The sequence below is a fragment of the Motacilla alba genome, chromosome 3, assembly GCF_015832195.1.
Source record: "Motacilla alba alba isolate MOTALB_02 chromosome 3, Motacilla_alba_V1.0_pri, whole genome shotgun sequence".
Classification (NCBI taxonomy): Eukaryota; Metazoa; Chordata; class Aves; order Passeriformes; family Motacillidae; genus Motacilla; species Motacilla alba.
The window spans coordinates 53,259,417-54,412,849 of record NC_052018.1 but is presented as its reverse complement, the minus strand read 5'-3'; the positions used below and the strand labels follow the sequence as shown (position 1 = coordinate 54,412,849).

The 1,153,433-nt window shown below is 38.0% G+C and overlaps 9 protein-coding genes across 39 annotated transcripts; 7 read left to right on the top strand and 2 right to left on the bottom strand.

The window, feature by feature from the left end:
• The first annotated feature begins 3,620 nt into the window (after positions 1-3,620).
• On the top strand, positions 3,621-10,378 carry TMEM244 (transmembrane protein 244). The gene is made up of 6 exons (XM_038133943.1): positions 3,621-3,778; positions 5,887-5,972; positions 6,514-6,587; positions 7,637-7,762; positions 9,226-9,270; positions 10,202-10,378. Exons 1-6 carry the CDS (start codon positions 3,746-3,748, stop codon positions 10,294-10,296), a joined length of 459 nt encoding a protein of 152 aa, XP_037989871.1. The 5' UTR covers positions 3,621-3,745; the 3' UTR covers positions 10,297-10,378.
• An 8,916-nt stretch (positions 10,379-19,294) lies between these two features.
• ARHGAP18 (Rho GTPase activating protein 18) lies at positions 19,295-112,947 on the top strand. Of its 4 annotated transcripts, none has more exons than XM_038131489.1 (15): positions 19,295-19,550; positions 73,909-74,108; positions 76,356-76,591; positions 79,216-79,288; positions 85,198-85,367; positions 87,622-87,787; positions 90,508-90,599; positions 92,890-92,967; positions 95,712-95,871; positions 98,593-98,675; positions 99,947-100,153; positions 100,958-101,104; positions 106,541-106,665; positions 107,882-107,943; positions 110,567-112,947. In XM_038131489.1, exons 1-15 carry the CDS (start codon positions 19,507-19,509, stop codon positions 110,656-110,658), a joined length of 1,935 nt encoding a protein of 644 aa, XP_037987417.1. In that variant the 5' UTR covers positions 19,295-19,506; the 3' UTR covers positions 110,659-112,947. The 4 variants fall into 4 exon arrangements, with proteins under 4 accessions (XP_037987417.1, XP_037987416.1, XP_037987418.1 ...); XM_038131488.1 differs by lacking the exon at positions 19,295-19,550 and adding an exon at positions 44,271-44,793; XM_038131490.1 differs by lacking the exon at positions 19,295-19,550 and adding an exon at positions 44,271-44,803.
• Positions 112,948-141,656: 28,709 nt separating this feature from the next.
• On the bottom strand, positions 141,657-477,143 carry LAMA2 (laminin subunit alpha 2). Of its 6 annotated transcripts, none has more exons than XM_038132678.1 (66): positions 476,690-477,143; positions 395,912-396,082; positions 391,705-391,817; positions 378,334-378,576; positions 356,532-356,711; positions 353,959-354,048; positions 351,691-351,808; positions 349,825-350,003; positions 348,078-348,177; positions 339,193-339,353; positions 335,610-335,750; positions 334,098-334,271; positions 297,277-297,384; positions 296,452-296,663; positions 290,326-290,437; positions 286,711-286,824; positions 278,641-278,768; positions 273,794-273,880; positions 267,496-267,707; positions 262,935-263,041; positions 261,709-261,972; positions 258,115-258,295; positions 254,605-254,741; positions 251,964-252,197; positions 248,206-248,349; positions 245,681-245,860; positions 244,789-244,977; positions 244,456-244,694; positions 239,990-240,107; positions 236,720-236,854; positions 235,937-236,061; positions 232,156-232,242; positions 231,141-231,334; positions 222,600-222,742; positions 222,097-222,195; positions 217,293-217,404; positions 213,814-213,976; positions 209,205-209,415; positions 207,646-207,762; positions 206,361-206,524; positions 202,794-202,932; positions 197,115-197,217; positions 190,969-191,085; positions 188,097-188,279; positions 186,403-186,408; positions 185,208-185,362; positions 183,379-183,522; positions 182,351-182,484; positions 177,441-177,600; positions 174,831-174,955; positions 174,074-174,236; positions 171,983-172,127; positions 170,104-170,242; positions 168,390-168,401; positions 165,774-165,894; positions 163,319-163,537; positions 161,807-161,955; positions 158,816-158,992; positions 157,792-158,005; positions 153,161-153,273; positions 151,518-151,707; positions 149,136-149,291; positions 145,559-145,712; positions 145,083-145,213; positions 144,278-144,500; positions 141,657-141,917 (listed from the first exon to the last, which is right to left on the bottom strand). In XM_038132678.1, exons 1-66 carry the CDS (start codon positions 477,042-477,044, stop codon positions 141,760-141,762), a joined length of 10,071 nt encoding a protein of 3,356 aa, XP_037988606.1. In that variant the 5' UTR covers positions 477,045-477,143; the 3' UTR covers positions 141,657-141,759. The 6 variants fall into 6 exon arrangements, with proteins under 6 accessions (XP_037988606.1, XP_037988609.1, XP_037988608.1 ...); XM_038132681.1 differs by having other exon boundaries at positions 231,279-231,334; XM_038132680.1 differs by lacking the exon at positions 168,390-168,401.
• Positions 477,144-506,197: 29,054 nt separating this feature from the next.
• Positions 506,198-530,661, top strand: LOC119699109 (vesicular inhibitory amino acid transporter-like). Its single transcript, XM_038132156.1, has 2 exons — positions 506,198-506,392; positions 529,510-530,661. Exons 1-2 carry the CDS (start codon positions 506,198-506,200, stop codon positions 530,659-530,661), a joined length of 1,347 nt encoding a protein of 448 aa, XP_037988084.1.
• Positions 530,662-579,236: 48,575 nt separating this feature from the next.
• Positions 579,237-961,565, top strand: PTPRK (protein tyrosine phosphatase receptor type K). Of its 15 annotated transcripts, none has more exons than XM_038130591.1 (35): positions 579,237-579,578; positions 662,813-662,935; positions 709,156-709,427; positions 753,482-753,563; positions 755,378-755,493; positions 769,423-769,597; positions 800,033-800,326; positions 869,041-869,343; positions 878,845-878,954; positions 880,145-880,346; positions 883,203-883,308; positions 890,088-890,361; positions 893,210-893,246; positions 924,539-924,674; positions 925,777-925,818; positions 927,951-927,980; positions 931,567-931,727; positions 933,838-933,873; positions 936,729-936,740; positions 937,886-938,070; positions 939,815-939,902; positions 940,716-940,792; positions 940,985-941,002; positions 943,390-943,426; positions 945,235-945,332; positions 946,028-946,144; positions 946,885-947,039; positions 948,146-948,281; positions 950,110-950,259; positions 950,830-951,003; positions 953,622-953,753; positions 953,985-954,110; positions 956,078-956,241; positions 957,483-957,618; positions 959,969-961,565. In XM_038130591.1, exons 1-35 carry the CDS (start codon positions 579,467-579,469, stop codon positions 960,020-960,022), a joined length of 4,470 nt encoding a protein of 1,489 aa, XP_037986519.1. In that variant the 5' UTR covers positions 579,237-579,466; the 3' UTR covers positions 960,023-961,565. The 15 variants fall into 15 exon arrangements, with proteins under 15 accessions (XP_037986519.1, XP_037986518.1, XP_037986522.1 ...); XM_038130590.1 differs by having other exon boundaries at positions 924,536-924,674; XM_038130594.1 differs by lacking the exon at positions 925,777-925,818 and having other exon boundaries at positions 924,536-924,674.
• Positions 961,566-979,517: 17,952 nt separating this feature from the next.
• On the top strand, positions 979,518-1,062,717 carry THEMIS (thymocyte selection associated). 5 transcript variants are annotated; one of them, XR_005256363.1, is made up of 8 exons: positions 979,518-979,705; positions 993,465-993,623; positions 1,001,426-1,001,884; positions 1,004,571-1,005,613; positions 1,040,712-1,040,862; positions 1,050,714-1,050,864; positions 1,055,146-1,056,979; positions 1,057,337-1,062,717. XR_005256363.1 is itself a non-coding variant. In XM_038132316.1 (7 exons), the coding sequence occupies exons 1-7, from the start codon at positions 979,615-979,617 to the stop codon at positions 1,055,153-1,055,155; spliced, it is 2,064 nt and encodes a 687-aa protein (XP_037988244.1). In that variant the 5' UTR covers positions 979,518-979,614; the 3' UTR covers positions 1,055,156-1,062,717. The 5 variants fall into 5 exon arrangements, 3 of the variants coding, with proteins under 3 accessions (XP_037988244.1, XP_037988246.1, XP_037988245.1); XR_005256364.1 differs by having other exon boundaries at positions 1,055,146-1,057,545; positions 1,061,918-1,062,717; XM_038132316.1 differs by having other exon boundaries at positions 1,055,146-1,062,717.
• A 134-nt stretch (positions 1,062,718-1,062,851) lies between these two features.
• C3H6orf58 (chromosome 3 C6orf58 homolog) lies at positions 1,062,852-1,076,017 on the bottom strand. The gene is made up of 6 exons (XM_038132319.1): positions 1,075,658-1,076,017; positions 1,071,508-1,071,594; positions 1,067,892-1,068,076; positions 1,066,686-1,066,819; positions 1,065,518-1,065,756; positions 1,062,852-1,063,243 (listed from the first exon to the last, which is right to left on the bottom strand). Exons 1-6 carry the CDS (start codon positions 1,075,977-1,075,979, stop codon positions 1,063,116-1,063,118), a joined length of 1,095 nt encoding a protein of 364 aa, XP_037988247.1. The 5' UTR covers positions 1,075,980-1,076,017; the 3' UTR covers positions 1,062,852-1,063,115.
• An 18,448-nt stretch (positions 1,076,018-1,094,465) lies between these two features.
• Positions 1,094,466-1,132,484, top strand: SOGA3 (SOGA family member 3). Of its 5 annotated transcripts, none has more exons than XM_038132057.1 (8): positions 1,094,466-1,094,594; positions 1,096,769-1,097,709; positions 1,098,029-1,098,253; positions 1,101,616-1,101,774; positions 1,122,219-1,122,290; positions 1,122,892-1,124,058; positions 1,125,384-1,125,720; positions 1,132,457-1,132,484. In XM_038132057.1, the coding sequence occupies exons 2-7, from the start codon at positions 1,096,843-1,096,845 to the stop codon at positions 1,125,492-1,125,494; spliced, it is 2,601 nt and encodes an 866-aa protein (XP_037987985.1). In that variant the 5' UTR covers positions 1,094,466-1,094,594; positions 1,096,769-1,096,842; the 3' UTR covers positions 1,125,495-1,125,720; positions 1,132,457-1,132,484. The 5 variants fall into 5 exon arrangements, with proteins under 5 accessions (XP_037987985.1, XP_037987987.1, XP_037987986.1 ...); XM_038132055.1 differs by lacking the exon at positions 1,094,466-1,094,594 and adding an exon at positions 1,095,962-1,096,626 and having other exon boundaries at positions 1,122,892-1,124,067; XM_038132059.1 differs by lacking the exons at positions 1,125,384-1,125,720; positions 1,132,457-1,132,484 and adding an exon at positions 1,124,990-1,125,377 and having other exon boundaries at positions 1,122,892-1,124,067.
• A 3,995-nt stretch (positions 1,132,485-1,136,479) lies between these two features.
• KIAA0408 (KIAA0408 ortholog) lies at positions 1,136,480-1,152,970 on the top strand. Its single transcript, XM_038132060.1, has 5 exons — positions 1,136,480-1,136,649; positions 1,139,365-1,139,694; positions 1,140,034-1,140,113; positions 1,141,319-1,142,684; positions 1,144,489-1,152,970. The coding sequence occupies exons 1-5, from the start codon at positions 1,136,515-1,136,517 to the stop codon at positions 1,144,657-1,144,659; spliced, it is 2,082 nt and encodes a 693-aa protein (XP_037987988.1). The 5' UTR covers positions 1,136,480-1,136,514; the 3' UTR covers positions 1,144,660-1,152,970.
• Positions 1,152,971-1,153,433: the final 463 nt, after the last annotated feature.

The window sequence follows — 1,153,433 nt, the reverse complement described above, 5'->3', positions numbered from 1 at the left end:
GAGTGAAAAGTTTGCATTGCTGCAATTGTGTTATAGCTTCTCTCTGGATAAACAGAAGACTTCATTTTCAGTTCTATCAATCCCACACCATTCACAAACAATAAAATTAATTTCCAGTTTGAATAAATAAAGCCTATTAAATTGGTTTCTTTGCCAATACTTTTAGGCTTTATATTGAACTTGTTCATGAAGCCAACAGTGTCAGTTAGCAAAACAAAAGATGTTTACTATTTTTTGCTATTAATTAAGTCAACTCCTTAGATACAAGTAGCTCATTGGGGTTAATTATTTCTAAAAAGAATCCAATTCATTTTCAGTTTGCTAGTCAGAAGGAATTATACCAGTTTTTGAGTTTAATTCCTTTGGTGCTATGAACATTTTAGAAATTTGTAAGCTTTAACACAGAAATTCAAGGAGACAACTTTTCAGAAGCTGAAAATTCCTAAAATTCACCTCTTATTTAATAATTTATATTGTAAATTCTTTTAGATAATATTAACAAGAATAGGGGCAATGTTAAAAGCAATTCAACAAAAATTGAAAGTAAAAATAGAACATACAAAGAACATTCCTGCTTCCACCTAATTCTCAGATGTCTTAGGCCTGACAATGGATCCATCTGCAACAGAGGTTGAAGAAGGAAAGAAGCTAATTGCTTCAATCCTCATGGTGGTAGAGTCTAGACCTCACATGAGTCTGTCTCCTCCCATATGGGAGTCAAGCTGTCATACTGAGGCTGTACAAGGCATATGTGACCAGTGCCAAATGGTAGGGGCTGTCCGTCACAGGACACAGCTAAGCTGTATTTAGCCATGACATGTTCCAAGTGAAGAAATCTTAGTTCCCTTCCCTGCATTGACAGATTCTGCCAGTCACTTCCAGACACAAAAATAGTGGCCACCATTTGTTTTTCCAAGCTCTTCTATCCTCACACGCAATGTAAGTGTAGTTCTTCCCTATCAGCAGATGGAGACAGAGTACACATGTTTTGATGCCATCCTCCAATAAACTAAAAATTTCTTACCACCACACAATCCAGTCTGCATCCATTTGGTTGAGCTCTCTATTTTTTTAAAGATTTCAGGATAATAAATCTAAACTAAACTAATCTAAAACTAGGCATTTATTAATTTCTCTGATTTTAAAATTTTTTTCAAGTTTTGGAATTACCTAATATATGTGATTCCTGGTCTAGCATTACTTTTTAAGGCCCAGAGCTATAGTGCACACAATCATCTTAATGGTAGCACAAATTACCTGTTCTTTTCCATGAGATGTTCTTGTAATATTGCTGCATGATACACTTCTTCAAATTGTTGCTAATTTTTTGTTTTGCAATACTCTTTGACAGCATCACAAATTGTGAGTGTAAATGGTAACATTCTTTAAAAAGCCAAAACCCAGAAAAAACAACCCTAAATAATAAGCTTAGGCAGCAAACTTAGCTGTAAGCTTTACAAAATTTTCCTCATGGTTCATTATGACATTTGACTTTTTGTTTTGGTACAGGTAGCAGATAGGAACTAGGTACTGCCTTGGTACTATTAGGTGCCATTATCATATTCTTAAGAAGAATTACTGCCCTAAAGAAGTATCCTTAATTTTACTTTCAGAAGGTGTTATCTATTTTCTGCTGTTACGGTTTTTTGGATGTATCTTGGATTTTGTCCATTACATATCATTCCAAAGAGAGTATATGTGTAGAACCAATGTCAAAAAATATTTTTTTACTAACTATTGTAAAGCATGTGAGGGTCAGATATTGATATCCTAACTAAGGAACTGTTTCCTGTAGGTTTCCACAAAGCAAACTAGCACAAACTCCAGGGGCTCAAAAGTAATGGAGTACTATTTTTCCTCACAGTCCTAATAAAATTCTATAGTGTAATGACTAAAAAAAAAAAGTATGTGTTTAAAAGTAGGGCTTGTTGAAACCAGATTAGACAATTTATTTTAACTTCCATTAAAACTTCTCTTTTGTCTCTCTCTGCTGAATAGGAGTTGCCATTTTTCCCTGCAGCTGATCCAGTGAATTCTAAGAAAATAAAAAATACAAAAAGTCATTATTCCATTATCTCAACATGTAGCTAACAGCATCATCTTTATAAAGTTAACATTCACTATTCAGTGACTTAGTCAGTGTTTTGGGTCACAAACACTTTCTGCCACTTCCAAGTTTGATTTACTCCTGTTCCCTGGGCTACCACAATTTAAGTGTTTACGATTTTGAAGTAAAGGTGTGACAGAAATGTCATCTGTTCTCTCATAGTATTTAAAGTTTTCAACTTGCAATAGGAATGGGAAGAACCTCTTAGTCTGCCCAACAAATCCATGCTTGCAGCTTCAATTACATTTCAGTCAAACTTGTTGATTTTGTTTCTATCATCAATCTTTGGTTAAATCTATTCTTTGTGAAGAAGTCAGTGAACGTAAACTGTTGTTATGATTAACAGTTATCTGAGATTAATGCAATCCACTACTTTTTCAATTATCTTGCTAACTATAGCTGCTGAAAAAGTTTCTGCAGATTAATTTTAGGTCATGGCTGTTTTCAGCTGATTCTTGGGGTAGATAGTGTGCTTGTTGAATGAATCATTTTGTTCCTTTCCAAACATTTTTTAATTATTAAAGCAAATATTTCTTCATTTATTTGCTATCTCTGACTATTGCAACTGTTCAAGCAACTTAGTTTAGGGTTTTTTATTTTGTTTCAGTATGTTCCTTTGTCATCACTTCAGCCCCCAAAATAGGACTTTAGTGATGTACAGATTTTCATGCTAGCATTTTTTTTGCACAGGAAGGAATTTCACACAATACTACCAGTAATTTCCCTGGCAGTATTCACAATCTGGAGCTATCAAATCTATGAGTGAAAGCTCTTGTTTGCAAAGTGCAGACTGCATTTTAGAGCAGATAACATTTATTTTGTATGACTAAAAAGGCATAAAAAACCCTAATGAAATTTGCACATATTATGTTAGTGTCAGCAGAAAAAGAAGAAGTTCATTCTTGGTTTAGTTTCAGAAGCATCTTCTTTTTCCAAATAATACAGCATGCTGAATCATAATGTGCCTGTAAAAAGTCAAATTTGAATCCATTAAGGAGTTGCTCACTAGAAACTGGATGTGCTCTAAAGCACACTAAATTTCATTCTACTGAAGGAACAAAATACAGTTCAGGAAAAAAAAGAGTCATAACACAAGTCTGGAATTTCTTAACTTAATTATACCTAATTTAATACGAATTATACTTGATGTAAGAAAGTGATAGTCAGGAAAAAAATGTTAGCAAAGAACACTGTGAATAATGTACCACTCCACATCTATAGTCAATAGAATTAATGCTAGAAAATGTAAAAGACAATTAAAAGTAGGAAGTTATAATAACCCCAAGGAACTGTGATCACATGAATGCTGAAAAAAAGCAATTAAAAAGTAGAAAAGAATAATAATATTCTGTCTAAATAGCCAAGTTATGTTTTAGATATGCTTTGGCTGACTGTAGCTCCAAAAGTACGAACATTGCATGAGCAAGCAGGATTTTCTCTTTGCTCTTTAGCAGCTTACATTTAGCTCACAGATGTCTTCTGTCTCAATTCAGTTTAATCCAATCAACTCACCTCACCCCACCCTGTCCTGTACTTACCCGTTAGAATGTTTTTTGGGGTGAAAACCAGCTGCTTCTTCCTGCTAAAGTTGGCATATGGAATATAGCAAGAGCAGTTCCTTTCACTCATCATGTGTCCATGGCTCTCAAGGTCAAAACTGCTGAAACCAAGGTAAAGGGAATTGAGTTTATTTAGTGCTGTATATGTCACCAGATAGTATTAGAGAATTAGACAACTGCTGCGGGGCTGGAATGAGCTGTTGCTTTCATTATAACAGACTGTTCTTCAATGTTCTCTTCCTAAAAAAAACCCCAAAATTAAAAAGTTACTTTATTCTATAGTGCTGGCAGCAAGTACTGCAAAATGCATCTTATAAAAAGGATTTCAAAACATGTGATGTTGTTCCACTTATGAGATAAAATTCTTGGAAGTGTCATAAAATTTTACATTTGATGTCACCAGCGATTTCCTAAGATTCTTCTTTTAAGTTGTTTTAACATATAATGAATAATCCTGTAGATTTTAACTTGTGAGTTTTTTACTTTGAAATATCAGAAGATCTAGAAAGGGAAAAATAGATTGAAAATAAGAAATATTCTCAGATTTAAAAAAATTATATGTTTAAATTTCTGTGGCAAGGACAAATAAAAAAATAGGTAGAATGTGATAAAACTGGAAAATCTTCAATTTTTTTTTCATGTTGTGTGCATTTCCTTGGCTTACTCAAGTGAGCAAACCATACTATAGCTAATGCCTCACTACATCCCTAAGACAGGGACTAGAACTATTCTGGGTACAAAGAGAAAAATACCGTGCCTTTGAGGCCAAAAAAAGTTGGTTGCTGACTTCAAGGCTGGGAATTCACCTACTGTAATTACAGGTCAATAGGTCATCGTCTCACAGCCCTCCTTCAGCTCTGGGATTCTCCCTTCACTCCTCTCTCCCCACTTTTACTACTGTACCAATCTCCATCTAGGGCAGATAAGGCTTCACAGAGGCCATTGCAAGAGGAGGGGCAATGGATAAAGGAGAATCACAGGGAAAGTGCAGCTGCCCAGAGCAATGAAACAAAAAAGATTACCAGCAGAAGTGTGCCAGACATTAAACTTCCAATGCTTGAAGTTATGTTCAGGGGAGTAGGAGGCAGCATGGCTGCCAAACTTACATGTGACATTGTAGTTGATTACCATTACCACAGTGATGGTGTGCGCTGTGGAAAGGAAGGAATCAAATGGGTTATTTGGCCAATTTTCATTTAGAATAAGAATACAAATGGTGCAAAGGAGCTATATTTAGCCCACAAACCAATGTGGCTGAAGAGATTAATAGTTCTCCGTTTTTGCTTGGCTTTGTAGGGAAAAAAAAATTAAGACAGTCCTGGACATTTTGTTATTGACAAATAGCAGTCTCTACAGGCGTGGTGGGTTTGTCTCCTGTTGCATTGGAAACTAAAGCTCTTTGGTCTCTCTTCTTGTGGGAGATAGATGCAGTATTCAATATTGAACACTTTACAACATTTAGCAATATAAAAATAGGTGGTTTGATATATTCACAGTGTTCCCACTTCTGTCAATGTTGGATGCTTCTGTAAATACATTACCTACCACACAACCACTCAAAAAACTAAGGCCAGAAATGAATGTTAGAGTTGAAGTTTCATCCTCAGAAGCATCTACTACTGCTCAGTAAGATCTTTTCTTTCCAGAGGGAGTTTGTTCCCTTTACAAGTCAAGATGTCCTTCCTGCATCTTTCAAATTTGTCTAGCTACAACTTGTAGCTGTTTACTTCTTGTGTCTTTTCTGATAAAGACCCCTTAAGTACCTGGTATTTCCTCTGATGGTACTTATCCATCATAATCAAATCATCCCTTGGAGCTAAACAGATTGACCTCTTTAGGGCTGTAGCCCTAGTGAAGAAAAACCCCAAACATTTCTAGCTACAGCTCCCTTTTGAGTCTCTTCTCTGTACCTTCTTGATTTCTTAATAACCATCAAGAAATGCCCTTCTCCTTTTAGGAATGCTTGTAAATTGTTCATATAGTAGGTACACAACAATATATGATAGAAAAAAAGCCATACATTATAGCCACACATTAGGAGATGAAATGTACCAAAGAGCTTTTAGCACATTTATGTAATCAGCAACAGCAAAAATTCTGCCTAAATATTTTATTTTACAATTTTTTTCACATTATGTTTGATAGAAATCTAGAATTATTTTCTGAGAATGCCTGATGTTAACAAGGCTTTAGGTTTTACTGTTTTATGCCCTTTTGCAGGTTGTTCTGGTGAACCTGTTGATATGCATAATAGTTTTCTACACTGTGTACTATGTGGTCCTCTCTGTGTGCTTTGCAGTATTCAGGTAAGATTTCCCTGTCTTTAGTCTGATATGCTGACATACTGGAACTCACGGGTGGAGATATGCTTATTTAAAGGAAGCATCCAGATTGGAGGCATCCTGGCCTGGTTATTCTGTGAACATAATTTTTCAAATTCAGTTAAATTGTTGTACCTGAAACTTCTTTCAAATTGGCAAGTGGAGACTCAAAACTAATATAAAATGTTGGTTCTAATATTTGTCCTTGCAGTTACACCATGTAAATTAATGAACGTAAGAGAAAAGACTATGTGAAAAAAAAAAAAATAAAGATTTTTATAGTCAATGATAGAGACAAATTATATCCCCCCAGGAAGTTATTGATTATCATGCGTAGCACCAAACATCTGAAATAGAAGTGAGCAAGGACAAAACCAAAACTAAGAATGGGACTTAGAGAGCTTGCAAAAACCCAGAGTATTCCATTTATTCTATTTAAAAACACTGGTGCTATGTCATGTAATATAAACTCTAAATACTAAATACTAAAACTCCCTGTTTAAATTTATTCATTTTGTTTCCACAGGATTAAAATGTTGGATGGTTTGGCACCTTTTGATTTTAAAACAAATCCTTCATGGATTAACCCATATTATTTAGGTAACTGAAGTTTCTTTATCTTTTTTTTTCCCCTCACTCAAGAAATTATATTGTATATGGATGTAAACTTGTCTTCCAATGGATAGTATTTTAAAGCTGTTTTAGTAATGATTTCTGTATTTTAACTACACTGCAATTAAATGTTTATGCATCTTGCCAGTGCTTCTCATTTCTGTACTACTACTATTTAAAATTCAAGTGATTTTTAGGCTTTTTGTTGAGTTCTTCTTCTGATCTTGCATCATCAGAAGAAAATGTCCTGCTTTGCCAGGATGCTTCATTTTCATTGCAGAACAATTACCTATTCTCCATCAAGATCCTTCACAAAGTTGTTTAATTTAATTTTCTTACTGCAGCAAATTTTTTATGAATCACTGGATTCAGATCAGAGAAATGGGTCACATTAAACTAATGGCAATTTTGCTTTGGTAATGCTTGAATACAGTGGGCATTAAAATATCAGAATTTGATTGTAGCTCAATCCCTAAAAGTACCTAATACAAATTTCTGCAGTTTTTTCGAAGCTCTCAAAATATATTCTTTTTCCTAAACAGCAATTCCTAAAAAATTACATGCATACATAAAATTTTACCAGATTTGTAATCTATTTTACATAGGCAAACCTCATAATCTGTCAGTAAAATACATAAAGCTCAAAAGTAAATTGCTTTGAAGCTTGAAAGAGTAATAAAAATGCATGAATGTTTGTACAGTGTTAATTTCAGATGAAGAAAGAACATTTATGTTATGCCAGTGGAAAAAAAAAATTAAGCATATTCCATTAGAATTACTTTTCAGGGCCAAATGTAATTACTGTATCCCAACACAATTTTTTCCCCCCCAAATTTTATCTGTTTGATGCAACATGTTTATATGTGAAAGACAGCAGCTATTTCATACCACCAATTAGTATTGCATCCTCCTTTCTGTCCATCCATGAAAATACATCACTATCTCAGGTATTTTATCTTCTTATCACTATTGTTTGGAATATGAGAAGTCGTCTTTCAAAACCATGTTTGGTGAAAATATCCTATTTTCCTTTACAGTTCTTGTGATATCCTTGGAAATAACTTTCTTCCTTTGTGGTCTGCTGTTTGCTCTGGTTGTGGAAGAATGGGTTTGGGACTATGCTGTAACAGTTACTATTATTCATATCATCATAACTTCAGTTGGTAAGGAGGTTTACTGCTAAATATTTGTGTAGTATCACAAGTGGAAGGACAAATGCACTGGGATTCATCCAATGTGTTACTGGACTAACTTAATTTTCCCTAAAGCTAAATACATATGTATCTCTATTTTCCATCCATTTGACTCATGCCTCTATTTAAATTCTCCCATTTTAAACCTAATTCTGGATCTGTTGCAGAATTTTAAACCATTATATTCTTATGAAAAAATCAGAGGTTCGGTTCATATTCTACCAATTAATATCAAACAGATCCTGGCTAGATACAATTTCTGCATCTGGAAGTTGTGTTTTTTTTTCAAAACAAGACATTTTTAGTTGTTCATGTCTGGATATTTTAAGAACTACTCATTAACACTTTAGCTCAACTTCAGAGTAAAAACAGAGTATTTCTTCAGCAAAGTCAGTGCAAAGGTTTTAAGTCAGATCATTTGAACTAAATCGCAATGAGGAAAATGCCTTTCCCCTACGAAACTCTACCCCTTAAAGGAAAGAAAAAGCAAAGAATTAGCTGCTGTAAATGAGACCCATCATCTCTTTTTGCCAACACCTAGTAATCTACTTCCTTTTCTCTTGCTGTTTAGCAGAATGCTTCTGTGGCTAATTAGCAAATATATTTTAACTCCATCCTTGCCAGACCCTATGTAGGGTCAGACAAGATTCTTTTATCTTAAAACAATGAGGTTAATATGTTTATTCTAGAATGCAGAAAAAGGAACATTTTTTTGACAAATTAGGACGCCCTCCCTACTATATAGAGATCAATCTTCCATTTTCTATTGCTTTGCCCATTTGTCCTTTAGCACTTTATACAGGTGGGAGATTCCCCAGTTCTCTAGCAAATTAAACCAGAGACCAACAGAGACTTTATCTTAAAAAATTAAAAATAATTTCTCATCTACTAAATTTGGTTTTCTGGAATTTAAACTACTGGTATTCCTCATTAATAATTTTTGTATTTAAATCAAGGAATTTACAAAAGCTACCAAACCCCCTTGTTTGTACATAATTTTTACCAGGAATTAGCTTCTGTCATTATATCGGAGGATGCGTCTTGATGTCCCAACAGCCCCAGATTTATCATTGCTTTCTTCACATGGCCAACCAAACGTCTGCTGGCTGACCCTGAGCTGTCAGCATATGCAGTGACATATGCTGACATATGCTTCCCAGCCCCCTTTAATACCCCTGTCAGCTTTCTTTGGGGGAGGCAATATGGGGTCAGAGAATGGCCCTGCAGTTATCCCACAGAGGGGATGTGCATCAGCTTGGGTGTGGGCAGGGCAGGTGCTGGTCAGGACCTAAAGCCTTTGTCATTTCAATATGTGTAAAAAATATAATCTATGAAACATAACTAAGCAGACCTTTGATACCATAGTGCACTGCTTACTTGTTCCCATTCTTACTGTTTTAACATTTACATTTCTACTTTTCTTCTTTTTGCAGTTATGTCTGAATTTCCCCTGATGTTACACTGGTGGCTGGCATTAGGTATAATTTCATTCTTTAAAGTTTGTGTTGCTAAAATCTGTGAAGAAAATTAGTGTTTATAATATGAATTATTGCCTCACGAATTTCAGATTTGTCAACATTTAAAGAAGAAGTACAGGCATTTTGTTAATAATTCTTTTAATGACACAGCTAAATAATGCTGTACTAGGATTTGCCTTACCTTAGAAAAATCCTCTCTTTTAAGGCCAGAACATGCTCATCATACACTAGTCTTGCAAAAAAACAGCAGACACATGACTTGAAATAAGTCATGATTAAGTCTAATCTTAATTAGTCAGGACTTAATCGTGACTTATTTAATCTGTAATAAGTTGAAATGTATCTCAGCTCAGATGTCAAAAGACAGTTGTCCAAAGTTGTAGCCTTTCTTGATACCCTTTTAAATCAATTAAGAAAGCCAAGTACCTTCAGAGGAAAGATTTATAAACATTATGTACAAGTACTTATGAAAGATGAGATGAATTTCAGTCATCACATTTCCTCAAAGTGAATGGCAAAACTACATTTCTGAATGTTTAATTTTCTGTAAAATTAGAAGCATAGATTTTTGCATGAAAAGTAGATTATCTTTAAAAACAGTAGTTAAGGGAAAAGGACTGGCTTCTGTTCCTCCTTCTTATATTATGGATAACGAGGATCAACCTCTGCAATAAATTCCTAAGTGATGGGGAGAGATAAATAAATTCCCTGTCCTGCAACAGATTTTGCATTAGCAGTCGTGGAGGCTGATATCTTTGTAAGTAGCTAAAGCCTTGAGTAAAATGTTGAAGTAGGAGGGCTGGTTTTGGTTTTTTGGGTTTTCGTTTGGTTGGTTTTTTTAAGATAAAATGAGTATCAGTTCAAAGTTTTATCATGAAGTTGGTATTCCACTATAAAAATTAATACAAAACAACCATATCTTTTCTTTCAGGATCTGGAGTAATTTCAATGATTTGCGGAGGACAGATTTTGGCATATTGCTTGTTCAAAGACAACTTCATTTACCCAATTCTAGATGACTTTTGAAAAGGAGTATTAGAACTTGCTTTTATATCTATGTGAATTCTATTGTTTCATTAATCAATGTAATTAAAATGAAGTCAGCAACTGTCTAGTTGTAAGGTTAATATTTAGCTTACCAGACCTCTTGTATCTTATAGTTTTTGGCAATTTCATCACTTTCAACTTCGTATGTACATTTTTCATTAATCAAGTAATTAGATACACTGTCTCTTTTTTAAAAACCAAGAAGCCATAAGGAGGATTAGAGCAATGGTGCAATATTCTTGCAAAATCCTACAAGTAGAAGGACAACATTTATTTGAATGTAATGCTTTCAGGGTGCCTGTTATCTGCTGTATTTTGTGAAATGCTGACTCTAACTTAGGCTGCTGTCTGACCTCTCACAAGCACTTAAAAACTTTAAAGTCGCCCTATCTGGCATGAATCAGTGCAGATTTAAAGCAGTCTTTACTGATAAACTCCTGGCAAAGAAGAGTGGTTGGACAGCACATATCTCTGCACCTCATTCCATCTTAAAGGTCTCATTTAGAAGCTGCCCAAGTCAATCGAGCCAGAGGTACTATCCCTAATGCTGGGTTCACTCTTTTTGCTTCCAGGGGTGCTACGGGCAAATGTTTTTTAAAAAACCTTTTTTTCTAAAAAAGCTTCAGGCTATTCTCACTTCCACTAGTGACCCATTTACGGTCTGGCTGTGCTGAAAAGCAAATGCTACTGACACACTTTTCTACATATCCTTCTTTCTCTCCCAGCTACCGGTGGCCAAAGCAGGAGTTTATGGGCAGTGGTAATTAAAAACAGCAAACAAACTGTAGTAGTGGCTTCAATTTACTCTTTATGTCTTTAATCATAATGAAGTTGTAACAGAAAAATTGTGAGAAGGCAAGCTAGTTTTAAATATGAAATCCAGTGATTGGATTTCAACTTGTTCAGAAGAGGAAGACTAAATTGCTCTTTGCACAGGAGTGCTAAATGTTGCATTTGTCTTAATCTCACTCAACAGATAATGCCTCTGAAGAATCAGGCTCCTGTTGATCTAATCAAATATCTTAAATTTATTGCAAGTTTTGACATTTTCAATTAAGTTTCAGTACTGAAAATACATGTACAGTGGGAAGCACCATTCAGAAGACTCCCAAAAGAAGGAGTTTGTTTCTCATGAATGATACATATGTAAGTCATTTTAGAGAGAAACCCAATATGTAAATCCATAGCACTGAACAGATGTAGACTTTAGAAGTTTCCCTGCATGATAGGCTGCATACTGAAGTCAGAAGGGATAATTTTGGAGAGTGAATAAACGGACTAGCAAATCTTAAGAAACATGACTGTGCAGATAACTGATCCTATAGTTTGGAAAATGTTTGGGCACTTCTAGGTTTGTTTAATTTCAGAATTACAGAAATGGATGGGATGGACGTAAGGTTTACCATAAATTTGTACCCCTGTTGTTTTCCTCACAGAGCTTGTGTGTGTAGGTAGTGTGCCATGTGGCAGAACATGAGTGGATTAGATATAAAGTTAATCCACGGGTGGAACATGTTTCTGTTTTTAACCTGACAGGATTTTCCTCTATGTGTGTCAGCCCAGCTGTAGCTTTTAGTTGCTCTGCTGCCCAGTCTTAACATTTTTGACTTTTATTTTCTATTTAAAATTTTAAATCACCAGCAAGAAATACCTTCTGACTAATATGAAGAGTGCTTTAGTCCCAGTATTTCTTCAAAACACATACAACTAAGCCAGTGTTAGAAAATCAATCACAGCAGGACCTCTGTCAAGGATTAAAAGCATTAGACCAGCTACTAAAGGGTCATTAGGTTTTTGCATTACTTTCAGATATGGAATTGTGAGACAATTACAACATTATTTCTTTCATCTTTTCCATCACTTCTATGTTGTGTCCAATGATAAATATTATACCTAATGTGAAAGTGTAGGCAAATTTCATATTGTGCAAATAAATATTAACAAAGGAGCAACATGGGCTGTGTGGCCATTAGCTGGTTAGAAGCCTTCAGATATAATATCTACTACTGAGTGATTCCTAACTGAGGTACCAAAAGAGCACTTTTGAATATGACAAACCTGCCTGCTTCCGGAACAAAAATAAAGTGTCCCACTTGAGCAATTTGCATGTGACAGATTGATAACTGTCAAGACAGTCAAGGTGGCAAAGAAGAGCTGCTGGAAGAGACAAAGGGCACTGTATATACTTCCTGGCAGACCTGCTGAAGACAGCAAGAAAAGAGCTGCAGAAAGCAGAAGGAAAACAGAGAAAACAACAACAGGGGCATGTGTTTGGAAAAAAGGCAGGTGAAAGCAAGAAATGAGAAGACAGAAACAGACAAGATCAGTGAAAGAAGAACAAAATCTGCAGACTGAACTTTTAGCACTGGAGTCTCATGACATGAGACTCGTATGCCACTTCTAAGCAGCAGTCTGTTTCTCTGAAATGATTCTAGAACAGGTGGTCTCCACATCCATAGTTACAAGCATAATCTGTGATGTTATGCTTCTGGTTCCTGCCCCAGATTTTCAGAATTCTTTGCTGCCTGACTCAGCCAGTTACAGGAATATTGTCTAATGTAGTTGTTGTAGGTTTAGTATTATCTAACCCCTTGTGACACAAGTCTAGCAGTCACAAGTTTGCACATACCCAGGTATCAGTGGGGGTGTAATCAATCTAGAAAACATTACAAGCAGAAGAGGACTTCATCCACTTCCAGGCAGAGTCTGCAGGGAAGAAGATTAGAAGTTGCTAACAGAAATCAGTGGAACAGTACACAAATAGCATACCTTAATAATACCATATTTAGAGTCATTTAAAGATTTCTTTTCAGAGGCAAGAAACTTCTTTTCATCATGTCCAACCACCTACTGAGACAGTATATAGTTCTTCTTGGTTCAGCCCTCTCTCTAAAGGGCCCTGCAATCATCGCTTGCTCCAAATGGTGAAGTATCTTTCTTGTAACAAAGAATGTGAGTGAAGTGTGGGGGGAGGTGGGGGGTAGTTGAGACTCTAAACATGAATCCTTAGGCTAATGCCCAGGAAAGTGGCTAATGCCAAAAAACCCCCACAAACCGTGCTCTAGGACCAACAAACTAACTCAATCACATAAAAACCAAAGAAATATCAAAGTACAGAGAGAGACCCGACATACAGGAAACATTATGATTTCTTGGTTGGCATTTTTGCAAAAATGTAGGTTAAATACTTATAATTTCCTAGTGTAGTAATGAGTTGGTTATTATAAACTAAGCCTGTCATTTTTCCAGCTCTGTAAATTGCTCGATCAACATTTCCATCTCTTTTGTATGCAAACTTTAAAAAGTGAGAAAACAAAACCTTACACTGCTCATTATTTCTGTATTCCTAAAAATACCAACAGCTGGGGCACCAATAAATACAAGACAACACAGTATGAATAATACTGGATTACCAGCAATGTAGACGAGTCACCTGCAGTTTCCTGTATTAGATACACATGCAGGATTCCTGTGGCCCACAGTCTTTTGACCACGTGAGCTTTGTTAAACTGAGAAAAGATGTGAAAGCCTTACACATTCTTTATTTCATCATCTGATAAGTATGCTGACACACCATAAAGTTAGATCCTTGTTAATCTCCACAGGTATTTAAAGATTTATTTAAATATTTTTTTTACTTTCCCAAGGTGATGTACTTGGAATATTTATTTCTTGGCTTAAGATCCTGTGTAATCATTCATCTGCTCAGTAATGTCTAATACTCTAATCTCTCCTTTTTTTCTGAGCTAATCATGGCCCCAGACAGCATGCACTCTCTCATTAGATGTCAGAGAGGATAAAGGTCTTAGGAATGGTTATAAAATTTGATGGTGTAATTAATACCTTTATTATTGGCTTAAAAATTTTTAGTGTAAAGTTAAGTCCCAACCTCTCCTCTGCTCAAGGAGATCGATATGGTTGCCTTTATAGCTGCTCTGCAGTTGCACCAGGATAATTATGCCTATTTTGTAGGGCAAGCTTGCTCTATGATAGGTCCTACTCCATCCATCCACCAATTCAGGGGACAAAAGGAATATCTTGCAGTCTTCTCCCAGTTCATACACTCAGGTTTCCTCTGCCAACAAGGGTGAAAGAAAGGAAAGATATGTGCCTAGGTGCTCTCCTGACACATAGCATGGCATGGGCTTTGACTGGGGATTTGGGAAGTGACAGTATGACACCAAATTCCACAATGAAAACCTGAGGAAAGGCCTTGGCCCCAATCTTTTCAGGTGGCCAACCCCTAGAAAACACTTGCATTCAGATGGAAGGATGAATGGTTGAAACTGGAGCCTGTAAGGAAGATGCAAATTATGTTATATCCTTGCTGTCACTGTCCTAAAATCAAGTTAGTTGCACCCATTTTTGTTCCTTACATTCCAGTAAAAATAAATCCTAGTAGGAGATTATTTGCTGTGCATTTGCAAAAAGATCTGTAAACAAAGGGCTGACTCTTGCTTCCAAAGCAAAGATCTCTATTGGAACAGTACTTTATAAAAGGACCACAGTATCCAGATGCTCTCTCAGAGTGATCTCGTCACCAGATTTTCAACACCCAAAGAAGAAGTGTTTAAAAAACCCTGTGGGTTATGGCAAATACATTAAAAATTACCAATGTCCTAGCAGTCTTCAGAAACTTCTCAATACAAATTACATCTAGATCAATAGCTTTTGAAATATACTGAAAAAAGTGCTTTGATACACTTTGTAAACCTTGATGGGGTTCCACACAAAGAAGTACCATTAAAATTGACAGAAAATATCAATGTGTTTGATATCCCACATGGTATGAACTGAAAAAATTTGTAGATACTAGCAAAATCACACAGGTAAATTCAACAGCAAATTATATTGACATTAATTCAAATTTAGCATTTAAAAATAATCTGAATTATAAGGGACTGTTTTAACACAATTTCTCTGTAAAATTAAAGCAAATCCTACAAAAGTCAGAGTACACTCCCAGGAGAGAGAAAGGCAGGCAGTGAGTGGCAAAGGCAGAGGGAAGAAGGTGTTTCAAGAATGTAGCAGCTTCAGTACTGAGGAAGAATGAAAGAGAACTTAAAGGCAATGAGCCAAGTTACCTACCTCAGAGCAATTTTCCATTCTACTGGGAGATGTGCTGGTAGCTAGTCCTGGCAAAACTTTCCAGTAAATCAATGATGCACAAAAATTCATTTCAAGACACCCAAAACCATCAGTGAACACAGTTGGTTGAGTTTTGCTTGAAAAAGAAAAAAGGGAAGAGAGACAATGTCAGTTCATTTCAGTCCCATTAGGTCTCAGTTGTTCAGGGCAGACCCACAAGGGTACAAGCAATGACAGTGGAGACATTCAGATCTAAAGCAGTGAACTCCCTAGATCCCCCGAATTCATCAGTCAATTATTTGGTATGCTATGCTTTACAGCAGTTTTTTAAGCATTCAACCCTTGCTTTAGGAATAAATTTTATTTCCTGAACATTTGCCATTGAAACATTTATAGAAAAATGAAAATTGTAATTGAAAAGCAACTACAGTTTTTCCATTGTCAGGAAATGAAACAACATCAGGTCTTCAAGTTTTGAGCAAATAAAGTCAGTTTTGAATAAAAATAAAGTTCTGTTGAACTGAAATTTTCTCACAAAAATCTGTTTAGACCAGAAGGCAATTTTATTGAAAAAAACCATTTTTCCCCCAAATGATAATGTTTCAGACCTTATTTGTTGTATGTATTTTTAGAATGTGTTATGTATCACTAGATAACATTTGCAGACTGTTCCAGTTGCCGAGGTAACTATGTTATTTTAATGATCAGCAGAGAGGATCATTATGTAAAACATTATGTTAATTTCAAACACAGAAAATTGATGTCTTGCTGTTACCTTGAAGCTGCACCTTTTTTTTTTTTCCCTCAAAGTGCATTTTTCCATGAAAATTAATGGTATAGCTAAGTGCTTGAGTATCCTTTTCAGAGTGATTCAGGATGGCTTTGAAGGAAAATAAGGCGAAAAATTACACCTCACAACCAACTAATGGCAGATGAAGAAATTCAAACCATGTATTCTTTTACAGGAAGAGTATAGGAAATTTTTTTTCCATATATTCTTAATAAACATGGACAGTGTGCAGGAATTTTAGGAAAGCACAGCTATAATTTCATTTTTAACTTTGAAATATATTATTGTTTAGTTAAGGAAAGCAAATTATAAAGCATATTTGAGTTCTGTTTGTAATAAAGTGTATTGTCCATGATACAGACCCTCTGTTGAAGACATTAAAAACATGGCATTAAATTTTTGCTGCTTTTATTAGATTATGTATCTATAAGATTACTAGATTATACCAACAGTACAAATGCCATGCATTTAAGATTCTACTGCAATCACAAATGCTCTTTCTGAGCCTGCAGAGAGAACCTTGCTGGTGTTTGCAGTTCATGGTGCATGTCTGTTCTCAACCTTCCTTTCTCCATTAAAAAATCCAAAATTATCCAAACTATGTCTCACATAAATTCTAGGGTTCATAATGACAATTGCTGCTGTAGTACACCAGCCTTACGGCAGCAAATTGTCTCAGGCTACCAAATAAAACTCAATTTTGTCACCAGAATCTTCTTTTGCCTCTTCTCTGAAGTTCTGCCTGCAGATTGTGTTAAATTATGAACGCTTCATTCTCCAGGTGGAACTGGATGCTTTTATGTATCAGAATATGATATGCTCAAGACATCTGAGAGCTCCTATATTCTCCTGACACTTCATCATAATCACCAGATCCATTTTAGAGTCAGTGAACTCTTCTGACAATACTCAAAGTGCATTTTGATGGCGTCTATATTTATACGGGCTATACCTCTTCATTCCATGGAGCTTACTCGAATCCTTTCCCAGGGATTTCCTCTGCAGGCAAAGCTCTGACTTCAAAAGGTGGTAGCTCTTTTTCAGATTCTTTATCCATAATTACACCTAATACACCGCTCCTCTGTTTCAACCTCACTACACCGACATGCTCATCTGACACACTGAGGTTTGCCAATTTGTACACATCCCAACGAGGATTGCAAGTAGTAAATGTAAGAATGGGAATGAAAACCTCAAGAATTTTATTAAATCAGATAGATACTGTAAAAAGAACATATGATGATCAGCTGGGAATAAGCCATCTATTAGCTAATAGGATTAGGAATTTCTTTCCTCCTTCCAACAGCTTATGTCTCACTTGTCCACTATGGGTGACCAAATACTTTATTCTGAAAAGCTTTCTTTTCATCCTTAGTGTGGTGAAAATAGTGGGCTAAATTTTTAGTCCTTTGAATTATTAAAAATTTTCTGATGTATAGCTTTCTGCTAGAAAATGCTGATGACTCAAAATCTAGAAGTTATTTTTGTAGAAATCTTCTGACAGAATATAAACAAAATACGTTACCCTCTTGACTACTGAAATACACCTGAACATGATGCAAAAAAAAAAATTAAGTCAAAAAATGGTAGACTTTTCTCACAAATCTGATACTGTCAAGAATGCATAGACAGAATGGATTAGATACAACAGGAAACCACAAACAGCATTAAAATTCTGACTCTCTGTGGGGATTTCCAAGCAGTTCTTTCTAGAAAAATGGAAATAAAATTAACTGTAGCCAGCTTACTTTTATTTATATATACATATATATATATACACACACACACACACACACACACATATATATATATATAAATAGTGATACATGTCTATACATGCATATGCATACATATATGAATCAATAATATCTTACAGGTACAAACTTCTAATTTATAGCAAACATTTAAACTGTATCTTTGTGGCACTAAGCTTACTTCAAAGCTGTCCACAGACCCCATCTATTTTCTGGTGGCTGGAAACATTTCATGTACTGTGGCTTATCTTTGTTTTTAAGTTTCAGTACTTTGAATGTTATTTAGACAGTGAAATCCTTCATTAGAGTAAGTAATTCAATCAAGCATTTTGAGTCAGAAAATATGAAATACAGTTTCGTATGCAAGCTTTCTTCATAGAAGGTAATGTGTGCATTATTAATGCCTTTGAATTACACTTAACACATACAACTTTCTTCAAGAGTCTTGTCCTGTTCAGTGCCCACAGCGGATGCACAAAAAGGGGAGAATAAGGCTGAAGGGATACTCTTAATTTGGAGTGCACCAGAAACTGAGTAATTAATATTCATATATTTGAAAATGTGGATCTACTGTTCTAATCACTTGTTCTGTGATCATTTAGGTTGATTTTCACAGCAATAAAGATCCCAGAATTTTCTCCAAAACCCAAATCAAACAGATGTAGAAATTACTTATATGTGGTTTATATGAGGAAGTCATCCACTGTAGAGATGAAATTTCATGAGATCCAAGATCCAGTCACGCTTTATACAGGTAATATCAGCTTTTCAGTACCCTTACGGTAACACTAATGATGCTTTATTGCTTCCAGCCTTAATTTGGCTTCCTTCTGCTCCAGTCCTTTAGGTTCGTACTGATAAAGAATTATTACAAATCCTCCTAAGTAAACGCTAACACACCATAATCAATCCAACTCTCCTTCCCCGTCCTCTGCTGAGCTGAACGGAGCGCAGACATCGGTTTCGCACGGCGAGGCAGGTTGTCCAGGCCAACAATCACCTCCCTTGCCCCTCGTTTAACTCTTCCCCACTGAGCAGCGTTGGACAGAGGCACCGTGCGGGTCTCAGCCGTGCCTCACGCTGGGACGGGACCGGCTGCCCCCTCCCGCGGGGCACCCACGCCGCACCTCCCCGCCCGTGCTCCCGCACGCTCCCCTTCCATCCGCCCCCGGTCACAGTGAGCTGAGCGGAGCGGGGGGCAGCGGCCGGGGCCGCCCCGACGCCGGGGCCCGCCCGCGCTCCGCCGGCCAAGACGCGCCGGCGTCGCGGCCCAGCCGCCCCTCAGCGCCCGGCCGGCCGGCGAGGGGCCGAGGTGGGCAGTGCCGCGGGGGGGCCCGGCCCCGCCTCTCCGGGCGGGGCGGCGGTGGCCGGGCGTCCGCAGCGGCGGCGGCGCGGGCAGGGCACGGCCGAGGGGCCGAGGCGCTGCCGCCCGAGGGGCCGAGAGCGGGGAAGCAGCAGCGAGGAGCCGCTGACGGAGGAGTCCCCGGGTAGCGGCTCCCTTCTCATCGCGTGTCCCTCCCGGCCCCGAGGCCGCGGCGGGGAAGGTGACCCGGGAAGATGGTGACCGTGGTGACGAAGCTGGTGCACTACCTGCACCTGAGGTAAGGGCGGGCGGGCGCGGCCGCCGCGCTGCTCCTCCCGCCGGGCGCGACACCCGGAGGAAACCGAGCGGCAGTGGCGGGGCTGTCACCGCGGCCGGGAGCGGGTCCTGCCCCGCCGGGCGCTCCCCGCCGCTCTCCGCTCCTGCTCCGCTCCGTGTCCCGCTCTTCCCAGCCGCTCCCGCAGCGCGTCTTGCGGCATCGCGGGACAGCAAGGCGCTTTTGCGGAAAACGCCCGTTATCGGTCTAAAGTCTGGAAAGTCGGTGTCCCTACCCCTTGCGTAGTGTAGTTATACTAGCATGGATTAGACAAATTGCGCATTTAGTATTTTGTTTTTTTTTTTTTTAATACGACTTCTGTCAGGGTGCATTATTAAGCCTAGTATCATCTATTTCCCTAGTATTATCTATTCTAATTTAGCCGGCAAATACAAATATTTTTGTACTGAGTGGAGGGAAAGCAAAAAAGTGTGTACTCCAGTTGATGTTCCACTTTTGTTTTGTTGAATCACTGTTTCTCCCCTGTGTATGAACACTCGATGTACATCAAAAGAGTTGATTGAAAACTTAAGTAATATGTATCAAGAATAGCAAACAGAAATTTAATTTCTGAACGTAATGATATTTCGGCAAAGCATTTTCACATAAGGCTGTTCTGAGAGTTGATTTCATTACCTAATTTTTTTAAAGTTAGCCATAGGAATGAGTGGAAAAAAGGGCAATCAATTGTACTGTTACTTTTTATTGGTTTGATTTAAGACTTGCTTCCTAGAATACCTGCAGTCTGTAGATACATTTTAAACAATTATTGAAATAACAATACTTTAACATGAATTGCATTACAGAAGTATGTAATAGCATCAGTTTCACCTGTTTTGGTTTTTTTTCCACTGATTTAACTGCTACTTGTTAAACTTATTCCGTAAGTGTGACCAAAATCACAGCTCTAATTTTATAAATTTTTGTGGTTTTATGCTGTGTTACTTTGCTGGGCAAATAGAGAAGGAAGTTTAGAAGGAAAACCCCCTGCCAATTCCTTACTCCTGCCTTTCTTCTGTTGTTCTCCTCTAATAGTGGTTATTTGTTTAAAGGAATATTCGTGCTGATTGTGAACCAGAGCTTCATGACTCTATTTGCTTTATAAACATCAGACTGAAAAAAATCTCAGTCTCAAAGACTTTATAATATAAAGGGAATTAGGAAACAGCAATTAGTGCAGACTGAATGAATGCAGCAAAGCAAAAAAGTTATGTTCTTTATCCAGTGGCAGGCTGATCACTGTCAAGTATTTTGTAGATACCATGAGAAAAGATGCAAAAAGGCTGACAAGTTCAATGAACATTAAGGATGCTTTTCTCACACTGGATGAGCATCGAGGCATTGAGAAGTAATGAAAAGCACATCTGAAAGTTTAATAAATGCCTGGTCAGTGCCCTGGCTGAAGACAGAATTTGAGTAGTTTAGTACTGGGTGAAAGAAGTCAATAAAGTAAGGGAAGATGTTAAGAAGTCAATCAATTTGCTTTTATATGAGAAGTAGAACTGTTGGAGATAGGGCTGAAAAGGGATGCAGTAAATGCAACATTTGAAAGACTGAAGGGTGTTAGTCCTAAATGAACATGAGTAAGGATAAATTTCCATTTGTCAGTGCTAAACAAGAGGATAGATACTTCACTAAGTATTGCTGGAGTGGTAAATAGTGGCAGCATCTGTCAGGATATAAAAAAAGTGTTCCCTAAAACCAGTACCCATTAGCAGGACAGGGAAGATTTGCATATTTGGTCATCTTTAGTGAGTCTGTAGGCTTAAAGTGTGGATTGATGTTAGCAAGATCACATAATACTTTTTTTCCCATTCATGTCACAAAATCATGACAGATAAGGGATGGATGTTTTAGTCAATATCAGTCAGATATAAACAGCTATTATTATTAGGTATTACCAGGTACTTACTATTTGCTTCCTTTAGGAAGTGCCCAGCAATATAAAAATGAATCCAGAAAACAGTAATGTAGAAATGAGTGCGTACATATGAAATTGTCTGACATATTCTTGAAATATTATGATTTCTGGGTAAGTAATTCTAGTAGGCTTGTGGATAGCCACGCCATAATATTTATGTTACTACTTATGAGAATTGAAGTAGCTGAAAACCAATTAACAGCAAGGAACCCAAAAAAATTCGCTGTCAGACTGAGTTAAGAATAGTTAGGTAGCTGGCGTGATGGGAAAAAATGCTTCTCATCAGCATTATGATTTTTTCTCACCCTAGGCAGAACTGCTAAAGGTAAGTTGTAACTCCTGTATTCTGTGTGAATTCTTAAACATTGAGTCCTAGTCCATCAATTTAGTTTTAAGATTCTGCCACAGTTAACTGAATAAATACTATGCTAATATGTATTAATAAAAATATATTTAAATATTAAAAATTGTACTTCATAAATTTCAGAATAGAGTTTATGACAAGATTAGACTATGATAGCAAAATAGTATGCTGGGCAGCCCAACAATTAATATAACCAGATCCTTAGAGAATAGTAACTATGTCCTTAATTCAGGTTTTACTGAGAAGTACAGAATTAATTCAAATCACTTTAGGACTTGCACAGTTAGCAGAAGTGTGGACAACACGGGAACCTGTCTTTGAATTTGACACCTTGCAGAACTCAGGGTCCTGATGCTAAAGGAGTAATATTAAAACCTTGGGCACTATACAACTGCTGCAAAAAGTCCCCTTTCTGAAAATCAGAAATAAAAACACTGAAATGCAATGCTCATGATGGTAGAAGAAATCATGTAGCAGTACTTGGTCTTTTATACTTACCTCAGCTAATTAACCCTCATGGTTCTGTACCACGTAAACCCCATTCTGTTGAGTCATAAACTTCTGATTAGTTTCAGTCAGACAAAAAGCAGGCTCACTGAATGGGAATGGATCAACCAAGAAACTAATGGTAAAAATACTAAATTAGGTTCTCAGCGAGGCAATATGCTTTCATATAAATATACTTAATGTAATTAGCTCTGTATAAGTAAAGATTGTGCACCACGTGAGAGCAAAGCAGTGCACAAAAAAAAAAAAAAAAGAAATGAGCAGTGATTCTTGAGAACAACAAACAAAGGAGATGGCAGCAGATAGAGCAGTTTGCAATGACAACACCAGGCAACACAAGCAAGCTGAAGACAAAGATGTAGACTTATGAATGTAAGACATTCATGAGGAGAGTGAACATTCGATGCTACCAAGGAGATTTCTACAGTAAATTCTATTGCAGAAATTCAAACTGAAGCATGGCTGCTGTAGTTCATTTTAGGAAGTGCAAATTCTTAAGCTGCACATGTGGAAAAGCACTGTCCCAGGCTTGAAATGCTATTTTGGAAGGTCAGGGTTTTTTTGTAAATGAATTATTAGTTTTCACAACTTGTCTCTGAGAGTGATCACAGGAAATACAACAAGATTTTTAACTGAAGCAGCATCTAATAATACTATTTTGGAGCTGTCATGAGATCCCTGCTTTTTATATATGAAATTTTTAAATCTTTAAAAAGTTGTCAGCAAATAAAAATCTTCTGCTGACATTGTCAGTTACATCTTACTTCATCCCTCTGATTCCAACACCTTTATACTCATCAAAAGATCTCACTTAGGTTATGCAGCTTTGAAATGTGCATGAATCTGCTTCTTAAAAATGCGTGGTTTGGGGCTGCGTGGTTTGAGATGTGGCTGATGAACTGAACCCTGCCTGAGCAATGCTCCTAAGTGACCTGGCACATTTTTCTTAGTGGAGGCTTTGGTGCAAGAAGTTTGGACAAGACACTGTACTGATGCCACTCCAACATCTCAGCATGTGGTGGTGCATGGTTATCTTGAGGAAGGAGCATCTTCCCTTGTCCTCTCTCCTGAGAGGATGAAGAAGCAGAGGAAGGAGCATAGCTACCTCGTGCTTAGAGGTCCAGCAGAGGTTGAAGCTGCTGTTACAACAAAAACACACAGTCTGGACCTCATGGTTCAGCATTGCTGGCTACCATACTAGGTCAAAGGGTTTCCCTGTGAAATTTTTAAAGAAGTTTCAAGCTCAGAATAACAGGTGTAAAATTGCCAGTTTTTCAGTTTTTCTCTTTCTGAATTATATTTGTTATGTTATATTGACATTTCCTGGTAATATGGCATCACTTGAGCTGATAGATTATTGTAATCACTTACTATTGAGTTGGGAAGTTTTGGGATGGCCATGCCAACATTATCTTTGATCTCAACTTCATTCTTACTGTGCAGCAACTTCATTGCCATTTAATTTCTCTTTTTATCTGTACTGTCAAAGAATACTACACATAATTAAATTTATATTGTTAGGTGTCAAGATCTGTCAGCTGTCATAAGCCTGCTTGACTTTTGGCAATTTTTATTTTATTCCAACATTTTTGACTTTTAAGACCGTGCTTTCTTGTCATCCCCTGCTGCTCCTCCTTCCCCCCTACTCTCTTGTAGACTTTTTGCTCATACCTTATGCAGTGTTTAGATAAATCCATTTATTTTCTCAACTGAAGATGCTGCGCACTTGTCAGTGATCTTTATGGAGCTCCCAGCCCTTTTCCTTCAGAAGATACTGAACATCTGAGAAACCTGTGGTGAGGCTGTGGAACAGAGAACTCAAGGTCTTTAAGCTTGGGAATCATCTGTGTGTAAGCCTGAACTCTTATTTTTATTTAAAACTGACAAAGGACAGAGCATGCACTCGGCAAAATGCTGTTAGTAACTACATGCTGTTCAAAGTTGTCAATTCAGCTCATTTTGACTAAAAAGGATTACTGAATGATTGTATTTCTAGCTCTGCAAAGAAGTCACCCTCTTCCATCAGCACTTTTGGCTCAAGAAAAGGATATTTATTCATCTCTGCTTTGAAACAGCTTAAACCACGTTCTGACCAATCTATGATAACTGACAAAAGAATTCTCTGAGAGAATGAAGAGTTTCAACCTAGCAGTTTTCCCTCAATTGAACTTAATTAGATCTTTGATTAAAGGCCATCACTGATGTTTTGTTATCATTTAATTTCTCACCATTCTGCTCCATGGGATACCTCCTGGAAACCATACAAAGGCAGGAGCATTATCAGAGCCCAAGGAACATGCCCTGGGACACTCACCATTTCAGCTGCTCACTGATGAGAAAGCTTGCCAGATGCAATGGGAAGGGAGACACTTGTACTGTTTGGAGGTGGAAGGGGACCTTTGCCACCAACGGGAAGGATGGTTGGCAGATATTTTCCAGACAGCATCTCCTCTCTCTGATACTGCCTGGCAAACCAGGCGTGGCCTTGGCTGGGTAGCCCACATGGTGACTTTTCCAGCACTGTAAAGGAGATGGCTGCAGTAACTGTGAGCTTGTTTTCCTCATTCTCTTAGGGAGTACAACAGTATATGTGGCATACACATAGATCTTCATTCCCTCACTATTCCTGCTCAGATGCTTATTCCTTCAATCCTTCCTCACGTATCATCTCAGCAAAACTGACTGCAGTAAGAATTGAAAAGCCTAATAATACCTTTTTCTTCCCCCTGCAATATTGATCAATAGAATAAATGGATACTTGATTTCTATCATGTAATAAGTATAAGTTTTTATCAGCCTCATTCCTCCATAGTACTGTCAAAACTTTCTTCATAATCTCTGGATTAAAAAAAAGCAGCCACTGTGGCCATCAGAGTCCATCAGCTTGGAGGGAAGGGTTGCATCACTTCAATAATTTTTTTTCTGTACCATAAAGATCAAAATGAGAAACAGTGCTGTATGAAATAAGATTTGAGATGTCAGAGATTTAAAACAGGAGCAGTGAAAATTAATAGAAATTCAACTCAAGAAAATAATATAGACAAGCACATTTTACTTACTAGAAGCCAGCAACCCAGAAAGAGCTCTTAGGCACTGTGTCCCACTGAGCTGCAGAAATTTGAATAGTTACCTGATGGAGGAATTAGAAATCCAGACATTTTATGGACTTGCTGATACATGAGTCAAGCAATGTCATGGCAAGAACTTGGTCACTTTGAGAAAAACAATATATAGTTGCATTTGTAAAAAATATTCTTCCTAGGGAGCATAGTAACAAACAGTGACAGCAAAGTAGTCCATGGCAATGCCATTAAAAATGTCCACCTAGATTGAAAATCAGAATACAAGAAAAACCAAAGAAAGGGTCAAGAATGCCATTTGGAGGCAAACTCAACTCAAAAATGTCCAATAGAAAGGAAGTAGTCATAGGTATTCAATAAATTTAATGTTTTTAAGAACAGAAATTATAATGCTTCATGTCTGCTGAAAAATAAGCCTAAGGTCAAGACAAATATCATATATGGAGCTAAAAATTCTGTTTATTTCTTCCTTGCATCAAGTCTGGACAAAGATATTTTTTCTTATTGTATTTGATTCTGCTCTCAAAATTCAAATGTCTGTAGGCAGTGAAGTGGTCAATCTCCTCACACTCATGGCAAAGGCATTCATTGACATCGTGGGCTTTATCATAATTTCTGAGACAAAATCAAATGGCCTAGGGATTTACACAAAGTAATGAGAGCCAGACCTACACTCCTTGTTTACAGGTATCTTTACCTTCTTTTCCTTTCTCTAGAATTGACATTTCCTCTGGCAAAAATGAGAGAATCCCTGCCCCTCTCTACAGGTGCAAGCCAACCCCTGTAGTCCAATCTATAATGACATCCAATTTTTAAAGTTTTCTCCAAACCCCAGGTTTGGGGACACTACAGCAAAAGGTGGGTGCAAGAGGAGAACTGATCTATCATGTATGTTTCCTGTAGGAAATTTTCGTTCTGTGAAAAGAATTTTAGTCCTCTCCAACAGAGAAACATATGGCCCTGCATTTGGTGGGTAGCACTAGCAACAGATTAACATCTCCCATAAATGCTACATTTTGCTACTACGACAGTAAATGCTATTAGACCTGGGCATAATGAGACAAGAGATTTCATAGCCACAGAAAAATACATATTCTCTACAAATTAGGGACATGATATTGATTTTTAATTACATATATAAGATAGAATGGTTTATATCTTCAATAATCTTTAAAGGCTGCCATCTGCCTCTAGACAAACTTAAGAAGGAAACCTAATTTGGATAAAAACCTGCTTGGATAGTTAATTCAGTTAAGGGATCAATTTCTAATAAAATTGAAGGATTGGATTGTGTGATAATCCTTTGAACTACCTGCAGCAGCAAATTTGTCCTTAGCTTTTCTTTCCCACAGTGCCACACTGGCTCTCAGCTTTCTGGTAAGTGAGGTAAAGGTGATTTACTCAGTAAGGTATATAAAAACTGACTGAAACAAAATTGAAAGAATTTTAAAATTACTGCTGTTGTAATATTAATAAGAAGAGTAAAACTCATCAAAATATACATGATAATAATAAAAGAACATTAAAATATGTAGTAGTGATATGAGGTAAGAAGATGATTTTAAGATTTATTTAAAAGTAAGAATTATAAATGCATGCTCATGTACATGTACTCACTGGAAATGGGATCAACAAAGGCCTTCAATGTTCTGGGACAGACAGACATGAAATGAGGACAGAACAGAGGTCTTTAAGTAAATATCACTTTGAAATGTCTTAGTCTTTCAGAACTGTGTTTCTGTTCCTAAGCAGAAGCAGCTTCCATGCAATGAACTCCCTGGTATTTGCTGACTCCCCCTGCACTCTGTGCCCTTAGCAATTTCCCTTGAACTCTTTTACATGGCAGAGTATAAGGTCCAGATCAATTTGATAAATAGGAAATCATAATGAGCTGTTTATAATAGATTTAAGTGCAGTAAAGGATGTTATGTTTTGTTTCAGGGTGTTTTTAGAGCTAACATAGAGACACCCTTTTAATCTTCTGGGCTTCATGGTGTTGTCAATTTAATGGTTTACATCAGATTTGTAAATTCTTCATGACATTTTTATTAAAGGAAATATTACTTCATCTACGATGCTGCTAACACAGCAGCATTTAGTTTCCCTAGGTAAGTGAGAAGTTCAGACCAGTGTCAGAGCTTAGCTATATTAGCCATTTGTGGTGAAAGAAAAGCCTCTATTAATGGTTATGCAGTAGAATTAAGATGACTTGAATGCTGTAATCCTTCCTGTTCAGCTATTGGCATCATACTGCCATCTGACAACAGCTGTTTCCTTCTTAATCTGATGGAAAAAAATGGTGGTGGATAGTTACTTGCACCATTACAAGCTCAATCGTTCCATTTTATGTTTCAGTAAATATGAACAGTGTTTCATAATAAAACCCTGTTTAACCCTCTTTAATGTGTCCATATGTTACATATAGTGTAGTCTTGTTTATTTTTGTCCTCTGCTTTAGTAAGTACCCAAAGAGCTGACAAGACATTGTTCTGCACCAGCATTTTACTTTTAGTTCTGTAGTTAGGAACAGCAGGATCCAAAACTTGTCATGAGGAAAAAACCCAGGCATTTGGGGCACATAAGAAAAATGAGTAAGCATTGGATGTCATGACACTTTGTAATTACCACTCTTGGCAGAAGGCCAAGCATGGAGTTCATAGAGGCTTTTGAAGCTACTGGAGCTGGAGTGTCCTGCCTTGGAGCTGGATATCAGGCTGACATCCCTGCATTTCCTTACAGCTGCTACTTTCAACACACAAAAATACATTTGCCTCACCTATTCCCTGAGCTTCAAATTATGGGGGTACTTAGATGTATCGTGGAATTCCAAAACTCATCTGTGAGAATCAAGTTTCAACACTTCAGGATCACAGTCCCATTATAGGTGCTGGTGTGACTGACAGCTACTGGTATGCCCTTCATACCAGTATTGGAGATAAAACCTTGCTAAATGACAAAGAATTGCTTGAAAGCTGAAGACTGAGAATTTGTAATTTTTTTAACACAAAAATCTCCTTTTGAGCTGGTGATACACAGAATAGTGACCACTGTTGGTTGTGAAGCTGGAGAATTTAATCGAAGATCCTGTCCTTTATGTGTGTTTTCTGAGTTTAGCTTGGGAACACAATGGAATTCAGACATGGATAAAGGGGAGAAAAAAAAGGGTCACACTAAAAATCAGACAAAATTAGGCAAGTAATTCTTTACCTTTCAGAATTATGAATTCTATTTTAATTTGATGTGAAATTCCTTGAATAGAAAACACAGATGTCAATATTTACAAGAACAATGGAAGCTACGGAAGGCAGCTGGTTTGCACCCACCATTACCCAGCACTGTGTGTATGTGTGCTGTAAATCACCCCAAGGGTACAAATCTCTCTGATACATAGGAAAGAGGGAAAGGATTATGTGAATGTCAAATTAGGAACTATTTTTCTCTGATCCAGAAAATTATTGTGAACAGTTCTAATTATTGGTGGCAGAACTATTCAGAGTCATCCCAGAACTTCCATCAGCAGAAATCCCAGCTTCTGGGGAAAATGGACTTATGTCCAAAGTCTCCTAAAATACACCTTCTCTAGCCCAGTAGATGTTGAGAGAGGTGAAGCAAAGCTACTTCTATTTTGCAAAACACAAAATAGGGTGACCAGCAAGATAGAAAGGAAAAACGGTCCTGCTCTTCTGTCTACTCTTCCTATCAGATATGCACTCTGAGAAACAAAGTTCCTTAATGTCTGCGGTCAATTGTTCCTCAGGCTGGAACACCCACCCCATGAACTGGCTGCACAGAGACTGAGCTTCTCACTCATTTCTCTGGAATTGGTGCAACTATTAATTTGTAATTCAGAGGGTCTTTGAACCTACTCTTGTATTAGCTAAGAGCCATGCTGAGATTGCTAACTTAGCAAATCACTTGATTCTGCAGTTCTCCTTTGTGTTAGCTGCTTCCAGTAATGAGACTTCGCATGCAAATACAAATAGTTGGAGCAAAATGACAAACTCTAGGCCCTAATAAGGGATAAAGTTAAATATTGCAAGTATTTTCATGACACTGCAGAATGTATGAATAATGATCAAGTGTTTAGGAATGAAATGGAAGGAAACAAAATATGGAACTCTTCGCTAATATTAAAGATCTGCTATGTAAACTGTATTTAATACCATCTTCAGAGAGATGAGTTCTTGGGAGTATTCTCAAGGGGATTTGTTTTATTTGCTCCATCTACCTTGGTTTAATCTGAAGTAAATAAAGTTTGTTTAAAATACGTTCTTAGGTTTCTGTCCTACTGACTCAAACATAACACCAAAACCAAACAATCAGCAGGACAATCTTTGGGCATCAGTATGAGCTGGATTATGAGCTCTAGAGATGCCTGCAAATGTAATTTTTCGAAGGACATGGATCTGATTATATATACTGACATTTTACAGTGAGAACAAATTTTTTTAAGGAAGTGTTCTAATCCAGAGGCGTTCTAAATATTTTTACTTTTTGCCATGGCAAAATGCATGTGACAGTTTTTATTCATTAACTTAAAATATCAGTTAGAAATTCAGAGTGATGCAAATGTCTTTCTCTTTGTCCACTGACATTTTTTGATATTTACATTTCCAATCAGGGCATAAACACAACAGTTTCGCTGACTAAAGTGCACTGTTAAAATTCAAATGCATGTTTATTTTGTGAATACATAATTCACTGAATTAAGATAACACTGAACATCCACTATGAGCAGGGAACATGGCTTGCAATTTAGAAAGGGGCCTGTGTTCTGCAGATAAGTACACTGTCAGTGTTAGTCTGTGTTTAAAATGTTTCAGCTACAGGGGTTAGAGTTGAAGAATTGCTTCACTTCTGCAAAGCTGGAGCAGGCCAACCTGTACATCACAAGATCCACAATTGGGAATGAGTTCCTGAGAATTGCTTGTGACAACTGCATGTTAAATGCGATCCAGATTTCCTTGAAAGGTGATGGTTTTAAACCCAGGAAGTTGTATCCTCAGAAAGTTCAACAAATTCAATCATAAATTAAATAGGATGTGTTACTTTAAAAAAAAATAAATAATGCAGTATAATAAAGATATTTTTTCTAGTGTCCTGAATAATAATTTCTATTTTTTGTCATTCACATGCATTTACATTACTTTCATTGTTGCAAGGAACAAGAATTATTTTAAATTATGGCCTATTTGAACATAAAAGTAGCTCTGCTGGTTTGGGCAGAAAGTCCATCTCCCTGGTATCCTATTTGTTTAAAAAACACCCATAAAAGAGTTTTAAGGAAAGGACAATATTCCCAATGCCTTCACCAGCTTGCAGCCATATGCTGCCAGGTAATTCTTGAGCCACATGTGTGTTGAGCAGTAGTCCATGGATAAATTTTCCACAAACATGTCCGGTCTTGCCGAGAACTTGTGTAAGCTTTCAGCTTCACCGGCATCCTGCGGCCAGCAATACCACTGTGTAATGACACATTATGTGGAATGCCACCTCCTCCAGTTTATTTTGAATCAGTTTCTTCATTGTAATTACTGTCAATTCCCCTTAGTGCCGCTGCTGGAAGAGACAGTGAACAATCCATTGATACAACTTTTTTTTCTCCCTTGAGGTTTGTGTCTCAGTAATTTAGTTCCCTGTCTTTACCTGTAGACCACCTTCTCTGCTCTCTGTAAGTGTTTGGTGGCTTTTAAAAATTGATCCTGTAATTACAGTAGCCTGCAGTGATTTGACTGACAGGATTGCTTGTATGAGCCAGGTATATTCAACTAAGTCCTGAATTAGAAATGGTATTTAATATAGTTTAAATCTGAATATTGTTTAAACACAAAAACGGCTTCCATTATATTGTGTTTGGATGTTTGGGAAAATCAGCCTCTTAACAGAAAACCTGATCTGACTGTACAATTTAGGCCAGACACATAAAATACTTTTTTTATTATTAATGCACATTGTTTGCTTCTGTAAGAATATGTTATGCCAAAAGAGTTTGCCATGTACTTTTATGACTTAAAAGTCTTTCTGACATACACCAAGCATAGTATAGTAAATGCTACTGGGAGATTTGTAAATATATTCCCAGTATTCTTCTGTACTTTGCAATATGTCTATAATTTAAAAATGGTACTTAATCATCTATCCCAACACTTCTGCACTTTCAGACCCTAAATGTGAATAATACAAAATCCAGTACATGTAGTGGGTCCTTGCAAAGCAACTGTGATGGAGCTTTATTTTAAAATTTTGTTCATGCTTTTCATTAAAGTACTTATCTGCAGTCAAGAGAATAGGAAATTAGGTTGACTAAAATAGCTACAATAGTCTGAACTGAATAGTTAAAAGTAGGGAATTCTACTGATTAAAACAGGGTACTTGAAACATGGCAACATCCTAAAGTTATAACTATTTCACAGCTTGTTGGCAGCCAAAAAATTATGTACCTGCTTCAGGGGGAAAAAACAACATTCTAGTTTTGCCCATGTGAATAGTGTATTAGGCAGCACTAAAGACATTTTAAACTAGTATGATTATATATTGTAATATATATTTCTTCATAATGTTGCAGCAGCACACATTATACATTGGGCTGATTTCTTGTAAAAATATCTTTCTGTGATTACTGTAATGAAATGCACTTTGGATAGGTAATAACCTGATGCTTCCACAAATAGATAACTCTGAAACTGGGGCTAGGAAAAAACAAAATATTCAGTTTGAAAACTGCTCCTATGAGCATCTGCTCTTAGAGTAGCAATAATCTTTTATAGCAGTTTTGTCTTAATTTTTAGTGATGATCCAAAGCAACTAGAGGAAAAAAAAAAAAACAGGCTAAAGAAAAAAAAAAAAAAAGAATTATTTTGTTGGGCATGCAGCTTTTTTCCCCTTAACTGTTCATTCATCGCCAGGACCCCAAAACCATCAGAGGGGTGTGGTGTTTGTGCTGTTGCTTTGATAAAACTAAAACTAAGATATCTAAAGATTTTTTTTTCTAATTTTTGGAAGTCCTTTTTGGGCTTTTGTGCTCTTGAACACCAGCCTATTCTGGTGAGAAATGTGGATTTTTAGAAATAATAGTTATACTAGGAAAAGCCCTACTGCAGTTGCAATAGAAAAGCACTTTACACCACTACAGCCACCTAAATACCTGAACAGATATTAAATGTTACAAGTAATCTTATATTGGTAAAATTTATCAAATTTATCTACACTAGTATATTTTCTGTGTACCCATTCTGCAAGAGTCTAGCTGGCAAAATAAAAGTGTAGAAGGCTGTAGTGAGAAAGTTTTCATTCTAAAATTCTCCTAATTCCTTTGGGATGTGCTCAGAACTTGGGTGCTATTGACAAGTGCCCAGACTGAACTTAAATATCTCTCTGAACATAAAAGGGAGAGGGAGCTGACACCTGGTAATCCCATCATTTTGGTGGGAGCTGTGCAGGGAATAATTGTACATGAATTCTTGTGGAATTTCACACTGCTGTTTCATTCTCCTGTCCGTTCTGGGTTTTTTTACCCAAAAGAAAGAGTGCTTTAATTTTTTGCCATAGTGCTATTTCCTAAAAGACCTCTCTGGTACTAAGAATGATGTTGAAATAAATCAGAAAGTGATCTAAGCAAAAAATGCAAAAAGAAAGCAGAATGAGGGAATAGGAATAGGTTATCCTATAATTATCACCCAATGAAAAAAAAACAAAAAACAACAAGCAAACAAACCACAAGGAGAAAGCAATTTAAATTCTTAAATTTGAGAATCTTTTATGAATCCAAAACCCAGACAGCAAACATTCACTCATGGATCTATTTATTTGTTCCTCAGAAGAGAATTTATGAGCCCAAAGCCAGGCTGGTGGATCAGCCAGTTCCAGCAGCACTGGACCAGGGGACTGAAGTCTTGGTAGGAGCTACCCTGGTGTTCATCTCTCCTGCATCACCTCAGAGATGAGTGTGAAGAAGCCCAAGTGTTGCAGCAGGTACTGAGCTCACAGGACAGGAACTAGGGGCTCAAATATTAGTCCAGGAAAATCAGAAGAGGCTTAGTCCCTGACTTTGGTGGGGGCATCATTCTGCTTCATGTGCTCTGGCAGCAGAGAAACTTCAGTCCTCTACTGGCCTGTCATTTATAATCTAATTTCCCAAGTGTTTTTCAGCCTTTGAAGAAGTAAGGCTACCTTCTTCACAAACACTGATGATCTCAGCTGTGGAATGATAACTTCCTGTTCTACAATGTAGGCATATACCTTACAATTCATCAATTTGCCTTTTGTCTATTCATCAATCCTTATCATCCATTGTCTTAAGAAGAGAACCTCAACCAATCTATGGTAATCTTATTAGACAATTAGAAAATTTGCAGTGCTGATCATTATATATCTGCATATATGGGCAATGAGGGAGAAAAAAAACCATATTTGTATTATAGTTGAAGTATTCTTGTTTGTGGCCTGGTTTTGCCATGCTTCTGCTTTGTCCTTCACCTTGCAGCTTGAGAAAAGCAAAACACAAGCAACAGGATTTTCATATGAGTGCTACTTGATTGCTCCTAACCAGCTAAGCTAACAGAAATGTGTTTTTATTATATTTATCAATAACACTTATAATTCTGAGAAAATTGTAAAGACTTCTGGAGTGGAGGTACTTACGTATAGCGGTAGCTTTTGTACATCAGCCAGCAGGTGATGAAAAATCCTACAGATGATTATCTTCTCGTACTTCTGTAAGATGTTCCAAAACATAGGTAAAACAATTAGGTTCTAAATCCCCTCAAGAATAGAAGAAACTCATGCTATTAGAGGTATCTTCTTTGTAATATTTTCTACCAAATTTCATTGTTATTCACACTTATATACAAGGTGAGTCCTCTTCTCAATGGGAATTTGAAGTACTCAAATTACTGAAAGTGCTCCCTTCTTGTATTTCAGTTTTAAAGATGGTAGAAAATGTGCTTGGAAAAAGTGGTTAAACCAGAAGTTTATGCAGCTGATTTACTACACTGTGATTGTTAAACTGCATAATTACTGATAAAGAAATGTTAGTCTGGCTGGAAATTATGTGGCCCTTTCAAAATGTTACTTTTCATTAACACAAAATGCAATCCTCATCTCTTTGCTTCTGCCTGTCTCTCATTCGCAGTATATAAAGTAGCACAGCACTGTCTTTAATGGTCAAGAAAGAATAGAAAAGAGATGCTGATGATTCTTTGATATTTTAAATAATTTGTCCCATGATAAGAGATAGGTGGAGTCATCTAAATTCTGAGAATATTTCAGGAAATATTACTGACCAGATTATAGTGCCTTCTGCCAATTTGCTTTTATATTTAGTAAAAAATACTCTGCTCAAAGGAGGTGATTGTCCCCCTCTGCTCTGCACTGGTGAGGCCTCACCTTGAACACTGTGTAGTTTTGGGCATCACAATATAAAAAAGATATTAAGCTATTAGAGAACATCCAAAGGAGAGCCATAAAGATGGTGAGGGGTCCTGTGGGAAAGCTGTAAGAGGAAGGCTGAGGTCACTTGGTCTGTTCAGCCTGGAGAAGAGGAGACTGAGGGAAGATCTCATTGTTGTCTGCAACATCTTCATGAGGGGAAGAGGAGAGACAGGCACTGTGGTGGTCAGTGACAGGATGTGAGGGAATGGCCTGAAGCTGAATCAGGAGAGGTTTAGGTTAGATATCAGGAAAGGTTTTTCACCCAGAGGGTGTTTGAGCACTAAACAGGCTCCCCAGGGAAGGGGAAGATAGTGTATAAGGGACAGTGTTCCCTGATTCTGGGAACTGCTTTCTGTCCCTGAGAGAAATGCATCCTTCCACTGATGCAAGTTAGTAGCACTTGCACTACCTCCCGTTGATTTTTTAAGTACCAAGATGAAATCAAGGGCAGCCAAGAGCTGCAGATGGTCTTTCTCATCAAAAACCAAACACCAATGCAGCTGTATGTTGTTACTGCTCACTCTGACCCCACTTCCCTATGGCAGCCATATGGCTTGGAACAATTCCCTGGGTACTCTTCCCTCTTGCAGGATACACGTGTGCATCCTACTCTGCAAACCAGCCCCACTTCCCTGGACAGTTTTGTGTCATTCACTACTATTCTGCTTGTGACTGTATTAATTTCTCCCATTAATTATCTCCCAGTAATTATCTTTGTTAGATTAAAATTTCAGGAGACTTGGTCATAGATGTCCCCATAATATTTATGTTTAAATATATATAAATTTGCATTACTTTCCACATATGCATCTTCATTGAAAAATTACTTCATCTTCCCTCTTTTTTTTCTTTCCTGGACATATGGTGAACAGTATTGTACATAGCATGAGTTATTAAACAGTAAGATAGTACAGTAAATCAAAGTAAATCGAATCACTATAACATAAATACAGTTTTTTAGGGGTGAATATCTTCCAAGTTAACTGTAAATGTTATGTTTTTCCTGCAGAAACTACTCTGTAATATCTTGATGTAGGCAAATGTTCAAGTTTAGCCTTCTGTAATTCCAGCAATTGCTTCCAAAATACACAGCAGAGGAGTCTATTCTTACCTTGTAATTCTGCAGCTCTGTCTGAACCTTGCTCTACAAACCTATCACAATTTCTTTGCAATCAAAGATGAGCAAATTAGTGCAAATTTATTAAATCTAGTTCCTTGTGACTGTAACAAATGTACCCTTAGAGGACTGAACCCCTGAAGGCTACAGATTTGACACTTCGTTTAAAATTATTTGAGACTTGCATGTGTGGCTATGCATCAGTCTAGAGATACTCATGAACTTTATAGTTATTACTTGGTACATGGTACTATAGAATAGCTCTAATAGTGCTGTGAGTTTTTATTGGTGTATGACTGGTAATTTTTCAGCTTTCTAACTGGCTTTCAGCCAAAAAAGAAATAGAACCTCAAATATTAATTTATTGTACAAATTTTTGTGCAGGTATTCATGCTAATTTTCCTTGTAGTTGTTATTCATCAGAGTTACTTTTGAATACCTATGAAGAGTAAATAAAAAGCATCAGAAGTACTATCATAAAGATCCTGTTTTTTCTTGCAGCTTATATTTGTAAATTTTTTGGTTCAAAATTTGTCCAATCCTTGTTACAATAATGTTTCCAATTCCAAATACCATATACTTACATTCACTTTTAAAAAAATTGTAAGTGCCAAATGTCATTGTCAGATCTATTTTACACAAAAGATGTCAAAAAATTGTTCGTATGAAATGCATGAAAGCTCATGAAATAGACAAGACAAGCAAGAATGTGGGAACTTCCATTCCTTCTGTCTGATTTGTGTATGATATTTGCAGACATGGTTTTAAAAGATATTGTCTCATTAAGATGGTTTATCTTAAACTGTAGTCAGGACCTCACACGTGGTTAAAGTATGGCGGCCTTCTTTTGGATTTAATATTTCTGGAAAATGCTGTTCTGAGTTGATATGAACCATTTTTAAAATCCATATTAAATTCAGAAGATTGTTTCCATTCAAAATAGCAAAAATAAGACTGGCATCTTGAAATATTCTGTATTAAGAATGACTGAATTTGATTGCAGTGTAAAATGTGAAAGAAACACTTTTCTAATATTTGTTTGGGATGAAAGAAGATGATGCAAAACGAATATTTTTGTCAGCAAGAAAGAACTAAGAATATTTTGCATTGTGTTAACTTGAAGTTTTACTGGGTATTCTTCAACCCTTAAAGACAAGTGGTTTTCTTTCTCACAGCCCATGACTCATGCAATTGTTCCTTTCTTTGTTCTGAAGCATTTCTCCTCGGCGCATAATGACATTTCTGGATAGCTCTGGCTTGCTCAGCTTAGGATTGTGTCACAATTTTCATGAGCTTTTCTGACTGACTAAACTCTCCTCCTTTGTGGCTGCTCTGTATTATTTCACCAGATGTTTTTGTGCTACAACTTCAGCTGTGATCAAATCTGCAGGCAACAGCAAAATTAGAAGGGTAAGGAAGAGAAGAGCTCCCAGTCAATGTGCTGACTGACTTAGTTAACACGTGTGGGAGAGAGCATGGTTTCAACTTCCTATCCACATTCAGACTGAAAAAAACTATCCCAAACCCTACTGAAGCCTGATCTAAGATGGGGGGTGGGGATGGTGACACAGAACCTGAACCCAAGCGATGGATACAGCCTGTCTGTGAAGTAACAAATCATATATTTATTTCCAAGTATGTTCTCTGCATTTGCTAGCAACCCCCCATCTTTCTTGATGAAACTGTAGCTGATGAGTTCATAAATTGTTACATCCCAACTACTGGATAGAGGTGTCTGTTTCCTGACCTAAAGAAGAAGAGAGGGAGTTGTTAGCTACCAGAGTCTTCTTCACTCCTGCCTCATCAGTGGGTTTGGTGTCGGATGCAATGTCCAAGACAAGAGAAAAACCCAGGATTTCTGGCCTTCATGACAGCAGCCTCTCAACAACAGAGTAAATGGCCCCTTGCATTCAGAAGCATAGCACATATGCCTGAGGAGACCTTTCAGAAGGAGCTTCCTTTGTGTGCTTTGAAGTGCAAGCCAGTCAGCAGGTCTGCTCCAAGTGTATCAGACAATGCATGATGTTCAGATCAGTCTCACCAATGTCAGAAGCAGCCATGAGAAAAGCTGATGTTTTCCATAATACTGTGCCTGTGATATAGTCAAGAAAGTATCTGTGATGTACAAGGTCCCAGTTGCTCTACAGAGTTCAGGGTCCTCATGCTCAAGAAAGATCAGTTCAAATTGAAACAGAGGCAGAAAGAGTCCACAAGGAGTCAGGAAGATGGAAGATCTCCCTCTGTAAGAAAACCAAAAGTGCGTTTAACCTAGAAAAAAAAAATCTATTTTAAATTTATTTTACAGCTGCCTTGTATAAATGTAAAACATGATTGAACAGAAAAATGAGATACCATTCTCAAAACTTTTTTTTAACCTATCTTTATTTCATTTTCGTATGCTAGTAGAGTGTATCTACCTCTGCAGTGAATCCATTCAGTGTGCACCACATATAGGTAATACTTTGGGAGAATTAGGAAGGGGCAAGGTGATTATAAACACCTTGTGAAAATACAACCACCTTTTCATAATTAGTGGCATATGTGAAGTCATGATTTATAAAATCAAAGTTTATCAGAAGTAGTTCAAGACAAAGGGGTCATTTAGAGTTGGCAATGAAAATCCCTTAGTCTCCAACACTCATGGCTGACTTCCCCTTTCCCAAAGAGACATGAAACATCAGTTGTGGTATTCAGTTTTCCCTGAAAGTCCTATGCCTCATGTGGAGATGCTATAAAGTGCACTAGATTTATCATCTTTATTCTGTGGATGCAGAAATCCATGCCATTTTTTCCCTATTAAATCATGCACCAAATGAAAGTAAATCTAATGACATAACGGGAAATAATTTTCTGCATTTTTTGGTACCTTTCAATGTAATTGAACATATGGTCAATACTCCTCATAAATAGCTAGATATTATTAGCCCTCTTATATGGATTCCCTGTTACAGGGAAAGGGAAGCAAGAATTTATATGAGGGCTTGTGCAAGGTCACACTCCAAATAGATGTGGATAAATTACTTCTACAGAAACAGATATACCTCTCTGGGTAAAATTCAGCAGCTGTCTGACCATGAGTAAAAACATAAGGCAGATGAGAACCTCAGCCGCTCAATCCCTGCGCTGTGATTTACATAAGGTAAGCAGATGGGCAGCAATGGGCAAGATCTGAATTTCTCCAGAGAAAGCATTCAAGAAAAACCAAACAGGATAGAATAAAACAAATTCACGTGCTCATTAGTCTTCATATGGATAATCTCAAAAGCAGAACTGGTAGTTACTGTTTCACCTTTGGCGAAGTCATGGAATTAAAAATTACCGAGGCAGCCACCAGAGTGCACCAGATACATTTTAGAGCAACTCGCAAGAAAAGTGAACAACCTAAGAACTGTTACTCCCTTTTCTTGCGGTCTTCTTTTGTTTTTGTTATGGGAAACGAATCATCAGCTCTTTGAATGTGTGTGCAGAGGGCAGTGAGGAAAAAGGTGAAGACTCAGAAAGCTAGGAAAGTGTCACTGCTTTCTGAGTACGCGTGTGACTTCATCCCCACCTTTGCCATTTGGGGATGTGTAAGATGATATGAAACACCTCCTACACATCAGAACTGTACGTTTTTGAACTACTGACTACTCCATGCTGTGTATGCCATATGGTGCACATTGTAACTGAATGTTGCATCTTCCATATTTTGAAGGGCAACATAAAAGCATTAAAGGTGACGTTTACCAGACAGATGTGCACATCTGCATGTGACCTATTCATGTAATCAGCCCTTTTAATCAGTAGAAATAAATGGACAATTCTGGCTCAGGATTTGTCTTTATGTGCTAAAGTGGAGGTCAACATAGGACAGAGGATTTTACCCTCTAAAAGATCATTTCTTTAACGGATTTCTAATGGAATGTAAAATCAGTTGCATAGCTCTAGGCATCCAGAGTTAAGCACCTGTAATCTACATTTTTGTATTATTCCTAGCATTGATTATTAACAGCTGCAGAACACTCTTCACACATGTTGTTCTTTAGGTAGTGGGGCACAGCAGTACATGAAATGCAGAATAATAAGGGTTAGATTTCATCTTACAGTACACAAGCAACGTTCCATTTAATGTATTTTCTGGCTTCTGGCTGGAACCCTTGAAATACAATGGAAGTGCTGCAATTTCATTTCAATGTGAATTAGGTGAGTGAGCTGGCGAGACATTTTCTGCTCAGTTTAAAACCCATCTGAGCAAATGCTGGAATAGATAATAGAAGGGAAAAGTTGAAACTCCCCTGCATTAAAAATATGCCTTAAAATCCAGTTGTACTTTTACTTTAGCAGTGCAGTAGTTGTCAAAATGCTCTTGGACAGGGGGATTTCTAGACCTCAGCAGGAACAAATCCATCTACCGCCATTGAAGTCAGCCTGTGAATGTAAATTTGTCAGCTGACCTGTTACTGTTTCCTCTAGCCAATTCTTCTCAGTGGGTTGCATTTTTATCTGCTGATAATTAATATATCATTAGGAACTGGAATGTGAAAAGTCACTCAACACATATTTTAAAAGAATAATCATATATTGATACAAAATCTGAAAAACAGTGTGATTTATTTTTTTATTAGGGAAAATTTTGAAAATTAAAATAAATAGCTTTGCAGTGAAGAGCCAAAAGCACATGTTGATCACATGCTTATTCAAACTCTGTAAAGCAGTGATGAAGCATGGCACTGCTGAGAAGTTCTCTTTTTAGCAGTTGTTTGGTAAAGAGGGCACTAAGCATGAGAACCCTGCAAGGTCTGCTTGGGTTTGGTGACTGAGTAATTTGAGTGTAAAGGCAGTGCATGACATCTTAATCTAAATATTTAAACTCCTTCAAAGAGTCTTGGATTCTGTAGCAAGATAGACTGATTTGTAATCTCCTTTCTCAATGATATCCTCCTTTTAGCACATAAACCTATAAGCCTCAAATGGTGCATTCTTACCTAAGTTGATTATAGAGTTATAGAACAGTTTGAGTTGGAAGTGACCTTAAAGATTATACAATTCCAAACCTCCTGCCACCAACAGGATGCCACTCACTAGATCAAGTCCCTCAGGGCCCCATCCAATCTAGCCTTGAACACTTCCAGAGATGGGCCATCTACAAGCTCTCAGGGCAACCTGTTCACCACCCTGAGTAATGATTTTCTTCTCAACATCTAATCTAAACCTGCCTGCTTTCCCTCATTGTCCCTTGTCCTGTCTCTGCCTGCCTATATGAAAATTCCCTCTCCTTGTTTTTAAAAAGCCCCTTTAAGGTACTGGAAGGCCTCAATGAGGTCTCCCCAAAGCTTTCTCTTCTCTATGAACAACCTCACTTTCCAAATAAGTATGCCTGGACCTTATTAAGAACAAAAATATTAACTGCAAACTCAGGAATTAATGACTATTTAGTCAGAGTTAGGCAGAAGATATACCAGTGAGAGAGAGTAGTGATATTTCTGCCAATTTACAGCAATAATACATTTGTAGGTCAAAATTATCTCTCTGTGTCTAGTGTAAACTGGGAATCATTTAATCAAAGAAAACCTTACTGGTGTTATGCTGTCATAACAGGACTGGGTTTGATCCTATCAAGTAGAGGAAAAAGTGTGCCTACAGTTAGCTCCTAAATTCATTTCTATGTTTGAAGTGCATCATAATAAAGACAGATGTAAGAAGGGGATCAATATCTCTTGTGGTTTTATCACTAATTTAATCCCTAGTCTCATTTTTTAATAGGACTTTTTTTTTTCTAACTCCTTTTCTCACTTTCCTTGTTACATGCTTATAAAAGCTTCCTTAAGCTTTCTTACTTCTTAGTCTCCAGTTCACTGGTACATATTCATTCTGGGTTTTGCCTCTCTTAATCTCCCCCCCCCCACCCCAAACAAGGCAGGTTCTTCCCCTTCTCCATTTGCAGCAGTATTGTCTTTCGAGCAGCCCCTTGTGACACCACATTGACTACATCTTGTTTCTGCACTCCTCTTTTTTACAGCGAGGCTGCAGCATTGTTGTGGTGTGTCTTCATAATGATGTGTTTTAAGATGCTTATCAAAGGAAAAGCAGTTTACATTTTTGTTCTTATAGCACCTAATAGATATATATATATAGTTTGAGCAAAGGGCTTTGGAAAGCATTTATTAGACATGGAATTCTCTAAATCTTTTATTTCTGTTTTATTTTAGTTATATTTTAAAGGAAGTTTTATAACTAAGGGGGGTATTTGGCATACAACCAGTTAGCTGAAGCTTTAGACAAGGCCAGGTCCTAAGGACCCTGGTATTTATGTTTAGTTTTTCTGGTTTAGTTTAAAAGAAAAAAAAAATGGGTCCTTCAGAAAATAATTTTGCATTCTGCCTATGCTGTTTAACAATTAACCACATGTGCATTTAAAGAAAGAGACAAATGCACCAGCAGATAGGAGTGCTAACATACGTTAATAGGATGTTTTCTCACCTCACATTTCCAACGTGAGCTGTGAAAGCAGAAGTCTTGTTTCCATGCTTGTGTGAGAAGTTAGGCTAATTTTTGCCTTTGGTACACAGCATGAGATGTAGAGAGACTGCAATACCTTTGCAGTGGGACTACAGCGAAATCTTTCCACAGTCCTAAGTTTTGCAGTGGTTTCATGTCCTTGTTTGTGGGAGTGTGTAGGTGCATGCAGACAATTTGTCTCAGTGCTTTTGGTGCATCCTGTGAGTTAAACTGTTGTAACTATCATACTAAACTACTGCTGAAGCTGCACTGAAGCTGTGCCTTCTTTTTTACCCATTCCCTTTGCAGAAGGAGAACATCTGTGGAGGTGAGGCTGCCTCTTTCCTATGCATTGTAAATATTAAAAAATTACAGAATCACACAGTTAAAAATTGACCTGTTCCTTTTCTAATTTATATGCATAGTGTATTTGTTGGTACTAATGTATTTTTAATAAATTTGGTTTTCTAAATTTAATGTGAAAATTTTGTTTAAAAAATAACAATACAAAAGATGTTTTAACCAAAACATCTTGGCTAGCTGCCTACAGATAAAACATCCAAGAAACCACGTAAGAGGCAGGCTTTATCAAAACCCACCCCCTTTCAATAGTTTATATGATTTTAAAACTAAGGCAGCACGTGACCCTCAGGTATATGTGTGTGAGAAATGAAAAGGGAACTCTGCAATGGTTGGCCTATTTAATGACATCTAAGTTTTCCCGTGCTTGTAATGTTGGGACTTTTCTCAAAATTTAACGGTGACTTTACCCTTTTTAAAGAAATAGGGACTTCCTCTTTGGCACTCTGTAGAAGTCCATCATCAATGGCAAAATTCTGTTTCTCTGACTAGGATCCCTCCAAAGTCACCAGCTGTAAGTATCAAGGACTCTAGAGGACGAACTGATCTTGCTCAAACATGACCAGAAGTTCTGCCTGTTTGCCTCTCTGCTGGGACCAACCTCATTGTGGCTGTAGGACAAGATTTCTGTGCTGCTCCTGCATGGCAGCTCTGCACTGCAGAACAGCTGCACAGAAAACTGCGTGGTCCATCCACAACCTTGCATGCAGTGTTCCAACTTAGGTACAAGTTTAAATGAGGGAAGGTTCAGAACTCGATACCCACGCACTTCAGAATACCTCACAGAACCCAGCACCAAGCTTTGCAGATTTTAACTGCAAGCAAAGCAGTTGCATGATTTGTTTGTTTTAAAAAGGAAAAAAGTAAATACAATGCAAATTGCACTCATCTCAACTGAAGTTGATCATTCACTTATAGAACAAACTGATAATAATTCAGACAAATCATATGCATATGTGAACGAGGGCACAAATTACAAACATAAATAGCGTCTGTGCATTTACATGTTGCCATGGAAAAAAACAAAACAGGTTTGGGTGCTGCGTTACAGGTCTTGCCTACCAATTCCAAACTAATACCAAGGCAGTGAGTCCCATCTCATCAGAGCCTGTGCCGAGGCACAGAGGAGGATTTGCCCACCAAAAAGGTCGACCCAATGCTGGGCTCCTCTGCCTGTCACTGGTTGGTAGAGTGTGAGCATGGAGCTACTGGCATCTTGTGTAAGGCCCAGCAGCTCTGAGGTAACTCAGTCAGCAGTGTCCTTGCTTGACATTATCCCTGGTTGTGATTTTTGTTAGGAGAGTTTGTCATTAAAAAAAAAAAAAAACAAAAACCACTTTTTTTTTTTTTTTGGTATGTGCATGAAAAGTTAAAGCAATCACCGAATACTCTTGCGATTCAGTGAAATAGATAATGTACAAAGCAAACGCTGAACACATTCTTTATTTTTTCTTATTGCCGTGCCGCACACGGCAGCCTCGGGGCGCGGCAGTTCGCCCGTGGCAGCTGACCCGGGGCCGAAAGGCCAGCAACACTTCTTTAATTGACGGATGCCTCAGCGACACCTTCACACAAACTCCAGCCTGCCCGGAGGACGCTGGTTTCCCGCACCCCGCGGCGTGAGGAAGCGCACAGAGCTGTAAAGCGGGCGCGGCACTACCACGGCGCCCGGCGGCCGCTCGCTCCCGCCGCTCTGGCCCGCGGGGCTCCCGGGCCGGGAGGAGGCGCACGGTCCCGCCGGGCCGCAGGAAGCGCTGCCGTCACCCGGCCCTGCCCCGCTGCGCCGCCGGCAGGAGGTTGGGCCGCGCCGGGCCATAGCCGGCCGCCCCGCTCCGCCTCGGTGTGTCCAGAAGGGATGCGGCGGCGAGCGCCATGAGCTGGCGGTCCGGCTCCCGCGGCGTGGTTCTCACCGCCTACCACCCCAGCGGCGGGGCCGGCGACGCCCCCGGCGGGTGAGTGGAGGTGCGGGCGGGCAGCGGGGAGGGAAGGAGGGCGCTGCCCGCGGCAGGTGCGCTCGCCGGGGGCGGCTCCGGTTGCCGCGCCGCGGAGGAGGAGCGCAGCCGGCTCAGCGCGAACCTGTTGCGCGGGAGAAGGTCTTTTCTCCGGCCCCGGGGCTAAAGGGTTTGCCCGTTTTTGCGCTGTGTTCCTCAGCTCCCAAACGGTTTTTCCTTTGTTGGTTAGTTGGTTTGGATTTTTTCTCACCCCTTTCTGTAATACGTTCCGCGCGTCGAGGAAACCCCGGGAGTTCTGCTGGTCTGCCGAGAGCCGAGTGCAAACAGCAGCCGCCGGCTGTTGTTAAGGCGGTTGTGTCCAAGAAAATCCCGTGGCCGCCCGGGTGCGTTGACGGTGTTAAGCCCGAGCTGTTCTGGCCGGTGCGGTTTTAGGCTCAGAGAGGGAGGGTTTGTGGCTCGCAGCGGTGAGTGCTGTCCCGTGGCCTCGGGGGCGCTGGACGTCAGTGTTTCTGGGATCAGGGTGTGGGTGAGATGCTGTGCGTAGATTTTCCTATAATCTCCTTGTGGTTTAGTACTTTGTATCTTTGTAACTTGCTTTTTTTTTTTTTTTTTTTTTTTTAATGTGATAAACGGGACGAAGGTGTAGGTAATAATGAGACAAACTTTTTAAAGCATTTGTCATTGAAACTGATAATGGGCAAGAAGCTGGTTTTCACATACACGAGGGCTGAGGACCTACTAGTGCCTCATAGCACGTTTGATATAGGCAGAAGTCACTGCTGGCTTTTCCATAGCAATGACCAGAGGGACTGCTGTGTAAAGGACTGACTTTTGTCTTTATGGCCCATTCAGTCTTGCCCCTTTCTTGCTGCAATTGTCAACAAAGGTCCCATTGATAAAGATGGGGCTTTTAATAATGCTGAGAAGCCAGCTGAAACTGGGAAGGTATTGAAAATGGCATACTGTTTCCATGTGTACATAGGAAGAGTTTGTGTCATCAAAGAGATTATAGTCTGATTAAAAGAAGATAGCAGGCAGTACAGTGGGTCACCCTGGAGAAAAGATAACATGCACTGTGACCTGTCGCACCAAGAGTCCACAACAGAAGCAAGGACTGAACTGAGAAATACCTCCTACCCCATGTTAGAACCACAAAGTTCTCTTTTGGGTGAGGTACTTCCTTCTCCATGACTAATGTTATTTATCAGCCTCACTTGAAGTCCTGATGTCGTCTTAGCTACACCTATAAGGGCCCTGAAGACCTGGCCATTTCCAATGGAATACAGAATATGTATATTTTTTCAACAAGTCACAGAATCCAAAAACTCCTCTGTTATTGTTTGGGGTGTTATGAGAAGCTATGCTTCTCATAGCTCCTGTCAAACTCCCCATGGACATGGAGAGATAAGTTAAAAAATGCTTTCCCTGCTCCTTGAGGTTACTTCTGAGTAAAGATCTGTGTATCTGTTAGAATTGGTTCCCCTTTTTTTACATGTAGCTGTCTGGACACATGGCTCTAAGCAGCAGTTTCTTCATCCCTAGAGGCTTGAGATTCATGAGCACAGTCCCTCTCTATGTCTTAAGAAACTTGTCTCGTGTGCTAATGCCACACCATTAGGAGCAGCAATCTCATAAGATTGCAGCTCCTCTGCAGCTGCTTCTGCAGACAGCCTCCCGGGTGAGCTGGGACATTGCCAAGCGAGTAATAGCAATCCTTTACAAATTCTTCTGGTTTGGGATTAAGAGAAGGGGAAATCAATGGGAAAAGTGGTCTCATTTCCGTAATTATAGCAAACAAATGTGCATGTTTCAGCTGTGCAGAGCAGAGGATTCCCATAGTTAGTTTGCCTGAGTTCCACCGCAGCAGTAGTACAGCTTTCCAGGCCATGCGCATTTGCCATTTAGCGCATTAAACTAAAATCCTGAATAGCTCTCTGCCTTTCTGCTGTGCCACTCTAAATTTGAACCTTAGGTCTGTTTCTCCTGTTTTTATCAACCAGGAGCTCAACTCCATGGTCCTGGTTGACCCACTCCCTCCTGCTATGCATCCCCATTGTCTTCCCACTTCTGAAGTGGGAGAGGTTGGGAGTATTTTCATGGGAACAGAGAGGGAGGGGAGGGGCCACTTTTGGTTCTCTTTGGTCTTTTTAGAAACAAACAAACAAAACTTTCCTGAAATGTTATAACGTTTCTGTGGGATTTCTCTCCCATCCGCTCTCCCCAGTTATTCTAACTACATTCCCTCTTTGTCAACATTCCCAAGATGTGCAGAGCTGTGTGATACTAATAACGCCCAAACCCATATAATTCTGAAATATTTAATGGAAATAAGTTCTTCCATTAGGCTTTTCATAGTGTGCAAGTGGACCAGTTCTGCAGTCCAGATTTTGTATTTTGCTGCTGATACGAAATTGAGCTTATTTTGCCTTTAAAAAAAAAAACCAAAATTAGAACAACTTTCAATATCTAGATTAGCATCTCACTACGAATTTGAAAACTCTAAATTTTAACAGGGATCAGAATATTAGGAAGCCAGTGTAACACGGTACCAGCTGTAATGAAGCAGCCCTTTTGGAAAGATTAATAGAGAAACTATGTTGAATTATTTTTTTCATAGGCATTTAAAACAGTGCATGTTAGAAATTGCTTTATCTTTGGAGGGAAGCGTGACACTGGTACCTCCTGGAAAAAGCAATATGTTGGCTGTGCTCCAAACAAAGTGACATCATAGGAAAGAAAGAGCTATTCTTCCTACCCAATTTTTTTTCCTTCAGGCATATGAGAACTCTTGCTTCATAAGACTTAAAATTTTACTGATCTAATAGGTTGTTGAGCTACTTGTCTATTCTGGGGCTTTTTTGGCCCTTTAAAGCCACAATGAGTCTGTGAAATAATTTTTGTAAAGGCCTACCTTACCATTGGTTCAGTAGGCTAAAATCTAGAACAGTCTCAGTATGGTTACTTCCAAGTTTGTCAATCTAGGAATATTGTCTTAACAGTAGTGATGCATAAAATAGCATCAGAGCTGTGGTGTTTGCCATAGAGAAGTTTATTTTGCTGTAACAGTTTTTTTGCTGTAGCAGTTAAAGGATATTCTTTATATGGTGTAGATATTGGTTGTGGGTGATTTCTGCGGTCTGCCTAAATATTTATTAGTTTAAAAACTTTCTTGGAGAAAACAAAAGGCAGGATACACAGTATTCAATTTTAATAACAGCTCTCTTTTCCAAAAGTATTACCTTAATTCACTTACTTTTAAATTTTAACCTGTTAGATTCAGTAATGCCCTATTGGCTGTCATGCTGCTTGCATTTTGGTGTCATCTCCTTTTCTTCATGATTATCCATGCACAAAATTTTAAATAATTTCTGTATTTCTGTGGAACCACTTGTTACTATATGGACTGGGGAAACCAAGAGTGAATCAGATAGGTTTCGGTCCAAAACTGTTTCAGTGACTGACTGTATGTCACCCTTGTACATGAAAAAGCCAAACCTGTAAGCATAGGTTTCCAGTGCCATTTAGGTGCCTCGGGAATTTTACCCCATCTGCTTTGGCAGAAAGCACCACAGGTCCTGTGTCATATCTGCCAGACACATGTAGGTGTTTTAGATAACATTCTCTTCATGTGGCTGTGTGGGCTTACCCTCAGGAATCAAATACCATCCAGAGTCTTCCACAGGACTATTTCTGTCCTGCAGAGTGAGTGGATGTGTGTATGAATGCAAACATATGTATGTAAAAATGTTTTTTGAATGTGATTATAAGGCTGAGACCAAGCCTGAAGTATTCAGTGCATGAGGAATAGATTTATAAAAATGAATGCATGCAGTGTGCATGCAGAAGTAACTGAACTGCACCAACACACCAGTGCATGAGGCAAATAAACTTCTGCTGCATGGCATTTTCAAGAGCTGAGCCTAAATTGCAAACCAAGTAATCAATAAATTATTCTGAAGGTGTTGGCCACTGGAGGTAGAGTTGCTTTCCTCTCCATACCTCTCTCCTGTTTGGGATGCTGCTGTTCCGTGTTGTCTCCTGTGCTATACCAGCTTGTCATGTGACAGCCTCCCTGTATCTGTTTCCAGTGAGTCACCCTGCTTGCTCACCAGCATGTGCACTTTTGCTGCCGCTTCAGTGCACTGCATTAACTGACACGGGAAGACCAGTTTCAGTCTGGAAGCTTTGCAAGCCAGTGCCTGTCTAACTTTGTATATTTCCAAAGAGCTTGTAAATCTTTGTATTGCTGATAATATAAGAAAGACTCCAGTGTTTCACAGAGCCTAGGACATGGCTGCTCCTCTTCAGAAGCTCTGCAGTTCTATGCCCTTTCCCTTCTTTGCCTTTTTTAAATCTTGCATTTGGTTTGCTGATACTCACTTGCAAAATGAGAACAATGAGTTGAGTTTCCCTGAGATAGAACTAAACCCCGGACCAGTTCCAGAAAAGAGTGTTGTAAGAGCGAGGATTGCCGCCACTTCAGGCCTCCTCTTTCGAGTGGCACCTGCTATTCAGGGCCTGCAGCCCTTGAGCTTCACCATCCTGCTTTTTGTTACTGAATCCACCTCATTCTGGGAGATATCAGCTGCAGCTTGGGTCTGCGTGGCAGTGAAGCCAGGCAGGCTCAGGTGGGTTTTGTTGTAGAGAAGTGCCCCTTTTTGTGGTTAGTGTCTGCATAAACAAAAGTATTTTATATCTTTGTAAGTATGGCTTTTCCAGACTTAGGAGTGGCAGCATGCTTTGGGGACAAGCAAGGGACATAAAATATTTCTATATTTTTCTACAGACAGCTGGGTGTTTTCTACAGACGGCTGTGGTCTAAATCACTCACTTGGTGTTTGATCTCTTAGTAAGAAACTCAAATTACAGATGTCCTTTGAGCATGGAAAAATAACAGACTTCTGCTGTGAATTGCCCACAAGATATGCTTTTTTCGAACATTGACCATAATAGACATTACAGATCCACCATGCAAGTGGAGTTTATTCTTTCCTTACTGGAATAATCTGCCTGATTCTTTGTTCAAATGTTTGCTCAGTTTAATCTGAAGTCTTAATCATTGGTATCTTAAGCCAAGAAGAAATCTAGTAGTAAGCACAGAATCATGCCTTTTCCCAAGGTCATTTTCCATCTCCTTTATTTCATAGAAAAGTTTTCATTCCTTTCCCCTTCTTTTCCTACCAGTGACTCACTCTTGGAATTGAAAACCAGTGAAATCCAGTATAAAGGAGTAAAATACTGTGAGGGATACATAGCATGCTCAGTGTACAAGCAGCAAACTCACAAGCTGATTACTCACAACCGCCTTAAGTTGGTGGAGCATTTTGCAATTTGATTTGCAATCTGCTTGTACAGAAGGGATTCCAGGTCTCTGCCCCTGTCATCACAGCAACTGTTGTTCCTAACCCCTGTACCCTTTTGTGATGCTGGTATATGGATGGCCCCGCACAGTACCTTCCATGTGTTGTTTTGCTTCTATAGAAGCAGAAAGAACTATCTGCAGAGCAAAGATCTGTCCCACTACAGCTGACTTTACTAAACCATCACAGTCTTTTTATCTGCTACAGGTTTTGCATGAGCACTGTCTTTGTCTGAATGCATTAGAAAAATCTTTCCTGCCTTGGGTTTGCCTGCTAATTTGAACAAAGTTCGTTGTCCAGTGCTTACCAACATCTTCAGGTAGAGCTGACAGGCAGCAAGGCACAAAGTTGCTTTATTTAGAATTGCTTTTGTACTTCATGCATGTGTAAGTATGGACTATATGGCAGACCCTTAATGTGTTGCTTGGTTACTGATGTATTAATCCCAGTAATTTGATCTACTGACCGCAAGATGTGGTATCCCAACATTTCCTGCTTCCTTGATTCTGGATTCCTGCTTCATGGTGTTCTCCATCTTCCGGTTTGCAGCTTATTTCTCCTTTGAATTCATCTTGCTCCTGCATTTGGTTCTTGCTATGTCTTGCCAACCCATTAAAAAGCCCTCCTATACCTATGGTCAGCTTTCCACTCAATTTTGTCTTGGTGGGTGGAGCAAATGATTCTCTTTGAGCCTTTGTTTCTTCAGTCTGAAAATCTTTTTTGTGATCCTTTTCTTCATCATTTTAGCACCCATCTATACATTTGCCCTCCTACTTTGCTTTTCCTTCACCCCCCAGCATGAATTACATGCAGTACTTCAGTGTCAGTCTCATGAGTGTCACCAATACAGGTAAAATCACTTCCTTGCAGCAGATTACCACTTTAGCCAATTGTGTATACTGCAGTCGTGTCATCTTGTTTTTGTAAGAATCTCGGTGAATTCAATTTGGATGTAATTTTTGGATGTAATCCTAGCTCTGCTGAAGCTCTTTCAGTGCAGTCCTCATTGTGTAGACATGGTCACTGTTTCTTGCACTTAGACACCCATTCAGCAGCTGTCAGGATGATAAAACGTTATTTCAACAAGCCCAGTTCCATAGGTGACTTAGATTATTTTATGTTGTGGGTGTGGATTTGATTTAATGTCCTTCACTATCAGGGCAAACAATCTATTGAGTTCTATCTTGTGTCAGACAGACCCTTAAATACATACACACAAGAGTAACTCTGCTCAATCAATAGAATGACATACCATAAAAGAGGGAAATCAGGGCCTGTATACAAGCTTTCTTTTTTATTTTAACAGCATATGGAGTATGAGATGTCATGGTTTTCTAACTGTTAGGAATAGGAAACATAAAGGCCTTTTGTATGTTTTAATTATGTGCTTTCTCTTTTTTTGCTTGAGTGTGTGCAAATCTGGATGATACTGAGCATAATGCGATATATTACTAGATGTGCTGTTGTAAACATGTAGACTTTATGCAAAACCGGAATGGAACTGGTCAGCAAAGTGCCAGAGGAGCTGTGTAAATCTGAACTCCAGCGTTCTAAGTGTGGCATAGTGGAATAGTTAATTGTTCTCAAAGTTCTTTCTCTTTGATGAGCAGAATTGTTAAATTTGTTTTTGGGTAAGACTAATGGCATTTTGAGTCTGCTGATATTGGCCCTAGGAAAAAAATTATAAACTATTATTATTGCCAATATTTTACTCTTGTTTTGTAACTGGCACTAGTGAAGCAGGAGCTGAAAGCTGTAAGGCTTTAAAAGGTTACTCCTACATGTTTGGGTAACATTTGCAGTGCCAGCACCCTTCTCTATTGTGGGTGCTTTTTTTCATTGGAATTACTAAAAGTGTGCCTTATTTTTTTTTTGTCTCTGAAATGCTACAGCTGAAGGGAGGCTGTAATTACAGTAAGTGATACAGCGAGGTCCCCGCTGTGAGTGGTGTTGCAGATTTGGCTATGCATGACTCACTGACTGTCATTCCAGACTCCTCAGTAAATCTGCTTTGCCAGGGGAAGAAAAATACCCTGCTCATAAGCTTTGAGTACTTGCAATGTGCCAACAGGCTGTTTTGTGAAGGCTGCTGGTTTCGCAATGAGCCCGCCTCAGCCTTATAGTTGTGGTTTCAAAGTAATGATGTTCAGGCACGGAATTTAAATACTTAGAGCCAAATAAATAGGAAAAAAAAAAAGAGGGGGGTGTTGTTTTTTAGTATTTGGATGTGTAAGAAATAGAGAGTCTTGATTAATTCCTTAAGTACAATTTTAGCTGTCATTTTTCATGAGCAGAGTATGGGATAGGCACTTCTGTACTCCCAAAAAAGTTGAAGCTAAGAACTTATTCTTTGGTTATTGTTTTGGGCTAGCTGTCTTGTATTACAGCAGAATAAAAGCATGCACAGATACACTTATGTACCTGGTCATATTTTCATGTGAGGGTAAGCTGCTCAATATTCTCTCTTGTTCTGTGACTGTTCCCTACCCTCCCTGATACGGCATCACAATCCTGTTAGACTAGAAATGATTTCTTGATAATTTCAGATGTTTTATCTGTCACCTTTCTACAACAGCCTTCTTTCCTAGGGAAACTTCTTAGGCCAAAAGATGACAATAAAAAAGTGTTAAAATGTTTCCTCTATAGGGCCCCCAGTATGCTTGGGGGAACTTAAAAGCACTTGGGGTGAAGTATTTGCAGTGAAGTATTTGAGGAGGAGCAAATCTGGATGTTCTTAGTGTACTTAGAATAGTGGTTGAAAGTACAGCATACACGAGAAGGCAACAAAGTAAGAATAACATTGTCTTCAATAAATAAATAAATAAATACATTGTCATGCATACTCACTGTCCAACTGCAGCAGAACAGTTAGCACTTTTGCTTGATTTAGCATCAGTACAAATTTTCATTTATCACTCCTGCAACTCCTTTTTCTGCCAGTCCAGCAGTCCCTAAACCACCCCAACAAGTTTTACTCTGGCTTAGGGAAGTCAAATATTTTGAATTCATATCCCTAATTGAAAAAAAGAAAAATAATTAAGATGAAGTGTGAGAATTGCTTGATCAATGTTTAGCAATATGTTTTTAGTAAGGTACATTGCTCAATTTTTAGTGTTTTTAATCAGTTGATGGTTTTTAGCAGATTTTTATGTTGTTGTTTTGTTAGAACAATGTTGGGACTCAAGGGTACTGGTGAAGTATCATCTCTGTCAGTAATTCTTTGCCTTTAATATGATACATCTGCAAGGTCCAGGAGTATACTGTATCCAGAGATAACAGGGAGCTTTGCTCTGGATTAAGAAAGGGCAAGGTTAAATTTTGAGCTGCACAAATTAAGCAAAAAGTTCTTGTAGGCTTGAGGTAGCCCAAGAATTCATGTAGTAATTGTGGTTGTAGCTGTAGAGTCTGTGATTCCAGATTCAAAGCAAGAGGCTTGAAACAAGAAGCTTTGGCTACTGAACAGAGAGGAAGCTCTGTCACTGCTGTCACACACACACAGCTATGTCTCAGTGGCCAGTCACACCAGGACACCAGAGCTATGGTTACCACAGGCCTGTGGAAGATGCTTTCTGTCTCAGCAGTTGCTAAGAGGATGAGAGGTCCTACAGATCCATAGTGTAGCTTCTGAAGCCTCTCAGCCTGCTTGTCCTTGCCCAGATAAGGGAATTCCCAGGTAAGGGAATACTGATAATGGTGTTATCATTGTGGGAGTGGTTACCAGCATCATTCTAACTCCATCCAGTTTTATATGGTTTTAATTTCCTGCTAAACTCATTTGGGTGGCTTGCCTGTGTTATCGTCTCCTGAGAAGCCTGCATTTCAGGTAGACTTGAGGAATGTCTTCATGTTCTGTTGAAAAGAGATAATATTAATGAAACTTTTTTTTTTCCTCTCAGAGTGTTTCCTAAGGCTTGTTCTGAACCAGCAGAAGTTTTGATATGCACTGATGGTGGGTGCAGGTCATGGCTGAGATAGTGCAGTAGGCTGAGATAAATGGGTTCTGAAAAGTGTGGGGAGCACCACTGAGAGTAGAGTTTCTTTCCATCTCTCACTTACACCTTCCTAATATTCTTATTACCCTGACTGGCATTTCTGAATTGACTGAAGTAGGTTGAGCTGCATTAACAAAAAATTCAACTGAAAGCAATATTTTTTGCAAGTGTTGTTTTTGGGCAGATTAGTTCCTTAATCTAACTCAGCAAGTTACTGCATCAGTGATGGTGTTGGCACAAGGGGAGTGAAAGAAACTCTCAGGAACGGAGGGTTTGACAGAATCCTCTGGCAGTAGCCTACATCTGTGCCAGCTTAATGTGCTCACTGTGGTGCTGTGATTTGACAAGTTACCTCATTTTTATGAGTCCTAGTAGTGGCTGTGGCCTCATCCTGTGAGAGGGTCATCTGAAATAATTTAGCTCCATTGGTTCAGTTTTGTTGAAAAGATACTTGATGGCTTAACTTTGTACTGGCAGGTTTTTAATCAGTTCAGGTACAACTTGTCCTTTACCAACCACTCTAAAGCTGGTGTAGGCTTCATCTCCAGCTCATTTAGTCCTGACTCATGCTGTTCAGTGATTCAGTCATGTGCATGGCCTTTGCCTGCAAAAGGCAGGCTCTGATGTGAGAACAGATCCTTGGAATACAGGTGTGTTGCACTGGAGGGAGCACCTGCACTCTTCCTGCAGAGCTGCTGATAACCTGCCTTTCCCTCGTGGTCTGCACGTGTCACGTGCAGCCTGCCTCACCAAAAGAAACCAAAGCCCAGCTTGGATTCGCACAGACTCTAATGAGGTAAATAAAAATGCAGTTTCTAAATTATGGTTGGTCATCCACTGATAAGCTCTTAAAAGCTTGTTGATCTGTGCTTTGTTTAAACACACCTTTCTTTGCTCTGAACTTTGCACTGGAGAGATTGCTTTGGTTTCTTAGTGCCCAAGGTAGTGCATGAAAACATTATTGGGAATGTCTTATTCCCGGTATAATCAGAATAGCTTGCATGATTAACTATAGGAAACACAACCTAACTTTAAACTTCAGTCATATTTGCTGGTTTAAGAGTAAAAAAAACTAAGATATTAAATATCCAGGATATTTTACAAATATAAAGAATTCATAATATTATGTACTAATGAAAATGTCCAAGCATCTGTCCAGTGCCTGTCTTCCATTTTCTGAAAAGGGTATTTACACTGATGCTTGTTTTTCTTTGAGGTGAAAGCTAAGGGACTGTATTTGTTTGAAATCCTTACTGTGGATGGTACATACAAGAACAAACTAACACAGAATATTTTTTTTCTCCTACTAAGTAGGAGCTGCTTATGAAAATCTATGGGAAGCGATGAGCTTCATGCTGTGAAAGCTGGTATTTGGCTCTTTTGACTTGAAATTAGAAAACAGCTTATGAAGATGTATGGTATTAAAATTCATGTGATTTGTCACAGTGTTTAGATTTTTTTGGTCTTGCTTGAGTTTCTGAAGAGATAATTTCAGAAAGGTTTGTCATCCTGTATTAGGGAATATAAGGAAAACATTAACTTACATATTTTTGCTCATGTCTCTTTGCAGAACTATTTGATATAGATCTCAGTAAACACAGACCGCAGTATAGCTTGTTAAAATTTCTCTTTATTTCAAATATATGTGTAAACTTAATCTCTGGCATTCAGATCAGGCATAAATTGAGCTTTGGTTGTATGGTATTGCAGAAGTTGCTTACTGAGATCAAGTTAGTTAGCAGGTGAAAGTTAGCTAGGGTGAAAAAATGCATCTGGAGCCACGCTGTTGGTCAGCATGGGGCTGTGCCAGCAAGAAGTGGGGCATGGGACAGGATGGAACAAGATGAAGTGGGGTGACAAAGCACCCAGCATAAGCAACCTTAAATGACAGTTTTTTCAAACCTTTCAAACAGAGTACTGTAATCTCAGCTTGTGTGTAAAAGTTTGTGGGAGCCAGATTCTTGGCTGTCTTTTAGCAACAGGAGTTGAATGAATGCTGGGTTTCCTCCTGGAAAACAGATTACTAGGCTGTGCTGGGTGATGGCACATCTCCACTGCACTGTGCTCAGACTGTAGCCCAGCACCAGCATCACCCCATCAGACGGCTATGTAGCTGTATTCCTATGAATTTGAGCCTAGGCTGAGAAACCTTCCCTTCATCCTACCTTGGTCTTTAGCTTTCTGATTTAATTTTTACCCCCTTTGTGTGGCAGGGTGTGGATACAGGTGCACAGCCTCTGATTCTGGACAAAGTTGGTTGGTACCTTTTTTATCATGCTCTATTATGTTAGTCTCCTGAGGTTTTTTGAGCCCCTATTTCTTTCTCACCCTTCAGGTTGTCACATAAATATGAAAATGTAAAAAGTATAAAAATATAAAAAGTGTAAAAATGTAATTCAATTTTGTTCCAAAGGAGCTTCAATAGTTAAGAAATATTTCTTCAGGTAGATTATCTTGCACAAATCACTAGGAAGAGATACTGTTCTTATTAATAGAAGAATCAAGGTTACATCTGCTGTCCTGGTTTCAGCTGGGAGAGTTGATTTTTCCTCTTAGTGGCTGACACAGTGCTGTGTTTTAGAATCAGTACAAGAATAATGTCAATAACACACTGATATTTTAGTTGTTGCTCAGTAGTACTTACTGTAAGTCAAGGGCTTTTCAGTTTCCTGTGCTCTGCCAGCGAGCAGGTGCATAAGAAGCTGGGAGGGAGTGCAGCCAGGACAGCTGACCTGAACTGGCCAAAGGGATATTCCATAGCGCAGAGTGTCATGTTCAGTACATAAACTGGGAGTAATTGGCCAGGAGGGGCTGATCACTGCTGGTCATTGGTCAGTGGGTGATGATCAACTGTATTGTGCATCACTTGTGTTTTCCATTGTGTTTTTACTCCATTATACCACCCCACTGTTGACATGAGAAAGTATTCTCTGTTTCTATTTCAGTTCACATTACCTTACTTTTGAAGGACTCTGGAATTGCTAAACATGTTTTGTACTTATCCTTCCTTTTTTTTTTTTTTATGTATTACTTATTTTTTAATTGAAAGATACATTTATGCCAGTATAGTCTTTGCATCCTTATGGAAGGATTTTCTGTCTGGTGTTAAGAACTTTTAGTCACTTGCTTGTAGTTTAAGTTATAGCAAGACTTCTCTGGAGACTGATGAAATTGATCTGAGGCAAAATATTAGTATGAAGTTAGATTTTTTTTATTTAAGGTAGAAAATTGAAACTTTTTGGGTAAACATCCTAAAAGCATAAGATACTTTTGCAAGTAGAATGAATACTTTTCACAGTAGCTAGTAAGGGAATTGTAGTATTTTAAAGCTTTGAGTTTTATTGTTAACTATTACTTTGGTTGTGTGCCTTGTTGTTAGCTGGCCAGAGATGAACCTTTGTCCCATTTCAAGCTGCTGCTCTCACAAGAAACCATTGCTAGTACTTTAAACAAGGAAACAACTTAAAATAAGTCCCAACATTCCTTGTCATCTTCAAGAAAAAGACTTTAATTTAGTGATATGTGAGCTGCCCTATAGCTGACCTCACTAGCTCTGGAGGTGTAGAGCATGAGTTTCCCAGGTCTTTTTCCTGATCCCTTAGTAGGATGTATCCATCACTGATAGCAGTCTGCCTGGGTCAAACAATTACTTGGCAGTTTTACCTCAGGAAATCCACTATCACCAAAAGCTTTTCAAGCTTTGTGAGTCTGTGTGTCATCCAGTTTGCTTCCAGCTGGCTGCCATCAGAGAAGAATGTGAGAGTGGGACTACAGTGAGTTGTCATGGCATGTTCAGCTGTTCCAGGCTGCTAACAGGAGATTCATATCTATTTAGTTTCTTAAGGAGGAAGCTTGTCACCCTAAGAGCAGAAGAGGATATTGCTTTGTGATTTTCCATTACAGAAGATCCCTCATGCCACAGGTTTTGCTTTCTCAGAACATCTGCTTTGCATGTTTGTCACCAACGCACTGCTGCTGTGCAGGTGGGAGTTTGCCTGCTTATCTGCCTGAGTGGGCTCGTCATAACTCTGAGGAAATTGTTAAAGTTAAGGAGATATGAGGACCACGTCTTGCATGTTCCTTCAGCCAGGTACATGAGGGTCTGCTGGCCTCTGATTTTCTGGCTTGATAGTTTGGAAGAAGGGCAGGGTGCCTGGCATATCTAGTTATGGCAGACTAGTGGACAGATGTGACCCTGTATACTGTGGTTCCCTTAAAGGATGCCTTGCAGTAGGATGCATTAGGATACTAATTACCTCTGGGATTAAATGGGATCAAGGAAAAGCTAATTACAAGATCCATCCTAAATCCTTTATACAGTTCTGGGAACTCAAGTCTTCTACTGTGTCAAGATCATAGAGCAGTATTTTCTGGGAAGTAACTTAACTACTCAAAAGATGACTGTGTTACTTTGGATGTCTGCTGGGGGAAGAAAACCTAGCTGTTGGCTGGAGGCGCAGTTCTGAGGTGATGCTGATGCTGCTCCCATGAATGTCGACCCCATCACTATCTCTGAATAAAGAATTGTTCTCTGCTGTGGCCTCAGAGAATTAACTTTTGCACTGGGCTGGTGGCATGATTCAGTTGCACGTTTAGTTGGCTCTGCTCAGTGTCACCACGTGATCCTCTGTGAGTCCTGGTAGCAATTTCCCATTTAATCTCCTAGTAAAGAGACACCTTTGCCCTTCCCCTGGATTGGACTGGATGTACAACAGGCTGACTGCCTTACTGTTTGTGCTGACTTGGTGGATGGAGCCTGCCAGTAAGGATGGGGAGATCCCAGGGCCTGGCATATGGTTGGTCGGGGCGTGGATTTAGGCTGCTCAGAGAAGTGTTGGCCTTGTGTAGGGTGAGGTGGCTTGGATTTGGGGCACTCTGAGGTTGCACAGGAGTGAAGCTTGTGTGACAAAGGAGGAACTGGAGCCAAAGCACTGCTTTGGCACTCTTGATGAAGAGGCAGCTTCATTATGTCATTGTTTAAAACAGTAATGTACATACTGGTAGTAAAGGTCATGTTTATTCTGAGAGGGCATTGTACAAATAATTCTGATTTACTTCCCAGTGAGGCGCCATGAGACAACAAAAAAAAGAAAATTTAGTCAGTTGCCTAGAGGGCACAGTCAATGAAAATATCCTGAAATTCTTCACTGGACCTTCCTGACCTTCAAAGATGAAGGAGATTAGAGCACGTCTGGTGCAAACACTCAACAAGGGTGGCAGAAACTGTAAAGCACACACACAAGTTTTGCATTTAGGGAACTGAGAATTGAGAAAATAGTATAATTTAGGTATATGGGCATTTGTCCTTCTTTGAAAGTCTCCTTTTCATCTTTATGTTAAAATGTGTTGTAAATTTCCTGTTACAGAGTTTCTACATCAATTGCTATTGCTCTGTTGACTTTCATTGTAGATTTTAGACCATTTTCATGCTTACAAGTGTGTAATTCCATTTCTGTGTCAGTCTGTCAGCACTTCTATAGTTCTTTACAAATGACTTTGTCCAGGTGCTTTATTTTGGCAAAGGAATTATTCTTTATCCTCTGAGATAGAATTGGCTACTTATATGATCAAGTATTTCTTGTATCCACATAAAATTTTAAGACTTGCAAGTGTGCATTTTCAGTGCAGACGGTATTAAAAAGGAGTTTACTTTAATACCTCTGGTAGGAAGGGACTTAACTGTGTCACCCTGCCTGAGCTCAGAGGATGTATTTGTCACTCAGCTCTGGCCCAGGGATGTTCAGTCCCCTCATCACCTCTCTTTGCTGTTGCTGTGTACAGGTTCCCTATTTTTTAGGGTGTATGGGCGCTCACTTCGGTGCTGGAAAGACAGCAGGATGCTGCCCAGGGCTGAGGACAGGACAGAGTGGTCAGGCAGTGCAGCTGGGAAGCAGGGCGTGAAGGATTCATGGGCTACCCTGCAGCTTCTGCTCTGGCTTGCCTCACACCTGGTTCCCTTTGCTGCCTGGAAATGTCTCTGCTGTGTGCACCAATGTCAGGCCCATTCAGGGTGCCTTCCCTTCCTCCACCCACCCACTGCCTGCCCTTTCCCCCAAATTGCAGGCTTAGGTCACTGTCATAATATGCTACTTTCAGTTTAATTGAAATGGAGTTTTCATATATGACTTAATATTGCAGGCAGCAAATGTTTTTTATTTCCCTGTGTACGTATTATATTGTATAAGAACATATGGTACTCATTTGTAGATGTGTCTCATAATGGGAAGTACAGCTGTCTAGCATGAGGAGCTCGGTCCTGTAACTAATCATGGATAGCAATACTCATGAGTGCTTTAACATTGCCCTTGTTTTTCCGTACACAGTGGCAAAAGAAAATATGAATTCATATTTATAGAAGCATCTGCATATGGATTGTGCCTTACTTCAGGTTTAATGTGCTGTATGTGAAGTATTGTATTTCATTTTCCTTGATTATTACTGGGGTCTGTAATTGTAGCTACTTAGTATTACAAATGGGTGCTATTTTTTCCCTGTTTATGCAAAGGAATATGTCTGAAGTTAAAGGTGGGGATAGAACCTCTAGATTCATGGGGAAAGTTAAAAGTACAATGTCATTCTTACTTGCATTTTTTGCTAGCAGTTAGCCCTCACTGAAGTATTTTGTTTGGGAATGCAGAGTAAGTGTTATGGCTAATACTAGTGATGCAATGATGTTGAAAAGCCAGATTTATGGTGTTTCACACGATGGATCAATTTCTTTCAAAATAGACTGATTTTTTTTTAGAACAATCATCATGGAAAATGTTATCGGCTGAAAAACCACGTAGGGCACTGCGTGCTAACTTAGAAACCAATATCTTTCATGTTTTTAAGATGTTGATAAATAAGGGAATGTTGGTTAGGGAGGAAAACAAAGAATTTTCCTAAATAATTTGTATTAAGAGGCATCAACTAGATAATTTGCAAATCTAAAAACAGACTTTTTTATTTTTATTTTACTACCTGTGTTTAATATAGAAATACCAGAATTCTTGCAGACTCCATCAGCATACTCTTTGATGAGTGTAATTTAGAGTAAAGTTGGCAAGAGCTCTTTTGGTTTTCTTTTTCTTTTTTTTGTCATTTTGCTAGCAGCACTTTTTCTTTTCAGCTGCAGAGCAAGTAGTGACTGTCATAGTTCTCTTTCTGACCAGACTTGTACAATCCCTCTTGCTGCCTTTAAATATGACAGCAGTCTCTCCTGATAGTATTAAGTTTTCATGCCCTCTCTACCTAGGTACCCACCTGGAATGGAGACTGCTTACCCCCAAAAAAATCACATTTAAGAGTAAATAACAAAAAAATGGAATGCTGGTAGCGGAAATGAGAAACAAGGACTACATGTGGGAAACTGTGATCAAATAATAACAAAATACATGTGAGATGGATTTTTTAGGTTTTGTTTTTCATTTGGAATGGTTGTTTCTGTTAAATGATCAATATTTCATTTCCATGTTTTGGAGTTCTTTTTTCCTTATTTTCCAGTGTTTGTTTTGTGTCTGTTTTCCCTCTGTTGTTTGGTTTCTATTATGTTCTCTTTTGCCCCCCCACCCCTCACCTGGAACAAAACAAAAGCTCTTTCAAATCCTTTTCATGGAAGTTTTGGTTTTGTGTTCAAGCCCTGGAGCTCATAGCTTGTGGACAGGTGAACCCTGTGGTAGGTTGCCTTCCCCATTTGCACACGAACACATCTGTATATCCAGACTGGTAGCTCTACATCTGTAATTGTAATTTGTAGGTGAAGAGATATACCTATGCATACAAGTACCAGCAAAGCTTTGCAGTGGCCTGAAAAAAAAAAGACACATTTTTATGTCTTTTCCACTGATGTTCAGAAAACAGATGTAGCAACAGAGGGTGAGAGAGAAAAAGAAAATCTGTGATCCTGAGCTGCTTCCTGCTTGCCTGGTTGCCTACTGACATATAAGAACTACCCAAGAAAAATGAGGAGAGAAGGAGTATATTAATGTAATTTTGTTTTGTTTAGTGAGTTCCTTGCTTGGTCGTAGGACGAGAAGCCTTTGGAAGTGCTCGTTAGCGTAGGTAACAGAGTACAGGTTGGCATGGGTCTGCAGTACTCTTCTGCAGACAGTTCAGCTGTTGCAACCCTGGAACAGGTACTTCCCAGGAATATTTGCTTAGAAGAAGGAATTTGATAGGGAAGGACACATTGTAGACTCACAGCTTTAGTTGTTGCCCTGGAAGATAAAAAGTTAGGATTGCCACTGGGTGCACTTTTTAGCCTCTCTTCTTTTGCTGAGGTGGGAATGGGCTTCTCTGCGGCCCTCTTTGCGCAGTTGGTCTGTGGGGAGGGGGTGTGGAGGAAACAGCTGGATCAGGGCACATCTGCACATCCCTTTGCTCCTGCTGTGGCACACCCTGCCTGCCTCCTAAAAGGAATTTCTCAGAGCAGGTTTGCCTCATGTGCAGAGGCATGTGCAGTACTGTGTTTTAGCTCCTTTGGCCGTAAGTGAAATCCCAGCCACCACTTTTGAAGCCGTTTGCAAATGCCACTTTCCGTATGCTGAGCCTGAGCTAAACCCAGATGGTCCATTCCTCGCAGCATCCTTGAGGCCTCCCTCTCTCCTATCTTCTTGCCATTAAGCATCTCTCTGATGTTTTGTTTCTGAACAGACCTGTATTCCTCAGAATCCTTGAATGCTGGCCCACTTTGCTTATGCTGCTCTCCTCAGCCCTTCCTGCTTCCTCCTCTCTCTCTCCCCCAGCTTCTCTTGAGACCAGTTTTATCTGCTTTGTCTTCCTGGGTCTTTGTTGGTGGTTTGTTTAGACAATGAAAGAGGTTTCCTTACAAAACATCTTTAGATTCCTGCATGAATTTCCTTGTTTAGGAATGCTCATAAAAATTCATTTACAATTTATTCTGAATGTAAGGATTATATTGTAATAAATTGCCTGTGAATGCGTGCCAATTCCCTTCAAGCATAAACAAAATTACTGAGTTGTGCTGTAAGCCTTATATTGGCAAGTAACAGGGATATAGGCCTAACTAAGAGGTCCTTTAAAATGGTAAGAGCTTATGATTTTAGAGAACTAATTGCTTTTAAGGGCACAAAAGTAACTCCAGTATAATTTCATGGCTATAACTGTACTTTACTAAATGATCCTCGTATTTTCCAGGATATCTTAAATTGGGCTTTGTTGCCATGCTTATTTTTTCCGATGTGAAAAGAAAAATAAATTATTTAAATCTTTCCTGTCTGCCTCTCAATAATGGAATTACAAATACTGTATCTGTTTCACTTCCTGGTTTATTCTCTTTGATATTTGTGGAGCCTGAAGTGGTCTCACACAGGCTTTATTCTCTTCTTTGGGGTAAGATTAGTTCTAGTGGTTCTCTTGAAAGATTACAGAAAAAAGTATAGTTTTAAAATGTGTATTATATGCTTGAGTATTTTCCCAATAAGCAGCATGAAGGTAGTTACAGGAAACATATTTTGCCCACATTTTTGTAATTGATATGAACTGTAGAGAATGAAAAGAATCAAAATTACAAACAAAAACACCTGTGCCCATATGAAGCCAGGTGATATAAAAGGCATTTGGAAGGAAAGAGAAAGGTAGGTCAGTTGACCATGGGACAGAGCCAAAAATGTGACAAAGGAGATTGATATGAGGCCCTTCTTTTTCTTATTTTCCTAGCTGTAGGCAATTTTTCTTTTTTTTTTTTTAACTATAGGTTTAAACACAGGGTTGAATATAAGGGAAATATACAGAGTGTTTGTTGAGTTTGGAAATTGACTTCTGTTTTCATTCATTGGGAGTTGGTACAGGATGAGCTGTCCCAGCTTTTCCATAGGTGTGCATGACTTGCAAACTAGCTCCTAATATGGTGCCACTTTTGTGATTTTACTTATACAGGTCACCCACATTCCATTGTCCCCTTGTTTTTCCTTCTGGATTTTGCTCTCCTGGGAATAGCTGATTTTCTGAAATGTGTGATTTGGAACAGAAATGGATGAGTATGTGCAAAAAATAGGAATGTGAATCCTAAGCCTATAAGAATTTTCATTCAAATGACAAATAAGAGGGTCAGAATGTCAGGACCTGAGACAATGCAGTTGACTTAATTTTGTCAGTACAGAAGTAAAACCAAAACCAATTTCTCCTCATACTTCTCAGTTTAGCTAGATTGTGATAATTTCATTGCAGGTGTGATTATACATTATGTCGTAATGTTTTGGGGTTTTAAATAATCTCCAAAACTGAGGTCTTGATCACCTTTTTCTAAAAGAAACAAGCAGGCTTCTGCATATTATTGTTGTAGAATAAAGATAAAAGCATGCATTGAGTTAAACAGCTTGAATGCTGGAATGTACCCCCAAAACCAAGGAAACACTGCTGATACAGTCATTTTGTGGGGAGAGGCTTTATGGCTGTACTTGTCAGTCCTGAATTCTTTCTCATTTTGTGTAGAGTGGAACAAGGTCATGTTTTTCCTGAAACAACCTGAGATGGCTTAGCAAATAACTGCTTTGGCGACTGTCCAAATGTGTGGATGTTATAGTTCTAGCACCTTTTTCATTCACATCATACATGGGGTGCCAGTGATCTGTAACAGAACCACAAAATCACAGGATATGCTGAGTTGGAAGGATCCCTCAAGGATCATTGAGTGCAACTCCTGGCCCTGCACAGAACATTCCCAAGAGTCACACCATGTGCCTGAGAGCATTGTCCAAATGCTTCTTGAACTCTTGTCAGGCTGGTGCTGTGACCTCTTCCCTAGTGAGCCTGTTCCAGTGCCCAGCCACCATCACCACCCTGGGTGAAAACCTTTTCCTGATACCCAGCCTAAATCCCCCCTGACACAATTTCAGGCCATTTCCTCAGGACCTGTCACTGGTCATCCCAAAAAAGAGATCAGTGTCTGCTCTTTCTCTTCCCCTCACAAGGAAGTTCTAGCTCCAATGAGATCTCCCATCAGTCTCCTCCAGGATGAACAGACCAAGTGACCTCAGCTGCTCCTCATACGGCTTCCCCTAAACTCCCTTCACCATCTTTGTTGCCCTCCTTTGGATGCTCTCTAATAGTTTAATATCATTTTTATGTTCTGACTGTGAATATATTATGATTGTGACTGACACTGCACAAAATATTCCAGGTGAGTCTAGAATATGTAAATTTATTAGTTTACCATAATTATAATTTATGTCATCAGAAGTGGAAAACAGAGTCCAATGTAGGAACATGAAGTCCTGTCAAAGGAAATGTCATGAAATATTTTAATCTTCTTAGAGGTACTGCATATAGTTCAGGCAGATTAAGTTTTGGCATCGTATCTGGAATCTGCCATTTCTGGTGCAGTGGATTAGAATGTTGAGTGTAATAGCCTGTGCCATTGCCACAGTTTCTTTCCTGTTTTCTTCAGCAACAGGCTGGGGTTGGGAAAGTAGTAAGGATATATTTTTTATGAAGGTAAAAAATAATCTTATATAAATAGTAATGAGGATGTAGCTGGAAGCAATATGGTGTATATATGTATATATATAACTTTTTAAACTTAGAGTCTGGCAACCCTAACTTTGGCCTGTTGCGTATTTATTATTCATGGAGGGGTATAAAATGCCAGTTGGTGGGGTTTTCTGGATTCTTGGTTTAGTTTGGTTTTGGTTTTCTTTGTTGTTTTTGTTTTTTGTTGTTGTTGTTAATCTCCAGAGCAGTTTTGAGCAGGTATTAACAGCAGCTGATGGTATTACAAACAATCCTGAGAGACCTGATTCTCTTTGCTCAGCCTGTTTTATGTTAATTTAGAAACTGAGTACTGTTTTATACCTTCTCTGCAATCACTTTGTACTCTTTGGAAAAACAGAGCTTTGCCTCAGTTCCTACTTCTCTGGCTTTTCTTTGGAGCTTAAGGGGGATTTTGGGGAAGTTTGATTGCATTTGACATTCAAAATCTTCCATAAGGTTACAGAGTAGCCAAAATGAAATTATTTAATATGGGAGGGAAGGAATGCAAAGTGTCACTTCATGAAAAATACTGTTAAATTATGTTGCTTCCTTACTGTTATTTTACCATGTTCTGTATGAGTCTCTTGAAAAGACTGAATTGCAGGAGAGTTTGCAGTCAGTCATGGAAAGAGCGTATGTCACAAAAGGTAGAAAAGACAGGATGCAGCTGTTCAATATGTGACAAGATTTGGGAGGTAGAATGAAAAGCAGCCATACAAGCCCAGACTGAGGTTTCTCTAATGCCTTGTGAAATCTAGGAAGCACTTTAAGGGTGGTAATAAGTATTTTTGCATTGCTCTGGACACCAAATGTCCAGACTTGGTCTTGCTCAAGGTTTAGTTGTTATTTATGAAAGGTTGTGATACCGGCTTTAGTTTGAAATGGGAGGTTTTAGCTTTCAATTAAATAAAAAACTCCTCTTTTAATATGTTAATTCTTGTGAAAAGATGACATTTTCATTTTCAAAACCCAATTTATTTTAATTTAGGTAGTGTCACTACTCTGTGGCTTTATGTAAAATTCAGTTATTTTAGGACAACCTGCTTTGATAGCCACATCAATTCCAATTTGATTTTTTTTTAAAACAGAAGAAGACTTTGAAAAATGCTTAAACCTCCACTGCAAAATGGTGGATAGTGTGTGAAGGGGTGGCGTGTCAAAAGTGTCTCGAACATTGGGTTGAAACCACTAGGATAAGTGATTTGGTAACAAAAAACTCTGCAGCTTTTCCTAGATATCATGAAAAACCAGGATGCCCTTCTGGTAGGCACCATGGCTGTAGGAAAGTCTGGAAGTTGCTTCCCAGGTCAGTGATCCAGCCAACAATGGGGGAACTGCAGCCACGCCACTGCCGTAGCCATTGGATTTCAGCTTTCTTGATTAATTCAGTTAAGAAGTTTTTGCATCCTGTGGTGCTGCTTGGCATCTTGAAAGGAGGGGAGGAATGGGGAGAGCTTTGAGTTTAGGAGCTTGACTTATTCCCACACTTCTTATAGCTCAGTATTCTCAATGAGAAGTGGGACAGGAGATCACACTGTTTTCCTCTCCTTGTCTGCTTAGTTTAGATTAGACAGGACTTAAGAAGTCCTGTATGTTTAAAGGCACAGTCTCTCATGGATGTGATGGCTCAGTAAAAAATTTTCAGAATGAACCAGCACTAGTACTCAAAGGCATTTTTTTGGTTGTTTAAATTTAGCTAGCCTTTGTACTAACTAAACTTAAAATTACTTACACAGATTACTGTACTTTGTAACTCTTATGTCAACAAGATAATTGTTCTTTGAGAGTGCTGTTTTATTTATAGCCACAGTGCTGGAGTCAGTCACAAACCCACAAAAGCAAAGCTTCCTTTTATCTGTATTGCAGTATGCCATGGGGTCAGATCTCAATCTTTAACACTCAGTGGTCCAGTGGTGAACGGCTCCAGAGAACTGAGAATTATTCTTGTTTCTGTCACTGATTTACACCGCAAGTTCGAGCAGCAGGCTTCACCTCTCTGAGCCAAGTACCCACCCCTTTTTTCTCCCCCTCTCTTTGTGTCTTGTTTATGAGGTTAACAGATCTAAGCGTGTGTTGGTGTGATGTCCAGAATCAGTGAGCCTCACTACCAGCTCGATGTATGGCTACTAAATAGCTTTTATGATTCTCTTTGCATGGACATTTCAGAAGTTGCTGCAGTAATGTAGCTGTAGTCAGATATGTTTTTATTGTTTTGTGTAACTCTTAAGTGCTAGTTTATTGCAGTGCCAGAAAATGTGTGTGAAGGGCAGCAGTGCTCAAGACATTGCCTGTACAAGAATTCCAACAGCAGTGTTTAATGGCTAGGATTTAAAGATACTTTTAAGGCCAAACATTGTATTTTCAGTGTACTGTTCAAGGATATGTAATAGTTCAGTTTGACAAATAATTATATCACTTGATGTTGTGGTTTAAGCCCAGCCAGCAATCAAGCACCACTAAGTCACTCCCTTGCCAACAGGGCTGGGTAGAGAATTGGAAGCATAAAAGCTAGAAAACTCATGGGTTTGAGATAGACACAGTTTAATGGGGAAAGCAAAAACCATGCACACAAGCAAAGCAAAACAAGGCATTAATTCCCTGCTTCCCATGGGCAGGCAGGTGTTCAGCCATCTCCAGGAGAGCAGGGCCCCATCACCTGCAATGGTTACTTGGGAAAACAAACTCCAAACTCTCTTGAAAGGTTATATTCAGATCCAAAATTAGTGGTTAGCACTACAAAAATGACAATGATTATATTTTTTCTCATCACTCACTGTTTCACAACACAACATAGTCCTTAGTTCTTAAGTGAGAAAAATGGGATTAAGGACAAAATTAGCTTTCTGCAAAGTGAATTTAGCTGAAATGCTGGTGTAAGTGCACCTTACAAACTGATTCATCTCTAGCTGTTGTAGTTTACACATGACAAATGTCAATTATGAACTGCTAAAAAGGCAGTGCAACAGACGAGGAATACAGTTTTCACAGGGAAGAAGATAAGGAATAAAGACAGATGCTCTGTTATAAAATGATTCTTGAGAAAATCAAAATCATGGTGACAGAACTGGAAAAAAAAGCACAGTTTTATTATGGCATAAATCAATGATTAACGTAAAGAGTCATTTTCTTAAAGGCTGAGAAAGGACAAAGTTGGTCACAAAAGGAAAAGCTGTGAAGAAAACATTTTGATGCCTGAAAGATAGGCTGGAAATAAATCCCCATAGACCAATGTCTACAGAGCAGGTATTTGTTTATTGCAGTGCTGGTGGTGAGGGGGATGTCTCCTCTTAACTCACCCACCCTTGTTAAGTGCTGTGGTGTATTTATACAGTAAGTATTACTTAGTATCACTGTGTCACTGCAGCATCATCACCTATGTGTCAGAAGTAATTTACATAGTATGATCTCATGGTTATTAGATTGTTCTTTTGCACTGTGCTTGCATCTCCCTAATTCGGGGTCCTCAGGGGTCTTTGAAGGCTTCCAAGGTCTTATCTACATCTGACCTTTTCAGCTTTGTCTTTGGAGCATGCCCAGTTATGGTGTTCCTTGGTCTGTCTAGTCTTTACCGGCCGAAATTCTTTGGTTTGTGGCTAATTGGCTTTGCACTTGCCAATTTATCGTTAGTTCTATACTTACCTGTTTCTAATGCTATCCATCTGGTGAGTTTTTTCTTCTTTTTTGTCTATTCAGCATTAAGAAACTAGTTAACCATATACTAGCCATTACATTGTATAAAAAGTTATTTATATCAGGTTATATAGATATCAGGTTATGTAGATCTATAAAAAGTCATGATTTAGGTTATATTGATATCAGGTTATATAGATGTATTAGGTTATACTGATATCTTATAACTCAAGCTATATAAGCACCTTGTAACTTTGATCTAAGTTACATAGGCATCAATTTGCACACAGTACTTCTTCTTTAAGTACTTGCCACAACATGAAGCACATCAGTACTTAGTAAAGTAACCTAAATCTGTTTTTTCCCTTGTAAATGTAATGAATGGTGTTCATTACAAAAATTGTTTTTAATGGCTTCCTTCTGGAAAACTGGAGTGCTTCGTCTCGCATCCTTGATGTTGCCAATAAAAAAAAAGTGTCTCTGGTGGGTGGGACAAGAATATTAAATCTGGTAAAACACTGCAATAACTATATTGAAGAATGAGTTTTATGCCTGGGAGCTCTGTTTTGTACTGAAATAAACAGGCAAAAAAATCTCATCAGCTGCAAAGGTCAATGTCTGAGTATCAGAGGTCAGAACTGACTGTGCCATCTGGAAATAAGAGTATTGCACTGCTCCCTGTAAAGCTATTTGAAGAGTAAACTATTTTACAAGTAAGTGGAAATAGATGTTTATAAGATTTTAATGGAGTTCGAGTGTGTTGTTAGTTACGACCTTAATAAAAATATGAGTTTTCTGGGGGTGATGAAACTGCTGGTGAGTAAGCTTGCTATTCAGTAATCTGAAATGCTTGAAAATTGCTTCAAGGGACTGTGTGTGTTAGCAGTACCTTACATTTTCGAGGGGGGAAAAAGAGATATCCTTTAAGATCCTTGTGAAAAGCAGCTGCTTTTTTCAAATTTTAAATACATAAACTGGATACCTGAAAACAACAATGTACTGGAGAAGTAACCTATTTTCTGCAACTGCAGTAATAGCTTTTTTTTTTCCATGAGCCATATTTATTTCCTACTGATAGTTTTTTGGAAATCAGTTTTCTACAAAATTTCAAAGTTTGTAACATGGGGCATTTGAAATACTTCTAAAATAATTTTTAATGAGCCTATAAGTGTGGCATTAATTACGTTTAAAAAGGTCTCTCAGATTCCTTATATTATTACTAAGACTGATTACTTTTCCCCTTCTCTCTGTTCTTCTTGGCCTTAACGTTTCCACCTCTGCATTGCTGTTGTGCAGTATACAACAAATGCTTATTGAGGATAAGTTTGGAGAAGGATTGGATTTTGTACAAAGTCACATCAGGAAACCCATATTCTTGCTCTTGTCTACAGATATCTAAAAATAAAAATAAAAATATTAATTGGCAGCCTATTTTCCCATATGCTGTGAAATCTCAAAATTATTTTTCTCTTCTCATCTACACCAAGGTAGATGAGGAATGAAGACAGTCCTCCTTATCTTCAAAAGGTTCTGTTTGTGCCTTTTTGTACCCAGGAGGAGGTTCATAGGAGAGACAGAGATGAAGATGCCTGGAGCTATTGCTGTGCCGATTGTGCACCAAATACTGCTTCACCAATATCTTTCTCTGGTGCAGTATGCAAGGCAAGAAACCTTGAACCAAGTGAAGTGAAAAAAGGCTCTGATCCAGCTCTGTCAGCTGGAGCTTTAGCAGTTGTTCACTCTGAACCAGAGCCTCTCTCTGTCCTAGCCCACAGAAATGTGATTGTGGCTATGAACAAATGCAGATGGCTTTGGAAAGGTTTGCAGTCTGAACAGATACTGGGGATAGGGAGTTGGTTGAGTCGGATGAGGGAAGACAAGGAGTCAGTGAGTGGAGTGGGAGTGGTGTGGCACTTGCCTCATGAGGAACTCAGGTGTTGCTGGAGCTGGGGTTGAGGCTGGCAGCTGAGAATGGGCCTAGAGCAACACAGATATTGAAGGAGAGATTCCAAGTTCACAGCAGAGTGGTGAGGTTTTTGTATGAATATTTTTCATCAGGATCCCCTGGTCATTGATGTTGAACTGTCTCAGAGGGCTTTCAAAAGAAGGCATGGCAGTACTGCCTGCTCAAAATTAGGAGTTGCTGTATTGGTTTGTTGATGAGGGGTGGAAAGGACAGGCCAGGAGGAGCCTTGCAAGAAAAGCTGCTTACATTTGGTGGAGCAGAGCAGCCCTGTGACCAGAGCCTGAAGGGCAGGATGCTGTTTCTGAGAGTTAATGGAGTGTTTGTGATGTACAGCAAATGTTCATAGGACCCTGAAAATGGCCTTGAGTGCTCGGTGCTGAGTGTCAGCTCTGCATTTCAGGACACAGGCTTCTCTTCTTTGAGACAGAACTTAGTCTGGAGAAAGTGACAGGCCTGGCTTTTATAGAAGGATTGGAGTAGCTCTGCCCTGTCAGTGTGGCACAGAGCCACAGCATGTTGGAGTCTATCCCACCTCGTCCTGACAGAGCTCCTCAAAGTGCATGCTTGTAATGTATTAGTCTGTTAGTTTTAATTTCTCATGGTGTGTGGTGGTGGTTAAATTTCAGCTGAGGTGGATCAGTGAGAGCAGGTTGTTCCAAAGGTAAAAGGCCACCCAAGAGCTGCTGAGCAGCTCCATAGGGTTAAACTGAGTGACAATAAGCTGAAATTTGACCTCCTTCAGGCAGCAGTTCGAGTGTCCAGAGTGTATTTTTGAGAGAGACCCAGTCTGCTCTGAGCACCTCCAGCTGAAGGAGAAGGGAAGGCTGGTCAAGGACTGGGACATCTGTCCTGCTCTGACCACACTCAGCACCCCAGCTGCCTGCTGGGGACACTTCTGTGACTCCATGAACATCTTTCTGCAATGATGAGGTTGAGTTCAAAAGCAGCACAGGTCACACACGGGACGCACCTGTCAGGAGAAGTTTAAGAACTGAGGTAGCTACATGGAGAAGTTGTATTTATTGGGTAATGTGCACTACGAGCAGGATGGTGTTATTGCCATTGATGCAAATGCTGAACAGTCCTTAATGTTTTTGTTTTTTTTTTCCCTGACCTTTCAAGTAAGGGCGGGTTAAGCAGTGGTGTTGAGGTGCACATTAGCGTGGTGATTAATTGTCATTTATTAACTTGCACTTGGATCAGAGATACAGGGTGTGTAGAAACTCAGAGTCCTTCCATAAGGCTCTTTACTTTTAAAGGCAAAGTCCATATGGTTAGTATTTCTTATCAGAGAATCAAGCATGTCTGGTGTGAAAGGATTTGTGGCTTGGACACACAAGGAGCTTATCTTCAGAGAGAAAGGCATGGCTGTTTTACCTAGGGGCAGCTGACAAGCGTCAGTTGTCCTGAGATAAAATATAAGGACAAGAGACTTTCATTTTAATACTATATAAACTTGCCAAGTCAGCTAGATAGGAAGGTAGGATTTAATTTACTGTGTTTACATATTGATAAATCCACAACGCTTGCATTTTTTATCTAGGAATGAGTGGTATTTATTACTTAACCCCAAACTGTGTCTTCTTTTTTAGAATGTGGAGACAAATTCAGACATATAAGACTCTGAAGCTCTCCCTGAAATACAAAGAAATTGCTATTTTTTAATACAAGGAAGAATTTTGATACACTGTTACAGCAGTAGTTTAGAAAAAGATTACTGAAAATCATCAATGTCCAGTCTTACCTCTACAGAAAGTAGGGATAACTCTGAAGTTAAATCAGATACTATTCATGTTGTCAACTGTTAATCTGAATCAGCTTGTGGCTTTTGATTTGGTATATTTAACTGTAAGGGTGACCTGTAACTTCAATGACATAATTGCAACCTGTGTCCTTTTTAAACTGAATTCTTTACTAGGTCAGTGGTCGTTTTTGCCTGTGTCTAAATGAGGTCAAAATGGCACCTAGAGGTTTCAGCTTGTTGGTTTCTTTTTTGTAGCTGCAGCTATACTTAAGATGAAAGATCCTTTTGGAAGCCTTTGCATTATACGTTTGGCAGGGTGAACCAAAAACTACTAACATCAAACTATAAAAATGGTGAGCTTTCAGTCAAAGAGGGGGCAAGATAAAAACAAATAGTTTCTATAGTCTTTATTAAACATTTGGACTCGCCAGTTTACTTCACAAACTATAACTGCAGTAATTCTACATTGTCCTTTCCGAGCTGTAATTAAGGTCATAGATACCAGAGTAAATATTAATAAAAATAAAAGCCGAAGAGCAAAGGGAGACAGTAATTGTACTGTTAAGGTGTGAGAATTTACTCAGGCAGAAACACACTTTTGAAAAATTCTTTAAGTGGTGATTCTGGGAAGACATGTACCATGAATTTTGTGGACCTGACTGTTGAGAGTTGAATTGAAGGTATATGTAATGAGGATTACTAGAACTTGGATTCATTTTTTCCTTTTTAAGACAGACTCCCGTACTCTTCCAGATTGAGAGATCCATAGAGCAGAAATATTAAATTGAAAATATATTCCAGATACTAAAAGTAATTTTTAACATCTTGGTTTGCTTGTTGACAGTGGTTTGCTTTAATACTTTGACACAATTCATGGTGCTTTCACACATATTAATACATCCGTTATCTTAAGATGTTAACCAAAAATTTCTTTTTGATTTACGCTTATAGCCGTCGGTCTGGACAGTATACAATGAACCATGACCATTCCAAGAAGATCCCCGATGGAGCATCGTTTGACCGCTCAGGATCCCAGGACTCCCTGGATGAACTGTCTATGGATGACTACTGGAAAGAACTTGAAAACATCCATGAAACCAGAGGAAATAACCACGAGGAACGAGTAGCACTTGTAGTGAAAGAGCCAGATGGTAATGAAATCTGTTCTGTCAGTGTTCATCAGTTTGCTGATTTAGGGATTTTTCTTCAAGTCTTATTTCAAGAGATGGCACCTACCTAATGCAGATCAAAAGAGGAGCTCACTTTCCTGAACATCTGCTTTGAAAATTCTGTTGCCTCTGATGCATATCACCAGAAACAGGCAGTACCCTGAAAGACAGTTTTATCAGAGACAACTAAAAGGCTGATTTTTCTTTGAATGGTACTTGCAGAATATCAGAAAGGTGCCTGTGCTTGCAAATCACAAGGACTGAACTATTTGCAGTTTACTGTTGAACTAACTTACCCTTTCACTCTTTGTGTATGTTGTTCGTTACTGTAGCTATTGTGGATAGAAACTTCACGCTTTAGAAGACAAGCCAATGATTAACCGATTTAAGTTTAGTGAGTAACTTTCTATGCTTGTAACTATTGTGATTGTTCAGTTTGTTATTTGTGTTTCTCAGAAGCATGAATTATGGGCCACTCCTTGGGGCATGGTCTTAGAGGCTGGGCAATTTTTTTTCTTCTTTTTTTTTTTGTGTCCTCACTGATAAAAGAGGAGTAATGTCCTTAATTTCAGTTTTCTCTCAAAAATTATTTTTTAACAATGCAGTAGCTGCCTCTCTCTCATTCTTATGAGACCCACAGTCTCAGTAAATCAAAATGGTGAATTTTGCATTTTGGTATGGCCTCCACGTGAGTGAGAAGAGTGTGCTCCATGAACTTCCAAAGGGGTTTGCACTTCTGCCTCCCTCAGCACTTTGAAAAGTCACTGCGCTGAAGAGCATAACAACGTGGCCCCTGGAGAAAGCAGCAAGGCTCCCAACCCTTGTGATTTGGGACCTGTGGGGTTTTTTTATGGAGCCATGGGGCTTTGTCCAGAGCAGCAGAGTCCATTGTTCTGCAGTATATGAACCTCTTCTCTTACTGCAGCTCACTGGTGTGGCTGTGCCTTTAGGCTCTGCACCCCCAGCCCCACCACTTCCACTGGTTTGATATGTAGCGTTCTTCCCCCTGGTTACTGCAGGTGACTCTGGTGTGAAGCCCGAGAGATCAGCACAGCTGAGTTAGCAGCTGGAGCATGTGTTGCTGTGCCTCACACCTTGCCTCATGTGCAGCTCCTCTCTTGGGCACGAGTACTGCTGAGCGTGTGGGATGCTGCAGCTGGCTGATGGACCTGCCTGAAAGTGGCCAGGCAAAGGCAAGACAGGGGAGAGAGGTTGCTCACAGCTGCTCTGGAGCATGGGTGTAGCCATTCTTTCCAGCCCTGATAACAAAACCTGAGAGTTTCGTCAGAGGCTCAGGATGTGGCTACACAGCCATAGCAAAATTCATATTAAGTTTTGGTGTCTGTTTTCTGGATGCTGTTAATATTAAGGTGCCCACTTGAACGTGCTCTGGGCACAGTGGTAAAATGCAATCAATAGTGAAGTTGGCATGCCAGATTAGGAGTATTTTTAGATATCTGATAAATGGAAATATTGCTTGAACATTTGAGAGAATTGTTGGCATTCAGCACAACCTCAACTGCTACAGATGGAACTTAGTGTTTTATGGAAAATATCACTAGGGTGATACAGATTTCAGAAGCAGAAATTTTGCCATTGGTGACAATATTTAATAACTTCTTTCATGTGCAATAATCTGTCAATAAAGGATACCTTTGCTCTAAGACTAAAGCAAAAATTGTTCTGCGGGCTGTCAGCAGGCTGGAGACCATGTCATAAGAACTGATGAAAAAATAGCATAAGGACTCGTGTAGGCTGGTTTGTCCTTCATTAAATTGAGCTAGTGGAAGGCTGTAGGATTAATGTATCAAGGAAAGTGGGCAGAACCATGTCAGTAAGAGAGCTAAAAAGATTGAGTATCGAACTAAAAATCAGTGGAGCAGCAATGATCTGGCTTTCAGGCTTCCCCATACACATTTTTATTTAGGTACATTTATAAAATGGTATGTGATTTTAATGGAAGAGCTGTAGATTATTATAAAGATTGCTACATAGCAATCTGTATTGGATTAACTACTTTAAAAGCTTTGATATCATATATTAAGCCTTTTGAGGCTCTTAGAAACAATAGCTTTTTTCCGAGTCATGACAGTGTAAGTAATTCTTAATTGTGTATCCCCTTGGTACTTTTCTGTGAATTATAGTGACTGTGTCATGTCATTAAAATCCAATGTGTTTGGCAGTAATAAAAAGCCAATGTTTAAGCCTTTTTCTCTTCAAATTGCTCAGAGGGAGAACTGGAAGAAGAATGGCTGAAGGAGGCAGGTTTGTCGAATCTGTTTGGAGAGAGCTCTGGTGACTCCCTGGAAAGCATGGTGTTTTTATCCACGCTGACCCGAACCCAGAAAGCTGCAGTGGAAAAGCGAGTAGAGACCGTCACACAAACCATGAGGAAAAGAAACAAACAGCACCAGATTCCTGATGTCAGAGATATCTTCAGGCTACAGAATGACTCAAAGGGAAAAGTGAGTTCCAGTCAGTTGTTTTGTTTGATTCTGACAGAGAGCAGAGAGGGACACATACGGATGAGGGGAGAGTAGAGTAGCACACGAAAGGGATATTTCCAGAAGATTTCTAAGGGAATTTTTCACTAAATTTTCAGGAATTGTGTTTGTCCAGATTCGACATTGCATTAAGCAATTTTAGTATTTATGAAGAAGTGTGTAATTTGCCTCATCTTAAAGGTGATGAATAAAAGAACCATTCATTTTAATTGGAATTATTTTTCATAGGGATGCAAAACTCATCATAACAATCACCCAAAGAGCTACCACAAGCCTACTTTTACTTTTGAGTGGTTACCTCTTACTTACTTGTGCTTTTGTTTGTTTATAAAAAAGGGGGGAAAATGGGGCATTAGCCTAACCTCCTTGGTTTTGGCTAGGTCTTTATGCCTATCAGCTGGGGGTGTAAACCCCATACTAACTCCCAGGGCCTATATGTATGTTAAAATGTGTATGGGAAGTTACTCTGACAGGCCCCGAAGGGTCCCAGTTTCCCATCATGGGACATTGAAGAGAATTCCTTTCCCATATACAGGAAAAGGGAAGGAGGGAAATGGAGACTATGATTAGAATTCCTTTTCAATGTAGAGGGGTTGTGTCCTCTCTGCTTCCTATGAGCACTGAGATCTTCAGCCATAAGAATGAAGCCTTATGGCATGACTGGGTTACCTGACCTCAGCTCTGTCCCTTGTTCTCACTGCTGACACTGCCTTTGAGTGCAGTGGTTGTGGTGATGGAAAGCATGGGGAATTTTGAGGGAATTTGATTTCCTCCTTCCCTCAACAGCTTCCTCTCCTTCAGCAACTCCTTCTAAACTCAGTTGAAATGTAGTGGGGGAAGTGGTGTGTTCTGGAGGCACAACTTCCCTTTCACTGTTCTGCTTTGTCTGTGGTTGCAAAAGAGATATTAACTCCATAAAAGCTCTCTGGGATCTGGTTTGTAACTGACTCTACCTAAAAATTACAAGATCTAATAGCTGAGCAATTTAGGTAAAATATCATGTAGCTTAAAGCAGTATAATTTCTCTTTTTTTTTCTTTTATTTCAGTAAAGCACAAGAAATATTCATGTCCCTGTATGTAAGCTACATACTGTAATGTTTGAAAATCCTATGTCACAGTGTTCAATAGATTTTTCTTCTCTTAAACTGCATGTTTTGATTTTGAAGACACCACTGAGAGGACAAATTATTTTAGGCATTTAAGATGTACGGTTGTTTATTAAATATAGAAATACTGGGGGGGGGGGGGGGGTTGGAAATCCTTCTAAACTTGTCTCCTTGACAGAAACAAGATAATTGTTCAGAAATTATTGCTTGTGGTTATTCACCAAATCTGTCCCCGAAAGGCTGTGGGAAGTAGCTTCCATTACCTCCCTAGATAACTTTGTCACTGCTTTGTTACTCACCCATCATTAGAAAGCTTTTTATATAACAAAAGAGGACTGAAGCCACCTGCAGCTGTATGAAGTCATTCCAGTTTAATAATAGCCTCTGAAAATCCTGTAGCCTCCCTTCATCTGGAGGAAAGCAGGAGGAAAGGTAAAACAATGGTGTTGATGTTTTGCATCAACACAACAATTGCGTTAATGTTTCTCCTGAATTTCCTGCGGTGTTCCCAAAGAGAAGCTAGACTTTTGGTACCTTGACAGCTTCCCATTCTGCATCTGCTGCTTTGTGAAACAGAGATATTTTTTTGGGCAATCATGCTAATTTGTTCTTCCTCTCAAGATACCTGATTAAAAAAAAATAAAATTAGAGAAGTGAAAATACAGATTGTGCCAGTAGGATAAGTCTTTAAAACTTGCATTTGTCTTCTCAGTAAGTATGGAGTTATAAATTGCCTGAGTGAAATACAGTGTTAAACATTAATTGTTAATTTGACTTACCAAAAAGTAAAAATGGTATGTGGGTAAAAATGTATATATATGATTCTATGTATACCCATATATATGGGCATAGATTTTCTACATGTTCTGAAATATTTTGTCTGTAGTTGGTGTCATCCAGTTCACAAAATGTCACATCTTGAGACTGGGTAGGGCAGCATTACAGAAAGGAGAGGACGGTTCAAATCCCTTCCCGTTCTTCATCTCTTCAAAGTGTCCTGGTTTTGTTGCTGGAAATCTAAGCTGTAAGCACAGATAATGTCAGGCTGCCCTGCAAAAGGGATGGGATTGCTCTCTAGGGGAGGCAACCATGCAAGCTTTTTCAAGAGAAAGGAATTTGGTCTGAGTCAGTCAAAACATCTCCTCCAGATTCCCTTTCCATATCCTTTCTATTGCAAACTACAGCTTCAGGTCAGACTGCATTTTCTTATTCTCTGCCACTCTGGAAAATAAAGTCATTCACCCATGCAGCCTTCTAGGAAGAAGAGAAATTGATTTAATTACTACTTTTTTTTAATTACCTAGCTTTCAGATCCCCTCAGACTTTGGCAAGGGGTTTTCTGTTGAAGCACAGAGATGTGCTTTTGCACACCCCTGAATTGCAGGAGTGTGTGTTTTAATGCTGCTCAGAGTCAAAGGAGTTTCTACAACCATGCACTAGGTTTTTATAGGCATTCATATTTATTGTTCCTTTCTTAGGTCTGTGATGGAAGTGAACCTTCAACTGTGAGAACAAGTGAAAACAAAAACGAAACACATGATGGAACAAAAGGTAATGTCAAATTACTCTCTTCTTTATTTTATTTGTTTTTCTTTTGGTTTGTAGGTGTTCAACTACACAAGATAGTACATGGGTCCATATTATGAGTAATTTTTCAGCAAAATAAAATTAAATTATAATGACAAACCTGCTCTGGACTGAATTGTTGATGTGTAAAATTTTAAGTGTGCTTGTAGATCGTGTCCTTTGAGCCACCTGAGAAACCCAGTTTATTATCAACTTATAACCAAGCTGTCTGGGAGAAGTCTTCTCTCGTAGCTTATGCTTAGGTTGTTTCCTATCCTTAATTGATTGCCTCTGGTCTGTCTCTGCTGTACAGTACAGGAAATGAAGGTCTATGCATAAACTCATCAGTGCATACAAAAGAATAAAACCAAATGGACTATAAGCAAAAAAAAAAAGAGAACTGGCTGGACTCAAGCATCAAAAAAAACCTGTGAGAACCAGCTATATACCTGTAGCTCAAATTAAAGGAAAAACAGGGATTAAAGAAGAGAGGCTGTTTACCTTTTCAAGGAATATGGAAGTGAAATAGTGTTTTGTGTGCTTAGGTTGTGTTCAGTGGAGTGTGCTCACAAATGAGAGGTGCAGTACCCATGGAAGACCCTTTCCTCTATCACAATACTACTACCATCGGGACAGTGCATCACAGAAGTCCTTAGCTGACTCCATAGTTTGTGTTTTGAGAGTATGATTTCTGATAAAAGATGTTGACAGAGCTTTCTGCTGTTCTTCAGGTCCAATAGTAAAAGGATGGCTGTCCTGCATCATGTTGGGTTTCTTCAAAGTAAGGGTTGCACTGTGTCTGTTATACCACCCTACACACCCCTGTAGAGATCAGGTTATTTAAGTTTTAAGTTGGCAGCTATTTAAGTTTTAAGATGCTGCACTGTTATTCTGCTTTGTTTATATATTGGGGTTTTTGCTTCTTCTGGAGGCTATGATAGCACATAGATGTTACACTGAACCCCATACCCTCATTAAGCAGGCAGATCAAGTTACCTATTTCAAGTTATTTAGCTGTAATTAAGCCACCAAATAAATTCTGCTTCAGTTCTAGAATACCAACCAGTAGTATTTTGGAAAAAATTGTTACTTTAGAATTAGACTTGGAAGACAGCAATGGACAATACAGAATGTGCATGGCAGTTGAATTAGGAGACATGAATATAAACCAGCCCTGAATAACACTGAATCTGTGTGTTTCCAGAAGTGTGTATTACCCTCCTGCCCTCTCAGCAAACCTCACTCCAATAAGAACAGTAAAAAAATTGGGAGGACTGCCAGACTGCTGGTTCAGCACAAGGGAAGGAAGAGTTGCCTGGTGCTTGTGTCAATAAACTTCACTGTAGGATTCAGAGCTGGAAAATTACCAAGCAATTATTACAGAGTTTTTATCACATCTGGTTCTTTCTTTCCCTGTGGCCCTGATGAACCCTTCAGAAATGGGAAGTTCTGAAAAGCAAGTCCCATATGCTAGCTCTCCTCAGCACAGATTGTGATGTGGATGGCAAATGCAGCCTGCTTATATCCTGATACACTCCTGCTCTAGTCAACGTGCTAGAGTGCGCTCTGCTCCCAAGACTGGACAGGAAGGAAAACTCAGTTCAGTCTGCAGTCAAACCATGCAAGTTTGATGGTGTTAAAAGCATGCATCTGGTTCAATGCTGTGCTATGATCTTTCCTCCAGAATAAGCACATTAGTGTTATACAAACAGTGAATGAATTTAAGGCAAAAAGTAAACATGCCTGATATTTCAGAGGTACTAAATATTTATGAAATCCAAATCCAAGGGCATAATTTTAAAATGGAAACCCTCTTTGACACAGAAGTAGTCCCAGTTTCACCTGAAAAAATATGAACATCATCTCAGACATTAAAGTCAAAAAGCCTAAATTGAGGCATTTTAAAATTGTTATGGTAAAAAACTCTTTTTGGCCATACTCCAAAGGTGGTAACTGTTCCTAATTGGATATTTGAATGCTGCATTCCCAAGTGCTTCTGCCAGGCTGAAATTGTTAATGGTTTGCCTTTAGAGCATGTCTGGGCTATGTGAATCTGTTCTGGTTTCTCCTTTCTTCTCCTTTCTTCTTTCTGTGTCCAACACACCTTGTTTCTTGACTAAATAATATATGCAAACTCACAGAATAATAAGTGCCTTTTGTTTTGTGTAGGTATGGAGTGTGTCTACAGGAAACAAAAAGAAAATTCAGAATAATGTATTAAGCTCTCAAAAGGCATTATCATTTTAACAATCCATGACACTCACTAAAGGCCTGCAAAGCTAGGAATATGTTCAATAGATAAAAAATAAAAGAAGTAATTTTCTTTGGAATCCTGTGAAAATGAGTAAATAACTGTGTTGGTTACGACCTCTCAAGAAATAAAAAGGAAATAATAAAACATATAAAATGCTAAGTACTTATTAGCTGAAATAGAGGAGTAGCAAAAATCAGTTTACTATGACTGCAGTTGTTTATCTGGACTTAGGATTTGCTACAGGGGAAGAATAATAGATAAAACCTCTGTATGAGGGCAGCTTCGAGGCATAACAATCTAGAGAATGGATGAACAAATCGTGTGTACCGTGTGTAATATGAGGGTAAAGAGCAATAATGTTTGCTTCTTGATAGGGAAAAAAATCTGTAATCTGGTGTTTTTTAATTAAAGAGTTTGGTTTTGCTTTTTGTTTTACATGATAAATGAGGATTCTATAGCCAAAGTAATGCTGTCAGTGAAATGATTACAAGGTTTTTTATTTTCAATTTATAGCCATCTATGAACTAGCATTTTAGAGAAATGCTTCGTCAGTCAAAGAAAAAATCATTCTACCTTTGCAGTCGTAAATTTAGATCTGTCAGTTTAGCTCCGTTGGTGTATATTCAAGATTCCCATGCAAAACTGGGATATAGCACAGTTGATACTTGCAATGTTCCCTTGTTTTATTCCTGAAGAATTCCCATCATTTGATGTAATCTTTAAATAGCTCTGTGTACTAAGGAAAGGGTACAGAACTCATGTAAAATATGGTTTCCACATCCTCATAGACAATATTTGCATTTTTCTGTATCACAGTTGCATTTCTCTCATTAAATATAGCATGTGGTTGGCAGGTTGGCAGAACACCAAGGCTGCTTCCTCTTACAGCTGCTGCCTAGTTCAGGAACGTACAACAATGGGAGCAAGGCTATACAACCAAGAAAAGACTCCCCGCAACAGCAGCACTTCCAGATCTTTAAAATGTGCAGAGCATTACTGAGACATCTGCTTTACATGACACCTTGGTATGACCAGAGGACTGAAATAGGAGCTACTGCTTTTTGTTTGTTAACATCAGATCCCTCCTAGGCTGGTAGGAAGTATGTAGGTCAGGTATAGGCCACATTAGCATGACACAAGTTTTGGGGGGACAGGAAACTCTTTTCATTCGGTATGGATGCATTGAACAGTTTACATTATATTTATGGATATACGCGCAGGGATGCCAAGGAGCAGAGTCAGGGATGAATTTGACCTTGGATATGTTTGCTTACTGAGGACTCAGATATCCCTTTACCAAAAGGAGCAGCTCTAGTTTCAAGATCAGCTTAATCTTTGGCGTATGCCCGAGGTATTTTGGGGTCTGTGGAAAGTGAGCAGAAGCCACTCTGGAAAAAACAAGTGATGAGTAACACACACAGCTGGTAGAATAGGAAAATGTTCTGTTCTACTTCTCACAACATTGCTTGGTTGTAAGTAAAGTCGAAGTAATAACTCAAATCCACCTTCTCTCCCTGAAACTGTCTTAGCTTAGGTAAGTACTTTGACATGGGAGTGGTTGTCTAAAGCACTTTGCCTTACCAGAACTATGGTAGCTTCAGCCATTTGCCTGTCAGGTCCCCTGAGTCTGGCCCTGGCTGACTGAGGTTATTTTCAGGACTTGATCTAAATAATGTCAGAGAATAGTTTTGTGTTTTTAAATAAGATGCAGATATAATTTAGAAAAATTGGCGAGTTGCTGTAAATTTTTTAAAACTTCCTGCTTCATATATTGTTTGGATTGTGTACTTGCAGCTCAGTTCTTTTACAGACCATCAGTGTAGATCAGCACTTACCTGACTGCTCTTAATCAGCCTCTCTGCAGGCTTTCCCCTGCTTCAGAATCAGCTTTTGCTGTACCTGTAACTGGCTTAGGGTAGTTACTCTAGGCCATATAAAATTTCCCACAGCAGTGTGAAAAAATTAGATTATGTTGCACAACATTCTTACACCAAAATATATGCATTGCTTGTGGTTCTCCTTCACAACTCATGCCCATTTCCATCCACTTTTCCTACACTTGTGGTATATTAGCTTTGAACAGTCTGCAGTCTCGTGTGAGTAGGAGGCAGTGGCAGAATCATGGTCCCAGGACTAGGGAAGTGATTCTTCCTCTATACTCAGCACTGGAGAGGCTACACCTCAAGTTCTGTGTCCAGTTCTGAACCCCTAATTCAGAAAGAACATTGTGGGGCTGGAGCATGGCCAGAGGAGGGTAACAGAGCTGGTGAAGGGTCTGGAGTACAAGTCCTATGAGGAAAGGCTGAGGGAGCTGGGGGTGTTTAGCCTGGAGAAAAGGAGGCTCAGGGGAATCTTACCTCTCTATAATTTCCTGACAGGAGGCTGTAGCCAGGTGGAGGTTGGTCTTTTCTCCCAGGCAGCAACAGGACAAGAGGACACAGCCTCAATCTGTGCCAGGAGAAGTTTAGATTGGACATTAGGGAGAAGTTCTTCACAAAAGGTTGATTAGATATTGGAGTGCACTGCCCAGGGAGGTTGTGGAGTCACTGGAGGTGTTTAAGGAAAGACTGGACATGCCACTTAGTGCCACAATACAGTTGACATGGGGCTGTTTGGTCATAGGTTGGACTCCATGATCTCAAAGGTCTATTTAAACGTTATTTATTCTGTGACTTTACTCTTCTGTAGTACCTGGAAACCTTCTGTGATTCTGTAATGTCTTGCAGAAGGAACCTACTCCTTGATGTATTGTTTTGGATAGATATCATGAGAAGGATGGTGGAGAGACTAAAAGCTTTCTTAGACTTCTATGCTTTGTATTAAATACTGTTTTTTACTGTATAATTTTCTTCTTGCTTCTTTCACAATATATTTTAACTTCAGACCAAAAGCAGTGGTTGATTTACTGTGAAATTGGGCAGCTTCTTCTTCTAAAAGCAGAATGGCCTCTCCCTTTTCTGATTCTTTATTCCTTTAACTGAAAATGTTCTAAATTTGTCTCGTGTTTGATTCCTTTAAGGAACAAAGAAAGAGAAGTAAGGCCATTATTGTGTACTTAGTCCTTCCCTGTATCACAGAAACATGTCCAAACTGTTTTGAGGAATCTAGACTCTTCATACTGAGATGGGAACAGGAGTAATGAAACAAAGATATGATCTGTGTACTCCCTGTTATTCCCAGATGTTAATGTTTTGAGTCATGCAGGACAAATTCTCTATTGCTTTTGAAATTTTAACAGCAGAAAAATTTGCTGATTTTTTTGCAGGATGTTACAGTCTTTGAGATTAGAAAGTGTTTGATGGCAAGAAACTTCTGATGCCAAAGCTTTTTGGTTTTGCAAGATTGTGGGAGTCTGCTGTTTGAGTTGTATTGCTCTGTATTTTCATAATAGATAAATAGGAGAGAAAACCCCATGCCTTGGCAAAAGTATTGAAGAAAACCTACGCAAGTTGAACCCTTGTTAATAGCTAAATTTTTAACTGACATAAAAAATACAGGAACAATGACTTTGCAATCAGAATGTCCATTGCTCGCACAGCATTAGTTTCTACTTGGTTTAAAACTTACTCTTATACACTGAGTGGTGCTCAAGTGTGCTGCTGTTGATTTTTAGCTTTTTTTTTTTTAATGGTGTTTTCAGGTCCAAAGTTCAGTCTTGGAACAGATGAGCAGAAGAGCCTGCTTGAAGACATGCCATCTTCAGACACTGACATCAATTTGGAGATATCATTTGCAGAACAGGCAGCTAATCTCAAAGACAGCTCAGTAGGCAAAATGTACAAAGGTGGAGGGGGTGACACTCTTCTCCCGGTAGGTTTTCTTATTTATTCCTCTTTATTTTTAGCTAGAGGTACTGTATAGGTGATATTTATATCACCTATATATTATTATATTATATCACCTATATATATTACTCTGAGACTGAGTCAATTAGATTTAGAGGAACGTTGTCAGATGTAGCTTTGTAGAAATAGAGGTTCTTAAGGTAACTAATTTTTGGGAATAGTATGCTCAATAACATGAAAATAACTACATTTATGCCTCTTTATGTAGTTGTGTGTCTGGGAAAATGCACTCTATATATAAGCAAGAATGAACTTCTGATATTAAGCTGGAATGGTGGCTTAGTGGTGGTTGTACCACTCTATCTTTGCTTCATTTGTTTACACCCTCTTTTTCTGTTATCTGAGGTGAGATGCTTTACCTCTAATGAAAAGCTCTGCTGTAATATGAAAAGGGTTTGGTAGATGCCTGTAGAAACCTCATGCAGTTGTCTGATGCGGGTAGGTGAGGGATGAGAATGAAGAACAGAATTGTCTATAGAAGTTAGAGAAATCTAATGGCAGGAAATAAAAGATTAATTTGAACTCAGTTTTTCTTTCCAACTCATAATAAAAAAAGCCTCTTTTGGAATGAATCCATATAAAATCAAAAGAAAATCCTCCAAGGGATTGTGTTGTCGATCCTCAGAAATCTCTTTTAGGGTCTCTCTCTACCTACCAGTTCATGAACATGTAACATGTACATATAACCTGTAAACTAATGACTGGTGTGAAAACTGTCTTGTTGGTTTTTTTAGTTTTTTCCCTAACACTGTATGCAAACATGTCTGAGTAAATACAATTTCTGAAATAATGTTTCCCAGTTCTTTAAACACTTAATTTAGATAAGGACTTGTGCAGTTCTTCAAGTAGTAATTACCCCATGTATCCTAGTTTAAACATTATAAACCAGACATTAATGGATATTTAGAAATAGATTCTAAAGTGTTTGAGTCATGTTTCTCTAATGCAGCCTATAACAAGGAGATAAAAGCTATGCCCTCACTTCTGTATATATGCATAACACATACATTAGCTCTGCTTCTGGCCAGGCTTGTGAAGGATTGCTCAAAGACATGGTTATGGGATTTCTTCTTCAGTTACAAAAACAGCTGCAAAATGATAGGAAAAGGAAGAGAGTTACCTATTTAAATTTGCAATATTTTGGTTGCACCTTCATCATCAGCAGCTATTTTTAAGCAGACATGTTTGTGCAAGTCAGTGAAAGCTCAATGTGGGGAACTGGCTACTCATCTACCTTTTGTAAATTATGTTTATGTTTTGGTATGTGCCCTTGTAGTCATGTACCATAACCAGGAATTCAGCTCTGCTATTGCTGGGGTTGCATAGGGTAACAAAATAATTCATGAGTATAATATGTCTTTCCAAGTGGAAGAAAGTCTTGTCAAGCTTCCTGCTCTGAGTCATGCATACTTAAAAGCCTGCTGGTGAGAGGTGGAGTTAGAAAGTTCAATGAGTTGGGAAGTCCCTCACCCTTTCAACTGAATTCCTTATATTGCTCTCTGACTGCGGCCTCTGAGTATCTAATGCAGTAGAAAGGAGCCATGATTAAGTATCTCCCTTCTCTAAGAAGGTAACTCCTTTATTATTATTTATATGGCAGCCAGATATTTTATTTTGTGTGCACAAATGCAGAACAATTTCTGTCCTATTGCATAGGATTTCTCTGCAATTTTATGTGCATAGGATTGTTCATGGACAGCCATTTCCACCATTGTAAACTGGAAAAAGATGCAGAAGGTGGAGGGAGAATAGTGGTTGCAAGCAGGACAAATGACAAATCCAGACTGTTCTTGGAGGTGCCAAGTAAAAGGACAGCAGTTAATGGGCACAAGTGACTAATGGTGACTTTTTTTTTTTTTGCATAGTAAAGAAAGTCCCCATGGGAGCATTCCACACTGAAACAGGTTCCCACAGGGGTTATTGGGAATTTTCAAAATTCATTTGAACAACAACAACAAGCAATCCAATCAGACTTTGAATTTAACCTTGCTTTGAGCAGCAATTGAATTAGATGACCTCCAGAAGTCAGTGGGAACCTAAATCTTTCTATCATTTTAAGATCATCTGCTTTTTAACCTATTTGTGGGATTCTCCTTTGATTTAGTCAATAACAGCAGGCTTCATGATGAAAGGTTGTACCCTGAAGGAAGCACAGCCTTTGAGCTAAGTAATTTGTCATGACTTGGATTATTTACCCTGCTGCAATTCTCTACTTTTAGAATTTCAGACTGCCGAAGGACAAAACAGGTACGACAAAGATTGGTGACCTAGCCCCTCAGGACATGAAGAAAGTCTATTCTTTAGCACTGATTGAATTAACTGCTCTCTATGATATACTCGGGACAGAATTCAAGCAGCAAAAAGCTGTAAAAATCAAAACCAAAGGTAAGTTGGTGTTTTGTATTCTGAACCAATTGCATCCGTTTATTCCAATGAAACAAATGTACCAGTTTCTTTATGATCTTCCAGCAGAAAATATATACATAATATATAAGCAGTAGCATAGGCCCAGTAGCATAAAATGAGCAACATTTGATTTTGCACTTTACCTCAAGGCAAGCTTTAAACAAGTTCACTGACATAATGTCTCCAGCTGTTTGTCTAAAATTAAAACTCAAGACAGTCACTGACAGTTCATCTAAGGAGTGAAGGGTAACTATCTTAGTAGTATGCCATGGAGCAAGAATTGCTTCAGAAGTTTGTATGTGCTGATTTGTTCCCAAAGAGCATGAGCATGTGGTCTTTGTGGGTATTCTTTTCCTGATTTCCTGAAGGTAGGTACTGGTCTACTTTCAGAATTGGACTTAATGATCTCAAGGGTCTTTTTCAGCCTTTGCAGTTCTGTCATTCAGGTGAGTCTACCTGACTTCTATGCTTTTGTTGCCATAGGTGGGAGGTGCTGGGAGCCTTTGTCGCCTGTTTCCTATTCTGTCTGGCACAAATGTTCCTGTGTGCTTTAGGCCTTGCCCATCCAGTATTTACTTTGGCTATAATTCAGTTGTTATGATGAATGGCACCATATAAAGTGGAGGATCTAAACTGTTGCAGAGGAGGCAGAGACAGCTGCACCATGTCACTTTCCTCTGCAAGCCATGAGAGCAAATGTGTAATTACAGTGCTTTCCTTGGGAGCATAGAAAGCATAGAAACCAATTTATTGATGCTAGAGGTTTTCAGTGCTTTGTTTGGTTTTTGTATTTTTGACTTCTGCTAAGTGCTTTACAAGAGCTTGAGATGTGTTACCAGTTAATCACAAGCCTGCTTTGGCCAAAACTCTGTTGTCAAGGTTCAGTGAATGTGACAGTGCAATGGCTCACTTTAAATAATTGAAAGCAACAGAGAGCATAGAGAGATACACAGCAAGGTACAATGTATTCTTCAGAACATGTACTTCACTTTACAATAGTTGTAGACAGCTTTTTTAATGCAAAAGGCATACACAGAAACATCAACAAGACCTTGATCGCTTGAATGCATTTTCTTCTTGCAGAAGTACTTGTGCTGTCACTAATAAACAGAGACAAAGCACTTTCTTCTCTTGTATTTTGGGTCTTATTTATAACTGCTTCTTCTTACAAAATTAATTGTTAATTGAATTTCACTCTCAGCATTATTAACTGAATGGCAGGCATTCATAAAATGTTGAATTGATTAAAAACTTCTTTAAAAGGTAAAAAAGATAGGCTAGACTCATGTCACATGGCAATGTATAGGAAATGGACAATGACATCAGCTTTTCTGCCAAGCTAATGTGTTTTTGCAATGTACTGCCTTCAGTGCCTTTTTGCTCTGTCTGACCCTTACCTCTTCACCCCTTAAGTGTTTGGCCAATTGATTCATACAGTGGTGGGTCTGTTCATTTTCTCCTTTGTGCTTAAGTATGTAAAGATGATGCAAACATCATTCTTCTGGGGAATGCTATGCTGTGCCCAGCACTACATTTTTATTGACCTCCTGGAGTTTGTGTTTTCAACTACATTTCAATGGAAACTTTTATTATTGACAAGAACTTCAAGATAATAAAGCTATGGGGTATGGATATTGCCTGTATGTATGTGTCTCTTGTATTTTATAGGTAGACTTTTTATGCTGACAGAGATACAAGAGCTTCTGGTTTGGCACTGAAATTGATCTTTCTTTGATGTATATCATGTTTTCTCAAGGGCTGACAGTTTTTTTAGTAATTGCATCTGTTCTGTGTTCAATATTGGCATGGCATCATACCAAGCAGCAGATTTTGACTACTTGTATTATTATATGCTGCTCCAGAAAACTTGCACATACAGCAATTATCAGTATTTCTGACAGAGAAGTTCTGTCTCAGCAGTTTTGGGTTAGCCATTTTTAGCATAGCTCTCTTTAAATGGTTGTTCACTTCTATTCAACTGGGCCACATGTAAGTCCCATTTACATGAAGACTAAGGTTAGTTTGTCATCAGGGCTAAATTAACTGTGACTGAATTCCTTAAAAAAAAAATTAAATCCTTTGGCCCTATTGTGAAAGTTATTTTTTAACCAAGAATTAACTGTACTTTTGCTGTTTTTAAAAATGAACCTTTAGTGAGTTGGTTGTCTTTCTGTTCTGCTGCTGCTGTATAATTCAAAAGTACAGGAGTTGAAAAGCTGTTATTTCCAAACCCTCGTAGAGAGAAGTGTTCAGAGCAACTCTGGGGGTTAATCGTATTTGTCTCATTTTAGTGACCAAGTTCTGGATATTTTACTCATGGCATTTCCATCTCAACTATAATGACTTGCATTGAGAGGTGAAGATCTGCATTGCAGGGTCATTATCACTTTCATTCTGCAAACCAGAACTATGCAGATGGTTCATTTATGCAGTTTGCTTTACTGTGCTCCAGAATATGTGGATGGCAATTTGAAGTCAAAACAGAAGACTCCTGAGGAAGAGATGATGAATCCTTTTAGCCAGAATGTTTTGTGTAATAACTTTATGGGCAAAGACATTAAAACACTTTAAACAAAAGGTCAATAGCTCTGAATGCATTGAATAGACTTCGTGCTTCAGAAATGTGGGTTTATGCCAGTATCACATATACTGGAAAAAGATATGGATAAAATCTCAGGTTTTTTTGCTTTATTCTTCAGACTCTGGCTTGTTTGGTGTCCCACTGTCACTTTTACTGGAACAGGATCAGAAGAAAGTCCCAGGAACCAAGATCCCACTGATTTTTCAGAAGGTAAATAGGCATGAAGAAGTTAAATTTTTAAATTTTTACATACGTGCAAAATGACAAAAGCATAACATTTTGTCCTGGATTTATTTGCTTCCTGTAGCAGTTTTCAGTATAATACTCTAATCCATCCAAGTTATTGTAACTTCTAATTGTAACTTTACTTACTAATTCAGTAAATGTGATATTTTGCATTCTATCAGACCTATTTTGAATTCAAGAAATAAACTCACTAGGCAGGTGCTTTTCCAGAAGACTTGTTGCTTTAGTACAAAGGGGTATGCCTTTGCCCATATCATGTCACGGTAATGGGGCAGATGATTGGAAAGGAGATGGAGACCCTTGATTTGCTGCCCATGCATAGCACATCTCATTTCATGAGAAGAAAATAAACCACTGTGTGTGGACCTGTCCTAACACTGACAGAAACTCAGTGCTCTATCATCAGCATTTCAGTCTGTTTGTAGAGGCGCTTGTCACTTTTTGAGAAACAGAAATATCAAAGTAGTTTTGCATCACGGTCTGAAAACTACCACTGTGTCATTCATGCCAGAAATTGCTTTCTCAGAATCATAAAAACACATTTCTGGAAAAGATGATATCTATGAACTGAGAAATCAAATTGCAAATAGTGATTGATCACTCTGCTATCCTAGCAACATCGAAAATTCGACATAAACATTAGTATCTTATAGATGTGATTTGTTTTGCAAGGTGCAGACATCATTTGGAATACAGTTTTACTTCAAATGAGAATATGAAAACAGTTTCCCATTTCTTCTGCTTGTTCTCAGCAGCATGTGCTTTCCTAGAACTGGGGATTTATATGAAGTATACGAGAGCAATTTTGTTCATTCTTCTAAATGTATCTTGTTTATCACTGAAATGAAACAAAGCAAGCTAACAGGAAGGCTGCTTTATTAAAAATAAAAATACACCTACTTTTTATTTCACTGAGGAATTTAAATTAAAAGTAAAGACATAATTTTGTCAGGGATTTTGCAACTGGAGAATCTCACAGTAATAGCAATTTACATGTTGTCATCAGAAGTTTCTGCTGAAAGTAAGTCCAGTCTGTGGCCTGCTAATAAAGCCATGCAAGGCAGCCCTGATAGAGATGAACAGGGGATTTCCCACAGGCAGGAAGTTGGTGGTGGCCAGCGGCCACCTCTTGCTGTGTGCCAGGGGGAGTGAGTGTTCGTGAGGGAGCTGTGGCCACCAGACCTTGACTTCCCCAGAAGTGGTGCTGATGGCAGGTCACACACTGCCCACAGTGTCTTTGTGCCCAGCAGATGTGAGTGGCAGGCACTGATGTGGTGTAAACCAGGTACAGGGTGAGCTGGATGGGGCCAGTTAGCACTTTAAAAAAAAAAAAACAAAACATGGAAAATGCACTAGAGTGACACTTCTAGTGCTGTTTTCTAACTTTGTAGGGTTTTCTGTCCAATCTTTTTTATGGCATTTATCTGTTACATAAATGCAGCGGTAGGTAAACTCCCTTTTATTTCTGTAACTGGAAAAAACTCTGTTGCATACTTTTTCTTACTCAAGCACTGGTGCAGGAAGGCATGTAACAAAGGCACTGCCCTAGTTAAACATCGTGGGAACTATTTGTGCTAAAATTATGTCATCAGCTTTTGACGCTTACAGATTTGTTTTAAATTCTCTTAATTCCATCCTTCAGTGACTATTTCTAGGCATATTATTTAGAAAAAAATTATTATATGGTTTTTAAGTACTTTTATGGAATTTCTGCAAATTTATCCATGTGAAGGGTTGCAGACTTTTGAGTCTGTTAGGAGAATGTCAGAATTTGCAAATCAGAGGCTTCTTTAAAGCCTAGAAGTTCTAAATTCTCCTCTTGTAAAGTCCTAGAGTATTAATGAGAATGTTACCTTAATTATTTTGATTTATTTTGATTTGGAGACATTTTAACAAGGATAGTAATTGGGATATAATTTTGAAGCCACAGTAATTTTTGAAAATAATTCTTCAGTCTTCAGAGGAGGCTTGAAGGAGGTAAACAACATACAGGTTTCTTTTTTAATAAAATAAACAAACTCCTCTTTAATAGGACTCATAAAAAAGGGTAAGAACAACATTGAGTTTTCTTCTACAAGAACTGTAATCTATTTGCAAACTGTGTTTGAACCTCTGCTTGTTACAAATCTGTGTGCACAAATGCATGTGCACAGAGAGAGAGACAGAAGCGTAAAGGCTTCAATATATCAGAACTATCTGCCAGTAATTTTTAGTTGGCATCTTTGCTCATGCCAGTTTGGTTTGTGTTTGACAGCTGATTGCCCAGATAGAAGAGACAACTCTGGAAACAGAGGGACTTCTTAGAATACCAGGAGTTGCAACAAGAGTAAAGGTAAAACATTGCACAGGTTATTAATATACCCCAAAATGTATGTGTGGTTGCTGAATTTATTTTGTCATACAAATTATATTTTAGCATCCCATTGTTGTCAAAATCTTCAAAAATTGAAAGCATAATCTCTTTACAAAGAAAACTGAATGATATTAGCCAGAGAAATGATGCTTTCACTCAGTGTAGTTTTGGGGAAAGACTGGAGTTGAAGTTTGAAGGAGAGTCAAAGCTCCTTTTCAAATTCAGTTGTGCCAAAATCTCATTAATTCTTGGCATGAGCTTTCCAGCCTTTTGCTTTTTCCCTGAACCAGTTTAATCATCTGAACGGTTCATACACCGTCTTTCTACCCCAGGAGGAAGCTTTTCCCTGGCATTGTGAGCCTTTTTTAATAGCTGGACTTAACCTGTGTTACAGGGCAAGGCAGGCAGTGTGCACTGAAGAACATCTCACATTTATTTTTATGAACAGCAGTATAAGTGCTCGGCTTGCCGAGCGCAATCTTGTTAGGGACGTCTGTGCACGGCGACACTTCGCAGGGCGAGTGCCAGTTACATGCAGGCTCTTCCCCAGTGTTTGCCTTAGTGCAGGGAGCTAAATACACAGTGTGATTCATGCCAAGGCTCAATGTGTTAAAAAGACGGTCTGAACTGGCCTTAAATTCTAAACAGAAAGGACCATTTAAGTGGATTCAGCTGTCCAAAGATGTCTGTCAGCCTCTGTTGTGTAGAACTTGGTCCAGCTGCTGGTTCATTAGAAACAACTAAAAGAAGGGATTATTGTGGAAATTGGTTTTGTTTATTTACTGGTAACTAAGATACGAATTTTTTTTTTTCAATTTTCCTCCATTCTTTATTTTCCACTTAACATTGGTTCTGCTAAGTGGAGTGATTTCTTAGTGATTTTGTTTATTTGTTTGCTCTTTGATTTTATTAGCTTAATACAATTTCCCAAACAGTGGATCATTCACTATTCAGCTTTCATTTATTTTTAACCTCTCTATTTGCATTAACTACTTCTTTAAATTAAGCAATAGTTTTGTTAGCAAATATTTTAAGTTCTTTTACTTATTCTATTTGAAAACTTTTTAAAAAGCAAGGAATTTATCATACTAAAGGACTGAAGTTTTTCCCTTAATTTTCTTAAACAGAAAAAAAAAGTGTTTTCCTCATTATATAGTTATATAGAAAGACACAGAAAAATACTTTGCTATCATATTCTGTAGATTTTAGGGTTATTTTTAGAGTGCATTGGATAGACCCCATAGTCAAATACATTTACTTTAAAATGTAGGCATTGGAGCACTAGGACACATAGTTGAAATTTCTGCCTTTGTCTCTCATATAAAATGATTGTATCTCTAATATTGCATTTACTGCAGTGATTTGGTCTGAATGTGGATGGAGAAAGTGATGAGTCTCTGAGGGAGAATTTTCATCTCTGTTTCTAAAGCTTGCTCCTTTTGATGCTCAGGAAATCATACCCACTTGACTTTAGACATCTGAATTATAACTGTTGCACATTTGAACCTCCAATACAGTCAGTGGAGACAGAAGATCTCTCTGGAGGACAGTTGAGAATATCCAACTTTTATACCAAACTAAGTGTCCACATTTTCTTTGTAAATAGATCCATTTTCCATTTGGACAAAGTTAAATTTATTGAGAAGGGTATCTTAAAAATGTATCTAATATCCTCTGTTCAATGTGCCCTTCTTGTCCAGATAAATAATTATGGCCATACTTTTCCACAGCACATTTTTTACAAAACAAGCCCGTGTCTCTATCCTCCTTTTCTGTCCAGAATAACTGAGCTAGAAGAAAGGAGGGACCTGTGAGAGGTGCCTCAGGGCCTCTGGCCCTGAACTGAGGTTACTTTTCACTCTGCCTGACTGGAAAATAGATGAAGTGGGTGTGAGATCAAGCCTGATACTTAGCAATAGACTAAGGACTTGGTCTTTACTGTGTGTTCCCATTTGTGCATCTGTGAAAGGCTAATAGCACTGCCATGGCAGCAGGGCAGGGATATGGTAATGTCTGCTGCCAACAGTATCCCATCCTTTCCCAGCCAGAGTTATGACTGAGACTTTCAGAGCTCTTCACTGCGTAACCTCATGATTTGCAGGACAGGCCGCTTCCACACAGGGCATGTTTGACACTGCGTGCTAGGCAAAACTGTATGTGCCCAGCAACATGGCATTCCCTGTAGATGGCAAGACATTCAGCTATTCAGTTATACAAGTCATTCCCTGTGTTTTAAAAAGAGAACCAGCCTCACCTTAGTGTATATTTTGATAAGAAGCTGTGTGTCAACACTCATAATTGCCTTATTTGTTTATGAAAATGGCCATGTATGCACTATAGCAACACCCTTGGGTAGCAGTTTCAGAACTGCTCTGTATATCAGACAGTCTTAATATTTGGGTGGAGGGGAGGCCATGACCCTTATGTGCTTGAGTATGATATCTGTTTCTTATTGTATATTTATTCCATATGGCCCTGGCTCAGGCCCATGGGATTTTTTCCCATATGATTTGACTGCTGCCTATTAATGTGTGTTTGCTTGCAATACTTCTGATCCCACATTTATCTGTTTTGTAGCAAAAGACCAGCAGCAACTAGAGTTAAGTGATATTTCAGATGTCCTTCCCCCCCTTTTCAAAGTGTGGAAAGTATTGCTGTGTATATAACGCGTGACTTGCAGCAGCCAAATATTACTGCTGCCCTCTGTATCCATTGCATTTCAGGGCCTTTGCCAAGAACTGGAAGCAAAATTTTATGAAGGGACTTTCAACTGGGAAAATGTGAAGCAACATGATGCAGCAAGTCTTTTAAAACTCTTCATCCGTGAACTGCCTCAGCCACTCCTCACTGTAGAATATCTCAAAGCTTTCCAAGATGTGCAGAGTGAGTAGTGTCCTTTCTGTCTCTGCTGAAAGAATTGATACCCATGCAGAGACGTGTCTCTTTGCTGAGAAACAAATTGAATAACAACAATATGAGTTCTCCTGAGAAAAGATGGGCATAATTTTGCTACTATGCAAATAACATCTTTCACGTAACAGCTATTTTAATAGCTTACACATACTATGAAAGCACATTTTCACTTTCTAATGTTTCTGATAGTAGTTAAGGGGTATACAAGGGCTGCACAGAAAATGTGTATGACAGTATCAGTTTATAAATAGTGTTTGCTTCGAGAGAAAACCACAACAAAGATAAGCAGTTCTTCAGGAAATACAACAAATGATAATTTATACTGGTTAGGGTATTTTATCCATTTATAAGAGGAGAAGTTAGAACAGAGTAGTCAGAACTGCTGATAGTCTGTGGTCCCTTGAGATCAGCAAGTTCTTGGGAAAATGTCTTCTTTGCCAGTTGGTTACAATACAGAAAGCATACTGGCTGTAACTGGAAGAGAGTGGGTTGGTGATAATAAATCCAGAGTGAGAATCCACGTACATTAACTCCCCAGTCAACAAGGGAAAGCAAGTTCTATTTCTCTTGCCTGCAGGCAGAGCAATGGCTCATTTTTAAGAGGGGCTTTCATAGAATCATAGAATATTTTGGGTTGGAAGGAATCCACAAAGATTATCAAGTCCAGCTTTTTGAATGGTCCATATGGACATCAAACCATCAACCTTGGCATTATTAGCACCATGCTCCAACCAACTGAGCTAAACTCAGCATCAGAAAATTCACATGAATAGGCAAACTGACAAGTATTCTTAAAAATTCTTGACTTCCATGTCAAGTCTCCCAGGTCTGAGCTGCCTTTCAATGCTGTCAGGTTGGTTGGAGTAGGGGGTTGGTGCTTTGGCCTGCTACACAGTGTTGTTGATTTTGCAGTACTGAGTGTCAAGTTAAAACTGGCCAGAACACTTTCAGATTGTGCTGGCAGCAAAGAGCTCCACAAGGTTGTTTCACTTACTGGTAGTGATTGGAGCCAGAGGGTTTCTGCTTGTGCTCCTGAGCTGTCTGAAGGCTTATGTGGTTTTACTTACCCAGAAGTACTCAGGTGCCAGGATCCAAACCACTTTCTATATTGAACCAAAGGATTTGCTTCAAAACAGACACAGCACTTCCCATTGTTTAAATAGTTTTTCTTGTTGCATGCAATAAGATTAGGTGATAGAGAAAAAGGACCATCTTTGTGACAGTAGTCAGTGTTTTTCATGATAGTGTGACTAAGTAGTGTGGTTAGAATTAAATATTTAAAGAAGAATTTGAACAATTTAATTTGCTAATTTTAGTAATGTAAGCAACTAAAATTCAATTGTTACTTGGGTGAGAAGACAGAAACTCTTAAGTAATGAATTTTAATTGTTTTGCAATTGTATTTTTTCTTACTTTCCTAGGAAAAGATTGATTCTTGTTGCTTTTTGAACATTGTGACATATGGTGTTTTGAAACTAAATTTAAGCCTCACTTTTAATGTGTGTCTTTCTAAAGCAGGTAGATAAAATTGCTCTCACTACTTGATGTTTTAAATGATTATACAATTTGCCACTCATTTATTCAGAGCCTTAATTTTTGGTATGGTAAAAGGTAGTCAGCAAGGGGTTTTGTTGGTTTTTTTTTATTTCATCAATGAACTTTTATTTTTGTTTGGTGGTGTCTCCTGAGTTGATTTGGATTAAATGTATTTGAAATTGCAATTCAGTTGGAATCCCAGCAGGATGCATGAGAACAGCCCTGTTGAATTTTGAAATCATGTGATAAAACTATGTTGTGCAGGTACCCCCTTCTTCACTTGTTTTATGTACGGCCTGATTCATTCGCAATCTCCTGAGAAGACTTGCCAGAGCATGTCCTCTAAAGCATGACAGGAGGGAGTTTATCACAAGTGACAAATGTGGGGCTTTCTGCACTGCCAGAACGTAGGAGCTCTTCCAGGAGATGTAGAAGTGTAGGGATGCATTCATTTTGCAGCTTGGGTGAACGATGCATTCACTGTGCAGCTTGGGTGAATGATGCACCACTGAGCAATTGGTAAAAGACAGAAGCAACATGGTTTTTCTTTAATTGCCTCATTTGGTACAGCACTCTCTGCTATAGATACGTGTTAAGCTTCTCTGCTCTTGGTTTGCCATTGCAGCTGCTGTTGGTTATGTCACTGGAGACCTACCTTACTCAGTTACAGTGTGGTGTTCATTCTGTGGGAGTGACTTGGGACATCATGTGACTGTGAAGGCAGCCAGAGAAACTGTGAAAGCAGTGTTGGATATACCCTTGGTGTGTTGGGGCACAGGCTCAGAAAGGGTAGAACCATTAGCTGTCCCTTTTTGTGGCAGTGTTGGATATACCCTTTGGTGTGTTGGGGCCCAGGCTCAGAAAGGAAAGAACTATTAGCTATCCCTTCTTGTAGCATTGCAAAATAAAGAAGGAATCACAAGACATCTAGAAAACAGTGCCAAAAGACTGCTGAGTCACACCAACTGAATCCTAAAAGAACATTTGGAAATGAGTATCAGAAAACCAGGATCTGCCAGTCCTTTGTCATACTATGATAATTAGCCATGTGTATGCATTCAGCATTTTGCAAGAAGTTTCAGCTTAGAACTCATACTTTTTGAAGAGTACAAATAACAATTTCAAAATACTGAGGTCTGTGTGCTTTATTGGCAGATCTCCCAACGAGGAAACAGCAACTGCAAGCTTTGAATCTTTTGGTTATCCTTCTACCTGAAGCAAACAGAGACACCCTGAAGGTTAGAATTGTTAATATTATTTTCCTGCATAAATGTTTTGTCTATTTCTGTGAATCCACTGTTGTAATGAATGCCATTGTCTTTTGAACATTCTTTTTTTTTTTTCCAATTCAAAGTTAATGCTGAAATTACTGACTCTTTTTATTCCCCCCTATTTCACATAACTTTGGGAGAAAAAAAACCAAAAAAACATCTTAGGGCCCTAACTCCTCCCAAATGACTTTAAAGAATGTGACTTGACATTTTTCCAGGATTTCGATAGTAATCTCCCTGTGAGCAACCTTTTCTCTTAAAAGTTTTGCTCCCTTTTTTTTTCCTCAGTCATTATTTTCAGTGCAAAAAATAAAGTGTTAGAATACAATGAATGTGAGTTTCCTTTTATAAACTGGGTTTAGCTCTTCATTTTTATTCCTCACTTTTCTCTGTGCTGTTTTTTCTACTCTCAATAAACTGTAAGTTTACACTTCCTGTTGCTATTTGGAGCATGTTACATGGATTCTTCCAATTTGTGCTTGTCCTTTTGTAGCAAAGCTATTAATGTTTTTTTTTCAGAATATGCTTACTGTTAAAGCTGTTACAATCAAGAATGAATGCAGGATTTGTGTAGGATGCAGAACATCATCTATTACAGGCAAAAAATCCTACTCAGTCTTATTGTTCAAACAAGACTTTCTTTTTGAGTTTGTTTATTGTGTGGAGGCAGTCAAGAAGGCTCCTGAGTTGCGCTACAAATATCTGGAACTAAATTAATTGAAAATTGCCAGTTTCTAACTGGCTACCTGTCATTCACAATGCAATGCTTTACTCGTGAATTTCTTACCTTACAGAATTAGCCACTCCATGTTTCCATAACCATGACAGCTGGCACTATTGTGTTCACTTTCAGTTTGACAAATGCCAACAGTAATGTCTTCACAAGCATCTGTGGGATGCTGCTTATACACCCACAAAGGTGTATAACAAAGATTTTGAAACAAATCTTACTGTGCAGGGCCTGAAAGTGACATGAATGCTTTTGAAAATGTTAGCCACAAAAACAACAAGAATGTTTTACTTCATTACTTGAAGGAAACAAACCTTGCATTATTGTTCTGTGAACAATATATGCACACTTCTATTATTGATTGCTTTTAATGTGGTTTTATTAGGAATTAAGAGCTTTTCCCAAAAAATATGCAACATCATGTTTCACTCATATGTTCATTTTGAACTGTGCACATGCTTCACTTTTCACATGCAGAGTTGAGCTGAAAGTTCTGCTCTTATTTCAGGTACTGCTTGAATTCCTCCAACGGGTAATTGATCACCGAGACAAAAATAAGATGACGTTGAAGAATGTTGCAATGGTGATGGCCCCAAACCTTTTCACGTTTCATGGGTTTGGCTCAAAGACTATTGAACAAAGCGAGTTTGTTATGGCAGCTGGGACAGCAAATGTCATGCGCTTTATGATTCAGTACCAAAAACTTCTCTGGACAGTAAGTGTGTTTTTAAGGGGGGTAAGATGATAAGTTCCACAACAGGGTATCTGAATAGAGAAGTCATGTGAAGTTACATCTGTGATTTAGAAAAGGATCAGACTGATCCAGCTAGGTTCTTGGTCATAGGTAACTCTTAGGGGAGCAAAGCAAAAATATTACATCTAATGTTAAGCTCTGGTGGTCAGAGTTTTAATATTGTATGTTCTACAGGTGAACTCAAAAATAAGTCCTTAGGGAATATGTATATTTGGTCTATCAATATATATTGCTATGGGTAATTCTTTTTGGCTTAGAGATATTAGCAGGAAACACAGTGTTTGAACTTATTGCCCTTTTGAGCCAAACTTAATATCATATAAACCACGTTTTGATTAAGCATGAAGTTGTGTCATGGTCTTAAGCAAAGCTCTAGGTTAGACAAACTGAACAAGTTGGAGGTGTGTTGTCCATTAGCAGCTTGGAATAATTTTGACCTTTGCTTCATGTGAAGAAAAGTGATTAGCACCATTTTACATACTAAGTGTCAGGTGAATGTTTTTGGCTGACAAAAGTAAAAATGCTGTATGATTCCACATCGCTTCCCCTGAGAAGTTACTGAATGGAGTATTTTATCACAAATGGAGTTATTTTAAAACTGTTTCACAATTTTATATTATTTGAATCCACATTTTTTTATAGTTATATTATAATCAATACTGGAAAAGAACACTGGTTTAGAGTTCTACCTGATAATCTGGACACTTACAAAATTTTGGTAAAGAAAACTATGTAGTTATTCATGCTTACTCTTTGTTTATCTAGATTCCAAAGTTTATTGTTAACCAAGTGAGAAAACAAAACACTGAAAGCCAGAAGAAGGATAAAAAGGACAAAGCTATGAAGAAACTTTTGAAAAAGATGGCCTATGACCGGGAAAAGCATGAGAAACAGGAGAAGACTCCTAATGATGTAAGGAGACATACATCTGAAATGCTTTATTAAAAAGATCATAATTTTTATTGAAAAGGTGGATAGAGCAGAGGGGATATATACATTTTTTAATTGAGAATTTCAATAAATAGCAAGTCAGTGTAGATTTTACAGTTTGTGGGTTACTGGCATGACACGTTTAGAGGATTGTACTGGTTTTTTGTTTGTTTTCACAAATTTTTCAGTGTATTTCTGTTCTGAAAAATGATAACCACTGAACTCTTTGTCCCAGTCTTTAGCTAGAACATGCGCAACCTACCCAACCCAAGAAATCTCAAAAGGATGAAACAAACATGAAAAACTGATGAACTGCTTCTTATGCAGCTATTGTCCAAGTGGCTACTGCCAGCCTACCCCAGTATATATAACACACAGTTCAGTATCTCTCCTTTAGGTAATTGGTTTCTGCCATACCCATCAGTGATGTCGAGGCATAAGTTTCAGCATAACATTCTTCACACATTCTTTAAAATACAAAAATCCTGTGGCAATTGTAGTGTTAATTTTTCCTGTAGTTCAGAAAGGTTTTAGTTGAGCTATTCCCACTGACATCAAAACTTTAAAAATACATCTCGTGCATGTTGAAATTGTTGATAATTTTTATAATTACAATTTTTTGAAACTTTTTTGCCTATACAATATACTTCCTTAATTACAAAGCATTGGAAGTACATTACTCCAAAGTTAGTTTAAATACATGAACAGATAATACCAAATAAGTGTATTCTGATACCATAATGAAAACATATCAGATATGGGTGGTGTGAGAATCTCTCATTTGGGTGGTATGAAAGTACCCCCTTGTGGGTTGAAGTCACAGTGAAGATTCTGGTGAGGTAGAGTCATCTTGTGGTCGCTGGTAGAAATGCAGTCTGCTCTGAGCAGTCTGGTTTCCTTACCAAGTGTGTGTATGTCAGACTGTTACTAAAAAAAGGGTTGTCACATTCTTATAAAGGCATTTTTAAGCTGTTAAGCTGAAGCAGATAGAATGTGGCAAATAAATATGCTATATATCCAGAATCAGCTGGAGACTGATATTTCAGTGTTCCTACCTCATTTTTATGCAGTATTTGACTCATACCTTAATTTCCAAAATTAATTAATTCCCCTGGCATCCCTTTGCCTTACTTCTGTATCTGTCTATTTGCAAGAATCTTTACACAGAATGACTTATATATGATTTTAAAATAAAGCTAATTAAACACTGGAATTTTTTTTTCTTAGTCTAATAAGAAAAGAATTCTTGGAATTGAATTCACTTGAGTTGATGTGATTCACTTAATGCTGCCATCCTGTGTTCAACACCGAAATGACAGCAAATACCCTGAAAAAAGTAAATGGTGTTTCAAGTTCTGATATTAGAATGTTTTTTATATAATTCGTTGCAAAGATATGTCTTTTTAATCCACTGGGGAGTTAAGGCTGAAGTCTTTCAGAGTAAATTATGCCTTTCTAATCCACTGGGGATATAGAACTGAAGCCTCGTGTAATATTCTTATTCAAATGTAAATGTAAAGTTACTATTCAATGATTTTCTTTAAGCCCGAGAATTCTGTGGAGATTTTTGTCAAAATTAAATGGTACATTTTTTTACAAATCCTTCATGCTTATTGCAAGCATTCAGTAATTTTGGGTGCTTGAGAACATATTAGTCTTCAAATCATATTCACAAATTGATAAGGTTTCATTGTGAATGACAACTTATGGCATTTTTCAAGTGAAAAAAGTCTCATTTTTTCAGGAAAAATTATTGGTTTGGGTTTTCCTTCTCCCTAGTTTTCAATTCATACTGCTTTAGTTTACAAATGAGGTAAATTTCCAGTGCAGTTCTTGAACTATATTTAACTATCAGGTGGCAAGTGAGGCACCCAGACATGTGGTGAATTTGCCACTCCAGTGAAACCTGTTGGAAACTTTCACAGAATTCACAGAATCACTGGGTTGGAAGACACCTTAAAGATAATTGAGCCTAACCTGTGCCCGAACACCTCAACTAAACCATGGCACCGAGTGCCACATCCAGTCTTTTTTTAAACACAATACCTAATTACCTTGTGTGCTGCTGAATAAAAGCTGAGGAAAAATTTCTGTTTTCTAACACTTGCTGTGGCACCCTACATGATTAAACATAGATGGACAGAACCTGAGTCACCTCCATATTCTCTAGAAATAACTCAGTATCTGCATTCTTATTAGCAGCTCATTTGGATAAAATTTCATCTTAACTCTGATGAGGCCTCTCTATCAATCACATTTCCTCTTTTGAGACAGAGGTTAAAAAGCATTTATGGCAAACTAAAAGTGAGGTATCTGTACAGTGTTGAGAGTGCTTAATATTAGAGGGCTTGTGAGGGTTAATTGCTTTTTGGGATACCTATGCATACCTATGGCCCCAGGTCACTGTTGGAGATTAAGTGTTTGTGTTGATGTTGGGCTGAATAATGCTCTAGACAGACAAAGAAAGATGCCCTCAGGCCTGGAAATTTACCTACTGCCTTTAGCCACATTTCTACCATCTGTCATTGTATTCCTCTGTATGGTGCAGTTGTTCCAAGAAAGGGAGCTGTTATCATGTGAGCAGCACATGGCAATGCTCTGGGCTGAGCTAGTGCAGGTTATTTCTATAAATTGTATCCCACGGCCCTTCTGTTTGCATGATCTGTTTGAATTTACACAGAGTAACCTTTCTGACTTCTGCTGAATATGTCAATCATTGCAGTGCCAGATTATTTACTAAAAAAAATTGCTACCTGCTAAATAAATTCTCTGTGTATGGCTTTCTAGTTTTTTGTCCCAAACTAGGTGCAATATTTTGCAGCCCAAAGAGAACAACTGCTTTGCATTTCTTTCAGCCTTTGCCTTCCATGTAGCAAGATCCTTTTGAAAATCAGTTTTGTTCTTCATAATGTTCATGCCCCATACCTGCCTGGTATACTTTGCACCTTGAATAAGTAGGCATAATATTCCTTCATTAGTGAAAATATTGCATAGTCACATTTCTCTCTGCATCTAGAGTGAAAAATATTTAAGTGAGTCAGGAAAAATGAATCAGAAGAAACTGGAAGAGACCCACCCCAGATCCTATAGTCAGGCAGCTGCTCTTCTCTGTGTTATATAGATTCTAAGCCCCTCTGGAAAGGAAGGGTTTGAAGAAGATTAGTACCTCACAAGTGACTGCTCCGCCTGCTGCAGACTAAATGTTGTAGGCCAATGTATTTTCAATCAAGTAAGGATGTGCTGTCTTCAGTTTTTTTAATAATGCAAGTACCTAATTCAGCCAGGGGTTGTAGTGTTTTAAATCTGACCTGAGAGGACCTGTGAGGCAGGGGAGGAAACTTGTAAACTGAGTAGCTTTGGTGACCCACTCTTCAGTGTGTTGCCAGTCCTCTCATAGGTTCATAGCTTAATATGTTGTGATATGGAGCCGGCCCCTCACTTGGGAATTTTGGACTGTGCTGTCCAGTGAATATCTCCTGTCATTCAGTTCTTAGAGGTTTTAGGCTCCATTTTCTTTCACACCAACATGCACAGTGTATGGGCTAGGGGATGCTCAGGTTCTGTTCTCTCTATAGTTTGGCAGCATGAACATATTGTGCAGCTGAGCATGATTTCTCCTGGAAATGCAGGTGAGGAAATTGGCAAAATGCATTAATTAGCTGAGCTAATAATGATTCTTTGTGAATAAACAAAGTAATTATTCTGTTTGATCTGTGACCATAATGTTAGAGCTCTGTGGACATTTCTTGTTCTTTTTCTCATATACTCAAATTAGACTGCTTTTTAAATAATTCATCATGTGCCTGCTGTGTAGCAAAACAAAAAAAGAAAAAGTTATCCAGCTGAAAGTTGGAAAAATGATCAAGAACTGTATACAAAAATGAAAGCTTGTTTAAATTTACCAATTTGAATTTGATGGAAGACCAGATAGGGACATCTATAAACAATCATTTCATCATTAAAAATGTAATTTTTTTTTTTTGTCAGGATCCCAAAAGTTTGGAAAGAGGCAAAAAAAAATTAGCAGGATTTACTACCTAGCAGATGTCTATAGACACTGTTTCTATAGGTGGAGGCCCTAAAGAACAGATGTGACAAATTCGGAGTTAATCTAAGGGAAATCTCATAGAGATCTCTCTTGCATCTTATCAGTCTTTGATTCCACAATTACTACATAGCAAATTCTCAATATGGTAATTCTTACTGCTTTAGACAGAAGTAGTTATTATGTCTAGTATTTTTAAATCGATAAATAATAAGACTGGACACAAAAGGATTGTTTGGTTAAAATTGCTTAGCATAACTCATCATTTGTATAGTAATGCGCCTTCAGCTTTGTCAGGAAGCTGTTCTTCCGATTCTGCTCATGTTTGTACTTGTCCTGTACTCATTTAACTCTGATAGTTTCAGAGAAGCTGTTCTAGATTCACAGGTGCCCACATTTATTCATTGATTATGGAAGAAAAAATGTTCAGCCTTGCAATTGGGTAAATGGAGGGGTGTGGGGTGGGAAAGGAGACAGTGAACTGTCGTAATTAACCTGAGTACAGAGACTCCTAGTTTATTTTCCTATCAAAATGAGTAGTTTGGGTAAATGATAATGAAACAGGAATAGGAATATTTCCAAGAACAGAAATTAGGACCTTATTCACAAATAAATTATGTCTTTTGTAACTTCAAATGTCATGTACCTGCAAGTGGAGCAGAAAAGCTGTCCTTTGTCCTCCTTCTCTGTAGCTAATATGAATAATATTCATCATCAAGGACTTGTGGGTTGAAATAAATACAAATCCATTATATAGCCAGACTATTATATAGGGAAGGTTGCCTAGCTGAACATATTCTGGACAATAAGAAATAGGGAGAAAAACCTGCAGTAGTGTATATCTGTTTTTAAAAAATGAAATTTACAAAAAGGAAAGAAAAATCCTTTAAAGTAGACTGATCCATGAGTACTTTGTGTTTTCTTTTATTTTTGGGTTTTTTTGGGCAGGAGGTTCAGATTAAATGGAACTGGACAGGTTTCTTCCAGAAGTTTTGGCAGAGGGTTGGTGTGGGGGCACTGCCTGGTTTTCATGCCTGCAGCAAGAATTTTCCACATCAGTGTCACATGCTTCTTATCATACCAAAGCGTGTTCTTAATATAGCATAAATGTTATTGTTATTCTTAGCATCTTTGAAAAATAATTAAACACTACTGTTCCTTTGTTCTGAAGTTCTCCCTGTTGTTAAAAAGAGCTTTGAAAGTCGGATGTAATTTACTGAACTGCGGCGTAGTTATTGTATGTTTGTAGAGAAGTGTAGTAGATAGTGAAGTGCAGAGCACTGTTCTTACTTACTTATTCCATACTGTATTTTGAGAAGCTCATCAAAGCCAGCTGCTAGCAGCTTTGTTCCACCACTCTTATTGCTTTGCAGACTGATGTTCCTCAGGGAGTGATACGGGTGCAAGCGCCTCATCTTTCCAAAGTTTCCATGGCAATACAGCTGACAGAAGAACTGAAAGCTGGAGATATAGTAGCCAGGTTTCTCAGCCAGAAAAGGTATAAACACCTCTTTGTTTTGTTATCATGTCGGGAGAAGTGTCTCTTCATTTACTATATTAAGAAAAAAAGTTTTAAAATACTCAAAGGCCGGGTCAGTTCATGAACGGTTTGGCTGAATTTAGCCATCAAAATACAAGCTTGAGGAATTAATGCTTTTAAATGTTATTAAAGCTCAGGAAGCTTTTAGGAATACATGAGTACTGTTAGTAAAAAATTAATTGCTATTTAATCTGATGGGTCAGGAATAGTTTTGTAATTTTGTGGGGACAAGTCAGAAGGGAACTCCAAGAAAACAGAGCAATGAGGAAAGAAGAAAGATTTTTTTTTTTTTAAATAATGCATTTATTATGTAAATATATAATGCATTTATATATGTAAATCTATTTAAAATACAAGCATCATAAAGTCACCCCAGGACATGCATTTCTATATAACAGCATAGGTACTGGAGTATAATGATGTGAAAATGTTATGCACATTAAATGATTTCAAACAAAAGCTACATTTTAGTCATTCAAATCCATTTAGAAAGGAAGAAATTGTAATCAATCTTTTGAAAAAAAAAAAATTAATGCATGTGTTCATCATATCTAGCTATTCATCTAAAGCAATAATATGGTACACTAGTTGAGATTAAGTAGCTGCTTTTTCCCAAATGCTGTTTTTAGAGTTATACACCATTGTCAGAAATTTATTTTCTGGCTGGGCTTTAGCATATATTACTAAAATTAAGCAGTGAGAATAATAAAATCCCTTTGTAATACTGGGACTTTATTTTTCCACTGTGTGTTTCTTACTTCTTTTAGTTGCAGTACAATTAAATCCAGTAAGAATGTGGTTTTTCCCACCCAACTGTAAGGCTTTTTCTGAAATATGGCATATTTGACGGAAATACTTATTTTTGCAGCAGCAGTAAAAGAAAAATCAGAGGGTAAATATCAAGCTACATGCTAAGAACAATGAAATTCTTTCCTAAAACCTGCAGCTTTTTCATATTTATCTTATTTTACCTTCTCCAGTGTATTGCTCACTTGCAGGGATGTTCATTTTCACGAGCATGTAAGGGTATTCTTGTTCACTGATTGTGTCAGTAAGGATTTGTGATGGGTGCAGTGCTGATTTTAATTAGCATAACTTCTCCCAGACATGTCTAGGTGGCTGATCTACAAGCACTTTCATAATATCATCATTCATTGTGTTCTGTTCCCCACAGTGGAAATGTCCAAACCCTCAAGAAAGAAGAGGTCTTTCTTTATGAAATAGGAGGAAATATTGGTAAGAATGGCTTCTGAAAAACTTCTTTTGCTAGAATAGGATTCCTTGGCACATTGTCCATGGGATTCACTGTGGTTGCATTTTTATTCATGCCCCTTGTTCTTCCTGACACTAAGGCAGACAGTTAACCTTGTGGAGAAGACAGCAGAGATGTTGGTGTGATCATTATATTAGTAGTATCTTACTATCTGTCTCTGAGGAGGTTGGCAGCTGTAACAGATGTTCCTGATATGTATGTACAGTGAATAAGCATGGAAAGGTTGGATACAAAGGTGCTTGAAGTTCATCTTATTCATCTCTTTGTATTGAGGCATAATGAGTGAACTTACATTCCTTCATGTTCTGCATTTGAGTGTCACTTTGGGGAGAGTGTTCTTTTCAGGGGAAGAAAATGCTCAGCCAGAAAAATGACCAGGTGATAAAATTTTCCAACAGTTAGTCTTTCCTGCTCTGCTTATTCCAGATCCTTTTGATTAAAGTAAATAGCAGATAAGCAAAGTTAATGCCAAGTATAATTCTGAGCACAGTTCTAAAGTTTTCTTCCAAATATGCAAGAGTATTTTTGCATTAGAAATCAGTTTCTTATCAGAGTATTTTTCATATGTTCAGGAAAACAGAAGGAGAACTAGAAAGCAGTAGTAGATTGGACTTACATTTACTTTTTTCCTTAACTGTGACCTGTTAAACTTATTTGGCACTATAAAATTACATGCAGTACTTCTTTCCTTTGCAAGTTTCAATTCTATATGTAAATTGCTACTTCTAGAATTTTTGTTTTATTCTAATTGCTATTATAAATGAATTTTTTTTGCATGTTTGTCTAAACCAAAAGACTTAATTAAAAATAGCACTTACCTATGTTTCCTGCAACAGATGTGTTTTAGTGTTTTTACTAAGTCTGGTGAATAAGTTACCAAGATAGTTGGGTGCCAGATGAATGTATTATGTGTTCTCTTGCAAATCCAGTGTCTATATACATCTCCTATCCTTTAACTATAAAGTTAAAACAGGTTCCCATCCCAGATGTAAGACTTTTTTAAAGGAGAATGAACAAATATCTTGTTCATTCTACAGAGATGTAATCATTGCAGGAAAAAAGATTTTGTGACAGAATTCCAGTGAAACTGGAACAACTTACTGTTACTTTAAACATGTGACAGAAATTGTATTTCTCTTAGAGAAAGTGCAGATTTGTTTTGTTTTGTTGTGACATAGGTTAGAAAGCTTAGATTTTTTTCTCTGTCTGAATGGTTCATTTCCAGAGGATTTCAACTTTAATCAGTCCTTATTAGTCCTTATTAATACTTTCAGTTCAAGTAAGAGAATCTCCCTGCCTTTAACCTGCCATACAGGTTTAAGTAAAACCACTGTCCTGACCTTTGCCATCTGCCTCTCTTCCCAATGTACCTGACTCGTGTAGAGGGAGCCCAGAACAAGACTTGAGGGGATCATGACACACTCATGTCCTTACACTTATGCTCATAATTGTAACAAGCACAATGCTGTGATCTTGTCCTCTAGCAGATGCAGCTGCTGAAGTCTGCAGACATTTCTTTAGTAGTCAGTACACTGCAGGACTTCAGGGCACTGAATGGGACTTCTGCCACTGATTTGTGCCCAGGACTGGCTGGACAGGGACATGGCAAAGTGCTGTCCCCATGCTCTCATTGCCTGATCATGCTGCACTGTGCAGAGGAGAACACCTAGTTTAGCCATGGGCAGTACTGGTCACAGAGGTTCCGATTAAAATCCTAGAGAGAGCAGATGGATACTGTGCCTAGTTGAGCAGGCAGTCTTGCCTTCTTGCCTGCTCTGTGCAGGGAGTCCAAAGAGCTGGCAGACAAGCTCAGCTGCACCATTCCACCTGTATTTGCCTCCTGTCTCAGGAGTGCAAGTACTGGAAATGTCTGTCTGGCACGTGCCATCCACCCCAGCCAATTCCATAGCAGAGTAGAAGAGGAGCTGTGATATAGAGCTGCAAATGCATGAGATAATGCTTTGCCTGTGGGGAAATGGGAAGAATGTGCAGATCTTGATGGATCAGCATATGTTATTTTCATCATTGCTACTAGACATAAATTAATTGCCTGTAGTGCACCAAGAACTTTCCCCTCCTAGTTGAAATGGTACAGCAACTATTACAAGTGCTATGCAGAACAGCTGACTTAAGAGAAGGAGGATAGGGAGTAACACCTTCTTAGCAAGGAAAAACCTTGCACAAACTTAGCATTAAAAAAGGGAAAATAACCTGAAATTTTAATGGGCTTCTATGCAAATGTAAATGTAGTTTTTGGATATTATCATGAGAGGATCAGGACATTACTCCATTTTTACTTGCAGAGGGGAGTTCCCATCTGCATGGTCTATGTGAGGAAACTGACCTAGAATGTGTCACAGAGGTAGAACAGCCCCTTCTCTCTTTCCTTCTACCTCTTGTCCCCTTTCTTGTCAAGGCAGACAGGAAGGGCAGGAGCACCTCCAGCTTTTATGTCCATTGTGCTTTGTTAAACACCACAGAGAGACTTTGAAAATGTACATGGAATAAAACAGTAACAGGAACTTTGGAAGTTGCTTCATTTCTCTTTTTGATACCGGTGTAACCATGTGTCTTTATTGTTTCTAGGAGAACGCTGCCTTGATGATGATACCTACATGAAGGACCTATACCAGCTCAACCCAAATGCTGAGTGGGTTATAAAACCTAAGCAGAGCTAAGATCACAACTAATGGCAAAACCTCCAACCTGTGGACTTACGTTGTACGGCTGAATGTTTCAAAGACATAGTGTGTCCTTTCAACATTCAACCATTATGTATATTAATAGAACTTTATCCAGTTAAAAAAAAAAAAAAAAAAGAAAAGGCAATGGTGACCCAACAGTTATAACGAGTAAACTTTCAGTTTTACTTGCAGCAAAATTTTGGAGATAGCACAGTTTTCCCACTCATGTTTGAAATGAGCATAAGTACCTTATATATTTTGTATATAAGTACCTTAAATATTTTAATGGCACTAAGCTACCTCCCATCTGGTAGGTCTTGTTTAAGAAGAATTTATTTTTCAAGCAGGTGTTTAAACTCTTTGTATTAGAGACCTACAAACTGTTTGTGTAGCATTTTGTGTTCATATAGGTCTTTTCAATGCTAGTACAAGAGAGAACCAACTCCTCATCAGCACTTCTGAATGGTACAGTATTAAAAATACCTGACCAAGTCGTATGAATTTCCCAAATAAGTGTGAATTTCACCAGAAAAAACTGCAATGCAATGTATTTTGTCTTTGGAAGTCCTAATTTAAAGTTTGATGAAAACTATTTAAAAACAACTGTGAAGATGCTTTCTATGCAGCTTTTTTGCTAGATCATTTATGTAATTTTATTTTTACTCCAGTTGATTGTGCTCTTGAGATTATTACAAAAAAAAAGGAAGAAAAAAAGCAAAGAAAGGATCACGTGACAAGGTGGGTCTGTTTAAAGCTCACTACTCTTGGCATTGTCCTTTCTGGCATATTGTCATGCACTAGAAAAACCTTTTAGGTATTTCAGCAGTGATTGCAGCCATGTTACATACACCGATTTCAGGTTGTTTGGACATCTGATAGGTTGAATTTTGTGAACTGCCAAAACTTTTCAGTTACTAGCATAATAAAAACTTTCAGGAAAACTAAAATAACTGTGGAAGGAAACTGTAGTCTCAATTTCATAGGTAGCAAACCACTAAACCTTTCACTCAAAACCAGTGTAAGGGTCTACTGTGGGTATTACCTACCATTGGCTATATATCTGGTTTATCCTGGATGAGGTTAGAAATCAAGTTCTGATTTCCCTGATGCTGATAGGTGCTGTCTAAACCACTTCAAAAATTAGCGCTCCAACAGAGAACTATTGCAAATCCATCCCTTTTCAGGAAAGGACTGAAAGCTCCCCATGGAATTCACTGATAATGAATTATAGACTGAGGAGGCTTGTTGCAACAAAAAGAGCTGTGGCCTGGAGCTCCAGAGCCCCATTTCCAGAGCGACACTTTGGGCTCCCTAGCTTGTGTCCCGCTTCACAATTTATTTGTAAACTAGCTCAGCTGTGCTCAAGTGCTTACACCTTCGTGCTGACTACCTGAAGTAACTACTGTGAAATTGTATCCTTGGAATAAAATACTTTCTTTCAGTGCACACAGAGATTTATATTGACCTCACAGGGAGTATTCTACTTGCAATCAAGGACTGAATTACATTTTTTTAGGTGATCAAAGCTGATTAAAGGAATAAAGGACCTTTCTGCTGAGCTTTGGATGTGGCCCCTGTGTCGACAGAGTAACCACTGGAACTCTCCCTTTTCTGTACAAGTGAAATAGAACTCTGAAAGGTCATAGAAAAATTAGACGTCTGCTGATTAGTTATCCACAGCATATGAACAATTTTGGGACCATGTATATTTATTGTTTCTTAAAGTCAAAGTCTTTCTTCATATGAAGAGGAAACACTGCATTGGTGGGTTCTGAAAAGCGGGATAAGTAAAGAGGAAATTGTTCTAATGTGACTGTACTGCCCTCAATGCTCCATCTAGCTGGGTATTCCCACGTGGTATTGCACTGTGCCACTATGGGCAAATCCTCTAAGACAAATTACTTTTGTCTGTAGAACAAACTCCCTATTCTTCAAATGGAAGGAATAAAGTAGCAAAGCAGTACAGTGCTTAGGCAAACATTTATGAACCTAGTGTAATAAATATAAAGGGGTTTTTTTGACATGTAATACAAAAGTGATGTGTGTTTTCATAATACATTGTAGTTCTGTAAAAGATTACTTGTTACTAGAACTCTAGGTGTTATTTTAATCAGGAGCAAAGTACAGATGATAGGAACAGCTGTTCCTAAGAGTTTCAGTATAAAATTGCAACCAACCTGTGGTTATGATCTCTTAAATAACTTTGGTTTTGGTTTAGTGCCATTGTTTTGGTTTTTTAATTTAAAAAAGTTTTTTTGTAATTAAATGTTGGTTTTTTTCTGACGTTTTCTGACTTTCTCATTCAAATTCCTTTATTTGTGCATAAAACATATCTAAATGACACTAAGCAATAATTATTTTGTTATTTCACACTTTACATCTTTGTAGAGGGCTAGTAGTATTTTGTATGACAAGAGACATTGATAAGTTAAAGTCCTGTGAAACGAACACCTGCTGGAAAAAGAAATAACAGGCTAGAAGTTTAAAGTTTGCTACAATTGCAATGCACCTTTGCTAAATCTGTAATATAGCAATTACTGGGTACAGTAATTGCTGTACCCAGTTATTAAGAGTTAAGAATTATGAAGAATTAAGAGCCAGTATTTTCAATGAGCGCTGAGAAGTTTCCTGTTCCTGCAAAGGAACAGGAGACTTCTCAGCGCTCATTGAAAATACTGTCTCTTAATTCTTCATAATTAAGTAATTAAATTAGGGCACAAGTGAGAAGTCCAAAATGCATTCAGGTAAGCTGATAAGAATCTTTTATAATTAAAAAGACAGTGCTGCATTAGTTGCTTACTTGGGATGATTTGGTAGGCCGCCATTGTTTGGCTGATGACTTGGGAAACACGTTTGCAGGAGTTTTTTCACCTATTGACAGATTATTGCTGTGTGCAGCCCTGTACAGGCAGAGCAGCCAGGACTGGGGAGAGGAAGGAGTGGGGAAGCAGGTGATGCTCCCTCTTACCACTGCCTGGATGTTGTGGAGTATTGTGCTAAAACCCCTCTGGTGAAGGAAGGGGGAGGAGGGGAGATGTCCCCAATTCTTGTATGAGGTGTAGACACCTTTCTCACACTGCCTGTTCTTCAAAGACTGAAGAGTTTGCACTCAGTTTCCATAGTCTTGTGTTCTTCCCCAGCTTTTGCGAAGCACACGCACCATCCCTGGATAGCTGTGGGTGCCAGGAGGAAAGGTGTCATCCCAACCAACTGCCCCGTGTGAGCAGCAGTGAGACAAGTTTATCTCACATTGCAATTCAACAAGCAGCATCTCTGAGCATTCCACTGAGGTTTAAAGAGGACAGTAGGGAGCAGGAAGATGAATGGATCTGGATGTCTTGGAAATATTGTCTGAATTTCTGTCCATGGCATGACTGAGATGAATTCAAGGATAAGGAGATGCACTTTTTGGCAGTGAGCCCCAACAAAGAAGGAAATGTTAGAGAAAGGCCTGCTTGAAACTTTTCCCAGCCCATTATTTCTTTGTCAGACATTCTTAAAAGCAATGTAACTCTCCAATAAAACACACTATTTTCCTAAGTATTGAGTTAAATTGCAGCAGCAAGCTAACTTGATGAAAAATTGCTAAAGAAATTGTTTCCTTGGTATCACATTTAAATGCATCTTAGGATTAGTTCTCTGCTGTGCTTCTATCTTTAAAAGGCTGCAGCCATTCAAAAAGTAGAAAATGTGTATGTGCTAATCTTACAGCAGTATTTATAATATTTTTTATGTAGAACAATGCTTTAAAAATATTTGTACCACTGTTTGTGTACCACTGTGGTCTGTTGCGCACAGACCACATCTGAAGTAGGTAAGTACCTATTATCCCCATTTAACAGATAGGAAAAGTGTTCATAAATGGCTGGCTTCTGGCTAGGAGGGGAGAAATTAATCTGATTTGTAGAAACCAAATAATGATCCCCCAACACTTGCCTTAAAAATCTGCTTTATTGCCAGTAACAGTGGTATAGCAATCACAAGTATGGCTTCAGGGAATTCTTTTAATAAATAGAATGCTGTAATTTTGAGCCTGGGTTCCAAAGGAAATTTATCTGGGGTAATCTTGCTACCTTGTGTGTGTCTTCCCCTAATTACTTTTCAGTCTGTTGGCAGACTTTAGTAATTTTTGGCAAATGCAGTGGGAGGGAAGGCGTGTGTCAAGAAAATAATTAAGCTTCTACGAGCTTCATAAAACTAGGTAGTAGGAATCCTTTGTTCAGTGGGGAGATGACAGCATAAGCTCCAGTTTTATTTAGGCACCAGAACAGAAGTGTGAGAGAAATCACACACATGCTCCAGCCATGGAGGAAGGCTGTGCTTGGAGCTCTCAGCCAGCCATCAGGATTTGGCATCAGGCCTTTGGAGGCCTGAGAAAGCACTTGCTTGTTGCCGCCTGCTTTCTGAATCTTCTTTGTTGTTGTGGTTTGGGTGATTCTTGCTGAAGCTGCAGTTGTTCTGGGCTGGCTTTTGGCATGCAGCCTCTCTGCAGCTCCTGGTTAGTACAACTCATACCCTCCCTGTGGACTGAGCACCTTTCCAGCCTGAGCTGTACCCACTGCTGAAGGTGTTGATGCAGGTGAGGAGGTGGGTAGAAATACTTCTCTCTCTGCTTGTAGGGCTGTTGGGAATTACCTTCACTCTGGGGAATAATCGGATCTAAAACTGGGCAGTATCAAAGGAAAGCCTTCACTTGCGGGTTTTAAACCGTCATGGGAATACAACTTGCCATTCATGTATCATAGGAAGTGGTGGTGGTGGTTCAAAAGATACCATTACTCCTTGGTAGTCCATTCTAGGATGACTGAAAGGATCCTTCCTTCCCGCTGTGGCACTGTAAAACCAGTAACTAATGCTCATTTGCATTGAGAGCCACAGTTGCTGTATTTCACCTATGGAATGAGCTTTGCCCTCTGTGTTACCATTGTGCCTCTGTAATGCGGTTACTCTAGAGAACAAATTGTCTTGGTTCCCGGGAGCAGTCTGCTCGCATGCTGTGTCGCTAGACCAGGTCCTGCAGGGCAGCCCGTTCTGTGCTTCTTTCCCATGGGATTCCCTGTGCCTTCCGAGCGGTGACACCGCCACCTGGTTATCCACTGGCGGGGACGTGCCTTGGCCGTCCGCTGTCACTCGCCTGCCGGGGACAAGCGGAGGGTCATTCCTACGGCACTCGTTTCTCTATTCCGTGCGCGGGGACCGCCGTCGGGGACAGAAATCCCGGGAAGCCGCCGCGGGCGGCCGTAGCTGGGTGTCCCGGCCCCGCGGCGCTTTGTCGGTGTTTTCACGGCCGGGCGGGGCGGCGGCAGGTGGCGGTGCGGGGCCGCGCTGCGCTCCGAGGTGACAGCGGAAGCGCCGCTTCCCTTTAGGCTCTAGAGCAGAAACCGGAGAGACCCCGTACCCGTGCTCTGGCCGGCCGGGGGGATTTTGGTGTCAGGGCGTTTGGAAATTCCGTTTGGAGAAGTGGTCGCCTTGTGTGCCTGTCTGCTTTCATACCATCCATCCTGGCAGCCGTATCATGTCGTGTATTTAGTTTAATGCATTTTTCTCATGTCTGGTGGCTGATGATGCAGTGAATAAGTCAGGTATCTGAGATGGTGCATCAGGCAGGGACAGCTTCGATGTCAGTTCTCTGGGTGCAGTGAAAATGAGAGTAGACAAAGCTTTGCACAGTAGAAAATCACAGGCTTGATTTTTTGATCTATGCTTTATGGGATATCAAGATTATCAAGATGATTATGGTGATTATCAAAATGCAGATGTACAACACACTCTGAATTATACAGAATAAATGCAGGAACACATAATTTCTTGGAAACATCTGAGATGCCAAACCCTGAGCTGTATTGGATTAGCAATTGGAAACTGGTTTTTTGCTTATTCACTTTTCTCCCTAGTCTCAAAAGAATATTTTTGTTAAAATCTTGCCACCTTCTGATTTTTGGCTTAGTTAAACTTTATATGGTGTATTACCTGATTTAGTTGTCTTGATTATATGCTAATATGTTCTCACATTTTGCTCTGTTCATTTTAAAGCAAATGAGATTCTGGGCCCTTGTTCCGGATGCTCCTCCTCAGCTACAGTCTGCCAAAAGCTGTCTTTATTCATAACTCTCCTTCAGCCTGCACAAAGAGAGTTTCTTCCATCAGGAACCTGAGTAGGTGAAGTAGTGCTGAGGCTGTCATGGGGTTTTGCATGGCTGTGAAAGAGCAGAGAGGTGTCCATTGTAGTATTCCTGCTTGCTGTGCATCAGCCTCATTCAGTGCAGCTTTTTGCTTCCATGACAGCAAAATCTTACAATGCAGCCAGGTGATATCCATTTGGATTACCATTGATCTTGAAACAAGCAGCATTTCTTGTGTTTTGATAAGGCTGAAACCATATTGTACAACCTTGGAGTACTGGCAAAAATGTCTGCTGGTGCTTTTAATGTGCCATTGTGAACCGAAAAAAAAATATTTTTCTTCTCATGGTGTTTAGCAATGGAAGAACAGACAATCTGACATAGTTAGGAGTTCAGTTATGTTCTTGAAAAAAAGTAGCTCAGAAAACACATTATGCAGTTACCTTTTAAGTGGTTCAATTTTTTCCACCGAGATGATGTGTTCTCATTTTTTATAGATCTTTGCTGAGAGGTTATCCTGATTTTCCTTACATTTTTGCCTTGGCTAGGTGGTAGAAGGAAATGTGAGAGAATCACTCTGTTGATATTTAGGGTTTTTACTTAATGAAAGTCTTACTCTTAAAGTATTGTTAAGATAATGATAGGGCAGTATGTGAACATGAAATGGAATCCTTCAGAAGAGGATTTTATTTCATTCAGGTTTGCTACAAGTTGAGAAAATGTGGCAGTCTGTAGACCAAATATGTCTGTCATTCCATGCAGGCAAATGTGTCTGTCATTCCATTCCACTCCTGTTTCACCACAGGTCTTCTAGGAGGAATCAGAAGAAAATACCCACATTCCCCACCCTGGAGTGAGGAGATGATCTGTAGGTGGTGTTAGCAGCACTTAAAGGCAGGGAGAACAGAATGAGGCTGAGCAGGTTTTTTTCTCTTTCCTTTTTTTTCTTTTTAAATTGGCTAATTTTTTTTTTTCTCTGAATGCTGCTGTTGTTGGGATTAATGAAAATTATTGTGAAAGCTCAGCATAAATAGGTTTTTTTTCTGTACAACTACAATGTGGGTGTTCGGGGTTTATGAATAGAATACACAGGATTGCAATACTCTGCTCTGATTTTTTTCCAAAGAATTTCTAAGTTGCTTATAACAAATCCTCTTGGATCATTATAAAGAGGAATGTAGCAAGTACAGAAATACTTGCTCAACCAGTGATAAGCCATTGGTAATGCTAGGAACAAACCTTTTTTTTCTGCCAATGCACCTGTTGCTGTGGCGCAGTAAATTCTAAAAACACTTGGTTCTAGGAAGAAATAATTAGTGCATAAACTGTACTACTAAACTGCATAATTAGATATGCTGATGATGACTGGGATCCCAGGTCCATCTATTAGGCACTGTCTTACAAATCTGTGTACTGGTGAGGTGTCCTTAAGCTTACAAAATAACTTCCTGAAGGTTCCTTGCAGAGTGTGAGCAATCCTGTTTAGAGTAGCTATTCCTAACTCATCTATACTCTTACTTTTAGGTGATTTTAGCTCTCCTACTCTTTCATAAATCCCTTTAGCATTATTTGAGCAGTCAGTAAAAAAAGTCCACCCTTATGGTGTTTCCATCTCTGCCAGTGTCCTTCACCTACATTATGAGCAGAGGAAAAGGCCAGAAATGCTATTCATCCATGTAACCCCAGAAGGCATAGCTGTTCCAAATAAGTATGCTTTAAGAGGACGTGATGTTCTCAAGGGATGCTCCAAAAGGCATTTCTGAGCACAGGAAGTCTCAATCTGTGCGTAGGAGTGTTTGCTGCTGGAAGTGTGTCTGTACGCTGTGTTGAAGGATGACCTATTGCTTCTCCAGCATTGTTGAGTGTGAAGTGACTGCCTGTTTCTGGAGAGAAATTACCTCATCCATGCCATTATCAGAATTGGCAGAGTGATCAGTGCTGGCTGCTTCAGCATGATGTCATTGGACTTGGAAAGCTTTGCTGAAGTTTCAGTTTGTGCATAGGCATGCGCTTTGACTTGCCGTCTCACCCTCTCATCTCTGAATCAAAGTTGGAGTTTTTCAGCAAAACGTGTGGGCTGTGAGAGAGACTGCCTTTGGCCAGTGTGAAGGTCTGATTAATTTTATTACCTGCATCTCTATGATGGTAGTCAACAGCCAGTTTGAGGAAGGACTGAAGCATAGAAGAAGAACCTGATCATTATTCCACAGTACGTTTTCTCAGTTAGCCGGTTGCTTCCGTCTGTTCCATAGCCACCACAGAATCACAGAAAATCCTGACAGGGAAGGGATCCTGACAGGGAAGGATCATCAAAGTCCGACTCCTGGTACTGCACAGGACAGCCCCAGGAATCACACCATGTGACTGAGATTTACTGAGGTAGTGAAGTTTAATGAGATTTACTTCCACTAATTTTCTTAATTGCTTTTGGATCCCTATAAATTCATGGCATTCACTACATCCTATGGGAGTAGGTTTCACAGAGTAACTGAATTGTCCCTTTGGCAGGGATTTCTTTGCTTAAGGAACAACTCTACATGTTTACCTTTTCCATGATACTTATGGTTTCACAGATCTTCTTGATTGTCCTTGCCTCTAGTCAAAGAGTAACACTGTGTTTGAGAGCCATTGCTGAACTTAGGTCATTTTGTTGCCCTTCTTAAACCTTTTCTTACTCTGTTCTATCTTCTCAGGTAAGAGGAAATCAGAAACATAGCTTGCATTCACATCTTACCAGGAGGTGGGACAGTAATTTTTTTTTCTCTGTACCTTGATGACTTCTGATACTTGTTTGGTTTTGGAGATTTTTTTCTGGTGGTTTTTTGTGTTTGTTTGTTTGAGGTTTTTTGTTTTGGTTTGTTTGGTTGGTTTTGGTTTTATTCAGTTTTAATCACTGAGTCAACATTTTCATAGTTATTAATGCAGTGCTCTTTCATGTCCAGTGGTAGTTCAGATTCAGTGACTGTGAATGCAGTACGAGAATTTTTCTCATTTTCTCGGTTGCTGTGTACTTAACACTGAATTTGATCTGCCGTTTTTCCACCAGTCATGAGGTCACCAGTATCATGAGGTCTCTCTGAAGCTCTCTGCAGTTTGTTTCTTTAAAGCCTTCAATAATTCAGTGTCAGTAACCTACCTTATCAGTTCTTTGAGATCACTTGAGATCAGGTGTATGTTGAACAGCATGGGCTCAAAGTGCTTCACTGGGGACCTGCCTGCAATACGACTGCATTCTTTCTTTTTCTTTCTTGTCTTTTAAATTTGTTTATCCATATGAACACCTTTTTTTAGTCTTTTTTTCTCTCTCTCACAGCAAGTTAATTAAGAAATTTGTTGATTATTTTTATTGTTTGTCTCTTCCTTATGCACATGCTTATAAAATTCCTCAGAAACTCTCCAATAGGTTCATGAGTCATGGCTTTATGAAAGAATTGTGTTATCTTCTGTTACTACACTTAACATTTCAGCTGCGTCATACTTGAGCTCTGTTTAATTTGTGGGTAAAGACCATCTGGTGCTGGTAATCAGCCAGTGTTATTTTCCTAAATTTGTGTTACAATGTTTTACTGAAATTCAGTGTGAGATAACTCCTCTAGAGTCACTCCTGTAAATCCTAAAGAGGTAATATATAATCATGGAATGGCTTGGGTCAGAAGGGACCTGAAAGATCATCTAGTTTCAACCCTCCTGTCAAGGGCAGGGATGTCACTCACTAGACCAGGTTGCTCTGGGCCCCATCCAACTTGATCATGAACATTTTCAGGGATGGAGCATCTCTAACTTCTCTGGTCAATATGTTCCAATGTCTAACCACCCTCACAGTAAAGAATTTGTTCCTAACATCCAATCTAAACCTGCCCTCTTTCCATTTAAAGCCATTAGCCTTTGACCTATCACTATCTATGCATATAAAAAGTTCCCCTACCTCCTTTTTGCAAGCCCTCTTAGGTATTGGAAGGTCTCAGTAAGGAGAACCAGAGCCCCCTCTTCTTCAAGCAGAACAGCCCCAGCTCTCTCAGCCTGTCTTCATCAGAGAGGTGCCCCAGCCCTCTGATCATTTGTGTCCCTCCTCTGGACTCACTCCAACAGGTCCATGTCCTTCTGCTGAGGACCCCAGAGCTGGATGCAGGGTTCCAGGTGGGGTCTCACCAGAGCAGAGCAGAGGGGCAGAATCCTCTCCCTGGCCCTGCTGCCCACGCTGCTTTGGATGCAGCCCAGGACACAATTGGCTTTCTGGGCTGCAAATGCACACTGTTGATGATGATGATGCAACAGTGTGAAAGATAGATGCAGAAAATTAATTTCATTTTTCTGTTGTGGTATCTTCTTCAGCCACTCCATTTACATGTTAATTATTGATCCTGTGAATTTGGCAGACCCCCTACTACTGAGAAAAGAGTAACTTAGTTTTATGCCTGTTTAACAAGTTGTTCTTCAAAAGCCTTTCCTGACCTGCTGTGTGCTCACTGTAATCTTACATCAAACATGACTTGGTGGGCTTGGTTTGATTCTTTTTTTTAATGTATTTCCTAGATAGACATGTCTTTAAATTGTTAAGGAATTCTTTCTTTTGTTAGAATGATTGAATAACAAAAGAGTTCAATATATTAATTAATTTAGCATTTATTAGTGTTTTTGCCTCTTGCAAACACTTTAACTGTTGACTTATATCTTTGAAGTTTATTTTTTTTCAATAGCTGGTTTTCTTTCCCTTTACATTTAGTCTCGCTTAAAGGAAATGCAGTTGTATGGTATGTGGGAAGGTACTGTTGCTGCTCCTGCAGTTTGATGTATCTGGGGAATAGTAGAATGATCTCTGCAGCATTTGGAACCAGATTCTGCACATTCCTCAGAACCAAGTCAGCTTTGCCTCCTGTGCATTTTCTGAGTAATTGCTCTGCAAGGCAATAATTTCATGTGTAGCTTCACATCTTACACAATGCATAAGCTTAGGAATAGTTGGCACCCTGATTGTTCAGCTTGCAGCCTCTGACCTCCAAGCCTTTCAGGACATGCCTCTTGCTCTTCTGCTCATGGCTGGTCCGATGCACCACAATCTACTTCTTTCTCTGCTTAGAACTTAAGTCCAATGAAATCTGTGGATTTTATATGGAATCTGTTGCTTCTTAGTGCATGCTTGTCTCACTCCCTTGTGCATACAATTTTTATCCATTACTGTTCTGCAGCCTATTGGTTCCTACTTCCAGGGGTTTAATATACCTGTCATAGTAATATCCTTCTTCAAATCTGTGTGTGCATGTGTGTACATATTAAGACTTCTAGTCATCTTTGTAGAGGTCATGTCTATCCTGTGTTCCTCTCAGCCTGGTCAGAGATTGTCTTTTTTGTCTCTGTGCATGTCTCACTTGGCCACAGGGCAAAAATTATATGAGTAACAGTCATGCAGATGTCTGCATGGGAAACCTTTTACCTCTGGATCGACTTCCATTTTCATTTTGTTTTGTGTGATATCCAGCAGATGTATTCAGTTTCTTCCTCTCTTTCACTGTATTGTGGCTGTGGCTTATTCATGATGGGAGGGGGCTGCAATCACGGTGACTTCATGTATTGCTTTTAGCATCCAGCTGAAGAGCTCTCTGAGCACATCAAGTGGATTCTCAGTTTCTAGCACATGGATAAAGCTGCTGTGACACACAGGCTGCTGCTGCTTATCTAAATTTTTTTGGTCTTGGGCAAGTTGAGCCAGGGAAGTCTCTGGTGCTAATATTGTCGGATTGCCCTGGAACGAAGCTTCATGCCTAGCCCAGCCTCAGCAGAGTCCTGGTGCCCTTGAGGAATCACTGTTACTTCAGGCCTCTGAGCTGTGCCTCAGCTGCTTTTCTCTCCTTTTGCAGTATTTGTGTCGAGGCTGATGCCACGATTGGCATTTTGGATATTGTTTGTAGGATGAGCAGACTTGGCTTTTTCCTTTAAACATATTATGGCACATAGCACACAGTGAAAGGAGTTAAAGAATGTCCGGATCCCTGTCGAGTTTGCCTTTGAATGCAAATGCCTCTACTGTGTTTGCCTCTACTGCCTCTACTAAATATATATATATATATATATATAAATATAAAAAATATATATTCACACGCACACACACACACACACACACACACACACACACACATATATATATATATATATATATATATATATATATGTAAATTTTGCTTCAGCAGTATCAGTGCAGCTTTTAAGACCCTTCTAGTCTCTTCTGATACCTTCCCTATACTGTGCTACTCAAAGGACCAGATTGCCACATGTGGGCATCTCTGCTTTTCTTTGACTTTTAACTATTTTGCTTTTAAATTTTCTGCCAGTCTCTGTTGGGCTCCTTGATGGAGTAGCTCCCACTTCACAAAAGCACATCAATTCTCTCTTGGAATTCAGGTAAAGAGAAAGTGTCTGGGGCTCTGACACCGTTGCAACCTGACAGTTTAATGTCATGGTGTGCTTTGGTAAACCAAGGCAGGAGCATCTGTGCTCACTAGATAGCATTTTATAACCATTTATCATGGTTAGCAAAGTACATTTTTTTGGCTTTATTTCCCTTCCCCCAGTGGTGCAGTTACAGTGACTCTGGAAATGGAGGATTTTCTGGCTTAAAGGCTGTACTGGAAGAGCCAGTGTGAGTTTTGAAGCACTGACTCCTCTCACTCCAGTTCACATTCAGGGCCGCAGGTCACATTTGAAACTGCAGAAAACCTTCCCACCATCCCTTCCCCCACCAAGAGCTTGCCCCAAGGGCTCTTGCATAAGATCCAAATGTGCATGAGTGAAGCAAATGCCTGTTTTCTGACCGATTTTGGAGAAGAGCAAGTGTCTCTGGTCAGTGGTCCCAGGAGGGTCAGTACTGTCTCCCTCCAGGGTGTGTGTTTTGATGGGGTACCTCAGTGCAGCATTGGAGAAGCTGAGTCTCATTGGACTGTTGGCTTTCTTGTCAAGGTTTTGCACTGACACTGGTCCTCTGCTTCTTCACAATTTAATTATGAATTACTACGTAAAAAACCCCTGTCTAGGTGGAATGCAGCACTCTCTTGAACTGTTTGAAACCTCACGTAGTATTTCTTTCCCTCCCATTTAGAAAGAGTGCATTTTCTGCTTTCTTTCTTATCTTTCCACCCCTTTTGTTGTGTTCCAGTCCATCATGCTATTTCAGCATCCCAGTGACCCTGAAGGCAGCCAGAGGATGTGAAAGGAGGAAGGGCAGCTGATGTAATTCCTCAGTTAAGCTGCTACAGACATTCAGTGTACTCAGAGACTGCAAACCATCAGCAGTCCTTTGCCTTTAAGCTTTGTCTCTTCATTCTCCTAAATGATCATCCAAAGAGCGGCTTAGAAATGTTAAACAACTGCTGTAATTACCCAGTCTTTCTTAAATCCTTTTTCCTCTTCCCAACTTCCCGCAGATGCCATTCATTTCTGAAACAGCATAGGCACAAATGATCTGTCCTTGAACTATTAATTTATTTCTCCTCTGACCTTCTGTACCACTTTTAAGTATGTACGGTGTCAGGAATGCCTTGGCTCACTGGTTTCAGTGTGGCTTTTATCTGCTTTTGCCTTCACTTAGTTTGATAGGTCCCTTATCAATGCACCTTCTGTCTACCCTCTGGCAAGGGCGTGTGAGAACAAGGAAAAAGTAGTTTTTAAGTGCTGGATACAGATACTAATCTCAGAAGTTATGGTAATGGCCAGGTCTTCAATACAGAGCCCTAGTTTTACCCATTGGTTTAGTGCAGAAATCTGATTTAACTGGGAGATGTGCAGCAATTCCAGAAGACTGAGGGCAATTTCATACAAAGTTCGAAGAGAACTAATAAATCTATTTTAAATACTCTTTCTAAAGTCGAGACTTCAGTGAATTTGCCCTAATAGAGCAAATCCTTGGGTCTCTTATCCCAGGAATAGATTGTTCATACTTCCCTTCAGAATGTCCTCAGAGTGTAGCTAGCTGTCTGTGAAAAAAAAACAAACCAAAAAAAAAAAAAAAAAACAACAAAACAAACCAACAATCCCCAAAGCAAAACCAAAACTAAAAAATAATAGCCAGAAAAGGTTGACTAATCTTAAATCAGAAGAACAGAAAACGTGAAGTAAGCAGAATTATTCAATCTAGCTGTCTCTGGGACTTCACTGAAGTTTATGAAGGAAGAGAAGGGCCAGTTCTAACTTTTATGGGTCTGATTTTCTAAAAAATTTAGTATATTACTAGCTGTCTTCTTAATACTGGATGTGTCACATTGGAAACTTGGTTCTGACCGTGTGGTTTATCCCTGTTTTCCCTAAAACTGTGATACTACACAGTCATTACAGTGACGTCTAAACAGTAAGAGACTGGTTGGCAACCAGTCAATCAATTATTCTTTGTAGCCATTAACATATAGTTAATAGCACCTTTCTTTTTCCCTCCTTGTATTTAGCAAATCATTTGGCATAGTTTTCTATAGTGTTTTATTGGAAAAAGTTCAAACTTTTTATTAATTTGGTTTCATGGTTTTCATGTGGAAAATACTTCCTTTTTGTATTGTATTGGAGTATCTTTGGGAGCTGGAGGCAACTGATTGGTCAAGCAATTTCTAAACATAGACACTTGAGCACATTTTTAAATAGGTTACTTTTTCAAAATTTCTGTGCCCTTGTTTGGACTTCACATTCCAGCAGAATCTATTTAAAGCAAATCAAAACAAAACCACCCACCTGTACTGAACAAATATCAACTCTGCAGTCCCAAAATGTGCACTTTGAGTAGCATGCATGGCAGAGTGATCTTCTCATTTTCTTTCCTCAGCATTGTAGAAAATGAGATTGTCTCAGTTTTCTAAATCCAAAAAAGGTTTAAACAAAGATTTATGCTGTGAAATGTAATCCACAATGAAGTAATCCCATTCCTTGTTTTATTACATGAGCAGAAGGAAACGTTCAGTGAAACTGAACACTGTGAAATCAGTATCAATCAAAATGAGAATCTGAATGTTTCTAGAAATAACAAGGCTCTTATGATGTAGCAAAGGAAGGAAAATTTGAACTTGCTTATTACATGCTTCGGGCTGAATGTTGGTTTGTTCAGCTGGAAGTGACAGCAGGCTGACATTGGACCTTGTTTGCTTTGAGGTGAACAAGATCAGCTTCTCTTCATGTCTCTGAAGAGGTGTGGGTTTGGGGTAGTTTGTTCTGTTCAGATGGGGCTCTCCTTGCTCTCTCTGGGCCCTACAGACATATAAGGAGCACCAGGCTGCCAGAAACAACTAAGAAGGAAATAGTTTTGGACAAAAGCTTTGGGCAAAAGGAAAACAGCTGGGAAAGGTGCTTATAGGTTTTCCTCTGTTTTTATAAACTCTCTCATGTTATGTGTGTGTCCCAATGGGAAGAATCTTTTCCCTGGAAGACAGAGATTTTTTTTTACACAATTTCCATACCTTAGGAAAAAGTGTGAGCAAGGACAGTCTGTGAGAAATTCTGCTATGTTGAAAGTGTGTAGTATTGAAGCTTCAGAAGAGAGCTCCTTCTCCTTGCTCAATTGACATGGGCCATTCTGCAGTTGCCACAGGCAGGAATGAGTCGGGTCATCCATGGGGGACCCACGAGTTCTTGTCAGCTTTGTGCAGTGTCCTTAAACCTAACATGGATATGTCAGTGGCTGCCTTCTACATCTGCCTGTAGATGAAGCCTGACTGAAAGTGACAATTCCTGTGTCCTAATGAGCTGCTGATGCCTCACAGGCCAAGGAGCTCATAGAATTATAAACTGTATTTTCAGTGGTGACAGGAGAAGGATTTGACTTTCTGGAGCAACATGACCTAGGTAGAGCCTTTGTGGGGCTCTTGAGTTGTTGGTCTTGGAGGAGTTGCAGAGGGCTGGTGGAGGCATGACTGCCAAAGTCTCACAGTTATGGTAGAGATGGAGTCAGCATCTGCTACTCAGCACATTGCAGGACTTGCAGTTTAGGGGGAAACATTCTGCTCCCCATCTCCTGCTCTGCCAATGGTGGAGCAGTGCCATTTATCCAAATATCTCAGAAGGGAAAGTCATTCAAGCCCTCCAATAATAAAAGTATCTTGTAACAACATAATCAGTCACTTCTTACTTCTGCAGACTCTAGCAGCAATATGCATGAAAGAAGGGAGATTTATGAAATACACACTGTATAGAACTATGTTCAATATTAGTAACACCTCCAGATCTTCTTCATTAGGCTGGATCAAGCAGCAGTAATATAGATGATGCCATCAATAATGTCCTTTCTACCAGTGACACATGGTCTTCCTGCAAGTGTAGGTTAGGGTGGGTTGAATTACAGATTTCTCATCATGAAAGGGTTGACATGGAGATTGAGACTCAAAATCTCTTTCTGCAAAGATTCAGAGACATCAGCTTGCTTGAAAATGAATACAAAAGAGTTAGAGAGTTACATTTATTCAGGCTTTTAACATTTTTCTCATGAATAGAATATTTGCCAATGTCTGCCAACTCTGTACCTTTCATGGCCCTTTCAGATCCTTAGGAAAAAAAGGTTTTCTTAGGAAAGTAAGAAAAAAAATTCTGTTCAAGTATTTGGAACTCATTCACACAAGGGTTTGCCATTGCTTTAAAGAGATGAAAGCTGTGCTAGCCTTTAATTCTGCATCTGAGATGCCCTGCCTTTCAGCAGGGAATAGAGACTGTATAGATCCATTTTTTTTGTTAATATGGAGATTCTCACCTGATACCACTGAACACCAGACTGAAAATCAACCATGGAACATCTTAAAGAAGGAGTGTCAGTAAAAGGTGTTTCTGATATGATATTAAGGGGAATTACTTAAATTTAAAAGTATACTGTAAGTCAAAGATGTTGAGGAGGCTCTACAGCATTCAAATTGTTTTCCATTTCTTCTTGATGTAGTCAATACTATCCTGTCAGTCTCTATGGGTGTGGATCAGTAGAGATCTTTGTCATAATTCTTACTTCCAGCTGACAATCTGGTATGTTTATGGTACAACACTGAAGACAGACAGATAATCCTATTTGGTTCTCTATATGTTAATTCTATTTTAGCAATGAAATATGCAGTGAACAAGTATAAAAAGATTTCTAGTGGCATCTGGCAGTTTCCAAAAATTGGGTAGGGAGACAGTTGGAAAAGAGTATAATCAAAATGTTTGTACATCTGGAGCATTTAATCTTTTTTTACTCCACAAAAGTGTTCCTGTCCTTCTTATCCTGTCACACAGTTATTTCTGTAGTTAGAAATATAAAGTATGCTGAAGGGAGTTGTTTTTTTTTTTTTTTTTTCAGTAGGTCTGACCACTCTGATTTTTCATATTTGCCATGCAGCTCTTTCCACAGTATCTTTATGTGCTTTCATGGTAAAATGGCAAGAAGATTTTGTCTTCTTTCCACCATTCAAATGAGGTTCGCAATGTATTAAAAAAAAATGTTCACTTGCTCATAGTCACATCTAGACAAAAAGTATTAGAATATATGAAAGAAACATTGAGAAGATACTGCTTGCTAGTTTGTTTTCTGCTAGTGAAAGAGATGGTTCTTACTTGGTTTTTTAAAATGCATTTATATTGCTTTTAGCAGCAGCAGCAGCAGTAAAAAAAGCCACTACTCATTACTACCTTGTCAAACAGAACAACCTTCTTTCTAGTTAGAAAATAATTTAATTCTCTTTTACCTAAAATAACGGTGTGTGAGGACTAATGAATTGTTCCAAACTTTCACTCATGCACATTTGTAATCCAGAAAATAGTTTCTTATTTTTCACTATTATTTTCTTGTTTCTAAGTACCCCTTCCTCTGGGCTTGTGAGTCTGTTTGCAGAAATAGTGGAGAAATATAGCTAATATAATGATATTAATGCAAACTGACATGCACAGAAATTTATGTCAGAAAACTGAAGCAGGGGACCTTGCTGTATGATTATATGGCAAGCAAATCCATCTTTCAAACTATGACTGAATTTGCAAAGTGTGAGTGGCAATTAAAGTTGGCTGACTTGGTCCCCAGAGCAGGGCACCTCGGAAGGACATGGGTTTTCAGCAGAGCAGGGCTCAAGTGAGTGTGTTTTTTCACTGTTTTTTAATTGACACCTCTTGCTGTGTCCCAAGCTGAGGATCTAGAGGCAGTCACAGTCATTAGATGTTTACGAAAAGCCTTACGCAATCTTGGATCCATGAATGAAACTGCTGTAGATGTGCTGAACTGTGTTTCTTTGGTGATGAGTAGGTGGAAACAGAAATGTCAATAATTTTGATGCTGAAAGACAAATCTTCTCCATAATATGCTGGAATAAAGAAGTTTAATATATACCAAGAACACTGAACCATTCCCATATTCCCATTTTATCTCCTCCTTCCTCTAACCAACCAGGCTAGATTTCCAGGTGATCAGCCCAGGGTTTGGGAAAGGACAGAAGTGTGCCAGTTGTGGCACCAGTAAAGGCTCTCTGGGGAAAAAGTCAATAGAAGGACCTATTCCCCTTCTTCCCCTCACACTGGTACCACTCAGTTACAAATTAGAAGAAAAAGCCTGGCCCTGAGCATCTGTGGGATGGAGGAAATAAAGTTTCAGTTCCATCTTGTTTGTTGTGGCTTCAGCTTTGTTGCAGTGCACTTGGAGAAGTGTCAGCATTTCGCCTGCCCCCTTTGCCTACCCTTGCTCCAAGCCTGAGCAAGTTCAGACAGGCAGGTAGACAAGGCTTGCATTCTGCGTATCATACACAAGAAAAATTACCTTCTCCTTCTGAAGGGGCTAAACTGTGTTTGATTTTTTATTAATAACTAAGAAGGAGAGATTGATCTAGCAATCTCCCTTGGCAGGGGAGGGAGAAACCAGACTGTGCTTCTTTGCAGGTGGGTAAGACCCAAGCTGTGCGGTGCCTGGCAGCACAGTTCCATCCAGCCTCTGATGCTTCCAGAGAAAGAAGCACTGTGACAAACTTAACGTGTGCTGTACGTACAGTAATTGTGCTTCAGTCAGCTGGCATTACTTTAAACAAACTCTTAGAGCAAAAAAGGAGGATTGAATAGAGTGCCTGATAGTGCACTGCAAGAGGACAATTTAGAAAGGCAGTAATACAATGGTTGCTACTGACTGGAGTCTTGCTCACAGTGAATTAATTCTAATGTATTTGCCTCTTTATTTGATTCCACAGTGTTTCTTCTAATTGCATCTTTGCCTTGGAGGGACAGTAGTTCTTCATCAGCTCCTTCAAATTGGGTCTGGAGACAATGTGAAAAAATGCTGTCTCCTTTACAGTGAAAGAAGCCAACTAGAAAAAAACACCAGTCCCTTAATGCCGTTGCTCATTAGCCGTGAAGAGAATGATTGTAGCTGTATTGCCACAATGGCTGACTCCTCCATGCCCTTGCCTCTCCAGTCACACTAAATGGAATTCAAGGCAAGGGAGTGAATGATGAATATTTATTCTGTTTATTACTTTGAAACAGCACTCACCATAAGCAGATCAGCAAGAGACAGACTGACAGTGTGTGTATGTGTAACTGGTGTGAAAAATGAAGAACATGCACCATGGCTAAATAAGTTTGTTCTTGTTTGTTGCTGTAGACACGGATGTCTGATTTTGAGGGAAGTCACATGGGGAAAGAGGAGAGGGGCTGAATTGGATTTAATTAATTTTGTTTTTTAAGCTGATATCACTATGTACTGTACAAGTATAAGAGGGTTTGCAGGGTATGCAGGCCTCCTCTAGAGTCACAGCTCTCTTCCCACAACTGGAGAGGGGAACATGAGGTTACATTTAATTTTGTGTCATATGAGGTTACATTTTTATGTGATATCTGTGTGCTTGAAGAGCCTGTGCAGCTGATGACAGCATGGTAATTGTGGTGTTGGCAGCAGTCCAGAAGGAAGAAACAGTATACACACACACACACATACCCCCCTCACTCACTTTCCCCCTCACTCCCACACACACCCTCCCTAATTTCAACCTCCTGAAATCTGCAGCTATATCATCTCTTTGATGAGATGGTGATTTTTGAAGACGTGCTCGAGTGTCTTGTCTGATAGATGCATCACAGCTACAGAATATGCTCCTTTAGCAATTCCCAGCCTCATAATGTAGTCATAGATCACACAGCACTTTAGCCTCTAATAGGGAAGGTAAAGCTGGTGGCATACACTCCTGAGGAGAAAAGGAAGTGATTAGAACACTACAGCTCATTTTTGTTTTCTGGATCTGTAGAACCCTTTGTGCTTCAGGTGAACTGGTTTTGGACAGGGGACTTCTGAGAGTGGGAACTGGTTTTCCATAAAGGATGGAACAACAGCTGATGGATTTTGATAAACCTCTACCTGCACTGGAATTAAGGCAGTAACACTGCTCTGGCTTTTTTTATGGCTTCGCTGGTTCTTTACATCAGCTATTTCCTTAGGATACAGCAACTCAATGCATGAAATTCCCCTAATGCCCAAGCTGTCCTAATTGCAAATGGCATATATCCAGAATATAAAGTCTTTGAGATGTGGTCCATGAAAGATGTGATTAATCCTGGATCTATTCCAGTGGATATATTCTGATGTACTATTTACTGGACTATGATTTCCCTATAAAAACAATGAAAAATAAGAGGAAAGCTCAGTATAGAAAAGTAGTACAATTTTCTAAGAAATCTTAAGTGACTAAAGATACCAGGACCTAGACCCAGAAATTTCTATTCACATTATTTAGAAATCCTGTCCTCCCTCACTTACTAGGAAGAATCTTGCTGAGTAGCCTCATTGGGATTTGTGTGACTTTTTTACGCAGGGCAGACATAGCAGTTATTAACTGCAAACTTAATAAACAAAATAAACGAGGAGATATGCTCAAACTCCCTAATTTTAATGTTCAGATACCTACAATTTCAGTCCAGCAGACAGAATTCCCTCAGTGGCTGCTGTTTGAAGAGATACTTTCATGAAGCTTTCTCTGCTGTCACTCAAAGTTGTGTTAGCTCCTGCTCCCTCACCCACCTGCCTTTGCCATGTCCCTTTCCTCCCCTTTTTATTCTCAGTTGTTGGGCAAGGACCTGTCATACAAAAGATCGGCCACATACACAAATCTTTATAAGAAATTTTGCCTTTTGGCAATTTTTTTCTACTACCAAGGAAGGATGTGCATTAATCCTTAACAGAAATACTTTAAAAAGTAGTAGTAGTTATAAAGCACTGGTAATTCCCAGAGCCTTCATGATCTTGTCAGCTGCACTAGGGAGAGTGGAGAACCCAAGCAGTACTGAATAATTTCTGTTACTTTATTGTTGCTCTTTATTATTGCTGTCCAGGTCCAATGTGTATGCAGCTGCACCAGAGCTACTCAGGCATGTTTGAGGAAAATCTGTCCTTGGTAGATCTGTACATAATTCTTTGACATGTTATATTGGAAACCACAAAAGAGTCTTGCTTTTTGCATTTTTGATGGAAATTAGCAGACAGGGAAAGGCAGAAGTTCCAAAGGACAAAGAAATAAAATGGAATGGTGTTGTTATTGCATTGGGTGATTTAATTTCCTGGTTTTATGGGTTTGCCATAGGTATGGTCTATGTAGTAAGTCCAAATTATGACATGTGGTTATTAATAGAAAAACAGATGAGATAATATTCCTAAAGCATCTTAAAGACAAGTACTTAATAAATACTGTGATTTGTTACTATTTTGTGTTAACAACTTAGTTTTTAAAGTTGTTACCAAAGTTAGTTTGCATGCTTAAGACTTTCAGTTGTGGTTGTATATTTATTTTGCACATATCAGTCACCAAAGTTTCAATGTCTTACTAATTTCGGTTGGACATTTTTCTTCATGAAAACTAGATACACAATGTTTGAATTGTAGCTCAGAATGAACTTCGATGTTTAACTTCCCTTGTATCATAGCTTGAAGGTGTAATCATGGCAATAACTTCTGATGAGAATACTCAGTCTAGCTAGTACTGCCCGGCAGTAATAATTCTCCATATCAGAACAGCCATTGGTATGTGAGGTGTACTATCTGCCACTCAGATCTCATTCCCAATACTCACAAAACTTTAAATACTTTTAATCCAACAGAGATTTTCTCAAGATGATGTAAAGTACTAGATGCTGGCTTCCATTATGTTTACCACCTTTATATTTAAATTGCAAAGCCACTGAATAAATTTAAAATAGTGAAGTACTGGAGGTAGGCTCTGTTGCAGTAGATGAGAGCCTCCAATCCCTTTTGGGTGGGTCCTGGTTTGGGCACCCTTCATAAAGAGGCTGAATGCCCTCCTGCGTGATGCCAGGTGTTAATTTTTCGAATTTTGCAATTGCAAATCAATATTCTTTTTTAGGTACTAAGTCAGGGGCAGGTCAGTTTGACTCAATTGTGTTTGCACTGCTGTATAAAACGTGTGGTGACACAATGATTTTATGACCTTTTCAGCAGATGGATCCCATGTGCTAGGTGGTTGAGATCTTTGTGGTTGAGACTTTTGAAGCTGAGATTTTGGCCTAGCTAACATATGCATTAACAGGGATATTCAAATGTATCTTTCTTCACTGATGCCTTTTCATTACCCTGGAAAATGAGCTTTAGTTGCTTTGGTTGCAGTGTTTGATAAAGCTATGAATGCCTCTTGCCCTTCCATTTAGAGGGAAAAAAACATTAGAGCCCTCAGACTGGCTAATGAAATAGAGGGAGAAACATGGTCATTAGCTGAAGTGGTGGTTGGCTCCTGAGCCAACTCTTCCACTGTAAGGAAGCATTTGATGCTCTTAGGAGACTTGCTTATTTCAGTGGATAATGGTTCTGCTTATTGAGTTTGCGCAAATGCATTTGATTTAGTCAATTTAGGCTCTGCATTTAAGCAAATTACAACTTAGGACTCGATCAGCAAGAGGTAAATTAGTTTGAACGCATATAAAAGGATCTTGCTGAGGGTAAATTTACAGTCAAACCATTACATGGAAATCAAAATGTGCAGTACATGTCAGGTTTGATAAATGAAACAGGACTGTAAAATTGCCCTTATCTTGAAGTGCGCTTGCATTTAGCCAGCTACAGAGTTCAAGTGCTTGTTATGTCTGCTGTCTTGAACTGGCTCAGGAGAGAGAAATCTCTCAAAAGTTGGAATTACAAAATTAAAAAAAGACAAGAAGAATCCTTGTGTACCCATCTCTTCTTTCTCTGTTCCTTGGTCTCCTGCTCACTGGAACACTTGCCAAGTACAGGCACGGGTGCTGATGCCTGTTAGGGACAGACATTATCACAGGAGAAACTTTGTGCACAAATAAAAATGGGGAATTACTGCCTAGGCCATTGCTCTGCAAATATGAGAAAGTGAACTTGGCACCCTCTTCAAGCTCTTTCTACTGTGAGGTGGAGAATTTTGATGGTTTGGGGTTTTCTTTGACGTGAGATTGTTTACCCTAGAACTAGGGCCATCCACACATCTTCCAAGAGTATCACCCATGGTACAAGAAAAAAATTATTTTGCTTCCTCAATTGCCTCAAATCGGCCCCATAATAAATGGTAGAAAAATCAGGTAGACAAACCGTTTAACTGTATATCTGTAAAGAAAGAAATCTGTCAATATTCTTAAGGTCACTGATTATCTGACAATCAGTGCAAAATACTACCAGACAAAACTTAAATTTTATATACCAAAAAGCAGAACATTACAAAGAGAAATGGTTTATTAAAAATGCCATGGAAAAGAGAAAGCACAACTTAACAATAAAATTTTTCTAGTTTCATAAACAGGGAACAGAAGACCATCCATGAACTAGGCAGCTAAATGGTAAACTTAATTCTCCATCTGTTCTAGTACTTTTAACTGTTTCTAAGCAGCAGCCACAGCCAATGTCTTTTATGGAATCACATTTTAAAGACTTCACCACCCAACATGCCACTGCCAGCTGGTGTTTGAAAGCACACTCCTGCTGCAGTTCAGTTTTTAAAACTGCTTGGAGGCTTAAAATAACAGATACCTTACGGACAATGCGTACAATGGTGTGCTTGTGCACTGTGGCCAGGCTTGCCTTGGTCTTGCACTGAATGTATTGGCTCCTCACAAACTTGGCCTTAGAGCTACGGTATGGATGAACATCGAGGTTACAGTATCACTTTGAACCTTACTTGTCAGGTTTAATCTAGGTATGTGGGATTTTCGTCAGTGATGACTGCTTAATCCTTCTTTAACTAAACTAGAAAGCATCACTGCTGTCTTTGCTAGGTATTTTCAAGTGCAATAGGGGTTTTTTCCCTCTCTGTTTTCTCTTTGTAAGATGGCCAATAAGCAACTCAAGAGCATAGGAAGCCACCTTGAATTTTCTGGCCCGCAGTAATTTAGAAATACTCTTGAAAACCTACCTAGACCCATAACCATTAACTCCTTGTTGAATACTTGTAATCTTCAGGAGAGTAATCTGTCAAAAGTACACAGACACAATGAGTAGAACTTTTTTGGGTTTTTTAATATTCTTTCATTTACATGACAAAAGCAAGAGGAAAACCATAGTGAGCTATTTTGTATCTGGCCCTGGTGCAGATTTGCAGATGAATTACTCCTATCTGTAGCAATCTTTTTCTCTGCCTTGCTGTAGTGACATTCCTGACCTGCTTATTTCACTGCTGTCCCTTTGGCTGCATGAATACTACTCTTGTAGGGAGATGTGATTTCAGTGTTTTACACGTTGTAACCTTTTCCTTCAATGTGCACCAGCTGCATGCATGTAGCATTGGGTGAAAGCTGGGTTTTATAATTTAGGGCAACCCACTGTTGCAAGTAGATTTTGTCTGGGGATTTCACTCTTCTGCCCAGCTGTCCATGGCCTGGAGGAGATACAGTAGAGTATTAACAATACCCTGGCCCTTTGACCTTGTGACTTTGCACAAGGCAGTGGTTTTTTGAGAGCAATCAAGAAGTTATTAGATTTTCCTACTTGCCTCAGTGTCAGTGAATTCTCAACCAATCTAATCAGTTATTCAAGCCAAATTCACCTCCTTTGTTAAACTTCTATTGCTTTTTGGGGAGATTTGTTCAGATTGTCAAAATTGACTGAATAGTAGCAATAATGCAGCCATTAACAGAAAGAAATGGGCTTAAGGGAATGCGCATGCAGGGTTTATTTTTCACTTTCTAAATGCTGCAACTCTGTGAGAAAGATGTAAGAGGTTGTACTTGCAGCTTGGGTTTAGTGAGTCCAAGTATTGGGGTTTTTTTTCTCTTTTTTTTTTTTTTTTTTTTTTTTTTTTTTGGTTTGGTTTTTTGTTTGTTTTGTTTTGTTTTTTGAAAAGGAAAGTAGCTAGTAATGTTGATATTACCTATATCTGGAAGTTTTTCCCTAAGCTGGGGTTCTGCTGTATTCAATCAAGAGTAACCCTAATGCTGGGTGCTGTAGAGGATTGCAGCAGAGCAACTAAACCTAATTAGGAAGAAAGGTTTCAGCACTGACATTAAGTGAAACAAAACAGCCAGGGTGGCAGCAGGCCTGTCTGCAGCTTCTGCAGGGAGCAAAGTTTGCTGCTTATTTGTAGCTGCTGCCCATGCTGCCCTGCTGCTCAGTTGATGGATCAGGCTTATAATTTGGATTTTGGGGCAGTCTGGGCCAGAAGGAGGTGGCATTTGCAGACACAATGAAGGACAGCCTGTACCTTCCTCTGGTCATTTGAAGTAGAAACTCTAGTCTGATGGGTGTCTCAGTAACAGTTTGACACAACATCATTTGTTTCTAAGCAGCAAAAATTTTTTACAGCTGAAGGTTTACTCCCCTCTCAACATAATTGTCCACAACGCAAAGAACAAGCCAAGAAAAAAATATAAGAGGAGCAATGACTTTCCCTTAAACAAATGTAGCATAAACCCAGAATCTTTAAATGAGGAATAAAATAGAGCTGTTGCTTGAACAGGTGCTAAATAAGAAATACTAGAATAACTTGTAATATTTGCATATTTCCTGGATCTTCAAGTGGTCTGAACTGATGCAAACTGCAGAGGTATCATTCTCTGCTGTCTTAGGCCAGTCTATGCCTCCAGACACTTCAGTGCTTAAGATGACTCTAACTTCATATAATTCAAAGTTGTGGAGAAAAAGGCTCTGGTTTTTTCTACCTAACCCTCTGCCTCTAGGGTCATAGGAGTCCACATCTCCCTAAGTGCTTCATTCCCTCAGTTCAGAGAGATGGGCAGTTTTTAATCTCCCAGAGAGCCATTCTGTTGACATGGAACTCAGTGAAAAAGTGAGGCCTTTGGCTGTTTAAATCAAATTCACGTTGTATTGCAGTACAGAATCATAATGAAGAAAACCACAGGAAATGTAGCTACTCTAGGGCCTCAACTGCCAGTCATCCTTCCTTGCTCATGCCAACTAGAAGAACCAAAGTTGTCAAAATAAATTATGTTTGAAAGGGTAGATGTCACAGCAGATTATTCAGCCTTGCAGAATTTTTTGTAATACTGTATATCATAAAAAATAGTCTTTGAAATTCTAGACACCTACTTTCATTATTATCCTCATTACAGAGTGATAGATAAATGCTGGGCAGGCAGGAAGCATCAATTTAATTTTGTATTTAAATGTACTTTAAAAAAAAGATGGGGTAAAAGGAGGGGACTCTAGCATTAGGAGAGTTTTGTGCAGTTCTCTTCAGAATAAGTGAAGAGTCAAGTCCATAGTCAAGTGAAAACTGGGAGATTAGATTTGGGCTAAAGAATAATGTTGGTCCTGTGGGAGCATTAAACATGTATGAGAGCACTGACTGCTGGAGATTTTTTCCTAGGGTTTTATTTCTTTGCTTAAATTAGATATTTTAGTTTCTGAAGTACTGTCATTTTCTGCTATGTTGCTCACTAAATTTGAACAGGAAAGGATTTTTTTTTGAGTCAAAACAGATGGATCATATTTGCAATTATCTGGGACTTTCGGAAGAAATTATTTGTACTCTTGAGTAAGAAGACTAACACCACAGAAATATATAACCTGAATAATTTGGGGTTTTGTTTCAATTTCATGACATGACACATTAACAGTGCATGTAAGAAATTATTTTCAAGAAAGGTCTATATGGTTTTGTGTCCAGGCATAAAGCATGAAATGGTCAAAGTGGTAAACCCTTTCTACATATTTGCAGCAGAACTTCAGCCCATGTGTATGCTCTCAGACTTGATGGATGACTGAAGAACTGGCAGACTTTTGTCATGGAAATGCAGATGATAAAAAGAAAAAAAAAAGGTTAGATCCCTCGAGGATATTTTCAGAAGACTTTTATTTGCTTTCATAAAATCTTAGCTGAAAACTGCAAGGTCTTCTTAAAAGTTTAAAAACTAGTGTGTATGTGGGGATTGGGAACTTTTGGTGGTCCTTCAATAAATGTGTTCTTATGAAAGGTATGGAGTACCCTGTGGTCAGAAACAAGTGAGTGAAAATTTTTACTTGCACATACTGAGAAACCCTTCAATAGGTATGTCAGAAGACCAGAAGCTGAACAAGGGAAGGCCTAGAACAGACATTCCTGGTGGTTCCTGTGATAAAAGAGAGATGACAGAAATAGTTTGGGTTTTTAGCATTTAAAGTTTTTCTTGTGCATTCTAAAGAAAAATACCAAGCCAGAAACATGTCCTCTTTACAAGCTTCTATAAAGAGCTGAAAGTGTGATTTAATAGAATGAAAAAAGGAAATTATTCTTTGCAGAGTTTGAGAACTGCTTGCATTTGAAATTGAAAACACAACCTTTTTGAACATAGCAGTTGGCCCAAATGATGAGGGATTTGTCTCATTCAGAGTAACTGTCTATCATAAATGTCTGAAAGTGACAACACTCAACAAGATCAATTTTACAACAACTTAAAAACACCTGGATGTGAGTTTTTTGTTTTGAAATTTAGCAGCAGAGTATTTAAAGTGTGAGGGGAGGGGGAAATGTCAGTAAAAACATCTGTATGCAAAATATCCACCAAAATAAGATTTAAATACTTGTGGCTTGTAAATATGCATTAAAAGTTTGCAGCTTTGAATTGGAGAGGTATTGCATTGTTCCCAGCACAGTCAGCAGTGGCATAATCTCCAGCAGCTGCATATGGCTCTGAAGCTCACAACCTGCTGGTTTCAAGCAATTTTAGTCTTTATCTGGAATCTGACAATCAATTAATCTCTTGTATGGCAAAAGGGAGTAACAGAGAGCTGGGATCATTCCCAGATGCTCTGCTGAATCTTCAAAGGCAGAAACTTTACTGACAGTACTGGGTGCATCCACTCAGTGATCTATGAAAACAAATTAGTCAGGTTTTTCTGTTTCCTTTTAGCTTATATGCTGAAGTAGCTGTTGTTTCAGCCTACTGAGTGTATTTCCTTTAGCAGAGGACAGCAGATGGTTGATTTTTTTCCACTTGAAAGTTCAAGAAATGTAATAGCGTGCATTGTTTCATTGTTTTTGCTGTGTCCCACACATTCCTGGAAGGTCATGCAAGAGAGAAACAATTCAACAGAGCTAAGAACATAAAGGCCTCTCTTTTTCTTTTTTCCCATTCCACTTCTTTTATATAGAAACTCCAGTAATTGTTTTGAAGGCAAAGACATATTTATGTGAAAGACCATTGCTGATGCAGCACTGAGCAGGGCAGTGGCAATTTCCTGCCTCTGAGGCTGGGCATGGTTTAACTCAAGGAGCTCTCAGTTTAGTTGTTCAAACTTCCCTTGTGTCTTCAAGTCTGCTCTCAAAAAAACCCCAAAACCAACTCCAAAACCTTTGCAAGCATGTTTGGGTTAAAAAAGAATTGAACATGTTGAATTGACTCTAGAGGCTAGGAAATGTGCCTGGGTAGTGTAGTGGGCCAACAATCGGCTGTTGTGTGTTGTGAGACATTCATAATAACAACATTGTCTTGGGGCTTCCTTTGTTTATATTTTTTAAGACTTTTGGAAATACTAAACTGTATTTGAAGTATTATGGCCTGCTTTTCTTGAGCTGCTCAAACTACCCTGAAATATTATTGGCATGAGAATAGGTAAATACATGAGGCATAAAGAATAACACAGAAACACATGAATATTTTACAATGTGCTTGTTAACAGCACAACCATGTAGAAGTTGAAGACAGTACATGTCCAATAATTAGGCTTTTTCAGAGACAAATGCATGCTTTACTAATTCTTAGCACTTTGAACACTGAGCAGCCATTAATTGTTCCTTAACATTAAAGGACAATTGCAACTAAAACTAGAATACTTGCTGAAGGCAATTACTTCAAGACTTCACAGGACTTAGATATTTTTTTTCTTCAGGTGTATCTGATTGATGTAGACTCCCCATTAGAGTGCCAGTATAAATATTTATTACCATCCCTTTAATGCATTTTCCCGGTGTAAAGTTGTTTTTTTTTTTCTCCCATGGAAATTTAAAGAAACATTGTATGCCAAAAAGGCATTTTGAAAAGTACAAAGCACTCCTGCAGGAGTGCTCGCTGGCAAGCACAAATTTTGCAGCTAGCCTACGTACAAATTTTGCAGCTGCCTTTCTTTTAGGAATGTCAGAATTTCTGAAAATGTGTATTCAAGGCTCTTTGTGGGCAGAACAAAATAATTTTAAAAACCTTTTTCATTTAATTGCATGGTTGTGCTACCTTACTGCCAGGGGTTTTTATGTTGTTCTTTTTTCTTTTGCATAGGTAGGTCTTTTACGTTCCTACAGCAGCTGTTCTGAAGGTCCAGTCACAACCTTTGCAAAACTACAGTTTAACAACTTGAAACAATCCACAGAAAACATAACCCACACTTCAGTGAAGATTTCACAGCCCTATAAACATACAAAGCATGAGGAAAATCACTAGGATTTGGCATTTTAGTGAGAATCTAGGAAACAACTTTCCTCTCTCCATCTACATAGCATTATAAATTTTATTTAAGGAAGATTTGAGGTGGCTTCTGCATTCAGTATTCCTTACAAACTGACAACATCTGGCAGAAGCAGCAGAGTTGAACTTTGGAAGCTGCTTTTACAGTAAGAATTTCATTAATAGATAACAGCAGAGATCAGTAGTAGGTGTTGCACTAATAATCTCTGGAATGTTCTTGCTTCACCTCTATTCTGCTCCAAGTGTCAAGATTTCATCTTCCTTTAGAAAACTGGTTTGAGATTTTTTGCTATGTGTAACTTCAGTATCCTGTGGGAGAGATGTCAAACTTTATTTAAGGATCATTTAAAACTGTATTTCATGGTAAGTAATAGAACCCAGTTCTACTCTCTTGATTAGAGACTCGATGTCCCAACACCGAACAATGTAACCTCTGTTAAAATTCAATGCTGTTCAAGTGATAGAGCAGGGATTTTAGGTACAACATATTTTCATTGATAATCCCAAATAAATTAAATACCAACATTTTCCTTCCTGCAATTGGTTCCACAGGTATAGCATGACAGCAGCCATGTAGATCACATTTGATTTCTCAGTGAAACTTCATGGGAAATATAACGATCAGAAAGGATTTTGTAAGAGCTCTTGGGTGTGACCAAAGCATAATTTTTTGAAGCAAGTTAATGTGCTAATGAAGGATAAGGTTGTGCATGCCCACAAGTGCATTGTATTTAGACTTGTAAAGGAATACAAATTTAGAGATCTACCTTACCAAAAGCATTTAGTGAGCATTTCAGAGAATTGGACTTGATGATCCTTATGCTTCCCTTCCAACTTGAGATATTTTGTGATCCTGTGTTCCACAGAAAAGGAAAAACCTGCATAATATATGGTCTCACTCATCACAAGAAAGATGAAACATTTCCATTTTAAGCTATAAGGAAAGAGATAAAAATTACTGTGTTACTCTCTTAATGAAGAGGATGGGGGAAAGGGATTAGTTCATGCATTCCTGGGAGATATTGAAAGAGCCATTGGAGTATACCACAAACACTACTCAAATACTTGCACAAAGACATTTTATTATTAATGCAATGAAGATACAGATTTATTTTTTTTAATCTGAGGTGCTTATATAAACAGACCCATACTGGCTGAGTGACCATCAGTCTGCAGGGCATGACAGTGGCTGGACACCCTTCAGCTCCAAAGCCTTGCTAAAGTTAATCTCTTGAGGTTTTGCAGTACCCTTGGTAAGCTTCAGAAATCGAATACATCCTTTAAAACGGATATTAGTAGTCAGCCCAAACTGGGTCACACCATCTGAAGGAAGGAAAAAAATTAGAAAGGAATTATGTTAGTTTGAGTTGATATTTAATTTTGTTCTTTTGCATGAGAAGAGATGCCCCCTTGAAATATATGAATGCTTTATTTCCTGTATATATTCATCATTAAAAAATTACAAACATTATGAGCAAATGTGATGAATGCTTATGTTAGAAGACAATCCAGACTTCTTTTCTTTTTTCATCCTACTATGAAAGCGGCAGAATGCGAACACATATAAACTGCTATTGTAACCCATGTATGCAGCTTGCTACCTACAAGTGGTGTACAATACACTGCAGATATTCAACTTCTCAAGCTGTTTATCCGCAGAATAATAGAGGGGAAAAAATATGCCAAAATGGATGCAATTCTCAGTCCTAACATCACAAAGAAGCCAGCTCCTCAGGATGGATTTCAGATGTCATTTACAGACTGGTTTTGATAGTTTTCAAGTATTCTTTTTTTCCCTTGCTGATAGTAAAAACAGGAGTTGGAGTGTATCTTTTCCACTAATGAAGGAGGGGATGGATGTGAGGGCAGTTTGATTGGAAGCTGGAAATATTTCTCTCAACTGCTTGAAATTCATGGCTCCACTTGTTTCTCAGTGTTCTTTCAAGTGAGTTGCAGAAGTAACTTTACACTTGTAAAAACTGTCTGACCACAGCATTATTCTGTTTCACAAAGGATAAGATAGCTGAATCCATCTGTCTCTCCTTGCATGGGGAAGAGTGATACCAGCAGATGAATGCTAGCTTTTATGGGTACCCAGGAATCTCTATTCTTGTACACACTATGGTGGTGAAAATTTTCACTCTACAGAAAATTCTCCATCAGATAATTCTAGCAGATTTACAACTGTTTTGCTCTATTCATGCAGCCTCAAGGGGACTGGAAAACACAAATACTAATTTTATGAAATCCCATGGTACTGTGCTTCAAATTTGTGATGCGACTGTCTAGGTATTGGGAATGTTAAAACAAATGCTGGATGAGCTAGACTAGGCAGCAAAAGAAAAGTGAAGTGTTTACACATGCAGTAGGTTTATTAAATAATTTCATAACTTGCCATGTGGCTGAACTCATGAATATCCCTTCAACATGAGGTAAGTGTACGTTTGTTTTGTACAGATAGCAGTGTTAATGTGATTTGTGTCTCTCCTCCTGACATGCAGTCCAGAGTGAGACAGTAACTCCATCTGCAGTGTTTCTTCAGTGCTGGCTCCTATGCTAGAATCTTGTTTTGTTATAAAAAGGCTGCCACAAAGCTGTTTTCCTTCGGGCATAACATTGTTGGTCTTTATTGATAGTCATTGTGACTAAAGTTCAACTCTCATATGTCAGTACCAAGGACAATTTTTTGAATATTCCAAAGCTTGAGAGAGAAGGCTTTTTAGGTGCACTGTATCACACATTAGAATGGGTAAAAAAACAACTTCCACAAAATAATTTAAGAATTAACTACCTCAGAGGTGTCTTGCCATCGACCTCAGTATGCACTAGAGCAGACACATACTGCATACTTTGCTTTTTTGTTTTGGTTTTCAAGCTAGAGGGAGTATTTATTACAAATGCAACAAAATTGGTACTTTGCAAACATATTAACTGTAATTTCAGAGAGTAAACTCTTGTTAGAAAATTTATCGACTGTCTATGAAGAGATGAATACTAGCATTCATTATCAGCTTAGCAGAAGATGAAGCCAGCTACAGACCTCAGCCCAATTCTCGATACTGTTCAATTACCTCTGCATAAAACAAGTTCTCTTGAGGGCTTCCAGAATACTGATTACAAATGTAGATTATGGTTTTTTTTTCCTTTAAAACCCAGCAGACCACAAGCAAAGGCATTAATAAGAAAGAGATGGTCTTCTTACCTCTCTGTGCATGCTGTTTTTCTTATTCCTCAGTACCTCAGGTCTTACAGGCTGATTTACACATACACTGCCCTGCCTCCTCAAGGGCATAGATGTACATTCTTTGGTTAAAATTTGCTGTTTCTAAGTTAAATTTAAATATGCCAAATGCTGTTACTACTGCAACATAACTGTTATGCTATTGCTAAACAGAAAGTTTTAAGATGGAAGCTGTGTGTGTGTGAGCAGCAGAAGGCAGAAAATCTGCCAGATCCCCTGTGACAGTGCCTACATTTGAAATGGGGCAGGGGTATCTGCGAGAGTCTCTTGTTGTAGAACTTCTTGTTCTGAAATGCAGCTGAATGCAGAAATGAGCATCCATGCCAACTGATACAAACTCAACCTGTCTTATCAATCATCTAGTCCTACTTACATTTAAGCCATTACCAAGGTAGCATTACTGGAGCCAAAGTAAAGCACAGTTTGTGTGTTGCATGCTCACCAGGATAGCCTCCGACAAAGAGAGGGTCGTTTGTGTCTGCTGAGGTCGAGGCCCTGTTTGGGCTGTCCGTCTCCACCTGTCTGCCATCCACAGTCAGCTCCAAGCGGTGTTTGATCTTGTTTGCAAGAACCTTGTGCCACTGCCCATCACACAAACTGCCTGGTGCATCAGGCTCATAGACAGCAGAGAATCGGCCTGCACCATTGTCAACGTGAAACATCACCTGAAAAGCACGGTATGGGCATCAGCAAGTTTTCAAAACCGTTCAGCTGTTTTTGTTAGTTTGTTTGGCTTTTTTGAAGTCAACATGGTTTGACTGTACACACCAAAGACTATTGCTGTCCCTCTGGGATCTGGGTTCTATCCCAGAAAGTGGAAATATGCAAAATTGCTGTCTAAGTTGTCATTTCCCCATTTTTTTTTGGTCTTACTTTTAGGGTGTTTTACACCCTTCTAAAATCTTTATAGTGCCAGAATAATGACTGGTTTTCCAGACTGTGAATCAAAAGATATCCAAGAGAAACCAGTATTGTTAATGACAAAGCCTTTCCTCAAAACTTCTTATGTAGTCACTAATTTAAGACCTGACTGTAGTTTTAGGAGACTCAAGCATTACAGAATCTTTTAAACTATTTTTCAAAAGTGTAAAACCCTCTAGATGTATGGAAAGGTGCAAATGTGGCTCTCCTTCAAGAGCCCTGTTATTGTTTGAGACATCTTGAGATTGGGATAGTGACCTTGCATTTAAACTACCAATGGTATCTAAAGCCAGCTTATGAAGAAACAAAGTGGCTTTGCTACTCACTTTTCCACCAACTAATTCAATGCCAAGCCCATCCATTTTCTGGCTGCTGACTCCTAGGAGAACACCGTTCATTCGTGTTGTACGGAATTCAAATTCCACGAGCAGATCTGTTCCCACTCTGTATGCACCAACTTGGAGAGAAAAGGGGAAGCACAATAAAAGGAATATAAGCATCTAATACATTATTCCTAATAATCATCACACAAATTGTGCTGAGTGTAAGGCAAAAAAACTAGTATTGTTAATGCACTCCATTTAATGTGAAACCCTGTAAATAACTTTTATGGCAATTGTGCTTAGTGCAAGACCTTGCTAGGAAGTCACATTATTTCTCCTCAGGCAGGATAACTAAAAATGATCAGCAAGAGTTTCAAGTATCAGTCTTACTTTGCCTCCAGCCAACATGAGTTTGATAACACTGGGAGTTTTTAAAAGCAGAATCTCCTCTTTCTCTGTTCTTCGACTATCACCATTACCTGTTTTGGCAAAGCCTGTTCCATCGAAGTACGTTCCCTTCTGTGCAGTGACAAAGCATTTTCCAACATTGAAGATGGAAGTTGGATTATTCAGGTCAACAGGTGATTCTGTCATTTTAAAATTCCTGATGCAGCCATCAATGCTATGGAGGACCTGCAGCCAATATTTCAAACAAAATGTAAAACTATGAGAAGCCAGCCTAAAGCATGCAATCAAAGAGTGCATTTTCTCTGCTTCTCTGCTGGATTTATGGAGCTGAATAAAACTTGAATTTTACACGGCTAATCCTTAATATCTGATTGTAATTGGAATCTATTCCTAATCATACTGAAGATGAATTACATTACTTTTCAGGGATGTGATGTGAGTCACATCTATTTGGCTTACTGGAAAAGACATAAAATAATACACCACATAATGAAACATAGCAAATTACATCAGCAATGCAGGAATTTAATGGCCTCTACTTTGCCTTTTTAATTGACTAGGTTATGGGGTTTGCAAGTAGATGAAGATAGTGGCTACAGTTCTCTGGGCTGCTGGTAATTTTACTAGGTGGGGTTTCATTTTTCCCTTCCTTTAATCACTTTACTGTGGGCCTAATGTTGCGTGGTAAGACAACGTAATGCAGGTAACATCACAACTGAAATGAACAAAGCTGCTGTGTGAAGGTTGTTGACTGCACATAGTCTGATGACTGCAGTGATGAGGGCCACTCAGCTGGCCGGAGAGGGAGGTGGAGGCAGGGAATGTGCTCATGTCCATGGAGGCTCCTGTGCAGGGTAGCAAACTGCAGCTCCAGTTTGGCTCCTGGGCTGGGCAGACTGTGACCCCCAGCTGGGGGTCTGGGCACACTTCGAACAGTGGTTTGATTGCCCATGAATCTGCCTGGGGCAGGGGTTTTTCTGGGTGTGAGCAGGGCATCCCAGTGGGACCTCTGAAAGCCATTGGCATCTCCTCCAGAACTCGCCCTCCCTACTTCTCTCCAAGGTCAACATAAGCTGCATTTTGGTTCTCAGATTCAGAGGCTTTGATCTTTGACTTAAAGAGTAAGGAAAATCTATCCTTGATACCATGAGACAGAGGAAAATGATACATCATGCACTTGGAGGAAGAAAAAGAAGATATATTCATAAGCAGTGTAGTAGAAAGGAAGAAAATAAATATCAGCGTATAAAATTCAGCCCAGAAATACATACAAATACAAAAAGGACAAAGGCACACCTGCAGAGAGAAGTCTTGACTCTTCCCACTACCCCCTCTAACAATGTTCTGACCAATAATTGGAAAGAATTCCTAAGAATTTATTTTCTTGTAAATCAAAGCTGTATGTGCTATGAAATTATATAGCTTATTACAGCTAAATACACCTGTACAATATTTTCATGAGAACTTAGCAACACCAGTGAATAAATTCAGTTCTGAGCTGAACAATGCTTTCTGTCAGATTTTTCATAAATAGTCCTTTTTGTAATTTCTAAGTAAGTCATCTCCAGATTAACAAATCTTGTTATCAAAAAAGAGAAATGCCAGAAAACAAAACAAACCTTCACCGCAAGAATAAATCACAGAAATGCAAGATTTGTAGATGATTTGATAACATTCTCTAACTTTACAATTTTCTCTTCCCTATGGAAAAGCAAATCTGGTTATACTTTAGCATGGGAACAGTAATAGGACCTCTTTTGCTGAAAGCAGATTTTTGAGTGCTCAAAATGTGACATCTGCTGAAGCTCAACAGGTGGATATTAGTTTTCTACACTGAAAAGGAAGCCAACCCACCATGGTTACATAATAGACTACTGTCTAAAAGGACTAATGTGTGTACAGAAGAAAGCCCTGACTAAGCTAACACATCCTTTCAACTTGGTTTGCTTCAGAGCCTCTGCATGAATCTACAACCCACCAGCCTTATACACTGCAGTGTATTTTACTGAGCATGACTGGAAGGCAAGCATCGGTTTTTGCATGACGTTTGAAGTCACAGCTTCATTTAAATCCCAAAGCACATAAGACTGTCAGGACCTAACATGACTGTTTTTGTCAGACTGAGCCATTTATCTGCATGGGTTCCCTCCATTACCTCTAGCAAATAGCAATAGGTAAGGACACAGTGTGATTCTTCTCCTTAGATCAGTATGTGTAAATTGCAGACATATTTCAAAGAGCATAAATTGATAGTACTAGGAATTATATGTTGTGGGTAAAGAATTGCTTCTGGTTTTCAGTGCCTCAGATGCGGTTTGGTAAATCCTAATGATTTAGATTTGCCTCAGTTTGGGCTTTCTGCACAATCAATTATTTACTAAAAAAACATGATATCACAGGTCAGTTTTCTTTATGGAATACAACTCTCAGATGTAGAGTGGTTACTCATCCCCTTCATTCCCTATGCATGAGTTAATATATGGACTTAAGAAGGATCTAGGAATCCTTTTTCTGTATTTATTTTGTCCACTGAAAGAAGGGAACTCTTGCCTGTCCATAATGCTATTGGACATTGGAAAATGGTATTTTCCATTCCCTAAACATCTTGGTATAATGGTATTTACTCATGTGCAGCTTTTTTGGGAGTCTGTTTTGTTTCCTTACCAGATTAGTGCTTTGCCTGCTCTTCATGGATTCTCTGTACCTACCCAGGATGAACCCAGACATAGCTCCTACTGACATTCCATTTTTTGTGTGTCTGAATTGTGCAGTGCTAGATGCTGAATTTGCTGTTTGCAATAATTAAATTTATTCAGGTTCTGGCTTGTGCTTTGAAAAAGCCATCTTCACAGAGAGGAAAAGAAAGCATGGAAGAGGTTTTTCTCCCATTCTGATACTGGTGCATCTTGGCAGGTCGGAAGGGCATCAGTGAGATCACTGGCATGGAGTCACGCAGCCAGATGCAGTAAATGGTCTGGGTGACAGAATAATACAGTGTTCCTAGTTAACTCTAAAAAATTTAGGATGAAATTATGTTTATTTCTCTGGGCTCTCTGTCATCTTCCATGTTAGCATGGAAGCTGGGTATTTGAACCAAAACAGTGATAAATTTATATATGCACATTTAATTTGGAAATAGAAAGAGGACAACAGAATTTGCATGGCCTTCCTTCAAAACACAGTCTCTCCTCTTTTAGTAATAGCAACACAAAACTGATTATTAGAGTAAGCAGAAGTATACTGGGTACTTTGTCCTGGGTAATTTTGGCTTCTGCTGCTCCTTGTAGGAGATCCTTTCACTGTTTTAGCATTTGCTGCTAGATTAATTACAGCCAAGAGAATGGGCAAGTGGTACTCAGGAACCTATACTCTAACTGTGCAGTGATCCAAGTGGATACAAGTGTATGGAACTTTCTGCTTTTCCAAAACAGTAAATAACTCTGCTATTTCAAATATTTTTTTTCATTAGTTGGATTCTGAGTCAGATCATTCCACTGACAGAATGTTGTCCACCTTCACTGAGGTGCATTTCATCCATATCCTTGAGCAGTCTGAGGGAAAAGCAAGCCAGAACAAAACTGGGAAGACATTTGCACCAATCAGGACATATTTAAAGCATGTGAGATAACTTAAAACAAATCTGCTTACCGGACCAATTCTCCTAGTTGTGTAGTTAATGGGCAATCCTCCCACATACAGCATTCCTACAACATCCAGTATATCAGCCTTCTTGGGGCTCACAGTCCCGTTAGAAACACCATCTACTATGAGGTTTCCTTCTTGCTTCACTCGACTTACTTTTATCTAGAAAGACACAAAAATACAATACAATTACAGATCCTTTTCTGACCACCAAGTACTTTCAGATTGTAACGAGTGTTACAGTCCAAAATATATAACAATACACAAGAAAGCAGTAGGAGTGGTTACAGAAGTACCACAGCAGCAGCTATGGATAATATTTATGGAACAAAGCTCCTGAGCAAGGTTTTGTGCCAACATCTGACTGTTTTACGTGCATCTGGGTCAGGAGGCATCATGAAAATTATTTACTAGAATTACTGAAAAGACTTGAGATGCCTTTAAAATGCTTCATTGTTATGTTATAATAGGCACGTCCACAGTATTATTTTTCCTGGAATCAGACAGCAATTTAAAGCACTGAGAATAGATAAGTACTTCAGAATAAATGCTGAATGTTGTGGCATCGGTTGCAAATCTTTATAGTAGCACATGTTTGCAGAAAATATTGAGTTTATGATTCCGCTAGCTTGGACATTCCTCACATCATAGTTCACGCTAGAGCTCATGGTAAATAGCAATAGCTCATGGTTAATGCAATACCAACTATTCTCTTCAGACAAATGGACGGTGAATTGCATGGAGGGAGTGCAGTTACTGAAGAGCTGAGAAAATTCTAGGCCAATGTCTTTCTAGAAGTTTATATTGAAATCTCTACAACTCAGTATAATAATGGTTCTGCATAAAAATGAATACATGCAAAATGCATCATGAAGGTGAGGGCCCGAACGTGGTGTTTACAGGCAACTGTAAATTTGAGATGGATAACTACACCTTGCGCAGAAGGAAGATTAGGTAGGTGAGACAGGAACTGGGAACAGACATTCTTACAGAGGACCTAAACAGAGAGCAGGACAGCAGCAGCACCAAGTGGCTTCTGTAGGACTGATGGAAATGTTTTTAACCTAAATTATTCCAAACGGAGAAAAGGTGGTCACTAAAGGATTATTTTAAGGAGAAGCCCCTGTTTCATCAGAAATAAAGACTGTGGCTTTTTCCTAAAAGTGTTGCCTTCCCTCCTTCTCAAATTTTTTTTTTCTTTTTTTTTTTTTTTTTTTTTTCTTCTTGGGAACTGTGACTTTGTCTCCATTCTCTGCTACAGAAACAGGATCTACAAAAAGGAGCCCTCTCTTGTGGAGTGTCAAGCTGTATGCCCAAAGAGCACAATCTTCCATTAAGGAATATGTGCTCCACTTAGTTCTCTTAGAATAAAGAGAAAAGGGCTAAAGAAGCAAAAGCATCTCTTCTGTATCCACAAAAGGAGTGGCAGAATGGGGCCTTGGTCTGCTGCCAGTGCTTCCAGGCATTATATGAAAGAGATGAATGATTACTACAACTCCATTTTTTCCCTTTATGAAATACCTTGGTTTACAGGAGTTGCTATCATCAAAAAGTTCATGACTAAAAACCTCATGAAAATAAAATTTCTGGAGAACAGAGGGGAAATGAGACAATTAAAGTGTGAGAGAAAGTGCAATTAGATTTTTTTTTTCTCATTTGGGTATGAAATGTGGATGCTGAATTTCTAAATATCTGTACAAAATTCAATGTAACTTACAGCACACAAATTCAACCCACAGTTACATGCATACTTTGCTTCTCTGTCTTGGATGGTGCCTTCCAGCATGTCACCTAATGAATATACTGTGTGTCTGTTGTCCTTGGCCCAGTAAATAGTAAATTTAATAGTGGTGATATCATTCCTTCTCTTAGCATCCAAGTGCCACAGGCATTGCATACAATGCTCCCTCATAAAGTCACAGAAGGTGCTGCCAAATAAATCCATGAATATCATATTTATTCCCTACTGAATTAATAATCCAGGGAAGGTTTACTTACATGTTACTCCTTTTTTTTCCTTTGTTCTCAGCAAACTGCCTTAACAATGACATTGTTAATGTAGAAACAACTGGTTTTAATGATGTATTCCATCATCATGAACTGATACTCACATGAGCCCTATTAAGCAAGAAGGAACATTTTCTGTAGTTCCTTACTATACATGGCACATATTTTAAATATGTTCAGAAATATGTGTTTCCTGAAGGATAAATTTCTGTGCACCAGTGCATCTGACAAATTTTTTTGCTAGATTATTTTCTTTTTTCCCCAGAAAATACTACTTGTAAAGTCTGGCTTGTGTGGACTATATTTTGCAAATATCTCAAGGCAAAACAAAGCTCACTCTTACCATTACAAAGAATAATTTAGAATTAGATACTATTATACCTGGTGCCACTGGCCATCATTTATTTTGTTGGAAATCATTGTGCTGGTGTTTCCACTCCCCAGATCATAACTGAAGTAAGGCAGACCGTTCTTTATCTGAACTGTAGCAAAATCAGCGTGGTTGATGCGGGCCATATAAAACAGCAAGCCAGAATCAGCTGTTGTTCGGACTTCAAATTCAATTGTAAGCCTAGAAATCAAACAAACAGGAAACAGTAAAAAAGGAAAAGATATTTGGAGTCAGCCACTAGGCAAATTCATCTGCTTTACCTTGTGTTTTTTTATCTTTTTAATTTATTCTGCTAGTGGCCAATTTTACTTGTCCATTACAATTGAAGAAAAATTATCAGGTTATATGCAAATTACATTTCACATCTATCTGATCCCTGACATGTGAGCATTCATTAGTTCCTTTGCTATGGAGATACAAAACTACAATCTTGGCATAGAATTTCAAGATGCAATTCTCAGCTGCAGCTGTAGCAGCTAGAAAATCCCAGCACTTGTAAAATTCCAGCAGCGTTATCCATCATCCACACACATAATGTTCACAAAGAGGAAAGAGCTGTAGTGACAGCTGGCAAATGCTGAGTTTCTAATGAGTTGGATTGCCTGAAGACAGGTTGCAAAACTTTTAAAGATGCAGACAGAAGAGTTTACAATGAGGATATAAAACACTTGTTCTGATCTCTTCCAAGAGAAAATGAGGCTGTGTCTGAGCAAACCTAATGACCCCTTGGACAGAATGGTAATGTTGAGAACCTCCTCTATAGCAAAGAACCTGTGAAGAAATTATTTAGATTTTCTAATGCTGAAGTTGCACTGGCAACACATCACTAACTTTGCTCAAGCTGAGCTGCTAAGTCAGTACCTGAAAGCAGCTGATAATATAAATGAAAAATCATTGCATGAAAATGATCAGTCCAGGATCATTCCTACTTTTCTAAAATTAGCTTATGTTGTACAACATCTTTATAGGGATAAATAAGTGTGGGGCTAATGGATTTGAAAACTATAAGCAGCAAAATTGCTTAGTGATGTGTCACAGCACATTTGTTAATGACCATGTACCTGCAGAACAAAAAAAAACTGAACAAAGTGTCTCTTCACAAATCCATTGAAAAAAGTTGCATTTTTATAAACAGTTCATGGAATTCCTTTGCATGTCAACAGTTATATGTATATAGTGTTATACTTTGGGATAGCAATATCATTTTTTCTTTTTACTGTGCAAGATTGATCTTAACTACTGGAGCAAAGGGAAAAACATTCCTTATTAAAAGAAATTATGAAGTTACTGAACAAAAAAACTTTCCTCTGCAAAAGCCATCTCTGAAGTCAGTTGCACAACCTGATTCCATTACTCTGGTTTTTAGGAAATCAGTCTGGGATCTGTGTGTGCCCAAACCTTTACAAACAAAGAGGTAAATTGTTTCCGTGAGAGCTACTTAGGTGGGCGTTTCATTGCCTAGATTTTATGCTTTAATGCTTTTATAGGTTTGGCTAATGAAATTAAGTAGTCATGGCATGTGATCTTTTCAGATTATGTCCATAGTTTTGGGAGATACACTTGAGAGAATTAGGAGGGGCATTTTATTTTGGCACAATTCCATCAAAACTCATTGCTGACACAAACAACGTACCTGTTTTTCACTTTGGTGTCATCAAATGCAACTGCGATGTGGCTGTTCCTTGAAAGACCAAACTGCTTGCCACCTTCTAAAATGGCTGGTTCTGTGTCAGCAGCACAGGAATCCTGCAAAATATACAGCAGTCATGCAAACTTCATGTTTTGTATCTGTCTCAGTTGTGCATATGCTGGGAGTCTCCCAACTGCTCAGGACTGAGACTATTGTACCTAGTCTAGAGACTGGCCCTGCAATTTTCCAGTGGGCTGGAAAAGCTATAAACCAGCTAAAGTTATAAACCAGTCTGACAGGAACTTGGTGTAAACGCAGAGCTCATTAAGATAGCTGTAAAAGCAAATAAAAGTAATATATGAACATTGCTGCTTTCATGCTTTCACCAGTGGACATTTACAAGAGTCTTAAGTGATTTCCAGGCAGTTCAGTGTACTCTTAGCTCACATAACTGAGTTTTACACAGTAGGATACCCTCTTACAGAAATGAAACAAGATTTAAGTTTTAAAGGGATGCTTTGTTGTCAACTTGAAATCCAGTCACCTTAAAAATAATGAGTAAAAAGTAGTTTCAGATCCTGCAGCTGTCAATGAGTCCATGTTACTTCTTTATATTGTTTTACAACTGTATTCTTTGCTTATTGTGCTGTTGTTTTCCCTGGTGCTGTTGGAAGGCCCCCACAAGCAATCAGGGAATCCGAAAAACTGATGGATTGATGTAACAGCTGTTGAAATCCCCCAGCTGTCTAATGTAGAGACATTAGCCAGGTTGTAGAGAAACAAACCCCTCCCTGTAGTTCCACTTCTATTGATCTTGAAGTGGTGCAACAATGCAAGGTAAAATATCTTCTGCCCACTATAATTTTCTCATTTTAATTTCACCAGGTCTTTTAATCTCTGGTCCTAAAGCTCTTGTATAGGGGTGCCTGGGGCAATGTGAGACCATGGTAATTAGCTTCTACTCATGTCTGGCTTTTGCCTCCCACTGAGGGTATTGTGAGGAAGCTACTCAAAGGATCTAACTCAACAAAATATCGGACAATACTGCTGGGAAAGAAAGAAACAAACTTTGATAGCTGCAAGCTCTGTTTTTAAACAATGTGGCTGCTATCATTTTGGATTGGTGACAGTCTCTTATTTGAGTCCTGACTCAGCAGGGGCCTGCAAAGCACAAGGTGCAGGGGCTTGCTGACAGAGTTCTTTCTCTGAAATATTTTGAAAATGTCATGAGTGACTTAAGCCCTGAGATTTCAACTGCAAAGAGGAAATTTATTTCCCTCTCTCACTCAGTTTTTCAGTAATATTTTTTGCTTTCACACATCACAAAGATCTTCACAAGAGTATAGAACACCTCTAAAATATAGTTTTGCATAATAAATGCTCTGGTTTGAATATGGCAAAGTAGAACACCATGCATTATGACAAGAACAATTGATACATCAATATGCAATGGAAGGAAAAAACAGGGAAAATTCACCAGGACCAAGCAGGTTTATGGATGTATTAATACCAGTCTTCCAGGGATCATCAAAAAGAAAAAAACAAATCACATTCCCATAATGCAGGAAAAAATTTTGAATGATTTTAAGATTTACAGGCTTAACAACTAAGGTAATGACAATACCATGCATACAATACCTTCAATTACATTTGGGCTTGCTAAAATTTAAAGATAGGGAATAATAACTGGTACTGGAAAGAATTGGAAAATACATACACACACACCTTTCTCTGGTACACTTTTACATTTTACATGGTAAAAGGATATATTCTGAGAGTAAATTTAATCCTAGGCTGGTATATGTTAGTAAAGGGTCTGACCCTGACACATGCTGCTCCCCAGTACCAGTAAACACTGCAGTTTTTCTTCATTCCAGCAGGGTGACTGTAAGAATGGGCAAGGAGTGTGGGAATGTGTCCAACACACCATGGTGGTTGGAATCATAGCATATACAGTGATTGTTTACTAATAATTACTTCTAATGGTAAGCATTCATTATGAAAAGTCAGCAAAAGAAAAAACAAAACCAGTAGGGCATGTTTAAAAAACATCCATATTTTATTCACAAGCCCATGTCTGCTTTTGTTTTATCTATGGACAGCCAGCTTTACAGCTTTCACCAGACTAAGCATGGGTCACCAGTCTGTATTAAAATATCTCAGCATTGCTTTTTGAGTAATGGCCTTAATGTGTCCTGGCTGCATAATAATCTCCCACATTACATGAGAGATTGAACTCTTCAGCTGCACTTAAGTCTTGTAAGATGTCAAGGACTTGACTGGTAGGTCAAGAAGCTCAGTGTGTATGGCAGTGGAAAGGAAGAGCAGAAAAGGCCACTGGTGGTATGTCACACATTCTCCATATTCTCAATTGATGTATTAGTAATTACAAAGAAAGCAATTAGTAGAAAAAGCACTGAAGCCGTCCCCACAGTTCACTGGATGCTGTTAATAACACACAGCAGAAATGCATGGATCAAAAGCGGGCGGTACCGTCACGGAGTCAAAGGCAGAGGAAAGGCTGGCGCTCTTCATTTCAGTGGCAAGCGAGCCCTGAGGAGCAGGGAACAACGTGAGGCAGAAGCAGCAGTCACCCAGTGTTGAGGAACACTCTGGCATTCACAGCAAGCAGCAGCAGACTGGTGGCTGGTGTATTTCCCAACTGTCCTACTCATGGATCTTGTCTTGTGTTTAGCAGAGGGTAGGTTTTTCTCCTCATTTGGGATTCAACTGCCCTCCCCTTTTACATGCAGATGGATGCATGTAGATAAAAAAGGTCCTAAAAGTACTCAAATAGAGCATATAAGTTATTTAAGCCTCCTCTGTGAAAATACTTTTTTCTGCTGTACATTTTCCATATACAGTCCTTCTACACTGAGAGTCTGTGTAATTTACTGTCCTGTGAGTACCACCTCATATGAGTGTTATCTCATTACCAGACTGTAGTTACTTTTTTGCAACAGTCCCCTTAAAAATACTTTGAAGAACTCACTAATATGAATGTAACAGTTAGCCAAAAGCTTGCCTTATCTAAAATAGTTTCAAGTCTTTAGCATACTAAAACAGTTTCATTATTTCCAAGACAGAAAGGGAATAATGGTGTTTTATTTAGAATTTAGAATTCTGGTTTTAAATTATCACTGCTCTAGTTATATGATATATAAAACTCACCTAGTTGGAATGGGACTAGTTTCTGATATTAATGAGTAGATCTATTCCTCTCAATTTTGCTATTTTAAAAGTTAGTGTTTATAGTCTTAGGAAGTGTGCACTTGCTCTTTCATGCTCTTCTGTGGTTTGTTTCCTTATTTGTTTTAAGGTTTGATCAACAGATACTACAACTGCATTCCTTCACAACAGTGAGCATTAAACTGGATAATCCTTTTTACCTTGTTGTCTGGTTCCTTATCTTTCTATAGTAGCTTTACTCTAGCTAAAATTTGCTTTGAACTCCAAACAGAAAAGCTGCGTGGGAGCCCTGGTGCTACAACTACTCCACCTTGTGGGAACGAGTCACGACCACCGCCCGAGAGCATTGAGAGGCCGGTGTCTGTAACTGTGGGGCTTGGGGCACGGTAATAACTGAGATGGAGCTTGCCTGCCTTGAACCCAAGGCTCTCATTTCTATGCATGTGATGTGGAGATTTCAGCAATAGCTGGAAAGTCTTTCTAGATAAAGCTGTGCCACGTATACTGGCCAACAAAGGTGGTTATGTACCTCAAATAGAATTTAGGTTCTTCTCGAAACCATCTTATTACTATTGAAGTGTAAATGCCAATAATGCAAATAGGTTTCTAAGTGGGGAATGTGCAGTCTTTTCACACCATTTTGAAACCTCACTCATACTAAACTATATATAGCCTGCATAAACCTGTTGGTTGTATTCAGGTCTAACAAAATACAAATAATTTTCCCATCAAAAATATCTTCTGGGGAATGTATTATTCATTTTAATATTCAGATATGTAAACATATGTTTGTGAACAGTAAAATGTTGCATCAGCTTATAAAACTACTACACTTGTGAGAGAAGGAGTCTCTTCCTTAAATTTCATTGTATAAGACTTCTTGCCACTATCTCACTGTTTATTTCGGGTAAAAACAGTTGAGCTCAATTTAGCAGTGACTGGGGTTTCATTTTGTAATTCTCCTGACTGAAGTTATAAAATAGCAGTGGAGGAATTGTCATATCAAATAGGCCTCCTGGTTTATCTTTTCCTTCATCGTGTCACTGACATGACTGCTATCATGTGCATCAGAGACTAGCACAAGAAATATCATAATGAAATGGATTTCCCATGGGAAAATTTCCCTTCCAACCCAAAGCAAATATTGCTTGGCTTACACCCTGAAGTGTAAGGGTTTACGGCTAAGTATTCACGCCAAAGATATTTCTAAAGCTATATCGTTCTTTAAAATACTGTTGTGATAATCCAAGCAAATGATATCAAACAGTTTTCCATTATCCACAGGTTTTACTGACCTGCAACACTGTGTTCCATTTACAGTATCATGCTGAATTGTCACTATTTTTGTGGCAAAGTGCTTCATTATTCTTGATGAGTAGCTTTTCAATTTTGCCTGGGGAAAAAAACTTTTCAAACTCTATCTGATTGAAGTGATTGAAACTTACGAGTGCTGACGATAAAGATGGTGTTGGAGGAGGAGAAGCAGGAGGGACTCTTGGCCCTTCTTTCTCCCCATTAGTGTCTGCTTCAGGCTGGACCAGAACTGTTGCATGAGTTGGTTTATCTTCATCCTCAGTTGGCCTAACTTCTGGTTCTAGTGTGGGACATCGGCCAATGTCTGCATTTTCAAAGGACACGGGCTGAGCAAAGTCCATGGGGCTGAGAACACACAAGAAGAGCGATGTCTGTTATTAGTTTTTCGACCTTTTTAGCCCCCATTTATAAAAAACAACTATATGCTGCAGTGTAATTTCACTTCACAGGACACAAAAGCCATGACTCATCCTGCCCTGTACAGGTAGGTACAGGTACAGAAGCAAGACACTTAAACTAGAGGTGATAGTGACCACTGGCTTTTCTTCCTACAGTCAGTGCAGAGAGACAGGCATCCTCTTTGGCAAACCTTACAGGCCTACGTAGTTTCAATGGTATTACAGAGAAGTCATTTACTCTGATGTGGAGTGGTAAAATCCTAATTTAGGAATGTCAGATATGTGAAAGAAAGATTTAGATGGAAACTTTCTATAGAGGTTTTATTTTATTCACCATTGCCTTTCCTTTTACTCATATGTTCTTTCCAGATTACTGCACTTTCCACAAAGTAAATTGATTCCCATGGTGGTTCTCAGAATTTTGACTTCTCTTGGAATCACCCTTACCTAAAATAAAGTGTTATAGTACACCATAAATACCTATCGCTGACATACATCTTACTGAAGCGTTACTGCTGAATTTCTCTGATCTCATGGATAAACAGACAGTGTTGGCTTGTCTGTAAAACAGCTCATTAATTGCATAGCCTGTGGAGTATATCCTGTAGACAAAAAAAACCAAAAGCAGTGGCATATAAAGAAAACAAATAATATTCTAGGATTTGCTGCTAGTATGATTAGTTGCAACAATAAACTTTCCGAGGCAGTTCAACCAGATCTCATTAACCAGACATTTTTTGCCATCATTGAGACTTACGTGGCATTAATGACAAGATTCCATATACAGCCCTCAAATGGTGGTATGTTTCTGAGAGGTGCAGTCTGAAACTGAGAAGATGTACCCCCCACGAAGAGCTTCTTAACAGGGATGGGCTGGTCTGATGGGAACCTCTGAGTCTGGACTTTGTCTTCATCGACTTGAACACTGAACATCCTGTGGAAAAGATTTGAAAGCAAAGAAATATATATTTTACACTGGTTATTGCTTGTATTGAAATCACCCCCTTGCAAGCCTCGTTTACTCCTACACTAGCTATAACAATGAGCAATTCAAATTATGTAACTGGCAGCTCACATTAAATGCATATTAACCACTAGAAGGATTTTCAGCTGCTGCTGTGCTTCCTTGGTAGTTATTTGACAATGCCTGGCAAAACTGTGCTGTGTAGGGGTGATAATGTCAGACTGTGGCTGCATAAGAAGAAGTGGTTTGTGGTGTGGCAATACAGACACAGTAAGGGCTGAGCTGGCTGTACTGTGATGGTAGATATAATCATCTAGAGCTCAGCAGGATGGGAACAGCACGGGGTCACATTTTGTTTGGACTCCCTATTTCCTTATTATCTTCTTGCTGGGACACAACCAGACTGCTCTGACTGCAGGATCAATGGCAGACATACAGTACACTTTTTAAAGATCTCATAGCTTCATCTGGGGGAGGTGGCAGGGGAGGAAAACTGCTGATTGTTCACAATGTACCAATACAGGTGCTATAATTCATTCCAATGGGTATTTCACATGGCACAAGCAAAAGACAAAGCAGTCCCATGGTTACTGTTAAGGCTGAAGAGAGGAGCCTCTGCAGTACCACTGGCTGACTAATCAGTCTCTGGCAAATAAATACCCTTTTTTCAACCGCAAAATTACATTGAACTCTGATATTCTTTCTTAACTATAATTACAAATGCAAGCAACTGAATATTGAAAATGCTTATGGAAAAAAGACCTGTTTTCAAATACAAAATGCTTGGCTTTGTTATTTACACACATCCTAGACAGAAATGGACAGTGACTTAAGCACCTGAATTACATAAGTGCTTTACTATGTGTAAATTGTCCAGTTTCCTCATAGTTTTGGATGAATTAATTTGGTTTGGAAAGCTGCAGAGTAAGAAATGTGATTAATTTTTCAAAGGGTTAGAGAAAGCAGTTACTAAAAGACTTATCTTTCAGGACAATCCCTATGATATCTCCCAGTCCCTTCAGCAGTGGAAACAGAAGGAGAGAGATTTCTCTGGAGGCAGTTCAGAGAAATAGACTAATTTAGGTTCCACGAAGTGTCCCAGAGAGGATATTTCCCTTCTCTGCCTTCTGAGGAAGTGTAGGGAAGTCATATTGTCAAGACTCAAGTTATCCTTTTTGCTGCTGCATTTTAGCCATGGCTAATCATCGTAAACATTCTGGGTCCAAGCTGACTGGACCCAAAATCAGTCTGCAATGATGTACATTAGTCTCCAACAATATAATTTTTCATAATTATATGGACAATTATATCTCTGCAGAGTTTTCACAGGGTGTTCCTCACATTTAAAAAATAAAGCTTGTGATCATGATGAGCAGTGGAAGGGTTAATCTTAATTTATGTCTTTTCATATCCATTCCAGCCTACAAAAACTTCAGAGTTCAGGCATTTGTTTTGTAACAAAGCTACTTTGAAAACACAGAGGTCTCATCTGAACAAGCACCATCACTGGATGGCATTGTACGGCAATTTTGCCGTGATGTACTCTCACATGTACCCTCATAAGGTCAAGCTAACTGTACTTGCTACATCACTGCATAAAAGAATTTACTTTGTTGTTTAGAGCTTTTTATTATCATCTGCATATTTGTGTTCTGCCACAAAACCACAATTCTGCCACAATTTGTGTTTTGTGACACAAAATGTATCACAAAATACAGTTATCCATTTCATAAAAAACTTTTTTTCCCAAAGCATTTATGGTTTGACTTTGACCTAGTCATCGAAGTAGAGGAGTCTTATTGACTGGAGGCATTATTTGTGAGAGGTTTTTCAGCAATACAATAGAAATTCAGTCAGAAAATTATACAGAAAGGAAAGTAAATTACAGAGTGGACAGAAGGGCACCTGGGGACTAGACAGGAATGGCTGGTCACGAAGGCTGCATTGTTGTGGGGGTAAGAGGGTGAAGTGGATAAGTGCCTTTTGCAATATGCTGGATGTCACATCTTCTTTCTGATTTCTTTTAACAACACAGAACATTGTGCATAGTTCACGAATCCAATGCACACATTTGTATGTTCAAATGTCCATAATAAACCCTGCTTGGAACAAGGGCTATTCCAGGCCATAAATATTATTGTCTTCATGAGTCCTACACACTACAGTAGTGCTGTTTCTAGTCACTTTCTGAATGGTGAAGTATAATAAGAAAGTTTTAAAATGTCTGAAAAAGGGCAAAGGAATTAAAGAGAAATTCAGTGTAAAACACTGAGAAGGTTTGAGAAGGTCGGTAATGGCTTTTCCAATCAGAAAAGAGGGACTGTGTTTTCACTGTTTTGCCATATTTAGCTGGGCATCACTGTGTCCAGCACATGGCATCTCAAAAAGGCTAAAGTCTGCTGCGCTGTTGCAGTTTGAACTCTTTGAAAATGGTATTTTTCTATATGTCCTGAAAAGGAGATTTATTGCACCATGGCAGAATTTCTCACCCACAGATTCTTTTATAAAATATATTTGCAAAGAATCAGAAGATTAAAGATGCCATTTCAGGAAAACACAAGGCTGGAGAAACAGGCTGGTAGCCTACAAAAGCATGTAAACCCAGCTCTTCAGAACAATAATCTGTCAAACTTCTTTCTAAGAATATCTGGATAATGATGGAATGAAACAAGTTATTTTTTGTCTCAGAAGAAGCATTTACACGGATTGCCAAAGCCATTAACGCATTGGCTTCGTTGAATTAGCTGTGCTGTGTGGCCCGTAGCACTTGTGGGTATTTGTTACCCTCTAGCTCGCTCTATCCGGATGGAATGTGCTCTGCCATCGTGAAACTCGCCAGCCTCCGGCCTGATGGTGACTCTGTGCGGATCCCGGATCCCAGTGGAGACGTGCACTTCCAGCCGACCTCGGTTCAGGAACACGGCATAGTAGGCCTGCAAGGTGCATTTTGGAGTGAAAAGATAAGTTACATTTGGAAAGAAATTATTTCACTTAGTTTTACATTAATATGTATGTTTTATTGTCTTACACTGGCTGTTAATGTGCTCACCATAGACAAGACACTGCTGTTTCAGTTCTGCTGCTGCTGCTATGCTCAGACTCCAGCATTTTTATAATGAGGAAGGGGTAAAATGAGGTCATGCTGGAAAATGTCAACAGAAGATTTAACTCTTTATCTATTTACAGGGAAGAACGGAGACTTCTAACATACCATTCTTCTCATTTATGTTGTTACATGACCTGCTCTTAAACTCATCATCTTAAACTCATCTAAACCCTGAAGTGCATTGATCTCAGCTTGAGTTCTGTGTTTGGAGGACTGGCAAATCATGCCAGTAATTACTCTAGCACCAGTATCATATTGTGGCAGATTTCAGGATCTAAACTCCAGTTAGTATAGCAATAAGAGGTCATGTTCACCTCTGCTACCTGAAGACCTGGGGAATGATGAAGGAGCCCCTAACCTGAAGATAATGTCATCCAGGTGAGCCATTACAATGTGCTGTCCCTGGATTGTGTTACTCTAGGTCACCAAGAGCTCTCTTCCAAAATAGCCAGAAAGGAGAATAATGAAATACCACTTCCCAGAAGTCCTGAACAAAAAATGCATCAACACAATCTGTTCATTGCTGTTGCAATGTGCCTGTCTGTCAGGATTTTAATCAAGATTTAATCAAGACTCAAATGATTTCTAACAATTTCTAGTAATCACACTTTTACCAGTCACTCAGACACTGTGGACTAATACAGCAAGTTTGTATTTTATGAGAGAGAAGGAGAGGCCAGAGCACTCAAGTCTTAAATTTCAGATCAGTGATGCCAAACATGGGGCTTATCTTTGCTGTGTCCACCACCTTTTTTTTTCTTTTGGTCTCAGGGAAATTAGAATGATACTCATTTATGTCTCTATGAACAGGATTGAGAGAGTTTCCAGGTAATAATAGTGAATTAGTAGTCCTCAAAATGAGTGAAGAACAGTATTTTCTAATATTTGGGTTTGGTTAAAAAAACCCAGCATGGTGAATAATAGAAAACCAAATCTGCTGCTTAGCAACAAGCAATGGATACATGACTGTAAATCTGTAAGAGAAACAATTTCATCAAGACAAAAAAAAACCCCAATTCTGAGCTTCTATTAAATTCTTCATCAATGAAGGATGACACTGTAGAAATAATTTATTCCAAATACCTGAATTTTAACTTAAGCATCAACATCTGGCAGTGTCTTGAAACAAACTCTGGCAGTTCAGTAGAATTGTGGGAGGTTTTTTTAATCTTTTGCCGGGTTCCTCTTACCTGTCCTGTCTGCCTGCGCTTTCTCTTCAGAGGAGCAGCTTTCCTTGCAGAGTGCCTGCGCTTTCTCCTGGGGGGGACAATTGTGCCACTTGTGCCAAACAAGATGATCCCGGACTCATTCCTGGTGCTGAAGGAGAGATTGATTTCTGTGCCCACGTCAAAGGAGACTGGCTGCAGTTCCACAAAACCTGGCTTGGAGAAGCTGACTGTGTGAATGTTCTGCAGGAAGGAGAGCACAGGAAAGTGCATTAGTAGAATTAAAAGCAACATTATGAATGCACAGGAAGATTTCTAAACTAAAATAAACAACTATGTAAATATAACTAGTGTGAAAAGATGGAAAGTAATAACAAACACTTAGCAATTTACTCCTCAAAGTGTTCTGCAAATACTTTTAGTTTATCTGTTTACATCTGGCATCATTATGGTATTTGTGGAATCCTGCCTTACAGGAAGGCAAAGTTCCAGTTTTATGTCGATATATCCTCTTGGATTAAAAATAACTGCTCAAGGTTGTTTTTATTTTATATATGTGTTTTCCATTGAGTTAATACAGCTGGAGTGTGCTTTTAAATTTATCCAATAGGTCATAAAACCCAATATGAATGTAAACTATTATTTGTCAGATGTGCTGAGAGAATACTTTTCATTAATCTCCATTACTTCACAAAGCACCCCTGCTTTCTTGGTTACTCAGAGTCATAAAAGAAGCTTGTTGCACACGGCCCAACTCTTCAGACATTAGTAGCCATTACCGCAACCTAAAGAGCAGAATATGTCATCAGATAATAAGTCAGTGCATACTCCCAAAGATTTTCTGCCATCACTGCCAACTCATGTATTCTTCCAGCTGTGGAAGACCAATCTATAGAAGCAGTGAGTGACTTTTTCTAAAGTAGTTTGCCATTTTTGCAGTACAGCAAAACTGTTTCCAGGTCTAGAAACAAAAAATTATGCCAAATAAAATCATTGCTGGTGGTGCCAACCTTTCTCTCAAATCTGAGGACATTTTAATGATTGAATACATATCCAGTCTTTATCCCTTACTTTTGCTTCACTCCTTTTTAATCTTCCTATGTCTTGTTTATAAAATTAGAATACTTTATTTATTTCCCCAAGAAAAGGGTTAATCCACTTAGATTTCATAGATTTCATACTCTAAAACCTTGAGTGGTTCATGAAATAATGTGAAAGGCAAAGTACTTCCTAAGATTCATAGCAACAAAAGAAAATGAACACAACTATCCTTCTTTTCTGTTTCAGAAAGAATATACTAAAAATCAAACCAAATATGTACCTCTCTATCTAATTTTTTGAAGCCAAATCTGTAAGATTTAAAAGCATTTTAACAATCTGCTTGTTTACAATTTAGCTTTACCACAAACTTGAAAATATGGGTCTCATAACTAATCTAGTCTAAAAGCCCATCTGAGGATGGGATGCTAGTGCACTGTTGTGTACTTTTTGCTCTGATGAAGGCCAAAAGTACAATGGATAAACACAGCAAAATAGGGCTCTCGTCTTTATTTTGGCCCAGCCAAGTTCCAGTTGCTGTTCAAAGTAAAGTTTCGTTGTTTTGTAGAAAAAAAATTTGGACACCATCCAATCAACAACAACTCATTTGGATTTACTGCAATGGCATCTGATATGGAATATCAGATATATGGTATATATGGTATCTGATGGCTATCTTCCATCTGCTTGCAAAAGTATCCTATACAGTAGAGATTTCCAGGGAAGAAATACAAACTACTTATTGGGACACAAATGTCAGTGGAAGTATTTTTTTTTTTGTATAAAAAAGACTTTTCTGTGGAAAATTACTAAATTCTCTCCCAAATTTCAGATGAGATTCCTTGAATTCTATATGCACTGAAAGGCTGTTAATTACAAGCAGCAACAACTGAAAACAGATGCATTTAAAGCTAAAATAGCAACACCAATTTTGCACATTCCTAGTGATCAGTAAGAAATGTGCCTTCCAGCTCATGACAGCAAGTATTCATACCTGAGGTTTTATGTCGTGAATGACTTTATAATAAAAATTTAAAAAATTTAAATTCTTGTATTTTAATAAGATTTTAATCAGATTTTTTTTTTTTTAGTTTTGCAGTGTTGCCAATGCCTATCTTCATTAATGTCAAAAATTACCATTTTAGTCAGCTGAAACAAAGCTAAACCACTGCTAAGCAGTTCAGAAAATCCTACCCTTTAGGGATAGGGATATCACAAGTGGCCAGGGATACTCTCCAAGAAGTCAGGATCTGAAAAACTGGTCTACTTGCTGGTCAGACTTACTCATTTTTCTTTCTCTTTAATGTAACCGTTTGGATTTTAAGGTTAGATTCCCATCCCAAGGAATATACCACATACAATTAATCTACTATGCCATAAAATCAGAAACCAGAAAACATTTATAAACATTAAGGCCAAAATACATGGAAATCAGACTAACCTCTAGTGTGCATCCTTTGGTTAGACCAACAAAGTCAGGACTGCTCAATATGTTATAGGGTGTTCTTGAAATTTCAATGTCTTTGAGGCAACCTGTATATTTCTCTAAGTTGACTTCAGGCCTAAAAAACATTTAGAAGTACAATGTATTTTCAAAAATAGAGTTTAGGGAGAACAGTCAGCCAGACACACATATGTACACTTTCAGTTGCACAGATGCTTGATTTTTATTTTTATTTTAACTACAGACATACACTTCAATACATGTTGCCTTCTACAATCTATCAGCACACATTGCACTCTGCCTTGCATCACTCAAAGTTGTAACAAGAGGTTCATCTCATCTCCAACTGACAACAGTTCCCTTCTCAATTATTTCTTTCCTTTTTTAAGGGTTTTTGGTTGGTGGTGTTGTTTTCTGTGTTTTTCCTTTGATAAAGGAGAATTATCACCTTTGGTGTTAAAACGCAATGACTACGAAATAAGGAAGTTGCTGTTCCTTAGGCAAAGCAGAAAGATGCAAGCTAGGAAATCATAACAGTAAGGAGAGACTTTAACTGGAAGACATTTTTCATTCCTCTTTTTGCATGCTAGATCCAAGGAAAGAAGAGCTTTGGCAGTGTACAAATATTTGAATAAAGTTTTTGCCCACAAGCTTCAGAAATGCAATCAGGTGGACTGACATTTATATTTCCAGTATCTTTCCTATGAAAACTGCTGCATATTTTCTTAAGACACAGCAATACCTCTGACTTTTTTAGGCAGTTAAACAAAACAAAGCACTTGGGTTTGTTACAGAACGTAACTATCCATCCAAAACAGGAAAATATTGTAATGGAATTCCAGTTCCATGTTTGACTCATCAGCTGGCTGATGAGAGGAAATAAGAAACCCTTTGAAAGTAGCACCAAAATTATCATGTTTGATTGCAAAAGTACGATTTACCAGGCCTGGGTACACCAGAGTGAGACCATAAATGCTGGTAACATCTGAACCAGGCTCACCAGAAGAAAAGCCTTATAAAGTCACTTCAGAAAAAAAGGTGCCATTGAGACCATGGAGAGTAAATCCAAAAAGAAAAAAAACCGCACTATTTAATTCACTAAAAAGTATTACCCATGAGTGTTTACTAGAGTATCTGAATAGTATGAACAGCTGGAAGAGAGAAAAATTAGTTTGGGAAACAAATAAGGACTGAAAACTGGGGTGGGGTGGGGAAGGGGGGAAGCAACAACCACTTCAGTTCCCTGGAAGGAAAGAAAACATTTTAAAGAATATTAATTACAAAATAAAACCAATTTGCACAGATACTAATCAGCTGCACAATTTGGCACTGAAAGCCATTCTTTGCATTATAGCCAACTGAGCAAGCATGATGTATTCTCTGGCAAATTAGTACTCTCCGCATAAGTTAAAGCAAGCATCTGGTTTACTTAAATGATCCATATGCTGCTTTATTTACTGTCAAGTAGCTATGTTCACCTTTCATTTTTCTTTTTTTCGCCCTAGCTCTTCTCCTGTTCCTTTAGGGATTTATCTCGCAGCGGAAGAACAGTTTTGCTGTTCTCATTGTCACTGGTGCCCACAGTCTTTGCCATCCAGAAACCATTCTTGATACTACCTTTCCTGCCTTGTCCAGTGACAGACTGTCCACATCCTGTCCTGTTACAAACAGCTGCTGTTATAATTCCCAACCCGTATCCCAGAATCACAGAATGGGTAAGGTTGGAAGCGAGCACTGTGGGTTGTCTGGCTCAACCACTTTGCAAACACTGAACACTTGCTTGTTGTTTTCTTAAGACTTCTTTTTTCCTTTCTTCGCTTCCAAAATAAGGTCCAAGTTCACTAAGAACTTGCATAATTCTGTGTTTGTTTTTTTGGGTTTTTTTGTTAGTTCTCTTTTGCCAAAATAGGCCAGTTTTGAGGGAAAAACCCCAGCAATTTCTGGAGCTTGAGAGGAAATAATATTTCTAAAGTTCAGGGCAGGAGTGTGGGGATGAAGTTGTATTTTTCCAATTCAAGCCAGGAATTAGGCTGCAAAACACAGCAAAGATCTCTTCATATCTGAGCATACCACAGCAAAAGCAACGGATACAAATAGCTGCAAACTGAAAATGCAGTCAGAAACAGGTGACCTCCCCTCTCCCCCCACCATACTCCTGTTCTGAATGTGAGAAGTGGTGAATTTCACAAAAAAACCCTCCCCCTCGCTCTCATGCTCTCGTCAGTAACTACTTCACTGCCTCGGAGCAGTCCCACGTCCCGCGGGAGCCCAGCGCTCCGGCGGCCGGCGGTGGGAGCCGGGTCAGCAGCGCAGCCGCAGCTCCGCTTCCCGGCGCCGCAGCGCCGCGAGCAGCGCACGGCTGAAGGCAGCGGCCGCCGGTGGAAGAGAAAAGTTGCTCGTGGAGGTGTGTGCACAGCGTGGAACGTGACGGTGGTGAGCACTCGGGAGCAGCTTCGCTGGCTGCGGCAGGAGCAGCTGGCCGAGCGAAGAGCCTTAGCGCAGCAGCTGCTCTGAACGCTGCCCAAGCTGCTGCTGCTGCGGTGCCACCCGTGCTTTCAAGCTGCACTTCAACTAGACACATGCAAGTCATGCAAATAATCTGATTGTTTTTACCTTGCCTTCATACTGGGGCGAGAAAGAAAGACAAAAAAAAAAAAAAAAAGAAAAAGAAAACAACAACATGGCATTAATTGTAGCAAGTGGTACTTCTTGTTTCGTTCTTCTGTGATACTTAGTAGCAAGGTTCAGCCGTTTCACATTGAAGGAGGTGTACACCATTTACAAATAGTATAATAAAAGGTGAGATTCTAGGTACACTACCAGGCTATAACAATCAACAGGTTTACTCTGCAAACAGCTGCCTTAAAACATAACACATCAGAGGGTTTTTGTAACTTGATACTATATTTGGTCATGAGCAAAAGCAAACCATGCAAAAGAACTTGGCAGAACTGACACGGCCTGATAATTACAAAGTCATGGATACCTCAGTGTCTATTGTTCGCAGTAGCTCAGCTTTGCCCTAATCCCCCTTTCACTACTTTTGATTCTAATTTACCATAGCGTTAATCTTGCCTCAGGCACTGACAAATCATAGCTGTAGGCAGAACGGTTACCACAGGTCAAAGTATCTGTGGTACACTGATTTTCTGGGCAGCCACAAAGGAAGTGGAAGATAATTGCTCTAGACTTTTTGTTATGCACTGGTGTGATTTCACAATTACATAATACAGTGTTTTATTTCATGAGTAAAATAGATCTTAGATCTTTTTATTGCTGGGTGATTTGACATCAGAGGTCAATGATTATCCTAATAAATTAACAAATATGTCCATTCTTTTAGTGGCAGACGAGTCTGTGGATTAAACACAACAGTTCCTTGTGCACAAGACCACTTCAAGGCTCTCATTATTCCATTTAGTTAAAGCTGACATAGATTAATGGGCCTGTTCCTGTGCTGCTCATCTGTTCACTGTCGCACAGAATTCTCTTGTTCTTGTCATTGCAAAACTGCTGAATATTCATTTAAACTTTAAATAAGTTTTTTGGTCTATTTAAAGCCATGAAAGGAAGTCACTAAATTCAAGTATGTGTTATCCCATTTATTTAGTTTATTTATGTTGAAGTTAACATTTGTGAATATTACTGTGCAATACTTAAATAATAATTATTGGGAATTTTATTTGTGTAGGAAATTCAGGATCAGACTTCTGAAGGGAAAAGATTTCATTCTGCTTAAATTAAATATACAAAGAGTACCATATCATATTCTTTAAGTCTTGAGCACAGGAGGAATTTTATCTAAGGAGACCAGAAACTAAAATCTACAAATAATTTAAATAATATCTAAGCAAAATATTTTAATACATATTTAAAGTATACTGACACTAATTGTGAAAAAACATGGATACCCATCAAGCAGTAATCTCATGTGGAGTAGTCTGCAGGTAATTTTTTTTTACTCATGCACAAAGTAAACATTTGTCCTTAATTTTGTAAAGGTATTGAGCCAGTTCTCTGAATCTGCAGCCACAAATTCTGTGCAGCAAATAAATACTTAAAGAAACAGCTACATCATGGTTCTTGCACAGAATCAGAAAGATGCACTGCACTGCAAGTGTAATTTCCATTGTATGTGTGTAAGGTGAGCTGTGTGAAATACAAAACATATGCAAATAAAGCACTATTCTGCTGTGGCAGTACAGGGTACATTGGGAATTCACCATTCACTTAGTGCAAATGAACTCGAGAAGCAAATGCAGAGAATAAATACATTGTATTTACATTCCCTTACCAAGACTAAAGAAGTTGGTTTGAGCCACGTTACCTTAGATTTCTCAGGGTTGGCAATCCCCCAAAATATATTTTCTCGTGCCCTTTTAAGTTGAGTCCAAAGTGGCTGCCTGTAGAAGTTGTCGCTATGGTCTCTTCTTCATTAGTATCTATGTCTACAATTGATATGTTGGCTAAAAGACATTTGAGATTAGTTACAAAATATCCATCATGAACAATGATGTTTTAATGTTAGAAACCAACAGAAAAACATTTGGAGGGTTAGCAGGTGAGGGAAGAGGCAAGGAGGGCTGTATTTTGCAATTAGGATACTGGATTTCCACATTATCAATTATGGGCAGGGAAAGAAAGCTGCACTTTTCTGTTTCCATAACAACCTGAAAAGCTATAGCAATTCTGTACACTTTATTTTTATATATTCTCTAAACCTGTTTCAATTTGGTGCCTTCTTTGTGCCACTGTAGTTTGGAGCTAAAACTTCAGGACATAGTCATGACAAGAGATCATTTTACATTTAATTTGTGATCTCAATCCAAAGATTGCCTCTTGAACAGGATTTTTAGTGTAAAAGTGTTTTAAGCAGTGTCATTATGTGCCTCAGAGATTGGTGATCAGTCACTCTAAACCACTTACAAACCCAAAGCACTGAGTTGCTGTCATGTCCAATCTCAGTCTGCAGTCAGTGATGTGCTACATACAACCATCCTTTTTAGGTGTCCGTTCCATGTATATTTTTAATGTATGGATTAATACATATAAATATAAACACATATAAATACATATACATATAAATACATTATAAAGTTCAATAAAACAATTTTCCTTTCATTTCTATACCTGTACCTTTTTTATAAACCCATGATGTTTGAATGCTATTGATAAATTACAATTAAATGACATTGTATTTTATATTAATACTTCCTGGGTTAAGTATGAACTATGATAACTGGCTAGCAATAAGACATTCCTCCTCTAAAGGTGCAGCAAATCTGCAGGTGAGATCACTAAATTACTTGGGTCACTGTCCCAACTTCCAAGTCTACTTTGGCCAAATGACAAGGAAGAGGGACTGTGTGTGAGGTGTGAAGGGCAGGTAGAGAGCTGGCACTGCAGGGGGCAGAGGCAGACGAATGTGATTAGGGGCTTGTGGTGACCCTGAAGATTCAGACTGCAGTAAAAGTTCAAACTGCAAAAGCACAGAGTATGTCACAGTAGCCACAAGTAGAACAAATTTGGCTCAGATAAGATTCTACCAGCCCAAAAACTAGACTACAAAACCAAAAAAAGGGTTTTGCCAGCATGATAACCAGTAGTCTTTGTGATCTTATCAAATTCCACTACTTCACATTTTGTGCCAGTAACATGTTGAAGAATTAGTAGAACTACTGGAGATGTTCCCAGCTGTTTCCATGCAGATTCAGTTCATGACACAATGCACATCATTAGGAAAGATAAATTAGTGGTGTTTGTCTAGTTAGATATGATCAATACTAAAGGCACTGCTTTTTTTAAGCACTTTGGTATATGCTAAGCATGTGAGGACTGCACAGGATAAAAGCTATTGCTGTCCTAACAAAAATCACATGAGTGTTTCATAATTTGGAACATGAACCTGATGAAAATGACTTCTTTTTGATGAGAAAAAGTCTTTTTTGAAAGTGATGAAAATACTTCTTTTTTCCCCAGTCAGAAGAATTTTAGAATGCAACTTATGACTGTATAAAATAATCATGCCTGAAAAGTAGGCTACCTTCATAAAGCTCTATCTGACAGTGCAATCACTCACATGCAACTCAACACACCTATAACCTAAACAAAAGAAGTAGCTAAATCACCAGAACTTGTAATTCCCACAGCACCATCCCTGCACAGATAACTGGAAAAATCATGCTGCTGACACCACAGGAACTTACCTTGCTTTTGAATTCTTGACAGGGTGAAAGATTTCCACTTGCCATCATTATGATTTTGGTTGCTGATAACCGAAGCTGTACCTGAACCCAGGTCGTAGCTGACCTTGATACGCCCACCACTGAGTTCTACACTCATGAAATCCTTCTGTTAATGAAAAGGGTTAGATGCACCATTATGACTTTTGACCATTTTGGTAAGAGGCGTGAGACATTAAATAAACACTTTTTAATCCTGGGTGACTACAGACAACATTTTTTAAGCTTTAAAAAATGCCACAACATATGCATTTACTCTCACGTACAAAAGTCTGAGGCCAAGCTCTTTTTTGCCCTTACATTCTCTCTTGGATTGCTAATTTAGTTGGAATTTTGCTGGCATCTTAGTTGCCATTTTGACAGGATAGCTGCACTTTTATTTTAGATTGAAGGTAAAAATGGACATTATAATTACCTGAAACTAATACTCAGCTTTGAGTGTATGTTTGTACTATAATTAGTGTATTTATTGCATACCTCAGCTAGACTTAAACTTGCAAGGTAGAAAACAAAAATAGTGAAGATGGTAAACTGGTCATGTTTTACCAGATTTCCAGAGAGTAATCTATGGAAGCAACAGAGCAACAGAGAGATGGAGACAAAGAGAGCTATGAACACTCTTGTTTTCATCAACCACTGACACCAGTATCCAAGCAGCAACTGGAGAAGGCTGACTGAAGCAATGATATATGCTGCACTATCTCCAGAAAAAGAGCTGGCAGGATACAAAGAGCAAAACAAATACCCAGAGACCTAGACAGCATGAAAGCCAATAGGTAAGTAATGGTGGAACTATGATGCAGGATGCAAATGTACCAGAGAAATTTTTATTATCATTTTGCTCATGGCCAGTTCCACCTCTTCTCAGAGTAAAACTGAACAAACTCGATATTCTAGATGCTTAGGCATGTCTATCCATGCATCATTAGAAAGAACATCTTCCAAATTTTTATATGGTGGGACAGTATCACAAGAAAAAAAATATACCAGGGACCAGTTGCTTGTGTTTTTGAGATTTCAATTAAATATTTTTTTCATAGAAAAATAAATAAGTGACAAATAATGATATAAAATAATCTAAAATAATGACTTTAATTATGATTTCAATATTCAATAATAAAAGTTCATTAGAAAAGCTACATAAATATTTCATTATCATAATAAAATTCTAGCTTTTGCTATAGTCAGTCAGGAGGAGCACCCTCCTCCTTGATAATTCTAGCTATTTTGATAATCATTTCCAAAATACAGGAATCTGAAATAAGACTGACTTACACAACACAGTTTTTGTAAAGTAGCAAGTGCTCAGTAATTCTTCAAGACATCAGTGGAAACTACTGTACATAATTTCTGGCCTATATGAAAAGTATAAGGCAAAGACCCTGTTCCCTGTCAGTCATGCAAATCAATCTGGATCAGAGATGCCAAAGATGAGTTATTCAGATCTGGACAGGTGACTTTATAAATAATTTCTCCCTGTTTTCCACACACATTTGATACTGTGTGTCAATAAAAACCTTAAACAACTTTAAAACTAATGTTTCTATTCTCTGTTTTAACTGTAAGAGTCATCATTTGTAGATATCAGAAAAACATTATTGTATCTTATTCGTTGCACCACTCCCCCTTTAAATCCACTCAATAAAACATAAACATTTTCTTTATATGAGTAGGATTTCTATATAAGACTTGTCTCTTCCCATATTCCCCCTGCCATCACACAATGATATCTTAAACTATGAACAGACAAAACCAACTGAAAATGTTCACACACATAAACATTTGGGATAAAGGAAAATTAATTAATAAATTCAGAAAACCTGGAATTCTCCCCAGACTAACATAGTGATCCCCATTCAGTAAACATTAGGTAGTCAACCTGCACACTATAACCCTGTCTCCAGTTGGCCAGTAGTGAAGTGTCATACCAGGCAACATCATACCAGGATAGTGGCGCCTTAAATTACTAATTGCTTTCATGAGCCGATGAATTCAGTGGCTGCAAAGATGGTGTGAAACCTGCAAGGAGCGTAGAGGTTAGCTAGCTGTTCTTACCAAGTCATCAGTAGCAAGATACATCAGCAGTGCATTTGATGAGAAGGTCCTGAACTTGAACATGACTGTGGAAATATTGGGGTTCCAGCGGATCGGGCGGCTCACCATGGCATAGCTGTCACCATCAAACTGCACCGTTCCTTCACTGTCTGCCACCTGTGGGCTGAAAAGAACAATTCCAACCATTTTCTTTCGCCATGTGAAGTTAAAATAAAAAGTGCAGGGATAGGGAAATGCGGGCACATCTCCTGGGAGTCTTCCTGAACTTGGTTTGATGTCTTATCAAATCTCCCACTGATGGGGACAGGATTTCCCATTCTATTTTGAGAATGCAAATGCCTTTCTTTTGTGGGGTCTCTGCTCACTACCCTGGTGGCTGTGAGAGCCACCTTGAGGCCCTGGACTCTGCTCCATGCCAGGTAGGAGTGCAGGCACCCTCATTACAGCTGTCCATGAGCCAGACTCAGTTCACTGTGGTTCTCATGCTCTCTCACGCTTTGACTGCTCCTGGTTACTGGCTGTCAGGAGCCCTTCTATCACAGCCCTGTCACACCAGCACAGTTCTGGTAACTCAGTGACCACACTTACAACCCAGACTGGCTGATTCCCCTCTCAGAGAAATTGCAATCTAATTCCAGTTGCATGCACATTGGAATTTGATGGCTGCTGTGGAATTCCTGCTACTTACCACCAAATGTAACATCACTTCAGGCAGGTTCCCTAAGGAAGCACAAGAAACAGTGGGTGCTTTACCTACCTGACAGCACATCCTTTGCAGTCACCTTCGATATCCCTGAAATTCCAGAGTCCTATGGGTTTGCTGTCTAGAAAGGTTTCCCCCATGCAGCCAGTGAAGGTTGTGACTCTTACAGCATCTGACTTCTGCAACAGGGAACACAAACCTCCTTAGAAATGAATTTGAAGTGATCTACTGCATCTGAAAACATAACTGGTACAAAAATTGTAAAAGTAAATACCATATAAAATTCCATATAAAATCATAAAAAAACCCCATAAGAGGTTTTGTAATATTTTAAATATCAAGAGAATTATTTAATCTGAGAAGTCCTCCTACAGAACAACTGATCAGTGAAAATGTGAACTGAACTTTGTATCAGTCTGAATGGGAAAGACTTTTTAGATTTGAGACTCTTGGGAAGGCCTAAGGAGAACAAGTCCTGAAGAACAAGGAGCTGCTTTGGCTTCCATCATAAGTTTTCCTGGCTGTTCAGAGAGCTTGCTGCTCTCACCTGTTCAAGGGCTAGCTGGGTTTTCATTTCAGACTTTCAAGAAAGGACTGTGAGCAATCTTGCCCACAATACAATAAAGTATTTCTCTTGTAATGCTTGAAATCCTGGAAACTGAGCAGATTGTCCAAGCTAAAAGACAGACTGAGAACTCAACTGTTACCACTGTAACAGTTCATGCTGAATTTTGGATGCAGAAAAATGTGCAAAGGGCAAAGCAATTAAAACACATGTCCCATCAGAGCTCATTAACCTAGGGTTATGCACATAGAGTAATGCTCATTAGAACATAACATGGTACCATGATGAAGGTAGTAATAGTTGACAGTACATAGAGTACTCCACTAAAAATTATGCTTCTAAAAATACCCTGATTCATTTAAATTTTAGTTCATCAATATGAGCTGATTAAAAATCTATACACTTAGCTATCTGAGATAGACAAGCACCTGCTGTTTTTACAGCAATTACAAATATTAAGATCTTGCAAGAGAATATGGAGAAGTGCAATTTGAAAATACTCAAGGAAAAGTATGACTCAAAAGACTTAATGTGCTACTGATATTTCCCAGGGTAATTGGATAGGTTTTAATTAGCAACAAGTATGAACTTAATGTCACTTCTAAGAAATTCATGACATCTAAGTATCATAGTCTTCTACAAGTCAGATGAAAGATGTTTTTAAAAACTGAAAATGAACTTTCTTTTTGAATACTCTGCAGAAATGCATGCAAAAACAGGATGTGGACAAAACTGTAGAACAAATCTAAAGCATTCCAAACCCCAATAATATGAAAAAGTAGATTTCTGAGTCAGTGGCCTAAGATACACCAGTAAACTTGATTAAATGTCCAAAGAGCTGCACAGTTTTAGAAAAGTCTTGGTTAAGGTCTTCATTTTGTGAGCCGTACAACTGTGCCACATGATGACAGAAATTCCCAAAAAAACCTGAAGTTATATTTTAATTCAGAGATGGTACTTGAACAAAACAAATCTGACAGTGTTTAAAACTCTACATTGCAAATATACCAGCCATATCAAACTTAAAATAGACAGCCTTCCTACTGCTGCCCTTGTCTTTATTTACCTGGAGAGAAAAAAAAAAAAGAACTCAGGAAGATTTTCCTGACTAAAATGAAAATATAGAGAGTTCTTCAGAAAATATTTGGACAATATTTTTTCAACCTTACTAAGGTTGAAAACAGCTGTTCTGACATGGAGTTTTGCACTTCAATTTTTCTGCACACCATGTTATTTTAACACTTGAGGACATATACAACCTTGAGAGTAAAAAAAGATCAGTGAGTTCACTATTTGGGAAAGTCTAAATTTGAGCTTCTTTTCATGCTAAAATATTGATCAGGAGCAGAATAGTTGATTGAAATTGTTTTGTAAATAATGCCATTAGAAAATAACTGCTAATTAGATTTTATTGGAGAATAATTTTTTTCAAAGATTTCTGTCTATTCTATTTGGCATACATCTTTTATTCATCCCATGAAGTTCAGCAAGGTAGAAGATGTCACCAAAAAAAATGAACAGACAAAAAAAAGAGAAAATAGATCGGGGTACGATATAGATTTCTGTAGGGGAACAGGGAGGGAAACTGGAACAAAAATAAAGAAAATAAAGCAGAAACACCAAAAGCAAACTGCAAAGGAGGAGGTGATACTATGGATATAGGAGAAAGATAAAATCCCAAAAGCAGGGGAAAGTATACTCTTACATGCATTGTTAGGAGACCAGCAATGTCTGGACAATTGTACGGAAACAGAAATGAGTTCCTGTCACTCAGGAACCAAAAGCCTGTTAGGGCAGCAGTGTGTCCAAGGTAAAGCATCCATCTATCCAGCAGGAATCGGTTGTTTGGGCTAAATGTGGCATCAATACAGCCAGATACAGGGCTTCTGATCAGAAGGTTACATCGGGCGCAGTGAAATCTCATACCTGTGCACCCTGGTCTAGGCAAATCCCTATTACCTTTGAAAAGTGCAAGTGCAATTAAAGTATCTACTACAATGATACCAGCATATTAAAATTTACTATTTCTATTTTAAGCAATAACATAATTTGTCCACACAAACGGCCAGCTAACACAGTAACACCAAAAAAGGCATTACCTTAATTTTTTCTGTTAAACCACCAACAAACAGCACAGCGTTAACATCCACGTCCAGAATGGTATAGCCAGGTGGGGATACTGCACTGAATGTGGCTGGCACAATGCTGGCTTTAGGACCATCCAGAGCTCGCACCGATATTGTGCCATTTTTCCCAGTCCTAGTGATTTAAAAAAAAATAATTTAAGCATACAAAGTCAGTAGTTACACCAAACATAGGAAAACTCATTTTTAAATGGTGCCTTTTAGTAGAAGCACACATGACTGACCTGATTATGCCTCATTTTGATACAAATGAACAGACACTTCTTATGCCTGCATAAGCTAAAGACATCATCACAGAACCAGAGCATTTCCTTACCTGAATGTCCTTTTTGAACAAAAGTCACTACACACATGATGTGGACCTCGCATTGACAAAACAAAGAATGTTTATTAGATTATATTTGAACTGAAATGAAGTGATAAAGCACTTCAGTTTCCTTCACTGTGAGAAACAGAATCTGCATTTCTTGCAGTGGAGTCGTCAGGCTGCTTTTCAAACAGGTACAAATCCCATTAGCTTCAAGAATTTCACTTCATTTTTCTTTATGAATCACATCAAATATTGATGGCAACACAACAGCAATGGACTTCGCCATTGGACTTTGCCAGCAATGGACTTTATTAACAGTTTCTGCATCAGTTTGTTTTCTATTCCTTTGATGTAGTAACTGGCACAGAAGGAGTTTGCTGACATATTTTTACAACAGAAGGAACACTGTGGAGAGACATTGTTCCTGAATCCTCCTTCTGAAACTTCTTATAGATGGGTCTCGCATTTGCCACTTTGCAGTCAGCTGGGATGTCCCCAGCTGAAGAGGACTGCTGGAATATGATTGAAAGTGGCTCCCTCAGTAGTCTTGGGTGGATTCTACCTCCACGGACTTGTGTGGGTATAAGGTGCAACTGGTTTATAGCAGAAGGTTTACTGATGGGAAGCCCTTTAAGGGATAAAAGTAATAATTCTTGAAAAACCAACAGTCACTGAGAAGACTGACACTTTTTAGGATGTCTAATAATTCACAAATAGTATGGATGTCTTTCATCTTCAAACAGACTGAAATGTTCACAATGGAGTCTCTTCTATAAATAATTCTCTCTTATTTAGGGAGGACAATGGAGCTTGAAAAAAGATCTTGGCTAACTTGACAGCAAAAAGACATTGCTACCCTGTGCATGACAAGTTATCAGGTTATGAGATATTGTTCTAGTGATAGTCAGTTCTGTAAAACTGGAGGATTACAGAGGATGCATCAGCACTATGTGGCTGATATGCAGAATGACACTGAAAGGACATTAAATTGGGAGAAGCTGGCAACTTCCTTGAGGGCAAACAGGCCCTCGACAAAAAGACCTTGACAAACTAGAGAGATGGGCAATCACTAACCATATAAAATTTAACAAGGGCAAGTGCCATATTCTGCACCTGGGATGAGGTTGTGCGCACAGACTGGGGAATGAGAGGCTGGAGAGCAGCCCCATGAAAAGCGACTTGGGGGACTTGGCCAATGGCAAGTTGAACATGAGTCCTGGCAGCCAGGAGGGCCACCCATGTCCTAGGGGGCATCAGGCACAGCATCAGCAGCTGGGCAAGGGAGGGGATTGTAACGCTCTGCTCTGCACTGGGGCAACCTCACCTCGAGTGCTGGGGGCAGTTTTGGGTGCTCCAATATAAAAAAAAGACATTAAACTATTAGAAAAAGTCCAAAGCAGGGCCACGTTCAAAGCAAGAACAGTGAAGAGTCTGAAGGGGAATCTGGAGGGGGAGCCAATTCTGAGTAGTGGCTGAGGTCACTTGGTCTGTTCAGCCTGGAGGAGACTGAGGGGACACCTCATTGCAGACTTCAACATCCTCACAAGGGGAAATGGAGGGGCAGTCCATTTAGTCCTGTGATGAGTGATAAGACTTGAGAGAACAGCATGAAGCTGAGTTGGGGGAGGTTTAGGTTGGATATCAGAAAAAAGTTTTCCATCCTGAGGGTGGCTGAGTCCTGAAATAGGCTCCCCGTGGAAGAGGTCACAACACCAAGACTGCTTGAATTCAAGAAGTGTTTGGACAACGCTGTCAGGTACATGGTGTGCCTCTTGCGGGAGTCCTGGAGTAGGCCAGGAGTTAGGCTTCATGATCCTGATCGGTGCTTCCAACTCAGCATACTCTATATTCTACAAAAAACTGTCAAAAGACACGCAGTGTTTGCTCCTAAAGAGAGGCATGATATAAATGAGATGACTTTAGCAAGTCATCAGCATTAAATTATAAACTACCACATAGTAAACTTTGCTCCTTGACCCCTAGAAAGCACAGAAAACCTTCACTGAAAAGCAGGGCTTATATTGGCTACAGTACTTTAAGACTCAATTCTTGCTGAACTAAATGGGATGTGTCTATAGTGAACTTGTGATTCAGGCATCCTTTGTCCTCAAAAGAAGGGCACTGCTTAAACTCTGTCACTAACAATCAAAACAATGGTAACACTTGAATCACAGTTGATTAAAATCACAACTAATCAGGTGCTGCTCCTAATTGAGGCCTACTGAAGTCAAGTAACACTGATCTACTGAGTCTCAAAAATATTCTCTCATCCATCTGACCGTCTCACAAAATTGACATTATTTGCATGTTGTAAATCTGCTTTAAATCATTTTGTCACATACTGTTATGCCAGATTTTCCTTTGTTAATTGATACTTGGATTGATTGCATCTTGATGCCAATCAGATTTGATTCTGTAAGCAGGTAAGTAACTTGTGAGTGACATTTGTTAAACTTCTGTACCATCAAAGTACAGGGAATTCCTTTAGAAAGTCCTATAGGAATAAATAAATTTTACTTCAATTCCATTAAAAAAAATTCAAGGGGTTTCCATTATAACATCTGAACATACAATAAAATGCAAAGGATCAGTATGCTTTAAATAAAAAAGCTGATGAAAGTTAAAAGTGTCCCTGGAAAACTGATGCAGTAATTATCAATTTAGTCTAACTAACTGGAAATTTTGGTGCATGCATAAACTGACCATCTCTGATCATTACTCAACAGTCAGAATTTTCATATTAAGATTTTATTTAGAGTGCTAAGTGAACTTGAGAATTTTCAAACCTCTGTGCCACATCTTTTCTTTCTAAGGCCCTTTGGAATTCTTAAGAATGGCTATCAACCTATGGTGGGTTTAACACCACCATATCATTATTATTGTCAATTCTTGTCGTCACTGAAAACAATGGCAAAATTCAGTAAGGCCAGAATTTCATCTTATGTCCTCATGATGAGCAGATGCCCTGCTCCAGCTGCTCAGGCCATTCTATCAGGCTGAAAAAATCTGTGGCTGAACTGAGCAGAAATTTGGAGAAAATGTGTGAGGGAATAAAATGAGTATAATTCTCCAACAGGTTAGGAAGGGAGTTAGAGTAGAGCCATCAAATGGACTAAAATGTTCAGAGTTGAAGATTCTTCCATAGGGTATGTGATTTGTGAAGTCTGCCTTAAGAATGCAAAATCAGTCCCAAGCTCTTCATCTTAATCCCACAAATCCGCCTAATGCCTCTGTAATGTAATTCTCCTAAACACTGCTCTGTACTTCTGATTTGTGCAGCTGTAATCATTCTAAATTGCTGATCCAGCACTCTGTTCGAAACTAATGGCATGCACATCCTATATATCCAGAACAACCAGCTAATAGGTAATGGGCTTTTGTAGGATGTGTGATTTTTATACCATTCTGGCTACATATTCTGCTGAAGCAGCTTTCTTGTAAATGAAAGCCTGGCATTACTGTGTCATGAAGCTGCTTTGGTATGCATAATGTGAACTGGTGAAGATTTCAACAATTTGTATTGTACCCCAGTTTGTATTTTCCCAGCAGTAAGGTTTCATTAAGCCAGCTTCTGGAGACCGTGCCATACTTTTATTTAATTCTCTGCTCTAAATGGCTGATTTCTGTGATTTCATTAAATTATTTAAACTGAATGCCATTTCCTCTTCTGGGAGCTATGCATGTTACCAGAATTAGAGTGCTTTGTTTTCTTCCTCCTTTGTTCTCTCATTTTCTAACTATATTACCCATTCTATGTTTAATACTATGTGAAATTAACTGTAATGATGCAGGAGAAATTACTCAGCTTTCTATCCAATTGCGATACAGCTGATGTTATCTAAATTACTAAGATCTATTCAAGATACAGGCTATAGAGTTATGCAATCCTTATGCTGTGATTACTACACCATATGCCATGTGTTTGCTATTTGAATGAAAAATACAAGCCTCAGCTAAAAAAATTGGGATTTGAATATTTATGTATCTATATTTCTAAAGTTCAAAGGCATTAAATAGCTGATCTCAAATTACAAAATATATTTTAACTTTCAGAATATCTCCTCCTTCAATTTTCATGAACTGTATCTTTCATAAATATTTCCTGTTTGATGAGACATTTTGCCTATGGGAATGGCATTCTGAATAAGAATCAAGATACTGCTGTGTGACAGACCATTCACTTGCAGTAGTGTATCAAGACCAGAAATTCAGAAAAGCTGCTCCTCTTTCAAATTCAAGGAGAAAAGAACAGTAGTCATTCGAGTGCCAAAACCTGCAACTGATTTTAAAAGTACGCTAGTGGAAGAAGACAATCGATAGAGTGATACATAAACAAAAGGGAATAAATATAAGGAGTCATAGATTGTTAATGCTAGAGGGGAAATATGTGATTAAAGAAAATTATTGACAGAGAACAATTGACATTTCAACAGAAACCGTAGTGTATACACTTTCGATACTAACGGATACAGGTCCAAAACCTTTTGTCAAACCAGACTAGAATTTCTCATAGCAGCCACTTTTTTAAAATCTTGGAAATGAAATATTTACTTACCTAGAGGCTTCAATCCGGTACCAAAACCCATCATCAATGGTCAGATCTGGATATTCTACCCGTCCAACTCCAGATCCCACATCCCATAGGAAGCTCACCTTGCCTTTGCGCATCTCTATGGCCAAGAAGTCAGTCTACATGAAAAACATGAAAATAGAAGTGATCTCATGCTTTAATTAAGGAATTTTTTCAGAACTTTTCACATTTCAGAAGGTCTAATGAAGCATCAGAAACCCACATGTAGACAGTAAAGAATTAGCATTAATTCTTACATTGCTCTAAAATGAGACTCCCTTTTTCCTGTTTTTATTGGTTCAAATAGGGAATCTTAAGCTAAAGACAGGAAATTACTTCTCTCAGTGATATGCAGCAAGTGACTGCCAGACTTACAGAATGTTAATATTGCAGCCATCATAGAAGGATTTAACTCAGAGGAACAAAAACATCCATTGGATGGCAGAAAGATGTCGAGATCCATGATGCCATCTAGCCTTTTCATTTTGTATTAGGAAAATAAAATACATGCTGAAAATGTTGAAAAATAGAATACTTTTCCCATTTACTGAATTATTATTGGTTGTTCTAGAAGTCTGTCTGCTATAGGCCTCATGGGAAACTGAATCATTCACCATTATTATGCTTGAAATTGTAGTCTTGACTTAAAATTACAATAAATAGGAGCTTTGACAGATGCAATATGATTAGCTACTTCATTCCCTAAGGAAAACCCACAACCAACTCCAAAATTACTTTGGTTGCACTGTGAATTTTAAAGCTGTAATGTAGTTCATGTAGAAGCCTGCTATTTCGTACCTAGTTAAAATAAAGATATATGTAAAAAAGTTGCTGGTCATATTTTAGAAATCTCTATATTAATACCAAAGACAGTAAATGTCTAGATTATTTTAGACTCTCTACTACTGCTTTGAAGCCTCTGGGTGAAAAAAAAAAGCCTCTCATCTTCTTTATTTGTCAGTACTATGATTTGACCGAGCAACTCTGACATGAAAGGCAGGAGACAGACTCACAAACTTGGCACTTCCAAGGTAAAAAAGCAGATTGTCAGCAACTACAGTCTTCACATTGACAATGATGGTGTTGTATGTTCCCTTCTTTATTTCTGGTCTGTACGTGCGAATACAATTGCCTCCAGAGGACACGGACACTTTGATCTTCAAAAAAAGCATAACAGAAAGAATTCAGTTCACTGCTTATTATTCCAGAATTAACTGTAGATGCTTCCAAATAATTATAAGACTATTATACTTTTATTTCCTTCACATTTTTCTGTTACATGTACCAGGGAGTTACTTGGATATGCGAAGAAGGTAGAAATCGAATTTTCTTTCTGGGATTGTTTAGTGAAAGGAAATAAAATCTCTTTTTAGAATTCACATTTAAAGGACAGACTGTGTAGATTAAAAATAGCTAGAAGATATACTGGTCTAATGCTAGTAACAGTGGAGTTCTAGAAGTACAGATAGTCTATAAGTAGAAGATGCAGCTAGGAAAATAAACAGCACTCCTGAAGGAATTACAGCATATTGCTGTTGGATAGTCATAATTATCTATTTTTCCCTTGTAATAGCTTTGATTGTGCCAATTTAAGACACCTTTTAACAGTTATTTTAAAACCAACAGTTATGTCTATCACTGCTTTTATGTAGTCCCTAATGGAGTTGGCATTCATAACTAAGTTTTATTTCCACAGCTGAGTGACACATGCATTTGGATCCATGTATTGGTTTCCTTGGGCTCTGAGCGCAGATAAAAACACTTTACTGTTCGCTTTCATAAAGCCAGCACAGACATAATTACAGTACAATGGTGTTTCAATCCCAGCTAGACATGTTTATGCATTAGAGGAAATGTACATAATGGTATCACCTTATGCTTATGGCAAACTCTGCTGAAAAGGAGATCCATTATAGGACCATATTCCTAATTTCCAAATTCCTAATCTCACTCCTATCACTTCCTTAGAAATGCAGAGCAGTTAAGTACTTCAAAGCCCTCAGACAGAAGATGAATGTAACAAAACATATCATTACTGCAGCCTGTCTTTCTGGTCTGTACAGATTTCATCACATATGTGCTGAAAACTTCTTTCAGCAGCATCCCATTATTTATCCTATCACTTCTTTCCCAGTATCCTATTATTGTGTTGATTACTTTTTTAAACTATTTTTCAACCAGTTTTGAGGAAGATTTCTCAAGTACCGTCTACAAGATTCTTTTTCCTTTGCTATTTAAATCACAAGCTGAATAATCGCAGTACTAACTGGATGATCCTAGAGTTGACAATATTACTGAATCAGGGAGATGGACTCCAAACTCACTAACTGGACTAGAAATATATTGTTAAGCTCAAGTCTTCAGTGCTGCTACTGGACAGAGAAAAATCAAAAATAAGGGAAAAGCAGATATACTCAACAAATTCAGCGAGTCTGAGATGGTGTCATTCTTGAGTAATGTAAATTCTATGAAATGAAATTAGGGGCTTAATATCAGTGATGAAGCAGAAAAATACATTTTTGTTTTCACAAAAAATCAATGATATTGAGACTCTTCTGCTGTACTATCACCTATAATAGTTCTTAAAAATAACCTTTTGATATTCATTCCTACAGATATTATTCATTTAACAAGTGCAATTTTTAAATGAAGAAACAAGACACAGAGTGAAAATGATCAGAATATTCTCTTATTTTCTGAGAAATGATACTCCATTATTTGCTCTGTTTATGCATGTTTAGAATTAGGAAGGATTCACACGGTAGAAAAAAATAAAAAGTAGAAAATAAAATCCCATCAATACTCAAAGGTCATTTAGTTTTTTTTGAGAAATGGGACTTACCGAATTGGCTTGCTTCCGAGCTTGGTTTATCAGCTCTTTTATCTGAGAAATGTTTTTCCCTAAGTTATCCTGGAGTTCTTTGATTGGCTTGATTTTATCTAGCAGGCGATCTGCTTCCTTTTCTAGGTTTTTAATACTGGAGTCTGCATCAGCAACTTCATAAGAAAAAACATGGCAGAGCTTTAGAGAATAGTGTCAGAGACTAATTAAACATTGCAATAATAAAATCCAAGAAAATTCTGCATACACAATGCTCAGGAGATTGTATATGCAAGTATGAGGTACACACAGGCCAGGAAGATACCTGAACTGAATAAGGCAATTTCAGAATATTTAGAATCAAGTTAAAGTAGCAATAGCAGCAAACACTGGTGTTAAAGCAGGATTTTTAAGATGTAACTACACTTCAGGTAATGATGATGGTTATGGAAAACAGTTCCTGTAGCAAAATACATTTATGAATTAAATATTTGCTTTCTGCTTAAAAAAAAAAACCCAAATTTTGAATAAAAATGCTGAATTAATGCAAACCGGTTGGTTTCCATAAGTAGTTTCTGGAATTACTGGGTTAAAATTAGCTTGAAATAAATTCTTGAACTAACTGTAATGTGCACAAATACAAAAAGGTTTTATTCTGGTCGCAAGATTAAAATTCTTTAAGTGTGCTGAAAGCAGATTTAAAAACAGTGACAGTAAACTTCAAATTATTTTTTTGTTTGTTCCTCAGGTGAAGTAAATAATTTTACCACGATATTTTGGCGTCCCTTTAAGCCTCAAGTTCCTTTTTTGCCCCTCAACATACAACTAGCGAATGCAACTCTTGGCTCTCATGGGGGTAGAGGTTTTTGTGGACACTGAAAGGGACAAACATGCATTTACCAGAAAGATGCATATTACATGAAAATAACAGTAATAATAAGAGCCATAAAAATAATGCTTTGACAAAGCATTAAAAGCTGCATATCTAATTTTTTGACCAAAACCACTCATACCAAAAACTTCCAGATGCTTCTTAAGGTTTCATGTGAGTTAAACTAGCTACCAAGTCACTTTATCTAAAAGTTCTCAAAAAGTAACTATTTAGCTATTTCAATGAATGAAAAACATAGAGGACCATGCAGAGGCTTTAGTGGTAAGCAGTGAGTAATTGTGGAAAATGCACGCTATAAGCTGCAAGTAAGAAAAACATACGTACAGATTTCTGCAGGCAAGATATGGAGACAAAGAAAAGAGAAAAACAGAGGATAACATAAGAGAGAGAAGATAACATAGGACAATGTTTTGAAAATCTAAACAGAAATGTAAAGGAAAGTAAGGGACAGGCTGAGTCTATAAATAACTTTTTACCTTTTAAATATTTCATATCTATCAAAATGAGAATTCAGCACCTAAATTTTGACATAGAGAGGCTATGTCTACTTTTGCATTTAGTCATGAGTGCCAGCCTACTCACTTCATGCATCTGGAATGGTTCACCCTAAATTACTTCAATTTCATTCTGTAATCTGAGTATCCATTAACACTTGGAGAATGACAGAAGCGTACTTCTGGAGAACATCTCACAGTTCAGCTTTATCTGCTGTGAAACAGTTTGCAAGTGTTAAGACCACTCTTCAATGCAAACAAAATAATGGTGACTGAGGACAATCAAGAGATTAAATTTTAAATTCTCACTTTTTCACTCTTAATCTCAACATTAGCACTAAAGTGTTAATGTACACACAGGCTCAGAATACTTGAGCTGGGACAGGTGGCCTAGTTTAGATTCAGCAGTGACAATAAACGACTGCTTTAAGACTACTTCTCAGTTCTTTCCCACACCCCTGCAAGAGATCTTACAGATCTGCTGGTTCTACAACCTGCTGTAATCTAACCACACTATTTCAATCAAAAACTACTTTTCATATTGTCTAAACTTGTTTGCACCCAATGGGAATTGTACTGGGGCTCACACATGTATCTCAGCTGATGAGCAACGGGGAACTTGCAATAGGCAGGCAGGGACAAAGCCATTGGCATTAACTTCTTTCACTTGTACAGCAACAACTGGCAGAAGATATTTGTCCACAGAATGAGAATGACAGCCTCCTAAACTGTATGTATTTATGTGCCCAGCTTCATCAAGCTGACAACAATCTGGGGAGCTCAGAAAAGCTGAGAAATTAGCCCTTCAGTCATTTTCTAAAGACACCCTAGTTTTGTGCCTGTAGACTACTATATGAGAGATGGTCTAGCAATCTACCATAAAATGTATTGTAATATAGAATTAATTTTTATCCATCCTAACGGAAGTGAAAATGCTAAAGTAATTGTCACATTTGATAACAAAATTCATGGCAAAAAAAAAAAAAAGAAAAAAAAGCAGATAAGCCCCATTCCCAGAATCTTATTTTTTTCAGTGTCTTCAGTATTCTACCAAAAATAATAATGTATATGAGAGAAGCCATGCATTTCTCCCAGGACTGATTATCTGATTGACTGAAGACAGATTTAGTATGGGGTATTTTTCTTGAATCAGGCAGTGAATTGCCAGTCAGAATCTTTGATTAGTCACCTCCTAAATACTTTAAAAAGTAATCTGAGGAACAAATCTGTCCATTACACATGCATCCTGCTGACATTAGCTTTTCTTGCAACTTCTAGTACTAGTCTTCAAGATTTAAAATTCTTTCCACGGAATTGTTAGCGTTCAAAGGGACCGCTGGTCTCTTTTCATATATAAGAAGCCAAGAAAATAGAAGTGATAGAGAGTCCTTTTATCCCAGCATACTGTAGTAATGCTATGTAAGTGAAATTCTGGAGTGTCTCTGTTTCATTTTGAGATACAAAATGAAAAGCACAAACTGGAAAAAAAAAAACCACCACCAAACAACCCGAAAAAGATCTTACTGTTCTTGACTGGATCCTTCACAACTGCATTTGTTTTGGCCACATCATCTGTAAGTTTACTGTAGTTTTTTCTCAAGCCAAGGAGATTCCGATTGAGGTCTTTAATCTGGGCCAGGACATCATTTGCAGTATCATTGGCTTGTCTTGCTTTGTCTTTGGCTGCCTGTACCTTTATAGCTGTATCTGTAGGTAGAAAATGATAATGAAATGATTACCCAGAGTGCAGAAGTAACTTTTTCGAGTAAAGATATGTATCTGTGCTCCTAAAAACTCCATCTTTATTTCTGCAGTTTTGGCTCTGAAAGAACCCTGAAATACAGCAGCACCTCAGAAATACGACAGAATCTTTAATAAACACGTATCATTGTCAGTCCTGACAAGAGAAAGAAAAGAGAACCCTGATTGCCTTTTTTCATCATATCTAAGTAGTTCCTTTTGCGTCATTGTTAGAGGTCATGCACCTGGCTGAGGGAAAGTTGGAGTTACTGTGTTACTTCTTTCTATTGGCCCCACAAATTATTTTCAGCCACACCTTAAATAATGCCATCCCTGTACCTGTTTGTTCTTGTCCCACATGAACTCTATCTCATTCTGAATCTTTCTGCTTTTATCTGACTATCAGTACAGCAGGACATAAGAATTATTATTAGACATCCTTGCTATCAGTATAGCAAGGACATAAGAATTATTAGTTTAAGCTGCTCTCTGCTCTCTCAAATCCTTGAACAAGATATATGACAGGGTCATTTTCTCTCCCCTCCTCATTTGATCATTTTCCTATTGGACAACTATTTTACTCCATTTTCTTATCCATGCCATTTATTTGCTCTGAATTTCATTCTTAATACTCATCTGCTTGTTTTTATGAGTGTCCTTGTGCCAAGAGTAAGCATCCTGTAATTCTAACCTGTCAAGAGTTTATTACATTGCTAATGATTGCAAAATTCACATTACTTTTACTTGTTCCATATTTAGTATTCTGTGTCCTAAGGTTAACAGGCCTTAGAGGTCTATTTTGGTTGACTAAGACACCTATCTGTGCTCAAGACAAATAATCGTGTCAGTATCTTGATCAAAACCCAAGAAATGGTACATGATGAGCATGAAATATTAAACCATTTATTTTGTGAATGTTGATTTCAAGGATTATTAAATCTAAACCAAAACTTTTCAATTAGCTGGAATCTTAAAGCCACAAAAATGTACAAGATGAATAGTAAATTGGTTTTTTATGCTCAGGGATTACTAGCAGTCTGAACCTTCTAAACCATCAGAAATCAGCCAGAATACAGATTTTGCCCAGAGACTTTTCTTAAGGTGAAATTTCAGTTTATAAAGTGCTCATTAGAAAAAAAAATCATAGCAAAAGAGATTGATTTAAAACATTTAATTTTTTTTTAATGTTAATTTTATCTTTCACTATTCATTACAATGAAAGTGTAATGTAGCTCTCTGTCCCTTGCTATCACAATGTGATGTAGCTAACATCCCAGGACTTTGGTATTTTAATGAGTATTACATTTAAAAATAAAAGTCGCCAGGGAATGACAAATGTGCATATGTGAGACACTGAAATGTTGAAGGCTAATGATTCAAGCAGTAGTCCACTGGCAAAAGCAGCAGGTTGCTATGCTGAGGTCAGATAACTCCTAAAATAAGGGGAGGAGCAGAGCTTTTGGGTGTGTGGGGATGAAACCTTTGATTTGCATAAGAACAGCGCAGGTGTCTCACCCATCACCAGAGGATTCCCAAAATAAAATGATCTTTGTTCAGCAAGGAGACTTTTTTTTGAGCCAGATTTGGAAAAAGCTCAATAAGAAGCAAATCCTGTGGAGCTGGGATAATGCTTTTTATCATGCCAATGTCCTCCCTTACTGAACTTCATGTTCTGTAGGGTTTCCCCCACCATGGCTGGATCAAGACTGTGACCATCATACTGATCAAGGTCAGATAAATTGCAACAACCAAATCTTGTTGATGGATCCACATGTGTGATACTTTTCCTCTCCTCTCCTCTCCTCTCCTCTCCTCTCCTCTCCTCTCCTCTCCTCTCCTCTCCTCTCCTCTCCTCTCCTTCTCCTCTTCTCATGATATTTTTATACTTTTTATATTGTCAGATTTCTATAGTTAATAACCAAAAAGGCTACATACCTCCTTTCTAATGCAACCAAATTGTTCTAAAATTAACCTGCCATATTTATATGTATATATACGTGTACATATACATCTCCCTAGCTATCTATTTATCTACACTGGTCATTCAGTGTCATTTCACTCTAATCCACCCCAAGGGATCTATTAACAAGAACCTCTGTCACCCTTTCCTTCAGGGTGGGTCACAAGAGCGCATTTAGGAAAACCTGTTCCAGTTCCAAGCAATTTACAGGCTAAAAAACATGCTCAACACCAAACAGTGGCTGGAAATGTTGAGAGTGGGTAGAAAGGTAAGGCAAAACCCAGCAAATTTCACCCTGCTTTTTCTGTAAAGTCAGTAAGACTTATTCTCAGGTTAAACTACACTGTGAAATTATAGTGTTTCCTTAAACATTACCTTCAAAAAGACTTTTCACATATAAAAAAAGGACTATTTGTCTTGGAGTGTATCATAATTTCTGATATCATAATTATTTTCTTTCAGAAACCTTCCGCAAACTGCAGAAGAACAGTACCTTTTACCATCCCAAAATTCTAACTGATACCATGTAAATATTTTCAGTTCAGTTTTCTCTCTCACATTGCTCATCTTTGTCTTATAACAGCCAGTGGTCAAAGTAGACCCAGGGTGACACAGGCAAAAATTGATGAGACAAATGTTAAGTGATGGAAAAAGAAACAAAAGAGCACAACTGAGTCAAATGTTACAACAACTTACCATTAGGAATGGCTGACAGCTTTCCTAAGGTTTCATTCAAAGCTCTCAAGAGAATGGAATTCTTCTCATCAGCATCTTTCAGCCTGTTCTGTGTGCTGTTCAGATCATCACCCTTTTCTATAAAAAATGCATATGATACAGATGCTTTAACACTTTATTTTCACTATCCTTTCTTTGCATACAATTTAAAATGCATAGTAACAAGCAAGCCATTTTTCATTAAGACATTGAATTGTGTAAATAAGGAAGTCCAGCAGAACTTGTGGGGTTCACTGATCATCTTCTCCATCTTCTTTAAGCTCCCAATTTCCATAGTATCTAAATGCTTGAGTTCCTTGTACTGTTGTGTATACTTAATACGGGTTTTTCAAAGGTGTGCTGAGGAAAGAACTTGTTATGATGTTATGTTTTAGGCAAATTCACACAATGATCCACTGACAGATTCAACAACTGTGATGTTAGTCATAGTTTTGATTCCTAGATTAAGCTACTATCTTTCTTAAGGTTGTTGTCTGAACTGAATGAGTTGAACGTGATGTGAAAGAACCAAGACCCATTAGGCCAGCTTGCTGTTGCAATTAGAGTGGCCAGAGCCTAGTTCTCTTGGATTTTCTCAAAGATGTTGACATAACATCCAAGGAAAATAGAAGATCCCTAACTGTCAACAAGAGATGAATACAGTAACGTCAGGTTATTATGAAATAAACATTCTAAATTCTTTGGGAAAACACTCACCTAGTAAAAAACATTCATAGTTAAGGATTGGTTCAAATCAAAGGACCAGTACAAATCAAAGGCACAGGTGTGTCATATTTAGTAAATCACAGTGAAACGGATGTCCTCATTTACAAGCAAGTTCCTATTTTTCAGCATTTACTTTGACTAAAAATTTTGCAGGGCCCTTTGAATTGTATCCAGCAGAGCAATGCAACAATCTCAAAACTGAGATCCCAGCTAAGCTTTATGGCTATGGAAACAGACATTATTCCAAAATTCAGAACTAAATATTGACACAAAAATGTAGTTAGCACTTAAACTACTATTGTAGTGGGCATTTTTCATTATTTCTCTGTATCAATATGAAGCATTTTGGAACAGACAGATGGTAATTTCTTACCTTAAAGGCATATCCTACTGGGAAACTAATTTAACATCACTGAGCTTGATAGCCAGAAGAGAAGAATAAGTTGTAGAAAAAGAGTTCAGGATGACAAGCTATGAGTGTGACCTTCAGGTATGTGACAGGTTATTGAAAATAAACACCTATGTGGTTCACATTCTAAAAATTGTAAAAAAAGTATGGTTTCTTAACATTAGAAGTGCAAGAAGCAATTTGTAAGGAGAAAAATCAAACAAAATCCATATTGCCTACAAGAAATTATTAATTAAATTTTCCAAGGCCACAGCAAGGCTGAAACAGCACATGGAATTTAAATGAGAACTATACTTTTGTTGGTAGACCTTTTGAAATGCCATTGAGGAAGAAATCTGTTTGCTTTATTTAAATTAGAGCAACACACAGGACTGTAGGAGTGCCTGGAGATAAGCCTTCACTCCTGAAAAGTGCTCTGCAGAAGAACAGGACATTTGTGTAAACTGTGAGAGGCCCAGTTAACACCAGAATAAAATTTGGAAGAACTGCATATATTATATGATCACTCTTCCCCTTAAAAACAGCTTTATTTTTAAATGACAGATTATGTCCCCACTGCCGAAGGAGGCTACTGGTAACATGATATTGTTAAACCAGGACGAATTAATGAGATTCTGGTCTTGAGATTTTATCTGAGTTCTTTTCCTGTTAAGTAATAATACCAAAAAAACCTGCTTTTATTTCCACCATTTAATTCTGAAGTTATGGTCTGCCTGATAATTTCTTGGTGTTTATTATGGAATGTTGGTGTTTATAAAGTGTGTCAATATTTCTGAGAAGTTTGCCTCATTTATGGTGGTGGTGTTCTAACTTTGTAACATACTTTTAAATAATCTCTTTTTCTTCTCTCTACTCTGTCCATCCAGTGTGCTAATTATCCCCAGGTTATACTTCTGAAGAATCATGTTTCCTGACTTCTGTTTTCAGCTTTATAACCATAGCAGCAAATTCATTTTTATGGAATTTAACAAGGGAAGTTCCCCTAGAAATTCTGAAATTGAATATTGAGCCTCTACCTGTTTAGTATTTTTTCTTTTAATTCCTCAAATACAGTTTTACTGTGGGTAGGGTTTTTTTTAGATACAACAATAAAGGCATAAATAAGTGTTCCTAGGTAGGTTCTTACACAAGGGGAAGTGAGAAGATTCTGTGTCCCATGTCATCTTTTCAAGGAAATTGTTCATTTTTCAAGAAAAATTCAGACATATTAAGTTTTGTTTTGAAGTAACTTCTTACCTTGTAATCCAGATGGCATCTTCACCAAGCACTGCACTAATCTCTTGCATGAATCACAAACTGAACTGATTTCATGTCAGCTCTTCTACATCCTTTAATTATTAGCATTTATAAAAAAAAATTTTGGCAATGATTTGAAGGCCCAAAATCCTCCAGTTGAGCGCTGAAGTTTGTCAAAATACAGGCAGCTACAATCTAAGAGACTTTCTGACTTGGAAGAGGTTAGTAGGTCTGCACTGAAAGATGCCAGGCATTGTCAACTCTCATTAAAGTGAAGGTGAGAAGTATCATGAGAAATTTATCTCAATCTTGGTTTTTTTCACTTGATCAGCTCTGCACAGAGATGGCACAAGATGCCAATAAATGCACCGTTGTTCAAATCAGCAAAATTAGTCATGCATTGCTGAAACTAAACCCTAAAGAGTAAGCAGGAACCTGAAGGACTTTGCATGTATCAGCCTTTGCATTTGCTGGCTTGGTTAACATGAACAAAGATTTTCAATTTCTGTTTATAGTAAACAAAGCATTACAGGAAAAAGCATCATCCCTTATTCCTCTGCATGAATGGAGTCAAATGAAAACAAACAATGCTGTGCACATATATTTCATCCTAAGATGAACTCAGGAATTTAGTTACTTACTGTTTCTACAGAGTCATTTAGGAGAGACACACTGTTTTACAAGTCTCTGCAGATCACATAAATAGGTGACACTGGTTAATTGCTGATGATGTGCCACCATCATGGCAGAACAAACATAGAGAGGAACATAGCGGAAACAGGTATCTTTTGGCAGTATGGATAAACGCAGATTTTCCACATGAAACTGCCCAAGGAAACATCACTAAGGCTATGCTACTAAATTCATGTATCCAAAACCAGACTAAAGTTGGAAATCTACCAAGGAGCAACAAATGCATCTGTTCTTATTGACTGGAGACTGGAGAAATGAACTGACTATTACACACAACCCTTTCTGTTATCTTTGTGTTACTTCTTCCAAATAGCATTCGTGCTCCCCACAGTCTTATCCTATAAAGAGGAACATGGGTCACAAGCTGATTATTTTCTTTTTTTCTTTTCTTTTCTTTTCTTTTCTTTTCTTTTCTTTTCTTTTCTTTTCTTTTCTTTTCTTTTCTTTTCTTTTCTTTTTCTAAGTCTTCAAGCAAGACTTAGAAACTGGCATTAGGAACAAACAGGAGAAAGAGATGTAACTAGAGAAATACAGCTAATTGAGTTTAACTTTTTAAAAAGAGTACCTTCAGCACTGACTGCCATGATCTGGTGAATGCAATATGCCAGCTCAGCATACTTCAGAGAATACACAAACAAGGGATCTATAAGCTGGATATGTTGCCTATCAGCTGGAAAATGTTTTAGCTAAAAATATTCATGTGTTGTCTGACAAGACACATGCACCTCAAGTTGTCAATTCTTAAGCAAAAGAAATTACATTAGCAGAATTTCAGCAGCCACCTGACAGCAGTCTCTAGCTGAAGACGAATTTATGTATCTTATTTGCACTTTTCATTGATCAGCAGCATTTATACACAGGTAGGCCAAATTTCAAAATTCCTTCCTAGCCACAGTACTACATACAGATTTTGCTTCTCCCACCAGGGTTATTCTTTCTAACTCCTAACCCCACAGAGAGAGAAATGACTAAATCTTCATTTTAATAGCTTCTGTCACAAGCTTTGCTTTGTAAGGACTGTTTCAGCAGTCTTTGGTGGTAATATAAAACATTTTCATGATTAACAGACATTTTATAACTCAGGTAATTGGCCACAAATCAGGGGAATGTCATAATGTAGGAAGAAAACACTCCCATCTCCATCACGGCTCAGGCTGGATTTTTGGAGGGTATATTAGTTGAGTGGCTTATGGGTCTTATTACTTAAAGTAATGTACTTCCTGTAGTGCAGACAGAGAAACTGTAAGCTAGTGATTAGTTCTGTCTACCAGAGCTTTATAGAGTGCCCATTAGCCATCCTGCACTTCCAGCTGAGACTCTGAAAGGGTGGCTTTATAAGGATTCTAAGAAAAGATCTTTCTATTAGTTTGACACTGAACTCTCAATTTCTCTCATGGGAAAATCAAGACATCTAGAAAGAATTAGTTCATAATACTAATAACACATGTTCTATGTTATTCACAATACTAATAATATCACCACTTTGGTGCAAAAGCAGAGTGGGGAATAGAAGTCTGTCATTGCATTTTCTTCTTACACATCTGCATTCTGGGCACAATGTTAACTGATCTCCGCAGGTCTGGCTGTGGAGCATGAACACGTTTTATTAGATTTAAAAAGGCATACTGTTGAAGTTCAGAATGTTTGTCTTTATGAAGCACTTTAAGATTTATCAGAAAGCATTAAAGAAAGCTCCATCTCAGTACCCTTCAGTTAGGGGCAAAAACATAGACAAAGATCTAATATATGCATTTTAAGCATTGCTGCCTGCTTGCATTAAGTTTGCTTTATGAATCTTTAGACTGTCTGGACATTTTCTTCTGAATCATGAAACTGTTACCAACCTAAATTTTCAGTGGTACAATGGGAAAATAACTTTTTTCAAAATTCTCTGCCATAATATATCTTGTCTCAGGGTTAAACAGTCGTGTGGACACAGGGAATTCACGGCCATCCTTGTCGAGACACCATTTTAATTTGTCCTTGAAAAGAGCCTGGGGAGCACAGAGAGCTGTGGGCTTCACTCTGAGGTGCTGAGTGTGCTCACTGGAGTGCTGTGGCAGGGGAGAGGCAGCACAGCTATTTTAGTGTCTCTTATACACCAGCCATGGCAAGCTTCAGCAGTTTGCATTCCAGAAAGCATCACTATTTTTTTTCTGCTTCAGCCATGCTTTTGAAATTGCACACTGGCCTCTTCCAATAGTCTTGTGATTTTCTATAACATATTTCCCGCAATATGTTCCTCCAGCCCTAAGTCTGTACTGAATCTGGAAGTAGAGAGTTGCAATAAAGAAGACCCTAAATATACACCCAAGATTTACTAGTAACTTAGACACATTTCTTTCCCTCCGTTCAGCTACAAGAAAGTAATCATGTTTTTCACTTTCAAACAGTGTATGACAATGAAATGCAATTAATGACCTTATAAAACATTATGCTTTATGATCTTATTAAACATTGTGTTTACTTGTTAACGAGTTCTGCAGTTGGAAATCATAGAGCTGCCAAAACTAAACTGAAGTGCAGTAATAATCAAAAGATGACTAAGGTGAATGGATCACCTTCTTTATGCTGTATGTTCTTCTTAATGTATCTCCCATGAGGCAAAACAGAATTTTGTATGCAAAAACATGGAAGACAGGGCTCTATTATGAAAATCTGTCTTGATTCTAATAAGAAACAAGTTTCTTATTAGTTTCTTATTTTAACTAAACTGGCAGGATGGGGAAGATTCATGCATCATCTCTGCGACAAATTTAAAACTCAGCCTTGAATATTTACTCTGTATGGTATTTCTTGTCCTTACTTTAGTTAGCAAGAGAAGATCTAAATTCGCTCCTCCTCAGCCCTCTTGTCCAAGAAATGGACAGAGGGAACAGGAATTCCTGTATAATGCCTGGACAAAAAACAGGAGAACCTTCTTCATTGATATACTGTCCAATTTCAAATCAGGTAATGAATTCTAATTTTTTCCTATATGAATTCTTCATACCAGAAGCACAGCAGTCTCACAACCATTTTTTCCCTCTATTTAGTGGGTCCGAATGCCATATACTGCACATACCTTTAACATCACTTTCTAACATCTTGGCTTCGTTAAGGACCCTGAAGCTTTTCTTAAGAGAGCTCTTGGCACCATCCTTCAGTGATCCTTGAGGACCAGATGTCTGTAGACAGAGAAAAACTAAGCGTCAAACAGACAGGAAAGTCTGAGGTTATAAAAGACATGTGCTCATGATCTAAGTAAACAGCCATCTACATTTTATGTGCACATCAGCACGCTCTGAATTACATCCCATAGCCATAATATTAGTCTAACAGAACCAAAAGAAAAAAAATTCTAAAATTTTCAAAAAAAAATTTTTTTTAAATGGAATGTCAGATCCCCTTTGGAATATGAGAGATTACTTCAATAAAGAGAGACAATGCTTACAGTATTAAAGAAACAGATTTGACTCTAAGAGGAGAACTGTCGAAAACCAACAAACAAAACATATTTCAACTTAAATATGTATTTATGCTTCCAGCTATGGACAGAACACCATGAAATACAGTATTTCTCTCTAACTGCAGCTACAGAAACTTTAGAGGCCAGACTGGATCCAATGATTTTAATAATGACAACTGAGATTCATTTGTGGTTAAATTAAAGAATTATAATTGCTAGGTGAGTAAACAAGTAAGAAATAGAGTTTTAAAAGAAGGGCAAACTTCAGTTGATCTGAAAGAATTTTATTACTAAGTAACCATCCTTCATCCTATCATGCTACTTAAAGATCTTTCTCCTGAAAAACATCCATCTCTACCTTCAGTGTAGAGACTGATCAATAGATGGAATGATTTTTCTAAATTAGATTAGTGTTTTCAGTCAGTAGGAAATGCTCCAGGTTCTGAACCACTTACTGTTCAGTTTGTAAGACTGAACTCAGGTCACACATCATACTGAATACATTTCTTTGAGAATACTCCTGACAGCCAGATAACATTCTATATTAGTCATGGGTCATAGCCTTGTAACTGGTGGGTAATTAAGAAGCAGCTACTTTTCATTTTCCAGGGAAGATACATATACTCAAAAATTAACTATGTGTCAATTAAATGACACAATTATTATTGCTATTCATTATTTTTATAATGAGCAAGCCCAGACGTGACATTTCACATATTGCTGAAGCTCTGATGTTTTTCAACAATGCTGTAAAAAACATGTAATGAACTTGCTGTTTCTCTTTCTTTTAAAAATCTTAGAGAATGCTTTGGATACTTTCAAAATTCAGAACCAAGCTTTTTGTTATGGGATGTCTCATGGTATATATGTTGCCATGTCACAAGGATATAGTTATCAAAGAATTTCTTGTATTTAGATGGGATGTAAATATAAGCTTTTATGTGACTTTAAGAACTAAGGCACACATCACTGCCATTTTCCAAGCTCACCTGAAATACTAAGTTGTGTACACATTCCTTTCAACTACAAAAATATATACATTCAAAAGATGAAAAAAATTAGTTTCTTATAGATTTTCTCTACCACATAATAACAAGAAGCACTGGTAACAGAAAAATATAAAAAAGAAAACAGGAAAAAAATCAAAAAACTACCCAGTGAAGCAAAAGACTGCTCCTGAAGGAAAAATGTTTGGCCAGATTTTGTGACAGATGCACCTGTAAAATCAGATAGTACTTTTAAATTTCTTTTCCTACTAGAAACAGAACCCAGGATATGATCACTCTGTGACCACAGACTTCAAAAATAATGACTATTGCTGTTGCTATTGTTATTATTATTGTTATATAACTAGGAATGGCTGACTGGCTGTTGAAGCAGCTTATAGTCAATAAAATGAAATCGGAACGCCAGATTTACAATGCAATACCAAGAAGTTCATCAAATCAGGGACAGTAATTGGGCAAGTGCTGACAATTAGTCAGAAATGGATTTCAGCATAAAGTTAATACTAGAAGAGCCCTTTCAAAGAGAAATAAACTTGTACATATTAAAAGCTTTATTTTATATTTTTTAAAAATGATCTTGAAAAATGAGGACTAATTAAGACATCTGATAGAAGATGTATTTTTTTACTAGTTTTTCATGTGGTCCATGAGATGTCAAGTCATGAAGCAGTCAGTAATTGAAACCCAAACATTTTATGACTTTGTGTAAGGTGAGTCTGTGCGCTTGTGGCAAGCCTGGGTCATGGTGAACCACTTGAAAATTTAGTAGGATTTACAGCCAACAGACTTTGACATTATTTTCTAAATAGGGACAAATACTGTAAAAAAAAAAAAAAGAGAATAAAAAAGAAAAACAAAAAAGGAAAAAAAGATTGTGATTCAAAATAAATTTGAAAATTGCAGGGTCTCTAGAATTTAATTTGTTCTAATTCTGTCTCTTCCAAAATGTCCATAATCTGCAGATAGTACTTTCCTCTCCCTGTGCCTTTCTCATGGCCCCTACTCTTCCCATGCAAACCCTGTGCAGTTTGAATCTCTGCTTCATCTTCTGGCAGAAGTGGGACCATGTTAAGTACCCAAACAGTGCTGTCTCAGTTATGGCTTAGAGGCATAAATGCACTGGGGCAGTGTTGAGGATCATGTGAACTTCCACAGGTACAAACTTTTATAGGCCTCAGTGCTAATTCAAATCAGTTAAAAATAGTTCTGCCTTGTTCTTAATTTTTTTTCTCTTTTCACATTTGCTTACATTGTGCAGTTTTCTGTTATGCAGTAGATAGGGCTACTGTCATTTCTACCAGTCCTGAAGATGGATACCAAAAATGATTTCCACCTCAGGGCATCCTCACTAGGATGTCTAGGCAGCTTCATGTTAGGAAATCTAGACACCCAACAGAACTGCTGGGGCACCACCTACGAAGAAAGTCAAAATCAAAGAAGAAAGCAGGACCCTAAACACTCAATGTGTCCCCTGTGCTTCCTACAGTCCCCAGCCTATAAGTCCTTTCTAAAAAGCCTAAGAATAATTCACATTTTTAATATATAGAGTACAACTATGATTCTGATCTATGAGATGAGACCAGAATATATTAATCTGACTCCTATCAGTTGCTACCTAAGTAATGGCATGCTGAAACTGCCTGAATGCTAAAGATTTCTCATTTCTGATGAATTTATTTTGCTTTCAAAGGGGAGAGCAAATCCATCATAAAAACCTCAGGAGGAATTTTTCTGTCATATTTTTAATACATTTTTTCCAGTAATTTATCAGGTTTTCCTGTAATCCAGATGGATTTTGAGCATCTTTTCATTCATGCTTTAGTAACATTAGATTAATTGGAAAATTAAGTCATTTTCCCATTACAAACCAAAAACTCCTTGAGGTTCTTGTAAAAACTTGTAAATGACTAAGGTTCTTGTAAAAAATTTGATCCAGTGATGTACAGGATAGAACCTAAACCCAAAACCTGTCGCTATCATCTCTGATTCATATACAAGCTTGTTGCTTCATCCCCCTGCCCCAACATTATTCCTGGTGAATAGAAAAGGTGAGGACCAGGGATGCATAGTGAGCTACAGCACTTTTCTCCATCATCTGCTCACAGCTGGAACTCGGAGTCTTTTACAGAAGACAGGCATCCACAGCAGCTCTTCTACACTAGAGAACATGGCTTCATCTTTCAAAAGGAGGGGAAAGACATAATCTCCATCATGTCACAGGGTCCCCAGAGCAACTTCTCAGAAAGTTGGCATCACACTTTCTACGGGTTTATGCTGCCTGCTAGGAGCAAATTCACCAATGCTGCCTTCTAGGAGACTTTTTGAGCCCTTGTGCTCCAGGCAGCCCTGACTGAGGGTACATTCCTGGTCTTGTGCTAAAGCTCAGCTAAAAGCTCCTTGGGGACCTCCAGAAAATGGGACCCTGATTTACCTGGTTACCAGGTAAACTCTTCACCTAGGCTGAGAAATCATTCAACAGTCTTTAAATACAAACAAGGAAATAGAATAAAGGAGTGATGACTGTAGTTCACAACTGGCATATTTTTAAAATCTGGCTCAAAACCCTCAAATGATCATGTGAAAAATAACAGTTAAATCTATTGCTCTGCAGCAATTTGATGGCAAACCACCAATGACCTCTATACCAAGTCAATTACATTTAGAAGGCATCAGCTGCCTCAATTTTCTTCCTCATCAACTAGATCCCCATTTCACATACACTGCTCATAAAAAAAACCAAGCTCCTTCTAATGAATACATGCAAAGGAGATGCTGAAAACATCACCTTAATATTTTCATGTCTTTCCTTGCTACTCACTTGCTTCTATTTACATCATATTGTCCATCTTGACCTCCATCACTTAAATTATCAATCCTCTTTCTCTCTATGCTATAATAACCCAGTGATATATACACTTATGTCATCATCCAGTAATTGCTAGCTTTGTTTCTTTATTGCTCTATGTGTCTTTTCCCCCCCCTTTTTCAATGCCTGAAACAGCTTCCTGTCTGACTCATTCCAAGTCATCAATGGAGAAAAACATAACACATATTAAATCTTAATGAGAAGGAAAAAACAAAAAGGGCCAGGCCCTTATTTAATTCTGGGGTGCAATTGGGCATTCTGGTGAAACAAAGAACTATTTACAGAGAACTAGCACATACTAATGTGTGAGGTGAATTTTTTTAATCAAGAGAGAAATAACAGTAGTCAGTGTTATTTGAAAAAACACTGAAAATGTAAACAGCCTACAAATATTAAAATTTTTTGTGCAGTGGCTAGTTCACTTTATCTCTCTGACGAATACAGACCTTCACAGCATGTGATTGATTTTGCTATTCTCATAATCCATTTGACTGAAGTAGTTCTCTGTAAGCTACCTTTATTCATGTACAAGTGCTGTAACTACAAGTTGTTTCTGCTCATCTACTTGTTTTTATACCAAATAAAAGTTCTGGCAATCTCATATTATACTGCCACTGCTTCACATTTCTGTATGCATGTGAAGTGCATGTCTGTTGGTCTTTGACCGACTCCCACAAATTAGCCACTAACTCCTTTGATATCTGACCTAAAAAATAATTTTGGCTATGCTCAGAATGTTTTCTGCTCACAGTATATGCATCAAAGAGCCAAGATCCTCATTGTGACCCAGGGTGGAGAGCTGACTTTACCTTACAATCCTATTTTTAAAAGTTCCCTTCATTTTCTCTGGAAATTTGCATGTGCTACCTCATAGTGAGAATAAGATTTCTCTGCAAAAACTAGTAGAGGTCACAAAGTGAATAAAATTTCCACTCCCTTCCTACAATTCTCCATTTCTAGAATTCTGGCCAGGTGCATGCAGTTCGTCTGATGTGCAGAGAAGTGCCTCCAAGCATTTTCAGGGAACAAAATTGAAGAGTTAATTAAAGTATGGAGTTCTTCATATTTAATGAATGTATTACCCACATCTAAACTAGCACTGTTGAATATCAAATGGCTCCTGACTCAAAGCTGTTGGCTTGAGCCATACACAGGGACCAAAAGATGGAAGATAGAGGGAGGAAGGATAGTAAATAAAATGGGGAACAAAAGTAAGGATCATGAGTTAGGAACAAATAGGGACTGTCTGAAGGTACACGGAGCTCTGATGGAGGCAGAGCTTTCTGATCATAAAAACAAGAAAGTTTGATGGCAAAGGTATTCACATAAAGTTTTAAGATGGCAAAACATGCATCTGAGATCAGATGTAGCACATTCCACAAAAAATCTAAACCTTCTTTTCAATTTATTCATTTTCCTTACCTCTTGCATAGCTTCATTTGCAAGAGCCTTGGCTTCCTTGGCAACTCTTTCAGCTTCATCTATGGAATCCTTGATGTTCGTATAAGCATTGAAAGCACGTGTAGCATTGAAAGAGAGGTTTTTTGCTTCAGTAAGGATTCTGTTGGGATAAGGAAAGTAAACACACCATTAAACCTGCTGCCAGAGCTCAACAGAACACAATATCCTACATTTTGAAACCCAACAGCCTGAATTTCTAAGGCTATTTCTGAGGTGTTTAGAGAGCCTACATTTGAGATTTCAGGAGATCTGGCATCATGTGTTTAATGGAAATCATATTTCATCTGGGCAGAAAGACATAAAGAACAATGTTTGCTAAAAGAGGAAGTTCTGTGAGATAAAAATAGATCAGACACTGAGAAAAGATAGCACTGTGCTTAATGCTCTAATACAAGTAACATATTCATCATGTGGGTTTTTAGGCTATGTGCTGAGCCAGGCAACTTGAGGAAACTTGCACTGTATGAACATGAAGGATCATCACAGACATATTTTAAAGTAGCATCTATGAAAAATTAATTTCTTGGTCTGGCTGCCAAACACAGAATTGCTAGTTTTGAAGGAGATCTCACAGTCTAAACCAAATCCTAAATGTTAATTTTACTGACAAAAATGAAAAACATAGGCACTAATGCTTCACATTAAATGTGATGTTCAATTTACACGAAATACTCCATTCTGATAGCTATAAACAGATTAAATACAGTTAGCATTTGCTGGTTCAGAGACAGCATTCAGCTAGCCTCCTTCCTAGGGGAATTTCCAGTCAGCAGGCTGGGGAAATAACTTCTCTTGCACTCTCTCTGTATGATATATTAAACTATTTTCTGCAAAGAATTGCTGCACCTACAGAATGAACTTGAAGACAACTATCTCAGTAGCCATTACGACCAATGCCTATGTTGATTTTACTTGATAAAGTGTTAATGCACTAAAATCCCCACTTGAACTGGATAAGAATGGATGTGAACTTGGATTTTCGCCTCCCTGGGAAATTCTCTAGCCATGCAGGTGTATGGCAATATGAGAGAGACATAGATTATTCCTGTTGGAGCTGTTCCAGCTTCTACAAACTAGTCATTGAGACAATGTGTGTGTAAGAAGAGAAAAAAAATCATCCCAGTAATTTATCTGTTCTCTGGAGACTTGTGACTGCTGGGCTCCGACCCTCACATCAATTACTCACTGATTTCTACAAAATGCCACAGAAAAGACAAAGTGGACAGAAGATATAGTCCCTGGATTCAACCTGTAGCTAATAGAGGGAGAGAGATTCCCTTTAGGTCACTGCAGAAACTGCACGACTAAGCTGACTCTGCATCATCCTTGGAAAAGTGAATCTCTTTCTTCAACAATGGCTGGAGCTCACTAAGCTACTCGAAGTTTCTGGGATGCTCTATTAGACAAATGTGGAGCCCAGAAGAGCTACCTAGCAAGTACCTCAAGAACTGCTTAGAAACATGGTTCAAATCCTTTCTGGTTAGGAAAACCTAAACTGAATTTGCCAAATAGCAATGGTGCTTACTCATGAGCAGGCAATTAGCCACAATGGAGGAGCCCATAATAATGCTTCCTTGTACACAGCAGAAATAACAATTTTTTTCCTAGGTTAAGTTCATGAATGGCTCCATGTTCTAACACTCAAGAGAACATCCTCATTGTCAATCAATATATTATTAGAATCCTTAGAGGGCAACTGGAGAGACAGGGCTCTCTCTCTATTTCTCCTGTAAGAGGAAACAGCAATCTACAACAAATTTAGAATTGTCTGAAAGACACTCAAGTGCAGTTGTGAAGATAGATACACTTTTTAATTCCTCAAACTGATAGAGACTGTATATGCCTGTAAAGTATAACTATTTATTGTCAGTGCATGAAGTAAACAGCTTTATCCTAATTACACAGCACCACAGTATTTCTTTGTCCTTTAAAGATACGTATCTATCTGATCACATTTTAATTTTTAGAAATTTTAACTTTGAAAAATCTGCCTTTAGAAATAATTTTAATGTCCTTGATTCTGCAGAGTTTATTGTCTTTTTTGAGAAACTGAGGTTGATATAGGTATGCATGGTGTTGTTATAACATCTTAAACACTACCCTAAGCTCCTTAAGGCCAAGCTGTCTACATTAAGACAGAAGCACATACAAATACCCATAAGAAGGTCTCTTTTGAATAGTTAAAAAGTTATATCTCAAAGCATGCCTTGACAACATCTGACTAGGAAGCAAAATCTTTTTTGTCTACATTTTCTTTTTTTCTAAGTTCCTTCACGATAACCTTCCACATATTCAGATATTTATGTGTGGTTGGCTGTGACACTAAAGTCACTCATTTTCAAATTCATTTTTACCCAGGAAACCACAGCTATCATTATTTTACGCACCCCTTAAAACAAGTATTACACTGGGTATCTACAGTACTGTAACTACACTGTAAATGAAGCCAGTAATTTTGCAAGTATCAGAGCTAATTTCCTGTCTTTTCCACAAAATTACAGATGCTGGTAAGAAAAACATGTGTTAAGCATCTGCTCACAAGTCTTTGGGATTTTCAAATCTTCAGGTAGATCTAAAAGATATAAGCAGCAAAAAAAGTAGCATATTGTTGATGTTTAAAAAGAAATAATATTGTTTTTCATGCAGTCCTTTTATAAAATAATTAAACTCTGAAGCTATGCTGGGGACAGGTATAACAGGCAGAATATCCATGGTCTATTTCTGGGTATTACTATTGCACTTACTATTTATGGCTTGTTTTCTTAGGTGCATAGATTGCAATAAAACAAAAGACACCCCTCTCCTTTTCCCCAAAAATTCCAAAAAAACCAACAAAACCTTGCTTTATATTCTTTCCAGGAAACTATTTTCATGATGAGTTATATAGTATCATTCCTCTGAATGATACTATATGGTATAGTACTATTCATATATGGTCATATAAATGAAGGGCATTGCAGTTGTTACATTTAGGAATGTGATAGCAGTAAAGAGAAACTGACGTGTCCGTTCTTGTGTTTAAGCATTTTGGTCCAGGACATCTACTTTTTCTGGGAGAGAGTTTTGAAACTGGTAGAGAAATTACTGTCCATCACTAATGGGGACTTCTGACAGTAAACAATTTGGCATCACAATAATAGTGTTCTACCAAAATGGTCACCTTCAAAAAGAAAATACTACTTGTTTTTAACAAATGCACATGAAAACGTGTAGCGAGCTCTTTAAGAAGAATTTCTATTTTTTTCACAACATAGCAGTAAGCATATTATAAGTTCAACTGTGTTATCAGTGCATCTGAGGGCACTGCTTGCTGTCCAGAGAGCCTATAAGAATCACAAGATGTAGGAAACTGCTTACAAGAGATACATAAATTGACTAACACAACAGTTGTATACTTGTACACGCCCCTGGTTATTTGTACACCCCCAGTGACAGATGTCAAAGAAGAAGAATGCCCTTCAAGTTCTGTGAAGCAATTTTGCAAACCTGCTTCATGATTTTAGCATTACCAGTGAATGTCTGCCTTACCCATCCAGCACTGCAGATGATTCATTCAGCTGGCCCGCATGGTTCTCAGCTTGCAACACCTTTTCTGGAAGCATCCTGTCACGAATTTCTTGTGACAAGTCATCTATTTTGTCTTTCAGCTGATCAGACATTGGCTGTATCTTATTTGCAACACCTTCTACATACTGAAAATGGCAAAAGAAAAACCTTTAAATTTCTGATTGCTAGCATTCTGTAGCCTTATCTATATATAAGGGTGTTTCCTCTTTTCTTGTGGGCTATTATCATAACTTACCCATGCATTAAAATTTCAGGGAATTAGTACAGAATGAGTAACAGGAATGGCTGGACTGCTAAGCAGAGAGGAGATAAACAATATTCCAAGAGCTACTTGTCTCTCTTGAGCTTAGTAGAAGCTTTTCTTTTACAATTAAGGAATTACATGGTTTAAAAGCTTATAAAGTGATTTGGATTTGTTTCCTAAATGTAGATGTATAACTTATATTACTGCTCCACAGTAATAAGTGGCAGAAGTTTCACGTTTCAGGACCCTTTGAATAACTATGACGTCTTTTTGCTTATTAAAGCTTCTCAGTAAGAACCATGCTTTTTGAAGACTTGCCATTCCTGTTCCAAAAAGCTGTCTCACTGTGCCTCCTTTTCCATTTCTCCAAAGAGTATTTTTCCATTTATTACAGCAAGCTGCAATACGTGCTGCAAATATCTTCAGAACCAATGATACTTCAAGATACCTTTTTTTTTTTGTAGCTCCGACACTGATCTCAAACTCTGTTGATAAAACTTTTAAGGCAGAATTTTCAAAAATATTATGCAAAATGAGAGTTCAATCCTCTCCCTGATCTGTCTAGACTTAAAATTGTGGCCACAGGCAACAAATTATTTCTGTAGCTTCCTTCTGATACACACACAGTTTTTGTGCAGATAAATCTATACTTAGATTACAGAGTTGCAGTGAGACTGTAAATGGGTCTGCTGTTTCTGTAATTCTCAAGATAAAGTTAGTACCACAATCAGAATACCACATTTATAAATGGCAGAGTCCCTAAAACATTATAAGCTAGCTCACATGTAACCCAATGAATCACTTAAAACTCCAAATTATTAATTTTTATACTCCAGACTAGCTTTTCTGCTATACAGCAATGGAAAAAAGAATTATCTCAAGTAAAATATTTCAATATCCATAAATACAATGAAAAAATAGGTGTTACTTTATTTATCTATTTTGCTTCCATAATGATATTTTGTTGTACTAATCCTCAGGTAAGGAGGATAAAACACTTACCTCTACAGCTATGCTGATGCCATTTGCAAGTTTATCAGCTTCATTAAGGATATCATTCCCTTCCTGAAGGGTCTTTTCAACATCTTGTCTGCCATTTTCTACAGCTTGCTTCCTTTTCTATAGGATGAGTTCACACAAAGACAACTTGTTTACTAGAGCAGTTCAAATGCCAGCACCTCAGTATAAGACTGCATTTTGTCACCATGCCAAAATGCCCCTTCTGCAACTCTCTGAGCTCTCAGAGCTGAGACAATGACAACAAGAAAGCGCTTGTAAGGTATCTTTTCTTTGTCCTCCTATTCACAGCTGTGTATTGTCTTCCCACGTGGAAAGGTTTATGTTGCTCTCTAACAGAGGTAATTGGCTGAAGTACTACTGCAAAATGAACCAGAAAGTTACAAATCCTAATTGTCACCCAGATGTGTAAGTTCCTAATTTTGCAAATCACCTCTGATGATGAAGGAAAAATGTATAAAAATATTCTACTGATTTCCTACTTCCATCCACTGGTACTTCATCAACTGCTGAAGGCAAAACAAAAGGTCTGGAATAGCCTAAAGATTTCTGTTTTTCCAACTAGTAAAACTACTGCATATTGTGCAATAAAAATGGAACTTCTGAATAAAGAATTGGCAATTTCCTGTGCAAGACCCATTGAGTATCACAGATTAGTTCGATAGGAGGCCATGGCAGCCTTGTGGGCAGGACTGCTACAGTGATGCGGAGAATATTTTTAAAACTGAAATGGCAGGTAATTTCTCCAACCTTTATCCATTCACCTTTGGGAAGAAAATGCACAGAACAGAGATCACCTAAATTCGTCAGATCACTGCATTTCCTTAATTCAAACAAGCACAGAAATCTCTGCTGAGAACTCAGGTCTCAGAACTCTAACCTCGAATTGTACTTGAGGTGAAAGCTCACCAAGATACTGAGCTGAAACATTTATCTTCATTAGGGTGACTCTGCTCTTTATGTCTCAGTTAAATGCTTGTTAATGTACAGTATAATATGCTCTTTAAGTCTCTGCAATTTAAATTAAATCACAAGCAGACCCCTCTTCTATGAGAGAGATCATTTATAACAGCTACTAACTACTGAAGATAGAGTTTGATTTATGACTCTGTAATATCCACACACCCTCTTCAGTCTTCTTCCCAGGGGTTGGAGAGGGAGATGAAAGGGTAAGTTTTCTAGAAGCAAATATATGACAGCAAAGATTTTAATGGAACTTCTATTTAAATATTGAGCACATGCTTTGAATTTTACATGACTATTTATACTGGGACGAATTTAATTTCCCACAGAATAATAAATCCAGCGTACCTTCCACAAAGCAGATGGTATTATTTCAATAAAGCAGGGGAGTAATTCTACTTTTAAAAGCCAGTGCATTTCCTTATTCTGAGGAACATGTTCCCTTTAAATTACATTAGATATAGTTATATTTTTATCATACTTTTTTTTTGCTTATATTTTTCTTTCAATATTTAATCACACAAAGGTTCCATCTTTAATCAGAATCAAAGTAATTGAGGATAGAACTTGTCAGCACTCACCTCCAGCATGGTCATATTTTTTTGGTTGACTGCAGATAAATGATCGGCTTCCCAAATTTTACTTGCAGCTTCTTTTAGCAGATCTTGAGCATCAGCAAGTTTGCTGTGGTAGTCTGCTAGCTTGTCCCGGACCTCATTTTTGAGGTCCTCATTTTTCTCACTGGGCTCACCAAATAATTGCTTCACCTTGTCCAAAAGATCTTCTGCATTCCTGAAATACATTGCCACCTATGAAGACACTGAGTTCATATCCCTACACCAAATAATCTGAATAGTCTCAATAATATGCAAATGAAATCAAAGAAAAGGAAATTAAATTAAGTCTCAAAGTAATTTTCAAGACGACACATGCTAAATAAAGTGAAAGGACAGCTGTTTCTAAGCCCTTTCTTAAAAGAGGTTTTTAAATTCCACTGAGGTCCTATTTATGAAGCAGAATATATTAAAATATTCTCCATTGCAAACTATTTTTTAAAAATTTTTTTGTTAATTTCCATTCTTGAGATCTGACTGACAAAGTGAGGTTTTCTGAAACATTTAAACTCATCTTGAAGATTTCCTTCACTCACATTGATGTGACATGTGACACAAAGTGGTTTTCTACCTCAAACTGAGGAGGATTTGTAGATATACCCAATTTCAAGCTGTCTTGAAGCAGACAACTGCTATAGACTAGACAGTCAAAAATCATAAATGCTTTCTAGTGAAAAAAAAAAAAAGAACAAACCTAGATCCTTGGATTTATGACTTCCAGTAGTCAAAAAATTTTGCTTATCTAAAATACACTCTGGAATATTTTTAATGGATTTTGCTGACCCCGGTTTTAAGGGACTGGAGGACTGTCATCTGCCTGCCTCAAATCAGTTTCACCCAAGGCAACACCACTGTGTTAATCCAATGATATGTCAAGGGCAGGCAAAAAAAAAAAAAAAAAAAAAAAAAAAGAAAAAAACCCCAGGCACTTCAGGCACTTCCAAAATGATGTTTTAGAGATAAGAAAAATCCTAAGTAAACAGGAATATGTGGGATAGATAATAACTACGGAAGAAATTTATCACTATTCCACCTAGGACAGATTAAGCTTTTCTTCCTGTTTCATTATGCCAAAGTGTGAAAGCAATAACTGTATTTTCTGAAAACACACTGCAATTTGGCCTGTCTGTAGTCAGTTCCATCAGGAATCTTCTAAAAATAAACATATAAATAAATGCACACCAAAAGGATATAGGCAAGGAGGAAAAGATTTGCTGACACTGGACATAACTTAGATGAAGGGCCTGAAGTGGAGCCAAGGGAAGTCAAATTGTTATCTTAGTTTTGGGATTTTCTGAGATGGATTGGAATTTTTTTTCCCCATCAATTCTGCCTTTGGTTTTGATGAAAAAAATTATTCACATATTGAATTCACAACTTCTGAGGACAAAATATTTAATCAAAAACTAAATCCCAATATTGACACCCTGTCACAGAAGCGTAGAAAGGAATTCAGGATTTCTCTCATACCTTCTCCATTACTCTTCTATAAGAAGCTCCCGTCTTACACTTCTGGCAAATTTTGACACCCTGCAGTACTGGAGGAACAGTATGAAACAGATGGATTTTCCTTTTATTCCCTTGCCTCATAGCACAGTTCAAACTACTTATCCATCCAGTAGTGTAACTCAAAACTCTTCTCTGGTGCTCCTAAGAGAGCACTTTCATACTGATTTGTTGTGCATTTTCACTCTGCTCTTTCTAATGAAGTATGAAGCAATATGCTCCATGTAATCCCTTGCTTTAGTATTTTTGTGTGACTGGACTGCACCACATTTCTTGAAATACTCTCTTGTACACTTAAGTTGTGCTACTTTCACTGGAAACCATCCTAGAAAAAGAATAAAACTATACAAAATGCTTGAAGTTTTAGAAGAAACAATCACAGATCTGGCCCAACACATGAAATGCTGAATGATCTGGATGCTCAAAATAAGTGCAAGAGAACAAGCAAGATTAGAAACTCATGACAAAGTGATTAAAACCAGTCAGCTGCATATGAGAGTCTAAATATGTTAGAATTGCCCTACCAGAAGAAGAAATAAGGATTGTAACACCATGAATAGCATGGAAAAGGTGATCAACTGTCCAATGTCTCTTCAAAAACAAAAAGAGAAATATCAGGAAGCAATGTCAAAACATGGCAGGCATATCTTCCAACACTGCATGGCTGAGTTATGCGATTCATCCTCCCAGGAAAGTGGATGATAGAAATTCACAGATGTTCAGAAGCCATCAGACAAATTAGTGGAAGAAAAAGTCACACAAAAATAAAACTACTCAGCATACTAAACAGAAAGAAAGAATTCTGGCTCACAGCATCCCTTGATAGCAACTAGTGGCATCTGAGAAAACATGAAGGAATGTTATAAAATAGTGAAAGATATACTTCATAAACATTAAAATCATGGCCCTTCAGAACAGCAACTGGTGTATTTCTCTCTATGCTCTTTTCAGAGAGAAATTATTGACTAATATGCCATTTCAGTACATTAAGGCAATAAGAGCCTGGATTTGAAAAATTTGAATGAAAATAAGGGAAAAAAACTGCATATGTAAGAGAAGTTTTGCCATCTATGAAAACAAGAAAACTTCACTTCATTTGTGTTCTTCATTTAAGTTTTGAGAATTCAAACTTATGAAAACATAGGAGAGAATCAACTGAATTGAGTCATTCTGTTCTTGGACAAAATTCTGAAAACAGAATACAATCACTGAAAAAAGACAACTCACCAAAGAGTAAGCATGATTAACTACTTCTAAGTGATCATGAGGCTGGCAAGAGCCTTACTTTATTCAAAAGTAAATATTTCAAATGGTCTGCAGAGAATACATACATGTGTGGAGCACAGCAATCCACACCCAAGCACCTGCACCTCCAGAGTTCTAAGAATGATTAATTTTTCTTCACTCTTCTTCCTTGCAGAGTGTATCCCATCCACTATATTACTACACTATTTAAAGAGTTTTATAACATTTTACTTCAAGAGGCATTTTCAGAAAACAACATCTCTAGGGTCCTTTCCTCCCTACCCTGTAACACACAGTGACTAATTTTCCTTCTGTTGAGTTGACTGCCAAAATTGCTTGGATCTCAGTGACTGCCTATAAGGAGGTAACCCTATCCTTAAGAGAAACCATAAAATGTTATTTGAAATCAATGAATATATTCATGTATCTTTTAGTATAAAAAGTATTCCTATACAGAGAAATTTAAAAACTCACTTTGTACATTTCAGGAAGAATGGAAGAAGGAGATAAGTTCTGCTCCTCAAAAAAAACCCAAAAAACAAACCCTACTGCATTTTCTCCTCTAGCTATTGGGCTAGAGTAGGAAATTATTTCATTGTAGTCTGACAGTTTCATGTTGGCTATAGCATTTGAGGACTAATAACACCTTCTTTGAAAGGCCATTCTCCAGCCAGTCCTAAGTTTGCAGGAAGCACTTTCAAAGGTTTGGCTAAATTTTTCTCATCTCTACTTTTTACTGGTTTATTTCTTTGTGTGAGTAGAGAAGGCATAGAAGAGACTCAGTGGAATCAGATGAAAAAGCAATAAAACATTGCTCACAAATAAGTTTGCAATATATTCTTTCTCAAGAGAACAGAAAGCAGAGCTATCAGTTATGGGAAGAAATACTGCACTAGCAGGATTTCCAGAAAATGATCTGGTTTATGAAGTCTAAGATAGGCAGGGCAAATCTGATTCTGAACTGCTTGGAATTCTCAGCTTATTTTGTATTCCATTTACGTCTCCTTACAGCATGCACGCACCTGATAACTGACATTTTCAGGCCTGCATAACTCTATCCCAGACAGTTTTTTGATCCATCACAACTTCAATGGACCGTGTCACTGCTCAGCTGGGTTCCCTGCTAGTTGTTTGCACTGGCGAAGAGCTAAGCAAAGTCTAACTCTAGAAATATGCCTGGGCTTACTCATACAGACATAACAAACTACCAGAATTTTTAACTTCAAGCCGAGTATTCTTCTCAATCAGGTAAGTTTTCAGCATTTGGCATATTGCTTTATAAACAGCTGCCAATATAATTATATGTATACATTTATTTACATATAATTAAATAACCAAACAGCAGGCTTCTGAACTATGCCGCAGAAGTGGTTTATTCTGACCTACACCATTCTAAATATGGCAAAATACATTCTTTATAATGGCTACACTATTGAACAAACTTTTCAGACAGTTATTGTTTTTATTAGACCAACTACTTTTCCAGGAAAAAAACCCAAGCTTCCAGATGAAATTTTTAGTACAAAAGCCATTCATCAGGTCTGAAGCAGAGACTAAAAACAAATTGAGAAAAATTAGAATTCAATTAAAAATGTTGCTGGTACCTGTGGAGCAGGGAAATAATTTCCTAGGGATTGCTTTCCACATCTGTAAGCATTTTCAAATATGCAAATGCTATATCAACAGATGTAAAGTATTAGACTTTGCTTTCTTTCACATTTCTGTAAGCCTCAGCTAGAAAACTTGACTGGCAAACATGACAATTACATTTACAAGAATGAGACATTGTCACTAGAAGGTTGAAGACTGGGGTCTCTCTACTCACTTTAACTCATCTTGAGCTATTTTTTCTTGCACACTGAGGTCTCTATTTCTCATCTCTATGACCATTCCTTCAGCCTCCCTCTGTAGTTCTGGAAGACTCTTCTCCAAAGTCTTGTCTTGAGTTCTGAGTGTCTCATTCAGTTTCACAGCATCTTCTTTTGCAGCTGCAGGAGACCAAAATACATTTATGTAAGGAGCTAGTAATTAAAAACAACAGAGAAGCTGTCAACTCTATCAGCAAATGGAACACAACTTGCACTGGTTATTTCTGCTGTGAAATATAAAGGATGGTTAATCCAATGGTCAGTAACAAATGAGAAAATAATATATATTTCATCAAACCTTTTATTATAGTTCACTTTTCAATGCAATAATTAAAAAAAGTCTTTATATCCAGGATAATAAATACATTGCTCCTCTTCTCCTCCCCCTGAAAGAAAGAATTTGCACTGAACCTTCAAAACAAGCAGAAGAAATTTTCCTATCTTGCTTGTAGAATTAAGGAGCTGGGAGGACAAGCAATGAAAATTAGGCTTAAATTACTTTTGGAGAACCTCAAAATATGTCATTTTTAGCATTCATAGTTAACAGTGCTAGGAAGAATAAACAATTGTGAAATTTTAGAAAATGAAGCAGAAGAGGAGTGAAAGACACCCACAGATGTCTAAGCCCACTCATGTGTTTAGAAGAAGATACCCAGAAATTGAAAAAAGAAAATTGAAGGTTGGAGTACATGAAGATTTACTATAAATGTGTTTGGAACAGACAAATTATTCCGAACAGATAAAGCTGTACACACGGCATCATACTCAAGGATGGACTAAAATCTTACTGCCATAGCCCACCACAACATATTTGAATACCCAATTTCAGAAGCAACTAGGTAATTTATGGAAATCAGTTCCATCTTCAATTTTAAAAAGTACTGCTGCCCTTCCATAGGTACAGAGGTCACAAGTAACTGATTTCTCTGAATTGGCACTATTCCTGGTCACAGGAACAGTGTATTACGAGTATTTAGAATTAAATCTTTAATTAAAGAAATTAAAATCAGTCTTTCAAACCTCAGTAAAATACTATTTCATCTACACATCATATAGGTTTAGAGCAAATTATGAAGAAAATTCTAATCTAATGATGTCTTTGATTAGGTGGTGAGAACTCAGATTTGTATCTTTAACAATGAGTGGTTTTGAGGGGTCTGGAAAAATACTACACTTTCCTCAAACTGATCATGGATGACTCTTATATGTACTATATTATGTATCATTACTAAGGTACCTCAGGTCAGGAATAGGTCTATATCAATTTTTTTTAAATTCTATTAAAAAATTAGTGAGTAACCTCCCTGAACATTTACCTTAGAAGAGAAAATTAATATGTTAGCTAAGCTTTTCTTAGGTTCAGAAAAACTTATACTTAGTTTTATCCTTCTCTTAACCACGTTTTGTTTTGTGTCTTGGTAGAATGCAAATATCAGAGTCCAGTGGTGGTAAAAGGTCTGGGTGCAATGACACAGACGAAAGCGAGGAACTGTAAAGAAGGGAAATTCCCTAGCTAAGAAGGAAAATAAGTTACAGCTACTCAGAAGTTCAGAAAATCAACAATCAGCTCAGTAGAAGTGGATAAGCAGTCAGAGTATGGTCATTAGAACCAATCACTACAAACTTCTCACTTTTAAGGAGGAGTTTTGTCAGTGAGGTAAAAGGTACGAATGAAAAGAATGTAGCTGTGCTATGAATCACCAGTGGCACCCAGCTGTAAAGAAAAGTTATTGGGACATTATTAGGAGAGCTGACATAGGCAAGTTTTACTCTTCCTGAAGAGCTAGACGCTGACGAAACCTCATTTCATGCTTTTTACCTGTGGTTCGGAAACACAGATATAATCCTTCAGTACAGGAAGGGAAACTACATGAAGGTGAGTAGGAGATTTGGGAGAACACTCTTTTATGTGATTCAGTCTAGGAAAAAAAGGGGCCAAAGTGGAATATGATTCATCTCTGCAAATATATCTGGTGTTGGGGGAAGGAGGAGAAATACTAGGGAATGGAAAAAACACCTATTTGAGCTCAAGAACAGGGTTTGCCAGGGAACACGATGATAAACTAAACATGAATATTTTTTGCTAGAAATGTGAACTATCGCAATTATGAAGAGCACTGAAACTGCCTCCTATCCAGATTGTGTTGTATTTGTAGAAATTACTTTGAAGATGAGCTTTAGAAAGTTTTTGATAGGAGGGGAGTGGATGCCTTAACCCACAAGGTATCTCTCAATCCCGTGTATTTCATGTATTCTTAAAATGTTAACTTCGCCACCAGGCAAATACATTGATTTTAAAGTTTTTGTCTGCTTCTAAGATACTGCATAAATTTATTTCACCTCCTCAATATTTTCTAACCCAAGTATTTCCTGCTGCTAAACCTGCTTGAGGAAATTTTGATTTGGGTCACAAACACTGGGCCTAAACTTAGTAGAGTCAAAGACTTTGTTTTGCTCATCATCCCAAATTCATCCTGAAATATGAGGAACATGGTCTTTTGTTTAAAAAAATCTCCCACAATTCTTTTTGGTCAAAGTTACAAGTCCTAAGGATATCCTAAAGTGTTGTTCAGCTCACTTCCAAAGCACATGCGGGGAAGTGCTACACAAAAGGCAATATAAAACGTATTTTATAGCACTTGGACAAAAGTGAAAGCTTTCCCTTTCAATGACATAGGCCTTCAGAAGCATAGCTACTAAAACCAGTACTGCAGTGAATATTTGGAGGAGGAAAGAACTGAAAAGTATTTTTCAAGTAAAAAAACCCATCTGCATTTGCCAATTATTTTCATATTTCCAGCCATTATCTTATTTAATAGCTTTATGAAATATATAGGTCTTGCTTCTTAAGGCCATCTAGAATCTACTTTTCTCATAAGTATTTACGGCAGTGTAAGTGCAGTGAAATCAGTCTGTGGAAGACAGAGCGTTGACTTTGGCTCCATACTTAGGTAGGGTTAGGAGTCACTTGCAAATTCCAAGCAGCAGATGTTCATTAACAGCAAGAAGTAAGTGCATTTTTGAAGGAAAGCTGGTGAATTAAGATGAGGTGTTAATGTACTAAGTGCTAAAATGACATCAATTTTTTTCCCCAATACATATTTTTATCTTCTTTGAAAATAAACAAAAGCTAAGCCTTGTTTGTTACTTCATCACAACAGCTCTTCACATAATTGCAAAAATCCTGAAGGAACATGCTCAGTTTTCTTCTAGTCTTTGTTCATAATTACCAATACACTATGTGTTTATATATACTCTATACATAGATCCGAAGAAAAATTTGAGGACAGTTTACTGCCTTTTCTTCACTCACCATTTTGAGCACATGACATTTCTCAGCAAGTAAAGTCTTCCTCACTGTCTCTCAGACCCTCTTCCCCTACCATCCTCCAGTTTTCTTGATAAACAACTCAAGTATATTAATTTTTTCCAATACCTTCAGCAGCTTGGAGAATGCCTTTGACGAACTGTCCAAGAGATTTCGCTCTGTCATTAGTCCTCTCGGCATCCTGCCTGGTCTGCTCACCATCTGCTGTCACCTTGGTAGCCTGGTGATACAAATGCAGGGAACATATAATTAATGAACAGGCCAAGGCTGCACTATGTTATATTCCTACAGGCTGAATACATGTACAAAACTTTCCTCAAGCCAGAGGCAATCAATGAATTATTGATCAGATGCATGGGAAATGAAATGCTCTGTTCAAGTACACAATTAAATTTTATTACCTTTTCCTTTAAATGGAAACTGGAAGGCTTTATTTTAGGTTCTTAGAAACCCTACTTGTGTCCAGCAGCACATCAATGCAGACAGGATGAAATGATCCACTGACTAACAATATCTTTGCTTAAAGAAATGCTGTTTGGAACCTTTTAATAGATTCTTCAGGGAATACTTTCCATAGCTTCGCAATTGTGTACTTTTCGATTGACAAAGTGCAGCAGGTACTGTGACCTCTTTGCTTCTTCCCTGGAGGTGCTCTCAATGAGACAGTTCATTCCAATAATCAAGAAGAACTTTAAATCAATACATTAATTTGACCAAGAAAGAGAGAGAAAAATAAAGAGTAGTTTTATTCAGCTCTAACGCTTGAAGTTGTTTGTTTATAACATATTGGGGTGCTCAGTAAAATTTAAGCTTTCTGTTACCAAATGCTTTATAATTGTACTGAATCACAGCAGCAGAAAGGGAGACATCTGCTGCAGACCTGAAAAACATGCTGAGGAAAGGAATCATCTTCGGACATTCAACTTAGCTCTTGAGGTCCCTACTTAAAAATGGACCCTTTTTTATTGAAAAGAAGCGAAGCATTTTAAGACACAAAGCTGCAAAAAAAAAAAAAAAAAAAAAAAAAAAGAAAAAAAAAAAAGAAAAAAAAAAAGAAAAACAAAACACCAAAACCCTAAAAAACCCCAACAAATAAAGTGGTTTTTTTCTTTAGGCTTTACATTCTCAAAAAAATCTTGAAATAGGGCATTATGAATTTCCCAGTCTCTGTGAAAGGGCTAGAAGGTCAATAATTCAAACTGAGCTTAGGTTTTCTGACCTGAACTGCACAAATTGTTTCTCCCTTACAAAAAACCGCACACTTTTCTGTAATAGTCAGAGAAATAGTAGCACTTAAACACATTTATTTTTGCCTGATTAACTTCTAGATGGCAGCCCTCAAGGTACTTTACATCTGGGTTTCTGAAATGAAATCCCTGACATTATCATTCCGCTTACAATTTTGAGCTACTTCAGAGTAGTTACACTGAAAGTAATTTACACTGAAAGTAATTTATATGAAAACGGTTCAGATAAATAGAAATATACAGGAAGAATTAAGAACCCATACAGACTGGGGGGAGTCTGTGCTATTCCACCCCTCTATCAGGAGAACATATTATTTCACACTTACACAGCTTTAATCATACTATTGGTTACTTCCTCTAAGATTTACAAACCCTTTTTACCTGCTTGGATACAAAACTAAAATATTGCTACAGTGAGCTGTAAGAGGCAATTGGGTCAGAAAAAAGGCAAAAAATTCCAAATGGTCTTGATGGACCCCTGCTCTAACTCTCCTTGGCATTTCTGATGTCATTTAATTCTTCATGTAATTGAGAAAAACTTATCATATATTGTCAAATCCTCCAAGAATCTTTTTATCCTTAGAGTTTTATTTGTTTGGAATGTTCACATTCAGTTTTATTATACTCTATAATATTTCTAGTCCTTTGCTACAAATGGTGTTTTATAACTTACCTATTCCTTTCTTAGTTTTGATTACTTTTTCACATTCACACTAATTCAAGTTGGCCACTTTAACCTCTCTATTTATGACTGAATAGCATGTACCACATTTTTTCTGAAAATTAATCTGTCACTGAACAATTTTCATTTCCTTTCAGTGACAGCTCTCTTTAGTACTTAAATCCCATTCAGGTCCACTGAAGGCCTTCTGTATCTTGACAGAATTTCCTTTGCTGAAAAATAGGCTTTTGCTTCACTATCTAGTCTAGCTTTAATTCTGTAAACCATATTAAATGGCAAACATCCTTCATACTGTGGCTGGCCATTCCATGGCTAATTAAATGCTTTCATTTGTTAATAAGGTCCTAGCAATTTTCTACATATCCAATTTACTACAGCTCACCATTTCTATAAGATCAGTTTTCAGCATCTTCTAACAGGTTAAACAGGCCCAACAAACTCTTGCTGTGGGAGCAATAAGGGCGAGGCAGACTGGACCCAGAGCAAGGGTTTGGAAAAAGTCTTGTAGAAGTTATTAGGACACAAATAAAACTTTTTGGCATAAAGGAGATCCCTACCATAGAAATCAGTAAAGAAAGTATTTGAGATCAGCGATTATGCTTTGGTGATGTCCACAGCTTATACTTAGTGATGGAGGTTCCACGAAAGGCTTTGCTCCAGTCTGGAGTAGCCACTTAGCAATTAGAACTATAAGCAAGTATCAGCATCTATGCACACTTTTTTTGTTTGTTTTGGTTTTGTTTCCATGTTTATTTAGTCTGAGGACTTAATCAAGACTTAAAGAACTCCTCTAGGTAACATCTGGAGGGTGTCCTACAGGAATTTCTCCAGCTAGTGAGCTGCAGGCCACAGAAGGAGGTGTAAACACAGACATGTACAGATGGAAGTTCTTGGCTCTCTCTCCAAATGTTCCCAGATATTGCAAACTAAGTTGCTTCTGCTACTACTTCCAAAATTTTTGAGTTAGAGAAATTCAGTACTTTGGGAGAAAGGCAAAAGTTTACAAAGACAAAAGAAGCATTTAAATCAAGACGAGTGATTCTGATCTCTGTCTTTCTTGAACACTCTGAAGGTACCTAATTAGAAGGGAAGTGGAGGTTTTGATGAAATACAGTGAACTGAAAGGAACTGAAGATATCAGGCCTTCTTCTGGTGGTAGGTATAGGAATGTGCATGCAAACATGTGAACATAATTAGTGCAAGAAAGACATGAGGATCTTCTATATGGCAAAGTAAATGAAGAACAGAACAATGTAAAAGAGGAGAAAGGAGTGCTGCACTGAAGTAAGAGATCATTGGTTGAAAAGAGACCACAGGGAAGCAAAATCCCCAAAAGTTTTGTAGCGACTAAATACTATTGTCTTCTATATTTTATCTTAAAATGCTTAGAATTTTTTTTTCATGGAAATAGATTCCTCACCAATCCTCACCGGCTTTTTTCTTCATCAGTACTCTTTCACTTTGAAAATATAGTGAGCCTGCAAATCAGATACAGGAAAAACTTTGGTATCTATGGTGGTACTCTGTACTCCAAGTGCCAGCCATTATGCAGTTATCAGCTGTATCTTCATTTGGAAATAAGCCTTGAACACACAACATCACAACTCATGCTTCTTTTTGGAACACTATTCTTGTTTAGAAATACAGAAGGAAAAAGGTAGGACCTGTCACCAGTTTCCAGTCCCTAAATTAAAAAAAAAACAAACCCAACAACAAAAAACCCAAAAAAATGACCCCAAACTGCTCCAAGTAACTCTGTAAGGATAACTGGAAATCATAAGGCTACTTAGTCATCACAATGATGAAAAAGTGCAAAAAGGGAGTGGTGATAATGTGGCCACCACAATAACTCCCCTAATATCACACTTTTGATATGTTTTTCCTTCCAAGAGTTGTCTACAGAAGGTCAGAATCTGCATTATTTTAGGTCATCTCTATGGGGGAAATTGGAAAAGGATATTAAAAAGAGCAACTTTACAAGTGGGGAAAAAAAAACGTGTCTTAGCCTAAGACTGAGAAATATTAATAGAAGAAATATAATCTTCCCTGCTTGTAGAGTTGGCATGGGTAAAAATTTCAGCTGGACTTAAAACTACTGCAGCTTCCTCTTGCAGAAAAATATAAGATCAAACAGAAGTGGAAAAGCAAGCTTTCTCACAATGTCAGTACATACAGATAAATACTGGTGTATGCACGCACATGTGGATGCCTACATATGCAAACACACTTCAGATGCTTTCTTACCCACTACTCGTTTCAAAATTGCATAAAAACCACACAAAGAAAACAGTTTTTCTGAGAATCTTAGTTCCTTAAGCGATGTAAAATTTAGAGATATGATGCTAAAACTGCCTAGATTTTATGTGATTCTCTGCGGTGTTTATTGATCAGTACAGTACTCCACATCTTTCTTATTTGGTTCTTTCAACTCACAATCGTGACTTTTGGTAGTTCTTCACATCAATGTACTTTGGACAGCTTTATTTATACTGAGGCTGGTTCCTTTCCCTATTTTTTCTCCACTAGGTGGCACAATTTATATTGTTTTCTTAGACATTGTCTTTACTGACCAAAATGAGGTCTACTTTGAAATAAAACTTTTGTAATAAAAAAGTGTACATAGCACATCTATAGATATCCAGAAGTTGCTAACTATGCTTATAAATGAAATCTAGAAGACATATATTTAACTAAACTTCCACACCTCTTTAGTGTAATCTTTTCCAGGTAAGATCATTCTTGGGTCATCTGTATGGAAGTGAAAAAGATTTCTTACCTTAACAGGAAGTTTTCCAGAAAATGTGTGTCAATATATTGGCTCACAAAAAGAGATTTTTAGAGGGCTTCCTGTCATTTTAGACACTGAGACTGAGAAGCATCTTATAATTCATCTATTCATTCATGTTTAATGCATATTCAGAAGATTTCTGTCATTATGCAGCCTCAACCAAACCCATAGACCTCAATGTGATCACAGACATACTCTTGTCAGTAGTTCATCCATTTCTGTCACCAAGGTATCCAGATTTTCTCGTGCTAGCTGAAGAAATCTCTCTGGTGCTCTCTGAGGTGAAAGCAAATGCTGTTGGGAAAGAGATGGGAGAGTGAAAAAAGCTTTCTTCAGAAATCTTGACAACTTTACATAACTTGTAAGTATGGTAGGGAACATACAATATATAAAATACATAACCATTTTATAGACCATCAACATGAAAACTGTTTTATTTGTATGCAACATTGTTTTTCTATGCCTGAAGTATAACTTCTTGCACATATGTTCAGAAATTACTGTTGCAAGATTTATTTATTAAAGTAAGTAAAAATAAATAACTGTAATACTTATTTATCAACCAAAGCAAGTCTAAAGTAATTAAATATTGAATTTTTCTTCTTCTCTGAACATACTCACAGCTGTGAGGTTGAACAGAATCAAGTATAGCTGTACTGAAGCTCTGATATTTATGTATGTGAATACTGCCAACATACCTTTAATTCCTGTGTCATGTTCTCAAAACCATGTAACATTTTATATGGAGCAGGCAGTGGACCACTAAGGTTAACACTCAGGATCATCTGGTTTAGCCGATCCAGGTCATTAAGAAGGAGTCCCGTGCATTCATCATCACAAGCTGGGGGAAGAACAACAAACCTGCTAAACATTTCTTCCTGCTAAACATTCAAGACATTTGATTTAGATATTGTATGGCACACATGCAACTCTGTGGGAGGTAACACTGATTTCATACATATTACCCAAATGTGTAGCGTGAGAAAAAATGGAAACAACAACTAGGGAATAGGAAAGATATTATTGCTTAAGATTTAGTAATGGACAGTTTAATATAAAACACAAAGATCAAAACTGATAGGCTTACCTCACTAAAAGAGGAAATAATTAATATTGTCCACTGTCGACTAGCCAATATAAAATATTCAATTATACAGGCAGTTTGGAGAATTTGGGAAAAGCAGGACAATTTGGAGATCAGATTGCCAATTTAGAGAATCTAAAGAGCTCTGTAAGAAACACAGTACGCTTATGGATTGAATGCAAGAAAAAACCTTAGAAATCTCCATATAACAGCATGGCCAAGCATCCTAAACCTGTAATGCAGACAGTTGAAAACATCCAGGTAAAAATACTGATAGCTTTCTTTTAAAAAGTGCTTTTCCCTACCTCTTTTCATTAACCAGCTTATAAGCTTTTAATGTATGCTTCTTTTCTTGCAAATATCCTTCAGGATGAAAAATATTGTTGTGTGCTGCATATATCAAAAGAAGTTTGCATTTCCTCCTCCCCTTACTTTTGATTAACTATCACAAGAAATTCTCATCTTGTATCATTTATGCAGCAGACAGAAGAATTCTTCATCCTTTATAACAGAGTTGTGGGAATACCTTTCTGTTTCTCTGTATAAAGAGCTAGCAAACCCAAACATCTCAGGAGATGAAGCAAACTGCGAAACAATGAGTTCACTGGTGATGTTAAGAGACATGGAGAGCTGTACCTAAAATTTTACAAGTGTGTAATTATTTATTTCAGCAAAGCTAGGCAGTTTAATAGCTAAAAACCCCCACTAAGCAAAGCGTATGTTTTTATAGCAGGAAGAATTTTTCAAAAGAGAACTACTTCTTTTTTCCTGAAATCTGGTCTTCATGTAGATTAAATCTTTTCTGTTCATTAAAGTTTTCATAGTTACCTAAATATGGTTATTACTCTGTTGACTGTTCAATGTACCAAAGACAAAGAGCAGAGTCAAATACAGAGAAAAAAATAAGTAAACTATTTCAATACACCATGAAACTCAAGTGGTGATTGAAAAGGAGACAAGGTAGATGCTGGATTAGAGTAGTAAGAAGTGGGTGCAGAAGGCTAGATACTACTGTTATTTTAAGACTTCCTTTTGCATTTTCATTGCTTCCATTTGCAGACTCCTTCCTCCTATTTCACAGTATTTTGTTACATAAACTGAACTGCACTGGAACTGCAGTCAATGACTGTGGGCATGATACATTCTGATTTATGCTCGTATATGAAATTTTACCTCCTCCCCAACTTATTATCATCCCTGTTCTTGCCATCTGTGTGCTTGCCTTTAGAAGCCTGAGAGAATTCAAGGAAAATCAGGTTTTACAGCAAATAATGTTTTATATAACAAACACCTGCTCTGTAGCTGATCAAGAAGGTAAGGAGACCTGGTAATCCTTTTGCAGGATGAAAATAAGTGATCTTGAACCTGAAAAGAGTTGGCCTTATAGTTCAGCTTTTGCTGGTTTTTCTTTTTTTTTCTTTCATATATTATTTCACTCATGAAACAAGTGAAATCTATTCACCTTCAAAATTTTCCTAGTGGTTGGTAATAAATTGCTAAAAATTTTTAATGTGTTAAAGACAAACTCAATTCACACCAATAAGAAAAAAAATGAACAGCCCATGAAGAGATGAAGTATTCTCAATGAGTGGGCAATCAATAAGTGAGCGTTCCGTATAAATTAACACATCTTGCAAAATAATCAGGTTGAAAAGAGGAACTGCATCGAGTGAGACCACAGCTGAGTGGATGAGACAGGACTAAGCTACTCCAGTACACAGTCTGTAATGTACTGTAGCTATGGGAAATATTTCAAGAGCGTGATTATATTTTGCAAGACTAAATACTTCTGTGTCTGTCTATAAAGCTGTCAGGATAAATTTGTGTCTAATATTAACAAATACAGCACTAAATTCAGATCATTACAGCAGTGCAAGCATGTCAGAGGCAAATCATGCAATCAATATTACAATAGTTAAACAAGCAATTAATGCAAATTACTGCATTTTCTGTTTTCACCACACTTTTCCATGCACACTAAGTCTCTAAGGATTCTGACTTACCTCTTGTGAGAAACATGCCCAAAGTATGCATGCTAAAAGAAATTCTTTTAAGTTTATTCCATCTTACGAAGAAACATAATGTGTAATAAAAGAAACACATCTGAGTCACAATGTGTTCCTCCAATTGAATGATTATCTGACACAATTATGCTTTAATGCATTCATTTCTGTGAAGATTCAGAAGACTGTGTTATGACTAGGAAATTTTTGGTCTAAGGGCAACCGTGCAATCTCTGATGGGAGGTGGTATCCTATGATAGTCAGTGACTCTTCAGTATCAGCTTCCTGTTGCTTCAAACAAAGTGTTGAACCAGTGTTAGCTCAATAATCTGTTGGCTATTACCTCATTTTTCCCATTTTGGCACTAGTCTCACACCAAATAATAAAATAGCTTTCCTGTGCCTTCCAAAACAGAACCCTAGTAGAGAGCTGAAAGTTTTATCTTCCTTGCCACTGCTGCTGGCTTCATGCAGCTTACATGATCAATATGTCTCCAAAATATGGGAAAATTCATAACCAGATCAGAGTCTAAAACACCTACTTGGGTTTATTTCTGATTTTTATAATCTAGAAATCCTCATCTGCTGGTTCTGATACATACAAGTAGTAGTTGAGCTTAAAGACTGCGTGAGTTGGGTGAAAGACAGGAGTGTGGATCTAAACTCAACCAGGAGCTCATTTTCTCACAAAAATGGAGAACAAGTGATAGCTTATCAGCTTCTAGGCCAAGTAGGGATGGCCTGCTTCAGTCCATGCAGCCCATGAAGCAGTTGCCCAACACAGATGTAAATTTAATAATTTAATTCTTACAGCTGAGACACATGGACACACAGCAAAATTCAGAACACTGAAGAAGCTAGTCCAAGGCTTCATAGATGTAGTGTTATACACAGGATCTTTCTTGTCAGCTCACTCTGTAAAGGCTCCCAGCTCCTGCTGAATTAAGCACTGTGTAAGAGCTGGGAGAAGCTTTGTTTCACAGATTCTACAAGATGTACCTCTGACAGAGACAGCATATCTGCCTAGTTCTGAATTTGGAATGGCTGATATCATGGACCTCCTTGTTGCCACATTTCTCTTCACAGAGAAAGCAAGGCACAATTCTTCCCAAGAATTTTTCTGGGTTTCCCATTCTCTGAACCTCAGAGAAAAGGAAAAACAATTCTTATCATTTGCTGTGCCTGTGTTTGTGCAAAAGTAGAGTGCAATATGGAGACTGTTTACCCAGAGTGATGGTGTTTTGTTTCCTTGCCTATCAGAGCCAAGTGTGTGTTTGTGGGACTGTCAGCGAACAGTCACAAGATTCAGTTAAGTTGTGTGCAGAGTGGAGCGTTGTGCAGATTCAGTTTAGATGGAATGTAATATAGTGTAATATAATATAGATTAATATAGTATAATAAAGTAATTAATTAGCCTTCTGATAAGATGGAGTCAGATGCATCATTCTTTCCCCTCATTGGGGGTAAAAATATCCGCTATACCTCCTCACTATTTTAAAGGGAAAGCCTTGATTCTGCCAGGAATGGGGGCTGGGAGCTCCCTTGCTCTTCTTGGTGTAGGGCTGTGATGAAGCAGAGATTGACAGCTGGGAAAAAACAACATCCCTCTCATTGCAAGCATCAGTCTGGAGTGCAAATACTTAAATGCCCAATACCTGGTATTAAAGGAATCTTATTATAAATTTCTTCTTCTACCACGATTGAATATTTAAATACATAAAGATGAAAATTTGTTGACTGCAGCAAGGCCGAGGATCTTTTTCTTTTTTTCACCCCACAAGACTGAGTTAAGGAAAAATTCCTAACAATGAAATATCTGCTTGGTCTCCCTGTGTCATGACTGCTTCCTGTTCAGTCATATCAACTGCTTTACATTTAGGCTTTTGCTTGACCCCCAGGAACAATTGTGACAGAAGCACACATTCAAGGAATGGTTTTGTAGTTTGTGTTGCAACATAGCTCAAAACATACAAGACCTTTTTTCTGAAGTCTCCATTGTATTTATGACAGATACCCTGAAAGCATTCTGAAGGTGAATTCTGACTTGCCATATAATATACAGAGCCACAAAACAACAAAAGACTTGAAGTTCTCACTAAGGTTGTTTTGTTCCATAAATATGTCACAGCAGTGAGCAGAGTCACTGTTCCCATAACACTGCCATCTAGGCTTCTTCATTTTATGTACTAAAAACTCTACCACTGAAGTGAAGTGCAATGTCATGAGGTATAACAAAAAATACACAAGAGGATTACTATTTCTAAGAAAATGCATGATTGCTACAGGCTTGATTCAAAATCTGAGAGAAGATTTGGGAGAACTTTTGTCATACTTGACAGTATACAAGGATGCTGGAAGCATTATTAAAATTAGTTTCCAACCGTCAGTATTTATTCTTTGGGTACTGACTTTTTCAAAAGAGAAGGGAAAGTGAACCTACAAAGTTAACTGCTTGAGTCCAAAAATTGTAAGAAAGTATTCATTAGCAGAGTGTTGTGAATATCTAGGATAGGATAACCTAGATGGTTACTTTAGCAGGGGAAATAATCCAGCCACTAACCATTAGAAATTTTTATGATGTATGGTAAACCATACTCTTGTATTACTTTTTTTTTTTTTTTTTAAATCTACTTTTTGGATAAAAGTTTTCATTCCCTGATGGAATCCTAGGAAAAAAAATGTTCTGTTCTAAAGTGCAATGGGAATGGAATCCTGTCTGTGCCATGCACTTATAATTATCTAACCATTGCTTTTTATCTGTAAGTGGAATCTTCCCTCTTTAAGCAGCGGCTTTCAAAATAAATATATATTCTATTTTACCTGTAGCTCTCTAAAATATAACTGGTATAACACATCACTGAACAATGACATGCATTAAGCAACTGAAAAATGACATATTAAAAAAAAAAAAAACCAAAACAGTAAAAACCCAGTAAAACAGATTTTCAGCTAGATCAGAAATAGATCACTTTAGTGAACATGCATGCTTCTTTGCTTCCCCCCCACACACCTTTTCACTGAAAATCTTCACTTAAAAATCTTTTGAATACTTATGATAAGGGGAATGTTAAATTCTAAACATTGTATTTAAAGAAGAATGCATTACAATATTTTGGCTAAAATACCTCTCTGATCTGATTTAAATACAAATTATTTGGTTTTTCAGGTCATACTGTGTGGTGACCTTTTATGGAACTTGCCAAAAATTCATTATTTAAATGGTTATTCTTTTTTAATTATTCAAAATAAAATTTCACTTTCTTTAGTATTATACCATACTAACAGAACAGCTAAATCACAATGTCTTATACTACTTACAAATACTTTTTCAAACATGGCTGACTGTATTTGAATGCATTTGCTTTAGGTTAGACCACTTTACCATCTAACCAGGGGTTCTCCACACTTCTGACTGGTACAATGCAATTGCAGTAGTTGAAATGGAACCTCAAATGAGCAAGAGCAGGTATAGGCATTCAGCTCATTTGAACTACTGAATGCAAACAGAATTCTGCTCTTGACTTTAATTAATTTTCTCTAATTTTAGAATACCATTTCTTTGCTTTTATTAAGGTTTTGTTACAACTGAAGCTGGTCAGAAGGGAAATTTACTGAGTATTTCGCAGTTGATTGACAAATGAAAGCAAAAAAAAATACATTGTATACAGAACCAAATTCTCAGCTGCATTAAACTCGGATTGGAACAGCTCGGTATTCTGAGAGCAAGGAAGGAAAACTTCAGGTTGCCCCAATGGTTCTTTGACAGGACAAGGACTATTAAAGCACATTGGGGGCTGCAGCAATGAATCCCTGCCAACAGCTGCACTCTGAAGCCTGTGACATACCAGACACTGTTTACCACAGGCAAATTCCCACAAAATCCAGGCTTGCCACACTCTCTTTGCCACAGACCACAAAGGTTATTGATCAGGCTTATTTTGTACCATGTCAGGGGTATTGCACTGCATTAGCAAAGGCAGGTTTGGAGTTATATGAGTGTAGAGGAACCTTTAAACAAGAGGAAGATTATACAGTAAGACCTAATAGGCACATAAAATGTCTACTGAAATATTAAACTGCAGTTTTTGCAATTTATGATATGGTTATTATTGATGTGGTATCAACAGTAAAAAAAAAAAAAAAACCTGCTTCCTGTGATAGGGTACATCCCATCTGCTCCTATGGGTGGTTCGTATCTTTATGACTAAAGAGAAGAAATCTTTGCATTTGACTCCTCACTTCTAGTGGTCAAACAAAATGTCCATATGCATATGTGAAGAACTGTTTTTATGGTGAAAACTGATTACTTAGATAAAGTAAAAATGTCACTAAAGATAGTGTAGGAATATTTCAACGCTCAAATTTAAATATGTTGCAGTTAAATCAGAGATTATAGCAAATAACATCTTTCAAAGCAAAAAGGTGGAACATTTCATTTGCCTCCAAACAGCTTTTTCCATTCACAAATAGGATTTTTAACCTTATTATCCACACAATGAAATAGCCTGATTAACAAATTGGAAAACATTATTAATGATAACTTGCACTTAGGCTGTTTTGTACAATGAAACTCTGTCATCCTGGATACCCGAAAGACTTTTCAGAATACTGATAAGGTAAAAGACTAATAAAAATATAGTAAGTCATGCCTGTGATTGGAAAAATAGGATAATACTGGCAATAATGTAAGAGCTATTCAAGATATTGAAAAATGAAGTAATTTTCATGCAGATGGCACTCTGTAGAACACAGTCCTTATTTTAAAATTTTGTAGCGGTAACACTCATGAACTTAACTTGCAATTACAATTCTCCTTGACACATAGACCACAAAATGGAACTCAAACAGTAGTTATTTCAGCAAAAGGACTACTTACTCCAGTTGCAATCATTTTGATGTTCAAAATAGAGCTTAAGATAGTAAGTTCAGAATTAAGTCCTAAACTACATCACACTGCAGGACATTAGAAATTTATTTCTCTTAAGTACACTACTCTTTAAATCAATGAATCAATGCCATGTTGTTAATAGTAAAGAAATAAAAGCAATTATATCTATATTCCCAGTAATCTATAATTTCTACCTGGGAATCAGGATTGATGCCAAAGCACTTATTAAAAAATGTAGATGGCACCTTCTTTTCTTGATGTTACACATCCCTCACACAGACACTCCACTCTCCACCAAAAAGCTCAAGTTAAAGATAAAACATTTAAAACCAGCTCACTGTGCCTTGCCAATACTTCAATACTTTCAAATATGCACAGGTTAATAAATAGTATATACTGTGGACTTACTGGAACTCTACCATTATTCTACTTCAAATTTAACAATCATGGCATAGAAGGGAAAAAAAAACCACAATAAAGTTAGTCCCTCTATGTTCTGGGGGAGATGAGGAAGAGGAAAAGGCCTTATTTCAGTCAGGGCTGACCAAGAGTTCTAGAAAGATTTTGCTACATTTTTAAAAATAAGATATAAGCATGCAGCATTACGTGATATGAGACTGTGGGCTCAAAACAAGCACTATCCAATATAATGAAAAAAATTCAAACAAAAATTCAAGATAATCACTTGGTATGTATCAAAATTGAGGGTAGCAGAAAGATACCAGTACTGGAAAATATAAAATGGTGGTTTAGGCTATTAGTTCCCTATTTTTAACGAAAAAATTTTTTGCTGGGTATAGTGTACTGTCATTGTTTACATCTTTTAAATTTGAATGGATGGTTGTTGAATCAACATGATCAAGTAAACCGTAGTAAAAGTTTTGTGTGTGCCTCATGGCATAGAGCATTGCAATTGCTGGTTAAACATTTAGAACAACACTAAAAAATTCACCAAGAGAAAATATTGTCAGAACAGTAGCAACAACCTTTGGCAAAATTACAGACATTAAAAAGCCAAAAAGAATTCCTTCAAAGTTTTTTTGCCAGTTTTCAGTGATAATATTATAAATTATTAAATTATTGAGATTTTTCTTGACATCTCAAGGCTTGTTAAAAAAAAATCAGACCAGATGCCAATATAGTAAGAAACCTGGAAGTTATTTTCAAAGAAAGCCATACAACTCACCATTACACATGCAGGTTTGAATTTCTGAAATACGACAAACACAATCAGAAGTTATCCAAAATTCCATTAGTATACGTACAAATGCATTTCGTGCCATGACGCGCATGCCGATGCTCACAGCCAGCACACTTCCACCCCGTGAATCCAGGCTTGCAAGTGCACTGCCCAGTGACAGGGTCACAGGGGACAGGCACAGAACCATATGGATCACACTCACATGCCTGGCAGGACCCTCCTGGAATCTCTGGGTTTCCTGTGTAGCCAGAAGAACATCTAGATATGGCAGACACAAAATAAGATTTGTCCAACTGAGATGCGAGGCACAAAGAACACTTGACAGTATTTCAAACATAATTTGCACAAACATCCTTGAACCACTAAAAAAATCTTTGTTGCCTCATGATCAAGAGAGAAATATTGCAAACTGTCCAACAAAGTGGCTTCTAATCAGGGCACAGAACAGTCTGGATGGAGGAGGTACGGAAAATTGATTCCATATTCTTAACAATTTTCAGTAAAATTTCTATTAAACTACAACAAAAAACCCCTCTACTATCATTGTGTGGCCTGGTGTTTTGTGTCAGGCATGAAATCTCCTGGTAGACATTTTGATCATCTTAATCCCTCAGTGTCTTGATGGATGGGACAACAGAGGCTGTTTAGGTTATTAATTCACAATTCATCATTAAAATGTTTATATGTAACTGTCTTTCACAGCCAATGCCCGTGAGGGCACAACAGTCACTAAAACAAAGGGTATGAGTGACATCAAGATACATTATCAGCATGGCATCTAATTTTTAGATAAATTTTTTTAACTTCTGAGCCCCGGAGGAAAAAAACCCTCACACACAGAAAAGTAAGATTAGGACAATATCTGCAATATAAATAGCATTGATTATCAATTTACAGTGGTGTATATAAAAATTGTCCATGTTGGTTGAGTTTTAACAGCATACAAAGGAAAAAGAATTATCCAAATCATGTATTTAAACACTAGTAAATACATGCTTGTAATACTGAAAAACATTTATCTCCTTCATGCCTTTTCCTCATTTCATTGTCCCTCTTTCTGCTTTTTCCATTTATCCTACCTTTGGCAGTACTGGCCTTCGTATCCAGGTGGGCAGGCAGTACACCGGTAGTCACTAGGTCCTTCAGCAATGCAAGTAGGGCTAAAACTAAAACAAAGTAAATAGAGAATTTTTTTGACTCTCTTGCATCATTTCACTTTGGTCAGCAGTGCAGAAGGGCCCAAGAAGTTCCACTCCTAATGTAAATAGCAGCATTTTCTTATCTGTTTATAAAAACCTGTGAGAGGTCTCTCCTTTCTATTATAATTTTTGTGAATGCCTTCCTGTGACACTTGCACAGTTTGGACAAGGGCTCTAAGGGCTGTATCCAAGGGGATGGAGTGAACAATGTCCACGCTGTAGGGCTGTGTGATTAAATGGTGCTGTCATTCACAGTGAGCTCTGGGAAGGATGTGAAACAATAGATTTAGAAACTGAGCTAATGAACATTCAGCCTTTCCAGTCTGATTTCATCTTACTTTGAATGAAATGAGATAAGCTGGGAAGAGTTTACTTGAAGGTAAGATGTAAAGAGGGAAAAGGAACCAAAGTCATAGCTGTATGAAATCTTCCAAAAAGGCACCATCAAATGATCTTCTCAAAGAGGTATGAGAAAAGCCCAGTCTACAGAGAAGGAAAAAAAACCCTAAAAACTACCTCCTTCATTATCAGGGAGAGGTCTTATTTTAATCATGGAAAACACCAGATTATCTTTTCTAAGCCACTTTACTACTGACTGTAGTGTGTACCTGTGGGCACTGCACAAAGTAGCCCTTAGTTGAAATGCTAGTGTATTAAGTGCCTATACAGGCAGTTAAAACAAACAAAAAGGGCGGGTAGGGCAAAAGAACAGAACTAAATATTAAGATGATGTAAAACCATGAAACTCTTTCAGCTCTTTGTGGAAGAAGAACTAGAAAAGCACAGAAGTGGCTAGTGGTGAGCCCAGGGCTCCTTCTTGGTACAGTGCAGTCAGCATCCTCATCTAACTTGCTTATAATGCATTAAATCAATAGCGCTTGAATGAGTATATAAAATTATGCCCTTGCAAAAAATGTAAACAAATTGATCTATTACTCACAAACTCATTATCCAACACATTTTCAACTCCATAAAAATAGATCCATACTAAGAAAAATTCATTCTCTCTGTTCTTTTTTTTCCCCCCAGCTCATCATGTTTGAAGCTGACTGCTGATTGTACAGCAGTATAAACACAGTATTTAGAACTTTAGTGGAGTTTTATACAATTTCATAAATAAAAATAATTGCACTGTACAATTCAGAAATACTATCGTATCAGTCATGACATAGCAAGCTAATGAGATAGCTCATTAGCTATCTGTATTTCATCTAGATTATGATTACTTGACTACCATAAAATAGCTGCAGGTAGACTTTTTCCTTAATAGCATCCTGAAGAGCTTTAACTGATCTGCAAAAGATACAAATCTAAGGTCTGCTACTATAATTTTCTACCTAATACTGTAGCTTTATGCAATGAATCTATGCCACTCTATCCATCTAAGAGTCAGGCATCTAGTCTAAACCAATTGTTCAGGCATCCTCTATCTGCACTGGAAAATGGAGATGTACAGACAGACTTATACAGACATTTGAAACACCTCCCTCCCTGCCCTCTCTCCAGGGGTGTTTTCCTTTAGGCTTAACATGAGTGAGATGTACAGTTGTCAGTCTCTATATTTACTATACAGCTACCGAAGTTGTTGATGGCTGTGGATAACAGAAATAGAAATCCCTCCCATGATGTCTAGAGACAGCTGAGTTAAGCTCTATAAAACACAAGCAGTTCTGCTCCTGGACATGCCCAGATCTGACTTTTCTTAACAGCACTAAGAAATAGGATGACTATCTGATGATTAAGTGTTTTTATTAAATTCAGACTAGGTGTTATTCTCTTATCTCCTGTGAAGGGGTATGAAACCAGAGAGTCTCATGATCACTTTCATGTAAGCAAGACACAAAAAGCTGTGACAACAACCACAGCCATGCAGGTTATGTGACTAAATGAGGTACGGGCACTTTGCTTCTTCTCCCTCAGGCAGCTCAGCAATTTGAGTGTGCACCTAGGACACCTAAAGGAGCTTTTAAAAAAAGATGGAGATAAGACAACAGGGAGTGGTTTTAAACTAATGGAGGGGAAACGTAGATTAGATGTTAGGAGGAAATTCTTTACTCAGAGGGTGGTGAGACACTGGAACAGCCTGCCCAATGAAGTGGCAGATGCCCCAATCCCTTGAAGTCTTCATGGCCAGGTTGGATGGTGCTTTGAGAAACCTGGTCTAGTGGAAGGTGTCCCTGCCTATGGCAGGAGAGCTGGAGTTAAATGATATTTAAGGTCTCTTCCAACCCACACGATTCAATGATTCTGTGTTATACATACTACCCACAGCCCACACATTTCCCACCTGTAGAAAACTTCAGCAACGCTTACTTCCTGAGTTTATGTTAGGTTTTAAAGAAGATATTGAAATGATCTTGGGAGCACAGTGTGGAGAATATGTCTAAATTCTTGTAGCATGGTGCCATAAACACCAGGTGAAGAGCCCTGCTCATTTTCTGATCTGACACATGATACAGAAAATGTATCTCATATTAGCAACCAGAGGTTCCTAAGCCCCACAAAAAAAGACAGGATGCAGTATTTGCAGCCCTTCATACTGCCAGTTAGTAACATAAAAAGTTTTTTCCAATATTTTCTGATTTGCAAAACCGAGAAGCTTGGTTGACCTTGCTCTTTGCAACTTGAATGTCCTCTTCTGACACTAATAGACAGAACACATTATCAAGTTGTAACAGAAAATACTCACGAAATGGGCAAACCTCAGAAAAACTTGTAGTTAAGAATGCGTTATAACTTATGAGATAAAGGACATTTCTTTAAATACCTGAGATTTGGAAGTATTTTTAAAAACTCATGCTGCGGATGAAAGATTATGATGTCTTTATCTAACAATATTTGAAAAAGGACTTTCCTCCTTCAAAATAAACCCAAGACCAAACCAAAATGATAAAATGAAGTAAAAAGAAAAAGAAACCCCCCTAAATTCTCAGCTGACTGAAATCCTCACTAAACTGACTAAAGGCAAGACAAGGCAAAGAAAAATGGTTTTACAGAACACTTCCAGCTTTTCAAAAGCACATTCATGAAACACAAACCTGTTCATTGCACTACTACAGTATGATGCCAAATATCATTAAGAGCTTCTCAGCAAAACAACAAACAAATCTCAAGTGCTAAAATATCATCTGTTGGGAACACATACAGAAGCATCATGGAAAGGCTCATTAGCATAAAGTAACCAGTAAAATTTATGCTGCAATAACTATAATGCTTTTAAATTATTCTATATTTCACAAATTGCCTAAAACTCATGTAACATTAAATAAGGAATCAATAAATTCCATAGAGGAGCAAGAAAGGCACTGCAACACATTTATACCAACATAATATACAAGAATTTTTGCAGCTCCCTCGTGGCTACATTGTACTTGGGTTCTGCTCCAGCTCCATTTATGAGAATACCTTTATAACACACACTCATTATCTTGAGTACTGTATTTTCTAGCACTTATTAATTTATTCATCACAAATTAGCAAGGGAGCAATTTCTGACTTTTAAAGGAAGATCAATTAGCAAAAGTAGATTAAGAAGTTTTTATTATAGCTTCCATGAGGCAATTCTCCTGTAGCCAGCCATCTGAAAAAGGACATAGGGAGCCCAGAAGGAAGCTCTGGCTTGCTAGAAAGGCAACTCTGCACCAAGAGTTTACTGACTTACTTGTTACTAGGAATGGATAGGGGGCAAGCGCAAGGCCGACAGTCATCCGGAGAGCCTTGGACAGTGCCGTAAAATCCCGGAGCACACCTCTCACAGTGGTGACCAGCAGTATTGTGCTGACAATCCTGCCGAGGAAGGAGACAGAATGAAAGCTGCATTTGATAATTACATGAAAGCAGGCAACATTCTGCTCCCAGCCTTAGGGATTCAAACCCGCTTCAATACATAATTCCCCTGATATGATTCTCAGTGGGAATGCTTGCTTTAAGCTTCTATCATATCTATATCTATCTATATGCCTGCTGAGTAACATACGGGCTTAAAAGTAGAAAGAATACAGGTCTGCAACCACCCAGATGTATCCTACAGAATTTCTTATCCCGTTCATCCTTTCTTTCCCCCTTTGCTCCAGCCATTGGAGGAGAAGCAATAATTAAAATTCAGTCTTATTGTACCTGGTTATGTGTATTACTGCCTGTAAGAGCAGAATTGTGTTTACTGTATGACACATGGTACATTGTTTCTTTGTTTTGCAGATGTCTACTTTTTCTTTTTAAACAAATAGTAATTCAGGGGTGAATAAGCACTGCATAATCTGAACTCTAGAGAATCAGAACAGAAAACTTCAAAAGTTTGCTATTATGACTCTGCCTGAACTTTGATACTTAAGCTATTTAGGCAAAATTGTATTAAAATATTGTCTTCTGTTTTTTTAGATTAGTAGCACAAGTTAGGAATTTTACATTAAGATTAACTTGGTGCAAAGGTTTGGAAGTGTAATACCTGACAAACTGACGTTTCAGAGTCACACATAGTGCTGTGTCCATGACACTGACATACAGCACAGGTGCCTAAGGACTGAGCAGGTGTCCTTCCCGCAGGAGGAGATGGAAGCCTGTAAAATCCTGGAGAGCATGACTGCAATAAAAAAGATGCAGAAGAAAACAGATCATTACAGAGTGGACTGTGTGTGGGGAGCATTGCAAGCTCATCTTTCCAATCACCAGGTTTTACAAGTTGTGAAAAGAATCTGACAGGCTCCCAGCTGTGTTACAAACAATACACAGTACTTTACAGATAACAAGAGCCAGCCCTAATTGGAAACATGGCTGAAAAATCCCTGGAGCACTTTACTGGCATCAGGCTTTTACACTACAGCTTGAGAGATCTTTCATTCAGATGCAGAACACCCTTCTGTTCTCACTGTGCATCAAGCATCATTCCTTTCATTACTTAAGAAAAGAGTTTGTTTTGAAATAATTTTTTTTGCGTGGACTGTGGAGAGCAAGCCTGATGATTCTGTTTCCTTCATCCCTGCTATGTTTTTCAGGTTCGACAAGCTAGTATCTGCCTACACACTACCTGATGGATAACAAGCAAAAGCCGAATAATAAACAAGAAAATGGCAGCATGGCTGCATTATTTATAGCTATATAATTTAAACACCATAAAAGTACAGAATTCAAAATGTTAAAGGTTTTCCATGTCTTGAGCCTCTCAGCCCCAAACCAAGTTTATCCATCACTAAGTCTCCTTTACTGCAGCTTGGCAATAAAATTCCAAGAATAACTCAAAAGTTGCTAACAAAGCTGACACATGCAAAATAAAGCACTTGATCTTTATTTCAGGCTTATTACACAGTTCTGTGGAAGCCCTAACACAGGTCTCAGAAAGCACACAGCTATGGCAGCATAAAAACAGAAACAGGAGCATTAAGACAGTTGAGACCATTAGGGGGTAAGTGCCTACTTGTCCCACATATAAATCCCACCACCTAGTGGTGCCAGGAGCCTGTGAAGGCCAGCTGATAAGGTCATTTCCTACTGATGACCACAATTTCTGCTCTTCGGAAAGGACTGGTACACTTTTCACACAACAATAAAATGGATGCAAAATAAAACAGAAGAGAATCTGGAGTAAGTAATTTTTGTGACCAAAAGTAGGATTCTTTAACGAAGCACTAGTTGACATGCTAGATTTATTCATATACCACCACTCTGACAGTTTTATAATCATTGCTAAAACCTCCAGGAGTCTAAGTTACAGAAAAAGTATAAACACAATTATTTTTTTTAGAATCACAAAGAAATTAATCTTAACTCATTTCTGCTTTCCCCTTCTATTTTGACTTAGATCACATTAAGTTCCCTGAAGCATAGAAATAGTCTATCTTCTTTTTCATTGTTTGTGAAGAATTCTAACCTAGATAAATAATCTCAAATGAAAGTAGTTCTGTTTCTTATCCTTTTCCCCCCTCCCTCTCTATCCCCACAAGTTTACTTGTCCAAACAAGGTACAAAACATAGATTTACAAGTTCTGAATGACTTCAGAAACAAATTATAAATAGATGGTACATCCTCAAACACAACTAATATCTGGGTTTGTTTTTTTTTTTTTTCTGATATGCCATTGACAGTCTTACCACCTATTTTGATTGAAGCATTTCTGAGATGACATAAAACACAGACAAAAGATAAAACAGTCTTATATTTTTAATTGCTAGTTTGGAAGCCTTTCAGAAGCAGCCATTAGGAAAATTCTTACCACTGCTTCTGCAGCCTACAACTAGATGTGGAAAAAAAAAGGAAAAAAAAGGGGATAAAAAGGGGGGAGGGGGAAATATCAATGTTCCTTCTAGTAAAAACTGCTGTGGATATAGTTTTCACAATGTTATTATATGGATAAAGCATGGCACTGACACATACCCCCTATTAACACCTGCTTAAAACAATGCTAGGGTGTCAGATATTTTTTTTCCTGCTAAAATAAAATAAACCTTCACAGAATACACCATAACCTTCACTGAGTACACTAAAAATAATCTAAGTTATGAGTATGTGAAGATCACACAATTAAGAATGAAGTATGAAGGTTGCAACTGAGACGTTTATTGAGCTCCCGGTGAGTGTGAATTAAAAAAAGTTTTAATTACATTATCATATATTTTTCTTCGAAAATCCAATTTGCTACAGTAATTAAAAAAAATCTGTACTTCTAAGTAAATGTTGGAGTCCATTAATTTCTCATGTATTTACACAGGTTCAGGTGTATTCCCTTATTGAAATAGTGTGCAAAGAAAATGACTTCATTCACTTTCTTGCACACCTTTCCTATGAACTTACTGTTTCTGTTGACTTATTTGTTGCATAACACAATCATGTATGATCCAAAGGGATTAGAGTTGTCACAGATAACATGGTATCCTTCTCTTCCTTTACCTCAATTTCCCCCATTGCTAGCTTCGGACAAACCCTTACAAGATCCCACTTAGGATCTTGTTTGAGGCATTTTTAAAATACTCAAGGTGTTGTTGAGGCATTTTTAAAATACTCAAGGTGTTGTTCCCTGCTACCTCCACCTAACAATTGCAAACAGTGAATTTAGAATTGTTTGTGCTGAATAAAAATGAAAACATGGTATTCTGCTCACAGAAAGATTGGCAATATCATCATCAAGAGCATGGACAGTCAGAAATATTAACTTGCATTCTGCAGCCAAATTTCTCTGGTACCTATCATGAAATCCATTTTACAAAAGCATATACAAGTCAGCTGATTCACTAGAACACTTGGGTACTTTTGAAATATAAAATCTTCAGCATGAAATTGTAAGTAAAAAAATAAATACAGTGCATGTATAAGGAGCACCCAGGTCACTCAGTTGACCAACACTGTTCTCCTGGTGTTGAGTGAGTTAGTATTTTACCATTACAAGAGTATTATACCCTTGTCTGTTCAAAAAGGCTTGATCTGTTAGCATCAGTCACACAATTAAGCCTCAGTGATGCTGTCCCAGTAAAGCTCACTTTCCTGTATTTTAAGTATTTGAGTCATTGCCATGGTTTCAGTGGCCTATTTGCCTACAGCAATAAAAAAAAAAAAGGGCTGAAATTCCCTGAGAGAGAAACACCTATGAGAAGAAATAAGTAATTAAATTAAGGGAGAGTTGCTGCCAGTTAAATGAATTCACACCTAACTACAATTCACACCTTGCCAATGAATGGACCAGAGAAAGTACAAAGACATTTCCTGGGAGTTAGGTTAGTACTGTACCTCACAGGACAGACCAGAATAACCCAACGGGCAGTCACATTTCTCTATCAAGTGAGCCTGAGGAGCCATCCCGGACACAGGGCCGCTTTCAGCAACTTCCAAGGAGATCTCAGAAATCCTGGAAAAAACAGCAAACACCTTCAATGAGATTAGTCAAGCACTCAGTCTAACCCAGTTACTTCACAGTCAGCTAGCACAGGAGGAAACAGTCTCACTTGGCTGTTTGTAGGATTCTTGATCTACAGCAACAAACAACATTGCTTTTTGCATCTCTCAAGAAACTACAAAGTTAACACCACCTCTGGTCTCATTTTCTAGTTGTAGGCAACAGTATAACTAACTAAATATCCAGCTTGATTCTATCTCTTTAATCTCTTTTCAGCCAAACTAGAAAAGTTAACATACAGAAATTCATATCTGGTTCTTCATTTGGAGAGACTCATTAAGAAATTGATGACTCTTAGGGGTATGGCAGTAAAATTGTCCTCTTAATGAGCTTTTAATGAGGCAACTATTTAAAAAATAAAATAAAATCTATCCTAATAATATCCTTGTCTCCCAACAACTCCTAGTCTTTCCAGCATGAATGCTGACCTGCTAAATAGGGTTGAGTACATCATGGACAAAGGCAACAAATATAAAATCTAATGAAATACACTTAATCCTAGTGTATCAGAATGCTGTACTTCAGGCTTACTTCTTTATTTTGGGGATTTGTTAGTTTGCTTAAATGAATGCTATGATCTGAACACCTATTCCCTCAGAGAAACAAAATGTGCAGAATAGTGTAAATTTTAAAGCTTCAAATATAATGCTAACCTAAGGTAAAATGTCAAAGACTCTGACTAAACGGCCAAATAAATGTCAATAATATGGGCAGAGTCTATTCAGTAAGTGTCTGAGCACAGAGCTAATGGAGAGGACCTCTCAGAGCTTCTCACCTCTCCTCATGCTCACAGCCTGTTCAACTTTTCCCAGACCTTGATTCCTGAGGGCCTGAGTGGTGCTGTTCTGCTCATTGGCATATAGGTACCAATGTCAGGATGAATGGAGGAGAAGCAAATGCCCAGCACTGAATGAGATGAGAGTTTTGTGACTGAGTTTACATGACCAGACCCACATGTCTTAAGAACCTTGTGTCAATATAAAAATCCCCAAAGCAATCTAGTGACTTAAACCCTATGCTCTCTTCTTGCTACCTGAAGAAATGGATTCAGTCTAACAGGGAACCTTAACAAAAAAAACCCCCAAAAGAACCCCAAGCAAACAAAGCCAGGTCAAAACAGAAGACTGAAAATAAAGAGGGCAAAACCGTTCTGATCTGACATGTCAATGAAAAGTTACATTAAAATCTCTGTACATTTAATGGAAAAAGAAAATGCAATCTGCCTCTCCATCATCCTCAAAAGTGAGGGCACAGTTGAAAAACTGTTTAGTGTCATAAAGCTGTATTTAGATAACAATACACTCTAGGGCCACAAAGCTACCTATTGTTTGTGTGAAAATGTTACTTAAGGAAGGTCAGGCTTGGCTGACTTTTGGAAACTGTCTATTAGGCAGCAGCCAAACAACTGCTACCTGATCACTGTTGGGAATATTGAAATAATTTGCAGTGAAATTGAAAGCGTACTTCAATTCAAGAAATTTATTATCACAGCCCGGTTGCAAAACAAAATCTAATAAAAGCAATGTTTCCATTTAGAGTGTTGAATGTGAAAATGAGGGCAACAAAATGAACAATACAGGAGAAAAATGTTTGGGTAGGGATTCTGAGCAGAAACCTCTAAATCACTAATAATGCTACAGCTTGGAAGCAGAAACAACATTAGCATTGCTACTAAACTGTTTAGCTAATAGAGTGCTAACACTAGAATGAAGCTATTTTTATGTTCCCAATTTCTCCTGCTACTTTGACTTTATTTTAAAGTGTTTTTCCTGTAGTTTATCACTTACCTGCAGCTTTTAAACTTTGCAATTGAAATTAAAGCACTATTAAAACCTAAAATAAATGTAAAAATACTTCATCTATATCTTTTCCTCCTCCCATCCACAGATTCTTTAGCTTTATATATCTTTTTCTACTAGGCTCAGTCAAGTGGAAAGAGAAGCTTTACTAGTTTAGAAAAGGGCCCTTATTTGGAAAGCACAACACACTCTATTTAAACAAATGTGTTATTGTCACTTAATTCAAACACATGTTTAAATTTGAGTACAAATATTGTTCTTTCGAGGGTCTCAGCTTATTTTTAATAAAAGCCTTCAAGTCTTATGCAAGGTAATATTCCACTAACCTTTAAAAACATTTTTTGGGGATTTATGCTTTAGTCTTACTCAAAATTTCCACTGAAATCATTCAAGGTGCTAACTTAAAGAAAATAATAGTGTATTCCTGCTATATTCTACCTAAAGTCTCAGATGCCATGTGATAAATATTTGCTTTGTAACTAGACAGATCATAAAAATCCACTGTAACATAACCTCTGTAACATAACCTCCTCCAAAATCAAATACAGAATTATATGCAAGGTTATGACTTCAGATGGAGAGTTACCAGAAAGACCAGATGAACTGTTTGCTAAAGTCTGCTGTCATAAAATGTCACATTCTGAAATGCCATGCTGTAAAAATATATTCTGGTTCTTTAAGTGACACCTTGCAAACCTGCCTTGGAACTGAAAAGTCCTTCCCCTTGGGCAGCCTTGATAAAATGCTGGTGCAGTGCAGGCCTATCACACTCACAGGAGTCACACACACCTCAGAACAAAACCAGCTTTGCTGTCATAACTTTCTTTTTGATGCTCCAGCTGAGATAGCACTCAGTTTTTGCTTCCACAGCTGAACTAAGATCTGCACTGCTTAGGGGGAAGGGAGAAACAGACATGAAACATGAATATGCTTCTCAAATTTGCCACATTGCATTGGGGTTACCTTCATAACTCTTTTCCTGGGAATCCCCTTGCTTGTAATACAATATCCTAAATGGACGATGCCAAAAATAAATTAAACCAATGTTAAACACTTATGGCATCTGTTACTAATATTTAGCATCTAGCCATTGCAAGCTACAGAAATACTTTTCTGTAAATTATATACTTTAAAGAGAAACAATAGCAGCAACAATGACAATGTTTTCTGTCACACAGTGCTGTTAAGTCCCATGGTATCTGCCCCTACTATTCACCCTCAAACTCCAAAGGCAAGACTCTTAAAGACCTACTTGTACCCTAGAGACCTAGAAATAATTTTAGCTTTTCATTTCCATGACAAAATCATAAAAAGGACTTCTGGAGACCTTTGGAGTTTATCTCTGATTATTCCCATCCCCTCGCCAAGAAATTTTGATTGCAAGGGATATCGTGTAATAATTATTAAAAACTTTGTGCAATAGTCTATGTAAGCTATTCTAGAACATCTCTACCTACCCCCAGCAGTTTATCTTTCATGTCTAATGTGGATCTTTCCTGCTGATGTTTAAATTCATGCTTGTTTTTGATTTACCCACCATGGCAACAGAGAACTCATTGTTTCCTTTTTCTCTGTGACAATATTTTTAGCATCTTAAAGCAATTTCTAGTTTCTAAAGGTATCTAGTTCTTTATATCTCCTTTCACATGTCATATTTTCTAGCCTGCAACGATGGTCACTGATACCCTCTGAGCACTTTAATAACTATTTTCTTGAATAGCATTAACCAGAACTTCACACTTAGGCTTTACTAGCATTGGGTGGAAATAAAAGAGGTTGTTTTTTTCATTTTGCAGGCCATATCTATGTATACATGCAGATAGAGAATTAGCATTTCTCAACAAGAATATTGTTATTGAATCATGTTCACCTGGTGATATGCTGTAAACAACAGACTCCTCTTTGAAGAACAGATAACTAAGCAGCTGTTCCTTGCTTGTTCAACTGACTGGCACTTTCAGTGTAAATCTTATAGCTGACTTTTAGATTGCAGAGATTTTTGTACTGTTCCTATCACGTTGCTGTCTGATGTCCACTTAAAATCTAGTGTTGTCTTAATTTCCTTGCATAACTGATTCATTAATAGATTGAATAGAAGACATTGAATCTGACCCCAATATATTTAATTTCCCACTTTCAGCAGAAAATTCCCTCATATGCTAACATCTATATTTAATTACAGCATCATGCTTTCATAAAGTGGACCTTTATTCAAAAAATACACTAGGTTTGTTTCAGAATATGTGTACCTACATGTGTTTCCTGTTCTAGGATCCTGAATATAAAGATTTTACTTGCCTAGTGGGATTTGAATCTTCTAGTGCATAAAATTTCCCTCTTCTGTGTCTTCTGCTATGCCAAACACAAATTCCGTCTGCTCTTTCTTCTCAGCAATGGCTCATAGCTGGTGTCATAAATACAAATTCTGTTGGGAGTAGCTGGGAGGTTTATGAGATTGTCTGACTACTGCACTATTTCAGTTCACTGCATGAAAGAGTTACCTGCTCTGCCTCATGATATTGCCATGAGTCGCCTTGATGAGAATGTAATGAACATCATACAATACGTTCATGAAGTCTTCCCGGGATACAGTTCTACTTGGTCTTGAGTCATCTCCATAACGTTTCCAGATGAAATCTGCCTGAGACATTGTCCTATTGAGACCTGGGTTACCATGATAATATTCCCAGGGTCCAGGGTTTCTGCCTCTTTGGTCATCACCATAATATTCCCATTCATGCTGAAAGACAGAAACACAAAAGACAGATTATTAACAATATTCCAAAGACCCATGTGCTTAAGTTTTGGGCTAAAAAAGCAGATGGAAATGTTACCTCTGTCATCTCTATCTCATGCCTTGTCAGCTGGCCAATCAGAGGGGCAGCCATATGCCGGACAATAACTCTTGTATTTGTGGGAGGCCCACCTCTTATGATGACTTGCGGGGAGTAAGTAGTAAAACCTGTCTCTTCTCGTGCTTCAAAGTAGATGGCATATTTCAGTTTCCCTCCATAAGCATTCAGCTAGCAAAGCACAAAAAGAAATCTCATTTGCAGTTAGCTAAAAATAAATTCCTGGGAAGGAGCTAGATGTGCTCTGCACCTATGTGCAGCCTGATGAATGCATGCATGGTAGAAAATAGCAATATGTACTTGTGGAACTATCTGGGGACAAGGGCTGTGTTCAAAAACACTCATCCACAATTTGTTATTATTTTACACTAAAATCAGTATGTTATCTATTTCCTCATACGTGCCTTGGTGCTCCACCAAACCAAGAAATATCAAAAGTGCAAAATAAATTGTCACAGAGGTATATAACAACATCCAAAAGAACGGTTCTTCAATCATTTTCTCCCATGTAACCTACAAATATCATGTATTTTTTGCTTAAAAATGAGAGAAACAAAAAATTGCAAGTGTTATATTAAATTTGTGTAGCTTAATTTTTCAAATAACATTTTTATGAGAAAATTCATCCTATAGAAAAATAGATCATAGATATTTACAGATATTAACATGTATAATATTTTTTGTGTTACTTTATGAATTTCCGTAACAGAGCAAATAATTTTTAATAATGGAATAGCATTTACATTCATTTGAAGTACCTTCCACTGTGTGAAGACATGCTTATTGAGAAGGAAAAAAGGCACTGCAAAATAATAAAATAAGATTAAAAAAATAAAAAAAGCCACATCAGTATTCAGTGGAATTTTAGGTTTACCTTTTGTCCCTCAAACTGCTCTGGAAGTCTCCAGTAAACAGGTTCTGACCGAAGATCCTGCATCACCTGTTCTATATTTGCTACTATTTCAGGAGGCTGGAATGCAATCCCTGAAAGAGTGCTACGCTGAAGCTTTTCATCCACCAGTGGCAGAACCATTTGCTCTGGCTTCAAGGTCACCTATGCATATTTGAAAAAAATTGAGAAGAAAATTAACTCTGTTTTTCTCCATGAAGTATTAGTCTTTAAATTCTAGCTCTTTAAAAAATTACTTCTAGGTAATTTCATTTCACATCATGAGCAATTTGTCACAAAGCAGTCTTGCTACTCCTTCAGGTATGAACAGTGCTAATAATGACTTTCCCTTTGAGCCTTTTGCACCTTGTACTCATGTTAACAAAGAATGTAGCAGCACTGGTTAAAATACTTTAATCAGCGAGTGATTCCATGAATTTTATCGAAGTGATTTTCACAGTGCTATTTTAGTCCCAGACCTCTTTTGTTCAGACTGTGAGAAATGTTACCTCACAAAGAAGCACTTTCTCACCACTTAGAGATCACTGGAGCTGTAAAACACAGTGTCCAACGCCTTGATACTTCTATGCAATATTCAAGCTAAATGTTCTCCAGGCAATTTGCAGAGACTAAGGCTTCAGTGAAGGTTTTTGTAACTGTAAATTCAGCTTTTCTCAAAAAATACAAGGATGCCACTTAGTGTGATTGTAATTTTCTTAGACTGGTTGACAAAGTCTCATTAGCATTATACTGAAATCACTATTTTGATCAAAAACTGTAGTAAGAGCCTCAGTAATTCTGTGCCAATGGAAGTATCTCAGGGAATGTGTGAACAGATGCAAAGGGCTGGTATCAATACTGCTTTCTCCCAAAGAGTGAGGAAGACAAAGAAAACAAATACAGGTAAGAATCATACCATCAACAAACTGGTCATGAGATAGGAGTCAGGTAATGAGGAATCAAACCCTGGACTGCACTTTCAGTATCCTGGTATTTCCATTTATAGCAGTATCTATGGACTGATCAGATATGGAAGCACTCCTAACATTGCCAGCCCTAAGTGAGACTTAGTGATTTTGTATCACAACTGTATTTTACTGTTTAATACTTCAGATACCAAGAAAAGGGTCAACACATTTGAATTTCAGGTCATTCATCAGCCATGCCGTATTGTCATATAAACCAGGATTTTCTTGTTTAAACAAGTCTAATGTAATTTGAAGCACCTGAGACTATCCAAAATAGCCACTAGCAGCTGGCAGAACACAATCTCACCTATTTTTCAGTTCCGTATCAATTTTGAAATGGATGCAAGTACCAAATACTAAATGCGACATAGACATACACTTCTTTAGATATGAGCATAAATACAAGAGAAACAAAATAATCAGGAGGTTTAAATTTTTTCTGCTTTATGCTGCCACAAAGGTCAAAGCACAATTACCCAGAACTGTTGCTGTTACGGAACTTGATTAAATTTTATAAATTGTCAGCCTTCTACAGCCTTTCATCTCCAGTCTAGCAGCATATGATGGGCAAAAGTGAAATAATGAGAAAAACTGGGTCAGATCATAATAAATCACTTCATCCACTGGGATGAAGGTGCTATGGGATTGAACAGTGAAGGGGAGAAAAAGTGCTATCCATATAATATTAAGCAAGAAAGATTAACTTGATTTCAGCCTAAAGTATCCTTATCTAACTGATGCTTATACATGACTAGTCTGGGGCTTTGGCTGATTTGCAGTAGGCAGACTTCTATGGTTGGCGTTCTTTCAAGCAGAGATATGACTGACCATACATGGGGACAGAATGAATATTTTATCATTAGAAATCTCTCCTCCAGAACGCAACTGAGGGGCTGGCATGGCAGCAGTCTTAATGTGTATTTTGCACTTGTTGTACAGAAAAATGGAGACATCCAGTCTGCCTTATCAGTCCAACATAGGTCTTAAGGCCCTCTTCCACAAACAGGTGTAGAGCTCTTTTGTTTGCTCTGATGGATTATACCTTTCCATGCCCGAATTTAAATACAGCTTCAATAAGCTCTTTTTTAAAAATGAAAGAAAACCCCACCAACCCAACAAAATCAACAAGGAAAATAAACAGATTAGCTGAACTATGGGAAATTTATGCTGGACAACAAGCATCTGTGACCCTTGAATTCACCTGGGTAAACTGTGCATCACGTACCAGAGATTATGTTGCAATGCATTAGACTGCATAATTTCCCCACATGACCAGCTTGCCCTTTCTTGGTGTTTAATAGCTTTACTTTGGCTGGATGTCAGCTATCCTATCACTCATTTTCTTATCTACTTATTTCCTTTTAATGTCTTGACCCTGACTGTCTAATGGAACATACTGCTCTCACCACTCCTCCAAGCATAAAGAGGAAAGTGATTGCTTAAATGTTTGGCCATTTTCTAGCTACCTCTCAGTGCCTGACTAAAAGATGCCAGCAGGAAACAACATTATCGCATTACATGGCTCAGCAGTTTCCTACTCACCCACACGCGGATCAGCCCCCTTGCCTCGCTGCACTGTGTAGTCAGGCCAAAGCAATAGCAACTGCTGCAGCCAAGTGGGTTTCTGGCAGAGAGACCAAATGTACCAGACTTGCACCTGTCACAGTGGACACCTTCCACATTAACCTGGAAGAGAGAGAGAGTATTTTCAAAAGGGAAAAAAAAATCAAGTTTTATTTCAAGGTAGCAATAGAAAAAGAAAATCCTACTGTAATGATAATAACAGAGTGCAGCAAGAAATAATAATAAGCTTTAGGAAATATTCAAGGAACTCTCCAGGTTCTTATCACGTGTGTATGCAAACATATGTAATTAATGTAATTAAGGCATTTGCATTTGTATCCACTGAGTAGCTCTGAGCAATAGATGCTGGCTTCACACTGAAAGTTGTAAGCACAGAAAAATTAAATGGCACTTTGGGCATGACATGCTCAATAACTGATTGATAAGATAAGAAAACTAAGTTGTTCTGAAATTGCCCATGTTAATCAAGTCTTCTGTTTAATAGGAATTAGCATTGACATGTTCAGATACTTAAGGTACAGCACTAAATGTTCTTGCTGAGAAACGTATTTTAATGGAAATTCTGAAGAGAAAAGCTTTCCCCTCTTCATGATTGTTTTCCACATCATTGAACAGTATTAACAAGGCTGAAATGTTTCACTGTTGTAATGTCAATGCTTTTATTTTCATTTTTCAATTAGTTGAAATAAAAAGCTATTCCAGATAGGGCAGATACACAATAATTTATGCAGAGCCTTTTAAAACCATTTTCATACTGAGACCAAGGTATTAAAAAGAAAAATAGTCACCACTATGAAAATACTTGGTTGGCTTTTTCTCTCCACACACCCTTTTTGTTCTCTTGAGAGTAGTGTGAAGAAGCCAATTAAAAAAAATAAACTTTCCAAAGCTTATACAAGAAACCAACATTACCCCTCAGGATCTACCAGTTTTAACCCTTATTTCCACATGTTCTATCAACAAAAGTGTGTATTTAGCTTAGATTTTGCTGCTTTTTGTCAGGGCTGACAATGAGGCTCCTGAGCCATTGAGAGCTCATTTCTGCAGCTGTAACAGCAGGTTTAAATGGGAACGATTATCATTTTATAAACATCTAGTTTCTTCAATATACAACTCTTTCAAAAAAAAGTTACACAAAAGATCAACCAACCCTAGATTTAAATTTAACCTTAGATTAAAATTCTGGTGGGAAAAATGCTTACTTAATTCAGTATTATTTGTCCATTTTCTCTCATAAACAGCGATTTTAACTTGCTTTGAATTTTGTTTCATGTCAGTTGCACTTCCTAATCATCAGCTAAATATACACTGCTCATTTGCACTCAGAGAAACACAGAAGCAACTATGTTTTTAGCCTTAAAAGAATCAACAAAAAACACTTTTATTTTAAAATCCCATGAACCCTCACTCTTTCTACTTAGTGCTTACAAGAACTACAAGAAAAACGATGACCCAGAGCAGTTGTGGAGTCTCCTTTTCTGGAGGTAGAATTCTGGACACAAGCCTGAGTCATGTGCTCGAGGGGACCCTGCTTGAGCAGGAGAGTTGGACTAGATGACCTCCAGTGATCTCTTCCAACCTGACCAGTTCTGGGATTCTGTGACATTCTGGACCTAATCCAGAAATGGGGCACCGAGATGGTTAGAGGGGCTGCTGCTTATCTTGTATCAAGAGAGGCTGAAAGAACTGAGATACTTCAATTTCTGCATTTCAGAGGCTGGCACAGGGCAAATAGCACTGAGTTTTATGCAGACAGCCCATGTGTTCAACTCACTACCATTTTCTGATGGTGTCATCATTAAATGAATCAGTACTTGTGAAATAGAACATAATGCTTCCTGTTCAAATATACCAGAAAAAATGGGAGGGTGGTCAAGCAGTTTGCACAAAGAGGTTGTGAAATCTCTCCCCATGCTTGGAAGTACTGCCTCAGTGAGTCTTTCAGACAAGGTGCTGGACTAGATGACCTCCATAGGTCACTTCCAACCTAATTTGTTCTACAGTTCTATGTCCTGAAACTCAGAATTAAGTGACTGTTGCACATTTTACAAAATAATTACCTGGCAATTCAATTATTTGAATTCATCCTTCCATTTTACTATCTCTATGTGTCAACATAGACCTAAAGAAGAAGAATGAATCTAAATCACAGAAAGAATCTCTAGGGATCACTTTTAAAAACCTCCCCCTAGAAGTACAACTATCACCAATTCTAGGTCACATTACCCATGCCTCTTTCTAGCCAGTTCTTGAAAATCTCCTAGAATGGACATTTCACATGTTTCTGGATAATGTATACCACTGCTATATAACTCTGATTTTTTTTTTCCTAACGCACAACCCAAAATTCCCAAGCTCCCTTTGGCAGCTGTTGTCCCTTGTTACATCTTCTGTCATCATCAAAAAGGGCTTTATTCCATCAACTACTCTTTGAAGTGGCTAATAAGTTGTAATTGCATTTCCTCTTATTAGCCTCTTTTTTCAACCTAAGAGAGAGTCCAGCTCTCTCAGTACATCCCCACAGATCATCTGCTGTGAGGCTCTTCTCTGGATCCTCCTCAATTTCTCAACAACACTTTCCAATCAAGCTCTAAAACTGGACACCATTTCCAAGTGCAATCTTACCAGCACCAACGACAGTAAGAGTAGAGCACTGAGTAGATAAAGCACTTTTCCCTGCTCGCCATGCTCTTTGTCATGCCCTACCTTGCAGCTGCCTTGGCCACTGTGCTCACTGCATCCAGATCAGTGGGCAATTGAGATTACCATGAGATTATATGGTTGCTTTATATTGTGCTTTCCAGCAGGATTGCCACTCAGGCTTCTTCCTTCCAAATGGTACTGATTCTTTAGTCATTCCACTCCAATTAATAACCTTTCTATTTTACCAGTCATCAGGCTTTTTGAGAACTCTCTAGACAGTAATTCTACCGTTCAGCATGTCAACCTTGACCTCCTCCAAGTCAGCAGTATTTTCAAATGTGCTGATCATGAATTCTGTCATCTGTGTCACTGATGAAGATATTGGCTCTGGGATAATCTGCTTGCTGGCTACCAACTGCATATCAAACCACCAATTAGTGCCCTGTAAGCTCAGCAATACAGCCAACTCTCAAACAACCTAAGTGTGCTGCTCTACCAAGCACAATTCGAAATAAGAATGTTGCAGATGATGATGCCAAAAGTCTTTGCTTTAATGATCCTGAATTGGATGAAGTCTACTCAGAACAGGTACTATTGCAGTGAATTCTACTCATGAAATGATGGATATTGACTCCATCTAAGTAAATGTACTTTGAAATAGGACTGTGGCATACTGTGGTTACTGATGTGTTTGCTTTTATTGTGCCCAGAATCTGAACAAGAATTGTATTATGGGGGTGAGCTGGCAACAGTTCTGTAAGAGTAGACAGAAATAAAAATTGGGGAAAAAAAGAGGATGCTAAGGATCCTCCTAAGAGGATGCTATATTGGCAAGTGCTAGTATGTGGAAAAGCAACTGATAAACCCTGAAGTCTTTCTTTATGTTTGACTCCTCCCACATCAGTTCACAAATGCACTATGAAAACCAAGGAGATTGTTCTGCATATACTATTTGAACAAGTAATGGCAAGTGCCAATGAAATCTGAAATAAACTTCTTAGCAGTTATAAGATCAGATTACAACCTCCATTGTCCTAAGTTATAAGATCAGACTACGACCTCCCTTGTCCTACCTTGCAGCTGCATTGGCCAGAATGATCAATGCATGAGCACTTCCCCTCTGCATCACAGCTCTGTGGATCTGTCCCAGGCAGGAAGCACTGACAAGCCACACAATGTGGATAATTCCAGTAGCCCAACCTGCACTCAGTGCATTTCTCCCCAGAGAATTCAGGGCGGCAGAAGCAACAGCCTGTATTTAAGTCACACTGAGAACTGAGGGCTCCAATGAGGCTGCACTCACAGGCCTGAAAAGGAGAGAAACAAGGCAATTGCAATTGTGCTTTTGCAAAAAACAAAACCAAAACCCAACCAAAAATCAATTCACCTCTTTTAAGCATCTATAAATAAAATACAGAAGTGAATTTCCACTGTTTAAAAATAACATATTTAAATTACAAGGCCAGTAATCTATTTTTATTCAATGTGGGTCAAGCATTTACACTAAATACATTTACAACACTGGTGGGATTTTTTTCTATAGATATTACTTACCATATATAAGTTAGGCATTGAAAACAAATAAACCCAAAAGGATCAAGGATATTGGAATACTTTGTGGACAAAATTAACTCAGAAACTACAAACACTCTCTAAGAAGTATTTTGTATGTAAATTCTCTGCAGGCATGTTCAGAACACTTTCCTAAATTGGAATTGCTCAGGAGAAATGGGTTCAGAGGAATCTAGAAAGTGGTTCCAGAGGAATCTAGTCCAATGTTTATTACTCATCCATCAGACAGGTAACTATCCTCTTTGTACAAACAAGACTCCTAGATGACAGTAGTTTACACAGATTTAGTGATGTGATATATCTGGAAGTAAATTTGCTCACAAAATAAGATTTGCACAGGCAAGTGATGACAGAAATAGGTGATTTTCCAGGGTGTCTAGATATTGAATACAAAAGTAGCAGGGAAAACTGCAGATTTCCAAAGAACAGAAGAATCCCACAGTGCTATTACTGTGGTAGCACTGCACAGTTAATACAAGACATTGGCTGTAATCACTGGTGTGACCAGAATATCATATGAAGAAGTTCAGCTTACAGCAAAAAACTCAGTACCAGCAGTACAGGTTACCACAGTAACTGACATGGATAGACTTGCTAAAATTACAGACACAAAGCTGAAAAAGAGAGGAAGAAAATGTGGACTCAGTTTCTAAGCAAAACTGTTTATTACATGACTACTTAGAGCACCTTTCCTCTGATCTGAAAATACCACTTATAAAGAAGGTGAATATATACAGGAAATATACAGTCTGCAAGACGACTACCTAACCTAAAAAAACTCAAAACCTTCTGACAGAAAGAACTTTGTTCTACAAGATACATTTGAAAACAAAGCTGAGAAAGCACATTGCTCACCATTCTCTGAAGTATCTAGGTGCGCAATATCAAAACCTAAATTACAATCAGATGCTATGTGTGGTTTATGCAGTTTTCTACAATGCTTTCTATCCCTGACTTACAACAGCCTTGGAAATCTTCTACAAAGACTGCAAAGCAGGAGATTCACATCTCACTTTGCAGAAATTAGCAGCAACATACTGAAAGAGATGTGGGCTGATAGATCATCATTAATTTAGACGGTGCCATGGACCTGTCATACTAATGTGCTCACATAAAAGACAATCAGAGAATATACTCCAGAGCTCAAGCAGAGGTCTTCAACCTCATTAGGATGGTTTCAGAAGCCAAGAGTGTATATCACAGCAGCACTGCAGAGGTTTCACTGGAGTTTTACATACATACAAAAAAGAAATTATTCTTGTCAATTGCTTTGCAGCCTGAGCTACATGACTAACAGCCTTTTAAGAACAAGTATTAATGGTGTATGACTATGTTCCAAAAAGATATAGTTTTCTGGAGTAATTGTAGCAGTACTATTAAATCCCTTATCATCAATGAGCACACCAGGGAGGAAGAAGGCATTTGAACTTTCCACGATGTCCACTGTCACCAGTTTTCAACCTTAAATGAATACTGTGCCACTCAGCTCAAGGTCATTAACAACAGCTTTCATGGCCCCCTCGATATTCTATCATTGTTTTCCTATTTCTTTTCCCTTCTCTTCAGATATTTTAACTCTGTTTCAAATATTGGAATAAGAAGAATTTAAAGGCTAATGATAAGGTTTATTTCCCCTTTAAGAACAGGAGAATAAAGCGCAATTTACAACTAAGATGGATGTTGCTTTTCTTTTTGATGTCTTTTATGCACAAATTGAAGTCTTTCTCAAGCAAACTTCGAGTACAAATTCCCAGTGGTGTCACCATTAAGGCCAAAGCAAATTTGTTCCCCAAAGGCACTCCTGATTACCTGTAAGTACACATCTACATACATCATTCAATACTGTGGTAATCTCCTCAATCATGTAAAACACAGCTATAATAAAATAAAATCAGGCTCAAGCAGGACCCTGACTCAGTGTGACAGCAGAACCAACAGGGTGTTTTGTGTTACAGGCTGCATACCTGAGACAGAGGATCTGTAGTGCAGTAACAGTAACAGATTGCCAACATTTACATCACAGTTTCGCACCAAAACTTGCAATATGGAGATGAACCATGATTTACAAGCCAAAAACTGTGTTCCAGCTATAAATTACTGTGAAAGAGGCAGTGTACATAAAGAAAATAGAAATCCACTCACCTTGCAGCCACTGACAATGTTATGGCCCCAGTGATTTGGCGCACATTTGTCACACATCTCTCCAACAGTATTGGGAGGGCAGATACAGCGTCCAGTGACGGGATCGCAGTTATTGCCAAAATGTGAACACTCACAGGCTTCATGGGAGACAGAAAAAAAATAAAGCAGAGGAAAAGTTATCCCTTTAGACGACACCTGGAGAGCAGACCCTAATGGGGTTAGGATCATTCTTTTACTGTACAGTGGACTCTCAGTTATCTGTGGACACGATGGGGTAGAAAATGTAGGGAAAACGCTGAGAAACCAAAACCAGCGAAACACAGGTTAACTGTGGTTGAAGTAGCTGCAATGAGAAGAGAATGGGAAAAATAAAGGTACCAACTGCAGAAGTGCAGAGACTTCTGAGATGGTGCACTCTTGTGACATAACGGCAGGAGTGCTGCTATACAATTTCTGGGCCCATGCTGTCTCCTCTAAGAGGCCACCTGAGGGCCTCTGAGCCATCTATGCAGGGAACTTGCAGCCTATTTAACCTCTTATACCAAATTGAGAAATACCTTCTGAAATTTCTGCTGCTCTAAAGAGACTTTCCTTAAAGGGCAAAAAAGGTGTTTACGTTTCTTTTCCCCTTTCTATTCCTTCTTTTTCAACTTACATATCCTCTGCCTTGGGAGGACATCAACAAACTGATGTTTCCTCTCCATGGGAAACTGGAATTCTTTGCAGATTATACCAAATTAAAAATACTTCAGGTTTGGAAGTGCTTCCAGAAGTGGCCTTTGCTCTTAAAGGATTATTAAGTGAAAAACTCATTGGTGGCAAATACAGATTCAAGGTATGTAAGTGATAAGTAGTTGTGGGGCACAAGAAACACAAGTGATTGAAAGAGCAGAACTGGTGTGTGGTTGTTGTCACATTCACCATCTATATAACCCATGATGTCAGAGAAAAAGTATCACAGGCAAACTGACTCTCTGAGTGCTAACCTGTTCCTCCGGGTGTTTAAAGGGCAGTGTAACTTTGTTACTGAGGGTTTCATTTATGTTCATTGCCTTTACTGGGAAATACTTAATTCAGATTGAAACTAGAAAACAAGGGATGTGCAAAGATAGAACTCCTATCTATAGTTCAAATAAGAATTGACCTTTATTTTTCCCCACCTTGGGGAAGGTGGGGAAATGCCTTCAAGATAAGATAATTCATGCAAAGAAGATAGCAAGTTTTGCCTCCATCATGGCAGGAACACAATGTGTTGCATGCTATTTAAAATACTTTCACACACTGTAGCATGAAGTTTCAGAATACATCTCATTGGGAGACTGAGGCTTTCAGATGTGACAGCTCATCTATGGGCTTCCAGGTCTTACATAAAATTGGCTAAAAAGGCATGGAGGGGAAGGAGATACTCAAATGTTTTTCCTGTTTTTACTTTAGTAATTATTTTTCAAAATAAGAGGGGAAAAATACAACACAATTGTTGCAAGCAATAGCGAAATAGAAACCTCTTTTGTATCTTTGCTGCTAGAATGTCAACACTGACGAGGCTTTCAGCAGGTTTTTAGGCTTTATGGATTTCTATTGCACAAGAAAAAATCATATTATATTCCTTTTGGATAAATGCTAGATAAAAGAGGTCCAATATTTTATTTGATACTTAACTGTCACAGTAAAATTAATTTTTCTGTACTTTTCCTTCCAGCATGATTTGATACACTTCTATTAAATTTCTGATTTTCTTTGTGATTCATAATTTAATTTTTTTTGTTATTTGAAGGAATACATAAGAAGCCTACTAAAAGAAATGTGGAAAAATGAGCACATTGAAAACAGAAATCCTCTCCACCTGTTCTATTAACTTTGGGACTTTCAAAATTCTGAGTTTTCTCAACATCTATACCAGCCGCTGTTGCTTTAAACATTTGATGACCACAGGCCAATACATTTATATTTAAAATGTTACTTGGAATCTACAGTATTTTACCATTTCATCGCTGTTTCTTAAACCCTGTCATTTTAAAATTTGCCAAGACAGCAATTAAAATTTTAAAGTGCAATTTCATTAATAGCCCTCTCATTTTCCTTCCCCAACTGTAGTTATCAACATTTTGTTGTGTTTCACAACACAACACAGTGATGTGCTTATAACCTGTGGAATGCTAGAATAAGATGCTAATCATAAACGATACAATTTTTTGCCCTTCATTTAATTGCTAAAGGCTTTAGGGCTGCAGTTATCATTTGCATTTTATTTCAAGCTCTCTCACCAGTGAGCCTGGGAACAACCTCTCCCTTTTCCAAGGTGCCATGAGATATCTGAACTTTTCAAACCTGTAAGACCAGTAAGTGTTTTTGAACCCTTCGTTCCTGTGGGAGACAACCCCATAGAGCAACATTTTCAAACATAATCTATAATCCAGGCTGTTTCAAGGTTTAGCCACACTACAGGTAAAATTGAATTTCGCTGCACAAATATGGGTTTCGAGGCCTTGATGCTCCTTCCATTGAAAAAAAAAAAAAGGAGTAAGAAAAGCCAGAGAGCTCAACTTGCTCCTTGTGCTGCCATTCTGGATAGGAAAGGAGCAAGAATGGATCATGAGACATTGTGATTTCTGCTTCTGGAAAGAATATACTTTATACCTGAAGAATAATAACAGCATTCTGGCATCCCAGCAGTCAGTCACACTAGACAACTATGTATGTGCCCTGTGATCACACCTAAATGAGTCTCTGAGACTTGAAAAACACAGTTCTATCAGGAAAGATGGGTATTTCCCTGTGAAGAAACCTATTGATTGGGTTCTTTTTGATATAGCAGTCTGCACTGCTTCGAGGATAGGAAGCGTTCATTTCAGTCTTCGACCTGATTTCCAAAAGGAAAAAAATAAAAGTAAAGAGGTAGCTGGATGTATTTATGTCTAATGCTAGACTTTCAGCATCTAGAAAAGGAGATTTTTCATGTGTTTACACAAGCAATATAGCAGATAGTTTTACTTAAAGATCTTGTACACAAAAAGTTCAAGTAAGGAACTAAATATTATTGTACAGGAAAGGATTGTGGCAATCAAAGAAGATCAACCATATAAAAACAATGAAAAGGTTTGGGATAAAACTAGAATCAAAGGGAGTTTGTGTTTTTGTTGTTTCCATTTTACGCCCCTACAAGTTGATGTGATTTGGCAACAACTTTAATCAGAGTTCTGTGATTCTTATAACTAAATTATAGGAACTTCATGTAATTTTTTGGCAGACACTACACGGAGTAAATGACATTCCTGTTCCTTCTAAATGTAGTAGATTAGCCATAAACTGCCCACAGAATAGCAGAAATTGCTTGGGTCTTTCGTTCTTGCCAATCACCACCCTTGTCAAATGAATGATGCACAAGGCTGTCTATGAATCCCCTGTCACGAAAATCTGTTCGGCAATCCAAAGTCAGCTAAACTAGAATGTTAGGAATAAATAAACAAACAAACAAATCAATCTGTGCTTGAGTGGAAAACATTTACGTACGAGTACAGCCTCCTTCTTCAAAGTTGTAAAACCCATGTGCACAGCGGTCACACTTCTTTCCCGTCACTCCAGGCTGGCAATAGCACTGTCCGTCTCCATCGCAATCGAAGGACTTGGAACCAAAAGAGTTGCAGTTGCAGGGAACACATCCCCTGGAAGACTGTAAGCCAAATGTTCCAGGCTGCCACAGAGTGAGGAAGAGCAGTTAGTACATGGAATGATTACCAGGAGAAAAGAAGAAAAGCTGAGAGTGTAGGGAGATCTGGGTTGCTATTTCCTCTTCGTCACTGAAATACTGCTTTTAACAGGTTAAATTGCAGTGGTAAAGCCCTGGAGTAAGGACACTAAATGCTCTACACTGCTGAGAAAGAATAAAGATTTCAGAAGGTTACCTGATGCTATAATGAATGTCTTGCAATGTAACACATTTCTTATGAGGCTGTTTGCCTAAGTACAATTCTCACTTGGAATGGAAGATATGTCAGCACAAAATACATACCCCATCTCTGGTTGTAAGGCTGTCAGGCAGAGTTCATTCCTAAGAGAGTGAATTCAAATTCTTAGCTATGAATGGAGATCAATTCAACTGGAAAGTCTCTGAATTGCATTTTATCTCCTCTGAGCAAAGGCAGTATCTGTATACAGTAACTTAAGGGCAACCCTTTAGGATGATATACAGGAATAACTTCAGAAGAACACAGAGATAGAGTATTTGTGTACAATGCAAACAAATAATGGTTTTTTTTTTAGATAAAAAAACTCTGTCTTTGGATTTGGCCTCTGTTTCTCTTCTATTTTCTTCCTTTTCTTTTTTTTTTTTTTTTTAATTTTTTTTTTTTTTTTCAGTGATCAATATAAAGTTTCTACAGAACCAGAGTAGATGTCATCAACTGTAGTAAGAAACTTCCTCCTTAACTTCACTAGTGGAGTGCAAAAAGTAAAGAAGGGAAGACACATACTCATTTGTATACTGTGATACAGAGTTCTGCACAAAGCTTTCAACCAAAAGACCTCATGAGTTTCACTGCATCAACCAACAGAGGCTCCTTGGAGCAAACCAGACTTGATATTCAAATGACAAACTCAGTCTTGAGCTAGAGTGCTTTAAAATTGGAGCACTCCTCTACCTGTTTTTCAGGCTTGATGATTTTCAGTGAATACTGAAATCCAAATCTTATTAATAACTTCACTTGAAATTGATATTACAACATTAATAATAAAATCTATCAGCGAGCTTGATAGAAAAGCAGAATGTTAAAAAATAGATATTAAAAAGATCACTGCTAATGAATATAAATGGAAACAAAGTGAAAAATATTTAATTTATAATGCGCTACTTTGTGATCCAGGCATGAGATGTTAGATTTTTGCCAACTATAAATCAGTAGATTTTCAAATCAATGGAGCTGTGCTGGCTTTGACCATGGTAGTGATTGTCCCTCTGCACTAAGCACTAGTGCTGTGTCCAGTTCCAGGCCACTTACAAGAAGAAAAGTCATTGAAGTGCTGGAAAGTGTCCAGAGGATGGCAATGGAGCTGGTGAAGGGTCTGGAGCACAAGTTCTATGAGGAATGGCTGAGGGAGCTGGGGGTGTTTAGCCTGGAGAAGAGGAGACTCAGGGGGAAACTTTTCTCTCTACAAATCCTTGAAAGGAGCTGTAGAATTGGCCTCTCTTCCCAGGGAACCAGCAACAGGACAAGAGGACATGGTCTCAGGTCGTGCCAGGGAATGCTCAGGTTGGAAAAAAGGAACAATTTCTTCACTGAAATGGTGGTCAGCCATTGGAGCAGGCTGTCCAGGGCAGTGGTGAAGTCATTCAAGAAATGACTGGACATGGCAGTATCATGGTCTAGTTGACAAAGTGGTGATCAGTCAAAGGTTAGACTCAATAAACATGGAGGTCCTTCTCAACCTTAATGATTCTATGACTACTATTTTATATGGATTTGTTCCACAGTAGAACCCCTAACTAACCTTTTGTATTGGTGAATTCTCTGAAACTTCAGGAGTTTTCAATGGAAAAGTCCTGAAATCTGATCACTGAGGTTAATACAGATGTTCCCCATTCACACAGAGAATCTGCTGATAGGTGTCAGAATACAGGACCACATCTATGGTCAGAATTTGGCCAGAAAATTATACGAACCTAAGCAAATGCTTGATTATACATGTAATAAAGAATTACGCTTTTCCAAACTCTATATTGAAATATTTTGCAAATTCCATACTTCTATCTGACAAAACATGGCATATCAGAGAGAAAGAGGTAGTCAAACTAATTTAATTAAACTCAAGCAATAAAATACTTGAGTATCTCTAAGGATTTCTTTTACACAAGAAGAAACATAGAAATGTGAATACACACAATCTCAGGACAGACATCCAGATTCATGCAGTGAAGTAACCAATGCACAGCATGCATCTCAGTTCTCAAGATAAAGTTTGCTAGGATCTAATAAATTCTGTTTATATGGGTAACAGTCAGAAAAAGTCTGAAATCAGCACTCCACACTGTGTTAAGCTGGAAAAGACCACTACCATGCTGGGTTGCATTCTGTGAGGAGGGCTGCACACAAAGTCATTTTGGTCAGTCATGCAAACTTTAACCCTAAGTTCAAGTTCTCAGCAAAGTTTGCTTACCCAGAAATTCTAAGAATTACATTTACTGAACAAGAGATAAGATCCTAGACTACAATTAGGAAATACATGGAACTTTCTGAATATGTCATTATATCATCTCTCAATCAGTGTACTGTGTGGGCAACACAGTAACCTCATACATGTTTAACTGGAAAAAAACTAATTTCTCCAAGGAAGTCTATATGAACAAATACATCATGGGTCCCAGAGTCAACCTGAGGATGAAAAACATTGCCAGGTATTTTTCAAACAGGATGTGGTAAATGTGGGGATTTTGAATTGCAGGGAGAACAAACAACATTCCTAAAATACTGCTCTGTTAGAAGCAGTTGTGTCATAATTACTTAATTTTAGGAAATAAGTTGCTTTGCTGGTCTGAGATAAGGAATGAACACTTCTATCATTTTGGGTGTTACATTCACATAAGTGGCACTGCACTGAGTTAAAAATGGCTCAGATAACTGAGAACTTTTCGCTAATATTTGCTAATGAGAACTTTTAACACCAATTATGTTCAATATTTTAAAATTAGATTTTAACTCCTTGCCTCTGGGGCTGATCCCTCTTGCAATCTCCTTAAGGATTGATTATTGATCCTATTGATTCTTGAATTTTTAGGAAAGCAAGTCTTATGCTGCAAAGTCCAAGAAATCCCACTGATTCCATTGATTTATGTACATCTCCCATGCATTTTGTGCACACTGCTGTGGACGGTGCTGTTTTGGGACTTAGTCTGGTATTTGATTTCTCGCTGATATCATCACTTGCAAGATGAAGCCTTTAGGATTGGGGAAGCATCCTAAAATGCTACTTGTCCTCCGAGGCTGTCACTTTCTTGAGAATTCCTTCTATTGTAACACGGGTATTAAAAATTAGAAACCCAAGCAATTTGTGTGAGCTCCAAACACAAGCGAACAGGAGACTTCAGCCCATGCAAAGCAGAGTTCCCATTACCGGAGCTGCAGGCCGGTAAGCACCTCGTGGGCACCCACTGGCACTGCTGGTGCCCCACCTCCGCGGGGGTACTCGAATCTGCTGACTGCTTCCCGCATTTTCTTGCAATTTAGGCACCTGTCTGCTGATTTCACAGTGTCTGCCCATGAATCCTGATTTGCAGTTACATCTTCCCAACATATCACACTGCAGTGATACAGATCCTAAAGCACTGCAGCCACAGGGTATACAAAACACCTTTTCTGGGGCCCAGAAGTAGTTGGGCTTGAAAAATGAAAAGTAAACACTGTTAGAAAGTGAAGATAAGAAAACTACATCACATAAAAGGGTACAGAAGTAAAGACAGGAGTAAGGAATGAAGTAAACAAAGATTAATTCTAATTAATCACCAGTATTGCATTAATGAGCTTGAGATGTTTGCTGGCTACCTAGTGCAATCTGCAAATTCCACTGATACCAGCTATTTTTCTTTGAACAGACTCTTTAGATACCATTGAAAATGGAGTGTGAGCAAACCACTTCAGACATTACATAATTTTAAAGGGTGAAAATTATCCTTTTGATTTCTGCAAAATTATTTATGTTCTTTAAATTATACACAGATGAAGGTGTTCTGAGGACAGAGGCCTAACTCATGAGTCCTTATGTTGAACTGAGAAGTATGCAGCCAACTATAGCATATTCCTTAGCTGCCTGAAGACAACTCTGTGAAAGTTTATGAAGCAATATTTCTCTGCAGTGATTTATGAGACAGGAAAACAATGTCAAGGCAAAAAACACTTTCACCAAGAAATAATACATTGTTTAGACAACACAAGAAGTAACCCTAAGAAAAAAATATGAAGGCAGAACATTCCAGAAGAACTAAACCATCATCCTGAGACATTTTGCAGCTTTCTTCACAGAGGGATTATCTCCCAAAGCTGCAATATTTTTAACTAATTTTTATATCAAACATTAAAAATATAAAGTCTATATAGTATAGTCTATATAGTGAGGCTTAAAATACATTAATTGCATGTAAATGCTATGTCTTGGGTTCTAGAAAACTATTAGAAAATGTTTACAAAGCAATCATTTTACCTTTCTCTACAAAAAAACCCAATCCATACATGTTCTTTAAGTGAAAATTAAACAACAGAAAAAGCTTATCCAGAACCGAATGAAATTTAGTTAAGACAAACAGTGAAGAAAGCTGAAAGGAAACCCCGTTTCTGGTCACTCACTTTGCAGGTGTCGCAGCGGCGCCCAATGACATTGGCTTTACACTCGCACTGGCCTGTCCGAGAGTCACAGATCTCCGAGAAGGAGCCATTCATGTGACAGTGACAGGCTGCAGAGGAAGAAGAAGGAGATGTCAGTGTGTTCCCTGAAGTTAAATCTAATAGTCAAACGTTTACAGTGCAGCTTTTGTCACCCTGAGAAATGCCCAGCCTGGGTTAAGCAGGAAGGTGTTGCTCCCATACACTGACATATTAACCTGCCCATATGAATGCAGAATTTTTCTCCAAATTATTGCAGTCAGAAATTTTGCCTCAAGTTCATTAACAACTTGCTTTAGATGCTCCTCTCAGATCAAAGCAGGATGTGGAGGGCAGATTATTAAGTACATGCCCAGAGACTTTGAGTCTCGAGGAAGGGAAGGGCAGTGCTGAGGGAAAAGCACAAAAAGGGTACAGACCCTTACAAAGGGTGTGTACAGGATGTAGCTCCAACCAGAGGGAATGTTACTGCTCCATGTGCTGGTTCTGCTGTGCTGGAGTTCACTCCCTGTTCATGTAGTTGTCAGGAAAGGCTGGTATGCTGCAAACCCAGCACAAGGTTTACACTATACAGGGACAGTAATGCTCTCATGTCCCAAGCTGCACTGAAAAATATACCAAGGATTATCTGCTACCATGACTCTCCAGTATTTCTGTCTCAGCAACAGCATCACAGTTCCCAGAGGAAATGTAACCCAACTGATCAACCTAACTCATTGCAGTGTTTTCCTGAAGATTTAAAAAGGTAGTGAAAAAGCTGTTCTTGAGGAAAACAGCAATGCTTCTGGCTCTTAAATTCTTATGTTTTAGGAGAAGACAAATTTTGGGGAAGATGTCTACCACCTTTTATGTTCTTCAACCACAAGAACCTTTGTGTTCTTCAATCCTTTTGGCATGCAGAGATTTGGAAAAAAACCCTTAGTACTCGCTGTAGAGAACAAGGATGTGATTGTTGCCACAGGGACTAGAACCACGCAGTCACTGATCAGCATGAGCACATACTTTTTTCCCCCCTCATAGGGGAATGAATCCACATCTCTATACCAATTATCATTCTACTTTCTAGGCTTGGGCTCCAGTCTGCATTTTGCCTTCCTGCAGTGCCCTATCTGCATGTGTTGCTTTTTTTTTCTCAACCTAACACCTTCATTTTAAGAAACACTTAAGAGTCCCAGAAGTGAACACATGGCAGTCGCATACTTGCATGTCAGAAGGTGCTATGTGAGAAAAGGCAGTTTTATTTTTCCTACATATAGATTATTACAACAGGACCTTTCTCATTACTTCATTGGGCTTGCTCATTTACAATTTCCAATTATAAATTGAAAGGATTGGTGTGGGGGTTTTCTCCCTGCTTTTGAGGTATTCTGCAGAAGTTGCCTCTTTTAATGAAAGCAACTTTATGACTTGCCATTCTGTTCACGGCATTGTTTCTCAAATGTTGGCTGAAATTCTGGAAAAAGTAACAAAAATGCGCTGTTCATACCAGTTATGTAACACCTTCAGAGATTTCTATCTCCTTCTGTTTTGCAATATATTTTTAAAAAGTAAAAACTAAAAACCACTTCTGATGTAATTAACATTGCTTATCTTTTCCTTTCAGCTTTCAATACTAAACAAATCTATAATTTACCTCTTTCATCCTGCATACTTCAATTCTGCCCTCTTTAACCTGACATTCATTTTTAAAAACTGACACTCTAAACCATATACGGTGATAATTATCACATACATATATGTTTTGAGTATATATTTAATTAAATTGGTCAGTGGGGAAAGAAGATGCTAAAGCTCAGATTCAACAAACTACAATCCTCAATGCAAATTAAAAGTGTTTCACCAACCTTTTTATACAGACCTCAAAACCCAAGCTCAGTCTGATTTGAATTGTTTTGCTTATCAGGCATATGACAACACAAGAATCAAAAAGAAAACTTACACTGATTTTATAAACAGATAAGTTTTTCCTATTTATATTACAACAAGCAGCACTCCATGGTGCCTTAACTCAGTCACAGATGACTGAGTGCAATGCAGTGGTAAGAGAGAATTTGGAGTATCAGGACTTTGATTGTTTTCCTTGGCCCTGGCAGTACGTACATAGAGAAGAAACATACAGTCAGGGCTATTCAGTTAATCAACTGTTACTCAATCCGATAAATTGCACTTATCACACCTAGAGCCTTCCCATTCATTCACCTCTACTGGGAAAATTAGCTCTTGTCCAAACCTCCAAATGGTTGTTACAATACAATGTAGCCTGTCGGAGAAATCTGTCATACTTTCTTCCAGAAAGACACTGGTCAAGACCCTTAATCCTCTCTAGATTTCTAGAAATATTTATGAGCTTGTATTTATGATCAAGCTACACACTTACTCTCCGACAACAGTAGTACCTATACACTGAAACATAGGCAGACTTGATTATTTGCTTTAATTCATCTTGTGACACTGAGCTTTATTACCATCAACTCAACCTCCAGGTATTTGCTTCAGCATATTGTGCTGCTTCACTCCAAAAAACAACCTACTAGAATCAAATCAAATAAGCTTAGGACATTTGCTCGTTGTTCTTAGATTTATGGTTTTGTATAGATACACCAAAATATTCAGAAATGCTATGATGATATAAAGCTGTACTGTCATTTGAAATGGTTAATGCACACAACAGCACTGTACAGAGAAAGAGCAAGAGACATTTCAAACAATAATTTGAAAGCAAATTCATGCTTTGCAATACTCTTGGATTTGGCTTTTTAATAAGGAACAAAATTGAAAACAACAAAGTAAAGGCACAGTCCCTCTGATATTGTTGCTGCAGGGCAAATTTCATGGAAGTCTGCAAAGGAAATAAAAAATCATATGCAAAGAAGAAAACCCACATGAAAGGCAGAGAGTAGATGAATACAAGGTAACTGCAAGCACAAGGATATGAATACATTAGGGGGCTCTCCTTGTCAATTATATGAACAACAAAAGCAAATCTCATAATTCAACAATAAACATGCATTTCTTTTAAACACTTTTTTTAGTTGTATGTTTTCCAAACACTCCTCTTATAAAATCTCTTTCTCATGGACCTGTCACTACTGTGGAAATGGTCAAAGCACCAGTCATATTGATGACTGAAGAATAGTGACAAGATACTGGAAGCTGTAATTTTTCATATACACCTCTTCTTAAAACACTTTGTGCACTTAACATTGTAACTTATATGACATTATTCATCATGACCCGTTAACTTATGGAGAGAATATATAGGATTGTCCAATTTTTTTCTGGCATTGTGTAAAGTAGGTACAGAAAGCATTTCCACAGGTATGTCTTCAGGGTTATCTATGACTTTGTGTACATCAATGTTTATTGCCCTTAGCTGAGAAACACGGTGACGCTCTGCATCTTGTTAGCTCTCATGCACTCTCTGGAGGTCCAAAATAATCTAGGATTTTCACTTTTAGACTGCAAGTTGCTAATAGGGCAAGTCCTAGAAATGAATGCCAGGGCCTCAAACTTCTCTGCTCACAAGACATACTGCAGACATGGTCCCCATGTTCCCTCACACAGAGCAGTAAGACAATGCCCCAGTTCTTTTACTCGCGTAATTTTATCCTGCTATAACACCTTTGTACTAAGTGAAGTTACTTTTGTCTTTATTATAATGGACCAAACAGGAATAAATCCTTGTGACACTGAAATAAAATGCTCAGCTCTTTCAGAACAGTTTGTAACTTGTTTTATTCCATTTCTCAGAATGCGAAGGAAGAGTATGTGACAAACGTTTTTAAGTTAAAAGCACTTCTTCTGCATTATGAATTATGCCAACAACAGCTCAGAGAGAGCCACTGCCTCCTATAGAAAGAAAAGCTCCTGTTCCTACCAAGTCTTTCATCTCCACTGAATAATTTTTTTGCAATCACTGTGGGGAAAGATATGCTGGGGCTGGTAGTTGAATAACATGCCCTTGCTCAGCTGAGCATTGGTAGCTTGCTGCAGTGCCAGGTATCTTCCTCCAGAGCATTTTGGAAAAATTGTATAGAGATTTTAGGGTCTGATTGGCAGGTGGGAGAATCTTGACCTGCAAGCAGCAGCACCTCCCCACTTTTACTGAGGTTATATAAATGGGAAACAGGTTACAAATGCTGCCAGAGCTGGACCCTGAAACTGAAACATCACTCTCTCCTTTCAATCTTACAAGATAACAGGATTTTTCAGGATAGCTTGTAGCATTTTTTAGTCAATAGTTTCCATTTATTTGTATTTATTTTTGTAGTTCTGACACTTATAACCTTTGCATCCATGCAATGCTCTGTTGTTTTCTTCCCATGTCTGCTTCAACCAAAGCTTTTTTAATAAGTTTTTCTTTCTATTTACTTTAAAGCCTCCTTTTCTAGATGCAGATGCACAGTATCATTATTAGAGCTGTATCATTCTATTGCTCACACATACAGAGGCACAGTCTTCCTCTCAGGAACAAAGTTATAAGATAGATCAATACTGTCAGGAGCTGTAAAAGTTCGTGACTTACGTTGACAGTTCCTTGCATGAAGAGCATCACCAAAATATCCATCAGCACACCTCTCACAATATTGGCCTGTTGTACCTGGCTTACATATCAGACAAGCACCAGACAAGCTGTCACAGCTGCCAGGAACGGAGAAGTCAAGGTTGTCATTACACTGGCATGGTTGGCATGATCCTCCTGGTATTAGAGGTTGTCCAAAATAGCCTTCTGCACACCTATGGTAAAAGACTTCATCAGTTAGGACCCTTAAATAATCCTCTCATTAGAAATACTTAATTCTGTTGCCTCCCTAATCACCAAAAATGATTTGCTCTTCTCTCAGGTCTGTCTTAAACATCTTTTTTCTTTCTCTCTCCTTCTCTTTTTAAACAACACTGTAGATACAGTACCAGCTGAAATCCTGCCAGTTCTGCTAGCAATTAGACTTCAGTGGAAGAAAAATCTTGTCACTGGCACTGAATGTGACACAAAGCATAGCAAGAAATCTTAGTGGCACTCTGTAGGAAGGGGGGTTGGACTAGATGACCTTGAAAGGTCCCTTCCAATCCAAACTATTCTGTGACTCTATGCTAGATATACTTTGTATTTTAGCACATTCTGTACCGATGTTCTGTACTCAATCACCAGCAAGCCTGATGATGTTTTTTCCCTCTATCTTAAAAACTTCTTCAGTTTAGAAAATACATTTAGAATGCAATACAGTCATATATTTGTTTACCTAACAAGATCCATCTCCTGACTTAGACTTCCCCTGATCTACTGCATGGTGAGATTTCTATAATTAATGGATTTCAAATCTCTGTGTATGGGCAATCTAACAAAAAGATTGCTCATTAGGACAGGAACTATGCTGTTGCACACTATAGCTTTCATATTTTAAGAAAATTTTTTGAAAATATCACATCCTTTTCCACCTTGCCCACCTGCAATTTTCTGTGAGTACCATGTAAAGCAGGTTAGTGAATCTGACCTAACATGAGTCTGTATTTAAAGCAAATTTCTACTAATCTCACAGCCTATTTACTATTTATATTCTGGTCTGCTTTCCTTTTCTGTGATATTTGCTCACACTTCATAGTAAGAGCAACTTGTAGATAGTGAAGAAAAAGAAAACAAAAATTGCACAGTCCAGGCTAATGAATTTATTCATGCACATCTCAGATGAACTCCAATTAGTATAAGGAAAACAGAAAGTACATAAAGCACATCGCACAAAATAAATTTTCCTACTGTTTTAAAGTTAGTTTGAATGCAGTTTTAAGGTACACAGATATCCTCTCTACTTTGTAGTAGTACTGGACACCACGGTTGAGGAAAGATTTTTTGTATTGTCCTAATGCAGGAATGCAGAGCTACACTGCTGTCACTCTTGTGTGCATCAAGTTCATCCTTTTCCTTCCTTCCAAAATATGTCATAATGCTTTTAATTGGATCTTAAGCAAAGATGTCTAAACATGTACTAAATATTATTCAATATCATCAGCAAAGATCATAAAGATTATAAAAACTGGATAACTGAGAGTAAGGAGGAAAAAATAGTGGGAACTAATTGAGCAGTTTTTTGTAATTTTATACAAAATAGGATTTTTTTCCATTCTCTCAAGATATCCATGATACAGCCCACAAACCAATAATATGTATAAACAGTCCAGTGGTTTGGATGCATGTAAGCACTCAGGAGTAAAATTTCCACAATCTAGCCCACTCCTGTAGCACAGTCATCTCTGAAAATTACCTCTTCATAGCAACAAGACATCAAAATCTTGTCATTAGAATAATTCAGATATTTTATTTTCAGAACCTGTCATAAAGGTAGCAATTTATTGCGTTTCTGCAAAGGAAGAGATACTTTTTTCCTTGATGGAGGATATCTCAGCAACGACAAAAGACTAATTTTTAGCTTAACGTTGCCAAAATAAATCAGCTTTTTTCAGTGACATTATCTCAGTTACAAAGGCTAAGAATGTATCTTAACATGTAACAATTCACAGCCACATTTTATCAAAACCAGAGAGTATCTGGATAATTTATGCTGTTACCTTAATTTACCTAAAGTAGATTACATCTGAAGTTAACTCATGCTTTGCTAACATACTACTGGTGTGTTTGTCATAAATCTATATCTCTTGGTCCTCCTAATCTATATGACTTCACTTAATGTGTATTTGTTTTCTTCTTTCACTCTCATTTAGGGGTTATTTCTGTATTTGACAGCATTCACAGAAACCAAGCAGTTTACAGAAAGAATACTTCAATGATTTATGTGAAATGCACTGCTAATAATTTCCTCCTATTAACAGCAGGAGACCTCAATAACTCTTTGTATTCTCTTCAGTTTATACTTTGATAATTAAAATTAGAAAAACCCACTACCATCACATAGCCATATTTTACTTATGCACATACATAATCTCGAATCCAACTGAAGATGATCCTGAAAGTAGGGGTAAACCAGTTAAAGCTGAAAAGAGAACTGTGTACATGTATCGATGTAAACTCTTCCCCTTTTTCTACCACTTCTCCTGAACTTGCAGGGGAAGATTAAAAAAAAAAAATCCACTTTGCTTAGCTCCATCTTTATTCCCTTGAGGACATTCCTACTTCAGCTTCTCCTCTCAGGTTCAAAGCATTATTATTTGGGAAGGTTTAGATTAAAAACCACCAGTAAGTATGTGGCATAGAAGATTACTTTTATGCATTACACTGAATACATGTTAAAAAATGACTTCTAACTACAACATAACACCTCTGAGATTAAAAAAATAAACAAAAATAGGAGTAAAAGCAGCAAAAAAAGATTGTGTTCATATATTTCTTTCTATTTTCCAATGCAGGTGTGTATGGGAGTGACACTGCTTTTATTTAGCATAACAGTGCCAAAGACAGGGCTACTAATAAAAAATACGTGTATGAATCTGTACTGGGCCTGGTCAGTATGGAGTTAATATTCCTCATAGGAGTCTGTATGATGCTCTGTATATACACATATATGCACTGAAATGCAGGCCTACTTTATACATTTCTTTATATTTACTGAGGAAAAAAAACCCCTTGAGACACAGTTAATTAAGCTTGCAAATCCAAACACTTTAAAGTCTGGAAATACTATTTTTACAGAGCCTTTGAAATTTATGTGCATTCAACCTGTGCACAAAATCAGGCAAAAGCCCTGTGGAGAAATGGCTCGTGAGCACACAGTGAGATATCTTAACTCAGGTGCACAGCACAGATGTTATTTCTGTGTGACCAACTATAAATCTTGCATTTTCTAATGTCAAAATGCCTACCTTTGCAAGCTGCAAACAATCCTGTGCAACACATTTGTTGTACCAAATCTGCTGAAATGTTTGACCCTTTTCCCATCAGTACTGCAGCACAGACTCGCTGCTCTGGCACGAGTGGAAGAATTACATTTGCTACAGTGAGCAGCACTTGGAAGCCACAGTTCTCATGAGAGGCTGTGGCTGGTGGCACTCTGTGCTAGACTTCAAGAATGGGGGAGGTGGGGGCAAGGAAGGACGTGGGTCAGCTCACCTTTCTCCTCACACATGAGGGACACTGACCCTCTTTCTAGGAGGGAAAGGTCACTGGATCCATGCACATAAATCACAGAGTCCTACAGGAAAAGCCAGACTCTCACCTATTTTGCTTCTTTTCCCTGTCAAGACTGTATTTGGAAAACAGGTATCATCATACTGTAAATGTGCTGGGCTAAAAGGACAACCTTTCGTCATTCTCATACATCCTTTCTGTGAAGTTAAGAGAATGTCCAGCCTATTTCATACACCTTTGGAAAAGTGACCAGTGAGCAAAGGAAAGAAAACTTATGTCTAATTTTTTAGGGAAAAACATTATGTGGGAAAGCTGAGCTCTCTCTACAATTATAGATATATGATAACTCCCAACACAGTTTATATCTGCAATTATTTTGATGGTTTTGTGATCTGGACCCCTCAGAATATTGAGCAATTACAGGACCATTTTCCTAAGAGTTCCAGTGAGAGAAGTAGCAATTTTTTCTTGACATTTTACAAATCAGACAGATATATGTATCTCCCTAGGGGACAGAGGATACATTTTTAGGCCAAATAAGTACAGTGCTGCACACTCTCATTCCATGATACTTATTATGTCATGGTAATTTAGGATTGTGCAGCTAATGAATCATGTGGCTCAGATCACTTGACACTTTGGAGTTGCTAAAATGAAAGAGAATTTCACGCAAACTCTCTCAGCAATTATACAACCACTGCTAATAGCAAAATGCAACATGCTTTCTCCTGATCATTATTATTGACAGATGCAGACATTTTAAAACAACTTGTTACAATTAAAAGCAAACAGTTCTGTGAGCTTTGGAATTAATACCCTAATTTCCAGTGGATTTATATCTCACGGTTACAAGGCTAAGGGCTGATTATTTGCTGCAGGATGTTGCTACTCAGCAGGGAGTAATCCCTCAGGCTACAGCAGCACTTTTTCCTTGCCCTGTGAAAGTTTTCTTATGGGAAGAACATTTAGCAATCTCTCTTGTTCTCTCTCTATCTGTTTAATCAGGTGTGAGTTCACACAGTATTCTCCCCCATGTCCTGATTTATTAACCTCTATTCAGCCACTTCTTTTCATAAAACCTTTGGGAACAATTATCATCTCTGAGCCCTCCTATCTTCTGCCAAATTTAGTTGAAATCGACCTACAAGTGCAGATGACTTCTCAGGCAGGCAGAGAGACATGCACAAAAAGATCACAGTAGCCTAATTTCCTTAGGAGATCAGGCTAAAATCCAATTTAGCCATTTATTCAGACTCTGTCCTACTGCATCTACGGTCTGTGCTCCACTCAGAAACAGCACTTGTTGCTAATGGAAGCTGTCAATGACCCTGCATTGACAAACTGCCACCAAAGTGCTCTTGATGTGATTTATTCCTGCCGTCATTAACTTCACAGCCCACTAGCTGAAAGAAGGTGATGACTTCCCAGACAGACAGGAAAAGACAGGCAGAAATAGCAGCAGCAGGAGCAGACTCGGTGGTGATGGGTGGAAGCAGGTGACAGCCTGCACTCTCACTTCAGGACAGATATAGCACAACAGGGGATTTAAAAGGAAGTAGTTGTAAATTGGAAAGAGGGGATTATAGGGAGATTCACAGTGTATGGTCAGGTTTCTGCTTTTCTGGTTGTCTCTTACTCTTGGTTTATTCCTACTTTTTTCTCATCTCAGCCTGAATATTTTCAGGCTTCATTCAGAAGCCTTACCTTTTTTTAGGGTTTGCCTTGAAAAATCCTTCAAGGAGCTCATCAAGTGCCAAATGCCAAGAGCCTACTAAGAAACACAAGGGCCATATTTCCATGCCCCTTAACTGTTTAGCTAGGTATTACACAGTTCTCTGACTCCCCAAGCCCCTCCTAAAAAGATGTCATTGGCAGGGTCACAGGGGACTGAGATCATGCAGACAAAGCCAACACTGACTCTCATGACCTCCAAACAGCTAGCAGAGGTCCCTGGCACGCTAACTGCTCTTGAAATCTCTTCCATCCATGTGAAACCCCAAGGGACCAAAGGCATTCAGACACTGTGGTGATATCCCTTGCCTATGTGGTCTCACCTCCTGTGGAAGGGGGTTCCTGGGAGCTTAGCACTAAAACTCACACCAGCTCTTTGTTTCATTTAAATTCTCCATATGATCCTTTCAGCATAATGCCTTTTTAAAGCTAGCAATAAGGGTAGGAATACATATTGAACTTCTCTATGTATTTGACCAAGAAGAATTACCTTTTTTTGTCACTGAAGCCTACTTTGTTCTACTTGCTAAATAAACACCACAGCAAAAAAAGAGAAGCAACAAAAATGTAAAATATTCTTTTAAAAAATAATTAAAATCTACAAGTAACTTATTAGAAGAGTTGTATTTTCACTGCATATTAACTTCTCTAAGTGAAGCATCAGTAATTTACTGCATATTTGAATCATCATGTTCTAAACATTCAAATGACAAAGGAAATAAAAGGTTTATAAAAATCTCAGAAGAGTGACAGAAAAGCTAGAAGCAACTTTTTTAACAAAGACTCTTAGTTATCAGCAAATGCTTCTTGGAAACCTTACATTTTACCATAAAACAATGAAACAAGCATAAGAAAAACACAAATTCATGGATCAAATATCAGAGGAAAATGCACAGGACTTTTTTCAGTGAGTTTCAGAACAGGAATAGGGATGAGAAGGGGAGGTAAGAAAAGGTAGAACAGTTCCATGTGATCAATACTTTTGTTTCATATGACTAAAAGCATGATGCCTGCTTACCTTTCACAGCGCGGTCCCACGTAGCCAGCTGGGCATTCATCACACATTAATCCACGATGTCGGTCAAAATGACATGTTGGGCTAAAGCTGTGTTGTTGATATTGAGAAAGAAGGGGGACAAGGAAGAAATATACGGAAAACATGGTTAACAGCATAGCTCTCTTCCCACTTCAGAGATTGTTAATTTGCAAAATAGTGCCCAGAAAAAGTGATTCTGCTCTAGGACATGGGGCTTAAGTTCGACTCCAGCAAATTGAATTTGGAATGACTCTGCTATTTCTGCGACACTGAATATAGAGCAGCGGATGGCAGCATCCCAATAGCCTGTTATTACGGGACTTGAGCCTGCCAGTGAGTGGTCTGGATACCATTAAAAAGGCAGGAATGTACAGCTGCTTGTTTGTGCCCCCGAGGGCCTGGCAAAACAATCTGTGCCATAACATGGCCCCTATATAAATCTTTCTGAAGGACAACCGATTAAAAGCTCAGTTAACTTTGTGTATAGTCAGCTGTGAAAGGAACCCAGTGAACAAGAAAGGGGAGGGGCAAAATGGGAAATATCTGGTACAGCTTCCCAGAGAGTGTATTTGAGTTAATCGAGTGCCAATGACCTCAAGCAACAGGCCACACAGGCATGTTGAAGTTTAAGAATAGCTTGCACAGTAGAAAGCTTTACCTCTTTGTTATGCTCTAATTATTTTTGGCTGTTTTGGGGTTTTTTTTTCCTCTTTTTTTTTTCCATAAATAAGGATACTGTAGCCATTTGCAAGCTCTGCATCTCAATGCCTGTGTTTAACTCTGAACTGTGTTCCTTCACTGTCAGCATCTTGCTTTCCGCAATCTTTCTCCCTTAACCCACTTTTCTGAAGAAACCTCCTGACACACTGAAAGATGCTACATAGAAGAAGAGGAAATCTGTTCTTCTGTAATTCTGTAATGATTATTAGAGACAGAGACATATGAGCATCTTTATAAGTCTCGTCTAAATAATGGCAATCAATTCTGGTCAACTAAATAGAAAAATAAGAGAAAAAAAGAAATAAAAGACTGGGTGTAGGTGCATAACAGGATGACTATTCAAAATGGGAAAACAAAGCACCTATGTGAAAAAAAGATGCTAAATTACCTTTTATAACCTAGGAAAAGAGAATTTGAGAAGCAATAGAATTGCTCCAACAAAGACAGCAGGAGGAAGATATATTCAAGGTAACAGTGCATGATACAATAATAAAAAATAGACATAATCTGACCTTGGATATATTAAAGAAGGATATACCATGACAATTTCTGGAAATTAATAGGCCCAGGGAGGACAGAAAAGCTTAATTAGCATCATTTAATGTGATTAGCTGCTGGTGACTGGACCCCACTTATCAGGAGTTGTCCATCCTGTGATCTGTCCTCAGTTATTCTTTATTCTGTGTTATCCCACAAATATAAGAGACCAGTAAGAAAAACATGGGATGGTCAGGTGCAATAAATAAAGACAGGTGCTGGGATTTTTCTCTCTCCTATAGAGATTGTTTGTGTTATTTTGCAATGTCATTTACTTAATAATAGAGTCACAAGGAGAGTCAGTTGAAGAAACAAAATTTGTTCATTCTATTCTTTAATAGCAATGAAAGCACACATTATCACTGGATATAATCAACAGTACCTGACTTACTTCAAATAAGTTCCTGCTTGTCAGTCCCAACCGCACTCTTTCCAAGAGCTTCATGGGAAACTTTATAGAGATGCTATCACAGCTCATTATAGCATTGTACAAAATTGACTGTACCAAAGTTCCACAAAGAGCTCTGAATTTAACTGCATAAATTTTAAATACAATAATGATAATAACTATAAGGATGATGATAATAATAATAATAATAATGATAATGTACTTATTATTACTAGGCAATAATGATGAACAGTAGAATTTCTATGTTTTAAGGGTTATGCTCAGACCTTGCCTCTTTGATTCCTTCCATGACTTAATAGTTGGACCACATTTCAACAATAAACATTAATATATAGAGAAATTCTCATCTGTGTGCTGTAAAGGAAATATATGATAGCAGGCTGAGAAGAGTTTATCTTCCTGATTATTGAGAATCTCATTACTCACTAGTGCTAAACACTAATGAACAGTGAGTATTGATTTGTCAAAACAAGCTTCAAAAAATTGTAGTTCCCCCTCTTGATTTATCATTACTCTTTACGGTTTTCCCATACGGCAACAACACCAATACGAGTCAGGACACAGGACAAGTATGAATATACAGTATGGGCATGCATGTGATAAGTCTGCGCTTGGAGACAGGGCATCCTAAAAGCTTCCTAGTGTGTTACAGAAAACACCCCCTGACAATATGTTTGTGATTTTATCTAATTCTCCAAGTAGAAATTAATATTCTGAGACCAACCATTTGGTCCCAGAATATTAATTTGAATTCCCAGTTCACGTGTAATGAATTCACTTCCAGCCTTCCCAGACTGAGTGAGAGTCTGGGAGTCTGAGAGTCTATCTCCCATTTCCAGTGATAAAGCATTCCTGTCAAAGTCTTTGCTACGCATATTGAATTTATGCCTACATGAAGAGAAGAGCAGTAATTATCCCAAACATCTATATTTATCAGAAATTATGAGGAAAAAAAAAATTCCTTCGAAACTGCTTGAGGACTAAAAATGTTGGAACAGTTTCTAAGAGTGGTATGTTTGCAAGAAGAAATAGGACGAAGGCGTCGTGTTTATTGCATAGACCATTTATAACATGGGTATTGATTTCACCTACATCACATAAGCAAATATGTGAAGATATATGCAAAAAAAATAAAATACAACCCAGGATGCAGAAAACAAACTTAGACATTGTAATTTTAGTTTGCTGATTTGGCCAAGCGCTCTTTTCTGACATATGGCAAGCTATTTATGACTGCTGTGCTGCAGAAGGCACCTGATTGGCTTCAGTGACTGCATATGGAAACTCCTGCCATTAGGAAACAGGAAAGGGAATTAGCAGCAGCTAAATCCACTGAAGTTAATGACAACAACACAATCACCATATCGTTTCTACAACTCTTAGAACAATTCTCCACTTTATGTGGGGCATTGCAAAGGCGCTGAGAACAGTGAAGGGAAATACTTTAAGTAAATGAGACTCTGCTACAAAATATAAATTTCTTAATAGAAATACATCTCATAGGCTCATTACATGGACAATATTCTCCATGCAGTGGGAACTTAGTATTAAGCTTAGAAACCTACAAATGTCCTGTCATATCATGTTAGGAATGAAATACTTTAGGAATTAAAATCTATACACAGCTATTTATAATAATTTGAACACAGAATTAGTCACTTGTTCAGTTACTCAGAAAGAACATGACACATCCTACATCTGTACAGTGACATGAACATGGTAAAAGTTTGTTTTTCACATGAAGGTATTTGAATTGTTTGAAAATATTATCACTAGCATAAGAAACTCATTGGCAACTAAGTAAGAAAGCAAAGAAGTATTTTTATAGCATTCAGTTAACACAATAAACCTTTAAAACCTCTTTTTTTGCTCAAAAACAAATTTAATAATTGGTCCAGACTAAAACATCATGAGAGTTTGAACCTTTCAACAAGTTCTACAAAGTTAAACTTTGTAGACTTCAAGAGTCACACAGTTTCACAGTTCAAAGAACATTTATACTGTGTGTTTGTTCTGTACCTATTTTATTGTTCAAGAAAACTAAATATTAGAAAGGGGACTGTTACTTCACAAAAGGAAAGTAAAGCACCCAGAACTATGATGACTGTGTAATGGAGGTCTCCAGGCATTTTGCCAATCATAACCTAAATTCAATCTATTTGACTTGGTTTGTTGCACATCTGTGCAAGACAGAAATGTGATAGTGTTTTTCCTTCTTTGTCAGCACAGTGTTCTCAAACAAGAGAAAGATAATTGACTACTGAGGCAAGGAAATACCAAGTAATGAGAATGTCAGAGGAATCATGCCTGAGCAGCAGATATAATAAACCCATATATATGTATCTAATAAAATCAACTCAAGAGCTGTGTTAACAGGAAGGCAGGCTCCCATTCTACAATTCCCTGGAATTTCCGCTCATAAATGCTTAGACTATTCCTGCTCTGATCAGTGCAATTTTAATATGATGCAATGCCACAGACAAGATTCAGAACAGTTTTATTTAGGTACATCATGTAAAATGCCTTTGGTACTATTATTTTCCAGGTACTGTCTGTGACAAAACCAATGAAATAATGTTCACGCCACTTTATCTATCTATTAAATTAAGCGATGGAGTAGCAGAGACAAGTTTTTATAATGAAGGAAATTTTGGTTCTTAGATCAGAATTTTGAAAGACTTTTCACTTGTATTTTTATTTAATATAACAAATTTGAAGTATTTTTTTCTGAGATATGCTGACAAAAATATTTTCACGTACAAGATCTAAGGATGAATTCAAATTCCAAACAAATCACATAATGTAGACTAAGAGAAAAGGAAAAGTAAAACCAGAAAAAACTCACACGTCAAATTTGCCAATTCAGCTTTAAAACTAGAAACAACTACCCTTAAGAAGGACAGAAAAGCAAATGCTAGTTATTAATTTGAAAATCAGTTGTCCAAATTCTGTGTTGTTATTTCTGCCTCAGTCTCATCCAGCTTTTGTCTTCATCTGCCTAGTTAAGCACTCTGTACAATCATAAAAATAAAAGTTTATATAGCAGAATATATTATTTGATTGAAAGAAAAAATACCTCAAGCATACCTGTAAAAATATAAATTAAGAAATAATGCAGTTTACTAAGGGGAAAAGTGCAATATCCAATAAATGTACAACTTACTTATTAGAAGGTATATTTAGGGGGCAAGCACACAACTGACAATCTTCAGCTGTCCCTTTAGTTGCATCACCATAGAAGCCAGGCAAGCATCTATCACAATATGAACCACCTGTGTTGTGTTTGCAGTCCTGAAGAGAAGATGTAAGTACAAATTGACAATTAGACAACTTGCATATGGAAAAAAGGTCTGCAACATTTATCCTTATTTTGTTGTGCTTGTTGAGAAACAGTTCTACAGCTTCGCTGTCAAAATCAGAGCTTCATATGTTCTTGTGGATAACTTTCTTCCATGTAAAACAAAAAGAACATTTAACAAAAAACCTTTAAATTTACACCGCACAACAGCTGTATTATTATTTTAGCTTGCTTAAAGAAAACCTGCTTTCAAGGCAGCATAAGACAGGTTTAGTATTGCAGTCTTGTAACAGGCTATATTTTGTGACAAACTGTTTTCAGATCCTGATTCCAAAAATACAGCCCAGATGATACAATTTATAAAAATGAATTATGACTTTTGACATGTATGTGCATTGGTTCATTTTACAAGGCATATGGCTAGTAGTATTTGTAAACTGTAGCAAAGCCTGAATTACTTAATTCTTATTTGCTAGAATAGAATCCACCCTCTATTTCATGAGTAGAAGGAAGGACAAGTATACCATGTATAGGGTGCTATTCAACACTTTGTGTTCATTTATGTGACTACATAATAGGAGAGAAATTAAGCCAAGCATATGAAACATGCATTATAAAAATGGCAGTATTACATTTGCATTTTTGTATATAGCTTTTGGCTGATCTCAAATTAAGCAATCTTTTAGTAGAATGGAAATCAGCCCTGTGAGAAAAAGCTTCTCATGATGACTTGTAAGAACCAAGTTTTAAAGAGTAATTACCCTTTCTATTCTTTTTCCCTCTCACCATATAGGATTTAGAAACTCTACGTATTTTCACAGAATCCATAATACATTCATAAAAATTACTTTTCTGGCTTAATCTGCTTCCTTTCTTCACCCCACATTGCAAGCACAACACCATATTCCTTTCACTGCTATTTCACACAAGATACCCAAGTGTAGCCCTTTCACAATGCAGGAACAGAGAAAGCAGACAGAATGGTTTGGGATGTTAAATGCCACATTGATGTGCTTGGTATGGACTGAAAAAAGGATTAAAAGAGCATATGTCAACTTCAAAAGGCCAAAATGAAAGCCATGACAGAGATTTTTGTTAATAGGGTGTGTTCTGCTGGTGTTTTAGACTATGGGCCAGATCAAATCTAGAATGTTTCATCCAAGCTGTTTTCATTAGGGTTTTTGTTTATTTGTGAGGGGTTTTTTGTTTGTTTTATTTTGGTTTGTCTTTTTTTTTTTTCATCAAGTGTGGGCACTTCCAAATTTAAGATTTAATTTAAAATTGTTTTTAAGGAACACTTTAAAATTGTTTTATCATTTTAGTTAAGTCACGCATATGGTACTGATTGCTATTTAACAGCCTTACTGTCTGGAAGACATAATTTATCCTCAATAAGGAAACAGACAATATTCTAAGGAACACTGATTCCTTCCTCACAGCTTTCCAGGATTGCAATGATTTGTACAAAGATTTTTTGCACTGTGCTCTGCACCTGGGCAGCTGAAAAAGCACAATATCCTTTTTTAGTCACGCGGGCAATGGCGTCAAAAGTGTTTGCCTTCAGAAATACTGTTTGTTGTTTTAAAGGGTGCTTTCTTATTGCTAGTGCATACAATCAGCATATATTTGAAATGAAAGCCTCAATCATAACACTGTATTTTAACATAATTTGGAGATTGTGAGCTAATATCAAATTATTGAAACATTTAATCAATTAAAATTACGGCTTTAGAACAGCCAGCTGGGTTAAAATCAACTTGCATAAGTTAACTAATCCATTTGATTGGTATTTCAAGCATTGACATTCAAAAAGAATCTACCAGTCATACCAAAAAAGTAGCCAGGAACAATATGCTTTTTAAAGAAGATGTGACAAAAATAATTTAAGTGTTTCAAAAGAAAAATCCTCTGCAATTCAACTTTTTAAAGACATCATGTCAAATTATTTGTACTTTTTCTGAAAAATAATGGATTCTTCTTTTGTGATAAGTTTAGCTTTAAATATCCTCAGACATATCTTAACATTTTTGAAGAATATGAACAGTTTATATGTCAAGGATGTTATAAAAGTGAGAGAAGCTAATACACTACTTTAAAGCTTCACATCTCTTGCTAAGTGGTACTTGCAGGTTCTGCTTTTTTAAAGTAAAACACCTGCAACCTTCCATTTTGTAGGAAAACATTTCTTGTTACCAAGACATGACCGCCTTCACTGTGATGAAGTATTTTCTGGCACGTTAACATCAGTTATTTCCATGTACTGTGTCTAATCCTACTCAATTCAGACCCCTGTGTCTAATTCCTCACAATCACAGAATGATAGAATACCCACAGCTGGTGGGATCATCGAGTCTAACTCCCGTCCCTGTACAGGACTCCCCAGGAGTCACACCACGTGCCTGAGAGCATTGTGCAAACACCTCTGGAGCTCTGTCAAGACTGTTGTGACCACTGCCATGAGGAGCTTGTTCCAGTTCCCAACCATCTCTGGGTGAAGAACCTTTTTCTAATAGCCAACCTAAACCTCTCCTGACACAAGTCCAAGCCATTCATTTAAGCCCTGTCACTGGTCACCACAGAGAAGAGATCAGTGCCTGCCCATCCTTTTCTCCTGATGAGGAAGTTGTACTTGCAGTGAGGTCTTCCCTCAGTCTCCTTCAGGCTGAACATCAGCCACTCATCACACAGCTTCACCTTAAGGCCCTTCACCATCCTCATAGCCCTCCGTTGGACACTCTCTAACAGCTTAATGTCTTTTTTATGTCGTGGCACCCCAAACTGCACACAATATTCAAGCTGAGGCTGCCCCAGAGCAGAGCAGAGCAGGACAATCCCCTCCCTTGCCCAGCTGATATCACCCCATTCACTACAGCCCTCTGTGCCCAACTCATGAGCCAGTTGCTCACCCATTGCATGATGTGTTTATCCAGCTGTGTGCTGGACATTTTGTCAAGAAGGATCCTGTGAGATATGGTATGAAAAGCTTTACTGAAATCCAGAAAGAGTACATCAACTGGCTGCCCTTGATCACCTAAGTGGGTTACCTTGTCATAAAAGAAAATTAAATTTGATAAGCCAGATTCTCCCCTCATGAAGCCATTCTGGCTGTGATTGATGACTACACCATCCTCCAGGTGTTTTTCAATATCTCCCAGAAAAATCTTCTCCATAATTTTACCATGCACTGAAATGAGATTGACAGGCCTACAGTTTCCATGCTATCCTTCTCAACCTTTTTAAAAATTCATATGTTAGCCAGCTTCCTCTCAACTAGGGTCTTTCCATATTTCCAAGATTGTTCAAAAATCATTGAGAAAGGCCTCAGGATGACATCAGCCAGCTCTTGGAGTATTCTTGGATGAATCCCATCAGATGCCATAGACTTATTTGGATCCAGTAGATGCCGCACTAGTTTGGGGTACACTGAGAGTTTATCATGCTCACAGCCATGGTCCTTCAGCTCAAGGCACTGGGCCCCCTTTAGCTCATCACCAATGCTGGAGACAAAGGCAAAAAAAATAATTAAACATCTCTGCCTTGCCTATATCCCTGCTTGTGAGGGGACCATCTTCACCCTGTAGTGGGCCGATGTTATTTCTTCACTGCCTCTTGCTACTAACTTATTTTAAACACTCTTATTTATTGCCCCCCATATTTCCAGCTTCAACTCCAGATGAGCCTCAACTCCAGCTTCAACTCCACTTGAGCTTCGACCACACCATTTTTTCCCCTAACGTAGCAAGCAGCATTTCTGTTTTCCTCCCATATCACCTTCCTTTTTTGCCTCATCTCCAGAAGAAGATCCCTGCTCAGCCAAGCTGGCCTTCTGCCTGTTTGACTCGTGACATTTTGGAATTGCACGCTCCCGTGCCCTTCGGAGGCAGTGCTTAAAAAGTGACTAGTACTGATGGTCCCCAGCATGCTCAAAATCAATGAATCAATATTTAAATCTAAAAACAAACAAAAAAAGAGAACCCCACATATATCGGACCAAAATCTGAGTGTATGTTAGTTTATCTAAGAAATAATGATCCTGTATATCCTACACTTTTCTCCCCAAGCCAGTTTGGACCTTATAGGACAAGGAACAAGGGTTATGTCGTATGTAGATGTGACCTGATCTGCCTGTTCTCTTCAGTGATGCATAAAGCTTCTTGCTAATCTGCCACATTTACAGATCAGTACTATAAGTACTGAAGTAGACAAGTCCTTCTAAAAATATTATCAACCCTCATGAAAGATTTGTGCTTTCTTGATATCAATTGGCTGAATCTCAGTTTGAAACTTGCCAAATGTACAGCAATGGTTTTGAACATCATCTGGTATGAGCAATGTCTAATTATACTGAGATTATTACTTTAAAGCATGCTTAAGCCTCTCATGACTTAATTTCATGTTCATAGGAAAACTGTACAGGTTATTTTTATGTCATGAGACTGGATATAAAATAGATCATGATCAATTTCTCTAACCTGCTCAGGACATTATGTCTGCTTTCTTTTTAGTCCCATGGAAATAGAGGCTGTTCCAACACATTGATCTAGTGGTTTGGTAAAATCCATGGGTTTTTTTCACAGATCCATAGACTTTGTGGCCAGGAACAATTTTATGTCCAAATATTTATGCTTTCAATTCCAAATTCATTTCAATGCAACGATTTCAATTGTACATCACACTATTTTGAATGCATTAATTTTCTGTACCTCTTTTACCTCTGAACATCTTTAAACTTCAGTTAGACAACCTCCGTGTAATTAAAACTGTTGGATTTATTTTTGTTCAAAAGTTTATGTATGACTCAGACCTTGTTCCCTACAAATTTCCTTGCTGATGTCTTGGAGAGTGTTTTCCACTATTTCCTACTGAGCCAGCTCTCCCTTTTTGGAAGAAATCAAATTAACTTTATGCCCAGTATCAGGGAACCCTAAATTCACACTGAAAACCACTCCAGCATATGCAGCTGAGTGTATATGAATGTGGAAAGAAACATTTAGAATAGAATGTTAGTGATGAAAATAAAACCTTATACAGGGATTATGGCAGCGTCCAAGATAGCACATTTGGCACGCTGCCTTCCTCAGGATACCTGTCACAGAGACAACCAGGGAAGCTGTTAAAGCCAGCTAAAGAAAGTAAGTCTTGGTGCCTATTTTAGTATATTCCCGAGCTGTCTAGACCAGACAATGGTATTCTGCCTTTGGAAGCATGAATAAGCTCTTCTAGCATTTTCAAACTACTGTAATGTCAAGATGAACAGACCTGTTACACCCTTTTCTGGTGTAACAATACAAATGTAATCAGGATGTTGCAGAGGCTTTACCTATCTTCACTTGAGTGAGAGCCTGTCCTACATTTAGCTAGGACATATCATTTTGTTACGGTGGATATGAAGGTGGGTAAAAACATTTTGTTGCTCTGGTGACGATCACTGTCTAAAGCACACGTCCACCAGCACTGACACCAGCCTCATTCTACATGGTATATGCTGTTTATACACAGAGGAATACAATATGAAAAGGATGCCACTGGGGACTGCCCACCTAGAGCAATTTGACTATACCTTTGGGGAGAAAGATCTACTTTCTCTGCATTTACTAACAGGAACATAGTATCCTGCAATGAATGAAACACCTTGAAATGTGCTTGCTTTTCGCAGGGTTTAGGTTTAACCAATCTACTAAAGCTACTGTAAATGTGTGTGTGTAATAGTACAAAAGAATATTTCTGAATGTTCCAAATTGCCCTGTGTACCAAAGCAGTTATGTATATCACAATGGTAACGAGAAGAAGGTATTGTGCAGCTCTCTCTGGCTGTTCTGGGGATCAAAGTGCTTTGCAGGTTACTGCAAGATATACGTTAAAATGAGCTTTTTATACAGGCCTGTGTCGAAGCAGATGATTTGAGCTTTTATCATGAGTCAAAAACACATTTCAGCTTCTTTTCAACTGCATTTCAAAGCTAAGGAAGAGCTAAAAGAAGTATCATATCAGTAAATTAGATGCCTAAATTGTCTGTTGTATTACTGAGAAAACACCATGAATAATAATAAGGAGGCCAAAAGGCTGTGTAAACCTCAATAGAAAGAATGCCTTTGATGTGAAACATTTCTCTTTTTCAGCACTCAGACTTCTCTCTCCTTCACTTCAAAAGGCTTATGATCCAAATTGAATAGCAGCATTTAATAGCCTGCATGGATACTAACCGATCTGACTTACAGTGCTTTCAAAGTTGTAAGAAAATCCAGAACTGATTTTAAGCTCCCTGTGCACCTCCTCTCTATAGCCTGATGTAGTAGTATAAGCTACAGAACAAAAAAATGCAGTGTCTGATAATGTGTATAGATGAAAGTGCATCTTCAGCTGGTTATTTTCCACTTCCTTGTCAGTGCTGTGTTCTCTTACACCAGCACCCTTGGAACATCAGAAGGGGGAGCTCCGCTGCCTGAGTCAACAGCTCACACCAACCAAAAAGTGCAAAAAGCAATACGTAGCCTATGTGGCTTTCTCTTTTATCCAGGTTGGAGCTACAGATAAAAATAAAGAGGGAAGCTGTGTAGGCGTTAAACGTGAAGACACAGAAGCCAACAACCTCAGAACTTACATCTGGCCATGGACTCCTAAGCAAAATAGTCAACAGTTACAGCATACTTCAAAGAAGATTCCTCCTTCCTTTTCTCTCCTGTTAATTGATTTTATCCCACATGGATATTATAAACATTGTAGCTGGAGAATACGGTCATTAATGCAAAAAAAATTTTGTCAGGAAACACAAATCCACATTACCCTAGTGATAAACATTTTCACTGGGTATTAAGTGAAAGATTCAAAACATGACTGTCACGTCAAACATGTTTTTCATTCTAGGTACTTCTTGGAGGCTTACAGTATAATTAAATTGAGAATAATTTTAAGCTTCTATTCATGAAAAAGCAATTTGAAGAATCCACTGATCCACACATTAAGGATATCTTGTTTTGCACTGCAATGCAATTAAACATCTTCTATGAGCAAAACAGGAAGAACAGTAATAATTCTAAGTGCCAAACTATATTGGAAAAAGCTTGAATTTTCATTTTGGCATTTTCCCAGCAGGTTTTTCTTAAGGAAATAAAAGGGAACATTTAGAAACATGCACATTACAGAGTCTGCTTGAAATTCTGCAGGGAAATGAGAGTATATCCCACTAAACTGACACTGGCTTAAATTGTGCTTCTGCAAGACTAATGAAATTAGACATGTTGTTTCAAGCTTTATGCCATGTCAGACAATATAAAACTAAAAATGCCCTTGAGTCAATCAGAAAAGTATATTCAGCATAATTCACCCATTCCAAAAGGCTACTGAACAGGCGGGAAACAGTGGTGTGCTGGTAGGCTTACTATGGATAATATCACAAATTTAATTGCTGAATTAGTAGTTAAAATCTATGCAGTCTACAAGAAAAAAATCTGATTTAACAGAGATCATATGGTTTTATTATTTTTCTGAAGTGTTCATTAAGTGCTCCTTCAAGGTTTACTATGAATTTAGAAGAAGGAAGGCATTAACAATATCTTTGCATTAAACTAGAACAGAATTTACGAAGTTACCTGCTACATACTATAAATTGAATATACTGCCAGAGACAAATGGCAGGGGAAGATAAATCTTGCACAAAAAAGCATTCATACATTTGCTGCTTTCTGCATGCCATACCTTAAAACTATTGTACTTCAAAACATAGATCCTACATGATAAATAAAATATTTTCATTTCATTACTGTTGAAGACACTGTGTTTTGGTGTGAGGGGATCCTTAACCTCAACATAAAGATCTCTTCTGTTACTCACTGGCTTTTTTCTTCTTGATTATTCCAGGTCTCAGAGGCCACTAATTCAGTTGCAGAGGTATATTGGGTTGATGTTGGCCATGACCACATCTGCAGGGACACTTACCACACATGCTCCTGTGATGTCATCGCACACATCTGCATGACCAAAGCACGTACATGGTGCACAAACTCCACCAAAGATTGTGCCATTCACACGCCTGTGTCGAGGCCAGCATGACTGCAAAGAAAGTTAGATAAAAAGTTAAACTCTTGTTTGAAGAGAGGAAGGAATGGGATTTTTAAATTTTTCTTGGATTTGATGCTTCCACACACAACAAACATACTTGCCAAATTAATAAAAATATCAACATTTCTCTAGAAAATTCTTCTTTCTGGTGCTGTGGCTTTGCACTGACCTTAGCCTTAGAGGCAGGTGTGAGATTAGAGGCAGCTTTAACTTGATCATTCTTCTGAAATGGTAAAATAAAGCAGAGAAATGAAGAACTGAAATATGACAGCATGAAAGCAAGAGGTACAGACTGAAAAAACAGCCAGAAGGTGAAATACTGAAGGAGGGAGTATGAGGAAAAAACCTCAAAACAACAAAAATGTTCTCTGAGAAGTTCAGGCACAAAGAGCAATTAAAATACCATTTAGTCTTGTTATGACTCTGGCAAAATGCTACACTGAAATAAAGCACAGGCTGAAAACTAGGCTATCTTTTTATTTTAAAATTGTGCTCCTTAAAGGATAGTAATTTCCCTTTAAGAAACTGCCCTGATATTTTTATTTTCTTTTTCAAATGTAAAATTCAAATCAATAATAAATGTATGGGCAGTAATTTTGTAGGAAAGGTGACACCATGCAACTGTGATTCATCAGTGAAAATACAGATACTCCATGTGCTCATAAGATGCAAGCAGCAGTCTTCCTTACTACATATGTCACAAATGACTTTATAGTTTTCTTTTAAATGGCTTTATAGCAAACTATTCTTCTACAGTAGGACTGCTCATGTGATCAAATAATTTTGCATAAGATAAAAAAAAATGCATGACAGATTTATGACCTTCAAAAGCATCTGGATAATACAAAGAGAAAGTTTAGCACTGACAGAATACCAGAAGTATCATTTAATAAAGAAAATCCTTTCCCCTTCACATACACTCTCCAGAAAGGTAACAAAGAGACTCTTCTTTATAAAAATAAAGATGTCCCTTTTTGTCTTACTCTTGAAAAATTGAAAGTCATCTAAAGATTATTTGAAATGACTCTTTAAAAACAATTCCAAAATCTGAGATATTACCCTTATTTTTCATTCTTAACATTCTTGGTTACACATTCCTAAAAAAACCCTGTAAATACAAAAAAAATTAAAAATCTAAAGTTATAAAACTCAAAACCTAAAAACAGGTTAAAAGAAATGGCTGTATTTTTCTTTCTGTGGCATGAGATGCAAGTGGTTTCTTGTATAAATGCATGAGATGCAAGTGGTTTCTTTCATGTATAAATCTATAAATCTCCCTCTTTTGGTGACTGAAAATAATCTGTTGTGCACAGATACAAATGATATTGCCCAAGATAAGGCTCCAAAAGTCACTAATTTTAAGAGCTTCAACATGAAATACCAATAGCAGGGCTCAGAACAGTACTAAAAGTTTAGGTCTTAAGAAAACAAATTATGTAACTGTCAACGGTTGTGAAAGTTCTTGACCATCATAGTGATGCAGGTTAAGCACAACTCCTTCTGCAGCAGAAATGAGAGTACAGAGAATTGGAACAAATCTGAGGGAGAAGAGCAATTAGATGTGAAGATGTTGCCAAAGGCAAGAAAATTCATCAGTGGAGCAAAGTAACTACCACAAAGGGGTCCAATTGGTATCAGAAATTTAAAATTTTATCTGCTTTACCTGTCCTTATGGTGTTTCTACACACACAAAAATGTACAGAATTTTATTTGGCCAGAGTCTCGTAAAAAAGAAATTCTGAATTTATATAATGGAAAATCTTAAAAGAGACAGCATAATTTAAATGGGGTTGGTTGTCTTTGGAAGACTGATCATGTCAAAGCATTCATAGCATAAAAATAAGAAAATAATATTTGTTTTTAGTGTGGCAGTATCTATGCCAGGTACCATATCATCATTATGCAGGAGACAAATACATACATTAATCAAATAATGAAGAGAAAATGGAACTGAAAAACTGCACAAAATCAATAAAATATGACACTCTGCTTGGTTGAAACTGGCAGAACCAAAATGAACAAGGCTGAAACTACACAGAAAAAGAAACAAAAATGGTAACTGGAAGAAAAAAAAGGGATTTTCAACTGCTCTTTCCATAGTTTCTTAACTACTGTCTGTCTGGAAATCTTAAACTTCACCTTTTTTTTTTTCCCTATGCCCACTAGCATGTATAGAAACTTTAAATTGGCAGCTATATATAGGTGTTTTTTCTTGTGGAGTATGATCTTAGGTATGTATCAAATTTCAGGGACTGTTTATGATTGAAGAGAAGGTTTAGCACTGAAGGACATAATGTTGGACAGACAATTTCAGCAACACCAAGACTGGAATTCTACTCAAGCCCTTCAGCTTCTACAACAAAAGTAGATACTGAAATATCTGCAATCAGGGCTTTTCCAATTACTCTCTTGGACATCAGGCTTAAATCTGTGGTGAGAGAATAAATGGAGAAGTGAAAAAAAGTGTGAAACACTGTGATACTGCATCTAGCATTTTTCTTAAAATAATTTAACAGACAGACAATGGCCAGGCTTTAAAATTATTTCTCAGCTGAGGTAAAAAATAATTCTTCTCCACTTATTTTTCCATCTGTACCATTTTGGAAGCAATAGGAATATCCATTAATTCCTTCAGGCCCTTCCTTCTATGTTAGTTCATCTAGCCCCAGCAACAAACAACCACACTTGGCATGAGCCTAGACTCTAAACCCTAAATATCACATATAAGCATGAAAATTTTTAAAGAAAAAGAGAGTTGACAAGCAAATGCCTAGAGTGCCTGTGTAAATGGCATACTGTTTGTAGTTTCGTGAAGCAGAGCATCTTGGTGTTTGAAACTATTTCCTTAGAGGCAAAGCTTTTGAAGAATGTTTTTTGGCTTCTATTCACCCCAAGCCATACCCATGTGAGGTAGTTAATCATACATATACTTGTATGAACACATTCTGTGGGAACTAATGACTTAGTTAGCAAAATGGGTATTTGTCTGAGCACGTGTCTACATTATTATCTGTTACAGGAGCAAAACAACATGACACAATCCTCAGAAGAACACATGCAATTCTCAACGACTCCAAGACAAATGGCAAAGCCCTGGGAAAACAAAAGAAGAAATTCAACCCCATTAACTCAAATAAATTGATCTGTCTTTGCTGTGCACAGGTCAGATAACTGCCATTTCCCTTCTAATTGTGTTCATGCATTTGTATTATTAAATGGCTAAAGAGTACAAATATTTTTTCCACTTCCTTTTTATGAGCCAAAATGTCTTTTCATAAGTTAGAAATCATCACAGGTGTAAAACTTCAGCTTTTAAATATTATCAGACATAATGAACCATCACCTGGAAATAAAAGTAACTAGTCAAGCCATGACAAATTCCTAACAAGAAGGGACAGCTGTCCTATTATTTTCTACCAACACAGGTCCACTGCCTGTTTCTACCTATCACAGTGTTAGCAATGTTGAACTAGACTGCATCAAGATACTCACCTCACAGGAGGTACCATCATAGCCTGGAGGACACTCACACAACTCCACTGCAGATGCTACCCTTCTCCCCCTTGAAGTGTGGTCAGCAGATTCCATAATAACGCTTCTTAGTCTGGATGTAACAGAAATTAAATGGGCAAAACAGCAAATTAGATGGATATGTGCAGCTGAATGCAACGAACACTTTATAGGGACATGCAGTGGTTTGTTTCCTGTTTTCCTCCTTAAGAATAAGGAGGTTTTCATATTCATATATTTCTTCCTAAACTGTATGTCTGTAGGCTTGTTACTATTTTTGTTCATCATGTGAGGGAGATTATGGTCAGATACCCACTGATAAAAATAGATTCAAAACGTCTTACAGCACTGTACCAGGCTATTCCTGGCCTGCAAGCCACATGTGCCAACTTGCATTGCCGCTGCATATAGACCAAATCTGACACTAGGCAGCATCTTCAAAATTTATGAACCACTAGTCCAACTTTCTAAAATATTACCTTACTAAGTTTTGGATATAGGGTATTTTTACTCTGGAGATTTGACCTCTGGAAAAGATGTCAGCCCTGTCCAGAAGGATTGAGGATTTAAGCATTATACGTATGAAAGAAAAATGTATGAACATAAAGCAAAAAAGAAATCTTCTGCCATATGCCTTGCTCTCCCCAATGCCAGAGAAAAAAAGTACTAAACAGCTGTTGTTTAGGTGAACACTGACCATGTTTTTGTTTCAAGAGCATGGAAGTATGATAAAAGAAACAACAGAAGCCTTTTGATAGTCTTACAACTATTATCAGAAACAGATGTAATTTACCTCAAGAGTATCTTTCTGTGGAAAAAACCTGAGATTTGGGAGTTTAATTCTTATGAGAATTTGAAGGAACATTAACATTACTTCTATTTTCACCCAGTTATCTTAACAGAGTGTTTGATAACTAAAGCTACTTGAAGAGCTTGTTTTGAAGTTGTCTTCAGCAGAGAATACATTTTCATGACATACATTTTATTAAAAAGGTTTTTTTTTCCTTCATAATAGGGCATTTATCTTTTGTCTGCAAAAAAATCCTGAAAATTATTTGGATGACCTTGGATAAGAAAACATCCAAGAAAAATATTTTGTTGTTGCTACAGAGGTTGGAGGAAAGTTTAAGACAGAATATTTTCCCACTCGATTTTATGACTACCCCAAACAAGTTAAACATGAACAGTAATAGGGGGCAAAGGGGAAGATTTCTTAAATTAAGACAGAAGCTACAGAAAACCAGAAATTTTACCACCACTAGGAATACGACTGGACTTTGGATAGACTACCATTGTGTAAAATGCAGTTAGAAACTAAAATCTGATTTGGTGATACTAGAACCTCTGTAAAAGTTTCTTGATACTGTTTTAGGAGAAGGATGCTTCTTCCTATCCAGATCTTCAGTAAATTCCCTCTGACTTTTCAGTATATCCCCTTTGCTCCACTGCTGTACATTTATTGCTGTACATTTATTTTGCAATCATTCACTTGAAATTTCTTTATGATATGATAACCAATCTCTAGGATATCCGATATCAAATAGTGATTATTTTACCAGTAAGAAAATAAAAATTTTAAAGAAGAAAACCTGTAAATGAAGAAACAGTTTTTTAATAAAAGGTCAAATTGTATTTCTCCTTTGAACTACAGCTAGCGCCCTCTAAGCATTGATCTTGGAACAAAGAGAAGCACTAACACACAGAAACAATCCACCCAGTATTATCCCACATTTGTATTCACTGAATTGTTCCAATTTTCATTACATTCTGCTATTTGCTAAATGGGATTTTAATGTGTTTAACAGTTTTTAGCATTAACAGTTATTCAGTGAAGAAAGCTGCAGTGATTTTCTTTTCTCCCATTTTGATGTTGTAATTTGGATTCCTCTATGCCATTCTGCATTCATTAAAATACATAATGCTGGCAGTAATGGGGAACTGGATCCTGGAGATGCATGAACAATTTGAGGTTAGACATCAAGACCAAATATTTAAGCTGACTGTTACTGTCAGCAGGCAACTGTTGACTTCTAAAAACAAACAAGATTAAAAGGGAAGGGGACGTTTCAGGCAGTATCAGCACAGTTTACTGTCTGCTGTGCCAGGCATCTGAATCACACTGGCTACATAAGGCACATGAAGTAGTGACCCAATCATTGCTCATTTGTCTTGGAGCCAATTTTGCATATGGAAAAAAACCCCTGGTCTCTTCTTCCCTCTTTCTCCTTGTGTCTAGAACTGACTCCTCTCTATGTGGCTGCAAACAATCTATTCTCTTTAGCACTCCAATTTCCAGTGCCTATCTGCATGTTTGCAACACTTACCATCAGTGAGCACTCTGGATATTGAAACTGAATAAACAGTGCTACTAAACTTTCTTTGAAGCACAAGCTAACAGTTATTAGATCAAACAGAACAGTAAGAGAGAGTTATCGTTTCTTGGCCTGTTACTTCTACCACAGATGGACTTAACTGCAACCATTTGGAAGACCTTTCAAGTTGAAGGAGGATTAGGTTTTAAACCCAGAAGCTGGGTTCACTTTCATATTGATTGCTGCACTTCTGTATTCTCAATTTTTAACTGACTTGATGATCTAATTGTCCACTCATATAAGAAAGCTTCCTAATTATGCCACGGAGCAATAACAACACTGCAAGCTTAAAATTACGTTAAAAATGTACACAAAACCATGCTTGAGTCAAACCCAGCATGACTGCATTCATATTGTTTAGTGGATACTTGAAAGCATAACAGATTAACTAATGTTTCTAGTAGGTTAAGCTAAACAAGGGTAAAAATAGAATCTTTAAATTAAAGCTCTTGTCAACTGGAGACAGCTCCATTGAATTTTTAAGTCTTTTTCTACATGACTGCAAGAAAGTTACTTTATGTCTCCATTCTGGTCTCTTTTTAGGCTTCTGATTATAACAGCACCTTTGGAATCCTTACACATGTGCTGACATCCATTTTGAAAACTTTCAGTACTTAAACGAACAGGTTGCTTAATATAGCAATCTCTAATTAGTATGTTGCATAATTCTGCTGGTGCTTTGAGGCAGGAATTGTCATTCATGACGGATCTAATAACCCTGTAATATTTCTGTCTCTCTGCCAAACCCTCTTAACCCTCTCAGAGGAATATCCATCTGTCCACTACACATACCTGTTTAAAGACAATAAAAGCCTTTTAGTTCATATCTACTTATCTATTAAGGCTTAGCTCTACAGTATTTATTTTCAGAAATGTCTTCCTTTGGAGACCATTCTTTGGAGTCCTTAATCAGCCCTAGATATCACAAAGAATATATTTTTCATTTGATCTATATTTTCCCTGAAGAACTAAATGGACAGAATATGGAGAAAAGCATTATTTTGCATGATCTTAAGAGTGATGAGCACAGCTTTGCACCTAGTATGTTTCAGCATGAGTGAAAGTCAAAGAGAATATAAAACAGTCGGTAAAGAGGCACATCCTGAAAATCAGCAATATCCCTACACAGCAGATCATAAGCTGGGCTGGATGACAGTAGATGCTGTTGCTGGTGCCTGGAAGCATGAACTGTTCTGAGGAACTTCGTAAATCCCACCGTAACAGGTGGAACTATCATTGCTACACTTAAAGATGAAAAACTGAATTTGTTTAATTGCTATTGAAATTTTACATCCTCTCTTCTGTCATGCTAAACCACAATGAGCACCCTGAGAGCACTCAATAAAATTGTTTACTTTATTACACAGTAATACAGCAACCACTGCATCCTTCTCTGGTAAGAGACATCAGAGGGACAGCTAGAAATGTACCAGCTATATCAGACCGTTTCTAGCAGAACAAGTTACTCTTCAAAATCACTTCAGTTCCTTCCCCTAATCCCATTTTAACTCATTGTCTTTAAGGGACCAATCTTCACAACTGTAATGTCACCACACCTAGAAGCTGATGGCTACCAACATGCAAAGCCTAAATTATATGTGTGTTGCAGAGCTCTTCTCACAGAGCATTTAAAAAAAAGTGCTTTAAGAAAATTATCTTTAACACACCACTAAACTGTTTCCAAAGGCTGAATATGGACAAGACTCTGGAACAGTGAGGTACCACACATGACCAAATGTCTAAAGCAGTAATCTGGGATGCAGGCAGTGATATATAGTCTTCCAAATTTGCCAGACTTCCATATCTTACTTACAAGGCACATTCTATAGATTGTGCCAGTTCTACATGTGTGCGCTTACCTGAGCTCTACACTGCTGCCCAGAGGGGATCTCACCCATCCCACCCACACTGCTCCACAGGATTGGCAGGATGGAGCCCTTACATGTCCAGCCCTGTACTTTCCTCACAACTGCCCAGCCAAAGTGCTTTTTGTAGGAGAGCCCTCCATCTCCTACTAGTACAAATGTCAGTACTCAAATATATGTAAACCTTTGATAACTGAAGTTTGCATTGCCCATAATACTTAGTAACACCTTTGGCCCAAGGAAAGTCAATCATACATATCTCCTTTAAAAGTTTGCATTTCCCCTACTACTCAGTAAGACCTCTGGCCAAAAGGCAGTCAACCTTACATATCTGCTTTAAAAACAGCATAAAAGCCCCTATTGTTCACCCCAAAATTGCTCCTGCACTCCTTTAGCTTGGAAAATTCCGAGTAACGGTTTGGGTTTTTTTTATTTGAATGAGAAGAGAGAAGAAGATCATCAGTCCCTGAGCTCCCACTAGTCTCAGCTGTCAGTTGTGAATTAAGAGCTCATGGTCTGCTCATGGTGCATAAGAGGTGAGCTCTGGCCTGGTGTTTTGGCTCTCCTCAAAAATCAGAGTAGGAAGCTAAAGGGACCATGAGAAGCTTTCAAACTGGATGCAGGGACATAAAAAAGTATGCAAGGTTGATGACTGAATGAGCAAATTAGGAAACAGTTTGTCCCAAACTCAAGCTAGTTATGATTCACAAACTTATTTACAGAGATGTAATACATACTAATTAACCACAGGATAAGACAGAGACTGAAGAGATATGAATTCTTTTGCAGGGAAAAAATTTACACTGCTGAAGTTCAAATCAGAAAACTGCATGCTGTTGACACAACCTGCCTTTCAATTTAGGATATATTTTAATTACCTAAGTATTCAAATGATGGTTAGATTGCTGAAGAAATTTCACAGCAGCAAAAACTCTGTCTGTGCTCTCAGCAAATAATCACTAAATGTGCTATCAGCTCCCTCCATTCCAAATTGGCTTATGCCACTGAATCAACTGATGTGCAGATTAGAGAGCATTTCAGGTTTCCTGCCTTGAGGGTAAAAAGCTACTATGCAATCAATTCCATTACATATTTTAAAAATATTACTTATGCCACCTAACTATTAATGTTAATCACACAGTATCAGGAGAGATGTTTTCTTCACCCCATCTGGAGTATTTGTTCATGCACTTTGAAAAATTTGAAATGCAAGACGAGCTTTACAGTTTCAAACACACTGCAGCAACTGAAATAGAACTGTATCATCTCATATGTCTTTAATTTTATCAAACGACTCAGAAGAGTTCACATCAAATCAGTGAATCTGAGCAGTCCACGCAGCATCCTGACATAAATCAAGGGAAAGGCTTTGGGATTAGCCAGTTCTGTGTGTGGTACTGATTAAAAACATAGAAAATTCCCCTTGAGGCACTTTTCCAGCTTGGAAACTCAGGATATTATTCTCTGGTTCACTGTTAATGTGGCCCTGTATGGTCATTAAATGGGAAAAACGATATATGAGCAATATATCATTTCCTACTTCAACATCTTATTACCGCTCTCCATGATTTACCATGTACATGGGAATTACTGTGTTCACAAAATAAACATATTTATAGAACTGTCATTCATGCCTTAATAGTCCATGTAATTTCATTTTCTTAAAAGGCTGCTTCTTTCTGTTGCCTTCCTCCTCCTGTCTACCCAAAATGAAAACCATACTAACAAAAGTTGAAAGTGTAAATGAATGCTATGGATTTCATGACAATAAATTAGAATGTTTTAAATTACATCAGCCTTGTTCTCTGAAGAGAGAAAACAACTCTTCTGAGAAGCTGCCTGTAGCAAAGGGACCCGTTCCTCACATTCACCTGTAGATGGCATTCATCCCATTGCTGTATGTGGCTCTTATGAGGATCCTCTTCACGTTTGCAAGGATAGTCATGAAGTCCCTCCTGCTGACTGGAACATCAGTGCCATGCACTGAGAAGGATTCCGGCTTCAGCACAATTTCTTCAGTGTGCTCTTCGGAAGGCTGCAGGTGAATTATCCCTTTCGGAGTGCTGATTTTCAAGTCACCTCCCTAGAGAGAGCCATGAAAGAGAGAGATTTAAACATGAAAAAAGTCTTGAAAAAAAGCCCATTGGGGTGCATGATTTATTGAATAATATATTTTACAAGAATAACAAATACCAGGAATAATATTCACTTTTCATAAACCTGAAATGCGCTTGCCTGACAGAACTGAAAAGCAGTGCAAAAGAAAGTTTGGATTTTTCTGATAAAACCTACTGTCATGGTGCATGGCTCTACATAGGCAAAAGCAAATTCATATAATGCTGAGGTGCAAAAGAAGAGACCTACTGAAAGACTGTCGAAGTGTAACCTCAAGTGACCAACTATTTTATTTCTTCATGGATGAAACAGAAGCATTATAGTTTTCTAAGCCACTCACAGTAGCTGCAATAATACCAGAGACTCCTTGAGATATTGAAGCTTTTAGTTTTCTAAAGTATATCCATTTTCTCACACTAGAAAATAACTGGATGTATGTGCAGTCTTCTGTTTTGTGTCCTCAGCCACCAGACTTTACACGGAACATCTGAAAAACCAGGCCATTTTCTCTTTCTCTCTTTGTCCCTTTCTTTTTATTTATTTTCTTTTTTTATTTCTTTCTTTGGCTGAAAATACTTTACCTCTATGATGACATCAGATTGAACCATCAATTTAGCTGTTTCTTCCTCTTCTTCTTCTGTGACGTCATAGGACACTGTAAATTTCAGATGTCCTCCAGCAGATGCTACCTGGGGAATTAAAAGACAGAAAAAAATTCTAATTAAATATAAGAAATGGGCCTTAACCACTTGGGGGCAGTTTTCTTGAGCATCAGTAGATTTCTAGTGTTGCAAAACCACATGCAAATCCCTGAGGATTATAGCTGTTGAAGGCTGTGAATTCCTTAAACCCACAGAGTAACAGAGAAATCAGAAACAATTATGAAATCTGTGCAAATTTCCAGTCTTGCATTAGACTTTCAGTGTATTTGTTCAGTTATATGGTTCTCATTTGGGCTGGCCTCTGTATCAGCAGCCTTAGCAACCTACAGAAAATTCAGTAACTTCAGTTTCATTGATGGAGCAAACTATCAAAATAGAAAAAAAAAGGGCTGCATTTTTTTTTTTTTTTTTTTTTTTAGAATGAACCGTAACTTAAAGTAAGAATTTTCCATGATGGAGTCAAATAAATTTACTTGAAAAGAATGCTTCAGCCCTTCCACTCAGTTTGACCCAGTCTACAATGTGAGAAGTCAATGACCAGGCTCTTGTGTCACGGCAATATATTTTTTCCATGCTCTTTTAGCCCCCAGGATCACGGCATTGACACAAGCTATTCCATTACAAATGGCATGTAGTATGATGCAAATCAAAAGTTACAGACTTGAATGACAGAGTTCACCACAGAAATAATGCTTTCTGTTAATTGATTGGAAGGAGCATAAGTAAATAAAATCCTGCAGGAGCTACATTTTGGGTTTTAAATGCATCTGCCTCATATTTCATTGCAATTTGAGCCTCCTCTCTGAGAATATTAAAATCACAGGGATTCTTCTGCCCTTCCAATGCCTACTGCAGAGCACAGAGCAAATTTTTAAATCTTTTACCAAGAGAATAATCTGGTTATTCTCAAAGACATACTTGTTCATCACACTGGATGCTTTTGCACACAGTAAGAAAAAGCAGTGAAAGTCAGCATCTTCATTATTTTAGGATTAATCTAATTCAAGGGGTGAAAAAAAGGTTGGAGCATTTGAGAACTGGAAATCAACTGATTCTGAATTAGTGATAAAGCTATACAAAAACCCCGTATCTGAGGCTGTAGAGCTAATTGTTAGGTTAAAGCTAGAAAATTCCCTCCAAATCATAACCTGGATCTTTGACCACAAAATCGTAGGATCACAGAGTCATAGAGTATCTCAAGCTGGAAGGCGCTCATACTAACTTGGTCACTCTCCTCTTGACATACTTTAATAGTCTGATGTCCTTGAGTATAGGAATGTGCTCCCTGTTGATGGAGTGACAAAACTATCCTTTGTCCCCTTAAAAAGGAAATAAGCCCACAAGTTTCTCCCCTCAATTAGGTGAAAAGGCATCTCACAGGACCTGGGGGACTTCACCTCAAACTTAAGGATAGCTAATTGGACAGAAACAAAAAAGTTCCGCCTGAGCAATTTACTAGAAAAAGAAGAGAACAAAGAAACTAATCGCTTTTGTGAGGTGTTTTACCAGGGGCAGGAGGGCATCTTGCACCTGGATTGATTTTTCTCTGTAAAAAGTTTGTTATTTTGCCTTTTATTAAAACCCTTTTGTTTCCAACACTACCACAGAAGCCATCCTGTTGATTTTATGCCTTCTAAGGTAGCTGAGCTATCTGGGGTGTGAAATATATCTCCAAGAGCTTATGAGACCTGGCTCGAGGAAAATCATACTTCACTTGAGATGCCCAAAAGTACACACACTGCTTGAGGTGAGGCTGCCCCAGTGCAGAGCAGAGCAGGACAATCCCCTCCCTTGCCCAGCTGGCCATGCTGTGCCTGATGCACCCCAGGACACGCTTGGCCCTCCTGGCTGCCAGGGCACTGCTGACTCATGTTCAACTTGCCATCAGCCCAAACCCCCTGATCTCTTTCCACAGTGCTGCTCTCCAGCCTCTTACCTCACAATTTGTGTGTATAAGCAGGAGCACCCAATCCCAGGGACAGAATCCAGCACTTGCTTCCGTTAGCTTTTGCTGGTGATGGCCCAGCTCTCTAGCCTGTCCAGGTCTCTCTGTAAGGCCTCTCTCTCTACCCTTGATGGAGTCTGCAGCTCCTCCTAGCTCAGTCACTAGCTAACAGTGGCATCACTTGTTTATCTACATAGTGTCCAAATCTGCTGGGACCAATGCAACTTCTTAAAAGCCTTGACCCAAACAACATGAAAATATTTTTTTCTTCCTTGGATTTTTGTTTTGCCCGTGGTCAAGTCTAAGCACTGGTTTGTAACTGCTAGAAGAATGTAAAAAAATTTAGAGATCTGAAATGCTGCAAGAAGTACCCAGAATTGCTTTCAGCTGTAGACAAACATTTTGGAAGAGTAACTTTGCAGAATTTTATCGTTTCTATTTCAAGTTCAGAATAACAATAAAGATTCAAGAAAGAAAAAATAATGGGAAAACAAAGATTAGGCATTTTCAGACAGCCCATAAAAATTACGCACCAATACAGGTTTTACTTTTTCCCAGCTACATAATCTTTACCTTAGTGTACAAAAATCCAACATGAGAACTCACAGATCACAAAGCAGGGGAAAAAAAAAGAAAAAAAAAAGAAAAAACCCTAAAGGAAAGGCAGCTAGAATGGATTACATTATATTTATATATTATATTATATTATATTATATTATATTATATTATATATATTATATATATAAATAATATTACATATATTTAATACATGACCAACAGGAAGCACAAGAGGAAAGGGGTGGGTTGCCCAGTCCAAAAAAGAGAACAGTCAGAGGAAATAGGAAAATAATTTACCAAAATATGGAAGTCTGGAAAAATGCAGTGGCCATTTTTATTTACCTGTGGCAACTGCAGGGAAGGCATGAAGAAGATTCAGTTTGACTATACAGAAAGCTGATTGTAAGGATGGTCAAAACAGTACCAAATTACTTGAAAATGCTATTGAATAGTTCATTAATTAGCAGCAGTTCAACATGTCAGAGATACTCTGGATGCCATGCCTAAGAGCTGGAACATGACTAAGAAGTCTCTTGAGGTCTCTCCTAGCCACAGCAGTCTGAGTTTTGGTCCTGCAACTGGCAAGATTTGCATATCATGAACAGTATCACACGCTGAAGACAAGGTCCCCAAAAGGCTCTTGTTGTAGAGAATACCTCACAGTTCAGAGTATGTATTTACCTTGTATGCTGTATAATACCAATACAGATTAGAAAAAACCTCAAACTTACATAAACCAAAAACTACTACTTCCTTTTGTCATTGTTTACAATGGTAATTTCCTTCCTTTGCATATTTAAAGTACAATTTCATTGACAGGCAAAGGAATTCAGAAGTTAATCCCTGTGCTGCATGCCATCTTGTGCAAAAAGTACTTTTCACTTAATTTTAAATATAACTGCAATACATAAATTGGGCACACATGAGATCCCTCTGCTTTTACTGTTTTTCTCTGTATCACCCAAAGATTAAGAGTTCTGCTCCAAGGACTGTCATCTGAGACCATCAACACCAAAGAGAACAGGGCATAAAAGTTTGCCTGGCTGGTGAAAAAGGCATGTATTGTTGAGACAAGATAGCTGTATAAAAATGTCAAGGAAGTTCCACAGAATTTCTCTTGTCTCTCCCACCTGTTTTTAGATTAATGCATCAAATACTTATTTCTAGCTTCGGAGGCAGAATCTACGTGTTCAAGAAAAGTCAGCCATAGAAATAACAAACACAGGAGAGAGAAAACACAGCTATCTTAGTTCTAATCCAAAAAGTTTCTGGCAGATAAGTTTTTGGGGTTTTTTGCAATTTTTCACTGCTAACTGTACTCTACTATTATGTTACATGCTCTTAAGAGCACTCTTCAGAGAGCAGACAAGACTTTTTTTACAACACCCTAACAGAGGGTCAACCAAAACTGAAGCAGAAAAGATGTTTCCTTTCCTGTGAACAAATGCCCATTGTTCAAATGGGCAAAAGAGCTGGGGGACAGGAGGAAGAACCCAGTATTATCTTGTGTAAAGCATGTTTTGATGTTATATGCATATCCCACTAAAATTACTTCTAAGCCAAGATAAATGATAGTAGACCACAAATACTTATAGCACTGAAAACAAACAACATTTCTACAAATATGAGCAAGGCTAGAGATGAAGAAAGCTTGCATCTCTTCATATGGAAGTCAAACTTTACAAGTCTTCCTCTTCCTGCACTTAGTAAATGTGCTGCCAATGTTTTCCCAAGGCCAGCTGTCAGGATCTCTTCTGCTAATGTCCTTGGAGAATATCTCCTTACACAGATTTATATTCCATCTTGTTGTTGAGTTACTACATGAAGATTCACACTCTGCCTCTCCAATGCCTTTTGCAACTCTGCCTGTAAAGGTTTAGCACTTTGTCCACTGCACTGCAGGCTGCTTCATTTCTTCTGAACATCTGCTAAATGTAACTTCAGAAGATTAGGAGCTATCTTCATTAAACAGGGTGCTGATTACAATCCCTTATCTCATCAAGCAGTAAAATGCTCTTGTGTCAGTTAAGAAGAGACTCAGTTTGTGATTAAAGCACCTAAATATGAACTGGGGCATCTGATATGGTACTATGTGGTTACGTGTAGGCAACTGGAAGAAGTCCTCCATAGAGTCAAAGGAAAGTGGATGGTCGGTAACCCCATGAAAGGACGACCTTCAAATCATTTCACTTTGTATTTAGAGTTAAAAAGTAACTTGGAAGACATAACATTTCACAAATTAATAAAAAATTACACACTACATGTATTATTGAAATAGAACAAATACACGTTGCTCAGATATTTGGTAGTGAAATCTATACAACTATGTATTTAACTAATAAGGGCTTGGATTTCAGGCCTAATCCAAGAGAACACAACACCTTCAAAACCAAAATTATATTGCTGCGTTAAACTAGGTTTAGACCAATACTCATACATCACCAGATTTTCAAAACCAGTGAAATAAAAGGCATCATAGAATCCTAAGACTCACTTGTGTTGGAAAAGAACTCTAAGATCCTCAAGTCCAACCATTAATCCAGTACTGCCAAGTCCACCAGTAAACCCCATCCTTAAGTATCAACAAATATCAACAAGTTGAACTATTTTTTCCCTCTTCACTGTTAGTGGTTGTGGCAGAAATAGTCACTGACATATTGTATTAGAGAGACAAGCACTATAGAGTGTTAATATTTTTATTAGACCAATATACCTACAATACAACTGTAGTAAGGTAAAAGGATTTGGAAAAACATGTATTCTTCTTACTATTATATAATTATATACATGGTCGTACAATTAGAGCTATACCAAATGAACAAACCCTACCTGAAAAAAAAATAAAAAATGGGAAGAAAAAGTGCAAAGGCTACAAACATGAATGGGTAGACCATTTCCGTGGAGAATGTTAACACACATATAGTTGAAGAAAAAAACCAGAGTCTCACACCAAGTTGCTAACAGTAACTCAAAGTTCTAAGAGATAATGATGTTTTCTTATTCTGGAAGACATCCACAAAACAAACATCCCTTGTTCCCCGATACACCTGTGAATGTTATTTGCTTGCTGCCATGATTATGAGAAATTACACAGATATTCACCTAGTCTTCCAGTGGCTGTCATATTCCTATGGCACTATCTAAAAACTAGGCTTGAAGGTACTGGAATGATAGCATACACAGCTTAACATTCCCTGCTAGCTTTCTTGAATTTTCACGAAATAGAGCTGCAATGAAAGGTTGATGTAGATTTGGACACTTTCACCGTCACAAACTCTCTAGGTACACATTTATTTTATGACTTGGATTTCAGCAAATGTAGGGATATCTGCCACCAGAATATCAGCACTACCCATGTGAAGGAAATCTTTAAACAAAATAAGATTTTCCCAGTTTAGTTGTGGTCACAAAGTTGGTTCATAATTCATCAGCACCTAAGCAGTTGTGATATGGTTTGATGGGCCACTGAACAATGTACCACCTTAACTGATGGCTAAGTGCACATGTTCTTCTAGCAGCCCACTCACTGCAGAAGGGAGTGGACCAAGGGCTGCTTTTTCTCCCTTAATGTACTTACGTTGCAGGAAATATTTCACTAGTAATTCAGCTCTCATCTGGGTTATTATCTTCTTTATGAAAAAGTACCAGCTGTAAATTTATGATATTTAATTGGATTTTGCTGATCCAGTCTTCGAGCTAGTTGTAGTGTGAGGGAAGGCAGGGACTAGAAAAGAATTCTGATAGAACCATCACCAAGAAGACGTCAAACCTTTCTTCATTTAGTAATAGCTCTCAGTAAAGATTGCATGTGTTAGCTCTACTCCAGATCCAATTAGAGATTAAATAGACTCTCCTCTCTTAGACAGATTGAATTTAGATAGGACATAAAAGCTCTTCTGAGGCATTAGAGCAATATTTCAGATAAAGCAGGGAGCAGAATAATCATGTTTTATTCGAATGACAGTATAGTTCTGGCTAGCTTTAAAAATAAGTCAGTTTTCATTATAGGGAAGTTAAACTTTTCCCCGGAAAGAAGGGACTCTTTCCCCAAACTCTCTGCCATCTAGAGTTCCCCCAGCTCTATGCCAGCTAGTTCACAATCCTAGTTTCCCTGATCAAGTAGTCAAAATTCTTCTGTATATGCTACTTTATACTTATTTTCACTTTTTTAGAACACTGCTTCCAGAGAAGTAAAGCAAGTGAGGGAGTAGGTTTAAATAAAGTAGCCTGAATACTTATGAGTTCAGTTGCTTTCCATGAGAATTTGTCGACATTATCAAACCATTCAAAAGGAAAACGTAGAGTTTCAAACCATTCACTGTCATCTTCAGTTTCTTCAAACAGACCAACAGCCAAGATTTTGAAGTCATTCTTTCCTCGAATCTTACCCAGAATGTTATGATACAGGCTCTTAATTTTTTACTATTTCCTCTGCTGATCCTACACTAAGGCACAGTTGAGTAAAAGGAAAAGGAGTTTTATTCAAATTCCTATTCAAAAGAGTTTTATTCATAATATATCTTAATGCTTAAAATTTCCCCAGCAATGGAAAGAACCATCAAATCTGTGGGTTTACTTTTTTTTCCCCCAAGTGAATATTTTTTGCTTAGGAGACAAATAAAACTTGTCCAAAGAGTAAGCACAATTCATAAGGAACAATGAAAACTCTGCTAAATTGTATTTCTTATGTACCTTGATCATGTACCTATTTTATGCTCAATACCTGAGAAAGTGGGACCCTCCCGGAACACTTACTAGTCTGAACTAAGCAGTCTTTCACAGCATCTGATCACTTGACCATAGAAAGAATGCCCTGAACCTATCAGAGATATACCATGTATTCAGATTCAAACACAATTGAAACATGAGGGAAGAAAGAATACCAACAGGGGAAGACATTAAAATCTAGTGAGTATCTCCTTAATCATCTCTTGAAAGCATCCCTTACTTTTGCTATAATATCAGTAGATCAAGTGTAACCAGACAACTTAAACTTTTTTGATTTTTGGTGATGGTAACTTTTTCTCCTTGATCCAGAAGTTCAAGGCATAATGTTGGTATAGTAGTTGATAATGTCTGCCATCCTAAACACAGCAATCTGAGGAGTATTTCCAGGCCCTCCATATTCAAAACTGTTTGTCACAATTTAGACCAATTGAAATATTGTGCAATTCCTTTGATTCAATATATCTGCTAAGAAGCATTTATGTGGAAAATATTTTTAAAAACTCAATAAGAAACTTCTTATATTTTTCAAAATTATATCCATAAACTCAGCCCAGTCTCACTGTTACTGAGATACTGTATTAAAGTTATCATTTCATAACCCTAGTTCTCTTCCTCCTTGGATGAACTAGACTGTATTATTTGCGTGTCTAAATAAAATACAACTGCTCATTGTGTTTAATATATAATGTTGAAACATCCAATTATGTCATGGAACTCTAAAATGAAAAATGGAATAAATCTCAGTTCCTAAGGAAGATGGGAACTGAATAGCATCAGCTCTCCTGTGAGCCCTCTGCTGCCACTCCTACTTACATTGAGTAGTTGCTCCTTCTGAACTTAGCACTGAAGAAATTAATGTAATCAGTGACTGATTGAAAAATTTGCACAGTAAGATTATATGCTGTCTCCTGAAATGTATTTATGAATGTTGACATTTAGTCTACAAATTCTCAAATCTCTACCATAATTCCCAGTTGTCATTTCCTCTCACTCGAGCAGAGAAACAGAACTCTCTGTTCAACCACTCCTGAAGTCTAAAACCAACTTTTCCAATGATAAACTGTTACAAAATTTAAAATATGCGATTACTTTGTTACAGTTGCTCAACCAATATACATAACCTTGAAATGGTTACTTGCTTTGTCTTTTTTTGCTTTCCATATGATCTTGACTGTGCCTTCCCAACCACTGTTCCCCAAGCTGCTGTAACCAGATCAAGGATTCAAAAACACAAAGCAGGGCCATATTCTTCCAGTAGTGATGTGATAACCTAATTCATGTACAGTTGTTGCCCATGTATATTACTGGGGTGGCAGGTAAACCTCAATCTTTGGAAGTCTACCAATCCGGAAAAAAAATATACCAGAAACTGTGACACTGTAGCACAGTATGTCAAGCATGCATCATAGAAGATAAAGAAATTAACCGTGTATGTCGTCACTGTTGCAGACATTTTTCCCTGACTGAATACAGTTAAACTGAAGTAAAAAAAAAAAAAAAAAAAACAAAACCAAACAAACCAGTTAATACAAAATCAACAGCTGCCTCAACTGCTGCTCTGATCACTACAAGCACCAGGGTGGCTAAATGTGGGTAAGTCTGGGTAAAAATACCACTTTTTATTCAACTGTGAAGACATTTCAGACTACTAGGAATATTGTAATCAAATTCAATACTTGATCATCAACTCTGAGACATGTTTCTAATTAACATATACTCATGAAAAGTTTCTAAATAAAAACTGTTTACTGCTGGTCTTGTAGCTGTCAATAATTTCATAATTGAAAGTAATTCTTAATTTTACTGATTAAATGTTAGTCTCCCAGTTCCATGGTCTGTGGTTCCAAAGGGGCAAACTGTAATTGCAGTAGTCATATCAATAAATGCCTTCCTGTAATATTAGAATGAATGAATAATTAGAACATTTAAGTCAAAGTCCAGTTCCATTAATATACAAGAACCAACCCTTCCCCTCCCTTCTCTGGCTGTACTCCTTCATGAATATTTTAACAAGAAAAAAAATTTGCATAATTTTGCAAAAGTAAAAGCTGATATTTCTATGGCAACAAAATCCCAGCATGCAAGGACTATTAAACACAAAAATGCAGGATTATAAAACAAGAGCAACTGTTCAGGTCCAAATTAAAAGCTTCTCTTCTTAAAAATATCTTCCTCAGCTTTGCAATGGCATTTAGGGCTATTCAATATTTTGCTTGTGATATTGCTGAGGACATCTCATCGCGTCATGATCTGTAAATGAAAATCCATGGATGCCTCCTAAAGTGTTTACTTTCTACTGAAAAAGATTAAACTGTGTATGTAAAAGCAAGAAATAGTTAAATTCTGTGTCTTTATTAGAATCACAGAATCATTAAGGTTGAAAAAGAACTTGAAGATAATTGAATCAAACCATTAACCCAACCAGCCTTGTTCAACACTAAAATATATCTCCAAGTGCCAGCAAGTGGTACAACCAACTATTGTTAGTAGAGTTCACCAAGTCAGACTGTGAGTATTCTTGATTTCAGGCTTTCTTTTGTTTCCATGTTTGTAAAGCACCAAGCAAAACAGCCCAGGGATGTTATTTCTCAAGTTTGTCACAAAAGAAAATGGAAAAAAATCCCTTTCACTTCTAGCCAGCCAAAGGTTATTTTCCAACTCCTTCTACTTAACTGGTTTGCAACATTACTATTGACAATACTGTACCACAACTATGGCTGCACTAGTAATTCAAAGCAAAGTATGACATAAGAAGCACTTTGGGATCCTTCAGGAAACTGAAATATATCATAATGTTTCAAGCTTGAAGGAGTTTTGTAACTGGAGTATCTGTTGGGCAAAATTATTCTGACAGGAAGGATATACTGCTTTTAATAACTGCCAGTGTTTCTAAGTGGGATATTTTGAATGAAATAAAATGCAAAAAAATCAATATTTTGAAAAAAAATATTTATTTTCTAAGAAAAATGCTAGTCTTTGCAAAGCCAAATATCTGCACTTCAGAGGTGGCTCGTCATTTGATATAATAAACGCAACAATAATACATTTTTATTTGGTATTTTGCTGCATATCATGGAGACCTCTAAGGATCACATATCAAAACAAAAGCAGTAAGAATAAACATTTGAGTATTAAAAAAAAGATATAGATGTGTATAAACTTGTCTGTGTGTACTACAATTCACCAACATTAATGACAGAAAAAACCTCCAAGAACTCCTTGCATTTTGCTTTCATTTTTCAGATAAAGGGAAAAACAAAACAGTGAATCAGAACCCTGTGATTTTTTTGTCTGTTTTCAGTCAGTAAAAACCATACTTTGAATTACTTTGCCTGTTGAGCCAATGCTTTCTCATGATTAAATTCCTGGCCACTTTCCTGGCTTGCTAGTTTTGCAGCCTTTCTTCTGCTAACCCTACTCATGAAAAACTAACATAGCTTTGAAAAAATACCTATGTTTTCTTATAGAGAAAGAAATTTGTGTTTGATGTTAATTTAAATGAATGCTAGTTAGCAGTAACTAAATGTATGTATGTATCACACAAACCCTGAATTTTAATACTGCTTTACTCAAGGAACAAAGATATTTCAGAACAGTACAGACAGCACTTAATTAACAAATATGCTTTAAGACAGATTTTTTTTTTAAAAACAGTATAGATAAAAATCTATCATGCCGTTCTTTATTGTACCCATGAAAGCAATTCTGCACTTGTTATCACCATCATGGTAATCCACAGATGATTATTACTTGAGGCAATGTGCTCATATATAGGAGCACTACCCGTGCGCAGGCACATGCACACACAATGTATCATAGGCACACTGTAAAAATAAAACTTGATATGAACTCGTCTCTGAAAGCTACAAAATTGTGCTGCTGTTTTAAAGGGCAAGAAAAAAACCAAGCGTGTTTCAAATAATCTTAAAAAAAGGGTCCTTTTCTGAAAATCTTTTCAGGTAATTTTTTTTCTTCAAGTTCAAAGTCTTTATCTTTCTTAGATACAATTTTCTATGAAAAAAAACCCTACATTTCTTCTTAGAAGGCTGAAGGAAGGATGAGAAATAAAGCTAATGAGATTGGAGAGCAAAGGAAAGACAGAAGGTGTGAACTGATGCCCAAGACTGAGAAAGCAGAAAGGGCATAGCTTTGTAAATGCTCCGTAAGAGAATTTATTCTTTTGAGTTCAATTTGCCTTAATGGGAGGTGACAAAAAATCCTTTAGCCATACTGAGGATAATGCAGGTGTATGAAGTTTGTAGTGGCTGCAATGATGTGTACTATTTTTATCATGACATCATTATTTTTTTCCCCTTAAATGAAAAATATTTTAAAAATGTTCTCCATATATAATCCTGATTAGAAAAAATACACTATTCTACAGCAGACTATATAGTTTTCCACTTCTTTTTTTCTCCTACAAGTACAGTGCCTTCCATTTACAGACTTGAAGCAGTATCTTTTCTACCAATTATTAATTTATATACTGTACCTTTTATGGGAAGAAAGAAAAAAAGAACCCTTATATTCATGAGTTAGCTGTGCTTTAAAGGCAGAATGAATGAGAAAATTTGCTTTGGATGAATTAATAACTGTCAAAAAAAGAGGGCAAGTCTACTGCCCAAGGGTTACATGTGCTGAAAGAATCAACATCAATCTTACACTGGCATAAATGCTATGACTGTCATACAGAGAGTCCCACTTGAAGGATTCATCATCAAAAAACATTGCAGTTCCATGAGGTATGTTAACATAGAGTGTGTGATTAATATAACATGAATTTGAATTCACACAGGTAGGGAAAGTTCTACTGAGATTAAATGTTCTCAGGCCTGTCGACTTCAGACACTTAATCATGTAGATATTTTGCAATTCTTTTTTTTTTTTTGCAGAAAGTGCTATGTGGATATAGGTGAAAGTCACATATTTCAAAGAAAGCCTCCTATTCCCTTCACAAATTCACTTCTTGAAATGTCAGAAATTCCTTTATCTTTGGCTATAAAATATAGTGCACAGCAAATTGAGCATGAAAACCATGTGATAGTATTGTCCTATACACACTTCATTTTAATGTTCTGAAAAATAAGAGGCACCTAAAAAGTAATACAACACTCCCAAGCTTGAGGAAAAAAATACATTAAGTCGAGCTATAAAATGATATTCAATGTGATCATAATGAATGCACATGATGAACACAGAGTAAGTATCCACAGATAGTAATAAAAGAATGTGGAAAACCCCCAAAACTATTTCTACTGAAAAATTATCTTCTTCATGTCCATGTTAGTCACCTAACTCATCTAACTGTATATTTTGTACCTTTCCAGAAGACATACTTGACCTTACTAGTTAAAAGAGATCCCCTCTTTTTTTGTTGCTTTCCCTACAAATACTGACACTTTTCAATTCAATGGAGACTTCTCAAAAAGAAATTACTTACCTTACAGCACATGGGCACTTTGTATGTTATATCTGGTTGCTATTACAGGAGTAGATACTACTCACCTGTGATGACTGGCAGTGCCCTTTCTTAAAAAGATTTATTTCAAACTTCACTCTTTCTGAGTATGAAAGATGGAAGGATAGATCTATTACCTTTCAGACAGTTCCCTGAAAAAAAATCAGCTCTTATATTCTGGACTGAAAAATCATTAGGATGCAGAAAAAGGTCATTGGCATAGTTACAAGGGAAAAAATATCTACACAGAGATCATCAAAGAGCAACCAAAACAAAGGATGGGGACACTGACGTTTCAATAGATCACTAATTGAAAACCAAAAGTTTAGTGATGGACTGCAGTCTTCTTCTTGATTCAACCTAAAAGATTGAGTCCAATCATCAACCCAGCACCATACCTATCCTTCATAGAGCTGCTGCCTTTTAGGTATCTTAAAACCTCTGTTTCAGTCCCTACATTTTTTTTTTAATATCCATTTGTCATTAAATAAACTCAGTTCTCCATGTTTTTCTTTTTTCACTCTCAAAAGAGATAAGTCTTACTCACTTTTGGGCCATCTCCAGTTGGCAACAGAGCCCTGGACACATCAATATCCTTTTATGAGGGCCAAAGAACCTTTATAAAAAGTTGGAATTGCAACAGTGTCTTTTGTAGAGAGAAAAGTTTAGCTATAGAACACTGAATAAGATTTGACAGGCCAGCAGTTTTACCTTGGGAGAAGAAGGAGCCTGTGTTTATGTGTGTGCAGGCAAATGCATGTGGTTTTATGTACATAGCAAGCACACTGTATTTGAAATAGCCTAAATGGAGAAGATACACAAACCCTCATTGCAGGTGCTTCAGAATTTCTTAGGAAATATCTCACTTGATTGAAGTAAAAATTCTCATATATCAATTTTCTAAATAAGAAAGTACTCCTTACTCTAATGTCAGGAAAAACATATATAAAGTGAAACAGCTACAATACTCAAATAATGAAATATTCTTTACAAAAAAACACGAAAAATCTGGTTTAAGCTGGTAATCTATTTCTCTCAAATAAGTTCAATTTCTAGCAACTGATTTATTCATGTTTCCTCATTTTTATCCTTGGAGAATGAAGAAATACATTATCTATGTGCATCAAAACCCAGAAGAAGAATGAGAAAATTATGCTGAGTTTTGGTGTAGCAAGTAACTGTTTGAAAAATAACTGAAATTTTACAACCTTCAACCAGAAAAATCTCAGAATTTCATCACATGCTCTAGGATCTTTAAACATTATTAGCAGCATATGAATCTTGAATTTAATAGAATCTAGGATTTTCTTTATTAATCATTATTACTCACTTGGTTTCAACAGCTTTTCAAAAGTTATTCTGAATTTCAACACAGGTTGGAAAACCTCAACTTAATTTTATATTTTATCCAGGATACCAACTTTTAACTTCCCTGAAATGTCTTTTGAATGTAACAAAAAGCTATAAAGCTCAGAAAGAATCAACCCCTGCAAGTAGTTCATATATAATAGACAAATGCAAGGTCTTCTGAGTGTGATTAATGTGATTTACATACCTACATAAATTTCCTTTAATTGAATGTGTTCCTTCCTTTCCTGTTTATGTTGTATATTTTCAATGTATATTTTCTCCCCATTTCCAACAGAAGCCAGACTGCTAGGTCCTAATAAACCAAGTTTTGACTAACAGTTTAAATTTTCTGCTTCCATCTCAACTCTTTAATAAAATTTAGCAGGGTTTCATGCTGCCTTAGATTTAATGCAAATGGTGTAGTATGAAGCAACGATTAACTTTATAGCTCTAAGATAAAATATAAATAAAAAAGCTATCAGTTCGCAATAGCATTAGGAGAAAAAAAAATTTAAAATGTTGACCTTAACTTAGTGCTGTTTAAAATGTGTCTTAAATGAAGACTTTGACCTACACAAAGTTATGCAAGTTTCCAGAGACAGCCAGAACACATCATAAACTCCCTTAAAAATGCTAATCTATATTTAGATAATGCTTATGTATCAAGTTAATCACACACAATCAGGGAGTAGGGTTTTTTGTCATAGCATCTCTCTACAGGTTGCAAGCCATTGTTTTGACTCAGCAGTGTGTTTAAGACCCTACTGCATTTGGTCATATGAAAAATTAGCCGCTCCACTGTAGCAAAATTTGTTAGATCTACAATTGTTTGACATTTGGAATGGACAGAGATTAGATCCAACACTATCTTTCAGTCCTCCACTGCCATCATGTCCTTCACTAATGTATGAATTCTGTTTTTTCATCTGTCTCTTCCCACTCTCACCCTAGCTGTATCAGCCCATTTGTTATTATTTCACAATCTCTTGCATTAACTACCAATCACGGTTTAATTGTATAAGTAAATCACCTTTTATTTAAAACCGTGTATTTTCTAATCCATTCAACATTTCATTTTCTTGCCTCGACTGTAACAGAGACATTCTCTAGCTCAGGAAATGAGTGCAAATTGCAGTATACTAGGTTGGTGGGCAGGACAGCATAGACGTGTGCATGCATTCTTACACTAATCCATATGCACGTGGTATTTGCCACAGCTGGAGACGCACAGACCTTTCCTCAGACTAACAGCAGCTGCTCTCGCTTTCTCATAGCTGTTTCAGAACTGATTTCCTGCTGATAGAAGCTGCTGTAGCTCCATGAACTTAATTGATTTCTGAAAATTTCTGCTAATAGGGCATCTGTCTTTTCCTGCTGCACCAAGTGGCAACTAAGGTGTTGATATCTCACTTCTGAAGAGCTAAAGATAACAATCTCTGGGGAGTGAATGAATGTCCAAGGTCATTGAGCAAGAATTACCATTACTTAACACTTCAAACAAGTCTCTTTTCACTATTTTTCACAGAGAATCCACTGCTGTATCCACTTAAGTCTACTACGAATTTCATAATCAATATATTTTATTAATCAATTTCTGAATGTCAAGCAGAAAGCAGGTGGCACCCCTGACTTTCTCTCATGCTGTCAGGTAGTGATAGAGGAGTCAGAAGTGAAGGACTAAAGGTGAGCCTAGGAAAGGAAAAGTATTTTAATTTTTTCTTTATTTCTCACTATATTAATAGGCAATAAATTAAATTAATTTTCTCTAAGATGAGTCGGTTTTGCCAATGACAGTGATTGATAAGCAATCTCCCTGTCTTAACTTCTATGCATGAGCTTCCTTATCCTATTTTCTCACCCTGCTCTGCTGAGAAGGGGGAGAGATTGAGCATCTTGCTGGGAGTTTGGCCAACACATTTAAGCCATCACATCAGCTCATTTTTATTGTGGAGCAGTTGATTTGAGATTATTATAAGAAGTGTGCTAACATCAAGATATGCCTACTAAAAACAGAAGAAAATGTCTCAGTGATATTTTTAGTTACAGTTTGTGGAAAACATCCAGTCTTTTTATAAACACCTGAAGGCAAGGAATACAATCCATTTAAACTCCAAGATATCTGAAGTCTCACTGAAGTCAATGCAGGGAGCTGGATTTCAATAATCTGAATTGATGCTTTGGTGTCTAAGGTTGCCTAGTACTTCACAGATGTACCACAAAAAACATAATTAGAAAAGGTCAAAATTTAATACACCACAAAAAGCTTTTCAAGGACTTTAACTTGCAGCTAATTCAAATTCTTAAAATTGTTTACCCATATTAACACATTACTTTACATCTAACAAGTTACATTAAGCTCAGTTTATTTAGATACTGGTTGAATTGATTAAAATGAACAGTAAATGAACGGTTCTGCAACTAAAAGAGCTCCTAACTTGTTGTGTGTCAGCCACACAGCCACAAATTTTTAAAGAAAAACTAGACTTGCATTGCCAGTGTATATGCCAGATATGGCACATAATGTTTCTCACTGCATTTCAGACCTTGTGGGTCTATCTAGTCTCATTTAACTATTGTGAACACAGGCACTTATTACTGGCATTTAAGATGCCAGTAGTATGATTCTTAATCTCTGGGAAAGGTCACAGCACTGTATTTCCCCAGAGAATAACAGGAATGTCTGAGATTAAAAAACAAAAGTGTAACACAATAGTTTACAATACAGTGATTTCCAAACTGTATCTCTGTGATATAAAGTAAGTTGCAAAGAAATTTAATTTCTATAATTTTAAAGTAATTACTAGGACTTAACTGCTTGTGGGTTTGTAACTAATACAGAATCATAAAATGGTTGAGCTTGGGAGGAACCTCTGGAGATAATCTTGTTCAATCCCTAAATACAACCTAAACTTTAGATAATTTTTTTTTATTTAATTGCCTATATATTTTAATAAGCTTAACGTTATATGGAAAGGAGTCCAACTGTGAGTATGTAAGACCTAGAACAAGGGTTCTATTTTACCATTCTGACCTTGAAGAGTTTGTCATCCTCTAAAATAGCAAAGAGCTTCTAACTTCAGTTTGTGAGAATGCAAAAGAAAAGAGGAAAAAGATGCCAATATAACTAGATGAATAGAAGAGGCTTTCAAAAAATATTCTCTATGGCCTCCATTATTCCTCAAAAGAAGGAAGAAAAATGAGCACATAAAGAATGGCACATTGATACCACAAAACTACTTGGAATAGGAGTTAAATTGAGCTGAGGAGTCTTCCTACTTTTTAATAATGATGCAATTTCACTTTTAAAATGCTTTTTTGTTTGTTCTGGAACTATTCAGAAAATCTGAAGAAGTTTGCCTGACAGTTTAATCCAAAAAGTATTTCAAGGTCTAAACTGACAAAACAGAATTTACTAGTCATCCACAGTTGCGCTGTTAATTGTCTTTATTTTAATAAATACCTGCCAGGCAAAAATACCTGCTCCAGGACAAATGAAACCTGTGATCTGTAATAAAATCCTTCAGTTTTCCATTTTAGCTAGACCAAAAATCATGAGTTGATTCCAATAAATTCCCACTACTCTTCTCCTAGACTTTTTATGAAAGATGGATTATCCACCCAGACACACTTGAGAATGATTTCATATTGCCAGAATCCCTGCTCTCCATTCATAGTTATATCTTCTCACCCTTAAAATGAATGCACATGAATTATTTGCAGTGGTAATTATGACTACTCTTTTTCAGATTAAAAATCTAGCTGCAGTAGGGAAGAAGCAACTGTGAGAACATCAAGGTGCGGAATAAATATTTGAGCTAGATAATTTAAGTGGGTCTACAACTGACTGTTAGTTGGCTACTTACTGTAAGTCACAGGTGTCTCCACAATGCCTTTTCATTTGCTGTTTTATAAGAAAACAGGAGTTTCTGCTTGGTAAGGGCAGACCCCCAGGACACTACAGAGTTTATGCTAAAGTTCAAAGGAGGGTATGAAAGCATTGACTATGCATCAGGACATGAACTGCTATCACAATCACACTCTCCTGGGTGGCACAAATATTTATGCAGCTTTCAGCACATTTAATTTAAATTAAATACCACGGAAGTTAAGTAACTGTTTTCCTGGAAAAATATCTAGGCACAGGATGACCTCGTTTTTACTCAAGGTTCTTCCATGTGTTTCCATTCAATTAAAACTACTTCTCAACTCACTTAGTTATCTCCTCATTTGGATATGCTGACTCTCTATATTGCTTTTGTCTATTACACAAATAGTTTCATCAGATTTTTTTAATCGATGTACCAGCATCAAGTTAGTGCAAAATTGTAGAAAAATTAGTGAACTATTACACTGATTTTTTTTTTTTTTTTTTAATATTCAGGGTGCAAGGACTGGAAGCAGTCTGAACTAGAGAGGCTGGGAATTCAGTAATTAATACCTGACCTAGATTATTAAAAGTTATGTCAGAACATTTACAACACCCTGCTGGTAGCAGTAGAGCTAAGGCAATTATTTAATAAACACTGCTTTGGTCTGCTGAGGATCTACAAATAACTGACTGGTCATGGGCTGCTGAGAGGTTTCCAATTACTTCATCTTATGCAGAAAGCTAAAGTATATAAATATTTCTTAATAGTAATTATATTTTCCACTGGAACAATATACAGCCATGAATGCATGGAGCAGTGACCTTTGCAATCATGAGCTGATTTTAACAATGCATACAAATTAAGTGTTTTGACTTAAAGATTATAGTTTGGAAAGCTGATGTTTTATAATCTGCCACATCAAGCATTTTAATTACATATAAACATTTCTGTCATGTGTAAACCATTATTTACAAATTATATTGACTGTAGTTTCCTTATAGTTATGTTACACACAGGACACCATATCTTATTTTTATTTGTAATTGAGGAAAACAACAAGCTATTATTTTTGTGAGCTGTCTCCCTGATTTGAGATCTGGGAGTTATTGCACAGGATATCTAACTTGTCTGTACAGGCCTCTATCATAAATCTAATACCAGAGGGACAATGAGATTTCCTGTGTTTAGGCTTCCTTTGTATTGTAAAATCTTAAAAAAGTGTAACTGCACAGTAAACTGTCCAGTGCAGACTGTCAAAGAGATTTCCATCATAAATTACAGCCTAAAGTACTTCTCATGAATGGGGCAGGATTTGGTCCCTTTTATCAAGCTTTTGTCAGCATTTTCAAGGATTTTTCTAAGCGGAATATTATCAGGTTAAACTGGGAACTGCAGTGACCCTAGCCTCATCTAATGTTGTATACCTTATTTCACTTTAGGGATGATATTCCTAGTGCTCCTCCACTGTCAGTGGAGAAGCAGAGGGTATCCCTAAATAAATGTAAAACATAAATTAATGTTATGAATTGTCCTCTGTGGGAACTTGCCTCTCCTATGGTTACACAGGGAGTCATCAAAATTGCCTTGTGAACTTAACACACCAGAACAGACCTAATTATTTGGCAAGATTTCTGCATTTCCCATTTAGGAAGTTGATTTGATAAAGTGCGTGGTGAGGCAGAAAATCACCACTGTTTAAATTGTTTACAACAGTTTTCTCTAGTGACTCTCATCCTGCTGAACAATTAATTTGGTTCCAAGTCTTTGCACACTCACCTAGATGTATGTAGACTGCAATGAGGTCTTTGCTCAGTCTCCTCTTCTCCAGACTGACCAAACTGAGTGACCTCAGCTGCTCTTCATATCTCTTCCCCTCAAAGCCTTTCACCACCTTCACTGCTCTCCTCTGGACACTTTCTAGTAGATTTATATCCTCATATTGTGACATCCAAAACTGCACACTACTCGAGTACTCTAATAGTTTCTCTTGATTCAACAGCATGGTGTTTCAATAATATGGCAATACCAGTGGCCTCAAAACTAGAGAACAGAGCAATTCCTAAATTAATAAAACAGACTTGTCCTTAAAGTACCCATGTGAACAATAACTCTGACAGTGTAGCTCAAAAACCACTTTGCAAACATTTGTTTTCATTTTTAGTCATCTGTGTATCTAAAACTCATTCAATCCAAGTGCCATCATATGCCTGAATAAAGAATTTTGTATGTTGAGTTTTGGACTAAGCACCATTTTACTACCTTGGTTTCAGCCTACTGGAATGAGGAGTTCATGAAATTTATTAAGAGCTTAGGCCCTCATTTCAGTGTAGTTATAGCTCTTGACTCAATAGGGTATCATTTTACAGTAAAATAAGGAAGTATATTATACTTTAGGAGCATTTAAAATTGTCTAAAGTAATAGTTGTAAGTCCTAATACACTGTGCAAGACTTTTACCAAACTAAGAAACAGACATAAATTAGTACCATATTGTACACATGCTGATGAAGATAATATCCTGCCAAGTATGAAAATGTCATCCTAAAATAGAAAGCCACATTTCCTCAGGATATTGATCTAGCTTAGCTAGACCCCATAAAAGATGGAAAAGTGGATAATGTAACTTCAGACATGAGAAGTTATTAAGTGAATTGACTGCTGGAGCAGGACCTAATCCTTAGTCCCTACAGAATGAGAATTTCTCAGGTCAGATTGTTTTTATAGCTCTAATCTAATGCAGTGCACATTTGGGAAGGAGGAGGAACTCTGAAGTGAGTTACTTGCTGTGATACCTACATCATGTATTTTTGAATGACTCTTTTTTTTTTTTTCCTGGAGCTCCACAATACCCTTTGAACATTTTTGTAGACTTTATTTCTAGTCAAAGCGCTCTAACAGTAACTTCTGCTATGAAGGGGTTTGTTTTCAAGTCCATGGTGTTTTAATACTGAAAAGGCTTAATCAGCAACTTAACAGACATGTGAACCAAGACATGACTAACAACATTTAAAAATTACATTAATTGTTAGACCATATGCTGGATTAATTGTTAGATCATATGCTGGATCCTGCCTTAAAAGAAATAGCAGCAGTTGCTCAGTGGAACTGTGTTTAGCAATCAACAATTTGCCACCTGCAACTTGTGGTGTCTACAGGAATACACAAGACAGCACCAATGCAGAGTTGCTACTGAACCAGTTTGCAGTTGAGAACAAAAATCACAATTCCACTTTGAGGACACACACTGTCATTCCTGTGGCCCATAGAAAGATGTTTAAACTTTAGGACAAGACATTAGAAAATGAAGTACATCTTCTCTGTCTCATAACTTATGTTGACAATATGTAAAATATCCTTAACTGGTGCATCTTTAAAGGCGTATGGTCAGTATTAGTCACCAGCTCTACCACAGCTGAGGAGTTGGTGACTAAAAAGGATGAGAGCATGATCACATATAATTTTCTACCATATAGAATGAAGCATTGACTTCATTCCTGCAAAAAAACTGAGACACCATAAGCTGGGAAAGGCATTTTTTGTGCCACTATTTTTCTTGCATGGGCCCACTCAAGAGAAACCAGAATATGCCTTGGAAAGTAGTTACACTAATTCTTTTTTCAGTATCCTCCTATTATTCTACTTGATCTGATTTATTGCTTCCCCTTCTTCAACCCTATTTAGCTATTTTAGTAGTGGCTCAGATCACTTTCCAGGGCTCACTGCTTTTGATATACTCCAGTACAAACATGGAGTGTGTGATGCAATCACATAAATTAGAAGATTGATAACAATATTTTCATTTTCATACTAACCTGAATATTTTTTATTTTCATACTAACCTGAACCAAAAACATGTTTAAAAATTCTTAAAGTGTTAATACCAAGGGCATACAGATTCTATTCACTGCTAACATAATTGTTTTAAACAATTAGCAGATTATAATGTGAAGACAGAAATAACTCATCCCAAAAAAACAGACATTTAAAAGGATTTTCCTACGATACAATCACAAAATATCTTCCTTCTTTCTGATGAGTGTCAAATGCAATAGACAGGAATTTACAACATAGCCTGACTGAGCAAGAAGCAAACAATAGTTTGTGTCTGCAGTTCTTTTATGAAGTACAGACCATTTTGCCTCCAGGCCACTTATCTGAATTGCCAGCACAAATGTTGATTTTCCTAGATTTTCCTATACAAACCATCTTTAGGGACCTCTCAAAATCAAATAAAAATGGTTGAGGGCAGGCCACAGGGTGGACTGCCACAGAACCAGACTTGGTGACTCAAACAAAACATTCCTTTATGTATTTATCGTGTGATAAAAATTTTAAGGTGAATTTAGGATGAACAAAGACCATTAAAACCGAAGACACCTCCATGAGTTCAGAGGTACCCAGGCTACAGGCTTGGGTAGGAAAGTATGTGATGAAGTATCACTATATCCTTACCAGCCTACACTCTTCCCTTGGCACTTACTGGCCATTGTTATTATAAAGAGGCTGCTGGGCTGGTTGGACTTTCCTCTGGCGCAGTTTAGATACTGTTATAGCCTCAAACTTTGTCTTTTCCTAAGAAATATATTAATGGTTTATGATTCTATGTAAAGAACCGAGAAGGATAAACCTTTGTTTTGGCGCCTTATGAATGTAATTGCTACATACTCTGAATGTACATGTATTAACATGTATCTCTCTCTTCTCTCTGAGGAAAAAAAAAAAAAACAAACGAAAAACTACTTGGCAGACCTTGCTCTAAACCTGAATCTGTGATCTTCCCTTCCTCAGGAGAAACTCTTCTTCAGATCTGCAGGGTGAATCCTGTTTGCAGTTTAATGGTTTATTACAGATTGTGCTTCCATTTCTTTCAGTATTGCAGGTGAAAGTTTCTTAGAGCCTCTGCAGAATACTTTGTAGTGATTCACAGAATACCTGATATAGATCCAGATCAAAGATCTGTAATAAAGTAACAAATGTGTGTAAGTATACCCAATACTGATTAAGATTCAATGGGAGAATTTTTGCCTTAGCAATCTTAAGATACAAAAAACAAAAATGACACATACTTAAAACTACTCTTCATTTTCTTGCTAGTTGGCCACATGAGAATTAGATCATTCTTCCTAGTTAGAATCCCCTTCTGAATTCCACCTTTTCCTTTCTTTCCTCCCTAAAAACAAAGAACTCAGCGGGCCCATGTGATATTTTTAGACAACTTTTTAACAACATCATTGTCTCTAAACCTTGCTGCAATTTGAATTTCCCTGTGGTGAGTTGACACAAAAACAAACAAGGAAAAAATAAATAAGTTAACTTATAAATTAATAAAGAGAAGCTACTAAAAGCCCTCATAGAGCTTACAATTCCAAAGCAGCCCTAGGGACAACTATAAGAACCTTGGGAAGTTCAAGATCGGCGAACATGCCGTGTACTCGTAGCAGGAGCTACCTGCCTGATGGGGTGGTTTTATGCCGGCTCCTGATGGGATGCTGAATGGTGCTCCAAGCAGATGTACTCATCAGGGCAGCTCAAGTATTCCCATTTCTGTTCACACAGTCAGATTAATAAAACACAAAAATTCAAAAATGTTTGCTTAATTGCTATTGCCATTCTGCTGGGATTTCTATTTCAGATTCTTTGTACACAGAAGAAAACAAACTATTTATGGCCTTTTAGGCAGTATTCAGGCTTTTTTTTTTCTCCTTTCAGTATTTTTCATAAACAATATATATGTATTTCTACTGAAGTGGTAAAGAATGCTTTTGCCACTCTGTAAAATTTTCCTGAGGGTCCCAGATTGCCCGAAGCACGTGCACAGTTAACTAAGACGGGTACATAAATCTGTGGTACTGATTACACATTTTTACCGGCTGAGTTAATGAATAAAATTTAGTTTTAGTGTCGCCCCGATTACTCATTCATTTGGTATTCATTGTTTTAACACTGACCATAATGATACCCATTAGGTTATAAAATGGACGTCATTTATCCTTCCATAAGAATTCCATCATAATTCAGCAAGACGGCAATATACTCATTATAATGGATCTTTTCATTAATAAGGTGAATTTGTGTCCACATTATCCAATATAATATCTGCATGCATACAAGCATTAATTAACATCCACTTATTTTAAAGTGGTAGTCACTACCTGCCTAGAACAAAATAAATCCTGAATTGTAAGCTTAAATTCTTCAAGCAAAGTGAAGACATTTCAGTAAATACCCAGTGTTTTCAGTGCTTTATGAAATGCTGCAGCAATAGCACACATGCCCTAGCATTTATGAAAACTGGGCTTTCCCATGTTAGAAAGCAGCATGCTGTTAACAGGCAAGAAACCCTGGGACATCATTTTCAAAGACACAGTTGACTGTAGCCACTTTGCAGTTATTTCTGCTGCTGCTCTGAGCATTGCAGAACAATCTCAGGTACCTAAACAATGAATGAGAGAGAGGGTTTTCAGCTCTCTGAAGATTTTCATATTTGAATATAAAACTAAATTTATGTTTTGGAAATATCAGAGGGACTTCAACAGGTCAGATCAAAATCTCTTTAGACTAAGGCCTTCTCTCCAAACACAATAAAAATTTCATAATGTTACTAAGGAAATAATCTGTCATCTTCAATTCAAATGATTAAAACTGGCCCAAATTCCTGTATTTGAAAAATACAGTCTTCTGCTGTGTGGCAGCACAGAATATCACTGCATGTTCTAAATATCTTTAATGCATAAATAGATGTAAATTAGCAAATTTTAAATGGAAATCAAAAATAAAACATGCAAAATACATACAGGAAACCTACACAAGAATTTAAATTCAATTTCCTGGGTTAAAAACACCAGGAATCTCTTGAAAAAAACAAGGGAATACTTTTTTATGGATCTACTATAAGTTTTTACTTTAGCTGCTTGTCATGAAACATTTCATAGATCTATAGAACAACCATTTTCTAAATGCAGCATTTAGCCACATAAAATACCAGAAGACAGCCTGAGAGAACTATCATATCAAAATCTCAAGAGGAAGTCAAAGGTGCATTGTATTTTGGAACATAAAATGTGATCAGAGTAAAGTTACTTCTCTGTACAATACATCTACAGATAATTGCCGAAAATTATCTTACTTCTCAGAAACAAGTATACAAAAAAAAAACAAACCTTCACAGTACTGGGAAACAAAGTAGACAAAGAATCTAAATAATGATTTACAGGAGAAATAGGTCAATCTAAGTTATTCATATTTGCCTGGAATAATGCTCTCATAGACAGCCAAGTATATAAATGGTAGACTGAAAGTTCACTGTAGTCAGTAATATTATTTATAAACACATATAAATTAGGTGAAAAGCTGCTGCTTTCATTATTTTAATAATGAACATCATAACTTCTTTTCCACCACAAAAACTTGCATTGAAATTTGGGAAGCTTTTTTCTTATGCCATTTCAATTTTGCCTGTAACTTTCAGAAAAACATTAGATATGTAACTCAGTACTCAGTTCTTAAATTTTATTAAGAACTGTGTTATGTCACACATTTTCAAAAATGTTTCACAGATTGATGAGGCTATCCCTGAATGGTGAATGCACTTCTATTTGATTCAAAATTGAGACAGCGCAGGGACAGTCAAGAGAGACTTTCGAGAGCTCTTTTGCCTATCCCAAATATTTTCATTTATTTTCCTTGAATATTGCAAGCAAAACCATGTTTTGTTTCATGCAGCTCTGGGAAGGCCTGGTAATGAGTCTGGTGATTTACTCATACAGTCATCTATTTGATCATACTTATGGTAGGAATAAGAGATTTGGAGTTATCCTGAAACCATTAAGGTTTGAAAAGCCCTCTGTGATGAATATAATTCATCAATGTAATGCTGCCAGATCCACCACTAAGCACTAAACCATGTCTCTAATCACCCCATCTACACATTTTTTAACATTTCCAAGGATGGTCATTCCACTGCTTCCCTGGGCAGTTTGTTCCAATGCTAGACCACTCTTTTAGTGAAGAAATATTTCCAAATCTCTAATCTACACCTCCTCTGGCACAATCTAATGCTCTTTCCTCTTGTCCTGTCACATGTTGCCTGAGAGAAAAGACCCATGGCCACCTGTTTATATCCTCCTTAAAGCTATTATAGAGTAGTGAGGTCCCCCTGAGCTTTTTCTCCATGATAAACAACTCAAATTTGTTTCCAAATGTTAGGATTTTTCCACTACTGCAAGTGTCTTCTCAGAAACAAAGGAAGAAAATTGCAGTGACATTTCCTCAAAGGCACCCTGCAGTTACTCAGCCAACTCCAGTAAAGCCAAAGAGGATCACACTTTCCAAATTCAGAAACAAAGTATCTCTATGTAATGTTTCAAATAGAAAATTTGAGAATGTTTAGTGAAAAAAGCAAAGAAGTATTTTAACGAACCGTTGCCAGCTAGTTCTACCATAAAAGCTTGAAGCTTTTCCAAAAAAGTTGCCCTGATCATTCCTCTATTTAATTTTCTGTAGTTTTCAATCTCACGTGGTGGTTTTTATTCTCTTTCATTCTTTGTGTTACACATTCATATTTTTGTTCAACAGATGAGATGCATGTATAAAAGTGATTTTGATTCAAGTTTATAGGTATACTTATCACCTATTTGATATCAAACAAAAGACACAGAGTAGTGACAAAACCGGACTTTGTGCACCTACCTAACTGAGCTAATACATCACCTATGAAAGAGAGGAAAAATTCACTGGGCCTCATAGCACTGAAGCTGAAACTCGGCAAAAAAACTGTAGAAAGTTCTTTGTGAAAAAGAACTTTTCACCACAGCAGACTAAACAGAATTAGCTCACACATTTAAGTAATAAGACACAGCTGACCAAACAATGTATCTGTTTATTTGATTATCTTTAAAGGCATCTGTTGTTACAAACCTGCTTTCTAAGTTAAAAAATGCGGCTTTGGTCCGCAAGTTTTATTACTTTAGATTGCTTAGGTTTATTAAGCTAGGAAATCTTTCCATACCTAATAAGAAGAGAATACTGATCTATTATTTCCTTTTTCATTTCACTTTTTTAACTTTTCCATCTGTTTTTTTTTTTTTTTAACTTGGCAAACATTTGCAATTACTAGATATGTGTACAGCTCTGTATTGTTGCATTTAATTTAAAATATGTAAGAAGAAAAAGTTCTTCTCTAATATGACAGACTTTGATCATCTAAGCTTCAAATAACTTCAAAGAAAATGAAATACTGTGTTGTGGTTTTTATGGAGCACAGAAGATACAATATTGATGGGAAACTACGGATTACTATTCACTGTATTTATATCCATTAATATTTCTGCAAACAAGCTACCTAGTTCATGGCAAAGCAAACTTAGAATTGTGTGAAATTCTGCCTTGGCAACTGCATGGTCAAGTATGTGCTGCAGTGAGGGAGAGGTCACCAAGACACGTGCCAGGAAAACTTCTGGCAGGAAGAGATGCACAGCCATGGAGACGATTGCTGTACTGACTGGCCAATTGCACAGCCCAAAGTCTTTTGTTTAAAGGACTGTTCACTCCAGGTCACACCTTCAGAGCACGCTGGAGCTATCCTACAGATAACTGAGACGTGGTTCAGGAATATATAGAGCCATTTCTCTTCAATTTCATTTTAAAAACTGATTCATAACCAAAATAACCTTTTAAGATGTTAAACTGAAGGGATGTATCTCTGGCACTGTTATTTTTAATTAATAAAGCACATTTGAAATCCTCAACATAACAAAAAAAAGCCTAGAAGAAAACTGACACAGAAAGTTGTTAAAATGACTGCCTTCACTGTGAAAAATTTTCCTGTCTCTGAAATGAATTAAACTAGCCAAGGAATTGATCCAGATGTGTCAGGTGTTTAATGATATTTGATACTTACAGCTTCAAAAACTTGTAATAAAATAATGAAAAATATTGATAATGTTACAGTTCTTCTATCTTGCCCATTTTTCTGAGGAAGTTAGCTCTGGAAAATAAAGTGATAGAGCTAAGAGGGCCAAACATACATCACTCTCTACAATCAGAAAAAAAAAAAAAAAAAGGATTAACCTGTATCACAACAGAGAGTGCCTGTGAAACTGAAAAGGTATGTAGATAGCAATCACAAATTCATCCAGCCATCTCAGGAGACAGGGGTAGTACTGCATGTATTGTCAGAAATATTCTAGCAAAATATGGAATGTTAAGGCAGGCTCATGAAAAAAACCCACAAAACCACAAAACAACCTCACCAAAAATAAGTCCAAATCCATTCATTTGGGCAAAACAATCATCTGTCTCTACTCATGCATGCCATCTGCTCTTGCTGCTGCCACTCCTGTCAATCTGAAGTTGATAGGTAATGGCCCTATGATTCAGGGAAACTGCTGAAGTGTGTACTCAGGCTTCAGTTTGAGAGATGGGTTCATTTATCATCACAATAAGCTATTACCATTGATAGGTCACCACACATTGAAGAGACAGTCAGCCTAATTGGCTCAACCCAGTTAGCTCTGCATGTGCCTCTAGGAGAGGAGCACTGCTTTGCAGGTAATATTCCATCATCCAACAAACCCCCTGTTTAATAATTCATTGCAGTTCAGCTTAGGGTTCTAGCACATGATTATCCCTTCCATATGCCAAATATTGAGGTCTCATCCCTTTAGTATCTTGGGTACAAGAAGACAAACACAAATTCATTCTACAGTTATGGTAATCCACATTTCTAAAAACTTACGGAATATTTAAAATTCCCACTTTCTAAAGAAATATATTTCTTTAGAAAGAAATTTTATTTCTGTGTAAATTAAATATAATTAATTAAAATAATATAATATTTCTTTATTTCTGTATAAAGCTAGGGTCTCTTTCTGGAAAACAAAATCTCTTCTGCCATCATTCTCTTCTATTAAAGATCATCTTACAGTATGAAAACTTACTAGGAATGTTAAGTAATGGATCTCATTTTGCTTCCTAGAGATTTCACAAAGCAGTATGAGTCCATTCAGAGTAGTTAGGGTAGATGAGACACGGGATACTGTACATGAGGCACAGGATCTAAGGATTTAAAGGATGCTTCATACTCTGTTCAGGTATTAGATCAAAGCATGATACTCAGTATTACTATGATTAGAATGATGACTCTATGAAAACACAAGTTAAGACTAAGCAAATAATCCAAGCTTCTGATCACTACTGTGCTGCTTACTTGTCCGTTCTGGTTACCATTTCATTATTCAATTCCTTGGCTGGTTATCAGAGCCATAGTGACTACTGCTTCCCATAAACGAACAAAAAATATATTTAAAAAACATTACTTTGTCTACACTTTGAATATCAGTTAGGGTTTTCTTTCACTAATGATGTCTTAATTGAATTTGTAAGATTTTCATCAATTTATACCACCTTTACATCTTCTGTACTTTTGTTTAGTAATGCTGCTTTGTGTTTGAAAAGTCAGCGACTCCTGCCAATATTTTGTTTTACAAACAAACAACCTTTTTGTTAATAACAATAGATGTAAAATGCTGTTTATCAAGTTAGTTGGATTAGGTCTCCCAGATCTGTGAATTGATTAAAAATTCCCATAACACCCATACAATAAAACATGAGTCCCATAAATCCACACACACAGACTTTCTTATTGCATGAGCATACGGGAGATTAGCACTTGGATCTGGGCACCGGTGCTACACCTGTTTGGTTTTATAACTTCATATTGACACAAGGTAGTGTGTCAGTCCAGTTTAGGCACCAAAACTCAGTTTCTAAGGGCAGACATAGAAAAGCAAGGCTAATTCCTATATGTAAAATGGAAACAACAGAATTTATCCATCATGTAGAGAAGCTGCCTATAAGGACAATCCTGAGATTGTCAGATGCTGAGCACATCAAACTTCAAAAACAATATAGCACAGATTGAAAATACAGCAAATGGTTTGTGCTAAAGGCCGTTTCCCTTGTGCACCACCAGAAAATCTCAGTATTTCTGCCCTGCTGCATACTGCCTTTTTGATATGGAAAGCAAAATGGAACACCACAAAATTACAAAACTTAAGCTCAGTGGCATCATGCAGTGTTACTAATGCCTTATGTAAACTCAACAATTTCAATTACATTCTATTTCAAGATTTTGTAAATCATTTCAATTTGAAGTAAATTATGGGGGGCGGGTAAATCAAACAGAAATTGCAGTTTATTTATTCATAAAGGGAAATCTGGAAACAAAACATAAAACTAACTCTTTATGGTTCTCAATATTTTGGGAATGACTTTTCAGCAGTTCTCAAGTATACCCTTTTGGTGATGGGCATAAATTCCTTCATCACGTCCTGTGTAACCCAATATGAACTAGATGTTTGGACTGTAAATTCTCTCTGATTAATCTAAGTGAGTAAAACTTGATTAAACACTTTACTTACAGGTACCCTGTGATGAGCAAGGAACTCTAAATATAGTTTTCAAAGCAAACACTTACTTGCTGATGAAGTATTTAGCATGCAGAGGAATGTATATAAGATGGAAAAATATAAAAAGAGCAAAACCCCTATGTATCCTCCCTTTCATAAATTTCAGTTCTCCTTTGCACTGGTTAAGTAACCACTATTCAATTTAGCCATCTCTATCTTGGGAATCATCATCACCATATACCTTTGGATGGTGATAAGCCCCCAGTACAAACCACCAGATATATAAATTCTTCCCAAGTCAAAGCCTTTTCTTCTTTTTCTTCTGCTTCTTCAGATCCTTCATTATTTTAGTATTTGGGATCAAAGAAATGAGAGAGTAAGACTTTGCAAGCTGGAAAGCATATTCCCCCAATTTACTTCCTTCTTCATTATTTCCTATCACCCCTCAGTGTTCTCTCTCTAGCATTCACTTCCCTTCTTTTGTGAAACTGCTTTATTTTCTGCTTGTTTCTCCCTTTTTCAACTGCCTCTATTGATTGAAACCTTTGCCTTCAAGGCAGACTTGGGTAAGCAGGTAACACAAAGGACACTTGAGATTTATGAAATAATTTCACCAACAGTAAATTTCCTCTTTTATCTAGGGTAGTGTAAGATGATTTTAGCACTAAGAAATTAAATGTAACATGGGATACATGAAATACTGCAGTCAGTGTTCTCAGCTAGGCTGAGTCTGAGCCCTCTTTCAACCCATTTCCAAGGCGCAAAGAGGCTGTAACAGTCTACTGGGCATCCTTAGTTTCCTTGTAATCACAATAATGGCTGTACTTGAACCGTCCCTACAGGCTACCCAAGCATCATTAAAAGCATTAATGAGGAACAAAGTGTGCAAAATTTACTTATCTCTTGGTGGTTCTTTACAGTCATGGGTAGCTGAGCCCCAAGTAGGACAGTACTAATACTGTTGCCCTTTTTACTGGGGAATCAAGCCAAATTTGGCAAGCAACAGCTGTGAAAGAATGCAGAGACCTATCCCTGCCCATTTCAAACTGAAAGAATATTTCAATAAAAATAAAGAATCTAAACCAAATAATGAAATACAAATTAAGTAAACTTAAAGAAAGCATCAGGTGTGGTTCAAATCCTTAAAATGTTTTGCTCTTCCCTTGGATGTCTGCTCTGTTAGTCTCATCTTTTCCATATCTGACTGCCTATTATCTCAGTTTTTGGAAGCTATATTGAAATAAGTGCTAATAAAATAAATGGCACATTTGCATAAATTGAAGACAACTTCATACTGTTGACTTCCATAGTGACTTGGTTTTGGTCAGGTCAGTTTAGATTGTGATTTAAAATAAAACAGCATTATTTAGATCAGTTTAATGTTACTTGTTATGAAACGAAAACCATCAATAAACTAAACCATTCTTTTCTTAGAAAAATGCATTCCAACACGAAAGGCAAAAGATACTGAAGTAGCTGTATTTACAAAACTTATTTTTAATTTAGGTTTAACTGAATCGCTTTAATTTTCTGCCACAAGTCAGCTGTTGGCTATTTGAAAAAACCTGGAATTTGCAGCAACTCTGAATATTCAGGGTGTTGAAGGACATTTCTTGCATACTGCATACTGCTGATGCCTATTACTCTTTCTTTTATAGATATGGATAACATGCATATAACCCAACTATTTCATCCTACTCATACTTACAATATATTAAGAATCATTAAATGTCCCTACAAAATTGGTTTTGCTGTGTTATGCCTTATACTTGAGGATCACATTATACCCCACTCTGTTCCCAATTTACTGTTGCAAGCTTGGAGATGTGCTTTGCTATACATTCAAATCTGGTGCGGACACTTTCATGAGCAGAGAGTATAAAAAAGGCAAATTCATCATGAAATACTGGCCTTACCGTCACACAGTGAGCAGATATTTCACACATTACCATTAGGTCACTAAAGGGTGACCTGCTTAAATCTGGACAACCCATATTCATTAGGGAATAAATTCTTCTATTGATGGCCTAAACTGTCCATACAACCTGAAATAATGGGTTTTCATACAAAGGTGCACAAATGGAGATCCCAACAGCCCACCCTCAGTCTGTTGGCTGAATCTGACACAGCTGAGTGTTGGAATTCTCTAGGCTAGATTACCTTCATTAGGCCAAGTAATTTCAAAACCAACTGATGGTAAAAATAGTAGCTTCCAACTACAATTTCACTTGTATTTCATCCATTTATACCAAAAAGTATTATGTTAGATTGCTTTGCTTTTTGAGGCAGGCACTAAAAGTAAAGGAGTTGTGGGTCTTTTTAACGGCATCATGTCCTATGAACAAGAAAATCTCGAGATCTGAAACCATGACAATACTAGATGAAGCTTTCTGGGCCTAGATGCATTCATAATTCAGGACAATTGATCCCAGCATTTCAGTTCCAGCTGATTATTGTATTATTTACGCTTCTTTATGTTTTGGGTCTCAATTCCATCCCTTCCCCCCTGGGTGCCATAGACTGCAATTTGCTTGCATTATTCTGCCTTTTGTATCAGAATTGCCTAAGAAATGAAAACAAATGGAAGGAAATAAACATAAAAGCTATGAGGACCTAGTTTATGATTATTTTATAATTCAATTTTTAATCCTATGAGGTATTCTAAGCAGTCTGTAATAGATAATATGTCACAAAACAAACTGCTCATTCTATCCCAATCTAGTTTTCCACAAGTGAAATACTTTTAAAAGGCTGACAGATTTTTCAAATTTGTATGAATTGGCTACAGGCTTATTACAGTGTCTTAGTTTCTGGACTCAAAGAAACAATGACTTAGTGAAGTCAGCAAATAGGTTATTAGCAAATAGCTAATTATAAAATAACAGGAAAATAAATGAAGGGACAGGGTCAAAAAGTCCCCTTCCTGTATGCACAGACTCTACATAAAACTTTCAGCTGCCGTCTTGGTTCTAACTAGAAGTCAGAGAAAGAACAATATCTATCCTATGGCTGCTTTAGGTCTATGGAGTTGACAAACATGATGCGCAAGAACTTTTCCAAGAGATAACAAAGTTTAACATACAAACGTTTTTTGCTTTAATTTTCAACATGCTCTGACTTCATGAAGGATCAGCTTACATTAACCTTACTTCCAGTGAATGGGATCATGCTGTACAACTAATTTAAATGATTCCTGTAAAACAGGGTTGGATTCAAGAAACATTTCAATCCAAGCCTGTCAGTATGCATATAGTGGTTTGGAGAAAAAAGTAGTTCAGGGTTTCCATCATGCTGTTCGCAGTTTGAGTAATGGCAGCATTAGTGTCTGCTTAAAACCCAGACAGAAGAGTGGGAGGGGATGCATTACAAGCTGTGCATTGAGACCTAACAATGTCCAGAGATTTGAATTCTATGATGAACTCCACCTAAGGACTGAATTAATGTGCAACTGCTGACCAAAGGCAGTGCCCAAATCATCTGAAAAAGGCAAGGTTAATCTCCACCTTCACATTAAAGCTCACCCATGGCAGAGAAAGGAAGATAAAACTTGCAGCTGCAGAAAAAAAATAAAGCATGTACCCAAAGATGGAAGTTTCCTCATGGAATTTCAAGTGACCTCAGTCACCTCTCATGTTTGTGTCATGGAGGGGTGGGAACAGGTGTCATGTGTTTCGACATGTTGCATATCGTGTTTACTTTTATTTAATTATAAGGAGCTTCTACTCATCATACAAATTACCAAATTGCTTTTTTGATGAGGCATCAAAGAGGCAGGGTGTGTACATAATGTTAGACTTCCAAAATACTGCACACACATAACCCTTCTGCACTGTTTTTAAAGCAACAAGAGTTTCACATTATCCTGCCGAGTTGGGTATCTAATTTTTAATTTATTTTATACTTTCTTTTCAGTGCTCCGATCAAACGTTATCATACTATAACTCATAACACTTTCAGACAAATTAATAAGATATTTTACATGGACATGTGTTTAAAAGAAACTTATAGATCCATTGTCAAAACAATTTAAGAAACTGCTAACTGAAAGAAAATGAGCTTTTCAAATACCTAAAATGTAATTAGAGTTTCTAGAATAATGCAATTTTTCAGATTCTAGAAGGTCTAACACAGCACAAGCCCTCATGATTGCTCCAATCCTTAGCTCAGTAGGCTATGAGAAGGTAGGCAGGCAAGAATATAAACTGCTTTATGATACCTACTAAAACCTTAATACTAACCATTTTAAATCTGTTCTCTCAAATTATCCACTAGGTATTTTATTTCTAGAAATTAAATTCCTCTAGACTACTCCCCAATGTATTCTGCATTAAAAACATTGTTCCATTTCTCAGTTCAAATGCATATTATATGGGTTTTAAAATAATTATCTGAATTTATACAATGAAGTTTAAGTTCTGGTAGCAGGACATATATTTAGAAAACTAAAAGGGCATGGTAATGATAAATTAATTTGCTCATGTTTTTGTCCCACTCTGACATAAACAAGAATCCTGTACCATCTACAGCCTTTTGTTATTTAGAATGTCTCCTTTGAGACACAGTCAAAGACCAGTATCACATAGTGTCACCCAGATTTAGATGAAAAAGCTGAAGGTTGCACAGGGGCATCCTATTTAAAATGTTTTTTTCCTTTCAGAGAGGCAGCTGGAGATGGATATAAAACAATCAGATAGCACACATATGTCAATCAACACTGTGGAGGCACACACAGGACAGGCCAACTTCGTAATAAAAGAATTATTTTATAGAAGTTTTTTGAGCTACATTTGAAAACTAGGAAATGCAGGATGGTTACTACCTTTCTTTATTCAATTTTATTTTGGGGAGTATTATTTAAGAGCAATAATTTTAGCAATATAGAGGAGAGACAGCTTTCTGTGACACAAGATTCATAAATTACAAGAGAAGTGCGCATCTCGATAAAAGATTTCCTAAATTTTTTTCTATGTTTCTTGATACAAAAATTCTTAAAGAGTTTGCATGCTTTGACATACCACTTATTCTACAGCTAGCAGTTATTCTCAAGAAAAGATGTTTTTATTTAGATTCAGCTATTTGGTTTTATTCAGTTTCAGCTATTTAGAGAAATGTTTTATTGAGTTTACAAATAAGGACTCTCAATATTCTATTTCCATTTCTCTTTCCATAGAATAAATCATCTGGCCTAGGCATGTCATTACGACTATAGTTTATGTGATGCAACATGACAGTTAAGATGTACTGTGGTAATTTGAGTGCTTTCACTGTTATTGTAGTATCAAAAATTTATATGGTTCAGTTATTAAGGCAAATTGCTTCATTCATACAGTGATATCTGACAGTAACCACAAAGGACCTCCAAATTACACTGAAAAAATATCTTCCACATTCAAATAATGTGTGCATATTCCTACCATTATTTTGCTCACTGACTAGAAGCAAGATGGAATTCTGTAAGGAAAAGTATCAGTTCACATTTCAGGGTAAGTTCACCAGACATGTAATATCGTAGAAGAAACTCCCTCTTGCCCAGCTAAGTGAGCCTGACTCTCTTTAACAATTTATAGGCCATGAAAAGGATGCCAAATTCTTCGGAATGATGTTATTTAGTTTCAGTGTGCTCACTTACCTTCTGTCATGTTGATTTTCAGCCAACAGGAAGAAATAAATAAATAAGAGGGTGACTAACCTGAAGAGACTACACAGGAAAACGTGCTCAAATACATCACTGTTAGCATTTCTGATAAGTTTTAGCATAATCAGAGTTACAGGAAATTGAAAGCTGTTAAGCTTTCTTCACATTTAAGACTCATTCAGTCTTCAACTCCACTGTCTGGGAAAAAGTGAGATTTTCATGAAAGTATTTTGGATTTGGTATTAACCTGTGGGGTGTGAATATGTGTGCACATGCACACTTAGATACACACAGACTTAAATACACACATTAGAACTGTCACAAAGCTCACAACAGCATTTTCTGAGTTCCAGGGCAGAGAGCTCCCCACACACAAGTTTCCTGAAAAACATTAAACACCCCCACAACATCTGATACACAACCTGCATCTCTGAAAAGCAGATGAGGGAACTGGTTTTCAAAGCAGAGTACAAGGTGGGAAGAGAACAGGCCAAGCTGAACCACACACCAGTGAGTTCATTCAAAAACCAATGCTGTGAACTAGCTGCACTTCTCTAACACCTGACAGCAGCAGACCAAAGAGGGCTCAAGCTTAATGATACTTAGTTAATTTTGTCTACCTAATTTTGCCTCAAAAGGATACTCCACACAGGTGATTCCTTTCTGCTTGCAATTTTGCCAGTCAAATGGCTAACCAATTTTATCCTCCCTCAGTTCCTCCCCCATTCAAAGCCTTACCTTTTTTCTAAATAAATCAAATTAGCATTTAGTCAAGTACCACCTGCACTTACTTTGTTGCCCAAATAAGAACCGGGTGCGCTCCAATAGTAAATCTGTGGCAGTACTTTTTGTGCAGCCACGTTGCTGATGCTAAGCTGCTGATGCCCATCAAATCTCTTTTGCATGGGGATAACTCTGATGAGACCTGGTAAGTCAGTCAGATACCAACCATTCATGTCTTCTATCTAAAATGATAGGAAAATAAATAAAACCCTCATTACAGCATGTATCAGGACATTGATCATTTCAATAGTCACAGATTCACATTCTTCTATTTTTTAAAAAACTGATCAGGTTTAATAGCAGTGTAGGAACGAAGGAAAACACAAAGTAAAATCAGCAAATATTTCTTATGGTATATGACTAGGAATTATAACTTCTCAGTTTGAAAGAACTGCAAGTATTTGCATTCTGTGCTTCATGGTCCAGAGCAAGAAGGAAATTTCATCATACAAACATATGTGCAAGAATATCTACAACTATTTTGCAAGTTTTCAGTAAATAATATCAGCCACAGATTGTACAGAAAATGAACTGACAAAAGGATATACATTTTCTGATTGCTGTAGGCAGTATAATTTATAATATTTTTTCATTCTAAAACCTTAGAACTTACAAGGCCAAATATACTTTTGATATCTTTTGGTGCTGAAAAGCACCAGAACTTGAATTTCTGAAGTCCCATAACTAGAAATGAATCACCAGAGAAGAGCACACTGTTTGTACAAAGATGGCTTCTGGAGCCCGGATACAAGCAGAACAATAAATGAGCTCAGCCATGGAATGGAAAATTTCCCAGTTGCTGGCATGTAAATGAGAACATTAGACATATATGATGTTACTTGCAGACTTCCGCCATAACAATATGGCCAAAATCAAGATCTAGTAGACTAGAACACATTTCCCAAACTCAATCTACAGGCATGAATATGTAGCAAACATCCATTTCAGTGGCATCAGTGTCTGAGCTTTGAGAACTAATTTGCAGTTTAGAGTATATTTGCAGGCTAAAGACATTTTTCTACAGTATAAATAAGAACAGCAGGTTCATCTCCCTCTCACATCCCTTCCTAGGAACGCAGCATACAAAAGAAAGGCATTCAAAATGCCCCCTGCAAGGCATTACTTTTTCTTACTTAAGCTGTGTGTTGCACATTTACTGTTTCCAATTTCTTAATTACTTCAGGTCCAGAAATTTAATAATTACCTGGAAAAGAGGTTGCCCTATGGATATGGAGCATTTAATTCAGGAGTGGTTATGTATGCACATTCCAGGACTGTGTTTATGCATATGGCTTCAATTGTTATAGCTTTTTTTTGTGCTTTTCACTGTTCTAATTGCTCTATTTTAGAACTTTCTCACAAAGAAGAGAGACAAAGCTTACAAGCATTTTCTTCCGGATAAATGAAGAATAAGGGATATGCATGATTTTCTAATAAGAAAAAACCTAGTGACAATGGTTAGTGACAACACAAAAAACACAAAGCAAAGACAGGTACTGGTATTATATGATTTTTCTTACGCTTCTGTAGGTAAAGGGAGAGTGTCTGCAGATGTTTGTTTTCCCAGAGCAGAAACATTCCTCACAGCCTTCAGGATTATTTTGCTGAAGATTGAAGAAACCTGGTTTACAACGGTCACAGTTTTCTCCTTCAACATGCTCCTAGAGAGGCACATTAGAGTATTAGTTGTCATAGATGAGAATCAGAGATCACTGGCTTTTTATTCTTCAGGAGGACTCTAAAGACATTTATAGGAAAGACTTTCTTATTTGTGAATGTTAGTGGCAAATCCTTTACACAGTAAAAGGTGCTATGTGGCTGCATGTAAATAATAGGACATGGAATTTGGACATTAAAAGAGATGTCATTTCTCATCTCTATGAATGGACATACTTAATTTCAGGTAATAATCTAATTTATATCCTTTACACTTGAGAGTCTCAGAGGGGAAGGAAGTATGGCACAATGTTACGACCACAACACCTACAGTATGTAAGTGTGGCTGACAAAATCCATGCACATCCAGCTGATGGAAACTACAGGTACGTGGCAGAAGTCGTACTAATCATTCTGAGTATCAGTTTTTCAGAGATCTGTCATTAATAGATGAATTCAGGATAAATACAAGCAGTAAACGGGTTGCAGTTTTTCTTTCCATAACTACATGTGTTTGCCAGCCATGCAGCCAGGTTTGGAAACTCCTCCCCTGCAGGAAGACAGGCACTGAATATACATGAGCTATCTAAACTTAGTATTTTGTAATGATATTTTTCATAGAAAGCTTACGTTGTGCATTAAATCCTACTGTCTTACACTATAAATCAATTTGTCCGATAGACAAGGTTAAAGCTAGGTTTTCTACACAGTGTGGCAGGATGCCTATGATATGGTGCTGGCTTAGTAATTCAGTATTTTGCCCAACAGAGCTCAGAAAATTCTTCCCCTTTCAGAGGTATTATGCACAGTCTCCTTAACCCTGGAGACAGCGCTCTGTGGAATGCACACGGGACTGAATGTTGGCTCTACATCAGCAGAGAACAAGAACATCCTAAAAACCCTGCCTACACTGTGCAGTCCAGGATAGCTCAAAATACACAGCTCCCAAGTAAAGCCATCTGATAGGCTCCTGGTTAAGATGTAGCAAACCTGGCAAAAATGGGGCAAAGCAGGTGGATGCATGGGGAGAAAGGATAGCATACAAGAATTAAGCGAAAATAGAGACAGTGTGCAGGAAGGGGCAACAACCTGCAAAAAAGGGAGATACAATGAAAATGTAATAATGTTTTCACCACTAATTATACAGTAAAAATATGTGTGACAAAGTATCTTTGCTCTGTCTCTACTGCTGTGCTCTATGCTCCTCTTCAACAATATCATACTGACTATTAAACAAACCACAAACATCTTTAATAAAACTCAAGGTTATAAGTCAATTGCATTTAACTTCAACATCTCATTAATCTCAAGACTGGCATTTTTACACTTTCACCAGAAATCTTGGGATTAATCAATACCTAATACTGCCACGGGTATGTCAAAATCAATTGGTTACTCGTGCTTCATGTGAATAATAACGTGGGCAACATCTGGACACAGATACTCTCACCCTTTATTTAAGAAACTACAGTTATGAACACTGGTGGTCCCAAAAGTTTCACACCGAGTTGTTGTGCTTAGTGTGTGCAGAGCAGGAAGAGGAAAATAAAAAGAGAGCTGCAAACCTAACGTGTTTAAATGTAAAGTTGCCCACTCTGCAGTCACAAATGTCATCTGTGAGTAAAACCTGTAGAACTCCATTGAGTAGGCAGCAAATTCAGTGAACAAGAGATACAATAAAATTCAGAGTTGAAAAGGAGATCTAACCTATCCCTCAGCAGATAAAGCAACGTTTCTGCAACCTCATGGATTTCTCAACATTTTCAGCACAGTATTAAGCTATCCAAAGATGAAACTTTGACCACATACCTTCATAAAGTTCCAAAGACTATCCAGTTAGAACTGTTTTTCAGTGATTTCCTTTACAAGAAAACTATCTTTAGCAAATTTAAAGCTCATCATAGGTAATTGAAAGATGAGATTAAAAGAAGGGAAGCATTTCCTAAGACCTGCTATTAACCAGACATCCCACTTTATTCTTCACATGGAGAATAACTAATCTGATTATTTCAGTGTCCCTTTGACCGTATTCTGCTTTGATTTGAATTTGAAGATTGCTAGTGAAATTAAATGTGTATGTATCTGTATCTCAGCTATGTACAAAAGGTATCATTTTTCTCCCACAGGCACTTAAAAAGGGACTGAAGGAGCACAAAGAAGACAAAGATGAACACTGAGAGAAAAGTGCATATAATGAGGACTCTGGGAGAGGAACAATTATTTCTATTCTTTATTTCTTCATTTTGGTCTGCGGGTACTAACAGGTCAGTCTGGCTTTACACTTATAACATCATAAGAATCATTAAGCAGTATTTATCTGGTATTTAGCATAATACATGTTCATCAAAGCTCCATTCCAAGCCAGAACACAGCACAATCACCCTCTTATGATCTTCTAGACTTGATGGCTAAGTAATCAGAAATACGATGTGAAATATGATTTTATTTCTGACAGAGAGCATGTGGCTGTCACATAAAGTGAGGATAAAGTTAATTCTCTGAGTAGATTTCAGTGATATTCAGCTATCAAACCAGAGCTTTGTGTGTGTCTGCAACATGAGAGCGAAGCATTTTTTGTACATTCCTATATTCAAGAATTTAAAAATACTTACATGACATTCTTAAATACATTCTCATTTGTGACTAATTCTTTTAACTAGATTTTGGAAGGGAATTCCCACAAATACAGTACAGAAAAATTGATCCTCAGTACAGTGAGCAGTCCTTTGGGCATATTCATGGTCACTTACTAGACTGCGACTTAGAAAGCACAACCATTTCTAAGGCCTTTCTGATAGCTAGGTATTATGTAAGTGGATGCATCTGCTTTAAATGTTTTTAATTTCAATATAATATCAAGAAATAGTTTGAGGGAGATACCCAATGGCATAGAGAAAAACCCTCTTAAATTTTCTTCCCAGAAGTTAAGAAATTCATCTTACAGAAAGGATATATTTTGGTTTTTTAAAACATGTTAGAGAATTCTAAAGAACCAACCATCCCAAGGCAGGAAAGAATGACTACTCCTAAGAGGCAACTCTCTTGTTTTAACAGATCATCACTTCACGTCATTTTCTCTTTTTGAAATCACATTTACAGGTTAATTTTAGAAGCTACAATACTGTAAACATATAGTTTCTGAGAAGATGAGGATGGGGTTTGAAACAAATGATTCACAGGCTTCCCCTCATTACAGATGTCTAAGCACTTGTATGACTGGCAGCGTACAAGGCTCCTAGGTAAGTATGTTGATTGAAGTGAGTTCTGAGATGACTGTGTAGGATTTTGTAGGACCAAGGCCAAGCGTTCTGTGAGAAGCGGCTAACATAGATACTAACACAGCCAGGTAGAGCAGTGGAATACTCTGGCATAATAAAAGGGCATTAATGCAATATTTCAGTACCTTTAGTATCTTTCTATGGCTCAGAAGAATAGGGGCATCCATACCTTGCAGATGCAGGGACCTATGCAGGGGTCATCATTTTCACTGCCCTCAAGGGAGCAGTTGCAGGGCAGGCACTCAGGATACCCTGTATAACCCAAGGCACATCGATTGCAGCTTTCTCCTGCATAGCCAGTCTTGCAGTGACAGAAACCAGGCAATAAATCTATAGGAAGAGGGAGAAAATATGAGATGTATTTCATTTGTCATTATTATTTTCAGATTTGTGTGTTAGAGTGCTCAAAGCAACACCTTTGGTAGGTTTAACATAAGGGGGTGTTTACTGTTGCTCACACCACCATCTATAATTCAGAGTCATCTGAGAGAGGCTAGAATGAACAATGTAGGAATAGGGCAAGTATACAGTGATTTGAATTCTGAGTTTCCAGAAATCTGCATATTAGAAATCTTGAAAATTGAAACATATCCCTACTTTGCATCTAACAGTACCTGAAAACCTTCTCTTCCGTTAATTCATCTAAAGACCTTTCAACATGCTGTTACGTTCAGGATCTGTAAGGCTCCCCAGCAGGGAATTTCACATTTAGCCTTGTATAGTGTGAAAGAAAACACTGATGTGTGATAAATCTCTATTTATTGCCATCTAATTGTTATATCATAGAAAAGAGAAAGTAACCATTCACTTTATCCATGCCATCTGTGATTTCAGTATACATCTATCATATCCTACCTGACATTTTCAATTCATTTGCCATAAACTCCTAGGCCTACTCAATATCTCTACACAGAAACTGCCTGGTATGGCTGAAAACTTCTGTTGTCCTTCTCTGCACTGCTTCCAGTTCTAGTACATTATTTAAAGAGGGTGTGCACACCGTAAATTGGTTTGATTCGTTTTTCTGATGATGTTTTTCAGGTTTTTATTTTTTTTAATGTAGTATTTCTTAAGGACCTGTTGATGTTTTTGACTACTGAAGAGACAGAACAGAGATAACAGACCTGAGGCACAGTCCGAGGTAATTCCAAGAGCTGTTTCACAACTGATAGTGCTTAATTCAGAAATGACTGTGATCACTATACAAGTAGAACTACTTTTCTCAGTGTTCTACTTTTCCTGTAATTGCTACAAAAAAATTCATCATTTATTTTACTACCCAGACACTATCTTGAGATCCTTCTGAACATTTTGCAGATCTTTCATTTTTCTACGCTGAAAGATTTTGTACTTGCTAACTTTGTCACCTTCCTACTCATCCCTTCTCCAGGTTAAATATGAATATTTTCAACAGTTCATATTGATCATCACTGTGAAAATGGTCCATTTATTCTTTTAACCAAGTACTAAGCCATGAAAGAACCTTTTCTCCTTATCCTATTACACTTTCTTTTGTGAATTTTGGTAAAAGATCTTGTCAAAACCTTTTGAAAATCAAAATACAATATTAATCAAATGAGCCTTTGTTCACAGATTCATTTAATCCTTCAAACAGATTCATAAGGCAGACTGTCCTTTACATAAAACCCCTAGTCTTGATTTTTTGCTCATTTTTGCCACATTTCAGAAATAGTATAAATCCTTTATTGTAGTTCTAGTGATTTCCATGGAACAAAAACCAGACCTTCTGATTCTAGTTTCCTGGAACACCCTTTCTTTTGGATAAACAGTGTCTATTTAATATTAATGTCTGTTTTGAAAAATATTATAAGCTATATTTAATGCCTCAAGCAACTAAATTTTCAACTACTCAACTCATCCTGGAGCCATGGATAAATATGCTATATGCCTAACAAATTTTGATCCTGCATTTATCGGTTCATTTTAAACCTGACACTTCTGTTTGAGGCAGTTCTTCTGACTTGTCCCCATGAATGAAGACTCCCAAGTGGGAAATTCCCTGAGCTATTCTACTCTGGTAAAAAAAAAAATATATATATATAGTTTTTCTGCTGTGTCCATTTCTTTCTTGAGATGTCCATTTATAACTTGATTACACCTAAACCATATTTAACTCTTACTGCATTTGAATCTCTAGCATTCTGTTTGATTCTGAATTATCTGAAAAAGTACCTCTTAGCAACATCTAACTATTTAGAAAATTATTCCTTAAAATATGTGCATTTATTATTAAGAGCAATCTGTCACAATTTATATTCTTTTCTATTATCCTCAGTTAGGAATAACTTCTGATTTTCAGTGGGTTTCTTTCTGTTGTTTAAATAGATGTATCTTTTTTTTTTTTTTGTTAGCTTAATTGCATTGCTTGAATAATTTTGAACCAGAGAAATGCATCTTTTCTGAATGTCTAATACGCAGTTTATAAACCCTAAGCTTGCCATTAGCAGTCTTGGATTATTCATTTTTATTTTCCTTTTATAGATTTCCTTGTTTTGATTAAGTTGTTTTTCAGGGAGGCTTTCTCATTCCTACAAGAATGTTGCATTTGACTGTCCTTCAGGAGGAGAGTTTTAAAACAGTCCCTCATGCATAAATCCAGAGGTGCTTTTCCTTTTTATGGCTTCTCTAACTAGCTATTTGAAGAAGCAGCCACCTACAGGAGTTTTAAATTATATTATCTGTTAATCTATACAGAGGTGAAATTCAATCTGTCTACTCTAACCTTGAAGCCTCTTTGATCTCCTGTAGCACATCATACTGACTGTCACCTTCTTGATCTGTCCTAATTATACACAGAATTTCAGTGCATGAAATTTCTGTTATTTACTATCTCAAAGTGATGTGCTCCATGGGTTTTGATGCCTTTGGCTCAGCTGATTCTCAAATTTCTGAGTTATTCTCCTCTCAAACAGCTACCATCAAGGCCCCACAGCACAGCAGGACACAAGCTCTTGTAATCTGGGTCAATGCATCCTAACTGAACAATCTGGAACAGAGAAAGTTTTGTTCCTTCCAGATGAAAATAGCTGGCTATATTTCAGGGTTCAGCAATAAAAGACATAGGTAAGCCTACTCTTTAGAAGTGAGCCCCTCTCGTTTGAAAGCTTCAGGAACTCATATCTCACAAATCAAGTCTCAGCAAGCTCAAATTCAACTGTATGTCTCAGTAAGGAGCTCCCAATCTCATTTATATCTATAGTCTCTCATCCATTGCCCACTCCACCTTTTTTTTTAGTTCCCCAACAAGAACCATCCCTTCTTCTGCTCTTCCTTTCTATGCAGTTATTGAAAATTTTGCTGTCATCATCCCAGCCTGCCCCATTCTTATACAGCACAGACAGATAACCTCAGCACATCACTTATCAAGAGACCTCACACTCCATACAACAGAAAGGAAGGCAGGAGGTTGCTACCTGTCATACATTCTTCCAGCTCTCACACTTGTTGATACAGTTAGTCTGCGTACTTGATTTGGCTTCACTCCCTCTTCCATTTACAGCCCTTGTGAGATCTCAGCTCTCCCTGTATACATTCGTGTACGTTCCTCTCAGTGTCCCACTGGTTGTTTTTGATGAGGCTGCTGTAGTGCATAGGTAACGTACAACATGTCAACAGTCTAACTACATTTCAATTTAGGCCGATGTTTCAGGTCTGTCTCTAGTTTTTGTTGTAATGAACTGATGTTTCAAAAGAAGGACATCTCTTGCTTTTGGTCTATGACTTCATAGGTCTTGTTTGAATGGGGCTTTATTTGCTGAAGCTGTTATTCCCTGTTTTCTCCCTGCATATTATCAGTTTCTGTCCTGCCTTTCAACATGCAGAGGCTTTGAAAATGCACCCTAGAAGATTAGTCATCCTGAAATATGAGTTTTACCAGTTAGTTTTTCCTAGCCTAGTAGTCTTTCAAAACAGCACAAAAATAAATGCATGCAAAAGCATGACCAGACCCTCAAAAAACCTGCAATCCTAGGAATGGCCTCTTGTCATTTTCATTCCTGTTCAACAGCATATAAATTTAAAAAATAATTTCATGGAAGTCAGTGGGACTGCTTGCTGAGCAAAGTAGTACAAAGCCTGAATAAAGATCAAGAAGTCTGGATCTTACTTATCCTAAAATGTCTGAGAACTTTTTCAGCAAAAATAAACATCTGTCATTGGGATTATACTGTACATAAAGAGGCAATAGGGGAAAAAAAGATAGCATGCCCTGAAGACTGACTCATAAAACTCTGCCAAGGTTCCAAACCTGTCAGTTCTTGCAGGTGTTTAAGGACTATTTGTAAAATGGCTATCTGTTAAAATCTAGCCATTAGAGCTTGAAACAAGAGTACTAATTCATGGACAAAGCCCTAATTATTGCACTACAGAGTACTTCTAGATGGATGGACTTTCGCTTCTTTATGGAACACTGCAATATCAGCAATGGTTCAGTTTAGCTATTATTAGGATGAATTGAACACAGGTGGAAAAATCAGTTTGAGAATTATTGCCTCTTAGTTACAAAACCTAAAGGAATCTTCATCAGTTTATTTTATGATTGATCCTAAGTTTCTCTTTTTTTTTATTTCTCACTAATATAAGATATAGGATTGCCATGAAAGAATATTTAGAAGGCATTCATGATGATTCAAAACCAAAAATACTTTACAAGCCTTACTTTACAATACTTTACAAGCAATAATAATATTTGATTTTAGACTATTGACTAGAGACACATGAGGACAAAAAGATCAAAATGGAAATGACAGATAAAATACAACAATACTTCTTCCTTTCCTGAAACAATAAATGCTATATTATAAAGCAGCTTCTCCATTCCCCTCTCTTACTTAGCAAAACCTGATTATGACTACAGGGTGCAGTCATTTAAATCCTCTCGATGCATTTCATCAATGCACCAGTATTTGCTACAATTTTCCATTTTAATTGCTGCTTACCTACTGTATTCAAGAACAGAGAATGTACAGCCTCCAGCTTTATTTTACTTGAGAACTCTTTGTAGTGACTCTATATCCCCAGTGATGCTCCTTACTACCCTATTTCCATTTTAGCTGAATGTCTTATACTCACTTGAAACATTTACTTAGCACCCATTTAAGAAGCATATTCCCATCCCACACCAAGCAAACAATTTACCCCCATACAACCAGCCAGTGACTCTTTAAGATGTATTTCAACCCTCCCAGAGTGTTCATTCTGGTTCACTGATGAATAGATAGATTCCTTCAGATCATGCTTTCCAGATTTTCCTTTATGAACACTCACCAGTGCTTCAAACCAAATTGCTGCCCAGGGTGAGCAGCATGCAGTAAAAAGAACTTTATCAGTGTACTGAATACAAATGTCAGAGGGAAAAAAGGGAAGAAGTGATCTTCTTTCAGGATAGTTTTATGCTAAAAATTATATCCAGACTTGCTCTTGATTCTAAAACAACCTCTTCTGTTACCACAGAATTCTTTTCTTAAAAGAAATATTAGGAAGGCTTTTCCTCTCAACCCACATTATTGTGTCTTTTTTGTTGAATAAGGCATTACAGTCACAAATATGTGACTGGTTCAAGAACTATAAACATAATGTGAAGGAACCGGTGGGTTTTGGGCTCTAAATCCCCCTGGCTAGCTTAGGATTTATGCCCGCACGGATCCTACATGGACGAAGTAAAGGACGAGAAGCACTCTTTCTCCACGTGGTTCTGATGTCCTGTTTATTGGCTGGAACGGGACATCTGCATCGTAGGGCTTCCAGGTGAATAAAGAGGAAGAGCTCCAAACCCAAGGGACATTTATACCTGTGGAATGGGAGGCGGGGATGGAAGGCCGCAGCCAAGGGGACACCAGTGAGGAGGGGCAAAGGGAGGAGCTACAGGGGACAGACCACCTTACCAAGGGATACGAGGGGAACAGTTCAGAACATCTAAATACTATATAGTGCATCACAACAATAATGAGCAAGAAGTAAACACTTTTCCTAAAGTGTTGGAAACTTATTTAGTACAAGTACAAGAAAAAAGGCAAATAAACAGTAAGAACAAAGAGCAAAGAGCAAGTCCATCGTAGGCAGAATAGCTTTGATATGCAGATATATGTAGAGCTGACTTGTTTTTGTTGTTGTAGTTTTAAAACAGAAAAAAAAAAAAAAAAGACAGATATCAAATTATCCTCTGGCCACTGTTCAGATAGAGCAAAGTGTCTACTTGTCATTAGACTTCCAAGACTGGGCAGGACACAGACACCTGGTCCCAAGAACAAATGCATGGACTACTCTGGGGAGGGAATTTCATACATGATGGCAGTTATCTAAACAACAATTGTGCTTGTCACATATGAGAATAAATAGTTTAAACATACAGAATAACCTCCACAGTAAATAACTTGGAAACAGAAGGCATCAATGAGTTTAGAAAGGAATGAAGGGAAAAAATTTATTAATGCGTTGCAAACAGCAGATTCAACAGAGATTAAGAATACTCTAACACACTCAAAAGCCACAGGCCTCCAACCAACCGCAGCATCATGAGGTAAATTTCAGACAGATGAGAAAAAGGTGGTTACAGTCAAGAGAGAAGAAGACGAGAGTTTTTATTCTGTGAAGAGAACAAAAGAACTCTTGTTCTCGGGACTGGAGAAACTACAGTATTCAACAGATGCTTTGAATGCCTGGGGCCAGATGAGCAGGACTGGCTACCTGCAATAAAAGTACAAGCTGGAAAAGCAGAAAAAATAATCCAAGATGTTATCTTCAACATGTTAGTATTACATGCTTATTGATTTTTTAGAAAGACACAGTTAATGATCCAAACAGGAGCTTAATTCTCTTCCTAGAGATATTCACAAATGTGGCAAGAGAAGAATTTGCCAGAAAGAAGATCAGAGCACTAAAAAGGCAGAAGGAGACATAGCAAGGAGTCAAAGTACAGTACCACTTTGTCAGATTCAGAAAGTATAAGCAGATTTAGAAAGCAACCACGAGATGGTTTAAATCTGCTGAATGCTCAGAGGCATAAGACATTTTGAGAGCTCCTAAGGACACCATTAGTGACAAACAAGACTGAAAAATGTCTCTATCCTTTTGCTTTCCTTTTCTTGTGAGAGAGGAGCTGTCAGCCTGTTAAGTGCTGATCAGCTGCCTGGCCCCAGGAGGATGACCCACACCAGGGGCCAGGAAAGAAGGTGTGAAAAGAGAGACTGCAGGAGTGACAGGAGTCAGAGACCAAGCAGCTGCATAACATGCAAGTGGGACATGACATTTGTTTGAATTAATCATTCCCCATCTCAAAATCACAGTCTGAGAGGTTCCTTTGTCGTATTGCCTGTCATCTGTAACCTGTTTTAATCTCATCCACAGGTTTGGTACAGGCGTTGGAAGTCTTGCTGTGTTTTTGCCAGCTTTTGGATTCATCCTCCCTTCTGCTCACACTGTCTCTCATATCACTGCACATAATACACTGCACTGGGTACCCATGCCCAGGGGCTGGCAGCAGGGAGGGGGCTGCAAGGGCAGCCTCTGTGAGGAAAAGGCTGTGCCAGACACAGCCAGCTCACAACAGGGCACACAGCCACTCAGACAGCCAGGTAGGGAATGGAGAAGGGGAAGGAGTGGAAGGAGAAGCTCCTGGTCCAGAGCAGATACACCCTTGGAGCCCCTGGAGGAAACCAGGCTGGAGCAGATATCCACACCGCATTTGCATGAAGGAAATGCTGGATATTTCTTGAAGGAACTACATCCCATGGAGAACTGCTGGTAGAGAATTTTTTTTTTTTTTGTGAAGGATCTAGGCCCATGGGAATCACCCACACTGGAGCTGGGGAAAAGTGTGAGGAGGAAAGAGTGCTAACAAGGAACTGTTCTGACCACTGCTATGACTCCTGCTTGCTACCACCCTGCATCACTTGTGGTTGTGGGGGAGGAGGTAGAGGAACAGTCTGGAATGAAGAAGTGAGATTGAGTCTGGGGAAAAAAAAAAGAAGGTGGAGGAAGAAGTGTATTCTTAATTTATTTATTTTTTTCACTACCTGAAACTATTTAAATTGGCAACAACTTAAGTCAACTTTCCCCAAATAAAGTCTGTTCTGCCTGGGATGATAATTGCAAAATGATTTCCTGGTTGTTACTTTGGCCCATGAGCTGCTTCATCTTTTGTTCTGCCCCTGCCCTGCTGAGAAGGGCAGTGAGAGAGTAGCTGGGTGGGCAGCTTCAGCTGGCCAAGACCAACCCACTAGAGACACCACTGGGACAGTAAATCATTCATTTTATTGAACTGGTACCATCAGTACATGGTTATTACAGTAGATTATGGGCCCTGTCTTTGCATCTCTGCCATGTTGCTTTTATGTTCTATTGATCTCTACTTTAAAGGAATGCTACATCTCAATTGTAATTAGCCCAATTCATAAATCTCTTAAGAACCGACCTTGAGTTTTGTTGTCTTCCTACAGTATTTTCAGATGTTTTACAATGCAAGAACCAAAAAAATGGCAATTCATTGTTTCCAAAGCCCAATGAACCGTTCATTGTCTATGTGAAGATAGCTTTTACAGGGCTATGGTAAGCATCTTGTAATTGTACATGAATAACACAGAAAACAAAAAAATACCTTCCAAGAATAATTTTTAGATTTCAAATGGAAATATGCTTAGATAGGAGAAGATATTATAACAAACATCACTGTTGCATGAGTTTTAATCTCCATGGTAAAAGAAGAAAGCTCTTTAATGCCAAAATTCTTCAATATTTTTCACTGGGAAATTTCTTCCAAACATACACAAGTTTCCCAGCCATGAATCTGAAAGAAGCCTCAACAAATTGGGAATATGAGTTTCAAAAAAGAAAAAAAAAAAAAAAGGAAAAAGAAATTAAAACATTGCAGCTGGATTACTGTTTGCATGAGTAAAATTAAAAAAAAAAGAACCACAACAAACCGAAATCACACCTTTTGGGTTTTTTTCTTGTTAAAGATAACAAAAATGTGATTCAGCATTTCTTTGACCATTGCTGATCTTCATCTTTAACATCTCTATATTTGAGGGATCTTACCTCCTTCTGTATGTTTCTCATCCTTGATACAGGTATCATTTAAAGACCCATTTGGATCGCAGGAACATGGCTGGCATGGATCTGGGTTTTCTGGCAATACCTATAAAAATAAAGATGTTAGAAGAACAAAACCTTATCTTCAATAATTGGAAACGTTTATTTATGTCTTAAAAAGTAGGAGAGAATGACTTTGTAGGTGGCTTACACTTGAAGAAAAATGAGACAGCTGATAAACTTAGTCCATGCAGACTATGGCAAGAAGAAAATGCCTCAAATTGCACCAGAGATTGGATATTATGAAAAATTTCTTCACAAAAAGGTTTGTCTAACATTGGAATGGACTGCCCCAAAAAATGGTGGAGTCACCCTCCCTGGAAGCATTTAAAAGATGTTTAGATGTGGCACTCAAGGACATTGTTTAGTGTTAAGTTAAGGGCTGGACTCAATCTTAGAGGACCTTTCAACATAAGTGATTCTAGGTTCTGTGGTTCAATTAAAGTTACATTTGGGGTTTTTATTTAGAAATATGTAGTGAAGTAGATGCAAATATGTCTTCAACTAAAAAAATACCAAGTGTACAGATAACAGAACCTTATCAAATTAAAAATCAATAAATGTAATAAAGTAGATTTTAAACATTTACTACCTAAAGTAATATTGACAAGATCAGTTGTTCTGGGCAACATGATTCAAAAAACTAACTAATGCTAGTTAGTCAGTAAGAGAGAAAAAAGGTAAGTGAAGAAAAGTAAACATTAAACAGCGGAACAACTTTTTTTTTGTTCTTGAGAGGTTACCTCAACCAAACTTAAACTTTGGTCTAACATCACACTAGGAATACAAATTTAAAGTTCTGTATGAACTAGATACATACACATAATACGGATATACTACACAAACACACACATATATATCAAATCCCTTTTAGCTGGATGATAACTTAAAACAGAGGAAAACATCAAGTAAGTGCCCTGCTGTTGAAGAAATTGTTTCTCAGTACTCCTTTTCTCAAGTTGTAAGGCTAAATCTAGTCTATCAGGGAAAACGTAATTACTGCTATTTGCTGATGTTCTCTCTTGGCGGATTGAACACCAATCAGACTAAAGGCCATTATTTACCCATCTGAAAATATACAGATGAAATATAAGCAATTCAAGCACACACTAATAGTGTAGCTGTCTGAAGCACAGGAATGGCCTATATTGACAATACAACCTAATATAAGACTCATCTTTTGACAGCTTCCACTTAGATGAAAATACAGTCTTATACGATGAAATACAAAAAGCAATTTCCACTGCACTGAAATTTAAAGACATTCATGAAACACTGTGGAATTTCAGAGGTTATTAATTCTACATTGCATTTAAAAAACAGAAATTACAGTCTCTTTCATCAATACCAAATATAGCAATATTTCTTTTAACTTTGATAACAAAAGTTGGAATTCATTACTGAGACAGAAGTTCTGTTTACAGGACCACATCCTCTTTTAAATTAAATTGAAATACTAGCTGGAGGCTCTGACCTCAAGTGCATTCCCTCATATCAACACAATTCACTTTCCTATTTCTCTGAGCGTTAACTTTATACATTCCCAGCTGTGAAAAGCAACCTCTGCACTGTCAGATTTGGAAGTTAACCTTCACAAAATGGCAGTCCAAACTCTTTTTAGTAACGTAAGCTGATGAAGGGATGGTTTGAACAGCGAGCTTTGCAGCAAAGGGAGGCGGGAGCAGGCGTTTACCCCTTTTGGCCTGAAGTAGCCGTCCAGGCAGGTCTCGCAGTTGATGCCGCTGGTGTAGCCTGAGCAATTCACGCACACTCCGCCCCCGAGGTACTCCCCGTGGATGTTCAAACTCTGATTTCTGTCTGCCACATCCTGATCATAGTAACACTCCTCAGTCTTCCCGTGACAGTTGCATGCTAAAAGGGAAGGAGAGCGTTAGCAAACACTTTCTGGCTGGGGATGCCCCACTGTTTCCAAGGTATAAAAAAAAGAGCCATTCGATATTTTATCATTGGTTCTGTGTATATTATAAAAGTACATCCAAGCATTCATTTACTACATTGTTTGTGAAAGGCAACATGGTCCCATTACAAGCACAGCCTGAAATTCTATTGAATTAAATAGAGTTGCATTTTTTCTCCTCAATATTTTGTCTTGGGGAGTACAGAAGCTGACAGACACCGTTTAATTATGATGTTCCTGGTTTGTTTCAGCTTGTTTGATATTTTTTTCTTGATAAGTTGATGGCCGAGAAACCTTTTGGTGGTTGCATACACAAACAGTTCATGAAAGGGTCATCTAAATTAAAATACAAGAGGAGTTGTAAGGAAAGCAGCACAATGCTATGAGTAAATTAAAGTGATTCAAATAAAATCTGAAAGACATCCTAAAAACATCTCACTTGTACATATGCATATAAGAACTGGGGCAGAACAAAGTGATTCCCAATCTTAAATCTCATTTTGACATTTATACCTGAACTCTAGACTTCAGGTCCAAATACAGGAAAGATAATCTAATAATCTGTTGCAGTGAAAATGAGGTAGCTCACTGTCCCTTTCCCCGTGGTATTAAAACATTCATTTAATCATAAAGAGAAATTCAAGGCTTGTCAACATTGAGGAGAGGCAGGAAATAGGGAACCATTTCCACTAAAACAGTACAACAATTCACTGAGAGTTGAACAGGGTGTAAGTGTCTCTTAAAAATTCAATATGAAATTAAATGTACCCTGCCTTCATTCCATAATGTATTCCCAGTGCAGACACAGTCCCAACTAAAACAAAGACCTCTGTGACCAAAGTTTACAGGACACAAATAAGCAATGGCTACTCTAAATATGGGCATATCTGTTCCTTTTTATTTATTTTTAATCACTCATGACAAAATTATAGCTGAAATCCTACCAATGAATAAATACTTAGGGTAATGGAGCATTAGATTTTATCATGTTCAGAAATATAAGTGGTATGTGACCTTTGGAAGAAAGATGTTAAAGTTCAATTATAACTACCCTTACTACAATAAATCTGAACATTAAATTTCCACCCTGTGGGAAGTTGATATCTCAAGGTATGTTTTCATTCCATGTTGGAAAACTGGATACATTGTATTTTCTGTTGAAAAAAAATCAGATCTCAACTTGCATTTTGATTATATAAAAATATTTTGTTTCGGCAAAGATGAACATTACAACATATAAAAGTGCCACTTTTACAGAAATTACACCAGTAAAGCTCCATATAATGAAAAACCTGTATAGAGATTTTTTTTTTTACTTACCAGGATATAGCCTTGTTATTTTATCAAAACAAACCATCATGATTATAAAAACTACACAAGACTTTTTTTTTAATACATCATTCCCCAAATATCACCATGTTACAATAAAATATGCTGAGTTCAATAAAACCGCAACACTACATGTAATTTTTCTGTGAAGTCTTTTGAGTCAGTCTAATTAAGTGAATAACATCAAATCAAATGTTATTCGTAAACCAATATGGCTAGAAACCAAATTAACTGCAAAATCACGTCGGACCCAATTTCAGTTTTCAGTAGCAGTTGCAAGAAATTTTCTCCTCTGCACTGCTTTCAACTTACGTTCACATTCATGCTTGTGCAGGAGAGTGCCAGCATGCCAAGGCTTTTGATGGAAACCAGGACAACACTGATCACATGTCTCTCCGCATGTGTTGTGCTCACACTGACAGACGGATTTCTAATTTAAAAGAAAAACAAATATTTACACAATGTGATGACTTGAAAAATCTGTCCATGTACATAATATGCATTCCAGTTCAAATTATGAAAACATTAGGGATGGCGCTACTCTGTAATTCCTTTGTTTATTCATTTGTATTTGTTTATGCATCCTGCATTCACCAAGTGTGTTTAACTTCTATAGCTCTATTTGAAGAAAACAGCCACACAGCAAAGATAGCTGGCCAGATAATCTAAGGAGAATCTAAGAATGCAGGAAAATTTAATTCCAACTGGATAAAGAAAGGATGATGGGAAAGTTCACCACTAAAACAAATAAGCTGAAGTACATGTAGCCCTTGGATATAGGAAAACTGATCTGACCCCTGAAGCAGCAAGCCATTCTCCACCCTTCTGCTTGATTTCATTCTGCTGCAGAATGAAATCAATTCTGTTACCTGATCCGATACAAATTGCCCTTTTTTTTTTAAACTTCGATATTATTTTTTGGCTGGTTAAGTCAACTTAACATGTAACCTTCCAATTGTGTAACTAATTCTACAGGAGGGATAGCAGGAGTGTTTAAAGTAATAATAGATGAGCACAAGTCCAGCCTTTCAGTCACTTTACAGTTCCCCACATGACCACCTTAGTCCCAGCACGAAAATTTTACTGTAAGGAACACCCAAACTCCTTGAGCCACAGAGGCAGATCAAAAAAGGTGAAAAACCATGCAGTTTGGAGAAGTGAGAAGTAAAAATTGCCTTCCCAATAGTTATTTAGTGAAGGGGATTCTCTGTGGTCCTTGTGAGGCCATACAAGGTCAAACCAGCAAGTCAGAGAAACTCCAAGGCTCACAGGACAAAGCATAAATTTTGCAAAACAAGGCTAACTCAAGGACTGCTTCAGAAAAGCATGGCAGTAAATTCCAGCAAGTTTATTCCTTGTAATGCTAAGGGAGAGATTCTTTCTGCTAACAAGTATAGCCATAATGTTTATAAGCCTATTTTGGCATGTCTCAGTCTAAAGAATATCCCTGGACAGCTAAACCTCCAAATCTCTTCTGGCTTGAACTGTTTCACTTATGCTATTTTTTATACTGGTCAGACAACAAATACGCATTTGATGTCCTGCAAAACAGGACATCACACTTGTCAAAATGGCTTTATTTTATCTAGTATCCAAATTAACTGAAGTATGTATTAATCTTAGTAGCAGCACTTATTTTCTGAGGCAGGCCTGATTCTAACAGATGGCACAGAGACCAATGCTGCAGCTTCATCACTAAGGGCATCTGAAACAATAGTTCAACGCTTGCTGTACATATCACTACAGAAAATTCTCAGAAGGGTTAAACCAAGGAGTTTACTCAATTTTTACATGGGTCCATAGAAATTGCTTAGAACTCAAAATGTATTCTCTATAAGCTTTTGTAATTTCTTTAAATGATTTCCTACATAATGGCTTAATGCCATATACAAATAAGATTTTCAGTTAAATCCTATAGAGCTCCTACTTAAGCGAATAGTACATGAAGACATCCCACACTGTGGCATGTAATAGTAAACAGGAAAATCACTATAAGTGATGATGAGTGGACAATCAGTAAAAAATTATATTTCTATATTAATTATATTGGTTATGTTTTGATCATACTGGTTATGTGCAAAAAAAGAGAGTACACAGGTTGAAAGATAACATAAACAGCCCATGATTTTCTATATTAGCTTAACTGATCATTCAATTGATACTCTCTACATAGCCAATGCAACATTCTAAAGCCATCATTTGTTTGCAAGCATCAATTAAATATTTGACAATCATTTAGAAATATCTTGATTAATATCAAGAAGGAAAAGAAAGACTGACTGTTAGTCAGTTATTTCTACGGCTCATAGTGTAATCCAGATTTCTTTTTTTCCTAGGAAACTTCCAATATGAATTATCTGAAACCTATTCTTTCATTTCAGGAAAGTCTCTGCTGACACTGTATGAATGTTTATTATTCTGGCTGCTAGCACTGTTTCATTCTGGCACTGCTTCTGACTGTTCTTCTAGGTGAAAAACAGACATAAATTCACAGAACTCTGAAGAATATCAATATCAGGTTTTTTTTTTTCTCATGTTCCACCCTATAAATAAGGCACAATAAAAAAAAAATATACATACATTGGTCACTGGATCCAGTGGACAAGCCTTTGCATGGCCTGAACATATACACATGCCTCCAACGGAGATGTCTTTTATAGAATAGTAATACTGTAAGACAAAACAGAAATTGAATTGCTAAGTGGATTCTAAAATGCAGGTGCCAAATTGCAGAATTCATTTCTCGTGACAAAACTGTCAGGTCCTGTTTTATTTCTTTTTTGATCTATTACAAATATAGCAGACAGTGTAATCCAAGCCGTGTCTTGATCAACAGATTCAGGCTGAGTGAAAGAAAGGGTGTAAATTGGCACAGTTCCATTTGTTTGAAGTCACAAAAGCCATGTCAATTTATACACAGCAGACAAAAACATGAGAATAGGAAAAGGCTATATGCACACTGGATAATGAAAAGCCAAACACTATAGAATTTATTCTCTTCAGAAAATATGAAAAGGAAAAGGCATGATGATGGGAAGAGGAGAAAATCTAGGAAAAATCCTATGAAACACCTTTGTTCGTCTTAGCTGGGTCTAATTTGGGCATTCACTGAACTGTGGAAAGAAGAACAGTTTTTCACTATTGGCCCTTGAATGATCATGAAACAGTCTTTATTACTGAGATTTAGGTACTTTTGACCTGTTTTTCTGCCATTTGGCCATTTCTCTTTTTTATTTGGTGAGGATTAAGAGCCCTAAGCAGAAAGAAGAATACAAATATATTCACAATCTTATATTAAAAACCTGTGAAAAGTGAATCTCATTCATTGTCTTCTGTTTTGACAAGGGTCCTGCAACATGTTCACAGCTGGCTAATCAAACAAAACATATGCTATTTGCAAATTTTGCTATTACAGTGTTCAACCTCTTTATCAGATCATAAATAAATATATCAAACAAAATGAGAACCCTTATCACTCCTAGTTAAACTTCCAACACAGAGAAAATGTGTAATTTGTGGCTACCCTTTGTTTCCTGACAAGGATGGCAAGCTTTAGCTGCTCCTTGATCCTTGGAGGACAGCCTCATGGAGAGATGCCACACAGAAGTTACAGTTCTTTGTTGGTTTGAGAAACCAGTGTATTGTCCTGCACTCAGTTTTCATGAGTTTAGAGTAATTTTTCAAGTGCTAATTCAATTTTGTATTTCTACTGGCTTAGAATCAGATTATTAAATGTCCACTTTTACCTTTCCACACACAGTTTTCATGATTAGTGAGGCTGCAATAACTGCACTCAACTGGAAGGGATTCTAGGTTTCTAAGTCAAAACAAAATGGCTTGTTCCAAACTTTCAGAAATAGCCAGCACTCTCTCTTTAGACAAGGAAATGGAAACCAGAAATGGGAACAGAAGATGCAAATTTTCATAGCACTTAGCCATCTCTGACAAATGATATTAACAAAAGAATAATGATACACCCCCATTCATAACAGGACTTGTTTTTGTTTTGGAAAGTTAGGTTATCACTATTATATGATGACCAACAGGAAGAGGAATTAATAAAAATAAAAAAAAAAGAAAGTAATATTATATATCCCCCAAACCAGTTTTTGAGAATGCTTAGTAGAAAAATCAGAGGAAAGCGAGAATACTACACAACATTTGATCAGCAGGACAACAGGGAGATATGGCTTAGAAAGTAAGTAAAGACTGCAGAAAGAAGAGACAGGGGTGTGCATACACAAGGCACAGTGGAGAAGATCAGACTATGGGTATGGTATGAGTTTAAATGCTCTATCCATTCTTTTAAGCTAAAGCAAAGCACAAAATGTTTACTGCTACCCTCAATCATATGAAAATGCTAAAATTGTTGCATTCAGGCCCTATTACTATAGGGCCTATAGTACAATTAAAAATTCTACTCAAAGGGAGTGTTCAAGGCATGTTAAAGGTAGCAAACAACTGAGTAGCAGAAGAGGCAAGAGATACCAACAGCAAACACTTGCCAAATACCTACATTCAAATGTCTGCAGCCAAAGGAGCTGGGTGTTTATGTTAATAACACCATTAAACAGAAAATGTAAAATTGCTAATTCTACTCTAGAGAAGATAACAAAATAGAGTGCACAGGTGTAGCCCCACATTTCTCTTCACAGAGAAAAGCAAGGCACAATTCTTCCCAAAAATATTCTTATCTCATTTGCTGTGCCTGTGTTTGTGCAAAAGTAGAATGCAATATGAAGATTGTTTACCCAAAGTCATGGTGTTTTGTTTCCTTGGCCTATCAGGGCCAAGTGTGTGTGTGAGTCGGCTGACAGTCACGAGATTCTGGGCAGTTGTGCAGTTGTGTGCAGAGTTGAGTGCTTGGCAGATTCAGTTTAGATGTAATGTAATATAGCGTAATATAGCATAGAATAAAGTAATTAATTAGCCTTCCGATAAGATGGAGTCAGATGCATCATTTCTCACTCCCCCTCGTCGGGGTTGCCTGCGAATTTGATACACAGGGAATTCTCCAGCACCAGGATTTTGAAAGACAACAGTGGGTAATCATCAACTCCCAAAATTTCCCATGGCAAACAAAGGCATGTACAGCGCTTACAAGTGCAAGATAACTTCTACACGTGCCTTTCCACTGCCTTGCCAGAACTTACCCTCCTTGTAACAATGGGATCAATTTCAGCTGGATCTTTGTGTGCGAACATCATTAAATCAGCATTTAGAGTCCGTATCCTCTGGAATCTCAGGCGAATAAAGCGAGCAGAGGTGAACTCCAGCAATTCACGTGACGGATCATCAGCACTAGGTCGTCCATTAATTAGAGAAGTGTGAATCTGAAAAATTATTAAAGCAGTAAGGAATTATATTACATCAATTTTGTCATGATTAGGCCAACAAATATCATTACAGGCATTGTGTTAATGCATTTGTACATGCAGAATAACCTCTTTCCTAAGAAAGTCGATTTCCCCCAAAATATTCCATATGTCCACAGACCTCAGCTACGAAGAGTCTTCATAAGAAAAACATTTAGAGCAAAGGAAAGTCAGCAGCTACAGAAAGACTGCATCACAAACTTCATATGTGTACCCAGTCCCTAAACCAAGTGTCCATGCTGCAGGCAATTCACTTGTCCTCCCCAAGTCTGAAATAAGTTAATCATACAACCAAATGGGCTCAGAAATTTTGAGTTAAGGGAATGTATACTTTCAATGGGATTCAGAATTCAACAGGGGTTAGTTTGCACCTCTTAGAGCAATCATCATCAAAAGGCTTTTGAACTTTTGAAATACAGAAAACTACAACAGCTAGATGAGACCAAATCAGCATTCAGAAGCACTTCTCCTTTCCCACTGTCTCTTTTCACATCTTCTCCTTTGAATTTTGTTCTCAGCAAGGTGAAACAATTTCCTGGCTTGCAACTGTTTTCACCTGGTCCCAGAGGAAAGTCTTTATCACTTCTGAGAACTTTGTTTATTTAGCATTTTTTTTTCCAAAGACACTACCACTCTCTACCTACACTATAGTTTCTGTAAAGATTACCTCCCCCTTTCTCTGCCTGCCCTATCCTAAAGTCTAGAAATCTAGGTAAGCTCTGTGGCTCCTTCACAGAGACTCTCTGACCCCAGCTGAAGCATCAAGGGCAAGGCAACAAAAAATAGGAAAAAATCTTCTCCCCCTCCTGTCTTTGTAGCTAATCATGGTACACATTAGCTCTGAATCAACTAAATAAAGCAGATGGGCTGCTACAGAACTGTTATTGGAAAAGGCCTACAAGAAGAAGCATGTCAAGTACAGCAAAATACTGTTAATGAGCACCTAGAGGGAGAGAGGAAAGAAACTGTTAATTTTCCTGTATTCTCGAGTGTTAAATTTTAATTGGGGCATTTTTATTACAGGCTGGTACACTGAAAGAATGTTCAGACACTAAGCCAAATGTGCAGAACATTGGAATGAATAAGAGAATTATTTATTCTTTGAAATGAACATGTGTTGCCTCATACCTCAGCACTCTGAGCGAGAGTTCAGGCCACACAGCCATTTTCTGTCATTCAATATGGTCATATCACTGCTGGTTTAGGCAAACAGCTGCACTCCAAACTCCAGCTGGCACTCACTCAGCAGTGGCTGCCTCACACTGAGGAAAGAGACTGTAAATCTACTGCTCCCAGGAAAGCAGCAGCTCTTGTTTCCTGGAGTTTTTGGATGTGGTGGATAGACTTATTGAACAACTACTGTCTTGCATTGCCTATGTGATACTATCAACTCACTTAATTACCTCAAAGGCAGGTGTCAAGAGAATGGTGCCAGACTCTTCAGTGGTGTTGGGACAAGGAGCTAGGTCTCTAAACACAAGAAGTTCCACCTCAGTATTGAGGAAGAACTTCCTTACATTGGCAATGGTAGAGCACTGGAACAGGCTGCTCAAGGAGGTCATGGGATCTCCCTCTCCAGAGACATTTACAACTCACGTGGAGGCATTCCTGTGTAACGTGCTCTAGGTGACTGTGCTTTGGCAGGGGACTTGGACTAGATGCTTTTCAGAGGTCCCTTCCCACCATAACAATTCTGTGATACTGAGATTTTTTTACTGCCAAGAGGGAAACTGTATACCTCATCACGTCCAGCATTCTGCTCCCCTGTATCTACAGGTACACCAAATCACTGGGAACCACTCTGCCAGAAGCAGCCATCAATTGTACCTTGCCTGTGTATGAATCAGCACCTCTGGGTTTCTGCCATGTTACCTCCAGGATCAGGTGATGCCACTACCTCCTACTCAGATCACAACAATACAGTCACTGAGCTCTGACTCAGTTCTGCGCCTGACTACAAGTAACTAAAGGACATGGCTGGAAACAAACAGAATAAAAAAAAAAGCTGTGAAAAAGACATGGTGCAAACAAAAGGTTATAAAAAAACCTCAGAGGAAGCAAGGAGGAGGTCTTGAATGAGAAATGTCTGGCTACAAATAGGACAAAAGCACATGACCAGAGAACTGCTCAAATCCCTGGTGAAGAGAGAGAGAACATGTGTGGAGAGAAAACTTCAAAAGAAGCCTGAAGAAGGTGGCAACAAGTCAAGGGGAAATTGACAGATCTTTCCAAATGAAGGAGAATTTTAGCAAGAACACATGCCTGAAGAATTTTTTGCATAATATTTACTTGTGAGCAAGGAAACATATTTCTTCAGAGTATTTTTTCACACCATCACTGCCTTCCTTTAAAACAGGATCCAAGAGATTTCTTTTATACTGCCAGCAAACATACATGGGTTATGGTTTAAAGCAATAGAATACTAAATATTGAACTTTGATATTCCAGAGATAAAGAAGAAATAAATCTAAAGTACTGCCTTGCTCAATCTGATAGAACAACAGCACCATGAAAGTAATAAGCAGCATGGCAATCTGACTATCTCTTCAAAAAGACAAAAATAAAGATTTTGGGGGTGGGGAGAGAAAGATGCAGGTGAAATCCCATGTATCAAAAGAAGTAAGCACCCACAGAGTACTTAAAACTATCAAGCCCAGACCACAAATGTCACATTTGAGAATCACCAGTCATACCTTTCTATTATTTTAAAAACAACAAATTTTGTCTTCAGACACTGATGGGGGAAAAAACCCACCTCCTTGGAATGATAGTTTTACAGAACTAAAATGTAACTTAACGAAATAAAACCGGAGGTATTTATTTTAGAATAGACCCTATTTTTGAAAGGATTATCTGCCAGCAGTTCATCTATTTGGCAAGGCTAATCTAGTAAGATGATGACTTCCATTTATATTACTTTTAAGCTTTGTCTTTAAATGTTTCACAATTTAATTTTAAAACAACAAACAATTAAGTTGACATAATCATTTAAATGCAGCTATGTCCTGCATGAAATGGGGAAGTGCTCAAGTATGTACAGAGAAATGACACTGAGACTAGAAAATTCAAAACTAGATAGTTTTATCAAAATTAATCTGAAGTGAAAATTTTACATTGGCAAAATTAATTACTCCAAATTATTTCTCCTCTTATAAACATCTGTGATGAAATCATTCATTTCTTCCTAGAAACATGTAGAATCAACTTGAAAACTGTCCAACCAAGTTGTTCCTACTCCTTGAAAAGAGAATAAGGAAGAAATTAAGAATACTTTAGGAACATCTGTCATTAATCAGAAAAAAAACTCAGTAACAATCTCAATTTAAAGAAGTTAAATAGGTTTAGATTTACAATATTTTCAATATGACTCTCCCAATGAGACATCACTGAGTTTTTCCAGAGCACACTCACTCTTTTCATCTCCCTCCACTATCCTGCACCTGTTTGAAAGACACTGTTCCCAGGACAGCGCATTTTCAGTTGAGACTCTAACGTGGCCCCTGCCCTCCAAATATTTTTGAATTGGACTTGAAAACTGTCCCAGTGAACACAATCCTCACTAAGCATCTACCCCTCTGCCGTATAAGATCATCACAGTACTCCACATACAGTTGCAGTGCAGATTAGCCCCCCCTTGCACACATCAGCTACAGCCTGCGCTAGCTGTGCCCACGCTCATTGTGAGCCACTCCACAGTTCTACAGCAGAGCAAAGATCCAAAGCTCAGTCTTCCAGGAAAATATTAATACTTTCATCCACCCACTGAGATGCTACAACTTGGATAATCTAAATCTCTGTGAGGGAACAGTGTCAAGTTTTGTTCATGTTTTATGGACAACTTTTATTTAGCATTTCCAAGGCTGAAGTAATAATCATAATTTTGGGTTCTAAATGAAAGATACTTTGATTTCAACTAAAGAATACTTTTCCTTAACAAGGCACTTGTTCATGACTATATTCCAACAAATGGAATCTTTAGGAATCTCCAACAGAGGTGAGAAGAAAACAGTTATGAAAGACTACAAGAAACAGAGCATTTCAACACTGATCCCTCTAATACAATATGATCACTTCCTCTGACTAATCAGTGTGAAGGCTTCCTGAGCTACAGCGTGAATCTGAGTCATAGTGTTTAATATCTACCAATTGCCTTTTTCTGTATTAGAGCTCTATTCTCTTTTTCAACCATTATGTTTTTCATCACTACATACCCTTGTCCCAGTGTGAGGAAATTCGCTTCTTAAAAAAAAAACCCAACAAATATAACTGTCACTGGCAGGGTTGTTCTTTGTTTGTTTGTTTCCTTTTTCCATTTAAACCTGGGACTCATAATTATTTAATTGAAAGTATTCTAATTTTTCATTTGAGAAAATTGTGAGCAGTCAACATATTTTAATTTTTAAAATTCAGTATGATGACAAATCAACTTTTTCTTATCTGAGAACAGTGGAGGATGTTACAAGTTCTCTGCTCTGAAGAGAATTTAGTCTAAGACTAGCCCATCAGCATTCATGCATAATTCTTTGTTTCTTCTTACATTTATTACTCTGCTTTTAGCAACACTCATTTTCATACAGTATTTTTCATGTAGTATCATAAGCTGCTAATAGAGCAAATTATCTTAAATTTCACATTACCAACAAATCCTGCTATTACACAGTTTTCTGATTTTTTTTAGATTGCCTGCAAGAATGCTGAACAACAGGGACACTACCAAATATATTCAAAAGACATCTCAAGTACATTAGAATCTCTGGACCATGTCAGAACCAAAAGACCTATCCAGCTTGGCAGTCTGCCCCATACAGCATCCAAGCCAGCATGCTAACAGTAAGATGAAGGCAAGCACACATAATACTTCCTCAGGGATTTGCTGAGCTATAGGTAGTTTCTATACATCTGGTAAGCCTCAAAGTTTTTCCATGAACTCCATCTCACCTTAATCCAAGTCACCTTTCAATGTCTACACTCTCACTTAATTAGGATGTTCTCATCTCATTTACATGTTGTAGGGAAAGAGATCCTTCCTTTGCTGGTTTTAGATCTGCCTCATACTAAACTCACTTAATACTTCCAGTTCTGAAATTGGAACAAAGAAATGTATCTTTCTACCAGCTCTATTCTTTATTTAATTTCTTTACTACTAATTAGCTTTGCACAGCTATCAGGCATCCAGATCTGTAGTTTCCTTGGATGACTAAGGAATGCTACTAAAAAAAATAGTGTTTCATTTGATGGTCCATGCTCCTCAGTTACTGAGAATATCTGACAGTGAGGAGTTAAATTACAACTGTTATAATTCACCTATTTTAGCCTTGAGTTCCTTTTCACTACTCAATTTGTCCATTTTTTCTGCACCTCTTCAGTTAACAATCTAGTTTGCAACTGTTTCTCCAACTCCTCTCCTGTAAATAATGTTTCCAGTGCAGAAACCCTCCTGACAGTCTATAGAAAAAACTGATTCAAATCATTAATTGAGTTTTTCAGCGATGACCTTATCTTTCCTGAGCACTCTTTGATCATCTCTCAGCCCAGCAATTCTCTGGCAGATTTCTTGCATCTGATGTGTCTGAAAAAAAGGTTTACCTCAACTCAGTCAGTCAGAATCTTTTTCATATCTTTATTGCAGTTTAACATTTCATTTGCTGGACCTTATTTTCTTACTTCTTTGCCTCATTTGCAGGAAAAGATACAAATTACAACAGTTAATTTTGATATCTATTATCTTTCCTTGTTTTACGTTTTAAACATGATGTATGATTTCTGGGACCATTCTAAAATGCAGCATGCATGTGTGTGTAATTACATAGTTATTTGACAGTTAATTATTTGGACCAGGATCTGTGCTCTGTTTTCAACTAAACCATCTCAGCTGCACTGATAACATTCAGGTTTTTAAGAAATACTCTTTCACACTAAATTTTATTGTGACACCTAGAGAGTCTGCCAAAGGGCTGTAGAAGGTTGGTATTATATTCTTAGCCTTCCTTCAACAAGAACAGCACAGTTCCACACCTCAGGGCAATTGCTGATACAACATTAAAGAGATGCTGTCCCAGTTTAGGTGCTGAATTTCAGTTCACAGAGATCTCATACACCATTTTATTTCTGCTGACTTTCTTATGTTATTAAATTTACAGTGCATCTCCTCTATAAGCCACTCAGTCATTCCTAAACAGCTCCTTGTTTCTGTCATGCCTTTAGAGTCACGTTTTTCCAACACCCTTTAAAGGCTGGTATTAATTATCAAGGTAACCTTTCTCAGCTGCTGGGTCTGGATACTGGAAAATGCTTGGATCCATCCAATCCTGGTTTCTGTAACAAGGACACCTGAAAGGGCTTGCAATGTGCTCCCGCCAGGTGATGATGAGACCTACAACTAGAATTTCACAACATATTTCATTGGGTTTCTGCCAATGAAGAAGTGACAGACAGCCTAAGAAACCTTTTGCTATTTCTGGCAGTAGATAAGTCCCATATACTGATGAACAATGACTTATTTAGACTTTACTTGTAATAAGTCTTCAGGACAGAGAAAAGTATTAACCTGCACCCCATCAAATACTTTTTAAATATTAACAAAATCTCTCTGGGACTTCCCAAGTCTAGGCAAATGCTGTCCTCACAGCCTCTACTTACAGGACTGACTCTCCAAGTCCTTATTTGTCTTCCCAAACATTTCCTGGACTTGTTCCAGCATGTCCCTGACTGCCTATTACTTAGGAGCCCAGAACAGGACTCATCTCTTCATGTGTGCTCCCATCACATCCCTCAACCTGCTGGCGACTCTCTGACTAATGTAGCCCAGGATACTCTTGGCTTTCATTGCTTGAAGAGCACCTTGCTAGCTTATGTATCACTTAGTGTACGCCTTTACTCTCACTCAGCTTCCTCCCAATGCTCCTGGGTAATGTAAGCACAGCTGGCTCACGTCTCATTGAACAGAGCTGTCAGCCCACTGCTGCTAGCCTGCATGCTACCAGGCACTGAATTGTCATGCAGCTGCCCATCTGCAGGCAAAGAAGGGGCCCCTCTCCTGGCGTCAGAAGTCCCCACTTTGCAGTCTTCACTGTCATGGGAATCTCTGAAACAACAGGCACAGACTCTGCCTGCCTCTCTCTTGTGCAGTTGTGGTTCCAGGCTGCAGAGTGCCAGATAAAACTTAGTTACTCACTTTTGTCACCTCTAATACTGTGCAGTCTAATGGATGTCTACTGACATCCTTCTGCAGTCCTTTACTTGGTGACACAAATACCCAAATGTTCAGCAGGCAAGGACACTCTTTCTCGCTCAACCTCAGCAAGGTCCAGACAGTTCTTGCAGTCTCAGAGGTTAAAATCTGCATCCTGGCTCTGGAACTCAGCCTGAGCTGAGGGCTCTGCTGTACTGGGGCAGTCGTGGCAGCCAATGCTGAGGACTGTGCCCAGACTGTGCCTCACCATCATGACTGAGCACCTAAAACCACTCCTTCCACCCCTCCTTCAGTGTGTGTTTCTGGCATGAACTGATATCCAAACCTGCATCATGTTAGCTGCCTCTGTTGTTAATGCAACAGTGAAAATGCAGCCATTTGGCATTAATGTATATTATCAAGTGCTGAGTTACTTAAATTAACACACTTTAACAAAGTTCTTAAGAATTTTAAGTATGTACCATGCTCTCATACAAATTTAAAATAGCCATGTATTTTATACACCACCCAAGTGGTGTATTTTTCTACTTAGAGCTTTGGTATTTGAAGCCCATTACTTTGCCAAGCAATTTGAGTGCAATCAATCTCAAGCTGTTTGTAGGATATAAAAAACCCAGCTGTGTGGCTTTGTGACATGGAGTTTTTTGCTCACTTTCTTTTCAAGAAAACAGCACCGATAACCAGTATGCTTTTCACTGATGATAAACTGGAAGACTTAATTCTTTCATAAAAAAAGCTACTTTGTGTAATTTGTTACAAGGATGGACTGGGAACATCATCCCACAGTAATTTTGGCTAGTAGTGGTAAAGAACTCCCTTTGTTCAAGTACTCAGTAGATTATTTTGTACATTATACCAAGACTGTGGGCTTCAACCTTGGCACCCTGTGTAAGGCAGTGGTCTGACCCTAAACTATTGTCAAGAAAGGTCAGTGTCTCACCAAAGTCTAATCTCTGAGAGCAGCATACAGGAAAGGAAAGTTTCTGTCCTGCACAAAAGGTCTTGCAACTTGATAATCAGAACTGGAGAAGACAAAAATGTCAGCATTACAATGATATAATGGAAAAGTACCCCATGATTTACATTCTCAAGTTATGCAAGCACATCAATATGAAGATGAACAATGCTGAAAATAAATTTTTCAACAGGTGATTCAGTAGCTCTCATAATTCTCTTAAGCAATACCACCTTTAATTATCTGTTGCAAATAGCTCATTTGCAGTAGACGGAAAATTACTGCTGATTAATTAATCTCTTGGTATCTCATATTTAATCCCTGAAGAAAAAATTTCTGTGAGTTTTCTTTCTGCAAGACCTAATCTATCATTAGAGTTGATTCCACAACTAGAATAGTAGATGGAAGCATATGCCAGAACTCAGCATCCAATTTTTCTTCCTAAATACACATTTATAATAATAGTGTATAAGAAATTGTATATTTGGCAAATTTTGCTATATTTCTAATAAACATCTCACCATCTTAATAAATTAGTGGTTTAGTAAGTGAAAGCACAACTCCCTTCTGTGCCTCACTAATGATTACAAGAGCTGCTTGAAATGCAATGCTTAAACTTGCATTAAAATGTCAAGGGCTATGCATGTCAGATTGTATCTCAACTAATTCATTCCCCCTAAGAATACAGGCAAATGTCAGTTTAACAAACTGTTTAGCAAATACTATTGTGTCATTGACAACTATACCCTACAGTTTAAGCTAAATAGGGCTTCATTGCTTCAGTTTTGATTAACTTGCTTTTGTCACTTTTCTCTTTCCAATTTCACTTGCCTATTCAAGCCACTGCTTTTTTATGGCTCCTGAAATTCTCATGCTTGTCATTTTTGGACAAAAAACAATTTGTCAAAGACATCATCTTGCATACTTGTAAACAGACTCCTCATTGTCAGAGCAATAGTTAATAATAAATCACAGGATAATAAGAAATTTGATTACCTTGAAAGTGTATTTATATAATGTCAAGTTTTTATTTTCTTGTTGTAACCATCTTAAGTAGAAACACTGCATCAAGCTGCAGTTTCATCAGCAGTTATGCCTACCACAGACTATGAGGGATTCAGACAAGATGCAAGGCCTGGAATACTGTACACAACCATGATGGTTTGTGCTCTACTGGCTCTTCCAAGCACACTTAGAAGTGAGACTTTATCTCTTAGGACAACAGAAAGGTATTTTGTGCTGATGCCAATGGCAACTCAAGCTGCGAAGCTTGAAAATTATGTTAGTCTGAGTTCTGATCAAGCAGAGGTGAAATACCTAGGCATTACTATTAAATATGATCATCTCTTTGCTTAAAGGATGAAATGTAGAGGTCTGTTAAACACATTCTCCAAAATTACTCAAAAAGCACATCAAAAGCCAAATTATGCTATCTTTTAAGAAAGCACTGACTGAGATGACATTACAAAAAAAGTATATTTTTTCTTTACTACTCCTTAAAGTAGTACACTTCTTCTTGGACAATGACCATAAATGAGAAAAGCCATTTCAAATAAATACCAAAAAGGAAAGTTATGTTTTCTTAGACATTATAATAAAAAGCATTCTCATCCTCAGATTTAACTAAAAGGCTTCTAAGCATGTCAAACCAAACAATATTAAAAAACTCACCCAAACAACACCCATCCCTACTTTCCTATTAAGATTTGATGATTTCCCTTATTCATTGTATGGTTATCCTAAAAACTCATGGCACTTCACACTGTATTTTCCCTTCTGAATGAGATACACTGTGGAGTCCATAGTGGAATTATAGACAAATTGCTGCCAGTACAGTATCGTGACCAGTAGAAAGAAAATCCACTGGAACTTTTAACAGCTGTAAGCAGTTGCAAACTGCTGCCAAAAACAACTGCTGATGTAAAAGAGGGAGAATGTGAGGATTTAAGCTGTTCAAACAGTAAACAAGTACATCTGCTTCTGAATGTTATCATTAAATAAACTGTGGTAATATGCTTTACATTGATGCAACATTCTTGTTTTGAACAACAACTCTGAAGAATTTTAGACTAAAGCAATTTTAACAAAACTTTTTTTGGGGTTTATTGTGATGGAAAAGTTCATTACAATTACTGTATAGTGTTAAATTCAAAGTTCTATCAAAACCTGCGTCATGTCATTTGGAACATAAACTGGTGAATGCTTTGGAAAACCAGATGTGCTCCCCGTGAATGGTAATCATTCATTTCCTTTAAAACCATTTATAATGATTTAAAAAGAAAGATTAAATAGGATATTCAGTTGTAGAATACAACAGACTTTGATACCTCTCCAACTGTGAACCTGACCTGTTCAGACTTCATAGATATTTTACAGCAGCTACTAAAAGAAAAGTCAGGGGATGGAAAAAATCCACTTCTGAGCAGCACCGAATGAACAGTCCAGGCCAGGAATGTAATCAGAAATCTTCTGTAAAACACAGGAGATTAAAGAATTATGTGCATGAAATGTGCATTTTGTTCTTTGCTCCCATCATGATTAATTGTTGGAAAGTTACAAAAATAGTATTGCTTACTTTAATTATAAAAAACTACACTTGGCAGGGTTTTGTCAAACTCTCAAATGCCCGGATTTTTCAGATTTCAGTTATGATACATGATATAAAATGATTCATATAGTCAACTATTGTGCTGGTTTTTGCTGGGACTAAGTTAATTTTCTTCACAGTATCTTGTGTGAGGCTGTGCTTTGGCTCTGTGATGAAAACAAGGTTGATAACACAGAGATATTCCAGCTACTTCTTATCCTGCCTCCCTTGGTCAGGAGCATGGGGGTGCTTAAGGGGTCAGTAGGGGACACAGCTGGGACAGCTGACCCCAAGTGACCACAGGGATATGCCCCACAACGTTATCAGCAATAAAAGTTGGGGAACAAATCTGCCACGGCCTTTAAACTGTTCTTTTGGATCTGTTCTTCTTTCAGAAGATCCTCCAACTTCTAAAACAAAGAAAAGCTCTACTGTGGCTACTTTGTTATGTCCCTCTGTAGGAAGCCCAAGCCACAGAATCCACCTGCTATGGATTTGCTGTCCTTGGCAGTCCTCCTGTATCCCACTTGGCTATCAGCTTTATTATTCTGATGTGCTTGAAAACACTTCTCTTCGGATTTTTAGGCCTTGTCTACAGACATTTTTTAGTAGGAAAAGGCAGTAGTTTGGTTCTTCACTCTTTTGCCTTACCGTGATTTTATGTTAATTTGAAAAATTCCTATTTTCCTTGCTTTTAAATGATGTCTTTCCATTTCTAATGCCTATTAACACTCAGGTATTTTATGCTGCTACCTTTTTGGATACTCTAAAATCTATTATTTTTTTGCAAATAGCATGCATAAACTCCTACATATTTAAAAAGAGAACATATAAAAATATATTTCCACCCTCAGAGATTGCTTTATAGTTTTTTATTTTCTTTCAAAATTTTCTTAACATTAAACAGTGAGAATACTATTGTAATTTTACAGAACAGTCTTTAAACAACAGTATTTTGAGCCATCCTGCCTTGCACCTCTTTTCACAACATTTTGAGTTGCATCCCATAATCTTAGTTGTACCATTACATTGCTTCTTGAAAGAATATTCAAAGGGATTTAAAAAATCAGTCTTTGTGAAAGTTACCCAACCTATGGGAAGCTAAGAATAGTTTAACTATAGTGGGGTTTTTGCCCTTTTTTTTTGCTTCAGAGCCTCCTTACATAGTCTCACCACCTGCAGTAGTACTGCAGTCCTAACTTTTCCTACTCTTCCTCAGGCATGATATACCAATTTTCTTTGACAGAGAGTTGTTTACTGAGACAGTCTGTCTCCTTACCCAGATTGTCTCTCTGCTTTCTTCATTTAAACATTCTTGACTCCAGACCTCAATCAAATAATTTGATTTTTGAGTAATTTGAATTTTGAGTAATTTGTCCATTGGTCCACAGTGTTTCATTGACTAACTTTCCTTCTATTGAATTTCTGTAACATTTACCATTTAAACTGAAAATTCCAGGTAAAGTATGCTGCTTGGTCTTTTCTTTTCTTTTCTTTTCTTTTCTTTTCTTTTCTTTTCTTTTCTTTTCTTTTCTTTTCTTTTCTTTTCTTTTCCTTTTCCTTTTTTTCCACTGACATGAAAGCACACCTAGATTTGGCCTCAGGCTGATATATTCTTATCTCCCTGCTTCAATGAGATCTTAGTGATTAAAGTTACTCCTTCACCTAGTCCACCTGGCTTTTAATGAATTCATCCTTTAAAAAAAAATAAATTTGACCATTAAGCTATTCTTTTGCCCAGTAATTTTCCATGGCAACATCTAGTAAAAAGAAAAAGAAAAGAAGAAAAAACAACCAACGAACCAATGAAAACAACCAAAACAAAACCCAACCAACCAAACAAAAACAAACAAAAAGAACTGAGCTAAACAAAACAAACAAAAAGAACTGAGCTAAACAAACAAACAAAAAATAAAACAAAAGAAAGGAAAAAAAAGAAAAAAATCACCACTCACAACGGATCTTCAGTTCCTCTAATCAGACAGAAGACAAAAACCCTTCACCAAATACCCACTACTCTTGTTTTGCTTTCAGAATAAAATTTGCTTTCAGAATAAAATCTATTACTGTCCAAAACTCTGCTACCAATCCCAACGAGAGAAATTTCGGTCATTCAAGTAAATACCAACACTTAAGAACACTAGTTCCCTTTGGAATGCTGAAAGAGTATGTTGAGTCATAAACTACATTTACAGGCATGAGTCCTCCTTTTAAAATTTGGGAAATCTGTCACAGATCTACATAAAGACACCTAACCCTTGTCTTTTCAGTTAGCATTCTGTTCAATTAACGATGGATGCTAAAGAAAAAAGGTAAATATTCTAATCAATTTGACTTCTAACTGAAAGACTGCTCTGTATAGTATGTTTTTTGCATATGGCAACTTCATTACTTTTTAAGCATTATGATTCATAGGATGATTAAGTTTTTCTTTTCTTTCAAGAAATGGTAGATATTACAAAATCAGTTTCTGCTCAGGGAGAGAAGATGTGCCAAGATAGAAAAGTGGGCTGTCTAACTACACAAAAGAAACTTTCATTCCAACTTGGTCCTCACAAATGTACTGGTAAATATCCTGTCTCTTGTTTTCACACTAATGGGAGACTGCTATACTAATTACACTCAGCTTTCCACATTATTTTCCTCTTTGCAACATAATTTAGAAATACATTTCATACTTTTATATGCATTCTTTTTTTCTGTAGTATTAAATATCAGAAGCTTGAGTTCAGGATGAACTATCAACTTGAAAATATTACTTAAGTTTCCTTTTTCTTAGCAAAAAATAGCAGTGACTATTGCTATAATGTAAGTATGAAATGATCAACTTGCAAAATTAGTTGTAGAAGTTTTCAATAAATTCTTGCAAAGACAATTTTCATTGTGCATAACAAAATAATTTAAAATTCTATGTTTTCAATACTTTCCTATGATACTGAGCACATATGTCAAATGTTTATCCTTTCCTTTCACATATCTTTCAATGTCTATTAGAAAAACAGGAAACATTAATTTTACATTAACATTTAGTTGAGGCAGTATACCATTGTGTAAACATCATATTTAACATGTATCCATTTATTTGGCAGTCATTGTTAACGGTCTTTTTTTTCTCAGATCAGATACTTTAGTTTAGTTATACTAAGCCAAATAACCAAATTTTTAAAAAAAGGCAAAACCCCAAAAGCAACAAAATTAAGTAGACCCTTTGTCCAAACCTCTAATCTGTTTTATTCCTTTTTGTAAACCATTTCTTTCAAAGTTATTCTCACTTGAAAGTCTGGAGCAGCTGAAAGCTTATGTGACAAAAATCTGGAAGAAAATCAGTATTCTATCACTTCTTGGTAGACACAACTTTCTAGGCTGCTACATTCTTTCAAAGCACTTGAAAAAGAAGACAAGTAGAAGTTAGCACAGTCATTTCACAGAGACCAATCATATATGGTATCCAAAAAATGGTATAGAAAAAAATGCTATCCAAAAAAATGGCTTGTGCAGAAGTCTTCCTGAAGCTGCTGTAGCCAGAAGGTGGGGGTGGGAGGAGATGCAAAGAAAATGTAAACCAAAATCAGTAGGGAGTATGAGTAATCCAAGAGTATTGAGCAGGGACTGTTCAACCTCTGAAGTGATGCAACACTGAATAAAATGAGATTAACAGCCTTCATGGCAGACCTGATCTGAAGGTTACTGTTGACTTCAGTGGAAAGATCTTTAATAACAAGCACTATTTATGTACAGATCCTGTTGGCTGTCCCTACTACTAATCACTACAAAAAACTAACTGTGCATTGTAAGATGGAAAAGCAGGATGAGAAAGATACTAAAGTGACGGGACACTTGGATTTCAGTACAGAGAAAACCAAACTCATTATTTCTTAGAAAATGAAGCTGTGCCACCTAGCTAGACAGCCTGACTCAAAGTATGCTAAAAACCTGGGAAGCAAAACATCTTGGATGCAAGGATTGCATCTGGTAAGATCTCTGTTTGCTGAAGTTTTCTTTTGCATTCTAAGCAAAAGACTGTCACATGTCCTCCATTCATAGTTTTGTGAAATTTGTTTTCATTGTCTTTGCATTGAAAAAAAAAATAAATGACCAAATAAAATGTTTTCATTTTGCATCACATGGAACAATTCATGTCAATCAAAATAAAAATTTGCCTTTCATTGTTTGGGAAAAAAAATTTGAATTATTTAAAATTATTGTTATTCTCCCTCTTCAGACGTCAAGCTGAAAAAAGCTCTTCACAGATCCCTATTTTGGATTCTGAGTCAGACTGCATTCATTAGTCTCTGCCTAATGTCTTTGACTAAACTGTGATGCTGGAAGTAGAATCCACTTAAATTTCTGAACAGTTTCATCCATTAATAATAGACTGTTACCTAATTTTTTTTTATATGGTGATTGGTTTTTTTTTTTCCCAGTGAAAATATAGCAACACAACACTGGTACAAGACAACATGTGCCATAACCACAAGTACTGTACTGAAGTGTACAGAAATGCAAGTCAAATCTATGGAAATTTAGCATACTCATGAGAAATGCCTCGGGTGATTGCAGTTGAGGGCACGGACAAAATATATTAATGGCATTACTTTTTACCATTGATGTCTTTTCTACATCTTTTGCACTTGAAAATACACCTACCAGTGTTACTCAAGGGGAAATAAGAGTTCAGATTTCAGAAAATTATTTTGCAATAAAGACAAGATACTGAATACATGTTAGGAGCTGAGAGGATCAATCTAAAAATAGGAACTATAAAGGCAGCATCAACACTGTAATTCACAAACTCTTAGGCAATTTTTTTTTAGAAACCGTGTAGCCTCTGTATCATTAATATATAAAAAAAAGAAAAAGAAATAAACTCAAAACTTTTAGTCTGCAACTGAATACATTTCAATTTTGAGTACTTCCAAAATTCATACCCTCTGTCCTCTTAGCATTGCCATTCTCAGTCTAAATTTAGGTATGAGAAGAACACACTTTAAAGTCCAATTCTAAGTCTCTTTTTCTTCCCTTCCTTCTCTGTGAACCACTGAGACTGCACCAAACAGGACGAGCACTATTGTATGAAGAGGAGAAAACTAGCATGCAAACATTGGGAAATACTAGAGTTCAATGTTCATGGTATCACTGGCCTGAGGCAAGCTCAGCAAAGTACTGGGACCTGAGGCATGCATTTAAAAAAGGAAACAACACAAGCATTCAAGTGCTATGGCAACAAGTGAACAAAATTTTAAAAAAACACTGCCAAGGCACTTGTTTCTGTTTATTTTTCTTCTTTACTTGGTAAGTACACACTTTGAACTTCCACTTGACTGAAGAATATAAAGACAAATGAACATGCTTACACAAGGCTTGTCTGTACTACCACAGAGTATTTTTTTACATTACAGTTACATTGCTAAAATTACAAGAAAGCTATGAGATTAAGCATTTAAAGGAGCAGAACTGAAGCATCACCTTCACTGCAGTATCATTCTCACCACTGTGATAGCAGTGATAGAAATACAGATTCTGATTACACAATATGAAGACGATAGGTTACTTAATTCCACCATAACTCTCCTCCCTGTCAGTCCTCTGCTTCAGCCTTAGCCATAGAGGAGACAGAAGGAATTTTCTTGTGTAAGGACATCAGGACTGAGAGAACCTCTGACTCCATTATTCATACAAACAGCTCTTGCCAAAGTCTTTCAGTCTGCAATTTTCCCCTTTGAACATGGAAGTGCCATGTAGTTTAAAAGGGAACATAGCAGATGTGTAACTATATTACCTCCAAAATAATAAACCAATACTCATTACCAATGCTGTTTTATCAACTATTTGGTCACACTAATTGCTTTTTAAATGCTTCCTACTGAAAAGTATCAAGCAATTCCAAGGGCTGTGTTAGATGTGTTAGAGGAATCTAGACAAATATTTTGGAAATTTGGTCCACTTGGTATACTGCTATTAGGTGTCATTCTCATTCCTACAATCAGACTACTTCCCTTCAAATACAGGGCTTCCTGTATCCTTCAACTTTTCTATATTTCCATGTCAAGGTAGAACATTCTCAGCAACTGAAAATAACATATAAAAGGCATCTCACACAGGACAGAGACTGTTTCTCTTACTTACTACAAGGAAATATTTACTGAATCCTGAGATTTCATCTCTCCGTTGTCACTGTGTAACCCAAACTCTAATCAACCACAGAAATATCCTTTGAAGCAGAATCTTCTGACAATGGATTCTGCCCACAAAGAGGGAATGATTTCTTTTCCTTGAAGGTTTACATACCTTCGACACCACCAGAAATAATTATATTTTTTAACCAACTTTTGACAGAATAACTCTATTTGATAACAGACAAGGGAGACAATTGGGTATTTCAATTAAGACTTTAAAGTGTAGGAATTAAATTCACCACCTTACTCTCAAATTTTAAACTTTCAGAAAGCTTTATTGTAGGGAAACTCAATATTTCCCAGAATATTGGTGTGGGGGGAGAGGTGAGGCAGGAGGGGAAAAGGTGCTTTTGCCTTCTCAGTAAAATGAAGTGCTTAGCTATCAGATTAATTAAGCTTTTCTTCCTCTGTCTTCTTTGCATGTGACTTTCAATATCTGCTTGCACAAAGAACTAAGAAAAAACAGAACAATTTTTTAAAACTGAAGTATTTATTCTCTCCTAGCCTGAACAAAACACTCTAAATCCATGTATGTTCGAAGAACGCTGTTTCCAAGTGTAACCTCCAATTTTACTTCCTACAAAACTATGTGTCCTTTTTCTATGAAAAGGCATATATTTTCCTAGCATGTTATAGTGATCATCTGTTGCACCTGAAGTTTTCAGATGGTCCAGCTTTGAAACAACTGCAAGCAAGAGGGAAGATTCCAATGTATCAAAATACAAATAACCTACATGTACTAATTCAAGCAAGCATTTGCTAAAAGAAATCTTTCAGCATCTCACGGAAAAGAAAATTACAACATTGAAGGCTAATGTTCAGAATCTTACATTCACCTAGTCATAAAGGTAAAGAGGCTGTGAAACAAATTTCAGTCTAGCAGAAGCAGAAATATTTCAATAAAATGGTGCAAACTGGATGTAAACATCAGAGGCTCCTGTGTAAGCAAAATGAAGTAAAAATCACTATGGTAACCCACTAACTTTTAGTTCTCAAACTAATGATCATCTGAGGAAATAAAGAAACAAAGAAATTGCATTCTAATACAGTGTTTAAGTAAAGATGAAAACAAAATAAGCATTCTTATTTACTTGAAAATACCAGACTCACATCACCAGCTATTATTCCTTATATAAACGGGTCTTTCTTACTCAGTGTAAAAGAATATTTTAAAATACTATTAAAGCAAGAAACATCAGTTCAGTAAAAGGTAACAAATAACTCATTAAGTGAAATAACCTCTTCCCCTTATTTTTCTGGCACAGGGAGACAGAGGAACATTAATTTTTGTTTTGAAATAGTGTTTGTTTTGGGAAGCTTTAGCTCTTATATTTATTTGGGAACTGAAGCATTTCTCTTATGAGGATAAGCTGAAGGAGCTGGGCCTGTTCAGCCTCAAGAAGAGATGACACAGAGGGGTCTTCATTGATGTATGTAAGTATCTGAAAGAGAGCTGGCAAGAAGATGAACCAGGCTCTTCTCAGTGGTGCTGAGCATCGGTACTAGAGGCAACAAGCAGAAACTGATGCACAGGAGATTCTACCCAAACACAAGGAAGAATTTCTTTACTGTGCAGTGACTGTGCACTGGAACAAATTGCCCAGAGAGGTTACAGAGTCTACCTCACTGGAGATATTAAAAAAACTCTGTGGACACGATCCTGTGCCATGTCCTCTAGGATGACCCTGCTTATACAAAGAGTTTAGACCAGATGACCCACTACGGTCCCCTCCATTCTTACCCATTCCATGATGTTGTGAAACAGCTTTGCTAAAAGTCTACCTTAGCCAGTACGATATAGAGACACACTGCTTTTCTAGCTATCACTGATAGCTTAGTATGGAAACCAGAATGCTAGGAATCTTTCTGCATTCAAGTTTTCACTTTTAGAGAAATTTCTTTGAGAGTTTCTTACTTTTTTTTCATTTGGAAGTCATTGTTACACAATTTTCCATTAACTCATTCAATAAAATTACTTTTTGCAAATAATCCCTATGGTCTATAGATTACTTGTTCCCATTTGATTTAAACTTGTACTAGTTACACAAATCTGAAGATAAATCATAAAAGGTTTTTGTTTATTTGTTGTTGTTTTGTTTGCTCTGTTGTTCTAGCTGTTGCTTGTTCTAATTCTGTGACTGGCCAAGACAATATTACTGGTGCAAATAGGAATAGTACTAAAAGAAAAAAATATTTGGCTTAGAATGAACATTTCTGGAAATATCCTAATGAATCAAGTAACTAACTAAAATGTTCAGTGAAAGCATACATAAGAAGAATATTTTCAGATTTTTCCAAGATGACAACTTACACAACTTTTAACTTCAGACAGTACTGCAGATGCACATTTGACACTGGCACTGGCTTGCCAAGCATGCTCCTTGTGCACTTCATGCAGGTTTTCTGGGTGGACACCAGAATGGTGTGCCTAAGCAACTCATGGGGCTAAAGTAAAGGTACTTTATTTACATTTCATAACCCTACCAGTCTTACAAGATGACTGCAATATCTGATTCACAGAACAAAATTACTCTCCTGGAATGAACATAAATTATATGCAGATGTAGTTCCACTGAAAGACCAGGAGACAAATACCACCAGCAACACAATTGCAGATAAATATGATATTGGTAGAAATGTTATTTTTCATGTTCATGTTTGACAAAATATGAAAATGAATTAACCTGGGTTAATTCTCTGTAAATGCTACTTCATAATGCAGTCTTTAGCTACTCAGACAGCTGAAACTAGTGGTTTACTTATGAAAAGAGTATTGTTAAAAATGTAAGATAATTAGTTCACGTGGAATGATGGTTCACTCTTCCAATCACTATAAAGGTTAATACTTAGGTTTTCCATTTCAAGCTGTTCTCTCTCTATAACAGCCACATTTCAGATTAATAACTACTTACAGGAGGTAAGATTAACTTAGGGTTTATCCCATGCCTTTCATGAGTATGCCAGTGTCTAACAACTCCCCTTTGCCAAGTGAATAGAATAGATACATTCCTCCCTTCAAAGTAATCTTTGTCTTTAAAGAAACCACATACCAGATGTAGGTAATTTACTAAGGAAAGGATAGAGCACATCAGACCTGGTTAAAAATTGTTAATTGCACACTTAAGATCAGAATTAAGTTCAACTCAATGCAGTAGGCTTTGAGCCAATGTTTCAGTCATGGACATATACCAGTGTGTTGAATAAAGTTCTTTGCTGTTTAGCTCAGCCAGTGAAGAACACAGAGACTCACTGGTTTAACCAAGAAGAGAGCAGACTACTGGAATCAATATCTGCCTGTGAGAGAACTGGATAACCAAATAAATGGAACAATGTGAATTAAATTAATTACTGGAATGATTACTTTTGTATTATATTTTCAGTACAGACATGTTCTCCCAAAGAAACAGTAAAAAATTCCTTTGCAAGTGATAAATTGCCAACTCAGGTTCTGTTCACCCCTCAAAAAGCACCCAGCTGGAACAAGCTTAGAAATACAGCACATGTATATGCACTATTTCTTTTAATATCACTTTATCTGCTCATGCTAGATTTTACAAGAACAAATAGCCATGCAAATGATACAGCACTAATGATACAAGCACAACTACAAATACAAAATACTTGCAATTTTTTGTAGAACTGCAAATTATTTCCCATCCGATAACTCTTCATAATCTGAGACTCTCTTAGATTCAAGGTTATATCTTTCTGAAGTGTATCTACAAATTTTTGCAACTGGAATTGTAAATTTTCTGAGAACAGAAAGAAACTATATATATCTAGATGCAGGACTCAAAAACAACTGTATTAACAATTTTGCGTATGAACATTGCTTTGCATTTAGGGGAACAGAAGAAAGTAATTTTGTACTTATTTATACAAAAATAAATAATTAAAAAGCGGAACAGAAAAAATATCAGAGGGATAAATATTGAGGCTAAAATTTCATTTGCAGAGCAAGTATCAGAAAAAAATAGTGAAAAAAATGCAGCTGGAAAGTGTTACACATGGCTTTCTCTCTCATCATTTTAAGTGACTGAAAAGACTGCATTTTCAGCTACAGGTGTTACATTTGCCTTGCTCTTTCAACTACAGATTCTCATTCTCAAGTCCACCACATCTTTTCCACACACTCAATTAGAACAAATGACTGGTCCATGATTCATGAGCCTGGATTTAGAGTAAAATAGAGATCTCTGAAAGAACAAGAAATAGGCATAAACAGGGGCAGAGGGTCAGCTCTTAAGGCATTAAATTAAATTCTGGTTAAAGTCATTATCATTTGACATCCTGGCTTATACACAGGGACTGAAAATGCATTTAAAAGAAAAGTGTTTTATGACTTCACTGAGTCTGTGATTTTTCCAAGTATTCTCCCCTTTGTTCACAAGTGACATGGGAACATATTTCAAGCATGTAAAGTTGTCTGAAAGGACTAAATGCCTAGCTGATAAAGTCTTTTACTTCTTAGTTTACTCGGTAGAATTTTCTTATTAAAGTGAACCTTGTGTGCATCTCTATAGAATCATGTAACATGAGCTTTTAAAATTTGCAAATAGATTCTCTCCACATCTTTCGATTCTACCACTGTCTACTGAGGGCAGATTAGCCAATTAACCAAAAGGGGTTTTTTTCTGCCATGTTACGTATGGAACGCCATCTGATCTTACCTCCCCATTTTCCAGAGGGTGGATTTTGGAATAATAAGAAGTGCATATGACTTCATCATCTTTCATGTAGGATGGGGTTCCAGGCCGGGGATGAATGTTGTAGCGGGTCAGGCACTCGCTGTCTGTGATGGCATAGTACTGCCACGGCTGATAGTCCACACCATCCAGTGAGCGCTCCAATATCCAGTTCCCAGGACGAGGGGAGTTAGCTGCTTTCACAATAACATACGCGATCTGGAAAACCTGAAAAATACAAGTATTGTTAAAATACAACTAAATACACAATGGAAAATTCATTCCAATTTCTTCATAGCTGCCAAAATAAGTACAGTAAATATGCTAATGCTGGACTGGTTTTCTTTCCCCTAGAAATGCAATATGGCCTTGGATTACACGGAAACTCTTAAAACAGAAACAAATTCTCCGCTGAAATTTCTTTTAAAAAAAAAGTTAGCTGCATTAGGCCAACAGAAAATTTGAAAATAGAATTACAAAGCACTCTAAGTTTCACATAGCTCAGTAGGCTTAGTAGGTAATTGCTAAACTGCCATTTCAGCCACATGTTTGCAAATTTTGTTTTCAAGTATTTTCAATTTGTAAGAGTGGCATTGTTTCTTTATGTGTATTTATAGACATACACTTTCCACAATGTTTAAGAGTTGCCAAACTATTACAACTCTATCTCTGTTAAAGAAAAACAGAGTTTTAAGCTATTGAAAGATAATCACATCATGCTGAAGTCATTCTATAAAATAATCTTGTTTCAATCATTCTATAAAATATTCACTCAACTCAGCACTGTGACCATGAACAAGCTTTACAGGACAGAGACACATCAAATATCAAAACAGAATGCAAGCAGATAATCAATGCTCATTATAGTCCATTTTACCTGCCTATTCAATTGATTTATCAAGGTTTATTTCTGTGTACACGCTTGCTGGAATGCAAACCACAAATACATTTGCAATTACAGAATGACAAACATTAGTGATGCAGGTCTGGTTTGGTTTGCCTTTTAACCTACTAACAGCCATATGCTACAGAGATAGAACTGAAGCCAAGGAAAAGAAGCAGCTATCTCTATTAGAAAAGCAGAACACATTTTAAGTTAATATTTTTAAGATGCAGTGCTGTAAGTCTGCACATGATGATGTCAGAGGGTATCATGGCAGTGTTAATTTAATACTTAAAGCTTTCAGTATTGGACAGTCACTGTAATGAAGCTGCAAGATTCAGACTTAGTCCACACAAAATCTCTTGTGAATGCTTAGATGATCAGTAAAGGTACCAAAAGAATATCCAACAGTAAACAATGAAAGAAACAGTAAGGAGATTTGAATTGGTGTTTATTACCCACCAGTATTACTGTAAAATAGAAAATGTGTTAAGTGGTAGAGTACAGCAAGTATTTCTGAATACTTTATGATGGAGACAAAGACGTCTGTACCTCCAACTATCATTCCTGCCTTCTGTGCAGATGCTGAAAGTGTGGTAAGATTCACAGTCACTTCAGTCAGGAAAATAAATCACTAGCAGCCTAAGTTTTTCAGTGGAATAAGAAGTGAGTGAGGCTGTATTTATTTCAATCTGAAGAACATGTCTGTAACTGTAACTTCTTGGAGGATTATCTCAATATTTTTCTTCAATAGCAGTAAATAAACACTCCAGAGAATGAAAAAACCTGTGTTTCATTCCATTGTTACAACAGAAATCATACAATCACTTGTTCCCTTTCAGAAATCCCCTTTCCTCTCTTAAACTCATTTACATAGATATTTGTATGTATATATATATATATATATATATATATATATATATATATATATATATAAATACTCCCTTGTGGCCACAAACATAGTTTTAACTATCCTGGATCAGTGTCACTAATACTCTTTACAATAAACAGAGACGAGACAAGCAAAACGTTAACAAATCTCTCCAAACTGCTCACCCCCCAGTTAAAATCTTAGAAATGTAAGAAATACAGAATTGAGATTTCATTCCAGAGTACTTTTAAATACTTTTTTTTTAATTTTACATAAGCAATTTACCTCAAGTTCTCAGAATAAGACGGTTCCTTATAGGTTGAATGGGTAACAACTGAGTTTAAACACATTGCTAGGGCTTCTGTCATGGAAGATCTGTGGTTTAGGACATCTCTCACAATAAATTCATAGCCACAGGTGTGTGTATATATAGTTTCCTTTTTGGAAGTCCTAAAATTTGCAAAATTTCATGAAAGATTCATTGTTAAATACAGCCAAAAAACCATTTAGCTCTGCAAACATCTTGGATGCACTGGCTCTGTGGGGCCAAGAGGTGTGATCAACAGGAAGTCTTTTTTCTGTTTGCTTGCTTTGAAATACTAGGCTGTGTGAGAGAGGGAAATTTTTTTACGGTGATTTTTCAAATTGAAGCCCTTTTCCAATAATATTCCCCTGCATATTTTGCTGAGAATGTGTTTGAAGTCTTGTTTCTTGCCTTCAGATAGTGCACTGCTTGACTGCAATTTAATATACACCTTTGGCTTTCATTATTTTTAGCATGCTCTGTAAATGAAACTGCAAAAAAAACCACAAAAAAAAGCAGCAGAGAGTAAACAGCATATTGCACATCACAATGGAATGGATATAATTTCTCTTAATCTAAATCTGACAAGAAAAAAACTTCTTAATGTAAATCAAAGAATACACATAAAGAGCTGTTGATTTTAACTACTATTCAGCTACAGTTTTCAACCTGATTCAGACTACTACTCTCCCAGCCTCTAAGAGTTCCTTTTGTCACAGCACTGAGCTATCTGCAACCCACTAACTTCCTGGACAGAGAAACGGAGCTGGAACTACCAGTATTTTTAAAAATTGGTAGACTGTTAATGCTAACTGCAGACAAAGGAAGATGCACCAAAAGCATCATGCATCAAAAACATGACCTGGTTGATATTATTCCTGATCTTTCTAAGGCTAGGCTGAAGACAGTAGAGGACATTAATCCATGCTTCTTAAAAACACCTTTCCTTTGGGGGACAGCTATAGCTTTAGCATGACATGAGAAGATGGTTGTCCCAGCTCAGTCAGCTACACCAGGCACTACCAGCTCACCACAATGCTGTGAGGCAGAGAGCAATCATGGGGCATACCATGTTCTACTGTGCTTTCTCAGCAAGCTGGTAATGGCAACAAACAGACACAAATTAATAGCAGCTGTATGATTATTCTCAAAGCAAATAAATGTAATGGAAGCAATGCTGACTTTCCAATCAGCTGGAAAACTGTCCCTGTCCAGATAAAAGAGTAACTCTTCTTTTGTTGTGGAGTTTTTTAGCAAACACAAAACCAGTAAGTACTTACTGGCATGAGAAAACTAGTAAAGTCTAATGGATCATTGAGTTTTGTTGCATTTGTTTCCACAATCAAAAAAAGTGGCATGGTTCAGCGTTCTGAAGCCAGCCTTCCTAGTACATTGTAACACCGAGCTTCTACTCCCCCAGGGTAATCAATGGAGCAGCTTGGTTCACTTTTTCAGATGGCGCCAATAAACCAACACACGTCAATTGACAGAGCAACTGCACCATCTTAGAGCACATCTGGATTTGTACAAGTGCAACAGAATGCAACCTAGAGACCCAAGCTTGCTTATACAAATGGGAAAATGCAGCAATACCAAGCTTCCTGGTAGCATGCAAAAGATCATTAACACAGCTGCCAAAGCACAGCTGGTGCTTTTTTCTACTTGTTCCTGCTCATGTGACCATAGCAGTATAATTATGGGAGTAGGAGGGAAATAGTCTAAATACTCCTTTAAACCTTTCCCAAATTATAGGCAACATAATCCTCAAGATGAGAAACAAAATGAGTCTTGGGTCTCATTTTCACTGGTAATTGTCTCAGCAGAGAGAACTATGAAGCACATATTGTAGGAACACTTCCATAAGTTATAGCACTGTACCTTCTTGTGAATGCCTCATAAGACACAGAAAAGTGCATCCTACTATAAAGGATAATTTGCTACACTAATATTATTCAGCTAGAGCTGAAGTGAATCATTAATCTACATAGGGTTAACTACTGAAGCAGGAAATCTCATTGTGTCCGACTCCCACTTGCGCTTCTATTTAAAAAAATAAATCCTTCAGTTAGAAAATGTTCATGTAAATCAGAATATCAGCAGAGAAAAAAATGGTACCACACAATTCTACGGAAGTATTTCCATTTCATTTTCTCAACAGAATAATTTATTTGCCCTAATGGAGGCTTCCATCAACAATCTGGTGTAAACTCTGTATCTACTTGTTTACTACAGTCATATTATGTTTCTGATTATTATCGCAGTTCAGTGTCAGGACTTAGGCAAGGACTAGTTTCCTTACAGGTTGGTATAAATACTGTCACACCATATGACCTTTACCATGACACAGATTTATGCAAGCAGTTATTTAAAAGTGCCGATAGGGACAGAAAAAGCACTGCAGACACCCCCTGTCCCACTGTGAAAACCATCCAGAGGAGTCGAGGCTACCTCAGAACACCCTGAGGTTAAAGGGGGTTTATTAGCTACAGGGGGGTCTCCCTCATTAAGAGAAGCAGGGAAAGTCTACACAGAAGTCATTATGGAATGCGTTAAGGGGATTGTATAAATAGATGAGACTAACAATGGAACTGTTTAGGTGAAGGAATAGAAGTAGATCAAGATGAAGTAGGAAGTAGATCAAGAAGGAACAAGTATAAGACAGAGGGAAAAGGAGATGAAAGGAACCAGTTGACTACAACTAGCTGGCTATTCAGCGTGTTAATCCTGACCTCAATCACTGAAGTCTATCCTATTTTCTCACTAAATCCTGTTTCTAAATATCTTTTTTAGGTGTGCTCTCTCTCTTCAGTGGGTATGTGTGAATAAGAGCTAACTTGAAGTTGCATCCATAGATGTATACGCCCCTAGCAGACATTAATTCTGATCGGCTGGAGAAGAGGGTGAAGCAGGCTGTGCTGTGTTTGTGTTCATGTGGGTGCTGACAGAGAACTGTGGTCTATTCATGTTGCTTTGTGCAGCCATGTGTGGGTTTCACTATCTCAGGAGTATGAGCTCTGCCTTGCTACAGTCTGAATGTGAAAACAGACATAGGCCTGAACTTCTAATACCACACGTGACCAAGAATCAGAAATCACAAACATAAACAGATTCTCAATGCAAAAGTGTTCCTCAGTCATTAACTTCTATCTTAATACTCACATATAAAAACAATTGTTATATATGCAGCACATCATGCATCTTAAACGCCACATTTTCACTGTTTCTCATTTTGGATTGGCCTCTCACAAAGGTTTAAGGCATGAAACAGACCAAATTCAACTACTCATGAATTGAAGCAGAGATTTTTGTGAATTTTGAGAAATGGTTCCTTGTGTTCTCAGAGGCCAGTTTATAAGGTCAGTAATATTTCAATTCATGGATACTGTTACAGATTATTGTTTGGATTTATTATGTATGAAAGAGAGTAGATAATTTTGATGCAAGAATTTTTATACAATTGGCTATTAAAGAACAACTAATCTTCTCATTTTAGTCTCACATCCAACTCACACAGAGAAAAAGTCTTCTTTAGAAACTGAATGGCTTTCCAGATTCCTCAAATGGCCATCCAGCACATATTTTTTCTATTACTGTCCTTAGAGACAGTGGCCATCATTTCAAATATTCTGCTCACAGTTAGAACTGGTGCAATAGAAAATGTTAGCATGGGTGGAAAAAAAATACACTTAGCAGGATTCGACTTATATCAGCTTAGAGAGCTGAACATCTCCCACCATGTCACAGTTTGCCTTTAATGACAATGTTGCTCCTGTGCCTCTCAGCTGCCTCCAACTGAAATCCTGCTACCAGATGGGGAGTTTGGGCTGAAAGAAACACATGCTTGATTCCAACATAGATTTTTTTTTTTCTGGTGTGAAAGCAATCTTAGCAGGGCATCATCGGTCCAGAAAAATTGTAACTACAAAAAGTTGCAGCTACAAATGTCATGCAAATTAAGATGTCCACAGCACTTCATGGGAAAAACTGAGAAAGATTTTAACATAGCCAATCTTGAAAAGCTCTAAGGTGGGTGCCTCCAAACTAGTTACAAATTAATCATTTCTAGTTAGGCAAAAATTCACTTTTGTACAATGCTCAGTCCCATACAGTTAATGCCTGCAGAACATTTGTTTTCAAAAAACTACAAAAACACCTGAATTTAGAACAAGCTCAGCTTCCTCCCTTCCATGTATGTAACTGCTGGAGAGGCACAAGTTCTTTTAAGAACACTTTCTTCTCTGTGACAAAAACCACATTGTACTAATACTTCTCAACTTTTGTTCATGTTATAAGATGTCATTAAAAAAAACCAAACTAAAAAAACCCTGCAAAGTCTATTGAAAGAATGCACTTTATACAATGTCAAACTGTAAAGTACTCAAGTTGTCCAGCTGTTGAATATCAGAGACACATTAAGCCAAATGGAAGGCATCAGAACCTATAAAGTTTCTGTCAATGCCAACTTTTTTCTTTGTAATTTTCTCAGTTGGTTTTCTCCATTACTAACTGTCCAGCTGTTTGTGAAGGCCTCAAAAAGAATAGCTGCTTTCTCTTGACTATTTTTGCTGCTCATCATTGGCCTGGTGTATACCCGAATACAGGGCTGAAGTTAACAATCTCTTTTCACAATACTTTCAAATAATAGCAGAAAGCAATTTCTCTTTATTTTCTAAAGTTTATCACTTCTTTCCATAGAGGAAGACTATTTTGAGAAAAGGAAAATTGATGAAAATGCCAATATCCAAACTCTTCTTCTTAAAACCTGGACAAGAGGGGAGGATAGAAATGTTTGTTCCACTGTTTTGGTACTTAAAACACACACAAAAAAATCCTTTTTTAAAAATTTTCTACATCCAAGAACTGATGCTCACCCTGGGTCTATTAGCATTGAGATTACTCAGAGTGAAGCATTCTTATTTCTTTCAGTGATGTTTCCATGCAGGGTCCTCTCATGAGCTCTCACTTACTCATACCAAATCTATACATTTTAATGTGCCTATCACAACAGAAGCACTATTTCACAACCATCATCAGCTGCAAAACTTATTTTTTCAAGTAAACTTTTTATTTATCATAAAATATTTAAAGACAACATATTTCTTCAATATCAATAACAAAATCTCCTCAGGACTGAGAATCCCATGAATCCCTTACTTATCACCATTCTCCCAGACTCCACAATTTTCTTTAGAACCAAGACAGCTAACAGCACAAAATCAGAGCACAACCTCATATTCATGTCAGAATGTATGTGTCACTGGATTCAAAGGAGAATAGCTCTTTTCCTTAAAGCCAAAATTAGAAAAGTGGAATGTATATGTTTTACAGACATCCAGGGAAAATATAAGGCATGTAACCTCAAAAAGAAAATGTATACATTCTCAACACTGCTGAAAATCTTCGTTACTGTCTATTATGAAATGAAGATGAAAGGATTTGCTCACTTAGAAATCTTTGTGCCTAAGCAAAAAGCAATAAATTTATGGTCTGATTTAGTGGCGAGCATAAAAAAATGGGCATAATAATCCTGCGGATTTTATTGTTAGTACAACTCTTCAACACAGCTTACAGCACTTTGTTTGGCGGGTATTGCAATTCATCTTTCAATACAATGATGGGTTCTTAGCATTTCAGAATGCATTTGAGACAGCTCCCTCCATGTACTATTGAACAACTCATGAAAAACTTTCTCTTTTTTAATGCCGTGGGAAAGTCAGCTTGAGCATCTTCACTAACAGTTGTTTGTTAGAACACCTAGAAACCTTCATGCAGCAGCCTCTTCAGGAATTATGGCAGGCATAAAGGTGCAGTGTCAGTCCTTAACTGGGGAAAAAGATCATTTAATTTTCCTTAGGCTTTTGTCTGAGTGACATCAGTGGGGAAAACTTTATTCTGAGAAAAGAAAGAACCCTTGGATAAAATCTCTTACTTATTAGTGTGCACATATTCTCTCCTTCCTGTAAACAGAAATCAAGGTGGAAAGATATGTAATCTAAAGTAAATTTGCTAATAGTATACAAAACAGGTAGTTCTTAAAAATGTTTACTGTAATGTCAAAATATTTACTAATGTTTTGTTTGTTTTCATATAACAATTTTTTCTAGGTATGTTTGCTATAAATTCTTACTGGTATATTTATATGCAATTTTTTTCTTGTTTCTCTTTTTGAGTTTTTCAAAAGCTTTCATTATAAGCTGACTTCAAGTCCAATAGTCTTACTTTTAAAAGATTTAACAATTATATACTTATTAATAATGTAAAATAATTTAAAAGTAACAATAATTTAAAAGAATATCAGAAAGGTAAATCACTCTTTTTTTCACCCTATAGATATCTATTTAGTTAATTACCAGCAAATTGTAAAACTCAAGAACTTAAGGGAATCATTAAAATGTTAAGATTCAAGCCTATGAAGGTAACCAAAAAAGGAAATAAGAAAATAATGAGTATTGCAACTAACATACCTGTCTAAAAGTTGGCTATAAACTTTATTAAAACAGAATATCTAATTACTTTTTCTTTTTTTAATTGATTCAACAGTCATTTTTATGGTTTTAGCTGCATCTCTTTTGGGCTGTCTCTTCAACAGTTCATTTACCGCTTAGGTGAAACTGAGCCAGAAAACTGACTTCGTTTTGAGAGAATTTGTTTTCTGAATTCTCAAATGTCTACATAACTTCAAAATGGAATGATTCATGAGCAAGAAGTAGTAAAAACAAATATTGAGGATGACAGCACTATGTTGCAGGCTTGGACTGTAGCTCACAGATCAATACCGTACTCTTTGAGGTTTTACAGTGTTGAAGCCAACACAGAGTGTTGGCTGCCCCCTCCCCCAAGCTGGCAATAAAACCTCACACAAGCAAGCCAAATCAGAAAATTGATCTGGCAGAAACCACACCCCAAAAAACAAAACAAGACATAGTTTTCAGTACCAAGGTACATCTGGTTTCCTGCTTGGCAACACAAATGCTAGTGCCAGAACAAGAAGTACAGAAACATCTCCCTTTCAGCACCGAGGGGAAGAGCAGCCATCAGGGAATTGCAGTGTGATAGTCTCAACAGACTTTCATTTTTTCCACTTTTTTCTCTTTAGACAAACATTTTTGAAGATGAACAAAACTGACTGTCATCTGTGGGAGAAAAGTCCAAGTTTGGACTAAACTTCATTTCTGTTAAACTACTTTTTGGTTTGAGAATGAAGAGAAGCTTTAAGCCTTACCTTTACATAAGCAGTTTTGAAATCTTTTTAAGCCCAGTTATTATAAGGTAAAAGAGAGAAGGAAAATATTAATTGAACACCTGAACAAAATGTTTGCATGTGTATAGAAATTTAACACATAAATACCAAACGGCACTTCATTTCACTAAACTGCTTCTTATACCCCAAGACTCAACAGTATAGTTCACTTCCTCTTCGTTCCTTTAGCTGATCTGATATTTGATATCAGAAGGTATTCAACAGAGAGCCAGCTGTAATTTTTTTTCCCCAATGGAAAATGTATTTGATATTCCAGAGAAGAGAAAATACAACATTAAACCAAATGTTGCCCAGTGACATGCATATTCCTACATGACTATGCAGCTAATATGTAAAGACTATTTTAATATGGCTTTGTTTCTCAACATGTTTTGATTCCTTAGCCACTGTCTGGTCAACTGTCGTAAGTTAAAATAAAAACCTACAGTTTTGTATTAAAAGAATCAACGTTGTCAAATATCATCTGATTTACCTCTTAAGTAGAACTGGACCTTATTGTGGGGTTCAACTGTATAAACACCCAAACAATGGATTCCACTAGTAATTTGAAACCAGATAACAGAGAGATTGTTCCAGAATCCAAAAATCATGCAACAACTTTGAAATGGCGAAGATTCAAAGGCCTGGTTATTTCTTCTTTAGGAAAAAAAAAAAAATAGGCAGGGATGCATATTTAGTTAATTCACGGGTCTCTGCCACCAGTTTGCAGTATGACATCATCCCTGTAATAAGTGTTCTGAGACTGCCTTTGGAAGTGACGGTGACTGCAGTGATTTCTACATAGAGCCAGAACACAACTTTTTAGACTCTTTCCTCCCTTCCTACAGAAGAAGGGTAGGGGACAGGATGAAAAGATAAGGTGAAAGAGCTGGATGCTGTCAGAGCTTAGGGAACTTACAGGTGATGAAGTACAAGTGTTTTAGAGAGAAACAGCTGCATAGCTTAACCAGTTATTCTAGCTCTCGCAGCTTACAGGACTCTGTAAAGTGTACTTTCTTTTTCTTCATATATGTATTCCCGGAAAGCATCACCTGGACACTGAACTGATCCTCCAGAGTCTCCAATTAAGACATAGTTATTAAATCCAGAAATTTCTGCCAGAATATTAACTCTGGGTCCACCTGTGTTCCACACATCTACAATTCACATAAAATATTCCAGCATAATTTAAAAAATATGAAGTGCACAGCAAAAAAGCCTAAGTCCACATAAATATGCTCCTGGCACAAGTATGTGAGCAGTATCAAGGATATTGCCAATGTCCTTGTTCCCTAGAGTAGTTGGGAATTTGTTAATAAAAGTGTCCTGATGTGTGTAGAAATCAGAAACAGATGGGCTGACCACTCCACCTCAAAATGCCAACTGGTTTTCCCATGAATTTGCCAATTTTCTTTAAAGATACTCTACTAATCTTCTACATCACTGTGAAATTAAGACCAATTGAGGATTTAGAAATATCATGACTACAGGGAATATGTTCTCCCTGGACGTCTAAGCATTTCTGTTGTGCCAACTCCCAGCTTTGAAATACTCGAAGAGAAGGCCTATTTTCAGACCTTCTAAACGCTGCATTCATGGGACCTGAAGTACCTCTGTTGCACTTGAGCCGCCCAACACTCTCAAGGCAGAGCAGACAGACCCTCCCCAACCAGCAGGACTAAGAGCTGCAGAACAGCAGATAGCTTCTCTTGGCACCCAGCCCATCTGTGAACCCTCCCTTTCAAACTTGGATCTACCAAGGTAGCTCAACCTGTCGCTTTAACCTCCATTTAACTCCCAAATAAATTTGTATATTTGATTTTTGACCTCCTATGCACTTGCTGGATGAAAAGCACTGTAAAAAATAATCTCGCATTTACAGGCATGAATGGAGTTCCGTAATTTTCTTGTGATATAGATGAGACTTGTTACAATGGCTAAAAAGTGGGGAAAAGTGAAGGGTTAAGAGCAAATTATCAAAGATGCTCAGTTCCAAATAGTTCCAGTTTTCAACTCATATTTTAATAATATATGGAGTAAAAATGTCAAGCATACTTCAGTGAATTAGAAACCTAGCCTCCATTATAGATAAAAGCTCTTTGCAAGTACTAAGGTAAAACCCAACTGTTGAGAGAAAACAAGAAAAAATACTACATTTTTCCCAAGAGGACTGATAATATTTGGGCTTGTTCTAACATTAAGTAAACATTACTTCCCCTAGTTTATTAGCTATTGCTAAACAGTATACATTATTTTTATATGGCTTCCCTGTGTAACAAAGTTTAAAAAAAAAAAAGTCACTGCCCTAAAAGGCCAAGCAGTATATAAATGAGGAAATTGTAATTATTTTTCTGATTTTTTCATGAAATTGGGATTGCTAAAAGCATTCCATGTACTATCATAATTACCAGTAATAACATAAGAACTAATGCATTCCTGCAATTTTCAGTCCATTACTTGTGGATTTGTCATTTTTTATTTCTATCGCACAAAAGGAAGTTAAGCATTTTTGTACTTAAAGCAAGAATTCATCAACACAAATATAGCAATTACTGAACCTCCTAAAAGCCAAAGGTAAAGAATGGAATTTCTTTAAAGTGAGATCTCAGAGATATCTGGTGACCTTCACCGTTCATAGTGACTCCTACACAAAACAACAGCTGAAAGAAAAATTTCATATTCCACCAGTTACTTTAATAGTCTATAATGCTCAGACTATGAAATTCCTGGATAAGCAAACAAAAACTCCTAATACTTCTCCAGACACAAACAACACTTATTCTTTACTGAGCAGTCCAAAAGCCATGCAAATCGCAGCAGAACTTTTAGTACATTTTGGGGAACAATACTTGCTCTGTTCCTGTATGTTGATGAGTAAAATCGCATGCATTCCTAACTAGATGGGTTACTCAGCTCATAAAGGGTGTGCCAGATAGCATTAGTGACACAGGGTCTTATCCCACCTCTCTGACATCCACAGAAAACTCAACACTGCTTCTATTCCAGCCAACAACAAATGAATGGGCTTAAGAGAAGGTATCAGCTTTAGAGCCGCAGAAGGACTGCCAAGTTTCCTTTGAACAGTTAGCAGTAGGACATGGGAAAGAAACAGGGTCAGACTTGATCCTTGTCTCGTTTTTAAAAAATAGTAACCCAAAAACCCCCAAACCCACGCCACACACAGTGCAGCATTCTCAGACCGCTGTCAGCTGGCACATGAAGAAGCCTTTTAAATACATTAGAACAACCCAAACTTTTCCTCCAGTATCATCACTAACCATTTAGTTGCTAGCTTTTAATACAAAAGAAAACTTAAAACTTTCAGATTTCTGATAATAATCTAGATAATGAAATAGCAGGGGGAAAAACAGGAGTTGTAAAGCCTAGTTTAGAAGAACTGACCTAAACAACCACACAACTAAAATTTCTAGGGTGATGGAAAACAAGGATGGGAATTTACTTTTAATGCCCCAGAGCTACTTGCATATTAACAGTTCACAACCAACAAGAGGCACAATTCCTTGCTGTAAGAGCAAACCAGCAAATAACTCTGAAAACTTAAAAGACATGTTACAAAACCCCACAAGCCTCTTCAATGCACAGAATCCTACTCTCAAAATTCTGTAAAAGTTTTGGCTTTTCCATTTGAAAGAGAAATGCACATTGAATACTTTTGCATATATAAGGCCAAAAAAGCAGATGTAGGATTGTTTCTGCCATTAGCAATGAGGGCTCAAGAGCCAGAATGCTAATAACACTTCCAGGATTCAAAGGCTCTTCCAGGTATAAAAATCCCTACCCTACAAGTACTTCAGTTTCACAGATAAAAGGTACTTAAAACTGCATGACTTCCTAAAAATATATATGAAATAATTTATTTTATTTGACACATTATGTTACAATGAATGAGTCAGTCATAGCCATATAAACAACAGAAAATTATAGGAAAAACTGGTCATGTCTTCATATAGGAAAGCAACACAGAGCAAAAATTAAGATAATCCAGGTAATCTATCATGCAAGAAAGAAAGCCCAGAAACAAACAAATAGAAGTCTACCTGTTGAAGGTCCAATGTTATGGTCACATAATGATACTCAATTCCATTCTGGATACTAGGGCTTTGCCACCAAGTGTTCTTGCCATCAATTGCATTCGCTATCGGGTGTCGTTCTGTTAGAACAGCAGAAACATATAAATAAATTTCAAATCTATTAGAAGATTTAATTATTTTTAGATCTGAAATCTAGATTTTAAAGCAATTACTGAACTAATAAGGCAGGACTTAAAAAAAAAAGAATAAATTAATTTTTCTTGTACTCTTGGGTCACCAGTCATGCTTATTATTGCTGGAATACTGATCTAACATTAGTTGTTTAATTTTGGTTATGATCACTAGGTCATTCAGAACATCTAATTGCAGAAGACTCTCCTGATGCTACAGAAAATGCAGGCATTTAAATCAAATAAACACTTCCTGCACTCTTCCAAAGCTTCAAGTACTGCAAAGTCATCAAATGCTGCAACAGAAACAACAAATCAGAAACCTGAGATTCGGCATGCAAGAAAAGCAGAGATTAAAGTAGTACTGGTACTGGCATTTCTAAGACATTTCTAAGCATACCTGGAAATAATTTAGGAAATAACTCTCAAATCATTACAGAGGAAATGATTCAGAAATCATTACAGAATATATTCCTCAACTGGAAAATTTTCTGACTCACATACATGATATAAAGCTTTGTTTGGTTACAATCCATATCAAAGTCCAAGATGCATTATTTTTCATGTCTGTATTTACTCTACTGCAGTGTTCCAAATGAATCATAAATAAGAGGGATACAAATTTATTTACAGAATTGCATTTTTCCTGAATTTCAAGATCTTCTACATTATCTAAGGTTGCTTGCTTAGTATTTTAATGTTATTAAACTGAGAAAAATCACACTCAATGTTTCCAGGTTATTTTTTGTGTTTCTTTCCTGTACAAAATGGAGAATAACAAAATGAAAAATTTAGAAGGTACAAGGATCTATATTTTGAAGTCCCTAATTTTCCAGAGCAAGCCTGTACATTATGAGGAAAATAACTCAAAGGAAATTCATATACAGTAAGTTTCTCCCATGCAAGTTCTGTTTCCAAGAACATACAGTAGGAGAAAACCCTACCTCTCTTATTAAGGATGGCTTTCTAAACTCTCAGGTTTCCTTGGTATAAAAATGGAATAGGATTCATTACCAGCCAGGCCTAGAATTGCAAATAATTACTTCATGAACTGGTTAATTAATTTTAATTACTACTTAAATCAACCAGCCAGACTGATAGTCTTTGTATTTCTGGTTTTTTGCTACATCAACCACCTGTGGAGGACAGGAGTCCTTGCTCATTAAGGGAAGCCAGAATGCCTGAACATATTTAAAGATACAATTAAAGGGCTTTGTGGGAGTGAGTGCAGGCACAAATGCTTAATATTGAAAATGCCAAAAATTTCACTTAAATATTATTTAATGGTATTAGTGGACAGCAACATTTGCAAGTTAGAATTCTGGTACTGCAACTGATAAAGCTATAGGTAGCTTTACCTTTATATTGAAAAGAAAAGCAGAGCAGACCACACGCTTTACATGCTGCCAGTTCCCATAGCTCTGATCATTTTCTCAAATCTTGGCTTTAAATGAGTGGCAGCAAAAATCAGCTGTAAATCAAATTCAGTGATTTTTGGTGATTGTGACATAAGTTGTCTAATTGGAAATTTTGATCAAGTCTCTCCAGATGAAATTGATATAAACCTAAATCATCTGAAGGAGGACTGGCAGATGAATCAACAATTAACTGCAATTGCCACTATGAAAGTTAAGTCATAATTAATTTGAAAATTGATTAATTGCTGGCATGTTTAGCTTATTTAAAATATAAGGGGGAAAATACAATATTTGTAAAAAGGACTGGATTGCGAATGCAGTTCAAGGACCAAGATCCCTGATGAATGGCAAGAGGGAGAACTTAGAGAGTGAGCCCATCAAACTGTGCACTTTAATTTGGACTCACATGTGATTAACCAGGGAATTTGTGTTGATTCCCTACTACAGTAATTAAGGGGAGGCACTCCAGACTCACACATTCCTGGGAGATCATTTAAAGTCTGGTTATATTACATGGTTCTCCTATTAACAAGCCATCTCTGTTTAAACAAGGCACTTTCCTTTGCCAAATGAACATGTGAAGACCTTAAAATGAGACATGATTGCCACAAAAGACCAGATATTATGAAGCTGGACTGACTCAAGTCTGGAAGAGAGTAGGAACAAGGGGAAACATAAATATAAATCATTCAGATGGGGTTTCTTTATATACACACATATATGTCTGTGTGTATACACATATTTTAGTGCACCCTGCCTGACATCATAGACAAGATATAGCAATATCTGTGGTTTAGGTTTGATTTTTGAAATAAGCAAGCTTCATATGGGAAAAAAACTTGGGTAATGTGCATATGTCTCTAAATTCCCATCTGTAAAATAGGAAAGTTTTTTGCACAGTCTCTCTGCCAGTCGGAATGCTCCCAAAAATAAAATTCTTCTCTGAGTGAAAGACGCTGCTATAATGTAATTGGATGTGTCTACTACTAAAGAATCATATGAGCTTCCTCAGAAGGTGGCATTTTCTGTGGTTAAAGAAGACATTGAAACTTGGAAAACAATCTGGAAAAAAAATAGGTAAAAAAAAGTGTCTTCAGATAAATTAAGTAGTCTACACTGCAACAATTAAAAATAGCTTCACAAATTTAAGATGAGGAGTAATTGAACAGGAAAAGAAAGCATCTGAAGTTTGCAATGGACAACCAACTGTCCTCTCTGCGGTGTTTCACCATTAGCAATGGGAAATATCAAAATAAAACATGTGAACAGGAATATATGATTATTCTGAAGCAAACCTGGATCTCTGTGTAGTGCTAGTAAGAGCTCAGGAGAACTTTAACAGATATTAAAGTCTCTAAAGAGCATCCAGAGAATTGCAATTCATGCAGTTAGAGTTCTAGAAGACAAAATCTATGAGGAAAAAGAAAAGATAGCTTAGTGTAGAAACTAGACAGAGCAATACCATAACACCTCAATTAATTAAAATACTTTTTTTTGGAAAAAAGGAATAATAATCCATTGCTTGTATTAACTGAATTTAGGAAATAGGTAACATGAATTTCTGCAAGGAGATGCAGATTAGCTATTAGAAAAACACTTTGCTTTGAGCAATGTAATGAGTGAGCCACACTAGAAAGTGTGGCCATGGGAGGAATTTTCTAAGGAGAACTCAAACAATCTTCTGTCTGGAAAGCTACAGCCACAGATAGCTCATCCTGTCTAGAACTAGCAGACAGATTAAATGTAATCTTTTTTTCTTTTTTGGTTTTAAGCACATGCTTAAATGTCATGAGATATAAATGTATCTGAGCTAAGTCTTATTGGAACACAATTGGGAAAAAATTGTCTTAATGCTTCTGTGTCTGTGCTTCTTCCAGTGTTTCATCTATTCCATTAAAAGCTGTCTTAAGTATCCCTACATCCTCTACCATCTACAGTGCCACTATACCCATGAAAATCTAACAATGTTAAAGCTGTTCATGTCTTTCACTACAAGGTTACATGAAACTAAACTTGTATGACTTGACTAGGAAATTTTCTTAGTTCTAATGTTCCCAACTACCAGAAATAGGCATATCTGAAGTAGATGATGACAAATTCTTACTTGAAAAACTGATTTTGCTTCCAGGTAATCTTTGACAAAATAGTGTTAGCAAAAATCAATTTTAATATTAAAAACTAAGCACTAAACCAAGCAGTGCTTCATTAGTTTATCTAATTTTTTCTGGCTGAGTGAAACTGAATTTACTAGAATTTCAGATATTGCTTAGATTGGCCAAAATGCTCAAGTTCCACAAGTAGGTATGCAGGTAAAAGTCAGTTATCTGTTTTTTATTCATGGTTAGTGTATATCAAAAGAAACAGCAACAGCTGTAGATGCTTAGGTTTTTCTAAAATCTGAATTTAAGTGCTCTGCTTTTCAGTACAAGAATCAGAAAGTTCTGTGGGAGGAATGCCCATATCAGATACAAATTTTTAAATACCTTTGGAAGAGATGGTTAACCTGATTTAAAAAGAGACACTCATTTCACAGTAATCAGTCTGGTGAACTACTGTTTCGCTTCCTATCTACACTGTTTGGAAAAAAATCTTTTTAAAGGAACAAAATGAAAATGGCACACATACGATGTGGAACTCGGCTCCTTTGATCACAAATGCGGCACTGAGGGTTCCTTGCAGGCTGTCCAGGTACATGTTCAACAAGTTTGCAGTACATTTCCCGCCCCTTTTCGCCACAGGTAGCATTGGTTGTGATGAGAGCATTACTAGCCAAGTTCAGCACTGCAGGAAACAGTCCTGAAAATAAAATAAAATAAAATCATAAACAAAAGCAACAGAGGCAAAACCAAGGTGAATTTAGCAGAATAATCACAAATGAATGTAACACCTGTTACAACATTAAAGAAAAAGCCTTCATTTTCAACAGCTATGGAAGTAAAATAAAAACCAACTTTAATGTGTATCCAGAATTTAGACATCAGAAAAAAGCCATTATATTGATGGGTTTCTCCCCATTCTTCTAAAATTCAAATTGTTACCTTCTGGTTATATGATGAAAAACAGCAGGATGCCAAAGGAGGAAATACAGAAACACACAAAGCATCATAAAATTTTATGTTTCACAATCAAACCTTGTGTTCCTACACAATTGGCCACCACAACATTGTACACAATGTACCTATGAAAACTCTTTATCATTCTTCTTTTCTGTTGATATCTCCATGGAAAAGCTTTTCCCCCACAGACTGAAGCACTTGTATTACACTGTATTACTGTTCTGCTTAGGACTTCATAGACACCTTTGCCATCACAGCAGCTGGGTAATTCATCCAGCAACATGAATAGCATATGTCATGTTTCCCTTTCCTCAAGAAGAAAATACAACATCATATCTTTTATGGTAGTGCTGTTGCTATTTTTCCAGGTGCACATGCTGAGTGATGTATTATAATTTTCATTCAGCACAGCATTTAAGCACGTCTGAGTGCTCTGCTGAGCAAAGTTATACGTAGCAGTAAGCTATAAAGATTATAAAACATATGAAGAACATTCATTAGGGTGGGTTACTCTTCTTCCCACTAAGTACTGATCAAAACCTTTGAGCCGTAATAAAATTGATCCACAGAGACAAACTGATAGTATGTGTTAAACATATATATTAGTATCCCTCTCATTAAATCAACCAGTTTTGTATCTTCAAAAGCAAATTTGCCATGGCTACAGGTTAAATCAAAAAAGCCGAACCCAAACCAACCAACCAACAAAAAAAAAATCGGCTGATGTATGGACTCTTGGGATCACTTTTAGATTCATTTTACAACAATTTCAAGTGGCCCAAAAGTCACTTTTTTGCAATTCATTCCGCTTCCAACCCTATTATACTATTATAACCTTAAAATAAGGTTTTAATAAAAACTGAATCGGTCATTATTGAATTCCCTTTATAACAGCATTTCTTTTTGTCCTTCTCCTTCTCTTCAACCGACTCCTTTCAGTCCTTTAACACCAGTCTCCTGCTTGTCTCTGCAATTAACCTGTGTGCCATTTAATTACCAAGCTTGGCTGGACATGGTACAGCTGTCCTTTGACATTGTCAGTTAGTGACTCTCACGGTCACTTTAAAACCATGTGTAAATATACTGCTTGAGCAAGAGAGCCACTTAGTTACTAGCCCGTCCAATTTGTGCAGTCAATCAATACTTGAGATTTTATTGATCATGTAACCTGCTCCTTCTGTATAGATTAAAGCTCATTTTCATCACATTTTAAAATCTATACAGTTGTTCTTGTATTTTTATTTGCTTCATTCAGTGGTATTTTCTGCCTTCTGTGAGGGGGCCACATGGTAAAAATCTGTATAAGTATTAACAGAGAAGACGAATTAATAGCTGTGGAACTTCCTATGTTGACTGACAGCCTCATTATTCTCTTTTTAGGCTGTACAGAGTTAATAGTCCAGAAGCCAGTAATCATTTAGTGTTAACAAAGAGTCTGGCATTTGGTTCAGAGCTAAGTATTTTAAGCCCTCAAAAGTGAACCTCGTACAAAGGACAGAATGATCCTACATGCAAAGAATTGCAATACATGGCACCAGGAGAGTAATTCCTTCAAGAAAGAGCTGAAAGAGAGCAACCAAAAAGTCTCCAGATACACACAGTTATAGAAATAATACCTATTCTATGTCTATCACAAATCATACCATTATTCTAATTTTTAACACAAACTGTAAATGTAAGATACGTAAATAAATGAAGAGTACTTAAGAAACCCGTTCATTAGAACATAACTTTACCCTTGGGTCACCTCTTTAATGTGCAGAGCACCTCACAGTAAAGCTACCAAAAGAGCCTTATCCATAAGCAGTACAAACACATGCAGCAAAACAAGTATTGGGTGTTTCACTGAAGAGCCCACATGAAGATGCCAGCACCTCACAGAGGTGCTCCACACTGAATTCCCCACAGGCTCAAAGTGACAGGCAGAGAGCAAAAGATGCACATTACAGGCAGCATTCACCTTTGCTACTGATTAATTCCTCAACCCTGGGGTTTTAACAAGCAATATTACCAACTACAAATTTGAACTTTTTTTGAAAATCTTTATTTCCAAGGACCAAGGGGCTGGGCTCAATAGGCCTTATGAGTCCCTTCCAACTCAAGATATTCTATGACTCTATAATATTTCTTTGTACAGCTGAAAAGAAGGCTTTGCTTTCAAAGAACATTTGATGGGCAAGCCTGGTAGTAGGGAGGAAGCAATATTATTCATATTGCTTTCTAGCAATTACATATAGATATATATTTTTTCCCTACAGAGGCATGACATTCTAGCAATACAGAAGATGAAACCAATTTTCTTGAAAATTTTAGCTAAGCCTTTTGAATATGAAATAAAAATGTGTATGTTTATGGTGCTAACATATCTGGTCACATTTTCTGAGACTCACATGTTAAAAATTCATCTTCCAATCATAAACTCACAGGAAAAAAAGTCAAGAGATCTCTAGATAGCACAAGTAATTTCTTTTTGCATTGTTTTTCATTACAATAATCATACACAAAAAATGTTTTAAACCTGGTGTACTAGTTTAGCACATCTTCAATTCAATTTCCCAATAATAATAAATTTTAAAGTCTTTTGTTATCAATCCCACCTTGAATTCTATGGGCATCCTCCCATCAAACACTTCCAAAAATATGACCTGCTAAAATTATTATGAAGACTTTTCCTTTCTTTATTGCCAAATGACTTTGTAAACCTTTGCTCTAGTGAAAAAAATGGATAAAATGCCTCTGAGCCACAAACACATCATCTCTACTTTGTGTAGCTCAAGTGCAAGCAGAAAAATTCTCCCTTGAACTGCCAGCTACATCAGTCTTTTCTCTCCTTTGTGTCACTGGCATAAATCATATTAGCAATAATTTCTATCTGTTAAGAAATAACAATTTTTTTTTGAAATTGCATGAAGGAGACAGGGAGAAAATATTGGCTTTTAATTACGTAGTGGCTTCAGCAAACCGGGTTCAATTCCTGGTTTTCAAAGAACTGCTGCTGTGCGAAGAGAAAGAGTATCAGATTCTCCCCTGTGAAATGGTCATTTTTCTGCTCAACACTTTGGTTTTTAAGCATGGAACATATTCCATGAAGATTTTAGTGCATGGAAACCCAATAGAAAGTTTGTTTAGTGTTGACAGGTGAATAAACTAGGAAAGGCAAATAATACAGAAATTCATCAAATTATTTAAAGTGGTGTACAACGAACAGGTAACCAAGCATGCTGCTCAAGTCATTAGAGAATTTAGAGAATTACTGATGATAGGTTTAGCATACATTTTCAACAGAAACAGCTCTAGAAAAAAAATGTAAAAAGGAAAAGCAGCAAATCAGCAGGATTTTCTTGCCTGCAAACCCCTATGTACACAAGTTCTACACTGCCACTGCTCTAGTTAAGTAGGTGTAGTATCAAGGTACTAAATACATTATCTTTTTTTTTTGTAACAGGCCCTGGATCAAAGCACATCTAGATACCTATCTTAAAGATAAAAATATGGACTCCTTGGGATCTGTGGTTTTTTTTACAGATGCCTCAAAAGTCATCTTTTATTAATACTAAAATTTTCTGGAGACATTGCCAAGCATGTCAGTGATTTAGTGAGTTCAACACATTAAGACTAGTAAACAGACTTTTATAAGATTCCACAAAGGCCATTAAAGGAAGCAAGCCATCATAACACATGAAGGGATGACCTCTCATGGGGCCAGAATTAAAAAATGGAGAATAGCAGTGGAAAACCATAGCAAAGTTTGCTGAATACTATTCTGTTCCAACAGCAACACAAGAAACTTAGAAAAGACGATAAAAAATTAAGAAGACTGCTTGTTGATTAGAAAAATTATTCACAAAAATTAAAATAAACATAGACCGTAGAATGGTAGAAAAATTCCACAGAATGGTTTGTCTAGGTAATAAAATGGCATATGAAATCAAATAATGGACATTGATACACAGGGGGAAAATATGATTGCTTCTGTACCAGCTATTATCAGTCTTGAAAGACTTATTATTGATATTTCAATGAGAATATTAGCTTGAGGAATAGAAACAAAATTTCATTACATTATTGCATAAATCCATCTGTACTGGCAACACTAACACTGTTGTATGGTATCTGTTACCTCTCATCTCCAAAAGGACATGGTAGAGTTAAAAAAATAGGTAAAGTGTGACAAGCTGTGCCACAGCTGTGGAACAACTTCTTAATGTGCATATGAATAGCCTATGAGTTTTTTGCTGGAAAACAAACAGATTGGGAGATGTATAAAATGAAGTAATAGCATACAAAATCACAAATGGCTTTAGTAAGTAAATCTTTGCAGAGAGTGTGGTCAGTTTAGTTATCCTTCTGCCACAAATTGAAGGTGCTGAGTCAAATTTTCAGACAGGAGTTTTTTTCACTGACTGGGACATTTTTCCTGTTTATAAATGAAACTGCTTTTCAGCATGATAGCAATTAAATTCTAGAACAGATAAGTAAGTTATTTAATAAAATGTTTTTATTCCAAAGGCAAGAATGGAAAAAAACCCAATTAGATTAATACACAGAACAAGGGTTCATCCAGAGCTGTTAAACATGAATGGCTTGTGTTCAGTTACCAGTTCAGAGCATCCCTAAATCACTAGCTGATGCAGGGTTTTACCAAGGGAGACATCCCTGTACTCCTTCACATTCTTCCTCAATATTGCTGCTGATGGGTATCTGTAGTTTTTTTCTTACTAAGGCTGGTAGCATATACATCCCAACATCAAGGTTCATCCAAAATGAAAGAGAAATTATAATCTTAATTTTGTGTAGTATTGCTAACAAAACTATAATACTTTTGCCAGTATTCAATTCTTTCACCAGCCATGGTTCCCTATACTACTTCCCATTATTACCATGCACCCAGAGAGGTTTTCTCAATGGCTACTTATTCTGTGAAATAGATCTCGTTCTGTAGATCCTCTATAGAACATTCTTTTGAGCCTGGCAATTTCCTTGCAGTTTTCTGCAAAGCAGAATACCTAATTAATTTTCTTATGCTTTCCTTATTTTCACTGCATAAAGGGAAATAACGGCCTAGCTTAATGTGTTTTCTCTTATCTCCCTTTCATGAGTTCCCACCAACCTTCAGCTTGTATAAACTCCATGCGTATCGGTGGAATAAAACCTACCAATCTGATGCCTGGCACCCTGCCTCATTTTGTCATGCCCTATTACCTACTCCTCTGCCAAACTAACAGATTTTCCACATGCTTTATTGCAATAGTGGAGATCAGTAGAAGCAGATGAGCTATACAAGTAGCAGGTACAAGACATTTTCATAAAGCCTGTCAGCTGCTGAATTCAATCTCATTCACACTCTCACTACCTTCTGGAACAGCACTGTTTGATTGACCTTCAGAGACCACTGAGTTGATTTCCCTAGCTGAGAGAGGATGGAGGGACTCTAAAGGGAAATCAAAGATATTAACTGCATCTCCAGCTGCTGAATGGTGATTACAGGTTCATTATGAAGTGGGGATAGTCACTGGGGTAACCTACTTTTTAAATGTGTCAAGAAGCAGCTACAGCAAAGGAGGGCTACAGGAAACAGGTATGAATGTAAACAAAATAATTACCTTGCACATTAGTGTTCCTACTGCTCACCAGTTCTGACACCTCTTTCTTTCCTTCCCTTCATATAACTCATGGGAAATTGTAAATCCTGTTTCAATCACATCACCATCCCACACCTACAGAGCAACTGGTGGCGTAAGTCTCACTAGAATTACACTCCAGAACTCCAATGGAAGCACAAGCAAGGAAACAAGACCAAGATTATAATCTCTGTTAGACTTCTACTACTGCACAAAGGAAGGAGCAGAAGAAGGAATCACCATAGGTGATTGATAGGAGATGGAAGACAGCAGCAGAGATGAAGGAAGGAACTCTCTGAGTGGGGGAGACTGGAAGAGGGAAGAAAATTGAAAGAAAGACCACTGCAAAGACACTCATAGAGCCTGTAATCCTTCTTTTTTACAGAAGATTATTGGCACACCAAAATTTGCATTCACTATTATTTAATGTCTATATTGTGGTTTGATTACAAAGCAATAAGATCAGCATCTCATTTTACCATGGGTAAAATTAATATAAATAATTGTGGTGCCTGCACATACAAGCAAAATGTTAATTTAAAAAAAAAATCAGTACTGATTTTTAATAGTTTTTTTAAAGTACTTCCAAGATAGAAAACAAACTTTGGTTTACCAGCTCTGGGATTTCTTTGTGTCTTATTAAAGCATTAGAACAGAGAAAATGTTTTTCTCCTTCAAAGAAAGCTCTGTTAAGACCTGCATATTCCTCTTCTCTCTTCTAAACAGACCAGTATTTGGCTGTGCATACTTCCTTCAATCTTCTCAAAATATCTAGTCTCTTCAAAGAAGCAAATAAAACATCCTGCCTAAATATGTCTAACTTTTCAAGCCAATCTTCCTAGTCTAAAGAGCACTTTGAAATGTTCATGGAGTCAAGCAGAGCTGTTTGCCACTGAATTTGTACTAAAAAGACAAAAGAGAATATGTCAATTTCCGATGTTCTAAGAAGTGTCACTGGAAAAAGAGAGAGTTGTCTGCTGCAGCGCAGAGCTATGCTAGGCTGTGGGAACACAGTGGGGAGAAAAAACTGGGACAAAACAAAACAAAATGTTGCAGCACTGAATTGCTTCCAGCTGTGCACGACAGGGAGTAACTTAATGCACTCTATCCACAATGTAGATGAATACTTTTATACAACTGGAAAATAAACCCAATTTGAAGAAATAGCTGTCCAGACACAACAGAGCATGCAGACTGAAAAAAGCAAAAATTGACACCAGGATCATTTGTCCAGAGGAAAACAAAATGGAAAACAAATGTTTCTGTACCCATTTATGTCAGTTGCCCCAAATCACTGTGCATTACAGTACCGTTCAGCAGTCAGCCTTTTTTCCTTCCAAAGGAAGTGGAAAAGTAGTTTTTGATGTTTGGTGGTGGAGATGGCTTGCTTTTACTTAGAGGTGATTTTCTCTATTCTTTCTAAGCAACACTACATACAGCCTCCTGCATATTTATCTTCTACACAAAAAAAACTGAGTATGAAACACTAACCTGAAGAGGCCTGATAGCAAATCTAACTATACTCCTTACATAGTGAAAGAGAGTTTATCGATTATCTAGTAATATTACTTTGCCTCTCCACAGCTCACAGCATTGAAAATCTGTAGGGACTTTGCTTGTTTTAACAGCCAAACTCTGTCAGTTTTGAGTTTTAGAGGTTGGAGACTGAGTAAAAAAAATCACTGCTGGCTTACCCCAATATTCTATTGTATTAAATATATAAGCATCCTCCTTGCTTTGTAACGAATTTCCTTTTTTCCCAGACCTGTCACAAAAGGCTGTTTTGCAAAGGAGAACAGGAAAAACACAGGTGAAGATGAAATCCCGTCTCCTTGACATCTGTGGCAGAACTCCCACTGAATCAAAAATCCAAAGCACAAAGACTTAATGGAAATCTCATTTTCAAAGGTATTTACATGCCCAGCCTGAGTCAGACACCCACCGATTTTCAAATGTATTCAGTCTGTATTCTGACAAAAATTTTGAAGGGCAAAATCCCAGTTGTACAAATACCTTATCTGTAGAAAGGGTACACTATGCATGAAGAAGCAAGCAGCAGTGCACTCTTTATAGTTATTTCCTTTTATTTTTTAATGACCACATGATCTTCATTAAAACCTTTGCAATGCTGTAGTACGGTTCTGGGCAGCCAAGCAGGCCTAACAAGAAAAAGTAAAACAACCTCTGAGAGACAACAGTTTTCTGTAAACAGGAATTTTCCCAAATCACGTGTCTTCTGCTCTTAGATAGCACACACCAATTTACAACTTCCCCAAACTGCAGGACATGGCTAAAAATATCCATTTTTATTCCATCCCCATGACTGAATACCAGGGTTTCCATACTAAGAAGACATACTCATGCACTTCTCTCATTTGCAAACAGAGAGCAAGATGCAGACCTGTGTGATTTGTCTATCCCATCACTGGAGGAAAAAAGAAAAAATATAAGCATGAAAAATTGAGAAAATTAAATCAGAATTTCTCAAAGGTAAGATAGAGCCTGGGAAAATCAGAGCCTCCAGATGCAATTTACTGATGACTTTTGTCATGACAAATTTCTTGCTTTATGAAAAAAGGCTCTGCTATGCGTTGTCTCAGACACTAAACAATATGAAGAATACGACTATTTTTGCAATAACTTCAAAATCAATGTCCATTGAAACCACACAGAAAAGTCAGAATTAGTTACTGCGCCCTTGAGTGCCCAACACTGTCAACTTAAACAAAAAGACTGAAATGTATACTGTGTTCTTGCACCAGAGGTAATAAAAGGCATGTTATGGGGGCTAATAAAAGTCATCCATCTATTCACTATCATCTAACTGACAAAAAAGATCCAAACTGAGTCAACTTTATGAAACCAAAGAGCAAAGGGAAAAACTGATCTTACCATATGTAAGAGATTCTGTGCACTTACATTTACCCTGAGGATCCAGATTAAAATAGTTTGAAGTGTTTCAACTGATGAGCTTGAATAAACATGAAGTTCAATTTTCATTCTTTGAACTGATTTACTTCTCACTATTCTGCTGTAATGCTTTACAAGTACATACTGATAATGATTATAAATTTTCAACATATTCTGGTAAAAATGTGAAATCACCAATTAGCAATTTCTATGCAAAGTTCTTAAGAACTGTCTTCAGAGGATTAGAGAATCACTGAGGCTGAAAGGGACCTCATATCTAGCTCAAACCCTGCTCAAGGAGTGTCATGGGAGCAGGTTGTCCAGGACTGTGGAGCAGAGTTTTTAGCATCCCTAAGAATGCAGACTCCACAGCCCTTCTGGGCAATATAGTCCATTGTTTGACTACAGTTACAGTAAAAAAATTGTTCTCTTCTGTTTAAATGGCATTTCCTGTATACTGGTTTGTGTCCATAACCTTTTGTCCTGCCACTGGGTACCACTGAAAAAAAGTCTGGATATGTCTTCTGCATCACCTCCTGACACATATTGATACACATGCTGATAAAAATCTCCTTGACACGTTTCAAAACTAAGTAACCCTGGCCCTCTCAGCCTCTACTTATAGACAGACACTCCAATTCCTTAATCATCTTCCCAGCCATTTCCCGGACTTGTTCCAACATGTCCAAGTCTCTCTTATATTGAGAAGCCCAGAAGAGGATCCACTTCTTCTGGTGTGTTCTCATTACTGCTGAGCTGACAGGGAATGATCACCTCCCTCATTCTGCTGTGGACAACCTAACTAATGTATCCCATTTGTTTGGCGGTTTTTTGCCACATTGCTGGCTCATGCTCAGCTTGCCCACCAGGACACCCAGGTCCTCCTGGGTGTTTTCTGGCCATTTGGCCCCAGACCGTACTGGTGCATGGGGCTGTCCCTCCCCACATGTCGGACTTCGCACTTCCTTCTGCTAAGGTCAGTCTGTTTCTCCAGCCTGCCAATGCCCTTCTGGCACAGCCTTCTGGCATATCAACCAGTCTGTTCAATTCTATATTGCCTGCAAACCTCCCAAGAGAACACTCTGCCCCATCATCCATGTCAAGATGTGACACAGTACAGGCCCCAGTATTGACTGCTAGTGCCTGCCTAGTGATCACTAATGACCTGCCTCCAGGTGAACTTTGTGCCACTGATACAGCCACTCAGACCCACCCATTCAGTTTTTAATCTACCTTGCTGTCCACTTATCTGACCTGTATTTAATCAGCTTTTCATTGAGGATGTTACTGAGACAGCATCAAAAGCCTTAATAAAGCGAAAGATACTAAAGATAAATAACATCCACTCTTCTCCTTTCATCTACCAAGTCTGTTACCTCTTTACAGAAGTCTATCAGGTTGGCTAATCACAAACTGTCCTCCAAAAAAACCAATCCTTAAACCATAACTTTAGCTACATTCTCATTTACCATTTTACGTGTATGTGTTACTTAAACTCATGCTACACAATATCCTGTTTAAATGAGAACTAATCTGCCCTTCTTAGATTATACTGTAAGGACACACACCTTTGATCTGTTCAATTCCAATTCATGTAAAGCAAAATTAGCAAGATCAAGGCCTTCAGTGATTCAGTATCAAGGAAAAATGCAAAATATATTTTTCATGTCTTAGACTCCCAGCTTTTCATAGTACAGGTTGCCTGTTTCATTTCCACACAGATATTCTGAGGCATGAATTAGCTGAATAACAGAAATACTGCAAATAACAAAAACAGCACAATAAATTGAAAAATTAAATTGTATATTTGTGTAGTAATACTACAACTATGCATTGAATCAAGAAATGTCCAGTTACATATGAGAATACGAAAGAATATTGTGAACACTCTTTGTCAGTTTTACAGTATTCTTTTGTTTTAGTACATTGAAACAGTTCTTGTGTGTCACCTAAATTTGTTCACCAGAGACTTTGCTACAAAACGGCTCCTAAATACATGTAAGAGCTATAGTATTGTATTCATATATTTGTAAATTATATATATACAGATATGAAAATACAATAGACAGTGCATCTGTATATGTAGCCACAGTAGTAAATTTAAAATTCTTCCTATTTCATAAAGAGAACAGAATATGTGCATTATTTCAACACATTTTAATATATATTTAGTGAGAAAAAATATTTAATAATATTATCTCCATGAGATAATTTCCCTGCCTTCCATATATTTTGGTCCCCTTACTTGAACTGTGACTGAATGGAAAAATTAAATGAGGTCTGAGCAGATGGTTGTCAGCAAACCAGTAACAACATACCATGGTTTAGAATTAGACAGAAAATGTGCAACCTGGTATATAATTTCTGCTTGCAACTGCCAAAGACATCTGGCTTAGAATATAAGCCAGCTTGAACATCCCTACACATACTTACTTTACCATTCATGAAAATTGAATTATATCAGTATTTCTTAATACTTCTCTGTTAAAGCTTCCTTATAAAAGTACACTCAGAGTCATCACAGATGTCACATCTTTACATTCCATTAAAATCAGTCAGAACTGCATGCAGATGAATCCCTGCACATTGCTTTAAAGATGCATGGGATGACACATCAAGGAAAGGAATTCTTCAGGTCTTCCAATAGGATTTTAACAAGTTTCAGTGGTACTACTGTCACTAATATGACATTTATTTGCATAACCAAAGGTTTTAGCAATGGACTCTCAGCTGGAAACTAACTGTTTCTTTTTCAGAAGTATGAATCAAATGCACATCTCTTGGGTTTTCCTTTGGCTGTTCTCACTGTTCAGAAAGCTAGCAAAATGCCCTCTTCCCCTCACAGTTTTTGTGTTCCCCACATTTATGCATAGCAGCAGCTTTTTACACAGCTTTTTCTAATTAACAGAAGTTGCTTTCAGTCATTCAGGCAAGAGACTGCTCCATTCATGGAGATCTTCAACACTTTTTGATTCTGCAACAAGTGTCCCCTGAAACACACTGAAAAAGTGTCCCCTGAAAGTTCCACGTTACACAATGAGACTCCTAGCAGTAGTATTGACAGGACACATCTGATAGGCTTCCATACAAAACATACATTTGCAATGTTAAGGTCTGTGCAGACTTAGCAAGTCAATAACACTCACAAGCATATCTGGGATCATCGGCTGTAATATTCAATTCTAAAACCTAAGTGTTCTCTGAATCAGTTGGCCTGGAAAAGAGGAAGGGAAAGAGAGGCCCAAAAACTCAGAACCAGACAGGTTAGAAGAGTGACAGGTTTAACTGCTTGTACTTGTATAAATTCACAACCACCAGAGCTGGATGATAAAGGCTCCTACTAATGCTTTCCAAGTAACAGTGATACACTTGATTATCCTTTCCATGGAGTCTAGTTACTAAGATACAGAATTGAAGAGAATTATTTCTTGATCAGTGAAAATCCAGAAAAAGGGAAACATTTAGAATAGGTACTGAGAGCTGAAATAGGAAGGAAACCTAATACTGCAGATAGGTAGCAATGAAATGCAGCACTCCTTTCATGTAAAACTGGGGGGATTTTGATATATGAGCTGGAGCAGATGGTAGAGCAGGAGAAGCTCCTTTTACAGACAAATAGAACAAGGGGATAAACACAGACATTGCCAAGAGAGCAAGGGTTAAAATCAGGAAGTTCCTGAAAGGAAGAAATGAGATACACTTTTATAAGGAAAAAGGATAAAAGAATACTCAGCAGATGTATCTAAGGCCTAAATGAAAAGGAACGGCTGATCAAGAGACCACCAATTTTGGCACCTCTTCTGCTTTTGAAACCCACAACACTTGAAGAGGAGAAGCAGGAAGACAAGGAGAGGACTACACAATCCAAGAGTGTGAGCAGTGACACATGCACTGTATTTCTCACAACAGGGCACAGAGTAAGAAAGGCAAGAAGTGAAGTGGGAGCAGTAGAGCACAGAGGGATTTTGGGCTGAAAACAGAACATCAATAAGCACATTCAGCAGTGAGAGACAAGAAGTTGTGTAACAGAGAAAACTCGTAAAGAGGCAAGTCAAAGGCTGCTCCCAAAGAGAGGAAAGATGATTGGAAACTTTTACACAATAAATTTGGGTGGGAACACAAAACTCTGGTTACTAAGAACACAAAGACTGTAATCTTCTCCTTACACCCTGGGGGGAAAAAAAAAAGGCTCCTTTTGAAGGACAACAGAAGTCATCGCCCCAATGTCAAAAAAAAAAAAAAATTGCAAGATAGATGTGGTATCATTTCTACAGGCACAGTGGGAGAGACCGAGAATTTCCTTCAGAGTAATTTTCTGCAGAAAGGGCTTCCAACTGTGCAATGGCCACTGTAGAATCAGCAAAGAACAAAATGCCTGAAGACACATCTCTTCATTTGAAAGTTTTAAATCTAAAGTTTTGTTTGTATTTCCTAATAAAGAAAGAATATTGATTCTTATATATTTTTCTCTAACTAGTGCAGTTGCATCTACTAACATATCTCAGCTTTTGTTATCCACTAACAGTGTACCCTCTCCTTAAAATCCCATAACTAATTTTGAGTCTAAGAGAACTTCTTTTACATTTCTATCATAAATCTTCAGACCGAAATTTCTAAAAAAAGTTAGCAATCAGTACCAAGTCTCTTCATTCTTCTAGGATAAACTAATAATACAAGTACTGTCTTTGAACCTTCATGAAATCTAACATTACATATAATTATTAATTAGACTCTGCATTTTTTGAGTGTCACATAAAGGAGCTGAAAAAAGATTCTGAAAAGAATATATAAATCAATTGTCTCTGAAAGATTCATGTTTGAAATATTTTCAGTATGGGACCCTTATCACAAACATAGGAGCCTTAGAAGGTAATTAAAGGGGAGAAATAATAAGTATATTCTTATTTTAATCTACACTTTACATGTTTCCCATGCTGGCATTACATAGGCAATCTTAAAAGTTGGGTTGGATGTGAAGTAACCATTTTCAAGCAGTCTGTGTTCTAAGTGCAAAATTCAAGTACTGATCCTTATATCTACTTAGTGTCTTTCCATATAACTATTCCTTTAAGGCAGCCGGCAATTCCACTAAACATGACCTAGGATAAAATATATCTTTTTCTACTCCAAATATATTAACCATAATCTTGTCATCTTTGCAGTGCATTCAGGTGCTCCTAGACTAGGACCAAAGCAAAGCCACTTGAAATTTACTAGAGTTCTCAGGCAGCACACCAGCAGGAACCAGGGAGGCTTTGAATAACACTAGGGAGAAGCACCATATGTTCCACCATTTAAATCTTACAGCATGCCTAAATGTGTCCTTATTGATAAGTTTTTCACCATTTTTTGAAGAAATTAAATTTGGAAGACAATGGAGATCAGTTTAATATCCTGTGACAGGAAATTTTCTTTCATTAGAAACAGAGAAGCTATCCAGTTATTGGAAAGATAACAGAAATACACACTTCAATTAACTCTTCATATTACAAAAGAACCCCTAGGGTCATCTTTAGCCAACTACTCAACTCAAATTAGAACTATTCACAAATATTCCTCACAGATTTCTACTCAACTCCATGCCCACCTCTCATATAATCAATATCTGAGAGACATAGCGCCATGGGTTGGTAAATGGGTTTTCTGTGGTAGTGGTTTTCTTTCTGTAAAATGATATTGCAGGTCTTTATCCTTTCTTAAATAATGGTTCAATTGTACTGTCAATGCAGTTGAGACCAAATAAAAGTACTCCTGCTGTCACGCAGCACAATTCCATTTTCTGCTGATTCTTGTGGGATGCTCATACTTGATTCATCTTGCTCCAAGCCTTGACAAAAACATGTAATATGTTACTATTTTATCATCTTAGTGTTCTTTTAATCAATATGCATTCTAATCCTTCTTCCCTATTTTAATTGGATTCTACTGACTATTTTTATCACACAGTTGATCTCCAACAAGCAATTGTACTGTACCATATGGGGTTATAATCTCTATACACAGGTTAAATTTGAGCTCTTGAACTCTCATCTGAAAGAAACCTAATGGAGTAGTCTGAAGGAAAAATAGTGTAGTTCCTGCAGAGTGACAAGTCTCCAAAGACAGTCCTGCAAGAACCTTAATCTCTCATTTAAGGAAGACCTGGTATTAAAAAGCCAAGGCTAATTTTTTTTTTAAGTATGGGTCCCTCTCCTCAGGCACCTCTATGAGATTTTATTTATAACATTCTCCTTGAAATAGATAAGGAAGGGCATCGGAATTCCCACTTTATATGCACATTCATGACACTGATTGTGTACAGTGCAATTTAGCTTTAATACTCTGATTTTAGATGATTGTTAAACTGATGAGGCTACACATAAAGTAACTTCCAAAACAGTGTTACTAAAGAAGTTGACAACCATACAAGTTCCTAGTAGTATATTTTGAAAATCCTTCCCACAGGGATTCCAATGGCCGAGGGCAGCTTCTTGTGATAGAATCACTCTGCAATTGGATGGGAAGTAGAACTGGAACAGTCTGTTTTAAAACAAATTCCTCTGGAATTTAGTCTCAAGCATCACTTCCCTAAGTTTTTGTTCAGTTCTTACCAGACTATATACCAATATGGGAATTCTTTTCCCCATGATAATTGCACCTTCTCTCTTTTTAAATGCTACAAACTACTGTGTTCTCAGTCTTTTGGTTCTAAAAAATTACATATCTGAATGACCAGATGGCTTTCCCATGGACTAGAAAAACCACAGGCACAAAAATATAAAATAAAACAACCATTTATGAGAAGGGAAATTTTGGCAAGCAGAATTATTTATGAAAATGTGAATATGTAATTATGAAGAGATATAAATAATACATGTGAACCAAAAATCTGTAAGACAAACCTCTGATCTGCCAATACCTAGAGAAAGAGGCTCTGAAGTTAGCTAAACTGAGGGGTGTTCTTTCAGGTCAAAAAGATCCATTGGTTTTAATTGGAAAAACTCATAACCAACTGGTGTAGATAACACAAGGCACTGGTAATGTAACAGCAAAAACTTCATATATGGTTTTCTCACACAATTTCCATGTTACTGTTTTATTCATTTCCATTTTTACTATAAGCCTGCTTTTAAGAGCATAACATTTTTTTCCCCATTAGAGCATTGTGCTTGTAAACAAAGACAAAAACAAAACCCATGAATTTCTTTCATGTGGCACTCCATAAAGGATGGGATTTGCTTCTCTCCATTTCTGTCACTTTTGTGAGGTTTAAGTTAAAAGAAATGGAAATAGCTTTTAAAAATTCCTCTGCCATGAAGTATATACATATGAATCAATCACAGTAATGTCTGGAAGGCAAAATATCAAAGTTCTGCTTCAAACTCTACCACTGATTTATTCTGAGACCCACATTAAACCTTTCTCCACATCTGCAAAATGGAGATAATATCTGCCCTGTTTTATAAAAGATGGAAATTATGTTGGAAGAAAAAGTGTAGAGGTAAAAAAAAAAAATATATATATATATGTATATTTACATATATACTTTTTTATCCTGAGGTTGCAACATCTAAGCATATATTTTATTATTTCTAATAAACAGGACAAAAAATGTACCTTTTTTGACATAGGAGATTAAGGGAGGTCAAAGGGCACCTTTCTTTCTAGAAACACACAACTTACTTGTTTAGGGAAGAACAAATACACATATCTATACACACATAAGTAAATAAGGGTAGGCCACCCCAAGATCCTTCTCATTAACCATTTATTTAAACATAATGTTCAAACATTAAAATCTGACAATGTCCTTCCTCTTCTTTTAAACATAGGAAATCCTCTCTGTGTGTCTCAAGCACTAACATTGGAAAAAGATAATACTGATTCTGACTCCTTTTGTAAAGGAACTTTAACATCTACAGAATAATTTATTAGATACTTTAGAATTCTCTTGAATTCCCTTTGTGGGGAAATTCCCACTCCAGCAGTTACACAGTTCAATAGACACTCAAGACATCATGGCAATGAGTGCAGAAAAAATAAAGACTAGAAAATTTCAGTAAAAACTGTTAAGACAGCAATGAAAAATTAATGATAATTAATAATTAAGCTAATAAATTAAGACAGCAATGAAAACCAATGTGAAACTCTTGCATAGTTCTGCAATCTTTCACACATCTTTTCTGTTAAGCACCAGGGACTAAGGTCTCTTTTCACCTATCAACACTGAACCAACTTAAATCTACATATATAGTTCCACAACCTATTTTGATATAGCAATGCTCTGTGTGTGCTGGGGAAAGCATCAGGTACTTAACAGAGTCAATCTAATAAACTTATTACCTCCAAGTATCAGATGACAGAAGCTGACAGACCAACTGAATGCAATACTGATAACTCCAGGTTTACTCAACACAGTTAAGTAGCAATATGGTGTATCAGATATTTATTTAATTCTACATAAGTAAATCTAACATTAAATCCACTAAGAATATGTAGGTTCTGCTGTCCATTTTTAAATGTCTCTTACATGGCAGAGAAGCAATAACCTTTGTGAGTAGCTATCTAAAAATATGAAAAAATATGAAAAATATCACTTTGTGTAAGTTACCTTATCCGTGAGTTAAAGAAAAATTCCACAAGGAATTCAGATTGTGTATATATGGACATCCAGAAACCTGAAGGATATGCAACTGAAACCAAATTCAGCTGAAACAGAAACGTGAAGAAAATAATGAACTTTGATGATTTTTATTTTTGCACAGTCTAATGAAGTACACATTTTAAGTTGGAAGAACGGGTCAGAAGTTAGCTATTATGGGTCAGAATTCAGGTACTGTGTCTTAACTGGGCCTTGTTTAAAATTGGTAGAATTCTTAGGCAGAGTCTGAATTCTTTGTCTCTTGGCGACAAAAATCTTCTGATGCCAGCTACCAGAAGTCAGATGAAGTCAAAGACAAACATACATCAATTTCTTCATTTGATCAGAACTGCCTAGTCCAACTACTATTGGAGCATTCATACTTTTTTTTTTTATTTCTGCAAGTTATCGTGCTTTTGCAAGGCACACACTGAGGGCATAATTAGTGAATCTTCTTGTAATGGCCTTGGCTAGTCCTCACTGCTCTGCTGACTTCTTTATTGACACTCTTATTATGTGGTTCTGTACATTTTGCTGACATAAGCAATCATGTCACAGAGGTAAAGAATATCTGGGATGTTTTCTGAATATAGAAGTAATTTTTTCCTCCTAATGAAGTAAATTCTTTTCAGCAAAGTGGTAAATCCCAAAACCTTCTCCTTAAAGACACTATCTGCTGCCACTTTATTTCATGTATGTGGATGTGTCAAGAACGGAAATAAAAATCAAATCAATGCCAAAGCATGGATGATATATTAAGATAATGAGTTACAGAAAGGCACTGAAAAACTACTGTGATGTAATTTATTTCAGAAGCTACTGAGAATCCTCTTGAAATGAACTTCAGACAAGCTATGTGAAAATTTTGAGACCTTCATCAGTATGTAATTAGAATACTATGCTATGTCTGTTAATAGGAAACAACATAGCATTTGTATCAGAAATTAGTTATATAAAATACAGCTAATGCATACTAATAGAGAGTAGTTAATGTAGATATATCCATATTCAAATATACATAATTATAAATAACACTGCTAATTTGAAACAGTGTTGTTAATAACAGTATAGACCAGCATATCTGGTAAAAACTCCAGATTCAAAGCCAGCCTAGGATGACAATATATTAGAGTCTGTGGTACTTATGCGAAGTAAATGTGAACTCCTTATGACTTGAAAGATGTCAAAGACAAACATTTGCATTAAAGTTAGAAGAGAAAGATCCTCCCAAGATTAAGAAAAAAGAAAACAAATATTTAGCAGAAGACATCAGGAAAACCAGACTCTGAGGTACACAAGGAGTCATGAATATGCTAAGCCACAAGAACACAAGAAGGGGCAAAGGCCACAGATTTTGTTTTGAGATGTTCAAACTGGAGGCCAAGAAAAACTGCTCTGAGAAGAATAGCCCTGGAATAGGTTTCTAGAAAGGCTGTGAAATATCTGTCATGGGCTGGCTTTTAACATTTGGCTAGAAAAAGTCACAGCTAAAACTGTATTACTTGAACAGCATTCTATTCTAATAAACTAATTTTGTGCAGATCATATTATGGTTTTTGAATCACAGAAGGTTAGATTCCAGTAGGACTTTCCCACCAATATTTCTATGGTTAACATATGATAGAGAAAATAGAAAATTAAAGGGGAAGTATTCAAAAAAGGCTTAGGTTAAAAAAAACCAACCAAACAACAACAATCCAAAACCAACAGAAAAATCCCTCCAGATCCACCTGCTATTTTTAGATTATTTTTAATTCTATCTTTAGCTATTTTTAATGACCTATTTTTAGTAAACATGGCATAAAACAAATGCATGAAGATCCATCAATTCATACCTCTTTCATACAGATCATACATTTGGATCATTTGGACTTCAATTCTCCTGCTCTTTTGGGAAGGTTGTTTTGGTTTTTTTTTCTGTTTGAGAAATTACCAGTGTATCTCCTAAGCAGATGACCTTCTGTGATCATCAGAAAGAATACAAAATAATATGGAAACCTCTTCTTTCTGTTTCTTCTTAGAAAGAGATGCTAGAGTATTTACTTACTGACTGAAGTTTAAGTGATTTTTCAAAACATCTTGTTTCAAATAACGTATTTCCTTGCTTCAAAAGACTTTATTTCAGGATTACTGTTTTATACCATGGTTTCCAAGACTCTCCCTTATTATGTAGCCTATACCCATCATGAACAAAATGGTCAGCTTTATGTGAACATCAGTAATATTTCACTTAACTGAGAAAAAGGAAAGTGGCAGCTTTGTCTCTCGGTGATCTTTTATTTTGCACGTTTCATGTTTCTCCTCAGGTTTTCCCAGTTTCACAGCTGCCTTAAATCAATCTTGAGCATGTCCTGCCTCTGAAAATTGCAGATTCCCCTTCTGCCTGTATCCACACATTTTTACCATACTTTTGTAACTGTGGAAATCATTTGGCTGCACATTAAGCTGGAATTGCACTTCACCTGAAGAAAAAATTAGTATCTGATAAGAACAGTGACCTAACTCACAATACGACCACAAAATCTGTAACAACCACATGAAAGAAATGAGGAGAAACTCTTGTGGGAAATCCACAGGAAGGGGTAGGGTCATCTCTTTCTGTAATTGCACCCTGTTACAGGCACATCAGGCCAACTATGGAGCCACAGGTGATTTCCACCTCCATTTGTTTATTTATATAGTCTCAAACACATATAGTCACAGACCCACTGTGGGCAGTTATTGCTAAAAAAGGCAGCCACCAGATCTTTAGAGGGTAAAAGCTCAAAACTTGAGAAACTACTGAATTAAATTTGGCCTTCCTCAGGCGCAATTCCACCAGCACAACAATTCAGCTGCCTGGCACACTCCCATCTATGCTTAAGCACACTCTTTAGAAATTCCTCCATGCCAGAAGACTTTCAGTTTACAAACACATTGGCTGCCAGAAGTGGCATGTCATTTACCTCAGATGGGTGGCTGGCACTACCACCCAAGTAGTGTAGCCTTGCACTCTTCCCTGTTCCTTGCTGTGACTACAGACTTCAATTTATGGAGTTTTTTTGTAAAAATTGAGCAAGGAAAGACCACCCTTAAAACTGAGATGCAATTCTAGTTTAATACAAAGTTACTGGTTCCAAATAACGCTCTGCAGTCTGCCTGTAACCCCTCTACGCAAAAATCTCCAGCTTCCTTCCATTCTGTGGAAGACATCTTCACAATAGCCAACCACATCAATAGGAATTCAGTTAAAACTGAAGGTCTAAAAGCTGCAGAACATTATTTTGGTTCCTTGTGAGACTTTTTTCTTGCTCAAAGGCAGTAGTGCAAAACATTTGAAGAGACTTGAATGGTGAACTGGACATGGCACAAAAAAACTTTTCTTCATTTATATACAGAATAGCTACCAGATACAGACTAATCATATAAAATCTGGCTAAGTCAAGGGATTAAAAAGATAAAATTACTTTGGAAGAATACAAAAGGGGCGTGGGAATGGAAGGTGAGTAAAACGTAAAAAAAATTCAAAGATTATTTTTCCCACTTAAGGTCTTTTCAAACATTCCCATGCGCAAGTGACAAGGGTGAAGACCTTTAAATAAGTAAAACAGATTTAGAGAGTAGATTGTCATTAAAATGGATAATGAAGTTAGTTAAAGTTATTCTTAAGGAGGAGACATTTTATGCCTTAGGATTTCTAGACTTGGCTAATAAGAGAACAATTTAGTGGCAGAAGAATAAGCTATTCAAGAAGGATGTAAAATGAGCAAGAACAGATGTGGTCTTGCAGAAAACTAAATAGGCGTTTCTCAACTTCAAGCAGTACAAAAATATCACCTTCCTACCAAAAAAAAAAAAGTTAATAAAAAAAGAAAACCTAGTACAATTTTATTAAGTCATGAGATGTGGGGTTTTTTCTACATTTTATGAACATATCACTATTAGCCCCTTCAAAATGCATAGCATGAGATCTGGCTTTGGAGTATCCTCCAGGCAAAGAGGCTTGATTTTCTTTCTTTAAACAATGGAGCAGAACCAGCTCTTACTCAACAACATTTCTCTTTCAGTTCCTGCAAACATACAAAGACTCCATCAGAACCATAGCAGTTCTGACTTCGTCTGTGACCTTCTAGCAGAAACACTCATATTCAAAACAGAAAAGAGATGGTGCCTTGTTATTCTCCAAGTTTCTGAAAACATCTCTGAAATTGCAACATGAAGCCTAACTCTAATATACAAATTATTGACCAAATAAAATTCTTCTGTGATAGATATGGTAAGGAATAACACAAAGCAATTGCTTTTCACTTCCATCTAGGCTGAGAACTTACATGTCAGAAAAATATTTCTCCTGCTTGTTTGCCTTAGTGAATTCTGATTTTTCCTCACCCCCATGTGATACAGCCTAAAAGACATTTTGGTATGTGCATGAATGCACATGTATTTACCCAGATACCTTGGTCCATGACTATACGCTGTTTCTAATTTAACATTAAAAATCATCCACATATAACAAAACTTACATCTTTTAGACGAAATTCCTGAGTCACTACTTGAAAACTTATTTGCTGTTATTGTTATCTTGCTCGTGACTAATAAACCTGGAATAATCCTGAACAGCTGTCAGCCAACATGCGCTGCTAAGTAACACTGGAACACCGTGCCATGAACTGGAATCAATTTTGTCTCCTTCATCATTACAATCAGGCAGGCAGAACAACTGCAGCATTTTTAATATTATTTTTAATATCCTGCAGAAACTTGGAAGATGAAACCTTACTCTGAAATTAACAAAGCTCGTACTACCATAATTACAATTATTACAGCTACACATTATAGGAGATTTGTAGGGAAGTTACAGCAAAGCTCTTCCTCAGTTGCTGAATGCAACTGATAGGCATTGAGATGATCACAGAATACACAAAACATTCTTGAAAATGGTGTACTGAGTTTCATTAAGTCCCAAATCATGCAATCCAAAGCCAGCTACAAATGATTCATAACTATCAAAATTATTTTTAAGTTAACTCTTTTTGTTCTTCAAAGCTTTCCTTGAACTGCACTGACAGACACTGAGAAATCAAAGCCCATGTAAATATTGATTCTGTATCTAACAAAGAGATTTTTCACAATATTAAATTTCTAATAATGCAAGACTGATGTAAATTTCTCTGAACTTCACTCTAAAATTGTTCTAATTATTCTAATTCAATAAGAAATGTTGCAAACAAAAATTGGAACTCTAGCACTGTTAATAAAAAGTACTTTCATAAAGGAATCTATCTTTGACCTCATGTGGAAGCTTAGTGTACAACCCTATTATAGCAGCTGACACACATAATTTCCATAATTGAAGAGAGAAAAAAAATTGATTTCTGAAAGGTAGGTATTCTCCTGAAACAAAAATCTGATGTAAACAACTCTTCATTTATTTAACTGGTGCTTTGATCTTGCAAATTAAACACATTAAAATAGAAACTGTTATATCCCTGACAATAAAATACTATGATTAATAGAAAGTTCTGAAGATTTTCATAGAATGACCTGATTTGTAATGCTAATATGCAATGCATTATGTGGTCAGAGTTGTTAAGGGGTGTTACACAGCCTTGTTATATCTTCACTCTTCCCAGTTAGGCAGCCTCTCAAAGGTCTTCAACCTTGTTAGCAATCAGACTTTATTGTTCAGCTTGTCAGGCGTGCACTCTGTGGGGACCCAGAAACCAGTCAGTCAAGACAGCGCTATAAATATGCAAATCTAAACAAACCAACAACCCACACAATCTTCAACCTTTTTTTTCCCTAAAGCTCTAGCATTATTTTGATGAAAGGCATAGTTCAAGGAGACTAGAAATCAACTCTTCAACTGATGCCATCTCCCTTCTCTCATTGGAACTATGAACCACCTAATCAAATATATATTTATCTTATAATTGTTTCATTATTCCTATAAGCCCAATACTACTCGTCAATTAGTGCAATTTTGCAAGTTCTGTGTGACACTTTCCATCATAACACAGTTGTGCAGCTGAAAAAGTAACATCAAAGTGACTCCCAAACAGCCAAAAAGCAAATGATATATATATTATATTTTTTTTAAATTTCTCGGTTCTAGCATAATTTTAATAGATGAATATCCATTTTTCAAGTGCTCTGTGTCTAAATCAAATTAAAATATCCTATCTCTAGATGCAGAGTGATCCAAGAGGACACCATTTTCAAATTTTCATTCTTTGTTTCCTGCAGAAACCAACTTTTCAAAACTAAATTTCCACAGAAGACAGACATATCTGCACAAATATTATGTCTTTTTCAGTTAAGCTCTGTCAATAGGCAGAATTAAATTATGCCCCTCAAGAGATACCTCCTAAGTAGCTAATACAAGCAGGCTGAATCATACTATGGAGATGTCTAATTCTTGCCTAAGTTACATGAGAAAAATACTACCATATTAGATATAGTAGAATTTCCTTCTGGGATTCAACAATAATTGCTCTAACAAGTCTCACACTCTTTATGTACAAGTGTATGGCTAATCCTAATAAAACCTAATCCTAAAAAAAGAGTGGGTAAAAATCCTAAACCTAAATCCTAAAAAAAAAAGAGTGGGTAAAACTGCAACACACACAAGCAGTCTATACTCAATGCTGCTTGAATATTTATTTTAAATATCAGATTACTTCAGGAAGCCTAAGAATTTCAAGAAAACTAGTGAAGCACAATTCACTTTGAAAAAAAAAATCTGAAATTTCATATCCTGGGCCACAATATCCTAACATCAGAGCAAGCAGGTCACCAGGGGCTCTCCTGACTGGTGGCTGAAATATTTTCACATACCTTGCAGCTCTCCTGGGGATAGGGATCAGATGATTATCTCTGTCCCTGCCTCTTCCTCCTGTTCTGAGAGCCCCACTTCCTCTTCATCCCTCACTACATGAACTGATTTTGTCTCGGATTTCTTCTTCTGTATAGGGGCAACTGCTACCAGCATGTGTTGTTCCCCTGGTTCAGCTGCAGTTTGAAGGGCCTCAGAACCTGTTGATGTGCTTTCCTCCTCTTCACCTGAAGGTGCTCTCCAGTGATGAGCAGTGTCCAATGAACAGCAGCTAGGACCCAGCACACTGCATAACTTTGCACCTCTCTGAAACTGCCATAACAATTTTCTTTCAAATAATCTGCCAAGTTATCAGGGTCCTGTAGATGTTCAGGGCTGAGCCTCCAAACTATTGGAAAAGAATAATCCTTCAGTAGCAGGCCTACTTTCCGTAACACTCATGACTGGCCCCTCTTGGGGAAAATCTCTGAAAGATCCTCCTAAACATCTCTTTTGCAACTCTAAACATGGTGTAGACCACACTGAGGAGACCTGGCAGACCTAGCAACAAAACCATACTTTCCTTAACATCCAAGGGAAATTCAAAATCCTCAGAATTTGTTGTAATGGGCCTGAAAGTGCAAAATTGTGTGAAATCCTGAGGAAAGTGATCCTCTCCTGCTCCCCCTCAGACTATGGGTATGATTATTAATGGTGTCCCAAACGTAGCACCTGAGATAAGGCTAGGACAGCAACACTGAATACACATCCCAAATGATCCTTGCTGCTCTTGATGTTACCATATCATAAACTGACATCCCACAGTACAGCAGAATTCCTAATCCCTCTCCCTGCTCCGAAAAGAGCACTGTGATGGGCACATAGTGTGTATACAGAAATATATACAGGGTTATGTGCCCTACCCACATGAACAGACCAACCAACACAGTGACCAGTGGCTTCCCACCTACTTCAACAAATGGTTAAATCAGATTTGTTTCTCACATGTTCTGGGCAGATCTGTTGTTATCTCAACCCTTTGAGCCGTACACTGGGCACCAAATAAGGCTGTCATAGTTTAGGAATGGTTTTCACCAACTTAGTGCTCTCACACTGCCACTCACTGCCCCTTCCCCCTCCCTCAGGCAGGTGGCTGGAGGGAATTGGAGGCACAAAAGACAAAGATTACAGGTTAAGAAAAAATTACTGGCAACAGCAATGAGACAAGAAAGCAAATGATAGCAGTAACAATGCTAACAAAAGAGGGTAAAAGAAAGGAAACGAGTCATGTGGGGAACAAAAACACCAAAAAAATACCAATAATAAACAATACCAGATGGCTTCCCCCACCATGTTTTCTCAACCAGCAGGAAACCCTTCTCCCTGGAAGAGTCCCTTTCTCCTACCCCAGCAATGGCTTGAGGTGTTACAGAATAACCTCTGGGTTCTAGCTATATCCCCTCCTATTACGACAGAAAAAATCAACCCCCCTGTCCCAGCCAGAACCAAGGGACGCTTGGCTGCCATATTTGCAACTTGCCCACTAGGCCTCCCTGAACTTCATAAAGTTCTTGTCAGTCCATTTTCCCAGCTTGTCAAGGTCAGCCTGTCCCTCCGAATGGCTGCACAACCATCTGTATCATCCACTCTGTCCAACCTTGCAACTTGCTGAGGGTGATCTCTATCCCATCATCCAGGTCATTAGCAAACAGTTCACAGCCTTGGCTCCAACACTGATCCTTCAATAACAACCTGTCTACAGCTGTCCTTTGAGCCCAACAGTTCAATCTGTTTTCAGTCAACCCCACTGCCACTTGAACAGCCTGTATTTCATCTGCTTATAAAAGATGTTAGGGAAGACTAACAAGACTGAAGAAAGTCTTGATAAAATTAAGACAAACAATATCAACTGCTGTCCCCTCATCCACTGAAGCAGATATCCTATTGTGAGTGGCTATCAGATTGGTTAAGCATTTCTCCTTCAAAAATCCATGCTGACCACTCCCAACTACTTTCTTGTCCTTTTTATGTTTGGAAATACCTTCCAGCCTGGTAAATGGTTTTAGCCTCAACTTCCCAGGGATTCATACAAGACCCAATGGCCTGTAGTTTCCTAGATCCTCCTTCTCATGCCTCCTGAAGACAGAAATGGCAACCAGATCTGTGGAGTATCTAATTTATATGGGGAGGGAAAGTGTAATACTTGATCAAAACACATGGCCCAGACTAGATATGCAGTCTAAAAGGGTAGCTCAAATCTAGCACAGTAATACAGGAGTAATAAACTAACAGTACATGAGATCACTTCTTTAGAAGCTTTCAAGAAAATTGACCAGCTTGTCTTCTATCTTCAAAATCATTCGTCATAAGTAACCATAGTGATGCTGATCATGTAGGTTGACCAGTGCCTGAGCATCTCCACTTACTTGTGGTCACTGCAGCAGCACACTGTAATTAGCCCTCCATAGCAGATGATATGCCAGCAATACACTACAAATATTTCAGATGCTCCTCATACAACCCAAGAAATAAGAAAAGTATGCGATCATATTCAGCTTTACTTTTAATCTTCAGCCATCTTGTATATCTTTGCCTGACATGTACCTTTTATACAGAAGTTTGGATTCCTGACAAATGTTTCTAGAAAATGTGTTTTAAGCAGCTTCATAATTTTCCATGAGACCTGACAACTTCATCACTGTCTGCTAAGAGGTGAATAAAACCCATAGAGTGAAATACATTACATTTAAATTCCATCATCCTATCCTCTCAATGACAAAAAAACCTCAACTAATTATCACAGCCAATTTCTCTGCCAATCTTACCTGCTCTTGTTGGAAAAGAAGGAACTGACTGGATAATGCTGAAGTAATAGCTTTGTAGGTAAGTGATATTCAAAGGCAAAACTACAGAGATTTGTATTGTAAACTGATCACATTACACTGAGCTCTGTAACAGACATGTAAAACTCCTATTTGTTTTATGTTACATATTCAAAGCAGACCACAGATTCAAGGAATTGTCCTACTTCTTAATTTAGAGGAAAAGCAAAAATATCATGTCATGACCTTTAATTTGTGCTTTCATCACAGCAGATGAGAAGGAAACAATAGATATTAATGGTGATTCCACATATTCCACAATTATTCCCACAGTTAGCTGTACCAAGGTACCTGTGAGTTTGTGCCTGTCAGATTCTCAGGAAAGAGCCTAGAGAGCATAGTGCTTTTTCCAAATGCCAGTTTCTTCCACTGTAGACATATGCCCTAGAAGGACTAATATCTATCTTTTCAGTCATCCATTTGTGATAGCTGTCAAGGGCTGCCACTCTCAACATACTACATGCTATTTATGAATCCCACAATGCAAATGCCATAAGAAAAAAATCTAATTTGTAATGCTGAGGTAATGACCCTTACTCAGGAATTACAAAAAAAGGTTTTACTATATATATGTATTTTTTAAATTTTATTTCTTTTTTCAGAAAACTGTCTTGTTAGTAATGAGCTGCTAATCTCATAGCTTCTCACATGTAAAACAATAAAAGAAGAAACAAAAATTTTTTAACCAAGGAGAAATTATTAGATATATTTTAGCTCTCCTCTTATCACCCTAAATTTATCTGCATGAGAAACAGTCAATGCCAGGGCATCGTTACCCTAACCTAATCATCTTGATATTACAGTGTTAAATATTTCACATAGTACCTCCTACATTACAAACACATTTGGTAACTTCTGTTAGACAGTCAAGAAACACAGTTCACCCCCAGAAAAGGGCATTGGTACTTGTAATTATTCTTGTTTGATTCTGATAGCCACTGTCACCGATTTCAATTTGAAATACAATAAAAGGTACATGTATTATGCATAAATTCAATCTTAACTACTATTAGGTTACTGGACAATGATACTTTTTCAACATATGGTAATCATACAACATTTAAGATGAGGAAGAAAGCATAAATAAAACATTAAGAACTCTAAAGAATTATGAATTGTTAGGTTGTTGAGAGGAGTAGAGCAATTATTTGCTTTGTTTTGTTTTCAGTCAAGATATGTCCTCTGCCATCAAGACAGCCAGAAAGCTGAGAGACAAGAAGTCAGGAAGTCAAGAGACTTCTCATTTGAGATAAGAAGTCAAGATAAGCCTAAATGCATGTTATCCCATTTATTATTTGAACTAAATGTCTAAACCAATATAGCACTTTTTCCCGTGATTTTTCTAGATTTTTCCTGAATGAAAAATGTCAGTAATTCTATAATGAAAGATATTTACATCAAATCCACAGATAGAGTTGATATATGATGAAGATTCTGTTTCAAGGCTTGCAACATTTGGCAGATGTAGCTAAAAATTTTATTTCTTAAGGTGGCCAAGATTCTCAGTTTTAGAGAGAGACTTACATTCATTGCATATGTTTGTAAAATATTTTTAAAAATCTAAAGTGAATAGTATTCACCCAAGAGGTTTTTTTTCAAAAAAATAAAAATCTCCTGTGTTACACCAAAAGAAGTCAATCATGAGATGGTTGTGACTCAATTTCCAAACTGATTTGGCAGCACCATGGGAATCTGAGCCACTATAAATGCACGGAAGAAAGAAAGGGAAAAAAATATTTCAAAAGCAATAGGGAGCAAACAGCAGCAATTGCACTTGTAGTTATTCATGGTAACAGAAAACACAATTCTGGATGATAGGCAGCATCTTTTAAAACAGCTGTGACTTTTGAGTTATTAAATTCAGATAAACCATTTATTATTTATTATTTATTAATAATTAAATTTTTGTAAAATATGTTTTATATATTTAAATAAATTAATTTATTTCTTTATTTCTTAATTATTATTTGTTTATTTTATTATTGAAAAACTGAGGAAATCACCTCCTTGTTTACCCTAGGATTGCAACTGTGCTGAACTTCGACTCCTTTGAGATCAATTTCCCACTAACTTCAGAGATGCCAGGATTTTTTTTCCATTTGTTTGCCTTTCATAATATACATGCTATGTTAAATAATATCTCCTGAAATAATTCTGAGAGTAAATCAGGGGCCTGGTGTTGCCCTGCTGAGAGGAAGAGAAATCTGTGTATTTTAGGAAATGTTGGATTATTTTAAATACAAGTGCCCTTGTTCACATGGCCTCAGAGTTCAGCTAACCAGCAGGAAATGATGAACCCTTCCCAATTCAATTAAGTAATTCCGGAAAGGTCTATTACCACTCTGTAGCATTTCCATCAGTCCTCTTCCTCAGACTGGTACCAAAAGGGAGCTCCTCTTCCAAATTTAAAAGAAGCAGCAGGACACACTGACAATTCCCAGACTCACCAGCTTCTTCACATCAGTGTATCCCAAAACATACAAAAATATCATCTCTATCAAAATATTCCCACAGGATGTTAAAATGAAAGGCATCCAAAAGGGTCCATAGCAGGTCATTATAAAGTCTAGAAGGGCTGTATTGCCATGTGAGCCTTAGGCATTCAGTCACTTTTTTCTGAACAAACAGGTTTTGATGTAGCTAGTGACTATGGGGAAGATATATTCCACAGCTCACAGCACCACAGGAAAAAAACAGGTCCTGCAGTTAGACCAGGATTGCATTTTAAGTTCACAGTTGGTAGCTGAATGCCCTAATTCATCAGCACTGTTCCTAGTTAAAAGACATATTCAGAGAAGCAGTATGCTTACCTAGCTAGAATCAAGGAAGGCTGGTGCAGAGGTGACACCTACCAGGAAGTATAGCAGGCCAAAAATATATCTTACAATATACCCTCACAGCGGCATCCTGTGAGAGCTAAGGATACAGACAGAGCAGCACCACAGAGCTCCAGAAATCTTCATATTCTCACACAATATCCAATATCTGTTACTTCAAATAAGCAACAAATTTATGGTTGTGTTTCAATCCAAAGATCCCTTAAAACTCTCCCTACTTGGTCTGTGTCTGCTGTGTGACACACCTCCTGCAGTTATCTTCTTCACCTTGAATTTTTTACAGCATTTTTTGCTAGCCTTTTCCCAGTGGCCTTTAAAACTTTAAAAATATTTTGATCTAATTATTCTCCAACCAGAGAGATTGCACAGATTTATCAACAGTCACTTCCTTGAGACCATGGTTTGCATTTCACCTGATTTTTTTTAACAGATTGAAATCAAAGTAATCAGAACCAGAAAATAAATAATAGGGTTAAAGTTCAACATGACAACAGAAGGTATGGTAAGATTTCCAAGAAGTATTTTCCAACTAGAAGGGTGGAAGAATGAAGAAAAGCAAGCTGCTGGCCTGAAAAGTATGAATGGCACTGAGGCACAGAAATCTACTTCACTGTACTGCAGAAGAATTTAAGAGCCCTCTGTTAGCACAGGCACCTTAGATGTATGTGCCAGAAAATCTTGTTAATTGAGTTGTCCACTCATTGATTTAGGTTTAATGGGACTGGAAAAGATTTAGGGAAGAGCTTAAGGTTTAGAAAGACTGCTTTGAGAATAAAACACAGTAAATGGAGACAGCCCTTTGAAACGGCACAGTTTCTCCCAATGAAATGGCTAGTGTAGAAATACCACAGCAGAAGCTTAGTCACCCAGCTTCTGGAAAGGTAATTTATCAGTCTGTCTCCTGAGGAAAGCAGGGGTTCCTTGAAGGCTCAGTGCTTACAGCAGGTTTACAGAGCACATTTACAGACACTAACACGCCTCATCCCAGGGGTCAATTCACAGTGTGAATCCCACCTTCTTTATTAGTAAAATACGACAATAAAAAGCAACTAACAAGCAAAAAATCAAAACCCCAAAATAGCATATCTATTTACCAAACATACAGTTTCCATTTATCTCAGATATAAACCACTCTTAGACCTCTAATGTGCTCTATGTGTCTCTAGGAAATTATGTCCTAAAGTCAGAAATCTAGAAACATTCAAATATCACTGAACAGATATCTAACATTGGATAGATTTCTGAGCTAAAGATGAATTTGAATTCCCTAACTTCCGTTACCTCCTTAGAGGAAGGCTTCCTCAAAAACACAGTGTCTCAAAATGCTATTTATTACTATCCAGAATAATGATCATTTGTCATCTGTGACAGACCAAAACAACACATTTCTGAGCCCTCTTGCTCAAGAACTGCAAACTGTATGTCCAAATGACACAGCACTTGAGTCCTTGAACACAGAAAGAAGGTGTGCTTGAACACCAAAAGGATCCTCCCACTGCATATATCCAATGTATGTTCCAGAATGTGTGAGACTACATAATGATGTTTCTCAGCTGACCTCCTACAGTATGAATTTCTAACTTTATTTTTTGTATAATTTTTAGGTTTTAGTGTTGCTTGATAATAGAGTTACACCCATAAGCTTACTTTGCAAGTGACATATATATCTACAACTACAAATTCATTTACTAATAGCATACAAAGAAATTACAGAGAAGCTATTTTAGTTTCACTAATCAAAAGGGAAATACAAAATGATAAGGGAAGTAACAGTTACAAAGGCTCAGAACACTTCTGAATAAGAATATTGACTATGTGTAAATGTACTTATACTAAAAAAAAAAAAAAGTATTATCTGCTCATCACTCCCAATGTCTTTAAAAGATAACTCTCATGAGAAAGCACTTGGTCCTGACCATGAAATTGGAGAACCTGCAGAGCCTTCAAGGCCTTTCACCTGACAGAAATGCTGTCACTTTTGGTGGGTCTACATTTTACATCTGATATCTACAGAAAAGAATCTAAAAAGTTAGAATATTTTTTAACCAAATCTGCACAAGCAATTGATCTATTTACATTCATAGGGATACATTTTGTATTCATGGCCATACAGATGTAACAGACATAAATCAAAAAAGGATGAAATAGGATATGAATAAATGGGGTTGGGGAGGGAGGAATGAGCAGTGAGATACTTACAGGTAGTGCTCTGTGATATACTTCAAAAGAATAAAATGCGATATTCTGTCTTTGAATGCCTAATAAAAACAGGTATTTCAGACCCACCAAGTAATTAATTTGTAGAATATGCTACACAGATGAGGCAGTGAGACAGTTTCTCAACAACAGTTAAATATTAATACTTTTACATTTAAAATTCTGTAGTGCTTGAGACTCTACTAAAGCAAGTCCCAAAGTTCAGGAAAGCAATTTATGCTCTGTAACAGTAACATGGGCACCCCCAGCTAGCCCTGCAGAAAACTGGAACGTAACAGAAAACTCATCTAAAACATGACAGGCTGCAGCGAGCGACTGGTTCTTGTGATTAAACTACAGTGTAATTTGGAAAAGGAATCCAATAGCTTGAGGTTAAAACATCATGCCCCCACCTCAAGTCTGCTTCATTTTAATTGACATGAAATATAAAAACCTGTTCAGGTCTTTCCTCACAGAGCTGCTTTAATGCTTACATCCCAAGGGCTGGAGGAAGGCTCTCATGTCAGAATAGGTTCTCTTTGGACAAACATTATAAAATAAAAAGTTACAAGAAATAAACCCATGTTCAGTTTATGAAGCAGCCCTTTCTGCTGAACGAATAAAAAGGAGAGAGCACTGCTGAAAATGATTCTTTACTGATCAAAGATGTAAACCCAAAAGCAAATTGTAAGACCAAAGCCCCACCATTCTACAGAACAAGGGGAAAATCCCATAGACAAGAAGGAAATGTAGACATTATGTCAGATTACAGAGAAGATGAAATTAGAAATTCATGTGTATATTTGCAGATGTCTAGCAGACAGAAGAGTATCTAGCATTTTTCCCCTTTGCAGCTGATTCATGCAAGAGGCATTTTCTTTCCTTTCTGTAAGAACTGTAGAAACTTTGGAGTCAAAATCAATTCAGAGCCACTTGAAATTCCATCTGGTATATTTTCATGTACTAAGAACATGAATCAAGAAACTGAAGAATGAATGGTCCTATCCCTCTTAAACCACAGTTGTCTCCCAGTAGAGTTGAAAGAGATTTTGTTAATTTTGCTTTATTTCAACATTTGAATCTCTAATTTGGAGACCTAGCTCTTCATTTTCTTTCTAGAGGAGAACATTATGACCTTGTAAGAACCAGACTTACGTTGTCAATCAAATGTGTGTTTGACCATTTATTCTGTAATGAGTATCCAAATGTGATTCTTAGCTCCAGTAATTATGAAGCTAGAATTTGGTCACAGCATTATTTACTGAATTCAAAATGACTTTCAGTACTCAGAAGTTCTTTGCATTGCACTAGCACTGATCTGTTGAATAGGAAGACTAGTTTTAGTATATAAGAACAGACTTGTACTAATGTAATATTAACTGAACTAACATGATTAAAGAAAATTCTCTATATTTTTCAGCAGCAAAAAAGTACTTTTCATTATTTCTTGCTAGAGGACAATTGTTTTATTGAGAGATAGTTCTTGAAAACAAAAGCATCAAAAGAACTCAAATTAAGAACAAGGTAAAGCTTTTCCAAAGGCAAAATATTTCACAGTGAGGGATACCTCCGGAGAGAAACCTCTAAAACCATGGAGTTTTCTGCTCCCCTGTAATACTTTATTGTGCTCCTAATCAAACTGAAAATTCACAACATACCCCAGTACCAAATGCTCTGAACTAGAATGCGAACAGTACAGAAAACTAACAAAATTACTTTCTTTTCAGGAAGCACATAAATGCAGACTTAGGATTTCATGCTCAGATTGGATGACATTACAAACCCAGGGGAAAAAACAAAAAAAAACCAGGATATTCTTCTTTGATTACATATAGTCACCAGGAAGCCAAAATGGACAGAGAAATTCAACAAAGGACAGATATAGGCAGAGTTTCTCAGGTTCAGAGGTACAAATTCTAATCACTTTTGCTTTTACCTCAGGCTAACCTATTTTATTGATACAAGGATTTGTTCACATTGCTTATTTCCTTACTTTATTACTAACTGATAATTGAAATATTCTATGTACTTTGAATTCAAAGAAGAAATGTGTGATTCCATCCACATGTTTCAGGTTTCCTTTCTCTTTAGAGCCAGTGGACAAAACCAGTTTCTGATCTGTTCAAAAAGCCTACAGTATGCAGTCTAGAGAGGAGTCTGGTGGATATCCAGTCATAGCAATTACCCACCCCTTAAGAATTTATTCCTGTGGACAAAGGAAGTTGGTTATCTCTCCCATTCTTCAATACTTTCCTTTTTTTTTTTTTTGCCTTCTAACAACAGAATTTCAATTCTCATCCACAGAACTTTAACTCTCAAAGTATTGCCAAATCTACATGGAAAACATGAATAAAATGCAGGAAAAAAACCCCAAGCAAAAAAACCAAAAAACCTCCAACCAGCCAAACAAAAAAATACCCAACACCCACAAGTGGTTTTTTTTAATAAGCACTGTAACCAAAATGCTCTGAGATTAGATCAGTGTAGCGGATGATCACAATGGGTGTCATAAAACCTAATTCCAAAGCTCCTTTAAATCTGTGACAGCCTTTGGATCAGACCTAGTTAGCAGCCATTAATTACCAGAGCCATCAATTTAAAATCTTCCACAAATATTACATTCATGTTAATTAAAAAAAATAAAATCCTCCCAAACAGTTTAAGAGTGAATTTCTCTTTCACATTTGTGTCCTTGGAGCCCTAGAAATATCCCCTACAGCCCTGAAAACAGAAAAGTTTTGGTCTTGCAGGTGTATGAAAACTCAGTTTAACATCCTTAGAGATAACATGGGATGCAAGGAAAACGTGGGGTTTTTTAAACAGGAAGACTGAAGTGACTGTCTAAAGCAAAGCACGTGTGCAATAACCAGAGAGGGATACTGCAGATGGCCGTGACACTGTTTGTGTGAAATATGATTACTTCCCTGATTTTTGGCACAGCATATGAAGAAGCTTATTTTTCCCCTGTATGTGCAATGCCTTTACCAGAAACATTGCAGAGCTCAGCAAACATATGCTTCCTATGCTTCACCTAACACAACCCACTGTCCCTTGGGAAAAGGTCCTGCCGGGAAACAAAAAGTCAAGAAACATTCAGATGGAGGAACTCATCCAAAATACAGGTGCTAATGGTGTAACAATGCTCCTTCAGTCTGCAGGCTTCAGAAAGAAACCACTGAAGCATTCAGCACAGCATGAGGGTTATTAAGACAACATCAGCTGGAACAGCATTTCTAGGCAAACATTTGCTAGGACTAAAATTAAATTATTTTCCTTATTTTTCCAAATTAATTCATTATGATACAGAGTAGTAAAATTAACTACTTTGTTACTGTTTTTTGTTACCTTTTCCTGGAAAATGGTGCGTGCCAGTACGCAGTTATTTTAATTAAAAGAAAAAAAAGAAAAAGAGAAACTAAACAGTACAGTCAAATTAGTTGCTTTAAATAACTATTTTATGTGTTCAAGTAGATTGGTAATAACTACTAGAGCTCATAATTGCTTGTAAGGCTTACCCTTTGTTCAAGAAAATTATGAAGTATTATCTGGAAGGTTGCTTTTCGTTTTTGTTATTTTTGTTTCTTGTTGATATTCTAAGGTTTGTACTAGAAAATGGAAAAACTGTCTTGGTCTAAAGAATCAACATACAGAGAGTCAAAATGCAGAAGCATAGAAAGTAATTAAAAAGTTGAAGAACAAGACTTTTTATCGAAATCTACAGCTCAGAGAAAAGCTGAGCTCGGGGAAGAAACACCACCACATAAGCTGCAGGACAGAAAGTGTAAATACTCAAATAAACATTCCCTATTTTGAACCACGTGGAGCAGGAATAATTTGCTTATTCCAGTGACAAGAGAGTACTGCTCCTAAACACATATACTAGCTTAAAACCCAAGGTTGAAGTTTTATTAGAGCACCTTTCCTTTGACCAGATTTGCTGCAGGCAGGCTCTGAATCCTGAGATACGACATTCATTATTCTGCAGTGAAGCAGAACAGCAGCATAAGGGCAGTTTCTCACATTTTGCACATGCTGGACATCATTAAAAGACACTAACAATAAAAAGGGAAGTAAAATAAAAAAAGTTTTCTCTTGTGTCACTAGTTCTCCCATGGCTGCAACAGAACAGGCTGCACCAGAACAGAACACATGGCTATTCATGGCTACTAACAGAGTAAAACAAAATACTTATGTACTTTGCCACCCACCAGAGAGCCCAGATGTTTTCTGTCAAGCTAGCTGGACAACAGCCTTCTAATGTAACTTTCTCTTACAAGAAGAAAGATAATGTCTCCTTTGAAAAAGTTCACCTCTCCTGGGACCTCTGATTTCAGAGGCATCTTCTTAGTAATTGTTTTGGTACTCATACCCCCCGGTAATCTGCAGATTTATTACTTCCTTTCACCTTAGAGGAAGATTCTTCAGGATGATGCTTCAGAACACCATGCAGATTTCTTTTCATGCTGTGCAAGAAGCAAAAGAACCTCACTTGCCTCCACACTGACTTCATCTGCTTTTAATTATTTGGAAAGGTGCTCACAAGCATACGCTGGTGGTCAAAATTTTAAGAATTCACTCAAATGAATTCATCTGGGAAAGTCAGAAGATTTCACAGCTCCAAGTTCAATGTAAATCTGGCATGAATATGAAAAGGCTTTCTTCATCTTACAGCATTATAAAACTCATCTTAGACATTCATGGTAGTAGACATTTCATGTCTACTGTGTCATGTTATGTCTCTATGTATTAGAGACAGGAGATTCAAGACAACAAAATGTCAAGATGGAAGGTGAACACCAGGACTCCATTCTAGATTAATCTCTAACTTGTTTCCTCACCTTGCTGCTTGGACAGACTAAGAACCTGAACTAAGATGTCAGAATCACTTACATCGTTCTCACTAATTTTCCTGAAGTTTTTTGAGAGCCTGAATGCTCTGAAGTTATATGTTGTCCATTATCAGCAACCCCTGGAGTCTTTCTAAAGGCATAATCAGTGCAGATGAACAACAGGGCACTCCACCAGTATATATTAAAGAAAAAAAAAAAAACAACTCACGAAATCAAAGTCCAACCGTCTACCTAGCACCACCAGCATATTCACCACCAAGATACGTACTCAAAACACAATCCTGATCAGATCTCAAATGCATACACATCTGAACCATGAATTTGGGGGCAGAAAAATCTTCATCAGGTCCTCAGGCAGATGAAAATATGAATCTCATAACTCATAAAATGACAACGGAAGGTTTCACAGAATTACATCTTAAGCTACGAATCACTGGCTACGATTTAAAAACCCTTGCAATGGATATGGAATAGAAACAGAGGAGTAAATACTTGCCATGACCACATCACTAACTGATATACTGCTTACTGAAGAAAAATGATAAACCAAAGAAATTATGCAGCTCAGCTCTATAGAACAACTCAATGACTCCACAGAACAATTCAAAGACCACTGGTCAAACATGGTACTCACACTGTTGCAGCACCATCATTCAAAGACCCAGGGGGAGATTCTGACCTACAGAAGCAGTGTGGACTTAGTCCAGTCAGGGACTGTTATGACTTTACATAATAATTCTGCTTTTTTATTCTGACCTATTATTTACTCTGTGCACAAAATCTTGCCCCTGCTACGGAATTTCAAATTTCAGTCTTCCACATTTCATATCTATGGCTCTGCTCTTCACATATTGAGGTTCTGTACTGCAGGGATTGCAAACAGCTGAGTATCCAGTGGAGAATTGACTCTGAACACCTATTTTGAGACAATAATTTTGTCAGACATTAAAATAACAAGCTCTATGACATTTAATCCCTTTTGAAGCCAACCTTGAGCATTAACAAAAAAATGCTCCAAAGTAGGAGATGCCACTATGAAAGAAATAAACCCAAAGATTTTTCCAGATGAAGAAAGGACACATGAATAATCTTGCTTCTAGGACTGCACATGACTATTAATGAGTTTTCAGTGTGCATATGTAGTCCTCAGAGAACCTTTCATAAGCTGTTCCCCAGCTGGGGAATGCTTGACAGTGCAGCTCCACAGGAAGCCTCTATAAATACTCCAAGGCCAAAAGAAACTGTGAGGATGAATAGCTTGCCCTTCATATAATTTACATGCTCAAAGTCACAAAACACTTTGCATATATCAGTAAGGCTCATGGCCTTAACTTATGATTTCCTATGCAATAAGGAACAGCATCTCTTTTCCTGAATTTGAATCAAGGAAAATAAAAACAAAGTGTAAGGTAATTTATGGTACACCTGCATGCACAAGGCCACTGAGGACTACTAGAGCTAGCCCTGCTTAAACTACCTCAGTTATCAGTAGTGCTGCAGTTGTACTGAGTTGTCTCATAATCTGGAAACACTGCTGCCAACACCTGAGCTGTTTTTTTTCCTCTATACTAAACAGCCGTTTAGTTGTTTCAACAACACAGAACTATACCAAGCCTGTAACAGCTAATGAAACATCCCTGTGTTCCTCAGAGGCTTTGGCTGAAATTCAGTGCTGAAAAGTAAATAAACCACTAACTTACTGTCCCAAGAATTTGCCAATAAATAAATAGAGACAATAGATTTAGATTATAAATAACTACGAGAAGCATCAGAATCAATCAAAGTATAAGAAAACAGAAAATGTAGGAACTGGGAAAGACAAAAGGTTAACCCTACAAAGGCTGAGAGAATCACCATCAGAGATTTCTGAAACCTCTTTTTTGTAAGGCTCCTGTCACAAATTAGGATAATTTATCTGGGTAACAGTACTACCTTACGTTTTTTCATAAGTGCAAGCCAGGAAACATTAATACATAATTAATGGCACATTTTTATTTATTTATGCAGCCATGAACCTAAGAGAAACATGTAGAATCTATGATTGAGTCTTAGGGATAGCTTTTGGAAGGCACCTAAATTTCCCAAGAGACTGAAGTCTTACAGCAGAAATTTGATAGCTATTGCATCTGATCCTGGCATGAGGCATAATGGGTCTATATCTCATTCACATGCTTAGTACTACCGTGACCTTAAATGAACATTTAGAAAACTTCTGGAAATCAACTGGACCAAAATAAACTACTAAAAGCTACACAGTGTGTATGTGGACTACACAATAATGCTTAAACATAGCATAGCTTACCTATGTCTAAATTACATGAAATGTTTCCTGTATAGACAAGGTCTTATTTCAAATAAGATGATGCATTATGAGAATTGCAAAATGATAAGAAAATAATAATACACCAATTGACATTGGAATTGATTTTTAAAAGATAGGGAACTGTCAGCTTTAAGCTACATTTAAAATTTGAGACTAGTTTAAAACCAGAATAGATGAGTATAAGCCTGTTTTATTGCTTATAGAAACATAGCTGTGTGCAACTGGACACTGTGTAGAACTTGATCTTCGGAAAAAGCAATTGCAGATATGACAAGTGGAAAAAATAAATTTCATGCAACTGTTTTATGGGACTTAGAACAAATTCCTCTACAGAGAGTCAGTTGTATCCTTTAATGTCTTTTTTTAATGAGTAATTAAAAATTACTAACTCAAAGAACACTGCATGACAGGATCCCAATAAAAATTTGCTAGACAAAAAAGAGGTACCAGTGGACAGTAAAAGTACTCACACAACAAAGAGCTGTCAGCATTCATAGGTTCACCTGGAACCAGAAATGATAATTTCTTTCTTAGGGATATTTTTGTTTCTGGGGCTCAATAAGAGGAAGAAGGCTATACACAAGAAGGAACATGGTCAGACGGTGACTCAGGTACAGCTTGGAGTTAATCCAGTGCTGTCTTCAATCAGACACAATTAACTATCATCTACTAACAATACCAATAAGAAAAAACTGTGGTTTGCAGTGAGACTGCAAACCAAATGAATTCCTGATGCAGCATGACTCATATCAGCCTAGTTCTAGGATTACTGCACAGCCACAGCTAGTTTTTTACTTCTGTAGTTTATCAGCAGTGTACATGAATTGGCTTTAAATCCAAAGAACACTTAATGCTTGCTTCAGTTCCACTGAAGGCAATGAAATTAAGCCTACGTCTAAAGTGAAGTGTACACTTGGATACAGTGATGAAAAGTGACCTAAATCACTTTACTGCTGTAATTGGATCAGTATCTGAAAAGTCTTCAACTGATGTCAAGCTACGATCATAGCTTTTTCTTTCCTCAAATCCTAGCAAGCCATTTCTTTATATACTAAACAAGAACAGCTGCAGGCTTTCACCCCAGGAAAGCCTTTGTGTAAGGTGGTCTGTGTAAAATAAAATGGCAGTCACCACTGAATTTTGGCAAGAGACAGCTCCTGAAAGTGTACACTGAGGTGACTCTCGAGTACCTGCAAAGGAAAGCAAGAACACCCAACTTCAGGATCTTTGCTGTATGTGTAGCCTGTTTGCAAGATCAGGATCAATGGAGCTTAGAGGAAGAAGAAAAGCAAAGATTTTAGGGTTAAAAAGTGACATGTGTATGAGGTATAAGCAGGCTAAGAGAGCATCTAAGTAATTTTATAAGATCTGATTTGCTATGTGTACAAAAAGGAAAAAAAAGTGCAGTTCATACAATTGCATGACAACATCATATGGATTAGCCACAAAAAAAAAAAAAAAAAAAAAAAAAAAAAAAAAAAAAAAAAAAAAGCAGTTCCAGAATTCCCTTACCATTTTATTCTAGGTCTCAAACTGCACCTATGAATAAAAGCATCAGTTCTGTGGGTCCTTTGCACAAACAAAAGTACAGACAAAATAACTAAAGTGGTAACAGGACTGGACTGTCACCACTGGTCTTTCACATCTGCTTTAAAACATACATATTTACTGGTTTGTTCACCTGGATAAACTCAAACTAGCTACTAATACTATATAAGAAAATCAAAACAAACCAACTCAACTATTCTAGTCCAATAAAACAACTGTTAATACTTAGGGCTAATCAAAAATATGCTAAATCTTACTTTTATATTGAATCTTATTCTTTGGCATATTCAGCGAACATGAGGATCATTTGAACCCTAATACAGCTATATTAATTGGAATAGAAGTTTCTTGCTGCAACTTGTTTTTTTTTTAAATGTCACTAGGACAACAGAACTCCAAATTCTGCAAATACATAAAAATAACAACAATCAAGTAAGTATGCTGGCATCATCTGGTGCAAGAATCACAAATTAGGAATCACAATATTTCATTTGGAAATAGCACTTGCTTTTGTGCTTGATAGGTAAGAAAATCTTAAATGATCAATAGCATGGAATAGTTTTTGAAATGTTTAATTTTTCAAACAATATCCACGTTAACTAGACGAATCCCTGCTGACCTTAATGCAGACTATCAAAATATTAGGAGGCTGGAACAGAATTCTTTTTTTAGTCAGGCTTAATCTTCACAAGCCTTACATTTTTCTCAGGAAAAGAATCTTCTTGCCTTTCATCAAGCTCTAAGGTTCTCAGTTTCTCATACCCAAGATTATAAATAATCTCTCTAATATCTCAACAGTCAAATACTCCTACAGCTTTTTGGAAAGTGTTCTTCCACGTCAGCATACAGTCTTGCCCTTTTCTTACAATGGACAGACTTAAACAATTTCACACTTCCTCCCCTCGGACCAGTAACTGACCGTCTTCTAACTAACGGTCACCACAATGCCATGAGGGAAAAGGAAGGTGAATGAAATTTAGAAGCTTTTTGTTTGCATGCATTTCTTGCTAAATGAAGAAAATTAATTTAAGAGTATGCTTATTACCATAGCACTGTCTGGAAAACAGGTTCAGAAGCTCTCCAGCAGCTAGAGAAGTCAGAAAAGCTGAGCTTGAAATCCAGAAAATTCAAAACTTACATGAGATGAATAAGCAGCTCCACACACACTGGAATGGGCACAACTACTGGGCAGCAGTTCTGTAGAAATTAGATAGGAGCTGCAATGGACCTCAGATCATGAGACCTCATGTAATGTAGTTACAGAAAGGGTGATCCTCATTCCATGGCACCTAATCAGAGGTACAGAATGTCCAGCTTTGAGGTGTCAGTAATTTGTATCAGAAGTTTTATTAATAGCTAAAAGTTAGGAACAGCACTAAAAACAACAAAATATTTTTCAAGGTGAGATCTAAGGAATAGTTTCATTTTAACACTACACTTTAAAAAAAAGATCTGGTTTTCAGAAGACAAGCAACATTATTAGAAGTCCAGGTAACGTTGAGTAGAAAAACTCAAGATGTTCTGCTCAGACCAAAAGTACTCCAGATGCCTACAAAGGGCCAACAAAAAGAGAGGAATTTTGCAGCAGTTTTTTTACATTTTTCATTCCATGAGGACAATGATTTGAGAAAATCTATAAAAGAACAAAAATAAATGCACACCATTAAGAAGCTAAGTGATACTATTTCACAAACTTCTTATTGTATCTAAGAAGATACCTAAGAAAATGTTTAGGTAATTAAAACATATATCTGAAACAAACAGAGATTTTTAGATGGTTTGGATTAAAATTTTAGTAGAAATTTCTGCATGTCAGAACACTTCTGTGGATACCCAAGACAAGTTTGGCAAAGATAAATGGTTTTATCATTGTTAATGATTACTTTCCCAAAGTATAACTCTATCTTAATGCACACCTATAAAGGACTTGTCTTTATGCTGTATTGAAAAGATAATCAGCTATCACCTTGCTTATATGTATTCCCTCTTTATCTGTGCATGCCTCAATAAGCAGAAAAGAGAGAAGTTAAATTTCTGAAGGTTCCAGTCATGTTTCCCGTATTTGGAAAAAAGATTGTACTTGGGGGCCCAAATGTCACATGGGCATAGAACGTTAATGGAAAATTTTTGCTTAAAACATCTTTGTAACTCCATTTACTGGCTGGAGGTAATAATACAGCCAGTATTATCATCTTTTGCAGCCTGACTTGGTAGGGGAATCTCACTTCCTTTATTATATAATGCTTTAGTACTAAATATTATTATAGAGGTCATTATCAAGAGAACACAAAATCATGAAGAAGGAAAATAACCACTTTTTGTGTTCAAGACAGGGTACAAATGGAAAACAGTAAGACAAAAGACCACATCTGAGGATTAAAAGAAGACTGGAAAAATCTTACACTTTCGTAATACCCAGTAATAAAAAACAAACAGGATGTGACTGAGAAACAGAAGACTATATTGCAAACAGATGAATGTGGTTAACTCATAACCCTTTTCTAAAGATCTAAACTATAGTTTCCTGCTTTTAAATGCTCATTTCCAGTGTTGCACATTCTATATGCTGGGGAAGAGAGCTGGTTTTGAAAGGAGAAAGCCATAGTGGAAAAATAGCTACAGGGACTACAGAGAGATTATACAACGGATGTGTCGCACTGTACATGAAAACTCAACTTGAATACTTCTAAAATACTTAAAAGGAACTAACTAGCAAGCCTTTACCAGTTTTGGCTGATGCAAATATTCTGAAGATTCATATTTATACTTCCCTTTGCTTATTTACTATAATAACACATACATGTAATTTAGTGACTCCAGTGAAAACTTGGATTTGGCATTCCCTTAGAAGGGAAGAAATTTTCAAGGGACATTTACTTATATTAGAGGGAAATAATAATCTGTATACAATAATTCATCTTTTAACTGTCATTTATCAAAAATCTGAACAAAAGAAATATATTAAAACCAGCTGTGAACCACCCTAAAGTTTGCTATTTGTGATCTGAAATCCTCACATGCCCCAAAAAACCCCAAAAACCTGAAGAACATGTTACTTCTTTATTTCTTCCTATTTCTGACACCTACCTAAAAGCTAAAAATACCTCAAGTTTACCTAAATTAAGCCAATAGCATGTTGAACTTAAACCACCCCAGTGGCTTGTGCTCTGTCAGCTCTGTACCTTGATATATTCAATATTCTAATAATGAACTTTCCAAAGCCTCATACTTATAGCATTCCAATGAATTTTTCATAAATCAAAATATAATAATTTAACTATTATTTTTATTCTTGCCTTTAAGACAATGGCTGCTAAAAATTTGCAGACTTCTCAGCAACACTGAAAGCATAACTGGATTAAACAGGCAAGCATTATGACTCTACTGAACTGTGGAAGTGACACATAAGTTGCTGCTTTACTGATGCTCTGAAGAGATATTACTTTGTTGTCATTATCAAAATTTATTTGATATGTTCTACGAACAGATTAAAATATTTCTATCAGTGTCTCCTTGAAAATCCTATCCAGTTGACAGAGTGAGCAAGAAACACTCAAGATTAAGCAGTTTTAGTGTTTAATCTTTAGTGATTCATTGCACGGCCTTGAACAACTGACAAAGTGTAATCTTCAAAAGTGACCAAGTAATTTAACTTCTCTTGCAGAATTCAGCTATCTAAAGAAAATTATTTCATAATTTGTATGGATTCTAAAAAATCCAAAATGTGTAACATTTTGAGACTTTGCATAGAGAAGCTAGAGGTACTTATATATTCTGGATATCTCACTGTCTAGACTGTCTGTAAAATACATCTGAAAGAAGATATTTTAATGTAACAATTCAAACATAAGATTACTTTTTAAGAGTTCAGATATTAAGCCAAAAAGTTTTTCCTTATTCAATATAGGATTTCTCCAGACTCCTAAAGTATAATTAGCAGACCTCCCACTTAACAGCACAATTTTAAGTGGTGCAAGTTTGGCTTTGCTCTAGCAGAAGCCACAGTGACATGAATGGGAAAACTTCATTTTTGTAAGGGTGTCAAGTCATTTTGTGCAACTTATCTCCCCTACATCATTTGTAATGTATGATCAGGCTTAAACTGGAGGTTCCTCCTCCTCACTCTTCTCTTCTTTAGAAGATCCTTATTTTTTCATTCCAGGCCTAGTTTGACAGAATCAGTATTTTCTGAACATGGTGCTCCACACTTCTGAAATGTTATCCAAATTTCATATTGCATTTAACCATGGCATTTAATGCACATATAAATTCATAATTTTGTTTCTTTATGCTTTGTTTGCATTTCAGCAGTCACTGGGGATGAGATGACTTCTGTAGCATTGTAACATTAGCAGATGCATATATAATTATTTTTCCTTTATTTGCCTCATATGAAATATAGTAACAGTCTGGCTAACAAAGGGGAAAAAAAACAACTGAAGAAGTATGAGCCAGACAGGGGAGTAACTTTAAAAATTAATTATGTGAATGACACTTCTCTTCCACCTTTTAAATAAGAAACAACAAACAGTCAAATTATGCTATCAATCAAAAACTAGTGAAACAATACACTACTTCATCAATTAAGCATGAAAATTAGAATAAAGGAGGGAGAGAGGTTGTGTATAGTTTCAGTGTGATACCTGTAAAATCACAGGAAACAACTGAAAGGAAAATAGGTTAAGAAGAGTCCAAATTAAAAGGTTAAAAGTACTTTGATCTATAACCAAACCACAGAATCGCAGAATATCTTAAATTGGAAGAAACCCACAAGGATCATCAGGTCCAACTCCTGATCACACACATGGCAATCTAGAAGTTAAACCACATATCTAAGAGCATTTCCCAAACAGTTCTCGAACACCCAGGCTTCAGACAATGACCATTTCCTAGGGAGCTTGTTCCAGTGCTTGATCAACCTCTCAGTGAAGAACTCTCCTAATACCCAATCAGAACTTCCCCTGACACATCTTTAAGCCATCTTCTTATGGCCTAAACCATTCCCTTGCATCTTAACTAAAAGAATGGGCAGTTTCCCAGGATGCATTGGAGAGAGAAGGTAGTGACACTCATCCCCACACCAAATGATTAGTCCCACCTCAAAGGCATAGGTAGCTTTGCAAGTATTTTACGTAAGCAGCACATGCTTCACTTGAAATGTTTGTATAACTGGTTCAAAAAATAAATTGGGATAAATTAAGAAGCCAGATTAAAAATACAGCATTTTCCCTAGAATTAGAAAAAATATTTAAGAACATACAAAGATCACAGATATCTCCCTATGTCTAGTTTACTGTACCATGTGTTTCATAGACGACAACAGATATCCTTCCTGTAACCATCTGTCTGCCTTACTGAACATAAACAAGGGAATTCAGGGAAAGAAATCCATTCAATTCTGACTTAGGGAAAATAAAAAAAACCCACACAACATGCTATTGTTATAGAATACATATCCCACTGAGTTAATCTAACTCAAGTTTCTATTTGCATAAATACACTTGCATTTCACCAGCAATTTTCCTGCAGATCAGAAAAAGAACAGAGATATCAGAATAATAAATAATTCATAGTAAATTGCTAAACAACAGATGAATGACAGATTCACCATCTTTCAGCTGCAATACAAATAACTAGTATTTGTATAAAAGCTCTAAGTTTGATTCAATTCAGCTTAGGCTCCTGCTTACAAGAATTTCTGGCACAGTGGGATTGTTTTGCAGGAGGACAAGCAGCACATCAAGTTCCATAAAGACACTCTCATAACCAATCTCTACAACAGACATCCTAGATTAATTCAGCTTCCTTTGGCCCTTATCATTTACCAATCACCACAGAATAACAGAGTATGTTGAGTTGGAAGGGACCCATCAGGATCATTGAATCAAATTCCTGGCCCTGCACAGGACACCCCCAAGAGTCACACCATGTGCCGGAGAGCATTGTCCAAACACGTCCTGAACTCTGGCAGGCTTGGTGCTGTGACCACTTCCCTAGTGAGCCTGTTCCAGGGCTCAAACACCCTCTGGGGGAAGAACCATTTTGCTAATACCCAACCTAAACCTCCTCTGACACAACTTCAGGCCTTTCCCTGAGGTCCTGTCACTGGGCACCAGAGAGGAGAGATCAGTGTCTACTCTTCCTCTTCCCCCCACAAGGAAGCCTTAACTGCAATGAGGTCTCCCTTCAGTCTCCTCCAGGCTGAACAGACCAAGTGACCTCAGCTGCTCCTTGTGCAGCTTCCCGTCAGGGCCATTCACCCTCTTTGTTGCCCTCCTTTGGACACTCTCTAATAGTTTAGTATCTTTCCTACATTGTGGCACTCAAAACTGCCCCCAGGACTTGAAGCGAGGCCGCCTCAGTGCAGAGCAGAGCAGGACAATCCCCTCCCTTGCCCAGCTGCAATGCTGTGCCTGATGCCCCCCATGACACCATTGACTCTCCTGGCTCCCAGGGCACTGCTGACTCATATTACACTTGCCATTGACCAGAACAGCCAGGTCCCTTTCCATAGCTCTGCTTTCCAGTTTCTAATTTCCCAGTCTGTACATACGTGCAGGGCTGTCCCATTCCAGGTGTGGAATCCAGCACTTTCCTTTGTTGAACTTCATTTGGTTGCTCAGCCCTCTAATTTGTCTGGGTCTCTCTGCAGGGTCTCTCTGCCCTCAAGGGAGTCAACAGCCCTCACAATTCAGTATCATCAGCAAACTTGCTTAGAATGCCTCCCAGTCCTGTGCCCCAGTAATTTATGAAGATGCTGAAGTGCACAGGGCTGAGGATGGAGCCCTGTGGAACCCCTCTGGTGACACATTGCCCATCTGATGTCACCCCATTCACTAGAGCCCTCTGTGCCCAACCCGTGAGCCATCTGCTCACCCATTGCATGATGTGTTTATCCAGCTGTGTGCTGGACATTTTGTCCAAAAGGTTCCTGTGAGAGACAGTATGAAAAGCTTTACCAAAATCCAGAGAGATTACATCAACTGGCCACTCTTGATCACCGAGGTGGCTTACCTTATCATAAAAGGAAATCAGGTTTGATAAGCAGAACTTCCTCTCATTATCATCTCTCTCACTGGAATTTTGTGTTGTACAAATTTCATGAGAAGTGAATGCAACTAATTGTAAATTATTTTGACAGCTTGCTTGAAAACAATAACATGAAGGAAAAAGTACATTTTCAAAATCTCTAATGTTTTTCTAAAAATAGCACTTTCAAACTTGTGTATGCCTGACTTCGAAAAACAAATCCTAAACCCATATTCAAATTTCATGAACAAAAACAGTCTGGCTGAAATTTTTCTGTCTTAACTTATTCAATGCTCTTTTTTCTTAAGAATATTGGAAAAATTCTGCAGAATTGAACATTCCTTGCAAATTCTGTTCCCATGTTACTGGTACAAGGTATTCTTTAAAAAATTTTCCCATAAAGTCTGAAAGGACACTGAGATTACTTTCATAAGTAAATAAAATGCATATACACACACACACACACACACACATATATATATATATTCAGTAAAAAACACTTATGAAGATTAAAGAATCCCATAAAGACAGACTGAAAAAAAAAAAAATCAACGTTTAAGAAACAGGGGGAAAAAAGCACCGTTCAGAATTATCTCTTGCTTGTGTCCTCAGAAGCAATGTAATTTCCATTAATTGTTCTAGACAATGCCAAAATTAGATGATTGACTAATACAAAGTCCTAAAATTTAAAGCACAGAAAACCCATTTTCATCTAGTGCAGTTACATGCACTGCCCAGCCTATGGATTTTCATAAAGAAATTCCTGTATTACATTACCCAGCTGAGCTAGGGGAATGTTTCCAAGAAAAATCTACAGTCATGACTAATGTCTTGCCTTGCCCTAAAATATTTCAGAAGAAGGACCTTATGTCTGCTGAACTAATTTTTAGCAATGCCATTTGATATTTTATTATTTGTTTTACTTCAAAATGCTGTAAATATTAAAATTCTGCAAAGAAACTAAAAACCTTTAAAACAAAAATCAGGTAAAACTTTATTTTAGCCAGATATAAGGATGAACTTTTAATGTGGAAAAAGTCACTGAAAAATCAGTTCATACAATTTAAGTAAAAATTCTTTTGAAGATGTCATAATTAGAATAAGACAACTTCTTTTTAAAAAAAAAAAAAACAATGCTAATGTCAGTGCAGTAACAGCTGCCTACTCTTCCTCTATTTTTTTCCCTGAAGTACTGCAGAAGCATTACTGCTCCTGTAGCCACCAATGTGCATTATGGACACTTGGCCATACATAGCACTTAAATTCTTTGCTGCAGGAATTCAGTTCTCTGAAAGGGTCAGCATAGTACGTATCTATGTATGGTTTATACCATTTGGTCATAAATGCATACCCTATTCGAGCAAGATTATGACACCATGCAACCTGTGCTGTGCGCTAAAGCCCTGTCTGATTTTGATTATTTTAATGATTGCTTAACCAGTACTTACGATATCTGTAATGTTTATGGGAAACAAATTCAGGTTTTCATGCAGACATGTTATACTGATGATAAACAGTCCCAGAACAAGAAAAGATCTTCTGGACCTGGCTATGACCTCATTACCTGATTTTCTGTTTACCATCTCTCTGGGATATCAGCTATCATTAAAATTGTGATACACTGGTCTTTGCAGAGTACTAATTTTAATGATGTTTGATTGATCAAAGAAAGCTAAATAATTTAGAGCACTAAATATGTCAACATTTTTAAAATGTATCACCCAATAAACATTTTATTGCAGTTGTTTCATGAATCTATTTTCCAGCACTGGATTTCTTGCTGGCTAATTTCTTCCTCACTAATCCTAAAAGTATCATGCTTTTTGATCGTCTCTGGTTATCACTCCTCTCCAGGATTTTTCTTTGGATTAGTGTAATGCTAATCTGTCTACCACTATCTGATGCATCTTCCTTCTACTTTCCAAATGTTGCCTTTTAAAGACCTTCAGGTTTGTCTAATATTGCGATGTTCTAAAAATTATGCTATCATTTCCCATCCAATGGTTGTGTGGATGCTTTACTGTCTCAAAAAAAAAAAGTTTTGTCCTTATCCAAAATACCAAGATTGATAGTTTCTCCACAGATTTATTTAGCTTTCAGATACCGACTCATAAATTCCATTTACTACCAGTTAGCTTCCTTTTTTATTTATTATCTATTCTTTTGTTTATATTGCTATTTTTGTTTCTCTTCACTAGGTTTCTTCAAAACTTTGAGATTAGCTTTTCCATTTAGAGAACTATGCCTTTTCAAGTATCTAATGAGGTTTTCTTTGAAATAATGCCCAGTCGTACATGTTGCAGTGGTGTTTTTTTAGCATTTTCTTCCCATATAATTTCACAAGGATAAAATCCGAATGCATTGGAACAATTTATTTCACAGTTGTGACACACTGGTAGTGAGAAATGTTTATTTTCCTATTAGAAATAGTGACTGTGCAGTGTATCTTTGTAAAGTAGGGTTAGACAAATCAGGCAAAGTGAAGCTTTTTTGAAACTGAGTCTAAGATTCTGGCATCACTAAAATGAAGGAAAACACAAGTGCCTTCTACATGAATATATGAGCTTGGGATTTTGTTTTCACTGGATTCTGAATCCAGGGGAAAATAAACATATAATAGGAAAATATAAGAAGGAGACAAAACTGTTTTTAGAAAGGGAAATCTGAGAAGTGACATAAGGCAGAGACAAATATTCTGAAATCTCATTACTAGATGTTTTCCCTCACATTACTTATCCAGTATGTTCATATTCCCTATTACTTTATATATCAGGTGAAAACTTTGCTATACCTTTTAATACAAAAAGAGAAATAACAAAAAACTAATTCCATGCTCTGAAGTGGTCTTGTGATACAACTTGTGTATATTAATCATGAAGCACGTAGTTCTGTCTGAATGGAGCTATTTCTTGGAGTCAACTAGGCACAGAAAGCATTCCCAAACACTTTGTGGTGATCACCTAACTCTGCCACTTGCAAGTTTACCAGCAAAATGGGATCTCTGGATATCAGCCATAGTAATGGCAATTCAGAGTAAGTAGATTCCTATCCTAAAACAGAAATTGGTAAAAAATAGAGTACCTGAGAGAGCTGCCTACTCATTTAGTATTTGTTCCATATGTTTGTTTTTCAGATTTTGTTGTTTAGCTTTTTTGTTGGGATGCATTGAGCAAAACATATTCCCCTCAAGTTCGGCCCTGCTGACTCCTGCTGGATTTACACAGAAGATTATGTAACCACAAAGTCCCAAAGTTGCCTTTTTCTGCATAGAAAGAATTAGCACATAATTTAGGATTTTTTTTCCAAGTTATGCAGTACACAAGAACTCGAAAGTGTAATGGAAACATGCACAATCACATACTAATTTTCATGTCTTCACATCACTTACCTGTATATTAGAGTAAGTGCTGATATTATTTTAAAGTTCATCGATGCTTTTATTTTCTAACAGCAAAAATGACAGCCATTTTTCACAGTGACAATTAGGCAAAAGTGTCACTCCAAAGCACAAGTTTTCTTCCCAAATTAAGCTTTTGATGGCTTCTATGGTTATTATTGTCAATATAGGATTGCTTCAAAAATACTTCTTTAACACAATTCTTTGTTCTTGAGCAATTAGCATACATTACCATGGTGGACAGTGGGACAAGTTCTTAAACTGAGATGAGTGGTAACACTACTGCTTTATGCTTTAATGATCTCTTCAAATTAGCAAATGCAATACAAAATTAGGAATTAAGCCTGAAGGAATCACATAATTTAAGATAAGAGCACACTCAATGAAATATTATAAATATACTACCTTAAAGAAGGAAAACAACCAAAATTGGCATGGATAACAAACCTTACAAACTTTTGAATTATTAAAGTTTTAAGAGAGTTACATTATTTTGTTACAGTTTTGCACTTCTACCCAGCTATAACTGAAAAAAGTACACACAATATGAGTGTCCATTAAGCTTTTAAAGTGGAGTAAATAAAAGAACTCTGCACTACAAAAGCATTTTTGTAAGAGTTGCAAGGCAAAATAATTTAGTTTGATGGATACTCAGAAAAGAGAGTATAGCTAAAACAGATGCAATAAGAAACTTAGATGAATGTGTTTAATAGGAGTCTTTTAAAAATTAAAACTGTAACAAAATGTTAATGGGTATACGACAGTAGTACTCAGAGTAAATCTTTTGGGAAAAAACCTGAGTCTCATATGAAAAACAGATCAAAGTACTAGCCTAAAATTTAATGGAACAACAATAAAGCAGAGAACTGAATTCCAGACGCCCAAGAAGTGGAAGTCCGACAATGGTCCGATCATTACTGCAACTCAGGCCCAAAACCAGTCATCTGTACCAGTTTCATTTTTGGTTTTTATTAGTAAAATTAGTCAGCTAAAACTTTGACAGGTCTGTATTTCTGCCAGAAGCAGAAGCCAAGGAGCACAGCATCATGGTGTCTTTTTTGTCTAAGGCTTCATGCCCCTAGAAAAGCTAAGAAAGCTAAAGCAAGGGGGGCCATCGAGATGAACAAAATGACTACAAGAGACTGCAGATTGTAAAAGCACTTCCCAAAGATAAGAAAGGCGTGAAGATGCCTTTCTGAAGATCTGCCCTTCCCTGTGAGCCTTCCTCTATTAAGAGTTAAGGGAGGCTGGGAATTCCCCCTCCCATAGCCTTACCCTACATGGGTATGAAACAAAAAAGGAGATGGGTATGACAAACCTCACCAGAGTCCAGAATCCCTTCTTTCCCAGAGAAGTGTAGAAGGAGCTGCTGTGGGATGTGTTACAAAAGGATGAACTGATTGTATCCAACAGTATGGTTTATTCCACAAAAGCATCTGAAAATGAAGCAGCTAAAAGCTTTCCTTGCTTCACGATTCCTCTACAGTAGTTGCTCTGTGTCTCATCCTTTGATGCAAAAAGTACTCCACAGGCTAATTGGAATGCTTAGAGATCTAATTTAATCATGTATCTTTTCACAGCATCCTGAAGGCACCCAGAAACATTTGATTCTGTAAATTACCAGCCACAATATTTTTCATTTTAAACCACTATTTGAGTGGTTTAAAGCCCTATGGCCCAGAGCTAGTAGCCAGGCCAAATTTTAAAAAGAGGCTTCCAATTTATAAATAAACCAATTTCATTAGGAATCAATGCTTGTGTGCTTATTCAGGCTTGTAAATATATTTTCACTACATTTTTAAGCAGAGTAAACAGAAGTAGAACTTCAACTGGTAACTTCCAAGCAGCTGACTTTCTCAACCTTAAAGCACCTAATTCAAACTACACATTTTTGTGGGTAGACAAGAATTAATTAAGAGCACTATCAACATTGTACTCCGTGTTAAGACATCACAAGGAAAACTCTCTGAATCCATTTCATAAACAGAAAAAAAATTCCTTCCCTCCCAGGTATAGCTAATGCAGGAATAAATGTAATAAATACCACAAGACATTCAATCTTTAGTACAGCATTGCCTCAAATGATTGGCAAGTGAATGCAAACATTCTCATTTAGGCTTTTGACTTCTCCTGTGTGAAAAGTAGAGGCAGTTCTTTATGTCTATACAGTGATTGGAGAAGTACCTAGAACCATGAGTTAAGCTGCACGTATATGCCAGTGTGTGTCTGCACACTATCAATTAATTTACACATTATGCATCCTTCAGGATTTATACTCATAGTTATCACCCTCACTGTGGCTACAAATGACCTTGTCTTCTGCTCTGCCTCTCCAAACTCAGCTGTCCCAGCATTAGAACAGCTTCTAGCTAGGAAAAGGGATTGAAAATATACAATGAAACTATGCCTCAGACAATTAAAAAAAAATAATATAATACAAGATTATCCCCAAAAGGAAGTCAGGATGTTGGAAAAAACAAGAACAGTCAGAAACACCCAGATACCCATATTAATTCTAGCTTTTCATAAACAAGTCCACCAGTGATATCTAAAACTGATAATGACTTTTTAATACCTTTTTTAAAAGCTCACACATGATAAAAAATAATGTCCTCTTTGGAAAATAACTACTTTTTATTGCTCCTTGTTGGTATAAGTGATTTTGTGTTTTCATATGGAATAAAGATCTGAACAGCTCATTAGAAGAAAAATTATTACTTGAATTTAAAAAGGCGGTGTTCTTTACTCTGCCAAAACCAACATAAATCAATTTAGCTTTGAATATTGATAGTGACATGGACTCACACTGAACAAGAGTTTAATGCAGCTGCAGGAGAAATGCAGCTCTGCTGCAGATCACTACTGCATACCTCATATGCCTCATTCATTAGCCCAGTCAGAGGCAATTACAAGAAAGCCATTCACATGCAAGAGGCCTCTTTAAGAAGGCTGTCATGTACAGTTTCTCTGCCCATAAGGGAGAATTCAAATATTGATACATGGCACCAGGACTATCTAATTTCTCAGTTATGGTATTTCTTCCTATTAAATTTTAGAGCACTGTTCATTTGCATGAAGCACACAATAGTAATCAAAAATAGCACCCTGGTTAAGAATAGAATGTGACCTTCAGGTCGCTGAGTTCAAAGACAAAAGAAATATAAAAACTTCCCTTGATAAGACTGCCCCATAGACTGTCACATGGCTTCCTTCCTCTGCCTTCTAGTTCCAAGTCACAAACAAGGTTTCAACTCCCTTTTCCTCTAGAAGTCCTATCAAACTCCTTCCAAACTCTAACAGCCCTTGCCGAAACCCCTAATTTTTTGTTTTATATTTCAGCTGTGGAACAGTCAGAGCACTGCAATTTTTCATTATCAAAGCAATATTCTTAAGCCCAGTGCTGTGACAGGCTCCTAATACAGACTTATGATTTCACACTAACAGGGCAGAGCCACAAGAAGGTGTTAAGGCAATTATATCAAACTATGCTAACAGAATGCCACCCACAACTCCACACTGTATTTTTCAACTGCAAATTCAAATTTTATTTTCTTTACAGGCTATACTTATATATTTCTCAAACTTCAGATAAACTTTTGGATGGATGGAGAGTAGGGAAAACAGATGACAAAAACTAAGAAGGTAGAATATTCTCAAGGCAGGTATAAAGGCTCTTTGAAGTACATGCTGCTGAAGCTTCAGAAGCTTCTCTTATTGCATCCTCTCCATTGACACAATCTGACACAAAAATCCACATAGCTAAATCATCCTGAATGAGCTGAGTTTGGCTCAAATTCACAAGTTAAGAAAAATAGGAGAAACACTCTAGCACAAGGGAAAGGCTGGCAGTGCAAAAAGCAACAACACTTCACTATGAGTCCCTATCCCTTTCTGGAGTGGATCAGTGTAACTGTGTAGAATGAAATTCACACTACCATGTAACAATTTGTCCCTGATTCAAGCCTATAACAGTATCTGAAAAAGACAAAAAACCAAAAACAAACAAACAAAAAACAAAAACAAAAACAAAAAAAACCCCCAAAAATACCCCAACAAAAACTAACAAAAAGCTCAACCGAAAAACACAGGGAAAAAGATTGTTATGAAAAATGAATGCTGTACACAAGATTGGTTATAAAATGTATGAAGCTCTCCACAGAGTTTGCAAAGTGATAGGGTAGTTTGGGGTCCCCTGGGATCTCTGCATCCTCACAATGTAACAAGTTTTGTAAGAACATCTGTCTTTTTCATTTGTACAAACTGGTAATAAAAAAAACTACTGGTACAATATATACATATTGAGACAAGTGAAAATTTACTCTCTTGCTGTATCGCAAAAGCATATTTCATGACACTTCATGATTCCATAACCACAGATTTATTGACTCTGAGTAACTATTAATTATGCAAAATTAATAATCCATATTATTCAAATTTAAATTCAGTAAAATATGGCAGATAGCTTCCTTGAAGGTAGAATGGCTGACATATTCTGAAAACTGGGTAGACAACTAGCAATTGCCAGAAATTAATTTCTGTACCAGAGTATTGACTTTTACTGTACCACTTTATATATAATTCTTCTTTCTATGGAAAGAATTTTGTTGCTTTCTTCTCTGAATAACGCAGTCATCTGTCTATTTTTCTCATTTTACATTTACAATTACAAAGAGTTTCCTATTAGCTTTTAGGTGTGTGCTGGTGGTTTGGGTTCCTAAAGAATTCTATAGAACTAACTTATTAAATGTAGAATTAATTTGTCACATTTCATTCAAAATAGAAACAGTGTATTCCTCTATTTTTCAGGTTCAAATATTTTTTTCTTTTTATTACCCCTTTTCTTCTTCCTGTCTACCTTCGTTATGACATTTTTTCTGACAGAAGTTACTTCAGACATTTTGTCTAGATTGCTCAATCAGTACTGTCCACATTTCATGGTCTTCTTTTAGGCTGCACACCCTCTCTTAGTTTACAGTTCACACCTAAAGATGGCATTTCCAAGACACACTTAATATAAAGCTGAAGAAAACCTTAATTTCTAAGACAAATCAGATGAGAAGAATATTGACTGAAAATCATTATTTTTTGAGATCTTGCCCATGGAGTTGTGCAACAAAAAACCAGGTGATTTGCAATCTTTCATTATGACTCCCTTCTAGTAATTCATGAAGCAAAAAGAGGTATTGCTATTCAAATATGAAGTTACTTAAAACACAGACTTGGCTCTTTTCATTATACATAAAATCCACTGAATGAGAGACAAGGATTATATGCACTGACAAAGATCCAAGGATAAGAAAAGAAAAGAAAAAATTCTTTACAGGAACCACGTACATCTTCTTAGTAGGATGACCAGGATCCTCGGAGGGCACATTAGAACTCTTCATGGATCACACTATAAAATATCGCATGGGGGAAAAAAAGTATGTTTACAGAATTGGAAAGAAACATAAATTATTACCATTCAATCTGGACAAATGTGAGACTTTTTGTCAATACAATCTTCCTAAATATATTCTGATAGAATTCAATCAATAATGGTTCTACTTTCTTTCTTCATTACATTGATTCTTAAATAATACTTCTTTTCTGTCACCCAAATGACTGCATGGAATCTGATAGTAAGATGTTCTTCATTTAGGCATTTTTCTTCTGCTGCTTAGCAATTGATTCCTGCTTTTCAGCAGCAGACCAACAATATTGGCAATTATAATAAGCTTTAGTAAAGACTTAGACATAAGGTAGCATACAAATCTTTCCAACCTACTTGCAATACTCGAGCTTTGCATGCTTCAGCAGCTTTGCCAACCATTTGTCAAGATTCTTGTAATCATTACTACTCTTGATTTATTTCACAGAAATTAGTTAATTTATAATCTAAGATTTATTTCCGTTCTTTCTTTTGCACTATACAAACATACAATATGTAATACAGTAGACACTGAATACCTCTGTCTGTTCAGGGTTCACCTCCAGATATTATTCTCTGTGACCACAGAAGAGGTCTCGTTTGCCAGTTCATCTGTGAGCTTGCCACATGCACAGGACCAGCACAACAACAGCAATTTGCACTCAAAAACGTTGGTATAATTGTGGCAACCACCTTTTCTATCCCACAATGCTAGTCTGAAGTCTTGTAAATCCAGGAAAAGGAAAATCAAAACTATCTTTCATCATGTTCTGCTCATCAGGCCTAAAAGGATGATGTGTGAATCCTGCTGTCTGACTCTCTGTAAAGGCACATGGAATGCTATGGGATGTAAAAGAAGAAGGCAAGGCAGTCTAAAGGAAATTTTAAGGTTCTGTTCTGATTTTAGTGAGCATCCCTATATTTTTCGCTACAGAATCAGTGAATAAAATACACAAAATATGCAACTGTATTTAAAAAGTATGGGAACCAAGGAATAGATGTGAGATACAGTCTGTTTGCCAAATGAAGTACCTTACCACTAGAGACATCATCCAGTTTTCCCAAAAAACCTCGTACTCTTTCCCTGACTGGTAATCTGGCTTTAGCAGGAAAGGTTAACCCCACCATACTGTCTGTATATCGATGCATAGAACATCCTCTTTCGAGCTGAAACATCTCTGACTGAACAGAAATAAAAGCTCAGGCCTCATATGAGAAATGAGAGACCTATTTCATAAAAAAAATAGACACTGTCAGACACCTCCTCTAACACCTGACATTTGGAAGAACGGCTGCATATGGCAACTTCATCCTGAAGAACAATACAGACACAACAAATCAAGTGCTATGCCAAGAATCTTCAGATTTGGACTGCAAGTCAGCATCTACATGTGCTAAAAAGACACTGAATTTCATTTTTCAGCACTGTACCTTTTCCTGTTCATTCAGGATTCTCTCTTCTACTCTCACATTTTTCCCTTGTAACTTTTCTGTACTACAAAGTAGTCAACCTTCAAGGTAGTGTTGGGAAAGACTGTTTGGATTGCACAAGAGGATGCAGAATGATCACCCTCCTTCATCCATCCCTAAGAGAAGTCACTGTCAATCATTATGTTTAAACCCAGTTTAAACAAAAACCGGTCTTATTCTTGATAGTATTAAAGTGCTTAAGGTGTTTGGTGAATACTTAGTGTGTTCTAGTTACCTGAAGCCTGGAGGTTTTTATATTATGATATTGAACATAGCAGGATAGGTTGAAGATTAAAATTATGCTTGTCGTTTGCTCAACAATGCAATATGTGCAGCTCTTCACCATGAAAAATGAGAATTACTTTGGTTTCTATTCTTTTGTAATTTTCCATCTCTTCCCCTAAATATATGTCATCCCCCATACAATAATGATTTTCTCTGTGTAAAATTTCTAAACACCAACAGATCCCTCAGTAATTGCATGAAGCCAAACAACTAACATTTCAAAACACTTCAAACTAGAAGGCTTTTTCACAGCAAGGCCACTGATTGTGATATGCAAATCTCAAGCACAAATCATTTGAAATGATTCCAAACAGAAAATAAAATATTTTACTCAGGTGGCATTTGATTGAAATTTGCACTTACAGATATCACAGTATAATTTGATGTCTTCAATGCTTCATTTGTGCCTTTAAGTTATACTGGAAAAGCAAAACCACAGCCTGTAATCTAGACAGACATGGCACAATCCTTACACACACATTTTCTAATGCACAGCAGTTCCGTGGGGTTGGTGAAGGCAGAAAGAAAAATGGGAGTTAAAATGAATAATACATCAGTCCTCCAGCATAAGTATGGGAGTGACATTTTGAGTCAAGGTGAAGTCAGGAGGTGAGCAAAGTGAAATACAGACACTTGGCTTGTTTGCTGCAAAGTTTCAATCATTCCACTTGCACATTTAAGTAAGTTACATCATCTACAAGATGTGACAAACTCTACAACTGCAGAACAGAAAGACCTTATTTAACACTGAAAGGCTGTTAGAAACATTTTCCTTCCAACAGCAAATGTACTACTGTGTTTTAAAAAATCATTAAAAGAAAGTGACACAATGAAAGTCTTGTAGGAACATATGGAAAAATTATATTACAACTCTTGAAATTAAAAACTACATGGAGCATATTTTAATAGAAATGGCATGAAATTATAGATTCGATGGCAGGTAGACGATAACATGGACTACTAGTCCTGATAAACTGACCATAACTTCAAAACATGTATATACTTCTTCAGCTGAATTGTATTTCAGAGTAACTGTATGTACCTCCTGATTATAACCATCCAAAGGCACAATCTGGCAGTGAACAGAAACACTGCAGCTTCAAGAATTCCTGTACCTCACACATAATGTACAATATATCATAGAAAAATAACAGTATTAGAGAACAATGATATTGTTCCAAGGTGTGAATCATGTGCTGCAAGGCAATAGGATTTAAGAAAAAATAGGTTAAAATCACAAATTTCAAAATTACAACCTTTTGATCAAAGCTATTCAAAATCAAGACTAAAATATTTTAAAAACTGAAGGGAAAAACTAAGGGCATATCTGTTTGTGAAAACTAAATGTTGTTCAAAATATCTTCCAAGTAAACTGTAATTTACTTCTAAAAGTATTACTTTATTACTTTAGTATTTACTTTAGCACTTCCAGTGCTAAAAACACTGGAAAATGGCAGAAAGGGAATTTATATGTTTTTGATCTGGGCCATGCAAAGGTTGCTTAAGTCCTTCCATTCATCCTGTCCCTACTTCTCAGAGAACAACAGCTTTTCAACTCTATGTGAATATCATCATCTTCTGTGTCAGACACTAAAATAAATTTAAGTTCCCCTTTTTCTAGGAGTTCCTAAAATTTAAAACACAATTGTTCTTACTTGCTCATTTATTCTGTGAAGGGTTAACAGTGAGACAAGCCACACAGCATTTGTGTCTGTTTCTCTCACAACTGAATGGCAGACCCCTTCTGCTGACTCTATTTCCATTCCAACAAGCACACAGTATTTAGCAGGTCAGATTTCATTCTTTTGCATAGATAAAAATGTTCTAGCATACTAAGGAAGACCATATGCTGATGCATAAGTCCCTCCAATTCAATTTAAATAAACTATTGTGTACTTAAATGGAATTTAGGTAGTCAAATGATCAGTTATGATTCTGAAAGCAGCAAAATGGCACCTTGACACTGGTCTGAATGCCCCCAGTTGCTGGTCAAAGCAATCAGCACTTCAAACTGCACCATAAACAGAACTGAAAAATGTATGATATTTTAAGCATGCCTGCTTTGGGCTACTTACCTGGCTGCTAGGTATTGACTGAATAACACAGCCTCAATGCACTTCATAACACGGCAAGCACAAAATCACAGGTCTTGGATTTCAGCCTTTTAACTGCTCAGGAGTTTTCTTCCCCTACACCTTCACTATCTATGTAATACTGGCAAGTAATTGTCAGTCTTTCATAATAATGTTACTATTACTTAATGTAAACTACAGTAATTCTCTGAGTACTTGACACAGGAACTGCTCAAGAAATATATTAGGTTTTAACTAACATATATTCTGTTTCAATTTAGTTTGCTTAATATATAAAATATCTCCACTATTCCTTGAATACAGTGCTTAATAAATATATTATACTTGAGCAGATAGAGTCTCTGTATAGATTACTACATAATTATATAAATATACATTTACACACTTACTTAAAATTAACATGATTTTATAAAACACCACAACTTTTAAGACAATATATGGACAATGAATCCATTGCCACAAATACTGCTTGTGCATGCATCCTGTTACAAATGAATACACATAGTTTAAGCCAGAGCTGTCATGTTCCAGCCAAGTTATCTTTCATACAGGAGTACCACTGAGATCACATGCAGAGAAATACACTTTATCTGTACATTCACAACACGCCTGCACTTACCACCACTCAAATACAGGAAGGAAGGAAAGAGTTATCTGTACTCTATTGAATTGTTGATTTTGTCAAATGCAGTTTACCTTCAGTGGAGTTCAGCTATAATGTTCAATACTTCATTGACTGTAATTGCAGTCATTCCATGCTCCCAAAAAGCCAGTTTATGTAACATCACACATAGCTCAATATTCTCCATGACAAAGTCTAGCTATTCTAATCTAAATTATTATGTGAGTTTTAAAGCCTGAATATTTTTTACTTTACGAATATATATGTCTTTTCAGAGACCACAGAAAAACAGTTATTCTGATTTTTTTTTAATATGGAATTGAGTGCCTTATATTTTTTATAGAGTACCTTAGATACAGAAAAAATATATGGGACATCCCAGACAGCACCTATAGCAATAGCACCCAGAGGAAAAATAATCACATATACCTGATACTTAAATGTCGAGACAGATCTACAGCATGCAATAAAGGTAACTTCTGTCCATAATACACCTGTGTCATTATTCACAAGCCTTTAAGAAGATTTCTAAGTTCATGTTCCTGAAATTTTTACTTCTCCCTTAAACTACAGCCATTCATCTCTTTAAAGATCTTGCCTCCCCTATACGCCTCAAAACCCCAAGCTGCAAGTAATTTCTCATGTTTTTCCTGAATTGAGTTCTGCATCAAAGGAAAGTGGCTATTAGCAAGTTCTGTACCAAGGGAAGGTGGCTATTAGCAGATCACAAATGTCATTTCATGAGAATTTACTAGGGTTTCAAAAAATTTCTCCTTACAGTCTGCAGAAACTTAAAACTTGTTTCCCCAAGTCTTTTGATCAGATAAAGGTATTATTACGGTACTTTCTTTCCACATCTAAACAAAGACTTGGGCACCCATAAAGCTCACTCATTCTTCCCTATGTAAACTAGTTGGTCTATTAAATTATCTCATCTCTATATCTGACAGAGCCCAGCAGAATAAAAAACTTGAAACCAGACTCACAGTTATAGGGATTTGCCTTATAACACCATCTTGACAAATCTTGGCCAATTCACTACCTAATCACTTGCCTAATTTGCAGGCAAGTCAGTGTAACATCCTAATTGCATCTACTGTCTCCCTGTTTCACACTCCTGTTTTCAAGGAATGAAATATCTAGCCTAGTGAACATTCTGGTCTTAAAAAGTAAGACTTATGGTTTCTCAGACCTAATCTTTAAATATATAATGTAGGATTTCTATAAAAAATAATTTTCAAGTCAATTTCAGATAGTAGAGATGGGAGAAAGAACATCAAGGGAAAAAAAAAGAGAGAGAAAATTACAGAAATATAAAGAAGATGTAAGCAGCATTCGTTTTTCGTACGTTGGTGTTAGAAAATAAGTTCCCAGGCCAAAATCTAATAGCTTTTTAGAAAGTATAACAAAGTCAAAGGATTAAGGGTAAAATCCTCTTGAGTTTGATTTCCAATGCAAGCATAACAGACAGACTGTCTTCACCTATTATTTCCTTTACGCCAAATGGTGAAACACCACAGTGGACCAGTGCCTGAAGGACTCCAAGACCACCACTGTTGCATCTAAGCCTGAATTTTTCTTCTTTGCTGAAGAAAATCATACCTGTTTCAAAATCCTAAGTCTAACTACATTATTCATGAAAAGAGACCACATTAGAAAGTCAGATCCAGAAGTGCTGCAGGCTTCCAAAATCTTGAAACACCATCCAAGTTCTCAGGAGTGCAAACAGCAAATCAAGTGTCTGCCATGGCTCATCATGCCCACTAGGACCTAGATATTCTTTTAAAAAAGAGCTGTGGATCTTTTATCTAATTAAAAATTATTAAATTCTAATAAAAGGATTTAAAAAAACAAGTATCTGGCACTCATCTGGCTTTAATACATTCATTAAAATATTCTCAGCTCTCTGCTGGTCAGGTAACTTTATATATGTTCCATATGCTACAAGTTTAAGGAAAGGCACCACAAATACTGCCTCTTCCAATTTTCAACATCTTCCTTAAACCTCTACAAGCCAAATATTGAGGCATGCTGAAAAGGCAATTAAATTGTCCTAGCCCACTTGCCACATGTACTGAAAGAACCCTCTGCAGTGTATGTAACGTCAACATTTACCTCCGAGTCACGCATAATTGCAATTCATATACTCAAAAGGATAGGCAGATTTCCTAACAACAGTTGTTTGTCATGTCTGATGCTATTGAGGGAAAGAATCGTCTGTTGGCTCGGCTTTGGATTAAAAAGTACAAAAAAATCTCAAAGGAGAACAGCTACATTATATTTGATTTATTGAAGTTTCACTGACAAGATTGCCAAGTTCCTTTCAAATAGAAGTACACAAATCTAGTGAGGTAGTAAGCATGAGCCACACCTATTCTCTGAAGGTAATGGAGATCACACACAGCTGCTCCTTTCACAATATTTGGGGTTTGTCATGCTATGCAAATTGTTGTGTAAAAATTTCCATTTTACAACATAAACTCATGTTTTCAAGAATCCTGATCATATCCCGTGCCCTTTGAAAAAAAAGAAAAGAACGGAAGAAACTGAGGAAACTTTACCACTTTTCTTCAGAAAGCTTTATGACACGTGGCAACTTCTTAAAACACAGTCTTTACAAGGAACCTATTTTAGATCTTACATACCATCCTTGCTCCCCAAAAAACTATAAGGGGACGATTCCACTGGGAGAGGGAGAAAAAGTATGGGAATAGCCATGAAAAGTTGCGCACTGGTGATGTGTGTTCTAGGAGATTTGGTTTATATCCCTGTTTTTGCAAATTCAGATGCCTTAAGGCTGGTCTCATACACAGAAAATCTCAATTTTAAGACATCATTGCCTGGCATTAGGTACTATCTTTACCTTATAAATACAGAAGCCAAGTTCCAGATATGATTCCGATTTCTTGGGCTATTTATTTTTCAGAATAGAAAAAAATATATAGGTATAAATAGAATAGAATAGAAAGAAAGAAAGATAGAAATTAAATTAGTTGGAAAAAAACTAATCAGCAAACTTTACACAATTACACTGGAAAATCTCTCAGCTGTTGTGAGCTCCTAGGCATGTAGGTCTCACTACGTCAAATCTGCCATGTTCTTATACTTTCTTCCCTGACATTGTAATCCTGATATATGGTGTATTTTACAGACTTCAATTTCCTGACAGGCATGCAGAATTCTCAGCAATATCTAGATAGGCTAAAGTAAATTTTCATAGGATGAAAAACATCATTTTGACACTGTTCCACTATGAGAGGAACAAGGGTTCTTATCTTCTCATGGGTTTACAAAAGTCACAATCATACCTATTTCTTGAATTTGGCTTACATGTATTTCAAAATGAAAACTTGAAATATACTTCCTTTTCCTTTCATAATAGCAATCTTTTGACTACTATCACTAAACCATAACTACAGCTCCAAGTAGTATTTTACAGATGCAATTTCTCCACAGAAAAGCTGAGTTATACAGCAAATTAAAACCATGTCTTTTTAACTCTCATTGAATATACCTGTGCAATAAAATGGCTACAGAAGACATTGGTAGTTGGTTTCTGTTGCCAGTTTTGCCACTGAAAATTTTAGTTCTGTGTCTTTGTACATTGTATAAACTTTGCCTGCAGCACTTGTAGCAAGCTATAGGCAAGCTATGGTCAACAAGTAGTACTCAAAAAAGACAACACAAAAGAAAAAAAGGAAGTTTTGAGTTTTTCAGACTAGGTCTCAGCTTCTGACTTGTTCTAGTTCTGGCTATTTCAACTTCACTCCTAGAAATACTACCAGTATTGCTCATTTTCTAAGATTTCAGTTGCTGTCACCTCCACCAAGTAGTACATGATCTGTGAATTTTTACACTCTTCCACATCTAATATTGCATCAAAAATATAATTTTTGAAATAAACCAAATAGCTTCAGTACAGAGGACTGATCCATAATTGTCCAAAAGGATTTAAATACGTGATTTTCAACTCCTAGAACACTAGCCAAATTCCAAACTACTTGAGAAGAAGAGGGAAGGAGTAGGCAGATCCAGAAAAAAAATGGAAGCATTTCTCAGTTAAGACTAGTCTAGTCTAGTCTTTCAACATAAAAAGTATATTGTAACATCACCAATATTTTTTCTCATTACTATTCTTTCTTTGCCCTTCTATCTAAACAACATTGGTCTCAACTGCTAATTATATAATCCCCTATTCAATTACATTAGCTCTTTCTTCATGACCTCCCTTTTTTCTAACAATACCAGGGCATAAGGCAAGAAAGTAAAGCCTCTAAATTTGGGAGTTAATCTCTCTATTTAGATGTGAGCAAGCCTCCTTTAGAAGAAAAATGAGAGTACCGCAAACTTGTACTCTGATGTTCTGTATGAAATAAAACAACTATGCCAATGACTGACAGAACATCTCCCTAATCAAGCTACATGCTGATGTTAACTTCCCCCAGGACTTATCTCTCAGTGGCTCAGGTTTCTGAGGCAGCTTTCTTTTCATGGTTATATTCTTGAAATGCCATATTGAGTTAGAGAAATACAAAGTTAAGAAACTTTTAGCATAAGAGACCAGCAAAGCTTACTTGTCTCTTTACAAATGTGAAAATCCTTGAGTGAAATGGGGGGGACTACTGTGTAATACTACATATTTTAGAGCACAAAACCACCAAAACTCTCTCAGTGTAATTAGGAAATGTAGATTTTGGAATTCATGTCTAAACATCTGATGGAAATCTACCCAGACAGGGAAAAGGAATGAAGGAGATCAATTCTTAGTATTTTTATTTATAAATTTTACTTAGCCCTCAGAAGGAGCAAAATGATTAATTTTATTGTTCATACCAAATTTTGCTGTTGGAGTTTAATTCTTCATAAGTAATCTATCGTATATAATTTCAACTGAATTTTTTAAAAGCTTCCTTTGAGGAAGCCAAATCATGATAATTACATCACCATGGTGAAAAGTTTTACAGCCACTGAAGAAACATGAAAGCAGTTGGTTACCCTGAAGATGCTGCTTTGAATAAAAGTATTTCTGCACATAAATGTAGCATAAAATAAAACATAACTGCACTTGAACTAAATAGTCATGTAAACAGCAATTGCTTACCATTTGGAAACAAGTCTACACACAAAACTGAATATAATAATGTTTTCCTTTTTGTGATAGGGAACAGTTAATCACAGATTACAGGACAAATAGGGGTAACAGAGAGCATCCATTTATAACAGAGGTTGATTTTGGATCCAAGCTTGTTTTATCTGGCATATCAGCAATACTACAGGAAACCACACTCAGATTAGAATGCATAAGGTTGAAAGATTCACAACGTTATCAGATTTCCCATGCAGTATGCTGTTGCTCTGGGCAGCGTTCTAAGACTGGTAACAAAAGCCAGATGCAAATCTAGGCCATTATTTTTTAACCTTTATTTAAATTTAAAACTTCCTATTTATGTTGTTCAAATATCCAGTTTACAAGATTTTGTTATGAAAGGCAAAAAACATAGGCTATGACCTGATTTAGAAGGCCACTAAACTTCTTCATCCTTCATGCTTTACTTGTCCTTCTGGGGCCTGACTCTGCAAACACTAAGCATTCCTCTAAAACAATAACTGGATAATTTTCAAAAATCCCATACTGAGCATGTAGAACAAGAAAGCTGAAAGTGTACCACTCTTAAATAAAGGACAGTATCTCTATTTACACAACATTTTCTAGGGCCTTCTTCTCCATTCTCTCCACACCACTGAGGATCGGCTTAACACAATTACCACATTTTAAAACCACATATTCACTATGTTGTTATTTTTCTAGTCAGCTGATACACGTGGCACTAATCATCCATATTCACTAGGACTGGAGTAACAGAATATGTGTGAAATATATATATATATATATATATATATATATATATATATATATATATATATGTGCATCATGGCATGCATTGCTTAAAAAGCATCAGCCAGAAGAGTTCCCAGGAACACTGTGCTTGAATACTCCTATCTGGAAACGAAACCTGACCCCAGATTCTCTCAAGCAGATTAATTACAGATTTTAAGGAAAACAACAATACCTCATCACACATTTCAAATAACTGAATGCAACAATAGCCTGACAAGAGAGCCTCTTGCTTTGCAACAACATATTTCCAAGAGAAGAACTACTTCTGTTTCCAGGCCTATTAAAACAATCCTCTTGAGTCTTTTTTGTGAGGCTGAAGACTGATGCACAAACAAATTATTCAAGGTGTGTGCACCTCATCTTTCCCTTTCAGGTCTTGAACCAAGCAAGCTGCCAGATCCAAGGATAAGTTTGTGGGTAGAGGACATGAACCTGCTAAATTTAATAATATTACCAGAATACTAAAATTAATTCAGTATTCCATTATACATCCACAGTATAAAACCACAATGTACTTATCTAAATAGCAGTTTACAGACCTCATTTATGAATGTGGAAAAAACAGCTTAGCTCACCTTCCAAGTACACATCTATTCTAGACAGACACAAAAATTTCAATTGAACAGAAGTTATGCAAAAACATTCAATAGAAAAAGAGGATGAAGTATAACAATATTATTGGAACACAAAAGGTCTTCTTCCAAGGGCGGGAAAAGTGATCTGTCTCAAGTAAAGGAAGTTCTTAAGAATACTATTTTAAAGAGCAAAGTGCCTCAGAATAGCTACAATCTCCTTACTTGTTTCTCCTTACAGTCTCTATTGCCACAGCTGGGTCATGTCTAAGGGCCATCTGTCAGCTTTAAACCACATGCTCTTTATCTCAGTCCTACAACCACAGCGTAGTATCAAACCCACAGATTTACCCAGAATTGTTGCCAAATTCTGAAAGCCCTAGAAAATTAATTTGGTTGGAATTTTAATGCATCTTGGCAATATGCAGTAATTCTAACCATTATATATGTTGCATCTTACCTAGAGCAACATACATTGTGATGAAGCTTAAGTTCTCTGATGTATAGTAGAGCACACCAGGGACAAAAATTCAGTTAAGATTTTAGTAAGAGAGAACATCCATTTACTAGAGGTAAAATAGGTTAAAATGTCAGGGTTTTTTTTAAGAAGAAAGTTACAAAGATACTCAGGAAGTAAACAGCTTGTGTGTGCTTGCCAATTTAAAAACAAATAAATAAATGAAAAGCAAGTACACTAATTCCCTTTCATGCTAATTTTATTTCCTAGTGGAAACTAAGGATGAGAAGTATCATACCTTAAAATCTCTTTAGGTCAAATAACATTAAATACACTCTTACACATTAAATCCACCTTAAAATCTAATAAAGTGTCAGATACAATTAGCTCTGCTAATAAAAATTAATCAGAATTCTTTTAGAATAAGCCTTTAAAACCTTGAGCTTACTTCTTAAGACACTTTATCCAATAAAGGCTGAATCCTTTGCTGAAGTTTCTCAGCTCTGGTAAAAATTACAAGAATTATTTGTACATAAAGAATTATATTACTGTTTGGCATTACTCCTCATCAGGTTTTTCATAAAACATAGATACACTCATAAGTGCATATGTAGGAGTGATTAATGTTTATGAAACAGAACAGTGGGATTCCAGAAGTACCATATGATGACATGTCAATATTTTGATCCTCACAGACTCAGAACAGCTGTTTCTTCAGCCCAGCTGATACAGTGAAAACATCTCAAATTCAAAACAGATAAGTTTAAAAGAGACTACTATGGATCTGTATATGTAATTTTAAAGAACATACCATTTCCAGGATTAGTTTGTCTTAAACTTTTGGTTTGCTGTTAAGGTATTGCTGTAGAGTCAAAGGAGCTGATACAAAGATAGAAACACAGCCTCATTTAAACAGGAAACAACACTAAATGCTTCTTAATAGCTCTGTGCAGCCACTCACTCCCTAGTTTTCAACTATAGCTAATGCTTCAGCTTAACAATACATTCTGACACCCCTGGGACCCTCTGCCCCCTCTTGTTCTTCCAGACATTGTAGAAATAAATGGCTTGCACACAAATACGTTCAGCAGAACAGTAAGAGAGAACAAAATGTTATGTTCTGTGTTGTATATTTCTTCCATAATGACTTTGAGTTGAATTCTTGCCACGAGGAAGCCAGTAAGAATTTCACTGTAACTTCAAACAAATATAACTTTCCTCTAAAATCAGTACATATCACACAACTTTACTAAATTATTTCAACTAACAGCCATAAAGGAAAACCAAGTAGTGATTGAGAGAAAATTGTTTCATTGGACTCTCTGTGGATTTGGTTTAATGGGGAATATGTAAGTTCAGTTTCACTTCCAGAAAATATTGTAGGGGAACTGTCATACTGTAGACAGATCCTACATTTTTTAACTAATTTCAGAAGTGATTACAGGTCTGCTATGCAGAATATAGTGGCTTTTTAATACAAAACTTAATAATTACTCGTGTTTATTAAACTGATTGAAGAAACTAATTTCATTTCATTCTAGATTGTCTTAATAATATTGACTCACTTTGAAACTAAATGATGTATTACAAAGATACTTAGGTCAATTCATTCATTCATTCATCAATGGATTTTCAGATAATTGGAAGTATTTCTTTTCATACCTTTCACCTAAATTTCCTTTTAGTTCCCAGAAATTAAAAAGACAAGAGTACTCTACAGGACACGAGTAGCTTAAGAGAGTGCTCACCTTTTATGGACCATGTGTGAAGTCATGCACCTGAGCAGTATAAAGGCTCCTGCTGGCACATTTTACCCTGGGGGTCTGTCAGGTTATCTTAGGCACACACTGCTCTGCCACTAGCCTTTCTGGCACGAAACTGATGGAGTTCATGCAACAGTTATTGGAGAGAATAGTCTCTGTTGTCACAACAGCAACATCAGTGCTGTTCAGCCTAGAGCAAAGAAGCTTGCGTGAAGACCTCATAGAAACCTTCCAGGATCTGAAAGGGATCTACAAGGAAGCCAGGGATGGACTCTTCATCAGGAAGTGTGGTGACAGGACAAGGAGAAATGGGTTCATACAAAGAGGAGAAATTTGGTTTAGATAAACTTCTTTACTGTGAGGACGGTGAGACACTGGAACAGGCTGTCCAGAGAAGCTGTGGATGCACCATATCCCTGTCAGTGTTCAGTCTGGATGGGGCATTGAGCAACCTGGTCCAGTGTCCCTGCCCTTGGCAGAGGTGTTGGAACAAGATGATCTTCAAAGTCCCTTCCAATCCAAGTCTGTGATTGTTACGGCAGAGGAAGAGAGGCAGTAGTTGAAAGCCATATTATGCATGTTACAGCAGGAGTTATTTTCACTTTGCAACAACTCATACAAACCTATATTTATATAAACTATAAATCTATTTAGGCCTTACTTTTCCTAACTTATTCAAACTGCCTGTTCAGTGACACTTCCTGTGCTGTGCTTCTTAATGTTTCCAGGCATAAGTCTTTCCATGAAAATATTTACAAATAAAATTAAGGAAAAGTGAGACTGAGACTTTCTTGCATGAGAAATGTGAAACAGGTTTGTTTCACAAATACACATAAGTGAGGTGGATGATTAAAGCACAGTCTACATTCAAGCAACAACACATTTCACCATTTTTTAAGCAGACTGCCTACAAATGATCCCATCTTCCACAGAGATGGTGAGATACACATGGAAATTGATGGTCTATAAATGATTGTGTGTAAAACTGGAATTCTCCATCAGTCAGAGCAGCTTAGATAAGGCAGAACACTTGCTACTTACTGGATCTTTAATAACTGAGTTGTAAGAAACGAGCTGAACCCTGCTTAGCTGAATGCTGCATTTTCGCATGTTAAGCGAAGAAGAGCAGGAAGAATTACAAAAATTACTGCTTCCAATGTAACTTATGTTCACATCTATCAATTCAATTTAAGACTAATTCCAACCCAGACAGGCATACAGCTTGTCAAAACCTTTATGAATTTTTTCCATAAACTGAGTTCTTTCTTTTTTCTCTGTGAAATCATAGTTTATGGTACTCAGATATATTCTCAACTGCTCTTCTGAAAACCCAGGTCTACTATTATAGCCCTTTGTAATATGTCTAATACACATTCCTTGACAGTTTTTTCCTCCATATAATATAAAAAACACCCTGGGTCTTGCCAACTTAGCACATTTATCCATGTCTTTACTAATTCTATACTTTAATATGTCTAAAAATGTATTCACTTCTAACTCTACAGTTACAAGTTTACCACAGGAGGCCTTTTTAAATATGAACATCATATTTATTGCCTTCTATTTCTCCTCTATGAAAGCTGTTCATATAACCTGTTCAACAATCAGTTGTACAATGCCATTACTTTATCAGCATTTTCACACCAACTTCTTTACAATCTTCCCTAAGCTTTGAATTCATGAACCTATTTCTCCTAGAGCTGTTGAGCTGAAAGCACCCCTCAGCTTTAATTTGTATCAAAGTTGATTTCACGAACATTTTCATGCTAACAACAAATTCTATACCCAGAGTTGATAATTTTGTAAATCAGCTTTTCTATCCTGTATCTGCTGTTTAGATCAAATCCCCAAGGATATTATCCATGTTTTCTATAATGCTAAACACAATCAGAAGTTACTGTGTACCTTTCATTAGTTAGTTCATCACCACAAATGTTCTCGTCAACTATTTTATACATGTTATCCAGCCCCCTCCGCCCTCTGCCTATATGGCACTTCTATCTTAGTCCCAAAGAGCCTGGAATATAAAGACAAGGTTTCATGTCAGTAAAGGTTAATTCCTGAAGCAAAAAGCTTCATTTCTTAGCAGTAATCTCACTGAATATCTAATGATTTTTTTATTTTTCTTCTTACTGACAGGCAAAAATAGTCTTGCCTCGCAAATTTTTACCCTCAAAAAGTACACTGACAAGCTATATATGCTTCTGTTATCTCACTCGTATCTGTAAGCTGTGTCCAAATAAAAAGTCACCAATTACTAAAATAGAGCCTAGATTTTATAGATAATGAAAAACAGAAATACTTTGCAAAAACCATACACACAGTTTTGCACTCTGTCCAAAGTAATATACTAAACCAAGCACTGATCTGTCTCTTACTTGTGGCACATATGCAATATTATTTTGAGGGACATTATGGGACTTTATTGAGGTGCAGGCCAAAAGCAGACCAGCAGAACAAGTAACTGCATAAAAACCTCTTTATAAGAGAAGTTTTAAATAGATCTTTTGGGACAAATATATACTGCAAGTGGAAGCAAAGTACTGTACAAACACCCTTCAGACAGAATCCAGACATTAGAACAAGGTGCATACATTGATTCCTTTAGATATCATTGTCTAAGAAATACAGCAAAATTTGAAATCATGAGTGCACTAACCCTGACAAAAGGATAAGGCTTGTCCTCAAAGAACAGACAAATGACTCAGTCTAACAGCTTGAGTTCCACTTTATTCTTGCGAGACAGTGCCTCATTTCACCAAGAACTGACTCAAGCTCTTGATGCACATGATGATGATTATGGCTATTGTTACTTTCCCCATCACTTTCATATGCCACAAAAGTTCTTTCAGTAATTAAACTATGAGCTTCAAAGTCACTCTCAAATAACTCCTACCAATATGGCAGGCAGATTCAGTACTTTTTCTCCTTCAGTTAGCAAGCTATGACGTTGATACTATTTAAGCATTTAACTATTAATTTTTCTGGCAAATGACTGTCTTAATCTCTATGTCAAAGCTCCAGTGGGGCGAAGAAGCTGAAGCTGCATGCATAATCAATGATTATAGGGCATGCATGTAAAGGCTTCCCACTTACTCTGAATTTAGAAAATATTTCTCATATTTACTACATAAGCATACCAAAAGTGACACTTACAGACCCTAATTTCACACAACGCACAACCTTAATACAATGGAACTAATTTAGAAAGCTGTATCCAGCTGTAGAAAGACATTGTGCTTCAGAGAACAACTCAGTGTGCATATTACAAATGTATTTTTCAATTAAATGTGTGGGTGTTTTTCCCATGGTAAAGAAAACCTTTTTGTCTGAGGACTCAATCATCTTTAAGAAGGAATGATTAATGTAAAATAATCTTCAATTGTACCAAAATCAAAAATCAATGAGAAATATACTCTGGTTTATGCCATGAACTACATGTAGGAATCCCTATATTCACAACTTGGGTGTTGCCACAATTGTCAAAAAAGTTGACCAAAAAACTGATCCACGGGGATGGAACAGTATCAAGAATAGTTTTTTTTTTCTGGTAAAATGAACTACTTCAGAAGTGTCAATGATGGCATAAAGTTAAACCTAAGAAATGCACTTGTGGTGGTCTGTAATCTTTTTGCTGACATGACAAAAATTTACACATAGTTTACACAGTCAAATTAGATGTGCAAGTGCACCACATCCCAGTCATCATCTCTGGGATTTGCACAAACACAGTTGTTCCACTCCTTATGGTTCCACATACCAACTTCAAAAGCCCTGTATTTTTTGCCACGTTACTTTGTCCTCTTTGAAAGGCATGGATTTCTTCTTGTTCCATAGAGCTTTGTGGCTTTCAGAGGAATCCAGACTACTCACATTATCACCATTGCAGAAGTGCTCAGAAAATGCACAAAACAGTTATCACCACCACACAGTATTTTATCACACATATTTAGAAACACAGCGATATGTCAAAATAATGCTTTTTGTTCCTTCTCCCAATCAAAAAGGTATTCAGCAACAAATGTATAGCAGTAGTTCTGCATTCCAAGTGCAGGATAAACGCAAGGAAAAAAGGGAAAGTTAATATATGACAAAATCCTTTACAGTAGCAATTATCCAGACACTTCTGTGGAACAGGATTACAGGCTGTTGACCAGTTAGCATAAAGAGAGTAATAAATTGCTACATTCAGCATCTTCCATCAAAATCTAAAGGTAGTCTGAGTGAAAGTGACATCAAAAATTCTCAAGGTTCATCTAGGAAGCAGGTGTGTATGTAAAAAAACAAATTAAATCCTAAATAAACTCTCACTATCACTGGAAGTGTGCAGAAAAACAGGGGTTCTGATTTCTTTTTCTTTCACCTCCAAACTCCTGATTGCCAATCCCCAGCATTACTTCATTATCCTGTAGCAGTGGAAATACATTACAGTATGTTTAGAGGCATTCTTCTAATTCTTTCTAATTGACCTCGAAGAACACCTCCACTTATTGGGTTAGGTGAATAATGAGAAGATACAGTAATTTGCCATTAAAAACAATTGATATAGCTATAAAAATAAATTTTATATAACATTTATTTCATTTTTAGGTAACTTTCTTTTTTATTACATCTTAAGTCCATGAATCATGACAGTAGTACATACACGTCAGTTGGGACAGAACAAGGCATTGTAATGGTATTTGGATAATCCACTCTGCAGGAATGTTCATTATTTTTCCTGAGCTTTCACAAGAGTTCCCTGGCACAATGCTGCTACAGCTGCTTTACAGTCTAATGTTATTACAAGGTCTGATTCAAAGATAATGTCTGCTAGAGGAATCTGGCAGGGTGCAAGAGTCCTATGAAAATCCTTGTGACGCTAAGTTGTAACTAATGGAGACTGAACTGTTGAAAAAAAATGTGAGGAGTAACAGTTATTTGAGTGCTGCAAGAATCCTGAGCAATCTTTGTTATTTGTCAGTACAAAAATCACACAAACCAAAGTTATTTTTTCTGGAAATCTTATAATTTTTCTAATAAAAATAAATCATAAAAAAGTCTAGTCTCAACCTTACCCACAGTACAGAAGTGGGGCAAAATACCATTTTCTTCAGAACCTCTCTTATCTATATTTTTTGAAGAAAACATGAAAACTGCAGAAAAACAGAAACTAGGAATTGGCTATCAACTACAGTAGCTGGTAAAAGAGAACAAATAACATGTAGTCATCAGCAAGAACCAGCTCATGAAATAGCTTTATTGGCAAACACAGGAATTCCCTTTCCTATTTCAAACGCATGGATGGAATCAATATAAAGTTTAACAAACATACTATTTTGGTCTGTATTTTACATCTGCAAGTAAGATTTGGTCTGCATGATTGCTAGCGTGGCCTGAGTTGCTAGAGTGTGACATATGAGCTCATATATTCTAGACAGAAGTCTTGGTTAGGACAAAAATATCCAGTAATTAAGGAATTATTATCTATGAAAAAAAGGTGGTAAAGAAAAGGAGATCATTAGCTAGGCACACTGGATCACATTTCCATGTATTTGTGTCCACAAGGCATCACCACCATTCCTGACCTGTAAATATGAGGAGTCTAGACTTCGGGGGTGGGGGGAGGAAGAAAATGAAAACAAAAAGAAAAGAAAAGAAAAATCCACCCTGCACCAGGAATTCTTGCTGCCTCTTATTCCAAAGTACAATAATCTCAAAAAACTGTCAGTCCAAGTAGCTGGATAAGAAATTAGAACATGTGTGGGTGGATTCCTTCCTCCAGCCTGAATTAATTAAAAATGATTGTTTGCTGTATTATTTTAAAGCGGATTTTTGGAACAGGTTAAAGAACCACTGTTCTGACTTTAGCATTTCAAGCCTAATAAGAATGACTCATGTAAAAAACTTGGAGGAAAAATTAATAATAAGGAGGTTAAATATAAAGTGCGTCTTACCATCTTATGTTCTTATTTGTTGCTTGGAGAAATTCACACATTCTTGTACAAGACTTACCTCATTTGCTTTGGCTGTGGTTATTTCTAGTTAAAGCATGTACACAAAAAACTCATGTCTCCAGTTAGTCTGGGCAATTCTACCTATTTCTAACACCTTAGGCTGGCCTTTTACTATTTCTCACATTCTAAACCTTAAACACATATTAATTCCCTCTGCTTTCACTTTCTCAGCCAGTTATTAAACTATAAGAAAGTGATATGGACAACAGCTTTGAAGAAAAAAGTTTAAAAGCAATCACAATGTATATTTGAGAGCAGGATTTTGTGGCTGGTTAATCTCTGAATAACTGATCAGACAGCAGTAAATACCACTAAAACAGTTGCTAGAACTGATTATGATCTTGTACACATACATTTAAATAAATAACAATAAAAAAGGAAAAGAAATCATAATTTTCAGATCACAAAAAAATTTATCTGCCAAAACATTAAACAGCATACAGACTGTGAAAGGGGAACACACAGAATGTACTATACTGCAGCACACCTTCAGTGAACAAGGCTTGTTATCTGTTATAAAATCCTGAAGCTGGATTAAGTAAGTCCTTTAAAAAAAAAAAAAATCACAGAATTTTATGCATCCTAAGATGCCAGCCTTCCACTAGAGATGTATTCTGCTTCATAATTTTCAAGCCAGATTTCTACCCCTGTTGACTTACATGGACTGCATGGGTTAGATAATGGCTAAATTCTACCTTTCTTCTTCCAGAAGATAAAGTATTTTGGGACTCTTTCTCTTAAATAGCCATTGATTTTCAGCGATCATATCTTATAGATTTTTGTATTGTTTTTATATTTGCTGATGTTGGGTAACAGACTCAAAATTACTCAGGTGAGAAGAAGCTGATAAACATTCATCTAAGCCTTCTTTTCTCAGGAAAGTAGAATGCAAATTTACCAACTAAATCTCTTAAAAGCTCTCTTCTCCAAATACAGCCAGCACAATGCTTTGAATGTCTAAATGCCATCAGCCATGATGGAAATGCTCTCCATTACAAGATTAGAGCTGGGTGCTGTTGGTGAGTTTTGAAATTGACCTTACTACAAAGAAATCCCTATGAAGAAAGAGGAAACTTGACTTCTGCTTTTACAGATTACATAAACAAAGGATCTGGGGTGTTTTTGGTCTTAGGAAAGAGAGAATTGAAGTCTACACATATTCTTCATTCTTAGGATCTGAAATACTGAACTTACGTCCTATTAGCCTTGTCTCTTGACTTTTCAGAGTACAGGGTACAATAGACACACAGGTTTGTATGTGGGAAGGAATCATAATTTTAAGTCCTAGTTGGAATGACATAACACAGAGAACACAGTTTTGAACTAAACTCTCCAGAAACTTGTTTAAAAATGTACACCTACAGAGAGACTTAAAAATATTGACCTGCCTGACACCATCCACTGCCTAACAGACGGGCACTAGTCATATCCTGCTGATGTTCACCTCTCATTTCTTTTTCGAGTGAGAAATCTCACTTTGACTTTATAGGCATCCTATATACATCACCACTTGGAGTCAACTTACACTTCCTTCCACACTTGCTAAAAGCACCTGTACTCCATGAATTATCTCCACTGATGTCAGCAGCTGACATTACAGATCAAGTTACTGTGCAGTGCATGTTCCTTAGCCCTGTCCCTTCTATTCACACCTTTCACAGACATATAGCTTCCGCTCTCTCCCATAACAGATACTGAGATCCTTTTAAAAATGCATGAATTCAAGATCAAAAGAAATTTTACATTACCTTCTAAATTACTACTATTTTCGTTCTCTCCCATTCTACACTGAATAGGATGAACCAAAGTTCAAGATTCAGAGGAACATTACACAGCACTTTGGTCAGTTTACCTTAACTGCAAGTTATATACACCTTTAAGAAACACTGCTGAAGAATGCACATGCCTTTCTGGTTCTGATTCTTTCATTTTCTGAGGAATTGCACTGGTTTCAGCTTGGGTAGAGTTAATTTTCTTCACAGTAGCTCACATAGGGCTGTGTTTTAGATCTGTGTTGAACTCAGTGTTGATAATACAGAGATGTTTCTGTTATTGCTTAGCAGGCCTCACACAGAGCCAAGGCTTTTTCTGCTTTTTGTACTGCCACGCTCATGAGGAGGCCAGAGGTGTAGAGGAAACTGGGAGGAGATACAGCTGGGACAGATGACCCCAAGTAACCAAAAGGATATTCCATACCATATGACATCATGCTCAGTATATAAAGAGGGAGGAAGAAGCATGAGGTGTTTGGAATTATGGTGTTTGTCTTCCCAAGTAACTGTTATGTGTAATGAGACCCTGCTCTCCTGGGGATGGCTGAACACCTGCCTGCCCATGGGAAGCAGGGAATTAATTCCTTGTTTTGCTCTGTTAGCCTGCAGAGCTTTTACTTTACCTATTAAACTGCCTTTATATCAATCCATGAGTGTTCTAGCTTTTAACAATCTGATTTTCTCCCCAGACCTGCTGGGACTTGAAGGAGTTGAAGGAGAGAGTAAGGGGCTGTGTGGTATTTGGTCATTGGCTGGGTTAAACCATGACAGAAATTCTGCATGACAATTTAATGCTCAAAAAACAAAAGAACAGATAATATGCTAAAAAAAAAAAAAAAAACAAAACCAACAACAACAAAAAACCAGCTTGAAATTAACTCCAGGTTTCTGACCACAGTAAGTCTTCTAACAATTTTAAAAGAAAAAAAAATTAACCACAAGAACAGAAACAAAAAAAGAAATACAGACTGTTCCCATCTTTGAGGTGCAAAATGTTCTTGAACTGTTCTGTTCTATAAAACAACATGGGAATTCATTGTGATGTCTCAAGTACTGTTTTTCAAAGCGTTGCAGCTCTGTTACATAATTTTGTCCACAGACATCCAACTGGTGCTAACAATTAGTAAGCATCCAACGTTACGGCTATTACCAAATAACATTTAAGTCGAAAAACAAAAGCTGTAAGTCTAAAGATACAAACCAAGGGTGCAGTAACATTCTTGTACATGTTAAAATCCCCCAGGACTTCAGTGAAGTCAGACTTTCCTAACTTTTTTCATTACAGAGGAGTTCATTAGCTCTTTGTCTGTAGTGGGCAACACAGTGACATCTACATAGTGCTAGCACCTCCTAGCAGCTGCAACAGATCTTAAAAAGAAATTTAGAAGACAGTAAATGGCATTAAAATTTGGCAGGCCAGGACTTGAACTCAACCATTATGTTTAGAAGGCTCCATCACCACATTAACATTTAATTAAAAGTCCTAGGATTCTTCATTGAATTACCAGAACTCACTTATAAGTGATGCAGCAGATGAACACCAAACACACCCACTTCTAATTTAAAAGGGAAATATTTAACATATCCCTTCACTGTTGAGGTTAAAGGAAACTATGATACTGCATAAACAAAAGGACATTCCCTAAAAGTGTCTTTGTGTGTATGCTTGTGTGTGAGAGAGAATACTAAAAGAAGTATAGCCAAAAAATTAATTAGGGGAAAAAAAGAAGAAAAAATCAGCAAGAAGAAAATGTATTATGCACTGTGTTTTAAATGCTCTATTTTTAAAATCCCAGTCTTCAGTGTTTACCAATAAGTCATCATCTAAACACAATTTAATTCTGGATGAGTTTTTATCCACACAGATATTTGATCAACTGCCATTAATTCTCACACAGTAAAATTCGTATTAAGGAGTCAGCTGCTTGAGACTTTTTCTCATGAAATGTTTTCCAAAGTCAACCCTAAATCATAAAAATTCCCAATCCATAATGTTCACCCTATTATGTGACTTCAGGGTCATAGGAAAGATAGCTGTTAATCCAGGGGCTTGAATTAATTTTATTTTGACACACCCACAGTATCTTCTAACTAAATTCATTTCAGCAAGGCTGAAAATGTTAAGAGCACAAATGTAAGCACCAGAAGGAATATTGTGGGCTGAAGAATGGTTTTAAAGATTTCCTATGAGAGCCGAGAAACTGACTAAAGTTTATTTCTCCCACACCTGTACAGCATCCTTTTTGATCTTTCCACAGAACACTAACTGAAAAAGCAAACAAAAAAAAAAAAAAAACCACCCTTGTAGTGTCAACACACCTAAACACTGTATAATGCATGATAATGGTATGTCTAAGACATTTACTACCCATGCAGGATACAATTGATTCCGTTCCCGTGCCCGTCGTGGTTAGTTTTTAACAGAAAAGCTTTGTGACGGGCTAAGTGCATCAAATTGCCACCTGAACTAAAAGCAGTACAGGCAGCCCACACGTGTTTCAACACAGCCTATCAAGCTTCCCCTGTCACAGAGATGCCAGCAGACGGGCACATCCCGGCTGGAGGAGGGATGCCAGCAGATCAGCCCGTAACGCTTGTGTGACGCTCGGGGGACGGGGTCACGTCCTCCAGCGGTCCCTCGCCTACACCATTTCCCCCTGCGCGTCCAGCCACAGCGCTGCCCGTCTGCGCTGCTCCGAAGCGGGTCATGAAGCGCGTGTGTGAGGCACCGGGAATTGCGGCGGGAGGCGGGATGTGCCGGCCCCGTAGCGCAGCCCCCGCAGCTGCCCCTGCTCGGCCCGGCCACCGAGGTACCAGCGGTGGTGCCGCCCGCCGAGTCCCCCTCTCTGCAGCCTGGGGGTCCCTTGTCACGCTCGGTCCCCGTCCCCTCGTCCCTCCCGTCGCCACAAGGACTCCCGAGCTGGCGGCGAGGTCGCCTCCCTCTCCGCGTACTCCGCGGTCCCGGCCGGGCGAGCGAGGCGCGGCTCCCCGCTCCCCTGTACCTCTTTGCGGCGGCGGCGGCGGCGACGGCGACTGGCCTCGGCTGCCGAGCGCCGCCAGCAGCAGGAGCAGCGGCAAACTTTCGCGAGCCATGGCTGCCGGGCAGCCCACGCGTCCCGCCGCGGGACGGCCAGCCGAGTGAGCCGCAGCCGCCGGGAGAGGAGAGGAGACCCCGGTGCCCCGGGCAGGGAGCGGGAGAGCAGGACACACCCCTGCCCCCCCGCACACTCTCCCCGCCCCGCCACCGGCCCGCGGAGCAGCGAGCGGGCCCGGGGGGCAGCGAGGGGTGGGAGCGCGGCCCGGGAGGGGACCCCGAGCCCCGCGCCTGGGGAGCAGCGCGGCTCTAGGCTCCAGCATCCAAGAGCCTGGCTCCAGGCTCCAGGCGCGAGGAGGGCGGCACGTGCCTGCCCGACGGCCGCTCCCCGGAGCCGGGAAGCGTTCCCGCCTGGGAGTGTGCTGGCCGTTTAAATTAGCCTTTGTCAGGTTATCCGACAGGGGGAAAATAATAGCTTTCTGAGAAGGGACTTGGGAAACGAGGGTTGCGACGGAGTCAAGCACATTTTTCCTGTAATGCCCGGGAGTGGTATGTCAGCGCTAGCCAGGTATGGCAGGGAAAAAAAATCTATTTTACTGCATAAAGGAAAAATTAACCTTGCACTAAAATAAAATGTGGATTAAAAACTATTGCATAGTACTCCTGAAAAAAAAATACTTTTAAAAAGTCCATAAAATCCAGGTTTCGTTCTGGAACTGTGAGGCTCCCAAGCTGTGTGTGACCACACAGAGAAAGGACGTCATGGGCTATTAGAAAGAGTGAGCTGGGCTCAATTCACAGTATATCTGTGACATAAAACCAAGATTGTGCTGGCAGCCCAGTTCTGACTTGAATCGTCATCTTCACAAGTCTTGTACTGCTGCACTTCAAATTGAACTTCCCTTGTAATTGACATCAAGATTACCCAATTTTATGTAATTCCCAACAGAAATACTAAAGTATCTATGTGCTTATTGCTGTAGCCAACAGGATAAGCATTCATTTGGTACAGCATCTATTTCAGCTCTCAAGTCACAGCATTTTCCATTGGTAAATTTGCCTGTCATTCAAACCCAACATTGGAGGAATGCAGAATTTTGCACATCATAGACTGTTGCATCCAGCCACACAGCCAGTTTGTTTCTCTCCCTGTCATCCCCCTCCAAGCAGACTCATTCTTTTTCTTCTGATGCACTTAGCCTGTCACAAAGCCTCTCTTCCGAGGTTTCTCCCTGAACAGCCTGAGCTCTGCTGCTGGGGGTCCTGTTACTGGACACTCATTGCTTCCATGACCTTTGGGAAACTGCTCCTCCAGCACAGGACAGCGGACAGCTGCAAGAATGCTCTTGTATGGCTCGGCTGTTGGTCACTTGTAAGTCAGTGAAAAATACTCGAGTCCTCTTGCCAAAATATGATGTATGTGCATCTTCTTCTGCACTTCTTACTGGGAAACCCAGGTTCAAGGTTTACCTTGATGATTTTCGTCTTGTCAGCTATTTGATTTTTTGTGGAAATATAGATAATCAGGGAACTGGGAGGGATAGAGAGGGAGATGGTGTTTATGACTCTATCCACAGTTTTATCACTATTTATTTACTGTGAAAGTTGTTTCCCTACAAGCAGTAACAGTCACTACTTTCTTCTGGCTGTTTCTCCTTTCACAATTCCCTTCATGCAAAAATTTTGACTGCAAGGAATTGTATATATGTGCAAGAGGAATAATCTAGTGAATTAAGCACAACTGATAAGCACTCCAATGTCAGTAACTTGGAGAATTTAGGGCCAGTTTCTTAGTTAGGGATCTGACCACATCAACATAGGTTTGACACATTTATTGGTTGAATTTGGTCAAGTGTAGTGGCAGCTGCTGCATGAAAGCCATACTAGCATGAGTTGCATACTCCCCCAGCTGGAGATATTCCTTCCAGGGCTCCAAAAGCTGGAAATGCTGCGAGTATTACCTGTGAGTTTCAGGTAATACTCCAGAAGCAGATTGTAGAAAATGGAAGTGTGACCTGAAGGTCTCACTCTGCTGCTTTGTGTTAAGGGCTCATCAGATCTGATGAAAATACCTCCATGACTTGTGATCTCCATAAATTTGAGATCAAGAGCAGATTTGTTGGGGGGGGGGGGGTCCCTACTTCCCCAAATATCAATATTACACCAATATTAAACACAACAGATTATTTGCCTGAGCTTTTATTTGAATCAGTTTATCCTGCTGTTGAGCCTGTGTAATGTTGTGAGAATTCAGCCTAGTTTCAGTTTAGCAGCACTGTTGGCATACCCAGGTGTACCTCATCCCCTGTCAGAGCCAATACTGACTAACTGTGCACCAGAGATACAAACTTTTAATACTTTGGGGACACCAAGAGGCAAGAAATGCCAGGAAGACCTGCTGACTCATTCAATGATTTTTCACATCTGAACTACAGGAAATAATTTCGTACCATAAAATGCCAGCTGTATCAAGAAGCAGCAAGAGCGGGCTGCTCCAGAAAGAGAAGCACGTTAGAAGATGAAGTGACACCCCCAAGGTAAGCAGGGCAGTGTCCTCCTGCAGTCTCTGAATGCAGAAGGAGCAAACCTGGGGGTAATAACAAGGATCAAACAAAATTACAGGTCTCCAGACAAGTTCACAGGCAGGAGACGGATCTAGTCTGCAAATCAGGGTAAGGATCAGTGAGCTGCAAAGTGATGCACAGGTGTACCTGCAATGTAAAACGTGCTGGGACTGGGGCAAGGCTAGAACTTAAATGCGGCATCCACTCCTTAAATGCAGGGAGAAACCAACAAAGTTTCTCCAAGCTCTTCCTCCTACACCAAATTTGTCACCACTGCCTGACACAAGGTTACATGGCTGTGCCAGGTCAGAAATGGCCCTGCACAGGCAGACAAACCCATAGGAGTGAGGAGACAAGGCTGCAGAGCCTGTAGATGCACCCAGGGCCATGACAAGCTTGATAAGAAGTTTTTCAGCTAAAGCAGTGGCTAAAGGTGCATTAATGGTAGTCTGTACTGAGGATGGAACTGGGCTGAGAGGAAGATATGAGTAAAATCAGATAAGGACTTATCTGAGAACCAATATGACTTAATATTTTCATGACTTTGCATTAAAGAGAGGGGCTTTTAAATTAATTCTGCTGATAAAATAGGATTGGGAGGACCAATGCATATTTTGTAAATTTTTTGCATTTATGTATAGAAATACACATTGTGAATTTATACAATTTTTATTCTCAATGATTCAAGCATAAAAAATCAGAAGATACTAATTGCCATAAGATTCTGGGTCATGCCAATAAGGGCTATCAGTGACAGTTTCTTATGAGAATGATCAATAAAGAATGACCCCAAAGTCCTGGATTTGAGTCACAAGGCATTTTTGAGTCACCAGAACTCCTGGATTTGAGTCACAAGGCATTTTTGAGTCACCAGAATGATGCAGCTATGAAATAAGCAAATAAAGCCTAGGATACATAAAGCCTAGCATCAGGGAAAATATTTCCAGTGAAGATATGAAAATTAATACTGTTGCATCCCACCTAGGATATCACAGGGAATTACGATCACGCATGCTCAAGAAGAATTTATTCAGACTTAAACAGAACAGACGCCTCTGGGGAAGGGAGAGCTTATCTGAGACAGATTAGAAGGGTTTGATTTGTTTAACCTAGGAAAATAAGATGTGAGACATTTCTAAGTGTAACAGGGATGTTAATGGATGCAATTGTCATAAAGGAAAAGAGCATAAGCAAGATACGGATCATTATAGGCTGGAAAATGGAAGATAGTTTCTAATCATAAGGTGTGGAAACAGCTTCTGTTAGGAGAACAGAAGGGAAAAAATAATCAATTTAAAAGTAGACCTTGGCAGATTTATGAAAGTAATTCCATGACAAACTTGCCTGCTAAAGGCAGGAGGAATGGATTTGATAACCTGCGCGACTCTATCCTGTGTTCTTAAGTGGACTGCAATCAAAGGATAAAGAAAATAAATATTAAAAACAAGCTTTAAAGGATAAAGAGAAGATTCAGATACAGCACTTAGAACGAGTTGAAGTATGTGAATCACAAGAATCAAAGAGTTAACCCATTTTAGTGGCAAGGTGAGACACGGTCTGTGATTTGGACCCAAGTCAGGAGGAACCAGGATGTCCTCGTGCCAGGTTTGTGATCACCCAAAGCAGCTGTTAGGGAAGGGGCTGGCAAAAGACAAGTTAAAAGACAGACAAGGGATAAAGAAATGAGATATGTGACTAGGAATCAATATCAAAGTAGAGACCAGAATTAAAGATCAAAATAGACAAAGGACACATGAAGAAAAGAGCGAATCTAACACTGATAGAAAACTGTTCTTGTGAAGCCCTCTGTTGCCAGGGTCACCGAGTATTGTGAGTTTAAAAGCTGATGCAGATAGCTGCAGGTCAGAAAGCAATCCTGTGAAATTAAGGGGGAAAGAAAGAAAAAATAATCAAAAGAACAGGGGGAGGATAGGATAGGCCTGGGCCTAGGTAATAAAGAGAGGGTAACTATAATTTGGCAAGAAAGACTGTGAAGAGAGGATGACAGCAACAGCAGTCCCTGCATTCTCAGGAAGCTAGAGTCAAGAGCAGAGTTGTTAAAGTTTGATGAGCTACACATGGCATCAGGATGGAGCTCATTTCAGAATAGAGCTCATTTTGTTTCAACCCCTCCATTTTGCCTTGCTCACCACCCCGTAATTAGTCAGATTAATTAGTATACCCAACCCACTTACTGTCATTATTTATCATTAACTCTTATAAAAGCTGAATGCTCATCTGTAAGTACCTCTGTATTGGTACTTACACATAAGGAGCAGAAAGGAGTTGTGGTCTCTGCTGATATTGGATTGTGTGGGCCATTTGGAAGTGCCACTTATTTCTGGTCTTGACTTCTAGTAACTTCCTTTATGCCTATGCTGCTATTTTAAGTGGCTTTTATTTAATTTTGATCCTCTGAAAATAGAAGAGCAATGTCATGGGCATTATGTTAGCTTATGTTTAGCTAAAAATATGAAGCAGAAAACAAATAGAATTTCTCAGCCCATAATTATTTTTTACCACCAAAGTCTGTATGTACCCTCCATAAATAATATACCTGATGCAAAGCCTTTTGTGGTTCAATTTTCACAGAATCAGCTGCTAAAAGACTTGCGGATTTTAATAGCTACTCATTACAAAGAAACTAGAACTTACTCGGAAATGACACATAATTCTTTCAGTTTTAGAATGCATTTTAAAATACTTTCTACCATTCATTAATTTAGAAGGTTTGTTGTGTGTGAGAAACTGTCAAAATTGTTAGATCCAATTAATAAGAAAAGTTAACGTCTACTAATTTTGCCCTGAAGAATAACTTTGCCTCTCATGGAATGGAAATGAAAATCATTTGGCTGAATCACACTAAAGCTCACAGTGTGGGTTTTGTGCTTCCCCGCCAGCCATTAATGAATAGTAAAAAATAAATTTAAAAAATAATAATAAAGCACAAGATTAAACCAATTCTGTAGAACTAGATTGACTTGCCTTCCTAAAAATGGATATTACTGCAAAACATGCAGATAGGGAGAGAAACAGATGGGCAATATCTGACAAATAAAATTTCCAGATACTGCCCCATCTGTTTCCTTCTACACAGTTCAGCTATAAGCTTTTTAGCATTATAGGGTTGCTTAGGTGATATTCCTCTTTGCAATGACATCACACCCAGAGACTAGGAAAAGCAGGTTGGTACAGTAATCTGAGAGCAAGGATCACTTTGCTACATGATTACCATTTTATATCCTCAAATGTACAGGCATTAGATTTCCTTCTTTCATAGTGGAGAGATTCTATCTTCCAAACCATACAGGACTATCTAAAAGTCGACACAATCCCCCATGCCTCCCATACACCTGGGTGGGCCTGAAGACATCTGAAATTATGAATATGGAATGTTAGAATCAATGTAATCAGCTGCAGGGTTATGAGTTGTGCACATGATTGCATCTTACTGAGCTGGCCGTACCATGGCTTGATGAGAAAAAAATCTTTGGTATGTTTCTAGATCAAGGCCTTTAGAACTCTACATCACAGTGTAATTGAAGCTGATGATTGGTTGTGTCTTAGAATAGAGGAGCTTGTGACTAACTAGAAAGGAAATTATCAAAAAAAGAAAGGAAGGAAAAGAAAGGCAGGAAAAAGGAAGGCAGGAACTCAGGAAGAAAGGAAGCATTGGATCTCTTGAACTACTGTTGAGTTTTTCTCAATCCAATTTACTCCAAAACAGAAAGGACCAAGCAAGAGATCTTCATTAAAGACTTCTTCTGTGCAGCTGCTCGGCAAAGTAACAGATGGTTAGTGTATTCTTCCTTATTTTGATAAAAAGTCAATTGGTACACTTTATTCATTAGGAAAACCTGGAGAATTTTGTAAAGGAGCAGTGAAGGTTACACCTTTGTCAAATTACATGTTTGTATACATGATCAAATGTGAACTTCTTCATTTAATCTCTAGCATAATTTTCCAGTCAATAAAGAAGCCTTCAGATCTCATCTGCATCCTTAAAACTGAGTTCTTAGAAGTAGTTTCAGAGTAGATTTTTATGACTCACTTGAGTTTAGGTTTTCTGAATGAAAAAAAAAAGTGAAAATTTAGAAACTGGAAATACATGAAAGGAAGAATTTTTAATGCAATATCCTCTTTGAGAGAAGAGTATATCATGTGCTATTTAGCAAATGCCCTTGAGTACATCTACAAAATCATCTGTCTAAGCGTCAGCCTCTGTACTGATAGAATACATTCCCTTTATCAATCTTAAAGTATAAAATTAAGGGATGTTTCTAATATGCATGTACGTCCTCAGAGAGAAATTGTGGCTTGGTGCCATCAGGAAGTTGCTATGAAATCATATTTTTGAAAAAAAAAATAAATGACCAGATTAGACGATCACCTTTCATTTAAATAAATATCCAGCTGCACAATCTTTTTTGATAGGCTCACTGTATTACTGTTGGCTGGGTGATTATTTTAGTCAAACAAAACTGGTCTGTGTCATGAACTCTATTATCTTTCATTCATGGTATACCTGCCCATATACATAGCCTGCAGAACTAAGTACACAATACAAATACTAAACCTGTTCTAGGCATCCAAAATAGTACCACTTCTGCACAGAACCAATAAAACATGGGAAGAAAGAGGCATGTGGAAAGTAACTGCTAATGAAACAGTTGATCTTGTTCTATATTTATAGACAAGAAACAAAATATTTTTCAGTTATCTCTCATCAAGCTTTAGCTTGACAGTTCGACAACAATAAACAAGATACATTCCTAGATTCATTTTATATGAGGCTGGTAACCTGGTGGTCAGAACAGAAGGCTCTTCTCCTCGGTCCGATGTTGTAGACTTTTAGAATTTGCTCTGAAATCTGCTTTTTCATTACAGAAATAACAAAACATATGTGGTTTCCACTTGACCTAGACAATAGAGTTCTGCATATTTTATATGAGAAATGGTTTTTTGTTGTCTTTTTAGGTTATTATCCCAAAGGTGTTGAGAGCGTTAACTGATTTTTATGCCATGTACAGTTGCTTTGTGGAGAGTTCATTTGCACATTCATTTGTTTCACTTTTAGACACTGGCTTTGTTGTTTACAAAAAGGAAGGAATGGTTTGACATCTATGAGAGAAACACAATAAAATATGACTGGTATGCCCTGGGCAACTGAGGTACATTTTACTATTTTTTGCTGTTATTTTTTGTTGGATGTAATATACCTTCCTGTAGTAAGACTTTTGACATCATCTCCTGCAGGGAACTCACTGGGAACTTGAAGACGCATGAGCTGGATGAACCAACTGTTAGATAGGCTGAGATAGGCTCAAAATGTCATAATTGATGGCTTGGCAACCAAATGGTATCCAGTAGCAAAATGGACTACAGGAGCTCTGAATATCTCATCCAGCCAACATTTCTGCCTGTGACATGTGTATGGCATGTTTGCTGTTGCTCCAAGAATATGATTCACTCCTTCATAAATTGTGAGTGAGCTTATAAGAAAAATAAGAAAATCAGTAGATTCTCATAAATTGAAAGAGGTAGAAAAAAAATACTTTTCCTTGGCATATTTTAGGTAATGTATTACAAGCCATTCCCTTTATAGCTAGTTTTCAATCTTGTATTTTACATCTTTTTATCCAATTACTGCAGTTATAAGATACTTGTTTTTACAAATGGATAATGAGGTATTTGGCATAAACTGCTGTGCTTGGAATATTGAACTCAATGAAGTCTTAAAATACATATGAAATTAATATTAAAACCATGCATTATGCTTTAATAACATTAAATGTAACATTAAAATAACAATATTGAATGTGTACATATAAATATTCTTCTAAAAGTTGGTATATATGGTTTTAATTTTCTGCTGGTACACATATATATACATACTCACTTGTTGGATATTAAAGACTACTTTTTAATGAAAGGCATCCATTAATCTATGTAAATTAATTATTATATATCTCATAAACACTCCCCATACTATTAAATTTTTTGTAATACCATTGTTTTAAATCTACCTAAGTGGAATTTGAGAAAAAACTTTGAAGTTGTTTGAAAATTACTTGTAATTTCAGACTTGGAAAGCTGATAAATTAGTATAGGCATCAGTCTCCTAGCTCCATATTTTGATTTTATTCTACTATAAGTTTAAGAAAATCTCACTAGGGACTTATCAAGGTTAATTTATTGTTTATGAAAAATATTTAAGAGTCTCCCAGCTCAGAATATTAAAGATATATAAACAAGAAAAACAATTGAATATGTTAAAACATAAATTAAATTCTATCTCAAATCTACAAGAGGAGATTACTGCTCCCTTACTGCTATGGCAGGGGATACTGTAGTAATGTTTAGGATGTCCTGTAGGATATGCATAAATATAAAGTATGCATACATAGAGAACTCTGCCAAGTCAGTTCAGTTTCCTAATCTTCAGGTTAACATGAAAAGGGATCATACTCCAAGATGAACTAAATCAGGTAATTTCCAGGACAGCTGGGAATTACCAGCATGAATCCTCCCCTATCCTAGGAGTCTGTCTGCCTGGACTCAGGACCAACTGTGATACATTAAGGGCTTTGAGGAGATATATGAGAAGCTGCTTTGGGGAGCCTTCTTTTATTCTCCAGACCAGGACATAAGCTCAGGCTGTCATACTGGTTCTGTGCCTGAGTCATGCTGCGAGTATGATTGTTCAGGCCTCCCACATTCTGCCTCCAATCCACACACTTGACTTTCTGACCTGGTCCTTGACCTGTCTGAGCACTATAGACTGAGCTAGCAATCACTGGGCTGTGTCCAACCGTTGTTGAAGTCACCAGACCTGATCTGCTTTCCTCATTCAGGTACTTGGCTCTTTTCATCAGGGCTGCTGCTCTGCCTGCTTCGGTGTTGTACTCAGCTTTTCGGTGTTGTACTCAGCTTTGTGTTTTCTTCTGCTTGCAGAGCAGCCCCCCTGGCGCTGCTCCCATGCACTGACAGGTGTTTATGGGGATTCCAGTGCTGCATGCAGCAGGAAAGTGAGTTGAGTAGGCTCAGCCCACTATGGCTCACCAGGGATGTCCCAGGAAGACTTGTACCACAAGTCAGGGATTCAGAGCAAGTTGTAACCCCCTTCCATGGGTGGGAGGCCCATGTTGTTGAGGTGCAGGGGACAATGAGTCGGTCCTTGAATCACAGTGCTCTCTCTCTTGCCACTGTGTCCTGCTGGAATGGATGTGAATCCTTGTCCTAAAGGACCTGAATCATGAACAATAGACATACAAACCCATTTACATTACTTGGCGTAGAGGGTGTTTTCTACCATGACGGTTGAAGGCAATGCAATGAAAAGTACAGCTTTAATGAGAGACAGCCTTGACCTGGTAGACCTTATAAACAAAAAGGGTGAGATCAGCAGGGTTAAGATAAGCAGAGGGTCGGAAAAAGAAAAGGAAATAGAAGACCTGAGTTTTGGCAAACCAGATTAACAGCTGAGATTTTTGAAGTATTTTTAAAGAAATGTGTTTGCTACTATAGTAGTTTATTCCAAAATACATTGTATGTGTTTGCCAAATGCTATCAATATCCAGTGCTGTACTCATCTAGTGCAGCCTATCCTAGCTTTAACTCTCTGTAAGAGCTCTTCAGGCAGCCTAAACATTACTCAAAGTATCATATTCTACTCTAAGTATCAATATTCTTTTTTTTGTCTATGAAGGTCTACTTCCTGGAAGCAACTATTTCCTGTGAATATCAACTTCCTTTTAAAACAAAATGACAATTCACAGGCATATTGATTGCAGAGGGAAAGTTGATCTAAGTGCTTGATTTGAAAGAATAAAGCAAAATAAAATAAAATAATATGTTAAAAACATTATGGATTCTTATAAATTTGAGATTTGTTGGTGAATGCTGAGTGTTTATAATTTTTAGTACCAAGTTGAGCCTTTTTTTCAATCAAAATATATTTGGGTTAGTTGCCTGAATTGTTGCTAAAACAGATAGAAGCAAATCAGAATGAAATTAGCACTGTCAACCGTTGAGGTAATGGGTCTTTTTTATCCCTGTGCTACATGTGAACCTGATTCTGAAAAACAAATTCTTCTGGCAGGATTAGCATGAACAACATTGAAGATTATAATCAGAACGAATAAAATAATGATTTTTTTTTCTCTTACCTCATAAATGAAAATGAAAAAATGTGGTTTAGAAAGTACATTTATGGAAGTTTAGCCTTCTGAGTAGCAAGCAAGGATTACTTTGGCAAGCTGTGTAGGCATTTATATCTGAAAAGCAAACTGAATTTAATTATTTTGACAAATCACTGTGGCTTTCAAGATTCATCACTCATGAAGAAAAATTAATATGCTTAATAAGTGATCATTCTTGTTCCAGCCTAGCAATTCCAAATTTTTAAATGCTCTTTTCTTAATTCTAGTTAGCATATTAAGCATGGAATTAAATTTAAATGTTTTAAATATATCATTTGAACTATAGAGGTTTATGTAGGAAATGTGTTGCAGTACTGGTCCAAGCAAAAACTGCTTCATCTCTACTACCAAATATTATTCTGCACAGTCTCAGCTGTGTTTCCAAGCAACACGAATTCCCTCATCTTTTTGACGCATTTCACCTCAGTTTCTGTCACACTGAGTTCCTACCTCACCTTCCACTGTGACACAGTCTGCTGTTGGTACTTCCCAAAAGCTCTTGACTGAGTGCTGGTGTACTTCATGACTAGATTGTGGCATTTGAACAACGGCAACACACAGATCCATACCTACATTTACAGTGTTCTCCTGGATCTGTTCCAAAGGCTGCCCTAACAAGAATATTTTTGGGACATCACAGCTTCAATCATATCCATACTTTGAATTTCTGGGGCATCTCTGAATATCATACCTCATGTGACTTTCAGTCGTGGCTGAGAGGAACTCAAACATTAATGTTTACTGATAGCACAGTTTCATCCTCCAGATTCTGAGATGGTCCACAGTAAGCTATCACTTGCAATATATCAAAGTCCCCTTTCCGGGACTTAACACTAGGTGTGGATATTTCTGGTCCATTGAAACCTAAGACAACATTATCAGGTTCCAGAGGGAAAAAATGCCCAGCTGTTCTCGGCTTTAAGCAGATACACATTCCTTCCAACATCCATGGAAAAAAATCCCTGACTTATATAAGGAACTGAAAGAAGAGACAGCTGCTCACAATACTTTAGTTTCTCTCAGTCTCATCTTATCAGCATTAGACACATCAACCATGTTTACAATGCCCAATATTTTTGAAATGCCAAACAGACTACCTTACTGTATTGATAACTCATTGCACGACAGTTGCATGACTCCATTGCCAGCATTGATAGATATTTGCCATTGCTGAATGTTTACTCTGTTAAGGTCTACCGGGGCAGCATGTGATACTGATTTTATTACATGTGCCCTTTACAACCTAGATGAAGCAAATGAAGAATCTCACTCACATAATTGCAGTAAGAATCAACATTTCCTAGACCTTTGCCCACCTCATGCTGTGTTAAAAGCCTTGTGGATCTGGTTCCATGAGAAAAATATCATCTATTGTAGCATCTGCAGCTACACTGATTCCACTTGTCCTGATTTATTCCGGTTTGTCCTGATGTAAAGAGTCCTCCTCTTTATATCTTTCTCCTTGGTCTTTTCTGCCTGGAGTAGAGGAGACTGAGAGGGGACCTTATTGTAGTTACAACTTCCTGGTGTGGGGAGCAGGAGGGACAGACATCCCTTCTCTGTGGTGCCCAGTGACAGGTCTAGAGGGAATGGTCTGAAGTTGTGTCAGGAGAGGTTTAGGTTGGGTATTAGGAAATTTTTCACCCAGAGAGTGTCTGGGCACTGGAAAAGAGTCCCCAGGGAAGTGGTCACAGCACCAAGCCTGACAGAGTTCAAGAAGTGTTTGGACAATGCTCCCAGGCACATGGTGTGACTCTTGGGGTGTCCTGTGTGGAACCAGGAGTTGGGCTGAATGATCCTAATGAGTCCCTTGTAACTTGGCATGTTTTATGGTTAGGCGATTCAGTGACTCAGGGACTCCTATCCTTTCTCCTGTCCTTTATCATTTCTTTATTTCTCTTCTTTATTACAGGCAGAAAATTGGCTTGGCTGGCTAGAGTAGGGAAAGAACATTTCTTGTATCCCAAATGGTAACTTTCTGTTTTACTCTCACTTGTAAAACAAGTTTCACAGCACCAAGCCCAAAGCCCCTCTCCCATCCGTATGTAGCATCCTGCTGTTGTGTATGCCCAGTCCTTTTAAAGAAGCCCGGGTCCTGTGAGAGCTGAATGAAAAACGTCATTTTGTTCAGTGCATAACATAAGGCATGGTGGGTGGTTGCCCACACACGCAACAAGTACAAAAATCTGTCTGCAGGCTGCTTCCCACACATTTCCCAATCTTCCCTTGCTCCCCTGATACCATCCTGAACCTGGGGCCTAGAGTCAGGACATACTACCCCACCTTTTATTCTTTTATCATTTTTTCTGAGGTCTCTACTTCTAGACTAAAAACTACTAGAATGTGCAGAAAGCTGAGGAAGACCTTTGTTGTTGCAGGGACTGCAAGGAGAAAGGAGAGACAGAGAGATGGGCTTTGAGGCATCAGTGCATCAAGAACAGGTTTATGTTATCATTCCCCCTTCAAAGGTTTTGTTTTAGAGTACCTCTCTACATAAGCACAGAACAGAATCTTTTTAGTAAACTTGTTTCCTGAGAAGAACCAGCCACTTTCCATATGAGTCTAGTCATGTGGAAAAAGATACAGCAACTCAAGATGCAGCAGCAGTGCCTCTCTGTCTCTCAGGGGCCCATTGATGGACTGGGAACATTTACCTGCCTGAAAGCTCAATTTCAGACTGGTGGCACTTGTCCTTAATGGGTGTTAGCAGAGCAACAATGCTGGGAACAGGATTTCTGGCTGTCACTTTGACAGTGAATTACTTGTGGTGACTGAAGGCCTGAGGAATTCAGTCCCTTACTCCTCTACACTTTCTTTTGACTGCTCTCTGGGACACTCTTACACAACATGCCAAGAAGGTCTCCTATTTGACAAAGAAATAAATGGGTTGGGGAAATACAGATTTCCAAGACAGAAGGCAGCTCCATTGAGGACTATGAAAAAAGGACAGAAACAGGGGGCTGGCTGTGTGGGGGTGCTTCTAAACAGGGTGTTCATATTTCTATGCAGATCAGTGATAGGTGTCTGCTAGCCCAGACCATGCTTGTGGACTGGTATTTTAAGCAAAAATCAGTAGTGAGTTTTTTCTGCTCTGGTATCGGAGTACAGCTCTACATTAGCCTGCGTAGAGTTGATGCCTTAAGTTTTAGCTTTCATGTCTTTCAGATTCTGTACTGCCTTAGTGTGTGACTCTGAACTTCATATAAAGTGTTAGAAAGTTCTCTTCACAGTTTAGTTAGACAAAGCAATCCTTTTGCACCTGAGACCCAAGGACACAGTTACAGCTTCGGGCCCAAAAAGTGTAAACAACAGCAAATTGAAGAGAGCAAATTGGGAGGATGGGACTTCATAACCTAAAGCTGTAATTGGACAATTAACCCCAATGTGTAAATGGACCAAGTGTGAAAACTCATGAGCGGTCGTCCATCTTGGGTAGAGCCACAGCTGGGCTCTTTTACTGCCCAAGGTGTATCCTTTGAAGGCCTTTAATAAATTCCTACTTTATTCCTTTAACTATGTCTAGCCTCTGTTCCACAGTAGCCTCTTTAGGCATCAGAGTCAGCTCATAAAACTTTTTCAGGAAAAAGAAAATCAGCTCATTTTGTGGAATAATAAAATCTCAGTGGGAAAACAATGAGCAATCACAAACCAGTTATATATAAGAATATTACTTTTTAGCTAACTTTCATATTGTTTTCATGTGTTGAATGAACTGAATCATTCTAGGATTTTTTACTATGATCCAGTTTTCTTTAGATATAGTACTGTAAAGGGAATAATGATCCTTCTTTAAAAAGAAAATTCCTAGCCCTTTTATTTGTAAGGAAAGGATTCAAAAAAATGTGTAAGTGTACTTACACTAGATATAAGGAAATGAGCAACTGAACTTTACTTCTGTATCATGATACAATGAACTTTACCTTAGTGTCAAGATGCAATATACACAGCATTGTGTGAAGTTAGAAATTTCTCTGGACACATCTTATTGCTAACCCCTAGCTCTCTCTGAAGACCTTTAGCCAGTTCTGTTCATAATGAGTGCTGTAGGTGCACAAGACTTGCAAAGAGATGAATAATGAGAGCAGAACACACAGAGATTGATAGAGAGGGGAAAACATTTTGGTTTACAATCTCTCTCAGAAGGCCAAAATTGACTCTAAAGCAAACAGACATTGTACAAGCTATACCAACACAACTATTTTTAGTAAAAGTAAATATTTTCCTGGTCTCTGCCCAGGAAATGAAAGTTGGGTTGTGTTTTCAGCATTCAAGACTCAGTCTTTTTGATAGTTTATTATGAAAAAACATTATACAGATAATAGTGATAGTTACACTATGCTGTGGATGTATTAAATCAACAGCAATTTAACAACTTTTTATTAGAGATTTTCTGCATGTGCCAATAATTATTATTACAAATCTGAGAAACTGAGAGTATCCTCCAGGCAAAATAACCATTCCTCTGGCTAGTATGGAACATTGTGTGAAACCCAATATTGCTTTTCAACCCTTTTTCTCTCAGTTGCAGCTAACAATCTCTGGATGGGAAAAGTGATGAAGATAACTTTTAATATATCACAGAATGACAGGTCTTCCTTTGTCCTTAATTTCTCTTCTCTTTCCTTTTTTAGCATGCATTTCTTATTGTTTAACTTCGCCTATCTCTATCAGCAAACACGCTGTATGTGGGAGAAACACAACACACAAATTCCATGCTGCTCTAACTAACTGCAGGAGTAACAGTTGGAGTTCTTGATGGTCTGGACATGCATAAGTCAGTGGGTGCCCATAGGATGCACCCATGATGCCATGGATAAACTTTGATCAATCATGGCAACTGCAAGAAGTACCTGAAGACTGCAGGAAAAGCAAATGTTACTCCTATCTTGAAGAAGGGCAAGGAGGATCCAGGGAACTACAGGCCAATCAGCCTCACCTTGATCCCGGGAAAGGCACTGGAGTAGCCAACCCTGGAAACTATTTCCAAGCACATGAACAAGAAAATCATATGGAATGGCCAGCATGACTTCACCAAGTGAAATTCATGTTTGACCAAATTAATACATTTTTACAGTGAAATTTCTGGCCAAGAAGATGAGGGGAGAGCAGTGGGTTCTGTCTGGCTGGACTAAGGGTATCCTCGGCTGTGTTGGATGAGGTATTGACCTCAGGTCGAGGGAGGTGCTCCTGCACTTGTGAGGCCAAACCTGGAGAGCTGGGACTGCTTAACCCAGAGAAGAGAAGGATGAGGTGGGCTCATATTAATGTATGAAGGCAGGGTGCAAAGTCAGTAGATCCTGGCCCTCTTCAGTGGTGCCCAATGGCAGGACCATAGGCAATGGGCACAAACTGAAACACAAAAGGTTCTGTGAATACATCAGGAAACACTTTTTTACTCTGTGAATGACCAAGCATTGGCACAGGTTGCCCAGATGGATGTGGAGTCTCCATCCTTATATTCAGAAGCCATCTGGACATGATCCTGGCCAAGCAGCCCTAAGTGATTCTGCCTGAGCAGAGGGGTTGGAACCAGATGACTTCCAGAGGTCCATTCCAACCGCAACCATTCTATAATTCAATGGTTCTTCTCATAGCAGTAATTTATACTAGAAACCTTAGAAGCTTAAAATCAAACTTGATCAGTGTAAGAAACAAACTACTTGAGAAATTTGTCCATAGTAGAACTATACTAGACCTGGTGGTAGTGCAAGTCTCTCATTCATGTGTGTCCTACTTTAAAGTTACCCTTAAAAAATTCAGTAATACTTTTCATTAAAAAGTATGTACTGATAGAGGTAAAAATGAGATATTTTAAATATTATTAAATTATTTATGTTTTTAATCATACAATGATATGTGTGTTATGCATAATTTAGGCTGCTTTTTTACTTAAAAATAATGACCTAGGTATTTCACACACACAGCCACAAAAAAATCTTCCCCGTAATCAAACCACTTTGTCAACTCTCTTTATGTTTAATGAGCTGGTTCACTTAGAATATACAGCAATATCCTTTTTTTATGGCTAGGTATAATATAAGGGATCTCAATAACAAAGAAAGAGCTGCAGGAGTTGGCCAAATGTGAGCTTCAGCAGAGACTCACAGACACACTGTTTTTTCCATTCTTATTTCTAACTTCTACTGCTATCCCCTCTCTACCCTGGTCAGATTCATAGTTTACTCAGCTCCCTTCTATGAAATTGGAGTCAGCAGCTGGATTTTCTACATACCCAACCTCTTAATGAGTCTTAATTATTTCATCATCTTATGGACTGACCCTCAGAAGTGAAAAGTCATGTGCTTGTGACTCAAAGGGAGTTGTTCATGAGGGTCTGCGATTTGGCAAGAAGTGCTCAGTAATTCTGTGTTTAAAATATGAATGACTTCTTTATACACAATTTAGAAGTAACAATAAATCTATTGTATTGCTATTTCAGTGTGTTGTAACACAGCCTGTGCACCAGCTGTTCTTGTTTACAACATGAGAAAACCCTTCACCATAAAGGCTCTTGTTTAAACAGAAAGCATGCCATATATTGTGATCATGCTATAAGCATGTAATTATTATGAAAAATTATATGATCTAATCATATCATTTGATGATTATTTAGATCTAATTATGTTGAGGTTGAGTGAATCTTGATCTTTCTTCTTATATTTTCCATATATGTCTGTACATGGAGATATCCATACAGATTTAACTTAAAAATAACTTGTTTATTATTATGCTTCCTCTACTGAACAGGTAGTAAGGTGCTATTGAAGAATAAATTGGTTTGGTTTAATTGAGTTAATTTGCACCTTCTACTGTTTTCTCAAAATCGGCCTATTTTTTAATCTAAAAGCCTGTGTCGACATATGCAATATGTAAAGTGCCCTTCTATTTATGTCATACTGATAATAAGCCACCACACAATTCCTCTTAAATTCTCAGTAATGAAGTGCTGGCATGTGTCTGATTTTTCTCCACATGGTTTTAACGAAGAGCTTTTCAGTTTTACTAGTACATAATTAGAATATATGCATAAATCCCACTCTATTGCTCCAATGTAATTAAAGATCTTTCTTCAAGAAGAAAATTATAAAGCTTTTCTAAGCAAAGTTGCTGAAACCTGAAATCCTTGACTAAATGCATTTTTATGCATGAATCAATCTTCTGAAATAGTTCTGAAAACAATTAATAATGGTCTGCTTAAGAGAAAGCATCTTAGTTGTTTAATGTGGGAGAGAAGTTTCTCAACATTTCTCTCTGCACAACTTTCATAACAGTGTTAAGAAAAGCTAAGTGTTCAGGCATTCTGCTCATGTAGAAGATATGAAACTCCTTTGTGCTAATTAGCTTTAAATAAAACTCCTTTCAGGTAAAGTTATTTACATTTTTGGATGTCTTATAGTATACACACCAGTAAAGGATAAAGCAGAAGACTCACTCTTACTCCAGAAATAGACGTGATAGAGCCATATTAAGTAATGCTAATTTGTTTAAACTTTACCTCCTTTTGCCGAGGGTGCAGCAGAGGCAGCTAACAGCCATAACACTTTGCACATCTATTTCTGGGCTTCTTTTCTTGCCTGGGTTGGTTGGAGAACTTCCAGGAATTTGTCTAAGAATTTTGAGATGCCGCCTGCTGCTGGAAAAGTGTGAGTACTAGAGGCTTTCTTTGCATCTAGCAAACTCAGTTTATAAAAGTATCTGCTAGTCTTTCCTGCTCAAAAGGTGCTTAGAGCTTTTGTCTGCAACTGACTCCTGGTTATGGAGTGTCAAACTCCCGCAGGGCTACAGCTATCAAGTGACCTACCACACCTGTGGTGCATGCAGAAGAGTTAGGGAAGGGTGCTGGAAAGCTGCTTAAAACAGCATGGATCTGGAAGACAGGCCTGGGCATGTGCCACAAGACGCAGATCCTGTCATCAGCTCGAGCATCTAGTGGTACAGCAGAGGCCTTGGCTCAGAGCTCTGAGGGGCAGCTGTGGCCATCCAGGTCTCTGGGGCTTCAGGCAGCTCCTGGTGCCTCTCCCTGGGTCAGAGCAGGAGAAGATGGTGTCCCTGCCTGTGGGGGATGTGCTGTGGCTCAGAACCTGCCTTGCCAACAGGAGAAGGCAAGCAGAATGAGTGGTGTCAGAGAATGTGAAAAAGATTAATAGGATCTTCACAATGATGCTGCGGAGACAAAGGCTCAAATCATCCACTGCACAACAGAAGCAGAAGCTGGCATTTTCTCTAGTCTTCCTTTTATCACCAACATTGCAGAAACCTTTCTTTTCTATAAAAGCTGCCCTGGATGTCCCTGACTGAATTTATTTCTATCAGAGCTTTAACTTTCCTAACCAGATCCCTGGCATTCTGGACAATCTCTCTGTCCAGGTCACCTTGCTTACACCTGCTGCAGGGCTCCTTTTTGGGCTTGGTTTTGTCCAGGACCTTCTTGTTCATCCATCCAGGCCTCCTGGTGTTTTTTTCTGGCTTTCTCTTTCTTGGGATGGATTGATTCCAAGCTTGGAGGAGGTGATCTTTAAAGATTAGGCTTTATTTGGCCACTCCTCCCGCTAGGATTTTATCCCATTATACTCTACCAAGCAGATCTCTGAAGAGGCCAAAGTCTGCTCTCCTGAAACCCAGGGTAGTGAGCTTGCTGTGTGCACTCCCCCAGGGACCTCAAATCCCACCATTTCATGGTCTCTGTGGCCAAGGCATCACATTTCCCACCAGTCCCTCCTTTTTGGTGTCTCCACAATGTTTTCGCGATGCCAGTAAGATCATTGCCCTGCACAATGTGTGCACAACTCTAACTCCGCTGGTTTATGCCTCATTTTATGTGCCGTTGCGTAGCTCATGAGGCTGACTTACCAGCTGGAGTAGCTGAAACTCCTTTGTGATGCTTTTCAGGTGCTCTCATGCTGACCTGATCCCTCTCCAGACGCTGGACATCTCTTACTGGTACTGGCATCACACTGGTAGAAATGGAATTGACTGACATTCCTATTCCCTGGAAACTTTAAAGTTATTCTAAAATTTAGTTTTATTGTAGTTAATTGTAGTTTTAATTACTATATTATCCTACTATGAACAAACTATTTTGTTCATAGTTCTCTTATGTTCCCTTACCAGCAGCTGCGAAAAATGTGAAAATATCATGAAGATTTCATATGGTTACTCTTCAAGCATAGAGACTTGAATGATCCCACATTTGGTATTTTTTTTTAATCAGAAATGCATTTTGGTATTGGACGCTTTCACTTCCCAAAGCAACAGTGGTTTAAAAAAATCATTAAGACAAAAAGAAATAAAATGCCTTGTTTTTTAATTGAGTTCTTGAGGAAAGATCTATGCTAAAGGGGAAAAACACTGGAGATAAACTGCCATTGAAGCTCGATGCATTTCTAACCTAGGGAGAAGAGCACAGCAGTTTTATAGTCAGGAACAGAAGAGGTTCTATTCATCTGTTTTCTGCTTCTTTTATTTTCTCTGCTTATTCTTATTTGTAAAAATTTCTCACCTGTAAAAATTTCTATCATTTTGATTTAATTACTCCATACTGCTTATTCTAATCTGGGTAAGTGCTGATATTTAATTTCAATTGCATAATACAAGCAAGTTAACACCTCAGAGCATCTCTTTAACTGTCACGGTAAAGGACATTTTTTTTTGCAGTTCTTCCTTTTTTTTCATGATGGATTCCTCTGTTGTGAACCTATGCTATTTCACTATCCACATATTTGAACTTATTCTTAAAAAAATAAATGTAAGAGACTGTGAGGAAAGTCCCAAATCATCAGTCAGTCTAAAAGGTATCTCATCAGGAATGACAGTAAAATATTTGGTTTCAAAATGACTGTAAGCATCACAACACTAAGTTATCACCTTTGTAATTTCAACTGTTCCTAAAAATTACAACTTTATGGATAACACTAAATGAAATGCACAGACAGATGACAATAATGCCATGCATATAACTTACACCTGTGTCTTCCCCTATTGATTCCTTGAAGACAATACCTGCAATGAAGACATAAAATAAGTGAAGAAACTCTTCTTGTAAAGAATGACTACTTGAATGTGGACATTATAGATGAGCACTGAGGAAGCAGAACTTGCTGATGAAGCAATATAGTTGGACCTGGGAGACTACAAATAAACACAAAATATTTCAGCTCTGGTGGAAACACATTTGCTTTCCTGAAAGCAAAGTAAAAAAATCTATTATGCTGTGGAACATATGTACAAAAATATCTAGCATGGTTTTCATGTTGTACATCTCAGTTATTTCTGAAGAAGTGGAAATAATAATTTTATGTGCTATGTAAAGAATTGCTGCTGTCTGCTGCTCTTCATTGTCACAACAATTTTATTTCTCAACAACTTTCCCAGCTTGAATCGTAACCATCAACTTCACCTGTTATTTGTAGATGGGCTTTATTGCTTTCCTATCCTTCTCCCTTAAGTAGCAGATTGCTTCATCTGAATGTTACATTTCCAGGTAGCAAACTCTTGATCTTCACATCTTCACAGTTCATTTCACAAGGAAGGGGAGGAGGATGTTAGTATCCACCGTCCACTGTCCACTTACCTACATCATGGAATTTTTTCAGGCACGACAGACTATTTATTAGTTGTAGTGTGCGCTATTAATATATGGCTTGCTGGATTAAAGGGCAATATGCTGTGACTGATAGGTCTTTTACAATATCATCTAAAATTAGACTATCAATACATATTTATTTTTGTAAAACTATAATTTAAATTCATCAGGACAAGAACAAAACTAAATTAACATACCTTCTACCATTGTCACTTAAGTTTAAGTTCAAATTCATATTAGTTCATCAGTCCAATAAAAGAATTATGCCATTGAATCACTGTATACATACAGTTTCTACCAGTGCTGTGGGACAGATATTTCCCACAACCTGAGGTCCTTTCCCAGTTCAATGGAACACGTGCACCTCTACAGAAGGGTGTATCTGTTTTAAAAGTGAACCTGAAAAGGCAGTGCTGAAGAGCTGTAAACGTTATTTATGATTTGCTGTTGTAATCTTAATTTAGTTCCTTTATGCATCATTACAATAGTCCTTTACCACATAATCACATATTTTCACCCCATCTTATCCTGTGCTCAAGGGATAGTCTCCACATAGCAGACACTTATTCAGAATCACTTTTTAGTCCACATTCTTGCACTCAAGAACCATGAAATTCCTTCTCTCCATAAGATGATAAGGTGACAAGTTAAGAAATGTCAGCATTCAACTTCCTAAATCAATGAGAGCAAATCACTTCCAAATATATTAGGTTTCAAATATTGTGCTTATTGCCTTGGAAAGTGACTGAATCTTTTTCTACTATAACATTTAGCAATAGGGTGAATTATTTTAATTTACTTTTATTTTCAAGTGTGAACAAATTATTGGCACAGATTATTGGCGGAAAATGCCAAAATTATTGATAAATTCTAATGCCAGTAATTAATCAGTATCTGGTGAGAGCAGTAAGATGGGGTACATTGTAGTAGCAGTTACAAATTTAAATAATTATTCAGGAAATGCATAGTATCGGTTCACTTCACTTGCCTTCACATGACTACAGTGCAGACACGTATAGAACTCTAAGACAGTAAGTCAGGATTTCCCTCATATGCAGAGGGAGAAAACAGCCAATTTCATGGCACTGACCTATGGCATCCAACCTGCTTGAGGTGCCAACTTTAAGCCAAGACAAACAATTCTTAAGCAGCATCTATTTTATTCTACTGATTATATGAAAGGGGCTTAAATGGGTAGCTCAGAAAATTTCTCTGCTGCTCAGAGGAATTCCATCCATATTAATTTATGTAAACACCATGATGCAACTCACTAAACTGTAACTTAAGTGTTGCAGACAGAGAGAAAATACATTTCTCCATGAGCTATATGTCTGCCTTGAGTTTTTTGGATATCATCAGCCATCTTAGCCCCATAATGCTAATCCTTTCCTAGATAATGGTGATTTCTCTTCAGTGAACTAGCCAATGGGAAAATATAATCCTCTAGACATTTAAGGACTACATCATGATACATATGTACAAATGGCCTCAATAAAGGTCAATGCTTACTTCTAGCATGTACATCTCTTGAGAGCTTGATTTGTAGCACAAATATTCCTAGAGGGTCATCCCTGGGATATATTTAAATAGCCACTCATGATGAAGTATCTTTCTGTCTTTTTACTTGGCATTTTCTCTGATCCTCACAAATTGCATTTCTTTTTCCAGCAGAATATCCTTAACTGTGAAAATTGCCAGAACTGATTCTCTTTCCCTCTAATGCAAGAAATAGAAAGAATATTAGCATGTAGGAACTTTGAGAAACTCAGAGAAGAATCCACAATGCTGGTTACATATGAAGATTTGGTGTATGTCTTAGAAAATATTCTACATAAAGTAACAAAAATCTTCATACTATGACATCCTGTCCTTGAACACTTGGTCTTTCCAGTTTCCTTTCTGTCTCTATGCATGTTCTTAACTTCTCTTACACCATACAGACCTGTGTTTCTAACAATTTTTATTCCTACCATTTTCTTTTTTTTCTACGGGCTTAATTCTTTTCATGTCCTTTTGGCTTTGAATAGTGCCTTCTCTTTCTATAGCAAGAAAGGTCCTCTGCAAATTTTGGTTCGTTATCAAATTCTTTCAAGAAACTTTCAAGTACTCATCTGTTCAGTGTAACCACTCCATTCTTTCCCTTTTTTTTTAAGTTGGCATCACAATAATCCTTTTTTCTCTGGATTACAGTTTATCTTCATAGGACAAGGAGGTTATCTTTCATGTTCCTCTAAAGTGCCACATGCATTTACACACATTTACTTATATATATTCACATGTTTGAACATAATTTTGAATAAATGTTTAAAGAGTTGCCAGAGTAATATGCAAAGAGCACTCCACAATACAAAAAAATCCTTACAAAAGCATGCAAATGAATGCAAAGAAACCTTTTCAAACACACACAGTCGATTCCTTATCTTTCGTCATGTGATGTGCATTTTCTGCATCTGCTTTTCAAATTTGTATTTGTGACAGAAACACCTGGAGATGAATTTTGCTAAGAAACCTGAGCATTCAAAGAAGCATCAGTTAAAAGTGTGAAAAAAAACCCCCAAAACTGTTGCAAATATTTATGTTAGGGATCCACAGTACCAAAAAATGAAATCCTAATTTTGTTACCAAAAAAATTCCTCATCTCAGCCATCATTAACCTTCACCACTCAAAGGGTAGATGGATAGTTCATAATTTTTTTCTGGATATGTTTGTCAAACTGAACAATCTTTTGTTTCAGGTTCTTTTTCATTTTGTACTGTCATCTCTATTTTACTTTAAAGTTACTCAGGCATCACCAAAACCTGGACTAATACATCTAAAGAGTTTTGTCATGGTTTGACGCTGGCCCAATGCCAGTGCCCCCATGAAAACCCATCTTCCCCTGGTGTCCGCTGTGAGATGCGATCAGAGACAGAGCAAAGCAGGCCTCCACTTGTGAACAAGAAAAAAACTTTATTATCACATAACTACAATAAAATTAACACACAGAGCAGAATGGAAACCTTTCAAACATTTCTCCTCCCCCCACTCAATTCTCACAGAATAACACAAAACCTTAGTTCTTTATCCAGTCCATCACCCTTCAAATAATCAACACAGTCCATCTCCACCCTTCCGACAATCACCTCTCATTTCATCGAGGAGAGAAGAGCCCTCCTTGTGCTACCACAGATAAATCCCTGTCACTCAGCAACTACACGTCGTGACTTCTTCCTTCCATGTTCAGTGCTCTCACCACTGCACATGGACCAGAGCTGCTTTTAGGGTTTCCCCTTTCAAGGATGCCTTGCCCAGTTCCAGAAGAGAACGACAGTCTCTCACCTTTTCGGGACACCAGTCCCCCCCAATATTTCACCCCCTGGGGCCGAGGGGTCTCACCATCACTTCATCACCTGTCGTCTCTGCTCACATCACTCCTTTGGCTCCGCCTCCCCCTAAAATGCAGTCTCTGTATTACAGGAAAGGTTCTATCCATGGCTATACAAGAAAAGTCCAGCCAAAAGCCACTCCATCATCTCCTCCACCTGGGATTTTCTCAACATCTCTCAGTCCTTCTTCACTTGCACAGCTCTCATCACACTTGCACATTTCCTCTTATCCGTTTCTCTCCTCCTTCGACTCCCGGAGGATCAGCATTTGCCAAGTTTCCACCGTCCCACAGAAGGGTTAAAATCACAGTCTCTGCTCATTTCGAACTCCCACACTGCTCCGCACTCTTCCCTTGTCGGCCCCCCCCTTCTCTTCCTCGGCCAGGCCAGTGCTTATCAAATTTCAAGATAGCACTGGCACCTCTCTCCTTCTCTCTCTCTCTCCTGAGAAAGGGGGGGTCTGCCCGCTGCCTCTCTGAGTTCTTCCACCCTTCCATCTCTGTGGGGAACTCACTCTTGTCCAAACCATCGCCTCCCGTCCTCTGCCCAAGGCTCCGGCCCACCTCCCTTGGCCGCGTGGCTTTTCCCCTCCCCCGCCCAGCCCGAAGCTGGGCAGGGGAGGTCTGACTCCTCCATCCACTGGAACCAAGAAGAAGGTTCCCCTGGGAGTTCTTCGCTTTTAACCCCTGTGTTCTCAGAGGCGTATCCATATCCTCAATGGTCAAACCAGGTGTCAATATCCACATCTGAGCACCTATTGGTTTGGCCACCACCACCTCCCAAAAACTCATTTCCTCTCAAACCACGACAAGTTTCTTTACCAAAAAGCTATTGAGCTTCTGGGACAGTCATGATGCACCTAAACTGTATAACAAACCAAGGCACTCAGCAGCGCACCTCCGTTCCTGGTTGCTCCATCATACAGCTTTGGAGTTCCATGGGAATACCCCACAGGTCTAGCTTTGCCTAGGATTTTCGTTCTCTCAGATCCAAGTTTATACACAGGCCTAGTGCACATTGACATGGAAAGTCTGGAAAAGCCCTTTAGTTGCACACTGATGCCATTATGGTAAATAATAGCAGTATATATCCTCTGAGAATTTATTTATTATTCTAGATAAAACATTTCACATACCTGGAAGCTCTGTGTTTCCCCCAGCTAACCTCAGGACTAACAGTGGTGACTATTAAGGAATCCTTTTTTTTGGAGAGAACTTTTCTCCCTTGTCAAAGGGTGTGCTAAGTAGCCACAATATTCTTACTACCCCAACACTTGAACCAAACCCATGTCGCACAGCAAAAGTGAGCTTGTAAAGATTCAACATTAAATAAATGCACTGCTATGTAGGATAAAAGCATATGGGGCTGATAAACTGTTATGTTGGCCTACTTTTTATTATGGCTCTGAAATACTCTTCTTGATGGGTATAACTAAGGGTTCTACAGTCAAACAAATTTTGAATAAAACCATGGCCAGCAAAAACGGCAGCTCTGAAGACCTTATTTCCTTAGGCATAAGCAACTGCACTACAAAGTTCTGCTGACCAAGAAGGATGTCTTTTCCAAGCCTATTCATGTACTCCTCCTGCTCCTGAAATTAAGCCCTGTCAAGCTTATGATTCACAGTGACAGTCTGCTGCTTTCCAAGAAAATTTGAATCTTAGCTTAGGTACTGAAATAGAAATAGGTGAATAGGTGCCAAGGACAATGATAACCACACTTATGGGCCTACCATAAATCAGGAAGTTTTTCCTAAGATGAGAGATAACATTTAATTAAACTTAAAATACTGACTTGCATGGATAAAGAACATCTGTAGAAAGAATGTCTGGCAGAATTACTGCATGGGAAAAGTAAAGAACCCTTCAACTGATTCCAGTTCTCATTTGTTGCCTTTACTGTTCATTTCTGATGGCTTGGAAGTAGCACAATAAATATGAAATCTACTGTACTCATCCAGACAGCAGCTGTTGATGCAATAATAAAATTGTTTTTGATATATATTCCTTTGTTTATTATTTATGTCACTGAACGAACAAGTAAATGTACAGTGATGTAACTAAGAGCACAATTTGCCCTACTGGCTGGAAAAATCAAAGCTGCAGGGAATGAAATATAGAATGAAAAACCCGTGCCCAGTGGACAAAGAAGAATAGACTCCCAGATTGTCATGTCTGTCTTCACTTGTTAAACTGTATACCTTTCATAAAAAAGCTGTCTCCTACTAGTTGATTTTAAGACACTTAATCCAAAGGTGGCTGCTAGGATCTCTAAACAGCATTAAACATAGATAATAATAAATATTGTACAATGATGAGTGGGGTTGTCCTGTGCTATGCTGTATGTAAGAAATGAATAATGATATTTCTTTGAAATGAGTAATCCAAAAAGTATACCAAGTTTGGGATAGCTAATATAAATATTTTATTAAAATTCAGATTGTTCAGGAAACCTTTTAGACTTACTTGCTTTTGTTTTGGTCAGTAGGGAAGCAGTGAACTTAAACCAACTAAAAACTATTTTTTAAAAGAGATTTTACATTACTTTTGAAGTTCTGTGTAACCATGAGAAAACACTTTTAACTATTATTTAATTTTTCTGACTTCTGGATGTGATGCATCTGGCAGATAAGAGATCTGAAAATGGGATTCCTTTCAGTGCTGTAAGAGGGCCTTGGATACAACTGGATAATTCATCTCTGAGCCTGTGAAGTCAAAAGAAATGGTTCTATACCCAGTGATATCTCTGTTTCTAAACTTGCTTACACTTCCCTTGATTTAGATAGCTGCATGAAATCCTAACTAATTTACAAGAAAAACAAACAAACAAACAAAAAATTAAATAAAATAAAGAATAAAACTAAAGCAAAGAAAAACAAATGCCTCCCACCAAAGAGCTGACTCAATAATTCTTTTGAATAGAAAATAAAGATTGTACTAACACCAGATAAACAATGCAATTTCTTATGTAATACTTCATTTGTAGCAATCAACATTTATATTTTATGGAATTCAATTCCTCAGGATGTTAAAATGGTTATCTGCATTTAATTGACAAAAATATATTTTTAAATGCTAATTATCTGTTCTATGGCATTGCGCCTTTTGCATTGGATAAAGCCAATAGCAATAAAATGGTCCTTTCCAGGAATGTAAACATCCATTTATGTTTTTGGTCCTTTCCAAAAATGCAAACAGAAGTAATGCTTCAGAACAGACTGAAAATACGTAATAACGTTTACCACTTCCCAGGATTGCATTTGTGCATCTCAGACCATGCTGTCTATATTAGGAAAATTACCCATGTGATTTCTACCATTATTTTATTCACTTTATAGATAGTGTTGCCAGGTTTACTTAATTTGTAAAAGACAGATCAGTGTAGGTTGTCTCCATGTTTATTTAATCCTGAGCACATAAGAAAAAGGAGACAACAGGGCCTTCATGATTCATTTTGGAAATGGTCAAGTCCTGAGAGCTGCTAATGAGACTGCAGTTCATAAATACATACAATATGGCAGAAAAGTCATTGGTTTAGAATTCTTGCTCAGAAATATAAACTTCTAAAATTGCTTTGAGAATTCCTGAAATTCCTTCTAACAGGAAGGACACACTAGGGCATGCAAGGACTGTCACTGGCTGACAAGGGCAAGCAAGGACTGACCCTACATGCTCCAAAGTCCCCATGCCAACCTTTTATGAGTGAGCACTTTTTTCAGCATGATCTGCAGTGTTGTACCAGTTATTCAGTGGTTAATGTAGAAAAGCTTGGCTGTTAAAACCCAATAGTCTTTAGAAAGAAAGAGAGGAGGAGAATGTAGGGCAGGTATAGCAAATAACTAAAGAAAGTGGGTATAAATAAACCTACAACAGTGTAACCCAATTCTCTCTCTATTTACCTATCTTCACAAATTCTATGGGCCATGCCAAGAAGGAAGAGAATGCTTTTGTAAATATTATTTTTAGGATTTTACAATATGAGTAATCATAATATATCTGTCATATCCATAAAGTAAGTGTATCATCATACCTCTAAGTCTTTCCCCTAAATGCTGCTGGTAACAACTAAATAGAGTTACAAACAAGATACTTTTATTTTTCATGCTACTTAAGCTCTATTAAGAACATTTTTAAAGTTCTACTGACCTCTGTAGACACGAAAACACAGCAGAAAAGTCTCACATCTGGAAAAGCGAACTTGTTTACATGCATATTCTTAGCAGTCAGTCCATCAGCTCTAGTTTTTAATGAAGCAATTTTTTTTTTCCTTTTGGCAGAACAATCTATTTGTATTAGAAACATGCATAATTTCCAGGAAAAGATTCTTGCAGCCACCTGTAGACGCTTCATGAATGACTGATCTACCTAGATGCCATAGGTAAAAGGAAAAAACAATTTGAATTGTAAATTGAAGCTTGCAGAATACTAAGTCTTGCTACATGCTGCTCTGGGCAGTATACTGAAGACCTTGGAGATATTTCTTTAACTGCCATTTGAAACAGCCACAAATAAATGAACCAAGGACAACTAATTCCATTAATCACAGCTACACTATCAAGGCTAACCTACCAAAAGGTTTGACAATGTACAACTGCTGAAAGAACTAAAGACAAGTAATGAAAGATTTTACTTTTATACTTGGTATTGAGGATGGCTCACCTGAAGCAGACTTTTTCATCTCTTTTCAAATGCTTTAGAGAAACACCATCTCTCTTTTTGGGACTGGTGAGGTGGGACAGCTTCCTAGACACTGATGAAGAGCACATGAATTTTGCTAAAAGCGATGAACTGAACAGAGCTCACAGCGAGAACAGAGAGGAACCAGATGGACCCCTGAAATTTGAACTTGATATTTGTCACCAGGATCCAGAATACAAGTCCCCAGCTCCCTTGCCACATGCCCAGGTCAAACTGATCACCAGCTGGGAAGCAGGATGGAATGTGACAAATGCCATTCAGGTAACCTTTTGTTTCCACACATATTCTACTCATCATTTGAAAAACCTGGTCATCCCTTAGCCTGCTGTAATTTACTTAGCTGTACCATCATTTTGCGTATTCTAAAAGGTTTCTGTGAATTTATTACTCACATATTTGAATCTTTCTGCATAAGATTAGCACTCTGATAAAACAGAGTTCCAAAGGGAAAAACTATACATATGTTATCTGAGGTTTAAAAAGTGTTTAAATTAGGTAAAATTGAAAGGGTGGTGATTGCACCTGTTCTGGCAGTGCCAGCATTATCTTTAATAAGCATATTTGAATTCAGTGACAGAGATATTTGATAGAAATGTGAGGTAAACATCTAATAAAAAGAGGATGGTAAGAGCCAGACTGACGTCAGATGTAAATTTACTGACATGTAAGTTAAACTAGAAATAAATTGAAGCACGAAGCACAAGAAGTGTAATAATACTTGTCAGTGTTAAAGAAAATAGGTTGAATAGACGTAAAGCATTTGGTCCCAGCATTCTGTGTGGAATTTGACTATCTTTCCAAATCCTTAAATTTAGCATTAAATGTTTCAGAATCTTTTTCTCACTTTTCATGATTCATTTCCTTACATAATTCTATCATTACCACTAACTTTCTGTCTGACATAGTAAGAAAGCAGCATACACTGACACATCTAAGTCCCAGTAACTGTTGCTTAAACACTTTTTTATGCCACTTCAATTATAGAAAAATAATCTTTCCAGTGTTACACAAGTCTGATTATGCCGATGAACATTTGTTTACATACCCAGTTCATCCCTCAGCTCTGCAAAGGAGGAGAAAAAGGATATATTTCTAATCCTGGTGTATTTTCAAACATGAGCACCACCACATGAGAGCCAGTGCAATAACAGGGCACTGTAGCATATCATACTCTGAAAGTGTTCAGCTGTGAATAAAAGTGTGAAAGTACTAAAATACCCCAACTGCATTCTAGTAACTCATTTTATCTTCCATCTCCCTCAGCAGCATCTAGGACAGGAGTCTGGGATGAGAGCCCATTGTCTCTGTGAGTTTTACATTTGATTTCATCAAAGCCAAGATTTGATTCTGGAAGTCAGTTTTGTCAATATTTTCTGTATGACCTTTTGGCAGATCATGTTCTCTAACCACTGTTCTCCTTTCTGAAAAACGAAAAAAAAAAAAAAAGCCTCTGTAAATACATGAAAGTGCCAAAAATCCTAAATATTGCTGTGTTAATTATTAATAATATAGGTTTCAGTTTAAAAATAGACTAATAACACATTTTAAAACGCAATCAAATATGCAGTTGCCTATTTAAAATCACATCAAATTCAAACTAAATTATCCAAGCAGATCAGTAACTATGGTCCTACTCAAAACTCTCAGTATGCTGAGTGTTGCCTACTATGACTCTCATTTGGTAAAATATTTTAGAAATTAGCATTAAAAAGCAGTTGGCTACAGCTGTATTGAGGTTTCCTTCTAAGGTAGGCTGAAGGTTGCAAAGCCTGGAAACTGCAGTTTCATTAATAATATAACCAAAGTGCCCTAATGACACATTATTTAACTGTGTGCATGTACAACCATGTATGTGAATCTGTGTACACATATTCGTATCATTCCTGTTTCCCAATACCTGGGATTGCGAGCAAATAATTTGGTTTTGAAACAAAGCAAAGAAAGGCAAGGGGAAAGGCAGGAGAGGAGAGAGGGGAGAATATTGAATGGGCTTCTGTCAGTAGAAAACAACAGTTAAAAGAAATTTCTATGAATAGCTTTGAAAAGAATAGTCAGAGTTGTGAACAGAATGATTAAAACAATCCAAACGTTCTTGACTGGTGAAGACAATCTTTGATAAAATGACAGTTGTTTTGCCCTACCCAGAGGAAAGGGCAGAAGTGTTTTGCATGGCAATTAGAGGTAAACATTTCAGCAGAATTTTGAAACATCCTGAACAGTTATTCCAGTGAATGTAATTAGTCTAAAAAATATAATATTTTGCAATCCAGATTTATTATGGGAACAATTAGATATTTGATCTCTGAAATGAAATACAAGGTATTCCTCACAGTGTTTTAAATATGTATTTTCAAACAAAGAAGAGATTTTTATTTTGTTCTTAATTTGAACTGAAAAAATATGCACTTTTGGTGCTGATACTGTATGTGTAAATGATTGCTTCAGACATTTAAGTTTCCAGGGAAACATGTTTCGTATTCCAGCACTGCACAGGCAAATCAAAACCTGTGTTTGGTTGATCTGGGTGAGGACAGAGACCATAAAGCTGAGTTCATTCAAATGGGAAAATGTACAGGATCATCTGGCTGAGTGATGCAAGTTGCATTTTTGCATGTATCAGTAAAAGGCCAAAATTATTTGTAATGACTTGTACAGTGGCGCTGGATGGATAAGCAAAGCAATAGTCACAAAGAAGAAAGTAGTTACATTCTAATGGTACAATATTTCACAGTAGAACCAATGGACAATAAAGGCTATTAATTTGCCTGTCACATGTAAGATTTTTGCAAACACCATGGAGAAAGCCAAACTAAAAGGAAAAGGCATTCATTATGTTGTGTCATGAAGGGGCACAAGAGAATGGAGAAAAAAACTAGAGAGAAGGAGAAGTGAAATAATGGAAAGAAATGAAATAATGTTAATCTCACCTATAATATATACTGTGTAATTTATAGCTGTAGTTTATACCATTGTGAGTCAATCTCCACTTAGGTCTTGGGAGGACCTAACACTGAAAAAAGTCAACCATTTACCAGAAGGCTTCAAGTGGCTTTCTGTACTGTGATGTCGGAACAGTCTTTAAAATACAGACTAATATAATTGCACAGTTTTTCTCTGTTTGATAATGTATCAAACCTTGCTGGAATACAGCCCAGCAGAAAAGGACCAAGGGGGTTGATCAACAGCAGCTGAACATGAGCTAGCTGAGCCCAGGGGGCCAAGAAGGCCAGTGGACTTCTGGGCTGTATAAGCAACAGTGTGGCCAGCAGGACCAGGCCAGTGATCGCCCCTCTGTACTCAGCACAGGGTAGCCACACCTCAAATCCTCTGTTCATTTTTGGGGCCCTCACTACAAGACAGACATTGAGGTGCTGGAGCATGTCCAGAGAAGGGCAACAGAGCTGGGGAAGGGTCTGGAGCATAAGTCCTGTGAGAAGCAGCTGAGAGAGCTAGGGGTGTTTTTCCTGGAGAAAAGGAGGCTCAGAGGAGACCTTTTGACTTTCTACACCTACCTGAAAGTCAGTTGTAGCTGCATGGGGCTACCCATGCAGCTACAGTGACAGAATGAGAGTACAAAGCCTCAAGCTGTGCCGGGGGGGTTCAGGTTGAACATTAGGAATTATTTCTTCACTGAAAGAATTGATAAGCATTAGAACAGACTGCCCAGTGGTGTGATGGAGTCACCATCCCTGAAGGTGTTGAAGAAACAACTGGACATGGCACTTAGTGTCACATTCTTTGTGAAAAGGTGGTACTTGATCAAAGGCTGGACTTGTTGACCTTAGAGTCTTTTCCAAATAAAATGATGTGAAATGATGCTGAATGTTCTCTTTGATTCGATGCATCTGATATCTGATGTTGCCAACATTCATACTCTTCCTTTTGAAAAAATTAGGTTGTACAAAGATTAGAAATACCTGCAGCAGGAGAAATTTTCTTATTCCATGATCAGAGAAACACAATAGGGTGCTTGACTACTGTAAGTGCTTCTAGGAATAACAATAATTAAATTAGCATTATTAATCATTATTTTTCAATGTGTCAATAAAAAGTTATGAATTATTGCAGTAGTAATCATAAATATTCTCAATATATTTATACTCTGTATATTATACATTAGTTTAGAAAAGACTCAAGACTTCAATAATCATAATTTTAAAACCTGAATATCCATCTACCTTTCACTGCATGCCTTTATAACCATATTTCTGAACTGGGTTCCAATTTAGTTCATTTTAACTTAGGTAACTGCAGCTCCTAAACACTTAACTTGAAAACACATTGATGCTGAAGAACAGAATTAGTAGACATGACTCTGAAGATATAAAGGCAAACATCTAAGGGGTGTCTAAACACCCTCACGTTAAGCTTTACTGGCACAAAATTTAATTATTTTCTAAATATAAATATTTACATAGTCGTGTGCTTAGAAAGAAGGTCATTAGATAATGATATAAATCCTCTCATCCTGAACATTAAATGATTTAGTCATGTTTGGATAAATAGCCGCTTGGATTTTAACTGCAGTGCTTGATCTTAAGTATTTATTTTCCAGACGTGAGAACAAGGGTCAGTCTTTTCTTCAGCACAAAGCAGTAACTTCCTTGAATTATACATTATATATTGAAGCTGAAGGTGTATGCATTGAAGCTAAAGTCATATTCTGAACTAAATTACAGACATCTGAGAGAAACTAACTTCTCCATTTCCTATCAAGATGTGACACTGAGAATTGAAGGGAGATGCCCAATGCTGATATCTAAACTAGGACTAGAAAGTAATTCGAGTTTCCAAATGAAATGTCAAAAAATGACGGCACAAAGTAAAATTCCAAGATACTAGGACTATTGTGGTGCACATAAAAATTCCAAATAGTGAGTATGATTTTAGCTGAAATGCACCAGCAGTACTGGCAAATTTATTTTTCCAAGGCTTGCAACTACAAACCCTTATGGCCAGACCCCAAAAAAGCCTGGTGAGAGCCATCTAAGTTCAGATCTGTTTTTTCTCTGATAGAATGTCACCATTATGCAATGCAATTAATAAAAGATATATTTTTGGGGAGAAGATTCTATAACTAATGTTTGTGCTCTGGTTTTCCTTTTTCTCTTGAGGGGAAAAAAAGATTCCAGACATACATCACTACTTTGTATAATGTCTTATTTCAGCTCAGACCCTGTGGTAGGCTTCTTTTGTGCACATATTCATATAGTACAGAGACGGCTGCATTCAGGATATATATCTTCTCTATTCCCAACCCTATTTCATATCACAAAAGCTCTTTATCAAAAGTGTCTTATCCTGCAACAAAGAAATAACATCGAATTCAGAGAAATCTCTTCATTTGACATGTAAGCACAGTGCAGCAGACTGGTTTTGAGTTAACTAACTGCCATTCCCATAAATCACATTAGACAATGCACTTCATCAGTCTGCTTTTTCCTTGGTCAGCTGCAAACACTAAAAAATGTTATGAAGACAGAACTCCTAAATATAGAGAGGTGGCTCATCAAAAATTGTTCCAGGAATAAATATTTGGATAATTCTCGTGGGATATAAGTTGCTGTTTTGTAGGTTTTGACTTTTATGTCATCACATTATTTGGGCAATGATCACGTGTGAGGGAGGGACTGTTGAGTGGATTTACATCAGCATAGTGTACTATAGCTATTATGGAAACTTTAGGAGTGTCAGATCAGTTTTCCTAAGCCACTCCATATTAGATTTTCCATCAAGTAGAAACAGCGATATAGCACAACTAGTCCACAAAACTATTCCTTGGACATACAGATAGTCCCAACATATGGACTACTGGTTCAGAAAGCTCCATACTAGCTCTTAAGTCCAGAAAAAATGCATGGATTACACAAGCAACAGAACAAAGTATTGCAATTCTTTAAGCATTCTAGGTGTTAAAATTACATATTAAAATATCTTTAGAAGTTAAAGCAGTCCTTAGATCATGCTTATCCTCACCACGTGTTCAAAATTGCATTTCTTAACAGGTGAGTCACAAGAGAGTTACAGGAGATGTCTCTGTTTCTCCTTCATAAATGATTCCAATAGTCTCAGCATTTTGGCTATGACTGATATACTTTATTATATAGTTAATTATATTGATCTATTTAAGCTAATTAGCATATGTAATGTTTATCTCAGATGAGAGGGCAACATTCTAAAGTATAATACTCAAAAAACCCATGGAATTTAATATGAAACCTCAGTCTTAAATCAGAATATCTTAATTCCACTGAGTGTAAGATAGATATATTTTAAAATATTTGTTTATAACCAATACCTTATTTTATATCTTTAACAGATTTTTACCTGAGTTTTACAGACATACCTGTCTAATGTTTCATTATTTTGCTAACAGCAGCCAGAAGCACTGTTGAGCTTAAAGAAATATGAATAACTCTGTTCAGAACCTCAAATTATAACCTTACATTTCAAGAAATGTACATATTTGGCATATGATTTTTAGCAATGTCAATTATCTATCATTTCCAAAAACTTTAGCAGAAACTCTTCTTGCTTTGTAGTTTTGAAATCTCTGTATTTCAGCACCTAAACTTCAAAGCCACCCTATTATCTTCAGTTTACTCCTAACAGCAATTAAGTCACTTACTGAAGTGTAGGATTGCATAGTATACTTATCCTGGGGTTGACGTTCAGTTTGTCACAGTCTGGTAAAGAAAGTGCTGGAGAGTTTGCAAGTGCCTATTTCTTGTAAGTGAAGACTTCTCAGTCTTCCACAACTGACTGTTCAGTTGTTATATAAATTTAAAAATTATTTCATCTGGAAAATCTACTACTAGTAATCTTTTAGAACAGCTGTTTTATAGATGTGAGTCCTCCTACATGAAGCAGCTGTTAATAGAAATTGTGTGCATATAAAAGGACAAAAGAACTAGCAAGTAAGCATACAGTAGTGTGGCAAGTAAACTGGAAGAGACCAGCTCAACTCTTTTCCTTGTAGTGGTACTTTCCAACAAGTAATAACATGAACTTCTGCATGAATTGGAATTTGCAAGTTGTTTTAGCATGCTGCCAAATTCAGCTTGCCAACAGATGTCCCTAGTGAGGACGTAGAGTCTTAGAATAACAGAAGATCCTGAGATGAAAGGGAGCCATAAGGACCCATCCTTGGGTCCAACACCTTGCTCCAGTACCTGCAAGGTGCAGTACTGCCTCCAACACTGGCAGAATTCTTTGGGTGGATGCACTAGAGGAGTCTGCCAATATTTGAACTATTTTATATCTCACTCAGCTTAAGTATTTCTCCATCTAAGAGCTTTAAATCCTGCCATTATTCAAAGGCCAACTACTATCAGTGGTGTTGCTAGAGCTTGATAGACAGTCTGTCAAGTGACAGAGTATGATTTACATGCTCATTTACATATATTTGCAAAAAGGGTGTGTTTATTTCTGGTTGTCCCATAACACATGTGAAATAAATGGTATGTGTAAGTACCTCAGAAACTTGGACATTGTGCCTCCTACTCCCAGGCCTCTTTGTTTTCATTTCACCATTAGGGAATCTTCAAAGCACCCTGGAGATGGGCATCACTGCCTAAGTCCTTGTCCTTGCTACCGTGCAGGCCTATCATCTGGCATCATCTTTCAGGCCTCTTTCTACATCCTCACACTCTGACTAGATCCATGTCCTGCTTACTTTTACTGTAAAACCACACTAGTACATAGTCTGGTACAAGGCTAAAACTGATCTGAGCACTTAAAATTCCCCATTCTGGGCCACAGTAATACACTTTTCCCTAACCTTTTCAAGCTCACTCCATGCATACCCACCTGGAAAGTTGGTGTAACATAACCATATACTCATAAGACCACTAGCTCTTGCAAGAAACTCTTCAACCATCAGATCACGTGTAAGCTGCTCATCTTTTCTATAATAATCCACCATTATTCTTCCTGCAGCTATTGATTTTGATCTCTCTTCTTCCAGTTACAATTACCATTTTCAATTTGGTAAGTACTTAAACAAGCATTCCTCTGAACTTCTATGAAAATATTCCTCTGATACTCTTAGAAATGCCCTTTTGATGAAAATTGCACAGTTACAAGCAGCACTGAAACCGCCATTTGCTCTCTTGACTCACAGTATCTGATATTGACTCAAGATTTCCTTGACTCCCCTCTCTGCCCATATTTGTGTCCTGGTTTAGGGCAGACGACCCCCCCCCCCCCCCGCCCCAGCTGCTTTGGGAAAGGATTTCCTTGGAGAAAAGTGGAAAAAAACCTGTTTATTTAATAAGCAATGTATTCACAAGCATTAAAAATTAATAATATTAAACAATAAAACATCTCACTGTTCTGAAGGGATGGCAATTTCAGAAGGTCCTTGTAGCTTGGCTTGCTCAGTCTCTTATCAGTCGCCCCTGAGCTGGTCAATGCCGTGTCCTGGGCCCTGGTGGGCTGCAGGTGTGAGCTCCCAGTGTTTTTCTGGGATTTTTTGGTCCAAAGCAGGTCTGAACATCTCCAAGGAAAAGATAAGCCACAGTCAGGGGAACTTTTCTGCCTCAGCTAGCTAGAAAAAAAAAAACCTAACTAAAAAGCAAAGGAGAGCTCTCTCCCACTGTCTGTGCTGCAGACAGCACAGTCCAGGAGAAGGATGGGGAGGGGGCAAGTGCAGCTTCTGCAAACCAACTGCACGCCTCTTTTCCTCACCTTTGCACTCAGAACCAGTCTTAAAGGTTCATAACTTAATATCCAGCATAAACAGAGCAGATAATTGGGGATAGAAGCATCATGAAGTCACCTTAGGACAATTTGTTTCTTGTTATCTTACCCCTGTATTTTAAATACTTTGGAGAAGGCACCATCTTTTTGTGCTTTTTTTGCACATTGCTTTACACAATGGGATTACATTCAAGGACTTCCAGGTGCTCCAATAATGAAAGCAATTTTTGAAAGTGAGTCTCAAAATGTTTCCTATTTTACAGAAACTCTTTACAAAATAACGATTGTTTAAATGTAGCCTGTGATAAACCAGCTTGACATTTGATTTAGTTTCTTCTCTTTTCTCTATAAGGAATTGATTCCATAGCTTTTGAGGCTCATTGTAGGGGCTGAGCACAAGATAAATCAGCAAAAGAATCTGATAAGGGTACCTTTAGAATATTCAGCCATAAAAATGGGCATTCCATCTTAAAAATCCAGATGGCCAAGAAAGAAAATGACAGAAATATGATATCAGAAATAAATGGATAGTGGCATTATGAAAATTATACTCTTTGAAATGTTACCAAAAACAAAGGATCGAGTAACTGCCAGCTGCTTGAAAGCAAGGATCCCTTTATTCCATGGAAGAACCCAATGTGCCACAACTTGTTGCAGAACAAGGATCTCTGGCTCCCTCAGGTGAAGGGAATAGCCAATGTACTTTGCCACTATACTAAAATCAAATTAATCTGCCATACTCTTTGGTATCATCATTTCCTGCGAGCATTTTTAACAAGTTCAATTAAAACAGACGGTGTATTTTTTCCTTCTCTTTTTTAAATTCATGACAGGTCACGTGGTATTTAAATACACTGTTATTGGGCAACTTTGAATATCTGTGTCTGTTATATTTGGCTAGTTCATTGTTGTGGTGTTGCATTTGACAGTTAACTTTCAAAATAAAGCCTAAATTACCTATTATAATTATTCACCAGCTTTCTGTGGCTGAGATAATTTGTATACTTGTTCCTCTGTATAGCACATGGCATTGACCAGCTATCACTACTGGAAAATATTCTTCTTAAAATGTTCTTTCTGCCCCTGTTCTTAAACTTCTGATGTATGCAACCTCAGCAAATTTGTTTTAATAAACCATGTTGACTCATATAACTCCTCCCAGGATAACATTCCTCCCAAGACAGCAAGAACAGAGTGACGGGAAACAGAAAGTAAAATATTTTGTTATATGATATTCCTTTCCTGTTTTTTCTAAACTTCCTTCACTTCCATTAGAAAATTTTCAGAAGGGAACTTATTTTTTTGTTAAGTAAAAGAGTGAGCCCTAGGGTTGATCAAGAAATAAAAGTTGACAAGCTCAGCACTTGTAAGTGCATATGAGAATTTAATGCTGAAAGTAAAGGATTTCTGAATTATTATAATGCGCTGGTAGAATCAGAAATAGTGATGTTTCTGCAGCAGACTTTCCACATGGCAAAGCTTCTTCTGAACAATCCATAGATGGTTCATCTACAGTTTACTTCAGTGTATATAATTGCTGACAGCAGTAGATTCATTGAAATGGTACAAGCTCTGTCTGAATGAGCAAATGGAGCTATCTGAGAAAATAAAAAACCGCAAACACAGTATTGAATATGATATATTGTAATCTAGTTTTAGCACAGTAAGCTGTATAAAACATTTTACCCCCAAAGTGTAATAAAAGAAATTGTCTTCTATTTGTATGTCGTCTTCCTCTTCTCCCCACATACACCATGTTTCTTGGAAGGCAATGTTTCTCTGTATTCTTGGCCAGTGGCACTAGTTTTGCCATATGTACAATGCTGTGTTACTAAATAGCTAAAAAAAAAAAAAATTAATATTTACTTCTCAAAAATGTAAACATATGAGTCAAAGTGAAGAAACATTTGCTTCAGTTCATACACACAGACTGCTATCCATTTCAGTTTCTCTCAGTCCATTTCTTGAATTGACACAAATTACAGCACCAGTAGATAATATTTTGTAGTCTCTACAATAAGCAATTTTTATTGTTTTATGTTATGAGTAGCAATGGCCATTTCAGGCCTTTTTCTTTACTCTACATAGGCATTTCTATTCATGATGGTTTTTGTTGCTGTTTTCACCTCCAGAATCATGTTTGATTCAGGCTAGTTCCTCCCTGATAAGCAGAGAACTTTTTTCTTTTCAGTTTTAAAACCATTCTACTTTAATTATTTCAGACTAAATCTGGATATTTCAGAAATTGTGAGTAGTTCTACTGAAGCTTGAAAAAATATGGATTGATAATAAGAATTATATGCAATATAGACACAATGTATCTTATTTTTATAGGGAATTTGTTTATTTTGTTTAAAAGAAGTTTTGGGGTTTTTTTCTGTTACAAAGCACGTTGTTGCTCTCATTTTACTGTCACTCCAGAAGCTGGCACTGAAGTTTATTCTATCTCACTATGTTTTGAACCCCTGCTCTTGTCTCATTGTCTGCATGATTTCTGCAACTCCAAATGACATCTCCTCAGCCACCTTCCCTTGAGCGACTTGAAAATCTCCTTCTAAGATTTAATTGGAATCTGGAGTTTAAAATGAGTTCTCCACTCCTGCCCCTGTTGCCTTTACTTTCCTGCTGATTTCTTTCACTTTGGCTGGAAAACCAGCAGCTCTCAGAGCTCTTCCTTTTATACTTTTTGTTGTTGTCATCTCAGGCTAAAAATAAAATACCTTTACAAAACTGTAGGCTTCCCTCTGCTCCATGGATGGATTTCAGAGACTCCTTTCTATGTCCTAAATTGTGAGGAGCTGCCATTCCACCCCTGAAGGTTTCTTTTCCTAATCAGAAAGCTGCATAATGCATACTTTCCCTCCAGCTTTCTCCTTATTCCTGTCCTGTGCTTAGAGTTAGGTTTTTTTCATATCCAGTCATTTTTCCTCACAGCCTCTTGCCCATCATATTCTCCTACCCCTTGGTTCACAGCCTTATGTTCTGATGTTCTGCACTTTACCTAACAGCCCTGCTTTGCCCTCTTCCTGCTTCCCCTGGTGCAATCATGTTACCAAATTATCCAGCTTCTTACTCTTCCTTTGCTTTTCCAGGACATGCCACCATCTCATGGCCTTTGTAAAGGAATTCACCTGACTCTAGAGATGACAGAGTGACATCTGTTACACCTCTGATGGAGATTCCCAAACCTAAAACAAGTGCCCTACACTGTGGGAACAAGTGGTCACCTGGTGATCCTTATTTCTATCCATCCTTTCTGGAGTTACCAGATCCCTTCCAACTCAGATATTCTGTGATTCTGTGATTAGCTTAACTTTTTGCTATGTTTAGGAAGGAAAAGTTAGGAATCTTGCTCCTAGTAAGAGTGCATAAAAGCAAGGCAGATTTGTCATGTGCGTCTCTTCTGCTGCTGTGTGCACTTATTCATTAAATGTCTGTTTAAGACAGAAGTTGGGCGAGATTATCCCAATTCATAGATGCTAAGTGATAATTTCCTTGGATACCAAAGACAGTAAAGAAAGTAGTAACTTTAGTAACTTCAATTAGAGCCCCTGAGTTTTCACCTAAAATTCGTTAATTACACCTTGTGAATAAATTGTGATTTTGCTAAAAATTTGAATGTAAGAAGTTAATGTCATTTAGGAGAAAGGAACAGAAACTAATGTCATTTAGGAGAAAGGAACAGAAACTAAATGCAGCCTTGAAATCAATTTCTCAAATATGAAATCACTATTTACATCTCAGCACCAGTGCATGAACAAAATAGAGCTGAGACATTTTCTCTGCACTATCAGAATGATTCCTGTTAAGGAAAAAAAAACAAAAGTCTTTTTTCATACGCAAACTTTAACAGCAAATGCTTAGCTATCTTTGTTTTAATAATGAAAGAAGTGTTTTTATTTCGCCCCATGGGCAGCTCTCGTATGTGAAAGTTAAGAATAAACCTGAGGTCCTCATCAAGTGTCAAAAATAATCAAGGTCCCCAGTTTGTTCCCTCAACTTTTGTCTTTCCAGTGCAACTGCAGACTAAGAAAATAAATGAAAAAAGAAAAAAAATGAGGAAAATAAAACAAAACAGACACAGAAAAGGAATATTAGTTATTTTGTAACTCCAGTCCTTTTTTTTCATGGGTCAGTAGAGGTCAGGGACCTCTATCACACTCTGTGCTACAGAATGAGAAATACCTCTGCACATACCTCTTCAAGCATTTTACATCTAGAGACTTTAAAACAATGTTTTCAATGTGCATTTTATATGTCATATGCCTGGTTTCACAATCCAGAACTGTATTAATTTTTTTTCTTTTTATTTAAATGATAGTTTAGCTAACTTTGCTTTTATGATGATTACTCACAGCGTGCCATAAAACCCACTCATATTTCTTTTCTGACCTTTATTTTTATTCTTTGTTATTAATTATGCCTGTTTGGGAATGTTTGTCTAATCTACTTGAAATTAGGGGAATTATTCTACTTTGTTAAACATTGGCAATTATGTTACTATAGGACACAGACACCTCCATTATGTGGATTCATTTGCAACCTCAACTTTATCTGTATCTGTGCATGATGAATTATCAGGCAGTAAAATCAGCTGCTTCTTCTTTTATCATAGAGGTAGAAGCCTTCAGGGATGCCACTGAAGTTTAAGCGAGGTTAAGAAAGGAAAAGCAGTGGAAATTTGTTGCGTATACACAGCCTAATAGTAAACCAGCATTTTTTCTCATATATTCTAGAGGAATACAGTGTGATTTTACTGATTCCTGGAGACCAAACATAATTTCAAAACACTATTTCTGTCTTTCATCCAGACTATTAACTATATTCTCCCCAGGCTGTGCTCTAAGACTAATTTCCCCTTTATATACCGAACTCTAGAAGTCATTATAGCTTGAGTAAGAATCCTCCTAAATTTGGTGGTTAGGTCTGTGCAGAGGAAAGAACAGGATAATATCAACCAGGGGAGGATTCAGTCACTTTTTATTCACAACAAATCCTATGCCAGTGTTCAGAAGATATAACTCAGCTTCTAGTAGATGTAACCTGGCTTCCTTTTCAACTCTCAGAGGTGAATAAGGCTTTTTCCCAATGTAAAATTCTTTGTAGTATAGAGTTGTTTTCTTCCATTTCCTCTTCAGCATTGCTGAACTGTGGCTTGTCCCATCCAGGCAGCATTCAAGAAAACTCCTAATGAGCCAAATGCCTTCTCACAGCCTGAGTTTGAACTTTCTATGCACTTTAATTCTTCCTTTTGTTATGTCAGTGAACACTGAAATATACTTATTTGACTCCCCACTGCTTTGCTTTGCTTGCAGTCTCCCAAAGCCCTCCTCTGCTTCCCCTCAAGCTCTTTTTGACCATACCATTGTGGAACTCACTTGCATGTTGCTGTACTGGATGTTTGGATCACTTGCCTGCCTTCAGGTGAAATCCTGGTCTATAATGAGAGAAATAAGTAAGCAGCCAGGGAGTCCACGTTGCTCACACAACTGACTTTCAGAATAATGTTTGTTTTAGTTTTAACTGCCTTACTTTTTTCATCTCTTTTTCCTCTTTGATACATAACACATAATAAGAACCCTCATTCTTTTTATGAAAGCCTTCTTTCTCCTTTTGGACCAAGCAAAAGAATGTTTTCTTAAAAGGTAATTTACTTGGGAAATTTTCTTTGTGTGATTCAGTTCATTCTTGCAGAGAGCTCTGAATTTATGCAAACTAACATTTTCCATCCAACCACGAGGAATTAAGCATCAAGCATACTTCAGTTTTGGAACAAATATTTAAACCAATAGCAAAGCCTGTGGGAGCAGCTGTCACATTTAATAGCAGCAATTTTCCCCCCCTTATTTTCCCAGACATTTTCTTTCCTCTGTCCACTTATCTTTAGGAGATTCTTAAGACTAATATGGCCACTAAAAAGAGAAAAAAAATCAGTGGCTTCTGTCAATCAAACGGACACATGCATTTTGCTGTGCAGACCATGCAGCTTCTTTACCTGCTTGCCTTATCGCAGCATCTCATGAGCAGCCTATATCTGCCTTATCATCTACTTATGGTACCTGAAGGATAGACAGGTAAGCACTTCTAAAGTTTCTGTCAGTATATAAGGCAATTCAAGGCATTAATCACAGAATAAACACCTTAGTCCCTGTCCTCTCTGCAGCTGAAACAGGCTGGCACTGGCAGAGAGAAAGAATACGAAAAATCAGGAAAAACAAGATTTCTGAGGTCTAATTCAACCATCCCTGAAGTTAAAGGAAGATTTTTAACTGACATTAAAGGAGATGGATCTGCTGCTAAGGTCAGACAGGCCATAGACAATATTTGAAGTTTTCCACAGAACAGCTCATAGTATTTTGAATTCAAACTCAGCTGAGCTGTGAACAAACTGTGAACCGAGAGGGAAAGTAGATGAATTCTTTTCCTGACATCTGTAGAGCAGTGCCAGGAGTTTGGATATCCAGTCAGGAAAATGGAAGTTCTTACTGCAGAGAAGAAATAGGATATAACTGATATTGCAAATGCATGATGATCTATGCAGCCAGAATTTTCAAATAATTACATAAAGCATGTTTACCTAAAAAGAACAGGCAAAAGAAATGAGGGTGGCACTCTGTGTTAGAGAGATGATTATCTGTATTAGAGCTATTGTCTGGAAAGAAAAATTGTACTGTTCTTGGTGACTTCAGTTTTAAAGACCTATGGTAGACATTGTATGCAGTATGTAGTAAAACATCATTGAAGTTTCTAAGAATTATAGATGATAATTATCTAACACAAAAGGTATTGAACCTAGGATAGGAAAATTCTCTTTTGGGTCTCATTAAATTGGATAAAGAGGAACAAATTGGAGGATCTAATTACATTAATTATGGGGAAACAGAGGACAGTAATAGATCTACTTGGTACTTCAAAAGTGAATTTTTCAAACCCAGAGAAAATTATGAGAGATAATTGATTAGGAAGAATAAATACAGACAGCTCATTGGGAAAGAAACTGAAGTTGTTTAACAAGAATTTATGAGATATCCAGAAACCACATCTCATAATTAAGAAATAGTATACCAATGTGTTAATATCCCTCCTACTTCAGGAGTGAAGTGGATATATCAATTAATTTTTTTTAATATATGTATAGCAAAAGGGAGAAATAAAAGGTGAGTGTAATAATTATATGTTATGAACAGTAACAATGAGAGAAAATAATGCATCTCTCAGTAATTAGGACAGTAAGAAAGCAATTTTTAGGAATTACGAAAAAAAAAAGTCTAGGTTTAGTGTAAAAATTTGAAACAGATACTAATCATGGCAAAAATTAGGTATAAATGGAAGTGTGTTTCTATCTATGTGACTGTGTATGCTTGTCTAAAAGTACCAGCCATAACAGCAGAACAAAGTGAAAAAGGAAGGTGTGTGTTAACTGCTAGGGAGCAGCATATAAGTGATTTCATTTAAAAGGAGAGTAGAAAAACTGACCTATAGATAAGTCTTGAGGGAACCGAGTAAAACATAGTATTTATGAAACACGCATATAAGATAAACAATACTTCTGTTAAAAGTCAGGAATTTTGCCTAATATTTATGAGGGATGAGACAAAATAGTGAGGCAAAACATCTGAAACTGCATTGGTTCCAGAAGAGTATAGAAGATGAATCAAAAATCTGTTTGTCATCACTATCCAAGGTGAACACCAGAGACATAATGAGCACTGGACTGTTGGCATCCCTTGTCCCCCTTGGTGCACACAAATGATCCTGGCCAAGTCACTGAGACAGACACCAGAATATGTGGATGTAAGAATGGGAAAAATTAACTTAGAGATTTTCTACTGTAAGATCACCTTCATCTTCTCTGAGATCGCTCACTGAATTTTCCAACAATGATTTCCTACATTAGTAGAAGGAGGTTCTAATGATCTTCCTAATTCTGAAAAACAGATGTAGCTGTTCATAAGTAGATCCTGAAGAGAACCAGGAGGACATGCTCATAGCACAGGAGAAGAGTGTGGTATTTTGTAATTTTTCATGATAGGCATTATGCTATTTGGCATAAGACATGGAAAATTTAAGTTTCTGAGTTTCTACAGTGTGTGCACACTTTATTCTCAGCATAGGCATTTCTGAAAGGAAATTCATCTCAGCTCTGCTAATTACCTATCTTAAGGTAGGTGTGAATTTTAAATTGATGTGCCTAATTTTTCCGAGCTTAGACTTGGACAATTAACTATGAGATAACCACATTTAAAATGGATGTTAAAATGTATCTCAATAGAATTTTGAAGGCAGAATGCCCAGCAAGTTTTCACTTGGGAGATATAACAAAAAACACGTCTGACCATGTAATATTCTTATTCAGTGCTTGCTACTAAATGTTGAATTTTCAGGAGATTGTGGATATCATCCCAATATTTTAAAAACCATAGAAATTCTGACTAGTGAAACCTGGCAACAATGCTGAGAAAAATAATGTAATTGTTACTACATGTTTTAATTGATTGAGAATAAAAAGCTAGAAATATAATTAGTGTCAATCATTATGTTTCTGGAGAAAGAGCTCTTACAGGCCTTATTAAACACACTTCAAATAATTTTTTTATGTCATTGTAATTTAGGCAGTGAAAGATAAATAATATATTTACACTTTTAAAAGGAATTTTGACACATTAATACGCAACATGCTGATTTAAAAATTAGTGCAACCACAGAGTACATCTTAAATGGATTAACAACTACCTAAGTGACAGGTTCCCCAAAAGTTACTGTCAATATGTATGTATTGTCAAAGGAATGAGTTTCTAGTAGTGTTTAGGAAGTTACCTGGGGGAATAATCAGCATCTGGTCCAGAATTATTCAATGTAGTCAACAGTAGTTTAGAAGAAGATACAAAATCACCGGTGATCACAGTGATGGCTGAGAAAGGAAGAAGACCACAGAGGTCAACAAGCAAATATCTTTCTTATCATGGCATGACAGTAAGGGATTTGCAATGTTTTTTAATTTACTACTAATAAAGTTCCTTCTCTGTATAAATACCACAGCCACCAAGGCTTGCATCTGTTTGGAAAAACTATTTATTTCAAAGAGCAACAAATGTTAAACAACATAATTAAATATTTTGCGGAATTGTACTGAGAAGCAGGGATCTTGAATTTATCTTCCTGATCTTCCAAGAAGATTCAGGTAGGACGCTTTCTGGTATAGTTTCTATGTCTAACCTATGTTCCTGTAAGGAATCAAATGCCTAGTTGGGGAAAATAGACTCAAATGAACCATTCCAGTGGAGTAACTGCAGATGGTGAGAAAGGCAATCAGAGCTAATTTGGCAGTCTGGCATATCAGCATGTATTCTGCATATAAGAGAATTGTCCTAACGGAATAATTTTCAGTTAAATTCGTCTTCATTTCTTAATTTATGTTTGCATATGATTAAACCTTAAAGTGAAATAATTTCCTCTATAATTTTTTTTCAGCATTTCTTTTCACTCCATTTAATTTCATTGTCTTTTGACATGCCTCAACTTTGACCGTGATTTGATCTTCTTTACTTTTTAATTACCTTTAAATTTGTTTTGTTTTTTCAAATTGTCATATTTCAGGTTAAAACAACCTATGAAACAGATTATTTTACTTGGATCTAAAAGCATTAAAACTGAATAATAAGGAATTTTGATTTTTTTTTTCTGGTGAGCCTGTCCATGCTCACTTTTCAATTTTTTAACACATTTTATTCCTTGGGGAGATGCTTGCCCTGAGGTAAAGGAGTAGGACATAATATCATATCATATCATATCATATCATATCAAATCATATCATATCAATCATATCATATCATATCATATCATCTCACTAAAATAATAGCAGAAAGTCCATTTTTTGCATTCAGCACTGGTCCAGATATCAGGTATTTTTAAATGAGCAGCCAGCCTTGCTGGTGTGGGAAACACTCGTGTGTAGTTCAAGCATTGTAGTCAAACCATCAGCAAAGTGTTTTCATGTGCAGTTGTAATTTGGAATTCCTGTTCTCCTTGGGTTTTTGCAAAATCAATTGCAAGTGGGTTGGTGACTCCTGGTGAAAACTGTCAAGCCTGGATGCTTCTGCTTGGGAGTATTCTGACAAGGCAATGAGCTGCTAGCTGATTCTGAATTTTTCTTTCATGCCCTTTCTTCTCTTCTCCTTGCTATTTCTTCAAAGGCTGGTCACCAGCTGAGCCCTCAGTCCTTTCTCCTGCATTGGCCCAGCTGCTTACAGCTAAGTCTGCTCTGAGTGTTTGACAAGGACCTCCACCCAGACACAGTGACTGACAAAGAACAGTGCACTTCCATCCTCAGTCTAGGCTGAAAATACCCATGCCTTGCAAACTTGTCTTGGGACACAAGGGAAGATGCAGCCTGTTGGGCAGGTTTGGGCTTCTTTCCCACCCAGGGTGAATGGAGTGATGGTAAATAACACAACCACTCAAGATGCTCCACTACAGAGGATTGTTTCAAAAACTCCATCTCCTCTGTCCCCAGATGTATGAGTGCTTTTCCCCTGTAATATTCTATTCCTTAAAGAGATCACCTTAAAAGAGCATATTTAGAGCTAACACATTTGACTTTCTTCTAGAACTGTTGGAAGTAAAACCACTCAGACTAGAATACTTCTCAGACAGAATGCTGAAACTAAGAGTTATGAGGCAATTTAGGGAACAGTTCCTTTTGCTGCTCATTTTTAACTGATGCCTCACAGCTAAGGCCGTCTGTGCTATAATTTGGACATGAGAACACAAGATCAGAAGATTCAATAAATGCAAGTGCTGGGGTCAGGCTGAACTACATGTGCAATGATAAGTGGTGCAAGAATTACCTGAGTCCCTTTTCCACTAGCAAGGAATCAGTGAAATATTGCCGTGCTCTATCTGCATTCTCTGTGCACTCATTTCTTGTGAAAGGGGCACAAAAGGCACCTTCTTCAACATCCATGAAAGGATTTCTTTAAGGAAGAGGAATTTTCCATGTAAAAGTCACTTTTAGCAATGCTCTAAAGTTGCTGAACAGCTGCAAGCCAGAGAATGCAGACTGATGCCTGTGCCTGTTACATTACATTTACAGTAAAATAATTTATTAAAGATATTTTTTTCAGTTTATTTAGTTTATTTTTTAAAACTATTTAAACTTGATAATGTTCAGAAAATTTTCCTAACAAAAAAAATATTTCTTTGGAAAGGTGAGAACAGGACAGCAGATACAAAATGAGTTTTGAAGTCTAGAAAAGTTACGTTTGTTCTTTGAGTTCTTGTGACCATCAACAAAGTTTTTGTAAAATTTTATTATTATTATTTTTTATTTTAAATAGAAAAAAAAAGTTCCTGGAAGGGTAGAAGAAGCACTGTCCTTTTACTAAAGACTTAGTTACTTTGTTGGCATAGTCAGTGTTCTCTCATTTCTCTTCACTAACCATGCTCTGTATCCAAAAAGCTGCAAAACCACCTATGTCCACAATGTTTGTTTTCATTAGTAATTGGGAGCTGAGGCTTACAAACTCTGGAGAAAAAAGATGTCAAAGATATCAGCTGAAAGAAAAACTTAAGAGTTTCTGTAGAAATGTTCAATTTAGAAATTCTAAACTCTAAACTTTGGGATAGACAACCAGTGATACATAATTTTAAGAAAAAAAAATATAGGCAAAAATAAGTTTGTTTAATAAGGTCTGAACTCACAAAATGAAAAAAAAATCAACCCCAAAACCCCCACCTCTATCAGCCTGAGGTCTGTGTTAGGTACTGAATTAAATTATTCAGTATAAACAACAGCAAGGAGATGTTAGAGGTCAGAATTATGTTATGCTCTGATTAAACTAACAATTAAGCATGGAAAAGCAGGCACCTGTGGGGAGGGCTGTAAATGGCTGTGATAACGTCTCTCAAAGTCTTCTGCTTTGGTTTGGGCTGAGGCTGGTTGTCCTTAACAGACTGAATTCAGCAGGGGAGAAGCCATTGTGGGTAAGGCCTGTGCTGACACTCACCTGCAGCTTAATTATACAGTGACCCTTAGGGTCAACAGATAGTGTTTGAACTGCCAGTTGCAAATTAGACAGCAAAATACTAACACTCTGAGTATGGAACAAATGAGATAAGCTTGGTAGAAACTGCACTGAATGAGAAAACATCATTGTTCTTATGTCAATATGGAAGATGACTCCGTGGCTTCATCTTCTTGATTTTTTAATAGACTTGGTTTATTTGTGATGCTTTTAAACTCAATCTGTTATGCAAATGTTCTCCAAGGATTGTTTTCGTAGGAAAGAAACCAAAATCATTTCTTTAGGCAGCTATCTAACTTTCCAGTCAGTGAATGCTGTGATTAAAAATGGCATCATATCAAAAGCTACTGTTACATATGTGCTACCTGCACCCTGGATGCAGCCAGATATCTCATCTTTTTGAGAAAATAGACTGCTTGATGGCAAAAAGGGTAGAATTTTGAACAGTTATGTGAAGTTGCTGTACAAAACAAATGCTAATTACACTGCAAGGTAGTTGGGTGATGAGACCTGTATTAGAATGGAGACATTGAGTGGAGAGATTTGGGTGACTAAGTACCACAAGCTGTGTAGTTGAATGTGCCAGCTCCTAAATGAAACAGCATCTGTGACTTGTAAAAAACCAATGCTGTAAATGAAGTCATGGAAAACAACCAAAAATGTATCTGGTAAATGACTTTATTAATATTTCAGTAATAATAACTGAGGTACTTCTGTTTCAACACATAAAGGCATAGACCTTTCTAACTGAAATATATTAGTGCATGTATTTAATTCTTCCAGTTCTAATTCAATTGAAAGCTGAATATACCTGCTTCTAGAGTGAAGCCTGGTGAATTAGGCAACGCTGCTCTTTCACATAATAGGTACTCTGTTTTTCTCATTGGCTTAGAGAAAAAACACTGCTCTAATTTAGAGACTTCTTTCTTTCATGATTGATGCTCACCCCACAATCTGCCCAAAAAAAGAACGGCAATTTTGTGGCTAGAAAAGGAGAAGAATACTTTTTATATGTCAATGATTATTTAGTGCTTTAAAAAGTGCCTGTCTTCAGAGCCCTCCTTATGGATCAGGCTTGGGAGTACTTGAATCACTTAGAAGTGGGATGCTAGGTATAAGCCCTACAAAGCTGAGATGGGCACCTGCCTTCTTGATGAGCTCCACCAGAGATGGACTCCTAGACTGTCTTCACAGAAATTGTCTGATAGGCATAAAACCTGAGGGAGTTGATGGAAAACACAAAAGGCAGAAGCATGCCTGGAACTTTGGTTTCCCACATGCCCTCGTGATCATGATTGTGGATGATGAAGTCCAAGATTAAGATTTATACCATTAAGCTCACCTCTTCTGCTTTGGCTCCTGAAGGTCAACAGCACTACCCACTCAGGAAGTGAGAGAAGAATGGGTCACCTCTTCTGTGGGGAGGGGTTTCTGTTGGGGGTTCATATGTTTAGCAGAGCAGATAGGGTGGCTCAGGTTTGGTTAGAAATAAAATCTAAGTGTGTGGTCCAAATCAACTCCTTCTGTCAGGCCAGAATAAATAACATGAACAAACTTACTCAGATTTCATCATGTCATGGGTGCAGTAAGAAATAGTGAAGTAAAAATTTCTGCTGAACTACTTGTATTTCTGCATAACCGTGTTTTGTTTCCTCCTTACTTTTCTTCAGTTGTCATGAATAAAAATGCCTCATCAGTCCGACTCGTGCAATTCCTAATTTCAGGCTTGTAACACAAAAAGAGAAATGTCACAAAAGCATCTTAGGTTGGGTGTTTTTAGTAAGAATTACTCTTTTCTGGGGGTTTTGTTGGTTTTATGCTGATGGAAATGAAACCACATAGAAGTGTAATTTTTCCCTTAATACAGAGAGGAAAGGAAAAAGACAAAGTGCCTCTAATGTTCTGTGAAAGTAAAATTCCTTCTTTATTTTACCAGATAAAACAAGTCAAACTATGTTCTTTTCAAAAACTGCTTAGTAAAAAAATGTTTTGCATGTATTTTTAAACACCTAAATAAGTTTGCACAGTCTAGAACCTCAGCAATTAGAAAAATCACTTTATCAGAGGACTTAGTAAGAGCAAAGGCCATGTGAGGTGGACAGAAGCTGTGGAGGAAGCACAAGCATAGTCCAATGCACTCTCATGCCATCTTCTCTCCAGAGATCTGTTTAAAAATTTTAGACTGAAGGGAATTGTCATTACTGAATCTATCTACACTGCTATTTTTAATTGGAGTGAAACTTGTACAGATGATGCTACAGATGCTTAATTTTCCTGATACTGAACCTGTTTCATTAATATGCATGTTGACTGAATAACTAACTATGAACCTTCTAAAATGTGCTTCTAATCACATCAGCGTTAAAAATTAACTAGAAAGCTGACTCTATCATTCAGTCACATTCTCATTTTCCCAGCTTATCATTACAAGTGTGTTGATAGAAGTAGTTACTTTTGCTGGTAATTTCATTTATCATAAATAAACACATTTCTCATGGTTGTTACTTACTTAGTAGAATGGAGCAAGCAGTACTTGCACCATGCAGGTGGGTGAAAGCAATATTTAGTGGAGGACTGATTTGGGGGTGCAACTTCTCGTAAACGTTTTTCCCGGGGGATTTTGTGCTATCTTTTCTCTCTCTTTTTCCTCTTCAGGGAATATTTGTCCTAGGATTGCCGTATGCTCTCCTCCACAGTGGATACAGTGGTCTACTTCTTATTGTCTTGGCTGCAGCTTTATGCTGTTACACAGGCAAAATTCTAATTGCTTGCTTGTATGAAGAAAATGAAGATGGGCAACTGGTAAGAGTGAGAGACACATACGAAGATATTGCAAATGCCTGCTGCAAAAAGCTGTCTCCCAATCTGGGTGGCGTAGTTGTCAATGTGACCCAAGTGATGGAACTGATCATGACATGTATTTTGTATCTGGTTGCTAGTGGGAACTTGCTGTCACACAGTTTCCCGTATGTACCCGTGACGGAGAAAACTTGGTCTGTAATTGCATTTGTTACTCTGTTGCCTTGTATATTTATCAGAACTCTCAAAATTGTTTCCAAACTCAGCCAGCTTTGCTCTTTGGTTCATTTTGTTATCATCTTTGTAGTGATAACTTACTGTCTCACACAAATGCATCAATGGTCCTGGGCAAAATTCAGACTCTCCCTTGAATTTGAGGACTTCTTGGTCTCTGTGGGGGTGATCATTTTCAGTTACACTTCACAAATATTTCTTCCCACACTTGAAGGTAATATGAAAAACCCAGGGGAATTTAGGTGTATGCTAAATTGGACTCATTTTTTTGCCTGTATCTTGAAAACAACCTTTGCACTTACTGCTTTCTTGACCTGGGGTGAAAAGACAAAGGAAGTTATTACTGACAACCTGCCATCATTTCTTGAAACCCTAGTGAATTTATGTCTCTTAACCAAGGCTCTTCTTTCTTACCCTTTGCCCTTTTTTGCAGCCACAGAAATTGTGTATTCTTGTATTTCTAAAGACAACCATTCCAATTACAGATCTCCACTACTTGCTCTGACTGTAAGAGGCTCATTTCTCTTGTTAACTCTTTTGATGGCCATGTTCACACCATATTTTGCCCTGTTGATGGGTTTGTCAGGCAGTGTAACAGGTGCTGCTATGACTTTTCTTCTTCCTTCTCTCTTCCATTTAAAACTTAAATGGAAAAAACTGTCCTTCTTAGAGAAATGTGCAGATATCTCTGTTTTTATTTTGGGCTTCCTTTGTAGCCTTGCAGGCATAGTTTGCTCAATAAAAGGGCTGCTTGAAGTATTTGGAGGAGTGTAAAGATTTCCTGAAAGACAAATAAGGAGTAAATCTTATAAATGCTCTTACCCTGTTAGTCAATACATATAAGCTTTGTCACTAGGTGGAATTAAGCATCTGCTTAAATGTTTGCAGATTCAAGCCTTTAACTGGAAAATTATGTAACTCTAAGCAAACTGGAAAATAACGTTCATAGCCAAAAAAATATAAAATTAGGCCTCTTTAAAACATTAAAAAGAAAGGTGTTGGAGATGGTTTAACATGAAAATAATTGTAAGTAATCCTACATGGTTTCAGTCATACTTGGCATGCACATCCTGAAATTACTACAACAAGTGATTTCACCAAATTAACCAGAATTCTTCATAGGGTTAGATACTGTTCAGTCTCAAAGCTATCAAAACTAGCTTACAGTGAGTGCTATCACAGAATTCTATTGTTAGATCTATTATTGAAAATGGATGAAATATTATTTCACCTCATTGGCAGACTACAATTCAACATGTGAACAGAACAAATCAGTGAATTTTGGTTTTTATGTAAGACAAATTCTACTACTTGTTTTTTAAATGAATAGGCAAAAAGAGAGCTCAGTTTAGAACAGCTTTGAAAGCCTGCTTTTATCATGACTTCAAATGGGAATACAGTCAGAGTAAAACGGGCATTCTAACAGTTCAAAGTCATGGAAAAGATTTTTTTTCCTGAAATAAGCTATAGCCAGTGACTGCAGCTTTTCTGCAAGTCTAACTCCTAAGATTCATGTCTCTGCAATGCAACTACTCTATTGGTTGGGTTACTTGAAGTCTCGCTGGTAGCATGAAAAAGTTATGCAGTTCACTTTCCCTCTTAGGCAGGAAATTCCTTTGATCTGTTAAAAGCTCAATGGAGTAAATCAAGTTCAATAAACAGACACACAGTTAACTTCCTGTACAATTTGGTAGATCTTTAACTTTAAAAGATATTGGCTTAATAAAAAGATCAGCACTGCAATGTATTTCACATTAGGGATAAAACATTATGACAAGAAGCAATCTAATCAGAGTGCTCTAATGAATACATATTATCTTATCATACTAAATCTCTGTTATAGTACATAATTAAAGTAATTATTTCAAAGAAGAAAGTGTGCATTTTTGTTATCAACAATTTCAGAAAACCTTGTACTGCGTCATATGGAAAAGTCTTTGAGCATCGGAGTAAAGACTGGGTGACGAAGAGCCCAGCACTATCTGCTTAACTGAGCTATTTTGGCTATGTATTTTCTCAGCATTAATGTTTCTGTCCTGCATGAGCAACAGTTGCCTCTCAAGGCTGATTTGCTGAATGATAAAAAAAAAAAAGAGAGGAGTTCTGAAAAGCCTTGTATGCCACCCTGTTCTTTCCCTGTCTGCTAGTGTATGCCTGTCATGTGTAACAGTGATGAAAAGTTTATTAAAACAGATTAATTGCATTACTACAACATTACAAGAAAACTGGAAATAACTGGTATCTCAGAATTTTATTACTTCTTCCTGCAATGGGTCAAATTCTGCACTCAAATCCACAATGATTTGAATTATATTAAAATTTGTGCTGGAACAAATAGGAGATGTTTTATCTTTATGTAAAATGCCAAAAATACATTGCCCGTTGAAAGAGCTGAAATCTTATTATTACTGCAATGACATAGTCAGAAAAATATTATTACTTGGATGATATTAATCTAAGGATTTCATTACTTTTTGTGTGGAGAAGTTTCATAGATAAACAAACACCTAGGAACAGTATTTGTTCTGTTTATCCTGTATAAATCTCTGAGGACAGAGGACATTGTCCAAAGAGTTTTGTAAAAATTCTTTCTGTTACTTTGCTTGGGAACTCTCAAAAAAAAAAATCAATCTCTTTTCCCATCTTCTACTTTTATTTAATGTGTTTTGTCTCTAACTCTTCAGATAATCTTGGGATTGCCTCAGTGCATTTGCTGTTGTGGAAAGCTTGAAAACCAAGATAAACAATTTATTTTGTGGCAGTTTTAGGAATTTCCTAGCTCATCACTGTGATTCAAAATTGGCTTTAGTTGTACTTTCTTTTCTTAGCCTTTCAAGAAGTCAGTGCCCAGTCCTTTCAAGCCAAAGATGGTCACTACCCACTTTATCATGCTCCCTCTTATGTAAGATCTTTCCTGCAAGGATAAATGTTTCCTGCTTTATAAAATATGCCCTATTATTTGCCTTATTTAATAATTTATGTAATTTCTGTTAACATCAGGGAAACAGCAAGGGCTGTGATTAACAAGTCAGTACAACTGTAAATGCACGAAAGTGAAGGTCATCCAAGTGCAAGGCCTCAAGAAGTCACTTAAAAAAAGGCACTAGATTAAGAGGAAAAGCATAAAGGTTCAAGAATTTTTGTGGTCAGCACTCAGCAATTTTGAAGTGTGCCATTGCTGTAGGACACAGAAAATATATGAGCTTTGCTTTAAATCCATGCCCAGACATCTTGATGAGAAACTGTCTTAGGTGAACCTCCCAACCTGGAAAGGTAGAGATGCATATATACACCCTACAGACTAAGCCTGAATGTTGTGCTCAGCACATGGTAAAGACAAATGTTCATGATGTAAGACTAACTCACTGGATTTCATTTCCTAAAACACACAGTTGTATATTTTTAGATATAAACTTATTTCTGAACATTTTCCAGTGGCAAAATTCTATTAATAGGATATGTAAAACATTTACATCTTGCTATATTAGACATTAAAATATGATCTATAGAATAGGTTTAGGGAATCTGGAAAGGTGATGTTACCATAAATTATGAACCAAGAGGATCTGCATTCATCTAAGTAATGACTACTTAGAATTTTTGTCACTAAATTTATGCTACCTATCATTAGAATCACTGAAGCTAGGAAAGTAAAAGACTGACTAAATATTAATGTATTATTTTGGCCACTCCTGGATTATTAATTATAATATGATAGTGCTTTATCAAAATTAATTCTAAAAGCAAAAAACTGACAGTTGTGAATATGAAGAAAATGCTACAGAAAAAATTATGTGCTGAAATAAATCATTTTCAAACACTTGCTTCATTTCCTCTGCCAGTAGAAGGATGAGTAAAGGAACTTGCTTCCTTTCAGCAACAATAACACAGGCATTGCCCAAAATGCTTCTTTCATTTTTTAGGGAACACCAATCACTTAGTTCCTACTTCTGACAGTAGTAATGCAGATTTAAGTCAATCAGATTACCCTAAAATTAAAATATAGGCTCCTCTAAGTTATCTTAGGAACTTCAAGTGTTCATTTATGAAGGCTTTTCAAAGCTGAAATCTGAAATGAGACTGAAAACCTCGCTCTACTGACTCAGCAGGAGAAAAATAATTTAATTAAGTGGAACAATGTTCTAACCCCTGTAGTCCATTAACAATACTTAATTTGCTTTTATACCAAAGTTTGGTCATCACTTTACTTCCTTACTGTCATTTCTTTTCCACATTATTCCATCTCTTCTCTGTTTCCAGCAGTGAGATAAATATATTTTCCTGCCAATGGTACTAAAATGTCACAGAGATGTCAGAAGAGCTGCTGAAAAAGTTCTTAAGGCTAACAGTATTTCATTAACTCTTCATCCTTGATTGCTCACTTTATTTTTTTTGTGTGAATTCTGTATTTCATGTACAAAATGCATGTCACAGTAACTAGTTACTCTGAAAAAGTGATTGTATAAAAATGGAACAAATAAGATGTCTTGCAAATGCTTCATTAAGTCAAGTTACAATTTTCAGTACCTCTTTTCAGAACTACCATATTTTAAAAACTGATAGCTGATTTCTAGGAATCATTTATCCAGTTCTTCTTCATTATTAATAATTATCTGGATGATATATTTGTCTTAGAAAATATTCATCTTCTAGAATGAAGTAGAAAAAGAAATAGATCTCAAAAATATTTTTATAGTATTCTGAGATTTAGCTGTCCCAAGGGTTCATATGGGATGTAAAATGTTGGAAAATTTATTGTGCTGTTTAGTTGCTGACAATGAGTGTAAAAATACACAGACTAAAATCCACCTAAATATTTTTGTTCTCAGCATAAGTACTTGTCAAGCTGTTGACACACTGAAGTTAACAGATCTTCATTCTTTCTCAGTGTCATTACCTTTACCTCTGGGTGGTCACCCCCTGATGTCCAATATATTTCTCTTCACACTGCCTCTTAGAAGGGTGGGAGCTCTAAGATCTTCATTTTACGGTTTTCAAATGAATTCTCAGAGCAGAGATGAACCCAAGAGGGTTCATCATTCCCAAGAGGGAATCCCAAGGAATCTCTTAAGTTAACACTTGTTATTATACCATGCCTTCATGGGGATCCTGACAGTCAACATTGCATTTTTTTTTTCTTCTCTTGCTCATCCTTCATTTTGTCTCCTTTGTTGGTTTGTGCCAGTATAACATGAAGGTATATAGCACAGCAAGCAGCCCATTATGCAGCATAAATATTTAACTGAAACCTGCCTTTCTCAGATTTTTTTTTTAAGATAGAAAAATAAAATTATATAGCTAAATAATTATCTATAGAGGAATGCAGCACATGGGACAGAATTAAAGGCAGAGTAAATGCAACACAAATAGCAAAAGGGGAGATGGAAGGAAAATGTGGGGAGGGACTGGAAGACGAAAACTGAAAACTGGCAAAAGTTTGATAAGAAGTAAAAAGGAAAAGAAACATTACAGAAATTAAAAAACTCGGAAGAAGGGGAAGGCAAGGTGGGAGAATTCATTTAATGTATGATTTAATATAGTCTATAAACATTTTCTACAGTTTTGCACAAGCAGTGATTCAAACTATTCCAGTTAATATAAGTCAATATATTCTGTGTGAACAGTTTTCCTTTCTTTCACTTCCCCAAACCTCTTATGAATTCAAAACATTTAAAATAAAATCATTCTCATTTGTGTAGAATTACCTCTATGTTTAATGCTTTGTGTTACCCAAAGGAATTTGAAAACATGTTAAATAAATAATATTATAAACAAATTCTTTTTTTCTGTGTGTCTTTATCTATTCCTCTTCTTGACCTCTTCTACAGCAATGATTCAGAGGTATGCACTGCTTCTCGGCAGCTATTGCTTTGCAGCCCCCAAACCAGTGCAAGAAAAGGTCTTAAAACGGGTAAAAAATGTTTCACAATGACCACCACAGAGGCTCTTTTGCAATTGGGCCAGAAACACAGCTAATATCCCCACAGAAATAGCTGTCTGGAAACGGCTTAGATTGATTTACGTGTCTGGTAGCAAACTCCAGCGAGGTGGGAGTTGGGAAAACTAACACTGAGATGTCATTGTACTGTAACCCTGTTGCTCCTCAGGTGACTCAACATGTAAAATGGCAAACTGTACCAGCATATAAAATAAAGTATCCTTGGGAGCTCCTTCACGCTCACAATGGGACCTATTTAGACAGTTTCCCAAAATCAGCAATGTGTGGGAGCAAGATCCAGTTCCCTCCAGAGAGTATGTAATAGGTCAGCAGGAGATCAGGCTGTCTTTGGATGCAACATGACTACTGATCCAAATTCTGCATGGATGCTTCAAAGCAAAGTTTTTGCTCCTACATTAAAAGGATTCTTACTATATGCTTTCTGTGCTAAGATAAGGTGCTAATGATGGCATAAAGAATTGTAAGAAACCAAGGACTTATTAAATTAAATTAAAAGTAACAAATGGAACTTAAAGATATAAAGTTAATCTTCACTGTGTGCAAAATTGAATGTATTTTAAATCATAGCTAAAATTTAAGGATTTCATCAAGGTTATCCTTTACCCTGAGCTTCTGGCTTTGGTGATAGGTACAAAAGGAACTACTATATGTTCAATAATTAATGTTCTTGTGTCATGGGCTACCATCTACAATGCTATTTACTCTTCCTATATAAGGATCTTGGCAGCCATAAAAATGTTACTACTCAGGGTGGAAAACAAAGCAAAAACAAAACAAAAATTACAAGAAAAGTAATAATTAGCAATGAATGCCGAGTGTAGTCTATCTTAGGCCAGGAGCCCAGAGAACAAGGGATGTAGCGCTAAGTCAACAGGTGACCATATTGTTAGCACTTTAGCAATGATATTAATTTGCAATAATAATGTAATGAACAAAGATGGGGTGAAGGCAGAAGGATTAAAGGACAGCACGCAGCATACATAAGCCATGCTACATCTAGCAAATTCCCAGTGCAGCTGCTTCAGGGATATTAAGCCTCCTGCAGACAGCTGCATCCCCCTGTTGCCATCTGTGGCTTGCATCCCTGGTGCTACTACTGCTGACGACTTGCACAGTTACAAAGGCCTAACCCTCCATCAGCAGAAAATACCCGCTCCCACACCTTCTTGCAGGGAGCATGGCTGCCACCTGATTCATAGGATACAAGGGCTTTCCTGAGATTTAATCAGCTGTTAATTAATCCGAGGACTGATGGCTACAGAGAGGAATGCCTTGCCAGCTGAGACGTCAGATGGGAACATAGGGTAGGCATTAAGTTATCAGTTTTATTAGACAACACTAATCTCATTGGTACAGACTTGCTAATCACACTTCAGGAGAAAGTTTTATTACAAATGGTCTGAGAGGAATCTGAAATGGGTCATATTTTAGATGTGGGCCAATGTAAAACAATCCAAATCAACGTGGATCAACTGACTTCTGAACAACTTCCAAATGCACATAGTGAAACAGATCAGAAACAGATGATTTTTAAATGCTTTTCCCTTTTTTTCAGTCTGTTAGGACTTGAAGTCAGAGATTTATTGTGCCATTGTTGCCCCTTGCTACCCAGAAAAGGTTTTCCTGTCACAGTGAAGGCCCACTGTGGTGTCTGCTCCCTGTTCTTCTTGAATAGATCCTCATTCTCCACTTGCGTGCCTCTCTAACTTGCTCATCACCAGCAACTCACCTCTGTGTGTTTTCAACACCTTTTAGGAAACAAGCCACTTCCCTAAACCTCTGTGAGCTGCTCTTGGCCTGGTATAGCAGCCAAGGCAAGGCAAACATAAGCAGGCAGCCTTCTCTCCTAAATCAGTGGTGCTGGTTAAATGTGCTGCATTTACATGGTAATCCACAAAGAGTTATCTAAATTCATGGTCTGGCAAACACAGATGGTCATTTGAATCTAAAAAAAAAAAAAAAAAAGGGATCCTCCCATAGGAGGATTGTATCAGCCACACACTTGCTGTTATAGGCCCAACCACAATACTGTAGAAATGGAAGCCATGCAAAACAAGGTACTACCAAATGAAATATATGTGCTTTACTTACTGTGAATAAACCAAATCTGAGCTTGATAGTTCACATGTCACAGTGACTCCATGCATGAAACATGTGAGACCATCAGGCCCTAAAATACCAATTCAAATCAGTTAAGCATTGTGTTCTGAAGATGTTACCCAACTAAGTAAAAATTTCAAAAATCAATATCATGGAAGTCTTACTTTTAAACTTGCCACAATGCAGCCATACAGAGTGCTCCAGGCCAGAGCGCATTGTATCAATTGGGTCTGAAGTACAGCACAGCTGTTTTCAGAGCTCTGGAGCAGCACCAAACAGGGCAAGAGGATACAAATTGCTGGAGTTTTGAGAGTCGTTAAGCCCACAGATCTCAACGCGTGAAGTGCGGGATCAGAAGTCCTAAAGAAGTCTTATACTCCTAGGACAGGCAATATGAGCAGCTCTGAAGGACACAAATAAATGTCTAATGCAAAGCATTATCCCTGCTGTTTTCCATCCAGGCTTAACTTCAAGATCCAACACCTCAATTGTGCCTCAAGGCTACAATGTAAGACTTACTTGCAGGCCTAACCTGTTTACAGTCCTTGGGAACAAAAGGATGACCTTGATTTTAAATGACTCTTCTATTTTAACTCCAGAAGTTGGAAATGTGTTTATTTGACAAGACCTGCAGTTGAAGCAAATGCAGCACCTTACTTGCTGTTCAGCTTTTCCTTCCATGCAGCATTTTAGCCTAAGGCCTGATTAGGATTCTTTTAGGGTGATTGGATATGGTAAGCTCCTGGAATAGCACTAAGCCAGCATAATTGGAAGAGGTCTTAGAAGAGATACAGCTTCTTAATGACATATGGTCAAAAGGTTACTTTGAAAACAAGAGGTCTTTCTGACTTCAGTTTTCAGGTCTGCAATTTCTTCTGGACTCAACCTGTGGTTCTGAGACTTTCTTCTAAAGGATGAATAAAGGAAGCAAAGCTCTTGAATACTTACTTTGTGTGATAGAATAGTGTATTGGAGCACTGAAAATAGCATTTTAATGCCTGGGACCACTGTATTTTACTGCTTAGTGTTATTAAAACTACTGATAAAAGATTTCTTTATATCAGTCATTAATTTCTGATACATAATATATTAAATATATGAACCACAATTTTATTTACCATTGAGCTGAAATAATCCTAGAATATATAAGATAAAGTGCAGAATAAAGTTGGATAAGACAAAATAGGTTAAGAAAAAATAATTTTGTACGTTCCTGAAGACAGATACCATTGATATTGCAGGGAGAGGTTGTAAATGAGAATTACTAATATTTATCACATTTAAAGGTCTGATTCAATCACAATATGGTCAGAATCTTGCTTTTATGCAAGAATGGATAGATACAGCATCACCTATTTAGAAATAATAGACCAAAGTTATATTTATTTCTCTGAAGATTTCTCCCCCAAATTAAATGGCAGAAGCAGAGAGCTCTGGAGGGACATGGGTACAACAAATCCATAAACAAAGACAGAGGTCTTTGATAAAATATGGAGTTTCCCTGACTATAATATAAATCATAATCTTCAAAAACCTTAGCTTTATGGAAAAATACTATTGCATTTCATTTCATATAGAAAACCTATATTACATTCTCCTTTAAAGTTTTTGACAAAAACAGTTGACAAAATCATCCAGGGCTGTTTTATGATGCAGCCTACTACACGAAAGGCAAAACAGAGAGCAATCTGCTGTTTTAATTACATGCTCGAAGCAAATGAAATATCTGCAGCTTTAATAAACATTGACCCTTTAACTGAATGTGCCCTACAAACACATTAATGCCCATCTGGGAAATAATCCAATGAAATAATCCAATCATACCAACAGCGAATGACTGTTAGATTGGCAAGTGAGGGCTCATACACTTTGGTCAGTAGTAGGATGTTCTCAATTATCTTGTTGCCAGAGCTAATAAAATTCTATAGAATTCTTCATCTTTATAAGCAAATTGAAAATCTAACAGAGGAAAATTTTCTCCCCGTTACCACATCAATGTTTACTGCCACCAATTATGCCTAAACTCCAATGAAAGATTCAAAACTTTCCAATTTTGATGTTACAATGGCTAACAAAGCCATAGAACTGGCTAGTGTCTCAAAGATAAGTAAAATGTCTCTGAACCAGTGAGGTCCAGCCAACTGATGTTGATTATCATATTAATTTAGAGCCACTGCATCCTGATAGTTATCAGGAAATTTCAAAGTGCAGAGAAGGAGGTACATTGCTGGTAAGATACATCTGCTGGCGCACAAACAAAAAGAGAGGAACAGGTGAGTGAGAGACTGGCCTGAGATTGGCCCAAGACTGGAGAAAGCAAGCTTGTCTTTCTGTTTCCTGCCCAGATATTCTATTCATTCTGCCTACAATGTCATGATTTAAAATTGCATGTCTAGGTCCCTACCTATTGGTCAATGCAACTGGAGGTTTTTAGAAATTGATTGTCTCTGAACAAAAAAAGTGAGATCAGACTCCAACTATTTGATTCATAGGAATTTGGGGCTGCTAGCAAAGTTTCAATTTGTGTTTTTTTTTTTGTTGTTGTTTGAATGCTGATTCTAGGAACCAAGAAAGCTTTTAGGTAATTCCTCTAAGGTCTTCAGCAACCAGCAAAAGATAATAGCTTGTATTCATTTTAACCTTAAAAAGCAAGGGTTTTCATGAAACTCCAGTACTCATCATCAGCAAAGTACAAACTGTAAAGGAGCATTTTATTCCTACCACCTTCATCAGAAACTGTGGGAAATGGCCACACTGAAGATATGAGACCCTCTTTCCAATTAAAAAGTCTAATTTGGCAACAGAGTTGCACAGATAAATCAATTTTCTGTTGTAATTCATAGCTGTGTGATATTTACAGTTACTAAGCATTAAAGGAAACCTAATTTTACTGTATATTGAAACACAAAGCAACTACAGAAAAGCTTTAAAAATTTTCACTTCTTTTTATTTTTCCCCCTCACTCAAATCATTCCTTTAGAACATTTCAGAATATTTTATTTTTGCACTATCCTGATTACACAGAATTTCACACACAACTTCCTCAGAGGCATACTGTTGTGTGCAATTATGACAAATCAGTAATTCATTACAGACCAACACTTAATATTTTTTCATTTCCTCAAGATCTGTTGAAGTAGTTTGCATTCTTGGGAGACCAAATATTAGCAGTAGCCATGCCACTCCCTTCATACCTAAAACCTAGCCACATTTAAGCATAAGACAAACAGAAGGTAGATTCTGACTGAGAGTCTGCACAAATAAACAGGCAAAGAGACTTCAGAAATTAACCTTGATAGCTCTTATAATTTTGTATGAGACATTCCCATGCAAACGAAGGACTGTAACCATAGTTCATAGTTTGAGATCAAAAGTCCATCCAGAAGCATAACACCTCTTTGTCAGTGATCAAATACAGATATCTTTGTAATGGGTGCAAAAACAAAGCCAGAATATGCCAACACTTATCCACAATACATTTTCAATCTCCAGTGGTTAGTGGTTCAGCAAATTCCTGAAGGAGAGATATTAGCGTTATTTGAGTATTATCTGGTGAATTTTTCTTCTGTTAATTAGCTTTCTGAACAGCTGTACAATTTTAATATCAAAATACCCTGTGGGAAAGAGTTCCACAGTATAACTAATTTTGTTAATTTTCAACCTACGTCTCAAAAATATCATTGGAAATCTCACTCACTTTAGTAGCAGAAAAAAAAGTATTATTGACTGTCTTGTCCAGGCCATGATGACTGTACAAAATTAAGTTGTCTCTCTGGGGCTGAACATTCCAAAACAATTTTGTTGCTCCTCTTATGGAAGCTATTTAATCTCTGATCACTGCTATTGTCCATCCTTGAACCTTTTTCTAGCTCTGCCTTGTCCTTTCTGGGCATGAGAGATAGGAGGGAAGACCAGAAACCTAACATGGTATTTTGAAAGTGTACATAACCTGACATGCTGTTTTGTTCTCTATTTGTGTAGTAATAATTTCCTGCTCTCTTATTGGTAGCATTGCTCTGGCTGTGGTGGCCCAAGGACATATCAAAGCAAACAACTTGGAAATGGAGGTAATATTTTTATCAAAATAAATGAAAAAAAATAAAAAAGATACTTTTGACAAGTGCTTCACAAAAGGGATCATATGATGAAGAACAGGTGTAATACCTAAAAATTGTTTTATTTTTTACTTGCTCCTTTGACTTTGACTGAACATAAAACTGACATTTTCACAGAATTAAGTGTCATGTATCCAAGACCTTTTTTTGTTGAGCTGCAGCAGGAAGTACAGGGTTTACGACCCTGCATATAAATTAGGATTATTTTTTCCACATTGTGCATTACTTCCCAGAAATCAAAACCATAGAATGATAGAATCGTAAAATATGCTGGCTTGAAAGGGACCTCTCAGGATCATTGAATTCACCTCCTGGCCCTGCACAGGACACTCCAGGAGTCACACTAAGTGCCTGAGGGCATTGTCCAAATGCTTCCTGAACCCCGTCAGGGTCTTTCTGCCTCCGAGGGAATCCATGACTCCTCACAATTTAGTGTCCTCAGCAAATTTACTTAGTACTCCTTTGAGAATAACTGGTCTGCAGGCTCAGAATCCCTAACTGAAATGATTGCAAAAAGTTATTGTCGCAGTCACCATCTTCTGTATCTTCTGTATTGAGGTAGTTTTCAGGAAGATAGTAGTTCAGCTATATTTCATCCTCAATTTTCTTTAGATCTCCTGGGTAAATACCATATGGTCCTGGCAGTTTGCTCCTCAGGGAAAGCATAGTGCTGACTCGCCAGCTGGGGTTAAACCACCGTAATTTGTTTTACAACCTCCTCCTCAGACAGTTCAGGTTAAAAGAGATCTTCCAACTTGTCCTAGTAAACGTGACTTTTAGAGTGTGAATTTCTTGGATCTTCCACACCGAGGAAATGTGCAAGAATCCCTTTGGATTTTGTGCTGTAACTCCTCCTCTCATTGATATGTCAATTGACCTGAATGACTCCAAGGGAGGATTCCCTCTTTGAGGAAGAGTTTGCTTTGAGTTTTATGCATTCAGCAAATAGTCCCTAAAACATTAATTGCTGGCCTGTGATTTGTGTCACAATGTTTAATTTGCCAGTTTTCTGGTTTTCTTCTCTTTTGCTTGCTTGGATATCCTTGAGTTCTTTGAAGGATATTTTCTTACTTCTTTCAGCACTTCTTTCACTCATTTTCTGTCCAAATCAAGACTGTAAAATGACACATATAAGTGGGAACAACAGAGACGTTCCTTTTGTATATAATTCTTTTTTAAAAGTATGTAAGCCCCACCCCCCAAACACATTACTATTTCTTTCATTGTCTTTCTTTGCTAGTTTTTAAAGACTGTTTTATTAGTTGTTTTCCTTTCTTGACATGTCATTTAGTCACAGTAATTTAGTTTATTTTTTTACTCATTCTTTCCTGCCATCTGAAAATTTCCTGCTCTTAATTTGGTATAAATTGCTGCCCTTCTTGACTCTTTGACTTTTTTGTTTTCTGTTGGCTGGAATCTAAGGAACACATTTTTAGGTTCAATTATGTCACATGCTTTAAATCAGATAATTGTGATTAATATGCAACCATTAATGCATCAGAAACAGAATGTGTCATGAAAGCAAGATTTTTTCTGAACTGCTGCAGACAAAGTATATGCTGCGATCTACACACTTAAATGAAAATCAATAGATAGCTGTGAAGTGAAAACACCTCGGGGACACTCAGGTTCTACTGAGAGCATTCTCTTGGGGAAGTGCAAACATTTCCGACTCAAACAAAAGCCATAGATCGAGAGCTGAAAAGAAACAAAATTCTGTAAGTTCTCTTTAGCAGGCTTATTCTGTCCTGTATCCTTAGCACCCTACAGATAAGCATCAGGCCAATTTAATGTTTTCCTTCAATCAGCTCAGCCACAGAGAAGGATCGCTGTCCTAAGAGAACATGTATGAAATGCACAACCTAAGATGACTCACCTACTAAGAAGACCTCTAGATCTTGCCTTTATCAGAGACACAGAAAACAAATTTTCAAAGGATGGAGTGTCTGAGATGATTGATATAATGAGTTACCTAATCAATTTTCTGCTGAAGGACTAGGCAATTTCCTGTCTAGACTATATTGTAAAAGTCCTTGATACTAATTTCAGCAAGCAAAAGAATAGCTGCCTGTGGCTATTTTCTGTTCACACAAAGCCTGCAGAAAACGCTGCAAGTTTTTAATAGTACTGAGCTGACTAAAAGGCAGGATACACAATAAAACATAACATCCTGCTCTCCTCAGTGTCTCTGTTGAGAGCAGGCAGTGTTTCTTTCTGACTTACCAATTGAAAAAATTGTGATACTAAAGCCAAACTTGCCTCAGGTCCTCTCTTGGCTGCATGACTGAACTGTGATACTCTCCTATCTGTTATACCAAATTGATAGAACTATTTGTGAAACAAAATGCTTTTTGAAAGTAAAGGTATCACAGTTTGACTGATAGGTTGCTTCCTTTGCTCGGCCATTTTTGTCTCTATTATTAAACTACAATTCAAAGGACAAATTAAAACAATTATTTTTGTTTCTGAACTGGATTTATCTCATTAAATGTACTATTATTTTGCAAACAATTTAATTTCTTTGATTATTTGTCGCACACTTGTTGCCACAATATATATTCTACTGGATACTTACTATATCTCTGTTACAGGAGAATCACATCTTTATTGTTAGTGTTAGTTCATTGAGACAATTAATTCTTGGATTGCAGCATTTCCATGTGTTTTTTCTCTGTTACATATATTTGGCTAATGGCATAACAGAAAAAAAAAGGCTTTAAAATTACAAAGGTGACTTAGGGGCACTATGATCTTGCTGAAGGATATGCATATTTGTCATGGTTTCCCAATAATTTATTCTGACATCAGGAGCTGATTTCCAATACAATACAATAAGAAAATTTTCAGAGGAAAAGCCAAAAGAGAAATATTTGCCATCAATTCAAGGCTGAAGGACTGAATGGTAGAAAAGCTCTGAAATTTCTTTTAAATATTGAGAGTATTCAGTAAATAGAAAGAGGTGCTAAATGCTTTTCAAATTAATCACAGTACAAAGTAGATTGGGGTTTTTTGAGCATGAGGAGGAATGGGTATTGGGTTGTTTTTTTGGGGAATTTTTAAAATAAAAACACAAGGACATGAACAACCTAGGTTGGAAGAGACATATGGGGATCATCTTGTCCAATCTCCTGCTCAAAGCAGATCCAACTCAGGAGACAGGTCCAAAGTGAATTTGCCTTTGTCTTCTCTGCATCCTGAGGCTGAGGTACTCAGATCTTCACTGCATCTGCCCCTCTGGCCTCTCAGCTCGGTCACCTGAAGGCAGAAACTGGGGCAGTGAAACACCAAGCTGAGCTGGGGATCATTACTGGTGGGAGAAGGATTAGACAGGATGGCAGATCCCATACAATCTAGGTACCACAATCTTTGTCTCAGGAACCAAGGAGACCTACTCCAGAGCTGCCTCAGAACTGTGATGGACATCTTCCCTACAACCTAAAGGGTGGTAACAAGGTCATTTCACTGTTTTAGGGATTTTTTTCCTAGCATATTACTTAGCACAGTGTTGGATATCCTTTGAAAAGTGAACTTCACATGAGATAAAGCAATAGGTTTATAATTTCTGAGCTGCATTTCCATAGGAGGTTTCCTTTTGGTGATTCAGTAGGTTTTACATTTCCGCTTGTATTTCCTTGCCTTAGCAATAGCTTAATTTCACAATTACAAAAAAGGAATTTCCACATCAGTTTAGGACCAGGAGAAGAAAAGAAATTAGAAAGAAAAAGTCACTTGTTAACAAAGGTTTTGTAATCCTATCCTGAAATTATGGTTATTGCTATGAACTTACAGAAAATCTGAAAGAGTTTTGCACCACAAAATGTGGAGCTATTTGAGTTAGTCTGCAGACAGTTGAGTCTGAGAGAGAAAGAGTAACACACTTAACAGTACTGAGGGCATTTTTGGCAATAAACAACTACAGACCTTATTCCTGACATATTTAATCAGTCTTATTCAGAAAAAAAAAATACATTAGCTTTAGGGATAACTGTTATGGAATAAAAAAATGTGTATGGACTTCATGGTTTAAGCCTGTGTTAATGAACAGATTAAATACCCACTTCAGAGCCATTTGCAGCCATTTAAGACAAACCTGTAAGACGGGTAGCCCTTTACTATCTCAGCACAAGCAAAGAAAGTGGATTTCTGACTGTAAAAGTATTTTCAGCAGCTCCAAAAATCAAGTTAAAAGAGTATTTGAGATTTTTCACTTAATTGCAATGTTTTGTGATGACAGAAAGAGTAACATAGGCTGTCAGCATACATCTTGAAATTAAATCTCCATGCTATGTAAAATAATACTCTTCCACTTCCACCGCACTACTGTGGACTTCCTGAAAGGAGATACAAAGGAACAGCATAGTTAATCATATTCTGATGTCAGAATATGATTAACTTCTTTTTCAGAAGAAGAGGTGAGTTTAGGAATCAAACTTTCAACACCACTTTCCTAGTGAAAACTGTTTCCCAGTTATAACCTTCCTGTTAAAGAGTCAGATCACGCTAAAGGAGCACCTATACACATCCTGCTCTTGTATCACAGGTGCAGGAACTGTGGTTGCTTAGTGCCAGAGTGAGTGTGACTGCAAGTACCTGTGGAGCTGAAGCCGAACTATGGTCAATTCTACAGATCAGATTTCTACCCATCTTCAGGCCAAATCTATTCAGGGTGAACTATTCAAATTTTAGAGTTTGTTTGCTTGCAAGTCTCTCAAATATTATATCAAAATGCCTGCCTACTATTGCGGGGGGCACAGCCATTTAAAATGTGTGCGACAATATGCTGCACACACTGAATAGTGTCAGAAGTGTTAAAAATATGGTGTTTATGCAGTAGACAAATTGATTGGCAAATCAGTGTCAGTGCTATCTTTGCATTAAGTACATCCACATCTTGACTGGGCTTGGAGGCAGTGTGAGGGAAGCTCCAGTATTCCAGTGGCAGTGGTATGTTTCACAGGTTTGGACCATAAGAAAAGGTTAAATTCTCCTTCGACTTGTGCATTATGCATTATGGATTGAGCACAAACATGAATCAGAGCAGCAGTGGTGCAAGTACACACAGTTATGCTGGAGCTGGGCAGTGGGTAACTTTACATCAGCTGCATCACCTGAAGAAGCTGCCTCCTCTTCCTGTCCAGGTGCTTGGTCCCAACCCCTTGACTCTTCCAGCATCATGCTGGTACAAGTACTTCTTCAGCCATTCACACATCCAGCAGAGATTCCAACTGAAAAAATAGGCCTTTGATGCTGGGGTGGGATTTTTTTTTTTTTTTTTGATCCAGGTCAGTCCCCCATATGGTTTCCATGCAGAGACATGCAGACCTGAGAGTTGGCACAGGAGCTGAGGCAGCAGCATCACTGCTGCCGACATCAAATCACTGCCTGAGGGAGTGTCTTGTTCCAACGAAAGGTGTGTCCAATAGCCAAATACCAATTACAGAGAAACCTGTCAAAACTGGAATTACACATGGCATTTCCCATAATGGCAGAGAAAATTACTGGAATCTCTCATCTCAGGCAGTAATGTGGTTGGTATCACTGGACTCCACACCTCCAGACCTGCGTTCCTGCAGGCTGGCATCACTGAACTTACATCCACTGGTGGAAGTCTTGTAAAACTGCCTTGGGAGAAGAGGCATGCATGCACACATCACACACACACACACACACACACACACACACACACACACACACTCATGTGCATGCTTTCCACAAGAGAAAAAAAGTACACAAAACCTCTTTGAGGTCTGTGAAGCTCCATAAGAAAGTTGGCAAAATGTTTTAAAATAAGCCTCAGACACTTTAGCCTTCACATTCTAACTGACTGATTGTGAATTTTTGGATTGCTAAAGGAGGAAAAGTATAACATTTTTTGTTGCCAAAAACCATTGCAATGATCACACTTGACTGCCATTTCCCTGACTGCATTGTGTTTTATATCCTCCGTGCATGAAACAGTAGCAGTTCATTAGGTATGTTACAACAACATCTGCCTTCAGTAAGACAGAATATGCTCTTATATTGCATAGGAACACTCTATGAATGAAGCAGAATAATTAACATCCAGTTTGAAGACATCACTTACTAAACAAATAAAAACAGAAACTATAATAGCCAGTGTATTACTGTGTATATAGATATTTTTCAGCCATCAGTATCCATTGTATTCTGGAACTGTTATTTTTCTCTTCTGAGTTACAGACACAAAGCTATATGCAGACTTGTACATTTCATCCTGGTGCCAGTATAGATGATACTAGATTATACCAGTATAGATAGCAGTAGATGATATCTCTGGAGCAGATCAGAAGCTGAAGGAAATTGGCTTCGATGTATCCCTGACAGTTTATACCAGCTGAGAGACAAGATTGCTCTCTCTATGTGAAATGGAGTTTCAAAGACACATCAGAACACTTTTATAAAATGGCCTCAGTTTCTTCAGCAGAGAATTATCTTTAAACTCCCCATCTCTCCAATAGGTGATTTTCTACTTTTTCTTTCATTTCTTCTAACAGTTAATTTTGTTGATTTTTTATTCAATTTTTTGTGCTATGAAGTTGAATTTGACTTGCCTTGTTAAGGTTTGTTTGGGCACTTAGATAAAGAAATTTATTTAGGCCTCTGTAAATAACACACATGTACCTGGAATGTACACACATACTCCCTATAGCCTACAGCATCATTATACATCCCAAATGTTTAATAAGAGCTGTCATATTTTGAACATGGAACTACTTGAACACCAATCCCTCCTGAATACATGAAACATTTACCTCTCTAATGTTCAGGATCTAATCAGGACTTACAGGCTCAAAACCTCCACAAATGAAGTGCTTATCTACTGGGGATGGACACATTTGATTCAACACCTCCTCAGCTGGAGTTTCCAGACCTCCATCTCTCACACTCAGGGAAATATTCTGGCCAGGACAGAGAGCCTGGAGGGTGCAGCTGTGATGGCTGTGTGTCCCCTGCACCGCTGATGGAAGTGGGGCACTCTGCAAAGAAACACTTGGTTCCGCTGGGGCTGGAGCACATTCCTATGCAGCTGAGAGGTAAAGACAGGCCATGGCAGGAGAGGATCCAGGACAGATTCCTCCCTTCTGAATCAGTGGGAGATTCTGTCTGCATTTTGAGGGAGACTCCCAGCCGGCTAGAGCTACCTTAAGACCTCTGACTTGGAGCCTGGCTCACTCTGCATGGCACAGGTCACGGATGCTCCAGAGCAGACATAGAGGACAATACACAATATTTTCAGCTCTGACACAAACACAGAAAGGCACATTATTTCACAGACCTTAAAGACTAGGATGCAGTCCACACAGGAATTCTTCTGAAACAAGATTTTGAACTCTAACTTTCTCATTTGGGTCTTATTCACTTTCCATAGTTATCTCCATCCATTATCCAGACAGCTCCATATAACAGGAATCTGAAGGGCTTGTTTTATGCTCTAGATTCAAGATTATCCTTTGTCCATCACACAAAATTTTACTATACTTGGTACTCCTTAATTTCTAAAACAATTTTTTTTTTAACTTTTTATTGACCTGTGTTTATTACGTGAGTGAGCCTTTTTTTCAGATACAATTAATTACTTACCCAAGTCTTTCTGATATCTGGGTTCCTGACAAAATGGTTTAAATTCTTTAAAATACGGAAGTGCACCAAAGTAACTGAGCACATACTGAACCTTAAGCACCCTCTCAAGGCAACCTCTCTTCAGAGGGACTCTTAAGAAACATGGTTTAAGTACATGTTAACAACTGGTTTGCTCACCAGAGGATATACTGCGAAGATCCTATCCTGCTCTGGCTGAAGTATAACAGGATATTGTCTAAAGCAGTGAATATTGAATTAGCCTGTTATCCTCACTGCTTTGAGGCTAATCTGGGAAAAATTCTGATGTGATTAATTTGGCCATAACTCTTCAGAAACTCATAAAACTTTTTCCTTACATGTTAAAATACAAGGTATCTTATATAACGAAAAATAATTTGTGTCCTCATTTTCTTGAATGTAATTCCATTAAAAAAAACCAAAACAAAAAAACCCAAACCAGCGATGTACAAGGAAGCTTCTTGCCCTTGGGAGGTCTTAAAATAATTAATAATATAAATTTATATCATCTTTGTTGAGCAAATATATTAGAACAAACTTTGTACCATGACCTGTTTGGAACAGAATTATTAATCCCGGGTACACTGGCTGAGATCACCAATGCAAACTACTCTGATGGTACAACACCATCTCTGACTTGAATATGTTTAAAGTCTCCTGATAAAGAAATGGGGTGTTAAACTAATTAATACTTGTGAAATGCCCTGACTGCCTAGGATGAAATCTGTCAAAAGAGTACATTTTTTTTCTTGTTGTTTTGAACAATGAAAAGCAAACAAATTTAGAGAATTACAAATAAGTGCTTGATAATCAAGAGCTTAAATTAATGAAAAATAACAGGAATTTTCCGCACTACGTCTGTAAATATCTGCAGAAGAAACAAATGTTTAGGATTTTATGCGCAGTAATTGATCTCTACCAGAAGTGTCGTGGGATCCTTAGCTCAACTCTCACCTTTCCTCAGCTACAGCTTATTTTTGATAGAAGGTGTAAGAGGTTCTAAGCCTGGTCTATTAAAATTAAAGAGACTGATATTCATACATTAATGTGCTCCTTTCACTACTGGGAATATATATCTGTTTAATGTATAGAACACAGAGTTATTCAATATTAGTTTAATGGCCGCGTCAAAAGATCTCTTTGCTAGTTGGTTCAATGCATTCTGTTCTAATTTATAAAAAAATCGGTCTTCTCTGCAGAACTTGTACTCCCATGCTCATTTCCCTTTCCCCACATGCTCATTTCAAGATTTAGAAATCAGGTTTCACCTGAGAGTGACAATTGTGCACACCCTTTTACTGAAAGCTAATGGACCATTAAATCCTATTGTGTAATTTTCTCACCATTCTTTGAATTCTTCAGGATGAAGGTGAGGATGGCTGTATAGCAGGCTGCCTGTAAACCTACAGTCAAAATGTGCACCTGGATTTGGAGACAAATGCTTTTATTTTCTTTTTGTAAATTCTTCTAAACTGTGTTGGAGATCTAGCACTAAAATTTCAACACTGGCTCTCTGTGATCTACACCATATGTTTTTTGGCAGCCTGTCCCTGACACCACATATCACTGATGTCATCTCTCATGTGTTTCTTTACCATGATGCGTATAAGATGCAATACAGACTTTAACCTAAGAGAAAGCAAACCTTGCTTTTGTCCACCACTTTTATGCATGGTTTTTCAAAAATGGGGCAAGTTATAATACTGAGTTTAAACTCCGAGATTTTTTTTTTCCTAGAATTTAGACAGCAAACAGATGGCCAGTGCAGTCTACAAGACAATACACAGTTTTCCTGCTTTGGAACACAATCTACCTCCTAACTGCAGCAGTCTGAGGAAGATCCAAATAGAGGTACCTGACATTCACTGTAGAGGGAGAAAAGGTCTTCAACTGCTACAACTCAAAATTCCACAGATACCTTTTTATCTCATTTTATCTCTTAAGAAGAGGAAAGAATGTGGCAAACAAGTGTGCAATGGCCTGCACAAAAAATTTACTGTCTGCACAAAAAAATTCCAACAGGGAAAGTTCAGGCTTTCAAGAAGAAATCCTGCAGGAAATAGCTCCTTATCCAGCCACAAACACCACTCACAAAATGTAGCTCTGTTGCTAAAGGGATCCAGCATTACAGAGAAATTTATCTGTTACAGAGATTTTCTTACGTCTTACTATTTTCTGCAGATCTGTGCAGTTTTTAGTGTATCTGTGGGTTAAAGGAATCTTGGGCACTTGCTGTATCAACAACCCAACTCTCAAGCTTCAGCTCTCTTATCTAAAACCCATTTTCTAACTGTTAACTCACTATTTATATATATATTGATCCTATATGGGGAAAAAAATGGCCAGTGCAGTTTCAAATGGCACAAGTGCTCCTTTCTTTGTTAGATTAGTCAACAGAATAATAGATTGCAATGTAGGATTTTTTTTCCCCACAGGTTAATTTCACTTGGTTGTGTTCAATATTATTAGAATTGTTACCGCTGCACCTGATGTATGGCCTGCGATATCTCACTAACAGAGTGCCTATCATGTGTGTATGTGTGCATGAAGACTGGCTATTTTATCTACTGTTTCACATAAGCTTAAAAAAAACACACATGATGCATTGCTTTCCCTGCAGCTGCATAGACCACAGACTCTTATGTAGTCCTGAAATATTTAGAAAGGCGAAGCCAATAGAAACTTTAACCTTCTGAATTTAAGATTCTTGATTTAGCAGGCCCTTTCTTTGTTAACTTGGTTTGAAGTACACAGGATTGTGCTCTTAACTGTGCTGCAATGCTGCTATTGAGGTTACAGGAGGTTTTGGTAAGCATAAGACTTGTCCAAAAATCTTTCAGCAGTCTCTAGCTCTAGTAAGACAGAGTAGGTTTAGAGTGACTTTCCACCATTATATTTGAAGCAGGCTCTCTCTTGTGTGTTTTACTAAAATAATTTACAACCAAAATTAGCTTCACTGACAGAACTTCATTGCCACCTTGCTCATGCCTTCTCTTGTCAGCCCTTGTTTTTCTTCACATTACTGGAACGTATTTCTTATGTTTTTTCAACAGTTTGAGTGTTTATGAGATGAGATGTACTCCAGATTTTAAGTGTGAAATTAGTTAATCACAGATATTTTGCTTTTTTGAAAAAAACACTGTTTTGTGATCTGTTTTTATGTCCAGGTTTTAAACCTTCAACTCTCTTGTAGCCTATTGATTAAGACTGCCACTTTTGTTCAACTAAGGATGCCCAAGGATACCATTTTAGGCATTAAGATCACTAAGATTCTCTCAAACTATCCACTTAAAATCTTTGGCAAAACTCCTTTGTTTTCCACAACACTAAGCAGAACCTGAAAGTTAGGTGTTCCCTGTCCCTAATTGTGGCTTTTACAAATAATGTTTCTTTGCTGGAACTGTGTCTAATGCAAGTAAAAGGCAAAGAAGAGACAGAGTGATGCCTCTAATTACATCATTAGCCCCGTCAGAGTGCTTACCTGGAAGGTAGGCACAGGCCTGGGGACAATCTTGATCTGCATGGAGAACTGGCAGCTATGACTGCACTTGGCAATACGAGGATACATACCACACCCCTGGCAGCAAGAGAAGAAGCCATTTCCCACCACTAACTCCTTCCCTTAAGTAAGTAAACATACTTAATAGGCAGAGAGACCTTTTATTCATGCTTGGCTGTTGGTCTCTTAATTCGTCACTAAACATATTTCTCACTAGGTTATAGGTGTTTGGGTGTCTCCTGCTCTCTTCTCTGAATATTTTCTCTTGGGCACAGATATGGAAATATGGTGAATCAGAGAGCATTTTGCCTAATGCCCATAGACCTTGTAGTCTTGTGAGGCTCCTTGGGTTGCCCCATAGCCTGTGGTTAATACATTTATTTGAGAAACCAAAACCACCTTCAAATTCCTGCTTCAGCTCAGGTAAAGGACTGATCTGTACTTTGCTGGATGCCCCCATGATCTGTGTTCCTCAAGTCCCTCTGTGAGCAGGGCTCTCAATCTCTCAATTCTCTGCTGTGTTAAAAGTCACTGAAAATTACAGGCTTCAGATTCCTCCGGGAGGATAGGAAATGTTTTGGATGTCATGTTGCTCATCACAAGCAAAACCTTTGGGACCCAAAACAGAGTAGCAATAAAAAAGACATTTTATGTTCCACACTCTCCAATAAAGGCAAGGTAATATCTGCTTTGGAAGGAAGGATTCAGAGGAGTAACCTCAGACCCTTTGCACAGGAATACAGAGACATGCTGCTACTTGGTAAGGTCCAATTTAAGCCTCAAGAGCAGTCTCACCCTGCAGCAGTTCCCAATGTGAATAAGCTTCCTGACAGAGGATGGGTGAAGCCACAAGAATCTGCTGTCTCTCCACAAGCCAGTTCACAAATTCTTTGGGGATCCTGGACTCCTTGAAGGTGCATTACACTCCTCCTGGCCTGGGAAAAGCCTCAGTGGAATTTATTTGAGTCATGACTGCACTAAATTTCTCTCTGTTGCTTTCACTGTATGATTTTGTCTCAAATGTAATTATTGAGAAAATGACCTATACTCCTTCTTCCTTCTGTATGTCTGGGATAATATCCAGGCTTATTTCCTTTAGCAAATAACTTTACAAAAGGAGTTCAACTTCCTGGTTTTCCAGATTAACTCAGGTTAATTAATAACAAATTCTTAGTCATTAAATTAAGGATAATTCCTTAGAGAAAAATCCCCTTTTGTTTCATCTCATTATTTTATCATTGTCCAAAGAGAATTTTCATTTCATAATGACAAACCCGAAACAATTCTCTTTTGATTAAAACCAAAAAGTCATGTCAAACTTATTTTCATGCATTCCTGCAAAGCTCTGCAGGTACTAAAACCCACTCCTAAATCAGCCTTGATCCCAACAAACAAACTGAAATCTGCCCCTTTCACCTCCCCCTTCTGTTTCCACAGACGGAGGACTACTTGTATCAGGCTTTTTGGAGCAACTTGTGAGTCAGGCATTGAGACATCTGAATCTAGAACCTCTGCTCAGAAACAACCAGTTATGGGAACCAGAGAATTTAATTTCAAAACATATATTTTGCATTACAGTACTTTTGGAGGATCACAGTCAAGGAATACTTGTGGAATACTTCAAGTGAGTAGAAGTGTCCCAAGTTATTTATTTGTGATTTCACTTCATAGGGTTTAGTGACATTGTGGCAGCAACTGACAATTTAGGCATTTAACCTATCTAGATATAATGCAGACAAGGTTATATTAATCAACAAGGTAAACAGTGAATTTGACGTACAAGAGGCACAGCAAAAATATTAATGACTAAAAGATGCCACTCTCAGTTCAAGTAACTCCAGTTTTCCAGAAATCTCCAGTAACAGGGATATGTGTACATGTGATGGGTAAAACTCTGTTTGTGAAGGAGGATCATAAATCTTATGTTAAAGCAGTCTCTGTCCACCACAGTATTCCTTAATGTTCGCGTGAAACAGAACCCTGTTCCTAATGACTCTATCTACAAAAAAAAAAAAAAAAAAAAAATCAATCAATCACTTTGTGTTGATTGCTTGCTCTGGACTCCAAAATTCCCTTTAAAAAGAGGCAGTTAAAGCTTTCGACTTTTGTGTTTCCTGTCAAGACACTGAGGGAGGTGAGTGAGATTTGGGACGGCAAATACTTTCAACTGTCTCAAAGCTTGTTACATAGGAAGTGAGGCAATTCAGAGGGCAGAATACTTTGTACTCCTGGCAGCAATATCTTTCCTTGTTTAAAGCTGCCTTGTTTGCAGAAGGGCCACGCATGGGTGTACATGAAAGCAACTAAAGCTGCTATTCACAAGGTTCCCTAAATACATTAACCTTGCCTTGGAATGGGGCAGGGATTTACTTTAATGTTTACTGCAGGAGCAATGACATTCTTGAATTGAACTCTTGCTTACATCAATATTTAACTTTGAGGAAGGCTAGAATTCAGAGAGATATTGCTTCCCCCCCCCCCCCCCCCCCCGTTTTAATTGGTATCATCCTCCTCTCCTGAGATACTTGAAGATTGTAACGAGAAATATTTAGATCCGTCTTTCCATATTCATTGAATATACTGATATTATATTTTATTAAAGAGAATCAAATAGCTTACATCCTTTTCTTAATAACCCTATGCTTTACAAGCTTCTGTTTCCTCAAGCTACAGACAAATCCTATTACAGGGAGTAGATTAAACTGGGCCTTGACAGATCTTTGCAATTCACTGACAAAAAAGGACAAGTTGTCTTACTAATAAGACGACATCATGATCACGCTAATATTATGCATCTCAGTGCTCTCAGATGCAAAAACTTTTATGCAAAACCCCTCCAGCAGGCACATTACCCAAATAGAACCCAAGCAATTTTCTTCTAACAATAAGCTAAACTATCTAGTAGTAAGAATTACTTCAGTTTCATATTGTACACGAAGCAGCCATCAGTCAACAGCTGCATGCTTGATCATGCCCTCTGGCTCCACATCCACAAGGGACCCAGCTCATCCAGATTTTCTTTTGCCACTATGAATGATGTGTATACTTTTGTGTACAAACATAAGCCCTCAACAGAGGGCAGAGACAGGGATACGGAGAGAGAGAGCACAAAGAAACGTTTTGTTCTATTTTCTCTTAGGGTCCACAGTGTAGCAGAGGGTAGACCTCTGGTGATGAATGCGAGGGAAGAGAATCATAGTGTGCAGAAAAAACAGTTGTATCCTTTAAAACTCTCTGAGCTCTCTAATAATGCCTCATTCACAAGGATTTTAACCAAGATTTTTTTTTATCAACTAACCCAAGAGATTGGATGCTAGCATTCAGATTTTAAAAGTGGCCATGTGATTTCTTCAAATTATTTTGATGTGTGCAAGGACAAAGGAAACTGGTGGCATCCTCAAGAGAGTAGCAGACCAGCTTTCAGAGCTCCAGTCTAAGAAGAACCTCTTACAGCAATTCTGTTATCCAGGATTTCACACTCCTGGAGAACACCCATAACAATTAGTAAGCTTTGATTCCTTGGACGTCACTGCAGAAAAAATAATAAATTAATATGGTTAATAAAACCATAGATAGGATAGGCTTCTGAGATTCTGCTCAGACTTTCTTCATGTTGCTGTAAACTGAATAAGGCATAGAATTCTCATGGAGTTATTTCAGTTGGGGATTATGGCTGAATGGAAATTGGAGGCACAGTTATGAATCTTCTCCATCAGTATAAGCCCCTTCCTTTGGAAAGATTTGAGATGAGTTATAAGTCTCAGGTACTTTTTCTGTGGACCCCTCAGGATACCCAAGAAATCTCATCTCTCCAGGCAGTCTGGATGTGCAGCTGAAAGAAGAATTTATTCCTTATCAAGTAACAAGTTTAAAATCTCTATTAACTTATCTACTACAGTATCTTTACCTTTCTAGAGTTATAAAATGGTACAGTGGTCATAATACTTTCTTTACAGACTACAGTGTAGACTGTGCAAGGAAGACAGATAGGGTAGAATGGCTTCAGGAAAAATAGGAGAGAGAAAAAAATTAACACATATTAAAAAAATTAACTTTTTACCATGTTCAACAGCTATGTCTGAGTCTCCACACAGGAGTATAGATCCATTTTTTCTGTTCCTTTTGATTATTATGTGTTTTTGTTTTGTGACAGACTGGCAGAAAAATGATCATTTTCAAGTGCTAGTTCAATAAAATTTGGGCCAGATATGTAAAACTTGAAACATATATATGCAGCAGTATAGGATCCTGTTGCCAGATTCATTTAGTGATATTCAACCTCATCATGTTTAGTTTATTTTAATTACGTTTACTGTTTAAGACTGGCAGTGATTTAGGTTTGTTATTCTCTCCCTCATGCTAATCATACTTGAGTACCACTGGCTTGAGTTTTGTCCAATATTTTTTGTCCATGATATTTCTGTAGATTTTTTTTAATAAAACATTGTATAAAAAATTCAGGAATTCAAAGTCATGGTTCCCATGGCAACATTAAGTCCCTCACATTGCATTGTACATGCACTAAAAATAAACATGTAATAAAGTACTGTATTTTGTATGTCAAGGGGAACTACTGAATAAGGCCAAGTGTAAGGTCCTAAATGTGGGCCAGGGCAATCCTAAATACAGGCTGGGCATAGAATGGATAGAAAGCAGCTCTGATGGGAAGGACTTCGGATGTTGGTTAATGAGAAGCTCAACATGAGCTAGCAATGAGAGTTTGCAGCTCAGAAAGCCAATCATATCCTGGACTGCATCAAAACCAGTGTGAAAGGAGGTAATTTTCCCACTGTACTCTGCCCTCCTTGGACCTCACATGGAGTACTGCATCCAGCTCTGGGGCTCACAACACTAGGACGTGGACCTGTTGGAGCAGGTCTACAGGAGGGCCATAAGGATGATCTGAAGATGAAGCACGTCTCCTCTGAAGACAGACTGAAAGAGTTGGGGTTGCTCAGCCTGGAGAAGAGGCGTCTTTGGGGAGACCATACAGCAGCCTTCCAGTAGCTCCAAGAGAGCTGAAGAACAATTTGCAGGGGCATGTAGTGATAGGACAAGAAATAATGGCTTCAAACTGAAAAAGAGTAGGTTTAGACTAGATATTAGGAAGAAATTCTTTCCTGTGAGGCTGATGAGGCAATGGAAGAGGTTGCCCAGGGAAGCTGTGAATGCCCCATCCCTGCAAGTGTTCAAGGCCAGGTTGGATGGAACTTTGAGTAACCTGGTGTAGCGGGAGATGTCCCTGCACATGTCAAGGGGATTGGAATTAGATGATCCCTAAGGTCTCTTTCAACTAAAACCATTCTATGATTCTGTGAAGTGACTGCAGCTTTCATTTTTCTTGCCTGGGTTTTACAGATTGAAGTTCCCAGTCCCAATATTGCAGGAATGTGATTTTACACTGACACAGATCTATAAGTTGCAGCATCTATTTACAGCGAGCACATACAATCTGCCGCATGGGCCGCACTGATTTTCAGCAGCTGAGCTTGGGACCATCTGCGCGTGTGCATTTGGGGGTGTGCTGAGTCTGCAAAGGGGTAGGGACAGCACGTTCCTGTGCAACACACAGGCATGCTGGGGAGTTCCCTTACAGCTTCAGCAGTGCCAGAAAGAGGGGGCAGGGGCACTGCAGACCTCACCCAACCTGTCACTGGCGTATCATCACAAATACCAACAGGAGCAGCAATACACTGAGAGGCCAACCCGCTTTTTTCTGCAATTTGCAGCCCCTTGGCAGTTTGAAGATATTTCTAAATGGAAAAATGTATTTAAAAAGTAACTACAAATTCCATGCAAATCAAGACCTACAGTGTCTGGAAGTGCAAAATAAGGAATAGTAGCATAAGCAAAGATCTCCCCTTCATATCAGGAAAGAAGTATTTCATACATACTTCTTGTCTTCAAAAGGACTTAAATGTAATCAAGAACTTGTGAGCATGGAGAAGGATTCTGAGATATATTTTCTCTCCAGAGATTGTGGAAACCAGAACCCGAAGTCCATAAGCAGTTTCAGTATTTCTTTTATATGCCAGGCATGGTACATTTTATATAAAGGTATCCTCAAAATCATCCAGGTATCTGATGTTCAGTCACTGAGACACAATTTCCTTTTATCTCCAGAACATGTTCATACATGTTTGGTGTCCTTCATCTTAGACCATCTCATTTTTAAAGGAGGTGTTGTTTTCTCATGCACTGAAGATGTAGCCTGTAATACCACATGGCTCTAACTCATGACAAGGCTCTGAGATGCTGTAGTGCTACTAAGGCATCCCATAAACAACACTAATACAGTTTTTTCTGACCTGCAGTTACTAAAAAAATATTATCCCTTGCATAGGTCCATTTAAAATAAATTAATATATGAAGAGTAACTGTGGCATGAGATGAGTTTAGCTTAAAAACAAACAACTCCTTGGGTTTGAGGTTGGTTTTTGTTTGTTTGCTTGCTTGTTTTGTTTTGAATGATCCTAAAACCCAACATGGAGAGAAAGACACAAAAACATGCACGGTGAAAATAGTTGCAATAAGGATCATAGGCAGCAGGCAGAAAAACAGGATATGTTTGTTTCTGGAAGAGGACAGTGAGGCACCACCTCTATTACTGCAATTTTTCATGTGTTTTTAAAAGAGGCAATCCATACATACCCTTAACCTTCCTCATACTCATGTTTTATGAAATGAGTTTAATGTAATGACTGTATCTTAAAAATATGATTGCAGTCCTACTGGGCAGAAGCATTTTCTGACCATTTCCACATGACTGATATGATGTTTGCACTTAGTGAAGTATATTTTAACTCTGAAAGTAGGTTTGAGTCCATTTGCTACACCTCTAACATGAAACAGGGGACATATCCTACATGTTTAATGTCCAGATTATTTAGAGGCCTCTGAATTTGTGAATGTGTGAAGTTCAGATGCATGAAATGTTTTGCTATGAGTCATCAGAAAAGAGAACTGACTTTAGAGCTCTTCGTGATGTGTGTTTGTGCTAATGATGATGGGCAAGCCTCTCTCAAAATGCCGTGTAAAAATGACACACTTGTGAAACAACACATGTCAACAGGAAAAAAAAAACTGAAATGCTGTAATCAACCCAGCTTCTCACCTTCTTCTACAGTAATTCTAACACTACTTCCTGTAATACAGTAATTTTCAGCATAAACTCCTCAGTTTTGGAGAGTTCATGTCTTTTCACAGTCTTTGTCAGTCAATTGACGGAGTGAAGAATTTTCTCCCGTCTATGAAACCACTGAATTCACTGGCCAGGTTTATGCAACTGTAAATTTTCATTGAAAGGTGTATATCTATGTTGGGGGGCATATCCATTGCTTCTATACCTAAAGTATAAAAAAATTAGGTTTTTTTTTTTCACAGACCAAATATTTCAAACAGTGACATTCTATTAAACAGGCTCTACTGATACATCTGAAGTTCTACTCATGATTGGCATAAGTTTTCAGGAAACATAATCCTAGACTGGCTCCCCTGGAGTGTGTACCTCAAATGAACTCAGATGTAGAAACATTTTCCCTTTTCCAAAGAGAAAACTGTGATGGCAGCTGGATAGCAGGGCTGTTTCACACAGATGTTATTGAAAGCAGAGTTTGCATCCTAAATGCAAATCAACATATGGCATACTAGGTATAATTTTATTTTTCTATCTTTGCTGCTACTGTCTAAAGTTGTTTATAACTGGCAAGGCTGAAAGAGGAGCAAGCTAGAAAGTATTCCAGAGCAATTGCTGTGTAGGACACAGGGATGCACTCTCTTTCAAATGGATGAAGTATTGTAAGGCACTCCTGGTGTTCTATAAGCCTAGGGGCATGGATCACAAGTTCATGCCTTACCTACTTCTCTGCAAACTTGGTCTGCTTCAGGTAACTGTCAGATAAGACTTACCTGCATGTACTGAGTGAAGTAGAGGACTCTCAGTCATTTTCTGTTCCTGTTTGGAAGCAGAGAGTGAGAAGCAGTGATTTCTTTCTGCTCCAATTGGCTGTGTCCTGACAGAAGTCCATGCTAGCGGTCACTTCAGGAAAATAAACCACAATAAATCCATGAGAATATTTTCTCCTTGTCTGTTGGATTTTTTTTAAACTGTAGAACTCCTATCAGAGTAAGTGTAAGTGTAAATTCAGTGTAATTAGATGCATTTTAACCCTTCTCACCTAAAGCTTTTATCCCATCAGGACCAAGGATATCCCCAGCTGGGATAGCTTTATCACAAAAGCCTGTGGAGTTAGGGTGTGGGTTAAGGCAGTGCAAACACTTGACATACAGAGCCAGGTATCTGACAGGACTGATCAGTCAGAATTTGGCTTGCAATTCCCTTGATCAACCATAAACAAAATACCATTTTAACAAACTTTACATAGTGCTCTGGAAAGGAAATTCTCCATTCAGTACTCCTCCATCTCTACAGTATTGACCTCAGCTATAGGGCATTCACCTTTCCACATGTCCTTCTCCCCTCCTAAAGGACTCTATCATAAGATGTCTTTTCAGTCATTTACCTTTCTGTTTACACCAGGTGAACTTCTCCAGACTTTGCCCCTTGGGAGGTATCTCATTACTCTCTTTGCTCTGAGGCCCACAGTCCTTACTGGACATCCAGCTCCAATGTAGAAAAAAGCAAGAGGCTGTCGTTCTGCACCCTTCCTGCTCAGCTTCCTGCACTCTTTCCAACTTCTGCTCTTGGCTGCCATTGCATTTTCTTCCAACACTCTGGAAAACCTGGTAAACTTTTTTCTTTTCTATTTATTCTCTTTTTTTTTCTTTTTTTTTTTCTTTCTTTCTTTTTTTTTTTTTTTTTTATGGTTTCCCATCTATTTACATCCTCTGGGAGACTCTTGCAAATATCTCAGTTTCTTACTCCCAAGTTCCTTACAATTCCTTATAAGAAAATGTGGGTATGAGAACATATTAATTCACTGATGCTTGTGCACTTTTAATTCTTCTGTATGTTTAATTCTTTCTTTCTGTATATTGAACTCTTTCATTTCTCTGTAGTTCCAGTGGAATACCTAATTTTTCATGAGATCCATGCCAAGAACTGCTTCTCTAAATTCAGATCATCTGATTCTTGCTAATTACTTAAGGGAAAATGATCATGTAAGAAACACCTGGAAAGAAGTACAGATGAACTACTGGACCTCAAATGAATATTTCAGAATATTATAATTGAGCAACATACATTTGTGACCTATCAAATCTAGTAATTATGTAAGTGCCAAAGTTAGATCCTTTTATGTAAAAAGGGCTACCACAAATGGTATACTTGTTTCATTTAAAAGTACTAGAGGAAATACATGTTGTTTGAGTCAAATACAAAGAATAAGAAACTTCTGAGGAAGAGGCAAGTTACAGAAACAAAATCCCAGTGTTGAGAATTACCTGCTGGTACTAAGATTCAAACTGGAGTAATGAGGTTATTAATTTAATCTTTCTTTAATTTCTATGCTTTGTGGGTTTAGTCTTTATACATATTTGCGCAATAGCAAACTATAAGTGGGTTCTTCTACAAAACAGTTCACAGTTAATAATGGATATCTGAGGTGAGGCTAATGCAGAGAGAAGAAATTACAAACAACTCAAGCAGCTAATATGTTGACTATTAATTAACAGGAGTGATTCATTCAGTGTTGTAGCCAGACATAAAACCAGACTGAAAGATGGAAGGGCAATTTAGAAAAAGGCTATAACTTACACAGTTATCATCTGCAATATCTGAGACCTCGAATACTGACCTAATTACAGCTCATCTGAAAGGTATCAGGGCCTTATCCTCTACAGGAAGTATTAATAGAAAATTACTTGCCTTTCAAAGCCAGTAAGCCCATCTGCAGGTCCTATATCAGCTCCCGCCAGACATATATCATTTTACACACGGGTGGTCTGTCATATGATGATTGACTCAATCTTGACAAGAAAAGGGATAGAAAAATTATCACTTTGTGTAGATAGGACCACTTGTGACTTTGGCAGGTGAATCAGTACAGATTGCCCAATACCAACTTAATTGCAAAAGATAATATTTTCCTCAGTTCTTTCATTTTCATAAGCACCAGCCAACACGCTTATCCTTTCTGTGTTAACTAATCTCCTCTCAGATTCCTGCCATATTTTGTCCACTGGGACCAACCATAGGTAACGCAAATATTCAGTGGCACAGTCCTTTGCATAGCAAAGAAGTGCTGAGTAACACTCTGCTACGCGCATGCAGCTGCTTGCAGCTAAGGTATTTCTCATTGTCAACAAGATCATCATATCACCTTTTTCAAAGGCAAATGAAGAACTCTTCTGCTAGGATATTGGCACCCTGGATTATGAGCAGAAACAGTGATGAGCAGGTGGTTTGAATACCAAGACTATACCAAGCTTAAAAAAAACCCAAACTTTTGCCCAGGATTAGGATATTTAAAAAATTGTGTAGGATGATAGTCTCTCAGACCATGGCAGGGACTAAGCCAATTCTGAAGTGAGTCTCTAGGATATTCAAATTTCTTCAAACTGTAATTTTGATATTTTTTTCCCCCCCAAAGCCTGTCCATTAACCATCTGACTGAGGTACCCAGTTGAGGTGTAGTATCTGGTCATAAGGACTATTTCTTAACTTGCTCATCTTAATTCTCTTGCAAAGGAAAAATCTCTGTTCTTGCCTCTCAGAATTCATCTGAAACAAAGAGCAGGAGGTACTACTATGCCTAATGAGGCCAATGCTTACTCACATTTATTTACAAAACAGATGCTTTCCAAAAATAAGGTACAAGAAGGAACACAAACACCTAGTTTCAAGATCAATCTCTAGGCTACATTTTAAAATAACCTTTCAGTGTATCTGAATATCACCAAAGCAGGAAAAAAAAGAAATCAACTACTACAACCTTACTTGAATAGTAAAGAACTGGCAGATGTGAAATCTGAATATTATAACTACTAAGGAGAAACAATAAGTCTCTCAGTGTGGGACACTTTTTTTTTGGTGTTAATTATATTAATCAGAATTAGAACTTCCACTACTCCAATTTCTAGCAGCTGTGTGGTGCTAGCTGCTATTGTTAGCACTCACAAAAAATACTCCAATAGAGGGCACCAAGAAAATTACTTACAATCTGAACACCCACACAATCCTGTCACATTGGAAAGACTGCAGACAGCATAACTAATAAAGTTATTGTGCTATTTTGAAAGAATAATAGCATGTTTGAAGAGACCACATTAACCCTGTTGTAAAGTATTGATTGCACTCTATAGTAAAGGAAATGAAACAACAAAGACATAGTGCTTTAATTCTTTTCCTGTTTGCTCTTGCTAGTTTTACTCTTTTTCAATTTGCACCTATATTTGAGAACACAGAGAATGTATCACCTATGGTTCACAAAGACAGTTTTATTTTCATAGACACTTTTTCAGCAACTTGACATTTTTAGGATTATAGTTCAATTCAAGCAAGTAGTTGTGAATATGAAAGAAATTCCCATCTAAAATTACCTGAATCCTGTTTATCATGTTTCCTTCCCTTAAAAAAATAAGTCAATTAAAATGTCAAAATATGTCAGCTGATTGTTTCTGGACATTTCAGTTTAGACATGTTACCAAAAAAAGGTATAATTATCATTTCAGCCTGTAAGAAAATGCTCTAATTTTGTATTAGTGCATTACAAACAAGCAAAGCAAGTAGTGCCTTCTGCAGCAATTTGCTGCTATTTTGAAAGCACATCTGCTTGCCTACATCTAAAATACAATGCCACAGTATAAAACTGTTATAGATCAGGCTGAGGCAAATATTCAGGATGATTTTAAGATTTAACATTTTCACAGCATTTAAAGTACTGGTCCTCTCATTAAAATATTCATATTCAGTTACTTCTACTAGATTTCTTTAAACCTGATAAAAGCTGTTTATTCTGTGCTAAACAGCAAAATACAAAGAGGAAAACTGAATTAGCAGACAATGATGGACAATACAAGCACCATCTTTTATAAACACCAATACATAAAAATTAGTTATCACTCTGTCATGTTGTGAATGAACAAAATTTGTAACCAGTCTCTGGGGTGATTTCATATATATAAAATCAATTCACCTTTTTTTTATTTCCTTGAATGGTTCTTTTAAGAGCATGATTCCTGTAATTGCATTTCCTTCCTTTTCTATGAGAGTATCTGTAAAGACATTTGGCATCTCATCAGCAAAAACAGCAGATGGAGAAAGGCCTTCCTACGTGCTCTGTCAAGGGAATTGCAAGTTTAGGTGGGGTTTTAATAGACATCAAGGATTTAGTGACATGCCAAAGATTGCATGCCTTCACTGTGCTTATTATTTGTGCCTTTCTCTTTTAATAGAAATGAAAACAATTACTGTGCAGAAAACATTTAGCTTCTCTCTGAGAGTATCATGCCATATGGTATGGGGGATGTATAGCTGACAAAATGAATGTAAAAATGAAGCACATACACTTCAGATGATGCTAGTTGAACTAAATTTATGCTTGGAATTTTAACTGAACTGATAGAAAAGTTTACAAATAGCAAAAAACTTCCTATGTAAAAAGTACTTCAAATAAAACATTAAAATACTTGTTAGTGAGTTTGACTTTATTTAAAAATGGCCTTGGGGATGAAAGAACATTTAAACAGACAACTAAGTAAGCACTGTAATTATAAGAATGAAAATCAACAGAATTTTTCCAAATAACAGTCTTGTTATCACATGATAGCACATGAAATTGCAAACAGAGCACATACTTTTCTCAGTTACTGGGAAAAGAGATTTTCCTGATAAGACATGAAGTTCATAGATGAGGCATGAAGATATTTGTACTGGCCATTCAAGGAGGGGGAAAAAACCCTTTTGGTAGGAGAGAAAATTCACAGTTTATATATTGCATATTTCTTAGGGAGACATTAAAAAACCCTTTATCTGATGACTTAAACCCACAGAAAATTTACCAAAAAAAACCCCAAACAATCCTGAATTTGCACTTTCTGTGAGTAAATAAATGTGCTCCCAGAAAGTTTGTTAATGTTCTCAAAATCCCACAGGAGATGAAATCAGTGTCAAAATCCTCCATCAGGCATAGATGTGAAATGCTTGGGCTGGTACAGATTCTGGAGCTGGATGAAAAGATTTTGTAAAGGGCTTTCAACAGCCTAGTCTCTTTCATGATACGAGTTCCCTTCTTGTCTCGTAGAAAAGAGAATTTCTGTCATGCTCTAGAATTCAGTGAGGAAATACAGAAATGAGAGAACTCAGCATTAGGTAGACCTTCATTGACACGGTGACAATATTCACGTTCTTGCAGCAAATGTTATTTGTAGAAAGTTAGAAAACAGAAAGGCAAAAAAAAAAGAAGATGAAATAAGATTCTGGGACTTTGGGAATAGTGTAGCATTAAAATATTATTTACAGTGTTATAAAAGCACAGGGGAGTTGTACCAAGAACACTGCAGCTGTAGGAAGATCTCTTGAATTAAGTTTCAGACAGCTCAGTATCTGAGTGCACAGGGGAGAAACACAAGCTATTAATTGCAATATTAATCATATATTACCACTGTAGTACTGCAAGGAAGTATGTCACCTCATGTCCAAGACCAAATGTCAGTAATTTCTGCAACTGCTGAATTCCTTGCACCAAACTGCTACAGAACCTTATCTTCAGGGGCGAAAAAAGTAAAGGTATAATTCAACTGGGCTGTCTGAGCAGATCCCTGACCAAAATTCACAACAACCACATAATTTTATATTCACTTCCTGAGTGCTAAGCACCAGGCACACAGCACAAAGATAGGTCTTGAGAAGTTTCTCTGGTAACCATTCCTATGCACGTCTTTATCTTTGATCCCAAGATTAGTCTAGCCTCAACATCATCCTCTCCCTCACCAATGCCTGCTGTCCTAGGGCAGCTGCATGCCCAGACAATGTTCTCCTTTTACTGCTTGCACCCCAGAATGATGATTTAATTTTGGCTTCCTTGAAATAGGAATGTTCTAAGAAACAAATAATTTACTTTTCTGGTGTACTACTTCCCAAAATGGTACTAAAGCATTTTATGATCTGTAAACCTCCTAATCTACACCTCTGAAAATCTTTTGCAATGGTCAGTGTGCAAACACACCCATGTGCTCAGTGTGCTGTACCCACTACTCTTGAACTCACTGAATTTTATAGCTTGCAAGAAGAGTCATAAAAAACCCCTTCATAGTACATCCCCATCCTTTTCAAAGAGGCACCAAAGCATGGAAATGAACGTGATCAGTCCCATGTGTCATCAGCCAAGATCACTTTCCCCATAGAAACAAATGCAGAAAATAACCTCTTTCTTTTCCTTTCAAACAGGGGACACTCAGAGTAGCTGAAAGGCTTAGGTGTTTGGGTAAAAGACATTGAGGCATTTGTTTATGAAATACAGTTGAAATTCAGACCAGAAAGCTGATGCTCTCAGACATCTAGATCACAGAAACTGCCATTGCTGTGGTGGGCAGCTTTGGCAAAGACAAAGGATTGCATAACCTGAATAAGTAAACCTCTAGCATCCTATATGTTTCCCTGGCCATGCAGAAATACATTGCTAACATATCTCATGGAAAGTTGCATTTTTGTTAGTTGCGCTGTATCTGTACTGGGGATAAACAGAGGGCTTTCAGTCTCCCAGGGCTGTCAATCTGTCGTCTTACACACACAGAGAGAACAGGTTTTGCCTTTTAAAGAAAGAACACTGTGAACAGAAACTCATCATTAATCAAGGCTTATTTCTCTGTGTGAAGGAAAAAAAAAAAGCAAAGTCAAGTCACCATCTCCACATTTGGAACTCTATTCCACTTCACAAGCTGAGGGTAAAGAATATAAAGTAGAACCAGAAAGTTTGTCCTTAGAGAGAGGAAAAAGAAACACTTACGTCTCTGTGTGGGATATGCTGGTCTGTGGAAGTTGAATAAACTAGTACAATGCACAATGCGATGACTCACAGTGCTTGATGGAGGAGCACTGTATGCTATGCATCAAACATTTGCTTCAAGACAATCCTTGAAACTTTGAACACAGCGGGATGAGTAGATCACAAACCTCTCTGTAATCCCTGCATGCTGCTAGGCACTCTACCTGCCTTATAGCAACAGTGGTTATAAAAAACCCTCCATGTGCTAACCTGAAATAAATTAATGAGACTGCTTATAATTTATGCCTGGATAGGTAGGCTTCCACTTTGTGATCCCAAGGACCCGTTGGAGTACTCATTGGAAGTGTAAACCAACAGAATAACCTATCTCCTCCAGGCATTAGAAATGCGGATTTCATTGAAAATCAGGCATGACTCAAATCCCTGACAGTTGATGATTAAAAAATTACAGTAAAATAATTTTAACTTAAGTGCTTGCTAACAATATATTCTTAATAATTTTATTACTGACAACTCTCTCTGAGATCTGTAGGATATAGATAAAACAATAATTAGTGTAGGCAAAAGCAAAGACTAATTTAGAGAGATATTAGCAAGAGCAATTTTTGGAACTTAAAGGTTGAAACACTTTCAAAATTAAGTCGATTAGTCATTGAAACCTATTATGAGGCAAAGTGTTGGTTAAAGACTTAGACTCAACAAAAAATAAAGACTGAAAGCTTCTTCAAGCTTTTAATTTAGCTGAACCCAAGTGTGGTCATTTAAAAGAGGATATTGTTGCATGACGATACTACTGATGCTGTTACACATAAAGCACACAGATGGTCCATTCTAGTGGCCTTAAAAGCTAAATTTTGAAATCTCAACATTTTCCTCATTTTGAGTGATTTAATAAGTATTTTTCTCTTCCAGTTTCTCTTCCAGTTCCATAGTTTGAAAATGCCCCCAGAAAGGGTGCAGGGGAAAGCAGGGAGGCAGGGCAGAGAGTTATGAGATCTGGCCCAATCTAGCAAACTGTTATCATCAGGTGTAGCAGGCATGATGAATGAGGCTCTGATTTCAGTGGGACTCTTCACAGTACCACGTGGAGAACCTCTGTTGCTGGACAGAGCTTTCATTGATTATATAACAACCAAATAACCAAACCTGAAGCTCTACAAAATGCATCATTTCATCTGAGTGCATTGAAAAATAGAGGGAACGTATATTCTCTAATCTTTATATGAGTAGATGTTACTTGTACCCTCAAATGCAAAAATGTGGGCAGATGTGAGATTTTAAGCAGACTATACTCCTTAATAAATGAAATATTTAGCATTCTGGAATTAACAATTCTAATCATAAATGCCAGGAACCACTTTTGAACTGCTACCATAGCTAATTACTCCGGTGGGAAAGGAAACAGCAGAAAGGGCATTTCAGCTGTGCAAGGACAGGTTCTCTCTGAATTTATATTTTGTCCAAATAAAACCTGTAGTTATATGGAGTTCATGGGAATCTTAACCCTTTCATCTTAGGAACTGAAGTGTTTCTGATAATTGTGTTTTTCTTCCTACTGAATAAGCTAGTGATTTTCTCCAAAACTAACATAATTTATATTTACAGTTTTCTTTTTTTACTTTATCGTTGTCTATTATTATTTCCTCTGGGAAAATGATATAATGATATTTTTGTCTTAGCGGTGTTATAACTAGTGCTATCATTATAGTGGTGCCACATGGTGAGTAGTCATTAAGTGCTGGCACTCAGGTGGGCACTGGAAAAGGAGTAAACAACAAGCTACCTCCTCTCACTGGGTCACCAAAGGAGACAAACATGCCGAATTATTGTGAACAGAACCCAAAAGGTATTATGGCGATTCCTGGAGGCTGAAATATTCCTGACTGAGAAAGCCTGAAGATCAGGTCCACTAGAAGTTACTATGAAACAGTTTTGGGGTCTCAGATTCATTCATAGTACCACCTTCGAGGTGTCTGAAATTAAAAAACAGCCCTGCTCTTCTTTGGAGGATGAGCAGCCAAGAGTAGCGGGGAGTAGACTAGAATGTGGAGAAAACCAGGCTGAGATCCTACACATTGCCTCAGGTCTCCTGGACTTGTTTTGAGTTAGGAAGATCATAAGCCACCCAAACCTAAGCTGGAGGTGAAAAATGGCCAATCCTTCATATAGAAACATCACCTTGTAAACTGTATCAGTGTTAGTACTGCCATTAGTGATATTAAGATGTAAGATTTCTGTTTGTATCCTAAAAGTCCCTGCCTGGAAGAGATGGCAGTTCATGAATAGGATGGAATAATGCAGAGTGCAACAGTAAAATGTCTTGATTTGGTACTCGAACCTGGAGAAATTACCTTCTTGTAGGCCAGGATCCATAAGATCCATTTCAATCAGCAAATATTGCTGAGAACCCGAGGACTGTCATTTGTTTGAGGCAAGTGGCATGTGGAAGGAGATAGGCAAAACAATGGATGCGGGCTTATTTATAGCACATAAAATGATGGTAATGTACGGTATATTTGTCACAGATTATGCAGGTTGACATTGCATTTGCCATAGGTGTTCTTGAACTGTTCTACTGTCCTCTAGTCTGTCACTGTCGAGATAAAACAGACAGTAATACAACTCCGCTGAGTGAGTAAAAGCCATAATAATAAATAATCATCCCAGCACAGACAGACAGAAAAAAATAATCCAAGTTCATTTTAACATCTTCCAGATTATTCTACCTAAACTGTAAAGTAATTTTCCTTTGATCTTTATTGAAAGGAAGATATTTTCAGAATCCAGTAGAGATACATTTTTAAAACTAAAATTAACAATTGGGCCGGGTAAAACAATTCTCTTACATAAATGCCTGAATGAACCTTTTTTCAAGATACAAAAAAATCTCTAACAAATTTCCAGGTAAACCTCACTAATTCTGTTCTACAAAGTTTTTACTTTTCAACACTGTCCAGATTCAAATAAAATTATATTTAAATGTATTACACTATCCTGTTTCAGGTAGCATTGTCTTCTACAATGCTTTTCTCTCCAACTTTTCTGATTTGTTCCTATGAAGTTATTCCAGAGAAGGAAGAAATCCTCCAGGTATTACACAACTAAAACTGGATAGAAGAACTGTAAGTTTTAAATTTAGAACTAAAAAAAAAGAAAAGAAAAAAAAGAGAAGAATAGAACAACTTTACACACAGCTTCAACATCCTGAAATACAGTAATTCAGAGTGAGTCACTTTCCATCCAGCAAAGAGAGTATGGTAATTCAACTGCCGATAAACTCTTTGGGCAGAAGGTAGCCTACTTAGGATAAGATAAATACACTTCTATTCCTGGAGTAGGTAGCCTTTTCCATTTTAGTAGCTTATTTTAAAAACTGAGAATTGAAAACTTCAGCTCTAAAATGAAGGAACATAAAAGCAGAATCTTAGGGCTTTATGGCAGATATCTGAAAGTCACACAAATTTTGGAGTTAAAGTATTCAAAACTGAGGTAGTAATATTCTAAGAACAACCAGAATATAGCTGTCAGACCCTAGAGACAAAGTCTTTATGAATCTCTAAGATTTACCTGATGAGACTTTCCATTTTTGAGGAGAAGTTTAGTAGCAGACTTATGAAAGACTGTTCTAATAGAGAAAGCTTTTGTGGTGTGACATGAGCAATCACTATACCAGACATCAGTTATGACTTGTGAGTCTGCTGAGTATGTATTAATGTGTCTTGATTAATTTCCCTTGGGGATGAAATCTTCCTAAAACTGTAGACAAGATGGCAACCATGATTTTTTAGCAATTGTTTCTGCAAAAGTATTTTCAGAGCATTAACAATTCCTCTGGTTTATATGATATGAAAAATAATTCAACATCTATTCCTCCTTCTTTGAGAGGTCATACATCCCTACCCCAGCTGACAAATTTACATAACAGGCTGAAGAGGAGAGGGCTATATTTTGTTTAGCATCTTTCCCTGCCCAGATCTTCTTTTCTCTCTGGGTAATATCAGAAAACCTCTGCCAGGTGTGAACTTTCCTTTTCTGGTGGACTGTCACTGATCAGCAGTATAGCCACAGATACGAAGTGCACGTAGATGGGACCCAGTTTTTCTTTCAGTTGGAAGCCAGTGAGATACCAAAAATAAATACGAGTATAGTCATGGACTTAAAATATCTTTAATCATATTCCTGTTCCCTTGAGTATGGACTGATTGATTGCAGATTCCAATTTTTATTCCAGATTATCATTAAAATTTGTGAGGGTAAGGTTGAATCATATACTGTGCTTCTTTAGCCTCTTTCTTATTCAAATCATAGACATCTCTTGGTTAACAGGAAGAACCTGAATTAATGCCTTTATAACGGATAAATGTGCCAGAGCATTGGCTAATGATTTTTATATTGTCACTTACTCATGTTTGTTTATGCTCAGGGTTGCTTTCTTGAGACCATTTTATATTCAGGCAGACTTCTCAACACCCTCATATATATCAATTTCCAATTAACAAGAAGAGGTGGAAAGAAAAATTTGGATCTCACAGAAATTTGGAACACACCACTATAAAACCAACAGTTATTACAGGGAGACTAATTGCTCTCCTCCAAGCCAAGCCTAGCTTTCTTTAATTTTGGTAACAGGTTTTACAGTAACCTGCATAGGACATTTATGCCTGGATAAGCCGAACAAAGTCACTACCTATCCCATCAGACCTCCTCAACACTACAGAGTTCTGCATTACTTAAAGTCATTTGTGATTGATAAGTTTTACTTATTTCACTTCAAGATTTTCTGATATATGTCTTCTTTCAGATAAGAGATCAACAATGGGCTGTTGAGGATCTAATGGTAATCTCAAGAATCGTATATCCATTAAGGGAGGGAAGACTGAATTCTCAATTCATTGTACTTTTAAATAATTAATTTGCCTCCAAGCCCCCTTAATAAACTGATTACCGAATGTAGCACAACTGGACATAGCACCATTGTGAGAGGCCTTGAGGCTATGGATTACTTGTATGCCATTACTCTCCTTAGAGAAATCACACCATTCAAATGAAGTTGTTGAATTTTTTTTGTCAGTAAAGGGGCCCATGGTTTGACATTTACAAATGCATTTCAGATGTCTCTTTCTATGAGATGTCTCCTCTACAACACCCAAATCTCTTAAACTTTGGGAAGAAAAAAAACAACAAAACAACAAACCCTAAAGAGATAAAGAGATATCATGGAATCACAGGAAGGACGTTAAAGATCATCCAGTTCTAACACCTCTCCCATGGGCAGGGATGCCATCCACCATACTAGATTCATCAGGGCCCCATCCAGCCTGGCCTTTAACACTTCAGGGATGAGTTTCTTTGGGCAACTTGTTCCAGTGCCTCACCAGTACCACAGTGAAGAATTTCTTCCTAGTATCTAATTTAAACCTACTGTCTTACAATTTGAAGCCGTTTCCTCTGTCCTGTCTCTACATACTCTTGTAAGTATCTACATCTTTCATGTATACTGTCCTCTAGTAAAGGAAGGCCACAATTCCCTTTAAAGCCATCTCTTTTCCAGGCTGAACAAGCCCAATTTTCTTAGCCTGTTCTCATAGGAGAGGTTCTCCAACCCTCTAAAGATCTTGGCGTCCCTTCTCTGGACTTGCTCTAATATCCATGTCCTTCCTGTGTCTGGGACCCCAGAGTTGGATGCAGCACTGCAGGTGGGGTCTCACCAGGGAGAAGCAGAGGGGCAGAATCCCCTTCCTTGCCCTGCTGGCAGCACTGCTTTGGATGCAGCCCAGGACATAGCTGGCTTTCTACACTGCGAGTACACGTTTCTGGGCTATGTACAACCTCTCATCCATCAGCACGCCCAAAATTATTTTTAAGTGTTTCTAGGCCTATCACCTGACAATTCACAAACTGCATGCTCCTTAAAGGTTCTCAAGATAAAATTACCCAGTTCTGCATTTCTTTTTTACGCACAAAATTTCTCCATGTTTCTTGCGTTAATCACAACATGCTAAGCCTGGGTTAAAGGTGGAAAAGCACAACTTTATTTTGCATCATGCTGATTTTAAGTTTGTTTCTTTCATCTGTTCATTTTATTCACTGAATTTTAAATGTGCATGTTTACTCAATTAAGCTACAAGTATATGCAGGTTTACCTAATAAGGAAACAGAAGCCATTGTGTGATTTATCCTCCTGATCACAGAAAACTATTTAGCCCCAAAAGTTGCTGCTAAAATGATAGGCTCTAGAAAACCTATCTGCATATTTTCCTTTTATATTCATTTTTTCTGTCAGCTTCTTGTTTTCACTGCATCTGATTACTACCTCCAAGACCTCGTCCAACTCAACCATTCTCTACTGCTGGATATCTTTGTCTACTGCACTTCAGTGATAACAAATGTTCTAAGGTCATCTGTCCATTTTTCTTCACAGTTTCTCATGGATCTGTGTGCAGGGCACATTGAGTATCTTTTTGGAGCTGTTCCAAGACCTGAGTGAACAACTTCAACTGAGTTCAAGCTCAGCTTTGTGTTGTGGACTTGAAAGCTCTCCATTCTTTCAAACCACTGCAAGCAGCACGTATAGGTACAATAATCTAAAAAAATTGGGTTACCAGTATGGCAGTGCAAGGTACTTTTGCAAGTCCTCAGAAACTTCTAATGTCTTTCTGGTGTCTTCTCCAATGGCAAAAAGCAATGTTTCCTCCTGTGTTTCTAATGAGGAATACGAGCATGAAGCTGTGATGAATGGCATGGGGGTAGAAGTCAACTGGTAAAAGGTTTGTAGGCAATGTGGAAAGGTGCATTTGCTTAAACACATACATACAGAAAATGTGTCGCAAGAACTTGTTTAAAACCAAGTGGTTCTGTGAAATGTAATGCCTTGATAATCACTGGTCGATGAATCACTCAGATACTCTGAGTTTCAGCTATTATCTGTCTTCCAAACACCAGCTCTTGGTGTCCCTTGCTTTAGCCAAACTGTGTCTTACAGAACAAAACCCTATTAAAACAGAGACTTGTACAGAACTTTGATATTTAGACAAACTCAGGGGCCAGTTTCTTTCTGGGCTGGACCGTGACATGAGAAATGCACAGTGCGATGCAATTTTGAAGGGATAGAATTCAGTAAAACAATTTATTTCAGAACAAGGCCATGCCTCACTCCTTCTTGAAGGCTATTCCCATGCTATATTTCAGTTGTCAACTATTTTGTCTGCTCAAAGAAAAAATAAGACAGTATTTGGTCAATAGCAGGGAATGTGGTCTTTTAAAAAAAATCACAGACTATTTTATCAAAACTGCAGAAATGACAAGCAGACCCAAGCAATATCCCATCTCTACCTAGATGATGGAAACTTCTATCCTGAAAGATGAACATTGCCAAGTATGGCAGTCAAGTGAGAATGGGATGTTTAGGATGGGAAATTATAGAATGATAGAATAGAATAATAGAATCATTAAGGTTGGAAAAGACTTCCAGAATCACTGAACCCACTGTTTGACTGAACAAAATGCCACACAGTAATCTCTGTAGTCACACAAGCTTGTCACTGTCTTTGATGACAGGGGGCTGAAGAATGTGAGCAAGAGCTGCAGAGATACCCTTGCCACTGGGCAGTTCACCTGTTGCATGTCCTGGTACCATGTGTGTATGTGGTCCCTGTACCACAAGTAGCTGGGTGAATATGGGGTGCTCCTAATGGGAAGGTATTATTCAGGTCCACCTGTGCACATGATATACAGCAGTGAATCCCCATACTTTTTAGACCTTCTGACTGCTCCACATTTGCTTCCAAAAGGCAGCTGTATGTGGGGAGGCTGTTGAAAGGAGTCAGTAAGACTCTCAGCATTGTCTCTTCCTCTTCAGTCCACGTATTCATGGTTTCTTAAGACGAGTATTGGCTGCTGATTCTCTGTCAAATTAGCATGTTCTCAAAAAGGCTCTGTGAGTACTAGGTTTTAAAATAACACATTTAATTGAAATTTGAAGTATACTTCATAGAGGTATTCTTTTCAGAACTCAAAATACAATGAAACACCTGCTACGGGCATTGTTGTATAACACCAAGAAAACCTCGATCAATACAGTTCTCAATATTCTTTAGGATCTCCAGCCTCGAAGAGCCATAACTTCAAGGCCTGGAATCTTGCTAAGGCTCACAAAATAAATGAGCAGATTTTCTGAAAGGAAGCAAATGTGCATAGAGGTGGAAAGTTGGATGGGAGCAGCAGGATAATGAGAATACTTGACTGTCTTTTTTTGAAAAATTTCATTTAAATTTCTCCAAATCTCCTTGCGCTCTAGGACAATGGTTAAAGGTTCCTGAAAAAGAAAAGAAGGAAGAGGGAAATATTTTTCCTGGTTAGGAATATGTAGTTTACTATAACATATCTAGATTTTACATACTGTTCAAATACCATACGATAATGTGGATTCTATCATATAGCACTGCAATATTGCTAATTTAAGATATTTTGCTGTGAAATGATATATTGTGCTAGACATCTGTCAGTCACTACAGATATAATTAAGTGATAGCCTGTGTTAAAAAAATATGTTATGACAGGCTTAGCAACACCCAAAACTATAATGGGGATGTTTTAACTCGGAATGCAAAGAGGGTAGAGGCATCTAGTAGAGTTTTGGAACCAGTTTCTTGAAACTGACAGAGATTTATTTGGCACTTTATTTAGATGTTGCTATTATTAAGATAAAGACTGTACCTTCCTTAAGCTCCAAATAGCCCTCAGGTTGGAGGGAAGGATTTTACTGTGGGGTGTCTCTATCTTTCTGCTATTATATTAAATTTGCATTTAACATACAGTTTGTTAGCTCGGACACTTTTTAAAAGATATGCAACAGGTAATATAGATTTGCCTGCTCTTAATTGAAATGTGAAAACTGTAAAACATTTAGAGCTCTAAAAATATAAAAGTAGAGTAAAAAAATAAATCCATTCATGTCATATAGCATAAAAAATATCTCAAATCTGAAGGGTAAGTATTTGTCAGGATGCCAAGTATAGTAGAAGGACACATACAGTGAACTACACGTAATAGCTCGACAGATGCACACACACCTGAGGGAAAAGTGGAGACACATGCACACCTCACCCCTACCTCTCAAGCCTGAACTCTCTAGTCAAGGAAAGAGTAGCGATCAAAATACTTTTCATTGTTTTTTAATAGTAATGGAATAATGGGAAAGGATGAAATCTCAAGAGATTTCTGAAACATATGTAAGCTGTCTGGATATAGCCCAGATGATTGCACATCATCAGTGGGATCCATCACCTCAGAGCAATGAAATAAGCAACAACCTGGAGCTGCACATTCGCCATCACCTAACAGCCTCTCCCCCACTCCACACGTGGCAATCTGCAGTGCTGACCACCAGAGATCGTGGAGGTAAAGGGGAAGGAGACATTAGTCTTCCTCTCCTCTGCCCTCCTAAACAACTCACGAGTTATCTGGCTTGAAGCCACTTTTACAGTGTTAGTTGTATAGCTCCCAGCATGAAGGCAGGCATCAGATACCCACGTACTCCCTCACACCACTATGACTTGGTACATCTTTTTCATTAGCAACAGAAATGGTCATGCATTCTCAGGCATCAGAAGCTGGGCTGGCACACTTCTGTCTTTCACCTTGCTGAGAAAAGTTTCCCATCTGGTACATGGCCGATCCTTCCTGAAATACCGGGTGTCATGAGATCATCTCACACAGCTCCCATTCTTCTTGAAGTTCAAACAAAGAGTCAGTGTTCACCGAAGCACATCATTTTACAGTTCAGGGTAAGCATGCAAGAGGGTTTTCAGCCACTCCACCCAAATGAAGGACAGGGTTTTCCAGGTGTAGAGTTTTTTTAGGGTTGGGTGTGTGTCAACAACATGGTATTTTGTATAGCACTTTGTGATTCACTTTTTTTCTGCTGTGAAAACTTAAGGGCTTATGGAGCTTAAAGGTAAACCTATCAATTGCCAGACAATGGCTGGAAAGGATTCTGAATCACAGCAAACCCTTGATGAACCTGGATTGAATTTCGAATTTGCAATAAAACCTGTGAGTTTCAGTTTCAGTTGTAATCATTATACAGCATCTCTAATTACAAGCTGCCATGTGAAAAAGAAAATTCAATAAAAATATGTTAAAATAATTTGAGATTATGTTTATTTAAAGATGAATTCCAGCACTGGTGACTTTTTTGTTATTCCAAATGCTTTTCAGATTTCTAAGCTCTGGAAGCATAAGGACCTGCAGTGCTTTTAGAAACAGAGAACAAGGCCTTTATTATAGGGCATACCTGGGGTCGGGATCAGGAGAGAGTATCCTTTGTCACAGCCCACGGGTGTCAGAGTCACACAGCTGCACACAGACCTGTCTGAAAGGTCAGATAGTGATCACGCGTGGAAATGATAGGATAATGGCAATACTGCTTATTACCATTCCAACTGAGAACAATGAGCCTTTACTGGCGTTAGGAGCCAGACAAGTGTTGCCAAAGAAAGCAAAAACACGAACCCTGACTCGAGGATACAGCCAGGCTGATGCGCGCTGATAATACCACGCTCACCACTCCATCCACACCGCGTTTCCAAGAGCGGGATGAGCCAACAGATGCCACCCGAGGCGTGGGGACTGTTCCTCGAAACCAGCGCCCGAGACCCGCCGCCCCCGGCCGCGCTCCCTGCCCCGACCTCCCGCCCCTCCGGCTCAGCCGGCGCCCTCTCCCTTCCGCCCCTCTCCTCCTTCTCCTCCAGAAGCAGCAGGTTCCCCTCAGGCTGGAGGTTGAGAGCGGCGGGCTCGCACAACCGCCTGTAGCTGCTCCTGTGCCGTGCTGAGCCGAGCCGAGCCGAGCCGAGCCGCACTGAGCCAGGCTGCTCCGTGCCGGAGAGGGCGGAGAAGAGCCGAGCCGAACCGTGCCAGGGAAAGCCGTGCCGTGCCGCGCCGCGCCGCGCCGGGGGAAGCCGATCGGAGCGGAGGCGAAGCGGGCAGCGCCGATCCGAGCCGGTGCTGCCGCCGCGCCTGCAGCAGGAGGCGCTGCCGGGCGCCGCTGCGCCCGCGCCGGGCTGCGGGCCGGAGTCCCACATTCCCGTGCCAAGTGCCGGGGAGCGGGGGTTGGACGTGCGCGCTCGGCTCCTCCCTCCCGCCCCACTCGCCCAGCAGCAAAGTAACTCCGGAGTACGAGGGGAATCGGTGCCACCGCCGCCGCGCTCGTCGCGCCGCAGACGGCTGCCCCAGCGGGCGGCCCCGGGGCCAGCGGGCGCCCCTCGGCGCGGGGGTCTCCTGGCGAGGCGCCGCGGCGAGAGGGGCGGTCGAGGTGCGCTCCGCCCGCCGCCGCGGGCCGGGGCAGCACCGGCCTCTTTCAGAAACTTCTCCGCAAGTCGGCATGGGCAGGGGGGCCGGCGCCGCCGCCTCGCTGCCGCTGCTGGCGGCGCTCGCCCTGCTGGCCGGCCGCTCGCCCGCCCTGCTCGGGGCGGCCCGGGCCCAGCTCTCGGCAGGTGAGTTCTCGCTCGGCGCCCAGGTAAGGGCGGGCGGCGCGGCGGGGTCGCGCCGTGCCCGGGCTGCCTGCCGGGAAAGGGAGGGGAAGGAAGGGGAGAGGGTTGGGAAGGGTTGCACTGCTCCGGGACCCGGCTCCCGCCCGAAGAGCGGCGGTGGGGCTGCAGGGGGGCTGCCCCACACCCCCGGCCCCTCCGCTCTGCGGGGCGCGGTGGGCGACCCACGCGTGTGCGCAGGCTGCCGGCGCGGGGCTCGCAGGGGCGGGCAGAGCGTGGGCTTCGGGCACCTTACAAACTCCCCTTCCTCACCTCCTCCTCCTTCTCTCCCTCGGCCAGCCTCCCAGGTGCCAGCGGGGCTGGAGCTGTTGTCGCCCCTTCCCCCGCTCAAACTTTTCCCGGCGTTTCCCTGCCTGGCGCAGAGAGCGCAGCCCGGCCGCTCCCCTCGCCCCGAGGCGTGGGGCGGGGAGACACGAGCTGCCCCCGGCCACCGGGATTCCCCCTCCCAACATTAAAAAAAGAGCGGTGGGTGAGAAACGGGAGGGAAAGCTCCGATAGGGTCGGCGTCTGTTTTGTGTGAAAACCGCGAATTTCTCGCCCCTTCCTCCCTGGCTGCCCAACGCCACGGGGTTTTGCGGAATTAAAACCCGCGGGGCCGGGCGGTGGGAGCTGCGGCCGGCGCGGTGGTGAGTTGTTGGTCCCGGCGGAGCCTCGGGGCAGAGAGCCTGGAGCTGGAGCGGCCGCTCCTGGAAGAGGGGGCAGCATCTCCCGTGCTGTGCCGGGATGATGCGGGGGACACTGGGGACTCGCGTGCCGGACCGTCACCCCCAACCTGCTCCGCTGTAGTTTATGAAGCATCCTTCGTTTGCTTGGGTGAAGCTTTATTGTGCTCTTATTGTTTGCGGCGTGAAGTGTTACACCAAGGACTAACTGACTGGCTGAAAGAGACTTGAGGCTCTCGTTTTTCTTTCTTCCCTCCCCCCCCTTGTTTGAATAGTACTTGCAATTGCATCGGGTGCATCGGTTGGACAGGCATTTGAGATCTTTATCATACAATACTGTTTTGAATACTGCTGTTAATAAAAGTATCTACACTCTTGAGAGTTTAAAGGACTGACGTGTAGTCGGGGCCTTTTCTTCTTTTCCTCCTGGTCCTCCTATAAATTAGTTTTTAATTGAGACATTTGAAATGTCATCGATTAAGAAATATGCTGAAGGAGTGTTGGTCTGAGCAGCTTACATCCATCCTTGTGTCTGATTTCGGTGTGTATAATTTAATGTCTCTGTATCAGAATTGTAAAGTTACGTAAGCATCTATGAGCTCTTTACCAGGGGAAGGGAAATGTACTATCTACACAGCTGGTATGTTGTAGGAACTGCTAAAATAAAATATTTTCGTGCATAGTATCTTTTCATTCAAAAACCATAGTTAAGTTAGATCAGTGATTTTTGCTTTACTCCAAACTCATCAGACTAATGTTAACACCAAAGGTAACACTTACATAAAGATTTTTTATAAGCTTGTTCACTCGTGTAGGGAGAGTAGGAAGTTCTGATAACTTATATGGTCTGTGGTATTTTATGCTGAAAATGTGGCATGCAGCCCAATTTGAATTGCAAGTACAAGCAGTCAGGTTGGTACTGTGGGGTATGTGTTAGGTAAGTGGAAAAGAATGTTCAATATCCTTCTGACCAGAGTAGGTGAAGCTTGTCAAGGAGTTGAACAATTGTATCTAGGAAACACAAGATTAATTTTTTTTGTGTGTGTGTGTGTATAGCATGTCAGCAGCTAGAGACTTTAGTTTCTATTGCCAAGGATCAAGAATACTGATGTGTTGCACCAGTCAGAGGTTTGTTAATCGGAGACACTCAGACCTTTTTGAAGGTTTAGTGGAATACAGTTGCTAGTAGCTGGTTCTGTCACTGTGCTTGGTTTAAGGTATGGTTTTTGTGCTCTTATTAAATATATTTGGTATCCACAAGTAGAGCTGTGTCCTCCTGAATTTAATAACAAACCACAAACTTTGTTTAATTACTTATTCTAAGCCAGTCCCAGGAGTGTGCATGTGTGTTTGTGATTCTGTTGATGAAACTTCCTTATTTTAGTGTGAGTGGATGCACACACAAAAGTTTGAGCTCACTTGTCCCAGTGAGAGCCTTTCTATAGCCTACAATGAGAAGTTTCTCTGTCTGGTGCACACTGGAGCATCTATTTTATACCTAGGCATCTCCATTGTTTAACATGAGTATTGTTTTGCAATCATCTTTGTTTGACTGCCTTCCACCATCCTCACTGTAATATGTGAGGTGAGGATGCACAGCACGGCTTGGAAAAGCCTGTGCTTTTCCAAGTTAAACTAAACCTAGCTAATTCTCAGCTCCCTTTTTATTAATATTCTTCTCCTCTGAATTGCAAAAATTGAAAACGTTAATTTTCTTTTGTCATTAATGAAGGTATTAAGTCAGTCTGGACCTTTCATAAATCTCTATCTCATTGTAATTTGATTTTTATTTTCTTTTTATGATGCTCTGTACTACTGCTGAGCATGAACGATAGCAAGATCCAGAATTCTTTATAAAATTTTTCATAAAAACTTTGACATGTTTATTAAGGGTCTAATCAAATTACAGAGTATGAATTTTTTGAAAGCTGGCCTTCTTCAGAACTGTGTGTGATAGTTTGCCGTCTGTTCTTCCTCCTAACATATTCCGTGAAAGCAAATGGGAAGGAGCTGCAGAAATTTAGGAAAAAGAACAAGACACATTTTATAATTTTTTGCTGTCTTAGGAATTGTTCTTGTATATCTTCTCCGCCCCCTTCGCACATAATCGAGACATTGTATCTTTTGTTTTTCTCCCCAGATTTCAAATGAAAAAAACCCCCAGCAAACAAAACCCCAAGCAGTTTCTCTGCCCTCCTCCCCTGCCCCCTCCCCCCCAACCGCAGCCCTAATCCGCAGTGTAATGTTTTCTGGTCTCTGTAGATTGTTGCTTTACACCGCTGCTTTCCATGACCCTTCAACTTGGGTGCGTGCCTGTCAGAATCTAGGCCAAAATGTTTTGGCAGCGTGTTCTCTGTTGAAGTCTAGCTATTCCTTATATAGCACCTCCTTTCATCTGCAACTCCTACAGTTTGATAAAGAACAAGTTCAGCTTGTTTTCACAACTCAATCACTTCAAACTTATATTTTTTTAAATTTTATTTTTAGCAATTTGCATATTTTCAATTTTGAAGGAAAAAAAGGAATATTTAAAAAAAAATTGAAGAATGCTGCTGGCTTGTCAACTGCTGATAGAAATATGCATTGCACTGCCTCTGATGGTGTCTGTGCAAGTGTGTGAGGTTTTTAATTACTAAATAAAAGATATGAGGATAAAAACTCTAGATGCATCTGCTTACCTGAAGTTATTTAACTGTGATATTTCAGACCATAGGGACAGTTAAGCATAAAAAACACTGTATGTTTTATGAGTTCAAATAGTTTATTAGAATAGTTAGACGTTTGCATGTGAAGTAGTTGGTGTCAAGATTAACATGCAAGAGTAAATATTTCTAGGTTAATCTCTTCCTCTTCCCCTGATAAAATAGTTATAGTCTGTCTTTGGGAGTCACTCTAACTCAGAAATTTGATAAAGTAGAAGATATTATTTGTTTTATAGATTTTTTTTCATTAAATATACTTACTGAGAAATATATGAAAATTTTAACCAGCATATCTATTGTTTGTAATCGTGTAGTAGAAGAAACTGAAAGCTCTTTGAAAACATTTATAAATACTTTAAAGTAATTAAACTCAAATTAGCTCTTTGCTGCCAGAACAGCAAAAGATGCTTCAGTCATATTTTACCTTGAATGTACTACAATTTGCATATATGCAAGATATACCAGGCGACACTGGTGCAGGTAGGCGTGCATGTATAAGAAACCTATCAGGAGCTTTTTTATTTCCCATCAAGCTGTTCAAATGTATTGACAAATTACATGGAAAATGAGTGAAATTAGAAGTGAAATTATTTTCTTGCTTTTATCACTTCCTTCTCAAATGTTTTCTTCTCTTTTATATATAAATCTCCTTCCATGGCACTGTGGGTTCACAGATTATTTGCCTATCTGTATTTTCAGGTGCCATATTATACTTATACAACAGATATAAATTTTCTAATTGGAACTGAACTGATAAATGTGAAATTGAAAGCACACAGAACACAATGACCCCGGAAGTCCTCATTAGTCCCTTTTGTCTGAGGATCACAGAACTGCTTGATTAGTGTGGTAGTGATATACACAGGGCACCTTAAAACAAGGAAGGTGTCTTGCTCTTATTTAGGATCTACTTACAATAATAAATAAAAATTTAAAAATCCCAAGGGTGGGGGTGAGGTAAGAAATCTGTGCATGATGAGGTGAGAGGTCTACCTGTCCAGTATCCAGTCTCTGATGGTGGGCACTTGGGGAGAGGGATTTTTGGCAAGGTGAATGACTTCCTCTGAGTGCTGTCTGTCACTCACAGTGACAGAGTGCTGGTATTTTATATTGTAAGTGTAACCATGATTGTGCCTAATGACATTTTCAGCCTGTATTGCTTTTAGCATTTATCTTGCTTTGTGGTAAGGAATCTATAAGTTGTGTGGAAAAAGCTACAGTACTTTTCTTTTTTGAAATAGTTGTATTTCATATATTCTAGCTCTTGTATGAAAATATGAATAAAAATTTCTCCCATTTTACTTTCTTCATTCCACACAGGGTTTTTCTACTCTATCTCAACTATTCCTTTTCTCATCAGAAAAGTCCAGTTGTAGCCACCTTCTCTGAAGCTATCATTCCATATCTTCTTTTTATCCTTTATCAGCCTTCTTTTTCTGTTCCAGTTCTACATTGCTCAGAGCATCCATGAGACGGCTGCCTGATGGATTTATATAGTGCTTAATAATGATTTCTGTTCCCTATCTGTAGTGTGATCATTCCTGTCATTTGCTTGGCTTTTTTGACCATTTGTCTCACTCCTGGTTGTGAGCTGACACTTTTATGGAACTATTTCATTACTGAAGAGCTGAGATATTGCATTAAATGATAGTCTGAGGAGTGGCTGTGCCAGTGGACAGCAGGACTCTTGGGCAGGAGAGTCTTTAACCAGGCCTTTTGGAGGAAGGAGAGGTTTTGAGCCAGGCTCTTGAAGGACCTGTGACCTCGTGTTGAATGTTTGGGAGAGTTTAATGCTTAGCACTGTGGTTTGCTTCTTTCTCTTTCTTGATATGCTCTTGTTAATACAAGTGAGTTTAAAGGAGTTTATCCTCTTACCTGTAAAGATTGGCAGTATCTGGATTAACATGCAAAGAAATCTGCAGCACTGCTGTAGTGTTGCTTCTTGCTCTGGAGTCTTTATGATCTCTATCCAGTAATCCAGTCCTCCATCTCACCTCTCAGCTGCTGGTATGTGACTGAGTGTCAGCAACTGTTTTGGTGAAACCTCTCCTCTTCCTTTTGCAACACAGGTCCTGTTGAACATGTAATAGGAAGCTTCCAAAAAAACTACTTCAGTTCTCTTAGCTGAGTCAATTAGGACATACCTTGTGATGTCAGGTGCTGATGGAATCCCATCTGTCATAGCTTATCATTGTCATGGAAAGATGCCTTTGTAGTGCCGCTCCCAGAAGCGTGCACTCTGATTTGGGGCTTCATTTGCAATCTGCCCATGCTATTAAGCTAATTTAAATTACTGCTGCCACAGAGGAGGGCATTTCTATCACTTGAGTAGCTCTCGGGTCTTTGGCTGTGCTAGGGCTAGCCACCAAGTGGCCTGTGGATGAGCTGGTTTAGCTTTCTGTCAATCTTCTTGAAGGGAAGATGGGGCTTGGGATTAGTTTCCTATTAGTTCACTGGCAGATGTGCAGCCACCTAAACCTGACATAAGGGAGGATGGGGGCTGATGGTGGGAAGGCTGGGTTTGACAGCTGCGGTCACCGTGCTGCTCCCGTGAGGTGAACCTGGCACTGGTTTGAGTCACACTGGATCTATGCTCTGCTCACCATGCCAGCACTTCATCCACCCAAGGAAGTACAAAGAACAGGCAGGAGGACATGGATTGAGGTTGGAAGGGAGGCCTGGTGCTTGCTGTGGAGATGGAGGGGTTTGGCTGGGTGAAGGTGTTTGAGGCTGTGCTCTGGCTGACTGCACACCAACTGATGGCGGTGTTATGCTAATGTTTCTGACACGCAGCTTTGAGTAAACTGGGCTTAAATGTGTTCTTTTGTTAAAATACATAGCTAAAGTGTTTATTATATAATTGTGTAAACAAGGAGTGGCCTATTTATAACACTTAGTAGTGAGCAAATGTGATGTCAAGCAATAGAGGACTTGGTGGAGGTGACACCTAGATACACAGCTAGAATTAGAGGATGTTGTGACGCCCAGTTTGGGGCACAGCAGGAACTGGTTTAAAGCTGGTTTCTGTGATTTCACATCTTTCCATGCATGATCTGTCCTTAGCCATCCTCTGGGGTTTTTAAATAGGATTGCTCATGAGATGTGAATGTGGGTTGAAAGGGAAAAATGGCCATGGTTTTTAAAGGCCAGAGTGAGCCAGCTGGGCAGCGGTAAATGGTGTTGGTGACAATTTTGTGTTATCTGGCTGAGCATAAAATCCTTCTACACATAATTTTGTAGGTCAGAAAGGTCATTACCTTGTGCTGCTTCCTGGTAAGCTTTGATTACAGGTGGCTTTAAACCAGTAGTTTAGAACTATGCAAACTACCCAGCTGAAGTCACCTATAGTGCATACCGACTTTGTAGTTTTGAGTCACTTAGTCTGCTCTGACTTGTAAGCCATATAGTTGAAAGTTGTGTTTGCATTTTAAGTAAGAGATTTGAGGGATTTAATTTCTTGAGTATTGGTGTTGTGAAAAAAAATTCAATTCTTCACCTAGTACTAAGGTAATATGAGGTTATTTTTGTTAGCTAGTGTATGAAAGATTATACCTTTCAGTTTGTCAGAAAGTCATTTACTTCTGTTGCCACTTAGTAAAAACATGTGATTATGTTTATTAATTGAGTAGCAAAAGAGGCCATTTCTCAACTACCATGTCATGAAATTAATTCTACTGACTTATGAGACACTGTTGAATACTTTAAACCCAAGTTCTGTTGCAATTAAGTTGTGGTATGTTCATTCTAATGATTACACACTGGTTACTCAATTTATTTTGAGGTGGAGTTGTATACTTTCTTTTGTGTGTAAACACTTGTTCTGTAACAGTGAAAATGACTGATGAATATTAACCAGAAGAGAAAAATACTATGAAGAATAATTGTGGCTGTAGTTCAAATGAGTTCAAAACTGCTCAGAGTTAAATTTTTGACTGGATAACTGACTTCTTGAACTATTTTTTGTATTACTATTTCCAAATAGAAGTTGTGTTTCTTTGTGAGTCCTATAGTGTGGTTTATGATATTTACTGGTTTTAAATGATTTATGGTTTTATGTAAAAAAGAAAAGTCTATTGAAGCACTGAAATTTTAGACTGCTTTTGTCTTCTTCACTACTGTGAAAAATTAAAATTACAAGACCTGGCAGAGAGTTGACGTGTTGCTATTAATTAGAAAAATGCTCTGATTTTATATTTTGACACTCCATTATATCTGTATCATATCTCTGTGGTATTAGGCTGGAGTAAGATCAAAACGGTATCAGTTGTCTTGGTTCTCCCAGTGTCACCCTATTTGCCTGTTCTTTTTAAATGTGAAAGCACTTATCAGCCGTGAGAGTGCTGAAGAAATGTGACTGAGTTCTTGACTAAGTTGTCAGTGCCGACTGCCATCATTCTATTTAAAATACTTTAAAGAGATGATTTCTTATAAAAATACCAAACACAGTCTTATATTTTGTTCAGCTTCTGGTTCCTTAGAAGAAATGTGTTTTTGCAGTCGTAGAATATACTTTTTTCAGGTATCTCTCCAATTAGTATCCTCAAGTCTGAGTATCATATGCATTTGAAGTAGACAGTACATACCAAAGCATTGTTGTGTTAACTTTAGTGCTCTTTGTCATAAGATTTCCAGAGCAGATAATGGTGTTTATTTAAAAAAATCTTAAATAAACAAAAAACCCCAGTCCTGTCTCGAAATTACCAAATGGTCAGTCCCATAGTCCTTTCCTCCATACCTGCAGAAAGAAGGGGATTGTTGTTTTCCCCACTGTCCTCACACTCCTTGTCCCTGTGGTGGTGCATTTGCCTCCCACCTCCCCCACCCTGGCCCCAGGCCGGTGAATCTTTAAGTGACCTGAAACATGCATTTGCAACAGCCCCCTCCCGCTCCTTTTTAAAATCTTCTTGGCTCACCTTGGTTTTTGTTGGAAGAGTTTAATGCTAGAGTTTCGTGCCGTAAGTGAAGGAAGGTATATGAGATTCCTTACTCAGAATGGTTAAATATAAACAGTATAAATAAATAGTTGAGTATAAATATCACTTTTCATGAAGTTTTTGTGTGCCCTTTGGTTAGCTGTATCTGTCTTTGTTGATGTGGCAACGTTGTTTGGTGTGTTCCATGTTCACTTTTCAGGCTAGTAAATTTCCAGTTAAAAAAGGCTTTCCACTCTTGCACAGCAGAAGTGTAATAAAATGGTCTTTTCTTTAGTCAATTCAGAAAAGCCAAACAAATATTCTTTTTGCAGTTAGTTTTTACCAGCAATCACTCCTGACTCAATTTTGAATATACTAGAAATTGCAAACTCATTCCACAGGCTTGCCAGCTCTTCAACATATGAATGCTTTGTGTGTGTGGTCTTGTTTAGTGCAAAAGGTCTATTTATATTAGGTTTTTTGCATTTGTAAATCTCTGCGGGGCTGGCTTTCCTTTCTTGCTACCTTTCTTTTCAGACAGCATGACAAACTATTCACAACCCCTACCACAAACAAAATCCTTCATGTCTTTGCTCTACTTACTTATAAGAATGTAAGTAGATATGTAAGGGCGGAAAGACATTTTCCAGGTGAGAGCAAAACCCTTAGTGTGTAATGATTTGGATTTTTGAATCAGTTGAAAAGAAGCTTGGTAATGAAAGGGATTATAATTTTCCTGGTAGACACAGGCTAAATGGATGGGTGTAATGTCACAGCATGTAGAGATTTAAAGGTGGGGTTTTTTCTGACTGAGGTAGATGAAACCTGGAAGTGAGAAGTTGTTAATCAAATTGGTTTTTGTTTTAACTTTTAATATTTTTCAACCACTTCTGTTAGTAGTTACTTACTTTATATGCTGTTCTTAGCCACTGTGGTTGACTTTTTCCTTTGATAAAGTTAGTTTAATGGTTTAATGCTTTGATTCTTCTTAAGTAAGTGGGAAAGTGTTGGATTCCTAGGTGGTGTGTTATTCACAGTAGTTTTTTCCTCCTCCCCCTCTTTTTTTCCAGTTCTTTCTCCTTTCATTTGAAATACCTGTATGCTGACTTGGTTAAGTACTGTAGGGTAGGTTAACATCTCCTTCTGAGTCATGTTGAAGGTATGAAGTGCTTCCAGGTCTGCAATTCTTTCCAGGGATGAGAGAGTTCCTGGCCAGTTTGTGTATCCTGTTGTCTGCACAGCAGCAGTTAACTGCCAGACTCAGTTTATAGGTTGTTTTAAAGGCATTGAAATGGATATACTAAACAGCTTTTTTGGGGGTGGTGGTTGTTCCCTCTGGCTCACTTACCTGTATTTTTTAGGTTTGTACTCCAAATGCTCAATCCTTTTGGTGATTTATTGGTGTTTCTGTCAAATGTTGATCAAGGAGCTGAGTTAAATCACCAGCATTTTGGAAGGGCAAGATTATGCTCTCGTTTAGAGAGACTGCACAGATGTTCTTTATGTGCATTCAGAAGAGGAGAGTCAGGACATTACTTTCAGATTGACAGAAACCATGTATTTTAAAATCCTTGGTCTGAGCTTTATGGGCTATGTGATGAGGCTGTGAACCTGAAAGAGTAGCGTTTGTGATTAATAATGACATTTGCAGACCCTAGGAATACTGGAATAATCTGTTGGATTGCTTTGCTTGCATAGTGATATTATCCAGATGCTAAGCATAAACATCTCTCTCTGTTTGCTTAAGCATGGAAATGGGAATGAAAACAAGAACTAGATAATTTGAGTTTCTGGGAAATAATTTTGACCATCCATCTCTTTAAACAGCTATTAAGTAAAAAGCATCCTTAAATAATAAATGGGCCAGTCTTATTCTGTGATGAAGAAGTTGAAAGAATTAGAAAATTGTCTGTTAGCAGAAGTGCATATGTGATTAAAAAACAACAAAAAACTCCCACTGCACTTGGATGTGAAGCATTTGCATTGTGAACCTAAACCTAAAAAAACCCCAGCATTAGCAAGTGGAAGCAAAAGCCAAAGAAAATGCTCAAATTTACTAACTTTGTATATTAGGCAGTCCCCAGAGGACACACAAGTGAATGAAGTTGGTAAATGTTTATTTATTTCCCTAATAAAAATAGCAATTTTATTCACTTTTGAAGTGCACAGCAGTACTGATGTTGATTACCTAATAGACAGTTTGTTAAGTTCTTACCAAGTGCTGTTTCCTGGGCACTGCTTGTGTAGTGCTTGCAACAAAGCTGTCGTGGAAAGTAGTTTTGGAGAATTACTCGCCTTAAATAATACTTTGAAAATGGGAAAACAACATAATCTTATTTTGATTTGTGACATATAAGGGAGGCATAAGTGCACTACTCCTTTGTCCTTAAAGGAAAAGCTATTGCTCTCATATTTGTTGGAGGACAACATTAAGTACTGGGATCACAATTTTGTAATTAATAAGTCCTTAAACCATAAAGATCCCAAGTCCTCTTACATGTTCTTCCACATCAGTTACTGTCTTGTGGTTGAGGATTGAGTCCTGTGATGGTGGCAGCATTTCAGCTGTATAAACAAAATGGATTTGAAGAAGAAAGTGTAGAATTAAAAAAGGGCAAAAGGGATTTGTGATTCCATTGCAGAAATCTTGAAGTTGGTGAGTTTCTTCAGTACTGTGCCATGAATGAGGAGGATGCTTTTTTTTTTTCTCTATAAGACACAAAATTTGAACTGAGAATGAAAGGATGATAAGCCCATCCTTGTTGCTGTTCTTCAGCTTTTGGTACTTAAGGAATAACTGATATTTTATCATTATCTTGTTACACTAACAGGTTTGTGGGCAGCAATACATAAAATTCTAAACAGCTCTGCTCATACTTCATGTTGAGTGTTTTGCCAGGTGAAAGAGGTCAGAAAAACAAACCAGCCTACCTGCCTGTGGGATGAAAACCTTCTTAGTTTAGACTGAGTTATAGGTATGCAGGGGGTTTTGGTGACTTTCTTGATAATTCTCCTGTTTCTTCCAAGTGTCTGCTTAGCTTTTGTTTTATTCGTGTGGGGTTTTTTAAACTCCCAGATCAGGGTACCTTTGTCTTCCTGTTTACTATATTAAAAAGGCCTTGTCAAGAAGGAATCCAGGTAAAACTGGTTTCTTTTTATTTCCTAATCCTTTTTTGAGACATTCTGCATCCAAGATGACTGTGTATTGTTTATCATAGTATTCTTCCTGTCCTTCTTTTACATTCTCTCTTATCTGCTTGTTTACTATATCTCAACTACAGTAATTAGGCATCTGAATAAATTTGCATTTCTTTGGATAAGAATTAAGAAAGAGCAGGCAGTATGTGGTCTCAGTACTTAAGCAAAATGGCTCCTTCTATAAAAGATTACTTTTTGCTATGTTTAGGCCCAAAGAAGTTGCTATTTCCTGATGCTTTTGCACTTCAGAACACAGTTTAGAAAAAGAGTGGGATTGAACCTCAGGATTTCTGTAATCTGTCAGGGGAAAAAGTAGAGAAAGTATAACAACATTAAGAACATTAGAGTTGCACATATTAAAAACTTCTGGCTAAATAAGTTGTAATTAAGAGGATTTGCCTTTAGCAGTATAAAAGATAAACTACCAATGATTGTATCTTCTATGTAAATGTTCAGTAATTGATGTATAGCTCATAAATGGACCCAGTGGCTGTTTGATGAATGTGTTTATGCATGGTAAAATATATAAATACATCTAAGTCCCTGAAGTATTTTTGGTTTCTTTCATATATGATTGATCAGTTTACCTAAGAGACAGACTAGCTTGTTCTCAGACACAATTTACAGATTCTGGCATGATGAAATGTTATAACAGCAGGAGATAAAATGCATGGGCAAAGAAGATATTCTTAATGGGGGACTGTAATCAGCGTTTGAAAACTGGCTAATGGACTGCAGAAGACAGCAGCCTAACAGACAGACAACAATAACGACCATGTATGAAAATGCAAATGCATGGTAAAATTAAATTACGTCAAAGCTTGGAAAAATGTTCTGAAGTGTATTTCAGTTTACTTCCCAAAAACTTAGGAATGAAAGTCTTGGATAAGTAAGAAGTCATCCTTTTTTAATTCAGGCTTTTAACTTGAATGTCTATGAAGAGAAACAGTAAAAAATAATTTCCAAAGGCAAAGTAAGGTTATGTTTGAGTAAAGTTGTCTGCACAGTTAGCTGCACTGTATTTTGCTCTTGGAATCTTATGAGCTGCTTCAGCAAGAAGTTAGAAGGATCTTGCCAGTTTTATCTGTGACACTAGTACCTGTCAGGGCAATCCTGTTCTGCTGTGTCTTAGACAGACTATGGCTGTATCTGCACTGACAAGCAATTTAGTGCAATAGATGCTGGTTGCTGAATTGAAGCCTTAGAGATAGTGAGATGCTTGGAACCATTGCATGTGGTGTAGCCAGGCAGGGTTACCTCAGATTTCTTGGTCTTCTCCTGTAGGGTCCTTTTTTCTGTGTCTTGGGTTCCTATGGATCTCATAGTAGTACATCATCTACTAGCTTTGAATCAAGCTTCCCAGAGAATTGTTGAAGCATTTCAGATGTGGAGCTTCTGGTGTGCTCGTCTCTGTGGTGGTGAAGTTCACATGTACAAGAACTGTGCTGAGAAACAAATTCATGATAATAAGGCAATCAAGGCATTTATTTTCCTTCTCTTTTGAACCAAATTCCCAATACAGGTACAGCTTATTAAAAAAAAAAAAAAAGAGAGAGAGAGAGACTAGACAGGCCCTCTGCTAGAGAGTGTATAAAAATCAGTGGGACAAAAAATTGAAGAACATGCTCTGAAAAGTAGCAATATTTTTGAAATTGCATCTCTTGCCCTGTTCATAAACATGGGTCTCTGTTGTGGTTTTAAATGTCTGGCTAGTAGGTTTCTCAAGTGGTTAACAAATAAGGGATGAAGATGATGATGATGATGTGTTAATTTAGTGATGACTGTTTTCAAGACTGAGGAACTAACCTGGTAGGAAAAACTGAAAGCATTTTTAGATAGTGAAATTAAATACTGTATTCAAACAATGCTTTACTTTTGCTGGGAAGAGCAAATATAAACATTTTGAGACATTTTGGTCTCAAAATGTTTGAGGCAGATATCAGGCAGGCTAAAGATTTCTGTTCCGTTCTGTTTTCCTCTCTGAGATTGTGTTGCCCATTATGATACTAATATTTGAGAGACCTGAAATACTTTTGCCTCATGATGTTCTTGTGATTTCTGTTGTCCTACACCCCTCATTTAGGACACAAACTTGACTGTCAATTGGAGAGTGTACAATAAGGCATTATGCTTTATTTTCTTATGTTCTAGCTTATATCCTAGTTCGTTGCCTAGGTGTGGGGGGTTATCTCATCCTGCAACAGATAAGTGAAATTTTATAGGAAACAAGTCTGTACAAAATTATACTTCACTGAGAGAACTAGTCTTTAATAAGACAAGCATTGTCAGTGTGTTTGCAAGTAGCATTGATGGTAATGACACCAATAACATCTCAACCTGGCAGTAATATCACAATGATTTTGAGGGAAATGGTTAGTAAAAGGGACTAAATGGGTAGTTTTTCCTGTGAAAATCTCTGAAAAGAGGTAGGAGAGGAAGAGAGAGAGAAGACTTGTTGATAAAAATGAAGCAGAATATATTATGCTTGAAAATGGAATATAAACCATAGGAAATTAGAGTTAAAATAAGAATTGGCCAGAGGGGGGGAAGCTGTGTGCTAAGGCCAGCTGAGATGTCTGCCCCTATAGAGTTTAATATCTCTCTATGTGTGAAGAGTGCAACCTGGAAATGAGATTAAAACAGAAATTGACCAGAACCAGGAGATGAACCATTGCACCTTCCTGAAGGTGTCCACCCCCATGGAGATTAATACCACACAGACTAAGGAAAATGTGATTTGCAAAGAAGATAAACATGCATTCACCATATCAAGCAGATCATCTTATAGGACTTGGATGGGAGGCAGCCTTGACTTTCTATCAGAGATTATGCTCTGCTGTGAAATAGATTCTTCCAAGGCCATTTGAACATTTTACTTTAGCAGACTTAGCAACAAAACTATTATTGAATGTTTTATTAATGTTGCAAAGCACGTTGTGGCAAGTTCCCTCTTCTTATATTTAATCTTCTTCCTTACATGATAACTAATAAGTAGATCAGATTTCTGATTAAGCAATGGGGGATTGATGTCATTATTGACATACAAGACTGTTTTTTTTCCCCTACCTCTGTTAGTGCTCAGCTCCCAAAAGCATGGAGTTTGAGATGAGATGGCACTTCTCTCCTTCTAAAGGGCAATCTTTTCATATTTATCTGTTAAAAAACAGTGTTGTTTTTTTTTTTGTTTAACAGTTCAGTTAAGTACAGTATTTAATACTTGACTTGCCCCCCCCCCCCTTTTTTTTGAGTTCTCCTAGTGACTGTTTTCACAGAAGTCAGGAAAGTGGAAGTACATAAAACAAGTCATCTCAAAATACAAATCCAGATGAGATATATTTGTTTGCACACTGGATATATCTGATGATGAAGAAAAGTTTTCAGATCTTCACTGCATCCCCAGTTTTTAGCATCACATCTTGCAGGTGTATAGGTCTGCTTTGGCTAAAAGTCATGCAGTTGTCGGCTATCAAAGGTGTGTGTTTCACCAGGCACTCAAAAGAAAAGTGTAACTGTAATTCATGTTACAGTAACAATACCTACACTACCATTTATTCCATTTTCAGTGCCAGGTTTTTAATGGAGGGTGACCAGTGCTCCTGGTTCTGTTGGGGGCAGTCTGTTGTTGAAATGACACAATTTACAGAGTCAGTCATGGTGTCTCTTTCTTCTGCTGTGGTAATCAGGGCACATGGGATATTTCTGCAAGCCAGAATAGTTTCAGATTGATGATTTAATTTTGAATGGACTGGTGAAGGCCATCTGGACCAAGAACATCAGTGCATGGACCAATCTTGGCAGCAGGAATACCTGTGGGTACAGGCTGGATAGTGGCTGGGTGATGCCCTGCAAGAAAGGGATTTGTGGTTGATAGCTGGATGGGTATACATGTGGGGGTTTCTTTTGTTTGTTTGTTTGCTTCTGTGGGGCTTTTAGTAAATTTTTTGTTCTTCTAAGCAAAGTGAATGGCATACTGAACTGCACTGAGAGGATTGTAGCCAGCAGATTGTGGCGAGCTGCTGTACCCCACTATTCTAGTGCTAGTGAGGTAAGTCTGGAGTATTTTGTTGGGAATTGTGCCTCTTGCCTTCTCCCAGGTCATGAAGGATGTGGAGAAGCTGAAGCCTCTTGGGAAGTTAGCGAGGTTGGGGCCTGGATGGTGTGACCTAGATGGTGTGATCTCCAAGGGGCACCTGAAGGGAGCTGGGCTTGTTCAGTCTCAAAATGAAGAAGAGTAAGGGGATAATCTTAACAGGAGGTTACAAGAACTTGAAGGGTGTTTATGAAGATGACAGAGACAATCTCTTTGATAGCAGCAAATAATACAGCAAGGGGCAGTAGACACAAATTGCAGCTTGGGAGGCTCAGCTTGAACACTATAAAACTTTACTCATGTGTAGGAGGGTGGTGGAGCAGCACAGACTGCCCAGGGCAACCCCTGTCCACAGAGACTTTCAGTCCTCAGCTAGACAAAGCTGTGGCTGATGTTATAGTCTTGGTGATAATTCTACTTTGAAAGGGGTATTTGGCCTAGATGGCCTCCAGAGGTGTCTTACAAGCAACACTTCTTTGATTCTAGGAGAAGTGTAGCCTGCAATTTCATGGGGTGTGGGAACAGGCTGATGCAGGTTGAAAGTGCTCCAGCCTGGCAGAATGGCTGGTTGGTCCCTGCTCCAGAGACACATTTTCATAACCTTTGCTCCTTCTCTGAGCAGTCAGACTGGATTGTTTTTTCTTTTGTGAAATGATACATTCACAAATGACCCAGGAATGGGTTTGCAGAAGCACATGGACTTCTTTGCTTTTTTTACTTCCCCCCCCGCTGTAACTCTGTGAGTTGGGCAAGATTTATGCTTCTGCATGCAAACTCATTTATAAACTTGATTCACCCTGCAAGTCAAGCATAAAGACAGCAAAGGTTTGGAATTTGTATTCTTTACTGCTAGTAGTAGTAGTACTACAGAAGTTATTTGGAAAGTACATCTCTCCTAGTAGGAGGATGTCTGGAAGTTCTTCCATGTGATTTCCACTGTTCCACAAAAGAAGCATCTTACAGTTGTGTTCAGTGCTTGCTGAGGTAAAACCTCTTAAGCCTGTTTAACCCTTGATTTCTTAAAGGAGGTGGTGAAATGAAACACTCCCTTTCCAACACAGAAAATACCTTATGTGAAGTTTTCTGCCTGTCACAGAAGTGTTCCTAGATAAATTTCTCTCTGTTGTCAGATCGTTTCTCAAAGCATGTGTGAAGGTGATGTGTCCATATGTGACAATAAGGTCAAATCAAATTAGTTCAAATTAAAAATTAATTTAAAACAGTTTAGTTAAATCATGTTAAAATTCTGTGTGGGTTGCTTTCATTCGGTATTAAAATGTTGTATTAAAATTCAGGTTAGTATAATTCACCTTAGGAATGGATTACGGTAAATTGGATTAAAGCAGACTAATTCTGGGAAGAGAGGCTACACGAGTTTTTCAATGTGAAATAAAATGAATTTAGAGATAATTTAGACTAATTTTTATTGTTCCAATGTGTCATCCTATGATACACAAACACTTTTTTGTCAAGATTAAAATAAGGTAGGCATATGATTCAGCCCTTCCTTGCTCTGCTGAGGATAAACATAAAATCTGTTTTTTAATGTTGAGCCCCACTTTTATCCTTAATTTTTGGGAAGTCTCTGAAGGCCCTGTTAAACCTTTCTCCTCAGTATATCAGGGAGGTACATTTTTCAGGTTCTCCAATGAATTTACTTGAGAAGAAGCATGTTCTCAGATGGTATACTGTGCTTATTCAAGTTGAGCTGTGTAGACTGCATTGCTTTTAGTACAAGGCTATTTTTAAAGTTATCAAAAAGGAGGTGTGTATGAAGGGGTGTCCCCAACAAACAGCAGTCACTTAACTAAAGGTATGGCATTAAGCTCTGTCAGCAAGACTGATTTATCGTTTGTGTAGTGCTTTCTTTGAGAAACCTTGGCTTTAGCCTCAGAAATACTTCAGATAGCTGAGGTCCCCAAGGCATCTAGTGATCTGTTTTGGGGCAATTTAAGGATTTGTTATCCATGACTGTCTGCTCCAATAATCCGTGTCAGAGCTTGAAACCAACATGCAGATCATGGAGAGGGAAGTGTGTTTAGTCCTTTGTGACCACAGTGGATGGCCTTACTTCTGCCAAGGGGGCTGTGCTTCTGCTTAGCAAAGGGGGGATTTAACTCCTTCAGCTGGTTTCACCAATCCAGCGGGAGTTCAGGCAGCGAGCACGCTGTGTTGGCAGATTCTGGAAGGGATTAGTTTAAGTCTACTTGAAGCTGTGTTCTCTGAAGTTGCTACAGGCAACCTTCTGATGGTTAAAAACCAAGAAACAAGCTTCTGCTTACCAAGGAAAACATGCCCTCCCTCCCAAACCCTCAAACTCAAACAACCCACAGAATAACACCTTTGTGCATGATGTGTTTGATGTGATGTATATTGGTATTTCTGAAACAGGCTTAATATTGTCAAAACTTTTCAAGCTAATGTATTCAGACTATTTGGTATTTGGGAAAAGTAGTTACTTGTTTGTATGTGTTTTAACATATGATAAATTAAGTGATGAATTTTGTCAATTTAGAATTTGAAACGGAAGCAATCTTTCATTCCAGAAGTATAGCTGCTTTTGTTTCATAGAAGATCAGTGCAAAATTTTGTAGTAATTTTCTGTAGGTTCAGTGTAAAATATTAATATCCAAGTAAGTAATTTTGATTGTCTATTGTGTTTCTTAGGGCCTAACTACAAAATTAAAAGAGCAGATTGAGTTCTCTTTCACTTAGCTAGCACAGAATTCTTAAATGATTTTCTGTGGACAAGGTGCCTTCTGTTCTGGGATGCATGCTAGATCATCCAGTGTCAATTAGTTAATATTGCTTTTACTACATTCGAAGGAACAGTCCCTCATTTAAAGTGCTTTCAGTTCAGGCTTACATAACGCTAACCTTTGAGACAGCTGTGATTGTAGGATTTTACTTCCACATCTGTACCTCATATGTGCATTATTGTGAACTGTCGTGCTTTGTCACTTTCTGTTCCTCTTTTGCATGCTGTATTTTCATTCTGATGAAGAGTTTGATGCACGCTCTGGAAAACTGTAGAAGACCAGCAACCTGTTGTCATGAAAATATATGCTGAGGGCAAATATGCAGTTAATCACAAAATGTTTGCTTTAAAGTTCTGCTTTGAGAAAGATCAGGAGCTGAAGTTGCTTTAGGTGAGGGGAAAACCCTCTCTCCCATTGGTTGCTAGTAACATTTCCCATTAAAATGATAGTACTGTTGACCCAGATATGTTGGGGTTTTTTTTAATTTCTTTTTGTACAATACATTATTGATGATCACTCCTTGCCATTCAAAAATACAGGAATAAGGATGATTCAGATGCTTTTTTAAATAGGAAACCCCACAATATTAATGAAAATGAGGAAAGTATGAGAAGCCAACAAACAATTGAAACACCAAAACAAGGAGATTGTGTTTAGTAGAATGGCTGTTTTCATTTTTCTTATTATTATTCTGTATTTTTCCCCACTCTCTGTGATTTAAAAGAAGTAGGAAGAAAATGTTAAAACACTACTTATTGGCCTAGACATTTGAATCCCATTCTTAAATACTGGCAGTGTTGCATCTTATTGAACATCCTTGAAACTTTTTATTTCCTGGAATTTATGAGAAAATGATTCAACTCTAAAGGGTTTTTCTTGATTATTCTTTTTAAACTGACTGTGCTTAGGAAAGTTAAGCAACCCCATTCAGCAATTACTTCAGGACTACCCAAACCAATTAGCATGAACTTTGTGGTTTCCAGTTAAAACATCTCATTCACAAGAAAAATCTATCCCATTTTTGGCTTGCTATTTTGAATAAAAGAAAAACTTCTTAGCTTTCAAAACTGCATTTATAAAATAATTTCAAATATAGTGGGTAGGCTTCCAAATTGCTAGCTGAAGACTGGTTTGTTTAGAATGATGTCAAAACTAATTAAATTTAAATTCTGTTTAGTTTTATGTATTGAGATTGTTCTTTGTAGGATCGTGAGCTTTCCTAGGATTCTGTAGTGGTAATGTGTGCTGCTTGAATGAGTTAACATTGCTGGCAGTTCAAGTAGAAAGAAAAACCTGAGGAGAAATTATGTTCAAGTGGGTAGCCACTTGCAATATGATACCAGTCTTGAAATTCCTAGAGCCAGATTAGTATGATCTGCTTTATTCCTACAAATACAGACCTTGAGGCTTTCTTCATTGTCAAGTGAATATTTTTAAGTCACAGTTCACTGTGGAGCCATGTGTGTTATGGATATTACACACTTCTTGGCTTGAACGAGGAGGGAAAGAAATGAGAAGTCTGAATGCTTTTGTTTTCAGGCTAGGTTCTAATGTAGAGAGAGAGGCAATTTGATAGAGCATTTGGCATTGTTAGAAGAAAAAAATAATAAAAAAAATCTGCTTACATTCAGGAAGATTGGTATTTTATTTCCCCTTCTGTGTTTCTAGGAACATCTTAATTAAACAAGAAATCTTTCAAGCATTGCCGAAGCAATGCTGCAAAATTGTTATACCTCTTTTCTCTGAAACTATAACTGCCTATAGCAAATTTGTGAATTAAAAATTATTCACTCTCCACTTTTTACATGAGACAAGGAACATTTTAAAAGTTGTCAGTAAGGTGCATGTAAGCATCCCTATGTAATTTTTACTTCTCTGCATATTAGTTTATTATTATTACCCCTACTCTGTTTTGTCTTCTAATTATTGAGCACTCATTCAAGTTGCTTTCACTAGTGCAAACAGAAGGGAAACCAGGAGAGAAACCATGAGTCAACTGAAATGATTACTTTTCATGCTGGCAAGCTGAAATTGATTTATTCAGGTGCTATGTTTCTGCATTTTTCTAGGATTATCATCTGCAAGTTTGATTCCATCCTGGGGCTGTAGATTTGTCTGGCCTAATGTAGAATTTGCAGCTGATTTTACAGTGTATTTGTGGGATTTGTTGGAGTACCAGACTGCCCTGGCATTAGGGATTTGTGCTTTTGCCTGTGTTCTGAAGTATTTCTGTGACCTTTCTGCTCAGCCACCTTTGAGGGTGGTAACCAACTTCCCTGTGAAGACACTGGAAAGAAAGTGGGAAGAGACTGGCTGAAGCTTGACTTGTGAGCTGTGGAAGGTAGTATTACTCATGGTAGCTTTAGGCTGTCATGAGACTTTGGGCTGAACTTTACATACAGGTTTAGTGCTCTGGAATGTGCACGGTTATGGTAATTGTGTCTTCAATCCTACTTCATTTCTACAAATGGAATGTGGAAGTAAGGGGTTTTTAAGCTTCCCTCAAGCTTGAGTAGATTTTGACTGTTGTCTAAATAACTCAAAAATGTGAATGCATCTGGTTTAATGTGACAAGCAGTTTTTCTTTTTCTGGTTTTCCTTGAGATAGGGTTAGGAGTCGGTTCCTTGGCAGATGACCTGAATTGGTGCTTCTCTTGGTGTCTCTCTCTTCCCCTTTCCTTGGCATGAACCTGCCTGTTCCTGGTTTGCCAGTCCAGCCTGATAATCCAGCAGGAACCCATTGCTTGAGGTGCCACTTAGATGGAAGGGAGGGCCAGCGGCAATCCTGGCAGTGCAGGGCTGATTCCCGACCTGAGAGAGCTCCAGATCCTTGGCTTTGTGGCTCAGGTGAGAAGGGGTATGGACACAAAGGGTGGAGACTGTAGTTGGTGTGCCACTAGGTAAGGGTGATGAATATTAAATCACGCCCCTAGGTTTTCCCTTAATCTGTTATCCAGTTTACTGGCAACCTTTTCAATTTTTTCCCCATCAGACATGTCTGGGTAGCTTTGTAGGGCTTCAGAGTTAAGGCCATGTGTTTTGCTTTAACTTGGGTTGACTGCTTGCTGTTGGTTAGAAAGGATCAAGTGCCCACTCCGTTTTCCTGGGCTCCCTGCAGTTACAGCTGCAGCTAAAAGGTTGGAAATTCTCCAGAATTCTCTATCCACTTCTGGAGGAAGGATGCAATTTATTTCATTCTGAAACACTGTGCAGTGCTTGTTGCCAGAAGTCCTAGAAGAAAACCAATAAATTGTGCTCTGTCATATTCAGCCATATGCTGGTTTAACCAACTCAAATGCCAGTATTCTCTGTAAGCCTCCTGTATGTAAAACTCCTCCTACCTGCTGTGTTATGTCTCCTGTGGTCTCTATGACACTTTGTTAATATCTGCTTTCAACTGCTCTAAAAGGTTACATTGTTACTTTAAAGGGTTTTGCCTGCTTGTAGTTGTGACGCTATTTTTCTTTTGCAATTTCAAGTGGTAAAAGGTCAGAATTGGTAATCAAATCTACATTCCTTACTGAACTGAACTTCAAATGTGCGCTTCCCCTTTTACCAATTATTTTGTGTCAGTCTGTTTGTAACTTTCATTGGATAGCAAGTGGAAACCTTTTATAGGCATGAACGTGCTAGAATTAGTGCGCCAGCATACGGGAAACATTTTTTCCTGTTGGATTTTTTTCCTAAGTAGTCCTTCTTTAGGGTTAGGCAAATAGGGAAGCAGACTGTTGATGATGTTACTAATTTTGTGCTGAAAGACTTGAAAAGGACAGGTGAATGAAAGAATTGAAGTGAAACTATTTAATTTTTTTTTTTAAATTCAAGGTAACTTTGAGATCCTTCGGGATGACATTAGTCCTGTCTGAAGGTTTCTGTAGTGATTTATAAATTTGAAACCAGATAGTATTTTTGTAAAAGCAAATCTGTTGTTTGGCATTGTAGCTTAATAAGTCCTTTTTTGTAAAAAACTGAAAGTGCTACCTCTTCTAGATGAATCATCCTAATTATGTCTTTCCACTGTAATTGCACGTGTAGTATTATTAGGTGGCATTAAAGATGTAAATGATAAACATTGCAGATTTAGTCTTCAGATTGTGGTTTCAGGGCTCTGTTTTCTGATTTCTTAGTCTTGACAATGTTGCATGGAGGTAAAGTCTGCTGCTTCTAATCACACTTTTATTTTATGAATTCCACGTGCCATTTGGTGCAAACCAGGTTGTAACTGCAATGCTTTGCACAGATATTTACTTTTCTTGGAGCAGTCGAGAAGGGACAGTGTTCTGGAACTAAAACCCCAGAGTTTTTTAACTGAACAGTTCAGAAATTGTGACTCTCTCTAGGATTTTTATTTGTGGCATTTTGGATTTTTGAAGATGTCTGAAGTGGACAAGTAATAGTAATTAGTTTTGATAGTCTGATTAAAAGAAATACATGGTAAGGGCCTGCTCTATACAGCCATTCTCTGTTACCAGCAATGGTGTTACCATTAACATGTTACCATATTTGTATTTACTGGAGCGGAAAGTTTTTTGTTTTTAGTGATTATACTTATTTATTTATTACATATTAATATAATTAATATAATTATATTGTAACAAATCTAATTAATATTTATTACATTAAATAAATAATAATAAGATTTATTAAATTAAATAATGATTTAATTTAATAATGTAATATTAATAATTGAGATTTATTAAATCTAAATAAATCTTTTTAGATCTTGCTGGGGCTGCTGTGGTCTTAAATGCTTACTTTGTAGAAAATTAGACAGGAAACTTGTGTCATACTCAGTACTGACCTTGAGGACATAAATACACAAGCATCTGATTTTGATAGGCTGCTCTTAGAAACCCGTGCTTTTTAAAGATATATTTTCCTGGCTTAATCATCAGAATTTTTTAGCATTGTGTTCTTCTATGCCTAAATGTTCAGTCAGATTTTCTAGTTCAACAGCATTTAGAACAGAATCCCTGTATTGAAACGTCGTGGTGATCACAATGAGAATGGAAACTGGGTTTGACCACATAGATTTGAAACTCCTGGCTTTTTCTGGTTTTGTTTGAGAAGGATTGGATATATGTAGGAGAAACAACAGAAAGATTTGTATTATTGTTCGCTATTGTGCAGCCAAACTAGAATCTGTGCTGTCGACATATTCTCATGGTTGTCATTCATGTCCAGTTTGGAAAATCAAGGGGTTCTCTGGATAGAGACAAGCATAGCTTGGAGAGGTTGCTGTACTTGTCATTACAGTCTCGATTTTGGCTCTCTTTATGGGAGGGACAGAGAGCACTGTGATGTATCTGAGAGGTGTTTGTTGAGTTTGTGACAACCTAATCAGTATTGGCAATATTCATTAATGTTAAATTTTGTTGTTAAATACAAAAGTTCATTTTGTTGTTAAATACCAAAATTCACTAATGTTAAATGTGTAATGGTAAAGATTGTTTTGCCCATAATTGTTTTGCCCAAAAAGACAACCTTTTTGTTGTTGTTGTTTAGTCATTATAATATGTGCTGGAGACTAACTCACAGTTAGCTCAGTGTTAAATGGAACAGTGACTATTCTACCAGTCAGACTCCTAAAAAATGGGATTTTTGGTCTTCAGCAGTAGATGTAAAAGGTCTGTGAAGAAGGTGAGGGTAGTGTCTGGGTAGATATAGTAGCATGCTTTTTGAATATGGCATTCTTAACTAATAACTTTGCCATAAAATTCCTTCTAGAGTTACAGTTTTAGACTGTCCTCATCTGGAATCTGTTTGGAAGGTTAGAGCTGGTTCTAGATCTTTTAAGAGACAGATTTTACAATATTGTCTGCTAGTGCTAAGTAAGGCATTATTTTAATGCTTCAGGGCATTTTCTCACCCTTCCTGTTTAATTAATTAATTCTTGTTAGTCATTCATTGTATGTCAATCCCTTTGTTCAAGTCATGGAAGGAGGATGAGACCAGTAGAATTTATTTAAATTACTTATAATATTACCATTGTCATTAATATAGTAGCTGTATGCTTCATGAAAGCTTTGAAATTTGATGCAATAACTTCCCTGTTTTTTAAAGAAGATTTGTGGGATTTAATAATTTTTCTCAGACAATATCTGCAAGTGAGCAGCAGAATGCATGACAGAAGAAGAGAAATAGTGTTGAGAAGAATGCAGAGAAATGCATTTTGAAATCTCTCATGTTACAAATGCAAAGTACCTATTGGAGGTAACAGAGAATATGAAATTGTAAGTGCTTACAAGCTGTGGTTACAAACTTTGCAATTTAGGGTACTGGCAATTTATCTTTTTTTGAAAAGTAGTCACTTTAAAGTACCTAATTTTGATTAATGGGCTGGTACTCTGCTTCACTGCAGACAGTTATTCTTTCTTTTGGGTCTGCAATGGGAGAACCTCTTAACTGGGAGCAGTGAGGAAGTAATCTTCCTTTTCACTGGCTGCTACACTTTATCTGTGGAAGAAACACTTTGAGAACTTGCTTTTATACATTCCTCTTGATTTTTCTGTGTCCTTTCACTCTTCCATTTGGCTTTTGTTCTTGCAGGTAGTGGAGTAAAGTTTGGAAGTCACCAAGTTTCATAACTTCTGAGCACTAGTGCAAAGTCTGAGGACTGCTACTGTGGGCGGTGGTCAAAGTAAAGATAAAGAGAGAGCCTTAACTATGTAACTACTAAGTTTTGTCACAGATTTAAGCCTGGAACTTGTTTAGACTTTCAAATATTTCTAACAAAGCAATTTGTTAGGGAGTTTGTGTGCATGCTTTTGTTGTTTCTGTAGAGTTGTAAGTGTGAATGGCATTTCCTACAAAAAAAAAAAAAAGTGTCTGATTTCCCTTCTCTAAAAAGCTTATGAACTGAAACACAAGAGAAGCTTTGGAGCAGTAGCTTAAATCAAGGAGATAAAATACTGAGCAGGGAAAAAGGTATAATCTGCATCTGAGTTGAGATGAAATTCCTTATTTTATTCTCAGATTTTAAAGGTATTTTTAATCAAAGCTTAGTAGAAAACCTGCCTATTTTAAGTTGCAATTTTTATGGAAAACAGGATAGCTGAACATAGAGCAGGCTATGAGAACATAATTTGTTACCCAATGTGCAAGCACATATGAATGGTATAACATAAATTAGTAGAGGAGGCAAAAGTGCCATTTTTCATAGAGATTGAATTTACAGGACAGCATTAACATTGTAAACATTTTAGCAGAGGTCAGTGTTAGCCAAGCAGTGATTTATAGGGAATGGCATAAATTTTTTTGGTAAACACACAAAGTAAGGCTTAATTTCCATCTGTATTTGCTTATGAAGTGCTAGTGTTTCTTCCACCCCCTCCTGGTCCATCACCCCTCCCCCCACCCCACAAGCATTCCAAAGATAGCCCAGAAATACTCTTGGGTAAAATCAACTTGAAGGCTCTGGAGCGCTTGTTGTAAGGAAGAGATTAGATTTGTTTGGACAGGAATGTAGAGTTGAGTTGCTCATAGCGTGGTGTCACGCAAGTGCATGTAAATTGTTCTAACAAACAAAGTTGGACACATTTTATTTTACTTGTGATGTTGTTACAAGATCTCTTTCTGTAAGTAGCCTATGTTTGAGATAGCAGAAAGCATCAATTTCAGATGCTTGTAAGCCACATTTGTAAATTACAGAAGTTGTGTGTGGGTGGCTTATTTTGTATGTTTGTTTTCTTTTGGGTTCTGTTTCCTTTTTTGTTATGAGAATCGTGGTTAATTTTTTTTATGAAAAAAAATTATGTAATTATATGTGCACTATATATAAATGCAACATTAACCTGACGTTTTACCACAAAATCAATATGTTTTGCCAGATGGTAAAGTAGTATTATTTTTGCAGGCATTGCACATGTGAGTACTATCTTTTTTTTTTTTGTTGAGATAGAGTCTTGGGTGGTAGTCTTAGGTACAATTAGGTACAACCAGAAGAAATGCACAAAACCCAAGAACATAATTTTTCTGATACAAACACATACATTTTCATATATTAATTTTTTGACTGAGCTTAAATTTGTCTTGGAATTTCAAGCCTCATATGCAGAGCAATCTTCTTTAAAGCTGGGTTCAATTTATTTGCAGAAGCAAATCCCTTTTGTCAGTGACCAGTAAGCAGGAAGTAAAATGAAAAAAATCATCGGAGAAGAAGCTTTAAGAAAAGAATCAAGATGAGTGCTTTGCTTCTCCCTACCTTGCACAAAAGTGTCCTTTTCTTCTCAAGCAATTTGTTGTGTGCATAAAGGGATTTTTGGTGTTCCCAAATTGTCTTTTCCTAGCTAGCTGGGACCTATCTGAATGACGGATGGGGGAGGCCTTGCCTGCTGCAGAGGGTTTTAAACTTTCTGCTGGAAGAGCTCATGTAACCAGGAAGCTGACAGAAAGCTGTAGATGTTGGTAGTGTATTGTATTTCCTTCTGGTACTGCAACCCATGAAGACCCTTTTCTCTAGGGAACACCTTCAGGAAGGCAGGAGACAAGAAGAGATAGTGGATAGGTAAATATCCAGGTGACCTCTCCTCAGCTTGCAGGCTCTCAGGCTTGCTGTGGAGCAGGCATTTTGTAGATACCTGATGGCTTATTTTTTGACACAGACAATGCTGCTTTGTTTATTCCTATTTCACTAAAAACTAATACGATCTGGGGGAAGCTGCTGTTGGAAGCTCAGTTGGCTTGAGCTTGTCATACTCTTTGTTTTCATGTCTCCTCAGTTTTTTTGTTTCTCCTTCTGCCTTGAACCACCCTTTCTTTCCTCTTTTGGTTGGTGGAAGGAAAAGAAGCTTTACAAACAAAAAAGCAAAAAAAGAAAAAGCTCTCATTTCCTATATTTTTCCAGATTGCTTTTTGTAGTTTGTTTGGATAATTTTGTTTATTTGTTTTAGTTTTGGTTTTGTTTTCCCTGCTAGTGAGTTTCCCTCGAGACCACCTCTAACAACTGCCCTTCTCCCGGCTTTCCCAGCATCTTCCGCAGCCGTTCCGGGCTCAGCGGGCCGGAAGGGGCCAGGAGGTGGCGGCAGAGAACTCGCCGGAGCCGCGGGCTGGCGCGGCTCGTCCCCCGCGGCCGGAGCGCGGTGCCGGCCCTGGGCCAGCGCTGGGTCCGCGCCCTCCCGGCCTCTCCGGGAGCCCGTGTCGAATACGCTGCATGTAACGACAGGTTTTTTGTTTGGGCTTTTTGTTTGGGTTTATTATTTTTTTTTTAAATTTTTTTAAAAATTTGAGATTTTACTAGCACAAACTAGGGAGAAGAGAAGCAGCACAGCAACATGTGCATCTCCATGTTAATAAACATATTCCTCCTAAACCAGAGTACAGCGTAGACAAACAGGGACTGGCTTATTTAAGGTTTTGTGAACTTTTCCTGTCCTAAATTCCCGATCTGTTCTCATCTATTCCTCATCTCGCAAAATTGGGATGGCTTGAATTTTGTTTAACCAGCCATCCTCTTTTCCTACAGGTTTGTAGAAATTCATGAGTTGGAGGTGTGAAACTGGAGAAATGTTAAAAGTTAAGGAAAGCCCATTAGTTTTATTGGAAAGCTGAAACAGTTGGGAGTTTGAATGAGCAATCGTAGCAGTGAAGTACCTCCTTTCCTCCTACATCTGTCTTCATGCTGTCACGAAAATGTAAATTTTATTTGACCAATTTAGAAGCCTGTGCAAGTAACTTGTGCCATATGAGTACTAGTTCTCACAGCCTGTCTTTCCCAAGCGCACAGCCTGTTTGGGGAAGGCTGCTCTGCACACTGGTACAGGTTGAGATCCCTTGGCTGGTACATCAGACGTGTGCCTGGTAACAGAGAGCACCACGCTCTGTTTTTCAATTCTGTCTAGAGATGGGCACAGGGAATGAGACATTGCTGGTGCAGGGCTGCTGCTGTCTGCAGACAAGATGCCCACAGCCTTTGCAAGGGCCAGTGACTTAAATGTGTCCCCCTATACCTCCAAAATATGGGGGAAGACCTCCCTCAGCCTTTGGTGCATGAACTGCAAGGGGATCCCCTCCAGCTGCCCAGATACTTCTTAATTATCTTAATTTTATGGGGCCACCTACACTAATTTTTAGGGCATTTTACTTACCAAATTCAGTATTTTACAATCTATTCATGAAGCAGTGTAAACAAACAGTATCTTCAGTGCTAACTTGAATAAAAGTGTTAGTTGTATGTGTTGAGCCATTTCCTGTTTGACTTCTAGGACTTTGAAAATAGTTTCCTATTTGAAGTTATAATTAGCATAACTTGTTATTTAATAATTGTGATGTCTTCTGTTTTCTGTCGTCTGTATCTAGTGTAGAATTGCTTCCACAGAAGAACAAAGGAGTTCAGTTTTTGTAGTTTCCCTTTTCTGCTCCCTTCCCTCCATTTTGAAGTTTTGCAATGCTCTAAAAAGCTCTCCTGGAAAATCAATTTGCTGTTTGTGTTGGTTTAATGCTTAACACTCACTGTGTGTCCTTTGTACTCACAGCTGTGGAATGCTCTGCTGCAGTTGAATTTGTGCATTTTCTGACATGCAAAACACAGTGAGACACTTCCTTATGAGAGGAAGGGAGGTTCATTTTCATTTAGGTTCATTTTCAGTGTTTAATATTTTTGAAAGTATGTTTCAGGATTAACAATTCTCTGCACAAATGTTTACGTCCAATCTTGTACAACTGTTCTGATGTTGCAGTTTGGTAATTAATTTTATATTCCACTTAGTAAACCTGCAACCACTTTGGATTTTAGAACAGAAGTGGTTCTACATTTATATTACTACCTGCCACCTCTGTTAAGGGGAAACATGAGGTAGGAAGGAATGGAAGTTGGGGTGTGCTAAGTATTGTGAAAGTTAAATGATATAGTTTATCTTCTTGATTGTTATTTCTGTTGTTTGTTTTCCACACTGTAGGGAAGAGTGAGCTATTGTCCCAAGATCATGTTAATTAATACTTCTTATACTTTGTGTGGTACCACAAGAGTGACAGGCCACTTTGTGAACTTGCTGTTTATTATGTCTTTTCAGGTGACTTGCTTGTGTAGAATCCACTTTGTCAGAAGGAGAAAAGAAAGCTCAGGGAGGCAGTGGGAATAATGAATAGATATTTTGAGCTGCAGTCACTATTTAGAATAAAATAACCTCCTGAGATTTTTTAGGGGCTTATCCTCCCTGCATTAAACTTGTTTCGAAAAACAGGAATATCATCTAACAGCTAACTATTTTTTACTGTAGTTTCCAAACTTCCAGGTTTCTAGCAGTTTCTAAATATGAATCTTGCTGGTAATTTCACAAGGACCATCAACTACTTTGAAGTAGTTACTGTCCTTTTACAGTTACCAAAAATAGCAATAAGCTAGGAGACAACAGGAGAAGGAAACCTTGTAGCTTTTTGCATGTATCTTGGGACTAGCTGAGTATGTAACTGTGAGGAACAAATGCCTAGTGGCAAGGCTTTGAAGAATATTGTAAGAGACGATAGTTAATTTAAATTGGAATTTAATTTGGCAATAGATAAGGGATAGTTGCAACATGTTTATAAAGAAGAAGACAAGCTTTCTTTCCAGGTATGCCAAATTTCAAGTGGGGAAATTAAAATTAGTTTTAATAAAAGTGAAAAAATCTGAATACTAACTGTGGCTCTAGTTGTAAATCCTTTAAGGGATTTAGTGAAGTTGCTAAAAATGGGAGTCATGCATTTAAGCTGCTGGAAAGAATTCTGTGGGTCCGAGAATCTCCTGAGTGCTCCTAGGCCACATGAAACTTACAGGGTAGAAGCAGAGCCCATGGTGGCAATGCTGTTCCGTAGAGAAGTCTTAGCAGTAACAAATTTTGAACTGAGGGCTATTATCAGCGGCTGCTAACAAAAAGGAAGAGTTTACTTTTGAGATAAGACTGGAAAATTTCCAAAAACTCAAGGTGTGGAAGTGTGTGCGTGTGTATAAATGTACTGTAGCCATTAGTTGGTTTCGACACCAGCACTTGTCATTGAAATGGGCAACTTCTGAAACTTCTGGGTTTTTTTTCTCTTGATGCTGGTACTTACTGTCACTTTCAAGGGTTATATCAGGAGAGAATTTCACCCAGTGTGTGCAAGAGGTCATAGGGTATAAACAGAACAAATGTGTGGCATTGAGACACAGAGCTGCATGCTAATAAGGGCAAGCCTGGACTTTGAAGGACTGTGTTTGTGACCTCTGATGTGCCTGCAGGGAGACACTACACAGACTTGTGCAGTGTTTCCAACTAATCAGGTCTGTGCAATAATACCTCTAAAGCATTACAATGTTGGAGTGAGCCTGCCTGGATGTTTCAGTCCACAAATACCTCGTCAGCATTGTCTAGTGGTGCTCTGGAGAAAAACAGGTTCAGGCTGACAGCAATTATAATATAGTTAACGAGGAGGGTGCAGCTTAAACTCAGACCTTGAGGGTAGAGTCCACTGTAATAGGGTTTTCAAAGTATGTCAGAAGATATGAGATAAAAGATATGCTATTGATAGAGGCTTTCATAGCAGCTAATCAAAGGAGGTAGTTACCATGAAGAGCAGCTGCTTATACAGACTGCTTTCAAAGACAAATGAAGAGGTTGAGCTGTGCAGTGAAGGGCAGTGCTGCACTGTCTTTTAAGAGGGGAAGGTGACTCTTTAACACATTAACCATCCTTCTGGAGTCAGAGAATGAAGAAAAAGTATTAAACCAAAGATGGCCTATTTAGTAATTTTCACTGTATTTCCGTGTACTTCTGAGACTTTGATGTCTATTGGCTGTGGACTGATAGAGAGCTGGGTAGCATTGTACTGGAGACATGCTCCATAAAGTGCAAGGAGCAAAATATTTACCATTTTTCATTAATTCAGATTTGGAATACCCTTGGACATGCTTTGATAATAGGGGGAGAGGAGTGAAGCAACAACTCAGGTTATCTTTGTGTATTCAATGGTTTTATTTTTTTGGCATGACATGAATAACATTTTTGTTTTGCTTTAAAAGAAAAAAGTTTTTACAATATGTCCCACCTTTTTGATTCTTGTAAACTGAGTTTCTGGAGTCTCTTTGTATTATCACTCTCTCGTATGTGTCTCAGTCTTGTGACTCAATATGAGAAAGTTTTTTTTCCCATAAACCTGGGGACGGTGTGTAGTTAGCAGCCTCACGCATCTATGTGTATCAAAGCCTTAATAGCAAAGTGACTGACTTTGAGGAGGGGAACATTGCAAGACTTTTAACCCCTGCAGGGAGTTTTCATGGCAGCATTTGCTGTACTGCTAGTCCACTTGTAGTCACCAGTGCTTTCTTCAAGTCTGCTGAAAACAGGTTGCACTAATTTTAAGGACACATCAGTTAAATGGGCCCAATATTTTTACATATTTAAGTGAATTATGGCTGCAGATCTTTTTGGAGTTCAGCTGTGCAGCAGCAATGAGAAGCAGCAATTGGTGATAGTGTCTGTTCAGAGTAGTGATAACTTGACACCTCTGAGGAGAAGGCCCAGAGCAGGTTGGTGAAGTGCAGTCCTAGTAACTCCCAGAAGACTTACCCTTTGTACCTTTGGTGGCAGCGTGTGCACGCATCTATCACTTCCACTACTCTTTCAGTGCAAAAAAGTAGTTTGTTGTTTTTGAGAAAATATTTTCAACCTAGCTACAAAATTATTGTCACTCGGGTGAAAGCCTTGACTGCCTAAAGGTGGCTTTCATTTTTGGGTTACCTGCTATTTGAGTTGCCGAATATATTGAAAAGAGTGTACATTGAAGTTTATAATGCAGTCTCTATAATGCAGAGTTACTCTATTCTGTGGCTGGTTGTGTTGTGTTCGTCTGTGGTTAGGACAGTGTCTGCATTGGTGGAGTGTGCTGTCTAGTTGGTTTTTTTCAAAGGAGAAGAAATCAATGGAATTAAGAGGGAAATGGTAGCTACTTTCAGATAAGAATTTCTTAGAAGAATTTCTTTCAGATGCTTGTTGCATGTAGCAGAACACGTAAACAGGTGGAAGTGCCAGGCCCATTTCAATGTTGGCTGATAGCATGCATCAGGATAAGAAGGAATTATTGAAATTCTTCTGCTTGTCACGGTGAAGATACAAAAAAAAAAATGATGCTTAGTGGCCAAGCAACATAAATTTCACCTTCTGTTATTTGTACTTTGACCTGTTATATAAACTAATTGATTGTGCTAGGAAATGAAGTAAAGTTTTTTAAAACTTAATCCCAGAGACACTAGACATTTTCCAAAGAGAATCTTTAAGGATTGTCAGCAATATTTGTTTTTGTCACCTGATATTGGAACCAATATAATGAAATAGCTGAAAACTCTATATATTTTCAGTGATCTGCTATGTCTCAGACCATGGAAATATCAAGAGATTTGTGTTAATGTTACTACCCTTTGAAAAGGGCAAGTGATCAACTTAAATTTAAAACATAGGGAGCTGACAGTATTTTTGAACTTGGACCAAAAAATCATATGTAGTTGACACTGTCATGCATAGGAGACACTTTCCTGTCTACAAACTAATGGAAAAAAGGGATTACTGTGGTTTTGGTTTTTTTTCCCCCAGAAAATAAAAATGTCGTATACCACATAGTACAGGAAAACACGCTATAGAGTAGGAAACATTTCATTGTGATATACAGGACATGATTTTTTTTTGGTCAGTTTTAAGTATTTACATGATTTCATCATGTAAATACAGTGGTGTGCAATGAGTTGTGTGCACCCTGGAATTGAAAGAATTTTCTTAGACAGTTCAGACATACCAGTTACCTTTGCAATTGAGAGGAGACTTTCCAGTTGCAGCTTTTAAATGTCTTTTAAAATGCAAGTGAAATGGGAGTGAAGAGAAAATTTGATGATTGACCAAATACTGCTTTATAATATTATTGTGTGCTAATGTTAGGATCTTAGGTGTTCAGTTTTTGAGTGCTCTCTAAAAAGTTCATTTAATCTGGGAAAATTTTTGTCTTGGAAAATACTTTATTTGAATACTAGTTTTTATAACTTGTCTTTTCTACCCTGAGTCTTTTCTACCCTGAGTGATATCAATCAAATATTTTTGTAAGTACATTAGAACAGGCTGCAGCCTTTTTTATCTATAGATTAAGGCTAAGCTTTAAATTATTGATTTAAGTTGTATCTCTGAACAGATTTTTTTTTCATCCTTAGAACAAAACAAAAAACCCAAAAACCTATATGAATTGAAACACCTCAACAGTAATGTTTATCACTGCAGACTCTTCATCTTCAGCATCTTCAGATATGTAGGTGTTAAGAAAATGTCATTCCCTTGGTACCTTCATTTAGTAAAATCCCCCTTTTCCCCCTCATGTTTATCTTTGGCCCTCACTCAGCCCCTCCCCCAGGCTGGTCTCAATTCATTAAGATAATATGTAGAATTAATCACTGTGTGAAGATTTGCAGAGAGCATTCTAGTTGTGATGAAGCAGTGGACATTGTTCATGTAGAAAAAAGTGAAGGAGGAGGACACCTGGAAAAAAATTTACTTTCAGTTGTAAAATGAAGTTTTATATTCAAGTCATCTTCAAACTGGGTTGAGGTTCTTAATTGTTCTCTCTGAATTTTGTTTAATTATGTTAATCAAGGAATAGCTGAAGAGTAGCTAACTATTAAGCTATTCCTAACGGCTATTCTATTAATAGCTAAGGGCTAACATAGCAGTTAACTCACTGATTTCTTTTTTCCTTGCCAAACTATGTCTCTTTCCCCTTGCTTCTTTTGCACTGTATACAGCTGATCCCACTGTCTGAAGATGCTAACAGAGAGTAAAGCATTTCCCACCAGTTATTCATAACACTGGTATAATGATATATTTGTATTATGCAATATGCTTCTAGCTATGTTTAACTTTCCCCTATTTCTAGGGATAGTGCTTAGAACATTTTAAATGAGCTTAGAATCAGGTTTCTTCCTCCAACATAGTATGACCAAACCATTTAAAATTAGCAGAATGTGCTCCAGTAAACTGAAACACCCCTGGCAATTGCCTGAATGTGTAGATATAGTTCTCTTCCTCTAACTACAAAAGATATAGGTCAGAAATGTACTTAAATACACCATGTCCATGGTTCATGTGTCTGGTATAAAATGAAGAAAACATAAACCGAGAAGTGTTGTTGATTGTCCGATCAAATAATGAAATTTGTTGTATTTTTCAGTCATTTATTTCCTTGTGGTTTAGTGGGTCAGATTCCTTTTTTTCTGTTCAGGCTAAAAGCTTAGGAGGTTGAAGAATAATCTCTCAGTATACCATTAATGGGCTTGTCCTTGGTATGGATGCTTTAAAAATGCTTTTTTAAAATTAATGGAATCTTTAATATAGATGCTGCTGTTCAACACTGCTGCTGTTGAACCCATCATTTAGCAGGAGTTAGGAACTTCACACAATCTGTCACCCATGCAGTTAAACCTTTTGATACTTGGCTTATCTGAGCCAGGAAGTTGTCTGTTTCTATTTGTAAAATAGCTGTGACTAAAGGTGGTCTTTTGGGGAAAGGTTAAAAGTTCCTTGCATTAGGAAGTGTGGCATCCTTCCACACAGATGTAGTATTTGCTGAAGGGAATTAATATATGCTTCTGGTGGACTCCTCCTAGTCCTCTGGTGGACTAGGCTGAAGTCTACCTATTCTCATGATGGATTAAAAAAGAGCCAGGGAGAGTAGTCTGGCTGATGCTTATCACAGTTGGGTGAATACAATCTCCAGCTGTTAGTTCCACCTTCAAACTCTCAAATCCTTTAGTTTTACCTGTCTGCTCTTTCACTAAGCCTATGAAATATAGATTAAAAAAAAATAGTTAACCTGTTTCATTTTTTGAAAAGAAAATCTGGCATAGGGAACATTCACACTTTTGTTGTTCTTGTGGCATAGATTAGGAAGTGGAATTTAAGTGATTTACTAGCAGTGAGGTAAAGGCCAGTGATGAATGCATGATGGCCAGTCTGCCATGCAGGTGGTATGGGGAGACAGGTATGCTGAAGTCAGACCACCTTCCTCACGATCTCTTCCTGGAGACATCTACTCCCAGTGATTATATTTTGGATTATTTTACTGTTCTCTACTTGCCTGTACAGGACTTGTGTTTTTTCCTTAATGAAGAGCATGAAAGAACTGGTAGGGCTACAAAAGGAAAGATTTATATAGTTTTTAAGTAGATCTTTCCTCTTTATAATGGCAACAACCCCAAGACGGGAAGTTTTATGGGACTAGGAAATTTACTGGGGACATGGTGGTACTGGTGGAGGAGGATCCTGAAGGATGTCTTCTGTTCTTATTGTGTAATAAAAACTTGTTGTGTGTACATACTGGATGTATTGCTGCCAGAAGGGGAGGGTTTTGACTTCTGTTCTACTCGTTTGTGTTGTTTCTCTGATGCCAGTGGAAGGATGAGTGGCAGAATGAGTGGCCCTGGCCTCAGACACTTTTTCAGGGACAGTGCCTGCTTATGCTCACTGGCTTCACCAGAACTAATGCAGCTTTAACATAGATCTTGACAGGCTTGAATGCTTGTCAGTGTTGTTTTCCTTTTATTCAAATTTGGCATCTAATGCATTCAAAGACATGCTGGCAGATCACCTAATTGAAAGTTTTGTATTTGCTTGGTTAGAAAGATTTGTTGAAATAGGATATGCTTGACAGATTGGTTGCAGACCTCCTAGGGGGAGAGATGCCATTATCAGTGGTTTAAATGCCAGAGTGTAGGAGTGTACAGCATAGTTGTAAATATGGATATATTTTCATCACATCCCAGATTAAAAACAATTTAAGCTGTGGTCTCAGAGAATAAAAAATAAGATATTGGCACTTTCCTGATACAATGGGCTGTGTAATTATTTAGATCTGTAGCAATTACGTTTAACCTGTGTTATTTCCATTGGCCATTTTGTGCTTTGGATAAGTATTGTGAACTGGAAATCAGAAGCTGTAGATACAGGGATCTTAATGCCTTTATTCATTGTCTAGTGGCACACAAAATATTGTCTAAATTTATCTGGTTGTTTCTCAGTTTCATGGCTTCAAGGAAGTTGGGGAATTGATTGAGGAATAAGACAAGTACTCCGGAAAAGAATCTTTGTAAGGCGAACCTGCTGGTTTTGCAGACTGCAGGTTATTTCACTTTTGCTACATAGTCTCAAAGGAGAATTGGTGTGTGATGCTCAGCTTGACAGCCAATTATGTGCTCTTGTGGGATTGCTAAGTGAAATTGGCTAATTGATAATGAGGCTACTTATTCTTCCTTGTACTTTACAGTTTCTTTGTAATAACTATTGCAAGAGGTTTAGGACATGTCATGGTCGTAATGAATGTAGATAAATAAAAGATACTTGCAGTCCTGCTTTGGCTTCAGAAAGTAATTTTTCATTAGTCATGGATGTAGGAACAGGGTGTTGAAAGTTATTTTGTACAAATCTGAGTCTTGTTTTTATTAAACAAAAACAACTAGACAAAACTATTCTGTGTTTCTGTGAAATTTACTTGCAGTAAACTATCATGAAGGCTTTATTTCTGTGATTCAGGTAATGGGATATTGGGCTTTTTAATTTGAGATCACAAGTGCTTATGTGGTCCTGGTTCAGTAGTCAAAACAGTGACACATGATGAGGGAAATGAGATAACGCAACATCACAGAATGGTTAATCCAAATTTATGTTCAATTGCAGAAGAATGGAAGAACAAATACACACAGAGAGGATGAATCATTATCTTGGTTTTGTAAATAACCTTTTCCCAGAAGTGGTATTAACATGGTGACACATGGGGCTTTTGTCTTGGAGTTCCCGTGTAGGTTTAGATTTTAAGGGATAAATGAATGAATCTGGCAGTCACCCTCATGACTGGGGGCACTAAATTATAAATAAAAATGCTGCTTGCATAAACAAAACCATTTGGATGCTAGTGGATAATGAGATGTCCAACTTTATGATAAACTTTCATAATAAAAATAAATCAGTATTCAAATACATATTAGATTTTTCATATGCCACCTACCATGAACTATTAAAACCTGATGGTTTTCCTGTAGTTTTCTCCTTTTTGAGCCCAGAAGGAAGAAACAATTAGTGATCATGTGGTGTCAAAAAGTCCAAAGCAGTTGTGGAATAGTTATCTGTGAACATATTTAGAGAGTGAAAAGTAGCTAGTGTTGACTCACAGATAGCACAATTGCCTCACACATAGCATAATTTCCCTTTCTTTTTTTATTCCCTCAGGCCTTGCAAAATTGTTTTGTATCTTGAAACATGTTTAATGGAGCTATTAAGAGGTAATGTGTTATGTTTAGGAGCTGCACTGCTATCATGGGATATCACCAATGCAACAAATCACTGAGATCATAGTACAGTTCTAAATATTTGAAAACAACCTCTAATGGCATTTTTAAAAATTGAGATAATTTAATATACAGAAGATCTTATTGTGATACAATGTCAGTTTGAGACTTTCTGGATTAATTTAGGCTGTTCAAATCACAGGTTGTTTTTTTTTTTTAATTTTAAAATATTCTGGCTGTCACTGTTGAATGACTACATCAGTTATTGCAGGTGGTTAGATCTAATAAACTGTGGTGGTAGTACTAGATACACCACTCTTTATTGTTGATGTCATTTGGGAAAATTCAAAGAAATTCTGAATGTTTATGTCTTAAGAAAATAAGGCTAATGTGGGATGCATTTGATGTGTAACTCTAGGCATGGCAGAATATCAGCAGGTGTGGCTGTGTCCAAACTATTTAAATGTTCATGGTGATTTCTGCTTTGTAGGGTTTGTGTTGTCCTGACTTTGCTTTCAGTACCCAGGCAGGGAAGTGCAAGTCATCAGAGTTTTTCTTGCTAAGTAGGCTTTTTTTGTGGTCCTAAGGGCTGAGAGGTGGTGCAGTGGGAGAAGGCAGCATCTGCCATGCCCCTGCATTCTCTTATGCTTTCCTCAGATGAAATGAATAGTAAAATTAGGGGTTGTATCCTCTTCCTTCTTAGCAGTGGTTTGTGTCCAACTTCCCTGTGTAGATAAAGGTGTAGGTATTTGAGCAAGTTGTCACAGGCTGAGATAGGGCATGAACTGCAAGCATGCCGATGACTAGCAATTGGATACCCTTGTGTATCCTGTGGTACTTGTGGAAAGAACCTAGTGCCTAAGATATATTGAAACAGGATTTAAGGGATAGTCAAGGAAGCAGGAACAGAAGAACTGGGAACTGTTTCTTTACTTGTAATGTTGCACAAAGTTGAAGCAGAGCTACTGTGTAACAGCAGCAGCAAGGAATGAGAGACTGTCCTTGTTCCTGATTCTGTGTAGGGGGTAGTATTTGCACCCCCAATTACTTTTGCTGTGAAATGAAGGCTATTTCAAACAGCAGGATTAAAACCAGGACACTTTAAACTCTTCCATAAGCAAATACAAAACTATATTGCCTTTGCAGTCTATGAAGGAAATTGTTTGGAGGTCTGTAAGGCAGAATAAACTGGATAAAATATCTTTAAAGTTCTCTGGGATGCATTGAATATAGGGGGAGAAAAGATAGTTTGAGTTTGTGATAGCTATAGGTGTCTATAGAATGACTTAGGACTCTGTTCTTGTACTGAAAATATGCAGGCATGAGGTGTTTTTTAGATTACAAGACTGGCTTGTGGAACACTGAGAAAAGAATGAAGTGATCATGGACACATGTTGTTCCTAGATGCCTGTAGTCTGCCCTGAAACTGGGCAGTGTGTTAGGATAAGCTAACTCCAGGAGCTCTGCTTTGTCATATGTAAGAAAGACAAACTGTGGAGAAATAAGCCTGGTGGTGGTAGCAGAAATGACTTTAAAAATTAAAATCAAACTCATGAGCAACCTGTAACATGTATGAGAAGTTTGGCGTTAGAGTGTCTTGGTGTAGCTATATCTGTGATGTAAATTGAAGCCTCTCAGAAGATAATTTAAAACTGCCTTGTATCTGGACAGTATTTCATTTCGGGATCTGCTTTCAGAGTATAAATTCAAATATTTTTGTCATAATTCTCATGTTATTTTTCCATCATGCTATTGAAAGATGGTTTTGACTGTTTCTTGGAAGAGTCTACACCGTGCTTAGCTGTCATGATTTTTTTTTCTTGTTTTGTTATCCCTCCAATTGACAGTTTAAACTTTCAGAACAGTTAAAGACAATTTTTTCGGGGGGGCCTTTCTTAGCCAGATGTGTTACTAGATTAGTTTAGCTGCCATCAGGTTACCAAATGTGTTTCACTAGGGTATATACATTTGACTGTTGCAAGAAAAGTCAGTTTTATTTTCTTCAGAAGGTCTTTTAATACTTAGGAGTTATGGTACTGCTGCCAGTAGGAAAAGTTTAGAAAACTTTTTCTACATAGAAACTTAACCTAACCTCAGAGAGCAATAGCAAATTGAATGATTTTTCATTGCTGTTTGTTAACAATGCCATCTTCCCTTTCTTCACTGATCTCCAGGCAATTTTATGTTGCTTATATGAAGTTGGTGCCTTCTGCTTTGTCTTAGTTGACACTTTATCGAAATTACTGACTAGTAGCTAACATCACTGTTGTTTTTCAGATATGAAAATGTAATAGGATAGGCATTTGTCTAAGAGGTGTTTAAATTCTGTTAAGGACTTGTGAAATTTTGAGAGTGTTCCCTTGTGTTTTGCCTTGAATGCTACAGTTAATTATGGTACTCTTTGTGAAAGGAATATTTCTGAATGATTTGGTAATGTGCTAGCAGGCAGATAGTGAAAATTTGCCACTGAAATGGTCAGAAGTTTAGTTTATGTGCAGGATCTTAAAAAGCATCAAGCCTTATAATGCTTTGACTGCTGGTATACTTCTCCAGTTTTCTGTTTTCTGGTTCTTAACAGTGTTAATGTACAGTTGAAATATTTTGCCTACTTTAAGAGTTTACAGTTCTGCTTTAAATAACTTCAAATGTTAGTGGATGCTTTGATACTTTAGAAGTGCAAGATTAAGTGCTGTATGTTATACAACGGTATTTTCTGCCAGGGAGGTAATGAAATACTAAAGAGGTGCTCAGCATTCCATGTATACTTACTTAATCTGACTGTGTGACTGCCAGATGTTTCAAGGGAGACATCTTTCAGAAGTCTGACTCCTCCAGTGAGCTTCTGGGGTGAAGGAAATGGTCTACATCATTAACCTTTGATTGTATGTATTGCACTTGACACAACAAGGCAATTAAGTTATTGACAATGCTTTTTTAATGTCAAAGTTGTATGCCACTCAGAAACAATCCCCCTTTCTTTGGTGATATAGATATGTTTCTTTGCAAGCCAGTTCAAGACTGGCAGTGCACAGATCTATTCTGTCTGTAGGAATTTAGGGAAATTCTGGAGGGTGCATGCTGGCATTATACTGCACTTGGCCGACAGGAGGTAAATAACAGTTAGAAGGAAGAGTGGTTTTACAGTCATAAAAAGCAGGGGTGGTAATTTTCATGCTATGTGTAACAGAAGGTGTTTAATTAGGTTGCAAGTTTGCAGTGGGGTTTTTTGGCAATTTGTTTCTCATCAAGTCATAAATCCCTTTCTTCATATAAAACTAAAGCTATTTTTGTTGTGGTTTAATGAGCTACAGTTTATGCAATGACAAACCCATCTCCATTCACTTATATCTGAATGGCAATGTAGAATTTTTCCTCTCCATCCTGCATTACCAGTATTGGGATACCTGATTTACACCAGGTATGTATTGAAGTACAGGAGCTGTGTGTGGACTGTTTGTGTGAGCAGATAAGCGCTACATACGGGAAAGGGGCATTGTTGCAGGGACCTGCCTTTTAAGCAAACACAGCTCTTACTTTATTAGTAAAATACAACTACTTTGTTTACATTCACATTTTAAGCATAAAGATGCGTGTTTTAAATGAAGCTAAGGGAATGTGATAGGTTGGTTAGTAGAATTTCTCTTATGGAACGCACTTGTTTCTGGAAAATTTATTGTCTTTCAACTGGGGTTTGTCTGGCAAAATTTTCAGGCTTAGGGTGTCAAAGTGACTTTGGAAAGGAATTGATAAATTGCTTTTCTGCAGATTGTACTTTCTGCCCTATGATTTAAGTTAATGGATTACCTGGTTAATAAAGTTACCAAGTGACTTACCCTGGCCTTGCTGCTGACCGTGAGTGGGAAGGGAACATGTTAAGTTACAACCATCATGCGAGATCTTCTGCTCTATGGGCTGGTGTTGATGTTTGGTACTTTTCCATTAGCTGGAAGCACAGATATGGCTGTCATAGCACTGAATGCTGGACTCTAAATTTTTATCTTCATGATAGTAAAGTGCCTCAGAGAATAGAAACAAGTACAGTGCTTCATGAAGTGTGTCTTGCACAGTGTATCCCTGACCTTACTGTGTAGGAGTCCCTGAATCTGAGCCAGCCCACTCCTCAGATGGTTTCCCTGAGCTGTGGCTGTACTAAGGCTTGCTCTGTATAGGCAGGATTGGTGTAAGGCACTACTGAATTGTAGGATGAAACTTGCATGGTTTTGACCAAGCACCTACCATTTTTCTACTCACAATTATCTAATTTAAGTAACATATTTTTCTTTTTAGTTTTGTTTTCCTTTTTTATTTTTTTGAATTAAAAAAAAATTCTTGTTCCTTTTCTGAGTAGCTTTGTCACTAAAAAGGACAGGAGAAATACAGTGATGAAAATTTTCTAATTTCTGTATGCGATATGAAGAATAGCTGCGTACTTTGCTTATCATTTCAAACTTAGAAACAAAGATATGCTTATGCATAGCATTTTACGAAAGAAAGGACATGGTAGTTTTATTTTGCTCCCTATCCCATCTATATCTCCTGGTGTTCATTTTTGTTGTGAGCCAAGGGTAGAGATACTGACTGTAATCACTTTACCTTCTCTTATTTCTCCTCCTCTGTGTCACAATTTTTTTCCCTGTGACCTGTGCCCTTGCTGTTCTATAGATGGATATATTATTGAGCAATCTGTAAGATGAAGCATTCCCTTATTTCTGTCTCTTTCCTTTACAGCTTCCACTGTGCCTTGTTTAAAAAAAAAAAAAAAAAAGGATAAAGCCCAAGCCTGTGACACAGAGCAGAAATGTGAATCTATAAATAACTGTTAATAAATGTCTCTGGCTGAGCAATGCAAAATTATGTTAAATGTCAAAGGATTTTTCCTTTCACCTTTGGTGTAATCTTAGTGGCTATCAGTAGCAGTATTTTTTCCTATTGAAAACAGTTTCTAAACTGGAACATGTCAGTTTACAGGGGCTTTGTATCACCTCATTAGAAAAACAGGAATGCTTCTAAGAGGGAAAGGAAATATGAAGAATCGCAGATGCAATCAAAGCTAGGAACAAGTTTTCTAACTTTAAGAGATGTACAAGAGAGTTCTTACAAGTTGCAAGGATGCAGAGAAGTGTTCCCTTCCTGCTGAAGATTTTCTGGCTGAAGGGTCTGATGTATGTAGCTGCTTGTAATTGCTGCCACGACTGCCCTCGTGCATTCTGCCTCCCCTCACTAGACATTTGCTCTTGCCCACTTCTCCAAATCAGTTATGTAAACAGGGCTTGCCCCTCAAAGTTACTGTTTTATTTTTAGTTGACAACTAACATATGTAAAGAATTCCAAATGTCATTTTTCATAAATGGTCTCTGCCTTATTTAAAGGTCTGGGGGAAGGAAGAAAAAGAGAAGGATTTAGGGATCTTGTGATGATGTTTCCCAGCGTGTCAACATGTGTGGTCCATACTGTATGTGGGGTACAGCTGCCACTTAGTGTGCTGTCTCTAGTCCTGTTGGATGGGAGAGGATATGGTTGCTTTAGAGAGGTGGAGGGGGTGTTGTTCTATTTTTCAAATATTGGAGAAATCCTTCTTTTTAGTGCAAGGCCGTGTATCTCCTGGTTTCCCAAGGAAGGCTCTAGCTTGAGATTCGGTGATCTCTGACCACTGTGAAGAGAGGCAGCTTGCTTGATGCCACTAGGAGCTGATGCATAGATTCTGCCTCCTCCTTTGTGTGTGCGCCTGTGATTGATGTTTTTCATTGCTGATCCTGACAAGTGGCACTATTGTACTGAGGTGAGGTAGAGAGAAATTGTCAGATTGCTTAAATCCCTGTGAAGGCTGACAGCAGAACTGTGGTGGAGGAAGAGGGAATACAAATAACTGTGAGGCTGATTTCCACCTCCCTCCCCCCCTTCATTCTGCCCAGCCCATGTCTTTTTGAGTATGAGGGTAACACAAGGCAGTTCCATGTGGGAAAGTTAAGGAATTAATGTGCCATGTCTCAGTGTTACTGTACTGGGGCTAAACAGATGGTGTAATTAGCCTACAGCGGTGAAGAGCTATTTTTCTGATAAGATAAAAGGAAGTAGTTGTAGGTGGTAGAAGAGTCTCTTAAATTGGCAGGGCTTAGGATGTTTTAATACAAATGTATGAAGTGTATGGGTCTTATAGTTCCTTCCCAATTGCAGTTATTTTTTCTTTATGTTTTTGTTTGTTGTGTGGCTTATAAGGGAGAAAAAGATTTTGTTGAATTATTTTTCAACAATTTTACCAAGCTGATCTGGAAGAGTGAAGGAATAAAAAGCCGACATCCTCTTCTCTTGGTTAATGGGGATCGTATCTCTTTGGAGTGATGGGGGAAAAAAAAAATCTTCCTTCCTTCATGAGCATTTGGGAGGCTGTTGGAGGATGATGAGGGTCTGTAGGAGGTCTGTTTTTGACTGACCTCCACATGTTCTGGGTTGTGAACTTGTTTGCTTTTCATTTCTGTTTCTGGCGTTTTGTTTTTTTGTTTGTTTTTGTTTTTGTTTTTGTTTTTTTTTTTTTTTGTTGGGATATTTGAAAAAGGCAAGAGCAATTATAAATAAAAGTTAGAAGAAATAAACAAGATTAAACATGGCTTGCACAGTTTGAAAAAGAAAGCATGTAAATGAGAACAGTGGAAAAATGAAGGAATGGCACCAGGAAGAGAGGAAAAATGGTTGTATTGGGAGAAAATACATCAACAACTGGATCAAGATTCAGTTCTTGTTCATTAGTTTGTAAGTCCTTTAAATTACGTTCGCTTGCTTATGAAAAGATAACAGGCATAATTGCTTTTTAATCCCAGGTCTTCATGTTTTGACCCTAAATGAGTAGGATCTCATCTATCAATGACTTAGTCATTCTGATTTCTTGATAGTTTGTTTAAAAATGGCTTCTTAGATATATTTTATTAAAGACCTGGTATTGGTGAGTAGAAAATGTGGCAAAAGCATTTGCATTGAATATATTTTTTTTTCTGATATTTTTCTTTCTTTTTTCCCAGGAAGCAGTTAGGTTTGGTACATTGGTTTTATTTGTCTTTGCTGATAGAGGCTGCTTTCTGTTGTGCGGTTGTAGCTTCTGCCTGTATTCAGAGCATCTAATTTATCTGTTTACTTGAAGGAGAGAGTATATAAAGTCTCCCAATGTGCTGTGATTTTTTTTTTCCCTTTTCATCAAAAAGATCCCACATATCCCTCAAATCGAAATTTAAGCCTTATTTCACAAATCTTGTTGTTGCATCCTCTTTCCTGGGAGAGGAGATGGTTGGGGAGAGCTGTATTTTGGCGGTGATCTGTGTTAAAATACTGCTTCAGGAATACCCACAGGTCTCTGACCCCCACTACTCTCCCCCTGCACCACCACCCTTGCCCGAGCCTGTAGTCTGAAGGACACCAGAAGGTAATGATAATCTACAAGGCGACTTACACGCTTCCTTCAAAGAACATACCTACATCCAAAGGGAAAGAGAGCAGGAGGGGGAGGATAAAAATAATAAAGGAATGCAAAAGGCTTATCCTAAACATTGTTTAGCTGTTAGTGAAACCATTAGGGCACTAGTTTATACAGCGTGGCTTTTGGTTGTTTGCTTTTGTTTTGCTTGGTTGTTTTTTGGGGGGGTGGGGGTGTTGGTTCCTTTTTCTAAAAAGATTTATTAGACTTTCCATTAAAAATGGTTGAGGAAACATGGTGATAAATGATTTTCATGAAATCCCTACATTATGAACATCAACTGGGTGTCCATTGTGTGAACGCAGCTCATAACTTCTTTTAGGCAACTGCCATTGTTACGGAACTTCCCACCATCATAACCCCATTTCCTCTTGCAGCCATGGGGAATGAGGAATGAGCACACCCGAGTGGATACAACATCTCGGCACCACTTACTAAGAAGTGGTAGTTCATCTAGTTCTGAGTACTCTGGAGAGGTAAAGGGGCCAAAGGATCCCAGGAGCAGCTTTCGGGTTGAACTGCAGCGCCTTGCTTTTGCTGATACCAGCTGCCTACTTCCATTGGCTTGGCTGCGCTCCATGAGCACCTTCTTCCTGGGCAGGTGTGGCAGGTTAGAGCACTCAAAGATAATGGGACAGGATTTTTGAATTTACCACTCGTCTATACTTTGACTCCATTATTCCTTCAAAAAGGACTATGGATTAAACAAATTAAAGAGGAGAAAAAAAGGATAAGAATGGTATTTCAGAGGGGAAAAAAAGCACATTTTAAAAGAATTATATATAAGGTAAAAATATGTTATGGATATTTTTGAAAGTTCACTTAATTCCTGCCTTTCAAAAAGGTTTTAACACCGTAGCTGACATTTAGGTACCTAGTTTTAATCAAAGAGAGAGATGGTTGGATTTAGGTTAAATATCATTCCTGTCAGCTCCTCTTTTGGTTTAACAAGAGTCCGTGTGTGTGCATAAATACATATGTGGGTGCATATCTATTTTTAAAATATACATACTTGTGCTCTATGTAGTGTACATATAAAATAATTTTATGTAAATACAAATCATGTGTGGGAGGATGTAAATTTCTTTTGCCTTTCTTTTGTGAGGGTAAAAACTCGAGAAATAGTGATTGTGTTCATTTCTATTTGCAAGAAGTCTATTGGAAATTAAAAGATATATTCTTCTGGCATTGAGAAGGATGAATAGCGGAGTTGTCCCCTGTCAGGTACTATCCTAACAAGTTATGGTGAACCTCAGGGAGTTTACCAGTGCCCTCACTTCATCAGTATTGCAAACAGTCTGTTTTTAAACTACAGAACAAATTCAGAATACCTATCTTTTTACTAGATATGTATTAGTTTATAAAAATTTGTGTCCCTTTTTCAGCTATTGATTTTTATTTTCTACTGCCCTAATGTGTGTAATTTTTCAAGTGAAGATTTTCAAGTAAGCAAAAACATACTTTTAATTGGCAAGACAATTTTGGATCCCTTTTAGATTGGGGAAAAAAGGTATTTTTGAGCTTGAATTCTCCAATATTCAGATGTACAGGAGGCATCACTTTTCCTGCTTGACAGTGTATGGACTAGAGGCTTATCTTGTTGCAGACACAAATACTTTGTGGACCAGAGTAGGTTCTCTGCAACTGTGCAGCATTTCTGCTTTTGAATTATGATCTTTTCTTCCCCATTGCTTGTTGAACAAAGCTGAATAAGGTTATGGAAGTTCTTTTATGCATTGAGTTAATGAGCTCAGTGAGAGGCAAAATGCAAAGGCTGAAGAGATCAGAATCAATGCCTGGCTATTGATTAAACACACCTTGCAAACTCATCTGAGCTTAATTAAATCTCTTGATTTAAACATTATATAACTGTGGTATTTTTTTATTTAGTTCAGTAAAAGACCCAGATGTCTGCTTTGACAGACTGAAAAAAATTTAGGCAAATTTTCAAGGTTGAAGTGCTGTCCTGAAGTTGATCTGTTCTGCATTTTGTCATGCCATGCTCTTTGCCCTGGCACAAATGTGAAACCAACTGTCAGCTTGTGGGGAACACTCTGGCTGTCTTTTTCAAAAGACAAATGCATCCCTTTGTAAATAATACAATGTAACAAGAGTTTAGAGATACTGAAGGGCAATTCCAGAGTCGCTTTTATTGAATGTCTTTTTAATCCTTAAATACAGGGATTATTTTGGGGAGTGTGTGTGTGTGTGTGAGATAACTACTGGAAACATTCTCTGAAGCTGTGTATTAACCTTTGCTGAAGACAATGCATTTCCTTTTTCAGTAGCTATTGCTTGCTCTTAAATATGTGTACAAGCTAGTTTGGACCAAACATTTCTGTTTAATTACTTTTGATGCATTTACCTTGCTTAGCTTCTCTACTTACTGAGTCTTCCTCCTCACTCCTCTTAATGTAAGGACAAAATTGCAGTCATGATAGCAACTTTCTAGATAAATTTATTTGCCTGTGGAGGAAGTGATTTAAATTAAGTGTGATACTTGGTGTAGTTCACAGAAATTGCTGTGTGCCTGTGCAGCTTTGCTCAGGTTAGCTGAGATGTGTTTGGAGGCCAGGGCAGCCCCAGAAAGTTAGAGGTCATCTACTGCAGCTGGCAGGTTTGGACATGCTTTTGCTAGTGTTATACAGCATCCTTACATCAGCAAATGGAGAGCTGAAAGTATTTAGGAGGTTTCAATTTACAGATGTCCTCATTCTAGAAATCCACCAGACTTACCTACTTGGGCAGAAATTCCTCAATAGACTGGGGATAACTGCGCAAGAGATTATTTAAGATGTTTTTGAGAGACTTGTAATAAACCTCTCATGTCTTTAAAATGTGGTTCAGACTTAAAGTGAATGCTGGCTTTTTTAGGGGTAGATACCTTATGTTCTCATTTACTCTTAAAGGTGTATCTCAAAAGAAAAAACAGGGAAGCTTTGCTGTTATTATGTCTCAAATAGGCTGTAGACTCTGCCTTCTGTGTCCCCTGACAAAATATTTTAAGAATTTTGAGTAGTCAGCTTTTATTCACTCAATATACTGTACTAGCAAACTCCTGGGATTATTGTATTTCAAAAGGATGACAGGGATGGTGTTGTGTTAATCTGGAACCACTCCTTTAATCTAAAGCAATGCAGTAGCTCTCATTTTGGGGAGCTGTCAATGCTATATGCTGTTCTCTTGTCTGGGGACCTGCAAGAGTGCAAGAGAATGGGAATGGGTAAAAGAGTTTTTGCAGAAATGTGGAAGAAACCAGCTGCTTGTGATCTTAGGTAGATGTCTGAAAAAATCTACAAGGTCCAAATAGGGAGAGCCACCTGATTTGTCCTGGTTTTAAAACACATAATATGTTTAGGAGGTTGATTTTTTTTCTGTTTTAGAACAAATTCATGTTTTCTACATAAGGGGTTTTTTTTTCATCCAAAACCCCTCCTCTGTGGTCATTTTAAGACATCAGGGGAAAAATCAAAACCAGAAGGCCAGACCAGGTGTGTTGACGCCCTTCTTTTGTCCTTGACATCGACACTTTCTATGGTACACAAATGTGACATAGCCTTTCAGTGCAACATCTGGCCTGTTTTAAACACGTGTAAGTGGTCAGCTGTAGGGTAAAGAAATTAATTCTTAGAATTTAAAAACATCTTAATTACAATCATGATGATGATGATGATGTGGTTTTTATCTCTGCATGTGCTGAAAGCAGTTGGGAGTGATCTTGTTCTTCATGAGTCTGTTGAACTCTTCTTTCTAGCCCCATTGCTTTGTGGGTGACATGTTGAGAAACATTGCTAAGGGAGTGGGATGGAGTGAATGGTTGTGTCACAGGACACCTGCATACCCCAATCCTTCATTTTAATTAGGTTTTAAAGTGTTCATAAATTTAATTCCATTAGTTAAGAAAAACTGATGGGTGGCAAGCAAAGTGTGTGATGAGGTAGTGCATGTACTTTTTTTGTGCCCTGAGGAAATGGAGTGGGATTATTACATTTTGGGCAGATCCCAGCCAGATTTGTGGACAACTGAGGCAACAAATTTTTTTGAGACAGAAATAGAAAGAGGACAATTCATAGGCAAGGGTATCTGGAATAGAGAACAAAGAAGGATGAATCAGCAGGGAAAAGAAAAGCAATGAGGTTTACAGAGATCACAGCTTTACAGTGAATGTGAAAGGGATTACAAAGAAGTTTGGACTGGGAGGGAGCAGTCATATAAAAGTGTCAGGTATATAGCATTGGTTTTGCCAAGAGAAACTGTAAGAAACCAATCTGGTCTTGCAAGATCTCAGGGTAAGGTATTGCCTAGTTTTCTAACACAGAAAAGTAAGTAAGCATTTCCCCCCACCTCTTGTTCCCCTCACTGCCCCTGCTCCCTTTGCATGCCGGTTTCCAGTCATCCTTAGTCACTGGCAGGATGTCAGTATTTCCTTTGGAGCTTTAGCAGCAATTTCACTGTGTCTTAAAAGTGGGTATATCTATTTATGGAAATCTTAAAATATTCTTAGGACTTGACAAAGGGAAGTTTGTAATTTAATTTATGTGTGTTAACTTCAGGCTGAACAAACAATGAAGTACTTTAACCTTGCATGTGCTCGCTTGGTATTAATAGGCTTTCTTAAACAAATGTTTAATGTGTGAACCAAGGCCACTTTAAACCTGTGGAAGTATCTGTGCAGATTAAATTTATTTAAGATTTGTCTTTGGAATTAGGCATTCCATTTTCCAAATATTTTGTGTTGGAGCAGCTTGATGGGTGGGTAGAGTATAGTAATCATGACTTGAATGGCTGTAGTTTACAGTAATGTTCTTGCTATTTTTGGCCAGAGGCTGATTTCTGTAAGAGTGGCTTAAAAACACAACATTGCACATGTTCACATTTTGAAGGCTTTTTGCATTTTTCATATTCTTTTTATATCATCTCCTATCTTGCAAAACCAAATGCTTTTGCCCTTTTCCAGAGTACGTAGAAAAACTATTTTTAAAAGTTCTTTTCCATCTGTTGGTTTCACTTATTAACAGATAAGAAAGACAGTGAAGGAGGTGGAAAGGAATACAGCAGTGCAAGCTGGTATTTAATTCAGCTCAACAAACAAGCACATTTTTAATTATCTTTATGTAGCTGTTTCATTCAAAATTCTCTTAAAGAAAATCTTCCTTCTGTTTTGAAGGGTCTAAAATTGCCTAAACATGTCAGTGCAGTCTTCTTGACTTACATTAGTGTTTGTTAAAATTAGAAGTGAGACTGCCCTGCCGGTGATTCTTCCTTCCCCTCTCCATCTCTGTGAGGAACATGGAAACAAAACTGTTCCTAACTGTTCCCATTCAGGACTTTTCTTCTTAAAAAAGCTGCTTTTAGACAACATCTCACAATTTAAATTGAATTAATAGCAAACATGCTGAATGTTCATCTATATGTATTTCCTGGCAGAATTTCAGAGGGCTGTTTGGAACCAGTGGGGAACTAAGTCACTAGACCTTTCCAGTTAGAGTTGGTTCATGTTGATTTCTCCGCCTCTTAAGCCAACATATGTGGTCAGATAAGGAGGAAGCAGTATTTGCATTTTCACTAGTTCTCTGCATTGGTGGACTTCATTAAATGACTCAAATTTCAGTGAGTTGTGGAACACTCAGCCTTTCAGCCACTTCAGCCTTTCTTTAAATTTGAGTTGATGATGGGAAAAGGGATTGCACGCTTGCTGCTGTATGCTTGTTTTCTCTGTGCCCCACCAACAGTTTTTCTTATCATTTACGCTAGTTCGCTGATTTTGTCTCCCCAGGGGGAGAAACAGTCTTCTTGACTACCTGGTTACCACTGTTTCCTGATATATTTGTGAGTCAATATGTTTGCTTATTTTTAGAGAAGTGGAAGGAAACAGGGGAGGCCAAGGATGACAGGAACTGAGGGGAAAATGGTTTGCAGCAAGAGCTTCACCTTTCCTGTGGTGGGTGGCAGTGGGTCAGGCTTTCCCCTGTCTCTCCTGCAGGGTTCAATGGCAGGAACTGGTTTGCTTGCTTTTGAACTGCTCTAGACAAGGGGTATTATTTGGAGGCACAATGATGTCTGAGGAAAACTGGGTGTGGAGATGGGGTAGGACAGTGGTGGGTCTAGCCAGGCCTTTTGTCTCTGGTTACTGAAAACTTGTTTCTGTGTGTGTATGTGTATCTCAGAGCGTATCTGTGATGTGTTGTTAGTCAAGTAGTGTATATGAATTCCAATCCTTAAATTAAGGCAAGAAAATAATTTTACATTTCATAATAAATATTGCTAAATGGTAGGATTTGAGAAATCCCATTCTAGAGTCACCTAAAATCATAGTGTCTTATTGCTCTTGTGTAATGCCTGGGAACCTTGTAAGGAGGTGGCAAGTGATGTTGGGTGTGCAGTTGAACATGTTATCTTTCTTTTCCCCTAGTAATGTGAATTTAGTGAAAATATTTCTGAGATGCACTGAGTTTAAAATACATGGCTCTCTCCAAACTGATAAAGAAACAATTACATGTGCTATCAGGAGCACATGTAATTTCAATTATATTTCCTGCCCACCCTCAATTTTGAATAGCAGAGGTGGGAGATAACTGAGAAGAAGGCAGATGAGAGGAAGATGATTGTGTCAGGAAGTTTTTGAGGACTCTGTCTTGGAAACTTTTGTAGAATTCTTCACTTTAATAGCAGTGGTTGAAGACTTTTCTCTTTTTTGAGATCCCACATCCTTCATCCTTCCTATGGTAATGGAGAACAGATTCATGGCTGAGGGAAATTGTTTGCTAGGCTGCAGCTTCTTCCATGTTTAACTGTGTGTCCCCAGATACTCCTGCTCTAAGTGGTATCCATTCTGGCACCAGGCTAACCCCTACCCTAATAGAACTCTCTTCAGGTACTGCCAGAGCAGTGTCTATTTTGTTGGGACAAAGCTTCTTATTTTCCCTTGATCTTTATCTAATGCAATTCAGATGCCTTTGTATGGATTCTGAATTACTGTCTGCTCAACTCAGTCGTTGATGATAGGCCAAAAGAGTGTATTTTGCCACACTGGAAAGATAATTTTATGGAATGATGAAGTCAAACGTCTTCATGCCAATCCCATGCCCTACATCCAAGTTTTATTTCACAATTTCTCTTTTGCACGTGTTTTTGAAAACAGTGTAAAGAAAGGGCCAGCAGAGATGAGGTTCACGGAGTAGCAATATAGAAACTGTGGAGAAGAAGGACCCATCCAGCTGAGGTCATGGTTTGCAATATGGATTATGGAAGCAGAGTGAATCTATGCTTGAGACTCTGCTCTCACAAAGTTCAGGTTAGCCTGATGACTCACTAAAAGTGGACTTGTGGTCATCCCTTTCATTTACAATATATTGTAGCATTTTTTTGCATAGAGCATAATTCTAATAGGGTGAACAAGCTGAGAGACTAGTGTTTGGTGAAGATGAATGTTGTGAAACACCTGCTCTCCTCTGCCAGTCCTCTTGATGCTTTTCATGTCATTTGATCCATTCTGTGTGGCCTAAGACAGCTCTTATAGAACTCTGTTTAGAAAGCATTTACATCACACAGCTTCCTCTTACACAGTAAGTAAACTTGACATAAAAATCTATGTGACTGTGGAAGGTTGAATGGGCAAACCTAGTCCTTTGAGGTGATGTGGAAAATCTTCCACCAAATTTGTGTGACTCAAATTCTACAATCTGAATGTAGAATAGACTCCTGTATGTTAAGTACAACAAGGCTTCTCTGAAAGATCTTACTGGACTTCTCTAGGTTTGCCTTTGGTCATTTACAAGTTGAGTCAGGTATTGCAGGTGATGGGAATAAATGACGGCATAACTTGAGGATCATGAAATGCAGTTAATTTCAAACCATGTTATTCAGTTTAAATTGAAACTTAACCGCATTTAAATAGATAGGCTGCCAATTTATTTTCTAATGCAGACATACCAGCCTTCTGCTACTTATTGTCTACATTAAAGCCTTTCCAATGCTTGTGCTTGTCAGATTGCATGTGACTGGCATAGTGCAACATTGCATGGTTACAGCTTCTCTTGTTGCTTGCAGCTCTGTAAAGTATACGCACTTTCTGTAACTTGGAATTGGGCTTCTCTAGGATTAATCATCATAGATAAAATCTAGGCCTGCACATTATTTGCTTTCTCTACCAGTTAGTGTGGGGTGGCAGGAAAGTTTACAGACTACGTATGGTTGGTGGAGGGAGTGGCTGAGGATAGGTCAGGGGGATATTGTGCACTCACAGCTGCCTTTCCTGGCAGAGAGATATTTAGAAAGTCTTTGGGAAGCCCAGGTTGAGAATTGATATTACAGCAGCAGAAAAGCCTGTTGAAACCTTCTGGCTTGGTTTTTTTGGGTAGTTAGGAATTGTGGATTCTCTTTCTCAGCTCCAGTCTGGTATGGTCACCTAGTGAGACTATGGAGGGCTCTGCAGCTGTTACCAGCATTTCTGCATGAGTTTTTGTTGGCACAGCTCCAGTGCTTGCAACCTTAGACCAAGGTGTGTCCCCTAAAATGGCATTAAAAATTTCAGGCGTCCAGTGTATACTGGCGCTCACCCTCAGTGGCGCTCCACAGTCATTGGAAAGGAAATGTGAAGCAAAACTCTGCCCTAGATTGTGCTGAGTTAGTAGAAACTTGCTATAGGGGAAGGAGTGCTTCTTCATGCAGAGAAACTGTTTTCTTAAGAGCCAAGAGGCTTGGGTCCCAAGTACTGTTTATCCTTGTTTCAGGTCTACATCCTCCCTTAAATGTAATCTCTTACTCTGTGAGGACAAATGGGAGGGCACTTTCAAAACAAAGGTGATTTTCTAAATGAAGAAATATGCTATTTCAATTTCTTATTATAGGAAAAAAAATCTTTTCTTTTACTTAATATTCTATCAACAACTCCTGCCTATTGCATTTTGGCAGTTCCTGTTCCTTCTAGCTGGTTTTTGAATTAAAAAAAAATAAATATATATGTTCAGATCTATTAAAAAAAACAGAATGAAAAAATTCTTATGCCTACTAGCTTAATATTTAAATTTGCTGAAAAAGTGAAAATTTTCACTACTGCATCTATGTTACACACTGTATGCTTGCAGTATTTTCTAATAGATATGAAGTATGGTGAGCTTTTAAAATAATTTTGAGTGGCAAAATGCAAAGGTTCAGGTGTACTGTGTTGGCATTAATATTCTGAGTATTGCTTTGTCTCCCTGCATAAAAATAAGGATGCCTTATTTGGACTTAGCTTGTGAGTTCCAAGATCCATATTAGGTGTGTGTGGTTTTTGTTTTCTTTTTTTTTTTTTTTTTTTTGGGGGGGGGTGGTTTGTGTATTTTTTTTTTTATTTTTTTTCCCTTTTTGTTTTGGTTTTATTTTTCAGTTGAGCATTTTGAAGCAGACTTGGACTAAACGACAGTCCATATTTTATTCAGACTGGAAATCTTGGAGTTTGACCACCCACACCCCACCCCCTTCCTCCCCAGCCCGGCCTTTTTCCCTCCTTTTGTCCACATTGGCAGTAATGGCTTGACTCTGTTCCTTGTTACAAAGATAGTCTTTTTAGTACTTTGTACTCTTTCCTTGTATTTCCTTCCATTGCCTTCAGACTTGTATAGCTTTTTCTGTCCCATACTACTTTCTCAGATTAGCATCTGTGCTATGATTATCATCTTTGCTCGTCTATTCCTATACTATCTTATACTTGAGTAGCAACTTCTAATACTTTTCTCTTTTTGTCAATTCTAAGTGAAATACATTGTGTTACATAGTTACGCTTGTCATTTATTATGGGTTATTATATATATATATTAAAAAATATATATGCAAAGAAAAATACTCCAAGGAATCTTCTGTTTGTTTGGATTGGGAGGGACATAGCCCTTGCCACAGGTGTGCTCATTTAGAGTTTGACTTGACCCTTCTGACTTGAAAGACTGTCTTCTCAGGTTTGAATATGTGTAGGTGTTTAATGAATGTTAATCCTGTATAAATGAAAGATGAAGAAATGTGCATGATGATATGAGCCTTTAATTCAAATTTCAGCTTAGTAGAGCTTTGTATAGGCCCTTGAGAAATTTGTTGCTCCCTATTATGCCTGATGTAAGTACAACAAATTTTAAATAGCTTGCTTTGTTTGCTCTTCTGTGACCTGCTCACTGCGATATGGAAAGCAGATACATAGCTGTCCAAGTCTGATTTGCAGTTAATCTTATCTATCTTAATTTCATCCTGAGTCTTAAAGATAGGACTCTTTGTTGAACAGTCAGGTGGACTCAGTTGTCTAACTGGAAAAGGTAGTCAGTCATGTCTTGTGTCTTTTGCCAGTGAGTCAAGGATGATGTTTTTCTAGGTGTGCTTCTATTCCTCTTTGCTTTTATCAACTGGAGACTAGCTTTTCTTCCCTAGTTAAAACTTCTTTAATTGAGAATCATTGAAGCTTTTTCAGTAAGCAAGGCAGCCATTGTTATTAAGCCTTTTTTTCTCCAATAAGCTCTCCCTTAATTTATTTATTGTAATTTATTTTTTAATGATTTCTACTGGATGAAGTCCTTTCACAGGGCTCTCTTTGCTAGTATGTTGCAAAGAGACAGTCTAACCTGTGAGAACCTGAACAGAACAGAAGTTGTTGGGAAGGTCTTCATGCTTTTAAGGGGATATGAGGTTGTCTTCCAATGAAATTTTAATGGACAGTAAATATTCTTAGATACAATACACTGGCTTAAATGCACCTCCATTTTTTCTGCATTGCTCTTCAGAGCTAAATGTAAATGTTGAATGTTGATTATTCAACCACAGAAACAAATGAACTGGTTGATTGGTTTCCAGGTGCATTTGCTGTTATCAGGCTCCTTTGAGTGTATGTGAGGTGTGTTGTGAGGATATGTTGTGTGGCCACAGTGGTGTCTTTTGGGTTAAAGAATTCCACCATGCTAATACTATGTATGCTGCTGAGCTGCTGCCATCCTTGCTGGATGAGGAGGCAATAGAAGTTGGGCTGAGCACATGACACAGGTAGCCTTGAGACTGTGGTAGGAAGCTCTGTAAGGCTGTAAGGAATCTTCTGTTTTTTGTTTTTTGTTTTGTTTTTTTTTCTCTATTTTCCATTCGAATGCAGTCTTCAGGCCCTGCACATAGCCAACTTCACCACTGGGACCATATGTATAGAGCCTAGACTTGGCTTCAGGGCTTTTTCCAGAGAGGTGGACAGAAAGCATTCCTTAACCCCTGACTGTGGTGTTCCTTGGGCCCAAAAGAGGAGGGGCACAATCACAGGCAGGGGCCTGAGGGGCAGTGGTTTGAGAAAGTGGTGCTGTATGCAGCTGTGCAGCACTGCAAATCCTCATTATCCTCTACCTCCTGAATCACACTACTACCGTGGTATTGATGTATAATCACCCATAGTGCGGGAAACAGTGTTAATGTTTATTGGCTTTGTCTTTACTCTGCTTGTTCATGCCAATTCTCATCTATAATGCAGATTGCATAAAGACGTATCAATGTGTAATGAATACTGAACATCTGTACGGGGTACTGTTGAGCACTTTTTTGGTAAAAGTGTTTGGCATGCTGGCTGACTATTTAAATACCCACAAAGGAATCTTGCGATTTTGCTGTGTTTTATAAAACTTGCCCTAAATATTTAAAGACAATTTTGGGCTTTCAAAAATAGCTTTATTGGATGTTAGTGCAGCCCTTGAGTTTGAATTTGCTTTTTCAGTAGGCATGTGTTTAAAAGAGAAAAGTAACCCAAAATTATTATATCCTAAACTGTATGTGATAAAATATACCTCGACTATGTAACATGTTCAGTATTTTTCTTGTTGATGCTCACTTGAATTTCAATGCCACGCACAAAAGATCTTTTTTCCTTTTTTTAAAATTCCAATTAGCCATTAGTCTTACAGATCGTTATTTAATGGGTAGTGTATTAATGAACTTCCCACCCTAATTACTAAAATGAGTGCATCACAAATGCACTAGTCAATCAATGACTGAATGTGTCTGTTGGATCTTGAACTCTCTTCTTTGTCTCTGAATTGCCTCAGATATCCTGAGAGTTTGTCTTCTGAATTTTAGTCACACCTCAATAATGTTAGAGAGACAAGTTGTAAACATTTTGTCATTGAACTCAATGCTATTCTTAACTTGTTACCATTAACTGTCCTTTTGATGATAATTGGAGTTGGTGATTTTATTGAATGAGTGGAACCTTGTTTGGTTCTGGCCCATAGGTCTAAAAGCTCTATTAATGTTGGTAAGGTGTGAGTTGGAAATACATGAATGTGTGTATCAGTGTGAATGGCTGATACCCATCTGTCAATTAGATACCAATAAAGGCACTCTTGTATAAGCTTATGTATATTTAAGGCTCTGGCCTTTATTGTTCTTAAACTGCTTTAATGTAAAATTCTTACTTTAGACTTGAGATGTACAATTCAGCAGTAATGCTGAATTGATATCAATTTGAATGCTGATTTATATCAAGGTTCAAGCTGCAGAATAGTTGTTGAAGCTATTTTGTTGAAACCAGTCAAAAGATGCATGCTATAAACAGCAGCAGTAAGACATGATCAGGGCTGGTTTTCTATGTGCAGTTTTCCTCCGAAATACTTAGGATATATTCCAAAGACCAGGCTAAAACCCCTCTTCTAGGAATCAGAACCAAGAATATGGAATCTCATTGAAGACATAGAAAATTCAGTAAGAGGATTAGTACTGTGGCTTGTAAACAAGAATAACAACAACAGCAACAAAAAACAAAAAAAAAAGAAAAGAAAAAAAAATGTGTGACTTAAGCAACCTATGCCATTTGACTCTGTGGACCAAAGGTGTTTTCTTTTGTTTTCTTTTTCCAGGTGCATCCTAAGGTATAGGCAGTGGGAGGTGGTTACTTGCACTCTGCCTGCTGTGAGCCAATTTGGCTCATTCATCTTCTAGGCGAGGTGTCTGCCTGGAAAACCCCAGAGTACTGAGCTGGATCAAAGGGAAAAAAAAAAAAAAGTAGTGTTTTAAGTTGAAATCATTCAGTGATAGAAGACTGTGAATGTAATAAACTTGCTCTTATAAATACAGGACGCTGGTAAAGCCTGGTTTTTACCTGGATCCTAACTGCTGAGCCAGTGGCCACATGGGCAGCTAAAAAGGTTTTGTGTAGAGGGTTACACATTAGATTGCTGAGCACTTTCTTTCTTTCTTTTTTTTTTTTGGTCATTGCTAAGAACGTTATGAATCGTTGCTAAGAGTTACCAAAAAAAAAAAATCTTCAACAATTGCAGGTCAAATAGCCAGTGATCTTCTTTCAAGTCTATGGCACAAGGCTCCAGTGACAATAGTGCAGTAAGGCAGTATAATCCTAGCTTTCAAAAGACATCCATTTTCTTCCCCTCTCATGTGGATTGTTCTGGAAGTGCTGAATAGCTTCTTAATGAGTCATAGGTTGTAACCCAGTCTGTGCCGAGTGTGTAACCCTCTTTCTGCCTTTGGTCAGTTATCACAGAGCTGACACACCATGGCTCTTTCAACATAGCTTCCAGTCAATTATTTTGAGGCCTTGGAGTCAGCCCGTATCAAGAGCTGCCGATAAGAGTGCAGGTTTTGCAAAAATGTTAATGGAAGATAGGGAATGCATTTTTATCCCTCCAGGCAACCTGTCTCCTTGAACTACTGCTATTCTCAGCTAAGAAGAGAAAATGACCTTCATAGTGTAGCATCTTTTTGTTACTAAAGTTATATTTCTATATTTCACTTTTTAGATGAGCCTTTGAATTCAGAAGTAAGCATTCTCATATTTCACAAGCAGGCTTCATAGAAATGAGGTTTTTCCAATGTTTGCATCTTCTGAATGAATCATTGAGTTTATTCTCTAAAATGAGAATAAATGTTTTACTGTGGCCCAGCCATAGATAGACTAGATGCATCTATCAACAACTCATGAATTTCTAATTTTTTTTTTTTTGAGGAAAACAATAAAGTAGATATGTCACTTTTTTTTGGTGTGTTCTTAGGTTTTATTTTTAGAATGGCACTACCTACCAATAGCACTGGAGACAGTTCTTGCTATCTCTTAATATTACTGAGAAGTTACATCTCTGTATCCCTAAATAAATATGGTAACCACTTTCAGAGACTTAGGCTAGTTTAAAAAAGCATGTTATGTTACAGACTAAAGAGATAATGCATAGAGCTACACACCCCAAATAAGTGTGAAAGGAATATGTCATTGTTGTAGCAAGCAATCAGTTATTGGCTCCCTGGTTTCTTGTAGTTTCAAAATCCAGAGTTTGTGTATATGAACCTAGCAGAGCTGCACTGAGGAGTTGAAACTGTTGTACAATCCACTTGGTATTTTGAAAAATCTGTAGGAGAAAATGCCTAGTAAGTCAAACTTTTGGACTTTATGTGAAGGTTGTTTTTCACTTAAATCATATGAAACATGGATATAAGTTTGAAAAACATTTCTGTATATATTATGCAAGCAGGTTTATTCAAGCTGAATTTTGTGTGAGGAGATAAACTTTTGATGTGAATACAGAGAATGATGTCAGGATGAAGCAGAGTTTGATAGTGCTGTAGTACGAACATGTTGTGATTCCAGGTTTGACCTTTTTTTGTGAACCTCTTTGCATGGCTGGTGTAATTGTGCTGTAATTTTACTTCTGCTCAAATGTTGTTTGTGATACTGACAATGCTGTTGTATGATCATCTAACTCTCAACTCCTCCAGCTGCTTTTGGAAGTAGTTTCATATACCACCATATAGTAGATGTTAGTCATGCAAACAGTGCACAGCTAAAATGTAGAGACTTGCCATGCTAATGTGATTGTTTCAGATTATTTCAATAATCAGTTGATTATTATTTATTTAACCTCTGAGAGCTACCTTTCATAACCTTTTTCATGGCTTAATCTGAATCTTTCTTATCTGATTCCTTCCTTCACATATGAAATAAGTCCAGTTTATGCAGAAATGGAAGTGGTAAGGAAGGGTTTCAACCTAGTGGAATGCAATGTAATTTTACTGAGAAAGGTTTAGTCACATAAGTATGAAGACAAAGATGTAGTGGACCTTGATTATGGCCTAATGCACTAATTAAATATTTGAAGTGTGCTTTGATTTTCTGGTTTTTTGTTTTTTTTTTTTCCTCTATATCCTTCAAGTGATGTCATGGCCATAAAAATACTCTAGCTTTATGAAATTTGATTAGCTGCTGTAAAAGTAGTCTTTGCTTTGAAACAGTCTGCTGTGAGATGTGCAGTGACACTAAGTTGAACAACAGATTGTGAACTGTGCAGGCTCCACTCTAATAACTGTTTCTTAGGTGCTGCAGTTCTAGACATGTCATTTAAGTAACATCAGAAAAAGTATGTAAAGGCAGTTTTTTAAAACCGTGGAGAAGTCCAACAATTGTATGCTTCAGAATTTTCTGTTGTCAGCAGGGCATTATTAATCTATTGAATATTTTAGAGTAAAGAGGTGTCAATCATATCCTGCCTTATTTCCCCCTGTCCTACATCCCCACAGATAAACTCTTATTTTCACACATAGAAGTAACATTTGCTTTTTTAAAATGAAAAATATTTTTCATGTGTTCAGGTACTGTTTTATTTCTCTATGCTTAATCTGCTTTATTGTAACTTTTCCACTAAACTTTTACAGGTTCATTAATTTTGTCATTGTTGGTCATTAGAATAGTTTGTCTCTTTATATTCATGCTATGAATCCAGCAGGGCTGGATTTGGGAATATGTGGCTGATGACGATAGAAGCAGCAGCTTGAATGTCATTGTTTAATTTCCTCTGAAAATGGATCATGTTGCCTTTGGGGCTCTATGCACTGGAAATATTCTAACAAGTTTTAAAACTGGTTGGAACACTTTTGTAGATCATGGTCTCTTCTTCAAACAATGCTGGTTTGTCTGACCTGTTTTCTCTTGAAATAGCTCAGTAAAATGACCCCAGACTGCAGTGTTAATATGCTGCTTATTGCTCTTCAAACACATTGGGAATCTCTTGTTCCACTTAGAACTGTTCCTATACAATTCTAAATTCGAAATCACTTTGCCTTTATTTCGTCTTGTTTCAGTACACTATGTTGTCAAGCTTGCCTTTTAAAAGGTCACGTGGATTTGTAGGTGTGAGCAAAAATGTGAGCCTGCTAATTAGGGAAACCAGTGTAGAATGTACCGATTTGAGGCTTTTATCAGCTGAATTGAGTTTGAGTTGTCTTGATTTGCTTATAAATTTAGGTCAGACCTGCAAAACTGTTCTGACCAAAGATTTATTAATAAATCTGATATTTAGCTGACAGCACAGTACTCTGTATTAGGAGGTCAGAGTTCACTTCACTGTTATTATTGCTAATGTAAATCTGGCTATTTCTCTGTGTTATGCTGGATTTTTGCTCCGGTGAGACTAATATTCTTCCAAAGTGGCAAACTACATCAGAATGCTTTATGACTTTGAGCAAAATGTTTTAAGGTTTTTTCCCCTGCTTGTATGGGGGAAAACTTATCATTAAGTCCTCATGGCAAGGAAGCATCACAGCTTTTTGTTTGAGGCTTCTTCACTTCTCTATGAAAAACAAATCCCAAAAAGTCACCACAGAAGGAAACATTTTTGGCTGGGCTGTGATATAAAAGTGTTGCTCTTTACTGGCTTTACAGTTTAATTCCTTATGCACTGAAAGTTGTCTAATTTTCATAGGAGTGTTTAACATATTGAATCCCAACTGAACTTTTTTTTCCTGCTTTAATTCCTAGTATAAGCTGTTACGGCCATTTTCCAGAAGTGATGACAGCTCTCTGCTGCGTTTTCTTCCATGCAGATGACTAACACTGGGTATGCCTGTAGAATGTTTTGCACCAGATATGGCTGAGCATGCTCCAGGCCTGAAGAACATCACGTCAGCTCTTATCCAGGGGCTGTGCTGACCCAGTGCAAAGCTCAGGCCAGGCTAAAATGATTTTTTTCCAGTCTGGGCTTTTTAGCTCAGGCTGGCCACTATGTTAACATAGTGGCTCAGAGTGCTGGCAGGGCAAACTTGCTTCTGCTGTTAAACCAGGGCAGAGCAACTCCCTGTCTGCCCAGTGTGGACGTGCTGACTGTATTTAGTGAGCCTGAAAATGACTGCTTTCCAGAACCTGACATTCTGTGGTTGCACCAGATGGCAGAGCTTGGAGGAGCACATGCAGGGAGGCCTTAGGGCTGTGGGCACGTGGCTGAAGTGGCAGTGATGCTTTCATCCCTTTAGTAGGTAGTTAGTGAGGAGCTCACCTGCTTGTGGAGAAGCGTGGATTAATTTTGTGTGTGTTACTTAGGAAGCTGTAACTGCAACACTTACTTGATAATAGGCACACAGTTTTTCTTACTAGAAAAGGGAGTCTTTTATGTTTGTGCTCATTAAGAGAGATTTCATTGTTCTTCCTGGACTTGGCTTTATCTCTTCAATAAAAAAGACTCTGGGTTTCAGTAATTAGTGGGATTTGCACATGAGAGTAGATGGTTTTCAGGTGGTGTTGACAAATCTTTAGTTGCATATGCATTTTCATTAATAAAGGACATAATTAGTCTTGGTGTTCTTTACTCCATTAGTCCAAGCTCGTAGAAATCAAAATGGCTAAGCTTTTCAGACTGTCTCATTCCCTAATCATTGACTGTCAGAGACAAAATGTTTTAAGCCATAGCTACAGTTCTTGTACTGAACACTTTTATTCTTGCATTTACATTTAGAATGGTAATTTTTTTTTTCTGTCAGTTTTTTAGAGCATCCCCTCCTTTCCTGCAAGCAACACCAAAAAATCCCCACTCTACTAAAACTCTGAAGGTGTTATACTTTATTTTTCCAGTTGTAAAGTATTAACATGATGTTGCTGAAAGACAGAACTTGGTTTTTGTCACAGGACAAAACACAGAAATATCTCCTGGAGAGGAGGGATAAACATGGGCAAACACTTTTATAGTTCACAAGAAATCTTAAAAACATGATGTAGATAAGATCTCATTTTTTTGTCATACATGAGAACGCTTTCTTGCATATTGCTATGTTTTAGCACTAAGTCAATGTATCTTCACTTCTAGACTGAGTCTATACTGACCTTTTAATCAAAAGCTAACACTGCTGGTAATGTCCTCTAGGATGAAATACTGCTGTTCTGTGTGCCCACATTTTGCTTGTAGGACAGAACACACCACTGTTATTCTCTGTTTTGTATTTTTTGCATTTTAGTTTCTGCTATTTAAGATCAATTATAGAAATAAGATTCCAATTCATAGTATGCAGAAAGGTAAGATGTATGACAATCACAAGTACTACTTTTGGAAGAAAAGTCAGTCTGAAGAGAAATCTGTGAGAGGGTTTTGTATGCTTTCAAAGCAATTTGGTCCCCTGTCAGCTCATGCATTATGGAGGAAAAATTGGAACTCTGATAGAAAATAATTCTTACTCTCTGTAGCACAGTTCCCTTCCCTTCCAAATTTTTGGTTTCCTCTCTGCTTAGTAAGCAAGAAGGAAGTGCTAAATGTAGAGTAGATTGAGTTAGAGTAATTTAATGACCATTCAGTTGCTTTCACTTACTAACCAGTAGAGTGGGTGGTCAAGTAGGTGGTTCTATCAAAGCTCCTGTATGTAGTGTGGAAGTTTCATGTTCTTTCTCACTTTCTTCCAGGAAAGTTTTGTACTTGTGACACAATAATGAAGCATCCTCAGCATCTAGAACATATAAATAAATTTTGTATAGTTTGATGAAAGTTTCAACAACAACAAAAATAAATTGTTCCTGTTTCTATCAATTTAAATCTCTCTGCTGCTCTTTTCTCAGTTAGCAAGTAGTGAAGCTATAATGAGTGACTGATCCATAGCCAAAAGCATGGTAGGGACCATCATCTTTGGAAGTTTCATGTTCTGACACTCCAGAAAAGCTAATTAAGAACAGCAGTGGCCCAGCAAGGAGCTTGTCATCAAACCTCAGGATGTATTGTAGGCTTTGAGATAAACTGAAACAAAACTGATTGATTGTTTAGGAATTGTTAATCCACCCTGTCTTTAGAGATTCCTCTAAAGCAGATACTACCTACTAATCTTTCAAGAAATAATTTGAAAACAAATGAATATGTAAGAATAACTTTGGATTTTTTAAACACTGTGTTATATTTTTGAAGAAATACAGGTGTAGTACAGGTAGTTGTTAATAAAAGCTGAAACTGTTCTAGTTTTTATGGGACTTGGTTCTCACAAAAATAAAATGAAGTAGAAATAATTAAAACAGAGTATTTTAAATAGGGTAGGTGAAAATCTCCAAGCCTTTTACAATGAAGCTATATTGAGTAATGCTCTGTTGAACCAAAGCAGTAGCTGCCTCTGATCATCAGCTCTCTGTCAGTGCAAGGGGAGTGAAACACTGGGAAAAGTCTCTTATTGCCAGTGCCCCTGGATAAATTCCATTTTATTAAGAATGTTACTTGTAAGTACATTTTTGTTTATTCCAATATTACATATTTGATTAAAAATAGAAATGCAGAAATTTTACCACTATTTCATCCTTGCTCACATTAGGAGGATGTATGAAGCATTTTTCTGCGGAACAGTATCTGAAGTCTTCCTCTTATAAATGAGTAGGCCTAAAGTTGACTAAAGCTACTTGTTACTTTTTGTAATCAGTGTCTTTAGGCACTGACTGACTTAAGACTTGCTCATTTAATTGGGAGTTTGACATTTAATGTGATAATTTGTCATGAAGTAATTAAAAACAGTGATTCCAACTAGAAATATTTTTATTGATTTTTTCCCCAGTATTCATTCTGTTTGATTTGTATTGATGACTTATATAAAAAGAATTTGATATCAAGTCCTTTTTTCTTGGAAAAATCAAGTATAACATCTAATGCTTATTCACTGTTATCCTTCTCTTGCACATTTTAATACAATTTTTTCCTTTCACCTTATCCATTTAAATTAAGGTGCTGCTGATAAAGAGGAGCACCTCTCCTCCTACCCATTCCCTTCTATTTTTAACAGCCTGAGTTGAAGAAGGCTGCTGCATTTGAAGCATTACCATGTGTGTAAATAGCCCCTGTATGCATAACATCTCAACTCAAATATCTGTGTTAAAAAGTTCTTGTAATTTTAGCATCAGTCTGCACTTACGTATTCCTACTATATTTAATCCTGAGTAACAACCAAGGCTTACTTCACATTGATTATACATATTTCAGGCACAGCTGATGAGAAGATTCTTCAGCAGGGTTATGTCCTAGGGCAGAACTGTGTCACTCCAGTGCTGCTCCTCATCTTCTTTCTCTTCTTGAACTGACACTTTCTTTTTCTTGAATTCTTTACATCAGCAGCAATGTTCACTGCCCCACCCATAGGCCAGCTAGTATATTTGTACATCCAGTATATTCAAAACTCTGACTACTTTCTGTCAGCTAGTTGCTTGCAGATTAAAGCACCAGTGTTTGCATCTTGTAGAAATGTAAGAGCATTTAATTTTCATGATTTTCCTCTTCAGAGGAAAGAAAGATGAATCTGAAGCAATTAGTCTAGCATATGAATTGGTAGCAGGAGGTTTAAAGGTGACCTGAAAATGCTGATTGAATAAACTTAATTCATTTATGGCTGTATAATTTAAAACTAATTCAAATTAGATCCTCCTCTGCTTACTTTCTGAAATTAGAGTTGTGAATTTCTGGTTTGCAAGACCTAAAAGCAGCAAAGAATGAAATTACTGTATCAAAAATAAAGATGTCCACTTGTTCCTGATGGCAAAAAATGACAACCCTCTTCAGAGAAGCATTCATATAAAACCTTTCTGGCCTAAGGGAAAAGGTTTTTAGTTCATTTTGTCTTCTGCCATTTGAACTTCTTCTAATAGTCTCTCACTATTTCTAAACAAGTATGATTGGATTTGGTGGTATAAAGTTCATGCATTCTTCTTCATTTCCTCTCTATAATGTACAGATTTAAGGATGATCGGGTGAGCTGAGGAAATGGCCTCGCTTCATCAGTATGGTGAAAGTTCCTTTTCTTAAAACCCACTGTATCCTGATAGTGTTATTCCTACTCTGGCAAAGGAGATTTCAGGATTAGGTGGCATCCTGTCTTTTTGTGGTTTTTTTTTGCTAATTGATTCAGACTTAGTGAAGATTCTCTCTTCTCTTGCTTTTAGAAGCATTAATTGCAAAACCATCATGTGGTGGGTAGTCACATGTCTTGAATAACATTTGAGAACACTTATCTTGCCTAACATTTTCTGCACGAAATATGAGAATGGCTTTGGACCTGTATACCTTTTTGTAACTGAATGCTGAAGCAATGAAAATTTTTTTCTGACAGTCAGTCTCCTTCATGTTGGGTTGCCTGTTATCTAACCAATTAATTTATTTCTAGCACTTTACCTCTTTAATATTTTCTATTTCTCTAATTTATGGATTGAATGTAGTAGTATTGAATGGGTTGAAGTAGATGGATGAGAAGGTTGGTAGCAAAATATTTCTGGCAATCAACTTTCAAATTTCATTACTGCTGCTGTAATGAATGTGTAAAAACCAAACCACAGCAGTTTTTGGACATGAAATTTCTTGCATTAGTCTGTGACTGCTCTGGGTTGAAGCCTGTGCTCTGTGAGTTTGTTGCTTGCCATATCTGCATGCAGCTGTGCTCTACTCAGCTGTAATGCAGCTGGGTCCCTGGCTGCCTGTGTGCACTAAGGGCCTCTTTGGCCAGCATGCAGGTGCTTTGGAAGCATTCTGAAGTAGTGAGGTTGAGTAAAACCTCATTTCTGTGTTGTTTCTTATCCTTTTCTAGTGACTGGCCACTGACCAACTGTGACGTGACAAAGCTGGTAGTAAGTAAGAAAGAAAACGTGATGTTTGATACCAAAACAGATCTGGGTACAATAAGTCAGATGAGCTTTCAATCTTTGTGACTGTTTTAGCAAATGCGTATTCAAAGTGAGCAAATGGCAGAGCAGTGTGACTCAGCAGTGGCAGCTGGGGTAGTGATACCATCTGTAGTCTGAAATGACACTCAGACTAGTGTGGAGTTACACGACAGCTACATGTGAGGTAGGTGGGCCCAGACTGATGCAGGATATTCAGTCTGTGGAGTAGCAGCACTGAAGAGCAGATGTCCAGAGAGTATGAGAGATCCCTGGGTAGATCCAATATTGCTGCTGTGTAGGCTGTTATTGTGATTTTTGGGCTTAGAGGGAGGGTGCCGCATCCAATTTTATCAGGTGGCCATAGTAAGTCAGAGACCTACTGAGAGCGTTGCTGAAAGAGAACAGATGTGGATTGTTTTGTTAGAGCTCTTTTTTGGAAATGCTCTGCTACTGACTCGCAAAAGCATTACTAGAGATGGAAAATATGCCAATTGCAGTAAGAGCACGCTGTAACTGCCAGTTTGCAATTCCTGCTTCCCTCAGGATTTAAAAAGTATTAACAATAGTTATCCAGACAGAAGACACCAGCATAGATAACTACTGTGTGTTTTGAAGAGTAATGCCAATTAGAGCTTTGAAAATGTGGAGCGTGAGTCCTCATACCCACTCTTATGGTCTGTTCTTTTGAGCTGTTCTTGCAGAGACTGTAAACAGTTGCTGGTGTTGCAGAGGAGGAATTTAGGGATTATTCTGGATAGATTTGTTAGTGGACTATCTCAGTGTACCTTCTACATGGCATCAGTCGTCAGCATTTTCTGATATAAATCTGCAAAATGGTGTGTCAAATTTAGGACCTCAGAACACAGCCAGTGCTAAAAATTAGCTATGCCATGTTGACTAGTCTGTGAGATGGATTATTAGAGAATCTTGCAGCAAATTCTGAGGAGTGATTTTGTTCTGCAAAATGTAACTCATCTTAATAGAACTGATCTGGGTGTCTCTGAAAATGATTTTTTACATTCTTTTTTGTTTTGTTTCTTATTTCAACGGGAAGTGTTTAGAGAATGGAGCTAGGCTCTCCTCAGTAGTATTTCTCTCAGCTGAGCAATACAACCAATGTCAGAAACTGATTCACAGCAAGTTCCACCCGAAAATGAGGATGAACTTCTTTACTGTGTAGGTCACCATGCGCTGGAACAGGTTGTCCAGAAAGGCTGTGGATTTTCCTTCACTGGAGATAGGCAAGAACTGTCTGGACAGCATTCTGAGTAACATGCTCTCGGCTGACCCTGCTTGAGCAGGGGGGTTGGACCAGATGATCCACTGTGATCACTTCCAATCTGACCTATTCTGTGATTTATCCTGATTTGAAGGTGATTGTTTCTGCCACCAGAAGGTGATAGTTTGCTTTAGTGAGAGCGCTGTGGACAAGGAAGGTGTTGAGCTGATGGGATCAATATGGTGTTGATATGCCTCAACTTTTGCCTAACTCCTGCAGCATATCTCCCTTCCTGGATCACAAAAATGAAGAGCTCGCAGCTGTAATGACATGTTGGTGTCTACCAAGTTAACTCTAGCTGGTACTAGTTTGGGCTGGAAGATGAGGAGTGTTTTCCATATAACTGGTCTGTATAAAGATCAAAGCAAAAGAGTAATGGTGTGTGGGTCACTAGTCACTCCAGAGAAGGTGCTGACAAATGTCTCCCTCTTTGGGTAGTAAAGAATGTGCTGTACTTGCACTTCATTTTCAACTTCAGAGATGGTATCAGGGCAGCTATAACTAAAATGTCTTTTTAAAAGTCTGAAACGTTGCATTTTGTTAGCTACCCACAACACTTGTGCCTTTGCCAGGTTGACCATTCTGACTCTTAAGCAGTTGGAAACTTAGATGAGCAGTATGGTAAGATTTCCCCTTCCCCACACTGGATACCTGTGGTGGGAATAGAGTATAAGAAATGTGTAAAAAGCAGGTTCACCCCCAAAGAGTTGCAGCCAGGCCAATTATCCAAGATCAGAAACAGGCTTGACTCACAGCTGTAACCAATAAGGAAGACCAGTCAAATAAGACAGGGAGAACTGGGACCTAGAGTGAGTTGCTCTCTGGGCTTTGAAGAAGAAGGAGTAGTGTTGAGAAGAACTACTCATGAGAAATCACTGAGAAGGTATGGGACTCCTGCAATAGGATAAGAACACTTTTACATTGAGAACACAACAGATACCTATGGGCAACTAAAAGGAGGAAGCATATACAACCAAAGGGTTTGCTTTCCCTATCCTCTGTGCTTTCTCATCTCCCTCTAAACACATCTGCCTTATTCTAGCAATGAGTCTTGTAATATTCTTTTTTTTTCTTGTGCTTATTTTTCCCCTCATTCCCTCTTCCCCTCTAACCCTCTGTGTTGTTTTAACTGTCTAAACCAGAGGAAAGCAAATCCAACAACAGCAACAGGGGAATAGGTTTCTGCCAGTTGCTGCCATGAGTTTTTTTGAGTTGAACTGGCTGGCTTTCTGTAAGTGGGCATAAACAGTGAAAGGTAACAAAAATAAAGTTTGTTCTTTGAAAATGGAGAGAGAGGAAGTGAAAGTGGAATGCAGCCAAAGTGATGGGCTTTAAAAAGAGTCTTTTCAGCAGTTCTGTGAATAGATAGATGTGGGAGAAGACTCTTTTGTCAAGGGCAGAGAAGAGATGCCAAAGTGATTGGGTTAAGGGGAGATGAGAGATGAAAGCTGGAAGAGAGTGTGTCTCAGAGAAGCTTTTTACTTATCCTTCAAAAACTGGGTATAGCAGGAGTGAAGGACACATGAAGAGGTTTGAAAGAACATGTCAATGTTGAATGATGGTACCTGTGATACTTGAGAAAAGAAGTGCTGACCTGAGATTGAGTGTGGAGTGAAAGAGTAAAAGGGTGGTTGTAACTTGTGCTGCTCTTCTCTAAGACTGTCAAAAAGGCAGGCTGAGGCTCAGTTTAGACAGTAGGAGACCACTTTAGTTGAGGGGTATGATGGAGTCAACCCCACAGAAAAAGAGGACCAGAGATGAGATGGAAACAAAAAGACCCGGAGTCTTTGTTCCTTCAAAGTGTATGCAAGGAGGGAACAGAACTTTACCGTGCTTGTGGGTGATGTGGGTTTGTACTTGAAATTGAAACAGCCATTCTCAATTTTCAGTACCTGTCACTTTGTTCTTAGCAAATTGTGCTATGAACAAAGCATAGCTGTTTTTTCCATTGTCTCATACTATTTTGGGGTGGATTGTGATATGGCAAAAAATGAGGGAGGAAACTTTTGGTCACACTTTGAGACTGTTTTATTACAAGTTGCTTATATCCCTCTGGTACTGAAGTGTTTCATTTCTAAATCAGCAAAAATTTTATTATGCTTGTTGCTTCATTCATTTCATCCAGATTATGTGTTGGCTATTAAGTACTGATTTTTTTATTGTTTTAAAAATTTTTATGCTTTTCTTGGGTTTTGGTCTCTGTGCAGTATTTTCTTCTGAATGTATAGCTCTACACTATGTTCTGTATTTTAACTTTTAAATGATAACTTGGCAGTGCAGAGCCAATTTTGAGCTTTAAGTTATAATAGAGAAAAATTAGGAAACAGAAGAATACAGTTTTTGTAGAGAGGATAGTGTTTTTATTTTAATTTTTAGTTTCTACAAAATTTATTTATAGTGACAAGTGATGCAAACATTAGGACACACATTGTCCACTGAAACAGTTCACATTTTTTCTTCTGGCTTTAAAAAGCCAAAACAAGCCGCAGATGTGAAGCTCTTCAAGTGTTTTCTCCTTCTATGAGGTTTTTATTCTCAGATGAAATATATTAGGAATTTAAAAAGTTATACTTTTTACCAGCTTATCCTGCTGCAGCCTTTCTTTCCTTTCCCTAGAAAATTGCATACTGTTTTAGGTAATGGCATACCAGAAAATGCTTTGTTATATACACCTTTTTGAATATACTACCAAAGGATAACTGACAAGATATTGTGAAAACATGGGCATTTAATACTTGTGCAAGTTCAAGGTGAATATGTAAATGCCTTGTCTAATTTGAAAAAAGAGAAGTTAGTCCAATAGAGAAGTGTGAGATTTCCTTTTTTTTTCTTTTTAAATGTTCTCTAAGCCTTTATTATTTCTATTATAACCCTTAGGAGATTGAAAACTAGAACCACACAAGAATCCTGGATGTGGCATATAATTTTGTGAGGAAATGTTCAGTATTCTTTTCTAAATTTTGTATTTTAACTCTTGAATTATCTTTTAGCTATTATTTAGCATCAAGCTCATGTCTTCCTGGAAATATTTAATTCAGCCTTAAAATCTAAAGACTGGGTGGCAGATTAAGGCTCTGACTAGTACTGGCGGTATCTACCAGGACAGTTTTCAGCCATAGTTTTTCTTGCACTTAGCTTCTGTGCAATGTGTAACATGAAGGGATATGGTTTCACTTGTGTGCTGAAGTGGTAAGATTGTCAGAATAGTGTTCCTCTGTTCTCCTTGCTGTGCTTTGGGTACTGTGCCTTCAGGACATGCACAGATGATTGACTTCAAAAGCTACGACTTCATTGCACAGTCTAAAGTAGATCTAACCTTCAGGCTTACACTGTTTTAAAAAGCCAACCCAGTGAGAATGCTTCTCCACTTAAGAAGTGGAGAGATTAAATACAACTTGTGTCTGCTTGAAAAATACTCTAATACAGTTAAGTATTCTTGTAATAGTTAGTTTTATTGGAACTCAAGTGCAGACTTGCAGATAAAAACACAAGTTTATAGTCCTTGAGCTCAATTCCCTGGGAAGCCATAAAATAACATTACATTTGTTTGTTAAACTGTAGTATTTCTACTATTCTGATTGTAAATATTTTTACACTGAAATAGTGATTTCTTACTGGAAGTGTATGTGTCTATTGCAATTTCTCTGTTAAGAGTGTTTTTTTAACTGCACAAGTAAAGTGAAAATTGGTGGCAGATCAGTAAGTTTTGTCCAAAGTGGTGTAATGATTTGTGCTGTCTGTTCATCAGAGGTCTTGCCGAGGACCAAGTCTGATGAGAGAAGAGACATACATTATTCGCTTACAAATGCACAATTTATATTCTGAATCAGTTCAACAGCAAGTAGTGATTTGGCTACAAGATGTAGAGGAAGAAAGTGAGTTGTTGGCATCGTGTATGTTTCTCTGAGTGTGTTAAAGAGCTTTGCTGTCAGATTATTCTCTCCCAATGTAATCTACCTAAAATATTTTCCTCACAATTAGGAAGTATTTTGATGAATCTTACTTTGAGGAATGAAGTAACAACTAATACAAAGAGTAGTGTGTGAAATGAATCATCCATTTGATTCTGCAGGGCACCTGTAAAGGAAGATGCACATTTGTAAGCCTAAAGAGGAAATCTAGAAGACAGAAGATGAAAGACAAATCTCTATTTCTTTGTGTTGGCTGTTCTCAGCTTGTTTATTATGAAAAGTTTGCATATAATTCTGGTTTTTATCTTAGATTTTCTGTGATACTTTTGTCCATCTCTAAGCATAACATTGCAGAAGGCAATGTTATACTTGTCTTTGTGATTGAATAAAAGGTGTTAAAGCCAGTAAGGAAATGCAGAGCTTCAATTTGACACCAGGGAAGGTATGAAGCGTTGCATACGATTGTCTTAGGTTGCAATTTCAAACCAAGACAATGAGAAAAGTTTAAGACACCATTTCAATAGGAGATTATGCAAGGAGAACACAGGAAAGGATAGGCTGCTCCATTTAACCTTGATTCTGAGAAGGTGATGGAACAGCTCATGCTTGAAGCCATTTCCAGATCTGTGAGGGACATCAGTAAATACTGTCTGCTCAGACATCAGTGAGGCTGTTGACGCTGTCTTACAAACAGGGAGAGTGCCACTGAGCACCAGGAAACACTTATAAATGCTTTAAAAAAAATGTTGTTTTGTTTTGTTTGGGGTTTGTTTGTTTGTTTTGATTGTTTTTTCTTTTAACTGTGTGGCTTACTGCACACTGGCACAGGTTGCTCAGGGAAATTGTGGAATCTCCATCCTTGGGGATATTGTCTGGACATGGTCTTAGGCAACTATATCTAAATGGCTCTGCTTGAGCAGAGGGGTTGGACCAGATGGCCTGCAGTAGTCCCTTCCACATTCAACTATTTTCTGATTTTGTAGATTAGGGCCTGTTATATCTTGAATTTGTTATTTGTTGGTCTGTATCTCATTGGATCTTTCACTAAATTTGGAAGCTTGGCTGTTTCCTGTGTTTTCAAAATACATTTACACTGTTGTTCTTTCTAACTTTCCTTTCATCTTGCTGGATTCCATGAAAAGATGTGCCTCATATTAAAGTACCTACCATTTTGCTTACTACAAAATAAGAAACTAGAGCAGTATCTTCACTTCTGATACGCAAGGATTTGGCTTTTAGTTTGGCAGCGCCTGTGTGTGTGAAGGAATATTTTTAAACTCAGAATTGCTCATTGCCCCTCCTATTCATGTGCCCAAGTTTTGTGATTGATTCGCTGCTAGCTTAATTCTTTATGTACCTTGATGTCGTTTCTCAAAAGATCTCTTCTGAGAGGGTCTCGTCATCCCCTTGAGTCTCTGGATTTATACAATGACCGAACTCTTCCATCATCTCTCTACCTTCTTGGACTTAGCTCCTTCTGAGACTTCAGAAATGACCTTTTGTAAAGCTTCTGTCATTTTCAATGTCAGAGCTCTTCCTTTTCCTTGCATTTAATTTGATCTTCCTTTTTGCATGTCAATTTAATATTTCATACACAGTCTTATGCTCACCTCCCCTTAGGAAGTCCTCAGCTTTCATGTTGTCCACATTCATTTTGAGCTCTGTAACCCTATCTGTTCCTTGAGCTCCTTTTAAACTTCAGTCTATATAACTTATGTGCTCTTCTCTCATTTAGTTATTTGTCTGGTTTCTGTACTGATGCTGTGGTAACTAGTGTTTGCTGTGCTCAAAGAGGAGACTTTTTTTTTTTTGGTTGAATAGTTGCTCCTGTTGTCTAGCTGGAAGCTTTTGCTTTTGTCTGTTGAAAAAGTTTTAATAACTAATACTAAAAGAGATGGGTTCTAGAACAAACTTTAAATAACTTGTAATGTCCCCAGTCACACTGTTTTATGGCTAAACTGTCAAAGTTTTAATAGGGTGGGATGAGATGCTAAAAAGCATTGCCATGCAAAGGGAACCCTGGGGTCCTGGCTGGCAGAAGGTTGAACATGATTCGGCAGTGCCCTGGAGCCAGGAGAGCCAAGCGTGTCCTGGGGGGCATCAGGCACAGCATTGCAGCTGGGCAAGGGAGGGGATTGTCCTGCTCTGCTCTGCACTGAGGTGGTCTCGTCTTGAGTGCTGGGGGTGGTTTTGGATACCACAATATAAAAAAGATATTAAATCATTAGAGAGTGTCCAAAGGAGAGCAACAAAGATGAGGAAGGGCCTTGAGGGGAAGCCATATGGGGAGTGGCTGGGGTCACTTGGTCTGTTTAGCCTGGAGAAGGAGAGACTGAGGGGAGACTTTACTGAGGCCTTCAATATCCTTGTAAGGGGAAGAGGAGGGGCAGGCACTGATTTCTCTGTGGTGACCAGTGACATGACCCATGGGAATGGCCTGGAGTTGTGTCAGGGGAGGTTTAGGTTGAATCTTCAGGATCTTAACCCAGAGAGTGATTGGGCACTGGAACAGGCTCACCAGGGAAGTGGTCACAGCACCAAACCTGCCAGAGTTCAGGAAGTGTTTGAACAATGTTCTCAGGAACATGGTGTGGCTCTTGGGGATGGTGCTGTGCAGGGCCAGGCATTGAGCTCAATGATCCTGACAGGTCCTTCCAACGCAGCTTATTTTCGGTGATACGGTGATGTGTAGCTGTTAGGCCTGTTTTTGTGGTTTAGTTGGTGGCATGATTAGTAGAGATAGAGATAAAAGTTGAGCTGTGAACTTATTTCTTCCAAATCCTTATTTTGTGATGTGTTTGTAGGGCTGTCTTCACTTAGCACTCCTCCTGAGTTTAATCTTGTTTTTATCCATTGCCTTTTAGCAGCGTATTGTAAGAATGTTTAGGAGAAATGCCAGAGACTGTGATATCTACATTAGATTTTCTATAGATAAGCCCTAGCAGTATCTTGGTAAAGGTGTTGTTTTCAGAATCAGCATTATAAGGCCACATATCCATTAAAAACATCAAAGTGAATAATTTATTTTTGGAACTCCCAGTTGTGTTCTTGAAGACACAGAACTTGTTTGCTGGCATTTTACTATTGGTAATGTTATGAAAACTTTTGTTAATTTCAAGAGCATGATTCCACACCTCAAAACCCCAATTTTTTTGTATTATAATGGTATACTTTCTGGTCAGAATTTTCCTCAGTGTACTGCAGGAATATTGAAGCTTGCAGCCTATAAGCTGAAATATGAAATAGCTTTGTCATTCTGTGGATGTTTTAACTTGTATATCGATGAAAATCTATACATCATTTCATAAAACTGGTAATTCTTTTTGTGGTTTCAGAAATATCTTGTGAATTGAAATGGAACTTGATAACTTCAGTTGTATAGAAGTGATCTGCATATCTAGGGTTGTTTGCTCTCTGCTGCTTTGCCCATGTCAAGGAAGGATGAAAAAGACATTAAACAATTGTGACTTTTCACAGCTACCTGTTGTCACCTCTCCAGTAAAGAACAGAAGATCTCTTTTTCCCTGGAGAACAAGAGGAAATTTAAAGGCACTTTAGTTTAGATTATGTTTTGCTTAGTTGGGAAACTGAAAGACAGACAGTATAATAGAGACTGTTCTTTTCTTCCCTTCGTCTCTTTTGTTTTTCCATTCTATTTACTGCTGGTAAACCATGGAAAAGATTTCTCTTGGCAGGGAATATGAAGCTTTTTGAAATCGGAGATGTACAAGCCTTCTTCAGCCTGGGTATAGAGAGTGAGAGAGGCTAACTTAATAGAAGAAATTGAATAAATGGCATGGTCAGGTAGACCACATCTATTTGTGAATCTTCATACTGTTCCAATATTTGAGGCTAGGATAAGTGCTGGCATTAATAGTGATGTCTTACCCTGAAGAATACAGGAAAGAATGTCCACCTGAGGCTTCATGCATTCTCCATAACTTTCACCTAACAATTATCCAGTTCCTAACTTTCCATTCTAAAATTAGCTATTAATAAATTAGCTATTTATTAATAAGAAATGTGGAAGACAGACAATGAAAAGGAATGTGCATAGATCAGACTAGATGGTGAGCTGTTTAGCATTTTGTCCCCTACTCTTCTCCTTGGTTATGTCACTACTTAATGACTTTTGGAGGGTGGGATTGGTTTTAATTTCACAGTGATTTATAGCAAATACTGATATAGGAGTGGTTTGTCTGCTTCCTTGTTAGAAAAATTTATATTTGTAGAGATGTTTAGATTATTTGATTGTTATAACAACACCAACAGAAGCCCTACACCTAAAATATAATAAAGTTAATTTAGGAATAATTTGCCATATTTCCTATTTTGTTGTTGGTATTTAGATTCTTGAGACTTGAAGTTCCATGTTGAAGTTCCTAAGTTAAGAGGATGATTAAAACTTCCTGATATTAAGAATAAGTCTAGAAAAATAGAAAAAAACCCATTTGCATGTAGTTGAGTTTAGTTGGTTTTTATTGCTATTACCTGAAATCAGTTGTTTTGTGACATGAATTTTAGTACTACAAAATAAGATGCCACTCTAAGGAAGATATATATTCTTAGTATTTAGTATAACTTCTTCCTGTAGTTGAGAATCTGTAATTCACCTTAAGTGCAGCTCTTTTAATGGTTATTTTTTTAACACTAAATAGTGCCACTGATCTGCCTTTTTAAATGTCGTAAGTTGATTAAGGTTGTTTCAGTGTTACATTTCAGTAGGTAATACTTAACATAAGCATTTTAACAGAAGTCATTAAGATTTATTCTCAAACTGCATTAACATCAATTCTTAGTACAGTCTTAACAGGTGTCTAAATGCTCTGCAGTCAAGGTGTTCTAAAATGCTCATAACAGAAATTATGTAGTGCCTTTAGAAGACGAAAACATCCTGTGCTTCAAGGTGTATTGTAATATAAACAGGTAAATTATTGTGGTAAGTGTGTGATTTTTAAAAGCAGAACATCTACCTGGATGTATATGACAGAAAAGACACCTGCTGTATCACCTTTATCTTCAATCTTTGATTTCACCACTCAGTATGAGAAGAAAAAAAAAAATTCACAGGATTTTTACCTGAAATCACAGATCAACAAAATTTTGTACTGGGTTCTTGTCATGGAGCTATCTACTTTGATGGATTTAGAACTATTCGTTATGCTTTTACACCAAGTAGTGGAGAAAAATAAAAACATGCTCTTGAATAAAACAAGCAGATTGGTCCAAGTAGTCATTTGAGCTGAATGAGAAAAGAGTATTTAATCCCTACTGCAACACCTTCACGCATGGAAGTTCCAAAAGGAACCATTGGTAACTGAGCCTTTTGCACAGGAGAAGTTGTGCTAACAGAATGTTCTTGTGTGTCTCTAGCACAGCTCTTCTCTTGTGTTCTTGTTTGTTGTTTGTTTTTTTGTTTGGTTTTTTTTTTTTGCTCCTGTATTGGTCATCTGCCTGGTCCCAGTGGATGGGTTTCCTTACAACCAGCTCCTAAAATGGAGGAGCAGGAACTTTAAGATATTGCTAGTGAGTTTTGCATTGTGCAGAAGTGGTCAGATGCAAAACCAGATCTCAGAACTAAACAGTAAAGCTGGATGCTTTCACTGGTCTTTCTGCATAATGCCATTCTGAGGCTGAAAAAAATCCCTTGCCATATTGATAGGTTATAGAATGAAGCAGTGAAGAGCAATTCTAAAATCTAAATATTAAAATGGCCGTACAGAATTTTTGCATACTATTAGGGAGTAGTATCTCTTACCTGGAAGTCACTAGTTCTCCAGTGCACCATCCCTATAATGCTATTTATAATACATGTTATGAGTATATTAATTTAATGTTGTGAAACTGAATGTTTCTATTCAAAATAGTAAAAGTGACATAAACTCTAGGGAGTGCAGTGAGAACTTAGGAATTGCTAGATAAAGATCCGTTATTTAAATTCAGAATCAGGTTTTCTTTTTATCCTTAGCTGATGAGCTGGGAGGCCACAGTAAAGTTGTAATGGACATCCATTTATCAGTGGCAGTTATTGACATGTAGTTTTTCTAGTCTTGAACTTATTTATAGTTTAACCAGGTGGAGAAAAGATTTTTTTTTTTTTTCCCTGGGTTATAAAAGGAGGTAGGATAAATCAAAATCACAGGGCAATGTCAGTATGAAGTGTTGCTGCTAAGGAATTATTATGATAATTAAAAAATATGTAATTTATCTTTAAATGTAAATAAATAATTCAAAATAGCTTTTTTATAGGTATTTTGGGTTTGTGTGGCAAAGTTTGGTGGCTGAGGGGTTCTGTGAAGACAAGGGTGTCTTCTGTGAAGAACTGCCAGAAGCTTCCTCTGTGTCTGATAGAACCAATGCCAGGCTCCAAGAAAGACCTTGGCTGAGCCTGTCAGAGACAGTGTTAGTGCCTCTGGGATAACAGATTTAAGGGAAAAAGTTTTCTGTGTGACAAAAGGTTTTTTAAGATTTGATATTATTTTTCATTGCACTGCTTGAATTTGATTGGTGATAAATGAAGTTGGATGTGGTTTGCCCACAATGTTAATTGAGTGACCCAAAGGTCCTTCAAAATATTTTTCTCTCCCCTGAGGAGGGGATTGATAGACTGGCTTTGGTAGGCACATGGTGTCGAGTCAGGGTCAAGCCCCCACAATAGATGATGTGCAAATTCTTGACTAAATGATCTTTATTAAATCTTCATTAGATTTTGGTTAATTTTGGGGATTTTATGATTAATTTTGAGATTAAATTTAGGTTAATCTTGATGTCCTTGTTATTAAGCAGAGCTTTAATTTATTTTCTGAGAGTTCAGTGTGGGATATTAATCTTTCTTTTTATAATGAACATTTAAGATTCTTTATCTTTCATGAATGAAAATGGACATGTAGGCAGGAAATTTTTTGAAGCTAGTATGATTTATCATTTATCTTTTAGAAGGACATTGAAGGGGATTGTTTGAGTTCTCGGTCTGTTTAAGCTGAAGTTGATAACCTAGTGCTGCTTATGAGAAAACATAATGGATACAGTGAATCGTTGTTTTGCTTGATTTCCATCAAATGCAAATGTTTCCCAAATACTTCACAAGCAACTGAACAAATTTGATTGATCCAAAATATAATTAGTAGTTTGACAAAATAATCACAGACACTTAAAATTCTGTCTTAGTTTTCTGTTCCAGCTGTTGGTGGGGTGTTTATTTCTGATGCACTACCCGTTTTTTTCTTTTTGTCTTTGATTGTTAAGAATGACTTGATGGCTGCTGCCACCACTGCAGGTGTGGCAGTTCTTGGCTCTGGTTGATGCTGTCCCATCCAGCTCTTCTGGGCTGTGTCCTGATGGCACTGTTGTTTGAAAAGAGGAAATAGTACTGACTGCCTTGCATCCCAGTCCTTTGGCCCTCATCAGGTTGCTGAGGTCAGACCGGTCTGGTGTATTACTCTTGATCACTGCTGCTGCTGCCGTTTTTTTCAGAAGCATAATAGAAACATAAGGTAAATGTGGATTTAGGAACTGCAAGATCTAAGGGCATTTGAATGTCAGCACTGCTTCCAGCCCAGATATTGAGCAGAGATATCCAAATCACAGTGGCAGGAAGTGTGTATTGGTAGGTATGGACAAATTCCAGTGGTGGGGTAGTATTGAAGAAAAAATTTAAGTTGTACATCAGTGATAGCTAAAGGAATGTGGTGGTCATAGGTATTGGGACAGTGGTTGATAGTACTGTTTTATTGAGCTTTGGGGGAAATTACAGATGGCTTAGTAGGAGAGTTGACTTGTCATTTGTAGGATATTAGCAGACTGTTGTCAAAATGTTAGGCAACAAATATGAATGGGTACTTGAATTCAGCTGCTGAACTTCACTGGAAGGTAGTGAATGTTCATCAAGCTGATCCACTATCTTCCCTGAGCAATGCTGTTACATTATTGTGGACAGTGGCCCAGTAGCTGAATTAGGGCGCTAATAAGTCCTGACCTACTGTGTACTTTGGTCAGATGTTTGTTGTTATGTTTGAGTAGTTTTAGATTTGATTTAAAATGTAGGCAGTTTTGAACAAATGGCTGGGAAAAAATACATCACTGCAGGTTTCAGCCACCCACCACCTCTTCTCCTTGTGTTTTCCACACAGCATGTTGCACTAGGTTTGTCTCTTACTGCCTGGAGTTATCGAAATAGCATGCAGGCAATTGACTGTTGAAACAGAGAAGGAGAGGTCTGAATTTGCCCATGTTTTAAGTCTTAAGGAGTAGTCTGCAGGGAGTTTGAAATGCTTGACCTGTCTTGTGTTGTGCTAGGTAAAACACTACAGCATTGGCTGTTTACTTGCCTTGAAATGTCTCGGTATGTTGGTAAGAGGTAAGGTGACAGTGTGCTCTATGAGAGGATGCCATTGTTTCAAGCAATTGTTTTAGGGTTGATTTTGTAGTGGCTTGATAATCTGTCCTGATAAACTTTGCTCATGTGCATATGATAAATGCACATTTACTTGTTCTGTGGGCGCAGCCACGATGTGCACACAAGGAGGTTGGGATTGCTTGCTGTGTATTAACAGGTGCGTTGTTATTGCTAATCAGAACTCTGATAACTAAAATTAATAGTGGGTACAAAGACAAGCAATTAAGGACATTCATCTTCTGAATGAATCTAAAAGATTCATTGGTAGTTTAAATTTATATACTGAGGGCACTCAAACCATTAAAAAGGGTAATGGGTGCCCTGCAGGCATGTGCTCCAAAGCCATATGTCACTTTGGTGCTGGGACAGCAGACTGATAACTTCCCTTTAAGGGAAACTGCTATTCATTTATCAGTAAAATGTTGAAGGAAATGTACATTTTTTTTTTTTGCTGTAGAGTGATCATAGAAGTGGAAGTTAAATCAAAGTGCAAGATTTATGTTCTAAGTCTCTTTGGCTTTATCATAATAGATGTTAATTAGAAAAGTGTCTCACTGGTAACAGAGGGCACTGGAGTTGGGACATTGAAAAGTATAAATATTTCTCTGACACACAACTATTTCTCTCATGTCTTGCAGTCTTTGGCAGTGACGCTGATGTAGTAACTAGCTTAGTACAGGGAATAAACTGTTGTGGTGCTCTTGTTGCTGCTGCTGATGCTCTGCTCATGTTGTCACAGGGTGATGTTTGAGCAAATGTTGTTAATACAGAGATGGATATGAAGTTTTAAGGGTGTACGGTACAAGGATTTAGCACAAATTTTGCTTCAGTGTGGAATTTTCGTTCTGTCCTGATGTTCTTGCCAGCTGAAACATTGGTTAAAATGTAATTCTGGGTGCATATCTGGCAATGGGTTTTGATGATGTAGGATTGTCTAAAATTTGGTTTTGTCATTCATTCAAAATGACAAATACTTTTACAGATTTGTGGGAACTATTTGAGTTATCTCTTATTGAAGATGCAACATGATCTCTTGGTGTGGCACACCGTGCAGATTTGCTTATGGAATTTAGTAAAAGGAACTTTCTCTTCCCTAGATATGAATTCTGTGTAAACTCTGTCTGTTATGTTGATACTTCAATATGCTGTTTTGGGTAGAGAATTTTCATTCTCTATTTGGTGACATACGTGCACATTCTTCCTTTCCTTTTTGTCTGGTCTTTCTGAGTTCCACACCGTGAATGTCTTGTACGGAGGGCAGGAGAGAACACAGGCTGTAGCTCTTGGTGGTCCTCAATCTCCCCTTTTCCACCTCCAGCCCATTCACCTCCTGAGTGAAGTGTGAGCTGGTGAGAGCCTGGCAGGCCTGGAAGGGTGGTGGCTGTTTGTGCTGTGGTGGTGACTCATCATAGGCAACACTGGAATCTATTGTAATAACGGGTTTTTGTTCTTGAAGTATTTGTATTTAAAAATTCACACAACAAAGTCAATACAAATACCCCTGTTATTCCAGAAGCATTTTATCAAAAGGAACTTTTGTTGTGATGAGCATTGTTATTTGGATTGATGTGCCCAAGTTAGTGAGGACAGGGAGAAGAGCATGAAAGAAATATCTCCTCTGACTTTCAAAAATTGTCTGTATTCTAATTCTTACATAACTTTTCTAGATTAAAAAATACCACCTAAGTAATGATGGATGCACTGTTTTCTCTTTCACACTCTCCTGCTATTGCCTTTTGTTTTTGAGTAGGAGGAGCAAACTCTCGGGCTCTGTGCCACGCATAGAGGTAACAGCTGCTGCAGAATTGTATGCATGACATCTGTATTTTCTTGCCTTTACGCTCTGCTTTTTCTTTGACCAGGTTCTTTTGATTCCTTTGTTTCTTCATTCTCAAACCTTGATCTTTTTCTGAGATTGTTATGCTTTCTTCTCTCTTTTCCCAGCCTACTTAATGGCCTTGAGTTAAGAATGGAATAAAAAACTTACAGAATGAGACAGGGTAGACAGTACTGAGCTATATGGGAATTCTGTCTTTTTTTTTCCTCCCATCATTTTCATTCCTTCCATTCTTCTTTCTCTCTGTCACTTCTCACAACTTTTGTTGTAAGGTTTTCATATCTGTTGTTTGTGTGACCCTGAAAAAATGCCTTGCTATGTTATGCTAGATTGATTTAGTAAATCAAGATTACCCAATTCATTCTGCAGCAATTATTTATTTTCTAGCTAATTTTAATTAAGTTTTATGACTGTTTGGGCACATTATTTATCCTTGTTGTCAGTGTTTGGACTGCTTGTGCTTTCAGAGTTTTTTTGTTTTTCATCTTTGATCTTGGTCTATTATTTTCAGTTTCCCCTGTGGTTCAGATAGCATGTTGCTTTTTGTCACTCAGACTCTGAGATAGGTTTCACTTGAATTGGTGACTTCAGGCTATGATTTGCTCTGACAGAAGGTGCTCTTGGGGGAAATTGGTTGTGTGGAGTAGTGATGTTTTTACCAAAGAGAGCAGAACACTGATGGGTGAGTTGTTTGCAGGTTTTAGCTTCGTAAATGCAAGCCTGTGAACTGTGGTACAAGGCTGCGTGGGCACTGCAGTTGTGGTGGGCCCCAGAGAAACACCTCTGCTTGACTCTTGGAAGGTCTCTGCTTTTAAATGAACTAATAACAAATTTCTTCTCTAGGAGGATGCACGTTCGATGATGGTCCTGGGCCCTGTGACTACCACCAAGACCTGTATGATGATTTTGACTGGGTGCATGTCAGTGCTCAAGAGCCTCACTATCTGCCACCTGAAATGCCTCAAGGTGAGAAGCCTCACAGATACTGAAGGATAAATTTCTTTAAAAACTCAAAGCCACAATGAATATGAACTCAAGGTTCTGGTTTGAGATCCCCACTTTAACCTTGGTGATAGAGATCATATAAAGGAACAAAAATAATAAATATAGTAATCTTGGTAATTGAGAAGCCTTCTTAGACCAAATACCGCTTTAAAGCTGGGATGAGGCATAGGGAAGGGAGAAAGGAAGCCATAATTTCCTCTTTATTCCATGTGGAATTTCTGTTGACTTGAAGTAAAATTCTGTGTTTTGTATGACAGCCAATGTATTGATTCAGTTATTCAGGTAGGCACTAGAAGAAATGGTGAAAAAAAGGATACATGCAAAAACCCCATATGCTGATTCCTTCTTTCCCTTCCCCCCCCCCCCCCCCCCAACCTCCTATCATCTGAAGGTAATCAGAAAAGCTTGATTTATGGAAATATTGCTGTTGTTAATTACTATTTAGGACAGGTAATGAATAACTGAAGAGGCACAGCCTACATGACCTTGCCTGCTCACCTTTGATGAACAGCTTAATCGGCGCTTCCCAGACAGCATGATATGCTGAGAGAATGAAAGCATTTGAAATTCAGCTACATTTTCCAATTAATAATACATTAAGTAATTAATCATGCAGAGGAGGAAAAAAGGTCATGGCTATTTTATTTGTATCTAAAAGGTATTGTGAAGTGAGGGATGTGTGGAGAAGGAGTGAGAAATGTTGCCACATAGAAGTAACCTCACCTCTGCATTCCTTCCCCTGCATTTTTTGTACTGTTGTGAATTAATGGTGGTTGATCTAAATAATTTTATTTCTTAACGGCTACCTAGTGGGTTCCCCTTGCTCTGGAGTCACTGATAAAAGCAGGTGTTACCAAGCCCAATAACTTGCAAAATAGGTTAATTAAGACCTACACTTTATTTAATGGACTTCTTGGTGCTTCAGTTTTGCATAAGGAAGAATAAATTAAAAAAAACCTTAACATTTGTGATGGTCTTCTATTAAAAAAAGTTCAAAACAATATCTCACCTAGTAAGGCCGAAATCAGTTACTATTCAGTTACTATTCAGTTTGCATTTTTCAGAACGTGCATGTTTTTTATAAAAGTTGGAGGTATCTTAATTGTAATGGAAACACCATTCTGGGAAAAATTTGGTATTTTTAGACCTTTGGCATACCTTGTGCAGGAAGAAGAGCAATTTGAGGAATTGTATTTTGAATGAATCCAAATGACAAGATAGCTTCTTGCGTATTCCAAATAACATACCTGTCATCCTTAGGCAGTTCTGAGAGTTAAATGACACAGTGCTCTCTGGCATGTGATTTCTTTTCATTTTTGCCACAGACTCATTTTTCTCTGAGCACAACACGTGCATTCTTTCAGAGCAATTTTTTTTTTTTTGGAATCTGTATGCGAAATTGCGGCTGCTCAATAAAATCTATCAGAATAAAGGAATTTTTCAGAGATAGACCAAAAGAGATACAGAAGAAACTGTGGGGTTTTTTTCTTCCTTTGGTTAGAATGCTAGACTTTTTGTATCCAACTTTGTTTGGTGACTGAGATGTGGACTAAAACTAAGCCTCAAATCTGTTCTGACCTGACGAGCTTCCCCTTAAGAAGTTCAATGTCTTCAGATTCTGAAGATGCATGCCATAGATAGATATTCAAGTTCATTTGTGTTTGAAATAGCATGATTTTAAATTAAGTCTGAAAAGGTAAAATGGGTCTAGAATGAGTGCTAAATTCCTCTGGTGGATCTGCAGGAAATGGAACAGCAAGAGGTTCAGGCAAAAAGCAGAAGGGAAATAACTGTGTGCAGTCATCTGCTGTGCAGTGTTTAACATTGGTGACCCTGAGTACTGCTCATGAAGAAGTTATCCAAGTCGAATTAGATGTGATAATTTAAGTATAGGTCAAATACTACTGCAGTTTTCACTATGAAAAATGCTGTGTTGTATAACCTGTAGAAGAATCTAGGAATCTCTTAGGGACCACTTTTTCCTGCTCTGTCAGTGACAGCAGAGAAGGGAAGGAGTACCCAGAAAAACTAAGCAGCTAAGAAATGGAAGTCCTGGAGTAGGGGCTGTTTTCTTTCTATCTCTTCTTCTCTGGCTCTGTAGCCCTTCAGCTAGGCACAAGCCTCTGATCAACACCTCCTCTACATGGACACGTTTTTGTAGTGTTTGGAGTCCTTGTCTTTTGCATCTCTTTGGAATACAACAAAGGGGGCTCCAGGTATAGATTTGTCTCAGGAGGAGCACTGTTTTACCACTGTGATAACAAGATAGAACCCTTACAGTGAGTATATGCAGCTTTCAGGGCTCTAACTTCATCACATTCACAGAGAATCGTTGTAGTTATAGAGGATTATACTCAATTTTCAAATGACAATTTTCAGTCTTCAATACCTTTAGGAAGACTTATTAAAAAAATCCCAAACAACAAAACTCCTCAAAATAATGCACAAAAGAGAGAATAGCATGTGTAAAAAGTAATAAAAGGGGGAAAACTGACAATAAAGCATGGAAGAGAAAATAGAATGTGTAAAAAATAATAAAAGGAGGAAAACGGACAATTGCTAATGTTATGGCAAGTGCTGAATTGACAAGTGCCAATGTTTTACTTTTGATTCAAGGGAGGGGGTAGTTGAAATCAATGTTGTGCTTTGAAGAGTGATGATGAATCATGGGAAATTTCAGACCTAATGGCATGTGTTCAGAGTACTATGATAACACAAAAACTTCTCCTAATGGAAAACATTATACCAGTAAAGCAATAGTAAATGCTATTGGTAAAACAAGTATAACTACCTCTGAGTAATTAATGCAACTTAAGATTTTTTTTTTTAGACTGACCTACATTGTATTTCTCAAGCTGTAAGCAGAGGCAAAAGCCACTTATTAGGACCTGGGAAAACAACTGATTTTCAATATTAGCTTTCTGAGAGCACATAAAAGTGGCTGTGCTAGATCAAGCTAAAGATCTGCTGATTTTGAGTGTAGCCATTAGCAGTTGCCTAGGCAAGAAGTTATGACAAAAAAGTGCTGATTCGTGCCCTGACTGCTCTCCTATTTTCCAGCTGTTTGGCTTTAAGGAATGTTCTCAACTAGAAACAGTCTTTATTTATAATATTCTCAAGGAGTCTATGGTTTTGGCCTGCCAGTCTTGTCTTACTGTGTATGGGCTCCTTGAAGGCTTCTAGTATCTGTTTTGGGCTAAAACAGAGTGTCAGGTTTTGCTATGGAACACGGGAAAATGCACCTCTTCCTTTTTTTTTTTGGACATGCACATGACTTCCCTTTTAAACATGTTGGTCATATGTGCAGGAAATGTGGAAAGGTGAGTACTAATGATCTTCTCCCACTCATTCAGTGTTGTTAAAACACTCTTAAATAAAGCACAGACTTTTCTCCAGACCATCATTCTAGGTCAAATAGTCCAAGACTACTGAGATGTTTCATAAGTGGAAATGGTTCTGCAACTGTACACCTGCACTTTGTGGGAGACAGGGCTGGTAAACAAGTGTTGTATTTTTGTAGACAAAAAATGAAGTCCAAGTATTTACCCTGTGGTCTTGGTCCATCTAAAGAAAGACATTTTCTAGATGTTCAAACAAACTCTTTACAGCATATTTTGTGTTTTCATGTGTGTTATTTTTATACATTATGCTATACAAGATAGAAATTGGAGAATGCTCTTAAGCAGAAATCCAATTTTTTCTATGGATATTTTCCACTTATTTTAGGGGATTATTCATTGTGTGTGGATAACTTAATTTTGTGGGAGACAGACTAAATAATAATGCTTTCTTATACCACTGGAGATGTGCAAAGGGAGATTTTATCTGTATTAATAATACATTTACTGATGGTGTTACCCCTAGATAGAGAAGATAGTTTATTTACCCTGTTTGCTTTGCCTGTTAAAAGCAGCATTACTCTGAGGCTATGCAAGGTCAGGGCATGAGAGCTTTGTAATGGGCTGTGTGATGGGAGCCACTTAATAATGGACTTTTTTAATGTAAGGGCTGTTACCCTCCTGGTTACAGATGCATTTTGAAGAAAGTCTAAATTATAGTAGACAATACTGATGTGCTGAGATGGACTTTTTATTTCTGATCTCTCAGATGGATAAAGTGCCTGGATTGGATGTGTGCTAATTTTTTAAAACTAAAAAATTAATAGAAATCTAAGTGAACTAAATTAACAGCAGTGAGGGAAGTCTTAGTTGTACTTTTCATCTAGCATGATGAAAAAAAAGACCAGATTAAATCTTTAAAGGTTTTCCTTAGTATTATAGAGTTTTATAAAAGCCAACTTTATTACAATGAAGTGTATTGCAGAAATAATTTTTTCACTTTACAGAAATTGTAGATAACCTCTCCATTAAAGAATAAAGCTAAATTCACTACTCTGGAAAGAAAAGAAAAGAAACAAAACAATTCTGAAAAGTAAAACATGAACACATTCTGGTTTAGGCTGGTATTTTGGGGGAAGCCTACACAGCTATTTCAGAAGAGAGCGTGTGTATGACAAAAGGTATTTGAGATGGGAGGAAATGTGTTGACAAAAAAACTGAAGCTGTTCTTTCATGATAATTACTTTTTTATGGTTTTTAGGTAGAATATCTGACTGCTCATTATCACATCCTGTTATAGCCAGAGGCATTCTCATGTTTCTGCCTTCTCCCAGTTGTTTTGATACACATATGGTTGTGTACTTGTGTGGATTGGAAGTAAAAAAAAAAGGAAGTATGCAGCATGGGTCAGCTAGTTTATTGTGCATCTGTAAAAAGATTTGCTATGCTCATCCAGCTGATGAGGACCCGTTAGCTGGTGGCTTGAGTGGGTACAGGGCTTGTGTAAACCTCTAAAGTGCCTGAAAGAAATATAAAAATTACATCCTTGGATTTGTGTAAAACTTAAATATTCCTGTACAAATAATATTGAGTCTTTGTTGTGATCTGAAAGGTCAGTTGTGCTCTCTTTAAGTTCTGCCTTGTACAGAAAGGAAATAACTTTTGTGTCACCTGCATGATGCAAAATGAATTTCAGCACAGGACCAATGTAAGCGTTTATGAAATGTATAACTGAGAGGGGAGACAAAAGGTCATGAAATTTGTGTTTTAATATAGATTTCATATGGATTTAGCTCAGGAAGGAAAGCTGTAATGTAAATGTCATATAGATGAGACTTCTGGCCTTTCACTTCACTTAAACCTGAATTTTTCTCCTGTAAAAATGAATCCACCAACCCACGAATAAATTTAAATTATATGGATGTGTAAGGGTATAGTCAGAAAAAAAGCCAACTAGGAAGCAGTGTCTAGTGAAAAAAAATGTATTTCTTGAGGCATGGGTAGGATTGAGAGCTCAGCAGCAGAACCCTCACCATATCCTGGGTTACTGTGCTCTGCTGCTCCACACATATTGTGCCAGCTTGCTGTTTTGAGCTACAGAAGGGTGAAGTTCAAGCAGGGTCTTTTACTGGATCCCTTTATTTTAATAGACAGGCGAACAAAGTTCACTAGTCCATTGAGCAGCTGAGAACTGAATTTTCAATATTTTCCTGCTCTATGACTGCATTGTTGGTGTAAAGATCAGAGAAACTTATGTATTTGCAGGTGCCTCGTGGCAGGAAGGAATGATGAATTTGACTCTATGTTCTTAGAAGGCTAATTTATTATTTTATAATACTATATTGTATTAAAGAATACTAAATTAAACTGTACTGAAGAATACAGAAAGGATACTTACAGAAGGCTAAAAAGATAATAATGAAAACTCGTGACTTTTTCTAGAGCCTTGACACAGCTTGATCCTGATTGGCCAATAAGTCAAAACAATTCACATGAAACCAATGAAACAACCACCTGTTGGTAAACAATCTCCCAACACATTCCAAAGAAGTAAAACACAAGAGAAGCAAATCAGATAATTATTGTTTTCCTTTTTCTCTGAGGCTTCTCAGCTTCCCAGGACCAAAATCCTAGACAAAAGGATTTTTCAGAAAATATAACTGTAACAACTATGAGCAAGGGAATTTGTTCACTAGTTCATACATTGGCAAATGCGATCCAGGAATGTAGCAGTTTTAAAATTTGATAATTAAAGGCTTATCAGGGTCATTACATTATAAAATAAATGCAAAATCTTGTGTCTGTTTTTGGGGCTGCTAAGAAATTCTGATAGGCTTTCTCCCTTTTACATTTCTTCATCTGATAGGATATATATGTTTTATTTAAGGTGGCTTTATTCTTTGTCCTTGGATGCTTTAGTCTTTATATTCTCCTTCACCCCAGAAGTTGACTGATATTTATTTCATGTTTAACTTGTCAATGCACTGTGGAGCTGAATTTATTTGAAGTACTTCCTTAATCAGAAAGACATATTTTCCTGCCTTCCTTGTTCAGTAAGCTTTGTGCTTGCTTTTTTGTCTGTTAGTAGCACCTGTAACAGAAAGAAACCTACCTTGTTAGTCCAGTGCAATTAATGTCTGCCTAAAGAACACATGTAAACATCCTGATCCTATTTGACTCTTTCAGTACAGTGCACTATCCATCTATTGACCAATTCCAAGGATTCCCTGTTGTTCTCAAATACACTTGGCATAAAGTGAACAGTGGAGGGGCATGGGGAAGGATTTATAGATGTGGCACAGTGTATCAGTGCTTTTGTACATTTAGATAGGACATTTTTTCATCAAAAAAATTAGGCATGAGTTTAGTAAAAGTAGAGTTTTTGTAGTAATAGCAATAACTTTGGCATAGGAGTAACAGATGTGTTGGGTTTTCATTCATTGACACAGATTTCTTGCTGAATTTACACAAAATTACTTCACCTTCAAGGCCAGTTACTATACGCACATATCTACACTGATTTGGTTGGTTTTGCTTTTTCTTTTCCTCTTCTAAGTTATAATACTATTTTGTTCAGCCTTAACCCTTCCATCTAGTGTATAAAATGCAGCCTTTTGAGAAACTGCTCCTTTTTCCTTGTTGTTTTTTTTTTCCTAGTTCAATATTTGAAGTATATTAGAGTGTTGCTCTGAATCTGGACTACTAAATTAAAACAAGGGGAGAAATCTGTTTGTTATAAATAGATTTTCAAAGTAATAGGTCAATCTTGAACAAATCCACCTTTGCCATCCTACTACCATCAGAACATTTGTAGCAGTCTTCCTGCTTGTTACACAGCCTTCTGTTGAGTGCCTCAGCTTTCTAGCTTCTGGTATCTGTATCTCAGGGAGTTCAAATGGGATTGGGCAGCACTGTGAGCAGGGAGAAATGACCAGCTCTGGTCAACTCTTGTCACTCTTGGTCAGAAGCCTGGGCTGTAAGTGGAAGTGTTTCACTGCTTGTATAAAGTCAGCTGCTGCTTTGGTATTTGTGAATGTCAGTAAGAGGCTTTACCTGGAACTGCTATTTTGGTAGCATTGTGAAGGGTGAACAAAAAGCAAAATGGTGCTGTGCTAGTCTTTCAGAATTGAAGGGAAAACACTGTTACATAGCACCTTGGTAGCCTGGAAGGTGCTACAGGTTATTTGAAGCATTTAGAGGCATTCAGAGTTTGCAAGTCCAAAGCACAGCAAGGAGAAGTACTTATTTGGTTTCTCACAGCTTACCTGCATGGAGAGGAGCAAGTCAGCCCTTCTTTTGAGTGCTGTGTCTGCCTGTTGTACCATTGTCCTACCATCATTTTCACTCTCAGCCTGGTCCTGCGTGTGTATATATGTATTTATTTTTTTCTCCTGAAGATAGCAGTTGCCTCGCCTTCTAATTTTCTAGGCTATTTTTGAGCGCAGTGAAGGGACAGACCCAAGTTAAAGTACTGCTGCTTCTCACATGGTGTCATTTAGCTCAGAGTATGGGCAGAGTTTTTGTGCTTCTGCTTACAGAGGATGGCATAGGGTCAGCGCATCTGGTAACTTTGAACCTCCTGTTTGACACCCTTTGGCTGGAGCCTCTCATAGATAGAAAAGATAAAAAACTAGTGTATGTGAAGTTATTTTATGCTTGCATGGCTGCTTCAGTTTGCTCTAAGTGTAGGTGGCATCCTTCCCTGTCCCTGTCTGTCTGCTCCTATTCTTTAGCTTTAACATTTCTCTAGGTTGCCCTGACTGGAAACCTCATTGCTCTGCATTCTGCTCCCACTCACCTGGGTGCAATCTTTAACAGTAATATAACCACATCTTGACTTACAGGAGATGGAGAAGAAGCCAGATTAGAAGTAGGGGGAAAAAAGTAAAATAATTTTACTATTTGGAACAGGATAAGTAGAAACAGCACCTATGAGCTATTTGGGGAGGAGAGTGAAGGACTTGATGTATGAAAAAGACTGGTGTTCAGACAAGACGGAAAAAAAGCCTTGTGATAGAATGAGTAATGTACAGTGGTTGCTGATGCAGATTATTACTTCTGAAGCAGTAAACTTGAGAAAGAAATACCATGTATTTCTGTTGCTAGGGTGCTATGGTAATCCTTTGTGCATGGGTGCCTCCGCTTCCCTGGGCTAACTTCTGACTTTGGTCACAGTAGATACGAAGCCTCTTCATGGAAGGGAAGCTGTGAGATACTTTGAATTCACTGCAGAGTAAGAGCATTCCCAATTTAGTACAGGATCTGTTATGCAACTGTGAACTAATATCTGAATTACCTACAAATCTATAATCTGAGCAATGGCAACCCCAACAACAGAAGAAGTAATGCCTATAAAAACAAACAAAAACCTGGAAGTAAGATGAGATAAAATTCAGTAAGCCAAATAATAGCAAAAAAAAAACCCCAAAAAACCCAAAAAAATAAACAAAGGGAAGTGATGCTTTACTTAACATTTTCCATGTGCCTGAAATTTTCCTGTCTGCTTAAATATTGATTTCTGAGCTCCAACCCTTTTACTGCTCAGCATGTAATTTATGTTGCCTTGTGCTTTTGCTGCAGGTCCATGCTGATGCAGCAGTCATTGATGTTTGTTAATAGTGACGACTACTGCAGTATTAATAAAATTATTATTTTACAGATCAGATTTTGAGTCAACAGAGAAGGTTCAAACTTTTCTTGGGTTGTAGTCAGCAAATAAAACAATTACTATTAGAAAACTGCAAAATACTTACTTTGTGCAGTCTATCATTACTTATCATAGATACTTGTTCAGTTTGGTTTTTTGAGCTAATTAGTAAGGTTTGTTTAATCTCTTTTTCCTTTTTTTTCCTCTTTCTTTTTTTATTTTCTTCTCTGTCACTCTCCCCCACACCACAGCCTCTTTGCTGGAATTATTTTTTCCCTTTCCCACCTTGCTACATAGAAACATCTTGAAAAGGAAAATCTGTTTTATGAGGGTTACACAAATCTCATTTCTGAGCATGTAGGCTGTGAAGAACCAATCGCTGAGGTGGTGCTTATTAGGGAAGGAGCAGGTTTGTGTCAGGTACAGGAACAGATTCAGCTGTGTTGCTTTGCTTTGCCTTGTATGTGATGTTTGTGTTTGTTTCTGAATCTTGTTTAATCATTAGCATGTGTAATGTTGCTTCCACATGCAGAGTGACATTCAAAGATGTCTTTTTTATTTTTTTTGTCTCATCTCCTCCTGGGCTTCAAAGAGTCACCTTATTTAAGTATGTTTTAGAGAAAATTTTGGAATATTATAAAGAAATTAAATCCATTAAGGACATGGCCCACTGGAAAAATATTACTTTAAAAAATGCAATACATTATTTCATTCCAAAACATGTTGCTTCTGTCCAAAGAGGGGTGGACATTTATCAGATTTAAGCTGTAGTCAAAATCAGCAAGCAGGAAAACTTGAATTAAATCATACATTTTTAATTTGTTTGGCATTTTACATACTGTCTATCTTGCAGAGGAAAAAAGCATATTTTTCCCATCCCCTCTAGCTCCCCCCATCACCTCAGCAGACATGGAAAAACACCTGTCTTCTATCAGAACCCTGCCTCTATCCAGACCCTCCTAGGCTGGAGAGCTATAATTAAGTAATACTCTGACCTAACAAAAGCTCAAGGGTGGGAATCTTTTTGTGGTGATTTTGCTTCTTATTTCTTGAAAAAAAGAAGAATTTGATTTTTATTTGTTTCAGAGGAAACAGCTTTTAAAGCTCCGAGTCTATTCTGCAGTATAATCACAGCTTCAGGGGAAAAAAACAAAAACAAAAAAAACCAAAAAAAAAGTGGAACTTAGAGGTACGCTTACAATGTATAGTGCTGGACTATCCCAAGGTACTGCAGCTAACCTTGTGTTCCTGAGGTGGGAGAGATGATCCAGCTGTCCACCTGTTGCTGAGTTAGCAGAACTCCCAAACTTCCTTGTCTTCTTCTGTCTTTTTAAGGAACAATTCTGAGGATTTGGCATCTATTTAGTCTCTTTGGGATCAAACTATTTTTAGCTTCAAAAACCTAGCCTTGTATAAACATGAACCAGACATACTGTACTCTTTTAGAGAAAGATGCTTAGTTAATACTGCTTGTTGACTTTCTCATGCATTTGTGTTCTCTTAACTGATTCCCATGAATGAGGGATCAGTAAGCACATGGCATACAAACAGAAGAAGCTGTTGTCATTAAGTTTTCCTCTTTGGTACAGCTGACATCTGCTAACATAGCCTTTACCTTCTATCAGCTTCTCCATTGTGTGTGCCAGGCTTATGGTTGGCTTTGAAATCTCCCAACTAGTGGACTTTCTTGAAAGAAATGAAGAAAATATGTAGCTGAGTGACATTTGCAGTGACATTAGCAAGTATCCCTTCTACTAGCAGTAGAGATGGCTTCCTGTGTCTGCTGGTTGCAGTGCATGGGAGCAGGTTGCCTTGGCTCCAGGCTTTGTAGGTGGTCTCTTATCACTTTCCTCCAGACTGGCGGTAGGAGCTCTGCTTTCCAATTAGACTGCAGCTGAAGGTAGATATTAAGCCAGTATAAGTTTCCAATTACGCTGCAGCTTCACAGATCACAGTGAGCCATCCTAATACCTTACTGTTGAGTAAAGGGATTATTCTGCTCATCTTTACTCCCTCTCCTCCCTTGCCTTCATGTTTCAGCTAGCTTCCTCAGCTAGCTGTACTCATCAGAGCTCACAGAGAGCTGATACAACTCATTATCCTTGAGAAAATGTTGTTGTTTTTCTGGATTCGTCTGGCTTAGTGAATTGACTTGACTCAAGTCTGACAAGCATCACAGCCAGCAGCACAAAGGAATGGAAGAGCTGAAAGGATGAGTGGCATAAAAACAAGAGGAGAGGCAGACACAGGGAGTTGTTGGGTCATGTCACCTGTAAACTGTAAACAGCAGTTTGTGTTTTGAATGTTGGGATGAATATAATCCTTATTTCCACCTTGTCAGCCCCAAGGTTTTCCTTTCATGGTCCTGCTGATGCCTTTGGATCTTGTCTGGAACCAAGAGTCTCTTCATCTTACTCGTAAGACAATGGATATTCACACTTGTGCATAAGTGTATTCTCCAAATGTGGAGAACCATGTAAGCAGCTTCTTTGCAGGATTCAGACAAATACGTACTTTTGAGTATGTTGATTGCACATTGTTGGAAAATGTTCTCCACTGGAATTCATTAAGTGTATTAGGAGGAGGATGTTACCACCAAGTGAGAAATATTGGTCACCTGGGAGCAGATGACTGCACGAAGACAAGCGCTGTATCAAGCCTATTCAACAAGGAGATATTTGTGCAATGGCTTAAAGAAAACATGGGAAAAGTGTACCATGAACTTCTTAGATAAAAAAGAGTCTGATCATTCCCTCTAGACTAAATAAATTTTGCAACCCAACTAGCTGACCTAGTATGAAAAAAGCTCCTTAAAATTACTATGTAAATTTACTTACATTGTATGAAATTCATGTTACTCACAAGGTACACAATTTATTTTGCATATATAATTTATATTTATATAAAATTATAGTAATGTAATATTCATGTGGAATTTATATGAAGATTTTGATTAAGGAGTGTGAAAGAAGCAAAGCTGCAAAACAGTGTACGTAGCTTATGGGTAAGGATCAGAGAATAAATCAGCAGAGGTGATTTTGCTGTGAGTCTCTACTGCAGTCTATCAAGAGCAGGAAACAGATGAAGCTGTCTTTATGCAGTTGGTGAAAGCCTCACAGTCAGAGACTCCAAGAGATGCTACCTTTATAAATGAGGAAGAGCTGCTTGAGTATGGTTAAGGGCAGAGTCAGCTGAAACGATTGTGAGCCTTGAGTTTGAGATCCTTAGAAGAGTCCCCAGGGCTAACAGCAGAATTACAGACTTGAATTTTGAAGAGCAGATTTTGACCTCTTCAGGGACTTGCTTTGCAAGTTCCCATTGGGAGGTTCCCGGAAGGGCAAAGGGGTTCAAGAGAGCTGGTTGATCAAGGACAGCTTCTTGAAGCACAGGGCACTGTTGCCTTGCAGAGAGTTAAACAGGCATGGCAGAATGGCATTTTGGATGAACAGAGCCTGTGCACAGAGAGTTCACAGAGACAGAAGCAAGGAGAGGCCACCTTGAGGGATATGGAGACATTGCCTGCTTATAATAGGGATGGAGTCAGGAAAGCCAAAGCTCATCTGGAATTCAAGCTGGAAAGGGATCTGGAGTATGTCAGGAAAGCTTTCCTCCATAGGTACACTGGCAACAAGAGGGAGGCTAAGGAGACTGTAGACCCATTGTTTAGTGAGATTAGGGACCTAGGGACAAAGGAAAGAGGATGTACTTGATGCCTTCTTTGCTTTAGTTTTCAGAGATGAGAACTTATCACCAAACCTTTCAGGGTCTTTGCGAATGAGATTGTACCTGAGGAGATGTGGACAGAGGGATCACTTCGACATTCACTAGCCTGTGGGACCAATTGGCATGCAGCCAAGGGTAGGCATATATTGTGAGGCAGCTTTCTCTTATCTTCAAAAGTTCATGACACTTTGGGGAAGCTTTGCAGGACTGGGAAAAGACAGTGTCACATCAGTTCTTAAGATGGATTACAAAAAGGATCTAGGAAACTACAGATCATTTTAGAAACAGTTCACAAAAACAGGAAAGGCAAAAAAAGGGGTTGGTGGGAGCAGCCAACATGGGTATGAAAAGGACAAATCATACCTGATGAATCCTACTGCTTTCTGTGATATGAGGTGAACCAAGTAGCAATGTGTCCCATATCTTGACTTTAGTAGGCTTGAAACACAGTCTTTCATAGTTTACTTTTCTCTGAACTGGGGATATATGAACTCTGCAAATAGATGATGAGTGCAAAGTTGGCAGAACTCCCAGATTCAGGGTTGTGATCAAGGGTGCAAAGTACTGCTGTTGGTCAGTTTAATGTCCTTAGTTCACTGGGGGGCAGGGCTGTGCTTGAAGGGTCATGGACTGTGGGGGGATACAATGCAGGAGACTAGAAATCGTGCAGAAGGCAATCAGACCCCTGAGGCGTTGCAGCTGTACTAAATACCAAAGATTAGGAGCAGGCCCACCCTTAATAGGCCACAGCTCTGTCCAGAAAGGATGAGTGCTAAGAAAAGAGTGGGTTAGCTGGATGAGGAGAGAGCTGGAGTTTGTTTGGCTGTTGCTGTGAGGAGCTGCTCATGAGAAATCCCTGAGAAGGTATGGAAGATTTATGATAAGATGATAACAATGGACAGGTTGAAGAAATAGACTGATAGGAACTTCATGAAGATTATTCTGGGGAGGACCAGCAGTCTCATGCAGTAGTACAGGCTGGGGCTAGGTAGCTGAACAATGCTTTGCAGAACCTGGGAGTCCTGGTGGAGCTTGAACCAGCAGGGTATGTTCACAACAAGAATGGTTTAACAGCCTCCTGAGGCTGCTGCAGGCAGTCCTTCCCTCCTGCTCAGCACTGGTGAGATACATCTGAAATGATGTGCCTTCTTTTGGGCTTCCCATGATGAGAAAGACCTGGGCATGCTGGAATGAGTCCAGCAGAAGGCTGCCAAACTGATCAGAGACTGCATCACAGGACATTCAAGGAGAGAGTGAGAAGGGTGTGTATGTTCAGCCTGGAGGAGAGAAGGCTTGGAGGAGACCTTATTTGTGGTCAAGAAATGCCTCATTGGAAGATATAGAAAAAGTTAGATCCATGTGCTTTTCTCATGGTGGTGGATTTAGGGGTGGTGGACACAAGTGAGAATATGGAAAATTTTGGTTTGTTCTTTTTAATGAGTAAAATCAGAGCAGATGCCTGGAGGCATGATAGGCCTGGTATGTAGTCTGATCTGAGCAGTGTGTTGGACTAGAATGGCCTCCAGCGCTGCCTTCTGACCTGAACCACTCTATGACTTCATGAAAGCAGGTATATGAACATATTGGTTAAGAATGAATATAAATCAAGGACTAGGAAATTAAGATGATGAAAACTAAATAGGAAAAATAGGCTAGTGAGTTGAACAAGATGGAAAATGTTGCGGGTTTTTGCCTGCCACAAACTGGTATTGGGCAGTAGTAGTAGGAGCTGGAAGTTCTGCTAAGGAATAGAAACTGTGCAGTAATCCTTATTCTAGCAAGAATGTATTTGCTTCTAGTAATAATGTATTTTCTTCTCCCATGGGTAATTGGGATACCAAATGGCAACTGCTGAACAAGAAATACGTGCTAAATTGGTAGGACAGGGCAGTATCCATGCAGAATCTTTTGAATGAAAGCCTTAATTTGAGATTTTTTCAAGTCATTTAAGGTGACCTAGTTTGTTGTTGTTTTTTTTTTTCCTAAAGACTGAAACACAAAAAGAAAAGCACAAAAACTTGGAATAATCTACATTGTGATGGTGAGCTTGTTCCTGTGATGTTGTCATTTTATAAACTAGGATTTTTTTCAAGACCAGAAACTATCCAAAACTTCTGGTTCTTTTTAAAGTAACCTGCTTGGGAAGCAGTTGATATGCTATTGACTGTAGAGTAATATCAAGGGATGAATGAGGCTTAAAGGCGGTAGCATAAGTAGATTTTGTTGCTGTTTTATGGAAGTAGTGTTTTATTCACAGAGTAATTTTTGTTTTGGTATCTGTACTCAGCCATTTATGACTAACTCTGTGGGACTGCAGGTTGAAAAACAATGACTCAAAAGGTCTTGGGAGTGATAGGAGATTTTACAACCGTGTATGGACATAAATACAGTTGGAGTATAAATTGTTGGTGGGCAGATGTAATTGCATCTGTAGAGAGCATTTGCCCTTGTGATGTTGTCTATTTCAAAACCAGATGCTGAAAAATGGGAAAGAACAGAGAATGGAGCAGTCAGCAATGTGAAGGATTTGGAAAGTGCCTTTTGTTGAGACTGAAGAGGGAGTCTGTTGAGCCAGCCTGGAAGAAATTTCATCTCTCGTGAGAGGGGCCAGAGTGGCTGCATGAGAAAAAGGTTTAATTGGTGATGACTATTGTACCCAGCCACCAAAGATGCTGTGTCTAGCTACTGCAAGCAGAAGTCATATAAAATCTTCTCTGCCCTATTTTAAGCATTTCTTTTCTCACTGAGGGAAGTTAACATTAAAACAATTTGGGTTACTTTAGATTTTTTATTGCTTGTTTTGTCACTTTTTAGTTTTCAGTGACTGTAATTGGCCTACTTCAGATCTTGATTTTGTAGCTTGTTTATGTATTTATTAGTTTCCACAAGTGAAACTGAAAAAACAACTATATATTCAGTCTGAAGTGGAGAAGTGATTTCATGGATGTGTGTTATGAAGGTGCAAAATGAGTAATGAGCTGGAATACAAAGCCCTGAAGGCAGCTAGGCCTGTCTCTTGGGAAGAATGTAGTTTACTCAGCCAGGAAGTTGCTCAGTGGAAAGATTTATTTACTTATTAATTTTTATATTTTCAGAGTATGACAGCATTTTAAAGGTTGTACCATGGATTGCCAAAATTTTCAGATTTGTAAATTGGGAAATTGTGGTGTGGTCAAGAGTTCAGCACCATCTTCCTAGCTCATGATCATCCTTCACCAGCCCAGAGCTCCTCTACTCTTTTAACCTGTCCTTCCCATCTCCTAAAACCAACTACCTTCTCTGTGCTCTTCCCCCACTTCCTTGTGACAGGTTCCTTTTGCTCCAAGGCTCATTCAGGTCTGAGATCTCAGGGCCTGACCCCACCTGTTCTGTGCACCAGCAAGCAGGTCTGAAGAGTGGAGCTGGGACCTGGTGCCATGGCTGTGGTCACTCTTGGAACCATATGTACCTTGAAAATTAATTCTTCTTTTGCCTCTTTCTCCTTTATCCAGTGTAGGTGGATCCATTGCAGCTGCGATCCCCAAATGGGAGAGGTCATGTCATTGGGGGACCTGCAGTATTTGTATATTGTTACATACTTTTAATATAACATTCATATATTTAAAGAAGGCTTCAATAAGATTTTTGTAAATAAACATCACATACAAAGCTGCCCAAGCTGTACCTTCAGCTTCTTGGTTGTGGAGCTTTGTGTACTATTTAAAGCTTGTTTCAGAGATAGCAATATTTTACAATTTTAGCCTTTTAAGATAGAGGGGAAGAGAGTGTTTTCTTTGTCATCATGACAGCTGTGGCAGGTGTGTATTTAGTGAACAGGCCCTTGTTAAGCCAGGGATTTGAACAGATACCTCAGGTAAGCTTCCTGATGTCAGCTAATTGGTTACAAGAAAAGAAGTGAAAATTAGGAATTAATGAATGTTTTAACTTTTTCGTGACTGAGTCAGAATTAGTTGTGTCATGAGGGGACAACACATCCAAATACTGCATTCAAGGTATTCTGTTTAACTTGAGCATCAAGCTCCCTTACCAAGAGGAGGGAAGCAGTATTCTTTCAGATCTGTGCTGCTTCCTATCTACTTCTGAGAAGGCAACTGAGAAAAAAAAATCTTTGCTGCTCTTTTTCAATCATGTGCTGTTTCTGGATTGCTTGCAGACTTTAGCTGACTTTGCTGCTAGGAGAAACTTTCAAATTTATCTAACTTAAATAGATGAACATTTATCTTCCATGTGCTTTGATCGCTTCTCCTAAAACATTTCCTGTTAACAAAGATATTTGCATGTAAATGTTTATCTCTTGCATTCCATCTGCTCCATCTCTTTCATCCTTAACTCAAATCCTAATTATGATAGCATTTATGATTTTTCCCCAAGGAAACTGTGATATCACTTATATAGGATCTAACATTTCTACAGCAATATTTGAAAAGGTAAATATGAAATATTGGTTGATTCTTTTCTTAATAAAAGTTTGGTCTGTACAGGGAATCAAATTTCGTGGTTAAGAGTGTAAAAGGGGGAATCAGAAAGTATTTTTTACCTTTTCACTAGTTCAGTAAAACACTCTTGAGTGAAATGTAGCATAATTGATGCTTGCCATAATGTGTAGGTACTGTGTTTAACAGATAAACAATGTTTATTTACTATGAATCTCAATGCTATTCAAGTGTGGAGTAGGTTATATTGGTTTTTATTTTATTCATGTGTCCTGCATTTAGCTTTTACTTACACAGTTAAATAAAGTAGAACAAACTATTTGTTGCAAAAATGATTAAGAAAATAATTAGTATCTTGGGCTAAATTAACTTATGCATGCTGGACTATTGGGGTACTAAAATACACAATATATTTGGAATATCCTAGAAAATTCCTCTTTAATGATCTGTGTAAAAGCTTTTATAATTTACCTACCTATAGTCCTGTAGATAAATTCACAGGATCGTTATAGGACATAATTCACTGTGTTAGTCCAGTTGCAGATGTCTGTTTATGAAAACAACCACCCCCGAGTTGTAAAACAGCTGCTTTGGGGGTGTGGAGAGTGCCACATCCCCATCACCTGTTTGTCTTCCTTCCCTTTGAGACTCAGTGTGACTTGATAGAAATGTACTGAAATCTTTTGTGGGTAGTTGAGCATTACAATTGAGAAAATTGACTTAATGGAAGAGAGAGAACTGTAAGTGTCAGCTGAAAATAAGATCTGTTGTGTCCTTCCATCCCTTCCTCCAAATATAAACTGTAAATGGGGACTACAGACTTTTTGTCTCATGATTTGCTTCTATTTAAAATGCTACGATTGTACAGTTACAAAGAAAAAGAAAATCCACTGTTAATATAAAACTGAAAGTTGCAGTCAAGGAGGTTTATTGACAAAAGTATAAGATCGTAAGCTAAGGGACTGAATGTTTAAATTATTTGGCAGGTTTCATAAATATTTTATGATTTTGTCTAAATGTTCATATTTTCAAGTAAAGTTTGAGAAATAAAACAAAAGCATGATCTAATAAAAAATGCAAGTATTTTTGAATGTAGACTTCTATACCAGTCTGCTCTCAGATCATTTAAAAATATTATTGGAATGTTTCACGAGAAAAACCTAATGTTGCTGTTAATTCATCATTTACCACAGCAAAGTCTTTGTTCTGCAATATCATCAGCATATTAGTCCCCTGTAAGATCTAAACCACTATAGATCTTGGAAAAACAAACTTTGATCAACAATCTGAACTTGAAATACATGCATTAATTCTTCCCTTAGACTTGATAGGATAGTGAATATTTTTTTGTGTTAAATAAGAAAGTTAATTTTAGTATTTTTAAAAACATACAGTAATATGCATGCTTCCCTAATGCCTTTGTACTTGATTGAAATTTATGGTAGAAAGAAAAATTACACATAATGATATTTGCCTTTGACTTTACATGTTAATTAGAACGACAGATAGTTACCATTTTATTTCATTGCCTAAAATAATGCAAACCATTGATTTTATACTTTGTCATTTCATAGTCATCCCTTCCCCTTTTTGCTCTGACTCATCTCCATCCCTCTCCCACTCTGCTGAAATGCTTCTAGCTACCCTTCCATTGATAGGCACAAGGTCATAAAATAACAGTGCATCTTGAGCTGCAGCCGCATGACTTTGGTGTTTCACAGTCAGTTTGTTTGCTTACCTTAATACATCTGCCCAAGATCCTAAGGATTCTGCTATTTCTTTCATTTCTCTCCCTCCCTCAAGTACCTTGCTATGTGCTAAATGAGACTAAGTGATGCACTAAGGAAGCCTAAGGCAAAAGAACTAGCATTTTTCATACATATTTGCACTGCTTATCAAAAAAATTAATGACTCGAGTTTTAATCTTCTCTCAATTTGATGAGATGCGAGCTGTTTTCAGAATTCTTAATTGACCTTTGAAATATAATCAAGGAGTTATTCACAAAATTAATTCTTCTGAAAAGAAGTCCTAAAGGCTAAACCCTTCTAGAGTAGGTGGGTATGTTGGAACACAGTGTAAACAAGGAGTATGTAAAATGACCTATGGTTTGCAGGATGATTTGTTTGCTTTTTATTTACTGAAGGCTGACTTAACATGTAATGTTTAGGGAATTGGTCTCATTGCTTTATAATCCAGAGCATATGGAAAGTTATCATTGCCATTGTAAATGGCAAAATTAAGGTCAAATGTATTTGATTTGGAATTTGATGTTCTATCATAATGAGGGAGAAGAGAAAGTGTATGGCTTTGACTCACATTTTGTTAGGGTAAAATTAGTGTGATGAAGACCAAGTTATTGATGCTTTGAGCTTCATAAAATGACAGCCAATCTACTTCTGAAAGAAATGAAAGGCTGTATCACCAATGAGAATAATTAGATGTTTTTGTGGAAAGCCAAAAAACATGGCTCCTTTGCACAAGTGTTTTCTCTTGGAGACCTACTTAAATAGACAGATCTTCCAGGGTGCTTCATTTTCACTTGTGAGCTTGCTTTCATCCTGTAGGCTCTGTACCTGACACTAGCACAGTGGCTCTTCTGAATCTGAGCAAATGCACGGTCTTGCACGTCAGAACTAGGAAACTGGAGAATCTTAGCAATGTGTTTAAATACCGGTAGAGAGAGTGTAATGAAGACTGAGCCAGGCTTTTTAGGAGCCAGTGGGCACAAACTGAAACAAAGGAGGTTCCTTCTGAATATCTGGAAACTCCGCTTTAATGTGAAGATCGCTGAGCACTAGCACAGGCTGCCCGGGGAAGTTGTGGACTCTCCATCCTTGGAGATACTCAGAAACTGCTGGACACGTTGTGGTGGGCAAACCCCTCTAGGTGACCCTGCTTGAGCAGGAAGTTTGAACCAGATGACCTCCAGAGGTCCCTTCTAACCTCAACCGTTTCTTTTTCTGTGAAAACTTTGAATTTTGTTTTCGTATTTTCTGTACCTGTAGGATAATTTTATTAAGATTTAGTGCTTCTAAACAGCAAGACAAAGGAGCTTTCCAGTTCTGAAAGTATTCTCCATCTCTTTAATTATTGTGTTCTGTACATTTGAAAGCAGATTTGATTTTGTCCTCATTTCTATTAGGAAAAAACTAGAGGTTCATTGGGAAAAAAAATCCCTTTTCTAGTGTTGAACGGCTGTTATGATTCCTGTGTTATTTTTTCTGTCTGATGCTGGCACTGCATCTCAGAGTAAGCTTAACTTTGGCACAACATCTTCATCTTATGTCACTTTATTTTTTTTAATAATAACAATTTTAGCTTGATTTTTCTGATGGATTTCTCATGTTGTCAGTGTTAATTTATATACAGTTTCCTGGGGCAACACAGACAGTTTTATTACTGTTATGGCTTTTCATTATATTGAAAATTCTACAAATAAATGACATGCATGACAATATTAGAGATTTATGAGGGAGAGAGGAGGCAAGCGTAGTTTTGTTCAAATTTTCTTCAAACTCTGCCGAAGTTTGGTTTTTTTAATCAAAATATAGCTGTAAAATAAATGATTTCTAAAGACTTAATCTCCTCAGAGACAGTACAAGTTTGTAAAATTGCAGAAGGTGGTTATAATTTTAATGTTTTTCAAGTTTGAGTTTTATGACTTGCCGTATGTTATTAAGTGCGTGCATAAATTGCAGTGCATTGTGCCCTTAACTGGCATGATATAGTAGTTTCAAATCTTTGGGCACTCTGTTAAGGGATAGAGATTTTGGAGATTTTTTTGCTATCCAAGAGAAGAGAGCATAATTAAAGGAGGTGTAAACCCACATTTATAAGATATATGCCACATCTGGCAGCTTGTGTGAAGATAATATGTTTGTTTGGCAGTGGGAATGCTTGCAATTTTATCTGCCAATCTGACACAGTAGGAGTTTAGGTAATGAGGTTGCTTAGCAAAAAGTGCATCAGGAGGAAGTCAGGGTTAAAAATAAGCATACATATGAAGAGAGAGCAAAAGATTTATAATGGATATAGAACTGTTCCAAGTTGTTATGGCAACTAACGTTTTAGACTTATAATTACCTATTAACAATGCTGCCAATCCTACATAGATTGCATTTTTGTTACATGTTTTACTTCAATATTTTTTAAAAATCTTGAAATATTGCCTAAAATATTCAGTCTTTGAAAGACTGTCATTGACAATGGAAAGTCTGCATGTTTTCATCCTTTTTTGTACAACTATGTTGAATAAAACTCTGAAACTTAATCCAATAAACCTTAAAAAAAGCAGGAAAACTGTCTGATTTTGTTACTGAAGCAATTTTCCCCCCCTAAAACCTGAAAAACAGATATAAATATATAAATCCTGGTGTTACTTGTTAGTTTAAGCTTAAATCACAGACTTTTCAAGCTTTTTGAAATCAAGATAATAATGCTGTATTCTTTCCTCTATGAAAATTTGTAGGAATACCATTGAAAATGTATAGAAATAATCAATTGCTAACCAGAAGGCATGATTTAGTAATTTGCCCTAACTGTCCCACAAAGGAGAATTAATTTAATTTGTTCTTGCCACCCTTTGAAGGCAAGTTTTTTCAGAAAGCCTATGTAACATATGTTATGACAAATAAGATATAATAAACTTAAGGGTGGAAGCTCTTCCAAGTGATAAGAAGAATTTCAAGTATGGGGTTTTTTTCTTGGCAGGATTGTCTTGTCTGTGAGGACTTAACTGGGCCACAGCACTGTTTTAAGATTTTGTATAAACAGAAGTTTTTTCAAATCAAATAAAATTATAGTGACAAACACACATTCACCAATTACAAGCTACCATGGGGTGCTCATAATGTAACCTGTAGTTTGCCTTAAGATTGGTCTCATTTTAGGCATTTTTTTTTAAATTTGAAGAGAGCAGAATTCTGCTTTTTGTTTTTTGGTTTTTTTTTATCCTTTCCTCATGTTTGTACTTCCTGCATCATCTATGCAAGAGGGATGAGACAAATAAGAGGAGATAGTTGTAATCTAGGACTTGCCATTTTTCTAATCAAGTTGGCTGGAGTAACGTCAGTTATTTGAAAAGAGTGTGAAATTCTGAAGATAACTCAAGGAAAGTAGACTTCTCCAAAGATGTGCTTAGGTACAGCTTCCTAAATTTCTTTCAGGTGGAGCTGTGGCAAGGCACTAGATATTTAAGGAATGTGTTATTCTGTCCATCTCAAAAACTGAAATTGTCCTCCCAACTTAAGTTCTTTTGTGAGCACCGCCTTGTTCACTGACTGACAAGTTTTTCTTGACTAAGAAACAAGTTATGCAGGTATAGTTAATTTCTCTTCCAGATCAGATAACTCCGTGGTGGTGTGTCTTTATCTCTGTAATCCTTCAGTTTTTCACATGTATGCAAAGATTATCTTGTTCAGGTAGCTTGGAAAACAAGTGGACCTTAAATTGTTCAGATGTTGCGTAAAGTTCTTGTAGTGTTGAAGAAGACTGTGTTGTGTTCTTCTATGATTTGGGAAGGTCATCACTAATGTCACTGGAGGGTTGGGCTTGTACTCATTCCTGCCATGACAAGGATGAGCAATTGCTGAACACTCCTGCGTTCAGGTGTGTAAGTATTATTAGTCTTATTTAGTAAAACCTCTTTCTTCTTGTGCCTTTTTAGTAAAGGCATATTTAAAATAAAATGAAGACAATTGCTGGTGGTGAGTGTGGTGTTTGGTGTATTGTAGGTATATGTGCATAAAATGGTGGCATCATGTTTTCTGGCTGTTTGGGAAGTAGGGAATTAAGCTGGAAAGAGAGCTTGCAGCCTGAGTTGTGAGTTCAAGCTTTGTCAGTGAAAGTGAAAGAATGGTAAGTGAAAGAAATTGAAGTGGTAGTGAAAGAATGAGGTTCCCAGAAATGCTCAAGATCTTATTTCTTTATCAAATGTATTGGAAATGTGAACTATGTATCAATGAGGAAAACAGGAAAGAGTACAAAGCCTGGAATATTAAATGCAATTCTGCAAACACATCTGTCCATGACAGAATTTTAGTAGGAACTTGCTAAAAGCGTAGAATTTAATTGAAAACCCAACTTTTTCATGAGAAGATTTTGATGTTAGAAGCGAAGTGCTTGGAGGGGTCTGTTGAGGACAACAGATACTGAAGGATTAAAAAGAAAATTCAATCTTATCTTATTACAGGGAAGCTGAACATGTTATTTTAAATGCATGTACACAGAGGAGTTTTTGTATAAGAACTTCTATGGCTGTGTTTACATTAAGACCTTGGGTACTGTCCGCTGCAAGGAATCACTGGCAACAGTGAATAATCTTCTGGGGATTCAAAAGAAACTGAAACTGTGAAATTGTGGAAGTATTAGTCTGACCACTGCTGACACTTCAAAGTGTAAAACCTGGTGCCATCCTTTGCAAAGGGCTGGAGTAGGAGGACGTAAAAATAGCCAGTCATCACAGTGGGAAAAGCTTTCAGTCAGTAGGATTTCCACAATATAAATTCAGTAGGATTTCCACAATAAGTATATCCTGTGACCTTTGCTGTTCTACATCAGAAATGTTTTGTGAAAAGGAGTTAAGTTCTGGGACTAAAAGGTTTCCATGTAAAATAAAATTATTTAGGAGGATTAAACTTGCATCGTATTCCAGAGAGCTGCAGAACAATATTATGGAGTGGCTGGATGATATTAAAGTGTGTGAAGCACAATACACCAATTGTGCTGCAATTTAATTATTCTAACTTCGGAGTAAGTCCTTGCTTACTGCTAGAATTGCCTGGCAAATAGTCAAATAATGAGTTACTGTGAAAGCTGTTGAATAGGAAAACGGAAAGCATTTGTAGGCTGCAAGAAAATTGCAGTCTTGTGCTGCATGTGGATGCAACAGAGAGACTGCATTTATTAGGGCTTTCTTTGCTAAAATGGAGGGGGAAAACCCCAATATTTACTAGTGCTTCCTTGTCCTAGGCAATTTTAAGTAGTTGTTCTATGCGAACAACCCGTCATTGGTTGATGTTTGTGCAGGTGACAATCTTCCAGTCCAGCTCAGTTTTAGTAACATTACCTCTGCAGACCTACATTGCCATGCTGGTAAAAATTTGTTCAATCTGTTTTCACTAACTTGAAGTGCTGTTGTAAGCATGCAGGAGATATATTGTGTCATTAAAGAGAGTATGTTCAGGTGGTGGGCTTGGGTTGATGGAATCTTCTTTTCCAGTGGTGCTTTCACATGATCAGGACTGGGTTGGGTATTATCTAAAAGGATATCAAAAAATCTAAAAAGATAAAGAAGCAGAATAAAGAATGAAAAAGGGATAAAGAATGATGACTTTGTTTTTACCTCTAAGGTGATGAATTTTGAAAAAACAGCATGAAGTGTAGGGGAGCTTGAGCAAAAGAAGTTAGAAAGCGAAGCATGTGTGCTTTCAGACATTACTTATAATGATAAACTAAACAATGTATATGAATACAGAATAGTTTTTCTTAGAATGCCTTTTTATGAAGGGTGAGACCATAAAACAAACAGGACAACATGATGAAGGATGATTCATATGTTTGAGTGTAATAAATGTTTTGGACAGATGAGAGCTCTGGATGAACTAGCAAATGGTAGGACTTCTAGCATGAGAGTTTGGTTATGTACAGTGGCTTATGATGTTTCTGTCTTCCTTGTTGGAAGAATGAACATGGGAGAAAATTAGACCTTTTCTTTTGCTGTTCCTTTAAACATCCCAAAAGGCCAGGGTCATAAACATTATTTTAATGTTTCATGAAATATTGTAAGAGATTATTTCAGCAGCTCCTACCTACTGCTTTCTCCAGCTCTATTCTGGCATGACTTGGAGAGAAAGTGGTTATTCACTGTCAGAACCCAGGACACCCCTCTGGGTGCCCTGGATGACCAGAGCCACTGGCAGGGGGCTCTGAGACCCTGGCATGCAGCCAAAGACACCGGGGATTTTGATCTTAGTCCATGGAACAAATTACCAACTTTGTATGAAGAATTACAAGTCACGAAAGTTTCAAAAGTTTAGATAGCACAATAGTAGTGATCACAGGGTGAAAGGAAAAATTTTATTTTGTTCATGGGGGTTGGGGACTTTGTACATGGGGGTCTGAGGCTCCAAGGTGGAGGAATCAGGACGTGCCGTGTCTTTCTTCCTTCTTTTTCCAAGCCTTCATGATTTGGGTGATGTTGGCACTTTAATATTGGTTTAGAATAGAAAGTCACTGTCTAACATAGGTGATAGGTATTGGAACAGAATTGTAAATACAGTACATGTAGTTTTTAGTATAAAAGATAGCACCAGCCTCATGGGTGGGCAGTGTGCCTTTGGCTGACATGCTGAACAGATCGCAGCAGGCTAGACAGAAAATGTTTTAGATAACAATTAATAAACAACCTTGAGAACATCAGACGAAGACTTCTGACTCCTTCTTTGACAGCTGGGTTTTAAAAAAAGACTTTCTAATTCATCTGGGGGTCGCCCTGATAGTGGCGACTCCCAGAATTCACTGCCTTTGGGAGGCGGGGGCATTGGCATGACAGTTTAGTATTCAAATTTTGAAGGAAGTCAACCTGGTTTGAAGTGGTCCACACATAGATCCAAGGGTATGAAAGATAGCTTTAAAGTGGCTTGTGAAGTTGCCCTTCTAAGTACCTTCCTGAAACTCTGACCCTTTTCCAAACAGTAGGGATGAAAATTATTGTAGAACTCTGATTGTTTCTGTGGTGGGTAATGACAGGAGCTGAATAATAACAGTTTCATGCTGCAAGATTTAGTGGCAGCTGGAAGAGGTGTGCTGGGAGCTAGCTTGTAGTTGTGGATATTGCTTAAAATATTGGCTCTTACATATAGGCAAGGAGAATTTACTCATATTCTGCTCTTTTGACAAAACATGATTTATTGCAGTACTGTTATTTGGTTACACTTTCTGAAAGGTGTGGGGCCTTTTTGCATTTGATGATTCTTTAATTTATATAACACCTTCAGCAACTTGGATTAGAGATTCTTGAATTGGAGGTAGCTCAGGAGTAGCTCTGATTCTACATTCATTTGATGAAACAACCTGTCTTTTTTTTTTTGAGTTACATACTTCTGTGGTGTCTTGAAGCTGGAAGTATACTTACTGAGTAATTGAACAAGTATGAATCACTGATTAACTTATTTATATAGTCAACAATACTGTTTTCTTCCTAGAAATGAATGAAAATATACTTTTGTGAAAATATATTTTATATTTTATGAAAATATACCTTTATACAGGTATAACTGAAACAAATGATAAATACTTTTGAAACTTTATTTTCAGTTTAGTTATTATTATTATTATTTTCAAAAACTAATAACTATTATAGTTAAATATAAACTAATTTTTGAAACTAAAAGCATTTTCTTCTTGCCTTTCCTTCCTCTTTCTTCACTGGAAAGCATGAAAGCAGCATTGAGCTTTGGTTTTCATTCATTTGAGGTGTGAATTTTGGTTCAGATAAAAATATTCTATAAAGAAATAGCCCAAACAAAAGTGTTGACAAGCTGTGAACAGACAACCGGACCAACCATGTTTTCACATTCCTTTCTACTACACAGAAGATTTGATTTGATAGTCTCAGTTTATGCAGGAAGAATTCTGGATGTTGTTTTGCCCATATCTTCTCCTTCCTATTGAAAATTTAGACAGCAACAGACAGCTCCTGAAACTGGAATGCCAGAGGGGGATGCATCTTCAGTCTCACCATTGTTAGTGGTAGCACGGGAAAGGAGTCTGGTAGCCAGTTTTTAGGAAGTTGTGCGTGGCAGTTGGCTCATTTATGTATCCTAGGCATCTGCCTTCCAAAAAAGCTTCCAAAAATGGTGAGGTGTTTTGTGTATATACTACTTATTCTTTTGCACTGAGAAAATAAACAAAGAAGTAAAAACTAGTGTTTCTCTAAAGGACATTTTATCTCTTTGTTTTATCTATTTGTTCTCTGTTCATGTTTTTCCCTTATTATGCTTCTCCCAAAATCTAAAGTGTAGAACTAGCAAGCTGCATGTAACTCACTGGAGATGATTCTCTGGTAGGTCTCTGCAGGAACATCTAAGTTCAAGCAGCTTTTAAATATGAGCGTGTGTGTTGGAGGACATTTATAATTTCTTAAGTTATTAAAATGCATTGGTCAATGGGAAGTATTAAATTGTATGAAAACGTGAGTTAAAAAACCAAACAACTGCATCACTTTTTGCATTCAGTGAGTACTGGATAAACTTAAGCATTACTGTTGCTTGCCATTTGTAGTAGTCTGGAGGGTGTTCATGCTAGAAAAGAATTGTTTTTTACAAGTGTTCATTTCACAGGTTCTTAGTTTTTGCTGGTTTTGCAAGAGATTTTATCCAGTAATAAAGTTAAGCAGTAATCTGTTCTTCTATTAGATTCAAGGGTTTTATAGACTTGATCAATGGTGAGTGTCATGAAATAAACACTGAAATTGTTTTCAGTGCATTGTTGCCAGACCCTGTTGGTGTCGTTCTTCTCCCACTTGCTAGGGAGATGAAATTTCTTAGATATTCTCGAGATTAGTAAATTCCTAACTATTTTTCAGAAAGACTTGAAATTCAGAGGTGAGTCCAGGTTTGGCAAGCCAGCTTAGTTTCATGTAGAGTAGTCTTTTATTAATTATATGGCTAGAATGGACAAGGGCTAATATTTTTTTAGTTTTCTGTGACACATTTTCCCAGAGATTTTAATAATTTGATTTATTTGAGGTTAATACTTAGGGCCCATTTTAGTGCCATGTTGCATTTGCCTGCCTAAGGGAAGCACTGCGTATTAAGCAGGCTGTATTAGGGAAACAGTGTGCATGCACAAAATGTTTCTGGGGGAGACCCAGAATTCATATGAGCCAGAAAGGAGCCTGTGGTAGGTTGAATCCTTTCAGCAGTGAGGCAAAACCTTGCTTGGCACAAGAGACACCACAGTGGACATGTTGGAGAGCAAGAAGATGAAAGATAAAACTGACACTTTGTCAGTGGTGGAAGAGATTTCATCTCTGTCTCACAGAAAGTTAATCTAGGAGTAAGTTGCAGAGGTTGCATGAAGAGTCAAAGGTCTGGTAACAAAGTGAGTTTAAGGGGTCCAGGACTATGCTTGCTGTGCTGTCCATTTCTCCAACTGCAGTTCTCAAGTATTGTGCTGGTCTCATAGTGGCTGAGAATTTTATTTTTTCTTTTTAGTAGAAGGTAAATAATGACATATTTTAAAGGTTTGATAGTACTTCAGTATGGATATTTGATAAAAATGTGCACCCCTATCCTCATCCAGATCTTGATATGGGGATTTGTTATGGATGTGGGTTAGGTATGAGGCATATTTTAATTTAAGAAGTTGGAACAAATAACCCCCATCGTTCCCCTAATACCCCTGCCCCCAAAACACAGTAAATGAAAGTAGTTATTAAAAATCTGATTTATTATAGGGTCTTAAATAAAGAATTTAAAACTGCATGTTTTTGAGAGAAATAGTCATCACACAGAAGCATACCATTTTCTTTATACCATTCACTTAGTACTGCACATTACTGCTGCATCAAATATGTGAGAAAAGGATGGTTTTGCTGGTGTTATTTTCCAGTGGCACTTAGTCTTTCTGAAAACTCAGAATTATTATTAATTCCCCTAATACTCAGAAATCTTTTTAAATGAATTAACAATTTATCTTCAACCATCCAGTTAACTCTTGTTTTCTGCTCTCTCTTCTAGCCTGTTCTACTTCCTAGACATAATTTCTTTTCTCTTCCCCTCTACATTTTGGACTTAGTTTTATTTTGTACAATTATAATATATTAATAAGAGAAGTAAGACACTTAAAGAGTATTATTGTGGTTTTACTTCTACAATTTTAAACCCTTTATACCTTTCCTACTCCTCTGAAAAATAACCATACTGTCATTCATTTTTATAATCTCTTTAGAATCATAGAATGATAGAATGATTTGAGTTGGAAAAGACTTTAATGATCATCTGGTTCCAAACTCTCCTGCCATGGACAGGAACACCTTCACTAGATCAGGTTCTTCAAAGCCCTGTCCAACCTGACCTTGAGTTCTTCCAGGAATGGAGCATCCACAGCTTCTCTGGGAAGTTTGTTTCAGTGTCTTACCAGAGCAGAGCCCTTTTAATATATATATATATAAAACAGCATCAATTAATATGAAAGCTGGAAAATTATTTGTGTTTTTTGCTCTAAAATGGAGCTGGAAGTGGAATAAATAATAAAATTTTTGTTTGCAGTTGTGCCTCTAAAATAAATCCACATGGATGTTTCAGACTTTACTTGTCTGCACCTGAATAAGCACATCAGAAAAAGAAAAAATAAAAAAATCTTCAAATGAGATGTTTCAAAGCAGCCCTCTAGTAGTTGCTTCCACAGCCTGACTGCAAATATTTAGAGAAGGACAGAGCTTCAGAAAACCTTCATCAGTCTCAATGTGTGTGTTCTGCTTCATTCAGTTCTTCCTTGGGGAAGGTTGAGGAGAGCTCTGAGCAGGCTTTGTTTGGGTCTTTTAAGGCTATTTTTATTGCTCACAAAATATTTGAAGTTTTTTGTAGTCTGGAAGCCTCATTATCTAGCTATCCACAGACAGGGACTGGAAGAGTTCCAGTTTAGGCTTCTCTGTTACTTGTGTGCCTACTTAGGTGAAACAAAACCCTTAAGTACTTTGTTTTTACTGCTTGCTCTCTTAATGCTGTCTATGAAATTCAAGTAATAGAGAGGTTTTTGTGAGGCAGATACTGGCATTAAGTGTGTTGAAGTCACTAAATTCAAGCTATCCATTGAAGAACTGTGTTACCAGATATTTACTAGCAGCACTATTTTTTTTTTTTAATTGATAGTCAAAAAATGGAAGGTTTTACTTTTTAAACATGGACAAGACCTGTGCATAAGAAAGGCATATCCCAGAACTCTTGAAATATAATATTACAAGGTTTTGTTTTTGGAAAAATATCTTCCACAGCTTTAATGTGCAAAATAATTTAGTTAGAGTTGCAGCTCTATTTTAACCGGACTTTAGGAGGTTCATTTTTCATATAGTGCCCATATTGTGCTGCTGGACTTGGTCAAGTTGCACACTGCTTTTCTTTATTTAGCTTATTGCTATCTTTCTTTTGAACCCCTCTCCTCCTGCTTCTCTGTCTTTTCACTTATCAAAGTCTTGCATTTAAAGTCATAAATTTCTGACGTTTTGTGTGTTACAACTGTATTTCACCCTTTATTCTCTTTCCTTTAATACACCTTTGTTTGTAATGCTATTGTTCTCCATTACTTGGAGATGTCTCACAGCCTTGTACCTCAAGATGTCTTGCAGAATGTTACTGCTTTTTTGCACTGGTGTATTCTAGAGCAGGTCCTGTGGAACTCTGTCGTTAACCTCTCTGCAGCCCCATGGTTGTCTTTTAACAAGCGTTTGTGTGTGTTCTTTTTTTCTTTTTTTTTGTGTATGTCTAGCTATGCTTTCCTTTCACTTATATTAATTTTCATCTCTGTTATTCCATCTGGTTTTATGATACTTTTTTTCACCAGCATATTTGAGGTGATTTTTTTTATGTGGCGTTTCAGGGTGATCTATATTTATACGTTATATTCTATTGAATTTGCCCTTTGGATTTTTTGTTTTTGTTTTGTTTAGGTGTTTTTCTTTGGTTTGGCTTTTTTAATTTTTTAAACTTTCTTCCCCCTTATATTTACATTTTTTTCTGGGCAATAAGGTTCTTGCCACAGGAGTGTGAATTAGCTGGCAGTATGGAGCTTCAATGTGAAGAGGAATGTTTTTGCCTACTTATCTCCTTGTGATGAGTGGTCTTGAGTAGAAATTAATAAACCTAACAGAGAATTGTACAGTATTAAATCTGTTTATTGGCTAACTCTCAGAAATAATTCAGAGCAATATTGAAGTTTATTGTGCCTATGTTTGCATGTTATTGTCTTGTCCCTTTCTCAGCTTAATTATATACCACCCAAAATGGTTCATGAAAGGCAAACATGGTTTCTATTGAATCCAGTGGAGAAATTACGTCTGGAGGTGGTGCAGGATTACTCCAGTGCTTTTCTTTACTTTGAGTACCACAGGTCCATGTGTGTTCAGTTTAAAATGAAAGAGTAAGAGCAAGAGCCTTGTTATGACTCACATCAAATGGAAATTTTCCAGTGTGTTGCTTACAGTGAGTCTCTCTGGCAGCACAGCGCTTTCAATAGTGTTATGATTTATCAGTACAGAGTTCTCTTTTCATACCAATGTGATGCCTCTTGATGCCTCTGTCACTTTGGAGTAAGTAATCCAATTTTTAAGGCTTTGAATGGAGGTGAACCTTCATAACCATTCCTTCTTTGAAGACAGGAGCAATGTTTCTAATTGTTAGAAATGATTAATAGCTGTCCAAGTAATTGTGCCTTATAGAGACAGTGAGGCACTGATCACTCACAGTAGCAAATGTGCTTGCTGACCTTTGAATTAAAGGAGAAATTGTGGCAGATATTAAAAATTATGGCCTGTTCGTAGTTTTTCTTCCCAAAAGTTTTACCTGTCTGTGATTTTAAACTTCAGCAGCACGGTTTACGTAATATTATCATCCCCCTTTTTTATGGAAACTATTGATTCATTGGATGTCGTGTAATATGAAAGCATTAGCATTCTCAAGCAAATGCTAATTTGCAAAAAATTAATATATACTCTGAATATAAATTGCAAAAATAAACTGACAATTTGTTGCTATGATACAGAACTAAGTTCTGGCAAAAGAGAAGTGCAAAATTAAGGGCAGAGTTTGGAGTAATTGTTTTATATAGGCTACAGGTGTCTGGTATTACATAGGTGTAAATATTATGTGTATTCAATATATACTTTCATTTAATTCTCTTGGCTTCACCCTCCTATATCTCTGCACACCCACAATGTCTGAAGGTGCCTTTTGTGTAGAACAATTGAGCCTTGCAGGAGAGAGGCATTTCTCCTGATAATTCTAGTAGTATGCATCATTTTATATGCTGATTTTATCACACATTGTTCAAATTAGTTCATTAAAATTAAACATCACTGAATACTTCCATTGCCACCTGCACTGCCTTAATTCCTGTTTTGCTAAATGACTGAGCCATATGGTTGCTTCAAGCCTTGCCTTGCCCTTGCTGTGTTGAGTGTTTCAAAAATGCTTGATAATATTAATACTGCTTCTTTCAAAATATATCTTACATCTCTCAAGGTATTAATTCTAGTCTGTTAAATTTCTCAGTAAATTTCCAACTAAAATCATATTTTGTACCTGGCATTAAAAGAAATTAATTGGTTTTGTTAGCTGTATAAACTTTTAAATTATTTTCAGCTTTTGAAGGTATTTATTTGGTTTTTTGTTTTGTTTTTTCTTCAGATGAAGTAGCAGCCTACTTGTTCCTGTGGGTCTGTGAATCCATTTCATTTTGTTTATGTATCTTTTATGTAATAATGAGAACATTGGAGGAGGGAATGTGAGATGGCAGTTGTATAGAGCCAGAATGCCTTCTTGCACTGAGAGCTGATGGATTTCTTTTCCACCTTGCCACTATCTGCAATCATGCAATTGGTTACTCACAGCTTTCCGAAAACCAGCAAACTCAAAACCCCACAACCCAAACAGTTGATTCCTATGTAATTATGTGAACACATTTAACTGATTTCTATTGTTAGTGTGTAATTTTTGCTTGATGACTTAACATTCTGAATGGAAATTGCTGTGTCACGAGTAACTTTGCCTTAATAGGAGCAGAACATTCCCAGAGCTGTGGGTTTCCTTGCTTGCACACCATTGTAGTTCAAGAATGCGTACCTGATGCCCAAGCCCTCGGAGAGCAGTCCTGGACACTGCTTGGCTGCCAGCAGTGATGCTATGCTGTCTGCCAGTCAGTGCCTTGTGCTGTCCACCAGTGTTCCATCATGTCTTCTCCTTCCAGAAGTCTAGCCTGAGGTAGCCATCAATAGCCTTGGCGTTACACTACAGAAGCTGCTGCCTTGCCCCTCCTTTCCCATTTCCATAATTTTCAACCTAGAAATGCCCAGGAGGGGCACAGGAAAGGACTGTTTCAGAGCTGTGTAGGTGACGCACAGGACTCAGGGGTGCAGAGGCTGCTTGGCTATTCTGGATGGCCTGAATGAGTTACCTGTGAGTGCCCTGTCCTCTCTGATACCTGTGGGCCAGGGAATAGCTGCTCTTGCTGCTGACCTGGGCAGCTTAGAGTAGGCATTGGAATGAAGTATCTTCTGTCCACAAGAGCTGATGGTCCTCAACTCCATAACCTTGTCTTGACAGTATATTTAAAGTGGTGGTGAGCTAAGGTACAGATGCTGGAAAGTACCAAGAAAGAAGTTCTATAATATTTAATGAAGTGCAAATTTATTTCTCTAAATATATGAGGAGAAGAAAGGAAAGCACTTTCTTCATTAAGCTTATGGAAGAAACATCTTGATGAAACTGAAAAAGCTTTATGAGAGGTGAAAAACTGCTTGGAAAATGCTTATAGCATCCAGTCTTTCTTATCATTTTTGTTAGTGCCATGGATGATGGAATAACAGATGTTCTTTGACTGAGGTTACCTGTGAGTCAATTTGAGGGTAATCTGGGGTTCAGAAATGACTATGATGCATTGAGGCAGTACTCATCAAGAAGAATTGAAAAATAATGAAGAAGAAATTATTTGGTGAAACTGCTCAGGCTTATTACGCTGTTGTGAAAAAGGCAGGCAAAATTGGTTTGTAAATGATGTTCTGTGTAAATATACATTAAATAATATTTTCAGGGTTTTTTTCTTAATGAAGTTAGAAGAATAGGTACTTTCAGTTTGGAGTATGGAAGGAGAATGCCTGTTCTGGGAAATCTCAGATGAAAGCAGCAGAAATGACAGAGGGCTAAACAGCAGCATTTGCTCTGTGCAAATCTGAAGAAAATTAGGATTGTCTCTTTTACATGACAGAAAAAGGAAATAAAAATTTTCAAGAAGTAAAAGACTGGTGCAAAGAAGGGGGTAACTCAACTTCATGTTGGCTGGTGATAGGTTAAACAGTAATAATCTTAAATTGCAGTTAAGAGAGATTCAGGTTGATGATTAGATAAAATGTTAATTGAATTTTAGGATTGAGTGCTTAATAACTGTCTCCTACCAGAGTCAGAAGTGTTCTGCTATCTACTGTCACAATTTTTTGTCCTGAAATGTTTCTATCTGCATAAATGCCAGGAACAGTTGTGTCTTCGGTTTGTGAGAAATGAATGTACTCAGAGTCTATAGCCTATTTTTATCTATTTCAGTTGGAAAGAATAAAAATTCCTTTTCTTTCCCCTAATTGTTGTGCATTTCCATTCTATTTACATGGAAATTCTGTTTAGTCCTTGGTCAGTCTCAAGAGGGTTGATAGATAAAACATAGGAGGAAAAAATATTTGATCTTTTTTCAAAAAAGCCTTTTTTAGTAATTACTCTGTCATCATTAACAGCTGGGCTTATTTTCTAACTTTGATATTCCTTTCACAGAGGTTTTTTTTTTTAGAAAAGTTTAATGTTAGAGGACAATACTATAAGACTAATGTCTCTTCATTTTTTGAGATGCTACTTGATTCTTGACTATCTTATTTGGACATTCAAAACATTGGAAGGCAGTATTATAATTCATGATTGTTAATAACTTCAGTTTTCTTTTATGGTTTCAGTAAATTCTAATTTTGAAAGAAAAGTTTGAGTCTGAAATTATATTCTTAGTTCAGGATAAGTTATACATTCCCTTAGGAAGTACAACTGCAAAGCCTTTCTTTGAAAGCCTAATTACAGCATAAAAAAGAAAAGAAAGTAGATTTTGGATGACTGGATACTCTGATATCTGTACTGCGTCACTGGAGAAAACACAGAAGATACTTGCATTAAATTACCTCTGGAACATGGGTTCAATGTCTTAATAGCTCTAAGAATTAAGTACGGTGTTTGGCTAATGAATATTAGTGTTAAAGTTCACCAATTGTCTGAAATGGAGGCCAAGTTCTCATCCTTCATATGGTACATATTTGGGTAGATTTATCTCTTTTTTTGGTATTTTTCAGAAGTTTTGGTTAATCACATTAGTTGGTGCCAAGAAATGCCACTGCATGCCACTGCATGAAGTTACCAGCTATATATTATGGGCTTGGATGAATATGTTTAGTATTTTGTTGGCATTGTGAACTTCAGTATTCAAAATAGAGGAGGGTTTATAGCATTAGCCTGTATAAACTAGTTATTTGGAAGCAAAAAGCTGTTTCAAAATTTATGAATTGGAAATTGTGGTGTCAGGAGGAAAGATGTGAATTTTCATAAACCAAGGTGTATGCTGAGATGAAAACAAAAATCCCCAAAACAGAAAGACTAGCCTAGCCATTCATAACTGTTGAACTTAAAATTTTCTCTAAAACAGCAGTCCTAGTTTATCTGCAGTCTTTCTCCTTGTTGTTCTCCTATTGCTGGACACTGACACAAATTATTTCTTTCAAAACACTATAAAAAATGCTAGTATGCTAGCATGAGTGATTTTTATAACAAGGTTGTTTCCATCTATTTCAGGAGTATTTCCCTGTAGAAGAAAGACGGTGTGTACTAGAGTGTAAAACCAGTTGGGCTGATAATATGACTTGAGAGGCAAGGGTTTTGTAAAAAGAGCTTATTTATCCGTTTGTTTTAAAACAACTAATTTGGATGGAAAGTACAATGACCTCTCAGGCATCCTCGGCTCCATCATGGCTGATGGAGATGCAGCAGGCATCCAGCTACATGCAGGTTACAGCCTTTACTCTGGGTATAATGTCTTAATGCTAATCAGTTGGAGTGTTTGGGAGAGAAGAGCAGTTGGTGTCTGTGGAGCAGAGGGCTGTTAGCAAGATGTGAAGCACGACGACGAGAGTTGTCACACACCATAAACTCCAAGTCTTTGTTTTAACTGCAAGCTCCAGTGTCTAGGAGAGCAAGGAATTCTAATTTCTGATCTTAAGGTTTTAGTGTATTTTGTAAGCCTTCCTAGGTATCAAGACAAATGTTTTAACTGTGTTTTGCCTTGGGTTTTTTGTCCATTTCTGTCACTTTTATTGTCTGTATGAATTCTTTCTGGTGTGCAAAGTGTATTTAGGGTTTTTAATCTAGTTTCTGTGGTAATTATTATAGTGGTGTATGAATCCCCATACTCTTGGGTAATGCATTCCTCAGTGCATTTTTTGAATATGTATGATTCATGGATTTTGACTGCTCTCTTTAGGTGTTGTTAAATTATTTATTACAACTCTCATAGAGATATGCATTATAGGACTGCTTGCACTTTCGACATCAACGTTACCATAAGTAACTGGAAAATCAAAATAATTTCAGAAGAAGCTTTCTTTATATGATCCCTTTTTAGCCTCTTCCTTTCCATCTATGTAATATTCAGCTCTTTATGGGGCATTCAGTGTCAATGTACCACGCTAGCTAAATTGCTCAAGATTTTATTTTACAAATATGCATAACTGTGTGCTGATGGTCTGGAAGACAGATGAAAGACTTGCTTGGAACTTAATAGATTTCAAGGTTTCCAGCTTTTTTTTCCTTAAGCAAGTACTTGAGTTCACTAGAGAGTACTGAGAGTATTGACAAAGGCTTGACTTATGGTTACACTCAACTGCAGTGTGAGTCACTACAAAGTGAGGTATGTACTTCAGAGGGGAGGTCAGATGATATTTTGAAGAACAGCAAACAAATCTGCCTTCTGAATGTATAGGGTGAATATTATTTCCACTATTTAAATCTTGTTTTAAATTGTTATTCAAAACTCCTGTCAGTGGTAATTCTTCCCAGGTTCTAAACTCATGTTCTGCATTTAATCAAGGAATATAGAACTCCTTTAGTGTAGTTCCTATGCCAGTAAAAGCAACAAAACCTGGAAATAGAGATTCTTCAGGTCACTGTTGCATAAAGCAATGTTCTGAGAAAAATTGATTTCATAACAGGAAACATTAGTATTTGGTGCCGAGAAAAAGTGATTGAAAATAAAGGAATGAATATTCTTCCTGTTACCTTAAAAACCCAGTGAAAATGTTTTATCAACCTCCCATGCTTTAAATAAATTCTAAGACTTCTTATTTATTTTCCTCTTCTGAAAGGTCTGTAATAGCAGTTGTAATCTGCTGTCATGTCTGGTAATGAGCCTTTATTTAACTGTTAGTGATACTTGGGAGTAGTATTCTCAGCAGACTGTTGATTCTTATTTTCTCCTGTCACGTGCTTATCCAGGGAATGACCAGTTTTCTTTCTCTTTCCAGCTTCAGTGTTTTAAGCTGATAGGAGTAAGTATCTTCTCAATGCACTTTTAATATTGTTGTTTTTGGAAGAATGACTAGTGTGTAAAAGACACTCTGAGTATGAATCACATTCAAAAATTATTTTTTTTTCCCATTCAGTTAAAATCTAAATGCCACTTAAGGGAAAAAGCCTAGAGTGTTTGCAGGGTATTTTTTAGCGGACAGCAGCAAAAAAAGTAGTCATATTGATCTGCCTTTTTCTAAATACATTCAAAATAATTGAAAGAAATTACTTGTAACTATGTTTTTTAATGGGGAAAATTCCACTTGTCTTCATTTTCCTCTCTTATCTTGATGTGGCTCTGGTTCTTCTTGGACTTTTCCAGGAGTCAGTTAATTTCCCTCACCTAGGAAGAAATCAAACATTTCTGTCTCCTTGCCTCTCTCAAAAGGAAGGTACAGGAGATCTAGACCTTTTATTTTGGGATTTGTTCGTTGCTTTGCAAGGGTCTGATGAGCATAGATGGGGCAGGAGTAAAAGTCCTGTGAATTTCAGTGGCTGTGAGCTTTCAGGTCACCTTGGCTGACATTTGTGAATTCTCTGTGAACTTGTTTTTTGTGCACTGCAGCAAACACACAGCAGCACACCAAAGACTTAAGCAAGTGCTCAGCGCTGACCTTTTCTATAAGACTGTCTGCCCTAGACTACTCTAAATATTTTCATATTTCACTTTAATTTCTATCCAAATAAATAATATCCACAGAAAGAGATAATTTGATTCCCATCTGTTGTAACATTCTCAGTAATGCATGTCTATTTTGTCAGCATCTGAAACATCTAAATGCTGACTGTTCAGCAGTGGTGGTGATACAGTGGCATTCCAGACCTGTAGGTGGATACAGAAGGGCCGACTCTGGTCTTTCATCCTGGAGGCCTGTCACAAAAATGGGTGGAACAAAGTAACACAGAGGGAGATATCTGTGCATTACTGCTCACCTTATCCAGTTAAGTAATATCAGAGCAGCTAACAGGAATGGTGAAGCAAATGGATTTAGACTCTTCTCTGCACCTGTTTTTCTTGCAGTGAAGTTGTTGCAAGTGTTTTTAGCTGTTGGTGTCTTCATGGGACTGAAATTTTCCCTGGAGGTGCAGGAGTGCCTTGGAGTTTGGCAACTTCAGCTGCTGCTCTGGGAACAGCTTTAGACTAAAACATCTGACTGGCTTTAGGCTGGGCAGGCACAAATGGTACCCAATTATTTGATATCCCAACTGGATAGCTTCATCCCGAGTTGATGTTAATCTAGAGCTGGGAGTTTCTTGGAAATTTTGCTTATAAAACACATTTTCTTCCAGACAGAAAGCTGGCCAAAGTATGCTGCTCTTTGGGCAGCCAGATCAGCCCCTGGGTGACTGAGAAGCATTCTGGAGTCACTAAGCCACCATCCGTGGGGTATTTATTGGGTTTGCAGCACAAATTCACACAGTTCAGAGCTATTGCTACTTTCATCTTAGCCATTCATTCATGGACGCTGATGTTTAAAATTTCATGACAGAGTACCTCGCTTAATCCCTAAAGGAATATTAAACTGTTCCATGTGCCTTTTGCTTACTGAAATGCAGCTTACTGTTCAGTAACACTGTCCTTTCATAAGCCAGCCTGATACACCGTATCAAACGTCATTTTCTGAATGTTTTGCTGGAAGAGGCAATTCAAAGGAGCACAATGCAAGATAAATGTTCTCTTGTACAGACACTACAAGCTTGCATTGCAAATTTCAGTTGCTGAAATTTTTCTGTCTCAGGTTTTGGAGTTCCTAAAGTCCATGTATTAGCTAAAGGTCCATCACGTGAAAAAAGAGGGAGGAAATTACCATACCTCAGAAACTGGTATGTCATCATGGTCTATTTTCTCTGCATCAGTACAAACAAGTCCACAGGATTTTGGTGTTATGCATGAGAAAACTACAAATTCCAACACTTCCAGAGTGAAATATTTTTCATATTTATTCAATTTGAAAATGTTAGTATGGAGAACAAAACTTTTGTAGCTGCATCCAGCCCAAGGAACAATTTTTAGTCAAAAGTTCATTATGAACTTTGTTGCAAATACTGCATGACTTTGAAACATGAGGTTTTTCATTTCTTGTTTTCTTTCAGTTGCAAACATTTTCTTGTTCTCATGGAATTGAAGGGATCATAAGTGATATTAGTATCAAGCCAGTAGTATGATAGTTGTAAATACTGGAAAAGTGTTATGATGCCCATGATATTAATTCTTTGGCTGATTTGATGCTGTTTTTATTTGCCTTGCCTGGATCAGTGTTGTCAGGCTGTGTCCCTGTTGCCTGACCTCCGTGGGTGTGGTTAATGGGGGAATCCCAGTCGCATGACCTTGCTGTAGAGCAGGGCTTTTGGCATCCACAGGTACAGCCTGGAGGGCAGGACACCTTTTCTCCTTCTGTGAAATTACAATGTCAGTGTGAAATTGATGAATTGATGAGCTCTTGCAGTCCATGAGGCTAAGTTTCTGTTCAAACTGAGTGCTCTACTTTTATTTCTACAGTGTAACTTAATAACCTGCTTTGGGTTGGTTCTTTTAATAATTCTCATTTTCTATTGGAAGTAGGAAACCCCCCAAAAGATTTCCATTTTCTAGAAAAATTTCCCCTGTCTGTAATGTGTATTTTTGTTGTTATTTTTAATCTCTATAGTAAATTCATAGTCTTATCTTGGCTTCTATTTGAGTTGTGGTGCCTTGGAACTGAGCTAGGCAATGAAGTTGAAATTCGTGTTCCTGATTCACCCCCACTTTCACTTTGACAATCTGTAAAGAACTTGAAAGAAGCCTCCAACAGTTTGAGTCTTGTATAGGGAATGATATTGTAAATAAGTGAAGTAAGTGGAAAGATACCTCTGAATTGTAGCCATCTGAAGAAATTTTGGAGAAATCTTGTGTTGTTTATACCAATAACATGATTTTTGAATTTTTTTTAGAATGAAAGAAGGTAAAACCAGGATATAACTATATTGAACATTTTAAGTGTGTCTCAAATAATGTATCTTAAGTAATATTATAGTGTTATAAAGTAACATTATTCTCTAGCCATACTCCTTAAGGGTATCCTTTACTGATGGTGCAGGGCACTAAAATTAAAAACCCCAACAATGTCTCTAGTTTTTCTTCATAATGTCTTTAGGGTTTTTTTCTAATTTTTTTCTGCCCTAGGGTTGCAGACCTTTACTATATGTTGGGTAATGAAGGGCAAAAGGCTCTAATGGTTTGAGGTTTTATTAAACCCAAGTGCATGGGGGTTTACCTGGGGTACATTTAATGCATTCATGGGCTTTGGTTTTTTTCTTTTGAAAAGGATATCGTCCCTGCAAGAAGAAAAATTTAAGAGCTTCTGACTTTTTATAATTAGCCTTTATTTTTTGCTTTCTTGCACGTTACAGAAACACAAGTAAGGGGCTGTCTCAAACTGTCATAGGGGAGCATTCTCCAAAGAACAAAACAGGCATGAATACTACTGTGTGTGAAATATAATTTTCTGTGAATTAATATAGATGTTTCTGAACTTTTCTTTGCAGTCTGCTTCCAGTTGCAAGTCTATTTCTCTATTTCAGTGTCTGTTCTTTGCCTGCAGTCTCTCATAAATGTTGCCCAAAATGTAATCAGGGACTATGTTACACAGTCATTATTAAAAGATGAAAAGGTCACATAGTCTTGAGCTTTAGGATAAGGCACATGAGTGCCTGGACCCTCCACTCTGTGTAATTGACATTGCCATTCACAGGCAGAGAAATTACCACAGAACCCCAAAATGGAGATGGTTTGATAGTTAGTTCTTCTTTAGAGGGAAGAGGACTTGCGTGAGCTGAAGACCAGCCTGCTGAAAATTACAAGTTTCACACTTCAAATATGAACCCGTTTTTCAGGAAGCAAGGAAGTGAGAGAAAATAATTTGATCAGGAAACTGCTTTGTCACATTGGTACCTTACAGTGAGCACATTTCATTTTATATAAGGACTTTTTAAAAAAAATCTTAGTACGATTTCTTAGCTTCGATTAACTGCAAGGTGATGGGAGAGCTTGGTTTTCAGTAGGAGATAAAACCTAAGGCTTTTCACAATTAATTAGTTAAAGAATTAATTTATTCTGAAATGATCTGTCCTTGCCGCTGAACTAGGACATCAGGTTTAATGCTTATCAAAATAAATAAAAGGCAGTGAAAACTATGAGGTATATGCAGCTATGTTTAATAACATGGCTCAGGGAAAGTCTAGTGGCTCTTACTCCGCAGCTGTGTAGGTGCCTTTTAGCAAGTCCATGACTTAAATGCCAAGTAGGCATCAAAATCTTCCTGAAAGACTGATCCTAAAGCTGAACTGTTTGCATGAGCTTGGTCAAAGCTTAGGAGGCAGTGCCATTTAGCTGTTTCATAGGCTGATGTTTCTGTTTTGTGTAGGAGAGAATTGAATTGACCTTTTACATCAGGAATAACATTAGAAGCTATTAACTGGCAAATAGATAGAAGGCACTTCAGAGAAGAAAAGCTAAGTGAGAGGTTAGAGTTTGATTTGGAGAAATCCAAACTACATTTAAGTAGAAAAAATTAACACTTAAGCTTCTTGGGGGAAAGAGAACATATTTATGAATTTCAAAGATTGTAAATTCACAAGAATGAAGATTCTTCTGGGAATTACTGGAAGAAGGATGAAACATCATCACTGTCAAACTACAAGAAAAATTTTTGAGAAAAATGTTACTGATGAGTTGTGTGCATTTTTTAACTGCACTAACTGCCAGAGTAACTGAAGACATCATGCTGGAGCATGGTGAAAAACAGGGAGTGAAAGGAATATTTAAGAGCAATGGATCTTTGTCCAGGCGCAAATGATGACTTCAGATACTTTTCTTCTTTCATTTCTTTGCAGCATCATCCAGATATGAAATTTGTCCTTTCTGTCTTTTAAGAAGAAAAAAAAGAACTTCTGCTCTTTTGTGTTAAGTTTTTCTTTCTCCATTGCCCCAAATATGTTGACTAAGTTTTAATTTTTTCCATTTTTAAATAATTTAATTTAATTTTTTCTTTTTTACCATTTTGGGATTTTCACGGAGTAACTCACTTGCAATTGACTTCCTTCTTGTAAAATCTTCGGGGAAACAAAACAGGTTAGCGTGTTTTTTCTTCCTTGTTTTCAAGGGAAGTAGATGTATACAGTGTTTTATATCTGCTTTTGCCTGACCTTGTTAGGCCGGTAACAATGGGAAAAAGTCATGGAGCCTGGCTCTACTGGGATTTAATCAAGCACTTAGTACTAGTGTTAGCTAGCACTAACTGCTGCTCTTTACCTTTCTGGCAACCATGCCGTGTTGACCTTGGCCAGCCCATTACCCTGCCTTTTTTTGGTCCTTTCCTTGGCATTACAAGGGGGAAAATAGTGTGGCAAGCTCATGGGTTGAGAGATAAGGAGATCACTTATTTTGTAAATCACCAGTTACTGTCAAAGACAAAACAGGTTCATCTTGAGGAAAAATTAACCAAATTTCCACCCCAGCACAGGAGGGATGGGAGCTGGGAGCTGCAGTCAGTCCATTGCACTTGGTGTCTGCTGCTCCTTCCTCCTCATCCTGTGTCCCTGCTCCAGGCTGGAGCACCACTTTGAATAGTTAGCTGTAACACTTGCTCTAACCTCTCACTGACAATCTCAAGCAGTTAGATAATCTTGAGAATTAATGAGATTGTGAGCAGTTCCCTTGTTTATACTTTGCATTTCTGCCGAGTCCAATAATATCTTAAGATATTATGAAGATTTTGCAATAATATAATTATTAATAACTAATATTAAGATATTGCAAGCATATATAAGTGGGGGAAAACTCCTAACTCTTTCAATCCTATTGTATTTCTTTACAAGTAAAGAAAGACTTTCATAAGAAAGATGAAAGAAAATATTTTGTTTTCCAAAGATATAATTTTGCTGTATAGTTTACTCTGGCGTTGGCTTCTGATGTTCTTGGAGTAGGTAGATGTCTGAGGAGGGAGCAGGATTCTGTACATTTGTGGAGTACAGCTGCTAAAGTTTAAAAAAAGGAAGAGAAGGGAAGTCGTTTCCAAGAGGCTGAACAGATGCTTTGGCTTTGTGATAAATGGTCAATGAATGCTGTCTGGAGCATTTCATGAAGTGCTGTAGGACTAACATGTAGATAGATGTATGCAAATTCACTGCTAAGTATTTTTAAATGATGAAAAATGAGGTTGAGAAAGTGGAGTACTATAAAATATGTTGATATGTTAAAAATGTGTGTTGAAGCTTCCAAAGGCTATAGCAGATTCCCTTACTATAGAACCAAGATCTTTAAATACTTCTAGCTTATTTGTTGCAATTTGATTTTGGTTTTCTTTTCCTTCCAGTGGTTTTATCTTGAGAGAAGTTGAGAGAAACACTTTTAAAAATCTGCAAAAGTTGATTGTTATATTCTATTTCTTCCTTTTCCCTCTTCTCCCTCAAAATTCAGTCTCAGAAAATGTTGGAGAGTTTATATTCTTCTGTATCCTAGCTTTAGAAATATTAGGAATGATTTTTTTTTTTGAAAGACTGAATTGCTTTTCGTATATTGCTAAAAATATTTGCAAGATACGGGTAACAAAGGCAAAGAGGCAATTTAGATGGCCATGGACAATTAGTGCTAATTGTGGGAAGCAGTCAATAATTTTTTGCTGAACCTTTTCAGTTTTCCAACTCTTATGTGGAAGGAAAAACCCCAAATTGCTGATGTACAGCTTCCCCCTGCCGCATGTGAAGTATTTAGTAAAAAAATTTTTGAAAATATTGTTCTCTAGTCTGGTGATCAAGTGCTTATAAGAACATATGTATTACTAACATAGAGATTACAAACAAGCATATTAAGTATTTTCTAGAGTCAAAGGGCATGAAAATTGCACACCAGTGGATGTACAAACACTTTCTCAGGCAGTCATCAACCGATGGTAGACGATAATCTTTAAAGACTTAAAGTAACAGCAAATCTAAATAGTATAATAAGATTCCTTTGTGATTTTATAAATGGCTATTAATGATGAAGAAATAACCAGGAATTGCTACTTTACCAAATTCTTCAATAGACAAAGAAATAATAGATTCTGCATGCAATTCTAAGTATGAACTGGTTACTTATGTTACATTATAGTAGTTTTCTTTAAATCCTCTTTTAAAGACGACTGCTAAAAATATAGATTTCAATGCACTGTGCTTTAACAAGAACAGCTTTCATTTTATAATATTTCTTTCTCTCTTTTTTTTCTGAAGTTTTTTATCAGAGACTTACTTTACAGGCTAGTAAATTAGCATCAAACACAGATTATTTAATCCATGTACATAAATTGTCATCTTGTCCTGAGCAACAGCTTGTGAACAATTTTCAGAATGCCTAATACAACTGTTGAGGACATAATAGAACATGATAGTTCCTTGTCTAAAAATCAAAAGACAAAATTTGACATACAAAATGATAATAGTTTATGTTAACATACTTCATGGAAGGTTTTTCACCAGTATTCATTTACATACTCTCAGGACTTCCATGAGACTACTCATTTGGGCAAATGTTCACAAAACCTTTTTTTTTTTTTTAAGTTTAAGTTAAATTTTTTCTCTATTTTTGATAGATTTAACCTGAACTTTCCTCACAAGAAAAGGCTCTTAATTGTGATGCTCTTTAGGGCTGAAAGTAAAAGGAAAATCTGTCAACAGGGAGATTCAGGAATCATTAATCAGATGGGTAGGTAAATTTAGGGTAGGAAAATTTCCTGTGGCAATGATTCAGTTCATATGTTGAATTGGATTTTCTCACTTGGTTGGAAAGTTTAGCCTGGCATACCCTGTCTAGCAAGCTTTCTTCTGTGGGGTTCACTCACTACATAGTACCTGGTCTGGAGTTGTCACTCTTGGAGAAATGGATCAGCTCCAGGCTAGGTTACAGGCAGCCTGTCTTTACCATCCATTTTACAGGACAGCAGGACAGACTGATTCATTACTACTGCCTGTATAACATGTTGAAACGTGTGATTTCCACTTTCCACCTTTGTAGCTAGACAGGCACAGCCTGTTTTGTCTTGTGTATATTTGTGGATGTATATATGATGGACACTCTTCTAGCTGTAGAAACTTCTGTTATCCCCTTAAATCCACTGGCAAATGGAGCAGCAAACAAAACCATTCCAAACAAATTTATCTTGGTGTCCTAAATCTGCTATTTCCATTGCTAATATATCTCAAATTCAAGCCTGCCTCTTTTTTGGGTAGAAAAGGGTGTGATAAAGCTGCCTTGAGAAATATGGATCTTACTTTTTATTTTGTTTTCAGAAAATCTGTTGAGCAAGTTGAGAGAATTTTGGCCTTGGTGACCTCACAATAATGATGATCCTTTACTCCTTTTGTTATTTTTTTCCATCTGTGATCCTGTTTCCAATTATCTGACCCTAGAACAAGAGAAAGAAAAGTTTGTAGGTGGAGACGTCTAGAAAGGACCTCAGATATGTGATATCTTCTGTAGGTACTTCTGTATTTCAGTCATGTGTCTAGCCATTTTATATCTTGTTAGATTTCATGCCACTTGAATTTTGAGGTTTCTGGGAGAAGAAAACCTATGCATTTCATCCTTTTTCACAGTGAACAATCAGTTTCTTAGTATTTATCTTTTTCCTTAGTGCCACTTTTTTTTATTTTTCCCCTCTTTCTTAGGATCATATATGATAGTGATTTCATCAGACCATGACCCTGGAGAAAAGACTCGACTTCAGCTTCCAACGATGAAAGAAAATGATACTCACTGCATTGATTTCAGCTACCTTCTGTACAGCAAGAATGGAGGAAACCCAGGCACTTTAAACATCCTGGTTAGGGTGAACAAAGGACCACTGGCTAATCCCATCTGGAATGTCACTGGTTCCACTGGCAAAGACTGGCTTCGAGCAGAGTTGGCTGTCAGCACTTTCTGGCCCAATGAGTATCAGGTAAGCTTGCAATAAATTCACACCACTTTATAATATTTACTGCAAGGTTCTATCCACTTTGTGTTGTTTTGATCTGTTCTGATGGAGTATTTTCCCAGTGTCCTCAAGTGAAGTGTTCCATTCAGTATAAATAATTTTATGGGAACGGATATTTTTTTATAGCAGGTGATTGTCCAAAGTTATCTGTTACTGTATAATAGGGAAAAATAGGTGGAAAAAAAGCCTTGTTAAAAGAAATGGTGAGGTTAAAGTCCAGGAACATCAAAAAAATATAAACTCTCAGAAATAAATTGCCTGTGCAATTGTAATTTGTATTTGTCTTCCCTCCTCTTTTGTGTATGCCTGTGTTACCGTGTCTAATTACATGACAGTAACTGTGGTTTTTTCCACATGACATTTGCTTCATTTGCTGTGCAGGCAGAATGGTGCTCACCTAATGAGCAGCTGTTCAGGATGTGTTTTTTTCCTGTTTGCTTGCTATGGGACAAAACCACCTGCAGCGTAGGCCTGTTGTTTGGAGGGAAAAATTGTTCTGTTGTTACTGGATGCTGTTATTTCATTTGTTTGATTAACCTGAGAAAGTGTCTGCAGCTGTTTTACTCAGTGGCTATTTGGTGCGAAGGATGAATCTCATACATGGGCATTTTTGTTCTGGCGTCCAGGAGTGGGAAGAGTTGGATTACATGTGCTCACCTGAATTGTTACACCATGATCTTGCAGGCCCCTATCGAAATATTTATCATTAGTGCTCTTGCAAACAGATTGGATATCCAGAGTAATTATTAAACAAAAGAAAGTGGCTGCTTTTTTAATGGTTTTGTTGAATAGTGGTATTGTAGGAATGTATCTTAAAAGTGCCTTTATCTACAGTTTGTTGCAATTCCCCACCATCAAAATAAAATCCATAAACAAACTTGAGTGCAAGCAGCCTTAAACATACAACAAAAATGATGTAATTTGCTATTTTTTGGGGGTTTTTTTTTGGGCTTTGTTTCCCTGGTTTTAATGTTTTTATTTATAAAGAAGTTTCATCTACCACTGATATTGAAACTGGGTAAAATTTGATTTAAAGTTCTGAAGCCTGGTTGCAAAAAGCTCAGCTTTTGAGGAGGTGTTTTATTAACCCTTTTTATGTTGCTAGAAAGTACCATTTGGTGTCCTTAAACAAACCTCGGGAGTCTTTTATAACAGAACAGTAGTGATCAAGTATAGCAGCATTATATGCAGTAAATCAGGTTTCTGCTGACAGATGGCCAGGCTTGACAATGAGATTGGTGGTTGGAGCCTTATCTTAGCAACATGGCCATTTTTCACTTATGTTATAACCTTCACATTATCTCTCCATAGACTCTGCTTAAATTCATTCTTTCCCTTGCTTGGTCATCCAACAGAATATTGAAATAATGTGTAATCCAGTTTATGTTTAAATTAAACATAAGCCTGGAGTAGAACAGGAGGACTGCTAATGCAACCTGCTGTGATTTGTGGCCAACTTGCACAATTGTTTTTATGAACAGGAGGGGAAATCTGTGTCCTATCTATGCACAAATGCCTGTTTGCACAGAGTTGGAATTTTTGTGATTTTGGTTCTTTCTGCTCTCAAAGCTCTGGTTTAACATTGCTTTTGGTAGATTTTTGGGGGTTATTTGTTTTTCTTTTTAGTTTGGGTTTTTTCCTTTAGTTTTCAGTTGAGATTTTTCTCACATGAGTTCCATGCCCTACACTTGAAGCTTGTGATCTTGGCACTTTTATCTACCTGTTGGTCAATGAGTTTAGCTAGCGCTGAGGAAAATAAACACTGGTTTCTATAACAAGAATTGGAATTGGATCCTTGCCTGTACAAGCAAGGTCACTGTTAAAGATCACTGCTGAGCAGAATTGTTTGCATGTACTTTGTTACAATCAGGTAAACTTCACTGCTGTTTCCTTCACTTTTAAGTGAGGGAGGAGAGTAGAGATTATCAGGGGCTGAATAGCACAGGTTGCACTCTAAGGAAGTCTCGTGTGGTGACTTGCAGGTTAGCAGCATGGACAAGTAGGTTGTAATAACAAGAGTGTTGCACCTTGGCTAATTAGCTTCTAAACAGCATTTCTGTACTCTGTTGTGCTCTGTTGAAACATTACTGCTTCCTGTTCAAAACTAGCACAGTGTTTATGCATGTCACTCTAGTTTATTCAGTTTATGCATTTTTGGATGAATTTAACACTTCCTTTTACTCACAGGAATATATTATTCAAATAATCTGTTTCCTTTACTTTAACTGTATTCTACTGAGCATTTATTTATACAATTATTTTCTGACAAAACATAGCACAGTTTATTGTAATACCTTTACTGGATGAAAGTTTTTATCTAGTTTTGTACCCTGTCTCTGCTGGCAGATAGCAGTGGAAACTTGTAGAAGAGCTCAGGAACAGGACAAACTCATGGTTGTACCTTCCCTAGAATACACTTCCAGCCTTGAGCATATATGTGGCTCAAGAACTTTGAGCTTAAGAACCTAGGTGGTGCCTCTTTGTATTCCTGATAGTATTTATTTTTTGCAATGATTTAAGCTTCTAGTGTCTACAGGATAGATGACAAGGAATTCTGATATAAATTCCATGTTAGGACTATTCCTGGGGGTTTCTGCAAGCCTGGGGCCAGTAATTCTTCAGCTGTCATATTTTGCACTTGGGGAGTTTCAGAAGTCCTGTAAATGATGCAATCTGTCTCCTGTCTCCTGCTAGCAAGGCATCTGCAACCACTGTTCTGCTTGTTTAACATGAGGATGAACTCTTTAAGAGGAGGGTTTGATTAGATAATCCCTTGGGACCAAAGTTGATTTGATTTTGGTAGTTGTTAGTTCTGGAATCTTTTTCTTATCATTCTGTTGGAAATATGCTACCTTTGACCTGCCTCAAGTTTGCTTCAAAAGAAAACTGTTTTGGGATTTTTATTGTTTAAACTTTTTAAGTGACTAGGAGTTTTGTCTCATTGTTTTCTTTGTTGGTTATTACTGTAATTAATTTATTTTAGTTGAGATGTTTATTCCTCTCTGAATTGTTTTGTCTAATGCTTCTGTTCATTTCCCCCAGTTCTCTCCTGCTTTGCACAGTAGGGGTTATCTGACTACTGAGGACTGTCTCTTCCTTTCTGCTTCTGTCACAGTCATTTTTCCACTTCCCTTGCTACCTATGTCATCCTTTTTCAGTTTGATTTTGTTTGTTTGTGGTTTGTTTGATTTTTTTTTTTTTAACACTGTCTCCCAAAAGTCCCTGTTTGCTATTTTTTGTATGGTCTCCCCCTCACCCTCAGCAGATTTGTTTTGCTTGCACAGGATCACATCTGTGGTCTCTCACATATGAGATCCACATTAAAATGTGAACCATGGGCTTTTTAGTTTTGGTTTTATATTATGTATCTGATGTTTATATCAGAAACTGGTATATAAACTCTTGAGTTTGAACCATAAATTTCAAACTTGTAAAACAGCAATTGGTTTCTTTAAAAATTTGCTATACAGTACTGGTGCTCTGTAGTTTAGCAAATGTGCTGGATGGGATACTGTCTTCATAGCAGTGATGCTGCACCCAGAAGTATAGCTACCAAAATAAAAATACTGAACTGCACTGAGCAGGTCTTTAATCAGTTCAGAAATAGTGCAGGAAAACGCTAGAAAGCCAAATAATTTTCTTGCAGAATTGTGAATCCTGATTTGGATAATTAATTTGTTCTTTATTACAATACTGATGATTTATTGGATTTGCAAAATTTTAAATTGCTCAAAGATCTTGGAAAATTACTTTCCTTCATGATCTTGAAAGGTCTTGGAACTGTAATAGAAGCATAACAGGAGGATGGTAGACTGAGGATTGAGTAATGGTGTGTACAGTTGGGCCATATGCCACATAAGGTAGGAAACAGATTTCTTGTGAAATCCGAGCATTTGTTGCCTTTTTGGATATCAGATCACTGTTCTGAACTCGTAGACATGTGAGACTCTAAACAAGCTGCATGCAGAAAAATTTGGGAAGACAGGGGCTTAGATGTGATTCAGTCATTTGGTATAGCTAAGGAAGGAAACCAAAAGTGAAATGGAAAATGGAAAGTACTTGTGTAGAACAGAGTTATAGGCTAACTTTAGAAGAAACCCACCCTCCAAAACTCCAGCTTCCTATTCATAAGGCAAAGGTCATTTTTTATATATGTGCTTTACCCTTGAAATACTATCTAACATCAAGAAAGTACAAAAATATATTAATAAAACCCCAGCAACATTTCAAAGGACTGATATTTTCATAGGCCTCTATTTAAAATATTTTGGAATACCTAAAATTACTGATAATAATACCAAAGACACACTTTATAAATAAAACTTGGAGCTAGTGTAATTTTTTTGACTAGTTGAATGTAAGAATGTAAAATGGAAAGTGCTTTTCCTGAAAACTTTGAGCAACACTGATAAGCAGCCAACCAGTTAGTGTTACAACTCTGTAGAAATCTTGGCTGCTCAGTGGCAAGACAGTGAAAATTGTCTGATGGAAATCTCAACATGAGGAGGTGTTCAGGGGCAGAGGAGAGCGATCTGTAAGAGTGTGTGAGAGGCAATGCTGAAATAGGCAAAGTTATCTGTCCTGGGAAATGACCCAGTTTAGAGGAATGTGATAGAATTATGCAAAACCCTCACTAATAACAAGGGGAATCCTCTTCCAGTTCAAGAATTAGGGGCCTTTTTGGTCTGGTGGGTAAACCAGACTGAAAAAAGTGAATGGAGGTTGGTCACACTGCAGGCTTCAGACCCGTGAATGTGCCTGACAGAAATAGCTGTTGTGGATAGGATGCCCAGCCTTCTCCCCCCACCCCCCCCCCCCCCCCCCCCCCAGGTCAATGTGTGCTTAACTTTTTTTCTAGATTCCTAAATGTAATTTAATTGTTTATTTTGTGGTTATTTAAACCAGTTTGGTCATATTTTGTCCAAATTTTTGTCTGGCTGTAGAAATAAGACCTAACTTTGTCTGCCACTACCACCCATTTCTCTTGGCTCTTTTGCCTTTTTGCCTTATCATTTCCTTTCAATCTCACTTGGGGTAGCATAATATTTTAGAATTTTTTAAATCGAAATTTAAAATTAAGCCTTTTAAATTATTCCAGTTTCTAAGGATTCTCAGAAATAAAGTATGAATTTAGAACTTTTTGGAGGTTGATATTTCATTCTACCAGAGATATAAAAATTGTTTCTTAAAATGTGTTAGCTGTATAATTACAGAAATCTAAGGTAATACTTAATAAACTGGGAGGTTTTTTTTTTTCTTGAACTTGGAACAACTTGTGTTTGCAGGTAGTATAATTCACTGAAATGTTCCTTGTGTAGGTGCATCATCCTTTAGCAATCTTTTTGAGGAATAACTCCATTGAGAATGCTTTGTGGCTTTTAAGAATTTAAGGTGACTGCCAATAAACTATTTTGTTTCTACTTCATTACTGCACCATGAAATGGCTTATGCATTTGTTTCCTTTGTCTTCTTTCCTTCATAGTTTTCACCAGATGAAAGCACTTTTAACTGCCTCACTACTCACCATTATCTCTAATGTTTGAAAATATCTCCAAAGAAGAATGATGTTGCTTTTTCATCAGAAACACTTTCTAAACCCCTAAGTGTTCTCCTGGCTGTTACTTGCTAGGCAGCTCTTAATCGGACGACTTCTTCTTTATACAGTTAATTGAAGAGTTAGTTAGAGAAAGACTTTTTAAATAATGAACTTTCTTTATGCTTTCCCAAGCCTTGCCAGTACAAACAAAACACCAGCTTTTTTTTAACTGCTAGGATAAACATGAATGCGTGCAAGCATATCTGTCACATTTCTCTCTCAGTTTTTCCAAGATATTTATTGATTTGGTGACGACAAAAAAACCGCATAATTTCCAACAGAGTGATTACCAGAACCATTTTAATAATTTAGTTCTGCAGATCACAAAGCACTCACAGCTCTCAAAGGACTTGTGCAAGTACTGACTTATTCCAGTATTCAAACTGGGAAACCATAGTGCAGGGAGTGAAAGTGAGCATTGCCCAAACAAGCCTTGTCACAGCTGAAGTGCCAGCATCTAGGCTTTCAGTAACACCATTGGAGACTTCTTGGAAACTCTTTATTTTTTTTTCTTAGAGACAACAAGCAGACTTTGACTGTTGTTCAGGTCTGTGGCATTTTTTCAGCAGGGGATGTTCTGCAGGCCAGTCACAACGTGCTTTCTTTCCTTCCAGAGTTAGCTCATTTATGGGCACAGGAACTTCCTGAAGGATAGGCAAATGGTGGTGGTGGGAAAGCAGGTAAATAATGGTGATATATGCTATTGGCCATTCCCCCACCTATTGTGTTGTCTCCTTCTGCCTACCACCTTTCTTTTTTTATTTAAGAACTTTAAAATTGCCTAAAGAGATGTATATAATAAGTTTCCTAGCTTGGTGGGTTTGATTTTTGTTTGCCTATTTTGATGAGACCTAATTTATTCTGGGGTCTGCTGCATTAAAAAAGGGCCAAGCTGATTAATTAGTATCAAAGAATTATTACAATTTAAAATAGCAGAAATTACTGTAACTCAGATAAAATGTGTCAGCCGTGTCGAAGTCAGTGATCCAAGCTGTACTTTGCAATTGCAAGCAGAGACGGCTCTGCCTCCACAAAACACCTAGAACTCCATTCCAGCAGGGGTGTGGAAGAAATGACTTTGGATGCCTTCATTTTTACAGGCTACAGAACTGTAGAATCTGAGTAATTGCTTCTGTTGCTCTATTCTTGGACCTACAGAAAAACTGAATTCACAGAATTTAGAAGCTGAAGAGTTTGTATTCTGAAAAAAGAGATGTCAACAGTTTACTCCTTCCCTTTTCCTTTGTTTGAAATTTTCGATATTGTCTTTTCCACCATTTCTATTTGTTATATTACAATTTGTGGGGAGCTTTCTTTTGTTCTACTGTGCTCTGGGTTTCCCATGCTATATGTATGATCTGCACTTAAAGGAGAGTAGAAATATTATACTCGAAGTACTGAAGAATTGTAAGGAATTGCACAGCTCTACATACAAGACTCTTCAATTCTCTTTCCATCAAATAATGTAGGGCCAATGAGGCTGATTAAGATTTTGACCTTTTCTCACTGTTCCCTGCAAAATAGTGATTATCTTCAGGGTGAAGTGATGAAAATTTAGTAGATGCTTGGTGTTTTCCAAGGCAGTGAAGGATTTGGAGGTCAATATATGCCATATGAATCTGTTTTATGAATTACCTTAATAATTACCTAAAACTCTTAAATGGAACACTACTGGCTGTAAACTCATGAGGACTTTAAGATAAATATGTAATATTTTTAGCCGGTGCTTAATTTCTGGGGAGATATATGTGACTTTAACCTCAGTGCTCTTCCGGGAAACATTCCTTGCGTCTGCAAGGTGGTATGCAAATTTTGTATTTACCTTGATTACCAAGATTATGAAAAGCTTGTAGCATTCTCCTCCCTGTCATACTGCAAGCACTGTCAGGCAGTGAAGTGGAAAACATAGTATTGCTAATCAGCCATCTCAGAGTGCCTGATTCTTTTTTTTTTCAAAAATACAAGATTGACTTAAATCATGGTGTGTAAATAAGGAAGTTCTGGATATGATTCCTTTTGTAGAGATTATTCTCTTCTTTTTTAGGATTTTAATCTGTAGTTGAAAAGCATAATTACTTGTTACATAAGAAGCTCAGATTTTGTCATATTTTTATCAGCTTCTGCAAGATCCTATCCCTTTCTAAGAAAAATTGCGAATATCACACTATCAAGGAGCTGGCAATGATATACTCTTCCACTTGGCTCTTTTATTCACTTGAAAAGTGAAATGAATGAAAGAGGATTATGGCAGAAATCAGTGATATATGGTTGAAGTAGATGGTTAAAAGAAAGCAGAAATTGATAATACTTCCATTTCATTATATGGTTTCTGAAAAGATTGAGTAATGAATTGTGCTCTGCTAGGGGTTTTCAGACTATCCCTAAGTGAAAGAGAAAAAAAGAAAAAATATAATAGTGCAGTATTGAATCATTATCAGAAAGTTCACTAAAATCTCTGTACTTCAAAACTGGAAGCCAGTCAGTCTCCAAATTCATGGGCCTTGAAGAGTCAGAGTTTTCAGTTTAAAAGTCTGAACTCATCAATTCAACACTGATGAGATATATTTTTAGGTAATTTTTGCTGCGAAGCATTGTATGCTGCCAGCAGTCTGTATTTTCTCTGACCAGCCCCCAGGGCCTCTTTGGTTTTGTGGTTTAACCCCAGATGGCAGTGAAGCCCCACACACTCTCTTCCTCACTTCCTCCCACCTTCCTAGTGGGATGAGGAAGAGAATTGGAAGGGCAAAACCAAGAAAACTTGTACATTGAACTAAAGACAGATTAATAGGTAAAGCAAAAGCTGTGAGTGCAAGCAAAGCAAAGCAAGGAGTTAATTCACCATTTCCCATGGGCAGGCAGGTGTTCAGCCACCTTCAGGAAAGCAGGGCTCCATCACATGTAACTGGACTTGGGAAGACAAATGGTATCAGTCTGAATGTCCCCTCTTTTTCCTTCTTCTCCCATCTTTATATGCTGAGTATGATGCCATGCGGTGTGGGGTATCCCTTTGGTCACTTGTGTGTGTGGGGAGTCAGAAGTTCTGGCTGTGCCCCCTTCCCAGCCTGTGCACCCCCAGCCTACTCACTGCAGGGGTGGTGTGAAAAGCAGAAAAGGCCTTGGCTTTGTGTAACCACTGCTCAGCTGTAACTAAAACATCCCTGTGTTATCAACGCTGTTTCCAGAACAAATCCAAAACATTGCCATATTATGAAAAAAATGAGCTACTATGAAAAAAAGAGCTCTATCGCAGCCAAAACCAGTACAGTTGAAAAAAAATAATACTGAGAATTATGCAGCTACTTAACTTTCTTTTGTCCTTTTCTGACTTTTGTTATTTAGGGCAAGATGAAATACTCAAGAAGAATTTTTGAGCACACCATACTATAATGTATTGGTTGTTTTGATAGTTTTATTTAAAATATTTTCTCTTTTTCTAATGCTAAATGGTGAACAAGCCTGAGGCTTGGAGTAAAGTCAAAAGGTATTCCTCATCCAGACTAGTGTGTAATAGGAATCCCATGCTGACTGGTGATATGACCTCCTCAGAGAGAAATAAGTACCTCATACCTTTTTAATTCTCTCTACCCTGCATGTGCTTCTTTTCTGAAGTTTAGACTTTGTTTGAGGTGACATTGGAAAAACAACTGAGATAGTTGCTCTGAAGGAGAAAATAATCAAAATTCAAAGGTGAGGGGAAGTGTATCAATTTATTTGAGCTGGAATCACATTCTGATCAAATTTACAAGATCCATGTATTTAAACAAACTGGTATTGAACTTTCTGCTTTGTCTAGAAGATATTACAAAATATTTTAAAGTCACCCTCACCCTCCTTGTCCCTTTTACCAGAGTGAAGTAAATGATACCCTTGTTCTGGAAGTTCTGAAACACCATCTGAAGTAGAGCAATTTTCTGGCCTTAAGATAGTGATGGGAAGTTTGCAAACAGGCAATTGCCCTGTGGGAGATGGAGCAATGGCACAGTCAGACAGACTGCAAGCCAGAAATGGTGCCTTTACAGACATGTTATTTTCCTCTTAGAGAGTTCTTCACCTTCTTCCTAGTCCGTTACGGAGCTCCTTTGTTATTTTCTTTAAATGTCTTTATGTGCAACTCCCAGAAGATCTTAAGAATTGATATAAAACTTTTTGGAGTAGATTTCTTCAGTGAAGTATCTTGACTACCCTAAAGTGCAACCTAAACTGTTTTTTCTGGGTGCTTTTTATCTGGTTTTTTTTTGTTTGTTTTTTTTTTGTTTGTTTTTTTTGTTTGTTTGTTTTGTTTTGGTTTGTTTTGGTTTTTGATGGCCTCAGTGTCTTCTGGAGCCTTTTATATGTCATCCATGAGACTTTTTAATGTACTATTAATTTGCTGGAGTGGGTCTTGTAGCTGGAAACCTTTGTGCTTTTGTTGATGCATTTGCCAGGTTTACTGCATCTGTCCTTGTATCACAGACAAGCAACAGCAAATGGAAGTCCAACAGCGCTATTAGTGCTGGACAACTGCAAGGCAGAGCAAAGACATGTTTTCCATGCTCATGGAAGGTATAGATTGTGTGGGCACCCCTGCTAATGCAGAGCAGAGGAATTAATGGGGTTGTTGCAGTATTACTTTACTGACCTGCTGTAGTGTGCACATCATATTTACTGGGGGTGGTTGGTATGCCTGTTTGGTGCTTGTGTGTGACTTAGAAATTTCATAATGTAAATTATTAGGCTAGAGTCAGATTTTTGGCTTGGGTTACTTTTTTTCCATAATTGTCAGTTTTGCTGTCTTTGCTATGTTCTCCAGGCAATAAATGTATCTCTCATTATTCGGTAGGTGGTGTCTGTTGGAAGAAAATAACTCTCACCTGGAAGTGGTAGTAGCAGTTTGCTGCTATTTATGGAATGAAATTACTTACAAGCAAGGAAAGCATATTTGTTCAATGTCAATGACTGTGATAAGCCTTAAAAAAAAATAAATTTACATAAGTCCTGTAATTCCAGTCTTCCTAGTGCATTGTTGAGTTACTGAAAGGGAAATCAAATATTAGTGGTAGCACTCAACTAGTGGTGGCCTTAAGGCACCAGATAGAAGAACTGAATTGTGTAACTCAGTGGAGATATGGATTTCTGGGGGTCTCATCTTGCCACTGATTTTTGTGTACGGGAGAAGAAACAGCAGTTGTGCCAGATCCAACAGCAGATGCCTAAAGGATCTTAGGGATTAGGGCATGTTTAGGGTATTACCAGTGCACCTTGCAAGCCATAGAAAACAAGGAGAATTGAATGAGTGATGGTACTGCATCTTCCAGTTGTCAAACTTCAGCAGTAAAACACATTTTATCCAGTGTATGTGGCTGCCCTTTGGGTGAGCATTATGCTCATGCCATATAACTTTGGTGGGTTTGATCATTAGTTGATTTGGTTGGACCAGATTAGCTTCAGGTATTGCAGTTGACTGGTTCACTTCACAAGTAGATTTCATCTGAAAATGAAAAAAGTCCCCAAGAAACAAAGAAGCAAACTCAATGTCCAAACAGTTCAAAAATGAAAGTTTTCTCTCTTTGTGGACTTCTAGACAGGAATGGAGAAAGATAGCCTTCATTTAGTCTGATTTTTTTTTCTTCTTTCTTTGTGACAATTTAAAGATGCACATGCTCAGGTCCCTACTCTCTCATGTGAGTTGATCCCTTGTTTTTCACCCTTTTCTTTTCCACCATGCTTAAGGGGTTACTGTAAAGTTTCGAACCTCCAGTAAATTATTTAAGAAGCAGTTACAATCTGCATCATCTGTCTTTCCCTCACCTTTCTTTTTTTGTGTTTTTATATTCAATATAATTGCTTTGTTGTGTGTCTTCACTGGCAACTGGTTCCCTCCTTCAGAGGTTTAGTGGTTAAAAGAAAATCAGCCCGTGATACGCCTGAATTGCCATGTTTAACTTTGGTTAATAGAACATTGGTATTTCTCTAATTCTGTTCCCTGCTTTTCTCTCCTGCTATACCCACAGCTGCAGACAAGCAGCAAAAAAACCACCCTTAACCAAACCCTTCCCTTTTTCCATAATGGCTAGCCAAGGGGATGACAAGTTCTCGTTATTATATTTCTAATATTTTTCGTGTAAAGCTTAAATGCCGAGTAACAATTTTTTTTTTGTAATGTAGTGAAAGTTGTGATAAGTTTTCAAAATATGATTATGCTTTTTTGATACAGGTTAAAATATCAGGCAGCTTGCAATGGATTTCCAGGTTGCTAAACAATGTTTTCTGTCATAGCCAGAAGATCAGTTGTGTGACTTAACAGAGAAATCAGAACAAAGCTGAAATTTGTTTTCTTGGCACATTTCTCTTTTAACTAAAAATGATACATGTGATGGGATTTGTGTGTATATGAGCAAGCATATGTTTGCATGTGCCTAGGTTTTTTACTTTTGTTTTTATAAGGATAAAATGAGCCTTAAAGTATAGCTTTATCTTTGTCCCTGCACTTAATTATGAAGTCTTAACAGCATGTATTTGAACAATAAAATGGAAATTAGCAGCAGCTGTCTGGTTTTCCAAAAAGAGCTGGAACATCAGATGTACTTATCTTGGTAGCATTGGATTCAATCTGAATTACAGTTCTGGGTGTTGATTCACTACTATTTGTCCAAAGTATAATGTGTAGCATAACCAATATTTTTTAAAACGCTATGCAAGTAGTTTCAGTTTTGTTTGTCTTGTTTCAGAAATCCTACTGAAATGGAACACGGCATGCATTTTAATGTATTATTTGTTTACATATGTTAGATAAATGTGGCATAGCGCATTGAAACAGAAAAATGTGTTAAGTGGGTATTTTGTCACAACAAAGCAGTTAAATCAGACACAAACTTTCTTTGGCTGTAGCTTTACAGAACCATTGGTTAGGTTCAACACATTTGAATAAAGAAGTGACAGGATCAGTAGCAGAGACAATAACTTAGTTTATTTTACAGATATTCTTAATAATCATATAGAGGATTATAATTTTTCTCAGAAGTAAAATCATAACAAAGGTAAGTAATTTTCTTCTCCATCTTAATTAGATTGTTAATTAAATTGGGAAAACTAGTTTCTCCATTTTAAAATCCAGATTAGTCCAGCAAGTCTACTGTAAAGTTAAAACTGGTTCTGCAAGTCCTGTGTATGGCTGAGATTCAAGAGCAGTTTCCCTGCTGTGAAAGATCTTCAACCAAAACTCTGCAGAAAGCACCTTCGTAACTAATGTATTCCAAATTCTTGTACTTTTTCAACAATCTTTTCTGATAAGTTTGAGGGAAGACTACTTTAGTTTGGGCCATGTTGGGAGCAAAGCATACACATGAAAAAATAAGTTAATTGTGTTATTTTGCAAATGCAGCTTTCTTGATGCAGTTTTACTTCCTTTCTAAGCAGGTTCATGCTGTATCTGTAAAAAAATTAAATAAATTACATAATAAAAATTTGCAAGCTCTGCAAAGCAAAGCCTGACTATGCCACACAGCAAAAAACAAGTCTTTTGCATTCTGGGTTGGTAGGTAGCCTAAGTTTGCTGGAGAGTGTGATGCTTCCTTGCTGGGTGTAGTGGGCAGGGTTGCATAGCCAGAGCAGGAGTGGTTTGGGGATCAGGAGGCTCCTACACTTTTTAGCTTATAGGTTAGCACACTCTTTTTGATGCTCTGTTTGCTCAACCTAGGCTGTGGCAAAACTACCTGGGACTTCTAACTCGATGCTGCACTCAGCAAAGCAGTCCTTATTGATTTTTGGGAAACAAAAGGCTATATTTCTGTTTTAGATCAGGGAGGTTGTTTTCTCAGGGCTGACTGGGACAAAAGCTTGCTCCAGTGCTGTTTGGAGACTTGGCTTTACTTTAGGTGGTTTGTAGCCTTTGTGTTTGGGAAAGGAAGTCTCTGAACCCATGGCACATGAAAAATACCTGTAGGGCTTTTTTTTTTTTCTTTTTTTTTTTTGTTCCTCCAGAATTCTGCAGCTGATCAGGAAGGGGTAAATTGCAGGGAAGGCTCCAGATGTAGAGCACAAGCTGCTGGAACAGTCAGCAGCAGAGAGAGGGTAAGGGTGGGGAGGACAATGGAAAGTTGTCTCTTGAGCTGCAACTTCCTAGAACTGGGATATCAGTACAAGGCAAAAGATCTTTCTGGAGGCATCATTTAATGGCCAGTTAAGTTGCCTCTGGAGAGCCAATGATGGCAAGAAGTGAATACCAGGAGTGTGGTTGTGATATTTTATGAAAATCCCTTTGCTAGGATTTTCTTCTCCTGAGAAGCTGAAGGGCCTCAGCTTCAAGTGTAAACAATTTGTTATCTGCTACTGTGGAATGCAGCAGGTACTTTTTTGATTAGTCAATGTGGAATGTTTCTACTTGGTGGCCAATCGAGGAGGCAGCAGCTCTCGGACTCTCTGGGAGTCACAGAACTTGGTTATTCATTCCTTTCTATTCCTGTCTTGCCTTCTGATGAATCTCTCTCTGTTCTTTGTAGTATCGTTATAGTGTGGTTTTTTTTAATGTAATATATATCATAGTATAATAAACCAGCCTTCTGAAATAGAGTCAGGATCTCTCCTTCCCTTCACCAAGTCCTAACTGCCCTGAAGACCCACGGTAATAAATGGTGACCCCAGACGTGGCAATACAGAAGTATTTCTAGGGAGAGTTTATTTTTGACCAAAAATATTAATGATTAAATATTTGCTTTCAGAAAATACATGTCAAAGTGAGAATTGAATCTGCTTCCTTAAGTGTAATCAACAGGTTTAGTGTGTTTATTTGCAAAACAAAGCAAAATCCAAAGTAATTAATTTCTTATTAAATTGAAAGAAAAAAAAAAATGAAGTGCAGTTTTCGTAAAAATGTAAAACCAGATCAATTTCAAACCATACAAAAGGTGTGAACTATAGTAATTGCAGTGTTGTTTGGTCAAGTCAATTAATTCCAGAGTGAGAATAGGGCTAGGTACTTGATGCCTCCAAAATCACACAGGGGAGGTGTGCAGCTGCAAATGGAGCTCATTTGTGTAGAAGCTCCAGGATAAAATTACTTTTTTCCCCCAACACTTCTCTGAAAGTACTCGGTGAAACAACTGACCAGCTGAAAAATGATCCAGGAAAACTTGTCAATCACAGGAACTGGACCTCTGATTTTCCATTGGTATCATTAATATAGTTTTAAATCAGATTTGTTTAATAAAGAAAATGATTGTGTTTACCCTAAAATGTGGTTTCATTTGACTGCTTCATTTTTATCAGTTCAATTACTGTAATTTTAAATGTAGTAATTTTTCATGGTGCACAAAGGAGCCTTATTGCAGATCTTAATTGCTTTTCTAAATTCTTCAATTTCATGTAAATATTGTGAATTTGCATTGATAAGTAATTTATACCCATGTTATTTAAAGCTGAGGTTTTCACAGGTATGTCCTCCTCCCGTTCCAGAATGATGATATTTAATATATAATTTAACTTCAACATTTAGAGCTGTAGGAGTTTCTATATTTCTGCTCTAATACAAAGTTAAATTTGCTATATAGAGAATAGGAATAAAATTTGGTATCAAAACTGATAAAGATTACCTGCTGAAATATGCTAAGTATTTTCTATCGTAGAGGGTTTGGTGGTTGGTTGGGTTTTTTTTTGGTTGTTTGGTTGTTTTGTTTTTTTTTTTTCAAGTATACAATATATATGAGAGTGCTAATTAAGTTTGTATTTTAGATGCTATTATGATATAAAATTTTTCAGGAAGGGATTGATATTCTTCTGAAATTCTCCAGGGAGAATTTTCACCCACCCTAGCTGAAATAAAGCTTAGATTTGTGGGTTTTCCTGGTAAATCTAGATGTAGTTATTAGTGGGCTTTAATATGTTTTTGCTTATTGTTGTTTCTTTCGGTAGCTAATGTACCTAAGCTTTGATTTTTTAAGTATTAAGATGTATCGGCTGGCTGCCATTGGAGGCAAGTTCCTACATAAAGGTGGGAATAGTGTTTCCTCTTGCTCTTATTACTGTGGCAGATAGCAGTAATTAAAGGCAACTTTAAATATGGTGTTTTAGTTCCTCCTTCAGGTTTTCTTTCCCAAGCCAATTAAAATGAAAAATACCTCTCTATGCTTCATCCCCTGATTGTGTGTCGCTGTGTTATCCTTTCATTTCCACCGAGTTCATTGGTAGCTTCATATAGGCACCATAAAGCACCAAATTACCTAAGACTCCAACCTCTGGCAGCTTTTTTTCTACCTTGTTTTCCATCATCACCTTCTACCTAATTTGAAAATTCATCACCCATATTACACCATTCAGTATTTTAATTTTATAAATGATTCTTCACTATTTTTCTCAAAGGAGTAATTTGCTCCTTCATGGTTGTTTCCTTTCCTGTAAATGAGTTGTTGGTATTGTGCTGGCTGTAAGCTGCCTTTTCTAAGGATGATTGATGCTGAGCCGGCATGCTAAGGCATGGTGCAGGCCAAGGGGAACATTGGTCCTGAAAACAAGTAACAACTCAGTTTGATCAGGAATTGCTCTGTCTCTTCTGATTAGCAGCAGCATCTCAGGACATGCATTTCCTGAAGTGGAATGTAAACAGTTTTTAAGAGCTGGTCCTTGATAACTGATACAGATATTTTGCGCGCCACTAATCTTCATCATGTCTTGCAGGCATGTTTTTGTCACTGAAATCAGCCTGTTTAGAGTTTTTGGGAACACACATTCAGTATCTATGAGTCACTGTGGCAGCTCTAGGCTGTCAGTGTTATACAGAAAAGAGACTGAGGTCAGTTATCTGAGCATCTTTAACTAGAGTTAAAGATGACTTGCATGGGGTGTGTTAACAAATGGTCTACTGGTTCATTCCCAGTGAAATCAAAGTGGACATCTTAGGTGTATAGAAGCCCAAATCAGCTCTAAAACACAGCCAGAATGCAGTACAGTGTGATTGCTGACAGACAACTTAACGCTGTGAGGTGAAACTACAAGTTCAAGAAATCCTCAGGGAAGGTTCACTGTAGTAACTGGCTTCAGCCTCTCCCATTCAAATTTGTAACACAATCACCAGGTTCAGTTTGCCTGGCATCACAGTGGAGATGGAGATACAGTCCCCACTGGGCCCATCTTAGTCCTTCCAAGGACACAAATAGAGATGTAGTGAGAGCAATGAGCAGCTGGAGAATAAAGCAATTATTCATTTTGCAAAGGCAGTCTACATGAGGAGGATTTGTGATGGACACAGTGCTAACTTAGCATGCATTTCATACAATAAGCATTGAGAATTAATGAGATATCCTACTTGAAAATAACATGATGACTATTGTTTTATATATTTAGCTTCTATATGGGTCTGGAGCTGAAGAGCAAAGCCAGTATTGCTGTATCTACTGTCAGCTGGCAGTGCTGAGGCTTAACTTTTTTTGGTGTCTTCAGTGGTTACTTCTGATACAAGGATTAAAAAAAGAGTTCAATTATATATGTTTGTATTAATCTACTACTAGTAGTAAGTTCCTCCGTTATGAACATTTGAGACAAATTTTATTCACACTTAGCTGGTATATGCTGTAAACCAACCTGTAGCCTCATATTCCCATGTGGCTTTTGAACATGCACGTGTTGAAAACAGCCTCCTGGTTCAGGTAAGGCATTTCTGGGCTGCTTTCAGAAGAGGCTGACTTTGCGAGTCAGGCCCATATTGACTTGCTTCTGCTTGTGACAAGTCTGCCTTAGCAGTGCCCTGTGTCATGTAGATTTCGTTGTTCTTGCAGGACAGTTCTATTTCAGGGGAAAACTGAAAACCAGGCAATTTCAGGGGAAAACTGAAAAATTCTCACAAGGCTGCAATTGCCCTCTTTTATCTTTAAATCACTTCCATCAGAAATAAAAGATGATTACTTCCCATGTGTAGTTACTATCATGTCATCTTAGTTCAGGTTATTTTCACTTACTCAGGGGGCCAGGGTGGGAAGGATCTGAGATGACAGTGGTGCTAAGCCAAGCTCATCAAAACTGCAAAGGTTTTACATTTTGTGTGCCAAAGAGGCAACTGAACTGCAGTGAAAAAGCAATTAAATTCCTCAAGATAAAAGAACCTTTTTATAGATGTGTGGTTTAATTCAACTTCCTAAATAATAGGGAACATAGCAGTAAAAAGTTTCTACATCTGTCCATGTAACTACACTTGCTCAACATGAAATTTCTTCCTCTCCATCTGATTTCTGAAGGACAAGGCTGTGGTGGCAGATTCTGCATCGTGTAGATAATGGTGTACCAGTAAGTAGACCCTATTGTGATGAATTGTGGGGATTGCTTTGTGTTTAGTTATTCGTAAGCACCTGTTATTGAATAGATCTTTATTTAGCTATACTTTAGTTATACTTTTTCAAAATATTATATTTCTGTTCTTAGCTGCTGCTTCTGCCAGAATGCCCTTACCTTGGACTTGTTCATGAACAGCTGTACTGAGTAACTGCATGTAGACAAGACTGCAATCTTTCCTGATGAGTACAAATACATATTTATCCAAGTAGCTGAAACTGTTAACAGATGGCAGATGGAAGTAAAAACATATTGTGTGCGCTGCTCCTTCTTTCTGTGCTCTTCCCCCCCCTCTATTTGGGGAAACCAAAGAGAGAATTATCATGTGTTCTTGAAAAGTGGATGTAACTACTCTGCCAATGAACTTTCAAACACTCTGGTTCCAACAAAAGACTTTTAAAGTTCTCATGCCTTTGCAGAGCTGGAAAATGTTAAATTACAGTTCTGAGAAAAACATCAGAGCAACTCCTTGTCATCTCTGTAGAGCATAACATAGATATTTGCAAGACAGGATATCAGGATTTGAAGTGGATTTTTTTGTCCATTTGAACAGAGAAACACTGAGTTCTGCTGATGTTATAAAATCTTAAAATACCTAACTTAGTGTTCAGAGCACTGGTTTTCAACATGATTTTCAGGGACTTCCAGAATCTTGAACACCTAGTTATTTCTTTTAAGAAGGGGAAACCTTTCTTCCTTGAAGTGTATTGAGCAATATGAATTCTCCTTAGTCACATTGATCAAAGGATCACTTTTTTCTGTACCTTGCAGCAGTTAAATTAAATCTTTGACAATTTTGAATACTTGCTTGTCTTTTTATTTTTATTACTTTTATTAATACTTTTTATTTGTCCCTTGTCATATCTATCCCAGAAAAGAACTAGGGAAATATTTTTGTTTTGTTTTTGAAGTATGTCTAAGGCCATTGGTCATTTGGAAGTGTAAATTCTTTTTTAATAAGAAACATTTGGAAGGGACTGGTGGTGACAGGAAATTGAAAGGACAAATAGTTCTGATGTTTATTGCCATCTCGTTAAGTTAATTTAAAGTGCAGTTAATCAGGATGCGTGGGTTAGCTCTCAGAAGTGAAGTTTGAGAACCCTGTGGCTTCCATGTAGTTTTTGTTTTTCTACTGCACTGGGGGATTTGTTTGCTTTCTCTGAAGTGTTTTAGTTTTATATTACCTTGTTATTGTCTCCCCATAACTTTTAACAGTGGATTTATGATATGATACAGGATAAAAAATGGTAGGAAATATTCAGTGATTTCTCTGATCAGCTTGTTGCTGCCTGAATTACAGCACTTTCAGAGAACTGACTATTTTTTTCCATTGGAAGATTTCATTCACCCACCTTCCCAGTCTAAAGATCAGGAAACCTGGTGGGCAGGTTTTACAAGCAAGCAGTACAGAGAGATTAAAACTGTCAGAAGACTGGCATAAAATTTGAGGAACTGCAGTTTGAACTGGGAACTTTACCTACTGAAGGCAAAGGAGCACCCTTGGGGCATGATTGTAAAATGAGGCTGTTACGTCTGGCTGCATTTTCACATGAGATTAGGAACATATTTCTCTCCCCACCATTCCCAGCATGGATCAGCCAGCATTGGCTTGGCCCCACACAGCTTCCCAGGGTTTAGTAGGGGAAGCACTGCCTGGCCACAGGAAAGTATGAGGCTGCTTCATCTGTGATTTTAGTTTTGTTACTGCACGGAAAACCTGTTACAACTCAAATTTATTGAACCTAAATTTTTCCTTGTTTGTGGCTATGAAGGGCCATTCCCACTCTGCATGCTTTGGGACTTGCTGGACCAACCCACTGCTTTAACCACTGAGCCTGGCAGGAAGATCTAACCCTTCAATAAAAGCCAGCAGAGCTTCTTTGCCTTGTGGAAGGATGAGCTTTGATGCTGTTAAGAGGCAGCACTGGGCAGGCAGGAGCAGTTGAGACTAAGAAGGAAACCAGCCTTGCTAATAGGAAAGTGCTGAAAGTGTCAGCTGCTTGTTAAAATGTTGCCAAAACTATCAAAATTTCAGAAAAAGAATCTTCTATTTGGTCCATGAAGTTTTTGAGGTTGTAATTTAATAGCTCACTTAAAACACTTGTGTTTACATATCTGTAAATCCCCAGCGTTTCTTATGATCAAAAGCTGGAAATTACAAATTGCTGCAATACTTGGGGATCTGAAAGTAATCCCGTGAATACACTATCTTGATTTCAGCATTTTTTACCCTTGTTTTCTGAACAAGCTGGGATCTATTTTTGAGGCTGTGAAATAGAAATTTTTATAGATTTATGTATTAAAAACTGAGAATTCTGCATTACCTTTGGGGAAAAAAGTCACCTATGTGCTGTGTTAGAGATCCCTTTCATGATTCAGTTTCAGTCTCTATTTATCTCAGAGTGCTTACTTTTAATATTTTGTTCACAGTTTAAATGGGCTTTATAAAACACTTTGGTTACTTAAAAAAATTTAATTTAAATCTGCTGGGTCAAAATGTTACCAAATTGTATTTATTGGTCTGAAAAAGTAATTTGTGCTGTAGATTTCTAGACATAGTCTTCACTTTCCACTTTAATACTCAAATTATCATTATCTTCTAGTAACTACTCTAACAGTAACCACGACTATCTAAAGATGGTTATTAAAAAGTCATGTATGTGAAATTATTTTTAAGAACCTGAAAACCCTTAAAAGCATTTCTAAGTAGCACTTACAATGTAGTAAAGATGGGAAAGCTTATATGGAATAAGCTATAATTAACATCTGCTTCTGTTTTCAAAAGACAGATTTAAGTATGTTTTTCATATTAGAATTTAAAGAGAGACAACTCCCACTGCTTAAACCAATTTGTTAAATATGGGGAAATTGCATTCTCGCCCTTTGAAGGATACTGGAAGGATTGAAAACCAGAGTTTTGCACTAGCCAGCTGTTTTTCTGGCTTATGGTAGATGATACGTCAAGTCCACACTTCGGCTTAAGCTTCACTTGTGATTCAAGGAATGTTAAAGAATACATAAACTGAAATGAAGCTTCTCTTGGGACCTTTCAGAGCAGCTAATGATTATTAGCTACAGTATCTAATGACCTTTTCTCATTGTGGCCTGTTATACCTTCTCCTGTGAACAGCAGTTTTTATTTGGCTTCCAATCATATTAATTATAATAATTTTTGTCATAGCAACCAAACCTTACAATGTTTACTTGCTAAGGTTTTGGTTTTTTTTTTTAATGAAGATAAAGTATACTTAATTGGGTTTTTTTTTTATTGTTAAAATGAGAACAAAGTACACTTAATTGGATATTTTTTTAAAAGTTAGTGTGACTTTAAATTAGGTGGTTTTTTTCCCCCTGAGTCTTCTGACAAGCTTGGAATCTTCTATTCTGCTGAATATGTAGGTTCATTACTACTTTTTATTTCCTCTAATAAAGGGTAAGATATGCAGAAGAAAAAAATTAAATTCTTTAGGAAATAATCTACAATTCTCTCTGCATTATGGAGGTTTTAGAATCTTTTGCTCCTAAGCAGATAGCTCATTTAAGAAGCCTGTTCAAAATTGAGTCAGCCCCATAAAAAAAATGAAAAATGTCATTCTTTGGAAAAACCCTGTGAAAAAGTGGAATACTGTGAAGAGTTATGCTATGAGTGTTAGCCTACAACTGTTATCCTAGAATTATGCTCCCAGCCTTACTGGGGTGGTTGCTCTTAGTGGGATATACTAAGCCAGTAATATGGTTTTGGTGAGGTAAATGTTAAGATGCAATGTGGAGAGTAATGTTTCACTTCTATGAATGGCTATTTGTCTAGGTAACTAGTTAGGAAACATACCTAAACCTCTGTCTAGCCTTAAAAAAAATTGAATTATTATTTCTTTTTTGATAGCTATTTCATAGAAGTGATCCTGTTACATTCCATAGGAGCAGTTTGACAGGAGTGAGATTTTTCTATGACAAAACAAAAAGTACATACATTTCTATGGCAATACAAAAAAGTTGCAGGAGGAACAGCTGAAAGGTCAAAGCAATTTCAGCTAACATGGACCTACCCTCCTGTGTAAGAGGGGTTTGGGAGGATAAGCGTAAGGGGGCCAAGAATATCCCAACACCACTGAACCCAAAAGCTGTTGTGATTTAAGACAAGAGCGATGGTGATTATTGCAAGGAAGAGATGATCTTCTAAACAGTGCAAGCCATATCCTAATGACAGTAATAAAAAAGGGAGTGAGAATGTAAAACAGTAACACACCAGGCCTAAAGCATTAATGACTGAAATAAAAATAAAACCACTTCCCCCTACTTCCATCCTGTCCCCCCTCCCCACACTGTTCTTTCCCTTCCTCCTTATTTCCACCAGCTTTTATTGCTGAGCACAATTCAATATGACATGGGATGGGGTATGTTGGGTATCTGGCCAACTATCCTGTCATGGCCCCTCTAAACCTGCTGCCCCTCTGCAGCCTCCTTGCTGGTAGGGCAGCGTGGCAGCAAGAAAGTCTTGATGCTGTGCAAGCACTGCTCAGCAACAACTTAAAAATCCCTGTGGTTTCAGCACTGTTTTGGTCAAACCCAAATTGCAGCATCATATGGAGAAAGTGAACTTCATCCTCTCTAAAACCAGCACATGAATAAATGTATAAAAATTGAGTATAAGAGATCTTCATCCCTTTCGTGTGAATAAATTGTTCCTCTTAGACCTCTGAGTTGATGGGAAAGAGTAATGTGAGGACAAGTGTGAGGATGATTCAGGTGATACTTTTTGAGATTCAATGAGAAAAGTTTTGAGTAAAGGTGCTTAGTCAAGGCCTAAATTTTCTTGTGATATATATATTTAAAAAAGACAATGTGCAGTTTGTTTGCCTATAAAAAGAGAAATTATGGGTAGGAGTGAAATTTGTGGTCATAGAGCAGGAAGGTGAGGGAAAACCCAATAATGGAATTTCAAAAAGAAATCTTCTGGAAGTTCTGCACTTCAGCATCCTCACAAATGAATTAAAGAATTGATGGTTAAGTAAGAAGTAATTTTTTTCCAGATCGTTCAAAATTGTTTTGGATAGTCAAAGCTTAAATTGCCTTTGAAAAGGATGAGAAAGGGATATTCACAAGACTGAGACTAATAAATTTAATTATAAAAATATTGCAGAATAAATTATGTGTTTGAGGAGAAATTCCAACTACTACTACTGAATTCCTCCTGCAAATCTTGATCATGGATGATGGCAAAGGAACTTCCCAGGAGGAAAAAGCTGTTGGAGGGATTGTGGAATATCATTCCTCAAAAATGTAATCATAAAGAAAAATAGAACATTAAAAATTGCAAGAATCAATACAGAAATAATATCACAGAAAGCTTTTTGGGATTAGTTCTAATAGCATCAGTTTTTGACTGTTCTGAAACAGTCCCTGCCATACAGCTAGGTAAACTGTGGTCAAATAAAAGAAAAAGGCAGCTTACAAAGGAAAAACCACTCCCTAAACTTTCAGGGTAGGAAAAGAGCCTTCAAGAGCAGGGAAAACGGTGAATATGTGCTTTCAATACATGTGTTCGACAACAAGTGGAGAAAAGGGTACATTCTTGCCATTTAAAGTATGTCAGGTAAATACTCTCGTGAGTATTTTTTGGTGTAGTATTATACAAGGCAGAACAATTTGATCCATGTTTTTTCTGTCTGTATGATATTTGTTACCTTTACAGCAATTGATTCATATGTTTATGAAAATTTGTAAAGTTGGTCAAAGTGATAAAAGCAATTTTAGAGTTATATTTAATTTTGGAACTCATATTTTGACAGGAAAAATTATATTTTGTGTCAGGTAAAAAAGTACAAGAGTTTTGGAGCTTCTGCTTTGGAGAGAACCTAATAGGATACCTATATAAACCTCTGGCATTCTTGCAGAGGCCAGAGAGACCTATGCCATAGGTAGTAAAATGATACAATTTACAGTAGTTTAGTGTACTTTTTTGGCTTTAAGCCATTTAGAGGAAAGGCAAAGTTGTCTACTCTCAACCTATTCAGCTTCCATATACTTTAGAATAAGTTCTAATCTAAAGGGTTCTTCAGATATGACATGGTGTTCATGTTGCTTAGTGTCACCCTTACTTCCTGATGTTTTTCTTTAGTACATTAAAGAAGATGTCTTCTTGAGGGCTGTGGATTTTGGTCTTCCATTTTAACCATCTTTCATCCTAAAAGAGCAAACAAAAAAATGCAAGTTCTTATTATTTAGTGTCCTGTAAGTAATCATTTCTGAAAAGGAAAAAAATGTATAGTTACCATCATCTTCCTCATTGTCCTCTTGTTGACAGCATTTTCTGGCTAAGGAAATATACATCTAATTAGCTAGGAGATGGAAATCACTGAACTGCTGCTTAAAATGGCACATGATATTAAAGACTTTTTAGAGCTCGAGATCTCCTAATAATCAGAAACCTCTGGATAACAGGTTTCCTTTTTTTTTTGTGTGGGTAGAATCACATTCTGATCCTTTCCTCTGCTTTCTCTGACTGGCATTCATGAATTACATGTGTATGTGAATAAGCATATAGATATACAACCTATTTTTCAAAAGAATGTGGAAAAGCAAGCTGCAAGCCAAAAAGATAAAACTGTCTAAGATCCTAGTGTTGACCTTGAATCTACTGCTTGGAAGATTGTCATGGTTTGATGCTGGGCCAATGCCAGTGCCCCCATGAAAACCCATCTTTCCTGGTGTCTGCTGTGAGATGTGATCAGAGACAGAGCAAAGCAGGCCTCCACTTGTGAACAAGACAGAAAAAAACTTTATTATCATAGAACTACAATAAAATTAACACACAGAGCAGAATGGAAACCTTTCAAACATTTCTCCTCCCCCCACTCAATTCCTCACAGAATGACACAAAACTTTAGATCTCTTCCCAGTCCATCACTCTTTAAATAATCAACACAGTCCATCTCCACCCTTCCGACAATCACCTCTCATTTCATTGAGGAGAGAAGAGCCCCCCCTTGTGCCACAGGCCAATCCCCCGTCACTCAGCAACTGCACGTCGTGACTTCTTCCTTCCATGTTCAGTGCTCTCACTACTGCACATGGACCAGAGCTGCTTTTAGGGTTTCCCTTTCAAGGATGCCCAGTTCCAGAAGAGAACGACAGTCTCTCACCGTTTCGGGACACCAGTCCGCCCCCCAATATTTCACCCCCTGGGGCCGAGGGGTCTCACCATTACTCATCACCTGTCGTCTCCGCTCACATCACTCCTTGGCACCGCCTCCTCCTGTTCGGGACACCAGTCCCCCCCAGTATTTCACCCCCTGGGGCCGAGGGGTCTCACCATCACTTCTTTGGCACCGCCTCCCCCTAAAATGCAGTCTCTGTATTACAGGAAAGATTCTGCTCATGGCTATACAAGAAAAAGTCCAGCCAAAAGCCACTCTATCATCTCCTCCACCTAGGATTTCCTCAGCTTCTCTCCGTCGTTCTTCACTTGCACCGCTCTCTCACCCTTTATATTTCCTCTCATCCGTCTCTCTCCTCCTTCGACTCCCGGAGGATCAGCATTTGCCAGGTTTCCACCTTCCGCAGAAGGGTTAAAATCACAGTCTCTGCTCATTCCGAAACTCCCACACTCCCGGGCATTCTTCCCATTGTCGGCCCCCCCTTCTCTTCCTCGGCCAGGCCGGTGCTTATCAAGTTTAAGATAGCACTGGCACCTCTCTCTTTCCCGCTCTCTCCCGAGGGAAGGGGGGGGGGGGGGGCTGCCCGCCACCTCTCTGAGTTCTTCACCCCCTTTTATCCAATCCACCCTTCCATCTCTTCCACCCCACATCTTTCCATGATGCGGGGAACTCACTCTTAACCGAACCATCGCCTCCCGTCCTCGGCCCATGGCTCCGGCCCACCTCCCTCGGCCGTGTGGCCTTTTCCCCTCCCCCACCCAGCCCGAAGCTGGGCAGGGGAGGTCTGACTCCTCCATCCACCGGAACCAAGAGAGCGATCTCCTGGGAGCTCTCGCTTTTAACCCCTGTGTTCTCAGAGGCGGATCCATATCCTCAATGGTCAAACCAGGTGCCAATATCCACATCTGGGCACCTATTGGTTTGACCACTACCACCTCCCAAAAACCCACTTCCTCTCAAACCACGACAAAGATGTTCAAGAGAATACAGAACTGAATTCTTCTGAGGGATGTGCAGCAAAAAGATAAGAGGCAATAGTTACAAGTCTGACTGAATGTAAAAAAAGAGAATTTAAGCACTGATGTTACCATTCATGCCAACATTTGTATATTTAGCTTCATTAATTTTCCTGTCTGCACTTTGCATACCATCCTGACTCTATGGATGGAGCACATCACTGGTACATATTTCACAAACAGAACTTGTCCTGTGAAATCAAGAGCCGACTCTTGACACCTGGGCAAAACCAGCTGCTCTTAGTTGCAGAGAAAAGACTTGGAGCTTTTGAGGAAAAAGGAATGCATTCCTCACTGGCACAATGGATTGAAGCATAGGCAGGAGGAAAATTATGAAGGCAAAACCCCTCTCTATGTATGGAATAAAAAATTTGGAAAAAAGGCAAGTGCAAAGCACTTCCTGACTCTTAAAAAGCAGAAGTTTACAACAAATATGTTTGAATTGATCACCATAGGAGGTTGCAGAGTATAAGCTGTGTGTGATCTTCATGGGTGGGCTGAAAACATAAGTGCTAGGCAGTGCTCTTTGCAGTCATTGACATATGATGGGTGTTTGATTTGTATAAAATAGATTTATATTTTATTGATTCATAGCAAGCACATTTTTATAGCAGCAAGCAGCTTATTTACAAAGGGAAAATATGTAATGTAAATGACAGTGAGTCAAAAGAATAATTTCAGAAATGTGAAAAGTCTGATATGCCAGTAAAATAAACATTTATATGTTTGTTTTCCGTATGTGTTAAAGCATATGCATTGAACCTTCTTAGGTAAGGGGAAATAATTCAAGGTGAGTGGTACTCCAGACAGATTATGAACTACTATTTCTGGAAAACACCAAAACAAAAAACTGAACAGACCTCAGTCACTTAACTGATAATGTAGTCATTAATACTCATATGTATATTTATAGCACCATAAAATAGATCACTTATAGGTAAATGTTACCAGATAAAATAATTGCTCTCTTAGATGCAGGCATTTTGAATTCATTTGTGACAAAAATACCCTTTGTTTCAAGAATAATTATGTACTCTTGGTAAGGCTTCATGGTCCATGAATACAATAAGATTGATGTTTCCTAGTACAGATCACGTACATTCTTTATGTCTGTTAGCAAAGCAGGAGAGCTGTTCCTTTAGCAAGTCCTGCCCCATCTATCAGCAGCAGTGTACAGGGCTGCATTTTCAAACCTTAGCCAGGCAAACTGCTTCCTGTCCTGCTGACACAGTCAGATTTCAGACCTCTCTTAAGAAGCATTATCACATTTGTTGTATATGGGCATGAAAAACAGATGCAAAATCAGAACAGGTAGAAAAGCCCTACATGTACAAAACTGTGTAGTTCCAGAAGGTAGCACTAGAAAACAAACCAGTGATAGTTGCAAATTTATCCCAGACATGAGCAAAGGATCCTAAGGTTTGACTTGTAAATGGGTAAGTAGATAAGTGACTGTGGAACACTGAGGAGGAAGGGGAGAACCTGGCCATTTTTGTGTCATGTCAACAGGTGACACACAACAGGCAGTGTAAGAGAAGGAGAAAACATGGTTTCAAATCCTTTGAGAGTTTGCTGTAGTTGGACAAGATTTTTATGCTCAGCAAGAAGCTTCTATTAGCAGCTCAGGGAAATGGCCAAGAAATGCTTGCCTGCTGTTCAGAAACACTGTGTGAACACAGCTTTTTGTTTCACATATATTTTATTTGGTCTTTTAGCAGTTAATTTAGTGCTTTGTTCTTAGAGAAGTATGTAATTGCTGGATTTGCTGAAGTCAGTTTGTAAATTGGTCAAATTTGCCCTAGTAAACACCAAAGACTTTGTTTCAGTGGAGTATTTAGCTACATGTGTTTTTGAAAAGTGGCTTTCAGGTAAATTGGTCTTGCTGGTTGGATCAAAGTAAGCATATGCTTGGCTGGCAGGGACAACTTTGAAATGAGTTAAGAGACTTTCACACCTCCCAGGGAGAAAATAGTGTATGGTAGTTCAGAAGCAAGATTTCAGGCTTTTCTTTTCTAGCTAATATGCTTAACTTTTATACACAGGCTCCTGCATAAGTGAATTAAAAGGACATTAACAGGTATTTTCAGATAAGCATGTGAATAAAGAATGGTTGGAATAAATGATCTCAAGGTCTTTTCAATCCTAAATGATTCTATGATTCTATTAATTTATTTTTGCTTTAAGTAATTTAAACTTCTGTTCCAGACTTATGCTGCGGGACACTTTCAACTTCTGACTTTATTTTACTATACTACCTCATAAATGAATATATTGTTTATGTAGGAAGCTTTCAGGTATCTGCTTGAAAAATACATTAATACCCTTGAATAGAATCTTCATGGCTTTTCATGAATGAAGTGGAGCACTTTAAATGAAAGGAATCAAATTACTACCCTTGAAACTCCTTCTGGAGGATAGCAAAATCCTTTTATCCTTTGCAGAAAGGGCAAGGAACGGTAGAAGAGGAGATGGTCAGAGAGACTGGAGGGGGAAAAAAAAAGAAAATGATGGTTTGGGAAATAATATTTTCCTGAAAAAGAAAAATGGCACATCTTTTTTTATGTGTACTCTGACTTGATAAACTGATCAAACTTACAAATGAAGGCATTATTGTGAATACAGTGGCTACATTTCTTTTTTTTATGGAATTTTTCATTTCATTCCAATTTTATGGTCTTTTTCATTAAGTGACTTCCTACAACTGGTTTGGCTAATAATCTGTGAAAAGGGATGCTATCCTTTGGTTTGTCAGTGAAAAGCATTTTGGCTTGACCTAATTTTTTTGTCAAATCTATTCATCAGTGGCCTAGTGGGAAGGTTTGGGTTGGTTTGGGATCTTTTTCCTTCTTTAGTCTTACTGATCAAAAAGTCAAAAGATACAACCAATTAAGAATGGTGTCAATTCAGTATAAAAATGTTAATTTTAAAGTGTGTTAGATTTTATTTAAATTTTAGAAGAAATCTTAGTAATTACTTTCATGTAATTCAGTTTAAGTATAAAATTATTTGTATTGACCTGTCAAGGTAGCCCTTGTTATTAACTGGGCTATTAAAATAGTGTCTTTCCCAACTTTTACCTAGAAAAGTTTGTGTATGAAGTGTGACATGTGTTCATCTAGCTACTCTTGTCTGACATCTCAGTAGCAGTCTTACTCACATGTAAATATTGGAATACAGTCTTCATTGGTTAATTTTTAGAGAGGACATGAAAATTTCTATAGGTGTAATATTCCATTCCTTATTTTCGCTTTCCTCAGGCTATGTGCACTAAAAAAACTTAATTTCAGCTAACTGCTGTGAGCCTAATTTCACATTGCATCAATTTTAGGAACACTTGCTGCAGTGTCAATTTTTATCTATATTTTTTTTTAAATGGAAAAGCATAAAACCAACCAAACTCAAATCCTTACTATTTCTTTCTGTCTTATCCTTTGATTAGCTTCTCCACTGTTCATTGGGTAGAAAGAGTTTGAAATGAAATAAAAATTTAACAACTGAGACTACATAGTAAATATTTACAGTTTTTGATGTATAGATGTATAAGAGCATGGAGGATGTGCATGGAAGAGCATCTTCAGAATGAACAAGCTGTTTTTTGTGTGGTAGTTAATGTAATGGTTTATGTTAGAGCTCAATAAGCTGGTGGAATCATGAGGTGCTGTAGTGACTTAATCGCACAGAGGTTTGTCTGCTGAAGATAACTGTCTGAAAATAAGCAGCCTGTGTCAGTGTCAAAACATTCCCTTCAATGGTAGTTCTGGATTTCCCCCCTTGAAAATTAAAATGTTTGATAATGTAAAAGTAGTTCTTTTTGTATGTCATATATATTTCCGTTTCAGTTAAGGACTATTCTACTATCACAAGTTTGTGGTAAGGATATGTTTGGTTATTTCTTTCAAAATTATCTAATGTAGTCTTTTAAAATATGTTCAACTTATCTATTTTTGTATTTGTTTAACTCATAATAATAGCAGGAGAATATTTGAGGCATAGTGAGAGATGCTGCTGAATTTCTGGGTTTTGTAATTCACAGAATTGTGCTTTAAAGCCCTGGAACCTAATCACTTTTTTTGTTAATAATTGTGTGCCTCAGTCTTCTGGTGCTCATCAAAAGTTTACTTTGCATACAAGATATAAAGTTTTTTCTAGGTTGAAATCAGACATGTCTAAATGTCTAAACAATAAATTATTCAGCTTGAATATTATAACCATCTGTTATTGTTTCCTTATACTCAAAGTTAATTGCCATGGTAATAGTATACTTCCTTTTCTACTCTATATAGTGTGTGCATGGAGTTTCTACAGCAAACAGAAGTTTTTATTGAAGCTCTCTTACAGTGTCTTGAAATCTTTTATGTTGCTAGAGAGAGTGGCAGTTAGAGACAGTAAGAGGTAAGAATCCTATGTGCACATGCAGGTGTGTGTTAATACCCCAACATGTCCATAATAAATGTCTTAGCTCAAATTGAAAGCATTTTGTTCTCAGAAGTCCATCCTGGATGCAAGATTTGAGGCATTCAATACCTTACAGAGAAATAGCATAAGATGAAGAGGAAGGAGGAAAAGAAAGCATGACTGTTAGTAAGGGATTGTTCTCCATATCTCTCAGGCACAAGACGAATAGCCCCTGAGTTCCCTAGATATTCTGACATCCACTGAATTTATTGTTCTACAAATACCTTGAATTTTTTCACATCCAGAGACCTGTTTACAGCACAGAGATGGATCACACAGGTTTTTTTTCTTTAGTTTGTATTGTCCTTATTCATCATTTACTTCTGTCAGGACTGTGATGTTTGACGTTGGTTCTGTGCACAGGATTGACTAAGCTTAAGCCAAGGATAGCCAGATATGCCAAAGGACAAAATGACTATTACTCAATTTGTCGTATCTGCCATTATTAAACAGTAATCACTGTGAGGGAGGGGGACAGAAATGCTTTGACTAGCCCTGTCCTATCACTGTTTACCTTGATCAAAATGGAAGTCTGCTTTGCCAAGGTACACTGTTTATTTCCTATTCTGATTACAGAGGAGAAGCCATCCGCTGGGATATCAGTCATTGTAGCTATCAGCAGATGCTGGTAAATTAAAGGTGATCTTTGAATATTTTGTAGTATTTTGGTGTGTTAGTTAGTGAAACGTTTTATCTTTGCTGCCTATAAAGGAGCTGGCCATAAAAGTTACTGAATCATATTTATGGTTCTCTAAGCAAGGTGTGCAAAAGTAATTTTAGCAAATGTTATGAAGTAAGTTTAAAAGGATAGGTTTTGTGTGGTGTTTGTTTTAAAATAATTAAATTTTGGTAGAGCTTCTGTGCTCAAATGTCATGAGTTGAGGTCTTAAGTAAACATGGGCATTGAGTTAAAGCTACTGTTCAGGTTTGCAGTTTCAGCTTGCTTTCTAGAAGTAATAGTCATGCTGCTTTAGGTGATACATGATTAACTAAACCTCTCTGGGTCATTACACCACCATGATACAAGATCTAATCACACCAGTTTTCTTAAATATAACAAATGCTTCTTATTTAATATTTTATTAGTAGTTGGTTACTGTTCGTGTTATTTATTATGCATCCTTAGCCAAAGTATAACTGAGCAATTAAATACCAAATTTGATGGTTGTCATTTTAAGCCAGGATAGCTGAGGAGAAAGTGCAGTGGAGGAGACAGCGTGTTTTTTTATGTGAGTGTGTATTCTGGTATCTAGTTTCCAGTAATGGAGACTTTATCAACTTTCTGCAATTGGCACACCTCAAGCTTTGGTTAGTGACAGGACAGGGATTACCTGAACGTGGCCGACACACTCCACTGAGCGAATATAATTGTTGGTACTGTATGAACACTGTGGGGAGATTAGATCTGTTTAGCATTCTGGAATCCAAAGAGCTGGGTGTTGTAACTGGAAAGCCTTGAAACCTCAGGCTGAGGTATGGCTGGCATATCTGACTTGAAACTGGAAGAAGAAAGGGTCTGAAATGCATGGCTGAGGTACTTGGAAGCAAAGTGAAATCCTGTTTATGAAATTGTTTTTACATATTTCTCTGTCATGTTAAGTTTTGCCTTCACAGACATATGGTCTGTTCATATCAAGCAAGAGTACAATTTTCCTGTATGTGTATGTGAGTGCAATTTATATATGTGGATGAAATGGAAATGGGCAAAATAACTTAAAAAGTACTATCAGCTGAGAAAGTGTTAGAGAAGCAGCAGCAAAAGAAAGTACAGTCCAATTTCCAAACTTGTTAAAGACAGATTATTGGAAGACAATCTGAAGAATGCAAACAATACAAATAACTCATGAAATCTGTGACTATTTTATTTCCAAAATTCTTTGGGCATTGTCTCTTGTATTACTAGATGTTTTGGAAGTGAGGTAAAATCTAGGACTACCTGTAGTGTGATCTAGGGACATTATGTGCATGGATTTTCCTCCCTATTTGGTGATACTCATTTTCATGACAACAGCGGGCACCACCAGACATGCCCATTACATCAGATGTGACAAAGTAATTAGCTGGAGTTTGGAATTTGTGCCAACTGAATATTAGTTTGGTGACTTTGTTGCCTTGTCTTGCCTTGATGCTTGTGTTTCCAGTCTCACAGTTCCATTTATTTTATTTCTGCACTGGTCTTTCAATCTGGTCTTAGATGGAAAATGTTTACTTACCTCACCAGAAGTTTCCTGACCATTTTAGCTTTGTATTTCAAAAGTATAGAAATAAATTTTGGTTTATAACTATTTTAGTGTTCAAGGGTGTCAGCAATGAGGAAGCAGAGAATGAGGCTTATGCTTAGTGTAAAGCTCCTGTGAAGCTTCAGTACTTACAGGAACAAGAGAAACTTCAGGTAACATCTAAATAGAAGGCCTGAAAGAAAATTGTGCTATGGAAGCTGAGTGCACTCAGTTTTGGAAGAGAGGACACTAAGCTTGTCAGATGAGGATGGAAATAAATCTTAGTTTTATTGAGGGATGCAGCTTGGTGATGGTTCTTTTGCTTTGAAAGATGAACCAAGGAAATGGAGTAGTGAAATTATTCTTTTGGACATGCCAACTCGGAAATGAGAAACAGAGAATTTAGGAAGGTGGAGCTGTAGTTGCAGGAAGCCGTGTTTTCACATGTGCAAATTGAGTGTATTCTGGGAAGGAGTGAGGGGAGCAAGGTGGCAAATGAGGAGTCTGGAACACACAAAGCTGTCAAGAAATGCCTGATAGAAGGGAACATTTTGTTGAGGAAAGGCAAAATGAGGAGAAATGAAGTTTGCATAAGGAGAAGGTTACATGTTAATTTTCTCCTGAAATTATTTTTCTTTCCTAATAAGGGTGCTGGAAAGTCTGACGTTGAACAAAAACGTTGGAAGTTGTTTTAGGATCTCCATGTTTGTTTTGGTAGTGTTGTACAAGTTACCTTTGACTTAAGGGAGTGTTTCTTTTACAGAATTTAGACGAGCTTACTCAGTGTTGTATGTCAAGTGCAGGTATTACACATTGCAATCAGTATTCTTTAGTTCAAAGCTGCCAGGAGATGTGGGAAGGAGAACATAAAAGTTACATGGCAAAGTTCTGGGTCTGTTTTACACAAGGGAAAGCAGAAACTTTGTGTAACTTTATGGTAACTCTATGTGAATCAGTGGAACGTATACAAAATATATGAAAATGTTGCTAATTAAAAATGGCATAATATTCATTGTGTGTAATCAATACCTTGTCCAAATTCAAAGTATCTATTGGAACATGGAAGCACATTCATGCACACATCTCTATATCAATCACTAAATGCAGAAATATTTTAATATGCTATAAGTGGATGGCTTGTTCTTCTCTAGTTTCTCTAGTATCTCATTTGGACATTATGTATATATAATCAGATGTTATAGATACATGTATATATATGTTGTATGTATAGTTGAACCTTGTGCTGCATTTAGGATTGTGGTTTTATTGAAAAGATTTTTGAGAATTGATATCCAAAAGAAGTAGTGTAAACAGATCAAGGCCTGTAGTTTTTAACACAGAGATGGATTTTGAATAATCCTTGTAGCTCATCTTTAGAATTGTGAAAATAAATAATATTGCACATGTATTTAAAATGTGAGCATAAAGTAAATGTATATTCTATGGTGAACTTTGCTAATTTAAATCTACATGGACTTTCTAGTCAGAAACAAAAGTGAATTTGTGACAGATACTGGCAGTGCCTTTTCAGTATTTATTGTGGTGGTGCCATTTACTCTTGGCTTTTTCCTGGTATTTGTCTGTGGTTGTTAAAGCTGTGTTTTAATGCTGGGAATTTCTTGTGGCCTGTGGTGTTCTGCAAACCTTTGTGAACTGAAATTGATGATAATTGTCTGTGACTGCAGAAGCCTCAATCTGGTGAGGAGAGAAATCATCGTTCCAATCGCAAACCCTAATTTACTCCCACTTAAGAATTGCTTTTGTCATCTTTTATAAAATGTCGTGTAAGTGAAAAGCACTGTGTTAAACATAATGCAGAGTGCTGTGATACAGATATCAACTGGATCCACTGGTGGGATAATGTCCCTGCCCCCTCAGTGGAAAAAAGGGCAGTTTAAATATAGGTTATGACTTTCCTTTAATAGCCAGTGGCACAATCTTTAATAACTTACAATGGCTTACAATAATGAACAATGAACCTTGAGAGCAGAGATTCTAAAATGTGTTTGTCTTCAGCTTTAAATTTATCTTAACCTATCTGAAGGTTACTGGTAAGGATGTCCTTCTCTCTTATCTGCTCATTGTAGATAAGAATTGTAATTTTATGAGGTGAAAGGTTAGTACTTATCTATGCAGTCTTTTTCTGCATTTAATAATCCATCTGTTAGAAAATTATTTTATAGGCATGTTAAAAATATGTGTTTCAAATTAAAAGAAGCTATGGTAAGTTTGCTCTGCTCATTATAAAACCTAAGCTGTTTCAAGAATAGTAATTGCTTGGTGGTTCACAGCTATTTTTTCTGAACAATTAAAGAAAAAAAAACAACAAGTAGGTGCATTATCCTGAAAAAGTTCAAAGAATGTGATTATGAATGATTTTTGGTTATTTCTCTCTTTCAGGAAACAATATTAATTTGGTAAGTGTTTTTGCCTTCCTTTTTCTGTGGAGGAAAATGATACATTCAAGTGCAATACCAGAGACCAGAAACATTACTCATTTTTGTAGGCAAAATTGCTGAAATAGCTTGCGTGGTACACCTATAGAAGAAACAAAGAAGGTCTGCTCAGTATTAATCTTCAGCACTTAAAAAATATGAAATGGATTTGTTTTGAGAACAGAGAGACCCTTTTCTCTTGAATTTAGGATTCATCATTCCTTTGTTTGACTTTTCAGTTTAGCTTGTTTGTTCAAAGGCTAGTTGAAGTGTCAGATGTCTTTGCAGATTGATAGTAGAGGGAAGGTGGAAAGGAAAGCAACTAATAAGACTTTAGTGGATATATTGAAGTTAAGGGTTTTAAGGGGGGCAGAGGATATTCTTTGCCCCAAGTCTCTGTCTGGTTAATTTTTATCTTTGTGTGATGTGCCTGACTTGACTTGTCAGTAACTTGTCTTCTCTGCTCTGATCCAGTTTCATTTGTTGAACTCATTGATAGTATGTAGCTCCTTCATACTTCTCCCACCAAACTGAGAATACAAGCTGAATACCTTTAGCTTTCTATTCCAAATAAATTGAAGAAACTACAATGATTCTGTATTTAATTTTTTCATGTTAATGATATAATGCCTAAAAGCTCTAAAAATATCAGAGAAAAATATACCTGGAGAATCCCTTCTGAGTTAATTTAACATATTGGTCATTGCCAGTGGTGGGGAAATGTAGATCTGGTATCATTCCTGACTGATGTTTATCTACTTAACATCACAGACAGATTTCACAGCTGTTACTTTTGCTGCTTCATCTTCTTTACTACCTTTTTTACTACCTTTACTGCCCTGAAAAATAAATATTTCACTGTCACAATCTCAAATGCAGGTTTCTGCTCTAAGTAGAAAATTAGGGAATTAATCTGACTTGTCTGATTTCATTAAGCAAGGCATGTGATATTATGTATAACCAAGTAGTAGTGACAGTTTAAATGGTTTCAATGTTCCTGGTCTAATGTTTTCAGAAGGAGGAAGATAATATTCAGAAAGACTCATTGAAATTACATCTTAGTATCTGCAGGCCTGGCATATCTGGTGTATTTACAGACCTTTTCAAGGTCTTTCTCTTTGTAGCTCTCTAGGTAGTCTATGTGAAGGCAAAATCACCAAAACCTGGTCCCAAGTGTACACCCTAGATATGGCATGTACAAGGATGTCAGTTAATATATTTTGAAAAATTCAGTTAATTTTGTTTGTTTGGGGTTTGTGGGGTGGTTTTTGGTTTTGTGTTTAGTTTTTGTCTTTTGCTTCTTTTTTTTTTTTTTTTACTTTAAAAAATTAAATTTTAGAGTGAAAAGCTGTGGATACCATTGTGTCTCTGTGGAGATGCATTTTGGTTTTGTTTTTAAAGGTCTATCAGTTTATGAAGACAGAGGCAAAACTTAAAGCTCTTTCTTCTTCAGAGTCTCAATTTCAATGTATCATGCTCTTGAAAACCACCTGGTTCTTCTGCTTTTTTATTGACAAATATGAATTTTGTAGGCTTTGCTGTCGCTTTACCAACCATGAGGAATTAATTTCTTTCAGTTGTAGTAGGAATAAAAAATAGAGGAGTTGAATCAGTTATTAGGCGTGGCTTGGGGTTGTTCTTCTATTCTAACCCTATGTGGAAATTTTTCTGCTTACATTAAAGGTGCAGCCTGTCAAACTGATTTGTTCAAAGCTACTGTGGAGCAATAAATAATGGTTAACAAAGTTTAGCTTGCATTCCTTTGCTTCACTGTGACAAAAGCCATTTTATACTTGATTTCTTTGCAGTAATGTGCTTCTGGAGAACTTGCTTGCGTTGCCTTTTCCATGCAATTGTTTTACCTGTAAGTTAGGGCCCTATGATTATCCTTGATAAATATGTGGATTTACTGGGTCTCTAGTTACTGCTGATAAACTGTCATCACTAAAAATCCTGTAATGACTACCCTCTTAAACTTCTGGTCCATTAAAACAAAACACAGAAAAGCTTTGAGATGGAAAAAAAAGAAAGAAGAAAGTATCAAAAAAGCATACAAAATAATTTATGGAGTCAGCTCCGTAGTCCAGGGCAGCATGATCATTTAGGCTTGGATTCTCACATGAAAATATGGGAATTAACGCAATAGATTTTGGGCTTTGCATTATGAAAAACTTCCTTATTCATATGTCAGCATTTGTCAGTGAAGTATCTGTGAGCTCACCCTACAAGTACCACGGGTAGGGCAAGGCTGTTGCAAGTACATTGCATTGTCCCTTGAATGTGTCTCTGCTTCTCTGTGGCTAAAAATGATTGCTGGAGAACCTTTTACAGCTCAAAACCTTGTTGATGGATGATAGTATATTTTTACTAGGTTATTAGGGGAAGGGGATAGCAAACCTTTCCAGCTGACTTGTTCAAATAGTCCTTCCATCATCCCACAAATGATTCATAGGCAGGAATCATCATACAACAGGCAGGTGTTAGTTGGTAGCCAGCATTCTGGCAGAATACATCTAGTAAATATTATAAGTTGTAAAATGCATACATGAAACATTTCAATTAACACTTTCTACAGAGAAAAGGATTATATTCCATCCAACCCATAGTGAGTATCTGGAAGATACATAGTCAAAACTGAGCTTAAACCTAAGCCCTTCTGTTTAATGTAAGTGAAATAAAAGTATTTTGTAGGACAACAGTTTCAAAAAATCAGGATGGTCAAAGTTGAAAGGCACCTCTGTGGGTTATCAAGTCCTGCTCAAAATTTTTCCACATGATAGGGAATTCCCAAAGGTCATTGGAAGTCAAAAAGGACTGACCTCTATTCTAAGTTTGGAGAAGTGGCATTGTTCCAGGCTTGTATTGCTGCATTTTCAGGTAGCTACCCATGTTCCGGAGGACTGCTTCTGTGCTACTGGGAAGAGTTTCCTTAAGCTTTTAGTCTTTGTGAAAATAAGCAAAGCACTGAGTATTTTGTATGGATTCTTAACTTGTCTCTTAATGCTACTCTCCCAGTTTTAGCCTTTAAATATCATGATTTTACATGCTGCCCATGGTTAAGAGTCATGCCTTTGTACATGGCGTTACTGTTATTTTAAAATCTCAATCATGTAAGAGCTTTCACCTTTAAACAAATGTTTTGGTTTTTGATGATCTGGTGTTTTTGGGCTATGTTAGGATGTTTTTTCTTCAAGTTCTTCAGTCAGTCCAGAGCAGGGTGGGATTTTACAAAACTGTAAGTATTCCCACATGATAGACTACTACTGCTCCAAAGCCAGAGTAGCTGTAACTCATCCATGTGTGCTGCCTCATCCAGACATTTTCTAGGAGGAGTCTAGAAACATTTGGCATAAGCCACTTGAGAGAAGTAAGCAAAGATAAGTGCAGAGATGTGATTTTTTTTTTCTTTCTGGTGTTCACTGTGTTACTAACACAGTGGTTTCCAGGGTCACTGAGTCTAATTGCTAGCTTTTCCTGCCATCAGGCAATTGTCATACAGGTCCTTCCAAATGCTTATTATGCTTCATATTAATTATCTGTTTTGCTGGAACATGTATCTTTTTTTGTGGAAGTAAAATATTGTTATTAACTCTCATCATGTTTGAATTGCTTAGCTCAACAAAACCTAACCTACAGTTCTTGCTTTCACATAAAAAGATGATTTTACACTTGTGGTGTGGCTTTGTTTTTTGTTTGTTTTTTGTTTTTTCCTCAGGGATTAAATAGATAGTTAGGTCACTTACCACTAAAATTTTTTTTAAAAGATCACCCTTTAGGACCTTTTGAAGGCATGTTTTTTGTGTGTGATTCTTCATCAGAGAGCACAAACTGAGATGAATCTTAGAGTACAGATTTCCTGATGTCAAGTGAAACTTGAATGTAACTTTAGGGATGAGAGGAGTTGTGAATGTCATGGTTCCTTGTAGGTGACTCTGAGAGGGTCAAAAGCCTTAACTCCTTTGGTTTCCAATGTCAGGAGGTATGTTATTGAGGAAAAGATAAGTAATTGGGTGTTAGCTGGTTTGGCAGACTTGAGATTCCAAAGTTTTCACCCAAGTGTTTGATTTGCTGTGCTAAAGTTCTCTTGGGTCGTGTCAGCTGCAAAGGCTGCCTCTAAGCATTACTTGAGCATTCAAGTGGAATTAATTATGTTTTCATGATTTCTAAATTAGTTCAGCAAAATTGTAACTTTCACAAGGGAAATGCTTTTTATTATCTCAACAAAATTTTTGTATGTTAAATAAAATTTCTTTAGCTGTCCCTTTCAGCTAGCTTCCATTAAGCGTTTCTTTTGTAACATGACACTGTTTTGATGTTTATATTAATTTTTAGTTTCTTGGTAATTAAAACCTTTGATTCAGTGTTTCAAAATGCCTTTAACACTGTGAAAGCAATGAATAGGGCTAGAAACTTGTCAGTGAATAGGATTTGTTACTGTTTTATATATAATTGGTCTTGCTCTGCATGGCATTTCATCTGCAGAGAATTATTTTACTGCAAAAAAAAACCTTTCTTCTATGTACTATTTAACCTTTATCAATTCTACTGCAAGTAGTAAGTATGAGTATATCTGGAATACCTTACTGTGCTGTTATAAAACTGAAAATTAATGAAAAAGTGGTGTGTATGAAGTAGGAAAAAAACATTTAAAGTTTTCTTTTTATATTCCTATGAAAGACTGAAATTTTATATCTGATGAGGTTAATATAACACATCTGGTGAAGTTAGTTGGTATAACTTCACTGCTTCTTTTGGTTTGAAGTTTGGTTGGTGGTTTTTTTGTTTGTTTTGTTTTTGTTTTGTTTTTGTAGTTTGTTTTTCAGGTTTTTTGGTTTTTTTGGGAGGTTTTTTTGAGTTTTTTTTTGTGCTGTATTTTTTTTCCTGTGGTTTATCACAGATGTGTTAACTTCTGTCTGCACACAGCTCTCTAGTACACCTTTCCACCAAGCACTAGAATTCATCCATATAAAGATGGATTTCAGATAACCCAGCTAGTAGAAGCCCTACTATGCCTGAACAAAAATATGTTGTAGGTTGAATGCTTTATGGAAATTACAGTATCTAAATTTTTCCTTTTAAAAACTTTTTTATATTTTCATCTCCAATTCTTCTTCACCTTTCTTTAATTATATGTATTAGAGCCTAGCAGGAAAAAATTGTCAACGAAACACTACATTTCTGTTGTAACAAAACCTTTTAATACTCACTTTTATCTAACTGAGGCAGTATTTACTTTTATTTTGTTCTTCTCATCATACACCTAATTTTCAGCTTGCAGCCCTTTACAGGCTGACAAGTTACAGGTAGGTAAGAGTGATGTGATTAACAGAATCTAGATGTAGTTAGATTTCCAAATGTCCCTCTGCACAAACTTATAATGAAGCCAAGCTGCCGTTCTGTGAGATACTTCCTTAGACACAGAATTGTGTCATCATGTTCATATGGGACCAGAGTGAGTGCCAAAAACCAGTACAAACACAGAAGTTTGTAGGTAAAAGCTACACTGGAATTGCAAGGACAGTATGTAATTATGAGATCCTGTAGAAGGACTCGCCAACTGAGAGTGATTGAGAAATAAAATGACAGGCACATTTTAGTGTTGATAATGAGATATAAAAAATGCACACTCCATAAAATCTAAATTTCACACACAGAATGATGGACTCAGTTGAAGCTTGCCATTGCCACTCTGCAGCAAAATTGTGGGATTCATAAAAATATCAGCATAGAGCCCCAGTGATGGTTGAAAGAAGCAAATGAAGTGTTAAGGATGGTTAAAGAAGTTCAGTATAAATTAGGTAATGGTGCTAAGCTGTTGAATAAATTATGACTCACCCATATTTTGATTACTGTGTGCCAGCTCTGCTCTCGCTATCTTCAAAGAATGTATTGTTGTTAGAAAGAGCTTTAGAGAGAAGGATGAGCATAATCAAAAAAAGAGAATGGTTTTTATATGAGATTGGCTGAACAATCTGGGACTCTTCAAATTTGAGACGAAATTACTTTTACATTTACATTTGGGATACATACTAGAGGTTTACAAAGTAGTGAATAATACAAAAGGCTGGCTGGGATCAATTTGTCACTGATTTGGGTCATTAAATGAAGTCTGCTATAAACCGTACAAGTGGAAATGTCTCTTAATGCTGGCAATAGTAAACCCGTGGATTTTTCCAAATGGCACTGTGTTCACTAAAAGCTTGCATGGTTTTAGGGAGAAAATGGCCCGGTGTATGGACAAGAAATACATTAGGAATGGCTAAATAGGTAAGGAGTGTGTCCAGTTCAGGGACTTCTTGCCCTGGATCTTAATTGGTGCCTGAATGTAGGTGCTTCATAAACAAGGATATGCAATTTTATTTGGAGAAGTAAATGACGATTTGTCTATTATCTTGAAACTGGGATCAAGTGTGATTCCCTTGAGTAGCACTTGAATTACCTGAAATATTCAGCACTTCCCATTCTCATTCATTGTGTCAGTTCTAGTACAAATGAGACAGGATAGTTATCTCCATAACCCTGCTCTGTGCCAGCTCAATTCATCCCCTGGAAACAGTTTCTCTCTCTTCTCCATTAAAGAAAATAAGCATCTCTCAGAAGTGCACTATATGGGCATGCAATTAAATTGTAATAAGTGGAAGGACATTTATGGTTGCACAGACAACTAATCTGTTAATAATAGAGTGATAATCTGAATTATTTTTCAGCTAAAACAAAAGTGTCTAAGATATTCTTTCTAGGACTGTAAACTGAATAGCAGGGCAGATGAAGTGCAGGATTCACTCCCAAAGACTTGTGTTTTATTAGGATAAACCCCCTCTGGTGAAAGCAATGGCGGAACAGTCTGTTTTTTCTCAAGAAGTATGTGTATTTGAGAAAAATACAGGTTCTTGTCTGACTTGTCAGCATTTTGAACTGTAGTTTTCACCTATGTGTGCAATTCCCTTTTTCCATTTCCCATTTTAAGTGTGAACAGATGTTACCAAATTAAAGCCTCATCATAATTTTTTAAACTGAGCAACACTTTTTGCTTTATTTAATTTATAGTTATGAATGTTTCATAGTTTCATAGTATTTGTACCAATTATGAATATGAAAAATGATACTATATATATGTAAAATGATACTATATATATGTAATCTCAGCTCTCTAATATCTGTCTTTTTAATCACTGTAATTTTCTTTTTCTTACCTTGTCGACCTTGTCCTTTATAACTTTTCATAAACTTCTTGTCTTTCCGTGTTTCTCCATGTTTTCTGTTTAGGTTTTTTTTTTTGTTTGTTTTGTTTTGTTTTGTTATTTTTCTTCTTCTCATGGTTCTCCATGTCTTTTATCTTTCTATTTTCTGTGGATTTCTCCTTTTCTGATAACTTCCTACTCCTGCTGGGTGGAGATTACTAAAATTAATCTAGCAGAGGGAAAAAAAAATTAAGTAAAATAATTCCCAGCAGTATCCCAAGAAATGTAGCTTTCTGTCCTCTGACTCCCAGTGTAAGAAGGTATCAACACACAGGAGAAGGACACACTTATATAGCCAGAGCTTTCCCGAGAATTGGATCTAAGTTATTTCCAAGTGAATTCATAACAGCCCAGTTAGAATGAGGTGCAAATTTAGTTCAGTTCTTAGCACTGGTGTGCAAATTTCTTAACTAGACTTTGAGAGACAATGTGCTTTCAGAGTTTGTGTATGTTATAGAACTGTATTGTGCTGTAAAGAAACCAGTCTGTCAGAAGGACTTTAAATATAATGTTTCTTTCTTACTGAGTTGTCTTCCATACCATGCAACCATTTAAGTAAAAAAAAGATGATGATCCAAATTATTAAAGAATTAAAGATGTTTATATTGATATTCGCTGGGAACAAGTGCCAGCTCTCTGAAAATGCCTGAAGAGTGGGTAGACATTGTCAGTGCTCTGGTCAGAAATGTCAATGTACAAGGCACACTATGAAAGCAGGACTCCCAGACACTAAATTAATTTCCATCATGCTGTTGTTGGCCAAGGCAGGAGCAAGAGGCAGAGAATGAAGTGGTTCTTGTAACTAAATTCCATTTGGGTGCAAATAAAATTAGAAGGGAAAAAAAAATTGCTAGAAGTGCAGTCTTAGCAAGAATGTCTGGAGAAAATGGAAGAAGGATTATAGTCCAATGCTATCAAAATATACATTCCCCACAGGCATCCTCTTTCTGCAGTCAAAGCACAATTTCAGGAACTCTCTGAACCACCACCAAGCAATTCTTGGTTATTAACTGCCCGTTTGGGGTGGGACAAGATGCTGGATGTGAAGACGGTGTCTTCTTTTTCTTCATACATAGGAATTTCATCACTGCCTTGCAAGAAGGAAGAATGAAATTAATGACTACTGCATAAATCTCATGCTACAGCTGTTCATTTTGTTGCCACTGGGGAGTGACGCACTATTTCTGTGTTTTCCTGTGCAACTGTGCTGCAGAAGGTTACAGGAGACTATATTGTGACCCCAGGAAGAAAACAAATTGTCTTAAAATTGGTTGATCACTTGTGTGCTGTGATGCCTAACCTGTCTGAAAGTAATGGCATTTTTTGAGAATTGAATCATGTTTGCACATTTAGCTGAGATAAAGCATTGTGCAGTTAAACATGTTTTTTTTCTGGTGTGCTATGAGCAGCAAATCCAAAGCAAGCCAAGTATATGAATGGTATGGAACTGCACCACACTGAGTAATAAATATTCCATTCAGTTGTCAAACCTTGTAGGAACTTCAACTAAATGAAAAAGGCAATGTGTCTTATATCTACACGCTTGCCACTGGGGGAATGCTGTAGAAATGAGTGTTGTAAACATTTTTTCTTTCATTTTGACAGGTAATATTTGAAGCTGAAGTCTCAGATGGAAGAAATGGCTACATTGCCATTGATGACATCCAGGTCCTGAGTTACCCTTGCGGTAAGTAATCATTAAGAGCTGCATTTTTCTCTGTCTTTTCAGGACATATATGATATTGCTGTGGACTGCTCAGTTTTCATCACTTGGTCAGTGATATTCTTTGTTCTTTCAATAGTATTTTTGTTGCAGCTTCCTGGAAGAAATGTGATTGCAGTAGTGATTTACCTGGGTGAAATCTTTTTCTGCCAGAAGTAAATTATACAGGGATAAAAAAAAAAAAGGGCATTCTTCAAAGTCTTTTCAGTTATACACAGTTGGTGTGTATAATCCAAATGGGTTTTAATGTTAATGTATATACTCACTGATTAAAGAAAACTGAATTGGCAGATGCTTGTAGGAGGTTCATCACATTTTATACCCCTTTTCTTTTTTCTCCTTCTTTCTAAACAGACAAAATAGATTAAAAAAAAAAAAAAAAAGCTTCTGGCTGTTGGACTACTGAGAGATTGTATTTTGTTTATTTTTTTGTGGACAAGCTTCAGGCATTTATGTTTGCCTTTCCCTGCTAATCCTGGGGAATAATTACATACATGCAAACACAAGTTATGACAATGAGAATATTCTACTAATAAAAGGTTGTGAGGAAGAAATTGTTACTGTGCATTTCTGGCGCTTGATATCAAATTTTTTTTTGCAATTTCTTTCTGTTTAACTCTTCTCATCTTCCCCTAGACATACCCTCTCTAAAATATGATTTCATTCCAGTGTACCAAATGGCTGATAATTTAATTGCTTTCTGAAAAGACCAGGACATAACAAAATCCTGGTCCAACTTTGCAAAATGATGCCAAATAATAAAGTTCTAATGGCAACCTCACATCTTGTTTTCTTCTACTCCAAGCCTTTTAAAATCCTAGCTCTTGAGAGCTACTAAGCTTACAGGGTATTTGAGCGAGTTACCTTTTTAATATTTCAGCCACCCCAGCTATCTGATGCCGGTACTCAGCAAAGCTCTGCTTGGATTCAATATCTGGCTTTCATATGTATTTTCTTCCTCTTCTTTGTGTTTTGTTTTGAAGTGCCAAAACAAAAGGCACTCGTGTACAGTCATCCTAGCACATTACCAGTATGTTATGGTATTCAGACAAGCTCTTTTTGTTACTGATGTTTAAACCCTGTTTGTTCCAATTTAGTGTTTTTTCCTGTGCGTCATGTTTTTTTAGTAAGCACAAAGAAAGAACAGTTCAGCTACTGTTTTCTTTAGTTGCTCTTGAGAAAAGGGTGGGTGAGCTGTGTAATGTGCCCATTCCTCAAATGTTTCTGTTGGCTTTTTAGGTCCAATAAATCCTTCAGGTGGTTGCGCCACTGAGATTTCCTACAGCCTCTCTCAGTGTAGGAAATAGATTTGTCAGCTGCTGAAATACTATATTCAATGCCACAAATGATTTGGTTTTCTGAAACAAGAGCTCTGAGTTGCATTGCAAACAACAAGAGCAGTATCTATTTGCTTGAGCAGCATGCTGCTAATTGGGTTTTTCTCAGTATGATGGATTTCATACAGTCAAAAGTCTTTGGGATAATTCTTGTCAAGTGCTGCTGACATTTTGGCATCTGATCTCCTTCTTTTGGCTTCTATTTTAAAAAGACTTTATTATAACACACGTATAACATAAAGTTAGTAGAATCACCAGGGGAGAAGGGGAAAAACTGAAAGCGCTCCTCAAACACAGATGAGACAAATAATACTCTCTCTTCTGTTTCTTTTTTAGCCAAAGATTGTTAAAACATGGAGGTTGAGGGAGATAATAATGTTTCTGGCACCTTTGTTTTTTTTATAATGACTTTTATTTGTAATTTTTTTCCCCTCTCTACAGATAAATCTCCACATTTTTTGAGGCTGGGGGATGTAGAGGTCAATGCAGGCCAGAATGCTACATTTCAGTGCATTGCTACAGGGAGAGATGCAGTGAATAACAAGTTATGGCTCCAGGTAAGGCTGACTCATGCAAGTCTGTTTGGCTAGAGGACAAGCTGCTTTCTGGAGATGAAATGTTTAAAATTCAAAGCCTTTTATTTTTCTGCATGTAAAATATGTAGTTTAAATGGAATTTTTTGTCTGTTCAATGGAGAAACTTGTAATCAGTTTTGCAATGTTGTAAAGCTTTGATTAAAAATATGAGCTGGTATGGGTGCTGGGATAAGGTTGGCCCTTAAAAGCATTGTGTGCTTTCTCTCATTGTAAATCAACTCCTCTGTTTAAAAATGTATTATTATTAAATGCAGATAATTGGCATTTAGAATCTAATAATACATAGATGTAACACAGCTGTCATGAATTTTGAGGACTTTTTAATCACATAAATTACCTGTCCAAGCAGGTGGCTGGAGGGATGTGGCTGTACTTCTGTGTGCATATCAGTTTCACTCAGTAGCATATTTATTGGAAGAGCCTAAAAGGACTACTGCACATCCCTTGTCTCCATTATAGGAGGAACTTTAATTTTTACCCATGTATAATTGTGAATAGTATGTATGTCAGAATTTAAGAGATGGCTCTAACCAGAATATATCCCTTCTTACCATGAAAGAAGAAAAAAATGATGGGGTACTTACACTTAAGACCACTGGTTGAGTAAAATGATGGCAAAGTTTCCAGTTGCTCTTAAAAAAATAAAATTTTACCACTTAAAAAGGATTTAAAAAATAACTTAAGTGGTACATGTACAACTTCTGTGTATTCTTTAGTTTAAATGTAAATCTTAAGCACCAACATCCCTTTAGAATGGTTTCTAAATATATCCTCTAAAATTTTATTTTCCTATAATGTGTATTTCTATTTATTTTCAGAACTTAAATCTATGTGATTTTTGGCAAATGTACTTTTAAATGATCTATAATCAAAACTTTAAAGTATGTATTTTTTGATCAAATATATTTTGAAGTGAACTACAATCAGTTATTTCAGTCTGATTTCTGTTTTAATAGTGGAGCTGATGAACCTTGGCTAACTGTTGCATGTAGGCATGTGATAAGCTTGAAACTTGAAAGAGGTTTTTTAAAGGATGATTTAAAAATCTGGTATACAAAATGTATTATTAGACAAATATGCTGCAACATAAAAAGGAACACAAACAGTAAATGCATTGCATTTAGTGAAAAGGTATCACAGCAGTAGGAATGATTTGTACTCCATGTCTTTGAGCAGTAATTTGTTTAAATTGAGTAAACATGTAATGCACTCATTCAGAAAAAGCAGCTTGATTTCAGAGACTTGCCAAATAAGCACACAAAGCACAAAAAATGAAACTGGCCTGGGTTTTGCTATATCCAAGGCAAGACAATAGCATGAGAAGCATTCCAGCAAACCTGTGAAGCGCTGCTTGCAGTTGATCGTGGGTCAGAAAGACCCAGTAGAGACAGCCAGCTGGAAATCTTCCCTTACACTCACTCCTTGGAGGCAGATAACTCTGACAGATTATCCTTTCTAACTTTCACTCCCTGGAGAAGCCCAACTAGCAGCCAGATCAACTCAGAAAACATATGTTTTGTCCCTCCATATGCTTCATGGGTAGTTTATTTTTGTGTGTGTATGGATCACAGATATGATAATTTCTCACAGTGTGATAGATGAAGTACTTTAGAGGTTATAACTCTGCTTGCCTGGGCCTGTGAAGTGCCCTGATACTCTTGAAGATACCTTGATGCTTGAGCTTCTGTTGTCTTTCTTTTTCTCCTGTAAACAGTCATGAATTTTCACCAATTTAAGGGTGACTTTTTTTCACTCGTCATTCCACCTCGCAATCCTACTTTCCCAAATGTGTGAATTGGCAACCTCCCCTATATGGATAATTTTCTTTAGATTGCACTTCAAGTTACTCTTGTTGTACATAGCTGATAGTGAATTTACTCCTTATCCTTAAAAACTGGCATGGATGTGTTTGGGCCTTATGAGTGTAACTTGGAAAAGGTTCGCTTTAACCTTTGACCAAACTCAAGATTCATAAAGCCCGAATAGCCTGAAAGGAGGAACTGGCAGATCAAATCAAATGCCTAAGTAATTGTTTTTGAGAGCCTTGAGCTGGAGCATTCCAGGAATGTATTTTTGTCATAACAAGAAAGGCCATTATAAAAAAAAAGACAAAGTGCAAAAATGAAAACTAAGTGGATGATGGTGGGGAAGAAGACACTTGCCAAGCACATAGTTTTAGAGGAAATAGCTTTTGGTTATGTCCTTATTGAAAAAGAAAAACTATTTCCTTGAGGAGGAAGAAGAAAAAGGAAAAAAATAGCAAAGAATTTGCTATTAAAACACATTCTTTCATAAGGAAAAGTTTGAGGAGCAATCTGGGACATCAGGCTTTTTTTGCATCTGAGGAGATCTAAGATTTCAAGTGCTTGCATTGCAGTAGTAAATATATGCAGGCAGAGATTTTGTTGAGGACTCTACCAGTGTTTTCTAGCTCTTGTAGTCTTCTGTTTTGAGAAGAATTAAAGTAAATCAGCAGCACATAGAAAAAAATACCAGTCACCCTGCTCTGTGTTCAAAGTCCTGCAGTCCCATGGCTGCTTCAGCGGGGCTCGATCTGAGCTGCTCCAGGATCAGCTTTACCCTCTTGATCCCTCTCTGCACTGATCTGGAGCTTTTGCAGCTCTTCAGTAAGTCAGTTCAGGAAAGTGATCTGACTGAAAAAGATTTTGACTCTAATTGGATTTTTGTTGTTGGGGGGCGGGGGGTTGTGGATATTTTTTTGTTTGGGTTTTGTTGATTTATTCATGTTTTTTCTGGTTTTGTGGTTTTGTTTTGGTTTATATTAATTTGTTTGCTTGGTCTTTTGTTTTTTTGGCTTTTTTTTTTTTTTTTTTGTGTGTGTGTGTGTGTCTTTTTTCCCAGCTTGATTCATGCCTAAATTACCCACATAAATAATGCCAGCAGGTGGAAAAATATTGAGATGTTTGATTAGAAACAGGGAAGAGGGAACGACTGTAACCACATGATATAAAAGTGGGGATTATGGTAGCATGTCTCCTTGTAGACCTATGTAAACTTCAATTTTGTTTTAGTTATTGGGCCCTGATCATATACTAGGTGTTCTATCTGCAAGTAGGTTTCCATGCTTATGTTTTTCCCAGTGTATATATAATGAAGTGCACATAGCTTTATGCGCCTAAAAATAAAAATGGACAAAAATAGGCACAGCATTTCAATACACAGTTTCCTGAGTGTTTACTGCTGTAATGACAGTATTTTCATCAACACAATTTTCTATAAATGTATGTCTGTAAACATTTCAGACAAATAGGGATTAACACTGAATTGAACTTCTCCTGACTTTCATGGCTGCAGATTCTGCTCTTGTTTGTTTGTTTGCTTTTGGATTGTATCTGGTCTCTTGTCCCCTTTGATATCCCTTTCCTGCCACCTCTGTATTTTGCAGGCTCAGTGGACCAATATTTGGGACAGTCAAAGCTCTGTCATTGAAAGATAAGCAGTAAAGATAACAGAAGTTTTCAAAAGTTGAAGCTGCATTAATACAGATTAAATATTTGCACAGATGAAGAGATTTAACTGGTTGAACAAGATGATCTGAAACACACCTTTGTGACAGTGTGAATAGTAGGTGTGGGAGCAGGCCAGAAATGCAGCTCAGATTCTTTTGTTCTTCACCTTTTCAACTTGATCTGCTATCAAAGCTTTTACGGTTATGTACTGAAGGAGTCTCTTTATGACCTGCAATTATTAGCAAGTTCTGAAAGGCTTTCAAAGTCCTTTGTTTTTGTTTAAATGTTAAACAACATTGATATTTCTGAAGTACATTCAGTCTTTCACAGTGCTTAGTATTTTTTTTTACTTGTCATTCCCTTCAGAATGTAATGCTGGGGGACTTTTTTTCAGTACTTTCCAACTTCTCTTAAAATTTCCTCTGTAATATATCACATGCCAACAGGTGTAGTTTAGTCTTACTGCCCACACTAAAGCACATGAGTTGTGTGACAGGAGTTCCTAAACCCAAGGTGGTAACCTAGGTTTTCCACCTGTTATGCTTTGGTATGCTCTGATTTCTAAGCTTTAGGAATTAGCAGAATTTCTTGCTGAAATATGCTTTCCTGTAGGTGTTGACCATAAGTGTGTGTGTAGTTTTGAAGAAATGAATATAGTGTGTATACATAGATATAATAACCAGCTTTTGCCCACTTACAGCTGATTTTCTTTCTTTCTAAAGCCTGTGAATATTCTTTCTTTGAAAAGATGCTTAAAGAAGAAGGAATTTTTCTTTTATTAGCATTTGATGCACCTTGATGCTTTGTGCACATTGATATGCTAAATTACTGTAAGAAGGACCCCTGTTTTATTCTATTTGTTTCCCTGCGAAATGTCATGCATTCCACTGGAGTGGTGTCAGTAAATAAGCTTACAAACAAGTCACTTCTGCATGGTAATCCTATGCTCAGAATGGATATGTGTTATGTATTAAATTTTTGAAAGAATAGTGCACACAGGGCATTCTAAACATGGAAATGCAAGAGTGGGATGGGGGCTCTGCTTATTTCGTTTGACGATTTCTGTATGAAGAAAGCTTCATTTCCTTCCAAAGATAGTAGAGAAATAGAATTGACTGGGTAGATTAAATAACATTTGTGTACACCAAGACTCCAGAAGGCAGTGTATGTATTGTCCAGCATTTGTTTTGTCAGTCTAATTGGGATATCAGAGCAATAGGGTTTTTTGCATAATCGGGCTGTGTTTAACGGCTTCCTGAGCTGGGAACCGTTGTGGCTCCCAGAAGCCCAATACGATTTTCAGTGTCTTATCGATGTCCGGTTTAGCTGGACACTCGTACAGTGCAGCGTATAGAGCTTTTTGCTGGAACATCTGTTAAACCATATGTCTTGGCACCTGGTTCAGATGGCGATAACTGCGGCACTAATGAGTCCATCCATCATTGCTGAGCTTTGCATTAACATAGCATTGGATTAGGGAAAGCGGCTTGTTCTGGCTTTGCAGTCAGATGTGCTTTGCCACACTCTGCGGTGATACCATTTGCCTTGGCGAATCTGAAATTCAAAGGGGTACCGGCTGCATGCATTTAAAGGTTTAATATGCGCCTTGTAATCCTGGGCAGATTTGCCATCTGAGCGGTGGCGAGCGGGCCAATCTGTCAGCAATAGCTGTGGGTGCTGGCTAACCGCCCTCCACTCGGGCTGCCAAGGCTGGCGCGGCAGCCCCGCGCTTGCCCGTGGAGAGACTCGTCAGCGTTAATACAGTCTGATGCAGCCCTTCTCTCTGCCAGAGGAAAGTGTCTTTCCTCGTGGAATAACAGATAATTAAAGCAATTGCCTGAGAGTAATAATTGAAAAAGTGAAATTAAACAACATTATGGAAAATAAAATGCAAATTGCTGTAAAAACAATGGAGTCAGGCTGACCTCCCAGCGGTACCAACTGTTACTGGAGGATGAGCGAGCGTCTGTTCAGGCTCACACAACTGGCTGCATCCCACTCCTTTTGTAGAGGAAACTGCCATAATCCCCCAATGCCCTGCTCACCATCATCTTGGGTTTTGGTGCTGATTGCCACAGAATAGGATGTGATATTTAGCATTCATTTTTCTTGCTAGGTACTGCATATATGCGCTCTTTAACAAGTCTTTGGACTGGGCACGTGCAGATGATATCCTGTGATGATGCATTGCGCAAGACCAACATAATATTCCAGGAATTTAGATTAGAAAGGCCGTATAAGAATTCTTCCCTCTGGCAAAGGGTTGAGGGACAAAACATTGTCTATTTTGTTTTGCTTTCTGGAAGTGCTATTTCCTCTCCAAGGAGAGAAGTTATGCAACAGAAGTCCTTTCCTCCTGCTGTTCCCAGGTGAAGTCGTGGATTAGTATTCAGCAGGAGGGTTGAAGTGTGGTCCGTGGGTCTTTGGGATAAACCATTTAGCTAACCCAGCAGTGAATGCTAGGAGGCTTGCTTTTGCTCTCCGAAAAAATGCATTTCTAATAGGAGAGTCACGTCCAATTTAACTTTGTTTTACATTGTTTGCATGTTGCTTTCTATGAGTTTTCTAATGCAATTTTGCCTTTTGAGATACCATTGCATTTTGATACAGTTAATTAACTGGTTAAGATACCCTTTCTTTAGTTTGATGATAAAACATTTGCTGTTACAATGCACTTGCCTATTCACCATGTTCATTACATTGGAAGAATGTTTTTTGTTGGTTTGCACAAATTTTATGATCCCTGAAAGCTAAGGAGAGCTGAGTATACTCTGAATGTTAGAAAAGCCTTTGTTATTTTGCTTTTTTATTCAGGGCTGCCTAGAGAGAATTCAGAGAAGATGCCTTGCTAGCATCTGCAGGGTTTCAGCTGTGGAACTGTGATGGAGAGTTTTGATCCCCTTTTTGGTTTTGGTCAACTGTCAAGTTTGATGCTTTTTGGTTTCGAACTGAAATAAGTCAGTCAGGCCTGCTTGCCCTAAGGAGGAGTGGGAGCTATGATGCTGTGTGGAGGCTGCAGGAAGAGAGAAGGCCTATGGCTCTGGTTTTGCTCTTCTCCCTGGGTGGTAGTGGGTGAGCCTCTGGGGAGACAGAAGACTTTTTTGGATTATCAGCATCACCAGCCTGAAGAAAGTACTAATCTGCACAGCAAACTGGGCTGTTTGTGCCAAACCTTCTTTCCTCAGCCAGCAAAATCCTGCTCAAGTCTACATCATCTTACCTTTATCTTGATTACTGACAGTGACAAAGCAGGATTTAAGTTGGTTTTTATTCCTGTGCTTGAGGCTTGCACAGAAACTTCACTTTCCTCATTTGTTTCATATTGGTTGATTTTACTTACAGAAAATATATTTTTGAAAGGAAGGCATGGCGTAGGGAGGCATAGAGGACTCGTTTGCAATGACTTGTCTATTCTACCTTCACTTTCACCTCATCATGTTTATGGTGTGTGATAGACATTCTGGTTTCCCAAGCCTTTTTTCCAAAGTTGTATGAAAAGCTGTCTTGAAGTAATCTATTAGGCTCCTTGTAAATTACTTGTCTTGTAGTTTATTCTGTATTGCACACTCCTGACTCAGGCATGGTTATACAGAATATTGAACCCATGAAAATTTAAAGCATTCATAACTTGTTTGTTTCACAAAAGTTTGTTTTTTTTCTCTCTGTTTTCTTCCCCCTCTATTCACCTTTAATGCTATCTATGTCATTTAACCCTGAATGAACCATTCTCTCTCTCTCCTGTCTCAATTTATCAGCTTCATGGATAAATACGGCAGTTTCCCCTAGATGCCCGGTCATCCTAGGTTTCAACAACATGAAATACTGTAATCCTCCTGGTCTTAATTTAATTCTGCCCCAGTTAGCTAAGTCCTCTGGTCTGCATAGCTACCAGTCATTTAGTTTACACAGCAGCCTTTGGAGTTGTCCTCCCTGCAGACCTTCCCCGGGGTCCTGTGGTGGCTGGAGCATCTAGTGCTGGGGGCTGTGCTGCTGATTGTGGCCTCGGTGATGGCTCCTTCCCCTCCTGCCATTTTGTACTTTACAGGTAGAACGGCTGCCGTGCAAGTTTGGTCCTTCTGTGTAGTCCTGGTAGTCACTCCTCAGTCAGCCAGTGGCTGAAGCACCCATGTAAATGAGACAGCTGAAATAAAGGCGATGTACACAAAAAGATGTAGTTATAAATTCCTTGGCCATTCAGTCCTGGGACTCTTGTCTGTTATCGCCTGCATCCAGGTTGTCTTCTCCTGAGTGGTGTGATGTGTGGTAGGCCGCCTAATACCCCAGGTTTGCTCAAATAGCTGCAGGACTAAATGAGTTACAGAAGAATAAGAGCAGCTGGTAGGCTTGGATGCTTTTACAAAAGGGTAAAATGGTCTGCTGAGAAATTTTTGAGAACCTGTCTTGTGGTGTGTTGGCCCTCAGTGGTGGGGTTTTGTGCAACTTTTTTCTTCATTGTCTTCTAAATTAGCAGATTTTTTTATTTTGTGCTGCAGGATAAATACTGTAGCTTACTGTGCACTGCTCAAGGTGACATAGACCTTAAATCACTGTGTCTGGAATCCATACTTTTGTGAATTATGTGCTTTTGGTTGCTTGTTGGTATTTTTTTTAATCAAGAACACTGCCTTCCAGAACCAAAGCTTTCTGAAAAGCTCTATTAAAAAAAAACAACCAAAAAACAGACTTCTTTTTGAATGTTCATCATGTGTTTGATTAGGTTCAAACTAAGAGGCTTTAAAATGCTCAGAGAAAGTGACTGTGGCTTTTATTTTTGTGGTGGCATGGCTAGGGACACGGTACTAGGAATTTTGCTAGTTTGCCTCGGGTGGCTCTTATTATAATAAAATAAATTAGAAGTGCTACCTCTAAAGGGCCAGATGGCTCTCAATTAGATTATTTCATCAGAGCCCTTGATTTCTTCAGTAGGAGGGTCAGTGCAGCATGATAGAAATTTGAGCTACTTCAAAGGGGACAAGTTTGAGTAACAGCAGTGCATGATACCAAGACATTTTAAGTAATCGTGGATTTTTCTGTACTGCAGTGCAGCATTCAGGACAAAGCTTGGCTTGTCACATTTGTTCATGATCTTCAGTGTATGTTTGCATGGGAAAAGTTGTGTGGCTTTTCTTTCTAATAAATGAATGCACAGTTCATTGGAAAGTAGAATCTTATTCTGGTTTGCTATGCATGTAAGAGACCAGAAAGTTAAAGCAAGTCCTACTAATTTCCTACTTGAAAAAAATATTTAATGCTTCCCCTTAATAATCAATCAAACAAAAGAAATTGTTAGTTCACCTTCTGTTAGTCTAAGAAGATAGGACTATTTAGGCATATTACTTAAGCCATATTTCTAATTCATGATCTGATTAAAAAAATAATTCTTTGTCTGAATTTTGTACTTAGAAACAAAATTGGGAAAATAATCCCACTTTGTTCCATAATTAAGTCCTTTGTGGAGGGAAAAAAATAAAATTTCATTTATAATTTTGCACAATAAATATCAATAAATATATGTCATGCTTTATTATGTTCCTAGTATGTTAATAAATCTCAAAATGCCAAGAATATATTGAGACATTTGTGTAAAATAAGAAAATATAATAATATAGAAATGGGTTAAGATTTTTCTCCATTTAGAAATTGTATCTTAAATGCTCTAAAAGAATATGTATGTCTGTGGAAAAGTGACAGACAGGTGCATATAAAATAAATATTAAACACTATAGTTATTTGTGTCTTTTATTTCTCTTTTTTGAAAACACAATCTGACAGAGATTGTGCATAATTGCTGGCATTCAAACTATCCACAGTTAACCCTCTTTCTTTTTTTCTCCCATCAAAAAGAGACATTTCTCCCTTTACATAATGAATAAACCCAGGCATGTTTTGGAGCCTGTTGTTTACAAATGTCCCTTTGCTCAAGGCAGCAGAGGTTTAATGCCCTGGGCTGATGGGGTTATCTTTCCAGCCCCTGTGCTGCTGGTGAAGTTCTGATTGCAGCTTTGGGGACTGGGCTGCTCAGACAAACTGTAGACTTGTGCCCTGCTTACCACACATAACTTGCCCTCTCCTCTGCTCCCAGTGGCCGTGCAATGAATCCGATCACAAGCTGATCCATTTGGTGATGATAATATATGGGGAGGGAGAGAGTTTTCAGGAAGATTTTTCATATTCCAGGTTGGGTTTTTTTGCGTGAGCGCAGGAAGGAAGGTGAGGAGGGAGCGAGTGCAGGGCAGCTGATAGGGCACTGCTGCCAGAGTAGCGCGGATGTCACTGCAGCCAAAGCGTTGACATCTTCTGATCTCCAGAGGCATCCTGGCCTCCAGCTGAGAGCCCGAGAAGGCAACCAGAGTTGACTGTAATTATTAGCAGCAGAGAGGGCTTATTTTAAGGTGTTTACAGTAAGGAAAGGATGGGGATGTGTAAGGTTGAACTGTCCAGGCTTATAAAAATCACTGGTGTGAAAAAAAGGATTCTGGAAAATTTAGAGGGAACATCGCTGCAGACAGGTGTCTCATTGCTATTTAACCCAAAAAAAGCAAAGCTCACCACTTTTCAACCTGAAAAGTTAAGGGAAAAAGACTGATAAGTTTTTAATTTGTATAAGATACACACTTAAATTCTACCAATTAAATAAGACTTCAGAGCTGAGATTCTTTTGGTTCCACTCAGGTTCTAAACGATCCACTAAAATTGCATTTCATATTTACTAAATGGTTGATTTCTTTCATAAGGCAAAAGAGAGATATTTAAGACTAATTGTTAATTTACCCAAAATTGTTTTTAAGCTGCGTAGGCTTTGCTGTTGACTTTATTTAAAATATAGATGATCTAATTTCGTTGCCTGAAAAAAGTTTATGAAATCATGTTCCTATCAAATTAAAAATAACCTTGAAGTCAGAGAGATTTATTTAAGATTGTAATTTTAAATGCCTGGAATGCCAGAATTAAGGAAGTTTTTTCACAGACTAATATTTCTTTTAATCAAGTGTTTAGAGAGAGCAGTTCTTTGTGAAGCCCAGAGTTATTTTCACAAAAGAGGAGAACTGCCTGGTGGTGACCTCTCTTAAATGAGCAATTCAGGGTTATCAAATCAGACAGCAAGAGACTGGAGGAACCAAGGATCACACAGGGTACAGCCATTACCCATTAGTATAACTCCACATTAATTTTAAATTGAATTTTTAAAACTTAATTGAGCAGCATTTTCAAGATCTGTTCAGTGTGAGCAGGACATAAATTGAAACAGTATGTACCAGAAACCCTTAATAAGCAGAGAGCACTGCTGCCTTTCTTTCCTCTCCTTTAAAATCAGTAGTAATGTTCTGACATTAAAAAGAAGAATTTAATTAAGAGATCGTGACAGTGCATCTGAACTCTGACTGGCTAATGGGTTACCAGTGTAAGGAATATTCACTGAAATGAATGCAGGGCTTTTTCTTTAACATTCATTTTTAGATGAGAACTCTCTTCTGTTTGAACTTTTCATCATTTTAATGATGGAGAAATATTCTAATGGATAATCTACATGAAGAAGGACTTTGAAAATGTAGTTGTGAAGTTGTTTCCCAAGAAACAAATTCTAATACAGAGAAATTAGAGCAACTGCTCCAAGCCTTGTAAGAGAATACGGCAGGAAACCACTGATATAAATACTGAAAGAAAATCTGAGGTGTTGTTCTAGGACTGTAAAGCTTGTCAAAATTTATTTTAATTAATTTATCTGGAAGTGAATTAATATTTCATTTTAAGTAGAAGCCAAATTCACTTTTTTTCTCAACTTGAAGAATGCAGATGAGCTTAAGTAAGCAAGTTCTGATCTTCGGAGTGTAAATTTTTTAATCTAGTGTAGCTTGGATGAGCTTCTCTGCTGCAGATTACGCATTTGGCATTCCAGTTTAAAACACTGGACTTATTGAAATGGAGTCCTTCATTTTAGAGAACTCCCTGATATGTATTTTCCCCTCATAGCAGAGCAAGAATGACTGCATTACACAGTTTTTGTGTCAAGTCTCCTATCCTATAAGGTTTAAAGACAGACCTTTGGTTTTTTATTGGCTGCTTGGTATTTTTGACGATCATATGGAGAGTTTGTGTTTAGTGGGGTTTGATTTCCATCTGCTGAGTGGCTATGATGTGACAAGGCCATCAGGGCAGAGGACAAGCCTGAGAGGAAGAAAGTACCATGAGGTTTGTTTATTTTGGTTATTTCAAGGCACTGGATCCAAGATTTATATTAAATGAACAAACAAATTAAAAACAAGTTAAATTTCTGACAAGTCCAAACCTTTGGTTGATACTGGGGAGGGGGGCAGGGCTGAGGAGGGGAGGAGGGTGGGGAGTGCAAGACTTGAAAATCCTAATTTGAAATTTATTATTTTCTGTTAAAAAAGCTAGCTAGCTGGAGGGGAAGGTGCACCTTCTACAAAATATTTTTACTGTTGTTTAAGCATCACAGAAATAAAGCCTTTAATATCATCCCTCGTTTGCTTGATATTGAAATTTAATAATTTCATTGATTTCTGAAGTTCAATAAGGCTTTTCATGTGTAGGAGTATTTGCAAGCATCATAAAAATTCCTTAATTTTTTTTAAAAATTGTAGTCAGATACCCACAGAGCTGAGGATGGAGCCAGTGCCTTTCATGGGGTGACTTGGTGGCAGCACTGTTGGTCCAGGTGTCCTTGAGCCCAACATCCATCACTTTTGCCCTGAGAGGCAAAAGTTTTTGCCTCTGAGAGACCACCCCTGTGATAACCAGGCTTGTGGTTGTTATGAGATGATGACAGTTTTAGGAAGGAGCAATGAGAGTACCTTTTGGAAGTGTCTTGTATGCCTTTTTGTTCTGGAAATCTGTTTTTGCTCTTGGTATCTTGTGACTCTTTCTGGCCCAGCCCTGCAGACAGAGCTCACACCTGATGAAATGGCAGAGAGGGTGGCTGGGTGAGGGAAACCAGATGGCGTCTTTCTGCGGTGAGAAAATCCCACCAATAAACTTGCAGTTGGTAAAGATAATGTCTTTGTATTGGAATGTGAGTGACTGAAATATGTATGCTTGGTATAAATAGAATTAATCTGTTTAAACATGTTACTAGTTAGACTGAATGCTTGTTTCAGTGGTGATGGACCCTTGGTTAATCTACCACAAAACAGTTTAAAGCAACTAGCCCATGCTGGGATGAGAAAGGGTAGATGTAAAATGTAATGAAGTACTCCTGCCTGTGACATGAGGCTGCCTGATATACACATGCAGCATTAAATCATCTTCTTTTTCTGCCCTTTGTGTTTTGCCACAGGCTTTCAGGTTATTCAGTTCTGTGGCTCAGCAGTAGTGCTTTTGGTGTTAGAAAGCTTGGAGTTTAAAACCTCAATGAAGTTTCTCATTCCAGGGGTTGATTAGAGCTAAAAATGTTCACAGAGGTCATGCTTTGCTATGTGTTGAGCAGAATGAGTGGTTGTAAGCAAATGCTGCCATCTTTCCAGGGACTGAGCAATGCTGAGTGCTCAGAAACTGTATCCTGGTCTGGGAATAACGTAGGGTTGATCCATGGGAGAGAGCAGTGACATTGTTTGTTCTCTTTGCGCATGTTTCTGGGTGTTTTTTAATGCTGACTTTTGTTTTTCAATTGAAATCAAAATTGAGCATTTAATGTGAATGATAATAAGTAAAAATGATCCCACAAGAGCTCAAACTGTTTCTGTCTTACTGACCTGTCACCTGGCCCCGCAGCTCCAGACAGATTAAATTTTTCAGTGATTTGTGGTAGCTATGCTTTTTTAAAGAACTCTCTAAGCTTCTTCTTTAAATTAGATCTGTGTCATTCCTCTTTTAGTGCCTTCCTGCCCTGCACTTTTTATTTCAGCTAGCTTTAGGTGGATAGGTGGTTCTTAGTATAACAAAGCTAAAATTTTAGAAGGTATTGAACTTGGACAGATAAAAGGTAGCATTAAAAACGAAACATTGGTTGGTTGGTGAAAAAAGAGCTATTGCAGACCTTTGAAATCCCTCAATGCCAGGTTTGTTTAAATATATCTTACAATACATCCAGTGTATGTGTTATAAATCTGCTTAAAGTTGAATGAATTTTCTTAGGAGTACAACTGCTACTGCTGGGCTGTCCTAGGATGATTCCAGCTATAAGGCAGTTGAAGTTGAGTATGTCACGGTCGTGTTTTTGTGCCAGTGCCAAATCCTAATGGTACTTTTCACTGCTAACTTGGTTTTGAAATGATATTGAGTACTGTTTGTTTCTGGATGGGACCTCAGTACTGTGCTCTTCTACCATGGAAATGCATGGTAGCATGGTCTGAGTGCATTCGAGTTGAGGTTTTGTTTTTTTGTGTCTTCTTTGTATGATGATAATGATAAATGTCTTTTATATCTTTTGAGTTAACTCTGCCTTGGTTACTCTTATTTTCAGAGAAGAAATGGTGAAGATATTCCAGTTGCTCAGACCAAAAATATCAATCACAGAAGATTTGCAGCTACCTTTAAGTTGCAAGAGGTGACAAAAACTGACCAGGATTTATACCGCTGTGTAACTCAGTCAGAGAGAGGTTCTGGAGTCTCAAACTTTGCTCAGCTTATTGTTCGAGGTAAAGTTTTATTTATTTTCATTTTATCCAGTTAAATGCTTTTAATACCAGTGCTTTCTGCTTACACTTTTTATTTAGCCTACATATGCCTTGATCTGAAACGATCATACCAAGATAGCCTTGTGAAACTTGCTTAAGATGAAAGAATGGTTTGCAAAGCTTCTTAAAATTGTTTTCCATGGAATGCGCCTGTGTGAAACCCTGATCCCACAGTGTGTGGAATGTGCCTGCATGCTTTTCTGGGAATGCTATTTGTTGAACTTAAGGTGCAAATCAGCTTCCACCTGATACGTAGTTACCATTCCCTTTTAAAATCTGTTGCCTTGAGCATACTGGTAGTAGAACAAATAATACATTGGTCTGTTACCTGGGAGACAGGTAGATTAAAAGAGTTGTAAACTTTCACCTACCCAAGGACTATTGGGAGCATTGTGGAGATGTTCTGTGATGATTTCCAATATAGAAGTAAACGGAAAGAAAAGAAAACTTGCTTTTCCCCCTTGAAATACTTTTTTAGTTGAAATTAATTCAAAAGCCTGCTGATGTGCAACCATAGCTTGTTTGTGGTGTGATCAAGTTGGAGATTTTTTTCTTTTTTGCATTGTTTGCTTTGTAAACATGTAATCTTGACTGGCAAAGGATGTGGTTGGACATAGAAGTTCAGTTTTCACTTCCAAAACTTTGTACTCTGTGGCCTGGAATAAGCTATTGAACCGCTTCTTACCAAATTATGTTACCTCCAAAACTTCCTGTTTCATTCTTAGCTCTGATGAGGTTTACAGTTTTTTAACTGGAAAAAAAGAAGAGGTGTACAAAATCTGGTTGTGGGGCTGCTGCCTGGTGGAGGGGCTGTTTTGGCCAGCTGGGTGCAGGGGTCTGACACACGGTGGGCTCTTGCTCGGTTCTTTGGTGGAGTAGCGAGATGTTTGCTCAGTTTGGCATCTTGTAGTCAGACACTGCATCTGGAACGGGGACAGGGCAAGCAAGTTTGTCCTCAGCATGTAGAAATTAAAGCCGTGTAGGAAATGCCCTGACCTATTTTTTGTCTGGTATTTGCTGGCAGAGGTATTTTCCCTGGGCGGCCGGTTGATTGAGGTCAACCAGGTTTTATGGCTGCTATAAAACATCAATAAAAATGGGCCTTGCTGACTATACAAAGATTCAGATAACATGTTAAGAGCTTCTTTTTATTCTGTTAGATACATCTTTTTTCTAGGAAACTGCAAGATGGTCTTCATCCTAATAAATTGAAATAAGTCCTGCTGAGGCACGAAAACAGACTATTGTTGTTAGAAAGGCTGGGCAAATCAATGTATTTATCCAATAAATTAAGCTTTCTATTTTTTTTCCAAGTATAAAACCACAATAAAATGGTGTTAAGAATACTATTTGTCTCAAGAAAAACCCCAAAAAACAACAAGAATAGAAAATTACATAGTACCATCTTTTAAAATGCATCATATTGTCCTGCTAAAAAATTTAGGTAATTTCATAGATAACACCATATTTATGGCTGAAATCATAAATTTGATATTTAGCTATGTATATATAGAGCTATAGAGGTTTTTTATTTTAAGATGAATTTTACTTTTTGTGTGCTTTTTATTGGAAGTCCAAGAATCTTAATTTTTTTTTCTTTTTTTAAATATACATATCCATACACATATATACATATATAAATAAAAAATATTAAAAAATGCCCCAAAAGATAAACCTTCCAAAACCATTTTCATCTATTTGACATCATGGTAGAGAACAAAGATATATGTTTTATAGTTGGATTTATTGCTTGCTGATGTATTTGAAAAGCAATATACAGTAATATATTTTCTTGTTTGTCTGGATAACCGCTAAATAAATCTTGTTAGCCAAAAAAGCATACCCATACCCTTAGGGATCAGCTACCCTGGTGTTAAAACTGTGCTGAAAATTAACCATAATGACAGGTCCTATATCTCAGTGGCACTTTAAAGCTGACATCCTGCTACATGGATACAAAAGATGATAATTTTAGAGGAAATTTTTGGGCCACTGATATGAATTGCCTTTAATAAGAGCTGGCATAGTATTGCCCGTTGTCAAAGATGACCCAGGGGGAAGAGTTTATTAGTGCGTTTCCTTCAAAACTGGAAGTGACAGGGCATGCTTGGGGCCCTTTTGTTGCTGTTTGTAACAAATGAAAATTTCACTGCAGAATTCTCATACTGAAGAATATTGATCTGTGTGTTCTCACAGCAGAGGAAGGGAAAAAAAACGATGAAACACAATTTACTTTGTCATGGCTTTAGTATTGCTTCCAGATAATTCTGAGTAACGACAGGGTCTTTGGTTTGTAGAAGCCAAACTTTATTGACAACACTGTTTATTAGAGAGTGAGGGATGAGGAACAGGAGTTGTTGCACAGTAACTCAAAACCTTGGTGTTTGCATTCATGGCCGAGATATGGATATATTTTGGGATATATCCCAGGTCTATACAGATGTGTGATACCATAATACAGGTGTAGAGGCATCTGATATTTTCCTGATGAGCAAACTATAAGTTAGTCTTGATTAGTAATGAAAGTTTCCAGTTCTATAATGTACATTATGTTGAAATATCTTAATTTCATTTTGAGATTTAGCAGAAGAATTACTTTTAGTGGAGTTCTAAACTCTATTACAAATGTAGTTACCTGGGAGGGATGGTATACATTTCAAGACCTTGAAAGAGATAACTCAATTACTCTGATTAGTTTTTTGAAGAAAAATTGAACTAGGATAGGATTTGTAATGAAATTATGAGATTTTACCAAAAGTAGTTCCAGTCAATGATTTAATGGCTCACCTTTGTTAAGAGCTGGTCTTCAGCTCCCAGCTCAGTGGCTGCACTGTATTGATTTTTTTTTTTTTTACATGGTTTCTGTGGTGCTGCTATTATTCTTGGATGCGTGCAGAAGGAGTTTTCCCTTTTCCCTTCCTTTTACAGGAAGTTTGGTGTTGTCATTACTGTTAGTTGACTTACCCTCCTGAATATATCCCTCAGATTAATTGTCTATTTATATTTTCCCTGGTAAATTGGCAATTTCTGGGAAGGGAATTTCTTGAAGTCTTCAGGGTTGTCTGCACTGGAACTTGAGGGAGATGCTGGGAGGAAAGAACAGTATTTGTAGTATTTGAGATAGGTAAGAGTGAGCAAGAAGCCACTGATGGTTTCTTTCTTTTTTACTTGTTTCTTACTTGCTTTTGAGAGCAAGTAATAGCAGATGATAATGTCAAAGTAATAGCAGATGATAATGTCAAAGCCTCTGCTGCTTAGTGTGCAATTGTAGACCCAAAAGAAGTGTCCAAAGAGATCACCTGTGCCTCGGCTCACCTGTATATTTCATATATACAGCTGTGTTGCCTTTTGGAGTTACAGTGTCAAATGCTCTGATCTTCAATCAGTAGAGAACTTGGCCACATAGTCAGTATTTGTACTGCTTCATTGTTCCGTGCTCTTAAAAATGTACTGGAATCTTTCTCTGAAGTTGTCAGTATTTGCCAGAAAAGTTACCTCGTGCATCAAGAAACGAGGTAGTGTCCAACACAGCAGCTGTGATCAACTTCTTAAAAAAGTTAGGTGTGTTAAAAGTGGGTATGAGATGGGGATGAAGCTAATGTTACTTTCTCATGTTGTTAGTTAGCAAAGTAGCTGCACATCATCAGAAAAATAATTGTACAAAACTTGATATCATGCTATTACATGCTGCAAAATCAGCAGGAAGTATGGTGTGTTTTATTTTATCTAGTGGATCTTTCACATATGATTTGAAAGAAAATATTTGTTAAAGATAAGGTAGAAAAATAAAGGATAAAAACTTCAAAATGTATGAATCAAATGTAGTATTTGTTAATAATAATAATAATAATGTGGAGAGTTTTATCATATGTCTGGTTCTACTGATAAGTTTATAAGTTTATCTGAGCCATAAATTACAGCAATTTTTTATGGCTTTACTACATGATTTTTTTTCTTTTAAACATTTCTTCATGCAACCATAACATCTTTTCTGTGCTGGGTTCAAAGCAAGGGGAGGTCTCTGCCTTGATTTATAGTTTCAATATGGAATTGTCTTCATGCACCTGGTAAATCCAAGTTAGTAATAACAGACAAAGGCAGTTTTCCTCTGCTGTCTTCTGAATGTTCTTCCAAAAATCCTAAGTTCTGATGAACTGACCTATTTCTAGGCATCTGACCTGCTTGTATGGGTTTGTGGATATCATTATTTCTTGTGTTTGATTTGACATTGCAAGCAGTCTCTCTTCTAAGTCATCAGGCTCAAGTTTTGGTGGGATTTGTGATTATGTTTGACTCTTCTTTGTTAGCCTTATTGGGCTGGTTTGCCATCAGAAGCAGTTCCTGCTACACAAGCCTGGCAGTGATTTTTCCAGCTTTCTTGTCTGAATCTCTTAAGGGATTTTATATAGGAAAGCTAGTAATTTGGCTGGTTCCTGGTGATGCTAGAACACTGTGAAGATGGAGTTTGCCCCTGGCAAGTAATTCTCATGGGAGCATTATTCTTTTTCTCTTACAAGAAACCTTTGAAATATTTCCATTTGAGAAAGCTGTGGACTGAAATGCACTTTCCAAATTTCAGTGGTGCTTGTTTTGTCTGGAAAAATAAGTGAAATCTCTAAGCTTGCTTCAGATGTGTGAATTCAATTTTGTGACTTGGTTTATTTGTTCAGTATAATAACAGACTTAAAAATATGTCAAGGAGAGCACTAGGTGGCAGATAAAAAGTAAATATATCAGGTAGCCTGAATTTATATTCCCTGCTTGCAAATGGACTGAAATATTTTTATACCAATATTCCAAAGTGCCCCATATTTCTGCCTTCCATTATTAAGTTCTCTGATAAATAGCAAATTTGTAAAAAAAATAAAATAATTCCCCTCTGGTGATATTACCCACCATCATAAATATTAGACAGTTCAGGTTATTAGAGATGCTTTGTAATTTGCCCAGAAGTTCAGTCTCCAAGAGACAGTGGCTTTGGACTGTATCTTTGAACAGTGTTGAGGATGGCCATTGGTGTGTGTTTTACTGAACTTACTGAATTTCAGACCAGAAAGGAAATTGAGGAGAGAGATGTTGCAGTCCAAGTTATTGAAATCTGTGGGCTTTTCACCACTACCTTGGCTAAGTTTCCTTTTGAATCATCAGCAGACTTCAATAGAGGTATGCAAATATTTTATTTGTGTCAGAAGCCCCCTGTGGCTGTTGTGCTTGGTTCATAAGATGCATTCCTGGAGTATTGCTATTAATACTGGTACTCTTCTGGCCACTCAGCTCATCTTCAACATTACTTTATACTCTTAAGTTTCCTCCTTAATTGTAGCCTAGTTCTCTCATGGCTGTATCTCAGCAAGAAGAGCAGATGATAATGTCATAATTACTTTGCAGTAGTTAGAAAAAGAAGGAAATTATTTTGTGAAGTTTTTCTAAACCTTGCTAATAAAACACAAATTATATTTTGAGTGTATATTTAGGTATAAGCATTCATCAGAGAGTCAAGGATCCAATTAACTTGATCTTTTTGTGGCATTCTCTGGTTTTAATTTCTCTACTGTATTAAGATCTTATCCTCTTTAAGTAGGTTTAAGTAGGTGAATCTTCCTATTTTTCAATCCTCTGTTTCTTACAGCAGGTAAAGAGAGGCTTTCACCCTGAAGTCAAATCCTGCCTCCTTTACATAAAAAGAATGAAATGCCTCAGAAAGTCTTTATGCTCATAATGAATAAATTGAACGAGATAGGAGTCTCAGTTTCATCATTCATCTACATATCAGAAAGAACAGCAGCTTCACTTTCTGCTCAGGCAACTCCTCTGTGGAAGTAACTCTGCTCAGCTCCTTTGCTCAGGCAATATTTGTCTCTGGTTTATATAATTAACAGGTGCAGTGCTCATTTTCTTCAGGAAGTGCAGGAAAGCTGCTTTTGCTGGAGAAGCAGGAGAAAATAGTTTTGACAGGATTTTTCAAATAAGCCAGAGAGACTGATTCACATGAGGCAACAGAAATGCCAGGTATTTGGCATAGGCTCAATTCCATCTTTCTGTGTTGAGCAATCTTGGCTGCATAGGTTTACATTTGAAATGAAAATCACAGGATGGCTGAGATTGAAAGGCACCTCTGGAGGTCATCTGGACCAAACTTGCCCTGCTCAAGTAGAATCACCTAGGGCCAGTTGCCCAGGATCATGTGCAGATGGCTTCTGAAAATCTCCAAGGATGGATATTCTGCAGCCTCCTTGGGCAACCTGTGTCAGTTCTCAGGCACCCAGTCAGAAAAAGTGTTTCCTGCTGCTCAGAGGGACCTTCCTGTATATCACTTGGTGCCCAGTGCCTCCTGTTCTGTCACTGGGCAGCACTGAATGAAAAGTACCTGGCTCTGTCCTCTTTACACCCTCTCTTCAGGTGTTTATACACATTGGCAATATCCCCCTGAGCTCCAACTGGCTCTTGAAATTTTTCTAATGTGAGCTGATGCTTTATTGTAGTTCTGATGTATTCTTCAGGAAGACCTGAAACATTTAAGGTAAAGCGCACATTTGCCTTTTACTTCATAAGACAGGAATTTTGTACTGCTTGATATAGGCTAAATAAACATTTTCATTAGGCAAAAACTAGCAATTTCAGTGTTGATACACATCTTAATTTCTCTGAATTTAAACGTAACTGGTCTGAATCAGAGCAAAAACCCAAGTACTGTAGCTCTGTGTCCTGCCCCAACAGCCATTGACTGGGGCAGAGTATCAGAGAAAAGTAGATGTAGAAGCATCCTTGGCTGACTTAGAATTTTTCTGTCCCAGGGGTCTGAGGTTCAGGCATTGTCTAAGAGAAGGCAATACCCTCTCAGCCTGGACATAGATGTTGTGCCATAGTTTGTCAGTCAAAAGCATGCAGGAACCAGAACAGATTAATGATTAACAGGTTAATTCCCTTATTTTGTGCAAGGGCTATTTTCTATTTATAGTTTTCATTGCCTGGTGTATATTTTTCCCTGACACCCATGATGGATGTTGATGCTTTGTGGCACTTTGATTCACGAGTCCGAGCAGTATGAGTTCCTCTTGCGTTTTCTGCAAGGCTCCCTACTGCCTGCATGAGAGCACATGGGACAGCTTCTGTGGAAGTCCTCTCTTTTCTGATCTCTTCTGAGTGACAAGAAACATGATGGGAGTACTCTTTTCACAGGCTCTGGGTGGAAATCAGAACAAAAGAAAAAAGAGGAGGAGAAAGGCTAGGAATGCTGACAATTAGCTGGATAGATGTTTGCATGGCTATTTCTGCTCTTTTCTGAAGGGTTCTTTTCTATATGTCAGTATAGTTGCATTTCTAGGCGTCTGATCACATCTAGAACTACATATAGCTTTTCTTCTGTCATCCCTAATTAGTAGGTGTGACATTTTATTTTGTTTGTCATTAGGTGTGACACTGCTTTGTGTCCAGGAATGAACATGTAGCCGGCCTGCCTGCTTTTCTGATGGCCGGCTTTGACCATGTTACATAAACGTTCAGGCAGGAATGTGCTTTCAAAGCAAATCTCCAGAAAAGGGCCCTTCCCTGCTTGCCAGGCAGTGGACTGCTACTTATTCTTGTCAGCTCTTGTGGAGACCTTGCCATGGTTTGGCAGCAAAATAAATACAGCTGCAGGGTCAATGAAAATCAGTGGGAGCCTGTAATGGGTGGTGACCTGAGATGATCTTGACCGAGTGGCTCACGGTTGCTGAACAGTCAGCTCTGTGGTGTCAGGCTTTGGTAATATTCCTGGCTTTAGGTAATATTCCTCATGGGTTTCCTGCCTCTGTGGCAGACCAGGTTTTATCAGCCCCCTTACAGGCAGGAGAAACTGATATCACCTGCTCTGCATAATCCAGCGAAACTGGGACATGATGCTGCTTTACTCAGCCTCATCCAAAATGGTGTTGCTAGTGATATCACAGGTGTGACATCTCACTGTTTAGGTGCTCTCCTATACCTTTGCCATTTTCTCATGTGCCTACTTATTGTGAAATTACTTAAATGAATCCAAACACCAAATAAAGCATTTGGGAAATTAAAGTGTAAAGTGTTGGCCTTTAGGCTTAATGGGAGTCAGTGCAAAGGAAAAAAAAGAGGCAAGGAAAAAGTTTTTGGCAGGTATCACTTCAGGGAGGAAATAAGGGGATTCTTTGTTTCTTATATCTGTGTTTTATCCAAGTACAGTGACATGAAGATCATTTGCAATAAAGTGATTTCTCTCATTGTAATTAGAGATGTCTCCAGACTGCTCCACCATATCACTGCTGTATTTCACTTGGATAATTTCCCTTCCAGTATCTGGTCTGTCTCTACATTTATTTAAATCAAATATTTCATTTGAATACTGCAGCTCAGAATGGTCTTTCTCAGTTTAAATGCCACAGACATTACCATGGAGGTTAAAATATTTACTTAAGTATAGACAAAGTTCTGTTACTTGCCATCATTTTCCAGTTTTGGGGAGGGGAAATCCCCTCTAGGTTTGACATCTCTGTATTGTGCAGAGTTGTTAAAAAGGGTGCCGATGAGTAGGTGCATGGTAATGATGAAAAGGAGTGCATTTGGAATTCAACATAGATGGCAGAAAATGCAGGATGTCAGAGAAGCCATATATTAAAGGGAATTTGAATTGGAAACTGAATCCCAACCTGCCACTGGGGGCATTTTGATCATTTTGATTTATTAAACTTTTATAACAGCATTCAGGCAAAGCTGAATTAAAACGCTTAGTCTTGGGTGGTTTATGGTACACAAGTCATCATGCTAGTGAAGTCTCACCATGATCAATGTAGAGTTAATTTAAGTTGCTTTTTTAATGCAGGTGCACCTGTGTGCTTTAGTATGTATTTAAAAAATCTAAGTGTTCTAATGCTGAATCACTTAACGAAAATACAAAATGAAGCCACACTGACATTTATTTTCAGCTGCTTTTGCATGAATCTTGCTATTGAATTGTAGTTCAACTGCAGGAAAACAAACTGCATATATATTCCTATACCAATTTTATATATTGATAAATGTATACACATTATAAAATAGCTAGCAATGAAAATAAAACTATTTCCTTGAAAACAGGTCATGCTGCTAAATACATAGGTGCTTGCATTGTACCGTTCTGAACATCTCTCATCCTCAGCAGCTGTACGTAGTCTCAGTGAGCACCGTCCCTGCAATAAAAAGAAATCAATTACTATTAGAGTGGCACTGCAGGTTAAAGGCATTACAGGTTCACCCTCAGTTTTGCAGCAAGGAGATGATACTTCGCTGCAAATGGGGAATGATGCAAAAGATGGATGAGACAGAGTTCAAGGAGCAGTACTGTGAGGGTCTGGCACTATCATTCCAAGCTGTCTCAGAGACATGATGGATGATTCAGTGGCAAGAAGCAATAATGCTCGATGATGAGATTCGTCTCCAGATCTTAAGCCCACTGCATGCTGTCTACCTGTTGGTGTTCCAGTGGCATAATGATTCCTGATGTGTTATGAAGAGCTAAACTATTGTACTTAAGCAGCTAATTTGGAATGTTGAATTTAGTAACCTAGATTTTTTTGCCAGCTTCTAGGAAAGCAAGCAGCATATCAAACACTCCTGCACATGGTGAATTTAATTACCTCTTATTTATGTGTGGTACCTGTTGACAGGATCTTGTAAGCTGTGCTAATACGATAGGTAATTTGTTACCTCCAGAAATCACTTTCTATGTGCCCTCTGATCATTATCATGAAACATGATAAATGATCTAGCCCATGAGGTGCAAATGAAAATGAAATGGATAATTTGACTCTGTGTCTAAATTGTTGGTGGAAAAGTTGTTGCAATTATAATGGAATTTATCTCATAAAAATATGCTTTGCGATGTGCCAGTGACCTTTAATCATCTTGGTTGGGGAGTTATTTGAAGATAATTTTAAAGAGATTACAAAAAGTTTGCGCAGAGTAGTTTGGATAGAAATTTTTTCTTTCCTAAAGAGTTTTAAATATTTGTCTGTTTAATAATTAATATTGCAGGATTTTTCTGCAGTGTTAACTGCTGGAATATTTGCAGTATTATATAGAAAGTGGTGAGAAACATATCTGCCTCTCCTGAAGAAGAGGGAAGCTTAGCTACATGCAGAAAAATAGATTTCTTCCTGCTGAGATGCAGTGTTGAATTTGGATGTGCCGTTTTACTAGAGAGCTTGTCATTGAGATTGATATGGAGCTGCTAACAGGCATGTCTTGGAGAACATTTAAGGAGTGTTACAAGGAAAATGAATGTGTTTCTCTCCCCTGTTCCCCAGGTATGTTCACAGTGCTAATGGCAGACTCTGTGTCCTACCTCCTTCATAAGGAAGGATGACGCTGTTGCATTAGGACTGATATTTGAATTTTCATCTCTTCCCTAATTTTTTCGTGGTTTTTATTTTATTTCTTTTAAAACCTCTTTGTTTCCAGGACCTCATCTATAACATTTCATATAGTTATTCTGTGTCCATTTTCTTAGCCTTTCGGCATGTCTTGTCGAACACTTTGAGTGTACCATCCCAGTTGATGTCTGTATGTGGTAACAAGTGAAATTTTTCACTTTCCTGAACTCTTTACTATTAAACAAAAGAGAAAATTTATATTGATGGGTTTGGGGACTAAAGAGAGACAAAACTCAGTGAACAGTGTTAGGAAAAAGTGAGAGCACCCTTTTGGGAATTAAAAATTGCTTAGAATTGACTCACATTAGAAACCTTACAGACTAATAAGAATGGTCAGTAGGGATGGTAGGGAAAAGCCTCTCAACAGTCAATTTAATGTTACATTTTTCCTCCAAGAAAGGAGGATGTAAGTACAAAATCTCACAGAATGATAGAATTTTCAAGGTTGGAAGAGACTTTTAAGACCATCAAGTCCAACCATCAACTCAGCACTACCACTGTAACCCCCAAATCATCCCCCAGTGCCAGATCCAGACACCTTTTAAACACCTCCAGGGATTGTGACTCCACCTCCTTCCCAGGCCACCTATTCTAATGCCAGACTATCTGAACAGTGACAAAACTTTTTTCTGCTATCTAATATGAATCTCCCTTGTCTCACCTTAAGGCCATTTACTCTGGTCCTCTAACTACAGGCACAGCAGGAGAGATGAGTCCCCAACTCACTGCCAACTCCTTTCAGGGAGTTGTAGAGAGTGATGAGGTCTTCTGTGAGCTTCCTCTTCTCTCGACTAAACAAACCCATCTCCCTCAGCTGATCCTCATAAGATACATTTTCTTGACCTTTCATGAACCTGGTTGCCCTTCTCTGAACACACTCCCTTATCAATGTGGTCTGAAAGGTGTAGACATTGCACAATGTTAGTTCAAGGCTTATAAAGCAGAGATAATTTTCAATGAGTTCTAATTTTATTAATAATGAGTGTCCTAACACCACGTGAATTGGTTAATTTGAATAAAAAAATGCCAGGAAAAATACTTTGCTCAATTTAGAGTTTGTGTCCGGAACTTTCTATAAATAAATGGATTATAAGATAAATGAATTTGAACTTTACTCAAATGTGCCAAGCATCTTATAGTTTGTGGAATCTAGATGAATCTTTTATTCAATTTTTTCAATATTTATATTAGCTTTTTTGCTCCTTGAGCCTATCTGGGGATATGTCCTGTAAGCCATATGGAACTTTACCTGTTTGTGGACACAAGGTATAGAATACTACAAAGCATCAATGCCATATGTGTTTTTAGTAAAGCTATCTTACTTCAGTAAACTGGTGTACTCATTTCCTGAGAAAATCAAGAATAGCATATTGTATTGTTTACCTGATCTATTTCACCATCCAATCAGGATTAAGTCTAAAAATATTTTTTTTCTGTTTTACTTTTTTACCTGAAGTTGGAGTTCTGAGTTTATGTGAAAATCTCAGCTTTATTCTTATATTGACATCCTCATGGTAACATAAGTTGTGTTTTTTAACAACTGGAGATATAAAGGCTACTGCTTTTGAAGGGAGTTAGGGGTAAACTAGATGTTTCTCTTTTCTTAATAATTGAGATTGAAGTCTCATGACTTTTAATGCTTGCTTTGAACTTTACTCTGACTTTGAATTGTGTTGACAGCAGTTGGAAATGTCTTGACTAATGATTTATTCTTCAACTTTCTGCTTCTCTTGGACTGGATGCCTTGTGTGTTCTAGAAAAAACAAGATACATTTAGTGTGATCAAGCTTGTGATCTATGGCCTGCATCACTAGCCACTGCAATATTTTCCCCTTCTTTTTATTGGAGATAGAAAGGAGCAGCTGTTTGGCGGTGGATGAAGCACAGCTTCATTTTAGCAGCTGGACACTTTCAGTTGGAGGGTGGTTTGTTGTTTTCCTTTGGTTTTTAATATGTGATACTGAGGCACAATTTGAATGTATGCAGCATGGTACTTGGCCACCTTAGTGCACTGAAGAGGAGAAGACATCTGCAAGTTCTCACAAATATAGCGTGCTTCAATCCTCACTTTTGCCAATGCCCTCTCTTTGTTTGGTTTTTTTTTAATCCTATTTTGCACCTCTGGACTTTCTGCAATGTGATTTAAGTCTGCCATCTTTTGTGCCCTATGTGTTGGTTGCTACTTCTATCAGTGGAGCAGAGAAAATGCTGTTGGGTAGAATGTGCCAATAAATGACAATGAGGTAATTGAAAGGTGATAAAACTGTCTGTTTTACTAGAAAGAATAGCTCCTTTTCCAAAAGGTTTGTAAAGATAATATAATTGGACACTACAAGAAAAAAATTGGACTGTGTCTGTATTCTGTCTGGCTGCAGACATGTTTAAGATGCATTTTGAGTTTAGGCTTACTTAGTTTAGGCTTAGACTTCTTTCCTGAGATTTGTCTTTGTGTTATGAGGGATGCTGCCTCCACCTTTTAATTTTTTTTCTTTTTGTTGTTGCTCAAGATTTTTATCTTCAGCTGTCTCCTAGTGCCATTTTAAGAATCTGTTTGACCTTCCTCTTGCATTTTTCTTTCAACATGGCTGCCTAAAGAAATATTTAATTAGCTTTATTTTTCCTGGGAACACCTCCAATATCTACTTGACCTCTAACTAGGTATGTGGACTATGCAACACAAAGAATTGTGCCCTAGTGACACTTCTTTCCCCTCCAAATTACTGTCATTATCAGTGACATTTTCACAATTAGAAACAAAATTATCCTCATTTTTTTTTACTTTCAATTGTTCCAGGAACAGCTTTAGCCTCTTCTTTGAATAATATTTTAAAAGGTCAAAGAACTGATAGAGAGAACACAGGCTGGCTTTTCATTCAGGCCAAATCAAGTTATGGTTCCACGAAGCTGACCAGGCAACTTTCTGGAGTTGCAGACAGATAAGAGTGGTTTGATTAATGTTTTATTTTGTCCAGATTTTGCTTTCCTTTACCAAAACAAACCCTAAAGCAAGAATTTAGTGGCGTGTCAGTTCTTCCAGGCTGGAACAAAGAATTTTTTAGAAATGTGTCATGAATGGAGGACAGCATTCTTTCTCTGAAATTGAATGTTTTGTACAGGTGCTATTGCTTACGTTATAAAAAATGGAGGGAACAGGCAGGGGAACGTGTGTGCCAAACAGAACGTGCAAGCAGTCACCTTATTAAGGAGACTATCCCCTAAGACATTTGCATCATTAGGACTTCTGATAATTAAGATGAACTATATTTCAGTAAGAAGACAGCCTTCTGGCCAACTGACTAAGCAGATGCCAAGTGGAAGCAAATGATGCTAAGTTGAGCTCTCAGGCAATTAACAGAAATTAATGGACCAGGTACCCACAGTCTGTTTCCTGTGAGTGTCAGTTCAGTGTCCTTGCCCTTCCTGTACTTCCAGCTCAGATGACTTTCAGGGGTTTAGCACCTGAGGTTTCCTTATAGAAATTTGCTGGGATTTATCACCTGCTTAGCAGAGCTCACAGGATTCCTGTGGAGGATGAAAAATTTCACAGTATTCTGGAATTTTAATTAATTGAGTGGGAATAATTGAAGCAATTCTTCAATGACAAGAATCCTGTTTTGACTCATAGCATAATGTTACAGAGGAAGCCTTCCAGAGGGACTTGCATGGAGTAAAGAGCTGAAACCTGTCACTCACCATTTGGTCTGGTTTCAAACTCATTTCTGAAAAATGCATCTCCATATTGCCGTAATTTATTGAAGTTTCCTAATCTGCGAAGGAAGGTCTTGCATGCCCTGTTTTTGGCTGATTCTGTGCCTCATGACCAGATTCATACACCAATTATTTATTTGTTTATTTATTTGTTGGACCCTTCCTTAAAGATATATATATATGTAGGTGTGGGCAATGTCTATTCATATGCAACAGCATCTGAGTTACAGCAGAGGCAACAGAAGGCGTGGTCCTACCTCTCTTTTCTCTCTCCTACTTCCTGTCTATTGCTATTTCCTCTTCTTTTACCACAGAAGCATGCTTGACCCTCTCTCCAGTGAGCTGACTGGAGAGCTAAATTTAAAAAAAACCCTGACACTGTTAGAATAAGTGGGTGTTTTTGTGTCAGACTAGTTCACAAGTAGTAGAGCCACTGGTCTGGAAAAGATGGAAAGACCAGAGAAGAGGTGGTCATTCACTCCCCCAGTGATGTGGTCATTTTGGGTTGGCTAAGATATAATGTTAAACTGCATCCTCAGCCTGCTTTGCAGGTGGATTACACTGTGCTGCAAAAATCTTTCTGCCCACGGGGAATTGTGGCGTGGAATGGTTCCTGAGATAAACGGTGTTGTCTTGGGGGTTTTCTTTGGTAGCAGCTTCCTTGTATGAACATGCCTTTAGAGGAGTTGATATAGCAGAAAGGGGCTGACAGGAGATACAAGCATGTTCCCTCAAGCCCACATTATCTTGTCATAGCTGACGAGATAACCAGATACCAGAATGATAGGCCTTAATGTAATAGGCCTGAATAGAAAAACCCGCAGAAAACCTCATCTTCAGGCTGTTATGAGGAAAAACAGCTGGGCTTGGCATGGAAGAAGAAGAAATCAACCAGAAAAAAAGAAAGGTAAATAAAAAGGAAAAGAAAGATAAATAAAATATTTCTCTCGAATTGGATATTTAGTTTAATTTCACAATGCTAATTCGGCCATTTAAAAAATAAATACAATAACCCTCGGAGTGGCTTTTCAACAATATACTAATGAAGTAAACTGTTATGATTTGTACAGGTTTAATTAAAGCGTGGAAAAGTAAACATATCAGTGTAGTTGTTTTATCAGCAATATTAAATGAATAATAAGATAGCTATGCTCACATCACTGTGCTGCTCTGAAAAGTATTTGAAATTTTCACCCAAATTAAAAAAGCAGAGGCAAAATGCATTCTGGTTGAAGGATTTGTTGAATCTAAATTAAAAAATATTCTTCCACTGAAGAAAAAGTGACTGATTGCAATATTAGAAGTAATTCAGGTTTCTCGAAAGGACTTTTAAAAGGAGTGAGGCAACCAGAGGGCAATATAAGGTGTTCATAGAAAAGACAATACAAAGTCAAAAATAGCATACTGAATAGCAAAAGATTATGAGCTTGGGTGAGAAAAGTGCCATGAGGACTCATAGGTGGAATAACAGGTGTTTTGTGGCTTTTTAATGATTGATTATTATATGGTGTAAATGGGGCATGAAGAGAAATGCTTCATTAAATAACTTGAGAAAAATTAGGCAACATAGCGAAGGGAAAATGTTTTGGTTTCTTTAGTGCTTTCAAAGGGTACTTTGAGCTTCAGCAACACTACTGGCCTGCTTCTGTTACCCTTTTTTTTTTAAGAGAAAAAAATGATAGACTATTCAGGCCAAGAAAAGTATAAACAGCACAGAGTTAGAATACTTACCTGTGGGGGAAGTACAGGTAAATATTCTAACTACTTATGAAACAAAGGCAGTCAGCAGGGCAAAACATTTTGCTTTGGCAGGAGAGACTGTGTAGAAAACTGGTAGATTTTTCTTAAGGTATTTTAACGGTTGTAAGCCCTAGTATTACTCATGGATTGGCCTGTAATGAGAAGAATTGAGTGAGTTTTAGCAAGCTATTTTACTTGCTGACTTTGTTTACCTTTGCTGATCATTTTCCCCACACATTAAAGCAATTATGGGATATGAAAAAAAAAACCTTCGTAAGGTATGTGTGGAATGATTTAATGAAGGTACAACATAAATATGGTCTTCTTACTGCATCTATATTATGTTAACCATTCAGGGATGTAAAACAACAGAAAATTAATCTCTTTTCCATTGGTAAGCTTGTACTACTTTTGCTCTACAAAGTAGCTTTTGTTTTAAAACCTAGACCTCTCCATTCAGGCATCAGGAAAAGAAACCTCAGAAACCTTGATAATTTATAATTAAATGTGAAGGAAATGTGACCATACAGCCATGTACCATTCACACTCTGAAAGAAGAGGGTAGTTGAATCATTAGTAGCTCTATGCAAAGGGCACTCATCTATATGGATTACATGGACTGAAATCTATGGGTTATTTCCAATATTGTCCAGTATTCAATGAGAAGCTTGACAGCTAGCAGCAGTTTCTTGGCTTTTTTAACTTCTAGAGAACATGATAGCAACTTCAGAAAACATTGCTGCTGGGCCAAAAATCTTCTTAGTTTAATATATAGGCTTAGGGAGAGATGTAAGAATGAGAGGGGCACTCCATATATCACTGAGCATCTAGCAATCTATAGGTTAAGATTTATTGAGCCAGAGACTATATCAATGAATCATGTGTGTAATATCCATGACAAACCTTCAACAAATTTGTCAAATAATTTCTGGCCTTGTGTTTTGGCTCAGTTTGGAGCAATGAGTTCCCACAGTTAGCTCCAGTTATTAATGGAAGAATATTCATCCCTCAGAAGCTGCTGTGTATTTTCACTCCAAGAAACAGCAAGTCACTCCATATTAATCAATTTCATGCCACTTGTCATTTCATAAACATCTAGCATGTATTCCTTCAATCATGATTCTTTCATGTTGAGTGTTGCAGATTGACTAAATGTCTCCACATAGGAAGTTGTCCTAGGTCTTCAATAACTTCTATTTGGCCTTTTCTGTGTCTTCTAGCTCATCTGGCAGGAGATAGGAAGACTAGACCTATATAATTTATTTTAGATGAGTGAACATTATGGGTTTACACAGTCACACAAGATCTTATGCTTTCTTTAATAATCACTGATATCCTATCTTTTTTGTCTGAATTGAAGTGACATGGTCTTGAAATTACCAACAGAAATATTATTCCTGTCTGATTATACTGATTTATACTCAATAAGGGATTCATAAGGCCCAGTGCACTGCTTTGTATTTATCAGATTTGACTGTATTTGCCATTTTATTTCTTAATTCTGAAGTATCTTAAGGAAAACAAGAAAAGCTGGATGTGACTATTCACAAAATATCTGCAGCTATGTAGCACAGCAGATAAGGCTATTGCTGCTTTAATTGGAGTCATCACTAAAACCCCTAAGTGCCCTACTGGCATTGTAGGTAGACATACGAGCTAGTGAATGTTTAGAGAAATGGTTCAGCCTCAAAAGGAGGATTGTAGAAAGTCCTCTGGGAATCTCTGGACCTTTAGGGTAAGGTGCTGTCCTTGAAAATGGAATATCTCTGCACAAATTCTGACTCCAGTCAGACAAGAGGAATGAATGTGGAATGTCCTTATGCTGACAGATTAAGTGTCTTCTCTATATTCCTGAATTATATTCTGAATGTCCCTTTTTATCTTAACCCTCTCTTTTTTTTTCTTTTTTTTTTTTCACACATACAGACACACCCTTTACTCCCTATAAAGAAATGAAACCCCACCTCAGCCTCTCTAGCCCATTTCCTTCCAAAGGAGAAAGATTTTTTTTTTTTTTTTGGTGTATATGGAGTTATTCTGTTTTCAATTTATAAGTCACTGCACTTAGGAAGGTATAAAATATGTGTGCATGAGATTGGTTTGTGGTATTTCTATATTGTTGACTGTAACCAAAGTTAACTATAATAGCTTTCCTGTACTTGTGTGGCCCTGAGAAAGGGACTATTTGAACACTGGAAAAATTCCAGAATCAACTTTATGCTCAGGATTACCTAGCCCCTGAATTTCCACTGGCTGAATGTAGGTGCTAAGGAGAAATTGGGAAAAGAGGCTGTGCCAAGTGGGGAGGACTTAGAGATACAAATCTTGCTGATCGCCAACTTCTTGGTACAGTGACGAAGAACTTAGAGTAAAACTCTAGTGAATTTTGGAAAGAAAAACACTATGTTAAATGAAAAGGAGAAGGTTTAGGGGATTTTTTTTAGCTGTTAAAATGCTGAGTTGTGGCTTCTTATGCTTGGAAGAAGTTATATACATCTATTCTGAACGTTTCTGTAAGTCCAGCTTTTCCATTACAGGTTGGGGAGGAAGGTGAAGAGTTGGTGAAAACTTTCTTGAGGGCAGGCAAGATTATGTGTATTGAGAGGTAGAAGCCTAAATAGAGTTCAGTGGGGCAGCTTCACCATTCCTCTGAGTTGACAAAAACTGCTTTTTTTATGCCCCAAACTCACATTTATCAGAGGGATAGCAAGTCACATGAGAGAAATTTCCTGGTGCTTGCAGTCATTTAAAAGCAAACAAACCAGCCAAATTCTTCAAAGAACTCTCACATATTAAAAGTTTCAGGAAGAACTTCAGAATTCAGCAGGAGGAATCATGACTTTCCTTGTCTTTATTAAAAAAAAAAGTATTTAAAATTTCTGAAAAAGTGTTTCCAGCTTTGGGTACTGGGGCCAACAGAGCTTGCTGTTAAAATTGCACAAAAAGTTCTTTTCCCCATGATGGCATGCTTTTGTTACCAACATTTATGTAAAAGGTGTAAGGTCTACTTTAAGGTATTATTACTGTCTGTTTAACTGGTAATATGGTGACAACTGATTTATTTTTGTCTCCAAATCTTTTCTCATGTACTCTTAGGTGCTTGGTTCAACATGCAGAACCAGCAAAAACCCAGCCTTCGACAAAATGCCCGTTATGCACACACCATCTAAATGTAATAAACAACATAGGCTACTTGTGCAATCTTTGAAGATTTTCACAATGGCGCATACTGTTATAAACTATATTATTACCAGTGGATCTTGTATTTGGAGGGAAAAGCTGTACTGTACAATTTCTACCCTAATAATTTCTTCTCTTATTATTTCTGTAGAGTTGTTGATTTTGTTTGCCTTTCTTTTGTGAATACACAAGGCTGGTTCCAGAACTTTCAGTGTGCTAGCCCAGCTTAAGTAGATGTTGGTTAGTATCATATTCAAGAATTAAAACATGCAGGAGCAGAATGAGAAGCTGTGTATTCTTCTTTAGTTTGCTTATCAAAGAATTGGTAAGATTGTTTAGAATGGTTAAAATAAGAGAGCAAAAAAAGTTGTTTTTTTTTTCTTAGAATGAATGGTTGTATTAATTGAAAGAAGATGCAAAATTGAAACTCTTTTACTGTACTCAGGGACTTTCTATTCCAGATTCATATTGATAATTTGAACCTTTTTTGAAACAAAACAAAGGTAACAGGCTTTTACCAACTCACATAAAATCATAATATCTCATAAAGATCTTATTATCATGCAGAACTGGTGGGGTTTTCAGTTCTGATTTGTTTTTCTAGAAATTTCTTTCAGACTTTTCATCACACTCAGAATCCATTTGGCAATGGGGTGAATAGCAGCTGCTTTGTTACCCTCATGTCACAGGTATTTCTTAATCAGGTGCTGTGGCAAGGATGATGGTTACTTTTGGCCACTTCTATCCCCCTGCCCCTTTCTGAGGCTGGCTTTCATGGTAAATGCAGATGTAGTAGCCAGCACCTTCTTAAAAGGTAATCTCAATCTTTGCTTTCCCTTTTCCCCTCTCTCAAGAAGCTGTACTTGTTCTTCTGTTTCTCTGCTGACACTGGCTTTTGTCTGAAAGCAACTGGAAGTTGCTGCAGGAATCTAGGAAAGCAGGAAACTTCCATGTGCAGCTCTGCTGTTTAAACCTAAACCCCTGTGAATGTAGTGTAGAGGAGTGACACTGCAAGCAACACTGATGGTGGGAAGTGAAGCAGTAGGGTTGCCCTCTAAAGTGCATGTTAGATGATGTGTATTTCACATCTGTGAGTTAAAACTGTGATGTAAAAACTATTTTGGTTTCTGTTGGTTCATTGCATAGATTGAAGGAAGTGTCTCAGTGCCTCTTAAAATTAGTCCCCTTCTCTGTCATTCCAGTGGGCTGCCTTCTGGCATTTTTGGCAAGAAATATTTGGACATGCTGTAATAAGAAATGTGAAGACATTGCTGGTGGGAACATCTATATGTGTCTTAGAAAAGATTATGAATAGAAAGAGAGGGATTTTAGCAAGAAAACAGCCCCTCAAAAATAAGTTTGCTCAAAAGTGGTGATGAATTCTGTCATTTCTCCCTGTAGATTTGCATAGGCTGAGCACACACAAAATCCCTCTACATAACCATTAATATGTAACCCTTATATTACCTTCCTTTGATGGTAGCATTAAAGTGCTGACAGAAAGCTTTTACCATATGTGAAATGGGATACCCGAGAAAGAACTTTGCAGAATGCCTTGCAAGTCTGAAGGGGAAGGTTTTCTATTCATCTCTGTCCCCTGTGCATTTTTAAGGTCTTGCCTTAATAATAAGTGGGTGACCTCTCCCTCTCCCCACCTCTGTGCATTAATTATTTAACCCATGGTTTGAGTAAATGGTTACAGTAAAATCAGTCTCATCTCTTACACACCTAAGTTTCTGTAACTGCTATTAAATACAACTGTAAATGCTTGGAAGCCAAAGCCATGCCAGCTATTCCTCTCATCTGCAGGTACTTTAGACTTCAGTACCCTTTTGGTACAAGGACATCTACAGCTCATTGCATTTGTGGAGCATGATCCAGTTTTGTATCCTGTCTCACAATGCTACTGTCCCAACAGCACATGACAGGTTTTTTTCTCTGTCATTTAAAAGGCATGCAGGAGAGCTGGTGATAAAAATTTCGTGGTAGTACTGGCATGTGACTTCCAAACTAAGGCATACAGGAGAATTCCAGGACAGGCTGGAGTGCCGTCTGGGTGAATTTTTTTAGCTTTCAATTTTTATAGATAGGTAGAGCTAGTGAGGTGTAAATCTGTGTTAGGTTTTGTTTTTGTTTTTTTCCCCTCCTTTTATTTTTATCTATTTATTGATTTATTCTTGCTTGACTGAATTCTATTGAAATGCTCTGGTTTTGTTGCAGGTGCTTGAATTTTTTGAGTTTGATTATAAATATGTCACTGTAACTTTTGTCTGTCAGAAAGTTTCTGTGTTTGGTTTGTTTAGACAGTAAACTGAATGTGAGCATGATTACAGCATCCACAGATATAACAATAATGCAAAAATTTTCACAATCTCAACAGGACCAGTTCAGACTTGAAATTAAATAAAAATTAAAATGATCCAAGTACTTAGAAAATAAATATATTCCCATCACACGTTGCATCACCATATAAAAGAAAATTTTGGAGTCTTTAAATATTTTCTTTTTCTTTAGGCATTCTTTTTGTAATCTCTAGTTTTGTTCCTTCTCACCATTGACAGCATGTGGATGTGCATGCAATTGCAGTATTGTCAAATTGAAAATCCTTGTAGAGTTGAGAGTAATTCTTTCTTGGGAAGCACCAATTTTGAAGAAGGTATTAAATTTTGTTCTCAACCTGCTGGTTCCTGACAATGAAGCAGTTAAAATATTTCTTTCCACAGTAATCTCAACATTGAGATCTCGAGGGCATTACTGATACATGTGGATAATGAAGTCATTGTAATCAAGTCTTTGCTGGAGACATTTCTACAGCTGAGCCATTTATGCTGACTGATTTTTTTTTCCCCCTATTTAAAATTTGAATGTCTTCTTATTACAGGCACCTCTTTTTCTTACATTTATTCATTTTTCCTCTGGGAGTGTGCTACATCTGTGTCTTTACACAATGCAGTCTTTTCGGCAAAATGTGTCATAATCTTCTAATTGATTCCTATATTAACATAGCCTACTATCATTCAAAAACTAGGCATGTGTCCTGATCATAAATTGTTTAGAGAGGTGACATATTGCAATTTTTAGACAGACTTTTTTTTTTTTTTTTCTCGTATGAACTGGGCATGTTCTTAACCTTGTTTACACTTTCTGCTGACAGTGCTAAAGCTGCCCACTGTTCCTTTATTTTAAAGGAAGATAATAAAATGAATGTGGTGGTGTTTCAAGTCAAGGTGAATAAAATGCCACAGTGATGCATAGGATATAACATCACTATGCAGAAGTTAGCAGTTTTCACTGCTGAAATAATTCCTATTTCAGCACTTCAGGTGGTCACTAACTGCCACGTCACCTAAATTAAATACATTTTAGCTGCATGAGCTCGCAGATTTTGTTGTACCCATGACACAAACTTTATATATTGAGTGCTCAAAGCTAAAACAGTAGCTAGAAGTGAGCTTGTGACATACTATTCCTGTTTGCAGACCCCAAATTAGAGATATTATGTTGAAATATGTCAGTACCCTACCTAAGCCAGTATTGTAAGCTCACTGTTCAGCTTGCCATTTCTGTTTGCTGCTGTTTTTTCTTCACTGTCTGATTTTCTAGGTAGTTACCTGAATTTCAATGTTATAGATATTTATTTTTAATGTTTATTTAAAATTGATCCTTTCAGTTTTTCCATTTCAAGTAATAAAAGACAATGAAAATGGTCTTGCAAACTCTCTGAAGAGAGTTGGATAAATCACTTGGTACCATTTGGTCACTAAGCCATTACTTAGAATGAGTTCTTTTGTTCCAGACAACTAACTCTCTTAATTAAAATGTAACATTTTGTAGGTGTTGTGTCTCAATCTCCAGACTAGCACCTAGTGCCAAATACTGTGCAATTGTGATAAATTCTATTTTAAAGTCACAGAAATAATTTTCTGAAGTCACAGAAATAAAGTCTGGATAAGTGAAATTAGAAAGAAAAAAAGAGTTTGAGGAAAACCTTTATAGCAGAATCGTCGATCCTGAGCTTTTTAAGTTTCTCCATGCAGCCACCATCACTTATGGTCACAGGACAGCAGCTGAGATAAGATGGAATTAGTTTTTGATTGTGTTGGAGTTTGGTTTGGTTTTGGCTTTGAGTTTGTTGTTGTTGTTGTTTTGGTTTGGTTTTGTTTTTTAAATAAAGGCAGGCCTGTAGCTATATAGAACACTTCACTGTAAAAGCCTTCTGATTTCTACATGAAGAAGTCATTCTGTGGCGTAATATATCAAAGTTGGTTATTTTGATGAAAACGTCTACCTTCTCATCAGTACAGTGCCTTCTCCAAGCTAGCTGTAGAAGACAAATATGGGAGCAATAGAAACTTTCCTTTCAGAAAAAAAAACCTGACAATGTGCAATTGTTAACGTTGTAGAAATTGGGTTAAAATGAGTAAAACTTGATAAACAGAGAGACATTTTTGTCCACTGAGATGTAAAAAAGAAAAGAAACAAATAAATGTATTAAGAAAATGGTAAATGAGTTTATGAACAAATAGAAAAGCCAACTGGTGGCTTGGGGAATTATTAATTAAATGGCCAAGGCTTGTGAGAGCTCCAAAGGACTTGCAACTAGTTGGGTTTTTATTGTGTTAATTTCTCAGCAGCATTTGGCCTTACAGTAGTGGAGGTGATTGTAAAACTTCTCTGAGGTGAGTTATTTTGAGGGCTGCAGATGGTTTAAGAAAGCATGCCTTCCTGCAGCCTCTGCAATGTGCCCTGCCCAGCAGTCGAGCTCATCCTCCTTTATTCTGATGTTTTTCAGATGCATTGTGTCTTTTGGGCAGGAGTAATCTATGTAGCTGATGTATAGTGTGTCTGGCTGAGAATAAGTTTGCACTTGTTCTTCTCCTTTGTCACAAGAATAAGGGGGGCTGCTGAGGCAAGAAAAGCAAGTACCATTATGTGGCGTGCAGGCAAGAATTCCACAAAGTCCCACATGGCAGCATTTCTCACTTGAGGCTAGATGTGTGTCTGCGCCTATGAATTGGGTAGTTAATAGTGTCCTGATGTAATTCTGTTTATTGCACTTCCCATGTGAAGTCTGATTAGTGGTTAGAAGGTCTTGGAGCAATGTAGACCTAGAGGTGTGTTTTTAATAATGCTGGAAAAGAAAATATGCCGCATTCTTGGTTTTTTGGCTTTGGGAGTTTTTTTCAGTCTTTTTGCATTTCCTAATTTTCAGAAACCAAGGAGAGTGCCCATCTCCAATACTGAACTGTCCTCAATGTGTTGCACAAACTATTTGAGGCATATTTATCTTGGATGTGTTATTCAGCAAAACCACTAAGGACCAAACTACTCATTAGAGATGGAGCGTATAGGGTGATAGACTCAGCTGTGATTGTAGCCTGTCATGCTCACAAAGAGGAAACTTAAGATCTTGTTGGAAATTTAAAAATAAACTGCAGAGGCTTTCTGTGACTTTAAGGTTCATGATACCTCAGCTGTTCATCAGGTCTGTGCTTTCAACCTGGCATCCTTCAGTCTTCTGCATTTAACCTGCTTTTTACCTGAGCAGAAGAATTTCTTATCAGGCAAGTAGTGTTTTCTGTAATGCTTTCCCCTTGGCTGGCAAAGTCCCCCGTTTGTGTTAATACACCTTGTGCTGGTGCTGAGGTGTGGCAGGTCTTGTCAGGCTGCTATCAGTGTAGATGGCAGCCAGGTCTCCTTGCAAATAGGCCAAGTCCAAAATAAACTTATTTGTCTTAAATTCTGATTTTTTTTCTGTCAGAGTAGTATTTCCTTACAATTTTGGAGAGCTGAATGAAATATTTCTAGTCTGTATTAAAGATATGCCACATGCAGAATGATTTTTGCAAAAATTTAAGAAAACCAACAAGTCTTTGGGGCTCAAAGCCTCCATGGTTTGTCTTTCTTTTCAAACATTTTGTAATTCATTTCATCACCACTTTCATGACCACATGATTTCTTCCAGTTATACTTCTTCAGAGCTGTAGGTAGGAGAAATATCTTCTATTTTCCCCCCAACTTAAAATTAAGAGAATGCAGATTTTCCTACTGTTCTTGTTCTTCAGTTATTATTCTCATTGTTCCATTTGTGACTTAATACTCTTTTTGAATTTAAGTTTTGGTCACTATTTCTTGTTAATTCTTTTTTTCTTCTGGATTAACCAGCTTTTAGGACTAGGAGCGTTGTTTCCCTGCTAGTACTTGAATGCCATAACTTTTTCTTGTACATGTTATTCACCTTCTCCAAATTTTAAACAAACATTTCTACTTCTTCTGATTTTCAGTACTTTTTAAAGCACATGAATCTCTAGAGCAGTATGTAATCTTCCAGAACACAAAGAGTACTGAAGCAGTGTAGCTCTTGGAAGGAATTAGCAGCCTGCTTCCCAATGCCCTTCTGCCCCCATGCCGTGAGTCTTCTGAATGCAACGTTGCCAAGATATCTCCATTTGCAATCTGGAGCCCAGTGCAGAGGCACACTTCTCCACAGGTCCAGGTCCTGGCAAGCAAGGATTTACCCCTTACCCCTCTATGCCTTGGGTGTCTCAGATTGCCTGGGTGTCTCACACCTGGGGCCCCCGGTCCCAGGGCTTCCTATGGCAAAAAATTGTGCTCTAACAAGGCATAGCCAGTGTGGGTCAGGCGCTGAACCTCAGCTGAATTCAACTACAAAACCAGAGAGGTTGTAAGAAATATTAAGATAATAAGCAGACATGCTTAAACAGCTTTGCCAGAAATTTCCCCAGAAGAGGAAGTGAATTGAGAGCTGAGTCACTCTTGAGTCATTTGTGGAGACATTTTTGCTGTACTCCCTAGAACATCCAGTATTAGCTGCATTTACATGACTTTATATTTTTGTTTCTTTGAATTATGACAAATTTTAAAGGCACTTTGTATCTTGTAGGTTGAACTACTTTCTTGATAGCTTATGGTGTAATTAAAAGATCAATTTTAGTTTCTGGGGAGGTGAGGCTGATGTTGGTCTTCCTATAATGAATGAATGCTTTGTTATACTTGTAAAAATTAAACTTTTTGTGATTACCCTTGTTGTGTGTATTGGGTTAAGCAGTTAATGCTCATCAGCATACCCAGTGTATGGCTCGGTGTGAGATATTTCACAGAGCAAGCTGAACATGCTGTCTCCAGAGGGAAGGAGCAGTGTGTGCATGAGTGGAGGGGACGTGCAAGCTATTGCTGCCCAGCATCAATGTGTGCAGGTCCTGTACAAGACACGGGTACTGGATGAGTGAGAGTGGACCAAGGCACGCACCTGCTCTGAGTGTTTGGGCTATGTGCTGACCAGCCCTCTCCTCCCCACCTCTCCAAACCCTTCTGCTGTCTAGCAAGAATCTCTTGTGAGTGGTACATGTTATGCTTAGCAAAACATGACTCTTGTAAATAAGATTTGAAAATAAGATTTTATCAGGCATGCATCCAGTATCAGCTTTTCCTCCAAAATGGAACAATATGTGGGATTCTGGTTTATTTTTATTTTTTGCTTTGAACTGATCATTAGCAGTATACAATTGCCAGTAAGATACAAATGAAACTACCTTCCTTTGTTTTAAGCTTAGGAAGTGTTTAATCTTGGAAGGCAATGTAGTATAGTATGCATATGTGGCTTGAGAATATTGGAAATTTTTTGTATATTAGTTACTATACTTACAACACTAATGACCTTTTCTGGTTGCTTTTTCTGCCTGTGAATGCATAATTATTTGCATACAATGTTTCATATTAAAAATATGACACAAACACTTAACTGTAGGAAGACTGGTAGAGGAGGTTGAAGTTGCATGCTTATTCTAGTCATTGGTGCCTAAATATCACACTACATTTAATATACAATGTCATATACATACTGATGTGAGCATAATGTACTGCTAGTAGCTCAGCAGAATGAGAACTTAGTACTGATGAAATGTCAGTCTTAATTTTTTATTACCTTAGCTGTGGGCGTTTTATGTCACAACCAGAGCTGACCAAATACAGCAACATGCTATGCATGAAAACACTTTCATTTATTTAATATCTTGCAGATGTACAAGTGGTCTTTTAATATAGTCTTTCTGAGATGTTAGTGGTTGTGAAAACTAGAAGGATTTCATCAGATTTAACACCTTTATATGCTGGCTAGAAATGTAGTCAGAAAATGAGTTGGTAATTAAACTGGTTACATTGGATAAAGAACCTTAAATTTTGTGCTTAGCAAAGGAAGAAACGAAAACATTACAGGGTATTTGATCAAACTTCTGAGTGTATCTTAAATACCTATTGAAACTGTGATTCTACTGATGAGTGAAAGCATCTATGGATTGAAATATTTTATAAGTTATGGTTTAGAACCTTATGGCTTTTCATAGAGAGTTCATTGGTGAGGAAAAGGGAACTGAGCTCGAGGAGAATTGATTGCTGGGACTACTGTGTGCCTTACGCATACCTCCTCATAGTAATTGAGGAAGGTCGGTTCTTTTTGGCAGAAATAAAGGGCACAGCTCTCCGGTTGGGTTGGAATGATCAAGGCAGAGAGAGTGTGGAGGGACATCACCATGCTGCCTCACCTGGCTTTGGGTCTGAGTGACTGGAAGCCACAAAATACATCTGAGTAGGGGCCACTTGCATTGGAGCACATTGACAGGGCTAGGCAGGAGGAAAGCTGCTGTGGTGGGTACCTGGTGAGCCTCAGCTTCCTGCAATTTTACCTCTAATCTAGGCTGTAAACATCTAAGCCATCACCTGGCTGGGCTGAAGCTAAGTTTTTCTGTTGTTTATAAGCCAGAACAAACTTCTGAGAGGGTGATTTTCTTTAGGGTATTTTTGCATGCATCTCCTTTTATTTTTTCATGCCTCATGTAAGAGATTTTTCATTTTTGGCAGACTGTCTTCTCAGGGCACTCTGAAACTGGATTATTTACTACAGGTGGACCCAGATTGCTGGGGTAAAAAAAGCCAGCAACATATACTTCCTTGAAGGATTTAAATTATGTTTTAAAACTCACTGAAAGAAAAGTATTGTTGATAGATGTGGTATTTTATATGGGAATGGCAACCAAAACATTAATAATGGCTTTGTTCTATCTTTTTTAGCTACCAATGGCAATTTTTAAACTGTAAAAGTTTCAGGTTGCTGCATATACAAAAGGAAATTGTGATTTCAAATTATAATTGGAGATGTGGTTATAGAATAATAAATGGGAATAATTAATAGAAAGCTAATTGGGTAACATCAGAAAAGTTTATCCTGGTATATTGGGATTGCATGCTTCAGTTGATACTTAGTGTACTTTTGGGATTTCTTCTTGCACCTCACCTCTGGTTCTGATAGTATATTATATTATGAAGAATATTAATAATGCTGCAGAACAATTACTTGTTCATTTGCTAACTGATTAAAATTCATGCATAATTTATTGGAACTGGGAAAGACTTTATAAATAAGTCTCCTTGGCCTCAAGAGCTTAAAAACAAAATGCATATGCTAATATAAGAATGTGCTTTACTTCTTAACATAAAAACTTAATAGGCAATGGCCTCATTTATGTGAGGTTTTATTTGTGATAATCCAGCTCTTAATCAAAGTGTATACTTCTAAACATAGCCATATGTTTTAGAAGTTTATAACTTGGACTTGGTAGTGCATCATGCTCATCAATGATGATATTTTCTGCTGCAATATACACTGACCTTAGAATACATTAGTTGGACATTTAATATGTTAGTTCCACAGCAAATAAACTGCCCTCATTATGGCCAGTTGCATTTCTGAGCTTTGATGCAGGTAGGGATCTAAATTAATTCATAAGCACATACAGTGCCAAAGCAGGGTAAAAGGTTAATAATTAATTGAGGTACTTCTCATAGTTTTATATATCCTAAAGCAGAAATGGAAACACCTTGGAGCACTCACCTTTCACTCTGGGAGTTAAAAATCAGCTCCCATTACAGCCACTATGTAATGGCTACAGACTCCCTGGTCTCCAAACTAAGTGGTTTGAGAAGCAGCTAATTTAGAAAAAACCTCCTCAAGATATGTGCCAAAATCTGGGAAACTTGGTTGCTTATAGAGCTGGTAAATGTACTGTTTAGAGCAAGCTGTGATACCTGGAAGGGAAGCAAGCAGAACCAGGGGCTGAACTTCATCATGCAGGGAGGATGGGATGTCAGAGAAGGTCCACCACTCCCCACCATGTGTTCTGTCATTGACACTGGTGGCATCATCCCTGGAAGGCAGAATACGTGCAATGAGTCTGTGCCTTAACTTCTGTTGTGTAGAATGTAAGGGTCCCCTGCTAGGGAAATCTTATGGTCTCGGGTTAAAAGTTATTTCTAATGTACTGGCCATGAGATCCCCTCTACCTGCTCAGAGCTGCTGATTTGTTAGTTCTGCATCGCTGCTATGTGAAACCCCTGTGTGCACTGAATTTAGCATTGTTGCCTAATTAACTGAAACAAATTAGCTGAAATATGAGCCATCTGGAATGAAAATGAACCTTCCGTGTTTATCAGTGAATTCATTTTATTAGAAAAATACTTGTTGCTTGTGATTGTTTCTTAAAATAAATCATGCTGAGGCAATCTTTCTATGTTAACATTTCTCAGGGTAGGGGGGACCACCTCTTTCTGTTTAGTCTGTCATTACCTTTTTCACTTTGCAGCTGCATTGAAATATGTAGGCAGGCAGAAGCTGATGAGAAGAGGGGATGACAAAAGGCAGTACACATCCTATTGTTCGAGTTTCAAAATCAGTAGTAACTTACTAAGGAATAAAATATTGTACGTTGTTGCCATATGTCTTTATTTTGTTATTCTCCTGGCAGCTTTGCTCAGTTCTGAGTATTCTGAATGCCTGTAATAGGCATCTGTATCCTTTTCCCTAACTGCATCCAGTGGGTTTCAAATTAACTGCAGTGATACACATTTTTAAGAATATTCTGTGCAGGGGTAGTGTATCATCTCTTGCAGCATTTTCTATAAGGAAAGTGCAAATGTGGCTTCAGTCAATAAAGGAAAATTTCAAGTTATTGGTATAGTAAATTATATAAATGAGCATAGTTTTTTTCAGAAAAAAATCTTAAGCAGCAGCAATATATAAATCAGACAGGATTTTGTGGTCTCTAGCTGAGATTTTTAAAAGGAAAATACAGCATTGAGCAGATGCCAGTAGTGCACCACTCACTTTCATCAGCTGAAATTCTCCTCAGCTCTTCTTCACTGATGTCAGTTTGAGTTTGTTTCTGTGTTTCGGAATCTTTGCTGACCAAACTCTGACAACTTCCTGTGTGGAGAGGTCTCCTCTTAGTGGCTTTTCCAGCTTATGTTTTATCGCTGCCTTTTTTTTTTGTCTCCCCTGCAGAGCCGCCTCGGCCAATAGCACCCCCGCAGCTGCTGGGCGTTGGGCCCACCTACTTGCTCATCCAGCTGAATGCCAACTCCATCATTGGGGATGGCCCCATCATCCTGAAAGAAGTGGAGTACCGGATGACATCTGGGACGTGGACCGAGACCCATGCTGTCAACGCACCAACGTACAAGCTCTGGCACCTGGACCCTGACACCGAATATGAGATTCGGGTCCTGCTCACCCGCCCGGGGGAAGGTGGCACGGGGCAGCCAGGACCCCCGCTCATCACCAGGACCAAGTGTGCTGGTGAGTGTTTCTCTGGAAAAATTACCAAAAAACCCAAAGCTGTTTATTATGGTTTAATTGATTGGCAGGCCTGTTGGCTCCAATTAACTTGTATCAGGACTTAAGGATTCCCTTCACACCCACAGGATCCCCAGGTTTCTGGATCAGTAAGGATTTGCTGTGTCCTCTACTTTGCCTGGTCATTGTCTAGGTTCCTAACCTTTGGAGGGTAGATTAAGAAGCAAGAAGTTAGAAATCTAAGAAAACATTTTGCTTCTCATCACGTAAGGAAGGGGACCTCTTGATTTCTGGAAAGTCCTGACTTCCTTGTTTCTTCACCTTCGTATTTTCAATTACATTTTAAGTAAACTTGCACCTAAAGCAAATTGCATAGGAAAAAAAGGATATGTTTAAGAAATAGAATTGGGGAAAGAAAAAAAAAAAAGTAGTGTACTTCTGCATAATTTGCTTTTCCCAAGCAGTTACATATGGCCTGACAGAATCTCCAAGAACTAAAATACAAATACTAAAATCTCTAGCTATGACTGCTCCCCAGGGAAGTGGTCACAGCAGCAAGCCTGCCAGAGTTCAAGTGTTTGGACAACGCTCTCAGGCTCGTGGTGACTCTTAGGACTCTCCTGTGCAGGACTGGGAGTAGGACTCAATGATTATTGTGGGTCCCTTCCAACTCTAGGATATTCCATGATTCTCTAAATTGTAGAATCCAACTGAAAATACAAATAGAGTGTTTTCTCTGTTTTTGACTTCTATTAACCAAATCATGGGCTGCTGAGCCCTGCAGTCTGCTTCCTGTTTCTCAGAGTGCCCCTGCGTGGCCAGCACCAAGAAAATTAAACACTGTCAACTTGTGTTATATGCTGTTCCTTCTAAAGCTACTTAAAGTTATTTTAATCTCAGCTTTCACAAGAAAAAATGTTAATACATATGTCTCATAGTTTCAGGGGAGAAAAATTATAGATTTGAATCTCAGACTGTGAGGAAAATAAGCATAAATTAAATTGTGCGGTTTTCCCTCCTAGTCTCAGGATTTCTAGGGCCTGACAGTATTTTAAAGTTGGCACAGTATTTGATTTATCAAAGAGTGCTGATAACCATCTATTGACAATTGCATTAAAGTAATCAGAAGGACAAGATGGAGTCTCAGGTTTCCATGTGTTGTGTATATATGTGCATATGTGAATCAGAAATATAAATAGTTTTTTTCACAAGTTGAAGACAGACCTCTGATGGATGAACACTCACATTGTTTAGTTAAGGAAGAGTGTCAGGGTCTGGACCAGAAGCCAGGAATTCTAACAGACTGGGTCAGTGGGTATGAATTTCAGAAAATTAGAGAATCTTTTTTAAAGTTGCTCACAGTACTGAAGCTGATACATGAAGCTGGAGTAAGACCTAGCTGAAGGCACCTTTTGGAGTTTGTGATTGTATTTATAATTTAGTCTGTCTTTCCAGTGAAGTAGAAAGATCTACGTGTCTATCTCAGTTAAGGTGTCAGCCTTTGAGATCTAAGTAAGGTTAAAGTATTGGTTTATTGCACAGAATTGGCTTAGACATTTGTCTGAAAAAGTAGGAATTGGAAAATTGCTTCTGTTTTAAAGAGGCTGAGCCGAGACTGGCAAATTGAAATGTTCAGGTTGTTTTCGTAGCACTTGAAAAAATGTAATTTAATTTACCCAGGTTGTGACAGAGTAAAGATTCTTTTGTGAGAAAGGAAATAATTATGTGAGATATTTTTAGAAACCTCTTAGGGGAAATCATATTATTGTGGGTGTGGTTTTATTTTTAATTTTTTTTTTAACATAACACTCACATGTAAGGCTCCAAAATCTGGCTTGGCTTGAGAAAAAAAACAACCCAAATTAATCCCCTATGAAATTAGGCAGATCAAAAAAAATTCTTGAGAAGAAAATTCTGAACTTTCTGTGACAGTGTGCATAATTTTAATAATAATAAAATTTTAAGCTGTTTACCTTGCAATGAGACTGATTCTTCCTATTTCATTTAAGTGAAGATAAATAATTGTTACTACTAGCTAGTTTCAGCTAGAAGAAAGTGTGTCAACAAGGGTTTGTGAAGACTGAAATATTGTGCACATCATCAGGGATGAGTCAGGGACGGAGCCAGATTGAATGCCTTGCTGCCTCCTCACCTGTCTGGAAAATGAGACAGACCTACCTTTTCTGCAGTGCCCTCCCAAGGCTTCTGACAGATAACTCCAGGTCCCTGTCAATATGACTTTTTTTGTTGTATATACTAATATTTTGCTTTTAAAAGGCAAATTATAAACATAAAAATTAGTGTCTTCCAAAGAGAATATTTATAAGAAAAGGCAAAGGTAATAATGGAATGTCTCACCCTGCAGTGTCTGCTGCTGCCGGTATCGTACCAGTGACTGGCAGGTGATTTACTGTGCTATATTAGATGACATCTCTGCAGCAATATCTTCTTTCTGGAGTTTCTTCAATTATTCCTAATTCTCATTTCTGACAAGCTCACTTACTTTTCAGACAGATACTCTCTTTTCTGTCAATGTTCTTTATCAATTTTTTCTTTCCACAAGTTTTATACACATTAGTTTAAATTCTGAAACAAGTTATAATTGATTGTCTGCTCAGTATCAGATGGAATTGTGGAAAATGAATGAATTTTTAACATGAAGTTTGGCTGCTCTCTATACAGATTAAAAAATGTGCATTAGTGAATGTTGATCTGATGAGATTGTAAGGATTAAAGTTTACATTCCAAGCATCAACAGCAAATTCACTGAAAAAACAATGAGAATAAGCTATTATTCTGCTCTCTGTTTAATGCTTAAGCAAATTATCAGCATTGTTTTCAAATGAAGTCTAAAATACCTTTTCCCCATAATTCATTCAGTATTTATAATTTCATGCTATTTTTTAATAACATAATATTGATCAGTTGTGCTCTGCGTTGCTGGAGATGCATTCTACTCCTTAGCGATTTGAGTGATGATCATACTTACCTCATTGTCATACGTGCACTTTTTTTATTAGGTATTTAGATCATTTTCTGTCTTCCTCATAGTAAAACTAGTGTCTGGTGACTCATTTACTAAATGTTTCCACTAATGCTAAACAAAATTGTTCTTTAATGAAAGGATAATTCTTCCACTAGTTAAGTCCTCTGACAGCCTGTTTGTCTACCCGGCATTTCCCAGGTAATCTTTCCTGTGCCGAAGCTAAAGCATTTTGTTAGATGTGTTGTTTTATCAGTCTGTGATTAAAGACAGTGCTGAGCAACCAAATATATGAAACCACTGAGTGTTTTTAAATGGCTGAAGCCTGAAACATTTGAAGCAAAACACTATTTTCTTACATTACCCTCTGTAAGAGCCGGGTGTGCTTTGTTATTTCCTCTTCTAAGCACCACCCGTGATGGTATGACCAAGGCGTTGTATTCTCAGCTGCTGATGCTGAAGGGTACTCCCTCCCCCTCGGTCCACACAGGGCACCTGAGCTTCGTTTCATTCTGACTTTGCCTCTTGCCTGGGGTCATTGCTCAGATTATTCACTTCTCCAGGATTCTAACACCAAAACAAAAGGCAGAGAGTAACACTTTAACCAGAAGTAATCCTTAGGGCTGTTTTCTATGCCTCTGGGTTGTGTTGTCCTTCCCAGCGTATCCTCTGAGTTGTTATTGCCTTTCTTCCCTTGAGAGGGGGTAGCGGGAGAGGGGCAGGGTGTAGCAAATACATGATAATCTGAAATTGTCCACTTAGCCTGCTTTTTCAACTCTAAATTAGAAGTTGTTCTCTTAATGTTGGCTGCTGCTTCTGAGTAACAGCTCACAGCTCAGTTTTATGATTAACTGATATTTTGGCGGCAAAGGAGGTCAACAGTTCAACCTGTCCAGAGCTTAATATATGTACACAGCGGAATTGCTTGCTCCTACTTTACTGAAGTTCAGCACAAGGTGCGATTCTTCAGAAAAACATGAAGAATTGTGAAACAGTTGGAGAAAAGAGTGCCGTGTGTTTTCATTTCTTTGGTCTTGATAATAAAATGAGTAAGAACGGGGGGAAGCTTTATAGCTTTAGCACAGCTGAAAAAGGAAAAATATTTATCAATGATATTATTATTATTGCTATTGTCATGATTGTTATTTCTTTGTTCAAAATCTTTATCTGTCACAGAGACCTGCTGTTGGTAACAGTCAGCCTCAAGGCACCAGAGCAGGAGATGCTGGTTCAGAGATGCAATTCTGGCACATGAACACCTGCAGTTGAAGGCTTGGGAGCTGGGCTGCTTTCTGCTGCCTTTTCCAGTGCAGAATGTTGGTGTACAGCTTCTATATGTATTAATTTCAAAAACAATATACACAGAGTGCAGGATACTGCTGAGTTCTCTAACAAACAAAAAAGGCAAAGCATGGAAAAATATTGAAAAACAAAAGGAAGCTCTTTTGATCATTGTATTTGAATTTATAGCAGAGGGACCCCAGAGAGGTTGCCATTGAGAAAGTGACCCTGCATAGCCATCTGGAGAACTAGAATGTTGTTGTGGTTACATAAAAATTGTAAATTTTTTTTTAAATTAGTGGAGTGAGAGGGACATTGCAGTATAGAATCTGGATGTGCTGATGTGGGACAAGCACAGTGCTACTTCACTCAGTGCTTGTTGCCTTTTACTCTTGCAAGGCCAAGGCAGAGAGTTCAGGGTGAGGACCTGGTTTTGTAGGCTCTGAGGTGTGCTCCACAAGAGAATTCAGGATATTGGAATATGAGGCAATGTGTTTATAAAATTGAGTAGAATCAGCATCACAGGAGGCTCCTGCAATATACAGCACTGAACAGATAAGCAGCGCTCTTCATTAGTGTCCCTTGCAGTACTGCAGCTACAATTGGTTTAAACTTTAAATCTAACAAAAATACAGATAAGTGCATCATGTTAAACACTTTTTTTTTTTTTAATGGTGACAGATAAAGTTTTACCTTTACAGAAAAACAGCTGTCTTTGTGTTTCAAGCAGAATTTTTATCTTTTTTCCCCTCAAAGTAGGTATTATTATGGACTTAGACTATAGCTTCAAGGACTATGTGAATACATTTTGAGTGCTTAAATTACATGTTTTTATTGCTCATATTTTTGTTGGTTATGATTTGAATGCATTTTAAGGATAAACTAAAGATGAACAACTTAAGAATAAATTAATATGATATTTTGAAAATTATTTTACATTTGTCCTTCCAGAAGAGCCCTCATTACACCAATATTTATAAGTTGCTGTTGTTTTTACAAATATGTTTGGCACTTGTGGCTGTCTCTGGGCTTTTGGCCAGGTAGCAATTGGAACCATTTAAGATCTTGCTCTCAGATTCCAAATGCACGAGTCTTGTTCCATATAGGTTTACCAACTGGGTTGTATTTGGGAAGGTGGAGCAGGGAGATATTAAAACAATGGACAAAGTCTGGACTGAGGAACTTCATCATATTCCCATTAAGACTGAATACTAGAATTGTGTTTGAGAAGGCATCCTGTAGAGGAGCCATCTGATACGGATCATCATCTGGCACCAGCAACCGTGCTCTGCTTATTGTGCTGCTTGCCACTGCTGAGATACCCATACCACATATAGAATCCTAATGATGCTTATATCCATAAGAAAGGACTGTAATGCATCTGACTTACCTAGCAAGAGACCCGGCAGACTGCCCAGCCAAGTTCTTGTCAGATTGTGTAAATTAGGCATGGTATCATCTTTTTCAAAGGAGTGCTATGCTGATGACTCAGATGAATTGGCAGTAAACTGCAAGTTCAGACACTGACCTCCCCTAAATTAGTTTTCAACTTTTTTTGTTTGCTGTATTCAGCCTTGCTTAGTATCATTTATATGGTACTTGCAGCTGCAAGTTCCCTCTGCACTAACTGGAAGCTTTCTTTCTGCAACATTGCGAGTGCCATGTTACACAAGGCATGGGCTCCCTGAATTCACTCATGCTTCATTTTTGGAAGAATTCTGTTCATGGCTAGTTTTTTATTGTATAGTATCATATTCAGCAGCAAATCACTCTGATGCTCTTCACTTAGAGTTAGGATAGCAGACATGGACTCCTCTAGCATGGGCCACCCACATTTCAAAGCCTCTCTTGTGTGCAGTGGCTTTCTTTTTGAAATCTCTAGCAGTGGGCAGGGAGGGACAAGTAACCTACAGCAAGACATGGTTGTGGTCATTGGCACTTGACACACTGGTCAATCAAGGGTTTGGTGCAAAGACTTTGGTTAAAATTACTGCCTCCTTTTTTGGTGAAGGACACGAGGTCAGGATACCCCTTCACTGTGTGGTAGAGGCAGGGGGAGGAAAAGGAGCAGCTACCAACACCACACAGAGCTCCCTTGTCTCTCAAGCAATTCTCCATCTCTTCCCTCACCTTGGTTTGTTTGGTGGCTTTTCCCAGAGCAGAGCCTGCCACAGCACACTGAGACAGCCATGATTTATCCAAAGTGCATGTAACTAGTCAATAGATCACACTTCCGAGAGGAGCACTGTCTGTGGCAAGAAAATATATTGCAGTACATTAATCCACAGTGCCCATTCCAGCTGTAAAAGAATGGATGTGGGCAATAATTCATATTGCAGCACTTGAAAGTGCTGTGGGTGCACCCAGGCCAGATAACTCACAGCCTGATTAGAGCTTCTACAAAGTTGGGGAACTGATGTAAACAGATTTTTGGTCTGTGTCTGCTTCTTAAAAACATGGCTGCAGGTTGAGACAATCTTTCCCTTTTAGAAGACTGCAGCTCTTTTTTTGAACTGAGACTTCTATTTTTAATTTCAGCTGAAATATTTTTTTTTTTAAGCATGATTGATTAGTGTGTTTGATGCTTCAGTTTGGTTTCATAATTAAGGTCTCTCAACTGTTCAGGAATACAATATTAATTTTATAGTGTTTGAGAGTTGGTAAGTACATAAATAAAACAAACTTTTATGAGACTGGCTTTTATTGTATTTTCATTTATCAGTCTATTAAAAATTAATCGGGGAAATTTTTAATAAGGTTTTTTAAAGTTGTTCTAATCATTGCAGCATGAAAGTGTTTTGGAAGCATACTAATTTTTCAGTTATTTTGGCACATTTGGTAGAGTAGTGTGGATTAGAGATGGAGGGCTGTGAGTGGCAGGAGTGGAAGTGTGGAAGAGGAAAGCAGTACCAGCAGCCTGTGCTGTGGCAGAGGATGTTGATGAGATTTACCAAATTTCAATATTTTTCCTCTCCCCCCCATTCAATATTTTTCCTGTCCCTCGTCTCTCCAAAGCCATTACAAAGAGATGTCATTCTTCCCAAAAGCCATGGTTCTTACAGGCATCAATTCTTTGGGCTTTCTTCTGCTAGATAAATATTTGATTTTTATTTAATTCTTGTTTGCTTTTTTATTTTTTTAAACTTCATTTCATTTTAGTAGTGAGCAGCATAATTCTTTTTACCTAATTTGAACCTAGACTGCATGAAGCAGAACTGAGTGAATTTCACTCTCTTCACTTTATTTCTCAGTAAATCCTCCTGCTGGTGCTGAGAGGGAGAATGGACCATGTGATGCTTTTGTATAGAATGATAATGAAATAGCCTCCATTTTAACAATGAGTTGAGGAGCATATTAAGTAGCAACTGATGTCAAGTTACACCTCAGGTGATCAGTAGGTCCAGGAACCTAAAAATGACTTGTCAAGGCTCTTAAGGTTACCTGGTTTGGTTTGCTGTTTTCAAATAAACATCTGGAGCAGTCCTAGAAAGCTCCAGATCTCTTGAAAAACAAACATTAAAAATACTGAAGGCTCAGGTTCACCTAATTAAAAGCTTGTCATCTTGACTTTAATTCTGAATAGAATAATGGAACAGCCAATAGCAAACTTGATTAATGAAGAATTAAGGAAGTAATATAATTAGTGACAGTCAACAGATTTATAGAATGCTCTTGTCAGAGTAACTTGATTTTTTAAAAATTAAATTACAGATTTGGTTAATAAAGCTGATATTGTTTTTCTCTAATGCATTTAATTTGATATAAGGCATTTTGATTAGGAAACTAGAATAAAATTAACTCAAATGGAGAAGAACTGGCTTATATAGCTAAAACTGGTTTTATGGATTAACTGAATAAACACTTCTGTTTGTGCCCTATCAGGAACAGTTCCATGTAATTCATAAAGAAAATGTAACTATGATAAAGTTGACAAATTACATAATAGTATGAAACTCGTTGAAAAAAAAAAGCCACTTGAAAAAAGACTTGAGTTCTAATTTACAGTGGTTTGAATTGGCTGAATCTTATCTGTGTTTCAAGTACAACATTTGCAGTGCAATAAAAACAAGATAGGCTATATGTACAGAGAGGAAACAGAGATCTGAGAGTCATGGACCATTAGGGCTGAGACTTAGGCACTGGAATTAGAAGAGGTCCTGCAGTCCTTGGCTTGTAAACCAGAGCAAAATTTCTCACTCTTTCCTTAGTATTGGAGAATGTTTTAAAGCTTTTGAAGGTGTAATCTTGAAATTGCTTACCAAATTAGTTTTCTTCTGACCCAAGTCTTTTATCTCCATCCCCTCTCCAAATCTGTGTAGCATCCTGCTCTATGAAATTAAAGGTATGGGATCGTCAAGAGTTTGTTTTCAGGAGGATTAGAAAACAAAAATTAAAAAAATCTGGCAGAAAGTTGAAATCTGGGGACAAAATCTTGTTGTTTATATGTGATGTGACCAGAATTAATATTGAATTTAGAGATACAGACATGATTTATGCAGTAATTCCATGGGGGTTTGAAATTTATTTTCCTTGTTTCACATCTCCAAATCAACTGCATAAGCCTTTTATTCCTTTGTATATTATTATTTTTCATTTCAGGTTACCTTTGAAAACTATTTCATTTTATGCATTTTGTTTTTCAGGTCATTAATTGCTAAAAGCTATTTCATTACCCTTGGAAAAGACAACATGCTAAATTATCATTCAGATAATTAAACATTTCAGATACTCTTACAGTACCATAAGTACATATTTTGCAGTTTATTACTTTTATTTTAGAGAAATTGTGCTCAATGATAGGGACTGGAGAAAACATATTTGACAATGTACCTTCTTTTGTCTGCAAAATGAACTCCAACAATTAGGCTGAAATGTCAGAGCATGAGCACCCACTGGGAATAAGATGTGCTCTATTCACAGTTCACAACCTGTGGTAGCTTAGATGATTACAAATAAATAATCCAGTTGAGTTGTACCAAGTTTCTGTAAAGTAATGACCTTTGAAGACAGTGCAGAACTGCAATTCAAGAAACCTGCTCTCTGTTTATGGCCTTTGACATCACCTTTGACAAATAAGTTCACTTTGGTGTCTCATTGCTGTTAGTAGAGCAGGGTTGACTATGAATGTTTCCCCAGCAATTTTTCTCAAATTTATTTACCTCACATGATTTTTTTTTTCTGAGCAAGCACTTTTCTTACTTTTGTTGTGCTAGCTGCAATGAGATCTTGAATTTATCTGTCTGAACGCTAAATATTTTGTAGTGAGAATCTTATACAACAAAGCTCATATGAAAGGGGTGAAATCTTTATTCATTCAGTGATAAGTTTTATTACTGATGTTGTGTCTGTATTCAGACAAGAGCAAGAGTGTCTGTATTAGTGTGACCAAGAGCTCTTTGTCTGTCCATGCAGAGTTGACTTCTGGTGTTGACTTGATATAATAAGGGGTGGATGGGGAGTGTGGGAAGAATACCACAAACATAATGTATTGAAATCAGTGGAAGTCAATTTATTCCTGAAGTTGTTGTTTTGTTTTGTTTTTTTCTGGCTTAGCCCTTGTCTGCTATCAGCTGAATAGTCATAATTAAGGATCATGCAAGTTGAGCGTGTTCTTTTTTAATGTGTGTGTCTACCACTTTACCTCGATGACTCCTTAGGTTGCCATTACTAAGTTTTCTTTTTCCGATTCTCAGCATTTCATGGTTTTTTTTTCTTGTTCCTTTTTTAACACGACCATACCACCCCTTCAGCCCCAGCTATTCCTTCCCTTCAGCCTTTAACAGAATTTAAAAGTTTAAAGGAAATATGGATGCTTCTGCCTAAACAGTGGATGAGGGAATGATTAATATGTTGTAGAAATTATTCATATGGCATAATATGCTTGTAGGTTTGCAGTTCATATGGTCATGAATACAGTATAAGAACCTCTACAGAAAAGAAACAAGTAAATGCTTTTTAGATGTGGCTTATCTCGCCTAGCAGTACTTGGAAAAGGTGGGGAATGTGTATTTGAAAGACAAGTTAAGATGGCAGACATTTTTCATAGTCACTTAACTGAGGGGCATATTCAGAGCATATACACATACTTTATACAATGAGTAAAAATACATACAACAACACAATGGTGTAGAAATCAATAAACCATGATGTTTATGCCTTTCTTTGAATTATTTAGTCCTGAATTTACTAGTTGTCATGTGCATTAAATTAAGGCAGTTCACAAATGTAGGATTTTTTCTCCTGTGTTAATTTGATCTGGTCCCCACAGTGGGGAAAAAAGTGCTATCACTCTTCAATATTGCTTTCACAAATCAGCTTACTGTCTCTGTGTTTAAGAAAGGATTTGCAAGTTTAAGGTGGGAATTCTAAGTCTGTTCAATAACTTCCGCCATGACTCCAGGTGATTTAAAAGTATGTTAGAAATAGATATGCTGTGGGCCCACGGGTGAGGCTTCAGCTGGGCTGCTGCATCCCATGGGGTGCAGGTTCTGTGGAAGCCATTATCTTACAAGGCACTCTGAAAGTCTGCCTTGTGGACAAACTTAAACTAGAAAATGTCAGATGCTCCTGTTATGCATTTTGTTGTCCTAAAACTAATCTCTTGGACACCTTACATTATTCTCTTCATAGACACATGCACCAATGTGTGTTTTATCCATCTCTGAAGAGCAGCCATTCTGTTCTGGTAGGTCTGTGTAAAGTGCTCAGGTATGATGGGCAAGCTTCTTTCTGCCTGTCTACACCATAACACAGCCTAGGGAACAAATATACAGCAATTGTAGTTTAGAACAATAGTGGCAAAAAACCCCTCCAACTTATGTAGTATTTCCAATCTGTTTTTTCATCCTTGTATTGCACAAAATCTGCCTTTAAATATCCTACTGTTATTCTCACTATCCTTCTTTCTGTGTTTCATGCTATGCCTTGCTCCATCTGATGTGGACTTGTAGTGGGGGTTAAACATAGAACTGACAACTCATGAAGAAACTCTTTTGTCTCTGGTGCTAAAGGACTGGTTTTTGGAGCAGGGTTTGCTGAGTTGTTTTCTGCAGAGAACAGTTGCTGGTACTGGAAGCACTGCTGCTTCTGTAGTAGAAGTTCCTCTCGGTGAACACAATGGCATTTAAAACATATGAAAGTCATTGAATATACATTTTATTGTTTGAAAATTTAAGAATTCAACCAATTTCTTTGAATTTAGCAACATTAAGAGTAACCCTCTTTATGATAAACAAGAGCATAAAGAAGGACATGGGCCTGGGCACATGTAGTGGGAATAGAGTATAAGAAATGTCTAAAAAAGCAGCTTTATCCCCAAAGAGTTGCAGCCAGGCCAATGATCCAAGATCAGAAACAGACTTGACTCACAGCTGTAACCAATAAGGAAGAACAGTCAAATAAGACAGGGAGAACTGGGGAGTCAGTTGCTGTCTGGGCTTTGAAGAAGAAGGAGCAGTGTTGAGAAGAACTACCCATGAGAAATCACTGAGAAGGTATGGGACTCTGCAATACGATAACAACACTTTTACATTGAGAACACAACAGGCACACTGGGATATCTTGATACTGAGCATCCTTGTAGAGAGCCAGCATTGAGAAGCAGAGCTCTAATATTGTGTCCAGCCTCTAATATTTTAATTTCTGCAAGTAAAATGTGACTTTTCATCCTTGGTAAAGTGAATGCCTAGCTATTTAGCAAGGGACAAAGCATTATGCCATAATTGGAGAGATGTATTGTCAACTTGGACAGGTGATATTTAAGGACCCTGAAGAGAGAAATGACCTGGCGGTGTAACAAGACATATCACAAGTGACTGTCTCAGAAAGAATGAGAACAAGACAGACAATTTCCATTACTGCTCAGTGTTAAGGTACTACCATTATCCCCTAAACAACCACACGCTCCAAGCAATAATCATGCCCTGTCTTCTTCTGTACTAATATGAAACTGGAATTCAATCTCTTTGACACATATTGCTTCAGCTTGTCTTGTCAAGTTGTTTCTCTGCTCAAGCTCAGCTGATGTATAGTGAATGGGCTTTGTACACTGGCTGAAGTGGGGAAACAGTTATCTAGTTTCCTTTGATGCTGGCTGCAGAGGTGGTGAGGATATACTAGAAGAGAGAGGCTTTGTTTCTTGTAGCTTGTAAGTTATTGCCAGTTAGGAAATCAGTGAAACTACAAGCAGTTCTTCAAACTGGTTCCTCTTTTGCAGTCCCTTTCCACTCTGATCCGACTATCCTGTTAGCTGTGTACTAATTCCTATAATACCTTGGAGAGAGGCAATTGTTCTTTTTCCACTGTCTTCCCAGGAGTGTGGAAATCCAGCACATGCTGGGCTTTACGGCAGGATTTTGTTCTTTTTGGGTTTTTTTGTTTGTTTGGTTGGTTGGGTTTTTTTCTTAGTGGGAGCCTGTACTTGCAGTAGCTGATAGTCTCTACATCTTTTGTATTAATCAGGTCCTGCCTGCCTGCCAATTACAATATCCACTGTTGTTATGGTATTCTGCATATTGGTGAAATATATTTTATAGTAAACTTGTTTTAATTCTTAGTAGATAAATACTATGTTGCAATGGTTAGAATTATTATAAGGAGAAATTAAGTTATCATGTATAAAAATGAGGAAAATAAAGAATATCCTTCATTGTCAATACCATCCTGGAACCTGCTGATTTTTCTTAATCTCTGGTATAATGGACAACCCACTAATTCAATATCTGAAGTATGTGAAAATTTCAAATACTTGATCTGAGTCACATATAAGAACATTTTAAATACTCTGTATCTTATGCATATTCATAGAAACTTTTTTGGTAACTCAATATCTATTTATTATGCTTCTGTTTCTGTTTTTCTAATTTTAAAGCAGTCACGTAAGTTTTTCCTTAGCTGACTGCATCAGTAGAGAAAACTGAGAAATTGCTCTACAATATTCTGGATCATATGGTAGATTATTAAACTCATATTTGGTAAATATGAGTAATTTACAGGCCAGGCAAACCTTTCACGATGTTCTCTGACCTGGTGTGGACCATGTACTTTTCTGTACAAAATATGTGGGAGGGCTTGTACATCAAGAGACCAGTGCTGCAGCACTTACTTGTGTCTACAACTGTCAGTAAGGTATATTCTTTGCCTTTTGTGATGTAGTTAGATTATTTAAAAGCTGTATGCAAGGAGCACAGGAAAAAAAAATATATAGTTGAATTTATAGATTGTTTTTAGCCTGTGCCACCTACATTAGATGACATTGTATTTTTATGTACAGATTTTTTCATCTTGCCTCAAGGACAATAATAATATTATGCATATGCATATGGAAATTGAATGAAGGTTGTTACTGATATCTCAAGGGTGGCATTTCTTATCTTTTAAATACTTTAGTTTGCTCTTTTACTGTGCTATAGCTTTTGTGCTATATAATTTGCTATAAACAACAACAGTAGACATGAAGACCCTTCAAGTTCTTTCACTTGAAAGTTTCTTCTGGCAGTTCTAGAAAAAGAAAATTAATAAAAAATGTGTTTTGACATTTAAAAGAGAATTATTTCCCTTAAAATGCATAAAAGATGCAAACTCATAAATTGCTTGAGTTTGCACATTTTGGAGCATTATTCTGATGTGTCTTAAACCTGCATGTGTAGGAGCTTTCTCTGTAGCAAGCTTCACCTTTGTCTTGTGAGCTAAATTGCATTAGGAGAAGCAGCCCTTCAACTCTTGAGAAGGCTACAAAATTTTGTTTGTCATCTATTGTCTTTCCCCTTCCACTTAAGATCTTGGATGTAAAGACAGACATGACCAAGTGTGTTTCTCTGTGGCTTCTTATCCTTAGGGCTTGCAACATTGGTATCCTTTTCATTGATCTCTACATTTCTGTTGCTGTTTTTTTTGGTGTTCATGGAGCATCTCTAAATCCATTTCTTTCTAGCATTCTGTAACTTCTGGATTTGTATTTGTGGCACTGCTGTGTGTGTGCCAGGAGTTAACTGACTTCATCTTCTCTAGCTGCTGGCCCTCAGGCCTTTTGGTTTTTCTGAAGGATCCTGCTGCTCCCTTGACAGTTACACACTGACAGAGAAAATCCCAGAAGTGGTGAAGCCAGCATTTGCTTACCAAAGCCCCTTCATCCCATCCTCTACTATAGAGAAACAGCTTAAGTCCTTATGCAAGAGGACAGCACTTCCTGTTTTAAAATAAAAAGCAGAGGAAAGCAAGAGAGAGCTTGAAATGCTCTCTGCTATCTTAGATTTTCTTAGGAATGATCTAGTTGGTAAACTTTACTACCACAATAGCTATTGACATTCTCCTTTCCCAGCTGCCTCTAGGCTATGCCGTTCAGCTCATGTTGCCTGGAAGCTGGTGCACTCTGTTTCTTCCTCCTTGAGGCTGCTAATGTGCAGAGGCTGTTCTTGGCTTCCTGTGTCCTCCAGGGAAAAATGTGTAGTGTGCAGGCTCCTGTGGATTTAAGGGACCAGAAGAGATGAAAGTAGTGAGACACCGATTTAGCAGCTGAGATCTAATGTACTGTACAGCTGAGGGACAGATCAAGGTGCTGCAGGACCCAAGAACCAGCCCGTCCCTTGCAAATCCCTGCTGCACTTCTGCTGTTGAAAGTTTGGCATGCACTGCTGTAACTGAGAGGCAGGAGTAGACGAGGCATTCTTGTAGGCTGGGGTCAGGGAACAGCATGGAACAATGAGGGATCATATGTTTTCTTATCTACCTTTTGCAGTGAAATTTTTCATGGCATAGATGGAAGAACCAACATCAACAGTTCCTGAATGAGTCATGGTGGAATAAATGCTTCAAAAATCAGTCTTACTTGCTTAGTTGCTTTACAGAGGAAAAAAGAAACAGAAAAAAGGCAGACTGATGTTCTCTGTTGTGTTCAAAGACAGGTAAAGATCTAGCTAGTTTGGACTGCAGCACTGAATTGAAATCTTACAGTGCCTGATTGCTTCCAAAAATTGCTAGCCAATGTCCATCAACACTCATAGGTGTTGCCGGCAGTATTTTCTGAAAAAGTATTTGAAAGAAATAGAGAAGCCTTTGTTTTGAGATTTAAAACTGTGTATATGCACATAAACACATAGATGTGTTGAAATATATATAAATTTCAGAAAAAATATTCTGATAGCTTTGTAAAGAATAAAATGGTTTCAACATACTGAAACATTTTTCTGTAAATTGTTCTAGTGTCTTTAATAACCAGGCAGATGGTTAGAAGTATTTTTCTCTCTCCCAGTGTATTACAATAGATACAAAGGCGAAAAAAATCCATAGTTGTTGTACTTTCTGATTTCTAAAAAATAGACAAAACTGTATGTTGCTGCCAGGTACCATTTGCAAAGAAGCGGCCACTTATTTTCAGTACGTTTTTCTACATTGTCATCATAGTAGTCTTTTTGTCTCAATCAGTCATGTGAGAGGGGTACATAAATGATGCCCGCTACCTGGATGTCAGCAGCAACCTGAATTCGCCTTACTGTTTGGAGCTCCCTGCATTGTAAGGATGGCTTATGGTGAGAGAAAGCACTACTTAATCTTAAAAGTTGTGCCGAGAAATTAAATTAGGGGTAAAAAGAAAAAAAGGGGAAAAAGCAATATAAATTATAAATAAATGCTGTTTGAAAGTTGGAAAAAAAAATAAGCATCTAAGAAGTAGAAAGATTTGGTTTTCCAGTTGAAGATGGAAATTAAACTTGCAGCATGAATGTTTGAGCATCCCAACCACTGATATGGAAGAGATTGGACTTCCTTGCTTGGTGCATGTAGTGCAGTAATTTTATCTGGTTTTATCTGTCAAGATTGCTGCTGATCTCTGCAGGGCCCAAGAATCACTGCTCTTTCTTCTCCCTCCAGCCCCCTTGGTGCATAATTTGCCTCTTAGGTGTCCTACTTTTAATCCTTTCTGAAAGTATTCGTCACTGATTTTGTGTTTTCATCTGATGTCATAAGAACTGGACCAGTCTTTGGATCTGTGGTCAGAAGGTCATACTGTTTTTTTAGGGTAGGCTCAAGTATTCCATCACAGGTAGATCTGGCAGCTCATGAATGCTCCCTGAAACACGCCTGTTTCTCTCTGGAGGGTAAAAGGGTCCAGGCAGGATAGCAGAGTTTTTCAGTTGTTTCTATTGCAAGGAATTTCACTTTTCCAAGTACATGTTTAATGATGTTTCCCTTGTGAGGAGTGTTTAGTGATCTCAAAACCAAGCTCCCACTGAGGCATGGCCAACGAAACCTGACCTTGAAATGATAATGCAAGCTGTGCTGAAAATTAATTGCTTGTAGCATTCTCTCTGCTGTTTGATTTTTAATGAATAAAGAGTTACTGCAAATTTTAAAGTTTTTATAGATGGGATGCGAATTTCCCCTTTTAATTTTTTTTATTTCAGATTGATAGCTCAGTTGCTCTTGATGCTGTTTATTGAAGGTATCTTTTAAGAACTATTTTGATTTTTAAGGTTCCGTTATAGAATATAAAGGAAATACAATGATTTAATGGAATTCAGAAGCTTAATTCATTGGTTTAATATTATACTTGCGAAGCACATAATTTAATTTAACAGTGTTAGAAAAAATTGTGTAAGTCTAATTTATGTTGACAAAAGCAATACAAAAGTATTTTGCAATAAGCAAGGCACTAATTCAGTGCACAAGAAATCGATTTCATATTACACATTTGTATAATTAAATAAAGTGCTAACTTCAAGGTATTTCTTACGACAGCCTATGAGGCTGCATTTTCTTACACTCTTGCAGTTACTGTTTAAGTTGAAAAGCTCATTTAATTTAAAAGTGTTTGCTACCAAGCATGCCAATATAATTGACACTAGAAAAAATTTAGCTTTACATATTTTATTATTAAGTAGAAGTAATTCTGTATAGATATTGTTTCCTTGTCCTTGTTCTTGTAATTTAAATTACAATATCGTGAATATCCTACATTTTAAACATTACTTAATTTCAGCTGGTCCAAAGGGAAGGGATCTAACATAAAACCATCTGCACTGTGTTTCACCATATACTTCTCTCAAGTGTTTATGTTACCACTCTGCCTTTTCCTCATCCTCAACTGTCATTTTTCTTTTAATTGTAGTTTTATTCATTTTGTAAGTTTAGATTCGAGTTTTCGAAGTAAGTTACAGAAGTTTATCTTTAGGAAGGTCTTTTCTCCAGCTTCCAGTCATTTGGCTCTCTTTTTCTGGAAGATATAAGTTGAGGTGTTTTGTGATGGATGGATGGATTGGTGGATATTGGAGGGAAGCTGTATTTTTAATTTTGTTCAGAAAATATAAAACATGGCAGAGGATGCAAGGGGACTTTCCTAGTCTTCCTTTCAAACATTTTCCCTAGTGCTGATGGCAATGAACTGGATATGTTTTTCCATTTCACTTGTTTTTCTCATCCACTGTTCAACACCTGGGTATTCACTTTCCACCTTTCTCTTGTATCAGGATTTCAATTTCCAGTTAACCATCAGATACTGGACCTGGAAATTTAAATAGGTCTGTGGATGTGAACTACTGCGAATCAGAGGAAGGCTGTAGTTCTGCCCTGTAAACATCAGTGTCTGCTTTTATCCCCCTTGTAGTCACTCTTCTCTGTATCACCAATCCTAACTACCTTTGCAATACCTATGGACTTACAGGTTTGGTTTTTTGGTTTTATATGGGTTTTGCTCTCTGATGACAAGGCAGAAAAAACAAACTATTGGAAGAAGATGGGAAGTCAACCCTTTCATTTCTTGTTCATGAACTCTTGAATGATGCAAAAGAAACAAGGAAATTAACATATTCAAAATAAGATAATGAACAGTGATTTCTGTTTCAGTTTATTATGTAATATTGTTAGATTATGCCTGATTTTTAAAGGATGTGTTTAGCACTTGTTGAAACTGAAGAGAAGGGGCTTCCCAAGTCACAAGTTTCTGAGCTTTTGGCAGGATTTTTTATAACTTTTATCCTTTGCTTTAAGCATTAATAGAATGAAATCACATGCTCAGCTTAAAATCTGACATAGACCTGTTAAACACTTTATGCTCCACAGTGGCCACAGAATTTTTGGTGTAACCAAAGCTCTAGCTAATTGGGATAACCTCAGTGCATAAAAGTGCCATTGGGTATGACCTGCTGGTATTTATAAATAAAATTTAAACACATTCTCATTTTAATTGAACTAGCTAGAAAACTCAGTATTTGTTTAATATTGCATTCCTTAGGTAGAACATTCAGCTGATGCTTCAAGTTTATTACTTAACTACTGAACATTTTTGTATGCTCAGCTTTCAGCATGCAAACCTGAGCTCAGGAAATTGCATAAATTCTCAAAACATGGAGCCCGCACCACCAGGAGTATTCTGGAATGGTATTATCCTCTGTTTTCTGTTAGAAAGAAGATACTCTGTAATTGTATGAATTTTGCTTCTGTGTTGTTTCCATATAAACACTATGAAAAAGTTTGCTTCTGAAAAAACATTGGCTCTGCTGCTTATAATTGTAAAATCTTTGTGTCAAGTTGATAGGTTCCAAAAAGCTAGTTTTGCCTCTCTTACTAGCTCAATTCACTTAGCTGAAAGAAAATCATAAAGATAGGTAGCTTGTTTTTTCTAAATTTCCTATAGCTACAGTGCAATTCCAACAGAAAATAATTGAAAAAAGAGAATAGAATAACATTAAAGTTTAGATATCTCAAGAAACTAACAGTGCAGATTGATTGAAAGAGAACATATTGAATTGCTATAAATGTGATATTGCTAATAAATGAAAGCAATAATTTCCTGTGAAAGAAATCTACTTTTGAAAGACTAAGTTTGCTCATTCTACTGAGGAGTGAAAATGGCAAAAATTAAATAGCATCTTTGATTCACACTCCTTTTTTGTCAAAAATGAAAAAAATATTATCAAGAATCATAAAAATAAATTAGTTGGAATAATCAACTTGCAAGGTATCACCACTGCATAAGAAGTAATAATAATATTTGATGCCCTAGAATAAGTGGAAAATTAGCAATAAAATACTGCATGATATTATTGTACCGACATATCTGATGTCTGAAAATTTAAATACTCTAATATTCTGAGCTTTTTAATCAACAATATTTTCTTTTCATTTTCTCAGTTTCCAATTCCAAAGAGCTTTATACAAAGCCTTATGACAGCAGAGTGGTCTATGTCACATAAAATGGTCCCTGAGTTTTGTAACGCAAGAAGTAATGTGGGATTTGTCACACAAGTGCTTGAGAAAGACTAATGCAGAAGAAAAAGAAAATAAAATCATTCTAGAGGCCTTCAGTGTAATGATTTTTCCCCAGAAGTCTGAATGTATATCAGTTGTATGAACATAGATAGAATTATCTGTCTTAAGACTTCAGAAAATACCATTGCATTCCTATACATGTTTTTTATAGCAGAATACTGTTCCAAGTACTGGTGAGTTCTTTCCTTAAAACCAAACCAGGTTTTGCATTTTCCAATTTTGCATTTTTCCTTCCAATAATTTCACCTAATTTTGTTATTATGTGCTGACTGCAAACTTTGCTTTGTGAATAGATGACTTGAGGGATTATTGTCCTTTGTCTTCTTATCATTGAGTTGTGATAACATCCCATCTCTGGGATGTTACTGTCTTGCCTTCCCTTCACCAGGGAGAGCAGAAAAGATCGCACAATGCCCCTTTGCCTACTGCCAGACAAAGCCAGCCATGCATATTACTGTGAGTCCCCCTTTTTGCCAATTTAATTGGAACTGCTTGACTTTTTCACTGTAGAAAATGAGATCTACTCATTGTACTGGTGGAGATTTTGGAGGATAGAATTGCCAGCAGACAGTCATTAATTAACTAACTGCTGCACTGCTAACTCTTTCAGGGCAGGACCAGGATTTTGATTATCTCTCTGTCCTTTCCTTGGATTATATCTACAAAAGTATATTCTGCCTAGATCATGGAATATTTTTAGATACCTCTGATCAAACTGTCTAAAGAGAATGACGTAGGCCATGTGCCATAGATGGCACAAACGCCAAAACTGGAACGTTTCCAGTTTCATGTTAAATCCCTCAGTAAAGATAGTGATATTGCTGTTAATATAAGACAGTAGGTCAAACTCTTTCAGAACAATTAACTGCTGTGTTGGGGTCTTGAGGTGTTACAGTGATGTCAGGCCTCCTGCCTTCAAGTAACTGCTGAATCTTCCCAAGGGAGTTGACATCTTGACATGCACTGCAGACCCTAGAAAATTATTTGACTAAGTAAAGAAATGCCATGTTTGTGTAATGTCTAATCTGATGTATAATTTGTAGATATCAGGCTCATATCAACCCATCTGATTTAGTCTGTAAACCAGCTACTGCCCCCAAACTGTACAAAGTTAATTATTGTTGACAATTATTTTACTGCTAGTTTAAAAATAATGAAGGTACAGTGCGTAGAAACAATCAACTATGTAATACTGAGCTTTATTACTTTCATTTTCTAGCATGCAAGAAATTATTTGGCTTTTTCTTGGGTTGAATTATGCTGTACCATAAAGAATTCTAACAGCACTAATTTGCTTGAAATGTGGTTGAATTTATTGTAGCCAGCATGAGCTTGCATGTGGGTTTTTTTTTTCCTGATTTCACAAATAGAAAATAAAATAAAAATTTATTTTCCCCTCTGATCTTGCAATCCCTACCTCCCCAACCAATGTGAGTATGTTCAGAAGACACATCAGTAAAACAACTTTAAAGTATTTTATTCTTAAAAACACTATACCAAAAATCTGAGGCTGTGTGTATGTCTTGTAGGTTTTTTCTATATTTTATTTAACTGTAAGAGAAACTAAAAAAGCATTTTTTGAGTGGGTGTCATGTGAGGAAAGAATGTTGATGAAAGCCAGTGTCCTCAGTGTCTATCTGAGCTGTCTGTGACAGCTACTGTTGTTTAACCATCTAACCTGCTTCCCCTTCTCACTGAAAATATTAACCTTATAAGCCCAAAGTCTTTACAAGTTAATGGCCTGTTATACAAGTCTACTCATGGTGATGGGGTATTAAGTTATTAAATAATTTTGCTATGTAACTAAACCTCGAGTTGTTCTCATAAATAATCGCTTAATTTGTTAGTTTAAATTGAGGGCATCTATTTTTCTGCCTCTGTAGTCCTTGTTATATTCTGAGCAGTATTAAAATGTTAGTCTGGTAAACATCATCATAAATCTCTTCCCTACCCTGTGACAGTAAAAGAAGTGTAGATCATCAGGTTTTTTTCCCCTCAAAAATAGACATTTCAAACTTAACAGATTAAGGAAGACAAATTCAGTGACAGTATGTTCTGTCAAGACCCTTACAAGTCCCTGACAAGCCTCACTGAATTTCATTTTAAATTTTGAAATTTTCTAAGAGTTAAATTTGAATTGAAGCTAATGTTAGTGACAAGAGGAAAATAGAAGCAATTGCTTTGCACTAAACAAGTTTGAATGGTTGTTAATGTGAATGACTTTCAGGCAGCAAATGTCAGAGAACAGTAGATTACTTTCTCTACCTCGGGCATTTTAAACCATCTCCTGTGGTAGGCCTGACGTAATTTTTTTTTTTTCCTCTTGAACATAGGAAGCAAAGTAATTGGAGTCTGGTAATTTCAGCCCATGGCTGTTGAAGATAAATCATAACGAGCTACTAGAATGCACACTGACAGTCCACATAGGGCTACTAGAATGTGAACTCTCCCTAATGCAATATTCAAATTTTGCTTCCTTCTGATTCATATTCTAGAAGGCCCCTGAAATTGTTAATTATAAGGCCAACCTCCATTTGTTATTCTGCAGAAATTTTATGCCAAAAACCAATTGCTTCAGAACAATTTCACTTTGTTCCAGGACTTGGAGCATCACATCGCTTGCTCGCCATGCTGGGGTGTGTGCAGGTTGCTCTCATTTGTCCATGGAGAAGGAGAGCTTATTTTGTTGCAACTTCATGGAATGAAGTTGCCCTCCCTGTGAAATGGAGTTGTGCCTCATGGCAAGTGGTCAAATGGTTGCATCACAGCATTTGTTTCCATTAAGGTGTGGCTGACTGCCTGCAGAAACTCATCCCATGTGGTGCAGCTGAAGAGCAGCCCTGCTGCCTCACCAGGCTTCATCTGGATTCACCTGCTTGCTCCCTTGGTGAATGCTTGTACCATGGGAAGGAATGCAAAACTGGGACAGGGACATAGTGATGCAGTTTTAGGCCAGGTTATGCTTCCGGGGATTTGCATACATTGTGACTTAGTGCCTTTTCAACCCTTCCTAGCTGACAGTCTGCTCCTATCCTTGATCCTCAGTCGTGTGTAGTCTGGGCAGTGTTCAGTAAGTGGACCACCCACCCACATGTGATGGCTCTAGCTCTATCCTTCTCTGGGAAGGAAAAGCAGATACCTCCCAAATATTTTATCATGAAAACTCTCCATCCTGTTGTTTCAGCAGATCTGTGTGGCAGTGCTACACCACTGGCTGGGGGAAGGTGTGGGAGGACCTGTGGGAATGTAATTTTCTCTTTGGCTACTCCGTCTCTTGTCCTTGACTGTAAGCAATGGCGTAGTTTGCATCCCACAGCAAATTACCCAGTAGGCAGATTGACTTATTTCTGTGGTCTCAATTGCACTCGTGGTAATGCCTGATGAAATTGTTTATGCAAATAGTGTATTAACTGGAAGACACAGTGTGGTATTGATCAAAGCTATTTGCTTGTTTTGATGCAATTCATCCAGTAGTTTCTGCTGAGGAGAAATATTGGGAGCTTAAATATTTCATTTCAGTGGCTTCAAAATGAAATGGTTCCTCTTCTTTGATTTTGACACAATGTTTTGTTTTCAAATTGAGCTAAGCTGGTTTGTAAAAAGGATAAAAACTACCTGGCAACAATTATTTTGAGGCATCCAGAGAAAAAGTTTACTTCAGTTTCACCAAACTAATTTTTCCTCTTTCTATTTTTCTGTCCTATCTTTCATCTTTTATTTTTTTCTTATCATTCCTATTTTGAACTGCAAATACCTTACAGCTCTGTATGCAAGCATTCCTTGGGACCATACAAAGAATTGTTTCCTTTTACATTTCAGTACCTTGCTTTCTTCCCTTGTGTTTCACAGTCAGGGAACACTTTACTGCCACTGATAATTTTCAGGGGACCTGAAAATACGGAGGAGTAGAATGGGCACTTTTCTCTGGGGGAAGCTTTCTCCTCTCATTCAGCACCCAGTCCTCTAGGTTTCTGATTGAAGAGGTCACCTGACACTTGCTATAAAAAGCCCTACATAGATCAAATGCAGATATTTGTTTGAAGCAGGGCTTTTGGAGGTTTTTTGAAAAGAAATAGAGAAATCACCTATTGTGTTTCAAAAAAAGATCTAATGGAATGCTACGCAAGCCTGTTGACTTCCACTTCAGATTCAACGTTTTGCTTGTACCTGGATAGTTTTTCCATGAGCTTTGTGAGGTTTCTTGTCCCCAGGAAACCTTGCCAGTGCAGAACAGCTCTCCCAGTCATTTGGACCCTCTCCAACACCTCTGTTTTGTGGCTGGGAAGCAGAGATTTAGCCTTGAACTTTTGAGCTTGCCTGCGGAGTCACACGATGTTTGCCTCTGCTGTTGTGTGCTCCAGGGCACTGCTTGTACCTACGTGATACTGAATTTTGATGCTTCCGGATGGGAAAAGAAAGACCCTGGAGCAGCAGGAAGAGGAAATCTTGGGGGTTCTGTATCTTAAAAGGTTCTTCAACCAGAGGCCCTGTTCCCAGGGGAAAGGTTCATACAGACTGAGGCATTCAGCATATGCATTTTAAATGTTACTCAACCAACTAATTTTCCTCATTGTTCTGTTTGTAAACCTTACTGCAGTCCCAGACAATGTATGCAGGCCAGCTGAGGAGACATGCTCCATCAGTGGCTTCTGACCACCTAGCCACTCTTTACCTGAAAGTACAAAGCTGGTATTTCCATGTAGATCTAGTATCTCTTTCTCCATGACAACCAGTTGGTAGCTTGATCTGACACCCTCTGAGGATGAAGTATTTTATCTGAAGTTTTACAACTTTAAATTGTTGTGAAGGACTGTTGCCTGTTAGAAAGAAGCCATATTTTTAAGTGCTGTTATTTTAACAGATGATAAAAAAGTCCTATGAACCAAGAACAGTCGAAGCCCATTTTCAGAGTTGTAGTCATCAGAAAGGAAATTTGCATCATAAATCTCAAATCTGCTTTTGCCTTCATTGCCTTGTCATTGATTTCTTCAAAAATTGCCACTGCATGAAAAAAAAAATAAAATCTGTGCTTTTAAGCAGTATGTATCTCCCTATTGACTACTTCTTAAAGGGTTCTAAAGGCCTTATAAAAAAGTTCTTTCTAGTATGTTATTTTTAAAGCTTTTTGTTTTGTGAAATTACAAAACTTTGGGGAAATCTTCTTATTATCTAGGAAGACATACATTAATGTGAGTTATAATGCCAGGCTCATCAGTACTGTTTGGTGCTTAGGCAAACACATTGGTGTTTAAGAACAATACAACAGTGAGCACAAAAACAAACAAAAGAGGAAGTTAGAGACAGTATTTAACAAACAAGCCATCTGTCTCATGTCATTCAGTTAGTAATAGATCTACTTTTTTAATGGTTGATACTAAGCTAAATAATTATAACACACCCCAGTAAGCAATGAGGACACTATATAATTTTGAATAAAAATTCAAGTAGTGTTTTAAATTGCTTTCTGCTATAATCATAAAACACATCATTATCTAGCAGGCATACTTGGAGAAGTAGGGTGAGTGAGAACTGTGGAACTGCTTGTGTCTCTTTATAAACTAGGACTTTCTAAAATATATCATACCAATTGTCATCCTTCAAAAGAAAGCTTTTATCATAAGACCTACTGCTCATGCACACAGAAAAGGAAAATCAGAAGTTGATTAGATTATCATAGTCTTTGTGTTTTTATCCTGTTTCTCCACAATGCAGAATCTGGGTAAGGCGGCTTGTGGATTATTTTAAATTATTTTTGTGTGGTTTTGTTTGGTTAGGGATTTTTTGAGTGCTATGGTCTCTTCCACTGTATAAATTTAACTTGTAATTGAAAATCTTGTGTTTGATCTCTCAATCTACTGCTATGGAAATTAAGGTTATTCCAGAAGTTCTTGCTTTATGCATTTGTTGACTGATTCAGAAAGGAGAAATGGTGAAAAAAAAAAAAACAAACAAACCCAAAACATCCTTGAAGAAGAAGGGGGAAAAAGACATTGTTGAAAGTTTGGGTTTAGGATGACTGTTTTAAATTCTTAAAAGGTTCATTGCATTTAGATGCTACATGTGATTTTTAGTGCTCTGTATAATACCAGTTCTAACTATTTTTAATTATATTCTTAACATGAGATGGTAGATGAATTTCAGCATTAATTCTGGATCCCTTTGTGACTTTTGATACATGATTAAGTACTTTGATAGTGCATTTGACTGCTATTCAGCATTTGAATCAGCAGAAATAGTAATGGCTTGTAATGATGTTTGGCTTTTAATGTAACAACTAGAACAAGTCATGTTATAAAATGTCATATGTTGGACAGGGCTTCAGTTAAACTTCAGCATTAAATGATGCCTATTTCTCCCCCATTGTTCAAATAGAATGGGAAATATGAATTAATTAATTCTGTGTTAGGAATAGAAGAATTCAAATCTTAAAAGTCAAGCCCAGCTGAAAGCTAATGGAAATAGGGACATTTCCAGCACTTTACCTGCGGTGAAGAATTGCAGGAGAAAATGGTTGTAAAAAAGCCAGAGAATTGTGGAGGGAATATGTGTTCCAGAATTATGAAGTACACAGCACTCACATCAAAAGTGTTGCATCTCCAAAAGAGAGCACAGGAGAAAGGTAAAAACAACGTAAATTTGGCTGTACTTGGCTGTCTTCTTCTTTCTTTTTTTTTCTTTTTTTTTTCTTTTTTTTTTCTTTTTTTTTCCTTTTTTTTCCTTTTTTTTTTCTTTTTTTTTTCTTTTTTTTTTCTTTTTTTTTTTCTTTTTTTTTTCTTTTTTTTTTCTTTTTTTTTTCTTTTTTTTTTTTTTCTTTTTTTTTTCCCCCCTTTATGGAAAGAAACATCACAGGAGGAAAAAGGGCTTTGAATAGAAACCACAGCCCATGGAAAGTTTACACAGGTAAACTATTATGAGACTTGCAATTAACTCCAGATCAAACAGCAAATGTGTCAAACAAAATAGGATAGTGTGAGTGGGCCAAAACTTGTGGAGAATAAAGCTCTGATGGTGAGTGCTAGGAAAAAAACAAAGTAGTTAAACTCCAGAGAAATACAGACATGCAAGCTCTCAAATAGTTTCTGATCATTTCTTCAGGCCATGTCCACAGTCAGGAATTTCTGGAATAATCTGTATGTTGTGAGAAACTGTTCTTGGGGGTGATAGCCTCGTGAGATGTATGTTGGAACTAACTTCTAAAGAGATAAATAAATCCTTAGCAACTACCTGCGCTGGGATATTAGTATTGTGTAGAAGACATCTGGGTGGTGATTTTTTGGATGCACATATTCCTGAGCCAGCACCTGCTCTGAAGCTGACTTCATCCAGTAAGATGTTTCACTCCTAGCCAATGCCTGTCTTGTGCTGAGTGTGAGGTGTCCTTCCCTCCCTGTTCTTTTTGTCATTGTGTATCCCTCTTGCAATCCAGACAGGGAATTGCTGTGAATAAAGGGTCATAAGAGAAGAGAACCTAATTTGCTCTGCCCACAAGAGATGCTCTGTGTAAATAAAAAGAGATAATGGAAAACTACCTTCTGTCCTGAAAAGTTAATCTGAATGAGACATTGGTGGAGGCACAACCAGTATTTGAGGAGAATTTTGTGACAGTGACTTATCTTTTTCTTGACTAAGAAGGCAGGATTGTCATACTGATAACGTTGAGGCTCCCTCTGATTATTTTTTCTTCTTTCATTTTAATCTTTTCTTTTTCTCCTTTATTTCCTATGTGGGTTTTGGGTTTGGTTTTGTTTGTTTGGGGATTTTTGTTTGTTTGTTTTTTTTCTTTTTTATTTTTTTTTAATTATTCAATTCGAAAAGTGAGGAGGACTGAAATATAGCCCTTCTGTAAACTACTAAGTCTTGTAAAAGTGCTATTTTAGCTATGCTGTTGCTTCTTCTTTCCAAAACTGAATGTATTGGATTTCTGAGCTCTACCCTAAATGTCTGCCCTGAGGAATAAGATGTATGTGGGGAACTTGCAAGGTCAGAGATGATACAGTGTAGAAATCTGCTACCTTTTTTAGAAATCTCAAGTATGTATTTCCTGCCTCTTTCCTTATTCAGTGAAGATACATAAAGGCTAAATGTAGCAGAAATTGAGCTTCGAGCAAGTTTCTAACATAAAAACACAGACTTATAATAGAACTTGGCAAGTGGATGTTATCTTTCATCCATAGATCACAATCTACAATGGGTATTTTGGGGATTGCAGCCATGCCTGGCTGGACAGGGGAATTCAGAGCCCTTTGTGTTTCCTCTTTCTAAAAACAGTCCTCATGGGTTTGATTGCTTTTGACCAAAGGATGTGTTTATGAAAACTTTTCCTCATTTGGAGGGGAAAAAAGGCACTCAAAGGTTAGGGACTAGATTGGATGAGGTGAAGGGGGAGGAGTGGGAGGGAGAGAAGGAAGGAAATTAAATTCACTTGCTGCAAAATATGTATCAGCCAGACATAGAATACACTTTCTATTCTTAGTCCTGCCATGAACATTTGGCACAGGGTGTATTTTATGTACATGTGAACAACATATTTGATGTAGCAGCAGCAAGCAGCCATTTTTAACATCAGTTAAGACCAGAGTGCCACTATTAAAATTGTTTTATAGCTAGCAGGCACCCCATATTGTTTGCACAAGAGCAATTACTGTAACCCATATATTTGGGGGGAGGGCGAGGTTGTGCCTTTCCTGTAGCTTAACATTTTTGGTTCTGAGGTTCCCTTGTGGAACTGAGAAGTTTATTAATAAATAGCACAATATACCGAGCACGTATCATATTTGGAAGGCTGCTGATTTTGAGCTGAGCAAAGGAAAGCTTGTGGTGAGTTTCAGGCTTCCAGGCATAATTTTTTGAAGTGGCTTTGTAATTCATAAATAGGCATGTGCTGTTCCCTAAATAGACATGTGCTGATCATTCTGAAGTTTTCAGCTTATCTGCTTCCAACAGATTCCTGAGATGTGAATAATTATTTGCATCATCTGATAGGTGTCCCCTCCATGGGTAGTTGCCCCTGAAATCCCTGACCTTCAGTAGGAAGACAGCAGCTTCCCTATAAGCATAAGCCAGGATCAAAGGCATATCTGTTGCTCAGGGCTTCGTGTGCTTGTCCAAGTGGAATTGACTTGAGGTCTTCCAGGGCTCATCCCTCCTCTGAGGGAGACGGGGACCTGCATACTCAGTTGGTTTCTTGTAAAGCAGATGAAGTTTTATGAAACTGATTTGTGTTAGCCCTGTATTTCTGCTGTAGATCAGACAAAGTCAGGTGGAGGGCTGTGAGTCAACAGAGAGATCTTTCTCATTATAAAATAAAGAATCAGTTTTTCACCTATGGTTTGTTCTTGCTGCGATGGCTGGTATGTTTTGAGGATTCCATCACTCGGGAAGCAGTGCTCCTCGAGTGGATATCTCCTGGTGCCTTTTTCAGGTGACTGAAGACTTCAAAGTTGAGCTGTTAGTACATTCCTTCAGAGCAATTATTTACCCAAATGCTCAGTGAAACTGTGTGCAAAACTATTTTCTTTTCTTGTTTTATTCAGAGGTCCTTATTCTGAGAGCAGTGTGATCTTACAAGCATATTTTCAACTGTTGCTGCGCTGTTGCTGCTGCTGGTTGATCTCTGTTTCCTTAGACTTTAGTTTTCTTAAGGAAGATGCCAGTGCTATGAAAGCTTAAATCTCAGTTGCAACACACAAAATAATACCTTTACAGCTGAATATAAATTGGTTGAGTTATAATGAACAACTGCTGCTCACTTGTAACAGATGAAACTCCAAGGCATAACACTGAGCACACTTCAAGAAGAAAAGGTCTTAGTGTTGTTTTCATCCTTAAAGTTAGATCTATGGAGAAAACACTGGTGTTTTTCCCTGTGTGTGGCATGGTCAGCTGGCCATCTGCTGTTAGTAGAATCACAAAATGATTGCAGACTAGGACAAAAGAGTTCTCAACCATAAAATTGTGCCAGTACACGCTAAGGTTAATTTTTATCACCCATAACACTTAATAAAAGGATTACAGGGATCTCAACAGAGAAGATTCTGCCTTTTGTATTGTCTTCAGAAGTGGCCTTGATTTATAAATAAGAACTAATTAAGGATTTATGAGATATGATCGGACACAGTTTCACGCTTCTGTACACCAGAGTGAATATATATATTGTGTGTGCTGAGTGCAGCAGTAGGAAAGCTGTACAAACTGTGATAAGTAACAAGTAAACTGTGGGGGTTTTTTGCTTTGGTTTCTTTTTTGGTTTTTTTTTTTCACTGAAATCTATAGTGTTTTTTGACTGCTCAGAAGCTTATGCCTGGCATGTGTTATTGCTTAATTATATCCTGTTGTGTGATTTGCAATACATGCAATCTGATCCTGGAAACAAATGGTCTTTCAAAATTATAATGTGTTCTTCATCCTTATTAAGTCTTTGGATTTTGTTGGAATGTCAGTATGGGCTGCTTTCACTCTCTTCAATTTCTCCTTGTAAAAATTAAAAAGTTGGTTTTTTACTTTTAAATCTTGTCCTGCTGATAGATCCTCCCGTCAGGTTGTCAGCTATTTCAAACCCTGAAAATCCCTGAACAAATTGAATTACAAATCTTTCTGTGGCTGTTCATTTTCTAACGGGCTTCTGTTATCTTTCCATCTGTAACTTTTTAAGGGTGATTGCCCTGTAATTTCTTGCTTCTGGCTCCCCCTCTGGCTGAGTAGTCAAACTTTTAGAGGTACAAAAATGTGTAACACCTTTCTGTTGAACCTTTTGAGGGGACATTGAAAAACTATGACATTAAGCAGGATACATAAATAGTTCCTGTTTTAATTTAAAAAATAAAAGAAGAAAAAAAGAAATAGAGAGACCCCCACCAAAAAAAACCCTCACCAAAACCAAAAGGAAACCCATCTCCAAAAACCCCTCTTACTTAACTGTCAATAGTTGTAATGCCTCTAGCAGGATTTTGAATGGGATTTAAACATCTCTTAGTCATTTATTTGGCTGTCATGGGCTACTTCTAAGGCTACTAACAGTGAGGCTTGAGTGTAGTTTGAATGCTTGCTAATATTAGGGAAACTAGGGTAGCTGATATATTCCACAAGCTATTTTACTTCATGTTTCTTAATTATGAATAGTTAGCTTGAGTGGGTGGTGTTTTTGACAACCTTCTGAAGAATATTGCAAAAAAGTCACTGCAAAGCCTCTGTTAGAATGTGATACAGACTACAGGGATATGACATCTCTTTTGTGTTATTTGTTACTAAATATCTCAGCTGTCGCTAACTGATCTTGTTTTTCACAGTGCGGGCAACTTTGATGTGGTCTTTTTCATATTAAAAAAAAAAGTACAGAATTTAATACAAAAGCTGTAGGACAGCTGAAAAAAAAACCCTTAGTGACTCCAAAGCCCAAAGTGTCTGAACTGCTTTTGAAATATTTTTTCATGTTTGTTCAAATTTCTCTAGCATTGGCTCTGATAATTCTAAAAATTCAGGTGGCATTATCATTACACCCTAGTCCTGAAAATAAAAATGTCTGTAGTTACTCATTTAAGTAGTCCCAGCATAATTACAGCAATTTGGCTGAACTGTGTTTACATCCAAGGTTAAGACCAAAGAAATGGAAGCTGTTTCTAGTCATGGTGAAGGTAGCTTTTTATGGGCTGAGGAATGGATTCTGAAAGGGTAAGCCTCCTTTTAGGCTCCTGTCAGGGTTGTCTGAATGACAACCTAGATAAAGAAGAAGAAAATATGGACATGGTTAACAAGAGAAAAGAAAAAAAGGGTAGATACTTGTAGTTAGCTCCTAATCTATTTTTCATGCTGCAGCATTAGCTTTTTGTTCTGTTTCTTGGCCACCCCTACATGCCAAACTGACAAGTTTATTCATGGTTCTGCTTTGCACATGAGATGATGACTGAAGTTATTTAAAACAGTGACTAACTGGTATCATCTTCCACAGACCTGTATTTTGTGATGCTACTTTCTAACAGACATTAATTCCTTATGACAGTGTGCTGTATTTGAGAGACAGGACAGTCTGCCTCAGAGGGTCAGGAGCAGCCCATGGGAATTTTCCCTTGCATTTCCTCCTGTGCTACTACTACCAGAGGACAGAACACCTCTACTGAGGTTTTCATGGGAAAAGAAGATTGGGAGGGGGTGTCTTCTGAACTTGCCAATATGTTCATGGTATTAATTTCATTACATTTTCATGATATTTCTTATTGTCTTTAAACCCTCTAAGGGATAAAATAAAATGTTGAAAGTATAAAAGATGAGAAATACAATATTATGCATGACTTGTCAGAAGTGAACATTACGGCATGCTTCCTTCTTTTTCCTCTGCCCCAAATTACATGGCTCATTGGTGTTTTAAAGTATCTTTTGAGCTGTTATTCCTAAATTGTTTTAAGTAGCCCAGGTAAATTTGAAGCATCAATGTCAGACTTTGCACTGAGTGTGGAGCTGGGAGGGAAACTCCCCTCTGGTCTTTTCAGCCTGTCCAGAATCCATTCCACCGTGTCCCTTGTCCTTTCCACACTGGATATTTGGAAAAGCTTTGTTGCAGGGCTACTGCCAGGTACAAGGTGAAACATGCCTCCCCTCCTTCAGCGTGCCCTTGGCTTTTTCATAGTTTTGGAGCCTGCTTCTCAGATCCAGCTGGTTAATAGGCTAATCATTCTGTGAAGTGAGAGTCAGGAGAATGAGCAAGCTGCTTCTGTTGTGGCAAGAGGGCAGGAAATGAGACCCAAGGGAAGGCTGAGCATCCTGTGCTGGAGCCATGCCTGACTTGGGTTACATGTTATAGTTTAACAGTCCTGTAGGTCAGGCTTAAGGTCCAGCAGAGCTCAAAAACAGAATGAATTTTCTTGTTAGGAGGTTGGATGATCCATAAAGGATAGAATTGTTGTTTTTCAGACATAAAACCTAAACTACCTTTTTAATGTGTACAGTTGTTACTGAATATGCCATTTGGCTGAATTCAGATACTACTGGGCACAGAAAAATACGTTATACAAAGGATTTTAGCATTATGTTTTACATTGACTTTCCTGATCTGTTTGTTTAAAGAGCAGAAAGAAGAGGGAAAGAAATATGGAACTTAATGAATACTTAGATTATTTAACCTATTTTGTTGGTTTACTGCTGCGAATTTTGTCTGTCTTAATCAGAGATCCATAATTTGAGTGCATCTTCCCTCCTGCACTTTGCGGTTTTTGAATACAGTTTATGGTCATGCTTTGGACTTTGTAGTTGCAAATAGGTCCACAGGGAGGAAAGGTTGATGCTTTTCATTATGATTACTGCAACTGCAAAAGAGCTGAGATGGGGCAGGCTCTCCTTTTTTCCTCTCATTATCCCTTACAAAGTACAGCCTTTCCACAGCAGAAGTATGTCCTCCTATTTTGTTAAGTTTTTAGCGTTTGGGGAGCAACTAAATTGTTTTATGATGTCTAGCATTCTTTCTTTTTCCTTCCTATATTGTGATATAACAGTTTTCTGTATGGCTGTGTATAGGTAACCTCAGTTAGTTATGCATGGCAGCTCAGACCACCACACAACCCAGCTTTGGCCAAAGCTTCCATAGTCTGTTGCTGTTGGCCAATAGAGATTCCCATCTCCTTGGTCTCTGAAATACCTGTCTTACCTCACTATTACACCCAGGGCTGGTGACTGCTAGTTTTGTATCACTTGAGTCTAAGGTTTACATTTTAAGTTACTTTATCAGTGTCTTCTGACTTGGATTCTTAAGGGAAATCAGAAACCAAGACTGAGATTACTCTAGGGAGAATGAGCTGTCACATACAGGCAGCCAGTGCAAAGCAGAGCTTAAGGCTTTGAGTAATATTTGGGATAACCTGACCCTTATGTAGTATGTGGAGATGGGAGTCCAGAGCTGTCCTGTGAAGAAAGGCCATGATGGATCTCTGCTCTCAGAAATCAGAGAGAAATGCTGCTGGGTTGTCAGCACAACCCCAACACCCCTTTGTAGAATACAGGCACCTGCAAGTCATCTGCTTTGCCAAAGGGGATGGATGTGCTTGCTAAGCGAGCTCCAGAGCTGTCTGCACCATGACTAATGCTGTTAGTTAAGCCAGAATTTGGTACCAAAAATAAAAAAATTACAAAAAAATAGAGCACTGAGAGAGAAGAGAAAGGATAAGCCTGGATCCAAAGCACAGTTATGTGCCCTTATTGACCACAACATGTTTCAGGGTAACTTAAGCATCCCAAAACCTTCAGGCTCTCTTAGAAGTATTGACTATTAAATAGAGAGAAATTCTTGACCTGCGTAGTAAAGGTAACTATAATATGCTAAAATGAATGTTTTCATAAAGCATGATTAAGTGATATACACACGTAATTGGAATTCAGGGATTTATTTCCAACTTCCTATTCAGGTTCTATCTGCCTGGAAGACATGCAAATCAGAGTGAAATCTTGCTGAAACATGTGTAAACCTGGGCAAGTTTAAACTAGCCATCTTAAGCTACTGGTAGGAGCAAACAGCACTGCAAAAAAAAACCCCAAAAAACAAAAAAAAACCTGCCTAGGTACCTGAACAAGCTCAGAGAGCCCCTGCCTGCCCTCTGCAGCTCAATGCTGCCTCATCTCTTGTTCTACATAGGTACCTGTGCTGCTGACATAAAAACAGGATGTAGCCAAGCAACATGACATGGTTAACTGTGGCATGAATGTCATCTGAGCTTTCGAATAAAAATGAGTTCTCATCAATGCTTTATATGAAAACTAATTAGATAACCTGAGACCCTGAAAGAAATTTCACAATCTTAATCTTCCATATACAACTTCAAATTCTGAAGGTGTCTTTTCTGTAATACTCACTAACATTTTGCTTTCCAATACCAATATTATCTTGGCATTTATTGCTCTTATTATTTTTTTTCGTATTTATTACTTGGCCATTGAACCTTGTGCTTGGCTGTTCTTAATGTAGTGATTTTAATGAGTGATTTTAATGTTAGAACAGGTATTTTTAATCATCATCAATACCTTTCCTCTACATTATATGTCATTTGAAGTGGGGAGTTGATGAGTGCAATGAAAATTGCGAATATATGCTAAAACAGAATTACTTCATAGCTGACAATCTGAAAACCAAATCTTTCAGTGACCTCCTGGTGTGTTTGCTCATTTGTATGCAAGAGTTAAAATTCAGTTTATGTGGAAGGAATGTAGAAGCTATGTCTCAAAGTTAACAATGGTACTGACCTAAAGTAAATAATTTGCTAATTACAACAACCCAAGGAGAATGTTTCCATTGTGCCCCCCTGGTTTATGTTTTTTAGAATGTTCATTTGTATTGGAAAAATGTTCATATTTAAAGCAATTGTGCATTGTGCGTAGATTTGGCAAACAAGATATGAAACTAGTTTCACTGCTCAAGAAAGAATATTGAAGTATTAATTCTACAAGTTGTCACTGCCTCAGTACACACTTGCAAATGGAGCAGTAAAGAAGCACTAGTTTTCTGAGAGTTTGCCCGTATGTAGCAAGCCCAAACGAACAAATTAAATGGAACAGAATTACAGCCAATACTAATTTGCGCTCTGGCTCGCTTAGCATATAATTTTTTCCTAAAATATATTCCTTTTTTCAAAATGGTTTGAGTATCAAAATGCTTTAGAATATTTGCTAATATACTGTGAATTACCATGGTGAACAACATTCACTAATGTTTATTCCAAGTAGTTATCCACTTTCTTTTTCTTTTTAACTCATTTGCTTCCAATGTTAGGAAATTTAAAAATTATCTCCTATGTGTTGCAGAAAATCATCCATTTTCCTTTGAAACAGCATAGGGCTCTTCTCTGATAGACCCAGAACATGTCTGAAGGAAAAACAAAAATCTGTCCTTGCTGTAAACAAGTTGGGAGAAAAGATAAAAGCAAGAGACTGACAGAAACTAAAAGCTCAAGGAAATATGGGGCATTATTGGCTTAGCCACTTTACATTAATCGGTTTGTTTTGTTGGTTTTTGGGATTTTTTGTTTTGTTTTGCTGGTTTTGGGGTTTTTTTTGAGACATTGTTATCAGGAGAGATTCTAGATAAGGAATAAGGAGGAGAGGAAACCGGCCCAAACCCAACAGAAGGAAGCACCCAGGAACTTGGGTAACACTATTACCTGCTTTGCAGCTGTGGCTCCATCAGAGATGGAGGTGTAACATGGCAGTGTATAACCACCTTGAATGTATATATGAATTGCGATAAATAAGCATTTGTTCAAGAAGGAGTCGGATGAAGTATTTTTGTTAGCTTGAAGGAAACTCCTTTTAAAAATTTCCTTTTTGCTTCTGATCACTCTTTGTTAACCAAACAGTTGAAGGAGAAAGCTCCCTACCTTCTGCTTTATGTCCACCTAAAAATATAATGTGTACCATGAAAGTTCATTTTACTAGGAACTCCAAGGCACATTTTTGTAAATATAATATTTACATACTCTTCTGGATATTTTTATTCATAACCCTAACTGCATTTTGTGCTTTGTTTTGCTTGCATGGATAACAGTTGTGATGGATTTGTTCACCCTAGATGATATTTATTCCTTTTACTTCATTACACATAATCCACCTGTGCTAGATCTTAAGGTCTGTGTACACTTTATACTCTACTAGAGAGCTTATCAGCTTCTCTGCAGGCAGCTCAATTTGAATTTTAAAACTGAAAATGAATGAATTTGTGCTGCTTCTTCAGCTTCTCACAGAGATACCCTTGCACCCTCCTAGTGGTGTGATAACTGAGGGATATCAAACTTGCCGGGTGTTGTTGATTTTGGCTGAAGGGTTTATGATTTCATTCTGATCAGAAGCTATTTTCTACTATTATTACTTCTGCACTTCTCCACCTCTTTCCGCTTAGGAGAATGTCTGAGATTTGTTGGCTAGGATAAAGACATCAGGGAGAACAAGAGCCAATGATACTTTTAATTTTAGATAGAATCAAAGTCGAGGCCTAAGTGTACAAATAATGTTCACGTAAATGATTCAACTTCATCATCCTCTAAGACAAAATGTTAACTCACACATGGGTTTCAAGGCAAGTAGGTGTTTAAGAAGTTGTTGAATATAATTGAAATTCTTGTTGGAATCCTGAGTTACTGCATCTTCTTTATGATGCACACCTAAGTCTTGATAACATCAGATTTTTAAAATCATGTCTATTTCAATTTATGAATGCATTAATTTCTTTTAACTTGTCAATGTACCACACTCAAGCTAATAATCACCAAAACATAGAATCATAGAATGGTTTATGTGGGAAAGGACCTTAAAGATCACCTGCCATGGGCAAGGACATCTTCCACTAGACCAGGTTGCCTGGGGCCCCATCCAACCTGGCCTTGAACACTTCCAGAGATAGGACATCCACAGCCTGTCTGGGCAACCTGTGCTAGTGCTTCATCATCCTTACAGGAAAGAATTTCTTTCTGGCATCTAATTGAAATCCATCCTCTTTCAGTGTTAAGTCATTATCCCTTGTCCTGTCACTGTCCTCCACGCAGCCTGTATTTGTGCTTGGAATTGTCCTGGTCCTGGTGCAGGACCCTGCACTTTGCTGTCTTGAACTCCATGAGGTTCACACAGCCTGCCTCTCAGGCCTGTGGATCCCTTCCCTCCAGTGTTTTGTCTACGTCACTCAGGTTGCTGTCAGCAGCAAATTTTTTGAGGAAGTTCTCAATCCCAGTGTCCATATCACCAACAAAGATGTTAAACAGCTCTGGTCCCTACACCAACCCCTGAGGAATGCCACCAGTCACTGGGGTCTATGGATATCAAGCCCTTGATCCCAACTCTGAGTGCAACTGTCCAGCCAATTTCTTATCCACTGAGTGGTTCACATATCAGATGTCTCTCTGATTTGGAGACAAGGCTGTCAAAACTGATTGATCTCTAAGGTCCCTTACAACCCAGTCAGTCCTGTGATATGATTCTGTGATACACTGGGTTGCTCAGAGCCCTAAGCAACCTGAACTTGAAGACTTCCAGGGCTGTGACTTCTACAGTTTCTTTGGGGAACTTGTGCTAGTGTCTCACCACCCTTTCAATGTCAGAAGTATTTTAAAGCTATACTCCTCATGTGAACTAGAGGATACCTTTCTTCCTACAAGAATTATAAGTCACATAAAGCAGTATGATGTTGAAGTAGGAAATTTTCTTTGGCCCATTCTTTTGATTTCCCTTGTCACAAAATACACTTTTATCATCTCTTTTTAGGAGTCACTTTATGGAACAAGGGGTAAGGAGAATATATACAATGAAAATGTAGTGTGCATAGTTACCATCCTGTTCTTTTAAAGGGGAATTGTAATATCTTGATGAAATACAGAGGTAGAGATAATTGCTTTTTCATTTAGGTAGAAGTGATTTTTGTCTTTAAATATTCTGTCCAGTACATTTTGATACTGCAAAATTCATGGCTTAATATTTCCAGTTTCCTTAAGTAGTGCATCATTTATTTTGAAATATATTTTTTTGTTTTATATTACCTGTATTTATTTCTTAATATGGCTAAAACTCTATTAAATACAGATCTGGCTATGACCTAAGGTGTTTTTCATGCAGTGTAACTTTACTGTGTTTTTATTAGAATGAATGGAATTAATGCCACTTGTATTTGCAGGAAAGGCAGAAGAAAGGCATTTCTAGACAATTGTTAAAAATTCTAACACATTGCTTTTGTTTCTTGACCCCCGATTTTATCTATTATGGATGTAGTCTTGGGTTTTCCATCGTAATTTCGTTATGTGTTTTTGTTCTTTTTCATTGTAGTTCTCGAATTATGTCTCTTTTAATGATTTCAGTTGGTTTACTGTCATGGATGCACTTACGAATGCATGATGGTATGATGGCCAGTGATGTTCTTACTTTTTTTGATATGTCATGTAAAAGCAAACACTATTAATGAAATCTTAACTCTTTCGATGGTGCCCTTTTAAGTTTTGCTTCTTGAAAGTTTATGTATATTTCTTCTTGTTTTAAATGGTCCCAATAATGTGTTCAAAGGTGTGCTTGGATTTATTTCTTTTCCTTCACATTCGAAACCCATACCATTGAATTTGAGGTGTGAGTAACAGGTATCTTGTTCTGGGTTTTTCTTTTTTATTGCAGAAAGAAAGTAAGAAAGTAAAAAGACAAAAAATCATACTATAGAGATCAGCTGGATTATATTCATGTTAATAACTAAAAGAAGCTATGTGTATCTGTTTCGTCTTAGCTGGCTAGGGATTTGGAGCAATCTGCAGTAAGTGAAGGAACTTCATTAGCCATTTGGTGCACCAGTACAGAGTAAAGTGATGGAATACCTTCTCTTCTGTGCAGCGTAATTTTGTTGAGGAGATAAATTGCAGGGTGCATTTTGTCGTGTTGTGTTTTCATGTTAGTTGATTGTAATTATTGTTCATGGGGTTACAGAAGTTAATTTCTATATGGGAGAGATATGTAATTTTCCTAGCTATATAATGCAAAACATGTTCAACTGTCACTAATATGTTTAAGTTTTCATTAGAGTGAATTGTTTATCCTGATTAGACAGAATTGTAGCATGCCTGAAAGGAAAGTAGAGGTGTTATAGGATTTGCTTACAGCTACGCTGTCTGCATTTAAACATGTTTATAAAAGGAAACACTCTCCAAAAGTTAAATAAATTAAGTTGGCAGAATTGTGACTTTCCCAGCTGTCCACAGTAATGGTGTGACTTCATTGATACTTTCTTTTCCCTTCTATTTTTGTTTTGACTGCTGGCTGCTAGTTGCTTGCCATGCCTTACATTAGTAGGAATAAAATGTATTATGTCTTAATTTCTGAGCTCCATGACTCGCACTTTCTAATAGATCTGTAGAATTTGGGGGAAAAAATTCCACAGATGTTTGTGAAAAATATTAGATGTGATAGAAACCACAGGTAAGATGTCACAGGGGTTTTTTTCCTAGGCTGAAAAGAATTCTAAAATTCTCTCGCCTTCCAGAAAAAACAAAAGCACTTTTTTGGGAATACAACATTTTGAGAGAGTGAACTTAAAAATCAGTAAACCCAGGTCGGGCAGGCCAGTGCCAGATGGCAGCTGCAGGCAGGTGTCTATCATTTGCACAGACATGACATTCAGAAATCCTGGTCAGAGGTTGTCTGCCCTCTGACCTGCTGTACAACCCTGTGCATATGCCTGGAAAATGAAGGGCCAGGCTGAGTTCTGCCTTTCCCAATGCACTCATGCTTATCCCCTGAAGAGACAACATGTTTTCTCTTAGGAAAGCAAGCATGCTTAGATGGCAGGTATTTGAATAAAAAGGGACTCCTTTTGGAACATCTACAGAAATATGTCTGGTATTAGGCTTTTTTAGAAGCCTAGCATTACCTAGATTTTATAGTTGGCATCACGATGAGTCAGTTTCATATGGAAAGAGATCTTTCTGCCTGGTGAGTAGAATGAGAAGAAAGCTTATAAAGGAAACACTGTTCCTCTGTCTCTGTTGTCACGTTTTCACTAAAAATAACTGTATTTGTATCATTTTATTACAAGACCTTTGAATGCTGCATTTCACCTTCTCAAAGTGTAGCAGAGCTGGATTGTTTGTTGATATTTTCTGCCAAGAGTGAAAGCTTCACAGGCACTTCAAATGTTGCATGCTAGGCTTGCCTCTTAAACAGCAGGGAGAGGAATGGGGTCAAATCTTAACATCTTTCTTATGACCTGTTGCTTAATATCCCTGTATCCTAGCTCTGTGTTATTTTAGTAATAATTCAGTTTTTAGCTGACTGGTGAAACTCCAAGGTGAAAAATTAAATAGCCCCTTTTAAAAAAATCTGCCTTTTTTTTTTCTCAAGAATATTGAGGTAATGAATGGCAAGTTTGCTCTGGTCAGAATAATAACAAACACTCTTTTTATATATCCATCATCCCTGGACTCATTATACTTGCCCTGTAAATATTAGCAAGAGGCTTTTCAGGCATTTCACTGCACATTCTTGTTGTGTTGACTGCACATCTTGGAGTCCACATCTTGACTTGCAGGAAAACCACATTTATGGAGTTCAACCAGTGGATGAACATAAATATGAACCAGCATTCCTCTCTATCTTTCCTTACCCAAAACCATGCAGTCATGATGTTAAAAGCTGCAGTTTAAGACTGTCAGATGTTAAACCTCTGTCACAAAATTCAGTTACTTGCATGTATATTTCTTATGTATCCCTATATAGGAGTTTTTCTCATAAAACTGTACCTAAGGGTACATTGTGTTTTTCCTATCAAATTCCTTTCTTTTTTTTTTTCTTTTTTTTTTTTTTAATCTCTTAGTAACTGGAAGCTTTTCAACGACAGCTTCCATGAGATGGAAATGCTATTATCTGTTACAGAGGTCACTGTTGGAAGCAGCTTTCTGGAGAAAACCAGTGAATTTCAATGGTGATGGCTAATTAATTCATTTTGTGCATCTAAATGTCTCTCCACCCTGTCCAGGCACAGAGGACAATGCATACCTAATCTGCCAAAGTTTCTTATTGACCTCCATTAGGTCAGATTTCCTTTTCAAGGCACCCCCATTAGTGGTTCATGTTTAGTTACCAAGACAAGGAGTTACTCTTGTCATGCACATCTCGAATTTGGAAAACTGCCACAATCACAAACACTTACTTGTCTTCCAGTGCTTGACAGAATGCCAGAATTAGAACTGCTTTTAGTTATACAAAGGCTGCTGTAATTGCCTCATCCTTTGCATGGCATATCCACTGTAGATTCTACTTTCAAGTATCATGGACTTTCTCCAAAGAGGAGGAGGTCTTACTCATCATTGTATTTCCTAATTTATCCATGCAGAGTAGCAATCTGTCCTTACCTCTGAGCATAGATTTAATAGAGAATGACTGACATGAAAGTTCCCATTTTTGCAAGATTTCCTGGCTCTTCCCAAATATGCTAAAAACTTTCTTAGGAATTTAAAGCTATGTTATATCTGTCCAGTGAGAACAGTATATTTTATGATGAATTTCCCCTGCTGTTTCATTATTTTTAGGACTGAATCCCCAAATATGAAGATTGAGTAAGATTCTACTGAGATCCATTTTAGTAAAAGTATAAATGGATTTATTTATACAAGTTTGAAAGAAGCTAAAAAATGAAAGTGACTTTAACATCTATTCTTAAATGCTGCTTCAACCCACAGTCCTGTGAATAACAGATGTATGAATCTGTGAGATTATATAAGAGGACAAATATTCATAAATACCTTGTTATTTCTTAAACATATATTCTCACACTTCTGAATTTCTTCCATTCCCTTGCTTCTTGCAGTTTATTCTGACACTAAATTAGGAAAGTAATTTGTGGGCTAATCTGTTCTGCACTTTCTTAAATGCCGATATTGGAAAGTATCTTCTCACTGATCAGATTATATTCAGAAAGAGAAGTGTTCTCAGCAGTGATGTGAGTTAGATAGAAATGGATTCTTAGTGGCAGTGAAAAACAGACGGACAAAAAAAGTTCCTATCCTAAATATACTGTAGAAGCTTATTGTGTAAAATTAAGTTAAAAACTTCACTATGATGAAAAATAACTCTGAATTGTTGCAATTTCTTACAGTGCAGTGGGTGTCAAGTTATATATTCACAATTGGTGTGACAATTTTCTGGGTTTGGAGTTATCTGTTGACACTCAGTAAACCCTTACACATAAAAAGATATGAAAAAGTGCTTCATTGGTTCCCTTGAGTAGTGGTCTCCTTTCAGTGTGTGAACTGTATTAATGCATTTGACTAACTTGTCTTCTATCAGAAAACATAAATGCTAAAGGGAAGAGAGGGATGGGCAAAAAAAGGTGTAAGAGATCCGAGAATAAAAAAAAATCAGACTTTTCCTAGCATTTCAGTCTTCTATTAAAGATAATGAAATTTAATTTATGATTGCTTTTGGTAGTGTCTGTGCCCAAAATGACAATAAATCTTGTCAGAACAAGATAAAACTCAATTTTATAAATGGAAACTGTTTTCTTAACAAGATTAAAAGTAAAGCTGTGGAGGAACAGTTATGTGGGATTTGCTGTGTTTACCAAGCTGACTGACACTAACCATTAGTTACAGAACCGTTTATTGCTTGCCCTGTTCTCAGTTGCTAGGAGTTTTAGTTGTCTTTTGCATGGGGAAAAAATCAGCCCGAAGACTTTGGAGATTTCTGGATGCAAGGACTAAGTGCTATATGGTTGTTTGCATCAAAAACACAGACGAAATATTATATCCCTAAGCTTTCAAGCAGGGACTTGACTCTTCACAAGGAATTTGTGTAAAGGGAGTAGTTTTTCTATTCCTGTGAGAATCCTGTTGGAGTTGTAAGCCTTTGAAAAAATCATATCTCAGCAGAGACTTGTTAAGACCTCAAAGTCTTAACCCCCCCATAGATTCTGACTATATTAGAATACAGCTGACCAGTATGGTTAGAGGTTGAGAACATCTTTACTGCTGTTGTTCTGGATTGCCAAAAGTAGTTTCCATCTAGACAACAGAACAGAGTAGGACACAAGTGTGTGTCCCTGTGCTCTTCATAGTCTGGTAATTTCCTGGCATCACAGGAAGGGAGTGTGAAAAAAAGGAAGGAGAGGAGAACCTGCAAAATGGGAAAACAGACAGGAACACAGACAGAAAGTCAGATCAACAGAGTGTAGGTTGAATAGGAGCTGGAAAGCAGCAGTGCAGAGGAGACAAGGATTGAGGCTGGAAATAACTAGGCAAAAGTCAAGGGGTGTAGGGTCTGCTAAGAGAAAAAGGGGTTTTAGAGCTGGGGCAGACAGCAAAGATGGGACTAAAAAGGGGAAGCTTGTGGGATGACTAGTGTGCCAAAGACTGGCATGTCTGTCATAAGAGGAGAGACTTAGAGAGCTGGCACTGTTTAGTCTGGAGAAGTATAGAGGAAAATTATCCATATGTATCCATATTGAAATCAGATGAGGCAGTGGGCACAACTGAAATATCTAAATTACGAAAGAAGAAACTTTACTGAGTGGGTGGTCAAACATTGAATAAGGTTGAATAAGGTTGCTCAGGTGGACACTGGAGTTGCCCTCAATGGAAATATTCAGAATCTGACTGGACAGTGCCCTGAGCAGCCTGCTGTATTTGCTGACCCCACTTTAGTCAGAGAGGTTGGTCTAGACAATCTCCAGAGGTGCCTTCTGACCTCAGCTGTGTGATTCCGTGAGTAGGGCAGGCTGGAATGCAAGCATTCTAATGAGAAGCCTGGAGACAAAAAAGGGGAGTATATGTGAGATGTAATACTGGCAAGGGGAGTTAAGGGAAAAATTCCATGTGGGTCATGGACAGCCTACCAGATAGATAAGAAAGGATCAGATTTAGAGAAAGACGAGAAGGGATTCTGAGAGGTAGTCTGTGTCTCACTAATTTTTAAGTGCCAGCGTAAAGCTGCAGAAGTGACAACAAAGTCATCCCTGCAAAATGATGTTCCATGTCACCAGGTTGTCAATCCCTCCCAGCTGCCCCGTTTCCTCAAAGCTGCAGTTGTCTCCACTGGGGGCTTGAAAGCTCACAAGCTATTGATGATTCTGGAGTTTTCTGCATAATAGCACAAAATGTTTGGTGAAGGAAAAGTTACACACAAATGTCACAAAGTCAAGCCTTTGTAAGTTAGGAAATGCCAGATTTTGATTGCCAGTGCAGTCTCTTATTTGTTCTTCTTCGAGGTGCATGCTGAGATAATGTGCAATTGTCTCATTAGCAGTAATCTTCAGCTCATTCAGTGAAGAAGATGATTGCGCTCCGAAGTGTCTCATAAAGAATCAGTTATTTTGTAAAGGGGGTCCTTGGCAGTAAGACCCTTACTGGATGTCCAGGAAGTTGAAACTCATTGTCAAACAAGGCAAAAGAGCTCAAGAAGAGAAAGAAACCTTTTTGATGGAAGAAATTGAGCTCCACTCTCAAAAACCTGGATTCTCCTGAAATATTTGAGTGATTCTAGGTAGGTCTTATTAAACCAGTTCTTTCACAAATGGCTATTGATAGAATTTAATCTGGGCCCCTCCACTGGGGTCCTGGGGAACAACCCACAGAACTGCTGATTTTTTTCAGCTACAACTGGATTGAGTGGTAATTTTGCCCTGCAAAATATTTAGGAATAGTAGCACTGTTGTGTTTGTGACAGGTAATGATATAAGAAGGTAGCTGTATGGGGGGAAATTATATAATTTATTAGACCCAGTGGTACACCTGAAAAATAAGCAAGCAAACTTTAGGGCATATGGGCTTGTGCTGAGAATGAATGACTCTGTTTGCTGAACAGTCCCTGGACTGTGTGTACAGCTTCCCAGGCTGGGTAAGAGGCAGAGCTCAGCCTGTGTGAGGGGCAAGGGAGGCCTCTGCAAGGGAAAAGGGAGTTTTTGACTTAGAAAATTAATAATTTTTGCTCTAGTGTGTTTAACATACTATTGATATAGTTAGTTATGTGCCTGTGATGTGGTTATGTGCCTGTGTGACTGGTAAATGTGACAATAATGCAAAGTTACCTGCTTCAGCATAGGGGAATAAATAACAGGCAATAAGAAGTTTAGCATAAAATTCAGCTATTAATTACCAAGATGTCTAAGCAGAGAATGCAATTCAATCCTTAGTTCTATATCTTTGCCTGAATTAATTTACAGTTTTATTGTCTTTGCCAATATGAAAGATTCCTATGGTGGTTGGTAATGAAAACTTGTCTGCTTGCACTGTAAGCAGATTTAAGTAGATTCTTTGGCTCTACCCATGCCACACTGATTTTTGCCAGTTTTCCCCCTGAATATCCAGTTTTGGACTAGTTTTCTTTTTTCTCCTTTTGATTCATAGTTCAGACCATTGGCTTTTTCTCTTTCTCAGCTGCCTCTGAGCATTCATAGTCCTTGGCAGAGTGCCCAGCAGTGCTTGTCCTCACTAAATACTATTCACATGCTTTTAAAGTGATACTTGATTAAGAAAAAGGGAAAACTACTATCAAAATAGATAGCGAGGTCAATACAGGCATAGCTAGAACATTAGAACTTGAGCCCATAGCTTTTTGTGATATATTTGTGAAACCTGATGAAATCCACTTAATTTTTCTAATCCTTGCTAGAAAAAGTCACAGTGTGTGATTTCAATTTATTTCTTATTTCTCAAGAGAAATGTTGATGTTCAAGCAAGTTGTCTTCACATAGGGAACCTCTGAGCAATGGGGAGAGACAACTATGGTCTAGGGCTTTGTTTTGCATATTCCTTAAATATTTTTAAGTTATTTGCTGACCTCTTTATTAATTGCAAAATTTGAGTGAACCATAAGTAATTAAAATAAAGCATACTTGATTTTCTCCTAATTTCTATAGAGACTTTGTTTGCATATCTGAAGAAGTTTCCGAAGGTGTCTGAGGTCTGTATGGTGTATGCAGAGGGATAGGATTTGCATACTTAGAGATCCAAGCTGTGAGGTTCTGCCCAGCCCTCCCCAGGACTTCCCTCCTGCTCCCAGCCCCTAGACAGCCCCCAAACCACTTAAACACCCCAATGGGACCACTGGTAGCTTTTTGTTGACTTTTTTTTTAGAGAGAACATCTCCCATCCTGCCTTTTCTCATCCTCTTCCTGGAGCAGGGTTGGATGTGTGTTTCAACTGACCCTTGGCCCCGGCCCCAGGTGCACATTTCTGCCTGGAAAGCATAAAGGTGAATTGCAACTGCTTCCCAGGAGAAGTGGGGGCAGCTTGATAAATGCAGGATCTTCACTAGAAATGAAAGAGGCACCTCATACTTTTGCTTGTCCATTTACTGATCTAAGTGAAGTCCTGATCTAAGTGAAGTTCTGGGTTTTGTAGCCCATTTCTGGGTACTAGGGACAATAAAATAACTCACTGTGGTTTCTCCTGAGGAGTCAATAGGTGAATTCACCGACTAGCAGATATGCAAAGCAGCTGCAAATTAAAGAGCAAATTTCTCTGAATTCATTTATTTGGATTTTGAATTGAATTGCTAGGAAAAGCTACCTTTATGTTATAAGAAGATTTCAATTATTTCACTATTTCCCAGTTAGGCAGAGTTGCAGTTTTGTAGGGAATTGAATTGTTAGAAAAAAATACCTTTATACTATAAGAAGATCTCAATTATTTCACTATTTCCCAGTTAGGCAGAGTTGCAGTTTTGTAGGGTAGAGATGACCACAAGTTGCACTTTTCCCAGTGTTTCCCAGGCTTCTGCAGCCAACCAGGTTATATTCCCTGTGCCTGTGCAGCTGCCATCCTGCCACCAGCACAGTGGGCTGGAAACATTGTTAAAGCTATTTCAACTTGGTCACCAGCAGGGTTCCACTGTGAGCTCTGGATTAATGTTCAAGGAGCAGAGGAAGTTTTCTGGCAGCTTTAGGAAAGTTTTGAGCAATGTGGAATATAACCAGTGGTGAAGATGGAGAGATAAAATAGAGCTCGTTTTATTGTACCAGGTTATAAATTGATTTCTACGAGATGACAGCTATAGTCTTCTATGAATTTTTAGACATGAATCTTACCTACTGTTAGTTTTAAAGATATGCTGATACAAAGGGGTTTTATTTCCAAAAGTTACATTTTCCCTAATTAAAATTCCGAGTTTTTTTCTCCACAATAGAAAGAAGTGAGGGTATGTCCAAATGCATGAAAATATTGGCTGTTAAAATAGACATTTAAATATGCAAATGATAAGAACCTGCTTTAACTTTTGATCTTTTTTTTAACCTGGGGACCTCTTTTCTTGTAATGCTGGATTAGCAGCACTGCTTTGTTTTGCATTTTGTGGCTCTGCATTTCCAACAGAAACTCAGAGAAGTAATCCTGGAGACACTGAAATTTTCATCAAAAGTTTCAGAATAGTTTAGGCTGCTGATCTCCAAAATATGCATGCACAGCACAATTTAATCCCAACCCTGTTATTAAAGCAATTTCGAAGAAAATCATGCTACATGTTCCAGTAATTGTTTTACTTTAGTTATTTCACTTTTCCTAGACTCGCTGTATCTGGGCAGAAGTGAGCAGCCAGGTGGCTGCAGCTGCAGGCAGAGAGGGTAGCTGGGTAAAATGTCTGCCAGCCTGATGTGGTTGTAGATTTACTGTCTTCATTCCCACTTCTGGTTCAGCTTCCATCCAAGGCTGATAGTTTGTCTGGGTTCGTGAGGAGAAGCTCTTGTCCTTTCTCTCTCCTAGACTGAGGGAGACTGGTCACAGCCTATTTTTCCTTTCTGCTACCCTGCTCATTCTTTTAGTGCCACTGGGATTCAGAGGGAGGCAGGAGGGAGCTAATTTGGGCTGGGGAACATATGTGTCAGTAAGCTCTAGGAGGGCTAAGGGGAATAGCACTGAAGTGTGGGAGATGTTTTCATCAAAGATCACCTCCAAACGCCCCCTCCACCATTACAGCAAGACTAATATAAGTTGTATGTACTCTTATCCTTGGAGAACAGCAAAGGTCCATGATGGTTTAAAGCAACCTTACTGAATGTAGGTACTTTAGGAAGTACTAGTGGAAACAGAGCAAGCTCAGTGCCAAACCTGTGATGTGGTAGCATGGGTTCCTTATCTTTAGTGATTCAGAAGCAGCATTCATTAACCTGAGGAACACTCGGGCAGCTTTCTTAGTAAATCAGGTTGTACTGTTGCTCCCTCCACATCTGGACCTACCATCTTCCTGCCCTCTTCCCTCAGTCTTCAATCCAACTATTCTTGTTGCTGGCAAACAATGTCTCTGCCTCAAGTAGTAATATTCCCTATTGGTCCCTGAGGCTGTTAGCCAGCATGGACAGGCTGGGAAAATGCCTGGAATGAACTACCTTCTCATCTTATAGAGCTGCTGCCAAATCTGGTCTTTGGTATAATGGTGTCATTTCCTTGTGGGACACATAAATGGTGCCTTAGTTCTGCCTGAGAGCCAGGTTAGCATTTGTGAAAGCTATTAAAAAGTTTGTAGATGTCAAGTAAATGTATATGATTAAATAAGTGATTCAACTAGTATAATTAACAGATGGCAGGAACAATTATATATTCATATTTCAGGCCAACAACATTTGGTAGATATAATTGCCTTACAGGTGTTAACTGCCCTTTATCGTGAAATGAGGTGTCTCTAAACACTGCAGGTACTCAGCAAAGTGACTTGTGGTTACGAACTTACAAGGAGGTTAATGGCTCTCCTATTGCATGTGATGTTGTAAAGCTAAATTCAGCTCCTAAGTCCAATACCAAACCTAAAAAGGTGGAGGGAAGGAGATGAGCAGGTGTTACATGATCTAATTTGTGCAAAAAGTCACTGAGAAATACAGTGGGTTTCAATTTGTTTTGATGTTTGAGAAATGCAAAGTCCAAATAGGTGTTCAGGGAGGAAGAGACATCTGCTGGAATAACTCCTTGGGTTTTTTTTCCCCAAATTACTTTTTCTTCCCCTTATGTAGGAAAGTAAATTGCATGTCATTTGGGTTAGATTCTAGTACAGATTGTGATGACTTGTGGCCAGAAGAGCAAAAATGAATAAGTAGGTGGTAAGTTTAAGCTCATTTTGTAACTTTTTTTTAATAGAACCCAAAAGTGATTATTCACTGTAGGTCTTGTATAAGGTTGCCAAAGAGGATAGCTTGCATATATAACACATAGACAAAGTAAATTGTAATTTTTGAAGTTTCTTTGGTTTATGCCTTACATTTAGCATTTTATCTAAACAAAAAAAAAAAAAAAGCTAAAAGAATTTATGGAAAATGATATCATTTTCATTGGTAGATAAATAGGACATTAATAAAAGACCACAATTAATATGGAATATCCATATTGAAAGTCATATTTATATACTGTGGTGGTTCCTGCATTGATGCTGGTCATGGTTTTCAGCAGTGTTTGCCAGGGTACACAGCGATCATCCTCTTCTGACAATTCAGAGGTGTTAGGGGAGAGGGAGAAGAAATGCTGTGGAAGAGCAGAAAGAAATTAGTCTAGATACTTCTCTCAGATATAAACCTGAATAGAATGGAAAGTGTTAATGTTTGTAAGCACTGCTGGCTGGATGCTGAAGCACAGGTTCCACACCTTTGAGCTGCATCAAAGCTGCTATGGTGCTTCTAAGAAATGGGAGGGCTGCAGTACTCCAGCAATGGGCTCTTCTGCCTGTGCTGGGTGTGGCATGGCTCATGCCCACCTTGATAGGTGCTAAAACCTTGGGACCTGAAACACAAAGAAATAGTCCTCATCATTAAAATGTTTATCTCCTTCATAAGTTTTCCTGTATTAAAAATGTCACTCACTTTATTCTTGTTATGCAAAACCACAGCAAATGGCAAAAGGTCAACAGTAGCTATCAAGATTATCAGAGAGTAATTGTAACAGTTTCATGGCATATCAAATGTGAACGCTTTTATTTAATAATAGTTCAATGAAGTGGCTGGGAAATAAATATCAAATGCAAAACAAATGCAATGTGAAAGGAATGCAAGGGTTTGTTTGGTTTGTTTTTTTTTTTCACTTTGTGGGTTTGTTGCTCTTGCTCATTCAATCATTTTGAATCCCTCTATTGCCGCAGCAGATGTTTTATCTCCTCCATCTCTGATTATGTATATTTGACAGTTTTGAAATCTTTGCAAGTATGACTTGATTATGTCATAATTTCTTTCTTTTATAACCTTCAGAATTTTTTTTTCCAATTTTTATTCTGATGGAAGAGTATGGAAATGTACCATTTCAGCAAAAAGAAGTTCTAGACCGAGATGGTTTTATAATGTGACATACTTTGAAACTGAATGTCTGTCCTGAGAATAGAGAATTAGATCTTCTTGAAGCAGTTTTGACAAATGCTGCTTGGCTTACCTGGTGTGCATTAGATACAAACAGGAATGTTGAGATTTTGCTGTTTTCTTTCAGAAGTGTCATATATGTGAAAATAGCACAATGCTGTGGTAGTGATCCCATATGTTTGAGGGAAAGGAAGGAATTGTGTGTTATGTGTGGCAAGCTTAAAAGTATAGGGCAATGTTAAAAAGAAGGAAAGACTGAGGAAATGAATTTAAAGCAAAATACATTAGGTGCATTTCAAAGTCCAGAAAAAAAATCCCACCTTTTTCCTCTTTTTTTTTTCCAGTTTTTTGTGAGGAGGGTATGAAATTAAATATTTGGATTTTTTTTAATTTATTAATTTATTATCACGAGTGATAATAAACTGAAAGGACAGGTGGTTCAGTATGCAGTGATTACATTGTAGAGCTAACCACTTAAATCTTGGTTTAAACCACTTGGATTGTTGTGTATTTCAGTGCTAAGTGACAGTTGTTTCCCCTAATTTTAATATTGAGTCAGTTTGCTGAACCATTTTAAGGGTTAGGAAGCTAATTTTGAATTCTGTATATACTGAACTGGAGCATATTTCACATATGGACTACAGTTTTAAAATCTTTTTAAAAAAATATTTCCAGTTGGGATTTGTTGCAATTTAAAATAGCATTCACAGTTTTACTTGTTTGAGTTTATTGGGCTGCTATTAAAAGACAGACTTGGCTAGCAAAACATAACCAGTTTAGAAATACTGCATCAGGGTTGTAAGAGAGATTTATTAATTCTGGCACCATTGCAAGGAAATAATTAATTTTCTGTAAAAATTATTTAATATGGATTGCTATGTCTATGCTGAGCATTGCTGATTTTAGCATGCTTTAACCTTGCTTGCATATTTTTTTTAAAAATCTATAATTCTTTTTATACTATTTTACGAAGCATTATTTAGTTCTGTGTGTTTGAGGGGAGAAAAAAGTGATTCTGATATTTTCCTTATTTGCTGAATTACCCTGTGTGTAGCAGAGCTGAGAAGGAAGAAAACTGCATAAAATTTGTACACAAAGCAGGGGGTGATGTTGCCAGTGACACACAAAGTGTGTTGGAGGAGGCTTTCCAGGGCATTTGGTAACTGTGACAGGAGACACATCTGTTAAATAGCTGAAAGATACAGATGGAAATACATACCTCAGTTAAATACAAAATGTGATAATTAAGAAATATGATAAGAAGTGTTCAATATACTGATTATCTACACAAGAATTATTAAAGCTACTTTAAAGGTTAGTTGTTTATCAGTATGTCAGCTAACGAATTTCTAAGGTGGGGGAATAAAGTAGAAGGAATAGTTTAAAAGACTTGTTTACTCTGTTATGAATAGCCATAACCATAACTTATAGGATTTTCCCTGAGGTGTTTGGAAAGTTTTTAGTGTGCTGTTATTACAGAAGTTGTATTGCCATTCCTGGACTCCAGCTCCTAGAGTACAGCAGAAGAGAGGGAAAATTCAGGGAATTTTTTGACTGTGTTAATTCAATTCAGACTGTGAAACTTCCTCTGCTAGAATTCAGTTTTATTTGAGGCTTAGTAAATTCAGCATCTAGTGTCTTGACCACAAAAAAACCCAATGTAAAGTGATTTATAGTATTCAACTGCAAGACTGAAGAAAAATGGATATGGAGGCAATCCACTGCTGCACCCAACATAGGCACAAGTCTGTCTGAACCTAAGATGTTTCCTTGCTGTTGGTGTGACTTGGTTTGATGTGGAAGAGAGGTGGGAGAGGGGAATGGAAGGGGCAGCCCAGGTGTAATTTTTGGTGGTGTTGTGTCCCATCTGTTTTTGTCCATACAAATCCTGAACTCTTCAGGTTTAGGTTGAAGCCCAGGAAAAACAACAAGTAGGACAAGTCCTGGCACTGCTCTAGAGAAGGTTAATCCTGATTTTTAAAATGCTTTTCTGATTTGAAGACTATAAACACATTTTGTGACACTTTTATGTTCAGAGTGAGTGGCCTAGTTTTATATCTCTTGTTTGCAAGTAATAAATGCAAAATACCTCAGGTTTTTGCCTGGGTACTGAAATCAAGTACCTGATGTCACTGTATCTGCATTTGGAGCTGCTGATTATATTCTTAGATCAAATAAAGAGCAGGAAAATATTTTTCTCACCTGTGGTAGGAGAATCCAACACACCTGAGGCTTTAAAATAGAGCAGGTTTGGAGTTTAAAGATTTAAGGGAGCTGAGTGAGATGAGGGAGAGGAGTGTCTATGGAGAAAGCAGAGAGATGTCAGCTCATGAAGCCTCCTGGAGACCCTGGTGAGCTGTCAGAGCTGTCAAGAGAGACACTGAGGAGTTCTTGTTCTGTGACAAAGACTCTGGTAAAATAGTTTCCTGAATAAAGACGTTTTTGGTTTTATCCAGATGACATAAAAATGCTTGTTTTTCTCTTATTACTTACTGCCTAAATTTTTCTTTAGAGTAAATTTATGAACAAATTTGGCTGGTTTTTAATAGCTACCGATGTCAACAAATGTGCCATGCTTTCAGGCTCATCCTAAGTCTGACAAGACACAGTGCTCATTCTTGTACCTAAATCCATGTCTCTACTGGAACATCTTGAAAGGGCAGTGGAAAAACAATCAGCTTTCATTTAAACCCACTCAGTAACACTAAAATTTCTAATGCCTATTTGTAGTTTAAACATTGTTATGTTGCTAATGCCAGAAGAGAGTGGAAGGGGAGGAACAATATGACATTGAGTGGTAAAAGGAGGAGGTTAGCTGTTTTTATCTTAGTTGTGTTGATACTTGTTCAGATATTTGAGTTATTTGGTGTTGAAAACATTAAAGAAAAACAAGTAAAACTGACAGCACAATTCCAGTGCTGTGTTTTTCTGACCAGAAGCTGCAGGAACATTTTAAATGGGCAAGAGGATTAGGTTTCAGAGAGGTGTCTTTATGTTTGGCCTTTGACTCTAATTCAAGTTCTCCTTGGGGAATCTTCAGTGACTTTCAGCAAGGCACTGGTTTTTGAGAAAAAATTGTATCATTGTCTTTTGCAGTCAAGCATGACTGCATTTTTTGAGGTGTTTATACAGGGAGAAGGCATAGGCCTCTCTCTCCCTGCATTGGCATTCTTTTCTGGTTTTGTTTTATTTTTCTCTGCAGCTCATAATATGAAATAATTGTAATATTTTAATTCAGACTAATGTGTGTATTCATAGTCTTTATTTCGAGTGATGAACAAAGTGAATTAGTAAATATATTTAGAGATAAAGTCTATCACCAGTGGTATTTAGCTCTAATTTTTTTGCACCTTTTGATTACACAATGCAATCAAAATTTTGAGCTGTGAAGTGAGAACTTGCAAAGGCAAGATATCTCACATTAAAAGTTTATGACATTATACTTCTTAGAATTGTGTACTTGCTTTCACATTTAAATTTGAAGCTTTGTTTTTACCTTTTTGCCTCCTCTGATGGTTTAGAGATATAACAGATAGTATGGCTTAGTGTCTACAAACAAATGTAAATAAATACATACATTTGGAGGAGGTAGTACAGAAACACAAAACAAGTTTTGAGGGATGTAGACCAGCAGTCACCAAAAGTTCTTTGTGTAATGGCATGATTAAAAATCAGGGTCGGCGCTGGGAGAAAAGATGTGATTTTGTGAGTATGACCAATATTGACTAACTGGGTGCACATCTGGTGTCCATGCTTTCAACACACAGCTGCAGATTTGGGAGGAATGGAAAAAAGTGCCACAGAATCATGGCTTAAGATGTAGTCTTAAAAAAGGTGACTTAAAGATCTCAATCATATATGTCTATCAGAGAGAAGGAGGTAATTATACAGTATTTGTACAGGGGAATAATACTACATGGTACAAAACACCTCTTTCCTCTAGAGGAGGTAAAATGTGAGAACCTCAAATGGCTGCATGCTGAAGTCAGGCTGATTTAAATTAGAAGTAAGGCACAATTATTTGTCTTTAACAGTGGGCTATTAATCATTGGAACAAATTACTGAGAAAAGTGGTGGGAACAGACAATTGCCATAAATTATAACTTCCTGAGGAATTACCACAGGATTCAGTTATTGGTTTCACCAAAGAAGCATATTATGAGACACAAATACATTATCTGAAGGAAATTGAACTCAAGAAGTAGCTCAGGACACATAAGGCTGGATATTATCAGCTGTGTAATACCAAAGCAAGGCTATAATTGTAAACATAGCTGCAGCTCCATCATTTGTTTTTACTTCATAACAGTATCATTAAAGTGATTTGTTATCCTCTTGTCTTTTTTCAAGGAATGTTAAGGAAATGAAAGTTTTTGGATTTTCATACTCAGATGGAAATGAGGATAACACAAATTCTAAAGCTTCACTTACTTTTGCAAGGAGTCAGTATAATTTTACTGTCAATATAATTTGGTATCTTTTGGTTTTATTAAATGTTCTTCTCAAATGCCAAATGCTGATTGTTGTGAAGAGGCTTGTAAAACAGCAGGTTGCATAAAACTTTGTTTCCAACCATTCTATTAAAGACAAAGCTGCTTTTTTCTGTGGACTATGTAATTTAAATTAATTTCTTATAAATCTATAGGTAACTTCCTCTTCCAATATAAAATATTCAGGAAGGATCTATTAATTGTGTTAAAAAGAATTAAAATCAGCTCAGAGTATTTTGGATCCTTTCTAAGACAAATAGCAATTTTCCTAGCAAGATACTCAGTCATGGCCTGATCAAAATAGCTAAGCAAGAATAAGGGTTCAGAGCCAGCAACAACAAAGAAATCAACCAGACATTTCAAATAAATTTTCTTGAGAATTTTTGTGTCTAGAAACAAAATATCTGAATTTAAATGGAGAGCAGCTTGAAAAAAAAAAAACTCTTGCCAAGCTCCCCAGCAACTGAAGGAAACTTCATTTTATACATACTGCTTAATTAGGCAGTACTGTTTGTGTCCAAAAGAAGACAAGCAGTCTGTTGTCCTTTGGGTTGAATGCCTACTGGAACTGTTACTTGAGGGACGCATTCCTCAGGAGCCAAGCTGCAAGTAGAGCATGGATTACATTCTTTGCTTGGAAGTTTCTATGGCTGTGGTGACTTTTTCTCTGAAGCCATTTAGGAGCTGGGCTTGGAATCCTCTCTTTTCAGAGCATATGGCCCCCTTTCCTGCAGACTATGTCACTTGGATAAGCCAGTCCTGCAGCCCTGGCAGAAATACCCAATGGCAGATAGACCTCACTATTAAGTAAACTAGTTCACCCTCTCAGCAAATGGCTTGATTTAAATGCTTAGCTGTGAAAATCATATATTCTGTTGCTCTCTTCAGTCTCTGTATAAAGCCTTTGCTCAAAACCAATTAATAGAGATTAGTCATCTTGTCATAATGTTGAAAAAGCACTGCACTACCATGGTGCTATAGCTGTGAGAAAAGACTGAAAGCATACATTTCATTAATCATACTGATGATTGCAATGTCAGCACAGCTCACAAAATTATATTAGTGAATTTCTTACACAACTCCAACGTACCTGATTTTTTTCTTTAAAATGGGCTTCTATGCCATGTACATTGATATAACTATTGACCTTTTCCATCTTTCTTATAATTTGATTAAGAAGTAAAGGCAATGCACTTAAATGCATCACTGCACACTTATGATGATTGACTTCTGTTCTTAGGTTCTATTATAATGTTTAGTAGAAGTAAAATCTGACCCAAACCCTCTAAACAAACAAAACAAAACATCCATCAACAAATTTCTAGTAGATATGTATGATAACCTAAGGATTATTAAACAGGATAACCCCAACTCGTTTTGTTTAGATGTCTGCCCCTTGCTGAATATCTTTAAATACTGGTGTGAAATATGCTGATTAAAGTACAGTGATTTTCTCCATTGTCTAGTATAAAATCATAGAATCATTTAGGTTGAAAAAGACTTTTAAGCTGCTCAAGTCCTACCATAAACCTAACACTGCCAAGTCTACCATTAAAACCACAGCCCTAGATGCCACAATCATGTGGTTTGCAAAGAGGAGAACTGAATTCTTCTGTTTAACTTTATTTTGCACATTTATCTTAAATACTGCAGTTAAAAATAATATTTTTAATATGAAAAGATGCTTCTTGTATTCTGTGAACTGTAAAGTTGTGTGTCAAACAAAGTGAAGCTTGGTGACATTTGAATGAAGAGCCTTGCCATCTAACAGAGGTCAGTGCCAGATGCTGTGAAGCAAGATTAAAAAAAAAAATCTGATGCTTTCTTAGGGAATTTTGGAATTCTCTGCTTTTCATCAAATATTTGGAAATCAGCTCAAGCCCTGAAGTCATATTTATATCTTCTATGTATCTGCCATGACTGTTGTCCTGAGAGAATGTAGAATTTACCTCATTGGGGGTATCCAGAAATAGACTGGACCAGATCCTGAACAATCTGATACAATTGCTTTGAGGAGGAGACGGGATTATATGACCATCAAAGGTCCCCTTCAAGCTGAATTGTTCTATGGTGCCATGATTTAATCTGCCTTCCAGATATCCAAGTCAAAAGCAACAAGTGAAGGGCTACTGGGAAAGGCAAACATGCTTGGGGTTTTTTGGTGGTTGCTTTTCTTTTTTTTACTGTTAGCACATGTCCTTGTTTCAGCTCAAGTTAATAGTAATATTGTAATTTTGCCTGAATATTAACGTAGCAAGGGGAATTTGGAAGGCAAAAGTGGCCATAACTTCAAGGTTCAAATCAAAGAGAGGGGAAGAAGGTGATTATGGAGAATGTGGCCAGTAGGAGAATAAGGCTGGCATCACAAGCTGGTATTAATGGATATGAATAGAATTAGCTCAAAAAGCTGGGAAAAAAACCCAAAACCTCCATTGCTAGTCCTTTAAACCTTAGTCCTAAAAACCTTTAAACAAATTCTGAAGAATTTTATATTTTTAGGCATTCTGTAAATTCTTAATTCTGTAAATTCTGTAAATTCTTAATTCTGCAAATTATTATGGTTGTTGATAAGGGTTATGAGCTAGTGGCTTGATCGTGGTGACAAGAGGGGATGGTAGTAGATTGCATATGTGCTTGGTATGTCGATCTCCAAAAGGTTAGCAGTAAGATGGGGTGCCAAAAAAAACAAAACAAAAAAACCCCAAAAAACCAAAAAAAACCAACAAAACTAAACAAACAAACAAACAAAAAACCAAACAAAAAACCCCCACCAAAAACCTGGCACATACCCAGGGGAATTTTTAAGTCTTTCAGTAATAAGGTGAGAGAAAGGGATTGTTCTTCTATTTATTTTTAAACATTTATTAGACTCAGCAATAAATCTGGTTTAAGTGACAGTATAACGCTGGTGTCCAGCAATTAGCCTGCACTTCCAAATTAATACTGCATTTGCCTGTGCGGCCTTGACTTGGCTAATTGGCTGCCTTTCCTTCTTTGCATTCTGTTGTGAGGGTATGATGACAGTGATTCAGCATGTACAACACAGGCATAAAAAAATAATTTAATGCTCCACTTACTCAGCAGGCGTGATTGACACTCTCTTGGGTGACTGCTGCAGGAGAGCTGGTTGGGGGAGCACGTTGGCACATGCTTTGCTGTAACAGTGAAGCCAAGACAACTGTTCTAGTACAATATCTTTTTGAAAGTCAGAATGTGGTAAAATTATTGAATGTGATTGACAGCTTGAAGTAGCTAGCTCTCTAGATGGGTATCTAGAGCAAGAAAGCACATAGTAAATGGTGACGACTCCTGCAAGCAAAGAGCTGATCCTTTACATTTGCATGTGAGTGAAAAGTAGATTGGTTTTGTTTGCATTTAGCAATGCCATGAGTTCTTTATAAAATAAAATTGTTTGCTCATTTATTAATAACATTTTATAAAATCACTTGATTGTGAAAGGAGGGTAAGTTATTAGCCACAGCACCTAGGATTGTTTTTCATTTGCTGGGTTTGCCACCTTTTTGTGTTACAACTCATCCAGCTTTACTATCGACAGAAAATTCTCTAGGATCATTTTTCATTAACATTTCTGTTAATGAATAAGCCAGAAGTGTTCAGAGGAAGTTTACAAAGAGAAAATTGTTTCTGAAATGCATTACTTTCTTTTAATGTAGGTGAATTATTTTATGTTTTCCAAGTTTCTGCTTAGACAGGAGCACTAAGTGTTACACAGTTGGTAGAACACTAAATGGCTGCAAGTAAAGCAACAGGGCAATTTCTTGGGAGTATTTTATGCAGCTAAATGGAAAAGTATTATTTGAATTTCATGGCCTATTTTAGAAAACACTTCCCCAGCTTGCTAGTGCCTCTGTCAGCAAGGCCTTTTCATTGCTTTTGTGTTCTTTTTGCAAGGACCCTCTTTCACACTGGCTAAGAGGTGCTTGTGAGCTCACTTCTGCAGAGCCCTGCTTATGTTAAAGCAGCTCCAGGAACAAATGGTTTGCAGTACTCAGTCCCATTTCCCAAAATAGCCTTGCAAACTTTTGCAGCCACATGGTATTAGGAAAGAGAGTTGATATCATGTCAGTTTTGCCCAGACAGCAAGACAATATGAGAAGGAAATATTCCTTATCATCCTTTCCCTTTCTGAAAAGAATGTTTTGAAGAACTTTAAAAAAAAAAAAGGCTCCTCTCTGGAAATTATCAGCTTAGGGCTGAATCTTCTAATGAAAATGTCATGACTGTTCCATTAGCAAATCACGGACAGTGCTTTGCCTGCTGACGCAAGAATGCAATTTTTTCTCAGTGGTACATCACATCAAGGGACAGTTGAATTGAAATTGGAACACTTAAAATGCACAGAAAGTTGTTTAAAATACCTGTAAAGAAATATCAAATTAAGGTATTAAGAAGATTATTCATACAGGTACAAGTATTAGGTTGTGGTAGTCACTTGGCAGTGGTGATTGACAAATAAATTAAGGAGTTTTCTTGGTCAAGTTTATTCAAACTTTGGCAGGTGACTGTGTGACTTAAATAGTAAAATTACATTATAATTCAAAAATGGTACCATTTCACAGTAGACAAGTAGCCACCTTAGAAAATAATTTTCCCCATGACTCCTTACCAGCATTTTTAGAATTCTACATACCGTTGAAAATGGTTTCTGATCTTACTCAAAATTTTAATGTTAGAGCAATTCTTTGCTCCTGTATTTTTTTTCCCTGAAGACAACAAACTTGCTTAAACCATCAACTTCTGTTCTTAAATTTGTATCAGCCAATGAAGAAAATGAAGACAATTCATTAAATAAGTTTCCAACTGCTTTGAGAAAACTCTTCTGTACAATAGAAGCTACAGGTCTTGTCATTCAACATTTAAAAGTAAATTACCTAAATTGTTTCACTTATGGGACAAAATATACACAGCAGAGGCATTGTATGCTGCAGTGTTGCTTCTGGTTTTAAACAACTTAACGAATCTGTGTTTCATCCAAGGTTCATCATATGCATTATATAAAGATATCTATATACATTGTGTGATATGTAGTCATGTGTACTGGTTTTGTGAAAGGGACTAGAGTAAGGTGCAACACAAAGTTGTTATTGGTTTTTGCCACACAAGCACAACAGTGGATGTGTTAGTTCATGGGCTGTGACCGAGGTAGAAACTCAAGGCTTTGTGGGTTGCAGGTGGTGGGATGGAGGATGAGTAGTTTCAACCAAGGTCCCAGGGGCAGCAGGAACCGGATGATGGAGAAGGGAAATGGGAGAAAATAGGATTGAGACCGTTTCAGTAGGTGTGAAGAGACAGAGATGATGAATTTTGATGGATGTTTTATTTGCATGTGGGGAAGTGAACATATCTACACAGGTCTATCAGTGTACAAGCACACACACGAATGTGTATATGGGTTTTAAGTGGATATCATAAGTACTGCCTCCAGTTTTCAATTCTTAGTTATCAGAGGTGAATGTGGCCTTTTTTCCCAGTATATGCACTTTGTGCTTACTATTTATTTATTATAGACTGCATTCTATATTTTTTCATTTATTTCATGTGATAGTATTTATGCTTCCTAACTTGCAGGACTGAATGTGTTCTATACAGGAGAAAGAAACTGAAGCTTTAACACTCTGCATAGAAAATTCTGGTTTAGCTCATTCACAACGCTCCAACTTAGTCACTTTGCTTAATACTCATTACATCCTAAGCTCCCAAATATACAGTTTATAAACAAAACCATAAAAAACATGTTTATGAATGTGTACTGGAGAGAAGTGAACAATATATCACCTAAGCAATAATGGCGATTTATATTCAAATAAATGTTTGTAAATGCTTTCTTCATAGCATTTTGAATAGTTCGGTTCACAGTTAAGGTGGGTAAAAAGTGTGTACATGTGTGTGTAAATACACACTACATATTCTTTATAATATAATTGTTACCGTTTTAGATTATATCTTCCATTCTGCTTTAACATAACCATGCAGATATTTCAAGTCAAAATACTTTTTTGTACTTTTGATACTTTTTCCCAATCCCTAATAGTTTTGTAAATTACTTTACGGAATTAAACTTGATAATTGTAGTCCTGAACAGGATTCCTATAGATTTTGTACTGTCAGACTTCCACTGTGTTTACTCTTGCAGTCTGATGCTTGTTGACATGATGATTTGTGTTTCATACCATCAGATAGGATTTGCTCATTTGGAAGAATGAGATTAAAGAGAACATGCCAGCTTTTCCTCTGCCCCCCCTAGACCCTATGGTTCGTTTTGATTTAAACTCAGATTTAAAAAGAAAAAGGAAAAAAAAAAGTGAGTTTTGGAGCTAAGCTAAACTAGAGAAGTCAACAGAATTTGCTATCAAGAGATGTTTAATCGCTCAAACTAATACAAGACTTTGCAGCTATTGATTACATGCTAAGGATGCATAAACTGTTAATCATGCATGGAGGCAACAGAATAAATGTAATACCTAGAGAAAATGGGCAAATAATTGTCAGTAGTGCAGTTATATTTATCTGTTTACTACACCTATGATGCAGGGACAGCTGTGTTTTGCATCCAAAAAGATACGTTCTAAAAATATATTGACTATCCCCTCATTGCTACTGAAACTAGTGTAGTAGAGCTGATTATCTAAGTAATAATTCAGATGTTTTCTTCAGCTCCCTGAAGTATGTGGTCAATAAGAAATTTGTAAGCTGGCTTAATAAATCAGTCACTAGATGAAGTGAAAGGAGAAAAAACTCATAGATTTTCATGCAATTTCATTATAACCTTTGTTTGCACCAAAATAAATCTGTAATGCTAACACAGTATAAATACCATAGTTTCATTTATTCTGGGTTTATATTTCACATGACAAACAGACGAACACACTAATGCACAAAAAGTTAGTTCTTTGTTATGTTTGCATCCATATTTGTTTTGTATTATGTATGTACACATTTTAGAAGGGAGATGCCCAGCAATCCCTATGATTTTTATCGTGGGAATATGTACCCGTTAATTTTTCCCTTTCTTGTCAGACTGCAGAAAAGACTTCAAATTGTACTACTTCTGTCAACTTCATTAACTTCTCTTCCTTTGGTGTTCACTGTTTCTTAATGCTTCTAAGTTAAGTTTTAAAAGATTGAAGGCCTGAGTTTTCGAATGTGGCTACCTAAAATCAGGTGTCTTAAATGCTGATGTGAAACAAGATTTAAAAAAAAAAAAAAAACAACAAACCAACAGTAAAAAAAAATCCCTAAACAAATAAAATCAATGCAACCAAACAAAAAACCCTACTAGCAAGTACCTCAGGCTTTCCAACTTGCATTTATCTATGTGACAGATGTCCTGGTTTTTGTAGATTCTGAGAATGAGGGAGTTCAGGTACTCCAACAATGGAACAGTATTTTATTCCAATAACATATGAGAAGGGCATATTGATGCCTTATATCATCCTGCATCAATATTGATCCAGTTGGTAATATAGTGTGGTGTGGTTTTGGGTTGGAATACACAGCAAGTTGGAAGAAGAGAGTCCCTGACAAAAGGTAAGTAGTTCATTAACTATCACTGTGTAGTAAGAATTGGGGCCAATGCTGATAATTATTTTATGCCTTTACTTCAAAGCTGTCTTAAACTCTACTTAGAAATGGTCAAAAATCTGCCAGTTACAGACAAGAAACTTGAATAGAATTGGCAAGAATAATTCTGTCATACAGACTAGTTTATGAAAATCAGACTGAAATGCATGGCATTTTGGGGATGTCTGAAGGATCTTCCTGTATTATCATCATATTGTTAAATAATGGAGTTATTGGGAGTTAATCTGAACCAAATCCTCTTGGACTTGTAGGTTAATACTCCTTGAAACTCAGGGGCTTCATCATGGATATTCCAGTACAGCTCACCTTACCTAGGGATTTTTATTAGCTTTGTTCATAACATAACTTAATTACAATTTGTTCCTTTGACAACAGCACATTACCCCCAGAAGTGCAGAAGTGATCACAGTTGATGTGCACAGTTCTTGCTGAGGCTGTGGTTGTGTCTTGAAATATTTAATTCTAGTTTGGTCCTTTTTAATGAGTCATAAACTTCTCTGTTCAGCAGCCCGAACCAAGTTTATGATGTGAGGAATTTAGTAGCTATATAAAAAAATCCTTTCTGCCTGATTCATCATTTACTAATAACAAAAGTAATAATTGAGAGCAATGCAGTTGAAATGAGCAAGCAAGAAACCTTTGTTTACTACATTCTTACTGCATTTCTGACCGCTATTCCTATGTGGGTTGTGCTTCCTTCATTCTTTTACCTCTTACCTTTCTTCGAGGTTCTTATCAGGGGTCTTTCAGAATAATTCTTCACAGCAACGGGACCGTAACTTTTTTTTTCCTTTGAGATTTGGGAGCATTTTGGTTTTATAGGACCTTGAATGAACTGAGAAAGGAGCAGCAACCACAGTGATATCTTAGAATAATCCTCTTTTATTTCCTTTCCCAAGGAAAGAGTTACCCTGGAAAGGTCAGGAGGAGCCACAGGACAAGGAGGCTCATGTTCTCATAGAAGAAAAGTCTGGGAAATTCCAGTGGCTGCTAGACTGAGAATATTGGAAGAAATATAAGGGCTTCTTTTTGTCTATGTAGTTTTTGTTTTAAAAGGCAAGATAATTAAAGGAGTCTTTGTGAGAAACAGTGTGCTTTAAATTATGGGGTTATTACCTGCACTTTTTAAATAATGGTCATAGATTTGTTTTTCTAAATGAGAGTTTTCATTTAACATAGGCTTTACATCTCTCCGCAGTTCCCTCAAATGCACAAGTTATCGCACCTTCCAAGTCCAGTTAGTTTTCACCTGCAGTGTCACCAATGAAGGCCACCTGGGTTGCTTTTAAACTTTATATGAATTTCAGTCAATGTGGTTAAAGCAGAAATTGGAAGTCAGCTCCTCAGTGTAATGACAGACTAGAAAGAGTTCAAGGGGGAGGAAGGACATAAAAGCCATCCCCAATTAAAAAACTGAGTACACAGATAGTGTATAGACAAGATATGCTGGTTTTTGAGAAGCACCATCTTTATCTGAAATGTTTGTGCTTTAAAATTTGTCCAGTGGTTTTCCATTTCATGTGAACAAATGTGCATTCTGGTTGCTTGTCAGAAGATCTAATTCTCCCACCTCTGCCAGGTACATGGAAATTAAACTGTCTTGCAGTCAATATTTAGGATTTCGGAGGAAAGGCAGCAAAAGCAGAACACATGTCACGCTTAGCTAGCCTCTTTGTATGGGACTTTTTCCCAGCTTTTGGGACATCTGTTTGTCTCTGACTGACAGCAGGCTAATATGTATTTTCATTAAAAAGAGGTTCTGAGGAAATGCATGCTCTCACCTTGCTGCTTCTGCAGCTGTGAAGGCTTTTGTTTTCACTCCCATCTCTGTGTAAGTGAAGATAATCTCTACAAAGAGGCTTGATATTGACCTGTCATATCACGTGTTGCTCATCAAGCACTAAAGAAATTGAATTTCATTTTATCTGTTATCTGGAGAGTCTTATTAAATCATCCTGTAGTTGAGAGGTTGTATGGGGTCAACAGGTTCTGTCTCTTTCACCATCTAGCCCTCTATTGTTAACCTTAGGAGAATTACTAAAATGTTCTTTATTTTATCACATAAGGTTGGGTTAAATCTTCTTGATCCAGAAACTGTTGTGATTGAGTCCCACATGCATGTAATTCTTTTGCATGGTTTCTGGATAAGGATTGAGGATTTAGTAATCTGTACAAATGTAGAGATGTCTTATCATTCTGGTTTTTCGGTTGTTTTGGTATTCTCCCAATGCTTCTGTTTTTAATTGGTTTGATGAGACTAAAACTAGTCAGATGGGATAATAAGTCTGAGTCAACAAGCACTTGGTAGCATTTGTGGGCCAAGACACAAAGCAGGGGTGAGGAGGAGGGGTATAACAGAGGTGGATATTGCCAGATGTCAAAAGCAAAGGGCAGAGGGAGATGCTGGCTGTTAAGTAGAGGTGGAAAGGGGGTGGAGGTCATAGCAGCAGCCCATGGGCAGGCATGGTCTGGTAGAAGGGAGCCTGTCATCATTACAGGTGTTCACAAGAATCTAAAGGTCAACCTTGCCACCACCACCACCACCACCACCAAATCCTCCATATTGCTCAGCTTTGTTGCTGAGTTTCTGTTCAAAGATCTAACTCTGCCAGTCAGGATGTTCATATCTAAGAGCTTGATGCAATCACAGGATATTGTATTTCCTGCAACAACAGAAGTCCTGCATACTTTCTGCTGTCACCACAAATAAACTCTTTCCAGCCTTTTGTCTGATGGAGAAAAAGGCTTGAAAAAAATAAATAAATTATGAATATCATCTCCCCAAAAAATTTAAATTTTAAATGCAATATTTAATGCAAAACAAAACAAAACAAAACAAAAAGCTGTTTTATTCAAATTTGAAGGTCTTAATCAAGAAACCTTTCTAAAAGAATAAGCCAAATTATTGTTTTTTAAATAACATGTCCTTATGCTCAGATATTCAATTAGTGTCTGGGCACTGTTATGCTTTTTCAAACTTGTTCTAGGAAAACCTTTAAAAAAACTCACCAAAACTTCTTTTTAGAAAAGGACTGGAGTGTAGAATTGGAGTTAGAATTTGGGTGGGAGCATTGGCACATACACTGTATATGAACTCTATGAATTGCTGCAGCTGGGTGTCTGATGGCCGCCAGTGTCCTGGCAGTTGGTTTCAGCTTTCTTCTGACCCTGGCAATAATTTGCTTTGTAGCCTTGAACAAGCTATTAACCTTTTTTGTGCCTCTTTCTCTCTACAGAAAAGTTTTAATACCACTTACATGTCTCATAGGGGTAATTGGTAAATTAATGTTTGAAAAATATTAAGTGCCTCCTGCCATCATTTTTGACACTCCAGTGGACATGTTAGGGATTGAACAGGTATTTTGAGAGCTTCTCTCTTTGTCATAGGGTGCCTATTTGACCCGGGTAATTCAACAAAGTAAGAACTCATGTCCTTGAAAGTCCATGTATTTGGGATAAAAGTTCTAGGCGTGACTTAAAGAGGAAAGATGGGAAGACAAGACATGAATTGAATTATTGGGATTTGCAGTACTCAAAGAGTATCAAGAAATCAGAAGAGAATGCATTAATTGAAATGAAATCCCTCTAGGACTAAAGAAATGTTTCAGTGAAACGCAAACCCTAAATTGTGATGGGAAATGGAAAAAACAAGGAGATGAACACTATTTGCTCCCATCAAGACCAAAGCTATTCTTAATGAGATGGCTGAGATGTTTGGGAAGCCTACTCAAAAATTCAATAGTGCTTTATCTAAGGAAAGTAATTATTCGAAGATTGCTTTTTACTGAGGTGTTACAGATGGAGACTTTGTGGTGTGGTAGTTTAAAACAATTGGTCTTTACCTCTAGAGATTCCCAAGATGAATATTGCCCAGAAGAAAGAGTAAAATTGTGTTTTTAAAGCATCGTTTTAGGAGCAGTGGGACAGTTGGCAGAGTTTACTAAAGCTGTTGAGAGACTCTGCAGACTTTAATTACCATCTCAATATTGCAGAAGTTGTTTAATTTCTGCCAAAGAAGGGAATAGTTGTGAGAAAGTGAGATCACACTCTGTCTTTCATTCTTTCCTTTTTGACAGGTGAATAAAGGATGCTTTTCAGTATCTCCTCTGATGCTGTGACACATTTGTAAAATTTGCATAGAATTGTAAAATAATTTTTCTTTAAGTTTAACAAAGCTTTTTTTCTTCTTCTCTCTTTAAAGTGCTATGCAGCATAATGTAAATGCAGCCTAAGTCTTGTCATGAGAGATGCAAGATGAAAAAGTTTTCTGTTACTGATTGGTTGGCTTCAAACATTAATAGTTTTCAGACTTCATGGTCAGGCACCAGGTGTTACGTTGTTTTAATTCCAATAAATTTTGAATTCAGGTTTTAATTCCATCTCTAGTGGGAGTGGTTGCAAGCACAAACTAGAGCAGGAGAAAAAAGATGAAATTACTAAAATGAGAAAAATCTTTCCATTTCAGAAGGAAAACTTAGCCTTTAACACATTTCCTTGAAGGATATGTTTACTCTTCTAAGCCTCAAATTCTGAATCAGAGTATGTATAAGTTTTACACTGTCATTCATATGAGAAAAGGGCTGATTTTGTATATGTATATATACATCATGTATATATATAATGTGTATATATACATATATGTATATATATACACACACATATATATATATTTATGTATGTATGTATTTGTCTTAACAGTTCTCTTTGTGGCACTTGAGTGTGTTTAGTTTTTCCCCAAGTGCTTGCAGTAGCCGAGGGATTACTCATTCTTTGAAGACCCTTGTCAGCTCCTTCAGTGGATCTACTGTGTTGGTACTTTTTTTCTTTCAATGACCACCTCACACCTCTCTCTACTTGCTAAAGCACCAGGCACTGTTTTCTCTATAAAACCCTGTTTTTTCTCCTTCTCGTCAAGTCTCTTATCTCTCAAGGACCTTTTCAATGCTATCTTTCAGTTTCAAATGTCTATTGTTACAGCACAGTGTGTTCAGAGAGCTACTACCCAGGAAGTCGTCTTATTTAATTGCATTTTTCACTGTATATATGATAAAGAAACTTAATAGCAAAGGTAATATATGTGCTTGTTCAAAATGAAGAAAGGATACATCATGACAACAAATAGGTGTAATTTTTAATCCTTAACATTCATCATGTTGCTAGGAATACCTTTATGTTATATTTAGAATTCCATTGTTTTGATGTTTGAAACTAAATGTTTGCAGTTTGTCTGGCAAACTGCATGCTGAATACATTACACTGATTCACATTTCCTTATTTCAATATACCATCTGTGCTTTTGGCTGGTTTTTGCCTCATTGGATCTCATGCAAGTTACAAAGAAGTTATACTCAGAAAGAGAAATCCTTCAACTTCCTTGAACAGTCTTGACTGTTTTGACCTTAAACCAGCAAGGACACAAGGCTGAAGCTGTATCAATCACAGTCTTTATTTTCTCTGGTGAGGAAGCATGTACTAGCAGGGTATATTTTCAGTGAAACTCTTGTATATACAGACATGGTCATGATTTTCATTGTGTAATCGTTTTAATTAAGTTCAACGATAAAAGTTACTCTTGCATGAGGAATGAATGCACTGGAGAGACAGCGAAAGATTGATGACAGCTTGGGGAGCATCACGTACTCTGCTGGTGGAGATGCACATGGGGAGAGCAGCTGATCTTGGGGAGCAGGTCAGAGATTACTTGCTCAGAGTAGTCATGGTTTTGGGGTTTTGAAGGCATCGGGATACAACGCGAATATCCCAAAGCACTTTTTTGTGCTATTTCTGAGGGGTTTTGCTTGAATGAAGAGCTTCATTACTAAAATAATAAACACTAATTAATATCTGCATCGTTTTTGTAACTGCTAGTTTAGTAAGGTAATTAGTATAATTAGTATACAGCATTGCTTGGTGACATGATAAATCATGATGTAGTAAATGTTCACTCTTTACCATTATGATGTATTATCTAATTTACGCAGGTGAAAAAAGGAAAAGAGTAAGGGGGAAATTAAGAAGGGAAGCCAGTAGTGACAGCTGGGTGGCCTTTTGGTCACTCTTCTTGCATCTGTTGCTTGTGTTCTCAATTGCTTTGAATTGCTCTGCTGATAATTAACTATTCTTTTTCTCACTATTGCTGTGTCCATCACTGAATAAAGCCAGCAAAGACAGGACAAAGAGAAATGAAGTAAAAAAATTTAAGCAGTGTTTTCTCCTCCTGTGCAAAGGATGATACTTGCCTGTTTGTTGAGTGCTTCCTTAACTCTCACATTCCTGAATGCACCATCTACCAGCTACAGTTCAGTGCCAGATGAAGAATGTTAACATTGTTTTTTCATTATGCTCTCTCTTCTAGAACCTATGAGAACACCGAAAACACTGAAGATTGCTGAGATCCAGGCCAGACACATCGCTGTGGACTGGGAATCTCTGGGTTACAACATCACTCGTTGCCATACTTTCAATGTCACTATATGCTACCACTACTTCTGTGGACACAACGAGAGCAAAGCAGACTGCTTGGACATGGACCCCAAAGCACCTCAGCACGTTGTGGATCGTTTGCCTCCCTACACAAATGTCAGCCTCAAGATGATCTTAACCAACCCAGAAGGGAGGAAGGAAAGCGAGGAGACCATTATCCAGACAGATGAAGATGGTAAGTTAAACGTTCTTATGGAAATTACATCCAAGTCCAGTCTAGGCAGGTGGAAGGAAGTGACTTTGTGTGTTACAATATGTATCATGAAGGATGGAAGTTCTCTTCTATCAATGTATTAATTAGCCCCAAAATGGCAGCTATGAAAGTATCATAGCTGTCACACTGCATATGTAGCCAAAACTGTCCATGCAGCACAAGTCAAACTGGATGTCTCTCTGTGTGTCTCTCTCTCCAGAAAAAGCGGCATGGTTTCCCAGTCTTTCAAATACTGTATTAATGCAGGTGATGAGAAACACATGGTGGTGTTAGACTTCTTCACAGTATTAGGCGTAGTATTTGAAAATTAATCCTGTAAATAAAATCTAAATATTGAGTTCAGTGCTTAAAGACTCAATTTACGATTTTAAATTTCTAAAGCAAATATATTTGAACAAAAATTTATGTTGCACATCTCAGAATACAGTATCTATTAACTATTTGAAAGCCCCCTATCAAATTAAAGTATTATTTTGACAACTTGGGAATTAACTCAGTGATCTGTATGGGTCCTTTCCAACTCCAGAGATTCTGTGATTCCTCTTTAAAATGCTTTCAACAAAGTTTCAACAAGACAGTTGAATTTACCTCAGTTGTGAAAAAATAAACAATAGAGGTAGACGTGCTAAGAGTGACACATTCAGAAGTTAGGCTATGAATCTTGGTATCAAAGATATGAAAATAAAAAATTATACTTTTCCTTAATAATATTTAAAACGTGGTAACAAAAACAACTTTTGTTTCTTTTTCTTATGTTTACATTTTTGTGAAAATACCAACAACAGCAAAATTTAAATAGATACTTCTACTGGTAACATAAATAGAATACTTGGATTGATGTAAGAATGTAGATAAACAAAAAGGTAAAATTTAAAAAGGTAGCGTGTTTACTTGCCTGAAGAATAAATGAATGGGAAATATAGCTTTATGTAACAATCAGAGCTAGAGTCTGGTAGTGCTGTTTTTCCATATATTTTCAATTTTATTAGAAATAGAAGAGGAATATATTTCCTGTTGCAATAAAAAGAAAAAAAAATTCAAATAGGTAGAATATGAGGAGCTGTAGAAAACTATAGACACATAGATGCATCATATGAAGACTTACTGACAAGTACTGTGTAGTTGCTACTTTCCTTGAACTTAAAAAGAGTAGTAGTGATATTGTTTAAGTCCATGGAAAATGGATTTCTTTTCCTTTTTCCCTGGGTTTCCAATGGAAACCTTTGTCTTGTTCTATGTGTGGAGATGGCAGATGGTCACTGTGTCAGTACAGGAGCAGAGTCAAATGAAAACTTTGTCTCCCAGTTTTGTTGTGGATTTTTCTTGGAAGATGGTGCACATAAGGCAGGTTTTGGTCTCAAGCTAACACACCAGTGTGCTGTCAGTGAACTCGAGCTGAGTTGGCTTTGGTGTCACAAGTAGCGTAGTATAGAAGATGCCTCACCCAGTGAACAGAAGTTGCCATGGTACACTGTTTGAAGCAGATGTTGTTTTCACAGGGGAACTAATACATTTCAAAAGGTATCTATATTTAGTTGTGCTGGTGGTAATAATGCTCGTGACCTGAAAATAGCCTCCTGTGAACTTTACTCTGTGAAAAAAAAAATGAGATTTTAATTTTGTGTTACTGGTTGATTGAAAGTCTGTGTGCCATGACTTCAAAGTTCGGGGCTTGCAGACAGTGTACAATACTAAGAGGTTCACACCTGAGTCTTTCCTTGAGCTCTCATAGCAATAGAAAACTAAATCCTGTAGCTGACTGCTTGTGTACAATGCTAATTTAGTTTCAATCTGAGTGATCAAGTATCTGAAACTATTTCCAATCACAGTTTGAAGCCTAAAGTAGAACTTGGACTAAGAAGATGAGAAGTCCAATTATGTGTGTGATTCTGTGCCCTACATTTCACATGTGGTCAGATGAAGCTGCGTTGTCTTCATGGTTTTTGCAGGTTTCTAGTGTAAGCATAATTTTAATTATATCATGGAGACATTATCAGTGATTCATTTTGGAGAAGGAATATAGAGGAAATAGAGTGTGGCTCTGCATTTTTGCAAATAACATTAGTTAGAAGTAGTCCCTGATGACATGTTTATCTGAAACTGTGCACTCATGTTGTATACTTTTCATAAGTAGAAACCTTGAATACTTCAGATGACAACTGATAATTAATTTTTTTTAGTTTTTCTGTAGTGTGGGATTCTTTCCAATGGTGTTGTTTTGTTTTGGTTTTTTTTCACAAGGTACTGCTAAACAAGCAAAAACTTCATAGACTCTTGGAGTTTGAGATGCCTACATCATGTTTTCCTGTCTCCCTTCCCCTCTACCATTTTGCCCTCATCTTCTGTTTTTTCTCATACTTCCCCATGCTTCCAAGCTGTCCCTTTCGTGTCTTCAGTTGTTTTTGTTATGTTTTAATTTTCCTTTCATCTCACTACACTTTTTATGTCAATTCCTCCCTTCTGCAAGGATCTTTACACTTTTCTGAACTTCTAGGATTTTCTAAAAGCAGAGGACTTTGGACTTTTACAAGGCTCTTCTGTGAGACAGGGAGAGGATCTCTGTTTGTCTTTCACAAAGGCTCATGTTTATGTAAGGCTGTGCAGCTGAGCTGGGGGTCTTTCAGAAATGGTCAGATCTGTCAGAATGCTGAATGGTAACTCAGTTGCATATGATACCTGGAACAGAATTAACTCAAGAAGCAATTAGTAGAAGAATGAGGTAAGATTCAAAAGCTGAGATTCAGATCTTTGGAGCCATGGCTGACCAATGAGAAAAGTTTTAATAGCTTGTAATTCAATATCTGCAAGACAGCAAAAGCCCAGGAATACCATGACAGTCTGAAAACAATCTTTCTATTGACCAGAGCTAGATCTGAATACTTGGTAGTTTCAGTATTTCTATTTAGCATGGGAAGATGGAATTAATCTTTAAAGTATATTTTAGTACTTCCAGGAAGTTGCATTCCATGTAAAAATAAAACCCCTGAATGAGACACTGTTTAACAAGTTTTGTGAAAAGAGGATGAAAACAGGGAAATTTGTGTGTGTTTTAAAAGCTAAACATCTTTCACTTTGGGGAGAAACCACACAGCTACTTAGGTTTGGAAAAAGCTCTTCTGAGTACACAGGCACTTGGCATTATCTGTGCTATGGCAGGGACTCAGTGCTTTTCATGGCTTGTACAGAAGATGTACACTGTTTGAAGAATTTGATAAAGGAAGTAGAGGAAGGCTCATGCAACCTGGGGCTGCATACATGCTGGGCAAAGACAGTGTTTGGCACTTTGAGACAAAGTACAATAACCAGCAGTGAATTTATCACTTAGCATGAATCATCAGCGTGCACATGTTCTTGGAGCTGCCTGTTGACTAGAGCGCTGCCAACTCAGAGGGACCCTTTGTAAAAGCAGTGGATGAATGGGATTAAAGCAGATAAATGCTTCCTTAATTTTTAATTGGAAACAGATGCAAAAGGCAGTGGATTAACAGGAGTAGTGACATTAGCCCTGAGAGAGCAGCCACAGAGAAAGCAAATTGTGAAGCTCAAAGTATTCGAAGGTGATTTTATAACCAGTAAAGGAGTGTGTCATGTAACAGTAGGCAAACAACTAATTGAAAAGGATCACTTGGAAGAGAAGTATCCATTTTGGGGCTTAAAGTATCAGAGAGCTTTGGTCTGGGGCAAAGCATGTGCTCATTGGACACAAATGAGGTCCCCTGATCTTTTGGAGGCTGTGGCTCATTCTGCTCCATGCAGAGATATTGAGAGCTATGAGGCAGGGTTAAGACACCAACTGTCCAATCATTACTCATGTTCCTGGAAGAGCTCCAGCAGGCTTACCACTCTGGGGAAGAGCAGAGGAAGAGGAAATGTTATAATTAGAAGACAAAAAAAGAGGAAGAGTGAAATGCTTTGCATACTGTCTAAATGTGTGTCCTGACTTCAGCTGGGATAGAGTTAATTTTCTGCCTAGTAGCTGGTACAGTCCTGAGGTTTGGATTTAGGATGAGAATGATGTTGATAAAACACTGATGTTTTAGTTGTTCCTAAGTAGTGTTTATACTGAGTTGAAGACTTTTCAGCTTCTCACACCCTGCCAGCAAGAAGGCACAAGAAGCTGGGAGGGGATGCAGCCAGCACACTGACCTAAACAGGCCACAATGACGTTGCATACCACGGAACATCATGCTCAGTGTATAAACTGGGGAGAAACCTGGCCAGGGTTCACAGCTGGGGAAACAGCTGGGCATCAGTCTGTCAGTGGTGAGCAATTGCAATGCACAGAATTTGTTACATACATTCTAAATCTTTTATCATTGCTATTCTTATTATTTTCTTCATTGTTTTCTGCACCTTTCAGCTGCTGAGGGAGGAGTGAGCAACTGGCTGGGTGGAGCTTAGTTGCTGGCTGAGGTTAAACTATGACACTGGGGCTGGAAAGGAGATGTCAAGTGGAGCATGTACACCACTGTCAATATAAAATCAGGTTTTTTTCCCAATAATATTCAATATTTTTTTTCTTTACTTCAAATAGTCCAACTTTGAGGATTTCCAAAGAAATAATTTTTTGTCACCACCTTTTCTGCAAATGCTCTTATGGTAAACACCAGTAAGAGCAATTCTGGTTTTGTTTTTTCCTTTCCAATAGACAAAATTTACTTTTATTTAAAACTTGGTCTCCAGCTGTAGTAAAGTGTAAAGTAAAAATGGCAAATCCCTCAGAAAAAGCCAATGGAAAGGTGAACCATTTTATAGTTTCTGGTAACATTTGACCAGTAGGAGAGATTAACTGTCACCATCTCCTGAAAATGAGCATCTACTTTGAGACAAAGGCTGTAAGATTGCTGCTAATCTGCTGCCCTTTTTGATTACAACAAAGGAATTTTTCCCAATATAACCCTATATATTTCTGCACATAACTTTTGCCACAGAGCATAGTAATTCTGTGCATGGCTTTCACAGAGTATAATAATAATAATAAAAATACTCTGTTTACATGCACTTTCATTATTTTGTAGCAGGAAAACTGAAGCAGTATAAATTCATTTTTATAGTGGTTGGTGTCAGTTAATACATTGTTTTTCCAGAAGTAATGTATTGTAATATAAATTTCCTGTTAAGTCCATGTAGAACAACATTTAAGTGACACTATTTGTGAATAACAATTTATTTGTGACTGTGACATAATTTGATGCAAATATATTGGTCTAAAATGAATTGGTGTAATGTCAGATTGATGGTTTGTACTTTCATTATGCATAGTATTTATAAAGTCCATCATCCCACATGCATATAGAAGAAAAGATTATCAGCTATTCACTATATGAATATATAGTTTTATTAAAAGAGTTCTGGAGATGCATGTAAATCATGAAAGAAGAGCTTGTGTTGTTTGCACTATAAAACCTTGCCGAGATTCCCTTTGAATTTGTTTTGTCTTACTTTTTCATATACATGCATTTTATGTTTGTATACTTTTTTACTGTTGTTTTGCTTGTTTTGGTTTGTTTTTGCTTAAATTGAAAATTTTTTTTCTGATCTCCATATAGTTAAACCCACCTAAATTATTTCACTTCTTCAGAAAAGTGTAAATCCTGACTTGTTGGAAGTTTAGCATAGAATAATTCATGGGAAAGAAAGTGTGTTTACTGTTGCTGTCACTGAGAGATGGTGGGGTCCCACTTCACAAGGTCAGCAGATCAGAATCTTTTTCAAGAGTGGGTGCAGAGGCCAAAAGGTCTGAGTTCTACTCCTCTAGAAGCTACTTATACTTTTTGAATGATTCAGATGATAATGTCAAGTAACACACTTGTAATAGTCTTGTGTGTTTTGATTTAAGTGTAAACTGTGTGGAAGTCCAAAGGAAAGAGTGAGAGCTCGTGTAGGAAAAGAATGGGAGCTGGGATGCCAGCAAAAGTGTGCTGGGTGATGGAGCTTCTGGAAATGCTCACACAAGCCTGCAGAAAGCCTTTGCTGCTGTTTGTGAGGAGTTTTCTGAAAGCTATTATCAACACAGGGATGACATTTACCTGGCTAGTTTTGATCCAAGTCCTTGCTAAATATCATAGAAAGGTGTATTGGGTCTGGCTGAGCTGGGGCTCATTTTCCCTCAGCAGCCCTCACAGTGCTGTGCTTTGCATTGGTACCCAGGAAGGTGCTGATAACACCACAGGGTTCTGGCTGCTGCTGGGCACGGCTGGCACCGCATCGCTGCTGACTCCCAAGATTTTCCCCCCAGCAAGGGGCTGGGAGTGGGGAAGAACCTGGGAAGAGACACAGCCATGCAAGATGACCCAAATTAACCAATGGGCTATTCTGTGCCATATGATGTCAGCTCAGATGTAAAAGCTGAGGAAGGGAGAAGGAATGGGGGGAATTCTTTATTTTACAATTTTTGCGTTCTGGAGCAACAGCATGGAGCACATGCTGAAGCCCTGCTTCCTGAGAAGTGTCTGAACACTGCTCACTGGTGGGAAGTAGAGATTAAATGTTCCCCTTTGCTTATGCATGTGCAAACTTTTGCTTTTTTGGATTTTTTTCCCTCTTTAGTAATCTGCCTTATCTCAGCCCACTAATTGTTTTCCATATTATTTTCTCTCCTCTGTCCTGCTGGGAAGGGGTGTGAGAGAGCAGTTTGATGGGCACTTAGCATCCAGCCAAGGTCAATCCACTACAAAAGGGAAGGTTCTTAACACTCTTTGGGAAAGGTGAAGTTTAAGGCATTTCTGAGGTCCTTAGTTGCAGGACTTGCAGGGAATAGACAGCAATGTCTGCCTACATGGAGAAATGCAGTTTGAGTCTTCAGGGTAGTGTTACCAACAGGTTACCTTGCTGTTGTTCTTTTGTTGGTGGGGTTTTTTTGCTAGTTTAGGGATTTTTTACTAATTTTGGCCTTTTTAAAATTTCTGTTTGTAACAAATACTGATCTAATAACAAAGACATAAAAGAACAAACAAGGATGCTAAGGAATCCTTTTGACTAACCTGAATATATTCTATTCTTTAAGAAAATTATCTTACTCCTGCTTTTCTCTCTCTCTCCTCACTCCCTTTACCCTTTTGGTTAAGCAGTGCAATTAAAAGACTTTTTTTACTGTGGCTAAACTGGAAAATGAAAAAGAAAAAATAACTTCAGACCATCAAAATGTGTCCTTCAAACTATTCTTAATTTATATTCCTTTTTCTGGGCACTTGAACTTTTATTTATTTATTTTTTTTTAATTCCAGTTGAGTTCTCAAATTATTTAAGTTTAAATTCCAACATTAATTTTTATGAATTTGTGGATGAGGTTTGTAGGAATTACTGTACTCTTTCTCTGGATGCTTGCTTTCTTTTTCTTTATGACCTCTTTGAACTGGGATTCCAAGCCAGCTGTTCATTACTGTGATAGCTTCTGTTCTTGTACCCATCCCATGCCAGGGGGAAGAGAAGCATGAAACTAACTGGGATCACGTAATTCCAGTCACTTTAACATTGCTTCTGCTGCCTTAAGCATCAAACTTTGTATTGCAGGAGAAGAGACAAGTCATGGAATGAGATGAGCCTAGAGGCTTCTCCCACCTTGGTGTTTAAACCAAAGGTGTAGGAGGATTTATGCAAAAATCAAATGTAGGGCCCTACACCCAGTTTCATCTGAATATGAAACATTTCTTTTTTAAAGCACCGCACAGAAAGTAATTTGCATATTTTTGAGCAATCATGTCTGTTTTCTTTTAACCTCACATACTTTGATGTGGTTTAACGTCAAATTTCATACACTGTGCGCATGCCCTGGTGCATACCCATGTCCTTTCCCAAACACAGATATACATGCACACACAAAAAATCATGCATGCATCTCCCAAGAAAAATGTCATGTGCAGCAGGGTACATTCATACCTCTTTTGAGATGTAAGGAAATACTATAGGGGATTCCCATGAAAAATGAAACATTGCCTACAAGAAGTCTCTCAATGACACAAACAGCACAGAGGGGCTGTCACTGCATGTCAGCCTTCATCCACTGCCTGGTATGTCCTGGGACCCTGAAGAAAAGCACCAGCCTGTGATTTTAGTTAACTTCTCCTAAGCCTTCTTATGACAGTTAATGAAGGTGTTCTGCGAAGCTCTCACCTATTTACTTCTGGACTTTTTTGACTATTTAAATTTATTATTAACGTGCCAAGTTATGTTGCTTGTACCAAGGGTCAGATCATTTATAGTTTGCATGTAGACTGAAGTAAATTTCACTGATGTGAGAGACCACTCGCTCTTTCCTGCTGCTAGCACTGCACCTGGCGCTTCCTTTGATCCATTGGATTTTAATTTATTTTTGCTCTTTGTAAAACTTCAATATCCAAGGAGTGTCATGCATAATGAATATCCAAGGAGTGTCATGCGTAAGGCTCACTGAAAGTTGCATTGGAGAAAATAGGCTTATTAGAAGGAGACAGAAATATATGTCAATATATTAAATAGAAATGACATTTTAGATCGAAAGACTGCAAATTTGAACAACTTTGTCTCTTTGAGGAGGAAGGTGTTTCATTGGGCTCAGAGTTTCTCCAGGCGGTCCCTTATGCTCACCCCCTTCTTTCAGCATGTGTGCGTTCAAATCTAGGTGAGCTGCTCTGATAAAAAGGAATTGTATATGTAGGTAAAAATATCTTGTAAGCTGTAATGGGAGATAACTAAATGCTTTTGCCCAGTGTTGATGGTATTACCAGGTGCTGTGAATCACTTGGGCAAAAAGGCCTGAGGTGACATTTCAGCCTTGTTATTACACCAGGGATATTGGTTCAGTTTAAAAAAAAAAAAAGAAAGTAGGGTGATCTTGGTGTTGTTCAGTTCAAAGCTTTGAAAACATCTCTTATTGGAAAGATTTAAAGTAAGCAGTCTTGATCCTTCTGCACAAGAGGAGGTCAAAGGCTGAAAGAAATGGCAGCTGAGCTGCTGGTGTGTTTCCCCGTGTTCAGCCCTCTCTTTTAAATGAGAATTTGTTTTAAAACAACAAATCATAAGAAGATGTGATTGAAAACTGTTTTGTAAGAATTTGTCTCCTTTGGAAGAAGCTGTGTAACAGAAACTCTGCCTTGCCTTTGATTTTTTCCATTTAAAAGAATTTTAGAACCGTGTAGCCCTTGTCCTAAGATACGCATATTACAGAGTTCAGTGATGTTCCCTGAAGTTGTAATCGAGCTTGAACTGTTTCCCCTGGCTATACTGAGACAATTTGACTTTGCATGGAGTTTTGAAAACGGTATGTGGGGATAACGTTAATGTTTCAACTTCATGCTCTCTCTGCACTGCAAATGACAAAATACACTTTGAAGTGCTTTTTCACACACTGCCTTTTGCATGCAAATGAATAGTAATAAAAATAGACCCATGCTCACTTTTTGGTTTTAATAGGATGTTCTGTCATCTCTTTAGTTTTCCTGTCTCTTGAATTTCCTATTTTTTAAACTTACATTTTGTTTGTAGTGCCGGGCCCTATACCTGCCAAATCAGTGAAAGGAACTCCTTTTGAAGATAAGATCTTCCTCAACTGGAAGGAACCTGTGGATCCAAATGGCATCATTACTCAGTATGAGGTAATCATTAAACACCTAACAAGCACAGGATGGGGCTAGGGAGGTGCATCAGGAGAGGTGGCTGACACTGGGTGTTTATGCTCTTTAAGCTCCTTTCATTTACTGAATACATGATTTTCTGTAGCGGTTGGATACTCACAATTTGTAATGATGGTGCATATGACTGTCCATCCCTGTCAACTGCTTTAAATATATTTTATTGTTACTATATACCATTCCAAAGCCATGACGGCCATGATCTGCAGAATTTTCTTCATTGGAAGCAAAGGTTACGAGAAAAGTGAGATGGTAATGAAATTTGGAGCAATGTTTTTTTAGCTTTGTTAGATTTTTAGATATCACCTTTTAAGAAAACCTCCATATAAATTCTGTTTAAAGTGTATTTACTATATGAGCCTTCTGGGGACCTCCACAGGAGGTTAGCAGGTAACCTGATTTGAGCAACAAACACCACACTTTCCAGCATTCTTCTTTTAAAGGAACAAAAGATATAATTTTGCGTATTAGTGAATTATTGGAAGGCAAACTAACAAACCAAAAAAAAAACCCTTAAAAATCTATTTATTTATTAATTTACTGTAGACTAAATTCACTAAATACTGTGTGTTAAACCAGGTATGCAGCTCAACCCCACTCAGCCATTTGCTGACTTTTCCTCAGAGGAATGTAACAGTGAAATTTTCCATACATAAGCTATGTAAAAGCAGTTGATTATGAATGATTGATTATGAATGGGATTAAAACAGATAAATGCTTCCTTAAGTTTTAGTTGGAAACAGATGCAAAAGGCAGTGGAATAACAGTGACATTAGCCCTGAGAGAGCAGCTACAGAGAAATCAAATTGTGAAACTCACAGTGTTCGAAGGTGATTCTATAACCAGCAAGGGAGTGCGTCATCCAACAGTAATGAGGAAGGGTGCCTGCCTAGCCTTACTTGAAAGGCAAACTCTTCAATAGTGCACACGAAATCCTTATTGGTTAGGTGCTGGACTTGGCACTGTTGGGTTAATCGTTGGAATCAATGATGTTAAGGATCTTCTCCAGCCTAAATGATTTTGTGATTCTGTGGTATCCCCAAGATAAATAGGTAGCTAGATGAGCATGTCTCTTTTCTTTCCTTTCCAGTCAAGCTAACCTAAATCCCTTGTGTCAAAACTTTTAAGACTTGTTGCAAAAATTGTTTCCCCAGGTGAGCTATAGCAGTATACAGTCATTTGATCCCGCAGTTCCAGTGGCAGGACCTCCACAGACAGTATCTAAGCTGTGGAACAGCACACACCACATCTTCTCTCACCTGCACCCTGGAACCACTTACCAGTTCTTCATACGTGCAAGCACCATCAAAGGGTTTGGACCAGCAACTACCATCAATGTAACAACCAATATCTCAGGTAAAAACAACAGCATAAAGAAAAGACAGGGAAGGGGGGAAATGTCTTGTGAATATTTTTGTATGACTCAAGAAATTGTGAAATGCTTAAGAAAGCCCCCACACAAAGTCCTACCATGTTAAGAAATTATGTTACTAAAGATGCTTCTGGGTATGCTCACCACAGGGTAGCATACGCTCAGGGATAAATCTTTGCATGAGGTGCAAATTGTTCAGCTGTAGTTGTGAAGTGGTTTTTTTGTGTAGTCCAGTACTTTCATCCAAAGATTTTCAAGTGCTGTGTAAACCTTAATTAATTAGGCCTGCAAACACTCCACAGGTCACTAAGAACTGCATCTGTTTTGCAGGTTAGTGAAGTCAGGTGCAGAAAATTACTGACTTACTGAAGGTGACACTACTTAGCAGCACACAGCTGTAACAGGGTCAGGTCAGTTGGGACAATGTGTGAATTTCTTTTGCCAGATTCACATAGGTCTGCTTCCTTGTGCCTTTATTAATTTATTGCAGGGCACCAACTTTGACATTTTTTGTCTTAATAATGCACTGTAAACTCTAGAAGACAGTTATGTCAAATGAAATGTTTTGGTATTTTTATTTTCTTAAATTTCAATGTTATTCTCAAAAAATAAGATAGTGGCTTTTGCAGTTGATAGTGGAAGATAAGTCAATGCTATATTCAGAGAAACTTGATTTTGTGACATGGTGACTTTAGAGCTTGGCAAAGATCAAAGAAGTCAGCCATTTACAAATTTAAACAACACAAAGCAGGATATTTTCCTCATTATCTGTCATGAAACTCAGATTGTCCTGTAAAAGAAGCTAATAATGTAATGGAATGCATGCACCTATGATTTTTGTGGGATACAGTTCACGTAGTCTCCTCACAGTACATGAAAACACACGCATAAATCAAAATGAGAGAAAATTCAAGGTAGATCTCCTTGAATTGTGCAGCAAATGAAATGCTGTAGTTGTCATGGCTAACTGGAACAGTTTGTGGAATTCCACCCCAGCACATAAGCACTAGCACTCCTCCTACCCCTGTCCCTTCAAAACAACCCAAGCAATGCACCAAAAACCACCAAACAATGTGTTCTGTTCTGTTTACATAGCTATTAGATTGTTTTGAAGTCTGATCTTTTACTCAGATTGTTTCGAGGGTTTCTTCACAACAAATTCTAGTTCATAAATTTTCAGATATTATGGTATGTGCATACTTGTCTTCTAACCTCTTTGTAGAAGGGGAAGAAAAGAGGTATATATCTTGCTAGCATGTATGATATTTCAGTATTTTGAGAAAAAAAAAGTTCCTCAACGTGTTTGGATTATTTAAAACTAATGTGAATTCAGGCTTCTTCAGATATGCCCTCTTTTTCCACACAGAAATTTCAGGAATTTTGTCCAGAATCCAGTATAGCACAACTTTCTAGACAGAGTATGTATCTTGTTAGTTGGCAAGATGTGGTTAATGCTAGGAAAGCTCAAAGGCAGACTGTGACACCCCTTGTATCTGAACTTCAGTCTGTTCTTCTTTCTATCTTGCTTTATGCTGAACTTTTGTCCAGTTCTATTCTGCATGACTGGTACTTTATATGGAGTGATGCATGTTTCAGAAAATGCTAACTTTAGTTTAATGAGGGCTGAAATTATTCCTTTTAACTAAGCTTACAAGTGGTTACTGTGATTCTAGTGAACATGGTGTAAGCAGTAATTTTAAAATTAACATTAAATGAACATTAATTCTATAAAATATTATTTCCTGAAATAAGAGCAGGTTTTGTGTTCATCTAGGATCTAGGACTAATGAAGCAAGGCTTTTAATCTTTCAGGGCTCTTCTATCTATTGATATAGTACTGTAAAATTATAAATGACTCAAATGATTCATGTCCTGCTAGGAAACATCTTTTTTTGAAAGTTCATTTTGAAATATACATGCTTCATTAATGATTTTATAATGATACAGCCACGTATTTAAAAAAACCACAAACATGCAGATAGTTTTCAAACATATGAAAAATTAGTAATTGTTAGAAATCTATTCTTTTCTGATTTGCAGAAAATCCTGTTTCTTTCCTTGCACTAGGGCTGAAGTCAGTAACAGTATTACCAGTGAGGACTGTAACAGGGAGCAGATTAAAGGTGGATGGTTGAAGTAATTGCCAACACCAGCCATCCCACCCACAACAAATATTGCTGCCATGAAGGCGTGACAGTCTGACAGCCCATTAGTGCATCAATTCCTGAACTACTTCTGGTTTTGACTTTGATTTTGTTCTTTCATAGTGGTTTTGAAGCTGATTAATGAGCGGCTTGGCCATCCATAGGAATGGGCATGGGAATGGATTCCCTGATCCAGTTCTCGCCCACAGATGCATGTCTATATAAGTCAAATTTTCCTGCACACTGGTTGATATTAGCATTGTTGTTCAAGAGGAAATATGAAAGGTTCTTAAATTGTTCAAGGCAGATGGTAGAAGCTGGGTCTTTGACGTGGTGACTGTTGGCATTTGCAGAGTAGAAAAATTGCAGCAAAAAATGTGGGTTTTATTGTAGTTTAGGGTTTCTTGTCAGTCACCTCCTCCCTTTCTCTCCTTCTTGAATAAAACTGCTTCAAGTTGAGAGGTGTCATGATTTGATCGGAAGTGGTTAGGGACAGTGTTATCAATAGTTCATTAAATCCCATACATGCCACAGTAAAAGACTGTGCCTGACTGGAAAAACTGTTTAAAAATACTCACATGGCTGATAAAGGTTGTGCCTTTGTTTTATATCCAAGCAGCCACAACCTCAGAAAAAATCTAAATGTTTTCACTGATTTGTTTCTTGTTCTTTTCCTTCCTGCTCAACATTAATCAGCTCCCACTTTACCAGACTATGAAGGAGTGGATGCATCTCTCAATGAAACTGCTACTACAATAACTGTACTCTTGAGACCTGCACAGGCCAAAGGTGCACCTATCAGGTAAAAAAAATAAACCAAGAAGAGTTAATTTTTTAGTTGAATATTTGTTGTGTCGTTATATATAGAGCTGTTCATTTCTGAGTGACATTCATTTAACATCACTATTTTTTTTTCTTACCTACACCTGGCTTGCCAATAGATGTGTAATTAAAAAAATCTGGGGTTGGCAGGGTTTTTTTTTTAAAAGATAGTCATGACCTGAATCATTCAGCTACCTGACCTGTTTGATATAAGGTCCCCAGAACCACCTTCTAGCCATTATAATTTCATTTTACTTTCTCACAGTGCCTCTGAAATATGATGCTGAAAGGTGTTTGTCAGAAGGTAGATTTCAAAATAACACTTCCACTCCAGTGCTTCAAAGTCAGCTACTCTATAGCATATGTATGTGATTGGAAAATTGTAAGCTGTGGGGAAATGGGAGCATAATAGTGATGAATACAAACTATTTGACCTTTTTCTTCTGAGAGCGCTTCTTACTGGGATTCATGTAGCAAGCTATTAAATTTTATTTGGCATGTCCTCTAATCATATTAAAATGTTTCATTTATGTTAACTTTGAGGGGTCTTTCCCTTTCTGCTCTCTGTTGAGAGATAATTTAATTTTGTTTGCAAAGATTGGCCCACATCCTGATCTTTACTTCTACTTGTTAGTGTAAAAATTTTATGATATTATTTGATTCCATTTGTATTTTACTGATGTGGCTGCATCAGCAATATTCAGGGGCAGGGTTGACTAATTGGGGGTTAATTAGCTGCTGAGCATCAGAAGGTTTTCGTGCTATTACCCTTGTGACATTTTAGAGAAACACAGGCTAATGCATTTCATTCTGTGTTACATTAAGTCCGCTATCAAGGCTCAGCTGATGCCAAGTCACGTGCCCAAGCCCTAAAAGCAGAGGAAAATTAACTGTCTCTTAAGTCTGTCTCCATTAAGAGGAATGGATGTTTTACAGGAATGTTGTGGGGGATGATTCACATACCTATATGCATTTTGATGTGCTTATCATATAATCACTCTTATGATTGATATTATCAGGTTATTTATTTATATTCTGTCATAGAAGATGATCCAGATTCATTCCCTTTATAGGAGATTTTGATGTGTTCTATTTAAAATTGTAATCCCACAAATCGTTTGTTTCTGAGAAATTGCTCTGGGGCAAACCTAGGATTTTTGGGGAACAGGGCTGCTTTCAGTACAGGACTTGGATTCTTAAAATATGGATTTTTTAAAAAATTGATGCCGTGGAATCCAGACTTGTGGTCTGAAAATGCTCCCAAATCTTCAGGTGCTTGAACTTGCTTCACTGTATGCCTTTGTAGGTGCTTTTAAAGACTTCCAAATGACCTGCTGCTGTTCCTGATGAAAGCTGTCCTTGTTTAGGAAATGTGATGTCTGTCTCTCACATAATCCATGCCACATCCTTTCAGTCTTGTGTCTGGCCACCTGAGGGAGCTGAGGCAGATGCTTGCCCAGAGCATGCCTGCTGGACACCGCTGGGATCTGCTGATGGCAGTGGTGCACATCGTCTTTACAGCAGCTGCTCCAGGGCACTCCCGTGCTGACAGCAGCAGGCTTCCACCTTCAATCCCACCACACCTCTTCAGGGGGTCAATCTTGGGTCCTGGGTTTCTCTCCTGGAGGGGTGGTTCCTTTGTGAACTGGTAGCATGATGAGATATGGCTAGAGAATTATTCATGCAGCTAGAAAATGACTCACCCTAGCTCAAGAAGTTCTGTCTCTCTGCTCCGTACTCGCAGATGAAGAACTTGCTGCAGAGTAAACCTCACATTTATTCGGTCAGTTTTCCTCACAGCATCCTCAGTTCAATGGCATGAGCTTGTCACTGTGGCCTATAGAAATGGCAGAAAGGACCTATGTACTAAATGTTAATAGATGGTTTGATAGTGATAGTTTCACAGAGTATTAATAACTGTTGTTTGACTGTGTTCTCAAAAAAGCCTACTTCTTTCTTCCTTCCTTTCTGTCATCTTCCCTCTCCAGTTAATTTCTAAAACCTAACATCAAGTTCCTAACATCTAGATGCCAAGGAAATAAATTCTTTACCATAACTGGAGACTTGGGCTTTATTCTTAGAATCAACCAGGTGTTTTATTCCTTACTTGGAATGAGAAGCATTCTCCAGGGGAATGCAGAAGGCATGGTGTTATTACCTTTTCTGAAGCTATGCATATTGCAGTCAGGTACTTTTCAGCAGCTTCTTAATAGGGAGATAAATGTAGCACACTGAAATTCTGAATTGATTCAATGCATTTTGCTAAACTTTATGATATATTTTAGTGAAGCTTCACTCCATCCATACTGCAATTTTGTTTCCTCTAGAAGCTGGATTACTGCCATAATGAGTGTTACTAGGTAGGTGGGGAAAAATGGATCACCGTGCCTGGAGGTGTGATAGAATAGAAGGGACTCAGATGCTGTTCTTTATCCTGACCCTGAAGAATACAGCTGGCTTTTTGAAAAGTTTTTTTTTTCTATCCAGTCCTGTAATCTCCGGAGCTGTAGATGGTAATTTCATTTCATATCGGTAGGTTAATGTTAAAAAAATAAAATAATAGGAAAAGAAAAAAAAATAGGTAAAGGAAAAAACTTTTGTCTGATACTCTTTTGCTTATACAAATGGATTTATGCTCTGATCAGATTTCCATCATAGCCTCCCCATCAGCACAGCCCCTCAGCAATCAGATGTTCCTTATCTTAAGTATAATCTATGTGCAGTATTTCTTTAAGACACTGCCTGGCTGCCCTAGTTGTCACAGTTTTAACATGATTCTAATCATACCTTCGCTGTCAGGTTTTATTGTGCAATCCCTAGCATTCTTTATGGCCTCCTGTAGTTTTAAAACAAAATTACAAACCAGAAATGCAAAGGGAGACAAAGCTGGATGGCTCAGGCTCACTTTGAAGCGCGCATAGTTTCACCATCAATCTTGTGGATGAGATTCCAGTCAGTAGAATCAATGGTGCTTCAGTGATTCATTTGAAGATGTGATTTGTTGCTGTAGTTTTGCTGAAGGTTCCTAACTGAGTACCAGGAAAACAATTTTTTGTTTTCAAATCCTACTGCAGATAAGGATTACAAAGAGTGTACATCAGAATCAGAGTAAATTTTTAATGATTGATTTTTATTATTTTTTTTTATTATTAAAGTGATTTTCTTGTACTTCTTCAAGATGAATTAGGCTGTTTTCATTTTGCAGCAAGATTAATTAAGGACACCATGGCAGGGAGCAACTAAAACAATCACTGTCAATTAGAATTCCTAGAGCTGGGACTGAAACTTGGGCTCGTCAGTTAGTCTGGTGTTGTCAAAGGAGAGGAAGATGTATCTCCACTAGACACATAGAAAGAAATGTCTAGCAGGTATTTAAAGTCTAGTCAGAATAGGGCCAAAGTATGAACAACATTCACCTCTGCCATATCTCTTTGAGAGCCTGAATTTTTAGGCAGGGATAAAAAGGAAGATGTTGTCAGAGACCTCCTTCACGTGTTTGCAATTGTCTTAGTCAATAGCGATGTACTCTATGGATTTTCTTAAATTAATAAAAAAAAGTTTTGTCACAAGAATTAATTTCTTCATGGAAAATTTCAGCTGAGGAGCTTTTCAGCTGCTGTATCTTCAAAATTTCTCTGCTTACCTGGCTGTGTCAGACAACTGTTCAGCCTTTATGATCCTGATGACTTATGTAGCAGGTTCTGAAATTTTTATTACTCTTCAGAATAGCTCGGAATTTATTTTAGTCATCAAGAAGAAGGAATATTGTCATCTAAGCTTTCCACTCCTGTCTCTTTATTTCTCTATTTTAATCCTTCTTTGCTGCATGGAAAGACAAGGAAAAAATTCTATTGCAGGAATTCCCTCAGCTCCTGTCATAAAAAAAGCTCTCTCAATATCTGAATTCTCACCAGCACAAAAAAGAAAAAAAGTACAGAAAACCTAAGATAATTGAAGCTAGGATTAGTTATATGTAAAGACGCAGGGATAAGCAGAGTACATAGTTAAATTTTCACTATACCCGATATCAAAACACATTTGCAGCCAGTGAACACCCCACTTTTCAAGCTGCAAATTTAGCTGTAACTTGTTTCGTTACATGTTACAGCAGGGTGTCCTTTCCGAACATTGTTGTGTGCACATAGAGTACCAGTGCTGCTCTGGAGCCACTGCAGTACTTTGTAAATGGCTTTAAACAGATGGTATCACAAAGGGCCCAGAGGTAAACTACTGTATTCCTCCATGTCTTGTTAGCCTATAATGCTGCATGAAAAATACTGCCAGATGACCTATCTAAAGAGGATTGGCAAATCTCTTATTTAAATGTACTTAGTGAAACTACATTAAAAAAAAATAAAGCTTTGTTGGAGACTTAAAACAGTTTCTGTCATTTGCTATTTTTCTATTCTGTAAGTGTAGATGACTACAATATGTATATCTTGGTCTTATTTTCCACGTATTGTAGCTTTTCATATGTAGCTTTTCATATCCAAAAAGCATTTTTGGAATATATTTTGTATAAATTATTTATTTGAAAGTTTTTCAGAACCATCACATTTTATTGTGGTCTTATGCTTAAAATTTTGCCATACCTTTTGTATCTCATTCAAAAATCAGTGTTCTTTTAAAGAAGGCTATAAAAAGAAACTTTTAACCACTTTGATTCTCATGCCCTTCATCTTTGATTTTTTGTTTTGGTCTCCAAAGAGACTTGACCCTTAAAAAGGAGATATGCCTTAAAATGAAGATACCACATTTATCCCTTATTCTATAAAATGGAGGGGGAAAGAGGGGTTGATTTGCTAGCTGTGGTGTGTCTCATTTTCAGAGCTGTGTGACAAACCAGGCTGTTCCAGGGGACTGTTGCCTCTGTCACGTGCAGGCATTGCACTGTCCTTCCTCTGTCCCTGCTGGCTTTCTCCTTTGAAGCTCCCAGGGTGTCACAGACAAGTTTCCTGCTCTTCTGTCACTTCTGAGAGCAGAATTTGTGTCTGTCCCAGACCACTGGCAGCTGATGAGAGAAGCCTGCAGAATTCAGGCAGCAGAGACGTGGTGTTTGTGTCCCAGGGCTCTCCAGCTGGTTGTCTGCCCAATTCTGAAACAGTGTTTTTACCCTGCTTGCGTCCAGGGCCAGGCCAGGGAGGGAATGAAGGCCAGTAGTCATTTCTTACCTTGGGACATTATAAATAAAAATTTAACAAATATTTTCATCCTGTCAAGTTTTTAAAATATCAATGTTTTTGGGTTTTTTTCTAGTACATTTATTTTGAGGCATAAAGCAATATGCTGGATATACAGGGGTTTTGTGTAAGTGATTTGTTGGTACAGTCCCCATTAATTGGAGATGGTTAATACATAGAGGTTACTACAGAAGGTGATGTATAACTGAGCTCAGTTCATGGTCAGTTTATAAAAAAAATAAATATCCCCAGGTCTGACTATTTTTTTTTCCTTTTACATTCTTCTTTCTAGCTGGACTTTCCAAACTGAGATGACTTTATATATTCTTCTTGGGCACATTGAAATGGAGGAAAGAGGCATTCCTGCTTAATTTTTACTTGCTAGGAAAAGGGGATGCTAACATCTTCTTTCAGCTTAGGAAAGACATGAAACTAATTTCCTATTTTATTTCTTCTCCTCTTTCTTCCATTCTCTCAGTATCATACTTTATCTCTGCCACTGCAGTTATTGGGTTTTCTGGGCAGCAGTAGCAGAGAAAATTGACAAAATAATTTAATGCTGCCGCACAAATTCTGAAAGGAGGAGGACGGTTTTTGCCTTTCAGAGTCCTTGCAGCAATGCAGTGACACTTTGAGAACTTGGTTTAGTTTTACCTTTTCAGTTTAGAAAGCTTTATAAGAAACCCAGGACAGACAAGTCTGCCAGTTTAATTCAAAAGCTTCAGGTTTCTTGTCTACATGCCTTAAAATCCCCAAGCCTCTTTTTTTTCTTATAAAACGAAGGATTGCCTTCTGCTCTCACTATGTAAATTCTTTACTTCTGAAAAGCAGAGGAAGCTGATAATGAGTTGGTAACATCCTGCAGTTAGATAGTTCCTCTAAAGAAGAAAGATTTATAATTACCTGTTCTATTTTGAGCAGATGATTTTGAAAAGTGACCAATCCATGATCCATTTCAACAGAGGTATTGGGAGGTTGAGGTGGTGTTTTGATGAGCTGAATACTCTCTGCTTCAGCAATTCATAATATTTTACCATTGACAACTGTAAAGGAATGAGGCAGTCTATTTCAGTGGAATGGACAGATTTCTGTCCATCTGTGCTTGTATTACAGCATGTCACTTGTACTTTAGATCTGCATAGCTCTGAGCCAAGATAGAAGCCACAGCAAGGTCAAGAGGTGGAGAAGCCTGTCAGCACATTCTGTCTCTAATGATATGACAACTGCAAATTGGTGCTTCAAGCACAGCCTGGAGGCAGCCATTATGTTGGGTCTTGAAGCTCAGCTTTCTCTAATACTGTTTCAAAGGAAAATGTTAGCTTCAGATTGCTTCCAATCAGCCAAGAGTTTAATCTGTTGGAGTTTAACACATATTTTCCTGTGTTTCTTAAAAAAAATAAATTAATTAAAGGAAAGTAATAATAAGAGGTCATGTATGGATTTGTATTGTTTTTTCATGAAAAAAAATGGATGCTGCTTCTTTCCAACAGTTGAAATAAATAGCTTTGCTGTATTTCCAGCCTTTGTTTCTTCTCTGCATCCATCTCCTGTTTTGTCCTTTATTCCTCTCTCTCACCAGTGCCTACCAGATTGTTGTTGAAGAGCTGCATCCGCACCGAACAAAGCGAGAAACTGGTGCCATGGAGTGCTACCAAATCCCTGTCACCTATCAGACTGCCCTTAGTGGAGGCTCACCATATTACTTTGCTGCTCAGCTGCCCCCAGGAAACCTGCCAGAGCCAGCCCCCTTTACTGTGGGTGACAACAGGACGTACCAAGGTTTCTGGAACCCGCCACTGGCTCCTCGGAAAGGCTACAACATCTACTTCCAGGCCATGAGCAGCGTCGAGAAGGCAAGTGCTGACAACACCTTTCTCCTGCAAGGAGGCAAAGACATGCCTGTGATGGCAGCTAGGGCTGCTGGAGTCGGACGTGGGAGGTGTTGGCAGTGGCATGGCTGAAATCCCCTTGGTGCTGTGACAGCACGGCAGTGTGCCATTCACATTTCACATCAGCCTCGTGTCATAGAAACTGCTACTAGATGAGAGTTTAATGCATCTCCTAGTAATTGTCTGAGGGAAGTAATTTCAGGACTGAGACTGTGTCTCCTCGGTAAATAACATCTGCAGTACTTTCCCCGATTCTCAGTACCTGCACTCTTCAGAAGATTAAATTACTGCAGGATAAAAAGAATGTGGGCTGCTCAGTGGGCTAGTAAAACATTGTAAACTTTTTAAGACTCTCACACTGGACATCAAATAAAAAGTAAACATTTTCTTGAGCAAAAGTAACTGCTGGCCCACCATGAGTTTGAGAGTCTTTCTGAGAAAGTGTACATCAGGCTTGCAGCACTGCTGTGCAGTAGAATTATGGCTGTCATTCACCTTCATTACCTCCTGGGTGCTCCTTTTTAACCCTGCTGCTGAGTGCTGCTACTGGCTCTGTGTGCATATGGAAGGAGGAGAAGTGTCAGGGAGAGAGGCGCCGAGGTTCCGGGTGCAAAGAACAACTGTGTCTCTGCAAGCGCCGGGCTGTTGCTTTTGAATAGTTTTTCCTCTCGTAAATGAAAAATGAGGGAGAAGAAAAGGATTGGTGAGAAGGGAAAATATGGTAGACAGAGAAGCTTTAGGTATTTAAAATTTAATATTTTGGTGTATAGTTTAGAAAACTGAGGTGTCCAGGCAGTTCAGACAGGAACTAGAAAGGCTAGACTGATAATCACTGATATCCACCAGAACCACTGGAAAGGAGCAGAAGCAGTGTTTTCCTTATGCTTGGATCACTCTGGTGACTGAACAAATCCTTGCTAACAGGCAGTCTTGCCTTGGAGTCTTTACCTATGATTATGAAAGCTGGATATGCATCAAGTCATATGGATACAAGGGTGTTTGAAAACAGAGGGTTTTTTTTCTCATTCAGTAGACCATTCCCTCTTTTCAGTTCTTATTTAAAGACTTATATCAGGTAAACAAAGCAAAATAAAAAATTACTGCTAGACACCCATCCATATTTCCCTCACCTGCTAAAAATAATTCCCTTTATTTTTGTGGATTTCCAGAAGACTGCTTTGTATGGAAATTTGTTTCATTCCCTGAGGTAAAAAGAAAGAGAGGGAAAAAAATAAAATGAAAGTACAAAATAAAGCCATATTTAGATATCTATTTTGGCTTTTGCATTTTGACAGATAAATAGAAAATTAGAGAAGAACACAGTATTTTTTGCTTAAACTTGATTTCAGTTTGTGAGAGATCCTAATCCTAAAACAGATTTCTTTGTTAAGTTTGAAACTTCGGATCAAATTTCTGTTCCTACAGGGATTTAGGGGAAGATTTTGAGGGGAACTGCACTACATTCTGCCAGGACAGAGATCTAGTGGTTGTGAGATAACATCTGAACTGCAGAATATTTAAACAGATGCTTTGCTGTAAACCAGTGGGATCCCCAAAATAGGCAGAGGGAAGTAAAGTAGGCTCTGAAGTACGTGGTAAGGTTGAGAGGAGGTTACTCTGTGATCCTTGCAGACATATTGAACAGAAACAGACAAGTAAATCCAGTAACCAGGGAAAATGGGTAAGATTATGTTACTAAACTTTGTGGGCCTTTCATTTTGATTGAAAAATTATCCTTATTGAGCACCTACAGTGCCTCAACTAAGAGTTTTGCTAGCTCTTTACAAGCTGTGTTTACAAACTGGCATCTGCGTATTTTACCTGTTGCTTTTGAATCTTCAAGAGGAGACAGATGCCAGGGGATGTATTCGGAGATGGAAAGCTGAGGGATGGAGGACTAGAGAAGGCATATTTTATAGAGTGAAACTGTCATTATTATATTTTCAAATTACATGCTAATATTGTTTAGAATGATCTAATACCTTATGCTCACACAACCTTATGCTATTTCAGTATGTTTTCCTTTAAAATGACTGCACATTGTACAGTAAGGTCACAATTAAATCATTTATGATTGACCCTTGTCTGTTCAAGTTGTCCAAACTGTGCACAGCCAAGTAATTTCTCTGTTCATTTGTTTTAATTGCTGGCCAAACTTCTGAGGGAGGAGAGTAGTAAATTACACAGAGATTGTATTTGCATGTCCAACATCTTCTGAAGCACATTGCTGTCAAATCACTGTCTCCTGGGCAGATAGTACAGGTTGTAGATTACCTGTGTCATGTGTGGAGGGATATCTGAGCTGCATCTGTGCTTATTCCACACTCAGAAGCATGAGGGAGCGTGTGCTCATGTGCTTCAGGTAACTCTTTAAGAGTGTCAGGATGTAGCAAGACATAATTTTGGAGACAGTGCTGAGCAAATGTATCCTCTTTGCTGCACAGTGCTGTTTCAGGTCAACACAAGCTCAGGATTTTTGTGCTGTGACATAGATAGAAGCACCACTCCTCCCTTTTCCTCCTGCTGCATCCTCTCTTTGTATTCTTATGGCATGATTTCCATTTGGTTTAAATAACCTGATATTTTGCTATATTTGGGCTGTCCTGCACCTTTTCTCCCCATTACTATCCTGGACAGTACAGCCCAATCAAGACAAAATTCCCCAGCCTCCACCCCTGCTAAGCCCAGACCCCTGAGCCAACTCATTGGGTTGTACCGGCTGATCAGTAGATCTAAGATGAATTTGTGGAGTGGGGAGGGCAAGAAAAAGCCCTTGATCTGACTATTTTCTCTACTTTTCTTTCCTTAACAGGAAACCAAAACTCAGTGTGTTCGAATAGCTACAAAAGGTAAGAGGTTCGTCCCCACACACAAAGTAGCTTTTTAAATGAATTGTGGTGCTGCTATTAAAGGTTCAAAGCAAAGCCAGTACTATGCCTCTATTTTGAATGACTCAATTGTGTTAAAATGTAATGGTCTGCTGCTTTTTATTCTTTGGTATTGAGCCAAGAGAATACTGTTTTAGCAATACACAGAATTTCAACAAAATAAGGACACCTCTTTATTCCCCCTTTCTGTCTATGGCTTTCAAGATCTGCTTTTAGAGTCTGAAGCATTGCATGCAGCAGATAGATGGTCAGGAGAGAAGAAAGTGCACATGGGTAAACTGTCTGTTAGGCTAACAATTATTTTCAAGCAGGGGTGGAAATAATTTAAATGAAGAACATGACAGTTAATTTTCCTTAGTAAGAGCTCCAAGTGTTAGCGAGATGTAGAGGAGGGTTAATTTGAGAAAAGCTTCTCTCTGACAGCAAGTGAGTTCCAGGACTAAGGCTGACTGCATAGCTGTGAGAATAAATCATGTTGACCCCATATACAGCAGGTTAATCACATACTGCTCACTCAAAAACACTGTTTCATCTTCAAATGAGGGCTTGGTTGTTCTGTTTATTGTTATCTCTTGCTTTGGCTGTATTTATGGCCATTTGTTTTGGTGGCTTGATTGTGCTGACATGAGAGTTGTTTGATAGACTCTGGCAGCTAAACAAGCAAGGAGCTTACAAATGCCCAAAGAGTCTTCTGCAGAGGCCCAGCACTTATGTTGTCTCTTTCTAATTGCATATTGATATTCAGCATAAAAACAACTTTAGATACGAGGAGTCAGGTATTAAAGTACTGCAGAGCCACATCAGCCCCATTTTTTCAGTAACTTCCCTCAATTTAAATCTTGTTCAAATGAAAAGGTGATGTCTCTAATGAGATGGTAGCAATCAAACGTTATCTTGAGAAACCAGGAAAAAAGTACTTCTTAAGATGTGTTAGCATTTTCATCAAGTGAGGTAAGCTAATATAAACAGGAAATTAAAACCATGAGCTAAGTCTTCTGTAAAAAGTATATCAGCATTATCTTTCTTATGCTTACCTGGCAATATTAAATGTTTGAATTAAAATATATTTGCATAAACAAATATTTATGTACCACAAGCATGTATTGCGTATTTGAGTCTAGGGAGAGTTTGAAAGGCTCAGAAATAACTTAAAATATTGCAGGACTGTGGAAGAGGAAAACAATGGTCTCTCTCATCATAAATTTTCTGGATAATAATAATAAAACAGGAAGGGAATTCACCGTCATATAAGGAAATTATTTTTTGCTTAACCATATACATTCCCCCAGTCTCAAAGCAATGCTTGTGGTAGCAAGAGACCCCTTGGTGGTTGCTTGTACACCTTCATCTGCTGCCACAGTCACATTCCCCCTGATGGGCTGTAGTCTGAAAGAAAGGCAAAATAAGTATGAGGTTTCTTACTTTCGTGCCTTATATATTGGTTGAAGACAGGTTTTCCTGAAGTAACTAAGTAACTTGAGTTGCCTTATATATCAGTGCTAAATTCATTGAAAGTGGACCTAAAAACCAAAGTGTTTTCTTTGACTTCTTTTAATTGTTGGCTGTGAATTGCAGGGAGAGGCAACATTAGGAACAAATGCTTTCTCTTCCTCTGCAGGAATGCATTTAATAAGGAATCATCATTTCAGAGTCATATTGTGTACATTGAGTACACATTATGTACATTCACATTTCTCAAATGAGTTACACTGGTATTCTAAAGTATTTTTTCGAAGTTCATACTGATTTTTTTCCCATGTTTTCATCATGATAGTAATACCATGATATGTTGTATTTGAAGAAAAATATGCTTAACGTGCTGGTTTATGTGTACGCTCATCTGATTACCCTGATTTGTTTATTGATTTGTTTGGTTGGTTTTCTGTACGATGTAAGATCAGATTGAATTGTTGGTGTAGGTTAACATACCTATTTAAAATCTGGGAAATTGTCTAAACTATGTATTCCATTATTAATGTAGAGTGTAGTTCTGTGTCATGTCCTGTGACTTGAAGCAGTCTACAGGTGGCCAAACTGAATTTTGCCTTGAACATGTTGAAAAGACATTAAAAATTTCAAAAAGCTGTGGTGGGAGTAGGGAGGAGCAACAAAAAAAGGTGCGCGTTAAGACAAAATCTCCTTGGTAGTGAAGTTCAGTATTACCAGCAAAGTTATTTCCTTATTTCTATCTTGTTCAAGGATCTGATTTATCTACTTTGAATATTCACACCAATAAGACATAAAGATGGAAAAATATGAAAGCAATGTGCTGGAGAAATTCATTCCTAACTAATTTTATGGGTTTTTTTTTATTTGGACATTCCCTAGCAGCATGCTTTGCATGTATTTTAAGGCATTATGGGTTTCACCCATATGATTTCCAAGGTTGCCTTCTACCTTTGGGAATTGATGGAATACTTTGTTTATTGGCGCTAAACTAATAAAAGCCAACAAATTTAAATTGAAGCACTTGTACTTTTTCGGTCTGTATATTCCAGGTGCAGTGCTGATATGTGCTTCTGATAACAAATGCACCAAAGTGTCAGGTCATCTAAAAGATGGTGCCAAATCATGACTAAAGTATGTCGTTGCTCCTTCTTGATGTGCCTTGAAAAAATACTTTGGAGTAAACAGGGAGACATACTAATGTCTGGTGTACTGAAATACACTGAGTTAATTTTTCATGGTAGAAAATACGAGAGGAGCACCTGTTTAAAAATTAGCTTCCTGAGCAGTTCCTGTGTACTTGCAGCTGAAGGACGAAGGCCAGTGATTCTTTGATGGCCCTTAATAAGACTAACAGTAGGATTGCCCCTTTTTCTAGACACCTACTTCCATGGCACTTGTGGGAGCTTAATGACTAACTTTTGCCCCTCTGCACAGTGGAGTGAATTGGCCAGGCTGAGTTATTAGATGTGATGAGGGAGTATGAAAAGTTACAGACATGTACGCAGTCTGTTTGCATAAGCTTTGATTCTTGAGGAAATCAAGTTGAAACAATGTTAAAAATAACTCTTTGTACCACAGGTGGTGAGTACAACAAACCTAAAGCACCATTTCCAGTTACAGATATAGCCCAGAAAATATATTAACTATGAACAATTTTAATTTCTTGGATACTTTTAACCGATATTGCCTTCCTCTGTTAAGCTGAATCCCCTTCTCATCCAGAAACTCCTAGTAACCAATGATCAGTGTAATTTTTTTTCCCTAATAGCATTGAATTGTTCTATACCTTGTTAATTTTTGAATCTAGATAGTAGGATTACCCAGTCACTAATAATCTGGTTTCCCACACATAATAAGTAAAGAAGGATTAAAAAAAATCTTGTTTTCTGAAGAGCAGAGAAGAGTGCAGAGGCTGAGATAACAGGTCAGATATTCAATAGGAATGGAAAGATGGAGTTAGGAAATATGTGCTATTTGATAAAAAAAAAATCTATTATATATCATTTCCTAAAGAAAGTCTTGAACTTCCTAATACTAGGTTAGTAAGGTAAATTTCAACTGTGGAATCATAGAACAGTTAAGGATGGAAAAGACCCCTAAGATCACCAAGTCCAACTGTCAACCTAGCCACCATGTTCACCACCAGACCACATCCACAGGCGCCATACCCACATGTTTTTTGGATGCTTCCAGGGTTGGTGACTCCACCACTTCCCTGTCCAGCCTGTTCCAATGCTTTACAATCCTTTCCATGAAGAAATTTTTCCTAATATCTAATTTAGACTTCCTGGCAAAACTTGGGACCATTGTAGTTCATAGCATGCACATATCAGAATGAATACATGATAACCACACCTGCCTAGCCAAAGTATTGATAAGCTGAAGTAAATATAAGGTGTGTGCACTTCAGAGTAATAGATGATGTTGGTGACTGATCTGTCATATCCTGGAGTTGAGTTTGACTGTGTGAAACTTTGAATGGGTTTCCACCCACGCACAACATCAACATTTCATTTTACGGTCTAAAATGTTACTGACTGCTAAGGGAGTGAAACTGGATTAACATGGTCAGAGAAGAGTGATGCTTCAAATTATTTAGCATGTAAATATACATTTAAGAGGACAGAAGGGACAGCAGAGCTGTTATTAAGCAGAGTATATGAAACTGACATTTTTGACAGTTTTCAAGCTGCCAAGTTTGAGGCTAACACTGATTTATGTGTATTCTTTTGTTTTGCTTAGTGGGCTAGAGAAAAATATTGAAAATTTAATTAGAAGAAATCTACTGTGGCAGTAAATAAAGTGGTGGACCTGGCAGCTCTATCACAAAGTAGTTAGAGGGAATAAATGAAGTCCAGTGTTTCTCAGTCTGCATTTAAAACAAGAACTTCATCAATTCCAACATTATTTTCCCTTGTGGTTTTCATTTGTGTTATTAGTTCAAACAGTATAGACCCTCTCTATCTCTATGCATGTTTGGTTCATACAGATGGATGAAAATGCCATTTGAGATGATGCGCATCTGGAAGTAATTGTGAAATGGCAGAAAATGACTTTTTAATCTGATTTGAGGAATAAAGAGGTCTGGGTGGTAACATTTCAATTCCAAGTGTGCATTTAGTCCACCATCATTACTGCTCTGAATTCATTCCCACAGCAGTTGGGGATTGATCCAAAGGCCTTTGATGTCAATGGGAGTCCTTCCACTGACATTAATGTGCTTTGGATTAGGTCTTTAGAAGTCATAAATCTGTCTAGACCATAATTATTTCCTTGAAATTGCTCTTGATGATGTTTCTGCTCTTAGAGAAATTTGTGAAAGTTAAATCACCTCCTGTTGCAGGATGCTCAAAAATGTCTGTTACCAATTAATGCACAAATGAAGGGAATATGTCAGATGCTAAATGTATCTGAAAGGAATTTTCTCTCACTGTTGTTTTTATGTTTGGATCAATGCTGCTACAATGACGTTGAGCTGTACCATCGCAATTGGAACTGGAGACCCAAGTGGCAATATAAACATAGAGAAGAACACAGCTGTTTCATAAGTCGCATCATTTTTTTCACTCATTCATAGGAAAAGCATTTAATACGTTTAAACTTCTGTGATCTCTTGCACAATGTCTTTTATCACTCAAAGAGGAGAATTTAGTTGACTTGCTGAGCTTTCCAAAGGTGGAAACAACATTAGCATGGCATATTTTTCTCTTTTGTGTATGAAATTGCGGTAGCTCACCGAGCAGCCACATCTGCTAGTTCTGATAAGTAATACCTTTGGTTGTAAATAAAAAGTGGTGTGATCCCTTGATGGACTATTTGATGATAGTTATTAAAAAAACAGGTAAGTGAAGGACACCAAAAGACACAAAACCTATAATGTGAGTACTTTCATGTATGCACAAAGATCGAAATCTTAGTGACTTTAAAGATTTCCTAAAGAATGAGAATTTTAAAAGTAAGAATTCACGTAGAGTATTTTAGTTTGTATTTAAATACTAGAGGGAGAATGTTGATACATTACAAGGATCAGCATCTTAACATATATGCTCCTTTTTTTTTATGCCTGGTTTATTAGGTCTCTTCACCTATTTTGAATATTATTTCATGAATCAGAATATGGGTATTGAATGTTTTGCATCCATTGCAGAGAATATGGAGACATAAAGCTAGAAATTGAGAGTTTTTACAAAGCTCATTCATTGGATTTTTAACCGCAATTGAAAATCCTTCATTCTACAAATCATAGACATACATTTAAAAGTACCCTTTGCTAATACTGCTGCGTGCAGGGGTATATTTCAGCTTCTGTTTTCTTACTGTTCTTTCACCATCTTTCATTTGTCTTTTCTAATGTGTTTACCTTCTTTGGGTCATTGTAAAATTACAATTCTTTAGAGATGGTAAACTCTATCATCCCCTGATAGGACTGGTCGCATTAACCCCTTTTCACACAGGCAGCCTGTGTACACTTTCATTTTCTATTGTGGTTAACTCTACCATTGGCTGAAGTGGCCTCTTGCAATGCCTCAAGTTGAAGAGTGTGTGAAGCAGATCAGGCAGAGATTGCTGCCTCTATCAGCCTGTCACAGGCAGCTCATGTGCATCTGTTCATCCTAGGAGCAACAAGAATTTGACTCACGTGTGCTGTAATGAAGAGCTGCCCTTTGAAGGGACAACACTGTTTTCAAGAAAGAAGGAGAAAGGGGTCTCTAGGGATTATAAATTGTGTTTATGTGCGCACAGTACTCTTCAGCCAGAATGACGCTTTCTTTTCATTGGCAAGCATGTCAGCACAGACAGTATGCAACACCTTACCACAGAGGAAGTAATCTTTGCAATTATTCATTCTTGCATTAACAGCTGTTTAACACTGAGATATTCTGAATAGAAGACAAAATATATTTGAGCAGTAAGGCTGCTCACTGTGCACCTGGACAGGAAGGACACAGGAGCTTTACATCAAAGAATGGTGCACAAAGAATGCAGAAGTGCAACATCTAAATTAGAAATGTGCTTATTTACTTTCATGAATATGCTGAAATCAGCATCACCGTGTTTCTCTGTATCTAATTGAACACTTTTAACTAAATGGAAAGAAGTCCCACTTTTTGTTGGCATGAACTTTATAAGATTTATTAAATTATGTGCATGTCATCTCTGACAGAACTCTAAGTTCTACAGAAAGTCATCTAGAAACAAGGACCAGCATTGCCAAGTGTAGTAGCACTTCCTAAACACTCCAATGTGTTGCAGAGCAAGTCAGTATGGTTGATTGGCACTGCTGCCAAATTATTCGAATACAGAGACTGATGCTTTGTCAGCTGTATAAGGAGATGATGGCTCTGAAGTTCAGGAGCTCACGCTGCTTTCTGCCCTAGTGGGAAGTTGTGTACCAACCAGGCTATTTTTGGAAAAATGCCAGCTGAAAGGGCTTGCAGATGGACCTTGTAGGCAGGATGATCTTTCTAGAAAAAATGTGGTTATCACACATCTGTCTGTCACAGCAGGGGGTAGTTACAGGCAGTGTTAAAACAATTTTTGTGGCCAGGTGAATTCAAAGCATAGGGAACAGAATTACAATCCTGTGTGTGGTTTTCAACGCTGTCAAATTAGGAAGTGTCTGGAGGCTTTTTGTGCGAATTCAGCAGTTTGGAAAGGACTGGGAATATACTCCATGTTGCACAGTGATCAAAGTTCTTGATCAGGATGTACTTCCAGAACCCTTTACAGTCAAAGAGGTCACAAAATACATTGCATTCTTTGACACTTCTGTTTAACATCTGCTTTGTTAACAGGAAAGATAACCACATTCAGTACCATATAGATGCCAGAATATTTAACCTGAACATCAAATCAGAGTTCCCTAATCTCCTAACTTGTGTTACTTGCTCTTTGCTGATGACTGAGTATTGGTTACTCAGTCATATGTAAGCAGACTACGTACTATTGACTATTTCAGCCCTCTGCCAAGAGATTGGCCAGGCCATTAGTACAGGGGAAAAAGAGGTCCTGCTCTAACCTTGCTGTGGTGGAAAATATCCTGAGGCAGTAGTCTGTGCTGATGCTACACTACTGAAATTTGTGAGAACAGCAATTCTACTTCACCAGCATACTTTTTTCAAAACACCAGAGTTAATAGCAAAGGCATGCAGGGAAGAGCAAAAGCCAATAAAGTATTTAGGATGTTAAAGCAGCAGGTCTGAAATAAAGAGGCATCTGGAGTTCAAATAAAAATAAATATCTATTGTACATTAGTTGCTGTCACTCTATGGCTGTCACACTATGGCTACAAATCTTGGACATTTTGTCATCTCCACATCTAGTATCCAAACCATTTCTGATGCACTGCTCTCATGCCCTTCCTGCCATAAAACTGCAGGATATTGCCCTGAATGATGCATTCCTAAATTGCTGTCACATTGTCAGCACTTAAGTAAGATTATAGGACATCTAGTTATGCCAGACCTGCTTCTTATGTTGGAAAACAGATTGCCCAAAACTGGTTTCTATGGGCAGTTGGAATGCAGAGTAAAGCTCAGAGGCAGCATAATGAGATGGCTAATGCGTAAGTTTAAGGCAAATCCTCACTTATGTGTCATCATTTTCACAGTGTGGGAAATTAAATCTGAAGACTTCCTGCTCTAGTGAAGAATGGGTACATATGCCATCATAACATTCAAATAAAATTGGATTGGCAGTGTATGGTAAAAGTGAATATGGTAGCAAAAATGTTACATCTGCACACTTCACAGAATCATGAAAATGCGGGTCTTCCTGGGACAGTGAAACCAGGTCCTCATGTACTGATGGAAAACAGGAGTCTCAATCACTCTCTCCATCCCTCGTGCTACTGTGTTCCTGAATTTGCCATTTTTCCAGGCTCAAGAATGATGCATCCTAATGAATAAGAAATCTGCCAAAGTGAGCAAGAGACCTGCATGAGTAAATAAAGAACTCCTGTCATTACTCAAACATAAGCAGAAAATACACAGGAGATGGAAAAATGGTCAGGCCACTTGGAATGAATATAGAGAGGCTGTCCGAGTAAGTTGAAATGAAACAAGGAAGGCCAAGGTCAAGGAATTAAATCTGGTCAAGGGTGTTAAAGACAACCTAAAGAAGGTCTAGGTCACTCATGATCATCTTTGAAAGGTCATGAAGATCAGGAAAGGTACCTGAGGACTGGAAGAAAGCAAATGTCATCCCAGCCTTCAAAAAGGGCAAGGAGGAGGACCCAGGGAAGTACTGTCTAGTCAGCTTCACCTCAATCCCTGGAAAGGTGATGGAACATCTCATTCTGGAGGCCACCTCTCCCACATGACTGACAAGAAGATGAATGATCAGGAGTAGTAAACATGGATTCACTAAAGGTAAATCATGCTTGACCAACCTTCTACAATGAAGCAAGTACTTTGATGATTAAGGGCAGAGCAGCAGATATTACCTACCTTGACATTGTCTCACAGTATATCCACTGGCAAACTCAGGAAGCGTGGACTGGACGAGTGGACAGTGATGTGGGTTGGGAACTGTCTGAATGGCAGATTCTAGAGGGTTCTAATCAATGGCACAGGGTTCAGTTGGAGACCCCAAGGTTCTATAGTGGGCTTAGATTACACTAGATGACAGTGTCCCTTCCAACTGATACTGTGCTGATTTAAAGATGTGTATCCTAGTTGTACATCTTATTTTTGGGATCATTAGGTAATGACAGAAAAATCAAATTGTTGACTATTGGCCAGAGCTGTTGAAAGAGATTTTACTGCTAGATCCATGCTTTTAAAAACAGATGACCCTTTTTCTATATCAGAGAGAGAAGGGATAGGATTCTACAATTACTGTAATTGGTATTCAAATTGCCTCAACTTATGGAAGGCATTGATTTGCACAAGTACAGGCATTTTTTAATGTGAATAATAATTTTTATGTACATTAACAGCATCCGGATTGTGTGAATTTGCTTGTTTCGTTAACCCATTACAACAGAAAACCAAGCAAATCTCGAATTAATCTTTGATCTGTTTGTTATTTCACAGATTTTGCTGAATTGAGTCTGCCTGTTCTTTTTTTGAAATGATGGTGCTGCATCCCCTAGAATTTTGTAACAAATTCTGTAAGACTGGTAATTCAACATACTGTAATTATTTTCTGCAAATGTAAACAGATTTTTTCACAGTTCTTTAGTGTTTCTCATTTCTGTTAGTTCATAATGATTTAATCCTGAAGGGCCTGTTTCCTGATAGTATTCCAAAATTTCAAAATTTCATAAGTTAGTTCCTGTTCTTCTTGAAATCATTGAACCATAATATTTATACAGGGCTTTACATCCATATGTTCATCTTTCATAGCATTTCTTTTTGTACAGCTGTGATAAAAAAGGTTATCAATTCTTTGTGCTGGTTAAAAGGCTTTTAGCACACTGCACTGTGAAACCTGGGTACTGGGTGCTTCATCTGCTCATTGAAACATCTAGAAGGAAGCTCTGTCCTCTATATCTCAAATGGGATCAAAGATGAAAATTGCTGTATGTATTTCCTTTCCTACTCACTCATTTACAGAAAATTCTGCTATACATATCAGATAAGAAGATTGATTTGTCAGGTTACTCTGTCTTTAGAGGAATATATAAGTCCAAAGTCCCCATGAAAGCAGTCAGACATTACCCATCATGGTTAGATAGGATTTTTGATCAGTAACCTGAACTGTGGAGTGCGCCCTGGCTGCTACCACCTGCTTACATGTTTCAGCCTAGATCATGCTGTACACTGAGATGGGAAAGGCTACTGGCTATTTGCAACAGTCACTACATATTTGTAAATCTACCAAGTTCTTATTTTGCTTTTGAACATAATTTGGAAAACCTCTTTCTATGACCTATCATAGGTCATTGGCAGTTTAGTAACTGAGAGACCAATCATGTTAAGGTTGGTAAAAGATATCTAAGATTTCAACCCACTGAACTGTGTCCCCAGGTGTCATATCTGCAGATTTTTTAACACTTTCAGGGATGGTGATTCCACCGTTTCTCCCTGGGCACCCTGTTCCAATGCTTGACCACCTTTTCAGTGAATAAATTTTTCCCAATGCCCAATCTAAATCTCCCCTGGCACAAATTGAGGCCATATTCTGTCATTTTGCCACTTGTTACCTGGGAGAAGAGACAACCCCCACCTCATTACAACCTCTTTTTAAGTAGTTGTATAGAATGATGGAGTTCCCCTGAGCCTTCTTTTCTGCAGCCTAAAGAACCACAGCTCACTCACTGCTGTTCATGGAAAACTGAATTTCATTATATGCTTGTCTAAATATGAAAGCTGATAATTTGGTTGCCTTTGTATTAAAAGCATTTGCTTACTCAGCACAAGTTATGAGACATCATCTTACTTAGCCAAATCAAATAGCTTTACTAATATAGATTTAATTCAAACAGAACTGTAGAGTTTTCTCAGACTCAGAAAGTGAGTTTTTCAATTTATGCATGTACAGCATTGAGCAACAGAAATTACAACTTCCTGGATGTCCCTTTAATAGTGGTGAAATTTAGACGGTGAAATTCTATACCCACAAAACAGAACTGTCTGGAAGTATTTTTCCAAATTGTTTCAGGAAGTACAAATCTTTTACACTTTTTTTTTTGTTTGTTTTTTGGTGTCCCATTCCCTTGAATGGTTCTTTTGAACTATTTAGATGAATGCAAACACAAACTTAGGTATAACAACTTTCTTTACTGGCAGAGGGATGTGTGGTGCTTGAATAAATCAAAACATAATGGGATCAATGGTAGGCACATAGTACTGTTGCATTGGACCTAAGCCAAGTTATCAGGCTTTTGCATGAACTTATGAATGCCTATAGCTTGGAGAAGAAGAAGAAGAACAGCTGGGCAGGTGCTGCTGCTGCCTGAGCTTACAGTGAGAGTGTAGTGCCTTGCCTGCCACCAGCCAGCCCATAGAGCTGGTGAGCTTGTTAAGTAGCACATTGTGTATGGCTGGGCCCACACAGTGACCCTGTCAGGGACCTTTCTGCAGGATGTAGCCCATGTCACTGCTGAGGTGGGGTCATACTGCCAGAACAAGAAAGCCCTGATTGCTACAAAATTTGTTACAAATGAGGACGTGTCCAGCATCTTATGATGAACAAGACACATGACTAGTTTCTTAAAACTCTGAGATAAAGTGACAGCTGCTTTTTTATCTAATGGCAAAAATTCTTTAAATACAATTCCTTCCACATTTTACTTGCTTGCTTGAACTTTTTGTCAAAGCAAAACTTATCAGCTGTACTGCATACTCCATTCAGCCATGTATGGAAGCTTCTTGAGTCCTACCCAATGCTCAAGTATTTCATCAAGCCAAATTTTGTCATTTCCATAGCTGGAGATGACATAAGAAGAAATGTAGGATTAGCAACAAATTGTCTTAATATTTGTTAGGCTAAAGGGGAAATACAATCATGCAGAATAAGCTGACTGTAAGTCTTTCATGTTTTTCTCTTCCTTCTCAGGATGTAGCTACTTAAGGTAGTTAGAACCAATTTATATTTTGGTATAAGTGTTTGAGACATAAACATAAATAAAACATCCCTAAACTGGAAGCCAAGTACAGATATAATATACATTTCTTTTGTCAGCTTTGAAACTGGCTATTGTGTTTTAAATTCATTTTTTATGAGATCAGATACTCTCAATTATTTTTGTACTCTGCTGATGTTTGTGTCACATTCGTTTTGCAAACTTGTAATTTTTGACTCCTGAGTAAGTGTCTAACTAGCTGTTTTACAGCAAAGAGAAAAAAATCATCACCCTAATGAACACTATTCAGTCCTCTATCTGTAAGCATGATGGCTGCCTTGTGATATTTACAGTCCCAGAACATGTTTTTATCTTTTTAACTTGGAGGATGTTTTTTGGGTTTGGGGTAAGACATTTGCAATAATGCATGGTTTTGTGTTTTTGCTGAGGTCTTTCCACTCTCTCTTCCATTTTATTGTTATTTCTCGCCAGTTTAATGTAAGGTATTTCAACTTTTCTGGTGGGAGTTCTTTATTGAAGAGAAAGGTCTAGTTTCCATTGGGAAATAGAGCATTGCCTAACCATGCCTGAGTGCTCTGCACAGTGTATCAGAGCTGCTTTTCTGCAAATAGGATAATTAATTTCTTAAATGACATACTCAAATGAAAATTAGTATTGTAAATTCAGTTTTAACAAATAAACCATGGTGAATCAAAAAGTATCAGGAGGCAAAACAAAATGTGTGTTCTTGTACCTGAACAATTTGCTGTATTTTTTGAGGTGTCTTATCTATTCAAGATGGATGCTGGATCTTGCCCCAGCTCTCTAAGCAGCTGTAGATTCTCTCTTGGAACTGGAAGGCTCATTAGGATCAGAGCAAGAGGTCTTTGTTGGGGAATTACTTTTCTCTGATTTTTAACTATGGAATAAAGAGAAACAATACAGATACTTTGCCTGTGTAGAGTGAACATGGTTATTGCAGTCATGTATATGTTGAACAAAAATTTGCACAATAACAGTAACTGACAGTTTTTCCTATGCTCTGAGGACTTTTTTTCATTTTCAAGTTTGTCTTTTATTTCACGTACTCAGTTTCTCCACTCACATCTAACAATGTAATTATTAGTAAATTCTCATGAGTAGTATTGAAGAAATATGCTGTCTTAGGGATATTTTAAGTTTTTCAAGACAAAAAGGGCTTGGTATCAGAATTATTATTGATTTCCAGTCACTGTAAAGTACACATACATTGCAATAAAGGTTAACTGCCTAGAAGAATGTAAAAGAGCAGCAACTTTAAGTAAAAAAAATTCCAGCTTAGAAAGAAATCAGACTAAAGTAAATGCAGTGAAATGCTTTCTTTGTGTCTGGAATGTTTTCTTCAAATGGCTACTGTAAAAATAATATTTTCTTTTGTTCTTTTTAATGCAGATGGGAACATATCAATATTTAATTTGACCACGAGTAATACATGTATTCCATTTAACCCCAAGTATATTTCGGACTTCATATGTTTTTATAATGATGATGTGAATTTATAAATCCTTAATGCCCTTAATGCTGCCCATATGCTGTGTTGAAATCCTTAGGAATCTGTAAAAATAAAAGTCAAGAAGATAGTTTTGGGCCCCAAAAGCTGAAAATCAACCTAAGCCAGTCTAACAGCTAAAGATTTGTCAGCTGTATCCTAATGCTCCTAAACCTTTGGCAAAACAAATGTTGCCCTTGAGAACTTACCTCGTTATATCTGGGCATTTTAAATCACTCTACAGAAATAATACAAAATAAAATAAAATGTTCTACTTCTAAATAGAAGGCATGATCCTGGCATCTGTGCTTCTGCCCCAAGTGCTGTCCTTCTGTGCCACAATCAGCATGAGCTTTTCTTAGATTTGTGCTTGTGGGCATATGGACAACTGGAAGTCATTTGGAGATGCCAGTTGTCCTCATTATTATCATTTTCTTTTATCCTTATCCACTGTCAGTTGCTAAGGATAGTACTAGTTTTACTTTGAAGCAGTATGCAGCCAAGCCTACTTCATGTACATTTTTGAATCTTAGAAGAAAAGGACAAGAAAGCCATTGTAAGGACCAGCATGAATATGTTTTTCGTCAACAGAAGATGATGGTGATTCCTCAGCAGGTGGAAAAGCTCTGCCTCACATTTTCACACAAACTTGCCCAGTACCTGCTAAAGACTAGTCAGATTGAAGCACTCAGGTGTTCTCATCAATTTACACAGTTTTCATACCTATTTGAAACCCAAGACTTCTAAAAGCTACAAGTCATTAGTAGTTTGGAGGCTACCTTGTCCATGGGACTTAGAATTTCTGCTTGTCATCCTACCTTTTGTTGGTATCCTTTTGTTAGGCGACAATTGCTTTCTTCCTTTCACACCAGCTATTCATTTTTTTCCATCCACTCATAGTAAACTGATGAAGCAGCACGGCATTATAATGAATTCCTATTTGGTTAGGCAAAAGTTGGATTGTTGTGAGTAATCGAATTACTCCTCTGGAGACAGGATTTCTAAGTAAAGGGATGAGGTGAGGCGATTACAGCTGTAACCCTTACAAGCATAAAAAGATGTGTTATGCTAATCCTTTGTGAATGGGTTGAATTGAAAGTGAGGGAAATAAAAGGGAATGCTCTTGAAAGAAAAAGGGGGGTATGAAAGGACTACTGTGTCATTTATTCCCTTTTCATTCATCCTCACTTGCTATAGAGAAAAAAATTTGTAGCAAGCTGGAGTATTTTACCTTTCAAGTCTGACATTCAAATCTTTTAATCTTTAACTGCCTTAAATACTGTGTGAAAAAAAAAATGAGGGGGTGGGAAGAGAGGTATAGCAAAAAAAAAAAAAAGTGTGAAAAAGTGCCAGCTAGTATAGGCTGCTTTTTTATTAAGGTTACTAAACGTGGTATGACCTTATCTTACCTTGTTGTAGAAGCAGCAGAGTGAGGAAGTGGAAAAGCTACACTGTGGAAAGTAAGAGTTATGCCAAACATTACCTTTATCTGAAAACACTTACAGCTAAAGTGTGAGATCCTTGTTGTCCCCAGGCTTGTTTATTTTCTGTTTCCACTCTTTCAGCTGTTAAATAGGAGTGCTCTGTCTCAAATTAATACCTGAAAGGACTTTTAAAGGTTCAGCTAGAAGGAGAGATGCAATGCCAGTTACAGTGTAGTGACTAACTGAATAGAGCATTATAAATATGTCTTGTTAATTGAATAAGAAGAAATGGCTTATTTGTTTTTAGACAACCAACCTGAATATAAATGGACAATAGTATAGCTTTTGGGTTTTTTCTGTAGGTTGGGATTTTTTTTTAAGGTTTTGAACAATTTTCATTGTTTCTCTTTTTTTTTTTTTCTTTCTGTGTGCTTTCTGGAGGGTAGAAAATTGATTCCAACCAGCATTTAAGAGCCCACACAGCTTCTCTGCTCACCAGCAGAATGGGAAAGAGAATTAGAAGAGGGAAAGTAAGAAAACCTGTGAGCTAAGAATGGTTTAGTAAGTGAAGAAAGGATTAATTTTTTATTTTAAAAAGGATACAAAGACAGTCACTCACTACCTCCCACACCCAGTCCCCCACCCAGACTGTCTCCAAGCTTTGGAAAAATGGAATTTGTAGTTTTTATTTGTGCATGACATCACGTGACATGGGATAACCCTTAGAGCAGTATGAAAAATGAGGAAGCCTCGATGCTGTGCAAGCACTGCTCAACAGTAGCTAAAACAATGTTATCAGCACTGTTTTAGTCACAAATTGAAAGCATAGCATGCTAACAACTAAAGTGAAGAAGGTGAACCTCAGCCAGACTTATCCTTACTCCATCCTCAGCCAGACAGATTCCTTAATAATGCTTAGATTTAATGATCATGCTTTTCAGTATATTATATTTCCACTGAGAATGGAGGAATTTTCTATAAAATTTCATCCTTTTTGTAGGTTTACAGTGATGATTCAAATTTGATGTTCTGAAGTTTCATATTAATGAAATTCTTCATGAGCTCTAAATTTGGGAAAAAGATACCAATGGGCACAGGGGAATGAACTGCTTATTTTTCCCTGTCAGATACCTGAAACTAACTGGAATTTAAGAACAGGGCATTTGTGGGAAAAAGAGAAAAATTATAATTCCCAGAGTGTGCTACTCCACACTTGCATTTCCCCCAAATTCCTTGAGTTCTGCCTCCCTGAAAAGTCTGTTTACTACTGTCTAACGGTTTTGCCTACATCCCTCTTGAAATTTTTAATGTATTAGCTAAGGTGAAAAGATTTCTTTTAACCTTAGTAATTATTCTCAAACCATTTCTGTTCATTTCATTGCGGCTGGAAGTACAAGGAGCCCTGTTTGAAGAGGGAGGGATAACCCAGCTCTGAACATAACTCAGCCTAATCTCAGCTGTCATCTTCCCTGATCCAGTGTTGAAGACAGGAATGAAATCCAAGATGGCATAATCTGTTACTAGAGTATTTGATGAGCCAAGCATGTGAAAAAGGTCTCTGCAAAACTCTGAGCAAGAGTTCCTTGGAGTTGTTACCCACCTGCAGCAGCCCAGGCAAAGTGGAAGTACAATGGGAGAAGGATATTTGGGTCTAATGGGGAAGTACATGCCAGCATAGAGAGCTATTTATTCTCGAGTTATGGGATGAGAATTATTTGCCTTTTTCAAAAAGAATTGTTTGATAGGGCTGTTGCTGTCACTGGGTTTCCAATCAGCATTTGTAATTAAAAGTTCTTGAATATTAATGGTGCTTTATATCCTTGCCAAAAGTCAAGATTAGTGTAAGATGGTTCAATGTGATGAAATTTGTTTAGAATTCACATTCACTAAGTGAACATTGTTAAGTCAATGAGCTGAGTGAGAATGAAATTTAGTGTATTGTTACTCAGTAAAATATTTCATGTTTCTTAAAAGAGGCTTTGCAAGTGTTCAATAAACAGAGTGAAAAATTGATATTTTATAAAAAATTATCTTCTGGTGAAAAAACTGATTTAATAAATACCTGCAATGCCTAAGAATGTTTAATAAGGCATTTTTTGTTATTGGGCCTAAATACATTTTGCTGTAAATGTCTGAAAATAAGACTTTTTTGCATATTATTCTGCTGGAAGCTTAGAGCAAATACATTTAACTAATTGATGAAAAATACTTCAGTAAGTATTGCTTTTATGTAAACCGATAGTCCTTAAATTTGCATCCTTGTTCACTATGTTTCATGAAGCAAAAGGCAGAACCTTGAAATAAGGCTTTTCTTTTAGCAGTTTCCATTAAGAGTGATTGAACCACTCCTGTTTTGTACATCCTGACATAACCGCCTTGATTTCTGTAGAAGTCCTGCTCTCAAATGCATATGGAGATGTTTGATTTGTCAGGTCTCAAGAGAGTAACTGAATGTAAAGAATATTTAAAATATTTGCTGGAACGCTTTTTAGTTTAAAAACCTGTTCACACTAGTTCACAATGGTAGTATAATTTTTTTGAAAAGTAAACAGACACTGAAATTTAGTCATTAATTTGCATATCTTTAGGCTTAATCTGAATTGGATTCTTTCATTTGGTCAGTGATGGTTACTTTTATAGATAATTTCTTTAAGCTTAGGAAAAGGTACACAGGCTTAAAAACCTTTTAAGAAACATCAAGAGTAAAAGCAGTGCAGTACTTTGAGACAGTAATTATTTGCTTGTGAAGCAGGGGCAAAGGTAAGGGAAGCTTAAATGACAGGATCTTCGTTGATATTTTCTGTTAAGCAGAAGGTAACACCACTTCCCTCATTTCAGTGATGTTGATTGGTTGTTTCTCTCTGCACAGTAAGAAAGAGGAAGGGATGTACTTGCTCCCGCTAAAGGTGAGGGCTTACTAGCACTGACCCAAGAAGGTTGATCTGTAAATGACTCCAAGCAGATTTGATAGTGCCTTTCAGTCATGATTACCAGCACTATTTGCTTTCCTGTTCCACCCATCTCACAAAAAGGCAGACAATTTATGCAGAATTAATAGTAGTTTTCTGTGGTGGCAGCATGTGTAGCTGCATCTGGAGTTGCCATCGTTAACCAGCACAAGGGATGGACTTTCTAGAGTGTGTGAAGTAACATCTGTAACAGGTCTGGATTGTGCCTTTGGAAAAAAGGAAAGAAATAGGCCACCTCTTTCACTCACAGAGATCCACATTTGGATTTGCTTCTCTTTTCATTGGCATATATCTCTCAGATTCGTGTAGCTAGGGATACAATTCCAGTCCAATTTAAACCAAAATTTTGCAATCACAAATCACTAATTTCATTTACATTTCTTATTTTTCTTTTTCAGCATTTTGTCCTGCTGAAGCATTGTAGTGATAAAAAAGGCTTTTATAGTTCTTATGAAGTTTATTGTAGTCCCAAGTGGTTTAATATTTGCCTCAGAAATACATTATTATTCTCTACTTTCTGTTTTTTAAGTGCTTGAAATATGCAAACAGTTTTGTATTTGATTTTACTTTTTTGAGTATTTGGTAGATAACAGGCGTGATCATATCAGATTGCATTATGTCTTCATGTAGTACTTACTAGACTTATCATTAGACCAGAATCAGGCAAGAGAAGGTTTTATCAGGTATTGTCATTCCATTCATTGGCTAGTATATTTCCCAAGTGTACGTTTCTTTTCACATGCTGGTTAAAAGAGGACAATTCATCTGATTTATGAGAGCTGTTCAAGCAATGTGAAAGTCATCTCCTGTGTTGGTGCTGTCTGAATATATGAGGGTGAATCCATCAACCCAAGTTTGACAATTTTGTCCATCTGTCTCTCTGAAAGCTGATAGATAACATTGCTTGGGTTTTAAGCAATAAGAAGCTGAAGTGAACCATTCATTAAAGCTGTATTAAGTTAGTGAATAAAGCCATTTTCCTCTTCCTTGAAAAGGAGAAGGGCCATTTTTGACCTGAATGGCTGGGAATACCTGCTTATAAATGGGAACTCACAGTGTGGAGTGGCCTGTGTGTTTCAAAATGCTATTCACATTTGCCAAAGGAACAGTGTAAATCAGGTATATACAGATGTGTCCTAGCTTGTGTGCTCACCACTAGAGCACATTGTTTTAATGTCTGTTGTTTAATACAATCTTTGTTCTCATTTTAAGATGCAAATTTGGTTTTGGTCATTGTTAGACATAGCTCAGTAGAGATATTTCTGCCACCTCATCTGCAAGAGTTCTTGGCACTCCATCAGTTTAAGGTGATTTTCTCCTCCAAATCAGTCACATTTTAATCAGATCACAACTGACTGAAAACCCTAAAACCAGATTTAAAGCATAAATACCAGAATAGTAATCTTCTTTGCCGACAATCCATTACATAAATCATAATACAATATTTGCATGTTATAGTTGGCTTTGTTTATTTTGACTTGTATGTGAATTTGAAGCTTTTGCTAAATATATGTTTGGGGTTTTTGCCTTTGATACAATTATATTTTCCTGGAGAAACTAGCTCAGAAAGCAGCAGCCCAAAGCATATCCTATACAGAGCAGGAAATTTCATCCTCTGGATAAAAACAACCCAACACTCTATACCTGTGTAAAACATTAGCAGCTGAGGGGACACCAAAGTCATTTTCAAACTGTTACCTTTTAATTTTGCATAATGCACAGCCCATTACTACCTTTCTTACAGCCTCACTGTACTCTGCCATGGTCTGTGCTTTGTGAAGTTAAAAATTGCTTTTCATTTACTTTATATGAACCAGTATAACAACAGATATAAAAAGTTCATCTAACTTTAGTCATGGCAGTTCTCTATTACACCTGGCTCCCCATCATAGTCTTGTGTGAATATTTCCTCCAGTAATGGAAATAATAAAAAATTCATTTTTTTTTCAGATGAGGGAGATTACTTTAAGATTTGAAGGCAACAAAACTTCAGTATTAAAAGGAAAAAATGTGAAAAAGTAGACCCAAAAGTCCAGAAAGTGTCAATACACTTTTAGTCTTTTTTCTTGCAGGCATGTTTTGTCCTGTAGTCTGCAGGACTCCCATCTCTTCTTCATGCTTGAAAGTTTCTTTGACATATTAATAATGTAGGAATATCTAGACAGAGAGGCAATGACACAGTATGAAAGGCTTTTAATATCATTACAAGTTCTGATCTGGACTCAATAATCAATGGCAGTCAAGCCAGAGCTGTGGTTATTGATGTGTTTTTCACACAGTTGTCATTGCCTTAGCTGCATGTTGTTGCAGAGTCATTATGGTTGCATTTGTAGATGTCAGATGTGGTAAACAAGCCCATGGACAGGCTCTTGACTTCTTACACAGGGTTTAAGGCTTAGGTAACATATTTGGGTTGGAAATGTTGGTGTAGCAGAAGATGACAAAGCTTTTAGCCAGCTAAAGGCTGCTGCACTCACATCACAGCTGGTAGACTAGCACGGATAAGCACCACAGCTTTGGATGTTTCAGTCCAAAATCAGGTGGCTGAGCTTAAAGTGCTGACATAAGACCTTTCAGATGTATTTGGATAAGCAGATTTGGGAGCAACTGCATAATTAGGGTAATGGCTGAGATAGTACTTGCAGCCTGCTGTGATGTGCAGCTGGGTGATACCCTCCCACTGGTTTGGAACAGGATATTTGCCTTTCTGTCATGCTCCCAGCCATCCAGCTGCTTAAGACATCTATTAGTGCTAAAAAGTTCCAGAGCACCTCAAGAGTTTTGACCCATGTAACTTTTTCTGTGAGTGGATGCTCTTCAGATGGGAAGGTTTTAAAAGAGAAAAAAAAGGAAAAGGTTCTCTGCCGTGGCTGTTGCACTGCTGGTGCAGGTGCACTTCCCAGCAAGCCCAGTGGACTCCTACAAACACTGCACCATCTCATTAAGGTATTATAGAACTGAAGAAGCTGTGAAAAATTTCTCTAAATTGAAGAATATAAATCTTGTGAAAGAAAGCATATTTTATTTTCTTCTTTCAGAGTATATGCACATACACACACACATACATATATATATATATATATATATATATATATATATATATATATATATATATGTATATATTTGCTCTTTCACTCTATTTTTTCACTGTTTGAAAAAGTACCAAATTTTACAGGGAAAAAATACTGAAGGCTGGCAGTCATGACAGTAATAATCTGGGATACTAAGAACAGATGGGTGCTATTAAAGATTATGCATAAACTATATGTATATATATATGCTTTGTATAAAATTTAATCTACGCATGTTTGGAAACACTAGAACCTACCTCCAAAGGAAGAATTAACCACTTGTTTTCTTGGGGAGTTTCTATGTATTTTCTCATCTTTCACCATTCTGAATGGCAAAGAACAACTGATGGTTGCTACCAAAGGCTAGATTTAGTACTATAGAAGCTTTAATTTGTAGGGGCTTGGTTGTTTGGAAAGAATAGAGGAAGGACTGTTTCTGTTCTTCACTGCCTCCATCTTTTGATTCCATCTACAATGTTATTAGCACTGCATTTGATATAAGAAAATTTTTCGTCTCATTTTCTGTATTTTGAGCTAGCATTTGGGGTGAGAGTTTGCACTTTTCTGGTGGAGAAGAGTTAAGCTGTCCTTACTTCCTTCAGTGTAATTACACAGCTCTGCATTAACTCCGCAACTCCTACACTACCAGTAAATTCTCACTTGCAATTTTATAGTTGCTTAAATTAGCAGAAGTTATTAATAGAATGTTATTTCCAATAAATATAGCAAAATGTAACTTCGGGCATTTGAGAGTAATATTTTTCCACATAAACCATGTCATATAAGTAATAATGATCATGATAATGTACTTTCTCTGCTAAAGTTCTTAAATGCTATCTGGTGGAAAGACCAGACATTTTGTATATTGCTACCAAACGTTGATTTTTAAATAATTTTCTTTTAAGAATTAATTCTGAGCTAACAAGCCATTTAGGACTCATTGTCAACACCAGGTAACTTTTCAGTGCAGTGTCTTGCACAGTTGAAATTTTATAATATCAAGAGAGATTTTATCTTTAAAAACACATTTTTGAAGGTAGTTTGTTTAGAATAAAGCTTGGAAGTTGATTGATTTGTAAGGTAGCCAAACACTAACTTAACAAATTATCTCATTAACAAGAGGCTGACTGCTTTTATATGTTCCCAGGAAAAAATGCTGCAACAGGTCCAACAACAGGTCCATTGTGCTTATAAGGGAAATAATCACAGGGACCTTAGAAATGGTAGCAGTCCATCCAACAAGCAGGTTTTAAATGGCTTGTTGATGAGGTAGATCAGAGGATCATTCTTAGCCAATACCCCTTTCCAGAAAATCAGAGAGCAAAGTTAGTTATATTCCATTGTTTCAGTCCAGTACTTTACAGTATGTGTGTTATGTTTTTCTACATCCGTTTTTCTACATACCCATTTCAAGGTCTGTTAGTGCACATGCCATGAAAAAATTTTGTTTGAATTTTTAGATCTTTTCTTCAATGTTGACCATTTAAAGAAATGCATCAAGCTACTCAAAAAAGCCTTATTTTGAAATTTTTTTGCAAGACACAGACAATTAACCGGATTTCCAAAAAAAAAAAAAACCTAGGAATTTCTCTGAATTTTTCCAGTATTTCAAATGTGCAGCTGTTACACTATGAGATCTGATGTTTTATAACAAGCATTTAATATGTCAAATAGTTTATATTTTAGAAGATCTACAGGATTGTAAAACCTTAACACATGGGTTAACACATGGATTAGGATTTTTTAGGTAAATCTCCAGCCTTTGCACTGTTGTTGACAATTTTGAAACAATGACCTGAAAGAGGACTTCAAAGATTCAAAAAACACAGTACTAGACCCCTGAAACATGGTATCCTGATTCCTTTCAAATATTTGTTATTTGTTTTGAAGACAAGGCAATCCAGAATAGGAGGGGAGAAAAAAAGATTGTGTCATGGATTTTCTAGTGTCAGGTATACTAATGAACAGACTGGAATTTATCCACAGGTAAAACTCAGCAACATAAGTTGTTCTGAATGTTTTGGAGTTGAAAGTTCCAAAGGCAACTCAGCCACCTGTGCTTCATCATAGGCCGTGAGCAGGAGGAGTCTCCACTCACTTGGGCAGTGATATTGTGAGATGGGGACAGGCCATGTTCCTCTGACCGTGTTTGCTCTTTGCTTTGAGAGGTGCCATTTCAGAAGCCTTAGCCCACATGTTTGTCTTGTGTCCTGTCTCAACTGAACTAGAAGCTGAGAGTGTAACTTCAGTTTACACCTCTGTGTAAAATGTCTTGTCAGTGTTGCCATCTGTATTGGCCCAGAGCTTTTTATGTCCTGAGGGCATGGTTGCATCACTGAGCCAGCTCCCTTAGAGCTAACTTGGTTTATCTCTGCACACAAACAGCTGTTTTCTGGCAGAAGATAGCAGCCTGCAATTCAGAAGCTGTAAAACCTGTGGATTATGACATTCACTGAACATCCTAATTCCCCATAACCAAATCTTTTTCTAGCCATAGTTTTAAAGATAGTAATGTGCCTGCAAAGTACACTGCTCCAGAAGTATGTCTTAGTGGCAAATGTAGTAGAAACACATTGATGGCACTAATTTTCAATGTGACCCACGGACAGCAGGGCAGAGTGTTGCAGGAACATTGTCTCCTCAGCATTGTTCCTGCTCTGGCTCTCCTCATTTGCTCATGTCCAAGGTTTCTCAGCTACTGAGGCAAACAGATTCAGCACTTTTTTCACTTGATACTTCTGAATCTATTAAGGTAAACTCTTTGCTAATTGGTCATAAATTCATGGACATTACTGATTTCAGAGCCCTCATTAATTTTCATTTCAGACTATTATAGCAGCAGAGGCTTGGTTCACATGATTCTGTTTTTCTTACAGTTTCCTACCAAAGTAGTTCCATCAATTAAGTGATCTGAAAGTCCTGGAGAGTTGTAGAGATGTGTTTGGGTTTGTTTTTTTTTTATTGTGTATGACTTATCAAAGCAACATTTATCAACATTTGAGAGGGCTTATCAACACTAGTCAGGAACTGGTCTTTTATACATAAATGTACATATTATACTGGAATTTCAGGTAGCATTATCATTATTGTAGGACAAGATATGCTGTGCTAGACTTTTAATTAATTAAAATGTCTATAAATATTTATAAGCTACGTGTTCATAATTTTAAAAGTATCCAGTAGCATAAGTTCAGGCTGCTCTTCTGCATTATCTGAAAGCAGGATGTGTAACCTGTTTACTTGATACCATATTTGTATGCACAGCATCTGTGAGTCTCCCAGTGCCTAACTTTTACAGCTCCTTACACCATCTCAAATCTGACTAAAGAGAGGTTAGCCTCAAGCTGGTTTGTTGTTTTTTATTTACACGTCAACTATCAGAAGGGGCCCATGAACAGTCTCTGTATCAATTTCTGCAGCAATGAACTTTTATGTGGAGAACATAGTCACATATAATTTTGTCCATTTGAAGGCTTAACTTATAATATCATGAAGCTTTGGGGCCTTGAGGGCTCCTTGTGTTAGGCTCAGCTGGCAGCATCTGGAGGTGGTGACACCTCTCCCTTTCCCCCAGCAAGGGACCCTCATGAGGATAAATTTTGGCACAGTGTGTTGCAACACAAATGTAAGACAGCAGATTTTATCTAAGCATCACCTCACTACTCTCTCCTTCCAGGATAAGTTCAGAGAAGAGGCTGGTGGTGCCTGGCATCCCCCTTTTCACTGGAAGAGCCTGTTAAAACTCTCTTCCTTGGGACAGTCATGAACCTGGTTACTATGGTGACAGGGATGAACCTGACACTTCAGAGCACAGCTCAGGGAATCACAATTTCTGTTCAGTCATATACAATTTTTCTTTCTAATAATGCCACCCTAAAAAATCTGTAATTTAGAATCCTGGAAGCAACAGCTTAGATGGTTCCAAACCCCAGTAAATTTCTGGCATGCCTTCATCTCCCAGAACCTGCAGTCCAAGAGAGAAATTCTTTAGGAGCTGTAGGCAAGAGACAATTGTGGAGATTCCCACTAAATGTATTTTCAGCTTTCAGCTTGAGAAAGAAAAATCAGTAGTGCTGTACCAAAGTGACCCATGTGAGGATATCTGTAAGACCTCATGAATGATGTGCATAGTCTGCTAGAACAAGTTGCACATCCTGTCCCCTGATCCCTGCAAATATACATTAAAATGTTTGCAGCAAAAAGATTCAGCTCAGGCTTTTTTTAAAACTTGATAAAGCTAAAAGTGGTTGTGGATCTTCTCTCACTGAACTTGAATTTATTAATTAAATCTCAGACTTATAAAAATTTCTTTAATTGCACGATGATTATCACTGTAGCAAAGCAGTAAAAAAAAAAGACTGATGCAGGTGGAACAGTCTTTCTGGGCAGATGATTAAAACACAGGGCAGACCAATCTAAAAAAAATGTCAGAGAATCTCACCTGGTTTCTCAACAAGCCCTTTTCTCAGGTGGTAGACTGACATCTCCAGAGATACCTTCAGTTTCATTTGATGTTATCATGATGTTACCTTGTTGAACTCATTCAGATGTCATTCCTGGATTTAATTAAAAGTTTTTGAATGTCACATAACGAAAGTGCAGAACAGATTATCTAGAGCACAGCTATTTTGAATATCAAGCTATGCAGCAATAACACCAGTTTGTGAGAATTCAAAGATCTGCCATAAACAGAAATTAACATTCAAAGAAAATGCAGTGTAATAAAATAGTAGCTTTAATCATGCATAAAATTGAGTTTCTTCCCTCGCTCACACAAAGGAAACTCAGAATAAAATGCAGTGAATGTTAAAAGAATCAAATTGTATGGTGAGAAGGTTAAGTATAAAAATGTTGTTCAAGATTTCTGATTTAAAAGCTGTCAGTTGGAAGCCTGGCTGTTCTCTTCATGGTACCATGCAAACAACCCTGCAAAATCCTACCAGAATTTTCTGCTTGAATAATTGTGTTTGGATGAGCAAGTAGAATATCATTATCTGGATTCCTACACTATCTTCTTGGGAAGGTATAGGCGAATAGATTTTGTGCTGAGTGCCATAAATTCCCTGACAATTTTGCAAGGCTCAGTGTAAATCTTGAACCACAGAAGGAAGGAAAAGACAGGAAAGAAATACGTGCTGTGACTGGATTCCTTATGCCACAGTATACTTCAAAAATTTAGTGTAAATAATATGCATATGCTCAATTTAAGACGTGGATATTGGATTTTCTTTGTGTGTTTGATTAAAAATGTGGTTAAAAAATTTAGAGTAATTAAGTACATCTGGAAACTGTGAGAAGATGGATTCTACCTCACCTGTTTAGAATTTTACTGTCCCTGAGTTAGCTATACTAGTCTAATTTAGTGCTGTTCACAGTTGAACTTTGTGCTATTAATCATGGAAGTTGACTGATTGAATACTCTCCTCTAGCATCAATGAAAACAAGGAGAACAACTTCTTATATGGTGACTGTAACTGGCTATGTGCAGAGTCAGAATCACTAGGTCGAGTTATTTTATGAACTTTGTGAATGGGACTGTGGGATATGATTGTTGTTGCTGTTCATTAGTTCAGAAGGAAGGCAAGTAGATAAATTGCTAAAATCCAGTGTTCACCTCCCAATCTAGTTCATAAATCTTCAGTGTAGGCAGCTATTTTTGCACAGGTGGAAAATGTAGTTAAAGCTCTGTTTAAGTTCAGAAACTCTTCTTGAAAATTTTATGGAAGATGAGTTTGCATGGACTGAAAATTGTTGGGTTATCTCTTCTCAGATTCACAGGATCAAAATTCAAAAATGCATATATTGATATGCAAGGCAAAGACACAGTAAAAATTAACACTTAATTCATGGTCTATTGGAGTAAGGCTGGCCAAGCGAATTTGTAGTCAATAGAGTCCATTTTTGTATGATGATGATTCTCTTACCATGCAAAGTTCCTTCTCAGATCAATAAATTACCTTTTTATAGAGTCTGATGTTCAAGATTAGTAAAGCAGGTAGTTTTGTAACTTAAATAATTTTAAAGCATTTTTTCCCTTTTTAGAAATATATAGGAGTTAATTCCAGTTATCAAAATAATTATATCTCTCCAATTTAGAGATTTTGTGTTAGGATGCTGTCATGGACCATGTCAAAGGCTTACAAAAGTCCGGATAGATGACATCTGTAACTCTTCCCTTGCCCACTGATGTAGTCACTCCATTATAGAAAGTCGCTGGATTGGTTAGGCAAGATTTGTTCCTTGTGAATCTTTGGTTACTTGTGTTGTTTTGTTTGGCAAAATCAGCAGCTCAGCCTGCAGAAGAGCCACTTCAGAGAACTAAATCCTGGTTGTCTCATAGAGGGTAGAGAAAGCGAGTTCTCAGAGTAAGCAGAAGTTTACCTGCTGCTTAGTCCTTGTGCAGTCAGCACCCAGGAGATATTCACTTACATGTGTAGTTTTAACATGTAGACACAAGGTTTATCTGTTTGTCTGTCTGGTTATGTATGAGTAAGATCACATATGGTTATAAAACACACTTTGAGCCATCAAAGTTAAAACACGAGTAATAGGAAATGCTTTCAAATTCATAAGTTTCAATAAATTATTCTATGCTACATTCAATGGCTTCCTCAAAATAATCATTGCATGCAATACACATAGATTACAATGTGATTTATATCTATGATTACTTTCATATAGTCCCCAAATGTAGAATTTAGTCTAAAGAATGCATATATTATCTGTTGCTAGAAATATACATGTAATAATCCTAGCTTTGTTTAAGTTCAAAGCAATTTTTCTGTTGATATTGGAAAGAGAAGTATCGTTGTGCCAGTAGATTTTAGCATTTTAGGTATAGCAGGTTCATCCATTGATAATAATCTTGGTTAGTGTATGACTATTCAATGACATTCTCCTCAACTAATTTAGGACTCTGTGGTGCGTTTCTAGTGGGCACCAGCTTTATCTCGTAAGTAGCCTTAAAGTTCATGGAATGAGTTACTGTCCCTTGCTTCAAAATCCTTAATGTAAGGAAACAAGAACAAATGGTCAAGCAGCAGATATCCTCCTGACTTTCCACTGTTGCTTGAAAAACTTAACAGAGTTTCATTTTGAATTTACTGGTGATCCAAACCAACTATTTCCTAGAGTGTATATAATAAAACACCTGTTCCTTAGTTAGCCAAATATGTAAACACGCTTGGTAACCTTCCCTTCAGATTTTCTGAGACATGGATAGTTGTTTTCCTAAAGTAACTTTTCTGAATGAAACAGCTGTGTGTGTGGCCATGCAATAGTTTTAAACGTGACTCTGATAAGCACATATATTGCAGCTTGCTCTGTCAAGCTATAAGGGTCCTGTCTTTCTCCAGGGAAGTGTGAAACAGGTTTGTCATTCTTTCTCCTTCACTCTCTCATCACTAATACTCCTTTGAAAATACCACTGTCCTGATCTAAGCTCAAAGCCTGTACTGTTGGATGTATTTTTGAGCCTTCAAGTTTAGAAGTGCATCTTCAGGTCAATCCCTATCATTCATATTTTGAAATCTCTCAGAGACTTGGTCTTAAATCTCCATCCACACAACTAAATCTCTTGCTCCAGCCTTAGTTATTTTGCAGATTGAGTAGTTCTTACCTTTGCTAGGTCACATTGTACAATTCCAGACACAGCAAATATCCCATTCCTGCACAGTCCCTCTTTACCCTTCCCATGTCCTTGCTGTTTCTCAGTACTCTGTACAGCAAACATGACCATTTTTTCCCCATTGGCATATAAAGCCATTTATATTTATCTTAGATTTATCCTTTGACTCTACTGATTGGCCTTTTGTCTCTACTGCTTGTCAAATGTTCATTCACATTTATCACATCCAGCCCAGCTAAAACTGGACTGGGAGTTAATTCATTTTTAGCATTGAGAATGTTGAATACCTTCATCTTCTAGTTCTGCCTCAAAAGTCATGCCCCTCATTTCCTCTCTTAGACAACATCATGTGTGCATCCAACATTAATTCTAGCTGGTGTGTGTTGTACATGCACACATCTCCTGCCTGTTCCCTACTTTTATCCCTTGACACCTCAACAACACATATAATACAAACAAAAAATATAGTATTCATTCCTCACAGGTTATGTATGCAAGTGTGCATGCAGGCATGTATTTACATACAGAAGGAAACATTTAGTATTTCTCAGCAGATAGAGTTCAAGCTGTAGGTGAGAGAGATGATTATAATGATGAATTCTTATGATGATGATTAAGTTTTACGATTAAAGCACTGCCAGACCTCTCACTGTCTGTCTAGCTCTCATGTGGGTATCTGGAAGAGAGCACCTTCCTAACTCATAAGGTTTTTCTGAGGGTAAGTTGTTAGTATGTGGTTCAGATACTGCAGAGATGAAGGTTACAGAAATAAGTAATAAAGAGTAATTTTAAACAACAGCATTATCCTTCCCTCAAAAGGTACTGTGGGTTCCTGCACATGGAATACAAATAGAAATGATCTGTGTAACATAGTTAAACCCAGAAAGTATTAGATACCAATGATCCCTGATAATAACTACACTGGCTTTCTGAATGGAGTCGATTTTCAGGAGAGCATTAGCCTTTCTCTCATATGACTTTACCTTGGTTTATTGTTCTGCTGCTTTTGGTGATCTGTTGAGAAGCATCCTAGTTTCAGACTAAGGGACACTTTCTGTGTAGTGACATAAGTATGATGATACCAACAGCTTGTAACTTATTCCACATGAAGATGCTGTGAGGGGAGAGGATAGGTGGCATCTGCTGCATGCTGGGGGGAGTGTGAGAGAAGAAGGGCCAGAGGGAGAGCAAGCACACATACCCATTCATGCCAGTGAGTAGAGGAAAGGCCACAGCCTTAGCAAGCAGGAACTAGAGAGCTGGAAAGCCATTTTGTATTTTACATGTAAGCATCTCAAGAGATTTTACCCCTTGCTGCAACCTATTTATATTTTTTATCTTTTTATCAGGCTGGAAAAGCTCCTGTTCCTGATCCTTTTTACACCAGGCTGTTATGCAAAGAGGTGCAGACTGAATGGTTGTGCACTTTCATGTATATTCTATTTTTCTCTCTGCTGTAACCTGTAGCCTCAGCCCACTCAGCTGTGTTACAGACTGGTTTAATCTCTCTGTAGAACGGTGGTTTATGGGGTATCTTTCAGGGCCTATAAACAGAAATAAAACTACTGCTGACTTTAGGCTTGGCTTTGTGGATGACCTTATTTAGAGAATCAAAATTCCCAGTAGAATGCAGATCTCAGACCAGATGCTGTAAGGTGAATTAGTGTACAAAGGACTGCATGGAGGACAGAAGCACTGCAGTTTAGAGTTCACATTGTGGCTTGGAGAAAAGCGTTTTATTATTTGTGAATAAATGTTTTCTTACTATTCAGTGTTAAATATACCATATTTAATATCTGAAAAAAATAACATTAAATGAAATAATGGTGGTAAGTTGGTACATTGTCTCTGCTTTGTCTTCTGCTTTTTAATACAGTAACTTATTTGGAAATCCAGGTACATAAACACTTCTGCCTGTGCGGAGGTGTGTGTGTATATATATATATATATATATATATATATATATATATATATATATACATATATATATATATATATATATATATACGCACACACACACATTTATTCGGCTGTATACATACACATATACTTGCTGTTGCAAGGAGGGCAATAAAGAAGGTGATGGCCTTGAGGGGAAGCTGCTGAGGAGCAGCTGAGGTCACTTGGTCTGTTCAGCCTGGAGAAGGGGAGACTGAGGGGACACCTCATTGCAGTTACAACTTCCTTGTGAGGGGAAGCAGAGGGGCAGGTACCAATCTCTTCTGTGTGGTGTCCAGTGACAGAATCTTAGGGAATGGCCTGAAGCTGTGTCAGGGGAAGGTTGGGTTGGGTATAAATAAGAGGTTCTTCTCCCAGAGGATGGTTGGGCACTGGAATGGGCTCCCCAGGGAAGAGGTCAAAGCACCAAGCCTGACAGAGCTCAAATGTTAGTACTAAACCCTCAGGCACGTAGTGTGACTTTTGGGGATGGTTCTGTGCCAAGGGTTGGACTTGATCTTTGTGGGTCCCTTACGACTATGCCTATTCTATTGTTCTGTTGAATTTATAGTGTGTCTACATACAGTCGTGTAGATGTTTAAACACATGATGCCTGTATCTATATTTTTACTACTTTATTAAGACACACACACATTTGAAAATTATCGCCAAAAATTATTTCCTTGTCTCTAGTGCTTACACATTTAAATAACTTATTTTTTTGATTAATTTAGCAGCAGCAACAGAAGAACCTGAGGTGATTCCGGATCCCGCCAAACAAACAGATCGAGTGGTGAAAATAGCAGGAATAAGTGCTGGAATTCTGGTATTCATCCTACTTCTCCTTGTTGTCATATTGATCGTCAAAAAAAGGTAAGAAAATGATCTCTGCTGATTGATCTTTTATTTTTCCTCCTCTCTATCAAACAATTTTGAAAGGATGTTTTTTAGAGGTCTTTAGAAAAAGAAAAAGCTTTGGGACTGGTAGGTCCTTTAGGTCAATTTTTGGATTAGTTCCTTGTGTTTTCTTTTGGTTTTGCTGTGATTCTTAGGATGTCTTTAAAGATAGAATTTCTTTATATTTAAGATTCCGATAACTATACATTTTCTCATGCTATTAGTTTCCAAGGATTTTTAAGTTGGAGATAGAAGAATGTACAGATTGTTAAAGTGGGTGGAATTGAAATTTATGGTGCCTTTTTTATTTTTTAAAGCAAAGAAAAAATAATAACTTGTTGCACTTTTCATGTTTTAACCACTTAATGAATATTATTTTCTCTGTGTGGCTCTAATGAGTTATTTGTATTTGCATGTTACCCAACTTGCAAAATAATGTAATTTTATACCTCTATTTATGCTCTTTTAAACCTGGAGTTTTTTCTTAAAAGTCATAGCGCATCACTGTAAAATTATCTAGTGAGTTCTTAGTGCATGAAATTGTTTAAGTGTATTAATTTAAGTGAATTTAAATTTTTTTCAGTGCTTTCTTAGACAGTAAGCAATATCGCCATCTTCTGGCATTGTTCAATGCTATCCCTGCATCCCAGCCCTCCTACCTGTAGCAACTTGTGCTATCCTATTGCTTGGTCAGTGTTTCAAAGCCTAGCCTTACCAGTAGTTGCAACTCTTTTAACCTGGCAGAGAAGTCCATAATGTGTCCCTATAATTCCGTAGTTATAGTATAGAAACTAATTCCTCTCTCTCTGTGCACGTCCTCCCTGGTGGTTCCCCTTCACACGGCACAAGCTGATTTCTCTTGCATAGAACGAGCCCTTTGCCTTCCCATGGTGTGTGCGTTGCGTTCCCTTGCCTTTTGCAGAAGTTATAATAAAAAGTATTTTTGTGATTGTTGCGTATATTCCTCTGAAATGCAGCTTACTATTATTTTTATCGATTAAGATCATTCTATATGTTATCATTGTTGGTTTGCATTAGATTTTTTTAATTTATTGCCTTTTTACAATTATCCCTGGAGATATATAACTTGGAGAAGAAACGTCTGCATTAGAAACATTAGGTATGCTTATAGTGTTCTGTGTTAGTTAGCTACATATGTGATTTTTCCCAAAAGTGCTTTTACTTTTCTCTGTTGTTTACCTTTGTGGCTGAGAATTTACACATATGCAAAAGGTCCAACTCATCATGTACAAAAAAAAACATACAGTCAGCCAGTTTTCTTTATTTACACGACTTTTGAAAAACAAAAGTGAAATTGTTTTTCAGCTTTTAGGAGGAAATCGTTATATTGTAGCTTTGTAGCATGGTATGTACTGGCAAGTATCATCTTAGTGAGTGTTACAGTGGTCCCCTTACGTTTAATAGAAAATTCTCTGTGTGTTCACGTGTGTTTGTGTGTGAGAGAGAGACCATCCTGCACTACAGAGTGTCAGTCACTTCCAGATGTGATTGACTAGTTTTGCAAATAACAAACAAACAAATCCATGTGTACATTTTTCCTATAGTTTTTGCCTCTTCCATTCTGAGTCCTTTTAGGCTCAAATTTTCACTATTGTTTGACCAAAGTGAGTTAATTATATCTGTGAAGTGATATTTTAAAATTTCCCTTTTCCCCTCTTTCCCTCCTCAGAACCTGTGAAGGCAGTATCCTTTTAGAAATTATCATCATTCTATAGCCTAAATTCCTGTACTATTTTGTATTCTAAATAGGTGAGAAATTAACCTTCTTAATGAATCTTTAATGTTTGGCAATTTTCCATCATGATGGTTTAATTGGTTGTCTATTGAACATGTTGTAGGTGTGCCATTCTTCTCCCCCTCTGCCTTTAGTGAAAATGGGCACATTTTTTATACCAGCTTTAGTCAAGGTCTCTTACAAAAAACACAGAAAAACTGTGTTCCTGAGTTAAATCAATCCATCTAGTGAGTCAGGGCAATTCATATAATGAAGGCAGAAACAGCTGTAAAAACTCTGACACATTCACACATACAAAAACACACTTCACTTAGTTGTGGTGGGACTGAAATCCGATCCGTCTGAATCATCCTCTGTAGTGTACCTATTCAGTGATCCATTATGTAGTATCCCTTTTGGTACCCGAATTGACCACAGTTTATTAGATGGAAAAGTCAATAAAACAATGGTTTCTGCATTTTTATTAGTTTATTAAGTCGTATGCACAGCCACCAGTATCTCAAATCACTGATTAAATGCAGCATTACATTTTATTGAAAAATGGAGTACTGAGCAGTTTTGTTTATGAGCTTGAGATGTTTTAGGCTTTGCCTGATCATTTTGTACAAATTGGTTTGAAGTTTTCCTGAATAAAGCTCTTAACAGCTTTTAAAGACTTCTACTGGAGTAATCAAACCAGCTAAGAAAAGGGATACTGCATCTTTAACAAGCAATGCTATTTTTATTTTCGAAATCATTGTTGGACTATTTCCAAATGTCCTTCATTTCCTTCCATTTGTTTACCTTCCATGTTTTTAATGCTTAGCATGACTACATCAGCATTTCCAATCGTAAGATTTTCAAATAGAAAGCATATGTTTGCATTGAGGAAATGTGTGGTGGATATGCCAGTACACACATGTCTGCTGGAAATGTTCAGTTTTCTTTAAAATGTGTGTACTCATATAGCTACGCATAGTGCGCATACAAACATATATGTCTACAACTGTGTACTGATAAATATGTTAAACTGAATGACAAGAAATTGTTTTCTGATTAAATGTATTTATTAATGGAACCTTATTTTTTGTGACTGAAAAGTAAAAAGCATATCTGCTGCACAAGACTTGTACACAGCTGTTCATTTGTCATGACATCTAGGCAGTAATCATTATATTATGCTGAACTGCATGTTGAAATTACACAATCCATTTAATTTTCAAAATTTTTGGCAATAAGTGAAATCTCAGCATGTAATTTTCTCAAGTGATCCTTCTAAAAAACAAATCATTTTTATACGCTAGGGTTTTTTTAATTTTTGTTTTGTTTTGTTTTTAATTGCATGGCAAAGTAAGGCTAGTTTGCGCATGAGCAAGTTGAAATGCTAACCAAAGAAACATGAATTTTTTCAACTTTTTTTTTAAACGCACATTTCTCTGCTTTATTGGATGTGACAGAGTCACGCTTTTCATTCACCATTGCTTCTCTTTTTCCACTGTCTGTGATTTGCTTGCCAGGAGGAGCTACTATTCTTACTCCTACTATCTGTAAGTAGAATATGGGTGACTTACTATTTTGTGTGTTTTAAAGATGCAGTATCCCTTTTTAAAAAAGAAAAACAGCCTCTATAATTTTTCCAAAGTTTTACTGATAGTTACCTTTCCTTGTTCTCAGGCTTGAAAAATTGCGTGTATCGTTCCTGTTATTCTTACCCTGTTGTTTCTTTTTTTTAAAGGGATATTGTATTTCTAACTGTATATTGAGACTTAGCTTTTTGCTACAGTTTTTTTTTTCCATGACTATCATTTGAGTTTATTATGATCATAATTTAATTTGCATTATGATTCACAGCAATACATCACACTAAGGAAAAAATATCTTTTCCCATTTCCTGGTTAGTGAACTGTGCCAGTAAATCACAAACTGTATGTTCTTAGAGTATTAGTTCAGGAGTGATCTTGTATACATTTTCCTATGTAGGTTGTAGGCAGATGCCAAACTTTTATAAATAGTTTATGGTCTGCCTCTTTTGAGTTTGAGGTGCTTTGCATACACATCTTAAAGTTGGATCTTATTTTATGGCATTGGTTTGTATAAAAGATTTGCTTCATTGAAGCAAAACTGGCTTTTTTGATACTTGCTGACCAAATGAGTTTTTGTGAGGACTCTTGACAAATTTGTCTGTGATTGAGCAAGCAGTTACACGCATCCTTCATTTTAAATAAATGCATAAAGTGCTCGACTTCAGAGGCATTGAAGATGCACTCAAGTGCTTTGATGAACTGGTGGTGTCCAATAATGATGCTCTTCCACATTTTTAAGCAGAATTAGTTTGCTTCTTTAAACAAACTTAAAAATTTTAAAAAGGCTGGTTTAGCTGTCATTCTCTGATTTATTGTGACTAATTAAAATTTTCTTGTTAAATAGCAATTGCTTCTACTCAAGATAATTGACCACCCAGTTTCATCCAATGATGGAGCACCTTTCCCCTCCAACCACTGTAACACCCACCTGAGCAGATTCATCCAACTGAATCCTTTAGCAGATAATGAGAATAATTTACGCTTTCTGTCAGCCTCAAGTTATTTAACCTAATGATTTGCCTAACTATCACAAAGCACAGATTGCATGTGCCTATAGCTGAGTGAGGGAAGCAAAAAAAGGAAAGGAAAAAGAAGTTGTCAAACCGCAAGGGACCCCGGAGCTGTTGAACAATAAAGCTGTCCTCCCATTTCCCAGCAGCGTAGGGTTGCAGTGCTACAACACAATAGGCCTTTTTAGGCGTTGAAGCAGAGCATAAGAATTAGAAAGTAGCTACTGTAATAAGGTAATAACGTGAAAGCCTTAATAGCTGTTGATTTATTTAGTGTGGCTAGCAGGTTTTGTTGCAAAGTGATGCTTCAAAGAAAAGCTTAATATCATCGAGAGATGAGATGTAATAGTCTTTTTGTTCCGTTTCTGAGGTGATGTTAGAAAAAGGTGATCTTCAGTGTATAGAGACTGTTTGAAAGGCTTTGAAACTTAAAAAACTACTTTGAACTAGAAATGCTAGTTTTGTGAAGCCTTTGATAGTATTGGAAAGCAGTTATAAAGCTCAAGCAGTTTCACTCTTGGAAGTTTTTATGGTCTTCATTTGTTCAACCAGAGCATCATTTAAACTAGCTTCTCTTAAGTTGAAAGGAATGTGTGGAGTAAATGTATAAAATAAAGCATTGTAGGGGGGACATCCAACAGATTTTTTTTATTTTTCGTGTAATGACTGATACAGACCCCCATCAAACAATAGTTTGATTTAAAAAACTGATCGGTTTAGAGACCACCTTTGGGATTTTTGTAGTAAGAATGTTACTGAGTAGTACTTTTCCAACTATTCCATCTATAGATGGAGTAAAAGGGGGGGGGAATCTGACAAAATAAGGACATGAGTCTGATTGGTGGAAGAATCTACTATTCACAGGAGGGCTTTGTCCATCCATATTCTACACCGTGGTACCTCATCATGAACCAAGACTGTTAACTTAAGAAATAGCCCTGTAACATTTTCTTAATTATGTATGAAGTACTTCTTGCCCTACAGAACAGTGTAGGTCCTTTCTGGTGAATTTTCCCAGGATTCAACAAGTAAATGAATGGATAATTTACTCTAATATTCTTCACAGAATCCCAGAATAGTTTGTTTTGGAAGGAGCCCTAAAGATCATCTAGTTCCAAACCTTCCACCAGATCAGATTTCTCAGAGCCCCGTCCCACCTAGCCTTGAACACGTCTGGAGAGGGGAGGTCCACAGCCTCTCTGAACAACTACTGTCAATGTCCCACCTTCTTGATAGTAAAGACTTTCTTCCTAACATCTAATATTATAATATATAATAAGTATCTAATATTATCCTTGTCTGCTCTTAGAATGTGCATAGAATATTTAGAGTTGGCCATCCTTTTAGTAAAGAGAAATGTAAGACAAACACTGTCTAAATGATTACCGGAGCATTTGATGGTATTCTATGCAGAAAAAGCTTGTGAAGATAAGCTGTGTTTTAAACATACATTTTCAAGAACTCAGTATATTCAGTGATGATTGTGTCTCTCTCATGTGGTGTCACATTTATCCAACTAAGCAGGTTGGCTATGTATTATAGTCATGGCTTCAGCTGAAAAGAGGGAGATTTCAGAACAGTTTGATGCATGTTAAAGGTTTCTGCAGAACCAAGGCCCACCTCATGCATACTTCTTGCTACTTGAGATATATGCTTGAAGTTATAATTAAAATATATTGTCTGCTTCCATTTGACTCCTGGAGACAGTGAAAATTACTTCCACTTCTTTCTCAAAAGGGAAGAATTGAGTGATATTTCTGAAGTGTGCACTTTATGGGCACTGGCTGTTAATTTGAGGGGCTTAGTTGTACAGATTAAGTTGGTCTTTAACTGTGATGCAGTCAGAGTGTAAGACTGTTAATGTCAAATTGCGATGTTCCCAAACTGCATGAAAGGGTAGAATGATAAGAGTGGTTTTGTTTTTCAAAGAACCAAAGTTAAGTACCAGGACTATAGTGTGGTATTCTCTCGTTTCTTGTATATTGAATAGGCAATATAACCTTTTACATAAAATGTCATATAAATATTTAATATAAATATGTTTTGAATGATTATGCTTCTTTTGTTACTTCATAGGTTTTTTGACTAACAAAGTAATTTAGAAGGTTACATGACTCTTTTTCCCAACAACACAAGCAAGGGGAATGAATTATCCATTTATAAAATCAAAATAGATATTTAAATGGAGATGGTTGATAAAACTGCATGCACAGATGCTTCTTATTTGTCATTTCAGTTAAAATGTAATTATATTCTCTAATTTGTGTATATTAGTATAATTACTCCACAGGAAAAAAAATTATTGCCGGAGTACAGAAGTAAGCACTTCCATTACAGCATTTGTGTGTGTACAGAAAACACAAGACCATGACTGTTGCATAGCAGGGTGCACGGTTTTATCACACGCTGAAAAAATTGCCCACAGGGAAATAAGTTTATCAAACTTATCAGGCACTCAGGATTATAGAGAATGATTACCGTAGACACCAACATTCATCAAATATTAAGGTGGTTTACTTTTTTTTTTTTTGGCTGGGCAGCAAACTTGCAAAGAAGCGCAAGGATGCCATGGGAACCACCCGTCAGGAGATGACCCACATGGTGAATGCCATGGACAGGAGTTACGCCGACCAGAGCACTCTGCATGCAGAGGATCCCCTGTCAATCACATTTATGGACTCACATAACTTCAGCCCCAGATGTAAGTACACAGTGGTAGATACTCCAGAGTGTAAGTGAATACAGAAACACAGAAAACAATTCTGCTTTTTAAGGAAAATTGTTTTACGCTCCAGGTTTTCCAGGAATGATGGTAAAGCAAAAGGTTGAGTAGGGATGTTCATATGTTGTCCTTGCTGGAATGTGGCAAGTTATTTAATTAAATATTTGCATGTGCTTTCACTATGCAGTGATATTTATTTTACGGAAAGTATCATACTTCCAGAATACCTCAGTTAAAGCTTGAAATTGAGTTTTCCCTCATGAGACTATTTAATGCCAGCATGTTAAATATTACTGCAGAACACCATGTCTGTAATGAATAATAATATGAGGTCCAAATTATTTTCTATTTTTTTGGCAGTAAGGACATTACAACAGAAGGAAACATTGACAATTTTCATTGCGGTTTGTGGAGTTTAGGAACAAGCTTGTTAATATATCTGCAAATGTGTTCTATATTTGTATTCATTTTTTGTAGACATGCCAGCTGTCTGGTTTGGAAAAAGTTTGGGTTTCTGACTGTTAAGGGTTATAGCTGCCAGTGTTAAGCACTCTTGCCTCCCAACATCTGCACTATACCTTGCCAAAAGCAAGGTACTCCACTTGCAGACTGAACATTTCAAGACTTGTGTATAAATTACAAAGACGTGCCATTTTGCCATGGAGCTGGTAGGAACCTGAGCTTCTCACAGCTCCATGGACTTGTAGTTCAGCTTTGAATAGATCTGAGCTGCTTCTGAATTGCCACCTTTTGGGAATGAAACTCCGTGTCTCTTCTCATCTCCCACACTCCTTACCATGCTTGAACAAAATACATCCATTAAGGCTCTTAAGCTCTTTCCTGGTTGTTGTAAGGGAAATGGGTTTTGGAGGAGGGTTTATTGGTTGGTTTGTTGAAGCTTACCAAACTGCCAAGTGCTAACATTTTAAGTGTCATTAATAATAACCAATTATTAATGGGAGTATCAGCCGGATGGTTTTTCTACAGTTTTGGCTGGAACAGTTTGAAAAGTCTCCGAAGTTGGATGCCTTATTGGCATTGAAATTTGTGGAGGCAGGATTGCACGGACAGTTGGATATGGACTGTGATGGTGGATCCCAGGCTAAGAATTTATCAGGAATTTACATGGCTGTTAGTGAGCTGGAGCTGCCAGGCACTCAGGCAGCCTTTCAGCTGGACTGATGTGATGCCAAGAGCCCATGAGCTCCTGTCACCACAGCTGCCCTGGCTAGTTGGCAAAGAAATTGGACATGACTGGTTTCTAGCATCCTAGGAATGTGATTTTTTGTGTATTGGAGGATTTGTTTCTTCTGACAATTGTCTCTGCTGAGACAAGTCTTCCAATCTTTCAGGGTTTCCTGCTATGTGACAAACTTTCAGGCAGAATGTTTGAGAACTGGAGCTTAATTCTGTTACAGACGTTATAGTTTTTTGTTCCAGACTGGAACAATACAAATCCTGGATTCTGCCATTTCTGTCCAAAACAGTGCATTTATCTCTGCATGGTTCTAGTTGTAATAATAAAAGATAAAATTCTATGAATTTTATTCAGACATCTGCATCTGTGTATCTGTGATTTTCCTTTACTCATTATGAGCAATCTCTTTGGTACTGAGTATTAAAAAAGCTATTAACACTAAAAATGTATATAATTTTTTTAATTGCCTTGAAAACTTTATAGAAATACCATTTTATTTTGAGATTAGCTATTCAAGTATTACATGAGGGGATGGTTTTAAAAGGAAAGAAGTGAGTTCTATGAAAGTGAACCTTTATTCTGAAGTGAAAAAAAACAATAGTGAAGGAGGAACCCTTTCAAAAACTAAATTGCATGTAATGTCTTTTTATTTCATTTCAGTAAGGATCTCTTGGCTCTTATCATTACATTTCTAAAGTCTGAAATCACTGCCTTTCATACTTCTTTTATTCAGGATGCTTTCTGGAACTGTATTCTTTCTGGTTTCCTCTTTTAACAAAATTAATGGAGTTTAGTTATCACTTGGTCATACTCTGAAGTATATTGTTTTTGTTCTTAAAAATACACAAATTAAGGGTAATGTGTTTCTTCATGGGCTTTGTTTTCCTGCAGTGCCCAATGATCCACTTGTGCCGACAGCTGTGTTAGGTGAGGACCCTAGTCCTTCATTATCCATCCCTGCATGAGTTCTGTCTCCTTGCATGGTTGAACGTTGAAACAGCTTGTTTTATGTAAAACTATGCTGTTGCCAGAAAATAATTTTACACTCAGTTCATCAATTCAGAATTCGACTGACAACAATTTTAGAATAAAAATTATTTTATGTCCTCATTAAGAAGTTATTCCTAGTCACTGCTAATTGAAGAGTAAATGAGGAAATATGTAAATGGAAAACACTAAAATTTTTCTCCCCAGAGCTTTTGGAACTGAGTTCCAATAAACTGACATGTGAAACTAGAGCTCTATTAAGAGATCTTTAAAATAATTTAGGTCCATATTAACATTTTTTGGCTCCCAAAGTTCAATTTTCTTAGTCACAAGAATGAAAAGAGAAACAGAAAACAGAAAAACTTTCAGAATATCTAAGAGGAAAAAACTTTCTTTGCATGTTCTGAACAAATACTTCTGTATGCCTATATTAATTACATAATTCAATTGGCATTAACTAGTAAATTTTTCAGCTTTTTACTTACTTTAAAAAGAAGAATACACATTGAAATAGACTGGCTGAATATGTCTATGCTGCATCTAACACTGAATGCAGGCTTTAGAGATGTTTTTCTTTTTTTTAAATATAAAGATAAAATTTGTACCCAAGTTCTTGGTTGGATAAACACAATGTGCAGTATTGAGTTTCAGTCAGTTGCTGCAGTTATTTTAGGATAAAAGACAAAAATCAGAAAGTAGATGTGAATATAGACATATGGAAAATTAGATTCCTAGAAGTAAATCCTAAAGGGACTTGGGGGCAAGGAAATCCCTTCTCTGTTTTGAGGAGGGATATTATACATATAGTACAAATTCTTTCTGGAAATTGTCTCATTATGTTTTAAAAATTTGTAGCAAACAGAATTTTAGCAAACAGAATTTTGCTCTTGCAGTGGAATGTTCCAGTGCCTCAGTTCTCCTTAGTAAGAATAAATTCTGTTTCGTATTAGTAATATTTGGGACCCAAAGGTCAATTTTCTGAGTATCAATTACTACTAACTGGGTGTTACTACTATGTATTATTAATATTCACCCCTAGTTTTTCCTAACTAGGCTAACCTAGACTAAATTTTCATTGCTGTGGATTGAGCCATTTCCTTTTGAGAGACTCATAGAAAATATGGAAAAGTGGCACATTTCTCTCCTTTCAGAACTGACTTTTTCACATTGAAAGGCTCATGTCCTCAACTCTTTTAGTTGAGTTTAACCCAGCTCTTTAACTCATCATCTCGTGGGTGACGTGTTGTGAGATTTGCCGGGGTCCCAGGACGAGGGAAGAGACGAGAATCTTGACTCCATGTTTCAGAAGGCTAATTTATTATATTATGATATATATTAAAAATGCTATATTAAAACAATACTAAAAGAATAGAGAGAAAGGATTCATCAGAAGGCTGGACAAGAATAGAATGGAATGAATAACAAAGTCTAGTGACTGCCCAGAGAGTCTGAGCCAGCTGCATCCTTGATTGGTTATTAAGTAGAAACACCTAACATGGGCCAATCAAGGATGCGCCTGTTGCATTCCACAGCAGCAGATAGTTATTGTTTACATTTCTTTCCTGAGGCTACTCAGCTTCTCAGGAGAAGAAAATCCTGGCAAAAGGATTTTCATAAAATATGTCTGTGACAGTGACGTTTTCTAAATTTGTTGTCATTATTTTCCTGTGAAAGCTTTCCAACTTCCCAACTCATAGGTTGAATTTTAAATTGCAGTGCCCCAAATCAGGTAGTATTCTTGGAAGAAGTCTTAAAGCTGAGCTGAGTGGAATAGGTACCCCCATGGCCCACTTTCACTGTTTCTGTTAACTGAACTGTATTTTCTCCTTTTTATTGTGTTCATGTTGCTGACTTGCATTGAGTTACCTGTTAAAATCACAGTTATCATTTTCCCGTCCATCACTCCATTTTGTAGTTGTATATTTGACTTCCCTTTCCAACACTATTGGAAATTGTGCATTCACCATTCAATTCACCTTGTTGATTTTCACACTGTCTCCCAAATAATCAAGATCACTTTGAAATCTGATCCTGTGCTTGTGAAGTGCTCATGGTACCTTCAGTGCCATACTGCCATGGTATTTTCTGCTGCGGCAGACACAGTCACAGACAGCTGTGAATACCAAGGGCAAGGAACTAACTGAAGAACAGCTTAATAGTTCCTGTCTGCTTTTTCATCTACTGGTAATGATATTCTGGGCATGTTAATTTCCTCATATGAGCAAACCATTGATAGTTGGAAGAGGTACTAATTTTCATAGAGTGGAATGAAATAGTGGAGGGAAATGTACAAGTTTTTGGGTACACCATGTAGTAAAAGCAAGGTATATGTAACCTTGTTCCTTTGAAACTGCATCATTTGGCCTACTCCATTTTAATTGAGACTTTGCTCAGCCCAGCATGACAAAACAGTTTTCTTCTGCCTTATTTAGAGAAGAGAAATATTTTATGGGTTCTAAATCATAGAAAATGTTTTTTTTTTATATGAAACTCTTATTACTTTGTAGCTATACTAGTTTTCTTTTTCTTCATGTATAAGTTATTAATGCTGCTCTCCATTCTGTGTACATTAGCACTAAGTTGGTATGACAATTTTGCTTTTCCCAAGTCCCTGTTATTACACTGATAGTATAATAATGTGGCCCTTACATTTTTTAAACGGATTTCATTGTTACCTATTGTGAAGATTTAACAACTTTGAATGTCACTTTCTTTAAGCCATTTTCTAATATAGTCCTAAAATAAATTTCTCATGTTCTGTTCATTCGTTTTTTTGCTGCTTCAATGGGTTAAAGTGCCTATTACTGGTAAGTATTCTATGACCAATGAGGAGAACTACAAATCCTGAGGTGGTTTGAAATGTGTGTGATTTGGTATGGGTAACACGACAATAAAAAGTGACTGCTGCTTGTCACTCACCTTGTTAGGCAGAGTAGTGAGGCATAAATTAGGTACTGAAATTAGCAACTTGGGTGACAGTTGAAGGAGTCGGGTTTCTCAGGAGATTTAATTTCAGAAGACATTAATAGTGTTTACATTTTGGTGTAATTGTACAAAATCCAACCCTTAGAGAGTCAATTTTTTTCTAGAGATTTTGCCTCCTAATCTAGATCCTTTGCAAGGAAAATGGTAAAATGATTTCAAAAAAGTTTAGGAGGGGTTGACTATTCACTTCTCATTTCAGTAGCTACTTAGACTAGAATTTTTCTTCCTCTGTAAATTCATTTGATCTGATAATTTAAAATTTGAATAAAATTACTATTTCACAGAAGGGATAGACAAAATATGATCACCTCATGCAGCTTTGACATACGGTTTTGATATGAAAATTCTTGTAGCACAGAGAGCGTTAGAAGAAACTTTGCTTATACAGGGCAAAAAATTGTGACTGAAATAGCACACTCAACTCGAGTTTCATTTTTCTACTAAAAGACCTGAGTTAAATTGACTACTCTGTACTGTTGATTCTCCTTTTTAAGTGGAGGTGATGTTCTGAAGAGGTGGCATAATTGCTTCTCTTTTTTACTGGGTTCTCAATTCTCTCTTTGGTGGCTTTAGACAAATTATGTGCTGTTACCACTATGAAATTAATTTTAATTTATTGTTTAAGGTGCAATATTGCTATTGATATGTATTAGCCCTTAAAAAGTTACTTTGGTTGATAGAGTCTGGAATTTCCAAGTACATTAATGTCGTAAAGTTTTGTAGTGTCAAATAAAATGCCCCTCAGACATCTTTATTACTGGATGAAGGACTGCAAACTTTTGTTTGTGTTTGCTGTTAACTTCTTTTATGTACTTCACAGTATTTATGTGCTGCAGAGTAAGTGCTTTGCCTTCTCAGAAATTAGAGATGTTTTTGAAGGAAGAGGTTCAAAATATATGTTGATATGTATAGCAGCAGGTTTTACTGCTCTGTGGGTACATAATACACTGATTTCTTGTGAATGCAGATGAAAATCACAGTGCAACAGCTGAGTCCAGCCGACTACTGGATGTCCCTCGTTATCTCTGCGAAGGCACAGAATCCCCATACCAGACTGGGCAGCTGCACCCTGCCATTAGAGTGGCTGATCTCCTGCAGCATATTAACCTAATGAAGACCTCTGACAGCTATGGATTTAAAGAGGAGTATGAGGTGAGATCTCCAGTGGTGGGGCTTTGCTAGGAAAAATCCCTTTGAAATGAGCAGCCTTTTGTTTGCATTGTATTGCAGAAGGATGGAACTAAATGTCATGGGTTTAAGTGAAAAACAGATTAACAGGCGTAAGATTCTTATAAATGTAACCCAAAAGTGAAATAGTAAATGGAGTCTAATAGTTTGGGCCTTTACAACTGCCTGGAAGAAAATCCCTGTGTGTTCCCTAGGGTATAAAAAGAATCTTTTTGACATATTGTAAGAAGCTGCCACTCTTTTGTTACTGCTCTTTAGTGGAAATGCTGTAATTAGTTATGTGAGCTATTTTTAGTGCAGATCTCCTGGATTAGGTTAAAGAAAAGAATTTAACCTGCCTGGTTTTCCAAGAAACATTGACTGGAAGTACTCTCCTGATTTATTTCAGCATCTCAGTAGGGCAATACTGGGACTTAGCTCCAGTTGAGAAGCAGGGAAGAGATAATAAGGGTAGTAACATCTTGAAGTTCTAATTAAACCTGCCTGAGCATGTCTATTTACAACTTTAATGTTAAAATGGAATAAAGAAATTCCCAGCCCTGGAGGTAGAAGATGAGTAGAGATTAGTTTTGCTTCTGATCTCTGAATCTGTTGTGATTCTTTGGGATTGGAATATCAAGCAGGATACACAGTAAAGATGGGAATGGGACTGCCAAGGTTGCTCACAATACAGCTAGGTTTACAATGAGTTTTCTCCGAGTAAGCAATCTCTTCTGACGCAGTTTTCAACCTTCTCTCCTTTCTGCAGCTGTCTCTACTGTAAACATAAGAACTGGAATAAATAAATGTGTGGTTTTTAAAAGAATATTATGCTCTTTTCCTCTCTTTTACTTAAACATGCTTTGTTATGCTCTGCCTAACTTCAAGGCTAAGACCAAGTGTCAGCCACTGCTGGGGGGAGGGTGGTCCCTGATGCCGTATCAGGTGTTTTCCTGCTTGCTACTTCTTCTATCTCTATACATGACATCTATTCTCTGCTTTGGGCTTCTCACTGTGCATTAAAGTTCTGATTCCATGGCTACTGTGTATTTTCTGGAGATAACTTACCCAGGATAAGAGATCATCTGGAAGGAAGGAGTAGCATAGACCTACAACAGCAGTAAAATATCTACGGGCAATGAAGAGAAAGCCAAGGAGAAATAAAATCTGCTTCTATCAATACTGAGAGATCAAAGTCTTAAGAATTCAAAAATGTAGAATAATTTTGCTAGTGACTAGAGGGAGGGATATGAGGAAAGGCAAAAAGAACAATGAACATTGGCAGAGGAGAGTTCCTGATGTCTCTGTAGGAAGGAAAGATGTTTTACTACGTAATGTGGGAAGCAATGTAATGCTGTAGTAAACAGGCTCTATATTACACTGTCTTGTGAGAAGACACAGTGAGAAGAGTGATCAGTGTCTCTGTGCTTTCTCAGTTTACTGTCATTCCTCCATAGCAAGGATGTATAAGCAAGTTTAGCCTTCTGGCAATTACAGGATTTGAAATCCCTGTGGAGCTCCTCAGTGAGTTGCCTGTTTTCCAGTGGCAGTCAGAGGGACAGAGGCTCCCTTCTTCTCTAGATATTTCTGTACCATGGCACTGCCTGGGTGACCAGGGCAGGCGAGCAAAGCTGAACTTACTTTATGGTGGGGCAGTTCTTTTAAACTGTTATTTTTGGAGATAAATTAATGGTCAGAATGTTTTCTTTCGGAACATTTTTATTTATAGAGTTTCTTTGAGGGGCAGTCAGCTTCTTGGGATGTCGCTAAGAAGGATCAAAACAGAACAAAGAACCGCTATGGAAACATTATAGCATGTGAGTATCGGTGTCCTCAGTTTGAGCGATAGCTCTACTCGTGTGTTACTCGGGCCGCGCTCTCTCTTCCTTTGCAAGTCTCCAGTGGCACAGCTGCTTCATACCTGCAGCAGAGAAGCAGAACAGTGCCTTTCTCAGCTTTTTCTTTTGTTGTTGTTGTTGTTGTTCACAGTTCAACTTTCTTCCTTTTATAACTCAGGCTGAATTTCGCATTTGCATCTCTGTTGTGCAAGCTGTGGTAAGCATATATCAGCAACGTGCTGGCACTCATTTGGGTGTTGATTCTGTTTGTTTGCAATTTGTATTGTTTTACCCATGCAATGGAGCACGCAGGAATCACCATGCCCGAGAAGTCCCTGAATGGGTAGAGTTACCTCTTCGTCGAATCCCAAGTGCATTGCTAACTCCTTTTTCTTGATTTCATTGATGTCTCAATATGGGCTTGAGCAGGCTTGGGTTGGAAGTGAGGAAACAGTAATCAGCATTTTTGGTTTTCTAGATTACCAACAGTGGAGCTGATGTTGAAAGGGACTTTGAGCAAGTAACCTGGTTTCTTTGTGTCTTTTTAACCACTTGTGACAATGCCAATACATTTCAGCTGCACTTAATGAAATGTAGTGAAGGTTTTTTGAAGTAATTGCAGACCTCAGACAAAATGGTTCTCTGTATTTCTGTGTAAACAATTTGTATTTAAGGATTGTAAATTGTGAGGTGCTTATGCCAGCTGATTTTGGTTTTCTAGATGACTTACCGTTAATATATTTCTTAAAAATCACACTTCAAAAAGGCTCCGTAACCACTTGGTTTTTACAGATGACCACTCCAGGGTGATTTTGCAACCTGTTGAAGATGATCCATCTTCAGATTACATTAATGCCAACTACATAGATGTGAGTGGAATGAACAGCTTTCTCCCTCTCAATTTGCCAGCTTCTCTTTGTGAAATTATTGCATGTTATGCTACAAAATTATTGAAAGCTTTCTTTTATTAAGAACAAATGTACACTTTCCTTGTTCTACGTCCTAGTACTCACTGACATTGTTGTGCTTTCTTTCACATCTGACTTTGGTTTGGGCTGTAGATTTGGCTGTACAGGGATGTAAGTACCACTATATGTGAATAACAGCATCCTATTGTAAATATTTAATATAGATATTGTTATTAATTACTTTCTTCTTCTATTTTTATCAGTTGATAACTATGCATGCCTCATCTAATTTATCTCATCTGTTCCTTTAAAAAATTTCTTTTCTGTGTGAATATTTTTTGTACCTGTTTTGAAAAGAAAATGTAGCCTTTTAGCTTAGCCTTAAATATTATTGGATGTTGGGTAGCTCAGGTGAGCCTATCTGTTAAAGAGAATTTGCTGTTCCCATTTTTTAGTGGTCATTTTGGCCACTAGCTCGTCCTTTCCCCTTCCCATGTATATGTAAGAAGCTAGATAGTTTGCTGCGCTGTAGTTGTTTTTAAATATACCTGTGGAGTAGTCATAATATGTGTTTAGTAAAAAAAGGAGGAATAAGGACATTTGTAGGTTGGCAGGTTTTTTTGTTTGTTTGTTTTTAACAATGTTTTAGACAAGCAATATTTAGCTGGCATTTGCTTTAAGGTGCTAATTTAGGTAGTACAAAGTATATACCCAAACACACACACATATATACATATATATTTTTTAACATGGAGATTTCCTCACTTCTGCAAAAAATCTCTAAAATTTGAAATTCCATACTTTAATCAGAATACAAATTAGTTTATAAACTTTAAAAACTGATCCAAATTTTGCCAGGCAATTTGACTAACACAATATGACTTTTCTCTAATTAACACCTTAGGAATAAACAAGTTGTTGTATTCAAATTAATTCCGAAGCCATTTGAAAGGTGGTGGAATAGCTATGGCAAGTGTTTTTGATATACATGGCTTTGATTGCTTTTCTTTATAATTGCACATTAGTAGTTTTTCCTGACCACTTTTAGTTGGTAAGTTATTTAAGACTCTTTTGACTTTCCAGGATATAAAGATTTAGCTCCAGATATATTTCTGTCTTTTTTATTTGGATACTTTAATGTGGCAATCTCTGTGAAATGATAGGCCTGTGATATTTTGCCTGGGGCCTTAAAGAAGAAAACTCTCGCAGATTTTTAATAATTCCCTGAGGATATTGATTTTCTTATTTAGGAGTGAATTGAATTTCATTAGAAGCAGGCAAGAAAGCTACAAGTAAAAACTGTCATTTTACAATTTTTAAGTAACAATTTTATCTTCTTCTCAAAAGCATTACTGAGTGTAAACCTGTCTAGCACAGGTTCTACTTCCATAATTTTAAGCTGCAACTTCATATGAAGGACTTCAGGAGAAATTCTTTCATCATTTGATGCAATTTTGGTCTCCTGTAAAGCCGAGAATAAGATATTCAAATGGTTTTTTTAGAAGCCCCAGAGGAAGGTGCTCTCACTCTAGATAGGATAATAAAGCAGTCTGTGGAAAAGAATATAAATTCCTTGGGTACACTGAAATCCTTCACTTTAGTAACATCTTGTGAATACCAGGAAACCAAGGGCTTGTACACCCCTGTAATGCAATACTTCCAGCAAGTGGCCTAATGAAACTTAACCTGGAGGAAAACTGGCATTATGAACATTTCCACATTGTGAAATTCAGTATTGTCTTCTCACCAGCCAGGCTAAACTTTCCTTCCTCTTTGTAGCTAAATTACTGGCACTGGTCAAAATATACTCTCAATTATTTCCTCAAGAGCAGTAGCTCTTTGTCTTGTAGTTTTTATGTGGACAATTAGTGCTGCTAGCATTGGCATAGATCCAGCTATCTGGAAAGGCTTAGCTGTGTAGGATTATTTACCTATATATATATATATGTGTGTGTGTAAGACTGTGTATATACTTGTGTGCATCATGCCCACTGTAACTGATGCACACTTTGTGCAGTTGAGCAGATTTCACTGCAGTAGGACCTTGATTCTGTGCACACACCAATGTATTTGTCCCCATTAGACAGGGCTGAGGCACATACCTCTTTGTGCCTTACAGTGATTCTCTGTTTATAAGAAGACAAAAGATGTGTATTTTTTCATATTGGCTAAGCTGGCAACACAGATTAGCTGTGAGATAATATGGTGGCAAAGAATTTTTATTAAATTTTAAATAAATGCCCAAATATATACAACTAGGGAAATAAAGTCAATAGAGGACTCATTTTTAGGTGCAAGGGACCAATCTAGAGTACTCCTTCCTGGTACACTACAATGTCTGTTCAAGTCAGGTGTTCTTATTTTCATTTTATCTGTTGTCATTCAAACCTTTTCAATATTAACTGGTTTTTTAGGTTTTGAGCTTCATGCTGCTCTTAAATATTGATTTGTTCTGAAAATGTTGTCTAGATATAAGGATTCTGTAGTATCCTTATGCTTTTATTTTCCACTCTCTGTTACTAATATGGTACTCAAACCAACTTATATTGCTGTTTTAGGGATATCAGAGACCAAGCCACTACATTGCAACCCAAGGTAAGGATCTGCCAGCTTTAATCAAATCAAAAAATTGTTCTCTGTAGAGTTCCACAGTGTTTTGGTAAAATAGGAGTAGAAGAAAGTAAAGCATACCCAGTATTGTGAGTTGTCATCTTGTGTTATGGTAAATTAACATAGTGTGTTTGGGTGGAATGTGAATAAATTCAAAAATTGCACTAATGTATCATGTTAATTAGCTATTGAGCAAATCTGTCAGTGATAAATTCAGCTGATAAAGTCAGAACCTACTACCATGATTTCCAATTATGAAGATGAATAGAGAAAAGAGACATGGACAGAGAAGAGAACAGTTTCAACCTGCCTTGAGGCATTTTTCTTTCCATATTACAATGTTTTATTTTGCTGTCTTCAACTTAGTCCAGGATGCAGTGAAGATAGTAATGATAAATTAAACTCTTTCAGAAAATCTGGGTAAAGTAATGCCAGAGGACAAAGACTTTTTGTACAAAGGAGTGAGGCAAATCTTTATCACATAACACCCTACTAATAAAAAGAGGTGCTAGAGAAAAAAAGAATTTATATTTTTTGGTTTGTATTTCTGATAGAACTCCTCACAATGAGGAAAACCAAATAGATTAGTCTAAGATTGCACTGAAATATCAGAGGCTATGATTAAAAGTAAAAATAATTAGATTTAGGTGTGCCATTATTTGATCTGTCAGCATAATCAGATAGCTGTCTGGAAATATCCTATTATTTGTCCCTCAGCTGATTGTAGGTGCACACAGGAAAGTCAAAGTTAAAGCTTATTTTAAAGCAGGATGCTTAGAGTTCTGACCACATTTGTTTTTTATTTTTGTGTAAGTGCTGCCTAAATAGGTCTCTACATGGCATTAAGTATACGTTTGTATTTTACTTCTGTTTTACTATGCAAATCATTGCACATAATAGTGTGTAAAGGAGAGAAAAATTTATTGCTGCTTTTGTCTGTAGCCTTTGATCTAGCATATGAAAGAATGTGTTTGAGTCTTCAAATGTGGTTCTTAAGGTTAGCGGTGTGCTTGGCAAGGTTAGATTTATAGTTGGACTTGATGATGTTAAAGGTCTTTTCCAGATAATTCTGTGATTCTATGTCTGTTATATACAGTAATATTTATAGCACTGCTGGATGGTGGTAAAGGAACTGTTTAGGAGACTATTGTAACAGGGTAAATGCCTCTGTCACTCAATACAACATGTCTCTGCAGCAGAGCAAGAGGCAAAACTTAAACATGTGCTTCTCATTTGCCTCACAGAAAAGTACTTAAGTTAGTTTAAATACACTTCAGGGGGAAGTGTCTGGCTCAGTGCCTACTTGTGCATCCATGCTTGCCAGGAAGTGGATAGCAAGTGCACAGTATCTGTACCAGTACCCTCCTGCCTGATACTTCACTCTGGCATGGGCATCTCCTTGGTGAGCACCTGAAGAAACTTGTTCTCAACACATTATATTTAACAGATGTAAAACAAGACTGGATATAACTGGTATAACTATAGATGCAGTCACACATTGCTGTGTCCTTGTAGTTCTCAAGCAACTTCTGTCATTTTGCTACATGAAACACCTGCCATTATTTCCTTTCAAGTGGTAATTCAGTTAAATTGAGAATATCCAGCATTGGTCGGAAGTAACAATATAATCTAGAAACTGGCACAATGGCAGGATGATGTGGTTTAACAAAATTTTCTTCTCTGAGCAAATGTGCTCACATGCATTAGCTCTGAAACACACTGGATTTTATTCTTAGTATTCACTTTGACTGTTAATTTTTTTGCAGAATATTACCTGCATTTTTTTCTTTCAGGTCCAGTTCATGAGACTGTTTATGACTTTTGGAGAATGATATGGCAGGAGCAGTCAGCTTGTGTTGTGATGGTCACAAATTTAGTGGAAGTTGGAAGAGTAAGTTTTTGGATTTGTTTTTCTTTTAATGCTGCAAGTGTAAAGAAAAAAAACTGCTGACAAGACATACTATGGGCAGAATGTAGAAGGGTCTTGTGAAGGGCAGCCCTGCATCCTGAGGGGGGCAATGGGAAGGAGTCCAGGTAATGCTGCAGTTATGGTATTGTCTAAAAGCAACTTCTGGAAACTGATGCTGTGTAGCTTTCATGCATAGTGGAAAATTGTCTGAATCCAAAATTCGTATTTCAGCAGAATAGATTTGTATAGCATCACTCAAATGAGAAGAGTAGTAGAGGAAATGTGCTTCTATATCAGTGGCTAGAAATCAGCAAATTATTTACAGTTTAGCAGTAACACATACCTCAGGGAAGTCTATAAAGTATCTGGGATTACTTGCAACAGTTTGATTATGGGTACAAAATGCATCACAATTTAGCATAAGTGGAAATATATTCCACAGCTCAGCACTAAAGAAAATACAAATGCTCATTTAGAAGAGAATTGGCACCTAAATGTAGCTGTGTAAAGCAGTGGAAACTCCTTGTAGCTAGTGCTTAACTTGACATAACAGCCACTAGCCATGACAAGCCACATGAATGCACGGTCATTTTGGAAATAAATGCAATATAATGCAGTACAGTATCCTTAAGCTTTTCTTTTCCCTTGGTGTAAATTCATACCCATTTTTTATTTAGGTCAAGTGTTACAAGTACTGGCCTGATGACACTGAAGTGTATGGGGACTTCAAAGTGACTTGTGTAGAGATGGAGCCACTCGCGGAATATGTTGTCAGGACCTTCACTCTGGGAAGGGTGAGCACATTTTGAAAGGGCTTGGCAAAATACTGTTTCCTGGTAGCAAGGAGGATGAAAGAGGCTATGCTGATGTTTCTGTGGTATACCAAATCCCTCTGGCTTGTTTGCTGGGCCACAATGTAGATAGCCTTACCTTACCATGGGAGTTATGCATTGCACCAGCGCTACCCAAGCATGCATCTCACTGTGGGACTTTGAATTTCCCCAGAAATGTCAGCTGCTGCTGTCCCCCTCTGAAAGTCACCTCTTCTCCACAGCCACACTTCTGAGCTAAACTCAAGTACCAGATTATGAGTCATGCCTGCTGTTCATCCCGTAGCCCTCTGCTCTGACCGCTGCTGAGTCAATCTCAATCAAAGTACAAATTCGGTGAATACTTTATGTGATACAGTTGTGGTCTTATGCTAAATCATATTTGCCTTTAAATGCAGCAGGCCCTTGCCCTAGTTAGCAAAGCTTCTGAAAATCAATGTGAAATGCATCAAAGTCTATTAAAGAAATATCTTCCATGCAGCAAAACTAGCATACCTAATGTCTAAAGTAAAAATTACAAACTTCAAAATTAAAATAACCCAATGACATCTCTAAGCTTCCTATGGATCATTGCTTTAAATAATTGATGAAATTATGAAAACTGCATGTAGATTCTACCAATATATGTGATCATTATTTGAGCCAGGTAATATCTAGTCTATGAAATACTTCAAATTTCGTAACTTTCTTTTTGTCTTTTACAGAGGGGCTACAATGAAATCCGTGAAGTTAAACAGTTTCATTTCACTGGCTGGCCAGATCATGGAGTTCCTTACAATGCCACAGGACTGCTTTCCTTTATACGGAGAGTCAAATTATCTAACCCTCCTAGTGCAGGGCCTATTGTTGTCCATTGCAGGTGTGTACCAAAGGCATAGATTTATATTTTTCACAACTGTTTATGTGGTTATTTACAGCAGTCTCTTCTGAAGCATCCATCATTTTGAAGTGCTCTGTTTTTATTCTTCCCTTTTTGAATTGCCTAATTCACACTGCAGTAGGATTTGGCTGTCTACAGCAATGTTTGAAAATAACCAGATTCTTTTCCTAAATAGAATAGTCTGAGATTTTATTTTTCCCACAACAGCTGCACCAGCTAAATCATGATACTCCAAGCTATCATTTTAGGTAGCCTTTAACAATTTTGTGACAGCATTTGAGAATGAGTGTAGATACATCTGCTATGATAGCTTGGTGTTGCATATAATGTCTGAACAGATTATTAATTTAAGGCAAAGTAAGCAAGTAGATGAAGGAAGATGGAATGAGGTTAGTGGCAACAAATATAGAATGTTTCTCCTGTGCAGATTTTGCTAGGTTATGTTGTTGGGACACCATCCTTTGACAAATAGAATTTGCTTTCTACAAATGTTTGATTTACCTAAGTATTTTAGTCAAAAGTTTAATTACATTTTGTAGATAAAGTTGCTCAGCCTTTACGGATTATAATAATTCACTGTGCAAAAATTTTCCATAGCTTTATGTAAAGCCAAAATAAATCATTAGTGAATCTTCTGGATATTGTTAAATGTGCTGTCTGAACAAGCTTGGAACTTGCCTGGTAAAACATACACTTGAGTTTCTTATTGTAATAGATCACTTTAAAATCGTTCTTAGTCTTATTAAAGAAAAACAAGATCTATAATATTCTGAAGTGCATACATTTAATCAATCTTCATATTTCAGTTAAACTAACTTTTTTTAATTTAAGTATTGGTCTGGGTAATAAAAGGAATAAACCTTTTTTTGCTGTTACTTAGTGAATCAAATGTGATAGAAAAACGTTGTTTTGAGGACATCAAAAGATTTAAAGGGCATTATGATGAGAAGGAGAGAAGATAAAAATTAGATAGTGGTTGTGATAAAAAACTGAATGATTTTATAAGAATGCTCTCAATAACAGTTATTAAGTTTGTAGATGTTTTTCTGGGGCTATTACTAACAGTATTGACTGATTCTTTTCAGTGCTGGTGCTGGACGGACTGGCTGTTATATCGTGATCGATATCATGTTAGATATGGCAGAAAGAGAAGGTGTTGTGGATATCTACAACTGTGTCAAAGCTCTGCGGTCCCGGCGCATCAACATGGTACAAACTGAGGTACAGCAGCTTGCCTTTGAAGCACCTGATGCTTCTTGAAATGTTCTGGGTCAGAATTTCACTGTGACTCTGCAAAGTGAGCAGGTGGTGGCCCTGTCAAGGGGATGCCTCCACTGGGGACAATTGCTGAGTGTAAAAGCACCCAGAACCAGGGTGGTGCAACAAATCTGCCAATTCTTGTAGTCTTCACAGAAGCAAGTGCCCTCCTAACTAGGTAACAAAAGGAAAGAAAGAAGGATTTTTTCAGGGAAGACCTTACATTAGGCATGTCTGGGATGTCTCTCTCCAGCTCTGGTATTAGCAGTCCCAGAATCCTAAAGCTGGAATTTCAGCAGGCTGACACTTGTTTTAGACAATTGCCAATCACTTTATCTATAAATTGACTGGTAAACTTTATGTCTATTTAACACCCTCTTTTCAATTCTGTTTTTGTTTGCTTTATTAACCTTGCTCTGAATCTTTTCCATATTTTTACTCTTGGTCTTTCAACACACCTTCAGCAGCTTCACAATAAAACCATTGCCTTAGGAATGAAGTTCTAGAAGCTCCCACTCTGCCACCAGAGTACCACTGAGCTTCCAAAGAAACTCAGATTATTGGTTTCTATTGGCAGATTACTTGAAGTGGTTCACCACTTCTCTCTCCTGCCCTCTATGTACCGGAGATGTTCTTTCACATTTGACCTCATGGAAATCTCTGCAGATGGCAGCCAAACATGTCAGTGTAATTTGGTGCAGTTTTTATACCATGCTGCAACCCATGCCAGTTGAACAATAGACGGCCCTGGTCAACTGCTCTTGCTACAGTGCCATTAACCTTTGGGAAGTGCATGGGGTGGAGTTTTTCAGTGTGACTGCTTTAACCCTCCCAGTCTAATCTGCACTTGGATGTGAATTACACACCCGCTATAATTCCTTTCTCTCCCTTTTGCCTCTCACCTCTCACCTTCTCTCAGAAGTTCATGCTTGCATAGAATAACAAAGCTGTTGTTGCATCAAGTTCTTGTGATGGTCATACAGTCAACAGTGATGCCAGTAGCTCCATAGCTGTATGGGTATGGTTGTAGAGCCAGAAGATGACTGTGGTCCTTCACATGTGCTGCTTTTACAGGCACATTTTAAATTTTGTGCTCTTAAGAGCCTTGTTGGTATTCACAGTAGCTACGTGAGGCTGGCACAGTTCTAGAAAAGGTTTACATCTATTACTCACAGGATAAGTAAATATAATGGGCATTTTGTGTAAAAATTGACAGGAGGCCTAACTGAAATAGTAATGCAGTTATCTAGGACTCAGGCTCTCTCAAGGCAAGTTAGTGAAAATGGGAAGAATTGGTGCTTCTGTTGGAACACACTGGAATTTATTACTGGCCTAGAGCCAAGTATGAGGCAACTGATGCACTGGCTTGCACATGCATAAGGAGAATGCAATGTGCCAAATACTTGCTAATCACACTGGTAGTGCTTGAAGCGATTTACACTTTCTGCTAACATCAGAAGATTGAAAGCTATTTTTAAAAAAAATGGTAAAGCAAACAAGCCTTTGGCATATGCACAGAAATGCACAAGCACTACAAGAAAACTGAAAATCTCTTAAATAAATTATTATCGCTGTTCTGTTAAGTTTTACTGAATTTAAATTGGACCTGTGGGAATCCTTGTCCGCTGCACCCCAATAAGAACAAGACTGTAGTAAAGCATTATTTAATGTATTGATGGACAGTACTTTGAATGGGTTTAAGAGTGTGCAGTAGGCCTGTTTATCCTAAAAGAAGGAAAGATCTGTTGGTTTTAAATGGCTACAATTTTTGTTTCTTTTCCTAATTTGACAGGAACAGTACATCTTTATTCATGATGCCATTCTAGAAGCTTGCCTGTGTGGAGAAACTGCCATTCCTGTCTGTGAATTCAAAGCTGCTTATTTTGATATGATTAGAATAGACTCTCAGACGAACTCTTCGCATCTCAAAGATGAGTTTCAGGTATTCACAGTTCCTACTAACTCTTGATGTGACAACAATTTTTTTGCCTCTAGATACATTTAATTTTTTTTAAGGAGAAGGTTTTTCATATGACTTTTATAGCATTTGGTCCCTAACTTTTTGTCCACAAAATAAAGCACCCATATTTATGTGCTTTGCAAAATTGTTTTAAATACAGAATATCCTCCTTTTAATAAAATAGCAGTAAATATCTGTTGGAAATAAAGACCAGTGAGTAGGAGCTAGAGAGAGTTTTGGCTTGCATTTGCACGTGGAAGGCATAGCTTTTTAGAGCTCCAAAGGATCCTCTTTGTTTTATTCCTTTCTGAAGGGAGGGTGTCACGCGGAATGTGTTCAGTGGTACATGGAGTGCCTTTAATACCTGCAGCTTCACCCCCCTTGCAAAGCCCCAGAATGTCCAACAAACAGATAGGAGCTTGCATTTACTAATGTCTTCTTGCTAATGCCTCATGTTTTCTCATATTGCAATATGTTACAGTAAAACTCGGGGCTCCCGAGTTCCACGTGTGTTAGCTCAGCATGCTAAAACAAGCGTCCTCTTTTCCTTAGACCCTGAATTCTGTGACCCCTCGCCTGCAGGCAGAGGACTGCAGCATCGCCTGCTTGCCAAGGAACCACGACAAGAACCGCTTCATGGATATGCTGCCACCTGACAGATGTCTGCCTTTCTTAATTACTATTGATGGGGAGAGCAGCAACTACATCAATGCTGCTCTTATGGATGTAAGAGACTACCTTCTTTGTCTGCATAGCGTGCCATGGAAAGCTCTGTAATGTGAGAGAGAGCACTTGCTGGTTTAAGAAAGGGTAATTCTGTTGCTGCAGTGCCCAGTAAAGCAGTCCTAATGAAGAAGGGGGGGGGGGGGGGGGGGGGGGGTGGTGGAGAGGAGGTAAGAAGCCCCACCAGCTTGTGTTTTTGTTCAGAAGGTTAGTTATCTTTAGTCTTTGGCATCCTTGTGGGACCCTCTGGAAATCTCACCTTTTTAACAGCATTATATAAAGCTCTAGTGTCCAGACCTCCAAATCTCAAATCTCAGCAGATTCTCAAAAATCTGCTGTTTGTTAGGAAGTAAATGTTATCTCTCTGAACATGAGGCTACTATCACTATTTCATAAAAAAAGTCTTTGTATACTGAGGCAGGAACAACAGAGGAAGAAAAAATATTTTTCTTGGCATGTTTGGGTATAGAGTATAGGATTGGGGAGTTTGTTGTTTATGTTTTGAGTTGCAGCTCTTTAAAGTTGAAGTCTGAGTAACAGAAGTACTGTCAGGGGAAAAGGTGAATTAATGGGAAAAATGGAGTTGAACCTGCTTATATATGTCTGATCAATAAAGCAGTTCATGTGCTGCCAGACACCTTCCTGTGCCTCCCATTAGCATTTCCAAAGTTAGGCCCCTAAAGCCACTTTTACAGTAAATGCTTAAATAAGTGGCCTGATTTCCAGGAGCATCTCCCCTTCTTCAAAAATGAAATGCTATCAGAAACTGCCATGCCAAGGAGAGATGCTGAAATAAAATGGCAAATAGCAGCAGAAATCATCAACACTGATTGGTGTAGTCATCCTTGAGTTCTGCCCGAGCTAGTGCAGAAAACAAACTGATAGCAAAATGCAGCCCCTAATCTCACAATCAGCTTATTGTGTCAAAAAAATAGAGGAGTAGTGTGTCTAAGACCAATGTATTAGGGTGTCACTGAGGGCTGAACAGATGAATTAGAGCAGTGAACAGAATTCTGGTAGCAAAAGTTGTTTAGAATTGCAGTTAAAATGGCATGAAGCACCTGGATAAAATTGATGTGCTGTGAACCAACCAACAGAGCTGCATTGAGGAGTGTGGTTTGGGGTGAAAGAAAAGTAACACAGGCTGTGGGAGGCAGGAGGACTCTTGAGTGTGCAACAGCAGGTAGAACACGAACCAAGCAATATATTAATGGATTGGCAATCACAGGCAAGTTAGAAAAGGCAGAAATGGTAGTAATAAAAGGAAAAACAACAGCAGAAATAAAAGGTATTATATTACAATGAAAGCATATAACAAGGTTATAAGTAAAAGGCTAATATTTTGGGTAACACAAGTTTGGGGTTTTTTTGCCTTTTCTCTTCTGGCCATTTCTTTTAAGACTGATTTATTCACAGAAGAGGAACTACTCCTGGACAAGAAAAAGGGAGTTTCAATAACAAAACAGAAAGAGGAACTTACCCCTTATCTTTCTCTTGAGAAACACGATAAATTATGGGGAAGGGGGTTAGAAAAGCATCAGCTAGGACTTGCTTTATTTCTTAAAAGTACAGGGGAAGAATAAAAATTTTTTGTCCCTAAGTTGTCCCTGGGCAGTTCTAGGAAGTAGGACATGAGCTGCTACTACCCCAACATCCTTTCTGCATTAGAAGAGGTAACAAAAATCTATTTTAAAAAAATCAGCAGCCTGCTTAATCTCTCATCAAGCAAGTACTGATGCTAAAGACATTAACAACAAGTTATTGGAAGGTATGTCGATATATTGCACGTAACGATCCCTTGGATCAATCTTCAAATAAGCAAGCTTCCATAGCAAAAGTGGTTTATCTGCCCTACCAGATCTTTCTCCGGGTTAATTTACTTTTCCATGGATGGTTACAAATTGCCTGCAAAAGACTTCTGATCTCTCGTCTTCTGCTTGCTGCTCATAATACATCTGTAGCAGGAAAGTAGCCCCTCCGCTGTTAGTTGCATCTCAGTTACTGTGCAAGGCTGGGAGTCCCTATTTGCAGTTGTATATAACACAGCATACAGAAAATGGAACCTGCAATCATGGCAGGAAATAGGATTTTGCTGTTGAACTTATGCTTTCTGCTGGAAATGGGTTCCAGTTTGTCCCTAAAGTCAGTTCTGTGGGTGTTTCTGTGGCTGTGCACTGTGAAAGAGACTTTGAGATTGAGCTTAGTCCCCAGTTCAGTCACAGAGTTCACATAAAACCTACTGTGGAGAGGGTGATCTTCTGAGACCTCTGCACCCCTCTCTGCATCATTGGGTGAAGGTTCCCTGCTTGGCTCCTGGACATAACGCCTAGAGCAGAGTGCCTGAGCCTCAACTCAACAGAGCCACAAAGAACATCTTCAGTGCCTGGAGCATATCTGAGTGTAAAAACAGGGCTTGTTCTGTAACCAGGAAGAAGGCAGACCTGAGCAGAGTAACCTCTTTGTTCTTATTGGAGATGATAATATGTTTTTAACTTTTACATCCTCAGTGATATATGAAGTAACTGATGTCACACCTTTGTTCCATTTTTACATTTTGTTCTATTTCAGTAAAATTTAAGTACTTCCCATACCGATACTAACAAAATTGTTTGCCTTTACAGAGCTACAGGCAACCAGCAGCTTTTATCGTCACACAACATCCTTTACCAAACACTGTGAAAGATTTCTGGAGATTAGTATATGACTATGGCTGTACTTCTCTTGTGATGTTAAATGAAGTCGACTTAGCACAGGTTAGTTTGAAGCTCGAGTTTTCCATGTACTGTCACATGCTTTAATCACTCTGGATTTACTACATGATGAAAATGTAGAGCAGTGCAGTGATTTTACAATTCTTCTCTGCTCTACAGCAACAAATCAACACTAGTTGCTCAGCAAAGGTTAGGTGAGATGTCTGCAGGGGAATAAGGCAATGCTCAAGTTGTAATTTACCATTTAACTATGGCTGTTTTGCTCTGGCACAGGGTTGCCCACAATACTGGCCCGAGGAAGGGATACTGCGGTACGGCCCCATCCAAGTGGAATGCATGTCGTGTTCAATGGACTGCGACGTCATAAACAGAATTTTCAGGATATGCAATCTAACAAGAGTAAGGATTATTCTAACAATGTGTGACAGAAAAATATGTCATTTTTCACACTCTTTAGGCTCTTCTGCTTTTTAATTTTGAATAATAGTAAAGTACTAATGTTCATAAGACATTACCCAGAAAAGACTCAGTCAAGCATCATTATCTAATACTAATTTCTAGTACTTTTCTACAGCTGCAGTACTTTTTTGCAGTACTTTTCTACAATAAGCAGAGAGAGCTTTAAGGTGAATGGATGTTATTCTGAGGCATTCATCCCTGATATGTGAGAAGTATTCTGTATTCTGTTTGTTTGGTGTACAGTAAAAGAAATATCCCTGTAATGAATGTGTGTTGACAGGTATTTAGTTCGTAGCTTTGGTAAGATGTTTTCTGTGGTGAATCACAAACAGAAACACTGAGGCTGGTTTTACAACCAGCACCTTCTCAGCCTAAGATGTGAAAGCCACAACAGGAAAGACAGACTGTGGTGCCCTGCAAAGCAGGGTGTGATAAAACCTTGAAAATTCCTCTGCCTCTAATGGGTTCTGCCACCATTGTGCCTCAACCTACAGTTACCATCTTTTTCTCAATTTCAATAGCAGTGCCAGTCTTGCATTCTTGTCAGCTCTTTCATACCTTAGACCATCTTATCTTTTTACTGTCCCATAGTGTTCCACACTCTTGCAGCATCTTCTTAAACCCCGCTTGCCATACAGCATTTCCTCTTTAGCTTACCTCTATGAATTGCCTATTTATATTGCCCACCACAAAGAGTTACAGATGCTTGTGACACCAGTCTATGTACAATTAGCCAGCAATCCCTATTTTACTTACCATGACTGCTTTTTACCATCCATCCAATACTGAACTTATCACAATTTCTAGTGTATCTTGAGTATATGTTTAACTCTCATTAATCTTGAAAGCTAAGTGGGGAAAATTAATTACAGTGTACACAAAGATCTTTCATGTGTTTTGCTTTATTTTTGTTTTCTTTTATTTTGGTCACATTTTCATTTTTCAGAGGGCAAAGATCAGTTTTCATGTGGCTAGTATTTCACTCAATTTTTTTTTTTTTTTTTGCTTGTATTCAGAATTACAAAAAACATTTTCAGTTCTTTTTGGAAACTACAGGAAACTAAGGTGTGGGCACACTGGCAAATACTACGCCATAGTGCTTTTTTCTTGTATTTTGAGACTTCCTCTTTTTTTTCTGATTTTATTTTTTTCCATTTCTTAATTTTTTATGATGCTTTGATTTTCTACTCTTCTCTTTGTCTCCTATGTCCTTTTACTCATAAGCCTTGCATTTAAAAATCTCACTGCTCTGTTGTTACTTTTCTAAAATCCACATACCTACTTGTCATCTTCAGCTACAAGAAAGTAGATAGAGTATTTATTCTTCCTTCCTGTTATTGAGGCCTTTCTTGTGACAGTCAAATTCTATTCAAAGCTCTCCCTGTGTCACATCTAGCATGTGGAAGGCTCAGAGACTGGCAGCAAGGCTGTGATAATTATCATAGTCTGGCACAAAAGGAAGACTTCAAGGACAGTAGTCATGTTTGTGCACCAGTATTACTCATTGTTCATTTACAATGGGGTCAGTTCATGAATAGGAGCCAAATGCATCCCTCTCTATTTCTGCGAGTCTAAGAATTTAATAGTGATGTTTTAAATTGATTAGTGGTGCTAAGCAACCTTAGCACATAGAATCTATGGAATCTAGGGTATTTGTTCATTTAGAATTCAGGATAGGTGATCAATAAACTGTGATGTGGTCTTCAATATAGTTTCCTTTTTTACCTTTTCTGACATTTTCCTTGAGCTAAGGTGGTAGAAATTCCTGGAGGCCCTACTGTGCAATGTACACACGTTAGAATCTCCTGAGTATAAACACCTAGGTTTCATGTTAGTTTTATACTTTGGTTTTCTAAACCAAGATGTAAAGGTACCATTTTGACCTAAAACTCTTTGATTTCCCTCAGCCACAAGAGGGCTATCTGATGGTGCAGCAATTCCAGTATTTGGGATGGGCTTCTCATAGAGATGTACCAGCTTCCAAAAGATCCTTCTTGAAGTTAATTCTCCAGGTTGAAAAATGGCAAGAGGAATGTGAAGAAGGGGAGGGCCGGACCATCATCCATTGCCTGTGAGTAACTTGGAGAAAGTCAATTGCTGCTCTTCAAATAAATTCTTATAAATTAATTCTTGGTTTTAATTTAAGCAGTGTTCTTATGGATGCCTTTCTTTGCACCTGTGCTTATTTCTTTTCTAATGAAAAAAAAAAAAAAAAAAAGAAGTACCACTGCCTACCACTGTAGGCTTTTGTTCAACTTCTGGATTTTTCTGTGTCAGGTCAAGGAACGAGTATTTTGAGTGTGATACTGCAGTGATACTGTGTATACTGTCATCTGTGCATAATAGCATGATTTTCAGGCACAAGGCATGTACAGATCTGTTTCTTCTACCTGGTTTCAGTAAGGAAGTCTTTTATACTGAGTGCCAAATAGGGGAGTTTTGTGTCTCTTTTGCACAGAGAGTGCTAAATTTTTTCCCCAAAGGAAAGCCTACAGTATTTTGAGGGATTTAAACTGAAAACTATGGATATATGAAATCCAAAAAAAGCTCTATTACAGCACACGGTACTAAAACTATTGTTGGTAAATGGCTTCTGGCTGCTTACCTGATACTTAAATGGGAGCTGATTTGGGAGTTTTGAAAAGACAACATCTTCTTCTCCCTAAGCAGAGAGTAATCAATCTGTCTCCTTACTCTGAAAAAAAGACCTCTGTTTAAATGTTCAGAATTAACTAGTGACCCATTTCTGCCTACACCACTTCAAAATTAATAAGAAAAAATACCTACCCTAATTTCTTTGAAATTAGATTAAAATAGTTCAGAAGTGTCCCCAAAGGTCAACAAGTTATTAAATCAGTGATGCTTTATCATATCTGGTTGAATAATCCTCATATCATGAGTTAAGTGAGTGTCTTTCCAGAAGTAAGTGGAAAATGGCATTGAACTTGTTTTTATTATTTCTAATGTCCTACTTGCCATTGAACTTGGGTTTAGGTTTTGGTTTTATTTTTTATTTCTAATGCATATGTATTTTAGACTTACAGCATAGTTGGGCAGCATGATGGGCTGTGAGGGCAGAATTCAAAAGCAGTAATTGAGAGGAAGGTCAGAAAAAGCAAATGTCTTAGGCCAAACCCACTGGAAGTGCAAAAAGATTGCTAAAGTCTGGTCTCCCTCTGGGACTGAGGAATCACTCGTGCTTACAGAGGGGAAGAACTGAAATGGATGCTGTTTTGAAAGAACTGAAATGGATGTTTTGAGTGCTGTCTTAGGCCACAGTGGCACTTAACTCCCTCTTTTCCTCACATGCAGAAACGGCGGTGGCCGGAGCGGGATGTTCTGTGCCATCGGCATTGTGGTTGAGATGGTGAAAAGGCAGAATGTGGTGGACGTCTTCCATGCCGTGAAGACCTTGCGGAACAGCAAGCCCAACATGGTAGAAACTCCGGTAAGCACCAGCCCCGCAGGGTTGCTACAGGCAGCCAGGGAGCCAGAGGCTGCCTCGCTGCGTGAGCTGTGTTTTCAGTCCCGTGCCCACAAAAGCAGTGCAAACCTACCGTGGGCCAGAGGGAAGCACAGCTATTGCGTGTAAACGCAAGTCAGCATCATGAGAGGACAGGCTTAGAATTTTACACTGCCTTTCTTGTCGTGGTTGCATGCTTTCCACAGAAAAAGCATTCTGAGTTAACAGAATGCACTTTAATCTCCCAAAATAACCTGGTCTGTTTGAAAGGAAGTTGCAGCAGGCTGTACTCACACAAGCTGTCTTGAAATTTTACAGAGCAAGGCATTTCTCCTTGGTAGGATTAAGCTGTTAAGTACAGATTCCTAGCTGGATCTGTGAATATTTTGCTCCTTAGTAAAAACTGCTGCTTTGAATGTTGTATTGAATACTGACAATCTTTGTAACTAAGATTTGTAGTAGTCAAAATGATACCTCAGAAATTTGAAATCAAACATTTGGATCTAGTATGTTGCAAATTAATATATAAAATCATTTAGGTTGGAAGAGACCCTTAAGATCATTGAATCCAACAGTTAAATAATAAACAATATAAAAAATAAACTAATACAAACAATATGAGCCTGAATTAGCAAAATTGCAAGACTAAATATCCGGGTATACATTGCCAGAACTCAAAATGACCTTGAATCATCTGGTTAATCTTTATGCAGGCAGTATGAGTGCCTATCCATTTGAATGTTTGCCTCTCCAACAAAAACTGAACATTAAGGACTGGAAGGTCCTTAAAAAATACTTCCACATGGATGTTTTTCCTTTTTGTAGGTGAATGAAAGCAGGTTATATAGTGTTTGGGAGTTCCTGCCATTTGAGTCTCACACTGCCAGCTGCCAGTGTCACTTTTCAGCCAGATGGCTGCCTACAGCATAAAAATCAGGGATGCCACTTGAAATTAAAAACATGTTTTAGTTAACGCATAGTGGAAATTGCTTCTGACCCTGTGAACTTGCATGTTGTGCAAAACGGCTGTATCTGCCTCTTCCCATATTCCCCCTTTTTCCAGGTGTCTGTGTTTGCTTAATATCAAATAGCTTCTGTGGCACGATTTTCTTAATCATAGTGCATCACTTCCATCCCTTGCCAGCACATAAATTAAGAAGATGGTTAATATGTTAACAGATAGAACAGCCTGTGGGAGCAGTGACACTGGGCTAGGTATTGCTGCTTTTGCTGCAAATGCTTTGCATTCTCCTGTGCCATAGACATCTGAGACACAACATATTGAATTGCTGCCTGGGTTTCAGTTCACTGCTGTCAAGAAAACAGGTCAGATCACATGGAAAATTATTTGTGTCTCTGTAAAGGGAGGCCGAGGTAAATTGTATTTGTTTCTGATAAATTCCCTGTAAACTTATATTGCATTTCAAAATAGTTCTGAATTCCTCTGCAGCTTTACACTGAAATTGCTATATTTTTTTAGTTATGTATTTGTGCTGTATGGATTTTTATTCAGAACTCTTGAACAGCAGAAGCTGTTGAGTTGTTAGTTAGAAAACAAACCAGGAAAACCACTATATAGCAGTGTCATATGCCCTACATTCAGCAACAGGATCAGATAACAACGAGCAGTGCAATAAAGCCTTTAAGATATCCCCACAACTTCCTGTTAATGCATCATGCTGTCTTCCCGTGCAAACAGAAATAAATCACAAGGGCAGATTTCATTTTTCAAGTCGTAAGGACAATAGACATCAAATTAATTTCCTTGGTTTCATTTCTACTTCCTCTTCCCCTCTCCTCTCTCCTTCCTCCTCCCTGTCTCCCAGTATCAGCTCTCAACAACAGCACTGTTGAGGAGAAATAATAGCCACAACGAGGTTTTGAACTTCTTTTTTAAATGTTCATCTGATCTTTTGGATGCCACATCAGCGGGACTCTACCAATGGGCTCTGGACACAGAGCTGCTTGGGGTCCTGCACCAGTTACTGCTCAAAATCAGCTAACTCAAATAGAAGTGGGGTATCAGAGTCAAGGTGCTTTCACTGCAAGAATGCTCTGACTGAGAGGAGAGCTTTTCATGTTTGATAAACCAGTTCAGAAGCTGAAAAAATCAGAGAAGCACATCATTGCTTTCCATTGTCAGGGTCCTTTTCCCCTTCATTGGTTAGGGTGAGTTTTTAAATCAGAGCTGGTAATATACTTGTGTAGTAGGAGGGGAAAATAGAAAATCCAAGCCTGTCTGGTTTACTAGTTAGCAAAGAATGTTCTTGGTTATAGATATTGCTGCTAAGATTTTAGATTTTAATGTAACTTCTGTTTCTGTTCCCCCTTAAAGGAGCAATATCGTTTCTGCTACGATGTTGCCCTGGAGTACCTGGAATCCTCTTAGTCGGAAAGGATGTGACGAAGTTCACCAAATATATGAATCTCAATAAGCTGTTTTGACAACAGTTCTTGATCCTGTGAAGAAAGATTTTAGGGGAAGAGGGGGGTGGGAGGGATTTTAAATTTTAAATGCAAAGTATTTTTCTTATGAAGTTGTGTATCTTAATAAAAGAACTCAATCTGTTTCTATGCTTGTATACAGTATCAACATTTAGTGCCACATAAATACTATTTAATGAAAACCAGAGTCAGAAGAGATTTGCTCAGACTAGGACCTTCTCGTGTGTGTATATGCAGCTGTCTCTCAGATACAGTAGAGCGACCATCTGTTGCATGTATCAATATTTCCTATATGGTATTAATTTTTTTTTCTTTTTGATACATTGTTAAAGTACAATAACAGTGCAGATTGATAGTAAGGTTCATTCTTTATACGTTTCAAGTGTTGCATATATATATTATATATAGTAAAAGAAAAACTGGCTTATTTTGTTTTAATGTGCAATGATGGCTGGATCACATAAAGATCTTTATAAAGAAACTTAAACATAAGCCAAAGACTCAAGTGTAAATATGTCTATATGGAGAAAGCACATGTATTTATTGTTTACTTGCATTCCTTTTTTGATGGCTGAAAAAAAGAAAAATCATTTTTCTTGAAGAAAGCTTTTTTTGCTGAAATCAAGTGTAAACAATTTTTGTAGTTTATTTTTTGTATGTTTTAGTGTAAGTAGAAGACATACTTTTTATGCATAGACCAAGAAACATTGGTATGGTGGTTTTGTTGTGTACATGCTTGTGGTTCAAATTCATGTAAACAACTTGATTATAGAAGGTCTTTAAGTACAGGACCAAAATATAAACATTTTCCTGAAAATGTATAGTTTTTCACGGTTGCATTAGTTAAGTACTGATAAAAAAATATGTAAGGAAGTGCACACTTTAAAATGGCCTTGCCTATGACTTGCACAATATTGGAAGAAATTTTTAAGATCCATTAAAATTGTACAGGAGCCAATTGTTTTAAAAATATTGAAGCACAGATGAACAGGAGAACTGTGACACAAAGAGATGGGTCTGCATATGCCCTTCAGGGTAAAAAAGTATTTGTTTAGGAAATTGTAATATTAAGCAATGTTTAATTTGATGTTTACGAACATGTAAGCTTTGCTTCCAAGAAAGCAAAATTTGAATAAACCAATGCCAGATTCTGATTATAGTTGTGGTGTACAAAATATTACTTTGCTTTTACTTAGCTTGCATCCATTTCTTCACAAAGTTTCCTCTATGTTTCCAGCTAAAATCATTTCAGTCTCTTCTTGATCATTTTTAGAACAGACTGTAAAATGCTATGGTGCTTTTAAATATTCTGTAAAGCAAGAGTGAACTAAATTTTTATTTAAAGATTACTTTATTTTTTTTTCTTGCTTTGATATCCTCTCATTTACTGTCCTCTTTAAGGAGTCATTCTTGTCCAGTATATTTGGATAAGGAAAATCTCAAAAGGAAATTGTGTTATTTTTCACCCTGGTGCTTCAGGGAGTATGTCCTAAATTTCTTCCTCCAGATACATGGAATTATCCATTCAGCACTATAAACTGCAGAGAAATGTTTAGAGAAACACTGCTTCTCAGATTTTTTTAATGCCTCCATCTGTACTGCATAGCTCCACCTCTTTCAAATCTAAACCACTTTTTTTGTTTTGGTTTGGTTTGGTTTGTTTGTTTTGGGTTTTTTTTTTTTCCTTTTTTTCCTTTTTTTCTTTTTTTTTGTGTCACCCAATGTCAATTCCCAGTTATGAACGGCAAGGTAAATAAATAAGGTTTGAAACATTTACTGGGTCTGGCTTCTTAATACTCAAATTACCCTTCTTTTTTTCTTCTGCCATACTGGAAAGTGGAGTATAAGTTACATGCTTTGCAACATTCTTAGCTTTCCCTGCGAGGAAATGGTATTCAAATAACTTTGGCAGTCAAAGTGCTGGGTCTGTTACCTAGAGCTGACTGTCTGGTCACCACATTTCGTGGAAACAACACGCCTGATGCATCCTGTCTGTTAGACGTCTGTCTGGCACTAAATTATTTTGACTGTGGAAAAATCTTCCTCTGTTTTCTGAGAGGATGTTGAGAAGACTAGTCTAGAAGTCTAGATTAATTTTGTGACAGGAGAGATGAGTAGCTCTTGGGGTTGTGGAAGTCAAAAACCACATTCTGGACTGCCCACTGTGATATTTATGATACGTGTGGAGGTTTTTCTCATGCAGAGCTGCTGTGTTTGGGACACTGGGGTCCATCCCCACCAGAATTTCATGATCCTGGTTAAGACCTTTGAGTCCAGTTTCCTCTGGACATTAAGCATGACTGGTGCAAGTGCCAGTATTAATCCTGGCATTGCAGCATACTAAGCCTGCAAAAGAGTCTTCCTTGGGAGCATCCTCCTTGGCTAGAAGAAATTATAGCTGCCACTGGTCATTCTGCAGAGGGTACTCTGAGAGTCTCGTAATTTCTCTAACTGTTGCTGACTGTGGTGATCTAAAGAGCTTTTGCAATAGCTCATGATTGAAAATTTTCTGGGAAATTCTTCCTGGCAAGGTCAGGGAAATGTATGAAGAGGGAATATGATATGTGAGAAGCAGGTGACAAATATCATTCTCCAATAATGGTATCTTTTGAGGGTCTCTTAGGCAAAATATAATATTAGAATGTGATTTTTGAGTATAAAGTCCAAAGACACAAGTTGTTTCATTAGCTGTTTCTCTAGTCTCACCCAGCATAAGCAAATGCCAGCTTTGTTTTTTGAGGGTACCAGCTCTGTTACCCTGGATAGATGCTGCACCAGCACCCTTTACTTACACCCATGCAAGACAGAAGAAAGAGAAATGAGGGAATTGAAACCTGATCCAGACAGAAAACAGGTACTTATCACAAAAAGAGTGTGCTGTGGAAGAATAGAAGTATTCCTGACCTTGGACGCTTGAAGAGGGAAATGTTTCACTCCCTAAGGTGGTGAAAAGCCACTGGCACTAGTATCAAAATATGCCAGCAGCTCCTAACCTGGAGTGGTCTGTAGGGTTCAAGATTCCTCAAAATCTTTCTGCTTTCTATCATCCTTGCTGAAGTACTAGCACACAATCAAGTGGCTAAAGCCTGCATTGTCTCTGCCTTCCTCAGCAGCACGAAGCAAAGGCTGGACTCACACATGTGGTAAATACAGAAAGCAAATGGGCATCAAGGCAGAGTACAAAGAGGTACAAAAGGCTACATCCAGCCAGGTATATGTGAGATGGTTGAAATCTGAAGTTAATGAAGTTGAAACTGGTCTAATACCACATAGTGAAAGAAACCAAAGGAATGTACAACTTCCCAAAAACATGGTTGCTATGTGCAAGAGGTTTTTCTTTCCTCTAAAACTGAGAAGTGATGACCCTCATGTCCTGTTCTGTGTAGTTGTTTGTGGAAGGAATTTTGTGAGTCACTTGGATGGCTTTGGTTCATTTTCTACAGGCCAGTAATCAAAGAGGTAATGGTTGAAATTATCTGAATTTTCCCAGGAAAAAAACAGATCATAGGATCCAACACTGAGGAACCATAAAAGGCATAAAACACCTTGGATGTGATCATTGAGGTGGAATAGCTACTAAACCTCAGCACCCTGTATAGTAAGAAGCTTGCTTTCTTTTTTTCTTTTAGCCTTCTGAATCTGCCTTCCCGGTTCATAGTGACCTAAGTCCAGCAGAAGGAAGTGTGAGTAGACTCAGATTTTGACCTTTTATCTGAGTCCTGAGAGATCAGATCCAGATGGTCAATGAGATCCTAGTATTTACATTTCCTGCTTCCTGGGTAAATGATGCCATTGGGAAACAACTTGGAAAAAGGCTTTACCTTCCTGGAAAACTGTCACTGCCATAGGAGTTTGAAGCCTGAATCTTAGTATCTTCACATATGCAAGCAGTTACTGGGATTTATTTCATCTGGGAAGTTGCTAAGTCAATATATTTACTTAGTTTATGCTATGTCCTACATACTACATTAAGAAACAGAATATTCCTTTAAAAAACATGAGAGCCAAAGCTACTGCAGGAGTGTGCTTTTTCAAACCGATTAACAATTTCCAAAATCAAAGGTCTAAAAAAAGCAGACTGGGGAAGCAATGGTAGGCAAGTACTTTGTCATTGAGCCTCGAGTTTGAATTGAAGTACAAGGAAGGGACAGCCTGAGAAAAAAACGTTACAGAATCATTGCATGGCCAGGCCACCTGGACTGACAAATGACTGTATAAAGGGCCTCTTTTAAACTTCACTCTGCTGCAGTGTCAGAAGAAACCCTGAGATCTTGAAATAAATGTAAAAGCTGCTTTTATAGTGCTCTGCTCTGTACTGAAAAGAAAAGTAACTCATTTTCTGCTGTACTTTCCTGTGTCACGTAGAGGTCTGAATTGAGTAAAGTGATCCTAATCTCACAAAAGAACCTTTGTGGTGATTTATTGCTAGTGGTCTTTGTTAAACAGTCAAAGATCTTGTAACCTCTGCAAATCCAGAATAGTCAAGGGTATCTGTGAATATTCACCTATGTCATTACTTTCTAGGGTTGAATAATCTGCTGGGATCAGATAGTGTGTACTGAGGATGAGACTTTCAGAATATGCAGAGGTTTAGTCCCATAAATTTTCCTTCAACTTTATGCAGAAAAACCTATGGTAATTTTTTAACTGGGGTCTCTGTTTCAGTGAACATTGAGATACCGCGAATAGAGAAGTGTTTCTAAATTATTTTAAGCTTCCTGGATGATTTTCCTTTAAGCCTGACTAAAAGGATGATGTGAGATTGTGGTGGTGGTTGACAAGCATAAATGTTATTTTGGCCCACGCTTCTCAGAAATTAATTCTTTCCCTGATGTTGGGTTTAGAGTCCTAATTTATGCAGAGATTGACATGTATGATGACAGGCACAATAGGATGCTTACCTAATAATAATGCTTATTAGCTGTGTCTTGGCCAACAAAGAACAGATGTTTTTGTGCCTTGTTGAAATACAACAGCTTGATTTCCATAGTCTTTTGTAATGCCTTCTAGCTTCCATCTGGATCAGAAAATAGTCCCTTACTTCCCAAATTACATCAAGATTAATTTGAAATCCATGTATGCTCAGATATTTTTTTCAAATCTCCTCTAAGTAAAAGAAAAAAAAAGGAAGTCTATGTTAAAAAAAACAACAAAACAAACAAAAATGCAGCAAAAAAGTCTGTCTACTGGACTTGGAAGCAAAACCTGATCTTTCTTGCAAGCTTGGGTGCATCCTGGAGCTCTTTTGTAATGAGCACGGAAATGGCATCTGGCAAAACACAATACCTCCAAACTGTGATAATATCTCTGCATTTTCCTGCCAGGTGCAAACCAGTGTGAGCTCTTTCCATTTCTCAGTGCAAAACTTCTGTCTTACTTTTGTGTATTTAAATTTCTAGAATAGCATCTCAAACGACACAGTATTTTGCAGTCCTGAAATGTTGAAGAAAGTGAATGTCCTTTTGCATTCTGATAACAAACATGAAATCAAAGATTACAGTATCTTTGGGGTTTCTCTCTCAAGATAACCAGAGTGTTTGGTTTTGTAGTAGCCATAAAGTCGAACTGTAAGTTTCAGAAAAGTTTTGGAGGACATTTGTTTTGCTTAAGTCTCAGTAGCTGAAATCATTGTTTGTGATCAAGGACATTAAACTACTTAATATTTTGTTAATCTTTCTGACCCACTTGCTGTATCAATGAACAGGTACAATGAATAGCCCATCTGGACCCATGGTCTGAACTATCTTCCTCACAGAACTTGCTGCTGAAGCCCTTTTCCTCATCTTCATGGTGAAGTTGTTATGAAACTTACTGATAATCCAGATTAACATTGCAAAATTGCCTCTGTGTACTGAAAATGTTTGAAACCCCCTGCTCAAGGGGTGTATGAATTCATTTTAAGCTAGGTGGAAAATCATAGGAAGCTGTGATGCTGCTGCAACCTCTTCTGTTGCACAAAATCTGTCATTGAAGCTTCAGTTGGTGCGGTTTAAACTGTATAAATAGGTTGCTGCTTGGTTTCATCTCCTGAAATGATCACGGTTTCCAGCTTACCTTACAGTTAGAAATACAGCAGCAATTCTCATAGGTCAGACTTCTTCAGGGGTGAGGATAAAATAGAATATAAAAGTACTAGGCACGTTATAGGTTCTTCTAATATTTCTCCTCCAGCCAGATGAGGTGGTTCAGCTAGTGTGACAGTGAGCTGTAATTACAGCTGTGAGAAAATAACTGTGTGGTTTTGTCTGTGGCAAAGGCTTTTAAATTTTTCTTTTAAAAAACAGGGAAGAAGTGCAGGCTTTGTTTCTACTTCAATGTTCCTTCCTTTCAGGCACTTTGTTTACTTCAAATAATAGCCTTGCTTTACACAGACCCCTTCTAAGATGATAGTCCTTTAAGTAGTCAGAATCACAGCCTGCAGCAGTCTCTGTCCCTAAATACAAGTAAGCTGTTGGTATGTGGATTAAAGCTAGCAGGCACAAGTATGATGAGCCCTATAGAATATTCAGGGAGGGACTATGATGCACAGAGGCCTAAGGAATATAAAGAGGCCTTTATCTTTTGCACTGGGGGATTTTTAAACTTTGTGCAAGAGACAGAGGATAAAATAGTCAGTGAACTGACTGGGATCAGCACAAAGATAGGAACCTCGTTCACCAGTTATTTGGCAATAGCATAGAAAGCACTTGCTTTGGATGTGAGAATAGGCAGGATGGAAAGCATAAAAATGTAGACAAGATTGGAACTTCCCCAAAAGCATGCAGTTATGAAATACATGGAATTTCACTGACTGCTTCAGTCAGTGACAAAGTTTCAAATACTGAGTAAATGTCATATTTGTGGTCAAAGAAGGTTGAACAATTGATTTAGGCCACTGAGGATAAAGATGCTGAGCAAGGGACAGTGCCAAGGAAGAAATAGGCAATTTAAGTGAGCAGATCCTTCAATAAAGGACATTTCTGCAGTGGAATTGTGAAATATTAAAAAAAATAACAATTCCACTAAACCTGGTTTAGCACAGGCAAGAAACTTGAGGATCTGGTCACATGCCTCACTTGATGACCTATGAACTCCAGTATGTTTCTGGAGTCGGTCAGCCTTGAAGGCCACAAGGTGCAGTTTTTGTGATACCATATTGGTTGATGCCAATAAAGAAAAGGGGAACTGTGCTGCAACATTGAACATGGTCATTCATCTTGGTTCTGAGGACAAGCAACAAATGAGAAGCAAAGCAAATGTGACAGGAAGTTATAGCTCAGGTGAGATTTCACAAGGGTGGTCTCAGCCCCTACCTCACTGCTAAGTGACAGCCAAATGCTACACTGCAGGCTTCTTTTTGATGCTTGTTTTTAGCACAATTTTATATACATATATATATATATTTCATTTCTTAGAAGAAGAAAAATTTTACTGAGTCAAGCATTATCAGAAATGGGGGTTGAGAGGGAAGAGCATTTTTTGGGAGGGTACTCCGAGAGGCAGGTGCTTTACTGTGTCCTCCAGGGAGCCACAGTAAAGGAAGATTTCAGAGAGTGAGAAGAATTCTGAGTGTCTTGAAAAGAGAAGCTGACTTGATAAATGAATGCCTTCAGAATGCCACATGATTTGGCACTTGGGAAAAATTACAAAAATTGGATTGGGGAGGGGCACATGCCCTGCAAGTTAGTCTGAGTTTACAGTCCAGCATGGCAAAATAAAAATTCAATTATCAGATAATCCTAGGAAAAACAGTGACTAGAATGTGACAATTATTTTGTTGATATACACATACAAGTCTGCATTTTCCTCGCCTTCACTTTTAAGACTTTAAATAACACACCTGCATGGTCGTGCAAAGACACCTCACAGTACCATGATGTCCTGATATTGCTCATCACTTTGAGTTTGCCAGGAGGTGCCTATTCTGAACTTGTCACAGGCTCACAAATGTTTAAGGAAGACAGATACTCTTTTCAAGCCTCTGTGCTTTTCCAACTGGGTTTTATATTCTTACCTGATCACTCTTCCTCTTCTTCCAGGGGCCTTTGTAAATTTACTGTGATCTAGAGAAAAACATTGTATATGTTGCTCAATTTTGTTGTTTTGGTTTGGTTTCTTTTAATTCTTGTCACTGATACTCTTTCATTCAGCACAGGCTGAAACAAACCAAGCATGGATGGAACATGCTATTATCTCTGTAACACATTTCAACTTTTCAGCAGAAACAATTTCAACAGGTAGTTTCAAATTTACACTAAATAGCTGAACCAACACCTCCCACCTTCATCTGAGGTCAGCTGGCACCTCTGAAATCAAGCTTCTTGCTGGTTGAGATTCAAAATCTGCTGAATGTTTTAAGCAGGATGACAGTGACTTAATTCCAAAGTGAAACAACAGCATCTGTTGCTCCTTTCAGTGCTTCTCTCTGGTGATGAGGAGGTGAAAAAGCCTGCTCCCTTCTATTCTTAAAAGGTGTCTCCAAGTCTTTAAGGGTCAGTGAGCTTTAAAACAACATGAAACAAAGCAGGAAGAACTTGGGTAAGTGATATATTTAGGTGTGTTTAATTTATAAAAGATTCCCCAGCAATGTATGCGGGCAGGCTGGTTAACTCCACAGAAGATCCGAGGTCTTAAGGGAGAGGAAAGAGGAATATCTGGATGCCCGTACTCCAGCATGTATGTGCAACTGGCTTTCTGTCATGGCAGTTCCTGAAATGTGCTACTCTGAAGTGACTTTTAAAGGAAACTTTAAAATTAAGTAGTCAGAGGGGCATGACAAAACTAACTTTCCCACACCCACCTTCCAATAACACTACTGTTGCTGGTGTCCTCATGGAAGCTGGGACACGTGCTCCTGTCTCTTTGCCATGGCCTGGATTAGAATACATAGTCTAGGGACAGAGAATAACATTTTGTATATTCAAATTTATTTTTATATTCAGAAATACAGTGTTCTGGGAAAACCATAACTGCCCAAAACAGGGTGTTGTACCCCAAGCTACCTTTTGAGGTGATTTGTCTTTTTGCTCCTGTCCAAGCCAGGAAAGAGGACGGCCCCAGGGAACAGCTCATGATAAGTGCCTATCATAGGGCTGGCTTGGATGGGCAAGGGACTCTGGTTACGCTAGTTTTAGGAAGTATCCTCAGCTGTGTGTTAAAACCAAAATCAGCAAATTTTATTTAGCATTATTTTTTTAAGCTTGGGGCTGGCTTGTTTTGGGATTTGTTATTGTTTTTTGGTTTGGTTTGGTTTGGTTTGGTTTGGTGTTTTTCATTGCTTTTTGCTGTGACTCTGCTTGCTATGACTTCATGTTATTTTCTCTTCTAGGAAGAGTTTAAGTTTTTGGATTGGATGTTTTTTTCCTCTTTTTAAAGTACCTTCTTTCATATGATATATTAAATCTTCCCTGGCAGGCTCATCTTCAGCCATATTGAATAGGTGGATTTTGTAGGTAAGCAGAGAGCAGAATTCAGAAAAATAAATTAAGAAAATACATTCTTTTAAAAGTGCTCTTTAGTTAGATGGCTTTGTAGATTTCATCCTCTAGCCTTGGCAAGCCTGAAACAATTTGCTGACATGGTTCTACAAGAACACTTACAGATACTTTGCTCAGAGAAATATGGAGGGAGATGCAGGCTTTAATTTTTCAAAATGTATCTATCTGTTCCTGCTGGATGTGTGTTAAATCTCACATCATACTCGGTACCAAAAGGTCCAGGATACTGTAGTGCTCCCTGGCTCAGGGGTCTCTGGCAGTGTGGAGAAGGGAAGAAAGGAGGACACGAAAAGGGTCCAACTGCTGTTCTGTATGCTTCATCCAGGAGAACATGTGCTAGGAACACATTGAAGGAGATGCCCAGGGGTCAGAAATGCTCTTGGATGTCAAATAAATGTACATGCAACAAACTGAAATCAAGATGAAAGGCTGGCAGAAGGACTTATACTCCAAAATGAGAGCCCCAGGATGTTTCCTTACAGACCATTTGAAATCTTAGGTAATTTACATGAAGTTTGTGGAGAAGGGCAAAGGGCCTTGGATGCATCACAACATATGTTTCATACTGCAAAGCAAAGCTGCCTACAAGAAGAAATGGATGCAGTGTATACTACCTAGTAAGTTACCATTTTACACGAGAAGTAATGAGATTTATTTAATTTGGTAGACCTTCACATGAAGAACCTTCTGGACTGAGTATTTTAATAGGATAGGCCTAAAATACACACACTCACACAAAAGTTAAAGTGCTGAAAAAATGTTAAAATTAAGTGCTACTTATGGGTTCTTCAAGAAAAAAAATAATTTTCATAGGTTGTTTTGAAGAAGAACCCCTGTGCTCTTTCCTCCCCTCCAGGAGGAGGCAGGGAAGACAGGTTCATTGACCAATTTGATAAGGGAACACATTTGTATTCCAGCAGTTTTTCCAAAAGAGTCTCTCATGAAGGTTTAGTGTCTCACAGTGTGTGTGACATGCTCGTCACAGGCCACCACAAGAATGATGATTCTGTAAGACTGGAAAAGATGGTGGCCAGCAGCCATCCCTTGGGTGAGGTAGAGGATGGAACCAGTGCCACCAGTGAGGCCGTTAGAGGGTTTTTGGTGACAGCCCTACTTATGCTAGTAATACCAGGAAGGGCAGAAAAAGCAGCATTCTGCTCTTGGAGAGGGTGAAACAGGACTGGAAGAGAAAAAGAAGGGGATGCCTATGTTTGCTTGTTATGAAGTAAATGTACATCGCATGTGGTGCTCTCAGATTTTTTAATGACCAAATGCACTGGATTCTGCATTAATTTAAAAACAATTCTCTGTTTTATTATACTGAGACCCTCTCCCAAAACAAAAATATCTTTTTGGCTGTTAAGTAAACAAAAAAACATATGACACAAACATGAAATAAAGAGCTTCTATCTGCGCTTGTGATGACCTGAAAACAAACCTCATCTGAGCTGGACCAAATACATCCTTCAGTCCACCATCCCTAGGGATAAGGAGTCATGAGGGCAGACTGAGAACTCCCTGGGCACTTTCTGCTCCCACAGGCTGAAACTCTGGCAGGTGCCAGCCCAAGAGTCTGGCTGCCTCTTCAAATAAAAGGAACCTTTAAACTCTGTATGTCAGATCTTAGTTTTCCTACAGCCTTCTTAGATTTTTCCAAATTCCTTAATCTATGTTCACTTTGCCTGTGTATTTAATTAAAAAAAAAAACAAACAACACAATAACAAAACAAACAAACCAAAAAGAAAACCCAAAAAAGCCTCCAAGAACGAAGTCCACCAATCACTGATACCTTTGTACTGCTTCTCCTTAAGAAAGAGCTAGGGACACCTGGAACAAGAGCATACATGCAGAACACTGAGGCAGCAAATACATCTGAGTTTTCATACGGCAAATTATAATGACAACCAAAATGTCTTGCAGTAGGGTAATATCAATGCCTTGGAAAAGGTAGGAAATTATAACCAATTTCACTGATATGTTGGCAAGTGTTAACTGCATGTTATATGAAGTCTTTATTCTTTAATGAGACACATTTTTCCTGCAGAAACAATTTGCTTTTAGATTCAACTCCATACACAGAATGGAAGTAATTACATTTAGGTTTGTTCTTCAGCTTTCTAAAGCTGCTTCTAAAATTGGGCGAATAAAATTGTGTACTTGACAGACTATCTTCCGGTGGACCTTCTAGAAAGGCTCCCACTAATAATGAAAAAAAGGAAAAAAAAGAAAAAAAAAAGAAAAAAAAAGAAAGAAAAGGAAAAAAAAAAGAAAAATGGCAAGAAGGAAGGAAGGAAGGAAGGAAGGAAGGAAGGAAGGAAGGAAGGAAGGAAGGAAGGAAGGAAGGACAAGAGCAAGCTTGGGTTTGTCTGCATTTTAAAGTGACAACTAGTATTTCAGTTGCAATGAAAATGAGCAAATACATTCAGTGCCACCAATTCATCATCAATTTGAAAGCTAGACAAATCTGTAATTTAAGATAAATATTGAGGATGAAAAAACATTGAAGGTAACCATTATTAAACAAAATGTTTTGTTGATTTCTTTTACCAGCTGTTTAGGCTAAACTGTGGTTTTTAATGCTCCCATAAAGGGGAGTTATTAGTGCTCTTTCTTCTGATAGTATAGACATTGGGGAGGTAAGGAGTGTGAGATGCCAGTTTTCATTATAGTTCTATTAGAGCTCTTTGCTGTCAGGAAAAGTCAAACTGTTTTGCTTCCCTTCTGTGGAAAATTGACAGCTTATAGGTGAAACTTCAGAAATAATTAGTGAAAGTAGCTATGTAATTTCCAGTGGGGGAATCAATCTTTCACAAATATATTTAAATTAATACAGTGTCCTTTTCTTTGAACAGTGACAGGGTGCAAAAAGATTATTTTGGATTCCTTTAACAGCATATAGAAACCTACATTGCCTCTTTAAAAATAAATTACAGCCCACTCTACTCAAGAAATCACAAAGGGAGAGAGTGATATTTGAAATTAATTCAAAAAATTCTCCAGCATGTTTCCAGCTGTCAAAAATGCATTGAAGATATGCCAAATATGTTTCAAAACACTTTCTGTAATTTGAAGATATCTCAAGTAATTTTTACTGCCAAAATCTTTACTCCATCTTTTTCCTAAAGCTGTAGGATGTCTTTTTATTTAGGTCCCTCCCATTATTTTTCTTCCCCCCCGCAAAAAACAAAAAACCAAAACAAACCAACAATCCATAGAAACCTGACAGATAATAAAATTTGCACAGTTTGGGTGTTGAATTGGGAGTTTGGGTTTGACTTTTTTCTTTTCTTTTTTTTTTTTTTTTTTTTTTACAGAGAGTAAAATGTTTTATCTTTAAGAAAGAGTAAAAATTTCTACTGTAGTGAGAGGATTTAGGCTGGGTTTTAGGGATCAGGACTCAAGACCATGTCTTTGCCATAGATTTTCCATGTAGCCCTGGTTGTGTTGTAAGTTCTCTGCTCTGAGTCTCTTCAAGCAAAATAGTACACTCAAACTGACTATTGAAGATAGAACCCAAATATATTTAATATCTGCTTAGCCATTGGAACACTGAGCCTGCCTGAATAGATTTTGTAGTGTGATGCCATGCACAGATCAATAAATATTTCCATTGGAAGAGTGAGTTCATGTTCTGTGCTGTCAAATAAAAAGTGGTAACCCTGGCTGAGGATCTCCTGGATGGCTCATTTTGGCAGGTGCTTCTTTGTAATGGGACTCCTACTGTATTAAACGTTTGCATTCTGCTTTATCTTCAAAATGCTTTATAAACACTTCAGTATCAAGTATCTTCATATATTTATACAGATAGGTAGCATTAATACCTGTCAATAGATGGGAGAATTTTTTGCTTGAGACTCTATAGTCTCAAGGCTATTTTTAGCTTTGAGTCTATACTAGCACAGAGCTTAGACATCTCAAATAGTGTCTTTTTTCTCTGTGGTTGAACAAAGCATTGATAGAACTGTCTGCCTTCACAGCACTGGAACCTTTCAGGGGGTTGAGTGTTCAATACATACATGGTGCTAACACTTCAAATGTATTCATTAAGATTATGATTCTTATCACACTTACCAACAGCTGGGAAGAGATTTATGGAGATATATTTTCTATAATTTACTGGTGTATACAGAGCTATTACTTTTTGTTGAAGAAACTTTGGAAAACTTCACGTCAATATTCTTCGCAGGAGTGTAACTTGAAACGCTGTTATAAGCAAGGTGCTTCTATGTGAAGCCACAGCCCACTGAAAGCCATAACTCTTTCTTATTAAGAATCTACTCCAACTTCTATTAAAATCAATGAAAAGATCTTTCTGACTCTGGCAGGTACAGAATTGCTCAATAAAATGTTGAAAACACCCACAGGTTATTGTTGTTCAGTCCACAAAAAGTCAGGCAAAAACTTACTATTTTTCACAATGTAATGTGTGTACATGTGCCTCAATTCTTTTGAAACCACTGGGGGATCCTGTTTCTTCAATAGACTGTTGACTGGAGTCAAACATTGGCAAAAAAACTGGTGGGCTCAAGAGCTTTTACTAACAACCTTTTGTTCACACCTGCTAAGCCATTTAAATTTCATACTAAGAGCATGTCTAAGATCTCTCTGTTAAACTGTAAGGAAATGTCAAAGAACCCAAAATGTAGCTCCTGAAAATGTAAAGGAAAGCTCAAAATAAAATCACAAGGCGCTACAATGTTCTGAGATTTTAGAGCCAGGAGCCACCACAATCCACAAGGGTGACCACCTGCTTTGTGAGGGTGTTAGGATTTTCATCACAATCATTTTTATATGAAGTGCAAAAACTTGTAGCAGAGAAAGATTATATTTTTAAAAAGGCAGATTTTATCTCTATCTGTGGACTTCAACTGATGGTAAAGCAGTATAAAATTCTGTGGGTAATGATCCTTGCTTTTTAACATGGCTCTTAATTTAAAATTCCAGCAAGATGTGCCTCTGCAGATTTGAAAAGTCCTCTACCTGCATTGACTCATCTTAGGGGGAGTGTGAGCAGCAGCTGTCCATGGAAGAAAGAATGTTTAAAAAAGAGAAAAAAAAAAAAAAAAACAGCTTTCTGGGGTCAGTGAAATACTCTGAGCAACGAGAGATTCATATTTTCAGGTAAACTTAGGAGCAATTGCTGCAAGTGCTGGAGGATAAGTAACCTAAATGTTAGGCTAAGAAAGTTAGGTTTCTTTGGATAGAATTATTTCAGTGCTTATGAGCTGATCACCTTTGGCTTTATTGGGCAATAATTCCTATCCACCCATACATACTGAAGGAGCAGAAAAAGCTTTTACACAAAGACCCACCTATCATGCTGTAACTCGTGTTACAGCAGTTCACATTTCAGCCAATTCAGCCTCTGTCTTTCTGTGAATAATCCATGTGTGCCATCGTAGGGATTAGATTTTTTTCTCACATTGGGGACAGTTTGTTCAAGCTGACACCATAATTTTACATCACAAAGGCCACTGGAAGGGCGCAGCTGTCATTTCGGTGTTGTGCTTCTTGGGTGGGTTGTATGAAACCTGATTGATCTTACCAGAACCAGTGTGGATTAGCAGAGGAAGACAGCTCCTGAAAGTCCTGCAGCTTCTTTTAATGCTCTGTTCACCTCTGGAACAGTTAAATATAATACTGTTCACCTGACTTAGGTGTTGAGACAGTAGATTCCTATAAATGAAGGGTGACAATACAGCTAACCACCCATAGAAATAGATGACCTCTCTCCCTTTCTTTGTCAGAATTGTTCTAGATGGTATCATAGAATCCTTTATTTATTCAAGGCTCAAACATTCTGGGAGTCCACTGTTCCCTTGGGAGATTATTTCACAGCTCAATGCACCTGTGTCAAGAAGGACTCCTTACAGCTTAGTCTGACTCTATTTTTAATAGTGTCATACTATTTTAATGACAGGAGGAGTGTCCACCTTTTTCCTGATTTTGGCCAGGACAGGGTTTATTTCTTTTTAAGCAGCCAGTAAGGACCATAGCTAGGACACTGGGGTTATTCTATAACACCTTACATCATTTCTAGGGGAAGGGAAAAGGGACCACTGCTTCCAAGGAGAAGGGGTTCCTTCTGGTCAAAAAAATCATGGCAGGGGGGAATCTGGTACTGTTTATTGTCTCAGGCTCTGTGGTGGGCATTTTTGCATGTGAATCACTCTCTCTTTTGTGTATTTTTATTATTAATTTTGTTGTTGTTACTGTTTATTCTCTTATCTCTTTGCTGTTTCCAGTGTATTGTTCTCATCTCAGCTTGTGAACTTTGCCTTTTTTGCCTCCAGTTGTAGAGCAGAGAGGGGAAGCATGACGTGCTTCTTTTACTGGGAGTACTAAATTGGAGAATATCATTCCTAAGCCATGACAACCTTACACTGGAAAAAAAAAATATGAAAGTGTATTGAATTTCCTGCAGTATCTTGATTCAAAAGGTAGTGTAACCATTCCATATGAACCTCACTCACACCTGTCTCCCAGGTCCTGACTCTTCTGAGTTTCCCTCAGCATATTCCTCTTTGAAATTACTGTTCTGCCAGCTATATCAAATACATTTTCCTTATGTTTATAAGTGCAATAAAAGGTCCATATATTCCTGTAGACATAATGTTTAGTTTCATATTTATGGGATTGTTTTAAAGTTTCCATTTTAAAGTTTCAACCAGCTCAACTAATGGCCACATTTATCTAACAAATGGGCTGAGCTCAAAAAATATTACAAATCTTCACAGGTTTAGAAATTATTTTCTTTTGAAACCTGGAACATTTTACTGACTTTTTGAAAAACAATAATTAAACCCATCAGCAAGGTAAATAAATATTCCTGGATATAGTTTCCTGACTGTGCTTTGCCTATGTGTCCGTCCTTCTGAATTTTTCAGGACTACTTTTCTGTCACATTCCCCCAAGAACAGCTGGTTTTTGGCCACCCTCTTGGGGAATAAGCAGAGCTTTTCCACCTGGGGAGACATGGGTCCCTGTTTGTATGCACCTTCCAGAGCAGCTGGAGCCACCAACACCGTGGCTGCATGAGGACTCATGGTCACTTTTGCTGTCGAAGGTTTGGCTGAGCAACTTGACCTTCACCCCATTGTTGGCAGTAGAGATGGAGTGGCCAAGCTGATTGTACCTGCAGGCTCCCACAGGGCAGAGGTAACACTGAGGTCCTGGCAGGCTCTTTGTAAAGAATGCTATAATTTAGAACTGAAGCTAGGGTAAGGAGAGGTCTGTGATCTCTGTTCCTTCTGTATGGGAAGAACGGGGTCAGATATTGTCTCCTCTTGATATAGTGTGCATACATTTTTTTCAGCAGCTTGTCCTAATCTTCAATATTGAAACTTCGACAAAACAAAAGGAATTTTTCTTAGTCAAGATCCTCCTAGAAACTTAGTCTGCAATATGAACACCTCCCCAAAGGATCCCTTGTTACCAGCAGCTCATGATGACAATGTGATCTCTCACTCCAAACCATCAAGGATGGTTTGGAGACAGCAAGTTATTTTTCTCTGCACTTGGCCTTACACATCAAACTGGAAAATCTCCTGCAGAGCATTTGAAAGAACAGATGAGTGACTCTCATTTACCAGTCTCTGTGTTAGCAGATCTGGGGACTCTTCTGATAGCAAATGACCAGTGGGTAGCATTCCTGATTTAAATTGCAATTTCAGACAAGTGCGTTTCTAGTTCCTTCCTTGCAGCTAAGATGGTTGATTTTGTTAGGTTATGTGATAAAGACTGGCTTCTGTACACACACACACACAGAAGCACAGGAAGGAATAAAAGTGGATGGTGGAACTCCAGAGGTATTTGCAGGCTATTTCCAGGCACATTACAGAGGCTCTGGGCCTCCAGAGCTGCTTGCACACCCCAGGGGCAGCAGGTTCCGAGGCCACTGGGTGGACTGTGCCTAAGTTCAGCTGCTGGAGGGATCCCCACTGCATAAATACACATGTGTGTATTTCCCACTAATACATCAATCAACCAGAAAGGGGAACAGGATGAGGCCTTTGGGGCTTGCTGGAGTTTCTATAGAGGTTGATTTGTGTGTCTGGCAGTGTATATGTCTGTGTGTCTGTGCCTATTAGAAATGCATGCTGCTTGTTGGCCATGGGAGCAGAGTTGCAGTTGCCTTCTACATGCTGTTGGGCTTCTGGATTCAGCAACATAACCAGGTTTTGTTCTGGATTTTTCTTGTGTGAAATCCATGTCTGTTTGTGCATTTGCTTTGTTGGATTCAAATTTCAAAAACATTTATTAATCTGCGTGCGTGTTTGCCATCCATGTTAAATGTTCTTTTGTGGTGTTCCTGGCAGTCTTACCAAAGTGAAGAGCCAAATACAAGCAAATTGAGGAACTGTAGAAATGGCCTTAGGAGCTCTTTATCCATTGATCAAAACAATGTGTGCAGGTAAAGCCCAGCTGCTGGCATTGGCACAATACCTTACAGCCTTAGGAGCAGGTAGCAAGAAAGTCGGCTCTGAATTGTTAGAGTTGCACACAAAATCTTACAAAACACAAAGATGTCCCACTGAAATAACTGAAACCACTCACACATTTCACTGCTTTGTGCTTGTAAGAACCAGCTTTTTACTGTATGGGTCTTTTGATTACCACTGAATACATGTGATTTCTCCACCTCTCTCTCAAATTACATTTGCGTAATTCCAAATATGTTTCCTTGGGAGGGGAGAATAAGTAATGTATTGCATTAAAATAGTTGATGAGTTGTTGGTTGTGCATGTTTTCTAGGCTGGCTTTTACTAATAACTGTAGCTCCTAGATTCAAAGCCCAGTCACTCCTCTTTCCTGTAGCACCTGCAGCACTAATGACAGGCAATAGTGAGTTCTGCACCTGGAGACGCCCCACCTATAAAATATATCTCACATCCTCTGGAGAAATATTTGTTAAGATCAAGTTAATAAATTTTTCAGACTCTATAGGTAGCCCAGCACCTCAAAGGCCAGTGTATCCCCTTTAGGAATCTGAGAGTTTTAATTGTAAAATTTTTAATATGTGAATAATATTGTCTCCTGCAAAATATTATATATAGAGGAAATGAAGCTAGCAAGCTTTTTGAAAACAAATGGTTGATTATCTTGCTCACTATTTTGTCACAACATCATGCTTTCTACTTTCCCTGACCCCTCAGGGAGACAGGAGAGCAGTGCAAAAAAAACATGAAATCACAGTCACATTGATTTTCCTCATGATCTGAGTCTGCTGCTAATTTGCTATGGCCTTGTTCTTCAGAAGAGTTGCTGAAACATCAGTGCTTGATCAAGCTCAGATTGGTAGAGCTGGGATCAGTGCTGGGGGTTTGTCACCAGTGCAGTCTGATTTTCACCTGATACAGTCTCTTATAATTCCTTCCCAGCTGAAGCACCTCAAAATCAAAAAGTCATTGTTGTCATAAGAAAATGTTGACTATTTTGCATAACAATATTTTGTTTAAATGTCCATTTAGAGAATGAAGTAATTTGTAGTCTATTTGGATATCTTAAATCCAGATAAAATATTTAGGACAGCAGAGTGCTTCATCTCTTTTCTTCAAAGGATATTTATGGTTTTGAAGTGAACAAACACCAAGCTATTTTGCTGTGTTCCAAGAGGGAAAAAAACCCCCAACAAACCAGCAACACCCCACCCAGATATGGTGGGGTTTTTTTCCACTCTAGGCAGGGCTGATGTTCAGTATCTTCTTTTCACAGGGTCAATAATTATCAATGGTGAAATTTTGTAGCAGATCCCCCTTTCCCCTTTGGACCCCAGTACCCACAGCAACCTCCTACGTCTCCCAGCCTGGCACAGACCCTTGGTGGGTGTGGGTGCCAGAACCAGCTGACGGGACCACAAGCTGCTTCACCTTGCTCCAGCTGCGTCTATGGGAGGGAGCAGCCACAGAGGGAAGGAAGCAGAAGTACCTCCCCATGCCACTCCTCCTCTCTGTTGTGGAGCTTCCGAGCACAGCATGCACCAGGCTGAAAGTGTTGCTGCCTTGAGAGATTTTCACTGGTGTTTACGTGTCAAACCCACATGCTACAGTGCTGCGGACCATGGCCTCTACCCTGCAGAAGTTCATTCATTCTCTGGACCTCAAAGCCCTTCCCAGGGTCCTCCAAATCCAGTCAGGCATCTATTGTCAAGGTGAGCATCGAATGTTTTGTGGCAGGACTTTGCAAGCCTGTATTTGACATCAGGTACCCCTTCAGACTGGAATGTAGAATGTGGGGGAGGCATAGGAAGGATGCTCATGGAGTTGTCTCCTAGCAGATTCCCACAAGCTGAAGAATGAGTGTTTTATCAATGGCTTTGGAAATGCCTCTGGTGCAGTGTGCATTTAGTCTTCTCACTGGCAGTGAAAAAGAAACTAGTTAGTCCTTATCATATCCTGGAAAGAGTACTGGAATAAGACATGAATTTGCTTTTAATTTACACAGAGCTATCAATCCAGCAACTGCAAATCACCTCACAGAGGTTAATTTATTTAATTCATCTTGGACTTCTGGGGCTGCCATGGAGAGGTCTCTTCTTCTCAGAAATAAAGAACCAGGGAGTCTGGAAAGTGATCATGAAGGACCATAGATTTTCCTGAAATTCTGTCCTGTATTTGGGGTACTTCAAGTGTGCAACAATGCAAAGGAGTTGGTATGAGCTGGACAGGAGCAACACAGGGATAATATTTTACTGGGTTTTCCTGCTGCAGATCTATTTTTATGATGTTTTTAGTGCTCTGCTTATGCACAAAACGCACTTGAAAGATTATGTTGAAGAGACCAGCATTAGAGGGAAAAATCTGCTCTTGCTTTGGGCATGGACTTTGTCCAATGACAGTGAAGATATCATGTCAAGCCCATTTATCAGTCTAGAAAAAGTTACTTCCATGCCACTGAGAGGGAAAAACATGGGTTCAACTAATAAAACAGAGAGGGTTTCATGAAATGAACTGAAGTCTGCTTCAGCTTCAGCCAATCACCCACTTTGGGATCCACAACATCTATCTTTACATCAATCTAAGTATTTCCATGCTGCTCCATAGTAGGAGAGAGGAGGTGGCCAGAGTCTGATTGGCAATCAGTAGCATTGACCAGAGTGGGTGATTTTTCCCTTTATGACAACAGCCTCTTTGGGCAGAAAGGAAATGGGAAAGAGTGTACTGAATTTGTGATGGTAGAGTACTGTCCATGGGCTCCTGATTGCCCATCCTAGCTGCCCTGGAAACTACCTATGAATAATAGTGATATATAGAAAAAGTGTTCTGGGAAATAAACTTAGCTAAAATAACCAGAAAAACTTTTGAAAATACTCTTATTCTGAACTTTGCTATGTGGCCTGATCAAGTTTTATCATTTAAACTGGTCCTGCAGCTGTGACAAATAGGTTCTTATTAAGAAAATTACAGCCTAAGTGATGAAGAGTAGAATTAAAACTAAAAGAGGGGAGATCACCTCCTTAAGCTGGAGTAGCCACTGTATTCATCTCTTTTGAGAGAGAAAGAGCTAGGAAGCTGAAGTGATATGAAAACAATTTGTATGCAATTGTACATGTAGGTATGAGTACATATATATATATATATATGTATACATATGTATGCAAATACTGTGAGATGTATATATATATATATATATATATATATATATATATATATATACAAAAAATGCTATGATAAAATGATGGTAGGCCAGCTGTGTGCAGGTTTCTGAGTTCCTACAGTCTGCATCCTACTGCTCATGGATGGTAAAACTTATACCAGTACATTTTTGTAGCCAGAGAATTTCAGTTTGTGATTCCATATTCTGTCTAAACCCTACAGTTTTCCTGAGAAGAAACACAGTGGTGAGTAAACACCACTGCAGACCATTCTGCAGCAATTCCTCACATGTGAAAGAAAAAAAATCTATTAGCTGTTGATTAGCCTTGGGAGGGGGTGGTGTGTGCTCCAGAGACCTGAGAATATTAGCATTAAAAAGTGACAGCCCTCGTACTGCTCCAGTGGTTTTTTGGTCTGCAGCAGCACTACCTCTTCCTGTCCTCTGCTCCTGGTGGCTTCTCAGCTAGTCTCATACATGTCCTACCAACACAGCAGCTGCAGCACCAACAGCCATGCACGAGTCTCTTGTTTATACAACAAGCAAGACTGATATGTTCTGCTTGGCTCCTTGCCCTGAGAGCCATCATATCCCAAAAAAATACTTGCAAGTACCTAGGAAAACTGATGTCCTGTAGCAGGCTTCTGTGGCTTCCTCTTCTTCCTTGCTTCAGAGGAAGATTGAGATGCTCAAGACACTCGGTGCCTGATAGATTTGCAGGATCTAGGGCTACAAAAGGTCTTCTCAGACCAGGCCCTCATTCCCTTTCTCTCCCTCCTTCCCTGAGCTCTCTGTCTGTGTCAGATCTTTCCTGAATATTTTCCTTCCTTCTGTACCTGGCAGCTGGGGTGAACACATTGTTCTGTGATTGCATTATGATTTATGTTACATTTTCTGTTGAAAGACTAGTGCTTCAAAGAGAGTCTGGAGTAACTCCTGTTATATTGCTAAACAGGAGAATGGGCCACTTTGAGCACTTCAAGTTTCCATTAGGACAACCATTCTTGAGTCCTTCCTCAGGCAGATCCCTCTGCCCCTGCACCAACCTTTTTGATCATGCAGTACACCGGCAATCACAGAGCAGGTAATGGCAGGTCTATCGGCAGGGAATATGGGTTTATTGCTCTGGCTGCTGGGACCAAATCTGAACGTTTGTGCACTGATTGTAATAGCTCCCAAATGGCTACATAGCCAGCCCAGTCAGCTAAGTGCTTTTGTGGAATGGGATTTCGTAGGAATCTGTAACCATTCTCAGCACAACCTGCTGGGAGTAAGGGAGAAGATCAATTGTTAAAGCATTACATGTGATTGTTTGAAGCTGATCAATCACTAGGGATATTTAATTTTACTGCATAAGAATTTTAAATAGGAAGAATTTTTATATATGCAAATGTTAATGTATATTTCCCTCCTCAGAACCACCCCCCCAAAAAGGGCAAGGTTTCTTAACATAGCATAGGCAGGTACATAGAATTGCTAATGGAGTAAATAATGGTCTATTACATCCATTAGAGCTGTCACCTCAAAGCTGTCACAGCCAACCAAAGAAGGCTACAGCAAGATACTTGATAATAAGGCAACACGGTGTAATTGATTCACCGCTCTTCTCTGGTGCTCTGTGTGCTGTGGGGATGAAACTCTCCATTTACTCTATTGGAAGCAGCATTTTCCACACACTGCACTTAGGTCTAATGATTTTGTAAATATAGGACTTGCAAAGTAGCCTTACAGTTCCTGACAGAATTTCAGTACCTCTGGAAGCATAAGGAAAGCTGAATGCTTTGTGAGGATGGATGTTTTCCGTGTGGTGAGGTATTTTTATTAGAAGCTGCAAAGTCTAGCTCCAGGGAAAGAGTGGGAATTTACTTGCCTTTGGCAAGGTAACACCTCTGAAAGAATCCATTCTGCTTCTTTATCCATGTTACACCAAATACAAACTAGGTCTCTCCTTTCAGACCCAAGCCTGCCTGCTACTGTTCCCAGTGGACAGCAAGTAGAAAACATATGCTGTGTGCACTCATTCTATCATTAGTCTCTCTACTGGCCTATAAAAAAATTATGTTTCTGCTGATACTTCTGGAATATGATGTATTTAACTGTAGTTCCCCAAACTGCAAATGGACATAGCTTTAAAGACCCTGCTTCCACATGGAATACTTTCAGCTAGAAAAGCTCTGGGCAATTGAACTTTTGCTGTTGGTAGTGAGTACTATATTTTAGACACCTTTCTCAGGAAGTTCTGTTGCTGTTTCCTCTCTGTTCTGGGCATGAAGAAGAGGAAAGCATTTTCTTTGAATTATATCAGTGATTTTCATGCTACACCTGGACTTTAGGGTTGGTTGAAGCCTTACCAGTTTGCCTCTAGGCAGAATAGTCAAGGTTGGGGGTGCTTGTTCACACTCCCATGTTTTTATTCTGCTTCAGCTCCAGCTATGTGGGGCTGCACAGTCAGAGACCCAACCTGCAGCCATCACCGACCATTGTCTGACACTTTGCAGAGTCAGAAATGTGGGATGTTAGTAAGAACCCCGAGTTCTTCCAAAATGCTTTTCATCATCATATTCGAAAGTCCATACAGAAGCAGAGAAATTATTATCATCCCTGGTTTGAAAACAGAAACACAGATGAAAGGAGATGGTAGTTCTGCAAATGCCAGGGATGCCTCTCAGGGCAGCTGCTTTGGCCCCTGCAGTTGTAATGTCCTTGCTACAGAAACTGGACTGTGCTGTTGAATCTCTGAAGGGAATAGGAAGGATGATTATAAAATGAGAGCAAGTCTGCCAGATACAAATAACTTGGTAATCAGTGTTGATTAGAAAGGAACTACAGTGCAGACTGAAGTACATGATAATTTAATAGCTCATTAAATATGTTATTAAAAAATTAAATTGCTGAAACTCCATTGGGAACTGATTTGATTGATCAAATATCTTTCTTTGAACATTTTAGTAAATATTGATACTTAGTGAGGTAAGTACTGTCTGACCATTGATTTTCACAGATAGCATGCAAGTAGGCTTTCATTTTTATGTTGCAAAAATTATGTCTGTTTTAATACTAATATAATTATTTTTTGGGTAAGTGAATTTAATATTTTGCAGGCTTAATTTAACCAGTGGCAAAACAGTAAAAAGTGTCAACTTTAATTGTGAAAAATGAAGAACCTCTCAAGGCACCTCTTCTGTTGGTGCTTGTTGTCATTAGCCTATCCACAGTCTTCTCATTCTTGCCCCACCTAAACACATACAGCATTATGGTATTCCCCCATTTCTTCAGGGGTTGGAACTTGCCAGAGCATGGGGAGAGTTTGTAGCTCTGCTCTGCAGTTCAGTTATTTGAAAACAGCATGTGTGTTGTGTAAATTGAAGTTCCAGGACATACCCTCTTTTACAACAGGCCTGGGAAGCGCATCGGGAAACTGTGCTCCTTCTCTGAGGTGAAGGGAACTCTGAGCCAGCAGCCTCCACCTCTGCAGCCTGGGTGTGCAGGGAGGCAGCGTGCTGTAGCTGTGGTGCTCCAGTCTCTGGGATTCAGGAAAGGGCTAGATCTGTGCAGGGAGAAAATATTGGGAAGAGGCAACTGTAGGGTCACAAGTACATCCTTGGTTAAAGTCCTTCCAGACTTAAGGGATCCAAAGATTCTTAGAATTGATGGGTTGGGAATCCTCCTCTGGGCAAATGTTTCGTGCTCTCTGACAGCTGCATGAGAGGCAATGCCAAACAAAATGCTTTGTGTGAATAATTCCACTTCAAAACTCATTTTGGTCAACTCTAAACAGCATGACTCATGGTTCCTCTTGCTGGCTGTGTATCCACATTTGCTCGCTGTCTCTGCAGTTTTGGTTTCACTCTCTCTGCCTCTGTGACTGGAAAACGGCATTTTTCCAGCATGCATTTCTGCAAGCATTTCAGGGAAGTGATGGGCTCTGCTGACTATCAACAGAGTTCAAAAGGTCTTGTTAACCCTGTTATTGTAGCTAGGCAAACTGAATGCAAAAGGAATCCTTATCTATCCAAACTCAGCTGCCCTGAGTCCTAATTTAGACAAGCAGTCTCTCTCAACACTAACAGTTCAAATATGATCAGGGTAGAATTATTTTACTGTTTCTAAGCCAACCTAGAGGGAACAAATCCTTCTCCCTTGTCATGTATGATAAGCCAACGAGTTGATGAAGGCTAGGCTATGCAGTCTATAATACGTATGAATAAAACAAGCAAACTGCCTCTTCAGGATTAATAAAACTACTTTTTCTTATAAAAAGCAACAAATAATTTAAACAGAGGCTGAGCATAAGACAGTTTTGATGAAGATAATTAGGGCTGTGTTTCTTAGAGGTGAACTATCATTATCATTCTCCGCATTTACTGGGTGGATTCTCAGTGGAGTGTATGCCAAGGGAGAACTGCTTGTGAAATTGGTGAAACTTGTGGTACAGTGCTTTCACTTACTTATTTGTGTCTTTTTTTTTAAGATAGAAAAGTATTTTTAAAGATAGATGAACATATCAAAAAGTGGAAGGGTGGTTTCCTTTGAATACAGTTGTTTCTGTTCCTCTTGATTGAGCAAGTAGGAGCAAGAGCCTTAAGTAGAGCCAGAGCAACAAACAGTTTGGATTCTTTTTTGTGGTCACTAGTTGGAGCATATTGGTAAATTTTCTCTATTAATACAAACCACCGAAACTCTCCTGCCCTTGTACAAGCTGCTTCAAATGCCTGCTTTATTCTGAACAAGAAAGAAAGTGTTCTTCAGTGGATGTGAGAACAAACCCTGACTTTTTTGGGTCAAGTATTGCTCATTTTATTCATACTGCTGCCCTCAATGGAATGACTCATCCAGACACAGTGAGAAAAATCTGACCCTGGGTAGCAGGCACTCAGGGTGAAGCTGATTTGAGAATCTCCTTTGAGGGGATTTTCTTTCTGTAACATTCAGTTTTGGGCCTCACCGTGGATGGCACAGGAAGTAGGAAGCATACCCAAATTGCCTGATTTGTCTCAATGCAGGGGTCAACTCCTTGTCTTGTCTTGCTGAAGCTCCCTCAATGTGCTTGTGTCCTGTAGCAGAGAGCTCCCCAGCTGTCATTGCACTTGGCCTCCAGAGACGTGAGGAGGAGGAGGAGGTCTGCAGCAGGAGGGGCATTGTTTCTCTTCCCATGAACCTCTAAAAAGCCTATAAAAGTACCAAAATAATTTTCACAAACTCAGGCTCTAGAAAGCAGGAGGGACAACTATGTTAAATTGCATAGCAGGGAAGATCCTGGGGTAAACATCCCACGATACACAAGCCCATGACCACACATCCACACACCGTTTCTGAGCTACAGGGCTTTTGTTACAAAACTTACTCTTCAAGTACCTGGTGACTTGCTCATGAAGGAACATGGCATTTGTCCATGTCCACTGTTTGGTTAGCTCCCTTGGACACACAGAAGTGGCACAAGGGACATCATGCTCTGATCTCAGTAGGGGAAAATGCTTAAACATGTTTCCAGTTCTGGACTGCACCTGTGAAGTGCTCAACACTCCGATCTGATCCTGCAACTCAGTTTGAGCAGCCTTCCTAAACCTCATCCAACAAAATGTCATTTTCTGTTGAACATATATGTGAATAAACATATTAAATTCAAAGTAACTAATGCTGTAAAGAAACTGAATAAATCTAAATAAATCATTAACAGCTATAACAGTGACTAATGCTGTTCAAAATCAGGTTTGGGCATTGTCTTCACTGCTGTGGCAATTCTGACTCATTTGAGTAAACCCAAATAAAAGGTCAAAGGTGTTTGATTGGGAGCTGTGGTTTTACTTGCTCTTTCCATTATAGTGGGTGCTGCATGCATAAAGCTCTGCTGCCACATGCAGTGTGTGAGCCCCTAGATAGATGAGAATCAGGAGAATGCATTTATAAAATAAAAGGCCATAAACTTATCAGGAAAGTAATAAATCAGAAACCTCAGAAGTAATTTTTTTAAAGTCCATTATGATTGAAATGGCTTAAAGTACTTGACATTTAAAGTTTGACTTTATATGGCAAAAGATAAATCTTAGCGGCTTTTGTTTTTTGATGGTTTCGTGCTGGCAAAAATCGGACCCTTCACAAGTAGGTATGATATAGGTAAGATGCATCTTTGCATAGAGTCTTTTGGAAGATTTTTGTCCCAAAATGGTCAAACTTAAAGATTTTTGTTGCTTAGGACATGTTAAAGAGAAAAGAGATTTTTGAAAGCCCAATAAATTGCTCTGTCACTTGACAAAGGATCTTCCACTCAAATTCACACTGCCTTCATGACCACTGCTGTCCTTGGGCATCTGGAGCACTGTGTGGGCACTGGGGAGCTGGGCTCACCTGCTCTCAGTGGGGGCACCTTCTGGGGTTAGGAAGGGAGGGGTGGAAAAATGCCATTCAGGTGTTTTATCCTATTTGCAGCCACTCTCACAGCCTGGGGTTAGAGAGAGAAGCTGGGGCATGCTTCCTTCTTTGCCTGTCATTGTGCATGATTTCCAGCCTCTTCCCTACAAGACATGGGACTATCTGAGTTTAGTGGGGGAAATTCAGCAGACTGCTGAGCATCTTTTGTGCTCAGGAGGTATTTGACTGGGGAAAAAAAAGCAACCTAATGTCTCCCCATCCGAAATTGTTTGCTTTTTCTTCTGCTTAATCAGAGTATAAAATGATTTAAATGATTAAGCAAAACTCTCCTCCTTAAAACTTTAAAATAGATCTCTTTTCTTGCCAAAGAGCATAAACTCTGAACAATTGGCTTGCCCTCAAATAATGCCCATAAAGAATGATACCTTTTTTTATTGACACTAATTATAGATCCATTATGCCCTTCATATTACTTTGAGAGCCTGCAGCAGCCTTAATAAAACTGTGATTTCAGCTGAGCTGTGTTGTAGGGGAGAATGGGCTATTGTAATTCTGGCTCAATGGCTGCACCAGGGCATGGAGCCTTTATGTGAAAGCAGAACCATTTCACCAGCCTCTGAAACAGAGTCACCTCTGAGAGTGAAGACAGCACTCATATGGGCAACTGATGACAACTTAATAGTGGAGAAAAGAGCTCTGGGAAAAGGACATTGGGACAAAGTTCTACTCTTTCAGGAGATGTAGGGGGATCTTTCATCTCCCCACTATGCAGCCAGGTTCCTGGTTCTTTGGATCTCCTTTCAAAGACTGTTCAGCCTGCCAGCTGCAATGAAGTCAGTGAGTGTTACTGAGACATGAAAGAGAAAATATTTTCCTTCAAAGATTCAAACTCATGGGACAAGGCAGTCAATGCCTAGTTTGGCCTCCAAAGTGATTTGGTTTTGTTAGGAAAAAAGCTTAGTCTTTGTTTTAAAAAAAAGAAAAAAAAAAAGAAAATAAAGAAAAAAAAAGAAAAAAGGGGCATACTTGAAGCGCTTAGCAGCACCCTGTACCAGACAGGCTGTGAGACTGGGAGTCAGCCAGCCTGGCCTTGAGCTTCACCGCTGCTGAATAATCCTCTGTGCCACCTTAGTCGAGTCTCTTGTCTCGTTTGCATCGCTCTCCCTGGCCCTTCATGCTAAACTGCCCGGAGGCATTTGGCGGAAAGCAGTTCCACCCCAGTGATGTATTAGTGCTGTTTACTCCCGGCCCTGATTGTGAGCCGTTTCTATCAGCATCAGTGAGGCGTTCACTCTGAGAGCAGTCACCAATGGAGCTCCAAGCTGCTGGGAAGAAAAAGTGACATATTACTGAGATATTTTATTGTTTCACCTTGTATTATAAAATATTTATCTCAGTGGTACTGTCAGATGCCCTGACATTAAGAATGATATCTTCCATCTCAGGCATTCACTATATTTATATTTTATATTGTTGTTTTTAATACAAAAGTGCTCTTCTTGTACCTATAATGAGAAATAAATCAAATAAAGGGCTTATGTTAGGGAGGATGATGGTGTGGCTGCTTAACATTTTAGGAAAGATGGAGGGAAAAGATACTGAACCAATTGTGATGCTTGCTTTGATCTGATCACGGTTGTTGATAACACAGATTGGCGAACTAGAGATGAGCTTATGAAAGGATATAAATGTGTTTTTTATTGAACAAAGTAACATTTCAGAAAAGGTTCTTTCAAAGGCAACAAGCTCTTTAATTACAGCCTTCAGGGGCATTGTTTGATCACTGTAAATAAGCTGCTTTATTCTGGGTTCTGCTCAAATGTTGGTTTGGGGGGTTTTTTGCATTATATTGCACACATCTTTCTCAAATCAAAAGATTCTGTTCTCAAGGTTATTTGATTTGCATTTTCAAAGAGTTACATTTTCTTTATGACTTGAGTGGGAAAAACAAACTTATTGTTGCGCAACAACAAATAAATGTTAAAAAAGTGCATTTTAATTAATTTTTTATTCTTCAATATATTGTGTGAGGGGGTCCGCATTACACAGCTGAAGTAAAATCTCTCAGGGTCACATTGTCACAAAGTGGGAATTTTCAAAATGTTTTAAGATTAATTATCATGGCTTCTAAAGGAAAAAGTACTTTTATTATCCTTTTCAAAAGCAATGCAGTTTCCCTGGCTCCCTTTTACCAGCACAAATATTTGCTGCAAGGGCCTAGGTAACATTTTTCTTGTCTGAATGTAATCTTCATTGTATTATTCCAGGCAAACTGCCAAGCAAGGGCTAAAATCAGGGCCAAAGCAATCTAGTTGCAGACAAATATGTAATTAAAATCAATACTGTATGTGCAATTGTACCCCCCAAAAATGTGGCTGGCAGATTTTAATTTTTAATTTTTTTCTGAATCCTATTATTGATAAAAATGAGACTTCTGCAATCATGGTCTCAGTCAGTTAGCAATCATCCACCCAACCTCTCATCCTCATAATCTTCCAACCTCTTGGCCTATTTCAAATAAATCTGGCAATACACGTTTTAGTATTGATAAGCTGTTGGAAGTTGGTCTCTGATGTCTTGGATGGAAAATGTGGTGGCATACCTCTATTCCATGGTTATATGATCTGTCTACCCAACCCCTCTTCTGCAAAAGAAAAGTACTATCCTATGGTCTTTACTGGTGGTATTGCAAAGCATTTTGTTTGCCCAGGGATTACGTACCCATATTAATTTCTTTGATGGTAGGACAATGACCCCCCACCTTGATTTTAATTTTCTTGGGGGATTTTGTGGAATCACATTGTTGCAGATAGAGACTGAAATAGTCATTAAATATTCTTCAATAACAGTTTTTTGAGAGTTTTAGCACCTTAACTTCTCCTTTAAGTGGATGAAGGAAAGGCTGTGGATGTTGCCTACTCAAACCTCAGGAAAACCTTTAGCACAGTCTCCCACAGCATTCTCTTGGGAAAGCTGGCAGCCCACAGCTTGGACAAGTGTACTCATCACTGGATATAAAACTGGCTGGATGGCCAAGCCCAGAGAGTGGTGGTGAAAGAATGACAGGAAAGACATTGAGGTTCTGGAGCATGCCTAGAGAAGTAAAACAGAGCTAATGATGGGGATTGAACATAAATCTTATGAGGAGCAGCTGAGGGAGCTGGGGAATTTAAGCCTGGAGAAAACAAGGCTGAGGAGATCTTATCGCTCTCTAAAACTAACTAAAAGGAGGCTGTGGTGAGGTGAGGGTTGTTCTCTTCCCCCAGACAACCAGTGACATAGCAAGGGAAAACGGCCTCAAGTTATGCCAGGGGGGGCTAATCTCGAATATTGGGAAAAAATATTCACTGAAAGAGTTTACTGGAGAGAAGCACTGGAACAGGCTGCCCAGGGAAATGGTGGAGTCACTATAGCTGGAGTATTTCAAAAAGTGAGTAGACATGGCATTTCATGATCTGTATTAGCAACAGCCAGCCTCCTGATGGGAGGCTGAGACACAGAGACAGCTGAGTTAGTCTGTGTTGAATTGCTAAGGGACTGAACAGAGCAAACAACTATGCACTATTTTTACTGTTAGAAAACCAGGTTGTTCTTTTTTGTCAAAGAGCAGCAGCTCTCTTGGTCTTCTGCTCAATACCAGAAATGTTGAAAGCATGCTTAAACAGCATGTTTCTTCACCTGGCACTGGTTGATATTTGTGTGGCATTATAATTCAAAATAACTCTGAGTTAGTCATCATCCTGGTGTGCAGCAGGAGGCCTGCTGTGTTTGAAATCTAAGCACAGCAAAGACCTTAAGCCTCTATAGGGTCCTCAGCAAGGCAAACCAGGGGATGTTGTCCCATCCAACCTGTGAAAAGCATCTTCCAGATGATTTTTACTTTATTTTTTCAATCAAAATTCCTTCTCCAGAGGGTTAAAAACCTACATCTTCTTCATGGAAGCTGAGGATTTTCTGGTGTCCATCTCAACTGTTGAGAGCATTGCACAAGCAACCAGTAAGTTTGTCTGGGCATATATTCACAAAAGAGCACACTTACCCAGTTGCTCAGCATTACTCTCCATCATTCTCCTGTTGGTTTGTGGTGCTCTATTGAGGCTTTGGCTAGGTTTAGGCTAAAATAAGAATAAATTATGCTCAGGCTAGGCTCCCAGTGACTTCTCTTGAGGTCTAAGAGATAGTCAAGCACTTGTCATTTGCAGGTGCTGCAGCAGAGTTAATAAATAGATCACAGACTCAGTAAGAGATGCTTATTAGCCCAGGCTATATTCAGGACTGGAATTGTTCTTGAATGAACACCAGTAAGATCTGCCAGCTAATTGTTTGGGTTCTTTTGGTGTGACACCTGGGTGGAAAAAAGAAAAAAGGTAAGCTGTTGTTTTGTTGGGTTTTTTTTTATGTTTCTCCCCACTATCCCCACCGACTACAAGGAGAGCTGTAAAGAGTGTTGCTCTTCAAGGAAGGGAGTTCTGCCAGCAATAATGATATTTCAGTACTGGCCTTCTCAATTGTTGATTGCAACTATGTAGCCAGAGGTCAGGTTTTAAATACTTTTCATTGCCTGATACCATTCTGCTTACCTAGGTTAAAAAAAAAGAAAAAGTAAAAAGACAAGACTTTAAACTGAACAAGATATAACTAAGGGCTTAGAGCAATTGTGGGAAGGAAGATCTGTCTTAGAGGAAGTAAAGCAAAGGGCAATATTAACCCTGAGAACCCTCTGGGGAAGGGAAAAATGGAAATGAGAAAGAATTTTAAATCACTGAACAATATTGGTAGGAGAGCAAATAAATACACTCACTAACCCATTGGGAGTGGAAATGAGAACAATGCTTCTCACCACAAGGGAAATGAAATTTTGAGATGAGATTTTAGAAAGGGCATGTCCACATTGCTTCAGGACAGATCTTGATTCGTTCTTGGGAGGAAGTGCATAGAAGAATGGAAGCTAGTATTAAAGTCAACATTTTTGATGTTCTGTGTTATATGCAATTCTATCTACAAATGGAACACTATGTGTTCACTGCATTGCCTTTATATATAGTTAATTGATCCCGTGCCCCAAAGCTTCTGATAATCTCCTGCAGAGACAAGGAGGAATTTTCCTTCTTCTTCATAACTTGACTTTTGAGTTTTTTGGCTTTATTCTTCTCCCTGTGCAACTGCTTCTGAAACAGTAAAGGTTGACCACAACTGGAATGGAAAAGGGAGGACTAGTTTTGGCGGGACAAGATACAGTTCAAGGTTTTGCTGAGGAAGTGCTGAAATACTTGGCTGGATTGCTTTGTTCCTTTTCTCAAAGTTCTGAACACGACAGACAGAAAAGGAATTTTTTTGCTGCCAGGTCTGAATCAATATGCTCATTTCAACATGGGACAGGGATTGCCATTGTTAATTTGCCAGTTTTCCAATTTCTAGTGCTTTCTTCAGGTCTTCTGTTACCACAGGAAACTCAAATGCTGGTTGCACTTGGATGTCTCCTGTCGTCCCCCAGGTACCTTCAGGGGTCGGTGGGTTTTTGTCTCCTGCTGTAATCTAATGTTTCCTATGGGATATGCTATGCCCTGCGCTGCGCAGAGGCACCCGTAGTGCCTGAGCTCCACTGCCTGCTGGTTTCGGGAGACAGCTCCTGACAACTCAGGTAATCCTATGCTCTACCTCAACCTATTCTGGTCTAACAATTTGGAAATGTAGATTCTTCAGACCTTGTTCTCCTTGCATGCATTAAAGAACCATGTACGCATACAGCTGAATGGTCATTGAAGTCACGAGACAGTTTTTCTCATGACCCTGAGGAGGTAAGAGAAAATTGGGGTAATTATCACAAGATAAGTATTATTTCATATAATTTAAGTATTATTTTTGTTTTTACTCAAATGGGTGAAGACACAGGATAAAGTGAGAAAAAGCTAAATAATGCTTTTCCTTCCTTCTGCATTTCTTTTCAGACTCCGTCTATGAGATGTTTGGAAGTGAATTTTCCCTCTCAACAGAAGATGTCATTAAAGTTATTGGCTTCAAAATTAATAAACTCATAGCAAGTATCTGTGGGAATAATGAAGTCAGCCAGTTTTCAGCCAAAGTGGAATTACCACTAAATTTTCCTGGTATAGTATTTCATTAATACATGTTTTTGAGAAATTATGGCCCTGGGTAATCACCTTTGTTCATTTTATTGATTTGCTGTCTTGATTGATATTTGAGGTTGCAACTCAGCTGTCAAGAATACAGTTTTATCAGATGATACAAGACACAGTCAACTAGTTTTTAAATTTCAACTCTTGAAGTCCTTTCTCAAACCTGCATAGAAGTTATTAGAATTATAAAGTTTTGTGGTAATGCTTTCTACACTTGGAGTCCCTTGGTGTAAGAATTACAACAAAAATGTTCTTTTCATTTACTTATGACTTTGCCAAACCTTGTCTAAGCTGAAATCTTCCTTGTTGTGTTCTTAAACCATGATGTATTTACCATTACTACATCTGTATTTTATTATTCTGGGTAGAAAATATTATCAATACTTTGTTTTCAATACTGCTTTTGTTTTAATGATTTATTCTATGATGGCCAGAGTGGCTGCTCCATGCTTGGAAACAGGATTGGAGGGTAATGGATGTGGTTTTCTGCTTAAAAAGTCTCTTTAACTGTTCTATAGAGAAATCCAAATATATTCATATTTTGGAGGATGGACTTGAAATTTGGCACGTGGTACTGACTTGTTACTTGGACCATATCTTCCCCTCTCCATGTTGCCTTGTTAAGGAGAGCTGGCCAATTACTGAACCCAGTACTAGTTCATCATGTGTCATATTTAATAATTTCTGAATTTTGCTCTCATCTCAGTTCCTCTACTGTTAGGGCCCAGCAGCATTTAACAGGGAAGTGAATAAAGCACAGAGGGAGAAGTGTCTATCCCATGTGAGTATCCCAAGTGTGGGAAGTGGAGGAGACAAACTGTATTAGGAAAATAGTACAAAAAATTTTGATTTCAGAACAGGACAGAAGGATGAAGATTTTCCATGCAAAGACCAGGGACTGGAGGCAGGTGCAGGTGGTTTCAGCAGCTCAGGAAGACCCCACCCACCCACAAGTTTGCAAGTAGGGCATTTCCTATGCTGGGAGTCTCGCAGGCAGCAGAGGTAGTGGGAGCCCCTTGGTGAGAGGAGATGAGCAAGCTGGAGAGCTGCATGAGGAGGGCAGTGGGAGTGGGAGGGAGTCTGGAGGAGAAGTTGTGGGACACATGCATAAAGGAACCACTGGTACAGAGCACACACAGAACACAACAGACTTCAAGAGTCTGAGATCATGCCCAGGATTCACTTTGGCCATCAGTCTAGCTAATGGACTGAATGAGGCTACAGTTTTGTACAAAAAACCCCACCCTAAATATTTAATTAGCACTGTATTGTACTGAAAGCACATGAGAAATTAAATTGATGCTGCATGGGGAGCATAATATGAGTGTTTTCTAGTGTTTGAGTGCTTGACTTAATAACCTCATTGATGTTCATCTAAAGTCTTGCTGAGTATGCCAGAGTGTGCACGTGCATGTATAGGGTTTCGGTTACGCCAGTATCCAAGCTGGGACGTGCTTTTTCTGCAGAGGGAGACAAGACACACGTATTGAAACAAATAAAATGTAAAAGTCCATGGGAATTGAATTTTTCATCTGAATTCTCAAAAAAAAATCTTCTGCTATGCCTTTATTTGCCATCTCTAAAATACAGATTTCTCTCTGAAATAGTTGTGTATATATAACTTGGGGCCCCCCCCCCCCCCCCCCCAAATAGATCCTCAATTTACCTTCACGTTTTTCTTATCCTGTGGATCAGAATGGTTTCTATGACCACTCATTAAAAGACTTTTTTGGAACGCCATTTTCAAGCACTAGCAGGGCCCAGATCAAAGACCTTTTCATTATCTGTGGCTATCTAGAGATATTAAAATACGACTCTCCTGTGGACTCTCTGGATACTTGGTATTTTTTCTTGTAATCCAAGTTTCTCTGATATTATTAAAATTTCTTATATCTCTAAATTGCATACACCGATAGAAATGTATTCTAAACTTGATTGGCAGGTGAGGTTGAACATTTGAATCCTAAAGTATCCAACACAACAGAGTGATAAAAGTAATCCTGAATTTATTAATGTTGAAGGTCCCGATTGTTAGAACAGAAAGACTTGTGATTTCAAATGCTTGAACCTGGTGAATCGGGATTTATTTGCATTCAAGTGATCAGTTTTACAACATGGCATTTGGATGCTGTTGCCCTGCTGAGCACATTTTCAAATTCGATCTAAGCACTACAATTTCCATGCATAGTTATGAACTCTCCCAACCAGTGTTCTAGAAAACTGGGTTATTTCACTTGAAAAATAAATTCAGAGTTCATTTTGCTGAAATTTATCATTATTATCCTCCACATGATGGGTATTACTGAACAGCAGCACTGAAGAGGGGCATAATGACACTTCTTATTTGCCCAACAGGGAGCACCTCTTTCCTGTTTTTCTCTGTATATGTACTCTTATGTATTCAAGAGCTATTTGGTAAGACATAAATTTGTCATTTCTCTAGTTTAGTTCTTAGCTGATGAATGATTCTGCTCTGCAGAGTCAAGATTTCCCAGTCTCTTGCTCTTTCCTGACCTTTTTCCTTTTCACTTTATTACATACACGCGCTCAGATCTAACTGAAACATTGTACACGAAACATGGCTTGCCCCCATCTCCTGAACGAAGCAAAGAACTGAATTGCAGATTATCTTTTTCACGCTGCCTTTGACTTCATTCAATAAAAATATCCACAGGTCTCCAGGAGGCTGACCCTGTATTTACATTGTATGTACCGCGCTCTCTTGCCAGCATTAATGCAGAGAGATCTTTTGCTTTGATGCTCTTTTCCATTTCCTTTGCCATGAGCTCTTTTGCATGCCATGGGCTCATGTATCCTTTCACTGTGCGCATACTGGCATGAATGAGCAATGCTCCTGTTTAGGTTACTCTGGGGATAGCAGCTCTGAGATTGAAGAACTGCGCTTATTGGCCTTAAATGAGCCTTACTCTTTGTCTTTCTGAACGTATTTGCAGTCCTCAGAACTCCTTTTTTCTTCTCTGGCAAATCAGATCCTTGATAAAGGCCTAATCTGCCCTTTGCATTAGAGAAACCGCTGCAACCGCAAGTTTACTATCTGTGTTCTTTCTTTTATCCTCATTCTAATTTGTTCTTTTTCATGCCTCAGAGGACCGGGCTATTCTTTCTGTGCTCATACAGTGGGTAAAATAATAGAAGTCTGCTGTTACTCTAGACACTTCAATGACTACATCTAACCACATTTTGAACTACAATTTTCACTACTAGCAAATTAGCAGACAGGTAATTTGCACAACAGCTGAATTGTTTGCCAGCACAAATGATGACGTTTCATTGTATTCCTTCTGCAAAAAAACATTACTGGATTGCCCCTGTTCTCATGAGGTCCCTGGTTGTTGCTGCTGCTCATTCCTATGTAGCCTGACAGACACATATCTCAGCGTGACTGCCCCTTTGAGTACTCATCTGCAAGTCAAAAGACAGGAAACTCACGGACTCTCGGTCAGTGACCACGCAAGGCATCCATGGAAGAACAGGGGTTAGGCATTAAAAGGCTCATCTCAGTACTAGGTGAGGAAGAGCTGTCTTTTGGGACAGGATGAGAGGAGGAGGATGCTGAAGCAGAAGAGGTAGTGAGTGGGTGTCGGAGGTGTGGGAAAAGAGGAATAGCAATTAAGTTATCTCCAGAGAAGGTAGAAACTGTGCTCTTCCCAACCTTACTTGGGGAACAGAAACTGCTGGTCTGGGACAGATGATTTGTTCTGCTCTTCTTTTTTCTTGAAGGCTGCTTGCTACTCCAGTAGGCAAGCCTAACTATTGGTTTTCTCAGCTTTCTGTGGGGGAAAGAGAGTAAAATACTCCCTTCCTTCAGGACTCTAATTAAGACTGAAAATAGAAAGTCCATAAAGCTCCAGGGTGGTACATTTTGCACTACAGCCAGTAAAAGAAAGCTGCATATACTCTTCTGTGAAAAGTTGGTAAAAATATCCTTCTGTCAAAATGTGCTTTCCCATAGCACATTCAGTCTTGTGATCCTCTGGCTATGTTTTCTCTGCCATATCAGTGAAATAATTTTCTCAGATTCTTGAACTCTGTCTAAACGTCTTGAAAAGATGGGCTGATGATATTTGGGACTTACTAATCATTCCTTGTATTATGTCTAGGCAGACACTTCACCTAGTGAAATGTCACTAGGTACAGAGACTTCATGGAGTGGAATGGTTACATTTTCCTGTAGTATTATTATATATGAGTATAGTTATTCTTGTATGACTGTTTTATTTTCCCTCAAACCATTGGACATCAGTACAGTTTGGTTGTAGACCAGATTGCGTTTAGATAGTATATCTATAGGAGCAATAATGCCAGATCTTGATAAACCAGATGGACTTTTTTCCAAATTTGTTATTTCCATCTGTCTCTCCCCCTTACAGTCCACCAAGATCTCTTGGGAAAGTCGAAGTGAATTTGATTCAATCATTTTATGGTTTGTGAAAAACTACAAAAATATTTTTGTTTGACCTCAAAATGTCCAAATTTTAGCATCTCGGATTTACCATATGTCTCCTCCTCCTGGACGTTTCCTTGTTATCTTAGATTTGGAAAACGTTTGTTTTTGCAATTTGATTCACTGTGATTTTAATAAGGCTCTGAATTGCTCCAGATAATATTGTTTGGTGGTTTTTGTGGTTTTGTTTTGGTTTTTACAGTATATATATATACAGTATCAAGGAGAGCATTTATGAGAGGATACCATGGCAGAATATGGCAGTGACTTCCACCCAATATACCAAAATAGCCTTTTATATGTTTACCTATGTTCTATGTAGAGAGAAACATGTGGAACTTTGCATGTTCATAGCCACTCAGAGGTGGCTGTTAGGTCATGTCAGGAGTCTTATCGATACAGAAGCTAAGTATGCAAGGCCACATGGCTCTTCTCTTGCCTAAGCAAGCGTTCTGTCACCAAAATTAAGAAAACCAGCAGAACAGAAGGCAAACATTCTTCTGCTCCCATCCTTGACAAAGCCAGTCTGCCTGGGCCAAGGGGTTAATCAGGTGTCTAGTTTTGCATGAAATCTGGTAATTATGCTTCCACACGACACCTGCTTTCCAACCTGGGATGTTCATCAGTTTGTTGCTGAAATAGTTGCCTTCCAAATAACTTTGTAGGCCCAGCAAAATTAGTAGCCTGAGACTATTGTCAAACTCATAGAAGAGAAGAATGTTCCTCATACCTACACATTGCCAAATATTTTCAACTGGAAATTTTTTGCACAGTTTATTGAGGCTTTTCAATGTAATTGAGGGGAATTTGTGGGGGGCAGACGCTCCTGTTTTACAGATGGGTAAGCATAGTTACTGCCTTAGGGACACATCATAAGTATTTTGAATATCCTTTTTAATGAAAAATATTCCTATTTGTTTTCTCCCAGCACTGCCAAGAGATGATACCCATCCTGTGCTTGCAAAACATGATACTATAACACTGTTTGTTTTTTCCACAGTTTCAGTTTGTCACTGGTGCCTTGTCACAGTGATGCTTTCTAAATGCTGATGAACCTGCTTTTGTTGATCTGCACTGACATGCTCCAGTGGTGATTAGGACCGTGGTAGATAACTTCCTCACTAATAATTGTGTTAAAATGGCAGTGAGAAACATTGCAAATACCAGTGAGAGAGAAAAGTGTGTTCCAGTTGTGCTTTGTACATTCATGCATGTGCCTTCCTTGCAGCCCAGGAAAAAGCCTGCAGGTTTTCCTGCAGGTTTTCCTGCAGTGAGGACATATACGTAGAGGATGCACTGACACAAGGCACCGACTTCACACAGGAAAAGCTGGCTGTCATACAAACAATTGTGAAGGCACAGAACTGCAGAAATAAGTGACACTGGCAGAACTGGTGACTATTTCTGCAGCAGATCAAAGATCTATTACTGCTTAGGCTGCTGACAGGCCCTCAGAGATTTTAGTTCCCAGAGTTACTAGTGGCCACATGGGACACACAGAACCAAATATGCCCAATATGTTGATGAATTCAGTTAAAAGCTACTCAACAGACACAATCTTAATTATATCTCCTTTAACAAGAGTGGTGCTAAAGTTACAAAGTGAAAGCACAGGGTTTTACTACTGTAAAGAATCACAGCAATCCTGTAGCCACAACCACACCCCCCCCCCCAAAAAAAAAAAAAAAACTTAAAAGCTGTTGTGATAGATGGAACTATTTGATACATCCATTTAAAGAAATACAATCTCAGGGACACCCTGAGATCACGCAGGGCCCTCAATTGTGTTGATTATGGTCAGTAATGAAAGTCAGTAAGGGAAAAAGTTTGAAAGAAAATAAGAACATTGCTTATTTTTAAGAGAAACAACATTCCCTGATCCAATTTGTTAAACAATCCCACAATCAGGGGAGGTCTAGGGAAGGAAATTAGTGTCTTCCCAAGATCCAACAGCAACTGTGTGTTCTGTGTGGCAGCATCTCACCTTACTGAAATCTAGGTATCTGCTGGGACATCCTGCACTTGGCTGAGGACAATTGGGTAGGATATTTAAAACCTTTCAGACATGGCTTAAACTACTCATGCGATTTGAAGCTGCCATAAAAGTTTCTTTAGTGGTACCAACCAGGCTCTTTGATACCCCATCCCATGGTTCCTCCTTAACAGCCAAAATGGGAGCATACCTTTACCCTCTCGGTGGTCCTGAGTGTCAATAGCATGGAGGAGCGAGGCCACAGGATTTTTGCTGGTTGGCTTTGGCAGACAAAGGGAGAAAAGGCACAGTGTCTCCCAGGGAGCTTGGCTTCTTTGTCACTGTAGCTGTAGCTATTGGTTTATTTGTGACTAGCAAACTTGGCCTAGAAATAACCTCTATTCTCGCTTATATTCACTCAAAAGCAAGTCTTTGTCAATGTCTGTCTCAGGAAGCTGCACTGCAATTCCATTAGACAGCATTCACAATGCTACCATGCCTTGTGAGGAAGACAGCTGAATCACACAGTTCTGCTAAGACCTGCTTTTTAGTTCTCTCAACCCTTCAGCTCATCTTCCTTTATGAAAACCCTCACGCAAATATAGAAATGTACATATTTTTCTTGCAGTGGAAACTCCTAATGAGACAGATCCAAAGGGCATGATTAACATGAAGTAATAATGTCCCTAGGAGATAGGGAAGCTCAGATACAGCTTCTGCCTTGCAGAACTTCAGCATTTTAATTGCCTTGTGATGGCTAGAGTGCTACAACACCCAGACTTTGAATTAATCCAGCTGGTGGACTGGGCTGTCAGATATGCTAAAATCTATTTGCTCTTTCTTATCTGTAGGTGCTACTCTTTCATTTGGGATGTATCTTTAAACACACTTGGTCTAGGAATTCCCAGTCTGCTTGTGGAAGGTTACATAGTACTGATGTTTAGACAAGAAACTTATCCTGCATGAACTGATCACATTAATGTTGTATTTCCTCATACCACATCTGCATTTAGGTCTCAAAGCCTGGTTTCCTGAGAAGACAGATAGGAATTTATGATAATTTTTCTTTTTTCTGTGGCAAAGAAAAATTTTACTGTGGACTAAGAATGCTGGATGTCAGAAATTAGATACACATCAGAAAGGGTTAATTCTAGCTGCCTATACGTTGTACCAGCTGATATTACCTCTATAGAGTCATATTTTTAGCAATTGAGCTATCATCTATGAATTCTTTGATGTGCTTTGCTCCCTATTTTTATAACATTCACAGTATAAAATTTGGCATGACTTTCTTTCTGTATTTCCTTTTTTATAATGCAAGTTTTCTGTTCTTAGGTCTGTATAAGGTTGTGGCAGATAAGACTCCATATGCCAGCATTGAAGAAATTGCCAGAAAAGTCTCTATTGGGACAACAAGGTTTGGCCATCCTTCTTTCTACAGCACTGAGGATATAAAATTGGAAAATTTCACTATCAAACATGATGAGCAGATCACCTTCAACTCAGTGGGAGAGGTCCATGGAATGATGGCTGTGAACTGTGTCGTGGTCAGAAATAACCATTCTCATTCCTTTACTTTGCCCTTTTCACAAGAAGGAGAATTCTATGAGTGTGAAGATGACCAGATGTACACCCTAAAAGAGATTGCAGAATGGAAAATGCCTAAGGGTAGAAACCGGATTGTTAAACTTTCCAATACTTTACATACGTGGGACTCCTCTAGTCCACTTCCTGAGAATTTTGATGGCTGTTTGATTCTCATGCCTGTCTATGAAGTGCAGGCAGTAATGAAATGTAAGTAGGAATTAAAATCAGTGTTCTGTTAAACTTGGTGTAGCAAAGTACAAAAGTACCCTTAAATACACAACATTTTCTTAAAATAGCCATGAAAGATTCAATTTGTAAGAAATTCCTTTTCCATATTTGCCACTAATGTTCATTTCAAGAGGAAGAAAGATAAAAATAATATTTTGTTTAGTATTTCTTTTTCATCTGCTAGCTCAGATTATTACCTTGCATTTCTTTCTGTTGCCATTTTGTTGATCACTACAATTAAATCCTCACTGAAAATATATTGCATAGTAAAAAGATTGAGCTTAGGAATTCTGTTCAGTTCCCAGATTGTCTTTTTTTGTGTCTTAGACGTTGGCCATGGAGAAGCCACTTGATCATTTATGGCTATATCTAGAAGGTAGAAAAAGAAAAGGAAAAAAACCACTTGCAATACACTTAATTACCATTTAATTTTCAGAATGAGGATGTCAGAGAAAGGAAAATCATATTATTTTATTCTGTCACAGAAACAAATATCAACTGAATATAAACACAAAAAACTCATGGACAATTTCTGAAACCTGTGGGTTTGAGGAAATGGAAAGATTAGAAAACCAGTATCTTTAAAAGGTTGTGCTCTGAGTTTTTATTGTAAAAAACTCCAAAATGACACTAGTTGTTCTAGTTGTTCCACCAAAACCTAAGCTTTTGGGAAGGTTTTGCTGCTTGTTGCATTTACTAGAAGCAAACCAATGAGCTCCGTATAAATTGAATCTTTACATAAGTATGACATTCATGAGGATATTAAGCAAGAAATCTTTTCACAATTGAGCATTTCTCTGTTGAGTTATGTAAGCAAATGGACAAAAGAGAAAGAAATAAAAGCAGGCAGAGACTGTTAACACAATATACCACAGTCATTATATGCTTATCATAAGACATTCAGCTGTGCTTGCTATGTGATTTAATGTGTGAGTTTGGAAAATATAACTTCACAAGATAAAGTAACTGTAATGTAAAAGTAAAATGTAAAAGTAGCATTTGCTGTAACTCTAGCTAGATTCAGGGATCTAGTTCATCTCCTGAAGCTCAATTAACTCAGGTTTATTGGTATATCCTCTTAGATATATGTGCAGAATCAATAGGAATTTAATGCCCCTGAAAACCTTCAGAAGATTCAGAAATATTTGGTATTCACTTGTCTTCCAGTCAGTTAGTCCAGTAAGGATTGTATTTGTTGTTTTTATTTTAAGTTCCATGGTGTTCTCAACATTTGAGAAGCATTGCATATGTCCTAAATAACTATTTAATACAAACTTGAAAAGTAGGCTTCATGGTACATGAATAACTACTTTCTTGTGGACCATGAAGAATGGATTTTCACCATTTTTAGGAGAACTATAAATAGACACAAGATAAAGTGTGAGAATTACAATCCACTGTAAAAAAAAAAAAAAAAGATTCCTGATAACTGGGATAACTGATTACACTTTCACAGGCTGTGAGCAGGAATCCTCTATACGTCTCATTATTAATAATGAACAAGTTATGTGTGCAGAACTCTCACAAATGCTTATAGAAAGTTTCATTTTCACCAGTCATTTTCCTTTGTTGTCTTTCCCTTGTGGTGCTTAGGATCTTTATCACCTCAAGGTGTCCATGTGACAAAAGCAGAGTTGGAACAAACAGATCATGGATCACTGTCATAGAACTCTGTCATGTAAAATAAATCCGATACCAACTTTTCAGTATAAAATATTGGTATGTCCTGCTACAAGGAAGTGTGAATCCAGAATGTAGTATCCCTTTGTGTAGGTCTATGCAGAATCAATCATATTGAAGAGAGTCATGAAATATTATCTGCTTGTTAAATTTTATTGCCTTGGTCAGTGATCTGTGGTGTCACTGACTTGGAGCCAAATTCTTAAACAAGCCTTAATTACATAGTCAGGTTTGTTCTTGGAAGTTTTGCATTCAAAATTTTGAAAGTTCAGTTGTGGTAAAAGAGCTGTTGTTCCCTGTCAGATTGTTAAATTCACTGACTCAGTTCTGATAGTGAATAAAACCAGGTGATGCAGAAAAAGATGCAAGAGTTCCAGAGAGGAACATAATATTAAAATGTCTTAATTCATAATAATAACTTACTCTTAGTTATGCAAAGATTTTGCCATTTTGTTAAGTGATAATTTTTCCTAATAATTACAGAAGGTTTAATTATTCTTATAAATATCAAAATACCTTTTTTTCTCCCAGTCTGGCTATAGCAGCAACATGTTGTTAATGGATCCAAATGCTATTTATTTATTAAAAATGTTTCCCCACTCATTTCTTTAGAGAAACTCTAAACCACCATGAAGTAAAAGAATAAAAATACAGCTTGCACCCAAGAGTTTGAGAAGATAAACAACTGATTAAACTTGGAGGTGTTGTGGGGGAAATAGTGACCTAGCCTTTTCTTTTTCTTAAACTTTGTGTTCACTTGCACACCTTATTGTCTCTCTTCATTTGTGTGGTCTCATGCATATCTGATAACCATATCTCTCAAATTACAACAATTAGACTTTGGCTGGCCCAGTTAATAGTGCACATTTACACATGGACATGCATGCCTCAGGGAAGGTACTTTTAGAATCTGGCCAACAGGATGTGTATTTTATTTCATTGTCAGTTTGAAAACAAGACTTAAAATATTTCTTTTTCTTTTCAGTTCGAAAGGACATAATTCATATTCTCTCAGATCTGGATGTTGAGGTCAAGGATGTAACAGACCACTATGATATTAGCTCTTTCCTTCAGCCACTTTCTTTGGAAGATATATTTGAGAGAACAAGCAAAGAATTTCCTATGGTTGCTGAGATAATGGAAGGGCCTTCAGGAAACCAAAAACCTTATAACTTATTGTCTACAGGGAAAGAAATTGTCATCTACAAAAAGTACCAGGCAGCAAGAGTCCTAGCCTCTGAGATGAGAAGTGATTCCTCCAAAGGGCATTATTTAATCCCTATGAGCTACAAAGGGAAGTTCAAGAGAAGACCTCGGGAATTTCCAACTGCCTATGACTTAGGGATAGTGAGAAATGAAAAAGAACATCTTCATGTTGTAGCAACTAAAGCCTTTACTTCCCCTCATAAAGAGCTTTTTTCTGTTTCAGTTGGAGATCAATTTCTAGTTCAACAATGTCAGACTAGTGAAGTTCTGTATGAGGGAAGAAAGAAACTCATAGATGTTTTAGCTTGTGAGCAAATACTAAGTGATTCATATAAAAAAGTGCTCCTCCCTATGTACATGGAAGGTGGCTTTGTGGAAGTGATTCACGACAAGAAACAGTACCACCTCTCTGAGATTTGCAAAGAATTCCATTTGCCTTTTAATGTCAAAGTGTCTGTGAGGGACCTTTCCATCGAGAAAGATGTCTTGGCTGCCGCGCCTGGGCTGCAGTTTGAAGAAGAAATCACAGACTCTTATTTACTGATCAGTAGTGCCAGCAGTCCGGTGGAGAGCTGGGAGATCCCCGTGTATCGCTTAAACATGTTGGTCCATTTGCTCAGCAAAGGTGTCCAGACAGTTGCACCGCCTGTGACTAGGACAACAGTGGAAGAGGTCAGTGAAGAGGAATACTATATGTTGAGAAGATATGAAAACCTAACCCTTCGTCCACCACCCAGGCCTCCCAAAAAGCCAACAACAGCACCACCACCTACTTTAGCAGTGCCAAAGCAAGGTGCGTCTGATGTACTACAGGCTCCAAAGGTGAGTATCCCATCTTGTCTTTGAATGCCTTACAACCGCAGGTCATGTTCTGTGGGTTTAAAATCTTCATTTCATTGTTGTATCCTTATGCCATGTACACAGATGGCTCTCAGCTCCCTGTAATGGGCAAATTAGCAATTATAGACAGGAATGGCTAAAATCTCCAGTGTGTGTTAATTGATCCATGAAAAACAACGGAACCATGCCGACTCACAGCAGAAATCTTGGCTGTATAATTTTGCATGGATAATCCTTTACTGAGCCATTGTAAAGGTGAAGGGAGGGATTTGCAGTGCCTGTATTTAAATCTTTATTAAGGGGAAGCATATGTTTTCATGATGTAAAGATAATTTTGCTCAGCTGGAAATTGAGGAATTAAGTTCACAGAGAGACAGGTTGTATTGAAATTTTTGAATTCATTGTTTTGTACTCACCCAAGTGGGAAATAGGTTTGGAATTAAAAATATATATAAAAAAAAAACAAACAAACAAAAAAACAAACCAACAAGCAAAAAGCAGTTCTTTTAGAATAGAAGTTGATGTTAAAAAAGAAGTTTCCCTTCTAGGACAATTTTCTTCATGTTTAACTAAGACAATGCATGTGTTCATTAATCTTTGTGCTGGGTCTGGCTGAGGTGAAGTTCAGTTTCTTCACATCAGTCTGTAAAGTATTTTTTTTATTTTTTATTTAATCTGGATTGATAACACACCAATCTTTTGGCTGTTTTGCAGCTATGCACCCATAGCATCAAGGCCTTCCTGATTTCCTAGGCTTCCCCAAGGAAGTTCACTGGAGTTGGGCAAGAGGCTGGTAGAGGACATGGATGGGGGAGCTGACCCCAGCTGACCAAAGGGATATTCCATGACACATTATACTGTGTTCAGCAATAAAAACTGAAGGAGTGATTTGCCTAGGAAGGCAACCATAACTCAGAGACTGGTCAGACAGCAGTCTGCTTGTGGGAGGTGGTGAGGGACTGCCTTTGCATCACTGTTTTGGGGTTTTTTTTCCCCCCCTCTTTCCTTCATTTATAAAGCTGTCGTTATCTGAACCCACAAGTTTTCCTACTCTCTCCTGATGAGATCATCATCCTGATGTAAGGGTGGACTAAGCGCCGTGTGTTGCAATTGCTATGCTTTTAATACAATGTAACTCATGTTATTATATTTTGGGGGATTCAGAGGGAGCTCTTTTTTTTGTGTGTTGGTATGAAAGGGAAGTTGAATTGTGGCCTCTGAAAGGGCAGTGTCTGTGAGTACCTCTCTTTGCCTGCTGAAGGTGTTCCATCTCTCATTCCTCAATTCCAAGACCACATGCAGGTCCGAAGCTCCACATAGAAACTGGGAGATGGTTACAACAGTCTATAGGAGAATAGAATGGATAAGGTGGCTCCCTAAGATAAGGGTACTGGCAAAAAAAGATGTGTCATTTTCTCCTGCCTTTACTACAGACATGTCTTTTCTTCTAATTTCTGCAATGAGCACTGAGCAGCTTAAATAAGACATCCTGTTCTGCAAGGAAGGATGCATGAGAAACTTGTCCATGGAGCTCATGGGCAGGCAATCACCCTGGTACTGGCCAGGGGTAAAGAAATGGGGGAAAATTCCCTGAAGCTGTGCTTCTGGTCAATCTGTACCCTTGTCAGGAGGATTCAAACCTCCTGCAGTTACTAATGGCTATGTGTGCAGAAAAGCAGGTGAATGCAGACTCCTGATCAGGCTCATGCAGAAGATAATATTTTCCTAAAGTGAGAAGAGAGCGGTAAGGATAGAGGAGAGATGAGCTGAGGTTCTTTTGCACATTCATGAGTGAGAGCAACCTTAGACTGCAGATGTCCAGACAAAGGAGATAATTTAAACACTGTTTCAGAAGACCCTTTTTAATTTTTTGAGGGGCAGGTGCCGGTTATAAATAAATAATAAACTGCAGTCAGAATGCTTGGAGTTATGCATATTGTAAATCTCCTCCCCTGGGAAGGTGAAACAAGTAGGGATCCTTTATTCACTAGATTAAGCTTCCTGAGCTGTAACATACTGTGTTTAAAGTCACACAGTTTGCATTATCTTTTCTATCCTGAGCACCACGAGTCCTCTGAGAAGACGTGGATGGTAGCAGCTAGGCTCTGCCTTGGCCCCTCTGCAGTGCTAGGGGACATTGTGTTTTCTTTCTAAATGTATCAGGAATGTCTGAAGGTTCAGAAAGTCAGAAACTGTACCAAACTGATAAATAGCCATCTTTGCATATTTTGTGACTATGCATAGACTTATTTGCATAAATAACAGATGAGCGTCCTAATGAGCTGAACTTAAGCCTGACAAGGTGGCAGCCTGGGATAAGCTTTAGTGCTGCATGAGTTGCCACGCTCCTCCTGCAGGCAGCTCCCTGCCTGGTGCTTGGGGAGTTCTGGCTGCTTGCTGGAGAGTGGGGAATGGTTTCCTTGCACATCAGTTGGGAAGCTCTGCCTGTTTTGGAGCTCCAGGATAAAATGCTGCTGCTGCATGGGTCCACAGAAGACTAAGATCTGCCTGGTTTTTGCCAGTACCTGAGGATTTTCTGCAAGCATGGGTCACCTTTAGCTACAGCTTGTGCTTTGATCGCCTCAGCTTGCAGCAAGGCTGTGAGGGCAGAGAGGCTCCAGCTGTCTCTTCCTGCTGTTCTCTGACCTTGGTAAGGAAACTCTAGGCCCAAGAGCAGGGCTGCATGCTTCACTGCATAGTTTTGGTCATGTGAGTCACTGGATTGTATGAGATTGGCATCCAGTGTGGACTGGAACCTCAGATGAGTGTGAAAACTGCCTCTGCTTCTGTGCAAGGTGCAATGCTGCAGAGACAGGGATGTCTGCACAGTTCAGCAAAGTCCAGAGACAGCTGATGAATTCTCAAACATGACGCAGCTGCATTAACTAAGCACTCTGCCTAGTCTCTTCACAGGGCTAATTAAGTTGGCTCAGCTCCTGCTGATACAGCTTTCACTTCCAGAACCTGGGATCTGTCCTCCCCCTCCAGAGAACTGCATAGATCTTCCCTTTCCCTCTCATACGAAATATTTTGTTTCTGAAACATCCAGACCACATATGTTTGCAATTTTCTATTACTTGCTAATTGAATTAAAAAAGACAAACCCCAAGAAAATGCATGTAAACTAAACAAATTTTAAAAAATAGCTTGTATTGAATGATGACAATAATATACTTTATACAGCAGATATCTATCTGATATTACTAGCCTATAGCAGGTATTTATCCAATAGCGAATACCTCCACCCACAAGCACCCCCAGCTGAGGACAGGAATGACATAACAATTTGTACCCTTTGTCTCATGGTAAAATATATTATAAAATTCACCTGAAATCTACATTCTCTTTGCTAGAATCATTGGAATTAATTTTAGAGGGGGTTTTAACTGGCATGTAGAATTAAATGGTCATTCAATTCCTGGTTTGTGAGCTTATCTAGAAAGTGAGAATGACCCAATAAAACCCTAGAAGTTAATGCTACTGATTTGGCAATGGAGCATCTCACCCTCTTGCCAAGTGGTTCCTGGAGAGAAGTTCCTGTGGGAGTACTCAGTCAGTACTCAGTCAGAATTCACTTTCTAGAAATGAAAATTCATATAAAGGGAACAACCCAGATGTCTCTGTTTTTTCCACGTTTTAGAAACATCACTGCAAATATGACAACCCAAATTTTCACTTAATAACTTCCTTGAAAATAATTTTCTAAAATTTCCTTTTTCACCTGCTCGGAAACCTACTCTTTCCTCTCCTTCAAGAGGATTCAAGCAACAAGAGTTTTCTAGCATTCTTTTCAGTTCAAGCAGTAAATATCCTACACATTTAGAAGGTGTTAATCTGTGTCCCTCCATGCTTTTGTATTAAATTGAAACAAAGGGTCCACACCAAATATTTCTAAATGCAATCTTAATCAATTCATGGAAAGCCACAATTTAGCCTTGGACTCCTAAAACCATAAGGGCACTGCTTAAGGGACAAAAAAGGCAGTATTTCACCCCTGATAAGGAGTAAGAGAGGTTAGCTCCATCCAATGCTATTATCAATGTTCTGTTTAGTCATGTATCTAACCTGAGCAACAGTAGAATCAGTAAAATATCCACCACCTGGATTGCTACTAAATAACTTTATGAATGTGGGACTGGAAAAGTCAGACACAAGCAGTAATCTGCTCATCTCTGGCAAGAAAGCTGAGAGAATTCCAGCCAAGGAAACTGGAATTTAATAAAATAGGAGCATCAAGGCATGATAGTTAATCGTCATTTTGTGCTAAGGTCCATTATCCTTTCAAAAGTCATTACAGTGCTAAGATACCGAGAACTTTCTTGCTTTCTTGCTTTTTATTTCAAAATTAAAATGAAAGAAAAATTATCACTTCCATCTGGCTTTGCAGTTCTACAAACTGAGCTATCAAAATCTGCTATTAACACATTTATCGCATCTGTCTTCACAGCAAAATGAAGACTTATCTGGAATTAAGTTGATAAGACATAAGCTGCATTTCTCAGCAAATGAGTTTTCCTGTAGTGTCTCCTTTCCTTCCTCATAAGTATTTCTTTTCTGCTTCCAGAACATTTTTCACACTTTTGGCTCCTTTATAGAATAGATTTAACACAAATATTTCTGCTGTGTAGCAAGAAACTAACCTTCCTAAACAAAAGCATACTAGAAAATGCACACTAGACAGCCAGGAAAGAATAGGAATTATTATACAGACTTCAGGAATTAACAGTCTTTTGGCTCTAGAAATGAGGAAGAAAAAAGAGGTTCATTAGTGGTTGCGGAAATGTGCACATACAAACATAAGGAGAAGGGTTTCTCTCTGACAGGTGAGGCATTGTGGTTGCTGATGCTGCACCTGTGCTTCCTTTTCCTCTCTTTTTTCCTGTCCCCACAGAAGAGGATGTTTCCCAGTCCCTGGAATCTCACCTTCCACCCTCTCTTTCCCCCTCCTTCCCCACATCTTACCTATTGTTTCTCCCTGTCATTTTCCAGTTGCTTTATAAATAACATGTGAAAGCTGGATGTGCAGCTCTACAAATTGGGGACCACCCCATACTGCCATGGTGGCCAATTTCCTAAAGTGTCTCAAAATCCTGTCCCCACCACAGCCTCACCTGGTGAATCGGGCCCCGGTTGCCTCCAAGTCCTTGTGCTGCAGCTTCTCACTTCTCCAAGAACCACATCCACACTGTGGCTCCTTTCCCTCGTGAAACCCACCCTGTGAAAGACGTGCCTGATTTCCCCCAGACCCATGTGTTTGGGTTCCCCCATGCTACACTTTTCATGTGCACTTCACCCCACCCCTAGCCTATAAGATATTGGCTCCCCAGTCCCCTGTACTGCTTTCAACAGGCTTCCTTTTCCTGTTCCTCGCTTCTTCCCAACACGTCAGCTCTTCTTGCTCTGCTCTCACGCAGTGAGCTGAAGCCAAGGTCACAGGCATAAAGGAGTGGGAGCTGCAGGCACGTCTCAGGTTACACACAGGCTTTTGTTGCCTTCCCCAGCAGCATGTATTCCAAACCTCAGCACAGGGTCGTCTCCTGCTAGGATCTTAGGGGAAAGCAGCGTGTAGGTGCTGACAAGCGTCAAGCACTTTGATTTTCTTGTTGGTTGGACAATCCAAGCTGAAGGATTTTATATTGATGCAGAGATCCTTGTAGTTGTGTTTGGATCAGGGGGCCTGTGACCATTTTCTGGAAAGCCTATCCACATCCTTATACTATGCTGGGCTGAAGTCTACACCTGTGCCATCCCACTTCACCTTCTGGGGTTTTCTGCAGAAGAACCCAAGCATTGCTGGCTGGAGACCAGGACTGCTGGTACCTTATGGACTCTGAATGAACCAACTGAAAGGGATTAGAGGAGCTGGAAACCTTAAAGCCCAAGCTAATGAAGGACTGGAGTTTTCCTAATATTCTCAGTACTCTCTTTTCCTTTTAAAAAATACTAAAAGGTTAAAATTTCCACAAAGAATCGTCAAGTCTGCAGTAGGCACTTACTGTGGTTTGATGTTAGTCTCAAATCCTAAATACAGTGGGGATAATATCAGTGTGCCTGCCAAAAAGACAGACAGTACATAATTGCCTGAAGAAACAGCAGGGCAATGTGAGGTGTAAGTCTCATTGCAGAAAGGCATTAGTGATACAGGAAATGCTGATATAGTACATGGAATTAAGGAAGGTACAGATGAACATTTGGATATGCTGACTGATGAAAATGCCAACTGGTTAAAAGCAAATTGCTTAATTTAGAGCTAAAAATGAATTACTTGGAGAACAAAGAGAAAAGAAATATAAAAATAAAGAGGATGCCCAGAAGAAATAAAAAATTGAACCACATGAAAATATGGAACCCTTGATAAGAAGGGAAATCCTGAACAGAGTGTGTGAGCCAAAAGCCATTGGTGTCAGTAAGGAAAGAACTGGCCGGCACTTTTTTTTTTCCTGTCTCACAGAAAGCACGTAACATAATAAAACACACAGCATAAAAAATCATATAATTATGTATGATTCTGAAGCAAGATTAAAAAAAGTAGAAAAATAAATCTAAAATTCAAGGAATCACTGCAGCAGAATAACTCTACAAAAATAGAATTTGGGGAGTGGGGGCACAAAAATGTCTTTTTTTTCAACTAGGGTTCCAAGAAGCCTGACTTCACACAAAGCTGATCTGCAGGCTGCATTTTTCTGTTTGTCCTTCTCCTCACAGCAAGAAAATTGGAAAATTAAGTTTGTGGATAGCTAGCTGTTGATGCATTAGCTGTTGTGGACTGTGTTTTGGACTTCTGGAAATCACTAAAGAATTTTCCAGTTTAAAATAGTCAGAGATAATCTAAAGCCCAGCAAATTTCCAGCAGGAAGCACAGTCCCTGTACTCCTGCAATGCCTGTCTGCAGCGGTGGCAGTGACCAGGGTGGCAGCTCCCCAGGATGCCACAGAACCAGCTGCCAGGGCTCTGGGCAGCTCCCAGGCTCTCTGACTCCATCCCTGCTCAAGCACCTTCAGGAACTGTTCTGGGCTCTGAAGGCCAGCTGGCCTGGGGTGGCTGTGTCCCTGCTAGCAACCCTTTGGAATCCTTATTTGTGGGAATGAGCCTTGGGGTGCTCTAACCACCAGATTCTGGGAACTGTGTGGAAAGAGATAGTTGGTACAGGCTGAAATGAAGTCCAGTGATGTTTTCCAGGCACTATGTAATCAACTAGTGTTGATAGAGCCACTGCTAAAAAAATATGGGGAAAAAAAAAAAAGAAAAAGAAGGAACTTCACTAAAGTCACTTAAGTGTTGTATGTGGTCAGTGTAAGGGACAGCACTGTCATTGCCCATTCACATTATGCATTCTTTCATGAAATTCAAGATTTGGCAGTATTGTCAGCTGAGCATTCTGGTAATGAAAGCATCCCAGAAGGTTGGGATTATGCTTTGAAATATATGCCCCATGACAAGAAATGAGAAAGTTGCTGTCAGTCTGGTGGCAGTGTCACATCCTGAAACACGTGTAGCCACGGTTCGCATTTTTCAGAGAGTCCTTGCAGTGAGGAATTGAGTGATTATCAAAAAACAGAGAGTGCTGTGGAGGGACTCATCAAATCCATTAAAATTTGTAATGACTGTCCAAGCCCTAGGCTTTCCTTCTTTACTTTTTGAATGTGTTAGTCCATAGACACGGCATAAAAAAATATGATGAGGGAACTTTTAAGGGCTAAAAAATAATTTATTTATTGTCTCGACCACAAAAATTTTTTTCTTTATATGTAGAGGTGTTTAATTTATACTGAACTTTTTCAAGGTATTTAACAACATTTTTGTTTTGCCTCAAAACACAAAACAATTTTATTAGTAAATAGATGTCATGGCAGTGTGCTGTGACATAGTGGTTCAGATTTTCTTTTTTCTTTTTTAAATACAGAATAACAAGAGGAGTAAAAATGCACAGAGTATTCAAGTCTGTTGTGATTCCTGTAGTGCCGCTGAAAACCAGAGCAATGATCCCAGGCCTGCAATGACTGTAGGCAGTGGCTTGTATCAGTGGTCCTCCTGAACTAGTGTGGAGTCTTAAGTAGAGAGTCACTTAATAGGAGTCATTGGAAAAAAAAAAAAAAAAAAAAAGGAAAATAAAGAAAACTCTTTGCTTGTCATGGACCACCCTGATGGAAAATACTGGTGGTGAACCCTGCTTTAGTTTGGACTCTAAATTACCTAGAGTTGAAATATGTTTAATAAACCAGGATAAAGCTATTCCCAAAGCATTGCTTTTAAACTTTAAATTAAAGAGTGTTTGGAAAAGTAAATAATATTTTACATGTGAAATGAAGAAATCATATCTGGAAGGTACTTTTAGGGATCCATCTGTTTTGCATAAGTGGTGAATGCATGTTCTGCCGTATTAATGAGGAAAAAATGCTTCAGTTTGCTTGTGAATTACTGTCATTTGAAGGGCAATGTGCCAAGAAATTGAACAGTAGCTCTACAAGAAAATTCTGGCCATATGAGGAGAGGGGTTCACGGAAGCTCAGTAGGTCTGGCTTACATCACCACTTCTGTAAGTGCTGCTTCAGTGACCACAGGCAAATCACAAAAATATCATTGCCTCCAGATACATGAAGAAACTGCCAGGTGTGAAGAGGGATTATGGATTTACAGCTCATTAGTTACTTTATATGGATGGTTAAAGCTCAGGTAAATGCAAGATACATTGCCTCACTTTCAGGAAGGGTCAGAGCTGCCTCGCATTTACTCTGGAGCAGTAACCACACAGACAGTTGCCATGGAGTATTAAATGAGCTGTAAATCTATGCTCATTTACTAGGTGGCAACTTGTTCATGTAGCTGTCTCCTCTGCCTGTGAAATGGGACACGATGCTTCATTTTCACATCTTGGGTATTTGTATAGACAAGAATGATTTTTCTATGTATGCAGTATTTTGTGCATTGACTGCTGCAGTAGCAACAACAATAGTATCATAAAAATTATATCAGCAATGGAATTACTGGAGATTAGTACATTTTAGCCTTATTTAAACTTTTTAGCTGGAAGTTAATCTACAAAAGAGGTGAAAAAAACAAGTGACAGTTGTCTAGGACAGATGGATTCTGAAATGTGTGTATTTGAAAGAGGAAGAAACAAGAAAGAATAACTTATTTAAGAACTTATATCATAGCAAGGTGTTAACCCTAAGGCTCACTAACACCTTTGAAGGATCAGTCTTTTGATAACCACTTCATAGTTTAGTCTAATAGTAGACACAGTTCTTTGTGCTTGTCTTCTGCATCTGCTGTGGTATATCTGGTGTCTTTAGCCTTGTCTTCACCCGTTGGCTTACAGAAGGTAGCGGTTAGTTTCAAGACAAGGAGAGTTATGGATGGAAAGTCAGATGTTTCTTATAATGCCTCCATAAATTCCCCCAGCTTGTGGGTCTTTGGCAGACGATAACATTAAACTAAGAGTTGCATGTTAAAGGTTAGTTTGTGCAAGTACAAAAGGTGTCATCAAGGGAAGAACATGAGGAAAGAGATAACTACAGCACAGGTTACATCTATCTAGCTAGCTCTCTATCTCTATATTTATCTGTATCTTATATTGATACATCATACATGTAAAAAAAGTAGTCAGACATAACTGATGGTATATAAATAAATGCTGGGCTAAAAGGTTATTTTTTTAAGTCAGCCTGACACATCATTTATACTACTTGCAATGATGGAGCAGCACCTCCATTTGGGTGGAAGAGCGGATTAAGGAGCTAAGCTAGGAAGGTGAAATTGAGAACTAATGAAACAGAAAAACAGAATATCCAGTTACATTCTATCAAACTGTGAAATGGGATGGGAAAGCAGAATTTATGTGGGATGGAGGGAATTGCATTTTTGTTACAAGAAAGCAGAGGGTGAGCACTTCTCTTTCTAAAAGTGTTCTTTTCCCCTTGTAAATATCTTAATTCATAACAATTCTGCCCTCATTGTCTCTCATATAAGAGTGAAAAGCAGTGTTATGTAAAAAAAATCTGCTCTGTTTGAGACAGCTGAATGCATAGGTACATGGTGGCTAACATGAAATATCTGCTCTTTGCACCTCACTGAACACACAGAGCAGAGAGGTCTTGGTTTGCTTCATGCTTTTACTCCATATCACCAACCTTTGGTGCTGTGAACACCCAGGGTACCAACCTCCTACACTATTCATATTCCCTCTCTGTTCTCATGGTTCAAGCAATAGGAAGATGGATGCAAAAACATGGGAGCTAGAAGGAAAACAGAAACTTAATCCTCAAACAGCAGGCTTAGATTTTGCATAAGGTTTTTCATTAGTTTGCATCTTCAGAAAAAAAAAAAAGGAGATAAAATCATCTCATGAAATATTGAAACCACTTCTGCCCATACGAATAGCTGAATGTGAAACATCTCGATCTACACTCTGAAACGGAAAATAAGCCTTCTTATGAATGCTATGAGTTATTGAATAATAATATGGCAGTAGTCTAATGCTGCTATTGTTGAACCTAAATGAAAACCCTTATTAATCATGGATTTGACAGCTCATTCAGTTATAATAATGTTTCCTGTCAATCCAAGCTCTCATTATAATTGGATCTTACTTAGAAAGGAAGATGCTCCATTGACTGCTCAGATGGAGAAAAATACAGGTTGGAAAATGAAAATATCAGCCTGAATGCTGTTTCCAGGGAGCCTGCTTATGCATTTACAAGTTGGATAACAGTTTAATCCTTGCTGTGTGTCACATTTGGATGTTACTATAATAAGATTCTCTCAGTGACTAGACACCAGCTCTACAGTCATGACAGTGAAAGTGAAAGCGGGAAGAGCAAATGAATCTTCTTCTCAGGGATATCATCATCACGACCTAGTTGCAAAGAAATAACTGAAATAGATGGCTTTTCTACAGAAAGTAGTGTGTTCAGCTGTGAATTTACAGCTAATTTGGTTTCCTGCATGCCCTCTTTTGTGGTTACTCAGTTTGCAGAAAGTATTAGATATTTCACGTGGCATTGAGAGGAGATTAAGTTGCTTCAAACCAAGGCAATATAGTGTGCTGTAGGGGTGTTTACAGAGAGTGTTAGTGGCAAGGAGCTGTAAATATATTCCCTAACTTACTGCACAATATCTTTATAAACAAGGCCAGAGACAGAACAAGCAAAAACATCCAAGGTGGTTATCAAAGCAGATGAATATTCAGGCTGAGGCTGAAAGCACTTGGAAAAGCATTTTGGACAAATGTAATTTGGAAGATACTCTGTGGGCTAAATCTGTAAATTTCATATTGGAGGCCCCAGTTTTGTGGGTGTAACAGAGTGATGTAGGGCATTCTGTGCAGGTCACAACTCAGGACGCAGAAAACACAGACTCAAATTTTAAAAAGAAAGGTTTTCTAGAAATCTCTCTTCTGGGGCAGCTGAAGCAAGAACTCCCATAAGGTGTTCTTGTTCTTGTTCATTGGTAAACCGGTGTAGTTACAACAAATGGGAATTTAGAGTCATTTTCTAATGAGTAGTATAATACTAACCAGCATAGAGACACCAGACTGTTTTCACTGCCTTACAGGACAAGGGGTAAAAAATTCCAATAACCTCAGGAATTCTTTGCATGAGTGTGGGGGCTCACTGCTTGTGTGCTTGATCCTACAGCAGACATGCACACTGAAAAGCAATTAAGTAATATTTTCTGCCTCCATGGCTGAACCAGAAGAGGTGCAGATGGGAGAATCAGCTGTAATCCACACTAGAATTTAGTAGCTGCACTGGGACAATATACTTCTATTATTTGTCTTCAATCACTGCAGCTTAGCACTATCTTCTATTTTGCTTTGTGGCAAGTGATGACAACTCAGGTCCTTACTGAGATTGTAGTGCTTGAGAGAAATAAGGGCAAGGCTAAGAATGAAAGTGTTACAAATGTGAACAAGAATAAAAATCCAAGGAAAAGTGGAAACAGCTTGTTTTGGTTTTGTTGTTATGCATTCCTATTTTATTCACAATAGCTGACTGATTTCTCATCTCTGAATGAATAAATCTAATAGTTAAGATTTGTTTCAGGTGAAGAGTTGATGCCAGAGGGGTTTCTTGTATTGTTACAGTGCAAAGATCACCACGTTACAGACAATCATATGCCTCTACAACCACTCATGCAGTGTGAGTTCATGGGGGTTATGCAATGGTTTATAAGGTGCTGGTTAGCATAAAATGCCTACAAAATTTATTGTGGAACTATGTAATTTGAATGGTGGAATAATAATTCAAAGAATACTTTTCAAAATATATAACTTGATCAGCAGCTGTTGAATCCATAAAATAAATATTTATATTCATGGAATAGCTCTGAAAAGGTCAAGTAGGAGACATTTTAATCCATGTTTTCAATTTGTTGCTATATGTTTAGAGTAATAAATCATAGCAGCTTTCAAAAATAACAAAGGCAACAGAAACATATGGCTCTCAAATGTCTGTGGACTGTAGATTAAACTAATTTGTTTTTCCTGAGCACCTAAACACAATTTCATTATTTGTTGGTTGTGATCTCTTCTGTAATTACAAAAGGAGATTTGATACCTAATGGCATAAACCATTATGCTAACAATTTCAAATTAATGGGCTCTTCCAGCTTATTTCAAAAGACACATTGCCAAGTGCTGCCATCATGTTTTTTATAACTTTATCGAATGTAAATATATTTTCAGATGTACAAATGCAATTTGTATTTGCAATTTTCAAATGGTAATGCAGCTTCTCACCCTGTTTGCAGGTACAGCACAATTGTAATAACATGACAGTCTGAGACACTAATTTGTTGATTTAAAAAATACTTTACAAATGTTTTATGTGCATATACATTGTATGCACCTCTAATCAAAATGCCGTGCTAGGTTTTCTCTCAACACATCGTGTCATTCAGATGTAACCACAAAACCTCCTCTCTGGTATGAAGACTCCTGACAGAGCAATTGCTTTTCTAGCTGACTTCAGTCATTAGGCAGTGCTAAGCAGTTTCCTTTCTGAAACCCATGCTATAAGCACCCTTTTGACTGCTCTGCTGTTTGCCCAGCTCCTCCACTGTGTTTTCATTTTGATGCTTGTGTCCTGTCTAAAAATGTCTGGACTGGGATAGATGGCCCTCGTGGGACATGTGCGGGTGTGGTTTAAGGAAATACAGCTCCATTTGCTTTAATGGAATTGAAACTGCTTCCAAGAAGTGTGAATTTGGAATATTTGTTTAGGAAGAGCAAAATGGCATGAGTGTCTCTTCAAAGCTGGGCCAGCATGCTGCAGTGATGGATGGCCTGTATAGCAGAGCCACAGAAAGAGGTGCCTTTGCTTAGGTAGACACATGTTAGAGATGTGAGCTACCCCTCTATGTGTACATTTCCACTCGGGTCTCTACTCTCAGTGGTGCCTAGAGAGCTGAGTAGACACATTGTGGTTAGCTGGATGCATGGATGCAGTTCTTAACTGCATTGTGGAGCTTTCCTGACTGTAATCAGGACATGTGAAACATGCAGATGGATACCTGTAGTTATGCACATTTTGTGCCTTGATCTGGAGCTGAACTCCACCGGTGGCACAGCTGTTAACCCAAAGTGAATGACAGACTTGTTTTTCACAATAAGGCTGTGATTAGTGCATTGTGTAGGGAAAGGGTCACTACATTATGGCTGCCAGTACACACAACACCCATCAGCAGCTCCAGTGAAACCCTGGGGCCATGGATATGTTGGCTTGGACTCTACAAAGTTGTGCAGGTACAAGTTCTGAGGGATGAGGTGCAGCCCTGGTTCAGGAGGAAATGCTTTGGCAAGGAAGGCTGAGGTTTAGGTGTCATCCAGAAACCTACAACCTAGAGGAAAACCAACATACTCAGACAACTGTTTTCATCCCTAGCCTATAAACTGCTCTAGAGTTTGCCTTTTTGGGTTCCCCAGGTATATAGCATGCACCAATCTCTTAGCCTTGTTCAGGAATCTCATGGGGTCTAGAAATTTGGCCATATGCATATCAAAGATGAAGTTGATTCCTTCATAGAAACGGGCATAAACACAACTTAATTTACAAATCAATCCTCAAGTTAGCGGTCTGGGGATCCATGCTTTTGTGTTGTGCACATATCATTCCTACTGAAGTAGAAAAAAGTTCAGGAAAAAAATGTATAATTAAACCTTTAATGGAATTACTTAGTATGGCTGGGCAAATTTTGGTTTGTTGCAATTTGTTTTTCTCAGCAAAACTAAATATTGCCATGCAAATTCTTTCTGGATAAAGAGACAAAGTAAAAATTCAAGTGCGAGCTAGTCCTCCTGTTTCCACAGCTTTTGCAGTGCCAGTAATTGAAGGGCACACTGGATTCTGGGATCTCTAAAAGGGCCTTGTTTTCATCCACCACTTTGCTTTTGTAGCATTGTTTGTAACAGGAACCATAGGCTCAGGTGAGAAAATCCATACATCTTTCAGAGACATAAGAAACACTCACCTGTCAAAGGCAACAGTCACAGCTTTTTTCTTCAAACTGTTATTTAAAACAGGTTGTGCTTGGTTAGAAGTTGATTCTTGTTTTGATGTCTTGAAATTGTGGAAGATTGTCCTCTGCAAATATGCATACACACAAAAAGTCACAAAGATGAAAAGTGTTTATTTTGACAATCTAATCCCAGAGCAGGACCCATGCCTTTCTTACAAGATGAAAAATGGGGATTTCTGAAGTCTTCATCTTTGCTGCTGATGAAGATGTAAACTATTGAATTTAAAAAAAAAATAAACACTTGCAGTAAGTTTTTAATACCTTTGTTGTGAAAAAGAAAATTTTAGTTGCATTTGCACATGGAAAATCCATATACATTGGCAGAAAATCATATGATTTGTAGTTTTGCCGTAAATTTTGATTCCTATATACTGAACCACTGCACACATGAATGTATCTGTTCAGCCTCCATTTCAGGCAAGAAAACAGATGCATGTGTTGTGGCTTTCCTTTCCTTACTGGTACACAAAGTGTAAAAATGTGCTAAAATCCTACCCCACACATAAAAGGTAGCTTCATCAAATAGATCCTCTCCTTCTCTCTCTCCATCTTCCTTTCTCTCTCCCTTTCCCTCTCCCGCCTCACTGTATATTGATAATGTAGCATGACAGAAGCACACAAGTTTTTTAGCTTTCCTCCTCTTTTTGCATTTTATGAATCCATTTTATTCACGCTTATTACACAAGCATCTCACTGTATTAAACTTCTGTCCTAGATAATTTTCAATGGCAGATAAATGAAATCATCCACAGAATCATTTTGTTCTAAAATTCTTTTTATTTCATCTGTATTTAATAAATGTGTCCCCACCTACTAATCTCACAGGGTTCATATTTTCATTAATAGGTGCAATAAAGTAAATTTATTTCTCCTTCATTTTACTTTTTGACTTTTAGTTCACTAACATTTCTCTTTCATCTTGCAGATATATGTGAATAGATTGAATTTATAGAGAATTATGATTTAAAATGCACTGTACCAATATCGGGAGCCCTTTCCCGTAACATAATAAATGTTTTTCTTCTAATAATTTACCTGAGAATTTAAAGGCAGATAATCTTAGACAAGAAAAATTTGTTTGAAATCTAACTAAACTACTGATACACAACCGCTAAGAGCATTTTTGTGCATCTATTTTCATTACATTTAAAAACCTTGTTCAGTTAAGGAAAGATGCCAACCCTACTCTTTCAAAGAAAGAAACCAAACCCATAAAAAGCGCAGCTTTTTATGTTAGAATTTTGTTTACTACTGCCTAGTTTAATAATAAATGCCATATTCATCTTATTCATCTGTAATTTTTTAAGCACTTAGGTTATGTTCTACACTTTATAATAAAAGGGGTGATATAAAATCCCCATTTAATAAATTCAACATTCTGGATAAACATTGCTGTCATTCTACTTGCAGAACATAACTAATGAGTAAAATGTTCCTAGTAACGCAAATTCAGTAACAGTTTAGAAGACAAAGCCCTTGCTTTGCCTCTGTTCAGAGCCTAGCCTCCTACTATCACAAATATTTTTTCTTCTTAAGTAATTTAATGTGTATTTTTACCACCTTCATTTTGTTTATTTTATTTGCTTTTTGGGGGTCTATTTGGATATAGTGTTTGAGAAAAGAGAGTGCACCAGCACTACTTTGAAATAAATGCAATTAGAGGTGTGAAAATAGAAGCACAATTGTTGGCTTTCCTACATTCCCAAGGAACACTTTACGAGAGCCTTGATGCCCACCAGCAGGTAAATACCATTACCTAATGTCTCCCGAGAGGGAGAAGAAAAAGAAAAGAAAAAAACCCCTGAACCTACAAAACAATATTGTATCACCTTTGAGGCACCATCGATGTACCACAGAAGGACGAATAGCCCAGCTGTAGTCCCCTCTGTTTGAAGGGATCACAGCCAGTTGCAATAAAGCACAAATGCTTTGGCTCCAAGGCCATGCTGTGTGCAGCCATGTGACTGAGCCCAGAGATCCTGCTGTGTTGTGTCTTGGGTTCTCTTCTCTGAGAGTTCAGAGGCATGATTCCTTCTACCTGTAACCATTTTAATTTTTTTTTTTTGGACAAGGATTTAAATCTTATTATTTAAAAAAGTTGAATTTTTGCTACTCTTTTGTGACTCATATACATTCTTGCAGAGGATTACATCCTATATGTGGATACCAATGGCACATACCAGTGGTGTGAGGAACGTGCTCCACTGCTTGCCCTTTCTCCTTAGAAAGTTCTCCGCCAAGGGAACTGAAAGCTCAGAGAATACACTGGCTCTGACAATAATTTACAGTAAAGGAATTTTTTTCTCTAAATGTGTGAATATCTGTTTTTTACAACCCTTTTCCCTGTTGGCAGTTGTGTCCTTTAAAGCCAAAATTGCAGGAGTTTTGCATAAGCTGCCTAGAAACCTTGGTTATAGATTTCCCTTGTCCTACATGGTTCAGCCCTGTGCTTCATCTTTTTGAGAGCTTAAAGGCTTGTCTTATCAATTCATGTATCTATATATGCATTCTCCAGATCTACAAATGTTGTAAAATCTATTCACTGGAGATGCCCAGAGGATTAATAATTTAAATAAAAACAATCAGGATCGAGCTAGTGTTTTATAGTCAAAAAATGTCTTTTCCCTATACTATTTCCCCTTCTGGTGCATAAATAATTCCTCTAGCATTAGTGGAGCTATGCTAATTTATACCCACAGAGGACTTGGTCTCAAAAGCCTAATTTAGATGACAACACTGAAGTGCAAAGACTTGCCATTTTTATTTGTATGTAAAGTACCAGCACTCAAGTAGTTGCATGTCATTAAATTATTTCTAGAAATAAATTGCCATTTGGAAGGTTTGCTCTTGGGTGAAATTATATCTTTTTGTATGACTTTAGACACATGCAATGAGTTAATCTGAACAGCTGCTCTTCAGTTCCCTAATTTTGTTCTCTCTTCTATCTCCCACCTCTCCTCTACTGAGCATGCCTTCTTCACTACATCTGACTGAAATAAATACATCCTTGGACAGTAGCTCCTGTACTTCATTGCAATGTTTCCTCTGTTCTGAAGGGCCTTGGTAAAAAATGGGGGTAGGGCATAAAACAGTTCGATGCCAGCTATAGCTCCCGGGACAGCTGAAAGTTGGATGTTTTAAGCCATCAAAGCTTCTTCTTCCTCAGCTGTAATTTTTTTTTGTTGCGCAGCACAGAATTTCACCCTGGGGTTTTGACTGAATAGTGATGGATTTGATAGCAGTCTCACCTGCACACTGGACATGTAACCATTAATGGGCACCTAATTTCAGAGGAACCATGAGATTAAGACGGGTCATGTGCTTTTACTTTTCAAGCCTCCTGTTAGTACTTTCATAAAGGCTGTGGTCTGTATTCAGCAGTCAATTTTCTCTGCATTAATTGCTGTAGTATTTGCCTTAGTGGTACCTGAGGCATGCTTCCATGCAGCTCTCCTCCAGCTCTGATGCCACACATTAGCTTTTCCTTGTGACAAAATTATTTTGAAGTCAGCAGGACAGCCGTGAACATACGTAAATGTTTCTAAACATGAGAGGGCTGTCTTGTTTGCAAACAGTGAGGAAGAGAGGAACCTTGCTAAAAGAGCTTGCCATCTGGGGACGAAAAAAATAAACCTGCCAAAATAGCCTGTATCAAGGTTGAGGCTGGTGTGATAGCTGATGTAACTGAAACGGAAAACTTATGAGGCCTGAAAAGATGCTATGGGTAGTGAGGCAAGCTATGAACTGATCCTATTGCTTACTAGCATTTGCTTCTGTGCCTGTCATTTAATCTCAATATTCATCGATGCTTACCTGCCTTATGGCCCTGTGGAAAACACTGAATTCTATTTCCTATTTCGTGCAAGGTAGGTCCCCTTGGTGCCTCAGATAACACTGTGAGAGGCTTGGTAATTATTGTCGTGGTGACCCAAATACAGGGTGAACCTTCACTAAAGGCAGCTCTTTGTTGAGGAATCAGGTTTACATTTTTTTCAGTGGGTTTAGAGTATTTCAGTGGGTTTAGGGCATTTATGTAAGAATGCCTTTTTTTTTTTTTTTTTGATAAGCAAGTTGGTCCTTGGAGATGGTTTTCTTTATTAGCTGAGTATATGCAAATCTATTGGACTTCGCAGCCTTAATCATAACTCCGGGAAAGTTTTCTGATTTCAGATCTCTGCTTCATTTAGAATAGTTCCATCATTCTGTTAAAAATATATTTTATAAATATATCAATATTTGTGATGTGTGCATGGGCCTGTTTTGTCAAGACTACTGCAAGCTTGATTTTTTTCCACATTTTTCATGTAGCTATTGGCTGTACAAGAGAACTATATAAGGGTAATATGAAAAGAGATGGGAACAAGAGGCTGCTGCTAGCTATAAGAATCCTGGGGAGGTATTTAATACTTGCAGCTCTCCATAGCTTCAGTTCCTAGGCAGCTGGAGAGCTTCTCACACCTGGGGACTTGCCTTAGCTGATAGCTGGAAAATAAGAGTAGGATATTTGGATGAGATAAAAGTCCACTAGGAAACGGTGTGATGGTAAAAATCCATTTCACAGATATTTGTAGTCATCACATCACCGACAGGCCCATGTGGAACGAGGGTCTTGAGGTCTCTGAGCCCTGCAGAAACACACAGTGAGTGGCAATCCCAGCAGATATCCTTATGTTCTAAGTAGGTGGAGAACACATGCCGGAGGGAATGGACAGCAGACAACTTGCCTGCAGTCACTCAGCAGGTTAGTGGTGAGACTTCTTGGCTAGCAGACCTGTTTTGTCCTGAACTAGATCTCCGGGCAGAACTTTTTCACTGTAGTTTAAAAAAAAAAAAAAATAAAAAAAAAAAATAGAATGAGATCCCAGATACAAAGTTTGTCAAACAGTCAACCTACAAAATGAATTCACAGCAACCACAGTATTTTTTAAGATGTAGTTGTCATGAATGTGTAATGCGTCCCTATACATATCCATCAAGACTTAGGAAGAAGTTCTCTGATAAATAGCCTTGTGAAATAGTGTTAGGTATGAGTTTTGCAAAATAATTCTGAAGTAGTTTGAGATCATCATCAGGCAGCTCTTTCTTGAATGACACCCACATTCGGACAACCAGAATAAATTTGCCACCTTACTCTCCAGGAATTCCCTCCTCTTCCTCCCTTTATAGTGGAAAAATAAAATTTATGCAGGTAAGAAGAAATGCTATGGCAGTTGACTGCTGTACTTAGCTCTCCTCTGGAACAAAACCCTTGACACTCTTTTGTGCCAAAATATGTTAATGTTTCCCTGGCCAAAAACATTGAATTCTACCACGACTATGAGAGAGCTGGAGTCAGAGGACTGCCTGAAGTGAAGAATTCTGGTCAGGTGTGAAATAAATGCTTTTAAAGAGGTAATTTTGAAAGGAAAAAATCTGAGATAGCCAAAAGAAGCTGTTTTAATGAAAAGTAAAGCCTACTCTTCTGTACTATTGCTTTGAACCTTTAAATTACTTTGCAACCATTGATAAATTGATTTTCATTGATAAAGCTTCTTTCACAGCAGTAAAAAAGCTTGTGGTTCCATTCTTGTCTCTATGCATTCATTAACTGCTAAAATCTGATCAATTGTTTAAGACTGGGATTTGGTTGGGCCTCTTAATTTTATGCCTCTGTAAAGCCACCGTGTTCAGTAAAGGAACACCTGCCTACATCAGAAATCTGCCACGGACCTTCAGTTTAGCTTTGTCTTCCTCTTAGGGCTGTGACCAAATAATTGCCAAACAAAGGAAGGATACATATTGATTTTATATTATGTCCCTGTGATATATTTTTAGCAAATAATAAATAACTAAATAAGCCTTTTGGTCCATAAGAGGAAAAGCAACATACACCCTGATATTTACTTGAACCTGTGCTGACTTCCCTACTTTTATCACAAGCAAGACAAAAGTAACCACTGGGAGTAAGAGATGTACAAGACTGTAAGAAAACAGAGTATATTAATGAAAAGTACTCAGCAGAGAGCCTATTACAGTATCTGTCCTCTCTCCTGTGCCACTGCAGAGCTAAAAGTGATTGATAATAACCTTGTAGTTACTGTACAATTTTCCTACAATTTTATCGTTGCAGTCATGGCATTGATCTACAGTTAAATGAGATAATTCCTGTGTGCTATCTTGCCAGTCTGCCAGGAGCAATGCACCAATTGTACCTGTAAAGTCACAAAAAAAAAGAATACCTGCTTGAATCCAGGGCTTAATATAGAAGTTTTAGATAGCTACATTATGAAATTGCTATAAAGAATATTTTTAAGTTTGTAAGAGAAATGTGATGTGGACTATTCACACCTAGAAATTTCTATCAGTAATACTGCTTTTATCAGAAGAATATTTAATGGTCTCTGCTTTTTTCCTATCACTATATGAATATTACAAAGCCTTTTTTGGGGGGGAGGGGAAGTATGAAACTTTGTAACTGCAGTCTTACTTGTGTTAGGTTCTGAGATATAAGAAAATGTTTATGCTACAAAACTGCCAAAGATAGACTATTAAAAATGAAATAAGGTGGTTCAAAATACAAGATCTTTTATTTCTGCTTTATTTCTGATGAATCAAAATTCAAGCTCTTAGAAATTATACTGGAAAATTCTAATGAAATCTTACTTTGGACTAGAAACCATGCAGTTCAGTAAAAACTCTATGAAGCTTTCAAATATATGTGTGAATCTTTCTCCCAGTTTCTTCTCAAATGTCTTCTTTCACCCAACCCCCTAAACTTAAAATGAAACTTTTGGGTCACAAAACCACACAGGCCACCTCCTGCAAAGGTTTGCTAAAACCAGAACACAGTAACTCACTGACTTCAAAAAGCTCTGTACTGTAAGTGTGGCTTCCTACTCCTCCCTGGGTCTAGCTCTCACTTGCATTAAAGCTTCTTTTCAGTTTTGCAGTGCAAAATGGGGCCTCAAAAGTTACTGTCACGTGAGGTGTGTTTCTCTGTTGCTGACATGCTGGCTATAGAGGTGGCCAAATGGGCTAGGAGGAGTCAGAAGTTGCTGACCCAATAAATTCTGTCTCGAAAGGATGCATCAGGGGTGCCCTCAGGTTCCCTATGACACAGCTTTTTATTCACAGTAGGATTCAATAATTTGGGAGTTTATGTCTTTGGAAATGAGTAGTGCTGAAGGGAAGGCTTCTGCTGGCAAGCAGGACTGTGCCATCCACAAACTGTTGCTGCCTCACAGATGCTCTTTGACAATCCATGTGAAATTAATGAGAGATTTCAGTCTAGCTCCAGGTAGATTTGAGGATTTTATCCCTAGAGCCATTGTCACATGCAGTGTCACCTGCTGTTGATCTTATTAGTTATCTAAAAAGCTAAAGTGTTGGAGGGTGAGACTAACCTGAGACCTGCATTACTTTTATAAGCTTTCAAATGTCACAGGAACCCAGAAAACATAGATGGATTTATTAGTTCTGAATTTTTCTACACCTAAGTAAATGAAAGACTATTAAACCAGAGAATTAATGACAACAAACTGTATATTCTTTTATTCTTGTCAGTCTTCTTATATGTTCACAAAGAAGCAAATAAATAAATGATGTCAATTTATTTGCTCTGGTTTTTATTTGAATGTTGGTAGCACCCACAATATGGTAAGCACTGTCATCATCTATGGAAACATGCACTTTGTTCCCTGAATCCCTTTTGGTTTAAGACATACAAGATTTATATATCTGACAGATTATTCATCTTCCTTTGGGCCAGAAAACACACTGCTGTAGAAAACATTGTTTCCAAGGTCTTGACTTTGCCAGATGTTAGGCTTCTAAAAGACCATGGCGAGATTTTCCGCTTACCAAAGGGGATTATTCACCACAGCAAACTTCAGTATGTGTGAATGTGTGGGTCTCTGAGGCTCTGCTCCTGTAAACAATGAAACCTGTGCATAGCTGTACTCACGCAAAGATGCACACTGATTTTAATAGACTGATTTCTTCAGCTGCTTATTGCATTAAATCTGTTTGTCACTGGGTCAAGAAGACACCAACAGCCAAAACCAGCCAAATGAGTTTGAGAATTGGTGTTGCTTTCCCTAAACTCTCAACAAGCCACTTTTCAACCAGCTTGAAACAAGTACCAGCCACCTCATCATTTTGCAGTTTGGCCAGGCTCATTACAAGTTCGGCACTTCGTTTCAGCTGGGACAACCTCACTTCTGCCACATGCCTCTTTGCTTGCACTATCTACAGCGCTGCTGATATGCTCGTGGCTGGCTGGAGGCACAGCTGGGAGGCAGCTTTGTTTTCCCAGAGCTGAAACATTTTGCATCTGCTCGATGCAGCAGTCTACTTCAACAAGCTGTGGTTTTGGTAAAATCACAGAAAAGAACGGCTCTGGAGAGAAATGTCTTCTCACATCCGGCTTATTGAGTCTTTCTTCCCCAAGCCCTTTGTTTCTGGTTGGCAGTGCCAGGCAGTTTCCTGAGGCAACAACCAACTCCTGCCACTGCAACAAAGAGCCCAGCCTCTTCCTCTCCCGCCTGCCCTCATTTTGCAAACCAGATGAAGGGAATTATAGAAGGTTGGAGGTCAGCAGTCATTTCAGCTGAGGAACAAAGTCCTGCTGTTGCCAAAGCGGCCAGTTTGATTGCACGTTTGCCTTTTTTCTCCGGAGCCAAAGCATGAGAGCCAAGTTGGTAGATCTGGGAGAGCAGCCTGCAACATTGTTTACAAACTTTTCTGCAATATGGGTCATAATCATCTGTTGATAATCTGGCATATATCATATGCTGTTGAGGGGAGGCCTAGCCTGCATGTTTAGGCTGTTTACTGTTAGGAAGAGTGAGAAAATTGTCTTTCCTGTGCAATTAATAGAACTGCAAATATTACCTCTCAAAACTGGCATAAGATTGATGTAATTATAATCTCTTTTAAAACCTTCTGTGAACTCATTTAGAGTCATCTCAATTTCCAAGTCCTGAGAAGAAAATTCACATCTGAAAAAAAACCCCAGCCGACCATCTGAATGTTGAGCCCAAAACATCAGGAGAAGACAGCATTATGTTTTTAAAGGCTGGCTGCTGAACTGAAAAGCAAGTGAACAGTTAAGTTTGGCTCAAAGACTGACTGAGAGGAAATTTTAGGCTGCAGAAGTAACATCTTTTTTAAATCCCCAAGGTAATTCAGTGGACTGATGAAACCAAAGCAGTCTTATTGATGAAAATCACAGGAGTTGCACAGCTCTTTGCCCTGTGTCGATAGTTTGAAGAGTTGTCCACCAAGCAAGTATTTATTTGCTCAAAGAATCTTCTGTCTGGTGTATATGTGTGGTCATTGTGAAAAAGCTCTCTGAAAATGTTTGTGGATTTCACAGCAGAACTCTCCATGCCAACAGCTGTTTAATGCTTTAGTCAGCTGCAATGGTGCTTAAAGCCCCACCAACCTGGATGTCTTCTTGGGTTCTGTTAATGTGTAAATGCAGTATGGGGATTATTTACTTCATTATTTTGGTTAGGAAATGCAGATACTTACAATTTAGAATGACTTCTGCACACAGTCTTTCAAAGTTTTAAACAGGGGGTTTAAAAGGACAGGTTCAGTACATTAAACTACCTGCCAAGTTCAGACACTATTTCATGAAGCTGGACATATGCTGAACATGAATGAGCATGAACTGGGAATGAGCAATCTCCTCTTTCAAGGTTGTGCAATCCTTAGTGTCGTCTACAGAATGGTGGAACTAACAACCAAGGTGTATCTTAGGTATGAAGAAAAATTACTGAATATGAACCTTCTTCTGTTATTTGACATTTCTTAGCATATGAGCAAAGTACCACTATCAGTGTTTTCCATGCTGCTTCTAATATTGACTTTCCAGTCGCCTTTTTTTTTTTTTTTTTGTAAACCAGGGAATAATTGGTTGAGATTTGCAGAGATACTCTCTTTTCTGTAGACTATTTCTGAATAGGCTTAAAAGGCCTTTTAAATGCCACTGAGGCATGTCTCTGAGCACTGTTGGAGTGCCAGGTCTGTCCTACAAAGCCAGCTCTCAGGAGAGAACCTGGAAAGGGAGTGGATGCAACAAAAGCAATGGAAAACAGTTATGAGCACAGAGGGATGTTCAATTCTCATCCTCACTGCTTGGTATTGGGGCTGATTGGGCTACAGCCTCTCTCTGGGGGAGAACTCAGACCTCCAGTGGAGTCAGTGCCCAGGAGGGTGGTACAAGACTGAGTAGGAGCAGGAGGCAGAAGTGGGCACATGGTATCACACAGTTTCATTTTGATACCCAGGAGTAAATTATTTTGAAAGCATTTCTTTCCCTTAATTTTTTGCTCCCTTAAATCTCCCTTAAATATTTGCTGTAATGAATTTAGGAAATTCAAAATCTAAAATGCCAACAGCCAGAAACAGACTAAAAAGTCTTCTTTTAATAGTTTTGATAAGTATTTGTAATCAGAAGTGATTTTTTTTTTTCTGACAGGTTGGTACTTCCCAATTTGCCAAAAGTATCAGGATGTGAACATCCTTTCTGATGAGGAAAAATCCAGATCCTTTACAGGATGTGATTCAGTGTTGCCAACAAACCAAAGACCCCTGTGACTTGGCTGGGCTTGCTAACCATTGGTGTGCAGTTCAGCACAGCTGCAAGGGAATTAATTGTCAGGACTTTGAAATTTTGTCAGAGAATAAAGAATAAAAAAGGAAGTGGAAAACGGGGCAGAATAGTTTCTTTCTCACAAAACAGGCTGGCTTCTAGTGGGCATGTTGAAATATTTATATACTCATATCTCTGTGTACATTTATGTGTGTGTGTGTGTGTGTGAATACAAAATTCTTGAAGGAATTGAAACGTTGCAGAAATACCTGTTAGAATAGCAATGCATTTTGCTAATAAAATAACCCATTTTCCTTTCACTCCTGCTGTTATATTCCCTGCTGTGGCCTGGAAACCAGATTTTGAAAAAACAAGAAGTCTGATGCTGAATTCAGCCATGACTGAGCAAATCCAGAATAATGGTTTCAAATTACAGGGAGTGAGTGCAGATTTGCACCCAGGGTCTGAGCAACGAATCCAGTCTGAAGTACTTAATTCCTACCAACTCAGTGTCCTGCTGCTTTCCCCAGCCTGATGTCTGCTGTGCACAGCATTTTCTGTGAAGGAGGAAGAGGAAGTAGATATTGAGTTCTGCAGCTGGACTTGCAGACTCATGCTACAAAGGCCAGCACAGGAGAAAGAAAATGAAATAAATTTATTTTAAAAATCTCACTCCCCCACTCTCCCCCCAACCCCTCTGCCCCACTTCACTCCCAGTCTCTGCTGGACCACAATTAGAGGAAATGGGGCAGGATATATTCAGCACGAGGGGAGTCAGAACAAGGCTGGAAGCAGATCAGGAGTTCAAGGGGAGACTGGACAAATACTTGGAAGAGACACCCTTTGAGTGTTACTAAAAACCACATCAAACTCAGGAAATTCCCTGAGCTGAAAATAGTAGGAGGCTGAAAGTGTATTTGGGTGTAACAGATCCTGACTTGCTCTGTTCTTACTCTTCCTTGGTGTCTGCTTAAGGCAATGGTGAAGCAAAAGTACTCTGTGAGATGCACTGAACCAGTGTGGATGTTATTTAAATATTAAGGGGCAGAGAAGATCTGAAGACTGAGGGACAGACAGATGGCCCAATAGTGCAGTGTGGGCTACCTCCTTTGTAGTCCTGTGTCAGGAGTTACAGGAAATTTCATTCTTCTTTTCATTTAGTTTCAAGTCAGATTTTCCACACACTCAACCACACTTACATTTACACCATTTTCAGCCTTCGGATTTCAGTCTGTTGAGTATATTCCATCTGCAGTTTGGCAAACCTGCAGGTAATTCTCTGTCCCTTGTAATTATATTTTCAGTTAATATTCCATTAAAGACGAATGAAAAGAATCCACATCTTCTGCTTAAGTGGTGATAGCACAAAATGCAACACTTCATACTCTTTGAACAAACAAGCAGTTCCATTTGCCAAGGTGAGGTGCATTTGTAATACAAAAGTAGACCTCATTAATTTAGGTCTTCAGGGGTATACTTTTTTCCTCCCAAGAACTTCACTGTTTAGTGGGTGGGTAGCCCAGGGAAAAGCAAAGCCGGCCTTGGGGTAAAGCCTTACACTCACTATGAAACTATGGGATCCTTTTCTTACTTCCTTTCAGGACTGTTGTGAGTGCCATGGAAACCAGGATTTCCACAGGCTGATACTGAGTTTCATTGCCTAATCTGAAACAGCCCAAGCCTAATTTTTTTTAACTGAGAGCTCAGAAGTGTGGCTGCAGTTTCTGTGCCTGATGGCAGGGAAGGCAGGCTGGTGAAGAGCTCAGGGTGTGTAGAAAGGTGACAGCTGGTGGCATCTCACCTGTTCCTACCCACTTTTAGAAGCAATGTGGAAAAGAGTACATTTTGCTTTACCAGCATGTAAAATGCAGAAAATAATACTTTTGTTTCACTGCATGGTGTGTTGAAGAGACAAAGTGCTGTTTAAGGCTAAGTACTCAGAAAAAAAACCAAACCTTAACATAAAGACATTACTGCAAAAATAAATGTAATATTATCATCCACATTATAGTAAAGATGAAAAAACTATTCTCTGCTCTGAGGCACCGGGGATCAAGCACTCCCCCCTTTATGTATTTAGCAGGTAAAGAAGAGGGAAGAGATGGAGATAGGAGAGCATTATGCAGCTCTGTATTTTGCATTTGAACTATTGCTAAAAGATTTTTAAATAGCCTTTTTGATTTCTAACACTAAGCCCAAGGTGTAAGCCTGGTGATTTTGTGCTGGCTAATACAGCATTGCTTCATCCCAGGCTATTCAAGGATGCCCAACATAATTTTCTGTTCTCTTTTGCTTGTACACAGACAGAGCAGGGGAAAAATATCTGGGAAAAGGTGGGTGACAGCTTCAGTTGCCCAGAGATATAAAAGATCTTTGGGAGCAAAACTTAATTCTAAAGTCTCTTGAGACACAAACGGTACTATTCTGGGAAAATCTTGGGGGGAGAAAAAGATCTCAGTCAACAAATGATTAAACAAACACTGTGAGCAGTGAATGAGTACATGAAAGCGATTGGATTAAGAACTGAAATCTTGGGACTCTGAATTTTCAGAGCAAGCAAAGAATTTCTGTAGAATGCAATAGAAATACACTCTAGTGTGGTTTTTTATTGATTACATAAAGCAACTTATTTTGTTTCCATTCACTGCAGAAAATTTACCTGAACTGTGGGAACTGTCAGTGAAGAGTGGCAGTATTTTCTTACCTCCTTAAAACCTTCACAAAATTTCCTAAGAAAGCCTGTACTGTTCACATACAACAGCCCTTTCAAAAGGTCATTCTATCAGCTGGATCCCTTTTTTCTCTCTGTTTGTTATTCCCCGCCACCCCCTCCACAATTATTAAACCGCAGCCCGTTAAATTACAACATCCTAACGTTTCACTACATTGCATCCCAAAAAAAATCATCAAATCTGATCAAGCCTTGTTTTCTCTCTCCAGAGGCCCAGAAATTTATGGTGTGGCGTTTCAAACGGGGGGAGAGGGGTGGACCAGAGGGAGAAGCCTTTGTCGGAGGAGAGTTGGGATGTCAGGCTTTCCGATTTCACGGCTGAGCCGCTGTCCCGGCAGCGCGTTCCGCGGAGAGCGCTCTGCCGAGCGCCGGGACGCGCCGGGACGCGCCGGGATGCGCCGGGATGCGCCGGGATGCGGAGCCCCCTAGCGGTGCTGGCCGCCTGCTTCCCCGGTTATTCCTTTTGTCGCGGGTTTTTATGTCATTCCTTCTATGTCATCGGTCGTCCCAGCTCACAGACAAATTGCGTGTCGGGCACGGCGCGGTGCCGCTGGTTTCTCCAAGACCAATCGGCTTGGCTCATTATTTTCTTTCATTTTTGTCGGAATGGATCCGGCTGGAACAGGGCTTTCTGCTCTGGTTTGTTTTGGTTTTAAATCCAAGCATTCTTACACAAACTCTGAACAGGGATTAACTAATCCTGTCCCTACTATTAGGAAAATGTACGAGTTTAAATACAGTGTTTGAACCTTTAGTATGTGCCTACAGTAGCATTAGTCTACGATCAAGAATGATTTTATTTATATTTCCCCCTTTTTAACCTTTAGGAAAAGAACCAGGAGCAACCTGGTCCAGTGGAAGGTGTCCCTGCCCATGGCAGTGCGGGTGGAACGCGATGGTCTTTAAGGTCTTTTCCAGCCCAAACCGTTCTATGATTCCATGATAAAATCCAGACTACTGACAATGAAAGTCAAATTAATTGTGATATTGTTGGTTTGGAGAGAAATTACCTTGCGAGGAAGAAATTTATTAAACACCTGAATCTGGATCACAAAACTTAATTTGATCATGTGGTTTTTGCCTCTTTTAGGCAGACAATAACTTGCAAATTAATACAATTTTGCTTTTGTCTTTGAAACGATATAACCTTGACCCCTTCTCTGTCAAAATTGTTAATCTGCAGTTTATAGTACCTTATGAGTCCTGCAGGCAAATAATAATTCTCCAAAGTGTTCTCATCCTGTATATTAATAAGGCTAAATGAGGACCCTCATTATTGCCCGTGGCCTTTCTGAAGTATCTTCTAACTAGCTCTTCTCCTTTTCCACACTCCAGTGGACTGTGGAAAATGAAGACTTGATACCATGTACTGGAATCAGTGCAGAGGGAAAGACTGTTAAAATTTTTTGCTACAAAATCATAGACCCTTGTCAGTACCCTTTGCTATGGGTACACTGTGCCCTTGCAAAAATTACCTTGATGTGCAAGGTAAGTTGGCTTGCCAATAGATCATACGAGAAGGCTACCTTGGGATACAAGTGAATAATAATCCAAAGGTAATTGTTTCTTTTCAAGTGGAATAAATCAATCTTAATTGACTGCCATAATAATACAGATTTTGAGACATGTCAGCAGTTCCTATGTGTGTATTCTCATTATTCAAATTTGTGTTCCCCATCTGTTCAGTAAGAGCACCCATTCAGATTTTTAGTCAGACAGTAGGTGAAATATATTTTCATAGAATCATAGAATGGTTTGGGTTGGAAGGGGCCTTGAAGATCACCTAGTTCCAACACCCTGCCATGGGCTGGGACACCTTCCCTTGGACCAGGCTGCTCAAAGCCCCATTCCAACCTGGCTTTGAACACTTCCAGGGATGGGGCACGCAGTTTCCCTGGGCAACCTGTGCCAGTACCTCACACCCTCACAGAAAATAATTTCTTCTTAAAATCTAATCTAAACTTACTGACTTTCAGCTTAAAACCACTCCCCTTGTCCTATCACTATGCTACCTGGTAGAGAGTCTCTCGTCTTCTTTACTGTAAGCTCCCTTTAGGTACTGGAAAGCTGCCAGAAGGTGTCCCCAGAGCCTTCTCTTCTTCAGGCCGAACAACCCCAATCCTCTCAGTCTATTTTCATAGGAAATGTGCTCCAGATGATGTTTGTGACCCTCCTCTGGACCCAATCCAGCAGAACAATGTTCTTCTTATGTTGAGTGTCTCAGAGTTAGATGCAGTACTCTGGGTGGGGTTCCACCAGAGTGGAATAGAGGGGGGATCACCTGATGATGAGCATTGGTGTAAATCTGACCAGTGTAGTTACTCCAGAATGTACTCCAACATATGCTCTTCCACCCAAAAAGTAATTCACATCTGTGACTCAGGATGGTCTAAGGCTCTGAATGTGATAGCATTTAGTCTGGCTGATACTACATGGGAAACAAAATCTGATTATTTTCTGACCCACTGTAGTTCCAAACTGTCTCTGCAGAAAGTCACACAGGTATAATGACTGTGGGAGCAAAATTATGTAGGTAGGTTGTAATTCTGTCGGCTCTGAAGCTTATGAAGTCTTCTTTATAAATCAGCAGCTATGAGAACTGATATGTCTCTCTACCACCCTCTCTTACAATTTCCTTGAAATACTCTGCAAAATATTTAAAACTAAAACTTCATCCAGCCTGGTTTGGGCTTCCTGGTGACTGTGTGCTGTGTTACTCTTTTACAGAACTGTCGTATGCAGCTTGTGGGGATAAATTGTCTTTTTCATCAGTATTTGGACAGTGAAATCATTCATCACAATTTCATTCTATATATTTTTTGGGTTTTTTTCTGGTGGAAAGGTGCATGCAGCAATTAAGCATTTTAGAGATAAATATACCCATGCAGTTAATGCCAAAGCAATAAATTTGTGTCTGGAGCTTTGGCTTCGTTTCTGACGGCTGTAAATACTGCCACTCCAAGTTGTTTTTAAAGATTGCAGTAAAAGGTTTATGTCTGTATCTACCAGCATGGGTGACTTATAATAATGTACTCCAAAGGTGTAGTGCCATGTCCAGCACTGATTGCTCCAGCAAATGAGTACTCCTCTTCACTAGAGTCATTTGTAATCACCTAACAGCTTGACTTTCAGTCTGAAAAGCATAGTTTTGTCAGACTGGTTTATGGCACTATATCTCTCACCACATTTTCAGAGATTATGACAGCTATTGGTTGCATATTTGCTTCCAAATTTTTCTATACTTTAAACAAATGCTTCCTTCTTTACTCTGAATATTCTAGATGCTGTTGAGGTGTTCTTTTCTTTAAAAAAGCAACAAAACAATAATGCACATTATGAACGTTAATTATTTTCTTTTTTTATAACTAGATTTAAAAGACTTTTTTCTTACTTTCCCCAAGAGCTTCTCCTTCTGCTGTTTTATCTCAGTGGTTACAATAATTTTAGTGGACACCTCCAGAGTTGGAGGAGGGTGGAGGTTGTTTGTTTGTTTGGTTTGTGGTTTTGTTATTGTTGGTTTTGTGGTTTTTTTGGTGGTTTTTTTTTTAGTTGGTTGGTTGGGGGTTTGGGGTGTTTTTTGTAAGAACTTTTGTGCAATTTTATGGGCTGATTGAGTATTTGTGACCAAATACTGCTGTCTGAAGCATGTGTGGGATAGGGATTGCCTTCAGTATTTTTGGGTTGTATCTTGCAAAGGAGCAGGAATTTCCAGTCAGTGCATCACGAGTTATAATTTGACTCCTGGAAGGGGAAAGATCAAATACTAGAAACTCCTCTACCTAAAGAAGAGGTGACTCAAGAAAAAGAGTAAAAATCTGGATGATGGGAGAAAATTAATGAAATTAAGAGTTAGGGCAGTAAAAAGAAACCTCGCAACCCAAAGTAAATTTCAGAGCAGAAATAAACTCTGGAACTCATTGCCACATGATACTGACAACAGAAATGTAAACGAGTTCAAAAAAACAATTCAACATAGTAATGAAAAAAATATTCACATGGCTACAATTGTTGATAGCCCAAATTTTTACAATTGTAGATACCCCAGATTTTTTAAGTTGGAGGAGAACGCTGCTTGGAGCTGTGAGAGGAGGATGAGAGCAGACACTTATGTTGCAGGGGATATCAGTATTTTGGGGACAGGTTTTGTGGAAGTGTGGCTGTAGATAGGGAGAACATTCCTATTTGGCCAGTGCCACTGATAAGAACTGTTGTCAGATTTCACAGCTTCTGGGGCAGTCAAGCAGAGGGAAGCCTTGCTTGCAGAAGAGAGCTCATGTACACACACACACACACACACACACACACACACACAGAGATGCAGTCTACAGGTGATCAAGGGTAAAAGGGAAGCCAATTCAAACCCCTTGCTCTGAAACTCAGTTTGCCTCTGCAGTGTTTTCAGTTTGTGCACCTTCAACAAACACTGCACTCATTTACAGCTTCTGCTGAATTCTGACACTTCTGTTCTTACTAAAGTGATGCATCTCCAGCCCTTTAGTTCTCAGGTCTCACACTTTTCTGTGTTTATCCTGTTTGATGTAACACCTCCTGTTTCCTCAGAAGGACTGTGTGTATTTAGACTCATTTACCTTTTACAGATTTATGCTTTGACTCCTGAGTTGTTCCTGGACCACAAGCAAACCTGAAGATGTAATGGGAAATTCTTAGTCATTGCTGTAAAATTTTTAGTTCATGCACTTGTAGATGTTGGTTTTATTTTCCAAATGCTGAGATTTGGGGTTTCCTCATGAGTAGTCTTTTATAGCAAATGACTGCAGCTCAGATTATGAGTTTTTAATTGAATTAATGTTTTTTCTGGCAGTAACTATTGAAAATCATGGCTGATATCCTGACTTCTTTAAATTAGTGGAACAATGACTCTGCCTAGATTGAAATTCTGTGTTGTTAAGTTTGCCAAGTATTTGAAAGACAACTGTAAGACTTCTCTGTTACATAATTTTTAAAAAGCAACTCATCTCTGTTGGTCTGTAGTCTAATTACTATCTATAGTGCTATTAAGGATGTTAAAATGCTATCAGATTTCAGCATAAAGTGATGTGACAGTTCATTTTCTGTAATCCTATTTGTTTTTAAATGTTTGAGTTTTGCATATTTTAATTTGTTTACAAGGTGCCCCAGGTAACTATTTTTTCACAGCGTGTGGTTTTGCTGATGAGTTGTAAGATTAGCACAAATTCCAGATACATTTTTCTTAATGAGAGTATCTTTCTATTTTGATACCAAGGCCTGTTTTTAATTAGTTAAGGCATTGCAAAGTAAATAAACTCAACACACTCATACATCACATTGATGGCTAGTATTAATAGGGTAAATAAGGAGCTGACTAGAAAATAAGAGAATTCATGCTTTTAAAACAAACAAACAAACAAACAAAAACAAACAAAAACCAAAACCCTTTTTTTTTTTTTTTATATCTACAGTTTAAATTAAAGTTCCATCCTTCCCTGAAAGCTGACCATTAAGTGAAAGCTTTCTGTGTACTAAGTATGCCAAACAACTGGAACACAGGAATAATCTGCCTATGAATAATAGTTACCCTACCCTTTCCAAAACCTTTAATTTGTGATAAAGAGGTATGACTGATACCAAGGATGGGACTAGTTTAGTGGCAGCTCTGAAACATGGTTATTTAGGCATTTATTTTCCCCAAGCAGAAGGTGGACGTTTCTCAATAACTGCTTATAAAATGAGTGTTCATATAACTGGGACAGTCTGGCAACAAACAGATGGGGCATACAGGCATGTTTAGGTGCTGAAGATCAAGAAAAGGAGATGAAAGAAAGCCCATGCCCTCCTGGTGAAAGAAAGTTAAACCCTCTGCTGTGAAGAATTTCTTCTGACATTTCTGTCCTCTTGGCAAAGTATTTCTTAGCTGAATTTCTCTTTTACAAGGCCCTGAGATTTTTTGTGAATTACATCATTGATTACAGCTTTGTTGGGCCTCAGAGGTTCTTTTGGGACCAAGGCAAGCACTCCTCAGCTTTGTACAACCTGTAGAGCACAAACATGCATTGAATACTGCAACTCAACTGACTCCTGTAGATCAATCCTGTGGGGTTTCATTCAAGAAAAGGGAGAAAAGTACCAGAGATTCCACTAATTGAAAAAAAGGGTCTTCCACTTGTTCAGTGTTGTGACCCACCCACTGGGCAAAATCATCCCTATGTTTTATAGATTTCGTCTGTTTTTCTTAATATACTCCTCCAAAACTTCTATTTTGATTACCAGTGACTTCTTTTGCTGCTAGCTGATATCTTTTTTCAAAAAGGGCAAGTTGTTGTAAAATGTGGGCTTGTGCCGCGCCTTCGCAAATTGTGGGTTGATTCTGGAAAGATCAGATCCTATTACTGTGTAGCTACTGTCAGATTTACCAACTTGACCTTACCTCTCTGAATAGGATGGGCTTTGTCATTCTTAAGGAAAAATTTGCATTTGATTTTGAATGGAAAATCCATACCGGTTATTTCCCAAAATATATACTCTGGTATAATGATTGCAATTGGTCTGTACCTACACTGCAGCTACTGTAGAGCTTCACCAAAGATATATTTTTGACACTTTTAATTGACTGTTACTTACACAGCTAAAAATATGTATTTGACTGAAAGTATTTATGACATAAATACCTCAAAATTAAAAATAAAACAACATAATTATAGAAAGGTGTGTATGAAGCTTGAATTTCAAGGGATGCAAATATTGCAGCCAGCTAACTTACTTTATCCAATGTAATAAAACTATAATTAATAATGCCATAATTGTATGTTCCCATCATCTAACTATACTATGCTGTGAATGCTACTGGGTAAATGTAATTGAAATGTCAGACTTTATATGAGTTTGTGATGTAATATGTAACAGAACACATTAAATGAACAATCGATACAATAAAGTAGTTAATCAGAAAGTAATCTGAATCAACCAAAAGGGATACATAAATCTCCTTTTGCTTGTGTAACACCATATAGCCAAATATAAAATGGAAAAGAAAGATTGGAGATGTGTTTTAGAGATAATCTTCTCACCTAGAGTGCCTCCTGGTCATGTTATTTTGTGATGTACACACCTGAAAGACAAGCTCTGTGGTAAATGTCATCTATGACTTTGACAAACAGAAAGATCTCTAGTTAAAACTCACAGAAATAACCCAAAGAATATTGCTCTTGCATGTCACATCAGTTTGGAATAACAATTTACATGGAAAGTTAATGTGCTATTCTGTCTAATTTCAGAATTTCTACGTAGACACCACCAAGAAATTGTGTTCAGATCGAGATCCTGCTGTTTTGGAATTGCAAGTTAGTTGTCAAAATGATTTGGTGCATTGCGAGAATGAGGACATGACTGGGAAAGCTACACTAGTGGAAACCACTGTGACTAAAGGTCAGTTAAACTTTATGGTTTGAGCTATTAATATAACAAAGCTTAACCTCAGCCCTAATAAAAATTTGTCATACAGGAGTATCTTGTGTGAATTGAACTTGGAATCTGTGGCTTAGTCAAAGAGAGATGAAAAGTGAACCTCTCTGTTCTTCCTCCATAAATGCCATAAGGCAAATTCATCCAAGCTCTCAGCAGCAGCATGGTATTAAACTCTGTCTGACACTGCAGCATGAATATTCAGTGGCTTTTAGGAACAGACGACTGAAAAGCATGTGCTGTCCTTTTGCTTTAGAGTGATGCTTACACATAATCTGTTATTAAAAAAATACCTATCCCAAAATGTTTTAAGATGAGAAAGCCATTTAGATCAAAGATATGGAGATGCCTTCAGATTATATTTTTTTTGTATTTTGAACAAAAAAAATAGTACTGAGCAAATTATGTGACTGACATTTTTTAAATTTTTCTCTATTTGTTTGTAATGCCCATAATTTTGATAGATGGCTAGTTTTTCTATTTATCTTTCAAGTTTTTCCTTTTTCAGAAATGACCCATATTGAAGTTGAAATGCTAGATTATAAGAGGACAAATCCAAATTTATTTTATATATTGCAACTTTGCAGTTAATATTAAAAAATTATTTCATTAATCTCTCAGTCACAGGTTATAGTTGAAATATGAAAAAAATCACATTAATTACAACACTGGAACATTTTGAAGTCTAAAGCACAAATATTCATCCTCAAGCATTTGTCAACTGATAATTGATATCAATAGAAGAACTTACAAAGTTTCTCTTTTTTTTTCTTGTCATTCAGTGTGTAAGACTCTTAAAAAGAATTGTCTATTTGAAACTATATGTATTGAAGCTCCTAAAAGCTACATAAACCAATTTTCTGGAGGAAAATTACAGTGTCATGTTGAATATTCATTAATCCTTATTGCTGTGGAAATTGATTATTTGGGGACTGATTATTGAAAGTGATGTGGTTTAACTCCTGTCAGCAACCAAGCCTCACACAGCTGCTTGCTCACTCCCTCACCAGCAGTATGAGGGGCGGGGGGGAGAATTGGAAGGGAAAAAGCCAGAAAACTTGTGGGTTGAGATAAAGACAGGGAAAGAAAAAACCACTCACACAAACAAAGAAAAACAAGGAATTAGTTCATGGCTTCCCGTGGGCAGGCAGGTGTTCAGCCATCTCCAGGACAGCAGGGCCTCATCTCATGTAACAGTAATTTGGGAAGACAAACTCAATCACTCCAAATGTCCCCCCTTCTTCCTTCTATCCCCTTGGTCAGTTTGGGTCACCTGTCCCAACTGTGTCCCCTCCCAGACTCCAGTGCACCCCCAACTTCCCTTGCCAGCCATGGCAGTATGAGAAGCAGAAAAGCCCTTGCCTCTGTGCAAGCTCTGCCCATAAAAAAAGCCCTTGAGCATTAAAAAAATCTCCATGTTATCAACCCTGTGTTCAGCACAAAACCAAAACTGCCCTGTGCTATTGATTGCGAATACAATTAATTCAGCCCCAGCCAAAACCAACACGATATTTTGGTATCTGGCAGCTTTGAAATAAAATTCCAGATTTGGTATTTTGTGGCTTCGAAAAGTCTCTTTTCAGGCTCTATTTTGTCACTGTTTAATGATTTGATTAGATTTTATAGGGGTAAATGGTGAAGCTTACATGTCAGCAGGTACAAAGGACAGTATCCTCAGTTTAAACCCCACCAAAAAAAAAAAAAAGGAATACCATCATAGGTTAGTGTGGTACTCATTTTTCGTTAAGGGCACTTCCTGTAAATCACTGAAGTTTGACTTTGAAAATCATTGTCCATGCTACAGGGATTCATTGGATCACTTGCCTGGGTTAGTCTCTGTGGGGTGAGGCAGACATGGGAAGTAGAGGGAACACACCTGAAGAAAATGTGACCAATGCCTCTTTGAGGAAGAAGACAGACATAAAATTTATGCTGAGGACTGGCTTATTCACAAGCACAAAAGTCAGTGCTTGAGTAGCTGCTTAACCCTATTGGCCTAGACTCCTCACAGACAAGAAATGTGACACAGGCTAAAGTCTCAAAATGCCTTTATGGTGAAGAGTCTTCAAATATTTTTCTGAACGCAGCTTCTCAGTTTGTGCAAAAAGTGAAGTCATAGAGTTACTTCCTGTGCCTGTTACAGGAATTGTACTGCAGTTTCTAAGCTGAGCTCCACTGGCTGAGAAAAGCAATATGGAGCCACTGTTACTAAAGCTTCAGCTCAATAACAGGACTGGGAGGTCACTTGGTCTTTCCATTTTTGTACTGTGAAGGTATTTGTTTCTGCTTGTGTTTTTTTTTGTAACTGGGCACCACTGAGAAGTGTCTGTCTCCATCCTCTTCCTATCTTCCCATCAGATACTGATGCCCAGTGTAACACCTTCCCTGAGCCTTCTCTTCACCAGGCTGAACAGCCTCAGCCCTCTCAGCCTCCCCTTCTATTTCAGACGCATTTGATCACCTTCATGACCCTGTGCTGGACTTGCTCCAGAACATCCATGTCCCTCTTGTACTGGGAACCCAGATCTGGACCCAGCTCTCACCAGTGTTGATCAAGGGGACCAGGATCTTTGCTGGCATCACTTTGCCTAATGCAGCCCAGGAGGTGTTGAACCACTTTGCCACAAGGATACATTGCTGGTACATGGTCAGCTTGTCTTCCAGGACCCCAGTGTTTTCCTTGGCAAAGCTGCTTTCCAGTCATTCCTCCCCAGGCCTTGCATTTTCTTTCACTGAACTTCATGAAAATCCTCTCTGCCCAGTTGTCCAGCCTGTTCAGGTCCTTTTGGATGGTAGCACAACCATCTCAGCTGCTCCTCCCAACGCAAACTTACTAAGGAAAGCTCATTCTCATCTACTGCTCTGTTAATGAATGGCTGTGTCTGTAGCAGGCACAGCAGGCATCACTCATATTGGTCTCTCTATTAAAGCCTGACCCAGAGACTCTCAGGGGACTCTTCACCTGTCCCTCAGCAGGCAGCTGCCTCTGGTACCAGTAAGATTTCTTCCTTTTCCTTCGTGTTGCTTGTTAGTTCACGCAGTTCGTGGTTCTGAACACCAGAAAACAGACTTGGACTTTTTTGCAACAGTTCCACTTTTGGACTTTCTACTGAGCATGTTTCAGCACCATGGTGAAATGCTGCAATATCACTGACTGTCCCATCTGCCCTGCTTGAAGTCTGTCCTCTTTCTCTCTCTTTATTCATCCAGAGACAATACCATTAGTCTTTTGTCCACCCCATTAAGCCTTATTTATAAGTCATAGATAACCCTTTTTCATAATCTCAAAAAGCACTTGATTTTTATTGTGATTTTTCAGTTTCTAGCACAAGTCTGCTTTTCATAGCCAATTCTTCACTTGCTTGTAATTCTAAAACTAATTGAGAAGAATGCTTTTTTCTATGGCGTTTTTTGAGTTTGAAAATGTTTTTTCTTGATTGTTCTTGATCTATTTCCTTTGGCTCTCATTCCATCAAAATCCTAATATTTGCTGTAATATCCTTTCTGAGACAGCAGAGTTTACATTTCTTCTGGTTAAGACTCACATATCAGTAGTGATGGTAGACTGATGACTTAACTCCTCCTGCTTCTAGTAGACTTTTTTTTTTTAAACTTTAACTATCAGTCAGGCTTATTTTTTCCTATGTATTTCCACGAGTTTATGGCTGGAGACCCATGCTTTGCAGGTAGCTTTGGCTGTATGACTAAGAGTATTAGAGGAAAAAAATGGTGTTAGGACTGCTGAAGGCTGACGTGACTCTGGTACTGCAAACATTTACAGCACTAACTCTTCTCATGCACCTGAGTTCTTAGCCATGTATCTGATTCAAAAGCCCATCAGCCACAGGTCTCCTGCCTCATTTCCCATGAAAATGCAATTAGTTCATTTGAAGTTCATCCTGTTCACTCTTTTGGCTTAGGCTGTTCACAGAACACCAGATAAAGGATAGCTTTTGTTACTGAGGATTCCAAACAAACTCCTAGTACCTCTCTCAGTACACACACTGAAAATCATGAAGTAGTATCGTAATGATACTTCTTTTGCAAGACTAGGAAATTGCTTCTTATTTAATTGCCTTGGAGTATATCCCTTTACCAACTCTGTCCAAATTGGAGTATTATGTGAGTTTGAGCTAGGCAGATGTAACCCACTCCAAAGAACAGTGATGGATTGTACACTGACATACAAATCAAAGCTAAAGTTTTTTTCTGAAAGTTGTATGTTGGTACAGTCGAAAATTATTTGGCTTGATTAAAAGATAATTGCAGAATTATACAGGAGAGCGGATTAGATTATGGAAGAGCCCTTCCTGGCCAGCCAAGGAATCCCCAGGAGTCCACTGCTGCCTGCAGCAAGCTTGCCTGTTCCAGAGGGTGTACTCTGCTCTGCTAATTCAAAAGATAATGGATTAGAAAATATGTCAAGACTAATAACACAGACGCACTCCTGTAGGTTTTGAGTGGGAGGAAATGCACCATTCACTGAGTAATCTTTAAACTTCCACTGATGAATGTTAAGCCACCCTCCAAAGCACCAACCTGTTTCAAATTCCTAATAAGGATGTTGAATCTGTACTCTCAAAAACCCCCTTAGTTACAGAAACAATTTCTATTTCTTACCAAAGGCCAGATAGTTCAAAAAAGAAAAACAACATGTTTTTTCCTCCATTTTGAAGCCTCTATTGTCTTTCTTTACAGAGTTCATGTTAATAAAGATAGGATTTATTATTCTTGTTTCTAAGAAATGGAACCTTCTTCCTCTGTTGCTATTGAACCTGAATTGGCCACTAAAGATATTATCTTACTTTCTTATATTTGACTGAGTTTGAATTAATTAAAAATGGTAACAATATCTGCAGGATAATAACTCTCATCAGAAATCTGCTGTATCAGTTTTTCTTTATCCTTGAAATTTATTCTAAGTGGAGTTTCTAGAACATTACCTAATCTTCTTTTTCATGTTGTAGGTTTCTGGAATAGTTACAGTCAGCAACAAAACAGTGTTTATGCAGATTTTGTTCATTGATGTCAGGCTATTTTAGAGAAGGTATTTATATATTCTGTCTTTAGGCATTTGATTTAGGAGGCTAGTGGGCCAGAGAAAAAAAAAGAGGATTGGGCCTTCCATTTGTGTTTTAGGATGCACATATGTCTACTAAATTTTCATAGGTGGTTTAAGAAACTTCTGCCCCTGTAGCTTGCTGTCCCATTAGTTAAGACAATACATTTGACTATGGCACTATGCGCCAAAACAAATAATAAAATGAACTAAACATAAAAACCCCAAAAACTTAAAACAAAATGTAGAATTCTGAATTATTTAAAAAAAAAAAAAAAGAAAACCTGGTCTTTTTTTGATGACATCACAGGGATTTTGTATTAGTGTTCTAAACTAAGGGGCATGGGAATAAGCAATATGAATTAGGAATTCTTTCCTGTATGTGTGTGTGACAACTCCCTTCAGCTCTCCCACTCAGTTTGGTCTTTGATTAGGGAAAAATGGATATTAGATTCTCTGTCTCTCATGGTCTTGTAATTTTCTTTTAAAAAAAAAAAGAAAATAAAAAACTTTTTGTGTTTTCATCTGTAAACACAGAATTTATCCTAGGCTGACATATCTTCTGAGGTAAGTTTAAAGAAAGGCAAGAAAATTACTTAAAATATGGAGATTATACCATTTTATAGGATGTGAGTGCACTTTAGTAAATGATATTGAACTGTTTTCAATCAGCTTTACTCTCAACCAAACTCTAACTTGTTTTACAGCAGGGAGAAGAAAGCACAGCCTCTGGATCCCTCTAATTTCACTGGTTTATTAGATATGGCTTGTTTTAATTGCAGTAATATTCAGAGATTTCAGGCAGGAGTTTAGGTGGTTGCAAGGAGGAGGTATGACAGCATTGTACGCAGTTATATATAACAGCTTTGTATGTAGTTAAACCAAAGGGTACTTCATGTCAGTGTCCTTTTCCACTCTCTGGCTGTGCTGCTGGCTCTGCTCCCCCAGTCCTGTGCAGAGAGCACTTGAACGTCTCTGATGGTGCCCTGAGCCCCACTCTGCATCCTCTTGCAGGAACTTATGATGAGGCAAGAAATATGAGACTGTTTAAAATTTGTGGCAGCCATATCTCATCTGCAAGAGCTGTTGTTAACACTGAGGATTTATTTTGTATGAGGCAGTAATGAAACGGTGGAAACTATGTCTCAAAAAGTTCAATAAAACCAGCAAAACAGACCAGAAAAAAAACTGACAAAGAAAAACATTTTAAAGTAAAAGGACAGTGAAAAAATGTCAACAGTTGTCTATTTCAGGAAATTTAAGATTATTTCAAAGAAATTCAGACTAATCTTTTCCAAACATTAGTTTAGGAGATTCCAGAGGAAGATACATAGTACCCATACATTAAATGCAACCCTACAGTTTATGTGAAATATTTTGATTGTGGCACATAACAGTTTTTAAAGATACGCTACATCATCACATGAAGTAATGGTCGATGGATATCAGCACAAGGAACAGTCCATTAGTTTTATGGGCTCTGATTCTTCTAACGCTGATCAGCTTTCAGCAGCACTCCCTAAGGAATTAGTTCTCATTAGCACTGAAGAACATCAGAACCAGGCTCACAGCAAATAAAATGCTGCTGCTCATAAAAAATGCTTGGTTTATGCATATACCTTTGGTTCTGCGCATTTTCACTTAAGGGATGTGCAGAAATAAGGTTGTGGTTCTACCATGTTGAGTTCATAACAATATTATGCAGAATATTTCACAACTACTTTTTTCAAGTTAAGCATAAATAAACAATAAGTGCTGTGTGATTGAGTGTTAATTTATGCACAGTTAAAATTGATCTGAAATATTTACCATAGCTATAAAACTATGTTCTGGTCACACAGCTAGAGGCATTCAGGTGTGCAGAGTTGTACATGCACATGAGTTGGGGCCTCTAGCTCTTGTTTCTTTCAAGCAAGGGTCTTGATGAGTTGGGTCATTTCTGTTGCCTACCTTTTGAAGAAGGGCAAAATGGAGACTTATGACAACCATTTCTGACCTTGAAACTTGTGAAAAACAGCAAGCATATTCCGAGAAAAAGCCAATATATCCTACTCATTCAACGATACAAGTGAAATTAATGGAAATTTTTAGTCTGCAGAGCACCAGCCTTCCACTACAAAGGCAAATATAATTACACAAATTGTTCCAGGAAGAGCAGAATTAATGAAATTTGATTTAATAAGTATTCAGGACTGTTGTCCCCTACTGCTCGTCTCTGTCTTTCCTGATAATAACCAAAACTCTCCTTGCAGTGTTCCTATCAAAAGAAAAAGAGCAGGTCTGGAGCTATGTGTGTGTTGAGTGTCCAACCAATATGCACACACTGATTTATCCTGCTGTCTGCTGCCAAATGGAGTGGATAACAGCTGTGTTCTGCATGCTTCTCTTTCAATAGAGGAACTAATTCAACTCTAGTTTTAGTAACCACTGTGAGACTTCTGTCCCCTTTTCAAATCTGATTGAAATTGGCAGAAATAAACTTGTAAAACTACTGAGAAGATTGATGGATGGATGGACAGCACAATGACATAAGCCTTGTTTCCTTGGCAGACTGAGATTGCCTATCTGATTTGGTAATTCAGTGTTGAGGCTAATAGATTTTTTTTTCAAACAGGGAAGAAAATTGCATTGATTTCAGTGTCCAGAATCCCCCTTGGATTGTTCAGCTTGTCTCATTAATTGCTTGATGCTTTATTGAAGTGTAAATATATTTATTTCAAAAGGAACTCTGAACAGGTTTGGGACTGGGGACAGCTGTGATTTAGTCTGGCCTGATGACATCAACATTCTTTCTCCTTGAGCTGTCTTGCTTAGAAGTGTATCCATTTGTTTACATGTGTTTGGGAAAGAAGAAAGCCTGGCTATGCCATCCATGAGCAATCTGTACCTTATATCCGTATTAGCAAGTATAAGTGCACAAACAATATTTCCCTCGCTGAATCACAGGGATTAGCTTATTCTTTCAGTGCCTGTTTTATTCATTAGTTTGCTTTTACTGATATCAAGCGCAGCCAAATTGCAAATGAACTACAAACCAGGAAATGTTTATTAACAAGATAGTGGCCATATGTGAGATATTCCATGCATTTCTAATCATGTGTTTGGGGTTTTGTTTTGGGATTCTTTTTCCTTTTGATGCCTACATCTGGAAATACTTTCCTAATTCAGCAGTGGGGGGCTATATAGGTCTGTGATGAACTCTGCACTGGCGTAGCCAGACGGATATTTGATTAACCTCGTACTTATTTCCAGCCTTAGAAAACCTATAAAGGAAAGGATCAGACCTTCAGAAAGAAATTGTTATTACCCAGTTTTCAGTCTCAGTCAGACTGACTGACTCGCAGTCATGGCGAGTCTCAGGAGAAACACAAATAGGATTTGGAGACTGCTGGGAAATCACAGAGTTATTCTCTTGTTGAAGGGGCACACGGTGGTTGACAGTGTAAGACTGGGAGGATTCTTATTTGGGAAGTTTGGTTTCATAAAGAAGAACCTGTTTGACAAACATGGCTGGCTGGGAGGTCAGACAGTACACTATGGGGAGTTATTTCAGGTTGTGCCCTAGAAAATTAATCAACCAGGAACAGCTGTACCCAGCACAATGTTGCACACTGGTTTTCAACTTCAAGTGAAAGTTTTGGCTTTAAAAACACAGTATCCTCTCAGCTCCATGACCTATGAGACTTCCTGATAAACGTTAAGGATGATTTGCCTTGGCAGGGGTTCTGTGATGATATCGCCACCAGCACCTCAGCTCTACTTGGTCCTATTGCCACCACAGGCTGGGCTAAGGGATGGGGTGGCTCTGAGGAGAGAAATGGGGCACCGATCTTTACGGAGTTTAGTTCCATGAGTTCAGTGGTCCCGCATGTCTTGCAGAGCTTCCTCTAGCCTCAGAGAAGTGGTGGACCACCCAAGCAGGAGATGAGACCCTGAGGCCTCCTGGCAGCAGCCAGAGCCACTGTGACCTGTAAAGTGAAGTTGTCACAGTACCCAGATGCAGAGTAGAGCCCACCACAGCGCTGGAGCTGCTAAGAGGACTCCAGTGAGGATCTCTGCTCTCGTGGGAAAACACTGCTCTTTTCTGAAAAGTTTGTCCTCGGTGATGCTTCAGGCCAATATAGGTGGACATAAAGAAATGCACTTCAAAACCTTTCATTTTAACCTCATGCCATTCTCAACTCCGTGTCTCTGTTATACCACCTTCTAAATAAGAAGCAACAGGGATGTTCTGGCTCTAGGAAATCCCAAGGTAACACCGTGGTTCCCTACTGCAGGGCTCCTCTTGTCAGGCAATGAAAGACAAAAGCATGGGAGCATATCTGTTGTAAGGATGGTACATGCTACTCATAGCAGGTGGACTGCTCTTCTCTTGATATGGTCAGATAATTTTATCTGCCTGCTTTAATGCTGTTAGTGGTCACACCAGCTAAATTTCTCAATAAACTTTAAAGTTATTCATGCATAGATAGCAGGGAGTGGTCAACTTAGAGGTACAAGCCTGTGCAAAAACTGAAATAGGAATTCTTGAGAGAAGACACTCTTGTAAAGTGCTCAGCTCATTTTCATTCTTGTTTGGTCACAGATACTGTTCAGGAAATTAAACAAGTAATTTAGGATCTCTGAAAAATACGAAAGTGAAGAGAACATTGTTTTCTTTGCTTTTATGGTTGTCTTTTTGAATTGTACAATTTTTCTTCTCCAGGCCGAAGGCAGTCTTCCATTTCCTTAGAGTTATTTTTTGCTGATTTTTCAGGCCTAGCAAGAAACTATGAGGAAGAAGAGGAAGAGGAAGAGGAAGAAGAGCATGACTACAGCTATATTGATGAAAACATAATTGAAAACATAAGAAAAGCATTTCATGGCACCAGCATTAGAAATGAGCATACACTCTCCAAAGGAAGAAGGTGAGCGTAAGCTGGGATCACTTATGGATGCAAACAAGTGCAGGCAGAGTGATTTTTCAGACTGGCTGGTAACCTTCACTTCCCAAAACAAGAGAGGTTTTCCCCTGGGAACCTCCCCTGCTGCTGCAAATGTCCTGTGAGTAAGGCAGAAAAGGCTCCTCTGAGCTGCCGCCTGTGACCTCTTAGCCATGTCACGTTTGTTAAAGGAGAACCTATCTTTGTTCTGGGCATAGAAGGCCCTTTTTTCTGGTTTGTGCCAATTTGCACTGAAATGATAGTGCTCTGAATGCAGCCCTTTTCCTCTTTCTGGAAGTAGACGCCTTGTTGTGCATGACTGTTCTGATGCTTTAATCGTTTTTGGGCATTATCTGTGCTTTCATTAAATCTGCAAGGTTCTGCTCTGGCAGTCTGCAGTGACTTTAAGTACCAGTGAAGAAGGCCTTTATTCCTAAAAATCTTTAGGTGTCATTTCCAGCTAAACACAGATGAGAATTTTTCTAGAGATAAGTGAAACTGTGGTCGCAGTTCTTTTCACTCATAGCTCAACCTTCTATGAATTTCACTTGGTTTGGCTGAATTGCTTCTTTTGTGATGAGAAACCCTTGAAAACTCAGGAAAAGCTTTAAATATTGTGTTTCAGAGATTTAATGTGAAGAATTTAATTTCAAAATGTACTTTGTGTTTATTTTTAAATTATGTGCAACATCCATACTGTGTTTAAGTTAAGCAACATAGTGAATATGAAGTAAGGTGGGTTTTTTTCCTGCAGCGCTCAAAACCCTCAGAAACATGACATCCAGGGCAGTGTGTGGCCATGTCTCCCCCTGCTCACAGACACAGAGACTCCAAAATTACAGAAGAGACTACAAATGGAACTAAGTAGGACGTTTCACATAACACATTTCTTCCTCAGTCCATGTGCTATTGAGGTTCTATCACGTAAAGAAGTTGAGAATGAGAGAATTAAGCTCTCTTCTGACTAAAATATCCCTTCTGACCATGGGTATTAAGGGGAAATCATACTTTCAAGAAGCAATGCCAGCCTAGAGGATCAGCATCTGTTTATAACACTGTTGTGGCATCAGTTCTTTGAAGCCTTTATCCACCTGCCCTTTAAATTCCCTGTTAATGGAAGCAAGGTTTCACTTTATTAGTTGTCCTCTTTGAGATTACTAGCAAAACATGAAAGAAAAGGACCTTTGCTACCTTGAGGGATATCACTCTCTTCGGATAATCTTTGGTTTATAAAGCAATCCCAAAAAATTTTGTCCTTAATGGCTGACAGATATACCCACCCTCTGAAATCATTAGGAAGCCAAGGAGCATGTGGCTCCTCCAGCCTGCTGGTCTCCCATCAGCCATCAGAAATCTGTGCTATGGCTTTTTCCTAGCACATTAAGTTTCTATCAAAATTCCACTCTTGCACTTATGAGCATTTTGGGAAATAAGGATTTGACGTGGGCATATGCAATTAATCTTTGATACAGGCAAGTCTTAAAAAATATGTAGCCGGATAAAATAACCAAATTGGCTGATTCAGGCTTATGTACAGAATAATAATGCACCAAAATATGTTGTCTCTTTCTATCAAATGTGTCAAATACTTAATATCTGATCATGATAGTTGTTGAAGAATTTATCAGTTAACCATTTCCCACCTATGGTGCCTCCTTTCCTCAGGACATTTATGCCATTTATTAATATCTACTTCTAGTTATTTGGTATATATGATTTATCAAAATTAAGTCAATTGATCTAAATTATTTTTAAATAGAATCATTAGGAGGAAAAATAGTTTTGATGAAATACAGAAGTAAGCCTCAGCAGTTAGGTCTACAAAAATCAGAATATATTATTTGCAGTGTTCCACCAGTGACCCTCTGAAAATCTTTCCATGATCAGGGCTAAAGCATGCCAGGATGATATCAGTAAAAAGTTAGTCCTTATCCTAAGCAGGAGAGAGAAAGAACAGAGTTGCCTCAGGTCATTGCTATGTTAATTTTGATAGAATAAATGTGCCCAGAGGGTCAATGATGTTAACATGACCTCATCAGTCCAGAACAACAAACAATTAAGCAAGAGACTTCACTACAGATGCTCGACTTTGCTATAGCAACGATCATCATTAACATATTTTAACCTTTCATTAGATATTCAAGAGAAAGTAAAAAAAGAAAAAAAACCCACACCACCCCTAACATATTTTAACCTTTCATTAGATATTCAAGAGAAAGTAAAAAAAGAAAAAAAACCCACACCACCCCGAAGCATTTAAAATGTGTGTCTTTCTTTTCAGCATGACAAGTTTCTCTCCTTTAATGCCATGAGTTGTTTCTTCTTTTTTAACGAGGAAAACCCTCAGCTTGACAGTCTTTTGGACAGCATTACAAATATCAACAGTGGCTTTTCTAGTGTGAGAAAATAGGAAGATAGAAGGTACATTGCAACCACTGAATTGGAATAACTCTGGTGCTGCTGTAATGTCTCCTCCGATGTCCCTGACACCAAAAATGAGACGGCGGCATGCAGGACCAGGAACAGCAACAACCACAAGAAATTCAGCAGCAAATCCAGTAAAAGGCAGAGTCTGTCTCCAGTGCTGGTAGCTGCATGGCTGGAAAAGGACAGAAACAATGTGGTCCAGACACCTGGAGAGCTGAAAATGAGTACTGCTGTCAGGCTGTTTCAGGAGGTTGCTTTCTGGACTTCAACTGCACACAAGTGCCAGAAAAGGAATGGTCTCAGCTAACTAAGCTTCTGTGCTTATTAAATAGGACACAAAAAAGGGAAAAGTAGAAAAGAGAGGGAAATGCAGTAAGGAATGAAAAAGCTACACAGCTGTGTTTTCCTGTTCTCATGAACTGAACAGCTGAGGTGGTTTTGTTTGGAAAATAGTTTTCTTTATTTTTAATTTGTACCAATTTTTTAAAACAAATTATATGAACCAGATTAAGGTGCAATTTTTAAATTTATTTTTTGCCTTGGTTGTGCTGAGATGCAGGTTACCTCACATTTGAAATCTAAAGACAGTGCTACAAATGAAAATCACCCTTTCTGACCCCAGTGCATCTTGATTAATCTTTTTTTTTTCCCTATACTGTTTGTCTAGGACATTTCTCTGGAGCTGTCATACCACTGACCCTCTGAGCAAGCTGTTTCTTTCACAGAAAAGCTTCCGGGCGTTTCTATGGTTGAGGCAGATTTTGCAGGTTTTGTAGCCTTGGCTATATTGGAGTGAGGAACCCAAATCCATGACTGTAGTTGTGTGTTCTCAGCAGTTTTGAAAGTCCCCTTCCTAAGTAACTTCCAATGCAGATTTGTGGGCATCATCTACCTTGCTAATTTTCATGGCTAGATAATTTTTCAGCTGCCTGCTGTTTTCATTTTTCTCTAATATGAGAAGTGAAGCTTTTTGCCATGTTGCAATCAATAGTGATTACTGAGAGAAGAAAGAGTCAAGAGGGGGCAAATAAATAGTGTGTTGCTGCTCTAAGAGCTGCAAATCTTATCTTTGACTCAGGCAGGACTTCAAAGGACCTGTCTCAAAGCTGATGAAGGTTCAGAGACCCTTAGGGCAGGGAAGACTACCATGATTATCTAGATGTTCTAGATGTTCTTCCTTCTCAAACAAGCCCTACCATTCCCCCACAGGGCATATTCAAACATGTTTTTACAGTTGGCAGAACTGGGAACACAGCCTACTGGTGAAATCTGGCACACTGGCATATTGCCATCAAATATTAATTAAATTATTAATTAGCTTCCCTCCAGGCCTGCAGCTCTGTTGCATCAGTCGCAGGGTGCATCCTTTGGAAAGCCTCTCCCCAAGAGGAAGAGGCTCTTCTACTATGTCTGTCAGACCAGAATATGATGCAGGAGGCACCATGGTTGTAATCACATTAGAGATACACTAGGAAAATCTTTTGATGGAGTCACCATTTATACTGACTAAATGAGCTCTTTTGCCCAGTGGAAGTTAAATATTTCCCTAAACTGCACAAGCTATACCAGTAAAAGAAAAATGTACTGGTAAGAGTTTCACATACTTAAGTGAAGTTGCTGGCATAGCTATGTTGGAGTCATATATTAGCTTTGTTTTTGTTGTAGTCTTTGGATTGCTGTGTAATTGTACTGACAAACCATTTCATGGTACAGACAAGCCCTAACTCGCAGCCATTAATTTGTCTCAAGAGCTCATTCACCTGTACTCCCTGTGCAATTTTTAAATCCAAATATAACATTTCCTGTTTCACCCTGTCATTATGTTTTGTTTGTTTTCAGAGACATCTGAAGGAAAATAATTCTGAAATTAACTGGATACAAGTAGGAAGCTGTGTCCTTGGCACTTCAAGATTGACCACAACTGTAAGAAAAAGCTGCTCATGAAAGTGTCCTTCTTGACTCATGGAGAGCATACAAGGCTGTAATTTAGCTATAATAATAGTCCCCTGTGAAACTAAACTGCTTACTTGTCCTAAATAAGAAGTCAAACCAGCTAATGTCTCATGACCCTTTGAAGGGACAAAGCTCTTCTGTACATATTTATTAGGGAATTCAGAGAACGATGCCAAGTCCAATCCTTCATTCTTATTGCGCCTGAAATTCCAGTTATTTCCTGAACCTCTATAGGGCATATGCAAAAGGAACATCCCTTACTGAAACTGCCTGGTTGCTTCCTTTGGGTTCTGGTTTTGGGTTTTTTTTTTTGAGAAGGAAAGGGTAATAAAGGATTGCCTAAGGTGGACATTCATTTCTTTAGCCAGTCTTACATGCTTCGGGTTAAGGCTCAAAACTGGAAATGACCAGATTTTGCCACTTTTTCACATGATGAACAAAGCACAGTTAGTACCATTGCACAACATGTAATCTGCCCTGGAAAGCAAAGCCACTCCTCTCACAAGGCCTGGGAGTGCCTAAATTATGTAGCATTGCCATCTCCACAACCCCTTGTACTGCTAGTATCCAGAATCACACTAAAGTTATTATATTCAGCAATTTGCTGAAAATGCATCCGCAAATGGTAGACAGAAGCTGGATCTGAAGAATTAGTGTCCATGCCATCCCTATCCACCTAAGATAGGTCCATAAACCTCTGGTAGTGATTTGACTTTCAGGGAAAGCTATCAAGAACTGATATGTAAATACACAGTTGATGTGCCAGGGATTTCCAGAGTCAACAGCAGCTTGATCAAAGTGGCTTCTCCAGAAATCAGCAGGGTGGAGAAAGGGAATGTGTTTAGAAAGCCTGGACACACCCTATTTTTAGTTCTATTGAGAAGTTAAAAAGCAAAAACTCCAAAAATGCCTCAGAATACTTTAAAGCAAAAGTCTTTTCAAGCAGACAGTAAAGTGTCTTCAGACTTGTCTATTAAAATTCTACTGAATGATTAATTTTCACTAATGCAAATTAATTTAGGATTTCTTAATATTGTCTCACATTAATTTATTCAATATAAATGTTCATCCTCGTTAAAATCAGTTTCAATTTTAAAATGTTGCTTAGAGTACTTTGATTCCATGCATATGTAGCATACAATGTTTTGCATATCACTGGTTAATATGGCTTGCAGGTGTGTACAAAAGTGTCTGTCACATCACTTGTAGGTATTTTAAGTACATATTAAGCATTTAAAAAATCTATATGTCTCTTTTGGCAGCTCAAAACCGTCCCATTTGTTTTGGCAGCCTGATATTTGAATAAAATAATTTTTTTTGTATTCTACTGACTTTTTTCTCCTTTTTTTTTACTCTATTGCTGAATGTGATGTCATCTGCTGGATTTCTGAAAGGTATGATATGTTACTACCATGATTTACTTCAGTAAAGTACCAGGTTTCTATAGAAGAAAGGAGGAGAGGAAATCCAACAGCCTTCTGGACTGCAGTGGCAGGATGTGCCAGCCGGTAGAGGGACTTGCAACTCTTCTCTCTGCTCAGCACTGGTGAGGCCACATCTGGACTACTGTGTCAGTTCTGGGCAGCCTGGTGCAAGAAAGATGCAGACATACTGCAGTGAGTCCTACAAAAACCCATGAGGATGGTTGAGGACATGGAGAGTCTAACATACAAGGAGAGGCTGAGATAGCCTAGAAGAAACAAGGTGTCCTCTGGTTGCTGTGAGTGTTAGGATGGATGTGAACAAAGTGGGATGCAGTAACTTTCCCAACAAACCTAAGATTCTTTCATATATCCTACATTGGCATTTGGGATCTAGTGAAAAACCCAAAGGCTTATCAGCCCTTTCTGGAAATTCTTCCCTTCAAAATGCTTCCAAAGAAGCGAGTTCTCTTCTTTGCATAGATCCTCTCACGTAAGGAGCCTGGTTCTGTCACCCTTGTCATGGGATGCAATTCTGTCTTGTATATTCAGCCTCACTGAGTTGAATGAGTTTCATTCTTCTAAGTAAAGATGGCAGTTTAATGAACTCTGTAAATATATGGGCAGCAGAGATGTCTCCCACATCTTTTCCTCAGGCACGTGAGCCAACAGCCTGTCCTATGACAGAAATGGGAACTATCCTGGCTGTTCAGTTTACCTGACACAGCAGGACAATGCCACTTGCATTCAGTTCTGGATGAAAGACAAAACATGGTGCTCTCTTGTGCTGTGAAGAAAGGACATCCAATCTTGCTGGGGAAAGTAGAGGGGAGGAAGGAGACATGAGGAAAGATCCTAATAAAAGGTTTGTGTTCAATATTAAAGACTTAATAAGTATTGTGGTTCCCTTACAGCATACAGATGACCACAGTGATTTCATACTGTTTGCTCATACATGTTTGACAAAGCTATAATGTCATGGCAATCCTTGAGGGACGTGGTTATCACTCCCAGACATTAATGCTCAAGAAGACTGCATTCAGGAAGGGAAAGCCATTTTTAGCTGAACACAGACCACAATTGCTATGCCTGAAGAGAATACAAGTGTATTTAAATAATAAGATATTTGCTTTGCAAAAGATTGGCATAAGCTTTTGCGCAGACTTGTTAGCTTAAAGGCTTATCTCTTTTAATGCTAAGAAGTATTTCCAGTGAGTTCTCACTGAGGACCTGATCAGAAGCAGCTGTTTTCACAGCACTCCACGTGTGCATAAGCCCTTAGTGAGACAGAATTTTCTGTTTGGATGATCAACATGCACATTTGTATATATATATCCAGCCTTTGTGCCTAGGAAGATAAGAAGAATCGACTCCCTGAATTCTTCTTTAAACTCCAAAACTCTTTTGTTTAAATGACACATCACAGGAACACTTATCTACCACAATGCTCCCAATAAGAAGCCACTGTTTATTCACTTAACACATATGATATCTTTCCTACCCCTTCTATGACTGTCCAGGTGTTTTCCTTACATTTTTAGACTTTGATGCAGCTTTACCATGTACATTTTCAACTTCCTGACACCATGTTAAAACTGATAGTCTCTGAAGAGAAGGTTCTCTTGCTTCTACTTCATGTATTAGTGGCAGGTTTTGCTGGACTTTTTTGTTCTTTAGTTTTCCTCCTTTGTTTTCTTAGTGTATCTGTGTGCTGGGAGTGTTCTTGTGCTTTGCAATAATAAATCTCTTTGATAAACTTACTCTGTATCTTTTCTTAGGTTTTTGTATTTTCTGAGATAACCTTTCACAACTCTTTTTCTCTGGGACTGATAAACTGTGTGGGCTTGATGTAAGGGCAGACTGCCAGCTGCTGGCAGGCCAAGCAGAAGGAGACCTCACCCTGCATTTGCCTTGCCTTTGCTGCTCTTGTCCCAGTCCACTGCTGCCAGCTCTGTCCAGAGTGGGGGTACCAGGATGGATAGCTCAGTCTGACCCTTTTAATTTTCTCATGTAACTTTAAATTCCTCATATTTGTTAACATTTGGGCATATGTGGGAACATTTGCATGGTGTGTCAAGGGGCTGATTTCACCATGATCTAAGAAATGATGGTACATCCATGTTTCTTATCCCCTTGTCCTCTGTGACATTGTCCCTGCCAGCAGTGCTGGCAACCAGAGGCTCAGGCCAGCCTCAGAAATCAGTACCTCTTCCCAGGGCAGACTCAGATGTTATGATCTTCCTTTCTTGCAAATACTCTACCCTTCTGTAATTCCTCTGGCTCTCGTGATGCAGAGGAAGGATCTGAGTGGGGCTCAGGATTGTCCCACATGGGGCACTGAGCTACTTTGTCAGCAATAAGACTCTTTTCCTTTTTTCCTCTTATTTCAGTTGCCTGCTCTCTTAGGTTCAGTGATCACATCTGTTAGTATTTTGGGACCTAATGACACACAAAAGGAGAGGTAGAAAGAGCCTTTCATTCTGAAATTACATTTCTACACCAGAAGCCTGGTTTATACTGCCACTGTCTGTCCACCATACCTGCTGCAGCCCTTTCCTGCAAACACACACTCAAACAGTTCATGCAAATTTTCCCACAGCTAACAGTTTGTAGGAGGAAGTGAGAGACATTAAGGATTTTATTGCTCTTTCTGTCCTGGAGAGTTTGATTACACATTAATCAGTTAAAAACCATTTTTACATTACCATGTTTTTTCTACCCATGTTTAAGTAGGTATAAATATCTTCTTACAAATGTTTACATTATTCTGCCTCCATTCCTCATCCTCTGAACCCCATTTTGAGCCACTGTTAATGCTTCCCAACCGAGCAGCCCTTTCCAGCTGGTGCAGTTAGGCAGGTCTGCAGCCCCAGGCTCCCCCACGCCCTCCAAGGATCCTTGACAGCCCCTGCCTGCGGCAGTTTGTGCCATGCACATTGTTCTCAAAATACCTCATGGCCCTTATGTCTCATTGTAAAAAAAGAGAATTAAATCCATAATAAACTTAGACTCAGATCTACAAGCATATTCATATTTTTAAATTATATCAAAACCAGAGAGGAAACGTGCTCCTCCTGAGGTCACTGAGGTTAAGGTGATGGAAATGTTATAACAGGTCTCCATCATCTTGAATCTCACTGCCTTTGGTAGCAGGAACTGAAAGTCCACAGCCTCAATTACCCTGCTGAGAGGGGCAGATAAAATGCCTTGGTCAGAGAAAGTAACTGAACAATTTGGGTTTGAGAAATGCAGAGGGTTTTTAATGCTGAGCACAACAGTTAGAATACTTCCATTAGGTTAGTTTTGTTTCTATCTGTCAGAGTCCAAATCTGCATCTTCTGCTTCCCTGCAAAACCTCCTATCTGCCCCATTAGAGGCTGCCTTGGGCAAGAATGCTTTTCCCTCCACACTTGCCAGGTGTGATTTTCCCACCAGAAAAAAAAAGCACTTTATTATTCTTCAGGGAGCGTAGGCTGGAAAGGAACGCCCAATTCTCCACAGATTAGGATCGTAGGGAAGGGAAAACCTGGAAGTCCAATTCCTACTTGAAAGAAAAAAGAGTTTTTTGGCATCTTTGCTAATGACTGCCTTGGGTGTTTGCCCCGTAAGCTCCATGTCTCGATGCCTAAGAAAGCTAAAGAAGTGCCTGCTGACACCTGTCTGCAGTTCTGTGAATACACAGGTACCTTTCTTAGAGAAGGACAAAGTTGCCATTCCCCTTATGGAAGAACAGGTGGAGAGGTTAGCCCTAACATATTTCTGTGATGTAAGTTTAGGACAGCATTTGGTAAGGTACAGCAGTTGTATGCCCAGTTGCAAATATATAGGCAAGGACAAGAATCTCACTTCTGACCATCCCTCAGAAACTGATCATTCCTGTAGCAAAGGCACTGAAAACTGCACAGTGCTCAGAAACAAGGACCTGGCCTGACTAAAATGAGGTGTGGAGAGGGGACTGCAGAGTATTCAGCACTATTGCCCAAGTTTTGAGGATGGACAGGCTCTTTTCTGGTGTGTTTATATTTCCCCAAGTTCTTCCTTTATCATGTACCACATTTCATTTCTAAACTTCCCTTCCTCATGCCCGAACGTTGTTTGTTCCAATCCCCTTAGTCTTGCTATTTGCAAGCGTGTACAGAAGTTTAACCCTCTGTCTTTCCAAAGCCAGCTGTGGCTTTGCATATTTTAAACACCACCTCTGTCAAATAGGAAGCAGCCCTACTTAATGCCAGCCATTCCTCATTAGAGAGACCACACGTGTAAAAGTCATGAGAAAAGAGCAGCAAACCCCAGGCTAATGCTGAGCAGGAAAAACCCTTATGCTTTGTGAGCCCTTCTGGCTGGGCAAACCCCTGCTTAGGGAGTCGTTAGCTTTTGCTAGCTCTTATTAGCAAGCAGGCTCCTTCAGTACTCTCCTATTCTTCTCCAAAGCCACCCTACCACACCTCTACAGCTTTCTCTTGATGCTTTTCTCTCTGTTTAGTTTCTGATACTCAGAAGTTTTCCTGTGAGTATGCATCTATTCTATTTCAAGATAACTGGCTCTACTCTACCTGTAAGGATCCCTCATCTCATATTTTGTCTAAACTTTTATACATTCCTCAGCTTCCACACAGCAATCACTGGCCAATTTCTAAAGTCTTTACCCGACTGGACTGGTTATCTTGTTGGATTAGGACAAAGCGTATGAAATACATTAATGCTTGCTGCTGTATTAAGAAAGATTACTCTTTTTCAAAATTTGGAACTATTTCCTAATGTTTTATTCAGGTAAGGAGTAATTTGCTTTTTAAGAATGTGTTTTAAATACTCCCTCAAGTGCAGCAGTTTGCAGTTTAAAAGTTTGTATTAATGGCTCTTTTTGTTTTCTCAAAGCATACCTTCAGTTCAATCTAAGTTAACTACAGAAAAGGTCAAAAAATTTTTTCTAACTTTTCTGGAGCACAACTAACTTAATATTTAGCAGCTGACAGCTGTGGTGATTACTTTTGGATTATATCTAAAGTCTGCTGGCATCTAATTACTGTGATCTATGAACCAGGTAATTAAGGTAAAAACTCCCACATTTTCTTATACCTCATTAATGTATTTCCTTTGAAAATTGTTAGCTAATGATGGTACATTAAGAGTTTATCCACTACATGACAATGAATAATTAACACCTTTGTCCTGGGACATTAAAGGACAGAATGGTGTTTAACTGCTCAATGTGACGACAATTATTTCTTAATTTACAGTGCAAATATCATGCAAGTTTGGGGAGAAAGGACAAATCAAACCGGGAAAATGGAATGGAAGGAAATTACTGCTTTTCATAGAATTGCAGAAGGATTTGGACAGGTAGGGACCTGAAAGGTCATCTAGTTCCAAGCCCACTGCTGTAGGCAAAGACATCGTTCACTCATTTCCTTCTTTACCGAGAAACTTCAAGCCCGGTCTGCACGCAGGACCCCTGACTCACCTTCCCCACAACCTCTGTTTTCAAGTTATAACTGATTCCAAATGTGTGGTATCACCCCGAAGACTGGGATCAACACTTGGGTCTGAGTGTTCCAGGCACTGGTAGTGCAAACGTTGCAAATACATCTCTTCCTCAGTAACCAAATGCAACACATGACACACTGCAACAAATGGATTGGACATGGGGCAATGGACAAGCAACCTGTGGTTATACAGGGCACATAATCACATAATTTCATATATAAATCAAAGTTTTCTTGAAGAATGTAAAATGAATCAAGCACAAGAAATCTCTGTTGTCATGTAAAAGCTGGCATGGAATAAATTAATTTGCTTCAGGACTACTCGGGACTGGCTCTGCTCTTCCACGTGAGGCATGTACTTGTTGTAAAACAGCATAGCAAGGGAATCTATCTGCACTCAAGGATCTAATCTGAAAAGCCTGAAAGCTTCCAGTTTGATTGCAGCTGCTCTGCGAAATAACAGCGTTGGTGGGAAACCGTCAAGGCGTTGCTTTTGGATCAGAACTTCAAAAAAAGTTTCTCATGATCATCTGTTAGATCATCAAGTAATTACATATCTAGTGGAATCGCTGCCTACAGGCAAAAAAAAAAAAAAAAATCCTAATCTGAAACAGAATATATTTTGCTTGCTTTTAATTTTGTCTCCAATTATGATACATTATTAATAAAGCTACAAAAAGTAGTAAAGTAAGATTTTTCTGTAAGGTTTTTTATTTATAAGGAATTGAGCTAAACAAATGAGATAATTAGGAAAATTAAGGTTAAAAATATCGATTCCATATGAGAGAGAGAGAGAGAGAGAGATATGCATGGCTACTCAGGAAATCCTGCTGTAAGAAATTACAAGGCCAGACTTCCAGACACTAAAAGATAAAAGATTAAATCCATCCATCTTGGAACCGGTCTTTCTCGAGGCGCTGGGAACTTCCAAATCATCTCCTTCCCAATAATTCTACATTCCTATTAGGTCAAGTACTTCGAGCTTCTGGCTCACAGGCAAGCTTTCAATCAGTTCTCGGCCCTTTTTTCTCCCTGCTTCGGTGGACATAGCCTTTTGCCAGAGCTTCAGCAGCAATCCTCCTTGGAAAGAAACACAACACGGCATTGTCAAATTAGCATGGAGGGCAACAGCTCGCCGCATACCAGGGACCAAGTGCGCGTCTGGCAACAAGCACTCGACACTCTCCTGGGGACACAGAAATGTAGACAAAGCTGGAGCTTGCCGATGGGGCGATAATTGCTTACAAATGTGCAGGGAGACGCAGAGCATTCACTTAGCTCAGGATGCTTTGTATTGACGGACAACGCGGCTTGCTCCCTTGTCACCAGTGTTGCCGGTCGAAATGATTGAAGACTTATGGGAAGGTCCTCGTCTGCTCTGGCACATAGCTCCGTGGTTTATGGAGCAGCAGCCCGGGAGTTATAGTCAGGCCTGTCTTCCTGTTCACTCTAAACCAAAGAGTGTTCACTTTCTGCCAGCTAAGACCTCAAGCTAAAGAAGCAAATGATCCTGATAGTTTTGTCCAGGCGATAAACAGTGGCTCTCTAGGACATGTGGCTTGGCCAACCCAGCCTAGCAGCAGCACCGGTTTGCAGGATAGTCACTGCTCACTCCTCAACCCACTCAGTGTTCATCTTTAGAGTGGATAGAGGGGAAATCTGAGGGTAAAAATGTCTAGTGTAAGAAGAATTTATTCTCCTCCTGTTCTGCCTTTGGGTAAAAAGCTGATCTGACAGTCCATGTGTAGAAAAGCTTTAGAAGCAGCACAACACTCTCATTACAGTTCCTGCTGGACTAGCAGGGGCAACTGAATGAAAACAAAGAGTAATCAAACTCTGAATCAAGAAATCAAGTCTCACTCTGGGTTGGACAGGGTCTTGTCTAGGAGGTAGTAAGACCCTCTATCTGCTGTTGAAGTTTGCAGTACAGGTAGAGAACCCTGTCTCTCACAGGATGTATTTAAAAGCATCTAGAAAACCAGTGTATTTTGTCACCTCTGTTTTGTAGCACTAAGGTAGGGTCTTTCAGGTCCCTGCTGAGGCTGTGGATTTAGATGCAGTCAATTTTATTTTTAAAGCTCTTTTTTCTGATCTGCAAATCAGTCACCAGGCTGAATTAGGTGGCATTTAATTCTCAGCTGAATTCAAAGCTCATCCCTTAGAGCAAAGTCAGGGAAATCTCCCCCCTGCAAAGCAAGGGATTTCAGCTATGGGATTCATTATTGCTGCACCTGCATGAAACTTATCTCTCTCTCTCCTTCCATTTATGATGTTCAACATCCATACATCCTTTCCTCTCTCCCTGCAGTGCTGTCCTCACCTGATGTGCTACCCTGATGCTCTCATCCCTCCTTCCTGTCTTTCTGGTCATGCTTTTCCTTGCTGTGCTCCTCTCCCTTCCCAGAGATATGTCAAGAAACCCTGAATTGTGTCATAGGCTGCGAAGACAGCGATAGATCTGTTCAGACCCTTATTCAGATTCCAAAAAATGTGTGAAAAATGTGAGGGAAGCACTCTGTGATGGGAAGATGCTCTTTCATAGCACTGGATAGCTTTATTTCACATCTTTTTCAGCTTTAAATACAACTGGCGAGAGAATTTTCAGTGAAATGTACAGATAGGAGAGGATCACAAGCGCCATATCTAGGCATGCCAATTTTCAGTGTATTTTACATGCTATTTTAATTTAAAGATTCAAAATAACTTTGCTTCATAAAGGTCAAACAAAAATAGCTAACCCAGAAGTATCTATGAAAGAACTGAATCCTCAGGAGAGTGTAATTCTGTGTTGCACCACTGGATGGTGATGTACGACTTATTTTGGTGAAGACGATGAAGTCAGCATTGACTAAGTATACAGTTTTGCTGGGACAGATCTCTGTTAAATCAAAGACCGAGAGAAAACCAAAAACGGAAACCAGAACACTTGTGGACACAAAACCTGTTGCTCATGATAATTTACTTTTTGTTTGTTTGCTTGTTTTTGTTCAACTGGTCTAATAATTTCATTTACAGTTTTAATGGTTTCAGATTCAGCTGGTGAAACACAAAAAAGTCTCTGTTTTTAAAGTTCCTGTGAAAACTGGGACAATAAAGAGTAAGATCATCTGCTCCCCAAATAATTTTTTTTTCTCATTGAAATCTTTCATATTGTCAGTGTTATTCCACCAGCATTTGCTGTCTGGTGTGTTGTTTGCTTATGGTTGTATTTTTAATTGTTTTACTGTTAGTCTCTAAGATGTGTTTATACTATTTATATCAAACATTCACTGTATTCATATGGAGTAAGGTATCTAGAGAAAACAAGATCTTAAATATCTATGGACAACAGACATCTGTAGGTCAGGCTCATACCTGTTAATTTATTTGCTTTGTGAAGAGCTCTCAGTGACACCAGGACCTTATTTTGCTCTGGACTGAAGTCACTAATGGATGGGAGAACATCCCCTTTAACGAGCATCCTCTGGGGCAGGAAAGCCTGGAAGTCATTTGTGGTCACTAAGTCTGTACTGAAGTGAGTGGCGGCAATGAAATCTACAGCATTAGCCCAGTCTTCACCAAAATTTGCTTCTGGATCAGAGAGATATTTTAAGCTGAAAGAGAAGAAAATAAAAAAATGTGGCAGCTAACTGAACTCTGCTGTAGCACACACTAGTTGATCATTTATCCCAAAGGTTTTTGTTCAGTATAAAATCCTGAGTGGCCTCAGCACCACAGTGACTTGAAGCCTCCTCGAGTACTTCATATACAATTTCTCCTGGCAACCCTGCCTCTTGCCAGATTAAACACATCTCCTGAATCAAGCCCTGGCTCCCAGAGGGGAACCAGCATCTCATTTTAAGCCCAGAGCCTGGCTGGTCATCACAGTTTGTGCAGCCATCTCTCACCGGTCATGCCACATGCTGAGAGAGAGGAAGGAAGAGCAGAGCCTAAAGAGTAGATGCCTAAGGTAGGAGGGCTCATGCAGACTTTGCTAGGATGCCATCCTTCCAAAGAGGCCTGTGTTAGCGTTCTGGAACACATAATTACGGAATGATTATATGCAGGTGCTTTTATTGAAGAGCTCTGGGTGTCAGGGGTACAGACCCAAATCTGACTCAGACATGGCTTTGGGTTGAACATGTTTTTATATTCTATCATTATATAACTTTCATATTAATTATTAAACTTACATTGTTCTATTGCATACATTGATTTCGTCCAAGCATGGGTTTCTCATGGTCCCCCTCAAACTTCTAACATAGTTTTCTCATGATTCTTCTTAATGATTAAACAATAATTATAGTTAATTACTAAACAATCATCACATATCATTTGTCATATACTGGTTACACAGGTGCAATTTCACATGATCTGGCAAACACAAGGCCTAGCATTTCTCAGGGGCTACTTTTAACATTTTCCCAGGGCCCATTAAGCCTAGCTTTCTTTCTAACTCCTCGAATTTTCTATGATTTTAAAACCTTTTACTATCACCTGGAGGTGGAAAGATCCTCCATGGACACCACTCTATTCCCCTTACCTGTCATGGAATTTGGGGAGTGCATAAGCAATGGAAGAGGTGTGTGCCTTCCACATGAGGCCAAGGGCATCGTCCAGTTTGAAGGAGGAGAGGCTGGCAGAGCTCACAGCTTTGTGTTCTGTAGATAACAGATACTGCAGCAACAGGGAGCAAAAGGGGCAGAGAATGAGAGGAGAGGTTTAAACCAATTTATTTTTTTTTTATATGAGCACATACCTCACAAACTAATAAGCTAAAGGAAATTGCATTTGAATAGTTAATGGCAGTTGCTGTTCTTCGACTTCAACATTGCAAGGGTTTTGTTCACATAATTTCAGTATTTGGTTACAAAAAATTCAGTGGACTTCTGTATCTGAGTGCCATGGAAGATTCTGTATTGAAATAGGGGACTCCTTGAAAACTTGTCTATATTCTTTTGACCACAACTTTCTGAAGATTTTCAGAAAAATAAGAAAATTGTCCGTGTTATCATTATGGTTATTTGAGGAGTAGATATTTTACAATAACTTCTGAAACATGATGCATAGGAAAAATGATCTTATGAAGACAAATCCAGTCTTACTCTTAAACATCTACTTTCACTCACAAGGGGGACTTACAGTTTAACATTCCTGATCAGTATCAATTATTTGACTACCAATAAAAATGTTGACTACAGTAGTCTAGCTATAAAAAAATAGCTATTAAATCTATGAAGCAAGAAATATTGTTATTTTTGGGATTAGAAAACAGCTGAGTGAGGAGGAAAAAGAATCTACTTGCATAAATAGGTGTACTTCTGAATGATGTTTCAGCATTTTCAAGTTTTTAGATGTTTAAAGAAATAAATGAACCCTATAAAACCAACCAAAGGCCACCTTTTAAGGGCAGTGTTCCCTCTCTCACAGGCTTATTTTGCATTGCTAACATAAGCAGTATGGGAAGAATACAAATATAATTGAATACAAAGCAGTGTCTTGGAACAGAGGCCAAAATACAGAACTGTCTCAAAGGAAGAGAAAAATTCCATAATTTAAAAAATCCTGTTCTACTTATTTCTGACTCACTGTATGTTATGCTTTCCACTTTTCCTGCTTGTTATTTTTACATGAAGCTGCTATTGAAAACAAACTAAGCTCTCTGAACCTTAAAAAATGACAGTAAAAATACTTTTTAAAGCTAATATTTTGGTATAATTTCTAAACATATTTTTAAAAAATCATTTACTTCAAAAAAGGCCTTCCAGTCATCCATGAGCTTGGGCATGCGTGACCAGCAGTCTTTAACGCTGTAACAGAAATCATCTTTTTGCTCCTCTGGTGGCAATATTTCTATCTCATATGGCAGCTGCCCAAAGAGACCAGCCTCCACTGCCCCCAGAAAGGGTATAATTGACAGATAGTAATTCATACCTGTAACAACAATTAAAAGGCAGCAGGTGTTAATCACAAGGAAATGAAAAATTCCCACATAAGAAAATGAACTCTGTCCCACACCACGCAACTGTTTCAAATTATCATGAGTATAACTGTGTTCAGCAGTGGAATATATGCACTGAAATGTAATAAAGATGACACTTGTATTGATTTAGATATTATTTGTAGTGTTAGTTTATGCATTGTCCTTTAAGAGCCCTGTGTGAGCTTCCACTGTTTTACTTTGCAGGAAAGGAAAAAAGCTAATGGAAAAAAGTTAGACATTTGTAGGCTGTCATGGACAGGACAAGAAAAGTCTCTCAAATATTAATTGCAAATTAAGTACTCCACAAGTATTGTTGCTATTAAAAATCCCTCTTCTATGTACCCTAGATCTATGAGAAAGGAAAATGTTATATTTTACTTGAAAATAATAATTTTGCATCTAAAAATATTTCACTCACTGAAAATTTCTTGGATATTACCTCAGTTTATGTGTTTAGATTTATTTTATGATTATGGCTTTCTTTGGTCTGATCCGTAAGTTGGAGCAGTCAGACCCAGAATGTAGGAAACTCAGGCTCAGTTCTCACTCGTGCCAAATCTTTTCCCCAGTGAGGGTGCCCATAGGGCTATTTGATATTCTTCTCTTGAAAGGAGAATCTGAAGTTTTCCTCTTAATTATGTCCCCTTTGTAGAAATGAAGTTTAATAGTTTTGAGTGAAGAAAAGCCTGGGGATCTGCTGGTCTCCCTCTTGGGTGGGCACCTCTGAGCTGTTATGCTGAGAAGTCATTTGCTCATGCACGGTCCCAGGGACACAGACTACACTGATATTTTGTACAAAATCCCAGCAGTGAGGACCAAAATCATCAAAACCTGAACACCTACCATGTATCCATGTCCTCCTAATGGGAAGCCATTGCTCCACCTTATGGGAGAAGATCACAAAACAAAGTTCACAAAGAAGGGGGTGTGTGTGTTGGCTGTAGTTCAGCAGGGACTGGGTCTGCACACCTTAGGAGCAGGGATACTAAGGAAACTCGGTGTATTGCTCTAAGCATGAAATGATAAAAAAGGATGGAGCAGCATGGAGATGCTGTGGTCATGGTCTGTCGAAATTGATGCAGATATGAAACAAAGGATGGAGCAACACAGCAGTGTTGTGGTCATGCTCCGCTGAGAACATGCAGCTAGCAGGAGCTAAGCCAAAGGAATGAACCAAACAGTAACCAGAAGCTGGCCTTTGCTTCGTTAGCTCAAAAAAATATCTTGCTTTTCACACTCTACATATACTAATGACTCAAGCACCACATCAACATGAAATGTCACCTACTGTAACTTAACCTTTTCTCTTCCCTCAAAGGAAGCAATATAAATCTAGCTAAAGTGGGGAGGGAGGTTAGAGAAGACTCCATCATAACTTCTGGGATCAGTTAATAGGCTGAACTTGTCTTCTTCTCCCAGAGGGATGCATATTGGGTAAGAACACCATTCTGTGCAAGCTAAATTATTACCTCTAGCTAGCTTTAATTGGTGATTAGAATTGGTCAATATATTGCTTCAAATTCATTTTTGCAATCTGTCACTGTCATCAGCAATCTCTGAACCTTAATGTGTCACAGTGTTTGACCATCAGTGTGTTTGTTAATAAAGTGTGTTATTCAGCACACTGTTTAGTGTGAGTCCTTCAAGGGCACTAAGGGAGGAGTGGCCAGAAGCAGATAACATGCTTGACAGAACTGGAAATATCTACCAGCTCCAAGAGGGAGCATGGTTGGTGTGTGACCCTAAACGGGTTGGTCAAACCATGCTCTGATAGAGTGGACTGCTTGGTGGGGTCCTCATAATGGGGCACTGACAGGCTGGTCAGGCACAAGGGTTTCAACTTCTCTGGGGCTGCTGATGGAACAAATATAAAGGGTTCTATATTAAGAGAAACCCCTTGTCTCATGTGACACAGCTCCTAAATGTGAACCTGGTTGGGAATTCAGGAGGAAATGTATGGCCAGTCAGAAGAGCAAAGGAAAACTCTCTAGTGATGAGAAGACAGTGTTTCACTGAGACCCATTGCTTAACTGGCTCTTGCTTCTTGTTCACTGTTTTCATGAGAAGTATTGAAACCTTGATCTCACATCACAAAGTGCTTATATTCTTTTAAGTGTTTTTGCCTATGTTGTACATTTGCACCTGGTTGGGTGACTTAGAGGGCATAAAACAATGCAGGACAGGACTATACTGAATATTATTCTAGGCAAAGAGACTGATGTTCATAAGCAGGTAGTATCCCATACACCCGAGGTATATTAAATGTGAGTTTCTGGTTTAAACTCATTTCTGGTTTCATGTGACTACTTGTGCCAAAGAGGGCTGCTCTGAAGGCCATCTGGAAGCCTTCATATCTTCAGAACATTGAGAGATGTTTCCATGAAATCTCAAAGACTCTTTGTACATTCTTGCTTCAATAGGGTAAATCAAAGCTGAGTTTATACATTTTCTGGAGTCAACAAAATGGATATCAAGCAAACATGCAATATTTAGAAGTAAATGAAGAGCAGGAATTCAAAAACTGAGAACGTAAAAATGGTAGATTCTATTCCAGGAAGGTCTCCTGCTTGCAAAGGGCTATGCAGTGGCTCTCGTTACTTGACACTGTGTGGGACACCATCCCACAGAGCACTAGTGCTATCCAGACACAGAAAGGGAAAACTAAAGCTGAAGTGAGTACCACAGTCAGTTTTACCCTAGATTTACATTTTAAATTTTATCTATACATTCACTTGAAGATATATACATTTAACTGCTGATTCACAGCCAGAAGCTGAATCCGAATGGCCACTGAAGGAAAAACATTCCTGTGGCAGGGAAGATACAGAGCTGCTTGCTCAAACCTACTGACAGGTCTGGGGAAAAGGGGAACTTACAAGAGGACATCAAGGAAGCTGAGGGAGCAAGGGACAAGAGTGATGGAGGGAAAATATGCTAAGGGAAAAAGAACCAAGGATGGTATAAGAACCACAAAGATTCCTGCTTGGCATTTTCTCACAAAGTTTTAGTCTGAAGTGCAAGCATCTAACCTGAAGAAATCTGCTCTGGACTAATTGTAAACTGTAAATATCTACAAATATCTACAAATATATATACCTGTCATAGTGTTTCCCACTCATTTTCACCTGAAAATTTGCAGTATAAATATTTTTAAGGCTGCAAACTTGGGTTTTTTTTCTCTTTCCTCAACTAAGTATTCAGAATCAATTAACTTTCATTTACCCACTCACACTTAGGTATCTTGCTGCAAGTTTGGGATGGAGAAGTACATAGTACTGAAATTATAATGTAATAGAGAAGTTTAAGAGGAGAAATATTTTCAGATGGCCTTCAAGGACACTAATTAATTTTGGAGAAGAACAGTGTAGCAGCATATACTTACAGGACCACCAGCTTCTTACAGATTGGCACAGGAGCTCTCCATTTTCATAGCCACAGGAAGTCACACCAGAAGGATCTGCTAACCTACCTGAATGAATCAAATGAAATAATACAACAAATACTTCTCAAACTTTTCACACAAGAAATCCCACTGAGATGAAAAAAATATTAAGGAATAAAGCAAGTAGATTTTTGGTTAGAGAAGCAAAACAATCACTGTTGCTTTGCTTCATAAACTAATGTCCTAGAGTAGTTGAGTTTCTCATTGCATAGTAATTCAATTGTGTTTTACAGTTTGAGTTATCCCTCACTGTAAATGTATTCTGCGAATTTACTGAACTGTTTGAAATCAGGACATCACAGTATTTCTAGTGAGATATAAATATACATTTACATGCAGACATGAGCCCATGCATAGCTGAAGCATCATTTCTAATAGGTGTAGGGCTGCTAGTTCAGGAGAGCTGCTTAACGAGCAAAATAGCACAAACTAAACGTACCAGTAATTGCCTCACCTAATTGGGTTGTGTGATACAGAATCACTCCCAGCTTAATCACGCAGACAAACGTAGCCTTACTGTGAAGCTAAGCATGCAAACATTGTTGTAACTAATTAGCAAAGTTTGCAAGCATCTGTGCTGTAGAAAACATGCAAAACATTTTGCAATTATTCATGACAGAATATTTTACTTTAAGCACGCGGCATGAAGAAATAGCCTAAGTCCTAAAAGAATACCATACGTGTACATTGAGCGTTGTCACGCAGAGTGTCAGGAAGTCTGCTTTAAGTGCATGACATGCAATTAGCATGGCCTTGTGCAATGCTATCTGCTTGAGCAATGCTATCTGCTTGAGCTATTCCAGAAGCTCCCAAACTGCCCTGCAGAGCACTTCCTCTCTGCTCTCAGATGAGTCAGCTGAATAATGGCAGTGTCATTTCTGTCAGATTAGAACTAAACCTCATTACCAAACCAAATTTTCTGATACTTACACTCAAGAAGAAGAGATGATCATGAACAATGTGCATACAAATTATCCTAATTATTCTCCCTAGCTGACTGGGCAGAGCTTGTGCTTTGGGGCATGCTAGCTACTCAAACCTGTATCTTTCAGTAGCCAAGCACTGAGAACATGAACTTGCTATAAAGAGGGTTGCAGTTCAACCCATTTTTAAAATGAAGATTATATATTTTAATATTTACGAAAGATTCAATTTTTCAAGATTTTACTTCAACAGACTGTCAAAAAACAGGCAGCAATAGATCACTGGTGTGCAAAGGGGATGAATGGGAAGGATAAAGGCTAAGAAGAAAAAGACAAAATGTTGCAAAAGAATTGTACATGCAATTTACCAAATATTGTTAGCCTTGGAGTTTCAGGAAAATGAAGATTTCTCTGGCAGTATCAGCGATAATTATAACATATGTAGAAATTGGAGCTGGAAGCATTAACTGCACTTACGGGTGTCCACACCATTTTTGTTGTCTCTGCTTCCACCTATTCCCTTTGCTTAACACGATTGTTATTTCAGTCTTCAGGTCTACCCAAGCCAATCTGTATAGTCACTGCCTTCCAGCTGTGTTATTGATAACTCTGTGCAACCTCATCCACAAGATTTCTCCACTTGTTTTTGTGAAAATGTTGTTACTGAAAGTGTTAAATGTAGTTATTCTCGTCTTGCTGATAAAGAACTCCTAGCACATCCTCCACTTATCTGCAGACATCTTTTAGCAACAATTATCACTAAACTCCCCTTCAGGTGTTCCTTTACCAGATTTGCACTTCCCTTGTTCTGTAAAGTATCATTTAAAAACTCTCATTCTAAGCTTTGTTTTTACAAAGGGAATAAATGCATTTCTGAACTTTGAAAGAAACCCCAACACCTGTATGATGAAAAAAGATATCAATTAGCCTGACACAATTTACCTTTGATTCACATAACCTGTGCTTTATCCCTTTTTCTATCTGGTTCCATGTCATTAAATATTCTTTCCTCTATACTTATGCTAATGTCTTGTTTACAGCTGATAAAAGACAAATAAATATATGTGTTCTTATCTCCTTTTTTCTTCTTAAGTACAGGCACAATCTTTCCTGCTCTTCAGAGCACCTACAATACCATGTGAATCTTTCTTAAAGTTCTTGATCCTGGATTTGTTCTTCTGTATGTGAAGTGGAGATAGAGTCTATCCTGTTTCCTCAGTTTCTGTATGTAGGACTCTCAGTTTAGCTTCATCTCCCAAGTGACAATTTCTGCTTCCACACTCTTATTCCTAATAGCCATGCTGTCTCAAGTTCTTTGTCTCTGATGTAAATTTAGGCAAATTACTGATTTCATTTCATGTCCCTGAGTGGATTATCACAAATCTTTGTACCACCCTTATTAAGTAACAGCTTCACTTGTTCTTCATGGTTTATACAGAACCATATCCATAAAAATATTCTCTCAATAATATTGTTCTTTCAGGATGAGACAGAACTGTTAATTCAACAAATTTTGTAATATTTTCAAAATTCTGTTGTCTTGCACCATACACTGAAATCCTGCTTTTGTTTGCCCAAGCTTATTATGTTGACATACAAATGCTTCAGACATTCGCCACTAATCTATCCCACCACCTATCTGGATTAGGTTTAGCCCTTGCTAACCTCACTACTGTATGCACCAGAATTGTGTTATTCTTTGTCCCTTATCCATTTATCCTTCAAATGCTCGCATTTTTTTACTACAAAACTACTTCCAGCTATGTGATATTTCTCCTTTTAGTATTTTTTTAACCTTCTGGTTATGTAAATTAAAAAACTTGTCTAAGTGTCAGTCCTATGACTCTTTAGCAGGTGACAGGCCATTTTTATCTGTCTGTGCAATCAGGGGCAAATTTTCCCCTCACAAACCATGTCCCTTGTGTCTGCCTGGAAGTTGTCACTGCAACAAGGCACATCCTCACTTTGTGGATGAGGCCATGCTCCACAACTCCTCCTTTCCATCAGGTCGCCACTCAACTGTAGCTGCTGCATCCAGTCATCTTTGCCTCTGCCTCACATTGGGTCAATTCTCCTGCTGTACCAGCCATCCATTTCATCTGCTCTCCTTTTTGTATACTTAAAGAAGGGAAAGAGGAAAAAGCTTGCCTAAACTCCAACCAAATTCTTTTTTTTTTTTTTGCTATCTGTTCACGAGCTAGTTTCCTGCTAGGATTTTCCTTACTATCTTGTTCTCCCCGTTTTGACTTAGGAGTTAATTTTCCATTAGGTGTGACTAAATCCTGGCAGTCTTCCTTCACCACCAGGTGCAGGACCTCCATCTTCTCTCAAACCTACAGTGTCACCCAAACCACCACCACACGTAACTACAGGTTACATCCAATAAAGAAAACAACAGGCAGAGGTTTGCATTTGTTTACCCCTGATAAGATATTGCAGCCTTAGCCTTAAAGAACCTTTCACATGTGTTTCTGTGTCTGCTCCCCTGGCAGGGACAACAAGCAAACCAGAATGCCTGCCCTAGACAACAACCAGCTGTTAGGGGATAAACCCTTAGAATCTGGACAGAATTTAAAACAAAACAAAATAACAAACAAACCCCACAAATGAGCAAACAAAAAAAAACCCCAACCAACAAACAGAAAAAACTTCAATTTTTTTGTAACAACGTATGTAGAAAATAAGGCTACTTCTAAACAGATCATGAAGAATAAATGGAAATAATTTCTCAGAAGGAGATGTGGACTTTCAAATATGTCTTAGAAATAAAATTCAAACCATATCTAGAAGCTTGTAACCTTAACAAAAATAAAAGCCTATTAGTGAACAACTTAAAAGCATCATTGTAGAATGCATGCCCTGAAATCTATCTGCATAAACTGAAGCAACTGGGGATGACTTCCCAAAGATTTTCAGTTAGCTGAAATATTGCCCATCTATACCACAAATCTGGATTCTGACCTCTTCCTAGAAGGAATTTTAATAGCTGCTTCTCAGCAAGGTAAGGGTGTTCACTGAGCATTTCTTTTTTGAATTGGCCGCTCTGTCAAAGTTTTCACTGTCTGAGGCCATACTGGGCTTGTGAGGCAGAAACCTTGGAAAGAAAACCTCTAAGCAGGTCTGGTAAACAATTTGCTAGGCCAGCATCATAAGGAAATAATTCATACCTGTACGAAATTGCCATCCATGCTGCAATGGTAATCCCCAGAGAATATTGCCACTGTTTTGGGGTCCAAAGGCATCAAAATATTTGGCTGAAGCACTTAGCAAGCTCTTATACACTCCTAGTCGATCTTGATAGTTCCAAGCACGGATGACAATTTTGTTGTCCTTTACTGGGAAATCCAGCAGGTTTTCAGAGGCCAGGTCCCACAGAGGGGGGTAGACATCTTCTCCAGTGACATCGTTTTCACTCTGTGCCGCAGCAGGCACAGAACTCAGGGTGACAGTCACTACAAGAAGAGCGTGTATGCCAAAGAGGAGACACATTGTGAAGGCTTGTGACCCAGGTGATTGTGGCTGCTGGGCTTTTATTGGTAAAGGTGAGGGCTGGACAAAAAGGCTGACTCAGGCACACAAGCCTTTGTCTCCCTTCCCTTTCCCAGCCATGACCCTGACGTGTGGTTGCCAGACTAGCAACTGTGAGCCATGCTCTGTCCTCTCTGTGGGATCTAGGGAGCACCAGCAGATGTTTAAGAGGAATCAATCTAATCCATTTGGATTAGAAACGTTTGGAAAATGTCCAAATCTGTGCTGTCCATGACATATATACACACTTCCAAATGGCTGAGGTGCTACAATACTGATTGCACCGGTGCACTATAAAACTTTCTGTGTCCGTGTTTCTTACTAGCTGTCAGCTTCCCTTTCCCAGCCCAATTCCTTTGGATAAAGAAGGGACAGCAGGGGCAGAGTTCTCACCTCAACACACACACACACAAGCTATGGGTGAGGTATTCTGAGGAGGACTCCAGGCACTGACAAAAGAGCAGCAGTGACATGCTGCTGGTGCTGCCGTTGTCAGCTTTGTATTTTGGCCTTGGGACAACTGCCTGCAGCCTTCAGATCATGAGAGTGTTGGAAGTAGCCAGATCAGTCTGTCTTCAGGCCATGTAGCACCTGGCGAGCTGTACTTTTAGTACTGGCTTGTCTTATGTAGAAATGGTCATCATTAAAAAGTTCTAATGTCTCCTATTAAACCTCCATGATCCTGTAGACTCCAAAGGGAATGCAAAGGTGTGTTAAAACACCTCCAGTGATAAAATTGGTGTTTAAGTTGTACTCCAACAAAAGTGAAACTCTCCAGCTGCCTTCATCTCACCTACTGTCAGGAATTCGAGGACTTTATCATCCTCAGCTGCTTTTTCTCAGATAAGCAATGGTTGCAAAAGAACACTCAGCAAACAGACACGTGGTTTGTTATCTCTGTAGTCTTTTATTTGCATGAGAAAAATTGCAAATGCTGCTTTTCTTTGAAGTAATTCTGTGAGTTTCGGTTGGGCTTTGTGTACCTAAAAACCTTCAACCCGTGGGTGGGTGCAAGTCAAAACTGGCTGCAAACTTCTGATAGTAAATTCAAAAGAAATGTATCTCTTCAATTCAAAATTGTTCCATTTACTCTTTTTATTAAGGAGACTTTCTAGTAAATAGCAGAATTTTTCTATGATCACTTATAATTTTTTGTCTGCTTGCTCTTGAGTGACTGAGAAAGAAACCCAAACGATTTTGAAATACAGTGTTCAACAGAGATTAACACAGATCTGAATATGTTGCCTTGAAGAAGTTTCGAAAAATCAAGTTGTTCTTTTATTAACTTCTATGGATGGCACTTATCTAACACAAATGTGGGCATTTTAACATTAACCTAGCTATGTGGATTCCCTTGATAACAAAACAGAGAATCAGGCATATCCAGAATGTAACTCATTTAAAGCATGCCGCTGAGATATGAATTGTTCCTGACAGACTGTAGAGGGAGTAGAAATTACAAGTTTACCTTTAGATGTAGAAAACATATTTTTTGATTAAATAAAATCAGTATTCTTTTTACTACTTTTCTGAAACAAATCCTGATCTATATTCTGAAACAATAATTTTGGAAATGTTTTGACATATACTTCTTTTTTTTTTTTTAAATAAGGCATTCTAATAAATAATCCTGAGGACAAATGCCCAAAGCTGTGCTGATTTCATATATGTATATATATATATATATATATATATATATTAGTCTCTAATTGAGGCAATGGACAGTAAGGATCATGTAAAAAGGAAGGATGATGAAAGGCATCAGCTAAGGCAGAAGATATATGGAGGAAACCTGGGAAATAAAAGGCATAAAGCTCATAATTGCACTGAGGCAGAAATTTTATTAAGGAACATAAAGAAGTGAGTTAGAGTGGTTGGCTTTTTTTTTTTACAATCACTGAAAGAAGTGTCCAAATTGGGAAGCTAAACTCCTTCTCTTTTTCTTTAGTCAAAGGGGAGAGTTTGAGTTCTTCTAATGAAAGATAACAGAACATGTTACATGAGTGATTTTGCTTAAGGTACATAAGATGAATAGAGGTGAATAAGCACCTTCACTTTTTTTTTTTTTTTTTTTTTTTTTTTTTTTTTTTTAGAGATATCATATATTTACATCCTCATGGCAGATTACCTGGTAGGGAACTACTGGTTCCATGTTTGTGTGGAACTTTACTGTGCATGAAAAAACTGTTCTCCTGCTCTGCCATCTACATTGTTCTCCTGCTCTGCTTGCTAACACTAACCTGGGCAGGCATGAAAATATTAATCACTAGTGTAAATGCAAAACCACACTTTCTCAAAAGACTTATAATACAGAGTTGAGATAAATTAATGGCATAATGCTTGCCTTATATAATTTTTTGAGCTATTTGATAGAAAAAAAATTGTGTTGTATGCTGAGATGGGAAATAATGAAGAAGAATACATCTACTTAGACTGATGAGTCCCTCCACTTTTAGAAGTTTCAGCCTCTTGCCTTATTATGGTAATAGAAGGACTTCAGTAACTCAGTTAATTTTTACAGAGTCAACAATAATTTTTTATTAATGTAATAAAAATTGCTCCTGAAAAAATATTACAATTCAGTTTATAGACCTTACTTCATCTTTGCATTTTTCTGTGTGTGCAAACAAGTTGCTGAAGATTCTGTAAGACTTTAAGGACAACAGTTTTCCTTTGAGAAATATCTGAGCTGGTGTTTCCAGTTTGGAATCCAGGCCAGTTGGTTTGGCTGTCCTGAGGGGGGAGAGGGGAGGGTACATGTGATCTCAATTTGGCTTGAGTGGTGTTGGTGTTGGGTGTTGAGCCATAGCACACCCTCCAGGGATGCCAGCATTTTAAGCAAGGGGGAGATTAAGGAAGGCTATTAGTAATGTCAACACCATTATTCACCACTCTGTTAGCAAGTACCCCACAACTTACTCAGTAAGAATGTGTTCCCAGAGACATTGCAGCAGAATCACGTGCTGGAAAAGACTGTAGGATATGATAGGTGGTAATTTCAGGTCTGATATATAATTATCAAGTTAAAAGAGAGAATGCTGCAGTTTTCAAGCGGGCTACAGATTTTTTTTCAATTAGATTAGTTGAGGTGACCACAAGAAGAAATGGCAGCCCTAAGCCCCAAACTATCAAAACATAAGGTTCCTTAGTCCTGTTGGATGCACTGAGGAAGGAGCTGGAATGCCAGTAAGGAAGGGACATCAGTACTCCCAGTGAAATTAATTCAGAACTGACACAGAGTTTTGCAGGTGAGAAACCTTTAGGTAAACTGGAGATATCATTATCCTTCAGCCACATAAAATAGCACTGAAAGGAAGGGTTTGCCCACTTCATTTTAGGGTAACAGTCCTAAGAGGAAGAATAATGAGTTTTCATTTGTATGGGATGCTGCTATGAGCCTTCCTATTGTATAGCACCTTGTTTCATGCCCTGACACTTGCACCAGAAATTGTGGGTGCCCCTTGTCTGTGATCTGTTTCAGGGAAAAATGACTACACTGTAGCTAAAAGTATTCTTCATGTAATTCACTGAATAAGCTAAAAGCAGTGGATATGTTTAAATCTTTTTCCAATCTCTGTTGTTATTGTTCACAGCTATTGTCCTGAACAAGCTTTCTATTTATTTTTTGTCACAGGCCTTTAGTATTTGGCAGGGAGGATCTCTCTGGCTGCAATATCCTCCAGCAGAACCCTTTAACAGGGCTATAAAAGGGTTTATAAATTGCTACTGGTGTTTCTGTGAGTAAAGGTCATCAGCCAAACCCTGTGGTCACATGAGTGCAACCACTAATGCAGTAAGACATGCTGTGGCAGGAGCATCAGGCATCTGAGGGCAAATCATATTGTGTGTGCAGTGGATCTAGCAGGAGGTGCTGCATCATCGTATCCTGGCTCCTTCCTCCATCCTTGAACCATTTCTCCTTCTTTGGGAAACATCAGTCTTGTGTTGTTTATTATCCCATTCTCTCCTCTGCAAAAGCCTTCCTGTGCACCCAGCTGATTTTGCCTCACCAAAAAGAGTAACCTGCACTGAAGATCCTGACAATTCAGACTATAAATTGTAATTAATCAGCACACAGAGAAATGCCAGATTCATATCTGTGGTGGGATTTCACCATATACGGTTTTTCTTTCCCAGACAAAGCAGTATTCTTTCCACGAGGCTGGCTGGACAAATGGCTACAAAGGCAGGTGTAAATCCAATGTTTCCAGAGCTCCAGTTCATAATAGTAAAAGGAGATTAATTACTACCAAGGTAAAAATATGGATTGAGGAGCAAGCTACACACAAGATGTGTAATGGGTACCTGGTGGTGTCCTAGGTGTACTTTCCAGACTTCAGTGCTCCAGAGGAGTCAAGACCATACTCAAATTTCCTGAATAGGCTTGCTTGCAGGACCAATGTTAACATGTGCATTTATATATTCTTATATAGATATATACACACACACACACACACACACACACACACATATATATATATATATATATATATATATGAAAGAAACCAGCCAATAAAAATATATTTATCAGAACCAAACCATGATAAGTGGAACTAACCTATAATTTTCATTTTTATAATGGTATTGTGGAGGTACGTTTAGCTTAGAGGTTAGTTCAGATTGTACCATAATCTTCTCTGTTTTTTTTTATCTTCTGCTTGAAGGTGAAGCTGATCGTGGAGTCAGCTATCTGTAGAATTTAACACCCACGGTGTGGTCTTCAGCATCACCTCTTCAACACTTACCATAAAATACTTCAGCCTTATTTTCACCGTGTGATGGAATTCATTCCACTGAGTGAGACTATACAAAAGCCCCAATCACTGAAACAGGTACTTTAAAGTTGATATAACCAAAATAGAGAGATATATTCCTGAGACCATCTGAGTTGTAAACACCTGTTTAATGGAGGAAGATGACAGTAAATTTTTAATATGATGTGTCTATTTTTTCTTGGAAATTGTTGTCAAATACGGCCCTAAGACTGCTTATGAAGCCAAGGAAATCTTTTGGCTGCTTGTTTATATATCACCAGGGAAAGAGTAAACTGCAGCAAAAATTACTAGAATCACATCGTGAGTTAGGTTTATTTTTCAATGTCATTAACTATGGATTCATTTATAAGACAAATAAACTGAATCTTCACTTACAATTTTAGCATGACATTTTAGTTAGATGAAAATGAGAATAACTAATTAGAAAAAAATCAGCATAATGGAAAAGATTCACTACAAGAAAGACACAAGTATCCAAAGCAGTAAATCTGTGGCTAGATGCTAGTGCCCAGATTTACTGATGTGAAGTATGCAAAATGACTGCATCAATTAGAAACTTGGACCAAAACAGCTTTTTTTTTGCCGTTTGGAAGGAGTAAACAATTGTTTCAGGAATGAAAATCAGCTCTTGAAACTCAGAGACTGCAGAGAAAATATAAGGAGGCTGTCAACCATCTTCTTCCAGCTGCAGCCATTTTCCTTAGACTGAAAAATAAAAGGGAGGGGGAAGGGAGAAGCTTTCTTGCAAGAAAGGAAAGGAGAGCTAACAAAAAAATTTCTCAAAGAAATAGATTACTCTTCATTGTGTGAGCAGGAAAAATAAATTCTAGTACAAGACAACTGGGAAGAAATGTAGTAAAATAAAACATAAGGTATAAATTAGCCTCACATTTATTGCTTAATTTTGTTTCTGTCATGGGAAAGAATAACACTCTTGTTGTTTCTAATTGATATTCTGTGTTGGTATACAACACTATTTTGGTTCTGATGCTCATTTGCAATGAGAGAGGAAATAAGGGTGATTTTCAAGAAAACAGATTTCAGTCTCGTTTAGAGAAGTCTGAATAACTCACGAAAAACAAATTCCAAACATGTTTGATTAAACTAAAATGTATATTCAACATCTAATTGCTAAACGAATCAGTCATTTTTGAAACATAATTAAGGTACTATAAACCCAGAAAAGGTGTGTAAGGAGCAAACATTAAAGACAGGAATGACTGGGTATTCACAGATGCTTGCACAACAAAGCTAACATTGAAATGAGACCTAATGATAGTATATGGAGAGATGTGATGTGAGAAGTTGAGAAATGACAGAAACCAAACATTTTTTCAAATGATGTTTTTTCTGGAAAACATGATAAATATTTCTATTGCCCTGATTTTCATGCTTTTCTTTCCCTTAATTTTTATTTATTTTTAGAGCACACCCCAAACTCCAGCACCTGGGTGTTCCTGAGAACTCTGCTTCTGAGATTTCTCACATGACTTCATACATATCAAAATCAATTCCATAATGCAAGTGTCCAATGCATAAAGACTCATGTGAAATTCATTTCCTGTATGTGACAGCCACCTGCTGATATACAGCAAGCATAAGTATGACTAAGCTCCACAAAAGCCACCAAGTTTGAGTGCACAAAAAAACCCAAGACACACAGCTGGGCAGCTATTGCACAACAGGAATTTCTGCTCTGTTGTCCCAAGTCATCAAAAAATTAGGCCTTGGATTGTCAAAAGGATGCAAGCGAAACACGTGTTTAGCTTTAAATAGGTTTGAAAGGAATTCATTAAGCCCCCAGGTGTTCCTATCAAACAAGAACCTCTGAGGACTCCCTGATTTCACTAGAAAAAATGTCCAGCTTCCCAAATATTTCTGGCCTGTTCTGAAGTGCCATTTCCTCAAACGTGTGTGCGTCACGTGACCTTACTCATATTGAGTCATACTTAATTGTCCCATTTAATTCTCATCAAGAAGACAAGAATAGCTTTTTTGGTGATAAGGTATGCCTCCCTCAGCCTCCCATCTGGCTGGCTGTCCTGTTCCTACAATGTTTTCCAGTATAACCCATCTTTGTCTCCTCCCTGCCTGCACCAGCACTTGGGCCATGCTATGTGGTCTTTGCAGGGAGGCGCAATACGATGCTTACTTACAGGGGAAATCATGCAGTAGAAGAGCCTGGGGAGATGTGACCTGCATATTTTCTGCTGTTTGGGTGGCAAAGGAAGCTGCTGTGCTCCCAAGAAACAGAGGTTGCCTTTTTCCAGAGTGATTAGACCTGTCATTGACACAGATACAAGAAAGTCTTTCTCCGGAGCCTAGATTTAAATGAAAGACTGGGGGTACTGATGCCTTGTGAAGGCTGCCCTAGAACAGAGGCTAGATGGAGCTAAAGAATAAAGTAGGGATCTATTAGGAGGCCTAATGGATACACCTTGGGCAGCAAAAGAGCACAGCCAGGGATACACCCAAGATGACCCCAAAAGGGCCAAAAAATGGATGACTGGTCATGAAGTCTCACACTTTTATAACTTTTGGTCCATTTGCATATTGCAGTTAATTGTCCAATTATAGCTATAGGTTATGAAGTCCCATTCTTCTTGTTTTTCTCTCCTTAATCCAGTTGTTTATGCTCTTAGGCCTGAGATTTGGATCATTTGTCTGTGGTCCTCGGCTAGAGAAGGAATTGTTTTGTCTACCTACTCTGTGAAGAGAGGTTACTATCCCTTAATATGAAGCTCAGAAATACACACTAAAGCAGCACAGAACCTGAAAAATATAACAGCTAAAACCTGAGGCATCAGTACTTTTTCCTTCTTTTTTTTTCCTCTTTTTTTGGTATTAGCATAAATCTCTATGCTGTCTATTCTACACATAAAAACACAGTAAACAGTTAAGAAAAATAAATCTTAAAATTTTGAAATATTAAGCTTTTAAGAAGGAGAAGGCAACCCCCCTTTAGAAAAGTGAACATAAGCAGACATGTTTTATAGAGGGCAGGTTTCTGAACTCTGTGATGTCCTCCTGGCTGTCTATTGCATTTCCTTCAAAGTAATTTAATTTAAAGTGCTTAGCCTTGGAGACAGAATATTTGGTTTCCTGTTCACATTCTCTTTTTTTGAATAAGTGCTTAAAAAATAAAGCATTCTAATTTATTTTGTTAAATCGGAGTGGATACAGCAGGTTCTGATCCTGGGCTTCTACCATCCTTATATTAAAATCACACACCAAAATTCCTTGGCTTAGCCTTATCTGCAAAAATACTTGCAATACTTAATATTCTTGTCCCACTCCTGTGAATGCTAACAGTATGGGCATAGCACAGCTCTATTTTTTTTCTTTCTTTTTTCCTTTTTTTTTCCCCTTTCCTTAGAGTCCACAGGCCAACAGCTGGAAATAAGGAATTTATCCCACATTTTCCTTTGGAATCAACACTGGTGCCAGTTAATCTGAATAACTGAGGGTGGTGAAACTGCAGGCTCCTGTAAATTTGTATATGAACACTAGATGATGCTATATAACTTTTCAATCTCCCTATCACTTTCACATGTAACTGAAATAAAAATTATATAGAATCAGAAGACTAGACTAGAACATGTTTTTAACATGTTGGCAAGTATGCACATATGCCAAATCATATCACTGAAGTAAAAAATCTATATTTCTCTCCCAGTCAGCTGTCTCCATCTCAATTGACAGGTGCAAAGAGAGGGTATATTTAATTTTAGGATTACTTGTGCCACATTGTGGCAATGTGCTACAGAAAGATTTTAAACAAATGCTTAATAGCAACAACGCTTTCCAAATGCTTTGGCAAAAAAAACCTTTTTGCCCAGCAGTTTTTATACTGAACCAGGTATCAACTCTTTTGCTTCAGTCAGGATAATTCCTTAAACTGGCATAAAGATCACATGCTGTACTTAGACTAAGTTAGCTTGGTTTTGGTCCAGATGAAACCTGTGCTACCAGGTAACGTGGTAGTGTACATAAAAGGGCTTTGGCTCAGAGGAAAGGCTTTGAAGCCATTGTGGCTTCTGTCTTTCCTGTAAGAAACAGCTCCTCTGATCCCTATGACCCTTGTGTGTATGATGTTCTTGTGACACAGTTCAAACACTAACCAAGTGGTGAATCCATGTCTGAGGGTGGACATTGTTACAGACACAAACATGTCCAGGCATGGTGAGTCTTTCATAATTTGCAGAAATATTGAATGGGATAATCTCAAATGTTAATGTCAGGGAAGTGGACTAGCAGCTGCTCTTGTCCCAGAGAGGTTTTGATCTATGCTGTTTCCAGAACTTCTTGGTCAGGGGGCAGTGCCCATGCACTGATGTGCTCACCAGGCAGCCAGGGACATAACTCTGTGTCGTGCTCATTTCACATCAGTGGTGCAGTCACCATTACCTCAATGGCTTGAATCAGGCTGTTTGAAAGGCTAGTTGATGAGAGCACAGGGGCTTGAGTTGCACTTTAAAACTGCTTGAAGAAATAGTTTGACCCTTTGCCAAAGCTTTGATAGTAATTACAAGATGCACACAGACTCACAATGGCTCACAGAACATCCTGTAATGAGAGAGAATGTCACCACAACAGTCATTGAAGAAGACATTTATTCTTTAAAGAGGGCTCCAGGAAAGTTTTCTCATGTGTCTTTTTGTGGGCTTTAATGGTAGTGAAGCCTACAGAACTAGAGTTTCTGATATTGAAGCTATTAAAAGTATGGTAAACAAAATGAAAGCTGAATATTTGCTTCAAGTCAGTTAAGCATCTTTAAATTTATGACGGATTAATAGAAAGTGCATGCAAGTGAAAAGTGGGTAAAAACATCTTAGGATTTTTTCCTTAAAAGAAATTAACCCAGTCATCTTTGAGAAAAAGGACTTAACTTCCCTGAGTTAGTCTGTTACTCATGTCTCATTCCAGAACTAGATCTGAAGGGTAGGTGAGGAAGACATGGTAGCAAATATTATCATGACTTTGGGGGACTGTAACTGGAAGTCATAAGGTACATGGCCAGCATCAAACAAGAGATGGGATGCACTGCCTGGCTCTGTGCCTGAGCATCAGCAGCTCCAGCTCAGAAGAGAGAGCCTTCCTTTCCAATATCTCTAGATTTCCTTTTGAAAGAAAAACTTCATTATAAAACTGAGAACATTTACTTTGCTGCACTAAATTATTTTTATTTTCCTTATATTTTTAAGTCATACAAAAATTTTGTAAATGCAAAGACAATTGATGTTTTAATAAAATCCATTACTGCAATTCATTATTATTATTCACAGAAATTCTCAGGTTATATGAAGAATTTCAAGTGAATAGAACATTGTTTTCTTCTTGTCATGGCAGAAGCAATCAGTGATTTCAAAATATATGTATATTTTATAGCAGTTGGTTTAGTAAACCTTCTAAATTAAATTTGTCAGTACTCAAATCAGCATGAAGAATCCTGTGACAGCTTAGAGGAGACAATGACCAAAATGTTCAAGAAATCCTAACATTGGGGATGGTCATTTTGACAAGAGTGTGAGATTAGCTATTGACCTTAACAGAGCCAAGATTTAGCCCCAGAAGTTTTAAAGGAATATCTCTGTATAACAAAGATTTGTTGCTTCCTACACATGCCTCTTCTAAAATTACAAGACAACTTGGATTGTGGGAAAAGGAGGTGGGTTTGAGAAGAGCGGATCACAGCTCTTTTGAGCACCTATGACTACATGGCAGGGTAAGTTTATGTGCCTTCCTTGGACTTCCTTCCTCGGACTTCCTTCCTCAATAATGAATGAAACCTGGAGGGCATCCTCTCCTGTATATGTATCTCATTAATAACTGATTGACTCGGCCAAACAGAAACACTTGGATAGATCGCTGACTTTGGTGGGACAGATACCAAGTTAACCTCACATTCAGACTCAGAACAGGGGGAGCAGAAAGACTCATTCTGCAGCACCCTTTTCAACACAAAGGCATTACCTTAAGCTTAAAGGTCAATTATGCTTCAATTATGGTCTCTTGAACCTCCGATCAATAAAAGATTATCTCAGATCTGTCCTACAACATCCTGATTCTCTGTGGACAGCAGCATCAGCTGTCCAGGGTTTACATACTGCTATGACAATGTGACCCAGAGCCTTTTTGCAGGACTCCAGTGTTGCTGTGGCTGTCCTTACTCCACAAAGCTTCATTGTTGTTTTGCTCGTCATAGAATTACACCAGGGTAGATGTGTTGTGCTGAAAAGCATTTCTCTACAGGGACTCCAAACAAGGTCAGGCCATCACCGTTATGGCTCTGCCGTGCTTTCTGTGAGATGCAAGGGGCGCAGGAGGGGGTTAGGGTGGAGGAGCCCAGCATGTCCCTGGAACTCACCCTGCAGAGGTTGCCTCTGTCCATTCCCTGACACTCTGACACTACAACACACCAATACTGATTTCTCAGGCTCCTCCTTTGAAATACTCCATCCTTGCTTCCCCTGCACCAGCTCCATGGAAAGGAAGAGGGGCTGCTTGACGGGGTGAGAGCAGGTAAAGTAGCCATAGAAACAGGGGCTCCGGCCGCATTCGCACAGCGAGCAGCTCCCTGCAGCCCGCAGAGAGCACAGGAGCCGCTGTAGGTACATCACAGCTGATCCACTGTCTGTCATTTAAAACCATCTAAAGCAATATCAGCGTACACAAGGCAGCAGATTTGGAGAAAATAATTTTCTTACTTGCTCTTTAAATCAGAATCAAAATTCAGTCCCTGAGTCAAAAGCCTGGCAACAAATCTGCCATGTGTACTTCTCAATACACCTACAGAGCTTTTTCTGTGCACATGCACCAGCTGGAAAACCTGATATCCTGATTTTATTGTTTTGATGTGTGCCAGAGTCCTCTAATTTCTCTGAAAGTACTAGGGCATTATGTAAGAAGCTTGGATATGATCCAGGACGTCGATAACAGCATAACAGGCCTGATAAAAAGCCCAGCAAATTGTTGAACAAAGGATCTCATTCACTGTTGATTTATTAATCAGCAGCTTGCCTAAATACAGTGATTTTTAGAGGATTTGTAAGTGTGAATTAACAACTAAAATGTCCAGTCATCATACACAAAATCCAATAAGACATAGAAATGAAAAAATCTTATTTTCAGGATCACTTATGTTGAGGTCTCACAAGTGTTTAGGACAAAAAAGGAACAGAGATAAATTGACAGCATTTTCAAAAGTTTCTAGTCCAAGAGTTACCTCTGAAAATTGGATTAAGCTTAGAAATGATATGTACAAAAATCCCCTGATCCTAAAATGCAGGTTATAGTGAAAAAATAACAGAGAAACCAAAGACAAAATAAAGAGAGAGATTATCCATAAGAAGAGGACACAAAGGCAGAGAATAATTCAGGAGGTATCACAGGTGGAAAAGAAACTAATTATCTAACATCAGGTCTTGGAAAATCTAGGTAGAATTTTCATCTGGAAGCTTATGTATATGGTAATGTGATGCCACCTGGAAGTCAGAGTAGGAAGATACAGTCCCAGCCTAAACAATTAGACACATCCATAAGTTATCAAAACAAGCATAACAAATTAACAGGGAGGAAATAAAAATTTAATTAACAGTAAATGAGGAATAAATAAAAACATATAACACTCTCAAGCCTCTCAGCTAACAGAATGCATACTGTTTATTCACCTGTTTGCTCACGTCTTCCCTGCCTTTCCAAGCTAAGGACCCAAGACCCCTAACAATCAAAGGGAATTGGGCATTCTAGTGCCTACAAACAAATGAAGAAAAATCACCTGCTGTGGAGCCACCTGAAAAGTACCAGATATGTGAGACTAGGATGGTCCTGCTTCTCCCAAACTCTTTTTAGGCACAGAGAAAGGAGTCTGCAACCCCCTGGGATGCTAGAACCACTGTTTTCACTTGCTTTAAGCTGTGGTGGAACACCATGGGATAAGAAGCTCTGCAGTCTGCTCAGGAAAGTCACAATGAGGACTTTAAAGATTAAGATAGACAATAAGACCTTCATACTGGTTGTGGGCCACCTCTCAGTCTGATGCACAGGCTGTGGCACAGCCTCCCTGTGAGAAGGAAGCAGGCAGACCCCAGAATACAGCCTGCTCATGACTAATTTCTTTTAAGACCAGTCATTTTAAGCCTGAGATCATCTGCAATTGATCATCTGCAACAAAAATACTTTATCTTTGAAATCTCTTCCTGGAAAAGCTGTTTGAACATACTGGTACTGTGTTAGTGAGCATGTTAGTGAGCATGCTATACAAAATGCAATGAGACAGGGAACGAGACTGATTAATCTAGAGGAATTCCATATTTTGGCTTTCATTCCCACAGTCTTAGCTATAAAATTTTCTCTACTGCTCCTCTACCATTAGCCTCATTAAATAATCAATGAGGGTTAGATACTAATGCAATATATAGACTATTCAGATGTATGCATGCATGATTGCATTTATGCAAGTCTGCTGTAATCTGATCTTCTGAAAAGGGTATGAAAAAGCAGAATGGCAGCAAACATGGCAATACAGAGACTTTTTTCAGTGTCTTAAATTAAAAAATTGATAACTTTTTTTCAATCATTCTAGTAACATAAAATATAGCAATTCCAGAAGAGACAGAGAGAGACTGATAGAATTTTTTTTATCATCAGAAATGGTGGAGCAGAACTGGCCTATTCAGGGCATGCTCAGTTCTGTTATTATCTCTGAACAATAACTACAATTGATTGCTGTAGGAATAAAACCAGGATTATGAAACTTCCTGAAGCCTTTGGAAAGGCTGAATGAAACATGTGAGAGCAAAATTAGAACTAAGCCTTTATTTTAAAATAATTTAGTTAGTAAAAGCAACAGACTTAATTTCACCTACTTTTATTCTCCATTGGTGGGACAAATGATGTCCCTAATTTTCTTTACAATTTAAATTTTCTGTGCCTTCTCACAATCTTCTGAGTCTGAAAATCCAGTGAGGTGCTTGATTGCAAGGGTTAAACCAAGAGAGGTATGACAGAGTGCATGAGATCCAGACTTCCTGAACTGGGATACAGGTAATCCCTTACAGGTATGGTAGCTGAAGCTGCTTCCTTTACATAACAGTAAAAGGCAACATGACCTACTTCTCCCACTGGAATGACTTGCCAGGGAGGGTGCAGATGGCATTGCTGTACCTTTGGTGGGGCATCCTGTCCCCTTGGTAGGTAGGGTCTGCTGATGAACAGAAGGTGCAGCCTCAGTGTGTCATGCTATAGCTGTCTCTGGCTGAGAAGCAGCTGTTAAGGAAGAGGAGGAGGAAAAAGGAGGGAGAAATGGCAATCAGACCACCATGATTTTATATAATGATCTGGCTAAAGAGGTATGCCAAACTATGTGTCTTTTAACAAATGATTTGGTGCTGTTATTTCTGTTCTACTGAGTTGTATGAACTTTAAATATTTGGGGTTTAACTTTGTTTTTTTCAACCAAGTATTATTCCTATCTAACATCAAGTTTTCTTCTCTTTGAAGTGTGATGATTTGGTGCTCTACAATTCTGCTATGCAGTACCACTGGAAAGCTTCTCCATTGACAAGCATATAAGAAAATAGAAAAGTTGTAATGTATTCATTGTTTATTCTCAAGTTACCTCTTGAGGTGCATAGTCAACATAGTAGAAATAGGTGAATTAAAGTCTCAAACTTTTTTTTCTTTTTTTTTTTTTTTTGTATGAATAGAGAAAATGGGCCTTGGCCTGGGGTAGAATTAGTTGCGTCCAGCACATCCTCCTGGGCAGGGAGATAAACTTCAGCCTCTGCCAGCTGGGGCAGTGCCAGTACCATGATTTAGCACAGCATGCTCCAGAAGCTTCTCTTTCTGAACAAGCATAACCCAGCATATTCTCAAGAGGGCAGAGGAGGTGAGTAAGCAAATGGAGAAAGTACAGCAATTGTGGCATTTTCCTGGAAAAGCATCCTCTCCTAGCCACTTCTGAAATCTGTTACTAAAGCGTTCTCTACTGAAAGCTAGGAGGCTGTGCTTGGGTCACACTTTTAGGGTGTTACATAAAGGGATTCTCTCCTTAACTTATGAAAAGAAACTTATATGACTTAAACTAAACTCTGCTTGGAGGAGAAATTCTTCCTCTCCTTTCTCTTCCTCTACTTTCATCTCTTGCTTAACTGCAAGCAACTTAATGCAGTTGTAGGCTGAACAGAAAAGTGCGTGTCTACATGAGCAAGCAATAATGGGGACTAGAAAACAAGGTATTCACAGCTCTAATTTGAGTCAAAACAATTCTAGCTATTGAAGGCAAAAAAAGTAATGAAAACGTCATAGGTATGCTCCACCAGGGTGCAGCAGGTTGCCAATGCTCTGCAGAAAAATGAGTCTAAGGTGTAAGAACGAAACAGAAATGAAGAAAACAAAGTAAGGTGGAAAAGAGAGAGGGGATGAAGCTAGAGTGTGATACTAACAGAATAAGAATTGTCATACAGAGCCAGATGAAAGATTTTTTATCTTACTGATAGGTGTCTAGCTGTGGTCAACAGTAGATGTTGGAAGTGAATGCAAAAACACATACCTCTCTCAGATCATCTCCCAGATCAAAAAAAAACCAAAATAGTCAGAGGAGAGGTGGGTTTTGAGCATGTTTGCCCTTTTTTGTCTCCATTTTTTTTCTCTACTTTTTCTTCCATTACTTTCTTCAATCACTTTTTAAACTCACGTAGACCCTTATAATCCCAACACTCTGTGGCAGGGGGTTGAATAGCTTAACCACAAGGACTGTTTCCTAGGTTTTTGGAAAGCATCACCTGCTTGTTTCTTTCCTTCACATTTGTATCTGCACCATTTGTGTGGGAAGATACTGTGAGTAACAGTGAACCTTTTACACTTGTTTGCCTTCCTTACTAAAGATCGTAGGGACTTGCATCACATTTGTCCTTGGTCACCCTGTCTCCAGTCTAAAGAATCCTACCATATCTAATCATTCCTTGAGCAGAGGCACTTCAGGCCCTGGCCACCCTCCTCTGAACCTTACCCCTTTCCACCATGCCTGGTTTGAGACAGGGAATCAGAATTGCTCTCGGTAATCAAAATCGCTTCACACCATGGAGTTATGCAGGACCAGTAATTATATTTTCTGGTTTGTTCTCTACTTCTCACTAATAATTTCTGGTATTCTATTGCCGTTGTTTTCCCTGACATTTGAGCCAGTGTTTTTGTACAACTGTTCTGCACCACGTCAGTGTTTCATTTCTGAATGACAATAGTCAGCTGAAATCCTCTTGTTTTCTCTGTGAAGTTAAGACCTTTCTTTCTGTGTACTATTTCAATCCACAGGTTTTTGGAGACTCTACAATAAAATCTGCTCACAAATGGAATTTTTACTGTATTAATTTGTATATATGGGTCTCTTCATACTGCCCTTACTCAAGGGTAGATATAATTATTGTATCTTTTATATCTTGATCTGTTAGTAGTAGAAAATGCCCACAGAGATCTGGCAGAAAATTTCCTAGTGGAAATACATCTTACATTAGAAAAAGAGTATTTTAACTTGTATTGATTTTATCCATTTCCTCCAGAAAAGTAAATTATATGAGCAGAATATTTTTGTGCCTATGTCAATTTTTATAACTCTGTCAACACTGATGTTGGTACAGAATGGAAATTTTGAGAATTAAGTCAACCATACCAAACCACACTGAGAAATTGGCAATTTTTACCACCATAAGATTGATCTTTACTATCAGACCTATGGCTTGACAATGTAGGTGAAGATAATCTGATGACCTGGTTTTCATTTGGACACTACTATGAGAAAATAAGAATTTCAAGCTTTCCAAAAGCACGCTCAAACTTGTATAAAATGATGGTATAAAATGCCATCGCATTGCATAATTGTTTTCATCTAGGCAACTCACCCATCAAGGGAGCAGAAAGGATGGTAGATAATGTCCAGTGCTTAAAAGTAGGGACTGTTGTACTTGTCCTTGTGAATGATACTGTGTAAATGAAATGTTATGTTGTTGTGATGTCCTTAATACTTCTATTCTCTATACTCACAGAGATCAGGACTTAGATGTTCTAGCAGGATCTATCTAGTGCTTTTGTAGGAAAATTTTCTCAACTCCAACTCCAGAAATATTTTTTATTTTCATTCCTCATGTTTTCCGTTCCTCATCCAATGATTTTCTTTACTTGGTATGATTGCAGTTGTTTTTTATGAGCTTTAAAGGCCTAAAAAAATTTAAGTATTAATAATTTTTTAAGTAGCTTTTCATCATCCCAGTGATTTTCTTATTCAGCATTAATGTTCCCCTTCCTATTTTCTGCTTGCCCCGAACTCATCAAATCTATATATATCCCGTTCATGCAGTCCCAGGGCTCGAGTCTGGAGGACATGCACCTGCAAGGAGTACCTTTCTGCATGCCAGATACACTGGTTTAGATGTGTTGAGTCCTGCTTGGTATGCCGGGAGAGATGGAGAGGACTGTCAGGAGAGGGAGAGCTGGAAAGGGGGCAGCTCATCTCCACTGAGCTTGCCCTCGCCCAAGGACTACACAAGAACCTCAGAGACAAGTATACCTGTACATGCAATGTACAAACCCATGCATATGTTTGTACATTTTGTAGGCGTGCTAGCACGTGTGCATGCACGCACACTTGTGTATATAGGTATGCACAGCGTATATGTGTACATACAGTTTATATATAGACGCATGCACGCATGTATATGCTGGTATACCTGTGGGCACGAAACCGTCACTTAATTGTCCTTCGGGAGGAGTTTCCAGCCCGGAAGCCCATTCTCCCTACGGCTGGAGGGAAGCGTCCGCCGCCCCTCCCGCCGCGAAGGCGCTGCCGGGGCTGAGGCAGAGCCCAGGAGCTCCCCCGACCTCCGAGCTGCTGCAGGAGGAGGGAGAGGGACCCCAAAAGGAGCACCGCTGCTCCTGAGGCTATTCTTGCTGGGTGGTCACACAGACACAGGTGGGTCCGGGACACTCCCACACTCAGCCATCGCACGGCAAGGGTTCCTCCTCGGAGGGAGGGGAACGACAGCAAGCCTTTCCCCCGTTTCCTTTGTTTGTTATTGGGAAAGACTTCAAGCGCAAAGTCTTAAGAGCCTCCTGAGGTGCTTCAGAGCAAAAGTAAATTCACCTCACGATAGAACAGGCAGAGGTAAAACAGATTTGCCCGCGGCACGAGTAAAGAAAGGGTCAGTGACCCGTTGGTCCCCGTGTTGAGGCGCGTAAATAACCCCAGGGAACGAGCTCCAGCAGCCCAGAGACGGGGCTGCCTTTGTCTCTGCCCCTCCGGGGGGCGGCGGGCGAAGGGGCGCAGGCGAGGGCGGCGAACAAAGGAAGAAAGCTCTGTCACCGCAGCCCTGGCCGTACAGAAGACGCCCGGCACCCCTGTCCGGCCCTGGCAGGCACCCCCGAAGGGGACACTAAATAATTGTTCATTATCGATTGCCCGCATGCACTGGGAAGAGAAAGCGGGCGCATCCCTTGCTTGCAGCCTGCTCCTTCCCCCATTTGCGCTGTAATCCTATTCCACCATGTGCAGATAGATGAAGGGACGTAATTCAGCCTTCAGGCCTGGGCGGGGTTCTCGCCGTTTAATCTTTTCCTTTCTCTTCCCTTCGCTGCTTTCTTCCCTTCCCTCCCCGTCCCCCCCACCCCTTCCGTCTCCCAGGCCCAGTGAGGTCAGCTCATGAATATTGCTTCATTTTCCTAAGAGGCTCTGGCAGCGGTGGGTACCTCGTGTGCGGTGCCCGGCTCTCCGTGCATGCATTTCGCCAGCCGGGCAGCGGACAAAGTGGTGGTGAGTAATGCAGATGCTTTAGATCCAAGCCTTTTTTTTTCCCTTCTAATTTTTTTTTTTCTTCTCCGCAAAAAGGAAATATTATTCCTAATGCGGATGTAATAAACCCGCCAGGTATGAGAGGGGGGACCTTCAAAAATCCCTTCCGCTCCTTTAAACCAGGACAAAAGGCAGAAGCGCCCCTAAATCTTAAAATGCGTTTGCGAAATCTCGGCGGGGCAGAGGCGGATGCCCGGTAGGACGAAAGAGCCAGGGCCAGGTGGATGCCCTGCCCGAAGTTCGGGGCACGGGAGAGTCCCGCGCTGCTCGTGGAGCCACCGGACTGCTCCCTTTTGTTGCTTCCATTTATTTACCCATTTTTCCGCCTGGACAGCTGTTCTCGACAGGAAAACCTGCGGAGACGCCGCGTCCCGGCGCCACGTGGGTTTGTCTCTGGGGAGAAGGTCGAGCTGCGGAGTTTTGTGAGGACAGAGATTTCGGACTTGATCTCAAACGGGGCTTTCGCTGTGCCAGTTAAAAATGTGTATATATATATATATATATATCCGCCAACTTAACCCTAGGCGGTAGCAGATCTTGGATTTTGGGGCATGCAGCAGGGTAAGGGGTTGTGTTCTGGCAGGTCGTGGTCGTGGTTGAGTCCAATGTCTTAGTTGCAGTGAAAGTTCTCTAACAGATTCAGGTATAGCATAGGGTTCCCGATGATCAGTTTGAATTACATTTCTTATGTTTCATACCTGTATAGCTCCAAACAATGGTAGGGTGGGAATTCTGTTTGTGGTGGCTAATAGAAATGCAAGAAAATCTTTATTATAAAGTGTTGTCATACAAGTTTTATAGCTCTATATGCCTATGTGCCTTTTTTTTTTTTTTTTACTAATTAATGCTTGGGAAGTGTCTGCCAAATTGTGTCATTTTGAGCATTAGTTTCCAGAATATTGGCTTAAATCAGGTTATTAATGGCAGTGCATTTGAGAGGAAATTATGTCCTCCTGCCAGTGACAGCAGAGCAAACACAGCCTCATTGTCTAGTATGTTCGAGGGAGTAAACCAATTGTCAGGGCAGGGTATAGTCTTTACATTGATTTTGCCCAGTCGTGCTTCTTTCTTTATTCCCTGCCCTAGCAGGGAATGGTTAAGCCATTCCCTCCTGTTCTAGGAGGGAAGGGGCAGGCCATGATAGTAATGCTGTCATTTCTGCTGCTGCCCATGTTTTCTCCCTAAGGAGAGTTGAATAAAGGCTGTGTGAAAACAGTTTGCAGATCATAGCCATTATTTTCAGAATATATTTGGGACATGTGGCTTGTAACAGCCCTTTTTCATAATCTGTTGTGGTCATGAAAACTCTGGTTGTGTCATTATGGGGGTAAATTGTCAAGTGAGCATCCTTCAGAGAATGCCACCTAACATTTTGTTCTGGGTCATGGTGTATTCCTTGCTTCCTCTGTTTTGAAAATCTGCTGGAGTGATTACGTCTGAGTCCTATATAACCTATTGATATGCATAACTGGTAACAAACATGAGTCGGTCTCAAGTCCTGACAGCACCTCTGGATAAAAAACTGGGGCAAATGTGTGTTTAGAAGCTGACTGCAAAACCCCTTTCCTTTATGACCCTCGATTCCCGAGTCACCTTGCCCCGGAAGAGTCGCTGTCAAAGATGAAGGGAAATCTGTAGTTGCTTCCACGTGTGCAGCCTTTTGTACAGCAGCTTTCCCCCACTCGGCTGGGATAGACACTGGGACGAGGCCTTTTAGCAGGCAGACAGGTGCATTAGCAACCCAGGCTTAGTGGTGAGGACAAAGGAGAGGGAAGTTTGTGCGCGGGAGGAAATTCATCCCCGGTATGGCAGTCCGGTGGGGGAAGGCTCGGCATCGGGGCTGGGGAAACGCCCCTAGGTGCAGGCGGAGCGGGAACAGGTCTCAGCCTCAGCCGAGCCCTTCGGGCCCTTCCATGAGCCGCTCCGGTTGCCTCTGGGCTGCGGCCTCGGCCGGCTTCTCCCCGGCCGCTCCGGGAGACCGCTCTGCCCGCAGGTGGGCGCGGGTCAGGGCTGGGGGCCGGCGGGGCGCCGCGATGGCGAGGAGCGGGCAGGCCGGCCGCCGCCGTGGCCGGAAAGCCCGTCTCCCCGCCATCCCCGTCCCCACCCCGACCTCTTCTCCGGTTCTCCTCCCCCAGCTCCCGGGGCGGCGGCGGCGGAGGAGGCGGAGGACACCGCCGGTGATGGACGCGTCCCCGAGATAGCCGCCGCCATGAGCCAGCCGCCTGCAGGGGGCGGCGCCGCCGAGCCGCGCCTGCATCCCGAGGGCAGCAGCGGCAGGAAGCAGCCGCGGGCATCCTCGCCGGCCCGGGCCCGCGACGCCGCCCCGCGCCCGCCGCCCAACGCCGCCAAAGCCGCGCCCGCCGCCGCCAAAGCCGCCTCGACGCGCCCGCCGCCCGGCCAGGCCCCCCGAGCCGCCCGCGGCCGCGCCGCCGAGAAGCCGGCGCGGGGAGCTGTCCAGCCCGGCGCCGGTGCTGAACCGCCGCCCGCCGCCGCCGCCGGGAGAGGAGGAGCCGCCGCCGCCGAGGAGCCGCTGCCGCCGCCGGGCGCCGCCGAGGAGGCGCCCCCTGCAGGGGGCGGCGGGGGCGAGCGGGAGGGGGCGGCGGCGCCGCCGCCCAGGCAGTGGCGGGGGAAATCGGGGCGGTCCCCGCTGAAGGGCGCGGGGGAGGCGGCCCCGGCGCCTCCATCTTCCTCGGGCGCGGGGAAGGGCCGCGGTGCGGCGGCGGGCGGCGGCGGGTACTGGAAGGAGGGATGCCTGCAAAGTGAGCTCATCCAGTTCCATCTCAGGAAAGGGCTGGCGGCGGCCGCCCAGATGCAAACCAAGGGCAGCAACCACAGCAGCAGCAGCGGTAGCGTTGCCTCCGCCGCCTCCGCGGCCGCCGCCCCGGCCGAGCCTCCCCCGGCCGCCTCCGCCTCCTCGCCCGCTGCCATGGCGGCGGCCGGGGCGGAGGGGCTGCGGCAGGGCGAGGCGGAAGGCGACGGCAGGAGCTGCGGCCCCGAAGTCGCCCTGAGCCCCCACCTGCAGGAGGAGATGCAGGAAGAGATGGAGAAACTGCGGGAGGAGAACGAGAGCCTCAAGGTGAGGGGCCGGGGCGATGACGGGGGTGGGGGAGAACCAGGGCCGGGCGGGGACCGGGCTGCATCCCGACGGGAGGATCTTCCCGGCCTCCCTCTCTTGCGGCAGGAGCGCTGGAAGCAGCGTTAAGATGGCTCTGTTGTGGGATGTGCGGGCAGTGCCACTTCCCTGCTTCGTTGCGGTGCTTATAATGAGCTGGATTGTATTTACCTGCCCTCCCTGCGGGGCGGAGCTCCATTTTGGCTGCCTTCCCCTACACGTACTGACATTTGTGCTTTTGACCCACCTGTTGCGTCCCTGTCCCCTTTTGCCCCCGTGCCAGAACGAAATAGATGAGCTGAGGACAGAGATGGACGAGATGAGGGACAGTTTCTTTGAGGAGGATGCTTGTCAGCTTCAAGAGATGCGCCATGAACTGGAGCGAGCCAACAAGAACTGCCGGATCCTTCAGTACCGGCTGCGCAAGGCTGAGCGCAAGAGGCTCCGCTACGCCCAGACTGGCGAGATCGACAACGAGCTCATACGCAGCATGGAGCAGGACCTCAAGGTACAGACATGAGCAGGTGTCAAGGGGAAGGGAGCGTCTCAGATGGAGACACAACCATGCTCTTGGTCCTCATGACTCAGGCGTTTCCATCCATTCCACTGTGCACCCAGTGCAGCTCATGGAATAGCCATGGCCGAGCTCTTCTTGGTAATAGGAGCCCTTGCTGTATGTAGACAGGCTATTTTCAGCTTCAGTCCTATCGTTTTTTGTAAAGGCAATGTGCAAGGAGTTACTCAAAAGCAAATTAGAAGCTAAAGGTTTTGGACTCTTTATGATAAATGCAAAACATACCCTTCCACTGCAAAATTAAACCAATCTCACCAAACAGCCCCATTGACTTTGAGGGGATTTTGTTACTCTTTAGTGAAAGATTTTAGGGGGTAAGCAGATTGAATACTTGCAGTCACAACATAAATCCTTACTCTGTTTCCATCAGTAAAAAAACTGCTGTCATATTCAATGAATCCAAGGGTTTTCACATCCACCTGAAACCGTAGACAAAACCCATCAAATTTCAGTGTGTCATCAACTGCATTTCATCCATTAGATCTGAATGAACCACAGCCTCTTGCTAAGGAAAAGTTTCAGTCCTTGTTTAAAGATTGTCATTGATAAAATACCCATCATCTCCATTCTCGATTGCTCCAATTACAGAGAAAAAAACCTTTCTTGACACAGTTGGAAGTTTAATTTCTGCTTCCATTCACTAGATATTGAAGTACTCCTGTTGAATCAGGACACCTAAACATTTTTCAGTTGACTGGTTTCCCAGTCAACTGATCTTTTCTCATGGAAGTGCAGACCTCTGTATAGCAAATGTGAGCTGATTGGCCACACTTCTGCCGAGGACTCTAGTTACCCATGGCACATGGGCTCTGTGGGCTGCAGTTTAAAAATGTGAATTTAATACATGATTACAAACAAGGTTATTTTTTAACTTCTTTCTGATAAATACGATGGATGGATGTGATGGATAAATACATCATTCTCAGACCTGGTTTGGATCATTTTTTTCTGGAAGTTTTAAAGCTTGTCATCGCTATTATTAAAATTTCTATTTGATATTGCTTTTTTGTGCGTATTCAAAACCCACGTTTTCTGTTGTGGCTGTGACAGTTCTATAAATACAGCTACCCATGTGGTTCTTGGCAAAATAGAGTCTTCCTGATCAGAAGCAGAATCACCACCTTCTCATGGGATTTCTGTTTGAAACAAGGGACGTTTTTCATGCTCAGAATGATGCTTAGGTGATCAGTTGAGACACACACATTTGCAGGCAGAATTTGAAGGTGGATCTTCATATGCCAAGTGAACTGTGATTCCAGTTTATAGAGTTGGCTTCTTTGTTGGCTCAGTGTTACTTTATTTAGCAAGTCATACACATGCAGGCTGGGGAGGGAATTGTTGAGGGCACCTCTGCTGAGGTGCTTGTCTGCCAGTATAGGAGATAGAAGTGAAGGCCTTGGATTTAGCTGGACAAAGAGCTTGCTTTAATTAGCATTTCTCCCATGTGTTTCCCAGTGTGACTGACTCATTGGAAAGGAGCAGTGTTCTTGCAGAGTGTTCTCACTGTTCATGAATGTGTTCTGCTTTGGAGTAGGGATGAATGTCTAATGCCAAATTTTTGCCTAATAGAGTTCTGGGTGCTGGCTAACCATAATTATAACTCGTGTGGTTTTCTGTAGTGTTTTCAAGTCCTCTTCTGAGGAAAGACTATCCAAATTGATATTGTTAATCTTGCAATATACTAGGGAACTTGATCCTTCAGAGATACAGTCTTGCAGACAGCTGTATTAAAATGTATCTTGCATATGCCTGGATTAAAATATATCTTGCATAAGTGAGTCCCATTTCCCATGTGATCTACAATGCTCTGTATTTTTTTCTGCATTAATAACTATTCCACCAATTTTTGTATCAAAAAATTAGCTACCAGGAATTATATTACAATTTGGTTTTATTTACTGATCCGGACTATAGGTTCAATTAGGGTGCTGTTTTAAATATCCCCCATGATTTTCCATTTACTTTAGTTGGACAGCCAGATGAGCAGTTTAATACTACGTGTAGGAAAAGACATCAAGCTAAAGCCCTGTGGTGTGTTTCTGAGCTCATTCTGCAGTCTCTTGGACTATGGCTATAATTGAAATTCCCCTCCACTCACTCTTTCTGTTGGGCATTATGTGTCTTGAGTGCGTGTGCAGTGGGGGAGGTTACTGAATGATCTTGTGCTACACTGCAGTGTTGTATCTGTAATTCACACACTGGGTTTCTTGTCGAGGGAGGCTGAGTCACTAGCTGCTGCTGATTTCTGATACATTGGATCTTTCTAGATGCTTGCTTACCGCTATTTTTTCTCTAGAGTTTTAGTATGTCAAAGAACTTCTGACACATACTAACACAAAGATGGTTTGAGTGAAAGCCATGAAGGACAGCTCGCTGAACTCCCCTAGCTAATGCCAAGTTCGATTAATTATGCTTTCCAGTGTTCTAAAAAAAGCAGGAAATTAGGCTTTTCAAACTATGTGTCTGTGTGTCTAAATCAGCATCAACACAGTGATTAGTGTATATTTAAATATTTTTGATGTGTGATTATAATTGCTGGTGGTTTCACAAAATATAGTGCAAGTGGCTTGCAGGGCAAGATTCTCATTACTTTTCCTGAGGAGGAGGAATTCGATCTTGTCACATGCCTTTTAACTCTATTGCTGTGAAAATGCATTAAAAACTCCCCCAAACGACCAAAAAACCTTAGTGTTCATTTTCGTTTGTGTGAACACAACGCCAGTAAAAATGTTGTTTGTTTATATTTTAATCTTAAAATGAGCCATTAGTTGTAAATATTTTCATTGATTGTCCACCAAGGAGAGAGAAACTAGCAGAGTCAAAATGAACATGTGTCCATTTGTGGTCACAGATAGACACAGGTAGGGAAGGCCTGGAGAAGATGGGCCCTGCTTTTAGTGTTGTTGCGTGTCAAGTATTTAAAGGGTGTGTGGTTTTGGGCATTGAAAAGCATAAGCTAGCTGTAGTTGAGAGAAGATAGATGATGCACTGTCTCCAGGAATAGTGAAGGTCCTGTTTAACTGTTGATGTGACAGAACCTAAGAAGGAATTGGGGTTTAATGTCTAATATGGTTTCCAGTGAAGTCCATAGGGATAATGTATCATTTTTTGGAAGGAATTGGCTTGAATTTGGAATTATTTCAAATTCTGTCTGTGGATGTTCTTGTCTACCTGTTTTCTTACATACCTTTTCCATCAAAACACCCAGAATTAACTTTTAAATGGTTGCTTAGGCACTAAGCACTGCAGCAGTAAATGTTTTTTTAACCCTTCTTTTGATATACCATTTCATTTAGGTTGCAAAAGATGTGTCGGTGAGACTTCACCACGAGTTAGAAAATGTGGAAGAAAAACGTACTATAACAGAAGATGAAAATGAAAAATTAAGACAGCAGCTTATAGAAGTTGAAATTGCCAAACAAGCACTACAGAATGAACTGGAAAAAATGAAGGAGGTTAGTATTGCTATTTATTCCTACACCAACTATTTGAAGATCTTAGATTCTTACTGATGAACTCTTTTTCTTTTACAACTTGTTTTGAGGGCAAACAATACGGCAGTCAAAAGTTGAAAGTTGCAAGGAGTGCTAAAGTACAACTTGATGGTTGCGAAGCTGAGAAGAAACTAAAATAATTGGTGATGTCTAGGCAAAACAGGAACCAAGTGGTGCCTTTTTTTCTCTCTCTACTAGGAGGGATATGTGAAATTAGTGGTAACAAGAGTTCAGAGGCTTTGATGCATTGTACCTGCATAAATATTCACATAGGAAGTGTGCTCAAGTGTGCCAGAGACATCTAACTTTGCAGATGATATTTCCCACAGGTTTTTATAAAGACCAGTAGTTCTTCCCTTGCTAACTACTACTAGGGACTAGCAGGCACACTGAGACTGGGAATCTAGCCATCTCGCTGTCTTGTTCAGTCACGCTCTTTGGAGTACTGAGAAGTGAGAGACTCTACCTGGCTTTTCAATCTAAGCATAATTTTTCATTCTATCTAATTAATCTTCAAAATTACACCAGCTGCCATTATATAGATGCAAGATACCATGCCATTAAGTAAGCAGAAAATTGCATTATAGCAGTATTAGCCAGGCTGACAGAGATAACAAAGCAGCAGTAAAAGGAGAAACTGTTGTCTAAGAATGACTTCTCAGAAGAGATTTTAAAAATGTCTCTCCTGTTTCCTCTTCAAGATTTAAAATTCAATGAATGCCCCCAATTTTCACATTTAGGAATATTCCCTAGTAAGAACACCACTGTCTTCTTTGATCTTGTATTAAGCAGAAGAGATGTATTTCAGTTGTCAAAAAAGGCAGGAAATTTTCAGTTGTATGATGATAGGACATTTTTAGGAACTGCAAATGAGTCCTTTAAGTAATCTAGTATTAAAAATATTAAAATGTTTTCTTTACAGGAACTGAATTTCAAGCATGTTTGTAGAGGTTAAACAGGTGGTTTGTTCCCCCTTCTGCTGCTTTCCCAGATAATTGCTGATTTTAAAAGGACATGAAAAAAATCTGAGCCTTAGCCAGGTTTCCCCTCATCTCCCTGAAACGTTCCCCTTCTGTTTTCTCTCTGGTTACTGCCATTAAATAGAGCTTGGTTTCCTGGACTAGCCTCTTGATAAGAGCATGATCTTTCTGTAATTATCCTTGTAACTTGTCTTTAAGATTGGCTTTACTCCAAAGTTTTTGTTATTCTTGTCCATTCAGACTCTGCTTCCTTTTAGGTTCTCATCTCTGGTTCCTCCTTCTCTCTAACAGGTTATACTGCTGTAAAATCGTTTTGCCTTGCTTTTTTTGAAGCATCTTCAGATTACAGTGATGTTTGGTGGCAATTTAATAGTTGTGTTCTTTGATATTAAGCCAGTTAATGGACTTCTTCACCCCGGTCATCACTAGTCACTTTCTGCTTATCGTGGTTCTTCCCTCTGGCCCACTATGCAGAGCTATGATTCTGTTGCTCCCACACTGCTCTCCACTCCTTTCTTTGGCTTAAGTGTTTAGCCCTTTCTGGTTTTGCTGTTGGTATCAATGAAAGGGTGCTGGAGGCTCCAGAAATGGTGTCATGTTTAGGGTCTCTTGTTACACAATAATGGTTTTCATGAAGCTGAAGCAGATGGATGTTTCCCAGTGGCACAGAATGGGGGCACTGAGCCAGAATGAAAACGTGGAGTAAGGCTTGACACCATAGTAGGGGTGGAGTGGACAAAGAGTCAGAAATACATCCTTATACTGAAGTAGGAAGAGCTGCCTTGCACGGTCATTATGTGTGTTATCATAATCAGCAGGATTTATGTATTTCAAATAGGCTGCTGAGTTGCTTTCATCAGGCGAATGCTAATTTTCAGGCCAAGACTTTCAGCACAGCATAGGGGAAATTGCAGGATAGGTGAGGAGGTGCAAGTCAGAGGAAGAACAAGTTTGAAGCAAAGTCAAATTATTATGCGCTTTGCAAATATACCGTGACTTGGGGGACCCGTGGAAACATGCTTGTAAAGAATAGTAAATCTTAAAGAATTGAAATTTAGAATCTGTGAAGAAGCCATTCAAATGTTAATACAAAAAAAACCCCATGAAAACAACTGAAAGCAGTCTGCATTAGAATTTTTCCGTGACAAATAATTTTTCTTCTTCTCTGGCAATTGAAGGTTTCATGCATTTTAAATGTCACTGTCAGGTAGTCATAATGTTAATTTTCTGGTTGTTTGTGAGTTATTTCCTCTAATTTCATGGATTTACAATCTTTTCTCATTTCAATTCAGCCATTATAACCAATGGAATCTCCTGCTTAAGGGAGTTCTACTCATTTTAAATTGAAATATGGGGAAGACCTTTTGTCTGGATTGTGATCTTTGCTTTATTTTGCATAGAATTAATGGGAAAGTATCGCTCTAAAGACAAAGAAACATTTTTGTTTCCCAGCATAGTAAAAATGCTTGGAGATGTAATGATTGATTTCTGTACTTTTGTCATCAGATGTACTGCAGAAACCCAAACCTTTCCATTCTTAAAATCTATTTATGTAAAACTGCTGTGTGAAATTTCTTGTTTTTTTAATAATGAACAGTGTGAGATATCAGAGAATTAAAATATGACTTAATAGAAAATGTAAGAAAGAAAGCATAATGCTTTGGTAGGTAGTCTCTAGGGCAGGACCAAAGCCAAAGTTCTCTGTTCGTGGATTCTCTGTTGTTTCAAAAAGCATGGAGACTTGACTGAAAACATGTAGAAAAGATAAAAGCTAGCAGATGTGTTGGTTTAGAGTCAAATCTGGACTTCTCCAGTGAACATTTGCATGAATATAGACATGTGAATGTATTTGTCCATTAATATAAAGAAGTAATTGCAGTTTGCCTTCTTGATTTGTAGCTTTTGGAAAAAACAAATTATGATAAATTCCACAACAAATTCAAATTGTTGTTGATGGCTGCAGAAGCTTGCAAGCATCCAGGATTTGGAAGGTGTTCCAACACTGCATACATTTTTTATCAGTTACTTTTGCTCTCAGTCCCCCAAACTGCAGCTATTTGATGGAAAGTTATTCCTGCATATATCCACACAGACACACAGGATTTTTAATCTGTGTTGGTTTTATTTGTAGCAACTGCTGCTGATTTCTTCTTTAATATTGGTTGCTATCAACTGTAATCCTTTTTGGGAAGCTGAAAACAAAGTAGAGGAATTGTTTCCTAGCAGGAAAGAGAAACCAACAGTAGCTAGATGTAATTTTTCAGATATTAAAAAAATTAGCAGGTTAATAATAATGAACATATTGTTCATTGATTAATTTATTAATTAACTTGCATTAATTTGTTGTTAACAAGTAAGGCCTAGCTAATGCTTATAGACCTTTCTGTTATCATGAACTAAAAATTCATTTGCTTGTTGTAGCTATGCAGCAAACACCCAGTTAGCTGAGGTTTAGTGGTTTGTTGTGAGACACATGAAGTAGGGGGAAAATAGGGTAGTTGTACTGGACCCTGGGCTTTACAGATCCTCATTGCAGTGCAGACATGGAATGGCAAGAAGCACCGTGTTTCTCGGGGATATGTGTCTCTCTGGATGGGTATAGATTGCTCTGCTCCTGCTCCAAGCTGGGCAGATGCAGGGCAGCTCAGTTCTTACAGCTGCTTTAGGGTGGTGTTGTCAAGCCACCGTTTTCTTCTTCTGAGCATAGACTTTTAGTTCAGATACAGACCCTGTGCTAACCATGGCACGTGAACCAGAGATGCCTTTGGTCCCTTCAGTTCAGACTGCAGGCAGAGGGGTCTATGCCTCCCTACATGGCTCTATGTTTTGCTGTATTGATGCCTGTCTTGTCAATCTGGTTCATACACTGCATGGAAATGGAAGAAGGCAACAGGATCTGGGGAACTGGGCATTGGAGCTGCCAGGAAAAATCTGAACACTGTTCCTTATTTTGACACTAACCTGCTGTGGGACCACAGGAATGTAATTACACTTTTCTGCTTACTCTTGTAACCTTTGCCTGCCCTGTTTAAGCACAGACTAGCTCTTTGTACACCTCTGAATGTTCAGGCTGCATAGACATCAGAAAGATAGCTGGAAATTTCACTACAAAAGCTGCTATAAAATAACCCCAAACAACTCCAAATTCAACACCCCCATCCTCGCAAAAAAACCAACCAAACGAACAAAAAAATCCCCCAAACGAGCAAAAAAAAAAACCCACCAAAAAAATCCCCCAAAAACCCCCAAAAAACCAAACAACACCTCAAACCAACAAACCCACAATGCAAAAGATCTGGTAAGATGCTGTCCCAGTCCCCTTGATCAACAATACCAGCTTGCCTCACTTTTCTCAGATGAAAATCCAGTATCTCTTCTTTCTCATAACCCTTTCTTTCAAGCCCATTCTCCTGCCATTTAACCACAACCACTTATTTCATGTCTTTCTTCTGTAACTCACAAAGTCTCACATTCTCCAGGTTCTTTCACTCAGTCTTGATCCTGTGTCTTTCTCTTTTCTTTCTCTTTTCTCTTTTCTCTTTTCTCTTTTCTTTCTTTTTTCTCTTTCTCTTTCTTTTTATTTTTTCTCTTTCACTTTCTCCTTTTCTTTCTTTTTCTCTTTTTATTTTTCTCTTTTTGTTTTATGTTTGATAGTAGTGGTTATTTTGCTGTCTTCTGATTTCTGAGTCCCAGTCTTGTGCTTCTCTCCCACCATTCCTTCCTTCCCTGCATCCTTCCAACTCTTAGCGAGTGTCCAATCTCCTCTCTGGATTTCAAGAATTTTCTAGTTCATTTTGCTCTTATTCTGCTTCAAATATATTATCCCCATTTCTTAGCTACAACTTCTATCTGCTGTGAAATTTTTACTTTTTCCCTGGTTCCTCTGCCCCCTCATGCAAATCTGTCAGCTTCCTTGGTTTGTTCTGTTCCTTTCCTTGTTTCCAAGCCTTAGCTTGTCATTTTTGCATCTGGACTGAGAGCAGTGGAGGATCACTCTATGCTAGGAAACAGCAGCTGTATCACTGTGAGCACCTGAAGGAAGGTTTCTGGTTCTAATGCCTGACTTCAGCTTTATCCAGACCCTCATGGAGCAGCAATTGCAGGACTAGTTGACTTTACCTTCTGGCCCTGGAGTTGGAACATAATCTGTCAGCTGGAGAAAACGTGCAGATTGATAGCTGGCAGTGGGAGAGGGTGAGGTAATTTATAAATACTGAATTTTCAGCAATCCAAACTGGTAAGCTCCAATGAATAATTACCGGGTAATATATAGCAATGGAAAATTTCTAAAAGGTTATGTCATCCTTTTGATGAGTTAGGAAAGTATGAGGTATACATTGTATATAAACACAAAAATGGTCTGGAACACAGACATATTGGGATGTCTCAAGAGAACAGTTGCTAGAATAATTGACAATGAGCAAACAAGAATATTGTCATCTTAAAAAGAGCTGAATAATTTGCTTAAATTTCCCAAAATATTAACAGTGTTGGTAACTTATCCCAAGACAGATGCTTGGTATGGAAAATCTGCAATGCTTAAAATATAATGAGGTTGCAAGAAACTGGAAACAAGTCTCATAAAGAGTGGTGGTTTGCAGCATTTCCAACAGGCAAGGTAGCCATATCCAAGAGTAACATTACACATTTGGAAGCTTTCAGAATTTCCTCGCCTAGTACTCTTCTCCATCCCTTCTCTAAGCACCTTAAACTTCACCATCTCACAGCCAGTGCTGCCAATGCTACCACTGACCATTAAACCTCTGACCACTGATTCCTTGTTTGCAAGAGGACCATCAAAGCAATTGCTACAGCTGACGTATTCATCACCTGTGGCAAAAATTGTCTTCAATCCATTGGAGAAATCATGTGACTGCTAGTTGTCTGAAAAAAAGCTTCATCTATTTCCCTTTGTGCATCAGATAATCAGGAGACACTTCAGAGGGTGCTCCTCTGTCCTCTGATTGTTGCCCATAGCTCACAGCTGGCCCATCATCACCTGTCACAGGACAGCACCAAATGCAATTGAACTGACCTTTTCTGTAGAGCCAAACCCTTCTTCCTCACCTTTAGAGTTTTCATCAATCCATTGCTGCACTCCAGGCATGTGAGCTATCCTGACAGGTCCCTGTGATCCCAGTGAAGTCATAACTATGTGGATATTCATGGATTTGTAGCTTCTGTTTGTTTGCCATGCTGGGCACTGGAGATTGAGACTCGGTTGTTCTGGTTTGAAAGAGAAAGTTTAAGTCTTCTCCATCGTGCTGTGTCCCAAGCACATCATAATTGCACCTCATATTTTTATTTTTCCTCAGAGTTAGAGCCTCATTTCAAACACCTGGTGATGGAGGGAGCAAGGTTAAGCAGAGTGAGATGAGAGGCTGCTGTAGCTGCTCATCGTCACAGGCTCAGTGCAGTAAGTGGAACTCTTTGGAGAGTTACAGTAATTTACTTGCTCCTGGCACCAGATGGCAGCAGGGGAGGATTCAATAGGGCTCTCACAAGACCAGTTCCTTCCTGTGTCTTTTGGAGTTTCCAATACTAAGTCTATCAGCAACATTTTTACCAACAGTACCTTTAAGCAGAGGGTTTCTGTGATCTGGAATTTCAGTTTGTTGTCTCAAAAAAAGGTAACTTGTTTTGATGAAGAGAACAACAGGATAATTATAAGACCTTTCAAAAAGAGATGAGAAACAAATATCTGCCTGGGTTTGTACAGGGAAAAAAGTCCTCTATCTCCGAGCACTGCTCAGTGATTTCTAAGCACCACATCCCAGCAGATGTGCACCCCCAGTCAGACTTGCATGTGTGGTATTCTGTTACCTTTGGTGTCTTGCTCAAGTATTTTGTTCTTTAGAAACAGTACTCAGCAGGATGCTATTCATAACCTGTGAGTGAGGGTGTGATTCTGACATACTTGCTCACAGCACACTGCCATTTCACAGGGACTGGAATAAGCAGAGTTGCTTTGCTTTGGTTCTTTGAATATGAGAAAAGAATCATAATGGAGAAAGAAATTAATCTCCGTAACAGAATCTGTTGTAGTAATTCTCTGAAAATGTCATGCCATAAGCTGGAAAAAAAAGTGTATTTGAGAAGCAACTGATGCTTAAACTTTGTAAAATTAGGTTTTAAATATCTATCAACCATCAGCAATTCACATGAGCCATTTGCAAGAGAGTTACTCAAAAATGAATATAAACAGCCTGACGGTCAATAATAAGGTATTCCAAAACATAGGTAATAAATAGGGAATGATTTCAAAGGAATAAAGCTCCATAAACATCTTATTGTGAAGAGATTTTGTGAATAAAGATGCCAGGAAGGGATATTTTTCAGTCATTGAAGTTGATGTGCTGCTTTGTGAATTTCTATTGAATGGTCTGAAAATTGACAAGGGTGTGTAAAAGAAGTGGCAGGATTGATGGCTGATTAGGAAGTAATAATGAAGGAGTGGCAGCTGTAGTAAAAAAGAGTATATCTGGAACAGATTTAAAACAGAAACTAATTTAGCCATCACAAAATAAAGACTGATCAGTTCTTTTGAATCTGTAAACATAATGCTGCTACTCTGATTTCATGGGACGTGCGAGTTCTTTCCTTGTGTCAGAATCTTATTTTATTTTCCTTCATCTCTGTGGTAGGTAGCAGCAGCCTAAGATTTGTAAGCTCTCTTGTCAAGGGAGTTACTGATATTATATACAGTCTCCAGGTAAAATTAGAATCTCTTTGCAGTAAGGTGTATTTTAAAGGAAAGAAAAAGTAATGATCATCTTTAAAAAAACCCCAAAAAACCTAACTAGAATGGAAGCATAGAATAAAACCTGAGCTTACAAACACATAGAAACTATGTTTTACAGAAAGGACATCAGTCCCAACATTCTTGTCTCAAGCACCTGAAACCTGAAACACTTTTTTTTTTTCTTTTTTTGCTTGGGTCATTCTTTTAAAAGTTGTTTTTTGCTACAGAATTGCTTCCAGCAGTCAATAATTTTATATGTAAAGGCAGTCAGGCTAAGGAAGGGCCCACACGCTGACAAGCAGTTGCTAACAAGTCCCTTAGATGGTTTTGACCTGGGTCAGTTACTGCTGCTTCAGTGCTTGGGCATTATTTGGGGTCTAGCCTGGGCCAGAGCTTGTTACTGATTGACAATTTGGATGTGTTCCTGTTTGTTAGAAAGGAAGCTGTAGGGAAGTTCAGCAGTATTGTCATCACAGTTGAAAGGAGACTGGATTGTGAAGAGCCAGTTGGCATTGGGTCCCGAGAACAGTCTCTGACCATTTCATTTACTAGTGCAAAGACTAGGCGAAGGTTCTGTGACTTGGTGTGGAGCCAGATGAGATGACAAACGAGATGCAGAACAGCAAGTCCAGTCTGTTGCTGCCATGTGATTTCCTGCTGCTGGGAATTTCTTGGCAAGGGGCAATCACCTGGCATGCCCAGTTGTCCGTGGAAGTAATGGGCAGGGTGGGAACTGTGGATCAGGTGGTAGATGGTAACTGGTTATCACAGAAAATGGTTTTGTGAGCATGAACTCACCAGGACAGGCGGATAGGTGGTAAAAGGTGTATTTATTTTAATACAGACTTAAGGGTATGACTTCCTCGAGGCATAAAGGAGAAAGAAAACCTTTTTTATCTCTTTGCTGAGCAGGCAGCCTCACTACTGACTTCACTAAGGCTGCCAAAATACGATACAACATTAACAAATGGAAGAAAGTCTGGAAAATACAATATTAGAGGGCTCTTTAATGGTCCTCTGTCACAGAAAAAAGTTTTTATTTTTGTACTTCCCAATTTCAGTATTGCTTTACTCAAATGGACATTCAAGTGTCCCTATATACAATTTAGACATAAAGGTACCATAAAGGTACAATTTTTACCATAAAGGTAAACTGCTCAATTGAAACAAAAAGTTGCCAGGTCACTTAAAAGTCTAAAAATGAGCTCCCTTGTTTAGGTGATTCTTAAATAGCTCTATTATGTTACTTTTCACAGTATCAGAGACAGTATATAATCCACCCTGATTCTTTTGCTGTTGTTTCGCCTAAGTTGGTTTTGTTGTTTGTTTGTTTTTGTTTTTTTTAATAATACACTGTACTTTTCAATTTCCAGCTCACATCTTATTTTTGCTCATTTTTTGGCAGGTGGAAAATTTATTTTTTGTTATAAGACACTCTATATGATTACTTTAGATCTTAAAGAAAGAGATTGCCTGATAGAGAGGACAAATTTAATACCTTTGTATTGGTACAAAAACATGAATGGGAAAATAGATGTAGGCTAGGATTCTCTAGATTTAGAGGAAATCCATATGACTTGTCAAAATTGCTTTCTATTACTTGAAAGGCATTATAAAGGCAGAACAGAGGCATTTTCTAGGTGCTGAACCAGAGGTCTAGATACACGTTTTTGTGTGGAATCAGTGTACACCAAATGTCATCATGTGGAATTCCCACCAAGGTTTTGATGAGTAATAGTTATACATGCTTTCTGTCCCTTGTACCACTGTATTTAGTCCTACTTAAGTGCACCCGTCCCTTCAAAGAAACAGCTGAAATAACAGAGTATTTGCAATGTGCTGATACAGATCAAATATGAGCATGTTTCAGATTGAAAAAAAAAAAAAAAAAGTTGCCATAGCTCTGTTGTTGTTTAGTGTACGTGGTCATTGCTGGTTTCAGGGCTATCTTTCTCATAGTATTAAACTGAACTTTTCAGAAACTCCACATGAAAGAATTTTCTGTCTTTACATTCTCTGAATGTTCTAGCAAATCTACAGTGTAAAAAACCTCCAGAGAACTCTGTAGCCTGATAGATTTTTCAGTTACTCTGCACATGGAATTTCCCAATGCACCCTTCAGGTGCTCCTGACAGCAGTTTGGCAGAGCCTCACAGCTGTAGGTAGTTTGCCCTGGCTTTAGGAGAGTAAAGAGGAAGTAGCACCATGGAGGTACGTGCTGCTCTGCGTTTTGGCTGAACTAAACTGTCAGTATAAGGAAGGGAACCTTGTCCTGTCACAGTACAGATGGCTGTTCTGGAGCATGTCATGGGCCTTCTGGGTGTGACCTCAGTGCAGTTTCCAGTATAAAAACAGGTGAAACGAATTGGCACGACCTCAAATGGAACATGGACAGCAGAGATATGTACAATAAAGCTATCACAAGTATTTCTAAATTTACTATTCAGTAGTAATTGTTCATCACTTTTTTCAGGATGATGGTTCTAATAATTTAGGTGGCTGGCATAAATTACCCAGTACATTCAGAATCAGAAAAGCCTAGTGAAGCAAGCCTAGCTTCTTTGTGTGCTGCTCTGACTAGTATGCAGTTCCTGAAGGAGAAGTGATACTGTTTGTTAACTAGTATCCTAATGGCACATAGTAGGATGCAAAAGACATAGTATGATACTCCAGCCTATTGATGGTGTTTGGTCCTTCTCCTTTAAAAACATCTTCCCACGTCCTTCTCCCTGCCCTCACCCCCACTCAATCCCCCCAAAAATCAGCCCAACTTAATGTTTTGTTGCCAGTGCTTTATAATGTCACTTGTGTTTTCCCACAGTACACTTAGAAATAAAAGGTTATGAAGTCCAGATTATCAGTCAGATTCTAGGTGATGAATCGTGTCTAAGGTTCAGCTGGAAAACCAGTGCACAGGTGTATCAACAAAGTCCATGACTGGTGACAGGAGCAACTGTGGTGGGCTAATGACAGACTCACTGCATCTCACACAGCTCAAGCAGGACCTGAAGCATGGCCTGAGCTGAAATGGGGCTCCTGGGCCTGGGGCAGGGTGTCTGGGGAGGCCCCAGATCTGTGTTTCTATGAAATATCTGATAGGATGGAAGGAAGAAGGAGGTAGACTCTTTTCAGTGGTGTTCAGTGACAGGACATGAACAACCTTTTGTGTGAAGGTGCTCAAATACTGAACGAATTGCCTATAGAGGAAGGAGATTCCACCTCTGGAGAAATTTAAGACTGCACAGGACATGACCCTGAGAAGCCTGCTTCTGCTGTCTGTGCTCTGAGCAGGGGGCACTGGACTAGATCTTCAGAGATAGTGAGAGACTGGAGTATCAAATGATTAATGACTCAAAACATTTGTCCATTTGTGGGGGCGCCAGGGTGCTTTGCTGAGGCCAGGTGTGGGAGCTGGTCATAACAGAGATCTCTTTCAGCCTCCACTGTTCTGATTTGTTCTTGTTAATAGTGAGCAGAATCTATTTTCCCATTTTGCAGTGGAGCATACGAGGGATAGAAAAGGTCACTTCTGGATAGAGAGAAAGGAAATGGTTTCCAGATTACTTCTGCTAAACAGGAGAGCTCAGTCTGTCCAAGCAGACTTTTTCCCAAGGCAAGACACAGCAAAGGAACAGGAGATCTGAGGCAGCTACATGCTACCAAGCAGGGCATTTTCCCTGTGACACTGATATTGCACAGAGGTTTGTGCCTCTGCTTTTGTTCTGTGTCATACAGCTGTACACCTGTGTGTCTGTGTGCACAGCACTGAGCTCTCCATCGGGCACATTCCTCACGTGCGGTGCGGGAGCGAGGGAGGAAGAACAAAGTGTGACAAGGGAAGTATTGTACACGTACAGTGGTGGGGAACACTGCCCAGCAAATGGCGTCTGTGTGCCATTGTTCAAGGCAGCCAGCTGATTCTTCCTAAACTGGCAGTGTGCTGGTTGTGCTGAACTGCCCTGGAAGAATATGACACTTCAGGGATCAGAATGGCGTGTTCTGACCATCTTCTTTTAGACCCTGTCATCTTTTAGACCCTCTCATTTGCACGCATTTATAGTTATATGCTGTAATATGGGGGAATACCCAGCTATAGGTGTGCTGGGTTCTGGGATCAGCTCAGCAGCTCTTGTGAATCATGTGGAATCAATGCTAACCAGGAACAAGAGCACCAGGCTTTTGATGTTTTGGGTTGGTTTTTTTTTTTTTCCCCCACTTACTTCAGTGTTCATAGTATCAAGAAATGCAAAGTCCTGGCATTAGAGAAATTCAGATTTTGATAATGTTTCATAGCTGAGAGTTCCAAGTATTGCATTTCTTCTTTTGAAGTAAAAGGGAATGGATTAACCTCTTAGATGTGCAGGTGTGCTTTTTTGATGTGTGTTTGTTTCTGCTTAGATTTTTTGATATATGATGTGATTTCCCCCCTTTTCCTCTTATTGCTAGTATTAACAACTGCATATATCAATATGTGTAGAGTAAAACGTGCAGGTATCAAGTCTGTTTTGCTTTGCTTGATCCTGGTTGCATGATTGTTTTAATTGACTTTGGCCAGCTTAGCAATGAATCCAGATTAGGATAACAGCAAAACCCTTTGCTTAGGTCACAGATGAATACTTGCACTTAGAAGGTCTTTGCCATGCATCTGTTTCCATCAGTGTTTTCTGTAATGAGGGGACTCTACCTCCCTGCAAAGCATGACAGATGATGACATCCAACTGCCCTGATTATCAACAGTCTTTTAAATTACAGGTTGGTCTAAATTATTTTAAATGTACAGATGCTAGCAGTTTGAATCTGATTAAATAATTAATTAGAAGCACCAGTAACAGTCCTCCAGAACAACTTTTGAAATGGAACATTGCCTTGCTGATACATATAAATACATGCAGAGGTTTATTTTTCTTGTGATGGGCTTCTAGGAGTATTGTTGCTCAGTTTCCAAATTTTAGTCAAGTTTCATGTGTTCAGAAATTATGAGGACAGAACTGTCTTATACACTAAACCAGCCCGGTCTTCTGAACAACACAGGTCATAAAATACCCCAGCTATTTTATTCAAGCTGGTGCCTACTTTTCAGAAATGGGTGCTGGTCTGTGCTAAAAATTAACAGCTGAGAACAGTCTACCACAGCTCTTCCTGAACTGTCCCAGGATCAGGTAAAAATTTGCACCTCCCTTCTCATCTGAATTTGCTAAAAGTTCAGGCAGGAAACATACTTTCTTTCTGCCTTGCTAAATTCAAGAGTCCGGCATCAATGTTTTGGTGTTTGTTTTTTCCTTTGTTTAAAATCTTCATGCTTAGGTTTGATATCATTTGCCCATGTGAAAACTAAGCATTTAACCTAGGTTAGGAATTTGACCTCTTTCAAAGGAGAAAGGTAGACACTACTTGGAAGTGAATTTTTCCACTTGCCTGAAGCTGGTTTGATTCTGAGGAGAGGCACACCCTCTCTACTTACTGCACAATGAGCAGTTTTGATATCTGCATCCCACATTAATAAACCTTTTGGTCACAAAATTACACCTTGATAGAATTTCAGCTGATTATTGTCTATGACCCTGCAGGGTTTTTTTTAGAGATATGGCTTTTCAAGACATCTTCTCTATTCCCTAGGCAGTTCTCCTGTTGTATTAGCATATCTTTTATTCCTTGTTCTTACATCTGTATCTTCATATTTAGTAATAATAAAACCGATTTTATTTGATTGCCCAAAGGTTTGTATCAGTGACCTTCCTTTTCAATATTTAGTGTTTCTCCAACCTTTACCCTGCAGTCTTTATCATGGGTCTTCTTAGTTAGTGAGAAAAAGTTAATTAGAGTAGGACCTAGAATTGATTCTTGCATAACCCCATTAGGGCTGCTGTGGTATTAATTTGCAGGTGATTTGCTGGTTCAGTGACATTTATGATAAATGCTGAAGAGTCAAATATTTGTTCATGATAGCTAATTAAAAATACATTCCAGTGGTCAAATATTTATAATGAGTGGAAGACTGTCAAGCTTCTTTTCAGAATGAGATTTTCACATTTCTAGCAAAGGGAACATTTAAATAATAGTTTTAGGTCAACCTCTACATTAAGGTTTTAAGTCAGCCTAAGAGTCAGAGCCCCTTCCCTTGCTGGGAGTAAGCATCTCTCATAAGAACCTGAGCAAGTTTCAGTTAGGGGGAAGAGTCATTATTTAGGAGGACAGGACATGAGCATCAAGAGACTGGTCTTACGAGCTTCTAGAGGTTAGTGAAGCAGCTGGACACTCTGCTCTAGCCAGGGCTGCAATGTCTTCCCTCCCCTCATCTCCATCCATTGTTGAAATACCAGGAAAAGTATTGGATGCAGGCTCAGGTTATGTCAAATCAGACTGGTACCAGAGTGAGAAAAGTAGGTGGGGGGCTGTCCAAACTTATAATACACCTTCCTTCCATTTCAGCTCTTAGTGTCCATGGTTTACTTTTTCTAGAGCTCCTTCTTTACATGAGCTGCTCATCAAAATGTGTTTAGTTTGTGGCTGGATCTCTGGCATAACTTCAGAGCACTGCAGTCTGATCCTCTGTTTTCAATGACCAAACTTTCCTAGCACCTTTGGAACTTCCCCATATGTTGTATTACAGAAAATACTTTTCAGTCAATTTACAAAGAGTTAGCTTTACAAAATCGCTTCCCCAAGTAAACACACATAGACAAAAGAAGAGCCCAAGAGTAACAGAAGAATTCATTTTAAGTTTTTACATCCTTTCACATAAACTCTAAAATATGATTTTTTGGTGAGATGTTCCTGTAAGTGGAAGTTGTCAGAAGGGCACAATCTCATAGGGTGAGCTTCAAAGCTCCTTTCTCTGCTGGCTGCCTACAGATGCACCTGGATGTGCCCCTGTTTGATGCTGTCCCACCCTGTGAATTCAGGTGAGGGGCTGTAAGTGTTGTCTGTGCATTGAATGCAACTCTGGAGTAGCAAATGAGCATGAACACCAGTGGACATGTGTGATCAGCCCACAAATTTGCAGAGCTGCCTTCTCTATACATTTCCAATGAGCAGTGTAGAGGTGCACACAACGTGCAGAATCATTCTTATTTTCCTTCTCACTACTTTTCATTTTTGACACAAACCTTTTTTGTTGGGATTGTGTAACTACACTTTGATTAATATATATGCATTTGTGCAACCAAGGCAATGAACCTCATCTGGTTGCTGGCACTTTCCTGTTCTCATGAAAATCTATTTGGAATCTCTTCTGAGATGTCCTTCTAAGAAGACTGAAAAAACTATGCATGTGGTACTAGGTGGGAGAAAGAACACTCTACATTTGATGAAATCTCTTATGTATTTAATTCATAAGTGCCATATACATATCTGTGCCTGTGATTATTGCTATTGTTGTGTGGTAGTGGTTTTAACTATGTTGACGTGCTGTCTGTTGTGCCGTCAGTCCCAGAAAAAGGCTGGAGCAGTGCATTGTACTAGGCTTTGTGCAAACCTTGTCAAAAAGACTGAATCTCTTCTCTCAGAATAGACAGCTAGCAGAGCTGGCAAATAAACACCAACTTAGGAAGCCCTAGGAAAAGTGTAACTAGCATCAGTATGCAGTACAATAACTTATTGCTGCACTTGCACTTCGAAATATTCATGATGTTCTGAGATCTTCTTTTGCATTTCAGGATTAGGGAGCCTCGTGTAGGACGGTTGTGATTTCTGCATCTATAACCAAGCCTGGTTGGATAGCATTGGGGAAATAACCATGTCTAGCTCTTCCATGTTTTGAAAGGTTCAAATGGCAGAAGACCTTTTCCTCCTGAGAGAAATTGCTTTCACTGTTTTGTGATATCCTGGAGGATGAAGGAATGTGTAATCACAGAAAGCAAAGTATGAGATGCATGGCTATTTGACCAGGATGTAGTGAGAGCTTCGAAAAGGCAGCTTTCATCTTATGTCATTTTTTTGAGTAAGGAAAAGAAGGAAACAAATGTCATGGAAGCATAAATATACTGCTTCAGTTATGCACTGATAAGAATGCTTTTACCTATTTATACCACAATAGTTACTATGATATGCTCTAACAATGTGGTTTTAATTCAAACTGCAAAACATTTCTCTAGATAAAGTGCAAATATTGCATATATTTTTCCCTTCTTTTGTATTTTTTCTTAATAAATTGATAAATAAATAGTAGTAAAGGATCTGAAAGTGATAACCGAGATAACTCCTAAATAAATGCAAATGAAATAATAAAAATATTAGAGGTCAGTTCCTCTTTTCTCTTCTACAATATGAAGTCATTCAATTACATGAGAACTATTTTTCTTTCTCTAGTGAAGTAGTAAACACTGTTTTAATTTTGTGTTGCTCCTCAGCAGTGTTTTTGAAATAGGCCAGTTTAAATATGAAGAGAGTGTTGGTACAGCTAATAGGGATATGCTTAGTGTTTGCTTTGTGGACAGGTAGGTTGTGCTTTTTGCATCTCAGTTATCCTCTGCTTTTTCATTTGTGGCTTATTTTTGAAAGCAAGTAGAATACAGAAATAATCAAGACTTTTGCTCTTGAATGGTGGTGGAAGGAGTAAAGTATTGTATCATTCTGTGTACTTGTGCTAATGACAGACAAAACCAGGGTCTTGAGCTGGCAAATTGCACTAAGACTTGCAGAATAAGGAAGACATTTTAAAAACAAAGAATTTTTTTTTGTTGTTGTTGGAGAATATAAATTTTCAATTTGCCAACATCGATAGTGTCAATTTAGTTTTTATTACATTAGACCCAGTGGCAGAAAACTAAAAATTCTGTCTTGTGTCTGATTTGATCCAGCTCCATGAGTTACACAGCCATATTGTTTAAAGGGAAAATTCAGAGAGGGGCTTAGGGCAAATTTACATTTCCTTGGTCATAGTCACTCTGTGCCACAAAGAGGGAAGTTTGTGCAGCCCAAAAATTGTTTAGTATTCATCGATTTTTCAAGACCGTAAAGTGCTGGGTTTACTCTGATTTTCAAAAGCACTGCAGATGTGTCACAGCAGCTGGGAGTCAGCTAACCATAGCCAAGTACAGCACAGTTTTGTGCAGATGAGAAGGTTTGTGGTAGCTATGGAGATTCAAGGAGCTGCACACCTTTTGCCCTGTTCTGTGAGGAGGGATGAAGGCCTCTGTGCTTGCATAAATCCCATGATGTGTCAGGAATTCCTCCCATGGTTGGCTACCATGACTTTTAGATAATATACCCCTAGATCAGGCTTGAAATAATCAAATCTAAGCATCTTGAAAAATCTTGGTAGGTTTTGCTTAAGGATTCTTTATTAATTGCTGACATATTTATTGTAGCTTAGAATAAGGCAGGAAGAATTTGAGTTCATTTTATAGCTTTACTACTCAGTAGAGTGTGATGAAATGACCTCTGTATTGTGTTATTCTCAGAGTCGATTTCAGGTCTCTTTCCACCTGAGAAGCACTGAACATGACAGGTGATGTTAGGGCTGCACATTTGGCTTGCAATTTAGGGCTGGCAAGAGAAGGATTATGCCATCTTGAGAAGTGCTTAGCATCTCCAGCAAGACATTGGATAAACTCCAGTGAAGGTCACTGGAGAATTGATGCTGCTGAGCACCGCAGTAGAATTGCCCTTTGCCTGTGATCTGGTTTGCATCTAATACAAACCTCATCTGCTGTCTTATCCTGGCTGTGGGCACTTCTGAATAGGATTTTTTAAAATTATATGGAAAAAAAAAAATCTGGGCCCACAGACTCTCCTTCACAACAAACTCTCAAAACCAATTGTAGCATTAAAAGGGCAGATTTTTTGCTACAGTTGAGAAAGCAGCAGAGGTGGCTTTTAGTGACAAGCAATGTGCAGACAATTTTAGTAATGTCCAATCTCGGTTTAGTATGAAGACTTGCGAGCAGGAGTCTGAGTTGCTATTTTTTCATTCTGCCATATGTTAGTTTGAACATTTTTTTCTTTTTTTCCATTTTGCTGTGATGAATTTCATTGCTTACTTCACTAGCAGCAATAATTTTTTTCATGTTGAAAATTGAACTGGAAGACTGCAGTAGTACAAGGCTTGAGAGAATTGATAGAAAGAGTAGCCACTGTAAATTGTGAAATGCATATCTGGAAGAAACTCTCAAAAATTTAGTATTTATAGCAAAAATTTAATATTTATAGCAGAATATACTTCTTGATATGTGGCATTCTTTGTTTAGCGTGATATTGCCATTGCCTCAGTGCCATGATGTGATGTTATAGGACACTGTGATTGTGAGGATATTTTCTGTCAGCTGAGATGTGTGAGATCTTAACCTCTAGTGATCAGAAATTGTCTCATGGTGGTTTTCATATGAAAAGAGATCATACAAATTCCAACTGGACCTAATCTGCTTATCCACATCATCCTGCTAATTGAATTGTGCATGTTCTTCATTGCTTTCTGCTATAAAATCTTTGCTAAATGCTGGGATTTTGTTGATGAACAATGCAAGCTCTGGAGAATTGGTTGTAATTCAAGTAGAGCAGAACAGAAAGCAGTGCTTAATCATTACATAGGCACAACTACTGTTGTAATTTGAATGTAGCTATCCTGGCTACTGAAAGGAACACCAAAAAAGTAGAGCAAGGAAGGAGAAAAACAAGGGGGTTTTGTTGCACATCAAACCTATAAAAGTACTTTTTCTTATATCTCTTATTTTCTGAAAAGTCACAGGGTACAAAAGAAGCTTCAGCCCAGCATTCCAGAACTTCTTTATTTCTGGAGAGATGCTGAACTCAACAGGGTGAGCAAAAGGCACTTAGATAATAAAGCAGAAATATAGTTTACCTATAGTTTATTTATTTAATATTATTACTATCAGTGGGTGGTATTGGCATAAATACAGGGCAAGGAAAAGTTTGCAGTGTAAACTGATTTGAAAAGGGTTTTTTTCAAAGAGGTGATACACAGTGGTATAATTAATGGTAACACAGAGGAGGAACCTACTCCTTTGAAAGTTTAGGACTTTATAAACTTGCCAATTCTAAAAGAAAACAACAAAACAACCCTTTCAAAAATCCACATACCATTTCTACAAGAGGATAACTTGTGGGTGACTCTGTAAAAGAACCATTTTGTTTGTAGACTGGATTCCAAAGTTGCTGGGTTTATACTGAAAGGAATAAATGAGTTAATTGAACTATTTTCATGTCTTTTCTGGATTCCATTAGAAGCCTGTGTTTTATAGCTATCTAGCTATGATCTTTGATTTGTTTTATTGTTTTGTCTACTTAGAGCATTCAATGTTTCTGCAAGAGATGTAAAAATTTGATTTATATGTGAGTCTTTCTATGGCATTAACTTTTCCTTTTTATTGAGCAGTCCATGAGTATAGGAATTTTTAGTAGAGTTGATCTGCAGAATAAAGAAGATGATTAGTAGCAGCAGGCAAATGGTGCACAGGATTGTTATGTGCTTCATACTCACCCAGTGTACTCTGTTTCTTGAGGATTATGAACATATTTTAATTCCCAGTCTGTGGAACTGGACGGCTTTTAGATGGAGATGGATTCTCCCCCGGCTGGTGCAGGGAAGAGTATGTTTCTCACAGGATGTTTCTACCAGAGCACAGTCTCAGAAGGAGATGGTGTTGGTTATCACTGTCCTGCCTTAGGGACTGCATTTTACCTGGGGAACAAAAAAACTGGGAACAGCTGCAAGTGGGGTGTTATGTATTAACATGTCCTCTCATTCGCGTGCCTCTCTCCTGCTGTTTTCTTGATGATCAGCACTGAGTGTTGCCAGTGGGATGGTGGCAGTTGTTTTCCACTGCTGCTGCTTTTCCAAATGAAGTTTCTGCTCTCAGCAGCTGCAAGATTTTTGCTGGATACACTAGCTGGCTTCAATCCCAGTGCATCCTGCTCTGAAAGCAGGAGTTTCATTCTACTCTCTTGGGCTACATAGGACATGAGAGGACACCAAAGAATCTCACTCGTATGGTGTTGCAGACCTGTGATTGTGTGTTTTGTGTGTTTCTGTTCTTGAGCTGGTATGATTTGTTTCTCTTTAGAATTGTGTAGTCCAAGCAGTTTTAAATGGCATTTACTTGAATATGATCTGAAAACAGAACAAACCTTGTGACCAGAGCTATGTGTCAGTTTGTCCCTAGTGTACACTTAGGGAGGTGTGACTGCAGTACACTGCAAGCTTGAAGCCTGAGGGTGGGACACAGAGAAAGGTGTGCTTGTAGTTGCACACTGGAGTCAGCTACAGAGCTCAGCTACAGAGCTGTTTTGTGTAGGTGTCCTACCATGAAGTCTTAAGACTAAGGCTTTTTTAAAGTGCCCTGGCTCTACCAGGGTTAATATCAAATGGGGGAGCTGGGTTTCACTGCTTGTCTCAGCTTTCCCATCTGTAAGTTAGCCCTTGAGATGCCTATTTTCTTACCACTCTTGTTGTGTGTTAAACATTCGTAATGCACTAGTCTCAAAATGTGTTGAATAAAAAAGGTAACAGACTGATTAAACTAAAACCTTATTTGTGTGCCATTGCTGTTTCATTTTTGGGCTATGGAACCTTTCCTCTGTATTTGGTGACACAAAAATTCTAAGAAATTAATTCCTTTATAGTTGCATTTGATTTGCTATATTTTAAAATTAATGACATACAAATTATATACATCTTTCATATACCTTTAGAAAATTCAGTGCATGTCCTTTTGTTGCAATTGCAGCAATCACTGAAAAGGAGAGGAAGCAAAGACCTGCCAAAATCAGAAAAAAAGTCACAGCAGACACCAACAGAGGTATGTTGCAGTAACTGTAGCCTCTATTCTTGCATGGAGACTTCAGGGAACTATGGAAATGGGGTACATGCTTTACATATTTGCACTTGGCTTGCTTTTGACTTTGCCCTTTGTTTTCCTGTATGCTGTGAAATGGAAGAGCTCTTACCCCAGATCTGCAGTCAGACACCATTAATCTCAAGGACTACTGAACAAACTTGGTGCTGCTACAGAACCCACCAGCTTTTACCTACTCTGTATTTTAGTAAAGTAAATGGCAGCAGCAGTGAAACAAGATTTATAGACCCTGTTTGTGCTGACTTCAGGATTTCTGAACACTGTAAAGTCTGATAATGTTGCAAGCATAGAAAATATAAGGTTTTTTACAAGCCCCCCTTTTCCCACCCCCCAAGGTACTTCTGCGGACTGTGCAAATTTTAGTCACAAGTAAAATAGTATTTTTCTCTCTTTTTAATTTATTGATCAGTGAAAAAATATTGCAGGAAAATATCTTAGTATCTAAAGCCATGTACCTGTGGTAATCTTGTCAGCTAAGACAATCCCACCGGAGGTCTCCTATTTGATTTCAAGTTTCTTCAAATACTGCTTTTTTTTTCCTAAGGACGACAATGAAGACCTGAAATGCCAGCTACAGTTTGTCAAAGAAGAAGCAGCCTTGATGCGGAAGAAAATGGCTAAAATTGATAAAGAGAAAGACAGATTTGAACATGAGCTGCAAAAATACAGATCATTTTATGGGGATTTGGACAGTCCCTTGCCAAAAGGTGAAGCAGGTGGGCCACCTACCACAAGAGAAGCTGAACTCAAGCTTCGATTGAGGCTTGTGGAGGAGGAAGCTAACATTCTTGGGAGGAAAATAGTGGAACTAGAAGTAGAAAATAGAGGACTGAAAGCAGAGCTTGATGATTTAAGAGGAGATGATTTCTCAGGGACCACTAACCCACTCCTGGGAGAGCAGAATGAATCCCTGTCAGAATTACGACAGCATTTGCAGCTAGTAGAAGATGAAACAGAATTGCTGAGGAGAAATGTAGCTGATTTAGAAGAACAAAACAAACGCATAACAGCTGAGCTGAACAAATACAAGTACAAGTCTGGGGCCCATGAGAGCTCTAGGCACCACGACAATGCCAAGACAGAAGCGTTACAGGAGGAGCTAAAAGCTGCGCGAATGCAGATCAACGAGCTGAGCGGCAAAGTCATGCAGCTCCAGTATGAGAACAGAGTCCTAATGTCCAACATGCAGCGCTACGACTTGGCCTCTCATCTGGGGATCCGTGGCAGCCCTAGAGACAGCGATGCGGAAAGCGATGCGGGAAAAAAGGAGAGCGATGATGATTCCCGCCCCCCTCACCGCAAAAGGGAAGGTCCCATCGGTGGGGAAAGCGACTCCGAAGAGGTGCGCAACATTCGGTGCCTGACACCCACGAGGTCTTTTTATCCAACGCCGTCGGGGTGGCAGAAAAGCTTCACTGACAGGCAGCAGATGAAGGACATTCGCTCTGAAGCCGAGCGGCTGGGCAAGACAATAGACCGCCTAATTTCCGACACGAGCACCATCATCACAGAGGCAAGAATTTATGTGGCTAACGGAGACCTCTTTGGACTGATGGACGAGGAAGACGATGGCAGCAGAATACGTGAGCACGAGCTCCTGTACCGGATCAATGCCCAGATGAAGGCCTTCAGGAAAGAGCTCCAGGCTTTCATTGACAGACTCGAAGTTCCGAAGTCTTCGGACGATCGAAGTGCAGATGAACCTTTGTCAGTGAGTCAGGTAGACTTTTACTTATTACGGCCTACAGGTAAAAAGGCTCTGCCAAGCAAATTAAACCTCAAATTCGATCTATGGCACAAAAAGAAAATTCTTTATTCTAGGCAGTGGACAAAAAAACCACTGTTTCTTGTATTATTTGAAATTCTTATTTGGCCATATGAAAACATACTCTACCAATAGGGTTGTTTGTGAACAGTGAATAAATCTGGTCTCCTGAAAATTAAAATTATGCTCTAGAAGATAGAGCATTTTACTTCTTTTTGGCTTTGCAATTGCATTTGACAGAGTTGGGCCTTCATTGCCACTAAAGGCAGTGCAAACAGTATTTTTGGTACATATGAACATGATTGATAAATGGACATGATTGTTTTCTTAGTGGATGGGTTCCTATGAAATGAATAAAAGGAAAATTTTATTAATTTTAAGCAATTTTAAATACTAAATTTCAAAAACTGTTGAGAATATGACAAACCACAGATTAAAAGAAACCATGCAAATCTACTTTATGGAGTCACAGAGCCACACAGTAATGTGAATATTGTTATTGTTGTAATAGATTGCATCTTGTTGAAGGCCTGTTGAAGGCCTTTCACTGCTTGCATGCAGCAGTAACAGACATCTTTGTTGTGGTTTGTTTTTGTGCAGAATTGTTTCAGAGAGGTTTTGGGGAGCAAACTCCTTGCTGACTCAAGATCTTTTGCCATGAAAAATGAAAATTACCTACCCTTATCTTATCATGCAATCCTATAGTTGGCATATCTTGTTATTGCTAACGAAGTTATCCAATGTTTTGTAAGTCTCTTGCTGTGTTAATTTACTTTGTGCTGTCTTGCTAGTTTACAGTCGAAGTAGTTGCCAGGTGAAGCTGAAAGCTATTCTTATTCCTATGGTGACTAATTAGTCTTTTGTTTCCTTGTATCAGAAAGTCACAGACGCAGTGAGTTTAAAGCTAATCAATTACTATACATGTATTGCATGAAATCAAACAGAGATGGCATTTAGCATGCTCACTTTCTGATCTAGCAGTAGTTCTGAGCTTGTAGAGCTCCCATTAACTTAAAGGCAGAGCACTGCATGGACCTACACAAATTTAAAACAACTAATTAGTATTTTCTCTAAAAAAATAACAACAATTGAACATTTAGCTACTGGACATTTCAGGGCTTGACCATGCAGAACTCCTACTGAAGTAAATGGGAGATGGGCACTTGGTCCCTCCACAAGCATATTCTGATTCACTATTTATTTTGTTGAAACTTTGGACTTGCTATTCCATTAATTGACTGTTCTCTTTGTCTTTGTATTTACTTTCCCAGATGTTCCAGCCTATCATTTTACTTATTCTCATCCTTGTATTATTTTCATCCCTTTCATACACAACAATATTTAAACTTGTCTTCCTTTTTACACTGTTTTTTGTACTGTAAGTCATTCATCATTTACTGTTCATTGTAGCGTTATTTTCAGTTTGTTTATTTTGTCCACCCTCCAAGATAAGAAGTGCAAGAGACATAGTTTCTGTAATAGCCACTGCTGTAAAAACACTGAAGACTACTTGTTTGCCAAAACCAAAGCCAAACCAAAAGAACTGCAAAAAAACATACCAAAAAGTCACCCAGTTGAATAGGAAACCTGCTCACTGTGGTATTCCAGGTAAGCAAACAGAAAATGGAGTTTTTCACTTTGTCTGGTTTTATAATTTTTGAATAAAAATTTCCTGAGGACTGGAACCAATTTAATATTTATTAATTTGCACCAAATCCAAAACAAAACAGAGAAAATGTGGAGTGGGTGTGAGGACTCTGTTACTTTCCTCTTCCCACTCCCAGAAAAAGAATTTATATTCTAGCCACATATGAATAGTAAAGCCACGTTCTATGTGTATTCTGCAGTTTTATATCAGAGCTTGTATGTATATTTTGCATAATTGTGATGATAATGTTTTTCAGCACTGTATTATGCGCATTAGGCCCCAGCCAAAATAGTTGGTTTATAGAGCACTATATCTGGAATGGTGGCCAGGAGCTGGAGCCTATGAGAATGAGAAGCATGAGGAGAAGGTATCAGAGTAGCTGAGGAGCCTTCTGAGAGATACAGGCTGGCTGCATTCTCTCTGTGCTCTAGAAAAATGGCCATGCTACAGTCTGTTTTGAAGAGGTGGGAGTGCTGTAAGTCACCTTGGCTGGTGTGGAGTTTGTCCGGTAACATTTCCCAGTCTGTGGCCACCAGGGCTCTGTGTTCTCTCCTCAGATTTCAGCAGGAGTTTTGAATGGACATGGTAACTCTTGGTTTGCTGAGTGACCCCTGTGTAACCGTGCCAGTGGTAGCCAGTGACCATAGTGAGGGAAGCTTGTGTACATGGGTGTGCATCAATAGTCACTGAATGTTCCTTTCTTGCCTGGAGAGGCTGAAGTAAGAGTACAGGTGACTCATTTCTTTCTTTCACACTTACATAGCAGTTCCTATGAGCAGTAGATCTCCCACTATGAAAACCTCATCAGAAATGCCTGATGAAGCTCACTTTTCTGTTTCATTCAACCCATGCTGACACCACTGAGCGCCACAAATATGAATTCTCAAAAGGTGAACAAGTATGTGTACTAACGACACTTCTTTTTCTGCAGTTTCCATGTTGAATAATGTAGTGGTAAAGAGTGGTAATAAATAAAGCAGCTAGTGGTAAGGATTCCCTTTGATTTATCATGTTAGCTCTCTGTTCATTTAATTCATTCCCCAGTGAGAGCAGTTCATCTCCATGCCTAGGTTATGCTCTGCTACTTGAAATAGTTGAGACACAATTTTGAGGGAAAATCCTCAGAGAGTGGCAAGAGATGGGGCAATAAAATTTTTGTTATGAGAAAGAAAAAATAGTAAAAATATTAATTATTTTAAAATACAGTATTTTTTTTCTTTGTCTAGCTTTCCCTCAACACACTCTGCAGGTGCAGTAACCTTGATCAGCTAAATCATTCAACTCCTTGATTTAATCCAAATACTTGGGGATGTTGCCATCATTATCCATTTTATAGTTAGTGAGATGTCTAAAGGAAATTATAATCAATATATGTGAGATTAATAGGTAGCTTTGACTGGTTTCCCAGTTAAGGATAAAGTCAAGCCCAAAGTAGTTCTGAGGAGATTCTAAGATGCTGTAATTTATGCAGTTACCTAAAATTAAGTTCCACATATTAAAAACTATTATGGCAAGATATGATCAAGCCATAATTCACAGTGAATTTCTGTAACTGGAAAAGGCTTTTTGTTTTTCAGCAGCTGCTGGAAGTACTAGGGTTTTTTTTTCCCCATGGATTTGCAATTTGGACATTAAAAATACAACCATTTGAGGCTTAAATGTGTCATACCAAATCTTAGCACAAGACTGACTTTTTCAATTTCTTTCTGCTTTAGTATCTCCTGTGGAGGAAAAACCAATCATTTGTGTTTTCTTAAATGCTACTGACTCAATTTCCATAAGAGAGAAAAAGTCATACTTAATCTAAGATCTGAAGTTCTGGGCTTCTTTAACCCACACTTGCTTATACCTTTCTTGGTGTTGTAGGTAATAAAAATGAGTAGAGAATGTTTGATTTACAGAGAGTGTATCAGTAACAGTAATACTCTAAAGTAGTAATACACTGAATTCATACATTGAATAAATCTTGGAAAATAATTGGGAAGTATTTGTTTCTTTCTCAGAAATCAGAAAAGGTAAGAATTAATTACTGATATGAGAGGTGGAGATAATCTCTGCACAGCACTGGCAATTACAACCCCACTGATTTGTCACTGTATTTTTTTCTTGCATAAAAGCTGGATCTTTCCATCAGGCATCAACAAAGCAAAATCAAAGCTGAGACCTTTTGGGACATTTAGGGAGCTATTGCACAAGCAACAGTCTGAAATTAAAGCACACTAAAGCACACAGAATTATTTTAGAAGCTCCACACAGTCTTTGAATCTCTCTTGAGCTAGGAGAATGCTGAGGAGCCTCACAGAGAAATCTCAGTGAGAAATGAGATGTTTATTTCTTGTCCTTTTGCATTCAGGTTGAAGGAAGTGATTTGAGCTGCTGATCAGTTTCATGCCAGATATTGCACAACTTTAAAAGATGCTGAGAAAGCTAATAGAATGAGTACGGCCATTTATCCGTAGCCAGGAGATAAGATCTAGCCAAAGAAATAAGTGCTCTTGCTAAATTGAAATAACTTGATATTACGAAATGCAGTAATTATACTTGCCAAGAAAGAAACCAGATTCTCCCCACTCAGTAACTGGCCTGGTGGGTGAAGACCATCTCACAGGTGAGTGGGCAAATGCAGCTGAACACATCAGCATCCTCGAGCAGGAGTGCATTGGAGTCAGGCAGGGCAGAGACAGACTGAACACTCCTGATTCACTGATTCTGCCTGCTGCACAGCTCGGAGTTCTCAGGACAAACAGTAAGAAGAATACAGATTTTGTTTGGATGTGGCAAGGAGCTGGATATGCCAGGTTACCTCTCAGATGAAATCTCATTTAGCAGATTCACAGTTCCCATTTTGGAATATTCTGGTGAAATATTAATCTTCCAGGGGCAAAAAGTCATTGAATTTGAACCGTGAAATTGCCTTCATTTAGCACTTCCCTGATTCATTAAATTTCTGTTTTCTATGTTCCCAGGGGATTTATTCTGTATTCTTTCAAAAGGAAAAGATCTTCCTTCTGTAGATCTAATTATGATATTTTATTCACTTGTGGAAATTGGCACTATCTCCAGTGAATTTTTATGTAATTTAGGGAGTAGGTGCTTTTTTTCCTTTAATGCTACCGGAAAAATTCAATTAAATTTGTTTCCTGTTTAGAGCTGGCTCTGAATGCCCTGACAAAATCCCTCTACAGATATTCTCTTTTACTGCTACTGAAAAATTCCCATTATGTTACAATGACCATTTCTCCAGGCTCGGAAACACTTCTTTCAACCAAAAATATCCATGCCTGAAGCTCCAGTTGAGAGATAGAATAAGTGTCTGCTGACACATGTCACCAGTGCTTCAGAATCAAAACTAGAAGAGAGCAGGTGCTATAGTGCAGAAATATGCCTGGCAGTCGGAAAATAGAAAATTGCCAAAAACATGGCTGTCTAGATATGTGTTATAAAAAAAGATGAACTGCACATGAACTTCAGGAGTTGTTTACGAAAACAAGCAGAGCTTCAGGGTATTACATGCCCTTCTCCTTAGTCACCCCAGAATCTGATAGGTGAGTAGGAGACTTCTAAAGGCATCAGTATCAGGGACGTAGTTCCCATTGGCTTACATTTCTGTCTCTGATTTAATGCCAGGGGAAGTGATATTCAAATCCAGCTTTTGCCATTACACATGCAGTTGCCTATGGGGAAAATTACGGTGGCTCTATTTAAAGTAAACATCTAAAGTATCTGCCACCGATTTCCAATGTAACCTTGGAGCAGTGGCATGACATAACACTTAGCTGGCTCTGCTTCTCCACTGGGTTGTATCCTATTGCAGAAGCACACAACAGTAAGAGGGGACAGAGTTTGTATTCCCTTCTGGCCGTTTCCTGTTGTATACAGCCACTCCTGAGGTGTACATACCAGGATTATCAAGGTGTACATCATTCAGGAATCTAATGGTGAGGTTGGGTTCATTGCAGTGACAGCAGTGCTCTTCTTCTTTCTTGTCACTAGCTTTTGTGGCCATAACAGAATGGGTGTGCCGTAACCAAGCTGGTGCAGCACAGCCAAAGATGCCCTGAAGTAGTCTTCAGTTGATTTTATTAGCCACTGCTTTGAGTATATGATGGGATTATAGCTCATGCTGAAACTCATGCTGCTTTGTCTCCAGTCTTGCATGATGAAGAGAAAATTAGCTGAGGTTTTGTCTAAAATGCCCTTGCACCTTTTTTTTTTGTTGAGGTGCTGATTTTGACCCAAGCAGTGATGGTACAAGATATGGACAAAATATTCTTTTCCTGTTGGACGTAATAACCCTACAGTAGTCTTCCTGCTTGTTTTACCTGTGCCAGATACCAACAAGCCACATTGCTGCTTTGTCTGCTGATGCTGGAGGAGGTACAGTAGGGACAGTCCCTATTGAATAATTTCTTATCCTCAGAAGCAGAATTCTCTACTGCTACACTTAAGGGTATATAGAACAATGATCCCACATTTTTACAACTCACTTAATGTTTTCTTTGTCTCACCTTTTCCATATAAGGATGAATTTAACATGTTCCTTTGACCTATGAGGTGTGTCCATAGTGCTTGTCTCCTAATGAGCCCCCGAGTCTCACACATTTCTAATTCCTCACACTGACAGAAATGCAGGCTTCTGCCTGACTGACAACTCAAGCCTGGGATTTACCCCATTGCTTTATTTATTTTTAGTGGTTTTACTCCAAAGGGTCCACGTAGGAAGACTAGAGGTATGGAGTTAGCAGTATTAAAGACACAAGAATAATAGCCTCTGTTGATGGATAAGAGTAAAAAAACACGTCTGAAGAGTCTGCCTTCATGTGCAGTAGTGCAGCTGTACTGGCTCCTGGGAGGAGGCAGTGTGCTGATGCCTGGCCTCCAGCTGTGGGCTCAGTTCTGCTCCCAAGCACTCCGGCTTCACTCCCAGCCATGTCAGCTGGCACTTGAGACCTAACCTCACAAAAGAAAGTCTTACTGTTTCTTTAGATTTAAATCCTCAGAGTTTAGAGTCTGGGGATTTTCTTCAGGAACATTCAGTTGTGTACTTGAGGTATATTTGTTCAATTTTTAGATCATCTTTACAGTTTTCACAAATAGGCCAAGTCCCATTATTTACGTTACATGTGAGCAGAATAAGCACCCAATTAATGTATTCGCTGACACTTACAGCTAGACCATATAAGGAGAAAAAATGTGTTTTCCCTGAAACCTGGTTTGATATTTACTGTAAAATGCACCCAGAGTTAAAATTTCTGTACTGGATTTTATCATGGATTTTGTCAGATAAACACTTACTGTTCTAACAAGGAGAGTGCTGACTAAGCAAAGGTTGTGCGAATCCTCATATCGTGCCCTTTTTATCACTGATCCTCTTGTCATCAGCTGCACTGCCCACAAAAAAATGTTCCTGCTTAGGGCATTCCAAGACATTCATCTCACAGAACGATTTGTCCAGGTTTGTGCTGCCTCAATCAAGTATTTTGTGGCCCTTCTCCAGACACACGTGGGCCAAAATGTCCCCTAAAAGGTGAATTTGCTGCGGGTCTCAGTTGCTGTCTGAGGACACACCCAAGCACAAGTACCCAGCAGGCGATGTGTGTGAGGCTTTCCTCGGGGTCCCTCTCAGGCTGCCAAGAAATGGGAGCAGTTTAAGCCACGGTGCAGCGGGGGAGTTACCGTGGTGGTCAGAGACCTGGGGAGTGAGCTGGGCTCCTCCTGCCTGCAGCTCAGCAGGGGGAGCAGCTGAATTTTGCTGCTCTGGCTTCAGGGTCTCCCGTGGACTTTCGCTTGCTGGATTGCTTTTGTCACACTCCCTTCCCTCATCCCATGCCAGCACTTGCTGTGGACACTCCTAGAGATTTATATCCAGCCCAAGGTGTTTTTGGACCTTCTTCACCAGCCTTGTGCCAGAGATGATTTTCCCTGTTCAAGGGAAATTCTTCATCCAATTTCAAGTGTTTTGCTTTGCTGAGATACAAAGTGAATTAACAGACTGTAGAATCTGATCCAGAAACATTATAAAGTATCAGGAATATTTGGGTATGTCCCAAAGAAACCGTTACTGCCATTCCCAGAATGCAAGACAGTAGGATTACACAGTGCCCAATAATTCTGCATTTCATAACTGAGAGCATATTTAGAATACAGAAAGGGATTTTAGGGAGGAGTGGTTTGCTTTTAGCTCTTTAGGATAGCTGTTAACCACTAAACCACTGCTTTAAACAAAACTCTTTTTACAAAGCAGTTAAGGAGGATCAAGTTGCAAAGCTCAAAATGATCATACTAAAAAATCTAACCCTGAAAACTGGGTCTGGAAGACAGCAAAAATCTTCCTTTACAGCCTAGACAACAATAAAGGAAACCTGAAATTGCCTATTGTCACAGCTTTGGTATTAACACTAGCTGCTTCAGCAAGCTCTAAAGACTGGACTGCACTATAAAACCTAAAAATGTCCTGGACTTGGAGTTGTTTACACAAAATATGAGGAGATATAAAGTTACAAAGCTGGGGGTTGGAAGAGATGGCTTTAAAACCATCCTCCGTGCACTGACGTCACGTGGAAGCCAGCTGCGGGGATGATGCTGGACGGAACTGTTTTCCAGTTTGCAAAAGTTGAGCATTTATTCAAAGAGAGTTGCAAATGCTGCCCCTGTTGAAAGGTTGTGTCTTGCTTAGCTTTCTTACTTCTCTTAAAGATCAAGATTCACAGAACAGGATCCCTGCTAGCTGTGTGTTTCATTGCTTTCTCTGCTGCCTGGAAATGGACTGAAAAACTCCTAAAGGATTTCTTATTCCATGAAAGGTATGGTTGCAGTTTATTTCAAATCAGTGTTTTTGAACAGTTAAGATTAAAAAAGAAGGCAAATTTATGATGTGGCAAACAGTTATTTAAACATCCCTCTTAATGTTATTTATATGTAATGTTAAGTTCATATATGTTATATATGCCTTTTATTCTTAAAGTTCTGTTAGTTTTTTCAGTACAGGCAGAGATATATTAACAGAACAGGGATGACAGCAATGTGTGCACTTGAATTCTTTCTTTCTTTCTTTCTTTCTTTCTTTCTTTCTTTCTTTCTTTTTCTTTCTTTCTTTCTTTCTTTTCCTCTTTTATTTTTTATTTTTTCCTTTTCTTTTTTCCTTTCTCTTTCTTTCACTCTCTCATTTTCCCCTCTTTTCTTTCTCTTCTCTCACTCAACTGTACTTTCTTTTAATGTATAAAGTGCATGTTATCGTGACACATGGCACACATTTATAATTGAGCAAATACATATGTTTACAATTTTCTTAGTCATCCAAAGTACAGCACTTAATTGGAAATATAATTTGATTGTGTTTTTTTCTGTAAAAACAAGGGAAGATTTGTGTATCTGAATGATTATGCACATCCAATCTGATTAAACTCTAGTGAAAAATAACATCTCAGCTGATGTCAAGCTGATAATTTTCAGAAGTTGCTAGAGGTTGTTTGCAAACTATCTTGCATTTTTAATATCTGTCTAGAAAGGGTAAGATATGGGAGAATAATGACTAACATCAAATAGTGGCTTAAAACATTTTTTGCTTGAGAGGAGGAAGGGCTAAAGGAAAAGTTAAAGCAAAATGCAGCTGATGCAGACAAAATTGATTATTTGCTTAATTTGATTGCTGTAATGAGCTTCTGACCTTGTCTAGGACATGGAGAAATTGCCAATACTGCAAGAGCACAGATATTGTTCTGATCCACAGAGCAAATGATAATGTGACATTTTACATGCTTTGGGTTGCTTTAGCCATGTGAAATACCCATGGGGAAATCTCAGTGCACTATACACATAGAGGGTGTATTACCAGGACTGCACATTGTACTCCACCAAAATAACCCCAAAGAAACCCAAAGGAAACACCAAGAAAAAGAGAAAGTGAGGGGAAAGAGAAGTAGGAATGGGAGTCAAAGTCTCTGAGGAGCCGATCCACTGTGCAATAGCAGCAAAGCTGTATAGTCATCCAGCTGCTAACATCAATAAACATGAGTTTTCTTCTCAGAGTTTATGTCAAGAGGAAATCAGAGAAGCCTAAGAAACAATACAAGCCTTTTGTGGATCTTAGAGCTACAAGTGACCATCTGTAACTTCTGTAACTATACTCTTTCAAGACTTGATTTCCTTCTGACTGTCTTCGGTCTTTTTTTATAATCAGAGTTCCATATGAAACAATTTGAAAATTGTTAAGATGAATGCCAACACGGCAATAGTAGTTTCCAGCACTAAGGAAGCACCAGAGGCCTTTTCAATGCTATATTCATGCTTGAAAGGAGTACATATTATATCTGTTCTTATATGTGTAAAAACAAATATGCTATACAGTATTGACCTTTCTAGTAATATGTGGCTGACTAAAGCATGGTCATTATTACTAATAGGGCTAGCAAAATCACCATTTGTGCCAGTTGTTGACAGATTATGTCTGCCTGTCTTGTTCATGACTGTACAGCATTTACACATGGGGGTTTTTCTTTTTTTTTTTCTGACGTGTATTTGTATAAGGATTATAGTAGAACAGAGAGTGGACTTTTGTTTATTTCTGAGGTGTCCTGAAAGGTTAAAAAGACATAAATGTAGCAAAAAAAAAAAAAAACCAAAACCAAATGGCGGTACTAAAAATTGCAACCTTTGAATAATCAAGGTGAGAAAGTACTGCAATAGTCTTAAAGTTTGTTAGCAATAGATGTTTAGATTGCAATAGATCTTAAGTGTAATAGAATTTTTTTGCAAGTTGTTTTTGGTCAGCGCTTACTGGAGTCTGGCACAAAGCTGAAACACTGGCCTGGAGAGGTGCAGTCTCTGTAGCCTGGCTGCATTCCCTAAGAGGCCGTGAGCAAACCAGTACTTGGCTTCTTTTTTGATGAGAATTCTGTGCTGTCTTTCAGCAGCTCCTAGTTTCAAGGTGGTTTATGGTTTTATGAAGTTGCTCAGTATGTTTTTAGGCAGGGGAAAGAAGAAGGGCTTGAAATCTGTTTGTAGGTAGTTGAGGGACAGATTATTATTTCAAAGCTCCAAGGCAGGCACTTGGAGTAAACTGTTCTGAAAGCCCTGAGTTAGGGCTGGGCCTGTGATGGCTTGGGAGATGCTGTGGAAGGACTTCTCATGACCCAAAGACCTAAGTAACCTGTTGGGTTTCATCTGAGCTCTTCTGCTTACTTGTACATGAAAGAAGCTGACTCCAAGTTTGACATCCTCTTCCCGGTCAGCTGAAATAAAGCAGACACAGTAATTGGTGGTTACATGGTAACCACAGCTAAATCAACAAGACTTGCCAGTAACATAAGGGATGGGGAAGAGCTTTGCTCAGGAATGAATTTTTACTATATCATAGGAAATGTGGACAGTAAAATCAGCAGTTCTGTGAGCTGACAATCACTGATCATCAGTCAGGGAAATGAACAAATTGCAGAAAGGTAAAGAGGTCTTAGTCCTAGTTAACTCTCTGATAATTCAATTGCTTACCATTTGGTTTCTGACAGAAGGAGAAAGCAATGCAGAGGCATTTTATTACTAGAACTAGATTCCATAACCACCTAGGTAGCACAGCAACTAGCTTTGAGAGCTGAAGTTAACAAACTCAAGTATCAACGCCTCTGGACCAGGCATTATATCACAGAAGCCATCATAACTGAATGAATGAGTGTTATTTCAGACTTGATGGCATAGTAAATGTGCTGGTGGTAATGGGGTTTCTAGTGTAGAACTAAGAAAGCAAGAGGAACACCAGGCCCTTAAGATTTGTAACTGCTTTGCTCCAAAGTCAGATAAACAGATGTAAAATATTTCCCTTAAACTTGCCAATTTGTGGCTCAATTAATACATTTTCCATTTACAAACACTAAGATGCAAAAGACTTCTAAAGGGGAAGAAGAAATTGAAGCACTAATTACTCAAATAGTCTGAGAAAGGTTTTGAACTAGATTGGAGTTAGTGTCATTGAAGAACATTTTCTAGTTCTCCCTATGCTGATCCTGAAACTAACATTTATAGATCTAGATCTGTAAATCCAAAATTCTGGAACCCTTTTTGGTGACCTTCTGTCCCTTCTATATAAATGATTTCTACTGTTTATGTGTTTGTAGCTTTCCTGTCCCATCTTCCTTCATGAGTTCCAAAGCATTCATGTAGCCATGAGAATTCCCTGAGTATATCAAGTTTGCAGTCCTCAATTTCCAAAAGAATGTACCAGTCCTTGTCATGCTCCTTGCATGCGTGCAGGGAGTGCGTGAGCAAACTGATACTTTTACAGTTGTCTTTTGGACAAATATAAAAATAGCTTTCACCCTCAAGGGCAGATATTGCAGGATCCCAAGGTCCTGAAGTGCCATTCAATATTGTACAGACCCGAGTTTGTTGAAAACACATTTATAGTGAAGAGGAACAGCAAAGATGCAAGGTGATCATGGTACAGAGCCTGCTGTGGCAGATGTTACTGAATTCTGTGATGCTGAATGTGTTCCACCTCCCCTTGCCAGACTGGACATCTCTGCCTTTGCATTTATGTCCTATAATGCTTAGTTCGCCTATATTTGAGTCACACTCCAGACAAATATCAATTGAATAATACTGTCTTCTACAAGCTCCTTTTGGTTATTAATTTTGGGAAGTTTCTTTATTGTCTTTGTTCCCTGAAAGCTAGAATAAAACATAAGTAAGACTGATTCTCTTAAACTTCCAGGAAACATTGAGGGAAGGAAGAAAAAAAAGGAGAGCTGTCTTTGCTCTTAGCCATGGACCTGCGTGAACAACTGGAGAATACTGAGAGGAACTGGAATAAAGAAAAAATGGAATTGCTGGAGAGATTTGACAATGAAAGGAAAGAATGGGAATGTCAATGGAAGGTCATGCAGAAGAAAATAGAAGAGGTACTTTTAAACAAAAATCCAAACACTACCATTTTCGCTTGGGGTGAAGTGACATTGAGTCTCTTCAAGTCTTTTTTTCTGTGCTTTATCCTATTTCTTATGTGTCACTGGAAGTTTCTAAAAGTTGATGGAAGGATGAAAATCCTGGGATTAAGCAGTATTCGCAATTGCTTATTTAATAGGCATGAATACATAGTAGCAGGTGAATGTGGCTTTGTGAGCTATGAGATTATTGGCAGTACGTACTGCTGACAATTCAGTCATGGGCATGAGCCATGTTGCCTATATTACACATGCTTTTTTCAAGTAAATACTGAACAATGTGGGGTTTAGAAAATGCATATTTTGTAACAAAAATTTAGGCATTATAGTTATCTAGCAAAAAGGCTTTAGATGGCACAGGTCTGCTGGGGCAAATGGTAATATTAAAAAAAATGTATATATGAAGTAGTGCATGGTGCAGAATTATTCTGGCTAGAACCTGTTCCTTTTATGGATGACTCTTGGGAGAGAAAACAGGTACAGTAAATAGCATGAAACCACTTTTGTTTACAAATACTAGCAAACAGTCCCTGCTATTTGCAATGCATTTCCTTCCAGAAATAGTCACAGCAATTATTTATTATTCTTTTATCCCCAAATTGTCCCTGCAGCCAAACCCTCTGACACTCTCTAATGCATTAACTGAGTCTGCTTGGCAGGCTGTAGAGGCAAGTTTTTTCATTGGTGAGCTTTCCACATTTTTCATCTAATATACACATGGAGTAGTTTCACTTGCTCTCTGCCAGCACTGTCGTGTGGCTGAGCAGCACAGGAATGTATGGCAGAGATTGCTCACATGAAACTGAGAAGGAAAATGGTCAAAGCCAAAGGAATTGCAGCCATACACTGCCCATTAAACCAGCCTGCAGCAAAACCCCATAATGTCAACTCTCTTATATTTTACCCACAATTCTTGCAGACTTTGGTATCATGGTCTTAGCCACAGTTTGTCTTTTATGTTAGGACTTTTCTGTGCAGTCTTCCCTAATTTCACGGCCAAGCTGAGAATGCTTCAAAAGTTAGCAATGTGATCTGTATATGTAGTTGAATTTCATTTTCTTAGGTATAAGAGCTGATTTGGAGTGACAGTAATGAGAAGGTATTCTGGCTATTAGTAGACCTGACAATGTCAGCAAGGACTGTTTTCATCGTGTTCTTTATTAGCACAGAGATTAGGAAAGCATGACACAGACAGAAAAAGAGATAAAGAATGGAATGGGGCTGAGGAGAAGAGAATGAAGCAATTTGCTGGCTAGTGCAGGGCCAAACAAAACTACAGATTATACCCCAAGGTTTTTGGAATCCTAAGGTCCCCTCTTAGCTGTGACTATAGCTGCTGCTGATTTCAGATGCCTGACATTTCTTCTCCACAAGCCACATGTCTGGAGAAAAGGAGAGATAGATAATACCTTTTAAATGCCATTATCTGTAGAAGGATTTCCTCAATAAAATTTGTGCTTACTTGTCAGTTTGTATTTTAATTTGGCAGTTTTCTCTACCTCACCAAACCTAATTTACTTCTTCCAGAAAGGCATGTGGGGTTTAGGAGATATTATGGGGTGGTATCCTTCCTTCTTACTGGTATGCTGAATCCATATGAGGCTCTTATTTCTTGGAAATGGCAAAGTTCAGCCCTCAGTTTCCATGAGCAGCTGGGCTTTGGGAGTGAAATCTGAAAACCCAGGATGAGGTCAAGTGTTAAGTCTCTGAACGTGAGAATACTTCTAATCCACTGCACTACCCATGAAATGGCCACATGTTCTGCATGTTGTTGTTCTTTTCCACTGTCCTTCCAAAAGCTGTTGTGACAGCCTTGTGCACTGTGAGAGGGCAGGCAGATGGCTGCTCAGAGGTGCCTGTGTGCTTTCTTCATGAGAGCAAGTTAAGAATGAATGTTTATACAGAGCTGTGGGATTCTTGGCACTGGAAATTATACTGTAAGCGGAAGAGATTTTTTATGATGTTGCCATTTTTTTTCTAATTTATGTCTTAACACAGTTCCTAGTTTGAATGTGCTGGGTGACCAGAATTAACACCATTTACTAATGAAGCCACTGGATCTCAGCAGATAGCATGAAAGAAGAAGGTGACAGCACGTTGCCAAACAATACCATTCTGCAGTACTGATTTATCACTCCAGTCATAGGGAAAAATTCCACTTGTCTGAGAACTGAAGGAGTCTGCTCTAGTGCAGATGGCACTGTATTTTATGAGAATTCACTTCCTCTCCTTCAAATAATATGTTGTAATAGGCTGTAACATAGCCAGAACACTCTTTCTCTGTCCCATTCCTCCACATTCCCTGTCCATCAGGTAACAGTTGTGTCCACCACAGAGCGTGCTGATATTACTTGGAAAACAACCCTGCATCTTTTGGCTCAAGGCAGGGCCAGTTCTCTCCTGAGATCTCTTCCAGGCCCAACCATAGGTGGAAGCCATATATTGAAATTATGGCAGAGAGTTCGAGAATGATAACAGCCTTATCCTGTGGCAATCCTGGTGTTTGAATTGTCACACTAGGTGACTCAGCACTTTCCCTCTGACATGTCTAGAATCTTTCTAATCAGTGCTGCTGAGTGAAGCATCATTCAAAGCAGAAGATAAATATGGGGGCTTTGCCATAAAGCTCATTACAATATCATGTTTTAATAGAAGATTCTATTGTCTTTTCAGCTTTACCAGGAGGTAAAACTTAGGAGGGAGAGCAATATGACCATCCATGATAGCAAGGCCATTCAGAGCAAGATGCTGCAGCTGTCCATGCATTCCCCTACTTTGCAAAAGAGTGACACAGCAGAGCTGAACCATCAACACAATGTGGCAAATGACAGAATGGAGAAAGGGAGTCTGCTTGGTACAAAAGGAAACGAATGGAAGGAGCGCAGAAACAATATTCTGTTAATGGACAGTATGGCCTTTGAGAACCATGAAGAACCTGAAGACAGCCTCACCATTAAAACCTCTGAGCAAAATACCAAGAATTATATTGGTGATCTCAATGTAGTAAGTAAAGTTTGAGCATGTTTCAGTTACAAGGGGGAGGAAAACACTGAGGACTTTGTCCTGCCAGGTTAAGCTAAAGAACTGATCTCCCTGATTTTAGCTTTCCACAAGTCACTGTCTCTACTTGCTCCTAGGTTTGCTATCAATGAGTGTCTTCTCACTGTTTGAATGTGTTCCTGCTCTTTACCTGTGTTCATAAGGTGGAAGCATTTTTGTATCTTATCTCAACTGCTTCCCTCTGCTGTGAATCGTAAATGCAAATTACCACAAGTTTCAAATTAATTCTGGAGATATCATTTTAAATGTATATATTAAAGGCCTGTTTTTATATTTATAAAGGCTCTTAAAGAACTTGCCAGAGTCAGTGAAGAATTATGCAGCTATCAAGAGGAAATTCGAAAGAAGTCCAATCACAGAAGGTAAAAGCATCTTTGGACTTCTTATGTTAGAGGAAGGAAATGGATATTTCTCCTTATGCTTTTTCACTTTGAAGGCAGGTTTGCTGTTGGGTTTATGAGTTGGGCAGTTCCTACCCTCCTAGTGTTTCAGTGATCAGTATAAAACATTCAAATGAAATATGCTGAAATATTATACAAAGGCAGGTTTTACTAACAAAATAGATTTTATATATAGAGAACATACAAATTCAGATTAGGACCTATATGAGATGAAAATGTATTTGTTTCTAATGGCTGTACAGAGGATTTGGAAAGTGAACAGATATTTCTATCTACTCTGGCCCCATTGCCATGTAGTTTTATAAAACACTGTATGAGTTTCTCAGGCTGGGAATTTCTTACTTAAAGCCCAAATCTAGCCTTAAGCATGGGGGATGTGTCAGGAACTGATGATCCAAGAGCAGACAGAAAGCAAGAGAGGGAAGAACTACTATACGTTTGTACTAATGGAAAAACAGCAAGTCAGACCCTGAAAAGTATGGCAAATGAACATTCCATCATCTGTTAAAAATTCAGTGTTCATTGTCTTCTCCAGCAAGCTAAACACCAGACTGCCTCTTGAGTTGTGCAGAAATTCTCAGGTAAAACTGAACCTTCTCAGGTGCTCCCAAAGGTCAGAGGGATTTCTCACTCTCCGCCATGTGATCAGTTAAAAGTCTGTCACTAATTCATTATTTTAGCTGGGCTACTCTTTGTATCTCTAGAGCAAATGGATTCATAGCTGATGCATAAGTTTTAAAGATGCTTTTTTATCATATATCAAAAGTCAGATCTCATGTGTAAGGTTATGAACCTAAACAAGAGATACACTGTGTCCTACAGCTTTCTTCATTCAGTTCATAGTCAGGTAGACTCCTGTGAGTCATTAGAACAAGATCCTACTGTACTTATTGTACCAGAGACAAGGAAACAGTCATCATCTGAAAAACTCAGAAAGGATTTTATGGCAAAGGAAAGGAATGCAAATTCCTTTCATTGACCTTTCCTGAAATTTTTTGTGTGTGTTTCAGCTGTGCTGTGTACATCAGCTGCAGCAAAACTGCTCCCAAACCTTTTTAAGTAGCCAGTGTTAAAACACCTGCTTCTGGGGAGAATTAATCCATACTGAGGTCCTCTGGAATGTTCCTTATTGCTCATCCCTAAAACACCTCTTCTATTATTTCCAGAATGAAGTCACTTCCTTTCCTGGGGGAATTTGAGGAAACCCAAAACACAGTTATTCTGCCTGAGATGAACCATGTGTCCAGCAATGAATCACAGACTTTTGAAACAGAGGAGCATAATAATAGGAAGAATCTGATGAGCTCCACCAAGGCCTTGAAGGACATTTCTTATGGTAGTCTTACTGGTGACGTAGGAACAGATTTCAGACCTTGGCAAAAGAAAGAAGCTCCACCAGTTCCTCCACGGAGCACTTCTCGGCACCTAACAAACTCACTTTCTGCAGTCATTCAGCTTTCAGAAGCACCCATAAGAGATCCAGGCATCAAAAGCAATTGCAAGGCTCAGGATTGTTGGAATGGGGGGAAACTTAGGAATCCTTCACCTGTAAACAAAAATAAATCTGCAGTAGCCTGTGCAAATGAAGGGCAGGCTGTGAAAGTTCCTGTGATGGTAACTGCTGCAATACCTGTAACCAAAAATGAGTGCAATGTTCCAACAAATTTCTGCCACAACACATGGGCATATGATATGGGCAAGCTTGGAAAAGACAATAAAAATGAGCCTTCCCCACTGTCAGCCCAAAAGAGTTGTTCAGATGGAAATATGGCCCAAAGCAACAAGATGCATCAGAAACAAAACACCAAGTCTCACAGCAACCCTTTTTACAGCAATGACTTTTATGCCCCTGCTACCTCGCACAATGATCTTTTGGAAGACACCAGGTATCCTTTGGGAAAGACCCAAAGAAATGAAACGCTAGCAGCAAAGATTGATGAGTTTAATCGGACTGTATTTCACACAGATAAATGTAACAATGCTCTGCAGGAAAATCAGGTGCCTCAAACAGCATCAGAAGATCACAAACCCTGCGGTCCGCCATGTGACTCCACTGCTAGCAGGGCAGAAACTGTAAATACATCTTGTGTTTCCAATCCCAAGCTCTCTGCAGCAAAGGAGCAAGAAACTAACAACCCCAGCAAAGTTGTCAGGACAGCAGGGCAACAAAAACACGTGAATGGACTTCCAAATACTAGTGGTTACAGGCACATGCTTCACGAGCATGACTGGAGACCAAGTAATTTATCCGGCCGCCCGCGTTCAGCTGACTCAAGGTCCAACTATGGTGTTGTTGAAAAGCTTTTGAAAACCTATGAAAAATCAACTGTGACTTCTCTGTGTAATGCAAAATGCTGCAAAGATAAGAGGACACAGGCAAATTCTGAATTCACCAATGGGGGTTGCGAGACACTGAGTCAGTATTTAGAAATGCTCCAGATTGAGCAAGAAAAACAAGACTTTCCGAGGAATTCAGCCAGGCATATTGGGCAGCAACTCAAGCAAGGAAAAGAGAGACAGAAGTTACCAGAGGTAAGGTTCATAGGAATGACAAAAGCAAAACAATTCCATTCCATAACAAGCCTCAGACTCTTAAATGGGGCAGACTAACATTATATTGTAACTACTTATGTAAAAATAGATACTTTAGGCCAGGATCTGGATGAATCAGGAGCATTTCCTCTGCAGATTAAGAGTTGTGGGAGGGCAGAAGCGTGTAAGTAAGAATGAGCAGTGAAGACGTGCCAGATTCTTATCCCTGCTGGTGTTCTGCAAAGCTAGTTTTTTTTCTACAGTGCAGTTATGCTAAGATTGAACTAGTGAGAGCTTCAACCAGGTTTTAACACCCTCTCTCCTTCCTTTAGCTGATGTGTTGTGTCATAAGACTTCCTATAGGGCTTAAGCAGACTTGGCCATGCACCAAACCCTAGAGGTCTTAGATAACATTTTTCAGTATCCAGGGTGCTGCTTGGATCAGGATTTCCTTGGAACTGCCTATGACAAGGAGTATTGTGACTCCATAAAGATTCCAGTAATAAAGTAACCTTCTCTTATTCATGTCTCAGTTCCAACTTTTCCTATATATTCAAACATAGGCTCACAGAAACAGAAGAGCATGGCATGACTAATTAATTTATATTTGGCTGAAGTTTATTTTCAGAAGTTTAGAAATATTGCCTTTGCCAACATTCTTTCTTAATGAGAAGGCAAACAGATGGTTTGGAAAACACTCTGTAAGTTGCAGGTTCTGTAAAAGTCCAAAAAGGACACAAAGAGATGTGCCTCTTGGAATCTCAAAAAAGATAAGGCAGGTGTGTTTTGAGCTGGGAAACTTAAATGAGTTCAGGCTGTCAGCTGGTATGCCTTAAACTGGCACAAATTCACAGACTTCAGTGGAGCTATATAGATATAAGCAGCTGAGAATCTGACCATGCAGATTTTCTTCTGCATGTCTCTGACAGCCTTACTGGGATGCAATGTCTTGCTTAACAGGCACATCTTTCCTTCAGCACAGAAATAAAAAAAACGTGAAGCTTCTGATTTCTTTTTCATCCAATAAACTTTTGACAGGCAAGCAAAATTTCATCAATTTATATGGAGGAAAGGAATATTGACTTTTTTCACAGGCTCACATTTTATATTGTCATTTCTGTCTGTAGAAACTAAGTATAGAATTCTGCCTGACCAGGAGATACCATTTTATGTCCAGCAGAATTAATGTCACAGAGATGTAAAGAACTACATGTGGCTTGAGGCACTGGGTTTATTTTCATTATATCAAATTTACATCAATGTAGCTATGATCAAAATCTGTGGAGTTTCCTCTGCATCTCTATGGCTCTGCTGGTAGACATGACACTGTATTAACACATAACCAATCTGAATTAGTTACCAAGTTAAACAGCTTCACACTGAACTAATGGAAACAGAGTTTCCTGAAATAGGATCTATCAAAAAATACCTGAGAAGTATGTAGATCCTACTCCAGTAATATCAGATGGTATTCTGAGTCCTACACTTGGAATATTTTACAGCATTCATTGACAAAAAAACTTATAGAAACTAAAAGATAAGAGGAAATGTCAATTTTGTCTTGCACTATCATTTATAAGTTTTCTTGTATCTGACACTTGTCTTCATGTATTTTAAACCACAACTGATGTGAGAATCCCTGTACATAGAAATAGCTGTTCTTTTGCATTCTGTGCATTGCTACGCTCCTTTTAATAGCTTCCAACCACCTGCTCTGAGGTCACCACAAATGTCTTCCTGCATTCCCGCTGCATTCCACAAAAGCTGTAACTTGTTAAAGCAAGGACTTGCCTTTGTGTTCTAGATATGTGTGCCAGTGAAATGTTCGAGTGAGAAGGGCTTCTCCCGTCCCGCTCGGCCAGCAAATCGCCGCCTACCTTCCAGATGGGCATCCAGATCCCCATCAGCACCGCCTGCTGTGAGAAGAGCAGTGTACAACTCTGTCTCCTTTCGGTCAGAGACCTCAGTAGTCTGAACCCAGGGCTGGGTTGGATGGTGTTGTGAAAGCTCTAAGCCTCACTATAACTGTGTTTGGTATGTGTCGTAGCAACCAGTTCCACACTGTTGTGTTTTGTCCAAGAGTGACCCCCACCACATGCCGGACAAAGCATTCTGAATCTTAGGTCATCATCACCATGGTCTTCAGTGTTTTTATTGAGATGAAATAGAGATATCCCTGGTTTTCTCTGTTTTTTGGGGGTGTTTTTTAACAGTTCACCAGGAATTTCTTTTGAACGGCATCTTTCTTAATTTGTTGATCAATTTTGAGTTGAAACAATGTATAGTGCTGTATATTCTGACTTTTCTGCAAACAGCAGAACATAAAGCTGTATGCATGATCATGTGTTTGTAGGTGCATGTGTTGGACTAGGAGGTATACTGGCCTGTATTTAGAAGAGACAAACTGTGCTAGTGTTGACATTGAAATTACAACCTATATGCCTACATATATATATATATATATATATATATAAATATATATATATATATATCTACTTTGTGTTTATTTTAAAAAGTTTGAAATATACAGTCCCGATGACATTTATATTTTGTATATCTTTTACATAGGTTCATAGGTGTAGTATTTAATGTAAAAAAACTAAATATGCATTTTTTGTGACTGATCGCAGTGAAAATGCCTTGCACAATATGTATCTGAAGCAGACTAGCTTGACTGATTTGTCAGTCATGCTTCATGGCATCCTCGTTCAGTTTCCTAACCCTAATGCTAGGTCAAAATTCCCAAACATATTTTTTCTGAATTAAAATATTATATTATTTGTAATGCATTAGCCTTTTTCAGCACCAGAGACATTTCTGAAATGTTCCAAACCCTTTACAAAGCTTAAATGTGCCATTATATATATATAGCATACTGTAAACACTTTGGTAGATTCAGCTATTCTAACATACAATTTATGAAGGGAAGAAAAGAGTTGTATATGCTCAATTCTGTAAAGCTTATTTTTCCTTCTAGCACTATACTTTGAGGTTTGGCAAAGTCAGATAACAATGGACTTGTTTACTTTCACTCAAGGCAGGAGAACAGGCACCGTGGCTCCCAGTGCTGCAGCCGCACTCCTTTTTTACTCTTCTCCTAGACTAGAGTGCCTGAGCCACTTGCTAATTCCCTGCTCCTGGACTGACTCGTGGCAGTCAGTTATGAAGTTTACTTGCACTCTGGCAACAAGCTGCATCTAGTAGGGAAATACTGCATCAAGATATGATCACAATGGTGCCCGAAATCCTGACACATGGCATTGCGACTCCGGTGTTGCCATCACTTGACTTGGTGTTATTTGCCATCTGAAAGGCATGCATAGAGCCTGGCTTGTTCCTTCTCACAAAGTGAAAGAAGTATGGATGCCATCCAGGCTCTGAACTTTCAGAAAGACAGTGTCCTTCATCCTGGAATTTTTGCACCTTTCGTTAGGCTGTTGCTGGCTATCCAGTGCAGAAATGATGACAAATGTTACCTTTAAACAGCATGTCTAGGTCAGAAGGAGTAAAAAGGCACTTTTTAACATCAGCCTGATCTTGTCTGGCAATTTTTCTTCTTCTTCTGGAGAAACATAGTGTGTTCAAAGGAATTTCAAAAATCATCCCGGGATCCATTAATGTGCTCATCTTCTTATGTGAATGTAAAAAGGATTTCAGAGAGAGTATAGGCTTTTGTCCTAGTGAATTGTATATGTGGCAATATAGGGAAAATTTAATGTGCTTAATTTGGTAGTGATCTGTTGTTCTATTCCAGTCATGTTGAGAATTCACACTTTTTTCCTTCCTTTAAGGACCTTATTCTTCTTTCTTCTTTGTTTTTGAAGAGAGAGAAAACAGGAGGCCCTGTGTTCTGAGCAATAGCCTGTGTGGTAGCATTGGTAACAGTTCAGGCTTGTGAATATTGGAGTGAGCAGGCATTAGAACCATAAATCCCAATTTATCATGCCATTGTGGCTGCCTGCTTGGCCAAAAATACACTCAGAATAATTTGCTCTATCTAAACTTCTGGTCCTTTCTAGGTCTATCCCACAATACATGAAGACTTCAAGCAAATCAACAATTCATCAAAAACTTACTCAGACATAATTGCAAAGTTATTGATGGAAAAGATACAAGGACAGAAAATCTTGAAGAAAATTCATACAGTTTGGATAGAGACAAAAATCTGTGTGCTCAGGTGAAAAATCAAGGGTTCTATAAATTTGACTGTTTACCCTAATTTAGAAATTGAAGCACTCCATTAGCTTCCTCAGCACTAGAAAAATTAGACATGATTCACGGTAAATTTGGAACATGGTTTAATATTCTATCTAACTGTGGAAATTAACAAACCAGAACACCTTGCAAATTGACCTTTTAAATGCCTAAGCAGCTGATCAGCTTTGAATGCCTAATGCTGGGGAAAGGGTAATATGAGAGAATTGTAAAAAAATGTTCTTAACTTCAGTCACTGTTGACTGCAAAAACACTTGTTTAAATTACCTTTATGGTGAAGTTAAGCAGTTTTGTTCTGAGAAATTGTGATGCACCTTTGTTTGAAGTATGTAACTCCAAAAGCATTTCTCTTGATTAGTCAGTGAAGGTGTTTCTTTAGTTCCCTTCAGTTTCTTTGGTTGCGTTGGACATAGACCACATTGTTGAATCACAGAGAAAGGATCAAATACCAACAACATTCCCTGATGTATGTAAGTTAAATGAACAGAAGGTTTTTGAAATAAACGAATAGGTCAAGGATGAGTCCATTTTGTCAAGATTTTCTGTGTCAGTCTAATTTTAGACATTGCTTCTGATGCCTAAAAGTACCAAAACTGGTGATTTTGGTCTGCAGACGGCTAGTTGGAAAGCCTAACTTTAGAAAATTGCCACTGTTGCTGTTTAAATATGCTCTTCAAATGCAAATGAATGTGGTGATTTTTCTAGTTCCCACAACTGTGGTTATTGAACCACAGTAAAGGCTTTATTCACTTATTTGCTGTAGGGAGAAAAGCTCCTTTGGGCTTTCAAGTTCCCCTGTGTTGTTTCTGACAAGGAAATCTACACATATACACACACTTGTGCAAGAAACACAAATGATCTAAGCATAACTTGACCTTCCTATTAATCCTAATGTCACCAATGGAAGTGGTGAGCTTTGTAAGCCTGTTTCTGAAATAGGTTTTAGTAATTTTATTCCTCCGTACCCTGTCTGAAGTCTTAATGCAGATATATGTTATTCTTACTTGCACCCTGAATTAGTCTCTCTTTATTGCATGTCTTATTAACACCCTGGAGACACAGAGTCAGCTGCCTATTGAAATGGGGATGTCACTAGGAATCAGATGTCTGGTACTTATTGACAAAAAGCATCGTTCTCCCACATGCCAGGACATACAGCCATAATCTTACCCGACCTTTTTATGGAAGAGCGTGGCAGGGTAGAAGCACACAGAGAAGAATCACTCATATGTAACAGAGCAGGCCGCCTAGAGGCTAGAAAATTGGCCTGACTCAGACCCTCTGCTGGAGGCAGGAGTAGAGGAGAATAATTCCTTTCAAAACCTCTGCATATCATTCCTCAAACTCAGAGTACACCTCCATTAGGCGTTGTCTTTCCAATGTAAGTGACATACTTATGTATCTTTAAAATGTTGCTGAAGGAACGATCTTTGTTTTCCAGCAACAACACAGTTGTCCCTCACTATTACACACACGGTAAGGGAGTTGGCTGTTATATGTAGGAAAGGATTTGCAATCAACGTAATAGAATTTTCCAGAGCATTCAGAGCACCAATTTATTTCTCCAGTTGTCTATTTTAAAAATTGGAGTTTTAAATAGGAATTTTGTATCCAAATGTCTTCAACAACATTCTAGCAAAGATGTACAGCAATGCAGAAGGCAGGCCCAAGAACTTACACAATTCTCACCATGCTGCTACGCAAAAAATTTCTTTGGCTTTGAGATCTGTAATATACAACTCTAGCCATTCTGTGCTGATAGTCTCAGTAATGGTATTCTCATTTGTAATGGTGTCTTTAGTTGTCTACATGTGTTTACACTGGAAGGTGCTCTAAATGCACAAAATCAAAGCCTCTTGTTTCCTCTGGCCTTCCCACCCCTCTTTGATTCTTAGCGTGTACTTTTATGTGGTTTATTGCTGTTAGTCTGTATGTATATGCCATGCCATAGGACTTTCTATGTGTACTGCAGCCAAAATATTTTTTGGACAGGCTGTTCTAAGAATATTACTATTACTATAATATTACTATTGCCATTCACAAATATATTAGATCTTGATCTATTGTTTTGCATCACTGAAAATGCACTTTCTTCACTGTTAATGGCATACATTATACAGAATTTGTGCTTTTGCTTTTTGAATGACAATTCATCTGCTTTTGCACTTTGGTTCTACCCCTCTCCCTCAGACCTCTTCTGCTGGCAAAGTTCTTGTATCAGTAGAGATGTGTTTCTGATGTGTCCAGTTGTTCCAGTTGCTGTGTGGCTGTGGCGGCTCATACCTAAGGGTGCCTTGCTAACTATGTTGCTCTAGACAGAATTGTACTAGAATTCTTGTACTAGAATTTCCATGGGATGAGAGAGATTGAACCATTAACATGATCAAAGTGAATGTGCTGTTAATGCCTTTTCTCTAGTACCTGCTGTCAGCAATGTTTCTGTCAAAGGGTCTGGAATTTGTTTCCTCCTAGTGGTGCATGACTGTGTGTGTGTATGGATGGCCAAGATTCACTGAAAAATGACACTGTAGGGGAGTCCATACATGTTATATCTTGAAGTCAGATTATCTAATGTCTGAGCCCAAAATATACTGGTCTATTACATGAGATAGTTTTTCCCTTTACTGTGGAGTAAATGCAATCCCAAAAGGAACAGCTGGAAGAGAGTAGGTCCTGCACAGGTATGTCTAAGGTATGTAACACAAGTAAGCAAGCTTTGCTGGCTGATATTATTGGGCGAGTTAAAATCTCTTGACTAGTCAACTCATTAAAGCCAGAGATTCTTTAATATTAGAGACAATGGATGCATAGACTTCTGCTTATCTGCTAATGTACCACAGGGATTGTAATGCTGAGGAGTCTGATTTTGATTGTCTTCCACATGGAGGGAGGCCACTGGCTTGGCAGATGTGCCTGCACTTCTGCCAGTGCCCCTCAAATTTCCCTGATTGAGTTTACTGCAGCTAGAATAATTTCTAAATCATATTCACGGTAGGAAAGGACTGTCATTAAATAAAATTGCAGTCATATGTGAACTCTGCAAACAGGACACTGCCAGCTGGCATGGTGACACAGAAAATGATACTGAATTTCTCTTCTGTATCATGAGATATCTGCAGCAGGTCAGCTGTTCTGGTACCATACGTGATGTAGAGCTGCTTAAGATGTTGTTCGAAGAACACCACAGCCAGATATGTGTGTACATATGGCGTGCTTGTTTCTTTGCAAGATCTTTCTAGTTTTCATGAAGATATTCTGATTGTTTTGGGAGTTTGGGATTTATTTTTTTTTCCAAATTCAGCTGAAGACACTTGACCTACCCATGCTGTTGCTGGTAAGAAGTCTCATAGGAGTTCTTCTGAAGCCAAAATATCTACTCAGAGAGTAGCTGGCTACCAAAGGAGGTAAGATGGTGAGATGTAAGTTGAACAAGACAGTTCACAAACTGGCTCATACACTCTTAGATCTTTGTGCGCACACACACACAAATACTTGCGCATGCACGCACATCTTAGAAACTTTTCTTCTAGGAAGTCCCATAGTGTCCAGTGAAGCTGTTTTTTGCTGTAAGACACTTTACTGCATATATGAGCACCACAGCCAGACATACAGAAAAATGATGTCTAATATTGTATGTAAACAGACTCCTCCCAAAGAATGGCACTGAAATGTTTACATAAAAATAACATGTGACTTAATGGGATCCAGCAGTTTCTGAAAGCCCAGTTTCATGTAAGTAAATGCAATCGAACCTTTTAATGAAAGAAATGTGCTTATGCATGTAATATTTTCCTTCAAAGTATTATAAGCCTACCTAACAGCTCTGATCATGGTTTTGCCTCTTGTACTGTGGGGGAAAAAAAGAAAAAAAGTGAAAATAGAGATAATAAGAAAAATTCTCAAGCTTAGGCACGGAAAAATGGCTGTACAGGTCTCCCTGTACATGGATGAGACTTTGTCAGTTTAAGATTAACAGTGTTTTCCATGCAAAGATCTTCCATTTCTCATCTCTGCAGTTTTACTCTGTCTATCAGAAGGGGACAATTCAACCACCTTAGAAGAGAAATAGACCTAGTAAAAATAGTTCTATGGAGGCTTCTTTTCACTTTCCAGCTTCTCTTCCACAGCCCTCCAGACCTGCAAAACACATGATGTTTCTACAGACCAGATGAGAGAAAACAGAGGAAGATGGCTTTAGTTATCTTTGTGCAACAGGCACTGCAGAAGCCAGTTTGGGGCTGAATAGTTTCTCGGTCCTTTTTTTCTTCTGTAGTGTGGAAAAAGCTTTTTCCTTTTCTGTGCAGGAGTCTGTATTCCTTTCAACTACCCTTTGGATGGATTTCTGCAATTTTAATTAATTTTACAGCAAAATTTCACAGCAGTTGGGACAGAAAGTGAAGAAATCCTCATTTACTATTGGAAGTTGGCCAAAAGCTGAACTAGATGTACAAAGGGCCAAGACAAATTTAAGACTGTTTAAAAATCTCTTGCCAAAGTGATCTGCAGTCAGCCCACCGAGGTTTTTAGAAGTGAACTGTCTCTTTAAGCTTGGCTCCAACTTCTTTCTCCTGTAGTGAGTGGAGAGTGGGTGATGAAAGTAATTTGCAACATTCAGAAATGAAGATAACAGTGGTCTGATGATTTAAGTAGCATTATGCTGCTTGCAAAGCCTCCTATGAGTTATGTGTTAGATATTCTGTTTTTCCTAGAATGCCATTTAGTGCCAGCCTGCACGTATTTTGGCCTAGACTGCTGTCTCATAGGTTGTATACATTTAGATGTGTCTGGGAGACCCAGGCTCATGTAATGCTGGAGCCATCACCTCTGTCATCATTCGAGAAACATTTGAGGAAATCAGAGCTCACTAATTCCAAGTGCCTAATTTCCTTTTATGTCTCTATACACACAGAAATATACACATCACATGGATATATACACTGATCTTTTTTTTTTTTTTTTGCTTCCTTCTTGTTTTGCACTGTATGGAAACAAGAGTGGGGCCTGTACATGGTCTTATAGTCAGTCTCAGCTAAAATGGAACAAGCAAGGCTGTTATGGTGGACTTGGGATCCCAATCAAAATCCCATTGAAAGGAAGTGTTGTGACATTTTAGGGTAGGAAGTTGAACCAAATAATTTATCATTTCTTTCAGCTAAAGCAGTCCTAATCCTTTCTCATGATATTTTGTTCAAGCATTATAGGTTTGCATCTGTCTTTACAGGACCAGTGTAAATATATATATATATATTTTTTCCCCTACCTACATTTTCCTGTGATTTGAAGAAAGACAGGCTGTAGATAAAATGATGCCTTAAGTTTTAGCTTTCATATTTTCCAGATTCTGTACTGCATTAGTATATAACTCTGAACTTCATATAAAGTGTTAGCCATTTCTTCTCACAGTTTAGTTAGACAAAGCAATCCTTTTCCAGTTTGAGAACCAAGGACACAGTTGCAGCTTCAGGCCCCAAAAGTGTAAACAACAGCAAATTGAAGAAAGCAAACTGGGAGAATGGGACTTCATAACCTGAAGCTGTAATTGGGCAATTAACCCCAATATGCAAATGGACCAAATCTTATAAAAGTGTGAAAACTCATGACACTCCATCCATCTTGGGTATGGCCTTGGCCAGGCTCTTCTACTGCCCAACGTGTATCCTTTGAAGGCCTTTTAATAAATACCTACTTTATTCCTTTAAGTCTGTCTAGCATCTGTTCTAGGTACCTTCTCAAGGCATCAAAAAGACTTTAATTAACAGTGAAGATTTCCCCAATTCAGGAAGATTGGATTGAGTTCATTCACTTGGCACACAGGGGTCAAATGTAAACTGTGTCTGACAGGAATGTATCTCTGAAATCTGAGAGGAACTGAGTCTTCAAATTCAGACTTTTGGTTTATATTAATTGCTACTTGAACCTCCCTAAAATCCAAAATCAAATCTCAGATTAATCTGTCAGTCCTAATGTTTCCCACAGAGTTTGACATTGAAATGACTGAAGAGAGAAACTTCAAATTTTATGTGCATGTATAAGTATTAGCAGTGTACAGTAATAAATCTCACAGCACTTCATGCGGGCTTAAATTTCCTGCTACTATTTCACACTGGTGATCACTAGCCTGTAAGAACGACTGTGTAAAAGCCATGAACCCACAGGGAAAACTATAATAAAAAACAGGAAAAAAAAAAAAAAAAGGAAAGAAAAGAAACCCAAAAAACCAAAACAAACAAACCCCACCCAAAAAAAACCCCAAACAAACCAAACAAAAAACCTTGCAGAAAAAAGCCACATGTGGAACATCTCTCCTAAAACAAGGAAGCAGATTCCACCAGCTTTGCTGCACAGGCTTCAACTCTGATGACATATTGCTATAGATGGGTATAAAAAAGGAGGGGTCTGTTCCTCCTGTACAGGGGAGCATTAGATGAACTTCTCTGTGCTCATAGCTGGATTCCCAGGTTTGCACTGACTTTCCTGAGCAAGCAACAATTGTCAGAGCTGGACTGAAATCAGCTCTTGTGCCATAAGTGGGTA

Coding starts and splice junctions, on each gene's coding strand:
- TMEM244 (XM_038133943.1), top strand. CDS start 3,746: ATGGCTCTCAAGGTCAAAACTGCTGAAACCAAG. Junction 5,973..6,513: donor GTGTGCTTTGCAGTATTCAG/GTAAGATTTCCC, acceptor TTGTTTCCACAG/GATTAAAATGTTGGATGGTT. Junction 6,588..7,636: donor GATTAACCCATATTATTTAG/GTAACTGAAGTT, acceptor TTTCCTTTACAG/TTCTTGTGATATCCTTGGAA.
- ARHGAP18 (XM_038131488.1), top strand. CDS start 44,714: ATGAGCTGGCGGTCCGGCTCCCGCGGCGTGGTTCTCACCGCCTACCAC. Junction 74,109..76,355: donor TGTAGTGAAAGAGCCAGATG/GTAATGAAATCT, acceptor CAAATTGCTCAG/AGGGAGAACTGGAAGAAGAA. Junction 79,289..85,197: donor AACACATGATGGAACAAAAG/GTAATGTCAAAT, acceptor TGGTGTTTTCAG/GTCCAAAGTTCAGTCTTGGA.
- LAMA2 (XM_038132678.1), bottom strand. CDS start 477,044: ATGCTGGAGCCTAGAGCCGCGCTGCTCCCCAGGCGCGGGGCTCGGGGT. Junction 254,742..258,114: donor TGAAGAAGGAGGCTGTACTC/GTACGTAAATGT, acceptor TCTCCCATGAAG/CCTGTGAGTGTTCACATTTT. Junction 163,538..165,773: donor CCAAAGGATGCACACTAGAG/GTTAGTCTGATT, acceptor TCCTTCCTGCAG/AACATTCACACAGTCAGCTT.
- LOC119699109 (XM_038132156.1), top strand. CDS start 506,198: ATGAATTTTGCTAAAAGCGATGAACTGAACAGAGCTCACAGCGAGAAC. Junction 506,393..529,509: donor ATGTGACAAATGCCATTCAG/GTAACCTTTTGT, acceptor TTTCCTCTTCAG/GGAATATTTGTCCTAGGATT.
- PTPRK (XM_038130590.1), top strand. CDS start 579,467: ATGGGCAGGGGGGCCGGCGCCGCCGCCTCGCTGCCGCTGCTGGCGGCG. Junction 924,675..925,776: donor ATATTGATCGTCAAAAAAAG/GTAAGAAAATGA, acceptor TTATCCCTGGAG/ATATATAACTTGGAGAAGAA. Junction 931,728..933,837: donor ACATAACTTCAGCCCCAGAT/GTAAGTACACAG, acceptor GTTTTCCTGCAG/TGCCCAATGATCCACTTGTG.
- THEMIS (XM_038132316.1), top strand. CDS start 979,615: ATGGCCTCTACCCTGCAGAAGTTCATTCATTCTCTGGACCTCAAAGCC. Junction 993,624..1,001,425: donor ATTACCACTAAATTTTCCTG/GTATAGTATTTC, acceptor TTCTGTTCTTAG/GTCTGTATAAGGTTGTGGCA. Junction 1,005,614..1,040,711: donor ATGTACTACAGGCTCCAAAG/GTGAGTATCCCA, acceptor GTCTAATTTCAG/AATTTCTACGTAGACACCAC.
- C3H6orf58 (XM_038132319.1), bottom strand. CDS start 1,075,979: ATGTGTCTCCTCTTTGGCATACACGCTCTTCTTGTAGTGACTGTCACC. Junction 1,071,595..1,075,657: donor TGGATGGCAATTTCGTACAG/GTATGAATTATT, acceptor TGATTCATTCAG/GTAGGTTAGCAGATCCTTCT. Junction 1,068,077..1,071,507: donor TGTAAGAAGCTGGTGGTCCT/GTAAGTATATGC, acceptor TTGTTGTTACAG/GTATGAATTACTATCTGTCA.
- SOGA3 (XM_038132055.1), top strand. CDS start 1,096,843: ATGAGCCAGCCGCCTGCAGGGGGCGGCGCCGCCGAGCCGCGCCTGCAT. Junction 1,097,710..1,098,028: donor AGGAGAACGAGAGCCTCAAG/GTGAGGGGCCGG, acceptor CCCCCGTGCCAG/AACGAAATAGATGAGCTGAG. Junction 1,124,068..1,125,383: donor AACCTTTGTCAGTGAGTCAG/GTAGACTTTTAC, acceptor TTACTTTCCCAG/ATGTTCCAGCCTATCATTTT.
- KIAA0408 (XM_038132060.1), top strand. CDS start 1,136,515: ATGGACCTGCGTGAACAACTGGAGAATACTGAGAGGAACTGGAATAAA. Junction 1,139,695..1,140,033: donor ATATTGGTGATCTCAATGTA/GTAAGTAAAGTT, acceptor ATATTTATAAAG/GCTCTTAAAGAACTTGCCAG. Junction 1,142,685..1,144,488: donor AGAGACAGAAGTTACCAGAG/GTAAGGTTCATA, acceptor TTTGTGTTCTAG/ATATGTGTGCCAGTGAAATG.